The sequence below is a fragment of the Cheilinus undulatus genome, linkage group 4 (genome assembly GCF_018320785.1).
Source record: "Cheilinus undulatus linkage group 4, ASM1832078v1, whole genome shotgun sequence".
NCBI lineage: Eukaryota > Metazoa > Chordata > Actinopteri > Labriformes > Labridae > Cheilinus > Cheilinus undulatus.
The window spans coordinates 22,545,912-23,623,440 of NC_054868.1; the positions used below are offsets into that span (position 1 = coordinate 22,545,912).

General features: G+C 38.4%; 10 protein-coding genes, 1 long non-coding RNA gene and 1 pseudogene across 14 annotated transcripts; 5 read left to right on the top strand and 7 right to left on the bottom strand.

Moving 5' to 3' along the window:
• Positions 1-36,520: 36,520 nt before the first annotated feature.
• On the bottom strand, positions 36,521-37,285 carry LOC121507883. The gene is made up of 2 exons (XR_005991767.1): positions 37,232-37,285; positions 36,521-36,588 (listed from the first exon to the last, which is right to left on the bottom strand). It is a non-coding gene; the product is annotated as an uncharacterized LOC121507883 (long non-coding RNA).
• Positions 37,286-70,773: 33,488 nt separating this feature from the next.
• On the bottom strand, positions 70,774-79,194 carry LOC121508871. Its single transcript, XM_041785993.1, has 6 exons — positions 79,145-79,194; positions 77,823-78,155; positions 77,541-77,708; positions 76,061-76,156; positions 75,919-75,962; positions 70,774-73,350 (listed from the first exon to the last, which is right to left on the bottom strand). The coding sequence occupies exons 1-6, from the start codon at positions 79,179-79,181 to the stop codon at positions 72,973-72,975; spliced, it is 1,056 nt and encodes a 351-aa protein (XP_041641927.1). The 5' UTR covers positions 79,182-79,194; the 3' UTR covers positions 70,774-72,972.
• A 16,050-nt stretch (positions 79,195-95,244) lies between these two features.
• Positions 95,245-701,092, bottom strand: LOC121508055 (zeta-sarcoglycan). Of its 3 annotated transcripts, none has more exons than XM_041784546.1 (9): positions 700,594-701,092; positions 569,113-569,173; positions 406,466-406,675; positions 301,643-301,744; positions 240,266-240,353; positions 198,904-199,026; positions 192,282-192,354; positions 138,881-139,004; positions 95,245-99,090 (listed from the first exon to the last, which is right to left on the bottom strand). In XM_041784546.1, exons 3-9 carry the CDS (start codon positions 406,673-406,675, stop codon positions 98,884-98,886), a joined length of 927 nt encoding a protein of 308 aa, XP_041640480.1. In that variant the 5' UTR covers positions 569,113-569,173; positions 700,594-701,092; the 3' UTR covers positions 95,245-98,883. The 3 variants fall into 3 exon arrangements, with proteins under 3 accessions (XP_041640480.1, XP_041640478.1, XP_041640479.1); XM_041784544.1 differs by lacking the exon at positions 700,594-701,092 and adding an exon at positions 569,267-569,401; XM_041784545.1 differs by lacking the exon at positions 569,113-569,173.
• Positions 701,093-714,548: 13,456 nt separating this feature from the next.
• On the top strand, positions 714,549-858,365 carry tusc3 (tumor suppressor candidate 3). The gene is made up of 10 exons (XM_041785505.1): positions 714,549-714,676; positions 778,696-778,865; positions 790,296-790,413; positions 801,380-801,520; positions 804,341-804,481; positions 807,091-807,180; positions 835,284-835,347; positions 837,710-837,784; positions 852,167-852,257; positions 858,127-858,365. The coding sequence occupies exons 1-10, from the start codon at positions 714,572-714,574 to the stop codon at positions 858,140-858,142; spliced, it is 1,011 nt and encodes a 336-aa protein (XP_041641439.1). The 5' UTR covers positions 714,549-714,571; the 3' UTR covers positions 858,143-858,365.
• A 34,449-nt stretch (positions 858,366-892,814) lies between these two features.
• On the bottom strand, positions 892,815-896,082 carry LOC121509006 (pollen-specific leucine-rich repeat extensin-like protein 2). The gene is made up of 4 exons (XM_041786183.1): positions 895,503-896,082; positions 894,782-895,005; positions 894,509-894,668; positions 892,815-892,982 (listed from the first exon to the last, which is right to left on the bottom strand). The coding sequence occupies exons 1-4, from the start codon at positions 896,080-896,082 to the stop codon at positions 892,828-892,830; spliced, it is 1,119 nt and encodes a 372-aa protein (XP_041642117.1). The 3' UTR covers positions 892,815-892,827.
• A 74,781-nt stretch (positions 896,083-970,863) lies between these two features.
• On the top strand, positions 970,864-1,001,430 carry LOC121509008 (annotated as a pseudogene).
• Positions 1,001,431-1,001,438: 8 nt separating this feature from the next.
• Positions 1,001,439-1,003,924, top strand: LOC121509011 (NAD(P)(+)--arginine ADP-ribosyltransferase 2-like). Its single transcript, XM_041786188.1, has 2 exons — positions 1,001,439-1,001,513; positions 1,003,190-1,003,924. The coding sequence occupies exons 1-2, from the start codon at positions 1,001,439-1,001,441 to the stop codon at positions 1,003,922-1,003,924; spliced, it is 810 nt and encodes a 269-aa protein (XP_041642122.1).
• A 4,706-nt stretch (positions 1,003,925-1,008,630) lies between these two features.
• On the bottom strand, positions 1,008,631-1,010,674 carry LOC121507746 (cerebellin-1-like). The gene is made up of 4 exons (XM_041784078.1): positions 1,010,638-1,010,674; positions 1,010,049-1,010,228; positions 1,009,482-1,009,610; positions 1,008,631-1,008,932 (listed from the first exon to the last, which is right to left on the bottom strand). The coding sequence occupies exons 1-4, from the start codon at positions 1,010,672-1,010,674 to the stop codon at positions 1,008,631-1,008,633; spliced, it is 648 nt and encodes a 215-aa protein (XP_041640012.1).
• Positions 1,010,675-1,014,016: 3,342 nt separating this feature from the next.
• Positions 1,014,017-1,019,633, bottom strand: tppp2 (tubulin polymerization-promoting protein family member 2). The gene is made up of 4 exons (XM_041785837.1): positions 1,019,507-1,019,633; positions 1,018,475-1,018,666; positions 1,016,372-1,016,525; positions 1,014,017-1,015,942 (listed from the first exon to the last, which is right to left on the bottom strand). Exons 2-4 carry the CDS (start codon positions 1,018,663-1,018,665, stop codon positions 1,015,751-1,015,753), a joined length of 537 nt encoding a protein of 178 aa, XP_041641771.1. The 5' UTR covers position 1,018,666; positions 1,019,507-1,019,633; the 3' UTR covers positions 1,014,017-1,015,750.
• An 8,994-nt stretch (positions 1,019,634-1,028,627) lies between these two features.
• ftr84 (finTRIM family, member 84) lies at positions 1,028,628-1,032,515 on the top strand. The gene is made up of 7 exons (XM_041786206.1): positions 1,028,628-1,029,200; positions 1,029,345-1,029,440; positions 1,029,579-1,029,812; positions 1,031,313-1,031,469; positions 1,031,561-1,031,617; positions 1,031,781-1,031,834; positions 1,031,974-1,032,515. The coding sequence occupies exons 1-7, from the start codon at positions 1,028,628-1,028,630 to the stop codon at positions 1,032,513-1,032,515; spliced, it is 1,713 nt and encodes a 570-aa protein (XP_041642140.1).
• A 31,569-nt stretch (positions 1,032,516-1,064,084) lies between these two features.
• Positions 1,064,085-1,068,112, bottom strand: LOC121508555 (ecto-ADP-ribosyltransferase 5-like). Of its 2 annotated transcripts, XM_041785486.1 has the most exons (3): positions 1,068,002-1,068,112; positions 1,065,220-1,065,294; positions 1,064,085-1,065,145 (listed from the first exon to the last, which is right to left on the bottom strand). In XM_041785486.1, exons 2-3 carry the CDS (start codon positions 1,065,277-1,065,279, stop codon positions 1,064,381-1,064,383), a joined length of 825 nt encoding a protein of 274 aa, XP_041641420.1. In that variant the 5' UTR covers positions 1,065,280-1,065,294; positions 1,068,002-1,068,112; the 3' UTR covers positions 1,064,085-1,064,380. The 2 variants fall into 2 exon arrangements, with proteins under 2 accessions (XP_041641420.1, XP_041641421.1); XM_041785487.1 differs by lacking the exon at positions 1,065,220-1,065,294.
• A 398-nt stretch (positions 1,068,113-1,068,510) lies between these two features.
• On the top strand, positions 1,068,511-1,074,139 carry LOC121508971. Its single transcript, XM_041786117.1, has 4 exons — positions 1,068,511-1,068,560; positions 1,070,202-1,070,392; positions 1,072,925-1,073,069; positions 1,073,256-1,074,139. Exons 2-4 carry the CDS (start codon positions 1,070,211-1,070,213, stop codon positions 1,074,063-1,074,065), a joined length of 1,137 nt encoding a protein of 378 aa, XP_041642051.1. The 5' UTR covers positions 1,068,511-1,068,560; positions 1,070,202-1,070,210; the 3' UTR covers positions 1,074,066-1,074,139.
• The last annotated feature ends 3,390 nt before the right edge of the window (positions 1,074,140-1,077,529 follow it).

Genomic DNA, 1,077,529 nt, shown 5'->3' on the forward strand with positions numbered 1-1,077,529 from the left:
ACAAGTTCATGAGATGAAAGCATCTTTAGACCTTATTCATGAAGCTCTCCTGTGTGATCATGGGGGAAAATGGCAGGAACATTTTAACTTCTCATTGTCGGTGTTTTGAACTGTAAGGCTGAGATGAGTCTCCATTGTTGTGGAGAAGTGGATCACATTTTTCTGCTGCTGGACGTCTTCTCTCTGACATGTATGACTCTGGCAGGGAGTTTTCAGCAAAATGTTTGCACCCAGGCAAATCTTGTATTATGGGTTAAGTGTCTTAATGAGATTTTTAAAATCCTGGCTTTTCAACAACACTGGGCTCATGTCTTTAGTGACGTGTTGTGTTACTCCCGCCGTTATCTCTGAGTCATCTTGTGGCGTATTTGAACGAATACTGCGAGTTAGACCTCTTCCTTTTCAAAGTTGAACAACTGTTCAACGCTGCAGATCCAGTGCTGTTTCTGTCTCTAAAGTCAGCTAATTCCCCGCTAACTAGCCACGCGGCTGCTGTGTTTACCTTCCTCTCCCTTGCTTCTCGCCGCTGATGCGCATATGCAAAGGATTTTTCTGAATGGGCGCAGTTTCATTTAGTCCTAATGTAAACAAAGTGACTTTATGTCCCTCTTTCTCTCTCTTTTTCTCTCTCTCTCTCTCTGAATTTCAAACTCGGGTGACTCACAGTCTCCATGTAGTTTCTAAGCTGGTGTAGAGTAGACAGCAGAAGACATCATCTTTTAAAAATAATAAACAAAATAAAATGAACTGCACTTGTACAAAATTTGCATTTTTTTCGTTAACCTCAGAGATCTAAGGAATTTTTAATCTTTGGTGTCAAAGATTGTTTCCTCGTTAAGCTCATTAAGCACGCAAATTCTAAGATTACCTTCAGTGGAATTAAACATCCATCTAAAAATACAACCCTTTTGATCTTCATGTCAAATACTTCTTATTGGAAAGAGATAAATGCTTAAATGCTGCTTAAATGTATACAAGTACAAATACCAGATGGAGGAGGCCAAGTATGTCAGTGAAAGGAAATTAGCTGAATACATGTCACCTTTGTGTCATCTTTGGAATCACCTGGGTTGGTAATACATGCTTTGAATGCCTTCCCTCACAGAGGGAGGTGTTGTCTTTTCCAGTGTATTTGACATAAGTGCTAATGGAAATGCTTTATGTCAATTTTCTAGTCTTCTGACCACTCAAAGTGCTTTACAGTATACAGTGTACACTGATGGCAGAGACAGCTATGCAAAGTTAAAAGCTGACCATCAGTATAGACAGTAGTGACTGCATGATGATATTTCATTGTATGCAAAATGATTATTCCATCGCATAAAGTACACCTGATTCCCACACACAAGCTGGATCACAGAGAGAAAGAGAAAAAGCACTGTGTACCACCCTAAAAACGTGAGCGCACACATACAGGCATAGGCTGATCCTACTAAACACTGGAGAGGAACAAGAGCAGAGAAAGCTGTCTTTATCCTGAAATGCTTCAACATCTCCTCCAGTCTTTAGCTCAAAACACACAGTGCACAGGGTTTGTCTACAGTGTGCAGTCTGGACCTGTTTGTTTACTGTGTGTGTAGCATGTAACAGCTCGTGAGTGTGTGTACAGGGTCAGCCTTATTAAAAATGTAACTCAAGTGGGTATGAATGAGACTATGGCAGGAGAGATAGTCTAGGTTATTATTGGGAAACACTTCACCTTTTCCCCTCTTATTCCTTATACCCGCAATTGCCTTCTTACTCCCTCTTATCTGCCTTTTATTCCCGTTATTCCCAACATAATTCTGCCCCACCCATCCCTCTTATTCCCTTTTATTCCCCACCTTATTCCCATTTTACCCTCATCCTCCCTTTTTGTCCCAAAATCTATTCTTATTCCCACCTATTTCCCCTTATTATTCCCATCCTATTTGTTGTCCCCTTATTTCCCTCTTGTTCCCCCCTATATTCCCCCTTCTTTTCTGCCTTATTGCCCTCTTTTCCCATCTTATATCCCTCTTACTACCCCTCATTCTCTCTTATTCCCCCCTTTCTTAAAAGGGTGCTGCTTTAAACATTTTTATGACTGATTTAAAGTCATTATTGTGCAGCCACAGTTATTTCATTTTTATTTCAAATGTTTTTTTTATGTTCCATTGTCACAGGATGCTGGTACATGCATCAAATGACAACATATTAAATGTCTTACATGGTCCCCTTAGAAGTCAACTAAAAAGAATACGTTAAATCCTTCACCTACATGCTTGCTTTTTTCTCCTGATCTGCAGTCAAATCTTTGTGCAGCATGTTTTTCCACTGCTGTGAAATTTACCTCTTCTCAGTCTTTGAAATTCTACACAGGGCCAACCTGAGGTGGATTTCAAAAGGAGGTGCTTTCTGGGGTAAATGAAGCCATTATAGTTGGTCCTTTCTTTGAAAATGATCTGTTGCATGTGTTGTGCTCCTGAGAGCAGTTTTAAGGGCACCTTCTCTTGAAGTGCACTGAAGTGTTTCATTCAAACTCTGATGATTTTTTTACACAGCAGGTTTGGTTTGTTTGAGTAGGTGGGATTGATGCAATGTTTAAACTCAACACTAAATCAATGCACAGAGACACCCGGAAGGCTATTATCAGTCATCTTTTGATTTAAAGAGGGAAGTCTACCAACAACCTTAGAAAATACCAAAATACAGCACCATTTGAGATTTCATAAACATTCTGAATCCTTTTCTGTTTCAAATTTGTTTTCACTTAACATCCTTCATGCCCACATACAGACAAAAAACACTGACTTATAAGAAATGAGTCCAACTATTAGCAGTATTCTTTCACTTCACTTGGAGCACATAACAGAAAGACCTTAAACTTAACAAGCAAGTCTTACTATGTTACTTTTTTTGTTTTTTTAAAGTTGATTTGAATTACTCGCAGGCAGGCACATCTGTCTTAAGATGGTGTGGTTGAACTTTAAACATTTCAGTGTGTAATTTCAAGTCTGATTTTTTGTTTTAGGTATAGTTGCCCATTGTTAGTCGGAACTTTCAAAGAACTGTCAAAGTAAGGGCACTTTTCAATAAGCCATTTCAAATCTGAACCCTCTTCCCAGGGGGATTTTTTATTATCAGGGTTTGTTTATAATATATGATGAAAGTATGTTTGTTTATATTTGGTCTGACATCTTCCAGTTTGTTAACTCGCTGGCTGATTACCTCTTGTGTGACCCAAATCTCATTGGTTGGATGATCACACAGAGAAAGAGAGAGAGATAGAGCACACGTGTTGCAGAGGTAGTGATAAAGAAAACACACAGCAGTGAGTGCTGGTAGTAACAAACAAAGTGATGCAGATAAATCTTTAATTCTGATTGTCTCAACCCAATATCCTTTGAAGAACTTAGAAACACATCAAAAACATAACACACTCAGGGAGTTGGAATTTGTTTGTATTGAAGTGGTGCTGTACCTGTCTCCGTTCAGCTATCCATCACAGCCTAGAACCACGTTGCCTGTCTCTTTAGTATCCAATTACTATGCACATGTTAACATTAATGTCAGTGTCAGACAGAGTGCAGGAGAGAGAGACAGCAGTGTCTCATGGTACCAAAGGGGTTTGTCCATTGTGTGGTGCTTTTGGCTCTGGCAACACTGATAACCTCAGTTTTATATTTCAGTGTAAAGGAGTGATGTGTGACAGACAACAGCTCATTCTGAGTCCGGTCATCAGCATGTCTGTCTCTAGCCTTTTGAGCAGTCAGGTAACTGAACAAATGTCGCCCACTTATGCCATAGTAATTGGTGTGCCACAGAGTAAACAGCTACAATGTGTTCTTTCCTCTCCAGGTTTTATGTCTGTAGTAATAGCAACATGCAGCGAGTGCGCTCACTTTATAGAGCATTTCTGCTGGTCAGCCTGTCTGCTAACCTGACAAGTCAGATGGATGTGTGAAACAAATCCATCTGGGAAAGCTTCAATAGGAAACGTTTGAGAAAAGGCAGAGGCTTTGAAAAAAACTTGGAGTGTGACTGGATGAATGTTCTATCCGTCACATCTCTACGGGCCAATAAGAGCAACAAAACATGCAGCTATCGAGCATGCGCAGCTACTGGGGAATAACGCGAAACATGGCGACTATCGACATGTAAGCACCCGCGGCGCTACTATTGGGCCCGGGTGGGCCTGGGCCCACCCATTTTAGGCTCGGGCCCACCCATTTTGACCCAGGCCCATAGTAATTTCGGACACAGCATTAGTTTTCATTCTGGCTGTTCATCCAATAAGCAGCCTGAGGAAGGCTTTGAGTGAAACCTTCTCAGCCAATCAGAGGATTGTACCCCGTGTGGTCTCTTAAGCCTGCCCACAGGCTGCATCGTCACCAGTAAGTGATCCAATGAAATGAATGATAATGATGTGCTAGCTCTTCAAGCAGCAAGCTCAACAAGACTGACACAGATGGGAACTTTAGCTATTAGCTAATATGAGACGTCAACATGGCAAAGCAAAGCAGCTTGTTTTATTTAAATTCACTGAGAAACGCTCCGAGGGGGGAAACTCCTGCCATTTTAAGTAAAGTTACGAGTGACGAGTTACCATCCAGCTTGGCCGCCCTCTTCTCATCATGTCATCGTAGCCACCCCCTGACACCAGCAATGCAAGTAACAGGCTAACGTTATCGTTAGTTTCTTGCTGTCTGTATGCTGAGTTTCCGTTAGCCGGCCGGTAAAAAGGGCGGAAGTACGGCGGATAAAAATATAACAGGTCAAAATGTCCGGCAGAAAACATGCAAATGACCAGATAAGTAAATACTGAATACTTGCATATTGTATTTTGTGTAACCTAGAAGATATGTTGCGAGAATGCAATAATATAAACTAAAAGTTGCCTAATCTTATTACATCTACTGTCCTGCGGTGCTGGGGTTGTTTATCTCCTCAGACGGCAAGCACATGGCTAATTGTGTATGCACGATGACGTCAAAGCGAATCTATTTCTCTACTGCGCCTGCTCATTACTGCTGGAGACTCTGCAGGGAAAGTTTGACCAGAGCTTTTGCATAAAGCAGAATTTTAATATAAGTGAGGTTCTCCTGGTTAACCAAAGGCTTAATATCATCAGCGGTGCAGCCATTTCCAGGGTCTCATCATGTGTACGTGTCTACCAGTCTGTAATAACAGGGTAATAATTACTCAGGTTTACTCTTGGCTTGGTTTCTACTGTCTGGGTTTTGGGTCAAGTCTGGAAATAAAAATGTGTCCTCAGTCTCATTTAGCGCAGACTTGTATCGATGTATCACAGAATATCAGAGTTATGCGTTTTGCTGCTGTTAATGCTGCAAAATAATGTTAAAGCAAATGTCCGGTAGTTGTCCTAAATGGCCGGAATTCTTGAGGACGGCCGGTCATTTTGACCAGGGACAAAAAAAGTAGCGGAAACGCTGGTGTATGTACAATTTCTGGAGGGAAAATAGTATTGGCAGTAGGCAGACTTATGATAGCGTTATGGTGTATGTCTTTGTCCGCTTCAGCACTTCAGCAGCGAACAGCGACACAAGCGCCACACAGGTAGGCTACTGAGTGGCTGTCCTCAGTACCGCAGAAAAAGCACTGAAACGGAGATGAAGGGGAACCCTTTTTTTGGCTTATTTTAACTGGCCCATCCAGTTTTCTGGAGGCCCACCCACAATCAAAATCCTGGCGCCGCTAGTGCATGTAAGTACTCGACTTTTGTCGTTTTTGAAAAGAAAACAACTCACTGCTGTTCTTTGTTCTTCTTTTAACGAAGAAATATCGCCAAGTGCTTATAAAACTGGTGCTTTAGCAGCATCCACGCTAGGCTCTTCTACCATAATTGCACAGGCCTCTTGCTCCTGCTTGTTTATGTCACAACCCTGCCGTGCCTGAAAGTACTGCCCCCTAAGTGTTGACATTTCTTATCAGTTTAGGCCCAAACCCCTCTGTCCAAACTGTAATACATCTGTCTGCCACTAGCAGTATTAGTAGTAGTAGGATGTGAGGTGATCTCAGGGCCATTGATTTTTACTCAAAGATGAACTCATTCAGCTGTTTATTGCGGCATTTATTTATTTCATCACTAATTTAATAACCATATTTATATTAATGAACATTTGAATAGAATAGGATTCCGTAGCTTTAAGAATGCAAGGAACTCCCATTGTTTGATCATTAAAACAAAAACCTTAGTCTAGTAGACAGACCTATATCACTTTCCCAAAAGTCAGGGACGGCTACACATCACCAGCAGCTCCTATTCTCTCTATTCTTTCTGTACCTGGATAATTTCTGCCTGCAGCACCAAAGGACTCTGAGAGTGATGTCTGTCTCACCCTAGCGGCACCTGTCTCTCTCCTCTCCTGCTCTCTGGATCGTCTCATTTTATTATGTTTTATGGTTGATTCTCAGATGTTTAACTGTCTTAATACTTAACTGTCCTCTCACACACATCATGTTTTGCGTCGTTGCTGTTTGTGGAGCTGAAATGTGTCCACATATGACTGTGTTTTAGAGAGCAGCAGCACACTGTGAACCTGTGACGCTCTTGTAGAGCCGCATAATGCATTTGACTGACAGGCGGAAGAAGAAGTAGTTCCTACCAACTGGGAATCATTACAACAATTTCACGATAGTATTTTTACTTTCCACTGTATCTCTGTTAATGGTAAACTATACATTTGTCCACATTTATTAAAATATTGATATTTTTATATGAGAATTGATGCTAGAACTTAAATCTCTGGTATCACTACCTAGTAGCCATCGTATTTTTTCTTAATGACTACTGCCACAGTGCTCTTTAGGCTCATACAAACAACTGCCAACTGCTTTAGCACCAATAGCATCTCATGGAAAAGTGTATTTTAGCACTATTTTAATCCAGAAAATGAGAGTAAAGCCATTCAGAGGCTGTGTCAGGTTATAATCACTTATATGTAGATGTAAACCTGCAATGAGGATCAAAGGCTAGAGGTAGTAGCGCTGCTACATTAGCCACATTCTGCAAGCCAACTTTGTGCAGTTATATTTTGAGTTAAAATGGATGGGAAATTATTGGACTAGGAACAACAGTAGTCTGGAAACTGAGAAAACTATGTCCTCTAACTGGGCATATGATTTAGTCCTAGAAACCTTCCATACGAACCTCTTCCACTTCTCCACATTTTATGCATGTTCTTTATAAGAGGGCAGCCATCACCAAACAGTCCTCTTAGCCTTTTAAACCACTCTCCACAGAGAGGCCTGAAGGAAGCAGAGCCATCAAAGACTGTGACGGATGCTGACTGGGAGATCCTGGTGATGGATCTGGATCATGATATGTTGTGACACATGAGCAGAGGGGCCTACATGGGAATCCCGTTCTTTGACACAAAATCACACATACAACTTAAACACACATGAATGGATGGATACACACATAAAGGAGGACAGAATCAACTCATGGTCTCATTCTTCTCTCACTGGCTGTGTCTCTTCAAGCCTGCAAGGAAAATGAGAGTAGAATCTCTTTGAACGTCTTTTTTACACATATGTACACACCTGCAAACTCACATGTGTATATGAGAGTCTCCTGTGTCCAATCTCACGGCGTCAGCTTGTAACATCATCTCCCTCTTTAGGGAACACAACTGTCAGCTTCAAAATAAAAGCCCCCTTCTGCTTTTTTGATTTGTTTGGAGACCGTCTGAGCCTGTTATATAAAGCTCTCCTGGCATTCTCTCTTTTCAGCCTCTGTCTTTTCAGTCCCGCCTGCAGGTATTTCTGAAGGAGCTTCCTCCAACAAAGAACTGTGCTGAATGTAGAGGGAATAAGCACATCACAAAGCTTTTGTTTCTGTTTCTTTAAGACGAAGAAGAAAAATAAAAAGGGACGTGAAAGTGAAAAAAAAATGTGGGGAGGCTTGTTTGATATACCTTGTCATCTACATCAGGGAGGAGTGGAAGAACCCCAAGGGTAAACACCATCACTCGGGAAAGATGAATTACTCACACCTCTGTTCATCCCTCAAAATCACTACAATGTGTGTTCAAGCTGAGCTTCTATATGCATGAGTTCATACATTTTTTTTATTCCATTGTTCTAAATTTCATGGTAAAAGAGTAAGGTTTGCAGATTTCTGGTTTCCTCAATGTTAAACTCCCTGCAGAGTGATATAAAAAAAAATCTGTATAAGGATTTCTGTATCACTGACCACTGTGTTATGAACTAACAGGCCAAATTTTAGTAATGAGAAACATCTAAGTCTATAAAATTAAGCTTATTTCACATTTATGTCATAACAGACAGACAGTTTGGAGCGAAAAAAGTCTGTTTAATTTTCTCAGTTTAATATTCCTTTTATCTAATTTTCTGAATTTTATGATGTTATGTCTCCCATTTACGAAATGTTTTTATTCTTAAGTTTCTGTCAAAATAAAAAATAAAAAATACCTGCTCCATTTCTTGATGTTGCCCTTCAAAGTAAAAGTCTTCACTGATGATTAGCATTGGAGGCTTTTTTGTGAGACATTGTGAAACACATTTACAGCAGCAAGAGTGGTCTAAACAAAGCACACAATGAGACACATAGACGTAAACAGAGTTAAAAGAGCATGCAATTAGGAAATATAAAAATGTAACTTACAGATTTGAAAAAAAAAGTAGTATTTACAGCTTTTATGTACATGTTGTGTATATGCAGTGCTTAACAAATTTGTTAGACCACCCTAATCCTAACAAAAGTAAGGTTTATGCCACAGCTGCCCTAAATTAACAGCATTGGTAATTACCAAAATCATTTTTTATGTTTCTGCAATAGTTAATCCATCAATATGTAGAAGCTCTTTAACCCAAATGATATTTTTATTGCTAAAATATAATTATTATTATTGTTATCCATGAATTTTCAAATTTACTGATTTACAAAAAAAAAAAAAAAAATAGTAAAGCACATTATTATTTCTTCATTAATCTGTGAAATTATAGTTATTTACTTGCAATCCTGAACAGAAAAATGAGTTTAAGTGGTTAATTGTTATGCTTGATTCATTTCTGACTTCTCAGAGAAGCCCAGTGAGCTGGCTCAAATTTGGGTGAATTCAGTTTGAAATTCCTCATTCCTGTTTAAAATGGTAAAACATGGAGAGCTGACTGAAAATGAAAGAGTCCACATTAAAGCACTTCATGATGCTGGATGGTCTCTGAGACAAATATGACAGGTGGTCTAATCAATTTGTTAAGCACTGTATATAGTGATGCATGATAACTATTTTTTTGAACCGATACCGATAATTCCCTACTCCTGATGGCCGATAACTGATAATAACCAATACATTTTTTCAATTGTTGATTTAACAAAATAAGTTTATTTGATGTTTTTATGCACATCTGGGGGTAAGAAGGAGTTACTATGTAGTGAGCAAAGATATTTAGAACTAATTTTAACTAATATCACTCGTGTTTTTCAAAAAACAAAGAACTATTCTGACTTTATAACTGTTATTATAGTTAACTTTTTTTTAGTTAAACATTTACTGACATACAGCATACAGAAACAACTGACAGACGGTTTTCCCCTATACAACCAAATGATAACAGGCTGTTATGCTTAACAAATGGAGATATTTGGGGGTCTCTTTTTTTTTTTTTTTTTTGCTGACAGAAGTCCACAACTTGCTCTTTGGTTTTTCCAGCGTTAATCTGGAGGTGGTTCTGCTAGCGCCAGTCCACAAACCCTTGATGAGTCCTCTGTATGACCGGTCATCCTCATCTGTGTTGAGGCCAACAAAGGCAGAGTCATTAGAGAACTTCTGCAGGTGACAGGTGGGTGACAGGGGGGAAACGTCAGCAGTGTACAGGGTGAAGAGGAACGGTGCCAGCACAGCCCCTACACTGCAGAGGACAGTCTTTGACACACAGTCCTAGGTCCTCACATACTGTGGCGGTTGGTGAGGTAGTCCACAATCCAGCAGGTGAGGTATAGGTCCACTCTCCAAAGCTCCAGCTTGTCAACTCCAGACAACTCAAATTGAGACAGAGCTTGATGGAGGAGGAAGATGATGGCATTGTCCACTCAGATGCCAGGCTTGCATACGAACTGCAGCGGGTCCATGGACGAGCTCACCAGTGGGCACAGATGGTCAAGGGCCAGCCGCTCCAGGGCCTTCATGAGGTGGGATGTTAGGGCCACCGGCCTGTAGCAGTTTGGCACAGGTACCACGCAGGATGTCTTCCAGAGGCGTGGCAGCCTTCCCAGTTTCAGGCCCAGGTTGAACAGATGTATAATGATCCCACTCAGCTGGTCTGAGCAGGACCTGAGGGGCCTGGAGATGAGGCCATCTGGTCCTGCAGCCTTCGTGGTCTTTATCCTTCTGACCTGAGCACAGCAGTGTGCTGTGAGATCAGAGGAATGGGGCTGCTGCAGGGCTGACACAGCAGGGGGAGGGGCAGATACATCCTCAAACCCACAGAAGTAGGTGTTTGGTTCATTTGCCCACTTTTGATCCCCAGCTGCTAAGGAGTTTGGCTCCTGGTGGCCTGAGATGGTTTTCAGGCCTCTCCAAACTTCCCTGGTGTTGTTCTCCTGCAACTGTTCCTCCATCTTCTTCCTGTATCTGTCCTTCCCCTCCCTGATTTTCTCCTCAGCTCCATCTGAACAGTCTTCAGTCCAGTGTTTTATTGTCTCCGGTGGCATATGTGACATACTGGATGAATATGGGCAGAGTGGAGAACAGAAAGGCATGATTAAAGTCGACTGAGATCAGTAAGATGGCCTGAGAGTTCTGAGTCTGCATCCTGTTGATCACTGTGTTGATGACATCACAGGCTGCATCGGTGTTAGCAGAGGGAGGAATAAACACCGACATCACTATGGCATGTGAAAACTCACGTGGCAGACAGTATGGCCTCAAAGTAACAGCCCACAGCTCAATGTCTGGGCAGGAGTGCTGCTCTTTGATTGTGATGCCTGGAGGTACACCATCTATCATTCACAAACACTGCCACCCCCGCTCCTTTCGTCTTACCGCTCCTCTATGCCCAGTTTGCTTGTATGAGGGAGAATCCATCCAGCGCTATGATCACGTCTATGCAGCATGCTCAGCCATGTGTCCATAAAGAACAGCATACTGCTCTGCCGATGACGCCAGGTCAATGACGCTAGCTCGTCCATCTTACTGGGGAGAGATCTTATGTTCCCCATGATAACGGATGGTAGAGTGTGTCGATAAACTCTCCTCCTGTTGCGGTGTTTAATACTAGCGCAGCAACCCCGCATTCTCCTTAACTTGCGGGGGACATCAGGCCACTCCTCCGGCCGCACAGTTGTGTTATGTGGGGCCAGCAGCTGCTCCCTACTGTAAAAATTGGTAGCCATTGCCACTGACGGACCCACAGATGCACAGAAAAAAATTGTTGAAGTTTTAAAAAGTGTTGAAAAGTAGCACCAGAGGTACCGTGCTTGGTGTCTCTGGTGCACTGTAGTTTCACAAAGGCACAGGAATAAAACGGTAAAAATGATGCTGAAGAAACAGAAATGAAAGAGTCTGCAGAGCTGCTGTAAAAGCCTGCCGCTTATACAGCGCCTTTACCAGTCTCCAGTACTTGATGTCAAGTGGATATTGGATTAAAACACACCTACAGCAGGTAAGATGTTTGTTCCAACTGAGTCTGGTTGAAGTGAAAAATAGATAAGCCGTCTAGCAATTAGCCTGGCCCTGACCTTACACTGAACTCTAGTAGCACAGCTGCCTGGCTCTGTGCCAGAGCATAGACAGAAGTTGGGGATTAAATGTATTGTTTTCTGGCACAAATCTACCTGTTATAATGCTTTGAATGATCCATTGGCCAATGTGGCTGATAGATTTAGGAAATTTAGCTCACTGTGAACAAAAACACAGAATTTAACTTTCAGTGAAGGTATTGACATCGACTAAGATGAGCTGCTCTGTGATTTTTATATAATTATAGTGTTAGGAGGGTGGGGTAATTCCACATAGGTGACATCCAGAGGTAAATAAGTTTCTAACGGTCTAAATCCAAACTTGAGTCACACATAGATCTCAGTGTTTTCACATTTACAGCAACCTTACTCCAACATATCTGGTGTGATAAGATGCAAATATTGGGTTTCACTTTACAGTGACTTTTATGTCAACAAGGCAAACTCCAAAACCTGATAAAACATATTAAAAAAGCCAGAAACTTAAATTACCATACATAAATTACACCAGCTGGAGGAACATTTTTTAAATTCTTCCTGTCTTTAAGTCCCTCCTCAGAAAGCAGTGAGTTTTGGACTGAGTCACACAGCTGGGGTTGTTAAGTCAGAAAGTACTTTAGGATGGACACTTTTGGGATTTATTGTCAAGAACAGAAAAAAGACAGAAAAACAATAGTATTCTTCAGGGCGCTGAACCTAAATAACCTGGTAACATCTTTTTGAAGATTTTTTTGGCCTTCTGTCGCATCATTGGCCCCAGTGGAAAAACAGAAAAATAGAATAAAAAACAAATAGAAGAAGGGTGTATTTTACAGGTCTTGTTTTAAAGTAACCTCAATTTGTTCAGACTTTGTATTCAAAAACCTCCCTGTGATAACCTCTTGTCTGGAAAGGATAAATAAAGAACATTCTATAAGTAGTGCTGTAAAAATGAACCAACTGAATCAGTGACCAATTTTTAGGTTAAAGATCCGAGTGCGTCAGCTTATGGAGCCATGGATTAGTAAACTGTAACACAAAGTCAACGCGCTGACTTTCAATACTATAGTTGGGTCTACCTTCATAACTTTTCTGCATGTTTTTTACCCAGCATCCTAAATCACTAGATTTCTTTCACCCTCTGACTTTTATCAAGAAGATGCACATGCCATCCCAGTCAGCATGAGTTGAGTGCTGTGTGTCAGAAAGCACAGACTGGTTGCAGAAATCAGTGGGGAATAAGCAGTAAACGACTTTAAGCTGAAAAGTTGTCTTTTGGTAATAACATCTTGATTAGCGGTATAGATCATCAGTTAATTAAATACGTTTATATAACTGTTTGGAGCGATCACCGTACTAAAGCAGCCAGACAAAGCCATCCTGCCACAGCAGCTACCATGTACTGTATGCCTCGTATCACAGAGCCAACAAGCATTCAGGTAGTGATGAATAAGCTGAACCCCTCTCCATTCTCCGTCCTCTTGTTTTTACCTCGAAGGAAAATTAAATTTCAGCAGATGAAATCAGCTCAAATGCATGTCTGGAAATGCAATTTATGGCCAGATATTGATGTCAGTGGTCCATTGTGTCTTTAGTAAAAAGTATGGATATCTGTCCTGCCCAAATACCCCGAATTTTAACAGATGTGTCTGTTTTCCTTCCATCTTTGATGTTCCCCATTTAGCAGACATGTTTCAGAAGGTCTGCCTGACTGAGCAGGCATGTCTCGTGATATGCAGATACAGTGAGGTGTGTCACAAGGAGCATTGGCAAACTGCTTTATAGCAACAATTCTGTACATCAGAAATCAAGTCATGCAGACTTAATATGATAGGATTTTCAAAATGTCTTCCCACCTTTATGAGAAAAATTAAGAAATGGTTTAACTTTCAAACAGCTCAAGTTCTGATACACTGTAAAACTGAACAAGTTGAAAATACGCAGTTCTTTTTTGAAACCGGTTATTTCAAGGTTTTTAAGAAGTGAGAACATCTCAGCTTAAAATAAATAATTGTAATCACTAAAGAGTTAATAAATCTCAAAACATTAGAGGCAGCTGAATATGTAAAATGTCAAGTTTTACACACTGAAAAACTAATTATTCTTTAGTTGCTGGCACTTAGCTTTTCCACTGCATTTTCCCCCTTATCTCTATCACCTACCTTTAGCTTCAACATCAAGGTAGGCCAACTTAAGCAACAATAACTGAAAGGTGCACACTGCAACAAGAAGTCCTCTTCCATCATGTCAACTCATTATTCTAACAACCGTCAGCTGTTTGGTCTTACGGTGTATGACACTAACACAAAGGAAGCAGCAGCATAAACAGACTCAAAAATGTTACGAAGTGGAAAAGTCTTTGGTTATTATGGAATATAATGACCTACAGAGCATTATATCCCATGGCTTACAACCAAAACATGTTTAGAGTTATTAATTTGGTGACATCAAAACATTGTGTCCACTTACATGATTTAACTTTTAATGAGTTTTAGTTTTAAAAAAGTAATTGAGATTCCATAATAAATTTAGGATCAGATCTTATTATTCTGAACTCATAAATGAATTGCATTGTTGCCCGTGACTTACTTTGAATCAATCTGACATGAGAAGGAGAGATTAACACCCCCACAGATAAATCAACATGTGGTAGAAACAAGAAGTTTTTTGACAACTGGGATAGAAATGTTGAGGCCCCTGAAAGGCTCAGAGTCCTCCTCAGATGTCGTTTAATAAAATTAATGGAAGCACATCAGATCTGTAGCATCAGTGCAAGCACAGGGCTTGCCTCATGGGCATGGTTTTTGCTAGTGTCCATAGGCCACAGAAACTCTGGACAGTCCCCTGTGTATACTCACTGTACGCCATGATGCTAATGTGTAACCTTACTCTGTCTCTTTAGTGACTAAAAACAGGTGCAAACAAACTTAAAATAGTCGTGGCCTGGAAAAATCCTAGAATAAATGATTTGAAATAAAAACTCAAAAGTGAACCCATTTATTTATAAACCTGCCCTCTTTGCTTATGTTGCATAACACAGACAGTGCCATGATGCTAAGGCTGAGTCCCAAAAGTGTCTTTGCAATCTTTCCCAGACAAGTCTTTTTTGTTGTGTACAGATCAAAGTTTACCAAACAGCAACTCTGGTAAGAGTACAAACAGATAAAAATCCTTTCAAACAGGCTCCCAAAGAATTTATGAAAGAAACACGCAAACCTTATGTGTGACAAATAAAAAAATTAATCATTGGCAAAATCAATCTATACAAATTTACAAAGCAAAAGCACCAACATGTTGGAAAGTCTGTTAGGTACAAAAGGCCAGAGATTCATTCAGTGAGCGAAAGAGCAGCCATTACATGGATATTTACATGAAAATACTGATTCATTGAAAATGAACTGTTTGCAGGTATTGTAGTCCCACCATGTTAGTCCAACCTTTGCACAACCAGTAAGAACATCAAAAAACAAAAAGACACCTGAATAAGGACAGAATATTTACACAATATACAGCTCAAAGATCAAACAGGTTCTGATGCATAGCTTTTATTTTTAAGTTGCATGTCAGTGGTAAGCTCCAATCAGCTGCCAGTTCACTGTTTGAAAAGCTTATAAAAAGTCACAGACTACTTTAGTGCCCAAAATAACAAACAAGTACCACTTAACTTTATCTTCATAGCCCATAAAAAGGTTAACATATGTTTAAACGTTGTAAAATATTTAATGGTTTTAATAGAGCCTAAAGTTGCTGCAGCAGCAGCACATATGGTTATTAACAATAAACTTCAGATGTCTCATTACTGTAACACCCCCAGGAAGGGAAATTTAAGTATTTTTAAACACACATTGCCATAGATTAGTTTGACTTCAGAGAAGATCACAGAGCAATGCCATGCTGTCATTAATGCCATTAACATGAGTTTTGTCATCTTTTTATAACCGCTTAATACAAAGACAGGGGTGCTGCTAGAAACAGCCCCACACTCTGGAGGCATTAGTTTTAAAGATTCACTCATCATACAGCATCGTCTTCATAATGGCAATTATAACAATACTGTGGCTAGTTTTAAAAACCCCTGGATAAGGTACTACTATATACCCGCCCATTCCTAACACATAAATTATCTATAGTATGTTTTGATACCATTTAGAATTCATCCAAAGAAAGCACATCTGAGCATCAGCATTTTCTCCCTTCCCTTGCTCCTGTGTACGTCTGGGTCATGGAGGGTACCTCTACTGGAGGAGCTTGCTGTTTGAATAAGTACAGTTTTAAATCATGTCTTTCCTCTGGTTTAATATCACAAAGGGCCAAGACTGGAATAGAAAATTCCTTCAAGTCTATTGATCCCTCAGTGACAGCAGTGCAAAAAGTCAGGGTCAATCTCAGTGAGCAGACTAACAATCCAAGATGCACTTCTCTATCACAGACACAAATTATGAAAGGTAGATGGTTTGGGCTGTAGTCATCTTTAAATATGTGCCATTTAAGTCAGTCATAGTTCTTTAAATGCTAAAAACGTCACAAAACAACAAATGCTTCAGTATCAGACTTAATAAAGGCAAGAGTCTGAATCACCTGTTTCATCAAGATACGATACGATATCGATTGTAGGATGATGCTAGGATATTTTCTGATATAAAAAAGTCACATTCGACATGATCTCAACTCAAAAGAGCCTGCGATCCATGCCTGACAATATAATTTATCCATTTAAAAATGTTTTTTTAAAGCAGTTTTTGTTATTTAATCTCTGAAAAGTTTCTGATTTTTGATAAAGAATTTCTAAACAAAAGAGTAGCTTAAAGATGACTGTGTAGATTGATATTCTGAGTTTTGCCAATATGCTGACTTAATCTAAGCAGGGAAATAGACAGTCTAGTAGTTTTTTCCATTTGAGGCTTGACTGAGAATGTTCAGGGCTCATGGCAGGCCTCGTAGCGTGCGCAGTGCATGAGTCAACCACCTAAACCTGAGGGTACAGTTGCAGATTTTGCTGATGTTGAAGGCCTGTGTATGATAAAATATGGCTTATACATACATCACATATACATAAGCACAAATGTTCATATCTACTGATACTGATAATAATGTCCATCCCTAGTTGTACATATTGATTTGTTCTCATTCCTCTGATTTTTTGTTCCTCAAACTAGCGAAGTGCTAAAGAAAAATGTCCCATAATCATATTAGTGTGAGACAACTATATGGCTGTAATGATGGGAATACTGGGCATGGTATCTGTTTATTTGTCTCACACATCAGTTACAAAGAACACAGAGAAAGTTTGAACTTCAGTGCTTTAAATACTTGTCGTACTCCATGGACAAGAACTCCACATGGACTTTCCTCGGTGTTTGTTTTACACATTTAATACACACTCACAGTGTCTGTGTCAAAATGTGTCTTCATGTGTTTTCTCATGTCTCTCGTTCAGCAAATAGAGGCTGAATTTGTTTTTTGTGTGTCTGTGTTATGCAGAGACAAACAGGGAGAGTGGATTTGTTTTCTTATCTGTAGTGTTTCCACAAACATTGTGGAGTTTATACGTCAAAGTTTGGCTCTGTGTATGTGTGAAGGTTGTAATTAAACCCAAATCTACTCCATTGCAGTGGGAAGGCATTTCAAGGGGATCATCTCACACCCCCTCCTCCATGCTCTTTAATTTGTCTGATATTTTTATCCATTTTTTTTTAACAAGTTGTATACAATATGTCCCTGGTGAAGGCCCAGCACTTTAACGGGGTGTTCAGCTCTAGTCACGTGTGAGCCTGCTCACAAAATAACATGCTATACATAAACCAAATCGGTCATACCATATTAAGTCAAGGTATCCTTTCAGCCCAAATCCTTACAACACCTACAGGTATAGCGCCTTTAAAATGTATTACCCTTTGGAAGTTTTACCCTTTTATTTATTGTATGAATCAGCCATGGTCAATATATATATAAAAAAAAACCTCCCAAAAACTCTGCATTGTCTAAATGAAAACAGATTTCTACAAAGTAATGCTACTTCAGCAGAAATATGTGTTGTAAAACAAGTGACTGCAAAAATATTTATCCCTTTAAAGTGACTGGCCTAATTTAACAGAAAGGTTTAAGTTCAGGTGAGACTAAAGTTTTAAAACATAGCTGGCTCAGAGGGTTAAAGGGGCAATGTACACTATAATCATTGAGGCTAAAACCACTACTCTTGTCAGGTACCTTATATACAACCCAATCTCAACAATTCAGCAGTATGCCTTTAATCTTCCTGAGCCTTCTGCCATAATTCATCTTTAAACTTTTCCATTTTTCCTTGGTCGGTAACATCAGGGGCATCTCCTCTATATGAAACATATGGAGAAGAAAAGCAGAGATTGTGAAGTCAGAAGCATTCACCCCCGCTTAGAGTCCTGCTGAATTGTTTGTGTTTTCTAGTGTTCATTTTGTATTGTTCATCTTTGCTGCTGCTGTAATTTATCCTTGTTATGTCTGCCTGTGGAACTTTGAAAACAACACGCCAGATGCTTTCTCTTGCACACGATCATGCACACTCATGCATACACAAATACTAGATAAAGAGAAAGAGAAGATACAACCTATAGAAACATTTGTAAATTTAGTTTGGCTTGGACAAAGGAAAAAAATCAATTAGTAAAACTTTTCTTCATGTGGACAAAATGCCCTTTATTTTCTCCAATCTTACTGAGATTGACAAAGTATGAAAGACAAAGAAAGGCAAGGAGGATCTAGAAATAGGGATGTGATTAAAAGAGAAATAAACATAATTAGCTCATGAGAGAGGAAAATTCTTCAGTGCCATAGAAGTCGCTGCCCTTCTTCTGTTATACACAAATGACTGAGGCATGTTGACTGTATTCTTAATATGTGAATGTACATTTGTTCCCTTCTTGTCTTCTTCTGAAAAGATTGACTCTGGTGATGCATACTGATGGAATGAGCAGGTGAATGACTTGCATGTTGTCAAGAACTGAAACTCATGTAAAAACACATTTGCATGTCAAAGTGTCCTTTTTAATGTAAATGATGCTGTCCTTCTATTTATCTCTAATACAATGCACATAAAAATAGTTCCTGGTCTATTGGCTATTATTTTAGTTTCTATTATTCTTCACAGTGTATCTTAGCATCTACCTTGGGATATGATTATCAAACTAAATTGAGCGATTATGATATTATTATGAAGTGATTATGATAGGGGTAGTATTCAAGAATATATAAAACATTAACCTATCATGGACAAAGAGAGAGAGCAGTGCTCTGTGCTATTTGTTGATGAGCTTTAATAACAGAAACAGTTTGCTTGTGCTTTTAAGGCAATTTACAGATAACCGGACAATTATAATAATGTTCAACACTACTTCCTACTTTCTTCTATGTCATTTTGTCTGTTTTTGTGTGTCAGTAAGAAATGTTCCAGGAATAAGACTCAACGTGACTTCCTCAGCAGCAGCAGTGTCAGTGAAATCGATGGAGTGAAGGTGGTCATAAATCCTTCAGAAGTCATCTGACATACCTGTGTGAAAGCTGGGTCCCTGTCTGTCACATGCTACCCTCTTTCTGCCCTGATCCTTGTGTATTTATCTGCTGCTCAGCAAAGTAACTTGGCATACACACAAGCCTGCCTTCACTAGTTTAGCAAGCTTGGGTAGCATAAAATGGCTTGATTTATTTTGTCAAAACTTCACACATAAAAGAAGCATAATTGTAATGTCTTTACAGTTTACAGTGAAACAGGGTGTTTAATAGTTTTAAAATATCACATATGAATAAGGAGTATGAGACAATAAAAGTACAAGAAAGAGAAAGCTTAATTTTCTCCTGGTCATTTTGGGAGGGCAACTGCATAATTGGGTGGGCCCAGGCGCTTGAGGCCCACCCATGAAGTCACACCTGCTTCACAGTCTAGTCTGGGTTAAATAATGAGCTACCGCTTTACCCCCCGCGTGCTCCGGTCTGTCACCAGCATGCCCCAGAAACACCACACTGCTCAAGACACGCGGCAGGTCTGTTTTCAGCACTGCTGCCAAATGTGTCAGTTGGAGAGCAGATTGAATCAAACAGCTGGAAAAACGAGTAAAACATCGGTTCCCCTTCAAAATACAACACAGTGCATAGTGATAGTAAATCACCACTTGGTCAACATTTTGTCTCATCCTGTGGCAGCACAAAATGATTGACAAATCAACCCCAAAAAGGCGAAATCTGTTTTTTTTTTTTTTTAACAGACTTCTGCCACATGAAATCATGGTTCTTCTGTGATCTTGTGATCTCGGGTCTCCCGCTGCTCAAGGCTGCGCTCCAGTGGGCAATGGTATGTGCCGTTGGTTGCAAACCTGGAATGCACAGCAAGCAGAGAATGTGGAATTTGCAGGTATGGATTAGGGGTCAACAGATTATTGGCTTGACTGATTGTTAAGGAAAATAATTGGCATTTGGACAGTTATCGGTATCAGCAATTTGTTTTACTGATAATCGCTAAAATTATTCATCTGAAAGTGTGCTACTTTGGTTTTTCTGCAACGTGTGACTTCCACACTGGTGTTTTTTTTTCTGTTTGTTTGTTTGTTTTTTGTTGTTGTTGTTTTATTTTTACTTTTTACAGTTTCACTAAATGTCCTGTATGCAACTCAGTTTGATTGGCTTGATGTCACAAGAGTACCAGCCAATGAACACTTAAGCCTAGGTGCCAATGGCAAAGTGAGCATATGGCATCACTTCCTGTTATTTTCCTTCATTTTTTGATCATACAATTGTACTTTTGCCACATTGAGTACATTTTGTACATCATAATAAATGCATTTCAAATATCAGTTATCGGTCTATTGGGTGAACTCCTAATAACCAGCATCGTATCAGCTGTAAGAAAACAGTATCAGTCGACTGTTAAAAGTAAGATGATCATTTTTAAAATTTAAATAAAATCTGTCAGTGTTCTTGAGATTTCACACTCACCTGGATTGCCTGGATAGACATACGTGTATGGGCGTAGGAGCAGGCGGGTAGATGAATGGATGGATGTACAGAGGATCCCCAGCACTGAGCTAATTAAACGTTATCAAAAGAGCATTACTAAGTGTCATTCTTCTATAATATTGTGCCACTGTATACTTTCACAAAGAGCAGGATAAACAAACTCTAGAGTGATGCTTCTCTTAAATTTAATGCACAGTACTTTATCCATATTAAACAGCTTTTCTTTGAGGGGTCAAAGCAAAGGACCACCTGCTGTTTGAGATTATGGGCTCAGGAATGGCATGGCAATACACAAACAGAATCAGTTCGTACAGCACACAGCCAGAAGGGCAATGAGATCAAACTGGAAACCAGCAAGGAGCACATGTAATCCTGCTACCTCTTCTCCTCCAGGAGCAACAAGAACAACCTCAACCAGGATTATGACGCAACTGATTGCCTGAAGCAGTGGATTACATGGAGCACAGATCACATGTGTAGCATATGTAGCATGAGAATGAGTGGACTGAAGGAGAGTCTGCATACTCACTGAGTTCACGGTCTAAATTTCTCTTTGAGTCTTTGCCTTTTTAAAATTGTTGCTTTTTTGTCTTTGCTAATATTCAATGAAATTTAAAAAAAATAATGTACGATAGCTGGCTAATGTCCTTGGCGTGGTGCTGAAGAACCCACAAAGAAAGCTAAAAAGTTGGTTAAAGTGCATTTGCTGTACAGCAATACATTAAAAGGAAACAAAAGCAAATAAACACATCTCAAAACAAACAAAATGTACCACTACCTGCTCCTGCTATTACCCTAGACAAATAAACAAAAAACAATAGAAATACATAAACAAAACAATTTTTTTTGATGCAAATTTCCTCATGTTCAAAATATTTCTTATAGACAGAATATTAAAAAAAGGTCAGACAACAGCTGTGCTATACCCAGAACAGCCAGGGATCTTTTTAGGATATCAGTTCCCTATCTATTTTCACAGTAGCTGATAAAAAACGGCCACTTTTTGAAAGAGTTTTACAACTGTGATAAACAACTGAAGACCAAATAGTTATCAGATCATATAGTAGACGACTGTTGTGTCTGCAAAGCGAGGGTGGTGAAAATAAGGAGGAAGAGCAAGTTGAAGTGTAGACAGGAAAATATTGAAGACATTCAAGAAGAGAGACGTTAAAAGCGAAAAGTAGGGCTTATCATCCTTCTCCAGCAGCTGACTGTCAATCATTTGCACTGATAATGAGTGCAAGTGTATACACACTTTCAGACAAATACACTCATATACACATCCCAAAAATACAGATAGTGTCAGTAAAGAGACAGGATATAAAACTTGTAATAGCTCTCCATAGTCACTTACTTTCAAACAGTTCTGTTCTCAAATCTCAACTTTTGGCTCCCTTCAGCTTTTACAGACAGTTTTGATGATTATTTTGCCATCCTTTGGGAAAGATTGAAAGACTAAGGGGGTAGTAAAGGACCATTGGAAATGTGAATAATAAGAAGATAAGTTTTGTCATTGAAACATTCAATGATATGTACATGGACAGTTGTCTTTACAGCACAAATAGTGTAAAGATGAAACGAATTTCAAAATTTGAGACGGAACTTGAACTGTGTAAGTATCCGCCTAACTGAAGTAGCTTCAAGGACTAGCTCTATACCCTACACTAATAAAAACATGGCCACAGTCTCAGGCATTGGTTTATGAGAGACATTGTGAAGCTGTGTGATGGCGGTAACCATACTGGAAATACTTCGACTAGGCCTGGGAGATATGGCCTAAATATCATATCAAGGTATTTTTCTTGCCCTTTATGGTAACGGTATATCATGGTTTTACAAAATTAAACTGTGCATATAAATGCATATTCATTTGTCACAACCCCCCTTCTTCCCCTAAAACAAACCTGTGATGGTATACTGAACCCACATCTGAGCATAAGATCACAGAAAAATGCCCTGCTGAGGCGTGTTAAGCTGCTACTGACCTGACTACATTCTCTTCTCAGACCTCATTTAAACCGGTGATGATGGTACTGTAAAAATCCATGTCCTTGCTGAAATTTTACAAGTGATGATACTGATACTGGTTTACCCATCACTACCTCCAAATAACTTTTGATTAGACTCATAGCAGGCAAAGCTGAGGGGGGTGAAATGAATATCTTGGTAACCCATCCAGCTGTGTGGTGGCTCCACATCGGACTTCTTCCCAGTTGATTCTGGGGTGAGGCAGGGGTATGTCGTAGCCTGTAAGATGCGCCCCGTACCTGCACAGACTGGATAATTTGGCAGGTAACAGGTGCAATGAACTTTGAAGTGTCATTCAGCGATGGCCAGATCTGGACTTTGCTGATGATGCAGTAAACATCATCATGTCCTTGTGGGGGGTCTTAGCTTGCTGAGTGACAAAACAAAGATCCTTGCATTTGGGATGCCTTTAATCTGCCATCAAATCTGCGTCTGTGATTGGTGAGAGCGTGAAAGTTGTAGAGCAGTCCACCTACCTTGGCACTGTAATTCATAGACCTGTTGACAGCGAGGCTGAGATTAACCACAGACTTTGACTCTAGCATGGGGTTGTGGGTTCGCTGAGCATGCAGACAAAAGTCAGTCTTTGGTTCCTTGGTCTTTCCAGTCTCACTATTCTTGTGAGGCCTGGGCGTTGACTGATGGCCAGATGTGCTGACTGAGGCCTTCGATGCATCTTTATCGTTGGCAAGACTGTATGTCTAATGCTTACGTGCTCAGGTAAGCTGGGATGAGAAGGGTCAGCTGACTCTATCTAGCTTGTCATCTAGCTAGCATATTTTAAACAACTAAAAACAAGATTGCAGACTCAGGTCAGGGACAGAATGATGAGTGATACATTCAGGCAAAAAGCTCTTTAAGAATTACTTTTAACATTAGTTAAATGTTTTTAAAGCCTGGACAAGACGATGTATAGTCTGTTTCCACCAAGGGTTCTAGCTGGGTTCACTACTGTTGGTCATGGTTGAGGATGTCAAACCCTGATCTTCCTTGTTTTTCCGTAGCCAAGATCTGTCCGGCAGCAGTCCTTCCAGCTAGGTCTGTCCAGCCTCACTTAGTTTGACAGGAAATCTGTCCTCTTTTTTAGAGACCTGGAACAGCTTTGCTCAATTTGGCTTTTTGTATGGCATAATGAAAAACAACAGGAAAGAAAACTGGCACTCAAATGGTAGCTCATGGACAACAGGCTTGTTTGTGAGCAACATACATTACTCACTTATACCTCAAAGTTTATTTGGTAATAATTTAACACAGTTTCTATTTTTATAACAAAACAAGGGAGAAAAGCTGTTAAAGTGGCACAGCTTGCCTCTTAGCTCAGATAAGTGTATGTAGACATTTTCTGATGCTAACTGCGGCGTGCAGGCCCATTTAGAGCTTTAATGTACTAACTTCCTCTGTTCCCATTGATTCCAACAGTTGTTCTTTCCTGTCTGACATCTGACATCACGTCATCAGGATTACATTACTGCATACAACTAGGGATGCACCATATTGGATTTTTGCCGATATCCGATATGCCGATATTTTTTCTTCATTTTGGAAGTTTGTTCCAACTCTGTGTAACTTTTTATGCTGTTTTATGCCTTCCTTTATGCTTGATCCAGTGACAGTCAACTTTAGTCTAAGGTAACTGTCCCCAAGATTCTATTTTCTATTTATTGCTGTTGCTGTTTGAATCAAAGCGTCTTCATGAATTTTACCTGAAACTATGGCACTCACGCCTTTACGGTTGTTTTACCAATGGGTTGCCAGTTTTGCCGGCTATGCAAACCAAACAGTGGGAAGAAGTCCCGGCGAGTGTTCGGCTCCACCGGTACTTGTGTCTCAGTAACTGGATATGACTTCACTGTGCTGATAACACCTGTCAGCATCCTGGGGATTCCTCTCTGTGATTATTTCTTGCTGTGGATATTATTGTGACTCTCCTTTAGCCTGGTGTCAGGCTAAAGCCTAACTGCCGGAAAGACCTGGAGCTGTTGGCCCTTGATGTAGAGGTGTCCAAAGAACACCATATTATGCTGGTGGGATGTTACAGGCCCCCCATCTCCTCTGAGTTGTTCTATGAACACTCTTGTTACGTTTCTGTCTAATCTAAAATTCAATGAACTTGTGTTGGTTGGGGACTAAAACTGGGACTGGATTTCTCCAGCTTCTAAAGCATTTAAAGCCCAGTGTGATGTTTTAAACCTGACACAGTTAATTCAGTCACCAACAAGGCCAAACTTAAAATGGCCACAAAAATCAACACTGATTGATTTAGTTCTGACAATTAAGTTGTGTAAATATGTCTTCTTGTGGTTTTCCAAATGATGTCAGTGATCACTGTGTGATCGGTGTTGTTCAGGACAAGAGGATACCGAAGAGTTTCCATCGTTTTATTGAAAAATGTAACATGAAAAAATTTGTTGAACAGGCTTTCTTGCATGATCTTTGTAGCTTTAGCTCAGACAGAGTTGCCCTTTTTGATGACGTTGAGCTTGCCTAGAATTATTTTCATGATGCTTTTATTGAGATTGTTAATAAACATGCACCCACTTATAAACTTACAATTAAAGGGCGTAATAATCCTTGGTTTTCTAGTGAACTATCAGATCTGCTTCATGAGCGTGACTCTGGGACGGAGCACAGGAGTCAGGAAAAGACTCTGATGGGCTCTCTTTTAGACAGCTAAGAAATGCATTTACATCTGCAGTTTGCAAAGTCAAAGCTGAGTTTTACTTGTCTTCAACAACAGATAGTCTTAAAAATCCAAAGAAGTTCTGGAGCACAATCAAAACACTCTCTAACTAGAAAAGCACTCAGAGAGCACAGACCTCCACCATCAGTCCTATCTCCCAATAGTACAGAATCCTTCAAAAAAATTCCTGTATCCAGACGGTGATCCAGATCACTCCCAAAATCTAACCAGTTCTTCTTATGCCATTTCTGGCATTTCCTGAAAATTTCAGGAAATGAAATGAAAATTCGTCCATGACTTTTTGAGTTATGTTGCTAACAAACTAACTAACAAACCCTGCCGATCACATAACCTCTTTGGGGGAGGTAATAAATGTAAATCTGTTAATGTCCCAGCTAGTATTATTACTGATGATCATAGGGTGACAAATAAAAAAGATATTGAATTCTTTTAACAAACGTTTTATATCCTCAGGATTTTTATTTAATCAAGAGAAATAGCCCTTGGTGTCTCCAATCAATGATGAGACCAGATGTGGTATCCCTTCCTTTAACTTTGCTCCTTTTAAAACTTCAGAAGTTTTAGCAGCTCTGAAAAGTCTGAACCCCCTTAAACCAGCTAGCCCAGACAAGTTTTGTTTTTAAAACTCAGATTTTATTGCTGAACCATTGTGTCATATTTTTATCTCACTTTAAGTGATAATAAAATCCCTGCGGTTTGGAAAGCAGCCTTTGTAACCCCATTGTCAGTAAAACTAGCATCTTTACGCTGAAGCATTTATGCCTGTCTATTTTGAATTTGATTGCACTTGAAGGCTAAAGTTATAGCATACGCATGCAAATATAATCAATAAATGAAGAAAGACTTTGATCTAAATTAAGCCCAATGTCTATTTTTACTGAGCTATTGCTTAATGTTGTCCAGAGCACTGCTTTGTAAGAGAAGGGCTCCATTTCTCTCCTACGCTGTTCCCATTCCTATAAGTCTTTGTCCTGACCTTGTCTCCACTCCTTAACTTGTTTTATTCCGGGTCTGCCTCCTCCTTATTTCACTTCTTTGCCAAAAAAGTGAGTCCGTCTCTCACCTTACATAACTCCATCACAAGAGAGCAAGAAGTGTGAATAAATCATGCATACAAGTGAGCCAAACAACCAGCATGAACCTGATAACATTGTGCATTATTTAACGCTCACTGTCTGTGTGTGTATGTGTTTCTTTGCAAATCATAGCCAGGTCCCCTGATGCAGAGATGGCATCCACAGAGCTGGAGGTTGGTGACACTGTAGCCTATGAAACAAGTGCTGTTTTTTTATTCCTGCATTATAATGTTACATTTATTTGCTTCTTGTAAACTAAGCAAAATGTGATTTTTTTCTGCATGGACATTCGACAGATATAGATATAGATATAGATATAGATTCTAGATGTGTCCTGCACGAAAGGGCCTGTACTATTTTACAAGGTGGCATATTACCAAAGGTTTGCTTGAACTTGCCTATTCCCATGCATTTACATTTTAAACTGTTCTGCTATAAATGTTTTTTAATGGTTGTCTTTTTGCAGCTTAGAGCAGCTGTTTTACCTTTAAAGTAGCAGTCATCAAATGTGAAGCTGCTCTGTCAATCAAATCCTTTCATCAGACCAGACTTGTGACGTGAAGATGAATTGATGAGTTTGATAATAAAAGAACTCACGAAGGAGTCTGCAAACAGGCAAATCCCAGAAACAAAGCAGGAGAAACAAAGTGAGTCTGGGATAGTAGACATGGTGTGCTCTCAAATTAGAAAAGAAGGCTGCAGAAAAATAGCTTTTAATCAAAAACCAATGGACTCTACCATATGTTCATTTTCCCCACAGGCAGTCTGACATCAATATGCCTCATACTACACATTTCAGTGTCCTTGGAAAGGAATATCCATAGGACAAAGAAAATAAAGATACCAAGAGCCCAATAAGATCGATCCACTAGAATCTGGACGCAGCCATTCACTGGCAAAGAAAATGCTTTGGTTTTGTGTCAAATCCTTTAACAGACAGAAGGGTTTGCACAATTTTATCTCAGATTTAAAATCGTGACAGGGTGAGCAAGAGAAGATTTTAGAGTGGAATATAAGAAAGAAAGACAGAAAAACCTAGGTGTTGAAACAATTATTTCTCATTTTTCATTATAAAACTGGTTTGAATATTAGTAACAAAAATATCTTAACATTTTTCACCCAGAAAGCCTCTGTGGCTCTATTTTGCAATGTGAGCTTCAGCTACCGGCTACATGCTCTTCTGCCACATCGTATCTGAACAGCTGTTTTGGTCTGCAGGCTTCTGCAGAAACTATACCCATCTGCCACACTGTATGACCTAGCTTCTCCTATTTGAAGAGGCAGCTTTAAGATTGGCTCTTTGCTCTTTTTTAAAGATTATTTTTGCCTTTACTCCAATAGTACAGCTGAAAAGAGACAGGAGTGGGGGAAGACATGCACCATACAGAGCCAAGACAGGAATTGATCCCAGGACCAGTGGGTCAAGGACTATAGCCTCTGTAAATGGATGGCTGTTCTACCAACTGAGCTAAACTGGTACCTCTTTACTCTTTTTTTTTTAATAAAGAAATGTGATCCAGTTGTGATTAAACTGCCACTATATTATAGCTACATTGGAGCTAAACGCCACACTGGCAGCAGCCATTGCTATCAGCTTTCAGTACCAAACCCCACCCATAGCTACTGCCTCATTCTCCTCAAATGATGCTGACTGGTCAGCAGGGGCACCGAAAAGAGAAGAATAAGGAGACGGATTCTAGGGGCCCATGATTGACAGGGGCCCAGAGAGGCCCCTAATACAATTATAAAACTGACAAAATAATATGACAGTAATAAACCTACAATCACACATATTTATTTACAATGTATTGGTAATTTCTCAACCCCCCCCCCCATTTACGTAAAATGGTTCAGCCCACCTGCTCCGTCAGGGAGCCTGCAGAGCGCTAACTTTACACAGACAGCGAATGGAGGCGGAGACAGCAGGATACCTCAAAAGTCAGGGAGTTAAAAAAGACAAGAAAAAAGCTCAGAGAGGAGAAAGAAGCGAAGGGTCGACAGTATATCACCCAGATCTTTCATAGGCAAGGTGGGTCTGTTAGTGGTTCATGTGATGGAAAGACCTGGAACTTTAGCCTGTTGTTTATTCCTAACTTTGGTCATACTTTATAAGCTAGCTCACTTTTCTCCCCATATTAGCTCATATTTCTGAAGAAAACTCTGGATTTATACATTTCGCTGTTGCTTTAGTTAAATAATCAATGCAGGCAAATGTTTAACAAGCTGCTCTGTTCATATTTAATCAGTTAAAAAATGACGCATGTTCCGAACAGACACATCAAGAGCAGCGGCAGCCGTCTGTCAGTCCCCCCCCCCGCCCCACCTGAACAAGCCCAAGTACCCCCTGAGGAAGCAGGTGAGCAGCTGTGTGTTAAATTAATCGATAATTATGGAGAAAAAACATTAAAGAATAAAAAAATCATTCTGAAATAAAAATGTCTATAGTCTGTATTTATTTCAGAACAATTTTAATGGTTTTAAAAGCATCAGCTGTCTCTGAAATATAATGTTTGGTTGGTAGTTTGGGACTCTCACCCCGTGCTTTGCAGTAGGATCAGAGAACATTTCTAGTGTGTGCAGACTGGGTGACTGCTCCCAATCCAATCAGAGAAATGTTTACATTTTCTGGAAATCAGAAGATTAAATAGCAACAACCATATAGCCTCATATATGTATTCTCTGCTTTTACATCCAGAGGAGTTTTAAAAATGGCACAGAGAAGTTTGAGAAAGGGAAAGAAGCTAGGAGGTGTTGTAGCTCCACTGCTATTGCTATGTATGCTAGCTTTCTTTCTTTGTGTGTTGTACATGCTTCTTCCTCTTCTTTGTTGATTCTTACTGATTATTACTCATTACTGCTACCGAGATTGGTGAGTAATACTGTAATGTATGACTGCTTTTTTCTAGGTTAAGGTGGATTTGTTGTGTAACTATGTGCACCCATTGTGACCCCTGAAATGTGACAGTTCAGGATGAACACAAATACCGTTACACCCCTGGTATGTGATGTATATTTAAGAATTTAGTTGTAGTATGATGCTGGTAGTCTGCAGTTTTGGACACAACATAGTTACATAGTTTAAATTTTTATAATGTATGAACATTTATCACAATTAAGTAATCATCAGGCTACAGTGAAGTAGCCTTCCAGGTTTCCGACCTCACCTGCACAAATTTCTAAACTTCCTCTCTATCAAGAGAGATATGTACATGTATCTTTTTGTTTTACATTTTATATTCGCAAATAAATAAATAAAAATAAAATATATTGTTAAAAAATAGGCAACTAGGAAAAAATAAATAAAAATCAATGACAAGGCACTAAGATATTTAGATGTTGGTGCAAAGATGGCCTTGTATGTTAGAGGTCTGGGTTGAAGTCCGGCCTGCGGCTTCTTTCCCACATCTCTCCTAAACTCTTTCATCCTTGTTCCTGACTCTAGCCACTGTCCTCCTCTCCTATAGAATGACTACAAGCACTATACAGTGACCAATGCAGCATTGCAGTCACTCGTTCTTGGTTTAAGCCAATAGCTTTCAGCCCCTGTTGACTGTGTTGGGAACAGGAATGTTAACAGAGGATTATGGCAGTGCAAAGTGTGCTGACACTGGGGAAATTGGTGCGTGACGAGGCCAAATTCTCTCCTGCTGTTTGTTTGTGCCATTTGCCAACACATTTAAAAAGATACTCTGACAGACACACACACACAGGCTCACAGTATACACTTTAATTCCTCACTCTCTGACACAGGTACAAACATCACAAACCTGCACATATAGATTCCTACATCAGTTCACTCATGCAGACAGGAAGACAAACTGAGAGGGGGCAAAATGAGCAAGGTAAACATATGAACATCACTGCGCATGCAGTTAGAAATGCATACACAAACACACAAGGAATCAGAGTCCCTGCACAGCCCAAATCCTCTCCGGCTTGTTTAGAAAAACCCACTGCTTTCCAGTAAATCCTGAACAAGCTAATCCCTGAACATCAACAAATGCAATTTTCAGCTTAGCATAAAACACATGCAAATGGAAGGCAACCTTCTACTCGCCCTTAATACAAGGATGTGTGAGCATTAGTATGTGTGTGAATATGTGTTACAATGCTGGAGGTAGAGTCAGGTAGAAGTGAATCAGAATACAGGAGGAGGCAGATGAGGTTAAGAGGGTTATTCATGTTAGTTTACTGGCTTGGAAAATAATAGTGATGATAGACAACATGATGCCTGACCTTAACACCTAACACTGGCTGCTGATGTGTGAGCTCTCTGAGTGTCATGAAGTCAGCAAGGTCAAAACTCTGCTAACCTGACACAAAATACTTGTGCAAAGACTGTGTGGAGCAAGGCAAACAGATGGTGAAGTGTTGATACAAGGAAGAACATTTTGTGTGGGAAAAAATAAAGCAGATCTTGCCAAGTTTAGACAAGGAGGGTTTTGCAACAGCATTATAAAGGTTCCAAAACAAGTTTTTTCTAGACTTTTACTGTCTAACAACCCTCAAACAAGTGTTCTAAAAAAGCTAGAAAATGTTAGAAGAGACATTCATTATCAATTCGTTGCATTCTTTGACTAAGATTACACTCAAGCAGTTGCTCAGATTGATCTTTGTTTACATGATGCCACACATGTGACATGGAACCTTCATGGACAATATGAGGATGTATTATCCACCTTAATTTCTGGGTTGTCTACTGTATGTATAATTGTGGATGCAACTTCTGTTGAAGCTGGCACTTGTACTCGTGGTGGCCTACAAATAAATTACCAATGCCAATTATTAGTTGCTCATAAAACCAACATTTCAAACTGGTATTAATTTACAGCAAAAAATAAAATCTTTCAGTGAAAATTCTGAATTTAAATCCTTGGAAGAAGTACAATAGCGATAAATATGAGTTTTTATCTCTGATATCTGTACCCCATTTACAGTTGCTGTATGTATTTACCAGTAATATAAGTGCCACCAACCTAACTTAAAGCAGCAAAACCACACTTAGTCTAAGATTTGACCATTTTTTTTAAAAACAGACAATGTCTGGAAATAAACACTAATAACCAGTAACCAATTCATGAAATAACCACATTGCAAACGTTACAGACTAGGCACTAAGAGGTTTAATCCGGGAATATGTGTAGACCCATTTTAAAGTAGAGACATGTATGGTGGCCTGCTTTAGCGTTGTTAGCCTTAGCTAAAGGTACACTTGCTACAAGGTTTTCTCAAGAAAATATTCAATTCTGATATCAAGATTTCAAAAGGCTGTAGCTTGAAAGTGGTTAGAGATAAAGGCATACTGTAAACAAGAAAAATCTTCAGTATGACCCAAAGTTTGTGATAGGAGTAAATTCTCTCATCTAATTTGCATATTCTGACATCACCAGGCAGCAGCCAGCTATAGCCTGTTTAATTCAGCAATGTTGCTTGTAGTAATTTTGCTACTTTGGCGCTTAAAGAGTAGGTTACTCAATAAGCCAATATACCTAAGTTAGCTTAAGCAATGTGAGCTTTATCAAACAAAGACGAAGCTTATGTAGCTATGTAGCTACATTATCTACAGTATGTAGCTTGCATAGCTGCTTTGAGAGCTATGCTAGCTTTGTTAGCTATGTAGCTCCTTCATCTATAGCTAAGTTAGCTTGAGCAATGTTTGCTTTGGCAGTGTGAGCTGTAGCACTCATAGGTACAGCTAATTTAACTAGTTAGACACGCAGCCTATGTAGCTGCTTTGTTAGCTTAGCTTTAGCTACATAGCTCCGTTATCTACATAGCTTATGCACTGTTTTCATGGAAGACCAGCTCTTTTCCTGTAAGCAGCTTTATTAGAAGTTTTGTGGGGCGCAGGTGGCCTAGTAGTTTAAGGCACACCCCATGCATACACGGATGGCAAGGGTTCAAATCCTACCTGAGGCCTTTGCTGCATGTCTCTCCCCTGCTCTCGTCCCTGTTTCAAACTCTGTCCACTGTCTTTCTCTATCAAATAAAGGCACAAAAATGCCCAAAATAAATCTCTAAGTTTTGTAATTTGATTTTAACCCTTACCCTAACCCCAAACGGAAGTTTATTCCTGTTATATATTTAGTGTGTATTTCTGTTCTGAGATGTAGTGTCATGACCCAGGGTTTGGTTTATTATGTTTCTGAGTTTTCCTGTGGTTTTCCTTTGTGAATCCTGTGATTTCTAGGTTGACTTTGTGTTAGGTTTAGTTCTTAGATGTTATCTGTAGCCCTTGTGTTTCCTTTGTTCAGCTTTTAGTGTTTAGTTCAGTTAATTTCGTGTTTTATATAGTCTTTGTGTTTCTGTGTATTTTGGGCTTTTGTTATTTTCCATGTGTCTGGTTTTTTATTGTATTAAGTTATTCCCTGTGTTCCATGTTTAGTTTTACATCCCTTGTGTTTCATGTGTAGTACTCCATGTATTTCATGTCTAGTTTATTTCCCTGTTTCATGTTCAGTTTTTGCTCCTTGTGTTTTATGTTTAGTTAATTCCCTGTTTCATGTTAAGGTTCCCTGTGCTTCTTGTTTTGTTGTTTCATGTTTTAGTTTTACTCCCTGTGTTTGAGTTTCCCTCCTTGGTTCTTTGTATCCTCCTGTGTTTTCAGTGTTTCTGTAGTTTAGCTTCTTGTGTCCAGTTTTCAGTCCTTGTGTGCTTCTTGTGTTAGGTTCCATGTTTCCTGTTTTACTTTGTAGTTTGCCTTCCCTTGTGTGTGATTCTAGTTTTGCTTCCTGCCTGAGTTTCCCTCCCCTGTGATTACTTTCACCAGTTCCACCTGTGTCTGATTGTCCTCACCTGTCCTCCGTTGTTAATCACTCCCTGTGCATTTAAGCTCTGTGTCTCCCTGTGTCTGGGTTGGTTCATTGTTGATGTCTTCCTTGTGTCAGTTACTCCTCGTGCTTCCCTCGTGCTTCCCTCGTGCTCCTTTGGATTTTGTTTAAGTTGATTTTGATTCCTGGTTTTTTGTTCAAGTAAGTTCTTTTGTTTCATTAAATCCTTTTGTTTTAACTGCATTTGGGTCCTCCGTTTTGAGTTTTTCCTGAAACCTGTGACATATAGGACATCTGAGATGAAAGGTCTGTGAGAGTGACTGTCAGAGATGAATGACTGTCTTGAAAATATCATCATCATGACCATCTTATTAATGTGATATAATCATAAAATCTCTGGCGCTGAAAATTGATACTTAGAAAAAGAAAAAAAAAATACAGTGATGTGAACAGATTTCCTACCATTATGGCTCAGCATGCCAGTTGAGGATTTAATTGGCCAAAACATAAAATGATGAAAGGATTGAAAAAAAAGTGACAGGATAATGTTGGATACCTGAAAAGATAGCTTTGGTAACTATTTCAGAGTATTTTGTAGTCTTGAGTTTATCTGATATTGTGTCATATATTACCTGATTGCTATGCAGTAAAGCAGTTGTTGATGTAACATGATTCTGTTATTGTGAGCCATGTTTTGCTTAATTACTTGTAAGTTACCTTACAGTGTCTTCTCAGTGCTGTCATTTTTATTTTATGGCCTGCGTCCTAAGACACTCCCTCCCCAGTTGACAGGACAAATGTCCGGGGCAGGCTGTCCCAGTCCTGGCGCCAGGGAGCATGATAGAGCACAGCACCCTACATTTTCTGCCCCCAGTTTAATTTATATCCCACCCTATAACTATCAGAATGCTTTGGTCCAGTTGAGTGTTTTTTCCAGCTAATAATACCTCCCAGCTGCAGTATCAGTGAAAAATTCAGACAGGACATAAAGTGTTAAAAAAAAATCTTTCAAAGACACATTGTATGGCTGATACTCCAAATTGTAAAAAAAACAGCAGCATTCAGTTTATTTGGGTTTTCTTGGATAGGTGGTTTTGACTAATTGAACCTGGTTTTCTAGGGAGTTAATGGAGCTTTTGTTCTTGCCTTTTTTAAATAAGCAAGCACTGGATTCTTGCCCAGCACATCAGTGGGTGGGCAGCCTTGACTTGCTGCCAGTCATCATCTTGATAACAATAACAAATTTCATTCCAAAGTAAAGACTAATTGAAACTCTTGCCCACCCCACTTGTCCTTAGTTGTCAAAAGGAAACGAAAGTGCTGGCAGAGGGAAAAAAGACAGCGAGTAAATCAATCTGTGTATGCTCGCTGTGGAGAATGTAATGTTTTCTGGTATGAAATGTGCAGGATAAACAGAATCCTACAGAGGCTGCTAGTATAATCAAAGAAATTCCAAAGTGTGGTGAATAACCCAAGAATATTACAGCGTGTTCTTGCCTTGAGTAAATCAACAGAGAAAGCCTCAATACACTGTGTTTGTGTTATTTTCTCAGTGTGTAGGCAGCATTTTTCTCACCAGCACAAACTGAATAAAATTTTGCTTTTCAGGACTCTTTTTACAAGATGCTAGAGGTGTAAGGAATCGCTGTGTAATTTTGTTCCTATGAACACAAATGTTTCAGGTGAGAGAGCAAGTGTTCGTGTGTTTGGAGCTGCTTTTTGTGTGAGGAGAATATAAACCACCAGAAAACATTAATCATTAGCCGCACCATATGGTGTCCACCTTGATCAAATTCTCCCAACAGGCAGGGCACCTTACCCTGGAAAGAGGACACACACATGCAGGTGAGAAAACACAAACACTCAAGAAACTCAATCTGGAGGACAAATTCTCCTCGCTGCTACCTTAAGGTTCAGGTTTGTCTGGGGAAATGCTGATCTATTGCCAACAGATGTGAAAAAGAAAAGGAATAAACTTATGTCAGTGTTCTTTTACCTCTCTGATAACTGTGTTTATCCAGCTTCATAAATACAGAAACTAGGACACAGAAATAACCAATCTGGACATTTGCAACTAAAAGTTCTATCAATACAGGATAATGTCACATATTGTTGAGATTTGAAGCTGGTAGGACTGTAGTAGAGGGCTGTTGCTTTGCTGGAGTCCATCAGCTTTTTGACACTAAACGTCCTACTAAATAAAAATGTTGAATTTTTATTTATTTTTATTGGTGTAAAGTGGCAACAGTGTGATTTAAAATTCTTAGTTTTTTTAAGGCTTCTGGAGAACCAATTTCAGTGTCTCGTGACACCCAGTGGGGTCCTGACCCCAACATTGAGAACCCCTGCTCTTAACTATGTCATAGTTTGATGATTTTTTTCATAGCTGTATGTAGTAAGGGGGACAGAAGAATGCGGGTAACATTATGTTATATACTGACCCCCTTTGAGGAGCTGGTCTGAGTCAAAAATGCCAGGGCCGAATTTCCTCCCCAGTCCAGCCCTGGTTCCAGTGGCAGCAGTGTATTTCTTGGTGTTACTCTTTGTTTCAAATAGGGGCTTATTTCAGCATCTGCGCCAGTGTTCTGTGTAGAAATGGCTGTAAAATATCATTTGACATTAAAAAGGATATTTGGTGTTCAAAATCCAGTGTTCACTATTCAGTATTTACCTTCAACCTTGATCTTTACGCACAGAAATTCCTCCAAATGATTCTTTTCAAGTTATTATATACAGTAGATGGTAGGATATTCAAAGTCTACTATTTTTAGATTATTTTTAGATTTTTAGATTCAGATTGGTGCTCATTTTTACTTCTGAGAGACTCTGCCTCTCTAAAATGTCCATTTTATACCCAGTCATGTTACTGACCTGTTACCAGTTAACCCAATTAGTTTCAGAATGCGCCTCCAGCTGTTTTTTTGTTGCCCTGTATCGATGTTTTTTCAGAAGGTTTGCGGCCATCAAATTCAAATTAGTTTATATTTTTCCTTAAATGGTGAAACGTCCCAGTTTTAACAACTGATATGTCATTTATGTTCTATTGTGAATAAAATCTGGGTTTATGAGATTTGCAAATCATTGCATTCTGTTTTTATTTAAATTCACTGTGAAGTGATATAAAAACCTGCATTTTAGGTCTGTTGTATGACAGGCCATTTTGCTATGAACCGTCAGGCCAAATTTCCACCATGAGAAACATGTTGTCGAGTTAATTTTCCCTTTTTCCTGGTATCATTGCCTGCCCCTACTCGCTTGAGGCCTGGAGATCAACAGAGAACGCTGGACACAACTCAGCTTGCTTCATGTTACTCCATTTATTGGTCACAACAGTTGAAGTAGCAGTGGCAGTAGCAGGTTGATAACCTCAAAAAAAATAGATAAAGAATCAGGCTGTCATTAAAAGGATTCAAATCAATGCCTTATTAATGTCCATTTTAAATACATTTTGAACAAAGGATCAACTGCAAATATATCAATTGACTTTCTTAATTCTTTAAATTATTTAAATTATTTAAATCACTTTAACCTTGCCCCAATAAGTCTTGAACAGTTTTTAAACTTAAATAATTTGACCAATTCATTCAAGTTCATTCTTTATGCTTAAATATTTAAATTACTTCATAAATTTAACTCAAAATTATACATGTGAACTATTGTAACTACTTTAATGATTAAAATATATTGACTTGATGTTAATGTTTTAGTGGTCTATTTTCAAATCAATCAATCAATAAATGGTCAATATTTAAACCAAATCAGATCAAATCAGATCAAATGATCTCAATCTCAATCAGATTGCCTTTATAAGTTTAAACAATGAAATAGAATTAAAGATAAATCCTAAGATAAATCAGACCTCAAATCACCAGTGTCACTATGCCAATGTTTAACTCTACATTTGAAATAGCAGGGCTTAAATTAACAGTACACAAATCATTTTAGCCTTTCAGTCACTAAATTAAAGTTATTATATTGTTTAGTGTGATTAAATTAAAATTTTCCTCACCACTGGCGTCTCTGAGGTCTCCATGCAGTGATTCCAACACACTCTGTGTCTGTGTGGCAAAAGGGTGACACACCTGATTCTGAGCCTTCTTATTACCTCAGCTCTACCCCTCCCCCTCTATACCTGCACTGAGGAGTCTGGCTTGATCCTGCAGCCACTCTTTAGCAGGAAAGACATAAATGACTGCCAAATAAATTAACCATGACAAACATAAAATCAGAATGTCCCTAGATTGTCTCAACACATGTCAAAGTTTATAAAATTAGGTTTCAAAATTATAGAGGCAGTAAAATCTGCTCTAGGATGGTGTGGGCATGTCGACTGATTGAGCTGAAGCCCCCCCAGCCCCCCTTTAAAAAAAAAAAAAAAAAAAAAAACAATCCTCTCAAATTTATAAAAAATGCTTCTGATCAGCTGCCTGGCTCTGTGCCAGCGCAGAGAGGCAGAAGTTGGGGATTAAATGTACTGTTTTCTGGCAGAAATCTCTTTTATGCTAATATTAGTGACCGCACATCAGCTTTATTGGTGGATGGGGACGTGAGGGGCAGCAGACTGAAGCAAAAAATAACTCTTTAATTTTGGATTTTATCGAAAATCTAGACATATTTATAATTTTTTCATGGTTCCAGTTTCAAACCAGTGTATGCAAGAAGTCGTCTGAGAGGTATGAATGATAATTGGAGCAACAGGCAAGTTTGAAAATCCAGACAGACAGACAGACAGATAGCTCTCTAATTATAGTAGTAAGATTGGTCCTTTCATCCTCAGACTGGGCACCTACTGAGATCAAAGCTTTGCTCTGCCTGGTAACAGACATGGAATCTGGCCTGTCCATCAGCTTTGCAAGGTCTTATCTTAAATATAGATGTTTTTCTAGTTCAATTTGTTTCTTCAGCTTCTTATCAACTGTGCATTTGTAAAATGTTGACATTTTGTAACGCTTATAGAAAAAGATTTACCACTTGTCATACAGTTCTAAAATGCTTTGCATTTAGCATTTCAGCTTCCAAACATAAGCTAGACACTGGACGAAAAAGGTTGCTGTATGACTGGTTAAATGAACCTTTAAGAGTTCCAACTCCTGATTGATTCCTAATTACAATAACTACAGAGCCGTTGATCTTCATAAAGGAGTTTTAGTTCCATGTTACATCAACTGAAGTGCATGGCTGCATGTATCAGTGACTGCTGGATAATAGAGGACGACAGCTACTTCTGTTTGGTGGCTGGTGTAAAAAAAGATTTAATTACCAATGCATGGAAAAGCTTTGGTGATTGTAAACACAAGTTAGAGAAATACAGTCAGTCTGTGTCTTTCTCTGTGTCTTAATTCAAACAAACACACTTTTCTGCAGATCTCTCAATGGCGTGTTATTACACCAAGCATCCCCATTAGATAAAGATTTGACACATTCACGCACATTTGTAGAGGTACATTTATTACTTATTCCTCCTATTTCTCATGTATTGACCAAAGACTTACACACACAAAATATGCATAACCAAAACATAATATTTACTTTTTTTGTCTGGCACAAAGTCTTGGTCAAGTTAGAAAATCCCCTTTCCTCTTGTAGACTCAACATCCCAAATCTATTTACCTTGACTCCTGATAATCAGTCACCATGGAAAAACTATTAAACACCTTATTATGCAAACCATGGGATATTTTGATGATCACAGTAAAGTATCTGGTCTATAAGTATGTATCATTTGTGACTTAAGCTTTTATTTTACCGGGGATGCAGTCCATTAACTACTTTTTGTTGGTGATATTTCTTGTCTTGCCCCGGTCGGTCTGTGTGTGTTTTGAAGGTATGGGTTTCTAAATAGATATTCACGTGTGAGAACAGCCTGTGCTTGAGCCTGGTTTAACAAAAATAGCTACAAGAGCAATAACATCCCCAGCTAAGCGGCGAGGGATTCAATCCCCGAGCCATTTTACAAAAGCGTGGTGTGATTGAGTCGGCCTGCCCATTGAATCCAGTATTTAATTTCCTCAAGGTCCCAAGAGCCATGTCTCTGTTCCCAATTCCTCATGAGATGAGGATGAAGACTAAACACGGAGCTTTCTTCTTCTTTTCTCCCCCCTTCAGTCCACCTTTTCCCTTTATTGCACTATGGTGGTTGTATGGGAGGGGACAGGTCAATGAGTGTCCTTGGTGTAGCGGTGCTTTCCATTTCCTTCAATCTTCTCAGCTTTCATGCCTGTTTCTTTTATTTCTGACATCTAGTGCTGGTAAACATTTGAAATTGGTTGACAGGGGTTCAGATTCCAGGTTTGCATATTGATTCAATCTTTTATCAATTTTTCATCCTGATTCATTTTTTTCTCTTTGTTTTAAAATAGATCAACACAAATAGTAACTAACCAAAACTACCGAGCTAAGAATAACAAACGTTTATTTAAACATTTTTTTTGTCTTATTAAAAGAATCTGACTCATTTTAGATATCCTGATCATTCAGTTAGCCTCAGTAATAAAATCTGGTCTTTTGTCTCCTAAACTGCACAAAAAAGCAGTTTCCTGGAGCAGGCTCATTCAGTAACAACACACTAGTACTTTGTCACTTACTCCACAAGGTTTGATTAAAATAATGTTTATGACAAAACAAGGATGAAAAGCTGTTAAAGTACTGCATTTAGTCTGTTTCCTCAGTAGACTCCTCAAGACTCTTGTCTCTCTTTATGTGTCTAAACATGTAAGAGGAGATCTGCTGGACTAAGTCATTAGTGATAATCACCTCCATGCCAGGCAAACTGGTCAACCTGAGGTAAAAAACTACTTTAGTGTATGTAGGGATGATGCCTGATGTATGTTGACATGTATGTTTTCTGTTAACTGCAGCGTGCAAGTCTGTATTATAGAGCTTTGACATACTAGCATACCTCCCTCCCCACTGATTCCTAACCAGTGTCCTTCATTTCCTGCCCCCAGTCTGACATTTGGGCGTTATCAGGGTTGAGTAACTCCAACAACCCTGTCATTATCTTTTTAGTATGCCTTAGCAAATCTTTCAGTCAGCTGATGCAATCAACAATGATACTGCGTTCACAGCTGATTTCTTGATACGCTGTGTCCCAAATGTCTTTGGCCTTGTCCACACAGAGACGAAAACTTTATATTTCCGTTTCGTTTTGTAAAAGTTTTCTGTAAATTCGTGATCGTTTCAGGAAATGTCCGCGTAAGCACAGAACCACTAAAACCAACTGAAAACCCTGTAGTATATATGCCAAGCCTGTACGTGGCGCTGTATTGCTGCCACAAAAATGCACCAAAAGAGAGAAGAAGAATTCAAAAAACTGCCACAAACTTTCTCCTGGTTGCCCTTCTGGTTGTTCTCTGCATTGGACTTAAGAACATCTGGTGTATGTTGTTTACCATGGTGGTAAAGGAGCATCAGATTTTGCTGTAAAGCCATAATGAGTTTCTGCAGCAAGAACACATCCCTGTAATCCACCATTGTTGTTTTGGTTCAACATGCGCATGCGGTGTAAGTGGGAAACGCTCTGTGTGACATAATTGTTTCAAGAAAGATGTGGTTGGCTGTCCACACGGAGACAAAACAGTAAGCATTTACGGATTTTTGTTTACTCTGGGACCCGGTTATAAAAAGTAGCCTCCCAAAACGTCGTTTCCTTGTGGATGAAACATCGATGCGACAAAAAACTTTTGCGTATACTCCTGATTTCGTCTCCGTGTGGACGGGGCCTTAATGTTGTGTCACTACAACCCTTAAATGGAGACCAAAGTTGTCACTAAAGCCTAATCCTGAAGGATTTATGTTGCTCTTAGGAACCAAAAAGTGGAGCTGAAATTCACATGCCTTATCAAAACTACAAATCTGAGACATTCTGAACTGGTTGCACACATCCAGCACCTCATTCTGTCAATTTGTCTTCTTCCACAATCAAACAATAATCAGCTGATCTGCGTGAGGGGAGCTGTGTGGATGCATAACAATCCCAAATTTCTCAGGGTTTCAGATGTTTGTCTTTTTAAAGTCTTAAAAGTTTGAATAAAATCCTCCATTTTAAGGCCTGCTTTAGGGATGAAATGACCAGGATTCTTAGAGTCTGGAGTTTGTGTGCAGTGTGCACAGAATTCTGTGTGAAGTAAACTCATGTAAAGCCTGACTTAATTTCTTATAGTTTCCTTTACTTTTTACAATATCACAGCATGTACCCTGTATTAATTTTTGTCATCTTGACAGACTGTCACTTTGGACATGACTGCAGATTGGTTGGTAATGGTACATAGAATAAGACATGTTTTCTGCTGGCCCACTGGTGGGTGCAGTAGCACAATCTAATTCATTCTAATGGGAATCTAAAGAGCTAATAACCCAAAGTGGCTGACAATTTAGTGCAGCACAAACATAAGACAAAAAAAAAAAAAAAAACATTAGCGGTAACAGGTCCTTTATCCCAAAACAAAGCACCTTCTGCAGCACAATGAGCTCATTTAAAATCTACCCATATTTTTGTTTGTGTAATGAAAAAGGCTTTTTGGGATCATAGTAGATGAGCAGAAGTGTTTCCAAACCTGAACAGCCCACATTTCCCATCTTCATAATTACCACAACTGAAGATTAGTTCTCGTAAAATTACTCAGGCACTTCAAGCACATTTGCAGAGAGCCAAAGTACATTTACTCAAAATGTGTTGTCAAGAGTAGTTGTAATTACTTTGCAAGAAGCTCTGGGAGCGGGAATCTACTTTCTGCTTCTGGGAATGTCATCTCTGCTACAAACATTTGGTGAATATCAAAATAAGCTCATGTAAAACAGGGAAAAATAAAATCATCAATTTAGAAACAAATGTCTAAAGGCTGCACAACCAATTAGAAAAAGAATAGTTCTAGTGAATTTGTTGGCTTGTAAACAAACTGGGCAAAAAAGAACATAGTGTGAATGAGTCCTACTACCTAAAACATGCTTTACAACAGGGGCCTGTAGGTAACACTGGCTTTGGCCCAAAATGTGCATTTGTCACTATGGTGGGCAAGAACACAATCAAAGGTTGATTTTGAAGTTCATTTACTAAAAATGCAATATGTACATTTTGCTCTCAGTTGATATAAAGGTAAGTAATAACAAAAGATGACACGCTGCTCAGCTCCGCTCCCCACCACTATTTTCTTTTTTTCAAATTGAGTACACTGTAGCCTGTTGCACCAGCTCTGCTGAAGTTATGTCTGAAGTTGTAGCCTGAAGTCCACCCTAAACCCTACATTATGTTGAAACCAGTTCAGTAGTACCTTAAGTCCTGTCATTGTTTGGTTGTACTAAGTAACTTCCAAGTTGAACTCATTGGAGGATGTGGTGGAGAGATGAACACTCAAGAAGGTGGAGGCCATTCTGAGGAACATGGATCATCCACTTCATATCACCTTAAATGACCAAAAAAACAACGGTTGTGGATGGCTCCTCTCTTCGCTGCAGGACAGAAAGATATAGATCTTTTATACCCTCAACAATAAGACTATATGATTCTATTATAAACAGATGAGACTCCAGACTAACGAATTTCCCTTTGGGGATTAATAAAGTTATAATAATAATAATAATAATTATTATTATTATTATTATTATTATTATTATTATGGAGATGTACGGATGATCTTTACCAGAAGAGCTTAATGCCCAAACTAATCTAACTAACTTAACTAATCTTTTCACTTAACTAATTAAACCAATCAATTAAAAGGATTTTTAACTCAGTGTCTTGTATCTAACTGTCCCCAAACAGGCTTACGGCTGAAAATAAAGTATGCTAATGGATGTTTATTCTCAAAAAAGAGCCAAAAGTGGATGCAAAATATAAAAGCATTTTGGGTAATTACCAAAGCCTACACCCTAAACCTAGAGCGTAAATAACAATAAAATAAAGTTGTCAATAACAAAAGACAATTTAATAGCACTCCATAAGGTGTATTTGCTTATAGGTAAACTGGCGTGTTGGTTTCATGGATGAATTTCACATAATGATGATGAACGCCTTTGAATATTGGCTTCCCTGGTAGCCTTACCTGGTTACATACCTGCTAGAACAAGGTCAGTATGGCTCTCTATTATTTTCCTGTATGCTTGCCAAGAGACATGCAGCCCACAGAAAATAGGAAGCCTTCTATTCTTTGGATTCTGGGTGCAAGAAACACATGTATCAGGCATGTAAGGTGTTCAAACAAAAAGCCTGAAAGCCCTGACTTCCTACCTCTTTGAGACCAATGTCGTACCCTGGTTATGTTGAATAATAAAGTTTGGAAACATGGAAGCTTTTCTAGCGAGCCTGGAACTTGGGCGACTTCCCGGGGTCTTTAAAGATTAGCTAGCTGAGCATTACCCACCACATTGTTTTCCCACAATGCATTGTATGGGCTGTGACAACCAGTGGTGGGCTGTACCACCATCGTGTCATGTTTTTCTAAACTGCGAATGTCATTACCTCCCGGGTGAATCGGTCTAAATAGCTCATGATGGGGAGAGAGAGAGACAGAGAGTGTGAGATGTGGACTGCTGTGTAACTGCAAACAGGAGCTGCTTTGAATAATGGCACAAATAGAGCTAAGACAAAGACGCGCATGGGACTTTTCTTTTTAAATATGTGAATTTTTTTGTCACGGAATGATTTTTTTTTTCACTTTTTGCTCACCGAGAGATGGAAGTACTATTACTGCAGCACACATATTCTTAAAGTCTAGATTGTCAGGAAAAAAGGATGTTAAGAGCTTGACTCTTCACCACAAGTTTGATGTTTTTCAAGCTTTTTAAGACAACAAGTCCAGGTGAGACAAAATGGTTGAAAAATAGCTTAGGGATCAGTAGGTTAACAAGTTAGTATCAGATCTATCTCATGTGCCAGATGTTTTTGCTGGTGGGGCAGCATTGGTCCAGGAGCCACCAGCTGTGAACACCTGCTTTATAGGATTTAAAGGATGCACGTAGATAAAGGCAAACATTTTTGTCTTTATTGAGGAGAACGCTCCCTCTCTGCCTTTGGTCAATAGAATCGACCAAAAGCCAGATGAGTGCTAATGAACCAAAGATGAAAACACAAATAGATATTCAATCACCAGAGGATGTACTTAAAATGCATCACAAACCCTGTTACATGGGCAGTGAGATTGATTCAAACTCTACAGGATATACCTTAAAGTCATTACTAATCCATACACATGCACATATAATTGGGATTCAGCTGCAAAAGGTGGTAACTGAGTTGTAAGTGCCACCGAGTCAATTATAACTGCTTTAAAAGCAATGAACAGACACACAAACAAACCCCATGGGGTGGTGAGTAATTGAATAAGAAGAAGTGATTTTAAACTGCCCTTTATTCTTCTGCTACTTTGATACCTAGGAAAAGAACAAAAACCAACCCACCTACAAAATCAACAAAACTGAGAGCTGTTAGATGAACAAATAGCGCCTATAATGTCTTTCATGAGACCCCATGGAGAGAGAAATGATGAAAGTACAAGATGTTGGTATCCCAATTCACGTTTCAACCTGTAACCCCTGGGGTGAGTCAGCAGGGGAGCACCAGTCTGACGCGGACAGATGATTCCATTAATCTATCAAAAAACTACTTTCCCATGCATGTGTGTGTTTCTCTTTATAAATGGGAAAAAAATAATGTAACAAGATGTGCAATGATGTGAAAAGTGGGCAAAGTAACAATGCCGTTGCTCTTTTTGCCCCAAACAAAAAGAGTAACGGCATCTCTCGTTTCAGCCTCCCTCCATCAGCAATAGCAACATGAAAGTCAGGCGACAGTACCTCTTTTATAGCTCAGATTATACCTGCATTTTAGACATGAGTATCCATTCTTTGGAAACAGATACGCTGTCCAGTTGCAGTAACAAAAGAGCATTGGACAAGTCATTGTGACTGATACTCTTGGTCTTCTCCAGCGTTTCAAATTCAGTTATGAAAGCCTTATCTTACATCCTGCAGAGGCTTTTTTTTCAGCCAATGCAGGTGTTATTTTGATGCTCAGAGCCCAGGATGTGGCAGTAGCTACTATTGCCAATAGACACCCAGCAATAGCCTGGTATGAACATGTGACCTGGGTGACTGCATCGGGAGAAAACAGCCTTACGTTCAGGTTTTAAACATATCCAAGTAAGGACCAATTGAGATCACCTAAGCCACAGTTGGAGGCAGTTTGGGACCCATTCAAAAATATTTGGAGAGTATCCTTAAACACTGTATGTACTGGGACTAATGAAGGCCTGTCTCTCTCCTAGTCCAGGGCAATGACTCATTGTTAGAAACCATCTGCTTTTCATTCTCATAGCTTGCATAATATCTCTCCTTCCCCGTGTCTGCAGGAAACTTCTTTGTTGCAGTTCAACATGGCTTACCTCTGCTGCTTTAATAAGGTTGAACACAGTCCTAACATACACCCTATCTACTCTAGTAACTTATTAACTACAGTTGAAACCAGAAGTTTACATACACTATATAAAAAGGCACATAAACTTTTTTTCAGATTAAACTTTTCCTGTTTTTGGTCAATTAGGATTACCAAAATTATTTCTATTTGCTAAATGCCAGAATAATGAGAAAAGGATTTTTTAAGACAATTTTTATTATTTTCTTCAAAGTCAGAAGTTTACATACACTAACATTACAATGCCTTTAAACAATTTGGGAAACCCCAGATGATGATGTCATGTCTTTGGAAGCCTCTGATAGGTTTATTGACAACATTTGAGTTAATTAGAGGCACACCTGTGGATGTATTTTAAGGCACACCTGAAACACACTGCTTCTTTGTGTAACATCATGGGAAAATCAAAAGAAATCAGCCAAGATATCAGGAAGAGAATTGTGGACTTGCACAAGTCTGGTTTATCCTTGGGTGCAATTTCCAGATGCCTGAAGGTGCCACGTTCATCTGTTCAAACAATTATACGCAAGTATAAACACCATGGGAATGTCCAGCCATCATACCGCTCAGGAAGGAGACGGGTTCTGTGTCCCAGAGATGAACGTGCTTTGGTCCGAAAAGTGCATCTCAACCCAAGAACAAAAGCAAAAGACCTTGTGAAGATGCTGGCTGAAGCTGGTAAGAGTGTGTCATTATCAACAGTCAAACGAGTCCTGTACCGACATGGGCTGAAAGGCCACTCTCCCAGGAAGAAGCCATTACTCCAAAAGAAACATAAAAAAGCCAGATTACAGTTTGCAAATGCACACAGGGACAAAGACCTTAATTTTTGGAGACATGTCCTGTGGTCTGACGAAACTAAAATTGAACTTTTTGGCCATAATGACCATCGTTACATTTGGAGAAAAAAGGGAAAGCTTGCAAGCCTGAGAACACCATCCCAACTGTGAAACATGGGGGTGGCAGCATCATGTTGTGGGGTTGTTTTGCTGCAGGAGGGACTGGTGCACTTCACAAAATAGATGGCATCATGAGGAAAGAACATTATGTGGAAATACTGAAGTAACATCTCAAGACATCAGCCAGGAAGTTAAAGCTTGGGGGCAAATGGGTTTTCCAAATGGACAATAACCCTAAGCATACTGCCAAACTGGTTACAAAGTGGCTTAAGGATAACAAAGTCAATGTTTTGGAGAGGCCATCACAAAGCTCTGATCTCAATCCCATTGAAAATTTATGGGCAGAGCTGAAAAGGCATGTGCGAGCAAGGCGGCCTACAAACTTGGCTCAGTTACACCAGTTCTGCCAGGAGGAATGGGCCAAAATTCCTGCAAACTATTGTGAGAAACTTGTGGAAGCATATCCAAAATGTTTGACCCAAGTCGTACAGTTTAAAGGCAATGCTATCAAATACTAATGAAATGTATGTAAACTTCTGACTCTCAAGAAAATAATAAAAAATTGTCTAAAAAATGATCTCTCTCATTATTCTGGCATTTAGCAAATAGAAATAATTTTGGTAATCCTAACTGACCAAAAACAGTAAAAGTTTATTCTGATTTAATGTTAGACGGTAAGAAGAAAAAGTTTATGTGCCTTTTTATATAGTGTATGTAAACTTCTAGTCTCAACTGTATCTGTACTATACTACTGAGGCTTGGTATGAAATAATGTTGCCCTTTCAACTGTTTTTTGTAAGGGTAATTGTGAGTCAGTCATCTTGCAACCAGAGGGTTGTGGGTTTGCTCCCCAGCTGCTACAGTCACATGTCTTTGGGCAAGACAGCAAACCCCAAGCTGATCCCACTGCTGTTTCAAATGGCGTGTGAATGTGTATGGTTGCATACAGTGCTTATAAAAAGTATTCACCCCTTGCATGTGTTACCCTATTATATGTGATGTGTGGGTGGTGGTAGGACTCAGGTGCGGAGACGGAAGCAGTTTTGAACAGTTTATTGTGCAGTTATATACAGTGTGAGGGGGGATTCCAAGAGTCCAAGTGGAGGTGAGTGTGAGCTGGAGCTGGCTGTGGTGTACTGATCAGGAGGCACTGGAAAAAAAGAGGAGAGACACGTTAGTAAATGACACGAGGTAAGTACAAACACTGGAGATCACTAGAATCATCAAAAGAGATCACAAGAACTTCTCTGGAGGATAGGAGAAGGAGCCTGGAGCGGACGTTACCGTGAGGTAAGGTAGACAAGACTCAGGCGCTGTAGAGAGCTGCAGCTGGTCTTTAGTAGCATAAGTTGATTAGTTGATCTGCTGCAGGTGTGACTCTCCACAGCACCAGGGGGGCAGGGTGAAAGCCTCAGGAGAAGCAGAGGAAAGTAAGCGCCAGCAACCAGCTCCGGAAACCGGAAGTTTCCACAAAATAAAACACATAATACACAATAAACACCACAGTACCCCCCTCTCAACGGACGCCTCCTGGCGTCCTGCCAGGCTTGTCTGGGTGCTCCCTGTAAAAATCCCGAAGAAGATCATCGTCCAAGATCAGTTTTCTGGAGATCCATGAGCGCTCCTCTGGTCCGTAACCCTCCCAGTCGACCAGAAACTGGAAACCCCGGCCTCGAGGTCTGACGTCCAGGATTTTGGAGACGGTGAATGCAGGGTGGTCATCAATGATCCGGGGGGGAGGAGGGGCGACGGTAGGAGGGCTGAGGTCACTGGAGGATACCGGCTTGAGAAGAGACACGTGGAAGGTGGGATGGATTTTCATAGATTCAGGGAGCTTGAGTTGCACGGCAGAGGGGTTGATAATTTTGGTGATCTCAAAAGGTCCAACATAGCGTGGAGTCAGTTTCTTGGATTCCGTCTCGAGGGGTAAGTCTCTGGAGGAGAGCCAGACCTTCTGGCCAGGGGTGTATTCGGGGGAGGGAGTGCGGTGCGCGTCAGCCAGCCTCTTATTACGTTCGGCTGTTCGCGAGAGTGCAGCTTTGGCTGTCCGCCAGACCTCTCTGACGCGCTGAAGGTGGTGCTGCACCGAGGGAACCGAGACTGAGGTCTCCTGCTCTGGGAACAGGGGAGGTTGATACCCAAGGCAACACATAAACGGGGACATGCCGGTAGCAGAGCAGGAGAGCGAGTTGTGGGCATATTCGATCCAGGGGAGAATATGCCCGTTGCTTTGAGGGTGGTACCCCGAGGATAGGCTGACCGTGGCCCCCAGCTCCTTGCAGAACTCTCTCCAGACACGTGATACAAACTGGGGCCCGCGGTCCGACACAAGGTCGCTGGGGATTCCGTGGATTCGGAATACATGGTGAACCAAGAGATGAGCCGTCTCCAAGGCCAAGGGGAGCTTGGGGAGAGGAACATAGTGGACGCCCTTGGAGAACCGATCCACTATGGTCAGGATAACGGTGTTCCCTTCGGAGGGCGGTAGACCGGTGACGAAGTCCAAGGCAATGTGAGACCATGGTCGACCAGGAGTGGACAGGGGATGCAGCAGGCCCGCAGGGGGTTGATGGGAGGACTTCCCCCTGGCACAGGTGGCGCAGGCAGCCACGAACTCGCGGGTATCCTTAACCATGCCAGGCCACCAGAAACTCTGCTGCAGGAACCTAAGGGTCCTCTGGAAACCGGGATGGCAGGTGAGTTTGGATGCGTGAGCCCACTGGAGCACTGGAGAGCGAACAGAGTCAGGAATGAAGAGACGGCCAGGGGGTCCGGTACCGGGGTCTGGTTGAGTCCTCTGGGTGTCCTTGACCGTCTGAAGGACGTCCCAGGTGGCAGCTCCGACGATACAGGAGGGAGGAAGAATCAGGTCCGGTTCCATGCTTTCACGAGGAGGGGAGTCCACACGAGACAGGGCATCAGGCTTGATGTTACGGGAGCCAGGCCTATATGAGAGGGTGAAGTGGAACCGGCTGAGGAATAGAGCCCACCGGGCTTGACGGGAGTTCAACCTGCGAGCCGTGCGCAGATAGGCCAGATTCTTTTGATCAGTCCAGATGATAAAAGGTTGTCACGTGCCCTCCAGCCAGTGCCTCCACTCCTGCAAAGCCCAGACCACAGCCAGCAGCTCACGGTTTCCCACGTTGTAGTTCCTCTCAGACGGGGACAGACAGCGAGAGAAGAAAGCACATGGGTGGAGCTTCTTAGTTTCAGGGTCTCTTTGGGATAGCACCGCCCCAGCTCCGGTCTCCGGGGCGTCCACCTCAACCACGAACTGAAGGGAGGAGTCTGGGTGTTTGAGGACGGGAGCAGACGTGAATAGAGTCTTGAGTCTCGTGAACGCCTCAGCAGCCTCAGGTGACCACCGGTAGGGGGAGCTAGGGGAAGTGAGCCTGGTGAGGGGAGCAGCCACCCTACTGTAATCTCTAATGAATCTTCTGTAGAAGTTAGCGAAACCTAGGAATCGCTGGAGTTCCTTACGGTTACAGGGGACGGGCCAATCTGTGACTGCCTTTACCTTAGCTGGGTCAGGCTGTAATTGACCCTGGGCAATAATAAACCCTAAGAAGCTGACAGAGGGGGTGTGAAACTCACATTTCTCGGGCTTAACATAGAGTTTATTCTCTAGGAGTCTCTGAAGGACTAACCGGACATGCTGCTGATGTTCCTGGAGTGACCGAGAGAAGATGAGGATGTCGTCAAGATAAACAAACACGAAACGATTGAGCATGTCCCTAAGCACATCATTAATCAGAGCCTGGAAAACCGTGGGGGCGTTAGTAAGACCAAAGGGCATGACCCGATATTCAAAGTGGCCAATGGGGGTCTTAAAGGCAGTCTTCCACTTGTCTCCCTCCTTAATGCGAATGAGGTGGTAAGCATTCCTTAAGTCAAGTTTAGAAAAGACCTGGGCGGAACAGAGAGGCTCGAAAGAGGGGTCGATCAATGGAAGTGAATATTTGTTTTTTACTGTGATGTCATTGAGACCTCTGAAATCGATACAGGGGCGGAGTGTGGAGTCTTTCTTTTTAACAAAAAAGAAACCAGCTCCTAAAGGAGATGAGGAGGGGCGGATGAGACCTGTGGCTAGTGAGTCGTGAATGTAAGTCTCCATGGCCGCCCTCTCCGGGGTGGAGAGGTTGTAAAGGCGACTACTGGGCAGGGACGCGCCGGGAAGTAAATCAATCGCGCAGTCATAGGGTCGGTGAGGAGGGAGAGAGACAGCTAAATCCTTGCTGAAGACTTCAGCTAGATCATGGTACTCAGGAGGAACATTGGCTAAATCGGGAGGAGTGGGAGGGGCGGACTGGCGACTAACCGGGGGATTGGCAGAACGCAGGCAGTGAGAGTGGCAGTGTACGCTCCAATTGTTAATGGTCACGGTTTTCCAATTAATCTGGGGATTGTGTAATTGAAGCCAGGGGAGACCTAAAACAACCGGAGCATGAGGTGAAGGAATAACGAAAAGTTGAATTTTTTCACAATGATTGCCGGAGGTAATGAGGGTAATGGGGGCTGTCTTGTGAGTGACCTTGGCGATGAGTCGGCCGTCTAAGGCAGTGACGTTCTTGGGAATGGGTAAGGGTTCTAGGGGGAGTTGAAGCTGTTGAGCTAAGGGGCTCCAGAGTCAACAAGAGCTTTAATGGGAACTGAATCGCGCCCCCAGAGGACACTGGAGGGAACAGTAATGCGCAGAGGAGGGCTAGAGGAGGAGGAGGTTTGGCTCACACGAGTGCCCTCATTCATGGGTGCCCTGTCTTTAGGCGTCTGGGGACAATTTATACGAAAGTGACCTGCCTGACCACAGTAAATACAGAGCTTGAGGCTGAAGCGCCTTTGGCGCTCACTGGGGGTTAGTCTAGCTCGACCTAGCTGCATGGGTTCCTCAACAGGTGTGGAGGGAGAATCACGGGAAGACCTAAAGTGCTCAGGGGACCGAGGAGCTGACTGACCAGAAGAGGGAGCTATAGGACGGGGGCTGAAAGACCTTTGCTGACTCCTTTCTCTACGTCTCTCCCTCAGACGGTTATCAATACGAATGGCTAAAGAAATTAAATCCTCAAGGGAGTCAGGTTCATCCCTGGAAGCTAGCTCGTCCTTAAGTTCATTAGAAAGGCTTCTAAGAAAGACTCCTTTGAGTTCGGTCTCCCCCCACCCGCTCTCAGAGGCTATAATGCGAAAATCAATGGAGAAATCAGCTACAGACTGACGACCTTGGGAGAGGGAAAATAACTGTTTGGTTGCTTCCTGGCCCTGGAGGGGATGATCAAAAATTCGACACAATTCACTAGAAAATGAGGCATATGAAGCTAACACTGGGGACTCTCTCTCCCAAACAGAGGTGGCCCAGCGGGAGGCTTTCCCGCGTAACAGATTAATAACAAAAGCAATCTTGGCCCTATCGGTGGGGTAACTCAGGGGCTGCTGGTCAAACACAAGAGAACAACGTAACAAAAACCCACTAGCGCTACCTATTTCTCCTGAAAAGAAATCAGGATGAGGGACATGTGGCTCTCTAAAGTGGGGGAGGGGAGGTGAAGGTAAGGGATCTACTGAGGGTGGCTGAAGGCTAACAGGTGGAGGCTCAGGTGCAGGGTGATGAGGCTGAGAGGCAGAGAGTAGTTGTTCTGAAATGGTTGAGACCTGGGTGTTGAGAGTCTGGAGAGATTGCATGATACCTTTCAACATGGATTCGTGCTGTCCTAGTCGCTGTCCTTGATGGGTGATGGCTGTCTTGAGGGTGTCCGATTCCGCTGAGTCCATTTCTGGACTGAGTCTTCTGTGATGTGTGGGTGGTGGTAGGACTCAGGTGCGGAGACGGAAGCAGTTTTGAACAGTTTATTATGCAGTTATATACAGTGTGAGGGGGGATTCCAAGAGTCCAAGTGGAGGTGAGTGTGAGCTGGAGCTGGCTGTGGTGTACTGAGCAGGAGGCACTGGAAAAAAGGAGGAGAGACACGTTAGTAAATGACACGAGGTAAGTACAAACACTGGAGATCACTAGAATCCTGGAGGATAGGAGAAGGAGCCTGGAGCGGACGTTACCGTGAGGTAAGGTAGACAAGACTCAGGCGCTGTAGAGAGCTGCAGCTGGTCTTAAGTAGCGTGAGTTGATTAGTTGATCTGCTGCAGGTGTGACTCTCCACAGCACCAGGGGGGCAGGGTGAAAGCCTCAGGAGAAGCAGAGGAAAGTTAGCGCCAGCAACCAGCTCCGGAAACCGGAAGTTTCCACAAAATAAAACACATAATACACAATAAACACCACATTATATCCTTTTATCCATACTGTGTTCCAAATATTATGAATATCAGGGCTGTCCCCGCCAAAGTGAGGCCCTAAACAGACTGATATGAGGCCCCTCAACTCTGCCCCCCCAACAATATTCATAGAAAATTATCCAAAATAACTAAAAGAAATGTTATTATAATAATAATCAATACAAAGTCTTTGCAATTTAGCTAAGTTAGATGCATATAAAATACACCATTTTTAGCTGTAATCAAGCCATCATTAAGGATAACATACCAAAAAATACCACAGACCTGTGTCTTTTAGTAAAACAAACTTTATCTGAAAAAAGTCACAAAAATGATCATTGCTTCTTATGATCACAATTCTTGTTGCAATAATAAAAATGTTTGTAATTTCCATCCGTCTTTTTTAAAGTAATAATTGTGGGTTGATTATTTTCATCATAACATTAATCCAACTTTATTAACTATCTGGTGAGAGAGTCTCTTGCGCTTCAACCCCTCCACTCGTGGAGGTCGGTGCCCACAAAAGGACCAGCAACAATCAGAGGTGTTTCAGTGGGTAAACCAGGTAAACCCAATGAAGAAACTGGAGCACACGAATCACTTGAGGACGTTTAATCAGGTGCAGAGGACTAATGTTTCGACGCGCACTGCGTCTTCATCAGAGTCAAACAGTACTGGTGTTGTTTGAAGACCTTAAATCCCCTCCTGAATAAAGAGTTACTACCCTGATTGGTTGTTTGAGGTGGGACGTCAGCCCGCAGTGGACCAATACTGTGACAGCACTCATGTCAAACTATCTATTCCAAACAGGAATATGTGAACATATTTCACAACAAATATATACAAGTATACAATATTTACAAAATACATTGACCGACAATGTAGACGGTAAAATGTAACATACTGAGCGTAACAAATCCACGTATTACAAAAAACATGAGAGGCTAAGTTCTTCATTCAGTCCAAATGGTTCAACTGTGTTAAGGGTGTATATCCAAAATGCCTCCCTCCTGAGGAGCTTGTTGAAAATGTCACCACCCCTCAGGGAGGGAGAGATTTTCTCAATGCCCCAGAAGCGGAGGGTCGCAGCGGAGCCGTGATTTACCTGTTTGTAATGTCGTGCTATTGCGTAGTCCATATTGTTGTTGCGGATGGCTGCTTTGTGTTCTGCTATGCGTGCTTTGAGGGGACGTTTAGTCTGACCGATATAAACCATACTGCAGGGACATTTGAGCATGTAGATGACATGTGTGGTACTGCAGTTTATAAAAGAGTTTATGGGAAATCTTTTACCCGTCCGGGGGTGACAGAAGTGTTTGGTATCAAAGGAGTTTGAGCAGTGAGCGCAGTGACCACACCTGTAAAAACCAGAGGGAGGAGCAGGCAGCCAGGTGGCTTTGTGAGGGGGTTGTGTTGTTGTGTGGACCAGTCTATCTCTAAGGGAGCGGGCTCTTCTAAACGAGATGAGAGGGGGTTGTTCACAGATCTGCTTTAGGGCCGGGTCACTCTGTAAAACATGCCAGTGTTTCATGATGGTGTGTTTAATTTGGCCAGCAATGGGGGAGAACTCCGTGGAGAAACAGGGGCGTGAGGATGTGGGGGGGCGCTGTGATTTCTCGAGGAGGCGGGGTCTATCGGAGCGCACCGCCCGCTGATAGGCTGCTTTGATGACGTCTTCCTTGTAGCCTCTGCTCAGAAAGCGCTCGCTTAGCTCCGCTGCTTTGCATTCAAACTCATCATGTGTACTACAATTTCTTTTCAGACGTAAAAACTGTCCTGTTGGGATGTTATTGATGAGTTTTTGAGGGTGATGGCTGTCGGCTCTGAGGAGTGTATTTCTGCTTAGTGGTTTGCGGTAAATTGTGGTCTCCAACCCTCCTTCGTTGTTTTTATAGATGGTTAAGTCCAGAAAGTTTATTTTGTCTTCTGAATGTTCAACGGTGAAATGTAGGTACTGTGTGGTGGAGTTAATATAGGCCAGAAAATCATTGAGTTCGTCGGTAGAGCCAGTCCAGAGAAACAGAATATCATCTATGTATCTTTTCCAAAGATGAGCACTGCCCTTCACGAGTGGAGGGGTTGAAGCGCAAGAGACTCTCTCACCATTATTACCTTGGAGACTATCCAGGACGCTCTCCTTCTCTGTGCAGCTCACCTGACTTTGTAATGATGAGTATATTTGCTTCTATCAATGATACTACTGACACACGCTCAGAGACTCTGTCATTCACCGACGAACAAGGTGCAAGCATCATCCTACCGCACTCAACATTTGCAGACATCATGGAGAAACCACAACCATGTATCCTGTCCCTCAGCAGAGAATTAGAGGATTTAAAGAAAAGAGACACTCGACTCCTCTGGCATGCCATCACGCTCTCTGAGTACTGGAGGGAAAAGCGAATTCCCCGGGGTCTACGTCTTAAAAAAACCCCTTCCTTCGGCCTTGATGACGCCGAATTCATGAATAAATGGGAACAAATATTGAACAAATGTTCCTTCAACCTGATGCTGCTGATTATCGAAAAAACTAAAGCTGAGAAAGCAAAGACAGACACTGACATCAAACTGTTGGAGGCACAGATCGCAGCACAAGTGGATACAGAGGAGCTGAATACCATCACCAACAACATCATGTCTTCTCTCAAATCCTTCGAAAAAGAACTACAGAACTACAAGCTGAAGAAGTTTGAGAGAGACACAAAAGACTACGCAGAAGGAAAAATTTATGAATGGAAGGATGAACGGAAGAAACCTCGCCGACTCCGCCCTGCCCGCCGTCCACCAATCAACGAACGTCTCTCCACTTCGTTGAGTGACTACGACTCCTCCCAGACTAGTGACGTGGACAGCCAACGCAGCCACAAGCCTTTTTTGGCCAACGCCAAGCCTTGCCGCTATTTGAGAAGAGGAGAAGGAGGGGGAGACGTACGAGGGGTCGAAGGAGTGGCTCCGCCGGAGTCCTTATGTCGCTCTCAACGCAACCGGAGCAGACAGTAATTAACATATCCGGAGCAGATCTGAGCACAGACGAAACGAACATCTTAAGTAAAGGTTTATCTTTTTGTCCCACCAACACGGTTGATCCTTTCATATTAAAAGTTGACGCATTCAAGTTTTTCCGGTCTCTTCAGCTCAAGCACTTTTTCTCCCCTAGATCTAGTGTTCTGACTAATGGTGATGTAGTCTTGAAAAATTCTACTGCTAATGATACAAATCCACCTGACAGGGAGGTTACACCCTTCAGAAAGAAATCTAGTTTTGTTCCTCATTCGAATCTCAATCCCTCAATCATAGCCTACAGCAATTTGGTAGAAAAAGACATTACTAACATCGTGAAGAAAACACATAATAAGAAATATAATCTATCAAATACCGAATTTAAATGTCTGAATGACCTTGGAAATCCATAGTAGTAATGAGTCATGAGCAATATGACAGTGGGATCAAATCTCAACTTACAGATATTAACCATTACACTCCCCTGGTTCAAAACCCATTATCTGATTACAAATCTGAAATCGACCTGGTCTTACAACAGAGTTTTTCAAGAGGCTGGATAACAGAAAAGAAAGTGAATTCTTGTCAGTTAAACACCCTGTCTGTCCCGTATTTTACAGCCTTCCAAAAATTCACAAATCACTACAAAATCCACCTCTGAGACCAATCGTATCAAGCATTGGCTGTCTAACTGAACCCCTATCTCAATATTTGGACTTTTTCCTCAAGAAATTTGTGCTAAATCTCCCCTCCTACTTAGGAAATACCACAGATGTGTTGAACATTTTGGGATCATTTAAAAGCGACAGGGAGTTCATTTTAGTTACCTGTGATGTCCAAAGCCTATACACATGTATCCCGCACGAAGCAGGCACGGAAGCACTTAAATACTATCTAGACACACGCTCCAATGCTTTTCCCCTTAAGGAATTCTTGCTCACCTTAACGGAACTTGTCCTGTCTAGAAACTACTTTCAATATGCAGGCTCCTATTATTTACAGAAACAAGGGGTGAGCATGGGTAGTTCTTTCGCACCATCATATGCCTGCTTAACCATGAGGTTCTGGGAAGATAAATACATTCACAATGCGAATGATAATTCATTTCTCCCCAAGATTTCACTTTGGAAAAGATACATAGATGATATTCTGTTTCTCTGGACTGGCACTACCGACGAACTCAATGATTTTCTGGCCTATATTAACTCCACCACACAGTACCTACATTTCACCGTTGAACATTCAGAAGACAAAATAAACTTTCTGGACTTAACCATCTATAAAAACAACGAAGGAGGGTTGGAGACCACAATTTACCGCAAACCACTAAGCAGAAATACACTCCTCAGAGCCGACAGCCATCACCCTCAAAAACTCATCAATAACATCCCAACAGGACAGTTTTTACGTCTGAAAAGAAATTGTAGTACACATGATGAGTTTGAATGCAAAGCAGCGGAGCTAAGCGAGCGCTTTCTGAGCAGAGGCTACAAGGAAGACGTCATCAAAGCAGCCTATCAGCGGGCGGTGCGCTCCGATAGACCCCGCCTCCTCGAGAAATCACAGCGCCCCCCCACATCCTCACGCCCCTGTTTCTCCACGGAGTTCTCCCCCATTGCTGGCCAAATTAAACACACCATCATGAAACACTGGCATGTTTTACAGAGTGACCCGGCCCTAAAGCAGATCTGTGAACAACCCCCTCTCATCTCGTTTAGAAGAGCCCGCTCCCTTAGAGATAGACTGGTCCACACAACAACACAACCCCCTCACAAAGCCACCTGGCTGCCTGCTCCTCCCTCTGGTTTTTACAGGTGTGGTCACTGCGCTCACTGCTCAAACTCCTCTGATACCAAACACTTCTGTCACCCCCGGACGGGTAAAAGATTTCCCATAAACTCTTTTATAAACTGCAGTACCACACATGTCATCTACATGCTCAAATGTCCCTGCAGTATGGTTTATATCGGTCAGACTAAACGTCCCCTCAAAGCACGCATAGCAGAACACAAAGCAGCCATCCGCAACAACAATATGGACTACGCAATAGCACGACATTACAAACAGGTAAATCACGGCTCCGCTGCGACCCTCCGCTTCTGGGGCATTGAGAAAATCTCTCCCTCCCTGAGGGGTGGTGACATTTTCAACAAGCTCCTCAGGAGGGAGGCATTTTGGATATACACCCTTAACACAGTTGAACCATTTGGACTGAATGAAGAACTTAGCCTCTCATGTTTTTTGTAATATGTGGATTTGTTACGCTCAGTATGTTACATTTTACCGTCTACATTGTCGGTCAATGTATTTTGTAAATATTGTATACTTGTATATATTTGTTGTGAAATATGTTCACATATTCCTGTTTGGAACAGATAGTTTGACATGAGTGCTGTCACAGTATTGGTCCACTGCGGGCTGACGTCCCACCTCAAACAACCAATCAGGGTAGTAACTCTTTATTCAGGAGGGGATTTAAGGTCTTCAAACAACACCAGTACTGTGTTGTTTGAAGACAGTACAGTGCGCGTCGAAACGTTAGTCCTCTGCACCTGATTAAACGTCCTCAAGTGATTCGTGTGCTCCAGTTTCTTCATTGGGTTTACCTGGTTTACCCACTGAAACACTTCTGTTTCTTAACTATCTGTTTTATTGGGATTCTTCTCCTTAAAATTAAACCAGCATAAACCAGCTGATCTTGCCCCCTCACCCCCTTCAAACACACCCGTGCACCCCTTCCCTTCCCTCACACACACATCAGCATCCGTTTTGCTTCTTTTTCTTCCTCACTGTGTTTCTGCTTCAGTGTTATCATCAGTAGCCTTTTATTAAATCACTTTGAAATATGTGTTGTCTTTATTTATTTTCACCCATAATCTGATTTTAAAACAGCTGACCTGCAGGAAGTTTGACAATGTCAATTAATTCCTGATTAGAACCAGCGTGGGAACTTTCTGAAGAGTTATCATAAGTCCACAAACTAAACAATGGTAAAATTTAAAGTTTGACAAGAGAGGTTGCAGAATAACGGGTGAATATATGGGACGGATGCAATGAGAGTTTGTGTTGCAAATATCAGGAGAGAGAAAAAGCGAGAGCAAGAGGACGCTGCGCGCACTTAATTGATCACTTTTGGCACTTATCTCCAAAAATAGATATATTGAGGGTTTATTAACTAATTTGTGACAGCGAGGTGAAGTTTATGTTTGGTCGTTGTTATATATCCATTACCTGGATCATATTTATCATGCAAACACCAGACTGATGTGTAGAGAGACGGAGAAAAAAAAAAAACACTCAAAGTGAGTTTTTCACCCTTTATGGTCTTTGGCAGTTCTGGGAGCACCATTTCTTTTGTACTGGACTGCTTTTAGTGCAGCACTAGTACCATATTAAAGTAATGTCGTAATTGCAGTTGGAAATGACAGATTTATTGTGTGCTGTCATTGAAAACATAATTTGTCATGAAAACTTGAGACAGACGGGAAAGGAGTGGAATAAAAGAAGCTGATGGTGGTCAGAGCTGAAAAAAGGGAACTACAGTCCCCTCCAAAAGTATTAGAACGGTGGGCCCAATTCCTTTATTTTCGCTGTAGACTAAAAACATTTGGGTTTGACGTCAAACGATGTATCAACATTTAAGCTTTCATTTCCAGGTATTTACATCTGGATCTGATACACCTCTTTGAAGATAGCACTTTTTGTTCAAACTCACCCATTTTTCCTGTGAGCAAAAGTATCGGAACATATGACTGACAGGTGTGTTTTGTTGCCCAGGTGTGTCCTATTACATTGATTATTCAAACAATAAATACCACTGAATGTCCACTCTCAGTTTCAGATTTGGGTTTCACCTGTGCAGACTGCATTTATAGTTAGAGGTGTAACCAACATGAAAACCAGAGAGCTGTCTATGAGTGAAAAACAAGCAATTGTGAAGCTGAGAGAAGATAGCAAATCCATCAGAGCCATTTCACAAACATTGGCCATAGCCAGTACAACAATTAGGAATGTCCTGAAGAAGAAAGGAACCACTGGTGTACTCAGTAACAGGTGTTTAATGGGTAGACCAAAGAAAACAGCATCAGTTGATGATAGAAACATTGTGAGAGCTGTATAGAAAGACCCTAAAACAACTGTTAGTGACATCAGCAACAACCTCGAGAAGACAGGAGTGAAGGTTTCACCATCTACTCTTCTCAGAAGACTTCATGAACAAAAGTACAGAGGCTTCACCAGAAGATGCAGACCACTCATTAGCAAGAAGAACAGGAAGACAGGGCTGGAATTTGCCAAAAAGTACAGAGACCAGCCTCAAACATTCTGGGACAAAGTTTTATGTACTGATCAGACAATGATGAACCTTTACTAAAGTGATGGAAAGACTTAAGTTTGGAAAAAGAAAGGATCTGCTCATGATCTAAACATACAAGTGGGACGGGCTCATTGATCTTCACTGATGATGTAACACATGTTGGTAGCAGAACTCAGAAGTCTACAGATAAAATTTTATCTGCCAATTTAAAAAAAGATGCAACCAAACTGATTGTAAAATCCTTTATCATGCAGCAAGATAATGATCCAAAACACACTGCTGAAACAACAAAGAGTTAATCAGGGGCAAGATTTGGAAGGTTTTAGACTGGCCAAGTCAATCTCCAGATTTAAACCCTATACAGCATTGTTTAACCTGCTAAAGAGGAGACTAAAGGGAGTAACCCCAATAACAAATAACAACTGAAAGAGGCTGCAGTGAAAGCCTGGAAAGTCTTATTCACTTTAATCTGCTTAAAGTCTATCTGTTTTAAAATTTTTGCTCATCTAAAAATGTGGTGTTCTGTTACAAATAAAGCTATCTCCTAAGTTATTTATCAGATGCAGATATAAATACCTGAAAATGAAAGCTGAAATGTTGATCTCTTGTCTCATATTCATCTTTCTGTGTCAAACCCAAATGTTTTTAGTCCACAGCAAAAACTAGAAAAGCACTCAGAGAGCTCAGACCTCTGCCATTAGCCCTATCTCTCAATGGTGAAGAATCCTTAAAAAAATTCCTGGATCCGTCCCGATGTGCCCCCCACCACGGCATTCGCCGATTACCCCCTCCCCGGTGGGGTGGAAACACGGTGAGGCAAAGCATTGGCTTTGCTAGGGGTGGACTGTCATGGCAGTAGCATTGCCTGCTGGTGCCAACAGACGCACTGACAGTCTCACCCATTGCCTCACTGGATGACTGGAAATCATGGCAGAGGGTGAATATTCCTCTATTCCTCCCAGCATTGTGAGTATTCTTGCCACACTTTGCTGTCTTTCTCTCTATTACATTCCGACTCGTCTCCTTGACCGGGCGTGCATCTTTCAAACTCTATAAACTCCAAAACTTCGGATAGAAACAGCCAAAATGCTGCTGGGATTGAAGTTACTCATGTCCGCCATCTCCTGGTGTAAAGTGGTAACAGCACAGAGCTTCGCCATCAGCCCTATCTCCCAATAGTACAGAATCCTTCAAAAAAATTCCTGAATCCAGACGGTGATCCGGATCCCTCCCAAAATCTAATCAGTTCTTCCTTATGCCATTTCTGACATTTCCTGAAAATTGTATCAAAATGTGTCCACATCTTTTTGAGTTATGTTGCTAACAAACAAACAAACACACCCGATCACATAACTTCCTTGGCGGAAGTAATAAAGGAGTTGGGCCCACCGTTCCAATACTTTTGGAGGGGACTGTATGAGAATCTCTCAGTACAGGACAATGGATAGGATTTGATGTTATGAGGCTTTATTGAAGATGCATATTTAAGCAGTTACAATCCTGTTCTGTTGAACTTTGCATCTTATTGCGGCTAATTCTTCACAACAAAATTAATAAACAACAGTCCAAGTCATTAAGATGTAACCAAAGCCCCATGAGCTCCAAGTCCTTCATTGATCAAACTGTTCACAGTCACAGCAGTGTGCTGGAAGAATCAGCTGTTCTCACAGTTTTTCTTAATATTAGCATTCACAGTTGCCTACACAGCTTATTAGTTTTAAGACTGCCATTGTCTGCTTGAAAACCCGGCTCAGGTCTGTGAGATAGAAATGAAAATCTATGTGTAAATGTCAACCATCACTCACACAGACCCCAGCAGTACATTTATATTGTACCTGAGCTTTAGAGAAACCCTGCTGTTTCCTTTGATATCTCTGTGCCTTTCTGTCAGCATTTTTCATCCAGGAGAAGCAGCTTTTCTGTGAGTCATCATTTTAGTTACAGCGCTAACTTAAGCTGAAACAGGTAACTCCTGACTTGGAAAAAAGTTTTTGTTCTGACACTGACAAATATATACTCTCTTAATAACTGTTGATAAAATGAAGTTATCAAACGCTACTTCTTGCCAAAAAAAGTGTAATACGTATGCAGAACACTGAACACCCATGTCTTTATTATCATCATCTTACTTTACTATGGTAAAGCACCATATCAGCATCATAAGAAGGCTCTTAGGAAAGCAGGGTCAGCTTTGTGCTGAGTTTGAGCTTATGAGAAAGATTGAGGGAGTGATGGTTTGTCATGATGTCCATTCATGATTCAATGGGCTATTTACACACGGCTGTGAAGCCCATTGTGTGTGGGAAATATAATTGGTTAAATGGTCTGCAGGATCCAAGGTGTTGAGGGAAGGTAATCGAATGATGCGACTTTGAAAGTAGATGTAATTGGCTAACATCAGTGGTGCAACTCAGGGTGTCCAGACTGTAATTGTTAGCTTTGACTTTCCAGGCATGGGCAGGGGGTAGAAACTAATTAGCTTAAGGCACTTAAGAACCCTAGGTGTGCTCATAACCTGGTCGATCTGATTCCACAGAAGTAATTGGAAAGGTTTTTAATTGGCTGTTGTCCTTTCCATGTGAAGTTCTGGACAAAAATATTGACCATTCCTTTGTGAGAAATGAAGGTAGGGACCATTTTTGTCCACTGGTACATTGATTGTGTGCCTCATTAGACTCAGTGGGGTTCCACTCCCACACAGTGGAGTTTCAGATGAGGAGCTGACCTATTATTGGCCCTAATTGTACTAAATGTTGATTAAAGTAAATAAATGCCAGATTCACGGTCTAGTGAAGGATTACAGGAATGATATCACTACTTTCACTAATTAAAAAGAGTTTAACTCCTAAATCTGTTAAAAACCAGGGGATGCAATGAATTTCAATTTTGTCTCCTCTAGAGGCAAGAAAAAGGAAACAGTTACAGGAGCATATTAAGAAAGAAACCATTTCTAAGCTCTAAATATAAAGATACAAGTGATTAGTTATCCTAGTTTTGCTTCTATCTTCTTTGGTCATAGGATGTTTGAACAACTAAAATCTTTATCATTTAACAGCCACCTATGAGCTACGAGCAGCTATAAGCTCAGCTTAGGTGGTGCTAAACAATTAAACACCAGAATTAATATTTGTTTAGCCTGATTCTTAACATTTTTAATAAGTCCAGGCCCACAATACCACTCAAGAGCTGACTGTCTCTAGTAGCCACTACAGCTCTAGTATACTGCCATACTGTCATAGTGATCTAACTGGAATGTAAACACTGATAGCCTCTCAGGAACAGCCACACTGATTTGATCTAGGACATAGAGATCAAGTTGGATGTAGGCTGTGTCAGGTTATACCCACATTGAGGTTATAAACATTTCTGTGACTTAAAATATAAATTGATAAAAATGAATTTGAATGGAAAATATAGACTAATAAAGTGTGAAGTTGATCTGATTAATGTGAGAGAATTTGATTTAAAAAATTGTTGTAATTTGATGAAAATAGTGGAAAATGTAATCATTTGGATAATTTTTCATCCATAGTTTATCATAAACTTCACAAACATATTCATTAGTTGTTTGAGGAAAGGAGCCTCAAGGGTGAAAGCAACAAAAAAGTGAAGATCAAAATGGAACGGATGAAAATGTATGTCACTTTAAATGTTAAGCATTGAAAAAGAATGTGCATACAATATTAAGAGGTGAAAATAGAATTCATAATCATGCAATCAAATTATTGAAATATTAAAAAAGTTAAAAATATTTCAAATAATTTATGGTTTAGACAATGTAATTTTTATTAATTTTCATTTACAACTAGTAACATTTGTTACTTTGGCGTGTGTTGTTAACAGTATGTACATTTGAATGCATTTGCATTTATGGTTTATAACACTTAATATTTAGTTTTGTGGTGACTAATGTCACTCATTTTTATAAGGTATTTTTATTGGTATATACAATTTTGTGTTGTTGGCTGTCTTGATTTTTTTTTTTAATATGTCCTTTTTTTGACGACCTTACTTGCATTTAAAACCTGTTCTTTATCTGCCTATTAAATCCACCTTCCTCTCTCTATGTTTCCATTTTTGTTTCTCTGACATTTCTTATTTCTAATATAAAGTTTTTGTTATCCTTACATGTATTGTTTGAAACAGGCTTTTTTGTTATTTCTGCCTTAAAACAGAGCATGCTTTCACTGAACTGCTCAAATCTTGAGCTTTAACATCTGAACTGCAAGTACCCGAAGAGGAGCAACAATGTTTTTAAAGACTTTTTCTTATTTTTTTCAATGCTCAATTCCTTTATGGAAGTGTTTGGGTTGAAAAAATTGAGGTTCATGACTGTTAATATACAGTGGCATGCAAATGTTTGGGCACCCCTGGTCAAAATTTCTGTTAATGTGAACAGTTCAGCAAGTGGAAGACGAAAGGATCTCCAAAAAGCACACAGTTACAGATGACACACTCCCTTTACATTTAAAAAAAAATATATATATATATTTGTTTTTATTTTCATCTTTTATGTTTTCAAAATGACAGAGAAGTAAAAGGGCCCGAAGCAAAGGTTTGAGCACCCTGTATAGTTAGGACCTAGTAGCACCCCATTTGGCAACTATCACAGCTTCTAAATGCTTTTATAGCCGCCCAAAAGTCTTTCATTTCTTGTTTGAGGGATTTCACCTGTTACTCCTTACAAAGGTCTTTCAGTTCTGTGAGATTCCTGGGCTGTCTTGCACACACTGCTCCTTTGAGGCCTCTCGAAAGATTTTCAATGTTTAGGTCAGGAGGCTGTGAGGGTCATGGCAAAACCTTCAGCTTGCTCCTCTTGAGGTAGTACATCATGGATTTTGAGGTGTGTTTAGGATCATTATTCAGTTGTAGAAGCCATCCTCCTTTCAACCTCAGCTTTTTTACAGATGGTGTTTCCAGAATTTGAAGGAATTTAATAAATCCATTCTTTCATCTACCCGTGAAATGTTCCCCATGCCATTGGCTTAAATACAACCCCAAAGCATGATCAGTCCAACCCCAAGCAGTGCCTTTTCTTCTCCAAACATAACTTTGCTCATTGCAGCCAAAATGTTGTATTTTAACCTCATCAGTCCACTAGACTTGTTTCCAAAATGCATCAGGCTTGTCAAAAATGTTCCTTTGCAAAATTCAGATGCAGAATTTTGTGGTGAGGACGCAGGAGAGGTTTTCTTCTAATGACTCTTCCATGAAGGCCATATTTGTGTGCTGAACAGTTGAACAGTGTACCACGAGTCCAGAGTCGGCAAGATGGAAAAATCTGTAAGATGCACAACTGTCTGTTAAAAGTAATAACACAGAGAAATCCAGACTACAGATGGACCAAACCCATATCAAACTGTGACCCCAAAACCAGGGCACAAACTAAACTTTGACCTCCCTTACATCTCTATAAGAACACAAGTGCTTACTTTGTAGTTTTCTGAAAAAGTAGATTTTCTATTGCCAGGCAAAGTCAAATATACTTTGCAGTAAACATCTCGCAAACCCATTTTCATTTTTTCCCTCGATGGATACACTGATGTACAGTGCTTAACAAATTTATTAGACCACCACCCAAAGTAAGGTTTATGCCACAGCTGCCCTAAATTAACAGCATTGGCAAAATTGATAAAACCAAAATCATTTTCTGTGTCTGCAATGGTTAATACACAATATGTAGAAGCTCTTTAACCCAAATGATATTTTCAATGCTAAAATATAATTATTATTGGTATCCATGAATCTTCAAATTTACTGATTTACAAAAAAATATATATATATAGTAAAGCAAATTATTATTTCTTGATTAATATGTCAAATTATAGTTATTTACTTGCATTCCTGAACAGAAAGATTAGTTTTAGTGGTTGAATGTTATGCTTGATTCACTTCTCAGAGAAGCCCAGTGAGCCGGCTCAAATTTGAGTTAAAAAAGGTGAACTTAGTTTGAAATTCCTCATTCCTGTTCAAAATGGTAAAATGTGGAGAGCTGACTGAAAATGAAAGAATCCACATTAAAGCACTTCTTCTAAATATTTATGTTTTCTGGTTTTTTTGACAGGCGGTCTAATAAACTTGTTAACCACTGTATATTGAAAAAAATAAATGGTTCTGTGTAATAGTTTTACAAAAAGAAAAAGTAAATGTGCTCAGACTTACAGTATTTTCTCACACCTAAAGAAATTGCCTGAGAGCCTTCCCACCTTTTACATTTCTGAAAGTTTTACAGACTTTGTTTTCTAAGTTGTGAATATTTGAGTTTTGACCAAACTCCCTCAGGTTGTATATTAACTTGGTTTCTGTATTTAGAATGTGAAGTGCCTCTGTTTTATTCTTTAGAAAAGCAAGCTGAGGATTCATACTGTGTGATGAAAATCAGGGCTGTGACCGGCTTGTACCAGTTGTGTTCTTCCAAAGGCTGTTTCTAAATAGCTTCTTTCCACTACTCTCCACAGACAAATATAAAGACAGCAAGTTCAGTTTTGCAATCAGAAAAGGTAATTATGATTCTGATTAATATTAGACATTATTTTTCCTTGCCAATGTGTTAACTTTTCATTTACTGCTACATGAGGAAAGCACAAGGATTTTAATTTGTTTTTAGAGGGTTTTTTGTCCTACAGTTTGCATATGAAGCAAATGCTACACCCTGCCACCCTTTGATCACTGTTGCTACACCTGTTAGGCTTTTGCACCTGCCATATTGCATATGGAGTTTTCAATCTTGTAAGTATTCTACTACTTGAAAACACCAGAGGAAGATAGAAACGGGTACAATGAGCTTGTGAAAGCTACATTCACAATGACATTTGTTGACAGAGTAGTGTTATATCCCATGTACAAACATTTCCAAACTCATACAAGTGTCTCCTAGACAGCCTGGAAGTTGTTTTATGATTGGGGCTTCATTCAAATGTTCAAATGGGCCTCTTTGAATGTGTTTAATGCCCTCTGCAACCACCTACTTGATGGTACTGTTGAATGTATCTCAGGAACATATATAATTCATACTGACAATATATACAGCTGAAAAATTGGCTATAAATATTGGCAGAAATTTTCATATCTTCTGATACCAAAATCTAAAATCTGCCAACAATGATATGACAGGAATATCATACCTCTCAAACCTGAAGGACAGCAGACAGCTTAGTAACATAAAGAGCAACAAACTATCCACAGTGGATACAGTTTTCTCTCTCTTCCACTACTCCAACTAAACCCAGATGGTTGGATTTTATAGTTTTAAATAGGGCTGTCAAATAAAGATTTTTAATTTTTCTTGACGTTTCTGTAGTCAATCCTGATTAATCACATCCTTTTTATTTCATTTTACATTTCCAACATGTTGCATTCAAAACTGATTTTGTGCCATTTTGGACATTTGCACTGTCTTAAACTAAGGGTGCCTGGCTTCCTGTTTGGATACAGTCCTGCTTTTATAGGTGTATCGAAAATTATGATATGAACTTTACAGAAAAAGTAATGTGTCGTGGATTGGAAAAGAAAAAGGAAACAGGAAGCGTGGTAAATGTGCAGGTCACAGCCTGTCCATGACAGCATTTTTGGAGTTGTTGGATTGTGTATTTGATGAGTTTGATGAGGGAAAGCTGGGATACTGTAAGACTCCATAGCGTTGGCAGAGCAGCTAGTATCTCAGCCTGCATGGACAACTAAAGGTAACGAACCTATTACTAAGATTACAGGAATTACAGCAATGGGCAAATATGCCAAAATGTTGAAGTATCCCTTTAACCAAAGTGTGCTGAAAGGGAAAGTAACAAATGCAGTTAATCACACAAAAGATTAGTGAACTAATTGTGGATCTTAATTGATCACAAATAATGTGATCAACCATGACAACCCTAGTTTTAAGTAAACATGGGCTACAGTTGAGTTCATTAGGACAGTAAGACTCAGTTTGAATGTGGTGTCTAGCACATTAAAGGATGTTATTTAGCTTTTATATGGTAATGGCTAATGTGCTAAAGGGCTAAATGAGAGCTAACTTGAAGCTAAGTATTCTTTATGTGTTAAACGCTGGCATACATGGTGCAACAGACAGTGCACCATGTATGCTTGTGGTTTTCTACACTTGTTTTATCCATTCAACACTCTCAACATTTGAAGTATCAGCTGTCAGATTTGCAACATGCCATAAATCTCGGCCGGTCTCCTGTTAGTTTTAGTAGCTAATGTAGGATTGGACTTGGCTGTTTTTAAGAAGAGTGTGTACTGACAGTCTCTGAACTGTGGTAACAATGAGGCTTTCCCTGCTTGTCATATGTTGTAAATTAATTGGTTTCAGTGAAAAGGCAAACATTTATGGTCTATAATATCATGAAATTCTGCATTTATTTAACTTATTTCTTCCCTGAACCAAAGTTTTCTATAACCTAAGTAAAACTTGTGGCGCAGAATTTTTTGTTTGCATGAGACAAACTCACACATGCTAGCACACACACACAGTTGGCTAATCCTTCTCACTTAGCAGCAGTGTCATTGACTGTCATTGACAACAGAGCCAATACCCCAGGCCACTACACTCCTTCCCTGGTGGTCAATGTACACAACGACTGTAACAACAATAACAACGACATCAAGCTGCTCACGCTCTCTGAGCCCTCCAAGAACAGCGACCGGAGGGCATTCCCGCTGCCAAGGTGACTTCTGCTGAGTGCATGCTTGTGTGTGTGGTGTGTAAAAACTAAGAGGCTGCGGAGGGGAAGAGCTAAAGGACAAGTATAGCTCAGATGAGGCAACACAAAACCAACACTGATATTCATCATACCATGATTTTTACTAAATGATTTCCATAATTTCTGTACTTTTCCAGCTTTGAAGCATCTGTCTATTAAACATGATGCAGACATGCATTTGATAGTTGTAGACCGCCCATTTAATCAAACAACAAAGCCAAGTAGTAATCTTAAAGATATCATGAAAGTCTGCACATGCATGGCATTGCAGTGTGTCAGTGAGAGGTTTCCCTCAGGGCCAGGTGTTGTCAAGGTGGAACTCTGGACTCAGCAGGATAAAGTAGCTGTGTTCCACTGTTAGCAGACTTTGAGGGGTAATGAGAGATTTAGTCATGTTCATATTCACTTTGCAGGGTCAAATATGGAGAGGCTCATCAGCATTAAAACTCTCCTCAATGAACTCCCCTTTGGAAAGGAATATTTCCTTACTGGTAGTGGGAGACTGCTGAGGTGTGACCGGCCAGAATCAGCAAACAGTAGCAGCACAAGGAACCGATAGATAACAGGAGACAATCTGGAAATATGATGGTATCTGCTCAACTGGAACTGTGAGCTCAGAAAAAGAATATTACTTGACTTCAATCCTGATATGATTTTAATAAGACACATTTAAAGGGAGATGATTGATTTTCAGACTTATACCTGGAATGATGAATGCATAAGAAAGCAGTTAAATGATATAATATGGAGGAGTTTTTGTAGTTTATCATAAATTATTTGAGTCCACTGATGTTCTAGTTTGAGACTTAAAAGTGGAAGGAATACTTGCACTACAATTTAAGGATTTAACTGTCTGGTTGATGTTTTGTTATTTTACTTGTCACCTACCTCCAGAGAGATCCAAGTAAAGCCTATCTTTGCTAAAGAAGATCCACATTTATCATACGGGTAAGCCAGGGAAATTAGAGCACTAAGGCAACTTTCAGATTCATAGCCAATGTGATAGTAAACTGCTTGACCTTACTGAGCAGTTGGGCTGTACAAAAAGTGGCCTAATTAACATAATATGGATCACTGGTATGAAAGATTAGTGGCAGTATTTATACAAAGCTAAAGTAAATGTGGAAAAGGGAAATGAATAGTAACAAAGAAGAGAGCCCTCAAACTGTCTCACCACATACTGATAACGTTACTGATGAGTGCTACTTCCACCCTGTGCAAAGAGTGCCCCCTGCTGACCACTCTGTTTAGCAGGAATACAACACACATTAAAAGTTACAGGCTTAGAAAATCAAACAGGTAAGAGACTGAACAAAGCTGTTTTTATGTTCAGTGAAGCTCTGATTAACTTGAAAGAAGGAAATTAAGGGGGGGGGGGGGCTACATTTTCTAGTCTTGTTTCACACCCAGTGCCAAAAATACATTGTGGTGCATCTTGATGCAGTGTGCCCAAATAAAGCTGAGCCCTCAGTGACACAAAATTACACAACAGACCTTCTACCAATTGTTCTTACTAAAAGAACTATAAATAAACTATGCTGTAAGGTATTATTTCTTAGCTGACATCTAATCCTCCATCTTTGGCACCCCCTAGGGGAACCTTGAGCCCAGATTGGGAACTGTTGATGTATTTGCCCAAAATCTGTGCCTTATGCACATGGAAAATTAGACTACTTTAAAACCTCACATAGACTTGATCCTATGAGTGAATAAGACCTACTTTGCTTCTGACACTAACAATGTTTAGCTTTGTTGTAATCATTCTTTATTCACTGTAAGTAATTTTTCTGTTTTTATACCCCACCCCTGAAAAAAAAACCCACAGATCTGACCAGTGTTTACAAAAACATAAAAGTGGATAGCACTGCATATTGTAGTTTTATTAAATGTACAATCCAAATTAAACATTTTATTACATAAAATGTTGAACAGTCCCATACATGTCCAATGAGGAATAAAAACCCCTACTGTATAATATAAACAGAAACAGAATTTAACATGATACAGACATGAATTTAATAGTTGTAGACAGACACAAACAAGGGCTTTCAGCATCTGTACATTCATCAAGATTATCGAGGTCCATGATCAAGTCAAAAGCAATTTACACCTTGTGTTACCTAACATCTACCTTTTTAATGTTACCTTTTTTAGATTTTCAATCCATAACAAGCCCTTTTTTCTGTGATTAAGTTTGTGTGATTATCACCGATCTACCTAAGGTTTACTATTTTCTTTAGAAATTAAAGCAGGTCTGTTTCACAACAGGAAGTCAACTAGCCTTTAGCTTAAGATGGTGCGAAAATCTGAAAAGAAACAAAAACAGCATTCATTGCAAAGGAGTGGAATTTTTAAAATAACATAATTGGGATGGATTAAAACCACACAAAATCTTGTCTGAGTTGCATTCATCCTAATACTTGACAGCCCTAATACAAATCTTTAGACTTAAGGTTGCAAACAAAGTTGTGAATTAAAAGGGCTGTTGGCTTCATAATGGCACTTTGAAGAAGCAAGGAAGTAATTCTTCCTTAGAATATTTTGATGTTGAAGAAAGCGCCTTCATTGCTGATATTTCACACGTGATATATTCAAAGCCTTTTTCTCAACCACAACCAGTACTTGTACACAGCATTAACATCCTGTTAACCTAAACAACAGCATGACTCACCCTCAAGTATTGCTGTCAATATGTTAGCACTCTCTCTTTGTGTGTTTGTGTAAGTGTGAGCAGAAGCAAAAGTAGCCTCACACATATTAAATTAAGGAAGTGCACATAAATAGATAATGACATTTGACATACCAAGTTCAAGTGAGAAGACGACTCAGTACAAGTACTTTAGGTTTTATTGAATCTGTTTAAACCTTGTCTGTTATCACTTGTTGCAAATGGTAACATTAAAAAAAATAAACAGACTGCAGAATTTTATGGAAAAATTGTTGGTTCAGTGCTGAATGACTTAGCATATGCTGTATGGACAAAACAGGTACTGTAAAAGCATTGTATTCAAATACATGTACTCTAAAATGTGCCCCCCATTTGCAGCTATAACAGCCTACTTTCGTCTGGAAGCCTTTATAAAAGATTTTTGGGTGTTTCTATGGAAACTTGTGCCCATTCATTCTGTAGAGCATTTATGATGTGAGACACTGATGTTGGATGAGAAGGCCTGGCTCACAATCTCTGTTCCAGTTCATTCCAAAGTTGCTTGATGGGGTTGAGGTCAGGACTGTGTGCAGGTCAGTAAGCTTTCCCTCACCAAACTCATCAAACCTTGTCTTTATAGTTCTTGCTCTGTGCACAGTCACTGACTTGCCAATCTGACTCGCAAGCAGAGAAGCTTGATTTGTCATTCCACAGAGCATGTTTCCACTGCTCCATAGTCCAGTTTTACACTACTCCATCTGATGCCTGGCTTTGGACTTGGTGATGTGAGGCTTGCATACAGCTGCTCAGTCATCGATGCCAATGTGACACTCTAGGATAATGGGTTATGTAGCACTGTTGACCAAGATTGCGAATAAACCATGTGGTCCATAATATACTAGCTTGTGTGTTCTACTTGACCAGATGTCATGGTTTCTTTATTTGAATAATCTTTTTTCATAAAACCATCTCTCGAACTCACTAGAAGTTCTGCAGGAAAAGACGAGGGAGTAAGGAGGCAGTGGGCGTGTCTTATCCCTGCCTCTTATTCCAAGCTCTCTCCAAGCCCTGTCCATGATGTTCTGAAGGATTTTTTTTTTTATTACAGGGTAGATGCACCACAGCAAAAACTGTCCTGGGTTTAGTTACTCATTAAAAACGGCATTTAGTGCCTTCTAGTAAAGACGTTAAGGTAAAGACTTCTTCAGACTTAATTACTGACCTGAAAATGTGTGTCTTTCTTCACCTATCCTAACACAATAAGGGTAAAATAGATTAAAAAATACTCTGTAAAAAGTGGCATGATGAAGAGTTTTGAGTTATTCTTTAGCTTTAACATACTGGTTTTAAGGCAGCTTTTGCCTCGAGAAGGAACATGTTCAAATGCTTGAGTTTATCAGTAATATATACATCTTAAGTGCCTGAGTATTAAATGCTCCTTACTATCAAAGAAATACAACTTCCCTCTATTTAAAACACTATTCAGTATAGTAGAAAAAAATCCTTTTTTGTCAATCTAACACTTAAGTTGCTCCTGTTAGCTGAACCAGGGAATAAAAAGAGTCATTGTCATTGATTTGTGGCTGATTTAGTTTCACTTTCCCTGTGGGTCTCACTTTCTTTTTAGGAGGTTGAACAACTGAGTATAAAACATCACATGGATGATCTGAAACTTTGCTGCCAGAACATCCCTGTCTTGGGTTGACGCTGGAGCTGGCTGCTCTAAGGGCAGTGCTGTTTGAATAGTCAGAGTCACACTGAGCTACATGTTCAGTGTCTTGGAGGGAGGAAGTATTAGCGTAGACACTGTCTGGCTCTGCAGAGAAGAAGACGGTAGACAGGCCTTCAGGCTGTCTCAGTGATTGCCGGTCTTCATCTCTAATTTCATCATACTCAACTTCCTTGAAATAGAAAACAGATAATACAGAGAGAAACATTTAGAACAGTTAGCCAAACACAGCACAAACATGATAGTTCGGAGAAGGATAAAAAATGTTAAAACAGAGCAAACAACACTAAAACTAGGCCAAAAAGTTTAACATAAAATGCCGGAACAAGAAGTTCCTCTTAAAGAAAAAGACAGCCTTAACAGTTGAGTCTATACACCAGCTAAAATATAATTTTATAAACTTTTAAGGTGAGGACTGTTACTCTGTTGCGTTTGAAATGAAATAGAGGGACTGGAAGACATGCTTTTATTCATATCTGTTTATCTGCGATGTCCAGACTGATGGTGATGTTGATCATTTCTGATTTGTCTGAATGTAGTTGGGGATAATTAAGACCACCAACACTAAAAGACAGGAAATCATTTTGTGGGTTAACAATATAAACAGTTTTGTCGTGATCAATAGACATGTATGGTTGTGAGTCATCAGCAGAACAATGAATCCCTGTACTGCTTTATGTACAATCTGCAAGTTTGAAGTTTTTTGACACCAAGTTTTCTTGTTGGAGACAAATAAAGTGTTCAAGTGCCAAACTTAGGCTTTCATTTTTGGCTTTAAAAACAGTACACTGCTGAGATAACCAAGTTATAAACTCAGTTATTTCCAATGAAATGCAATCACAGGGTTTTTTGTGCATAAGTTCTTGTGATGCTTACTGTGTTCACAGAGCATTAAAAAATCTATGAACAGAGAAGTGAGGTTAGTGCTTTCATTGTGAACACCCTCATTAGGAAATATGGTATAGTCAAAGGCACCTTTGCATACCTCAGCACTACAGAAGTGAAACTTAAAACTACAGGAGCAGTCACAAAGAAACAAAAACAGAGATTTACTATAAAGTCATTTTTCTGTCATCTTAAGACATGAGGTCAGTCTGCCAACACAGATTTGTTTCAGAGGGAGGAGGAGGTTTGTAGCACCTAAATAGGCATTTAAATGTGCTATCTGTTTTAATTTTGTGATATTATACCAGTCCTGTACATGACGAGAAAAATGGCCTGACATCATATTCAGGCTATATTACATAAGTATATTAAAAGCTCAGTCTATTCAAAGTTGAGGACTGGATTGAACTATCACAAAGTGTGTTGCTGCGCCCCTGATTTGGCACCACCCTTTAAAAGTGCTAAACAGTCTAAATCTGTAACTTATCAAACACAATTGTCCCTTTATATTTACAGCAAATTTATTGTAACATATAGGGAGACATTACTAAGACTTTGTAAACTGTGTATTTACAGAACACACAACTTCAAGCTGTTTGGGACTTGTTTGAAATTAAATTCTGGAAAATGAAGGGACCTAGAAACCATAAGATTTGTGACTGTTTCCACCTCTTTCACTAGTACCTTCAAGATATTTTATGTTATACATCATCTTTATGTTGATACAATTATTACATCTCTGCAGGCTTTACTTGGATAGACTAGCCTTGAGTTTGAATGAAAGACCAGCTCAGACTACAGTGTTACACACATAGTTGGAATGGTCACTATTTCAGATCAGGTGATTACAGAGCCATAAATTGGTGCAGTGACTTGACCAACAGGCATGGCAGAGTGCTGGTTGCTACCCAACCGGTCCTCACAGCCAACATAATGGTGTTAGAAGAAAAAGGGGCAGCTTGATGCTAAGTGGAGTGCATGAGATATTTCCTACATTTCTCTTTTTTAAGTCTTACGATGTGATCACCCTTGTTTCACAGAGCGCTGTCTTCTCTAATTGGTCAACATCACCAACATCATGGAACAAATTGCAGGCAAATTTAAACATCCTTAATTTTTTATCATGAGGGGTTTCAGACGTGTTTTTGTTTGTTGTTCACTATGACACATTACATGAGATGAAATGACTGATTTTCAGGGCTGACAGGTCTTGGGCCTCTACGACTGTAGACGGTGTGGTCGGAGTCAGCCTTAAGTTAACCACACAGCTTCTTGAGCAGCTCTAAATGATGCCTAATAGCTGGTGTGGTTGGAAAAGAAATAGACTGTTAGACCGCAATGTTCTACTTTCAGCCTAACATTGACCTGAAAGGTGCATGATGGCCTTGGGAAACATTTATGTTGTGATGGTGTAAAAAAATCAATTTACTTATATTGAGGTAGTCTTTGTTTCTGTGCAGTAATCACAGTTGTCTTATGAGGAACAGAAAAGGAATACTACAACGCTGAAATTTAAGTGATTTTCATCAAATGACTTATAACACTTGATCTTGACACTGGCTTTGTATTTATTTATTCAATTCTTTGTTTAAATTCTTTAGCTTGTGTAAAGATTTGGTGCGGATATTGCCTATGAGTTTAATCTCCTTTTTCCATCTCTGCTTCTTCCCAAACTGTAAACAATAAGTTCATGGTAAAAGTCATCTTGAACAGCATTGTATCTTTAAAAAAAGACGGAATGTAATAAAACCCTTCGACACCTCCTTTAAGCTAAAAAAAAAAAAAAAAAAAAAAAAAAGTGTATTTTGCAGCAAAAATGACTCTTCTGGAGAATTCATAGCTTTAAGAAACTCACCTCCCGTACTTCCTCTTGTGGCAAATGAGCTCTTGACACAACCTCTGAAGAAATGAAGGCAAACATTAGTGGATGTCTCTGGTCAAAGCTTTAATGAAAGTTTCACGCGTATGCAATGCATGTGGAGGTTTGTGGGTCTTACTTTGTTTTTTCTTTTTCATTGTTCTCATGAGCAGTAGCAGGAGCATCAAGAGTGTTATTATGACAGTGACACCAGCTATCAGGTGTGATACACGCCCTGAAAAAAAAAAGACAGTGTCAAAAAAAATGGGCTTAGCCACACCTTGTCATGATCACAGCTGCTCATATTCTCTTCAGTTTGATTTAGTTTTTCACCCCAAACCCGGTTCAAATATAATGTCTAAAAAAGATACTTTGTTGTATGATAGGCTACTGTGACATGAACCACTAGACAAAATCTCAGTCATTAAAAGCATCTCTTAGTTTATAAAATTAAGCTTCAAAATCATGAAAGAAGAGGCAGTAACTTCAAGTCCAGGATGGTGTGGGCGTGTCGGCTTAATGAGCCAAATCCACACCCACTCAGGAGAATACTATCCTCTTAAGTTAAAAAAAATGCAACAACCTGACTCAAAGAATGATCTGTCTGCTATGCTATGTTACAACTCTCTTTTCCATGCAACCTTGGACGCGTTGTTGAGTTTGTCACACTATAAGAGCATTTGTCACTCCTGACGCCCAGAATAGGGCCCAACGGTTGGGGATGAGCCACAATGGTGCCAAATCTGCCTGCATTTGTGTCGGCTGAGTCGGCCTTCAGAGAAACCTATGTGGGATTCATGACACTTTCTTTAACTGCTGTTCTGTTCACACCTGTGTTCTCAATTTGATAAATGTCAAGTGCATGTTTGTCCTAATTAGCATAATGAAATGATAATTTTATGCCCTTGTAAGGGCATTTGACTGCAAAGTGTGCAAACTCAGAAGGCACACAGGAATGAGCGGAAAAAAGCAAGATGTCAATAATGTCCAAATTAAAATAATCCTAAAATTTACAGCAGTACTTTGATAGTTTTAAAGTGGATTTAATGAAGATTTAATTACATTTTAAACACCAGTGGTGGATATCGAATAAATGCTACAAACATCTTTATTGGTTATTATCTCTGATTCAGACAGTGCTTTCATCAGAAATGACGTGTATCATAAAACTAAATATGCTAAAGTCATATTTTCATAATTACATATGCTGTAGTTAAGATCAACCGCTGTTTATCTCAATACTCGACCATATCAGTCATGTATTTGTATGTATGATTTAATTAATTAAGTGTTAAATTGATAAAAAAAATTTGGTAAACTGGAATTAAAAATCACATTTTGTTGATTCATTCTTAATCTAATGCATGAGTATGAGTACTGATGAGTGCAGGATTAAACCTTTTATCCTCTTGTATCAGCACACAAATATTGGTGAGAGTGCTCTGGAGATTTTTTTTTTTTCTCAGATTTTGTTCCTAACCAAGAACAAACCAGAGCTAAGAACACTTGAGTGAATGCCAGAATCACCTTAAAAACTATGTAAGATTGTGTTAAGATCAAATTTCTTCTTAAGTTTGGTGATGAGGCTCTATGTGATTTTAGAGGTGTGCACATCCTACCTTGTTGTGCTGCTGATGCAGCTGGTGTTGTGGTACTGAGGGTTGTGTTGGCTGACGACGTGCTGCTGAAAATATCTGAGCCATATGAAAATGTAAAAGGGCTGCTTGGTACAGCAACAGTGGTTGTTGTTCTTGAAGGCGCCTTGGTATTGGACGGCTGAGCTGGAACTAACAAACAGTACAGTCTAAGTTAGAGTATAAATGAGTCAGTCACTTGTATGGGCAGTCATGAGATTTTTAAAGTGCTTAGTTCTGTGGTAAAAATGAAGAGAATGAACTTACCATCTATGACTTTAAGATTCACCTCTATGTATGCATCCTTAATTGTTCTCTCTGCTCCACAATAATATTTTCCAGCATCTGACTTCTGAAGGCTAGTGAAGGTCACATATAACACATCACCATTGTTTAATAACTCAATTCGTTTATTTTGTGAGGTCTTCTTAAATCCTGCTCTGGTGATGACATGATTACGTTGTGAGCAAGGATCCACACACAGATACTTCTCATTCTCTTTTATGCTAAAAAAAACATCCCAGTTGGAGCATCTGAAGGTCAGATCTTGCCCAACACGACCTTCGATGTTCAGGCTTTTCATCTCCACTGAACTCAAAGCTACAAATGGAAACAAAGAAAGATGTACTTGTCAGTGTCACATTGTTGATACATGCATTAATTCTAACATATACAGTTGACCTATTGTTAAGTCCTACCATCCAAAGCCACATGCCAGTCACATCTCATGCAGCCCCCTACTCTCAGACATTCAGCTCAAAGGACTAGAAATTTCAATTTTCCTGCAGTTTATTAAAAACTGAAGTAAACTAAGTGAAATAAATAGCATTCAGTGTTGGTGTTATTTATTAGTGTTCATCCTTCTAACTCTATAGGGAGTCAATTAATCTAAGCTCCACTCACTGCCATTTCAAATCAGAGGATATGTATGCAGTTTTCCCATGAGTGTTTATATGTGTTTCAGATGTCTTTACATTTGTTAGAAGTTATTTTTCACTCTACTTAAAGTTAATTTAAATCTAAAATCACAAAAGAAGAAACACAAATAAATCATGATTAAAATTGGAACAGAAAATGCAAAAACTGGTCACATAAAAACAATCAGAATACAGGGAGATAAAAGTCTGATGCTTAAATTTGGGGGAAGAATTCCAGACACCCCCTACCTGATAGTCCCTATGAAGAAATGGCAAATATTTATGTTTATTGTATTGACTACAAGGCTGTCTCAGAAGGCAGACCATTTTTTGATAGACTAAACTTGTAATCACTGCAATTTGTGTATTTTATAAATAGAAAGTAGAAAATAGATTTGGTTGTTTTGGTAAGTAACTGACAATTTAGTCTTTAAAATTAAGATATTGTGACAGAATCAAGATCCTGCCTAAGCACAAAACATATCACCCATATATGCCACCTGCTCTGTAACAGCAATGTCAGTTATTGATAACAAGTAGAAACTTTAAAGTGAAAGAAAAAAGAAGACTCAAATGACAGAAACGTGCAGAGAAAAAAATGAACATGTAACAGCTGTAGTTCTCATTAAACAACTGCTATATTGGAGCAAATAATCTAATAATTAAACTTACCAAAGAGAAGACAAGCGTAGGCATTTATTTTCATCATAGTGGCAATGACCAGCTATCAAGTCTAACCACAGTGATTGAAAACTTCCTCTTCCTCTGACCCCGTCCAAGCTGAGAGCTCCTCCCTTTCCTTTAAATGCACACACTCAAACTCACACACACACACATCAACACACACATTATACTACAACATGTACACTTATAGCAAAAGGTGTAATGCATTAGATATGTTCAAAATATAGAAAAGAAATAATTCATAAAATGGAAATAGATTTCTTTATTCACAAATGAAACAGAAAGCACAGAAAGTACAATATTTACAGGATGTTTTGTACAAAAAAAAGACACTTCAAGAAGAAAAAAAAGCACAGCCCTCTTGCTGCTAAATCACATGTAGCTGAGGCCAAAGCGAGGCCTTGCACCAACCACAATAAAGCTTCAGTTTCCATTGTATCAACTTGCCAAGCACCTAGAGCATGCATTCAAAACAACATGAGATAACTTCAGAGAAGCTTGTGTTGTTGGTGATTGACTACTGCACAGCTTTCTGGGAAAAGAAAATGAAAATGAATGTTAGGGGAGGAAAAGATATGCACTTTGTAATTATTTCATTCTGCCACTGTGTGATTCATGTTTACATGTAAATATGAATGCATGTCTTGTATTGTGTTCTAATTGTTGTGTGCACATGTGTTCTTTGTTTGACTGGTATGTATGATTGTTCTTGTTCTATCGGGGCACACACAGTCTATGCATCAACTTTTGATGAAGTGTTGTCCTGTTGTTTCTGTCTGCTCAGGCGGCAGTAGTGGACTGAGTCAGTGAGACTATTCTGATTTTAAACTCAGAATTGTGACTTGTTTTTTACAATTGAAAAAAACAAACAAACAATTCGTCTCAGTTTTTTTTTCCATTGGCTCTAATACTCTTTTGTACAAGTATGATTGGGCTATGGTTGATTTTTTTTTTTTTTTTTTTAACCACTTGCAGGACACACCGTGTGATGCCTTACCCTGTTGTTTGGTGCTATAGTCCTGTAGACATGGTGTTCATCCATTGTAAATGGCTGCAGGGATTGATAGACATCACCACGGTCTCCATTCTGTTGGATCACAGTGTGCAAAACAAACAAACAAACAAATAAACAAACAAAACAAACAAACAAACAAAAAAAAACATCCGGTGCCAGTTTACACCAAATTAGGAAATCATTCAAATTTGATAAACAATCATATTTTAAGACGTTTTTGTCAAAATGTTCAGGAAAGTGAACATAAACACAGAGTTAAGTTGGTCCCAAGGTAGATATTTGCAAGCCAACAGGTGAAAAAAGTCTCCATTCAGAAAAGAGAAACAATGCAAAGCTATGGTTGCCATTAAAAAAAAACAAAAACAAACAAACAAACATAAAAAAACTTTAAAAAAACAAAATAATGCAGGAAGAGAATGAAGTTGGACATAACATGGTATGATGACCAGTGACAGCAAAAGGGTAAAACATTTCCTCTAAATGCAGTAGGCAGTTCTGGTTGTTTCCTTGTAGAATTTTGAAGAAGGTGGTTTACCATGAAACCAGCTTCTGCTTTCATATTAGAAAAGTATAGCACTGACTTAGAGCATAATAAATAGTGTGATATGCTAATTAATAAAGTGGGTAAACAAAAGAGAAGTAAGAGCTGGGTTTTGTTGTCTTGAATTGACCAACAGGTTGTCGCAGAAGTAAAAAAAAAAAAAAAAAAATTAGTGCTGTTAATTGAGTAAAAAAATTAATCAAGGTAATCACACCACTATGCTGTGATGATTAATCACAGCATTTATTCAGTTTTAGTAATTTTTAGATTTTTAAATGTTCTCATTATCAAGTTTATTTGTTTTCATCATTTTAACTTCATGTACAGCAATTTGAAAGCACGTTTTACTAAAAAATGCATTTTTATTATTATTATCTATAAATTAACATCTAAAATACTACCATTTACTTGTATTTTTGTTTGAGATAAATTAATACAATTATGGTGTTTAAATGAAGAAATATTAAACAAACTAGAGTTTATAAACTTATTTGTGGTTTGTAGATCAGACTGTCTTCATTCACTGAGCAATTGTAAATGTAGCTCGGGCCAGCTGCTCCACTTTAGTTGCCTTTTTAACTGTCATACAGTTCACGGATTCTTGTGACAGTAGTTCTCATAGGTGTTCTTTTAGTACAGGTCATCAGAGGCGACCTGGATGATGTCTTGAAGCCCCTGGTTGTCAACGATATCGAAGGTCTGCAGTCTCTGCTGACCCTTAAGCGATCATATTAGTTAGCTTTGACGTTGTGGTTTTGGGGACAAATCTGGATCTGCTGGATTGCGCTGGTGTAGCTTGACGTTATGGCTTGATCTCCTGTTGTTGTTAGCGTCTCTGCTAACATTAGCTATAATGGCTTGATCCTGTGTAAATCGAAATTTGTCATGAAGCAGACCTGGGTCTGTCTCCTTCATCATTCATCACTGCTGGCTGCGTTTGCCCTGCCTTTAACCTTTTCACCCCAGGGATGTAAATATCTGCGCAGGAGGACTACAGGAGAAAGTTGTGGTCAAACTTAGTCTTATGATTTAATTGTAGGATATTATTATTATTTTTTTAACGCGTTAAGCTTTCCAGGTTAATCACTAGCGTTAACGTGTTAATATTAACCGGCCTAACATATATGTTTAGTTTATTAGATTTTTTGGTGGGTCAGCAACTTAAATTTTAGCCACAAGAATCAGAAAGAAAAAGAATTATGATAACATCATGATTGTGATCCAGCAAAATAAATCGTGATATTGTTTTTCCATATCACCCTTAGGTGAGGCACATTGCTTGAAACAGCAACATTTATATGAGCACTAGACTGTTAGGATGCATACAATTAGGACATTAAAAGATGTACCTGTTATCTCTTACAATTAAATAAAGGCTATCAACAGCATGAAAGTCGGATAGGAGAAATAAATCTGGATGAATCAATATCTATGAAAGACTGAAGAAGCAGCCACTCTAAAACTGTTTAGGATTCTTAAATGGCAAAACTCACCTCTCCTGCAGGTTCTTGCGGCACAGAAACAACCGCTGAAACATACATGTTAACACACTATTTTATCACACATTGATGATTGCATGTTATTCAATATTATACATATCAAACAAGTGTGGCACTGGTTTAGGGTTGCTGGCTAGTTCAACATATGTGGATGACATTGCTAATAATGTCTCATGTACCACAAACCATCACTGTATATTAGTAATGAGCCGATACAGTTTGATCAGGATTCAGGACATACCTAATTTTTTGAGTCATGGTTTTCTGTTTGCCTTGGTTTTGATGTTTCTGACTGTCAGGCTCACTAAAGTGTTGTTGTTGTTTTTATGTTTTATTTTTTGGCATTCTAGATCATATTTGGAAAATTATATTCATTTTAACATACAGTATGTGGAATTTCTGCACTGAAATATTGATATCAATTTAAAAAGTGGCCATTGCTATGTTGTATATGTTGTTTAATGAGGTTTTACAGTATCCTGGTCCGGGTCCGGACCAAGACGCCATCTGATACAGACCTGGACCCGGACCTACAATCATCAGAAAGACAAGGAGAGTAGATGAAAATATGAGTTAGCTTAGACAAGGAGTCTAGGGCCCTATGGTTTCTGCGTTAATAGAATTGCGGAATTGGTCAATAAAAACGGAAGCTACTATTTAACGTAGACATCACGAAAATTTGAATGAATTTGTCTGCTGTGTTTTTAGGAGGAACGTATATCTGAGGAATATGTTCTGGGTGGACACTAAAGCGTGGCACAACTTGTGCCTCATAAATAACACTCACCCCACCCCCTCCTGAACAATAACAGCATGTCAAAGCAGCTGCACGGAACACCGGCAAACATTAGCTCAACGCGGGGCAGTACGGGATGACATACTGTTGAGCCTTCAAGAAAATTCATCTGTGCTTTGAGTTATTTTACCTCACCACACCTGAGAGTCAGAGAGAGACTCTGCGCGAGGCACAGACACACCTCTCACCAACTCACTCCTCCAGGGCTTCAAACTCGAATCGGACAAAGAAAATTATCATATTTTATCAGCTCAACAAGTCCCTGAAATTGCACCCAGATTCACATATCATACTAAAACTCAAGCTAGACATTATGACGTTCCGGACCTTTGGTTTAATATATTTTCTTTGACTGGACCTCTTTGAATTTTAATTGATTACCCCTGATCTAGAGTATTTCCTGATATGTTGGTCAGTACTTTCAAGATAAAAAAAAAACAGTTCAGGTTTTTCTCATTCTTCTATTTTCATTTTTTGGAATTGTTGCACAGAGTAGTGAGGTGAAACGAGGATGTGAAAGACTATTAAACTGCAAATATATTTGATTTGAAGTGCTTTTAAAATGTACTGTTTGCGTTATGGCTAGACAAGACATTAACCAGATATACGCAGATACTGAACACAAGATGATTAGCTAGTTGTTAAAACATTTCAAAATGGATCTGCATATATTTTACATTTTGGAACTTCTATATGATAATTAAACCAAAACGTCAGTGTCCTTGTTTTGTTCTCATGGACCCAAATCTCATCCCATTTCATGAGCTTAGATTCTTCTCACGCCCTTCATTATGAAGCTTGGACACCATACTGAACAGTTCAATATTGAATTGTTGCATCTGTATTGTATATTAAAGATGTCTGTGACTTACTCCATTTCTTCTTCATCATCCTGGTAACCATCACTATGGTAATCACAAAGGGAATCATAACAATCAACCTTACAATCCAATATGGAGCATTCCTTTAAAAGAAAGAAAATAATCTTCAGTTATTTAGATACAACAATAGATTGCTTTTTTGAACATGGATTTTTTTTAAACTGATTTGTATGGTTCTATTTAGTCCAGCATTTTTTAGTCCTTATGGTGTATTTTCAGTTGACTGTAGAAATATAAGTAAAATTTTTGTTTTCAGTCTCTTAAACTATTGTTATTATTTTTCCACCACTTTATCCCTTCTTTATCCCTTGCTTTTTAAAGACTGCCTATGAATCAGTGTGCGTACTGCATAAGAGAATCTGAGAACTAGTACACCAACTTGATCAACTTTATATTGGAGGAAAATGTAGCAACTCATTAAATTCTACATGATTGTTTGTGATCTAAGTGCTGAGGAAAATGCTGTCCTCTGAAAAAAAAACTTCCAACTGCAGAGGATGATATGCATGAAGTATGTTATTGTTGGTGAAATACTAATGACAGGTGATCTTATTTCTCGGTTTTGCAATAGGCTTCTAGCAGCAATGATCTGAGATGATTCACATAATACACTGACTGTGTTAATACAAAATTAGAAAGTAACAGTCCTGCATTATATATATACTAAAATGATATTACCTAAATAGTGTAAAAATTTCCTGTATTGCAGAATGGCTTATAATACACAAAAATTCTTATAATATTGCTCTGCAACAATTGATGCACACATGTAGACTGCGCTCTGTTGTTATAGCTGAAGATAGACTGTGAATCACCCCCCAGTCTTTGAAATTCTACCTTAACCCTCTGGTGCCAAAAATGCACACTTAGTTGATATATATATATATATATATATATATATATATATATATATATATATATATACATATATATATATATATATATATATATATATTAAACTTTGTTCTCTTTCACAATTAATATTATCATGTATTGTATTTTTTGTTCATTTTTGCACAATTTTCAAAATTCTGTCCCAGCCACAACAATCAGCCCAACATAAATAAAGTAAACCTTTTTCATACCCATTCAAACCACTTCTTTAGATCTATATGCCAGTAAGGCATGAATCATGCATTTTCTGGTTTCTGGGCTTCATTTGAGAGTCAGGGCTTTACATTTGCACCTGGACCATTTTTTACCCTGTGGCGTCACTTTTACCATATATGGGCGAGGATGGGAAATACATGTTTTTTCCACCAGAATTCAGTGTTATACCGCCCTTTCCTCCCCTTCTCACTAACTCTCTGAGGTTTTGTTTGAGTGCAGATCAGTGTGTGAGTCTCTGAGTGTGTCTGTGCAATTATCAAAAAATAAGTTATCTAATTTTCATGTAGTAACTTGCAAAAAAGTCATTTTTTGTGTATGTTGCATCTAAAAATGCAGTAATATCATCAATGAAACATGGCATTTAAAGGGTTAAAAAATTTAAATAAATGAGTATTTGACATTTATGGTTAGGGCTGACCTTAAATGAGAAAAATATATAATTCAATAACAGTAAAACAATTTTGAAATGTATGATATTTATAACATTATTTAAAGTTGTGCATTTATGCACAGCTGGGTGAAAAACGTGAGTATTTTAGAATAACTGACCTCACAAAAAACTAATAATCCATTTCAACCAATGTTGCTACTAATCAATGACATATGCCACGCTGCAATAAACCATAAATAAGTTATTCACTTTCAGTGTAGTATCTTGAAAAAAAAAAAAAAATGTGTTTGTTTTATCAAAAAATTTAGTTTGTTTACATTATAAACATTACATCACAAACATAACAAAAAGGGCAATTAAAGGGTTAAAAGATATGTCAATTGTTGAGTTTTTGGTATTTTTGTTAATGGCACAAGTTGATGAAACAAGGAAAAAAAATTAAACAATTAAAAATAAACTAATGTAATTTTTTTTTTTTTTATTTACAGTAATAACCCCTGTGCATTTTTTGCACACTAGGAGGAAAATGAGGCAGCAATTTGTAGGGATACCAGAGGGTTAAAGAAGCATTTGCTCACTGTTGCTGTATTTTATTAAAGTTCAAAATCAATTTCCTGCAGGTTTTATTTCATTCTGAAATTTTACACAACAAAATGTCACAGGAAAAAATATCTTCTAAAATATCTAGTAGTATTATCCCAGGAAGTCAGGAAGCATTGCTTCTTTCCTTTTAGTGTGAATAATCTGCTTACTGTGTGTAGATGTGTGTAAGATTGATGAGCATTTTTGTCTTCTTAAATAAATATCCCTCTCTAATTTAGACTAGCAAATAAGTAAATACAGTTGACTTGCTGTACACTGAAGTATCTGACTGAACTATGATAAAACACACCAGTGCTGTTGTTATGTTTGACATTTGCACCAAACTGATAAACATCTGCATTTTAAGGCTTTTAATTAGCTCAAACTGACATCTGCTTTGAAAAATCTTTACTGAAAAGGCGTGGCTTATGTGGTGGGTTTCTATGTCACAAACTTTACATAAAAGGTAGAATGTTACCACCTCTAACCAACTTAATCATTCAGATACTCCTCCCATACCTGCATCTTCACTACCTCAGCTCTAAGAACTCCGGCTTTATTAACACTGGTGCTGGAGCCAACGGCCCAGACAGGTAGTGCTCAGGACCACCACGGTCCACGGCCACAGTCTACAGCCTGCTTCAGGGGACTCTGGAGGGGAAAAATCCTCCACCTCAAAAGATTGCTCTGAGGCAGCAGTGCTGCGGGACTCTGTGTCACTTTCTGGCAAGGGGACATCACTGTCACTCCCACCTCATCTGGAAACCCCTGTCTTTTTCCCCTCCCTCATTTCAGTACCAAACTGCTCATTTTTTGTGCAGTTTTCAAAAGTCTGCAGTTAGCTCTGAGGTGGGTGTTTACTTACATTTTAATTTTTCAGTTTAGTCCAGGAGACTATGTTGCCTCTTCATACATACTTTTTTGCAAACAGTACATTTGATGGAAACTTTGGTGTCCTGCTCAAGAATTGCTCTTGAGAAAAGTTCCTGTTTGCAAAATTGTCTCTATCTGCAGTTGACATCACTTTTAATTTACTGCATTAATTTTGGTCACATATTCTGCATGTGTAACAGGCTCAAATGTGTGGATTTCATACCTGCTGCTTTTGTTGATGGCATTATAGGGGTTGTCTGACATGTGGACATATCTGTAAAATCATCAGAGTCATGTGACACCACTGGGCTGGTTGTCAAAGTAACAAAGTCTTGTTTTGGTGTTGTCGTAGGGATGGATGGTTCAGCTGAAAATAACAGACACCATACATTTATAAATTAATTTACTATTAGATTTTCCTTTATTTTTTTGACAAAGTTAATTTTTTAAATGTTTCTAAATCCTTTAAACTTACCATCTATGACTTTAAGATTCACCTCTATGTATGCATCCTTAATTGTTCTTTCTGCTCCACAATAATATTTTCCGGCATCTGACTTCTGAAGGTTAGTGAAGGTCACATATAACTCGTCTCCAGTGTTTGATAACTCAATTCGTTTATTTTGTGAGGTCTTCTTAAATCCTGCCCTGATGATGACATGATTACGTTGTGAGCAAGGATCCACACACAAGTACTTCTCATTCTCTTTTACACTAAAAAAAACATCCCAGTTGGAGCATCTGAAGGTCAGATCTTGCCCAACACGACCTTTGATGTTCAGGTTTTTCATCTCCACTGTACTCAAAGCTACAAGTGAAAAACAAATGATTATTTGTCTTTGTCAAAATGTGACTGTCTTCATTATATAATATATCCTAAGCCTAAGCTTAGATATTAATCAGTGATTGTGCAAGCAAAACATTTTTGTTTCCAAAAATACATGACACAAAAATGTTTTTTCAAAAAAAAAAGCAGAAACAAAGAATTGATGCTCATCTGCATCCCTTCTTTAAAAACTTGTACAAACGTAGGGAGAACAAGCGAAGCCAATTCAAACTCACCACAAAGTAGAAAGGCATATACAAAGATTTTCATCATGTAGAAAAAATCCAGTTGAAAAAAAGATAAATGTAAAAAAGAAAAAATAAACGAACCAGAGCTTCCTTCTCTTCAGCTTTGTGTTGTAAAAGCTGATGCTCACACTTTCCTGTTTTACCACAGAGTTCACACTCACATGAAGAGAGAGAATTCAACCCGCCTATAAGCTAAATAAAGTGACAGATATGAAGTTGTGTTTCCGGGTCTGATAGTGCTAAAAACAGGCACCATGTTATCATTTCCAGGTCAAGATTAGACTTTTTAACAAAGTTAACAAATTAGCAAGATTTAAAATAGGATTGCAGAGCAAAAGCAAAGTACCACAAAGTACATGTGCATCTCAAAAAATAGAATTTTATGAAACAGAGTTAAGGGTTCATGCAGCCCAAATCTGCATGTGGCACCTTTTCAGACTCTGCATCTAAAATTTTGTCCCATCTTGGTTAAAGTGTGATCTCAATGCTTAATGTATGCTGACATCACTATGGTCTCTGCAACTGGGCCAAAGAGAGTGAATCACAGAAGCGCTGTTTGTAACCTAAGCTGTCTTTTGCTCTGAAAAGAAGACAACAAAACATAAACAATACTGACTTTTTCCAATGTACCAAGGGAAGGATAGTATTGTATAGCCCTAATTTAATAAGAGTTTGAGGTATGAGTGTGATAATGTCAAGAGAATAGCCTAATCAGCCTAGCTAATACATACAGCTTCACTGTATGTACATATTAGGGCTGTCACGATATCAGATTTTCACTTCACGATTATTGTGGGCAAAAAATGTCATGATATCAATATTATCACGATTTCAATAAAAAGATTAAATAATTATGGGACAATTAATCAAATTTATCTTTAACTTTATTTATGTTGTGCTCTCTCTTTTGGCAGATGACTTACACTCAAAATACCTGTCTCAGGAGGTACTGCAGCTGCTGTGTCATTGTGGAAGGTCAGTGTTTGTGTATGAGGAGGAAGGGGGAGGGGTTGGTAAATTTTTAGAAAATTGCAAGATTTGTACCCAGGACTAGGTGAATGAAAGTCCAAAATACTACCACTCAGCCACTTGATCAACACATCCACTGTCTGCGGAGTAATGTGATTTACAGTAGATGTCAACATTGGTCGGTGCCATTTAGCTCATTGTCAGATGGACAATCTTTCTCTTCCCCTGTTATTTATATAAATATAAATGTTACAGACCACTCTATTGATCTTTTTGCTAACATCATCCAGCTCATAAAGCGTCATAATGGGGATTTCTGTTAAATGCAACACAGGGAACCCCTGCCTTGTAGAGATGGCAATTCAACCACCGCTGTGATACCATTTTGGAGATAAGGAAGTCATTATTTTATTCACTCTTTCAATGAAAATATAAATAATAACAATAACAGTATAATACGATAACATTTCTCCTTCCACACTAGCGTTATATAGAGCCATTACTAAGTCTTAACTGATGCCTTCTGTGTGATGCCGATGTGATGAGAAAGGCAGCCTTGCCTGTGAGCCTTTGCTGAGGGCAACAGACCCAACCTTTACGCTTACAGATCTAAGCACACGCTTAGGGATCTGAGTACAAATCGTGCGTGGTACAACTGTTGCAAAAGTCACGTGTGTATGACAGCCAATTGAGAGGCAGATTGTGACCCAAAATGAACTAAGTCCACAATTACAAATTGGTCTACATATTTGCAGATTAGTGCACGCATTTGTGGATCTTTGTACAAATTTGCAAAACTTTGCACACATTTGCAAATCTTTACACGGATTTGCAGATCTGTGCACACATTTGTGGATTTGTGCACGCATTTGTGGATTTGTGCGCAGATCTTTGTACGCATTTGCAAATACTTTTGCAACAATAATAGCTCCATAATTCCACCCCTGCATTACCAGTAGTGATGGGTTGTTCTTGAATAAGCCGGTTCAAAGAGCTGGCTCCTCATTGTGAGAAATAAGAGCCAGATCCCATTTGAGAGCCGTTTTATGTCATTTTAACTACTGCTAGTTTTATTTTTATATAGATTGTGTGTGTCTTGATGTTTTTTGATTGGTTAGTAGGAATGATCTTTTGCCCTTGACCGCGGGCATACCATGCATTAAGGATGTGTGTTTGATGGTGTAACATTGTTTTATTTCAAGTGTGCTCAGCCAATGAGCAGATTTTATCTGACCTGTAAGGTGTTTTTTTGGCAGACAGTACATTTTGAAAAATAATTACATGATATTTTCATCAATTAAAAAAATGAGCATATATGGAGTAAAATACCTACTCAAGTATCAGTCATATGTTAAATGAAGGCAAACTGGTACCTGAATGATGATCCTTTTTGGAGCCAAAAGAGCTGGCTCTTTTTGCTGATCTGAGCCAAAAGATCTGGATCACTGAAAAGAGCTGCAATTCCCATCACTTATTACCAGAATTAATAAGTAGTCCCCGCTAGACACTCAAACAAAGCTGTGTGGAGTGGCCGGTTGACAAGGGAATAGGACATGTTTCCCCTGCGCTTCGGTGATGTCACTTCACTGCTTAAATTGAGGACCAGCCCCATGGCAGCCTATCACTTGTCCGCACGGGATCCAGAGCAGCCAGTCAGCAGCAGGCAACGGCACACCTGATCAGGCAGATAGGCAGCAAAATCGTTACACACACTCACCACAAGCACTCACCACACGCATTGTACAACCAATGACAAGCAAACAAGACACTAAATACAATAACAAAACACATAACGACCGCCGTCAAAACAAGTACTCTGACAGATGAAAAAACTCATTTCCATGAGTTCAGGCTCAAACATCATCCAGTGTACAAAACCAAAACTAGGCCCTGCTCCAAATCCAACTCCTCCCAAATCATCCCTTTCAGTTTTCTGCTAATAAAGAGGGAATAAAGCTAAAAACAATGTGTGTCTGTGTTAGAAAGCCTGTGGTGTAAAAGCACTAGGAGAGTTGAGATAGAAAAGCATTACACAAGCTCTAGTCCATTTACCATTTACCATGATGATACAAAGATAAGTAGAAAGAATGAGCCTGCCTTTACAGAGTGCTGCTGGAAGAAAAGGTGATGGAACACAGTGGTCGCAATTCCCTGTCCCAACTTCTTTCGAACATGTTGCAGGCATCAGATTCAGATTTTGTGTATATACTTTTTAAATAGAGCATCACTTTAAACACTAAAGACCTTGTCAATGTTCTGTATTCAGTTTTTATTTACATTTTACATGGTGTTCCTACTTTTTGGAATCTGGCTGTGTGTGTTGATCCTGAAAGGAGACATATTATGCAAAAATCACTTTTTCAGGCTTTTCTAATGCAAATATGTGCCGCAATCCCCTCAAATACCAGAAAAACCCATTCCCTCTCCCCCTCTCTTTCTCCACCTTTCAGAAAGTGTGTGCTGAAACATGCTGTTCTCAGATTTAGCTCCTGGTGACCTCACCAGGATCGTAAGCACCCGCCCCCAGGTTTGGTTGGCCCTCCCCCACTTAGAGGAAAGTTCTCCCCTCCACTACTGATCCTCTCAACTTTGAGTTGAGATGCTGAATGGCTCAGTGGATTATCCTGCTGACTATAGTCTGGGAGGTTGATGATTCAAATCCCAGTCAAGTTCTAACCTTTGGATAGAAGTGTAGTACCAGGAGTACTGCATCAATTTCCTGAGAGGGGTGTGGTCAGGGGTGGAGTCAGACAGCTAATTACCATTTAAAGCCACAGACATAGAAAAGGCTCATTCTGAGAAGGGCTGAAATAGAGGGGGTTTTAAATGTACAAAGATCCTATACTGGAGTGTTTTTTCAGCAACAAACTTTACAGGCATGTTTTGGGGACCTCTGAAACCAATTTAAGCTTGTCTTAAAAGGGTATAATATGTCTCCTTTAATGGGACTGATATGGCTCCATACAGATGTGACCCCAGTCAAAAGAGTCCGTACACAACCTGATCATTATGTGAATATCAGCTTTCTGATGACACCTTTGACAAATCATATTTAGACATGCAATGTCAGCATGTAATGACAGTGTTATGGGATAACTTTCTCAGCATGCAGTCTTTCACTAACCTTGCAAAGCAGATGGATACGCCCAATTCCGTGTTTCTCACTGGCGAATCCATCTTGCAAAGCTTCCTTCTGAGCCGTTTGGGCCCAGTTAGAAAGTGACAGGATCAATCAGCGACGAGGGGCAGTACTTTCGGGCGCGGAAGAGTCGTGACGTATGCAGGCAGCAACAAGATGCTGGTGCAATTATGCTGAAAACATTAGCGTGGATGCTGTTAAAGTGCCAGTTTTATCAGAACTTGACGACATTACTTTGTTAAAAGAAGAACAAACAACAGCACTGAGTTGTTTTCTTTTCAAAAACGACAAAAGTCGTGTACTGACATGTCTACAGAAATTGGGTGAACAAATACCGAACATATGGAAGTTGTACACTTTCTTTGATAGGCTTTTTAGTACTTTTGGGGCTTTTTTCCCCCTACAAACCTGTCATTCAAGCATTTTAATCTTCAGCAGAGCCCATGGTCTTATGTATTAATTAATCATCATAGCTTCTTCATCCACCTGGCTAACTAAGAAATCAGCCTGCATGTTTGCTAACCCACGGGGGAAGTTGAGTCTCATTTGTTTAAGCTGACGTGATAGATGAGCTCTCTGTGGATTTTGCAGCAAAAACCTTTAAGATATTACAAATGGATGCCGTGTTTCTTATCCAATTTGCCAAATCATTGGTTTTAAAATTTGCAAGATTGAATGTGCAAATTAGAGAGTTCTTAAAAATAATTAGTATTCTCAGTGTTCTTTTTGTTTGCTGGAACAAATCAGTGGGTTTTATTTTATGGCCTGTCAGTAGGCATGACTGACTTTTGGTTAAAAAATAATTAGGTAAAGAGAAAAGACATTAATACTTCTGCAAAACCTAAAGAAGTTAAGTCTGTATCTTTAGTCTCTAGAGTAGACTCTGAAATCCCAGAGGTTTTTACAATGTGGATGTCATTCAGTAGCCTCTGACTGGTAGACTCTATCTGCTGTTCTACACAGTACACAAAATAGTTCATCAGGGTGCAGCTGCAATAAGATTTTTAACTGGAAGATGCTCTCAGTTTTCAGCTGGAAATCGATAGAGAGATCAGGATTCAGGAACTTCAGGACCTAGGAATAAAAGAAGTATGAACATAATAAAATAAAATGATAAAAGTAAATAAAAATAAAAAGGTCTGCATGTTACAGGAGTCAAGGGAAATACTATCTGCACTCACTTTTATAAAGTTGTTCTATAACTGTCAAGAGGCTTATGGTTCAATGGGCACATTTCAGACAACAGTAAAGTGTTGTGGCTGAGAGTTTTGCCCGACACCCTCGAAGGAAAGCATATGCTTCGATCTGTGTGTATTTACAGGCATGCGTGTGGACAGCACTTAGTGTCTTAAAGTGTTTGTACTTATAAAGATGTTTCTCTTCATAGTGGCTTACTGTATGCTTTTACAGATCATTTAATGAAAACACTAAAACCAGCTATAAAAGAAAGGCAGAGGAGGTCAGAGACTGAAGGAGAGAGGGGGAAATGTATGTTTCAGAAGTGTAAGAGGAAAAATGAAAGAGTAGTAAGAGAGTGGAAAAATATTCTACAATCACAAGCAAATAAAGTGATGTTTCACTACACATGGATCTTTCTAGGAGATGGTTGTTGTTTAAAGGTGGTGTAATAGTAGCAATTTTTAGCTGCTCCTTTTTCTGTTTATGAAGTACTGGATACATAACACTAAAAAGTAGATGGATTAGCCAGACTCCACCTCTGTCATAAGGCAGATCCATCTTGCTAACCTCCAATTTGAAACATTTGTGCCCAGTCTGAGAATGACTCGACCAATCAGTGTCCTTTAAAGGTGGAATGAGGCAGTAATGATGGGTGGGTTTAAGTTGGACTGCAAGCTGGTAAACAGTGGCGGTGTAGGGTTTTTGATGGCGATAAACCTTAATATTGGATGAAGACCAGCGGAAGTGAAGTCTTTGAGAATGATGGCACAAGACAGCAAGTTTCAGAACTCTGAATCTTTCTTTTCTTTAATAAAGTGCATCAGAAATGTAAAACTGAACCATTGTGTCTCTCCCACAGCAGCAGACTGCAGATCTCACACACACACCCTTACTCGCACACGTGTTGCCTCTTTCCCCTTCAGTGAGAGGTCCATTCATATTAACTTATATTTACAAATTAACAATATTTACAATAATAAACACATTGCAGGAGACTATTAATCAATACGGAATAATCAAAATAACTAAATAACCCTGAATATTATAACTAAAGGCAAATATAACTAAAATAACTTCCCCCTCCCTCCTCCTCTCTCTCTTCACTGATCAAACCTAGCTTAACAAGGTGATTGGCAGCTGCTGTGGCCTGTTTACTGCATCCCCATGAGTGCACTCCATGAAGACACGCACCACAGGAAGTAGACCTTGAAGACAGGAGGAGTTAGTAAAAAATAAAATAAAATTCTGCATGAATTGGCTGAACTTGACAGTCTCTGCACTTTAGTGTGACCTTTATCACCTCAGTGAGTGCGGTGGCTTTCCAGCTCCCTCACAAGCAGCCATTGAATAGATTGGCTCAGAGCAAGGAATCACACGAGGGGTGACTGTGGCTGGAATGTCCCAAGTTTGACTTCTAGCCACATCACATGCCAATCTATCCTTGGGCAGGACACTTAACCTCAATTTGCTCTCACTGGTGTGTTGAGATTAGCTATTAATGATGGCCAATTCTCCATAGCTCAAGTTCATTTACTACATTTAAAACTGCCATCACAGCATTTGTGGCCATATCAAGTCTCTAACATCTGTATCTATACCCTTAATGGCAAGGAACATGTGATGACATATTGCCATATCAATTTTTTTAGTCCTGTTCCAGGTTTACATCAACCTTATTACAATACAGATAGTGTGCTTTGACACAAATTTTGGATTTTACTTTACTGCACTAACACTTTATCAGAACAAAGACCATTTTTTCCAAAGTGTATGCCAGAAGTAACAACTTAAAAAAGAAAACCTTCCCAATTTTATACTGCATCATGCTGGAACGTTGTAGAAGTTAATATGTCAAATGGTCTACAGATTAGCTTTTGATAATTGTCACTGATTTTAAGTATTTGACTTAAACTAAGTCAGCAGCAATTTCAGGATTCAATGATAGTAATGTCACAACACTGAAGACTCCAGAGATTCTCTTTAAAAACAATATTATTTTATTTTTTTATTTTATAGGTATTGTTATATACATGGCATAATTTGTGCTTTTTTATTATCAAGAATAAAACCATAAGGGAACACATCAGAAAATTAAATTTTAAACCAGGATTGAATTGTCTTTTTCAGCAGGATATACTGAGAGTTCTACAAAACCAGGAGAAGGAGGAGGAGGAGGGAAAAGACAGAGAAATTAACAAATAGATAGGTAGATCGATAAATAGATTTTTCTAGACACTTGCAGATGGTCCACTGAGGGTAGTGTGAATGTTCAGACTGTGATGTGCTTTTACCAACAGCAGCAAAGGCACCTGTGTTTCACTTTGTTTTAAAAAAGAAAGTACACCTCAGGGCCTTAATCTGGTTGAGTCCATACAAATTAAACCAAATCCATTCGTAATTTCCTCTGGGGGGGTATTTCTGTCAGAGAAATTTGCTGATTTCCTGTGATTTCCAGCCGTCACAAAGGTTGGGCCCTGATATGCCAGCTTGAGGCCCTTCAGTTGATCCCCCTATGGAGACTGATTGAATATAGAAAATCTAACCATGGGAATTATACTGTATGTTGAATCTTCTTGAATTTTCTTGCTTCAGTTGAAGATCCTCTGAAAGGGGATGAAGAGTGAATTCAGAGGGAAATTTTACCTGATACTTGACTCTAGGGTGGGAAATGGTGTTTAAGAAGTGAACCTTGCCAATTTAAGATGGAGACAACTTTAAAACGTGATATGAAGAGACATTTTGAACTGAATCCTAATATGTAGATTTAAGCATCAATACCAAGCACTAAATCGGCACTGACACCAAGTGCCCTATGTTATACAGTACTGTGCAGACTTTCTAGGCATGTTACGGCCAAAAATTGAGGCTGAAGTAAAGCGTGTAATGCTGAGTAAACCTGCCTGAGTGCAACACTGGGCGGGAAGGAGGACTGACGCAATTCATGCTCTGGATCTCCTAGCATATTACACTGTAAAAAATGCAACTTGATTGCAGAGTAAACAAATTATGAAGTATTGGGTACACTTTTGATAACTTTACAAGTTAATACATGTTATATTGAGTCTCTTTAACTATGTGAGATATACACCAAGTGAGCATATAGATTAAAGTTGAGACAGACTTTTCTGGGGGTTCAAGTTGCGCCAAGTTGGGTGCAATTATTAAGTTGAAAAGACAGAAATATATATTTCTATTGGAAACATTTCCTGCCACCTCAACAGTTTTTAGCTCAGAGCATGTAATGCCAACTAAATGGCAACATGAAGTCTTAAGTTGGGCCCCTTAACTCAAAAAAGCTGTGAAACTTGATACTTAACTTTTTTACGTTAGGCCCTCTAATTCATTCTTACAGTGTACCAGGGGCATTGGAAAATAATCTGTTGAAAAAATAAAGTCCACACTTTTAGGGTAGGGAGTAAGGGGTGGATGGGGAGTAAGCACGGCCTAGGGAGCCGTCCAGATAGGTAGTAGTGTTGCCATTAGCCTTTGGTCATGTTGTGCATGTCCCAAAGGCCTGAAAACTGCCGGCGGTCTCTGGGCATATTACAGGGGTGAAAAAGCCCTGACAAAGGAGAGGCTGTCGGCCTTGACCTTGACTGCCATTGTATTGGCATGTGTCAAGCCTGACTTCCCCCCCACCGCGTTGTTGCACATTGGGCCCCATGATGAATACTTAGCACCTTACATGCCTAAAACTTATGCACAGGACTGTACATTTTGATAAATCTGTTATATTTGAGGGATAACACGGATTGCCAAAATTATGCTAGCTTTAACTTTATGACACTCCACCTGCTTGTTGATGACAAATATTAAATTAACAATTCTACCAAAATATGAAAATTTACTTTTAACCACATTAGTTTCGGGAAATGCTAAATTGACCAATGTACTCAGATTACTTGATATCACTTTTAGGCTGCACTTAGTTTTTGAGTGTTGGGTTAGGGACACATAATGGGATAACAAGCTTTTAAACCCTGCTAGAAGAAGAATGAAAGTGTTGAGGAGCTAAGAGAAGTGTGAGGATATAGCATTAAAGGCAGGCTGATGAAGGGACCAAAAGGAAAACTTGAGTATAAAGTGGGAATAATACTGTCAATGAAACTCAAAACAAACAGGAAGAAAAAGTAGGAGAAGAGCAGAAAGGTCATGCAAAAAGACTGTTAAAGATCTGGCAGACAGGGAACACAAGATGAAGATGTAGAATTGTCCTCAAATAGTTGAAATGATCTGGCCATCTGCTGCTTTACCCCAATGAAGTTTTACCCATGCTTAAAAATAAGTTGGTCAGCTTTTGCTCCCACCTGAGACCTGGTTTATGAGGCTCAGGTGGGTATAATTACTATAAAGTATGATTACATAAGAGCCTTTTCTCTTCGTAATTTAATCAGCTCCTTGTCCCTATCTAAAGAGTAACTTTATGTCTGGATAAAATGACTCTAGGAGTACAGCTGTGGTGATCCAGTTAGACAAAAGCAAATGATCCTTTTATAGTCATAAATTTATCATTGGAAAATTCTTTTTCTTGCAGTCAAGTGCTTGTAGAGGCATAGACAGACCAAAATAACCAGAGCATATAGAAAAGAACAGAAGCAGAAAAAAATGAAAAGGTAAGAGACTTGACTAGGATCTCGAGACATATGCAGCAGGAAATAAGATTTCATCTGAAAAAACAATAACAAAAAATAAAGGAACAAGTTTAAAATCAGACAATGTATGGGGGAAATAGTCATGATGGGAGGTGGTAGCGCCATTATTTGCATTTTTCATGAAAACTGGGGTTTGGGAGCATTATCACTACCATGTGCAGATTAATGTGGAAGGTTCAGATATTAATGTTCAGGATGTGAGACTTGAGGGAAAGGTGGGGGAAGGCCTTTCTGGTATAAATTGGTCCGTTAGCTAGCCTTAGCTTCCCACTAGACTAAACCAATGTCTGATTTTCTTATAAGCTACCCATAGGGCTACACCAAGGTCCATGCCGGTCTCTGTTTCCCATCTTCTCCTTGTTCTTGTTCCTGCTGGCTCGCTTGCAGTCCATTGCTGTATCTATTTTCCTGACAAAAACAGGCGCTTGTCAGGCCATTTTGGTTTCAACAGTTCACAAACAACTCACTATTGTTGTAAGCGCGTTTGCTTCTCCCAGATAACCACCAGTGGTGTTTCTTGTGACTTTCACAAACCATCACGGCAGCAATTTAACAATGAAAAAGACAGTCATTGAGAGCCCCAGAGATAGACTGTCTGTTTAGGTCCATGAGGGGGCATAGCATCAAATATCCAGCTAACCTGGTTAGCTTTTGCTTTCTGCTGAGTCATCCATCTCTTTAGCTACTGACCAATCCATATTAATTTGGTCTGTGAGCTGGCAATATTCTCATTGAGCTCTGTCCAGTCAATCCTTTAGTCGGCATAAGCTTTGCACCAAGCCACAGTCCATGTCCACTGGTCTGTTTGCAAGCATTACCTCCTGACTAACCTCTAACTCAATAAATTTGATTAATCAACGAACATGAACATCTCTCCATGCTTCAGTCCTTGTTGATTGGGTCTGTTAGCTTGCATAAGCTTTCCACCAGGCCATAATCCATGTTGGTTCTGGTCATTCTGCTGGCTAGCATTAGCTTCAAACTCTAATGGTCCGTACGTCCCAGGCTTGTGTCAGTCTCCCGCTTTCAGCTCCAGAGACAAAAGTTACTGGTTGTTTGGCAGGTCGAGCCTTTCTCAGCAGGGGACAGGTAAAGCTTGCCATTAGCACAGGAACATAGCTCGTACACAGTCTGTTTGGTGTAGGTGGTACCAGCCGGCGCCCCCTCCAGGGGGTCGACAGCACTGCCCAGGGGAATGTTGCCCAGTCTAATAGTGTTGGCGTCTAGAAAGATCTGTGGACATAAAAAAGAAAGACAAATAAGAACTCTTTGGAGAAATTTACAAAACAGTAAAAAGAAAACAGATATTAAAATGATAAAATATGTATGAAGCATGACTAAAAGTTGGTGTTATAACTGCAGGGAACCAAGCTCACATGGATTGTCTCAGTTCCTAAAATAACACAAGAGAAAGGAAACTGATGTTTGAAAAAAAGACACTGAGGTTGTGGATACAAAGAAAGAGAGAGCACACTGCTGTAGGGGATGATACTCTCTGTGGTTGACCAGGGTTGTCATCAAGAAAGATCTACAGAGACAGAGACTGAATTTCTATTTAGAAGGGGTCTCCTTTGATGTGGAGGACAGGTGGGAGTGAATGAGACAGAGGGCAAGACAGGTGGAGAAAAGCAAGGGAATCAGTAGAAGAGGAGTGAGTGGGAGATGGTGATGCAGGAGCAAAACACACAAGGGAAGTCGGCAGGGAGAGAAAGTACACACTGTAGACAGAGACGACTCTTACACCACTTAATTTAAAGCAGCTCAAATAAGATTTGAGATCACTCAAATTATATATATATATATATATATATATATATATTTAAATCTTTTTTCATAATTGATCAAGATAATAGAGCAATTGAATTGAACTGTTCTTTCACAGAGTCTATATTTTCACAGTTATCTCTTTGGTTATTTTGCAGTGTTTGGACTATAATGTAAGAGTGCAGTGTTCACTGACTGGATGTCAATATATTAGAGGTAACTTGCAAAGAGGTTTCTTCAATGATTTTCGATGCAAATACACCTCCGACTCTTGGAAGAGTTTCAATGAGTTTGTGCTGCAGGGCCGATCAAAGACTTGGTTGCGGCCAGTGGATTTAACGGATCAGGTGCCCAGTTAAATTCATCCTAATTGACTTTGACGATCAAAAAAAGAGCTTGTGATGCACAAACAGAAAAGTTCATTTTCTGACAATGATCCACTCAGCATAACTTTGTGAAGATAAGGACAGATTAGATGATGCAACACTGGATAACTCATTAGAATGAGAAAAAAACACAATACTATTATTTTCCTTTAAAATCCCATGGTTTGGGTGAACAGGCTTTGTTGTAATCTTAAACTGAAACGATTTTGATATTAGATTAATTTATTTAGCAATGACAAATAAATGCAGAGATATTCAGCTCATCTTGAACCTTACACATGGAGGCTTTATGTCAAAGTATGGCTTGGTATTCCTCTGAGAGGAGCACATGCCAAAAAAGGTGTTCAATCTAGGACTGTCAACATTCATCTCAGTTGAGATTAATTAAGATCCATAAAAAGTGCATTAATTGTCTTTTTAAATCGTGGTTAATCACATGCTTTATTGTCCCTTTCAACACACTTTGGTTAAGCTACTGCAATGTCTCCCCTGATGTCCACCACTGCTCCTTAAGGTCTCATTTCACTTTAAAACCTCACAGAGAGCTCAGGGAACAAGTGAGAAGTCATCTGCACTTTATGTTGTCAAACATTTACCTCTTTACTTTTCCATTATTTTCTTTTCAATCCATATTAAGTTTCTTTTTCTGTGGCTAAGTTCATGCTGAAACATTCAATCTTCCAATAAAAGCAAGTCTGTATCCAAACAGGAAGTCAATTACCCTTAACTCAAGACAGGAGAAAAATCCAAAATGACAAAAAGACAGTTTGAAGAACAAAATAACGGGAATTCAAAATGGGATAAAAAGGGTATGATTAATTGTAAACAACAAGAAATTCTGATACTAATTTTGTTGCAAATAATTGAGTTGAATTCATTTGACAACCTTAGTTCAATCAAGTTACCTTTTGAATTGGACATTTCCTCACCCTTCTGCCAGACCCACTTGTGACATTTCCACATGAAATGAGGGTAGTCTGACAAGTAAATGCAGTGGTATACGGTAATCCTGTGACTGGCATGATGATAGAACGTATAAAATGAAAGACCTGTGCAATCTCAGGGGAATTTAAAGAAACTGCTTGATTATACTTTTTTCAGTTTGTATTTCTCTGCTCTTTTGTTGATACTAAAAATGTGTCAAACTACAGCAAGCATTGTCAAAAGATAACCAGGATTAATCAAGGTCCATAATCAGTGCATTTGTGTTTTTTTCGTGTGATTTGCTTTACTGTCCCTTTCAACACACGTAAGTTAAAACATGTCAGCATCTCCCTGCAGCCACAGTGATGTAAAATAAGTCTACGGCTGCTCCTTAATGTCTCATTTCACTTAAAAAGACTCACAGACAGCTCAGTGGACAAGTCAAAAGACATCCGTACCTTTTATTACCATACATTAACATATATACTGTCCCCTCATTTCCTTTTCATAACATAACAAGTGGTGGTTAAGTTCATATTAAAGTATTTGATCTGCCAATAAAAATGGTCTGTATCCAAACATGAAGTAAATTACCCTTAGTTTAGGGGTAATACAAGAACTGTTTTTTTTTTTTTTTTTTGATGCCATTATATTGAGAGGAGAGCAGTGGATAAAGTTGAAAACAAGGATGAAAGAACGAGGGATAGATATGTGGAAAAGGAGCTACAGGCTGCACTTGCACATAGGGTGTGTCCTGACCACTAGGCTAATTGCATGCAGGTATGAAAACAATTTGAAATGCAAAATAATGGAATTACAAAATGCAATAAAAGGGTGCAATTAATCATTACTAACAGCAGATATTCTGAGATTATCAATCTTTAATGGTCCTGAATGTTTTAAATCGCAGTTACTCCCATCCTTCTAAGCACATTTTAAAATTTCACTTTTTTTTTTCTTTTTGCATACAAAACTATTTTGTGTCATTTTGGAATTTTTAAGGAGATTTTGGAGTCAGATCTGCTTTTGAAGGTAGATCAAAGAAAATAACCATAGGAAAAGGAAATTATCATGGATTTAAGAGGAAATTAGGGGACAATAAAAAGCAAATCTTTGATAACATGAGGTGCAGATGTCTGTAGAACCAATGAGACATTGAGGAGCAGTGGTTGACTTATTTTACTCACTGCGGCTGCAAGGACACCCTGACAAAACTTAGCCAAAATGTGCAGAAAGGCACAATATAGCAAATAGTGGAGCAGCTAAGTGAAATAATCGTTCAAATGGTGATACAAACATAAAACTTGGTACATGTACTCTTCAAGGTCTACTCTTTTCAAAAATAATGCTGGCCACGCAAAAATCCAAGACGGCGACCATTTTCCAAGATGGCAGACACATCACACTGAGCCTCATTGTAATGGGTTAAAAAATTGAAGGAAAAAAAAAACACAATTATTGCCCAAGTCCAGGTTTTGGGCACTAAAATGGCAAGTGAAGGTAATTTTGTCCATGGCAGTTGCATATAAGACTTTAACCAAGATGGCGTCCAAGATGGCTGCCGCAAAAGACAAATTTCGCCATTTCTCAGCTACTAATAGAGATTGACAAATGATTTTTGTGTCTAATCCTACCTTTTTCAGGTCAGAGAATCGAATGGACTTGTTCCCATAACCATAAAGACTACCTGAACTGCTGCATCAAAAATGGCATTGAGGATGTCTGCCATGAAACATATATTTTCATTTAAAAATATTGCCGGGCACAGTCGAGTGGTTAGGGTGTGCACCATGTACGCGGGCAGCCTGGGTTCGGATCTGGCCTGAGGTCCTTTGCCACATGTCTCCCCCCCACTTGCCCCTGTTTCCGAGTCTATCCACTGTCCTCCTCTATCCAAATAAAGGCATGAAAAGGCCCAAAAACAAATCTTTAAAAAAAAACAAAACAATTGCCTATTTTGTTTGATCCTGCCTTCCAAAGTTATTTATCCAACAAAGAAAAAATACACAGATCTATGCATATCCTGGCTTAAAACCCATATTTTCAAGGTTAGGTGATTCAAAGGAAAACTTTATAAGAAAGTTAAAGTTTTACATTCATTCAAAGATCTTGTCAGCTGCCATGTTAGTTCCAAAAGAAGGCCAAAGTTCAGCAATGGTACACCTTTCATTCCATCGTACTTCTAATGGATGTCAAAGTAATCAAGAACATCTCAGTCAGAACCAGTGATCTTTGTAGTCAAGAATGGGGCATCAATTTAATGGTTAATGTAACCCTTTATGAATAGTGTAGGTCCCACCATCATACATAACCACCAGGGTCCCCAATGTACGCTGACAATAGTGACTATTACACCATGGCATTTAAAAAAAAGATAAATAAACAAACAAGTAATAAGAAGAGAATGAATTTAACTGACACATTTGTTTCATGTCACACTAACCCACCAAGGTCATACTGTAAATATTTAAACTTCTTGAAGTGAAAGAAGATCTTATTGACAGTGCATGGGAAACAACACACATGAATGTATACATTCATGTTAGTACAAATAAGCACCATGATTAGAAATAAAGATAAAGAAATAAAAAAAAAATGCTAGAGGAGTAAAGAGTCACACATCACATTTCCAAGTGCACAGAGCTGTACAGGTGAGAACCAGCCTGTAGCACTTGTACCTGCCACGACAGCCTGATTTGCAGCCACATTTGGTCAGCTGTTGGCAACTCTTGGCTATGGGGGAGTTGGCTGTCCAGAAGACCTGGCATTCTTCACCAACCTTCTGCCATCCCCAGTCAGCAGGACTCTCTGCTTCTGCTTCTTGGTTGCCTGGGCCCAAACACAGCCAGCCTGGTAGGCGGCACGCCTGGTGTGCTGGAGCACAGCTGCTCTGGTTGGTTGAAGCCTCTGCTTTCTGGCAAACATGTGAAGCCTCGTCCACAGTGGCAGCAGTGCTGGACCTGTCATACATCAGTAGGACAAACTTCTCCAGTATCTCCAGGTCACCATCTTCCACTGTGAGAGGGTACTGGCTCAGCTTAGAGAAGACAGGGGAGGCCTCTGGACAAATATCTCATGTTTGCAGTTTTCTTGCCCTTGTTGTGGAAGGCTGTCACTTAAGTCCTGTGTGATCTGTACACCATCTGGGTGACTACATGAGCAAGTCATGCAGAGCCCCCTTACCCTTGGCTCGGCTCTCCTGCGCTGGCATGCCCTGCCAATTCAGGTGCAGCTATCTAATTATATCTAATTACTACCAACTACTGTTTACTAGCTAATTGATATGGGGCTGTTAGACAGCATTTGGGACACTAAACTAAACTATAGTACAACTACTACTCTAATACTACATTATTAGTAAAGCTAGATTCAGCTGACACTGAACCCCATGCTGAGTTACACAGCAGCGATGTCACCAGTGTGACCTGGTTGTGTGCTGACGTTCACTCTATTGCATTTGTAAGCTCTCATCATTGCCTCAGTTTTGTACTTACTAATGTGAAAATGGCTCCATTGGATTCTACGACCCAAAAAATGTATGTGCACACCAAAAAATCATGTAGCTATATATGTTTAAGTTGCCTAGGTATGAAGACTTTAAGTTAATGGCAGCCGTCTTTGATGCCATCTTTGTTACCAAATTTTATGTTATGACAATAATTAAAACAAAACTCATGAAGCTGGTTATCAAAAAACATTTTTATCTTACAAAAATCATCAGGCAACGATTTAAAAAGATGAAATAAAGCAAAATGTGGTCAGGCAAGGCAGCCATCTTGAAAAATGACTGCCATCTTGGATTTTTACGTGGCCAGTGTTATTTTTGGGAAGAGCAGACCTTGAAGAGTACATGTACCGAATTTCATTTTGGGAGTGATCCAGATCACCGTCTGGATCCAGGAATTTTTTAAGGGATCCTGTACTATTGGGAGATAGGGCTAATGGCGGAGGTCTATGCTGTTACTACTTTACACCAGGAGATGGCGGACATGAGTAACTTCAATCCCAGCAGCATTTTTGGGTGTGTTTCTATTCAAAGTTTTGGAGTTTATAGAGTTTGAAAGATGCACGCCTGGTCAAGGAGACGAGTCGGGGCGTAACAGAAAGAAAGCCAAAGAATTGGAGCGAGAATACTCACAATTCTGGGAGGAATAGTGGAATATTCACCCTCTGCCATGACTTCCAGTCATCCAGTGAGACCATGGGTGAGACTGTCAGTGCATCTGTTGGCACAGGCAGGCAATGCTTCCACCATGACAGTCCACCCATAGCAAAGCCAATGCTTTGCCTCTCTGTGTTTCCACCCCACCAGGGAGGGAGTAATCGGCGAATGCTGTGGTGGGAGGCACATGGGACGGATCCAGGAATTTTTTTTTTTTTTAAAGGATTCTTCACCATTGGGAGATAGGGCTAATGGCGGAGGTCTGCGCACTCCGAGTGCTTTATTAGTTGTTGCTTGGGTTCCTTCTGAGGATGAACTAGTCATTTGGTAGACGAGAGCTTTGCCAGATAAACTACAGCAAGATAGATATTTGATCCAGGAAAGCAAGAGAGCTAAGTAAGAAAGGACTCTGTTCAAAAGATGGACAACTAAATAAAAATGAGACAAGTACAGAGACACTGAGAGTCAGGAGATAATTTATTGTTCTTCAAAGAGCTGTACTTCTCTTTTACTCCCTTCAATCATCTCTCCCTATTCTTCCCAATTTCTCCCCAGCCCACCCAAATGGCCACTGTGCCTCCTGGCCCTTACTTTTCTCTGCATTCCCTGCACAACTTTGTCTCGTTTTCAGATTGATAAAAGCTGTGTTTCAAATGAACCATCTCTGTCTTGCTGTCTGCTGACCAGTTTATTTGCTCTTTTATTTACTTTCAATCCTCTGTGGTTATCGAAGCTCTGTTCTCTATCCCTCTCTCATACAAACACCCCTAAGGCTGGACGCTAATCTCAGCAAACATCTGTATCCACTTATTCATGCTCTTCACTTTAAAAATAAGAAGAGAGTGAAAAAGTTGCAAAAGTGAGACAATAGCGCACAGAAACAGGAATAAGAGAGGAAGAAAGACTGGATACAGAGATGGAGTTGGATGAAAGGATGAGGGATGGATGACAGAGAAAAAATGGGCACAGAAGTGACTGGAAGAGGATAAAGAGTGGCAGTTAAGATGAAGGAAAGAAGAGGAGAGGGATGAGGGATCCACATACCGCCAAAAGCAAGGAACCAATTAGTATAACTAATGATTTCACATTGGCTGACAGGGTACAACTCGATCTGTATAAACAACATCCACACTCTCTTTCTGCATGATGGAGCAGAGCAAAGGTATGCTCATGTTTCCTTTAAATATCTTTGGGGCTAAAAGCTGCACAGCTATTAGCCATTAACCTGACGATAGATGGGCTGAAGCCAGAGCAGAATAGTCTGAGGGAAGTAAAAAGATGGTGCCATCCACCGTAAGTCTCCTGAATGAGCTCTTTACATTCTCTTGACTAAAGGCTTTTAGTGTTTTATTATATAAAAGATGGTTAACCATTCAGGGGATGATGTACTGATATAGTTTTGATGATTACAAAACCGCATAGTTACAAGGGACAAGGATGTTAGAGAAAGAAATGATAGATTTTGGTGTCTAAGACTGAATCAGACAACACAAATGTGGATGGTTTGTGATGGGATTGCATCTAGGAATGCACATGAATAGTATAGAAAAGCCCAGATGGTTAAACTCAGACCCCTTTGTTAGTTGGCAGGCCAAGCAAGTCCACCCCGATATCCCTCTTCGTAGCCACATTTTCAAACTTTTCATGGGGGATTCTGAGGTGTTCCCTGTCCAAATGAGTTATATAATCCCCCAAGCAAGTCCTGGGTTTACCCCAGGTCTGCTTCCAGTTGGACGCAGTTCAACCTCCAGTTGGAGGTGACCAGGAGGAATCCTGATCAGATGCCTGAGCTGCCTAAACAGGCTCCTTTCAAAGTGAAGTTCCAGTTTGAGCTCCCTCTCGATATCTGAGCTCCTCACCCTATCCCTAAGGCTGAGCTCAGCCACCCTCCTGAGGAATCTCATTTCAACCTCTTGAACCCATGATCTCATCTTGTTGGCATTACCCAGAGCTCATGACCACAGGTAAGGGCTGAAACAAAGATTGACTGGTAACTGAGAGTTTTGCCTTCTGGTTCTGTTCCCTCTTCACCATGACCGCACTTGAGCTCCTTCACTCAGGCCAAAGACATCCTCCCCACCTGGAGGGAGCAATCCCCCTAGATGAAACCATGCAGAGAACCACAGCCTTGGTCTTGGAGGGGGCTCAGCTACAAACCACCCCAGCTCACGCTGGAGGTCTCAAGCTGATGAAGCCAACATCCTCAGCAAAAAGCAGTCAAAAAAATAATGTCAAAAATAATTATTAACCTTTTTTATTAGCTCAGGCCCACAATCCAAGCCAAACACTCCATCTAACACAGACACCCACCTCTAGTTGCCACTGTAGCTGTTTATAATAACTACTGCCTTGCGGCCACAATGCTCTTTCCTCCAACATAAACAACCGCTAACTACTTCAGCACTGATAGCATCTTGTAGGAAGAGCGCAGTTTTGCACTATTTTGATCTAGAAAATGCTGATTCTGTGTTATGTACCACCAGGCCAAATTTGAGTCATGAAAAACATCTCTAAGTTTATAAAATTAAGCTTCAAAATCATGAAAAATAAGAAATCAGAAAAACCAGACAAGTACTCCAGCGATTAGCCCGCCCCCTGAACTTACCGTGGGCTCTGGCAAGAGCGCAACTGCTTGGCTCTGTGCCAGAGCAGAGAGACAGAAGTTGGTGAATAAATGTACTGTTTTCTGCACAAATCTCTCCATTACAACACGTTCAATGACCGATAGACCACCGTGGCTGATTGATTTGGGAAATTTACCTCACAATGACCAAAAACACAACCCTTGGAACCCCAGGACAGTTTTTACAATTTTTTGGTCCATGTGTATTTTTATTTATTTTTTTTTTTTTCAAAAATGGCTGTAGAATCTCCACCCTAGAAAGCACAATCAAGTTATAGACAATTTTTTCAGGGCAACTCGGACTATCAAAATACCTGTGCTGGACTGTGAAGGACCTTGCCCAAGGGCCCCCTACTGGATACTGATTGGACCCTGAAAAGGAATTTGAACCCCCAATCTCCTGTACCAAAATCAGCAATGCAAACCCCTGAGCTGTCCCAACTAATAAATAATAAATCATTCAACAACACAACACACATGCACAGAAGTTTTTTTTTTGTGATTCTGCAGATTTCTTAGTTAGACCTTGAGCTAGTTTCTTCCCCAGTTGTAGAGCTTACTGGCTAGCTGTTTAACTGCCTGAGCCAATAGGATAAATGTCCATGCATCCCATTTTAGGAGTTTAAATATCCTCTTTTTTATTATTGTTGATCTTTGACTGGCCCTGATGGGTTGCTACGACCAAGGGGAAAATAGAAAAGGAATTGGAGCAACATGATTGGCCAACAGGTAACAGGAAGTTATTGACTTTTACTTCCGGTGTCAAGATGGAGTACTGACAGCAACACTGCCTAGTTTTTCACTGTGAAAAAACCCCCAGAAAAAATAGTCATATCATTAGGGATTTAGCAAAGCAGATTTGTAGTGTCAGAACTCTGAACAAACCCTGTGTTCTGTTCCTGGATTAAAAATGTTCCAGCAAGGATATAAACCGAAGGAAAAGTGTGTCGACCAGCAAAAAGGTAAGCTTTAGATTACAGTTTACTCTGTAGAGATCTGTTTTTGGTTTCTGAGATACCTGCATGTGCCACTGTAGGGTTAACTTTCAATGAAGGCAGTGACATCAGCTAACAACAGACTGTATTTAGTTGAACTGCTTGGTGAATTTATATTCTCGTAGCGTCAGGAGGGTGAGGTAATTCCCCATAAGGACCGGTGTTGTGATGGATCCCTACCTTTGCACTGACCAAACTATACCAAGCCAGGACAGAGGTGAACAACTTTGTCTAAACAGTCTAAATCCAAAATTCAGTCACACATAGATCTCAGTTCTTTTCAGATGTTTACAACAACCTTATTCCAAAATAAAGTGTGTTAGGATACAAATTTTGGATTTCACTTCACATGTTTATAGTTTGCTGCAGTGTTGCTTAGCCCCCCCCCCCCCCCCCTCCCCACCCACCCACCCACCCAAAAAAACCCACCAAAGTTGCAACCTACCAGGAACTGCCCAAGCTTAAGCATCTCTTAAGAGATACGTAAAAGTGTATGTGCATTATCCTTTTAAAGGTCTTGTTGTCACATAAGAACTGTTTTTAGGTCTTTAGTGATTAAAGAAGAATAAAAAAAGAGAAGAAGCAGCTTAGTGAGAGTCTTTGAAGCCTCTGGGTACAGCTTTCTCATTAGCCTGCAGTGTCCATTGGTTTTAATAAGACACAGTAACACAGGACACTTTAAGGGAGTAAAAAGGAAAATGTGCCCATCTCTTGCCATGTTCTAGGCAAAAGAAACTACCACACTACATCTCTAAATGTCAAGGTACGTCTTTAACAGGTCCCTAGTGCACACCTGTCATCTTCCCTCTGGCTGCCTGCATAAAGCTGCCAGGCCTCCGTTATAGCCTCACACAGGAAAGGACTCAGTCACGCTTGGCAACATAACCCAAATCTAATTCCAACAGCCTGCTCGCCATAGCAAGGAAAACCTTAAATTTAGCTGAGTGTGACAACGAGATGGGAGCATGAAGAGAGTTTGTTGCGTGTTTATGTGAGGAACTGCCAATAAAATTACTGGTTTCTCTTCCAAAGCACTGGAAACATCTTGGCAACAAATTAAAAGAAATAGGAAGAGGAGGGGGGGGGGGGCTTTGAGAGAGGAGGAGGATGGAAGAAGCAGGCAATAAGGAGAGAGGAGGGGAGACAGGGGATGGACGGGAAAGAGGAGAGGAAGAGGAAGGAGAGTCATTGGTTGTAGCTTAAGGTCGGATTAGTGCTGACATTCATCCCAAATGAAAGTGTCTGTAAGTATTAGGTCAGCCTGTTGTAAGCTGTGTGTGAGGGTCTGTACATGGGAAAGTGTGCGTTTAAGAGTGAGTCAGTGTGTGAAGACGTGTGTTGATGAATACAAGAGTTTAATGAAAAGGAAGAAGGGTGGGTGGAGTGTTTCTACACGTATTTAGAGACATGCTTCCATTGTATGTGCTTATGTTGTATGATTACACTGATGAACTCATTTCCTTGCCTCTTTTCTTTGGCATTTCACTCAAAGCAAAACAAAAGTCAGAGATTTTATTGTAGCCATGACATTAATCACATGATTATTTACGTGCTGTAAGCCACAATTAAAGTCACTTTAATTAAAATGTATGATTATTGTTATAATTTGCTCAAAAAGACACAGATTCATCAAATAGTAAACATGAAAACCTTATCAAACCTGTATTAACAGATACACTTTGCTAATAAGGTTGTCAAAATTTTGATGATTTAATTCTTTTTTGATGCCACATGCTTTAAATGACATACTATGCATTATTTTCTACATCTGATAGGACAAAAAAGAACCAAAATTATTACAGATAAAACAGATATACAAGTCATATTTTCAGTCTAAGCTAATCTGAGCTAATCACCTTCTATTTAAGTGATTTCAGTGCAGATTTCAACATTAACTTAATATTCATTTAACTAGTAGGAACTGCTCTAAAGTTGGAGAGCACTTTCATATACTTTCTGAGCAGCTGAGGAACAGCCAGCCAGTTGGCACATACTATCCCCATTGCCTGAGTTTTTCTTTTTTTTTTTTTCATCAAGCCGACAGTCTAAGGTAGGCTACTGTCTGATTCGTAACATGTTTTGAGCACGCTAGGCCTACTTGTCTGTCTCTGCACTCTGACAGATAGTTACAGTGAGTACTGCAGGCAAGACAGCAGAAGAGACACAGCAATGCATCCTCCTCTCTGACATGTTTTACATCTTCAGACAACCTGTGGATATTTTTTTGCTAATTTTTTAAATTGCAATGCAATGGTTGGTGGGATACAAGGTTACTTTCTATATGTACACAGTTTTGTACCTCTACATTTTTCTTCATTTTTGAGTACCATTTTTGCATTAATCAAATGTTTTATAGTCATGAGAACACACATAGCTACTAGATAGCATGACTTATGCATTATAAGCACTGTAATAAGAATTTGCCAAATATCCATAGAGGATTTGAATGGTGAATTTCACTTCTGAAACCATCACTGCCAAAAAAGCTGGCAGGCACTGCTGACCCCCCAAAACCTTTGGTTTTAGACAACAGGAAAAATGAATTTTTAAAAATGTGATTAAAAAGAATCAGATTAAATGTGATTAACTACACAAATTCTGAGTTACTGCAATTAAACATGTTTATCATTTGATAGCCCTAAAAGTCACTGTGGTAAAGTTATTGTCATAATCTTGGATATACCTGAATTTTTACATTTTCTTTCCAAATAAAAGCAGGTTTGTATCCACCAAGAAGTTAACTACCCTTGGTTTAAGACAGTAATCCAAACCCATGTGAAGTGGAAGAGACACGAGACTGCATGCAGGTTCTTCCAGTGAACATGCACTTTTAAATGCATTTCTCCCTTATTATGAGACATTTATGAATGAAAACAGCACGTCGGTTTTGTGTTTAGTAAATACACCTTATCAGGTGCTGTTTTTATTGAATAAAGTCATCAATTGAGAAGGAGGCAAGTAGTGCTGAACAGTGCTGGTATTAACTCTGGAAATGCTGAGTGTGAGGGTTTCAATTTTGCAGAGGTGAGTTTGGGTGATTGAACACGCAACCTTTAGAAGCCACCATGACAAGACACCACTACAATTATAAATATAAGAATTGATATTGATATTGTATCTTCAAAATGCATTCATGCAGCAAAGTCTTCAAAAACATTTAGATAAAATGCAGACCTCTTTTAATGAAAGGAGACTTCTTATTCTGAACACAGTCCTCAGACACTTAACTGCTGGGCTTAGGTGGTGTTCATATAATTCTGTCATCTGTGTGCATATATATACGGTACGGTACATATGAGGAGATGTGTTAGTCTGCCTGAGTCTGACATGTCTGTATGGGTGGGGTGTTGTGTGCATACAGAATAAGTATGTTTGAGCACGTCTCTATCTGACACCAGTTTAGTGAGCATGTGGGTCTGGCGCTGGGAAGATGGGAAACATTGGAAAAAAACGCAATTATGGTGGGTGAAAACATTTTTCATGGATGATTTCCTTCCACACAGTCGAGGAACAGACAAGAAGGGTGCAGGGTGAATGAACCATGAGAGGCTAAGAGGAAGGGTTTCGGCTACAGAAAGGAGGTTTTCCTTCAAAGACAAGAGGATGGAGGGAGGTGAAGGGAAACAGACAGCAGAGGAGATAAGAGGGTTAAAGTGTCTTTGGGAGGAGATCAAGTGGAGAACGAGTGTTGTGAGTGTTTTGAGGAGTTGTTTGGGAGGAGGGTCATGAAGAACAAGAGATAAAATGGTATGAAGGAGGAGTGACAGACACTTCTAAAGATAGTGAATATATATGCTGAAGCTCTAGTTTCTGCCTTTATATTAGTGCAGTGTGTGACTGAATATGTCCACAATATCAAAGACTAAGAGGAAAAGAACAAGCAAGAAATGTAGACAGTTCAAATATGCCCATTGGTGGAAGGAAGATGATTGAAATCAAAAACAATTTATGAAACAAAACTTAAAGGGATATTTTACTTCCTAATGTGCTCACCCTGGTAGAAGTATCGCATAATATCGAAATGGATTGCAAATCAGCCCCAGCAAAGCAAAATAGGGAACTTGTAGTTCTCCAGAGAATAGTGAGATCACTCTGTATCTTGTGATTTTGAGTCTAAGCTACTTAGGGCTGCCGGCGTTCTGAAGTGCTGGAGAAAAAACCTCCATTGTGCGAGGTCACTCTCCATCAATTGGAGCAAAGAGCTGTGCACCTGGAATGCAACACAGGCTGAGCATGCAAATTTTGGGGGTTATTGTTGAAGCCTACAGACCAAAATAGTTAGTTGATAATACCCTGAGATTAAAGAAATATAGCTGATGGTGTAAAAACAAGGAGGCTTTCTGGGAGAAAAAATAATACGCTTAGATTTGTTTTCAATAGCATAAATTTGAGCCAACATTGTTTTTTTGGCACATTTTTACCCACAACTCACTAAATTACACATAGAAATTGTACCTGTCTGTAGCGCTGTTTGGCCTAGCTTTCTTTCAGTGTAAATAGTACATGGACTTGAGCCTGTAAATTTATTTTCTAGTCATCTAACTACTCAAAGCCCTTTTACACCTCAGGTTACACCTACCCATTCACACCACTCACTCCACATTCAGACACAGATGGCAGAGTGTGCTACCTATCTCGCGAGATCAGTTTGACCCGGACACCAGAAGCAGCAGTGCTCCTGAAAGAAAATGATACGAAACTGAAAATGATAAAAGATCATAAATATGCTCTGGACTTTTTAAAATTGTTGGTGGGAGAGTTAATAAAGAAACAAAGCTGAGCCGTGACCCATTCAGATCACCGCTCCAACCGCTATCCCCTCCCCCGCGTGTGCTACTTGGGGCCGCACGTGATCCGCCAATGCATAATAAGTTCATCATACCAGTCTTAAATAATGAAATGCTGCTGGAAACCTGTGCATTCTCCATGAAGAAAACACAATGTTTATTTAGTCTATGCGTGCAGACTCATTCATAGTGCCGTGATTCATGGCTTTGATTCAGTCGGTTTTTCGTCATGTCTCCATTTTACGTCTGTCTTTTATGAGATTTGATAATTGAGAGATTAAGAAATTGGAAGAACAGGCATGCAGGAAATGCACTTTGGGTCAAGGTTGAACCTTGGCTGCCATCTTTAAGGACTACAACTGCTACGCCAATAGGCAACCCAAATTACACAATAGTTGCTCTTATAAGTTTAAATCATCCTGACCAGAAAATAAAGTTTCAAACAAGAAAGTTTGAACTTTACAGTCTTTAACTGAGAGGACAGAAGAGTAGAGATGAGATGGGGACTTGAAACAGGCTCAAAGGACAATAACAGGAATATTCCACCTCCATCACACATGGCACTCAGAATCCTGCTTCTACAAAGAGAACAGTTTGAGCTCATCTAGTCTCCCTTATTTTCTTTTCTCCTTTTCACTCCTTACAAACATCGAACATTTACACACACACAGGTGCACACACGCTGCAATAAAGCAAATAGGTGGGAGGTTGTGAAGCTATCTAAGTGTATTACACACACCATTAGGCGTGTTGACAGGACAGCTAGTGGAATGGGAGCTGACAATGGACTAAATGACTCAGACTGAAGAGACAGCAAGAGTGTAGTAACCCAGATGTAGAGGGGACATAAAGCCATATCAGTCTGCTCTACTGTACCAAATAAACACATTCACACATGGATGTTACAAATGTATTCACCCCAACATTCACATAGGAAAATAAATACAGAAACACTCTCTGTAGATATGCACAATCACTGACGCATGCAGTGACAGTCATTTTAGTTGCAATCAGAAACAAATGGGTTTCGGGATTCAAAAGCTCACTTTCTGATGAATTTGTTCTGTTTAAAGAGAGTGAGAACAATCAGACATTCGAGCATCATCACAAACGCTGCAGCATTTCAAAAACAGCACACTCAAAGTTCTGCCGTTTGTCTTCCCTTCATTACTTTTGAATGAAATGCAATGCCATTTTGATTATCAGCCATATTGTCAGAAATATCCAAGTTAGACTTACTACGAGCTACCTGAGTCTGAGACAGTGATACATATCAAAAAAATATAGTTTATTTGCAGTCCCTGAAAAAAATCTACAAACACCCACAATCCTACCACTAAAACCAGAAAATCAAATCAGAAAAAGGAAAAAAAAACTTAGTTTTTTTGATGTTTACACTGTCAGTATGTCTATAATGGTGGATATTTTTTTCCTAAAGCCATGACCAGGATGAAAGTCTACAAAAATACGGACAACTTTATATATATATTTTTATTGCATTTGGGTCAATCATGATGCCATTTGGAAAGTGAATAGTACTAAATTTTTCATCATTGAGTATAGGTGAGTGCTAATTAGCTAACATGAACAAGTTCACATTAGTTAACAACGGTATCAGGATCACTGTTAGCTGTCAATCAGTGATCTGGCACTGTTATGCTGGCTAAAACACGGTCTTTGGTGCTTCTGTATTGTTCCTTAAAGGAACAATCTAACAGGGTTAATTCACTATTTATTCCTATAGCTCTCTGGGTTTTCTATCTCTAGTGGTATTCTGTAGATGTACTGTACTATCCAGGCTTTTCTCCTCAGTGGTTAGTACCTCCAGTTCAATAACAACTTTCTTTCATAGCAAATAAGTAAATGAATAAACAAATAAAGCTGGTCAAATCATGTTGGTGGCAACCAAGACTGTGAACTGCTTAACAGCAATAAGCCTCTCCTACCAACCAGGAGGCAGTTCCATAAGTGTGTGTTGTCAAGCTAAAGCTATGAATTGGTCAATATCTTGAAGACAAAAGGAGATACCAACAAGCCACTTGGTAGTTTCAGCCAATAAGAACATAACCGCCAGTTGGTACCAATCAGACCCAAGGTTGAGGTGAAGAAGTCAAAAATGGGATTTTCAAAAATTAGAAATGGTGGAACATCCATCATGGCCTACTGAAATGTTCTAAGAAGTTTTTTTTTTCTTTTTTTTTTTTTTTTGTAAAGCATGAGAGTCAGGACCTCTCACCAAAAGAAAACATCTGATGCATCATAAAACCAAAAATCCAGCAAAGAAGACCCAGGACTGTTGAGTGCTTGAATCCTACAACACACAAGCATGGGACAACATTCCTCTCCTAAAACTCCAGCAACTGCTCTCCTCACTTCCCAGATGTTTGAAAACTGTGGTTAAAAGAAGAGGGGATGCTACTTAATGGTAAACATTGTCCTGTCCCTTCTTTTCTGTTGCTGCCATCAAATTCAAAATGAGCTAATGTTGCTAATGTCTCAGTTTCAACATCTGATGTATTAATGTTCTTTTGTGAATAAAACATGGGTTTATGGGTGGGCAAACCACTGCATTGTGTTTGTATTTGCATTTTATAGCGTCTCAATGTTTTTGGAATTGGGCTTGAATTATTTATTTATTTATTTAGTCTTTATAAAGAAATGTAAAAACTGAAGTGTTCTACCTCTTTGGGACTGGAACCCAAAAACATAGAGAGGCAAACAGAAAACTCCCACACACATCTAAATACTTTGACAGAGTTGCATCACACAGTCAGAACCACAGACAAACATCCAGCTTTAATGATCGCCACAAGCAGTGTGAAGATTAGGCTAATGGATTTTCTGCTGTTAATCAGACCTTCAAGACAAACATTCACGCCTCCAAATTATTGTCAGGTATCCGTTGATCTATTGTGTCTCATCTGAACACACACACAAGCACAAAAACACGGAGATGGATGCAGATTCTAAAGAAAAGGAGTAGGTAGGGAAAATCAAGCAAAAAGAGAAAGACACTTTAGAGACTTAGACAGAGAAGGACAGCTCTTGCAATGTGCACATGATAAGATGTTTATATGATGTATTCAAAACACTTTATACATTATTTTTCTGATGTAAACATTGAGAAATTATTTATATCAGGGCTGATTAAAAAAAAAAGTTGCCACAGTTGGGGAAATAAGGTCCACATATATTTCAGGGAATGCAATTCTGATCTGCAGATGCATATTTTGGGTCCATTTCCTTTTTCAAAGCACCAGCAAAAAAAAAAAAAAAATATGGTAATTATTTTTCTGTAAATCAAACACTGATTTTAATGTTTTGTTTTTAAATAATAGATAAGTGATAAGTGCTATTTTGCTTCATTAAGTTCACATTTGGAAAAACAGCTGCTTTTAAAAACACTAAAATCAAATGGCAGAAACAAAGACATCTACTGTAGAAATAAAGGCGAGAGGCCTGTCCTGATGTAATCTAAGTTTGAAATAAATCCATACAGCTAAGGGAAGAGTGGGTATCTGCTTCTTCGTAATCTCAGCTGCTAGTTGTTAGCCTGTTTGCTGCTTGATTATTTGAAAGTTTAAGATGATTCAAAGCTGGGAAGAAACTGTCAAACATACATAATTTCAAAATAGAACAGAGCTTAAAGTGACGTGTAGATTGATGCTTGCCTTTCTGTTGATATAATTGGATAACTGATAAACCAGTTTATATATCAACCCACATCTATGGATGGATGGTTACACCTTGTTCTTACCATGCTTTTTTATCTATTAATTATCATTATATCAACACACTTTGCCTTCCCAAGTATAACCAATAGATGGGAAACACTGATGTGAGCATGTGTGTTTGTATAAAATCCCATGTTTGAGAAGGTGGTTCTATTTTTTTCTGGTTGTTATGCATGTATTTGTTGTTCTCATTTTGTGGATTTCCATATTTGTAAGGCTTCCGCAGCATCAGCCGTACGACAGGGAATCCCCCCCACCAGCATTCTAATTCAGTCACCAGTCTGCGTTACCTGCAGGTAAACAACAAGCAGAGAAAAAAGAAATCCAGTCCCAGTGTAGCAGCCCAATAACACCTCCAGGCTACAGCGTCTTAATAAACCCTAGCATTGTGCCAACAAACAATGAAACTCCATGGTAATCTAACTTTGTTAAAAGTTTCTTTAGTTAACCCTGTTTAACCTCCCAGCACAGTGAGCTCAATTCTAATTGTTTATATTTTATGAGCACTGCAGAGGCAAAGATGTGTTGTTTGCATTCAAGCTTCATTTACAAGTCTGGAAATAGAACACTTTTATTATGACACTATCACTTTGGTGCACTTTGTAAGATTATTTGACTTTTCTATGGCTCGCTTGGTATGCTTTCAGTGTAAAATATTTCCCCTTGTTCTTTCTGACAACAATCCAGACAAACTCACTACAACCTATAAACAAGCAGAAATAGCTCTGTTAAACTTGCAAACTTTTCTGTATGCAACAATAATATGAATAACATGACAGTGAAATGGTTTTAAATCTGCATGTAAGCTCTATTTGTTTTTGACAGTTACACAGTGGGACTCTTAACAAAAACCAAAAATTTTTCACAAGCATCCACAAAAAATCTACTCTAAAGACTCATTATAACAAATACTTGCTTGCAGTTGTTGCCACAAAGGGTCACACAACCAGTTATTAGGTTTAGGGGGAAATTTTTCACTCAAGGCCAAGTAGGTTCAGATGGCTTTTGTCTTTAAAAAAGAAAACAGCATTTAAAATGAGTATTTTGCATTTACTCAGGTTGTTTTTGTCTAATATTAATGTAAGTTTAACTAGAGCCATGCACGGAACGCTTTTCTTTATCCTGCTCCTGCCCATTTCCGCAGGATTTCTGACCATTACCGCCCATTCCCAGAGCACGTGCCATCTACTTCCACCCACGCAGAATCTAACAATCCATGTTAAATATTCATAACAGCAGACAGTGCCTTGAATTAAGGGCAATATTGATATATTTACTTAAGTACCACCCTGATTAAATTTCCATTTAAATTTGTTCACTAACAAGCCCAAATTGGACACTGTGTTCTATGCTGGGACTTTAACTTGCTGCCCCCGCCAGTTTCAAGCCCAAATCTCTTTGGATTGAGCTACTACTGCCCCGTAACTACTGACATACAAAAAAAAAAAAAAAAAAAAAAAAAACGGTATGAATGCCATATGGCTTCTTTGTATCTACATTTCCAGTTCCTCTATTGTTGGAGCCTTGATGCCCAGCTCAAGAGCATTTATGTACTGAGAACATTAACAGTCTTACTCCATTGGGAGCATTTCTGTGTTCTCTGCTTCAGTACTACATATAACAAATAAACAGCCAAATATACTATTTCTGATGAATAAACTGACTAATTGGTTCTCTCATGGATCCCACTGCACTGGGCCTTTTCCGCCTCACTGCTAATGTAGCTTCTCTGACAGTGCAAGTATGTTACAAAAGAGGATATTTGATTTTCATGCTGCAGAGATCCTTTTAATATTGAGGTTTTATGTAATATATTTCTGTAGCCATCAGCAGAAAAAAGCGACTTCAGCCTGAAAGCTAAATAATAATTTGAATTTCATTGTGGCAAGCGCCAGTGATAAAAATGTAGCCATTTTTCAGTTCAGATGTTAGCGCCATTTCAGTTAGAGTAGAGAGGGGGTCTGTGCTCAAAGGAGGTGTTTCAAAATATGAATGGCAAGTGTAGTGAACTTAATTCTCAGATAACAGAACTAGAGAGGATGCAAGTCATGCAGAAAAGTTGCTGAAAACAGCTGCAGGTGCATAAAGTGTACATGATGAGCAGAGTGCACTGGATGGATTGATTGATGAAAAGTGATAGTTAAAATAATCACCAAAGAGACGAGCGAAGAGGCAGTGAGAGAGCGAACAAAACTGGAAGCGTGGAGAGAATTGATTAAGAAAGAAAGAGAGTCAATGAATGTAAGAGAGAGAGGGAGCGGAAAAGAGAGAGAGAGAAAGGGAGTTGTTGAAAAAAAAAATCCAGGAGGACAGCAGGAATCCTGAGAGGATCTGTCAGCTCTTGTTGGCTTTGATTTTAATGGAAGCCTGCGCTCTCCTACCTCTAACCCATTTGGCCCTAATTCCAGTGCTGCTTTCCAAACTTTTTAAACTTTAATGGCCCCTTCTTAAGTGCCAGCTGCTGACAACATTGATTTGGCTTTAAGCCTGGCTGTCCCGCACGCCTTTATTTTCTCCTGCAAAATCGACAGAAACATCTATTTTCTGCCATCCTCCTCCACCTCCTACTCATCCCATCCTCCTTCTGTCCTCCCTTCATCCGCTCTCTGCTGTTCATTTGATGGTGTCAGCGGTCGGTGGAAAGCTTGTATGAGAATCGATGAAAAGGAATGCTATTTGGATAAGCTGGTCGTCTTAGGGATGTATGAAGGTATTTTTGGCCGCCGGGTTGGCAGACGGAGGGATGATACTTAGACTGCAGACTGGCGGTGAGAGGGATCTCAGTGACGTGCTAGACGGAGCTGACGTGACGTTTTGTTGCTGCACAGTGTTTCACACCAAGGGAGGCAGCAGAATGGTGTCATTAACAAATATCAATTCATATAAATGTTTGTTTCACTGCTGCACTCCAAAAAGGAAGTTGCAGATCTAAACTTAGCACTTGAAGTGAGGAAATTGTGTTTGATGGATTATTTCATTGTTGTAACAATACTTCTTGACAATAAATCTTATAACATTGGAAAACCTGTTTATTCCCCTTTTAAATGGTGCCACATTTGTAAGGAACATGCATTTTTGGGATGAGCAGCAGAGCTAAGTGTGGGGGTTGCACCCATGAAAAATTTTCCAAATCTTCTCTACCAATGACAAACAGCTTATTCTGCCAAGAAACAAGACATTAGCAATTTAACAATTAATTAATGTAACAAACAGGAGCCTCGGTAACATGTGGAAGAACCATACGCAGCCACAACCGCCTGGCTCCTCCTCCTTATGCTGGTCACCAGCCTGGTCACACACTGCTTTGGGATGGCATCACATTCTTCAACCAGCATTTGTCAAGAGTCAGCCAACATGGTTGTGTTGGTCACTTTGGCACGAACAGCACCTCCAAGCTGATCCCACATATGCTCAATAAGGTTTTGGTCAGGACTGCTGGCAGGCCATTCCATCCTCTCCACTCCTAAATTCTGGAGGTAGTCTCTGATAGACCTCATTCTGTGGGGAGAGCTTTACCATCATGGAGGACAGAGTTCGGTCTCAGACTGTGGTGGTATGCCGATGGTTGAAGAATTTCATCTTGATACCTCTCTGGATTAAGATAGCCTCTAATGATGACATTTTGGCACCTGATTGTCAGCACCTGGGGGTACCAGAAGCTCAAAACAAAAGTCAATAGCAATAGAAGAATAAGCTGTATGGCATTGGCAGAAAATATTTGGCGGATTTTTTATCAGCGCAACCCACATACTCAGCTCTGCTGCTCATCCCACAAATGCATGTTCCTTACAAATGTGGCACCATTTAAAAGTGAAATAAACAGGCTTTCCAACAGTATAAGATGTATTGTCAAGAGGCACTGTAAAAAATAATATACCAAACACAAATTTCCTTACGTTTGTGCTAAGTTTATGTTAAAAAAATTGTGCTTCAATTGGTAAAAATCAATAAAACACAATCTTAATTTTAGTTGCAACTTGTTAACTTAGTTAAACTCTAGGGGACTCAAGTCGACCTTTCATTTGCTGAATCTGAAAGAAAAAACATGTCGTTTTCTATTCTCTACAGGGAGGTAAGGGTCACCTTTGAGCCTGAGAGAGCTGCTCATAATGGACGGGAATTGAACTGTGCTGGAAGACTTGACACTGAAATAAATTCAAAATGTAAATTCTATTCATGGGAATGTTTTTTGTGACAGTTTTAGCTTAGAATTCCATTTGAATAGCAGCTGCTTCAGAACATTAGGTGGAAAATGTAAATGTAATTCCTCAGTAGATTTGCAACAGGTGACAGATAATATTAAATCTACTGGTTACACCATCTGTCATCTTTCAGTTGAGGTTAGAGGTGCATAGTCCTACCTTTGCAAAGATGCATTTCATCCTTTTTGCATTTTATTTCTGAGTTTTTCTAGGCTGATCAATTCAGTAAAAAATACATTTGGAAATACACATCCAGGAGCTTGACTGGAATTTGTACAAAATAATGTGCAGTAAGGGGAAGAAAAGCTTTTCTCTGGGAAAGATTCCATTGGGGTTTCAGATGAGTTTTGTATACTAGAGTGCCTGAAGGATTACTAAAAAGGGAAATAAAAGATGCAATTCCCTATTTTTTTCCAAATATGGTAATAAGATGGGGTTGTAATAGAGTATTTTGCCCTTGGTTCTTTGCCTCCCAAGACAAAATATTTAAATGAAGCTTTTCCTCACTGTAACGTCTTTATTTGTTTCAACTTAAAGAAAAGCTTCAGAATTCATCACTTCAAGCTCACACGTACATTTCCTTTGGGAACGAGAAATGATTCAGAGAATAGGAGCCAATATGAACACATTTATAGGTGCTGATGAGATTTTCTGTCATATATATATATATATATATATATATAGCTGTTTCCTCTGTGTAAAGAGTCTGGTAAATGGGTGTCATAATAAAGGGTGACAACCTTCATTCTCCTGAGCCTTTCATGGGATCAAACTCTGCCAAAGGCTCACATCATGATCCCTGTTTCACTCCAATTCATGCTATTGTTCACCATCAAGAGAGGGACGTCTATATGCAGGGCAAGAAGGAAGAGAAGTAAAGAGGGGTGGAATGAATGAACAGAGTATGGATGGAGACAAAAGAAAAGCATCAGTGAAAGGCAAAAGAGAAAAAAACATGACAGAAAAGAGGTAAAATTAAAATCCTTTCTCCCCTCCCCTTTCTCTGGGAAGTGACAGTCTCAGTGATGTATAACCCTGGCAGTGGAAAGTTAATTAGATAGGCTGGGTTACTTAGAGATGAAGGACTGAGAGGCTGAGAAGGAGCACAGGGCGGAGGAGGAGATGTAGAAGAGGAGAGTAAAAGACAACAAAACAAAGAAGACAAGATGGGAGGGCAGTAAAAGATAAAAAGTAAGATCAGTCAGGAAACAAAGATACCGATATGCGAATTAGACTGAAAAAATGCACTAAAAGATTAAAAAAAAAAAAAATAGGGGTGCTGATGACTGAGGGCAGGTGAGCAACTAGTAACCCAGGGGCCACATGTGGCCTGCCACCTCACTCAATGTAGCCCCCAAGTCAATTTCATACCAGTAAATTATAAACATAAAGATAGCATGACAACTCTGCCATGAAAACATGACAATGGAATCATTTCTCTAAGAACTTTTCTTGATAATAAGTGGTATATGTTTAGTTCTTTGCAAGAAATTAGTTGATATAATTGGTAGTTGTTTTTTTCTGTAAATTTGTTTATATGCATCTCTAAATGCAATTGTAAAAAGATGAAAATGCAAGTAAAATCTATTAAAAATTTACTGTTGTGTTAATTGAATTAAGTTTCTAATTCAAAACATACATTTTGGCATCATAAATGACCATGAAAAAAATATTCTCTGCTTTTCATTGAGTTATTATTGATCACAGTGGTTAAATTGAGTTCTCTCTGGGTACTCTGGCTTCCTCCCACCACCAAAAACATGTCTCTATACAGTGTATCAGCCCTGCGATTGACTGGTGGTTAGTCCAGAGTGAACCCCACCTCTCACCCAATGACAGCTGTGTCAGGTTCCAGCCCCCCTGTGACCCCTAACGGGGTAAGCAGTATAGAAAATGGATGGATGAATAGGTTAAACTGAGAATATCAGACATTTCCAATAAAATAAATGTGACCCTTTTGGTAACCAACTTTGCCCATCCCTGACCTGGTGGGTTGAACCTCATATGCAGAAGGTAGTCTTCCAAGTGGGCGGCCAAGGTCACAGTCCAACATGTGATCCTGTATGTCATTCCTCACTCTCTCTCTCATTTCCTGCTCTATCCATTCCATCCAGAAAAGCACTCTGAGAGCGCAGACCTCTGCCATTAGCCCTATCTCCCAATAGTAAATAATCCCTTTAAAAATTCCTGGATCCAGACAGTGATCCGGATCACTCTCAAAATCTAATCAGTTCTTCCTTATGCCATTTCTGACATTTCCTGAAAATATCATGAAAATCCGTCCACAACTTTTTGAGTTATGTTGCTAACAAACGAACAAACAAACAAACTAACTAACTAACAAACCCTGCCGATCACATAACCTCCTTGGCGGAGGTATGATTGGTTAAAAAAAAAAAAAGTTTCTCAACTATCTATTTTGCTGAGCTCAAGGACATACCTTAGGGTGTCATATGCACTGTTAAGCAGTTGATTGCTTGCAGCTATCGACCATGGAGATGCATGCCATAGACTTAAAGAACAGGATAAAAACAAACTCTATCAGACATGCATTCTCATTCAACTGTCAGCTTCCCTAAAATCTTTCACCGTGGGACACACCAATCCACTGAAACAAACATTAGCATTGAAATTTCAGTTGTTCTAGACATCCCCGAAAGGAAAAGTTTCTCAATGTGTTTTTAACAGTAAATGTTCAACATGTCCTCTGTTTGAAGAAAACAGCAAGAACAAGACACCGCTGTAAGGCTTTTGGGGGAAAGAAAGAAATTAGTAATTGAAAGAGTTTGATAAAAACTATGTGCTTTAGAATGTATGAGTACTGGTTCTACTTTTATTTGCCAACAGTAAACTTTGATTAACCTCACAAAGCTAATAGATTGGCAAAATTCCTTGTCTGTCATCGGGCAGATCCATTTTGCAAAGCTTCAATCTGAAACAGTTGTGCCTGGTCTGAGATCAGATGGACAAGCCAGTGGGCATTTGAAGAGAACAAGACAGTAGCTATGGGCAGGGTTTAGTTCTGCTGCAAGCTGGTAAACAATGGCAACTGGTGTTGTGATTAGATGAGCACAGAACTTCACTGCAAAGCTTTTCTTAGCGGAAATGATAATTTCACACCTCCACAAACTGGCTTCAGCATGAGTAGCTTCCCCCAACCGTGCTGAGTTCACTCCACAGCTGTGCATGCCCACTATGTTGTATGTTTGTTAATCTGAATGATTTGTAATGAATGAGACAGACTACAAGTTCATCCAATCACCATCTGTGATTTTGTTTAAATGTTCTGCCCTTTCTAAAAGCTGACTGACTGATACCTGGATAGGTGTGAGACATATCCCATACAATGGATATGTGAAATAGTCTATCTGGTGTTTCAAGTAAAACTTTATTTATTTTGTGTGACTAGCACACACCACACCAGGGTTATTATGGCTAATAAAGACATGTGTACTGATAAAAACTAAGAAAAATAAATCAAATTAAGGGCAAAACATCCTTCAGTTTAGTCTTTGACAGCAGAGTACTAACTGACTTGTATGCCAAAGCCTGGAGATTATAAAATGGCCTAATTTAATTGAAGGAGACTTCACACAATGGTTCAGGTTTACTTTTTCTGGCCCTTTTGGGTCTCACCCCAGACAAGCAACCTTTGTTTCTGAAAAAAACAAACTAACACTAAAACTCATAAAAAACTAGAAACACTTAAAGAGCGCAGACCTCCACCATTAGCCCTATCCTCCAATAGTACAGAATCCTTCAAAAAATTCCTGGATCCAGACGATGATGCGGATCACTCCCAATATCTAATCAGTTCTTCCTTATGCCATTTCTGCCATTTCCTGAAAATTTAATCAAAATCGGTCCTTATGTTTTTGAGTTATGTTGCTAACAAACAAACTACAAACAAACCCTGCCGATCACATAACTTCCTTGGCGGAGGTAATGAAGCCCTTTTGCAAAATTGAAGTTAAACTAAACTAGCATACCACACTCTGAAATGAAAACAAAAAGTATAAACTGCTGTCTTGGCCAGGACACTCTTGAAAAATAGATTTTTTAATTTCAATTGTGTTTTCTCCTGGTTAGATAAAGGTTAAATTAAAAAATAAAATTAAAATAAAAATTAAGACTGATGAAAAACAAAAGTATTTTAACCTTCCACCACAAACATGAGATCAGCTGTTTGGGTTACAAATGCTGATAGAAGCTTTAGGTAAAAATTCCCCTTCAAAGGTTTCAAACATCATGCATGCTAGGCCTTATAAATAAGTTAACTGTGTTATGAACACCCTCAAAGTCAGTGGGAAAAATGAATCAAACATGATATACACTGTGAAAATGGAATTTAAGATTAATTGAACATAGATATGATGGTTAACTACAAAGAATTGTTGAGTGCGTTCAGTCACTCAGGGGGGAGGCAGTCTCCTGATAAGCTTCTGTCTCTGCCCAGTGAATCCTTCACCAGAAGAGCTGCTCTGAATAGAAACATTGCAAATGAAAAGCAACACTTAATCTAAAACATTATGAAAGTATACTGTAAATAATTATTTACAACTTTCCCCAAATATGCAGAAGCTGAAAAGAGCTACAGCGCCCATCATATTACACAGTTCAGCTTCTGCATCTTTATTATGATCACCATCTACTGTACATACCAAACTTACTTTATTAAGTTCTTTGAACATTTACTTAATACACAATTTCTTTAACCTGCCATTTATATTACTATAGTGAGCACAAAATAATCATATTAAGTCTTTTAAACCTATGAACTCTTTTCATTCATTCATTCATTCATTCATTCATTCATTCATTCATCTTGTTAATTATTTCATAGACAACGATAGAGTTGCAATGAAGAGCCTGTGTCCCTGATTACAATTCAAAATGAGGCTCACAAACAGATAAACTGGTGAGCAGGATGGATGAGTAAACCCCTGCTACCACATGAGAAGGGTCAAACTGGCCTCCAGACATACGAACTCAAATAATCAATTTTTTACCTGATTTTTTGTAAATGTTCATCTTGACTCATCCTCTCAAAGAAACAGCTTTATTCCCTTTGTAATTCTCCCTTTGACAGGCTGTGATTGATGCTTGGAGTGAAGTTATGTTTTGATGTAGAACTGAGACATGATGACACCCTTAGACCTTTTTGATGTCTTTGACATCTCTCAAAAGTATTTCATGTGCTATGATATTGTTTGATGTAAAAACCTTGACGCTGATGTTATTTGGTTCTTAAAATACACCTTGAATGTCCTGGAGTTTATTCAGGTTTGTAGACTGATACCAACAACTAATGGGGCTGCTTCAGCCATCTGTGAACACTTTAAAAATGACGCTAGGAGTTTTTACTTCAGATATTTAGTAAAACTAGTTTGGCAGATTTTATGATGTATTCAAGTTTTCACTGCTTAGACACTTCAGTATCAGCAATGAGGTAAAAGTCAAATCCTAAAAATATCCCTTTTCCTCTATTGGATGATTTTAAAAATCTACTTTTTCCTGGAGATTGGTAATTGCAATGGCATACCGGGATACAGAAAAAAGCCAGGTCAGCAGAGAGCAGACAAAAGAGAAAAAGAAGACAGTAAATGCTTTGTGTTTTTCAAGAGCCTGAGCCTTTCTAGTTATAAATGAAGTTATAAATAAGTTATAAATAAGTTATAAATAAAACTGTGCCTCATCCAACATCCATCTCTCTAAAAGAAATGGCTAATTAATGAGGAAAAGCATTAATGAGGAAATGAACTGTCTATTGTTAATTCCTAACAAAAAGAAGATAACTGGTGGCAGGTTGTTGTCATGTCTGTCTTCTTGTGGAAGACTTCATGTGGCCTTCAGATTAGCTCAAGAACAGTACGTAGAGAGCTTCATGGAATGGGTTTCCATGTCCGAGCAGCTGCATCTAAGCCATACATCACCAAGTGCAATGCAAAGCGTCAGGTGCAATGGTATAAAGCACGCCGCCACTGGACTCTAGAGCCCTGGAGACGTGTTCTGAAGTGATGAATCGTGCTTCTCCATCTGGCAATCTGATGGACGAGTCTGGGTTTAGCAGTTGCCAGGAGAACGGTACTTGTCTGACTGCATCGTTCCAAGTGTAAAGTTTGGTGGAGGGCGGATTATGGTGTGGGGTTGTTTTCAGGAGCTGGGCTTGGCCCCTTAGTTCAAGTGAAAGGAACTCTGAATACTTCAGCATACCAAGAGATTTTGGACAATTCCATGCTCCCAACTTTGTGGGAACAGTTTGGGGATGGCCCCTTCCTGTTCCAACATGACTGTGCACCAGTGCAGTAAGCAAGGTCCATAAAGACATGGATGAGAGACTTTGGTGTGAATGAACTTGACTGGCCTGCACAGAGTTCTGACCTCAACCCAATAGAACACCTTTGGGATGAATTAGAGCGGAGACTGAGAGCCAGGCAGATAAAAGTCCGGCAGATAAAAATATAACTGGTCAAAATGTCCGGCAGAAAACATGCCAATGACCAGATAAGTAAAAACTGAATATGTGCATATTATATTTTGTGTAACCTAGAAGATATGTTGCAAAATTGCTTTAATATAAACTAAAAGTAGACTAATCTTACTACACCTACTGTCTTGCAGTGCTGGGATTGTTTATCTCCTTAGACGGCAAGCATATGGCTAATTATGTATGCATGATGACCTCAAAGCAAGTCTATCTCTCTGAGCGCTCAGTACAGCTGGAGACTATGCAGGGAAAGTTTGACCAGAACTTTCTCGTAAAGCATAATTTTAATCTAAGAGAGGTTTTCCTAGTTAACCAAAGGCTTAATATCATCAGTGGTATAGAGGGATTTTGAGTTAGTTATCGCTGCAAGTAATGAAGAGGCTGAACGTATAGCTGAGCATCGTGAACACCGATGCAGGAGCAAACAGAGAGAAGCCTACACCAAGCAGATTTGTAGTGGACTTTGATAAACTATGACCAATCCTCAGATAAAGTTGGGTTGCAGTCAACACAGAATCACATCGTGCAGAACGGCATAGACCGTTTGGAGCTGATAGCGAAAAGGCTCCATCTCTCTTCCTTGTAGCTGGTTGTTAATGCTCGGGATGTCCTGGCTAATTAGCAGAAGCAGTCTTGGATAAGCCATCAATAAGAGGAGGACTGGACTATCTGCTGTGGAGCTTTTGTCTTTTCGGGACAAGTCCAAATAAACCAGGATGTTGGATTTACAGCTTTAGCAGAGGTTACAGTTATATCATCATGAGGACTGATATCAGCAACTGACGGTAAGACTCATTTTTCATTTGAAATGTAGAGTTCTATCTCAGTGTCCAATTAACAGAGCCCTTTTGTTATGTGTGATGTGTTTGGATGCTTTGTTGTTGTCGGTGGAGGATGGTATTTGGCTGTTGTAAGCTGCTAAGTTATGGTAGTGGCCAATGTGCTAACAGGCTAACGGTGCTAATGTGAAGGTAACTGTTGTTTATGAGTTTAACGTGGGCGTATATTGTGTAACTGACTGTGTGTATAAGGAAAAGCACACAGCTTTCATTTTGATGCTTTAAACCACAGGTGTCTAACTCAAGGCCTGGGGGCCAAATCCGGCCCGTGAACAGTTGTATCTGGCCCGCAAAATCATACAATCTCTCTTTTATAATTTGCCCACCAGTATGAGGTCTGCAGATTTCCTCCAGTTAATGTGTAAACTTAACCTTGATGATTTAAAATATCCTTTTTTAATTATACAAATCTGAAAAAGTAAAGAGTAAAATAAGTTACATAAAAAGTCAGGAAGGTGGGAAAGGAAATTAATGTTGTTATTTCATATTCTCAATTCTGCATCTCACAATCCTGATTTAAACTTATGATTTTGACTTTTTTTCATGTTTTGACCTTCAAGATTCACAATTCAAAAATTCTAAGGAATATTTTTAACTTTAAAACTTGTGATTTTGACTTTCTATCTCATTTATTTGACTTTTAAAAACATTGTTTTGCCTTCATGCCTTGACCTTTATAACTAAAAAGTTTGACTTTATCTCAGACTTTAAGCCTTTAAACTTATCATTTTTATTATTTTTTTTAATTCTCAGAATGATTTATTCATGGTGTAATTAAAATTTTTTCATATTTTACTAATGATTTAAATAACGTTGATAGTTTATGTTTAAAGGTTGAACTTGTTATGCTCTCAGGTAAGGCCTAAATACAGAATCCGTGATTGACTTTCACAAGCTTGGCCTAAATAGTTCGGCCCTCAGGACTTCTCATTGGAGCAAATCTGGCCCCAGACTCAGTATAAGTTTGACACACCTGCTTTAAACAACTTACACAAAGAAAAACAAGAGAAAGTCTTTGTGCAGTCATTTTAAGGGTCTAATCATGTGTACGTGTGTACCAGTCTGTAATACAGTAATAATTACTCAGGTTTACTGTTGGCTTGGTTTCTACTGTCTCGGTTTTGGGTCAGGTTTGGAAATAAAAATGTGTCCTCTCTCTCGTTTAGCACAGCCTTGTATGTATCAATGTATCACAGAATATCAGATTTTTGTGTTTTGCTGCTGTTGATGCAGCAAAATAATGTTAAGCAAATGTCTGGTAGTTGTTCTAAATGGCCGGAATTCTTGAGGACTGCCTGTCATTTTGACCGGGGACAAAAAAGTCTAGCGGAAACGCTGACATAGTGTATATTAGTCATGATTTATTATCTTCTCTGTTACTGAATAATTTAACTCTTGTTTTATTTTGAAAGAAAAGTGGATAATCAGTACTACTGAAATTACATTATAATTGAATGAGCCCCTTACTACTATAAGATTAATTCATATAGGTAAGCATATGATATCAGCACCATGCTATGTAGGTTAATACTGACTAAACCACCTGACATGTTATTGATGTCTTATTTTATGTTTTTTCTGCTCTTGTAGTTTTTATGTTTTACAAGAATTCTTTTTGGCAATATGCAAACATTAAACTTCTACTGCTTCAGATACCATTAAGTGAATTTCAGCAAAATAAAAAGTAATTTTACTGAAGTCAGAATTAATCCACATTAATCTAGGAAGAAAAAAAAATTACAAGTAGAGCTGTACGATATGTTGTTCAACTATCACAACCTGCCTGTCTGACAGACTGAACATTCATCCAATTACCATCTGAAATTTTATTGAAGAGTTATGCCCTTCCCAAGCATTTTGTATGAGCGGTTACTTACATGCTAGTAAACAATACTCCATGTAACAAAAAAAGTATTCAAGCTCTCCACAAAATTTCGCTCTGTTTCTGTGGGAACTTGTGCCCATTCATTCTTTGGAGCATTTATAAGGTCAGGCACTGATGTTGGACCAAAAGGTCTGGCTTGTAATCTCCATTCCATTTCATCCCAAGGGTGCTTGATGGGGTTGAGGCCAGGGCTCTGTGCGGGACAGTCAAGTTTTTCCACACTTCCAAAATGTTTTTATATGCTGAAGATTTAAGATTGCCTTTCACTGGAGAAAAGGGGCCTAGCCTGAACCCAGAAAAACAGCCCCATACCATTATCCATTTCACTGCCAAACTTCACATGGGCAACAATGCAGTCACGCAGGTAATGTTCTCCCATCAACCACCAAACCCAGACTAGCCCTCTGACTGCCAAACAGAGAGCAATGATTCATCACGCCACAAAACATGTTTCCACTCCTACACAGTCCTGTGTCGTAAAACCACTTACAGTTGACTGAAGAATATCCAGGAATTAAATTTCCTCTAACTGTCTTATTGCAAAGGTGGCATTCATCACAGTACCATGCTTGAAGTCACTGAGCTCTTCAGAACGACCCATTTAGTATCACAAATGTTTGCAATGGAGACTGCATGGCTAGGTGCTTGATTTTATACACCTGTGGCAACAGGTCTGGTTGAAACACACCTCAGGTGTCAGGTAACCATGAAGGGGTCAAGCTTTTTAAACATCTTTCTAACACTGCATCTAAAGGAGTAAGTTTAGATAGTTTTGGCATCTGATCTGTGGAGGTCTTTGAGGCATGTCCAACTGAGAGGGGACCTCGGGCAGACCCAGAACTTGCTGGAGGGACTACATATCCCAGCTGGCCAGGGAATGACACAGAAACCCCCAGGAAAATGTTGCTGGGGAGAGAGATGTCTGGGTTGACTTTCTCAGCCTGCTGCTAAAATGGATGGATGGATGTATGTATGGATGGATTGATGGATGAATGGATGGATGGATGGATGAATGGATGGATGGATGTGAACACCATAGAAAAGAATGAAATATCTAACAAAGTGTATTTTGAAAGTTACTAAGAAAGATGTCTCTGAACCATCAGTCTCTCCCCCTTAGTCTCCCCACATCATCATTCTAAAGAGTGGCTGGCAAAGGGCTGAAGCACGTGTGGTGTTTGTTTATAGTATATAATGCAAGTAGTTTAGACTTAATGCCACACAGAAGATGAGTAAGAGTAATAATTTGTTTTGGTATATTAACATTAAAACTGGAATTATCTTGTGTCTTATTCTACAAAAACACTGGTAGATTCTTTTCTACAAGGCTATTCTGGGGCTACTTTCTTCAAATCTTTTGACCTACATCAGTCAAAAGAACTCAGAAACTTTTAATGCCTTGTTCTCAGGATCTTTCCTTGTTGTCTGTCAGTACGTCAGACCTGAACAAGAAAAAAGGCGTTTAAATTTGCTGCTCTCTTTGCCTGGAATGATTTACAGAAAGAGCCTAAACTTACTCAGCTTGTCTCACTGGATGCTTTTGAGAGGAAGTTAAATTACTTGGAGGCAGATTCATCTGACGCTATCTGATGCTAGGAATGATTAATTTTGATTTTGAACCTTTAACTTTGAAATATACTTGATTAATTAGTTATTTCTTGTCATTTAATGCATTCATGTGTTTGACATTTTGTTGGTATGGCTGCTCATTGTTTGTCTATAACTTTAACTGTGCTGCTCCTTGTTGTCTGGGAAAGTCTTGAAAAAGAGATTTTTAATCACAAGTTTTTTTTTTTCTCCTGGTTAGATAAAGGTTGAACAAAAACAGAAATTAAAATGTTTTTTTCTTTGTTGTTTGTTTTTTACACTTTAGGATAGGTAGGAAAACAGAAAATAAGACATTACTATATACATACGTTTTGCAAGTGTCATAATTCATGTTCAGCAATAGGCTTTATAGAGTGTTACAATTTTATTTGCTATTGCTGTACCTGTGTGCCCCTCTCTCTGATCGTGTATAATAACCATGTTTGTTGAAAATATGTTTATTACCTCCCCCAAGGAGGTTATGTTCGTTTGTTTGTTAGCAACATAACTCAAAAAGTTGTGGACAGATTTTGATGAAATTTTCAGGAAATGTCAGAAATGGCATAAGGAAGAACTGATTAGATTTTGAGAGTGATCCAGATCACCCTCTGGATCCAGGATTTTTTTTAAAGGATTCTGTACTATTGGGAGATAGGGCTAATGGTGGAGGTCTGTGCTGTCCGAGTGCTTTCCTAGTTTCTATTCATGCTACTATTTTTTGTAGCTGTGGTTCTAAAGTGGTTGGTAGGGACCAAAAGTTGGTTTGAGGAGTTTTTTTTTCTAAAGTGGGTTATGAATGTGTGCCTAGAAAAAAATGTGGCAAAAAGTCTATGATGCACAGAAGCCCAAACTGAACACACAACAATACTTAATTTTACTTCATTTTCCTGTGATAAGAAGTACATATCAGTCATTTTCTCAAGAGTTCAACTTATTCAACTCCTTTTATCAGGATAACAAATTTGGTTTCCCCAAGATAATGACGTAATTCCTTGAGAAATGAGCAGAATGCAATGCTATCTTGAGAAAAGGGAATAAAGATAAAATGTAAGGCCAAGGCTGCAGGAATTTTCATGAAATGCATTTGAGTCGTTGAGCTATTTGTTTCTTCTTTTGATTTTGGTCAGAATTTCTCACAAGAAGGTGGAAGGTCCTGATCATCAACGGGCCCAGGGGATGGCTTAAAGGGCTTAAGACACAGATGTTTCTTAAAATCCCCAAATCTCTCAGGTTATTAATTAAACAAAACTCTGTCACCCACAGACTGAACTCAAGGAAATAAATAGACATTTTATAAATGGGGAAATACCACCATTGTTGTCCTGTACCACTGACTAGAGTATGCAGCACAATGTGTGGGAATTAGAGCGTGAGGAGTTTCATTCAATCCTCATCACAGTGAACAAACAAGACAGCTAGCTAGCTAGTTAACTCATCTAGCTTACTACAATGAACACAAAGCTTCTCCAAATGAAGACCTCAAAACATCGACAAACACATAGACTGAGTCGGCCATCATCAGCCAGTGAAACAGGTACATTAGCTCTATTGTATTTATAACAGAGTTGTTAGCTCGCTAGTGTTAGCAGCAGTTAGCTCACAATTGTCTTAAGTCTCAATGTCCCCAGTGAAGAGGAGTGAAGTCAACAGAATTTGTGCATGTGGAGCTAATCCACAGCACCCAGTGTGTTTAAAAGAACTCATCAAGTATGAGATTAGCTGCTCTGGGCGCTACTCTTGAATCATCTCAGCCTAGACTGTTTAAAGAACTGCTGGTTTTACCACCGCAAGCAACCAATCACATATTATGTTGGTCCTAAGGAATTTGTTTTCTTTGGTGAAGCTAAGATTTTTCCTCCAAAAAAATCTAATCTTGCCTTGGAAATGGTACACATAAGTGCCTGATAGAGACATAAATTATCTGGGATGCCCTGTTGGTTTGGGCTAAGCCCTAGATGTTTGCTCCCTCTTGTTCCTGATGCTTGACCATTTAAGAACCACTTTTTACTGTATACCAGCGTGCCAAAGCTGTACTTCGAATTTGCTGACCTACACGTGCATCTCAAAAAATATCATGAAAAATATCATTTTTTCCTGTGATTTAATTGAAGAAGTAAAGGTTGGGGTGTTATGAAGCCCAGGTTGCTTTGACAGCAGCCTTGAGTTTGTCTGTATTGTTGAGTCTGGTGACTCTTTTCCTCCTCTTGATATTTTCCCAAAGATTCTCTTCAGGGTTTAGGTCAGGCCACGTGGCCAGCCAATCAAACACAGTAATACCATGGTCAGCAAACCAGTCTCCGATATTTTTGGCTTCATTGTGGGCAGGTGCCAAGTCCCGCTGGAAAAGGAAATCAATTACTCCATAAAGCTTCTCAGCAGATGGAAGCATGAAGAGCTCTAAAATCTCCTTTGAAATGGCTGACAGTGTTGACTCTGGACTTGATAAAGCATGGTGGACCAACATCCACCGATAACATAGCATCACAAACCATCAGTCCACTCCTTATGAAACTCCTCTAAGTTCCTGAATCTGCTTTGTTTGACAATCCTCTGAAGGCTGTGCTTATCTCGTGTGCACCTTGTGCACCTTTTCTTACCACACTTTTCCCTTCCAGTCAACTTTCCATGAATACGCCTTAATACAGCCTCTGAGAACAGCCTGCCCTTTCAGCAGTGACCTTCTGTGGCTTACCCTTCTTTTGGAGGATGACAATGATCGTCTTCTGGACATTTGTTAAGTCAGCAGTCTTTCCCATGATTGTGATACTTAACCACAGTGACAGAATAATGGCGTAGGAAACCTTTGCAAATTGGGCTTTTCCACAAATTTATAGTATTTTGAGATAGTGGATTTTTGATTCATGTGAACTGTAAGCTGTTACCATCAAGATTAGACAAAAAAGTCTTGAAATGTTTCACTTTGTGTGAGATGAATCTAAACTATATGAAAATATAACTTTCTGAAGTAGATCAAAGGAAACTATTAACTTTTACATGGTATTTTAATTTTCTGAGATGCACCTGTATGCACTGAACTGGAAGTGCTGGTCAGATGGATGAAGTAGTTTGCTTTTGTAAGGCACTGTGGATGGAAAGAGAAGAAGGAAAGAAAAAGGAGATCGGTTTGGTAGAGGAGACTTCTTCTATCTGTTTTTTTTGTGTGCATGTGCGTGTGCCTGCATACAAGAAAGTGTGAGTGTGTGTATTTGTGGTCAGACGGTGTGCGCGCATGTAGGTGTTTGTGTTCATGTGACTGACAATGACAGCGGGTGCCACGAATGAGAGGGGGCCATTCTTCTGTTAATTACAGAGTTAATGACACATTATGCTCCAGTGGACATGCAACATGGCAGGCTGATACACCCACACACACACACACACACACACACACACAAAGATAATGTCTCAGTCTGCCTCCATGCTCGCACATTGTGGCAGGCTGCTATGCGAGGAGTTTGACAGTGAGATAGCAGGCTAACAATGAACACACACATCTAAAAACACACTCAGAGCAGCAGCCGCTGACAGGGAACCTCATCAAACTGGCTTTAATGAAGTCACTACCCAAACAGAAGAGGGGAAGAAAGGAGGGATGAGAGGAGGAGGAGGAGGCAAGAAAAGGAGGACAAGGTCGCCTGGATTGATGACGCTCATTAGCCTAATAAGGTACTTTAATGAAGCGGGCCCAACACTATAGACTGCCACAGTCTATGGATACACACTAACACAATAACACACACACACACCTTCAACTCACTGGTGTCAAAACTTTCTACAGTCCATTTTATTCGTTTGAGAAATTAGCTAATTCTGTCCATTTCACTCCTGACAAAAAACTCACATAACAAACAAACACACAGTGACAGGCCATCTGGGATTTGGGTGAATGCTTGAAGGGCCACCCAACTGTGGGCCCTTTGGACCATTTAGGAGAGCTCATCATTACACTTATTTAGAGAAATATAAACAAATATTTTAAGATTCTAATAAAACAGTAATGACCAAAGTGTATGTGCATGAATTTATTAGTTTAAAAGCACAAAAAACACAACTTGCAATCTAGGAGCGCACAACACAAAACAGCATACATAGGATGATATCACACCTGCTCCCAGCTCCATCATTAAACCTAGGAATGCACAGTATTGGATTTCAAATGATACGGGAGCTGAGAGGAGTGGGGAAGTACATGGTCTAGTACTTGTTTTATGTTTGGGGCTTCATTCAAAATGATCAGGGCTCACAATAGGCCCTAATTGAGTTTGTAGCGCCCCTAGCCATAATCCTGCATGTACTTTGCATACGATTCATTCGCAACATATATATTTGAATGAAAATAAAACTGTGACAACAGCGGATCATGTGTTTAAAAGCTCAATCTTTCGATTTGTTTCCTTTTTTTCTATTCCTGGAGGATTTTTTTTGACATGAGAAGATTTACTCCACTCTGTGTTACATGAAGAAGGAATATGAGGATTTGATGTCCAATGTCGACACTGCAGATGTAGATGTTGAACTTTGGAAACAGCAGAATAGGCTTCAAATACAACTGCCAATCATAACACCTGCCAGGTCTTGAGATTTTCTGCAGAAATCCTGTACTTAAGGTTCTTTTGACTGTGCCTGTGTCTAGTACTTAGTGCTCCTTTGGCTGCTCATGTTGATTAAAAATTAAAAACATCTAATGACAAACGTTTGATTGAACTGACAATGATGAACATTCATAAGGATATTGAAATTGACAAGGAGGCCATTCTGAGAGTTTTGTGCAACAAGGAGAAGAGTAATTAACTTATTTTTGGTAGGAATGCATTCTTTCAACTATTAAACTGCAGTTTAATTTTCTATTAATCTTAACTGACTAATTATTGTTAGTAGTTGTGAAAAAGTTTTGTCTAGCTCAGCAATACTCAACCCATGGTTTTTGAGTCAGATGGGGCTCTTTTGTCATGATTCATGGCTCTTTTGTGTCTTAATTTGAAATATTATTCCCCCAGAAAACCATAAAAAGGAAAGATTTGACCTCAGAAATTATCCATTGCAAGTCACTTTAATCAGTTTGTTTCCCACACAAACAAAGCTTTAATTGTCAACCAATTATTCTTATCTGTATATTTCCGTTGCCCTTATTTGCCATTTTTGCCCCTTTTTTCCTTTTCTTGCCTCTTTCAATCCATTTTCACAGCTTCAAGCCAGCTTTTGCCACTTCTTGTTGCAATTTTTATCCCGTTTTTGCTCTTTTTCACTTGTTTTAGCCTTTTTTATCCTGTGTTTTGCATTTTTCCCCCTTTCATGCTATTTTGTTTTTTTGCCACTTTTCATCCATTTAAGCTGCCTTTTGCCATTTCATGCCCCCCCTTGCCCCCCATTTTTACCACTGCTGCTTTTCCCCATTTTTCCCACTTTTGTTGCTGCTTTTTAGTAACTTTTCACTTCTTTGTTGCCACTTCTTGCCGCTTCTCGACCATTTTTGGCACTTTAAACTGTTTTTTATTGACATTTTTGACACTTTCACCACTTAGATGTAGCTCTTGCAATGGTATTTTTCAATAGTTTAGCCCTTTGGTTGAGCAGGGTTGGGTAACTGTACTAGCTGATGCAATTCTCTATCTGTTTTCTCTTTTCTCTGCTTTTCTGAAAATTATGTTGACACGTTTGCACCGATTTTCTGTATAGTGCCAGTTTTTACATTTAGTTCCTCTGGTATAGCTTAATAACAGGCCTAGTGCAATGCTTACAATATTAAGTAGCTGTCTGTTGTTTCAGGGGTCAGTTGTCTAGCTATGTGAATTGTCTGAGTTTTGGTGCGATGCATACAGAGTTACTCTCTCTTGTGCTGTGTGATGTGTAAGTGCATGTGAGAACATATAGGTGTTTTTTAGGTGCTGGAATGGTTGTTGTGTGTACATGGGATTGTAATCCTGTCAGCGCCACTGTAGGCAAACACCTGTTGTTTACTTCTGTACATTTCTGCCAGTATTTTAGGCTCATATGTGATTTCTACAGCCAGCAAGTACAACAAATCTGGAAATATTAGAAGAAATGTATCTGCTGATAGTGATGTCTTGCTAATAATATTGTGCTTCCCTATTTATTTTTTCATTTTTAAAATAGATGAAGCCATTTACATTTTAGTCACTGGTTATACATTTCTGAAACTGACATTTTAAAAATGAGTGGTTATTTGAGTTTTTTTAAATTATGAAATAACCAAGTTTGAGATGCAAGGAGCTTTTCTTTTTCATGGTTGAAAAAGACGGGAAAAGCTTGAAACAACTTTCATTCCTTTTTTTAAGAAGAAACCTAGAAGACTGAAAAAAGGTCTGTTTATTTATATTCTGAGACAAGATGTTGCCATAGGCAGGACCATCTATTTTGCTTAATTTCCATTCAAAAACCATTCCTTTTTATTTTGAAAGGCAAACATTTTATTGATTTTCTACTTTAAACATAGAAAGCTATTACCCCAAAAAATGTGAATCTACAGGTATGTATGGATATTATGTTATAATAGGGCCAGTCTGTTGCAAATGCCAGGGCCTTGTTCATATCCCAACCAGTCGCTGTATAGATACTTTCAGACAGACTAACCCAGACTAATTAATGAGGTATTCACAGAAATTTTCCCCACAACAGAAAAATACTCACCTCTCCTTCTGACGACTGTAAAAGAAGATCTTTCCTACAGGACACTGTGAAGTCTCCCACTCCAGCGTTCACCTCTACCCCTCTGGGGGCCTCCAGGGTTAGGGTCCGAGTCGGTGACTCCAGCCTGAGGATCAGTAAACATACTTTAGTCACAGACACTTCAGATTGTAGGGGTGTGATCGGCTAAAAAAAAATAAAATAAAATAAAAAATCTTAATCAACCCTCAGGCATCACTAGGGACATTTTTGTCCATTTGAGCAAATTTTTTACTCTTTATCTGCTCACCATTTTAGCTGTGTTAATCCAATTTTTGTGACAAAGTTTCTTTCTTGGCACATTTTCAAATTCAAATTTCAATTGCTCTAATAGGTCAGGGGAATGCTGTGAAACAAATTTACTACACTTTAAAGTCATTAAAGACAAAAATGTCCACTTCCAAAAAAACTGCTATAAAAGATTAACAGATAAGGTTGAGGTCAAGCTGTTTTTGGAAGTGGATGTTTTTGTCCTTAATGACTTGAAAGGGTAGTAAATTTTATATCAGAAGCTACACAAAAATTAATAATGCGTCAAAGTCAAAATTCTGGTTAATCATTGACATATCCAAGCTGGATTTAGAAATAATGCCCCAGCCATCCAACGTTTGGTTTCATAAAAAAAACAACATTGACTTTAGTTATCAAACTGTCATTTAATGGGTTAAAATCCTCAGAATGATTGATTGTTTGGTAGTTTTAAGCACAGCTGATGTTGTTTAAGAGATGTATCAAAAAAAAAAAAAAAACTGAAAAAAAACCCATTAATCTGTTAATTTTTATAGCAGTTTTTTGGAAGTGGACGATTTTGTCCTTAATGACTTTAAAGGGTAGTAAATTAAAGTGATGCCTGAAGGTTGAGTCCTGGATTCATGGTTCTAGGTTTTCTTTGTTACTTTTAACTGAAAGTCGTACAGCTCCCAGCTTGTTCTGTCTACTGGAATTAGAACTAGTTGGTAGTACAACCTCTGACACTTACCAATTCACTCTATAGAGACACACTAATGGCACAGGTTGACCATCAGTGTTAGCTAACCTCATTCTTCCACACACATTAAAACACCACTGAAGCAACAGCGGGAGCAAACAAGTGTTAAGTTTTTTTTGCCATCAACATGTGACAAAGAGCTGAGGATTGAACCCACATTCAAGTTGCAAAAAAACAGCTCACAGTTACCCTATGTGGGGGAAATGAACAACAATAATAATTATAATAACATGAAACAACAATGTATAAACAAAAAGATTTACTTTCATGGAGAAAACCTGACAACAAATATAGACCAATTTCCACACAATAAAATCTATGGACAAAATGAGTAAAATAAAAGAAGTAATACTCATCCAGTTATAGTGCTTTATTTTTTCTCTGATTTTAATGCTTTAACAGTGTAGTAAGCCATTAATGGGTATTTGGGAAAACCTATGAGAATGAATATTAAGCATGAGTGGTTGAAATGCATTGTTCCAAAGAGCTTTGGCTGCGGTTGGCATCACTCTCCTTGGAGAGTTAAGGGTCCGTAGCTAAGTCCAGGACTCAAAGTTGAAAACAATATGAGATGATTAAACAGCTCGGTGTTGTTAGATAAGCACAGTGCTTCGCTCAAGGGTATGCTGGAAAGAGAAATTAAATAAAGAGTGCTTTCGGCAAAGAAGACAGAATTACAATTTATGAAGTGGGAGTATAACACATTAAACCGCATACAACAAAGACCAAATGAGAGAGAGAGAAAAAAAGCTTTTCTATAAGGGCAGTTTTCTGGACTAACTTTGCTCAAGGGCACTTCAGATGGTTTGTTTCCCAATCCCTACTGAGAGGTCAAAGGGATAAAGCATTGAAGCCAAAGGCTAGATTAACTGAGCTCATGACGTGGGTTCAGTCTGCAGCTAAACAGCAGAGAGACATAAAAAAACAAGCATTAGTGCCCATGCCTGAGAATTATTGTACCGAGCTACACTGTTAATGTCCCACCCCTCACTTGAGTCCCCAGGATGGGGAAAATGTATTCAGCTCACAGCCCCTTTTGGTGAGAAATAATTCTACTTTTCAGGGTTGCAATCTGAAGGAGCAGACATTAGTGGAGAGAGAAAAAGCTCCCTCGGCTTTGGTTTTCCATGTTTGGTTGCACCCGAGTAATGAATGTGCACTTAATAAGATATTTCAGTTTCAACATTGATCTGTTTCTTTCCGCTGCTTTTATCTTTAGGTAGTTTAGACCTTTTCGTTCATATTTTTGTTGTTGTTATTATATGGCAAAAAAGTTTCACCAATAGAGGTGTTGTGAGCTAAGTTTCTAAAAGGTCTATGGAAAAAGAGAAAAGGGCTTGACTAATTTGATGGGTTAATTCCATTAATTTAAAATGCAGATGCATTGGGACTTGGGATTCATTAGGCCTTTCTTTCTTTCATTAAGTGGAGCATATTACCTGTGACAAGATAATGTCACTTGATTTAAGAAAATGTTTAACTCAGGCTGCTTCACATTACTGTTAAGACATTTCCCTCCACCACTTTTCTACTCCTGTTTAATGAAAATGGATGCTCATTAGTGCACACCTCACTAAATGACTTATAATGTGCTGTAAACTCAAATAGAAAGCAGGTTGATTGAGACTGTCCACATATTCAGTTAAATCCAATGTTTAAGGCATGCTTAATTCATCTGTTTCTTCATAAAGAGCACAATGTCCTATCTGCCACTGTTGAGACTAATTTACCAGTATAAAGAACTGAGACACATGCCGACAATACAGCAAGTGCAGCTGACACCATCTCCACACAACCTGAGGCAAGTAAAAATTCACCTCCATTCGCTGTGTTTTCAAGCGACTTCTCTACTCCTCCAAACATGCTGGGATACATTGTGTCGCAGACCAGATTGGCATGCCCCTTTTTAACAGCTTTTCTCCCACATTAGGCAATAGTCATTCATTTAAAGTAAATGGTGGTACACTGTATAATAATCCTGTAAACTGCTGGCTTGACTGAAAGACTCTTTGATCAAAGACAACAAGCAACTAGTGGAGGATGGTAGAGTGACTCTGGGATGTCACTCTGCAATTCCAATCTGTTTCTATATGCTGAGAGCTCACCTACTGTTCTGTTAGCTAGCATGACTGTTAACTTGGTGGAAACAGAAGGTACTAAAAGAAGTACACCGCTGCACAAAAACTGCACAATATGGACTTGCTGAATGTAAGGGAAATCATCATGCAGAAAGACAGTTTATACATTTCATTTTCTTTGGAAGGACCCCAAAAGCAACCTACATTTTACATACCAGTTTGGTCTGAACTCTTTTCTTTGTTTCAATAAATAACCACAAATTTGGTTGTTTCAGACTAAAGCTTCTACTTTTTAATGAGACCACATGTTTTCTTGTTAAATGAACTGTAAACTGATAAAAAAGAAAGTCTACATTTTCAAAGTCAAAATGATGCGGAGCCTGGATGCCATGATGCATTCACATATGCGTAGCCAGCTGAAAGTAAAACTCCTGCTTAAGTGCCTGAAGAGGAAATTGGGGGTTAGACAAAATCTGAATATTTTGCAATATTTTGTTCTCCTGACTCATGTGATGAAGAAGAGCGAATGAATACATTAATTCTTAATAGCACTTTTTTAAGGGAACATATATTCCTCAGTTAATCAGATATACATCTGATATATCTGAATCTTTCTAACATAATTCTACCATTACTATAGGTCCATATTATATATTACCTCATATCAGATCATATTGTATCCTATTGTAGGTTACCTTGTGATTTCCAATTTAGAAATCATTCGTTGTCAACATGTGCGAGTTTGAATGTCTGACAAGGCCAACTGGGATATTTATACATGGCCGAAGCTGCAGCTGATACTTAAGGTGGATTAAAGGTGAGGGAAGTTTTGCTGCTGTGCTGTGCTGAGCATCCAAGTGACAAAACAAGTGTTGGAATCAGGCGCTTCACATTTGGTCTGACTTATTGATCTGAAAAAATAGAGTGCATGCTGTAGCAGTCAAGACTTAAGAGGAAAAACAAAGACAGACTGATAGAGAAGAGATTAAAAGAGAGTTGGGGGTTGAAAACAGAAAAAAACCCATCCTATTAGTTGCTATTCTTGATATTGTGCATGTGAAGAGAGAGAGAGAGAGAGAGGGAGAGATAGATAGATAGATAGATAGATAGAGAGAGAGAGAGAGAGAGAGAGAGAGAGAGAGAGAGAGAGAGCTTGCTGGTCTACTAAACAGCAGTGACGTGAGGATGTTCTGCAGGTTTGACAGCTGAGGCAATTACAGTGAGGCTGCTACAGGCTTAAACCAGCTCTGATGGGCAGGCACACACATACACTCTGACTATCACTCACCTCTCTTTCACCATCCCAACACAGCCATCCATGTTTGCTTTCACCTTTGTTTTAACTCACCTGTCTGCGTCCTTCAAAAACACCCCCTTATTTACTCTTTAACAGTCTGTCCTCATTATAAATTGCCCATGAAGTGACCAAGTCTGAAGTGTCTACTTACTTTGAACAGAAAAACTCAGCTCAACAGGATTTGAGCTACTCACTCAGTTTGTCAACTAAAACCCTCTTTTTGAACGTGGTATAAAGAGTTATTATGCATGTAAGTAGCTGGCAAAAGAAATCCCCTTAAGACTTATGTGTGAAGCATTATAGTGAGTAAGACCAGGATGAATGGGTTTCATAATAAATTTGCCATCAGCATCGATTAACAGTTAAAAAATGGGTCTGAGGTTTCATGTGAGTTTCAACTTGATTAACTCTTGATAATTTATGTGCAACAGTATAGTCTGGAGGCTGGCATGAATGCTGTGGGTTTTATTGATGATTTTTAAAAATGGAGATGTTTTAAATTTATGAATGCTTTTTGTAATTATGTACTCTAGTTATTAGCATTCCTACATGGGCCTCAGAACTAATATTGATTGTATGAAATAAAGGTTGGCAATCAGTTTCTTACTCATTTGCCTCAGCTTTTTTTTTCTTTCATGATGCAAGAGATAATGGGATCCATCACTTCTGCCTTTTCCAAATTATTGACTGAAATGCCTTTAAGTATTGGTGGGTGGTAAATGGTATCAATGCCGCCAATGGTAAAATTTCTGCCAAGGAAGAGATTTTTGTAACACCTTTTGTGTTATAGCACACAAACGAGGCAAAACCAATGCTGCGTAACTGAGTTATATGTGACTACGGTTAGGTATCTATACTTTCAGGAGAAAAAAACATGAAAATGGTCCATGGCACTAAAAATATATTTATGAGTGCAAAGGCAATGTTAAACCTCATATTCATTCATTTATATATATATATATATATATATATATATATATATATATAGAGAGAGAGAGAGAGAGAGAGAGAGAGAGAGAGAGAGAGAGAGTATCCACCCCTATAATATGGCACATTTTTGGTTTACTTTGCACTTTATGCTGAAAAAGAATGAAAGACCAAAACCAGGATTTTCTCTGGTTGAAATGGTCCCATATTTGCATGCAGGCGAGCTGAACTAAGATGACGATCATGGTTTACATTTAACCTACTAAACACCACAATGTTATTTTTGTCATTGGGATTATGTGAGCACTTAGGTAAATAGTGTGTGTAAATAAGCCTGATTAAGCACCTGTAATTACTGAAGGCTCAATATCAGGCCAGATATGGCCCTTTTTAAATTTTCATTGGCCACAAGATGTTGTCTACACATCAGGTAATTTTTGCAATAAGATTAGCAATAATACAGTCCTTTTTCTGTGCCCTGTGATCAACTAATGAGTGCACACCCTCCACTCTCTCTCCACCTCCTGCACCTGTTCACTGTCAGACTTGCACACTTTGCCTTGACACTCTTATGTTCCTTCTGTGAGCACTGTGCTCTTTGTTGGATCTTTTTCTCTAAGTGCAACTGTAGATGTACAATATTATTTGGTATCATTTCCGAGTTGGTTTTCATTCTTGAGATATGCCATGTAATCAACACCAGGCATCTTTCTCACGAGACTCAGCTGTTGAAAAGGGGGAAAAAATGTAGTTTTGTTTGAAGTCGTTTAAAGTAAGCATCTTGCTGATAGAGAAGGAACTGTCAACCCTCCCTCTAGTTCACATGCACAGTGAAAAAGGGTTGGCGACACTGTGTGTGCATGAGATATGTGATATGGAAAACATTAGGAATGAATTTTAGGATTAAAAAACTAAGTGCTGATTGGGGTTTTAGGATCATTCAAATATTTATTGACAGATGATGAATTATTATAACTGTGTTAGTGAAGTCTTTATTTTGCAAAATAACCTTAGTGGCCTGTAAACCCCCTGAAGTTTTCCTATGTGTCCCCTTTTTCTGCTGAAGTTTAATAGGCTTGCTATATGACTTGCTTGTGCTCATTAAAAATCAAAAATGTCTTTCATTCTATAGCTTGAAGATGACTTTCCTCCAGAAAACATTAACTTCAAGATTTTATTTGGAAAACAAGGAACTAAAACTTTGGTCCTATTGCTTCCTTGCTAGCTCTCCTTAAAGGGAGATTAAAGCCACTACTGTTTGCAAGTACCTTACACAACCCAACAATAAAATAAAAACAAAATGCAAAATATCTCTTTAAGAATTGACCTCCAAAACCATCAAAATCAAGTGTAGGGCATCCCTAAAGCCATTGTGAAGTTGTCCTTTTCTCACAAAAAAAAAAATACTAGCCTTCTTTCTGCAGATTTTTAGAGTCACACAGTAGCTGTTTTGCTCAAACATAAGCACACACATAAAGTTTCTGGTCAGGTCTCTGTTTGTTGTGCTTTTTCATGATGCAGATAGCAACCGCTATCTTTGTTATTCATTATTATTACAGAAGCTTACAGCTTCCTTCCTCCTTTCTCTAAATTCAAACATTATTCCTCTCTCTCTTTTCTCTCTCTCTCTCCCTCTTTTGCCAACAATCCCACCACACCCCCTCCTCTCTCTCTCTCATAGATCTATTTTGACCTTCAGTTGCGACAAGGCCATTTTAAACAGCGTCCGTATTTGTCCAAGCTGACAAGATAAGCAGGACAGAAATACATCAATATGAAGTGGTTTATATCTTAATTCATTTCAAGGGAAAAAAATAGACAAAGACCAGGGAGATCTTAGATATTCAAAATGAAATGCAGAGGACAAGAGTGTTATAGTGGCACATTTTAAGAAATATATCTAGGAAATATCTGATAAGAGTCTTTTGGAAATACAAACAGGGAGGTTTATAGTTCACATAGCAATCCAGTCTGTATATTTTTAAACTAACATTTGATATTCTAGTTTGATCTTCACTTTGATTTTGTCCTATATTTCTGTGCTCAGTTATTAAACTCCCACAGTGAATAACAACAGTGCAGCATAATATAAAGATACCAATGTTATTGTTTAACCAAATAAAAAGATGTAGATTTTTCTTCTGTGTAGCACTGGGCTCGAAAAGCCATATGGGGATCTGTAATTGTGGATTATGACATAAAAACAGACTGATATGCCTCTTTATGATCAACTTAAGCCAAAAAGCCAATTATTTGGATGTATTTATTTTAATGCCATTGTCACTGTCAGGTGATGTCTGAGTTAATGAGTGTGAGCAGACATTTCAAAGTCAGTAGACAAAGTACAGTTAAAGTCGAAGGGAAGAGAATATTTTATTTTTAGAATTTTGCAACTGCATCTAAGAAACAGAATTGGGAAATCATAAAGATGTATTATTAACTAGGGAAGCCACATTATTACAAGTAAAAAGTTTGTTAAATGTCTTTAATCAACAATGTGTGACCAAAAGAAACTGCTTGCTTCTTGAGTTGTTTTAAGTTGAAAACCGAAGCCAATGCAAAAGAGCAAAAACTGCAGTTCCTTGAGTGTCCACTTGAGGCTTACTGTAAAGCTCTGTAAGTCTCATTAACAGCCATGTTAACATGTGTAGTTTAAAAGCACAAATAAACATGTTTAAAGACTAGATCAAAGAACCAGTTTTGGTTTTAATAGCCTATCTCTATATTTTTTCACACTGGATCGATCGTTTTTGATTACATAAAGGCTAAGGCTGGCCACACTAGACATTTTTCAACATTAAGATATTTCAGAAATGTGGGAGACCACAGACAAAAGGTCAGTTTTTAACAATTTTTCATCTTATGGTCCTCTGAATGCACAAAAAAGACGATTAGGCCAGACCGTTAGACCACACAGCTGTTGTCTGTAGTCAAGATCTCATGCCAAGGATTTTCACTAGGTCTGTGCTCAGAAAAACTAGAAATGGCAACATATCATCACATGCTCCTTGCTGGTAACATAGACAGAAAGTCTATCAGCTTCCAGAAAGACTACAAGCAAAGATCCTGGCTTATACTGAGTTTCTACAAACACCATAAAGTCAGGAGTTAGACATAAGTCATGCAATATGCAAGCTTTGCAAAAATTAATAAATAAATAAATACTGCAGCAACACCCATCTGTAACTACACACCAGGTTAGTTAAGTATTACTGTATTTGCATTTACTCATAGTTTAGGTCTGCGATAAAAACAGCATCTGTGGGGATTTATATAGGTCATGTTTTTTTAGGACATTTATTATTCCAAACCAGTATCCCAACCCTGAATACAGTTAAGCTATATGGATTATATAAAGACCTGAGAATCTCATATTATAATAGCATCAACTGCACTAAATACTATATTATGTATTTAGTGCAGAAAACTGTTGTCTACAAAACAACAGTTTTCTACAAATTGTACACACCGAACATTGTTTACATGTTGCAAATATTTTCACACTTCTGGGACTGTATTAGAGGGCTGTATTTGAGCACTGTGATAGTATTGATTTATTGCATCTTTACTACCCACTCCAAGTGATCAATCAGAGGTGATGTTTGTAAAGAAGAGGGTATTTAACTTCTTCAAGTAACACCTCTACTTTTTGACTCTGATCAAGATGCGAGTGTGTTGTAACGTTAGTCTTTTGCACTTTATTAAATTGCAAAAAGTGATTTGTGTGCTCCAGTTTATTCTTTTTTTTATTCTTAGAGCCAACACTAACTGCATGCATAAAAAGTTTTACTATTTTTCCAAAAGATGGACTTGAATTTTCCTGGCAGTCACAAATCTTTAAAACAAACTTGCTTGTCTTTCTAACGGCTCAAACTGCATTATTTTAATGGAACTGACTCCATTTGGTGTATTTTTGGAAGCAGAGTGAGGATTTTTGCATTGCTTCTTGCTGGTAATGTTCAAATTGGCACATTTTAGAGTGATTTATTATTCCTGGGAGACCTGGCTGACATTCATCCTGCCCTTTTTCTTTTCAGAACCACTGAAAGCCACAACACCTTATCGCCACCTTGCCATTTGGGATGAAACCTTTAACCTTTTCACGCTAAACGATTCGTCATCTGCCTCAGTGCTCCTGCCTCCTCCATCCAATACCCATCAGAGAAGCACTTTGAAAACTTTTAAATTTTAAAGCGTGATGCTGAGTGATGCATTGAGACAAGATTGAAGAGAGGAAAGGCGACAGACTTTGACTTTTACGGAGTCAAATCGAGACAGAATACAGAAATGTGGCATTTCTAAAGCCTGCTGACTTTTGCAGTCAGGGTGAGGGAGGGTGATGCAGTGTTTGAATCGGCCCATGAATCCTTCAGGTGAATAAAAAGAGTGAAAGGAGAAAGCCTTGGGCTGTTTTAAAAAGTTATAAAAGTCCATGCCGAGTTACTGAGGTGGGACAGGCAAGAGTCAAGGTACATTAGAGGTTTGTCTTTCTGGAGAGAACGAGTGTGGGTGTGTGGGTTTGTGTGAGCTAGACAGAGTAAGACACAGAGGTCTGTGTTTGTGTGCACAGACATTCAGTGTTGAAGACGAGGTTATGGCCATTGAAGAGTAAATTTTGTACTTCAGCAACTCTGGGTGCTTAAATTTGAATTTTAAGCAAGTAAGTGTGTATGTGCAAGACTTTCTACAGTATGTGAGAGTGTTTTATGGTGTTAGTGTGTATCTGCATGGGATTTAAGCTGAAATGTTACAATACTTTTTTTAAGGAAATCATTTTTCACGGGCTGCTTTTTACTTCATTTTTCCCATCTATGTGGTTCACATTTTTCTGTAGTCTGGTTCACAGCTTATTCTCATTTTTATCATGAATAGTGTCTAATCATCTGCTGGATGGATGAAAAGTCAACAGTTTGATAAGAACTCAGACTGAATTAAAATCAATAAATTTGCCATTAGGTTTCACTTAATTTCTTTTAATTAAACAAATACTGACAAGAGTAAGGCTGACAACAAGGTAATTCTATACAACTCAAACTAATGTAATAGCTCAAACTAAAATGTGAAAATCACTTTGGTTAACCGAAACAAAAAAATGAGACTCTGTCTAAAATGAAAACTAACTAAAACTGTATTGCATGCTTGCAAATCTAAGTCAAAATAAATAACATTAAAGATAGTTTTAGTTTGAGTTTTAGTCTTTGACAGCAACAAACTGACTGACATGTACACCTAAGCCTGTTGGATGTAAAATGGCCTGATTCAATTGAGGAAGATTTCACACAATAAATAAATAAATAAATGAAAAGTGAAAAGAAGCCTATTTGAATATATGTTTAATGGTATGGTATTTACTGTTTCTAGCACTTTTGGGTCTTGTGGCTAACTAGCATCCCATTCTAAAAACTAAACAAAACAAAAAAAACTAAACAAAACTAAATGTTTTTGCAAAATAAATACTAAACTAAAATTGAAAACAAAAAGTGATGACAAAATGAAAATAAAAACAAAAGAAAAACTATTATAGCCTTGGCTGATCGGTTGGTCCATTAGCTGGTGGATGAGTCCTCTACCCCCCTGCCTGTTTCACCTGCTGACAAATATGTTTTTCATCTCATTAAAATTAAACTTGCTAATGTTGGTGTCTGTCATGGACAGATGGAGAGCAGAGGTGACACAAAACAATGTCTCATAATCCCTGAAAGTCTTTCTTTACATCCTGACCTGTGGACTAATTTTCAGTTTATCTTGGTAAATAAACACTGCATGGTAGCTGAGCAGTATTTATATTCTGGTATTAAACACTACTGGCTGAGACAAATTGGTACCTACTGTTTTAGAATTAGACAAAGTGCATTATCTGCAGTTATACTAAATAGTACCACAGAAATCATGTGGATATATGAGGTATGGCTATTGAATAAGGAGACTGCGCTTATGAGGATAAAACAATGTGGTGTACAGTCACACTGAGTATATATCTTAAAGGCTGGCTATTCACACACAGCTACGGTAAGTTTCCAATGAGTGACAGTTCACTGCTTGTTACTGAATGAAGTGTTTTTGCTAAGGCATTGGAAAATTATTAGCTGAAGTTTAGCAACACATTAAGTTGAAATGGAGCAAACAGCAGCTGAATATATTTGTGCATAACCTTCAAATTTTGCATGAAATTTGAAATATGACCAAAGTGTGTGCCGCAGTTGTCCCAAAACTTCTGACTCCTGATCAAAAGGAAAAACTAAGGAACATTTATGGAGACATTTTGGAACAAATTAAAGAAAACCCACATTATTTCAAAGGAGTGATAACATATGACGGATGATGAGGGAGAAAGACACTGAAAAATGTTTATGTTCGAAAAAATAGTATTACAGCATTAGTCTTGTTTTTTAATAGCCATACCTCATAGGCATGTGCATGTTGTCTCTGAGTCTGCTGTTATTTCAATTCAACATAACCAGGTTCAATATTTAATAATGGGGCAAAAGCCTGTTGTTTTTATCTTATAGTTCATTTGGACAACCATAAAGACATGGTAAAACTGGGTGTTTTACATCCAATTGAGTGTTTTATCTTTGGTTGACGACAGGCATAGAAAACATTAAAATGTGTGTGTTACGAACTGGTAGTGATTGTCCTTTTCTCAGTTTTGAATTTTGATGTTGCTGTCAAACCTTGAGCTTTTTTATATTTGGGCCAGTGGACTGTCTAAATTGTCTTTCCTTCACTGCCTTATATTTAAAATGTAGCTTCATAGTGACAGTGTGATCTGAGCTGCAGATAAGGGAAAAAAGTCAAATTACTAAGAAGACTGACACAAAAGAAATGTTACGAAAATGAAAAACAAAGCAGTATGAATTAACCTATTAACTTATGATAGGAAGAAAGCTATAATAAGAAAACAGGAAAGGAGAAAATGAAGTTAAAACAGCAAACACTGAAAGCAATTAAACAAATGAAAGCAATAAAAAAGAATATAGAGACAACTGGAATAAAATCTGGAACAAAAGAAATTAACATAATTGAAAGCAATAAAAGATTAAAAATAGAAGAAAATCCATAAAAATTAAAGATGGTACGGAAATGAAGAAAACAAACCAGTTAAGGTAAGGAAAAGGCAATGACAGGACTACATCATACAAGAATAAACTTAAAAGATATATAATAATGGCAAAACCAAATTTCCTGTAATATAGAGGACTTTCCTTGATTTCTGTTGTGTATTGCTGCAATTGTCTACATGTTTTCAACACTACAGACTTCATACCTCCTTAACAAACAGCACTAAAGTTGTCTCTGTTTGCACAGCTGTCTTGCCATAAAGTTCAGTCTCCTGTACATCTCTCCGCCTTCGCACACTGCCTAACAAATCTGTGAGTTATTCAAAAACGACTTTCAGAGGCTCTAGCTGTCCTCCTCGCTGTGAAATGTAGCTAAGGAAATGGCTAATGGCAGTGTGCGTAAGGAGAAAAAATGTCAAGCAATTTCATGCCTTTGTGCCTCTGATGGGGCACCAGGCTGATAATTTAATCAGTACTGAAAGACCTGCTTCACTCCTCTGCAACTTCAAACATTCCCTCTGTTGTTCATGCACTTCGTTTTTGGTAAGAAAGAGACAGAGCTGCAGAGAGAAACCTGCACAGACAACTAGACAGGAAAAAAGGATTAAAGGATGGATAAGATATAAAAATGATGAATGTGCTTACACCTTCATCTCTTTAACTTTCTCTTTAAGGGGTGTCACCAGGATTTCTGGGCTGCAAGATAAGTTATCTTATTGGACTCCTCCAAAACACAGACCCTGTCAACCCTGCAAAATTGTGATGACCACACATCTGTTACAGGAATGACCTATTAAAAGCTTTCAGTTAAGGTCTGAAAAATTTGCTCCTTTTCATACAACATATCATAAATGAGTAAAAATCCCATCATTTTAATGATCATTTCTATCAAAAAATACTTAAGATTTAACAGCATCTTTTTCATAAAAAAAGTTAGGTTTGAGTGATGTAGATCAATCACAAATTGCAGCCAAACTCCTACACACTGTCAAAATTGCACAAATGTGAAACACTGATAACACTGTGTAATTTACACAGCCTTCAAATGTAAAAAGAAGTGGTGTGGTGAAGTTGTTTACAGTAAAAGCTTGGCTTTTAACTAGTAACTGTATAGGAACACTGTTGCAAGGCAATAAAAACATGGAAATGAGGTTATCACAATTTTTGATACTTGGGTACTTTTTCTATACCACATGCTCTAACTGATGCAATTTCCATTATATTTATGCTTAAAGTATCATAGTAGCAATGGGTGATCAAATGAGAGCAACAAGCAACAAGCAGTGATATGAAGACAGAAGGTGTTATTTCCTGATGGCACAGCTGATATACTCTAAAGAAACTACAAACACACCACCAGTTTCCGGGGGGGGGGGGGGGGCTCTGTCTGCCTGCTGCATGGTTCTCACTATTCTGCCCTCTGTCTTAGCCTTTTTTCAGCAAATATGTTTTATGAAGTCCTTTTACTATACTACTACAGGGCAACTAGCTGTGGTCATCAAAATATAAGAAGGCCTATCTTAATTTGTGTTTAATCACCTGAATACATACAATCATTTAAAGTCCCTGTAAAGTGACCAAAAAAATCTTAATTTTAGGTTTGCTGTATGAAAGGCCACTTTGTGATGAACCACCAGGCCAAATACCAGTCATGAAAAAATCTCTAACTTCATAGAATTAAGCTTCACAATCCTGAAAATGGAGGCGGTAAAATGTGTTCTAGGATTGTGTGGGTGTGTCAGTTGAATGAGCTGAAGCCACACCCACTCACAAGAAATACGATCCTCTCAAATGTTAAAAAAAAATGCTTCTTATCAGAACACAGCTACCAAGCTGTGTGCCAGAACAGAGATGGAATTAACTGTTTCCTGGTGTAAATTTCTCCATTATGCCAATTTCAATGACCAGTCAGTGACCATGGCTGATAGATCTGGGAAATTTAATTCACCATGAACAAAAACATTGATGCTCTTTTATTTTTTTTTTTTTTTTTTTTTTTTTTTTTTTTAATCATTGTAGCGTTAGGAGGGCAGGGTAATTCTCCATCAAAACTGGTGATGTCAAGGGCTGCTATACTTGGGCTGCTATATCTCTACAAAATCCAAGCCAGGAAAGAGGTGAAAAGAATTCGGTCTAAATCAATTCATTAATTTATTTTCATTCATTTCATTTGTCCATTCATTAATTTATTAATCAATTTATTTAAATGAATCTTATGTAATCGCTGTGCTTGTTAGTCTGAAAACTCATATTTTCGTCTACTTGTATTTCTTTATGTGGCGGACTTTCCTCAATTAATATGGCAGCGATGCACGAAGAAAACAACAAAGAAGACGTTCAGTTCAAGTGACTTCTTGCATTAGATGATGAGATATGGTGGCGATTTTCTGACTTTTGGTGTGAAGTAGAGGTCCTCGGCTGCATCCAGGTACTCTTGTCTTTTTCAGCTATGTCCATGACTTTCTAAAGGTATTTTTTTTTTAAATTCCATGCTAGATTCACCTCAGCTAAATCTCTGGAGTTTAATTACTCTTTTAAGTGCATTTTGTGTGTAATAATAACTGCATAACAGTTCCAAATGTCTGTAATTGGTCTCATGAATTTCTAATAATTGGCCCTGAAACGCCAACATGAGTTGACTCCTAACTTGTAGCATATCTAAGATTAAAACCCTGGTGTCTGACCACTTTAAATAACTATTAGCCTGTTCTACACCTTGTGCTGTATGCCTCTTTTGGCATGTGAATTGTTGTATTGCATAAATGCTTTTTACTTTTATTGATATAAATTGCTAAGAAAAAGTTAAGCATTAAGTTCATTTATTTGCAGATGTTCCCTTTACAATGACATGTGATATAGAGAATGAGACCTCTGCAGTACATCAGTCTGAAATGGGGCTTGGCCTTGTCATGCATTACTGTCTCAATGTGGTTTACATGCAAGGTGGAGAAACAAATAAAAAAACACCTCCATATAACTTCATAGGTGTATCAACCTGCAAACAACCACATCATAACTTTCATTTCTTGTGTAACTACTTAAGTCGTATACCTACGTCTTTTCAAAGTCATACACTGATTTGCCTGATAAGGAAAATGATTTACCACACAGATTTTTCAACATCAAGACACAGGGCATGTTGCTGCTCTAAGAGTAAAGAAAAGCAAGGCAAAAGTTTTGAAAAGAAGAACGCTTACTGTTGTCCTTGAAGCTTTAACAAATACAGCCACACAAAGGAATCCATATGGTATATGTGCATTTGCTTTGATACAAGCTACAAGGCCAGAAAGCAGCACGACAGTCTACGCCTGTATTTATTAGCATTGTGTGGATGTGTGGATATTCCATACAGCAGAGCGAGACAAGAAAAAAAACATCTTAGCTGCCACACAAAGACAGTAAAGACTGCAATGCACTTAGTATAGTGTGTGCAGTATCTCTTGAATTATGTTACTGTTTTGGAGGTGAAAATGTCAGATATACAGATATTCAACTAATAAGAAGAATATTCTGTGAATTAAGAAAGCTATTTTCTGAACATGTTCTGTTGCTTTCGTTCATGTAGCAGCCTTGAGGTTGGATATGACACTAAAAAGAGACATTAGTGTAACAGGCTTCAGAGTATCAATGACATCCTTTGCAGTTGTATTACTTTCCTTGATATTTAATACGCCGTGCAAATAGTTTGTTTCGTATTTCTCTGAAGACTGGATAAAACTTTTATGATCCCTGTGGGGAGGTTGGATATTTGCAGCACCACCAAGAAGGATATAGATAAAAATAGATCACATACTGTAGATGATTTGATAAGTAATTGCCTCAGCAGAACATACAGAGGAAAAGAAGTCACTGGATCCCCACATGGTGATTTACAGATTAGGGGCATATCTGCTGCTGGGAAAGTTAGCTGTTCACCTCACTGGTTATGTAGATGGAAGAACATATGTTGGAGAATTAGATAATTAGATAGTGAAGTTCACTCTTCTTTCCTATCCTTATAAAGTGGCCCTCAGAAAGGAATTCAAAGTTCATCCTTAATATAGAGAAACTCCTACATGGGGCGACTCTCATTACTGATGCTCATGGCTCAAAAAGATGCAAACAGAACACAAGATGAGAAGAACTTCATCTCAATACAGTGACTTTAATGTATGTTGCATTTACAACATCAAGCCGTGTGCAAACCACAACACCACTTTCAGGGCTGCTCACTTGTTATGATAGCCCACCTTGTTCATTGCTAAAAATATTATTCTGCAGTATCCATAGCAACATTGCAACTGACAGATCTGGAGCAATGTCAATCTGTTTATCATTGTACTCATGGTGGGATTTCTGAAACAGTCTGAGTGGGATGTGTTCGAAATGTTTTTAACTATTAAAATAAATTCTGAACCACAGTCAACCAGACTCAATAACCTCTACTACCTCTTGTCTGCCTTTTCTTATCAGCTGCTACAGTCGTGTTTGTAAAAAGAAAATTGAGCTCTTGATTGGATTATGGATAACAATTATGGATGTATCAAGAAGAGGATAATATGGACTGGCTTTCCTTCAGATAGAACTTCAGGTATGCATTTTATAATGTAAATAAAATAAAATAAAATGTATGCATTTGTTCCCTGGAGGGAGAAAATGTAGGGGCTCTGGTAAATGATGATGCAAAGCTAATGAGCAAATGCTTTCCTATTGGTAGACAACAGGATTCAGGTTGTTGACATCAGGTCAGAGTGTCAAACTATATGACAATGCAAGAAAAATTCTGATATGCTAATCTTGTCAAATTGTGGTCTCAGGGCATCTTGGATGCATTGTTAATTATGTCAGTCTACAAGAGCATTTTCCATTCCCAATGCACAAAACCTGGCCCAAGGTTTGATAATGAACCTAACTGTTGCAGTCAGCCCAAAATCTGGTTGAATTTGTGTAGTCTGAGCCAGCCTAAGGCTGAGCCTCTAATTACACACTTGTAGCTGCAGTTCTTTACCTCTGCATATCTGCTAATGGCCTTGAAGATGTATAAGCATCACTAATGTCCTCGACTCTGTCTGCTTTCACATCCAGAGGCTTTTTGAAAACAGCACAGAAAAGGTGATGAGAAAAAGAAGCCGTGTTATACTGCCTTCCTCCTCTTCGTTGGTTGTTAAACAGCTGTTAGAGAACAGTTAGAAGCCTTATTGCCACCTACATTGGTGGGTAAAACTGTCATCTGCGATTGCCATTTTTCTCCATTCTGCCCACAGACTATAAAAAGTATTCAGACATATTCGCCGTGAGACTACCTGCACCGAACTGTGACCCCCAAAGATGAGTACAAATACTGTTACACCCTTAGTATTTGGTATTACTGATTTTTTTCACTTGCTTTGGTCACATCTGTTTCAATATTTCATACAACAACTTACCTTCATACTTTTTTTAAAGGACAGCTGGGCCCCCTCTGGACAGCAGAGGAAGAACAAACAGCCTGTCTGACAAGCAACACAGCAAAGTTACTGACAGTTCTCACTTGTTTCCTCATTGAGTGAACAGCTAGGTAACAAGATTTGAAATTCAGGACAGGAATCCTAAATTAAAGTAACTGTGGAAGGCAATGTTGTGTTGTTCCTCCTTGTGTTGTCTTGCTTTCTCTTGTCCAGCTAAATTATACCTTGGTTTTCTCATGACCTTCCTGAATCCATGAAAATGCAGCAAAAGAAGTGTACATGTAATAAACATCTTCTCTGATGTAATATTTCTGATGTTATCTGTAACAGCTCTGCTGTCTTGAGATTATTAATATTGAGGAAAATGTTCTCACCTTGACATCCTTTCAGTCTCTCTTTGCTTTTTGGCATTTTTAAACCTTGCCTCAAGACAAAAAACAAAACCAAAAGTTCCTTAAGGATGGATTCAGTGATTGTTATCATTGTTTGGGTAAGAAAAAGAATCTAATTGCAGTGGTAGTCATTAGCAATGCAAAAATGTTTGACAGCCATGGGGCTAGTTTTAGACTATATATGGAGGTTGGATGAGCATGCAGATGAATAAATCTGTGATTTTTAAGGTCAAGTGAGTCCAGGCCTAACACTAATTAGTGAGAAGAAAGTGTGTTTCAAGAAAGTGAAACTTCTACCCTCTACATCTTTCAAACATGAGGAGCAGGGATATCAGACTTTCTATATTTGCAATTTAGAGCTTTAGGGAATAGCAGTAGGAAGATGCACCGTGCTTTAAGGTTTTATGCTTTGATAAATGTTGATCGTGGGTTGTGTAGGTGAACAAATGCAAGCTGCAGCAGGAAGGAAAACACCATTTCTGTAACGTACATCTTACCACAAGAGGGAAAAAAGGTGAAAATTGCAATAGCTGAACACGTAAAAATATGATATAGACGAGGGAATACTATTACTCAAGCATACCAAATTAAAAAAAAAGACTAGAGCAGGCTATAGAGAGTGAGAGCACAAGAAAGGAAGCACGTTGAGAGTGGAAAAAACAAACCAGCACAGAGACAAACACAATCATAAGATCAACTCTGTGCTCTCTTCCTTCTCTGCCTCATCACCTGCCCTCCTACAGTCATCCCATCAGTGTTTGTCTTCTGGATGGATTATGTCTGTGTGTTTCTCTGCCGAGCAACATACTGTTTATACTAACAGAGGAGTCTGGGTGGTAAAATGTGATGTCTACCAATCTTTTCATGTCCCTCATTCTCTCTTTTCACTTTTACTCTCTTATGACTGGCTCTACTTTTATGACAAAAACCATCAACACTGACATGGTAACTTTAATATTAGGTGAAAGAAATGTCTTAAAGTTTATCTGCCAAATATACTTAAAGGAATACTTCAACATTTTGGCAAATTTGCCCATTGTCAAAATTCCTATAGTCTTACTAATAGATACATTACCTTTAGTTGTTGGTGTAAGCTATTTTTAGATCGGCGCTGCTGTTAGGAGCTGCTCTGCCAACCCAGTGGAGTCTTATGGTATCCCGGCTTTCCCTCATCAAACTCATCAAATACACAATCCAACAACTCCAAAACGCTCTCATAGACAAGTTGTGACCTGCATGTGAATGTGCAGGTCACAACTTGTCTATGAGAGTGTTTTGGAGTTGTTGGATTGTGTACTGGATGAGTTTGATGAGGGAAAGCTGGAACACCATAAGACTCCATTGCATTGGCAGAGCAGCTCCTAACAGAAGCGTCGATCTAAAAATAGCTTACAACGACAACTAAAGGTAACGAACCTATTAGTAAGACTATAGGGATTATGGCAATGGACGAATTCGCCAAAATGTTGAAGTATCCCTTTAAATATTTCAAGTGTTTCAATAGTAAAACGTCATGTAACTAAAACTGATAATGAAATATTTAAAATAATGTAGATTTAGCTGCTGCTGTGATATTATCAGATCTCAGAGTAAAAATTGTGATGATTTGTGAAGTTAAATTCCTTTCAGTGGAGATAACTTTATAAGAGCCTCCACTAGGGTGCCCTTCAAATGGAAAAACACGATGAACTGTCATGAAGGAGGCCCTACCAGTGGAGAAAATATGGAACAATGGTTTAGGCACTACATGCTACCTTGCATGATTGACCAAAGTCCTTCTTGTTGGTTCTCTTTTTCTTCTTCCACACCTGCTCCCCTGAAGACATGGGGCAGGAGAGAAAGAACAGTGAAGAAAAATAAAGAAAATTGTTATTTAAAAAAAAAAAAAAAAAAAAATATATATATATATATATATATATACACACATATTGGCACAAAAATTTGTGTTTGGTGGATTATTTCCAGTGTTGGGCAAGCTATGTGAAAAATGTAGAGAGCAAAGCTACACATCACTCTGCAGCTATAGCAACACCACAAAAGTAGCTATGTTACTTAGAAGCAATTTTCTCTGATTTTTTTTTTTTTAACAGCCATTATTATTATTATTAATGTTAAATCAATCAAAATAGAACTTTTTATGCAAGTATACATTCTGTTCCCCTGCAGCTGATTAGGGAACTTTACTTTTTGTATTCACTTTAGTAAAAAATCACAACAATTATTTCATTAAGGTGTATTTTTAAAGCTGTGTGGGGTTATTTACCCACAATCTAGCAGTTTTGGATAATTAAGACTAACCCTGATTTATATGCTTTAAAACTAAAGAGCTGACTATGTTTAGCCTATGTAGCTATCAGTTATTTTGGTATAGTAAAGTATTCTATTCTATTTTGAACCATTCTGTATGATGGGGAAGTTTAAATACTATAAAGGCATATTTCCCTATAACTATGTTATTTGTATGTCAATACACTTTTGAATACAGGACTACTTTAAACATTGCATCTTTAAATTGTATATTTATTCTTATATCAATTATCTTGACCTTTATTCTACCACTAAAATGATATTACGTAAAATTATTTTAACAATAATAACCTACCAGTGATTGACTGCCTTTCTGCTTTTTCTAAGCTGCCTGATCAGTTTTTTTATTGTTAATTGCAAACTTTTTAATTGATAGGAAACAGCAGGTCTTTGTTAATGGAATCATGTCTGATGTCCTGGTGTCTAACACAGGCTCTCCTCAGGACTGTGTTCTGTCTCCTCTTCTTTTTTATTCTGTACACAGACAGCTGCAGGGTTTTTAAAGAGGGTAGCTACCTGGTCAAATTCTGTGATGATACAGCACTTTTATCTCTTCTTCAAGGCTGTGAGTCAGGTCATGGTAGCGCCCTTCCTGCTTTTATTGACTAGTTTGATGAAAATTTCCTTAACCTTAATATGTCAAAAACAAAGGAGCTTATTATTGATTTTAGGAAAACTGTGTATTAAACCTAAAGCCAGGTCTATTCATTGTAAGGATGTTAAGATTGTTGACTCATACAAGTATTTAGGAACTGTGTTGGATTCCCAGCTAAAGATCGATGTGAACACTGAGAGTATCGCTAAGAGAGGTCAACAAAGAATCCACTTACTGGGGAAGATGAAGTCGTTTAATGTCTGTGACAAAATGCTGTCTATTTTCAATCAGTCCTTTATTGAAAGTCTTTTGATGTTTTATTTTGTTTGTTGGTTTGATGGTCTGTCCATCAAAGACAAAAACAGTTTGTACAGTATTGTTAAAATCTGCTCCAAAATAATTGGAGTCCAGCAGAGAGATCTGCGTTCTTTGAGGGAGACACAGGGGGCCAAAAAGCTAAAGGAATCATTTCCCAATATGACCACATCCTGTGTTCTGAGTTTACTGAGTTCACTCATGGACTGATAGCTTGGTATTATTATGTTTTTTCCTTGTTTGGCCCTGAACCACATGGTGGTTAAACTGTGTTCTTATGCTAGTGGCTTGTTCATACATTCTATGAATGTAAACTTGTAATGTAATCTGTAATGCACCTTTGGGTATCTTATTTATGTTCTCTTCTATCTGCTGCTATTCTTAAATGTGCATTATAATCTGCCTGACCCTGGGTGTGTCATTACTAAAAGGGTCACATGAGGGTCAATGTGTCAATGAACATTCCTGTCAATGTACTGACTTCTTATTACCTCTGCCAAGGAGGTTATGTGATCGGCAGGGTTTGTTTCATGGTTAGTTAGTTAGTTTGTTTGTTAGCAACATAACTAAAAAAAGTTATGGATGGATTTTCATTAAATTTTCAGGAAATGTCAGAAAAAGCATAAGGAAGAACTGATTAGATTCTGGAAGTGATCCAGACCACCATCTGTATCCAGGATTTTTTTTTTAAAAGGATTCTTTCCTACTGGGAGATAGGGCTAATAGCAGAGGTCTGCACTTTCCGAGTGCTTTTCTAGTTTATTACTGTCTCTGTTTGCTGTTTGTGAATGTATGTATGGTCTAGGTAGACTGCAAAAACTGAATTGCCCTTTGGGATAAATAAAGTTGTCTAAATCTAAATCTAAATCAATAATAACCTGTCATCAGCATTATGAGCCTCATAGCTGATGTTAAAAGTAAATTTTAAGGTAATATTTCCCTATGCATCATTCTCTTAACACTGTCATGTTGAATTTAGTTTGTGTGGCTGCCTTTTATCCTGTTAAAGTGTTGATAAAGATACATGCTGGTTCTCTAAACGTCTTAAGAATCACACAGCTCTGATCTCACTTAATCACTATGATCAGAACACAATATTATAATGAGTCATAATGTAAGCAAACCAGGCAGAGCATGAGACCACTTCAAATATGGACAAATATTATATTTAGTAGGAGTACATTATGCAGAAGTCATTATTATTCATGTTTATATGTGTTCTTAAGCCATAGCCACATATCTACCTTTCATCCACGTCAGAGGGATCCAGGTAGTAGACTGATCCCATATTGAAACTTTCTGGCTCCAGCTCCCCAAGAATGAATGGACATGACGCGTCTGACGCTCAGTGACAGCTGGACTGAGGTTTTAAGTTTGGTCATGAAATAAAAGAATGCACTCTCAGTGGTTAACTTTAGGTGGTATGTTATTTTATCCAGGATTCACCTTTGTTCCCCCGAAGGTAGCTCATGCCTAAGGCTGCAGGGACAACATATTCTTGCACATTAGACAGTGATGTCATCACTGACACACGAGTACAGGGGGAACAGTGTGTCTAGTAGACATGTCCGTGGGTCAGCTGTTGTCTGTTTACTCATTCTTATAAGACTGACGTTAGACAGTGACCGAGAGCTCAGCTGCACTCAGCTGCTCTCCCACTCTGTTGGGGGGAAAATGTAGCTTTGAGGACACTACCACACTACTTGATGAAAAATCAGCTAAGCTACTGAGAGGTTATTTGATTCAGAAAATAATGACGTTACCACAAAGCTACTGGAAATTACTAACAACACTATTTGAAGTGATGCTACTGCCCAACTCTGATTATTTCTTTGTTGTAACAATGCTTCTTGGCAATAAATCTTGTGCACTGGAAAGCCTTTATTTCCCCTTTACATGGTTCCACATCTGTGATGAACAAACATTTGTGGGATGAGCAGCAGTATGCAGTGACCATGAAAAATTTGTCAAGCAAGGAAATGGTGTTCTTGGGGCCTCATCTTCTTGGGATACCCACTTTGCAAGCTTTCTCTGACATCCCACATAACTTGGCCTTCAGTTTGGAGATGGTACACTCTAAATAATGCTGCAACTTGGTTTTGAGGAACAGCTTTAAGTTGTCCTATCACATAGGCCCTATCCAGATCTGTCAAACCTGGCATGCTGATTCTTGGAGTAGGCACCAAAAGTAGCAGGGCTTATGCTCACAGGTGCCATCTCGGGGTACCAGAAGCTCAAAACGCGAGTCAATAGCAACAGAAAAATAAATTGTTTGGCACCGGCAGAGAAGATCTGGCAAATTTTTCATGGGTGCATCCCACATACCCAGCTCTACTGCTCATCCCACAAATGCACATTCCTTACAAATGTGGCACCGTTTAAATAAAAAGGCTTTCCAACTGTACAAGATTCATTGCCAAGAAGTATTCTTACAACAAAAGAATAATCTACCACAGTTTTTTTTTTTTTTTACATCTTAACGGGATTCATAAGTAATGGTAAATTATTTCACAATGCAAATGTCTTTGGTTATTAGTAGAGTTGCCAAAAGTTTAAAATTTTAAATAGTGATTAATCTCAGAATATATGTAGTTAATCGCAATAAATCACATCCTTACTGCATTTTAAACCTCCTTTATTTTGAATTTAAAACTGTTTGACTGTCATTTTGGATTTTTCTACTTCCTAAAACTAAAAGTAATTTACTTCATGTTTAGACCTGCTTTTATTGGTAGATCCAATTTTTACAGGAACTTGGCCATAGAAAAACAAACTTATTATTGATTAAAAAGAGAACAGAAGGACAGTGAATAAAACAAAAATCGTCTGCACCTTGTTTTATCAAGGTGCTTCAAGAGGCCAGGAGTTATAGGCTTTTGCTGCACTTCAAGCAAGACTGAGAGCAAACCCTAAATATATACGACTGCCCACCACACGCACGTGTGTGTTGGCACACATTTGGACCATGTTCAACCATGGTCTTATGATCCAGGGGCAAAGAAGAGAAAGTTTAAACCAGAAATACTGTCCCATCTCCATTTGTAGCTATACAAAGTTGATTTATGCTTGTCTCTTTTTAGATAAAGCTTTTTCTATCTTTTAGACATGTCTGAGTATATCATCATATGTATCTTTAAAATGACCAGTAAATCAAATAATAACACATAAATAAAGAAACTGATAACTAAATAATGAAATGACTCAATAATGAAAATAATATTATAAAAATGGCAAGATTAGAATAAGGAGGAAGAGGTTTACCCCCATGCCTCATATACTGACCAATAGAAACAGGCCCACATACATTTTTTTAAACATAAATGTCTATGGTTTCAACCAACCCCTGAATGTGTCATTGGGTAGTGATTCTCACGGGTCAACCTACATGCATTCCTCATGGATATACAGATGCTAATTAGCACCTTTCACAAGCTGCGCAATACCCTCGTCCCCAACGCCACCGCCTGCACCCAGCCACCCTCCTAAAATCTGACTCAGGAAACACTCCCTTGCCTGGGAAAGGGCATTCAGGACCAGAAACACAAACTTTCAGGAGCTTTACAGAGTAGGAAATTGAGTTTTTCATGCAGTTTTAAGTAGCAGTGTTGGGCTTGTTTTACATCACTGTGCCTCCAACATCTTCCGTCCATGGTTTCCTGCCGTGAAACGGTGGATTGCTCCCTTAGAGTGAGTCTCTGCCTCAGGTGGAGGAGTTCAAGTATCTCCGGGTCTTGTTTACCAGTGAGGATAAAAGCGAGCCTGAAACTGGCAGGTGGATTGGTGCACTGTCAGCAGTACTGCGGTGTTGTACTGCCAGACCACTGTGGTGAAGAGGGAGCTGAGCCGAAAAGCAAAGCTTTCCATTTACCCCTCTCAACCAAACCCTCACCTATAGTCATGAACTCTGGATAATGACAGAAAGAACAGATATAAGCAGCTGAAATTAGTTTTCTCCAGAGGGTGGCTCGGCTCAGACTTGGAGATAGGGTAGAGTTCCGACATCCGGAACGAACTATGAGAAGAGTCACTGCTCCTTCACATCAAAAGGAACCAGCTGAGGTTGTTTGGGCCTCTGATCAGGGTGCCTCCTGGGCGCCTCCATGTGGAAGTCTTTTGGGCGGGTCTGTCTGGGAGGAGACCTAAGACTCAGAATGCAATGGAGAGATTATACTTCAACATTTTGGCAAATTCGTCCATTGCCATAATCCCTGTGGTCTTAGTAAAAGGTTCGTTACCTTTAGTTGTCAGTGCAAGCTATTTTTAGATCGGCCACTGCCGAGTTCAGACCTGCTGTGCCAACTCAATGTAAGCAGACGGTATTCAGGCTTTCCCTCATCAAACTCATCAAATACACAATCCAACAATCCAAAACGCTCTCGTGGACAAGTTGTGACCTGCACATTCACAACACTGTGAAATATTAAAGTATAATTATGTAACATTAACGATGCATGGAGCAAATACTCAGAACTATTTCTTGAGTAAACCACTGGGCGGAGTGACACAGTGCAGAAACCATGTCTGGAGTGTAGTTCTGGCTTTGCATTTAGCTTTAAAACATCTCCGTCTCATAATGTTCCATGATTATTTCATAGCGTGGTGAATGTGCAGGTCACAACTTGTCCACGAGAGCGTTTTGGAGTTGTTGGATTGTGTATTTGATGAGTTTGATGAGGGAAAGCCTGAATACCGTCTGCTTAACATTGAGTTGGCACAGCAGGTCCGAACTCAGCAGGGGCAATCTAAAAATAGCTTGCACCGACAACTGAAGGTAACAAACCTATTACTAAGACTACAGGAATTATGGCAATGGACGAATTTGCCAAAATGTTGAAGTATCCCTTTAAAGTCAGCGGGAGCAACGTGGCTAAACAGATGTTAAATCAAAGAAACAAAGCTACTTTGGAAGCCAGTGACCCATAAAAGGGCCTCTTAGTACTCTCTGAGTACTCTTAATCATTGTCACTGCAGCCGGACACACCTTTTATTACCAATAAAAGTTTTGCTACGTGTTCATATTCCACTTTAATTCACTTTACTGCTACCAGACTGATGTGACTTCATCCAATAATAACCCCCTGGCTGCTTCTTTGTCAAAGTGTTTACCGCATATTCTGTATGCTTCTTCTCTGACCTGAATTTTAACCATGAAGTCAGATTATCTCCCTAGTGTGCATTATAATAAAGCTCCTTGTTGCTGTGTTAGGATTAGGACCGTGTGTACGCATACCAGGTGTATAAATATCACTTGAGAGGCTGTGTATTTATGTATGTGTGTTCGTGAGAGAGAGAGCTGTATCTTTTAATGTTATTTGTATGCTGTGATTCCAGTGTCTAGCCAAAACAGCCCCCAGCCATTTGTAATAGTCTTTATCCACGGCAGAACATTTGGCACTGTCGCAAAATCTGATATTAACAGCCGTCCATTTACAACCAACACACAAAAACATGCATAGACAGACACAAACTCAGACACACTAGATTAACACAAGGAACAGATGCATGGCAATATGGCAAGACTGCAGAATATTTACTTGGTGCTGCTGTTTTCACATATTTCCCCTCAAGACATGTGCAACCACACCAGATCATAAACAGCAGCTGATAAATAATTACTTACAAATACAAACAACAATCTACAAAGACAAATAATGTCACAGCCTAACAACTGATACAGTTTGCACAGGCAGCTTTCTCAAGTATTGAAAAAAATCACCAAATAGGAAGCAATGACTTGAGGGAATAGAGTTTGTGGAATAGAGGAGGAGAAAGGAAATGTTCAAATAACAAAAAACACTTGTGATATAAAATAGTGTTACGTATGTTATTCTGTCAAGCAAAAACACATTTTTCCATTATTATAGAATCTAAAAAAAAGTTAAGAATGGGAATGCCGATCTCTGACATCCCCCTTGCTTGCCCTCTATTCAAGTAGGAAACTTTGTTTTAAACCCTGAAACTATTACTTTTTTGAGTCTCTCTTTACAAAAAGAAGTCACTTTGAAAAGAGACCCCGGTCATATGGCAGAGTGTAGATCAGTGTGGAGTAAAGCCGGGCATACACTGTGCGATTTCAAGCCGACTCTATGACAGTTATGGTGGAATGTCAGTTCACACTGTGCAACTGAATCGCTTGTGAAGAACAACCATCGCGCACGATTCATTTGCACTAAACGGTCCAATGCTCACACACTGTGCAAGTAAAGTCGGGATAGACTGTGAAAAAATCTGTGGAGATTCTTTTGAAAAAGTCTCACATACTGAAGTAGAAGTCATATCCAATAATATCCTCACCATCTCTCTGTCTCCCTCTTTTGCTATCTCTCTCTCTATCCAACACACATTAACAGCATTGCCACACATGCAGGTAGGCATATTTCCTGCTTGTTTATTCCCTTTATTATAGCGGGGGGCATTAGAAAGCCAATCATGCTGTTGAGATGCTGAGTTCAGATGCAAAGAAAAAATGTCCCAAAGTTGAGGATTCCGCTTATGGTTTGCTCTCACTGTGGATGTGTCTGTAGTCGTATGACCAAAATATCAGCATATATCAAAAATCAATCTGACCAGTCTGGAGTAGTTGGTTGGGCCATAGTCATGCCATGGTTGCCTGTCGTACTCTCGTGTGCATAGCAAGACAAACATTGCCTGATCTGACTGAAACTGGGCGAAATGTCCAAGTGACTTGTGTGACTCAAAATACTTGGCTGAATCAGATAAATGCTTAAGGAAGAAAATTGCCTTTTGCCAGATTAAAACTAGATAACTCAACACTTTATTTGTGTAAATCTTGTGCCAGATCTCTTCAGACAAACAGGAGCATATTCATTCAAAATGCACTTCACAGAAAATGTTAGCCCCAGGAGATAGATGGTCTCTGAGTGGCTTTACCACTCCACTCATGCCTCCAAGTCCTGCTAGAGGAAGTACAACCCAAATCCCCAAAGAGCAGGATGCTTTGAAAAATGTCAACAAAAATGCAATGCAACGATTTGCAAATGCCACAAACCCATGTTTTTTTATTTCACAATAGAACAACAACATATCAGCTAAGACAATTTACCATGCCATAAAAATAACTCATTTTTTATTTGATGGCTGCAACACATCTAAGAAAGGTAGGGACAGGGCAATAAAAGACTGGAAAAGTAGGTGGTACTTGTGAAAAGCAGCTAGAAAAGCATTCTAAAACTAATTAGGTTAATTGGCAACAGAGTATAAAAGGAGCCTTTTAGAGAGTCAGAGTCTCTCAGAAGTACAGATGGGCAGAGGTTCACCAATCGTCTATAAATTGTGCAACATTGCAAAGACTTTGAATATCACACCATCTATAGTAATAATTATCATCAAAAGATTCAGAGAATCTGGAGAAATCTTTGTGAGCAAGGGAAAATTCTGAAGGTCAGTACTGGATGCCTGTGATCTTTGAGCCCTCAGGCAGCACTGCATTAAAACAGGCATGATTCTGTACTGTTCAGTCCAGACCTTTCAGCAACAGAAATCATTTGGAGCATCAAAAATTAAAAAAAAAAATCTGGCAAAGAAGACCCAGGACTGTTGAAAAACTAGAATCCCACAACAGAGAAAAATGAGACAAACTTCCTCGCTCAAAACTCCAGCAACTGGTCTCCTAACTTCCCAGACAATAACGTTGAAAGAAGAGGGGATACTACACAACGGTAAACATGGCCCTCTCCCTACTTTGTTTTTTTCAAATTCAAATGAGCTAATATTTCTCAGGAAATGATAAAACATCTTTTTTCACATTTGAAATGTTGTCTATGTTCTATTGTGAAGGAAATGATTTAAGAGATTTGCAAATCATTGTATTCTGCTTTAATTTACATTTTACACAGCGCCTGAACTTCTTTGGAATTTGGATTGTACATGAAGTGCTGATAAGTGCATAGAAACTGGTTGTTCCCCTTTTTCTGATCAATGACTGTGTTGAAAAAACAAACTATGTAGCAAGCAGATAGGCAATAAAGAAAAAATGAAAGTTCAATGCTGTCATCTTCCGATTTATGTTGTGTGAATTGTTTCAGAATGTCAAGTTTTCCACAGAGTAAGTACAGGAAAGGCTTTATTAAATTAGAAAACAAGTGCAGAAAACTCACGGTAAAAACTCTAGAGACTACTTTAAGCAGATATCCTTTCTGTCATTATTGCATCATCTTGTCTTTTTTAAATAAAAAGCACTTATATCTTACAGTCAACATCTGGGAAAAGTCCTACTTCAATTTGTAGAACATGACACTCTTAACAAATACACAAAGTCACATAGAAATTCAACTAAATTATGGATCGTTCCCATAACTGCCCGCTTGTTATTCGTCTTGCCTCCCCTCTCCCTCTTTGGTCTTAATGATTTCCCTGTGTGTGTGATCAATGAGAGACAGAACACAGCAGGGCAGGGCTGATTGCTCTCTTTGTACCAAGAAAAACAAGAAAGTTAAATACATCCTAAATTTGATCAAGGCAAAGTAAGTTGTTCTTTGGTTTACCTGAGTACTGTCTGATAGGAAAGTGGTATATCATATCAATAAATCTATCAGGATTTTTACTGGCATTCTGTATTGTAGGAAACAAATCAGATTTAGATTTCTCTCAAGCTTTTTGCTTTTGGTGATCACAGAAAACATGAAAGGAATGGAAAGAAAAAGGAGCAAGATAAGATGGAAACAAACCATTGAAACTTGTAATCAATCCTAGTATCAAGCTGACCTCAAGCATAAGCTCAAAAAAGGGGCATTTTTCAAAAACCATCAAGCAAGCGAACTGCTATTCTTTAATAGGAACTCTTGTGTGAAGTGAAGCTTTTTTCCCCAAGGGCACGGTTCAAAGAGAATGTAGCTCATTCCAAATTTTAATGATTTCCAATTACTTTGACACAAATCCAGACTTTTTAATCACAAAACAGCTAGGGGCGGGCTAACTCGGAGTGTTTTCGGAGCTAATTAGACAGTATACTTTGCTATCCTGCACCATGCCTCCTCCATGTGGCTGCTCAGAAAAGAAAAAAAATTGACTGCTTTAGCTTAGCTCCTTAATAGAAGCGTGGGAAGTGGACCTCATCCATATCACCTTGTGCCTTCTACAATGTATTTAAGTATTATAACCTCAATTCAAATGGAAATGTGAAGTGGACTACAATAATGAGAGGGTTCAAGAAATGCTGGATTATTTGTTGAACCCCTGACATGAGCCCATTCAAGTGTTCAAGATAATGAGCATGCCGTGTGCTTTGAATCAAATATTTTTTATTCCACTCATCTGTATCCATGGGCTCTTAGTGTATTCAAGCAAAAAACATGCAAATATGTTTCATGAAACCAGAGTATTTAAGACATTTTCTGATCTCATTGCCAAGTTGTTTGGAAAGTTAGCCATATTGGATGTGCAGCTGAAAGGAGGAGAGAAAAATCCGAAACCACAGGGCGGATCATTTCCCCAATCGCTACTTCAAGGACTTGTAAAATTTTACAGTCTCTAATTGGGTTAAATTGGAAGCACCCCTAGGACTCAGGGCCATTAAGTTCTATTAGAAGTCTTGTCATTTAGAGCCGTGCTGCTGATAAACTTTCTGCACAAACTTAGAAAATTAGAGCTGCACACCATTAAGAAGTTAAGGGAGTAGATGTGGGAAAATATTGATGGAAAAAAGGCAAAACAGAATGGCCTTAATTTTGTTAAAAGCATTGGATTGGAATCATTGTTTAGGACTCCGAGACATGCTGGCACCTCAGTCTCACCATCCACTTAACTGCTTTAACAAACTTTAGATACCAGGGGAATGCAATCACCAGCTATTACTTGCCCATCAAGACAGACAGGCAGGACTCCCAAGAGCCAGAATTAAAAACTAGTGGATAAGACAATAAGACAGACAGAACAAATTACATTCCCAAAACTTAACTTAAAAGGCTGACTGCACCATGGCATCTGATTTCAAATGAAGGGCAACTGAAGAAGGATAGACACTAGGAAAGAAACTGCAAACTGACTAAATCACCCTTGGCATAGATTGAAAGCCCATGCTAAGCTTCCAGAGCTCAAAAGGTCAGAATATATAGTTCCTTGTAAAAAACAAAAAAACAACAAAAAAAAAAAAAAATAAAATAAAAATAAAAACATACATGATAATGTGGTGGAGAGATGTGCTAGCAGCTAGGTTGTGCCCCATCTGCAGGAGCTGTAGTCCAGGTGGGCAGCCTGAAGCCTATGAATACACGTCTCCCTGGTTTCATCCTCCCCCATCAAATGAAGAAGAAGAGCTCAAAATGAATAAAAACCTTCAAACCAAAAAGGGTGAAATTATAGCACAATCTAATTAAAGTTTTTCGCTAAGGCAATTCCAGTATAGGCCTGTGAAGTCTTCTTATGCCTTGCAGTTTGTGTTTTTAACCTGGGCAAGATTAGATGGGAATACAGTTCTCCAAAGAAAATTATGGTTGTTGATCAACTACTTTTCAGCGATGAGTTGGGATATCCTCAGAAAATTAACCATAAACTCTAAAAAAATGAAAAACCTTTATTTATATTATTTATATATTTGAAACAAAGTAGTGTCTTTACCTGTAAATACAACACAAAACTGACAGCTTTTTTCTTTCTGTGCAGTTGACCATTCTGCTTGATGTTTTTGCTTTAATGGACCAGTTTGAATTGAATCATATTTAAATTTTTGATGTCGAAGTAAACAGTATTTGGAGTATTGACAATAAAAGTGGGTGCATGACATAAATTGTAGGAACATTACTGGGAAAACAAAAACTAAATTTGCATTTAATCCTCTGTAAATATAGAGAACTTAAATTCATCTTTGAAAGGTGTGCATGTGTGTGGTTCCAATGCAAGCAATATTCTGGATGTTTTTCTTTTAATTTAAAAAAAATCTTGCTGAGTAGCATTAGCACTCAGTTGTGTCAGCTGTAAGTGTACAGAGGATTGACACCCTATCAGGAGTGGATGAAAAACACAAGAGACAATGTTACTTCACAGTGACTGATGATCTAAGGTTGCAGGAAATAATAATAGCCTAGCTGTATTTCTTTGTCACATTTTGCACACCTTATTGTTGCTGTAGATCAGTTAATGTCCATCGGTGTGATTTAGTATAATAAGAAGTAACAGTATGAAAGCCTGTAGCGCTTAAAGTTAAAATGAAAAGTCTACTTTGAAAATTCAAAGGAAATAACAGAAATGCTTTTTCATTTCAAAATACAGTGCTTAACAAATTTATTAGACCACCCTAACCATAACCAGAGTAAGGTTTATGCCACAGCTGCCCTAAATTAACAGCACTGGTAATTACCAAAATCATTTTTTTATGTTTCTGCAATGGTTAATACACCAATATGTAGAAGCTCTTTAACCCAAATGATATTTTTAATGCTAAAATATCATTATTATTGTTATCCATGAATTTTCACATTTACCGATTTACAAAAAACTGAAAAAATAGTAAAGCACATTAATATTTCTTGATTAATATGTCAAATTATAGTTATTTACTGGCATTCCTGAACAGAAAAAATAGTTTTAGTGGTTGAATGTTATGCTTTATTAATTTCTGACTTCTCAGAGAAGCCCAGTAAGCCGGCTCAAATTTGGGTGAATTCAGTTGAAATCCCTCATTCCTGTTCAAAATGGTAAAACATGGAGAGCTCACTGAAAATGAAAGAGTCCGCATTAAAGCACTTCATGCTGCTGGATGGTCTCTGAGACAAATATGAAAGGTGGTCTAATAAATTTGTTAAGCACTGTATGTGTGCATTTTGTGGCTCATAAATAAAATTAAATTTAAGTTTGTCAATGTTCATTTTAATTTTCATCTTCAAGCATGCATTTTTCCTAACATAATTCAACTGAAAAAGAAAAGGATGTTTTCTTTTTAATTTTCAGAAAAGGATCTGCTAAATAGCTCTCTTAACTCAATAGTAAATCCATTATTAGAAATGCCTTTATGCTGTCACATTTTTGACTCAAAAATGACAAGAACATATTCAATTTGCAAAATGTTTGACATTATTAAAATGAAATTAAAAAAGATTGAATTTTCTGAAAAATGCTGTTATTTAGCTCTCATTATTTAAATGAAAAGTCTAATTTGGAAATTGAACGGCAAGAGCAGAAGTACATTTTCATTTTCAAAATCTGTGTGCATTTTTTGGCTCATAAGTAAAATTAATATTCAATTATTTGATTTTCAATTAAATTTTCATCTTCACTTTGCTCAATGTTTGACATTATTCAAATGAAAAAGAAAAAGATATTTACTTTTAAATGTTCTGAAAATGTTCTGCGTAATTGCACTCATTATTCAAATGGTATTGGCTGTTTATCAAATTAAAAGGCAAAACCAGAAATGCTTTTTCATTTTCAAAACATGTACACATTTTGGGACTCATAAATAAAATGATAATGTGATCTTGTCCCTTGTATTAACATTTCACTTGTCATTTCACACATTCCTTATCCACATCCAAAGGAAAAGTCCAAATGATTTCGCTTTTGCTTTCCCAACTGGCACTGCTCTGAAGCTCTCATAAGTCTGAACAACTTGAAAAAGATAAAGAAAAGTGGAAGGCGCATGAGAGTGACGTCACCCGCCTCCCTGCCTTGCTAGGCGAATCCATCGCCCCACTAGCAAGATCATATGAATACCTATGAGACCATAGGAATAAAAATGTTACAGAACCACACGGGAACCATAAGCGGAGGGCTATGACTTCAGTTATATTTTACAAATTAAATATATTTTAGTAGCAGCAGAGCTGGGTATGTGGGTTGGGACCATAAAAGATTTGCCAAATGGTGTTGTTGGTGTTGGTGTTGTTTGGTGGATTGGATGATTTAAGTCTAAAGAAACAAGACATATCGGCAATTACACAATTTATTCATGTAACAAACAGGAGCGTGTGGAAGAACCATGCACAGGCACAACAGCCTGGCACCTCTTCCTCATACTGGTCACACACTGCTGTGGAATGGCAACCCATTCTTCAATCAGCATTTCACATCATAAACCTCTGCAGCTGTCTTTCTACTCAATACAAATAAGCATCACTTTGATAACTCAGGACTTTGTTGTGCTGCAATGAATTAAACAGGCAAATAGAGCAATAAGCCAGTGTATTTATATTTGTTCCACATACCTAGAAAGTGTTTTTTTTTATCTGTAACATATTCTTACATTTCAAGCATAATTAAAAAAAAACACTCTGTTGTACCACAACAATAAAGCAGCTCTTCAAATGTTTGAGAAAATTGTGCCTTGCCTTCAGATTTATGGCTTTTTGACATGTAAGTTTCATGCATACAGCAGTCATTTTGAATGAAAGAACAGCTTTGGAGTAGAAAATAAAGTCATTGCATAAAGACTCATTTCATATCACTTTATCTGAGAAACGCACAGTCCCTGGTCGATGTTTAAACTACAGGACTCTGCACTGTCTAATCCAATCCTTTCCCATGCCCCAAAGTCTGACAGGGCTCTCGACTTCTGCAGTCCTCTGTAACTTTTCGGATGGAAGGATAGACAGATAGATACATGGAAATAAAGTGAGGGATGGGGTTGCAGGGGCGCAGAGCACAAATCCTCCTCCGATGCCCTTGCTTGTGTTAGGCCTAAGTCTCCCCGGGGAACCTTCTCATGACCCCAGGACTGGGATAGAGGAGAAGGAGTCACACAGGGAGGGATAAGAGGATGAAAGAGTGGATAAAAGCAGGGAGATATTGACTGTGCAGCAGCTTGTTTCTCTCTACTGTGGAGCCAAGCATCAGATGGAGTTGGAGACCTAAGGTTACCTTGTGTCCACTAGCGTCAGGGCAGTTTTGCTGTGTGAGACTCTTCAAACTTTTTTGGTCAGGTAATTGATGATTGATTTTTGGACTTCTCTCAAAGTAGTGTTTTCTGTATCTGAGTTGTTGTTTTTTGTTTTCGTGAGGTTCCTGTAGGGCAGGATGAACCCCCCCCCCCATTACGTCTCCTGTTGTGTGATGCAGTGAAGCGAGTTACTTTATTCTTCTTCTGGCTTCTACTTTTGACTATCTTCATTGAACTATGCAGCTATTCAAAATGATTGCCAACATGTTTTCTATTTGGATATTTTTCATAATGGTCAATCCTTTTAGCTATGAGGTTGTTTAAAATGTTACAATTATGATCATTTTAATGATCAATCTTTTCAAGAAGTAGCAAAGCTTTAAAAAACTGAACATCTACAGTCATGTTCATTGATGTGCACTGTCCCCTACAATAAATAAACACATAAATAAAGATTCTAAATCACAAGCTCCTGTGAGTGAAATAAAGACCGCTCTGTCTAAACGGCACAAATACATGGGTAAAACAAGAATTTACTCAGTATTTTGTGTCTAGAATTTTTATATTTGTGTCCATGGAATGAAAACAGGTATCAATACCGCCTGACTGTAACTAGAATCATATTAAATAGTACATTTACTGTAGATATCATGACAACCACCAGTCAAATTAACTAGGGACATTATAGGCATGATTTCAGTATCAGCAGATATTAGCTTAAAAAATTTAAATATCAGCATCTGATATATGGGAATTTCTGCTGATATCTAAGACCTATACATGGACCATACATATCGGCATTATTAGTATTAGCATTAGTGTTTGTAGTAATTATACAGGTGTACCATTAGGTACAGGTGGTTGCCCAGGGCACCACAAACTCAAGGGCTCAAGTGTGAGCCCTGAACATTTTGAATGAAGCCCCGAATGCAACCATAAAATTCTGCAATGAAATTTGAGTACAATGAAAAAAAATAAATAAATAATAGAATGACGGAGTACTGTTTACCTAAAATAAAAATGTGTTCAGTTAACTCAGAAAAACCGAGCTGACATACAGTAGCTATTCTGGATTTTTAAGTTAACAAAAATCATTTTTATGGTAACTCTGTAGTGTTCACTCTTACAGTATGGTACAATGAGAAAATAATATGGGTGGGCAATAAGGTGTCGTTGAATGTCACTGAATGAAATTGCCTCTATTTGCATTTATTTCTATGTTGTTGTAGAAATACAATTATGACATGTTTATGTGTTAATCATTCATGTCATGGTGTTTAAATTAAAATCTATAAAAAAAAAAAAAAAAAAAAACTGTTATAAAATAAACCATGTTAGGGAAATAATGTGAGTTAGTCTTGATTGTCAGCTGTTTTGTGATTTAGGCTTATGTGGGTCCCTAGCAGTGTTGGATAGCGTTACTTTTGAAACTAACTTGTTAGATTACTGTGTTACACACAGAGAAAAGTAATTTGCTACATTACTGTGTTACCTACTTCTTAAACTAATGCGTTAGAGTACTTCTGCGTTACCAAATATTAAAACCCTTTAGCCACTCATCAGATGTAAAAATGACATACAAGGACACACGTCTGTCTTTAAATGTGAAGACTCTAAGTCAACGTACAGCCTAACTTACAGCCCATAATCTGTATCTCTGCAGCCTGAGAACACCACCAACAGACGTGAAAAGTTTTGCAGCTCACACGCTCACAATCTGACAAGCTAAGCTGAAGCATACAGAATAACTCAAACGGTTTGTATAATAAAAGTACGTAACTAGAATGGCTGAACAGCTGATTCCAGAAAGCAAGCTGAGCATTTAAAACTTATCTTTTGCCTGATAGTGTTCTTGTCCCTTTTATCCAAAAATCCTACATAATGAGGATAATTCCACAGTGTCATGATGCCCTCTGTTATCTCAGAGGCTCAACAAGCCAGTGATGTCTGCGTATTCGCACAGAATGTTTACCTTCTGCTGGCATGGCACTACGTGCCATCGTGCATACAGGAAACAATGAAGGACAAACAGTGCAGATGTGCAGATGCTTCCAGGAGCTTCCTTTTTTTTCTTTCTCTTTTTGAAGCTACAGAAGAGAAAGGAAATTTGGGATTTTCCTTTCAGTAATGAGATTACTTGAATTGTAAAACTGTTACGTTACGCGTTACAACAAAAAAGTAATCTGAGTACTCTACCCCTGACACTGGTCCCAAGAAATTTACAGCTTTGAAATTAGGCTGCTCCTGTCTTAAAAAAAAAAAAAACATGTGTCCACTAACTCCATTTTCTGTAAGAAGACAATGATATTCAGTGTTTTTGTCATTTTTTCTTTACTAAAAACCCCAAATCAGGAAAGGATGGGACCACTGATTTCAACTTTTTCCACAGCAGTGATGGAAGAGAAACTAATGTGACTCATTTCTGTTCAGTTCCTGGTCCTGTGTCCAGCGTTTTTCCATGTTTTGTTTTTCTTTTAAAATTTCCTTAGGCAGAAAAACAGAAATTAGGCAGATGGTTCATTAAAAACCTTATGGTGTCTACAAAGGGAGGCAGAACTTTCATTACCTAGCAATAGTAAGAGCTTGTGAAGCAGTCCACACTTGATGTTGTGAGCTCATCTAGCACAATTATCAGTGCTAAAGTATAATGGAAAACATTGCAGAGTTCCTCCCTCTCTTTCTGTCTTTTGAAGGACTTTTCTTCTAAGAAAAGTATCTTAATTATCTTTTATTTAAGGTAATCCAGTTGAGACATTTGGAGCCGGTTTCTGTGCTAAAGGGCAACACCGATAAACCTTCTGGTTTCCATTTGACCTTTCTGTTTTTAAACTATATAGCGACCTAAACATACAGTAAGATGTGGTGACCTTCACTAATGCCTGGAGTGAAATATGGTTGGTTTGAATGGGGAAAAATGCAGAAATAGAAACCTCTGTATGTGCAAGGTGATGTTATGGCTTTAAAAAAGTTAATAACACATTGTTCCCATAAAAAAAAGTTTTAAGTTATCAGTGTAAGCTGCTTTACAGGAAAAAAAAAAACAAAAAAAAACATGCATAACCTAAAAATCATCCTCTGAAACTCCAAAGGGAAATATAGCACACTGCTGCCCACACTGCTCGAAGCTAAAAACAGCACCAAAGCACCAAAGATGGAGACGAAAAAACCCCACAACCTTAGGGATAAGGACCTACATAGGACTAAAATTGGAACTAAATTAAAAGTATGCAGATGATAGCTATATTTATGCTGCCTGACTGTCAATCTAAGCTTTCCAGCCACTCATCGGTGTGTACTGCTGTCTGTAGTGTTTTTAGAGTCCTGATTGAAATTCCTTCCTTTTTACCTCTATCTTTGTCTGCACAGTTGGCAGCTCTTTGCATCATTTATTGGCTGATTTCAGGAATCATGTCACTCATATTTCCAGAAACATTATTTTTTAAAACAGACACTCCTTTTTTAGCCACATATTGCATTTGTTTCAATGTGACATCCTTTCTCCTCTATTTAAACCTTCTCTTTTATCAGCACAAGTAAAACATGATGATAGAAGCAAAGAAAGTTTGACTTTATCATCTCAGTAACAAGAAAAACAAAACCTTGTGCAGGATAGACTAATCGAACCAAATGATGGAGAACTGTCAAATGAAACACAAAGTAGAAACATACAATAAATAGTCCTGTTTGTCAAGTTCTGTCACTCAACCAATGAATGGAAAAAAGAGACAGTAGGGAACAGGATTTTTAAGGCACATGAAACATCAAAAGTCAAGGTTAGTTATTGAAGAGAGCCTGAAACACTCACTATTACATGCAGACTCATAGGCACACACCATCAAAGAAACTTTGAACTAACAGTCACAGAGTACATCAGACATAATAACTGCAATCATTTAAACCTTTTACAGATAATAGTTGTTATGTTTATGGCTTCATTTCCCTGTGAATTGGTCGAAATGCCACAGATGTGAAAAACTGACTTTGGGTTTGATTGACCTCATGCAGGGCTGAATAATGGTTTTAACAAGGCCCTGATCAGTCCTACAATGGAGCAGCATGGAAAATCACAGGCCCAGCATTCATTTCAAACCTATCTTCCTAATGAGTAGCAATTCATTTTCATTCTTTGTGTCTAAAAAACAGAAGTGATGTAAAAGGTGTTACATTTATACTCACATTCCTGTTTTTGTTTAAATGCACTTGTGCTTTTAGATTTAAAGTAATATGCTTTTCCTTAAAGGTACAGTGTGTAAATTTAGAAATGTTTGTGAAATCTAATCAATAATTGAGAGCAAAGATTTCCAACATGAAGCACTGGATTAACACCAAGCCTGTTTTTTGCTAATTTTTGTCCTTCTGTATTATTTATGCAAAATGCCTGTATAATCTCAACCCCTTTAAGCAAAATCAAGTTACAGACATCTACTTTTTCAGGACAACCTGGACTATCAAAATATGTGTGTTGCAATTATGTCAGATGAATGTAGCAGTAGTAATGAACAGAGAGACCAAGTAAAAGAACATGGAAATTGGATCTCAATTAACTTTATACAATTCATACAGGCTTTGTCTATCAGGAGAAAAGATAACTTTCTAACAAACACCCAACAGAAACTATCACTATCACTCCATAAAAACAATTCAAATTTTGCACATGGGATCCAGTGCGATTTTTCATTATTTGGCCATAGAGGACATTTTTTTTTTTACTTACCTTTGTCTTTTGTTGATTTTTGGCTGGCCCTGACTGGTTGCTACTGCCAAGAAAACAATGGAAGAAGAATTTGGAACATTATGATTGGCCAAAAGGCTAATAGGAAGTTGATGTCTTTTAACTCTGGTGTTAAATGGAGGACTTACAAGGAAGAAGTTTTTCATCATGAAAAATGAAATAATTCGTTGTGTTATGATAGATTTAAGAATACTGATTTTTGGAATAAACACTGCGCTTTGCACCTGGATTAAACACCAGGAGCCCGCCTTAAACCAGCAAAAAGGTAAGCTTCAGATCAAAATCCATTCCATAGAGATAGGTCTTATGGTTCCTGGGATATCATAACCAACACATGCACTACTGCTGGAGATCGTTGGTGATCCCAAGAGATTTGACAGTTACAGCAGTCTGACCCGAGCCGTTGCAGCTTGAATCAAGCCTTCTGATGATGTTGCCTGCCATTTAGCGTGACAAGTCGCAAACAGCTGGAAGCAGAACGATGCAAGCAGGTACACTTAAAAAAAGGGAAATATACATTTTGTTCTGAAAGCCTATAAATGCTAGTTTAGTTTGATAAAATCATGCTATGTTGTTTGGAAATTTATTACCCCTTTTTTCACTTGGAAACATAAGTCCATAAACACTCCTGTGTCCTCCATCTGCTGCACATTAGGCTTAAATGCACAGCTAATGGAGGATGAGTGTTAACAGGGTGAAGTTTCTGTTATAAAACATTTTAAAAAGTCGGTGGAATCATTTCCATGAAGCAGATAAACGTGAAAAAGGGAAATGGAAATTTCATTTTGAAAAGGCTCTCATTTTTCCAGCTGCACATGTAAGCAGGACCTGCGACACTATACGGGGTCATACATGAGAAATCCAAGGTTATAGGAGCTGCGTTTGTCTATGGAAAATTATTTATTCTCCACAGATATCTTACTTATTACAAGACTGAGCTAGCAAAGTATTTTTGTGTTTATAAGAGCTGCGAAATTTTGCTGGCATGCTACATTGTTGATGACAAATGAGTAAGTGATAAGGAGGAATCAAACAGCCCAGTGTTATTCTTCATCATGATAATAAAAGCAGGGAACAGTTAATGTGCAAAAAAAAATGTCCCTATTGCAGAGACAGATTTATTGTGCAGTAACTTGAGAAATAATGAGTGACTGTGAGTCATTGCTATGATGGTCTCCTTCAGTCGCAGTGTTGTGAATTGGCAGCCAGATAGTGACAAACTCATGCCAAAGTTGGTCAGAACAAGAGCAAAAACATCCTTGCGCCAATAAAAGCTTTCAGTGTGATTCTTTTCTCTTCTTTAATAAAGAAATGTTGACCAGTTCTGAAAAAAAAAAAAAAAAAACTCTATACTATAGCTACATTCAAGGTAACTGCTACACCTGCAGCCAATGTTTACAGGCTACCTGTAGCTACTGCCCCATTCTCCTCAAATGTCACTGATTAATCTAGTTCACTCTCAGACCAGGAAAAACTGTTTCAGACTGAAGCTTTGCAAGATGAATCTGTCTAATGACAGACATGGAATCTGGCCAATCCATCTGCTTTGGAAGGTTAGTAATCTACTGGTTGGCCTTGTTTGAAATAAAATAGTGTGTCCATAGAGTGGTTGAAATCGTTTGCCTATGAATGTTGATAGGTAAGGATTATGATAATAAGGACTCCATATTGCATACAAAGTTTTATGTTTCAATTCCCTTTACAAAGCATTTGGGAAAAGCAGGACTTCCCCTGAGCTGACTGGAGGAACGTCCTGTCCATGACATTCATTACGGGCCAATCAGAGTGACAAGACAAAATGGGGCTGTATACATGTGCCTTGAGCTGACAGGCTAACGCTGCAGTAAATTGTTAATGGCAGAGGTTCTTGGTGAATAAAACTGATGTCAAGGCCAGTCATGTGACGTACAAATACATCTTCTCTGCCAAGATGAGCTTTCAGTGTGGCTCTGCTCTTGTTTTTAAGAGAAATGTGATCCAGTACTGATTAAACTGACGCTCTCTACAGAGACATCTTAGCTTATAGCTGCCACAGCAGCATTCATTGGATACACTGCCAAAACCCAACCCATAACAACGCAAATCCATGCCAAAGCAGACTGGGAGAAGAGCAACAACATCTTTTCCATCTTAAAAAGCTTTCAACGTAGCGTTCTGCCCTTGTTTTAATAAAGAAATGTTGTCCAGTTCTAACAAAGCTGTCGCTGTGGCTACGCCCCAGCTAATCACTCTACTAGCATCCATTGTATACAATCACTCACACTACAACTAATCCCTATCCCACATAACTCTCACAAAGTAATACCAAAGCAGGTCGGCAGAAGAATGAAAACATCTTTCCCATTATGAAAAGCTTTATGTGTTGTTTTTATTCTTTGTTTCATACAGACACTTGGTCCAGTTCTGGTAAAACTGGCGCTTTAGTAGAGCTATATTTATCCAATCACAGCACAAAAAGCTATCAGCTTTCAGTACAACTAAATCCCACCTATAGCTACTGCCTCTTTCTCCTCAAAAGACACCGATTGATTCCCTAACTGTGGTCAGTCTGACACAAATTTGCTTGATGACAGAGATGGACCCTGGCAAATCCATCTGCTTTGCAAGGTTTAGAAGTCAACTATCCATCATGTCTTTGCTTATTTTTCAACATAACTCAAAAGGGCCTGTATATGAAAGCATGGATGCTCTGGCAGCTCCAAATTTTGTGCAAAGCAATTGGAGCCTGGGGTTTTTCCAATCTTCAGCACCCAAAGAGCAGCAACACTTTTGGCATCAGTTGTTTTTTTTTTTTTTTGCCGTACTCTCAGCTCTCAGTCATATGTAGGGAGATATTAAAAAAGGCTTTCCTGTGCATTTTGACCTTCTGTACACATGCAAACTGCAGTTTAGGTAACTGAAAACACACCTTTTGGAAAACTTCTCTCATGGTTGAAGTTTTTCTTTTTTCTTTTCTTTTTTTTTTTTTTTTTTAAAGCATTTACATGTAGACAAGGAAGACTGAGATTTTGGCTTGTCACACTCTGCCCCAGTTTCTCCATTGTTTGATGTCAATGGTTTTGGACATTATTGCTTTAGTTTCCATAGAGTGACAGTGGATATAGCCATACTAACTGGACTACTGACATGTTTGCATATACACACCCCACTATGTTGATGAACAGAGATGGCTGAAAGGACTACAGAGCTCACTGCTGTATGACAGTCCAGAGACACAAATCAATGTGGGCAGTTTGGACAACATTTCCCTAAATAAAGAAAAAAATTAGCACACAGAGCTTATTAAAACAGGCCTTATGAATTCGTCCATGACTGGGAAACAATAAAGGATATTAAGAAATGCTCTGAAATTGAGGTTGCAGACTCTGCCAGCTCAAAGGACAGCATCTGTAGACACAGACCTTCAACTGTTAAAACACTGTTTAAAACATAGCATCTAATCTAACAATGTATGGATCAACACAAAACACATTTTAAATCCCTCATAAGATTAGCTATTTCTGAAAACTGTGTAGGACACACAAAAAAAGAATACTAAGAGGCCATCAACATACATACAGTACATACAGGCTTTTTTAGTCAATAAGCTATTTCAGCTGTCATAAAAGTAATGTGTTCATTAAGGCTGAGGGTGAACACCAGATACAATCTCCTATCTACATGCACTTTTATTATACTAAAATGTCTGGAAATATAATTATAGATAGCTCCTAATTAATGTAAGGATTAAATAAGCATGCATTTCTAATTTAGAGTCCTATCACAGAAGCCCAGCTGGGACTTAAAATGGGGATTTATCTTCTTAGACAATCTGTCTCCTACTTTGCCTTTTATACTTTTAGTAAAAACTTCCCCTGCATCAGGAACATTTTTTTTTGTTCATCCACACTTTTGCTAGTGTTTGTAGTCAAAGTGCTTCCTCAGCCTCATGCTTTTCCCGATAATGAAAGGCACTTCTGTTATCGCACCAACTCGCTGCTTCTATCAGTAAACTGTTTCCACTAAAACCCTTAAAAATCAACAAACTCACAGCATGTATGCTCACCAAACAAACTCTTCCCCAGCTACATCTTCCAATTTTGTCATTGTTGTTGGCTGTCTGTGTTTTGTCACTCCCTGCTTCTTATTTCCTGTTATTTAGTCATTAATGCCTCCATAAGATGTTGAACTCAGGTGCCTAAAAAAGCCAGGCACAGCATTTTTCTGTCTGTCTCCTGGCCTCTCTGCATACTTTAAAGTGCAAAAGAAGTCTACATAAAAAGCTGAATAGTTTGAACATGGCTTACAGTGGCAATCACACTAAGGGCTTTGAAAACTCACAACATAGTGTCCCTGGAGTGTTCTAGGGAAAGCAGTCTGCTGAGCATTTTTTCATTTCTGTGCTGCTAGCATAACCCACTATTAGCACTGTGTGGTGTGCATTCATGTCTCTTTAGATTCTGTCACATTTGATATAAATAGTTAAACCCACAAAAGGACAGAACTCCTTTTCATGTCAGTGTGGTCACTGGTCATAGAGACTGTATTTAAGGAATTATAATGTGATGTCACAGTCTAACGAGCCTGATCAGCCTTTCTTGACTCTTTTGGAGCATTTTAATCGTTTCCCAGCCTAGTTGTACCAGAAGACCAAACGCTTTCAAAAAGTATGTAGAAAGGGGTTAATTTAGATTAGATCTCCATTATGAAAATAAATTAATAACCTTGATAGTAATTTGTTTACCTATTTTTCTATCAAGTAAAGAGTGTACCAATGATTTCTCTTTGTTTCCCTTTTTTCCTCCCTCCCTCCCTCTTTGATGTTAAACTGTAAGATAGATCATTAGCTTTAAATGGACTTCAATCCGCTCATTACATGTCCCATTTACCTTCACTGCATAACACTCTGCTTTTCATAACGAGACAGAAAAATGTGCAGGGAGATAGAGGAAGTATCCACACACAGGGGAGATCTGGACAGAATAAGAGCAAAATAAATGTGTATGTGAATTAAGGATTAAATCAGTTAGAGAGAGTTAGAAGGCAGAGAGATGAAGACAAAGATACCACCAAGAAAAGAGAGATGGAAAGATAGGACCCTTCGAGCAGAGAGGGATTAAAATCTTTGGAGAGAAAAAGTGCCTGTGAATTGAGATAAAAGACAGGAACCTGTAATTTCTGTCATGTTGATACAATCCCCTTTGAGTGGTTTAGAATATAGACAAGCTTATTCAGTGGTCTGAGGAATACTTGGTTCTGATTGGCTGAAGGGTAGTAATTAATTCCTGACAGATAGGCACTCTCAGAGTATTTCTGATGGAAACTAGTGATAGGAATTCTGGTTCTTATGCGGCTCCAGTCTGTAATAAGAGCTGGATCTTTTAGCTCTCTTCAGCTGAGACCATTTTGGCTTCACTAAATCAGCCTATGGTTGCTATGAGTGCATCAGTTTTATTAAAAGGATTCACTGTATTTATACTAAACTGTACAATTTAATATCAACACCATTTTACATTGTTAGCTATTGTAACGTTAATGCTATACCACCGTGCAGTCCTGCATGGGTCCGCATCCACCCACACCTGTAGGGCTCTAACCTGACACACCACATGGATTTGTTTCACACATTCATCTGGAAAACCTCCAATAGAATGTGTCTGGGGTGGGCAGAGCCTTTGGAAAAAAAAAACTCGGAGGGTGACTGGATGAACGTTCTGACTGACACATCTTAACGGGCCAATCAGAGCAACAAAACTCGTGACATTGTAGTTGTGAGCTGCTACCGGGGAGTAAACTCCACAGAGAACTGAATAACATGAACTATGGCGACTGTAGACATGTCAGTACATGACTTTTGTTGTTTTTGAAAGGAAAAGAACTCAATGCTGTTCTTCATTCTTCTTTTAAAAAACAAATTTTGTCAAGTTCTGATAAAAGTGAAGCTACAACAGCATCTACGCTAATCTCTTCTGCATAACTGCACCGGCCTCTTGTCACTGCTTGCTTACATCACGACTCCACTGCGCCTGAAAGTACTGCCTCTTACACCTGATTGGTCCTGTCACTTTTTTACAGGGCCTAATCTGTTTAGAGGGGAGATTTCCAAGATGGATTCACCAGTGAGAGACACAAAAACAGGCGAATCCATCTGCTTTGCAAGGTTAGAACCAAGACCCAACCCGTTACCCACAATTATCCCCATTCAATACTTAGCTCTACTCTGACCCGTGAGCACATCCTGACCTGACCCAACTCGACCAGTGATTTAAATACACGCTTCATGCAGCCACTTACTTTTAGCATTTTTTTTTAACCACTGCATAATCAATGTCTTAATAAAAAAGATGGTACTGCGCATCTCCTGATATTCACACCTTGAGCACTTTGTGCACACATATGAGCAGCAATTAATAAGCCAACAATGGCACCTTTTCTTTCGCTCACACACGCTAACACTCCCTGACAAATGCATGCATACATCAATGAACAGATGCTTCTGTTAGAACAACTGCCCACTTGTATTTTGCTAATGGCCTACAAATAAAGACTGTTAAAGAACAAAGACTCAAAACAGATAAAAGGATTCACTTCATCCCCATTTATATATATAAATATAAATACAGGTGCACCTCTATGAATTAGAACATCATCAAAACGTTGATTTAGTTCAGTATTTTAATTCAAAAAGTGAAACCTGTATATCATGTACTGTAGATTTATTACACAAAGACTGATATATTTCAAGCATTAATTTCTTTTGATTTTGATGATTATGGCTTATAGCAAATGAAAACTCAAATTCAGGGTCCCAGAAGATTAGAATACTGTGAAAAAATAATTACTGGAGACTCGTGGTGTCACATTCAACCAGCTGAGTAACTCAAAACATCCTGCAAAGGTTTCCTGAGCCTTTAAATGGTCTCTCAGTCTGGATCATTTGCCTGCACAATCATAGGCAAAACTGCTGATTTGACAGAAGATGATTATTGACAGCCTGCACAAGGAGGGTAAGACACAAAAGGTCATTGCTAAGGAAAGTGGCTGTTTGCAGAGTGCTGTTTCCAAGCACATTAATGGAAAGTTGAATGGAAGGGAAAAAAAAGGTGCACAAGCAACAGAGATAAGTGCAGCCTTGAGTGGATTGTAAAACGAAGACCATTCAAGAATTTGGGGGAGCTTCACAAGGAGTGGGCTGCAGCTGGAGTCAGATCCAGGACATGGGCTACAGCTGTCGCATCCCTTGTGTCAAGCCACTCTTAGACAATGTCAGAGGCGTCTTACCTGGGCTAAGGACAAAGAGACTGGACTGTCCTCAGATGAAAGTAAATTTTGCATTTCATTTGGAAACTCGAGGTCCCAGAGTCTGGAGGAAGAGAGGTGATGCAAAGTATCCAAGTTGCTGGAGGTCCAGTATAAAGTTTCCGGTGGTGGTTTGGGGAGCCATGTCATCTGCTGGTGTTTTATCAGGTCCAAGGTCAGCGCAGGAAGTAACCAGGAAGTTTTAGAACACTTAATGCTTCACTCTGCTGAGCAGCTTTATGGGGATGCTGATTTCATTTTCCAGAAGGAATTGGCCCCCATATCTATTTTAAAGACCATGGTATCCCTGTGCTTGATTGGCCAGCAAACTTGCCTGACCTAAACCCCGTAGAGAATCTATGGGGTATTGTGAAGAGGAAGATTTGAGATACCAGACCCAACAACACAGAAGAGCTGAAGGTCACTATTAGAGCAACATGGGATTCCATAACACCTCAGCAGTGCCACAGACTGATCGCCTCCATGCCACACCGCATTGCTGCAGTAAGGTGTGCAAAAGGAGCCCCGACCTAGTGTTGAGTGCTGCACATGTTCATACTTTTCAATTGTCCAACATTTCTGTGTTAAAAATCCTTTTTTAAAATTGGTTTTAAGTAATATTATAATTTTCTGATATTCTGAATTTTGGGTTTGGGGATTAAGTGAATGCCCATGTCCGCAATATGCAATCTTTGGTAGGCCGACAGCAGCTGCATAAAAGTTGAAGGGGAAAAATGTTCAGCAATGAAGAGAGTAGATCCTAAAATGCAGGTACATTATGGTACAGTCTGATGCATGATGTGGTAAATAGCCAGCATTCAACATGTTTATTTACTTTGCGCCCACATCTAGGTAAGTTGTGTGTCATATTCAGTCACAGATTCACCATTCTGACAATAAACTAAAATCTGAGGCACATCAGTAACATGGTGAATCAGGTTGATAACTGAGCTGTAAGCTGAGTGTTACAGACAAAAGTCCTTTCCAAAAGTTTTCTTGTGAATTCTGAGCATTTTTGATGACTATTAGACTGCTCCTGTAAGCTGTGAGTCTGCTCATTGAATCTGTGGACATGTGTCACTGTCAGATTATTCACACGCACGCTGTGCATTGCAGAGACTGTAAATGTAGAGTCTCAGTCCTTTTGGGGAGAAAAGAATCCCTCTAAAGTGACAACTAAAGATAACTCGTTTGTCATTTAGAACAAAATGACATGCATACATTTTAACATTTGCATAAGTTTTTTGTCAGACATGAATCAGACATGTCAGACAAAAATGTAAACTAAAAAGAGGAGATCAAACTTGTTGAAGTGTGAGCTGAATATAAGTTGGAGTAGTTTATGATTCTTCATGTCTTTTTTGTAAAAAAAAATAAACTTCTTTACTTTTAAAGGTACAATGTGTAAAATGTGGCATTTTAGCGACATCTAGCGTTCAGATTTTAGAATGAGCTGATCTGTTACCAAAACGTCACATCACTAAGCGACGAGAGCCTGTGAAGACCAAAAAAGGATCGTGAGCCGGACATCATTTACAGCAGTGATGAGGTGAGGGTTTATTGATTCATTTTTGCAACCATTATTTTTATAGATTATAGGTCAGTTTTCTTCTCCACCTGCCTTCCAGGTAGCTTTCAGGACCGGCGGGCAGGTTCGTGTTTAAAAATCGCGTTTCACTCTTTCTGTCCCCAAAACGTTGCCGTAGACAACATGGCGGTTCGTTATGTCAGCCTCCTTGAGGGCGACCAGCGGTAATGTAAATTTTTAAAGGTTTTTTCTAATTTTGTGAAAAGAAAACGAACATTTAAAGGGGATGATTGTGCACTTATTTTAACATACTTCACATAGATATATAAACATTATATCCAATGTACACTGTTTCGGTTTGGCGAAATGCAGCCAAATTTTACATATTGTACCTTTAAAATTTTGGCTGTCATCAAAATCTCACTGGGTTTGTTTTTCTTTTAACTGAGAAGTTATACAGAAAAGAAAAAAAAAAATTAAATGCAGCCATTTATGTTTCAGTCCAGAATAGGGTCAAGTTATGCTTCAAACTCCCAATAAATCCTAAAGAGTTTCCCTGTCCTCCAGAGCTACACATAAACTACATTTACTACACATATGAAAATTGGTAAAGGAGGACTGGGAAAAGCTGAACATGTGGCACAAGGAGCAGGAGAGGCAGAAGCAGACAGAGATGCTGAGGCTGAGCTAGGCTAAGCTGTGGTAAAAGAGGAAAGAGAGGCTAAGAGAAAAGCAGCTAAACTGTGAGGGTGCTTGTAACTATATATACAGTATGCCTAAATGCACAATAGCAATAAAACAGTAGTGACTAGCAGTAGAAAAAAGTGAAAAATTTTACTTTAGCTCGATTGACATGTAGAAAAGCACAACAACAGAGCAACTGCACAACGCTCACCATACGTTAGCCGCATTGGTTGATGGGGACATGTGGGTGAGCGACCTGAAGCCAGAAACAGCACTTTAATTTTGAATTTTATTAAAAATGCATACATATTTATATTTTTTCATGGTTCCAGTTTCTAACCAGTATATCCAAGAAGTCCTCTGAGAGCTATGAAAGACAATTGGAGCCACAGGGTGGTTTGCAAATACAGACAGCTCTCCAGTTATAGTAGTAAGATTTAATCATCAGACATACATTGATGTATTTTCATTCTGTGTTTAAGCGTTTTGACTTTGCCTCGCATTTTCCCTTTAATAAATGTAACAAAATGGAATGGAAATGGAAGTTATCGCAAAGTTTATTTGTAAGTAGTCCTTAACGTTTATTTGAATCTTTATCTTGTAGATGCATGCTTTTCATGTGAATGTATTTTATCTGAATGAATATTCATAATGAATCACATAATCCATTGATCCATGTAGTTGAGTGTCTTGTTTTAGTGACTACAAGGTCACTTCTGCCTGAACAGACGTGCTTTTAGCTGCATCCATTTGTGTATGTCAATCCAAATAGGCAACCACACCTATTATGCCTGAGGCTTGAACTGATTTGCCTTGTTGACTTGTGACAGAGCCTGGAGATCTTTCTTTTCTCTGGTAGCTTACCTGAAGCCTTCACTGCAGGTTTCATTGCACTGCTTTGCTGTACTAACCTGTCTGCTGACCCAGTGTTCTCGCCCCTCCTTCTAACTCTACACCTTCCTCCACCACATCTGAGTTTCTTTAATTAATCTAGTGTCTTCCAGTTCATCTCCTTTGATCCCTCAGCGTGTAAGAGGTCCTATTTTCTCTGCCCCCCATATTGCTTTGCTTGTAGCTATTCCTTTGTCTCTCTGTGACTGTCCATCTCACACCTGTATCAAGTAATCTTATCTCTCTCTGTTCCTTAACCTGTTTTATACCTGATTCATCTTCTTTTTCTTTTTCAAAGGTTATTGGTTATTGTACAGTGAGCAAAGAAGAAGGAATACCGGGGACAGAGAAAATGTAAAGACGTTTGGCAAGTCTTAGCTGGGTTCAAATCCAGGACTTAACAACTGAGTCGAGGATCACCAAGCACCTGGGGAACTCCTTCGTTTTACTTTTCTTGCCCCTGGTGTCAGGTTTTCTCCAGCCATTGGGATGCCTTAGAAGAAAGGGATGAGTGTCTTTTTCTCTCTTTTATCTTCAGTCTGTACATCAAGGTATTCTGTTGGATTAGATTAGCAAGGCCCACCAGTTGATGGTGAATGGGAGCAGAGTAGTGAGGTGAGTTAGCAGTGACGTTGTGGATGAGGCTCAAATTATAAGTAAACTTTGATGAATGGACACCTTGTTGGGCATTAACCCTTACATAACAAACTCCTGGTTAGCTATTTGTTCTAACAACTTGCTGGTGTTTCTGTGGAGGATGGTGTTTAGCTGTTGTAACCTGCAGTGTAACTAATGTGCAATAGGACCTACTGAGACTGAAGTTGAAGCTGACTGAAAATAAAATAATCACCCTAGCGTTAATAGCACATGGGGGGGGGGGGGGGCCAAGAGAGTGTGTGTGATGTGTGTTGTATTAGTAAATTGTCATGTAGTTTGGTTCAATGTTTTAAATTTGCTACAAATATTAACAAAAAAGGCCTATTTCACTCATCCCTCAGTGTGTTCATATTTTAGCTGAATCAAATTCTCTGCCACTTCTACCGCTGTAGGAGTAACTGCAGGAGCTGGTTTGATTTAATCTATTCTTCTCTGCGCTAACTTCCATCCCCTGCTCCTGAACTTTCCCTCTGTCTCCCCCCTCTGCCCCCTGCCTTTCTTTAATTCTATCTTTTGATTGTCCTCTTCATCACCCCAACCTGAGCCCTGCTTTCCCCCCTTTAATCAAGCCAAATGTAACTTTTTCCTCTTTTTCTTCTTTTGTTTCTCAGAAAAAAAAGAACCTCAGCACCTACCGTACTTTATTTCTCCTTCTTTTGTTTCTCTCTTATGCCTTCATCTGGCTTTCTTTCCTCTCTGTGTTTCCCTCACCTACAGCCATGTCAACAACACATTGTAGCAACCTACAGAACTTCAGAACAGCTAAAACGAGTTTTAAACACCCAAAACATGATTCAAGAAAGGGACAGAAGAAGATATTCACAATATATTCACAACAAACAGTAAGTATTCTTTTGGTGCATTGATCAATTAAACAGTTCAAAGATCGATTGCTAATTTACCTACATCTCTGAAATAGACATGATAGGATGTAAATCTCTGTTTCCCAAAACAAATCAATTCAAATCTCAAATCACAGGCTACAATTGGATTCACCAATGATTCATTAAAATACAGAACTATTTGGTTTGATTCAATCTGATGCAAATTGATTGTGGAATCCATCCATCCATCCATTTTCTATACCCCTTATCCCATTGGGGGTCGCTGGGGGGCTGGAGCCTATCCCAGCTGTCATTGGGCGAGAAGGGGGGTACACCCTGGACTGGTTGCCAGTCAATTGCAGGGCTGATATATAGAGACAGACAACCATGCACACTCACACTCACACCTACAGCCAATTTTAGAGTCACCAATTAACCTAATGAGTATGTTTTTGGTGGTGGGAGGAAGCCGGAGTACCTGGAGACAACCCACGCATGCACGAGGAGAACGTGCAAACTCCTAACATGCAAACTTGTTCAGTTTTACAGTGCATCTATACATTTTTGGAAAAAAAGCTATTACGTACAACTGCGGCAGATAAATCTCACCTGTTGAAAAGACAGAGCTAACAATTATTTAAGATGCTAACACTAGAAGCAGCACAAATAGACCAGAATATTAAAACATTCATAGTTAAAACTCAGTGAAGCCCTCAGATATCAAGATATCCACAGCCAGTGTTATTCCCCTTGGCTAACAGCCATAAAGTGTTGTCAAGAATAATTGAGTTGATTCCATAATGAGTACATTTGAATCCACACTTTTGAACTGATCTTTTAAGTTATTTGGGTTGCAGGGCGGTGCAGGGGTTAGCGCTGTTTCCTCACAGCAAGAAGATCCCTGGATCGATTCCTGGGCAGGGTCTTTCTTTCTTACATCTTAATTGAGTGTCTCCTTTTGGTCACTGGATACAAGTACGATTGAAACAAGGCCACCTATCAGCAACACTGTTTCCAACCCTTTTTTCTAGATACAGATCAACTACATTTATCTAACTGTCCATTAGATTAATCACTTCAAAACAACACTGGTGTAAATGTTGTCCTCAAAGAGGAAAGGTAAGGAAAACTGGCATATATCCTGCCCTACATGTGTTACAGGCCATGCATCAGTGGCAGAGACCAGTTGTCAACAGTCTGACCCTTGTACATTGCAGCCAGAAGGGCTTATGCTCCCTCTGTAAAGCGTGTCAGGCTGCCAATCACCATCACACCTTTTCCCGCAGAGGGCTGATTTTATCTCATCAGCTCATTCCACCAAAGAATCAGCTAGTGAGCTAACTCAGCAGCTTAAATTCAACAAAACAACGTATGTCCCCTGAAATTGTTATTGTTTGTGTTACTGTCTTAGTAATTATTCACAAGTACACACTTCATACATATTCTACCACAACTTAATTATTCACAACAAGGGGAACTCGAATGGAAATGTGCCAGGCTGCTTGTTTAACACACAGTCCACTCATGCAAAAACACAGAATAATTTATAGTACTTACTTTAGGTCCTGAAACGGCTCTGCCCGTACATGTGACGTCTCAACAGAATGGCTGAACACCACGCCTTCATTGCCTAAGGAACGAGAAAGAGAGGATGAAAGGAGAATAAAGAAAAGACTTATCTTTTGGATTAAAGCCTGCACAATGTTGCATCATGCGTCTGTTCTTGGAGCTGAGGCAGACACTAAAAATGCAAGACATAGTGCTCCGATCTCCTGTGTGTTGAATAAAACAAGTACAAAATGTTTCCAGTCACAATACACATTCACATACAACGCCAATGTGGAGGAAAGAGGGAGAATGTTTGGCTTAAACACTAATAACAGGGATTTATTTCCTGTCACAGACTGGATGTCAGCGTCCTTCAGGATTTTTCTGATGTATTGATAAAAATGTCAGCCAGGGGGATTATATCCCCCCACATTTTACTGATGCAGAGTAGTAACACTGCACAACATAATTTTCCACTGGCTGTGGTATGATGCAGTGTTTAACCCCCCCATGTGCAGCAGCCACCTCCGCTTTAGCCTGCAGTCCTGAACAGATGCTTGGGGGGAGTGCTGGTCATGACTCCTGCTGAGGCTGAAGATACGTGCTGGAAACTTCAGCACTGCTTCGAATTTAAATTCTGCACAAGACAACTGCTCATTGTTATTGAGTCAGATCCAAAATGAGTAAATTGTTTAAAATCTGATGCAGCATATGTTTGTTTTTTTTCAAGGAGATTCATGGAGGACATTGGCATTTTACATTAGAAAAAAAAAGATTGAGTAGTTTGTTTGTTTACTTCTCAGTTGAGAACATTTTTTATTTGTTTTTCCCAAGGTCCAATGAACAATGCAACAAAAATATGTTTGTGCAACTACCAACAACAAAAACACTGACATATGAAAAGAAAAAACATATTTTCTATAGCTCTCTATAACCCTTTGTAAACAACCGATTCATTTGTTGAAAATTTTTATTTGTTCTGATATGCTTTACTTTTCACCTTCTGACCGTGTCACCTTTGGTTCCATGTTAGTGCATACAGTTTGTGAGACTGTCCTTGGTATTCAGCTGTTTATGTCAAAGGTACAAGAATGACGCGAAGCTCAAACTGGTGCATCATATTTCATGGTTAAAATATCTGTTAAACAGCAGACAATCAAATCAGAAGTGCTGCCTTGTACCATGTATTGATAGCTTGTTTTTCACTTTAGGTTTGCATTCTCCCCCCAATTTTTATACACAGTGTACGCATCGCAGAACGCTGGCAAATCGTACCGCGTAGCACTTTGCTCCCTCTCTAGTCTCTCAGAGCATTTCCATACATGCGCTCCAGACTGGCAGCCGTGCGTGCCTGGAGCGCCACTCCGCTCTGCTTTGTTTCAGATACGCTGCAGATACATTCAGCATCGGCCGCTGCCAAACCTCGTAAATTCACCGTCGTTCAGAAAGCACCAACCATGGAAGTCACAGGCATAGAACATTCGGTTCTTTCAAAACAAAACACAGACTTCCGATCGTAAATCATCACTATATCAACATTACGTCTCATCCTGCAGAGAGCAAAGGGTCACAGAGAGGTCAGTGGGTCACAGAGCTACAACGACACCATTGACAGGGAAAAGTTTACTTTTGGGGATATTTAGCCAAAGAATTTTGCACAAAACCATAGATCCTTTTTAGCAAACATTAACCTTTTAACTTCCTAATGTACTCAATCAATGGAGGAAGCAATAATATCATGGACTTATACCAGAAAGGATGACAAATTAACCCCAAAAGGTAAAATAGTCCGCTGTTCACATACTATTCCTGCGTGAACTCACAGTTCTCCCGTGATTTCTGCCTGCTGATCAGGACTGCGTGCCACAGCGCTGCGCTCTAGACTCGCTTCCAGTGGGCGAGGTTGCTCTCCTTCAATCGGAGCAAACCCGCGACGCTTTGGTGCATGGCGCGCACGCTGTAAAAGTTTGTTCAAAATAAACTGTCCCAACAAAAAATAAAAAATAAATAAAAAACAACAACATAACAAAACATTGAATAAACAATATATTCAATGAAAATGATGTTATGGTGTTGAGAAGATACCTTTTGATGCTGTTGCTAAATTTACTATATACATATTTATTAAGAATGTTTCAGATGCTTCTTAATGAAATCTTGGCTTAGTTCCAACTGCTCTTCAAAGAACCCAAAACCATTATGCCTTGCACTCTAGTGACATTGTTCATCTGCTTGTTCCTCGTGTCAGGACTGAATTGGGAAAAAAGGCTTCAGTGTTGCCGCCCCTTCAGCATGGAACAATCTCCAGACTGATCTGAAACTGTCTGAACTCATTTCACTTGAAGGCTTTCGTTCTGTCTCAGATGACATCGCAAGACCATGGAAAAGTGCCAGTGTTTATAAACTGGTTATAGTGAGTCATTTTCAGGAACTTTATCTGCAATTAAATGCACTTTCTAAATTAATATTGTTTTAAATCTATCTGTCCGTCTCTGTCTCTGAAATGTATTATTTATTGTGATGTGTGCTGCTGACCTCTCGGCCAAGTCACCCTTGTAAAAAAGATCTCGATCTCAATGGGTCTTTATCTGGTTAAATAAAGGTTAAATAAATAATTAAATAAAATGATGTGATTTTCCTTACGGTTTAATGCTGTTGTTTTATTATTTATATAAATATTTGAAGATAAAAACACAAAAAGCCAAAAGGTAGAGCCAAAAACAAAAATGCTGCAAAGTAGTTTGCATTGCAAAGACTTCCAGAAATCATGTTGTCTTGACAGTTTGCCATCCACAAAGGCAACTTAAAGCCGAATTATGTAAAGAAGGAACCATATGTGAACAGGATTCAGAAACTCTAGCATCTTCTCTGGGCACAAAGCTCATTTAATACAGACTGAAACAATATGGAAAACTGTTCTGTGGTCAGATGAATCAACATTCCCTTTTGGAAACAACAGAGGCTATGTCTAGTGGACTAAGGAGGACAGGGACCGTTATGCTTGTTATCCGTGCCAGTTCAAAAGCCTGCATCTCTGATGGTTTGAGTTTGCATTATTGCCTTCGGTGTGGGCAGTTGACACATCTGGAAAGGCATTATCAATGCTGATGTGTAGACAGAGATTTAAGAACAACTTACGCTCCCACCTAGACAATGTCTCTTTGAGGGAAGGCCTTGCATATTTCAGCGAAACAATGCTAAACCACATACCACATTCATTACAACAGCATGGCTTCACAGTAGAAGAGGCCTGCCTGCAATTCGGATCTTTCACCGATACAAAACATTCGACACATCATGAAATTAAAACCCCGGCAAAGGAGACCCATGACTGTTGCAGCTAAAATACTACATCTGACAAAAATGGGACAACCTTTCTCTTCAAAAACTCAAGCAATGACTCCTCATATTCCATACATTTACAGACTGTTGTTAAAAGAAAATGGGATGTTATGTTAAACAATGGTAAACATCGCTCCATCCTTACTTTTTTTGAAAAGAGTTGTTGCGATCAAATTCAAAAGTCTTTTCATGATATGGTAAAATGTCTCAGTTTAAACATTGGTTATGTTGTTTATATTCTATTTTGAAGAAAATACAGGTTTATGAGATTTGCAAGTCATTCCATTCTGTTTTTGTTCACATTTTAGACAGCGCCCCAGCTTTTTTGAAAATGGGGTTATATATACTACCTGTAATGGATCTAATGCAATTAAATAATTCACACTGCATATCTGGTATTATTAAAGTCAGTGCAGGTTTAGAGCTGTGGCTTCAGGCTGCAGATTGGGATTGGGCCTGTTGAACTGTTAATGTGTTTATGACAGAGCACCTGTCCTGGTTCACTACACACTGTAAAAGTAGAGCTGTAAGATTTAAAATTCAAACATAATATTTATTTCTGCACATGCAAATCAAGAATAAGCCCACTTGTACTGCACTCCATTGCAGCAGCGTACTTGGGCTTATTCTCATAAAGAGCAGGCTTATATGAAATCCTCCAGTGAAGCTCTGCCGTCTCTGCTGCACGCTTTTCACTGCTGCAGAGGGCAACAAAATTAATCTAGCTACAAATCTAAAAAATAAACATTAGCATAGCATGACTCCACTGGACCTCAGCGCATGAGCTGAGTGGATGAGTTCATATTTGCATTCTCTCCAGTCTCTCGTCTCTCTCACCTCCATCACACAGTAAATGACAGCAGCGTTCCTTCAGAGTGCCTCTAATGGACATGTCTCCTCAATTACCCAGGCCTGAGTGTGTTTGTACGTGTGTGCTTTTTGTGTGTGTGTAGATCACCTTGAAAGTTTGAAATGTGTGTTTGTGTAAATATGTACTTGTTGGTTCAGTAACTTACACAAACACATACTAACACTTTTACTTGTTTTTCTAATTTTCATTTATTTATGAAGGAATAACTGTGTGGAAGAGATAAAATGCACAAGCCTAGTTTTCTTCTCTCTAGTACTTCCTCTTTATCTCACTGATGATTTTATTTTCCCTTTGCATCTACAATCATCTGTTTTGTTTCTCAGACCTATCAGTGATGTGTAACTTTTTTCCCAATTTACTAAGATTCAAAACTTTTTCATAATTTAACATCATTACAATAGCCTTTTCATAATAATTTTCATATGTTTTTGTCAAGATTAATTTCAAGGTATGACTGTCAACATTAATGCAATAATCATGATTAATTAAGGTCCTTGACTAGTAATCTGAAGCACACCTTTTAGCTGATCTACAGAGACTTTCTGGCCCTTATATCTCTTATGAAAATTGAATCCAGGTGCAAAGTGTGGTGTTGATTCACAGCTTTGACACTACAACCCACATTGCCAAATCCATGATCATATGACTGTTTTGTCTCCGTAATGAAAAATCTAACTGTGCTATCAGTCCTCTGTTTTTACACTGGATGTAAAAAAAAGCAACTTCCTGTTAGCCTGTTAGCCAATTTCTTCTTTATTTGTTTTCTTTTGTGATAGGAACCAATCAAGGACAGCCAAAGATCAACAAACGACAAGATATTTATCTGCCAATTAGGAAAGGTAAAAAAAAACATGGCCCTCTATAGCCCATATAATGAAAAGAGGATGTTGTGCTCCTAAAATGGAATTTATGCACACTTTATGGCCTGGAATTCCACATGCATGCAAAATTTAAATTGGTTTATTTAGAAAGTTGATAGTGATAATAACTATTGTGTTTTTGTTTGCAAGTTCAGGTTTTCTCTCCTGGTAGAAAAAAGCCTGTATGAACTAAATGCACACGCGAAAAGGCTTGGTTATTGTTAATCTGGGTGTGATTTGCATAAAGTTAAATAGCCCAGTTTGTCCTGAAAAATTATATGTCCAAAACTTGATTGGGCTTAAAAGGGTTAAGATTTTGCATGTATTTTTGCATTAAAAAATACCAAAAGTAGCAAATTCTGGCTTTGGGTTCAAAGGGTTAACCATATTTAGCACACTTTGGTTAAGCTACTGCAAAGTCTCCCTGCAATCACAGTGATGCCAAATAAGTCCAGCACTGCTCCTTTATGTCTCATTTCAGGACAACACTTTAAGGCAGTACAAACATCCAAAATGAAATAAATAAACATTTAAATCTTTTAATATGAGACAATGAACCTGCCTCACTCTGTCTATTGAAGCCTTTGTACAACAGTATGGTATAATAACAAATAAACAGGAAAAAAAAAAAAAAAAAAAAACTAAAGTACATAATAAATATAAAAGTACCCCAATGAGTTTTCTTCTAAACTAACAAGTCATGAAGTTTTAATGTTCCTCTCTTTAAAACTCTTGTTTTTGCTCTAACACATTTCATGCTCGCTCTTCATTTAAAAGGGCCATTTCTAAAGCCTTACAATGCACTTTAGAGACCAGATTTCAGACCAAAACAAATGCTCTTTTTAGACACACCCATCATCCCTCAGGTCCCCCTTTCCTCCACACTTTCCCAGCTGCTTTGGTTGTTATCTGGTTGTCTTTTTAGACCAAAGAAAATGTCCTCATTGTCTGTAGTCTATTTTCACCATTAGATGTACTCTTGCTATGACACTGTCACCATGCAAAGAGAATAATCTCCCTGAGCAGGCTGTCTCTTTTCCCCTGTATGGTGGCAGGGCTATAAATAAATAAAAATAAATGAAAATAAAACTTGCATGAAACATGTTTGTGCTGGATAAGCTGAAAGAGACACTGCCCCAAACAAACCCAGAGGGAGAATGACTTCACTCTTTTTGTTTTTTAGGAAACCATGACTTCACATTACCTTTGCATCGGGTAAATTTGTTTGTTGCTTAATTAATATACCTTTAAAATATAAATCTATAAAGTATTTCAGATCCTGCTTTGTTCACATGATTTTTTCTTAAAACTGTAGCCATTTTTGTTTTTGTTTTTGTTTTTTTTTTTGCCTTTGACACAGCATAACAAAACATCTTGGCATGTAACCACCACCTGTTTATTACTGCACCAGTGTGAAACCGTGCAGGGCAATGTAATGTGTCAACCTTGTGCACACAGCATGACTAGAGGTCAAACCTCCATAGGACACCTTTGGAGAAGATCTAATTAAAAATAGGGGTGTTACAGCAAACAGTATTCTCCTTGTGCATATCCCTACCTGTGACTCTTAGCTTCTCGGTGCCGATGCTGATCTCCTCTTCATCTGCTGAGAACAGGACTCTCTCTCCGTCTGTACTTCTCACCTCAAACCTCTGGCACTGGGCTTCCACCATTTCTGAACCTGAGACAGTGAGAGAGAGGCAAACACTGAGTTAAAATGTGAACATTCAGAGCCATAGGTGAATGAAGGCTTAGCTTGAACAACTAAAAAGGATTTGAACTTTGAACCCAGGACCTTTAAGTGACACCCCTCTATCATAACATCAGCACAGATATCCAGATAAATATCAGGATCTGAGTATTCGGGATCTGCAGTCTATAAAACTATATAAACTGAGTTTTGTCTGTGGAACAATGCATCATTAAGTCTGGATAATCCACAGAACAAGCTGTGCTCCAACAAGTCATGTTGCAACTACTTACAGTGTAGAAACAGCCAGCATAAAAACTGATGACAGTGTGCTCTGTGGATTATCTTAAGTAAAAGGATGAATGTTTCTGGAGGGAAATGTTGCTAAGTAAGTATAGTGAGAATTAAGCCAGGTATTAAATGTATTTTTCAGTGCTTTATGAAACACGCTGAATTTCATTCATCTAAATTTCACTGGGGTTGCAGCATGCTTGTCAAAAAGAGCTAAAAATTATGAGCAAACAAAACCAGGATCTGCATGGGTGTGTATACTTTAAAAGAAAATAAGTATTCAAAATGATTTCACCATTATAGGGAAATGATGATTCAATAATATGAAAATTACTATTTTCTCACTATAAAAACTAATGAAACAAATGGTGTATTGACAGGCTGTTGTGTGTTTGGAGAGAGTAAAGTCCCTTTAAAATATGAGGATTATAACTCTGCCTTTAACAAAGATATCCTTTCATAGAAATGTCAATAAATCAATCCTTAAACACACTTTATTAAATCCAAATTAAATTTTCAACGGTAGGCAGTCTGAGCACAGAAATCCACTGCTGGTGTTTTCTCTGTGGACTTTTTCCACCTTCCCTGACACACAGATGCAGCATGAGGTCTGAGGCTCATTAGCATAAGGGTTGCTAGCTCTTAGCGTCAGTAATGTCTACATGGCTGTGTTTGACATTCTGACCTCCTGCCTACACTGTCTATGGTGCAAAGACTCACTGCACTCTACATTCTCTAGGTTAGAGGAAGCCTTGCCCAACTCGTTTGCTAAGTGTGCTAAACTACAATGTAGCCTGTTTCAGAAATGTGTCTAAAGCCCAAATTCACATCATACACCACACCAGCCTACATCTACTGACAGACATGGACATTCAAAATAACTGCCTGTCTGTTTCAAATCAAAGACCAGTGTTACGGTTTAACAAGTGACCATGTTAACTTGTGACTTTTCTGTCAAATGCCTCTTAATAATTCGGTCTGGCTAAAATGAAATCAATTCTCTGATTTACATTGATTCTTATCCAATATTTTATATTGATTTATAAAATCCAGAGAAGGATGAATACTCCGCTCCTCCTGCTTACTCCTGCACTTTGGACCAGTCATATGCTACTGTAAGACCTAACCTGCACTTGCCTCTCAAAGCCTCTTGACTTGGGTTCAAGGTTTGAATCTTACACAAAATCATTATATTTTGTATTTGGTGTGTCACCAAAAGGAGCTGAATGTCTCACATTGACACTCCACATCTGCAGCACGAGCTATGGCAAAGTCACATGCAGCTGCTACTGACCAGGCTAACTCGCACACACAAAGCAGGCAATCACCTGGGATGTTATGATTAAGTGAACCACTGCCTCAAATCCAGAGTGCTTTCTAAAAGCTGTGTACACGATAGTTCATAGAGGGTGCTCTATTTTACTTCCTGTTCTCCTCTGTTTCACTGCTCCTTCACAAATAACGCATGGCCTGTTGCTGTTTACAGAAAGGAAATGACAGAGTGCTCAGACAGAGGAGGAAATCAGCATAGTGCTGTAGCTTTTCCAAAAAAAAAAAAAAAAAAAAAGAATCTATCTTTCATTATTCAGATAATAAATATAAACAGATTAAATCCACCAACAAGAAAGGTGATTAAACTAAACATGGCTTTACTAGTCTTCATCAGGCTTGACTTCTCTAGTGTGGGAGTTATCCAGTGTTTCAGAGGAGGATAGTGCGATTGTGTTTGTAAAACATTCCCCTAAAAACCAACAAATGAAAACAAAAAACAAATATCACTTCTTGTTGGATAATTGAATACCCTTCTGCTTATGGCATGCACCAATTATATAATAGGAGAGATCACACCTTTTGCCTCATAACTGTGCTTTACATTAATCACACAGACACAGACGGGTGATGCTTGGGTTGTTATCTGACTGTTCTTTAGTGTCGGAGCAAAATACGATGACGACACTGACACTGATATTGAATTGGATGTGGTCCATTTCTAACTAATACTTCATCGTTAACATTAGGCTCCCAGTGTCATTATACATTATAAGTGTACTCAAATTGATACAAAATCAAATAAGGACCCCCAGAATCAGAATCACATTTTGAGATATTGAAAGACTAACATCTCTAATTTTGATGACAGTGTTAATCCATCTCACACTGATTTATCATTTAAAAAAAAAAACAAACAAACATTTTTTAACAGTATTAAACACGTTTTCCTTGAATGTTAAATAATGAAGCAGGTGTGTGTAAAACAAATAACGCAAAGATGTGACAATACAGTGGATACAACATGGAAGACATGGAAGGAAATCCCATCCATACCAAAAAGCTGAAGGGTAAAATGTTCTCTTCAGCAACCATCATTTAAGTCCCATTTCTTCAAGAAACAAAGTTGAAATCATTGAAATTACAGTCAAGTCCACAGAGAGATGAATTATTTTAGTAATCTGCAGGAAATATTACAGAAACACTGCAGAAATCTGATGCAATTTTTTTCTGAGTTTAAGAATTTCAATTCTTTTCCTTGGAAACCAAAAAAAGGAAAAAAAAAAAAAAAAAAACGCCACAAGTGGAAAACAAGATTTCATTTTTTGGCCAACGAGTTAAACATTGCCTTTTTTTAGCAGCACATATAGATCAATGACCCTCTCACTGGAGCCATTTTTCATTATGCATCATGCAGCGAGCCACACATGATGAAATACTTCATCATTCTGGGCTGTTTTTAGTTATGCTGGGCAATGGGAAGAAAATAAGTCTAAAAAGATCACAAGAATTAGAATTCCTTGAGGAGATATGGGACAATGAGTAATACAACACTGGTTACAAACATCAACTTTGCCTTTTTTGGTACCCCCTGACATGCAAAAAACTTCCCCTGTGTGAAATAAGAGAATAATTCTGCGGATTTATTGGTGTTGAAGAAAAGGTTGTGATTGAGGTCTGACAAATTGCCAGTATTAGTCAAGGTGGCAGTCCGTTTGTTCATTCTGTTCCTCCATGTTCATTTACTTTGTGATTTGGATGGTGATTCTCTACGACTAAATCCCTGCTGAGCTGAAAGAAACATCCCCCCTCCCTCTCTTCACTTCCTTCACTGTCTTGGCTCCCAGGCTATTACAAGTGTCAATTAGAAACCCAGAGTGTCTTGTCAGTAATAATCAAACTTTATTAGCAGCCATCAATCTGGGATTAAGTCCATTTTTTCATCTCTCTCTCTCTCTACTGCTCTCTCCTCTCTTTATCCTGTTCATCTCTCCCTCCTTAAGCCTCTCACTCCTCTATAGACTGTGTGAAAAAGCAATCGAGATTTATATTGTGAAAAGCCACCCTTAAGCGAGGTGTGCGTATGTGTGTTTGCTAAGGAGGTGGAGGGGGTTGATAGGAAGAGATGCTCAGAGTAAGAGAAGGAAAAATAAGGGTTTAAGTTTTCATAGGAGATAAAGAGGAAGTAAAGCTGGTTTAAATAGGAGAGGTGCTGTGCTAGTTGCTGTCGCAGATATCTATCTGGTTCTATATAGCTCTTGGCGAATAATAAAGCTCATAGTGCACATTTCCAACACAGGTGCAGGTCAGCATATTTCTATGATGTTTTGTTTTATATTGCAGAGATTTTTCTTATTGTCTTCACAGAAAGGTGTACAAAAGGAAAGATTCAGAAGCACATGAAGATTGAAGTTTAATTGCATGTAATCACTCGTTCTAAAAAATTTGGGGTTCCTTCAATCTGTCCCAAATTGTCTCCAAAAATGTGCATTTTTCCTTTTGATCAGGAGTCACAAGTTTTGGGGCAACTTTTGCACACACGTTTCTCATGTTCAAATTGTCAAGCTAAATTTGCCGTACTGCCTCTTTATCAATGGAGACCATTTCTGCTATCATTCTTATAATGACTGGTCGACCATTTCAAATGATTTGTTCAATATGTCGAATGTTTTTAGAAGTTTTTGATGTGCATGGGCACCCAGAACATCCATCATATTGGACATTCTCTCCACCTTCACTAAATCTTTTGCACCATTCAAACACGCCTATAGTATTCACCTATACACATCTGTTAATGATTCAGCTGCTGTTTGTTCAGTTTTACCAAAAATTTCAAGTTAATGCCTTGTTCAACGTTTAAGCTAAAAAAATTTTTAGACACTTTAGCAAAAACACGTGCACTCTAATCAGTAGCTGGCACTGAACTCCAGACGTCACATGTCAATACCCAACTTTTAATCTATAATACTCAGTGTGACTGTGAAGCATGTAGATTTATCCTCAGAAGTGCAGTCGTATAATTGAATAGCTATATGTCGTATATATATAGGAGATTGTTTCTGTATAAATGAGGCCTTAGTCACCTGATTCAGACTCAGCAGAAATGCAGACTGTGATCTAAAAACATGTATTTACATTTGTTTTTTTTAAAACAAAAAGCTTTACTTAAGAAATCATGTTTAGCAGTTGTTCTAATAAGCATGAATGCAATGCTAAATTCTAGCTCTGTAATATGTACTAGTGCTACATTACACCCCTAAAATCCCCCACAATGCTCACGCATGCAGAAAGGTATCTACAACATAACTGGATCCACACTCACATCACAGTTATCAGTATTTAGATGTTAGAGCCTTAGTTGTTATGTGGAGCAAGTCTTTGTGAATTAAAATTGCTGTAATGTGACTTTTTCCTGTGATTTTGTAATTTCAATTATTTAAAAAAAGCAATCGTACCCACATCAAATCAAAACCCAATAATTGGTTGAAAAGAATTAAATGAAAACATTTCAGTTTTGGATTAACTCTGATTTATTTTACTATTTCCCTTCAAGGCCCTTGAGGGCTTGATTACAGAGGTAAAAAGCTGATGTGGATTTGGTTTCTCATGAGCCTTAAGAAGCATTCTTGTGTATCGTGTGACATCTACTGCAAAGCAGCATTACAAAGACAGGTGACTGTAAGTAATCTGACTGATGTAGGTAATTTTTTTGGCTTGTAGATACTGTTGTTGATAACCTATTGTCAGGCTTTTTTCAGATGAATGGAGAGGTTTGAAAGGTGGCTGTGGGCCTCTAAACGTGAGTTGCACCCCAATTTGGAGTTCTAAAGTTCATCGAGAAGGTGGTCTGATTCAAGCTTGGCCTGTGGATCCTTTTCAGCATTACTCTTCACTGTCCTGTCCTTTGACACAACCTAGTCCAAACCATTGCAAGCTTCAATACTGCACAATTTAAATACGCTTGGGAAGATGCAAACTGTTTGTAGCAGAAACTCAAGGCAACATAAGGCTGTGTGTATGTCCTACAGAAATAACCAGAGTGGAGTGATTTTTGGTAGACCGGTCTCTGCTTTATACCTATACTTTATAGAAATGAACAGTGTCGCAAAAGTCTATGGATGTTTCACCGTATTATTTCATACGCTGCAAAACTTCCTTAGAGTTTAGTGTAACTGATGTGCCAGTCAGTAATCCTCTAAACACTGGAATGAAAGAGTCTTGTTCGAGCCGTAGTCATTTCTGAAGAGTTTGTACTGACTGTGAAATGACACTGATAAAACAGAGAGTAGAATAAAGCATAAAAAGCATGGAATATCAGGGCTCACAGCAGTAGACCTAATAAAACTTACACACTTTGGCACGACATATCTTCATTGTCTCCCATCTATGCGTAAAAAGACCAGAAATTGTACTTAATTTTTCAAGCTTCAGCAAAAGGCTTGGTTAACAGGATGCAACAAAGTAAATGCTTGGTTTTGTTTTGCCTGTCTCCTATTTCAAACATCTGGAGAAGACCCAGCCTGGATTCAGGCAGGTTTAATTGATTTGAAGCACTGTATTTTGAGATACCTAAAATGTACTGCTAGCATCCACTTGTGTTGAACCTGTTCTCAACAACCCAAGTGTTGATTTTAGCCAGTTTTTGTGCCTTGACCAACATGTTGTCAATCTGGTTTGCTCTTGTTTTTTTTTTTTTTTTAAATCAGCAGATAAATATTGCTTAACTAAGGCTCATTGTTTCCACAGCTCAGATAGAGATTATTGTTCATGCACTTATTTCCTTCTATTGTAGCTCAATTTTCAATTGTCTCAGTAAAACTCCTGAACCCCTAAATTGTCTACAACTACAAAACACTGAAGCTAGACTTCTAAGTCTCCAGAAAGATCACACATAACACCATACATTTCAGAATCCATTTCAGGATCCAGTTCAAGATTCTTGATTTCACTAGAGGTGCCTGTATGGACAGGCACCAGCCTACCCAGTATAACTTTTGTGGCCCTACAATCCCAGCCAAGGCTGCCTATAAAGGGGAAAAGGGGACAGCTCTCTGGGGCTCATGGAGGTCAGCAAAATCAAAATCCACTGTAAATTTAAACTGTGATAAGGATTTTTATTTCAACCTGAATAATAACCACTCTTATCAAAGTGATAAGACTTGAATTTGATTTATTTATGCTTTAGTACAAATATAGGTGCTATAAAAAATAAATCAATAAATAAATAAACTCCTGTTCTCAAGACAAAATTAGAATTTTTATTGGTAAAAATTACAACATGGAGGGGCACAGTGAACTAAACCATTTAGGAAGTAATGTTAGATTTGTCAGTGCGTGATTTGTGGGTCTCGATGAGACGAGTGTTTCCAGGTTGGTTTGATCTCTCTACGACATTCCTACTGGCCATGAGGGCCGTTATAGTGTGCCTAGGTGGTGCTAGAGAGCACATTTTGCCATGTTTGGAGTTAATTTTTTCATTTTATCAAATTTTTTGCAGAATCTGAGGTGTGTGCCAATTTTGGTGAGTTTTTGAGCGTGTTTAGGGGTCAAATTAAGGTTTAAAGTGGTTGTGGAATAATAATAACAAGAAAGAAACGGACGAAATACAATAGGGTCCTTGCCCTTTGGGCAGCGAGGACCCTAATGAGTGTAAAGTGGCAAAAGAAAGGAAAAATGACAAAAATTGGCAGAGAGTGGCAAACAGGGGTTATAAGTCGCAAGAAAGGATGAAAAAGCCAAAATGGGTTAGAAATGGGAAAAGTAGCAACAATGGGAGGCAAAAGTGTTGAAAGGGGGTTTAAAGGCAGCATTAATGAATAATTCGAACATGAGGACTGGGTGATAGTTTGACACCCTTTTTCAGGTCCAAAAGAGGTCGCTGTTAGCCAGGATACTGCCACCAATTCTACACATGGAACACACATTGGGATTATCATTAAATCAATACATCACAAGTGGGGAGGACCCATTCTCTGGGTTTTTCAGGGGCCTAGACAATTCCTTGGGCAGGCCTGATCCCAGCAAGACTCTTTGGTCCACTTATCAGTGTTTGTTTGTTCTTCCAGACTTCAGACTTAAAACCAAAAAAGACTGTGCTTTTAGGGTCGTAGCTCGAAATCTTTCGGGAGCTTCCTCCACTTGGACTTAAAATAGGCGGATACTGTTGACTGTTTTTATTATATTCATTTATTATATATCATTGCCTGATTTTCTTTTAACTCTCATATCAAGCACTTTGTAAAACTGGTGCTAAATCTATAAACTGATAATTATTATCAGTGTATACATATGCACTCGTCACTCCCACTGATTTATTAAAAAAAAATAAAAAATGAACCCCTCTTTAAAGCCACGTCTGTTTCAGGCTAACAAATACTGCTTCAAAGTCCAATAATCCATTATAATATACTAGTAATGTTGTGAATGAAAGAAATTACTCCATCTTTCTTTATTAAAATTTTGGTTTTGAAACTATGGCCTGATGGCAATCCTGTCCCCACCATTAGCTGTTCAGGCAAGTGGGATATCCACTGTACAAGTAAATATATGAGAAAGTCACAGAGGAAAAGGACACATTTGTCTGTGACCATCTAGTCAGATGGAGGAATTATATCGTCTTATATTACACATTATTTTGATGAAGATACACAAAAATAGAACTTCATGGCAAAAAAGTAAACTCAGCAGTTTTAAAGAAATGTTCCCTAATCATTCTTTCAAGGAGGCTGATGTCTGATTAAAGGGAGCCAAGCTCCCCCTTCTTTCCCTGTAGTTTGCACCTTGATTATGATCTGTTCTTTTTTGGCTAATTTTCTTAGACATCTACAGGCAGCTAACACTCATTTTCTGTAAATTAAGAGCTTTTGATCAACTAATTTTCTCCTGTAAACGTCTCACCCACTGACTGCAGCAAAGTAGCGCTGCTGTCACCAAAAACAACAGGAACCCTCGTTAAGCAGACATGTTAATTGATGCACTGACTTAAATAATCACTTCCTGACAGGATCTCCTCTGTTGTCACAAGTGCCTCACTCAGTGGGATGTTTCATTTATAGTAACGCTTTCAGAATTAAACACTGATGGAAAGGAAAAAAGGGAAATGGCATTAAAGTACAATGAGGTCCTGAGTCAGATCTGAACTTTCTAACATCTCAGGCATGTGTCATGAGCCTTGAGGGTCTCTGTACTTCAGCACTGTGTTGGCTGTATTACCATATTCAAACAGATACAATGTATAATTTCAGGTTGTCATGGTTAACTGAAAATTCTGCTGGCGTATACATCATTCCTACTTCTAAAACTTTTTGACACTGAGGTCGATGTAAATGATATTTTGTGTAGCTATACAGATCTGTGTAGGAGTAAGGTTGAACTAATTGTCTTGTTCTGCCTATTTTCTGAAAAGATTATGTAAAATATAACTGTACAATCTGCTTTGTCGAAAAATTCCTAACTTGATACTTTCAAACTAAGTAAATAAATATTTGACTGCTCTTCTCTAAGCAGTTTTAAAGAAACACGAAAAATGTTTTATCATAAACATTTAACTCTATGAATTTTCATGCTGGAAGTATGGTTTTTAAGTCCCTATCAGTGCTTTCAAGTCCAAAAGAACTAAAGCTGACTAAAGAATAAAGCCCTGATAATTTACCCAACTAGTCCCATTCGCGACCTTCTTACTTTTCGATGAGCGAAAACTGTAGAGAAGTTTCTATAGATGTAAGAGAACACTTTGGCCCATTCTGTTGAAAAGAGTTGCTGAGGTACATTTGTTAAAGCCTGCAACACAAAGATTTTAAAAATATGTACAGATTTTTTTCAGTGTCACAGACCCCACACAATGGCAAAAAATATAATGATTTTACCATTCTGTTTGTATAGTGTGGTGAAGGATGAGTGGATCATCACAGCCCACCACACACTAACAGATTCTGTTCAGGAACTACCAGTCTCAGCCTGGTCGCATCTCTCAATATGCCAAATCTTTCACAACCAAACATGACTTCAGAATAAAAAAGCTAATGTGGCTAGCTGCTGGCTACAAGTTAAGTCCATTGCTGTTGCAATGTGGTCCATCTCCTCCTTCAGTCAACTAGTAGTGTAGTGTTCTTTTGTCTACATGGTGTAATGGTAGCCAGGAATACTGATTAACCAGTGACTGGACCTTACAGACATAGCCGTCTTTATGGTACAATCACTTGAGGCACAGTCACTGCATTCAGGTGATCCCCATTTCACTAATTGTGAGACTACTAGCACCAGTTGGCTGGTACTCTGTTGAATGAGATCAGTCACTTTAAAGGTGGTTACTATTTATGCAGTCACTTATTTTACCTTACATATTTTTGTTTAATTGACATTACTTGGTAGAACCTGTTATCATAAAGTTTTGGTCAAAAAGACAAATTATATTAAAATTGATATATTGATAATATAAAGTGCTTATTCCAGTTTCATCAAGAAAATCTCCAAACATTTTAGTCATTACTTATAGTCACTACGTTTATTCTCTTTGAAGTGATTGAATCAGCCTACTTATAAAAAATAATAAAAAGGTAAATCACTCATATTAATGAACTACCAATACTTGAATTGATTTAAAATACATTGCTGTGAATACTGATTTATACCCAATATGCCGAGTAGAGAAATATCATGGGTTTTAAATTTCCAACAGTTCAAAAATAACACTTTAAAAATGTGACTCTGGATCTAAATCCCATTGAACACCTATGGAGAGATCTCAAAGCTGCTGTTGCAAGAAGGCACCCCTCAAATCTGAGAGACCTGGAGCAGTCTGCAAAAGAAGAGTGGTCCAAAATTCCAGTTGAGAGGTGTAAGAAGCTTGTTGATGGTTATAGGAAGTGATGGTTTCAGTTATTTTTTTCCAAGGGTGTGCAACCAAATATTAAGTTGAGGGTGCCAGTAATTTTGTCCGGCCCATTTTTTGAGTTCTGGGTAAAATTATGTCAATTTTGTCTTTTTTCTTCCGATTTTTTGTGTTGTTCCAATGCACAAAAAGGAAATAAACACATGTATACCAAAAACATTTGTAATTGCAACAATTTCTGGGAGAAATGGTGTATTTTCTGGAAAAATTCCAGGGGTGCCAATACTTTGATCCATGACTGTAGTCATAGTTTTAATCAATGAAATTATCACTGCTGTAAATTAAAAACCAGAACACCATTATGACAAAATCCAATCCCACATAACACATTCTGTCTTTTTAGGCAGAATCTGTAACCTTCATGTCACCCTGCCTCACAGGCACCAATCATTCTGTACACAGCCTTTTTAAACAATGGATAACAACCAGGAGTTTGAGACTTTTACTTGAGTTGAACACTGATTTGACTTCAGACCTGTCTTAGGCTTGCCCCTCAAAGGCTCCTTTTTATGTCAAGGCTTGAAGAAATGCTTCAAATGTATCTCTCAAAATCAATGATAGCCACAAAAATCACAATGCCTTTATATAATAAACTTTTATGTATTTAAAGGATCTTTTTATCACCATTTTTAGTTATCTCTGCCCCTCTCTCTTGTTCTTTCAGCTCATGATCTGAGTGAATACAAAAGTGAATTATTTATTGAGCTGTTTAAAAGCTTTCCAATATGCTCCGTTAATAACGGGCAGCTATTAAAACAGTCTTTATGTAACTTTTTGTACTACTGCACTTTAAAGAAGTGGGGCGATAAGAAAGTTTTATGGTTTTGCTGTCCTGCATTTTGATTCAGGCCTTTAAATTAGGCCTTCTAGCAGTGATGGGATATGATGTAAAGAGGCACTGTAAAAGGACTGTGGAGTAGGTTTAATAAAGATCGTGGATACACCAAGTAAACAGTGAATGCATGGTTGGTTTTCCCAAACAGTTGAAGATGAATTTTTAATTAAAGTCTGCTTCAGTGAGCTTTGTGATGATGCCTCCTCACCTTTCTTTCCCCCCGTTCCCCTCTCTTACAATAACTGAGACCAGACTTTCTATATGTATGTGACAAACATGAATGTGCTTGGATTTCTATGACTTTGGTCTTGAATGGTTTTTGATTCATCCCTGGCCATGCATATTGTATTTGTGAATGATAATTTATCCTCCAAACAGAAAATCCTTTGTAAGTTGGGAAGCATTTGTCCTTTGGCTATGAAGAGACAGTCCATTTTGTTATGTCTTATTTATATCACTCTATAGTTTCCTTAAGGTCAAACTTAAAGCAATATGCTTAATGCAGCATCGGGGCTTTTAAGTAAAACATGAGGTTATAAAACTTAGAATTTAGTGTCTTTGCACTGTTTAAATGTGGATTTTATGACCGTTTCTAATATTTTTTCTGGCTGCATTCAAGGCTTGGCTTGATCTCACCATTGGCTAAATCACTTTGTTACCTTTTATGAATTGAAGTACAGCCTTGGATCTTAAGATAAAGCACCATAACTTGAGCCATACTAGTTGGAGGTGTATTAAGATCAATAATATAATGTAATGTAGGGAATTAATTAGGCGCTAGTATGAGGAAAATGTGAGTTCTTGTTCAAGTATGAGTTTGTCTAATAAGATAAATATCATTGTATCAAATAAACACAAAGCCTGGGCAACAATTACTGAGCAGCTTTAGAACAATATCATGTGTTTTAAGAACATAAAAAACCCCACTTCCTCTTTTAATGGCCTAATGTTAATGTGTTGGTGTACCGTCTTTTGTAAGAATAACCATCTTCACACAAACTTAATTTACCTAAATTTAAATTATGCACCAAAAATGGTGGTTTTAAAGCTATGAACATAAAAAAAAATCTGCATACTCTATAAAAATGCATGGTGTGTCTGACCTAATATACCTAGAGATAGAAATAAAGATTCATTGATAAATCAATGTGTTTTTAAATTTTTTGGAATGTTTCACAGTGAAACAACCAGACACAAATGATCTTATTTCTCTTTATCACTGCTAAGTTTACCCCATTAAAGAAAAAAAAAAACAACAACAATAACAAAACAAAGCAATTATGACATAAATAGAACAAGCTGGTTGCAGATAGGTGATGCCACAGAACTCCTGTTAAGTGCAAGCACTGTTAATAATAACTTTTATCTAATAAGCCTGATTGGCACCTGATTGTCTGTGAGCATGGGCCCTGCTACAGTGATCAGTAGGTGTCTGCACGGCATGTTTGATCGATCTAGATAGAGCCCGTGTGATGAGGCAACTTCAAGGTGTTCCGGATAACCAAGTTGCTTCATTATTTGGAGTGAACCCTTGTACCATCTTCAAAGTGAAGGCTAAGTTCCCCATAACACAGGCTGCCAGAGACATGCTGCAGAGTGGGTGTCCCAAGAAGACAATGCCCCAAGAGGACTGTTTCCTTTTCCTGTCAGCACTTAGGAACCATAGTCTGCCTACTACTGATTTGCAGAACAGACTGCGCATTATAGCATTACTGCAATAATACTGATAATGATGAAATTTGTACTCACAATAATCTTGATATGAGATGTTCATAAATCTCTAATGTAAATACTGAGGAGTAGGTATGCCATGTGCATGAGTGGGTGTTTTTTTTTTTTTTTTTATCTCTGTGTGTATCTGTGAGTATGTAAATGAGATGGCAACATGAATTGAATGCTGCAGGCAGAAGTGCATCAGTCAGTTTGACAGCAAACGGTCTGCTGCAGCACAGATGCAACTGTGGGAGCAAGTGTCTGTGCCCACGCTTTGTGCATGTATGCACGAACAAACACGCACACACCCACAATAACAGGCAGAGAAACTCAAGCTCTTGAAAACTTTTCTCTCTAACCCTCCTGCACACATAAGTTTTCTTTCACCAAATCTGTCCAACAGTTCACCAAACGACTTCACACAGGAAACAATCTTTTTTAGGTTCCTGGAAAAAGAAAATCTCATAAATGTTCAATTGAAGGAAAAAAAAAAGATGGAAAAAGTGGATGATTTGATTTAATTTTATAACTGTGTCATGCATAAACAATACGCCCATCCCAAATTGGAATAGATTGCATTTATTATCCACATGAGGTCCATTTCATAACCTTATAATGCTTTTATTACATATATGTGGTTTATTTCAGTTTTTATTTCACTTTGAGCCTTATTACTGCTTATCTTCATTTAGACATTTAGTATTTGTGATTTTTTTTAGGTTTTCTGACTGAACTAAAAAGAAATTTACAGTTAGATGGATGGATAGATGTCCACAGATAATATTCTTGAGCATACATTTTAAATTTTTGAAGTATTTGAATGAGTGCCCTATAAAGGTTTAAAAGACAAAGCAGCCTCAAAATGTGTATTTTTCAAACCCTGTTATTTAAATGGAGGGGCTGTAGCTTATATTGTGTTATTTTAGGGGAGCCTCACTCTCCCACACATTTTCGCTGATATCTTTATTGGATCACAAAGTTCCAGTCTAGCAGATCTTCATCAGGTGTGCTTTCAGGAGTAAATGTGTGGTTCTGCAACACTACACATCAGTTAATGGACTGAGGTAGTATTATTGAACCGATGATGATCAAATACACTTCTAGAAATACAAACATTCTTCTATACTAAGAAATGTGACCACAGGTAAGGTTTCTTATTTATGCATGCAAACTATAAAAAGCATGTGCAACTTTATTCAGGATAATCTTGTAGATGAAGAACCAATGAAATGAAAATAACAGCACATTATGATCTACAATGCTGTGGACGGCAAACATGGTAGTAGTAAGCCATATTGTCTTTATTTAATTATTATTTTCTTGGTAAAACAATGAAAAAGCCGAATCACATCAGCTGCAACAACTAACACATGATTAGAAGTGATTACTTTACAGAGTGGCTACATCACTTCATTTCTTTGAATTGAAACATCCGGATGTAAAATTACTTTAAATGTCAGGTGTGAAAAAAAAATGTTGGCTTTGCCTGGATTTCACTTACTAAACTTCCTGATTAGTAATTCAAACACGGCGAGGCTTATCGCTGGATTAAGATGAGCATTCTGTAGAGTGAGTCAGCCTGATATGCTTGTCAGTTCTCCCCTCTGTCTAGAAAGTCAAATTTAATGAATATTCAAAAGCCCAGTGGGCTCTTTTGTGTGTTCTGCGAGGGAAAATGTTCCTGAGGGGGGATTTGTGCAAACCAAATTATGCAACGTGTGGCACATGTGTAGACATATTGAATCAAATGTTCAGTGAAATAATTCTGTCTTGTTACTGGAAGTCTTTGAGCTTCATTCCCATGGAGCATATGATTCGGTACATTTTGATCCATTTTAGCATGTGTGGCCCGCTTGCTGTTGAGCAAGAGGAAAGGGCCAGGGATCAGATTAAGTTCACCAGACTGTAATTGCAATTAAAAAAATAAATGTCCTGGCTTTTTCTCAAGCACTGGGAGTTCAAACAAAACTTTTTTTTTTCTTAATGAACAAATGTAGGCCTAAATAACAGAAACTATACAGCAGAAGAAAAGAAATCTTATTTGCACAATATGTGTATCAGGAAAACACTATAACATGCCATGTCTATCATTAGAACTTGTTTCACTCACCAGGAGGAACGAGCCAGACTGCTGTTACTTCTATTCATGCTGAATCGTGTATGGAATAATTTTTCTCCCCTCGATGATACCACAAAAATTCCTCACTTCCTCCCTGGTTTTAATGCTTGATATCATGAAAAAATCTTCAAATTTCTAGTCACATCTTAACCCAAAGCTGTTTCAAGTGAGAAAGAAAGCAAAAATAGTCCAAAATGATTCACAGGATGACAAATACAGACATTTTCTCAGGACTATTGGGTGTCTCGTCCTGATTCAAAAGCAAGTACATGTCTCTTATGAACCTGTATTTTTTAAATATTTGGTTTGAGAGCAGGGATGTCTAAGAGCACTTAGACATCAAGGACAATGTCGTTTTAAGGGTCATTCAGAGTCAGATATAACTCACTTCTTCCTAACTTTCAGTCAAACCAGGGGGCGTGTGAAGTTGTCATTAGCTGCATGAATACGAGGAAGAGCGGAGGAGAGTAAGAGTGACAGATCCTCATAGTGTGTAGAGCCAAAGAAAAACCAAATATACCAGTCTTTTAAAAGGGAAAATGAATTCAGTCTTTTTTTAGCCAACTTACTCTGTCAGTTGGCGACCCAATAAAAACTGTCCTGCAAACCATTTTGGGTCCCGACTCTTAGATTGGGAAAGGCTGGTCCAAAATCCAAAATCCATCCATCCATCCCTGCATCCTCACATTTTTAAAATACATTGAGATTGAGAATTCTCTAGCATGTACCCAGCTTGAGACAAAATGACAGCACATTTTTTTTCAACAATTTGTCATTTCTTAGACCTACACTGACATTTATACAGTATAGTTTATATTTTTGTACTTTTATTAAATAGTTAGCTGTGATCACATTAAATTATCCAATAATGACGGTGCTTTACAGCAGCTCTGCAACAAATCCTATGTAAAATGCTTTTGTAAACACTAACAGGAGCTGACTGAGGCTTTTGTTCTTGGTGTGATAACTGCATGACCTTGAATTATTTCCTTAAATCTTGTGTTGGGCTTTGAAAGGCAGGAACTGAAGACTAAAGCTAGACCATCAACAACTACAACTGCTTCAAAAATGCCTCTTCAACATTAAAGAAGAGATGGCCCTCAGTCATCAAACTCAGCAACCCTTTGTAAATGCATGAGAAAAAGCACACACACTGTTCAATGGTGAGCCAAATTGGTGCAAAGTGACTTGAAACTTATCTCAGACAGGAGTGCTAGACAGCACTGTTCAAGGAGCAAGAGAAAAAAAGAGGGAGAGAAGGGGCAAATGAAAAAGCAGCTGAATTATTTTGGCCCTTTGAAAGTAAACAGCGTACAGCAAGGCCATGATGCAACAGCAGGAAACAAGATGGTCACCACATTGTTGTGTTTTAAGAGAGAGAGACGAGCCCTTTGCTGCACCACAGAACACCTTTAATCTATCTGAAGTGTCTCTCTAAAGAAACAGGCAGAGATAAATTAGGGAAAATATGAGAAAAGGGAGGAGAGGGAAATACTGTGGGTGGAGAAAGAAAGGTAGAAAACTGCATCGCAAAGCACTTTTAATTCAACTTTTGGATTTGCCACAGGTGGGAGGCTGAGATTCATGCACTGAGGGACACAAATTATTTATTTAGAGTTGATTACAGTCATTAATATGAGTAAGGGAGGGGAGGAAGAGACAGAGGGAGAGATAAATGAGTGCTGTTTGTCATCTTCATTAATCAAGCTGATCTCTGGAGTCAGGGAAGTAGGATGGAGGGAAGATGAAATGGTGGAAATTGTAGATGAAAAGACTGCCAAAGGTTGTGCCATGAAGCTCTATGTGTGGTCATGAAATTCCTAAAGCAAAAAAGCAGCTACAGATAGCAAAAGCACTTCTGGTGTCAGGGCCTACTTATTATGAAAACAGCTGACTGTTTAGTTACACAAATTTCATGTTATCTTCCCTTTATAATCAGCACAGGACATTTTCCTTGATGGCATAGTCTTAGTGAAATAGTTGGTGTGATTGTAATCAGTCAGGTACTATGCACAGCAGGCATCATTTTTCAATCAATCTGTCTTCCTTTTCTTTATGTTGTCCTGTTTACAAATGTGTTCCTTGTATCATCACAGTGATGCAGAAAAGCAGAGCTAGGTACAATGAATACCATTCATACCTGCATATGAGCAACACTTGTCAAGAATTTCAGAGAATTTCCTTCAAGATCTATAAACACAAAGTTATAAATGTGAGGAATGGCTTCTCAAAAGCATGAGGCTTCAAGAATAATATTCTTAACCAGGGTGAATATTTTCTAATATTGTTGTCAGGAGAAATAAATGTTGATTTCTATACCGATACCAAGTTTAGTGTCATGATACTCAAAACTGAAACAATGCTTGAAACTGAAACTGTACCGGTCTAATGGGATACCTGTAGATCTGAAACAGGATGTCCAAAAAGGATGGTTACATTTTGGTGCTGACAGTATATTAACAACCTAAAGAGCAAGAAATACATTTATAATTAAGTTTTAGTTATTCTATATTAATGCCTTTTTTGTCTATATTCAATTATTTGGTATTCTATATTCATTTGGCCAAATACTATGTGTTTATGCTAAACTATGACACTCAGGCTTTAGAGGTTACAGTAAGTGATTATTGTTCACAACAGCAGAATTTTATGAATAAAAATGGAAAATTTACTGAGGGAGATAAATGTAACTAAATTAAACTAGAGGGGGTTAGGGTTAGGCACCCAAACCCTGAAGGTTAGGGCTGGAGGAAGGGGAAGGGAGATAAAATTTAAAATAACACATCACAAACTAAGGAAAAACCCAATAAGGGGTAGTAATCCCCAACTCAGGGTCGAGGTCGTCCCATTGCAAAGGTCTACAGCAGATAAGCCCTAACACCCCGCCAAAGAGATCTACAGCCAGAAGCCTCTTGCATCAGAGCAAGTTGCTAAACTGCTGTAAAATTTTACAATTTAAATCACATGGTTAGTCTTGAACATCACATGTTGTCAGAGATAATGTTAATTTTTTATTACCTCCGCCAAGGATGTTATGTGATCGGCAGGGTTTGTTAGTTAGATTGTTTGCAACGTAACTCAAAAAGTTATGGACGGATTTAGATGAAATTATCAGTAAATGTCAGAAATGGCATAAGGACGAACTGATTAGATTTTGGGAGTGATCCAGATCACCGTCTGGATCCAGGAATTTTTGGCTGACCGCTGAGGTCAGCCCTACACACGGCAATGTCTGCGTCTGAGTGAGTATATCTGTCTGTCTGTTGGTACCTGAGTGAGTGACGCTTTTGTATGTGCCTTATAATACAGAGTTGCGTTTGCTTGGACTGAATGGCTACCTCCACTGTGTTAACTAGGCTCTAATTAACATCATGTATGTATGGCTCATCCATACAGAGTTGCTCTATGGGCGGGGTTTACTCACGCTGAAAGCCCTTTAATGGCTGCCTCCACTGCTATAGCTGTAGCCTCTGTTTAACCAGAACTGGGCCACATTTCTGTATGACAAAGAATAAAATAACCCTATAAGCTTTTAATGTTGGGAAAGATGTTTCGTACTCCTCTGTTGACCTGCTTTGGCATGACTATATGATAGTTAAGGGGGAAAATGTAACTTTTTATGTCAATTCTTATGGACAACAGTTTCTTGTGTAGCAATTAGCTCTAAGTCACAGCAGCTCTTAGTCAAAACTGGACATTCCTTTCTTAAAACAAGTGAAGACAGCAACACTAAAAGCTTTCTGTAACAGAAATGGTGTTTTTGCTCTTCTGCCAAACCGCTTCAACGTGAGTGTGTGACAGTTAAAGGGGGAAAGGGGTACTTGTTGTGCTTGCCGAATGTTAGCATGGCCTTAGCCAGACCAACACATTTCTTCATCACAGTTAGCGCTGAGAGCAACACGGAAAGCCACCGGCATGATTATGTGATTGTTACGGGAAAGGGTTACTTGTTGGTAAACAGCTAATGAGTAGTTGTGTCCCAGCTAACGACTATCAGGTCGGAGCTTCTGTCTGAACCAGACAACAAGTCTTATCCAAACAAGAGCAGAGAGCAACACTGAAGGCTTTCTGTGACAGAAAAAAATGTTCTCACTCCACTCCCATGACTTTCTGATCATAGTGGTGAGTTTGTCCATGTTGTCCGCTGATTGCTGTTACTTTGGATGTTGCCATAAGACCGCTGTTGTTGAATCTAGAGCACAGCAGCAGCGTCACGCTGCTCTCCTCTCCCCCTCGTCCGCTTTCAAGTGACACACACAAACGCGACGCTCACGCATACACCTACACTGAAACACATGCCAACATGTTGGTAGCTTAGACCTCAGGTTTCTATCTGTCGAGGCAAAAGTTTGAGAATACTGGAGGATAAACAGCAGAGCTTCCTCCTCTTAAATCTCCTCTCTGACCATGGAGGACTAGTGCGTCAGCACTGTGTGTTTGCGCTCCAGCTGTGTGTGTTTGTGCGTGAGTCAGGGGTGTTCGCTATGTTTAAAAAAAAAAAAAAATTCTTACATATTCCTTTAATACTTAATGTTTATGGGGAACAAATACATTTTAAAATCCCCGCATTTGCGTCAAGAGAACGTTACTTAAACATTCAGTGTGCCTTCCTTTGCAGGGAATATGATAAATGTGCTGTTCATAGATAATTAACGGATATAAAAGCAGGATAGAAACACTGAAGTAGAAATACTGCTTAATTTTACACATATAAAGACCCTTACACACCTGGAGAATTAGGAATGCTCATAAAACCTGCTGCAGTTTTTATTTTATTTTAGAATAAACCGTTCATTGACAGTTAGTGTTTTATTGGTAGTATAAACTTACTACCATTAAAGACATATATCTGACAAAAAAACCATTAATCTCCAGTAACACTGTCTGTCTCTATCAGTAAAGTCTGACTCATGTCTCTGTAGTGTTTCATATGAACACAGAGAAGAGCTTTATTAAGAGGAGAGACAGAGAGAGAGAGGACAGCATGTAGCTATGAACATTTAAGAAGCCACAATAAATTTGGCTCAAAAAATAACAGTAATGACACAAACACTCTGCCAGTCAGGCATTTCAACAGGCATCCCAGATAGTTGCGGTCAGCCATTTACTAGGTTTTGACCTAGTCTTGATTCTTCACTATTGGGATATAGGGCTAATGGCGGAGGTCTGCGCTCTCTGGGTGCTTTTCTAGTTTTCATAATGGATACGCTTGATGTACAGTTTTATAGCTATACAATCAACCTGTCAGGGACTACTGATGGAAATTAGCATGTCTATGCTCATTAATGTGCACTGTTGCTTAAAATCACTTAATAAAAAGACATTGTCAGTCAGTTGGTAATAAATATTTTTTTCATGTCAACATCTGATCTGGCAGCATTTAATGCACACAATGTTTTGTTGGCCTGTCCTGCGCAATGCTCATTATTCATAACTAAAATAGATTTTACTTATCCACTAAAACATTTCTCCAGGAACCAATTAGCATTTTTTTCCTGACTATTTAATCTCATGCTAAAGAGAAACCACAGAGACACGTAACATAAGTTAGTAGCTCTATTTTCAACTTTAAAGCTATTCAGTCATTTCAAAAAGCACACAAACAAGACATCAAACAACTTTACAACATTTGTCGTTTTGGATCCCACATTTTCCTATTTGACAATCAAACTATTTATGATGCAGGGCTAGCCAGCTAGCTCATATGATAGCCTGTTGAGTTACGTACTTCTTTGAGAAGTCTGTGAGTTCCTCACTGAGTTGCTTGGTGATCTTTTTAGTGTTCCCTGCTGTTACAACACTGTTTCATATAACCAAATACTCTGTCAGTCACTTGCACCAGAGCCATATTTGACCCATGACAAAAGCCAAATGCCAGCAAAATCTAGTACCATGCAATAACCAAAACGGTTGTATGTATAAATATTTGTATGTGTATTCTTCAAACAGGTGGATTAAAACCAATCTTGTACGATTCAATATCCTCGTTATCATTAAAAGCACTAAAATCAAGCATTACTACAAGTCAAAGTACATGTCTTTCAGTAACTACACTGACATCTGATCCAAGAACTGAAAACAAATGAAATTAGAGCTTGAAATGATCAGAAGCTGCATTTCCATTACCCTCAGAAATGCGCAAAATCTAAATAGCGCGATAAAACACTGGTAATTGAAACCCCTGAATTTAAAAAAACCTCTCAGTTAGGGCTCTAAAGTTTTTACACTCTCATGAGGGGTTTTTTCAGACATTTTGATATAGAAATATTGCACAAAAGTTCAATGGAAACACTTTTTCTGCTTTTACAAGTCACAAGACGTAACGTATGGTGTTACATGACCAGTTCACCCGACAACATGGCACGGTACGTGCGGACAGATGAGGAGACCAAGACTTTTCTTACATCATACTTACACCCTTATACATGGCTTTCGCCATATACGGACTTTGCATCTGAACTATCACCCATTGCCTTAGTCTTTTGTTCAGTCAAGGCAACCGCTGTAGATGAAATCATAACTGTACCAACATGCAACAGGTTTTGAGCATCCAGCTTCCTTGCAACAGAGTCACGCAAGATGAGATTTTACGAGAATTGTGAAGCTCATGCCCAAAACTCCCTTCGATGGAAACACATTCAAAGCACAATTGTACTTTGCTGAAGTTTAAGAAATATCGCTTTTTGTAGAAAATTAAATCTTTTTATTTCAGCTCGGCTCTTTTCAAGAGCTGTCAGGTAGCTTATTTTATATCTAAATAATGTACAGCTGATTTTACCTGCCAAAAAAGTAATTTATTTTGATATTTCATTTGCATTGTTTTATCATAATTGTATTTTTACCTCCAGTGCATGAAAATACTGTTGTTTTCAATGATCTTTATAAACTGGAGTAATGTGTCCAACACCCCTGTTTCGTTGTCTAGAAGGTCACAAATTTTTGATCAAGTTTTCAGTTGGTTGATCAAAACAGGATTTATAAGGTTTATATCAAGTTAATTCAAATAAAATAGCTTCATATGTAACTTTTCAGATGATTAAACACTCCTTTAGAAAGAACTGTACATATGTTGTTTCATTTTTACTAAGTTTGTATTACCAAATGCTACCAGGAGTATCTCACACACTGCACCCCTAAGGCATTAGCCAACAGACTTTCATGACATAGCCATAAGACTTCTTTACCACATAATGCCTCACTAAACTGGCAAACTTCTTGAATGATGCACTGAGTACGGGCTATGCAGTGCTGCCTGCAATGGTATAATTTAGACTAGAGTGACATAATACTAAGCCACAAACCAAACAATATGGAAAAAAAAAAATCAAATAGAATCCTCCATTATGTGTTTGACTAAAATAAGAGTTAAAAAAAAAAAAAAAAAAAAAAAAAACTCTTTAACTCGTGTTGTCTTTCAAGGTAGGACATTAAAATGTGCTGTAAATGAAAATAAAAGGATGTTTGTTAGATGTAAACTTCTCAATTATGCTTGTCAGGCCAGGTCAGGAAATATCTCATAAAATACAACATAGCTCTCCATCAGAGTATGCCTTGGTCCCTATCCCATCATATAAATGTAAAATTAAAAAAAAAAAAAACAAAAAAAAAACAGAGAGAGAAAAAGTTTCTAGTTTCCCATTCAAATGCACATTAGGCAATCTGAGACTTTCCTCTCGTAAGGAACTCATTTTAGGACACATCTGATTTTTATGAGTGGTTTGAGACTCACATGCTTTGTGAACATGATTACATTACTATGCTACAGTCAAGGCGAAAGCAGGCTGTAAGAGAGATAATAATCACATTTAAATATGAGTTAGTGTGCCTTAACTGCGACACTTTATTAATTGACCTTTTACATCTGCAATAAAAGCCCAGTGCCAACTTCCAGCACCTGCTTTTAGGCAGCCTGATGCTCCATTAAAAGGTTTCTTACAGAACGATGAAGTTGGCCTAACTCACTACAAGAATGTTCCTGCTTCTCTTTTATTAGTCTACAACTCTGCAATTACAAAGATTTATTCAACAGATTCCAAAATGTGCCATGATTGAAATTCCCCCTGGATGACGGTGTCGGTTTAGTGCCTATAATGCTAAGCTAACATGGCAGCAGAGCCTTAGGGGTATGCTGGTTTTTAAAGTCAAATTCAGGTCTTGGATGTAGCCTGGGCATCTTTTTCTTTTATTTAAAATTCACACACTTACAAATGTTCACTTTCCAAACATGCCTAAAGGGAAACTGAGTCATTGCTCGACCTTGTGGTGGCTTCTTTAACCAGAGTGCACTTTGCATTATTCATATTTTTTCAAGCAAAACAATGCATAAAAGTAAAGTGTTATTTATTGTAAGTGAACTTTTTGTCAGCTTGAATAATGGTTGGTTGAAAACTTTTCTTTTTTGTAAGTCTTTGCTATTATAAACTGTTACATCTTGGAAATACTTAAAGATATAACAGTTGGTATTTTGGAGACATTTGAACAAAGAGTTTCACATCTTTTGTTGCAAACTTGAATGGTCAAGCCAGCTTTTTTTTATTTCTGCTGAAGTATTTGCCCCCTTCCTGACTCCTTTTTCATATTTGTCAGACTTAAATGCTTCACATTATCAAACTAGTTTTAATATTAGACAATGATAACCCGAGGAAATACAAAAAAAAAAAAAAAAAAAAAAAAAAATATTGAGGGAAAAAGCCATCTACTGGGCACTGTGTGAAAAAGTATTTGCCCCCTAAATCTAATTACTGGTTTTGCCACACTTAGTGGCAAAAACTGCAAGCAAGCTTTTGCTGTAAATGGGTCTTTCACTTTGCTGGGGAAGAATTTTGCCCCACTCTTCTTTACATAATTGTTTAAATTCAGCCACACAGGAGGGTTTTCAAGCGTGAATGGCCTGTTTGAGGTCATACCACCAATGTCAATTTCAATCCGAACTTTAACTAGGCCACTCCAAAACTGTTTTCTTAAAGCCATTCAGAGGTGGACTTGCTGGTGTGTTTAGGATCATTGTCCTGCTGCATCACCAAAGTGCACTCAAACCTCAGGTCACAAACTGATGGCTGGACATTTACCTTCAGGATTTTCTGGAAAAGCAGAATTCATGGTTCCATTAATTGTTGCAAATCACCCAGGTCCTTTAGCAGTAAATTAGCCCCAGACCATCACACTGCCACCACCATGTTTGACTGCTGGTATGACCTTTTTTAAATGAAATGCTGTGTTAGTTTTATGCAAGATGTAACAAGACACGAAGTTCAACTTTTGTCTCGCCAGTGCACTGATTTTCTAAAAGTGTTTGGGGATCATTAATGTTTTTTTTTTGTTTTTTTTTGTTTTGTTTTTTGACAAATGTGGTTGTTAGTTTTTGTTTTGGTCAGCAGTGGTTTTGGCTTTGGAATGCTCCCATTGATGCCATTTTTGCCCAGTCTTTTTCTAATTGTTGAGCCATGAACACTGACCTTAACTGCATCAAGTGAAGCCAGCAGGTCTTAAGATGTTGTTCTTGGTTCTTAGGGATGTAATGGTATCAAAATCTCACAGTACGTAATTCACCTCTGTGACAAGTCCACAGTATGGTTTTTATTGTGGTATTAAAAAAAAAAAAACTGAACAATGGATGGAGACTTCGAAAAATATGATATCTGCATTTATTAAAAAACAACTGCACTTTAAATATAACAATATCTGCAAAAAAAGTGTTGTAGGTGTCCATAGTCTTAAAAATGATTGAACATTTTGAAAGCTAAGCTCCATTCACAAACAGGATGGAGGAATTAGGATGGTGTATAGGATATGGGAGACCTAAAAGTTATTTTTATGAAATAAAAAAACTGCACCAGCTCGACCTTGTTAATAAAAATAACAAGCATAGGCATTCCTATTGCATGAAATCTAGTTTTTCAAACATTCTTAATGCTATACCTATTTTATACTTTGGCTCCAGCATGTTTACTAACCTTCTAAACCCTCTGTTGCCCACCACTAAATGGCCGTAGGTCTTTGGCGATATATTCACCAATACTCCTTGTGATCTGATGAGCCCTTGCGCTGTGGTGGGGAAGTGGGACTATGAACGCTTGCTTAAGAGTCTTTTGGCCTGGCCAGATTTTGCTCCTCAGATCTCCATAAATCTTTTCGGGATGATGATCTTGTTACTCGTATTCCCCATGAAGTGTGTCACTGCGGTCTGGCAGTGTCTGCATACTGTCTTTTGTTTGTCAATCACTTTTTCTCCTTTCTCATTTCTTGACACAAGGAAGCCAAAATGTTTCCACACATCAGATTTAAAAGTCACTGGAGCCTCCGCAATCTCAAAAACTTTGTCATTCGTCTCTCCCTCACTACTCCATTCATCTGCCATTTTTGTGCTGTAGAATCAATGGAGTGGAGTGCAAAGCATGGTGGGTAGGCAAGGACCAATGTGAACTGTAGTTTCGACGTCTATTAGCTCTGCTCCACTAAGAACTACATTTTCTGCCCTGAAGACATACCATTTGAAACCATCACATGTCCAGGGCAGGATTTAGATGCTTCTGTTACCGCAGTAAAGGAAAAGGAAAAGGGCAGAGCCTTTGAAAAAAAACTTGGACGGTGATTGGGTAAACGTTCTGTCTGTTACACCTTCACAAGCCTATCAGAGCAACAAAACACATGACGCTGTAGCCCCAAACCAAGGTGTGCCCCTACCAACGAGTAGGCTAAACTCCGTAGAGAGCTGCATAACGCCAACCATGGCGACTGTAGACATGTCAGTACACGACCTTTCTCATTTTTGAAAAGAAAACAACTCAGTGCTGTTCTGTCGTTTGTTCTTCTTCTAATGAAGAAATGTTGTCAAGTTCTGATAAACCTGCCACTTTAGCAGCATTCATGCTAATGTCTTTCGCCATAATTGCACCAACCCTTCTCGCTGGTTGCATACGTCATGACTCCGCCGCGCCCAGAAGTACTGCCCCTTGGCGCTGATTGGTCCTGTCACTTTCTAACCAGGTCCAAACAGTTCAGATGGGAGCTTTGCAAGATGGATTCACCAGTGAAAAACATGGAAACCGGCATATCCATCTGCTCTGCAAGGTTAGAATTGTTTTAGATTGTGGCATGATGTCCTGTTTTTTCAGATGGTTTAGTCTACTTCACCTTGTCTGACAGGTTCCATTTAAGTGATTTCTTGATTCAACAGGCCCAGCAGTAATCAGGCTTGGGTGTGGTAAGTGAAATTGAGCTCTGCTTTCCAAAAAGTGTGGCTAGTCACGGTTACTTCATGGTTTTAACAAGGCAATTACTTTTTCACATAGGGCTTAGTAAGTTTGGATGTTTTTTTTTCCCCTACTTTGGTTAGCTTTGTCTAATATGAACATTTGTTTGATAATGTGAAACATTTAAGTATGACAGCATGCAAAAAAGCAGTAAGGAAGGGGTCCAAATTCTTTTTCCCAGCACTGTAAAATTGAGGGACCGATTTCTGCTGTCCTTACAACAAACATGCCACAGCCATAAACACACAAAGACTTCTTTACTGCCTGAAGGCACAGTGCTCATATTTGACTCTTGTCAGTGAGCAGCATTTCTCTGATGTTTAATGTCCTTTTATTAAACACAGGGGGGGACAGAGGGTTATTGTTCATGGTTGTATAACTCTTATGCATAAAAAGTAAAGTAATCTTGTAGCTTTTACAATGTTCAATTCAAGTGGAACATTATCAAAAGATAAAGCATTTTCCAGAGCCTATTATGTGGTATGGCTACAGCACCTAATGTAAAGCAGTCCTGGAAGACAGCAATCTAAACTCATCCTAACTAGGACAACAAAGGCATTTATTCCTCTAGGACAAGAAAGGGAAAAAAATAATAACCTTTTTATATCTAGTCCAATCTTCAAAATTCATTTTACTATTGTCACGTGTTTTTTGTAAAAACAAATATTTCAGTATAGACTTGGTTTTAAAAGGACTTGAGAGCCTGAAATATATAATTAGAGCACTTCCAATAATTAACACTTGTGAGGTTGTTCAAATTGCTTGGCTGCTAAATTGAAAATAAAAGAAAATGGAAAAGGGTCTGTACCATTACAATAAAATCATCACAACCTCCTCCAAGCCTCCCTGATTGTATCTGTCATAGTCATTGTACCAGAGGCAAGGAGAGTGCTCTAACGCTTGAAGCACTACATATCTGTCATTTTATTACTGTGTCCAGCCACCAGCGCGCAGGAGCGAGCCTATAGTTCACTGGTGCAGAAGGACGATTTCATGCGCTCCATTAAGTCCATTCCTTACGGCAAAGGAACCCATACATATGAACAAGCGATGGAGACAATATTTGCCACACTGCAGCCAAAACAGTGTGCAGACAATTAGTCTTTGTGCAATTAAAGTGCAATCATAAGGATATATGACAATAATGGCAGTAAATCCATGCCTTTTATTAAGTCCTTGATGGCCCCTTTAAGTGTATTCCAGTTGTTAATGCTGGACTCTATGTATTTTTAATTGTCTCATTAAGCCGTTGACTAGATCACAGCGAGGCTGTTTAAAAAGAAGACGTGCTGTCTGAACTTCACTGATTGGATAAGGGAGGGAGATAAAATTAGTCCACAAAGTATCTTAGTGTGTCCCAGCCAGCCAAATCAAGCCAGAAAGATCCCACTCCAGCTGAAAATGTGATCACTGTGAAATACGATTGTTATGTACATCATTTGTTTCTCAGAGGGGGGATTTGCAAAGACGTACATTCATAATTACACTCTGTGTAATGGAACAATTGAATTTTATGCAAGGCTTTGCCAGTGCTCACTCTGCACACTAATCAGAAGCCAATTTTAGCTGACATTCAACTGTTTAACTGCGAGTGTATGCCATGTTTCTGGGAATGAGTGAAAATAAATATGATTAAATTCTATTTTTGATCACATTTCTACATCCATAAATCCATCACTTAACATTTAAAGAACAAGTATCAGCACTTTTGACTTCCTTCAGGGAATTTCTCTTAACTTTAACCACAAATCATTAACCATGTATTACTGTGTGAGGTCGTTGCTCTTCAATCTCCTAATTCTCTGCTTCGATAATCCTCTTTCTGAGATAATTCGGCCAAAAGCCAGTGAGAGGTTGTGAGTGATTCTACCTGGATAAAGGGGAGCGTAATTAGTGTAAGAGGGTAAAGATAATGACACGATAAATGTAAGCGTAGGTTAAGAAGAAGGTAACAAGGTCAGCAGGGAATTCATTGGTATAATAACAGATGAAGTCCATGCATGATTAAACATGTGGGAGCGAAAGGCAAAATGACACAAACGAGGAGGAAAGAGAAGAGAGTGGGAAAATCTAGGCTAAGTGATGAAAGTCACTTTTAAAGTTAGAGGGGTTGTTTGTACAGCAGGTACTAAATGACAGTACTGTCCAAAGAACAAACACAAAAATACACACGTACGCAAGGGGGTAATGAGACACACCTCACATGCCGAGAGAGAAAGGGCATTAATTACCAGCAGCATGCACTTAGAAGGTTGAAGAGTCAATAAGACTGGCAGAACATAAATGCACGCTCATACAGGCTGTAATGACGGCACATCTTGCCAAGAGAGACACAAAGGTAAAAAGACCTGAATGGGAAATGAACAGTATGAGCTGGCTAGTTTCAGCACTTTTCAAAATAATGCTTAGTGGTTTTACAAGTACATTGTTTCACTTGTCTTACACATAATTATTTAAACTGTTATCATAATCATATAGTTATTTGTGAGGACAGTTTTAGTGCAAAGCTAAAACCTTTTTGTAAATGTGCATACAGTATTTATAATAGTCTCAGGAATGTGCACTGGTTTTGATCTAAATTGTGTAAAAGGTGTAAGTTGTGTAACAAACTTTCTGACTTTAGGGTTTCTAGGTGTATAGATATTACAAACACACACATTTGCTGTGCATGTTGGGTAGGTCATGCTCCTTGCAGGGTACTTTTCACAGTACCATGAAAAAATATTTCATATTGCCTAGGAGGAGCTCTGGCCCACTCTTCTTTAGAGAATTGTTTAAATTAAGATACAGCATCTCAATTGGTTTCACCTTCCAAAAGGTTCAACTTCTATCTCATGAGTCCACAAAATATTTTCCCCCAAATCATGGGGATCATCAAGATGTTTTTTGAAACAAACCTTTGTCTTCTTTTTGGTCAGGTTTTGGCTGTGGAACTCTCCCATGGATTACATTTCCTTCTTATTGTTGAATCATTGACCTGACCTTATATAGTCTAGTCAGGCCTGCAGATCTTTAGATGTTTTTATAGGTTCTATTGTGACCTCTTGGATGAGTCGTCAATGCACTCTTCGAGAAATTTTGCTGGTTGGGCACTCCTGGAAAGGTTTGCCACTGCTTCAAGTGTTCTCCATTGTGGATAATGGCTCTCACCACAGTTCACTGGAGTCCCAAATCCTGAGAAATGGCTTTATTAGCCTCTCCAGACTGATAGATGTTAATGACTTCGTTTCTCATGTGTTCTTTTCTGAATGTCTTTAGATCATGGCATGATGCTATGCTTTTTGAGATCTTTGAGTCTACTTCACTTTGCCAGAAGGTTCTATTTAAGAGATTTTTTTTTAATTCTTCAATGTGAAAGACTCATTGCCAGTTATTGCAAAAGCTTGAAGTAGTTTCTGAATAAGGGAGGCACAGCCAGTTATTAGATTCAGAGGGCAATTACTTTTTCACATACAGCCAGGTGGATTGCTTTCTTCCTTTAATTGAAGAAATCATCATTTAGAAACTGCATTTTTATTTACACAGGCTATTTTTGTGTTATATCAAAATTAGTTTGACGATGTGAAAGATTTAATTGTGACAAATGTGCCCATTAATATGCCCTGAATTATGAAATCAGGAGGGGGTGAATACATTTTCACAGCACTTTATGTATTAAATGTACTTTTGGTGTCACTATGTCTTTGCTTTTTCTTTAATTATTGGGATCCAGCACCTGTTAGCTAATAAGCATGTCTTACTTGTTATTCTATAATGGTCAAAAAACTAAAAACTTAAATTAAATAGAAAGTAACACATGTAACTGATGTGGTAAAATATATAACCATTTTATTGAATTTTATACCGGGAACACCTTTTAAAAAGTTAGAACAGTCGTAAAATACAAGAAACACCAGGAGGAAATCTCAGCTTTTCATTTAACAGTCAACAGGTTGTTAACATGATTTGCTGTAAGAGAGCATCCCCAGAGAGCAGTTTTGACTTTTTTGACTAAAACTGACAAGAAATGTTAGTAGACTACATTTTGCCATGAGTAAGGCGGGACTGAGACAAGTTAATAGTAGATCTTTGATAATAAAAACTCTGACAAAAATAAGTTTGTTGTTGTCAAGGAGGCTAAAATAGGGATTAAATGTACTGGTATAGGATTTATTTAAGTGGTCTACATTTCTGTTAATCATAAAACTTGCTGATTAAAGTAGTTTAAAGAAAAATAAATGTATGAAGAAGTAAAAAGTAAGAAATGACTAAAATATAAGACATTTTTATTAATTAAAACATTAGCAGATAATCCCTTTTTTTAATTACATTTTGAATATAATCCTACATTTTAGGAAATGAGGTTCTTTTTAAATGCAGAGATAAAAAAAACACCAACTAGACACAATTGTGGATCTAAAATAGATCCACAAGTGGGCTATGTTTACATGTTTGTGCATCTATTTGTGTGTTAACACAAGTTTTTAACGCCAAAGTTGTTTATTTTTTAATGTTATTTCACCATCCGACCATCTAAAAAGAAATGAGTACAACCTCTGTTTCTTTCACATCAATAACCTTCCAGTATGTTTTGTATCACTGCTACGGCTTTTAATGCTGAGACACCATCATCCAGGCAGGTGAAAGGGTACGGCTTCAAAACTCCCAAGTTCACTCATCATCTTTATGGTGGGCTATTCAGAAGACAAAGATGACAGGTTCTCACTCACATTAACGAGCTGACAGGGGCAGAGGGGATGGAGAGGAAGAGAAGGGATAGAGGGATGAAAGAAACAGAGAAAGAGAGAGAGAGGGCTATAAAATAAAGATAGGAAGCCCAAGGCCAGCATGTGTACTCAGAGCCTCTCCATGAAAGAGGGACCCTCAGGAGGACACTAAGTAAATGTGGAGGGGTAAATATATTCCTGTGTGTTGTATCTCTTCCAAGCCACTGAGCATTTCTAGGTGTAAGCTCTCCCTTAACAAATCCTTTTATCGCCACAGTGGGAACAAAAGATAAAAATCAGAGAACTATTTTCTGGTGAATTTCCTTTACTTTATGTCTCCTCTCATAGGCTAACATGAGGTTAATTTGATCAATTCCCTCTTGTTTATGATTAAATGCAACAGAAATGTCATGATCTTATAATAATAATAATAATAATAATAATAATAACTAGAAAAGCACTCAGAGAGCGCAGACCTCCACCATTAGCCCTATCTCCCAATGGTGAAGAATCCTTTAAAACATTTCTGGATCCGTCCCCATGCTACATGCTTTGCTGCAGGTGGACAGTCATGGCGGAAGCATTACCTGCCGGTGCCAACAGACGCACTGACAGTCTCACCCATAGTCTCACTGGACGACTGGAAGTCATGGCAGAGGGTGAATATCCCTCTATTCCTCCCAGCGTTGTAAGTATTCTTGCTACAATTCGCTGTCTTTCTCTCTGTTACGCACCGCCTCGTCTCCTCGACCGGGCATGCTTCTTTCAAACTTTATGAACTCCAAAACTTTGAATAGAAACACACCCAAATTGCTGCTGGGATTGAAGTCACTCATGTCCGCCATCTCCTGGTGTAAAGTGGTAACAGTGCAGAGCTCCGCCATTAGCCTTATCTCCCAATGGTACAGAATCCTTAAAAAAATTCCTGGATCCAGACAGTGATCCAGATCACTCCCAAAATCTAATCAGTTCTTCCTTATGCCATTTCTGACATTTCCTGAAAATTTCCTGAAAATCCATCCACAACTTTTTGAGTTATGTTGCTAACAAACTAACCAACAAGCAAACAAACAAACAAACAAACAAACAAACGGACCCAATCATATAACCTCCTTGGCGGAGGTAATAATAATAATTATTAATAGTATTATTATTATGTAGTTATTTAGTTATTATTTAGGGCTATCTAACAGGCAGTTTGAATTGCAAATAAAGCCTGAATTTCTGTTGTCATAAATCATGATTAATCACATCCTTTTCATTACATTACAAAATCCACTATTTTGCATTTTAAACTGTTTTTGTGTGGTTTTGGATTTTTCTACTGTCTTAAACTGAGGGTGATTGACTTCCTGACTTACTTTAAATCCCTGTGGCCAAAGAGCCCTTAAGGTCAGAGGGCCCACTGGCCGGCTGGCATATATTTTATGAGTTTTCAGTTATTTACAAAATGTAAATATAGCATACACCAGTAGAAAGCTCCACTTCTCAGGATTCTGACCATGTACACCATATCAGGATAAAACCATCACTAATGCATTTGTCAGGCTACAAACAAATAAATGAACAATAATAAAATTGATACCGCTCACAAGTAGAAGCTCTACTGTACTCTCCTGATCATCATATTCTATTAAAAACAGTCCTGCTGCATCAGAAAGAGTCCCGACAGTCTAAATTCAATCAATTCTTTAGTCAAAATACATGATTTCATCCATAAAGTTCCATGGACTGTTTTTATAGTTTTGAATTTGCATTTGTTGTTTTTAATAGTCCATTGTATTTGCTGTAATAATGTATTTTGTCTAGGCAATTCTTAGTCATGCTATGCTGTTCTTTTGTTACCAACTTTGACCTCAACTTGCTAAAACATCTCTCATCTACAGTCATCTCAAGGCCTCTGTTTCACTATAAAAATTCAGGCAGAGAAAAGTATTTTATTTGTTGTATTACTCAATACTGATTGCGGCTACAGGGAGTCTGACCATTTGGGAGGAAACTTCAGAGTGCTATTTTTCTAAAGACACCTAGTTTTTTGGCTTGTACTCCAAATAGTTCAAACATAGCATTTAATTTAATTTGGGGATTTCTAGATAAGTATTCTTGTCTGATTTTAACTGAAATTCTAAATTAACCAAAGTGTACTGACAGAGAAAATAAATAAAGTGATCAACCTCCTGAGATCAGCATTGTTGTATACAACAAGGAGTGAGACATCTTTCAAATCTAAATTACTTTTGAACCATAAATCATAGCCAAATCCTTGTTTTTCGTCTGAAAGCCATTTGTTGTGCCATTCTAATGACGCTATCGATGCATCTGAAGCGCTTACAGAATGTTGTCTAGTGAGCCAGGAACTTCGGTGACTTTCTGGGGTCTTTAAAGATTAAATCCTCACCAGTAACTCCAATATTGGATGTTTTTTCATCCATTTATAACCAATTTTTCAATCATTTTGCAGCTTGTAGCTTAGCATGCTGCCATATTGTCTGTTTGTATCCCAGAATGCATTGTGACTGGCCTCTGACAACCGCTGACAGTGCATGTGCACACACTTAGAAGAGAGCCTGAATGACCCATAGTAGAGAGAAAGAGACACAGAGAGGCTGTGATGGGGCCCTCAGAGTCACTGCAGACAGAAATTACATTAAATAATTACTTAAATTCCCAAAAGTGATTTGTTTTTAATAAAAATATGAATATTGAAGACATTTTGTCACAGAATGTTCTTTTTTTGTCTCAAAGAGATGGGAGTACAAATTTGTGTAAAAAAAAAAAAAAAAAACAACAAAAAAACAAAAAAACAAACATACAAAAAAAACAAAAAAAAAAACAAACCTTAGTCATTAATGTTGTGTTTGAGGTTTAAGTTCTGATGTTTTTCTTTTTGCTTTATAGTCCCATAACTCCAGGTGACATTACTGATGCACACATATTCTTAAAGCCCAGTTTGTCCTGAAAAAAATGATGTTTAGCAGCCGATTGTGCAGCACAGGGTTGAAGTTTTACAAACTTTATAAGACAAAAAGTCAAGGCGAGACAAAATGGTTTAAAAAATGGCTCAGGGCTCAGAGGATAACATGATTTTAAAAAAGTGTGTGGACCTTCATTAATGCTATTAATGTGATTAATCTTGACAGCCCAAGTTACTACCATGCAGTTTTAATTCAGTCAGCTATAAACTATGACTAAAAATGTTTGTTGACTACCCTTTTATTCGCGAGGAAGACAAGACTCTTCTACAGTTCAGATGTCATTAATGTAAAGCCCAGCATCAGTATTAATGTCATAAACACTTAGAAATAAATGTCGCTGATCTAGTGTTCTAGGATCTGATCTGATCTAGGGTTTCATAACCACAGTGCATTTAGAATATAGGTGTTTCTTTGTTTTAGGCCTCAAATTCAGTGAAAACAAAAGCTTGTCCTTACAAATTTCTTATCTGTACTCATGCATTCACAAAGCACACATTCTATCATCCAGTGTGTATTAATGTGTCAGTGCATCTGTTGCTTGGCTTCGATGTTAAATTTTAGTCCAAACATAGACGGGCATTTCACCTTTCCATACTGCTGACCATGATGCACCTCTAACACAAACTGGAGCAAGCTGTTCCTCAGCTGAGCTTCTGTGATGAATACTAATGAGGAGGTTTACTGGAGTGGAACTTTTCTGCTCCTGATGTAGCAAGTATCTGGTGTGGAGAAGTCACCATCATACTCTCAGGATTTCTGAGAGCTCCTATGAGGATACTAAGCAAAGAGACATGAGGAGTAGGTGTGTGTTAAATGTACTGCTGGGTAAGAACAGAGGCATCAGGGGGTAGATGCAGGAGAAGGCAGAAAGCTTTCCACAACCTGATATTTTCTGTGCCATTCTGTGCCATTAAGCAGCACTGAAGTCTTGGACTCCCTGTGTATTTGTGTGTTTATACGTGACAAAGTGGTTATTGATGGAACTTGTACTTTCTTGGCAGGTTTCCCCGTGTCTAGGGAATTCTAGACACTGGGAACCCTGTTGTGGCTGCTCTGTGTGAGAGAGAGGCTGTGATTGTGTGATGAAAAGTAAGGATTTATGTGCAACTCGTTGCAGTCAATAGTGCATGTGTCTATTCAAAACAAATGCACAAGTTCGGTCACACACCTCCTCTTTTTGCCATACTGTCACAACTTGACTTTATGTTTAGCTGGTGTTACAGCAGACCGATTCTGCTGACTGCAGGATGAGCATGCAGACCCACTAGGTTAGACACACATGTGTATTAAAGTGCTTTTCATGGTGAGAAAAGCAGCTTTAAGCAGTTTTAACAGCAGGAGGTGAGCTGTCAGGGATTTCAAACCTTGCAAGTGTCAGGAAAGAAAGTGACTGTGCGTGGGTATAAACAGTGGAAGAGCCTGACTGGCCTGCAGGAGATGAATATCTACATGCTGCTTTCACTTCAAACAAAAAGATGGTTGAAAGGATCTCTAAACCTGGGAGATTTCTCCCCACCTGTCGCTGTGTAAATGTTTCTATCTTCTTTCTTTTTTCTTTCTTGACACCACCAAGTTAGGTCAGAGACTGATGATATAATTTCTTACAAAACCAAAAGAAGAGGACAACTAGACTAGAACTACTGCCTGGTTACATGCCTCCACAGTGACAGTACAGTGGATTAAGAGTGTGATTGATAGAAATCCTGTTTCTTAAATGGTTAAGGTGCTTGTTTTGTTATGATGTTTGAATTACAGAGCTAGTTAAGTGTATAGGGGTCAAATTGGTGCATTTAAGTCCCTCAAACCCTCTTAAGATGTCATGTTCACAAAGCGTTTGAAAGATATCACACTCACTAAAATGACAATGAACGCACGGGCAGATGGACGTACAACCCAAAAATATAATGGCTCCAGCCCTCATTACAACTGGCATAGAGGCATATAAACAGTAGTTAAAATACATCTGGCATGTTTTCCTGATATGCTATAAATAAGTGACTTCTTTGCCAATCAACCAGTGAGTAGAGATTTTTTGTGTCATTTCCTCATAAGAGATTCAAAGCCTTTCAGTTTTGTAACAAGTTATTTCTTCTGCCTCAAGGCAAGCAAATACCTAATTCTTAATTCTAAAATGCAAGAAAGAGCATGTCAGGCTGAAATAAACTTGAAGGCTTTTCATGTTTAATTTCCAAATAAAACCACATTTTCCATTACCCAGGCACATGTTGGTAATATTTTGTGGCTTGCCGAAGGCTAAATCTGACCATGAAAGTGTTTTAACAGCAAAAATAAGAAACTGGATCACAACAGAAGTTTCCAAGAATAGAGAGACCTGATTCTGTCCACAAAACAACAATAACTACTGACCTAATTACAAGTTGATGAAAAATTTCAGGTAAAGGCATTGTATTATGACAGACTAGCTAATACAGAGATGTAAATATTTAAAGATATGTCTGAAAACAGTGATGCTATTAAAACACAGAGCAATTTTACAAAAAAAGAGGCACTTAGAATTTTCAGCTTTTTGTTAATCGCTGGATTTTTCATTACTGCTAAAGATTTTCCTTAGCACTTAGAGTGTAAACGATATCTATATTCATCACGAACCGTCACCATTCAGTGCATGTCCAGCTGAGAAATACATGTGAAAGGAGAGAAAAGGCAGTCACATACGGCAGTATTTACACACCAGTCTAGGTGGCAGTGATGCTTGTAACCATCTGCTAACTGCTCCTAAACAACAAACAAAGAAGAAGAAGCAGGCACAATAAAAACACGCGAAGAAGAAAAGTTAGCTCCAATAGAAAGAGCCCCGAGTCAGTGAGGCCCACCAGCTTTGTATCCCTCTCCTCAACTTCTCCATGCTGTTTTTTTTTTAAAAGTCTCTGGATGTGGAAGCAGAGAATGTCAGAGACATTATTGATGCTAATACATTTTAAAGGCCTCGGCATGTAAAAGTAGGAAACACCTGCTACGATAATGTATTTAAGTGCTCTGCTCAGGCTCTGTTACAAATATCCTATCATGAGTGGTGATTTTGTATAAATTGTCATTGCAACAATAATGATGAGACAGTGTTCATAAATCATAAATATGATGCTCTAATCTAAAATGTGTATTTTTAATTTGTATGTCGTATTATGTTATCATTTTAATCAGGCAAAATAAGGCCAGTAACTTCAGTGCTGCTCTTTTTTGCCTCTATTTTGTTTGTTGTTGTTTGTTTTCCTCTATTTTTGTCCCATGTTTAACACACCACAGGCTGTACCAACTATTACAGGTAGCCTTAAATAACATTACATGGAATTAATTGTGATCTGCACTACTGTCAGTTAAAAGTAATCAATGAGGGAACTCTACAATTATACATGTTCCAGAACCAAACCTGTACTGAACTGTGACCCCAAAACCGAAGTACCAACCGAACTGTGATCTCTATGAGCCGATACACCCCTAATTCTCACCGACTAAAAATGTGTCATGTTTGAAAACAACTACTGAAAAAGAAATCAAAGTCTTCAAAAATATATATAGAAAAGATGGTGTCTGACACCTTAAAACCAAAGTTTTCATCTAAGTGAGCTGCATCCTCTATTCTGATGGGATCAGTACAAGTTTAAAACCCTGAGACATACACTTTCATGACTACAGGTGCAGCTGCCAACATCACTCATTTCCCTCAACCTAACACTGCTGAGGACTTCCCCTCATTCATTGTGTATCGATTCTTCAGTGCTTAAAATATACTGGGATACATATAGTGATGCAGAAAAGGCTGGTGGCACCACTCTTTAACTGTTTTTGTTTTTTTGTTTTTTTAATCCTACATTTAACCCACACAAATGCATGTGTTCAGGCTAATTATCTGTGGATTTGAGGACTTTGGTGAACACAACAGAGATTATGATGGATGAAGACACTTAAAGACTTCTGTACCTCTGGGAAACACCAAAAGCCAAACTATACCTCATATACTGGACTTTACTGTAAATAGTCCACTGTCAAAGTGGTTAAGAATAATCCCTGATACTCAAGTCATAGGGCCATTATCTCCCTATACTGTATTAAAATATTCTTGTCTGGAGTGTCTCCTGTGTCTACATGGCCACAGTTTAATTCACACACAAAGGAAATTCTGTCTTTCTGTATATATATATATATTTTAAATGATGCGTACAGGACTCATTCTGTAATATGGGAATATCCCTGCACAAAAGCCTCTACCACCGTGTACATAAGCCAGACTGTCTCTTGCACTTACTGTTTACATTTCCTTATCACACATGGAATATTCAGTGACAGAGTTGAACCTAAGGCTTATGTGAACAAGTGAAGGATTTAATTCAAGACTTCTACTTGAGTTCATCCCTGCAACACTTGAGAGCCCAGAAATCATTCTGTTCCCTCTTCATGTTTCAGCCCTGAGGAAACATTTTTATAGCACACTTTATTGCTGACCGGTGGCGACTGAACTTTTGTAATGAAGAGATTAAAAAAAGACAATATTAAATCCCAACAAGACAGGAACAAAAGTTCAAAGCTAACTGTATTTAATAGTTCACCTGCTCTGAACTTGCTTGCCATCATAATCTTGAAGCGTCTGTCCCTACAGCCCCTTTTCTGTGTAATTCACCTCAGTGAGAGGCTCCAATGCTGCTGCCCTGTTTAAGAAAAGACAATCCTTTCATCTGAATCGTCCTTTGTAATTCCAGTTCAACTTTCAAACAGTCCCCGTCCTCTTTGGACTGATTTAATTAAAAGTACATCATTCACATTGAGGTCATTTATCATCTTAAATTAAGCATAACTTTTTTGTTTTACGGCTGTGATGTACAGTAAAAAGCGGATAATAGATTGACTTTTTTTCCTCTGCTTGGGCTTTCCCAAATTATATTTGATTTTTCTGCAAGGAAGATGATGAAGCAAACTGTCAATTATGCAAATGAATCAAATTTTTGTGTGGCTAATGTTTTGGACCACATAAGAAAGGGTCATCAATAAACACATTAGACTTAGTTTGGCTTGTTTATGACCCTTCAGGCTTGATGGATTTAAACTTCAGTTTATCTGTCTCTCTAGATGACCAGCTCAAAATTACAACACTGGTGAAAAATTTTTTTGATTTTCTTGTTTAAGCCAAAACCAAACTCAGCAAACCTGTCATGAAACAACCAATTAATCTTAGCACTTATCAAAAAGTTTTGTCTGGGACTTTCAGATTTTTGATTTTGGCATCCACTGTAGACAAAGCAGAACGTTTTTTCTCTTTGCTTATTTTGTCTAGTATGACAAATTACTATTTTATTACAAAAAAAAAAAAAAAAAACACCTTTTCTTCTTTCAACTGTCTGATGTAACACTTTCAGGAATTTTTGCTTTAGAAAGTGTAAAGAAAGTTGGTCCTCAGCATGGGTGTCAAACATTAATCCATGGTGGTGGTAATAATCATTAAAAATAAAAAATGTAGGACTAGTAACAACAATCTACTGTTGTCCGTGCCCTGTTTCTATTTTTCAATGTTGTTTAACCTTCTCGTCTACTTTTCTGTTCCAAAGTTTGTCCCACTTATCAACTTTATACTATAATAAGGAAAAATACAGTTACCAAGTGTAATCCCTGTCCAATTTACTGAAATTTGTACTGCCCCTCTAGTCTAATGAATTATCAGGTTAGCATTCTTTTATGATTTTTGATGAGTAATAAATTTACTCTAAACTCATGCTTCTTAACCTTGATATATATCATTGCATTGAATCTACATTACAGCATAAACCACAGGCCCATGTAGCCATTGTGCGACTATACGTCAAAAGACAGTCCACAAACCCTGCTGGGTGGCACTGGGTGACTGCTGGTCTCTGAACAGTCTATGAGAATACTGAGTGAGATAAACAGCTGCAGATGGCATTACAAGTCAACTTAACTGGGCAGCATCCATAAATATCAGACACACATTTCTTCATCTCCCAGTGGCCAAATGAGTGCAAAGAATTCCCTCGTCCTTTGCCTCAGCTGATCCAGCAGCCATATTTTCCATCTCCCCTGATGTCTCCTCTCTTTTCTTCTTTGCAATAACTGCAGTATACTTCGACAACTGCTCAATGGTTACCAGCTCCAGCACCAACATCATTTGCTTGGTTTCAGTTGCCATGAAGACGGACCAGGAACTAAAGCATTAAAATCACACTGCAGAGGAGCATTTGGTTGGAGTGTTACAAATACAACTGTATGATCTGCTGGTCCGGTGTACCTCAGGGTATTATTATAGGTCCTCTTCTGATCTCTGTGAGAGCATTTGCACTGTCACAGCCATTTGTTTTTCTTTTGTTTTATTATTTTTATTCAATTTATAAGAGTAATGTAAAAGCATTCTCTAATAAAAGTATAACATGGTTTCTGTGAAAACTTCAATCAGTGAAATGATTGTCAACATACTGCATATTTCCTGTACGTTAATGCAAAGGGGCACTTTTGGAATACATGGTTTTGATATTAATTTACTGCTAACACCAAGCTGCAAAGTGGGTTAGCCTTTGAACAAAGTTAACTTTTGAATGAATGTTTTAAACATATTTTTTAATTAATCTCTCATTGCTTGACCTAACCCTTGCTTCATTCAAGCCTATTTTACAATGTCTCAACAGTTGTGCACTCATCAATGCTGCACAGTGTGCTGTGTTGTTGCTAAACCATTGAAACCACAATTAACCACCCAAAAAAATAACAAGACAAGAAAAAGCATTTAACCAAATTGCACACCATGATTTTGTCACTTACTCTAAGCACTTTTTACGCATGCTTACGATATCAGATTGGATACCTTTATTCAAGATACTACATTTTAGGTTTTTTTGAGGCCGAGTAGATTGTCATTTTGAGATATGTGTGTCATATGTCCTCCAAGTGACATCTTCTGCAGGAAATCAGCCCCTCTCTAACACAATAAGAGGTTGAAAAATGATTTAGTTAAAAAAACAGCACGGCTGTCAGGCTCAGTGAGGTACACTAATGGAAACAGATAGCATTTAGTTTGGTAAATAGAAGGAGGTAAAATGCATTAAGGATTTCAAACACAAACAATGCAATATAACTGACTGTCTTGGAGAAATTACCTTTGGGATTGCTTTGAAAGAAAATTTTTGCTGGCATATGTTGTATGTATGTGTTTGTGCCTTACCCACGGTGAGCTGACCGGTCAGATGTCCCTGGTCATTTCTGGCGTTTACTGTCACATTTCTGTCTGATTGGAGGATCAGTGGACTGTCCTTAAGTAAGAAAAAGAGAAGGAGAGATGATTAAAACAAAAACATATTAAAAATCAAATACATTCATACCTTTTATGCCTTCATTCTTACACCCATCACAACTCTGTGCACGAGTCAATACTGCATTAACCTGCATAACCAATACTGCCTTAGCTTGTATCAACTTTCACACTGCATACTTGACTCCCTCTCCTCTGCCAGTCTGACACACTCTGAATTCCATTTACATAATCCATTCAAAACAGCAACCTGTCTGCGAGTGTATTTGCTTGTTTCCAACCCAATAGTGTGTGTGTGTGTGTGGGGTGGGGGGTGTGGGTGTGTGTGTGTTACTTCACACAAAAAAGGCAATTATTCTAAACCTAACACACTAAATGCAGCTGTGACCCTGACCTCTGCTCTCCACTTTAGAGTCTGATTGAGTCACACGCTGAACACATTAGTTTACTTTCAGCGGATGTGTTGCAATGAATGCAAAGCCAATGTCTGCCATTTTTATTAGGTTCTAAACTCAGTCTAAAAAGGTTCTCTCTTTTACCTTTGGCTTACTCTCACCTCCTAGAGGGCGTTTTAACCATGATGATTTATCTATTCTTAAATTCTTACAAAAATTCATACTTATCACTTCAAAAGGTCAAAACGAAAGTCAAAGTAATCTTTTTAACTGGTAAGTATATATGAAAAATTAAAATTGTGAGTTTCAAAGGTCAAAATATGAGACAAAATTTGCAAATCTTGGATAGAGGCAATACATAAGCAATCTTAAATATTTCAAGTGTGCTGCCAGCTAGTGAACACAGAATTGTATATTTCCTACAGCAAGAAACCAGATAATGGTAGGCTATGAAACTCCCTCTGACACAACACACAATGGCTAAAAAAAGAGTTTGAAAGAGTAAGAAAGGTCAACATATGAGATTAAATTCTAAATATTGAGTTTAAAAGGTCAAAACATAAGATAACATTTAAAATTTTGATTTTAAAAGGACAAAATATGGGATTTAAAGTCAAAGTTAGGAGCTGAAAAGGTTAAAACAACAACTGAAGAGGAATTAAATAAAGCGATATCTCGGCTAAAAACGAATAAGTCACCACGACCAGATGGATTCACATCCGAATGGTATAAAATCTTCTGGATGGAATTAAAATCAAATCTTCTTTATATACAGTGCTTTCAAATTTATTAGACCACCTGTCATATTTGTCTCAGAGACCATCCAGCATCATGAAGTGCTTCAATGCGGACTCTTTCATTTTCAGTGAGCTCTCCACGTTTTACCATTTTAAACAGGAATGAGGGATTTCAAACTGAATTCCCCCAAATTTCAGCTGGCTCACTGGGCTTCTCTGAGAAGTCAGAAATTAATCAAGCATAACATTCAACCACTAAAACTCATTTTCTGTTCAGGAATGCAAGTAAATAACTATAATTTGACATTTTAATCAAGAAATATTAATGGCTTTACTATTGTTTTCTGTTTTTTTGTAAATCAGTAAATTTGAAAATTCATGGATAACAATAATAATTATATTTTAGCATTAAAAATATCATTTAGGTTAAAGAGCTTCAACATATTGGTGTATTAACCATTGCAGAAACCTTAAAAAATGATTTTGGTAATTACCAATGCTGTTGATTTGGGGCAGCTGTGGCATTAACCTTACATTGGGTGGTGATCTAATACATTTGTTAAGCACTGTATTTAAAAATGCTTTAAAGGAAGGAAGGATACCCCCAAACATGGAAGGAGGCCACAATATCAGTCATACCTAAAGAAGGAAAAGATAGATTAGAATGTGGATCCTTTAGGCCAATCTCAGTTCTCAATATTGATTACAAATTATATACATCCATCCTTGCAAGAACAGTAGAGAAAATTCTCCCTCAGCTCATCCATACAGACCAAACTGGCTTCATCTCTCAAAAACAAACACATGACAATATTAGACGCTCCTTACACATATTAAGCCATATTCAAGAACAAAAATTACAAGCTCTCATAGTCAGTTTGGATACGGAGAGGGTGTTTGACTCAGTAAGCTGGGAGTTTCTGTACAGATTTCTTGAGAAGTTTGGTTTTCATAAAAATTTTATTAATGTAATAAGTTCTCTGTATAATGACCCGACTGCTAGAATTAAAATTAACAGATATTTTTCAGAAACCATTAAATTAGAACGGTGTACAAGACAAGGTTGTGGGCTGTCACCACTCATTTTAGCGTTTTTTATTGAGCCTTTGGCTCAGTGGATCAGGCAAAAAGACAGTAATAAGGAATAAGCATGAATAACGATGAACACAAGGTGGCATTATACGCCGATGATGTCTCAGTCTACCTAAGTGAACCTTCTAAATCTCTCCCTGAGAGATGGTTATAAATTAAATGTTCAAAATACATACATTTTACAATTGAAATATACCTCACCAAAAGAACTTCAAGACAGATATCATTTGAAGTTGGATCAAGGGACAATAAAATATCTTGGGATATTATTACCAAAGGAATTATCTACAATTAAAAAAAAATAACTTTGAATATAATCCATCAAGATGAATATCTTCCCTAGAATTCAGTTTTTGTTTCAGGCTCTTCTTGTTGAAATTAACTCAAAGCAATTTTTTGAGTGGGATAAAATTCTCACTAGATTTATCTGGCAATGGAAAAAACTGAGAGTATGATATGACTCTGCAGCTCCCAAAAAAAGAAGGCGGTATGGAAATTCCAAAGCTGAAAGACTATTACTACTTGACACAAATCAGGCATTTATTAAATTTATGCACCAGCGTTATAATGCAAGGTGAAAGGACATAGAAAATACTTTACTAGAGGACCTTCCAATACAGGCAGTTTTAGGAAATAAGGAGATAATCCAAATAACAAACAAAGTGGTAAATCTGTGGATTAAGTTTCAATTTAAAATTTGGAATGCAGTGAAAGTAGAAAGTAAATTGTCAGACAAATTTTGGATAGTCAGATGTGTTGCACATGATCCAGATTTCAAACCCAATCAGCTAGACCCTAGATTTAAGAACTGGAGGGGATCACAACATTCTACTCACTAACAAATCAAAGACAACTCTAGGACTTCCAGACCCTAAAAAAAAAATTCTCTCTGGAACAACAACATTTTTATAGGTATCTACAGTTACGCAATTATTTTGAAACATGTAAGAACAAATACCCTTTTGACATGGAGGACGCACTACTAAAAGAGCTTTTAAGGGCATGTACAGGTGAATGCAATAAAGTTATTATTTCTAGACTGTACAAAGGCTTCCAGACAAAAAAAAAAAAAAAAAAAAAAACTGCACACAACTGATTATGTCAAGGCCAAATGGGAAAAAGAAGGTGCTTTTGAAATAACGAAAGAAGAATGGCACAGTTATTGTAAACTATTAAGGAAAAGCAGTGGCTCACACATATGGTAGGAGTTTGCATGAAAATGTTAGGCTGTTGTCTTTATCACACCAAAGCTAAAAACTCATCATACAGGAGAAATCGTTAAATGTTGGCGTTGTTCAGGGGGATCGAGAAGCAAACCAATGCCATATGTTTTGGAAGTGTTCTGAGTTAAAAACTTGTTGGTTTGATATACATAAAATAATGGAGGAAATATTTTACACAGAGATACCCAATCACTTCAAAACATTTATTTTAGGAAAAGATGATTTCCTAATGGTGAATCTGAATAAACATTTATTTAGAATAATGGTAACAGCAGCTAAGAAAAATATTACAAGATGATGGGCACACCCTGAACCTCCCACAATAAGGCAAATGGGCAGATACAATAAGTGAAATATATCAAATGGAAAAAAATTACCCATTCACTTAATTTACAAATGGATAAATTTACAAAGATGTGGGCAAAATGGGTCTCCTGGAAAAGACAGACAAGAATATTAGGAACACATCTGATTGGCAAAAAACACAGGTTGTACCTACCAATGGATATAGAAAAAACATTTAGCCTGCTCTTTCTGACTGAACAGCAATATCTCAAAACTGCCAGAATATCTCCCTGGAAAAGTGCTGAATTCTGAACACCTTCTTTTTTTCTTATTTTATTTATTTATCAATTTTTTTCTTCCTATTTTGGTTTCACACATCCCTGTTCTAAAAAAGAGAAAAAAAAACAAAAACATAAAAGAGGAGTATTGAGGTTTTGTTGCATTAAAAATGGGTCAGTCTGGTTAAGACTGGGTTCTCTAACCCAGGTGTTCAGCAATGAATACAGACATCTATATGTCTATGTATATGTCTATGTATCTACTTATGTACGGCAATACTCTGAAAATTAAAAAAAGAAAAGTTTAAAACAGGAGACAAAATTAAATATGACTTGAAAGGGCTGTATATGAAATAAAATTGGAAATCACAAGTTTAAAATGTCAAAATAAGAGAAACAATTCAAACTCATGGGTTTAAATGGTCAAAATATGGGATTATATCAAAGTTAGGAGTTGACAAGGTCAAAAAATGAGATGAAATTCAACATCACGAGATGAAAGGGTCAAATTGTGAAATAAAAAGTCAAAATCACAAGTTTAGGTCATAATTGTGAGATGCAAAATTGAAAAATTGATATAAAAACATAAATTATTTGCTCTTCCCACATTCTTGAAATTGTACCTAAATATTTTACTTTTAACTTTTTCAAAATTTAATAACTTAACAAGGATATCTTGAATCCTCAGGGCTAAGTTTATATTTTTATACTGGAGGAAATCTGAATTTGAATTTAAGATTTGAGCTCCACCCTGAGCACTGAAGTACACCAACTATTTGATCTTGGATGTCTCTAAAACAAGTTTTAAAAATTAGGGAAGATTGAGCTTTTGCTGTAGCTGCCTTGAACCTGTGCAACAGCTTACCCCTTCAAATGTTCAGCTGCTCCCACTCCTGAACATTTTAAATCATTGTTGAAAAAAACTCACATCTTTGGCTTTTGTTTCAAACTGAGAACGTTTCATCCCATCAGATTTCACTATTACTTTTACCATTATTGTATGATGTCCTGTTTTCATGGATTTCACATTTCTGTTTCATGTTTTCCTTCTACTCTGTAAAAGACCTTTGGATGTTTTAAATGTGCTATGCAAAATAAGTTTGACTTGTATTATTTTGTGGTCATTGCAGCTGACAGTCTACCAATCATCGTGCTCATATAACGCCCAAAACTTTTCCCATCACTCTCCCGTTATGTATCTTCACCTAGATTAGTTCTCTTTTGCTCTGTTTGCCTCCTCTTCTTGCCCTCTTTTTATATAATTGCTTATTTGTTTTGGTGGCATGAATTGAATAGCTCACAGGTGACCCAATTTCTCTGCTGATTTCCTCAAATTAATATCTTGCTGCATTCTGGTCTGAATTCCAAATGAGAATTGGTTTAAAATTGGAAAGTCGTTGATCCATTGAAATGAAAAAATCCCTCTTTTTTTCTACACATCCTTCCTTCTCAATCTCTCACTCTCACCCATCCCTCTGTAATTTGGTATGGGTAGTTATCATTGCTTTCAGGTCCTTGCTTACACATATGGACCTGTTTGTGCTCTATTTTGAAGTGTCCTGAGACTCCTGGGACAGGCTGATGATCACAAACAGTTGCTGCAGAAATGTGACGGACAATTACAAGTTATGGATGCACAGGAAACACACAAAGAGGCACAAACAAACATCCATCAGAAAGGACTTGTTTGTGTACTGAGCCTACTCTAGATGTAGCATCCTAATGAGTGTTTGGGTGCAAGTTCAGTCACACCACGGCCTCTTTGCTCACCACCCACTAACGCAGAGTCAGGCCACACATTTGCAGACAACAAATGAGTACTCCATACACTTTATTGTGCATCACCTCTCTCATCTGTTTCCCACCGCATGTGTGCTGGATTAATTATTTTCAACGGGGCGTGTGATAGGCTTCACTATATTATCTTTCCACTCTGTTTAGAACCAGGGGCGCTTTGTAAAGCATGACAGATGTAATGTGCTTCGAATCATTCCAGCTCGATGGGCAGTGTGCATGAACACGCCTGATCCTGTTCATTTAGTGCAGGAATCAGTCATTTAGAAGTGCAACCTTAGATGGTGAATCTTATTTGATTAAGCACTCAAATGCAAATGCATGGAAATGCTGAATGTAAATAATTGCTGCATATTAAACACTTGCTAATTTCTATTTACACAACACTTGACTGAAGCAAGACAATAAGCTTAGTGGAGCTTACATGACACAAAAAGCAGCAGGTAACAATAACGGCAGGGCGTGCTTGATGAGAAAATGGTCAATTCCACCTAAAGGCAATCAACAGTGATCACACATGACGTCAGCAAAATCAAAAGCCCATTATTTCCTGGGTGTCATCACCCAGTCAAGCACAAGTAAGTTGTATTCAGAACAGTAGCACACAAAAGAGTGGTGAAGGATGGTGCTTTTTTTAATTTAGACTCCTGTCCGTCCCACCGGTAGAGAAGGTGGGGTGGGCCCACTTGGGCTCTGCTCAAGAGCAGGACCATGCTGGGTATGGCAAGGCAAAGCCCGGCATGGTAAAACTGGTGATGAAAAAAGTAAATCAGCAACAGCTGTTGAAAAGCTGTTGAAAAGCCCTATCAGTGCCACAGACATTAATCTCATTCCGGGTTGTGTTTTTATTGCCATTTTTAACGGTCTACAAACAAAACTGTCATTTAAATCATGAACAGAGGGTACATTTGTATAAAGCTGCAACTGCCATTTGTTTTTAAATGAACATCACAATGTAAAAATGTGCCTGAACACCAAAATTAGATGTAAAAACACAAAAGAGGACTTGCAAATCATAATTTGAAGTGGTGCAGAAAATGCACAAAGTGGCTCCAAAAAATTAGCAGACTGCAGGAAGTTAATTTTTAGTAATTTACATATTCTCAGAGAAGACCCCCTTTTCCCCCTTACCTGATGGTGGAAACATAGATGGCAAAAACTGAAATATTTCATGCACTGACAAACAGGTTGTTGCACAGGACAAGTTAAAATAGGTTGTTACAATAGACTTGACTTGTAAACACAATATTTGTGCATTTCAACATTTTATGGGAAATTAAATTGAAATAAAGTTTTTTATTTATTTATTTATTTTTGTAACATACAAATTAGCTATACAAATCAGAATGAAAAGGAATCATGACAAAGTTAAGATTATGATATGGCCATAAAAAATGGTGATACATTTTTTTTTCCATATCTTCCATAATTATCTATCCCTCAGTTACAGGAGAGCCACATAAGACCATACAAAAAATACTACAATTTTTAATACAAAAAAGGAGCACCTAAAAGTACAGAAAGTTTGGAATGCAGTGCAACACTACTGTATGTATATATATATATATATATAGGTTTTTTTTTGTAATTAAGTGATGCAAAACAAATCTCTTTGCTTAGATACTTGCACACTGGATAATTTGAAACAGTGCAAACACTTCTAAGTGTTACATGACTGACAAAAACCTGAAGCTTATGAAAAAGCTTTTTTATTTTCACCCCAAAGCTTGAAGACCTAGGTAAGAGACAAGCTATTATGGAGTAACACAAAAAGGATTAGAAGTGCGCTTGTGCTGTTATTGACAACAAAGCAGAAAATTGTACTTATTGACAAGTTTCTGATTATTTCACAGTGGATATGTGTGGAAGAACTTCAAAGGAATCCAAATCCAGGCAAAAACATGCAAGAAGGATGTGGATTTAGTGTGACTGCTGCCACGGTCATGTTTCCTCTGGCCTGCTGGGTCTTTATGCTCTGCTCTCAGTCACACCTGCAGCTGAAACATAGCCACCTCAAAGCAGAGCATGTAACAAAAAGACAGTAAAATTCTCCCCAAGACTGATCATACAAACGTTTAAATCTGTTATCACATGACCGGTTTGCCTTGATCCACGTTTTAGAAAAATACTGAAGCCTTTCAGTCCTTGACATGGGTAAGAACATGGAGTTCCACTTTTCTGCAGCTCTCACTGAAAATACCAAAGCAGTTGTCTTAAGATGAACAGAACAATAACCTCTTGCTGCTGCCCTGGTGTTGCTCCCATTGTTCTTGCAGAGTGTAACACGTTGTTTTAAGAGTAACTGCACCCTCAGACCACTTAGTATTTATTGTTTAGAGACAGGGGTGGAGAGTAACTAATTACATTTACTCAAATGAGTGTAATTGTTTTTTTTTTTTTAATTCTTATTCTTTTTTGAGTACATTTTGAAATCAGTACCATTACTTCTACTTAAGTTTTAACTCTACTCTGAGCTAGATGGCCTTCAGTGTTTGTGTTATTTGACATTGCAGACACCAGTGTTAGTTCAACTCTGTGAATAGCCGAGTTTTACTTTCACTTAAGAAAAATTTAACCAGAGTAGCTGTCCTTTTACTTGAGTACAATAGTCATGTACTTTTTCCATCTCTGGTTCTAAATATACATAGCAACTGCACTCTTCAGGTTGAAATCCAACTACTAAAACTTGACCTCTTTATTGGCTGATCTGGAGGCTGGTGACATATTTTGTGCTTCATTTTACCACCACAGAGCTCAACAGGGACTGTAATTTTTTTTCACAACCGTTCACATCAGTAGTAGCAGCTGAAAGCAAAAATGTGTATGTAGTACTGGTTTCCACCAATCAATACTAAAACAATACAATTCATTACTAAGGTTTAAAATTCTGGTATTGTGGCTATTCTCTTCATTAAGCATGACTGGGACCATTTCCATGCACAGATTGGCTGCACTGTGAATGTATTGATCATGGCAAGTATATAAACCAAAAAGGGCCACAGGTACAGCTTTACAGTGTCCCATACTCCTCTGTGCATCTCCAATTTAACGGGTTTGTTATGTTACTTGTTCAGAACTAGAGCTTACATAGTTTATCAACAAAGTCTTTGTAGACCTTATTTAGAAACACGAGTCACGGTGTATTATACTGACTATCCTGCCATGGGTATTTTTGTTTAAGATCTAAGTCTCCAGTTTTCTGTGACATTAATGGTTCATTTCACTCTGTGAAAGTGTGCCCTTAAAGCTCTGATCTTCAGTGAAGTTCGTGTGACAATTTCTCACTTTAATGTTAGTTTGATTGGACATGCTTTTTTGCTCAGCAGGATGGGAACCGTTTCATTTCTTAGATGTTAACATATTGTGAGGCAATGCCGTCTTTAGCAACGTTTGATGTAAGAAATTTAATCTGTAAAGGAATGACAATACACTCACAGGAAGTGTGAACAATGCCTTTGCTTTTTATTTGTTTCTCTTCCTATTTGCATGGAAATGGACAATTCTACTGATACATCACACGAAAGCAGTGCCAATTGTTCATGCCAGTTGCATCCTGCAGTTGTCCAACATAGATATAATTAACATATACACATACACACATTCTTACAGTTACTGCCAGCAATCATGCTGCGGCCAATCCATAGCAGGCTCACAGTGATTACAGATGAGTCAACCTCAGACACGCCTAAACTCCATCCAACTGCACATTCACACACAATCACTGCATAAGCACACTGATTGAACACTACAAAATAAGAGCTCCCTGAAGCAATTTAACGGCAACAACAACAAAAAAAAAACATTAAAATTCCCCAATCAGCTAGCCCATGTTAGATGCATTAAAGTGATATAATCAAAGTCAATGTATGAAAATATCCCCAAGGAGTTATACATTTACAGTAAGCCTAAGCTATTTTATAATTAAACAACACAAATTCAGCATTCATTTTGTTCCCTTTTCTGGTGAAGGTTTATTTCTTAATATTTTGCATACAACTAGACCATTTAAATTGGATAAGGTAAGTAAGGTATACAAGTAAACAAAACAAAGTAAAAAAGCAAAAGAAGTACTTTCGGCCTGGTTGGGAAAAGAACCAGTAAAATGCAAAGTAACAAATTCAATCCAACAGTCCTAGCTGAGGATATGTCCCTTGTAGCACTGAGACTGGTTATTAAAATATTCATCATAATACTGGCTTTGTTTTCTCTGTATTAAGGCAAATCGGCTCCACTGCTTCACTTCCCTACAGCATCCACATGATGGGAGGCATTTATTTGTTTTGGGTTTTTTTCCTCCTTCGCTGACATTATCAAATACACTATATTGCCAAAAGTATTCACTCAACCATCCAAATAATTGAAATCAGGTGTTCCAATCATTTCCATGGCCACAGGTGTATAAAATTAAGCACCTAGGCATGCAGACTGTTTCTACAAACATTTGTGAAAGAATGGGTCGCTCTCAGGAGCTCAGTGAGTTCCAGCGTGGTACTGTGATAGGATGTCACCTGTGCAACAAGTCCAGTCATGAAATTTCCTCACTCCTAAATATTCCACAGTCAACTGTCAGTGGTATTAACAAAGTGGGAGCGATTGCGACTGACAGCAACTCAGCGACGAAGTGGTAGGCCACATAAAATGACGGAGCGGGGTCAGTGGACACTGAGGCGCAAAGTGCGCAGATGTCGCCAACTTTCTGTAGAGTCAATCGCTACAGACCTCCAAACTTTATGTGGCCTTCAGATTAGCTCAAGAACAGTGTGTGGAGAGCTTCATGGAATGGGTTTTCATGGCCGAGCAGCTGCATCCAAGCCATACATCACCAAGTGCAATGCAAAGTGTTGGATGCAGTGGTGTAAAGCATGCCGCCACTAGACTCAAGAGCAGTGGAGACGCGTTCTCTGGAGTGGCAAATCCATCTGGCAATCTGATGGACGAGTCTGGGCTTGACGGTTGCCAGGAGAACAGTACTTGTCTGACTGCATTGTGTCAAGTGTAAAGTTTGCTGGAGGAGGGATTATGGTGTGGGGTTGTTTTCATGAGCTGGGCTTGGCCCCTTAGATCCAGTGAAAGGAACTCTGAATGCTTCAGCATACCAAGAGATTTTGGACAATTCCATGCTCCCAACTTTGTGGGAACAGTTGGGGAATGGCCCCTTCCTGTTCCAACATGACTGCTCACCAGTGCACAAAGCAAGGTCCATAAAGACATGGGTGAGAGAGTTTGGTGTGGATGAACTTGACTGGCCTGCACAGAGTCCTGACCTCAACCTGGTAGAACACCTTTGGGATGAATTAAAGCAGAGACTGAGAGCCAGGCCTTCTTGTCCAACATCAGTGTGTGACCTCAAAAATGCGCTTCTGGAAGAATGGTCAAAAATTCCCATAAACACACTCCTAAACCTTGTGGAAAGCCTTACCAGAAGAGTATATATATATAGAGAGAGAGTAATATAGTGCATCTGTAAACAGCTGGATCTCACAGGCTGATACTGCCACATATGGACGCGGTTCTTCATGTAGTAGAGCCATGAAGAGTATGCAGATTCACCTGACAACAACAACTATAGATAATCGTTGTTTTTTTTAAATTTTATTTTCATACTCTTATTATTTCATGTTCAGGCCTTTAAATAGGCATTACTGTTTGGCATTACCTGTAATTTGAGGAGAAGCATTGCTTAATGGTGCTTAATGCTGAGCTCATAGTTATTAGCGTTGGCCTCTATAATAATATCTCAAAGAATACGGTCTGGGTCTGCAGTGGGCCTGGTCTATTCTAAACCAGTATAGCATATTAATAGCAGGGGGAAGGGATAAGGTATCATGGTGATGGACTTGGGTGATTGAACTTGCAACTGATGGCTGTCCCCATAAGAAAAAATACCCTGTTACAATTATAAAAAGCACATCAGAGACTTTTTGACACAGTGTTTCCCAGCAGACATTTGCAACCCTTTGGAAACAGCTTTGCAACCCACCAATTGAGAACCACTGTAATATGACATAGGAAAAGTCAATTTTTGAATCAATGGAGACACTTAAGTGACAAAAAATCTACATATTGTAGCTTAAAACAATGAATAACAAAGCACTCTGCCCATTCTCCCACATACAGAAACCCAAGAAAGATTGCAGCGTTCACCAACAAGGGTATTTTTATCAGCTCTTTCCCCCCTCATTATGTGAAACTCATCAATGGAACTAAAACAGTTGCTTACTGTTTAGGAAATACCCCTTATAGAGTGTTTTTAAATACAGCAGTTCAAAACATGGAGTTAATTGGATGAAGTGGATGGCGCTGAGCAGCACATTTTGTACCCGAACCAGAAATGCCTAATAGGGCAACGATGCTATTGGGGTGAGCCTGAACTCAAAAATTATGATGCCAGAAAATAATCATTAAGCTGCAGTAACAGAACCAGTGTTAATTCGTTTCACTTAAACTATGACTAAAATTGTTTTTGCTTGAAAAAGCCGAGACAGAGGTCTGTATTTATATGTATTTATTATATTTTTTATCTTTATGGATTTGTCTTATGCTGTCTTTTAATGCTATTTGATTTTTTTGTAAAGCACTTTGGTCACCTGTAGGGTGTTGTAAAGGGCTATATAAATAAAGTACACTTGCATTTACGTTTATATCAACACTAAAAATAGATCTTTGATAATAAAAACCCTGATGAAAAGTAAGTTTAAGTTTTTAAATGTGAGAGCTGGACTGGTTGACATCCAAAATCCATGTATCCATTATTTTGTGCCTGTCGTGGTCGTTTAGTCTTGATTAACTGGAAATCTACGGAATCAACATCGCACAGGAAATGGCTAGAGAGTGTGATGTCTCATCTCAAACTTGAGAAGCTTAGATACTCCACTAGGGGCTCAACACAGGTATTTTTCAAAGTTTGGAAGCCTTTCCTCACTCACTTTAAACAGAAAATTTGCATCCAAGCATGAGGCATTTGGTCTGCACATTTGGGAGCATATCTGACACATTCCCTTCTTTGGACAACTTAGATCCACCAATTCACCTAGCGAGCATGTCTTTGGTCTGTGGGAGGAAACTGCGGTACCCAGAGAGAACCCACATACAGACAAGCCGTGTCTGACCTGGGTTCGAACCGGGAACCTTCTTGCTGTGAAATTAAACACATACCCTTTATACGTTCTGCGATTTTACAAATAAATAAATTGGAGCTCCTGTAAAGAAAACAATAGCATGTCATGTTGAAAGAGCAGTTTTTTTGGTAAAGGCTATTCTATCAGCATCTGAAATGGACATGTGTTAGACATAGAAAATAACAAAATGTCTCTTAAAAATCCTTTCATTGCATTGCATCCCTTTACAGTATGTTAATAAGTGATACAACCAACTCTTAGAGAAAGCAGGATGATAATTTGTTTCAAGAAACACTACTTACACATGTACAAAAATAGAGATGAGAGGTATTGCTTCGTCCACATGGTTTGCAAAAATAGACACAAGCTGAAGGTTCCTATCAGGGGCTGTCAAATAATGTCTTATATAAATTTCTTCCTGTTTTTCAGACTGACTGATTTATCTGTAGTGAATCAAAAAGGCTCACAGTCAGAAAAAAAATAAGCACCAGCAGAGAGAGTTTTGCTGGGGTCTACTTCTGAGACACAAGTCAAAACACAGGCTTGTTCACTCATCACAGGAGATCAAATACCTAGGATTTAAATACTTGCACATTTAAAATGCAAACAAAATGACAAAAGCTGTACATGTAGCTCAAATGTAGTAATTAAAAAAAAATTTTAGTGGGCATGTGCAGCATTTCCTTATGAGTAGCTCACACATTTGTTTGTTTCCACTTCAGTTTAGTCCTTCTTTATCTCTCTCAGCTGCTCTCATTGTCATCCCTCTGGCTTTAGTGTTCACTGTCTCACTCATAAATCTCCCCTCATCATGTGAAACGAGCACAGCGGCAAGAATACACTAAGGGCTCGAGCACACGTCACGCTCTCTCTTGTGAGCTGACACAACATACACCACTGTGCCATTAATTCAGTTAATAGTTTAATTTCACTTTGATTATAAATACAGGCACAGGCATGCCAGCCTGAGGTAGCCAATGTAATTAGTCAGGTAATAATAAGCCGCGGACTCATGGCTCATCATCGCAGCCTCCAGCCACAGCTACAGATGGGGCCTAATAACCGCTTCCTGTGTGCCTGTCTCGCTGCCTGTCTGACTGCTTTATCTGATCGACCGGACTTTAAGGTTCATAAGTGACATGATTGGTTATTTGTGTTCAGTCATTGCTCTGATAGCAGCTCCGTTGTCTGTCTATTCTGGTCTGTCTCGCTGACTGTCTAACTGCGTACAGTGTCATGAACAGAGGAGTCTCATACAAGATACATTAGGTTGATTCATTTTTGCCATCAGCCTAGTAACAGCTTTTATCTGTCCTGACTGTATTCTGGTGATTGCCTGTCTCACCAGCTGCCCATCTCTCTGTCCTAAAGGTTATAGACATGTGCTGAACAAGACATACTTTTATCTGTCAATCAAATAAAAAGCTTTCAGTTCTACCGTCTCTGCTCTGTCTCATAATCCTCCTCTCTCTCTCTCTCCCTCCCTCTATTTCTTTCACCAGCCTAACTGTCAGCATCTCAGTCAGAGTCCTTGGTTAGTTTAATTTTTTAAAGTCAGCCCGGTTGGACTTTGCAGATCAAAAATCAGATGAGTCATATTTTACAACTGTGCCTGGATTTAGTGTGGCTTCATGCATCACCCCAATTTTGAACAACTGAACCAGTAGATCTTTTTTTTTTTTTTTTTTTTTTTTTTTGAGTTTCAAAATTTATCTTTGGCAGAAAATTTCTTACTTTTGCATATTTGTCACACTTAAATGTTAAAGATCATAAAATTTTGATTTTCGACATAGATAACCTAAGTAAACATAAATTCTGTTTTTAATGATGATTAATTTATTAGCTTTATAAAGCTTCAAAACATACCTGGCCCTGTGTGGAAAAAGCAATTGCCCCTAAACCTAATAACTGGATGTGCAATCCTTGGCAGCAATAACTGCAGTCAAGCAAGCATTTTTGTTGACTGGCAAAAGCCTTTCACATTGCTGTCGAGGAATTTTAGCCCAGTCCTATTTTGCAGAACTGTTTTTATTCAGCCATAAAAGCTCAATCAGATTTAAGTCTGAACTCTGTCTAGGCACCTCCAAAACCTTTCTTTTTTGGTCCTTCAGAGGTGGACTTGCTGGTGGATTTCAGATCACTGTCCTCCTCTGCATAATCCAAGCACACTTGAGCTTGAGGTCACGAACTGATGGCCAGACATTCTCCTTAAAAAAATTTCTGATAGAGAGCAGAATTCATGGTTCCATCAAGCTGTGCAGGTCCTGAAGCAGCAAAGCAGCCCCAGAGCAGCACACTGCCACCATATTTGACTGTTGGTATGATGTCCTTTTTATGAAATACTGTGTCAGCTTTATGCCAGATGTAACGGGCCGCACACCTTCCACAAAGTTCAACTTTAGCCTTGTCAGTCCACAGAATATTTTCAAAAAGGCTTGGGGATCATCAGGATGTTTTTTTGCAAAATGAGACGAGCCTTTGTGTTCTTTTAAGTCAACGGTGCTTTTAGTCTTGGAACTCTCTCAGTGGTGCCATTTTTGCCCTGCCTCTTTCTGATTGTTGAATCACCAACACTAATCTTAACTGAGGCCCCTGCAGGTTTTTAGATATTGTTCTGGGTTGTTTTGTGACCTCTTGGATGAGTCGTCAGTGCTGTGTTGGAGTAATTTTGGTTGACTGGCCGCACTCCTGGGAAGATTCACTGAAGTTCAAGGTCTCTCTAGTTGTGGATAATGGCTCTCACTGTGGTTTGCTGGAATCCCAAAGCCTTAGAGATGGCTTTCTAACCCTTTCCAGACTGATCGACGTCAGTGACTTTGTTTCTCTTCTGTTCATGGATTTCTTTAGATCACAGTATGATGCGTTGCTTTTGAGGTCTTTTAGCCTACTTCACTTTGTCAGACAGGTTCTATTTAACTGATTTCTTGATTCAACAGGTGTGGCACACCTGAGGGGTGGTGTTAATACTTTTTAACATAGGGCCAGGTAGGTTTGTGTGGCTTTTTTCCCATAATAAATGAAATCATCATTAAAACTGCCTTTTGAATACTTGGGTTATAGTTCTCTTATACTTAGATTTGTTTGATAATCTTAAACATTTAGGTGTGACAAATATGCAAAAAAAACAAACAAACAAACAAACAAACAAACAAACAAAAAAAATCATGAAAGGGGCAAAATCTGTTTCACAGCATTGGGAGTTAAGAGCTGCTGAATTAATTTCAAAAAAATGCAGTGAATGGCTCCATTATCACCCATTTTAAGCCACTATCCTGGTCACACAGTGAGTTGAAATTTAGTATTTTCCCTCAATTTCAGGCTAGTCTCAAACTGTGTCTGTTTTTTTTTTCCTGCTGCAAATCTAAAGAGAAATAGGAGCTTGCTAAAACAGGTCGCAGGCAAGGCAGGTGAACCCCCCACGCCCCTCAAATTCTTTATTCACAATTCCAAAAAATCAATTTTAGCCTCCTGAAACCTTTAGAAACTCATTTTCGTACAGTGTTAACATGGAGAGGAATCAATGGCTACTTTAAAAGGGGAAATTTAGATAGGAGAGCCCAAGGTTTTACACTGAATACTCTTAAAAATGATGACTAAATGCCTGAACAGCAACAGAAAGAATATGCTGAAAGAATGACAGTAAGAAGAAATATCTTTGCAAAATATAGTGCATGATATATTAACACACAGCAGGACATCCATTTGAATTTGTAAGTTGAGACTAGTACATTGCAGACAAGAGCTCTAACAGAAAACCAATCAAACAATGTATGACAAAGTGCTTGCAGTGTCCCTCAATTCCTCTTTCAACTTTAATTTAGGTAATTAGCCAGCACTAATAAATAAGTCATGTGTTTGTTACAGTGCACTGCTAATTTGTCGTTGTTCAGTCCCTACAGTCATTTACCAGAAAACAAACCAGAAGTTCTCACCGGTACTCTCTCCAGCCACTTGGTTTCAATATGTTGAAGGATGTTGATGTGTATTCAGGGGCTTCGTCATCTGTTTTACATGTCATCAGTGTCCTGTACAAGCCTTGTTTCAACAGCTATGAGATAATTAGAATATATTTAAATCTCAATGTGACGGCTGGCATGAGAATGAGCCTGTCAAGACCCATAGGGTCAGTGTGTGTCTGCATGTGTTAAATTTGTACTGTGCACATTTTGAAGGTCAGTGCATTAAAGTGAAGGCAAGCTCTGCTGTCAGTTGGACACTAATCATTGTGAATTGATCAATTTTGATTGATAATGGGTTATTATTGAAGTCACAAGTCTGGAAATGCTTGTGTGGCTGCTGGTCAGTCTGTTCTGAGCTCCTGCAGTCAGTTGTCCAAGCGTCCTCGGCTGAGAGATGGAACTCTGAATTTCTCCCACATGGCAAAGTCAGTGGGGTTTAAATGTGTATAAATAGGATTAGTTTTTGTTATGTTTTCCATAGCAGCCTCTGCCATCAGTCAGTAGGTTTACATGCAGGTAGAAAAAATCTAAATCTGACCTTTAAAGCCCATGGAAACATGTTAGTCTGAAATCATAAGTGAATTTATTTAATATGGATTGACACGCCTTGGTAATGCAGTTGGAGATTAATTTAGTCTGCACTGATTTTGTACTAATGAAATGGAGATACCCACCTTTTTTATTTTTGAGCTTAAATATTTCAGATCAGATCAGAACAAATTGTGATTTTAGACAAGGATGTCCTGAGTAAGTACAAAATGCAGTTTTTAAATCATGATTTATTTATTATGAGAAAAAAGCCATCTAAGCCTACCTGGCCCTATGTGAAAAAGTAACAAGCCTAGTAAGTAGTTTTGCCAACTTTGGAGGCAGCACCTGCAAGAAAGCACACGACATATTTCACATTCATCTGTTAAACCTCCCATACACTGTGTCTGGAAGGGTAGGCCAATCAGAGCAACAAGACAAAATAAGGTATAGTCATGCCCAGCTCTGGTACTAGTTGAGCTCAGCAAGTAGATGCTGTCGAAATTTACGAACGGTGGCGCTAGTTGGTGGATAAAACTCATGCCATCTTCTCTGCCACTCAGCATGGTTATTTGCTCCTATTCCTATTCCTATTCAAGCTACAACAGAGCTAACTGCTTCACTGGTGGCAGTCATTGTTACTAGCTTTCAATACAACAAAACCCTGCCCGTAACTATTGCAAAATAATGTCAAAGCAGGTCGGCAAAAAACATATTTTCCACCAAGTTAAGCTTTCAGTGCGGTTTGCTCTTCTTTTAATAAAGAAATGTGGTCCAGGTCTGATTGAAGTGCTGCTACAATTGCTACACTAGCAGCAGCAATTGTTATTGGTTTGAAGAACAACTAAACCATGCCCTTAGTTATCACCTCATTCTCCGTAAATGGCACTGATTGGTCAAGCCTGTTCTTGAATCTGGCACAGCCATATCATATTGGAACTTTGCAAGACAGATCTGCCTGATGACAGTCATGGAATCTGGCCAATCCATCTGCTTTGCAGATTAGGGACCTAATGGGGATTCATTTTCTTTTGCAGTCAATCTCAAGTATTGCACTTTCAAATCTCACATTCTCACATTTTTTGCAAACAGACATTGTGCCTTGGCAACTAAAGGTGGTCTTGAGGCTCCTTGTGTCCTCCATGACTGCAGGAAAATGACAGATTTTACTGTGTCAGATATTTGGTACATTTTTTTTCTCCTGAGAGCAGAAATTTTGGCTTCTCATTGGCTTGCCTCATTATGCATCTCTTTCTTAACTCTGGCATTCAGAAGCTGTGGTGTAGGATTCCTCTGTTAAGCCTATCTGGACGGATGGATGGTTATATAAATAAACCAGGTTGTATTTCACCTTGAATCAGGCAGCTGTGTCGTGATATGTAGGCAAACCAATTGAAATCCTGGGCAGACTCATGAGCAATTAGGTTAGAGTAGTAAGAGATTTTCTGAACCATCAAGTTCAATGAAATATTAACAAAGTCAGCTGCTGCATTACTGTTAGGAGCATTAAGGTCACAGGGTTTTTAACTTAGTGAGGAGTTTTTATCAGGGCTCTGAGGCCTAAAGTAAGATACAGGAAGAACTTGTTTGGATGTTCAAAAATGCGAAGGGAGCATTTTACTGACTGGCAAGACATTAACATTCTTGTGTGTTGTGGGAGCATTTGGGGTCACAAGCAGTTTTGTGGCACCAAGTTCTATGGCATTTTGTGCCAGATTGATATTTGATACTTTTCTTTAAGAGGGGAAAAGGATAGAGACACAACTGGTGAGATAAATACAGGGGTTAGGATGGTTGTGATTGGGCAAAGAAGTAGGAAAACAATAAAAGTTATAAAGGTATAAAAGGTATAAAAAAAAAAAAAACAGAAGAAGAGAGTTGGAGCAAGGTGTTGGAGGTACACAGGGACCTCCCAGCTTTAGGTCTGCAGAGCGATAAATCTAGAGGTGAGAAGAGAGGGAAAATGGGGGAGAGGAAGATAAAGACAGAAGCTGTAGAGGTTAAACTACAGCACATTTGTTTTGGCAATAAATAGATCTATAAGCAGAAGCAGCTACGTCAGCCCTCTGTGTTTTTTTTTTTTTTTTTTTTCTTCTCCACTATAATATATGGTTCTTCAGGGACCATCAACAAAGTCACAAGGCTTTAGGAAAAAATGCCAGTGCCAATAGAGACTGGTTAGGATGGAGCATTTCTGTGAAGAAATTGTCAGTTCAATTATGTCTTACATTTACAATTATGTATAATTCATGAAATATCTTGCAGTAGCCTATATATACGCTCTAAAAGCCATTCCCACTAAATCTATGGCTTGTGCACGAGTTGGCTGCTTTTACAGAGTGACTTTTCCTGCAAATCTGTCCTTGTCCAGCTGAACGATTTCTGAAAACAGTGAAAAATGATATAATTCTTTAAATGTATAGTCTGAGATGAAAGGAGTATTTTTCTTTAGCCTCTGATAACAAATGGGTTCCAAGTTTCTGGCCTTGCATTTCATAATCCAGAGATTTGCACAAACTAGCCTGCAAGTGACGTTTTACCAATGATACCTTCCAACCTTGGGGCTTAGAGATAAAATACATCTGAGGGATTTTTACATAACATTTCAGATTAGAGCTCTGGAATACATTTTTATATAATGGTATTAAACACACAGTCAGGGAAAACTGTTAGTACTGTTGTGGCATTAGTTCAATATTTTTGTGAGAGCCTCTGCCGAGGCCAAATAAAGCCTGCCAGGACATGATAAGATAAGAAATAGTACCAAAAAAAGGAAAAGAGAGAGCGAGAGAGAGAGAGAGAGAGAGAGAGAGAGAGAGAAACCAGGGGACTATGAGAACACTAAAAACTGTTTACAACTTTCTTTAATCCCATTTGGTATTAGTTTTTCTTTTGTTTACTTTCCTACATTCTGTGAATCCCATGATGCACATCGTACTGCTATTATTTGGTGCATGCTTTGTTGGAGTTCTGATTTTTTTTATGCAATACTGAAACCCTTAAACTGGAAGAAGAGTATTTGTGTCTCAGGCTGGGCATCTGATTACATAAACGTCATGGTAAAGACTCATCCATCATTATTCAAGTAAATTATTTCTAATGCACAACCAAAGACTGATTGTGTCCTTTTACACACTTTAACTCGCAGCTGGAGGTCTGCAGCTATTTTCTGCCAACACTTCTCTTTCCATTTATTTTGTGATTGGAGAGGTAAGAGAGATTTAACAGGGTTAAATTACATTACTGCCAAGCTTACCAGAACTGTGCATGTCTACTTCCTCATTTTGTCTTGTTGCTCTGATTGGCCGGTAATGAATGTGACAGACAGAAGGTTCATCCAATGACTTTCTGCGAATATTTTTAAAAGTCCTGCACTTCCCAAATACTTTGTATGTAAATATATCCAATGAAAAGGTCTATATGGTGTGTCAGGTTATGCTGCTGTTTCACCTTGACCAATTTTAGAATAAAACATGGACATTACTGCCTAAAGAGGAACTTCATGAATGAATATTACCTTAAAGTCATCAGCATTTTTGTAGTTGTTTTATATTAATGTGTGTTTATTATGCTTTGTCACATAAGAAGTGAGTAGACCCTTGTAAGAAAAGCTGCTGCAATGCAAAGCTAGGGGGAACTAAGTAAACAAAAAATTGTGCACAGAGTACACGCAAGTTACGAACAAACCTTTAGCTATGCCTGCTGTGTCCATTTTAAACGTCATAGGATGCAAATTTAAATGAGTTGTGTTATTGTAACAATGAAGCAGTGAAATACTGAATCATGATCCTACACTGTGGGACTTCAGTGCAAAGCAGCAGAACTAATACGCAGGTATGCACACTAAAGTCCACAGTTTTGTACCCACTGGTTTGCAGAACACATGCACCCACACGCAAGATCATTAAATATAGGCTCGAGCACGATTAGCATGCAGATTGTGTTCAAATCTTAACAACAGACACATGCAGCGCAAATACATTAACACTGCCAGCGTTTATTGCTGCATCATATAGCCATATTTGTCTCTATAGAAACAACTTTTCCCTTGAGCCCTGTGTCTTGTGGCACGGTTGAGGAGTGGAAAAGAGACAAGATAAGTGGAGAGGACGGAGGAGGAGAGCAGAGCAGAGCAGATAAAGTTGCAATGCTCCATTTGCTGTGAAATATTCCCCTGTGGTACAAATACTTGAGGTGAAAGAGGAATAAGTTAACTCTGGAGAAGTTTGTGTGTGTGGAGGAGATACTTTGCATGTGTTTAAGTGAGGAAGATTGGAAGGACAGTCCTTTGGCGTGTTTAGAGTTGACCTTGTTCACCTGGACGTGTCTAGCTATATGTGTCAATGCATGCGTGTATTTGTGGGTGTATGCTTGCCCAAGCAGACGTGTCTAGCTACTAATAGATTATTGATCAGAGTCAGTTTCCGAGACTTGTATGGGCACAGACAGGCAATAACACACAAACTGACATGCTTATACACACAAACAGAACACAGAACTGGAACTCCTTAGAATCCTGTAACTTAAATCATACTGTTATACAATTTACTAAAGCAGTTATTACATCATATGTTCTGGTCCTGCCCGTATTTCTGGCCATCATTGTTTGATACTCTCTCTAAGTCTGTTGACTGCATGATTGTACCCTGTTTTACTGTTGATATCTTTGGTGTATATTCTGATCCAGCAGGAGTGGATTTCCCTCTTTACTTTCAGAAGGTCATTGCTTTTTCTTCTTTAAATGCTAGACCTTCAATTCTATTTAAATGGAAAGATGAAAGCCCACTATCACACAACCAATAGATAGAAGATATGATGCAGAATATCAAGCTGGAAAAAAAATATGCACCCTAGATTGATCTACAGACAGATTCTTCAAAACCTGGGGCGCTTTAAAAACTATGTAATGAAATGATCTGGACTGAAACTATAAACTCTTACCACTTAAGTTGATCTGTCCTAAGTATTTGAGAATATAAAAAATAGTCTTCTTAGGATACTAATAACCAGTCTAAGTTAAATATGTGTCTTTAACAGCTGTGGTGTTATAACATGCTATTCACTGAATGAATGCACCAGAAATGTTGCTTTTCATACATTTTTATGGAGTTTTAGGACTTGAAGAGGTGACGATGTGAATCCTGGATATTAATTAAAACACATATTTAAAGAGAGACTAGTTGGGAAGACAATACAAATTGCACAACTTCCATAAAATAAAGAGAAAGTAAGGCTCTGATTGGGCTCTGCATGTCCTGTACAGTATTTATGGTTATGTCCCACCTTCTTTAACCAGATGCCATCTTCCTGATTACTACTCATATACTGATATAGAGCTAATAAAGTTAGCTGACAGCACTCAATTGGTTGGTTGATTGTTTAGTCAAAAAGCTTGCATCCGATGACAATCACCCTGGTTGGCAAGTCTGGGAGGGGGCAGAGAGAAACAATGCAGCTCTGGGAAATACAGGTACAAAGCAAACGAAGTGATGCAGAATGAATTACTTTCTGATTATTTTACAGCAGTTTACTCAAAATAACTTCGACACATCTTCAACTCAACACAAAGATGCAGGATGTTTGTACTGGAGCGACGCTGCTGAGCGTGTCTGCTCTGCCTTCCCTCACTGCATCAACTCCTGCGGTCGGTTTAATTCACTGGTCGGTGTCAATCTGTGTATCATTCGTTCATTTAATATTTGATTGATAATTGAATAACAAATAATGAAAAAGTGGTTAATTTTATTGTTTTCTTTTCTGACACAAAATCAAATAAACAAGAAATGATGCGTCTTTTTGACTTTTGCTATTAATGTTGGGATCAGAAAATGTAATAAAAAAAAACGGGCATAAGCAGTTGGTATGATTTCAGTATTAATTTGCATAACCTGGTGCAGGTGTTGTGCTCAGAAAAGCATCCTGAGAATCACATGCCCATCACTGAAGAGTTCACGCTTCCTGGAATGATATATGGAACACAAACACCGGCACCAAGTTAAGTCATGTTCCCGCACTTGTGCTCCTTCGTTTGCATTCGTGTCATGCTTTGGTCCACCTTGTCATTCCGTGCCGGAGCCAGGGAAGTATCCAAGCATGGAAGAGTGTACTCTTGCTGGTCAACTGTACTGGACTTTTAGGCTCAAACGTACCCAGGCACAGTACAGATTGCGTAGTGTGAGTGTGCCCTAACTTGGTGCTGGCATTTGTTCCCATATATCATTACACTCCTGTACATCACTCAACACTCTTATAATCAGGCTGAGCACACAGTTACAATGGAAAATGCTAGTTTGAAAAAAGGCACTGCAAGTTATACCCATAAGTATCATAAGAGCTAGGAATGGGTGGATAAAGTTGCAAGAGTGCACAGGTGCATTGTTTGGGTAGGTCACGTAAGTTTCAGTAAAAAGAAGAAAAAAAAAATCTGTTCAGGGTTTTTTTTTTCTTCTACAGTTCTGTTGTTGAACTACAGTAGAAAATAATGTCACTCTCAAGGTTGAGATGTTCTGAATATCAGCACTGCTGTGAGTACCTTTAGCATGAGGCCAGCAACAGCTGCACTGATATTTAGTGCAACATCACTCCTTGTCATGTGGTATTGCTTAAATGACAAATAAAATAATTATTCATTTGTACTTCTTATATCAAAACTCATCACTCTGACATGACCGGATTTATTTTGCTTTCTTTGGTATACAGGTTTGGCTCTGATACGTCCCTGCAGAGGGATGGATTCCAGTCTTTGCACTTATATGCTATCCTTACAGATGTTTTACTTCTCTCATATCCTGGATCCTCCTTGCTGTTTCTGTTACATCCAATTCCCCAGGGGATCACAACAGATCCTTTTTTATTTGCACTGACCCCATGGGTATATGGATGCTCCTTTGTGTGTGTGTGTGTGTGGGTGTGTGTGGGGGTGTGGGGGTGTGTGTGTGTGTGTGTGTGTGTGTGTGTGCTTGTCAAACATTCATTTTTCCTTAAGGGTCCATACGGACTCCTCTATAACCTTTTCACCTCCGCACAGTTAGTAGAATTCATCTCATCCAAGAAGTTCAGGCAGCCATCAAAGCTAACAGGAAATAAACAACATTACATTACATTACTGCAACATTACAAGCCTGAAGGCTGCAGGTTTTAGCACTAACCTCGATCACTGGTATCTGCTCAGCGAAATATTATTCAAGAATGCACTGGATTATTTTTTTCGTCAAGGTTAACAGGTTTAAATGTGATTTAGATCATGGAAAGTGCAGCAGTAGTTAAAAGCAATGAAATAACCGAAGAGAAGCAATAACACTGGAAAGATAATGCTTTGAACGCATAGATTTTTTTAAGGTATTGATGCACAGAGGTGATAGAGTACAACGTGCTGAGCACATAAACGCGTGCTTTTGTGTTCCTAAGTGACCAGTCCATTAAATATATATCCCTCCCTCTCCTCTCAACACTTATTTTTGTGTCTTTTATCCAGCCCAGCCTCACCAGCTTGTTATCCCATAGTCATGGCTGTTGAATAATGTATGCCGGGGCTGCTCTCTTCCCCATAGGGCCCGTGTTAGAAGGGATGTGGCTGCTTCAAACTGAATACTCTGATTCACTGGGGGTTAGTGTCTGCTGGGAGTTTTCATGTTCTTATTTTCTATAAAGGCCATATCCTGCTAAATAGCTCTACAAAAAAATGCAGGGCTTCTTCTTTGTCTGCTTTGAAGAAGGCATTAGGCAGATTAATCAGAACTTTATGATGGACTTAAAGTTTCAGTCATACTGGAACACTTGAGAATTCACCCCAGTGCCAAAAACCAATCAAGCATAACAATTACCTCTTTTGGCATGAAATGGTAAATTACTAAGCTTATTTAGCCATGCACATTTTGCACAATTTTATTCCACTTTGCATAAGGACAATCAAGGAACAGAAATCATTTGTTTTTTAGACCTCATTGGTTAAATTCTTTATAAGGGCATCCTTTATTTTTACTTATGGTTTCTGATCTGAGGCTTTAATCAGAGCTCCTCTGGGCTTTTTTGGCTCATTTTGCTGCAGTTCAATATGTCTTGTGGTTTGTTAGTGTCTCATTGCTGTGACGGGGATTTCCTGATGTTGGCATCTCTGCAGAGCTCTCAGCCATGTGATGAAATCCCCAGTCGAGAGGCTGCCTCCATAATTACGGAGAATGGTTTACAAGGACGGGACACTAGAGAGATGAAGTGGATTCTGTTGATGGAGAAACGTTGCATAAATTGGGACATGGGAATATTTGAGGATGACGAGAGGAGAGTGTCAGAGTGAAAGCTGTAAACATTAGTTGGGAATAAGACATGACAGTGGTAGAAGGGACAGAGGAAGGTTCAGGCATATACATGCTAAAAGCCTGTGTCTATTTGTGTTGTTTTTTGGCCCTGGAGGCACCCATGTTCTCAACAAAACCAATGCAGTTCAGGGTTTTCAGGGTTAATGTCCTGAGTGCAAATTCACCCTGTAAACCAGCTGTTTTTTTGTTGCTATGGGTGATCAGTTGAAAGCAGCTAAAACTTCATGAACACTGCAGCACTCGTCAATGTCACTTCTGCCTCACTGGCCGATCGAATTCATTTATGGTATCAACTTTCAATAACAGTTGAGGGGAAACTAATCGGAGCTGTCTTTTCAAGGGTGCATGTTCCAGGTGTAACGCTGCTGCTATTGCCAGGACATGATCCCTTTACATCGTTTTTGTGTTTCCTTAATGATCTGTTCTTGAAAAAGCCATTTATAAAGTATAGGTTCTTGGCAGATGATGTCAGGCAGCAGTGGTAAACTCCAGGTGGAGGGCAAGAACTGAATTCTACATAGAGAGAAGCAACCAGAAAGCATGTTTGTGCTTTTGAAATGAATCGAGCATAACAAACAACCACTAAAACTCATTTTTCTGTTCAGGAATGCAAGTAAATAATAATAATAAATGATAACTATAATTTGACATATTCATCAAGAAATAATAATGTGCTTTACTATTTTTTCAGTTTTTTTGTCAATCAGTACATTTGAAAATTCATGGATAACAATAATACTTCAATTTTAGCATTGAAAATATCATTTGGGTTAAAAAGCTTCTACATATTGGTGGATTAACTGTTGCAGAAACTCAAAAAATGATTTTGGTAATTACCAATGCTGTTAATTTAGTGCACCATTTCTCCCAGAAATTGTTGCAATTACAAATGTTTTTGGTATACATGTGTTAATTACCTTTAGGTGCATTGGAACAACACAAAAAATCTGAAGAAAAAAGACAAAATTGACATAATTTTACACAAAACTCAAAAAAATGAGCTGGACAAAATGATTGTTACCCTTTTAAAACTGTGGGTAAATACTTTATTTCAATCATGTGATGCTCATTTATACTCACCTGTGGCAATAACAGGTGCTGGTAATCTAGAATAACCCCAATACATCATTGAACCTCCACCATGTTTGACTGTTGGTACTGTGTTCTTTTCTTTGTAGGCCTCGTTCCATTTTCTGTAAACAGTAGAATGACGTGCTTTTCCATAATGCTCTACCTTAGTCTCATCTGTCCACAAAATGTTCTCCCAGAAGGATTGAGGCTTACTCAGGTACATTTTTGCAAACTCCAGTCTGTTATTCTGTTATATATATATATATAAGTTCTGTCAATTGATTAAAAAAAAAAAAATCACATCACTCTGCTGTGATTAATCATGATTAATCACACTGCTCACTGGTGCCAACTTGGATAATGTTAATTGTGGATGCAATTTGATCCAGGAAAAAGGCGCTTTACTCCATCACATAGTCCTTCTTTGCATGATTGAACCCTTGGGCCTTTAATTGCCGTCTGGTCTGGAAAGACGCTTTTGTAAATGATGTTTACTGTAGACATAAATGTTGCATTAGATATTGTAGCAAAGAAATTCTAAAGACTCATTTGGTGAGGCAAACAGTCTCCCACAACCTAACTGTGCATCCTGATCCAGACTTTGGAAAAAGATTGAGCTAAACCACTGAACTAAGAACCGTTTTGTAGAACAGGCTTGTTTGTGGACTGCACATCATTCCGTAGTTGTACAACGTATATTTGGTTCATGGTATATCAACATTTCAGTAATAGCATGTTTATTACAAAAAATGAAGGGCAACTATAGATGACAAAAATAAATGTAAGCATCCCTGTTCTTAAATTCTGGCCTTTCAAGAATGAACTGTTAATGGGGTTTGAGTAATGAGCCATGATTAGACTGGAAAAGAATATGCACTCAAGAAGGACAGAAAAATCACACTTCTTTCATCTCTTTTCTGTCATTTTCCTCTTCTTGATCTCTCAGTCATCTGTGTTCTCTGCAATTTATTTGCTACACTCAGTTTGCAGGCAACTGAGGACCCAGCCGCATATTTACATTCTTGTTATATCCGTCTTTGATCTCCTGCCAGTGCTTAGTCCTTCATTTTAGTTCCCTCTCCTGTTCTACTTACTTTGTATTTACCATCCATTTATGTGTAGTCCCACAGTCAGATCTATGTACTTTTGCCAGACAGCTGATTTTGATTTCAGGATATCAGACAAGTTAAAAGTATCTCTAACTAATGCGTTGGTTAGAGCAGAACCAACACATCCTATGTGCAGTCCTAAGTACATTGGCAGTTTATTTGGATGTCTGGATTGTGTGATACAAAAGGATTTCAACATCTGGACTCTTTGTAGTTTGCTTCAGGAAAAGTTGGACTGCCTCTTGTCTTGGGATTTAAACTTTTCTCTCTCCATCTCTTTCACTCTTTTTCCTCAGATTGGCTGTCCGTTTTGGTTCATGGTCTCTGTCTTCGTCCCATTTACCCTGGTGTAGTTGAATGTGGGTCTTCATCCTCCAGGAGAACGAGCCAGTGCTTGATCTGTCTTCATAGCTTTTTTTTTAACTGTAACACCCACTCCTAGCACCTGTATACTGTACATCTATGATCAGTTCAGGACCAGACTGTTTTGGCAGTCTTGGTATTGTCTTTAAATCTTGTAAGTGCATGCAGAATTTGACAGTATTTCTTTCAAAATAACTAAATTTCATCCAAGTTTTTACTTTTTTGAAAAAAGTTTCTTTGCAGATGTGATCACACAGCAGCACACAACACTCATTGCAGAGGTGTAAATGACCAGTTTTATCATAACATGATACAATGTCGATAGTATGGACATGATACAATATTTCTTGATATCCCAAAATCCATCATAATATGATTTTAATTCGACCTAAGAGCCTAGATTAATATCGGATGATTTCATGCACAAATTGAATGCAGGCAGAGAAAAAAAAAAATGTTTTGGCAGTTTAATTTCCGAAAAGTTTCTGTATTTAATAAAAAAAAGAAAAAAAATCTGCTTAACAAATAAAGACCTGTGTTTTGTTTCAGTATACCATTTTTTTATGTTGCAAATGTAAAAACTTTAAACTGAGAGCCCCTGATTACCTTGAAAATAGAAACACAGCGATGGACATTTTTGTTAAAACATGTTTGTAACAGCAAACATTTAAAGTACCAAACACTTTTATTTCCTTTCATATACTCTGATAACTCCAAAACAATATGCTCTTTTTCTGCCAACTTTGATAAACTTGATCAAAAACGGCAGAAATTATCCCCAGGCGTGTGGGGGGAATTTCAAAATATAAGCACAGCTCAAAGGCCACAATGCAGATTGATGTTTTAACTTTCTATCTATATAATTGGATAATTAATCAACCAATCGATGAATTGATACACATCGATGAATTGGTACACCCATAACTTGTTGGGGGGCAAATAGTTAATTCTACATAGAGCAAAACTACCAAAAAAGCCTTGTTTTGAGTGTTTTCTGACAAGGACAAGCATTCACAGCGTGAACATGTAACATTCTTAATTCTTAAAGACCCTGTAAAGTGATGATTTAATTTAGGTCTGTTGTATCACAGGCCACTGTTTTATGAACACCCAGGCCAAAGTTCAGTCGAATAAAACATCTCTAAGTTTATAAAGTTAAGCCTCAAAACAATGAAAAAAGTGGCAGAAAAATCTGCTCTAGGATGGTGTGTGCATGTCAGCTGAATGAGCTGAGGCCACGCCCACTCAAGGGAAATATGATCCTCTCAAATTTAAAAAGTGCAACAATCTGAATGGAGGAAGGCACACAAGCATTTAGCCTGCCACCTTATGTTGACCTCATTATCAGAGTGCAGCTGTCTGGCTTTGTGCCAAGCGACAACCTCTGGTCCTGAAAAATGAAGCCAATGCGGAAGTGCAAGAAAAAAAAAAATTGCAATATGGTGACTGTCCACTTGAGGCTGGCTGCAGGAACACCGGAAGTCAAGTACACAACACACATTAAAAAGCGTTTTTTTGACACAATAAATAACCTGGTTCAAAAAACTAAACGTGTCTCATTAGCTAATGTCTTCATTTGCTCACACTGTGCATTTTTTGTACCACAGTCATTTTAATTATATTTAGGAAAAACCTCACTGCACACTGATTGGTGTGTCTCATTTGCTTGACAGATAGCTTGACAGGCAGATGCTATGTATCTGTCAACCAGAATGCTAGCTAGCTTAGCTGACAGGAAGTCGAGCTCAGTGGACAGGCTCTTGTCTGCCATTAGGTGGACCACAAGTTCGGTTGAGACAGTGGTTTCAATATGGAAGCCACCGTGGATTGGTTTCAAAAGCTGTTTGAGTCCGCCTATTATAATCAAACGGCTGACGTCACAGGCCTTGTCCAATTTTTGCAGCCTATGCTCTGCACCAGAGCATAAACTGACTGCGCTCAAATCTCTCTGTTATGATGCTTTAGGTAAATTCACCTCATAAAGGACAAAAAAAAGAGCAACTAACTGACTGCTAAGTTTCACTGATGGCAGTGACATCGGTTTATAACAGACTGTACTGGGATGAACTGCGGCGATCTTATGTGGATGTAGCTTTAGGGGGGGTTGGGGTAATTCCCCACTGTGGCAAGATGAATGTCAAATATATTCATGCAATGGATATAAGTCAATCTGGCATGTAAGGTTTGCCGTTTCCTGCTGACAGGGTTTTATGTTTGCAACTTTTCGGACCCTTTTCGGATAGTCTGGTTGCTGGAGAGGTTCAAGTTCACTCCTGAGCAGTGCCCCAGAGAAAAGTTTCAGGCCTCCAAATATTTTGGTGCGCTTTAGTGTGTAGGCCTTCAACCTAGCTTCTTGATGATAGGAATATGATTGTGCATAAGGGAGACAGAGAGAGAGAGCATGACATGTTGTGGTGCATGGAGTGCATGCTAAGGTGAGCTAATGGGACATCTTTGAATACAGTGAGGGAATCTGATAACTCCTTATGAGGAATAATACTCAGTGAATAAGCTTGTTTAGGTTGCTTCATATAGCAGAGCTAATAATGTAACAAATGTTTGCCAGTTCCATTAAGAGACCCCTTGGTTGGATCACAGGGTATCCTAGACACCGTTCCTGGAGCAGAGCTGTATGGAAGCTTCCCAGTAGTCTGGTTTGAGAATTGGCTTTTCAGTTCCATGACTGTGCCAGTCTCTAGCATCTTAAGGGAGAGGACAGTTTTCAGTTAGCACCTCAGCTGTGAGAGGCCAACATCTGAGTACAGCACTGGGACTCTCTCATTGGCAGATCTGTTGCTGGACTCTGTGCACATGGTCCCAGAAACAGTGGACTTCTATGTCAGGACAGCCTTAATCCTTTGTGATTTTCCCAGGAAGAACACCATATGGCACCAAGGACAAAATATATCCTGAAAATCTCAGTGTTTTGGAAAGACAGAGAAGGGATGTGCAGGTGCTGAAGGCCCTTTCCCCATACAATATCCCATTAAAGAGTGCAAAACCTTGATAACAACCACTGTTATTCTCCAATGTGCCAAATAACTTGATTTATTAGGGAAAATCAATTCTAAGAAAACTTAAAATTCCATTTACTTCACATGAATACAAAATTAGCACCATCTTATTTTCCTGAACAAATCCACCAAAAGGCTGTCAGGTAGACACATAAAAAGTGGGATGATGGTACTGATAATGAAGGAAAAAAAACATTTCAGAGCTTGAGTTTTTTTTTTTTTTAACCTTGTAACTTACACTGTCCCTGTTTTTAATGAAAGGAAGCAGTTCTTGGAAGTCTGGCATAACATGGTAAGAAATTCATCCTCATGTAGAGCGTTGAGGTTGGCAGGGCGGAAAAGAAAGACTGTATCCACCAGGGATTGAATGAGCCTTGCTCAAAAGCAGACATCTCTTCCTGCCCCATCCTCTTTCCAGCCACTGCTTAACTCAGGTTTATTTTTATCCCTCTGGATGTGTCTCTGGAGCTCAGATCATTTTTGTACATGTCTTCTGATAAAAAGTTGGCCTAATTATTAATGCAGACTTTGTGGAAAGTAGGCTTGTATGGCGTTACCAGTGTGTCCAGTCCTTCCACACCTATGGATATATACAAGTCTGCCACACTTACCTGCCATCTGTTTGTAAAGACAAAATGGCTCTAATCCAACATCACCAACACAGCAGTTTCCCTGTTTTGGCAGGTTTAATGGGTAAAAAGGCACACATAAGACAGTGGCAGACTGTGCTATTTAATCAACAAAGCTGTGTTACTTCATCTCTGCTGCGATCACATTGCTTACTTTGATTTATTCAGCAGACCTTGAGCACTCAGCCATTTTGTGTTGTCCTTTCAATTTACCTCAGGAGTTCTGGAGCATTAATAAAGCAGATTATAGATGCACATAGTTACTTATCCCCGGGGCTGTTTTTAAGAAGGCAGGCTGTAATTTAAACAAAGGCTTAGCCAATTATAATCAGCCACTTCCATAAAAAATGGTAAGGAATCCATTGTGTGTTTGTGTTGAACTACATTAAGAGTCCATCATTCAGTCTGACTCTTGGGTGTGACCATGTATCCATTTTCTTTTCGGCTGTACAACCAGAGAAAGCGTCCAAAAGCTATGCAACTCATTCAAAGGCATACTTAACTACTGCAACTTTCATAGACACATGCAACATTAAGAGCTTTAATGAAATATTACCACAAAAAAGTTAAATGTTAGAAATAAATACATAAACTTTTGAAGATAAAATGAAAGAAATACCAGCAATGAAGCTATATATAGCAGCAGTACAACCTCACTTTACATATAACGTATCTTATTGCACCTACTAATTGAAGGGAGTATATTTCCCAGCTGGAGCTCCACCGGATTGGCAGGCATATCCAGGACTCTATCTGACTGGTCAAATGATTCAGCAAATAAGTGCATGGTTCTTTTATATAAAATTTGTATTATTTAATTCCTTCTTCACCTCATAGGTGTCCTTTGCATTGAGTTTTCATATCAGAATGACAATGAAAATGCATTGTTAAGACTTTGTGAACAGTGGATTTTAGCTGGTTGCACTGCAGGAGTGGCTGAGAGGTTTCTGTGTACATTTGGATGAATTTTTAGGCTCTTACTTGTTTACAGTTATCATGTATAGTGACAGCTGTGAATCCCACATGGCTTAAGCTGCCATCCTTTGTGAGAAAACAAAGTGGAAACTGAAAGCCATCTTTTAAGTATACAAGGGGTGAGCATTTTACACTCAAAATAGAGGATTTTGGTGAATCATCCCTGAAGGACTCAGCAAGTTTGAGTACAGAGAAACATTTCCACTGTGAAAGCTCATCTCCTCAAAGCATTTAACTTTCGGAGCAAGTGTTCCCAAGACGTGCATGTCACACAGGAACATCGGAAAATACTACATGCTTACTTTGCACTCATTTTCAGGTACAAGAAAATTCAACTGATCCATGCACTCTCCTATTTGTCAGGCACCTCCTTTCATAGACACATGGAGGGGAACATTACAATGTGTAATTAAAGCTGATCCACATTGTACCAGTGATTTTCACACTGGTAATTAAATCTAATCTTTGTAAATTTCCTCATTTTAAGCTGTGTGTCTTTGCGTGCGTGTGTGTTTGTGTGTAAGAGTGTTAGTGAGTGTTACATGTCATAAGGCCAGAGGAGTGTAATACCACACTCCCATCCAGTTAATTAATTCAAATGTCCACCGTTAATAAATTTCACACAAAGGATTGTGACCGTTCCCCTAGAAACAACCTGTGCATGCATAATACAGAGGCAAGGTGTGTGGAGGACTAATTCAGACGAATGGGAGGAGAATCTTTGAGTGTTTGAGTAAAAGTAGAGGATAGGATTCATCGAGTGTCTCTATGTAGACACACACTGACTGCATACTTGCACCTTTCCAAAAGCACAGCTGAATGCACCGTCAGTTATGTGTAGGCAGATATTTGCTCATAAATGTTTCCCTATTTGTGGAAAGCCAGTAGTATATTAACAAAGTTAAATTTACAACATCAATTTATGTTTCATATCTACTTGACATTCAGACTTGTTTATACAGTGAGGTTCAGTAAATTCTAATTCTGTCAGCTGCTGTGACTCGACTTTGGTCACGCTGAGTTAGTTAAACAAGAGTTTTGCGTTCTGTCATAACAATTAATAAAATGCAAACATTGGATAGAAAGGTGTGTGGAAACTGTGCTCATCACTATTAAATTGTAGTCATCTGATTATGTGACACAAACAATGATCTTAAACTGAAGTTGCATGTTTTGTCATTGAGCAAATGACTTGTTGGTATTGGTGAATATTCTGAAATTAAGATAAACAGTTCCATCCATCCATCCATCCATCCATCTTCTTCCGCTTATCCGAGATCGGGTCGTGGGGGCAGCAGCCTAAGCAGGGAAGCCCAGACTTACCTCTCTCCGGCCACTTCATCCAGCTCTTCCCAGGGGATCCCGAGGCGTTCCCAGGCCAGCCGAGTGACATAGTCTCTCCAGCATATCCTGGGTCTTCCCTGGGGCCTCCTCCCAGTGGGACTTGCCCGGAACACCTCACCGGGGAGGCGTTCAGGAGGCACCCGGACCAGATGCCCGAGCCACCTTATCTGGCTCCTCTCAACGCGGAGGAGCAGCGGCTCTACTCCGAGTCTCTCCCGGATGGCCGAGCGTCTCACCCTGTCTCTAAGGGAGAGCCCAGACACCCTGTGGAGGAAACTCATTTCAGCTTCCTGTATACGTGATCTCGTTCTTTCGGTCACCATAGGAGACCATAGGTGAGGGTGGGAACGCAGATCAACGGGTAAATAGAGAGCTTCGCCTTTCGACTCAGCTCTTTCTTCACCATGACAGACCGATGCAGAGACCGCATCACTGCTGACGCCGCACCAATTCGCCTGTCGATCATCACCATTCTTCCCTCACTCGTGAACAAGACCCCGAGATACTTGAACTCCTCCACTTGGGGCAGGATCTCATTCCCAACCTGGAGAGGGCATTCAACCCTTTTCCAACTGAGGACCATGGTCTCAGATTTGGAGGTGCTGATTCTCATCCAAGCCGCTTCACACTCGGTTGCAAACCATTCCAGAGAGAGCTGGAGGAGTCTGGGGACGCGGATGTGGGCTCTTCTATCTCTGGGGCTGAGGTCGCCGAGGTGGTCAAAAAGCTCCTCGGTGTCAGGGCCCCGGGGGTGGATGACATCCGCCCTGAGTTCCTCAAGACTCTGGATGTTGTAGGGCTGTCTTGGCTGACACGCCTTTGCAACATCGCCTGGATATCAGGGACAGTGCCCCTGGACTGGCAGACTGGGGTGGTGGTTCCCCTCTTTAAGAAGGGGGACCGGAGGGTGTGTTCCAATTATAGAGGGATCACACTCCTCAGCCTCCCCGCTAAGGTCTATTCGGGGGTCCTGGAGAGCAGGGTCTGTCAGATAGTCGATCCTCAGATTCAGGAGGAGCAATGTGGTTTTCGTCCTGGCCGTGGAACAGTGGACCAACTCTACACTCTTGGTAGGGTCCTAGAGGGTGTATGGGAGTTTGCCCAACCAGTCTACATGTGCTTTGTGGATCTGGAGAAGGCATTTGACCGTGTCCCACGAGGAATCCTGTGGAGGGTGCTCTGGGAGTATGGGGTGCCGGACCCCCTGATAAGGGCAGTTCGGTCCCTGTACGACCGATGCCAAAGCTTGGTCCGCATTGCCAGAAGTAAGTCGGACTCGTTCCCGGTGCGTGCTGGACCCCGCCAGGGCTGCCCTTTGTCACCGGTTCTGTTCATAACTTTTATGGACAGAATTTCTAGGTGCAGCCAGGGCATTGAGGGCGTCTGGTTTGGTGGCCTCAGGATTAGGTCTCTGCTTTTTGCGGATGATGTGGTCCTGTTGGCTTCATCAGACTGGGACCTCCAGCTCTCTCTGGATAAATAGTTCCATGACTTGAAAAAAATGAAGTCAAATAAACTATAAATAAGTTAGATATTTTATTTTAAAACAACTTAAATAGCAGTTGATAACATTTTCTCTAGATATGTAGACTTAAAATCACAACATTGGGATATTTGTTCTGTGAAGACGATGACTATATTTGCAAAATGCCCTTATTCAAGACAGCTTTTTCCCACTTTAGCAATAGAAAATTACCACTTCAGTCTCATCCTGTGTCATTTTCAATAATTTTGTGACTAATCACAATAAATTGCAGAATTGCAGTGGCTTATTTAAAAAGATGTTGAAAGGGACAATAAAGCATGCACTTAATCGTGATTCAAAAAATATTCTACTTTTTATGGACCTAAATTGATCATGATAAATATAGTTGAAACCAGAATACACTGTATAAAAAGACATACAACCTTTATTTCTCACTGTCTGACATTAAATCAGAATGTTTTAGATCATTTAGGATTAGGTTATTTCTGTTTGATAAATGCCAGAGTATTTCAGGGCATTTTTTTTTACTTTCTTCAAAGCCAGAAGTTTACATACATTTCCTTTGTATTTTCTAGCACTGGCTTTAAACTGTATGACTTGGGTCAAATGTTTTGGGCTTCCTTCTACAAGCTCATAAGAGTTCACTGGAATTTTGGCCCCTCCTGACAGAAATGGTGTAACTGGGGGCGCATGTGGCAGAATGGATAGGGCATGTGCCCCATGTACGCAGGCGGCCTGGGTTCGAATCTGACCTGAGGCCCTTCACTGCCTGTCTCTCCCCACTCTCTTCCCTGTTTCCGACTCTATCCACTGTCCTCTCCTCTATCAAATAAAGGCACAAAATGCCCAAAAACAAACCTTAAAAAAAAAAAAAAAAAAAAGAAATGATGTAACTGAGTCAGGTTTGTGGACCACTGTGCTCCCACATGCCTCCTTAGCTCTGCCCACAAATTTTCTATAGGACTGAGATCAGGGCTCTGTGATGGCCACTCCAATATATTGCCTTTGTTGTCCTTAAGCCACCTAGTAACTAATCTGGCGGTGTGCTTACAGTCACTGTCCATTTGGAAGACCCATTTGCACCCAAGCTTTAACTTTCTGGCTGATGCCCCCTTTCAATGTAAGTTATTCACATTAGGAATACTAGCTTAATCACTGGAACACAGCTAGACATAAACACAAGATGAGGAAAAGCATTCAGTGAAGAAATCACAAAACCCAGTTAAGCCCTGAATATTGGTCCTCAGCAGTCAACCATGCAGACTGATGCAGCAAAAATCAACACTTCACCCACTTGTGGGTTGTCAAGGAGAAACCCCCTTTGTTTCACAGTCTTCAGTTAGTTCCATGACACCACTAGAAGGCTTTGCCATGATCTCCAGCAAGGCCCCGTAGGGCCCGGAGGAGTGTGAGGCAGAAACCTCATCACTTAATGTAGCTCAATTTACCAGAGGATAGTGCAAAACATACTGCAGATTTTCACAGTGCAAGTTGTTTTTTTTTTTCTTTTAATGTGCTAAATTTATTTTGAAAATCTTGCCTTTACATGTGTCATATGTGATGCACAAAGACCTTAAGGGGTTTGCAGTGTATAATAAAATACAGATGTTCAACATACAGTGGATTATTTCAAGTTAAACATATAAGACAAAAAAAGATCTAACAATTAGTAAAATAGCAGCATGTAGAAGACAAATGGCTGTGGGAGTGTTTTTCTTTGTCGAAGAAGGTGAATGTTAGCCCAGATCTGTTAAGCCCTAACTGTTCCATAAACCTTTCCTTCATTAGGACAGAACTGCGCTCTGTTAAGATGTACATGGTGCAGGGAGGAGAAGCTGCTTAACTGCTGCTTAAATTCATAATGGGTTGCGAAACAATCGCAAACTGCGAAAAGTAGAATGGCTTTATTGGTGTTTTTGAGCTTGAAGATCATTTGGGCTGTATGCTTTATGAACTGGAGCTGAAGACGAGGCAGATTGTGTGTGAATGGATGTGATATTCATGGAGCTTTTAGCAGTGGCAATCAATTCTTGGTGAACTGCCCCCTTTGTATATTAAACAGGTTTGTGCAGGTATTAGACTGATGTGTTTTGGTTCAAAAAACATTAAAACATACTGTAAATGACTGATTAAGTACCCAGTGGCCACCTTAATGTTCACATTTTCCTTAATTTAAAACAATGAATTATTAATTTAAAAAATTAAAAGGTCAATATTAACATTTGCATTGATAGGAGTCATCCACACCATTAGTTTCCAGCTTGAAAAAGATGCTTAAGCATGCAGCACCTCTTTAAGCTAAGCTCCACTTATTATTCATTATGCTATGGTTCATGTTATGGGATGGCGCCACTGTAGTTAACATAAATCCCTCTCATGTTGGAGCACACACACATAATTTGACATGGTGATTACACTGAACAAATGCTTTAACACTCTACTACATGCGTCACTGTGACTGTGGAATGAAACTTCTCTGTCTTCACTGTCCTTTTACCTAATATAGACGCTCATTTTCTCACTGATGCTATCAATGGAACTAGCTGTAGGCTTAAAGATAAATTTGTCCGTACAAAGCTATCTGCCTGCCTGATCATTATGCCAATTACTGCAAGAAACCAGCCCTGGCTGTGTTTCAAACTTGGAAATAAAGAGAAAAGTTGCTTTTACACAGAAGCATCACAATCCATTCTGCTGTAAATTATGGCTGTCATATTTTAGCTGCAGCTATGGTTGTTATGGAGGTATAGGGCAAACACAGTGCTATAGAGTAACTTTGGTTTGGGTGATAAAGTCTAAAATAAAACTGTGCTCCAGAAGAAACCCGGCCAACTATCAATGACCCTCAGTGTGTGTAGTTCTCTAAATCAAACATTAAATGGAGTGCTGGCACACAGCTGATGGCCTTGTGCTCAACAGTTACTACTGTCTTCATGCCAGCTATGCGGCATTTATGGATGTGGAGAGATACGATGCCTGAGTCGATAAATTACCAAGAAGAGAGAGTGTTTCAGGTGGACCGCTTGTTTAGAAACGTGTTTAATAGGAAAAGAACTGTTTATTTGCATCTACATTGTAAGAGATAGAACAGTAGGAAAGACAGTCTTACACACCTTTTATATCTAGTAGTGTAGGTTTGTAGAACTGAAGAAAGACAACATTAACAATTCTGTTTTATGTATCTCCCCTTACATTAAACTTATCCTGACAGCTTCTATGATAAACAGCCCAAACATAACTAACTGTATCTTGTTAGAAAAGGAGTGCAGTGAGGTGCATCAAGGAATATCCCAGGCTATGGAACTTGTCTGCAGTCCGTTGCACCAGTGGTGTGTAAGATATGTCTTCATTTTGGATGCAAAGTCCACACTAAACCCTACATTAAAATAGTTAAGCTATAACTAAGCTGTTGTGTTGTTGTTAATACTAGGCTATGTTTGAACTTAAGCATGGCTGGTGCAACCCACAGCTGATACATAGATTTAAACTGTTTTATCTGTGGGAATCCAAATTTAAAAGTACAGCCAAGAACAGCTGCTTCTTGAGCTTGTAGTGCTTTTATTTTTAGGGCCTGAAATTATTAAAGGGTGCCTTTGGCTCAAAAGGATGTAGCAACTGTATTTGATGTACCTTGAGTGGGGAATTATCCATTTTCATGACAGCTCCAGATTCACCATGTTGCAGCAGGACGTGCCCTTTTTCTCTAGCTAACGTTTCTGATGAGGGGATTTGTTGTGGCTTTCTGCTTGACGTGACCTCTGAGATAGAAGCTGGAGGGAAGGATGGAATGATCTTTTGGAGCAAGGGATTAATATTCGTATTCATTTTTGTCTCGTTTCCTCTCTCCCCTCCCAGGCTGATGTGACTTTCATTTTCCTGACATTCTGAAAAATGCTGTTAAATGTTAATGGAGACTATTTTTACATGGGTCGCGACCACGTCAGGCGCACACGTACATGCCGGACACTCAAACGCCAGACACAGAAGATTTGTGGGCATTTGCCACTTGCAGACAGACAATTAGGGAGACAGTTTAAGGCAGATACTGCCTCAGGCTCAACTACATTTCATTCTAAGCACAGAACTGAATCAAAACATTATGACTGCATTTCTATTATTCCAGATTATTGTATCTACAACCTCTCAGTCAAACTTCACCATCTTTTTCCTCTATTATGTTCCATTTAACTTCAGTAGCTGCGTTGTCTTCTTATTTGATATCTTTTTAATGTTGTAGGGGACATGTAGAAGCTCTGACGCCTGACAAGAACTCTGCATGTGTCTTTTCAGGGAGGCCTTCATCTTCTGACGTGGACTCTTATTATCACTGACACATGCCGAAGCCATTCATTTCCACTCAGGGCTTAAGAAATTCTCCTGTAGTGAGCACTAACCACTTACAGTGACATGCTGTTTACATCAAATACATTGTAAGTTGTTGGACTTGGAGTTGCTGAAGATTAAAGCTGGTGAGTGGATCAAGAAAGGATGGTTTGAAAGGCAAGAAAGACTTTCTGGTTAAAATGGCAGAGGGGTTAGAGGACGTACCCTTAGATTTTAATAGTCTCTGAAGAAATATTCCAGTTCAATCTTTGGAAAAGTTACATGATCTGTTATGTCTGTCAAGCTTAGCCTCAGTAATGTCACTCATTGGTTTCTGAGGAGGTAATGACCAACGATGGCAGTCATTTTATCAGATTTGATTGTAATGCATCTCATACAAGCTTTGTGTAAAGCTAGAAACAGGTCAATACTGTGTGTATAAAACATGGACGAAGGTATAGTGATGTTGTAGTGATGTTGAAGCTCATCTGCTGGTGGTCACCATACTGGAAAGGCTGTCACAATAGATCAACCTGGTAATAGGCAATAGGCTGGAGCTGAGGTGGGCCTCAAGTCTCCCAACTAACAACTACAATCGACCCACCCATCATCACAGCAGTCACATCCCTTATTATGAATAACTGTGTGAAAAGAGAACAGAACTATTCAGACCCAATTTACTTTATGACTCATGTTAATTTTTACTGTGAAAAAAAAAAATACATTGACATGCGAGTAGTCACCTGGATTCCCTGGCTTTTGCGCAAATGTAAAATTGACTGCAGCCACTGTACCACTGAACAACTACAGTGCTTCTGAACTGCTGCATCAGATCCCAAGTTGTCACCACCCATTGTTATCACAATATTTGACTCTACGATTTAAAGTTACTTCAAAGTACAAAAATAAAATAGAACAAAGTAGTACTACCAAATACATTATTAGAGTTGTTAAGTGACATTTGCAAGTTCTATTAGGACTAACACACGTGAAAGACTTAAAAAATAAGTTGTTAGAAAATTTAGTGAAGATTAGAGGGTTACTTTTGTTTGCAAACAGTAAAGTTTGTCAGATTTGAGTAAAGTTTTAACAGTTAATTGAATGAATTAGGGCGTGAGTTTATAATGTTAAGATTTAATATATCGCTCAAACTGAGGTATAAGGTTGGATGTGCAATATATTAGTATTTTTATTGCCATTGACCATTATTATATTTTTTCCTCCTAAAAATATTGATTCAGGCATCGTGTAGGCACTGGTATAGTTTAAAAGTATCAATTTAGCACCGGTATTGGAAAAAACCCAAATGATACCCAACCCTAGTCATGACTGCCTTAAATGCATGTGTTGTGTTACAATGCACATGCAAGGCATAACCAGTGCCACCAATAGCACATACTACCAATCACAGAGAGGGATAAATACAAGTCATATAGCAAAGCGATATATGACAGACAATGGCTCAGTTTAAGTTCAGTCATCAGCATTCTTTGCTGATGCTCACCAGCAGCCAGGTGACAAAATGAACAGCACCCTGTCTGGGGCTTTAACACAAGCTGTGAGCTGCAATGGAGTGACTCAGTTTGTCTTTATCCAGGTGCTGCAGCAAATTGTACTTAAACAGCTTAAAAAAATGTTTTATCTCATGACTCACTTGTTTAAGTCCATGATGATTAAAAGAAGCAGGCTGTGACGTTAAATCAGGATAGAGAAGCAGCTGTGAATACAGTAGCGTTGCACACTTGCTAGCACCTCTGCAAAAAACAAGTTAAGTCAATTTTAAACATCCTATAACTGACAAGACTTGGCTTGAGAGCTTTTATTGTGATCACCCACAATAGCAGTTTCACCTCAGCAGAGGAGAAATAAAACTTACAACCACAGGTGTGGCTAGAGAGAACTGAACATACACTGACTTTTTTTCTATGAACTAATGCATAGACATGATCTGAAAAACGCCATCATAGATTTGATTTAGGGGGGAGCACCTGGATACACTGTTAATTTTGGTAGCTATTTTTAAGTTTAGTTTTAGTCTTTAAATGAAATGTATTTTAGTTTTAGTCACATCTTAGTCATTTCTATCCTTTTTATCCTGTTTTTTTTAAATTCACAGATTTTGATTTTCTGACGAAAACTACATTACATTTTAGCCTGGTTTTAGTCATCTTGATGAAAACTAAACTTAATTTTTGTCAAATTTTGTTATCAAAGATCTCTTTTTTGTTAGTTTCAGTCTAGTTTATATTATGGTAAAAAAGGCTGTCGGTGAATAGTTTTAGTCATAGTTTTAATCGTTGAAATTAGCACTGCATGGATATGCATTTAAATGTAGTATCCTTTTTTAAAATGCATTATCTTAAATTATTACTGAAAACAGGAACCTAAAAATGTATATATCTACATATAAATCCAAAAGCAACATACACTAGATTTGACTTTTTGCAGTGTTGCATTAAAGCTTGTGGTTCTGGACTGAGATTTAAAAGATGAGTCCTGAATACCAAATACAGCATACATTTATTTCTTTTAGTTCAATGTGCACCTCTTTGGTATCTCCTATGTGTCATTAAAATGAGGGTAAGTTATAGCGGATGTGTTTACTGTACTAAATGATTGTGCAGCATGCAAGTATTTTCCCTTTATTACAAGCACACATAGCATAGTACTGAGTAGAGAAGCAGAAGCAGTAGAAGATGTGATATGATGTTATGAACAGGGTCAAAAAACTGGAATAAAGAAAAACTTCCTGAAACACGAAGGCACAGTCTGAGTGCTCCTGTGCATGATGAAGAATGACAAATTCAAGAAGCTATTGTCTTTATAGTGAATGCCAGCTACATTTCAGACAATATCTTAATTCATTACAATCACTGGCACTTTGACAGCATGTAATTTCATTTAAATTGAATTTGAGTCCCTCGTCATGAGCAACTTTTCATGTGACATCGCACACCCACTGAAGATGAAAAGCAATTTGTATCAAACGTTCCTTTCGGTCAGACTTCCTGTCGACAGTTTGTTCGAGTGATAGCTCAAGATTTTGTCTTTTTTTTTTTTCACATGAAACGCACCGCCTTCACAAAGATGAATGAGGTGTAGATATGAAAGCATGCCACTGTGTTTCCTCGCTGTGACCACAAACAAAAGAAAATAACATCAAAAAAGCTATTATTCTGAAAAGAAACCTGACAGCGTCATGCTCTTCAGGTGACACTCAATTAAAACCAGATATGTTTGACGGTTGGATTGTGTGGTGTTTCACAACAAACACAGCAGACAAACAAGAGTTTCTGTTATCATTCTTTGGAAAAAGTTGCAAACCCAAGATTCAATGAATAACACACTATTAAAGTCAGCCAAATACACACTTTAACAGTTAGACTTGCCATAGTGCAACAGTTTCCACAGCAATAGTCCTGGAATTATAGCCCATACCAAGGTCTGCATCCGTTCAGTTACATTTACCCCAGATTGTTTACAATACTGCAAAGTCAAAATCAATAGGGCCTGCCAAGACGGGAACAGCCTAATGTTCCATTAGAACTCTCTGCTATTCAATTACGGCCACAGAGTTGGAGAAGTTTCAGCTAGCTCAGGTCCCCAGAGGAGAAGCTCAGAGAAAGTATGAGGCAGGGGGGAAGGAGTAATAAATCTAAAAGTGACAAACGGCAAAATAAAGTTATGGCATCCTCCCACCTTCACCCACCACCCTTTATTTTTTCACTCACTTGAAGCTGAGGTACAGGGTACAGATGAAGAAAAATTTCTCAGTTTTTGTTCCTTTAATCTTTTTCATAATTTTAGCACATTCATTATTATTTTTCAGTTGCAGTCACCTCTGTTGGAGTTTTAATTATCCCTTTTTTATAGTCCCTATATATGCATACATCTACTTTTTCTCCTCAGCGAGCGCCAGAGATTTTTTTCCTCCCATGGAGCCAGGCGCCCTTATCCAGGCAGTCTACCGCACAGAACAAGGCCTGTCTCCAGGGAGCCAGTATCACTAAGGGGTGGGAGAGAAAGACCAAACAACAAAGAAACAGAAAGGCAGCGATAGAGAGAGACAGAGAAATGTCATAGACTGGAGTAAAGGAAGAAATGCTTTAATAACAAGGAAAATGCTACATAAAAGGAAAAGGAAAATCAAAAAGAAAGAAGGGGACAACAAGAGAGCAGAATAAATGAAGTTTTCTTTGTGGCTCCTGTGGTGGTGATAGGTCGTCATGAGGTCCCTATGGGGACAATTAGAGGACCAAGTGGCAAGAGTCAGTGTTTTTTTCTGAGGGAGTGTGTGTGTGTGTATGTGTGTGTGTGCATGTGTGTGACACTAAAGACAAGCTTTTGAAGGAACAGAGCAGAGGCCAAACCAAAGAGGGGGCAATGTTCAATGTGTCTTTGAAAATACACTTTATACCACATTAAAACGGCGGCTGCAGAAAATAATCCCTCAGCCTCTAATAATCTAAGTATCTTCAAATTCACAACATACAAATACAAACTCAGAGTAAAAAGCTGTGTAAATTGCAGATACAACAATTTAACATAATTACTGCTACAATTCATGCTCAGCAACCTCAAAGAACTCTGAGAATGAGCCAATTCACTTGTACCATACCTGCTCACTAGGTGGCAATTAATCACACTCATCTTTTGATAAATTTGAAAAGAAAATTGACAGAATCCTGTGTATTTTTGCCAGATATTCAGTTCTATTTTACTGCCTTGGGGTCAATCAAAAAGAACGACAGAATCCAGAAGTTGCTACTGATACTTGCCAGTTCACATTATCTTTTCAGTGAACTGAACACGGGTAATTACCAACACGAAGGGGGTACAGTGTATTGTCTAAAATTGAGGGGTTTGTGGATACATCTTTCCAGACCAAGTATGAGTAAAAGGACTTACATTTAGGTACTGACCAATATGGGGTCCAAATATGAGTACTTGATAACACAATAACTGTTATCAAAATTGTTTTGAAAGGGTTTTTGTTTCCTTTTATCCGATGTTCTTCATGTCTCCACTTGATAATTTATTCATATATAGTCATTTATGTTCAAATATAGGGCTGGACATTGTTAAGAACCTCACGATTCAATTCGATTTTGATTCTTGAGGTTGCGATTCGATTCAATTCGATATCAATTTCGATTCGATACTGATTCGATCAAGTGCTTCAATGTCGATTCAGTAAGAAGTAGAAATACACAACCTGTTGACAATTTTTTAATAATTATTTTCATGCCCATGTGAACATATTTGGTAAGTCACCTCACATTTTTGAGCAATAAAACATCTGAAAATAAAAATTTGCAAAAAAATAACTTAGTTGTGCAGATGGAGTACAAAAGTAAAAAACATGACAGTTCTGTATAAACACTGAAAAAGTAAAGTGCATGTAAACTTAAAGACTATTTCTGTCCTCTTGGAAATTGTGATAAACCTCATATAACATGGTTATGGTTGGTTGTTGTTGTTTGGTCTAGTGCGGCCTTCGTCTATACAACGCGAATCACACGCACAGTGACCCCCACTGGCCAGGAGGTGAATCGCTTCAGAGGATTTGCTGAATCGATATTGAATTGGGGGAGGAAATATCGCGATGCATCGATTAATCGGTATTTTTACCCACCCCTATTCAAATATCACCAAACTGCAGACATGGCTTTTACTCCCCTTCTCACCCATGGTTCGTGTTAAGCAGTTCTGTATGAAGTTTACTCCTCGGTAGCGGCTACGTCACGTATTTTGTTGCTCTGATTGGCCCATAAAGATTGGACAGACAGATCGTTCATCCAGTCACCCTCTGAGTTTTTTTTCAAAGCCTCTGCCATTTCCCAAACGCTGCGTATGAGAGGTTTTCCAGATGGATGTGTGAAACATACATCTGGTGTGCCAGGTTAACTCTGCTACGCTAACAGTGGCATCAGTTATGCCTTGTATGTACAGTGGAGAAATATCATAAATTCTAAATGTCCATTAGACCAGCTCTAATACCTTAGTCTCACTGTAATCCTTCTGAGGAAAACTGACTTACTTTTTGTCAGAGTTTTCTTACTCAAAGTTCTATTTTCAGCTGTCATAATCTCCCTTTCCTCATGGAATAAAGGTAGTCGACTAACACTTTTAGCCATAGTTTTAGGGCGCATTCACACCAGAGCTGTTTGGTCCGCTTTAAACGAACTCTGGTCCGTTGTCCCGGATACTCCAGTTCGTTTGAGTGGTGTGAAAGCTCACACAAACTCTGGTGCTGACCAAACAAGTGGACTCTGGTCCGCTTGAAAACAGGGGGTCTTGATCCGCTTTCAAACGAACGCTGGTGCGGTTTGTTTGAGGTGTGAAAGCAAAGCAGATCAACTTGTTAACCAAAGGCAGGAAGTGGCATAAAGCGTAATGACATATGGATTTATATGTGATTTAATACGCTCAAATACATGTGGGTACCTCGCTTGGCATCTGTGTAGCCATAGCAACATGTCGTAGTCGGTGCTGATTTATTCGTCTCATGTAAAGAACAACATGCTGGATAGCTCACTGCCTCCTTGGCTGCCCCAACGTAAAAGCAGGAACCCCAAGACAGCGTAAATTTGGTGTCTTCTCTTTGTTAATGTGGGAAAAAAAGGTCGTCGGAAAAGAGATGGAATTCTGGTTTTGTCTTCTTCCGTGCTTTATTTTCTTCTTGGTCGCTGTTTGTTTGTGATGACAGTGACCTAACGGGTGGAAGTTGTAGGTGTTTAGACGATTTGATCTGTTTGACCAAGAGCAGTGTGAACCAAACCAAAGGAATGTTGAAATTTCCATTCCAAAATGGACCGAGTCCCTGGCACTACAAGGTGTGGACATTGACAAAACTGACAGGAGCATCATTTTTTGACAGTTAATAGGCTGATCCTTTTAATTTTCACAGAGGATTGGAAAAGTACACCTGTATATTACATTGAATTGAAGACAGATGCTTCTAAGCTGCATTTTTTGTTTTATTTAATTTTTTTGAACAATCTGATCTTCTAATAAGCTAGAGTGACATGTTAAAACCCCTGTTTAACTCTCTGCTTTTAGCCCTGGGATTGGACAAACTGAGTCACCTCATTTAGAGATTATTTCAGCTGGAAGCTACCAGTAGCTGAACCTGCCAAATATATGCTTACTGAACTGTATTTGATCAGTCAGAAATGTTGCTTTTGCCCAGGCTTGGATGTCTGCATTCATATTTTTGTTGGTCTCTCATACTCAACTGTTTCAAAATGATCTGTCTACGTGTGCCCTGGTCTGAATTGTCTTCTGCCATGTTTCCCTGAAAATTTTGTCAAAGCACATGGAGTGTTCTGTGTAAGATATCTTCCAAGTCCTGTCTTGTGATGTTGCTCCCAGGGCTGGCTGAGAGTTTGGCTGCTGACCAGCTTTATTCTGTGGACACACACTCATTGCTTGAGGTCCTGTGACTCTCAAAGCTTCACAATGGCTTCCAAGTTCCTGTAGAGTACCTTGTTTTCACTGGTTCCTTCCTCAGTCTGCCTGGTGCTCTGGGGTGTTTCTTTGCCAGGTCATCTATGCTGCTTCAATGCCAAGTGCCTAAGCTACTCCTGTCTGCTACCTGCAGTTTGTTTGCCAGATGCATGCCTGAAGCAAGCATCTTCCTATCTTGTAGTGATTTTTCACTCCATCTGATTTTCTCGGGTAATCTGACTCAGATCTCCTTCCAGGTTGTAACACTACCTGTCAAAAATAGTTGTGATCAATGTTTGGTACAGCTTCCTTTTGATGTAAGAATTGTAGATTTAATTTTAGGAAGTAGAGAGGGATATATTCACTGCCGTACTCAGAACTCTGTTTTTTTCTCCCATGTTTTGTAATGATTCTAAGACAAATCTTGGTGTTTTTCCAACGTGAGCTATTTCCAACATGGTAGGGTCATGACAACTTCCAGCAAAAACAAGCAAACAAAAAGAGGAAAACTGTTTCATTTAACTTTATCTCTGCCAAATTTCTGGCAGGATTTGTGTGTTTGATTTGACTGTCAGATTACAGATTTGACCCTGATCTCGCTTCTTTTCAGTTTGCATAGTAATGACTTACCACAGACATGTGAGGAAGCAGGAGTTCAGATATACAGTCATGGAGGAAAATACTGGCACCCCTGGAATTTTTCCAGAAAATACACCATTTCTACCAGAAATTGTTGCGATTACAAATGTTTTTTGGTTTAGACATGTTTATTGGCGTTATGTGCATTTGAACAACACAAAAAATCAGAAGAAAAAAGACAAAATTGAAATAATTTTACACAAAACTCAAAAAATGGGCTAAAAAGTTTGAGAACCACTGATCTAGGAAACCTACCATCCAAAGTGTTTGGGAAGGGCACGACTTTTTTGAAAAATTCCAAGAAGGTGATTGGATGAATGTTATGTCTGTCACATTCATCCTGGGCCAAACAGAGTAACAAGTCAAAATGAGGTAGTAGGCATGCACAGCTCCTGTAGGTAACCTGAGCTCAACAAGCAGGTGCTGTCATAGTTTTCAAACAGCTTGTTGGTGAATAAAACTCATGTGGAGGACAGTCAGGAGAAGTGCAGAAACATCTTGTCCACCATCAAAAGCTTTCAGTGCAGCTTTTTGCTCAACTTTCAATAACGAAATGATCAGACAAGATAAGCAAAGATGAGGCAAGCCTTAATGCTGCTCAGTTCTGATAAAACTGTCGCTGTAGCTACATCTGAGTTGATCACTACACCAACAGCAGCCATTAAATAGTAATGGGAATTATGACTCTTTTTAGTGATGGGGTCATTTGGTTCAGCTCAGCAAAAAGTGTCCGCTTTTTTGGCTCCTCAATCGTACCACTTCGGCTTCATTTGACCTGCCAAATTTAGCAATGTCTTACTGAATTTTACTCCGATTAGCTATGCTTAACTTTTTGAATATTGATACTATTGTGCAAGTATTTCTGGTAATATAATATCTCCCCTAAAGGCATCGTGGGTCTGATGAAATCTGCTCACTGGCTAGGCTGTATGACACACCTGATTAACACCTGCAAATATTAATGTTATACTGTTAAGCACAAGCCCTCAGTGCATGGCATGTCTGTGATAGTGTGATGAAATGATCATCACTGTTAATCAATCAGATGACACACAGACACACACAAAATGCTTAAGAATAATAATAGTAATAGTAATATTAATGATATAATTGACTCCCAAACAGGATCTGGATCTTATTGTTCATGTAGAAGAGCCAGTTCTTTGAATCAGCTCATTCGTGAACAATGCATCACTACCATTGAATATACTGGCTTACAGCTAAGCTAGACTCTTGCTTGTCAAGAGATGAGAAAAAAACATATTTTCCAACAAGAAAAGCTTAAAGACCTGCACTGAAAGCCTTCTTTTATGAAGAAATGTGGTCCATTCTGATAAAACTGCCACTATACTACAGCTACATCCAAGCTAATCGCTACACCAGCAGCAGCCATTGCTTTTGGCTTGCAGTACAACAAAACCCTGCCTATAGCTACTGTATTATTCCATAAAACACGCTTATGGGTGAGATCCATTCTCAGACCTGGCGCAGTCACTTCAGATTGGAGCGTTGCAAGATGGATCAGTCTGATGATGACAGACTTTTTTATGTATTCTCTGTGGTTTTGTCTTTTTAATTTGGTTTTGTGCATTTTTGTTGTTAATTTTTACGATTTTAAATGCACAGCTAGGGTTGAGAAATGCAAGTAATCTGTGGAATAAATGCTGTTGTGTGTGACAACTGTTAACCAGATTACTGTCACTCTTGTGGCTATACAAATAAACATTGAATAAAATATAGCAAATACAGAAAGAATACATTCAAAATGAAAATGAAAAATAAATAAAAAGCACAGATTCTGAAAAAACAGTTTGTAATAAACAATTTTTTTTGGTCTGGTTTCCTCTCTTCCTCTTCCCTTTTACCCGAACTTCTTTCCTCATTATTTCCCATGATACTACTCTCCACAACCACAGTATCTCTCTCTTTTTGTCACTCATGCACTATTTTATTTTCCTCTTTCCCAGACAGGCAAATTACTCAGTGCATCTTTGTTGTTGCTGTTGTAAGCATGTGCTTTATGTGCAATGTTCTGTATTTAGCTCTCTCTGGGAGTCACAATGTTCCATTTACCTTACCCACGATGCACTGCTGGGGGATGGCCCTGTTTATGCAAAATCTGCATGTGTGCATGCGATGTTCCTGAATCAGGCAGAATACATCTGTGTGGGAGGGAAGTCAGCTTCCCCCTGTTCTCTCAGCATTAAAACATTTATCTTCTCAAAATGTGCCTTTCTGAAAGTTCACGTTGCTATTTTCTCAAGTTTTTATAGCTGTATTTATGCATTTATTTTCTTTAACATATTTCTGACCAAAAGATTTGAGGTGAAACAAGACCATTTAAGAACACTACAGCGGACAATTGCAGCTGTGTGAACTGGCTGAATGTGTTACAATCCAGTTTGTCCAGTTTTCAAGGGTTAGACGGCAACAAATTGCAAGTTGCAGTTTGAGGCAGAATATTTATTTAAATCCAAGTTGTGATTTTTAAAATATAAACTAGGACTGAACATTTATTGTTTTGTAACCAAATGTATTTTTTTTCAATACTGTTCAGCCTTTTAACAAACTTTGCACATGGTAGCTATTAACATAATGTTCCCTTCATCATCCATGCAGAACATATGGACCAATACTAGCTATGACATGAAAAATTCATTCAGCTAAATTTTAGATTCTTAGTAGGCTTAGTTAAAGCAAGACTGAGCTAGAAAAGCCTTTTGTGCACCACAGTGAGTGAAACTGTGCTGCTGCACTTCCATGGTGATGACAGCAATCAAAGCTTATTGTTAGGCATGATGAATGAGAGAGAGAGAGAGAGAGAGAGAGAGAGAGGCTTAAACCAAATAAAATAACTATATACAAAAATCAACTCTTTGAAAACATATCAATGGAATGTGTTTCTCTCTTTTAATAGGGAATATGCAATTGAAGAATACTTAAGTGCTGTGATTAATCCATGCCAAAGGGAATGTTTGACTATGTACAGACTCAGGGAACACTACCTCCCCATCGAGAGAGGACACCAAAGACAAAGCTGGATCCCTAAGGAGGAAAGACTGTGCACCCACTGCAGCCAATAGGAGGTGGAAATAGAGCTGCATTTTCTAACCACCCTCCCTTTGTACAGTGACATCAGAGACAAGTTCTTCCCCTTTTCCCAAGGATGAATGATATCAGAAGGTTCCATATCTGCTGGGTGAAGTACAACAGTGTGCAAATGTCGCAGCCCATTACGTGAGCTGTGACCACAGACGGACCTTCTTCCTTATGGCTTTGGCATGACTTTATTTCACCAGCTGGCTCCAGTAAGCAACCACCACATCTGCTGTGGCGAGTTCACTCCAGAGGTGCCCATGCCCACTATGTCATTATGACTTCTCACTCTGATTGGCCTGTAATAATTGAGACAGAATAAACATTTGAGCCTCCAGGATTTTTTTTTCAAATATTATGCCCTTTCCAAACACTTTCAGTGGGTGAGACATATCCAAGTGGCAACCTCCAGGACTGAAAAATGAAGCCAATGCAGAAGTGCAAAACATTGCAACTTCACAAGTGTCCACTTGAGGCTGGCTGCAGGAACACTGGATGTCACATACACAATACCTGTTAAAAAGCCGTTTTTTACACTAGAAATAATCTGGTTAGCTAATGTCTTCATGTCCTCTCACTGTACAGGGGATGGGTGAATTTTTTTGTACCACAATCATTTCAATTACATTTAGGAAAAACCTCACTGTGCACTGATTGTTGCATCTCACTTGATTGACAGATGGCTCGACAGACAGAAGCTACATTTCTGTCAACCAGAATGCTAGATAGCCAGCTGACAGGAAGTCGAGTTAGTGGGTGGGCTGTTAGGTTGATCCTAAGTTCGGTTGAGCCAGCAATTTCAATATGGAAGCCGCCGTGGATTGGCTTCAAAAGCAGTTTGAGCCCTCCTATTGTAAGCAGACGGCTGACGTCACACAGGCTGTGTCCAGTTCTTTTTTTCAGTCTATGGACATATCCCATAAAATGGATACAATGGACATTATCTGCAATGTCAGGATAGAACAAAAGAGTAGAGGGGAAAACAGCATTACTTACAAGAAACTTAGATGGAGCAGCTAAAACTTGTACTTTTTCCCACACAGTCTTCAAAAATCCCATAGCATTGCTGAGACATGGATTTGTGAGAAGAACTGGATATTTTCTAATGTTTCTTCTCTTTTCACACCAACAAACACTTTATACAAAAGGAAAAAAAATGTAAAGCCACAAGCTTGACTTTGCTTTCTTTAGTGAAGTTTTTTAAACAATATTTTTTTTGTTCACTGACACTGGCTCATAACAACCACAGTTGGCTTTCTTGTTGTTGTAATTGACATTTAACAGAAAGGACTTGAAGCAGGACAGACTCTACCATAGAGCCTTGCATTGCCACTTTCCCTGCCTTTTATTTTCAACCTTCTGGTACTGTCTCCTAGTAACAATTGGTTTGACCACAAACACGCTAACGTGTAAGCATACTCTGCTGCTATCTCTCTCCTCTCTCAGCCAGCCACTTTACCTTTTATTTCAGAACAAGTGCTTCGATGGTTTTCTGTTGGAAAACGACTAGGTGAATCATTAGTTGATTTGACCTTGTTGTTATCTGTTTTAATCAGTACACAAGATAATACTTTCTTTGATTGCTCACCAGAGTTGAAGTACATATCTGAATTGTTTTGCTTGTTACATTTGCCTTTGAGCACCCAAAATGTATCTAGATTTCTACCTGTCTATTGATTTATTACTTCAGTAGATAATTCACTTTTATTGTAACACTGAAGCTGCTTGGGCTTGGGACTTCAACATAAAACCATAAATCAATATAAATCCCATCTGATCACATTTCCAACTTTTCTATTTTGTCTGACATTGCTTGTTTCAATTTAATAAAAAAAAAATATGTCTGGAGAGCAGATTTAACCTTCAACTCCTCTTCAATGCATCAAGCAAAGAGTCCTGTAACACCTTCTCCTCTTCCTCGCTTAATCACTTTGTGAAGTAAGTTGTTAAATACTCAACATGACTCATGACTGATATGATGTTTCAAACATGATGAACATAGTATTATACCATCCCTTTTCCCACCTTTCTTTATTCTGTCTCTCATCGCTTCCTGTCATTGTGACTCTATCTTTCTCTTCTCATTTTTTGTCACTCTCTGTCTTCCACTTCACAATCACTCTCAATGATGAAGGACTCTTATCTACTCTCACAAGCACAGCCCAAGGGAGCCTCTTCAGATTCATGAGTTTGTTTGTGTGCCTCTCTATTTAGTATTCTTCTGGTTAATGACAGGGTATCATTTCAGTGGAGGTTTGAAAGGGGACTGGCACATGCAACAACTAGGTCTCTGTTTTGAAAGTATAAAGTTTACTGTACTTACAGGAACTATTCAGAGAAAGATCTTTAAACTTATTTCATGTTTCTTCATGCCGTGCCTTCTTTGTGCAGTAATTTAAGAGCTTTTTGCTTGCATGGTACTCTACAAATTTGCTTCTGATGCAGGGGTGTCCAAACTTTATTCACGAAGACCACAGGCAGAAAAATATAACCTATGACTCGGCCAATTTCAAATATGCCAAAAGAAAAAAAAAAATGGCCCACTTCAAAGCTTTCCATAAATTGCTAACAAGGCAAATAGCCTGGCTGGTCAGTAGGATTTCAGTGAGGCCCTGGTTGGACTAGCTATGACTGGCATAACGGTCAGGATGAGAATAATGCTCCATGCAGCAGAGAGGGGGGACACAGACAGTTCTCCACATTCAGACACAAAACAAGAGCAAAAAAAAAAACAAAAAAAAAAACCATGAAGCTGCCAAAATTAATAGCAGTGTTGATGATTGGCATTAATCCTGCAAAGCAGATTGATTTGCTAGACTCCATCTCTGTCATCAGGCAACACTGTTCAGACAAATCAGCATCATTTTAGGAGAATGTAGCAGGGTTTAGTTGTATTGAGAGCCAATAGCTCCCAGTGTGACGATTAGCTTGGATAAAGCTCTACAACATCAGTTTTACCAGAACTGGACCATGTTTCTGAATGAAATGAAGAGTATAGGAAAGGAGTCTCATTTGTGCAGCTATTTTCTGTCATAATCCTTTGTTTTTATCATCAAGATGGTATGAATCAATATATCATTATGTTTTTCATCAGTGTTTATAATTTATGCTATTGCCTCAATTTAGTCTAACTTTAGTCTGATTGTTTCTCCATCTGTATTGCATGGTTAAATATTTCCTTGAATAAACTAGTCAACAAATTTTTCTTATCAACATATTTGTTGACAGATTTAACACACCAGCACATTCAAGTGTTCAAACTAAAGGGTACAGTACAATCAAGCACAAGGTGCATTCTGTAATGTGGCTCTATTTTACTAGAAGAGTTCCCAGTGGGCCAATCAAAAATGAACCAGTTGGCCCACAGAAGATAGTTTAGACACCCCTGCTCTATAGCACACTTGTTTTATTTTTCTCCTCTAACATTAAGTCTTAATGTTGCAAAAAATATTTTTTGAAAGGCACTCTACCTTTATTCAGCTGAAGAGAGGCAGGAAAAGAGGAGATGGAGTGGGGGAAGACATGCACCAAACAGCCCCAGGATTGTGATTTGAAAATTCAACCAGTGCATCTAGGACTGTAGCCTCTGTGAAGTGGAGCCTGCCCTACCAACTGAGCTAAACTGTATTCCATTTCTTACAAAAGTACCAAAAGCTAAATCATTCTCCACCAACTTTTTCCTGCCACCCCTAAACTTGAACTAAGTTGTGGTGAGCTGATGTAAGGATATGCTCCCCCACCCCAAACCAACCAAATATTTAGATTTAGACCTTAATCACGTGTGAATTCAAAGGAATAAAAGTCATTTCAATGCAGTCATCATATCTACTTGGCAGCAAAAATCTCAGTCCTAAACTGTCACTGTTGCTCTGTTTCTCCATCTTTGGTCTCCTGTCTCTCTGCAGTTCACAAAACAAGCAAAAAGCTGTAGTATCCTCAGGGAGTTTAGTGGATACTTTTGATTCAGTGCACTCCCCCAAAAGCAGCTTCAATTCACAGTCAAAGCACTCTGACCGTCAATATGAGAATAAGAGAACGCCTGCTGTTTAGAAAATGGGAGGGCGACCTGCTGTTTGCTTTATAAAAGGAGATAAGACTTGTGTACACATTACACACTCAAGTACATGCAAACTTTTGCTCACAGGGATATGCAGTGGCTTCCTCAGTGACATAAAACGACAATTTCTGATCCACAGAGAGTAAAAAATGAAGTCCTGAAAGCAAAAACATCAATGAATACTGGGAGTATTTATGCAGCCCTAACACACACACACAATATTACAAATGCTGGTAAACACGGTCAGTTTAAACGCTTGCATCAGCGATGGGGAAGTGCATGCAGGTGCATCTCAAAAAATCTGAATAGTATGAAAACGTTCATTTTTTTCCCCAATAACATAACTCAAATATTACACTTCCATTTATTCTAGATTCATCACACACAACGTGAAATATTTCAACACTTTATAGTTTTAATCTTGATGATTACAGCTAACAGCTCAAAAAAATAAAAAAATCTACTATCTCAAAATATAAGATTATTACAAAACACCAATCAAACAAACAAATGTCAACCTGGGAAATTGTGTTCACTTAGTCTTAGAGCTGTACTTGGTTGTATAACTCCTTTAACATGGATTACTGCATCCATGTGACATGGCATGGAGCCAATCAGTCTGTGACAATGCTGGGTTATGAAGCTCAGGTTAGTCTGATAGCTGCCTTCAACTCGTCTGTATTGTTGAGTCTGATAGGTCTCATCTTCCTCTTGACAATAGCTCAGAGGGCGGCTGCCAAAACTCCATAGCAGCCTTCCCAAACTTGAGTACCCTGCTACCCCAGTCTGAGACCTGAAAATCTTACGGGGACCACCAAAGGGATACTTCAGGTAATAGGTTTGTTTCCTTTAGTTGTCAGTGCAAGCTGTGTCTAGATCTGGGGGGACTGATATACCAGCTGCATAGCTAACGCTATGGAAGCAGACGGTATTTCTTGATTTCCCTCATCAAACTCATCAAATACACAATCCAACAACTCCAAAATGCTCTCGTGGACAAGTTGTGACCTGCACATTCACTATATGAGAATCCTGTACAAAACGTTGAAATGCTGCTCTCAAAAAACAGCAGGTGTTTACCTTCAGTGTTCTTCCTTATCTTTTACCATGCATTTACATCAGTAATGGAAAAATAAGTAATGCAAACCTTTGAAAAACATGATTATATTGTAACCTTTGTTAAAAAAAAAAAAAAAAAAAAAAAAAAAAGAATTGCACATAAAATCCAGTAAAAGAGTATAAGAAACGTTCTGGGAATCTGTCCTTAACTACACAACCGGTTGTAGATTCTTCTTTAAACATCCTCCTTCTCTTCCCGTAGGCTCTCTTCTCTTCCTGATTACCTTTTCTCCTCATCAGCCTCCTCTTGTTCTGCAGCAACTCCCGTCTCACTTCACTCCATCTCACCATCATGGCTCTCTGTTCATCATCTGATTCAACTCCATTCCTGTCATCCTCTTTACCCTCCTTTGATTTTCTCTTCACAGTCATCCTTTTCCTTCAATTACGATGCTCCCATCCTCTGTACAAAAGTCATGTTTATATTTCTTCATCCTTCATTGGAGCTTGGCATTCTCCCTGCTGTTAGTCATTATATTTTAACCACGGCTTCCTCTATTTTTATTTTTTCTCATACATACAGCATCTAATAATAAATGTGGAAAAAACTATAAAGTTTTTCTGACAGGAAATCAAAAATTACAACAAAAGAGCTTATTGCTAACATTTTCCTGGGAGAGCTCATTGTTCTGTAAAAAAGGTTGTTTAAAGACAGCAAATGCTCCAAAATGTCCTTTCTGTAAGAAAGGGTAGTTTTTTTTTTGTTTTTTTTTTTTTACTTTTACTTGTTCTAACTACACTCTGTCTTTAAAATTTTAATCATGTAAGTCCTTTAGCTTTGTAACAATGTTCCACCTTTGTAAAGTCTTCTTTGAAAAACAGTTTTAACCTCAATTAATTTTGAATTAAAACTCTAAACATCAAATTAAATTATCAGTGTATCCATCTCACTTATATGGGACAAAAATCTCTCTCCTAAAGAAAGATCCAAAACCATTTCATCAACCTTGTTCATCAAACATTTAGAGAAACAAATGTGTTTTAAGTTTTAGGAAGATTTTGAATTTTAACAAAGTTTCTTAACTGTGATCTTAGTTGCCCTGGTTTGACTGGCATACTGAAAGATTTTTACAATCTCAACTGAATTTGAGAATGACAACAAATAATGTGGGATTTAACTGTGTTGCTCTTATTGTGTCCAGTGTGCACTGAGATGACCACCACAGCATACCACACACTAACAGATTGTGTTCACCTACAACTAGAATCTCCACTCTCATAACTCAGATTTACTCTGTAAATAAACAACAGTCTACGTAATAATGGTCATGCTACAAATGTAGCTAGCTGTTGGCTACTTGGTTCTTCCACTGTGGTGGGGATTTTGGTCAAACTCCTCTCCTTAATTTGACTTTATTTACAAATTTATATCAGCCAATACCAATATCAGTACTGACACACACACACACACACACACACACACATATATATCTACATCTATATCTATCTATATCTATCTATCTATATATATATATATATATATATATATATAATTTTAGGTCTGTGTAAAAACTTCAGTCTTTAAATGACTTAAGTAATGATTTAATAAATGAGGAAAAAACTTGAGAATGTTATTTGAAGCTCCGTAGGTGTGCAGTTGATGATTACCTAGTGATTCTAATGCTTTTGCAAGACAGGAAAGTTTGGAGACGAGCTGGTAGTTGTTGATTTCACCTGAAATCAACGTCTATGAGGAATCTCAGCCCATACTTCTTTAGTAAATCTCTCAAGCTCTTCTCACCCCCTTTCTTGACACTTGGAAACACTGTGATAACTTTGTATATCTTTCTCCTGCTTTGTGAGCATCAACAATTCTTTTTCTCAAGTCTAAACAGATTTCTTTTGGTTTTGGCATGGTGCCCTCTCAAGTGGCAGCTCAAACCCTTTCTGAGGCTTTAAAACCGTGTATAAACTGGGAAATAACCCTTGGTTTTAACTTGATTTTACAAGCTTTGAGCATTGCAAAGTTAAGGCACATCATTGACTAACAGTGGTTTGTGCTGTGGCTCGACTAAAAGGTCAGTGCTAAAGGGGGCTAATAATTCTGACCCTGGTAGTTTTTTGTTTTAGTAAAATAATTTTGTTTCTGTGTGCAAAGCAAAATAATGTAAGCATAAAAAACTAAGATATTTGGAGGAGGTGGGTTTAGGAGACTGCTCCTGTCTTTCCCTTTTACCCATGATAAACATGCCTGCAGAACACTGATGTCATAGTTACGTTCAAGAAAACAAGCAATAAGTTCATTTGCATGTTTGTCAATTCCTCCTCAGAGCTGCACATTCTCCTTACTCTGAGTAACCGACTATAAGATAAGCTTCTTTTTAGGCTCTGTGGATGGAAACTAGACTAATGTAGGTAGTTATTTCTGTCTTTTTTATGCACCAAAGTGGTTTGAAGGAGCTCAGCTTTTTCTACTTTAACATCCAAGAAAGACACTGATTCTTTGCTTGCTTCTACAGACAGAGTTATGGTAGGTACCCTCGAGTTAAGATAACTCTGAAAAGCCTCTAGTTCATCTGATGTACCAGAAAACACACAAAAAACAAGTTATCAATGTACCAATACCAACATTTCACCCTTAGAAAAGCAACGATTATTGTAAATGTAGTTTTCCTCAAATTTGCCCATATAAAGGTTGGCAGAGTTGGGGCTGAAAGGGCTGCCCATAGAAACTCCTTGTTTCTGTAAAAAAAAAAAAAAAAAAAAAAAAAAAAAATCTCCTTCAAACCTGAAGTAATTTTTGGTTAGATCTGTGTCAGCTTATTTTATGAGTAATTCAAGTGAAGGTTCTCAATCATCCCTAGAAGTCAAGTCATAAAGCAGAGCTTGTGGACCTTCCTTATGAGGTACATTAGTGTAAAGGCTCACAGCATCCATTATAACCAAAAGATTTGAATCACTGACTCCACCCACAGTTCCCAACATACTCAAAAAAACCCGGGGTGTCATGTATAAATGAGGGTAACTGGCAACGGCTCCTCACAGCTCTTATGGATTTTTGGTAATCTATAAAAATATAGGATGTTTGGGATGTGACTGTAGCATAAACTGATATTCATCATTTGAAATTAATTGATCGCCAAGTGCCCAGTCTAAAATGTCTTTAATTTCCTTAGAGAATTTAATTGTTGGATCAAGTATAGAAATCAGCATTACTTTATTGGCTCCTTTTTTCTTTACTGTACGAATCTTTACTTAGTAACACAACAGCTCCTCCTCCATCTGCATTACATATCACAACAGATTCATCTTTGGATAAAGCCGTCAGAGCTCTTCTTTCCTCATGAGGTAAGTTGGAGTGGTGCTGTTTCTTAACCTGACATGCCAGATGGATTTGTTTCACACATCCATCTGGAAAACCACTGATAGACAGCGTTTGGGAAAGGGCAGAGCCTTTGAAAAAAAACTGAAAGGGTGATCACGATAAACGTTCTGTCTGTCACATCTTTACGGGCCAATCACAGCAACAAAACACATGACGTCATAGCTGCTACCAAGGAATAAACTCCATATAGAACAGCATAACGTGAACCATGGAGACTTTAGACATGTCAGTACTCGACTTTTGTAGTTTTTGAATAGAAAACAACACACTGCTGTTCTTTGTTCTTATTCTAACGAGGAGATATCGTCAAGTTCTTATAAAACTGATGTTTTAGCAGCATACACGCTGTCTTCCGCCATAACTGCACTGGGCTCTTGTTGCTGCTTGCATACGTCACGACTCCACCACGCCCAAAAGTACTACTCCTCATCTCTGATTGGTCCTGTCACTTTTTAACCGGGCCCAAGCGGTTCAGACAGGAGCTTTGCAAGATGGATTTGCCACTGAGCAACACGGAAAAGGGCAGATCTATCTGCTTTGCAAGGTTAGCTGTTTCTTATTCTCAGATGAAAATAAAGACTGGACATTATCTTCAACTCAGCGGCAAAAAGGATGAACTGAGGCATTAGACACAGGGGGAATGAATATACTCTTTGGTCTAAGCTTTCTCACAGAGGGTTGCGGCGGAGCTAAAGGTGCTCCCACGGGATCTTTCCTGGGAAAATTAACATAACTGGAGATGGACAGAAGGCGGCCTAAAATAAATGAGAATAACAGGCGTGTTGACAGGTAAGCTCACACATAGGTATAGAGGTCTTGAGAGAAAGCATAGGCTACAGCAGTGATGTGAGAGCTGTAAAAAGTTCACATTTCTCTCTTTTTGCTTTGAAGGAATAAAAAAAAAACACCTGTTGTTTCTAAGAGTATAACATACATCTTACACATTTCCCCTCTATCATACCTGTCATATAACATGCCTTCTGCTGTTTGTCTATCGCTCTGAAGTCCGCCTCTTCACACACAAACGCATACATAAACACGCTGTGCATTTATGGTGGTGTGACAGTGATTCCCACCTGCTTACTATTCATGCACCTTCACACACATCAGACTCCAGCGCACATAGAAGTGTCAAACAGATTGTCCCATATAGAGTGACATAGTGTTTGTGTTGCCTGAGCCGACGGAATCGATGATGATTTTGTGTGTGATGAATGAACGTATGGAGGAGTGCTGGATCATACGCTGCACAGTAATAATGTCACACACATGACAAATAGAGCCTGACTGCTGCTCATTATTGGGGCTGGAACATCAGGGCAAACATTGGACAAACATGAAACAGACACGTACGCATTCACAAATGTCACCCACATCTTTGTCACATTACTAAACAAAGGTCAAATGCATACCACCATTCAGGTGAATGCTGAACACTGTTTATAGCTGAACTGATTTATGAAAACATAAAAGCTCACTGTAATGGGTGAAAAATTTAACATATTTTTTCCAATTATCCAAGTGACTTCATTTTTTTAGCTGCACTCACACAGACATGTGGTCTTACCCTTCGTGACTGGATCTGTTTGACGTATAAAGGCAATAAGAATTCAGACACGCCCTCCAATCTGACACCCTCCTTGGTCACCCGCAGTTTCCCCATACCATCCTGAAAATGAAGCAAAGAAAGAGAGAGAAGATGTAATGGTTGTTCAGATTAAGATGACAAGTCAAGTGAAGCAAATCAAAGTTTTATCTCAAACATGCAGGTTTCTCTTGGATTCAGCGTAGCTTGGCTTCCTTTTATGTATTATTATTAAAAAAAAGAAAATCTATCAACCAGCCTTATATCTTTTCTAATTTTATCTGACATACTGATGCTAAAGATAAGTCAAAGAGGAGCTTTAGGAAAGAACTCCAGGACTATTTTTGAAATTCTTTTTTTATTGCATGTTTTAATTGCACATATAAACAAATAAAAAAAGAAGAAAAGGACAGCCAAGAGCAGGGAATACTGTACATGCAATACATGTTTATTTGGAAGTTACACAAAAAACAAACAAACAAACAAAAAAAAGTGATTAAAGAAATGTGCAGGAGGAGCCAAAGAACTAAGGGCCTGTCCAGTGGCCCTCCCACGTGTAAAATTGAACACTTAAAATGAACAATTAAAATGCCAATTGATTGGTTGTTGCATGGGTGTAATTTTGGTCAACCAGGGGGCTGTAGTCGTTGGTTGACTACAAGTCAACATTTGGAAGAAGATTTGGCAGATGGCTGTTGTGTAGCACTGTCTTGCCATGTACAGGCAGGAACATGAAACACAGTCATACAAGCAGAGGGCTATCATGAACACATCGAAAAACTAGTGCCACTAACATGGCAGGGTTAGTGTTAACCCATTCACATAATATAGATAACACTTTTGCAGGTTTTCCTGCTGCCATGATGTACAGCAGTAATTGCAATGTAATCTGTAAATTGTTCCATTGGGTGTCCAAGTTCTATCTTACAAGACCAGCTAAAGGGGGAAACACACATTTCCAAAGAATGTTGAAGGGCCTAAATTTCTAATATGACCTTATTCTGACTCTAAAGCATGCAGTTAGGGTCATGCTGTGTACTTTATTCCCACTCTTTTGTTTCTGTGACTTTAAGATTCAGAAATACCTGGAATTGAAGCCAATCAAAAATGCAGAACCTGATAGGAGACTCAAAGTTGTCCAAACTTTACCCTTCATAACTGGCTTTGAAATATATTTTTGGAACAATTTCTGCTGCCTGAAGCATTCACATCTTACATTTATGAAATGCAAAATTTATTGCATTCATCTTCTTTATCTTGCAAATCAGGCTTGACTTAACACCACAATGAAAGTCTGTATTTATGACCTGTCATCTTCTTAAGATAAGACAATTCAGGATGAGTTCAGAGCGTTTACAGATCTGCAGATACTCAAAAGTCTTTGAAAGAATTAGTCAATGATGAGCCAAAAATACTGGTGTAGGTTGGCTACATCATGTGTGCACACAGGCCTGCCTCACAGTCAGATCTTGTTTTACCAAAAACACGCTTAGATCTATAACATGTGACTTTCAGAGTAGATGTTGCACTCTCAAACCAAATCAAAGCTTTTCTTTGGCCAGTCCTCCTCTATCTTTCAATGCAACCTTCCCCTTTCACACCCTTGTGTTCTGACTGTGTGCAGCCCAAAGTTGATTTGGTTTATGTATTTTTTTAAACATTTATGATCAAACAAAGTCTTATTTTAGCTTGAATGGTCTGAGAGTTCTTAATGAATTGCACTCTTTTAATGAAATTCTGTCTTTGTGCCAACAGGGTCCCTGAGTGGATGAGGCCAATGGTTGGACAAGAAAGGGCTAATGGGATTTAAAAAAAAAAACAAAAAACAAAAAAAAAAAACACAAATACCTTTATACCTCTACTTAGAAACTTTATACCCGATGAGTTATGGCCTCATGAGAGCTATAGTTGTGAAATACTAACACAGTCGTTGCTCCATCAATGTCAGAATGACAAGGAATCTATACTTAGAGAGCCTACTGAGAACTATGTAGATGGGAACTCCAGAAAAACATCAAAATTTCAGGGTGACAGATAAAAAGAATCCCTGCAGTGAAGACCTACAGAGCTTTGGACTTGATTGGAACAATGACTGTCATGGAAAATAGAGGGTATTTTGTCTCTCTGTGGGAAACCTATTCAAACAAAGGTCACTCCTTTTAAATCACAAATTACACAGATAAAAAAAAATCTTACTTTCATTAGAATACTCAGAGTTCTTGACACATTAGGAACCTTTCATTTCTTAAGTAGTTTATTACAGTTTTCAAGTGTCATACCATGACTTCAAGATAAAAAGTGATATGGACCATTGAAATGAAAATCTGATTATGGCACTGATAACGTCACAGAGAACAATTTGTGCTCAACTGGTTTGACATCATTAAGCCATTTTTGCTAAAATATGAAGAATTAGATAGTTCTTTTAGACAAGCATTAAGGTTGTATGCTTTACATGACAGCAGATCAGCTCACTGTCTCTCTCTGTGATATAGAAAAATGGCTTTGTGCAGCTTTGTGATCAGTTGTGCCACATTTTACAGATTCCACACAAGTGAATGCTTGGATGATTGTTGGATCAGACTTACATGGTGAGATTAAATTCCTCTCAAACAGCCATGCAGGGTATTAGGATAGTAGGAGCTTTTACAGAGCAAAAGGCAGCTACTGTACCATGTCAAATCGCTGCTTAGGATCAGTGACAGTACTGAGAGTACAGCGGTGCTGCAGCTGTTCCTTTCATGCACTTGGTCAGAGTTTGGAGAGGCTGCTGGGAACTGTAGTAAGTTTCATTGCACTGTATGTGTGTCTGTTGATAATGCAAGTTTTTCAGCAGAAGTTGAAACTGCTAACCTTGCAAACCTGATTGACTGACCAGATTCCATGTCTTAAATCAGGTACATTCATCTTTCTTAGATGAGCTTAGATGTAGCTACAACAGCAGCTTTTATCAGAACTGAGCAATTCTTCTCTAAAAGAAGAGCCAAGAATCCTACTGACAGCTTTTCTTGGCAAAAAATATGTTTCTGGCTCCACCATTAGTTAGCAATTACAGCAGCTATTGTGTTGGATTCACTCTCCAGAGCTGTGCATGGGACAGACAGAACATCGTCCAACCAAGCTCCAGTTTTTTTTTTTTTTTTCCTCAAAAAGTTCTGGGCTTCCCAAACAGACTTGGGGAGTTTTGGGATGTTTAATCTATCTGGCGTATCATTTTCTGAAACTGCCACCAACCATAACATCATTGGACCCTGTTGAAACAATCTAATGTCCTAGAAGCAAGGACATGTTACTAGTTTAAATGGTGCACAAACTGGTTGACAGATTTGACACAATGTGCTAAGGCAGCAATACATTTTTATTTTTCCTGGTAGTTATAGCTGTAGTCTCCACTGTGTGCTTAAAGGACATAAGTTAGTCTGACTAATATTGTATATTAGTTGAGTGTGAGTGTGTGAGTGCTTGTATTTCCAGGTGTATGAGAGTGCAAATTAGGGTGAACGTAGATGCAAAGGAGGTTTTACAATTAGCTAGAGTAAAGCAATTGCCTGGGGCATTGTGCTTCAAGGAGCCTTGAGACATAGTCATAAGTGTGTGTCAGAAATAAGAAATACATTTGAAATTACTTTCAGTGATTATGATGTGCAATTTGAATGTACATAAAGAGCCAAGAGTGAATAAAATACAGATTATCCCCCAAAAAATCCTGGGGGGTTAACTGTATGAAATGACTGCGTCGACATTTGCACTGATTTTTGGGCTTAGGGGGAGTGCTTTTGTGTAGTATGAACAAATAAAAATCACTCAGAGCTAATCATTTTACTCAAATTATTGCCATTTTAATTTAAATTTCCATTAAAGGAAAATCATAAAAAATTATGTAAAAAGAAGCATTTCAGGCATCAACTGAAAAAATGATTCCACAAAATGTGTCACTCTTCAACAACCAACAATTCTAAAAGTGAAGTTCTGTTCTGAGTGCTTTAACAAATGACCACTAATTGTTTGGGGCAACAAACAAAGCATTTAAATTAGAAATGTTCTTGAAAAATAGAGCAAGAGAAAAAAAAAAGATATTAGGAGAATAACACAAGAGGAAGATGGAGGAGGCAGGATAATTAGCAGAGTAATGTAATACTTGAGGAGGATGAAATCACAGAAATGGAAGAAAAAATGTTAAAGTGGCCTTCATGATCACACTTAAGGTCTTCACACATTGGGTCCGTTATTTTCGGATGTGTTTTTTTTTTTTTTTTTAATCCGAAATCCGAAAAAAACATCACGCATTTGGACCTTGCACACTGGATCTGATGCATTTTTATTTGCCTTCACTGCGAAAATTCGGAGAATGTGGCAAATAGTTTCGTACTGCGAGCCTGCATCTCTGTCACTCCTTTAAAATCCTGCTGGATCCATCCTGACAGAGAGCTTCATTCAGCACCCATTCATGCGAAATAGCGCTGAGCCACGTTGGAGAAATAAAGAGAGCAACAATTCTGTCTGTTATGAGCTGTGAGTAGGTTACAACATATGCCTTTATCTGTTATATTTCCACAGCTGAAATCCACATAATACACGGGAAAACTACGGTGTTTGCAGCGAGAGTTCGGGAGTGGGAGAGAGGGAGGAGTTGGACGGGGGTGAGTGAGCGAGAGAGAATAAAGTAGCGGGCGCTGATCTGAATCATTAACCACCCGTATATCTGTTATATTTCCATGGTTTATATCCACAGCATAAATTAGCAAACTTTGGTGTTTAAAGTGAGGTTAGCGCGAGAGAAAAGGAGAGAGGGAGGGAGGAGGGGTCTGGCGGGGGTGAGCAAGTGAGGAGGAAGCAGTGGGCACTGTTTTGAATCATCACTCACCCATTTAAATGACTTGGACTGATGCAAAATTTCACATAAAATCGAACTTGTTCCGAATAAAAATATGATGGACGAAAATTTTGGCGTCAGTCTGCAAACGTCATTAGAACAACATGAACTCAATTTTCTTTTTTGATGTGCAAAGAATTCGGACGAAATAACCGGACCCAGTGTGTAAAGGCCTTTAGAGTCTAAACAAACTGATAAAAGCTTAGATAAATTTGCAGTATTCTGGACACAGGTAAAGTGTTTTTTTTTTTTTTTTCTAAATATGACTGCTTTCTCCACTGGTAGTTACACTAAGCCTTTAAATTCAATTTGTGCTGCATTCTCCTTCAAGGTTTTCTGGGAGAGCAGAATTCATGTTTCTATCAATTACAGCAAGTCGTCAAGGTCTTGAAGCAGCAAAGCAGCCCCAGATCATCACACTGCCACCATCATGTTTGACTGTTGGTATGGTGTTCTTTTTAAGAAATGCTGTGTAAATTTAACACCATTTCTGACGGGATGCACACCTTTCAAAGAATCCATCTTTTGTCTCTTCAGTCCACAGCCTATGGGCTCTATGCATGAACTGCTTCTGCATTTGGCAGTAGACCGCTCCCACACTTCCAGTCGGGAGAAGAGAAATGATGGCAAAGTTGCTGCGGTTTACTCACTGTTTGCATGAGTTACCTGAGCTGACTGTGAATGACGAGTTAAATCTAGCTGAAGATGTACATTGCAGCACGCAGCAACGATGTCCAGAGGTGCTTTTAACCTTTTTTTGAAACATCATTTTAGCATGTTTGGATGCCAAGTGATGATGATAGAGTAAACACAAACAACAATCGAAAAAAAAAAAAACAACAATAACGAAACGGACAAATTAAGGCAGTATAGGAGGGTTTAGATTCCGTTTTGGCTTAGCAAGTATCATTGGGCGGAAGTTGTTAAGCAGCCTTATTTTCCACCAGAAATACGCCACCCCCTGCCGTGCATAGAGCCCATTACCAAAAAGTCTTGGGGATTATCAAAGTTTTGTTTTTTTGTTTTTTGTTTTTTTTTGCAAATGTGAGATGATTCTTTGTGTTCTTTTTGGCTAGCAGTGGTTTTAGCCATAAGAGTCTTCCATGGATGCCATTTTTGCCCAGTCTCTTTCTTATGGTTGAATCCTGAACACTGAACTTAACATGGTCAAGTGAGGCCTGCAAGTCTTGAGATGTTCTGGGCTCTTTTGTTACCTGCTGGATGAGTTTTCAGTGCACTCTTGGAGTAATTCTGGTAAGCTAGCCACTCCCAGGAAGATTCACCACTGTTCTAAGTTTTCATCTTTTGGCTCTCACTGTGGTTCACTGGAGTCCCAAAGCCTTAGAAATGGCTTTGCAACAATTTCCAGACTGATGGATGTCACTGACTAACTCACTTTGTCGGACAGCTTCTATTTCATGAATTTCTAAACTCAACAAGTCCGACCATAATCAGGCCTGGGTGTGGCTAGTCATACTGAACTCAGCTTTCCAAAACTGTGGTAAAATGCAGTCAATTCATTATTCAACAAGGTGGGCTATTTTTTTCTCATAGGGCACATTAGGTTTGGATGGCTTTTTCCCCTTTATAAATCATATTATCTTTTAAAAACTGCATTTTTATGAACCCAGGATATCTGATCTGAAACATTTAAGTGCCACAAATGTGCAAAAAAAAAATCTGAAATGGGGAAAATAGTGTTTCACAGCACTGTATACAATGATAATTCATGCATAATGAAGTTTTTATGCAATGTTTAATGTTTAATGTTTGAGTATATCAGTGACTTTTACATGTTTGAAGAAAAGGCCAGTACTAGCCTCATCTATTTGTCTATGTGTGGTTCAAAAACACACACATCTTTACAGAAAGGAAGCATTGCAAAGAAATAACAGAGTGTCAGCTCAATAACCTTAACCAGCCAGAGGTTCCCAGTGTTGTTCTTAGATCTATAGTCATTATGCTGAATATACAGTAATACTGTGGAGCATAGAGCTTATTCAATAACGCATAACACAATGGGTCTGGGGAACCAGCAAGGACCTTGCTTTCTCTCTCTCTCTCTCTCTCTCTCTCTCTAACACATTGAGGAAAACTGACTTACACAGTCAGTTCGGTTTCAACAAATTCACAGTTACTAAAATCCCTGTTATTCCCCCCAAATCTTCCTCTTCTCCCTCTCACAGTCACAACCTCTGTCTCAACTTCCCAAAACATGAGGATATGATGTTAAAATTAATCAGGTGGGTTTTATTCCACCTCACTGCCTGCTGCCCAACACAGACACCTCATTCTGATTGAACATGACAGCTCTCCCTCTTTCTGTGTAGCTCTCACACACAGCTTGTGTTTTTGTTTCATTTTCTATCCAGCATGCATCATTGGACTGGATGGTGCATGAACAATATTGCCAAAGCCTTGAATACAAAAGGAATTCATCAACAAACAGAAGAAAATGAGTAAATCTCTCCATTCATCCATTTATCTCTCATTGTTCGGCACTCTCTCTCCCTCTTTGTCTATGTTGAGGCTTTTCTGCGTCCTACTTCTCTCCATCCCTCTCTTCAGCAGCCACACTCCTTCTCAGTGTTAAATTAGTTTTCAGTGAGAGGTAGTTTTGTTCCTGTTAGAAGGGCTGAGCTCATTTGAGATGAAATGCACACTCTGGTAATAATGCATAAAGGAATTAATAAGTCAAAATTGGTAATAATCCATTTAATTATTTCTAATTAAAAGTAAATATATTTCAGGCTGTCAGGGAAAGTGAAGGATACAACAAATACTGAAGGACCTGAAAGCAATTATATCCAATGTATTTCACTCTAATCTGTGGTCTGTTGTGATTAGAGTTCATCTGGCCCTTGGTTATATCCGAGCAGTGCTGAAATCCAGAAGTAAAACGTGAAACCAGCAGATGAATGCAAAAAAAACCAAAACCAAAAACAAAACAAAACAAACAACCACAACAAAAAAAAAAAAAAAAAACAGACTAAATTTCCATGATTGTCCACTTTAGGCTGGCTGCAAAAACCACTACAGTCCGGCTAACACCTACGTATATAAATGCCCTCTTGTTTTTTACAGAGGAAATAAAAATGTTTACCCCCTACGTCTGTGCATCTTGACTGGTCTGCAGATTTGATTTGGTTACAATTAGCAGGCCAACAATTTTATTTTATTTGATATCATGATGAATCTAATTCATCCAGTGCATCCTCCTGTCTTATAAGTAAACGTATAATGTCAGTGTAACTTTCTTTACCAAAAAGTAATTCATTTTATATTTCAATCAAATAATATTAACAATAAATCATTAAAATATCCATCCATCCATTTTCTATACTGCTTATCCCATTGGGGGTCGCGGGGGTACTGGAGCAGCTCTGTCATATAGAGACAGACAACCAGGCATGCTCACATTCACACATACGGCCAACTTAGAGTCAACAATTAACCTGATGAGCATGTTTTTGGTGGTGGGAGGAAGCGGGAGAGAACCCACGCATACACGGGGAGAACATGTAAACTCCGCACAGAAAGGCCCTGACCAGGAAGCAAACCAGGGCCCTTCTTGCCGTGAGGCAACAGCGCTCATCCCTGTGCCGCCGTGCCACCCTATCATTCAAATCATGGGCAGTCAAAATCATGATTGATAATGAAACTTGATTAAAAGCTCAGCTCTAGTTGTTGGGCTTCAAAACTCCAAATACTGAGGTTATGTTCTTACTTGGTATAGTCTATGTTTACTGAGGATTTGTCCAGGATCCCTGGGCAAACAGCAGCCCAAAGAGTCTTAATCTCTTTAATTAAGGCTTTTGCTGGTTAGTAGTCAGATGTTTTCTCTTAACAAAGCTGGAGACAGTTTGAGTACCCCTTCAAACTACTTCAACATGTTCTTTTACCAAGGTCATCATTGCTTCAAACTAATGACACTTGTTTTGACACAAGATTTGTTTTAAGTTGTCAGTGACTAAGTTCACTTAGAAGCTTTGTACACCTTTTAAGGACATGAAGTGAGACTCATGAAATAAACTGGGTGGTAGAAAAGAAATGTTATTGATGTAAATATTACTTTGCAAACACTTTTAATGCTCTATCTAATCTTAAACAAACTCAGCTTTCACATACAGTATAAATACATACATATACAGTGCTTAACAAATTTATTAGACCACCACCCAAAGTAAGGTTTATGCCACAGCTGCCCTAAATTAACAGCATTGGTAATTACCAAAATCATGTTTTATGTTTCCGCAATGGTTAATACACCAATATGTAGAAGCTCTTTCACCCAAATGATATTTTTAAAGCTAAAATTGAAGTATTATTGTTATCCATGAATTTTCAAATTTACTGATTTACAAAAAAATGAAAAAATAGTAAAGCACATTATTATTTCTTGATTAACATGTCAAATTATAGTTATTTACTTGCATTCATGAACTGAAAAATGAGTTTTTGTGGTTGAATGTTATGCTTGATTAATTTCTGACTCCTCAGAAATTAATCAGAAATTTATATATATATATATATATATATATATATACACACACACACACACATAAATATGCGCTATATAACACACGCTAAATATAATATAATATAAATCACACATTAAAATGCAAAAGAAACACATAATCATACATAAACATATAATAATGAGAATTTGTATTTAAAATACATTCTAACATAGATTTTATAGCTTTTCTATCAATATCTGTGTATTTTTTTCTGTATTATTCATGTTCTTACATATTTTACCAGTAATATCCATATATCTGTAATCTGTAATTAATGTTTAAATCTTTCCATTCTAGATGAATGCTATTGATAGACATGTAAATATATATCTTTAAATCCATGAATATTATCTAATTAAACTACATATGTGATGAGAACTGTATTAATCAAATCCAAAAAGTATTAGGTTGTGCCCTGCTCTCCCATAAACAATAAACATCAGCCACCTTCCCCAACCCAACCTTTTGTTTCCATGGTAACTATGGCTGGACTGTCAAATGTCTAATGTTTTACATTAAGATTAATGACAGAACTTAAACTGTCAGTCACAGTGAGTTGTATTTTATTTGCATGTTAAACAATCCCTTCTTTCCCTTTTCAAAGGTCAAAATGGACCAAGTGAAGCAGGTCTTACCGCTGTCTCGGTTTGTGATTGGATGAGTGCAAAGGCATGTATTTTCTGATCTTGGCATTTAGATTTATATTTTGAATGAGTGCAGCACCACTACACCAAAACAAAACAATAAAACAAATCAGTTATCTTATTGGTTATTGGCCATTAGAGGTATATAATTATTGGTATTGATCTAAAAGAAATACTTATCGTGCTTCACTAGTCCTATTGCTGGCATTGCTTTAATACCTGCAGAAATTGAAAACAACAACAACAAAAAAAAAGCACTTATCCCAATATATAATTTTTCCCTCTAATAATCTTCTGGGGGGCCTGATGTGGAATCTGACTATAGTGTATTTATGACCTTCTTCTGTATATACTTTCCTTAGAGTTGAGAAATGAAGGGGGAGACATGGTTTGGGGGAATAACTTGACGCTGCACTGCTATAGCATAAAATGAAGTCAGATATGTTTTTCATTTACTTACAAATATCTAAATGATAGAGAAAGAATGGTATCGTTAATTTTGGAGTATCGCAGTGACAGAAGCATCTCAATACCGTCGTGGACGGTGGGCACAACAAGATTTTGGGATTGTGGAAACTCCAGCGACTTTTAATTCTGACGTGTGGGAGCATTCTGGGTTTCTAGTGTCACGAAATGATGAAGGCGAAGAGGTGATGGACAAACCAAAAATCACTGCCAGACTGTGGTGACACACTTGATAGGGAATATGACCGACATAATGAGCCACTTGGAAAACCATCACCTTGAAAAGATTAACGAAGATGTGAGGAGCAAAATCAGGCCGGGCTAAAAGACTCTTAAAGCAGCATCACAATCCCACCTCCCCACAACAGCGCTAGTGTTTAACAGATATGCTGTATTGGTTTTTATAAATACCACAATAAATACAGCTGGAGAGAGTTTTTATTGTGTGATGTTTTTTGTACAATCCTGTTCAGAGTATTTATCAGTTCCCTAAGAACGTCTGACTTCTCTTTAATGGACAAGAACTTTTAGATTTTATTCCAATTGCAGCCATTTCAATTTGCAAGAAAGTAAATTATCCAAAAACCAATCACATGATCATTTCTCTCTGATTAGGTTTTGTTATTGTTCCCAACTGACTGATTTTCTCCTGCTATTATGATGAATAATTTGCTGTGTTGATTAATGATGATATGATGCTTTATTGCCAAATGTACAACTTCCATGCCAATTGAGCCAATTAACATGATGAGAAGAAACTGCACAGAAGAACTGGTGTTTTTTTAACTATCTTGTAGGAAGTATTCAATAATTTCCAACTGAAGCAAAGTTCCCTCACTAACAGACATGTATTTTTTAATATGTTGGTCTATTCTATCAAGTCAATTTCAAGCAAGGTGTTATTCAAAAAATCTAAATCATTAAATCCTGCATATAGTGTAAATAGTTTTTTATTTAGCCTGTCTAACAATGGCTGTGAGGCAATTACATATTTCTTTAAGATGATAAGCTGGTTATTAAAGTGATATAAGGATGGATTAGGTGACTTCTACATATAACTCAGAAACTGAAAAACCAGTATGTTAAAGCAATTTCCTTTCATGCAGTAAAAAAATGTGATGAAATAAGTGATTAGAATTAGCAGGTGATACCCTGCTGGTGTTGTGGCTAGATAAGACAAAACAAAACAAAACAAAACAAAACAAAACAAAACAAAACAAAACAAAACAAAACAAAACAAAACAAAACAAAACAAAACAAATCCACTCAAAAATGTTTAAGGCAAAAACAGGGGTGTCAAACTCAAGGCCCGGGGCCAAATCCAGCCCATGGTGCAGTTTTACCCGGCCCGATGATATTGATGATGATATTTTATATCATTTTTTAATTAGAACTGGCCCGCAGGTCTGAGGTCTGCAGATTTCCTCCAGTATAGAAATGTAAATTTAGCCTTGAAGATTAAAAATGTACTTTAAGTTATATAAATTTGAAAAAGTAAAGAGTAAAAATAATAAGATAGAAAGTAAGGAATAAGGGAAAGAATTTAATTTGTGTTTTCATTTAATATTTTAAATTTGCATCTCAAAAAGTCATATTTTGATTTTCTAAGATCGTGATTTCAAATTTATTCTCATAATTTGCCCTTTTAAACTCCTAACTTTGATTTTTAATACTTTCGTTTGACTTTTCAATCTCATGATTTAGAAATTATCTCAAAATTTTGACCTTTTAGATTCACAATGTGAAATTTGAAGTCATATTTTGACCTTTTAAACCCAAAATTTTGCTTTTTACCAAATATTTTGACCTTTTCAACTCTTAACTTTGATTTTTAGTCCACAATTTCAACCTTTAAACTCATAATTTTGAATTTTATCTCATATTTTGCCTTTTAAACTCATGATTTTCACTTTCTATGTCATCAGTTTGCCTTTTGAAAACATAATTTTAACTTTGGATTTTGTGTTCTGCCCTTTTAAAGATATATTGTCACTTTTTTTTTTTAAATCTCAGAATCATTTATCACCAGTTTCTTACCCCCTTAATTAACTGCCTTTGAAAATAAGGTTTAGAGTTTAAAATGTTGACCCCATTAGGCCCTTTAGGTTAGACTTAAATTCAGATTTCAGCCCCTGCTATGATTGAGTTTGACACCCCTGCCCTAAAAGGTCAATTTTATATTTAGTTTGTGCCCCGTTAACCTCTGATTTCTGCTACCAATAAAGTTGTATAAAATTCCAATAACTGATTTATATAAAATGTATATCAAACTATATAAAAATATTTAAAAGATTGTCCTTAGAGCTGGACCTGACTAAGGCTGTCAAATGTTTTAATGATTTGCTACAACTGCAGTACAGCTAGTTGTAACCCCCAAAACCCTGCTGGTTACCCCCCCCCCCCCCCACACACACCACCACACACACACCCACACACACACACACACCCACACAACAACAACAACAACAACAAAAACCTACCCCTTTCATATCCAAATTTCAAGTAAGGTGTGTAAAAAATAGCTTCACAGGAAGACTTTTAAATAATGAAGTGTTTTCTTCAGTTGATGCGTGTCAAATAACAACTTTCCTGGGTGCAAGAAAATTGCTTTGCCTGGCTGGACATGTTTGAAAGTATACAGCCATTATTGTAATGTTCAGTTATTTCAGGGGTTAGGATCCAGAAAGAAATTTCACAGCTAAGAAAAACACGTGTAGGAGGGCTGTTATGAATAGTTTTGGTTAGCCCACTGGAACACTGTGAGTGAAGGAACATTCAAAACATTCAAACTCAATTAGATTTAGCTGAATCCTGCCTAAATAATGAATTCTGACTCCAAATTCAATAAATGTCTAGTCCATGTGTGCATTTGTATGTTTGAGGTTTAACAGAGTGTGAAAGTCCTCTACAATGATGTAGTAGCAGAGATAAAGATAGATTTCCTCATCACTGCGAGGTTAACAGGCAAACTGTACCATCAGGTGAAAATGTACCATATGCAAGGTTACAAACACAGAACCCCGACAGCCATAATACACAAACAGGTTGATCCCATGACTTCCAGGTGTCCGTAGACACACGTGCAGGCACACCCAGACATACACGTACACACAGACACTCACACAAGATAAACTTGAGCGTCCCTGTGGTGATGGATAGGTTGGGAAAGTATTTTGCAGGCACTTCTAATATTCAGGACTGTTGTAATTTTTCACACAACCTTTTATGTCAGCCAGAAGAAGCAAAGAGTCAGAGAGAGAAAGAGAGAGAGAAAAACGAGAGAGGGGCGAAGGCAGAGTCACCTTTTAAGAGCTGAGCAAATGACTGAAGAGGCACAAGAATCAGGAAACTCAGACAGTGTTTCAGTCGTCCTTTTGTCTTTTGGACCATTTGCAGGCATTAGACAACAGTCTCCTTTAGCCATGGACTTAACTTAGTCCTTGAGCTAACAAGGGATGAAATATTTTGGATCAAATTCAACACCATATACAAAAATGTCTCAACATTTATTAACTTATTTCACTTAAAAGCACTGGAATACACCAGAACCCTGGTTTGAATTTATTTTTCTAACTTAAAGGTTTGTTTTAACTGAGGGTGTATGGTGGCCAGGAAGTCTCATACGAATGGATCTTAAAAATGCTTGCATTAACAGAAAAGATGGTTGCAAATAACTACAACAAAAACCCAAAGAGATGCAGCATGAACACATATTCAAAACGCTTTTAGTTAACAGAAAACCCAAACACAAATAGCTACATAATGGAAGTAGTCAAACAGACACTTTTCAAAGTCAGACATGCATGGCATGGCATTGAACAATATTCAGATGTGTGAAGGCCACTAAGTGATATTTAAGATACCTATGGTTAACATTAGATAATGTTTCACTTACTCTCTAAACTCTTCTTAGTGTCCACAACAATCATCCGTCAGAAACATTTCCACAGCATTTATGTAGCATGTATGTCTGGGAAAAGTGCCCGTCAGACTGTTGGGAAGCTATTTGTGTAATGTTCCTCATTAATGTAAAGAGTTTTGAATGTGCATTCATCTTGCACCTGTTTGTAAACTGAAAGCATTTTAAATATCTCTTCTTGTTGCACCTGCTTATGTTGTAGCTATTTGCAACCATCCTTTTAGGTAATGCAAAGTGTTTTGAATATGCATCGTGTGAGAGCTCTTATACTCATGCGAGCATTCAAGCATCAATTTGGCTCATTATCTTGTTCAGGTTTCTGATCACCTTCTTAAACTGCTTGGGTTCAGTTGTTATTTGGTGCCATTTCTTCTGCTGATTTTTCTTTTGTTTGGGTTTCATTTCTTTGTTCTTCTGTTTTTCTTTCCGCATGTCAAAGTGCTTTGTGAACCCTTGTTTTCAAAATTGCAACACAAATAGATTTTTTTTTCTGAAGTACTTCACAAATAATCCTACTTTCCTTGTTTCTGTATGTTTTTCTTGATCAGAATAAGGATGAAATAAAACTGATCATGCCCTTCAACATATCAATCATATCAACTACAACACGAGTCAAGATAATTATAATTAGATATCTTTGAACATCATTCAGCCCTAGTTTTAACAGAGATAGTTCCAATAAAGGCAGACATTTTACCTCTGATGTTACACAAAGGTCCAACCAAACTCCATAAAATTTATTTGCCATGGTGCATGGATTTAAAAGTATTACTGCGCACTATATATTTTTTTTTTTATGCATTGATATTTTTGAATGACATGTAAGTTAAGAAAATACCACTCATATTGACATAAATGATATGACTAAGGATCATAAAGTGTATATTCTTGTTGATACCGCTGATCCTAAAAATAATAGAGATTTTATTATTCTGAAACAGAAAGAATTTTGGGAAAAGTAGATTTTGACAACCTCAGTTAATGGAAATGTTGTCAATGTTTTTTGTAAAACTTAGTGTGTTTGGATTACTCTGTAATTTTTGCTGGCTCAATGAATAATTAAGAAAGACTGGGTATCTAGGGCCTTTATCTTAGTAACTGAGGTATCAAAAAGATTTTGATGTGTTTTGATTTACTAAAAATGAATATTTTGAGAACCATTTCTTATTCAGTTAAATTAAATATTAACATAGGTGTCATTTATCTTCACTGGACTTAAAAAAATACTGAGATATAGTTTTTGGTAAACATCACCAAGGTAAAAGTTAGAGGCATTTATTGTCTGTCTGGTTCTCAATATGTTTTCTGTCAGATGACATTATTTGACAAGTAGGTACAAATGTAGCTGATTGTTTTGCACTCACAATTTCATTACCAATGTTAAGATATTATTAATCCCATCACAGATGAGATAAAACTGCACATTTGCTTTGATTAAAACCTGTATGTGTTTGTTGACAATTTCACAACCTTTGTTATTTTCCCACTGGCGATAGATAACGAGTGTAGGCTTTTACTCCCTAATCACAGTCTTTTGTCATATTTCACAAACATTTTTTGAAGCTGTGTGTGGTATTGTTATCTGTGCTAGTGATCGGGTTTATTTTCCCTATTTTTGACAAAAAAAAAAAAAAAAAAAAAGCTGACTAACTTTATAGAAGTGTTGGTGCTTTAAGGTGATTACAGCAGTATATCCTTTTGTTTGTATTCATCTTTTTTTTTTTTTTTTTTTTTGCTTTTGGCAGGTCCAACAGACAGCTCTAGTCTTTTTTTGTGTTCATCCTATTTACTTAAACTTTAGTGTGTTCTAGAGACTGAAGTATGTTTCTGTGTTCATCTTTAAACTGTGTTTCAAGGACTGAAGTGTTAGGTCTGAACTACATTTATATTAACATATATACATTTATATATTGGTATTGATATCAGCTAAATTTAATTTGTAAATATCCCCATATTGTTTAAACCCCAATATTGTGCATCCCTAGTCAAACTAAGAAATATAGTAAAGTTTTAGGTTTTTATGTGGGCCTTTTTAATGGATTTCTTGCAGGCCAATTCAAAAGGACCAAGGGCCACAGTTGGCCCACAGGCCATAGTTTGGACACCCCTTATATATTAACTGATACTCAGAGTAAAGGAAAATGTTCCTAACATTAGAAGAAATTAATTAAACACTGTTAGAGTTTGGTCCATATTGTAGTATCACACTGGGGTCTGATGTTTATAGAGCTAATGTAAATGAAAAGACGCTCTTTTCTCTCTAGCTAAAAGTGTAATCATAACATCAGTACTATTGGAGTTCAATTAAATTTTATAATAATTAAAAAAAATAATAATGAAAAAAAAAAAAAAAAAAAAAAAAAACTATCTCCAAGTCGCGTCTTTACCCTAACAATAAACACAAAGTTTATGCAGTGTGGGGCTGTACTGACCTTCTCCTCCATGCTCCTGTCTTTCTCTCTCTCCCTCATCTCTCCCTCATACACTGCTGTCTGTCTGTCCGTGTTATATCGGACATGTATGCTAAATTCAGACACGTATTAGCTTGTTAACCAAACAACTGCAGCTACGATATTAGTGGAGGAAAAAAATGCATTGTTATAAACATTAATCTTCTATCAGAAGTCAGTGCAGACTGAGAGCTCTGCCCTCTCACTGACAGCCAACACTGCGACCATCAGTGCGTAATTGGAAAGGATGAGGCTAACGGAGAAGTAAGCTAGTAGGCTACACATTTTAACATCGTCTTTCCTACGTGCCTTAAAATAAAACTTGGGATTATAGCAGTGCTCCTCTTCAACATAATGACACCTGTACTGCATCTGCCCTGAGCCTGCCCCGTCTGTTAAGAGCTACAGCAGGCCACTCTCTCATCATGGCGGAGCGTAGCTGTTCGCTCCAGACGCACAGGATTGCACGTGACGAGAGGGAAAAACATTCTGCTTGAGTCTAAAATGTACCAGAAATAAGAAATAAATGGACTTGGCATGAATTTCAAATCTCAAATCAAAGTGGAGTGAAGTTTTTGGGGCAACAAGTCATACCTGAAGTCTTATCTGCGCATCTGGCATGCACACACCTCTCTCACTTTGTCATAGCACCTGTGCGATGAGGAGTGAGAATCTCTTAGCATGGGCTGATTTTCTCGTAGCATTTGCGACATATATGTCGCACTGTACAGCCCTGCAGACATAGGTAAACAATGTCTGATGTATAAAATCTTTAAATTAAGATAAAGGTACCTTTATAAGATTTTTAATTCAACAATAATTTAATTCATCCATACAGGTGTCAGGGTCAGGAGACAGCTGCAGTTGCAAAAGGCAGTGGGAATGGCTTGAAATCACCCCAGGATTCATCAGAAGTATTATATAATAGAGGGGAGAAATAAGTTATTATCTTGCAAAAATACTTCATTGACTCTTTCACAACGTTTTTTGTGAGCCACTGCACCTTTTCACCTTGCTTTGAAAACAAAGTTAGTTTTATTTGGCTTTACAAGCTTTATTTTAAAAATTTTGCCGCATCATTCTCTATTTATCTTTGATTTAATATGCCTAAGGTGGCCCTGACTCAAACCAGCTCATACTAGAATTTCAACCTCATACTGCCTGCCCCCTAAAATCTATTTTCGAGGTAACCACCTTATTGACAGCTACGCAGGAGACAGTTTGCTCAGAAAGTCAAGCTACCTTAACGGCTCCCTCAGGGCTGTATCCCAGCAGCCAGTGCATGCATAGCATCATTTTTTCTTTATCTTTCTCCTCTCTCTACTTCTCTGCTTCTTCCACTACACTTCTTATCTTTCTCCTTGCTCTTTGCTCAAATTGCACCACTTCCTAGATCTCCCTGTGCCCTGACATGGCACTAACACTGCCAGACTTGGATTAAAGGATGGCTTCTGACTCTGTTAAACCATGTTTAAAATTGAAGTGAGTATGGTTTGCTGTCACGTGTTTCACAGCTAAAGTAAGGAAGTAAAGCAAGAGTAAAACTGCAAACTCTAAATCCTAAATTCAGCCCAGGTGGGGTAAAAACAGGCCTTTACTCTTAGAGACATAGATTTATTGTAGCTCTCCCCTTTTAAAGGTAGGTAGGTATTGTTGATCAGCTCCCAGATGCCGTGTTAATTCGCTGCTGCTGCCATTTGCAGTTAATGCAAACTCAGCTCTTCCTCCATCTGTTTCACATTAAGACACTTTCAGCAGTTCAGGGGGTACAACTGCTTCACCTCCCGATCACAACTTTTATGTTAACCATGAAAAGGAAGTTTTTAGTTATATTATCAAGGGTTTTAAATAAAGAAGAACTCAATAAAACACAAAAATTAACAAATCAATCCACTACATTTAGATTGCATAAAAACTGCACATTGCCAGATCACGGAAGAAGAAAAATAATACAATAAGAGGCTTCAACTAAATATGAAACACAAGACGAGATGGCATACAGCGGTGCATTGCTTATCTGCAGTAACAAACAGTTTCATTAACATCATATCATATGATGTAAACATCTCATCAAGATGACTGACAAGTGCTGAAGTGAGAACTTGACCCGCTGTGTTGGAACAGGACAAAGCTGTCAATATAGGTCCTACATAGAGCAGTAAATAAGCATCTATTACCTTTGAATGTAGTTGGAATAGTCTCTAAAGACACCTGATTGGAGTCACTCAGCACAAATGTCTGTTGGTTATGTGATTCGACTGTGACCTCAGTGTCTTCAGTTAACAAGATGGTTTATTTCTTCAGCAACAAAATGACTTTACAGCCTAACAGCATGGCGCTCATGCACTAGTGTTTATATTTATATATATTTAAGATGAGAAGTGTAGAATATGTTTAATGATGAGCCCTTTCTGTGTATCTTAGATGGCTTGATTTGGATTAAATATGTGCACAGGGGTTAAACTGTGTTGTCTTATTGCCCTTGTAATGACTGAAATGTAGATAATTGGTCCTTTATACTTTTCTAACTGTTTTGTCCCTACAGACATGGTGCACTTATGTTCATGTGGCAATATTGACTCTTTTGTGGTCCCTATCCAACAAATAGTCCAGTATGGTTCAGTACAGTTTGTCACAGTAAATCTTTATCTTGCTCTTGTTTCCACAGCCAATGTCTGTCCAGCCTCACTCACTGAGAGTGGAAATCTGTCTTATTTTAGCAATTTTAGATAATGTGACTTAGCAGCGTATTAAGAGTCACTCCTTTCGCTCCTAAATGGCCCTTTATTTGATACTGGTCTGGCTTTTTAAAAGCATTAAATAACCAGAAAAAAAGGAAAAGGAAACTGGTTCTCAAACAAGTGCCAGCTCTCATATAAAAGAACCATTTCATGGAACATGCTTGTTCATGGCACATCATCACTCAGTCGCTTACACCTTAAGCTTTATTGGTTGAAAGTGTATCATCATTTCAGTTAAAATCTTGTTTATGACAGGAAGAAGGCGACAAGCTGTTAAAGTGGTGCAGCTAGCCTCTTGGCTCAGTACAAAACTCCTCAAGACTCTTATCACCCTTCATTTGGCTGGACGTGGAGTAGGAGGTCAGCAAGACTAAGAAATATGAGATATCAATTGCCTTTTACCAGGTGAACTGGTTAAATTGCAGTGATCATACATGTTTTCTGATGATTATGACATAAAGAAAACTACCTATTGTGACAATAGGTTGTTTTCTTGTACAAACCTATTTGCAATTTGGCAGCCATTTCTAATACAGTTTGATACTAAAATTTTTCACATTACACTTCTGATGTATAAAAGTGCTAGACAGACGTTTCACTGGTACATTCCTTTAGATACAGTAATGAACTTTTTCATGTTGCTATGTCACTCTTATACATATTCCAATCCATAATGTGGCTTTTGACTAATTTAAAGCACTGAAGTAGCCTTAAGTCGTCTGATACATGCTGTTTGGACTTGACATACCTTACTTGCGAGATAACAGTGATAAATTAAGGTGCAGGTTTATGGTGGCGTTTAAAGTAAGTTTCTCACTGAAACCAGTCTCTCTGTATTTGAGGTCCTGCTAATTCAGGCCAGCCAGACAATCGATCAAAGACTCCCAGACATAGTGAGCTTATGCTTCTCTGCACTCGAGTGATCTTCATCTGCAGTTACACTGATTAAAATTAGAGGTATAAAAGCAGTTGGTTTAATAAATGTGCCATTCTTTCTGTCAAGGATCAAAGAAAGCTTCTGTTCTGAGTGACTCTTACTGTTGTGGTTTGATACATTGTAAGGACGAGAGGGTGCAACGGGTACAGTGAAACCAATGACTTCATCTGAGCCTGTATGAGAGGGTGTAAGCAGGAGTTATAGATGTATGGAGTTGATTGAAAATACTGTCTTAACAGACCGATGAAATAGGAACTTTACATGATAAGGACTGATTTACCACCTACACAGCACTAAGCATGACAGCACTACCACAGGTCTAATGATTGGAAAGTTGACTGTTCAGTGCATGGGTATAGCAAAAGCAAAAGATGTTTTTACCCCTGACTATATGAAAAAAAATGAATAAAACAAAATGCGCTTCTAAAAACACACACACACAAAATACGAAAATATCTTAACTAAGCTAATGTGGTAACATATGCTCTTTGTGGTAACAATTTTTGAACTGGATAAGAAGCAGCAAGGAAATTTGTAATTCTAGTGGTGTTATCAGAAGTATGTGATAGACAACGTTTTCACTTCAATTGATAAAGGTCAGAAATGCACACATTGCAGATTTTGTTAAACTTCTGAGGGTCAGAACCTTTCAACTAAAGGTTCTGACCCTCAGAGTGGGGAGTTCTGAAGTTCGATAGCCACAGGCAGGAATGTGGTCAGTGCTCTCTGGTGCATTTAAGGATGAGTCCTGCCAAATGTGTTCTTCATTGTCTGACCAGAACCCTTTGATATGGGTGGGAGTTGTAGTCCAGGATAACAAAGAAGGCATCCCAGTTCTGAAACCGGATTTACGCGAAGTCATGGGTATCTCGTGGCATGAGAAGTCAAATGGCTTAGTTAGTTTTTGGAGTGATTTGGAAATAGTTACTTCTAGCCTGTAGTCTAAGCCAACTGGCTGCAATGTCATGATCGTATTTCCTTGAAATGCAACTTCAGTTATCATAGAGCTAAAAGTCCTGGAAAAGTTATTCTCAGTGATGTCTCTATTAGTAAGTGATGCTTCAGCAAAATGATCCACACAGGTCTGATTAAATGATGCGTCAGCCGTCCCAGGAGGACACGTATTAACCTTTCTAAAGTACTGCCCTGTGCTTTGTGTTTGACCGCGTCTCTACATGAACAGTCCTCAAAGTCCAAAAATGGATCACTCTCTTGTCTCCAGCATACGAGCCAGCCAGCGACTGCGTCCCGAATCACCTCTGACTGACGAATGACAGCAGAGCGCTTCCTGCTGCTTTGCACACCCCGCACGAACCACTCAAGCGCACAAATGGCACCAAAATCACAAAGGAACAAGTTGACAAGTGCAGTTAACATTGCCTTGCTTTCACCAACAGCTGTGTCCCACTTCACCTCTGCAGCCTGAGAGACAGTCTGAGTGACAAATGACAGCCATGGTCTAATACCCCCCCACCCCCCACATTCCTGTTTGTCTGCTTGCTCTACTGCCGCTACACAGCTTTCTGCCGCTGTAAAAAACAGAATAAATCTCAACTCTTACAGGTCAATGGGGAGAGTATGGAAGTAAGACTGTAAGGCTCAGTGGTTAGAACAGGGCTTTACACAACAGCTTGTACAAATAATTCAAAAACTCTCTTAAGACTTTCAGGATGTTTGGAGGAAAAGGCTAATATTCTCAATAAGTTTGTAGGCCATGGACGTATCATTTTGTCAAGTTTGAAAATAGTGTAGTATTTCAAAACTGCTAATTTTTTCGTATTCATTGAACATTAAAAATATATAAATTCCAGTGTTGCCTATTTGTGTGCTCCTACTGCACAAATAATTTCCCCTGGTGCGACAAAAAACGAGGATCTAAATCTGAATCTGAACAACACTCTCAAATTGTCCTGTACGACAATCACTTCAGTACAATCTCACTCCCTCTTATACTGTGATCAACATGAATTCAAACACTTTAGATTGATGGATACTACACTAAAGCAACAGTCAAAATTCTCTCATTTCAGTGCTTGAGTTATCAATGGAAAAAAGCAAAGAAACAAAAACTCAGTATTTCCAATGTGTTGTGATCCATCCTGTGTATAAAGCACCACTCCACTCCGCTCTGCTAGAGATGCAAACAAAATCTATTTTCATTGGAGGGCCCTGCATTGATGAACTGAGTAGATTGACCCAGACTGGAAGTCAAACATGTAAATGTACAGAGCATCTGGTCAGTTTCAAAATAAAACGCCAGGGACAAACTGCTGATCATTAATTCCATCACAAAATAGATATTATAGAAACAGGAAAGCTGATCAACAGAAAATAAACATCAAATCAACACATGAATGGTAAAGTTCCCTGTTGTTAGTTTCTTGTTCCATTTATGCCAGCATTTACTTTTGACATCATGATTCAGCTGCCCTGAGCTGTAATAGATGTACCGTTTACGAACAAGTCGGTTCAGTTAAACTTTTAAACTAAGCTAAGGATCCAGATCCCATTTGAGAGTGTTTTTTTTCCCGTTCTTCTTTGTCCTTTTTTTTTTTTTTTAATCTTTTTTGTTATTTGGCTGACAGAATATCTCTACCACACCCAACAAACACATGCTTGATGTATAATGCCTATAACATGTATTCCCCCCCTGCATTTTTACCCTTTTATTGATTTTAATAAATCATTACTGATTTATTAAAAAAAAAACCTTTAATGTCAAAGTGAAAATCAATTTCTACAAAAGTATTGCAATTTATATAAGGTAAAATATTTATTATATGTGAGGTAAAATAAGTGACTGCATAAATATTCAGCCCCTTTTTAAGTGACTGACTTAATTCAACAGAGGTCCAGCCAATTGGTGCTAGCAGTCCCTACATCCATCACACACACAGTTAAAGCAGTCAGTAGCACTGAAATCTGGTGGGCACTGGGCAGTAAACCAGTATCAGTGCTGTCATCTGTAAAAATTCTGCCATGTAATGGATTTCTGCATCACTGTCGTTACCAGTTCTTAAATGGATGCATTAAGCTGTAGAGCCCAACTAGGTGGCAAAGTGATGGGAAACAGTTTATTTTCAGTCCCGTCAGCAGTAAGTTCTGCTCTAGCAGTGAAAGCAGCCATGTAACTAACTGAACGTCACTCATGTGTGCTGCTGTATTTAAACTGTAACACAGTAAACAGGTTAAACCTGTGTTTTCCTATCTTAGTTTAACGTCTGTAATAATAAGGACTGTGTTCGCTTTACAGAGCCTATCTGTCGGTCTGTCTGGGGCCTTAACACAAGTTGGGTCGCCTTGGTTTGTTTTTAGCTCAGCGCTGTAGTGGTCCCGCTTAAACAACAGTTTGAAATGTGTTTAACCTCCTGATTCGCTTAATAAGTCCATGTTCAGTCCTAGAAGTGAGCTGTGGCGTTAAACGAGACAGAGATGTATGAAGAGATGCAGCTGTAAACACTGTACTTTGCAGAAAGTCGCCGGTACCGCTGCAGAAGCTTAGTTGAACAATGATAAAAACGCTACTTCCGACAATTCCTTCACAATAAAAGTCAGTAGTTGTTGATATTTATGAAGGGCTTTTATTGTGAACACCCCCAATGGGAAATAAGGTGTAGTCAGTTGCAACTTGACTCATCTCTGCATAACAAGTGAAACCTAAAACTATAGGAGCAGTAACACAATATTGAACACAGAAAAAAAACAAACAAAAAAATGCTTAGACATGAATTCTGTATGCCATCACAGGTTTCTGCAAATAAATGCATCCTTTCTGTGTTGATGTAAACTCTCCTTGCAGTAAAAAGGTGCATTTTTGAGACCAAATTACAGCTTGCTCTTACCCAAGAGGAAAATTCAGTTGATATTTGTTACATTTAATTCATAAAAAAGGAAAAAAACATGCTTTTACTTTGTTGGTCATTTGTGTGTGTTTATCAAACAAGGATAAGAAAAAAATGTTTCAAATTGTAAATTTAATTTTTTTTTAAGAAAATTGGGGATTCGATTTCTATGCCATATTGCCCAGACCTAATGGAGACTAGTGAGAGAGGCCACTAAGAGACCTATGACGACTCTGAAAACGTTACAAGCTTCAGCAGCTGAGATGGGAGAGACTCTGCAAACTGTTGCCAGGTTCTTCACCAGTCAAAGCTTTATAGGACAGTGGCAAAGAGAAAGCTACTATTGAAGAAAACTCACATTAAATCTCATGTAGAGTTTACTAAAAGGCATGACTCTATGGTCAATTAGAAGAAAGTTCTATGGTCTGATAAGACCTAAATGGTGCTTTTTGGCCATGAGACAAGATGCTATGTTTGGCGGACACCAAACACTGCATATCAGCATAAACGCACCATCCCACCATTTTTACTAAAGCTTTTTGCTAAATGTCTTTTATAGGTTCTCCTCTTAATTGATTTTATAATGTTATCATATTACTCTTCCGCTCTGTAGCACTTTGAGATTGCTGAAAGGTAAAGTGCAATACAAATAAAATGTATTATTATTATCCCCACAGTTAAGCACAATGGTGGCAGCATCATGCTGTGGGGATGCTTCTTGGCAGCCAGCCCTGGAAGGCTTGTAAAGGTAGAGGGTATGACAAATGTGACATAATATAGGGAAATCCTGAAGGATAATCTTTTTCAGTCTGCAAGAGAACTACAGCTTGGGAGAAAATTTATTTTCCAGTTATACAATGATAGAAGCATACAGCGAAAGCTACACAGAAATGGTTTAAAGACAAGGAGGCTGTGGCTGAGACAATGCCAAGACCTCAATCCAACCGAGAATTTGTGGCTGGACTTGAAAAGGGCTGTTCATCCCAATGCTTGTGCGACCTGACCTGACCTTGAGCAGTTTTGCATAGAAGAATGGAGTAAAATTGCAGTGCCCAGATGTGCAAGTCTTAATGAGACCTATCCACACAGACTCAGTGCTGTTATTGCAAGCAGAGGTGCATCTGCTAAATACTTACTTGAAGTGGGTGAATATTTAAGCAGTCACTTATTTTACATTATATTTATTTATTTAATGGACATTACTATGTGGAAATCTGTTACTTTCACATTACTGTTTTTTTTTTTTTTTTTTGAGTCAATAAAGCCAAATTATATTGACGATGATTGATTTATGAAATCAATTAAAGGGTAAAACATCCAAGGGGCTAAAAACTTTTTATAGTCTATGTATAGCATTAACTTTTTATACGAGGTGTGTCACATGGCCCAGCCAGTAAATGGATTTCATCTGGCCTACAAGACCAAAATTGCAAAATGTAGCAGATCTAATGAAATCAAAGTGGTTTGAAGTACAAAAAGGGCCATAATTTCAATCACTATAGGGCTTAACTAGGCTGGCCTGGCATAAAACAGATCTAGTGGACATGGCTGACAGGCCATCAGTTGATGCAACACTGTTGCGCATACCGACCGATGTTCCAATTTAACAGTATTTGTGAAAGTTGCAGGTAAATGTCTGATTCTAAAACTGCCATGCATTTCTTTAGAATAGAAGCACCCTCTGCAATATAATACTGCATCTTTAACACCACTGCATATGGTTTGTTGCTGTGTAAACTCTGCAGAATTACTGAAATAGTTTTGTTGTTCTTCAAGTTTTACTGCTGTGAGTAACTGTAAGACTGACATGAGCAGTATCAGGAAACAGTGACAGGTTTTCTGTCAGAATCTCTTCGTCTACTCGCTTCAGTGCTTCCTCCTCAGTTCCTCTGAGCTGCAAAACATGTTCACAGACACGCTCAGAAACAGGTTGAAACACTGATGTCAGAGGGAGAAACAGAACATTATTTTGTCTTTTGGTTGAAACTTTTAATCTGCTCCCTATACTTTAGGAATTAAGGAGATTTTAATGTGCTTCTGTTTCTGGCAACTGTTTTGTGACTAATCTGAATCAATATTATGGCTTACAGCCAGGTTTTTAAGTTCAACAGTACAAGCTTAGTGATGCCAAAACAAAAAGGTCAGGATAAATTTTTTCAAATAATAAGTGTATCATTTCGACATAAATATATTCTTAGTTTCATTGCTTCTTTTACCAGCAGACACATAGGGAGAGGCCACAGACAGTGAAACCTCGATAGTTAATTCAAAAAGGCCGAAAACTATTTCAGAACAATTAGAGACACAATCTGAATAAACAGCAACATAATTTCAAGGATATACTCCACTAAGCAGCTGTTCATGCCTCACATTATTGTGCAGCTTTAGCTAAACACTCGGAACGGGGATGATTCAAAAGGTGACAAGAGAGAGCTAATATTGACCTGCTGATATGCAGTACAGCTGCAGTCATTTATTTGCCTTCAAAACACAGGGATCACATTTGATCTATAATTTATCCGTGACGCTGAAAAATGCATGCAAAGTGTTACATAAGGATCCTGCAGCAAAAGTGTATTATTATTATTAACTCAGAGGAGATTTCCCATAGAAATATAAAATAAGATCAAACTAAAAATAGTAAAAGATGCTTTCAGTTTTTTAATTCAACATTCAAATCCAAGATCATACTGACTAAACAGCAATGCGAGTTTTAAAAGTGAAAACAGTGGAGTTATTTGAGAGTATTTTGAATGTTGAAGTTTATGAGGTTCTTCAATGACTTAGTAGTAGTGGGGAATGTTTGTAATGCCATAAATGGTTGTATCCACCTTATTCAAGGGACTCTACTGTAGATAAACTGTGGAAGGATCTGTGAGGACTGATACCCTCCTTGATGCTGGGGAGGGAACACCAAGAAGAGGGATGCAGACTGGCTGCACAGATTGGTGAGACAGGCTGGCACTGCCTTGGGCACTGAACTGGACTGTCTGGTGACGATGGCAGAGAAGAGGACTGTGGATAAACCATGTTCCATCCTTGAAAACATCTTCCAAATTCTGCACAACATCTTTACCAGGCAGAGGAGTGTGTTCAGCGGCAGACTGCTTGACAATCCTGCTCCACTGACAGATTCAGAAACTCTTTTGTCTCTCCTGCCATGCTGTTGTATAATACCTGTGGCACACAGTGAACGCTAACTGGATTTAAAGTTTTTTTTAAGTTGGACAGATGTTTTACAGAGACAGCTTCATGTTGGACACTTTAATGTTAACAAATGTACCTTAAAGAATATTAAATACACCTTGAAGTATTAACAGGCTCATTTTAAGTTGGCAGTCTTTCCCTGCTGACACTGCTGTACCTTGGCACAGAAATGCTGCTGAACAGCTGTATTACATAGATCTGCTCTAACATTGTACGGCTCTTAATTTAATTTGTGATTACATTGTAATTATGCCTTTCTTAGGTTCTGAGTCCCACACAGATTATATATATATATATATATATATATATATATATATATATATATATATGTGTGTGTGTGTGTGTGTGTGTGTGTGTGTGTGTGTGTGTGCTGTTAATTGATTAAAAAAATAATCAAGTTAGTCACATCACTATGCTGCAATTTAATCACAGCATTTCTTTAGTTTTAGTAAATTTAAGATTTTTACATGTTCTTATAATAAAGTGTTAATTTTCATTTTTTTAAACTTTATGTACAGCACTTTGAAAGTGCTTTTTTACTAAAAAATGTATTATTATTATTTATTATTATTATCTTTTCATTAGCATTTAAAATACTAACATTTACCTGCATTTTTGTGCTCCTGCAAAGCCTTTATGCTGCTTTCTGCTGCTTGGCTGCCTGTGTTTTCGCTCTGCTCTGTGGAGCCATTGCTTTGCTGGCCTAACTTGCATGCACGTCACCCATCCTTACAAATGCTTATTGATGTTTTTGGCATGTGCATGTTATGAACTGGCATATGGAAACCTTCTAATGACCGTTGAGTTTGGGGAATTTTGTCTGACCAGTTGAGTTATAGTTAATAATTTAGTTTTATTAATTATTTGCCTGTTTCTGTAACTCTATTATTTCTTTTGGGGTTTATTTCGAATTATTTCTTATGGGATTTATTTCTGATTTATTTTGGGGTTTGGTAGTTTATTTGATTAATTACTTGATTTGTTTGGGATATTGTGAATTTAGTTATTGCATTAAGGTATATTTCTTTGAATTAACTGTAAACCTAAATCTTTTTTTTTTTTTTTTTTTGGAAGTTGTTCGGGGATATTTGGTTTACTTTGGGTATGTTGTTTTCTGCATTAGCTGAGGTGATTAGTTATTCTCCTTAATTAATATTGTTTTGCTAATTTTGTTTATTTAGTTATTATTTTCCCCTCTAGGTAATTTGGGTTTTGGACAATCGTTTTGTTGTGCATTAAGTTTATTTGGCCCATCTAATTTTTCATTTGTCCTTTCAGAGCCAAGAGCCACGGGTGGAGGAGTTGGCGTCCTGGGTGGTGGTGTCCCCCTCCTGGTGTGCTGTGTTTCCCTGGTTTGGGCCCTTTCCACGTCCATGAGATTGAGTCTGTGCTTGGCACGAGCGTCTAGGGTGATTTACATTATTTTGTGTTATTTTGGGATACCCTTCTCCCTTCACATCAGCCCTTTTCATCTTTGGTAAGCCTCAGTTTCTGATTGGCCTCATTTTCCCTCATCCCCTTTTAATAGCTTTTAGTAACTCTTATTCATTGATACTGTAATAAAGATAATTTTTATCAACTGGAACCACATCTCCTGCCTGCTCAGTAAACTGACCTGTGTCCTTAATGTGAGTTGGTTAATTCCTTGGGTGAAATTCCCAATGTGGCGCTGTTGGTCTTTTACATTCATGGTAAATGTTGTGAATCAATTAAGGTATAAAAGCTCAACCCTGAGTTGCCACACAAGTATAGTGTTTAAATGAAGAAATATTAAAATAAAAAAACAGAGTTTTTAAACGTATTTGTGGTTTGTAAATCAGACTGTCTTCATTCGCTGAGCAGTAATATTTATAAACTGCAAACAAGCCCAGCAGACAAACACATCAAGTACAAAATAAGCTCTGCTGTGAATGATCAGGTGTGCTGTTACCCCGAGGTAGCTGTTGTTGACTGATGTCCAGTGGTCGCTCGTCAGTGTAATAAATGTAGCTCGGGCCAGCTGCTCCACTTTAGTTGCCTTTTTAGCTGTCATACAGTTCACGGATTCTTGTTACAGTGGTTCTCGTAGGTGTTCTGTGATACAGGTCATCCGAGGCGATGCAAACAATGTCTTGAAGACCCTTGTCATCAACAATGTCGATGGTCTTCAGTCTCTGGCGACCCATAACCATTGCATTAGTTAGCTTAGATGTTCTCGTTTTGGGGACAAATCCAGGTCTCCTGGACTAAGCCAGTGTAGCTTGACATTAAGCCTTGATCCCGTGTTTTTGTAAGCATCTTTGCTAACATTAGCAACATTAGCTATCATGGCTTGATCCTGTGTTGTTGTAAGCAACCTTGCCAATATTAGAAAAGATGCGTTTTGCCCGGAGGTGGTACTTCAGACTCAGCGTGATTTGGTGTAAAGACAGTTCATCGCCGCAGTACGTACACACAACTTTTGTTTCATCCAGACTTCCAGTAGGCAGCTTTTTAAATCGAAATTGGCCATGAACCTCCTCACTCATCACTGCTGGCTGCATTTGACCCGCCTTTAACCTTTTCACCCCAGGGACATAAACATTGGCGTAGCAGAACTACGGGAGGAAGTTGTGGTCAAACTTAGTCATTTTATTAAATTGGGTTATTATTTTTTAACGCGTGAAGCTTTCCAAATTAATCATGTTGAATGTTGTTGATGTTTCATGTCTTGTGTGTTTTGTAAGCTGTTATTGGATGCTTGTACTTCCAAGTCAATAAACATCTGTCCATCTGTCTATCTATTTATCTGTCTTTGGGTCTGTTTCTCAAGTCCTTGACCAACAGTTTGGTTCATGTAATAGTACTGAAGGACAAACAGAATCCCAGGAGAAAACATACAGAAAAAACAGTCTCTTCTGCCTAAACATGTAAACTGTCACAGTACCAGATACCAACTTGAGTTATGGATATCTTGGGAGTTTGTAAGTGTTAACACTAAATGCCCACATTGGTGAGACTCCACTTAGTTAGACATGAGCTACAGATGACAAATCTTAAATGCAAGCTCAGAACAAGAAATACTTTTGCATGTATGAAGTATGGAAATGCTTCTGGTAAGTTAGCTCTGCAGGGGATGGTGATTGTTGATTTTATAGGGTAAAAAAAGGAGGATAAAAAAACAAAAACCATAAAAACCCTAACACTAGAATCAGAATGAAACTAAAACGACGCATTTCTGCAAAATGAAAACTAAACTAGCAAACCAGCAGGCAAAAAAAAAAAAACATTAAATCTAAACCAAACTGAAAATAGAAACTGAAAACTAAATAAAAACTAATGAAAAATCTGACCAATACATTCTTGATATCAACATTGTTATGCTTGAATCCAAATGAATTTTGGATTTTTATCTTGCAGACATGGGTCCTGCCAGAACCTGGCTTCAATCTTCATCCCTATCTGCAGCACAAAATGTGTTGCACAGTTGTTCTCTGTGACCCTCTGCAGATCTGCACTTGAAAGTAAACTCTGCCCTCCAGCCTGATGTGGCCAAAAAATACCATCAGCTGTTCAAGTCAAGACTTAGCTGAGCTTTAGTGCTAGTTTTAAACCTAAAATGGTAGATCCACTAAGATTTTCGCAGAGTTTGGAGGGACAGAATTTAGCGGGAGAATTGCACCCACAATTAGCTCCTCTTTTGCAACTAATTCACTTAAGAATTTGTGCTGATTATATACGGGTGCAGAACTGCCCACAAATTTGGCACATTAGATGATTATTAGATATGTGTGATTCAGAGACTGGAAAAAAGGAAAAACAGCGCACACATCTGTACCTCTGCTGTTGTTACTAAATCACACAAATACATTATCAGACAAACTAGTAGGTTTAGAAATCAGTCACTGGTCAGTTAGAGCAGAGAGAAGTCATTCTTTATGGTGTTAAACTTCCCTCCTGCATAAATTGATATTTTATCAATGAATCAATTTGAACGTTTTGGATTTTTTTTAATCCTAAAAACTAACATCAGCACAAACTGAAACAGACTACAAACTTCACACCACACATTTACACAGACCTGGTCTACAACTAGAGTGAACAGTGCAATAAAGGGATACTCATTTGATGGAGAGGATGAGACAGAGCACGATGATATTATTGACTCATGCCGAGTTCTTACTGTTCCCCAAATCCTTATTGTTAATGGTTTATTTTGGATACACAATAACCACTGACTGAGGTGGAAAGAGGAGAAAGGAGAGGGAGAGAGAGAGAAATATCACAGATCTTACCACCATCTTTCAATCGGTGTTAACTGGGCCTCTTTCAGTGCCGGTTGCAGTTTGCACTGGCCTTTGTGGATAAGGTGCAGTTTGTAATGAGGCTGATTTGCATGTCAGAGGAGCAATTTTGCACTAAATTTTTAATATTCCTCCACCTACTCCTCATTTACATACATGTCAATGGGACCACGTGCCATTTGCACATTTGAGCAGTTTACATGCATTTTGTGTGCAGTTAGCGTGGATTTCCCCTTTGCGTGCTTGGTGAACCGGGTGCAGTTTTTTTTGCCACTTTTGGAGCTAAATAAAAGTCCACGCTATTCTTTAGTGGATTTGCTCCAAAGTCTTTTATGCACTGAAACCCTGAAAACATGTAAATTTTTCTTCTTATTTTGATGAAATTGTACACTGTAGTACTTATTGAAGAAAGACTTTATTTTGTTTCTACTGCAACCAAATATAGCATCACCCCTTTAAATGTATTCTTAGAAATTGGCATGCCACATTGTCTGACTCATGCACTGAAAGTCAGTGTCTGGCTACCTCGATCATGCACAGAGTGGGAAAATGGATGAGGTGACCCAGCATCCATCCCATCCCTGCAACCGGTAATGTGACGGGCATAATGGGCTGGAGGTGACAGATCATCATTGCTAGATAATGTGGCCACTGGCTTGCCTGTCTGCCAATCATTTCCCTTTAAAGAGCACCCACACAGAGAGTATGTTTTCTCCAGTGAGTGACAAGTATTAAAAAATTATCTACTATATATCCTACAGCTACAGTGCTGGGAAAAGAACCTGGCCTATTCCTGGTTATTTTTTTCTTTTGCATATTTGTCAAACTTTAATGTTTCAGATCAACACTTGAACTAGAGGTCATGAACTTATGGCTGGACATTTTTCTTCAGGATTTTCTGGTAGCGAGCAGAATTCATGGTTCAATTATGGTGTAAGCCATCCAGGTCCTGAAGAAGCAAAACAGCCCCAGACCATCACATTGCCACCATCATGTCTGATGGTTGGTATGATGTTCTTTTTATGAAATGCTGTGTTACTTTTACGCCAGGTGTAACAGGAAAAAGTTCAAAGTTCAGATTTTGTCTTTTTGGTCAGTAGTGGTTCTTTCTGGGCAGAGTTGGAAAAATACACAACTCTTGTACTCAAGTAAAAGTATAGTTATGCTAGCTAAAATTTACTTAGGTAAAAGTAGGTCTATAAATCTACTGAGGTAAAAGTAAAAACCATTCAATTTTAAGTTTACTTTAAGTAAAAAGTAGCCTCTGAGGAGTAAAATATGATCTTTCCTTATGGGCAATAACAACAAGATAGATCTCCAACCAGGTTGTTCAGGTAAAGTAACACCTATACAATGAAGTCAAATACACAGCAGTATTGTCAATGCTTATTACAATGTTGCAATGTCATTTAGCAGACCCTCTTATCTAAAGTTATGTACATACAGGTAGGCGGGTGTGCCAGGGGTTAAGGACCTTGCCCAAGGGCCCAAACTGGATATTTAATCTATGCTGACTGGGGTTCGAACCATCAGTCTCCTGGTGGAAAGTCAGTGGTGTAACCCACTTAGCTATTCAGCCCCTGTAACTAAACTTCAGTTGAGTTATATATAACATTTAAGAAGTGTCTATTGGTCCACACTACATGAATTTAAACCAGACTTTTAAAAGTATTAAACATTTTACAACATGACAGAGCTGCAGTAACAACCTCACTCTCCGCTACAACAACGGTTCTCAACTAGTCCAGCAACGCATGTTTAGTTAATTAAATATGTTGTAGTCTGGAGCATGACTGGACCAAAACACCTGATATAAAAAAGAAAAGGGACAAAAAGGACAAATTTCATATTCTCTTTCCCCATCATTATGTGTCAATATTTGCCAGTTTTCCAGAGAACCTATGAAATTGCTTGATTACATGGGAAAGTAGCCATTTATTGCAAGAAAATTAGATAAATGAGTTGAAATACTGATAAAACATTTATATTTACCCAATCTCTGATGAAAAGCAGTAAAATAAAAGGTATCGATGCATGTACTATAAGGACCTCAGGACTGTTGCCACCATTTTTTAAATTTTTTTTTTTTTTTTCACCAGACACCAAGTTGCAACCAACTTTGGGTCATACTGATGAAGAATATGCACTATAGGTCCTTAAGTAGCACTTAAAGTCATATGTTTGAATCCCAACTCATTGAATAACTTCACCCATGGCGCAAATGTGTCTCAATTTGTTTGTTTTTGTTGTGTACAACAGCTGTTTTGGGATGTGATGTGGAATCTTTTTTTTGTTATTTGCTGCTGTGTAGTTGACAGAAGTGGAAAAAGCACATGGGTATTGTACTAAAGTAGAAGTACGATTACCTTGGTTAAAAATGATTGAAGTAGATGTAAAAGTAATGATTTTGAATTGGGCTCAAAAAGGTATGATATACCCCTAAAGACTGCTCAATTACAGTTATGTAAGTAAATGCAATTAGTTACTTTCTAACCCTGTTTCTAGGTTATTTTGTAACTTCCTGGATGAGTCACCAATGCACTTGGAGTAATTTTGGTAAGTTTTCTCCATTTGTGGGTAACGGCTCTCTGGTTTGAGTCCTGGTTTGCTAAGCTTTAGCAATGGACTTGTAACCCTGATAGATGTCAGTGACTTTGTTAGTCATTTGTACTTGAATTTCTTGAGATCTTGGCATGACAATTTTTGAGATATTTTAGACTACTTCACTTTGTCAGACAGGATCTGTTTAAGTGATTTCTTGATTCAACAAGTCTGGCAGTAATAAGGCCTGGATATGACTCATGAAATTAAACATTTCCAAAAAATGTGTTCATTTTTTTCACGATGATCTGAAACAAATATGTGTGGCAAATATACAAAAAAATTAGACATCAGGAAGGGGGTGAGAAGAGAAGACGGGGTGAGAAGACGGCTGACTTTTTGGAGTATAACACTTTTTGACTGACATACCAAGCATGTCCAGCTTCATCCATCATTGATTCATTTTTGGTCCTTTTTTTCTGCCCACTTTTTCAAACTGCCAAAAAGATATGTATAATAGATTAAAAAAAGACTACAATGGGAAAGCTGAAGAATTGTTTTCTATATTTTATATGAATGTGAACAAATCTTCAGCAGTAATGATGTGTACTGTGTTTGAACCTTCACAGACATTAGCATGCACTTCTGTGTAATCCATAAACTAAATGCAGGCTCTAGTGATTACCCTAAATCTAATTCCTATTAACAAAAATGTTGTGTGACAGCTGCTTTCTTGAGGGACAAGTGACTGCTTATGTGTTTAAAATCCCATGCCAGCTACCTCGACACTTGTCTGCCTGGAACTGATATGACCTGAATAGCAAACAGAGTGGAAAATAGCATGACTGGCTACTCTGCTGACAGACAAGTTACGGTAGATGTTTGTGTGTGTCTGTCCATGTTGATATCAGCCTGTAGAATGAGAAACAGGGTGTATTTTATCCTCTGCATGTGTCTTTTATGTTGATGAAAACCAGACATGAGTGACAACACATGAATGTTTAATCTTTGTCAGGGATACGGTTAGAAAATAGACACTGATACATGTCAATAATCAACATGCCAAGTAAAAGATGTCAGTGGTTGATGGCCAACCGTCCAAACTGCTCTCCTTCTGTGATGCATAAATGAACATAGCTGTAGCACTTCATTCAGAAAGATATGAAATATTTCAGACATTGCAGTGTCTCCGTGCAGTTACAGGGATATGAAATAAGTCCACCACTACTCCTCAATGTCTCATTTCACTTTAAAAACTGACAGACAGTTCAGTGGAAAAGTCAAAAGTCATGCACCTTGTGTTATCAAATATTTATTTATTTATTTTTTTTTACAATTGACTTATCTATATTTCAATCCGTAACACGTTCATTTTCTGTGGTTAGGTGTATGCTATAATCTGTGATCTGCCCATCTGTCCTCATTTTCTTTTAAAATAAAAGCATGTTTTTATCCAAACAAGGAGGGAATTAGCCTTAGCTCAAGACAGTTAAAAATCCAAAATGAAACAAAAGTGTTTACATGCAAGACAGTGTAATTTTAAAATGGGGAAATGAATGGCAATTAACTACAGCCATCTGTCGTGCACAAGAAGCTGTAAATTATAATTCAACATTAAGAAGATAATAAAATGTGTTCAAGATAATGCTCTACTGCAGCCTGATAACATCATTAACAGATGGAAAAAAACCTTTACAGCTCTTTAATATGGCCACAGTGTGAAACTGGACAGAGACATACAGAATCACACAAAGGCTGTGCGTATTAACCATGCATATTTGGAACGGCTGCACAGCAGATTCTAACATAATGGGGATAATTCCACAGTGTTATGCTGTCCCCTCTGAAATCTCGTTAGCTCAATAAGCTAGCGATGCTAGCGATATTTAATTCAAGAATAGATTTTAAATGTGATGGGCTGTGTTGACTGTGATTGGTTGATACAAAAAGTCAGCCATCAGACAGACGAGCAAGTCAAATGAAGACCTGCTTTGTCAGTAAAACTGTTGTAATATTTCTATAGTGAGACATTTATAATAGATTTCAGTGAGGTTTTTACAGCTTATGATTGTCTGTCATAACAACAGATTGGATCTTCTGGCCACTAGCACGTTTTGTATCACAGTGAGACTGGTATGTCTTTCTTGAATGAGCAATTTTCAGATATCAGGTGGCGGCAAAAACAAATTAACTACAATGACCTCTGAGCAAGTTAAGCCTGAGAACAAGATAAGCCGAGTTGTCGGACGAGCAGTGCAAACACTTAACAATGAGAGGCTGACAGGCAGCTGAAATGGTATTTTTCTATGAGTGTAGGAGTGTGTGGAAAAAAAGTTGCCTGTTGTGCATTGAGTGACATGAAGTGCTTAGGTTATCAGATCTGTGTTTATCCATCTGTGCAGGCCTGTGTGGCAGCATTTTGTGCAGATGGAGATGGTGTGTGTGGTTGTGTGAAGGCAAAAGTGTGTGTGACTCATGTATGAGTTTTTCTTTTGTGGGTTGGGTGGTATTTGTGGGTGTTTAAGTGAGAAATTCCTCTGACCAATCCATCAGTGCAGCGTGCAGACAGACTGTAAATGTTTGTGTAGTTTATATCTGTGTGCATGTCAGTGCACAGTGATGCACAAGCGCTCAAGTGTGTGCACAAATACTCTATGACTTCAATAATCATCTCTGTAAGTGAGACTAAGTGAGTGTGTGTTTGCCGGTGTGAGAGTGTGCGTGTGTACGCCTCTAGCCTACAACCCAAGAGTCTTGTTTGTATGCTGTCAGTCACTGCAGACAGCCAGTGGCTAAACAACACGCAGAGAGACACAGAGAGGGAGAGATGGAGAAAGAAGTAGAAGGAAGGAAGCACAGATGAAAGTAAACAGGGAGATGCACACATGGGAGAAAGAAGGGAAAAAAAAGGGAGACAAAGGAAGTTGGAGTCGGATAGAGAGAGCTTTAGGGAGAGAGACATGGCACAGACAGAAAAAGGAGTTAAGATGGCAGTAAGCACAAGCGGAAACTGGAAAAAAAAAAGAAATTGAGAAGGAGAGGAGGGGCTCTCGAGGGTGCGTGCTCAGTACCTTATGAAGGATGAGTCATGAGTTTTAAAGACACATGCAGATACACTCGCACATTCAAAAACACAGATACAGTAACCTTGGAGATACAAGCCTCTCTCCCCAAGGTCTTCTGGTCTTTGCATATGAGATGTATTTCAGTGTTATCATGTGTGATTTTTCAGTAATTATAAAGTATTTAAATCCTTTGCAGTTTTACTCAAAATATAGCTGAGGTGCCTCCCATTTCTCTTGGTCCTTGCTGAGATGTTGAAGCAAGGATTAGAGTCCACCTGTGGTAAATTAAGTTGAGTGGACATGATTTGGAAAGGCACATGCCTCTCTATAGAAGGCCTCACAGCTGACGATCAAAAAAGCGAGCCATGAGGTCAAAGGAACTACCTGCAGAGCTCACAGACAGGAGGCAAGGCACATATCTTGGAAAGGCTACACAAACTTTCAGCTGCACTGAAAGTTCCCAAGAGCACAGTGGCCTCAATAATTCTCAAATGGAAGAAGTTGGCACATCGATGCCCCTCCAAGAGCTGGTTGCGTGGCCAAACTGGGCAATCAGGGGGAGAAGGGCCTAGGTGAGAGAGGTGACCAAGGACCTGCTGGTCACTCTGACTGAGCTCATGAGATCCTTTGTGGAGATGGGATAAAGTTCCAGAAGGTTAAACATGGAGTTCATGTAAATTTTGTTTGTTTGTTTGTTTGTTTTTGCAAACTCCAAGCAGGCTTTTATGTGTTTTGCACATGAAGCTATGTCTGCACACCTTACTTTTTCAACATTATTATTATAGTACAAATAGGCTGTGGCAATTCCCTTCTCTTGACTTGATGTAGCAAAAACATTCATGGAAAAATACAAAAAAAAGGGTGTATTTCTTTCTGTTTTCCTTGAGAAATAATCATTATAGCCTTCAGACAAATTTTGAGGAAGAAGCATTCTGAGTATAGATACAGAGTACCTGAATTAGTGTTGGGGTCTGTGTGGACCCCATGCAGGTGTACAGAATAATTAGTCTGGGCACATGCAATCCTGGGGGTTAAAGGTCATATATTTTACCCTTTTAAGATAAGTTTATATTGGTCTCAGAGGTACCCCAAACATGCCTGTTGAGTTTGTAGCTGAAAAAAAAACTACAACAAAAACACTCAGTATTGGATTTTTGCATGTCTAAAAACCAATCTTTCAGCCCTGCTCAAAAGGAGCTGTTCCTGTGTCTGTGGCGTTAAATGTTAATGAGCTGTCTGGCTCCGCCCCCTGACCACAACACCCTCAGGAAATGGATGTGGCTCTCCTACTGGCAGCTGAGAGGAGGGCAAAACTTTCTTACAAGCAGGCAGGGTCAACTGAACCTGGGGGCGGTGCTAATTCTCAACAGGACATCATTAGGGGAAAATCTAAGAACAGCCTGTTTCAGCACACATTTTCTGAAAGGTGGAGATGGGGGGGATTGATTTTTCTGATTCTTGAGGGGATTGTGAACAGACCAAAGGTACATATTTTTTTAGGAAAAGTCTGTAAAAGTGTATTTTGCATAATATTTTTTTAAATCAATATTACAAAAGGTCCCAATTTCAGAATCATTACAACTCTAATGTCAACCACATCAAAGTAAATAGGTGGCCAGGAGGCTATAAAAAGTCTCATAGAGTTTCACTTGGATAACCAACTCAAGTTGTCAAGATTTCTGATACATTTACAGTATATGAAGCTTTTTGAATGATGCGTTCTCAATTATTTCATGTTTAAAAGTATTAAAAGGTACAAAAGCTTTAAAAACTAGATGTTTTTTATAGCACAGGTGCTTAGCAGAATAATTAATCCACCAAAGCCTTCAAGCCATCCTCTGTAATGAAACAGTGTATTTGTTTAGTTTTTACAATATGCTAACCTGAAACACCAGATAGACTGCTTCACAAATCCACCGCATGGAATATGTTTCACATCCGGTCCGTCAGTCATCCGTCAGTCAGTCAGTCACTCGACATTCTCTGGGCAGAATGTGTCAGTGCCGTGAAAAAGTATTTGCCCCCCTTCTGATTCCTGAGTTTTTTGCATATTTATCACATGTAAATGTTTCCGATCATCAAACCAATTTTTATATTACACAAAGACAACCCAGGTTAATACAAAATGTGGAGTTTAAATGATTATTCATTTTTTCAAGGGGGTAAAAAATCCAAACCTATGTGAAACCCTATGTGAAAAAGTAATTGCCCCCTGAACCTAATAACTGGTTGTACCACCTTTGGCAGCGATAACTGAAATCAAGCGTTTGTGATATCTGGTGATTATTTTTTCGCATCACCGTGGAGCAATTTTGGCCCATTCTTCTTTGAAGACATGTCTTAACTCAGCCATACTGGAGAGTTTTCCAGCATGAGCTGCCTGTTTAAGGTCACACCACAGAATCTCGATTGGATTTAAGTCTTGACTTTGACTTGGCCACTCCAATGAGCCATTCAGAGGTGGACACGCTGGTATATTTCAGGTCATTGTCCTGCTGCATAACCCAAGACCACCTGAGCTTAAGGGCACAAACTGATGGTCAGAAGTTCACCTTCAGGATTTTCTGGTAGACAGAAGAATTCATTGTTCCATCAATCACAGTGAGTGGTCCAGGTCCTGAAGCAGCAAAGCAGCCCCAGACCATCACACTGTCACCACCATGTTTGACTGTTGGCATGATGTTCTTTTTATCAAATGCTGTGTTATTTTACGCCAGATGTAATGGGCCCCTTGTCTTTCTTATGGTTGAGTCATGAACTCTGAACTCAACTGAGACCAGTGTGGCCTACAGATCTTCACATGTCATTCTAGGTTTTCATGTGACCTCCTGGATGAGTCGTCATCGCACTCTTGGAGTCATGTTGGCTGACCACTCCTGGGAAGGTTCACCACTGTTACCGGTTTTCTCCATTTGTGCAGAATGACTCTGACTGTGGTTTGCTGGAATCACAAAACCTTGGAAATGGCTTTGTAACCTTTTCCAGACTGAAAGACTTTAATCACTTTATTTTTTCATTTGTTCTTGAATTTCTTTGGATTGGGGCATGATGCGTTTCTTTTTGAGATCTTGTAGCCTACTTCACTTTGTCTGACAGCTTCTATTTAAGGGATTTCTTCATTCAACAAATCTGGTGGTAATCAGACCTGTATGTGGTCAGTGAAATGAAATTCAGCTTTCCAAAAACTGTGGTTATTCACAGTTAAATCATGATTTAACAAGGGGGGCAATTACTTTTTTACACAAGGCCAGATAAGTTTAGACCCCCCCCCCCCAAAATATTAAATAATCATTCAAACACTGCGTTTTCTATTTACTTGGATTGTCTTTGTGAAATAAAAAGATTGGTTTGATGATCGGAAACATTTAAGAGTGATAAATATGCAAAAACATCAGGAATCAGAAAGGGGGCAAATACTTTTTCACAGCTCTGTAAGCACATCTTTGCTATAAAGTTTTGAAGCCCATTGATTGTAGCTGCCATGTTAAAACTTAACGTGCCAGAGAGACTGCTCACAAATTCTTCGCATGAGCTAAATCTCATATCCATCAAGGCAACAGCCCATAGTCTGCATAATTGTGATGTTTAAACTAATTATCTTGAAGCCTCACACTGTTCATTATAATTCTATACAAGATAATTCAATAATTTGACCTGAGTTTTCTTAAATCTATGTCTATTTAGCTGTTCTAGCTCAGTAAACTGAGTATTTGCACAGTGGTAGAGTGAACTGAATAGCATTAGTCAGCACCTGATACATATTTTTGTCATGACACAGTGGGAAAACATATTCTACCAGTCTTTAAACTATATTGTGTTTAGAAGTAGGTTCGGGCAGCGATTTACTTTTTTTTTCAATTCCATCTGTTTTTATAGCCGTAGCTTAGAGTGTTTGGCATCTTTGCACTGCTCTTTATTTTGCTCTATGTTTGTGCTTCTTGTCTTTATTTCAACAGTTAGACCTCCAGAGTCAGATCCATCAGAGGTGCATCCATGCAAAAACATTTTCATTTGATCTGTTGTATAAAAAAAAGACAACCTTAAAATATCTTACTTGTCCAAAATGGAGTATTCAACAAAGAAAGAACTTCAGCACTGGTCACAACCATCTGCATTAGAACTGCACTTTGTGACCGATGCAACTAATTATTCATACTGTGGCTGCTTCATATTTAAATGTTTCCTTTTGTAAACTGGAGGGGGGCTGTTGAGAATAACATCAAGGAAATATGATGTGGTTGTCACAAAAATAGCACAGGTTTAGTATTGCTTTTTAGAGAAATGTGTCTTTTCATAGTCACAGCCCTCAGCGGGAAAGTACAAACAGTATAGGTCACAGTAACCTGAAAAGGGCTAAAGGCGACAGACACTTACTGTGGTAAGTGAACAGCACAGCTTCACCACATTATCAAGGTAAACCTCACTGTGCTGTGGGGGGACAGAAAAAGGATGCCAGCACAGCTCGGCTGCTGGTGCCTGTTCTTCAGCAACTCTTGCTGTTACTACAGACTCCACTGTGGACAAACTATGAAGGAATAACAAGGAAAGAAAGTAGGGCAGTTTCAGGACACACGATGAGAGCATTTTAGTTTGTTTCAAAGACTAACTGGCACATGGAGCTTCACAGTGAAGGCTTTCTGCCCCCTGACTTCAAAGTGGTGTAGCTAAGTGGTCTGGTAAGTACTGTAAGCAAGCAGACTTGTTAAAGCTCTTGTGAAGAATGCTTGGTTTGTGCCAATTTTGGCAGCCTCTGTGTCTTCAGATAACATCCTGTGCATGTGTGTGTAAGTTTCTTCAGACAAAACACAAATGAAAAAAAAAAATGTAAGAGCTAAATCCTTTAAATAGAATAATTGTTATGGTAAATGTAAAGAAGTCCACATAAAAATGAGCAGTCTCTCCTTCACTTTTCAGGGGAAGCTGCTCACTACCATGCTGCCCTTGACATAAGAACATTTCTTCACTTTCCTTTGCAATAATAGTTTCATTTTCAAAGACATACCACCAACCACAACGGAAGTGGTGACATTCATAGTTCATTCTGGCATTTCTATTAATCAGCATCACGGTAGAGCAACTGTGTGTATGTGTAAGACTGCAAAAAGTGTAGTTAGCACTGTTATCTACTAATCTGACTTTTAAACTTTAAAGAAATCTTGGAAGGTGATTGGATGAATGTTCTGTATGTCTCAATAATCATCATCATCATCATCAGGATGACACAACTAATGATGTAGTAGGCTTGTGCCACCGCTGAGGCATAAACTACAAATCATGAGCTCATCAGGCAGCCATTATCGTTGTTTACTATCAGTAGAGCCAGTTGTCAAATTCAACTCTTGCCGAGTCGGATGAAGAGCGAAAACTTCTTTTCTGTTAAGAAAAGTTTTCAGTGCAATTATTTGCTCTCCTTTAAATAGTGCGGAGTGTAATATTTAGCCTAGTAGCATTTAGCAGACCAAACTTTGTAAAAAATGAAGCCTCGTATTTATAAGCAGGTCTATCCATGTTAGTGTTTAATCATCTTAATAAAAAAATGTTTTTTTTTTAAGTCACTAAGACAAAGCCGTTAATTTATACATAGGGGGGTCCCCTCCATCTTGGATTCTTGCTTTCTACATGTTTCTATGGCACAACAGAAGTAACCAAATAACAGATACACTTTTATATCACCAGAGAAATGAGCATCACACTCTAAAATTGACTGTTTGATGTTGATATTCCCAATTTTACACACTGCACCTTCACATATGACACCCAGTTGTGATTAACTGCTGCTATAGCTGCCTCAATGCTTATCTCTTCACTAGCTGTCAATAGCTGCAGTTACATGAGCATTTTTTTCACAATCAGATTAAATCCATTCAGATCAGAGATTAAAATGTCTCTGTACACATGGCCACTGGAAGATGCAATCCCATTCAGATGCGCATGCTCATGCATTTCAATCTGATCTGAATACAAATTTTCTGACATGAACCATTTTGTCTCACCAGTTAAATCTACCAACAATTTGCCATAGAAGAAAAAATTCTTCTTCTGCACCTGTAAACAAACGGCCGTGACTTTACACCAGCCATCCCCAAATGATGGCCTGTGGACCAGGTCCAGTGCAAGCAGGTGTCATCTGGCCTGCAAGATGTTTGGGGAAAATAAATGGATATTTTCTAAAATTAATTTTCAATATTTACGTATTTCAAATACAAATTTTCACTCATTTATCACAATCTATCTATAATTATAGCAAGGAAATGTAGTGATACAATACAATAAATTAGTTAAATATGGTACATTGAATCTTTTTTAGAAGGATCATAAAAAGACACATGACAAAGCGCACACCAGCACAACTGCAGCATCACCTCAGCTCTGTAAATATGCTGTCCAATAAAGAAGGCTGATACAGACTGCATGGTTTTTAAGACTGAAGGAGATGAATTTATTTTATCTGCTTTTGATGGTTTTGTCAAGATGAAGAATTTAACCTTCGTGCACAGCTGCAATCTGCTCTCTCATAGAGTCCATCCCTGTCCGCACCTCTGAATAGTTTTTGCATCTCAGGCCTTAACAAATAACAGAGCCAGAGATTTTTGCCTTTTCAAACCCAACTTCTGTCCCCGTGGGGATTAAAACAGCTGCCCTCAGGATAGCAAATACTTTCCCTGCATAATAGTTTGTCAGCCCCAAACTCAGACATCGTATCTCGCTATGGTGCTTCAGTTAAATGTCAGCCTGATTTAACCCCTCATTATAAAAATATAGAACGGCAAACTAATATCAGCTAAATTTATTAACATACGATTTATTTTAAGCCCGCAAGAAATGCAATTATGGTCTTGATCACTTACATTTAAACGGGACATCGTTTACAAATCCTGTGTTGTATTACAGGTCTCGTCAAATGGTAAAAATTCCTCTCATAACTGTAAAAACAAATTCTTTATAACTAAAAATTCAACACTTATCTGGAAACAGGCTGTCCTATGACTTGATTCTATGCCCAGGAACTAATGTTTTGTTTGGAGCTTTTCAAGATGGATCTGCCCTCCTGTATTTGGAGGCAAGGACTTCTACTTCTGTTGCTGGCACATTATATCAGGTATTGATACCTGGTTCCGCCTAATGATTGGCATGAAATCTGGCCAACCCACTGGCTTTGAAAGGTTAGTCATCACTGGGACAAGGTTGTTTCCGTCAGCAGCTGCCATTTAAACAAAAGTGCCAAAGTTGAACAGCAGTAAAATCAAACAGAGGAGAAACTGGCACACGGTTTGAAGTTGCAAGCCTCAACTTTGTTTTCCCCATCTTTTATCCAGATGATAAGTCACCCTGGTAGAGATGAGGACAAAATTATTAGCACCCCATGAAAGTTTCATTCTTTCCAGAGTATTTCCAAAATGCTGTTCAGCAGAGCAAGGAATTTCTAACACAGCTTTTCTAAACATTCTAGTTTTATGTTAGATGCTTAAATTATTTTAATGTACATAGAAACAAAATTATTTCACAAAAAACCTACCAGGGTCAAAATTACTAGCCCCCTTTAAAACTGACCTTTATGTTGAGCCATAGCACAAACTACTATAGTGCAATGATGTGCTTTAACTCTGTAATGCTCAAATTCTGTAAAATCAAGTCAAAACTGAGTTACACAGTATAAAAAACTTTGTAAGGGTTTAGTCTGTCACTGGAGAAAGCATGGTGGCAAAACAAAATAAATCAGTGTATATTTGAATAAAATAATTGCTAATGCCCCAAAGCAGGAGAAGGATGTACAAATCTAACTTTTCATGTGGAAAAAAATAGGTATTAAAAGTGCAGTGTAAACACCAGATTTTACAGTAGCTCCTGTAATCTCTTAACCTTGCAAAGCAGATGGATCCGCCTGTTTCCAGGTTTCTCACTGGTGAATCAATCTTGCAAAGCTCTTGTCTGAACCTTTTGGCCTGGTTAGAAAGTGACACGACCAATCAGCAATGAGGGGCAGTACTTTCGGGTGCGGTGGAGTCGTGACATAAGCAAGCAGCAACAAGAGCCCGGTGCAGTAATGGCAGGAGACATTAGCGTGGATGCTGCTGAAGCGCCGGTTTTATCAGACCTTGAAGACATTTCTTTGTTAAAAGAAGAACAAAGAATGACACTGAGTTGTTTTCTATTCACAAATGACAAACCGACATGTCTACAGTCACCATGGTTCACGTTATGCTGTTCTGTATGGAGTTCATTCCTCGGTAGTGGCGCACACACAACGTCACGTGTTTTGTTGCTCTGATTAGCCCGTAAAGATGTGACAGACAGAACGTTCATCTAATCACCCTGTCTATCAGTGGTTTCCCAGATGGATGTGTGAAACACATCCATCTGGCATGTCAGGTTAGTAATCTCTGCGATCTCTGCTCAAAAGAAGGTCAAAACACAAACAATTCCCTTATGCGACTTTGGAAACTGATTTTTTTCCCATGAACATGGTATATGTAGTTCAGCTGAGTATTAACATTCTTTTAAGTATCTTACTCAAACACTATTCAGTGGTAAATAATTAAGCTTTATTTAATATATTAAAAATTAGGGTATTAAATGCAACAATATTTCAGCAAATAATCTCATGTTGAAGTTTGTTTAACCATTTATTATGCAACATATTATGTTTGGTGTCAGGCTCCGACTTTATCACTCCTCACAGATTTTACATACAGAATTTGAGGAGTGATAATATAACAGCTTTAACCCCCACTCGGAGCCAACAGGTGGATGCTAGGGTGGAGGAGGGTTGAAGGTGAGAGCACAGCGTTGATCCAGGTGCAGCGATGCAGCAGAGGAAGAGAAAGGAAATCTCGCAGCTTAAATAGCCCACTAGTTTAGGAGGATGTGAGTCATGTGATTTCATTAAGATGCATGTTAGGTGTGAATGATTGTGCTCGAGATTACTGGCAGAACTAACTCGCAGGCTTCGTTCTCTAATACATCTTATTTGGCAAAAAGTAAAAGGAAACAAGGCACACTCCTTTTTTATGGCAGTTAAGGCATCATAACTGCACCTATATCTATTTAAAAGTGTTAGGCTTTTGGAAATTATCAATAGTTAATCAATGTCGCAAATTGTTTCTCAGTTTTGGGTTCTGTACTGTTTCTTGCTTGTCTCTTTTTGGCACAGCTTCCACCCTCACTGAATATAACAATGTTATTGTAAAGCAGGACTCCAGAGACTGTTTTGAAAAAACACAAAAATAAAAAAAGTCAAACACTTCCCATGTCCTATTCACAAACTGTCAACTTGTTGACAACAAAAAAAATCAATTACATCACTTGTCTAAGACTACATTACATCACTTGGCTAAGAAAACAAAACCCATCCTTTACCCACTTGTTAGGTTCAGATGGCAATAAAACAAATACTGTGAAATGAGTAAATCTGTTGGTACGCACAGTCTTGTGGATGTTAAGAAGAGATTCCTCTGACAAATTGAAAACAATTGGAGGATGGTATTAAATTGCTGCCTGTATCTATTTTGTCCCTCAGTGTGATTGTAAAACAAAACGGTGGCGGCATGTAATTTGGGCTCGAAGGCGGCGGTGGGTGGTGTAATCCAGCCTGAGGTCTGCTCCAGTGACAATGAAGCAACAAAACAAGCCCAAAGACCTTTACAGCAATAATGAGGAGGTTGTTCATAGAGGAAACAAGAGATGTCGTGCATCCTCTCCTTACCTCTCCCTCTCTCAGTATAATACTCTCCTTTACACACATGCAGATGGAGTGAAAGCTGTTATCAGCGCACATTGGGAAGAAGTATGAGCCCAGTCTGACCTCAACATGTTCAATTAACCCACAGTAATCCCTTTAGGCTGATGGGACTGGCTGAAGGCTGGTTGTCTGTTGTTGTAAATGGGGATATTTCTTTCCGCAGTCTGTTTAGCGTGTTGGTGTGTAATCACCTGCAGCTAGGTGTGCAGCCTAGCAGGAATACAGACAACGACTAGAAAGCAAACCACGTTTGCATCCTATTAACTTTTTTTTTTTTTTTTTTTTAAGCATCACAGTATTGCTGTTTAGGTTGGCTGCAAGTTATTGGCAGTCATTATCATTAGCTTTAACAACAGCCTAGAAATAGCACAAACATATTTACAGAAAAACATATGATGTTGTTCTATTTTCATAAGAGAAATCACAGTAATGACACACAAGACTCCCAGAGGAATGTTGCTTATACAATTTCCAACTAATTCCACTTACTAAAGTTACATTTTGAGATGCTCATTTTCGTTTTTTGAAACACACAGCTGTGTAAATGTATTCATGAATGCTGCCTACCTACAGACTTAATCTGTAAAAAGTAGTGACAGATACAGCCAAAAAATAAAGCAAACACTTTCTAATTACTACAAGCATTAGTAAATACTAAGCTCATCTATAAAGCATTAGAAACATCAGTAAATCATTAGAAACCCTTACCCCTCTAACAAAACAAAAAGGATCAACAGCTCTAGATCTATAAAAGAGGGGTGGATGACGCGGTTTTAACTCTTCTTAACTTTGTTTTTAAACACCTTGAAGGCCCGGCCACCCATGCGCATTTGTTGTTTTTAGATTTTACCTCTGCTTTTAACACAATTCAGCCCCATATTTTAGCCTCTAAATTACTATCAAATTTTAACCTGTGTCCTAGTATTGTTGGCTGGATTTTAGATTTTTTAACAGACAGATCCCAGAGGGTCAGAGTGAACAGTGCTCTGTCTGACGTCCTCCACTGGTTCTCCACAGGGCTGTGTCCTCTCACCCATTTTATACATCCTGTACACTGATGACTGCAGAAGCTTACACCCAGAAAGACATATCCTGAAGTTTGCGGATGAAACAGTCATAGTGAGTCTGCTACAGGGGGGGGACACAGCTCCTGGCCCAGTGGTGGATGACTTTATTCAATGGTGTGATGATTCATTTTTAAACCTGAACGTGGCAAAAACCAAGGACATGTGCATGGATTTTAGAAAGAACTCCAGCCCACCACTTTTAACAGTGATCAAGGGGGAGATTGTGGAAAGTGTCACCAGTTTTAAATACCTTGGTGTGGTTGTCGACAATAAGCTGTCTGTTAACGAAAACACAGACACTGTTTACAAAAAATCACAGCAGCGACTGCACTTCCTCCGGATGCTCAACCGGTTTGGTGTGTGCAGCAAACTAATATCCATGTTTTATCATGCAATGGTTGAATCTGTCCTGACATTTGCCCTTATCTCCTGGTTTGGCAGCCTCTCACTGGGAGACAAAAAGAGGCTAGAACATGTCGTTAAAGTTTGCAAGTAAAATTATTGGTATCACATTACCTGACCTGTCCACAACCTTTTATAGGAGGGTAAACTTTAAGGCTCAGGACATCAGACAGTGCACTGATCATCCTCTTCATACTGAATTTGAGCTCCTACCCTCTGGCCGGAGATTCAGGCTACCGAAGGCTAAATCCAACAGGATGAAGAATTCATTTATTAGTCAAGCCATTACACAACTGAATTTAAATTTTGAAAGTGAATTGTCATAATGCATTCTATTGAGTGATCAATGTATTAATAGCTCTGTTCTCAGCTGTCCCTTAAGGTATGGGTGTACTAACCCATTTTAGTGTTGTACCTAAACTTGTGTGATTGTGTTTCCTATGTTTTATGTTTTTTACCTGCCTGCAAAGCAAATTTCCCTTGGGGGACAATAAAGTGGAAAGTTGAAAGTTGATACCTGAGCTAGGTTGAAACCATCACCAGAGAGAGGATGATAGTCCCATTAGCACACAAAACTGCCTGGTCTGTCAATAATTTCTTTTATGTGTATTGATGTTTTAAGAATGCACATGTTCTCTATTATGTGAAATTTAATGGTTAAAATGGAACTTGGAAAAGTGCCACATGTTACGAGGGACACTTTTAACAGGGGCAATCAAACACTTAAATCAGCTAACATGAATGAGCTAAAAGGTTTTTCTGAGCAAGGAATTCCAACTTGGTAAACTCTTCACCTGAATTTGATTAAGCTTTAAAGCTGTCATTGCTTACTATTTTGAGTTTTTTTTAAAGCACTGTCATTATTAAAGAAAATTGGTTCTTTGTACTGTTGTGCTAAAACATGTAATAATCATGTTAAGTATTAAGGCTGTGCAATTATGGCAAAAAAATCATGATTATTATGATTGATTTAAGATCATGATTATTAAACATGATTACTTCACAATGTGTATCGCGTTTATTTATTAAACTTAAACACTTATAAAACACAGATTTTGACTGTTTTCAAATTTTAAAAAATGAATATAAATAAAGAAGACAAAAATGGCAGAGCAACTCAAATAAAGATCTTTATATGTGTGGATATATGCACACTACTTTGGATTTGTTGCATAAAAAAAAAAAAATCAAAAAGCTAAACACTTAAGACCTTGAGTGAGGCTCAAGATAACTGCATGAAGCCAGAAACTACCAAAGCTTGATTTTCAGCAATAGGTAACCGAAAAAGGAGAGATAAATAGGCATGTGAGAGCATATATGGTGGAGGAAATTTTACCTACTGTGGATTTGTTCTTGACATTCTTGTCAGTGAGGTGCCATTTTGGTATTTGACAACTTTACTGTCACCTTTTTGTATAAAAGAAGAAAAGAGAGATCTTGTGTACATCCTTCTTATAAGAAAAATGATTTAATGAGATAAGGAGTAATGCAAGAGTAACCCCGAAATTCCCTTCTGGGGAACAATAAAGTGCTATCTTACCTTTAAAGAAATCTACGTAGTACTGTAACTAGTTACTTTTAGCTGTGAGTAACTGAGTAATGTCATTCATCACTTTTAAAGAAAGTAACTAGTAATGTGTGATGAACTGCTTTTTTTGAGTAACCACCACAACACTGGTGGTAACTTACATAACTTTTTATCATTAATAAGCTAATGGCTAATGTTTATTGTGGAGCAAAATCAAGGGAACGTTTTGGTTGAACTCAAAGGAGTTAATGTTTTGTTTTTCAGGTTCTTGTCAAGATGAGAATGTTTATTTCTTCTCCTGGCAACTTGGAATTGTTACCAAGTGGTTTCTAAACTTTTCTTTCAACTGACAGGGTGTGTTGAATATAAACCTGCAATATTTTGAATCAACAACATTTATTGAGACATTAGAATGTGTTGTTTTGTTTCTTCTCTTCCGGTTATATTAAAGCATAATGTATGTAATAAAATTTTAAAAAATCCAAGGTTTCACATATATTTATGAGAACTGATGATTCTAAGTAAAGACTACTAGTGAAAACTTGTTTAGTCTGCTTCATCCAGTCAGGATTCACAGATATTCCTACTAGTAACAATCTGTTTTACTGCGTTTAAAAATTGAAATTGTTAAGGCAATGGGTGTCCATGCAAAATTCTGGTAATGTTTACTAATTTGGGTTAAGAGCATATATCAGGTACAACTTTCATCCACTTTTAGATGATAACAAAATGTTAATCTGTAAAAGCTCAAGAGTCTTTCCTAACAGCGACATATCCTGAACTCTGAGTGCCCCTGCAGGCTATGATTTAACAGTGTCAGGTTATTTCTATCAAAAATAGCTCTTCATTAACTACGATAAAATAAACAAATAAAACTGCATTGCTTTGACTGCAGCCGCATTAATATTCAAGGAAGGCTTTGACACAGTAATCGTGTCACTGGCGGATTAGTTTGATGATTGCAAACAAATAAAATTAAAGAGGCTAAAATGATAGAAAATGATTAAAAATATGTGCCGTTTAATATGTGCAGCCTTGCAGGCTTAGCCGAATGTGCAGCTAGACTGAGCAGGATGGCTTTTGGTGGTGTGTAATACAGATTAATGACACCAAAGTTTATACTGCGGTACATGACTTCTGCAGCATTACATCCTTCTTTTCCCATGCTCCTATCACTCTTCAGTGGCTGCTGAAGAATGGCGGTGAAAAATAAAATGATACCATGAAGATTCATTTTCACACCAAACAAAAAGAATCTAGTGTTCAATGGAGAAACTAATTTTATCTCTTTTAGCATTGCTTTCTTGTCACTGCAACTCATAGCCATTGAATTTAAATGAGAATCTTGTGGTGGTATTTTTTTTTCAGCTGGGAATCTCTCAGAGGAACTGATGGTATTCTACTGTGACTCAGTCCAAAGGTAAACAACAGGTGTCTGACATATAAATACCAAACAGGAGGTGTCAGTGATGCAGGTGTTCACGACAGTCACTACCCAGGGACAGAGAATACGACTCTATCAAGCACAGGAAATTGTGTGGCACTACCTCTATGACTGACTCCATGATTTTAACTGCAGTCTTAATTCATAGAGAGTGGGGCTTGCAGGATGATCATATACTTTACACTGAACTCAGAAAATAGCCTGTAGGTAACACCAGTGGCAGCAGGCGTGCTACTCTTCTTGGTGGGTGCAATTTCTCACATTTGGACTGGAATGCTAATCTTAGTTTGTAAGCTTGATACACATATCACAAACTGCCTTTGAAGGGCTAACAGAATTAGCATCACAACTGCAGAGCTTTCAAAGATACGTTGTGTATCAGTGACATCTAACAGCCACATCTTGGTTAGCAATGCTCACTTCTGCTGGGACAGTGGACACCAGTGGATTTTTAAAAAATATCTATCTGTTAGTTATGTTGTTTACTGTGCCATAGTCTAGGTATGCTAAATGCTGAGCTGCTTGCTTTGCACTGTTGACTCAGTGTCTGAGTTCTCCTCCATGGCGCTTCAGTGTAGGGGACTGGATGGGGCGGTGTCACGTGACTACTTCCTCTTTTGGGTGTCCGGTAGGCCACATGCCATGCGACACCTGGCTGCTTGTCATGAGACTACAAAGCCAGTGGTGTGCTTTTAAGGGGATGGTGCCTTAGTAAAGAGAGAATTACATGCGAGAAAAAATAAAATAAATAAATAAATAACTGACAACGCAGGTTTATGTCGGTCAGAGAGTCTAAATGTTTGTTTTGATTAATTGCCTAGCACTACTTCAGTTCATAAAAAAAACTGTTTGCGATATATTTATGAACTGCACTGAACTATATTACAGGTTAGATAAAATCATGTTCCAGGCCTTTGCTGAAGGAAATTTTGTTGAACCAAACCTCAAAGAAAGTTAATTGATGACCCCTGATCTAGAGAATAGAGGGCTTGCCTTTTTTCATGAACCATACACATCTCTCGGGTAAAATGGACAAGAGAATGATAAATAGAGAGCCACATCAACTTTGTTTTGGCACATCAATAGAAAATGTTTGCAGTGTTTTTTTAAGTACCAGATGAATGCCACAAACCAAAATGTGTTGGTCTAATAAAACTGTTCTCTAAACTTTCACTGTTTTGAAGTTTTCTATTTTCACTTCAGTAGAATGTCATAGGCAAGATAAACGCAGTACAAACACACTTCAAGTATGTGCTTTTCCAAGCACAAGCTCAGACTAGCTTTGTGGAGAAACTTACTTTGTAAAAAATGCTAATCTTAGTAGAGGTGGGCGGTTAACCAGCATGAATACCGTCACCAGTAAAACTTTTGCCATGGAATGGATTTCTGCAACACCGTCGTCACTGGTTTAAATACTTATGTTTTGCTGTGATGGACACACAAGGCATATCCGCTCCCACAGCTGGCGGAGCGAGTGTATTGTGACAGACACCTCATGCTGAGTCCAGTCAATAGCACATTTAGCTCTAGTATTAAGTGTAGCCAGGTAACTAACTGAATGTCTCCCGCTCTTGATGTTGAAACTAAGCACGCTTAGCAGGCAAAAACACATGTTCTTTCCTCTCAAAGTTTGACGGCTGAACCGCAACAAAGTCAGTGTGCCGTCTCTGTTAGCCTGGGGCTTTAACAAAAGCTGCGTGCTGCTTTGGCTGATCTAAGAGCCCAGCACTGCAGCTCTTCATTCTACAACGGCTTAACAACCGTTTAAAGGTTTATTTTAACTTTTGGCTTTCTTTAAAGATCCAGGCTGTGATGTTAAATGAGGTCAGAAAAGCTGCTGTAAACTAGCTGCAAAAACTCTCCCGTACGGCAGCCAAAGCTAAGCTAACTCAATGCTAAACACACTACTTCTGCCAAGCTCTTCACAATAAAGGTCTGTGGCTGATATTTTGCTTATATGCTTTTATTGTGAAGGCCTTCACCAGGAAACATGCTCAAATCATTAGCAGCCTACCCCACCTAGAAAAAAGCAATGGAAATTTTTTTTGGTTTACATTTCTCATGCCCCTGGGTGAGAAATAACCACAATCAATGATTTTTTTTTTTTTTTTTTTTTTCCAATAGACCCCCTGATTTTTAAAATATTGACCTCTACCAAATGGTCGAGATGTCACTTAATGGTTCAGTACGTAATTTCATATAAATACCACACAAGGTAAAATAAATGAAATAAAATTCAAATCTATAAAGAAATAAACAGCAAAAAATATCCAGGGTATTGGATACGCTATTTCAGCATTGCAACATAACATTTCTGAACTTTTCACCCAAACACAGCTCATCCGTCCGACTGTGCATTAGCACAAATGCATTTTGAGCACAAGATCCACACTACCTCTGGTGATATGCTGCAAAGCACTTCTGGTATGTGTTCAAACACAGGAAAACATAGCATTTCTGGCAATTCCACCTTGACACACCCATGACCTCATCCACACTGTGCTTGTAAGACAGTCTTGTTTACTGATGAGTGCCGTGCAACCCTGGATGGTCCAGATGGAGTATTAGTGTACGGTTGGTGGATGGCCACCATGTCCCAACAAGGCTGTGACATCAGCAAGGAGGGGGTGGAGTCATGTTTTGGGCCAGAATCTTGAGGAGAGAGCTGGTAGGCCCCTTTAGGGTCCCTGAAGATGTGAAAAGGACCTCAGCAAAGTATATAGACTTTCTGACTGACCACTTCCTTCCATGGTACAAAAAGAAGAGCAGTGCCTTCTGATCTCATCATCATGCATGACAATACACCATCTCATGCTGTAAAGACTCCCTCTGTGTCATTGGCTGCTATGGGCATAAAAGGAGAGAAACTCATGGTGTGGCCCCCATCCTCCCCTGACCTCTACCCTACTGAGAACCTTGGGAGCATCCTCAAGCTAAAGATCTATGAGGGTGGGAGGCAGTTCACATCAAAACAGCAGCTCTGGGAGGAAATTCTGATATCCTGCAAATGAATTCAAGCAGAAACTCTTCAAAAATTCAAGTTCAATGGATGCAAGAATTGCGAAGGTGATATCAAAGAAGGGTTCCTATAATAACATGGAACTTGGCCTGTTTAGATGTTTTTGATTGAAATAGCTTTGATTTCAGTAAATATGACTTTCTAATGCTGTAAATTCAAAAAATGACCATTTTCAGTTATTTACAACCTAAAAAAAGTTTAGAAACTCTGTTTTACATAATATTGTGGAACAGTGCTTTTTTTTGCAATATAAAATGTTTTAACCTCCATCTAATAGTTGTTAGCAAGTGAAAAAAATGAAATTATAATTAAAAAAACTCTATTTATTGTAGTAATATTAGTTTACCAGGGTGTTTAGTTAAAAGGGAATTAGTTGTGATAATGATTTCCACATATTTTTCTAAATTTTTACCATATTTACTAATATCAACTCAGAAAGTGTCAAAAATGACTTACAAAGAAAATTCTTTTAACATATTCATGATGAACAAACACTCAATGTTTCATATTTACAGCAACAGTTGAACAGAGGTTTTGATTTTATAAAAAATTAGTCCATACCTTACATTGGCTTAATTTTGCTACTTATACCATAAAGCAACAAATCAACCATTTCGTTGAGCATGTTTTTAAAAAATTATAAGATATCTAATTTCAGTTTTTTTGTGGTATCAAGTAATATAATTATGTTCAGAAAGGCCTCCAACATCATCCTATGTCAAAAAGTATTCCTACCTTTTAAATATTCACCAAAAACAATGAAAGTGTCTTTAATGATTTACATGTTTGTAACTTCCTGGTTGGAGAGGGAATGAAAAAGCATACCATTGACAGACACAGTGACACCTGGTGGTTTGTTTTTAGTGTAACATACCTCAACCAAGTGGTAGAGTTAGCTCAGTTAGGTTGAGTTAAGTTGTGCACTCCTCTCACTGAAATATGACTCAAAATGTGCTAAACCATCTGGTCAAGCAGGCAGTTAAAGGGTTAACACACCTCATCAGGATAGAGATGAAATGTGAAACTTGGAGTGTAACTAGACAGAAGTAAACATAGAGACACAAAAAAAACAACATTTTTTTTGTGTTCAATCAAGTCACTTGTAGGGAGATTTATTAAGGTAAAATTTGTGAAGGGAGACAGGGCTGTGGCAGCAGGAAGATACAGCTAACACGCAGCAGATACAGGGTATGATGACGGTATGAAAGTCGTGACAGTGCTAGCCAGAGCAGACACATGCAGCAGCTGCACACAGCTAAACATGCACCCTGTCTAGAATAGGCATTGGCTCATATACACCAGCTGCCCTAAGGTAAAACACAGTGACGTAGTAAAAGGTTTAATCTTTACTTGTGACTCTAGTGTCTGATGCACCCAAACACACAGGCCTCCTACTGGATCATTGAAGATATATTTTTTTCTTTTTTGTGTGTTTGTTCTTTTGACTTTGCAAAGTTTGCGTTGATCCCTGTCTTTGTTTCCCCACAAGCTCAATCAACCCCTTACTTAAGGGATAGTATCGCTCTCCAAAAGACATAACAGAAAAATAAATATAAAGCCAGCATGTGTCAAGAGAATACTCCCCCTTCTCTCTCTCTTTTTCTCTTTTCCCGTATGAAATGGTAAGAAACTGGCTGGTTGGTAGCTCCCTGTTGTGCGTCAGAGGGGAGTGTTTTTATCATCTGTATCCGTCAGTTGAAAATGCCTGGTCTCGGAGGTCCTTTCCAAATGGCAAGTATGCTGTTTGTAATATACTGTGTTGTTTTGATGCAAAGTCAGACCGGCCACTTTAGAGGAAGGCGCTCAAAACCGAAATCAACAGAAGCTATCTTCCCAGAGAATAAGAAGAAATGCAACAGTGGTAGTAAAGGTTCTGGAGTCATGCAGGGTTAACCCTGTAAGGGTTGCTTCTGTGGAGATGTATGGTTAAACCAGGTATCCTCAGCCTAAAGCTAAAGATTATCATGAAGCTCGCTCTCTTTCAATCCGTGGGGATCACACGTAAATTCTGAAAAGCTTACCTGGTCAGGCTTTGTTTATCTACAATGTTGGGGGGCATCAACATCAGCAAATGGTAACTAAATGTCTGTACTGCCATAGAACGAGACCATGCAGTTACAGTCTTCAGTCCCCATACCTTGTCAGAAGAAATGGTGATGTAACACCGTGGTAGAAATCTTCCTGTCCTAACCTGTTGCAGGCATCAGGGTCAGAGTGTATGAATGTTTTCAAGCAGTTGAACAACTTGTTTTGGTGCTGTATTTTAATTTAAGTTAAAAGGATCTCCATATATATTATATTTTATTCATATTTTACACAATGTCCCAATTTTTGTGGGATTGAGGTTTGTACTTTGGATCGATTTTTTTTTTAATCTATTATCTCAATGTAGAAATTTTGCAAAGTATGATCATTGGAGGTGTCCTAGATCTTGTTTGTAGTGCCTGTAGTGTCATCCTTTTGTTATACTCCTCTTTATGCAGATGACACAGTTCTTTACTGCTTTGATGACACTGCAGTGTTAGGCCATTGATATACTACAACAATATCTTCATCAACTGCAAAAGGCACTCTTTGATCTGAAATTACTTTTGAATGCAGATAGAACTAATTAAATGTACTTCACTAAAACCAGAGATCCTGCTAACAGTATTTCACATATTATAACTTTAGAAGGTAAAATAAAGACAGAGTTTCTTACAGTATCTGGAGGGATCAACATTTCAATTTCAATTTCACTTGCTACAAAATCAGCACAACAAAATTATATACAAAAACAGACATCATATCCATATGCCTTTTTGAAAGCAAATTTTGAGGGCAATATTTTTGTCAGTCCTCTTTACTTAAAGCAGTAGTGTTGGTGTCCTTATACTTCCTTACATTCATCACAAGATGCATTTGTCTATGATGGTTTCTTTCTTTACATAAGGAGAGTAAAATTAATTTACGCGCCTACTTAGATGACTGTGTACAGAGCCCAAAGCAGAAAGCCTTGATCAACAGAGAACCTTGAAAATCATCTTTGTGGTGCCTATTACCTCTGACTAGACCATTAGATTTTGTCAAGCCAGCCGACATTAAGGAAGCCTTGGGTATGCTGAACTCCATAGTACACCCCTGTGGAGGGGCAAAATATTCAAGGCAATTTTCCAACAAGAGGAGCTTTCCTGTGCAAGCCCAGTGTGCCGAAGCTTTGTAATCCACAGTCACAGTGTTACTGAAATGTATCGTCCTAAATGCTATCTGATGTGGAAGAACTGCAGAAAAAAGCCAGGTGTCACCTGAGGACAGAGTTTACAAAACCTCACTGCAGGATTAAACCAGACCATGCTGGCTTCCCAAAGAAGATGAAAGAGACTCACCCCATTTTTATTATGTAGCCAAGAAGGGCTCATCTTTGTCCAATAAATGACCTTACCAGAATAGATTGGTCCCCAATATCAGATCAAATATAAAGACGACTCATTAGTCCGGTTTATATTTCCCATTTCCATTTCAAAGAAGGCCACTTGGCCTCATTATCCAGATTTTTTTCCTGTATAGTGTCTGCGCTGCTTTCAAAGGCTGTTTTCTCTTTTGAAATTTATCATCCAGCCTCTGTGACAATGTGAAACTGAGATAAATTACAGACACACGGACAAAGGGATTCCCCTGTTGATGATGTGGGCAGCGCTCTTGTAAACAGCCATTTTTCAACACAACCTTCCACATCGACTGTCACTTTACATGTTTGGCTGTAACAGATCTTTATCCAACAGTTTAACTGAGGTTATAAAACAGATATTTCAGGCATTTAAATGGTGACTGATTTATTCCAGTTCATATTTATGGTTTGTTGTGACTATTGGATGCCAGTTCATCCTCTTATCTTCTGATTTTTTTTTTTTTTTTTTTTTTTTTTTTTGGATAATCCTTGTGACAGATATTAGCTTCCGTATGTTACACAACCCTCACACCCTATCTTTGGTGGTATTTCTGCCATGTGATTAAGCTAATCAAAGATGTCAAATTCAGGTCATTCTGACTCATTTAATGACAGTTATTCTCTTTTTTTGTGAGGAAAAAAATCCTTTTCATGTCTGAAGAACTCTGATATGAAGGCTTGGAGACTGGGTATTACCTGAATTGGAATAAATAAGAAGATTGGAAGATGAATGTGCTCACATATGCTCTATGGGGCATAACCTCTCTTTTTCTTCATGTCCCAGTGACTGTGATTGAATACAGCTTCAAAGCAAATGAAAGGAATCCCCATTAGACAGGCAAAGAAAATAAATGTCAACCTACTCTTCTCTATAAAGACAAAGGAAGAGTAGGATTTCCCCATGATAAGACTGTTCTGTAATTCCGTTAAGCATCTATCCACATCTATCATCAATACCCAGAGATGCCATTGTTTATGTCTGTTGTGTAGTTTGTCTTTTATTTCTATTTTCTCAAAATGCCATATATATATATATATATATATATATATATATATATATATATATATATATAAATCTGGCAGCAGCACTGAATGGATGTTGACACATGGAAAAATTCCAACAAAATTTTCAGGGGGTTAGGCAACACCCCAACTTTTCCCTTACTTTTACCTGTCAACTCTTAAGTAAAACTTCCATGCAAAGTTGGAATGAGTCAGTTTGGGAACAAAGGGTAACATTCAGGAAAACTGATTACGACTTAGCAGATGTGATATGACATTGATACCACTGGTTGATGTTGTGAATAAATCCAGTCATATGGCACTCAAGACAGAAAAAAAAAGTCACAAAACTGATGGATTTTGTTGACTTCTCCACCATCACGGATTTTTGTGGCATCATTTTACAACATGGCTTGTCTCCTCAGAGTGCTACAGTCATGGACGAAAGTATTGGCACCCCTGGAATTTTTTCAGAAAATAAACCATTTCTCCCAGAGATTGTTGCAATCACAAAATCTGAAGAAAAAAGACAAAATTGACATAATTTTACACAAAACCCAAAAAATGGGCCGGACAAAATGATTGGCACCCTTTAAAACTGTGGGTAAATCATTTTATTTCAAGCATGTGATGCTCATTTAAACTCACCTGTGGCAGTAACAGGTGCTGGCAATCTAGAAATCACACCTGAAGCCAGTTAGAATGTATAAAAGTTGACTCAACCTTTGTGTTGCATGCCTGTGTGTGTCACACCAAGCATGGAGAAGAGAAAGAAGAGCTGAGGATTGTCTGAACCACTAATTAAAGGTTTAACTCATGATTTGCTTTTCTCCAAGTCCACAATGATTCAAAAAAGCAGGCTGTGGTCCTGTTTTGAACGAGGATGAAGAAGCAGTAGTAAATACCATAGCTCTGTACTCTTACCAGCACTGCTTCCTAATCTAAGTAAAATCAACAACAGACTGGCAATTTTCAACAAGTTTTTAGCAATAAAACTCTTTTGTTATTAATTTGCTTGAACCAGCTTGACTCATGTCAGGAGGAGAGAAATAAAATTTAAAACTGCAGGTGCAGTTATAAAGAACTGAACACAGAGAGACCTAATCAATGTTTTTTCTGTGATCTTTTGCACAGACATGAGTTGAGTATGCCGTCACAGGCTTTATTTATGGAAGGGAAGGGGGTTGTATCACCTGTATATACATTTAAATGTGCTATCTCTGTTAATTTTGTAATACATTGATATATAAAAAGGGATTGGAATTGAAACCTGCTCGGTTCTGTATTTTTCTGTAATACCTGAAAATCAATAACCTTTTAGCTTACCGATACTGCTATTGAATCTTTCAGGCTCTGTGACGTAACATCATATAAAGATGTACTGCGACCGGTGTAAAAACATACATCCATTCTTGCAAGGGGAACATTTATTTAAAGCACATTTGTTTTGTGTATCATATTAAACCAGAATGTGGATCCTTTAATTGTCGGCTAGAGGAAAAAAGACTGCACCTGCAAGTCGCATGCAATTTAACTTCGTAGCAAGTCCTGTTTGTTAAAAATATTAATCCAGTGTAGAAATCTGTGGTGGAATCGGCAGAATTGAAGTTAACTAGCTAACTTAATGAGCTGAAAGATGGAAAATATGATACGTTAAGGTTACCTCGGTAAATAAGCGACTGCATTTGATATGTTATGATTAGGCCTGTTAGTATAACCGCTTGTGATTAATCCGGAAATCTTAACGCGTTAAAAAAATAATAACACAATTTAGGTCATTTTCACACCTGCTAGTCCGGGGGACTCGGTCTGTTTTGGAACAGAAATTGCAACATTGTTGCACTTTCCTTTGGTTTGGTTTGCATTCACAGTTGTCACAAACAAACAACCAAGAAGAAATAAGTCGTAGAAGAAGGAGAAACCGGAAATCTGTCTCCTTCCGCCGGCCTTTTTTTCCACATAAACAATGAAAAAACACCAAATTTACACTGTCTTTGAAGTTTCTGCTTTTGCATTGGGGAATTATGAGCAGCCAGCGAGGCAATGAGCTGTCCAGCATGTCATTTTTCACATGAGACAAATAAATCAGCACCGACTACAACGTGTTGCTATGGCTACACAGAGGCCAAGCGAGGTACCAACATGTGTTTGAATGTATTGTGTCGTCAAGCTTTATTCCACTTCCTGCCTTTGGTTCACAGGTTGGTTCGCTTTGCTTTCACATTTCAAATGAACCGCACCAGCGTTTGTTTAAAGCGGACCCAGACCCCCCTCCGCACCAGACCGGACTCTAGGAAAACAGACCAGAGTTCGTTTAAAGCAGACCAAACAGCTCTGGTGTGAATGCACCCTTAATCATTTGACTAAGTTTGACCACAACTTCCTCCTGTAGTCCTCCTGCACAGATGTTTACATCCCTGGGGTGAAAAGGTTAAAGGCAGGTCAAACACATCCAGCAATGAGGAGTGAGGAGACAGACCCAGGTGTGCTTAATGGCAAATTTCAATTTATAAAGCTGCCAAATGGAAGTCTGGATGAAACAAAAGTTGTGTGTACATACTGGGGCGAAAAAATGAAAAACTACTAAAACTGAAGAAATGCTTTGATTAATCATGATTAATCACAGCATAGGAATGTGATTAACTTGATTATTTTTTTTAAATCAATTAACCCGTTCACATGTCACATAAAAACTGGAACATTTCATTTTTGACAAGATACTTCAAATAATACAGTTGTGAATATGAGGAATGTGTTTGTATTTGAGGGATACAAAATAGAGTTGAAATAGCTTTTTAACTCAAGGAATACTCAGTTTAGACCACTTAAATTGTAAATATTGTCTTTCCACCAAAGTATAGAAAAGTATCAATAGTGGTATCAATAAATATCAATAACAATTAACGGCCCTCATCCCTAGACATAAATGGCAAAAAATGAAATGAAATAAAAATTGGCTTCAAACTACGATTTAAGGCCAAATTTCCCAGCTCTACTGCGGTTTTAATTTGCTTTTTTAGCCCCTCTTGAATTTATCTGCCACATCTTCACCTCCAATTTGTTTGTGTTTGATATTTTCTTTCTTAACAAAAACATTTCCACATATGTTGCCTTCATGGCACACAGTTGTGCACACACATAAAATGCTCATACACACATACAAAGACACTAATAAACAAAGCCTTCTAACACCACCAGCCTTGGCCAATTCAATGCATTGTTACCTCCGCCAAGGTTATGTGATCGGCAGGGTTTGTTTGTTAGTTTGTTTGTTTGTTAGCAACATAACTCAAAAAGTTATGGATGGATTTTGATGACATTTTCAGGAAATGTCACAAATGGCATAAGGAAGAACTGACTCGATTTTGGGAGTGATCTGGATTACCGTCTGGATCCAGGAATTTTTTTAAGGATTGTTTACTACTGGGAGATAGGGCTAATGGCGGAGGTCTCCGAGTGCTTTTCTAGTTTTTCTATTGTTTCTGTTTTGTTCTGTTCCTCATGTTGTGACTACACACAGTATTGTTGCTTCTCCTCACACTGTACAGATCGTTTCATGTTATCACACCACATGCCTTTTTCTGTTTAGCATCACTAAATAAAATTATTATTTAAAAAAAGGGTACATCAGTGTTTTTAATCCAGTTGAAGTAGTGACAGTGCAGTAATTTGAGTGTTTCACATTTGTATTAATTTTACATTTTGGCTGATCAATAAGTTTGAAGAGAATAAATGTTGTGACTTAAAGCAAAGACTAAAATGTTATGACTTTTTCTTGACTAAAACTTGTTTTGTTTTGTTTTTTTCTCAACTCAAACTATTCAATGTGAAATGACTAAAATATGACTAAAGTTAAAAGCCATTTAATCTGAAGTCTAAGACTCAGACCAGCTTTATTATGTCAAATTTAACATGCTCTACTGCATAGAAAGAGTCAGAAAGCTTTGCTATGCTGGCTTGTTTTGCTTGTTGATCAGCATTTGATCAAGTTGTAATTAAGCTGTTTCTGAAGCTGTGTTTATAAAAGAAGACACACAAGATAACCACTTAATTGGAAAATCTATAATTGCAAACTGTTGTTGTTTTTTGTCTTTTGTTCTTGCCACTCTGAACAAAATAGCCTTGTTAAAAGGCCTTTGCACTGTGATCAATTCATTATTGGATTCACACTGTGGCCAACACTGGATGACTTCCTTTTTAAAAATTCAGAAAACATAATAAGGGCAATAATATGCTGCTGATAAACCATGATGTACTCAGGAAGCATTTGTGAGGCATACGTGAGGGTATTATCAAAGAAAGCAAAGAGGATATCAATGATAGATTCAGTTAAAATCAACTCTTCTTTTAGGGCCTTGATACATGAATGTTAATTCAGCTATGTCTCTCATAAATTAATCTTATTCTGACTTCATCTGTTCTCTTTACCTTCATGTCTTAAACAAAAGACTACATTCCTGTTTGATGTTTCATTTCTCATACCGCCTAACCTTGTGTCATCTTTTCCTCATGTGGAATGTCTGTCTTAATTTGTCATATCCCATCTTATTTGGATGATCCTCTACCTTTTCTCACCCCATATTTTCCTCTGGTACATCTCTCCATTACCCATGTCCCCATCATTCAGTCTCTTTTACCACCAGAAGAGGGCATATCACAGGGATATCCAACACTTCCCTCTTTTCCTCCTCTTCCCCCCCTGACAGAGAGCGTCGGAGGAGGAGAAACAGGAGGAGGACCGGGAAATCAAACTGATCTATTTTGATCCCCCCTGTTTTCAGGCAGGAAGTCTGGCAATCTATGCTACAAACACACAAACACACACTCACACAGAAACAATTACGCACACTCTCAAACACAGATTTTCCACAGAGGATGGGTAGCCTCCAAAGACGAGAATGTAGAGGGAGAGAAAAAGCAGAGGGATGAGGGATAAAAGACAAGAGAAGATTAGGCATGAAAGGGAGAGGAGGGAAATCTGCCATCAGGATTCTAGAAAGGAAAGGGAACTAGGAGTAGGGGAGAGAAGAGGAGGAGGAAGGAGGGGGAGAGATTGGGGTGAGATGAGGCGAAAGAGATGCAGGGGGTAGCAAACTTGTTCGAAGTGAGAGGAGGGATGCAACAGAAGATAAAAGAGACAACAGACGGTGAAAGCATTTAAATCAGACTCAATGTAAATGATCATGACTGCAGCAGATGTTTTAGTGTTACATGTGGAAGCAGAAAATGTCTTTTTCTAGTGTATGTGAGTTTTTTGTTTATACTTCAACATTAATTTCAATAAAACCCATGACTGTGTTTCAACATATGGCAACAGCATATTTAACCAGTTTAATAAACCAAAGCAACAATGTCTACTCTGGAGCTTGTCCAGACTGTTTGTTTTGTAACTGGAGAGACTCAATGGCTGCACTGACTTATAGAGGGGCCACATTAGACCAAATACATGATTTTTACCAAAAATCACACCTTCACAAAGGAATGAGAAAATCTCTAATTTATGATTTGTTGAAACACCAAACAACCTGATACTCCAGATAGACATATCTACTGTATATTCATTGCATGGATGTATTTCACATCCATCAGGGCAGCCGCCCATTGATGGTTTGTAAAGGGATCAGATGAACATTTCGTCTGTCATAATCATAACTGGCCAATAAGAGCAACAAGACTAAATTGCCTTGTTGGCATGAGCAGTTCAGGTAGGTCTGCACTCCCCGAGTGCTTTTCTACTTTTTATTATTATTATTATTATTATTATTATTATTATGCCCTCTCCAAACAAGCGCATACTAACCGTTTCGTGTACCTTTCACATCTGGAGGTCTGGCTGTCTGTCAGGTAATAAATATCTAGTAGAATTAATAGTTTTTAGACGAGGAGCCTACAGTCAAAATGATGCAGTAGCTGTTTCAGACAGGACTCTACAGGTTAAAATATTGTGTTTTCATGTTCTGGTGAATTTAGAAATTTTGATCTATTTTGTATCCATGTCCTCTTTTACTCTAAAAGAAAAAGAAACTTCCAAATATGCACATGTATGGTGTTTATATTTACAGACCTCTGTCTGTTTGCATCTGAATTCCCCGAACAAATTCCTCTATATATCTATACATTTCAGGGGAAAAAAATGTCTTGTTATTAACTGGGGAAGTGCAATTGTAAGTTTAGTTTATTTTTTATACTTTTCACCTACAATGCCTTGACAAATGTATGCAAATTAGTGCATTTTAAAGCAATTAAATAGCACTTAATTTGCATATCAATGCTGCGATTTTGATAATGGATTTTTAGATTAACATAACTGTATTCACATGTAGTCTCTCCCCTTAAGTATAGTATGTTAGCCTGTCTGCCCATGATAAAGAGTTTTTCAAAATCTATGTTTCTTTGACAGGAAAGCTGTGTGCAAACAGGAATATGCAGTTTATATATGGAGAGAGAGAGAGAGAGAGAGAGAGAGAGAGAGAGAGAGAGAGAGAGAGAGAAGGGTTCATTTATTTAGAGAAAAAAAAAAAAACAAAAACGCCCCAGAAAAAGGGCACTTTTGCTCCTAGAAGAAAAAGGGCAGGTGGTCAAGCCCCCTTTGATGTCTATGTGTGCACGTGACTGGTGTGACCCATTGATCGATCAAGCTCACACCAAAAACATCTTTCTGCCTAGAAAAGCTTCAGTGTATTTCTTTACACTTATTTAATCAAGAAATGTCAGTTTCTGATAAAACTGCCATTATAGCTTCAACAGCTCTTCTCACTTTACAGGCAGCATCCATTGTTTACCAGCTTACAGTAAAACTAAACAATAACTGTAGCTACAGCCTTGTTCTACTTATATGACATTGATTGTTCATGTAATGTACGTATGTACATATGTACGGACGGACAGACAGACAGACAACTTTCCTCACTATAACATACTTGTACAGAAGCAGGTTGGCAGAAGAGCGAAGACATTGTTTTCTGTTACAGAAGCTTTCCATGTTGCTTTCTATGCTTGCTTTAATAAAGGAATACTGTCCATTTCTGACAAAAGTGCCACTGTGGCTAATTTTGAGCTAACCGCTCCACTGGCAGTCATTGTAGACACGCATCCACACAACAAGTAACCCTTTCCCTTTAACTATCATATACTCATGCTGAAGCAGGTCAGCAGAATAGTGAAAACATCTTTCCCAACATGAAAAGCTTATAGGGTTGATTTTGTTCTTTATGTCATACAGAAATGTAATCCAGAAGTAAAAAAGCTATATGTGAGGTATTTCCAGCAGCAGAGGCAGCCATTAGAGAGCTTTCAGTATGAGCAAACCCAACTCTGTATGACTCTGAAAGTAGCATTAATCAGTCACACAGTCAGTCAGTCCGTCAGTCAGACACAGACACAGACAGAGCCATCTGTAGGGCTGACCTTAGCGGTCAGCCAAAAATGATCATTCGTCTCAGATGACAGCTAACTGGTTGGTTGCCCAGACATTTGTCTAATTGAGAATGTCTGATGAAAGCTTCCAGTTGACACAATGATTTTAAATAATGGATACATTTTTGGTTTTGTTAGTTTTACTGATGCCTTTTTCCAGACACCAGTCAACTAAACCACTAAAACAAGTTCCCATCACCGTTCACAGTACAATTCTTACAGGGAATGGTAAATTCTGACTCATTGAGGTTCATTAAGTATAAAGTGTCTGTTGAAACAGCTGAGATATTGAACCTGCAACTGTCAGAAACCAATCTATACAGCAGTGATGAGGTATTTCTACAGCTACCTTGCTCAATAAAGGCTTTGTGAGAATGCAATCACTGGTGAATAGCTTCTCCAGCTTTGTTTTTCTGCCAGAAGTGGATGCATAGCTTTTTCAGAGAAATTCTTGGTTTGCTGTTGTGAGATTGCTGCTGACTGACTTCCATCTTATGCTTCTACAATCTTAAAAATCATGAATATTTGTTACAAAAACAAATGGTGAACCCTGTTTTGTGAAATGTGTCACATCGTGAGTTGAATATCTTTTTACATCCTGAGTCTTTGCGGAATTGCAGGAGTACCCTACTTGTCAAAGAGGGATGCATTGATGACCCTAGCTGTTAACTTTCCAGACACAGACACTGTGCAATTCCTCAAAAATTAAAGCAACATGGATATGAGATGAAGTATGCACATAAGTGATGGAAGCTGGCCTGCAAACAGGGATGGCTGGGTTCCTGAAAAGTCTGGTAAATGGACCCTCCCAAAATGTAATTCATTATCACCACATTATTAGATCAGCAGCATTGTTGCTTGCATCCTGGCAAAAATGCACCTCATTTTTAAGCTAAGAAGTGTGTTTACAAAATTCTACTGGGTTCCAGCGTTCCCTGAATGTAATACAGCCTCTTTTTGCCTGTTTGTTGTCACTTTCAAGCCGTTTTAGCCACTTGTTACCAATTTTACCCCAATTTTGAGCTAAAGGGTATTTTTTCATGTTACAATCAGGTTTTCAATGTTCCTATAGGCTAAATGTATTAGATCCAGTTTTTTGCCAATTTTTCAACATTTTCTGTGCATTTTTGCCACCTTTGAGCCTCTTTCTTCCAACACTTTTGCAGTCATTTATTTATTTTCCTCAAAAGCTGCCTCAGTTTATTTCTTTTTTTCTGGTATTTTTCCTAACATTTGTGATCATAATGGCTAAGCTATGAAGACAGACATTAATTGCCAAATGGTTTAGTTCAATGTGCACACCCATATTGTTAACATTGCCAAAAATAGGCTTGTCTTGTTTTTAAACAAGGGGCATACATTTTCAAACAGGCTACATGTTATTACAGTAACAATGAATTTCTTTTTTTTTTTTAAGATTTATTTTTGGCCTTTTTGCCTTTATTTGATAGGACAGTGGATAGAGTCGGAAACAGGGGAGAGAGCGGAGAGAGACATGCAGGAAATAGTGCCACGGGCCGGATTCGAACCCGGGTCGCCTGCGTATATGGCATGCGCCTTAACCACTCGACTACCGGCGCGCTGTAACCATGAATTTCAACCAGTATAAATACAAAAAATAAAATTGCTGTGACAGTTCAAAAAGTGACCATGCAGAGTGGTAACTCAGTGGAATATCTATGGCCACTTATACAGTTGAAACCAGAAGTTTACATAAACTATATAAAAAGGCACATAAACTTTTTTTTTCTCACAGTCTAACATTAAATCAGATTAAACTTTTCCTGTTTTTGGTCAATTAGGATTACCAAAATTATTTCTATTTGCTAAATGCCAGAATAATGAGAGAGATCATTTTTTAGACAATTTTTTATTATTTTCTTGAGAGTCAGAAGTTTACATTTCATTAGTATTTGGTAGCATTGCCTTTAAACTGTATGACTTGGGTCAAACGTTTTGGATATGCTTCCACAAGCTTCTCACAATAGTTTGCAGGAATTTTGGCCCATTCCTCCTGGCAGAACTGGTGTAACTGAGCCAAGTTTGTAGGCCGCCTTGCTCGCACATGCCTTTTCAGCTCTGCCCATAAATTTTCAATGGGATTGAGATCAGGGCTTTGCAATGGCTGCTCCAAAACATTGACTTTGTTATCCTTAAGCCACTTTGTAACCAGTTTGGCAGTATGCTTAGGGTCATTGTCCATTTGGAAAACCCATTTGCACCCAAGCTTTAACTTCCTGGCTGATGTCTTGAGATGTTGCTTCAGTATTTCCACATAATGTTCTTTCCTCATGATGCCATCTATTTTGTGAAATGCACCAGTCCCTCCTGCAGCAAAACAACCCCACAGCATGATGCTGCCACCCCCATGTTTCACAGTTGGGATGGTGTTCTCAGGCTTGCAAGCTTCCCCTTTTTTCTCCAAATGTAACGATGGTCATTATGGCCAAAAAGTTCAATTTTAGTTTCGTCAGACCACAGGACATGTGGACATTAAGGTCTTTGTCCCTGTGTGCATTTGCAACTGTAATCTGGCTTTTTTATGTTTCTTTTGGAGTAATGGCTTCTTCCTGGGAGAGTGGCCTTTCAGCCCATGTCGGTACAGGACTCATTTGACTGTTGATAATGACACACTCTTACCAGCTTCAGCCAGCATCTTCACAAGGTCTTTTGCTTTTGTTCTTGGGTTGAGATGCACTTTTCGGACCAAAGCACGTTCATCTCTGGGACACAGAACCCGTCTCCTTCCTGAGCGGTATGATGGCTGGACATTCCCATGGTATTTATACTTGCGTAAAATTGTTTGAACAGATTAACGTGGCACCTTCAGGCATCTGGAAATTGCACCCAAGGATAAACCAGACTTGTGCAAGTCCACAATTCTCTTCCTGATATCTTGGCTGTTTTCTTTTGATTTTCCCATGATGTTACACAAAGAAGCAGTGTGTTTCAGGTGTGCCTTAAAATACATCCACAGGTGTGCCTCTAATTAACTCAAATGTTGTCAATAAACCTGTCAGAGGCTTCCAAAGACATGACATCATCATCTTGGCTTTCCCAAATTGTTTAAAGGCATTGTAATGTTAGTGTATGTAAACTTCTGACTTTGAAGAAAATAATAAAAATTGTCTTAAAAAAAATCCTTTTCTCATTATTCTGGCATTTAGCAAATAGAAATAATTTTGGTAATCCTAATTGACCAAAAACAGGAAAAGTTTAATCTGATTTAATGTTAGACGGTGAGAAAAAAAAAGTTTATGTGCCTTTTTATATGGTGTATGTAAACTTCTGGTTTCAACTGTATATGTATGTATGTATGTATGTATGTATGTATGTATGTATGTATGTATGTATGTATTTATTTATTTATTTATTTAATCAATGTATTTATTTTTTATGTGGCTGAAAAGTATATTTCTTTAAATAACCAAAGGGTCATTCCAATGACAACTATAAAAACAATGTTTAAAAAACAAAGAGAAAACTAACTAAAACTGTACTGTGTGGTTACAAAACTAACAGGGAATACAACCAAGCACAGCTAAGTCTGGGGAGTGTAAAATGGCCTGATTTGAGTAAAAAAGACTTTACACAATGGTATTTTTAGGTCTTGATTTGTATAAAGATCAGATTTAAACAATTAAAATGAGGAGTGGAAAGGAGCCGATGTGAATATATACCAAAAAATTATATGAGGTTTATTTTTGCTGGCCCTTTTGGATTTCACCCCATACAAGTATCCCTTAACACTAATCCAATCCACTTCATAAGAATAGCACATTTAAAAATAAACATTAATGCTTACATGGTGCTGCACAGTGTGTAAAACACAAAAATCACCAGAATTACAATCAATTAAATTAATTAAAAACAAAGTGAATGAATAACTTCATTAATTGAAAACTAATTGCCACTAAAGCTTAAAAAACTCATTTTAAATGACACATTTTTTGCAAAATAAAAACAAAAATAAATTAAAAAACAGCATTAAAAACTAGTTAAAACTAAGCTAAAACTACAAAAACGAAAATAAAAAAGATACAAAATCCCACATTATCATAACAGTGATGTCTTCCAGTGTAGTCAACTGAAAGTCACCGATTAATGTGGTCACTAAATCGAAGCATCATGTGGACTGAGAGGAAAAGGTAGGATTAAAATGCAGATTGCGTGTTCTTACGACCAGTCATCAGGCTCAGCTGATCTAATGTTACTACTGATTATTGATGTTACAATCCAATAAGTTCAGATTTCAGAATGAACATCATGAACATCATGCACCTGATGTTAATGTTTTTAAAAGCAAACTCAAGACCTACCTTTTTACCCTGGCTTTTAAGTAAAATTTCTTTTAGGTTTTATTTCATATTTTAATTTTTAGGACTGCCTACCGTCACCGATTTTAGCCTAACCTCCAGTGTTTCCTCATTCTTAACTTTAAGATAGCTTTTCCTCGGTGCGCACACTCCTGTGTGTAAGGGATCCATTATATATATGACACATCTGCCAAGGTATGGACTACTGAGTAGGGAAGAGGGTGGGTTTACTGGGTGGGTTGGTGGTCAGGTGGGGGTTGTGGGGTGAGGTGGGTGGGGGCTTAAACTAATGTATTTTTCTTTAAATTGTATGTTGTGTGTAAAGCACTAGTGCTACATTGCATTGTATGAAAAGATATATAAATAAAGATTGATTGATTGATTGATATCCTCCTCCAGTGTCACCATGTTTGTAATTTACATCTCATACATTAGGTAGTTCTATATGACCTGAGCTCTCTCATGTACCCTTAAGTGGTGTCATGTATAGGCAAGTATATTTACAAAAAATGCTTTAACACAGCTGGATGATTACAAATACAGAAAGTATACCTTCAGCCTTTTACTCCAGGGTTCCTCTTTTCTCTACAGCCTTCTACAGTGGACTAAACAATGGAACACAAATGGTACAGTTCTACACCGATATCAGTGCTCCTGTGAGGTGGAGGAATTAAGACAAAAAAGAAATCCAGTGAAGAGATGTCACACAAATGAATGAAAAGGGAGTAAAAGAGGAAGTCAGGTGGCTATGAATGAAAAGTTGCATTTTAACATCTTTAGACATGCTTCCATAGACATATTAAATGAGAAATGCCAGATAAAATTTTAAAAAAGTGTCTTGCATGTAAATGCACACCACCAAAAATGTCCTGGCATTTTTGTACCAGCATCAAAATCCTTGTGGAAAAAATGTACAGCATTTCAGGGCTTACTGCTGCCTTTTACTTTGAATTCTTTAAATAAGCTTTTTAAAATGCATGGCATTAGGTCTTCTGCTAATGGCCAACATTCCTCTGCTTTTTTGCTTAATTTCCCACCGGAGCCTGAAAACTGCAGGTAATAAGCAACGCTTGGAAAAAAAAAAAAACATTCCTGGCAACTCACCAAGGAAAAATGTGAACATTTTGATGATATCATTTAGATATTTCAGAAAAGTGCAAAAGGGGGAATATCTGGGGGGGTGGTATTTTTTTTAAAATTTAAATTCTGCATTTGAATCAGCATATTTCCATATAAGAAATAAAGAGGTACTGTAAAACTGTGTTTAATTCTTAGTTTAATTCTAGTTGAGTACTACATTGGTGTGAATTTGGAATGTCTGCAAAATTACCTAATATTTAAAAGCAGTTTCTTATTTCCCTGCACTGTTGAATAACTTGAATGCATAATGCAATGGATGATGGTTTTCTTTTCAAACAAAACATCATTTCCATTATTTTTTTGGCTTCAATGGATAAATCCTGTCACAGTTCCATTATGAGAACAATGACTCCCTAGTGTACATTAAAAATAATACCAAAGACTGAAAGAATATTGTAATAATAGAACAGTTGAAAGTGGATAATATTTTTTGACTGGATGCTAGTCTTTTTTGGTATCATTCTTCTATAATTATGCATCAACTACTGCAGAGTATGATCTCATACTGCCTAAATGTTTAATTTATTTCACACATGTAAATTACAATAAAAGGTTTAGCCTACTGACTTTGATGCATTATAGATTGTAAAAGCTTTAATTCCTTACAATGCTGATGATTCTTAAATTGTCTCGTGTATATGCAATGGATATAGATCTATGTAAAGGTTTGATCACATGAATGGAAATAAAATTGATGTAAGGTGATTGGCGAACTTGAAAACCCACCCATTTCATTTAGTGGTACGACGGATTGAGGGTTCATCCATAAAAACACATCTTTGTTAAATACAAACACTGTGTCAAAGTGTGTTCCCTACACAGAGAGCATTGATATCCTTTTACAGTTTTGCTTTTTATACCCCAAAATGGTTTGGGAGAGATCCTAGTTTGGATCATGTGAGGATTTCTTGCCTGAAAAAAAACTGTGGTTACTGCTGGGCTTGGGTTTGGATTAGGCAGAGTTAATGTTAGGCATTAGTGCTACTTGAGATAAGGTGAAACAAATAACAAACAAGAAGCCATGACACCATGCTGGCAAGCAGAGGGCACAAAACCCAAAGTTTGATTTTGGCGGTCCTTCATGTTGCTCTAAGAATTAATGTTCATTAGCAACAGCTGATATGAATTATCACTGATGACTTTTGTCCTTTGAAGCTGTGAAAGCCTCATTAGCATGAGCTTCAAAAGCTTGGCTTTTTAGAGATTTGTACACGGCTATTAGCTTATGAGAAAGACCAAACTACAGTCAGAGATAACTGAATCATTGTATTTGGCTGAACTGAACATCACAACATCTCTAATGCAGGTGCACACTTGTAAATTCAGTCACTTTTGCAAAAAAAAGGGATATTAAGCTTGTTTCAGTTTGTCTCTTTGACAGTACTGCATGCCTAGTTGACTGAATTTGAACCATAACATCCAAAATGGTCATCCAGTGGTGCATAAACTAGTCTTGAACCATTTATAGAGACCATAGCACTGACTCGTAACATTTAAGTTTGGTCTATTTCTGTTGAGTGAATGAATGTTTCACTCCTTTAGCTTACACTGATCCATGCATTTCCAAAAGATCTGCACCCTTCAGCAACATTGTTTTCTGTCAGCAATCTTAATACTTGGTACTGGAGGAGGAAACATTTATTCCAAGTGAATATTCTTTAGAAACTTCTTCTTTAATTGTATAACATATTCATACTCTTTATATTACACTGTCATGTTACAAAGACCACAGCTGCTCTCTAATCATACAATTATACATAAAACTGTACTGAGTCCATTGTAACAGTGCAATTGCCTGCTTTGTTATTTTTGAGATCACCTCATTTGCTCTATTCTTTATTTATAACCAGCTTTTTTCCCTTTGCTGTATCTTATTTGCCGCTGCAACGATCCAATTTCCCCAGTGGGATCATTAGGGTTTATTTTCCTCTAGAAACCATTTAATGCACAATGGAACAGAGAATGCATCTTTTAACTCTTTGGTGAATACACTGCGCTGTGTGAAGGCAGTCTAAACAACTGAAATGGGTCACTGTAGGTTACAGAGAGCTTTCTATGCTGCTGTGAAAGTCTTTAACCATTTAAGTGTTTATGAAGAGAGACATACAATGGTGGCAAGGTTGAAGACTTTACAGTAAAGAGACGACACAGGGGAAGCTCACTTCTCAGGAAGCAACCAACACCTTTCTTCACTGTGTAGACATCTGGAAAAGCAGTGTACCAGTGAATGTGGACAGCCAACCCAGTGAATCTCATGTGCTTTCAGTTTGCATGACTGACAACTATTTCCTACTTCATGCACTATCATTTCTATTTGTATTTCTGAGCCAGATTTGAATCAGTTCATTTGAATATTTCATCAAACCAACTTACAGGGCCTTGAAATTTGTTCAGCGTTGCTAATGTATTAAAATGAAACCCATGTCTTTCCTTGTTTTAGAGTTTTAATTGTGTTAAAATCCCTGTGAATCCTCCCTGGTGGCTAGTTTCACATGGTGAAGTGAAGGTTTGGTGACGGACAAATCGACATTCAGCTGTCAGAGTCGTGGATTATTAATCTGATGTTTGAAAACTCGACAGGGGATACAACTAATTACCAACAATGAATATCGTTTAGACTTGTCACTGATTTGACAGCAAGCTGTACCTGATGGTCTGTGGAAGTTTTTCTTTTTTTTCCGAATGCATAGTAAGGTACAGTTTTCAGCAACACAACAACACAAATAGTTTGTCTGCATCAAACTCAGATCCATGCAAGACCTACACAGTAAAATACGCTCTCCTTCTTCCTCTTTAATGGCTGTCCACCACTGCTGTCTTGTTTTTCTAAAGTTCCCAGGGATCAACCTTTGTTACAAATAGCACTAGATAAATAGAAGCCTTGATTGACTTGATGACACTTTCTTTGCGTACACAGTAGGGGGGACCCAGAATAGTCTGCGATTCCACGATTCGATTCAGAGTCTGATTCGACTATGAACCTCATAGTCAAATGTTGTTATGTAACCAAGATCGTACTACATGGAGCTGCTAAGCCAGGGTTTCCGTTAGCCAGCATTTGCTGGTCATTGGCCGGTAAAAAGGGGGGAAGTCCGGCAGATAAAAATATAACCAGTCAAAATGTCCGCCGTCGACTAAAGGCAAAATCTTAGGATTCAGATTTGACTATGAAATTTCTTAGTCGAAGACACCTCAAGTACATAGCAATTTCTACATTAAAATAATTTGTTTTTACAGTTCTGGGTTTATGTGAAGTGTTATGTTTTCTGTTTGTAGTATATGTTTGTCATTTGAGCAAAACCAGCCAGTCAGATATAAGTAGACCTTAATGATGTGGGATAAATGTGAAAGACAAATCAGGCTGGAAACGTTCTACCATAATGACGATGCAGGCTCCAATCAGTGTTTATCTGATGACGTTATTTATCGCTATGAGCCAGTATTGGCCTCTAACAGCAGCTAACAATCAAAAATCTCAACTTGGGCAACAATGTGTGTAAAATATTCAAATAAGTGTCTAAACTGACCCACTTCTTAGAATACATCAGGAATGATCAGTCAGACTTAAGAAACAAACATTTTTAAACAGTTGTTTTCTCCTCTAAAATAAGGCCCGACAGTTCTTGCATTTTTACTTTTTACGAACCTGCCTCATACTTACGGATGGAGATTTTTCTTTTTTTTGGATATTACACCGGTATTGATCCTCCATATTAATCTGAGTCCTTATTGATAGCTCTGTTGATTCTTTTCCATTGTTAGAAAGACAAGATACTATACAATTTTAACAAAAGTGGTATAAGCTGATTTGACAACACAGATTTCAACATTCAATAATTGATTACTGCAGCCTTAATGGGAACTTCAGGTCAACAGCATGTGGCTAAAAGAAGGTGCATAGAGTGAAAGGGAAGCATGATACATATTTGCAGTTGTGAGAACATTATCTTTGTCAATGTAACAGCATGAATATAAGGAGAGACTAGCACAGGATGGTCTAATCCATCACTTTCCTATAAAACATGACCTCACTACATTGTTTTGTCCACAAAACATGGTCTAAGTCCCATTTATTCAAAAAGAAACACACAATGCATGCACAAAAGCATTTAGTATGTGAAATGAACATATACTTGCTTAAAAGTAAATATGTGCCGTCAGTGGGAGCTACCATGCAAAGGAAATAAGGGATTGCATACCAACTGATTGAAGTTATGTTGCTTAAAAGATGTCGAAGCCTTAAAAGACAAAAACTCCATGAAATGTCATTAGATGTATACATGCAAAAACACAAAGACCCACGCAAACACATAAGCTTGCATGTCAGCATAAAAGCAACAGCAAAAGCTCATGCCCTGAGGACAAACACAAGCAAATGTTTCAATTTGATTTGATTTTGATTTTTTTCTTAACATATGCCAACCAAGACTTTGTTTTCAAATATGGAAGGTTTAGACAGGGGCATTTCTTGGGATAAGGAACACCAGAAGCTTTTTGCGTGTTAAAAAAGAAAATCAAGCTCATGTTGTTCTAATCATGTTTGTACACTGAAGCCAAAACTTTCATCCATCATATTTTTTTTTTTTTTTTTTTTTTGGAACAGGTTCGATTTAATGCATAATTTTGCATCAGTCAGAGTAATTAAAATGGTTGACTGATGATACAAAACAGTGTCCGCTGCTTCCTCCTTGCTTGCTCACACCCGCCCGACCCCTCCTCTCTCTCTCTCTCTCTCTCTCTCTCATTCTCTCTCTCTCTCATTCTCTCTCTCTCTCTCTTGCACCAAAACCTCACTTTAACCACCGTAGTTTGCCAGGGTATTATGCAGATAGCAGCTATGGAAATATAAAAGATAAAGGCATAAGTTGTAGGCTACTCACAGGCCATAACAGATCAAAAAAAAAAAAAAAAACCCACATCAGAAAATAACGGGCCCATCCTGTAAAGACCTCTAGTCTTAAGATTTAAATATTCATTAGTCTAAGCAACATTTTAGTCATTTTTAACTTTTATAGTTTTAATCTAGTGTTGCACCAGTTCACCGGTCAAATCTCTGCCGTGACTGATAGTCATCCTGTTAATGTTCATCCGCCGATCAGCAAATAATGTGAAATGTGCTTATGGCAAGCACAGCACCTTGAATGCGGTTGCGATTGGCCAATAAATTGTCCAATTCTCCCCTTGCCTTCATTGGCTGCATGCTGTGCAGGTGCAGTCGGCAATGAAACCAAAAAAAACATTGTGGTCTTGACCTGGTGGAATAGTAGCCTATGCTTTACATCATGCAAAGTCTCTGGAAGCAAAAATACACCTCATGCAACAGATGCCACAGAATTCAGTCTCCCTGCAACTTTAACTGCACAGCAATGGGGATTAATTGAGAACTTAATCGCACTTCTATCTCTCCATTTGAACAGCTGGCAAGAGAAGTCAGCGCATTGGATTAATCAGATGCTAACTTAAACCCCTTCAGTAAGAGTTCTGAAATGTATTTTATACCAGGAGGCAGCCACTGATCATGGTGTTAAAACAACAAAGACTTTTTAATAGAGGCTAGTAGCAAAAGATTCAAACTAAAAGAGTCTGATCCACTTTTCTGCATCACTACCTTATTGAACCCCGGTATAAGGACTATTTTGATGAAGACGTTAAACAAAGCTCACAAGTGCAGCTTGTAGAATGTGACTGCTTCTTACATCCTGGATGAGAGGAAAAACAGACTGAGTTGCAATAAAGCAGGGATGCTAACCTTTTAGAGGAAAACATGCATCTAATAAAAGGAAAGAGTTTGAAGTAGGGCTGGGCAATATATTTGCATCTCATTAATAATTAGACTTGGAGGTAGGGTCAGGTAATATATCAGCTTTTTTAGATATATAACAATATTTTTTTAAATGAAACATAATGTAGGGTTAAACATGATTGCTTTCACAATCTAGTTTATGTTGAAGCTGATTTAAAAAAAAAATAAGTGATTGTTTTGCAGGCTAAAAAGGCTATGCTCCTGTTATATTAAAAAAGGTCCTCTTAAATGAGCTTAAATACAATTTTTACTGTGATATATGGTTGAATTGCCCCCTCTACAGTGATAAGGGTTGGATTCAACAACTGTTTAACAGTAAATTTCTATTTCCGCCCCTGGCCTAGATGATGAAGTTAAAACTCACAAGTGTCAACAGCAAAAAGAAAAAAAAAAAAAAAAAAAGAAAAAAAAAAAGATTATCAAAACATTAAGACACACTTTTTAAAAATAGGTAAGGTGCCAGAATGCCAAAGACAGTTCCATACTTAAGCCTGGCCCTGATAGCAGGGGTGCAAAAATTACAGCTGTTTCCCAGGAGCTGAAGGGGGGAAATGGTCTAGAAATATGGAACAAACCTGGAATGGCAAGGGTGTTGGCAGGTATGCTGAATGTACTGTCTCTCATCAAGCTGGCACACACACTCAACACCCACAAACACACAGGCTCCATTAAGATGAGCGTGTTCATTATTTATCATTGTTTATATCTTTGATAGAGTACCAGTAGAGATAACAAGGCTAGAACTGCTGACTGATGGATATTTCACCTTCACACTTAACAGAACACCCCATGCTACAGACACACATAAACACAGAGTGAGTTTATAGAGGCAAACATAGGAGCAGAGCATCAGCTGGTCGTCTGTGTTTGTGTGTTCATTATTTATCAGTTTGACATATCGCCACTGGAAATAATAGGACCAAAGTGCTGACTGATTCAGATTTAGGTGTCACACAGAGGCCTAAACAACCCAGCTTCTCTTACACACACACCAAACTGCACTTGGGTCAATGCATAGGAATACATATCAGTGTGATTTAATGTTAAAGTTCCTGCCTCTCTCATCGGGTTTGAACTGAAAATGTTGCTGACTCCATAATAAGACATCGTTTTTGTGCAGACATACAGTATAAAGTGGTGACTGCGATGACTTGTCTCCCTTTTCTACTTTATTTTTTTTCTGTTTTCTCCTGTGATACACATGCAATGCTGAGTTAGGTTTTTGGCCTGCAGTCCTCTGAGATCAGCTGTCAATCAAAGACCGGGGGTGTTACTGTGATGTCTTGTTTAAATCGTCAGTTTGAGTGACACTCATCCTTTTTTTCGATGTTAGGTGGCTATCACCTCTCATGTAATCTCAGCCTTTCCATTTCAGGCTTCAGAGCCCAGAGGACACTAAAAGTTAAAGGGAAAATAGTTTTCACTGTCAACAACGTGTTTTTTGTTTAACTGGTGTTTGCTGAACCCATATCCATAAAATAGTGCTGTCAATCCATTTAAAATGGTTGTTAGGGGGATAAAAAATAAAGTTATAAATATTATAACGCCATGAAAATTCAGATGTTTTCATCAGGTTTAAGAAGCAGCTACAGACAGACGTGTGAGTGGAACATCAGAATGCTATTAATATGTGTTATCATATTTTTTCCTTAGTAATTAGGAAAAATAAATACATCAATGTGACTGTCATAAAATTGTTGAATTATTTATAAGATGATAAAACATGTTCAAAGTCATTCTTGGATGCACCAAATGTAAGAATATCAGGATTGATACCAATACTGATGTTTAAAATAATATTTTAAGTAAAAGCAAAACACAATATTTTTTTAATCACTTCTTTTTATTCTTAGACTCTCAAAATTCTGATATGCTCTTTCATGTATGACCATAAAAATGGATCAGGGTTTGTCCAGTATCTTCTTCTGCTTAGATGTGCTGATTGCTAATATCAAATTCATACTAAACAACAAATAAAAATCCACAACTGATATCTGTGATGCCATATAACTACAGGTTTTCTGAAGTCTGCTAAAGGGACATTATTGTGTCCATATAGATGTTGAAGTGATGTATTAGAGCATCCTTATCAAGGACCCTACTTAAGGGTCTACTTCTTACCACCAGAAGATCAGCTGTCAAATGGACAGATTTAAAGTTTTTGGTTATATTTTAATTGCTAGCGGTATGAATATAATTTTGCTCAAATATACATATCCATAACCAGACCACAACCAATCCTCATGCTGTAGTGCACTATTTTCTAGTAAAACACATCAAATCTCAACTACACCCTGGGAAAATTATTTTGAAACATGTTTGTTTTTAAATGCTTTATCATTGTTTAGATGAGGAACCCATACAGATATTCAGTATAGCTGGTGACATCACTTTGTCATTGTCTTACAATGGTCTTACAAGCTTATCGATAAGTATATCAGGAAAATAGACAAAGACCTGAGCATCCTCAGCATGGGCTTTATATGAAACATCGTGCTTCTACATAATGGTGCAAATGGGATCATGTTTAGACTGCATTACAGTGAACCAAGACCAGAGCCCTGTGGCACCCATGGAGTTACTGTAAAATCTGGGTTATTCTGTTGGTACATAAGCCATAACCTGTTTTTAAAACCTCCAAAGGGGAAAAATGTTTAAACTAACCCAAAACTCAGCAAAGTCCACAACTTGCAGTTTCTGTGTAGCTGTAACACTCTGTTACGCACCACCTGTGAGTCACTCTGCCCTCCTCCGCCTGTCCCTATTGAGGAGTGCCCCCTATCCAACCAGCACTGGGTTTATTATATGAATGGTATACACTGTTTTGTCCTAATGAGGGGGAAAGCAGTGAAAAAAGTGGTGCTAACCTCTGCTGGTGTGGTCTATGTCATTATGTATTCAACATACAGTGCTTAAAAAATGTATTAGACCACCTGTCATATTTGCCTCAGAGACCATCCAGGATCATGAAGTGCTTTAATGCGGACTCTTTCATTTTCAGTGAACTCTCCACGTTTTACCATTTTTAACAGGAATGAGGGATTTCAAACTGAATTCACCTAAATTTGAGCCGGCTCACTGGGCTTCTCTGAGAAGTCAGACATTAAACAAGCATAACATTCAACCACTAAAACTCATTTTTCTGTTCAGGAATGCAAGTAAATAACTATAATTTGACATATTAATCAAGAAATAATAATGTGCTTTACTATTTTTTCAGTTTTTTTGTAAATCAGTACATTTGAAAATTCATGGATAAAAATAATAATTATATTTTGACATTAAAAATATCATTTGGGTTAAACAGCTTCTACATATTGGTGTATTACCATTGCAGAAACATAAAACGTGATTTTGGTAATTACAAATGCTGTTAATTTAGGGCAGCTGTGGCATAAACCTTACTTTGGGTGGTGGTCTAATAAATTTGTTAAGCACTGTAGACTGTAGAAAGAACTGGACAAAACCTGCGTGACTTCAGCCGTTTGATTAAAATAGGTCGACTCAAACAGCTTTTGAAGCCAGTCCATGGCCTCCATATTGAAACAGCTGTCTCAACCGAACTTTGGATCAACCTAACGGCAGACAAAAGCCTGCCCACTGAGCTCAACTTCCTGTCAGTTAAGCTAGCACTAAAACCGGCCCTCTGGAGATAGCATCTGTCTGTCAAGCAATCTGTCAATCAAATGAGACACGCCAATCAGTGTGCACAGTGAGGTTTTTCCTAAATATAATCAGAACAATTGTGGTACCAAAAAAAAATCAGCCCTGTACATTGAGAGTACATGAAGACATTAGCTCATTTTTTGAACCAGACTGTCAACCAGTTTATGTCTAGTGTAAAACATGGGTTTTCACTCGACGTATTGCTATTTTTTTCACTTCCGCATTGGCTTCATTTTTCAGGGCTGGAGGTTACTGCTTGGTATTCCAACATGTTCTGAGCAGTGAAGCCAAAGTTGTCATTTGCAATACACAATGAATGGGGATGAATTAAGAATCACGTAAGGTCTTGTGGGTGTAATGAAGTTGTGCATCTCAGCATCTCATACTGGTATCCAGGTAATAGTAAGTCACAGCCAACCTTAAAGATGAAGAAATCAGTTTTAAAAGTGTGACTTATTAACCTGATTTTATAGTATAGTAGTACTTTTTTTAAGCTGGAACCACTTTCAGTACGAAATTAGTGTGGGTTACTTTTTATAAATATATATCACCTCCCACCATTTATTTGATTTATTGCTTGTTTTTAACATGTTAATAATGTTTCAGGTTAATGACTGCATATGATGCATATGCTGTAATATCAATATGTGTTTAATAAATGTTATACAAATATCAATCAAAATAATCACAATTATGGTTTTTGCTGTAATCAAGCAGCCCTAGCCTCAGCATTTTAAACTGTTATATTGGTTACACCTGTATAGAGGATGCACCCCACTTTTTAGATAAAAGCTGGGTATTATAAGAGCACCTTTCACACCGAGTACCACCGAGTGGTATATTGTTTTTAGTAATAAATATGAGACATTTCTATCTTTTTTTTCATCTTTGTGCTGGTGTTCATCTCCCTGAGTGTGCCTGGGTGTGTGTGTGTGTGGGGGTGGGTGTGTGTGTGTGTGTGAGACTGACCATTCAAGCGATTAATATCAGGTGTGTCAGCGCTCAAAGCCTGATGGATACGTCACATTAACCCTTCTCTGCTGTGTGTAGATGTGTGCGAATGAATGTGAGTGTGGGATACGGGCGGGCAGAGTATTTCAAGCTAGACTCTCCCATTACCTGAGGTCAGCACTGTTACTGACAAAGTGAGAAAAATGTGTGTGTTACTGAGTGCTTGTGTGCGCGTGTGTGTTTGAGCCATAAATTACACAGTGCAGGTGTGAACTGCTATAATGATGGTGGCCGGTCTAGACGAGGAGCTGAGTACAGCAGGTTTGGGAGCTCATACTGCCTTCAACAGCACATTTGAAACCCTAAGTCACACAAACACGCGTGCATGCACAGAAATAGGCACAACAAACCAACTAGGAAGAGAAAAAGCAGTCACGACCCACATCATGACGGTCATGACCCTTAACTGAATCCATGATGGGGGACATGTCCGTCTACATTAAAATCTATGTTTATGATGGATCTCAGTTTAACACAGACTCAGAACTCTGATTTATGTTTCATGTTGGCTGAATAATATCATAATGTCTTATAAGAACCTTAACTTAAACTTGACTCATAATATAGACAAATCTTTGAAAACATAGTTTTTAAAGTACAGCAGCTGTTTGTTTCATCTATATGCTTGCTTTTGACTAGTGGGATTAATAACTTTACTCAAATTAATTCTTGAGTAGAAAATAGAAAAAAATAACACAATTTTAGCACCAAGGCAAGTTAGTTTCAATATTCGTATTCCATGATGCAATTTAAGCTACTAATAAAAATCCACTTCAAGCACCTGCAAGGTGGTTTACTTAAGCACAATTAGGTACCCTCTGTGGACAAAATCATTATAATTTTGCTATACACTGAATATTTTCCATATAAAACGTTCTAGCCTGAAGACAAGAACACCAGGATGGGATGAAGGGGAATAAGGGCTCGAAATAGACCTGCACATAATCCCTACACTATAAACATAGATTTTGCCCAATTTGGAAACACAAGCAAGATCAGAGATTACTGTGCCAAACTGTACTAAACAGGAGTGGACTGACAGCTTGGTGGAAACAGACCACACACAAGCGATGAAGCTCGTTAAGGCTTTAGACGGAGGCTTTGTATGCATGACAGCTGCCATTTCTCCATCAGCGCCTTTTTCACAGTTTGAATAGTTGGCACAGCAGGAATCAGCACAAGCACAACACATGCAGAAATCACTTCCTGCCCCCCATCTGGAGTTTTCCACTGTGACATCTGCAAACAACCTAGTGTATTAAAAAAAAAAAAAAACAGCCATTTATCCACCTAATTCCTTGATCCCATTGGTTCCCAACCTGGGGTCCGGGCCCCCTTTGAGGCGAGGGTCTGCCTGCTCTGAGGTTATTAGAGCAGGCGAGGGTCTGCCTGCTCTGAGGTTATTAAAATTAGGGTCAGCTCCTCTTAGATATGAGTGTGTGTGTGTGTGTGGGTGGGTGTGTGTATGTGGGGGGGGTCAATGAAAAAAGGATGGGAACCACTTGTGCATGTAGCCTATTGGTTTCACGTCAGCATTTGCATAGAAAAAAGAATCACAGCCCTCATGCACTCAGACAGTTAAATAGCAAAGAAAGACACATTTTACTTTGGTCCCCCAGGAATAAGGTGGATATTCATTTCTGTCCATTTTATAAACATTGAACAATCCTTTACATGTACTTTAAGATTCCTAATCTCTATGGATATGTATTATCTTAACATACAAACAATTAAAAATTGACCAAAAATAAAGTTTGACAATTGTACACAAATCTAAGCAAAGGTCAAATGCACCAAAGGTCACAGACCATAGGTTTAAAGGAGCATGGACAAGAATATAGTGAAGGTGACAGCACCGTAATAAACTCTGTAACTCTCAAACAGACACACATCAACTTCTGCACACTGCCTGTCTCTGCCAGCCCATCTCCAGCTCACTTCCACTCCATGAGGCAGTGATACAGACACTTCAGTGAGTCCCCGAGGACCTCAGAGGGAGAGGACAGGTGGGAGAAGCTTAGCGTAGATGAAGGGACTCTCTATTTAAACCACACACTTCAACACACACACTTTCTCGCATCACTCCCTCTACAGTCTTTTTTTCCTATCTGTCTTCTTTCATGCATCATTCCCCGTCCTCCCTGCTCGCCTTCCTCGTCTCCCTTGCTCTGTTTTCCTCTTTGTCTCTCTTTAACACGGTGATCTCTCTGGGTAACTATTTGTAAGAAAGCTTAAAGCTACACCAAGTGCCGCTTTTATGGGAAAATAAACATATCTCTTTAACATAAATCACAAGAGCAGCTGTGACAGCTAAGAACACTGAATCCTCTAATTGAGATCATGTACCTATTGCCCTATTTGCCTGAAGGAAATGACAAATTTAAACCGTCTGCTAAACAGAAGCCAGCAAAAGCGTCACATAAAAGCACAGGATCTTCCTAGCTTTCTTTCCTTTAATCTCCTTTGGCAAAGAAACATTACGTCTTTAATCACAGCTTGGTATTGGTATGTATATTCTGTAAGGGAGAGAGTAATGACAGTAATGTTTTTGGAGTTGACAGCAAAAACCTACAGAGCAGAGTGCAAAGTGAAAACGGGTCACTTTAGAAGGAAACTATGCAGCATTTATGTGGCATTACTGTGAAACTGTAATGAAATAATTGTGTAATCTGACATTATCTAATGCAGTTTAACTAACTTTTAATTGATTTAATTATTTTTTCATTCACAATTTTGCCATCATGTTTTTTTTCCACATCTGGGATACCTCTTAGCATTCTTTATTCTCACAGTGTGTTTAATCAGAGATATGCTAACACACCCAGTTTTCTGACATGCGCTGTAGAGTAAATTATAATTTGATGGATATAAGTCTTTGATTTGTACACTTACAATCAAGATTATTCTTTCCACCCATGATCATTTTCAGACATCCAATATGGCTGATGTCACCTCTTTATCTTAACAGCTTATAAACAGGGCTATGAATGTCAGGGGGACATGTGACATAAATCTGGGTATCCTCAACATAGGCTACATGTGAGAATTGTGGATTTGCGTGATAGTGCAAATAGGGATCATGCTAAGACTGTTAAACAGTGGATCAAGACTAGAGCCCTCTGGCACCCAAATGAAGACAGGGGATTTTTATCTGCATCACACGAAGACAGGTTCATGCTTATTCACCTATATCAGTGATCCATAACGGTTGTCCATGGGCCAGGCAGGGCCTCTTACCTGACCTGCACAGACCCTTGTTGTGATTTTAAATGTAATTTAACCTACCTACCCTGACACGACAGACCGACTGTTTATACTTCCACTGCATGGATATATTTCACATTCACCTGGGAAACCTCCCATAGGAAGCATTTGAGAATTAACCAGACATGCAAGATAGACTGTTTCATGTATCTACTGCATGGGTATATTTCACATTCATCTGGGAAAGCTCTCATAGAAAGCGTTTGGGAAGGGCAGGACTTGAAAAATTCTTAAAAGGTGATTGGAGGAACCTCCTGTCTGTCACAGTTGTGACATCTTTTCTGTCATGAAAAGCTTTCAGTGTGGCTTTTTTCTCTTGTTTTAATAAAAAAATGTTTTCCAGTTCTGACAAGACTGCTGCCGTGGCTACGTCCAAGCTAATCACTCCACCAGCAACCACTGTATACAACCACTCACACTACAACTTGCAAACTCATGCCGAAGTAGGTCAGCAGAAGAGCGAAAACATGTTTTCAATCATGCAAATGTGTTGATTTACTCTTTATTTAAAAGGAAAAGTGGTCCAGTTCTGATAAACTCGCTATGTTGTAGCTACATCAGAACTAATGATTGCACCATTGATTGGCTGGTACAAGTGAACCCTGTCCATACCTACCGCCTCGTTCTCCTCAAATGATGCTGATTGCACAAATGTAGTGGATTGGAGCTTTTCCAGATGGATTTGCCTGATGACAGACATGGAGTGTGGCCAATTTATCTGCTTTGCAAGGTTATTTGAGAAGGATAGGACCTTAAAAAAAGCTCTCAGAAGGTGACTGGACAAACATTCTGTCTTTCACATTCATTCCAGGCCAATCAGAGAAACAAAACAATGTGTCGCAGGTAAGGAAACTTGCTGGATACAACTCATGCTGAGGCTGGTAAACAGAAGTGCAAAAACATCTTCACCACCAAGTTATTAGTGTGGTTCTGTGCTCTTGTTTTGATAAAGAAATGTAGCCCTGTCCTGGTAAAACTGCGACCATACTATAGCTACATCCAGTTAATTGCTGCACCGGTGACAGCCATTGTGCTTACAGTACAACTGAACCTCGTCTGTAGCTATTGCAAACTCAGTGAAATGATCTTTTCTGTAATGACAAGCTGGGCAGGGAAGAACTTGTAGAGATTGTCTGCTTAGCTAACAGTCTGTGCTGATTTAATGCTGATTTTATATTTATCTAGTGAATTTAAAATGTTTATACATTGCATTGGCCTGAATAGTGAAATAATACAAGCAGTAAATGAGGAATGCTTCACTGAGTGCACAAACAAAAGATAGGTTAACCAAAGAACAGTGATAAGATGCTATACAGCTGTAAATACATAAAGTATTAATTAGGGTGTATCCCTTACTCTGCTTTTTCCTTCGTTTCCTTTTCCCCAAGAAAGCAAGCACTGTTTGCCCTTTTTAGTGTTATGTTCTCCTTAAACTAAGGTATGTGAGTCTTAGGACTATAATAGATCAAATTAAATGTGGACCAAAGCTCAGTCCATCTAACATTGTCTGAAATCCAAGTGGATGAGTGGATAAAAGAGTAAAATTACAACATTATCACTGATTTATGAGACCTGTAAGACAACCATAATACAGCACCGGAAGTAGACTGAAGTGAATGTGTTGTTAAGAAAATTATGATTTGTATTCATGAACCTAACTGTGTCTGTCTCTCTTGCCTCCATTTAATGAGCTACTCATAAGCCAGATTTGTTTTGCTAGTTTTATTCCTGTTGTATTTCCCTGTTGCTTTTTATGCAGCCATAACCCCAGTTCTAATTAATGCTGGTCATTTTTATTGATTTTCCAATCGCTATTTTATAGTCTTCTACACACGCTGTAACTCTCTTATGAAAAGTACCCCAAGAATAAAGTTTTATTTTATACCCTCGCTGGTTGGCAGCCAATGACAATTAAGAACTAAAAGAAGCACACTTCACACAATCCCAGTAAAATGTGCCAACGTCAGACATCAGTGATCACTAGCAGTTTTGATTTCTTTCTTCTGCGATTTATTTCTTTAATGTGTTATTTATAAGTTATAGGATCAGTAATTTTAAGATATATAGGCTTTCTTCTCTATAAAGTTCATATTTCACCATTCACTGTGCATCTCTCAGAGGGGCCAGGATGCAAAGCAGCACAACACAAAGTGTGTCATAAGAGATAAAACATTTGGGAGGGTGATGAGATAAAAGGTAACATTGCACAAACTGCACCCTCACAGAGGCACAACCCTGCAAACATACACTAGTCTGGACCAGCCCAGGAATTAGGCAGCCTGATTGGTGAGTGGCAGCCTAAATTGAATTTCTCTGCATTGAAAGCCCAAAGGACTCATTGGAGGACACACAAATATACACTAATGTGGTGTAGCTACAACCAAGCATAAAAACACACGCACAGACATCAGCATGAACAATCACTGAATAATTGCTGGCACAAACACGTATACTCTCCCTCAGCTCCCTTTCTCTCTCTCTCTCTCTCTCTCTCTCTCTCTCTCTCTCTCTCTCTCTCTCTCTCTCTCTCATATGTACTCCCATCCTCACAGGTCCCTCCTCTCCAATTTACTGCCAAAGCTGTCTCTTCAAAGACAAATCTCTTTCTCTCCCCACACCATCACAATGAGAATCACATCTGGCAACTCAAAACAAAACAAAAAGTTTGAAAAAGGCCTTCATTATGCTGCAGTTGCTGCTCCGACGTGGTTTGAATGGAGACGCTGGAAATGACAATCATGGAGCCAAAGAAGAAGCAGCCCCCTATGGCCAGATTTGAAATGAGAGATGATGAGGCAGTGAAACATCTCTGTGTGTCTGTATGTGTGTGAGATTGAATCTTTTGTGTTTGTTGCCTTCATGTTGAGATGATAATAGCAGTTAGCTTTGTGTAGTGTTCAGATTTGAGACAAATAAAGCAGCGGGATGTTTCAGGAGGAAGCCTGCTGCACAAAGAGACCCAGCATCAGAGGTGTAAAGGTGCAAAGTGGCGACAAGCAGTGCAACGACAGTAAACAGAGAAACACTCACTTTTTAGCAAATGTCCTACAGTGCATGACGGCAAACCTCAGATAAAACGTTTTTACTTGAACGGATTGATACAGAAGATAACTGTCATACAAAGAAGATAAAAAGCTGAATCCTACATTCAGATAAAAGAGTTACAGTCAGTCACACGTTATTTAGTATATGCTGAAAGTCCTGGTGCTTTACATTTCTAATACTTTTAATAAAAATTACACACAACATATCTACTATATGTGAAGATAGGAAAATAGCCCATTAATTTCCTGGATTGATCTGGTCAAATACATGCTGCCAGTTAAGTGTTTACCTTCCAGTGGTGCCGCCAGCCATAATCCCACGCGCACTGTGCACACGTTTTTGTTGCTATTATATACATTTTTCTTCTTCTTCATTTTTTTTAAGATTTATTTTGGGCATTTTTGTGCCTTTATTTGATAGAGGAGGACAGTGAATAGAGTCAGAAACAGAGACGAGCAGGGGAGAGACATGCAGTAAAGGGACAGATTTGAACCCGGGCCGTCCACGTACATGGGGCGCACCTTTAACTACTAGGTCATCTGCGCCGCACATATGTATATATTTTTAATGAAAATAAAACTGTGACAACAGCTGATGGTAGTATAATTCACTACGATTTCTCTCCTCTTCCTGTTCTTGAGTTACAGTCTGTGCTGTGTCCTCTCACAAACTCTATGACGCAAATACATTTGAGGCAAAGTAATGATTGGTGCAGCGTTACTTAGAGTGGTTACAGGTCAAAGGTTATTTTTATAAAACATTTCTGGTGCCGAACTATCAAGTTAGCAATTCATTCACATTAACAAGGATACTGACACAGATACAGAGGCTATTCTTTGAGGGAGATGATAAATAAAAATAAAAAATAAAAATATATTTTTTTTTTTGTTTGGTTGGTTTTTTCCATCTTCTGGCTTTCTAGTACTTATATGTCTGGCTGCGGGTAGTAAATCTGAGTTTTGGTGCAGTACTTGCAGCGTTAGTCCCTCTCTCTCTCTCTCTCTTTCTCTCTCTCTCTCTCTCTCTCTCTCTCTCTCTCACTGTGCGCCTGTATGTAGGTAATGTAAGTGCGCACAGGAACTGAGAGGTGTCATTTACATGCTGGAATGGTTATTGTGTGTACGTTGAAGTGTCATCCTGGTGACGCCACTGTTCCCTTTAATTAATTTCATGGACATTATGATTTTAAAGAATAACTAACCCTCCAACTATTGCTTTTTAGATGAGAAGATACAGTATGTAAAAAGGTATTCAGTGGTAATATTGATCAGTTAGGGTCCAAATTAAACATTTTAGCTGAAATTATTTCAATTCTACATTTTGTGTTCAAAATGTGCAGTGTGCTTGCCTTCTACAGTTTGAAATCGATATCTGTAACGGAATTACTTAAAAGTTCTTCAGATCTGGTGGCAAGTGACGTACGCTATGTTACAAAAAGTATTTGCTCACCTGTCGACTCACATATGAACTTAAGTGACATCCCATTCTGAATCCATAGAGTTTAATATGACATCGGTCCACCCTTTGCAGCTATAACAGCTTCAACTCTTCTGGGAAGGTTTCCACAAGGTTTGGGAGTGTGTTTATGGGAATTTTGGAACATTCTTCCAGAAGTGCATTTGTGAGGTCACACACTGATGTTGGACAAGAAGGCCTGGCTCTCAGTCTCTGCTCTAATTCATCCCAAAGATGTTCTATCAGGTTGAGGTCAGGACTCTGTGCAGGCCAGTCAAGTTCATCCACACCAAACTCTCTCATCCATGTCTTTATGGACCTTGCTTTGTGCACTGGTGCACAGTCATGTTGGAACAAGAAGGGGCCATCTCCAAATTGCTCCCACAAAGTTGGGAGCATGGAATTGTATGCTAAAGCATTCAGAGTTCCTTTTACTGGAACTAAGGGGCCCAGCCCAGTTCCTGAAAAACAACCCCACACCATAATCCCCCCTCCACCAAACTTTACACTTGGCACAATGCAGTCAGACAAGTACTGTTCTCCTGGCAACCGCTAAACCCAGACTCGTCCATCAGGTTGTTAGATGGAGAAGCATGATTTATCACTCCAGAGAATGTGTCTCCGCTGCTCTAGAGTCCAGTGGCGGCATGCTTTACATCACTGCATCTGATGCTTTGCATTGCACTTGGTGATGTATGGCTTGGATGCAGCTGCTCAGCCCTGAAAACCCATTCCATGAAGCTCTCTATGCACTGTTCTTGAGCTAATCTGAAGGCCACATGAAGTTTGGAGGTCTGTAGCGATTGACTCTGCAGAAAGTTGCCGACCTCTGCACACTATGCTCCTCAGCATCCAATGGCCCTGCTCCGTCATTTTACATCGCCTACCACTTCATGGCTGAGTTGCTGTCATTCCCAATCGCTTCCACTTTGTTATAGTACCGCTGACGGTTGACTGTGGAATATTTAGGAGCGAGGAAAATTCAAGACTGGACTTGTTGCACAGGTGGCATCCTATCACAGTACCACGCTGGAATTCACTGAGCTACTGAGAGTGACCCATTCTTACACAAATGTTTGTAGAAACAGTCTGCATACATGATGATTAAGTTCACTTCTAGCTGCCCTACTGGCCTTAACCCAGATGTTTCACGGGTAAGGGCGAGATCACCCAATCAGAGACGACACTGTGACACTCCAGGACTGTAGGTAATGTGGCTGACTACAATTGTGAATAAGCCATGTTTTTTAAAGAATTGGGTGGATAATATACTGACTCATGTCTTCTACATCAAGGGCTGTCAACCTTTTAGCCCACACCCCCCAAAAAAGGTGCCGGGGACCCCCACTGTACTTAGAGGTGTTTAAGCATAGTTGAACACAGCCATGCATATTCAAGAATAGCTGTAGACTTACAGTGCTTAACAAATTTATTAGACCACCACCCAAAGTAAGGTTTATGCCACAGCTGTATTTAACGCGGACTCTTTCATTTTCAGTGAGCTCTCCACGTTTAACCATTTTGAACAAGAATGAGGAATTTCAAACTGAATTCACCTTTTTATACCCAAATTTGAGCCGGTTCACTGGGCTTCTCTGAGAAGTCAGAAATGAATCAAGCATAACATTCAAGCACTAAAACTAATTTATCTGTTCAGGAATGCAAGTCCTGACATATTTGACATATTAATCAAGAAATAATAATATGCTTTACTATTTTTTTTCCATTTCTTTGTAAATTAGTACATTTGGAAATTCATGGATAAAAATAATAATTATATTTTAGCATTAAAAATATCATTTGGGTTAAAGAGCTTCTATGTATTGGTGTATTAACCATTGCAGAAACATAATAAATGATTTTGGTAATTACCAATGCTGTTAATTTAGGGCAGCTGTGACATAAACCTTACTTTGGGTGGTGGTCTAATAAATTTGTTAAGCACCGTATATTTTAAGGCTTTTTAAAAGATAACTTTGATTTCAGCCTAAATCTCACCAAATGATCATATCTTTATTTTACATGTAACACATTTTATGCATATATTCTTATAAAACTGGTAAAATATGCATTTTGAATTTTTTGTTTGTTTGTTTGTTTGGTTGGTTTTTTTTGGAAGGCATCTGGCGACCCCCACTCAGTGTCTCGCAACCCCCAAGGGGGTCCTACCCCTCATATTGAGAACCACTGTTCTACATGGTCATACATCTTCAACAAACCTTCATTATCAAGCTAAAACCACCCTTTGTTGGAAAAACAACTGTGAACACTCTTCTTGTGGTACAACTGGATCAAATGTGCAAATTTGCACCTGAAGGCACGTTCAACCAATCAGAGACATCGCTGTGACACCACAGGATTGTTGGTAATGTAATGCTGTTGGCCAAGATCTTCAATAAACCATGTTTTTCTTAAAACAAGGTTTATTACATGACAAATTGTGTCTTTTGCATGACCATATATAATTTTATCACACTAATGGTAAGTCTGTCTTGAATGGTAATGACATTATGGAAATAATCATATCTACAAAGCACCTTGGACTGAGTAATGAGTTTATCCCCCCTTGCTCCCAGCTCTGTACATGGTGTTCTAAATGTATTTCTGGAAATTCCAGGGTAGATACATCTCAGCTGAAACTCTGGGGTGTAGTTGTTAGTAGAAGCATTAAAGTTGTCTGCAAACCTTAGAGACTTAAAGTAGTTGACTTAATAGATTTGTATTTGACAGTTCTAGTAGAGCTTTACTCACCAGTGGTAGAAATTCAGAAGTACTGTGGAAGGAAGGCTGGGCAATTGATAAAGTCCTTTTTCATTGTTTAAAGGACTTGTATTTCACTGCTGAAACCAAGATTTAAACCCCAAGTTTACTCTGACAAAGCCATTCTGTTTCCATTATTAAGGATCATTTGACTCTGCTATCCATGAACCTTTTTGGCTGCACTATCAATCAAGGTTATAAAAGTTTTGGATTATTTATTATTAGTTTTGAGTTTTATTTCTATTTGACTTTTTGTTTTCAGTTTTAGTTTCCTTTCAATCAGTTTTCACTGGTTGATTGTTTATTTTTTATTTTGCAATACCAAGTCAAGCAATTTTGGTTTTTAATCCTTTTTTTTTTTTTAAGGTTTAAAATGGTTTCTGTATTATCTTGGATTTTTCTGCTGTCCTACACAAAGTGTAATTGACTTCCTATTGAAGCTGCTTTTTTAGATAGATCAAAGAAATCAACATAAACTTAACCACGGAAAAGTGACCTTGTCATGGATTTAAAAGGCAAGACAAGAACAGTACAAAGGTAAAAGTTCGACAACACAAAGTACAGAAGACTTTTGACTTGTCCACTAGGTTTGATATTTTTTTTAAGTAAAATGAGAAATTTAGGAGCAGCAGTTGACTTATTTTTCATCACTGTGACTGCAGGGAGATGCTGCAGTGGCATAACCAAAGTGTGCTGAAAGGGACAAGAAAGCATGGGATTAATCTCGATTAAAAAGAAAATTATGCTAATTAATCCTTTGTGAAAATTAAGTTTTATTAGCATTAGTGTCCAATTGTATTTTATTCTATGATACTTTTCAGGGCCCAGACTCAAAAGGACCACAAAAAAAGGAAACATCATACAAATTTCCAAATATATTCAAATAGGCTAATCTTTACTCCTCATTTCATTTATTCAAATCTGATGTTCAAATACAACTGAAGATCCAAAATTACCATTATGTTAACTATTTTTTAATAAAATCAGACCTTTTCACATTGTGCTGCTTTCAAACACCAAAACTTAGGATATCTTGTCTCTAACTTTTTTTTATTTTTGTAGGTTTTAGTAAGCACACAAGTTTGATCTAACTAAAATTCTTTTTACATTTTAGCTTATATTATTTGGCTAGTTTAGGGTTATCATAATAACCTTTCCAATTATTGTAAAAATGTTTGATTACCACACATTAGTGGAACTCTTTCAAAGTGTGTTCAATTTCAAATTAGTACCATTTATGACACACACTCTTTTTGTGTACATAATATGCAGTGTTCAGACCTGAGAGATGTGCAAAAATTTCTATATGTAGACATGACAAGAAAATTTCATCATTTTTAAGACATCACAGCAATTTCACAGGAAGAGAACAAGGATTTCCATGGGGTGGTTTGACTGAAAAATGCCATAGAAAACATCATGGGATTACATGTTGTTCTGTTATAATATATGATAATAGGTGTATGAATTTATATGTAATATGTATATTGCTGTTTCCAATAAGTTTCCAACAATATTCAACGTTATAATGCACACCCATAGCATGTTGTTTTATTAAATGAACTCAGAATTTGATACAAAGACAGGGTATTTTCTCAATTCTATTTATCGCTACCTTCAAACAGATTGTAAATTACTAATTTGACTTTAAAAGCGAGCATCATATGATTTTAGTATCTCTGGTTAAAACAACAGAATTTTTGTGTACTCCACATTCTCACTGTTGTGATTAGTTTTTTTTCCATTTTATCATGTCCATATCTTCAGCTTAGTGCAGTTGAAAACACACACGTAAACACTCTTTGAAATGCTAAATACTGTTGCAATGTGAAATTTTAATGAAGCTCACCAACTGTGTGTGTATGGAAAATTTCCACATGGTTGTCTTACAAGTACAGAGGCTAAAGTGAGTTCAAAAGTTTAACCAAAATATGCTGTTATGGCTGGTTACAATGTGACCTTTCACTTTAATTCAAGCGTACTTTATTTATTTTATTTATTTTTTTAATACTTTTTTGCAGACTTTAACATACATGTTATTAAGTTTCATCAGTCATTTCTTTCATCCTGCCATATTTATACACTCGTTTTACAGTCAAAAGAAGGGGAAAATTAATTCAAGAGTACTTTATTTTTTAATGAGATAATGCATCTTAAGTTTTACTGGTTGTCCTTAACCTGACACACCAGATGGATTCTTTCACACAACCATCTGGAAAACCTTCAATACTAAGCGCTTGGGAAAGGGGAGAGGATTTGATAGAAACTCCGAGCGTGACTGGATGAACGTTATGTCTGTCAAATCCATATGGGCCAATCAGAGCAACAAAATATGTGACGTAGCCACTGTCAAGGTGCAAGTGCACAGTTACAGAGGAATAACGCGAACCATGGCAACTATAGACATGTCAGTACGTGACTTTTGTCATGTTTGAAAAGAAAACAACTCACTGCTGTTCTTTGTTCATCTGTTCATGAAGAAATGTCATCAAGTTCTGATAAAACTGGCGCTTTTGCAGCATCCACGCTAAGCTCTTCCACCATAATTGCACCGGCCTCTTGTTGCTGCTTGCTTACGTCACGATTCCGCCATGCTACTGCTCCTCGTCACTGATTGGTCCTGTCACTTTCTAACCGGGCCAAAACAGTTCAGACGGGAGCTTTGCAAGACGGATTCGCCAGTGAAAAATAAGGAAACGGGCATATCCATCTGCTTTGCAAGGTTAGGTTGTCCTGGCTTTAGGGGAATTTCTCTTCTCTTCCAACCATGAAAAGCTGATAGAGCCAGATTCCAACTCTGTCACCAGGCTTATCCATTTTGCAAAGCTTCAATCTAAAATGTTTGCTCCTGGTCAGAGAATGTGTTGACAATCAGTGTCACTTGAAGGGAAAGAGGCAGTAGCTACTAGCACTGTTTAGCTGTACTGCAAGCCTGTAAACATTAGCTGCCAGTAAAGAGATTAGTGTGGCTGTAGCTATATATATATATATATATATATATATATATATATATATATATATATATATATATATATATATATATATATTTAAATCTCAACTGGATTTTTTTTTTTTAATTAAAAGCAGAGCAAATAACTGCACTGAAAGCTTTTTAGGTGGAAAAGATGTTTCTGTTCTTCTCCCAAGCAATGGTTTGATTTGTAAACTGGTTCCACTGATATTGCACTCCAATAATGGCTGAATGTGTATGTGTAGTATATGTATGTATATGTGACTGACGAACATTTGTCTATTAACCCATCACCTTCTCAAACACCTTCTCAAGACTACTGACCAGATGTGAAACACTGTATGTTTCATGTAATGATATGTGACAGAGTCTGTCTGGTGCGTCAGGTTACTTTTTCTCTTGCAAGCTGGAGCTGAAACTGAACAAAGGTTTTATTTTTAAAGTATGTTTTTAGACAAAAACATGCTTTGAAACTCTTAAGATTCATGTCATGCTATGTTATTCAGTCATGAACATTGTGCTTCTTGTCCTCCATTAAATGACTTTGTATTAAAATATAACTGTCAAATAGAAGTTTCCAAGGCAAAGCTTATTAATGATTTTACTGTGTCTTTGATCTGACCAGTTACTGTTTTAGATTAATAATCAAAATTGTGATTCAGTCATCCCCTGAACTTAAACTATGTCTGGTAATATATTCTGATGAACTGCTCAACACTGACAGGCAACTGACACCCCAGGCAGTTTCTGAAATGTCACTATCCACCCACCTCTCCTCTACTGAGCGACGTAAGAAAAACACTTCTGAAAGGACTCCAGAATCTAACGACAGGAGGGAAAAAAACAGATACATACTCAACCTCATCAACCCCTGCCTCTATGTTTTCCTGTTCTTCAGCTCATTATCACTATTAATTCACTTTTCTTTCATTCTGGCTTTAAAACACAATCCAGCCTTTAACTTCCATTTAACTTCCTCCCTTTACATTTTATTCAATAAAATTATGCAGAATAATACATAAGATATCAAGCTGTAAACGTGTTCAGGGTCAGAATGTGCAGGTCACAACTTGTCCACGAGAGCGTTTTGGAGTTGTTGGATTGTGTATTTGATGAGTTTGATGAGGGAAAGCAAAAATTCCGTCTGCTAACGTAGCGTTAGAGGTGCAACTGGTTTAACGGTCCCCCCAGATCTAGAAACAGCTTGCACCAACAACTAAAGGAAATGGACCTATTACTAAGACTGTAGAAATTATGGCACTGGGTGAATTTGCCAAAATGTTGAAGTATCCCTTTAAAGGTCTTCATTTACCTCACATTACCAAAGGAGCACATTACAGCCTGTGGTAAAGGCTGTGATGTGCCTGTACCACATGTGTCATGAACAAGGACTGTACTGTGAAATGGAAATTGGTTTTAATCACACATCAGTTTTGAATGGAAACATTACCCCAGTTAGTAAAACTGAAATTGAACCAAATGAAATAACATGATTCACACACTTTACAAACAGTAGGAAATAAATCTTTTATTATTATTATTATTATAATAATAATAATAATTATTATTATTATTATTATTATTATTAGTAGTAGTAGTAGTAGTAGTAGTAGTGTTATTAGTATTATTAGTAGTAGTAGTAGTATTAGTATTGTTGTTCTTTTGTTTTGTTTTGTTTTTTTTCATATTTTTTGCCAAAAAACACAACAGATGCATGCACAGGACAAGATCAGGAGAAAAATCAGATGTTATTTCTGGTTTACTTCTTTTAACCCAAATTCCTTGCTGTAGCTTTAATAATAACTGCAGTGACTAATCTAAATGTAGACATTTAAGATATATATACAGTAAAAGATAAAGTCTGGTTGTTACATCCTCCATAGTGGAGCACTTTAAGCTTGTCTAAACCTTTGAGCTTCTCAGAGATTCCTTCATAAAATAATAGATACACATTCAATCAGCTCTTTAATGTGATTCATACAGACGCCTTGTTCCACAGATCTTTCAAATTCTGAAATGCATTGGCCTTATTCTTTTTGCTATTTGATCTTGCTGTTTCATGTAAGAATAAAATAGTTATTAATAACAAAAATATCCCATCTTTTATTCGTCACTTTTAAACTTCTATCTTGGGTTTTATCTCTCCCTCTGTCTTTAGAATTCCTCCTGTATCCTAGTCTCTGTTTTCCACACGTCAGTATATGGCCTATGAAATATATTGTGCGCTTTTATGCTCAGTGCTGGCTGCCTGCCCTCAGGCATATTTAGCTGCCTTTTCCCCCTTTATCCCCCCACCTCTCTTATATTCTGGAGTCACTTATTGAAACATAAGGCGTGATGTGGAAAGGCTTTGCCAGAGGTTTGCGGGGGTCAAATTCTGCCTCATTTGCATATATAGTATCACAGCATAGCTTCTCAAACCCCTAGGCAGTGTGGGATATGAGATGTAGGGGTGTGGTAACCCCTGAATGACTTGCTTGGAAAGTCTAGGTTGAAGTGAGAATGAATAAACATAGGCATGTAGAGATGAGGGATAAATAGACATATCATTAAATATCTGTTGTTTCTATGCTTTGGTAGCCTTTAGTCTTTTGTAAATGAGCGCCTTCATAACTCAAAACAAAGACCTATTTCTTTCCTTTTTTTCCCCTCAGAACAGACATTACTGCTTCAATAGCTTTACTTCTGTCCTGACAGTCAATTTCAGTGTTATTCTTTGGCATCTTAAAAGCACAAACCTACTGTGTTTCTAAGTGCTCTCCACAAAGCTGCTTACAAAGCAAGGAAAAAAAAGGCACACCATGAATGTCAACCCTAATAAAACATAATAAAAATACAAATGAATTTAAAGTTTAAAGTAAGAGCAGCAGAGCATTAACAGAGCATGTCAGCAACATTGAAAAGCCAATGAATAAAACTGCTTTTGAGACCACTGTTGAATATTTGTGATTTAGCTGATTTCAGGATTTAACAAAGAACTGCAGAGGCTACACAGGATGAACTCAGCAGTGGGGTGAAAACAGCTATTGTCAAAAACACAACTAGTGTCAGAGAAAAGATGCTTGGTATTTTGATTTTACCCCTTGTTAAACAGACAACATTTTAATACATTTTTTACTTCAGTTCAAGTCCTTATTTGGGCATTTTATGGGTTAAATCACTAACTAAAGGGATCTGATATGTGTTTAAAGTATTTCAAAAAGCAAATTATGTCTGTAGAAACATGGTTAGAAGTGAAAGGTTTAAAAAAATCCATAATCTTTCCTTTACTTGACTCAGCTTTTTTAAAAAGTAACTTTCAAACGTAACGGCATCCCAGAGTGTTCATCAGAGGGAATGATAGATGGAAAATAAGACCAGAAATTACAGTACCAGGTAAATTTTAAAATACCAGAACAGGAAAAAGAAAAGAATGAGTAAAATATTTTAAAATAGTAAAAAAGATAAAAACGAGAAATGGAAACTTGCACATAAAAAAAACGTAGGAATTAATAAAAATGAGTTATAGTTTGTAGAATATTGATTAACAAAAAATAAAAAACATTAATAAACTTGACATTAAAACAATGTTAAATAGTTGAACAAGGCTTAAAAGATAGTCAAAATAAAAGCCCCAGATTAAAATACATGAACATTCGGGAAGCTGGCTACTTTATTTTAAAGGCAGTGAAGTAAATATCATGGTTCAGGTACAATGTATGAAAACAAAATGCACACATACATTAAATTGCCAAAAGAATTCACTCACCCATTCAAATCATTGAAATCAGGTGTTCCAATCACTTCCATGGCCACAGGTGTATAAAATCAAGCACCTAGGCATGCAGACTGTTTCTACAAACATTTGTGAAAGAATGGGTCGCTCTCAGGAGCTCAGTGAATTCCAGCGTGGTACTGTGACAGGATGTCACCTGTGCAACAAGTCCAGTCGTGAAATTTCCTCGCTCCTAAATATTCCATAGTCAACTGTCAGTGGTATTATAACAAAGTGAAAGTGATTGGGAATGACAGCAACTCAGCAATGAAGTGGTAGGCCATGTAAAATGATGGAGCAGGGCCAGTGGATGCTGAGGAGCATAGTGCACAGAGGTCGCCAGCTTTCTGCAGAGTCAATCGCTACAGACCTCCAAACTTCATGTGGCCTTCAGATTAGCTCAAGAACAGTGCGTAGAGAGCTTTATGGAATGGGTTTCCATGGCTGAGCAGCTGCATCCAAGCCATACATCACCAAGTGTAATGCAAAGCATCAGATGCAGTGATGTAAAGCACACCGCCACTGGACTCTAGAGCAATGGAGATGCGTTCTGGAGTGACGAATTGTGCTTCTCCATCTGACAATCCGATGGACAAGTCTGGGTTTGGCAGTTGCCAGGAGAACAGTACTTGTCTGACTGCATTGTGCCAAGTGTAAAGTTTGGTGGAGGGGGGATTATGGTGTGGGGTTGTTTTTCAGGAACTGGGCTTGGCCCGTTAGTTCCAGTAAAAGGAACTCTGAATGCTTCAGCATACCAAGAGATTTTGGACAATTCCATGCTCCCAACTTTGTGGGAACAGTTTGGAGATGGTCCCTTCCTGTTCCAACATGACTGTGCACCAGTGCACAAAGCAAGGTCCATAAAGACATGGATGAGAGAGTTTGGTGTGGATGAACTTGACTGGCCTGCACAGAGTCCTGACCTCAACCTGATAGAACACCTTTGGGATGAATTAGAGCAGAGACTGAGAGCCAGGCCTTCTTGTCCAACATCAGTGTGTGACCTCACAAATGCACTTCTGGAAGAATGGTCAAAAATTCCCATAAACACACTCCTAAACCTTGTGGAAACCTTCCCAAAAGAGTTGAAGCTGTTATAGCTGCAAAGGGTGGACAGACGTATTATTAAACCCTATGGATTAAGAATGGGATGTCACTTAAGTTGATATGCAAGTCATGGTGGGTGAGCGAATACTTTTGGCAACATAGTGTTCGTGTGGGGCATATGGAGGACATTTAGAAGCTAAGCACATGATTACTCAGGATGGCAATCAAAACCAGTTAGGTAACAACAGGATCCAATAACATTGTAGCTTATTGATACGGCTATTTGGTCTCATGGGTTCTGTGACATGACTTTTTTTTTGTTGCTGGAGCACAAAAATACATCAATTCTTGCAGTGTGGGATGTAAACTCAAAACAGGTCAACATTGTGCATCAAATAAAACCTAAATGTGGTGGCTTCAACTTTTGCACTGAAGGAAAAAAAAGGCTATGCTCATCTCATTACACTGGCTCCAACTGCCACAGGACAATTTTCTTTCTTACATGCTCTGTACTGAAAAGCACTTCAAAACTGTGCAGCAGGTCCATTCAGTTAAGAATATTAGCCCAATTGTAAAGTCCAGAGAGATTATGGTGAGTTCAAGGTCAGTGAAGTAAAAATGAGAATTGAACAAATGTAGATAAAATGTCATTATTTGTGTAAAATCTCAAATGAAAATCATGTTTTTTGACAAAAACTTGAAATAAACACAGTTATGAAGATGAGCAAGCTAAAATAGATACAACAGATTATGAACTTTTTAACATTTTAACTGAGCTCTACTCAGCTTATACCAATTATTTTTACAGATCGTCATTTTTTCTTTCCACCAAACACTTGAAAAGTATCATCAGTAGCATCCAAAAGTACAGATCGATAAGGGGTATTATTAAGGGTTTCAATATCAGTAAAAATTAATGATCTTCAGCCTTAATGAGAACCAAAACCATCTGGCTGGAAAACAAAATTAAAGCTCACTGATGTGTGGAAGAACAAGGCCATGTAAAGCTTAAAAAAGAAGTCAAATAATTTAAGAATCAAGGGAGCCAACATGGAGATTTCAAAAGTGGTGTAATCTGGTCTCGCTTTTCTAGTCAAGACTCTGTCAGCAGCAGTTATAAGAGCTACATGTACAAAAAGCTGACCAAACAATTAAACAAGATCATCCTTGCTAGTTGGCATCAGGTTTCAATTAATTTTTTAATATTTGTACTGCTTCATTTTGAAGTGTTATGTATTCTCTCAAAGCCAAAAAGAAGCCACCTATCACTAACCAGGACTGTGGCTCCAGTTATCACTCCCATTCTCCTTTAATGCTCTGCTACCTCAATTAAAAAAAAAAAAACAAAAACATTACAGTGAACTAATGGCTTCATTGTGGTTTGGCTGCATTTTCATCTAAAAATGCAGACAAATTGACCAGTGCAATTTAACCACATTCAGCACAGGCATGTGGATGTAAAGAGGACAAGAGCTGTCACAATAAAACCAATTTGAATTTCAATGCAATACTGGCTAAAAATAAAACAATATCAATACCTGTTTTAATACCATAGTAACAAAAACATCTCCTGGACACCCAAAACTGCTTCATTTTTTTTTTTTTTTATTTCAAACGTGCACATAAGAGAACTTGACTAAGTAGTAAACACAAACCAAAAGGTTAAATGTATTGTTTCCATTAAGAAAAGAACAAAAAAATCAGATTTTCCTGAAAAAATCGTACAAGGTCTACCTAAAATGAAACATTTGCCTTTAATTGTCATTTAGAAAAGAGGATTTATGAAGTGATTCCTTACTGGCAAGAACAACAAGAGAATAGATCTCCAACCAGGTTGTTCAGGTCACACCTCAATAATTAAGTAAAAAACACAGCAAAATTGACACTGTTAAATGAGTTAAATTAACAGTGTTAAACTACCTGTTTGAAGGTGATGAATGTTTTACAGTATGACAGGACTGAGGTAAGTCTTATATACAGTGCTTAACAAATTTATTAAACCACCTGTCATATTTGTCTCAGAGACCATCCAGCATCATGAGGTGCTTTAATGCGGACTCTTTCATTTTCAGTGAGCTCTCCACGTTTTACCATTCTGAACAGGAATGAGGAATTTCACACTGAATTCAACTTTTCATACCCAAATTTGAGCCGGCTCACTGGGCTTCTCTGAGAAGTCAGAAATTAATCAAGCTTAACATTCAACCACTAAAACTCATTTTTCTGTTCAGGAATGCAAGTAAATAACTATAATTTGACATATTAATCAAGAAATAATAATGTGCTTTACTATTTTTTCAGTTTTTTTGTAAATCAGTAATTTGAAAATTCATGGATAACAATAATAATTATATTTTAGCATTAAAAATATCATTTGGGTTAAAGAGCTTCTACATATTGGTGTATTAACCATTGCAGAAACATAAAAAATAATTTTAGAAATTACCAGTGCTGTTAATTTAGGGCAGCTGTGGCATAAACCTTACTTTGGGTGGTGGTCTAATAAATTTGTTAAGCACTGTATCTGTGGCAAGAAGGGCTCTTGCAAGAACAAAGCAGAGATTCAACCTCCTGTCAAGGCCATGTGTACTAATAAAGTATACTATGCGTCCTTTTGGATCACCTGAAGTCACAGGCAGGAAATCTAATTCAGTGGATAACTTCATTCATGGTGCAAATATGTATAACAACAATCCACTTGAATCATGACAAAAAGAACATCAGTGCAGATCACTGTAACACAGGCAACATCAAAACACAACCAAACACACATAAAACAAGTCTAAACACTCTGCCCAAGGGCATGTGGGAAACTCCACCCACAAATCCCCCCAGATTTGAAATCATAGTGGACAGATGCTAGACCAGTGCACTCTCAGAACGGAGTTGAAATTACACTGTGAGAGTTTAAATAAGGTTTTATCCTGAGATATCAACACAACAGTTTCAGCTGTTTTGGGATGATGTTGAAATATTCTCTGTGTGCAGCTGTGTAGTCAACAGAAGTGGGAGAAGTGTGGGAGTATTGTACTCAGGTAGTAGAACAGTTAGTCTGTTAAAACTTAAGTAGAAGTGAAAGCACTGAATTTGAAATAAAGTCAAAATAGTATAGGTACATGAAAAAACTACCCAGTTACAGTAATTTGAGTAAATGGAGTTAGTTACTCTCCTGGTGAGGATAGAGGCTATTACCAAAGAGGTAGGCAGTAGGTATTCTGCATCAATCAAAAGAAATCCTGAACTTCCTTAATGACTGGGCCGAGGTTTTGGCTTTTCTTTAACTTCTTTACAGGACAACGGCAGTAAATAAATCAGGAAATAGCATTTTTTTTCTTTCTGTATCACCACTCTGTTTTAGCAACAAGACATCAGCACTCACCATGATTTTATTGCCCACCACTGCATATTTTCTCCACTCATGGCATCTTTGGGTTAATTGAAAGCAAAAACAACAGATATCGTACTGTTTAGAGCATGAGGGCTCCCGCATACATATCAAAATATCAAAAATGTTGACAACCTGAAGGACGACCAAGCAAGTAATGCCAGCATTGCGAACATTAGCCACAATTTTTCGACAGCTTTCTGTGTGTTTTTTTTTTTTTTTTTTAATTTCAGAATTGACTTAACATCTCTAAACAAAAAAAAAACAAACAAAAAAAAAAAAATCACCCAGGACAAGCAGTGGATGTTAACTCCTCTTAACTCCTGAAAAATACTCTAATATCAATATAAAATTTGTGTAAAGCATGTTTAAAGCTGCCTGTATATGAAGGTAATCATATCTGATCACTTAGCATTGAAGAAAGCTAGCTTCCAGGAATAGTAGTGCAAATTATGCCCACACATGCCCCTCTAGATGTAAAATCACAAACCAAGGCACAACCACACACTCTTTCCAGTTATATTTGATTGATTTTATCACTCGCCCATGTTGTGCTCCATTACACCACAACTTTTAATCCAGATGTCAAAGCTTTCTCATATAAAAGCCCAACATAAACACAAACCCATATCACTCCAGGGCATTTTAATGACGCGCTCGTACATGCACGCCTCTTACCGGAGTGAAGTTCATGACTTTGAGAATCCAGATGGTCAGCGCCAGGTTGACAATCATGGTGACGAGAAGGAGGAGGATGAAGAAGTACAGGCATCTTTTCCTCCAGCCGTAGATCCCCACTGCAGGGTAAACCTGGGTGCCACACACTGACGCCCCCCTCTGGTGTAGCGGGTTGGGCTGCGCTGCAAGGATGTACTGCTCTTGGGTCATCTGAAAGGAACGCAGACATACATAATACTTTAAGGATTCACTCTTCTTTATGGGATTTTTTTCTTTTAATTTTAATTTAAATCTTGAGTCATTCATCTTCAGAACTCTGTGCTACAAATTGAGGAAATAACTTCTAAAATGTAAGCTTAATTAAATCTGAACACAGCAGCTGGAGTCACTAAAATTGTCGCCATTTGTCAACTAAAGTTACTTTTATAGGTTCATTCACTTCTCACTTTTCTTTTTATTTGTCGCAAGATGTTTTTTCTCTCTTTTCTTTTAAAGCCAGGAGGAAAATATTTAAGAAGATAAGAGAGAAGTAAGATTAAAAATAGTATTTTTATTTCTCCAATTTCCAGCTATGCACTGCAGAGATAAGATAAGGCAGAGACAAGAGAGAATGAACTTTTAGGGTTTGGTCATGGTGGTGAGGAAGATGGAAACACTATTGAAAGGCAAAAATAGAAAAGGGAAAAGAAAATAGAGGCCAGGGGGAGTGCTCAAGAAGGAAAACCAAACAAAAGAGAGGTGGAGCAGCTGTGAAGTTGGGCAATAGAGCGGCATTGAGTAGTGAGAGATAGAAAAGATGGATAGAGAAAGGAGAGTGAGAAAGAGAGAAAGAGTGGACAGATAAGACAGCAGAGTCCATTAGTTGTAGTGCAGCAGGAGGAGTCACTGGTGGCAGGAGATATGGACACTGGCTGCAAGGCACCACTATCTCTCTCCATCTCTCAGTCATTACCTTCCTCTCTCCACCACAACTTTTCTCTCTCTCTCTCCCTAATTCACTTCCTATCTCACTTCTGCACCTCTCTTTCTCTCTCTTTATCAGTCTCTTGTCCTCATACACACACATTATGTCTTTATTCGCTGAGGCTGCATGACCTTAACACCTCACTGACTTGGTTTTTCTTCCCTGCCTGCAATGCTTTCTCCCCGTAATGTCTCACATGATGATACCAACAAAGGTTGATGGCAAACAAAAACGCTGACTTCTGCTGTGCTGGCAGAAAAGAAAAGGAAATTCAGTCTTGGCCTGTTCAAGTTTGTTTTGTTTGCAGTTGTAAAGTCTGGAAAGTATAATCTGTATGTCCACACAAGTTCCGTCTTTCTGTTGCCCAAAAAGCAAAGGCAAAGAAAGTCTTGTCAAGCTGTTTATGTCCTGGAATGTGATACCTTAAACAGATTCTAAGGATGTTTCATTTGGATATTTTCAGACACCTTTGTCACACTTTCCCTGCATCATATTGAAATATACTGACAGTAATCTTGAAACACACTGGCATGGCACATCAGTGGGAAAGATGGCTTACTGGTGAAATCAGCGGTTAGGGTAAAGAGACACCCCGTTAAGTCTTCTTTTTCCTGTGCTGCATTTAATACAGTCTGTTACCAGCTTGAGAAGCCACTCCATGATCAGAGCAATCTTAAAGCAAAAATCATTCACTCAAATATTTCAGCAAAATAAACACCATCAGTCGTGGTCCAATATTCAACAGAAGTTTCTCAGTGTGATTGTATATAGTAAGTTACATGGAGGCTACTCTGGTTTACCTACACAGTGTTAATGAGTGCTGCATAAGTAAACTAATCACAATCGCAATGTCTGCCTGGGAAATTACATAATTGCATAAAAGGCTGCAATTATCTTAGTATTAAGTTGAAAGGTTTACACAAGTGCATTCAGAAAGGCGTTTAAATTTACAACTATTGCACAGAAAAGACACCCCAGCCCCAACATTCAGATTGTAACATTTTTTTTTTAAATCTGAGAGGATTTTATTTCTCCTGAGTGGGCGTGGCTTCAGCTTATTCAACAGACACGCCCACACCATCCTAGAGCAGATTTTACTGCCTCATTTTTCATGATTTTGAAGCTTAATTTTATAAACCTAGAGATGTTTTAGCAGACTGTAATTTCATTTAGGGGTTCATAACAGTGACTTGTCATACAACAAACCTAAATACAGATTGATTTTCACTTTACAGGGTCTTTAAAGCTATTAACACATTTCTTTCATGACTTGTCTTTTACATGACACCTTTCATTTCTAGAATGACCAAGGGAAATAAAATCTTGTTACAATATGGGCTTCTTACCAAAAGTAACTGAATTCTTTCTTGAAAATTAACATATATATTTTTAAAAATTGTATTAGATATATTAAAATTCCAAATTGGTGCTAAAATATTCCTCAGATTGCAGAGAACGTGTTGAATGTTCCCTAGGGGAGGACCCCAGACGCCCTCTCATTACTTATGCTTCACTTTGTTTAATGAACGAGGGGCTTTTGGATCGCCATAGCTGGCTACTCTCCATATGTCTGTGGAAAGCCCTGAATATGTGCATGTGCACAGACATATGTTTTTATGTTTGCTTGCAATAGAGAGAGGATAAAATCTCAAAATTTTTCATATGAACAAAGATAATTAAAATCCTACTGCAGGATATTTGTCAAACACAGATGTTGGAATTAAACTGAAAATATAAAGGATGTAATGACATATATAGTACTGAAAGATATATAATACATTTGTTGTTTGGGTAAATTTTACCCTTATTTTTGTTCTGCATGCTTTTCACATAACTTTCACTTAGCAGCACATTCATGCCAAGTGGAAAAAGTTTACTGTTTTGGAGTTGGCTTTTAATAAATTGTGTCCCTGTTCACAGTAAAGAAGACCCCACAGTAATCCCAGCTGAGTCGTCTGCCTTTCTTTTTGAGGTATACCTGTTTAATGTGTGTTGAATGAATAGCCGGGTAATGCTGTGGTATAGACAATCAAAATGGGCTGCTGGTCATTTTTATTCCAATATTCAGCATTCACACTGAATCAATCGTACTGTGTGTCTGTGTACTTCTATGACTGCGGTGTGTGTGCTGGTAGATCTGTGTAGCCCTGGGATGATGATTTTTTTTTTTTTTTTTTTTTCTGCATGCATCAAAAAAGAAAATCAAAAGGTGCACACACATTATATGACTGTGTGTCAGTATTACAAGAATACAAATCAGTCAAGTAACATTTAAAACACAACACAACAACTTTCAATCCCTGTGTAGCTTTTAGATATATAATCTGTGGTCATTTTCAGTGTGCATGTGGTCATTTCTCTGCCTACTTCAATTACTTAATCAATCAGGGATTTCCCAGAAATGTTGTCACTGATGCCTTGTCACTGACTCATTCATCACCCTGTTTGTGGAATGTTTCTCATTTCAGGCCCAGGCGTGCATCATTATCAGTCCACAACATCTGATAAAAACAATATCATTCTCTCCTTTCCTAATTTTGAGACTTGTGTCTGCCTTATTTTTGTAGGTTTTGTTGTCACATTAAATGCCCCACATCCACCCATTTGTCACCCTTCACTTCAGTTCTTTCCCTTAATCTTTACCTTGTCATCTTCTTTTCCCAACACTGCCTTCCTCTCAACTATTTAAACGGTTTTCTTCCACTTTCAGTTGCTTGCCTTCTTCAAAATACAGATCTAAAACACATTTTCATCCTTGTGTCACTCCCCACTAACCCTTAACACATCTTTCATTTTCTCTTATCTTGTATCTGTGTCTTACCTTCATGCTTCCCTTAATTTCTAAATTCTTTTTCTGCTTGCCTTCTTCAGTCACTTAATTTCTTTCTTCCTATCCTCTCTCTGTTCCTAACTAATCCATTTAGTTCTCCCCCTTTCCTCCCTCCCCTTTCCCGTCCCACACTCCTCCCTCCCTCCTTTCCTCCCTCTTCAAATGCATTTCTTAGATTGAACTGACAACACAGTCATCAATCAATCCCATGGTGCACGAAAGCCTGGCGGCCCCGCACAGCATGACCTAACTTTATTAACATCATAATGTCTTGACAGCCATAAAAACAAGAGCTTCATGAAGCCACATCGCCACGGTAACCAAGAGTATATTGTCAACTGAGATCTAACAATGATCTCAACAGAATCCAAAATTTAAACAGCACTGCATACAAACAGCATTTTGGTTGTTGTTGTGTCCCTTCATAGGACACACATTAAAATACTTGGAAATTCAAAGTTCAAGCCCTGGAATATTATTGGTAGACATCCCAATATGTTTATACTCCTGTCACTAATATTAATATGTATTTTTATTATTATGGTGAAATAAACAAAGTGACCATATATGGTCCTTTGCCTGTCAAATTCAAATAAGTGCATGCATTTTTAAATGTCAGTAATGCTAAATAAACATAAAGAGTCTTATGAGTATTTACTCGGACATAAAAAAAGTTTGTTAAATACAAAATATTCATTTCACAAGACATGGTGAGGTTGCCTCTAGATTCTGACCTCTTTTGACATGACAAGCTTCAGAATACTGTATTTTATAATTCCAACCTATAATAATCACAAATATTGAATCGCGTATCAGTGATGTTTTGCAGTAATGAAGCCATGCGCCATTGCGAATGCAAAAAACCCTGCAGTTTATTGAGGGTCCACTCACTGAGAAAATAAATCAGAGCAAAAGTTAACGTAATTTAATCTGGGATATCAACATTAAGAATCTAAGTTTCTAACATCACATAAATACACCTAATTTTGAAATCAATTAATTTTGTTAAAAACACAAAGCATTATGAATCTTTTCCTGAGCAAGAATAATTTACATGTCAGCAAACCTGATCTTGTTTTACTCATTTCCATTTTGTTTTTCAAAACTAAAAAATACTATTTAACCCATGCATTGTGGGTATTTCCAGGTTAGTGATAAAGAGTTTTTCAAACAATCAGTAATCCATCTTTTAAATTTTGCCATTTGAAGCAAATTTCCATTTAAAAAACAAATCATAAATCTGGTATTCTGGGAAGGCTAAAACAGAGATTGAATAACAACATGTTTTCAAATCACAGAATGTTTCTCTAACCTGGTAGTGTGTTGAATTACCAGTTTAATACCTTTTTTTTCCAACATATTGTGCTCTACACATCATGCAAATATTTAGGTGTCATTTTTTTTTTTTAAATGACTGCAAATATCCCACTCTCCTTTTTTTTTTTTTTTTTTTTGTCTTCATCAAATGAGAATTACATAAAGATGATTATTACCTTCAATATGACAATTCAAACTGAATTTGCAACGCAAGTCGAAATATCTATTGAGTTGATATAAATGTTCTATTGACTAAATAACTTCTTACAGGCAGCACATATGTATATACAATCTGACTCTGTGGGAAATACAAAAGCAAACTCAAAATCCACAGACTGATAAATTAGCTGTTGCCTGTTTAGTTGTCACAACATTTTGTTTTCCAAATCAGCTCAACCATCTCCTCCAAAAGGTCACTCCATGGTCCAATAAAAACAACATGTTAGCAGCCATGTATCAAACTTTATGCTTGATTTACACACCAGTGCATGATGTCTAGCTGTCCATTATTTGTAGTCTAAGAAATTAGACAATACGACACTGAGAGGGTATGAAAAAGAAGACAAAGGGAATAAGAAAGAGACAAATTAAAGGAATAAAGCAGAGAGATCTTGATCCCCATAAGTGAGTAATCCCTGCAGCCTCAAAATTCCACTCCAAAGAAAGAGAATAATTCCTTTAAGAGCATACAAGCTAATAACAGGAAATGAAAGGGCTGGAGATACAACTTGAAATCATCTTTCATCTTTCAAGGAGCTTGATCTTACATAAAGAAGACTCTAAATTCATTATGGCAAAAAGGCAGGCGCTCTTTTTGCCCTCAGCTGACATGCCACAGCGTTGAGAATACAATGTGGTTTGGATGCAGTGTGACACAGGATATTACTTTTCCGGATGGAAAATATATAGTTGTAGGCTCTATTTTTTCGTTTCACTTGACTTATTGTTTTGGATCTAAAAGAAACCTCAAAACAAAATAGATGTGTTTTTATTTTTTCCATGTGGGATGTGAAGGTTGCGTAAAGTCTGATCCAGCCTGGTGGATACTGTGAACACAGGCACAGTGTGAGCGTGGGCCCGTGGACATGTGTGCAGCCTGGTAATGTATGTGAAAGCTTGATAAAATTGACAGATGGTTGGATATGGATGGATTTGATGCACATGCATGGATGGTTAATGAAAAGAAGGATGGACGGATGGATATGTAGACAGAAAGTCAGGCAGCTTAAGATTTTATTTCATAGCTAAAACCCGTATCAAAGTGCAATCAGTATGCATGCAGGGCTGATTGAGGCTGCTGCTATATGTGGAGTGCTGAGGGTGATCTGATGTATCTGTCAGGCAGCATCACACAGCCCTGTTCTGCTCTCATCTGCTTATACTCAATCAATACCAGAGCTTCAATATCACTCTGCTTCTGATGGCCTTGACATTCTCCCTCTGCTTCTCTCGCTCCGTTTGCTTCTTAAAGCAGAGCTCCCAAGGACAGATGATACTATACATAGATGACCTGTACAGAATAAGAACTTTGGGCATTTTTAAGAGTGAACATGGTGTTTGTAGACTTAAGGGGTGGTAGGATAGAATTTTGTGTCAATACTCAACACCACTTCTGTTAATGCTGTTTAAGCAAAGCAAGTAACTGAAAGCCAAGACCAGGAAAAGTATCACTTTTTGTTTCCTTTGACAGACATTAAATATGTAACGTGAGTTTCACCATTTAAAGCAAACTCCTGCTAAATAGACTGGAGGAAAAAGAGAACCAAATAAAACTTGCATGCTCATTGTACTTAACAGCTCCAGAGCATCTCCACACATGTGGAAGAAGTGTCAGGCTGCTGACAGCCTCGGGCTGATTTGACCCCTGGTTATATTATAAATAGTTATATCAAAGTCATATTTAATAGACAATTTCTTTTTAATTCATTTAGAGGCTAAGATGTTTTCCTGATCGCTGGAGAGTTTGCATGTGACAACCTTTATAAATACTGCAGCTCAGTTACCACCTCTCTCTGTTCACCTCTCACAGTCTAACTGCATGTGGCTGTTAGCAGTGGTGCTTGTGAATTCAACCTTTGTTGCAATAAGGCTGATTTTCCTAGTAAGGGGCTTGGTTTTTTACTCAAATAATTTTGGGGCACAAATATATACATGTATGCACATTGTGAATTACATAGTCCTCTTTATTTATGTGCACAGGGTTAGCAGGTGCAAGATCCACGCAATCATCCTGATTGCAAGGCCCTGTATTTAGTAGAGAATAAAAACAAGGAAAAAAAGAAATTGAATTTAAAAAAGTACAACTTGTTGTGTGGATGATACACTTTTTTACTTCATAAGTGGTTGGCAATATGCCAAATGAGTAACTTAATAATCTTAAGTTCGTCTTCTATATCACCAAAGTCTTTGCTAGAATGATTCAATGACATCAAGAAATTTTCTCAGCTTTTCAAAGTAATACAGTCTGTTTCCTTGGCAACAAAATTATAATAGATAAAATAACTGAAGTTATCAACAATGATCATAATTCACAGATCACTATTTGCCCGATGGTGAGAACTAATGTGAAGGCTTGAATTCCTAAACAAATATATAAACTTTTGTGAAATTTTGATTACTTTGGGTGGAAAAAGAAGCACTGTGACTGTTCAAACAAATAAGTGTGAATTTATATATGTACTGTATGAGGCAGCAAAAAACAAACTATGTTATACATTCAATAATTAATACCGGTGCACAGCTTTTGGGAGTTAGGTTTCTAGGTTATACCACTGTTTTCAAAACATATTTGAAATACGTGGTTAAATTTCTGAATAAAACCCTCTGTGTTGACACTAGAAAAATGCCAGAGAGTATTTCACTTTAATACATTGACAAACTATCATATATGGTGTTCCTGCGCCCGGAATCAACAGGTCAGAGTGACAAGTAGAACTGCATTTATTCATAAATAGGTTACTCACTCATGGTAGAAGCACTAAAATCCACATGAATGGTCAAAAAAATAAATCTAAGCAAGTTCACCTTTCTCCAATTCCTTCAGCTTGGAACAATATCTTCAAGTGTTTCTATTTTTTTGGCACTTCAGTAGTATCGTCTCATATGGCCAGGCATGACTGTAATTACTGCGGGAACTTCCCAGTCTTGTGGGTTAAGCAGTCCAGCGGTGCTGCTCCGTGCTGCGCACTGATGAACCGTGGGGCACATAGTCAAACTGCAGCACAGTGATGGAACAGAGACGGACCCAGTGGAAGTCGGCTGTCACTCTGCTACGCTTATGGTGTCATTGGTTAACCTTTGTGTGTGTACCACAACACAACACATATGAACCCGTTGCAAAAAATCTATTTTGTGGCAGAAATTTTACCGGTGATGTTACTGATACCAATATACCACCCACCACTAACATTTATTATTATTATTATTATTATTATTATTATTATTGTTGTTTTTTTTATATGGGAATAGTCTTATCCCTTTCCTCTCTTAAATCAAACTTTATTATCATCTTACATTGTAAAATTAAAGAGTAAAAATTTCTTTGCACACATTTATTACTTATATTAACAAAACTTCCTTATATGTAAAAATTTTAAAATTTACAATAATTAATCTGATTGACATAATGTCGAGTTATTTATTTTATGAAGCTCAGAATTAGTTCTCACTGGGCATGGTAGTCATGATCCGCTGATGGCCAGCTGATATCAATTATGCCTCCAAGCTCCCACAGCCAATCACAGCTCTTTCTCTAAACACAGCAGCCCATTTAAATATGACGTCCTTCACACTAATCCCTGCTTGCATTAATGCTGATGCACCACGCTGCTGCTTCTGCTGGCAAAAGTTAATCTCCTCCACCCCAGCCTCCTCCTTTAAAGCATGAAGCTTGTTGCACCCTCATATTCAGATTTATTCTACTGTGGATTAATTGCTTTGAACTATTTTTATTGTGTTCAGTGCACATTGTCATAAATGTATCTATCCATATGGGGGTTTCTAGAAACGCACTCCCTGCCAAGTCAAAGCATGCTGCTTTACTAACCCAGATAGCATCTTTTGAGCAGAGCTATTTAGATCTTATCTAAGTCAAAGATATACTAAAAGATGCTGTTGCAAAGAAGGGCAGGTTTGCGTATCTGTTACGCCCAACTCAACAGGGACTTCATGTCAAAAGGAGCATACAACACACTGTTTGTGTTTCATGCATGTACATGTGTTTTCATGGGAGTGAGCAAGTGGATGACCGAGTGACTGAGTGTAAGGCTGTGGGATAAAACACTAAGCAAAGTGAATTGGGAGCTCTCTGTGTTGGCTTTAGGTTGTTGGTTTGGACAGCCTGCCATTCCTCTCTGTCATTGTGGGCACTCAGGTGTTCAGCCAGTGAACGGACCACACACACACACACGCACAAATACACAGCTTTGCACAAATACACACCTCTGATAAATTCAAGAACACACACCATGTGGAAAAAAAAATCTACAAAACAACAAGCTCTGGCTAGATGAAAATCACACTGTTGCTACATGTAACAGAGAACACAAAGGTACATCAACAGACAAACAGTAAACAAACACTAGACCCACACACATACAAACAGAGCTGCTGTGCAGTGAGGCGTTCACTATTCTAACAGATTTATGAGGTTGTGCTGCAGGCCGTGTGTAAAAAGAGAAGACCTAAAAGGACAACCCTGCGCTCCCTCTCCTTTTCCCTCCCACATCAACACAACACAAACTTAACAAAAACAGAAACACGACAGCTGGAGTAGTAGAAACAACCATGAACATGCAGACAAAAGGGACTAAGAGATTGCAGCTCTACAGAGAGGGGAAATAGTAATAAAAAGATGGAATGTACAGTAAAAGATAAGGGAAAGTCAAACACAAGGACATGCAAATGAAACAAACAGAAAAAAGCAGTTGGAATACTGTACATTTCTACTGTTACTGGTCTTTGGAACATGATATGAAGTCTAGAATAAAGGTCCTTGCACGCTGTGTCTGTTTTGTTGTCCAAAATTTCTGTACATTAAAAAGAAAAACAACCTCATGTCATCGACTTTCGTCATTGTCACTGTTGTTCGTCATTGTTTTGTTGGAACGGGTTCAGTTTTTCTGTTTTTTCACATCTGTCCCGATCATTTAAATGGGTGATTGATTATTCAGAACAGCTGCTGCAGCTGCCTTCTCGGTCTCATCTCCCCCCCTCATATTGAACCCTCACTTTTAACACTATGATTTTCCCATTTATTATGTGGAAATGAACCACAGAACAAAACATAACACTGATTTGAAAAATTTCGCTTCATCTCTCCAACATGGCATAGAGCTATGACATGCAAGTTTGTGCCATATGAAGCTCTCTGTCAGGATGGACGGACCCAGGATGTTTATTCAAGGGGTGAAAGAGCCAAAAAGTATTCTTAAATGCCTTTTCTTTTCATCAGTACAAACATATTTGCCATGTTCAACGCATTTTCACTGTGAATACAAATAAAACACACTGGACTCAGTGTGTCAAGGTTCGAATGTGTAACTTTGCATCCAACAATGAAAGACTCAGTGTCTAATGACTTTTCTTTAGTCTAGAATATTTCATGCCTATGTTGATAAGATAAATGTACAATTCAAAATCAAACTTATAAGGGCTGCTCATCTTTTATATCATACATGTTTAAAAGAAAACGTCTCTTTCTTACATCTAGCCATCCATGAAGAGACCATCATATTTGGCACCAAACTAAAACACTAAGAGTTTAAAGCTGTTTTTTCAGTGAGGTTTTTCAGCCTCCTTCTCGCCTCTCTGTTTATGGGATTTTGGTGTTTTCAGAAACTCTGCTCCAGCACTAAAGAGGCTTCTTTCTACTACCATCTCTATTTATAGAGGCTCCAGAGTGAGACGTTGTTCTCATTTGTCTCTGTCTAGATTTATCTCCATCCAATGATGTCTTTCATTTTTTCCCCCGACCCATGAGATTAATTAGTGGATGATGAAAATGGAGAGGGAATTGAGAGAAGCCAGATTAGAGATAAAGAGTACAGTATAAAGAGAAGTAAAAATGCAGCTGAAGCTGTGGAACAATGGGGAAACTGATGCTTGAGATTGATTGGCAGGTACACTGCCAGCATTTACCAAACCTGAGTGCCCAAACATGAGCAACTATGCTGGGTTGCTGAAGGAAGAAACGTTTTCACAGAACTTGGTTGGTTTAGTTGTTTGGTAAAAAGAGATGGTTGTGAGGGGCTTTCTGGCCCACATCGCACCTTCAGTATTGCATAAGTTGCCACAATACCAGAATTTTGAATTTCGATACAATACTACCCAGATTGACATTTTTTTTTTTCCAACCTGTGTACAAGAAAAGTTCACTAAAAAGTAAACCCATACCAAAACTGCCATTCAGCTGAAAGTAATAAAGGCTGACTCAATAATGTTTTCCAAAAAAAAAAAAAAAAAAAAAAAAAAAAAAAAAGGAAAGGGCTTAACCAAACCTACAATATTCCTTCAATTATCATAATTATACCGAAAGAATTGTCTATGTGGTTCTGCTCTGTCATTGCTGTTTCTCTCCTCTGTACTCTACCTGTCAATGACAGACACTTACTAGGGCTGGGCGATATCTCGAGATTTTAATGTATATCAATATATTTCTATACGAGATATGACACGGGACAATATCGTTTTATTGATATAATTAGTTTGTTAGTTTGTTAGGTTTGTTAGGATCACTTCATTAGTCAAATGAAGTGAATGTTATTTGTGTTTTGTATTATCTCTTTTAACATTTTGCATATTTGCACAGTTATATGTATTTGGTTTTGCAGAGAAGAAATTTACTTTGTATAACTACTTATTACATTACTTGACTTAATACTTTAATAATTTACTTTATTTCTTGATTTAATTTATTTAATTCTTTATTAATTTCTATACAGGTAGTTTCTTTTCATGTAATTAATGTACATGTCAACCTATGCAACTGGTTCAATAAAAGACAGTATTCAGTTCATGTGGATTTAACTCAAAACTGAATCTGTTTTTATTCCTTCTTCATGGACAAATATATCGAGATACAGTATATATCAAATATATCAAGATATAGCTAAAATACATTGAGATATACATCTTGGTCCATATTGCCCAGCCCTAACACTTATGTTAGCATGTACATCTTAAAAAGATGCAAAACAGATGCCATAATATGTATTTGTTGGCCTGGTGAATCAGTCAACAAGAATAGAGGCTTTCTTTGTTTGTTTGTTTTTTTCATTTTTGAAACTTCAAAACATCAGTGCTTTGGTTACTATCAAACACAAAAATCTAAAAGGGTATCGAAAAGGTAAATAAGTTTTAAAAAATATGACAACCTTACGTAAAAGTTTCTTTGACAAAAGTGCAGTCAAACACCTCTGGATTTGTTGTTCTTAGCCCTGTGTTCACATTAACAGGACAGTGCTTCCTTCACCTCTATCTCTCAAGCAGCCAGCTAAATGAAAGAAGAGAGATGGCCCTGCCCACCCTGAAACTTATAGGCATAATGATGGGCGGCGAAAAAACGGATTGCTCAAAGTGCAGAAAGACTTTTTTTGACTTAACAGAATTTGTAAAAGATGGAACAGAATCGACTATGGGCTACATATCTAAATGGAGATCAGCCCTACAAACAGCTGCAGTTGGTCTGAACTTTGATGGAGGGGTAAAGTGGGGGAGAACCAATGCCTTTTGTTCTGGTCTGGTGCTAAAGAGCAACATTTACCAGACATCTGCTCTGAAGGTCACATGGAATATGTATGGACACAAAAAGGTAGGGTTAGGGTTGGTGGAGGGTTTCATTACGCAGTAGGATTACTCAAAATGTGTCATTTTTCAACCAAATCTATTAAAATCCTGTATTTTCTGATATTTGATTGTACTGTTTTGTCTGTCTAGGTTTTCAGATTTAGCCATCATTACAACTACAGTCATATAGTCAGAGTTTACACAGTCTGTAGTGCAGTACCCTGTGTCACCTGCCTGTAAATGATTAAGGAGTGACAGTTTTGTAATGCTAGCAGAAACAAAGTGTGACTGATGGCTGGACTTGGTGACTACACTATCTGGACGGGCTGTGGCTATGAATTCTAGTTAAGGAGGCCTGACATTCATCATGCTTCTCTCCTGTTCATTTGTAGCTGGGAAAGACTCAGCGGTTTTCCCACACGCTCCAAGCCAATTCATCCTGAAGCACTGTGACACTTCTACTGTCAAACATTCATAACAATACTTCTGAGGATTTTTTGATCTATTTTTGGAACAACCACAGTGTGTATTACCAGTAAGTAGATATATTATAATGACTATCTGTTCTGTGTAGGTAATGTAGGCAGATAATATTGCAACCCTTGAATATCTTTGTATTTATACATAATAAAATCAAAAACACAACACCCTCCCCTGATATTTTATTAACGATTTATACAGTAAATATTATATTCAGACTAGCTTTGTTTTCATTCAAGTATTTATTTGTAGTACTTGTTTGAATTGCGCATGGAGAAGCAATAATAAATTTTGCATAACATAGCCAGGGTCTCTTCACTGCAGTATTTCAGCACTATGGACAGTTCTACTAAGCAGCAAGGAGCACTCAATATAGTGCCAGACATCGTCTGTTGTCCGCCTTAGGCCTGTGAAAAAGCTTCAAGAGACTGTGCAATGATAAAGCCTGCCCTTTGTCAGCTCTGTAGTTACCTAAGGCCATAATGTCATTACAAATGGCAAAGCAGACACTTACAGACACACTCAGATACAGACTGTTAAAAGTCCCCAGCAAATGCAAAACTCTGATTCTAGGTGCTTACTGAGATAAAAGTGAACTGCACCATAATGAGATAAAAACTAACCCTTTGAAACACATTTTAGTTTTTTTTTTTTTTCCCAAACAAATCTGCCTGAGCATCATGTTAATCCATAATAATAATAATAATAATAATAATAATAATAATAATAATAATAATAATAATAATAACCATGATGAAGGGCTAGCAATCAAAAAATGACACTAAAAAGGTCAAGCACAGTATCATCAGTTTGATATCAATATTGGAACACCTGAACATTTCTGCTGATATATTGGCTGTTTATATCAGCAGAATAAACCGTATATGGGCCTGAAATATTAGAACAATGTACAACTCCAACTCCAAGTATGGGCTATTCCCTGGGGCACCACACACTCAAGGAGCCCAACATGAGTCAGCCTGTCTTTGCACAGGAGACACTTGGTGCTCTTCACAATACAAAAAAATGTGTGTGTGTGTGTGTGTGTGAGTACATATTCTGTATTTATCAGTATCAGCAAAAATGAGTTTGGAAATATCAGCATATTGGATATCCGCAAAATGTAAGCATTAAAAAAATACAATTAAAAATAAATTAAAAACTAACAAAGCTTAAATCTCCACTTAAGTGCTGTGACAGAATATTTGTATTTAGGGTCTTTCCACCAATGTAATTAACATTTAGGTAGTAGGCAACATGTTAGTAGTGTTGTATTAATACTGAATCTGCAGAGTCAATTGTGCACAAATGGACTTCAGTGTGACTGTAAAGTAATCTTACAGTGTCTGTTTGTCTGTTGCTTTGCAAGACTTTGTAAGGGAGATCTACAAATTAACACTGCTGCTCAGTGCTGCCTCAAACAGAGCCAAAACCTTCCTGTGGTTAGCAGTTTCTCTCTCTCCCCTTTCAGTTTTCTATCCCTCTCTCTCCATCATTATGTTCATTAGTCTCTCTCCCCATTGAATTCTGTTTCAGCCCCGTCGTCATTCTTCCCATATCGTTGACTCCTCTCCCTCAGCTGCCCTCTCTCTGCCTCGCCTTCTCCTTGGCATGCTGCCTCCCGCTGAGTCAGTATCTGTCAATCAGGAAGCCTCCACTGTTCAACACTGCCAACAACAACAACAACAGGCTCAGGCTCAAGCTTTGGTTTTTCCTTCGCCTGTAGAGATAGATGGAGGGTGTCACAGAAACAGAGTTTGCTGGCTCAACGGACTGCTTCTTACAGCTCTTTGGATCTCACTAAAGACGCTGATTAGTGAAGAGGTTATTTTACTGGTGTGTTGTTTCATGCTGGTGCCACATTGAAATACCAAACATAAGAGCCATGCCTAATAATAACAAAAATATTTCACATACAGTGCATTCGGAAAGTGTCTAGACCTCTTTCACATTTGTCAACTTTGTTGTCTTGCAGCCTGATGCTACGGTCAAAAAATCATCTTTATTCTCATAAATCTACACTCAGTAACCCATTGTGACAAAGTGAAAACAGAATCTGAGATTTTCTTTCAAATGTATTAATATTTAAAAAAACTGAAACATCACACTGACATAAGTAGACAGACCTATCCAAACACACTTGAGATTTTGCTCAGGTTACTCCTTTTTCTCTCAATCTTTGCAGAGATGTTTTTACATAACATTATCAACATTTTAATGTTGATAATGTTGTGCATATCTAACCAGTACTGTTGGCTTATAAGTGACATGAAGAAAATATACCCAATATTACCATATTGATTACAAAGCCTAACTTTAAAGACTTTACTGACCATACATGAAATTTCTCTACCAGATATGTGACCTGCTTGGAAGTTTCCCTGGAAAATCCTACAGATTCAGGCTTTTTTTAATCTGAGTTACACAACCACAAAAACATGTCAACTCATATCTCCACTGTCACACACAGTCAACTCTCCTATTGAAAGCCTGTTACAGAACAATTGGTGCGCAGGATAAGTCATTACATCGGTAAATCTCTGTAAATAAAGTTTGTGATGTGGTGACAGCGTTTCAACAGGGGACGCCATTCTTGGGTTTACAGTGTGAGAACACCATGATCAGCAGAGAAGAGGGAATGCGAGAGAAAGAGCAGGAGTTACTCTGAGGGATTTGTGCGATTGTGCGGTTTGTTACAGAAGTCAAGATAAGCAGTGTGACTTTGAGAAAAAGGACGAGAAAAATAATGCTTTCTCTCTCCTACTGTGTTGATTCTTGGTGGTCGGAGATGGGGTGGGGGGCAACGACATGGAGAGCTGCATGTGTTTGCGTGTCTGTATGAGATAGTGATACTTTGGTGAGGGAAAAACACAAAGGGATCACAGGGAGGGTGGGAGACAGACCATTTCCAAGGGCAGGCAAGCTGTGAGAGATGTGATGGACGTCTGCTGTGCAAGTGTCACATGTGTGTGTGTGTGTGTGGGGGGGTGTGTGTGTGTGTGTTTGAGAAAGAGTGTGAGTAAATCTTTCCTGGTGACAGAATCAGCACACAGGCTTTATGACCCTGCTCAGTGAGCTGGCGTGCTCCATCATCACCAACCCCCCAAGCACTAGAACACATGCACTCCAACCCTACACACACAAACACACACATGCTAAGTATTTGATTCATTTGGTCATATCTTTGTACTTTCTCTTAAGATACACATCTCCCTCTCCTAGAAGTTTTAAAATTCAAATGTGCCACTTCAATACGTATTACGGTACATTATTGAACTTTCTGTGGATTTGGCAAAAGTGTACTGTATATGCTACTCAAGCACAAAAATTCTATGCTTATTCCTGGTTGTCCTTTGTGCATTTAACTTACTGTGACCAATTGATAAAAACACACACAAAAAAAAAAAAACAGGCTAAAAATGAATTATTTCAAACACATTTTACTGTTATTTTGTGCATTTTTTCTTAATAATTTACAGCTCCTTGGTGCAGAGCCAATTGGAGTAGAGGCCGAAATATTCACTTTGTGATATTAAAAAAAGTAAAGTATGGAATATTTTGTGAAAATGAGATCAGTTCGAACTAAAATTAAATCTGAATCACACAATGAATATAAATAATATAGTAAAATTGGAACTGAATCCAACCATGAGAAATGGAAAGCTTCACACCCTTAAAATTGTGTTTTTCTCATGTTTTTCCAACTTTGAGGATGTACGAGATAATTCAGTCAAGATCTTAAGAAAACAAACTATAGTTATGGGTTTTCATGGGAAAGCATGTGAAAGAAAGAATTTATAAAATTGAAATAAAATGTATAGATGTATGTTCTCTTTGGGCTTCCATACAACAGGGATAATGATCTGAACATCTTTCTTGTTACTACAATCATGTGACTAATCAAACTCTCTAAAAATGTGCACACTTTGATTATAGTTGCTCAGACTTTCTTTGTGTAAAAAATGCTGCACACAACTGCGCAGAAAAGAAAAAAAAAAGTTCAGTATAGAGGTGCATCCTTAAAACATCCAAATGCCACATCCATACAGCAATTTGCACGTACAATGGCTGTTCCGACAGAAGCCGAGCAACCTCGCTTACTGGAAGTGTGTCTATAGTGCTGTGCCAAGGTATGCAGCCCGATCAGCTTGAGTCAAGAGGTAGAGATCACCAGAGAACTGTGAGTTCATGCAGGAATAGTATGTAGACAGCAGATTATTTTGCCTTTTTGGGTTGGTTTGCTATTCATCTCAACATGATTCCATGATTTTATTGCTTACGGATCGCAGTCCAGCCATTGCATGTGGAAAATGGAGGTAAGACTAAATTAGCCTAAAGCATATATAAAAGATGGATGTTATCTGAAATACTGATTTAACTCCTGCAGTGCCAGTGAGTTTCTACGTGCCTTTGTCATACTTTTTAACCTATTACTACTCATTCTCTGTACGAATACAATGCCAATATTTTTTTGTTTTTAATGAATTCAACCTTTTGTTAACCAGGAATATTCCCATTTAGATACAAAGATTCCCCACAGGAGAGTCCTGGGTAACAAATGTTACTTCAATAGACAAATAAGCACTTTTCTGCAGAAAAAAACAGATTCGTACAATGGTTAGATGTTCCTAAGCTGTGTTTTAAAATCTCCCAAACTGATACAGCACTCAAGTTTAAGATGACCTGCTCATAATGGAGGGAAAACATTAAGGCTCTTTTGCCAAGGACAGAGGGAGTTTGAGGAATTTCATACATGGTGAAAAAAGGCTACAGCTACAAACTGTTGTTGGAGTCAGTGGAGAACATTAATAGAAGTGCAGTTCACAAAAAATGGACTTGTAAAGCAAAAAAAAAATATATATAACAACATTACATCTTTTTATTGTATAAGGGAGACCAACCAACTTTCTCAAAAGTGTTTGTTTTAGGAAGAATAAATCCAATCTTATCCTCAGTTTCTTTGTTGGCTATCAATGTGGATTGAAAGACAGATTTTCTTCCAACAAAAAGCCCAGGTATTTGTATGTTTGGACATATCAATCACCTTGTTTTAGGGTGGTAAAAATCTGAGTATCATCTTGAATTTGTGACTTAGACACTGAGAAGTGCATACTGTTGGTCTTGTCATTAAGTACAAATCTTAATTCACAGAGGTTTCTCTGGACAACATCAAATGCCACTTGTAGTTTATTAGTTGGACTGTCTAAGGAGGACAAAGAAGCATGTACAGTATGATGGCATATCTTAAAGAAGATAATGCACAACCTTAGTCTGTATGAAAAGTGCCTATAAGGAAGGGTGGATCAAAAGACAATAGATGACCCATTACTACAGTTACAATAGCAAAGACTAGGGGTGTAACATTTTATTCATCCCAAACTGGTTTGGAAATTATGCAGTCACATGATGCTTGAAGACACACAACTAATATGTGTGGATAGGCAAACTCATGGCGTCCACATGGTATCCACACTCCTCTCTAAGTGGCAGTAATGCTCATAACTGTTTGCTAAATGCTAGTAAACAAAAAATTGAAGGTAAGTGACACAACAAAACAGGCTTAGAAAAAACTAGATGTATGAGACCCACTGCCTTCTTATCCCTCTCAAAAACCTCTGAGTGTGAAAGTAGAGCAGGTTGAAGACATTTTCAATGCTTACATTTTGAAGGCTTCATGCTAAAATAAAACAGAAGAGGAGACCAGCTTCAGTGGGATATTAAAAGTACTTAAGCCTTGTTGCAATGTCCTTTCTTTTGTTTCTATATACAAGTCTGCTGACCATTATTACCAACCACGATCGCTAGTTTACCACAGTTAACCCCTACACCTGCTGTTCTTTAATGACTACATAACCACAAACTTTATAAATAAAAAAAAAAAAAAAAACATGCTAAAGGATGCATGTATTTTATTTGATTCTTTCTTTGCATTATTTTGTAATTTGGAATCAAACATTATTCATTTTCAAACTGATTGTATGCTAATACTAGGGCTTTAAAAAGATTAAAATTCATAATTGCAATTAATCACAGCATTTTTGTAGTAAATCACAATTTATTACACACTATTTATCACATTTTTTAATTCCACTATTTGTATGAAAAACAGTTTGTGTGACATTTTGAATTTTTCTACTGTCTTAAACTAAGGGTGATTGACTTCCTGTTTGGATAAAGATCTGCTTTAATTGGTAGATCAAAGATCTTAACATAAACTTAACCATGGACAAAGGAAACTAACATAGACACAAAAAAGCGTAATGTTTGATATTGCAAGGTGCTGATGACTTTTGACTTATCCACTGAGCTGTCTGTGAGTTATTCAAACAAAAATGTGGACTTGCAGTGCTGTGAAAAGGTATTTGCTCTCTTTCTGATTCCTGATGTTTTTACATATTTATCACACTTAAATGTTTCAGATCATCAAACCAATGTTTGTATTTCACAAAGACAACCCAAGTAAATACAAAATGCAGTGTCTGAAGGATTTTTTAAAAATTTTGAAGGGGGGGTTCAGACCTATCTGGCCCTATGTGAAAAAGTAATTGCCCCCCTGAACCTAATAACTGGTTGTGCCACCTTTGGCAGCAATAACTGAAATCAAGTGTTTGTGATAACTGGTAATTATTCTTTCACATCACTGTAGAAGAATTTTGGCCCACACTTCTTTGCAGAGTTGTTTTAACTCAGTCATATTGGAGGGGGTTCCAGCATGAACTATGCATTTAAGGTCACACCACAGCATCTCAACTGGATGCAAGTCCGGATTTTGACTTGGCAACTCCAAAACCTTAATTTTGTTTCTTTTTTTTGGAGCCATTCAGAGGTGGCCTTGCTGGTATATTTCGGGTTGCTGTCCTGCTGCATAACCCAAGAGTGGTTGAGCTTGAGGGCATGAACTGATGGCTGGACTTGGCCTTCAGGATGTTTAGGTAGATGGCAGAATTCATTGTTCCATCAATCACAGCAAGTGGTCCACAGCTGAAGCAGCAAAGCAGCCCCAGACCATCACACTGCCTCCACCATGTTTGACTGTTGGCATGATGTTCTTTTATCAAATGCTGTGTTATTTTCACACCAGATGTAACGGGCCACACACCACTAAAAAGTTCAACTTTTGTCTCGTCAGTCCACAGAATATTTTTCCAAAAGTCTTGGGGATCATCAAGATGTTTCTTGGCAAATGTGAGGCAAGCCTTTGTGTTCTTTTTTGTCAGCAGTGGTTTTGACCTTTGAACTCTCCCATGGGTGCCATTTTTCCCCAGTGTCTTTCTTATGGTTGAGTCATGAACTCTGACCTTAACTGAGGCCAGTGAGACCTGCAGTACTTTGGATGTCCTTCCGGGTTCTTTAGTGACTTCCTGGGTGAGTCATTGCTGCACTCTTGGAGTCATTTTAGTTGGCTGACCACTCCAAAGAAGGTTCACCACTGTTCCCAGTTTTCTCCATTTGTGGATAATAGCTCTGACTGTGGTTCGCTGAAGCCCCAAAGCCTTGGAAATGGCTTTGGATCGTGACATGATGCGTTTCTTTATAGATCTTGTAGTCTACTTTACTTGGTCTGACAGCTTCTATTTAAGTGATTTCCTGATTCAACAAATCTGGCAGTCATCAAGCCTGGGTGTGGTCAGTGAAATTGAACTCAGCTTTCCAAGAACTGTGGTTAATCACAGTTAACTCATGATTTAACAAGGGGGGGCAATTCCTTTTTCACACAGGGCCAGATAGGTTTGGATTTTTTTTCCTTCTCGAAAAAATTAAATAATCATTTAGACACTGCATTCTATATTTACTTGGGTTGTCTTTGTGAAATGAAATGAAAATTGGTTCAATGATTCCAAACATTTAAGTGTGATAAATATGCAAAAAAGTCAGGAATCAGAAAGGGGGCAAATACTTTTTCACGGCACTGTGTGTATTCAGGACTCCTTTTTGATCCCAATGAAACAAACCTGTACTGAACTGTCACCTCAAAACAAAAGCGTAAACTGAACTGTGACCTCTGTGAACTGTTGTACCTCTTTTACAAATGAAAGTTAGTAGGTGATCAACAGAAGCGATGTGTGCTAAGACGTACAATTAATAAGACACTGTGATGTAGTTGATTGAGCGTATGAGTGTATGGGTGTTAGATATCATGCATTCATGATGGGGAAGTTATATTATCAGCCTTAATTAGCACTTTCACACAGTAGCTCACTCTTTCACCCACTCTCACTTCTTCATTTGCAGCAGCAGTCATTTTTACTTCAATCTGTATTATGTGTTAACACCAATTTTTACAAATAAAATCTGCTAATTTACCACCTCTTTAACCTCATGAGACCTGAGTTTTTGTTTGGAATGCATTTTTCAGTTCTTTCCATTCATTTGCAACAAGCAGAATACATTTAAAAGCTCAGCCTTGCTTTAGATAAGTTTTGACCAAAAATGATGTCCACAATTCTCCCTGACGGTCCTGTTTCTGCAGAAAATACAGCACCAGACTGATTTTACAGCAGAGTTTTCGGCTGTGTGTCCACCAGTTGGTCATTTGGTTGGGGTCTTCAGTCAGTCAGAAATGGTGTCAGTCATTGAGAGAGATGACTGAGTAATTGCTATTTTGACAATGGACCACAAGGACTTATCATGGTCAAGCATGACAAAAATTTGCATGAAAAGTTCTGAATTTCTTTAAAATTATTTCCAAAATTTACCAAAAATCTCCAAAATTCCAAAGAAACCTAAAACTTGTGCAAAAATTCCTAAATAGAGTTTTAAAGTATCCCATAAAAGAAAAATAAACCTCTTCAAATGTTGCCCAAATGTTTCAGAAAAAAACGTTGTCATAAAGCTTAAATATTTCGATAAAAACAATCTAATCAAACCCCTGGAAGCAAGCAGCAGAAAATTCCACAAAAACATCAAACGATTTGCCTCGGTTTTCCACCAAATTCTCAAATGTATGAAAATTTACAAATACATTTCCTTCATTTCCATTAAATATTCTAAATAATTTCCCACAAAATGTTCAGTGAAACTCTCCAAACTATACAAACATATACCTAAAAATTCCCATTTAAATACTTGAAAATATCCAAGCAATTTTCCTCTACTATCCAAAAACATTTAAAATTTCCATGACAATTTCTGAAAATATAATGTAGTATGGTTTAATGTATTAGTAGGTTGTCCCATCATTCCAAGCAAATTACCTCAACTTCAATGGATATTCTGGACAATTACTCCAAAAATTCTAATAGCAGAAATTTTAACTTTGCAGTAGAAAACCTAAGATGTGATGTGTGTGTGAACATACTTATAGAAAATTTGGGTTGACATATGGATTTATCGACAGTTATTGTGTCACGGCTTAGCATGATCACATTAGTTAGGGTTACTGAAGCCTGATATTCAACTTGGGTATGTTCTACTCACTTTTCAACTCACTCACTCTGAAAGTATGTTAAAGTGATGGTAAAACTACTCCTACCTCTGTGTCTACTTTTGTCATTAACATTGCTTAAACCTCTTTCTCAAACTCCTCCTCTTCTGCCTCTCTGTCCTGTCATCATAATTCACTCTTCTTACATTCCTCTTTGACTTCCATTCTAATTGAGTTGTGTGTTGTCAGCCCGGCAGCCCTTCTCACAGCTCTCTTTCATGGCTTTGACCAAAGAGTGTGCATGGTGAGTGATGTGTGTGATGTATGTCCAGCAGTCCCTCATGTCCAAGTCCTCACTATAGAGTGATCGTATATCAGCCCCTGAGCCCTGTGTGGTGTAATAGTATGAGCTGAGACCAGCTGACAAAGTGGGGTTGAAAGAGAGGAAGGAAAAATGTGTAGAGATGTGGAAATTAATGACATGGTGGCAGCTAATAGACTGTGTGACTGGATGTATTCATGCCCTCTTCTTTTTCATTTCTTTATCTTTGTACGATTTTATAAAGTTTAAAAAGCCTTCCCTAGTCACAGCACGTCTGTCTTAGGAAAAAAGACACCTCACATAAACTTAAAAGTCAGCTGTACCCTTAGATTCAAGCTTGCATAATCACAATAGACCTTCTTTTATTCTTTTATTGCCTGCTTTTTGTCTGCACTTATTCTCTCGATGTATTCTTGACACTTCAACTGAACTTGAGTCCTCAAACTTGCTGTTAATCTTTCAAATCCTACATTCACTTTCAATATTAAAAAGGGCTCTTCTACCACCCGCTCAATATCTCTCTCTCTCTCTCTCTCTTTCTTCATCCTCCAAATCTAATTTTCCTTTTGAGGCTTTTCATCAAATTTAATACCAGTTCAAATAAAAATTAATGACCAGTCCACCTTCAAAAATTAGCTCCTTAAGCAAACACAAACTTAATAAATGCTTTGCAAAACTGGAATAGCTCCTTCCAAAGGGTAATGTACCAAACCCAATGAAAGTACTTTGATGCAACATTTAACTGCAAATAAACAATTTTAAAAATATGACTAATTTGGGGCAGAGTTTCATGTCTGCTCGTAATGGATATATCTGCAGTTTTAAGTGTTGTAAATATTTATTGAATTAAAACTAGTCATCCTTGTTTGAGAAAATATCAGTGAAAAGCTAAACAAACATGAAAACTGAGTTGACAGTCTTTGCATCCTTTGATTGGTTTATATCATATCTTTCTCTTTATTGCTTTGATAGACAATAAGAACACTTAAAGGATGTGTACCTGTTTTCACCCTTTGCATATGCATCTCAGTGTATACACAGTCTTCTTCAAGGAAGCTATGCCGTCTGCTCTGTTGGATTTTGGCCAGCTTGACTTAAAGTGTTCTACGTTTGACTGAATCCCACATACTGACAGTGTGGAAATGGAAATAGTACATCAGGTTGGAAGGACAGGGGTGATGCATGTACATACTGACGCACAAACTGAAGAATGGTGCAGCTGCATGCACACGGTACATAGGAAGCTTGTTGGGGTATGTTGCCGTGTGTGTCAGCATAGCGGTCCGAGCTGAGTCGCTGGTTTAAAAGCTGACGTGGGGCTTACACCAGATGGACAGACATAAATTAGCTCAGAACAGAGGTCAGGAGAAGCAGAGTGTGGATGCAGGCTGAGCCTTTTAATATAACCACTGACATACAGTTGATCTAAGTGGTTAATAAGTGTGTTAAACTACAAGCCTTCACTCAGCATCCCCATACTTGACTACCTTGCCACTCCTTCTCAAGCCAGTCCCCCAACATGATAAAAGCCTGTCAGCAGGCCTGCACTTCCTCTTTCCTTCAACCCAAGCAGGAGCAGAAAACAAAGAGATACCAGAAGTTAGTGGAAAATGGACTTTATTCAATGATTGGTCCACATTTTGATGACATTGTAGCATCATTTGAGATTTAATAAATTATTTAATGTTTCCTTTGTTAGATTACCTTTTGAAATTACCTGTTTATTGAGAAATTGAAGTGCCTGAAGTTACATGTTGCTGATTTATTTCTTTTTTTAATTTATTCAATCAACATGTTAGATTAAAAATTTGTGTTTCAACAATATGATTTAGAGGTGAAACTCTTCTTAATTTCATTAGGGACAACTCAAAGCACTTTTTACATCATATGTAACATACACCACATTCACACCATTCATAAACCGGTGGCAGAGGCTGCTATGTAAATATCAGTATTAATTTATCCCATTCATACACAATTACACCAACTGACTCAGCAGTGGGAGCAAGCTGTGGTTCAGTGTCTTAACGAAGGTCACTTTTGACTGAACAGGATGGAACCCCTGACCCTGCAGTTAATAAGAGTGCACCAATGAGCAATGTCCCTTAGGTTTATATACAGTATATAAATCTTGAAGAGTAAACAGCAAATGTGATCCCAGAATACTTCTGTATCTTCACTTTCACTTTAGTATTCTCAAAACAAATAACATCAGCTTCTAAAACCAATACACAGATTATTTTTCCCAGCATGCAGCATTGACCTGTACCTACTGTTGCCATGGTGAAATGGTTTATTAATTAGTCTGCTATTTGATTGTTTCGTTAAAGGACAAATCTAATGAGGTACCTGTAGATGAGAGAGGTGGAAGTGATTAATCTCTGATGCCAATCACCTCACACCAAAACACACACAGATTACAGGTACTCAAGAGTGCCCGAGGTCATAAACACACACAGGCGCAAAGTCAAACACGCAGCATTGATTTAACATTTCACTCCCGCTGTCTTGACCCTGAACATGGCCAAGGTGTTACATGTCAGCTGTGAGGTCGCAGCAGGTGACCCAGCTGGGTATCTACAACATGATCTGACCCCTCCAGGGCAGCAGATCAGAGGAAATAAAACAGGAACGCCTCAGTGCAGAAAAATATTGAGCTGTTATGAAGCATTAGCAATTAACCCACTCATGAAGCATGGCATGGAGATAGACTTTTTTCTGGAATGGTAAGAACTGCTTACCAAGGAAAGAAGTCACAGTATCACTGAATTACAGGTTCATGAGGTTACACTTACAATGGTTGTTTTCAGCCCAGTGGAAATGATGGTTACAGACAAGCAGTAAGTGCAGAACCGCTTAAAACTACAGCATACATGTTCACACAACCATAACAAAAGTCTGTAACCAATGGGTGCACACCCCTGTGTCCATGCTTTAAAAAGTCCATTATTAGACCAAATCAGTTTGGTTTTTCATTGTTTTAATTTGCACTAGAAATAGTGTAACGTCCCAGTCTCATAAGGCACTCTTCCATCAAACAGTGAGATATTAAAATGGGCAAATAAGGCAAGACAGGAAAGCAACAGAATGCAGTAGTGGTGGGTGGTAATTTGGTATCAATACTGTCAGGGGTATTATTTCTGCCATTAAACTGATGTTTTCAACACTATCATCAATGATTTAGAAATATATGTGCGTTGTGTTACAGTGCATGACCGATAGCTCAAACCACTAATCGCAGTGATGGATGAATTAAAAAGGCTTAACTGAGTGGTGTGTGCCAAACAGCTTTGGGTCCCATCAACAGCATGTTTTGCTCAGACACTTAAGAGCGGCCAGGTAACCAACAAAGCATTACCCGACAGTGTCATCAAAGGTCAGGTCAGTAATCAGGTAAGACGTGTCATCTCTGCTCTCCAAGTCTGATGTCTGTTATGATGGCAAGATAAAACAAGTGTGCTTGCTTTGCAGTGCATCACTGTCAGCCGGTTCAAGGCTTTATCACAAGCTCTGCGCTGGAACTCTGTTTGCAGCAATTTGTATCACAACTGCTTTAACAACTATTTTAAGGTGTGTTTTAACTAATGGTTGACTTGTTTTAAGTCTATGAAGAGTCAAAGAAGCTGGCTGCGGCTAAAAGAAGCACCTAGAAACATCATATCTCCATACACTCGCTGGTACCTCTGCTTCAAGCTAAGCTAAATCAACGTTGAACACCAGTTAATCTAATCATCTAAAACTAAAACTCAAATTAATAGTCAACTACCTTTTTTTCCAAATGGAAGATGAGACTAAGACTAGCTAAAATAGATCCTGGGTGAAAAAAAGTCACAACAAAAATTATGTTGAATTTTCTCCAAAGAGACCACATAAGACTAAAATGTAAATTATATGTTTGTCAGACATTCAAAATCCATGATATGAGGGAGCACAAGCTGTTAGGTTGAATCTGTAGCTCTTCTGCCTTTCAGCTGTAGAAGCAGGGATTCCAGGTTGCACAGAGCTCATATGTATGATTTGTAACAGATTCAAGATTCTAGGAGCTTGTGAATGAGCATTTAAGGGTGTAAAGTACAGTGATATAAATTCAAAGTCATATCACCCAGTTCTGGTATGTAGTAAGTATTGCATGAATTTCAGCCTTTCAGTTTATGACATTTGATGAATTAAAATTAATGTTTTTGTTTTTATTTCAAATGAATAATTGTTAGTACTTTGTTAACAGTGTCCATGACCAGTGGTCCTGTCTTTGCACTGGCATATCCTCTGGATAATCATGAATTCTGTTCATACCTCAGCCTGTGCTATGAAATTAATTTATTTCTCTCCATATTTGCAAAGGTTCTACAATCAATAAGGTTCAAGAACAACTCTGGAACCACTGAAATATTTCTTAGATTTTATTCATTTCCCTTCTTTTCCTTTGTCTTCTTTTTTATAAGCCGTCTCCATCTTTGAAATCAACAATCAGCAAAAAACCCCATGCCTCTCTCTGCACGACACTTCCTCTTGCACCTTCTCTGCCTCACACACATGCATTAAACATACGGGCATAAAAGCACATACATGAATTCCTTTGCTGCCTTTTGGGTATAAAAAAGCCTGCGAAATGCTGATTTCAAAGAAAATCTATTGAATCTTAATTAGGGGTGCATCGATTGCAATTTTCTGGCTGATCTTTAAAAAGCCTGAACTGCCGATTCCGATTTTGGCCGATACTGATTTTTTTTTTATAAGTGACAGCATACACCTTCAATGTTCCAACATTATTTTATTGAATAACATTGAACAATACCTGTGAAACAATACAAACTTGTTTTAACTGCACATGAGGTAGTTCTCTCAAATTTAGAGCATTGCTGTCCAAACTACTAAATCATATCAGTTCCTTTAGTCTTTCATTTTTCACATTTTAGTAGGTAGAGGCATATGAAACCGATATTATCCACCGATCTTATTTACAAGGATCGGCCGATCGCCGATCTCCTAAAATTATACCCGCCGATACAGATTTTGGCCAATCGATCGGTGCACCCCTAATCTTAATAGTTTTAGGGGATTTTGTTGTGGTGTCTCTTGTGGCCACTGATAGACGTTGAGATTTTTAAAAGATAACAACAATCTCAAACCCCTGACATGTTTTGTTTCTCTCTGCCACCAGAGTGAGAACAGGTGGCATGTGAGGGAATACACTTTCTCTAAAGGCAGGCTCTGCATATGAATGAGGGTTCATAAAGAAGTGTTATTACTAGGGGTTTAACGATCCGTCAGTGCATATCAGTACATCAATTGGTCGACCAATTATTCAATCAGATCAATAGAAAGTCAAAACATTGATTAATACTGTCAGTTTTAAGGCATGCTTTTATTTTTTAAAATTCCTCCTGCATGCCTGTTGACAGTCTCAAGTTTGACACGCTGACACACATGTGTTGTCCAGCAGTCAAGGTCAAGCTCGACGGCATTTCTATGTCCGGGCCTTTTCACCCCTGTGATAAGCTCAAAGACTGCTGGTGGTTTTCAGGCCCTTGGGACATCAATGGCATGACAATGGGCTCGTGGCAACCCTACTACCCACCCAGACGCAGAACATATCTACCCCTTACTGTTCCCTAAAGGTGTGGACATTGTTACTTTCTCAACAGATTATTTTCCCATGTCCTGGGTTTAATACAAGGACATCCAGAGCAGTTCTGGGGTTACGTAAACCCTAATCCTAGAGTGATGAAAAGAAAGAAAAATTTTGGTACACAAAATGTTTGCAGTCTTTCAGTCAATATGCTTGAACACAAATGTCCAAATGTAGGTATGTTTCTCATTCAAAAGCAATTGGGGCCCCCATTTTTTTAATAATAAAAATAACATTTTCAACATTAAACAATGGTACTGTGGTAGTAATTATATACAGGTGTATTGTGTATTGGTGCTTGTTGCATCTCTCTATGTATGTGCTCACTGCAGGGTTGTGTCAATGTGAGGTAAAAAAAAAAGAGTGCATGTGAGCATTTCTGGCAGAGCTTATTGTCAGCTTTTTTTAATTAAAGTGGTCCCCAACTGAGAGAAGAAACAGAGAAGGAGGAAGAGGAAAGGAAAGGACAGCTGGGGATTGATGAGAAGGTTGGGTGGGAAAGAGACACAAGGAGAAAATTAGAGGGAAAAAGTGGTAAGAGGGCAAAAAAGATGCTGTGACAAGCTTAAAAAGTCAGAAAAAAACAGAAGATAAAGTAAGGTAGAGGGTAAGAGGCAGGTTTTGGGGAAAAAAGGGGGTAAAGAAGGAAGGTGGTATGGAGATGAAGTTAGAGAAGATAAGACAGAGGAGAAGTCAAGTGGAAAGAAAACGACTAGAGGGAAGGACATGAGAGGAGAAAAGGATGAGAAAACAGAGAGCAGATCAGAGTTAAAGAGCTGGAAGAGAGAACAAAACAGGAAACAGAAGAATAAAAAGATTGAGGATTGAGAAGCAGACTTGGAAATGAAAGATGAGGACTAACTTCAGCTCTGCTCCTGCACCGGCAGGGCAAAAACAGTGTGTGAGTGTCTGTGTGTTTGTGACAACCATGTGATCTAAGGTCTTCAGTGTCACTACACTGCCTGTGCTGTGATAGCAACCCATTCATCATCAGAGCATCTGGTGCCCTTGCCACAAAAACACACGCATGCATGTTCAACCACACTCATGCGATCAGGTGCATGTACGCACGCACACACACACACACACACACACACAAACACCCAAAAATAAACTTCATCCTGAATCTGTTATGTTTGTCTCCTTTCTACCTCTGTGCCCTCTGTCCCTCCAAACATCCTAAAATTTCTTTTGTTGGTTTTCTGCTTGACTCAATTTATCCCTGAAGCACTTTTTTCCTCCATGACTCTGAATTTATCCAAACTTTCCCAGTGAGTTTTCCTCTCTTGCTATGCCTCCATACATCTCATCAACAATCATCTATCCATTGAAACCATGCTCCAGGGTATTTAAGAATCACCACACTATTGTTCCAATAACCGTCATGAAGACAGTGCTGTGTAATTAGTGCGTTTAAAATAAATGGCTTGAGAATGTCTGTTTCTAGCAGCAGCAGCACTGCCTGGGTGTTAAACAATGTGATAAAAGTGATGACAGAACTCTTGTACATTATGTCTGTCTATTTGTCAAACAACAAACAAGGAATGAAAAGGTTTTGTGCATATATTCTCAGCATGGCATACACTGCATCATGACCACACAGCACTCTGTCAGGTTTCTAAACACTTTTGAAAATCAAGTTGAAGAATTTTAAGACCTTTTAAGGACTAACCTTACAAAGCAGATTAATTTACCAGACTCCATGTCTGTCGTCAGGCAAATCCATCTCGAAAAGCTCCAATCCGCATCATTGTGTGCAATCAGCATCATTTGAGGAGAAAGAGGTGGCAGCTATGGGTGAGGTTTAGTTTTACTAGCCGACTGCTATGGCTGCCTCCAGTGCAGTGATTAGCTCAGACATAACTACAATATAGTTTTATCAGGACTGAACCACATTTCTGTTTGAAATAAAGAGTAAAACAACACTTAAAGCTTTTTATGACAGAAAAGATGTTTTTGCTCTTCTGCTGACCTGCTTTGGCATGAGTTTATGGTGGTTACGAGGCGGTGGTTAGTTGTTGTGTGAGTGGTTGTATACAATGGTTGCTGGTGGACAGATTAGGTCAGACATAGCCACAGCAGCAGTTTTGTCAGACCTTGACAACATTTCTTTATAAAGCGAGAGAAAAAAAAAAAACACACTGAAAGCTTTCCATTATGGAAAAACTGTTTTTGCTCTTCTCTTGGCCCGCTTCAGCATGGGTTTGCAATTGTTGCGGATAGTGTCTGCCTGTGCATCCAGTGGCTGCTACCATGGTAGCTAGTAGCTTGGATGTAGCTGTAGGAAAGTGGCAGTTTAGCCACGACTGGGGCACATTTTCATTTGCAACAAGTACCAGGAGTCACAACGAAAGCTTATCTTTGCAGAGACGATGGTGTTGCATGTCTATCAACCAACGTTGGCATAAATTTATTCACCAAAGAGCTCACAACATTCACAGCTATGGCAGTGGTAGCCTGTCTGCTCAGGAGAAAAGCATGCATGAAACCTTACTTTGTCTTGTTGCTCGGATTGGCCTGTATCAAATGTGACAGACGAGATGTTCCTCCAGTCACCTTCTGGGTATTTTGTGAGAAGTCCTGCCCTTTTCAAACAATTTCTATGGGAGCTTTCCCAGATGAATGTGAAATATATCCATGCAGTACATATATGGGACAGTCTATCTGACGTGTACGGTTATTTCAAGGGCCTGAACTAATAATAATACCAGTTTTTGCAGAAGATCGGTCAAAAATAAAAGGCATTTAAGACTTCTCCATGCAGAACAAGGCTGAATTTTTTATTTGATGTATTGTTCATTTAATTTTTTTTTTTCTTTTGCCTCAAATTTGATTATTTTTAGTACATTTTATGCCCCTGTTCTATCAAGACGTTATATTCTGGTGAGCAAAGCTGATTCTAAAAAGTTAAGTCATTAATAAGGACAATTATTATTATTTGTCTGGAAAGCCTGTTGAATTAGGTAGAACTGTACTCATTTTATGTGGGCAACTTGATAACCAAGTTGTTTGAAAACTTGACTTGTGTCTCACAACTTTACAAGGTTTATTACTTCCACCAAGGAGGTTATGTGATCGAGGGGGTTTGTTAGTTAGTTAGTTAGTTAGGTTGTTAGTTTGTTTGTTAGCAACATATCTCAAAAAGTTATGGACAGATTTTGTTGAAATTTTCAGCAAATGTCAGAAATGGCATAAGGGAGAACTGATAAGATTTGGGGAGTGATCCGGATCACTGTCTGGATCCAAGAATTTTTTTAAAGGATTCTTTACTATTGGGAGATAGGGCTAATGGCAGAGGTCTGCGCTGTTAACACTTTATACCAGGAGAGTTTATAGAGTTTGATAAAGAGTCATATGCCCGGTCGAGGAGACAAGTCGGAGCGTAAAAGAGAGAAAGACAGCGAATTGTAGCAAGAATACTCACAATGCTGAGAGGAACAGAGAAATATTCCCCCTCTGTCATGACTGACAGTCATCCAGCGAGACCATGGGTGAGACTGTCAGTGCATCTGTTGGCACCGGCAGGCAATGCTTCCACCATGTTTCCACCCTACCGGTGAGGGAGTAATCGGCGAATGCCGTAGTGGGGGGCACATGGGGACTGATCTAGGAATTTTTTCAAAGATCTTCACTATTGGGAGATAGGGCTAATGGCAGAAGTCTGCACTCTCCAAGTGCTTTTCTAGTTAGTTTCATAAAATTAAAGTGGGGTCTGGGGGTTGACAAGAATGTGCCCAATCAGTTAAATATACCCAGAAAGCGAAGTGTCATCTGAAAGACTTCAAGAATCCATGTGAACCCTGCTCGCAAATGCAAAGTGTTTAACTTGCACTGCTGGCTACAATGTGATTCACAGTAATTTAAGCTGAAAAACAATTCAATTCCTCTAAATCAGTGATGAGAAATTTAGGTTTAATGTTAATAACACTAGGTGCTATTTTTTTGGTGAACACTTAAATTCATCTTTACCCCTTTCATGAGATATAAGTTAACTAGTACTTTTTTTTGTTTTTTGGGGTGCTAAAGTAGTGTTACTTTTTAAAAGCTTCCATCACAGTCAAACGGCAGGGTATATGCAGAAATCTTTAAGTTAATTGTAATACCTTTTTAAGACTTGTTCAAGACCTTCTCAATATCTTTTAATACCTCACTCCCACTTCAAGCTGTAACCATTTACATCAGTGATATAGCTTGCTCTGGCGCTCTCAGAGACAATTTACGAATGCACCCACAATAGCCTATTTTTTTATGTACCTGTTCATCTTTGTTTTTTAATAAAAATGAATAAATTCACACACTTTTACAATGTGTTTGGGACTCAAACTCTTGGACAGCTAATTCAGAAAAAATACTTTCAAAATTTAGGACTTTATAAAGTCGTGACAAGACTTTTTAATACTTTTTAAGGCTCTTTATTTTCCCAAAATTGATTTATCACCTTTTAATACTTTTCAAGACCCTGTGGATACCCTGAACGGTGCTCGCCATAGATGCACAACACAAAATAATAATATTTACAGCTGATCTGAGTGATGCAAGCAGTACACACTCCTGACTGGCTACTGTAGAAATACTGAATGTAAAAAAAAAAACAACCCTTTACCCTGCAAGGTCATTTCATAATAAATGCCTTCAACAAAATAAAAAAAATGGGGAATATATCATGAATAATTTGTGGAAATAAAATGTGTTAGTTGTGCAGTTAATTGAGCTTCAGTGGATCTACAACTAGTAGATATTTTTATTATAACCTCATGGGGAGTATTTACAGCTGCTCCTTTGACCAGTGAGTCACAGTCTCAGGGCTATATGGCTAGTTGGTTAAACAGACACTAATCAAAACACCTGCATTTCATATCTCCCACCCTGTGTTTAGTTAATGCAGAAATGCAGATTTACTGGAATGAAATGTTTTTGAGTTTTCGTCGACTAAAATCAGACTAAAATGTTCAGGTTCAAAATGACTGAAATGTGATTAAAGAGCCCCAAATTTAATCTAAAGAATAAAACAATAAAACTAAGACTGAGACTAAAATAACTGTGTAAATGTCGTGTTATATGATGCAGTGTTGAAAGTAAGGGGATTTTCAAATCCTCACCGAAATTATATGTTTAATTATATTGTGGAACGTTTCAAATCAGGGATTAACCAATTACACAGGCTTAATCAGACAAGACATAGGATTAATGTCAAAGACATTTAACCTGCAGGTTGCTCTTTGAAACAATTATCAAAGGATATAAGTAAGCATAAAACCATAGCGAGGAGAAATTCAGCTCCTTCCATGGAGCACTAACAAGGTAAGGACAAGCCTGATCAGAAGTAAGACACACTGGGACAAAGGCACTAAACCAAGAAAATTCCAAGTCTAGAGGAAACCAATATAGGAGCTATTATCAAAGGGGGGGCTGGTATGAAGAGAAGACAAGGAGCTCTGCGATGTCAGAGCAGTAAAGAAGTTGACCTCAGTGAATGAGAACGTGAACCTTGATGTAAAAAGAACTTCCACTGGGTCTGTCCTGTTAACTCAGCTGAGAAACGCTAATGAAAGGAACAGGCGGAGAAGTTGGTGTCAGCCCTCAGAAGATGTAGCCACTTGCAGGAGGGCACAGCTGCATTCAAGCCTTACATTAAGCAGCCCGGCCTGATCCTGACGGGGAGGGGAGGACGACGAGAACAATAGAAGTCTTAAGCTGCGGTGTTCTGGGATGAAACGCAAGAGTACCAGAGTCAATAGGAACTGAGGCAATTACAGGAGAAATAATGTAATCCAGGTCCCTCTGTCACAGGCTAATGCAGGCTGCAGGGTGTGTGTGAAAGCTACCCTCACATATTGATGGTTTACGGCACTTCATAGTCTGCATGAAAAAGATGCATTTTCCAATAAAGCTTGTGAAATATTTTTGTTTAAATGTATCGTGTTTTGCAGAGAGAGTTGAATGTTTTCCATGAGTGAAATCACACCGTGATAGTTTGTCCTAACAGCATTTGAGTGTCAGACATCACCATCACGTATCACCTGATGCCTGCTTTACAGACTGCATCTGTAAAATATTCAGCGTTGGGCACTTTTATTCAAATGTGGAGTAATGGAAGTTTGGTGCTTTGTGATGATGAGCATTTTACTGTGGTAAGACATATAGTTTTGCCTCAGTTAACACAAATTAGAGTATAACATTTCCAACATAGATTTGGATGTTTATGCACCAGTATCTCCACTTTGTAAAACAAGATATCAAGCTCTATTAAGTGAGAAAAGTGAAGTCAATCAAAGAAGTACTCAGTAACTGCTAGATTCTCCCCCTCATTCCTCTTTCCTCAGCCAAGTTAACACAAGAAAGGAAAATAGAAACTGGGTGCGCTGGGAAAGGAGCGAATGATACAACAGTCTTCATTTTAGCTCCCATGCTACTTTGCAACAATTGTTGGATGTGACTTCCAATGCCTCCTGTCAAACTGGCCTTTCTCATTGTAATGAGATGCTAATCCTGATTATTAGAATGATTTGGAGATGAAAATATGTAAACATCAACTGTTACACTCAAAACAGCATGATGTAATTATTCCTCTACTTTCTACTATCAAGCAATGGGAGAGCAATATGAATTAACCGCCTAATGTAAGGTACACCAACTTATTTTGCTAACTTTTGCCAAGCCTTTTGAAAGGAGATGAGACACAGCCTTTTACACTTTAACAAAGATGTAGATCTCGGTCAGGCTCTTCACATTTCTCTCTTTGATTTACTGATTTTCTGAAATTATTTTTATTTCACAAACTAGTCCCTTTTTAAAATGCGTTTTCATTAATAACCATAAGTCATGACACTGGTAATGATAAGGCATAAGGTTATGTTGCAATGAATTATACCTGCCAGCATATACACTTTTCAGTCAGATTGTTGCTTTTATGTGTGGCTTCTTTCTCAGTCACTTTCTCTCTTTTTGTCTTTTTTGCTTCATCAGTCAAATGCCTAATGTATCTCTTAGCCTCAGCCATTGTATAAAACAGCATAGAGACAGGCCGACTGGTTTCTTTTTAACTAAAAGCTGATGTACGAATTAGTGCTGTAAAGCTATGCACTTTCTATGGCAGAACAATGGATCCCTGCTAAAGTTACATTGTGCTAAAAGCAGGTGACTGGGACACTCTGTAAGATAGGGTAGACACCATTCTCCCAATTGACAACAATTGTAATGTTTGATCAACTTTCAAACTACTATTCTTAAGTATAAAAGTTCTATATTGTTGCATTATATGCTGATCAAAATCACTTCTGCATTGAAATATATCGTAGAACTATAGTACAGTAATCATATTATTCTTACATTTGCCTAATTTTCTACTATTAGAGTTGATTTTATTTCCACCAATGTTTTATTTGTAAATGTTAAGGAGATAAATAATTGTACCAGTCTGGTCTAGCAGCAAAGCCTCAGTTTTAAAGTACCATTGGCAGACCTGCTCAAAGGACATGTTTTCTAATGAGGCAGATGCATGAAGCAGCATCTTGTCTGGTCGGATTTTATTCAGATAGCTAGTTTCAATGATCAAGTACTGCCTTATTTCGTTTTTTGTTTTTTTTTCCCTATAAAAAATAAGTTTGTACTCATAAATAAAAGTTCCAGCATCAACATATGGGCTGCACTGTTTATCATCCTATGTGATGATTACATAAAGAAGCAATGTCTTTCAAGAGAAGCCAAAAACTCACTTTATTTTAGAACCACTGTGCCAAAACTTTCACTGCCAAGTGCGTCATCAGAGACTTCTTCCAGCAGGCTGGTGCTAGCCTCAGTTCAACTGGGAATAACTGTCAGAATAACTCAACAGTGAGGAAAAACATACAGCTCAGAAATTATTAAGCTTGTGAGCTCATTTAAGGACACTTAATGTGAGTGAAGTCTTCAGTGAAAAGTTCTGTGAACATGGTTAGCTACACAATCAAACATAAATCTACTAAGTGAGATTATGTCCCACTAAAAATTGTGTTATAACTTTAAAAACATAAAAATTCCAGGAGGAAGTTTCCAGGCCATCACATTAATAGAACTGGGATTGTACAGTTAGCTAGGAATTAATGGTTTAATATTGAGGAAAACCTTTTTTTTGTTGTCAGCTGTCACTTCTGAAGTTTAGTTGTAGCAGAAAAAAATGACAACACATTTTTCCTCGCTTCTTCACTCATCCATGCACACATAACTGCAACTCAGAGAAATAATGAGATCACACACGCACATGCATGCGTTCGTGCATAAACCAACATCAAAACAACATTATCACACACCAACAACCCCATTTCTCTTGAAGTTCTGTTTTTGGCTGATACTCAATGCTCCCGATTTTTATTCTCCTTGTACTGTTTCTCTGTTTGTGCTTTCCCTATTTTTATTATTATTTCTCTATTTTAGGGATTTCTTACTGTGTGACAAATTAGAAAAAAACATTTGTTTGGTATGAATTTTGGAAAGAATTTTAGAAATTCTCAGATTAGATTTTCTTAATCCCATCATACACATAATGTTTTGTTGTTTAGGTACACCATAGAAAAGCTAGCAGAGCAGCAGCTTTCTTCCCTGTGCCAACTGTAAATACTGGCCATATAAACAAATATGTAAGTGCAATTTTAGACTGGACAAATCATCACATTCCTTATACTTTAAAGTGTGTTTAAAGGACTGGAATTTACTAATTTGTTCATTGTTAAAATTTAAAATCATGTGTTTATGGACTGAAGTTTTGGTTCTGAACTATATTGAAATATCAGTATCAGTATAGGATAAAATCTAAATGTAAAATTGATTTTTGATATTGGCTTATCAGATACTGGCAACAACCCAATATCATGCGTCACTTATTTTCTATAAAAATGGATGCAGGTTTTAATCTGAACAGGAAGTAAAGCAGTCCTACCTTATGACAGAACAAATGACAAATGAAAAGTATAGCAAAGAACAGTTTGTTGAAAAAATCTCTTCGCTGAATGTTTGACCTGATTTAGGTGACTTACACAGAGAAAACAACTAAACTTGAACTCCTGAAAGTGCAAATGCTGTCTGTCACAGTGATAGAAGATGGATAGTCATTTTGTACATGCTCTCTTGCTTATTTCTAAATGTTTCACTTTGTTAAACACTGTTTTCACAGAGCAAGCACTTTGAAGCTGTCTTATTTCTAAGTCAGGGTGTAAAAGATCGTAAGATCACTTTCATTGCATTCATTTGATTCCCAAATCAATGAACTGTGAAGAATTGCTTCAAATAGTCAATTTAGGTTTTAAAAATATTTTGAAATGCAAAAAAATCTTTTAACAATTGAACAAATTTATTATTAAAATCTAGAGATTGATCAGGATTTTGGAACGTAATCATTAGACAGCGCTAGAGAAAATGTAAACATTTTGTCATAATAATGATAATAATAAAAACGTTTATACATAGAGAACTTTTCAAAACAGATGTTACAAAGTGCTTTACAGAACACAAAATATGCGATAATGGTGAGGCGTCCAAACACAACAGAGCATGACAAAAAGAATGCAAACTAAGAGAATGCAGGACGACTCACAAAACTGATACTGAAGCATGCACAAGCACACACTCACAGACATGATTGAGTGCTGAGAGGGCTTTTGGCTCAACACCAGTGACAAGAGGAGAAGGACAGAGAGACCAAGGGGAAGGAAGAGTGATTTGCAGCCCTTAGCAGGGACATTTATCACACGGGGTACAAACACCCACACATGCGCACAAAGCCCAGTACAAACACAGATGTGGTAAATGTAATATGTTTGTAGAGGAGGACAATCCAACTTCAAGTCACTCATACAACCAAACTTATGAAGCTGACACCTTTTGGAGGAAGGATGTAGTTATCACAACGGATCTATTTAGAAATGATCATTTTGCAGCCGAACCTCTGCAGGGATCAGGCTGATGTACATGTTTGATTGACAGCTGAGCCAGCAGGGCTGTGGAGGAATAACGTAAGGAGATGTTCTCTCTGATTTACAAGACTAAGAACGGACGGTGTAATGTGGCAGGACTTTTAAAGGACCACACTATCCTGCATTAAAACTGTTGGATCTTGACATTTGCAGGCAAGTCCAACTACCTAAGACTGTGAGAATTAGCATAGGTTAGTGTTTGATATTCTGTATAAAGTGATGTAGACATAGAAGATGTTTCCATGTTTAATGCAGCTATAATGTTTGATATACCATAGACTGTGATAATAGGAGTTTCATGATCTTAACTATTTAACCAACAACTTAACAGGTCTGGATCAGAAAAAAACATGTTTGGACAACATGACCTTCATTCTTTGCTCATTCTTAAAAAAACTGTTGGGGACTCAGAGGTTTACAGTTGCTGGGAAACACTGTCAATGGCTTTTTTATTGTGTTCTTCTTCCTTCTCCCCTTGCACTGTGTTGTCACCCAGGAAAAAACTGACAAAATCATCCCAATTCAAAATTTTCATTATCAGTTGTAATTGACATCCTGTATTCCAAAGACGCCAGGATGTAAAATGTAAATAAAAACAGAATGTTCACATAAATGTTCACATAAAATTCAAAATGAGGTAATAGTTTTTCATGAAATAGTAAAATGTCTCAGTTTCAGCATCTGATATGTTGTTTATGTTCTGTTGAGAATAAAATATGGGTTTGTGAGATTTGCAAATTCTTGTTTTCCTTTTTTTAAAGCACAATTTTTACACAGCCTCATAACTTATTTGAAATTGGGGTTGTGGATGATTGTGATTGCCCTGCTGGGTTTGCAAGTTGTCACAATATCTAAGATTGGATCGGTAAAACTTTTGAAATACCAGATAATCTGAGCCAAACCATAGCGACCCAGGCCTAAACTGAATTGTTGGGAGGAAAAATTAGACATATATACCCCTAACACTGCTGTATTCTGAGCCCATTTTTACAGTTAGAGTCTTTTTGGAGTCTAAAAATGATCAGGAGTACTCGTTTACTTCTCTAATAATTATAGGTCAGCAGGGAACCTTATGCTATGCCATCATTTATTAGAAATATTGACATTGAATATCCCATCTGTCACACAAATTATTCCCTCCTACAAGCACAAATATATGTAATTATTAGGAATGCATATTAAGCATGTCTGCCAAATGCAGCATGACAAGCTCCATGTGATACCTTGACTGAAAGGGCTGGTTTATTTAAGGGTTCACACAGTGCACAGCTCATCTGCATGCAGCCAAAAGGCCATAATCACCCAAGTTATTGGCTTAATTAACATGGTTGAGATTGCTGTAATGAAAATCTTATTCACTGCCAGTCCCTTGGATCACTGAAGTGCCAAGCTCATCCTGACGAGCATCTGAGCACGAGAGGCAAACATTTTTGCATTCATTGTATGAATCCTCATTGTCAGTCGCTGCCAACAGAACGTCTCTTTATGGTGACTAAAGACCTCGATCTGTGCTTTTCTTCTGCTCAAGAACAGAGTTTCATAATCTCTCATACTAATAACAGCGACTCATGAAAGAGAATCTGCTTTGAAAATCTGTTTAAACGAACAAAGGGAGACCAAAAGTAGCTTCTGCATTAAAATGAGCAGTTTCTTTTACACCGAGGGTACACAAATAACCCGTGTGAAGTATTGTTTCTTCTATGGAGTTGATTTTAGAGAAGCCTGATGAAACGTTGAAACACTCATAAATAATCTGAATAAATACATGAACAAAAGCAAGCTGGCTGTAATTAACAAAGACAAGTGTCAAGTGTGAATGCTGAAATTGACTTTTCTACACCAAAAACTACTAAACATGTCCTGCTGTTGTTTTTCCCCTAAAAAACAGACCCTAAACAAAGTGTCCAAACAGCAGTGAAATCGACCTGATTACATTAATTCCTATTTTAGCATCCTGACAGCATGGGAGCCACGCGGTGCAAAGCAGTGAAAGGTGGTGCTTTGTTTTCCCCCTGTCACTCCATTCATATTTGCATGGATCAGTTAAAAAGTTGGATGACAAGGTAAGAGTACTGCACAGGAATATTTCCTTGGTTTTCTTTTACTTTCCTTGCTCAGCATAGCGTGCTTTACAAAGTGGAGATAGATGTGCATTAATAAAAATCTGACCCATTGTGAAATGCTATGACGTGTGTCAGCATGGAAGCAAACTTGTTTGTTTCTGGTAAACAGCTACAGTGCACCTGCTTGCTTAGAATAACAATTCTGACATTGAGAAGTAAAGTCTTAAAAAAAGGGTCATTTATCGTTACTCCATTGTTGTATGGATGAAATAACCTCTGCTCATTGAAAATGAAAGCATGAGTACAAAACAAAGTCATCCTACATTTCTGAGGGAGTAATCTATCATTGGGACTATATCGCTGACATCAAACAGTTGTTGCAACCCTCTGCTCATCTTCCATGTTATCCCACATTTCAAAACAATACACAATAGTGATGTTTAACGAGGAATTTGCACCGGCTATGTATAAAATTTTAGTTATATATATCTCAGCTGGTGCAAGATGTGCTAGCAGTGTGTCAACGCTGTCCTAAATCAGAGCATAAGCTCACAAAAGGCTACATTCAAATTTACACGTTACTGGTGCCAGGGGTAGAGCCAGAGATGTAAAATATCCAGGGCTCAGCTCAAACATGGTAGGGGCTGATGCCCTATAATCTTTTGCCTATTGGGCAGTCATATGCACATTTTTCCATCCATTGTTAGATACAAATCTGGATTTCAAATGCCAAAGAAAATCCATACTTCACTGGTAACAAAAGGAGCCACATTTACTGAACACCCATCAGTCTCAACATAATTTCAAATGAGTAACTGTTCTCAAACTGCGTTTATTATGAAACCATATTATCACATTGAAGATCAATAGTTTACAATCCTGCCTTTTAAAAAAAAAGCCAATCTTATTTTCTTTAAATGTTACAAAACACAGATGAGGTAGGAATTCAGTGTCAGTGTTACTAGTTTGCGCAATTCAAGGACATGAAAGCTCGATGTTTGGTTCTGTGACTTCATCAGTGTTTACATTTAGGTTGGTGTTAAGTCTATTTCTTAGTCTTCAGTGTGAATACAAAGTCTTGAAAGTAATTCATGGTTTGATTTAGTTGATTTGGCAATATGAAAATTTCATTTTGTGATTAGCAAGATCCATGCTTTTTTTTTCCCCAAATCATCGATTCCTCTTTCCATCTTTCTATCACAGCACTCAGCAACAATATACACATAATGTGTTCCCATATGAAGTGTTTGATCCCTTATTGGGATCATCTGACAAACATCTTGTTTTATGGTTACCTGGGAGACAAATTCAGCACCATCTTGTCAGAATGATCTAAGATAGTAGTAGTAGAGCCTTAATTCTTGAAAAGACTGTTTGCAGCAGTTTTTCTCTTGGTACAAAGCATGCTGCGAATGAGACTCTTTTCCTTAAGAAGATCCTGAATGGACAAGAAGAATTGCACATCAACCAAACTAGTGAGATAGCCTTTGACTGACTAAAGTGTGCAAGACAACATTAATGGTGGTTGGTGGTCACCTGACAAACTTTCTGCAACAATCACTGACAGGTGGCACACAACCACAAATAGACTCACGAGTCCTTTCCTACTGGTGGTAAATAGACTTGAGCTTGTACAGAACTTTTCCAGTCATCTGGCTACTCATTACACTGCTGGTCACACTTACGTGTTCACACCCATTTACTCTTTCACACACTGAAGGCTAAAGTTGCTATGGATAGGGACCAATGTTAGCTATTCCCATTCATATGCATCCATATACAATCACATGTCAGCATTGCAGCATGCAGGGGTTAAGAGGTTACATTTATTGCCCAAGGACACTTCGGCATGTGACTGTGGGACTGAACCCAGTACCTCTCCACGGTGAGACGACCAACCTACTGACCCACAGAGGCCCCAAGACAATGCAGGTAGTGATGTTTTCCCATTTATAAGATTTTCTCCATTGATTTGCAGGTTCAGTCATAAAGTGTCTGTAGGTGGATGGCATGGAGTTATAGTTGTGTTAATAACCTATGCTTCTGAGAAGGGCAAAGAGACAAGATTAATTGCATCAATCATAATTAAGGTCCATAGTTAGCTATTCATTTTTTTCAGTCACATGCTTTGTTGTCCCCTTTAGCACACTTGGCACTTGACACCTGACTCTGCTGATGGCTGGTGCAACCTAGTGTTGCTTCTGTTAGCTACAGCTCAGTTGTGTTGTGAAATTGAAATTGCATTTCTTTAGAACTGTTCCCCCATTTCTGAAACTGGATTTCCTTGGGGCAGTTACAGCATGTGTGCACCTGTTGGCAACATTGTCCGTTTATCTTGTCCTTCTCTTGTTAGATATACAGCAGAGGGATGGTTCCATTACAAGAGATGAGTATTTTTTACCATACAATGCAACAAACAATGCTTTGAAACATGTGAGGATATAAAATGAAGGCAGGGAGGGGAAGGGATGAAGGCTGTAAGGACAGAGCTGAAGAAACACACCCATACACACACACACACAGTAGTCCAATGTTCCAGCTCATTTCAGCACAACATCATCCGACAGCAGAGAAGCTTCAGAAGTATCTGGTCTCACACTGCTTTCCCTGTCTTGGGATACAAAATCAAAAAGTCAATTTTCTTGCTACCCAAACACAGGCAACAAACACAAACTTTTCTGTGTGCACAGCCAGCCAGAATCAAAGAGAGGACCTCTTACAGGTCAGGAGAGCCATGCATGGTCCATCAGTTAGAATTCTGCTCCAAATATTTTTCTGTGTGTTTAAAGAGTTTGGCACATATGATCTAAGGATGCTGTGATCCAAAGAAATTTCAAAGAGGGTGATTCTGGTAGTGATTGCAGCTACACCTCCAGCAGTGTTGGTGCCATAAAAGCTACCATTTTTATGCATAGGGTTGTTTTTGTATTTTACTGGCCAATCTTTTTTATACGAATTTCTGAAACCTCTCTGAAACTAGTGCAAGTGCCTCTGTGCTTTATTTTATCTCCAAATTCCTCCAATGTTCATCTTGGCTGTTAAATAGCTGGTTAAATATCTGGTGTAAAATTATTTGAATCTCCTCTCAGCCCCCTTCCCCTCTTAGTCATTATTTCAGTTTTTATCAAGCAAATTCAAGACTATGACAGCTCAAGGAAGTAGATTATTTGAATCTATCTTACACCCCTTTGACCCCTCTTGTCCAGGCAAATCTTGGTAATTGTTTGAGATAGTTTGAGCTGTAAGATATTTCAGTCAGACAGATTTCTCTACTGAGAACTGATGTAACATAGTCAGTGGCAGCTGGCCAATAGAGGGTGCTAGGGCACAGCCCCCCTGAGCCAGACACACATTAAACAATAGAGTATGAATTAGAAAATAAAATACTTTGAAATAAAAAAAGATCAGAAAGAAATCTGCATTTATTCAGTGTTTTCTTCTCTTTCTGTATGCTTTTGCCCCTCTGGGGCTATTTTCAAGTAGCCCCGAGGAGGTGGGTTTAAGGCGCGGTTTCACCAATGCCTGATTTACTATAAATGAATGACGTACTGCTAAGCCAATCCCTTAAACTGAATCCGATCGGGGCTACTTCAAGTAGGGCTGTTGTGATATACCAGTATTGACGCTCGCGTACATGGTGCACGCCCTAACCACTCAACTACCGGCGCGCCCCTGCACTTTTTATATGCAGTTGTACAGTTAGTGTTTTCATATTGTCTCAGTACCTCCTTAGATGGGTAGGTAGGTATTTTGAGTGTAATTCATCTGCCAAAAGAGAGAACACAACATAAATAAAGTTAAAGATAAATTTGATTGATTGTCCCATATTATTAAAATTTTTATTGATATCGTGATAATATTGTTATCATGACATTTTTTGCCCACGATAGTCGTGAAGTGAAAATCTGATATCGTGACAGTCCTACTTTCAAGTAGCCCATCACTCAGTCATTGGTTAAAGTCAAGACTAGTCTCTTCTCGTGTAATTTAACAGGAACTGGATGGTAGTCGCAACCGTATACATTCTCCAGTAGTGGCTGACTGAAACTTCTTCAAGATTGCTGTGAATGGAGACCTGATGGAGAAACTACAGAAAGCAGAGCTGGGTTCCGGGTCAGCCTGGCTGTCACTGAACAGGAGGCAGGTGGAAAAGGAGAGCGCTATCGGCAGGGCTTCAGTAGTGGATTCACCCACGACGGGCCTCACTTAGTGGGCTAATGTGGCTAATGCTAATGTTTTCCTGTTTGCTGAGTCACTGCAGTCATATCAGCCCGTCAGAAACGGGACTGGGAATACAAAGCACTCCTAAGAAAGACACACATAGATATTTCTGTGAAGCCAGCTGCTAAAGAGAAACACCGCGCCTGTCTCCATTAAAGCAGCCGTCTAGATCAGGTAAATGGATCTTCATCCATACATTTACAGTAAAACGTTGTTTGTAGGGGTGTGACAAGGTCTTGTGCCGCGAGATCTCATGAGATCAACACGTCATGAGATTTCCCATGGAGGTGAAATATACTCTTGCTAGATCAATATTGCCTAAACAACAGGATCAGCAGCTCACCTTACACAAAACAATACCAAACTGGAAATTATAAAAGATCACAAAGATGCCCTGGACACTTTAAAACTGTTGGTGGGAGAGCTAATGAAGTAACAGGGTTGATCTGTGACCCATTCCATCACCGCTCCAACCCCCCACCCCCTCCTCCCTGTGCGCTACTCGGGGCCGCACATGATCCACAAATGCATAATAAGTTCATCATAAAGGTGTGAAATGATGAAATCCTGCTGCTGGATAACTGTGCAGTCTCCGTGAGTTTGTGTATGCACGTAGATTCGCTCATAGTGCCAGTATATGTTACTTTATAACTTTAATTCAGTTGCTGCATCATCATGTCTCCCTCTTGTCTGACCGTCTGTCAGTCACACATCAATCAGCCGTTGGCTGTGCTATCATCAATCAGAAGCTTAGCATGTGGTGCGATGGGTCGTTGTATACTGCAGCGGTAAACTTAGCAAAACTAACTCAGTTTGAGTGCCATAGAGTCAACTGTTAGCTCCAAAAAGAGAAGTTTTAGCCCCGGTTAAACCCACCATGTTTGTTGTCTGACAGGCAGAGCAGAGACACACACACTTGCTCAACGACGCACACAGATTAACACACATGTCCAACACTGTCAAAACTCATCTGAGAAAAAAAAGACCACAAAAGGATAAAACAATCTATTTTTCTAAATTACAGCAAACGTGTTATTGACAGAAATATTTTTTTGGGTGTTTTAAATATGGATGTCCTTAAAGAGGATGAGAAATAGTTTGATTTTACTGATGCAGCTCTTTATATTTCAGTCTGATGTAAATAGTTTTTAAAGTCTTTTCAAAATAATCTAAATGCTTTTATTATTATTATTGTAATTGTAGCAATGAGTGCATAGTGTAGTAAATTAAAGATGTGGTAGACTATTAAAATGAAAGGTCTGATTTGAAGAGCATTAAAGTGAACAGTTTGAGTCAGACGTTGACAACTGTGTGTAAGCACTGATAGCCTACTCAGTACAAGAGGAGTTAGTTTAAACATTTCTGAATAGACCTGAATGCTTTGCAAATATGACTTTCAACTGTATAAAGGACATATTATCCATCCATGTATTTTTTTTCCACAACAAAAAAAAGTGTAAAATCCCGTCTCGTCTCGTGAGATAAGCGTCTCGTCACACCCCTAGTTGTTTGATAAATGAACTATGTCAGTGTCTTAAAGCTTTACTGAGTCCTGTCATTTAGGGTGAAGCTGATCAAAGGACATTATCACATTTATAACAGTTTTAATAGTTGAAGTGCTAAAAAGAGGCCATCAGATGTTGATAATAATCAGTATGTTTTGTATTGTCACATTAGAATTGAGTAAACCCCAGGAAAAATAGCTGCTGTAATGCAAACATTAATGAAGATCCAATCAAACATACAAAAAAGATGAATATTATTTTTGAACTTTGTGTTAAATATAAGGGTAAATTTTGGTGCCCATTAGATCCACTTGTGAACAGGGACTAGTTGTTTGCGGGTTATCTGCAGTTTGTTTGCATTTATTTTCACCTAAAATAAAAGGCTAGCTACAAGTTCTGCTATTTGTTTTGATACTATTATACTTGATTTGATAAAGAGGAGTGATTAATCAGAATCAGTGTAGTCATAAAATCTTTCTTTTAAGTTAAAGATAAATAATAATTCTGATGTGTCTTTTACAGACATGTGGTGCCATCTTCATCCATACCAAGAAGCTGTTCTCCTTCACACATCCCCTCATCAGCACACCTCTACTGCAGGGAGAAAAGCTCCTTTTAATACCACCAGATGCTGCAGCACCTAAAACTCCGGCAACAGTGCACTCCATATTATACCATGGCAAACTTTAAGCTGAACTCTTCTTTTATGGACAAAAACCTTCAGAGCACTCTGACAGAAACTGTGAGTCTCCCTCATCACAATACTGATGAAAACAGCTGAATCTGAGAGGTGGTCACAGAGACACACAGTTATCTAAATGCTCAGGCTCCGTTTTTCACAGAGAAGAGGTTTAAAGCATTTCTGACTTTAGTAGGAGAGTCAGTAAGAGGTTTGTCTCTACAGAAGGAGCAAGGATCACACTACAAACCCACATTTCTGACCTAAATAAGAGAGTTAATGAGAGTTTTGCCTCTCAGAAAGACAAAGGAATCCTATCACAAATCAGCTGATAGAAATACATGCAGGGTCTCTCACCATAATAATTCTTTTCTGTAGTTGTACCCAGACTTATTTGTTCAAGCAGTTTTAACTAACACAAAGTTTTGTTTATTTTATGTAAAAGGAATTGGTATGGTTCATGCATCTTGTTTATTGTATACAGATTCAGCTGTATGCTCACTGGCTGCAAGCATAGCTTTCCTTTTATGCCACCTTTGTTATTAAAAAAATAAATACTTTTTAATGGGCGGCCAGCAGAAACTGCTAAACAACCACAGACAAAATGCAGCAGCCTGTCTGTCAGAAATAAGAGAAGGTTGTAGATGTTAATTACAAAGAAGTGGGACTTTAATTTGAATGACAAAAATGCAAGTATAAGAGTGGATTTGAGTTAAAGTTTAATTAAATTCCTTTTCTGTCTGGTACACCATATACATCTGATCCGTAAATTAGTTTATGTGATCTCTTTTGAAAAGAAGCAGAACGTCTCGTTTAATACTAGTCAGAAATCACTCAGTGAAGAGGAAGAGCGTATTTATTTAAAGTATTTAAACTCAAAGACATAAAAAAGAGAAGAATGCAGAGTTTGGGCCATTACAATTCCAGGGTTTTAGACTTTGATACAACACCAGCAGTAATAATCTAAATATTTCAATACCTGTTGCAATCCCCCAGAGACACAAATAGAAGTCCTAAGCATCCAATATGTCTCTGTTTTCCATCATCAAAAATTGCTAAACTCCTGCACATTGTCTAAATGGCAGAAAAGTATTGGCAACATATTGGAATTAAGACATCATTAATTTGTTTGTGCGATTTGGACAATGTGCTAAAGCTTACTAGCAATTCTTGTTGTAGCCATTAATCTTTTATACACTAATCTTATGAAAAAGATTCACAAAGTATTTTCTTCTTTGATTTTGTTGGCCTGTCCTCTACCATGTTAGTGTTCTCTAACAAAAAGAAAGCACTGATTTAAAAAAAAGAAACAACAACACTAGGATGGCTTAGGAGTGCTGCTTCCACATATTTGTAAATATCAAACACAGGTGCTCCTAGGTCTCAAGGAGACGTTCATACCAAAAAAAAAAAAAAAAAAAAAAAAAGGGGGTCAGACTGTCAGACTTGTATTTTGTCAAAGGTAAAAGGAGTCATGACCAGAAAAAAACTAAGGGACAATGTTTAGCAAAAATTAGTAAACCTTTAATAAATGGGCTAAAGCGCCTATGTGTTTCAACTTAAAAAGTCTACATCAGGGCATTAAAGAAAAAGGGACTGCTCACAGAATCTGTGACAGTAACTGGTGACTTTTGGCCAACTTACAGTTATACAGCTGGTAAAAAGATAAAGAGTCTTGGTGAAAGTCTCTTTGCTTTTTTTCATGTCAAAATATCCTCATCAGAGATGAAAAACTAAAATAATGCAAGCGACCACGGATGCACTCAGCTGAAAGCCATCAGTTTTCATGGTCACTTTTTGTGAACTGTTGACACACTTCTGTGATTTGAAAATTGCTGTAGGCCATATTGTGATTTATTATTCAGCCTTAATGCATCTGTATCTGCCTTGTAAATTTCAAGCTTATCTCTATATTTACATATTGTGTTGCAAAATAATGTTAATAGAACAAGCAAAAATTAAAATGTCATCAAAACTCACACTCTCTAGTATTTATCTGGACTTTTACACATGTGGCCCTCTACAGAGATCTATGATTCATTTGACTTGTCTTTCTCTTGCAGCCATCCTTCCTCTTTCCAGCTCAAATAAAAAGAAGCCCCAGCACTTGGCATAAAGGAGAGGAGGTAACGCTGCAGGGGTCGCAGCTGGTACCCTGGATGAGGGACCTGGCACAGGGAAAAAAAAAAAAGGAGCTGAGAAAGAGGAGATTGAGAGAGAATGGAGAGAAGGAGATGGACAGATGGAGGGAAAAATGAAATGTAGGGCTGGTGGGAGGGAGGGATGGAGAGAACGGGATAATGATGATGAGACTTCAGCAGGGCAGCATGGAGCTATTGGCTAGATAGAAGGGAAGCTGATTGGGCTGAAAGAGTTATGGAGGGTGAAAGGAGTGAGAGAATAAGAGATGGATAGAGGGGATGGGCAGCAGATGGGAACACCCCTGTTACTCTCTCTTTTGACCACTCGTTTCTCATCACTGAAGGATTCATCGGCACAAAAGAGAAGCAGATCAAGTGAAGTAGTAAGCATCCTGCACCTTTCTCTTGTTATTTCTCTCTTCCTTATTTTGCACGGATCACTCAGAGCAGCCTTTTTAATCTACATCACTTGCAATTCTTCACTCTGTCCTCCTTTTGCCTGCCATGGAGTTAAGTGATTATCAACAAAACTCCCCATTTAATCAAGACTCTTGCCTTTGATCCTTCAAGGTCTCACAAAATCACATTATTTCTTTACCCTGACAAAAAAAAAGTATTTTTTGGACATTTTGTGGCAGCACAACAAGCTGTTAACACAGCACCTGGCAGGAGTGGTTAATGGGGAACATTTTGCCTAGAGTTACCTATTTACACACGCAGTAGGTACAAATCAAAGGGCATGTCTCCTGGCTACTCAAGGCCACAGCTCTCACTTTATCTCTGTTTTGGTCTCCATTTATCCGAGGAGTGTTTCTGGCTTTTAAGATGCAGTCTGCTCTGATATATTCAGGGGTTTGATGCTAACTTTGCCTATTATTTGTTGAGCAGATAGCACTGGAGGATGATGCCTGAAAACCAGAAACAGTGCATCCTTTGGTGGTAGAGTTGGAGTTGACAGTACTTAATAGTTAAAGATTGATTCATTGTCTGATATGATCCACTGATCTCACCTTGAGGCCAGATCAGACTATATGTCACTCAGGTAGGTCTGAGCAGTACTACTTCCAGCCTTTATCCATCGTTTGTGTTTGCTAGATTTAATAAGAATCTGTGTGCTGAAATGTACCAAAAATAGACGCTTAAAGTGTGCAGAAAAATGCAACATATTCATTTCCTGTCCCTTTAAAAGGAAAGTTTATCCTCTCCTGGGGCTGTGAGGAAAACACTGACTTCTTCTAAAGCATGACAGCTAGCCTACCTCACTTCAAGTAGCAGGTCCAGTCAGTATGATAAGCACATCAAGACTGATTGACACATGTGCTAACAAATCAGGAATGAGCTTCAATGTGCATTGCATCAGCTAGGTATGTTTATATGTTGGTTAAATAGCAACAGTCTGGATATCAACTTGGATTTACATGTATACAGACAAATACAGACCAAAGGCTGAGGCATGATGTACAGATAAGGTATTTAAATTTGGCTATAACTGGGACTGGGGTTATTCAAAAACAGGACATATTGGTGTTTTATAGAGTTTTGTTGGGACATTGGACACCGAGCCTGAACCAGAACGTCCCAGTTAAATGGGGACATATGGTTACAGCACTTCAGGAGTAATGCCAATCAGGTATATTTTCATTTACATTCTTTAGAATTCATGCTAGTTGTAATACATTTTTTTTCCAGCAGAAACATAAAGACAAACAATCAGAGTCCAGCGTTGCAGAGAATATTCTCAAAGAAAATCCTGCCTCTCTCACTTGCCTTCACATGAAACAACATCGCACACGTCCAGACACACACACCTTCTCCTATCAGATGTACATGGTTGGCAGTCATCCTAGACATCTGTCTTTCTGTGGTCAAAATGTGCCAGACTGGACCAGCTCAACCCAGCCCAGGGTCAGAAACGTATAATACATCACCAACCTCTCTCTCCCCTTCTTTCTCTCTCTCTCTGTGCTCCATCAGCTCTTGCTCCTTCTCCATCTGTCTTCCCCAGCCGCTGTCTCTTCCTTTCTGTACCTCTGACTACAAATGCAGCCCAGCTCAGGGTCAGCTGCACGCTCTACATCTTTTCCCTTCTCTCTCTGACTCACTTTTCTCACAATCCCCTTCTCTGCTCTTTTTCTTGTTCTGCACGATCATCCCTCTCGGTTTGCCATGTGTTTCTTGCCCTCTTGTTCTTCGTCCTTACTCCACCTGTACTGGCTCTTCTCTCCTTTCTCCTCCCTTCTCTCTCTATACATCTATCTCTCTCCCTCTCTCCTTCTGTTCTGTCTACTCGCCATCAGAGCCCCAGGGTTAAAGCATGCCGGCATCCACTTGTCAGGCAGGTGTGTGTGTTTGTATGTGTGTGAAGCAGGGAGGAGGCTGCTTCATTACACAGTCGACATCTGTAGTATACATTTGTGCAGTTCCGGAGTCAGTTCCATATAAAATGTCACATAACGTACGAGAGGTGCCAGTTTACCAGCTGCTTCCTGCACTGGAGAAAAATGGTCCATGTGCAAAAATATGCACGTGTTCAAGGCTGCAACAGAAGATGATTTTCACCATGGCTTTCACTTGACTGTTACTTGTCTGAACTTTACATCTTTAAATGTTAAAAAAAAAAAAAAACAAAAAAAACCAAAAAACCAACAGTGAAATAGGAATGTATTGATACATTTAACATTACTTTAAGCCTGCTGACAAGCATCAGCCATATTGGCAAATAATGTGGCATGAACTGATATCAGGATCTGATGTTTATCTGTTGTATGCAATCAATTTAATGCCAATATCTAACGAATGTATTTCTACATCAACAAGAGTGTATTATCCAGCAGAAGAAGTCACACTTTGGACAAACTCTGATCTGTTTTCATGGACAAGTATGACAGAAAATGCTGGCATTGAGAGTGTTACAATAAAAGAAGTGATTAAAAAAGCATTAGTGTGAGCTTAATTATTTTTAAAACTGGTAGTGGTATCAGCCCATATTTCCTTCAGCTGGACTTTGGGAAGTCATGATGAGCTATTTCTAGAAATGCACCAAAGTTTAGGATGCACAATCTTTGTCAAGCCAAAATGGTAAATAGACTTGAGCTTATTTAGACCTTTTCTAGTCATCAGACTCCTCAAAGCACTTTTACACAGCAGGTCACACTTAATTCACACCCATCCACTTCCACATCCATACACTGAAGGTGAATGTTGCTTTGTGGAGTGGCCATCAGTAATCTCATTCATGGGCATCCATACACATAAGCACACCACTGACGCAACAGCGGGATGAAGCTGGGGATAAATGTCTTGCCTGAGGACACAACGACGTGTGACATGTGACATGAAGCAGCTGGGGATCCAACCAACACCCTCTGGTTGTGCGATGACTGACTCTACCTACACAGTAAAAACAGGAGTGTCGATATCTCAATGGTAAACATTTCAGAGTTGACTTAACTCCAAAAATGTAATTTTAACCCAATCTGAGTTAGTGAGCTAGTTTACAGGGTTGGAGTTCTTTTACAGTGTTGATCCATTCAGTTTTAGTCCAGCTCTATAGAGAGCCAACTGATCTAACCTCTGCCCACTACCATTTCAAATATGAGGATATGGAGGCAGATTTTTCCCATGATGCCCTTGGACAATGTGTCTACATGTGTTTAAATGTGTTTAGATGTTTCCCGCTGTACAGTGATCACTGTGGGAATTTCTTTGCCCATGTTTCTGGTGGATTGTTATTTTTTGATGTCAAACACTTCACAAAGATGGCAAAGAATTCAACGCCCTGCCTCAATCATTCCTACAGGCACTGAAGCTCATTTGTAAGGTAAAATGAAGGGAGTGTAAATTAAGTGTTACAGGTGCAATGAAATGTATTGATACCTGTACTGCTAATGCTTCAAATAAACACCTCCCGTGAGAAGGATATAAAAACTTAGTGTTAGACTTACACTTTCATGTGTCAGAAAATAACACTTACTATTAGAATTAAGCTCTATTTCAGAACCTGAACCCATGATAAACATATCAACTCTGGGGCAGTTTTCAATATGACAGTGAAGATTTTGCTGTGTGGAGACCTGAAATTTTTAATAACACTGAACAGTATATGTGAGTGTTCAATCTCTACATTATAATGATTTAACACCTCTTCTGTGTGGGACCAAATACACTCAGGTATAGTGTTGAATTTAACTCTTTAAGTGTTATTTTAAAGCTGCAAAATTTACAGTATACTGAGCCACAGCCACCTCCAACAAGTCCAAAACCCAAAACTGCTTCATTTACTGTAATTCAATAGTTTGCTCAAAATAAGTCATCTGAATGATAGGGTACTGCAGTTTACTGGTCTTAACTTAATAGTTACCAGCTATAGGCATAATCTCATTCCTGGGACACAATTTGATTCAAAGTGTGCTTCATTTTTTTATTGACCATTGATGGTCCATTAATGCAACACTGACTTGTATTGTATCTCCCTGCAGCACACACATAATGCAGACATATTTGATAAGCCCAGTCTTGGAGGTCCTTAATGTGACTCGCAGATATTCCAGCCGTGACAATCATAACAGACCAAGCACACTCTCCATCAAGGTAGCCATTACAGTCCAGACAAAATTAAGCCCAAATTAAACTCCAATATGGCTAAGAGAGTCTAAACAAATAAAACAACTGTTTACGATACAACTGATATTTAGCAAACCACATTATCTTCCTGCCTGATCTCGTTTCTGACATGCTAATGGTCACACAGACACGTGTGCAACTGCTCACAGCTTAAAGGTCTAATAAGAAGATCACATTGCCATGTGTAAACAGCTTCATTGGTGCCGTTACTGGTGTAAAGGGATCCTATTAATGTCTTAAACGAAAACAACATAAAACCAAGTCCAGACACACAAACACATGCATGCACTAAATTAGTATCCAGGTAGATGCACTCATCCTCGGCAGAGACACAGCTTATGAGACGCCTTATGCACACACTTGCACTTCTCTGACACTGTCACACTGAGGTAAACACACACACCGTGATTAAAAACCAGGGCCATCTGGCGCTGTAAAGAGAGCAGGGGGAAAGCACCCTCATAGATGCTGATGCAAGCCTTGAGACATGTCCTTTATTGGCCTCCTTTCCTTCCTTTCTTTGTTCCCCTCTTCCTTGCCCGCTCACATCCTCCTTTATTTTGCCTCTTCTTTCATCACCTTTCCCCTCCATCCCTGGTTAAACATGGCATTAGAGCCAATTTATCCATTTTTCCCCATGTTTGGGGACCAATGTAGGGAGATAACCTGTGTAACCACCAGGTACCACTTTCCAGCCAGCAGTAGTTAACAGATGCTCAGGGAGGTTGGCTGGTAGTTGCTCCTGCTGCTACCATGAGACTAATGAAAATATGTGACGCAAAGCTGCATTTAGTAAAAAATATGGGATTACGCATAAACACTGTGGGAAATTTATATCGAAACAAAGGGAAGATAAAGTCAGTGCAAAGAGAGATTTTCATATGAATTTAAAACTGTAAAGGTTGGTTGGAAACACCATTTATAGCCACGTTTTCCTGGAGGTGATTTTAAAGTTCTTTAAAGGCCCTGCAGTGAAAATAAATCTGTATTTACATTTGTTTTATGGCAGGTCACTGTGTTATAAACCCCACGGTCAAATTTCAGTCAAATAAAACATCTCTAAGTTTATAAAATATAGCTTCAAAATCATGAAAAATGAGGGAGTAAAATCTGTGCTAGGATGGTGTGGGCGTGTCTGTTAAATGAGCTGGAGCAACACACACTCAGGAGAAACACAATCCTCTCAAATTTAAGAATGCTAAAATCTGAATGGAGAAAAGCACTCACACTAGTAACCTGCCCCTTGACCTAATGTTGACCTTTGCAATCAGAGCGCAGCTGCCTGGCTCTGGTCCAGTGACAAAGCCAGTTTCCTGGCTCAAATGTCTGTTATATGATACCTTAATTGATCCATAAGCCACTGTGGCTGATAGATTTAGAAAATTTTCCTCCCAACGAACAAAAAGACAACATTTAACTGACTTAACTTTCAATAAAGGCAGTGACATCAGCTAACAACAGACTGTACTGAGATGAACTGCTCTGCGAGAGGGGCAGGGTTATTCCCCACTGTGTGCCGATGACATCATCAGCCCACATATTTGCCCTGCCCATATTAAACTCAGCCAGGAAAAAGGTGAACAACTGTCCAATAAGCAAAAACCAAAATTCAGTCACATGTAGATCTCTGTGATTTCACATGTTTATAGGAACCATATTCCAACATATCTAATGTGTTAAGACACAAATTCTGGATTTCACTTTACAGCATCTTTAACAACTTTTTGTGTTGCAGCAGTAGTTTTTTAAAATAACAATAAAAATTATAAGGCAGTATAATTGTTGGTCTTTTAGAAAGCCTACATCATTGGACTGCTTGAATCTATTAGGTGGCTTTCACACTAGGGGCTCAGTCCCAGATCTGTGTACACTTGAGCCCAAAGTCTTGTTTGTTTTGGTCAGTGTGAATGCAAACGAACCGTGGCGGGCACCAGGCCCTGGCCCACTTGGGGAGGTGGTCTCAGACGAGATTCAAGCAGACTCTTGCACAGTTTGATTGAGATGTGAATGCAATCACGCTCAGATATGGGACAGAGAGTGGAGTCAGCTGTATGACATCATTGTAAAAGCAAAACTTTTTTCCCCGGCATGGCAGTTATGTTCGCATTTTTCTCAACAAAAGGCAGAAATCATCAGAATCAAGTCAGCCAACAGTCTGTTATGACTCACCTTACAGATAAACACAAGTTGGAATCAGTGAGATGAGATGCAAAGACGATAAACATCTCCTGTTACCTAAAAAAACAAAACCGCTGTATTTGCAAAGCACAAGCCCATTTAATCCTGAACTGAGCTGCACGTAGACATGTTGAAACAAAGAGCACCATTGGTGCCATCTTGAAAAGTGATTTTAAAAACATTTATGGTGGCAGGATGTACATTTTTGGCAGGTTAAAACAAAAACAATCTTTGCTCAGGTCATGACCCAAGTGGTTTCTATTGTAGCTTCTTCTTTTTCCTCCTTGGCGGGTTTGCAAACCAGCTACATGCATACCGCCACCTCCTGGAGTAGTCCCACAATCAATCGAGCCTAATGTGAAAGCACTTTTAATCTTGCGCAACATTTAATCCTTAACCACTATAGATACTATATATCAGTACAATACACAGGAAAAAGTCTGTGTCAGACTCCTCCATTCACTTCAGTGGATTCACATATGACAGTGATCTGAATCAGATTTCAATTTGACTTGTGCAGTTCAAACTGTTGTGAAAGAAAAATCATATCAAAGTAAAATAAATTAGATTCAGAGCACCTTGGCCTGCAGCGTGAGTGCAGCCTCACAAGAGGTTCTCTCTGCCAAAGGTTTTTCATTGGGTACAGGTCTTAGCACAGAACTTCAGAATTCTGAATGAAGAAGCAGAGAGGGCAAAGTGCCCAGCCACTGTAGCCACTACTGTAACACAGAAGAAGAGAGTCACTGTTGCCAAATGTTCACTTAGCTACAAGAGCAAAGAAGAGGATGGAAACCATTATTCCTACTTCAAACTGACAATTGTGACAACAAATGTAATGAAATGTTGTAAAATTGGAGTGAGTCACACTGAACATTAGCCAAAGTGGAATCTGTGACTGATTCAGATATTTATGTTAGAAGACTGATGACATGTGGAATGTAATTTCACTACCATAATGCTTACGTGAAATTAAATGAGGAAAGCTGACTCAAAATGTAGGCTTAATTGTTGTAGAGTTAAATGTATCTATTGGAAAAAGAAAACACTGTCTTTAAAATCTAAAAATAGTAAACTTTTGAGTAATTCAAATATTCTTTTAAAACATACTCATGCCCATATGTTGATGGTTTTAAGGCCTCAGTATATTGGAAGCTAGTTTCAGCAGGTACAGACTGGAAGTAAAGTTTTCAAGCAACTGTCTCCCTTTGTAAAAATTCAAGTAAGTTCCATAAAGTTAGATATTCTGTTTTACCAAAAGATGAATGTGCAGGCTGTGTGGAGTTACTGCTAAGCACTCAGCATGTATCCTCTCATTCTCCAGCGCTCTTCCCCCCTCTTGTATCGATTCTCTCACTAGCCCTAATTTTCTCCCCCACACGGTAAAAACACCTTAGAGATTTCAACCAACCTATGCTTGACTAATCTAGGAAACAGTGTATTTTAATATGCCGAGCTATATGCTAATCACCAGGAATGTGATTCTGAACACCTACTTATATGCAAACATAGGACTCTCCATCTGTCCCTAGGGCGAGAGAGGAGGAGGTAATTTACATGATTAATTACCTATACCTAACAAGCACGGGTGCTGTTCAGGGCTTTGAGGGCTCTTCACATAGCATGTTGATGTATGTGTGAGTGGTGTGTGTTTGAGTTTAGTTTTGCAGCCTCATTCCAGACTTAATAGTCTAGTCAGGTAATGATCTATAATTAATGATGCAGTCTAATTTTGCAGTCTTATCATTCTGTTAGCTATAGGAAAAGTTGGATCCAATTCAATTTCAACACTTTAACTCCTAAGGTAAAACTTTACATGAAAAAAGCTGAGAGATAGGCCATAAAGACTCCAAATATATGTGTTTAAAGAAATAATGTGTGCATTAGTAGGTGTGTGCACAAAGTGGATGATTTACCTTTTTTCTAAGCACAACTCAACTCTATAGTTTAAGGCCAACTTAGCAACAGGGAAACTTTTCTCCCTCACATTTAACTTTCCCTCCATGCCTGATAGCCAGCCTTATAGTACAAACAAGTACACTGCAGAACTCCATCCAGCCCCACCCCTCCCAAGAAAAAAACTATTAAACAATCGAAATCTAAAATAAAGTATTGCATATTTTTTCTTAAATTAAACCTCACCATGATTTCCATCTTAACTGTTGTGACAACAGTAGCTGAATGCAAGAAGAAAAGTTGGAGGGAGTAAATGAATTATCAAAATGAACCCAAATACTTGAATGGGTAGTCTTTCACATAATTAAAGGTTTTTAGATGATATTTTACTGGAGGTAAATGGGTGTTTTTCACACATCATAGTCACAGAGGTCGGTTCGTGGCTCAAACTGCAACACTGCTGCACTTTCCCTGTGGTTGAGTTCGCATTCTCATTGCACTTGGTCAAAGAAATCAAATTCCCTGGATAACACTGTTAACTGATAAAGCAGTTACTGTATATGTTGTGGTGCTGTTGTCTCAAACTAAGAGAAGTGAAGAAGAAAAAGAGACGTAGAACAAGACAAAACTGGAAATTTGTCTCCTTCCGCCAGTCTTTTCTTTTTTTACCACATAAATAATAAAACAACATTAAATTCATGCTTTCTGGGGAGTTTTGCTTTTATTTTGGGGCACTATGAGCAGCCAGCGAGGCAGCAAGCAGACCAGCATGCTGCTCTTATCATGAAACAAACGAATCAGTACCAAAGAAAAAGATGAGCCAAAATGGCGAGAGACTAGAGCGAAACACTACTGCGTGTTGCCATGGTTACAGAGATGCGGAGCAAGGTAATGGCTTGTATTTGAGTGTATTAAATTACTAACCTGGCACGGCAGCTGGATTTGTTTCACACATCCACCTGGAAAACCTTAGACATAGACAGGGTTTGGGAAAGGGCAGAGCCTTTGAAAGAAAACTCAGAGGGTGATTGGATGAACGTTCTGTCCGTCACATCTTTACTGGCCAATCAGAGTGACAAAACACATGACACTGTAGCCCCAATCCGAGGTGTGCCCCTACCAACGAGTAAATGCCATAGAGAGCTGCATAATGCGAACCATGGCGACTGTAGACATGTCAGTACACCACTTTTGTCGTGTTTGAAAAGAAAACAACTCACTGCTGTTCTTTGTTCTTCTTTTGACAAAGAAATTTTGTCAAGTTCTGATAAAACTGTTTCCCTGTTTACCTGGGAATCATTAAATTTTACCAGGGGTGTCCAAACTGTGGCCTGTGGTCCAGATTTAATTACTTGATGGTAAAATAATGAAATAAAATGAAGTAAGGCTCACATTAGAACATGAAGCTTGTGCTATATTGTACTATTAAACTCTAATCTATATTATAATCATACTCTTAGTTTTGACTAGGGATGCAGGATATGCTGATAATTACAAACTCACTGTAGCCAATACTGATAGAACATTTCTAAAGGACAACAGCAGCAAATGCAGCCTGAATGGCACTTATTTGCTCAACTACCTGCTCCATCTCATTGTCCACTTAACAAAACATATTGCTCACTAATCTTCATCACCAACACTCCTACAAAGCTGGACAGCTTCCTGAAGTTTGCTCTTCTTCTTTGACTGAATCTTTGATGATCAGTCAGTGTCTCCCCTCTCTGCTGCAGTCATTCTCGTCCTGAAGAAGGGCAGATCCAGTGACAGACAGGGCGTTTTTTGTGTTGTTGCTATAAATGAAAGGCTGTAATACATTCAGTTTTTAAAGTATATTCACTTACTAAGTGTATTGTTAGGTCATTGAGTGGTTTTGGAGATGTAACAGATGTTCTATGTAAGGGCTGGGTTATTATGGCAAAAATCAAAACCATGATTAATTGAACTTTTTAACTCAATTAAAATTAATTAATGATTATTCCACCCCAACCTCTGACTCTGTTTGTTTAGTAAATATTTGGATAGTTTTAGAACAAATAATTGAGAAGAACGTTTACAGATAAATAATGTATGGTTATTTATTGAAACAATTAAAATCAAAACACACATCGGCTTAAATGGAAATGTTTTGTAAAAAGTAAACTATTCAAGAAAAGTATAAAATAAATGAGTTATATTTCTTGGTAAATAAAATTATACTGTTGTATAAAAAGTAGAAAATAACTTTGCTGCTCTGTTTCACGGTTGCTTCCGTGTTTGAGCTTTAGCAGACTGGATGGAGTGGTGACACATGAGAACTGCTTTGACTCTGTTTTTATTTTACTGGTAAAGTGACTTTAGAATGCAGTGTTGATGCATTTAGGATTTAAAGGTGTCTTTGTACTATTTTCTCTGTGTACAGGTAAACCTTGTAAAGCTAATATTAAAACAAAACGTCATTGCAAAATTTCCTACAACAACATTCTGTAAAGGGAACATTTAACAGTGCTTACCAGGCAACTTGAGTTGCCAGGTAAATTCTGTAATTTACATTTTATACAAGACCATACTGTAACCTGGATTATAGTTAAATGTTGTGCCTGTAAAAAACTACAGTAAACCACTGTAATATATATACAGTATTAAACTGTAAAATAAATTGCTGTAAATTACTGATTTATTTTGTGTTTTGTGTTTCTTTATCCCTCTGTCATTGTATTTTAATGTCCTGTGTGAAGCACTTTAAATTGCCTTGTTGCTGAAATGTGCTATACAAATAAACGTGCCTTGCCTTACAGTAACAAACAGCAGTTTAACAGGGCATTATTGGCAGCTTTTTGCCAGGGAATTACTGTAAATTCAACAGCGATATATAGTACACATTGTACATTTACAGTCGCTGAAAATTGTCTCTATTATAATAGCAGCAACAAAAATAGTTGCTACTGTCAATGTGATCCCTATTCCCCAGAAAATTTATCATAGACAAACTCAACAATCCTGTATTTCAATCACTAAATGGCATCTGTTACTAGAAGTTGTAATTATATACAATAAATATGAGTATATGATAATCAAAATAACAATCACTGAGGATTAAAAGCTTATATTTACTGAAATCTCTTGTTGCTGCTGTCTCTCCTGCTCGAAATCATTCAAACAGACCGACAGCTCTGAACTATTTCGAGCTACGTGAACCACTTGACCGCGCAGCGACGAGATCAAAGCGTGTCGTAACTCTCTTTCAACTGCTCTGGGATACTCTCATAACAAAATAATATATTGACAATGTAAAGTAACCAAAAATTAAGAAAAATGATAATAATCCCCATTTGGATGGACCACTCGAGTGGTCTCAGCTGAGTAGTGTTTAAGTTAAATAGCTGTAATTCAGTTGGTCACATCTATTTTATATCCCTCAAATATAAACACATTCTTCATATTCCCAACTGTATTTATTAAAGTTTCTCATCAAAAAGTAAATTTTCTCATTTTTATATGGCATTTGAACACCTCATAACATATATAATACTGTTGTCTAATTTACTGAGGTTACCTGAACGTATCATATTTTCCGCCTTGTAAAGTTTGCTAATTAACTTCAATTCTGCCAGTTCCACTGCAGATTTCTACACTGAATTAATATTGTTAACAAACAGGACTTGCTCAAAGTTTTGGAGCACTTGTCAGCATTTATCTGAGCAGCTGAAGAAGAAAACTGTTCTGAAGCAGCTTAAGTGAGGGATATGAGCCTGTTACTCCCAGCACTGGAGGATATGATGGCATGCGACTCACAGGCAGCAGTTTGTTTTTTCCTCAAGCCAACAGTTTAAGGTACATTCTTGTTTGACGTGATGCATGACACTTCTAGTTTATGTTCCCCTTGAAAGAACTGATGTATGTTTTTACACCAAGTCTTTTTTTACACCAGTCTTATCTTAAAATGACGTTACGTCACAGAGCCTGTTAGACTCGATAGCAGTATCGATAAGCTAAAACGTTATTGATTTCGGGTATTTCAAAAACACAGAAGAACCCGGGTTTTGATCCCCATACCTAACATTGACATGACTTAACCCAATTAGTATTTAACTTTACTTTGGCGTACAACGCCGGGTGGTTATCCCGCAGGTGCTGAAGAATTGCCTGATTTCATGGCAACTTTTTTGTGGCATGTTTTACATTTAGGCTGGCTGTTTTCCACAATGACACCCTGGTCACAGCTGACTTCAACCATTTATTCAGAGGGAACAGCTCTTCCTCTTCCATGCTGTAGCTTGTTTGGGGCTGTGACACGCCTCCGCCTGCAACTGCACAAAACAACAGGAGGTGGTGACAGGCGGTTGTTGTGTAACTTTGTTTTCATTCCGGGTGAGTTGCACTGACATAACAATATAGTTCTTGGAATAATATTTTCTGGAAATTGACGGTATTTAGGAAACGTTACGATTAACTAATCGTAAGGTTTAATACCGCAATTTATTGTGAAAACAGGTAATCGCGCCATCCCTAAAACGGACCTGAGTTTGTTTAAAGTGGACCGAACTGCTCTGGTGCAAATGTGACCATATACAAGTAGTTGTTTTAAAAAAACCCTATCTCCACGATATTCCTGCCAAAATCTCTCCTTTAATGTCCAATGTGTGTTAAATAACCAGCATCATGAGGTAAACAATCAAATACCAGAACTGGAACAACTCCATAATCTTCCACTCCCATCATAAACCATAAAAACAAAACAAAATTAATGCTCATGAAAATAAGGGAGGCTTGCAATTAGCCAGCTAATCGGCCAGATTTAATCCCTTGGTAGTCAGCACACAAACTGCAAGTTGGTTACACTAATTACTGGCTTTTTAAAAACATTTCAGGCTCGCAATCCAGGTCAAATGTTCCATCTATTGTGTCGTGCAGCTGCCGGCCACAAGTAGCCACAGTGTTGGTTCTTGATGACTATTTTCTTGCCACTACTACGCACTTTAATCTGAAGTAAACAACACACTGAACTTATAGCAGTGACAGCATCTCTCAAGAACAGCACAGTTTTAACACTACTTTGAGCTATTAAACAGGGATAAAGTTGTACAGAAACTGTGTCAGGTCATACTCACAGATTCCCAAAGCAGTGAGTGACAAAATCCAGCACAGCAATGTGGACATTACCCTGCAAAGAGGACAGAAAGCCCTCTACCACTTCTTCCCTTTAGCCACATTCTACAAGCCAACGTTGCACCATGATGATGTGAAGCTGGTGCAATATGAACCAAGCAATATGAAGTTGGTTTATAGAATGCATTACTTTTCTTAAGATTAGTCAGGTTAATGCAGTTATGATTTGCTGTAACCTAGTGTCAAATTAATACCCTACGAATTTCCCCAATGTAAATGAACTTTTACATACACACCCCACCATACACACAATTTATTTTATGTTGAACAAAACCAAAAGTCTGAAAGGTTTCTGAAAAGGTGTGCTCATTTGCTTCCCCCCAAAGAATGCTTAATCAAATATTGAAAAAAACTGACTCAAAGAATTAATCAAGTTCCAGCAACTAGAAAAATGTCCCAGTGCCAATACTGGTGCATAAATGTTCCCTCTACAATTTGTTAATAATCTCTCAATTTTATGTGCAGATGGTTCAGTTTAGAGTTATACCAAAAGAAGCATAAAAAATGTATGCCAGCTTCATTGGTATTTCAATAAACCCAACACAGGCTTCTTAATTTGATTTAATTTAATTTTGACTGAAAAGGTAAATGTCTCACTTTAAATAAGATTGAAACTTTCTGAAATGTTTTGGTTGGTATTTCCTGTCCTAGAACATTTGAATTCAAATCCCTCCTCTATTTTTATTGACCTCTACATCAGCAATGTAGAGCAGATGCTTTGTAGCCAAGTGTTATTAGGTCAAAGCTCATTTTAAGACCAGGACAGAAGAGAAAAAGGTGCTACAAGACTGCAAGCTGAGGAGGACAGTTGAAAGCAACAAACATGACAATGCAGTAGATGTTTTACTTTTTATGGTTACCAAGGCATTTGATGTTAATCCCCAGCAGACAGAACAGTCCCTGTTTAAAGAAAAAAAAATGTAATTTGCAGTAAATTATGTGCAAAAATATGCAGCTCAGTAGAGTAGCAGGAACACTGCAGAGTACCTCCCCTTCCCTCGCCTTCTCTCTATCTCACACATACACTTTGATTCTGACTGGAGACATATGGACTGGTTCATTACCTGTAATGTGGCATAATAGCAGCTTTCACATGAGGCATATGTGTGTGGGCAACTGCATGAGTGGGCAAGCGGGTCTGTGTCTCAGTGCACGCAGCTGTCTATGAGTGTGTGTATGAGCTTGTGTGTTTCACCATCAGCTTCAGTTCCTATGTGTGTGTGTGCTCATGTCTGTTAGCATAATATGCTGCATAACAATGCTGCTGTTGTGATTAGGCATCAATCAGAGGCTAACAAGCTTAAGATATCAGACATCAACATGTACAAACAGACAAATGCACAAAGTCCCTGGAGAGTACACTGTCATGTGTCGTCAGAGATGGAGAAAAATGTTTGCACATGTGCAGTGAATTCAGTTTCAGGACAGAGTCACGATGATTTATTAACAAAAACAGGCAATGACACACACTCTGGCAGGTTTAGTCTGCCAAGTATGACAGTCAATAACATAAAAACACTGTAATGTAATGTATTTTATAAGTATTCTGATTTAGTTCAAATATTCCTTTGAGCTTTGCACGCAACAGACGAAGGTACAAATCCATATTTAGCTCAAAGCTTTGTAGCTGGCAGCATTATGGTTTATGGGTTTTTGACAAAAATAAATATTTAATCCCAAAAAGTACCTATTTAAAAAAAAAAATTGCAACTAGCAGTCTACAATGGCAAGGAAAACAAGAAACTCAAGAGATATGAATAAGAAAATACATGGATTTTAAGGCATCAGTAATCCTGGAGTTGTTGACATATGTGTGATGACAGCAATCAGCCTCACTCACCAATATTTTATAGATTTGATTTCAAGTTTCTCACTGAAACTTAGAGATCCAAAACACATTCTTGAGTCCACAACATACAGGCGCCGCAGCATCATATGAAGTGCCTCAAGTGCTGCACCGAGCAAACCAGCGTCAGCAGTGCGTCACTCCCAACAGCTACTGCTGGACCAGGTGCTTAATACCAGAAGTGAGAGCCATGCCTGATGAAGAAAGTGAAAAAACTGATAAGAGCAGAGGTATTTGACCAGTGGCCGAGGTCTACCAGTGCTCCCAGTTGAGCAGTGGAATAAAGTGCAGCGTCGTGGCGTATCAAGGTGTGTCTGGCCTTCGCTGATGTGTGCTTGTTCATAGAAAGCAATGGGGGCAATCGCTTGTATCTGTGTCAGATGGCGCCACTGCGTTTGGGCTGCTGAATTGTTCACACATGTGTTCTGTAGATGATGAATGCCATGGACTTGTAAGCTGGGGGCATGTGCACATTTTTCCTGATGAGCATATAGAAATACCCGTTTGTGTCCATATAAGGATGTGAATGCAGGGCCATGTGCAAACAAGGAAGGCACACAGGAGTGAGAGGAGAAGACGCAAGATGCCGGCAATATCGAAATTAAAATCAACCTAATAAACAACAGCAGTCCTCTGAAATATTTTAAAGTGGTTGCTGTCCTACTCCAAAAGACACCATAAGAGGAAGATTTATTTATATTTGTAGCACTAGTAGAGGATATTAAATATATGCTACAAACATATTTATTGGATGACATCACTGGTTCAGATGATGCTTTGCATCATTTTATATAATTGAATTTCATAAAAGTGTTAAACTGGTAAAAATGCTGTCTAATTAGATGTTATATTTTTTGTCATTCTTAATCTGGCATATTTAAGAGAAACATGAAACGGTCCTCTCCCTTTCTCAATGGCACTTAAATATTCGTAGGATTGCTTTGGAGTATTCTGTAGAACCATGTTAAGTATTTTGTTGACTTTTGCACTCCTTTTTATCAGGTTACTCTTCTGCTTGTATATACAGTGTTGACTAACCAACTGCTAACCAGCTGATACATCAAAACCCAAAAGATGGTTGGTACTGTATTGTTGATTGGCTGATCTCACTCATGGGTGATCTGTCATCATCTGCAAGAAACCTGATCAAGGTATCCCCGGTTTCAAAGGTAATACATGCATTTAAGTCTGTGTAAGAAAGTAGCTTGAAATTAATCATTTGCAATTCTTTTTAATGCTTTGCTGAAATTATATTCTTCAGCTCGTCTGAACAAAAGAATAAAATTCACCATGGACTTGCTCTTGAAACAACTTGTCTCTAGTGGAATCCAAGGTGAAATTGAATATAGAAAAAGGAAAATGTGTCTTTCGCATTGCTATCAGCCTAATAGGAATCATAAATGTTATCTGCCCTGGAAGAGGGTTTTCAAAAAGGCTTTATAAAATCAAACACTTCATGAATATACACAAAGGGTCAATAGGTTTTGATGGGAACCACTTCAAGTCACAATACTCGGTCATTGAGAAAGACTGCATTGCATACTTTATGTCTTTGCTCCCCTTTGACCTACAAAATCTCCCTCTCTTAACTGCAACTGTCAAAGGTTTCACATTGCCTTGAACACAACATTCAGCTGCTCGAATAATATAAAACGTGGAATTTCTCTTTTCCTAAGTTCCCCAAAATTAGCATCAGTGGCCCTTACAGACATTTTACAGCAAACTTACTGTCACTTTGATGTTGTTTTGGCCAGTTCTGGGAGCAGAGACTGATTTTGCCCTCTTTACCTTCCCTGAAAGAAGCTTGTTGCTCACATAAAATTTAACTGTTAAATCATTGGCTGTGCTTTAAAAAGGTAGCAGTAACTTCACCCAAAAACAATAAAACAATACAATTAGGCAGTTTAAGTTTGAGATCAGGGCTCAGTGGTTTTCCTCAGCACTGCAAAGACTCAAATCTGTAGTTGTTGTCAAGTTTGTCAGTAGTGTAGGGTGATCAATTGAGTTTCAATCATGATTTTAGCTTTCCATTACCATTAAGACAAGGTTATCGGAAGTATTACTGTACCATATGTCATGATGCACTACTCTGGTAATGTGTGGTAAATAGAGTGGATGCACCGTCCCTCTAAAGTACAGCAGGTGCTGGCAGCGATGTTCCTGAGCATGCTGTTCATACTTTTGGTTAGCAGTTTTATTTACACTACATGTTCAACAAACATGAGCGTAGCTCAATCTGAAGCCACTGACTGGCCCTGTTCCATGAGGAACTGGGAGTTAAAAAAAAAACATGTGCCTAGGGACATTCACAGATTGCATTTTGTCTATTGAAGTTACTTTTAAAAATTTGTTGTCCAAATCTCTTCAACCTTCCCTGCATACAATCGGCCCTTCAGAAATATATAAAAACCTAGAAATTTCAAGAATTTATGCTACACAGCTGCAACACAAAGCAACACAATTTACTTTAGCCTAATCATTTCAAATTCACAGGTTTACAGATCTAAATATAAAATTAATTACTAATTGTGTTTCATTTTTGTAATCTTAATGTCAATTAAAAAACTGTGAGTGTGATAACTGGGCAGCTGGGTTTGGCAGTGTAACTGTCCCCAAAGGAAAGCAATGGTACAGCCAATAGTATGGCTTTCCAGCCAATCTTGTGCATGCTGACTTACTCATGGCGCCATTTCAGCAACCAGGGTGATAATCACTCATGGCTGCAACAACACACACAATGTGAGGTGGTCCAGCCACCTTTACAGCTTGCTCATGCTTATTTTCTCTATGAATCATTGTTGACTCATACAGTAATCAAGTCATCTCTCATTGTTTCACTATAATAAAAAGGCAGCAGGAGAGGGAATATAATAGGTGTCTCAAGTTGCTGTTTGGGAGTGTGAGAGAAGATTGGACACATTTATCATGGAGAATATACAGGTAATACCAACCTCACACTTTAGCGATGCAACAAGGAGATTTATAGTCACACTCCGTCCTCTTAGTCTGGCAGGATATACAAACAAGAAACAAGAAGACCAAATCCTTGGGTAGCTGAGGGTGAAAGGCCTGAAAAAACTGAGTAACATGAAGAGGAGATGTTCTAATAAAGACATACAAAAGTTTTCAATCATAAAGATAGCTTAATCTTTATAAAATGTGTTTAGTCTTGTAAAAAAAAAAGTAAATTTCAGCTCCTTATGTCAAAGGTTTGTGAACCTAAACTGAGAATGTGGCTACAGATCTGGCAGTGTAAGCCATTTAACAGTAGGTACTTGGAGGTGGGCGTGTTCCTGGATGCTAGGGTTTGATATATGCACGCCCATTGATGCACTATCATTTGCTCTGTTTCTAAAATAGTGTGTGCATGTGTTTTTCTTAAGGGCATGGTGAGTGTTTGGTGGAGATTTCTAAAGCCCTGCCAACTGTTAAACCTTGTTTTTCTGCCAGTGCCTGCTGTTAGCGCCACCTGTGCTATGAAAAGACACACACAGCTTTGCAGCTGTCTCACCTCAGTACAAACACAGAGGGTAAGGACATGCTTCAAGTGGTGAGATTTGAAAAAAAATAATAATTGAGCAAGTTGAGGATGTATAAGGAGGGAAATTTAGATGAAAATACAGAACAATAAGAGTGTATTTAAATGAACGTTTGGCTGGTTTATAAAGAAGAAGAGTCAAGGCTTTTACATGATTAAAAGTGAGCAATTTTGTGTTATCGAAGGAAAAATAACTTATACAAATCACTTTAAATCCACACTGACCAGTCTTATCTTTCTTTTTCATGCTTTATGTCTTTGTCCCTGCCTGCCTTGAACTATTTCTCTTTCCTTGAGCAAAGATAGAAGCAAAGATATGCAGATACGTTTGAGTAACTGTGAAACTGTAACAAAATAATGGACAGGTCTGAACATTTTTCAACACTATCTCTGGGCCCTTACTTCCTGTCTCACTCCAGGCCCTTCCATTTCTCTTACAACCACAGCAGCCCTCTATTCAACAAAAAATTCTGACACTCTCTGTGTCATGAAGGCATGAATAAAGGTGAGCAGGTGCTGCATACAAATATCCAACTTAACAATTCTTTTGGTGCTGAATCTCACAATGCTGAAACATTTGTTATTACTTTCCCAACCTTGGGACCCAAACGTCAGACTGTGTCAATATGGCCTCTGGTAGCTGATCAATTTTTGAGGTACATCCATTATAGCTTGGAGTTGTTGTGTGCCAAGACTTCCTATTCCATGTGCTGCTCGTTTTACAGTCCGAAGGGAAATGACCCAAAACAAAGAAACCTAAGGAACTGAAAATGTAGCAATGAGTTGTCTTCTACTGCTACACCTGCTAGCTGCACCTAAAATGAAGGTGTCTGTTTATGAAGATTGATAAATACCTAACCATTGTCAAAAGCAGGGGCAACTAGCTGATGTCTGGTCCTGAATCTTTCTTCATGTCTGTGCAGAAATGTTGGTGAGTTTCTATCTCCTTTAAGGCATATCTGCTGTGAAACACTCAGGAAATTATATCTATTCCGAATATCACTGTTCTGTTTTAGTAACAGGACACCAGCACCAGCTCTCATTTGATCCCCCATCTCTACACACTGTCGGTCTCAATTAACAGCAACTGTGGGTTGAAAATGAAAACATAGATCAGTCTTTTTTATTTTTCAAAACTTCTGACATGTGGGTACTATTGAACATAAAATAGTGGATAATGCATCATTAAAGTACTTAGCACTGAAAAAGTTTGGAAGTTTTGAAAGTTTTGAAAACCTTACAACCCAGAGTGGGAACTATGCAGTACAGGGCTGCACTGGGAGCAGGATTCAACGGGTCCAATGAGACCATATGCAAATCTTGCTGGAGCAGAGAGTTTTGAGGATTTTTACCATTCTTCTACAAAAAAAAAAAAAAAAAAAAAAAAAACACAGCAATGCCAGTCTGTGAATGAATTTTCCACAAGAGTCAGTTACGGAGCAAAAAAAAACTTGACTTTGTTGAAACACGCCAACAAGGAAATGCATTTAGCACACCTGGAGGAGATAATACACCTGCTCATCACTACACAATCAAAGTAAGCACCGTTTAATGATAAAGCATCTCTCCATTCTCATATGAAACAAGTTAACAAGAGAAATTTCATTTGCTGCTGATAGAAATCACTATTTGATTGCCACTATATGTCAGCTGGAGTCACTGGTGCTGCATAAGCAAGTTAGAATCTGAGTTTGTGAAGCTCTACAATGAAGTGCGCGCACTAAAACTTTGTAAAATGAGTCAAAAGAAACAGCTTTAATGTTCCCCTTATTGTGCACACCACATGTCAGAAATAACACCAGCATTGATGTGTTTTATCATACTTCTGAAAGCTGAAAAAAAAAACGTTAAAAATGTTTACTGCTTCTTTAAAATTACTCCAATCTGTGGCTTTCATCTGCTCTTCAAACAATGCGTGGCATCTTTACGCATTAATATTGCCATCTATTTAATTCAACATTGTCTGTTATAAAGAATATTTAACAGGGATTGTCAGAATCCGTGCAGGATGTAGGTGGGATTGGACATGCCTGTTGGGGGAGGTGGTGGACAGCACCCGCCACCGAAGTGGGCGGTAAAGGTTGAAATCAAGTGGGAGCAGGATTAAGAAAAGGGTCCCGTGCAGGGATCTACTATGTTGTACATATAGAATGCTTCTGTCAGAATGGGTCCGATGGAGGTGCCACCTAAAACACCAACAACCTTGTTATGTTGGTCCAGCTTTTAAAAGCTCTAATTTGTATGAATACTGTCACATGAACAGACTTAAATGAATTTCTAAGTCCATTTTTGATAAGACTGTCTCATTAACAAACGTTTTTTTCACATGTGGAGGTTTTGAGACATTTAATGATCTAAAACTGTATGGTTTCAGTCTGAGCCAGGTTTTAATAAACTGGTTAACTTTACAACTTTCTTCTATAATGCAAACAGAATGTTGGGCGACATGCACTTCTGTTTAAGCTCATCAAATTACACCTCCATTACCTTTGCCACTTACCTCGAGCAGTTATTATTGATAAACTAATAAGGTCAAGAGAAACTCATTTATCCTGTGTGGAAATTGTGGATGTTTTTGGACCCATTCATAGCTCACTTTCCATCTCCTGCCCTCTTCGATTTTTCCGGGATATAACCTGACCATACACCTGCCTGCACTGCCATCTCTCATTACATCAACCAATCGTCTGCAGTGGGCAGCCTTCACCAGTTGTCTGCTAGATTATCTTTAGTTTGTTGCCAAGCTAGTGTAGTGTCCCAGACTTTCCTGTGTCCTTGATGTGTTTGCCTGTCCACCATCTGCAATCTGTTTGCCTTCTTCTTTCTGTTTTCTGTATCCAACTGACAGACTGCTCACCTGCCTGTCTCCTCCACTTTGGATTGGTTTGCCTCAATTAAGAGCCAGTGCTTGGCCAAATGTTCTCTTTTTATGATAAATGATTTTGAAGCACTGAATTAGGATAGCATTAGGTTCAGTTACCAAAGCTATAAAGCAAATTAAAGTTTGATATGTAGAGCTTCTGTCTAAGGGCCTCACAGGTACACGCAGGCAATGCCATTATAGTAAACCAATCCAATCACTGCCTGATTCAGATGAAATAAAGGATCCTTCCAGGCATCAAAAACTCCAATGCAACAATGATGTGGACTGAATACATTCTGTTTTGTTGTGTTTGCATCAAATATACTATGTAAAACAAAATCAACACTGTTGCTGAGAAAACAAGGGGTTGACTCTGATGTACCAACTCACAAAACTCTATTATGTTTTTAATTTTTGAGACAGCAATAAAAAAAAAAAACACTAAGAAGACTTCTGCTGGAGTATCTTGGGGGAAAACCTCCTTAGTCATTCAGCATCTCCTCCTGCTTATTGAGTGGTGGGTTTTTAATTTTGCCAGTTTATTCCTCAGACATGTTCAGAGGAAAATCACACCAATGTTCTTTCAAGTCCAAGAAAGTTGTCACAAGGTTTAGCAACTAAAGAAAATAGTTTGAGACACTTCAGCTCAATGAATTTATACTACCAATGTTTAATCGATTACATTAGCATTTACAATCTCTCAACACTATCTTCATCCAGTTTCCCCTTCTTTCTAGCTAAATTCCTTGAATGCATGAGCAGTGATAGAAGCACTGAAACAGAAGTAACCACGTTTCAGTGGGATGCCCAGTTATTAAAAGACAAATAGGTTTGTTTTTCTTCGGGCCAAACCAGTGTTTAAATGTCCAGTGTCCCAACGGATTTTCTCTGTGTGTTGATATGATAAACTTTAGTGAACCTAAAGCAGAGCAGATCTTGTTGGCCATCATAACTCAACATCCCCGGGGATGGACTCATTATTCACAAAGTCTGCTCCAGATTCTTGCAGACCACACACATAAACACAGTCAGCCACCTACACACATAGACAGACATGTTATTTATCGCTACAACCCCCTCTGTTTATAATTTTATTCATTTTCAGATACATTATCATATTTTGCTAAAGTTGTTTGGGATGCAGTTCTGATTTGGGAAATGAGTCATCACAGTGATGAATCTGGGCAAAATTTCATGAAGATGGCCAATCACAGAAGCTGCAGAGTTGGTAAGGGCACTTTGTAAGAGAATCCTTAAGTTTTTTAATAAACATGGTACAGATGAAGTGAAAATACGGTCGAGTTAATGAGCATCTAAAGCGAGTAAATCATGAAAACCTGACACAGGGCTGGAGTGGGACTAATTTTCAGTCCTGGAGTTTCATGGCTCAGACCAGCCCACTTTGGAACCTTTTACTAAAGACATGTAACTGTGGATTAAGTATCCTAATTATTACAATGTTCAACTATTAATAACTATTAAAAACCCAAATAGGTTACTTTTAGCATTCAGGTACAACTTTGTCTTGTGCAATTGTTCGAACACTTTAGGGCAACAGTCATCCGCAGTTGCCTGTGTTACTGACAGCAAGTTTAAAAATTAGATTTTTTGCGTCATTGAAAGCTAGTTTCCGCTATTAAACAATGATTAAAAACCTACGTTTTTATTCATTATTTCAACTATTTCATTATTATGACCTACCATACCACTCATCTTTAAGAACAGGTGTCACAGTTGTATAAGTCTTTTGAAGTTATGAAAGTCTTTCTGTCTTAAAAAAACAACTTTTTTAATCATTTGTGAGTCAAGTTAGTTTTATGTACATGTCCCAGACTATTTAGTGGGGTTTTTTTCTGTGCACAGAATGTATCACAGAAACCTAAGGGACTGTTTGTTAACGCTGGTTGTTGCAAGAATGGGAATGATCCATTTAAATCTGCATTTATAGTTCATACTCGATCAGGATACTGCAGTGTGGATTCTCAACAGTCAGGTTTTTTCTAAAGCACTTCAGCTTGATGCTGTAAAGTGTCCTGATGAATCTCCTTCTCAAAGCTTTTAACTCAGATGTGCTCCTCTCATTTTACAGATAAAACAATGTTTTTTCAAGATTGAGAAACATGAAGTAAAGGCGGAGGTAGGAAAAAAAGCCTTTAATGTATTTTTTATGACAGGTTTCAGTGAACTCAAATGCCCGCACAATATTTAACATCTACGTATGTGTGAGTGAAAGAGAAGAAAAATATGACAGACTCCTATCACCATGGAAACCACTGGCTGCTGTAGTTGCCATTCATTTCCAGGCAAAATATAATAATAATAGATAAATAACTCATGTATGTAATTTAGAACATGTACCACTGTTTATTTCTTACCTCTGTGCCTCAATTCTTTTTCATTTCCAGAGTTTTAAGAAGCAGACTTGGTCAGCGACAATTTACATTCAGAGTTTCTGCTTTTAGTCTCATATCTATCTAGTTTTACCACATAATATTCTCTGTGGGCACTATAGATCTTAGGGAACTTGTTTCTGAAACTTTTAGAACTGGACAGTGATGTTTAATGCCACCAAATAACTGATATCTCCAACTGCAACTTCTGGCTTTCTTGAGCCCACTTACTCAATGAAAGTCTGGGTATTTTGAACTCACTTCATGGCATAGCCCTCTGGAAAATCACTATTAGGGTTGGGCAGTATCCAATTTCTAATGTCATCAAACCTCTGAAATTTCTGTAGAGTATTACTGTCACATGATTAAAAATCATATTATAAAAAAGAAGCCTGTCAGATCAAACACAGCTCATTGTGGAGAGTGTGCTCCTTCTACATGAACGGCATTCAATCCTTTGAGAAAATGCCTCTTTTGCAGAGTCTAAAAAATAATAAGGGCACTCAGTGTTTATACAGGGCAACTCTCCTTTTCTCTTGCTCAAAGGTATTTAAAAAAATGACAATCAATAACCTATCAGACAAGATCTGATCATTTGAAATTAATCACAATGCTTTTCACTGGATAAAGTTTGGCTGTTTGCCAATAAAGTATACCAGCTACTCTCTAATAGGGTTTGCTTAATACACTTGACTGTGTCCAATGTGTCTGTATTATTAACATCAGCACTGCATAATAATCAAATCCCAATCACAATTAGGGTTGAAACGATTACTCGAGTAATTCAAGTCAATCGATTACAGAAAATCCTTGAGGAAAATGACCTGTCTCGAGGCTTTGCTCAAATCCATCAATGCCATCGTAAGTCTATGGTTTAAGCATGGACATCGTGCTGTGTGACCTCAGGCGTTCAGTGGTCTGTGCGGACCTTTAGTGTGGCTAAAAGCACTAACTTTCACTGTTGCCCTAACATAATGTGCAGTAAAAATGATTTGATGCGTGAAAATCATAGAAGAGGAAGAAGATGATTCAGTAGTGTTGAAAGGTACTCATGCTGTGTCTTTTACACACTGACTGTAGCATTATGGCAATTACAGCATTATACTGGCGTAACAGTGCAGTGTGGAGTTTGCACTCCCCTTAGAGAAAGGCTTGATAATGGAGTTACAGAATCTCAATGACTGTATGTCTTACTGACGTCTAAGGTCGCTAGGTTGCCAACACTGCATGAGGCTGTGGTAATGTTTGTCTTAATTACAACAAAGGAGACAATTACTGCGTTTTTTTTGTGTAAGAGACATTTAAACTTGTGGGGCATGTGCAGTTTTCCTTCTAACGATTAAAATGATCAGGCCTTAAATGCGTTTTTGCAGGGTATGGATGTAAATAATCAACACACATTTTGTCCACTCCCGTAGGCAGAGGAGTCTTCAAGCACTGCCACCCCCACTGCTTTTTCACTTCCCATTGCCACATGATTATTCTCTCCTCTCCTCAGAGTCAGGGACCTCACAGGACATCTCATCATCCATAAATAGAGGCCCTACTTTTTAGTCTAATTTTGCTATTTTTGCAGTCACTTCTTCTGTTGTGGCTTATCACACCGCAGCCCTTTTGTTCACACTTTGCGACGATGGAGTTACCCAGCTTGGGATGAGGGGTAATTAGAGAGTGAGAGAGGAGGAAGACAGCAGGTTAGAAAGAGATTGGAGGGTAGGAATGAAAACCTGCAGAGCTGAGTAGCAGATTGAAAATAAATATAACCCATGTGCTGTAAATTTTTTGACACTTGGCTGTAAAGAGTGAAGCCAAACACTCACACATAAATGGCACCTGTGACCCTGGCTTGCATCCATCACATCTATTTGTCTGATGACTATTGAAACCCCCTGGGTGGGAGTTAATCTGGTCAGAGAGGAGAGAAAGATGGAGGGAGAGAAATGGGAAAGAGAGGATTAATGGAAACTCCCTTTGCTACTTTGCTCTTTATCTCTTCTTATTGTTTCTTCAAGTGGGGCTTAAAGCACACAGACACACATGTGCACTATCACACATCTGCTCACACACACCTGTCAAAGAAAACCATTGAGGATGGTAAGTGAGCTGGCTGCTGCCAAAATGGCTGCCTTTTGTTTACAAATCTCATTATCCTCTTCAGTTCATGGTGAGCATGATGAGTAATTACTCCACCAGTGTATAAGTCGCACGGCTGGTGTAAAATTCACACTCTAGTAGGGTGGATAATAGCCCTGGTAAATACACACCACTCCCTTGTTGACGAGGCCATTGCTCACAATAGGAGGCAGTAAGATCCATAATACACGACTGAATGTAAAAACATATGCTGAGAATAATCTTCAATGAGTATGATAAAGAAAGAGAAGATGGCATCTGAAGTAAGGACTTTTCAAAGTGTGTGAAAGGAAGTTATTTTAAATGAAATTTGTCTGCAGTGATTCTCCCAGGGTTTCATGCAAGGGCCTGCTTCAAATTCATGTTGTGTCACACATCTTCAATGTATCCTGTACAAACACTCTTCCACAGCTGCTTAGGTGTAATTGCCAGCACCTGAAAGAAAATTTCAACCAGGAAGACAGAAACCCATTCCTTTCCCCCAATTATTTTCCACATCTGCTCTGAAGACTCTGGTGGAAACCTTGAACGAATGTAACCACATATATTAATTGGTCATTTGTATTCAAATAAAGCAGATAGTTCAGTATGTGTGGCTCCCAGCAGAAACTGACCTCCTAACACTGGCGGTGTTAATACCTCGCTCTACGCTGAGTGTTATAAATGCTATCTGAATACAAAGTGGGATGTATTCACACCTGCTTTTCACCTGTTTGCAAAGTAATAACTCATAATGTTGCTTAGTAGGTAAGGGACTTCCAGTAAACATACACCAACTGTTGTGAGTAGGCTTGCTTTAACCATAACCTTTCGATACATAATGCTGGATTCCAGCATAGCTTGTCCATTTGATATTATAGAGTCAGTCTAAAAGCTTTTGCCGAGTTTCTCACCAGGAAAAGAAGCTTTCTCTCCATCTGAGTCATGCTATTAATAATAATCAAAGACAGTCAATGTGACAAAGCATACAATTAAATGACTGTTGCAGTGTGTAGACAGGGTGTCACGACTCTGTGATAAAGAAGATTGTAAAGAATTAGTCATGTTGCAGTGTCTTCAAACAGTGAAACTGCATACATTTGAAATATATTTACAGCACAATCAGCTCATCGTCAGTTTCAGAGGAGCCATTAAATTACTTTCCTTCATTGGTTTTTTCAAAGTAAAATGTCACATTGTGAGGATTTTTCATCTCTTACTGCTTTCAGTGTTTGTGAATGAGGAAAAAGGGTTTTAAGCTACAGAAATATCAAAGCTTCTCCCTGTTTAGCAGAACCAAACTCTAGTTAGACTATTTCAATTGTGTTGACACTCTCGTGTACAAGATGTACAATGATAGTTGAAAGTAAAGTAGATTTATGATTATCTATTCAACATATCAAACTTTTCTGTTTTAAATTCATCTGATTCTATCATTCCTGTTCAGAAACATGTAGACTGTTACTTTGATACTAACTTCTGAGAAACAAAGACTGAGCATAAAAAAGAAACTGTTTTATGAATGACTGACAGAATAAACAGGTCTCTTTGGATTTCGATTTAGGACACACTCTCTCTGTGCAATCAGAAGAAAACCTCCAAAGCTTTGCAAAGAAATTCAGCTCACAGTGACTGGGAAAAACTCTCATCAAAAGCTGTCTAACATGCATTTTTAACTTCAACAGTGAAGTTCTAATGGGGTGAAGTGGTTTTGAAAAATTTGATGTACTCACAGGAAAATGCAGGAACAAGTATGTGTGACCCCAAAAACACTTTAGGGGATTCAAAAACTTAACTAACAACTTAAAAATGACTCAGATTAAACAGAAATTTAGCAAAAAAAAGCAGAACCAACCTAAAATTGTGATGGACAGACAGACAGACAGACGGACGGATAGATATGTCTTTTAGATTATTAGATAATTAGGGCTGTAAACATTAACGCATTAACGTCTGTGATTAATCTTGAAACCTTAACGCGTTAAAAAATTATAACACAATTTAATCCTGTGACTAAGTTTGAGCACAGCGAGTCATTAGTACCTCCTTCAGATGAAGCACATCTCTGCAAATGTTAGCAAAGATGCAAACAACAATACAGGATCAACAAAAGTGGAGCAGCTGGCCCGAGCTACACCAATACCATCTACTGACGGGAGACGACCGGACATCAGTCAGCAAACATGACTACCCCGGGGTAACAGCACACCTAATTATTTACGTTACAGCAGAAGTTATTTTGTACCTGAAGCGTTTTTTCTGCTGGGCTCATTTGCAGTTTATAAATATAATAATTCAGTGAATTAAGATGTTCTAATAACCATTATAGCCAAGCTGACACGTTAAAGTTTAAAAACTATAGTTCAATATTTCTTCATCTAAACACCATACTCTTCTCCTTTTACCACAAACAAAAATGCAAACAAAAAAGCACTTCAATGTGTTGTACAAAGAATTAAACAAATATAGCAACCTTTAAAAATCTAAAAACATAAAAATATACTTAAAATATAAAAAATTATGTAATTAATCGTGATTGATCACAGCGTAGTGATGCGATTTGTATTGTGTAACAGCACTAATTTTAATATTTCTGTACGTTTCACAAAATGACCACAGTATCATGGCATACTCAACTTGTGTCTAAGATCACTGAAAAAATCCTTGATAAGTCTCCATGGGTTCTGTACTCTACAGCTGCACCTGTAGTTTTAAGTTTCATTTTTTGTCCTGCTTAAGTATGTCAAGGTGCTTCTTACAACACCACATTTCCTGATGAGGGCGTTCACAATGAAAGCACTTTAGCAAAATAACAATTTATGATTGTCATCATGAAGAACTTGTTGGAAATAGCATGTTTATAATTGATTCAGCTGCTATTGGTCTATATTTATGGCAACTTCACCTACACATTCTCCTATCTGCCTATACTGATATTTAACTTTTTAAGCTAATATCTGCCAGTTCTGATATACAATACCATACATCCCTACATATTTGCGTATGAAAGTCTAACCCCCGCCTCCATAGAACATGTCTCATATTTAGGCTGACAGTAATTATCGGTCTGACATGCCATTTTTTATGAAAAACAGCCTGCCTCTTAAAGACTTCTCCCAACAGTTGATTTTAGTTTCCTTTTCCATTTCAATCTACTAATTGCATGGTTTAAGATGTTCTGACCATGGCTCCATGACCAAAATGTTCACCATTCATTTCTTTTACATGAACATGATCAAGTGATCCCTTCTGCATCTAATGAGACCACAGAGCTGTTTTTGAGAGAGAGTTTGCCTCTTTATCTTTTGATAGGGCTTAACAGGGACTGAGTTGGCATTCCCTCATTAATAGAACAAGAAAAGCAACATGACAGGACACATAATTTAGTTTAAAACAAGGAAACTTTAAACATGTTGATCCCATGAGTGAATCTGACTGCAGATGAATGATAAATAAATGAATGAAGGTAGCTGTAAGGAGTTGAATAAAAGTGAATCTGTAATTGAAGCTTGTGAAAGTAAGAGGAAGCTGAGGCGACTGACAGAATCTCCATGTCAGGCTGTCAGGGGAAGTAATTAAAAAAGTCATTGATTCTGTGATGAGAGGGGGAAGACGGAGAAGAAGAGGTAGAGGAGAAGGAATGAGACTTAAATCCTCTAAAGTGATTACACTGAAGGTCATTAAAATGCATTTATGGTACATCAATGCATTTCATATACTAAAAGCATGCGTACATTTGAATATCTGTATATAGTGTTGTCTCAATACTGTTTGTGTACCTAAATCTTCAAATGTGCACCCCTTTGTGTGTGTGTGTGCCATGTTCCCCATGGGTGCGTTCACCAACTCCCTGCGCTGGGTTGCATTATTGTATTGATTAATTGTCATTGATAACTGATGGCTGCAATGACTTGTTTTCTTGTTCTGTGTAGCGAGTGGAGATCTACTAGAAAATGAAATATGCCTTCAGTAATTGGTTTTAAATGGAAACGCTGACTTGGGGGGTTCAGGGAGTTTACTGCATTATCGCCGAGGTTATTGTGTGTGCAGATGTTCCTGTGTGTCTGTGATTAGTGTATGTGTATGTGTGCTCTGTATTTCTCCATCTTAGGTTGAGTTAAGACACTCATTAATTGCCTGAGGACTCCATTAGCCAGGCTGATTACCCCTGCATCAAAGTGACAGGTTACGAGCTTGAACGTAACCTGTCTGCACACACACACACATTCACAAACACACTCACGGGTGGCTATACTTTGGGTAAAAATAACAACACAGAAAGCTCAAGGAGTTCTGATTGGAGGCCAAATTAAATGCTCTGGGATTCAACCATATGCAGTGCACCTGGCTGTTAATGCAAAAAGCTAAATTAGTTCTGGGAGCTGCCAAAACCTGATAAAATCCAAAAGTTAAACATTTCCCAAAGGCACCTGTAAAACACTTTGAATGTCATTAGTTTTATTAATGTCTGCAAATGGGCAGTGCCAGCCAGACTGAAAAGAATCAATTGAACATTTCAGGTAGCAAAAATAATTTAAATTTGGGGTATATAAAGAAAATCCCTAACCCTAACCCTGACATTAAATTCAACATTTTTAAGACCTTTTCTGCTGTATGGGTTTAAAGTTCACTGATGTCACTGTTCGGATTGTACCTCTGTTTTGGGGTCATGATTTAGTATAGGTTTGGATCATCAGTTTAACAAAAACAAAAAGTCCAAAATTGATCTGTGTAGGAATTCTAGGTTTCCCTCATTTATTACTTTATATATAACAGTGATGTAGCCTACCGTTGATTCTTCTAGTGTTATTGAGAACTATACCAGTGATAGTTGCTACAACCTGTGCTGTATCAAACAAGAAAAAGGAGGACAAACAGAAAAGAAAGATGCAAAATACATACACACCCAAACACATATTACATCCCAAAAGCACCTTTTTGAAGATTTTAGAAACTCAGTTTACCCTGTTTCTGTGTAGACAGGGAAAAAGGAGAATTTGGCCTGAAACATGCGCCAGTATCTCCTCATTTTGACTTTACTGGTCTGCTCCATTACTTTTGTCTCCAAAGCAATGGTAACCTTACAAAGCAGATGGATATGCCCATTTCCATGTTTCTCACTGGTGAATCCATCTAGCAAAGCTCCCATCAGAACCGTTTGGGTCCGGTTAGAAAGTGACAGGGCCAATCAGCGTCGGGTGGCAGTACTTTCGAGCCTGGTGGAGTCGTGACGTAAGCAAGCAGCAACAAGAGGCCAGTGCAATTATGGCAGAAGACATTAGTGTGGATGCTGCTAACGTGCCAGTTTTATCAGAACTTGATGGCATTTTTTGTTAAAAGCAGAAAAAAGAACAGCAGTGAGTTGTTTTCTTTTCAAAAAATGACAAAAGTTGTGTACTGGCCTGTCTACAGTTGGTTTGTGTTATGCAGTTCCGTATGGAGTTTACTCCTTTACGGGTCAATCAAAGCAACAAAACAAGTGACGCAGCCACTATCAAGCTGCAGGCATGAGCCCAGTGTTGTTGAAAAGCCAGGATTTAAAAATCTCATAAAGACATCCCACCCAGAATACGAGATTTGCCTGGGCGCAAACATTTTGCTGAAAACTCCCTGCCAGAGTCGTACATGTCAGAGAGAAGACGGCCCAGCAGCAGACAAATGTGATCCACTTCTCCACAACTACGGAGCCTTATCTCAGTCTAACAGTTCAAAACACTGACAACGCGGTGTTAAAATGTTCCCGCCTCCAGACACCCTGCCCCCATAATCACACAGAATAGTTTCTTGAATAAGGTCTAAAGAAGCTTTCTGAACTTGTCAAAAACTGGTCCAGCGTTCATCAGCAACGATAATAAACTAATTTACAGCTGTGAGCCTGAATGTTGGACTAGACTGCAGGGTTTTGGCCTGAATGGTGAACTAGACTGCAGGGTTCTGGCCTGAATGGTGGACTAGACTGCAGGGTTTTGGCCTGAATGGTGGACTAGACTGCAGGGTTTTGGCCTGAATGGTGGACTAGACTGCAGGGTTTGGGCCTGAATGGGGGACTAGACTGCAGGGTTTTAGCCAACAGCTGCATGCAGAATTGGTGAGTTTTGTGTTGGTTTGCTTGACCCGTAATGAGGACAATAATCATTCCATAATCAGCAAGAGTATACATAACACAGAAAACATTTTGGGACTTCCCATACATTGTAAAATACAGAGTATTTCATGATTTATGTATTTTTGATTTATTAGTACAGGCCTGAATGAAGTCCTTTTCTAAATAAAACTGCTAAATTTGACTCTATATTGATTTTTACCCTTTGCGCAAACAATTTCATTAAAAATCCAATAGATCAGTCTGTTCTATCACCAAACTAGTGTCATTTGGGGCTGAGTTAAATACAGCTGCTAAGAGGCCATTTCAAAATATTGCGATAAATATCATGTATCGGGATATAGCAAAAATATAATAGGATATCAATTTTAGGCCATATCACCCAGCTCTTTCTCCACTAATGTCAGCAGTTTGGCTCAGACCTGGCCCAGGTTGATGGCACAGCTTTAGATATGAAACGGACAATACAGAGGAACAGCGAGAGAAATTTCACACATCATTATTTCTGCCTGTGAGTAACCTTTTTTACCTGTACAGTACAGTAAATGACAGACTACTGTTGGTGATCTTTACAGCGGTGTGTTTTTGCATCTTTGTGAGGACATAGATGTTTCTAAAATGCTGCTTGTGTGGATGGGATTATTTTTGAATAAGAATGAGGAAAAATCTGAAATTTTAAAAATATTGAGGCCTAAGCAGAGCACCCAAAGGTAAACTTGTAGCCACCGTTCTACACTTTTGCATATTTCCGCGTATGCCCTGCAAAATGTATTAGCGTCGCTAATGTATACCTTCTCTGCTTTAACATCCAGAGGCTTTTTGGAAACAGTGCTGAGAAGCTGGTGAGTGGAAGAAGCTGGCAGACCTTGTAACTCAGTTGCTTCTAACTTTTCTTCTTCTTGTGTTTTCTTATGCCTCCTTCATCTTCTTCATTGGTTGTTTAAAAGAGGCTAGCAAACCGTTATGAGCACCACCTTGGTTCAAGACAAATACAAATAGCATTACATCCCTAGTCTCCTGTGGTAAAGTGTCAAATCTCTCATGGAAACTCACACAGAATGGATTACTATTATCTCTTATCTTCCACAGCTGGAGTAACTTGAGTCACGCATAGTAACATACAAACCACTCTACATACGCAGTCATGACAAGACAATGCACACTAATATTTGTAATCACAATAAAAGCTGACTATGCAGAGACAGAGGGGTATTTGATTGGGCATCCTATCAGAGATGATATTAATGTTGGTACTGGTACTACAGGGTACATATATAAACCTGGCTGACAGTAGAAACAGCTATTAGCAAAATAAATGAATGCCACCCTTTTCACTTTGTTGTCTTCTGTCTGAATGACATTGGCCATAATTATAACACCACTGAAAGTGACAGGAATCCATCATAGCCATGTAAAAAATGCAATCCCTCTGTCAGTACTGATCTTTAATGTGGCCTACAACATGTCAAGCTTTACAGAGTAAGACAGCCAAGTGAAGCTACGGTAGCACATACATTGGAAGTTTTCTGCTGCTACTTAGGGAAAATATTGAACAGTCACTAATGGAGATATCTGTGATCTGAGATTGATTCTGGACCTAATAATGGACTGGCTGGAGGCTAGCTCAAGGCCTTTCGCTAAAGAAAGAAAAACAGCTAGCGGCGCTAACATTAGCAGAGTCTGCTAGTACTGCACACAGCAAAAATTTCACTGCAAAGCTGCTTTTACTTCCAGAACCATGTGAATCCTTATCAGGGACAGAGAATTTCAATTACAATCTCTTTAGAAGAATATCAAGAATGAATGAAGCCACAAAATGTAATGCTTTAAAATCTTTCATTTAAGACTTTTAAATGATTTTTAAAAGCCTTAATTTTCACTAAATTGATTTATTAACTTTTATACTTTATAAGACATCGCAAATACCCTGGAATTTCAATTATTGCTTCCTCTCCAGACTACCTGAATCTTGCTCTCTAACTTTTTCACCCCTCTTCCCCTTGGGTTGACTTCAGGGGCCTCTGTTTTTACACCTCTCCTGAAACCTGCCTCATCTTAAGGGTGACATGTTTCTATTCAGAGTTTTTTTTTTTTTTTTAAAGATCAAGCATTCAGGGAGGTTGAAAGGCTGAGGAAGATTGGTAGATTGTGGCAGAAAGTGATAAAGACAGACACGTAGAAGCAGAGGAGGAATGAGGCTGAATATAAGTGTTCAGGGAAGAAGAGGACATAAAGTGATGGATATAAAGAGTAAGACATACAGAACACTGCCACACAGATAAAAGGATTGTCTAGGTTTTACTTTTTGAGGGGAATAGTGGCAATTTTATGTGTCAGTGATCCAGTCAGAGGATCTTTGGCCAGACAGAAGTGATTCACATCTTGGTTGTTTGACTTAATCACTTTCTCTGCAAGGCCTGGACCTCTCTAGCTCTCTCTTTAACTGCTTTTTTTCCCTTTCTCTAGCGCCCAATCATTGCAATTTTATTTTTCCTCACACAATTCATTTTATGTTACCATAACAAGAGATGAAATATAGTCCACTTAGTCAACTGCTGTTGGCTTTTCAGGATGGGTAACTCTCTAAAAATTGGATATATTCTAATGCTCAAATGTGCATTTTTTTTTTCCAAACACCAAGCAATGGGTGGGAGCATTATTCAACCTCATGCACTGCAATTTTTAAGGAACATAGGCTCAAATTTGTTCCTTAGGTTGAGTCACATTGAACAAAAATAGTTCCACTCATCTTAACTTTTCTTAACAACAATGCACTTGGTAGTGCAGGGATAAGAATATACTTTATGTTCTAGAGCATAAAGTACTAATAGTACTCATAGTACTGAGGGATTACCATCACTTAGAAAGTATTTGTGGAGTACAAATTACATTTAATAAGCCACTGTCATTTATTTTGTTTTAATAAGGGATCTGCAGGGTCACTTCAATTTTATATTATATTTACCTCTGCCAAAGAGGTTATGTTATCGGGTCCATTTGTTAGTTTGTTAGTTTGTTTGTTAGTTTGTTAGTTTGTTAGCAACATAACTCAAAAAGTCATGGACGGATTTTCATGAAATTTTCAGGAAATGTCAGAAATGGCATAAGGAAGAATTGATTAGATTTTGGGACTGATCCGGATCACTGTCTGGATCCAGGATTTTTTTTAAAGGATTCTGTACTATTGGGAGACAGGTCTGCGCTGTTACCATTTTACACCAGCAAATGGTGGACATGAGTAACTTATTCAAAGTTTTGGATTGTACAGACTTTGTAAGACACAGACCCAGTCGAGGAGACGAGTCGGAGTGTAACAGAGAGAAAGACAGCAAATTGTAGTGACAATACTCACAATGTTGGGAGGAATAGAGGAATATTCACCATCTGCCATGACTTTCAGTCGTCGGGTGAGACCATGGGTGCTCCCACCATGACAGCCCACACGTAGCAGAGCCAATGCTTTGCCTCACCATGTCTCCACCCCATCAGGGAGGGAGTAATTGGCAAATTAGATTTTGGGAGTCATCCGGATCACCGTCTGAATCCAGGAATGTTTTTAAAGGATTCTTCACTATTGGGAGATAGGGCTGATGGCAGAGGTCTGCGCTCTCGGAGTGCTTTTCTAGTTTAAACATATTTTGTGGCCCAGCAAACTACTTCTTAGCAGCAATACTGTCTCTGAAGGCACTGATAGATTCTTAAAAGAATGGGAGAAAAAAATGTAAACAGTCATCACTTAATTCAAAACCATTTTAACCATGACACTGGTTCCATTCATTAAAAATATTAAATGATAAAAAGGTGGCACGAGTTAAAACTTCTGGCTGTGTTTTGTTACTTCTTGGACTTGTATTTAAGAACATTTAAACTGTAATGTACTTTTTAAAAACATTTCTATTGTTTGTAGTTATGCTAAATGACCTCTTACAACGCACCTGCAGCTTCTTACCAGTGGGCCCCAGCCCACACTTTGGGAAGCACTGTTCTAGAGCATTTCTTTCAATGACTGCTTTATTAAAGTAGGATACAAAGAAGGCCAAACAAGGTCCGTCTTCAAAAGCTAAAACCATGTACCAATTATGCATGGAGATCAGTGCCATCCGTGATCAATTAAGTGCCCACAGTGTCCGCTCGCTCTCCCTCTCTCGCTCCTATTTGCAACACAGAAACTCTCACCGTGTATGTCACCCGTTATTCTGCAACCTCCCTTTGTCAAACATTTACTTCTACATAGTTTGTGAATTTATGATTAAACTCTGTGAAGTTCCTGTGCTGGTTCTAAGCAGGAATTTATTGATGTCGTCGAACTTCCTGGCGCAGATCAGCTGTTCTAAAATGATATTATGGGTTTAAATAAATAAAGACAACGTATATTTTACGGTGATTTGATAAAAGAAAGGCTACTGATGATAACACTGAAGAAGAAAACCAGTGAGGAAGAGAAAGAAGCTAACCGGATGAGCTATTTTAATTTTGAGGAAAGACCCCAATAAAACAGAGAGCTAATAAAATGAGATTAATGTTAGGATAAAAATAATTAAACCACAGTGATAACTAGTGGTGTAAAGACAATCCAACATGAATCAGTTAACCGATCTTGACGTCAGCGGTCCAAGTGCTTCTGCCCACAGAGCCCTGGATCAGTAAAAATGTGGCACAAACCCGTCTTTGGACCAGTTTAAACGTTAGAGATCAGTCCATTGATTGCTGCTTGTTCTCATAGCCTGTTCTACCCTGCTCTGGCTCAGCATCTGTAAAGAGTTCCATCACAATAGGTGCTCGTTACGTGGCTGGATGTGTTTCGCCTGTCGTCGCCTAAACGTAATTCAGTTACAGTTCTGCACCTCCGGAAAAAGTCATGTGGACTTTATATGAAGGAAGGATAACTTTCAAAATGTCTGCCCGTTTGTACGCTTTAAGATGCTAATGCTCAGTGCAGCGCAAACAGACCCGAACATAAACACTTTCTGAGTTAAAACTCTGAGAAGTATTCAGTTATCGTTAATCGTCTTGAGAAGGAGAGATTCACACCCCTAGAGATTAAAAAAAGAACACAAAGAAATCAACATCATTATTTTTATTACTGCAACAAGGAATGTGATCATTAAAAGAATGATAATTTGTGTGACTTTTTTCAGATAAATACTAGTAAGTTTTGTTAAAAGACACAGGTCTGTGGTAGTGTTGGGGGGCCTCATATCAGAGTCTGCTTAGGGCCAAACATCCCTTGAGTAGGCCACCATACCCACAGCTATCTAGGGTACCTGACCCTATATAGCTCAGATCATGTTTGCTCTCGTGTCTGTGTCAGAATTACATAGGGTAAGTTGTAATTTTCCTTAGGATCAATAAAGTACATGACATTTGAAAAATGAAAAAAATCAAGTGATGTTTTCTTATTCTGAACGCAGGTGTTGATAGGTGTTGTGGTGTTGAAAGAAAGTTGTGCCGGACCTTAATTATTACCTTTAAACATGCTGTATGCTCAGTTTAATGGAATGAATGGCGGCTGGGACTGTCACTATGACTGCAGTGCTTTTTTCTGTGTTTCTGTACCAGAGTTGCCTTTGAATTTCTTTGATATTCTGTCTTCACTGACTGTAAGAGAAACAGATCTAATACTGTATCCACTTAGCATGAATAAGCTGGGAGAAAAAAAGTTGTGCTGAAGTCTGACATAAATGAGCCAAACTCCTTTTCAGCCTGCTAACCTCTTTGCTGCTCATGTAGACTCATGCAGAAAGGAGCGAGGCACAGAGGAGAGAAGTAAGACCTGTTTTACATTATGCTGCATTTGTGTTTGAAGCAGCTGAGGAATAAGGGCACGCTGAAATATGTTTCCCTTTTTTCTTAAGTGAAAGCTGTCTCGCCATCTTTTGGTACTGCTAATAGTAGGTTATATAACAGATGTTTTTTCTGGTTCAACCAAGATGATACAGCTAATTTAATGGCCAAAATCAACTTGGAAAAAAATAAAGATCTGATTTACATACTGCCTTCTTCCTTCTTGGGTTTTGGAAAGTTTAAGGGATTTAATGTGTCATGGAGGAAAGTATGCGTATGTGTATGACTTTAAATTATCCTTTGGCAAAGATGTAAAAGAATGACTCATAAAAAATTAAATCTATACCAACTTGAGCAACTTTTTAAGAAGTGCAACTCTCATTTGGAAAAGCACACTGACTAAACAGAAGCCAGGTGGAACTTCTTTCCCAACAGTGCCAGTCGATCCACCTTCAAAGTAAAGAGAATTCAGAGCAGCTGCATTTTCTTCTATCTTTGTCTACCCATCTGTCTCTGAAAGAAGAGACAGAGAGGAAGTTGCTGGTTAGCTTCCTGACCCCGTCCTGCTCTTCGAAGGAAAGTCTCCCTCTGTTTGTTCAAAGGAGAGAAGCAGAGAAAGAGGGAGAAGAAGCAGGGATCTGGAGGTTATTAATTGCATGCTAATTAGCCATTAGATACAGTCTGAGAAATGACAGCCAATCAGACTGCCACTGCACTCACACCAGATGTGTGCATATATATATGTGTGTGTGTGTGTGTGTGTGTGCGTGTGTGCGGTTACACTCTGAGGAAAGACGACATACAGTTAAGTGAGTATGCATTACAGTGTATGTTGGTGTTTCCTCAGCAGCTAGAAGATAAAGGTGGTCAGTCAGGGTTCAGCATCAATCATCAATTCTATTGACTTCCTTTTTTCACTTAATTTCTCTCTGTTTCTCTCTCTCCTTCATATCACACCCTTTTTATTAGAGACGTGGGTCTCTATAAAAATGATTCAATTCAAATCTCAATGCACAGGCTTTGATCAGATTCAGTGACAATTCATTTAAATTAAGGCTGTCAAGATTAATCATGATTAAGGCCCACAAATAGTTTTTTTTTGTTTTGTTTTGTTTCTTAAATTTCATGTTTTATTGTCCTTTTCAACACACTTGGATGCCAAGTCAGCAACTCTCTTCAGCCAGTGAAGTCAAAAAATCCACTATTGCTCCTTAATGTCTTATCTCTATTTAGAAAGTCCCAGATAGCTCTATGGACCGTTTTTGTGTCATTTTAGATTTTTCTGCTGTCTTTAACCATGGCTAATGTTTGGATACAGCCTTGCCCTTAGGTAGAAAGAACATTATGACACGAACTTACAAAAGAACGTGTTATGGATTTAAAAGAACATATGGGAACAGTTAAAAGGTAAATGTTTGATAAGACAAGGTGCAGATGACTTTTGACCTCTGTGAGTTCTTTAAAGCGAAGTGAGACATTAAGGAGCAGTTGTTGAATTACTTTACATCACTGTGGCTGCAGGGAGATGTTGTAGTGGCTTAACCAAAGTGTGCTGAAAGGGACAATAAAGCATGTAATGAAACAAATTTAGTTGCTAATTGCAGAACCTAATTAATTTCAATAAGTGCAATTAATTTTGACTGCCCTAATTATGATTACAGTTGAGCCCACTTTTCTCTCTTTCCTGTATACTGATACTTCTAAACAGGAAATTTGATTCAAATAATGAAGGGATAGAAATAACAGAAGGATTACTGAAAAAAAGGCTCAGCTACAGTTACATATTTAAAAACAAACAAAAAAATAAGTCACCATTTTGGGACATGAACTCAAACTGTTAACTATAAATGTGAACTTGGTCTTTTAAAGCTTTGCAGATTGAGTTTTCAGCTGGCTCTTTTTGAGTGCTAACTTGCACAACTTTGTGCACACACCCATCTGCACCACTGTGCCTTCATTCTATAGCTAGGATTTTTATAAGATTCTGCCCTTTTGACCATGTTCCTTTACAGTATGTTAAACAAGTAGTTATAACATTACTCATGTTCATAAATGTCTTATTGGATGTTTCCTTAGCGCGTCAGGTGATCTGCATGTGTGAAAGCATGTTGACAATGTTGTTTAACCACCATCTTAAACCAAGAGTGTAAACAGCATCAGCAGCAATCTGTGCAGAAAATATTAAAACCACAGTAAAAGAAGTTTCAGTTTTAACATTGCAATTCAATCGGTTCATTAACGGGAGGGTTCTTGCTTGTGGACACGTGGATTTCTACCTGGACGGCCCGTCTGAGTGTCATCTATGTGTGGGAAGCACTGCATATTTATTTCCCTCTCTTTCTGTATGTCTCTCTCTGTCTAATATGTCTCCCAGCATCTTTATCCATCTTAGTCCATCTCTCTCATTGTATCCTCCATCATTTTTTTCCAAATCTATTCAATTATCCCTTTTTATCTCTCTTTCTCTATTTCTGTATCCCTCTCCTTGTCTAATTATACATTTCCCTCTGTCTGTCTCTTAAGCGGAAGTTTTCTCTGCAGTAATCATTTCAGTTTAATTTCATCCTCCCTTTCTCACTCTCTCTCTCTTTCTCTCCTTCTCTGTCTGTCTCTCTCTCTTTCTGTCTGTCTCTCTCCTCTGTGACTTTTGCACTTCATCCCTACTGCGTTCACCCTCTGTTTCTCTCTCGCCTCAGGACTTCATCACTGGCTAATGGGCAGTGTCAGCACGGCTGCCAGTGTGTGTATGTGTGGGTGAAAGAGTGTATGGTAGATGGAATAGCCCAAGAGACTAAGTTCACCTGTGGAGTCATTATGTTTCTGGCATTCTGGTATGTATGAATTGGACTGTGCGTGCATATGTGCATAACTGTCCATCTCTATTCCTTTGTACTGAATATATTTGAAGCTTTAGATGTGCTGCGACAGAGTGGCTGTGTGATGTTCAAAGGCAGATCTTTGATCATTGAGAATTGATATAGTTTTCATCAAAACTGAACTATTTCCATGACTGCTGTGCAAATTCCACTTACCAGTGAAGACTAAGTATGGCGTTGGAACCCCTTTCTTCAAACACTTAATTCCATATAGATGATTCAGAGTACACACATGATGGAATGTATAAAATATATATATATATGACATTTAGATCACACATTTAGAATAAAGCATGTGCTTAATGTTAAGTCAAACAATGGACAAAACCTCAGATTATAAATTTTTATTTTGACTGCAGCGGAGTGAGATTTAAGATGAGGAAAAAGGGAGATATTGCAAGTAAAAAGGTGATGAAGAGAAAGTTTAGTCCTCAGGGCACGTCTCCTTCCATGAAAAATGCAAAAGTGCAAATGGAAGAGCAGAATTTCGCATGTATAAATGGAGACATTTAGGGGTTGAACGCAAAGAATCTACAGAATCCAGCAGCTACCGTTGACCTGCATGCAAAATTCATTTCCTCTTTCATGAAGGTGCTGGGGTTAGGCCTCTGAGTTCGTCACCACAACCAAGTCACTCGACCATGAGTGCTAGGTAATTAGGTGAGTTTAAATTCTGATTACGATTTTAGCTTCTCAGCATTTTGAAAGTAAATGTTAACTGTCCCACATGCCATTGTGTGCTTGTTTTGTCATGTGTGGTAAACCTCAGGAACCCTCCCTTCCTTGAAAGCAAAACAAATGCTTGCAGCCTTGTGCCTGAATGTACTAAATGTTCATAGTTTTGGTGAACAGAAAATTAAGTAGTTAATTTTCTATGTCATGAGCAACAAAGTGAGCATAGTTCAGTCTGAAGCCATTGAACAGGTTTTCATGCTCCATGAGATATTGAGGGATAAAATCCAACATTTGCCGAGGCAGCAAATGAATGCATCCTGCCTGTCTATGAACCCCTATTAAGAATGTAAGGTAAAGTAAATTTCCAAAATACATTTCGAAGTAAAAGCCTGATCCTTTTGTTCGATAATGACTTCTGACATTGTCAAACAATGCTTTTATGCTGACCTTGTTTCAGAGGTAAGTTATTTTGTTATCGAAGAGGCAATGCAAAGCTGACCTTTTTTCAGGTCCCTGTCAAACCTTCAGAAAACAGTCATACATCACAAAGGCCATTTGCACACACTATGTCAATTGATTGACCCATCAAGTAACAGGTGATATCAGTTCATTTACAATCTTACTCTCTACCAACCTCTCTGACTTTTGCATGCAGTGTTTTCAGTACCTGTATTTGTCTTAAGCTCACCTTTTTAAAAATGCAAAAAGTCAGTTTTACTGGGATCAGTATAACAACTTGTCCACCGCTGTAAGGTATGACAAATATCCAGTAAAATGAAGAGTGATTAATATGTTTTAGAAGCATGCATTCATCAAAATATGATTCATTACACATCACTTTCCTCTATAGGATCAGTCATTATGAAATTTATAAAACCATTTGTAACATATGTTATACAAATCTGTGGCTGCCTCTTAAGGCAACACTATCATTCACTCAAATCAAATCGGTAAGTAATTGTATTTAATCATCATGATCTCAATATCAATCAAACTAATCGTGAATGTGTTTTTTGCCCATCGACTAGCATCATCGTGTCAGCTTTCTTCAAATGACTCAAAACAGCAGTTCTATATTGGATCTTCAAGGCTTATTTGACTAAAGACATGCTCTTTATGAGAACAACAATCCACTGAAGTGAAGTCAGTCACTGCAAGAATCACCATTTCATCCAATCACATATTTCAAAAGCACAAAAGCAAACATGCTCAGCATGCTCAGATGCTGAATACTTGTAGAAAGAGATGGATTGCCCTAAAGTGACGTCAGCTTTGCACAGCTGCTGCAAGTGCAACTTCAGATCAAGGTTTTCTTTTTCTTTCTTTCAACTTAGTGTCCTCAACTCTTTCAAATTGATTTGAAATGAGGACTGATTTGAAAACCCAGGATTCCCTTATAAGGCAACTTTGACATCCCTCGATATGAACTGTAGCAGCATCTCAATTGCTGGTACAAAAGTCTACATTTCACCACTGTTTTAAAAGCACAACTTGCAGGGCAGCACTTTCACAAAACTACACCTTGTACCCGTCAGATTACTGTGAGGAGAAAACAAGACAGGAATGCTCCAAAACTTGTAAAGTCATTTGTTTAGAACAGACAGTGTAAATGAGAGATTGTCCATGTAAACACGACATCAGTACATCAGATGGATACAAACAAAGACAGGGTGACAAGTGGGGTTACTGTCAAGGAAAGGCAGTGAAGCCTCAACAGATGGAGAGAGAAAGAAAGTGCAATCTGAAGTGTTGCCTCAAGGCAAGGCTGTAATTAGCAGGTTAAGCTCTTCAATTTTTCAATTCTTAAGCCCATCTCCACATACAGACACCCTCTCTCTTTCTGATACACCAACAAACCACACCATCTCTCTGCACTTCACTTTTTATTGGTCTCTTTAACCATATCCGTACATGCTGATCTAGCTAGTTACAATGAGCGCCTAATAGACGGATCAATGTTTTATTAATCATTCCTTGTGTGTGCCTGCCCGTGTGTAGTTACGTGTGGTATGTTTTATTCATCAATGCACAAGAGGTGCTAAAGAGCTGAGGAGCACCCCCCAACCCCCTCCCCACCCCCAGTCACTGGGATCTATCTAACAACAATGTATGTGTGCCAGCATGGATAACCAATGCATGTCAGTCTGTCCTATGCATAATTAATACATGGGAAAGGTGTGTGCGTTAACATGTATGTGTTTTATTTAAAACAGTCTGAATTGATAGATGAGTAAACAGTTGGTCTACAGATGTAATAATGTTAACTGTATTTAATAATTCACATTAGCAAAAGTGCATTATGTTTAAACATTAATCTCTCTATAACTGCTGAGTGTGCATGTGTGTGGATTTGTCTAACTGCTGCAATTGTGTTGATGTGTTTACACTCGGTGTTGTGAATGTGGGGTTTAATAAGAGTTTGTTTACTGGAAGTTAACAACAAAGTTTAAAGCTAGAGACAGTATTAGTATAAAAGCTACAGACTATCTAACTGAATCAAAACCATGTGAATTTCCAAAGTATTTCTGTGATCTTTTTCTTATTATTTTTTAATAATTTCAAGGAGTTAATGTGAGATACTACTCTCATTAGCTGACTTGTAGGGGGTCCATGGGCTTGAATTACAGGACAGTTCAAAGTGAGAAAGCCCTCTATTTTAGGGTTAATTTCACAAATATGAAATGTACTGAAATAATATCCATACACTGGTCCACACTGGTAATTAGTAAGGATGCTCAATAGGAATGATTGTTGATACCATAGTCCAGAGTCTTTAAAATTAGCCAGTGTATTGCGTTGATTAACATCATGAAGACAGTGGTGTGTAATGAAAGCATGTTTATAACAAATGCCTTAATAGTGTGTGTCCCTTTCTAGTAGCAGCACCACTTTACACACCTTACACACCCTCAATAAAGATGCTTTATAAGTGATTAAAGAACTCCTGTTAATAACATGGGGCTATTTGCAAACCTGTAATAAAAATAACTCAGACACTTGCATGTCACAGGATTGCACTGCAAACTGTTACACGTAAACTGCTTGTTGTCATGTGATCTACAGTGATGTGAGTTTAAAAACTCTTTAATTCTTTCTGGGGATAAATAAGTGGTGGCAAATGATGTGGAGTTTATCAATAACCATACATGCTGCAGCAGCAACATCAGGCACAATTAAAACCATTGAACGTTTAAAAAAAGAAAAATCACCTCATGGTTAATCAGTAGTTATTGGTTATTTTGGACGCTAAAGTAGTCTGAAACTTTTTATAGGCTTCCTGCAAAGGGAAGTCACTGCTGTTTGGATTTCCCTCCTTTTTTGTAATGGGAAATTAAATAATATTTACAGCAAATCTTTATCATTTGATTGATTGAAATGCCTGTAGATGCACACTCACTGCTTGCTGTGCTTACTCGTGAAGGCCAGCAAGTGCTTGGTCCAAACTACCTCTTGTATCATGTGGTTTACAACTACCTGGCAATAATACTGTGTACGTCGAGAACATTTGGGAAGGTCTAAAAGGAAGTAAAAAATGGGTTCTGCCCAATCCTAGTGCTCACCCAAAACCAAGGTTGATACTAAACATAGCTTGGACCAAAAACTTCAGTCCTTAAAACACACTTTAGAGTTTGAGGATGAACAAAGATAACTACTTCAGTCTTCAGAACACACTGTATGGTTCAAGACCTTGCTTTCAAAAACTTGGGCTGCCATGCCCTAGTGGGCCCCAGGGGTACTGCAGGTGAGCTTCAAGAGTTCTTTTACAATGAATACAAAACCATAAACATATTTATTTAAATTCAAAATCATGTTTTAAATGATCATTAAATACTTGATTACATGTTTTTAGATTTTGACCCACAGTCCCAGAACTAACCAAACACAGACAGAAGATGTAACTTGCATCTCCCCATCATTCTTTTTTGAACCAGTGTCTTAGTTTAACTGATGTTGAATGAAGTGGTGACACTCTGTTACACAACAATGCTCACTTCCCAATTATTAGAATTTCTCATGGGCCTTACAGACTGGCAGGGCTCCGTGCCGGTTCCGGTTCCCAAACATTTATTTGAACTGGCTGGTGCGTCCAAACCAGAAAAAGATTGGTTCTGAACCTGAAAAGTTGGTTCTCAGCTGTAACCAAAAATTGTTGGTTCTTTCCAAGGAACCGTGACATCATCAGTGGGCATATCACATTCTAGGTTGTGAAAATGAGAAAAAAAAAAAAGTGGTCTGGCGGAGAGACAAAATGTTTGGTTGTGATCTGGGCATCGACAGAATTCCAGGTGAAGCTGGAGAGTAGTACAAAGAAGAGCATGTTATATGCCCAACTTGCAGAAGAGATGGCGAAGGCTGGGTTCACCTGAACACCAGGCAATAATTGATTTACTCAAAAAAACTGAAGAAGGAATACTGGGAGAACATGGACGACTTGCGTAAAAGTGGAGCAGGATGTGGTAATACATGTCCATCATGTCCTTCCATTTTGGGTCCGCTTAAACTGGTGTGAACACGGGCTGGTTCACCAGAAAGCACCAAGGTTCTAAGACTCCAGAATGGAACTGGAGCTAGAGCCAGAGCCAGAACCGTGTCTGTCTAAAAACACCTTCAGTTTGGGGTTCCCAAACTTTTCAGCCTGTGACCCTCAAAATAACAACGTCAGAGATAGGGGACCCCCATCTTCCCTTGAGGGGGGAAAAGTGGACGATGTTGCATAAAGTATCATGTTTAAAACTTGCATTTTAGGTATTTTTTTATAACTTTTACTAATATATAAAAGGTATGTTTATAAATCATATTCAATTTCTCTTTGTTTTATGGAAAGCATCCCGCGACTCCGCTGGGGTCCTGATCCCCACTTTGGTAACCACTGTTGCAGGAGCAATTAGCTAGCATTAGTAGACAAGAGTATGCATTATCACAAAGTAAAGGGATTATTAGAAAAGAAAATACAGGTGGCCTCACATGTCAGAATCAAACAATACAAACTGTGATGTGCATTCATGTCTCTGAAAGCACTGATACAAAATTATAACTGGGAAGTGAGCAGCAAAGAAGAATGTTTAGAGTTATTTCTTACAGTAAATAGGGGCCCTCGGGCTTGTCTGCCGAACATCCTCTCAAATGTCACCAGCTAGTTCAGCACCAGTTAAACTGTGACACGATAACGTATCTTTTTCTCTTTAATGTGTGGGAAATGCATTTGACAGAAAGCTCACACTGAAATTCTGTGTTTACAAAATACAAGTTTGGAGATGAATGCTGTGAGTCTCCTGTTATGGTTGTATAAGTGGAAATAATGACAGAAGCGTTCATATCTGCTGGTACCTTTATTTAACTTTTCAAATATATATTTGCCAATGTCGATATCAAGTCAAAAACACCATGCATATCTGAATTCTGGTAGTTGTGAATGCTTTCCAGATGGGCCTGCTTGGTAGGGGTTGACCTGGCTGATAACAAGACCATATTTGACAATTGGCTGAATATCTTTATCTGCAAATGATTTTACCCATCACTGATAAAATAAATCAAATAAAAAAAGAAAACTATTTCGGCTCTGCTGCGAAGTACACTTTATTGCCAAAAGTATTCACTCACCCATCCAAATAATTGAAATCAGGTGTTCCAGTCACTTCCATGGCCACAGGTGTATAAAATCAAGCACCTAGGCATGCAGACTGTTTCTATAAACATTTGTGAAAGAATGGGTCGCTCTCAACGACAACAACTCAGCCACGAAGTGGTAGGCCACGTAAAATGACGGAGCGGGGTGAGTGGATGCTGACACGCATAGTGCGCATAGGTGGCCAACTTTCTGCCAGGCAATCGCTACAGACCTCCAAACGTCACATGGCCTTCAGATTAGCTCAAGAACAGTGTGTAGAGAGCTTCATGGAATGGGTTTCCAGGTCGAGCAGCTGAATCCAAGCCATACATCACCAAGTGCAATGCAAAGCGTCGGATGCAGTGGTGTAAAGCACGCCGCCACTGGACTCTAGAGCAGCAGAGACGCGTTCTCTGGAGTGACGAATTGCGCTTCTCCATCTGGCAATCTGATGGATGAGTCTGGGTTTGGCGGTTGCCAGGAGAATGGTACTTGTCTGACTGCATTGTGCCAAGTGTAAAGTTTGGTGGAGGGGGGCTTATGGAGTGGGATTGGTCTCAGGAACTGGGCTTGGCCCCTTAGTTCCAGTGAAAAGAAACTCTGAATGCTTCAGCATACCAAGAGATTTTGGACAATTCCATGCTCCCAATTTTGTAGGAACAGTTTGGAGATGGCCCCTTCCTGTTCCAACATGACTGTTCACCAGTGCACAAAGCAAGGTCCATAAAGACATGGATGAGAGAGTTTGGTGTGGATGAACTTGACTGGCCTGCACAGAGTCCTGACCTCAACCCGATGGGATTAATTAGAGCGGAGACTGAGAGCCAGGCCTTCTCATGCAACATCAGTGTGTGACCCCACAAATGCACTTCTGGAAGAATGGTCAAAAATTCCCCTAAACACACTCCTAAACCTTGTGGAAAGCCTTCCCAGAAGAGTTGAAGCTGTTATAGCTGCAAAGGGTGGACCGACGTAATATTAAACCCTATGGATTAAGAATGGGATGTCACTTAAGTTCATATGTGAGTCAAGGCAGGTGAGCAAATACTTTTGGCAATATATTGTATCTCTTCCCCTCTGGCTTTGTTTTCATTCTCCACAGTCTCACCTAATGCCCCGTCCCCAACACTATTTGACTGGCTAGACGTCACATCAGTAGTAGCCAATCAACACTGGGGCCTGGGTGTCACTGACAGTGAAAGTATGGCATTACGTCCTGTTTTCCTGTTGCTACTGTGTTACCCTGTGCCATTCCCAATGTTGACATAGCTACACTAAATTGGTCAGATTGTTTTAAAAATATTTAATCTTGCTGTTTCAATGTATATTGGTTCCAAATATAAGTTACTGGTCTCATGAACCATTATTAATTGGTATAAGCCCTGAAACATCAATATCAGTTGACCCCTACTGCTTAAAGATGAATTTCTTTGGATAAACCATAATCATCTGAAATAAATCAGTTTCTTCACTCCATCACAGGGTGAACTTTTTTCTTTCTTTTTAAGATTTATTTTTGGGCATTTAGTAGATAGAGAAGGACAGTGGATAGAGTCAGAAACAGGGTCAAGAGTGGGGGAGAGACATGCGGTAAAGGGCCTCAGGCCAGATTCAAACTCGTGCTGCCCGCGTACATGGGGAGCGCCTTCAACCACTAGGCCACCTGCTCCCCAGGGTGAACTTTCTGATACTGCTGAAAAGACCATGCATACTTTTATTCATATAAATATTAACTATGAACTTTTGATTATCAAAAAGTGACTCATCTTACTTTAAATTACTTCTGAGTGTGTTATGCATTATTTAGATATTCGTACCCCCAGAACTGTGCCATGCAGGCCTGTGTTTGACTCAATATTCTGCAAAGATGCAAAAATCATTAAAACAGAGTAATTCCTCAGAGGAATCCCCCTCTCTGATTCTGTACCCGAGCAAAATCCCCAAAATACTTCAAACATTTGCTCCTTCTATTCCTCCTCTCCCTTCATTGGAGCTGTTTCGGGACAGAGAGGAAAATGTTTTGGAATATATTTATGATAATTTCTCCACAGCTGGAGTGACAAAAGTTACTATCAATAGGAATATGTGAGAAACCCATATGGGGAACAAGCAGACAGCACTGCCAAGTGTCTCACTAAAGAGTTGGACTGACAAAACACTGCGCCAAAGGGTGGTAAGAGGGAGTTTAACTGTGTGGATCCATACTGATGAGGACTGGTCACGGGGTGATTTGTTCCAGTTTAACAAGGATAAAGCTGCCTGCCCTTTGCTGTGGGAAAGAGGGAAAAGCAAGAGAAGTGACCTGCCTTCTAAAAAAATCTTAACTAAAGCATGTGTTTGCACTAGTTATAAGCCAGGGAGCATTTAAAATGTTGTATCTAGCATGTGGTTCTTCATATTTCCTGCAGCAGACTAAAAAGGTACTGATATTGGAGATCCTATTTTGAATTATAAATGGATTTCTGTTTGGACTGGGTCTTTGGCTGTATCCTGCACTGTTCGCCTAAGAGGACTGTCTGTACATGCTGTCTTGCATTCTCATGGGAATCCGACTGAATCACTTCAGAGAAAGAAACAAACTGCATTCAGCAAAATGACTTAAATCTGCACCACAGAAGTGCACATTTCCAGCAGGAGTGACAGTCTCTGCCAAATGTTGGTACCAGTTGAGCGGTAAATTTGTTTTCTCTAACCACTAATTAAGAAAGACAGCTGCTGCGTTGGAAGTCATCTTTGGGCGTCCCAGTGATGATGCAAACTTGCAGAGATTTACAGGCACTCACAAAGTGTTTTGTCTGGTGATAGCTGGCCAAACAAGTTTAAGACTGATTGAAACAGAAACAAAGGCAGAGGAAAAAAAGAGGGACTGCCTGTCTGGTTATTAGCCCAGTTTACTGATAGGCTTACCGATAGCTTAAAGAGTGACATTTGGAGAAATTGTCGGGGAAGTGCAAGATGCCAGTGTAGACAGCTGGTAATGGAGACTGGCATATTTTAGAGCGTTTAAACAGCTTCACAGAGTGAGCTTTAGAGGCAAGGCTAATATTTTACGCCTGGGGACTTTTTATACTGTTTCCTCTTTGAGTGGTGGCATCCAGCCTGATGTCTGTGCATGTGTGAAAGAGAGAGAATTTGTCAAATTGGGAATAGTTGAAGTGTAATATTCAAACACTGTAAGCCTGAATTTAGGCATATATATATCATACTGTAGGAGAATTATATATTATGGGGAATTTACCTGGGAAATGTTTGTTTGTGTGAACAGAACGGTAAGGAAGCACCTTATTAGGATCACATTATCTGTTGGTTGGACTTTGTTTACGTTATACTTCATCATGGCCTGGGGGTTTACCATCAGCATGACAAAACTTTTCTCTTTGAAATGCATGAAGTGCACGTCAAAGCCAGTTTCAGTGCATTTAAATGCATGAACTATTTAAATGCATAAAGCTACTCAACTGCCCCCAAAGTATATACAGTATCTTGATTATCCAGCAGGGGATTTTTACCGGGAGAATAAGTAAACACAGGGCCATATTCAAAAGAATCTGTAGCTGTATAACACACACAGGGAAAATGGTAGACAACAAAATGACCTTTAAAAGAGAAAAGACACCTACTGAGGTGTAAAGAGCATTTTTTAAGAATATGCATGAAAAATTTCACTTTCAGCTTTGTGGTTTTTGCAAAAAAAATATTTGTTTTCTTTATCTCTACTAATAATAATATTGATACTACTTATTGATCTGAGTTTTTATCTGCAGCCAATTCTTTTCCCCTCGTTTGCAAAAGATTAGATGGAAATTCATTTTTAACAAGTAGTGGTAAAAGCTGAGGATAGCTTAAGTTTAAGTTAAAAACATCCTGAGTCCATCTGTCACATCATATATTTCTAAAATAAGAAATTCCTAATCTTCACAACTGAAATCATTCAAGGTTTCTTGCCAAAAATATATTTTTGTTTTCTCAATATGAAATCTGAAGACATCATGACATTTCATTTCCATTTACCTAAGAGCTGTTTTACTAAGCTGGCCTGATATAACATCAATCTAACAATGTGTTCCCTCTTTCCTCATTGCTCTGTTTAGCCAAACGATTGCACACTTTAGAACACATTATAGACATTACGGACAAGGAAGGTTTGAAGCTTGGATTGAAGCCAACTTTCCTTGTTCTTGCCACTGTTTTCAATCAGTACTTTAATGACTGGAAATTTGACAGCCTGGGAAAAAGGTGCAAAACCCTGCTAGTTTTCACTGCTGTGTTAGAGATGTGTTTACAGTAGGGATGCACAATAATTATCAGTGCCAATAAAATAACTGGCACCAATAATTATTGGCCAATACTGCAAATATTTCATATGTATATATATATATATATTTTTTTTTTTTTTTTTTTTACCAGACAATAAAATTTCAACAGATAAAATCCACGGATAATCAGGACATTCTTTACTACTCATGAGACAACATATTCTGACACAATCGAATAAAAAATAAACAGTATGCCTCACTTACTAGTGGTGAGAGTTTTTACATGACAGATCTTATACGTTGCATGACTTGTCATCCTTATGTTGGGCTATAATGAAATATGAAGCGGCAGGAGCCACTAGCATTAACATTGCTAGCATTAGGACCAAGCTGAAGGCTAATGCCAGGCAGACTGATTCAGCAGGCTTTCTCAAACTGCAGAAAGTTTGATGGAAATGTGACAAAATCAGTCTTAGTCCTTCGATCTGCTGCTACTTCTTAGACGCATCCCCGCTTGCTCCGTTTGATGTGGTTTCATTAACAGCCCGACCGATAACATCATCAAGAACAAGGTATAACCACAGACAACCCCAGTTCTTTCAATTAACATTGCACTTCCCACTGTATTGTTATTCTCAGCTGTGCTGTGATGTCTTACTAATTAATTAGAAGATTTCTAAGTTTAATGGTGAAATACTAAATTAGAATGATCCGACTACGTCTGTAGGTAGATGCATTGTTGTTTAAAGCTTTTGGTTTCCAATCATTGGGCTAAATGAGTGTTAATGGTGCCGTCCTTGGTGCTGAAGACTGAGACTGGCTGAAGGTTGATAGCTGGATAGCAACACTGGCATCATGTAGCCTCACTAGCCTGTTGTATTGTGTGTTAGTTTTAATGATGTAAGAGGCTAAAGTATCAATTAAAGCTTGTAGAAGGACACTGTAGAGGATAGGGAGAGGGAAGATGTGGACGATGGAGAAGAAAGCAGTGACAGAGAGCAATAAAACTGCATTCTACTGCCACAAAAAAGACTATCCAGCTGAAGTCATTTTGGTCACCCTAAAATAAAGTTTCCTGAGGGTTCAAGCTGCTAATGTTGTTTTGTCTGCCACCTTTAAATAACACATCAACTATAATCATTAAGTACCATCCGCTGAGACCAACCACTGTGTCTGTTTGCTGCTGTTATTCATTTTCACACAGAGACAGTTCACTGACAGTCGCACTGCATCGCATCATGTCAACACATTGATAACAAAGTCTTCTGTGCTCTGACATCGCTGTCCCACTGTGCTGCTGTGCCTGCTTAGACGGGACAAATGATGCTGTGCATGCCTGCCTTGTTTTTCTGCACATGGTTTAACAAACAACACAGTGTTTTCCTGCGTCTTCTTCAGTAATAATGCTTTCCTGTGCACACATATCTCCCAGTGGATATCATATACCAACTTATGAACATGCTGCATGGTTCTGTCTTTCCATATATTTATCAGTAAATGTTATCAGTAATTCACATTAAGTTACAGCTTGGCCTCAGCCCAGTTGCCTCTGTTCATTTAGTAGCATAGGGTATCTGTGGTAACAAGAACTCCAGACTTTATTAATCCCCTACTTGGGATACTTTCAATAATTTGTCTTAAATATTTCATCCAAACCATGAAATTATGATTTGTTTCTTATAGCTTAAGAGGATATTTAAACCACAGGGCATCTTATCAACTCTCTGAATCAGGCAAATAAAATAAAAGTATACAGGGTTTGTAAAGTACCCTGACACTGCTTTAGTGCAGTGTTGTTCTGCCTAGGCTAACACTTGCATTTAACAAGATCTCAGCATATTCCAGACTTCATTCATGTCCAATTGTCATCCAATATTCACTCAGTGCCTCTAGCCAGTTAATAATGTATGCTCCGTCTTTGGCAGGCACTGCCGGAGCTTTCATGCATCAATTGATTTTGAATGTACATTGCATTAAAAAGCAAAATGATCTGTCTAGCTGATGTTCATGCTGATTTGTTAGTGACTTCTTAGGCTGGTAACAAAAAAAAATCTTGATTTACAGATATCTTTTTATGAATGGAAAATCAGTAGAGAAGGGACAAAATTTCTGTTGTCAGAAGCAATGTGGTAGTGATTTGTAATCAGAGTAATTTTGGTTGTATGCAGGCAAATTCTCTTACAGACTGGCTACATATCAGCTTTTGTTCAACTTTAATTTAACCTTTAAAAAATTCCTTTATAATCAGGAAAACATCTAGAAATCCAGTTAAAAATGTCATCTGACAATTCAGACTCCAATTAGACTATGTGCACATTTATTTAAAGGTATAGTGTGTAGAAGGTGGCTGCATTTTCGCAGAACAGAAATGGCGTAAATGGGATATAATGTTTACATATCTATGTGAAGTACGTTAAAATAAGTGCATAATCATCTCCTTTAAACTTTCATTTTCTTTCTACAAAATTAGAAACAAGATTTATAAATTTACATTACCACGGGTCGCCCTCATGGAGGCTGATATAAAGAACCGCCATGTTGTCTCCGGCAACGTTTTGGGGACAGAAAGAGCGAAACGCGATTTTTAAACATGAACCTGCCCGCCGGTCCTGAAAGCTACCTGGAAGGCAGGTGGAGAAGAAGACTGACCTATAATCTATAAAAATAATGGTTACAAAAATGAATGAATAAATTCTACACAATGCACCTTTAACTAAACATTTAAACTTTGCCGCCACTACACAAATTCAGCCAGATTTTGGTCCAGCTGCATCGTCGGAGTTCATCATCTAACCTTGGGCCCAATTTTGCACGTCGGGAACAGCAAACGCCCTTGTAGGGTTACTAGCGGTGTGACAAAACTCTGACGAGACAAGATTTGGGCCCACGAGACGAGATGAGATTTTAAACTTTTTTATTTCACTCTTGGAAAAAAATTGATGGGTGGAAAATATGTCCTTTACACAGCTTTAAGTCATAATTCCAAGCATTCAGGTATATTCAGAAATGTTTAAACTAACTCCTATTGTATTGAATATTGAATATCTAAAATACTCAAAAGAAATATTTCTGTCAATAACACGTTTGCTGTAATGTAGAGAAATAGTTTATTTGATCGTTTTGTGCGCTTTTTGTTCGTATGAGCTCTAACAGTGTTGGACACAATGCACAGATGAGCATTTACATGAGTGTGTGTGTGTTGGTGAGCGAGTGTGCTTCTCTGCTTTGTGTGCTGTCAGACAACAAGCAGGGCACATTTAAATGGGGCTATAAATGCTTTTTATGAGCTAACAATGGACTCTATGGCACTGAAAGAGAGCTTGTTTTGCTAAGTTTACCGCTGCAATATACAACAGTCCGTCACACTACGCATGTTAGGCTTCTGATTGATGATACGCGCAGCCATCAGCTGACAGATGAGTGACTGACAGACGGTGAGACGAGAAGGAGACATGACGAAACAGCGTGTAAACAAAGTTATAAAGTCACAGACACCAGCACTATAAGCAAGTCTGCTCGCATGCACAAACTAATTTAACACTATATTCTCCTTACGGAGACTGCACAGGTTTCCAGCAGCAACATTTCATCATTTTGGACCGATATGATGAACTTGTTATGCATTGGCGGATCATGTGCGGCCACAAGTAGCACACCTACAGCAGGGGGTGGGGGTTAGAGAGGTGACTGAATGGGTCACAGATCAGCTCTGTTTCTTCATTAGCTGTCAAACCAACGATTTTAAAGTGTCCAGGGCATCTTTGTGACCTTTTATAAGTTTCAGTTTGGCACTGTTTTCTGTCAGGGAGCTGCTGCTTCTTGTGTCTGCGCAATATTTATCTCGCGAAATGGATTTTTCCTTGACGAGAATTCTTGTGACATTTTGATCTTGCTTCAATTTAGCTTTGTTAAAAACCACTTACACGTAAAATGTTTCCCAGTGTTTTATAACTTGACATAGATCATTTGGTCTGAATTTAAACTTGGTTGATAAACTTCAAAAAAGCTGCTTTAAAACATCCCTAGCCCTGTCACACTTTATCAAGAGAAAAAGTTAAAATCAAAAAACAGAACATCTATGTCCTATATGACAGGGAATAAGATTTGATAGTCTTACAGTTTGAAGTTGAAACTAAAGTTGTTCATGTAGGAATGGTGGCATTTACAACACCAAAGTGGCTTGAAAAAACCCTCTTCCTATCATAGTTCTGTCTGTTAGACATCACTTCACATCACTGTCACACACTCCAGAGAAATCCCTCCACACAGATCTGTGGTTCTGCAGATCTGTCTATCTACATGACTTTCTGTCCTGTTCAAACAGACAAGACATCCAGATGAGCGCTTTAATATTTAATGTCAGCATGTCATAACAAGAATGCACTGTTCGGTGAGTTTTTGAATTCTATGCATAAGAAAAGTCAGCAGCTGCCCGTTCTTGTCAGTCATGAAATATAGATCTTATAACATCATCTTTTGGTGTTCTTTGTAAAGTCAGTGGATGTAGATATGTGTTTTATGTATTTTAAATAGTAATGGTACATTCACCATGCAAAGGGTTTCTTATGTGTACAGTAGGAAGTCATGCAAAGGAAGCAGACTCTTTGTTCTAGTGTAGGATTTATGTTACTTTTATAATTAATGCCCATGCCTTCTTTAATATATGCAAAAAGAACTCTGAATGCAAATGTTACCCCTTGAATGTATGCATCTGCTGCTACATCACTGGTGTTATATCTCTACATAAACAATTCAAAACAAGGGTACATGACATCTTTTTATATGCATTAGAAATCAGACAAAGTATTATCATAAGGTGTATAGATTTCATCAGTGTTGTAAAGAAATAGAAAAAGAAGCTAGTCAGCAACTGAAATCACCACCAGATGCTCATTTTAAAGCTGCAAAAAGAAAACTCAGGCTAAACAGAAGCATCAGTAAAATGGAATCTATTTCACATCTTTTTTATAACATTTTGAACTTTTTTACAGGGCAGTGCTTCAGGTGTAGGTGGAGGTGAAAGATAACACTCCTGCCAGAGGCTTAACCAATCTCAGTAAACTGTAACTTAAGCCTTCTGTGCCACAATGCCACAGCTGACTACATGGACTACAGAGTTTTGGACTTTATCGTGTCAGTCCAAGTTCACTGAGAGTATTTTTGCAGCAGAAATTTAGTGGTGAAACAGATCAAAGTTTATCTGTAATTTGTATCATCAGAATGCAAGTGGAGGGCAACATTTGAACTGCAGACTGATGCCAACATAAAAGTTAATCAAAGTTTTACTGGCTCCATATGAACAACTGTGAATGGTGAAAACAGCCAAAATATGACTTGTCAAATAAGAAAATATATCTATTAAAAATATTTGAATTCAATTATCGGTCCTGCAACACTGGGGGATGACAGGTTTGGATGTTATACAGTCATTCATTTTTCTCTGCGGTAGAAATGCACCAAACAAATCCTGGAATATGATATCAGTCCTAAACTGACTCAAATAGCTAGATAAAGTGGATCGATACAGCTCAGATTTCTGCAGTACTGTATCTATCGCAAAGATATGGGCATTCTTCGTCACTGGCATTAGTGTTCCTGTGCAATATGCAAGGTGGAGCTAATGCAGTATGAAGGTAGCTAACAACAAAAGCTATGTAATTTGGGTTTATCTCAAGCTTGTTGTGCCAACAGTTTTTCTGCAATTCCTGCAATGTTGCAAGAGATGTTGGTAAAATGATGTTCACCTAACAAAGAAGGAGGAAAAAACACATTTATCAGCAAAGGTTGTCATTATTTTTGATACTTTGATACTTTATCAGTTCAATATCTATTATTTCTAAGTTCTGTAATACTGAAAGTTCTGAGTTCTTAAGAAAAAACCTAAAGATGCTGTGAGGGGAGAGGGAGATACCGTACAGCAGTGGGTAATCAATCTCTATGCTCCACCCTCTGTGAGAGCCTCTATCCCCTCTAGCTGTTAATTCTAGCTGTTCAGGGGGTGGGTTCATGTTACAGTATGAGTTTGGGCGACTGAACTCGAAACTGATGGCAGCCTTCATAACAAGACAGGTCCCATTACAATTGTGAAAATTATGAACTCACTGTCTTTGAAAACTTTAGGCAACCTCAATTAAATTAAATAAATGCAAACATTCAACCGTTTTGAATTCTATACACAGTATAAATTCCATATATAGTGTCTTTAAATCAATTATTGTTTACTTTTACGTGGGAGACCAGTACTTTTACTTCAACTGAAGCAAATTTTAACCAAAGTAACTGAACTCTTTCCACCTCTGCTTGCTACTACTCTGCAGATTATCTAACCATAAACTAGCTTACACCTCATGAGAGCAGTGTGAAAGAGGCATGTCAGTATTCTACATACAAAACAACTTAGTCTTTTTTCTCATAGTTCTGTAATGGAAAACCGGGACTGTGTTGTGTTTTTTTTTTGTTTTTTTTTGGGGGGGGGGGGGGACTGTCTCTTTGTTGTTCTGATATCTGCAAGAGAACAAAGCTCAGAGAGCTAAGATAATTTACAGCAGTGTGAGAGAAAGACAGAAAGACATAAGAAACAGAGATACAGGCAGTATTTCAGAGGCAAAGCAACTTCACAATTTAAATTAAATGGCAGAAACAAAATTAAAAGAAAACAGAACAACAAAACAATGCCCTCCAGAAACCAGACCATAAACATGATCATTTTTGTCTTCATCTCCATTTCTAAGGAATCATTAATACATCTAATAAACTATGCTGTTCAGCCTACACCGCTGTTTGAGCTTTTTATGTTATCAGGCACCATTTGGGTGTGTGTTTAAGATCAAAAAGTGAACAAGGCAGCAGCACACATTATTCATACACTCCCACATAAACTGCAACTCCAGCTTATTATTTGGCTGCCTGTTGTCCTGTAGGATGAAGATTAATGCAACTTATGTAACAACAGAACGTGTTTCTTTTTCTGTATCCTGACTTGTTTATCGAGTTCAAACTGTGAACACATGATGTGTTTTCTAGCAGATTTTACAAACATACTGTACACAGTTGGCAAAGAGCTAGAAAATGTGTGAGAGTGTTTGGAGGGAAATTATCCCATTCCTAAAAAAAGAAATAGGGCTCACAGTGTATAGCAGGCTCAAGCATTACTTGAGAAGGAGAAGTGCACTCATATTAATTCTCCATAACTAACCGAACAGTTCACCAAGCATCATCCACCGCAACTGAGACAGACATTTTTAAATAATGTCACTTCTATGTAACACTGCACAAACAAAAACAACGATCTGAGACAAACTTACTAAAGACCATCAATAGATTCAATTCTCCAGCTGTGTCAGTAAAGCTCTCAGACCTTGTCCCACACCCCCATAAAGTATCCTCAGCAATTACTGGAAGCTATTATTTCATGTCCATGCAGTGTAAAGTGGCAAATGCTTCATCTAGACTTTTTGGGACCCCTCCAGTTTTTCATTACAGCCTCTCCAGCCTCTAATAGCTACCCTGGGAGCGTTTCCCAGCAGCAGGCAAAAGTCAAGGAATTGGGACACAGAACTCTACTTGATTCTTTGGTTCAATCATAGACTGTATATTAAGATGGACAGAAATACTGCTGCCATGAGGTGATGCCGGGGAGGGAAAGTAACTAATTTAAAACTGACCGAGTGGCTTTCTGTGTACTTGTACTTTTTTTTTTTTTGGGGGCTTTTTGTGCCTTTATTAGATTGAGGAGGACAGTAGATAAACTCGGAAACAGGGAAGAGAGTGGGGAGAAACATGCAGTAAAGGGCCACGGGCTGGATTTGAACCCAGGCTGCCCGTGTACATGGTGCGCGTTAAAAACCATTTGACCATATGTGCGCCCGACTTTTTAAAAGTCATTTCAAAATTCAGTAGTTTTAATTGAGCTAAACTGTGTTTGAAGAAAAGTATTGTACTTTGCTACATTTGAAAAGCATCGATTAAGTCAGAACAAGGCAGTCCAAGGGTTATCTCAAGAACATGACACTGACCAGTATTTGGCTTTAGTTACACAACCGTCAGTAGCTCACAGCAACAGAATGATTCCACATTACATCCAAAAAAAAAAGTAGTTGCATTTAACATCATCAAAAACAGATGCCTTTATCTAAACAACCAGACAAGCAATTCACATTCTGTTGTTGTTATTGCACATCTGGAAAGGTCATGATTTACCATGCCCTGATGTGAAAAAAACCCGAAATGATTTACTCATCACTTTTACTTGGGTAGATTTAAGCCCTTTAACTTCTACACGGGCCAATTTCGACCAGGGTAGCTTTACTTTTATTTGAGTTCAATAGTCTTTCCACCTTTGGGTAAGGCTACAACACGGGAAGGCGAAGGAAATCATAGAGTATTTTAATGAATCATCAGTGAATCGAATCATAGTCTGTGAATCAAGATTCAAATCGAATCATCTTGAGAAGGAGAGATTCACACCCCTAATGACGGGTTATATCTTGTCCTCTGTGTCGTCTGTACAGCGCTGGTTTATGGGGAGAGCCAGGTCCTTCCTTTTGCCTCATTTCTATTGTAAGCTAGGTTTTTCTGCTGCTACCTCAATCTAGACAAAAGATAGCTTGACATTGAAAATGAGTTAAAAGTATTAAGTCTCGAGTTGGAAATTTAACATTGCAGTTGCTATTCCATACTTCTGAGATGAATTCAAAAGATACTGGAATTTGGTAGCAAAGGGCTTGACTGTATTTAGCATATGTTTTTTTTTTTTTTTTTTTTTTCTTGTTTGTTAAGTAGACCTGAAACTGTTTTCAACTACCAAAGGGGGGGCCAAGGACAAAAAGTTTAGGAGTCTCTGATATACAGCCAGTGTTAGACTTACTGAAATATTTGCATACCAAAGGACTGTGAAGAATATATCAAGTATGTCTCGAGAGTTACATACGTACATGTCCTTGATGTTGAGCTGAGCTTGTTGATAAAGTACCTTGTTACTTTATCAACAAGGTACATAAACCTCAGCTCACTGATCCAAGACAAGCTATAAAGTGGGAATAAGCATGTCTGATAGAGCCGGATTGGAAAAAAGATTACATGTGCATCATTTAAATCTCACATACAGTCAGGATCGATTACAAACTGGGTCATGTGTGAGAAGCAGTGTATCACCCATGCACTCAAAAACACTGTATGTTCTATCAAGGTGAAGACAAGGGCTGAGACCATGTGAGAGAGACATATTTAAGTCCACACACAGTGACACACTCGCACCATTCTCCTGTTATCTTTCCGTGTTTAATTAGTGCATGATGGAGACAGGAGGAAATTTCATTATCTGCACTCTGCTATTGTAATCAGAATTGCAGTAGGAGCCATCTTCACCCTGACGCACATGCAAATTTATGAACACACACGGCAACACACACAAACGCTTTCAGATATACAACTATATATGCATCAAACACACATTTCAATCCCATCAACACCCACTACAGAGCACAGTGAAGCACACAAACATGCAGGTACAGTTTACTATCAGGGGTCGATAGACTCACACACAGACAGAGTTATTTATGACGTGCTCCCCCGATAACCTGGATTAAAATTTGATACTTTGCATGGATGCGTGTGCACAAATGTGAGTCTGTGCATGTCTCCTAATCAGTGTAGCCCCATAAACCTCTCAGTGTCTCAGTGGGTGTATTCTAACACCAGATGTGCTTCCCTCTTTCGTATCCCATCAACCATTCTGTCCCTCCCCCAGTGAACCCTGGGATATGAGAAGTAGATGCTTTGTTGAAATTTAATAAGGAGGACAGGGAGGAGGTTAATTATCATTTCCTTGCACATTTTTGGCTTAGAGGGTCGACAGTTAACAAGGAGCTGCGTGCAGTATTTTCAAATCTTTTACTTTTAAAGACACACCATTTCCCCAAACTCTGAATCATTCACAGCAGCAGATAAAAGTTGTTTTATTTCACTTGTCCTTAAAGTTAATTCAAAATGACAATCTCTCATCCAGCTTGACAATTAGCGTCAAGTGGTGTTAACAGTGCAGGCTTTACTGGCACACAGCGCCGCAGAAAGCGGGTATCTCTTGAATGTTATACAAAATTTATTCAGAAATCAATATGACTTCCTGACAGCAGTTACAAATCGGGAGCAAGAACAAGACAAACTGAAACAGGCAGGTGACAAATAGATGGAAAAAAAGTTAGTACACAAACTGCAGTGTGCATGAAAGAAGTGGGTGTATCCACTGTGACTGTTTTAAAGGCCAACGTTTAGTATTCTGCCTGCGGCCATCTTGGTTTTGTGTCATAACTTTTTTGAGCCAGGAAAAAGATGGGGACAAGTGTTTGGTACTAGGTATGAAACTGCTATTAGTTTTAATAATAACCACAGCACAATTTATCCATGGTTAGTAATACCCTTCACATTTTTTATTCCCATTAAAACTATTTGTATTAACCAAGTTTTAATCTCAATAACCAAGGTAAATAAGGTTAAGACAGCATGCAACATTTCTTTTTCACCAAGGTGAATTGAAAATAATACCACACAGGATGTAAAGAACAAAGTTTTAGGGAAAAGAAGACATCACTGTTTCTCTCCCTTGCTCTCTGTGTGACTGCATAGTCTGATGGAGGGCAGAGAAGCCCACACATGTAGCAAAGTAGGAAGAAACAGTAGTCAAATAAAATGCAGCACCTTTCTAGACATCTGTCTACATGTTTCTCATGGTTTTCTTTTTAAGTGTAACCAGTGTGAAAAAATCTGAAAATATTTCTCTGTACCCATGTTATATTTCTAACCACCCTCTCAATGTAACCTCAATCTCCATGTTGACCACTGTGCGCTGCCTTTCTCTTCAGTTTTGGGCAACTGTGTTTCTGTTGTTTTCCTTTCATACCTTTACTTTTAGGTAATATCAAACATAAAAATGAAAGACAATGAAAAACTTTGACAGTCCTACCAACAAAATATCTTTGTTCATCTATATTGTTTCATTATTTTTTCTTGTGTTTATTTTTTTAGAATATTAAAATGTTTATGCAAACAAAACATGCATATTGGTTTCTGTTCTGCTAATTTTATTATTTTTACATAGGGCTGTCAAGATTAATTGCATTGATTACAATTAAGATCCAAATTTAGTCATTATTATTGTTTTATTATGAATAATCACAGTACTTATTAGTGAAGCACCACAAGTATCTTTGGGATGATGTCAACTGTGCTAAAGGATAGACTTCTCTTAGCATCTAGTTGATTTCCTTGTTTTGATGTTTACTGCGTGTGGCCTCTGTTAGCAGCACGAGCACAGCCAGCCTTCAGTCCTCCATGCAGGTTATCATTCAAATTCCTGTACTGATTGCAGTGATGCAGTGTTCTAGATGATAAACCAGTTTAATCCGAATCTTTAAGGTAAAAATACTGCCAGATGTACTGCTCCTAAAAGGCACTATTCTTCACTATGATTGCTTACATCTGGGCAGTAGTGCAGGCCTCTTAATGGAGCTATAGCCACTCCATGAATACAGCCCAATTTAGTGGTGGGTGGCTGTATTGACGTATCAGCACAATATTTGACTGGACTCAAGGGTCAACTTATGTAAAAATGAACAATTCTTTTTTTTTTTTTTCTAACCTGAAATTTTGGTGCAGACTTGCAAAGTTGATTAAGTTGAACCATTTTGTTGACTTTGCTCAGCCACAGAATGTACTAAATATGAACAATCTTTTTGTGTTTAACATTTCTTCATTTTAATCTTTGCCTGTGAAAGATGTTTCAGCGTTGCTTTTAACTGTATATCACAAATAAAAACAAATTAAAGAATACAAAATAAAGATTTCACAGATTTTCCAGTGATTTTAATACTCTTAACATTTCACATAAAATGCAGCATTCTTTGAAAATCCCCATTGATTATAGTTTCAATTCCTTGCTTTCCTTTTTTATAATCTACATCCGTATTCTTGTGCAGTATCAGATTGTGCTATGTGATACTGAATCATCTACACAGTCTCTGCTTTGTTTCGATACACAGTAGTTGACAGGCTGGTGTAATCATCTCCTTTTTTCTTTATTCTGTATCTATCATTCTGTCGTCCACCCACTGCTTCTCAATGGATCTCATCCCTCTCTGTCAACCCAGCGCTGTGTCAAAGTAGTCCTCTCATTGTCCACTGCTCCTCTTTACTAACAATATGCTGCTGATATCTCTCAAGTACTGTGCGTAAGCAAGCCAAAAGCATTACGCAAGAATCCCACCGTCCACATCCACTATGTCTTTTCCATTTAAATCTCTTTTTTCTCCACCCATCAGGCAAATTGTGGAGGGCAGTGGTGATCAGACTCCTAATGCAAACACAAACAAAATTGGGAGGTGTTTTCTCTTTTCCCAATTCTTCATACATGCACAGACATTTCCAAAATGACAGTTATTTCCTTCTCAGTGTATAACAGTTGGACTTTAATGTTGCATCCAGTCAACTAGCAGCTGTTGTATCTCTTCATCATCTGGTAATACTGGAACAGAGTAATGAGAAATTTTAGCTTGCATTGGTTCCCAGGCTTTCGTAAAAATAAAGGTTTCATAACAGAAAATATCAAACAGTGTAGATTTGAATAAATATATTTTTTAAAAGACTGCACAGAAATTCATGAATTCAGTTCCCCTTATTGGCTTTTTTATATTCAGGGTCACAACGATTTGGAGAGTATTCAAGCATGCAGTGAGAAGAAGATGCAAATACAGCCAGGACAGGGTGCCTGTCATGGTGCACAGCTAACACAAATGGACAGAAAAGTGCTCACAATTCTAGTCACACCCATGGGCGTAAAATTTCTTTCTACCCACCTGACTTGCATGTCTACAGATTGTGTAAGGAATCTAGATTCCCTTGGGGAAACTTTGATGAACATGAGGAGACTATAGAAACTCACTGGACCACATGCAGCTATAGAGAGGGGTGAGCCATAGGAGCCAGATTATTCTGTCAGGAAGCCAGCATGGAGCAACAAGTCAAAAGAACAGGACTGGTATTGAAACAGTTGGATAAATTCCCCTCAAATTTCCAAGCTGCCAGTGTTCATTTGGTCAGCAACAACTACGACTGAAAATGTTGGTTGACCACCTTTATTCCATAAGGACGACCAGACAAGCTAAACAATAGTCCAAAAAAATATGTTTATTTCTCATCAAAGGGACTTAAACAAGACTTAAATGTTAGTGCTGGACTGTCTGGTATTAAAAATCAATGATATAGCTCATCTGTGTATATAAAGTACACTACATGGGCAAATCTGTATCTGGCACACCTGTTAACTATTACACTCTGGTGCCTCAATCAGACTTATTGCCATAGATTTATAAAAGTCAAGCACTTGGCCATACAGTCTCCATTTGTACAAATTTATGATACAAAATGGGTCGTTCTAAAGAGCTCAGTGACTTCAAGCATGTTACTGTGATGGATGCCACTTTTGCAATAAGACAGTTTGTGAAATTTCATGCCTGCTGGATATTTCACAGTCAGCTGTGAGTGATATAATTAGAAAGTGGAAGCATTTAGGAATAACAGCAACTCGGCCACAAAGTGGAAAACCATGTAAAATCGCAAAGCAGGGGCAAGACTGCTATGGTGAATGGTGTGTAAAAGTCACCGTTGCTAAGTTTTGACTGTGCATCAATATGAGTGTTTTACCTTTACATTAATTTTCCAATTTTGTTGATTAAATTAGTTCAAATGAAATAAATGCCTTGACTTAACTGTAAGGACTTTTCATTGACTAAAACAGGACTGAATGCTCTTGAGATTTTGTTGACTAAAAGTGGACTACAATCCTAAAGTTAAAAATGACTAAAATGTGACTTAAATCAAAGAACATTTCCATTGAAAGAAGAAGACTAAATTCAAAAGTGATCCCAGAATTAACACTGCAAGCAGCCATATTTTATGTTGGATTAAAGGCGCACTCTCAAAACAAAGAGTGGCATCTAAACATGTGAATAGCTTTTCATCACAAAGTTATGGATTTATAAGGCCGTACCATAATGTACACTGTCCAGCAACATAGAGCTCTTTATATAAGAGCAGAACTCCTCTCAACCTCCAGATAACATTTCGTCATCCCCTCCTTTGTCATCCTCTTTTTGTTTTTTTTTTAACCACCAGTGATGAAGAGGGCTGAGTAGAGTCATCGGAGCAGACAGAGGAGAGGTTTGGGGCAATACCGCTGGTCCCAGCTCTCTACTTAAGCATTAAATGTACACAGGAGCTCACTTAGGCTAATAGAAACTGTGGAGCAGGGATGTATAGGGACATAATATGGCGCCACAGTGTTAAGGTGTTTCCATAAATTGGAGTCAATGAAAATATATTTATGATTTATATTTTGTGTAGTTGTAATGATGGCTATGTCTAGGTGTGATCCTATGCATATCGTCTCTTGTAAGAGTCCCTATGCTGCACTGAACCAGTCTGAAAACTAAGTGGGAAAGAATATTGAACCACTGTCAACTTAGGCCTGATAGAGATACAATGAATGCCAAAATAAACATGTTGGGAACATAAAGCAATTAAAATGGAAAGCAGAGAAACAGACACAATACTAGTGGGCTGCAGTGAAGCAGCTCTGGATACATGAATGGACATAGATACACAGAAACAGAACAAAAATATCAATTAACACATGACACACAAACACACACTTGCAAAAAACCATAAATTCAAACAGTCATCAGCAAACAGACGGGAAAACACAAACACAGCAAATACACAAACAAACACCAGGCTCACATATGTCTTTCCAACACACACAAACACACAGACCATCTGCGTTCAGCCCTGAACCGGCTCCTCAGTATCCGTGTCTTTCTAGGAGCACAACCCATTAGTTTTCAGAAAGTGCGTTAGTGTGTGTTAGCAAGAACAAGCACAGGAGAGCATTAGCACTGTGTTAGAGCCATAATAGCGTTGTGTTAAGGCCATAACTGCACCTCGGTTGCATACTCGGTCATGCTATGTGCCAGTGACTGTTGGAGTCTGTATTTGGTTGTGGGACACAGGGAGAAGCCGTTACTGAATCCCCTTAGTCGAATATAGAGAAGAAGAGGCAGAGCAGAATGGTGCAAAATGCCAAGGGTTCAATTTACTGTCCAAGACACAATAGGGAGGTGGTAGAAAATAAGTAGAAGCTAAAACAGCTCTGAAAAATTGACAAAAAATAGAGTGACTCTGCATATAGTTAAATGTGTACCTTGTGTCTTTGGATGAAATTCATCATGTTGGTCTAGTGCTGGACTGCAGTGATTTGTTTGAGGTGCAAAGGCTTCAAGTGCCAAAGTGAAAAAGGCTGTGACACAATGTTAAAGCTCTCGCTTTACTCTTTGTTTTGGTGCAAGCACTTATTGTTGTTTATTGCACCTTTGCCAGACATCTGTGGCTAATAAAACAAAGTGGTTGCTGTTGATAAATGTTTTTCCTTGGAGCTGCAGCTGTGGTCCAACACTGGGTTGTCCAGCAAATACACTCAACCTGGCTGAAATACATCATCTTGCACTGCATATGCCAATTAAATATGGGCAAGTACAAGTGTCCCATGCCAGTTTGTTCCTTCACACACCAGCATGCAAACAATACTAGTGTAATTAAAAAATAATTGGTTGAAATATTGTATCATTATGTTGAACTATGGTATTGGAACTAACTGATTATGTTACTAAATCAGTTAAATGAATGACATGAATGGCATTTTAGGCAGTATTCAAGCCAAATACTAACACTGCTAGAAGGCAAACACCAATGGATAGTACAAAAACTTGAGTTTATGCCAATATCAATACTTCTCCTTAGTGCTCCCTGATTCCAGTGAAATCAAAAACCACAATCTTGAAAAAAAAAAAAAAAAAAAGCAATGATTGCTGAATGATTACACTCTCTGCTAGTTTATCATAGTGGTTTTTGTTACCATCATTGTGGTGTTTCATTTTTGTACATTTTGGTTTATTTTGGTAACTTCCGGTTTCCGGAGTCACTCCTGCTGGCCGCTAACTTTTCTTTGTGTTCCCTGAGGCAATCTCCCCTCCCCCCCGGGTGCTGTGGAGAGATCACACCTGCAGCGAGTTCTCATCAGAGGGACTACTTAAGATCGGCTGCAGCTCTCCACCAGCGCCTGAGTTTTGTCTACCTTCCCTTGCGGTAAACTTCTGCTCCAGGCTCACGTGCTCTCTCGAGAAACCTCCAGAGAAGTCTTCAGAGTTGATTGATAGATTTTTTTGAGTTATTTCCAGTGCTTGTGTTTTTGTGGACCTATTCTAACGTGTCTCCTCCTTTTCTTCCAGTGCCTCACTCCCCGCTCACTGCAGCCAGCTCCAGCACTCTCTCCCCCTCCGGACTCTTGGACTCACATTCCCTGATTACTTACCTGTGCAAATAAAATTGTTAAAACCGCTCCTCCGCCTCCACATCCTGGGTTCTACTCCACAACTTACATAACAATCATAGGATAACTTCATTTTAAGGGCCCTCGTTTGACAGTGTAAAGTGCACTTACATTATTTTGTCATTCTTAGAGGTGTTGGTTATAAAATGAATCAAACCTTTAGAGTGAAGGCTCTTATTCTCTTTAAGAGCCAGGTGTGACTGTAGGCTAGCTTGCCATAGGTTACCATAAATGGTGTCTGGCTAATTTGTTGAACCTGACAAAAAAAGGACTCATTTTTTTAGATGGGCGACAAAGACCTGGTGGCAGTGTGCTCTGGACTTCTGTGGAGTCAAACTTGTTGTAATGTGATCAACAGCAACATAGAGTTTGAAAACACTTTAATTCTTCTTTCTGGAAGTGAATTGGTGATGAGAAAAGAGCTGAACTTTTTTGTAAATAGTAGGGGTGTAAAGGGACGTGTACCGAATGAATACATGTGGAACAAAGCTCATACACAGAAAACCAGTGCAACTCACTGTCACAATGTCCTGGCAACCACACAACCACAGCAAAGACAGCAACAGCCTGAATATTCCCAGATAAAAGTGTCCAGTAAAATACAACAGTGTACAAAGACAACAATAATAATAACGCTGGCATTATTTAGCAGCTGACAGCACATCGTCCAGCGGACCAAGAAAAGCGTTTAAAAACACTCCACTCAAACTAGAACGTCACTGTAAAGAGGAGGATCAACAAAAAGTCTCACCAGCCAGTTATGAATTTCCTATTCTTTAAGATAGTTCTAATTAAAACACTGGTGCTCTGGCTCTGTGAATCAAATTAATTTTACCTTCAAATGTCAGCCTCAGAGAGGGGAGTGAGAGGACTCCATCATGTCTGCAGCTGTGTCATAGGTAAAGTTATACTCAGATTTCACACGGCTCTAACCTCTTTATCCGCCTAGATGGGCTGTGAAAAGTTCTCACAAACATTGTAGCAGGTCCCACTGGTTAAAATAGTAATCCAGTGGTGAATTCCGTGTTGAAATCGGCAGGATAGACACTAATTTGCATATTTAACAAGCTAACTTGCGGTTGTGTGATGATGCGTTCAAGTTGACTGGGAAATTTTAGTGTTTAAGGAATGGGTATGTATATCAATTTAAAAAAGACCTAGTAAATAAAATCAGATTTTTTAAATTAATTTTAATTTAATTTTTAATCACTGAAGAACTTTTGGAAGGAGGACGTCGCATTATTTATTATTTAAATGTAATTTACTCAGTCTATTTATTTTAATACAATTTAATTTAAAAAACTAAAAATTAAATTTTATTTATTTGCTTCAACTACCACACCGAAAACGTACCAACCGAACCGTGACTTCAAAACCGAGGTATGTACCGAACCGAAGATTTTCTGAACCGTTACACCCCTAGTAAATTATGATCTGAAGTTTATTGTGTTGCAGCAGCCCCTATAACCAGGCACAATAAAAGTGATCAGTTTATGAAAACCTTTAAACTTATGTTAACTCCTTTGAACGGGATATGTGGATGAAGTTAATATGTGTCATTTATTTGGGCATTAAAAAAAGTCTGTGATTTGTTTCAAAAGTGTCCATTTAAATGAATGAATTTAGAATTTACAACAAAAAAAAAATATCGATACAACCAAGTCCTTATTTATGTCACTGATCTCAATCCTTGCCCGAGCCCTGGCTCAGTCATAACGTCTCTCTTAATGTTGTACCCTTGAAGACACAGAACACAAACAGGAAACTATATAAAACATGTAGACAGATTCAAGTTACAGTATACTCCCTGAGCACTACAAGTTTTAGACACAAAATAAGAGACAACATTATTGCAAAATAGTGAAATGTCATTATTTATTAAAATCTCCAGACTTGCAAACACAATGGGAAAGGATGTGAAAGTTAATGTAAGTGTTAATTTATGTTCTGTGTGCTTAGCATCTTATACAGGTGGGCTGTAAAATGTATTCACTTACTTTTTCTGTTGGAATCCATGGCTTTGTTCTCTAATGTATAAAAGGTGTGGTCTCTGGACTGTCAGTATTAATACCTGTGGGCTATATATTATCCATTAAAAGATCAATTTGAATGTTACAGCAGATAAACTTAATCAAAACTGAGTAGATACACATTAAATCCTCTAAATATTAGAAAAATACACAGTTAAATCCAAACTTTAGACCAGGTAGGTGGACTTCCAGGCAGCTGGTTCCTGCATTCACACAATGGGAATGCACCACATTTTAACAACTCCTCATTTTATGATGAACATGCCCTTCAAAGTAAATGGGGGCCAAAAACAGCCAGTTTTGGAGGATTAACTGGTGCACTATCTGGTATAAATCAGGATAACACAAACCAGCACTTTAGGCAGTATTGGAGATTAATAGAAATAGAGGTATTAGTAAAAAGATTCCATGTCTATTGTCAGGCAGATCAATCTTGCAAAGCCCCAATATGAAATGATTGTGCCGGTCTAAGAATGGATCAAACAAATCAGCGTCATTTTGTGGAGAATGAGGCAGTAGCTATGGACAGGGTTGCGTTTTACTGCAAGCCAGGAAACACTGGCGACTGGAGAAGCAATTAGCATGTATGTAGCAATAGTATAGCAAATGTTCTTATCAGAGCTCAACCACATTTCATTATTACATGAGCAAAAAACATGAAAACTAGAAAAGATGTTTTAGCTTTTCTCTTGATCAATTTCTAAACAGGCTGGTTTCAACAACTGACTCTAGATAAAATTTGCAGCCATAGCAGCTACTGTTAGTTAATTTTGGAGCAGCACATGCCCTCTATGTCATATGCTTCATCGCTGTGATTGGCCAGTAATGAATGAGTAAGACAGAATGTTTGTCCAATCACCTACCAAGATATTTTCAAAGGTTCTGTGCTTCCCAAACACTTTCAGTAAGTGGCTGCCCAGATGGATGTGAGACATATCCCATGCAATTAATATGTGAAACAGTTTATCTGGTGCATAAGGTTAGAAAATATTCTGACATGATTCTATTTAATCAAAAACAGAAAACTGTAACTTTAAATCATTTAGTATAGAGCATAAAATGTGGACAGAGGTAGGCTTTGCCTCTTTCTATTAAATCGCTGTCATGTAATGCATGTCGTTCACCTCTTATGTCACCCGTCTGACGAAGGATAATGGCGATCACCCTGTCAGTCAGAGTCAAATGTGATCACCTTTAAATCTGCTATCAAATGTCAGTGCACTCTGATCCCTTTATCTGCCCTCAGACTTGCTGGTGTATTTTCTACTGTCTACCTCTTGGCCAGTCTGCTTGTCTGTCTAGGATTGCATTCCTCAGGCACACACACTTTTCTTCTACTGACATATCGAAAAAACGTCCTAAAGGGGTTTTCCTTCCATTAGCTTGACATATAGACCCTTCGAAGATAACACCAGTGACAAAATATGACACACATGAAACCAGATTCCACATTTCCACCTTACAAACTATTTTCAGGGATTTGGAGGTATTTGAAGGAGAAAAGAAAAAAAAAAGAAATATATTATTGTTAAACAAAGTTAGAGGTAACAGATGACAAATGTGTCCCACGGCTGGAGGCCAGGGCACAGCTCATATTGACTGCACAAAGGATAGGGAGCACAGAGCTAATATTTCTCACTCTTCCTGCCTGATGTTGTTTGCTTGACTGTTTGTGGCTGTGTCAATACGAAAGAGAGACAAAGAAAAGAGAATGAAAGGATCTACTGTAGCAGCTAAATCACTTTCATTACAATGTCATCAATGGTGCACCAGTTATGTCCAAAGAAATGTTGTCTAACTAATGTGTTTAAGCAAGCCGCCAGGCGAAAAATATCGAGGAAACAGAAACAAACGTTAAAGGATGTATTCAGTCTCTGAAACTCTCGTCTAATAAATCTGTTCATTCTTCTGTCAGTGTAGTTTTATTCAAACAAATTAATATTAAAACAGCAAACAACTCCTATACAACCTTCTTTAGAATTTAATCAGACATTTCATCACTGGAATTCCACAGCTAAAGCCTTCAAAATGTAGCAATTACCAAAAAGGTTTTGAAATATAAAAAAAGTGTGTTGTGGTGTGTTTGTGTTTGGTCTTTTCCTCTGATCTTTTCAATCACTAATGGATGTGAAGGACACCTTGTCATTTTTTTTTTCTTTTTCCTCTCTTTGATTATGTTTCACCTTTTTTCCCTCACTCCCTTCATCATTTCTCTGTTTAGACAGGTCTGATCTGACGGGTTTAATCAGCTGGAGCTCATTTAAATAACTTGTGCATGTGTGTGTTTGTGCTGGAGTGGGCCAAGATTTTGTGTTATTAAGATAGAAAATGTGGGATTTTTCAAAGGCTGTATGTGCCTTCAGATGTGTGCACGTTTGTCCAGTCTTTGTGACTGGTTATCTTGACCCATATTAGAGATAAATGTGCAGCTACATATGTGTGCAAGTGTCTATGTTGATGTAACTCTTGAGATGCTTGCAACACAGCTGCCTGAAAAAAGAACTTCAATGAACACAAGATGTGCAAGATATTCTATCAAAACGTCTTTTGCCCAAATACTAACAATGTTGTTATTATATTCGGCAAACTTATTGTGTTGCTTCCTTTTGGCAATAAGTGCTGGATTCCTCTTAAAATCATTACTGGGATTTTCACACATTTGCAGTTTTGATATCCAGAGAAATGCGGTGAAAATAATTTTAATTTCACTTACAATCCAGGCTTCCCACAATCACAGAAACAAGATAATAATTATGACTGAAGGATTACTGTGCCACATGCTGAGCTATGCTCAGTTTGTCCACAGGTTTTGTTGTGTGGTAAATGTTTTAGTGTTTGCTGTGATATTTTGGCCTTGAAACTTCTTTTGTTCATCCATACTTTCATTAGGTCATAAATTTAAATATGTATTTTTTCAGTCAATTTTTATTTAGTTACTTTTTGTTTTCAAAGTGTTACAAGTGTTCAAGCTGGATAAATGCATGTGATTCAGATGTACAATCAATGAGCAATCGTGCCAATAACTTTTGTCTAAAAATAATCACAATTTTTTTTAATGTGATTTTTGCCATAATCAGGCAGCCCTAATCCAGACTGTCTCAATTATTTTTTAGGTCAAAACACTGTGTTTGGTTCTCTGGTCGCAGCACTGCGTTAAATATTGAGTGAAACAAAATATATAGCATTTTTTCTTAAGTGCTTTTAGCATAGCCACAGGTATATTTTTTACACTTCTGATGAACAATGGAGTGGGGAAAACACAAAAACAGAAAGTTAAAAAAAAAGTCTAAAAAAAGTGTTGTCTTTGTACATAAACAAAATTGTATCTCTCCAAAATTTGCTGTCACCAAAACCATATCACTATTTAGTCAACAAAACAAGCCTAGCATCTTTCTAAAAAAAACAAAAACAAATGGAGAACGCAGCAAGAGAAAAAAAAAAAGGAGAAAACTAAAAAGATCCTCTTTTTGTTTAAGTGAATGCACTTAGAAACTCACTGACACAGAAAGTATTGACAGCTAACTAAAGATGGATTTGTGTTACAGTTTCTAGACCTGCATCTTTAATAAACTCTAGCACAGGGGGTTGATAAAAGAGTACGAATGACAACGACTTCGTCACTCCTTCAAAACCAAAATTGGTCTAAATTTGTTCAAACTCTGGTAATTGGTTTGTTTCATATTCAGTGGGGTGACTGTGGATCAGTGGGTCAAACTAGCTCCTGGGCTCACATGTGGATCTGTTCTTTGGAAGGACATAAACACAATCTGAGATGGATTATTGAGTGGCTAATCTGCCCTTGATCTCTCCTCCTGCGCTTGTCTGTCTAACTGAGATACTTGAACCCATTTCAAAGGATTGGAAAAAGACCCAGTGCTTTTTAAAAGCACATCATTTCTGATTATTTCATTATATTTATATAATAAATGTGTAATGTGATTCATGTCATATTACTGGTATATATGCATATAATACTTTAATTATTTTATTTTCTAATCAACTGACAGCTCCAGTTAATACTGATGGCGACTACATGGCAGTCTTCGCCATCAAGGTGTGAACGTGGGCATGAAGGGCTAAGTGCGGTGTAAAAAGAGCTTTGAGTATACAAAAAGTTGAAAAGGGACAAGTTCAGGTTTGTTTAGCATTTATCATTCATAGACAGAACATAGACCTTTGTGTTTCAGACAAGTGACGACACATTTTTCCTGAAAAATTCTAAGAGGGATTTCCTGCTTCAAATCCTCATTTTGGTTACAATTCCATCCACCAAAATAAACATCAAGCAGAAGACATGACCAAATATAATGTCTGTCTGTGGCTTCTGTGTAGAGTTGCTGACTGATACCTTGAGTGCAGGTAAGGTATCACCGGTGCTGTCTACAAGTTCAACTGAAATATGCAGGTAAAATATTCTGACCACACACACAGTAGGATCACTGCATCCAGCATTGACAAGCCGATATACAAAAAAAAAAAAAACACTTAAGGAATGAAATTGGCACCTGCCACAACCCAAATACAGGGTAAATGTTGGCCGTGGGAGGCAGATATTCCTGGCTGTCTGCTATAATGGCAGGTGCTTTTTTTATTGCTTTTCAAAACACTTAAAAAGGAACAACTCTAATGACAGACACATAACATCGGGTTCTACTTACTCCATTGAAACTGTTTTCCATAGATTATGAGGGGGAAAAAATGAGTATCCAGTAGTTATTCAGGAAGCTGCCACGACGGAGGCTTGAGAGTAAACATCAGCTGCAGACCCTGCCTCTACTACAGCAGTCACTGGTTTCTACTAAATGTTTACCTTTCACAGCAGAGTTACCATCAGTCTCCAATTAATCATTTCAGTCCAAACTATCTGGGACTTAAGAGCAAATGACCAGAAAGCTCAACCATAACTCACTGGCGTTAAACAAAAAAAGTAAAAGAGGAAAAAAGAACTAAAAAAGTTGTACAACTGTCTATTTTCACACGAGACACTAAAGGCAATGCCCTTTTTACATTAACATTCAAAAATGGAAACGGGGAAAGGGACAAAGAACTGCAAAAAAACATGACTGTTTGAGTAAAAGCCGAAGCGAAACCCACACATTAACATCTGTAAGAAGTGATGGGGTGCCACACAGCACTCTTGAGTACATCTTAGTTATTGGATATGCTATCTGTAGATCTCATTTATTAATCACTGTGAAATGATGACAAGTGTTGCATTAAAGTGGTGGCAAAATCTGTGAAAATCTTTGAAGAAATCAGGAAAACACAGCCATGGCTGCAGAAGAAAGGGATAAATAAATAACCAAGGGGGGTTCAGAGGAAGAGAAGTTAATTCTTACTGAGAGATTCAAGTCTGCACTTTATTTTCCATATTGTTGGGGTGAGTGACCACAACTCTAAGAGCAGCACTTGGTCACATAAATACACAACAATCATTAGATAGGAGAGGGCAAAAATGAAAGGAAATGTCAAATGAGAGGAAGACAGCAGCAGTGAAAAGGAAGTTAATTCTCCGAGATAGAACTAAAACCATACATTAGCCTTTCAAGTGGAGGGGTGAGGGAGCGGAGACAGCTGATGAATAGGAATCACAATAATTGTGCAATTGTGTTAGGCCATGAACTGAGAGATGCACTTGGAGCAAGGATGAGCAAGAGGAGGAAGAACACGACTGCTGTGTCAGAGGTTTAGTTAAACAAACATCCTCCTGACGTGGAGCTCCTCCAGGGGGTGCAGCTATGATGTTATTTGTTCCATCAGGGTTGGCAGTAGCATGTGGCTAACAGCAACCAAATGGCTTCATCCAAATTCAGACAGCGTTTGTTGAGCCATGCATCAAGCAAAACAGCGAGATCTCTATGGCAACAGAAACAAGCTTTGGATGTGCAGACACAGATGAAACTTTGAGCCAACTTTTTGTGCTGTTTTATTGCTTTTGTTTTTTGAGAAATCCAAATCTTTGTTTTTAGACTGTTTGTTGGACTGTTAAATAAAACATCAATTTGAAAATTCACCTATAACTTGAGGAAATTTCAGTAATTTATCAACAATTCAAACAGACACTACACACAAGCACAAAATTATGCTTTAAACACACAGCAAGGACACTTATTTGTCCACTAGGATAATCGAAACACTCAATACACCAATACTTTTAGATACTTCATTGTTTTAATGATCCACAGTGTCAAAAAGTTAGAGATATAAAAAATATCCATATCAAGACCTGAAATCAGTCAGTGTGACAAAAATTGCAGGCACACTCACTTGGTGTAAATTTCACAAAACCATCAGCAATGTTTTGTATAGAGCACAAATGCATGAATAGCTATTAGCTCCATACCTAGTTTAGATTTATCACTTGCTTTATTATCCCTTTCAGCACACTTGGGTTAAGCCCCCGCAACATCTTCATGCTCTGATGTTCTGATGTAAGAGAAGTCCACCGCTACTCCTTAATGTCTCATTTCACTTAAAAAACAAGAGAAAATCACAGACAGAGAAGAGGACAAGTCAAAATTAACTGAACCTTACATTTGCCTTTTTTTTACTTTTCCCTTATTTCCTTTTCAATCCATGACACGTTCTTCTCTCTGTGGTAAAGTTAATGCCACAATTTTTTTATCTACCTGAGGCCCCTTTTGTTTTTTTCAAGAATGAAAGCATGTCTGTATCCAAAGGAAAATCAATGACCCTTAATTTAAGACAGTAAAACCATCCAAAGTGACACAAAAGAAGTTTTCCATGCAAAATAGCAGAAAAAAAATTGGGAAAATAATGATATAAATTTAGATTAACTACAGATAATCTGAGAGTAATCCCAATTCAAATTTTAATCTGTTGACAGCCCTAGATTAGCATTTTGTAGCAATGCAAATGCATTCTTAGTCATTAAAAACAAATAACTGCCAAGTTTAAGGTGCCTATGTCTTCTATTTTTATTGCTGGTGTATGCAAGCAGATATTGATCCCATTTGATTTTTACTAAAGTTACATCACAAGTCAATATTCTTGTATCAGGACATGTTTAAATGTACACAAATAGACACACAGCCACAATAATTCAACAGTCTTTCCCACATTGAACAATAAACTCAATCTTTTTAATAGATTTTTCAGTTGTTGTTTTTAAACATTTTCTTCTCATCTTGATGGGATTATATTTTGAAGCTGTGGAAACATAGTTCCTTTCCACATTTATGCCAATAGAATGTATTTTATTGATCTCTTTCTGCATAGGCTGACTGCTGATTAATGGAAGAAGTAATCAACAGATTCTTTCATACAAATATCTTTCCTTGTAAACCAAACAAAGCCATTCTTTCCATTCCTGCTTTGCTTCCTTGCAGCTTTCTACACTTTCCCACTTTTGTTTGCGCACTGATGTGAGTAGAATGCAGAAAATAGCAGCTCATGTGTCATGATCTTGTGAGGGAGATGAAGAGAACACTGCTTTTTTTTTTGTTTCAAGCGGGGGTGTTTGCAATAACAAGTGAACAGGAGGTCAAAGGATCCTGGTTGCTGTGAATTATTTTGAATGTGGCTCATTTTCCGCATCAATATCCATTTTCATATCAAGGTGTAAAAACAGATTTCAGGTGAAGTGGTTTGAGAGAAGTCAAATAGTCTTCAAATGCAAACAAAAAGTTGGGAGGGAGGCAGCCTTTGAATAAATGACGATAGTGTTGGAGGTTTAGGGTGTGTCAACAAACGTCATAACCTTGCAAACATTAAAAGCCAGCAAAGAGCTTAAAGTAATGGCACAGAGAGGAAACAATACAAATGGCAGGCCAGTGATGTAGACGCAGTAGAAGTGACAGAGGGTATGTGAGGTAGTAGCTGTGGGGCATGTGAGTTGATGAGGTGGGGAGTGTGTTTAATATGAGAGAGGTGAGGTAAGGAGAGTGAGGGATGTTTGGTCAGTTGCTGTCATGAGATGCAGCCTAAGGATTATAGGAAGCCTGACAACAAAGTGTGCCTTGAAACCAGAGTGGGGGATAAGAAAAAAAAAAGCTTCTTAATTGGGCCAACAGACAGCAAAGCCAGGCAGAGAGAAACCCACAGCCATCCTAAATACTGAATACACACAGACATGCATATGACCCTTAAAATGCAGCTACTACTGTTGAAGTGAGTTTTTTATTTATCTCAAGAAGTAACACACTAAGCTGATATTCAGCTGACTTTACAGCTAGAGAACAGACAGCGGCTGGCAGTAAAATCACTGCATGATTTCTCAGAAGGCTGAAAATCAACCCTGAAAGGAGCTGCAACAACAAACTCTTTGGTGTAAGTTATCAGTCAGGCGCCCTATCAGTCGAAGCAATGGACTCTTTTTAATGCAAAGACGACAAGGTGTTCTGAGTGATTCGAAGTGATCGATAGTTTTCTCCTTCAGTTGACTGATAAAAGGACAAATTATTCCTTCAACAGATGCCAATAATCTCACAGTTTTTCTCCGTCATTCTTTTCAGTGCTTGCTATATTTTCTTCATTTTTCCATTTTCGTATCACTGCTCTTCTTGCCTGTCTTTACCACTGGATCCCAGTTTGTGTTATTAATGGCTTGGGTCAATATTCTCATCGTTTGTTGACAGTGGAAAATGCTCACTGTTGTCAACAGCAGAGCTTCAGTGATTCCGTCAGTGTTGCTGTACATCTGCTGCTGTAAAAAAGACATTTTGTCTAACTCCTGCTTTCTTTTTTGTGGCAAAGACAGGCAGACACTCAATTTTGTTGTGATGCTGCTTACAAGCAAAAATGAGCAGACCTATGTCCTAAAAATGTAGGATATCCAAATGTTTTTGCCCAATATAAACCTTAATTAGATATTTCATGAAAAAAGTAGAATTAACATCAGGTTTTTTTTGTCTGCTTTTATTTGAAAATTAGGTGGTTCAACAAATTATTAACATTTTTATCAGCTCAGGCACACAATCCCAGTAAGACACTGTCTAAAATGTCCAACCGCCACTAGTAGCCACTGTAGTAGTTCTCAATCAGTGCTTTCAGACAGACACAGTTCTGGTTCTGGTTCTGGTTCTGGCTCTGGCTCCATTCTGGAGTCTGAGAATCTTGGTGCTTTCTGGCGAACTTGTCCCGGTTCACACCAGTTTAAGTGAAACCAAAGTGGGAGGACGTGATGGACATGAATCACCCCGTCCAGCTCTACTTTGCCCAAGTCTTTCCTTCTTCAGTTTTTTGAGTTCACTAACTATTTGGCCTGGCGTTTGGGCGAACCCAGCCTTCACCATCTTTCCTGTAAGTTCGGCATATAACTTGCACTTTGTACTACTCTCCAGCTTCACCTGGAATTATGACTATGCCCAACCAAACGTTTTGTCTCCTCAGCAGACTACTTTTTCTCCATTTTCTGCTTGGCTTCCTAGAATAGGACACACTCAGTGATGATGTCACGGTTCCCAAGAAAAAAACAACTATTTTTTGGTTCCATCTGAGCACCAACTTTTCAGGTTCCAAATCAATCTTGTGGAGAGTTTGAAGGCACCAGTCAGTTCAAAATCAGCTTTGGTAACCAGAACCGGCACAGAGCCCTGTCGGTCTAAAAGGCCTAAGTAAGTACTTCTACAGTGCTCTATAATCTTATATGAACAACAAATAACTGCTTTAGCATCAATAGCATGTCAAACAGCACAGATTAGCACTATTTTGATTTGGAAAATGGGGATAGAGTTGTCCAGAGGCTGTGTCAGGTTATACTCATATTCAACCAAAGCATTGAGCACTGATATTTAGCTCAGGAAATGGATATTAACCTGTGAAGAGGCTGGGCAGCATTAGCACTGCAAACATTAGCCACATTCCGCAAACCAAGTTCACACCGTTACGGTGCGGCATTCTACCACTGCAGAGTGGAGTTGGTTTACTGAATGTATTTAATTGACAATAGCCGGCTCAACACAATTATTTTGCACTCAATTGAATGGGGAATTATATGCCTAGGAACATCTCTAGTCTGATGGATGACAAAGCACCTTCTTTTGTTTATCAGATTGATCTTTTTTTTCTGCATTTCAAAGACAGTTAAGCAGCACTTTACTGCAGACCTCCTCCCTCTGGACCTCAAACATAATTCCTCATCTTGTCTTCTCTACCTCAACTTATCTTCTAATTAATTACCCCTCTGTTCATTCTGTCCTTATTTACCTCTCTCAGTCTCTTACCTCCTCTCCTTTTTTCCTCATATTTCTTCCCGTCTTCCCCAGCCTTCCCCAGCCACTCATACTTGCAGAGCAGTGCAGAGGTAACTTAGATGTTTTAAACTCTTATATAAGACTGCAGCTCAACCTGACTCGGCAAACTGCACTACTTTTTATCAGAATGTGGTTTCTTGTTTGGAACAGCTTTTTAAAACACAGACAAATTCAGTTCCATCATACATTTTTTTGTCTTTTGTTTGCAAATAGTTATGAATCAGACTCAGAGGTACGTTATTAACCCATAGGGGAAATTCTGAGCATTAAAGCTCATTTTAGACACAATGGCAAGAGAAACAAGGGAAAATAAACACAAAGAAAGACATTTTACTTGGGTATAAATGTAGATGCACTGATTGGGGCAACGCTCACACTGATGATTAAAACAATTTAGCCAATGGCCAATATTGATGCTGAAGTGCCATAGTGTTAGACCATGAAAACATATCCAAGTTGATCAACACGTCACAATTTCTGTCCAGTAATAAGGTGTGCTGAATGCAGCATACTCACATTGTTTGCTGATCGCCGATGTTTGTAAAAAGGGCTGATTTTGGCGAATATGGGTGTTAGGATGGACATTGCTGTGGATTGGTAATGGCCCAAACCTGACATGCCAGATGGATGTGTTTCACACATCCATCTGGGAAAGCTTCAATAGGAAACGTTTGAGAAAAGGCAGAGGCTTTGAAAAAAACTCGGAGTGTGATTGGATGAATGTTCTGTCTGTCACATCTCTCCGGGCCAATCAGAGCAACAAAACATGTGACATAGCAGCTATCGAGCTGCGCGTGCGCAGATATGGAGGAATAACGCAAAACAAGGTGACTATAGACATATAAGTACTCAACTTTTGTAGTTTTTGAAAAGAAAACAACTCACTGCTGTTCTTTGTTCTTCTTTAAATGAAGAATTGTTGTCAAATTCTGATAAAACTGGCGCTTTAGCAGCATCCACACTCATCTCTTCCTCCATAACTGCACCAGCCTCTTGCTGCTGCTTGCCTATGTCACGACTCTGCCATGTCCCAAAGTACTGCCCCTCATCGCTGGTCCTGTCATTTTCTAACTGGGCCCAAATGGTTGAGATGGGAGCTTTGCAAGATGGATTTGCCAATGAGAAACACGGAAGTATATCCATCTGCTTTGCAACGTTATAATGGCCCCAGATATTAAACTAATAAAGTGCATCTTTGCTTAATAGACGATCTTTGTTGTTCATCTAGTGTGAGATTTGACTTTCTTCCAAGGCCTTCATTGCTTAAAACGTCCCTCTCATTTTCCTGTCTGTGCTCTGTTTTGTTTGTTTGCATGTAAAAAGAGGTTGGTTTTCAGCCATTTGAAGTCACCCATTGTTAGACACTTGGTATGAGAGTGTAAGGGTATACACTTCCTGAAAGAGAGCCCATAGAAACATCACATCTCTTGATAATTAAGTATAACAGTTAATATAGTGATTTCCAGTAATACCACTTAAAAAGCATTTTTTTCTGGGGATAATTAATCTTTTGTTAGTATTTTGGACTATCTGTTTTTATTTCAATTTGGCAAACATGCTGCATTTACTCTAAGATTTCTGTTTGCTGGAAATAGAGACTACAGCTCCTTTGGCCAAAAGTGAGAGTTTGCTAAGAAAGTTGAGAACTCGGGCTGTGAGTTGCATAACATGCTGCATTAATCCTGAAAATGTTTTACTTAAAAAAAGAAGACTTAGAGAGATGTGCAATAGCCTAAAAATGTGAAATGATGGTGTAGTTGATATCATTTAATGCTGTTCAGTCATGTCTATAAGTCTTTATGTTTGCTCAGACACAGCCCACATGAAACAGAGATCATTGAAGGGAAAGGGAGCCCTAAAGAACAGGTTTGAAACTATAAATCTACAAATTGATGTCATTTCATGTTAATGTGAGCCTTTTAGTGAATATTTGATGATAAGCTGTGTTAGAAGTCGTGAGTTTGCTGCCTGCATGCAGCAGCAAGTGGGAGATCAAGTGAACACAGTGAGAAGGAATAATCACTCTGAACGCAGCTCACATCCACACAGATCATGACATGGCAGGCATTAATGATTCAGAAGCAGAGGGATGAAAAGAAAAAAGAGGGAGATGGAGAGAAAAGGCACCAGGTGGGAGGAAAAAGAGGAGAAGGAGATGGGGTGAAAAGAAAAGAAGGGGGTTGTATAAAGAGAGAGGGGAGGAAACGAGGGGAGAGATGAAAAAGCAGAGGGAGAGAGGCTGACGGGGACTAAAGTGGCACAGGAAAAGAAGAAGCCTCAGACATTTTTTTTTTTCCTTTTTAGCTCTGAGCCATTTTGGTTGGTTCACTCCATGAGCTATATTTTTGGAAAGCGTGACAAGACAGAATCTGAAAACAGAAAAGATGCAGTATGACATTACAGTGGTGGGAACACCAGCGCCAGCATTTAACACCTCATTTTCTAATATTTTCTGCTGCTGTGCCTCTATTTTTATGCATTTAGGAAAATGTGTCATTTAGGAGAGACAGTTTTGAGGTGTTACAGACAGTTTGGATCACTACCTCTTGAAAATGGCAGTCTAATGAATATGTTATTATTTGCATGCCTAGCTATTATATTTTTCAATGATAAAGTGTTAAATTTTAGGGTCATGCAGAGGCTTTCATATTGCTTTCAATAAGAAATACTAAATAAAAAAAAATACAGAGATACTGAATCAGAGAAGGAGAGAACCAGAGATGAATAGATGCAGAGCACATGTTTGGCAGCAAAGTCTCTGCAAATGTTAGTTTAGCTTTGTTTACAGTAGCTTAGTAGTTGTGTTGCTGTTTTCCAATCAAATAGATTTTCAGTAGCTTATCTGTTTTATTAATCAGGTAGCATGTTTGTGTCCTAGTTATAATCTCCTACAATGTATTTGAACAAAGCTGAAGCACAGTGAAGTTTCCCAGTCCAAAATTAAACCTTCAAGGATGAGTTAAAGACACCAGCCTGTCAATAAATGTAATAAATTAAAGAAATTTAGGTTTATTTCTATTTAATTAGTGGACATTTTATTCATTAACATAAACAGGACACTCTTTTATGGTAGGAATCGTTTAAGGGTAAAAAAAACGTAATTCTGAAAAAAATCAAAACGGAAAAATCCATATTTAGGAAAAAATAAAACTAAATTTGGCAAAAAGTAAAACAGGTTTCAAGGGGTCCTAATAATGGAAGCATCATTGTCTATTCCTTGATGCCTCTGACATTCCTGCCAAACATGCAGACAGGCAGGTGGGTGAATTTACTTCCTAGGCAGCTGTTCCCTAACTTTAGTACGCTGCGGCCCAATTTCAGACATGTAAAACCTCTGGCACCCACCACAACCCTCGTACAACCATAGCAAGACCCGCAAAGTATTTTCTTAAATTTTCATAAATACACAGAAGATTGAAATGCAAACATTTTGGTTTTTGGAGAGATAAACATCACCAAGAAAATGTTTGTGAAGTAACAAATTACATTTAATGAGCCACTGCCATTTCTTTTGTTTTAATCAGGCATCTGCAAAGTCACTTAAATTTTCCTTTCTACTTATCATGTATGTAAACATATTTTGTGGCTGAGCAGCTTTATTGTCTCTGAAGGCACTGGCAGATTCTTAAAATGGGGAATAGGGTCATCAGTCAATCCAGTACCATTTAGACCATGACACTAGTTCTATACATTACAGAATTCAAACATAAAAAAGGTGACGTGAGTTTAATTGTATGGCTGTGTTTGTTACTTCAAGGACTTGTATTCAAGAACATTCAAAATGGGATTTACTTTAAAAAAACATTTTTATTGTTTGTAGTTATTATATACGACCTTGTGTGGCCCACCTGAAGTATCTCTGAGGCCCACCAGAGGGCCCCAGCCCATACTTTGGGAAGCACTGTCCTAGAGAACAACAAGGCCAGGTTAAAACCTAGGATATGGCTGACCGCAACTATCTGGGATGTCTGTTGAAATGCTTGACTCATTAGTGGACGAGAAGCAGGGTACACCCTGGACTGGTTGCCAGTCAGTCACAGGGCTGAACTTTTTTGGGGTGTGTAACTGTGCTGTCCCTAATGTCTGTGGGTTGAGAGTTGAAGGATCCCGAAAGTTTTAAACATAAAGCCCTGTCGGCAGTTAACAGCTAACCTGACACGCCAGATCGACTCATGTCTATTGCATGAATATATTTGACATATATCTAGGAAAGCTAATAAAATAAATAACACTGCTTTGTCAAAATATTAATATTAATAAACCATAAAATATAAAGAATGATTAACTTTTACATAATGTTTGTATAAAAGCTATGTTACACAACCTGGTACTATCCTCATTTATATGGAATTTATTGTGACTTAAATTTATATAGCTCAATTTTCTCCTCTCTCCCTCCCTCCCTCTCTCTCTCTGTGTGGAGACTGAATGGTACATGGAGCCCTGAACAACGTCATCCCCCGTCCCCTCCTGCTTGTCTTTTAACGCATCTGATTGGCCACACATAAACACCTGTCCCTACACGGACACATGGAGTCAATTACAGCACTCATGTTGTTAGCTGAACGGTGAGGAGAAAATATCCTCCCTTTATTCTTATGTGCAGGGAGGAGACACATCACTACAGGAGATGTGCAAAATGTCTTCTCTACAAAGACAAGCTGGTGGCTCTCTGCTCTGGTTTTAACAAATATGGTGGTAGCAGGCCCTAGATATACCAGACAAGCCCACCATAATGATCGCAAAGCCATGACGAAACAGACCAAAAGTAGAGCGGAAACATCTTTTATGTCATGGAAAGCTGTGTTTTAATAAAGACACATTGTCCAGTTCAGACAAAACAGCTGTTGCAGCTAGGTCCCAGCTAATCACTCCACTAGCAGGCATGGTATACAATCACTGACAACAACTAACCCTCTCCCCCTTAAAGGAACAGTGTGTAGAATTTGGCTGCAATTCGCCGAACAGAAACAGTGTACATGGGACATAATGTTTATATATCTATGTGAAGTATGTTAAAATAAGTGCACAATCATCCCCTTTAAACTTTCGTTTTCTTTTTACAAACTTAGAAAAAAGCTTTTTAAATTTACATTACCACGGGTCACCCTCACGGAGGCTGACATAACGAACCGCCATGTTGTCTCCGGCAACGTTTTGGGGACAGAAAGAGCGAAACGCGATTTTTAAATACGAACCTGCCCGCCGGTCCTGAAAGCTACCTGGAAGGCAGGTGGAGAAGAAGACTGACCTATAATCTATAAAAATAATGGTTACAAAAATGAATGAATAAACCCTCACCTCGTCACTGCTGTAAATGATGTCTAGCTCACGATCCTTTTTGGTCTTTACAGGCTCTCGTCGCTTAGTGATGTGACGTTTTGGTAACAGATCGGCTCATTCTAAAATCTAAACACTAGATTTCGCTAAAATGCTAAATTCTACACATTGTACCTTTAACTATCACATACTCATGCAGAAGAGTGAAAACATCGTTTTCTGTCACTTAAAGCTTTCAGTGTTGCGCTCTGCACTTTTTTTTTTGTTATAAAGAAATGTCCAGTTTAGAGAAGAGCAGCTGTGGCTAATCCTGAGCTAATCGCTCCACTAGCAGGCCTTGTATACAAGCACTCACACAACAACTAACCCTTATCCCCATCAGATACTCATGCTGAAGTGGGTCAGCGGAAGAGTGAAAACATCTTTCCCAACATGAAAAGCTTATGGGTTGTTTTAATTCTTAATTTCAGACAGAGATGTGGTCCAATTTAAGAAAAAGGATGCAATGTTTAAGCTATATCTGAGGTATTTAGAGCAGTGGAGGCAGCCATTAGAGGGCTGTCAGTACAGTTACACCCCGCCCATAGTGCAACTCTGTATGTATGGCTCTATTTACCACAGTGGAGCTAGCCATTACTGACGCCTTTCAGTTACAAGCAAACCTAACTCTGCATCACTCACTCAGTCAGTCACTCAGTCAGTCAGACACAGACAGAGCCATCTGTAGGGCTGACCTCAGCAGTCAGCCAAAACACGTGTTTCTAAAACTAAATGACATGAAAAGCATAAAGTTAAAAATCACCAGTGCAGTCCGTAAAAAAGTTAGCAATTTGTAAGAAGTTAACTATAGAAAATAAAGGAGGGAAGGCATACACAATACATGAGGACACCGTAGAAACATTGGATATTAGATAAGGGGGGCGAGGGACAAAATGAGTGAGGTAAGTAAAGCCACCTCCTGTTTGCAATAGATGTGCATGTTGTTTTCTGTTACTTTCCAGTTTGTACCTGCTGCACTTAATAAACACTGTGAATAACACACTGGGTACAGCTGTTGTCTTTGAAGTAACTACACACTGCAGATGTTTTGCTCTCTGCAAAAGGATAAACAATGTAACTGTGGCTATCAATAGTGGACAACTCACAGCAACACTAATAGGCTAAAATTAACCAGTGATCAACTCAGCAGCTCTCTGCTACAAACACATACAGTAACCACTGTTAGACAATATGACCCAATAAGATGTGATAAGCTTTCAGTGCAGTTCTTTGCTCCTTTTTTAATTAAGAAATGTGGACCTGTTCTGATAAAACTATACTATAGCTGCATCCAAGCTAATCAGCATGCCAGCAGCTGCGATTTCTACCAGCTTCCAGTACAACTAAACCCTATCCATTGCTACTGCCTCATTCAGCTCAAATGACACTGATTGGTCCTATCCGTACTCAGACCTGGCATGATCATTTCAGACTAGAGCTTTGCAAGATTGATTTGCCTGGTGACAGACATGGAATCTGGCCAGTCCATCTGATTCACAAGGTTAAGAAGATACAGCATGTTCTGTTTATTCTACTATCATCCCACATCAGGACACCTATGAGTGCAGAGAGAAAGGAGTGATCACAGGCTTGTTAGAGTGTGTTATCTCTTTTTAATTTTGTAATACAGTGATATAATACTGTTACCATAAAGGGCAATACAAATACTGTGATATGATATTCAGGGCATATCACCTTGGCCCTATATAGCATAATCAGTTTATTTCAGTATAGTTCAGCCCTAATGGATCAATGTCCACATGAAAATCACATTCATCAAATTCAGTCTGAAATAAAACACTGATAAAGGCTGAGCCCCACTCAAAGACTAGGTGGCTAAGGCTTGCAGCCAACCCTGTCAACCCAATTATACACACACACACTTCTGTTGTTTGCTTGGTCCAGAGGGCACACACATATCCACAAACACTGGCAGAGCATCAAGGTGGCATGGCGAGGCACTGCTAGTGGCCTTGTCAACTCAAGTAACCTCCCACAGGAAACACTCAGACGCACAGCCCCAGAAGCACAGATACATACGCGAGAGAGAGAGAGAGAGGAGAGGAGAGGAGAGAGAGAGAGGCAGAGGAAATGTGGGGACAAGAATGAAAGCAACCACAGGGAGAGGATGAGCAAGGGAGAAACATAGTAAAAAGATTATAGTGGGAGGAATAAAGCAACAGATGGACAAAGAGAGGAAACCGGGGAGGGAGAAAGACAAGAAAGAGGTTGGTGGAGTGAGCCACAGAGAGGTAGAGAGAGGGAGCTGGTGGACCCAGAAAGACCATCTGCTATTACTGGGAGACTCCAGGCAAACCTTTGCATGATGCTGAGTTTGTGTGGGTTTGTTTGTGTATATTTTCTGTGTGTCAACCAGTGCAGTACTATCTCTGCATATGTGAGTGTACCATATGGTAGCATTCAGTGTGTCTCTGGGAAACTCTGCAGAGTCATACATAGTCACAGAAATACTTGAAGGCTCATGACATCCATTAAAACTTGTCCATTCAAAATGAGAAGGTGCTTCTTTCTAAACTGTTAGACAGCCTGACCTTCATAATAATGAGTCTGACCTGTGTGAACCCATCTATTTATTCTGACAGTGGCCAACTTTCCTTTTTATAGAGATTTTAATGGGGGCTTTTCAATGGGCTACACACATAATGATAGCTGAATCTACAAGCTTGTAAAAGCTCCATCACTCATTATACAACATTAATAACCTTAACTTCAAAAAAATCTCCTAATATCTAGATTGACAGCTACCAATTAGTTTGATACCTACAGTGCATTCAGAAAGACCCCTTCCACTTTTTTCCAATTTTTTGATGTTGCAGCCTGATGCTGTCGTCACTAATCAACCCTCAGTACCCCATCATGACAAAATGAAGACAAAATTCTAAAGTTTTAGCAAATTTACGAAAAATACGAAACTGAAATATTATTTACATAAGTATTCAGGCCTCCTTTGCTGAAACACTTGAAATTTAGCTCAGATTCCTCCCATTTCTCTGGATCATTGCTGAGATGTTTCTACACCTTGACTCATCTGGGGTGCTACGTTGAAGAGGAGCCAACCCCGACTGTTTCGTGAAAGCCCCATATACTATGCTCTGTACAGTGTGTTTTATTTTACTACCCCTTATTCCTCCATTTCTCAGCTGTACTAATAACTTACAGCCCTGTCACGTAGCACTCAGAAAGAGAATGAACTGTAGTTATTTAGAAGGAGATGAGTGACAACCTCACATCTCAGGTAGATTTTCATATCCGGAGGCCTTTTTGAAAAACAGCACTGAGATGAGGAGAGGGAGAAAAGGGCAGTGGCAGGGTTGCCAGGTCTGTGTGACAAAACCAGCCCAATGGCCGATAAAAACTAGCCCAAAAATAAGCCCAATACTGAAATTCAAAATAATACAGTTAAAACCTCTGCCATACTGCATATATTGCTTGAGTGTCCGCAGACATTCTGCTTTTCTGTGGGTGGTGTGTTTGTCTGTGTGCCATGTTCCATGTTTTCCTGCCTCTCTGCAGGTTGTTTTAGTTGTACTTGAGTGTAGAGTAGTTTTCTGCTATAGACATTAAATACTCATACACAAGACACAAGACACAGGGGCAAATGAGAAGCTTTTCAAAGAGCTGATGAATTATGGGTGTCTGGGTATTTATATTTCATATTTGGACATTTACTGTAGTTATGTGACTCTGTTAACTTAAAGGGATGCTTTCTATTTTTCCAATAATTTTTGATACTTTTAGCTAAAGGGGGAGGGTCCCCATGTTTTTTCTTTGCCCTGGACCTCCAAATGGCTAAGACCGGCCCTGCCTCACATCTGCAGCTCCCCCTTACAAATCGTTCCGTCCTGCCAGTTTGTTGCTTTCATTTTTCTTTTTCTGCCCTTTTGACAGTATTTATCATTAGTACGTTTAAGATCAAATAAAACACTCACGTTTGGACAAGTTTTTACTCAATTTTACATTATTTTAAGATGTGATCCGTGTGTGTTTGGCTCATTGATAATGATGCGCATCACAAAAGTCATCATCAAATACAAGTATGGGAGAGCATCGGCAGGAAATGACTCAAGAAATGTGTTAAAGCGAGGGCATTAGAAGCTTCAACACAAGACAGCACACCTCTATGAAGGTATCATGGACGTACTGAAGAGACGCGCAATCAGCGGACTTCCTCTGAGCTCTTTTACACACGTTCCTCCGTCCTGGGCGCACCCAACTGTAATAATACACAAGTTTTTATTTGAATTTGGCAGTTAAAGTCTGTCTTCTTTGTGTGGACTTAGATTTACTGATATGACTTGCAGTCTTTAGGCTACTGCTGACAGTTTTCACCTTTATAGAGGATTTCGGGAGGGATTTTTTAAAAGTAAGCCTTATAAGAGCCACGATTCAAATGGAAGCACCCGCGTGCTTGAGGGGGCGCGCACTGGAGCGCCTATAGTGTGTGTGTGGGGGGGGGGGTGAAGGAGCAGAGGGGCGCCTAATCAGAGACGGGCCTCTGTTATTGCTCATATCATTTACACATGCACAAACAGCTGTTAAATACAGAAAATGCCACTCAAAATAATTTTACCCCCATCGCCGCATATAGTGCCTACCCACTTTTTGCACCACTGACAAGACATAAAAAATGGGTCTGCTCAACCCGCGGACAACAAAATCTATCTGTTACTGCCACAGGTGAGTTTAAATGAGCATCACATGCTTGAAATAAAATGATTCACCCACAGTTTTAAAAAGGTTCCAATAATTTTGTGCAGCTCATTTTTGAGTTTTATGTAAAATTATGTCAATTTTGGCATTTTCTTCTGCTTTTTTGTGTTGCTCCAATGCACATAAATGAATACTACATGTGTATACCAAAAACATTTGTAATTGCAACAATATCTGGGAGAAATGGTGTATTTTCTGGAGAAATTCCAGGGTGCCAATACTTTTGTCCATGACTGTATGTCACACAGAAATTAGAGCAGCAAATGAATGCCTGTAGTTATTAAAGCATGTGATTTGTATAAAATTTTATTTATACAAAACTGTTATTCCATGCTTAGCAATAGGCACACTGAACTATAATCCTTCCCATGAGGGATCATTGATTTTTAACCCGTTGACTTTAATTGCTTCAGTCATTACTTAACCACTTGCAGAGTAGATCTCCTGCCTTCACGATCATTGAATGTAGTCAATAAAGAGTAATCAGAAATAGCCATTGTTGTCAAAATGCATGTGGTTGGTGGATCCACTGCAAGCTGAAGCCAGTCAAACACAAGGACCCAGAAGGGCTCATAAGCTGTATTGACTGTAGTCATTACCGATATCAAATAAAACAAAAGCACAACCAGGATAACTCTGCTTAAATGGTGAAATAAAAATAACATCTTTAACATCTTGACTCTTCAGTCTGCAGGTTCAACATAGCCTAAGGGTGCAGCCATGTCCTAAAAATAGGTACTCCTACTTTCTCACATTAATACAGACAAGGTCTTTAGGTCTAGATTGCTCTGTAAGCTCCATTGATCTGGCTTTATTGGCTATCGATTAGCAGTGCTGCACCCACACAACTAGATTGTTGAAGAAGCCATAATGGATTACACAAGGGGATGATAGGCTATGCCCAAGGGAAAAGTTTAAGGAGGACATTATCAATAAAGAATGCTGTCTAAACAGCAATTAGGAAGTCACAGTGGACCTTCCCTTTCACCATAAAAAAGCTGCATGGTAATGTGCTGCTTCATAGAAGTAAATCACAAAATAAGAAGCTGGATTCAAGTTATTTTTTATTACCTCAAGTACACTGCAGTTCAAAACCGTGTCATCAAAACACTTTTATCAAATTCTGCATGTAGTTTCTCAGTGTATTAGAAGTGAAATGAGCTCAGGCATTTTTTTCTGATGGGTACCCACTTGACAAAAGGTATTAGCATGATTTAAAGTGTGTGCGTTCTCAGGAGAGGATTAATTTACCCAATTCCATTCCCCAGGCTGTAAAAAGAGAAAGTTTTAAGCGCTGCAGTTCAAATGTAGAATGAGATTAAATTCTGTGTGATGGTGGCTTATCAGGTTTTTGTTATTTCCTTCTATGATTCAACACTGCTCAAGCCACTTTCTAGAAATAAAATTCACTTATACTGAGGACATAATGAAATCAGTGTTACTGTATGTGTTCCATAACACACTATAGTCAATTCACTTGAATAAACATTAAAAGCTCATAATAGCTTTCAGCACCCAATGAAAAGGAATTGAGCTGAATTTGTGGCATTGAAACTCACACAGATTATTATGTGGAGTTTAAAGAGTAACTAAACTAAAGAGTTTCACCAGGGTACCACCAGGTGTTAAAAAACACATTATACAAGCACTTGTGGGTGTGCACGCTCAAGCACAGCAAGCAGAGCGCACATCTGCAGGCTTCATTTAATCCTTAATCAAAATGCTTTGGGTCCAAATCACGAAAAAAAAAAAAACATGTATAAGGCAATTTTACAGGAGTGCTGGAAGTCATTGATAGTGAAGCATTGTTCTTACATTTTATAAGGAAAAGACGTAACATCAGAACAGAAGGTCAAACCAAGTTTCTCTCTTTTTCCCCTCCATGTATGCCTCCTTTATATGAGAAGTAATAATCCAAATCTATAATCGTAGGATCTGGCATTGTGCAGAAATGTTCCGTGTGCTTTTAAACAGATTAAGACTGGATAAAAAACATTATTCATTTCTGCACCAATAAACTTCATCTTCATTTCACATCAAAATGTTCAATTCAAGGTAGATTATGACAACCTGAGAATGAAACAATGTTACATGGTCATGTAAAACACAAGTTTGTATGTTATCCTCTTCATTTTGTAAAAACCGTGGTTTATTCATGATCATTAGCAACAGCACTACATTACCCACAATCCTAGAGTGTTACAACAACATCTCTGATTTGTGGAACTGCAAATTTTGGCTGTCAGCTAGAATGAGTGACTAAGACATGGCACCAGATCAGTCACTAGAGAGTTGTTTGAAAAATGTAGTTGCTACAGATGGTTTGAACCTGTCGAGGGCATTTTTAACACAAAATGTCATTAGCCTCACAGCATAATTGCTTAAGTCATATTTTGTGCCTTTTAGAAAAAAAAAAAAAACACAAATTTTGGGAAAACACAGAGGATTTTTTTTTCATTTATTCTGTAACATTAAGTTCTACCAGATTTGTGAACAAGTTTCTTAAAAAAGAAATGCCACAACAATTACTACATAACAAATAAAGTGACTTAAAAGATATAAAGATGATAATTAATAGATGACTTAGACATATATATTTGGCAATTATGCCGTGAGGCTAACAGAGTGGAATACTTAGTGCTAAAATGTCAAGAGTTTGGCCCTAATTGATCAAGAATACTTCTTAATCCCCCAAATGTAAAGCCTCATGAGAATGAAAAAATGAATCTGGGAGTTTAGTTAGTCTTTAAGAAAAAAAAACAGTGAAATTGTATCGGCTCCAAAATCATTTTAAGATAACATAAGATCGACTCTAATGTCCCTGCAGGGATATATGTCCCACAGTTACAAAAATCACTACATACATAAATAGAGATTGTAAAAAAAAAAAAAAAAAAAAAAAAAAGTAACGGTACATCCCATAACAGTTTCCATCAAATAAGTTTCCACATTGACATAAAAACCATCTGGCAGCAGTGACATACTGTCATACTGCATGACCCCTTCACACATCTTCCATTACCTGTTATTCAGAAATGTAATGTACATGGGTACAAATTAATGTTTGCACTGGTTCAGCCTGGTCTGAGGGACCCTAAATCTTCTTCCTGAGGGTAAAAGCCGATCCTCAGTGAAAAATACAGCTCAGATCAGATACAATTTTCTGTGCTTTCCTAAAAACAGACTGCTCATAAAGTGTTTGGAGAGGTGGGTGCTTTTTGACACTCATGATTTTTATCGAAGTCTGCATGAGATGAGTTATCTGTGATTTTAAGTGAACAGTGACAATAACAGGCTGTTATCCTTTATTTAATCATGCTTTCAAGCACAACAGTGTAAAACAACAACATTAACTTTGGCTGAATTTCATTGACTCTGTTTTCTTTAGAAAAGCACACTGATGAAGAAGAATTAAAAAAGAAGTCAAATTGTATTGTACAAAAACAGAAACCATTTGAAACATCAAATCTGGATCAAAAAAGCCCAATCCACTGAAGATCAACAACAGCTATCATTCCAGTGAGTCAAGAATACACTCACAACTGATTATGTTTCGCACCTATACATACCGATACAGCTGATATACTGTTTGTCTATAATGAAAACTGATGTTAATAAAGGGCATTTAGTTCCAAAACTATTTTTAAATGTATTGCAGAGGCAGCATGTACTGGCAGAAATTCTTTGACCATAGAAACAACGTTTAGTTTTAACTGCACTTGACTGTGCTAAATGGGAACAGCACTGACAGAGTGTGGAAAAGCTACTTAACCACAGTTACACTAATTTACCCAGGAGAGACAAATCTAGGTCTCAAATAATGGTGAAAACACTCCCTGTCTAGAAATGAAGTCGAGTGGAGGTTAACTTGTTTTAGCAGATCAGTAAAAGAAAAGGCACCGCGGAGGAGCAGTACACGTGTGTCTATGAAATCAACAAACTGTCTCTAGGAATTTGATTTTTGGCCACAGTAAGTCATAAGCAGTGATGCTTTATCAAACGCAAATTAACAGATGTCAACTTGATTTAACTAAACCTAAAAATAAAATACTGAGATCACTGCAGATCCACTGACTTAATTAGGAAAAGATTTATGAAACACAGAATAAATCTTTGATTCCTTATTTCAAAAGCTGTAAAGGTAGGCGTTTTAATGTATCAAGGGCACACCTTAATCTGTTCTCCATACCTTTGTCAAACCACAAAACATAGCACTGATTATAAAGAAACTGATTCTAAGCTTGTGCACATCCTGAAAGCAAAAAATAGAGCCTAAATAAGAAATGAGAGTAAAGGAGAAACAGCAGCCCTCAGACTGCCACCATATACTGCCCTTTCAAATTAACGAGCTAAAATGTGAACAAATGACACATAGAAATACAAGAACGAACAGGATTCAAAACACAAAATCTTTAAAATGAGAGAAAATGAAAGTTTTTCAACAGTGAATTCAAACCTCCATCAGTGGTGTAATTGCCAATCTGCTCCTTCCTGCTGCTTGAGTTATAATTTGATGAAGATGAATCATTATTATGAAGTGCATTTATACCTGCCAGGATTAAGGGACATCCCTGAATCTCATCATGATTAATTAACAATCTGCAACTGGGATCTTCAAATAAGTTATCAACCTTGAATTTTAGATTTTGATGCACCAAAGATTTAATACTTTCCTCTATAACTTGAATATAAAAGACAAAAATATGGCCTGTAATGTGAGGTTGACAATATTACACTGAGGCTGATCTACAATAAAACACTGCCCGCACTGCACAAGCCAAGCACCTCAACTAGTTGATTTCTTGAGGTTAGAAAATTTAACTTACATTCCTGCTAATACTATAGAGTAAAATATTCTATTCCAATTTTTCTTAATCAAATGTTATTTCTAAATAAAGATCAGATATAAACACAGTGAGCTCAGATCTAAATAACATTCAGCAAAGTTTCAGTGGCAAGGAAAACACTTCCCTTCACTGGGCAGAAATGTCACGCAGAACCAGACTGATGCTGTCAAAAAGCAGTAGAGGGAGATGCAGAAAGAGAGAAGAGGGAAAATGGGGAAAAGAGAGGAAGAAACAGCCAGATAAATGAGGGAGGTGCGGAAAGGTAGAAGACAGAGATGCAGAAAAAAAGAAAGAACGTCGATAGAGTTAATAAAAACAAACAAAAATGACAAACACTCTAGCAACTACCTTCCCATGATGGCTCAGAAAGTCAACAAAATCATAAAAACTCTCTTTATGAGCTCCTGCTGTAAAATTCAGAGGCCACCGTGTTAATTCTAAGTCACAGGTGGATTTGCTTTGGCATCTCCAGCATTTTGTTCCCAAAAACTCCTGTTTCTTCCTTTGCTACAGTGAAACCCAAAAACAGACTTCGTCTACTGATACACAAAACAGGAAAAAAGCCAAGTGAGAGATAAACAGAAAGGAAGTGTGGCAAGAGTCTTAAACATCAAAAACAGTGGGCTATTGAATGGTGCCTTTGAAGACAAATAACAAAAACACAATCAGATCCACATAGGGAAAAGTTGCTGCAGTTGCAATTTCGTTTTTTTTTTTCTCTAGAATAAAAAGGTTTTGCTCCTGCTACATTTTTTTCCCCAAAGTTAACTATGTTTGACTTTTGCAAACAGATTAAAAAAAACATTTCAATCACCTCAGGGAATGATCTGTAACTTTTGTTAAAGGTGGAGGTATAATGTCAAAAAGATATGAGGCGAAGGAATCGACCCAAATTTCTCAAAAAGAGACTACTGGAATTACAAGCCTACTTCTTTCCTTGTAGCATCAACAACCATGTCATTTCACTTCTTTATCATGGCCTTGTGAATGTCAGGGTGACACTTCTTTATTCTAACCTGGCTGTGTTTCTAGTAGTCAGAAAGAAAATTCAAGAGAAAAAGATTAGGTGTTACTAACTTGACAATGAGAATCAAACCTTGCCAAGTTTGCACGATCCTCATCCTGACACACAAACACAGAGCCGTTATCCTGACTGTCATCTTATCTGTCTGTTTTTCCACTCAAGAAAACATCGCTCTTCTAGTTTCACTCTCTCTCTCCTAAGCGACCTGAAGCCCACTCAGAAGTGTTTTCTATCTATAGAAATAAAGAGAGCTCACACTGAGAACAAACATGCTCACAAAAGCAACACATATATTTAACCGTGTTTCTGAACATTGCCATGCCACTGATAAGGAAGCAAAGCACAACACTCAGAAACTCTGATCTACAATGTCTTGGTAACGCCTCTGCAAACCCTCATACATATGCATAACCTGATTACCACTCCTGCTTTAGGTAAACACGCAGCCCCCTAGCCACAGATGCAGATCCACTCCCATAGGATCTGGTACACATATATAGATGCACATAAGCGCCTGGAAAGCAAAAAAAGGATGACAAAAGCAGTAATTCATGCATGCATAGACCTTAAATGTGGAAAAGCTGCTGCTTGAAAGAAAAGAGAAATACCTTTACTGCTCCATGACTCCAGCTAAGGCTGTAACTGTGGTGAATCCTCGTAATGAATTTCATCTTTTGAGTTATAAATCATTTCTCCATGACAACTGGCAGAAAAAATCAGTAAACAAATCAATTACTGATGGTCCTGGTAAAGGAAACATGTCTTGCAGACATTTAACAATGCACTTGACAAGTCCACAGAGGAAAGTGTAAAAGCATTAACGATAATTAACTTAAAGCAATAACACCTAACATACAAGAACATGTAGTTCCTCCGTCCTCCACCCCTCTGACCCATAAATCGATCAAGATGCAGCATCATCAAGGAGACAGAGGACACCTCAGAGGCATTATGACCTGTGTAGATATCTAAAATGAAGGAAAACTTCACAACACAACACCTCCCAGTGGACTGTTAACCATGGCAGACCAAACGTCTAGAAAGATGGTTGATGCATCTCCACTTGTACTAAAATAAAGCTAGAACGCCCTACTGTGAAAGGTTCTGTAATGATGTGCTGATGACATAGATTTTAGCCAGGGACTGCACAGCTGAATCATGGAGCTAGGGTTTAAAGTCGGCAAGATGGGAAAATCAACTTCAATTTTTAAAAGCCTCTTTCTGTGTATTATTGTTTCTCCTAATTGTTTACAGTGTTTTACAGTTTAGTGTTGCATCTTTTCCTGAGTGTTTTGCCTGTATTATGGCTCACTTATTCAAAAAAATTCAACAGATTTCATAAGACCTGAGCCAATAGTATATTACTGTTTCAACGAAAAGCATGTTTATGACCAGGTGAATCTTTTAACCTGTGGGAAACATCATTTTTTTGTGAGGTGCAGGGATCCCACCTATCGTATGTAGAAATTTTCTGAGGGAAATTGCAGCATGCAGGTCCATTTAGAGCTTTAATGTACTAACTCTCCTCCTTTTCATATGTTCCTAACAGCTGTTTTTCACCTTCTGCCCCTCATCTGACACCCACCTGTCATCAAGATCACATGACTACAAATAATCTAGAGAACTGTCATCATGACCTTGTACCCTTTTTTGCCACTAGCACTTGAAAAACTAGAAATGGAGACTTGGACATAATCTGTATGATAAGAACTGACAGTAGGATAGAAAGCATTTTAAGCTACTAATAGGTACTATTTTAATTTCAAAGTTGATTTTATGTTTACATGGAAGAGCTGGGGCTTGTGTCTTGTGATGCAACCAGTCAGATGTTTAGGCTTCACTTTTGGGAAGTTGTTGTGTCATCCATCTTTCTGTGCATGGCGTTACCTGATGGGACTGTAACTTCAATGGACCATTGTCGTTTCTGCACAAGCAAGGAAGTAATTGTGAAGAAGCCGACTCTACTGCTTATGCTTCACTAACAAACACAGCACTTTTTAATTTCAAAGTTTCCTGGAGACACACACACGTATCACATATACACAAAGACACAATCTTAGGCACACACAACTGCACCTCACTGCCCAAACAAATAAAGCTACCTTCTGCCTCCCGTCCCATACACACACAAAACCGACCCTCTATTCATATGCAGACAGAAACCTTCCCATCATCCCCCACTGTTATTTTCAAGTAAGTTTACAGGGCTCGTAAACAGGTTTTATATAGTCAATATGGCTGACTGTGTCTGGTACACTGTGTCCTCTGCTTGCAAGTCCAGATTGTCAATACGACAGTAAAAGAGCTCTGTAAACACACTCTGCTCATATCACAGCACCCTAAATCAAGTTGATATACTTCAGGTGTTCCCTTCATTTTAGTTTTGACAATAGAAGACAGAGAAGCTAGTTTTACAGGTGTAGATGTACTTTTTGTTTTTTTGAGAGAGAAAAATTCATGTTTGTTTGTTGGTTTTCTATTTTATCATCAGAAGAAAATAGAACATCAGCCTATAGTGTACATTATTACACAGAACTTCTCCTCCAGACTGGATCTCAAACAACAGCCCTGAATAGAACCTTTTAACTCATAATTGCCTCTGCTGCCATGTCCAGACAAGATTCAGACAAGACCCACACACACACATGCACACAAATCTTTGCTGATCTTACAGTAGTCCCTAAGGACGATCCACTGTTAGTAGCTAATTGGTGTCCAACCCTCACAGTACTACAGTTCCTCCCTTCGATTTGTTCTCTCTGGCAATCAGGCTGTCATCACCTTTCTTGATCTCTCCTGTTGAAGTCAGACACTGCATTTAATAGCAGATACAAAAATATGTTTGCATTAAATTTGAGTCTGAAAATAATAGTGCTGCACAATTAATCTAATCACAGTTGCAATGTCAGGCTGTGCAATTACATTATCACATAAAAAGCTGCAATTATATTTGTATTAAAGGGATATTTCAGGAGTTTTGAAGTTGGGTCATATGAGGTACTAGACTGTAGCAGTGGCATCAGTGATTTCTGTGAAAGTTAATCCTGTGGTTATAATGAGTTCAGGGAGATCTGCGGCATAATAGCTATGAATGGGAACATTTCATCTGTGTAGTTTAATAAGATTTACATAAAAATGGGCCAAGAAAATACGTTGGCTTGCCTATACGCTGTATTGAAAACATTAAAGCACTTCATTCCCCCCCCCAAAAAACTCTGTCAGGCGCTAATTTCCGATGCAGCTTTCAGCATTTTGTCTCCTTCCACCATGCACAGTTATCCTCTGATCAGCTGTGTGGGTCTGCCGGCTTCCACAAGGATAGTAACACCACACCAACCTAAAACTAGAAAAGCACTCAGAGAGCGCAGACCTCCGCCATTAGCCCTATCTCCCAATAGTAAAGAATGATGTATATTTAATATGATTTTTTTTTTTTTTTTTTTGTTATTTACTTCAAAAGTCTTGTAAGCAATCATCATCACAACATAAGAAAGCTCTACCAAACAAGTGTGGTGTAAACATCAATGTGAAACTCAGTTACACATCACACAAGTACAGATTGTGGAATAAATGACAACAAATCTGTGGCTTAACAACTCTGTATTTCAATTATTCAAACAAATTTACTGTAAGACACGTGATATGTTAATATGTGGGTTGAACTTTTGAACACCATCTGTGAACTTTACAGGATAGTCTCTCTATATAAATAAGTATTAAAAAATACAGCTTACTGATCTCCAGTTAGTTACATCATACATGCTGATGTGCAGGAAAATAAATATCTGCCTTAACAATTTTAAACAATATTTATGTAAACTAAAGTCCTAATTAGGGCTATTAGTTAAACTGAAAGGAATGATATTTCCTTGTCATTCTGATTTTTAGGAAGAAAAAAATACAAAAAATGAGGAAAGTCAGAATTTTGCAAAGTATTCTAAAAAAACTGATACTTTTATGGTTGCATGAAGTGTACAGCATAACATCTCTGCAGCAGAAGTGTTTTAAACTGGTATTTGGACACACATTTCAGGTTAAAGAAATGTTGTACATTCTGTGATCTGAAAATCGCAGTTGGCCATATATAATCTTAATTTCAATTAATTTTCAGCCTGATTACAGATGCTTCAGTCTGTTTCTTATCCAGTTAGAACCCCTCACAGTAGGTTAACAGTGTTTAGACGGTCTGTCATTAGTGCTCATTCAACATTCATGCCAATAAAAGGAGAGTGACTCGTGGAGAAGACGAGGAGCCTTGACAGTCCGTCTGTTCTGCCCCTGTGGCCCTGGCCTAGATTTTGTCTTCACAGCATGGAGGCGAGTAAGAGAGAAAAGCAGAGCTATGGTTCATACACAGTTCTTCTCTTAGAAAGTTGACTGAGAAATGACTTCAAACACACATGCTAAGGACTCCATTCACACACGAACACTGACAAGGAGTCAGTGGTTCCATCAATCTCTCCGTCACCCGCCACAGAAGGCAAAATGTCTGGCTGGAAACTCTAAATACGGCATCCCATACGGGTCAGTTACCATAGCAACCGCTGCATGCCTGTCCAAGCAGCCTAATATTTACTCAGCAGATACATGTTTGCTGTCTGCCCTTGTAGTGTAATGATACTGGCCCACCTGGTGTTTTCTTTATAACTGACTCCATCTATAATACATGAAGTAAATACAGACCTTCACCACATACAGAGCATGTGCCTGCTTTCCCTGGTTTTTTTGTTTTTTACTTTTTTATCAGCTTTTTTCCAGCAAGGTAAATTTGCAGTCAGTTTGTACAAAGTATATCTACCAATTATCCTAGGGAAGCCAGTTTCTATGCAACCATTTGATGATATAATCAAAATAAAAGCCTGTGGACATTATGTGAATAACTTAGCAGGTCTATAATTATGGGTGTGCAGATGTTTCCTACATCTCCCTACCTTATTTCACTCTTTTACACAAAGCACCTGCTTTTAATGTCTGAGTGCTGTCATGAAAGCACCTCATCTTTAGATAGTTTACATATCGAAACCTCCACATCCTCCTTTGTTTCGTGGGTAAATATATATAAAAATATATTCCATAGTTGTCACATCATGTTACTGGCTATAACCTGATCTTGTTTCTTCATTGTGCATCCTTCATTGTAAAAACATTTAGGCTTATACATAAATGGATGATAACCAGAGCAACATTCCTATATGTAACTAACTTCACTACTCCTGTTCCAAGGAAAATTAAACAAAAACCTCACTTTGGCTTCTGATAACTTAAACAGAGATGGGGCCTGATGTAAAGGAAGAGCGGGAACAAAGGAGGCAAAGAGTAGTAAGGCAAAGTAGAAGAGTAAACACATTCCAACAAACTGTGAGGATAAAACTGCCTCCTTTTACAAGCACAAGATGGTACTATAAAGTGTTACCTTGCATTAAACACAAATACACACCAGGCTGGTCCATAAAACTTCACAATTCATTCAATCCATGTTAAAACCATTCATTACCTCTAGATTGTTTGACATGGAGGTCAGTGGAACGCTGTTTCCCATTTCCTCCTTATCCCCACTGAGTCCCAAGAGTGTGTTGGCCTGTTGGAGCGATAACGTTAAGCAACTGAGGCAAATCAACACCAACCCCTGTTGCCAGCTTGCTCCCATCGGGAACAGATCACTATGTCGGACAGTTCACAATGTTTAACCTACTGTGATACACACATGCTGGCAGACTAGACAGAAACACTTTATTCAGTGATGCTCATTCTAAGGAGTGGTCAATTATTAGAGCTGGCCTTTAAATCTTTGAAACATCAAGAAAAAACCTGTTCACACCAAACAGTTTAATGAAATGAATGCTCTAAGCACAGTAGCATCTGCATACACTGTGACACCTCAACTTGGCTTCATTCTGTGACTCAATGGATAGTTTAAGAAGTAAATCAATTATCAAATACTTTAAGTATCCTATCAAAGTACTGTATGTGAACCATTTATCCTTATAGCTGTGTATGATAATGGTTTGATTTTTTTTCCACTAATAATTTTTGTTAAGTGTTAACTGCCTTAAACAGAAGCCTCATACTCTACCAGTTAAGATGAAGCTTCTGTAGTAAAAGTGCTGGACAATTAGTCAAATTTCAATTTCAATCACAGTTTTGGCTTCCCATGGTCATAAAAACAAGATAATCAGGCCACATACACTTGTTTGTTCCATAGATTTGCCATGTGGTAAATGTTTCAGTGTTTATATATTTTAGCTCTAACAGTAACACTTTCTTCATTTATTTCATAGAATCATTTTTATATATTGGTTTCCACTTTTTTATGCTTATTTTGCAGTGTTCAGAGGGTTTGAGTTTGACATATGTGATGCAGAGGTTGTAAAATCAACAAGTACTTTTGTCTAATAACTGCTATATCAATATCAATCTGAAAAAATAATGTTTAATGATTTTTGTCATAATCGAGCAACCCTTTGAGGTACTCTGTGTGGCAAATGGGCTCCTTATACAACCCTCTAGGTCAGTGTTGCCCAACCATTTTTCATTGGAGCCCCTCCTACATGTACCCAAGAAAATTAAAGTGGAACCCCCCCCAGGACCCAAGAAAGAATATAAAGTACACATTGCCTTAAAAAATCAACACAAATTTTAATTGTTTCACCACTAAAACCTTAAAAAAAACAGACCTATGTATGCTTTTATTATCAAAAGACCTTTGTATAAACTAATATTAACTGCTTTATCATGGTTTTAGACAATGTTTGCAAATCTAATTTTGGCAGCCTCAATGCAGACAAAGCCTTGTGCTTTGAGCTTTGGTGAATATCGACATACCAGATATCTGCAAAAATGCAATAACGTGCATCCCTAGCCATATGTTGATGTTTTGTACCTAAACTTCTCAGAACCTGGAGTCTTTTTTTTCACCTATTTTTGTAGCCTCAGTATGGTACCACAGAACAGCGCAGTAGGTAAATACAGTAAGTGGTATTATTTTCAAGGTATCTCATCTTTACATAATTACTTTCACTGAAATGCAGTCATTTAATGTTTCTAAGTGCTCCTGTTGAATTCAGTATTCTTTTGTGAGAAGCAAAGAAACATTTGAGGCTCACATCTACAAAACATAGGTTTAAAAAACAACAAAAGGGCTTTTTTTCAAAAAAAATGCAGACTTAAATCTAGGTAGTTCAACCAGTAAACACAAACTGAATCAGAAACCATTTACTGTGGTTGGCATGATTTAATTTCATTTGACATGAGGAAAAAAGACTCGAGAGATGCCCAACAAAATCCTAAGCTTGACATAAAGCATTAGTGCTGAGTTGCTTTAGTCACACTTGCCTAGATACTGGATCACAACAGCAACCATGTTCATCAAAGGCCTAATGTCATAGGCAGAGAAACAAATAAACATCACTGATGCAACACATGAGAAAACACAGCAATCTACTTGTTTTGTGTGTAAGCTTCTAGGTAAGTTGTGTTTTTGTCTACCTGCTTGTGTTTACAAGTACATATGTGGATGGGTGTGTTTTTAAATGAATTACAGCCCACTATGTGTGTGAATTTACAGCATTCTCAGTGTGATTGCAAGCATTAATGAGTGCATTGGTATGTTCTTTGTGTACAGATGGTTTGAATAAGACAGATACTGCTGTCCGAGTAAGACAAAGACAAGAGAAAGTAATGCGGAGGTGGGAATTGATAAAGGAGGCAGAGAGAAAGAGAGAGGTATTGATGGATTGAGTGAGAGAGAGGGGTAGAGAGAGAGAGTGTCTACGCCAGAAGATAAAGTCATTAAGAAGCAGCTATACCACGGACGCAGGGTCAATAGGTCAACACTTAGCTGCTATAGTCAAGTAGTAGGCCATCAGCGTCTGCACCTTCGTGGGTAATTGTTTTGTGTGTGTGTGCGCGCGTGTATGCACCTCAAATGAGCCGATTTAGCAGCCATTTCTGCCTGTCCCTCCGCCACACATTAAAAGGGCTATTGAGAATATTTAGCCTGTAAAGAACCAGCAGAGGACAGAGGCATAATACATGTGTGAACTTATTTGATGGTGGGGAAAAAAATGATAAGGCAGCAGAAGAAACGTGGGTTAAAGGTTGAAAACAAGCAGCCACACAACTGCAACAAAGAAAAGGGTTCAGAAAATGGACAAAAGGGCGAGAGACATAAATTAGAGAGAGAAACAAAGCCAGAGAGAGAGGCTGTGGAGATTGGTTGAAGCAGGGGATGAGCATCAAAACAGAGTGAAAGAGAACGAGAGAACATTTGGATGCTTTTAGAGCCCACATTTAAGTCTATCATATGACAGCTATTGATTTTCCATTGACTCTAATGGACATTATAGGCCCAATATATTCATCTATAGCCATCAAACCATTAGCTACTGGGAAACGCACACTCACACCAGCATTCAAACTTAAGTCAGTAGGAAGGATCATAACCTGGATCCTTCATTTGTTTGTTTGTTTTTTTGTATACTATGCTGTTGCACATTTTTGCTGATACCCAATATGCCAACATTGTATATGGACATTTCTGCTTTTAATGCCTGTTTTTTTTTTTGTTTTTTTGTTTGTTTTTTTTTTAAGAGGAGTAGAGTGGATAGAGTTAGAAACAGGGATTTGATATTTGTGAATGCTCAACAGGCACTTACAAAATGTGAGTTCCTAAACCGTAATGCACGGTGGCAATGTTGCTCAGGTTTTCATTTTCGTGTTTTTTAAAAATGATTGAATACAGTATAGAGGTATAGGGCACTCGCATATGTTGCATGTCACTAACACTGTGGTGGCCCTATAGTATCAGATTAGTATAAATCAATTTTCTCCCACTGGAAATGAAGGAAACACATCAGTGCCTGGAGTGAACATAATGCTCCTGGAAACATCAACAGGAGATTTGGTTGTCAGAGAAACATTTCAGTGGAAAATGCCTGTTCATATAAACTTAAAAAAAAAAGTAAGGCAATTTGTGTTTGGTACATTATTTCTTTCTTGTAACAATGCTTCCTGGTAATACATTTTATACTGTTGGAAAACCTGTTTATTACCCTTTTTAAATTATGCCTCATTTGTAAGGAACATGCATTTGTGGGATGAGTAGCAGAGCTTAGTATGTGGGTTGCGCCCATGAAAAATGTGCCAAATCTTCTCTGCCAATGCCAAACAACTTATTTTGCTGTTGCTATTGACTCTTGTTTTGAGCTTCTGGTGCTCCCAGGTGCTGCCAATCAGGTGCCTGATTGGCAGCACCTGTGAGCATGGGCCCTGCTACAGTGGTCAGTAGATGTCTGCTTCAAGAATCGGCATGCCACGTTTGATCTGGATAGGGCCCGTTGGTCGGGCAACTTCAAGCTGGTGTCCCGCAAAACCAAGTTGCAACATTGTTTGGAGTGAACCCTGGTACCACCTCCAGACTCAAGGCCAAGTTCTATATAACAAGGGATGTCAGAGACAGGCCGCGAAGTGGGCGTCCCAAGAAGACAACACCCCAAGAATACTGTTTTCTCACCCTGTCAGCAAGAACGCTATCCTCCAAGATGACAACACTCACCCCCACAGAGCGGGGTTTATCAGAGACTAGCTCCAGAATTTGGGAGTGGAGGGGATGGAATGGCCTGTCAGCAGTGCTGACCTTAACCCCACTGAACACTTGTGGGATCAGCTTGGGTGTGCTGTTCATGCCAAAGTGACCAACACAACCACGTTGGCTGACTTGCGACAAATGCTGGTTGAAGAATGGGATGCCATCCCACAGCAGTGTGTGACCAGGCTGGTGACCAGCATGAGGAGGAGGTGCCAGGCTGTTGTGGCTGTGTATGGTGCTTCCACACACTACTGAGGCTCCTGTTTGTTAAATGAATAAATTGTTAAATTGTCAATATGTCTTGTTTCTTCACACTTATATCATCCAATCCACCAAACACCCAACAAGAGTCAATGGCAAAATCAGCTGTTTGGCATTGGCAGAGAAGATTTGGCACATTTTTCATGGGCCCAACCCACATACTCAGCTCTGCTGCTCATCCCACAAATGCGTGTTCCTTACAAATGTGGCATCATTTAAAAGGGTAATAAACAGGCTTTCCAACGGTATAAGATTTATTGCCAAGAACATTGTTACAATGAAGAAATAATGTACCAAACACAAATTGCCTTACTTTTTGTTTTAAGTTTATATATGTTGACTTTATTCTAGTCGAGGAATAATACATGGGCATTGTGCAGGATAGGTCTGGAGCACAGATTAAATGGTATTGAATCAAATATTTTTTTAATATATCATAACATTTGACCAAAATAACAAAACTACAAGAATACCAATAACATAACCACAGGTTAGCAATTTTTACAGATATATTGGACATTAAAGATAATTTGTTCACTCTGTGAGTCATAGTTTTGCATACGCACACTGTATCTGACCAAACATATACCAAATATATTAAAAAAGGATTAAAAATCTTCCCTGATAAATATGAAAAAAAATGCCCAAAACTTCTTTTTTACCCTCGCTCTAATATTTTTCTAACCCTTTTTTCTTAAGGTTCATAATGAACTTTAAATTCATACCATTAATAACATTTATAGATTTTAAGTTATCAGAATTATTGAACTTTGGGCTAAATGTCACGCTAAGCATTCCACTCTAGGACTAGGCGTTATCCATTTTTAGTACCGTCAAACATTCCCCAAATTTTCCTGCAGTATAATGCATTACCACTAGGTGTTTAAAAAACATTTGAGGGACATTTGATTTAATCCTTTGACAAAATACTTCAAGTCTAAAGAGAAAAGACAACATTTATGATATGGTGCTGGATGTGATTTATTGTTGTGGCATTATTTTCACACATCACAGGTAAACTGAGTTACATCAGGACGGAGGTACTGTATCTTTTCTCCTCTCTCCCTTTCTGTGTGATAGAGCTTCTAATCTCTTCTTTCCCCAGGATCAAAGACTGTTAAGAAATGTTCCATGTGCTTTTAAACAGCTACAGGTCAGCCATAAATATTAATGATTTTATGCTGTGATTCAATGGCGAGCTCCATTCAGCTGTGAGGGTAGCTTTTAAAAGTTACAGACTACTTTGGCGCCCCAAACAACCAACAACTACTGATTAACTTCATCAACAAATCCCATAAAAATGGTTATAATACATTTAAACATTCAGAAAACATTAAATGGTTATATTTGTGCTTGATGTTGCACTATGGTCATTAACGTTAAACTTCAGATCATTTCTCATCACATATTTACCCCCAGAAAGAAGAAGTTGATATTCTTGATGATCAGTTATGGTACACCTGCTACTTAAGGTCTTTCACTAACATGGAAATCACAGTGTCACGCTCATATTCAAGACTATAAACCCTCAGAGATATGATGGCATGACACATATGCTCTTCATCTGTCCTTTTCACATGCTTACACACAAGACCATCCATTCTGTTCTGATTGAGAGTACTAGAAGACATGGTCAAAGACAACAGGATAATAGGATTATTATTCTCCTCTAATCTCCATGAGTCAGCACCACACAGTTTGCATGTGCATTTATATATCAGTCCTGTCTTTGTGGGTGTGGAGTTGTATGCGTATTCTTTTCTTCTCTGCATATCACTTTTTTAGTAAAGCCATTATATTGTCAAAAGAAAATAAAAGATTAAACAGAAAATAAATTACCAGTGAGTGTATTTTCTTAGATGAGGAGTGAGTATTCTCTGCTTTAAATCATGCATGTTTGTCACCATGAGAAGCTGCAACTCATTTAAGCCACTTCAAGCCGTTATTTTGGTATGGTTTTCATAGGATGTGATGTGTAACAAATGGCTAAATAAGAGAAGACAATCTTAGATTAGACACTTTTTACATACTTTTAGCAGTTTATCGGAAATGTTTTCTATTTGCTCAAAGACTGTGGGTCTTTCTGTCTTCCAGAGAATTTAGAGCCCATAATGATGAATATGATGTTTCAAAAGAAGCCTGTACTTGAGACACTATTAGTTACCATTTCATTTATTTTAATAGCACTTACAACACTTTGGTTTTAGCTGAGTCATCATAAATCAGAGCCACTCCATTCCCAAATAGGCCAGGACCTCTTTAGCTAAGGAGAAACTGAAATCTTAATGAATTAGTTCCATTTTAGTTGAGGAAATAATAAGCCCAGCTTTGGCCAAGGGAACACTCTCAAGTCCAAACAAATTAGTTCCAATTTCATTGTGAGGAAGCTCTAGCCAGGGGACTATTGGACTCCTAATGAGTTGTACTATTTTATCTTGAGACGACCTTAGACTGATTTGACCAGGGGACTGCTGAACTCCTTACAAATTAGTCCCATTTGGAGAAAAAAAACACAGGTTTACTTTAGCCAAGGGACTATTGACTTGCTGATTAATTAGTCTCACTTTGCTTTAAGAAAACCTACAGCACCTTTAGCTGGGAGAATAATGCTCAAGGTCAGAATAAGTTGGAAATATTTAAAAGACAGGAAGAACTTGTGCTTTGGGTGTATGATATGTATGAGTCAGCAGGCCAGAGTTGGCGTTAAAATGAGTCACTATGGATGATACTTTTATTATTAGAGCTAGTGTAGGAGGCAGGTGGTCACATACATTTGCACACACATGCAAATGCAGAAAGGGCAAACACGATTCAAATGTTTTTGATTGCCATAACATTCACTGTTAGCTATTTTACATACTTTGCATAATTGAGTGAGTCCATATGCAGTGCATACTGAACAGCAGTTAGCATTGCAGTGGTGACTGTCATTTCACAGAGGACATGAGGACAGGGAATAAAATGTCATTCCAATATGAATACAAGAGCAAAAGACCCACAATGACATATGCAGAACAAACACTGTATATTCCTCCAAACTCTGCTGGAACACATTGACTTGTTTTTTCCTGGGACATACTGTACTTCACATTAATGTGCCATCATCAGGGTTGGAAGAAGAAAACATGTCTATGGTATTTCTCTAGAAGTGATGGATAGAGCTAAGGGAAGTTCATGGCATTACCCTGGAAGGATATTGAGAGGACACAGGCAACACATCTTGCTTGAACTGTTGCAGCCCTTAATAGCCTGTGGACCAAATGAAACTGCCTCCTCACTGTGGGGTAAAGTACTGTTTAAAATTAGGCCATTCTGTGCCTGAGCTGAAAAGACACTAAAGTTTCAGTTTTTAAGGCTCTAAAGAATAGTTTTTATTAAAACTGAAATTTGAGATTTTTATTGCGGTCTGGAAATAGGCCATTTTAAGCCATACATAAACTATACTGTAACTATGTAGCTTCCACAAATCCCCAGCATTGGTTAAATGCTTCAGCTGTGCATGTCCTCATAAAATAACACAACACTGATGCTAGATGCAGTAAACACATGCCGCAAAGGCAGTATGACAGCCAACAGAGCAGCAGAAACAACAAGAGCAGAAAGACGAAATGATAAACTACAACATCTCCCCACTTCATCACTGCACACAGAAAAACATGCTTGTCAGCTGGACAGATACAGTCTATTTTAGAAGCTGATGTTAAAACCTGCAAAAGTCATAAAAATATGAACGGTGTTACAGTCCTTAATGTGACTGTGTAAACTGGTAGTTTAAGTCAATTGCATTCATGGCAGTTGGTATTAGTTTAGCTTTTCATTGAATACATATCTGATTAGGATATATATTTGATATTGTAACAAAAGAGAGTGAGATATCAGCAAGGACTCTTCTTTACACCAGCTACTGTAGTGTTTACATTCATGAATGCAGTTGGTTGTAAGTCACCAGTTGACACAGTGACTAATAAACCTATACACCAGGAGCATTATGTCAGTGTGAGGAAGAAAATATTAGATAGAAATGTGCAGATGACACTGATCTGAACAGTGGTCATCAGTCTGAGCTGATCTGGTGTTATCATTTATGTCTGTTACGTTTGTTATAAGCTCAGAGTTATGCCCATATACACACATCAGGTACTTGTATACAGCCTGAGCTCCCTCGAGTGTCCTCTTGTGATGTCCTCCAAAAATATTGGTTGCATACAGGCAACTATTTTTACAAGAATGACCAACAGCTACAGCATAAATTAATGCAAAGTGAAACAGCAAGTAGCTACATCTCTGGCCTTAGACACAAGTTTGTCCAAAATAGCTCAATTTTGATTTAAAGCTACATATATAGAGTATAGGGGTTTGCTTGCATTTTTTGATCATTGAAAACAAGAAACTACCTAGTATAGGAAGTGTCTGACTTGGACTTAAACTATTTTCTCTGCCTTGGTATTAAAAAAAAACTGCTGCTCTAGTGTAGTTTTATTGGAACTGGACCACATTTCTATACCACAAAAAGAGCAAAGACACTGAAAGCTTTTCTTTGCTGAAAAGATGTTTTTGCTCTTTGGCATGACTTTGCGACAGGTAGTAATTGTTAGTAATTATATCGGCTACCGTGGCTAGTTCACCCCAGAGCTGCGCATGTCCACTATTTTATATGCTTTTGTCACTCTTTCCCAGTAATGAAAGAGACAGACAGAGCATTTGTGAAATCACAATACAAAATTATTTTCAGAAGTCCTTCCCTTCCCAAAGACTTTCTGTTGGCAGTTGTAGACGGATGTGAGACATATTCCTATATGTGAAACTGTCTGACTGGTGTTGTCACATTAATACATATAAAGGGCATCTGTAAACCTTGTCATGAAGGAAACAGGACCAAGACTTGGTTAAGTCATTTGCATTCAACTTTTTTGACTTTTTTGAAGTACAATCATATTTGGTATCACCAAAACAGGTGAGGGTTAGGTTAAACAACAGTTTTGTCTTATTTTTCTCTGATTCATGCTTATGAGACTCTGAAAAACACACATAAACACAAAACACACATTTACAATAGATTTCCGTCTCTGCCATTTCTTCATCAAATGAATGACTGTAGGACACACACTAAAGTACATCACTTTTGTTTCACTATTTGCGTATATTGTCTATTATTCAGACCCCTCTCTGTCTCATTCCTTCTATCTTACTCGTCAGCTACAACCACTCTCATTCTTCTCTCTTCATTCCTCTCTTACACATCCTCCGTATCGCTTCCTCTTTCTCCCTCTCTCTCACACATTCTCTCTCGCTCTCTCATGTGCTCTCCGTTATCTCTTGTAAAGTAGATAAGCATCAGTTTCCAGGAGCGGCAGGAGAGAGAGAATAATACACAACATGTTCCTGAGAGGTGGAGGGGAGCAGCCGGAGTCAAGGTCGAACTGCATGTGGTGTCTTGTGTGTTTGTGTGAGTGTACGTGTGTGATTTACAACCCCATCTCCCCTGTCTTTATCTATATCCTTATCCAAACCTTGGCACCATTTCCTCAGAGAGTAGACGCAATATAAAGTGTTCATACACTCTCACAAACACACATGCACACACACACTCTTGACTGAGGCAGTGGTAGATCATGAGCTGGTGAATACAGGATGATGCAGAGCAGCACAACTGACATGAATCACAGTAGCTCTTTTCTTAGCTATTACCCATCGTTTGTCTTTCTTTTACTTTCCTCTTTTCTTATTCCCTTGCTCCTTTTGTTCCTCCTTTCTTCCTCTTCTTCCTTTGCACATCACTCCCTCTCATATTTCACATTCATACTCCTCCACCAGCCTCCGTACTTCTCCCTCCCTTCTGTCTTTATCTTTTTATTCTCTCCTCTTCTACAGTGATTGATTCTACTGTCTTGTGTTTTCTTCTTTCCTTGTTATTTGTCACTTGCTGGTAACTTCCTTTATCTCACTAAAAAAATTTAAGGCGGTAATGCCGTTTATACACTTGTACACTTCTATGAGTCAGGGATGTGCATTCAAAGTATAATAACCAGGACTGTCAAATGATTAGAATTTCTAATTGTGATTAATCTTCAAATTTCTGTAGTTAATTGGGATTAATCACATCCTGATAACTGCTCAGAAGTACACTATTTTGCATTTCCAACAGTTTTGTTTCATTTTAGATTTTTCTTCTATCACTAGCTTCCTGTTTTGAATACAGACTTGCTTTATAGGTAGATCAGAGATTATAACATGAACTGAAACTGGAAAAAGGAACTTGTTATGGATTGAAAAGGAAATAAGGCACAGTAAAAAGGTAAATTATTTCAAATTATTTTGACATATCCACTGAGCTTTCCTCATTTTTAAAGCAAAATGAGAAATCAAGGAGCAGTGATGGACTTATTTAAAGTGATGGTGGCTGCAGGGAGACATTGCAATGGCTTAATAAAAATTAGCTGCTCTTGTCAATTAAAAAAAAGATATACTTTTAATTATTATCATCTTTTTTGTAAGCCACCTGTTACTCTCAAGAACTAGTGTACTAAATGCACATAAAAAACTTCAGACTCCCTTCCCTACATTACATTACTGACTGTGTGCTGTCAACATTAAGAATATGAATACCAGTGGGCAGAGACCAAAACAACCACAAAGCCTGTGCCAAAAGATAAACCTGTATATATTTCTTGCCTGATGTCTTGATAGCAGCAATATGAAAGGCAGAGAAAACGCTACTGTATACCTCCACGTTTAAACCTGTTGCTAGTTAGTAAAATTGCCTGCAGCTGTGCACAAAGCAGTCCTACTCCATCCATGTGCAATCACTCACAATGCAAATTTGGTCTACTTTTGTTCAACAGTTGTAACAAAAAAGCTCTACTTTCGATCAAAATGCTAAAGATTTAAATGTCCACAACACCTGAATCAGCTAAAGGACACCAACAGTACAAACATCTACCAAAAGCAAGCAGTAACTTGCCAGTAAGCTAACACTCACATAAACCTTACAAACTGCTCCACTTTTCATTGACCCAGCAAGAAACAGTAACTTTAAAAATATAAAGTTTCACAGTCTTACCTTGATTGTTGCTTTCCTCTTTGTAAAAGAATCCTTCCAAAACTTAGTAAAGTCTCTCAACCTGAAAACACAAGTTGCACAAGTTAAGCTAGCTGGCTGCTGACACACAGGTAAAGCTAGCTTAAAACGTGAGCTCCAGCATGCGCAGTTTTACCTCTTTATTTTAATTTTCATCCCCCTCTAGGACTCAAAAGTCTGTATTTCAACATTTCTCCTCTCTTTTTTCCGTTTCTTCTCCTTTTTCCTGCCGTTGCACTAAAAATTTGTCAAGTTGTAGTCTGCTCCTAGCAACTGTTAACCCCTTCTGAGATCTTTTTGGGGTCTGTGTCAATTTCTAATTCCAGTACAGCTGTGCCACGGTGGACTGGGGAATGGGAATGTGACCATCAGAGTGATAAACATCTATTTGATGTGACAGGAAGGCAGGCTATATGTTCCTTGAAGCAGGAAAATGTGTTGCTTTTGAGTTTATAGGGTTTTTTAATACTTATTTAAATTGAATGTTGCTTTTAAACTATAACAAGTATTTATTTATCAGAAAGTTTGATGTTTTTAAGGATACTTTAGCCTATTAAGTCTGGCTTTCAGTGTAGTTAGGTTATATTTCCTGAGTTTATTTTTACTATTATTATTCTACTCTGCTTTTTAATTCACATTTTAGTGGTTAAATTATGTCTTTTTTTTCATATGTATGTTTATTTCTAATAAATATGACTTTTTTATTTCTATGTCATTTCAAGAACAGTTCATCTTTTTTTAATTCCTCAGGTCTCTTTGACATAGTATAATTTTCTTATTACATTTTTTGTGTTTGTATATTTTAACATCATCATCTTGCTTTCATTGATCGTCCCTTATTATTTTTATCACCCACCTTTTTCTAAGGGTTTTCTGCCCTACAATTAGCTGTTAATATACATATTTACAAAGTAGCTTTAAAACCATGAAAGAAAAAGTTTGAAATCTAAAACACAGAAAAATCCTAGTTAAAAAAGTGAAAAAACCAAGAGTCAGTCTATTTCTAACAAGTGTTGAGTGTAGGTGCTGCCAGCTCTGATGCAGTTGGCCTACTGGCACAGATCATAAGGTAGCAGGTGTCAACTGGTCAGCTCTGGTTTCTGTCACTCATGCTCTACCTGGCACTAAGATGCCCCTGAGCAAAGTTGTGGAAAGTAATAAAGTATCAGCTGCTACCAAAGCCTGGAATCTTCATTTCTTTTTCAAAATCTGTGTGCTAACCAGGACTGCCTATCAAACCTTTGATTATCCATGTAATCTACTGCATTTAAAGGCAATTTTTCATGATGATTCAGATAACTATACTATGAGAAAACCTTTAAATTAGTCATTAGTCATTCCAGTCATATTAAATTTACAAGGTTATAATTAAGGACTCTTGAAGTGTGAGCTTTGTCAAAAGAGTTGGTTGCTTTGCACTTATTTTGACCATGAGCATTATGATAAATTCCCCTCATGAAGAAAAACTCCACTGTGTTCCATCTTACAGGTCCTTGACTAAACAAATACGCTGCACTTATGACGGCAAGACTTCAAACCCTCAAGAAAATATATCTTGAAATGACATTCAGCAGAGAGAAAAGTCTATTGTTTTCCTTTTTTCCTATTTTCGCTTCTGGCTCTTCTCATTATTTCTACCCGCCAGGTTGCTCAGTGAAAGTGTCGTATTTGGTTTTATAAGAAAAAACAGTGTACCAACATGACAATAGGTGAGAACAAGTAAGAAGCTATTTATCTCTCTTTTGCAGGCATTCATTGTAGAGTTGATGACCCAAATCTAAGTCCCTGTGGTTCAGAGGCACTGCAGTGCTTCTGTGTATGTATGTGTGCTTGTGTTTATTTCTGAGGTGAACGCAGTGTTTTGAATCTGAGGAAGGAAAAATACTTTCACCAGGGGAGGAAAAGGTAGTAAGTGTGCACCTGTGTTTAGTGAATATATGCCTGTGACAACCTGTAAAAGTGACTGTAATGCTAGCATATATACCTCTTGAAAAACGAATGTGAAAGGGTGGTTGTCTACATGCTGCGTATAGAATTCTCACTGAATGTATCCACACTTCCTATGCAGCTGTTTGACTTTGACCACACACAGACACACATATACAAAGATGCAGTATCAGAGAGCTACTTATTTGGTGATAAAAGGTGAGCCAGAGGGAACCCAGTAATTGAACTCCAGTGAGCAAAGCTTAGGAGCACTGTGCCGTATCCAGTATAATAAGAAAAAAGTTATTATTCACCTCAAAGACCCCCGCATGCATGTACGCACTCACAGCAGATTGGAGTGAAGAAAAAGACACTTAAAGGGACGATCGTCAACATAACATTCACACGACAAAAGTCAAAGGCCTGCACTGTGTCGGTTTATAGTTTCCTACTGAACCAAGTTTGAAGGATGATAGAGATCAGAATGCAGAGCTGTTGCATAAGCAAATAAACTTTGAAATTATTGACTTTCACACTCTCTACCTCCTGCTGTTCTGCTGCATAAATTAGAGCTCCTCGTTTTCTCTCTCTCTCTCTCTCTCTCTCTCTCTCTCTCTCTCTCTCTCTGGAAGTGTTCAGTATGTTGGCAGGAAGGAATCAACAATGTGTTCAGCTGTCAGATTGGCTGCTGTACATACACAGCAAACAAGTGCTGCGCACATATTCATAGCAGCATGCTCATATTGTGTCTAAATGCACGTCTTGCACTGTATTTCCAATTATGTTAAATTAGTAGATTTAATTAGTTCATTTTACTGAATTGAAAATCAGAATCTAGAACAGATCTTTATTATCATTGCGTTGTAAACAACTAACGGTTGAGAAGATCTTTGCCAGCAGCAGCACAAAAACAGAAACGTTAATAAAGACACAACATAAAAACCTTGAAACACAACATGAAAAGGCATTAATGAAAGGTATAAATCTCTGTGGACCATGGACAGAATACTATGGGGCCTCATTTATATGTCTGAACATGGTTAAAGTACATGGGTTTGGTAGTTTATTTCTTTCTCTATAAACATAATTACTAAAACACACAAAAATGATTCAAAAAGGCACTAAAATGAAAAAAAAAAGTCTTCTGGTTAACACTGTTTTTTTAAAGCCGTGTCCACACATAGGCGGCTACTTTTATGCTGCATTATTTACAAAAATAATCCTATTCACACACACTGTGTTTTCGAAAAACATCTTTGTTCTCATGAAAAGATGAGAACGAAGGCCTTTAATCACTAATTTCTGTTGTTAACCCTGGTTAATCAACCTTTTTGGACTATTTTACATTTAAAAATTGAGGGCAAAATGTTTGTTCAGGCAGTTCCGGAGTCAAGCGCTGCCATAACAGAGATTAGCTGATCTCGTGCAAGCCTTCATCAGCTGACGTCCAGCTGATTTGCTCTAAGCATGCTATTGGCTAATTGCTCTCATGCTGCCTTATTTAAACTGCTCACACCTTGCTATTCTCTGCCATTGTCTTTGCAATCTTCTCTTGCAATCCACTTCCACCCAAGCTCCTCCTTTATTTTGCTTCTCATTAAATCAATGTCCTTCTGTCACTGATGCTTGCTCTGCTCAGGGTTTTTAGCTGCTTCTCTCTCTGCCTTATGCTTTCCTTATCAGCATAGGAAGAGCAGGAACGTGTGCTGTTCCTGTCTAATACTTTTCACATAGGCTTCTGGAATGAAAGGGGGATCCTACAACAGCCACACTGCTAAATATAAATATAAATATAAGCAATAAATGCTGATTAATAACTGCTAATAAAGAAATATTTATAGGCGCAAATCAAGTGTGTTGACAAAGTGGTTCTGACTGAACTGATTTGTTTTTCTTTCTTTCTTTCTTTTCATTTTTTTTACTGTCTTCAACTAAGGGTCACTGACATCCTTTTGGAGACAGACTTGCTTTTATTTTAAAAGAAAATAATGAACTTTGGGAGTTTGAAGATTATGATATGAACTAAACCACAGAAAAAGGAACTTCTTATGGATTGAAGAGCAAATAATGGAACAGTAAAAGTGAAATGTTTGGTATTAAAAGTTGTAGATGACTTTTCCACTGATTTTCTTTTAATTAAAATGAGACATTAAGGAGCATGGTGGACTTATTTTACACGGCTGCAGGGAGACATTACAGTGGCTGGTAACATTGGATGCTGAAAAGGACAATAAAGCATGCAATCGGGATTTTTGTAAAGGTACTTATTTGAACCTTTATTAGTCACAATTAATGCATTAATGCTGACAGCCCTCATTGAAAAATGATTTGTGTTTTGCTGTAGAAAGCACAACAAGAATCTCGCTCACAGACAGCAGCAATGTCCTTGACATAAACATTTTCTCAGATTTAGTTTTAGCTGTGCAGAAACATTAAACAAAACAGCTTTTAATTGCAAAGAATAAACGGTACAAACATTTCATTTTCAAAGTCATCCCACCAACCCAAACATTATCCAAAAACACCAACATTGGCAGTGGGCTTTGTGTCTTTGGAGTGTTGTATGAAGCAGCAGTGACCTTCATAGTCCAATCAGATGTCTCTGTTCATAGTAGAAGCATGTCAAAAGTCTAGTCAGCAACGTCAACAGTCTGTCTATGTCTGCCATCACCATGCAAACAAAAGTGATAATGTCCCACACCAGTAACAAACAGGGGAGATACAAATGCACAATGAGGTGTTACAAGACAAAACAGAGTTTGTAAAAGTCTTTACCCTAGAAGCAGTTTTCCAGAGGAGCATTTTCAGTGACTTAAAACACCAAATACCCTCCTATGTGTTGACATGCCTCATATAAAATGTTAGAGTGTTCATCAACCATTATATCCAAATTCATACTTTAACACTTAAAGTGATATGTGTTCAACATGCACCGGATCAAAAACAAAAAAAGGGGGAGAACACAACGGTTGATACAAAATATACTGAAGATGTTCAATGATAATTGCACATCCATGCACACATGGTCTTTGCTTCAGTTGTTTTCATGTCAGGTCATCCTGGCTTCAAAAGGAAAATGTACAAGGTGGCTTGATGGAAAAAAATCTGGGTAAAGTCAGAATACAAAATGTTGCTGTTTACACATGCAGCTCATTTTAACAACTTCAGAAAGTTTTCAGGAAGTTTAGTGTGAGTGTCAAAGCACCAGAAGAATAAAATACTTTGCATATATGTGCTTGTCTGTAAATAATACCCTAATAGTCTGTATTCTGTCTTGAATAATTAAAAGGAAAATAAACTGATAAACTAAAACAAGTTTAAGTGCTATGGGATGAAAAGTTATTAAACTGATAGAGTTCCACATTAATGGGGGAAAAGAAATCTGAGTTTCTAATGTAAATGTATGAAACAAATTAAAACGTGAAAATAAACAACATGTTAATGCAACAGGCAAAGAGAGTGAGTTATTTTAAGGCAATGTTAAAAAGTGATTTTCAAATGGTTTTTTAAAATTGCCACAGCAGAGTTTGTTTTTCTTACAGAGCTGGATGGGGATACTGCGGTTGCAGATTATAACTAATGGATGAGCACACTCGAAATGACCCAACAAATTCTGAATAACAAATAAAAACAGCTGGCCTTTTTTCTTTGGAAGAGAAAACCTTTAAGCAGTAACTTTTTCACACTTGTTTAGTGAGCCACTGATTGCCTCTTCTGTCAAAAGAATGGTAATCTCCCTCCAACTCTGCATCAGCCCATCATTTTAACATTGGATGGGAGAGTATATATATTTATATTTCAGAAATGTCAAGACAGGAATCAGTTGCCTGAAAGAAGAGAAAGAGGGATGACAGCAAGAATCCTTCAGATGTCCAGTACTTTTTTTTATCTCTAGCTTCTCAGCCCCCCTGCCTTCACTCTTCCAACCTACCATCCCATGGGAACAAGTGTCAAATGGAGCCAAGTGTTTGGCACACACATTCACCTACACACAGATGACATGTAACATGCCAATTGGAGCAAAACCCAAAAGCAATCATCCTTAGGGCTCTTTAATCTCCATCCTCTCCACATACTCATACATAACAACCTCAGCTGTAAGTATCTGCAGATGTATCGACCCTCTGCTACTGATACCCCGTAGATCTATTCCCTAAGATTGGTTGTGCACGTTTGTGTGTGTAAGGTAGTCTTTTCATCTCTCTCCTTCCACTGGGATCCATGTGTTAGTCTGCTGGTAACAGAACATGTATGTTTTTATGTTGCTTAACCAACATGGACATCAAATTACAGGGCGATCAGATCTCTACAAACAGGTGCATGCAAAGATGCAAATTAATTGGTCACATCAATACGACGTGAAGACTGTTCAATTGATATTGTTTGTGAACTGGTGTGTTCAAGGATATTTGAGAGAATTGCACAGAATGAAACTCCCTTGATTAGAGAGCTTTGTGGTTTTCAATCAATATCCAGTGAGACAGTTAACATGAAGGAGGCTAGAGGTGTGGCATCGGCTTTAATGCCAGGAGACGGAGAATCAAACTACTGGATGAGATAATTGCAGTGTGGTATAATTATGAGCTCAAACCAGCACTGTGTGAATGTGTTAATGTGGAATGTGTTCAACCAGTCATCTCTTATTCCAGTCATTTTCACTGACATATATTTGTCCAAATATAACTAATCTCACCAGCACAATAGCATCACATTTGCACTGTAGTGCTCTCAGTTATTATATAGAGCTTTGGACTGGTGCTGAAACAAACATTTTCTTCATAACACTCAAAACTGTAATAGAAAATAGCTACAGGAGCATGTTACAATTCATCATTTAGATTCAGTGTCTTGAAGACATTGTGTAAAAACAAGCTTTCAAGAACCTTTTTACTCCTACATGAAGGTTGACCAGTAGCTAATGTAGGCTACAACACCACTATGGTAAAATCTTGTCATCACTTCACAGTGGCACTTTGGTATTGGTTACACAATGGTGTAATAGTGATGTGCGACTTTACCATAGATGGTAAAACATAGATAGAGTCTCAGTGATGTCAACCACTGGTTTCTAAAGCTTAGTACAGTTTATTAGTTCATTTGATAGGGGCCGTGCACAACACAAATGCTCAGCCAGAGTTAGCTGTAACACTAACTTGCATCTAAGGTTGCTTCAATTTCATTAAAGACTGAAATCTAAGACTTGTGCATACTAAGATTTAGACTAGAGGGCTGCATCAGGAGTAGGATCTTGGACCAAACCGAAATCTTGCAGGAGCAGGCAGTTTTGACATTGCCAAATGTTGTGATGGGTTTCAAAGCCCCATGATAAAGTGTATGCACTAATACTTTGTTAATCAGTTAAAAGACAAAACTTTAATGCTCCTGTTATTATGGGCATTGGTGTGCAGAGACACTGAGCCATCATGCAGTTATCTGGGGACAACACCCCTTTCCTTTCAATTGGCCTTATTACATTAATCATCTTAGGACAGGGATGGTAACAGCATGGCGTTAATAAAGATTAAACTGTTGTTTGAGATAGCTTTCTGTTTGTGGACATGATTGGTTGCCATTAAGCTGTAATTTATGTTTTGTTTTAAAGTAAAACTGAAATTTATATAGTCTCTGATACAGGTATGGATTGAGTTCCACTTTTCCACTGCTCTGACTAAAAATGCAAATTGCCCAATGGTAGTTTTCCTAAATTTAACCGAACAGTCACCTCTTGCTGATGCTCTGCTCTCCCTTATATTGTTCCGGCAGAGTGACACACATTGTTTAAGTGCGGGTCGTGCCTGATCATGAATTAATTTACATGTCGCATATGTGCTGGTGGAGATCTGGAGCTTAGTGACTCTGGTTGCATGCTGTATATCTCAAAGTGAATTTTGATCAATTCAAAAAAAGGTAACAAGATGGAGAGGCCTTAACCCTCAAATTCATAGTCTATCTGTGCAGTGATCTGCACATGATCGCTCCCTTTCTAGTCTATCTTTGCAGTTCCACTTCAAGAGCCACTCAACGCTGCTCTGCTCGAGACACACATGAGGTCTATTTTCATTTGAGGCTCCTGCTGAAATGCATCAATCCCTGTAGAGTAGATCAACCTTAACAGAAATGAGAATGCACAAAGCATCCGTTCAGTTTCAAAGTACAACATAATAGATGGTATATCTTATCCTTTTATCAACATTACACCTCATTCTGTGGCACAAGGAACAGGTCACTGGTTGTTTAGAAGTTTACAGAGGTAACATGATGTCATGAACAAAGAAAAAAACATTTTTAAGGTAAAAACATACAAAGTTGTGCATCCTTTCTCGAAAACACAATCCTTTTACTGCTAGAAGCAAAAAAAAAAAAAAAAAAAAGAATGCTTAATAATATTGAAATAAACACCAAATCAACTTCATAAAGGCAGTGTAATCCATTCTTTACATGAATTCCTGCACATAGTTCTGCTTATGGTCCATAATCTCCAGTTGCTCAGGAGTGTGCTCCCCTGTATTTTGCTCCACAACCGCATCCAGTTGGCAGGGGCGCATGCCATCAGTCTGCAAACCATTGCACTCACGAAACGCAGTGCAGGTGAAGCATGTGTAATTTGTGGATTAGCCTTCTGGCTAACAGCTACAGCACATCCCAATTGCAATTTTTCACATGAGTATTAATATAACTCCTCAGGCTTTTGTACTCAGCCTCTAGTAGACACTGGAGAAAATACTCTCCTGCATTGGCTTCAATTTTTAATCTTGGAGGTTGCCAACAGGTTCAATAACAAAATGATTTTAGCCTACCAGTTTTTCATTTTATGTCATTTACATTGACAATGGGGTGTGACGGGGGCATAAAAGCCCCATCTTAAACAGGAAATGTAAGGAAGGTTGGTTCACAATCAACACGTTTTATATGAACGCAACTTTCACACTGGTCCCAATGAAAGGTAATTTCCTTTAAATGTTGGTCATTTAATGTCTGACAGTAAAGTTCTATTTTAACTCGAATATTTTTAAGAGGACACACTGTGACTTAGACGTTACACTTTAATGTCTGTATTTCTCACTGCATATTTGGATAAGAGAACTTAACTTGAGTTTAATAACATTATCCCCCTGATATGCTGTCACCACTGCCTAACATTTGCTACTTAACCTCACTATTAATAGGCTAACATATGATAAATGTTGAGCCTGTTGAGGGATAGAAAATATTCTTTACTGCATGCTGACATGCATGTCTTTACTCCCATCATCTTTTGAGATTTGGGGTTTAATCTCTCTCTTTCTAGGAATCTGTCTTCAAGCTGTGTAGGGAGTTGAGCCTTATGACTCTTGTTCACAAAATACTGTCAAAACGTTCATTTATGCTTGCCACAGAGCTGCTGTAATTCTCTGAATGGATACAGGCTGAAATGAGGCAAAAAAAAAAAGTAATGATGCCAAAATGTATGAGGAGCAAGGAGCTGATGTAACCCGAGATGTCTGTGGCTAAATATAGATGTTAATTTGCTGTGGAGTTTTTAGTGGATTAATTGCAGATATGTCTGATCCCATGGGATTAACGTCACGGATTACACTCAGTTCTGGCTACCAGAAAGTAAACAAAAAAAAGTATTAAAAACAAAAATAAAACAAATCTCTAGTCCCTGCGAACTCTGCACTCAGAAATGATCAGCACCATCTGTTAAGTGTTATGACATTAGCCTGTGGCCTATCATACCTTTGTACTGAGAAGCAGATAATTAATTTCACTTTAAAAGACATTTATTACAAATTTTTGTGTAGTTTTTTGAAGACTTGTTTTGATTGTTTGATTATTTTGTATGTTTGTGTTGATTTTTGCAGTTATATAAAATCAAGTCTAGAGTGAAAATGTCCCCAATTTTGAACAGATTATATTTATTTTTTACCTTTAACACTGCAAAATTGTATTTTTATCCTCTAATGGTATCGCATCATCATAATCCACATTCATCTAAGGAGTCCAACATGGATATTTTATTTCAAGCTCTAAAACAAGAAAATAAAACCTGAGGTGCTTGCAGTTGGTAACAGGTTCACTTTTGTAATGTTATGAAATACAATGTGTTAGGCAATACATCTTAATAAATAAATATGTAGTGCCCCAATAGACTGATAGACTGGCCAAATACAATGTCTGCCATCAGGCATATCTGTCTTGCAAAGTTCCAATTCGAAACATTTATGTTTGAAAATTTGCCAGATGAATCAATATTGTTCAAGGAGAACAAGGCATTAGCTTTAGGCATGGTTTAGTTTACTGCCAGTAAACAATGGCTGCTGCCAGTAAAGCAGTTAGCTCGGATGTGGCTATAGTAGCTGTTTTACCAGAACTAGTCATTATTATTTTCAAGGCACAATAGATAATTCTGCTTTTTTACAGACCTGAAAAAGACCTGCATGAGTCTGTGGTAATAATGGCATGATTTAGTTGTACTGCAAGTGTTAAGCTCAGATGTAGCTATAGCAGCAGTTTTATCAGAACTGGACAACATTTTATTCTTTAAAAAAAGGGGTAAAGAATCACGATGAAAGCTTTTCTTGGAAGAAAAGATGATTTTTTTTTTTACTTCTTCTTATATGACAACTCCAAATACCTTCATGACGGTGTAGCAATGCTCAAAAAATGCCTTAACCCCAGAAAAGTTCCAGTAAATGAGCCCTACCCATATGCTATTTGATAATCAATACCTACACGCTGGATCAGAAGCATTGGTGTTAGCCTCCTGGTAAACATTCATGTTTTTGGCCTATCTATAATTGGCCTTCAGAACATCTTGAGTCTGAAATTACTGGAATTTTAAAAATCATATTAGTAATGGTGAGGATATGTTAATGTAAGAAAATATAGTTAATGCTTAATTACTGGACCATGTTTGTGTTGACCCTTATGTCCTTCCCCAGCTGGGCCCATGAGAACTTTTCCTTTTCCCCCTCTTATTAGTTGCCTTACCAGAGTGAAAGCTTTGATAATTCTTCATATGTAAAGCAACATTTTATTCTTTTAACACCCTCACTCATGTAACGTGTTTTTTTTTTTTTTTTTTTTTTATTAAAAACATAACCTATGCAATGTTGCTTTGCTGTCTTTGCTGATCTTCTCCTCCCACTGAATTTGACCAGAGGTGCCATGATGATCTTGTGAAGCTGCTGCTTTGATGAATCACTGGAAATGCCAAATTTAGATGATTTGCATGATTGACCAGTTGCAAATATACATGTTTGCATTTTGACATACAAATTAGATGCACAAAGGGGGATAACATACATTTTGCCTGACAAGTCAGCAACAACATTTTAGTCCTAGCTGATTTTATTATTGAAAAAGTGAAAATGTTTAATTTTTATTTGTCTGGCTGAAAAACATTTATCACTGTAATTTCTGTGTAAAAAAATGAACACTGTTTACACGAAGAATAACTATTCACAGTTATCTTTTTGTGTTCTCCAACTGAAAAGGCAGAAGTCCGAGTTTTACCAAAGGACACTACAATCAGGTTGCTTTCTGCAAGCGTAGGACCTCCAACAAGAATTCTCAAGACACTCTCTGTAATTACCAGGCCCCACAGTCTTTTGTTAAAGAAATACACCAAATCCCTTTTAGCGCTGATCTCATTCTTTTTATTCAGATTTAATTAAAATCAAATTTCACCCAATTTCTGCCTTATCCATCAGCCTTTTGTGTTTCCTGACACTCTTGGGTGATCGGAGAGGGTTTTTTTATTCTCTCTTTTTCTGTGGCATTTCAGAGTAATTAAAAATATTGGCCTATTTTGGAATTTTAACGAATTGCCTCATTGTCACAGCACAGCATATCAATAAAAGTTGCCAGAAGCATGACTACAGTGTGAGTACTGTGGTGAAAAGCATACGAGGCTGGTGTGAAATAGGAGAATATGTTTAAAGAGATGAAGAAAAGGTCATGGATGGACTCTGTGTTGACTGTGTTAAAGAATGTCTGATTCCGTGATAAGGAATTTGCCTCAAACGAAGTCCATAACAAGATCAATAGAAGAAACTTTGCTGCTTGCTGACAAGAGAAAATGACAGTGACATGAGGACAACTCGGCAAAAATAAGGGCTGAGATGAAAATGAAATCAATGGTTAGATCTTTGGATAGCAGCCTGGATGATTGGAGGAAGTCACAAGCTGAAAGACATACTGACTGAGTAATTCAAATTGATGTTTCTAATCCAGGCAACATTTAAAAAATTCAGCTGTCTTAACAAAACATGTCACAATATGATGAAATCAACAGAATTTTTTCGGGATTGTTGTGTCTGGAGGCTGTTGCAACTGCAGGAAACAGTCTTCATTCTTACAAATCTTTGACTCTTTTACTCCTTGTTAGATTCAGAAAGCATATTCTAGATGAGGCTAAGATCACACCCAGGAGTTAACAAAATGGGATTACAGATGGCAGCAGGCACAGACTGGCAATCTGACAATGCTTGCAAATGCCAGATGGGAGATTCCTCCAAGAGGGCAGCAAGGCCAAATTTAGCAATGTGGGTCCCCTACTAGTGCAGTGGTATCAACAGTTGTCACATCCCTCCTCTGCCATTTTAGGTACATGTCTCATTGACTGTCAGAGGTCAAACAGGAAATACATCAGATTAAATCCAAACAGAAAGTGTGGATTGAGGTATGAAAAGTCCCTGTCCACTCAAATTGCAGAATCATAAGCTCTAGACACGCCCTCAAACGGGTCACTTGGTTATGTTGGTAAAGCAAATCTGCTGCCATGCTGGGCTGCTGTGTGCTGAGTCGAACCAAGTAGAACCAAGATGCTCAATGTAATGGAAAAGCCCCATCCAACCAGTGGATCTCAAAAGTGGATGGGCAGGTAAGGAATGTCTTTGTGTTGGCATGGTGGGCAGTAAGAGCTAGCATGGATTAGGTGACTCTGGGATACTGGTGATCACCATTCAGCCCTCTGGAGGTGTCATGGGACTAACTGAATGAAACATCAGCAAAAGGAGGTTCCCACTCTAAACCCTGATAAAGTGCTGGCTCCTTGATGCTTATCCTTTCAGTAGATCAAAAGTATCATATGTCTACTTCAAAACATTTCTGTAACCCTCTCAATGTTGAGATCCAGATTGCAAAGCAGATAGCCATAACCATTCTGAAAATCATACCAGTGCTTCACTTTCTCCTTATCTCTTCATAAAGCTGAGTTAACTGGATGCAGTAAATGTATGCAGTAATTAATCATAAAGCTAGGGCCTGTCCTATATCTCCTCAAGTTCAAAGACTAGTCAGCTGGTGCTCCTGACAGGCAGACATCTTCACCTTTGGAAAAGTTGCCACATTGCTAAAAGCCAATAAGTGATGACAGTATTATCAAAGTTCGAGGTGGAAAATAAAAATTGCAACTTAAGCAAAAGATCTAAGCAAAAGTGTCCGTCCAGGAGCAAGTGGAGATGACTCTATGAGGATTTTAGCCCTGTCAGCACTTAGAACATGTTGAAAAAAGATGGCCCATATGGTCAGTTTCAAAAACAGCTTTGCTCAAAGCAAAATAAAATGGACTGTAAAGTCACCTTCCAAAGTACTTCTAAAGGGAAGTCAAGTGCATAATGTGAAAAGTACTGTGTGTGTATCTTGACATCTCTCGCTGTGTCAGGGGCCTCTGCTCTGATCCCTCTCCTCCTCCTCCTCTGAGGGAGTGAGGGAAGGATCACTCCTTCTTCAAAGTCTCTCTTTCATCTCTATCCACCATCACACCATCCTCTGGGGGAGGGGGAGCAGCACAAGCACACAGGACTGGCTTTTTATGCATCCATCTCCTCCCTTGTTTCTCCTGTCCTGTTTGCTCCCCTCTGGCTGAATGTTTCCAGGGCACTGTTAGCCTCATTTGACCAGATAACTTTATGATGTTACCTTAGCTCTCTGAGCAGGGATCTCATTTTTTTCACCTCATATCATCATCTCTTTCTGGATTAACCCCTTGTTGTATCAATAGTTACCAATCAAAGTACTATTTAAAGATTTTCCTCTCAGATAATTTAGTAAAATATTACATAGATGTGGTTTTGCATGTGATGAGTATATCACTTGTGATAAACATTGTGGTGCAATTACCACCAACTTTTAAGGAACAAGGTACATACATTTTTTGTCATTTTAACTTGCTGTGACTGTGCTATGGTTGTGAATTTGGACGCATTTTGCAATAACTCTGATTTAAAAAGAAAGGGACATGTTTCTTCCCAAAATGACTGCATAATAAACTATCTTTACAAAAGTACTTGGCTGCACCTGTTAGTTATTGAACTCAGGTGTTTCAATCAGACTCATTGCCACATGTGTATAAAATAAAGCACCAAGCCAAGCAGTCTCCATTTGTTAACATTTCTCAACTTTCTGAAGAGCTAGGTGGCTTCAAGTGTAGCACTGTGAACTGCTAAGGTTCATAGTGTATAAAAGTCACCAACACTGATTTCCTAGCCAACACTGAAGTTTGGGGGAGAAGAGATAATTTTCAGGGTTTTGGCTAGACCATTTTTGTCCAGTGATGGCCAATCATAATTCTTCAGAATACAAGGACATTTCTGACAATGCTATACTTCCAACATTGTGACAACAGTTTGGGGAAGGTCCTTTTCCGTTCAAACATGACTGTGCGCCACTGCACAAAGCAAATACTTTAAGAAATGGTTTGATGAGTTTGTTGTGGAAGAACTTGACTGTCCCTCACAGAGCCCTGACCTCAACCCCATGGAGCAACTTTGGTATGAACCGGAACAGAGATTGCAATCCAGGCCTTCTCATCCAAGCATCGATGCCTGACCTCATAAATGCTCTAGAGAATGAATGGGCACAAATTGCCACAGAAACACTCATAAATTTTCAAAAACTCCTTGTTAGACACTCCAAACTCCATTAAAAAGAATATGGATTCGAAAACAATGTAATTACAGTACCTGTTGGTGTAATGGTCAGGCAGTGAAATACTTTTGTCTACATAATATAGCTCGTTTAATTATGCAAACAGCACAGGCGCACAAAGAGATTTCGCAGCAACACAGTTAAGGGTCAGTTTAACCCTCTGAGGTCCAAGCACCTTTCACTATGTTTTTATTAATATCTTTGTCATTTTACGTCATAGAAATGCTGTTCAAACACTCCTGTGAATGGAAGAATCTCACCCTTCACTTCTGCCCTCACTTGCCATCCCATGGGATTCACAGCCGGAGTTACAGGGCCAGTAAGAGAGCAATGGGCACATGTCGTCACCTCTTACTGCGGGTCATTGGATGAATCCTTTGTCCATCAACTTGCTCATACATAATGGATGAAATCTTTCTCTTGCCAACCAACTGACCCTGTGGAATCCCTAAGACCCTCTCTATCACAGTTTTTACAGGAGAGTTAAGGGAGAGAGAGAGGAGCAACAGGAGAGAATTAGACCTGTTGATCTTCAATGATAGATTTTGACCAAAGTAACTGCACTATTACTTGAATACAACAGTCTTTTATCCGTTCCACCTCTGGCATGATTATCATTAAAGTTCCTTTAATCACACTACAATATAACACTGCAGTATAAAGTCAATATGAAATGTTTTTGCAGAAAAACTCTTTAGTCATAAAGCCCTTCTTCTATATTTAGAGCTTATGCCTCAGAAAATACAGCCACAATGTTGGGTTTTATTCAGCATGGTTGATTTTTTTTACACTTTCATCATCTCTTATAGATCTAACTTCCCTCGAAGTGCACATTGCCTTTGATTGATCATAAATTAACATATTCTGCTGCTTTCAAGCTGAAAGGCATATTCAAGACAACCTGTTCTAAAATGGCACAGTGTGTGCTACAACGTGTGGGTGGCAGGCTATTTTCCCGCCCGTGTCTCCTCTCTCCTCAGTTGAGCTGTATGCTTTCAGAGAATCACCCCCGCCCCCACTGCACGATCCTCCTACCTCACTTCCCTGGCTCACCACCCCACCTCGGGGACGGACTAAATTTACTGCCTTTGGTTCCCAGGAGTTTTGAGAAACACTGTTCCAACAGTCTAACACAACCTCAGGGATGGTTAACACTCAACTGTGGGATTTACACTCTGCATGATCACTGTGCCGCTTCATCCCACACGGAACCAGACACACACATTGACTAGCACACACATGGCTGTGTGATGATGGTGCCAGTCTTGTTGCTTTCCAAAGGGATTGACTGGGATTAGTGTGTAAAAGCCAGTATCCACTTGATAATGGTGTATGCTTGTTTATGGTTCTATTCTTCCTACAGTGTGTGCGTGGATGTCCTTTTGTGTCGCTTCATATCTTGGCCACTGGTCAAAGAGGGCACTTCATTATCTGCAAGCTGCCTTTCATCTCACAGAAATCTCATTTAAATCTCTCTTTGACTCTCTTCTCCAATATGTGACAGTGTTTTTCTCCTTTTCCCTGATTAAGTAAATGTTGCATTTCCTCTGTCTGGTTCTCACTCAACCTGTTTCTGATTTCCTGCTCCCCTCTCTGTAGCAAAGCTGAACACAAAGCAGACTATTTGATACAGAGCCGGATAAACAAAACATATTATTGCACTCTCTTTGAACTAATTAAGTTACTTAATATTCAGACATTTTTCCGGGAAATTCAGGTCAGACACAGCTGAGTAAAAGAATGAAGCATTCACTTCTCTGCACCTAAAAAGACCTTGAGCAATTTAAAAACTTTAAACACGTTTTCTTATTCATCGCAACATTTTATCACACTAATTAAAGGTTGCAAAAGTTGAGCAACTGAAGTTGTATTTTAACATAATGAATTTAACATAATCTTTCTCAATTATTGCGAGTAATTTGTCTGTGAAGAGCGTTGAACTTGCAGCGTTAAATCATGGGTGATTTTACCATTAGGAAGAGGTGGGTATTTGCCTGGGGCATCGCACTCCAAGTTGCCTCTAGATAAAATCATTATAGGTGTAACAAATATAAAGCATACATCTTAAAGTGCTCATATGTTTAGACATGTATTTTAAATATACATGAGGTGCCAGGAATGAATAAAAAAATGAATCAAAACAGATTTTGATGATCAAAATTCCCTGCAGGATTTAGGCTTCTGACTGCAAGTCCCTCAAAAAAGCCCCAAAATGTCTTGTTAGTTAGCTAATTGAAGCTAAGCGTAAGTTCAAGCAGGAAGACTGTTTCAGGTTCACTCATCCATCGTTTATTAATCACCACACATTCACATTGCTCCCTCTGTTTTCCTGCTCTGGTAACCAGCTGGTTACGGGTGTTAACTCACCTATCTCATTCTGCCACAACTTTTTCTTGACTAATCATTGTGCTGCTGTCATAAAATTTGTTTACCTCCCCTCCACAATCAGTCGGTCATTTCAGTGTGATCGTGCCACCCTCCTCCACCCCAGCCACCTCCATTCTAACTCATCAGTATCAGGGTCCAGGTCTTCAGAGGTCCATTCTAGACATCATTCTGCATTCCTTCATCACCACCTCAAAGCCATCTCATCAGTGTACATGTCTAAAGACATGTTACATCTGTTCTTTCAAACTACAAAAATAAACAATTGCTTACTTGTATTTAAGTCTCCTGATTTAATTATTATACTATCTAGCCTAGAGACATGTTAAAATATTATGATATGCTCGGTTTGAGTTATGATGCTCTTCTGAGAGCTGCTGAAGTTCTGTTGATTATTTGGGTGTAAAGTGTATATTTCACATTTGGGTCTGTCTGGTAGTTGTCAGGGTTTGTTACCTGAAAAGAGACACTTCAAAATATTTTGTTCCCTCACTCTGATTGCTGTTAGCTACATGGGGAAGGGTTGAATATCAGTCTCTGTCTGGGGCCTCCAAAATTTTCAAGAACCATAAAACAATTAAAATGTGTAATTTTAATTACTCTCCAAATTTCTGCAGCTAATCAAAATTAATATCATCTTTCCAATATTTACATTTTCAAATTCCAATATTCCCATTTGAATCTGTTCTTTTTTTCATCTTTCATTTCATTCTTTCACTGTTTAAACTAAGGGTCACTTACTTCCTGTTTTTATTTTGAAAGAAAATATGGAACTGAGGGTAGATCAGGGCCCATGGTATGAACTTAACAATGGAAAAAGGATTTTGTTATTGATTGGAAAATAAAAAGGTAATAGTTAAAAGGTGAAACGTTTGATGTGTCAAGGTGCAGATGACTTCTGACCTGTCCATTTGTGAGTATTTAAAATTGAAATGAGACTATAAGGCACAGTGGCAGACATATTTTAGATCACTGTTAATAAAGTGTGCTGAAAAGGGAAAATATGTAATGCATATCAATGATTACAGTAACTAGACCTTGATGAATCACAATGCTGACAACGTTTATATATTATCTTAGGTGCAATCTGCACTTGCACATGTGTGTTTTGCAAACAGAGCTAGAAAATATTTAGCTCATATTATCTTAACCACACATAAAAAGTAGGAAAAGTAAATGGGCTGTTCCCAGATCTAAAATAACACACTCATATCTTAAACGGTAGCTGTTCTCATTACCTCTGTTTAGCCTTAAAAACCTCCAAACCTTCAAGTTACACTTGATTAAAACTCCTTTTTCTTTACTTTAAAGACCCTAATCTTTAAAACCTCCAATAGTCTTTTTAAAAGTGCTATGTAAAGATCAAACTCAAGGACTGAGGCACCGTGACAGATCAATGACTTACCATCAAAAATATGTTTCAATTCATTCAAGAGAGCTGTTAAATCTGTCGTTCTCTCCATCTCTGGTTAGATTATTTTGCTGGAGGTTTCTCTACTGAAGTCTCATCATTTAGAAGTTCTGTGACCTGCAGGGGGCTTCCTTAAATCCTTACAACAGCTATAAAAGTTTAGAAAGCCTCTCAATCTTTCCCTCTGGTAGCATCTTATTGCACATTCCCACAATGACCAGTAACAACTACAGACACTTGTCCTTCATATAAATCCTCCCTCTACAGAAGCTGGAGACATCATTAGGAAATATGCAACGATGCTAACTGATTCAAATGCCCACTTAAAGGTATTTATGCAGTCCATTTCTTTAAAAAGATGTTTCTTTATCAAGGGATTAGGCTCACTCTTTCCCCAAATGATTACTTGGTTTACATACCCTGAAGTGTTTAATTATTAGCCATTTAGTTTCCAGTTGTTGGATAATAGGGCAGCAGGAGATTGGAACAGCTTGTTATTGTTGATGCTGTATGCTAAGACACAGCTTGTGTTAAGACTCCTTAAAGTTCCTGTGAGGGGTTTTTCACTGATTGTGAATCAGGCTTAGATTACTTGGGATGCCTCTTTACGACGTACAAAAGCAAATGAGACCATCACTGATGAGACTGACTTTTATTTGGTAGGCCTCAGATTAGATCACCTTGACTCAAGCTTAAAGGTGCACTGTGGAATATTTAGCCTGTCAGTATTTAGCAGAACAAACTTGGCCTGTCCAAGAACTAAGCCATTTGGAGAGTTTTGCATTTTGGACCCTTGTTTTTCTTGATTCCAAGGGTTGTCACCTTAACCACCAGAAGTGAGCGTCGAAATCTAGAATGTGACAGTAAAGCCTGTGACCCTTCAAGAAGGTTTTAGAACTTCGCTGGTGATGGTCACAGCTGTCTGAACTTGAGCCGTTGCGACTAGATGATGCCAGTTTGTCAAATCACAAACAGCGGGTTTTAGGACATTGCAAGCAGATAGGTGTGAAAAAGGACATAGAAATATCTTTCTGAAGGGCTATAAATGCCAGTTTTGTTAGAAAAAAAAATTATGCTGCGAATTTTATAAATGATACGTCTATCTAGTTGTTAAGTTTTAAACTTCAGCCCGTAAACACTCTTGTCTCCTTGGTCTGCTGCACACTTAAGCAGGACAAGCAGTAAGATATTAGTTAATAAATGAGATGCTAATGTCTGTAGTATCCAAATTTTCCCACGGAAAATTATTTAATTAATCTCACTGGATATCTTTGTTTTACAAAACTGAGCTAGCAAAGCATTTATCTGTTTGTATGTGCCGTGAAATATACCTGACCCGCTACGATGTTGACCACAGAGTAAGTAACAAGCAGGAATCAAACAGCCTGATGTCATGTTATCATGATATTAAAGGTGCAGGAAAAACAGTGACTGTCCCTATTGTAGAGAAGGATTTACTATGCAATAAATCAAGCATATAGCATTAGTTCAGGCAGGCCATGGAGTCAACCAACAAATAATTAAGATCAGATGATGAGCCCTCAGCGGACAGGCAGTGGATTCCCTGTAGCACATGTTTGGCTGATGGCACACATATTCATAGCCTGCTCTAGCCTGGCTACTACTGCTGGTCCCTCTGCAAGCTGCTTTGCATAGCTGCTTCCTCCACCCTAGCTCCTCCGTTGTGGGCACAGGAAAGGAAACCAGAAGAGTCACACTGCCATACAGATAATGGCAATAAGTGAAAATTAATAACTTCTCGTACAGAAAAACTTTGATAACTGCACACAGGTGTTTTTGGACAGAGTGGTCCTGAATGAACTTTAGGCATAAATTACTCTATACTGAGTGCATTGTCTCCTTCAGTTGCGGCCGTGTGGACTGTCAGGTGTTTAAAACACTGCAAGGTGGCAAGTTGCAAGCAGTGGTGAGTTTCAACTCAACTTTTCAAGCTTGTCTTCAAATAAAAGTTTGCTTGTGTGGACTTTTTTCACAGCAAATATTCACAAAAAATGACACATTTGCCTTTTTTGTTGTCAGGAATCCCAACCTTAATAACATGCTTAGTACAACACAGGCCAAAAAAAATCAACAGTAGGATTCAAAGTAGGATTAGGTGTTTGTTTTGTTACAATCAGTTAAATATGGAGCACAAACATAGCAACACAACACAGTTATTCTCTGGGGAAAAATTAAAAACTCTGGTACATGACTGCAACACAAGTAAACTTAGCGATTAAAATTCTTGAAGTAAGGATGATAATATCGCTTTGGAAGGCTTTCTAAAGTCTAACAAACTGCATGACACCAGAGTCATCATTAGAGCATATTAACTAAAGTGTGAGTCTCTTATCATAACAAGTGATTTTTTGCTAATTTTCAACAATTTGCAATGATTTGCTAAAATCCTTTGCACATATAATTAGTCTCAGAAAAATCCTCATTTCTGTGGGGTCATGCCTTGTCAACATGCCTTTGCATCAGTCAAATATCTGAAGAAAATCAATGCCGTGTCTACAGACTTCACTGACAGCTGATGTTTTCCTTCAACTGAAACCAAATAACAGAGATAGTCAAAACTCACATGTGGTGGATGGAAAAAGTCAATCAGATATTGTGTTTTCTTACCCATCTGTCCAGGTTTCTGCAGGACGACGCTGAAAAACAACTCTCATTCCGTGCTCGGAGCACCTTGCAATTGGAGAAAGGTTCTCTTTTATGAAAACCTGCCAATTTACCCTCACACCAGCACAAAGTTATTTTCATTTCCGCTATGATGTCTTGCCAAGGCACACAGTGTCTGACTGCCGCTTTTCATCGTCTGGAATTGTGCTTTCCGCAGGTACGCCAAAGCCAAGGGCCGTGCTTTAAATTCATTATCAGCTGTCTTAAAGATGAGAAGCCAATCTGTCTGAGAGGTGTCTGGAAGGCTTGGGAACGTTGTCATGACAGAACGAGCCGTAGTGAAATGCCAGCACACTCCCTGGAGTATGCTCTTTGTCTGTGTGTGTGCATTAACGTCAGAGACAGCAGAGTAAGAGAGAAACTGCTTATTGTGTGTCAATGTGTGAGTCTAAGATGGGTTTTTAATGCCAGTGTTATGGTTTTAAGAATGCAGAGAAGGGCTGCAAATAAACAGTGATGCTGAATAGACTGAGGAAGCTTTGCATCAGGTTACAGCAATCGTACTTCCTGTTGCGTACACTTGAAAATACAAAGTCAGGTTTACTGCTTAGGGAGTTTCCCTAGTCTGTGATTTCTACACAGAGAAAGGTTACCAAAAAAGGCAATTTTTTGTACCAGAATTCAGCAAGAGAATAAATGTTTGGACTAAAAGTGAAGACTAAAATTGAGGCCTTTTCATGGACTAAAACTAGACTAAAATGACTAAAATGGGACTAAATTTAATCTAAAGACTAAACATTTGGCTAAAATCCAAAATAGCTGTCAAAATTTACACTGCCATGGAGACATTTTCTGATGATAATTGCAGCGTAGAGATTCATTTAGAGCTGTAAAGTAATGCCCCCCCCACCCCCCCACCCCCCCCCCCCCACTTGACACCTGACCCTCAGTGAACATTCAGGATCATGTGATTACAACAGCTTATTGCCTAAAAGTGAGTAAATTCATTTTCCTAATCAAAACTAATTATTGAAATATTAAGAATTAGTGCTCTCAAACATTAATGTTCATTTTGCAGTGAGTAGCTTTCACTCTCACTCCCTCTCCCATTCATTATCCAGATGCCTTGATGAGAAAACCTGAACGCTAAGAGAGCAAGTGGTACCTGACTCTGAACGGCACAAAAAATTGCTTTGTCCATGCCGTCAACATCAAAACTTAAAAAAAAAAAAAAAAAAAGAAAAAAAAGTTCTTAAACATTGTCTGTACCAAAACCTATGGCAGAGAAAGCTTTGGTTGCCTCCTGTGGAGAAGACCTTAATTTGAGCTGCACCAGCTCAGACTGCTGTGACCATTGCAATGACAGGCTGAATCTGTAACGTCACAAATCTTTAGTCTGAACTGGGCTAAAGAGTAATTCAGCTTCTTAGCTTAATGCAGGCTTTTGAAGCCACTTGTGTAACATCGTGTCCTTTAACTTACATATGGAAGTTATTTCTTGACATTCCTGTTGAGTCAATTTAACACCAAGGTCTAAGGGTATTCGTCATTGCGCTGACTCACTTTTTCTAATAGTATTGGATTTGTTGCAAGCTTATCTAAGCTTATATACACTTCTGTTTTTTTTCACTTGTTTTATCTCTGCAAACATCCCCCTTCCATTGCTGTTCACAGCTAACTGCTGCGTTCTCTCTTTCTCCTGTTTCAAACCTCCGTCCCTCTGCATGCAGTCACTCATTAGTCTTCCAGCGGGGCAGAAAAAGAGAAAGCAGGCGAGGGAGAGGCAGAGGGCGAAATGACAACCGGCTGACAAAATGACATTCACCGGGGACAAAGGGAGAGAGCGATAGAGGGGGATTGAGATGAGTAGAGAATGACAGGCGTGCTGTAATAAGACTGACAGGGCACCGAGTAAGGAGAAGAAGAAGAATATTGGGTGAAACAGTGAAGGGTAGAGAGACGTAAAGAAACACAGCCCTGTCACCTAAGTGGTGTTTTTATTGTGTGGTGTATGGGTGTGCGGGGATACAAACAGCATTATGACACAGTAACAGCATCCTGACAACAGCCTTTCACCACATGATAGCTGTGTGTCTGCTTCTTACTGCTGTTATGTGTGTTCACAACATTTGTGTGAACATTTTTTCCCTTGCTGGATGGACAATTTTAGCATCATTATTGTAAGGTTTTTTAGAAGCTGATAGCCTGCGGGGGTACTTTTGTTTTCTGTGCATATGTGCACCATCTCTGCAGTGTAATTTTACAGAGAAGAGAGGGAGGGTCGATTACAAAATACAGTGCCTGAATAAAGAATGTGATCGTCTAATAGCTACAATCAGCAGCTGGCAATATGTGTTTTATTTCTTTGAAATATTGTTGGGTGAGGATACGTCACAGCCCAGATAATATGTGGCTGTACTTTAAAAATGAAACAAAGACAGACAGTAAAAACAAAAAAACAAATTCATGTAGGAAAAAGTACCCTTGTCTCCTAAAGCCACTTTTCCATGGACAATGTCTTGTTCCTGAATCTTAAAGGAATTTTATCAGCATTAAACTCAAGTTACTTATGTTAGAGTATCAGGTGGGAAATTAACTATAATTCCCAAGGTCCATTTTAGGAAGAATTCTCCAAGAATTAAGTTAAAAATTCATCCACACGCACCATTAGTGTAATCAGAGGGTTTGAGGGGCAGGGTAAAAATAAAAAAGTACACCCTCTGGATGCCTGGAGCACCAGCATACAATGAGTTGTCATAAATTTATGATCAAATACCAGTAAACCCCAGTTAAGAAAAGATGTTTTTTATCATGTGATTAAACTTGCCTGATAAAACACTGTTGGTAAAAAAAAAGATGAGAGATTATTTACAGTTTAACCATTTACTTCAGAAAGATTACTTGAAACTGAAAAAAAATAAAGCATCTTATTGCATTTCCTATTTTCACTATTGGATATTTGTCCTAGAGGGCACTTTGTCAGGTATCATCCACTAAGCATGCAACCTACAAAGCCTTTGGCTACTGTGTTGGCAATGTATAGTGCACTGCCTCCCCATGCCCCCCCCCACTGAGTCCACAAGTAACATGTCAACACAACATTATCAATGGGAGACAAACCTGACTGAGTTCAACCACTCTTACACAACATTGTGTTTAAACCCTCAGAAAAGAAGTATTTTGTACTCAAAATGAGTCAGATTCTTACCTTTTAGAGGCTTTTTACTAAGGTGACCTAGAATGATTCTCAGATTCTCAAGGGTATCTTACTATCAAGAGCTGTTTGCCTACTCAAAATGATGGAAAAGAATTTGGTTTCACATAAAACTTGACAAAATTGTACTAGTAGGATTTTTTTTGTTTTTCTGAAAATCAAACATTCCAAACACACATCTGCAGTCAGCTCAGCTAAATCTGGATTGCCCATTACAGGTTTGTGTTTCTATAATCAGCATTTTTGCAAAGTACACTTGCGAGTTTTCCTGCTGCTTCAAGAGCTATAATTTGGTGCATTCGTATGTTATCCTCCATTTTCATTCAGTGTAAGTCATCCATCTTTTGCATTCAGTTAATATATATCTTGGTGATGATTTAAGACTTCTAATGTTTAACAGTTAAGATTGTACTTTGGTCTGAGCATAATGGTGTCATTTAATGAAGGCCACCATGTATTTATATGCTGATAAGCCAAACCACCCTCTCCCATCATATTAACAGGCTTAATTGCTCCTTATGGCCCTTTACTTTTCTCTGCCTTGTCTACTCTGAAGTCAGAGGTCAGTGTCATTGAAGAGAAGTGTCACTTTAGCTGGCAGGGGATTCAATACCCTGCTTAATGACATCCAAGACAGGTGGATGGTCGCTGACTAGTGCAATTGAAGTTGTCTTGCAATTGAAAGGGCATGTCTATTTAATAGCAGGACCTGGCAAGAAGACTTTCAAGGCTTCATCAAAATAATCTTTGATTCGTGCAAGCAAACACAAAATTCCTCTTCAGCTGCTGAAGCAACGCTGCAGTTGTGAATTTATCCCTGCAGAACAAGCCTTTGTCTTGTTGCATTATACTTTATTTGCATTATCCTGTCCAGCTGAAGTAAAAGCCCCCGCACTGAGCGATTACTACAGAAACGTGGAGCTGTTTACCAATGTCTGTTATACTTGACTGCTCAGGAATTTCAAGGTTATACTTTTATATTGTAGCTGCTTCTTTCACAAATTCCCAGTGTGAGAAGGCATTTTCTGGTGAGTCACATGCTTTTCTTTGAATTTAAATGAGTTGTGTGGTCAGACAATTAGAGATAGAATCTGACAGAATATAACTACAGATAAGACGTCTTAATGCAAGAAAAACCATGGCAGTCATTTTGACTGTTTTCACATTTGTAATACATATAAATCTGGTCCCCAGAGTGTCAGTAGTTTAATTTCAAATGCCATTTCAACAAACTTCACATCTGCATTGTGGTTGCATTTATTATTTTTCACAGAGTAAGCTGCCTATTGGACCAGTTTTAGATTCAGTCAGTTTAGCTGTCATCAAAACATTTCATCATGGTATCATTGACCAAATTTCCCTCATAATTAACTAATTAAAGCTCATTATTTTAGTGCTGAAACATCCAACTAAATATGCATAATTAGCATTGATAAAAAACAGAAAACTGGTTTGATATAAAAACCATAAAAATAAAATGAAATGAAAAAATGCTTTGGTGTAGCAAATTCCTTTTCCTGTTTCTCTGGCATAACAATTCTCAAAGGGGACGCTTTGGAATAGTAAAATTATTTTTTGTCTAATGTAAATGGATCTGTGCTTTTACAGTGAAAATGTTGGTTAAACTGATGACAATAGGTGGTAGCAGCACTGCTGTTTTTATCTGAAACATCACACCCAAACATTTTGGTGATCAGGCCAATAATTCCACTCCCAAAATATAGTTTCTATTAAAAAAGTTTGTTAATGAAACCTGTTTATTTTACTCCGTCATAAAATGGGTCAAAATTGAATGTTTCATCATCAAATCAGACACAACCAGTTGTTATTGGAATGCTTATGGTTTGCTGTATGCGATGGCAAATAAGAGTGAAAAATCCCTATGAGTTAGTTACATTTTATATTTTTGTGTTATTTAATTTCTAAAAGCAAATCTCGACACAATAAATGTGTTTCTGTTTGTACTGGGTATCTAACATCAGAGATAACAGAGGTTGTAATCTAGCAGTCGAAATGACGTCTCAGAAGGTTTTGAATTCAGGCCTTTCCAGTGTCAAAATGCACACGCTCTCAAAGTGGTTACTCACATAAACTTCAAAGAACATGCACACAAACTACACACCAGTGCATCCCCCACCTTAACTAATGCAGGGTGGGAGGAAGGAGGGACAGTACACTTTACTCTCTTTCACCCTAAGGTGGAGAGGACACACTTATTTACCACTTCGCTTTGCTTTCTAGTACACACACATGCAAGCACATTCACACACGCACACAGTAGCAGGCAGCTACACTTAACACTGAAAATAGAGCAAGAGTAGAGCAGAGAGACTCTGTAATGTCAGGTTTCTTTGCTGAGAGGATGAAAGGGGAAGATCAAACAAGCAGCAGTATGTGATACAGGAAATGTCACCCCTCCCTAGACACACATACACAGAGATATACACACAGACAGCAGCACAGACGGACATGTAAACACCCACAGGAAAGTAACACTGATGGAACACGTGTGCGTCCACTTGAGAGCAAATGTGTGTAAGTGCCAGCATGTTTCTATGTGTGTGCGTAGGTGCATGTTTGAGTGTGTGTAATTAACATGGAGTGTTATGCCAGCCATGTTGTCTGTGGAGTAATTAATCATAAGCTGCCCAGAGCAGCTAAACAACAGCGCATTGGCAGCCCTGTTCTTTAATGTATGCATGTAGACCACCAGTCTGCAGTGGCACCTGAAACAAGGTCACAACATTAAATATGAGTCACGGCATAACACGTGAACCTCTGAAACCATTAGAAAAGCAGCACTCAGTGGAAAGTTAAGACACAAACCACTGCTCTATATAATTCTAGGCTTAAAGAGTAAAGTTTCAGCTGAGATGCATTTACCCTGAAATTTCAAAAAACTGCGGAACATCATAAACAGTCAGTCACATCCTCATACAGTCTATTTGGCACGCTCACAGACTACAATCTCACCTGATTAACAATTTCTCTAGGTGATTTAGCCCTAAATAAAGTCTCAAGAGGAAGCACTGATGCTTCAGTTTAAAACAGAAGACTTCTCTTGAGTCTCATGTAGGCCATGCCCACAGCGGTCCAGAGCTGTATCAGTTTGAAAATTAAGCACTAGCAGTGAGTGCTGAGACTGCCAATTTTTTCCATAGCAGCCTCAATGATCAGTCATCATGTCATCACCTTGAAAGCAGACCTTCCATATGTTATCTGAGTATGAGATGATGATAGAAGACACAAATATCAACCTCATTTAAAGAAACAAACATGGTTTATTTCTGATCTCAGGAAAAAAGAACTACATGACCCACAACTCTAGACAGGCCCACCCACAGAAATAGATGGGTCCCTGAAAGTTCAATAAATGGAGGGCCTCCCTATGATGACTTATTAATATTAGTGAATGCATGTTAAACCAGCAGTGTTGCCGTTAGTCTCCTAGCTAATATTTATCACTTGAGCCCACTTAGTCTTTTGATATAGCATACAGTTAGGCCAACATTGTATCTTGGATAATTTTTACCTTAAACTCACTGAATTACACAGAGAAAGAGTACCCATTTGTTGCGTTATATAGCCTAGCTTCCCCAGGTGCATCTTGTTCCAAGGGAGAAATGTACACTGAAATCTCTGGAGGCTTACTGTATGCCTCTACTATTGCAAAGCACCTCATACAACTCGACTTTAAAAATACCAAAACATATCTTTAACAACGAAACCGAAACTTTGATTTATTGATTAGTAAATACACCCTGTGGAGTCCAGTAAATAAAATGTTATTAGAGCGCATTAATTCTCCCAAAGGGCACCGACGAAAAACATTTCAGCCAGTGATCTCACGTTGTAGTTTGTTTAAGCATTTATTATGCAACATGATACGTTTGGCGTCAGGCTCCGACTTAATCACTCCTCACAGATTTTACATACAGAATCTGAGGAGTGATAAGATGACAGCTTAAACCCCCAGTCAGAGCCAACAGGTGGATGCTGGGGTGGAGGTGGGAGGTGAAAGCACAGTGTTGATCCAGGCGCAGCGATGCAGCAGAGGAAGATACTGGAAACCTTGCTTAAATAGCCCACTATTTTAGGAGGTGAGTCATGTGATGTGAGTCATGTCATTCAGGTGTGAATGACTGAGCTCAAGATTATTGACAGAAAAAACTTTGTTAGCTTCATTTCACTTATCTAACCACAGACAGAGAACTCAGTCACTGTTGGATGATGATCTGTCACATTCAACATGGTATCCATGTTGAAGGTTAGCTTATGACTTATGATAAAAAGGTACGGTAACAGACAGAGCAACATGTCTTATTTATATACAGGTGTGAAACAGAGCAAAAATGAATGCTTTCAATGTAAGGGCAAATTTTGCCCAAATCACAGTTCTAGACATAAATGGTCACTTTTAGAATCTGGATTTAAGCTTAATAACACCAAGTAGTAGTTTTAGGAGAAGTCTTTTTACAAAATTAAACACAATTAAAAAGGCAGCATCAGGTAAAGTTGACAACTAACCGCTAGCTGTTACTAAAGTTAACAGTAGTGTTTTAATTTAGAGGATTTGATTGGGACAATTTACTTTGGTCACTCTATGGTGATGAAAGCTGGCACCACATGCATCAACTGCCTCAAGATCAAACAGCAGTAGCCAAAAGATAGAATTTTAGGATTTTCTGGTGTCAACCACCTGGCTCTGGTGAGGAGTTTGACCGTTGACGCACAGCTGCCGGTGCTGGCTTGGGCTTGTTGTCAAGATTTGGAACTGGAATGATCAACAACATTACCCATGTACACAAGTTTTCAGGTGAAAAGTGGTAGGGAGGTTTAGTTACTCTTTACTTAACTCTTTAGTCAGTCATATTATACCAGTGCAATGCGAGACACTCTGCTTTTCAGACTTAGAAATGTGATACAGGATGACCTAATGATGTTGTGTAGCTGGTGCCATAAATCTAGTAGGGAAGATTTTGCTGATCAAGAAAGTGAACAGTGAGCCTTACAGCTATTGTAAGCAACTGAAGCGTTAAGCTGAGGCACGAGCAGAGGGTTTCAGTCACCGACAGACATACTGAAATCTTACCCTAAGGCTAAAGGATGCATGCGTTGTCAATCGCATTTATGCAAAGCCATTATTTTTTATTGCTTTGACTGTAAGATAAATCCCATTTATCAATCAGGTTTGTTAGATGAAGTACCAAAATGATGCTAATCAGTCAATATTTGTGTTTGTTAGCCATGTTACAAACATGCTGGCTCATTTTCATCTCCTACAAAATAAAACTACACTGTTGTCCAGTCTCAAATACAGTTAAGCATAAGTGCATCAAAATGCGAATCCCATTTGTTCAATCAACCTCAAGAGATGATGTTATACATGTTGAAATACAGAGATTGAATAACACAAATGTCAACTTTGGATTTAAGGACACCCCAAGAGATACTGTCAGCTGAAGTGACACTGTAGTAAAGACCTTAATGTATGTGAAAACTTTATCATTTATATCTTTGTTTTCAGGTTTTCAATGCTTTTGAGATAGCTACCTTAATTGTTTTTGTTCTCATTAAACCTAATTCTGTATTCTCTCAAGAGTCTATGACAGTTATCAGACAGGTGCATGGTCATCAATCTTTAAGTCTAGAGAGCAGTTTATACTCATTTGCATGTAGCACAAGGAAACTAAGACACATCAGTCACATTTGTGATATGGAGTATTGCTTAGTGGGAGTCAGAGTGTTTTAAATCCTATCTTTATTCCATATGGATATTAGACACTTGAAATAGCAGGTGAAAATGGGCTCTTTGAGTATCCCTAGAGTCTGTTGTCTCATTTTCACAACCTCTCCATTAACATCACACAGCAGCTGCCTTGTTTTTTAGAGACATAACAATCATCCTTTTAAATAAATGTAGAACACCTGTCTGCTTAAGTGAATGTAACCCGCCCATCCTTTTGCTGGATTTCACCCAAAGGCTTTGTTAAATGAGAGTCGCCGCCTACATTATTTGATGATTGCACCAGATTCGCTTTGTTTCTTGAATGTTACCCATCTGCTTTGTCTGGGGAACATCTGCAATCTAGACATGACCATAGCCATGAGATGTCCGCTGGGTAAACACAAGATCACTCACAGAAATCCATGATGCATTAGAGCCACTATAATCCCCTCTAATCTGACTCTGCACATCAACATACGCTGAGGTTAACGACCATGGAAACGCACACATGCATCACTCGACAGATTCCAGGCACTCTGTCAAGGTCAGGCATACAAAGAGAGACGCACTCAGACCCTGACTGCTAAATATACCTTTTCTAATTCGTGTGTGTACATTTGCAAGTGTGTGTGCTTATAGGTTGGTGCTTGTGTGTGGACAAATTGGATTGGCCTGACAGGTCTCCATTTGCAGGGTCAAGCAAACCCATTCAGCATATTCAATTTGTTTTCAGTCCAGAGAGAGAGATAGAGAGGGAGAGGGTGGAGAGTGTTGACTTGACATTTCCTCTAGAATGGGTGTGGTTAAGAACAGCCTAAGAACCTCTTATCCAGACAATTTTCCACCATAGCCGTAACAAGAGAACAAGAGTGGACTTCCACAGGCTCTTGACCCAGCATTTTTGTTAAATAGGGACAAAGCAGTGGCAGCTTGTCCAAAGGGGGTGCTAGGGCACCATCCCCACATCAATCTCTCCAGAAAGACAGATCTTAGGTTCACTGAATAAAATCTAAACATATTTGTTTGAAATATAAATGTACTTAAATCTTTACAGCTAAACGATATAATTTACTAACTAGATATGATGTAATGTGCAATAAATATGCAGATTTCAAACATTCTGTGTTCTCGTGTTACTTCCTGGTCACATGTTTCTTGCTGAGGTGCTCAGATCTGTGCCAACAGCCTTCCATTGTCCTTTTAAGTACAAGACATATTAGCTCCTGGGATGCAGAAACAAATGTAGACGGCAGCAGAGAAATCCATTCCATTTACTGGAGCGTACAGAGTCATACAGTGCAGCGGTTAATCCAAGGCTTTCTACGAGAAATCACACCTGGGTTGTGTTGGACTTAGCAAGTATGATGTTGGGAAGTCTTTAATAATTAGGCCTTACAAGAGGAGAACTTTAGAAGAAAAGCCCAGAGCTCAGACCTGATTGGCCGAACTTCAAAATTTAGCAAACAACTTGTGACAGAGAAATTACACTCGGATAAAAAAGAGGAGCTGTGGGTTTGATGGTAATGGGAATCTTAATTCTCTAAGGTATAAATGCACGTTTTGTCATAAGTGTTGGATTATCGAGTTATTTAGTTGTATTAAGGTCAAATCAATGCATATAGCAAAAATGTCTGACCTCCAAAATCTGATCCATTCACTCTAATGTCCAAGAATCCTTCAATGCTTGCCTCAAATACTGTGCTCCCAAGATCATAGGTCACATAGACCTTGACCTTTTTACCTCAAAAACTTTTCTAGTTCCCTCTTGAGTCTAAGTGGACATTTGTGTACAGCTTGAAGAAAATCCCTTGCAGCATTCTTCACATGTCGCACTCAGAAGAATGGCCCTGGCTATCAGCAGCATGGAGGCATTAAAATGTTAACTGAGATTGAAATTAAACAACGTTTTTTTTTTTTTCTCAACTACATTCTATTAAAATATCAGAATAAGCAATCTTTAGAATTTTTGCAAATTTGGGAACCTCCATATTAGCTTCCATATTCATTTCCTTTGTGCATCAGCATGTGCGCCAGATCAAACAAAATGAAAGAGTAAATACAGACAGTAAATACCTGATCATTAAAAGAGAACTAAACCCCTGAGTTTCAGCTGAGGTTCATCTACCCTGACATTTAAAAATTCTGCCTTTAGAACCTCATAGGGCTGAGACACCCTCCTTCTTGCTGTCCCTTATCAGCCACAACATCATTCAGTCCATGCTCCTTTTCAGGTCTGATTAGTAGCCAAAGGCTGCCAAGGACAAGCTCTTCATAGGCTGTGTCTTAAAGTATGCAACTAATGAATTGGGACACAGTAACTTCACTGTGAAATAAACTGATAATACTCTAATTTCTTACAGTCCAAGTTTCACTGAATCTTCTTTTTATTAAGGAATAGAGTCTCCAAAACAGATACTGTTGTAATTCAGAGTAGCAGGGACACTCATAAGAAGTGAAAATACTCCTGAATCTTTAAGTACATTCTCAAATGACATACATAAAATCCCATTTACTTCTTTGAATCAATTTGAAGGCTACAGACAAGTCTTAAAATGCCAACGATTCGGTGGATAGTCTCTTGAAAACTCAGTTATAGCCTTATAACATCTGAGTTAAGAGGGAAAAACCCCCCCACAGATCTTCAAATTGTCTGAGAGCAGAAAGTAAGACATTACAAATGTGTTGCTCAGCGGTATTTCTCTGGCTGATGCTGATCCGTGTCACATAAAAGTAGAGTCAGCAAAGTATGACAAATGAGCATTCGGTGGCAGCAGAGTCACCGCAGTTTGAAAAGGTCGCCCTGTCTCTTCTACCTCAAGTACCCTGGCCCCTCTGCTTGTCTCCTGAATTCTTTATTCCCTATGCTAACTGTTCGAACTCACTTCACTCTGTGGCAGGAATTAACAAGGTCAGCTTTGTGCTTAATTGTGAAAAACGTTGAAACGAGGACAACTGTGGATGTTGTTGGCTCATTTGTTGGAATCATCAGGTTGTATTAACCTTTGATTCTGTGTTAAATGTCACATCACTCTCGAGCACCTTATTATAAGTGTATGTGTCATAAAAACATACACATGATGCTGAGTTTCTGAAATCTAATTATTCCATGGGTTACAGATTAGCTCACAGCATCAGAGTCACACACTATCACATCCTTTTATTACAGGAGTTTAAAGTGTCAGCCATACCTGCTCTCCATGACTAATGAGCTGAAGTGTGAAGTATAGAGACTCATTATGTGTGTGTGAGTAAATGTGAGTGTCTCAAATTGTGTAAATGTGACATTTAAACTGACTGCATTCAGCTTAGCCAAGCTGCTCACAGGCTCCTGTTATTGCGCTTGCTTGCTAACTGTCATGCATTAACAGGACACTTGATGGAATTGAGTCATCGTTAACTGCATTTGTTTCACCCGAGCTTTTCTGGCTATGACATGTCAAACTGTTTGCTGTGAAGACAGTCTATTATCTGTAGATGTCAACATAACTCTTACACCCTATACACTTCTTGTTATACCAAGTTTCCTCCACTGACATTTAAAGTGGCAACTGTTTGTCTTGGTTCTATAAAAAGCTTGGTTTGCTGTCACCAAGGCAAAGTTGTAAAAAAAAGAAATCCTACCAGCCTGGAAGAAATCTTGAAAAATAGGTTTATTTGAAGAAAAACAAATACTACAAAATGTTAATCCAAAATCTGGATCCTGGAACTTCAACCTGGAGATTATTTGCCTCATCAAGGTCCAGAATTTCTGAACAGGGAAAGTACAGTGGTGGCTTAAAATGAAGCATCCACTGTGCTGGGCAGATGGATGGACAACCTGAAAACATAGTCCCAGCTATTGCCAGTGCAGAGGCATAAAAAATCTCCTGTTTGCATTGTTCAAAACTGTGTAAACTTTGAACAACAAGTAAGGAAATTTGTGTTTGGTACATTATTTCTTTCTTGTAACAATGCTTCTTGGTAATAAATCTTATACCGTTAGAAAGCCTGTTTATTACCCTTTTTAAATGATGCCACATTTGTAAGGATCATGCATTTGTGGGATGAGCAGCAGAGCTGAGTATGTGGGTTGCGCCCATGAAAATCTGTGCCAAATCTTTTCTGCCAATGCCAAACAGCTTATTTTGCTGTTGCTATTGACTCTTGTTTTGAGCTTCTGGTACCCCCAGGTGCTGCCTATCAGGTGCCTGATTGGCAGCACCTGTGAGCATGGGCCCTGCTACAGTGGTCAGTAGATGTCTGCTTCAAGAATTGGCATGCCATGTTTGACTGATCTGGATAGGGCCTGTCGGTTGGGCAACTTCAAGCTGGTGTTCTGCAAAACCATGTTGCGGCATTGTTTGGAGTGAACCCTAGTACCATCTCCAAACTGAAGGCCAAGTTCCATATAACGGGGAATGTCAGAGACAGGCCGCAAAGTGAGCGTCCCAAGAAGACAACACCCCAAGAATACTGTTTTCTCACCCTGTCAGCAAGAACTCTATCCTCCAAGATGACAACACTTGCCTCCACAGAGCGAGGTTTATCAGAGACTACCTCCTGAATTTGGGAGTGGAGAGGATGGAGTGGCCTGCCAGCAGTCCTGACCTTAACCCCACTGAACACTTGTGGGATCAGCTTGGGCGTGCTGTTCATGCCAGAGTGACCAACACAACCACGTTGGCTGACTTGTGACAAATGCTGGTTGAAGAATGGGATGCCATCCCACAGCAGTGTGTGACCAGACTGGTGACCAGCATGAGGAGGAGGTGCCAGGCTGTTGTGGCTGTGTACGGTTCTCCCACACACTACTGAGGCTCCTGTTTGTTAAATGAATAAATTGTTAAATTGTCAATATGTCTTGTTTCTTCAAACTTCAGTCGTCCAATCCACCAAACACCCAACAAGAGTCAATGGCAGAATCAGCTGTTTGGCATTGACAGAGAAGATTTGGCACATTTTTCATGGGCACAACCCACATACTCAGCTCTGCTGCTCATCCCACAAATGCATGTTCCTTACAAATGTGGAATCATTTAAAAAGGGTAATGAACAGGCTTTCCAACAGAATAAAATTTATTACCAAGAAGCATTGTTACAACAAAGAAATAATGTGCCAAACACAAATTTCCTTACTTGTTGTGCTATGTTTATTTGTCTAACATTGGTGCAAAAAAACCTAAGTTTATGCTGATCCTAGCAGTGGGCATAACTCAACAGCATAGCTTGTTAATTATTGAATTCAGGTGTTCCAGTCAGACCTGTGGCCACAGGTGAATAAAATCAAGCACCTAACCTTACAGTCTCCATTTGTAAACAATTGTGGTACATTATGGGTCATTTTGCAGAGCTCAGTGTCGTCAAGCGTGGTACTGTGATGGATGCCACCTTTGCAGTAAGAAGGTTTGTGAATTTTCATCCCTGCTGGATATTCCACAGTCAACTGTTAGTGTTATTATGAGAAATTGGAAGTATTTAGGAACATCTAATCAGCGAGTTATATTTGTGCCTCAATTCTGAGTTTGCAATGGTAAACTTCATCAACACTCTGCTGATTCCATAGCTGAAGAGTTCTTAACTTCTACTAGCAATAATGTAAGCTGCATGCAAGCCTCACATTACCAAGCCCAGTCTCTCATGGCTCTGACACCAAAGTTCAGTGCAAAAGCTCAAACAAGTTTATTTGTTAGTGATGCATAATATTATCAGCATCATATCAATATCCACAGATAGCTTAAAAAGATCATTAGCATTCTTGGCAGATTTGAATATTTCTGCTCATATTTACTACTGCTTTATCGGCTACAACTCTCAGCCCATATAGGCTCTAATTATTGGCTGTATTAATGAATAAGTTTGTCAGCTTAAGGCAGGGCAGACAGACACACATCATTTAAATCTCTTTTCCTCAAAAAAAGGGGAAGCCACCAGGACTATCTTCAGGCACACTCGCTCGAGTCATGCATTAAGTCAAAAAGCCTTTAATATATCAGGGCATATCTAATGAAAGACAATAAAATCACAGAGAATGCTGACTGGTTCTGACCTACACAGGGTCTACATTTACAATATGTCATCCATATCTGCTGAAATGAATTTGAAAATATTGGAATATCAGATATTGGCAAAAATCACAGTCACATGACTCTAGAAACTAGATAAATATACCTGCTGATATCCCGGCTTTTGTAGTATGATGTATGGTCGGCATTAGGATTGTGGGAAGAAAAAGATTTTGTCCATTTTAAAAGTTCATGAAATCTTGACTTAAACCAGTCATTGAAACTTCTATTTTGTGTTGATTCTGGGGCTATGCATCGGACTGGTGATCCAGATTCTGAAATCTTAAATATTTATCTGGATAAAGTTGATCCTATACAGTTTTCTTTGGGGAAAAAACAAGACAGAAGAGTGAATGGTTAGTGGAAGTGGATTTCCAATTTCTGATTGGTCTAATCCAAATGAAACGTTTTGAACAAACATGCCTAAAAGTCAAGGCAGAGTCATTTTAGGTCAAACCAAGACAGGATTGCTGTATGTTTAAAATGGCTGTGGTGAAAGCAGAGGATGTGCAATATTTCAAAGGGCAATTGTCTGGGAGATACGTAGCAAAATAGATCTAAAATTAAACCAAAGACTTTCTCCCTAAGAGGTTAATTTAAACCAGCATCAGAGGCAAATACATAGGTGCCTCTCTGAAGGATGTTCTTGCTTTGACACGCCAATCTTGCCTTAAAAATGTAACCTTCCAGATGCAGATGAAAGTATTAAAAACCTTAAAAGAATACATGCAGATCATCTAAAAACCACCATACTGATCTGGTTATCAAACGTATGTTTTTAAAAAGCTGTTGCCAACACTTGTAGGACTTACATGGCTTTGTTATTTCCTCAAGTTTTGTCCAACAATAGAATTTGAGCCACAAAAATAAAGCATTAAAGCTTTCAGGGTGTTTTTAGAAAGTTTAGGGAACTGTTTGGAGAGAGAAACAACCACAGGCCAGACTTTTTTCCTAGAGAAACGTCCTGCTCAGACAATCCCTCAGGCAAACAGAATAACAGAAAATAATCCTTGCCAACTAATCAGTATTGTTTACTTCTTCAAGCCTGCATTACATTTCCTATTTAATACACCTCTGTCTGAGACTTTAGATGTGCATAATTCTGATTACTCCTAACAATGTGTGTTAGTTTTGCCTTTCCATCCAGTTTGATTAGCTTTCATTTGTAGGGATGTCTGTGAAGGAACCCCCTGTTGACAAATACTCAGATGGAGGCTGGAGTTAAAATAAGGACGTAGCTGTAGTGCCATTACATCACAGCTGGCACCCACTCCTACCAGTTATCCATCTCTGACACTGAGAGGGAGAGAGGGAGAAGGGGAGGGAGGAGAAAGGAGGGAAGCAGAGTTTATAGCTGTGTTTTATTAATTCCTCAAGCCGGTGGCTAAAAGGATTGCAGTTGTTAAAAAAAAAAAAAAAAAAGAAAAGAAACATCTGAGAAGTGGAAGTGTGATGAGGTAGATTTATTCCAATGTAAATAGGCTAGCTTGGCCCAGTGGCAAGGACTTCTGGGAAGGAGGAGGAGGGAGAGGGGAGGAGAGGGGAACATAGCGGAGTTGGAGGGCAAGAGGAAGAAAGAGGGGATAAAGAAAGGATTGACAAAGAATAAGTTGAACTGGAAACATTTATTTTTAAATCTAATTAAATCTAGTCAGGAAAAAAATCTTAGAGGCAACATGTCATGCTTTAGTCTGTGCTCAAACATCTTTCTTGCTTGAAACTAGAAATATTATCCTAACAGGAAAAACTGACAAATTCCTGCGGCTCTGGTGCTTGAATTTACAGTTACATTTCTTTTGTGTTCATTCTTAATCCCAGTGAGGCAATCAAGAAATCTTAAAGATATGTACAGCAAAATACATCTTGAATATCCCTAACATTATACCACTATAACCACATCAACAATGGATGAGCATTTGTACAAGGGCTTGGCACAGACATTGGCTTTATTTGGCGACCCTGATGACACTCAACAGTCACAGAGTCACTCTGATGACCACTCAACTAACCCATTTAACAAGACCCTTAGCCCTACCTATGTAAGATATCTGTCATTGTCTCTTACTTCTGTAAGAAAGCTTACTGTGGTAAAGCCTCACCATATATGCAAATTTGTACTAACTGGTAATTAACCCTATTTCAATTACACTAAAAATAAAATTAGCATTACAGGAAATTACACTGAATTCTTTAAAATATAATAATATGAAGATATGAGAAAAAAACTAAAATCTTAAAATCTTAGAGGGCTCTCGCCCTGTATCTTGTCAACAAATGTTTCCTGCACAGGATGCTGTGACTCACTTTGTCTGACATCTTCCCTGCAGTGGTGTTGTTACAAGCATTCAAAATGACAAAATTGCAATCATCAGTCTTGGCCCTGAGGGTTTTGTTTGCTTCTGTAGGTCATAAAGACACATCAGTATTAATTTCAATCTGTTTCATAACCAGCTGAAAGGCCTTACAGTAGCTTTAAGAATATGACATTACTTTTTTTACTTTTTTGAGAAGATTCTAACAAGTAGAATTTTCCTGCTCTGCTGCAAGACTTTCAGCGATAATCTCGCTCATTTCAGGAAATAGCTCCCCTTTATATTCCTTTTTTCTTGTTATGGAAGTGACTTTATTGCAGTGGAGAGAGATGTGGGGTACGACAGGGGAGAGGTAGACAGAAGGGGTGACCTTGAGAGAATGAAGAAATCGATGAAGAAAAGGAGGGATGGGACAAGAGAAGCAAATGTGAGGAAGGGTGAAGGCATATATGGAAGAGAGGGGGAGGGGGAGAAGACAGAGACCCACATTGTAAAATTAGCAGATGAAGCTCTGACGGAGAGGAGGGAATGGAAGCCTGGACACACATGTGAATGGAGGAAAGGAAAGAAGCTGTGAGAGAAAAGGTGGAAAGTGGTAAAATAAGACAAACAACTAGACCTTGAGTATGAAGGGGTTGAAAAACTTAAAACATAAGTAGCTCACTTGGAAAGATTATGCAAAGACAATGGAGATTATACAAGAGGAGGGGTATGCAGAGAGATGGGAAAGTTCAAAGCAGGAAGTGGAGACGGAGACAAGGCAGCCATGAAGGTGTCAACAGCGTGTTAGCTTAGTGAAGAAACATAAGAGGAGGAGACGGACAGAAACAAACATGTTTAAAAATCAGAACTGACACACATACATCACTTTAGCAACGATAATGTGAAAACAAGCGTCATGTCCTCAGACACATAATCCCTGTCTAGTAGAAAAGGGGATTATCATGATCATCATTAATAAGCAAAATGCCAGAACCCTAAGCCTTCCTCTATCTAATAAATCCTCCTTGATCCACACAGGAGCATAATTAATACAGACGGTGGGGGGTGGGAGGTTAGCATCGACTGAGGGTGTGTTAATATAGCAAGGAAGAAAGAGGTGTGAAAACTTCTAATTTAAGATTATGATGTCTCTAAATGAGAAAATTGAAACTTTACAACAGTATAACCCTTAACTCTACTTACTTATTCAGAAAAAGAAAGAAAAGATTTTGAGCGAGAGAGAAAAAATCTCATCTGACGTCCGAGAGACTTCTCCAGCACAGCCGACTGGCATGAATGGAAGCGTGGAATAGGGCCATATCAAAATGTTAAATGCATAAAACCAAAGCCATGAAAAGAAACTCAAGCACAGCTTGCAAATTATTCCTCTTGGCAATGGTTACGGAAAAATAATTGTATTTTGAGTACGTGTGCGTATGTTTGGAGGGTTTTACTTGTGTAAATCCAAGCACAGGAGAGTTAAGAAAAGTAATTTGTGTTAATAGAGATTTAATGCTATTTTAATGCTTCTTGATTACAAATATTTCATGTACACAAATTAAATAAAAACAGAATATTTTTGACAAAAATAAGACTAAATTGTTTTCTAACTTGCTGATTATCAAACAGCTGAGACAGGAAGCTTGATTAGGACTGGTAAGTGATTATTATGGCCTGGTTTTCACATTTTGAATCTTACAAATTTGCAGCAGTTGTAAAGAGGGTGCCTTTAAAACATTCTCCAAACCCACTACTCCACATCTGACTATCACTTTTTGTGCACCGATGTGCTATTAAGACAAAGAAACACAGAATGAGGTATTTTCTTCCCATTGAAGCACGAGTGTTTCCTGCACACAGTGATACAGCGTTGGAGACGGTAAGAAAGACACACTAAGAAGCGAGCTCTTGAGTTAAAGCATTCTGCTCTTCACTCCCAGCAGAGAGATTAAAAAGGACTAAAATAAATCTGATAAAGAGGAGGAAAAAAAAAACTCTCCAGTAGCAGGGCTGACTTTGACATATATTCTTTAATGACGAAGGCTATGTTTGAATCTTAGAATCTCTACTTTTGTAAGCTGTTAGCCTACATCTATTGAGAGTAAGGTTAAAGCTGCAACAGAGCATAAGGGTCAAGGTGAGTTTTTACAAGAGCTGAATGAAATGAAGAAAAAAGTGTTCTTTGAGTTTGCAGATCTCCAGAAGAACAGATAGTACATCCTATGATCAAAGCAAAAACCATGTAATACAAGAGGACAAACACTCTCATAAATGCAGCTGATGTAAAACAGAATTTGGTGTGATACTGCGGTCATCCAAAATATTCGACATCTATTTTGTTTTCAGAAAAAACTTAAGTCATCATATTAAACAATAGTGGTTTGATTGTTTTCCGGCCTTAACATGGTGGCAATGTTCAGTTCAACCAGGAGAGATTAATAAATGAGCCATGCAGTGGTGAGCTCGGGATGTTTGAAGGCCATGGATGGAGAGAATTAAAAGGGAACCATCACACATAAAGTTAAAACTCTGGTTAAAATTAAACATACATTTTTAATGAGTATACCTTCTACACTTCTGCAATAAAACAGATTATGAATAATTAACATAAGTAGGGCTCAAGATTCTTTACAACAAATTTAACCATTCATTTCACAAAGATGCACAAGGAAGGATGTCAGTGAAAATTAACTTTACACTAATGAGCTTATGGCACTTTATTGCATTTTCTCTGCATTTATCAACTTTAAAGTCACCAAAGAGGGCACTCTGTCACAATTTGTCCACTTACGGCACACCTTGGAGGCCATTTTGCCCTGGGCACTAAAGAAGACACCCTGTCACATTCTGCCTGTTTAAAGGTACCAAAGGGGGCACTTTGTCACATTTTGCCCACTTACAGCACAACCAAGAGGGCACTTTGCCACATTATGTCCACTAAGAGGGTAATCTAGGGCAGTTGGTCAAATATTGTCCATTTAAAGGGCACCAACATAACACTTTAAACATTTTGTCTACTAAGAGGGCACTTCATACATTTTGTCCACTTAAAGCACACCCTGTACAATCTTTGTCAAATTTTGTCCCCTTAGAATAGTGGTTCTCAACCTTGTGGTCGGGACCCCCTTGAGGGTCACGAGACACTGTGAGGGGGTCTTCAGAATCTTTTTAAATTACACTTTAAATTACACTGTTGCCAATTTACACCAATTTTGCCAAATTTTACCCATTTTCATCGTTTTCCCACCATTTTTAACACATTTTTACAATTTAACACCTATTTTTGCCCATTTTAAGCCCTTTCCAACACTCTTTTCCTGCCTTTTTGGCCACGTACAAACTGATTCTTGCCACTTAAGCCAAATGTTGCCTCTGTTGACCCAGCATTGCCACAATAAACCACTTTTTACACCCATTTTTTCCATTTTAACCACGTTTCACTATCTGATATATCAGTTTTTTTGCCAGTTTAACCAATTTGCTAATGTCTGCCTGTTTTTTTCTCAGTTAACACTTTTCTGCTAGTTTATATCAATTTTTCTCCACATGTAACCAAATTTCCACCAATTTTGCCAACTTAAAGCCTTTTTAGACAGTTTTTAACCCCCTTTTACCACTATTTATGCCCATTTTTGCCACTGTAACCCATTTTTCCTTTTTCGGTTATATTTCTGCCATTTTTATAGCTGTGTTCAACCACCTTGGGTCCCTGGTCCCTGGCACCTTTAATTTGGGGTTAGCGGGCTGAAAAGGTTGAAAACCACTACCTTAGAGGGAAAAAAAATGGCACTTTATCACATTCTGCCCACTTACAGGCCGACAAAAACGACACAGTGTCACATTTTGTCATCTTAGAGGGCACCAAAGTGGGCACTTTGTCACATTTGTCCACTAACAGCCTTGGTTCTCCACTGGTGGATCACAAAGCCATTTTCAGTGGGTTGTGGATGTATGCCTGGAAAAAAAAAAATATGGGAAAAGGTGCTTTTATTTTGGAGAATATGTCTCCATCTCTCTGTACCATCATATCTTCATTGCCATCTCAAGTCCACATTAAACAAACATTAAAACTAGGGATGCATGATGTTATCAGCATGATATTGGTTTTAAATTTTAATCAATTATATTGGCACATGTGAAAATTTCTGCCAATAATTAGCACCAATATAAAAGCTACATATCAGCTATTAGCTAATATCAGCCCATACTGGCTGTAAATCAGCTGTATGAATGTGTTTGTGGAGTTTAGGCACGAGCAGCAGACCTGCATCAGCTGAAGCCTTTTTCCATTGTCCTTCTTCATTCCTTAAACTTTATAGTGTGTTACAATGACAAAACTTTTAGGTCAAATATTTAGTAATGATTGCACATGTAAGAAATTTGGGTCATAATTTTTCATTTAGAGAGTGGTGGTGAACAGGGCCAGCCCAAACTTACTTGGGGCTTTAAGCAAAGTTTGACTGGGGGCCCCCAACCGCTGATCACTGTTACTAATGCAGTCAATGCTAGATAATCTGCATATATACAACTAATCTAAACCCCAGTGGAGAAAAAATGAGGTAACACAACTTGAGATTTTGTTCATTTTATTTCAAACCACATTATAGATAGAGAGATATTCAACATATAATGCCAAGTACATTACTTTAGTTAAACCTGAAGTGATTTGTCTCAGTTGATTCTTTAAATGAGTTTAACTAGACTCATGTATTTGACCAGTGTGTATGAACTGTCTATTTAGTCCACTGATGATCATCCCTGTACATAATGGTAGTGACTATTAGATTCACACTCTGGGCCCACTGGCATTCATGCAGTAAACTGAGCTGTGAGCTGGACTGTTATGGATCTGGAAAGGACTGTGATTGTCTCTGGGAGATCAGGAAGTCCTCCACTCCTCTGTCTCTGCTGGGATGTTATGGTTTTACCTTTCTGCACACAGGTGAAGAAGGTTTCCTGTCTTCCCTTTCTTTTCTGGACTGTCTGTTAGGAGATGGCTGTGTTTGAGCCCCTTAAGCTCCTGAAGTCTGTAGGAGTGGACACATGTGAAGGAGATGGACTTCTTTATCTTTTTGTTATCTGCAGTCATTCTTTTGGAGGTCCACCTCATCAGCATACATCCAAACTAAAAAAATAAAATCAATCCTTTTAATGTGTTAATGGTAATAACTTACATTTATGTACAAAACACAGAAATCAGGGCTGGAAAGTAACTCAATTACATTTACTCAAGTTATTGTAATTGAGTAGCATTTTTGTGTACTTTTACTTTTTTGAGTGCTTTTTAAAATCACTACTTTTACTTTTACTTAAATAGATTTTGAGGGAAGTATTGTACCTCACTACATTTTAAAAAGTATTAAGTACTGAGTAAAAAAACCCCACTAAAACCCAAAATGAGGTAATTTTAGCTTTCAGCCAACAAGAAAATGGTCAGAAGTTTGACTTTCACAGCACATGACGGTCAGCAGAGAATAATTCCACATTTCATCCTAAAACAGCTGTTGAATTTGACTTTAGGTTAAGTCTCACCTTATAAGATCAACCTGGTTATAGATTCATATTCGTTTGTAGTTATTTCACATTAAGTAAAGATGATATTTTACTGTATAACCTCCTCAGGTATCAAAAATAACTCAGTACTTTGAGTGAATTTTAAATGACTTACTTTTTACTTTTTCTTGAGTAGATTTAGAGATTACTACTTTTACTTCTACTTAAGTATATTTTACCCAAAGTAACTTTACTTTTACTTCAGTACAATAGTCTAGTACTTTTTCCACCTCTGTCAGAAATAAACCTGCTGATGTCCTACACACCCTCCCTTTTAAAACACATCCTCCTCTTTCTGAAATAACATCACATTTTAAAAGGATTTAGAGCCATAAAACACAATACAGAAGGCTAGTAGTTAATTTATTTTACATGCTTTTAACCTCAACCATAAACCCTATTACAGTAACAGTCAGCTAGTTTTATATAATAAGCATTTACTTTACAGCTCTTTAATGATCAGTATTAACATGAAATCTCCTCCTATAGTTATGACTTGCAAGCTTTGTTTTCTTCATTAATCTTAATCAGGTATAAATTCATTAAACCAAGTCTTACCTGTGATCATATTTATATATCCCTGTGGTCTGCAGATGTCTGTGTGCAGGGGGGCATGATGGCGAGTCTGCTAACTTTTATCCTCTATATGTCCTTTCTCCTGGTCCGTACTGAAGCAGTTAGATCCTACTCAGCTCAGCTTCCCGCTAAGAAGAGACTAAACTGTGTGTGGAGTCATTTGGTAACAGAAACTTAAGAAAACCACGAGTTGAACGGGACTCCAGTTAGTGTTTAGCATGCATGTAACACTTCTCCAGTGCAGAGACGCTGTTTGACTGTTGTGTGGTGCGTTCAAGACCATTACGTAAATATTCGTTTTGATGAACAGACTTGAAAAACAGCCTAAAACAGCGTTATAGGAATCCCCTGATGAAAAGCATCGACTTAAACTATTAAATCTGATGTGGGGCACTGTTTCTTCCTGACCTTACTCTCAGCACCTCATTCCTTATCTTATCTTACTATAGTTTGCTTCTGAACTGCTTGTGAACATTCACTTCCTCTCTCTTGGGGGCCCCCTGGTTGCGACAGGGCCCTAAGCAGCCGCTTATGTTGCTTATGCCTTGGGCTGGTGGTGTGTCCTGAACCACTGACTTAGAGCACGACAGAGATAGCACTTTTTTCAAAATTTGTCCACATAAAGGATGGCAAAGAGGGGACACTGAATTTGCTTAGTAAGAACTTACCCTAGAGGGCACTTAATCATGTTGATCTACCATAGGGTAATCCAAGATATCACTTTCACTGCATTTTCTCAAACATTAGGGTAATGTTGGAGTTGATTGCTCCCCTTGCCCACTTCTGAGTCCACCAGTACCACTCTTTAAACCACTTTTATTTGTTGCTCATGGCATGATCTCCGACCTCATAGTGTTGAACCTGTAATTTTTTTTTAACTATCAACATTGGCAAATAGAAGTACCTTAAAAAAGGAGAACTGATCCTTTGCCTTTTTAAATATCTTAATGCATGTTTTTTTTCATATTTACTGCTTGAATTTGTACAGTGAAGGGCTGTGATTAAAACACTCTGCCATGAAATCAGAAATTGTGTCTCCTGATGTTAATTTTTTTTATCACTCTCTAAACTATAAAGGAAGCCAATTTTCTCAAAAACTCTGCCTTATATTTCCTCAAAAGTGACTGTGAAGTTTGAAAAAAGAAGAACAATCTGAATTCCTAGATATTTCAAATGACAAGACACCCTATAAAAGTCAATAATGTTTTACTCAGAGCCAGTGTGCCCTGACAAGATTTCACTTAAATTGAGAGCTCGGGGAAAAGAAGATGAGAGCTGAAAGCACACTGGGAGAGTTAAAAGGATTTTTTTTTTCACTTAACCATAAGAGGTTATTATCCCAAGGAAAGAATGAAGGTTAGGGAGAGCTTGTAAAACTTAAATGTGGTTATGATCTACTGCGGTGGCCATGGTGAAGTCCCCAAACATGCATACATCACATTCATAATAATACAGAAGCAGAAATCCACTGTGGTCTAGCTTTTATTTTAACAGAAAGCCACTGTGGGGGTCACACAGGAATATTTGCTTGGTGGGAGAAGTCTTAATGTTTCATCACAATTTCCCTGACACAGTTTCTAATATACCTTCTTTCACCTGCACGCATACAAATGCTGCACCTACACATGCACTCACGCACTCAGTCACCTCTCCCAGCCCACCAGGCTCGCTGAGAGCCTTGATTAAAATTTCCTCCATGTTCTGCTTCAGTTGGTGTCACGGTGAATGATGTGTGTCCACTCACAGATGGAGCTCTCCCTCCAACGCACAACACACAAACACGCACACCTGCCAGAGACCTTCAGGTGTGTCAAATTCCTCATCTGCATAGGAAAATGGGAAAACACCTCTGGTAAAAATGCCTAACCCCCCTGCCCACTGAGCTGTGGAGATTCTATGGAAATCTGCTATTTTTCTTCCTGGCTGAACAGATGAAAAAAAGATGACTTTTTTTTTTTTTTTTTTTTTTTTTTTGCAGGTATGGAGGAGGTCAGGAAGGTAGCACAATAGGTTGGAAAGCATGGCCATAAAAAGCAAAAACATGTCTATTTTCCCTCCAGTTCTGAACAGAAAGCACTGCTAAAAATACTGTATGTGCAACAGAAATTGATTATAAAAAGCATCACAGTGATGCTACGGAGTCAAACCTCAGCATGTCACTGATAAAAAATACCCTTCTACAGAACACATTCCTGTAGAAATGTCATTAGTCAACACGAGACAGCTCCCTCAAGTGCTTTCTGTCTATACTATGAACTGTATATGAAACAGCTTTACACAACATGAATTCCAATGCAAGGCAAATAAAATATCAGAAAATGTTCAGTCTTTCTTTTCTTTTGTTATACAAGAGAGTCTGTGCTGATGGACTGCCAAAATTTCATCTGCAGGGAGGATTATGAGTTCATTAAATACAAATTTAACCAGTCAAATGAAATAACTATTTGAGAGCCACCAATCTCAGTTTTACAAAAAATTAGCACCTATTCATTGAGCCTTTGGTAAGAAAGTGAGCAGGAGCTGCTCCACTGAATAGAAACCTGCAGATAAAGCATCTCAGGCTGGATTTTAATAGAGTTATTGACAATAAAAGGAATAAAAAGTTGATTGGCTGCCTAGGAGCATGTAAGGAAGCAGTGACTGAGGATGCATGGGCTCGATTGTTCACAGCAAGTGCTAAGGACTTTTGCAAGATAACTAATAGTATTACTTCAATGAAATAAGATTAATTCACCCTGAGTTCACATTGGAGTGCATGCTGCTAAATATGCAATATAAGCACAAATAATGATGTAAATTACAAGTAAAAAAAACTGAATAGAAAGCAAACTTAATCTACACACATGGCAGTTGGGTGAATGGACTTTAGCCTTCTATAGTGCTTTTCTTGTCTTCAGACTACATCAAGTGCCTTTCACACCTGAGGTTACAACCCTTTATCAATTCATACCCCTTCGCTCAACACTGATAGCAAAGGCTGTTCTAGAAGTGGCCATCAATATCAAACAATCCCATCCAGCAGTGGCAGCAGTCTGGGTTTAGTGCCCAAAGGATCTTGTTTTGTAATTTTAGGTAACTGGAATAACCTTGGTGCTTGCTGTTAATATCTTCAGTGTTAATTAATTAGCATCTCTACTCCTGAAATTAGTAGTCTGTGATGTTCATCTTCAATTCCTCTCCTTCATCTCTTATTGATAACAAAAATTATACAACAAAAGTAACCATTTTAACAGGTGCATCACTGTGGCTGAAAGGAGCTGACTTTACTTAACCAAAGTGTGCTGAGAAAGACTAACCTTGCAAAGCAGATTCCATGTCTGTCATCAGGCAGATCCATCTTGCAAATCTCCAATCTGAACAACTGTGCCTGGTCTGACCAATCAGCATTGGTTGAGGAGAACGAGGCGGTAGCTATGGACAGGGTTTAGTTGTACTGTAAGCCAGTATGGCTGCTGTTGTAGCAGTTAGCTCTGATGTAGCTACAGCAGCAGTTTTTTTAAAATCAGATCTGGACAACATTTCCTTATTGAAAGAGGAGCAAAGAACCACAATGAAAGCCTTTCCTGGCAAGGAAGATGTTTGCATTTCTCTTGAGTCCCGAATGGCCTCGGCATGAGTTTCATTCGCCATCAAGCTCCACTGTTCAAATACCCTGTCTGCTGAGCTCACGCTACTTACAGGACTGTGCATACCACCTCATTTTGTCTTGTTGCTCTGATCAACCCATATTGAATGTGACAGAAAGAATGGTTGCCCCATCACCTTTCGAGATGTTTTGCCCTTCCCAAACGCTTTGTATGGGAGGTTTCCCAGATGGATGTATTATGTATCCCATTCAGTGGAAAGGGACATTAATCTCATTAATCATGAGATTAATGGGGGGAGGTTATTTTCGAGGGGAAAATAATAAGCTAATTGTGGATATTATTAATCGTGATTAATGTGGTTTATCTTGAGAGCCAGGTAACATATTCTCATAAGATGTCTTTGTTGTACATATCTAAAATAATCAAAATAAATCTAACCATTTTTGGTTCCACAATTAACTTGATCACTGAATTACCAGTGAGGATTGGTGGTTTAGGTCAGGCTTAAGGCCACACTAATCCCCCCATCCTGCCACTGTTTACAGAGAGTGAGGTCTGTGAGATTACAGATGACTTTCTCTCTTGCTCATTTTGCACTTAAATGTCTCTTGCACTCTTTCCCCTCTGCCTACCACCCCATAGGGAATGTTTCACTTGACATTAATGGCAGCCGCTTCACTACCCACATTGCATGTGCGTTGCAATACGTTAGGAGGAATTCATTAATTTCTCTGAACGTGCACGATGTGGGAAAGCAGTTGTGGTCTGTGATTAAAACTCTGAAGTGACTCTGTAATATTCTCAACAGCTAGAAGAGGTGCAGTTAGTCAGATAACGCTGGCTGTGGTAGATTGAATAGCTCATCATACAGCAATACAACTCATAGCATGCAGGACGAGAGGCCGCAGTCATTAGATAACATTTCTATTAATGGATTTCCTCCTCTATGCCTTCTTTTCTTTTATCCTTGCCTCGGTCTGTTGTTAATAAGGGCCGGATTCAAACTCCCGTCATCCCTCTGTCCCTTCACTCTCCTTTTTTGTCTCTGGGATTATTATTATTCAAGTCACTAGCAGCAGCTTCTGCATGCCTCTGATCTTTTTTGGAGCAATTTCTCTCTACTTAATCAGCCCTTTTCACTCTTTTTTCCTCACCTGTATTACTTTTTCTCACTTTTTGCTTCTAGCACTTTCACCCCTCCTTCATGATTCATGTTTGACCTTTATGGTGTTGGAACACTCATGTAATCTCATCAGGATGAGGGTGGAGAGATCTTGTCATATAAAACCTGTGCTGAAAAAGTACAATATGGTAACTTATACAGTATTTATATCTTTTAATTCAGGTGCAACTTATCCATCTTTTTTCTATGGTATGAGTTCTGTCATCACCTCTTTGTCTCTTTGCCCTTTTACTCATTACTCATTGAAGCAATAACAATACCCACTGATAAATCCTTGCAGTAATCCATTATGCATCCATCCACCCTTTTTTTCCTCTTACTTTATCATCACTCTGCCTTCTCCTCTCCTTTTAATATGTTCATACGGAGGTGGAGGTCAAGACTCTTTGTTTACAAGGTTTATTTTCTGCTTCTGAGATAAAAACCACAGTTTATTTTAGACCATCCAAGAACGTGAGATAACTGCATCCATATATGGTATTAAAGTGCACACAATTGTGCTTGATTTTTCTACATTAATTCTCAAAAAAAAGAAGTCTCATTAATGATGATGAAGTTAGTGAACAAGCTTATATTTGGAAAATGTCCAGATGAAACTCTCCATGGAGGGAAAAAGCACTCTTTTATAAAAACTGTGTGGGTGCCCTGGAGCAAGACTCGGACACCCCTCCACCACATCCCCCCTGCTGTTTAGGGTCCAGCCGCAAGAGGACTGCTGTTGTGCTGAGCTGCTTTGAGCTGAGTGGGTGTTTGGTTCTACGAATTTGAAGCAGCTCTGCTTGAAAACGCTGGTATACATAGTTGCTGGCTTGCACTCCCCTGATAGTAAAGTTTGGAAACACAAGCATCCGCAGTGTAAAAATAATATGTTTTCATCTTCTTACTCTATTTCCCTTTCCAAAAAAAGACTTTTTGAAACATACAAAAAATATTTCCACAAGGTTTATTGAGCAAATAGGAGTTTTATTACAAAAATGACTGCTTGCTTCACGCTTTATTTCCTCCAATGGGCAGTAATACACCTGCATATACTTAGGCCAAGTATGAGATGAATTTACCTCAACACATGTTCATCTCCCACACGTGCACATTCACACGAAAAGGCTTCATGAGTCATGGATTACAGCCTTAGTGAGGCGTATAAAAACACATCTCCATCCTCCCACCCAGCAAGCTGGCATACTGTTTCACATCATAAGAGCCCATGTCAAACCACAAAAAGGCCTGAAGCTGCCTCACAGCACATGAACATGTGCATGTGTCTACCTGCTGCTGCTTTTTTATTGTTTTCATGGCTTGCAGGACAGCTTTCACCTCTCATCTCATGTGTGACCTGGTGTTCTTGTGAGTAAAACACTAATTGCATTTTAACTGTCAATGTTACAGTCTGAACGCCTCTAAAATATAAATAAAGTTAATTCTATTGGGTAAATGTTTTATTATCACGATGTTATTTTTGGAAAAGAGCTGTAGGTTTGAGAGGATCGGTATTTAGGCTCATGTTTTGGCAGGAATCCACTCTGATTAAAATGTCCTTGAGCATAACACAGCTAGCAAAAGCTACTGCTCAGATGATCTTTACCTTTAACCTCCTGAATGGGAATCTTAAAACTGAATTTCCCCCATAAAAACAAACAGCTATTAGGAAACGAGGTGCCTATAAAGCACGTACACATGTTATCCTGTGATGCACAGATGTTGCTTTTTTACAGAAGTAGTTTTTATTGCATCCATTCCACCCAGTAGTAAATTTCTGCAGCATCTGGGATTTTTTATTCAGTTTTTAACAGTGTCTAGTTGAGCTTTTCAAGGGTAAGTGTATACTTGAACAATCAGTGATTTTGAGACACATCAGATTGATTTTCAAACTGAAGCTGACTCCAAAACTCTTAAAGAGATTTTCCACAAAATCATTAACATCCCTTGGAAAGACCACAGCACGTTCTGTACTGGGTCATTTTCCTATTGTGCTCTTGATCAAGTTTGAAGAAAAATGGCTTGCCAATATTTTATTCTAACCAAAACTTAGGACAAATGCACTGAACAGAATTTCATGCCTGGATAATATGTTACATCTTATGTATCTTAGCCACAGATCCTTTGTTGCACAGTTAAGATCTGTTTTCTACTAAAAATATATAAAATGTTCCAAATGAAATAGACTTTGAATTAGGCAATTCAATTGAAGTGGAAATTGAGTTTGATTTTCTGTTGCTTTGAACAAAATATGATTACCTAAGAGAGTTAATGCTTCATGAAACTACTTGTTAAAACCCTGAAATACTACAGTGGCCTGATGGGCACAAACTCGAATGGCTGCATTCGATTAGTTTAAACTTGCCAATTATGTCTCATACGCCTGGATAAGAAAACAAGAAGACAGTTAGGTTAATATATTAGTGTCATGTGAGCCCATGTAGGGATGGACAAACCAATCAGCATCAATTGAGGAGAACCTTACTGGTGTGGTTCAGTTGTACTGCAAGCTGGTAAACAATAACTGCCTAAGATGAAGTTATCAGCTCTGATGTACCTATAGTATAGTGGCAGTTTTTATCAGAACTGGAAATTTCTTGATTACAAGAGGAGCAAAGAACCGCACTGAAAGCTTCTCTAGGCTGAAAAGAGCTTTTTTCTCTTCTCCCGACCAGCCCTGCCAAGAGATTGCAGAAGATAAGAATGGGGCTTAGTTGTTCTGCAGGCTGGCATACAATGCCTGCCAGAGGAGCAAATAGCGGCCATTTTTATCACAACTAGACAACATTTCTCAACTAAAAAAAGAACATAGACCCACTCTTAAAGCATTTCTTGTTGGATAAGATGCTCTTTCTCTTTCCTGACAAGCTTCACCATAAGTTTGTTTCACCAACTGTCACCACCAACAGTTGAATTGGACGGACAGAATTTTTATCCAGTGAGCCTCAAAAAAGTTATCAAAGGTTCTGTCCTTCCCAAACACTTTATATGGGCGGATGCCCAGATTGATGTGAGGTGTATCCCATGCAATGGATATGTGAAACGTTCTGTCAGGTGTGTAAGGATAAGAAAGGCATCCAGTTATGAAATAATTTTGCAAATATAATGCAATCACTTGCTTCTTTTGCATCGCTTTTCTTGATCAAGATGAAACTCCACCTCTATTTCTCCTAGCTGTCACTGTTAATGGCATTAAGTAATGAGGCAAAGTCTTTCTAATGCTAAATTTTTGTCGGCACAAGTGTCATTAATTAGTAAGGTATTTCATTCTGCATTCCTTCTGCTTGGTAAGTTGAAACAGATTTCACAGACATGAGTCTGGGAGATGGTCATTGAAAATTTCTGACACTATCAGAAATTTTATCCCAGGCTATCCCATCCATCTTCCAACCTGTTTTATAGTGGGACATAGGACCATCGTTCTAGAGCCACAACCAAAGACATTGACATGATTGGTCATCAATCAAACTGTATACCAGGCTTAAGTGTAGCTTGTCCTGGTTTTTACATATCAAGCCTCTCCTGTTTTGTCATTTCAAAAACTAAACTTCCATCTAAACACCAACATACCATTGTAGGGTGCAGTGTAAAAGTACAAAGTTGATGTGACAGCGGAGGTTTGTGACACTTTTACTGCCATGAAAAGTAAAAAAAGGCTGTTAAAACTTGAACATACGAAGTGTCACTGAGATGTTAGCTATGATGAGAACTTATACCCAAAAATGAGAAAATCTTTAATTCAATCGCCAAAAAATCTCACAGGAGGGTGAGTAAAGTTGCCAAAATCTAGTCAAAGAATGCCCATTACCTAAGCTGTTTCGATGCTGAGGGCCTCGGAGAATGGCATTGAGTTGTATTTACTTCTTTCTCTAGGATGGCAAAATGGATTCAGAAGGAGCTCATGAAAAGCCTGATTATTTTTCCTGATGTTTCATAAATGTCACGGTCCATTTGAAACAGGTTCCATATCTCTGACTAAGAGTTTGTTCAAAGTGTCTCTAATCTTCAAGGAGACAAAATCTTTGTGGGCTTATTTTTGAGCCATTATGGTTATCAAGCTGAATGTGCCAGCTGAAATCAACACGCTCATGATAGAAAACAGATTTTGCAACATCACTAAATGATGCCAGAACTCCAACATGGCGACTCCTACGTTAGCCAATAAGCTACGTCTGCAGATGAATCCTCCATCTGATAATTCATGGACCTCTCAGCCCACCCTGCTGACATGTCTAGCTTCCCCACAGTGTCCATGTTGTCAGTGATTAGCGCTGGCCGTGATTGTAGCCAGCTATGATGACTGGTTACTATAGCATCCAGCAGAGATAGACATCTGGAGCTGGGTCGCTGGGGCAACATGGCAGTTTGGGTCAGGATTGCTGAGGCTTGCAGACCTCTAAAGAAAGAGACGATGCCACTTTTAGCAGAACAAAAAGTGAATGTTAAAGATCCAGCATTATTTTGTAAATCAAACCCTCACTTGAGTTGAGTGAAGCTAATTGGACTTTTAATGGATGGATCCTTTAGGTGCATGCACATAAGGTATGAGCACCAGAATAGATGGAGAATTATAATGACAACTTTACAACAGCTACTGCAGAGACGATCAGTACATTTACTGGCCACAAATGGCCCATCCACCATTTACACCTCACCACTTAAACTCCAGGCGCCATTTTTAGGTCTGAACTCGCTTCTGGGAAGCTGTATCTCACATTCTCTTCCAGGAAGTCCTGATACACTGAGGCCAATGTGAGCACTTTGTGGAAGGGGAACCGGGAGGATGGTAAAAATTTATCTGCACCAGTCACAGAGGAAATGCTTACAGTGGAGTCCATGAATGCTGTTGCTCTGCCCAATGCAGCATGTCCAATTGAAGCTAAAATGTTGCCAGGTTGAAATTCCCAATAGTTGACACAGATGCTCTTCCTCATGTAGTGCATTTAATTAGTAAGAAATTAAAATGTGCTCAGAGAACAAACCTCAATAAACACTGAACATTTCTCAAAGTTGCTGTTGCATTTAGAGACATTAAAAGAAAATCTGTTTTGTTTCAAAGAACTGAATAATTTTAACCCCCCAAAAACGCATTTTATAGATCGTGTTTGAAGACCCATCTTTTGTTGTCTGACTATGATGCAGCCTCTCAGAGGGGAAGACAACCTTTAAAGTTTTGGACAGCCAGTAGTGATACAGCACATCCAGTCAACACTTCCATTCAATTTTAAAAGCCCCTAGTGAAAAAGGAGGGGATATGAGGCTGAGAGACAACGTGAAAGAATGGATTGCTGTTTGTATGCTTACACGTGTTCATAGAAATATAAAGAAGATAAATTGCCACATGACAACAGCCATCTGTTACCTATTTACTGCTACTACATGGCTCTCTCTACCACAGGGAGCATTATTTGACAGGGGCCACTCATCTATCTAGGTATGCTTCTTCTATGATCTAAAAGGTTTTATTGTGTAGTATCACAACTGTTCACTGCTGTGAGGAATTGCAGTGCAAATGTGGTGACCTAAGATATAATTTTGGGCTTTTAATGCCTTTAATTTGGAAAGGAGGAAAGTGGATATGGTCAGAAACAGGGATGAAAGAGTGGGAGAGAGACATGCAGGAAAGGAGCAACAGGCCAGAATTAAATCTGGGCTGCCTGGGTACATGGGGTGCAGCCTAAGCCCTAGACAAGTGATTATCAACTGGCAGCCTGGGGGCCAGATCAGGCCTCCAGCAGCTTCTCATCCAGCCCCCAGAACATCATTAAACTCATAAAATGTGCAGAGAGAAAAAATATAGGCAAAAAAAGGCCAGGAAAAAAAAAATCCTCTAATCTTACCCATGTTCCTTCACCATCCTCCGGCCTTGCCAACTGTAAATGTGGATTAAATAAAGTCAAAGAATGGAGGAAAGGTAACTGGCACTTAAACTGGAGCTAGCTACTGCAGCTAACATAAGAGCTGTTTCGTAACACAGGCTCATTCTTGAACGGCACATTTTCACTTGGTCTACACTACGTCAGTATTTCAGTCAAAAGCATCCTTGTGAAAAAAGAGTAATTCTTTATATGTTAAAGGGGCTCAGCAAATCTCTTAGTTCAGTACAAGACTCTGCTAGACTCTTGTCTCCCTTCATCTGGCTAGATGATGCTAGATGATAGGAGGTCTGCAGGACTGGGCATTTGTGATACTGATCACCACAACACCAGGTAAATCTGTTGGACTGTGGTAAAAATCTATAAAGTAAAAATACTGGGCCACATGTTGCAATGTGCTCCTTTTGTCATGTGTGGTAATGGAGTGTGTCATGACTTTTACTTACACTGTTAACCTTGCAAACCTGATGGATTAGCCAAATTATTTGTCCGTCATCAGGCAGATCCATCGCGCAAAACTTTAGTCAGAAATATTTATGCCTTGTCTGAGAATGAATGGACCAATCACCATCATTTGAAAAGCGCGCAGGCAGCAGCTACAGGCAGGGTTTAGTTGTACTGCAAGTTGTAAGCAAAGGGGGCCTCTAGTAAAATGATTGACCTGGATCCTATGTAGCTTATGGCATAGTCAAAGCTTTTCTTGGCAGAAAAAAAATGTTCCTGCTCTTCTTCCTGACAGCTTATGCATGAGTTTGATTCACCAACTGGCTTCACTGATAAATAACGATAGTGGCAGGCTATTGAGTTGTAGTTTACTCAGTGGGGCTGCCCATGCTCCATATGTCATATGCCCTGTCATTCTGATTGGCCCATTATGAATGGGACAGACAGAATGTTTTGTCCAATCACCCTCCAAGATTTTTTTCAAAGGTTCTGCCCTTCTCCAAACACAGAGTTGTGAAATATACAGTGGGTAAAATATCATACAACTCATACAAGAGTCTGCTTAGAGCCTCACTTTGGCTAGAGGATGCCCTATTTCCCTAAGTTACTATACTCAGATTCACGAATATTGCTCATGGTTTAGGAAGCAAAACAACTGCATATCCATGTCAGCATTCAAACCTAATCTGTCAGTTTGTCTTGGCTTGAATCTTATCTAAGAAATCTAATAATACTTCTTACAGAGAGAAAAATTCAATAAGATTTTATGAAAACATAACCTCTTTGGAAGAAATAATTTAGCTGCTCCCATGTGTATAGGCTTACATGATCAATATCAACCCATCGTCAATTAAGAAATCTCAACATCTCTCCCTGTTATGAGGCATTTTCAATAAAATATAGTCCTGGCGGACAATTTGCAGCATTCTCTGATGATTTTGGTGCTACTGAAGTCTTCGGCTCTCGCTCCATTTTCTTACACTAAGTTATTTAAAGCGACTATGACAGTCTGAAACTAACAGAAAGGGTCGCATATGGAATTATCCATTACACGGCTGCCATTTCCTTAAAAGAGCCCCATAATGGAATCCTTCTCTCTCTGTCCTGGAGAAGCTACAGCATTCCTTAATAAATGGACCACTCATGATGTACTTGAATTAGCCATCCAGTCACAAAAGAAGCCTCTAAGGAGGACCGCACAGCTCTCTGAACCCAAGATAAAGCCATCTCTGGTGATCTGTGTTTGACATCTGCAGGTCAAACATGAAAGAGGGGACGAGTCGAGGGATACAGAGGAGAGGAGGAGCGGGACAGGAGGAGAGGAGAGGAGGAGATGAGAGTAAGGAGAGGAGGAGATTAGACGGCTTAAGGTCTTAAGACTGAAGTCTGAGGAGGGGGAGGTCGCCTTGTGAGTTGTACGGCGAGGGAGAGGAAGAGAGAGAGAGGGGGAGTTAGATGGAAGGAGGAGTGTGAACAGGAATCCATTATGGCATCCAGTAAGCTTACTCTCTTCAGTCCTGCCTCCTGGACTCAATACCATGTCCCCTGACGGACACATGCACACACACGGACACACTCCCTCACTGAAGCATCCTCTGAGGATTCAGTAGACCAATTCTCTGTATTGATTTTGATGGAGAACTGAACAGCTATTGAGAAAGACTCACTTTAGACTGAGTGGACCTAAGCTTTAACACAGAGAGGCATGCTGAGCCATCCTCAGTGTGTTTGTGTACATGTCAAGAAAAAGACAAAAAAAGGAATTAAAGGAAAAAAATCAACTTTTCCATGTTTTTCTATCCTGTGTCTGAGAGATAAGAGTTTGACGAGATCTTGTGAAATGATACCGTCAGGAGATTTCTCTTCGAGGTGAAAGCCATTTCACAAGATCTACACAGATGCTGAGCAGCAGTTACCATGACAGGGCAGTACTTAACTAGATATTCCCAGTATATGTGTCAATATATTTTATGACCCTAAAACTTCTAAACTGTTAATGTGGAAGCTTATCTGTGACCTGCTCAGTGCGCCTGCTCAGACTGTGTCATAGCTGGACATGATGTAAGCAAGCATTATCAGCAAAGTCAGCTTGATTGATTTATATTATATAGGACTGATAGCACACGAGCAACGGTGTGCAAAGCAGCGCCATTTTTAGTTTCCCCCCTTGCATCGTGCCTATTTTCCTCTCATTCATGTTGAGATGGGCAAAGAACAAAGAAACAGGTAGCGTTGGATGGAATGCTTACTTGATTTTCTTTCACTGTCCTCACTCTGCAGAGCTTGTTTCTTGTTTTACAAAGTGGAGATAGTTATGCGTTGGTAATAATATCCATATCAGCATTTGAAATGTATTGTGCTCTGGCTTGTGTTGACACAAAGACAAAAATATTGGGCTCAACGCTATCAGAGGCTTGTCAACACAAAGTGCCACACATCTGTTTCGCCACTGTCAACATTAAAGTGCTAGATGTCATATTTGTTTAAGGAGAAACTGAAACACATAGGACAGAAAATTAAATATTAAAATCCAGTGTGGACAGCAAGCATGCAATGCTGTGGCATGCAATGCGATGTCTGACATCGCATGCTGTTTTTGCACAGTGTCACATTGTAAACTAAATGTAGCTACTGCTAGACCTCCACCTGTCCCTCTGACTCACCAGATAGACTGCTTCATATTCACTGCATGGGATATATTTCACATTCAACAAGGAAACCTCCCTTTTTCTGTTTGAGAATGGCAGGACTTTTACTAAAATTCTCAGAAGATGATAGGATGACTGTTCTGTCTGTTACATTTATTAAAGGCTAATCAAAGCAACAATACAAAATGAGGTTGTAGGCTTGTGCAGCACTAGTAGTAACCCAAACTCGGCAGACAGGCGCTGTCATACCTTATGAATGGTGGAGCTTGTTGGTAGATAAAACTCATGCCAAGGCTGGTCAGCATGAGTGCAAAAACTTTCTCTCAGCCAAGAAAAGCTTACAGTGTGGCTCTTTGCTCTCGTTAAAATAATAAAACTGCTGCAATAGTATAGCTACATCCAAGCTAAATGACACACCGACAGCAGGAAATATTATCGACTTCCACACCAAACCCTGTCTGTACTGCCTGGTTCCCCTCAAATGATGCTGATTGGTCAGTTCTGTTCTTAGACTAGGCAGAGATTAAATCTGGACATTCCATCTACTTTGTAAGGTAACTGTGCACATTTTATTTTTTAGGCTCTTGCAGAGAGATGGCTCATAAAGTGATATTTGTTACTCATTCAAAACACTGCTCCACTTTTTCTCTGTTTCATCTTCGTCACACTTTGTCTATCAGCTGTTGGCTGCATGTAACATCAACCAGATGCTTTGTAATTTTTGCACTGAGGAGTGAAATACAATGAGGTTGTGATACACTTAAAATGCATAGATATTTGATTTGAATTGCTTTTAAATGCACAGTTTGAGCCTTTGCGATACACAATATATAAGCACATATTCAGCATAAGAGGATTAGTGGATAAAACATGTCAAAATGGATGTGCATATCTTTGCATTTTGTGACTTTCTCTTGAATAAAAGACTGTTTTTTTCATTCATGTATTCTTACCAAAATTAAAAATAGTGTATAATCTAGTCTCGGCTTGTCTTGTGAGCTGAGTTTCCCATCACACTTCTACTGAGAGAATGTGTGCTTTTCTCACAACACTGACAATTGTATTTAAGCAGAAATAGGAGCTGGCATTGACTTGGTGTTAAGTGAAGTCAGTGCCATTTAAACAGGCAGATGTGACATTTGATACAAGGGAGGAGGAGGTGGGGGGTGGCATAAGTAGGCAAACAGACACACATTCGCTCACTGCAACACATCCTTCAGACAGGGAGTATTTGCACATGTACAAATGTGATATTTGCGCTGCAGGCAAGAAATAAGTAGAAACGGTTACAAAGTACAAGAGAAATATTCCTCTTCAAAGGCGGCATAAAAATAACCATCACACAATGCAAATGTTTAATAGATTAGGGTCTATTTTAGGATGCTTTAAAAGGAAGAAAGCTTAGTTTGAACGGTTGATAAGAGTGGCAAATTCCTCCATCACTTTCTGCAGTTGTGATGTGTTTGGACATGTGAGGTTTCCACTTAATGGGCTGGTAAATAATGCAAATGCAGAGTCTGTTCATTACTTTCTAAAACATGCGGCCTCAGTTTGTGAGGTTAAGTTAAACACCTACATGCATAAAACAAACCCGTTCAGCCCAAACTCAAGGATACACTCACTGCACATTATAACAATACTCTTTCACTTCGAATCACCCTCATTATCCAAGAATATGTTGTGGTTTGCTCAGGAAGTGACACGAAGCAAAGAAGGCCAACAAAGAAAGAGTATGTACTTTCTTTCTGGGAAGTTGTTTCTTTTTTTCCAAGTTGCTGGAGACAGACGATTAAATCTGCATGGGTGTGCTGGCCCTCGTACTTTTCTCCTCAGGGCACAGCTGAGTCACACAGCACAAACCCTGAGATTTCAACAAATTTGCTGCTTGGCAAAACACTGCAGCTTGCCTTCTCTCTGAGGGAAAGGCTGCCTCTTTACCTCACATGCCCAAATTATAGTGTAGTAATGGATTCAAGTCTGCTTTAACACTCTTTTTCTACTGGAAACTCTGAGCATTGTTTCAGACAAACACAGTTACAGACAGGCATGCTAAAAGACAAAAAAAGCAAGGCAAATATAATACACTATATAGCTATTATGAGTCATATTGAGTCGTCTGCACACATTCAGTTTTGGCATGAGTGAAATATCATGACATCACTCGAACAAACACACACCTGAGCACCATATGGTAGCACAGTGAAGTCAGTGGTTACAGTGGGTTACATCAGGCAGGTGAGCCAAACCCGTGTATGGATCCAGCTGGATGGAAAACAAACACTGACTTCATATTGTGAGGTTCTGCCAAACGATAAACTGAATTATACAATGAGTAATTTCAGCCCAGGAAGTGAATGGATTAAACAGGCTCCATTTAGGAAGCTTAGTCATGGTTCTAAATAATCTTAGTATTTAGGATATATGGACCGAAACAAATAAGTATAAGTGATGCACTGAACCTGATCCTACTCAAAATGAAGTGCATCACATTTCAATACACAAGTAACGTAATGCAAGCAGACTGGGGCCTAGAAGTGTTGGTGATGGGAAAATGTGGACAAAGGCAAATAATCTTAATCTGAGCACGCACTCATACTGTTCCATCATGTTTAGCAATAAAATGTGCACTGTTACTGTTACTTTCACTTTTATGCTCAATATAATTCAATGTGTGAAACAACTTTCTATATTTGCCATGTAAAGATACATAATATAACAGCTGCTAAAACATGAACATTTTTAAGTGTGGTGAATTTCATAATTTCTGTTGTGACTAACAGCGATTATGCTTTTCTTTTTTTTTAATTAACTGCCTGGGGTACCTGAAAAAAAACAGCATTTTTAAATCAATGAGGGTATATGAATGTTTAGATACACTGATGACTGCTGCACATTGAAATGATTACAGATTACCTACTATAGTGAAACAATCAAGTAATCAAGTTATTTGAGGTGGCTGAGAGGTTAAGGTTAGGATGAGACTGAAAGTCAAGAACTTTCTTCCATGTGCCTTTTGGCAAACTCTGGTCAAGATTTAATATGAGTTTTCTTCAACAGGGGCTTTCACTGTGATACCCTGGCACCATTTGATGTATGCAGAGTCTCTCCCATCTCAGCTGCTGAAGTTTGTAACTCCTCCAGAGTAGTCATATGTGTCTTGGTGGACTTTGTCAAAGGTCACCTTCTTGCACGGTCACTCATTTTATGAGGACAGCCTGATCTATGTAGATTTACACATGGGCCAGATTCTGTCCATTACCAGATGATGGATTTAACTGAACACTGGGGGATGTTTAGCACCTTGGAAATTTTTTTATCCATCCCCAATTTATAATTCTCATTAACCTTGTCTTCATGGTTTAATGGTAGCCAGGAATAGTGATTATCCAGCTTTGCAGTATAAAAGCTGTTTTTGTACCACTTTGTTCTGCAGCATGGAACTTCATACACCAGAAAGAAGCCAACAGCTTTGTGTATGTTAGACCAAGTTACATTACTTAACTTTACTGTATGTTATGCTATCATGCCATGTCACATGGCATGATACATTGCATTATGTTAACATCCGTTATGTCACGTTGCATTACTTCCCATTGCATTACGTTGTGCTACGTTATGCTGTGTTACATTATGCAGTGTAAATACCACATCAACACCTCGTGTTATATTTCATTATGTTACATTGCATCACCTTATTTTACATTACCTTATGTTACTTTACATCGTTTTACCTTACTTTATGTCACGATAATTTGTGTTGCTGTATATTATATTTGGTCTTATTGTATCTTGTCTTATCTTATTTCATTTCATCTTATCTTATCTTGTCTTATCCTATCCTGTCATAGCTTATTTTAACTATAGTCATGTGACATTCTACTATGTCAACATTCGTTACATCATGTTGCGTTACGTTGTGTTGCATTACGTTGTGTTGCGTTACGTCCTGTTGCGTTACGTCATGTTGCGTTACATCGTGTTGGGTTACATCATGTTGCATTATGTCATGTTGCGTTATGCCACATTGCTTTACGTTGTGTTATGTTATGTTGTGATGTGTTTTGCCGGGTTGTGTTATGCCTTGTTTTGTTAAGCTGTGTAAGGTTAAGCTGTGTAACGTTACGCTGTCTCACGTTATGCTGTTTTATGTTATGCTGTCTTACGTGACGCCGTTTTACATGACCTCGTTTTGTCTGATGCCGTTTTACGTTACCCTGTGTTTTGTACGCTGTGTTACATTACGCTGTGTTACGTGACGAAGTGTTACATTACGCAATATAACATCACCCTGTGTTATATTACATTATGTTACATTGCATCACCTTATATTGCATTACCTTAGGTTACTTTACATGGTGTTACATTACTTTATGTCAAGTTAATTTGTGTTATTTTATGTTGCATTTTGGTCTTATTTTATCCTATCCTATCTTATTTTATCTTATCTCATCTTATCCTGTCATGTCTTATCTAAAGTGTTGAAATGGAGGTATCAAAGGCTTAAAAATGTCTCCACTCTTGATCTAATGGCCCTAATGTTAATCTTTAAAATGATTCCCAGACTTTTCCCATTTGTTTTCCTTATCTTCTTGGCATAATTCCATTGTGATATATACTTTCTGTTTCCTTTTCAGGACCTGTCCAGGCTGCCTTCCCTCAGAACAATGAAACACCCCAATTTCCCCATCTGCTATTTTATATCTTATCACACACTGTGGATGACTTTCTCATTAACTGTAACTTATCTATTCTCATGGCAGAGCAAAAAAAAAAAAAAAAAAAAAAAAAAAAGCCTGCAGGTGTCCTTGTCCCATGAACGACCTGGCTGTGATGATGGCAGTGATCCAGTCCAGTAAATTTGCAATATGAGGTCATTGTTAAACTTGACAAATTCTAAAGGGGAAGCAGTTGTATTAATATGGCATTAAATTCAATATGCTAAACAGGCAGGAGCTGCCATCTACTAGTTATCAGGCATTTTAATCATTCAAAAGATGGGGTGATAAAAATGTGTCATCTTAAAAAAAAAAAAAAAAAAAGACGCATTTATTGATTGTCATGTCATAAAATAGCTCAGTGAACATGAGATCAATTTTGTAATCAGTGTGGTGGAAATCAGTTAATGGACTACATGAGGATTAAAATCAATCCACTTTTTATTGAAAGCTGCAAAGAAAACACTACCATGAGATTATTTGTTGTAAAGAAGGCTGTGTGTGTGTGCATATTTATCAAACTGATTTTAATAAATTCTCCATTTGCTTTATGTCAATGTCAACCATTTTTAAAAAATGTGGTCAACATTTAAAATGTATATACAGCCAACAAATCTTGAGGCACCTTTTTGCCTGTACTTAAGACACCCAGGGGGATCACATTACTCACTTTGGCAGCGCCTGCTTAGACCACAGGTTTTCAGACTGTGAGGCTCACCTCCCCAGGGGGGCTTTGGAGAGTCTGATTGCTTACCAACATGGTCAGAGGCTAGAGCAGCAGCAACTGCTGTGGCACACAGAACAAGGAGGCAGTGCAGGTCTCTGAAAACTCAAGGTGGTTTAAAGTCTAGCTGCAATTAAAATAAAATCTCACTTCTGTTAGCAGGCATAACACAACCAGAAAAAGACACTATACCTCAAATAGTCCCCAGTATAATTAATTTTTAGTCGACATCTTAGCAATTTACCAATATGTAAACAAAGTTTAAAGGAAAAAAGGAAAAGCCAAACAATTGTAGCACACAGGTAAATGAACTCTATGAATCCTAACATCTATTTTACTCTATGTCTGTTGGTGAATTAGCTTAAAATACAATTCTGCGTTGCCCAAGACAGCAATAGTATCACAATTCAGTGACCCTGTGATGACTGACATAATGTTAGACAATCAAATAATGATAAATTATGATATCTGATTTGCTGAAAGGTAAATACACCCCTTATGATATATTTACTGCAATTTGGTTGATTCCCCGCAGTCAGAAAAATTTATTCAGAACATGGTATTTGTTCCTATCAATATATTGATAGTTGGTAACAGATATGTTAATTGTATCAGATGCAAGATGATGATATGTTGCTGACGTCATCATTTTTATTTCAAGTATAATGAGTGATTTGGTGTGAGAATGCACCTCTTTCTCTGCTGGTTTCTTTTTGTGCTTGAAGTGGTTAACTAGTATTTTTATTAACTGGACATTTAAACCCACATCTTGCACTGCATTATCACAATCTCTTTATTTTCCCAGTCCATTTAAACATTACCTTCCTGTTCACAGCTGACATGCTATGCTAAAGCAGCTGAATTAAACCATTGTGTGAAGGTATGTGAATAGTGAAACCTTCCTTGAATATTGATGTCAACAGTGTGTGCTCAAGTACCAATTAATGTTGTCTGACCTATGTTGTTTATTTCTCTTGAGCTGCTGTAACAGTGAAATTATCGCAGCATAAATCAATAAAATCTATTATCTTGAGGCTTGTGTATGGAAGCATGGTGCTGCCACTCTGGAAAGTAAAAAAACAGATCATTATCACAATGTAATGTGTTGTATTTGCTGCTTTAACAAGCCCCCCCCCCCCCCAGCATAATAATAAATAATTATGGCTAATGATAATTCTTGTCATTATGACTGAAAACTTCATATGTTTTGATGTGATAATTTAAAAAACCCATTATTTGACATGCCATAAAAATTGTTTCACAAGTTTATGGTATGAAACATTTCATATTCAACTGTGCATCAGCACAGCTGAATATGCACAGCTGTTATGATTCACTATCAGTGGAGCCAGTTGGTCAATTAAATTCTTGCCAAAGCAGGCCAGGAGAGCAGTTCTTTGCTCTTCTTTTGCTAAATAAATTTTATCCAGTTCTGATAGAACTGCCGGCTGCCCAGTGGTGCAGGAGTTGGCGCGCTGTTGCCCCGCTGCAGGATAGTTCCTGGTTCAAATCCCAGTTTGACACCCTTTCTGCACAGACTTTGCATGTTCTTCCCGATGCATGCATGGTTTCGATAAAAAAAATATGCTTGTCAGGTTCATTAATGACTCTAAATTGCCCATAGATGTGCGTGCCTCACCTCTTTCCGAATGGCTCTAGCCCCATGCAACCCTGAACGCAGTGTAGATAATGGATGGATGATAAAACTGCCACTACAAATTCACTTACACTGATTGATTTACTTACAGCCATTGTCTAAAGGCTTGCAGTACAACTGAACAAAGCTCATAGCAAGTGCCTCATTCTCCTCAAATGATGCTGATTGGTCTGTTCATTCTATGATTGAAATAAATGTTTCAACCTGAAGCTTTGCAACATGGATCTGCCTGATGACAGGCATGGAATGAGGTCAATAAAACACTTTTGCAAGGTTAAACCTTTCATTGTAATGACATGAAAACTACTTGAAAGTGCAAACATTTATGGCAATGGATCATTATTAAATGCCTAATGCCACAACTTAGCTTCTTCTTCATTCTCCAACTGGCAGTGGTAGACCACCTAAAAGATGCATTACCCTCACTCACCCTGAAGTGTGTTGCAATAGATCAACACTGTAAGTCATCACATTATAGCATAATATTCTTTGTAATCTGCCAGTGTGAAGGATCAAGTCACAATGTGAAAATATCTTGTTTTTACAATAACAAATAATATTTTATAATCAAGTGAACATGATTCTTATGTTTCAAAGTGGCAGCACTATGCTTCAATACTTTTGTATCACATTGGAATTTTGTGCCTTTGCATAACTGATTATATCTAACAAATACCTGAAAAACTCCAATCAAATTACCTTTTTTTCTGACAGGCACTTCAAATCTGTGACTCTGTAACACTTTGTACTGTTTTGTATGCATGCATGGAGTATAAAAAAAAAACTTCACCAGGTAATCTATCAGAGCTCATCCAGCTGGTTTGAAACAGGAGCAAGGAGCTGTTTGACAGCTGAGGGGACTCATTCATTTCCCTGAGACTTCCTGCATTGACCATGACAGTCAATGGATGCCCACCTTCACCTCTGGGACAACCAATCATATGTTCTCACCTGAGTCACAAAGGGTGGCCAATGGGCTTCTAAAGAGTCAGGCATCAATAAAGTCATGAGGGGGGCCTCTGGGTAAATGAGTTCAGGTGGTGATTAATGATGGGGCTTCATAATGGGAGGCAGACACACTATTGGCTGAGCACAAGACATAAAATTACCAATCATGGTGCAGGGTTGTGGGTACTCAGTCTCATCTTGCGACCTGATAAGACACGGCTGAGTCGTGAAGACAGAGAGTGGGAGATATGGAGAACAAAAATGAGGCTTTTTGAGGGGAAATAAGAGGAGAGAGGAGGAGAGAGAAGGAGGAGGAGACAGGGACAATAAGAGCTGGAGCTGTGTGTGGAAGCAAATTATAGAGAGCGATGCAGGGAAGAAAACAATTCAAATGCACACAAGCTGATGAGAAACATCCTCTCAACTGCCTCACTTTGTCTCCCTTTTTACACACACGGAAATATACTCACAATGATCCTGACAAAGACAGACTATCTGAATACCAGCATATTGTGCATTTTTCTGCCTGCATTTCCACCTAAGCTCATGCTGTACAGTATGTGTCCACACAGTTTTCATTCAGTTTTCTTTTCTAGCTTGCAGGATTTCAGCTTTATGGTCCACCAAGGGAAATTTGCTTTACACTGAAATGCATTGATGCAAAAATTCAAAATATAAAGACATCTTCACACATCTGTAGTGATGACATAAACTTAAAACCAAAAGGAAGGAAATTTGTGTTTGGTACATATTTTTTTTGTTGTAACAATGCTTCTTGGCAATAATTCTTATACCTTTGGAAAGCCTGTTTATTACCCTTTTAAATGATACCACATTTGTAAGGAACATGCATTAGTGGGATGAGCAGCAGAGCTGAGTATGTGGGTTGCACCCATGAAAAATGTGCCAAATCTTCTCTGTCAATGCCAAACAGCCAATTCTGCCATTGACTCTTGTTTGGTGTTTGGTGGATTGGATGATTGAAGTTTGAAGAAACAAGACATTTTGATAATTTAACAATTTATTCACTTAACAAACAGGAGCCTCAGTAGTGTGTGGGAGAACCATACACAGCCACAACAGCCTGGCACCTCCTTCTCATGCTGGTCACCAGTCTGGTCACACACTGATGTGGGATGGCATCCCATTCTTCAACCAGCATTTGTCACAGGTCAGCCAACGTGGTTGTGTTGGTCACTCTGGCACGAACAGCACGCCCAAGCTGATCCCACAAGTGTTCAGTGGGGTTAAGGTCAGGACCGCTGGCAGGCCATTCCATCCTCTCCACTCCCAGATTCTGGAGGTAGTCTCTGATAAACCCCGCTCTGTGGGGGCGAGTGTTGTCATCTTGGAGGATAGAGTTCTTGCTGACAGGGTGAGAAAACAGTATTCTTGGGGTGTTGTCTTCTTAAGACGCCCACGTCACGGCCTGTCTCTGGCATTCCCCGTTATATGGAACTTGGCTTTCAGTTTGGAGATGGTACTAGGGTTCACTCCAAACAATGCCGCGACTTGGTTTTGCAGAACACCAGCTTGAAGTTGCCCGACCAACGGGCCCTGTCCAGATCAGTCGAACATGGCATACTGATCCTTGAAGCAGACATCTACTGACCACTGTAGCAGGGCCCATGCTCACAGGTGCTGCCAATCAGGCACCTGATTGGCAGCACCTGGGAGTACCAGAAGCTCAATACAAGAGTCAATGGCAACAGCAAAATAAGTTGTTTGGCATTGGCAAAGAAGTTTTGGCACATTTTTCATGGGCGCAACCCACATACTCAGCTCTGCTGCTCATCCCACAAATGCATGTTCTTTACAAATGTGGCATCATTTAAAAGGGTGATAAACAGGCTTTCCAACAGTATAAAATGTATTACCAAGAAGCATTGTTACAACAAAGAAATAATGTACCAAACACACATTTCTTTACTTTTTGTTTTAAGTTTAGTTCTTCATATTTGATAATTTTTTTAATGTAGTTGTGTAATGGCTTGAGTGATGGAAAAATTCTTCAGTTTGTTGGATTTGGCTTTTGGTAATCTCAATCTACTGCCAGAGGGAAGGAGTTCACATCGGCATAAAGATGATATGATATATTTGACAAAAAAAGGTTTAAAATCATTGTTGTGGTTGTTTGAGAGAGGACCACTGAAGTCAAATGTGCGGACCATCAGTGCGTGTTAATGTTAGCAGGTTTGCAGACATGCATGCATGTAAATCTACAATTTGTGGGTTGAGTGTGCTTAAACTTTGTGTGCCTGTCTGCAGTGTGCAGTCCCAGTGTAACTGACTGTGGAGTTTTATTCCATTTGAAGCTGTTTATGCTGCCTGGTTAAAGTTTGATGAGACCTCTGCTAGTAAATGAACACAGTTAGGAATTTGGAGAGAGACGCAATGCGGAAAATACATCAAGTCTATGAGTGTGTATGTGAAACAGTCTGCTGTCAAAATGTGCTCCTTCCAGAAGTGTACTGTTTGTCTGTTTGTTGGCGTGAAAGAAGTAGTGTATCCCAGCATGAGCAGCATGTGTGTGTATTAATGTGCTTCGTCTGTGAACCTACATGGAGTGTTTGTGTGCATTTCTGTGTGTCATTGGAGGAAATGAGAGTGTGTGTGAGATTGGCATGTAATTATCAAAGTGTCAGCTCAGTGATACTCTGCTGGGTCATTCATCCTCTGACTGTCATTGCTCTGCAGCCTCTAGCACTCCACTGTCCCGAGAGTTAGTGCAAGTATCAATGTGATACATGCAACCACTCTAAAATTTAAAGTCTGAGAGAAGAGTGCAGAAATCCTCAGTGAGTTAAGCTGATCTTAGCTCGCATCAGAATTAGAATGTAATAGCTTTATCACAGCCAAATAATATGTGAAACTTAAAACATTAATAAAGCACATATCAGATATCTTCTAATTTATGACTGAATCATGATGTCCTACAAAAAGGTGGAGGCAAACTCTCTCTGGGTTTTAGAGAATGGAAGAACAACTCCACCTAATCAGATTCTGCTACAACCTAGTTTCACCAGTCATCATGCACCTGTCTTATTTTGAATCTGTCATCCCATTTTCATAGACAGCCTGTTGTTTCAGTGTGAATGCTGCAACCCTCCTCCACCCCAGCCACCTTCATACCATTCATCAGCCTCTGGAACAGATCTTTAAAGATCTTCTGCTCATCTCATCCTGCATACCTCAGCATCCTTCTCCTACTGTTTGCCTCCCTACCTCTTCAAGTACATGAAGTCATCCTGATGGAGTCTAATCACCAGACATTGCACATTTCTCTTTCATTAACACTTGTAAGATAAATCATTGCTAAACTTGTATTAAGTATCTCCTGATAGAAATAACTTTATTTACATGGCATTGTTGGGAAGACTTTGAAAACAACACTCAATGTGTTTCAGCATCAACTCTCCACTAATTAAATCTTTTTAATGCCTTTGTTTGGATAGGACAGTTGATCAAGTTGGAATTTCATGCAGGAAAGACAGAACTGACCAGACCAAAACCCGGGCCACCTGTCTTAAAAAAAAAAAAAAAAAAAAAAAAAAAAAAAACACAACATCTTCACATGGGGTGTATGAATAAAATCACTATGCCATCAGTGCCCAAACCAATACAAATTATCTACTCAGGCATTTTGGCCTATAAGGTTGTCAACTACCAAAAAAAACTGACATGGCAACATATCATCACATGCTCCTTGCTGTGTATTGATAAAGACTGAGGGAGAGGCATGGGAGAGACTCCATCTTCTAGAAATCTACTCTGAATGTTGTAAATTATGCCTTTAATAAGAATTTTTTCTGAATCCTTTGGCAAACATCTACAGAAGACGGATCAATTGCAGCTACAGGAAAGCTTAACATTTAAGCACATATTTCTTATAAATACCCTTGTTCTCCTATATAATATAGAATTATGAGGGCAAAGAAGGTTACTAAGCTCTAAATTGGATAACAATAATGATGTAGTCCGTGCTTTAATAGATTTCACAAAGGTACTTCTGACCTAAATGAAGTCAAGGTGGAGTATGTCCTTGATTCCACTTACATTGTCCAGCAAAGAGAAGTTTTTAAGGACTTTTAAGACCATCCCCATAAATCCTTAAAACTAAAGTGGATGAAACTGGATGTAACCCAAAGTCCTAACATTTTAAACAAATGAAACCAAAATTGGCTGCCAGACTGAATACTACCTTATTAGTATTTTGATGCAGTGCCTCCACTTCTAAGAGCTTTCATTATTACTACTTTGTCCCTAAAAGCAATCATTACCACTGCTATACATAATCAGGTCAAACGGACATGCAGTCAAATCCAGTGGTTATCAGTGATCTTTATATGGTTTGCTGTGAGCTTATGCCACCGAAATACGCTTCTTTATATTTATACTTCATTGAAGTGCATTTTCAGATGACACACAAGCCATTTATTGCTTCTCTACTCATTCTCTCATTCTAAATCTCATTTTGCTGTGCATTCAGTATGGAAATGCAGTTTGATTTTAGTGTTATTCACTTTATATGGGCTCCAAGTGTTTTTTATGCTGTGTTTGTTGATGAACACTTTACTTTTAGCCTCTTTCTTTGCTGAGAAATAAACCCATAATCTCTACCACACAGCAGAAATATTCAGAGTATTTACTTGGCAGTCATAAAGAGCAAATTGTGTGTTGCCAAAAGCTCTCGAAAACATCTGATCCTGCAGTTCCTTCAGTGATAAAAACCTGTGATATTGCTGCCCAGTGCATCTCTACATAAGGCAGCTGTCAGCAACCCCAACAAGTCTAATTGTCAATACTGAGGTTGCAAGATTGTCATAGAGCTGCATTAATAATTAAAACATATCGGGAAGCATTAGACAGGATCAGCTTTTTTGCTGACTGATGTGCAATGAGTATCTATGATGAGTTTGTCTGCTGAACCGTGCACTTAAACAAACAGATGATAAGTAAAAATCTTTGCTGTTTGCGTGTAATGAACAGAAAGTTATGTCATTCAAAAAGAATGCATACATGAAAAATTGAATAACAAAAGCCATGCATATAAGACAGATCACCATGAATGCTTTGCATGTTGCAGCGTACCTTTTATGTGTCAAACAGGCAACCAGCTTGAATGCTATCAGGCTTTGTGAACCATGAGAATAAGTAATTACATGAAGCTAAATAGAATCAGATCTTTACTGTTGACTCTGAAGCATCCCCGTGGTCACATTGGGAAGACGGATGTGTTCATTGATGTGTCAAACAAGTGTTATTAGATCAGTCGGAGCCCCATCAGGCATCATGAAAAATAAATAACAAGCAATTAAGAAGGACTGAGACCCACGGCTCCATGCCACATCTACAAATCTAGGGCTTCACAGCAGCTAGCATGGCTTATGTTTGTCTTAGAGGGAACGCACTGTCATGCTCAGTGAGCAATCCAGTAAAATCAATCTGAGTTAAAAGAAATGATCTCTCCTTTTATGTCAAAGCTACAGAGGCTAAACAGTGTTTTTGCCAGCTTTGCTGTAAAGCCTCATTTGCATCTATGAAGCAAAGCATTTAATCAACAGAAAAATGCTAATGCTTGTTCAACAATTGTGCACAATTACACAAAAAATGGGAAGCAATCAGCTTTTGTTTCTTGTAAATCATCATTTTTTGAGCTGATGTATTAAAAGGTGTCACAAACGTCTTTCAGTCACACAAAGCAAGATTGCTATCCTGCTCACTGAACAGTAAAACTAAGCTAAGCAGAATTGCAGCAAAGGAAAAAAGTCAGTTATTTAATTTTACGGTCCTGTAGCCTGATTAGCCTTTTGCAGCAATTCGGTGTTTAAACTGCTATTACTACCAATGAAAAAACATAGAGAGCCACATTCAGGCAGCTTCTAGTGGGGTAATGGCATTAGCTGGTGAATTACAAACAGACTCTCATCTAATTAACTTGCAAATAATATTTGATCAATTCCCTGATCATGCTCTGTGTGCCTGCAGCCAAACCGAAGGGTCAAACAAAACTGAATGAGGAGTTTGAACATTCATATCACATGTTCCACTACAGAGAGAGACAATACCAATATTTTAGCTTTGGTATGGTAAATAAAGACTGCCCTGTCATGCTAAAAAAAAGAGGTGATTATTACAATCCACCATAGATTAAGGTGGAAGTCAAAGAACAATATCATCTGCATATTGTGGTAGTTCTGTGTGGATAGATGGGTCAACTTAACATCACACTCAATATAGGACACTTCTGCTCATTCTCTGTTTACAACCATGACTCAGCATGACTCAGTATGAGTCAACATAAATCAATATCGTGGTTTTCTTTAAAACATGACCAAAAATATACCGGACCAAAATATTTAGATCTTTTTTAAAACATAGCAGAAAACTGCACAAGCTTTACAGAGACAGCTAGCAACATGAACAACATAAAAAAGCACACACACATAGAGGTCAGATGCTACATTAAACTTGACTGTTGTCATGAAATCCAATCATTCTCCACACATATTAGCTATGATTGGTATGTTATGTGAAAGCTGTCTCTGAGCCACTATGCTTATTCCCCAAAGAAGGGTGCTGACAGATATGTATCAGATAATTTTTCAATGAAGTGTTCGGTTATTTTCATTTTATCAATCCTCATCACAAAACTTCCTGAAAGCTGACAATATCATTTTATTTTTGCTTTAACCACACAAGACCTTACAAACGATTTTCTTTCACAATGGAGTACTTTTAGAGGATGCAGACACAATTCAGTAAGTCATTCTTCTACAGAAGTGGTTTTGTCCACTAAATGCTTGAAATTGGCATTTTAAGTGCGCACACAAACAATGTATGTTTGCCATATTTTATAAAGGATTTTTCCAGTAGCCAACATATTGGTTTTGCACATTTCTTCTTCCTATTTTTATCTGTATAGCTCTCAGTCACACAAGTAATCCACATTTACTTAAGCTTTTTTTCATCCCCCTGATTTCACCATGACATAGAAGTTTTAAACAGGAAACCATAAATGCATTTTTTTCACCAAGCATTATTCCTGTCTTGTACACAGAGCAAGGAGAAGAGGGCTTTGGGGATGATGGGAATGTAACTCAATTTGAAAAAGCTAGCTAATTAAACCATTTATCAATTATCCCAAAATGTTGCAACGTTAAGACTTTCTAAAGAAGCTTCAAGCTGTCTTCACAATGGTCTCATTTGTTTGGAGTAATTATACCAAGGTATCACAGTTAATTAGACAATGTGATGTTCAGAAATGCTTTGGAAAATCTGGTGAATGTTCCCTGTGGAGCCACACTTCTGGCAACCACAATACATTACTGATGATTTGCCACAGTCTCCCAGGGTGCTGAGGCATCCTGCAGACACTGGCAACAGTCTTGGCAGTGCATTAAATGCAATACAATACAATCCACTGAATAAACAGAGAAAATTGATATTTAATGCACGGCAACAATTCTACAGCAGCAGCCTTATGAATAATACTGCAGGATTTTTCTCTCTCTGCATGCTGTTAGAAGGCAAACAAGTAGGATGGAGTAAATCATAAATACTTATTGCATATTTTCCACCACACACATACAGTTAATTTATCAGCGTAAACATGGTAAGTGGAAAAGGCAGGCAGCCTAATAAGCTTTTTCAGCCATTTTTGAGGACGTTCTTTTTACAGCAGCAACTTAAGCGCAAAGATGTTTGAGCTACAATATCACCTATAAATCAAGTTTAACACAGTTGTAGAATGTTTTTATGCCTTCATGCTGGCAATGGCCAAAGGTAGGAGACACTACGTCTGTCTGTTCATATGTCCGGACCTTTCATTTGTACACAATGTCTCAAAAACCCTTTCAGGGATCTGCTCTGCAATGATGTTCACTCTGACTCAAGGGTGGACTAATTGGATGATGGAGGTCACAGGTCAAAGATAAGGGCCATCAGGCCACACGTTCATCCCTTACATGTGAATGTGGTCACCTGTCTCACAGACACGTTGAGTAATTTTCTTCATAATTTCATTCGGGGATGAAATCATTAGATGTTGGAGGTCCAAGGTCATCAGACGTTTCTTCAAACTTTGCAAAATTTCCACTCTGATTCAGGGGTGAAATGTTTGGATTGGGGAGCTCCAAGGTTAAGGTCAATGGGCCTACTCTTTATCCCTTGCTTGTAAATGAGATATCTCAAAAATCCTCTGAAGGATCCACTCTGTGGAGATGTCCACTCTGAATTAAGAACAAACTCATTAGATTTTTGACATCATAGGTCAGACATCCAGGTCTTGGGCGTCATATTTATCCCTTGCTTGTGAACAAAAATTCTCCAGAACACTTTGAGGGATTTTCTTCAAATTTTGCACAAATTTCCTCTCTGATTCAAATGACTGGAGGTCAAGGTCATTTGGCATCATGTTCATCCTTTGCTTTTAAGAAGTCTATAAATCACACTTCCAGTGAACCCCCTTTTTTTCCTGCTAAACACTGCACTTTTACTTGTGTTAGCATATTATCACCAGGAGGTAGTTCATTTATATGTTTAGAAGTTAAAACAAGATTTAAAAGACACAATAGTAGCTGTACATTTAAATAAAATGTAATGCACTAAACAGTTTTGAGTACTGCTTTGTTAAAAGGAACGCTGCATGATCAGACAGTTTATCTTGTTGGATAGATATTTGTATGTCTCAAATGTATATCAAACTAAAAAACTCACTAAATATCCCTCATATCTGCATTTTGAGTTCATTTCAGCTCATAAACTCACCAGAGACTGCCATGTTTTGATCCGCGTCACGTTAGTGTGACGTCACGGTTCCATAGCGCTCCTCTCCGTTGCTAAGTAGTAACCATTTTTCAGACGGTTTTGTTGCTTGCAGCTGTTTCTACCATGAGTTTGCTGCATGTTGGTTTTGTCTCCCTGCTGTCAAAGCTCTGTCATTCTTCTAAGTTTTACATCAATAAAGCTCACTACAACTGACTGAATTCAGTGTATAGTGGAAGTGTGCCGGGAGCTTTTCAAAATAAAAGTATTATGTAAATACGAACAGAGCTTCTCCAAAGCTAAAGTGGACTTTTACTTTGAAAGGCACAATCCGGAAGCCCTATCGTTCTGTGTTTATCTTTATCTGAACCGTGTGGAAACAGAAAGCTTCATAAAGAGTAGAAGTTCAGGGAACAGCTTTACTAAACAGATGCATTTTAGCTCGTGGCCTTCATCTGGTTCATCAAGAAACAGATTTCAAACATTTTCAACCCATGTGGACATAAATATTTGCTACAACAAGGTAAATATGGCTCTGTCTTGATCATTTTCCTGTCTAGATGGACGGATAACCGCTCATGGTGCAAATATAAAATAGAAGAGACCTCAAATTTTAGAATCCTCCATGCATGAGATGTGCTGCGTTTCTGAGATGCAGCCCTAACACTGGCTGCCAGTCTGAAACAGGTTACTGCATAGGAACGGGGAGGATCACACCACGGAACTGTGACGTCACAGTGCCAGGGCGGACAAAAACATGGCAGTCTCCTGGTTAATTTATAAACTCAAATGACTCAATATGCTGATATCTTGTGATTTTTTTAGTTCAATAAGTATATGAGACATACAAATATCTATCCAACATGATGAACTTGTCTGATCATGGGTACTTGATGTGGCTAGATTATGAAAGTTTGACCACAGTACCACTGCTTTTATCAGTAATTACCCTGAACTGTTTTTAACATCTCTGTATGCACAATACTTTCTTTTACTCAAGTTAAAACCACCAACAAAAGATAAGCATATACCGTACATACAACATACAACATTGTACTTTGGAAAAGATGAATGTAACAGTAAAAAAAGAAATATGGTAATTCTAAAGGACAAACCCTCAAATAATACAATAACAGATAATAAAATAATAAAGAACATAAAGCTTATGCCTGCCTGTACTGTGCTTAGTCTCAACACAAGATGATGATGCTATGTTAAACCTGTAAACAAACATTTTGACAAGAAAAATCTGTTGATGTAAATGTATTTTTAACTAAGCTGAGATATCAGTGTAAATAGTAAACATACTGGTAAGCAATAAAAGGATACCTCGATAGCATATTTGATTAATAAGCATATCTTAACCTAAATCGGATTGGTTTTACAAACTAAAGGTGAGGTATATCAAAGTGGCCCAGTCATCTGAATGTTTTTCTAAATGCAACACCCCTGCCTTGGTTGAATAACGGCATTTTTTAACTGATAAATATGATAGAAGTTAGCATATGCATCCATGTATGTACAGATATCTCTGCCTGAAGAACACTGATGCAGAAGAAAACATCCAAAGTCAGACAACTCTCAGACAATTCCTAAAGGGATATGTGGCCCATCTAATCTCAAATCCTCCACCCACCTCCTGCCTTTGCCCCTTCATGACTTGTTCTCGTCCTTCCTCATTTACTTTAATGAAAGGACAGCAGAAAAGAGAAAATCTTGGATGGCCTTTGATGTACTTGGCCAGGTCTGGCGTCCCCCTCCACTGAGTAAAAATGAAAGGGGTCAAAACGGGAAGAGGTAGAGTGATTCCTCTCCCCACACTATTAAGAGTGGATAAGCCCTGAGCTCCAACAGCCTCATACCATCCTCCTGCCTTATTCTCTCCATTTCTGCTCTTGTTCAGCAACACTCACATCCAGGCTGTATAATCGATAGCAGACTTCTTACTGGAGATCTTATTGATGTTCTGAGACTCACTCTGCTCATCAATAGAAACAATGATCACTAGGGGAGAGAGGGAGACGAATAAAGGGAAACTAAGAAGACACATCCTTTACTCATTATGTTCCTTTTAATGAATTCTGTACTTGGTTTTAAAAATTAGCTCTAATGCAGTTTAATGTGTGTGCTGCTCAAGTTGACATTAACTCAACACAATGATACAGCACCAAGGGCCACAGAGTTTTTCACTAACTTCAATAGACAGAAGAGGCAATTATGCTGTACTTATTATGTGTCTCTCACTGGACTAATGGAGAGGTGTAGGAAAAGATACCACAGATCCCTTTAAGTCAGTGAGGAATATGTTATAACCCTTATTAAATAAATGAATAATTCTACCATACATTTATATAATATCTTTCTGTGCAGGAAAGGCTACAGGATCCTGTGCAAATACCAGTAATGTGCAATATTTGTGTTTTTGTATGTTCTTGGTGATCCTTATGGATGAGACAAAATTTGCATTGGCTTTCTATATTTTTATTAAGAAAGCCTTCAGGACAATGATTATTTTTGCTCACAGAGCGTCTCTATGTCTTGGTTAACAATTATCACTCATAATCTTGTAACCAGCTGCTTTTACATCTTCCAAAGGTCAGGTCAGAACTGGACAACACTGCTTTTTTTATTCAGCTCCTGACTCTTGGAACAAGTTGGAGAGGCTTCTCGAGATTGCTGAACTTTTAGCTGCTGGGATAGAAAATGTTACAAAGCCATTTCCAAGGCTTTGGGACTCCAATGAACCACCGTGAGAGCCATTATCCACAAATGAAGAAATCTTGGAACAGCAGTGAATCTTCCCAGGAGTTGCTAGCCTACCAAAATTACTCTAAGAGAGAACTGTCGACTCATCAAGGAGGTCACAAAAGAACCCAGAAAAACATCTAAAGACCTGCAGGCCTCCCTTGACTCAGTTAAGGTCAGTGTTCATGATTCAACAATAAGAAAGAGACTGAGGCAAAAATGGCATCCAAGGGAGAGTTCCAAGGCGAAAACCAATGCTGAACACAAACACCAGTCTCACATTTGCCAAATTCCTTGATGATCCCCAAGAAAATATTCTGTTGAATGACAAGACAAAAGTTGAACTTTTTGGAAAGTGTGTGTTCAGTTACATCTGGCATAAAACTAACACAGCAATTCATAAGAAGAACCAACAGTTCATCATGGCAATGGTAGTGTGATAGCCTGGAGCTGCTTTGCTGCTTCTGGACCTGGACGACTTGCTGTAATTAACTGAACCATGAATTCTGCTCATTACCAGCTAATCCTGAAGGAGGATGTCTGATCTGAAACACCCACTAGTCCACCTCTGAATGGCTTATAAAGATAACAAAAGTTTTGGAGAGGCCTTGTCAAGTCAATCCGACCGAGATGCCGTGGCATGACCTTAACAGGCCATTCATGTTGGAAAACCCTCCTTAATGGCTGAATGAAAACAATTCTGCAAAGAAGAGTGGGCGTAAAGTCCTCCACAACGATGGGAAAGACTTATTGCCGGGTATTGCAAAGGCTTACTTGCAGTTGTTTACACCAGGGGTGGCAAAACCAGTTATTAGTTTTAGGGGGCTTTTTCTTCTCACACAGGACCAGGTTGGTTTGAATGTTTTTTTTTCCCTTCATAAATGAAATCATCATTTCAAAACAACATTTTGTATTTACTCAGGTTATCTTTATCTCATTTACAATTTGATGATCTGAAACATTTAAGTGTGACAAATACGCAAAAGAAAATAAAAACAGGAAGAGGGAAAATACTTTTTCACAGCACTTTAAATAAAGGTTGATTATTATTAAGTGTATGTATGATATCATATAGCATTGCATCATAACAAATGAGCATTGAATAGGGAGTTTGAAACACTGCAGACTTAAATATGCACAGAGAGTGCACTGATGTCATTTTCCCCTGACACACTCTCCCTGCCAGACTGAGTTTTGGGAACCAGAAAACCAGGAGTGAAACAGCATATATTACCTCAAAAGAGTTCCCTTCAATCAACCAAGGACACACTGGTTGAAGGATACTGACATGTGGCCAGAAATTTTAGTTTTCTGACATTTAAATGAACCTTATTTCAAAGCAAAATTATTCCTAGCAAAGCCTGCAGGAAATTGTCACATCTATTTGTAAATCATTGTATTGATTTTTACCAACTATTTTTACTTCCTGTTTATATATAATTTGACATCAACACACAGCACAATCTGTAAACTTGATAGTGATCCACATCATATCAGCAGCAAAGGCAGATACTTTGTGCAAAACACTTGTATATAATGTTGATAAATCAAATAGAAATCACATTGATTTATTGATTGTGTTTTTTTAAATCTGATAAAATCCTACAAACAGATCATTTATTGTCTTTTGCCAAACTAGCCAAGTTAAATGAACTTTTCAGGCTGAGAAACTACATATCAAAATGTAATCCGGGGTCCTTACATGCTGGGCTTTCATTTCACGTTTACTCTATAAGAATCTACAGCAGTACTCAGCAGAGAGGCTCAACATGATATGCCTTCTTCAGTTACACAGCTACATTGGCCTGAATAAGTCAATAGCACTGAACATCTCAAGTGGAGCTCCTATAGACAGCTGTGTTATACATGTACTATCAACTTCAGACTGATGTGTTTCACAGTGTGTGCAATGAGCTTCAATGGGAAGAAATAAGAACAATTCACGTTTTAGTAGAGCTACTTACAGAGATATTGATTAAAAGGATACTGAGAAAAATACAACTTCAGTGACTTAGAAGCAGAATGGTGAGGAAAACATTTAATATAATGATATCCAGTAGTTTCTCAACAGACATACATGCAAGCACGTGTGCACGTCTGCATTTAATAAAGGAGAGTTAATCATGAGCACTTTTCCAAGTCTCTTGTGTAGAAGAAGATAGAAAGCACACATCAATACTAAGAGTCAAGGTGCCACATCACAGACACACACATACACACACGCACGCACCCAAACACACACACACACTAGATCTGTTTACAGTGAACCAAGCTGTTACCAGCAGACTGTACATAATAGGCTGGAGATGAAACAGTCTGTGAACACAAAAACGCACGACTTTGAGCATGTGTCTTTTTGTGCCATTTACTTGTGTGTTTGTGCGCTGTATGTCTGAACTCCCCGTAGAGGCCAAGGCATTTGCCCAGTCCAGCGCTCTTTCTTCCAGTCTGGCGGGCAGACAAGGGGAAGTGAAAGAGATAAGTTGAAAGCAGAAGTTCCTGCAGTCAGCGTGCACGCAGGATATGGCCTGATTGAGATAGACACTGACTGATTGCTGTTTGGACTCAGTTTACAATCTCAACTCTGTCTGTCTCCACCAGGGTCAAGTCAATCAATTTAGAATGGAAATCAATTTAAAGTGCAAGCAGGAAATGATTACACTTGTTTATAATGTTCCTTTATACAGTTTCATACTGGGTATGACTACTGAAAAAGGTGTGAATTATGAGGCCATGTTTTAGAGTTACTATCACTTCAAAAAGATTCCTTAATACTGACAGTCCTGATGTCTGCTTCACATAAAATGTAGTGTTTCAACCAAAAGATGCTATGTTTAAAGACCCTGTAAAGTGAAAACAGATCTGTATTCAGTTTTGTTGTATGACAGGTCTCTGTGTTGTGAACCCCCAGGTTGAATTTCAGTCAAATTAAACATCTGTTTTTTTATAGTTAAGCATTAAAATCATGGAAATTGAGGCAGTAAAATCATCTCGAAGATGGTGTGGGCGTGACTGTTGAATGAGCTTAAGCCACACCCACTCAGGCAAAATAAGATCCTCTCAAATTAAAAAAAATGCTAAAATCTGAATTGAGGAAAACACCCACCATTAGCCTCCCTCTTGACCTTTTAATGACCTTAGAAGAAGAGACAATGTCGGTTTTCTGGCTCAAATCTCTGTTTTGATGCTTTAAATGATCCACAGACCACTGTGGATGATAGATTTGACAAATTTACCTCACAGTGAGCAAAAAAAACAGCATTTAACTGACTGTTAGCTTTCATAAAGGCAGTGACATCAGCTAACAACAGACGGGACTGAGATGAACTGCTCTGAAATTTTACATTGTAGTGTTGACCCCGCCCAAATTAAACCAAGCCAGGAAAGAGGTGAAAAACTTTCTAACGGTCTCAATCCAGAATTCAGTCACATGTAGATCTCAGTGTTTTCGCATGCAGCAGCTGTACTAGCTGATAGACATCAACAGCCCAGTGCAGTCCTGTCATGCCATCCCTTCATCATTTTTCATTTTCTACACAGCTGCTTACCAAAAATACCAATAACCAACACAAAAAATTTACTTTTGGGTGAATTTACCATTTTTTTTCTCATACAAATAAAAAGTCCCTTTTTACTGAAGTTGAAACTACTTTAGTGCTTACAGCTCACTCAGCCTCCTTCAGTCTGCTTAGCTATTATAATTGCCAAAAGTTGAGCATTTTGGGTAATAGGAAAATAAAATGTGGGTGGAGTAGAAAATGAGAGTTTAAGTTTGTCTTTAAACACTGTCCAGTCAAATCCAATGGTGGAGAAAATACTTTCTTCAGTATACAGTAGGTATACTTTCTCTTTTTTCCTGTGTTATTTTGGTTCTTATTTTCTCACACTAAACAAACCAAAGTCATTTCTATCTCTTAATCAATACAAAAGCAGTTAAAATATGTGTGAAGTGAAATCAAAAATGTGTATGTCTTAACACACATTGGATTGGAATAAGTTTGCTGTAAACATGTAGAAACATTGAGATCTATGTGTGACTGAATTTATACTGTTAGAAAGTGTTTCACTTCTTTCCTGGTTTGTTCTATTTGGGTGGGGTAAATATAGGGACCCAGAATGTCACACGTCCCTGTGGGGAACTACACCATCTCCTAATGCTACAATGATATAAAAATCATCAAGCAGTTCATCTCAATACAGTGCGTTGTTAGCTGATGTCACTGCCTTGATTGAAAGTTAACAGCCAGCTAAATGCTAATTTTTATTTCATTGTGAGGTTAATTCAACAAATCTATCAGCTACTGTGGCTTACAGGTCATTAAAAGTATCATTATGGAGGGATTTGTGCCAGAAAACAGTACATTTAATCCTCAACTTCTGTTGCTCTGCTCTGGCACACAGAGAGAGAGAGGCAGCAGCGCTCTGGTGAAGGCTAATTGCTGGAGTTCTTGTCTAGTTTTTACTTGAATCAGATGCTGCATGAACAAACATCTCACCAGATGACTCCTCTAGTCAGGTTGTCCCATTTTTTTTTTTTAATTGAGAGGGTTGTATTTCTCATGAGTGGGTGTCGTTTCAGCTCATTCAACCGACACACCCACACCATCCTGGAGCAGAAATTACTGCCTTCTTTTTCATGATTTTGAAGCTTAATTTATAAACTTAGATGTTTTTCATGACTGAAATTTGTCCTGGTGGTTCATAAAACAGTGGCCTGTGATAAAATACACCTAAAATACAGATCTTTGTAACTTTACACAGGCTTTAAGCAAGGTAAAAAAACTTCAAGAAAATCAGGCATATTTCAGCCCTGATTCCAAAGTTAGGAAAGCATTTACTGATGCGATCTCTATGACAGCTAGATAGATGTGATATCTATTATCACCCCTAAAATTGACATTTAAACCAGCCCTTGATGAGCACCACAGAGTGCGGCATTTATCCTGATCTTTATAAACAAAAATTGGTCAAATAGGCAGCTTACTTTATTAGAATCAATGAATGCTGCCAAGCATCTAATTTGAGTTAAGTTAAGCTGGTATTACAGAAAGTTTTATGATTTAAGTGCAGCAAAATCTGTGATAATATTTCTTTTATTGGAAATATTTGTTTGCCTTTGTGTAATTTGTTAAAATGTTATTTTAAATTAAAATTGAGATACTTTTAGGAAAAGTCAGGAACCAGCAGTTACTTTTAACTCAGCAATCCACATATTAGGAATGTGAAGTCAGAATGACTGCCATGGTCTTGTGCTAAAGCATTATACAGCATTATAAAAGTTAACTGGTAGCCACCATGATGTTAGGGTAGTTAGACATGTACCAACACAACCTGTCTTCATTTTTATTCCTCTCCTCCTTCTCCTCCTCCTCCTCCTCCTCCTCTCCACTTTCTCCTAAGAAACATATGTGAGTGTGAGTATGTGGGAGGAGTGCCTTGCTTCTATTTTTCACAGAAATGTGGCACAGGGAGTGTAAACCAGGGCAGAGAGTGGGAGAGAGAGAGAAAGATGGAAGCTGGAGATAGTGACGAGGGATGGAGGGAGCTTATCAAGAAGTATGGAGCAGAGAAACTTTAGCCAAGCTTTTTCACATGCTTCCACTGATCCCCAACTCCTGTGAAGTGTTCCCTCTGCAGAACGACTACTTCCTTCAGTGCAGAGAGACTTCTCTTTAACGAGAGGAGGATCCACTTTTTTTTAATCATTCAGAGCCATATCCTTCCTCGTTGCCCTAAAATAATACCATCCTGACAGCGTTGAGCCAATTTTCACAAACAAATTGATCCTTTCTGTCATCACATGCTTAAAATTAGTTTGACAATGGCGGGGAGGGGGGGCGTCAAAGGGGTCGTTGCCTGGAGACCATTTTCTGTGACAAAACAGGACAAGAGCTGGTGCTGGATAAGCCTGAGCAAGTGGAAACAAAAGCCGTGCTGACATGCACGTTTGTACAGCTAATTAAAAAGAGAGCATTTCATTATAAATTGACTCACCTCCTCGCGAACCACAGCTGAAGGAGTCTGAATTAATGTGTCGTCTAAAACAGCTTTTTGTAACAGAAGACCTTAGTCAGCAGCTGAGTTACAGATTCCCTCGTGTCCCTCTTTTTGTTTCACCACAGACTCAGCTGTCTTAATCAGGTGAGGGCCGGAGAGGATGCAGCGTTTCCATGTCGACTCATGCTCCCTAATGAACGTCATGTTGGACCACGTTCTGGTGTCAGCGCAAAGTAGTTCAGCACATCAAAATGAATAATATCTTTCTAAGCATTTGTTTAAAACATGCATGTCCTACTTCCAAATTAGCAATGAGATGCAGATTCTCGGTATGAGGTCCAGGATGTTCCAGAAATGGTCCAATCAGATCTACCTCTCACTGTACCTGGAAACATTTTCAAGCCACTGCCTTCATGCCACTGATGATTTTTCTGAAAGTCTGACACATGTCATGAGAAATATTACAGATAACTAAATTTTGGAACCTTGCCCTGAGCGCGTTTGATCTGCAGACAGAAAGGGCTCAATTTTTTATTAATTAGTACCAACCTCATAACCCCAATATGGCATTAACATGTCTGTGGTAAGTTAGGCTGAGGAATTAATTGAAATTTTGATTAAATCACAATATCATTAACTGCAATTTTCAAATTGCAGAGGTGCAATATTTCTTTAACCTAATATGATGTCTAAATACCAGTTTAACACTTGTTTTCTGCAGAGCTGTTATGCTCTACATATGCAAAAATTCAAGTGTATAGTTAGTTTAGAATGATTTGCAAAAAACAATCCTATATATTTGTTGTTTTGTATGTGTTTTGATCAAAATTTTTCCAGCAATACCGGAGAAAAGATTCTCAATTTAAAAACACAAAAGAATTTGAAATTCTATTTGGAAACCAAGGACACCGTGTCCTGCAGACTAAAGAGAAAGGGGACAATCCTGCTTGTTATCAGGGCAAAGTTAAGAAGGCTGCATCTGTGTAGTACAGGGTTGCATTAGTGTCTATGGTGTGGGCAGCTGACACATCTGGCACTACCAATGCTAAAAAGTCCCAGCCAGACAACGCTAAACCACATGCTGCATCCATCACAACAGCATGGCTTCACAGAGTCGGGAAGCTTAACTGGCCTGCCTGCAGTCCAGACTTTTTGCAAATGAAAAAAATTAAGTGCATCATAAAACGAATAATCTGACGAAGAAGAGCCAGGATTGTTGAGAAGCTAGAATCCTACATCAGACAAGAATGGGACAACATTCCTCCTTTAAAACTCCAACAAGTGGCCTCCTCATTTCCCAGATGTTTGCAGACTGTTGTTAGAAGAAGTGGGGATCCTACACAAAGGTAAACATCGTCCTGTCCCTACTTTTTTGAGATATGTTGCTGCCATCAAATTCAAAATGATCAAATATTGTTCAGAAAATGGAAAAAATATCTCAGTTTTAACATTTTATATGTTGTTTAAGTTCTATTATTAATGAAATACACATTTATGAGGTTTGAAATCATTACATTTAGTTTTTCTTTACACATTACATAGCATCCCAACTTTTTTGGAATTGAGGTTATCAGTTATTTATCCAAATCATTCAGCCATGTTGGTAACATAGCTGTACTTCTACAAAGGGGGATGATGGACTGGCAGTATCCAAGAGAGAACAACTGATATCCTTGAGACAACCCAAATTACAGCTTAAAGGAATATTAAATTTAAGCAGGGTGCCTTGCAAAACCTTATAGTTTCGAAAAACCTCCATTTAGATAAGTTTTGGGGGGGGGGGTTATGCTAATGAGGGTCCTAATAATTGTGTTAATGGAACAAATTCAACATACAGTATGTTTTATACGTGTGTATGACTGAGACTTTGCAGTATTGTAAGGTCTCAGAGTGAGTGGGTGCTGATTCAGCACCATGGACAGAGCCGGCAGTCACTGCACTCACATCTGCAGTGTTTTCTCAAAGAAGTGAAGCTTCATTTCAGTCAAATATTATCTTACAGATTCTCTGAAGAAAGACAATCTATTAGCAAGTGTCATAATCATTTGCATTGTTTTTGTACCTGATTGTTGTCAAAATAGTATCACCCACTTTTAGTGAGTTTTAGCTGTATGGTGGAACCCACAGACAGTCACCTGATGAAACAACACATTTAGAAAATATCTCTAAATAGATACCTCCATGCAAGTGCAGCTAACAATCTAGACTTAGATGTCTTACACAGACACTCCATTGTCACTTCTTAAGATATTACTCTGACCTTTCAGGTATACTGCAGCCAGTCACATGTAGGCATATGGAATATTTTCTACAGCTACATATCTCTGGGGCTGCCATGTTGTCCATCACTGGGTTTGATGCTATTATGTTGCATTGTGATAGGTAAAAAACAGATGCAGGGTAGAAATTTTTTGTTTTGATTCTCAGGCAGGTAAAATTACACTATCAAAGAGCCTGAAGCAGAAAGTTGACATGGAAAATAGCAGCTTTGATCAAGAATGGATTGATAAGTGTCTATCATGGCAGCTGACAGAAATGCTGTATTTGTGAGTTAAGTCTGTTAGTTAGACAAAAGAGACCAATTTGTCTTTATTCTTAGATGTAGACAGGATAAAGGATGAGCAACATTTCAGCTATTAAAAAAAGGGTAAGTTGTTTAACTATATGACCAGGGAGCAGGCTGAGGTCTTTTGAAGAGCGGTAGCTAGTAATTCTGGCTGAATATTTGGTAATAATGGCTGACAGCCGGATTTCTGTGCAGATCAGAATCTTATTTTCGGAGTTGCCTTAATAGCTGTGTGGATTATGAAGAGTAATACACCACAACTTATTTTTTCTTCCTCACATTTACTGAATGTAAAAATCTACTTGGGCTGCATGGGAAGCATGGGGTGCTGATTGATGATCACTGGGCTATACTGTCACATCAAAGCTGCTCAAGTCATTTTGAAGTGTTAAGTATGTTTGCTTAACACTAAAGCAGGGGTGCTCACACACATCCAGAAATAAAAGAATGACTGGGCCACTTTGATGTGCCTCACTTTAAGTGTAAGTTAGTTAAACAACAACAAAATCTAAATTACATTTTATTCTCAGTTTAGTCTCATTGACAAAAACTAAACTCACTTTTCAACAGAGTTTTAGTCACTAAAAATCATTTTTAGCTAGTCTTAGTCTTGTCTTTCTCATTGAAAAAAGGTTGTTGACTAACATTTTCAGTCATAGTTTTAGTTTACAAAATAAGTGCTGCTTTTTGCCACACTTTTGTTTCCAGGAACACATCGGCGACTCACTGTGAAGGGTATGCTTAGTGACTGAATATGGTTAAAGAAAAAAACAGCCTGTATCACAGCTTACCATTAATGGCTGACAAGACAAACAGCCAATCACTTTTAAGGTTTTCAGGTTGGCAGATCAGATGTCATGGGGGCCCTGGTTAGCTCTGGCAACACCGGATCTGCCCCTGTTCAAGATGAGAACTACTCTCCATGCAGCAGAGAGGAGATACTAATGGTTTATCTCAACATTCAGCTGCAAAACAAGAGCGCAATATGCTTTGTAAATGGGACCTTGAGATTGACAGCAAATCAGCTTGATCACTGCTGCTATCACTGCTGACATTCTACTGCCTCATCAGGGCATTACAAAACAAGATATTATGATTACTTTGGTTGTCAGTATGTTTCTGATTTATGTTGTGTTCTCAATTTAGTAATGTAAACACATATCAGTAAATTCTTCTAGCCAAAATGTTTGTTTATCAGTGTTGGAGTAATTACTCAAAAAAGTAATCATTACACATGACTAGTGACTTTCTAAAAATGTAATGAGTTACATTAATTAGTTACTCACAGCAAAAAGTAAATAGCTGCCTAGTAGTTACATTACTTTTTGAGTTACTCTGTGTCACCCGGGATCTTCTGTAACTTAGTTGCCAATAGAAAACTGCTAAATCTTCACTTTCCCACATTAGTCTAATGTAATAAAATGGCACTATTTCATCCAGTGAATGCCCAAGGATAGTGAGTGATGTCAACACAAGGTGTGATGTGACAAGACAGGACCTAGTTCAGGGGATTGCAACCTGCAGCTCCGACCCGCATGACTCTCTTTTACTCCTCCTAAGTGTCTCTCCACAGCTGTGCCAGCAAATGAAAATAAAGAAAACTTTTTTTAACATAAAAACCTATTTTTTCTAATGCTATATTGAGATAGATTTGTATATTTTTTCTGTAAAACATGCAGCTCTTTTCATTCACTTATAAATATATTTTTACAAATATGTATCAACTTTAAAGTGTGTTGACCATTGCATCCATCTGGCTTAAGTAGAGAACACAATATCAACAGCATGAAAAACTAAGACAAGTTCACACTTAACAGCATTTAGTTGAAACAAAAGGGTGAAAGGAGGTTAAAAAGATAAATAGTGGGCTGTTTGAGCCAAATAAACAGGTAAGCTCACGTTTTTTTCTTATTCTCAACTCTGCTGCTGTGAAGTTTTCAGAATTATTTAGAGGACTGATAAATTTGATGATGATTTGAATATTTTGGCGTGTAATGAATGTAAGGTATAGTGTATGAGTGCGCATTTGTGTTATAAAATATGAGGTTGTTGATGTTTGTGCTGAAAATGACTTGTGTTAGTGTGGCACTGTCCATGGTGCTGACTAATATCTGTCACTTATGGTGACTGAGGCAGGGAGAAAGGCTGTAAACAGCTGATTCTCTCTCATGGATATCTGAAGGGATTATTGTGATTGCTCTGGTTTGTCCTTGTTTATTATATTGTTGTTTATTATACTGTTGTTTATTTATTTGTGATTGTTTAGTTGGTGCAGTCTGTGAAACGATGATCATGGATGCTGTCGTTCACTGAATAGGCCAAAATGCTTCTTTCCTACTGCATTCCTGTATGTGACGAAGACAGACAACTTTTGTGTTTACCTTTGGCTGATGTCAAAATCGAGCTTTGGCTGCTTGGTAGGGGTCAGAATCATTATCTTGAGCACTCCAGTGGTCTTTACAAGTTTTGTGTTAGCTGGCTGTGCCATACCTGTGCCATTTTTTTTAACCTGTTGCTGGGACCATATTTTAAAGTGGCATACAGTTTTCTAGAAATATTACAATTTCTCAGTCTCATGTTTCATATGTTGTTTTTTGCAATTTCCCAATTCATATGGCATCAGTGTTTGAAAATCATCACCATGTGATCATCTTACACCATCCCAACTTGTTTTTTTATGTTTAAGGGATTGAAGTTGTAACAACGTGTTATATAATCAGAACTTAAGCGTTAGAGAAGCTTGTTGTTTGATATATAACTTCATCTCAGAGACTGAGCTGAGCTTTAAAACACACTGCTAGCATTCATTCTGCTAGCTTACTGCATTACTGTAGAGTACACAGCTCTCTGTTGGTTGTGTAATGTGCATCTTGCTTGCAGACCATGTTTCTATTTGGAGCATCTAAAGGCTGCTGTGAGCAGAATACTAATCAAAAAAGAGCGATGGAGATAAGACCAAGATGACGGATAGTCCTGGATTCATTGCTTCAGTGTTTTTGCTTGATGTTTTTGTAACTCTTGTCAAGAAGCACTTTGGTCCCTGGACCCCCAAGGCACAGAAAGGCATAGAAGACCTGGAGCTGTTTGTATGTGAGATATAAATATGCAAAACATTATCAGCTTTAGCTTCTGTTCCTCTCTAGATAAACTAATATCAGGGTTGGAGAGATTTCCTTGTTAAAACTGAGTTTTTCTATTTTTTAGGAAGTACAATCAAATACTCTGGACAATGTGTCATTGAAGAGGCGGTTTTCCCCTTGTTGCATGCCAATAAAGTCATTAATTCACAAACAACTGCTTTAGGCTTTCTGGAATTAAAAGCAGGTCCTTCCCTGAGGAGCAGCAAGAAAGACAGAGAAGAGAATTGAGAACGATGGCGAGTTATGTGCCTGGTGTGTGATCATGAGTGTTATAGAGATGTTACAGGCAGATTGTCAGAACATGGAGCTTTATAATCATAATCTTTTATGGTCCGATCATATGAAGAGAAAAAAGAACAGAAGACCAGGGGATGGGGGTGTGTTAGGAGAGAAAGTGCCGCGGGCTCATCAACAAAAAGATAAAAAAAACATTGTTTGACATGCAAGTGCACTGTCCATGTTTTCATGAGTGCATGTGCTTGTATGTGTGTACACTGGAGTCATCTGTGATTTGAGTTTTCATGTCTTATTGGAAGCATTTCTTTGATCAAACATCTATTATTTTCTTTTTTTCCCCTCAAAGCTTTTAGACTGGAGGGCAGCAGCCCAGGGAATCATGGGGGTCAGACAGAGTGAACGAGATGAAAAGGAAAGAGGAGAGAGAGTTAAGAGAAAATAGGTGGATGAGAGAACAAAAAGGGTAAAACAAAACTTTAAACTATTCAGATAAATAGACTGAAATTGCAATTGCTTTCATTTAGATCAAGTAATGGGGTTTGTATGCTGTTTTATTACTCTGTTTCACATTTGTCCCAGATTTACTCCCATAATTCCTCCATGGACCCAATATTCATGCTTCCCCTTTTTCCTCCTACTAAAAGGGCAACAGCCACTTAAAGGCTTTGTCATACTTAAGTAAACATAACGCCAATTTGAAGCTGAACTTCTCATTGTAAGATCTTTTGAATCATACAGAAAATAATCTTTGACTGTATTCCAAATTAACTTAAAAAAAAAAAAAAAGTTCCCTTGACTAACACCTTTGGTCTTAACCACCCCAAGGAGAGTTTAACAACTGGGTTTTCCTGCTCCAGTAGCCCCATATCCATGGCTTCTTAGGTGCTCTCTAAAACAGTAAGATGTTCAGAATTGAAGAAATTTGTTAAGTGGTCTTACTTTCAATTTGGTAGGTACAGTTTAGGGGGCACAGACAGCCTGGTTGTTCAAGGCATGCCAAGGGTTCAAGATAGGCCTGTGGCACCATTTTCATCATGTCTCTCCTCCAATCTCTAATCCTTGTTTCCAACTTTATCCATTGTCCTCCTCAATCACTACAGGCATAAAAAGCCATGAAAGAAAAACAAAATTTAAGCAAGTATTAGTCTGATATCTTGTTAGAAAATACCTCAGTTGATATTCAGTATAAGACGCATTTACATTATTTATTTGGAGAAAGAAAAGGGAAATCCAAGGCTTGAATTGTTACATAAAAAATACCCACCAATATCCCGAGCCAGCACAGGAAGAGCAGGAACATGTGCTGTTCCTGCTTGATACTTTCCATGTAGGCTGAGGGGGTCCCAAAACAGCCACGATGCCAGGCATTAATAACAGTTCTTATCAATAACTGCTAATAAAGAAATATTATTAGCCACAGATTATGTGTTTCTTGACAAGTGCACCTGACTGAACCATATTTAGATGGATTAGACAGTTTAAACCAGGGGTTTTCACACCTTTTCCCCAAGGCACACTGAAGACCAAGCCAAATTCTCAAGGCACACCATAATCACATCCATGCAAAACACCCTCTTTAACACATGTTCAAGTAACTTTAGTAGTTTTGCAGTAGTTTTAACATATGCTCGGTCAGAGTAAATTTGTGTTTTACTCGTACTGTGGAGTTCTGTGTTTGGATTCATCTTTCTAATACTGCCTTTTGTGTGCCTGATATCTCTCTCCTGCAGATCTTACATCCTTGATGAGGATGATTTATTTAAATTATTTTAACCAGGAAAACTTCATTGAAATCAAGAATCTCATTTACAAGGCCAAGACAGGCAGCAGCACAATTAACAAGGTTGCAGGCATTAAACAGAGCAATTACAAACACAGATCAATTAAAGAGCACTGAGTCATCAATCAAAACATCTACAATCTGATACATCTTCCTCCAATGCCTTCATCTTCTTTTATAAATCTTTAAAGAGACCAGCTCCCCATGACACAAACTCTCCTTACAGAGAATCCAGCCTGCAGGAGCAGCATACCTGAAACTCCTTTACCATCTTGAGACAAACTTAGAGGAAAGAAAACAAAAGTTTGTCTTTTGATGTCACATCATGTTTCTGCAGAGAGAAGTGCAATCACAATGCCAAAGTTTTGTGCCGTTTACAACTGTGCCAACTGTTCAAATTTTATTGTTATTTTTATGTCCTGAAAGAAGTGACAATTCCAAAAAAAAAAAAACAACAGTTTTTTTAAAAAGCTCAACAGACATGGATTAAATGCCACCATCTGATGCTATCAGAAAATTCTTGTTTCTGCAAATCTGACTGCTTTGGTTCAGGAGATTTTGGCACAGTTTAGTGTGGTATACCCTGATCTTGTTTTTCAGCTGCTGATGTCTGTCCAGCCTCACTTGTTGGGATGGGAAAAATGTCTCTTTGTAGAGATCTGGATCAAAAGTGGAAGAAGGAAAATAAAAACTCATTTATGAAAAAATGAAGGAAAAGGCGATTAAAGGGGCACAGCTAGCCTCTTAGCTCAGTTCAAGACTCTTGTTTACCTTGAGGTCTATAGGACTGAGTAATATGTGATACTGATCACCTCCATGTCAGAGAAAGATTAACCTGTGGGAAAAATCCCTTTTTTGTAAAGTGCAGGGACCATACCTAGTAGAAGTAGAAATTTTCTTGCGATAACTGCAGCGTGCAAGTCCATTTACAGCTTTAGCGTCCTAAACTGCCTCTATTCCAACTGAGTCTTAACCAGTGCTCTTCATTTCCTGCCCCCATCTGACATTTCCAAGTCATTGGGATCACATGACTTAAAAACAAGCTTTAAAGATATGCCATTGATTGACCAAGTTGATCATGCAGTTTAATTAGCCAACAAATTTCCACTTAAATCCCCACTATCACTACCCTGACAAGACTTTTGCCATTTCATACATTATTAACTGACTTTAACAGCACAAAACAACAGGCCAGTGAACAAAAATTAGCAACCATCCTGTTATGTTTAAAGGTTAGGTGTCAGATAAGCTGTGATGCAAATAACCGTTCTCTAATTGGCCAAATTGATCAAAGAGGTTTGGTTAAGATTAGAGAAGCGTGTCTGGGGGATTAAATGAGAAACATGAAGCAGTCCCTTCTGTCAATTAAGGTCACAGACTCTGCTATAGATCTCGTCATCGACCCTGACCTTGACCCGCTCCTGAGCTGTATGACTTCATCATTTCTAGCCAAGGTTATGGATTATTTCATTAAAACTGAGTTATCATACCCAGCATTGAAGACACGTTGAAGAACCAAATTCATATAAAAGTCCCTATAGGAAAAATCCTGCCATAAGAGTACTGTCATCACCTTGTCAGACTATTTAGTATAGAGGAGAGTGAGATGAGAAGTGGGACATCTTTTTTCATTTCTTGCAAAATTTTGATTCTGCTTAACAGCCATCCCAGTGAAGCTTTAGAACTGAACTGAAGAGAGAGAGAAGGTAGAAAATGTCTTTTTGTCGGTGGGCAGCCATGACAGATTGGTAATGCACAGAAATAGACTCCCGCCTTCGAAAGAGAGAGAGAGAGAGAGAGAGAAAGAGAGAAGGAGGACAAGACAGAGGCCGGCTATGTGAGAAGCAAGGCGATGCAAGAAGCGATGAAGACAGTGATTTAGAGGGAGGAAAATAGATTTAAGGAATGGCAAGTGGCCATGAAAGAGGCATGTGGGGAAGGAAGAAAGATAAGTAAAGGGTGGAAAGCAAAAGAAAAGGGAAAGGAGGAAGGGGGATGAATTACAGATGGGGAGCAGGATGTGAGATGTAAAGGAGACTGTGAGAGAAGTAAAGTGAAACCAGGCAAATTCAGACCATATTAGAAGGAGGGAAAATGCTCAAAATAAAGATGGTGACTGAAAGGGAGAAGTAAAAATGGAGAGATGGAGAACAACTGCATGCAGCTGACATATTGATCCGAATATAGTGACCGTTCTTCCCTGAAGCCCGCAGCACGGATTACTGCTACAGACCTCAAACCACATAGGTTACTGGGCACACAACACACAAAAGCACGCACATACTTCTAGACTTGCAGACATGTAAAAAAAAAAAAAAAATACCCACAACAGTTATTCTCACTACCACAGGAAATGACAGAGATAAGAAAGGAGATTGACAGGAAATGTGGTAGATATTATGGCCATCAGGCCCTTAGCTCTTTTCTCCATTTTCCAAATTTTAAACCAATAAAAAGTGTCAAAGGGAGCTTGTGCCAAAAGCCTGTAACTCCATCTGGTCCCAGAACATTTGACAAGACCTCTTAGCTCTTCTCCCAGTGCCCTGTGGATCAGAAAGTAAATAAACAGAGATGTCATTGGACTTTGTCTGAGGTACATCACTCTTACCTTCAATTTACACATACACCAGCTACACCTAGCTCCACCACGCAGCAGCTTTGCCCCAATGGTAGGCAACGAGGGAAAAATATGTCAACAACAGATTATGTTTTTCTTTTTGGAGTTGATTTGTCATTCATTCCAACATGATATTATTTCTCCAATCAAGGGTAGGTATTCGAAAGTTAAAATGTTTATGTTTGCTACAAAGTAAAGTATAGTATAGTTTCATGTAAAAAAAAGTGGGTGGGATATGAAAGTAGATGTAGTTTCCTGCAGTCTTATAGAATTCTAACAAGTTTGGATGTTTTCAAAGACAGAGACTCTTTTTTTCAAGATGATGATGAAGATTGAGTGACTTTTAAATGTGAATTATTTTTATCATTATTATTATTATTATTAGGCTATTATTATTGTACAGTATTAAATCATTTTTGCTTGGGTTCACTCTGGCTATGCTTCAGCATTCCCAGAAAACACATAAGTGCCTTTTCAGTGCATTTCTCCCTCATTATGAGAAACTTATGAACGACAATGAAATGTTAGTTTTCTGTTCAGTAAATATGCTCTTTGAGGTGCCTTTGTTATTAAAGAAGTTCTTACTTCAAAACAAGAAGTAGTGCTGAGAGACAGCGCTGAGCGCTGTTGGTCTCAACTGTGTTACAAAGGTGAGTTTGGGCAATTAAACCCACAATGTATAAACCTAAGAATTTCTCTGTCTTTGAAAATTTTAAGACATATTTGAAATACTGTAAGACCTCAATTAAATGCATTATATAATATAGGAATGTCACCGTTTAAATTATTGTAGATATTTCAGCACAAAAATTCTACATACTGCCTCTTTAACAGCTACAGTTTTATGAGGAATTACTGTAAGGAAAGGATAAGAATGCAGGGAGATGGTGGTAAATTGAGTGCTATTTAAGTTTTAAATCAGAAAATTTTCTGTTAAATGCTCTGATTATAGTATTAAAAATAACACAAAAACGGAGGAAACATGTGAGTACAATAAAACGCATAACCCTGACCCTGATGAAAATGTGAAGTGATGCATATAGTGGCTGAATTTGTCTGGTTCTGATCAATGGTGCCAAAAGCCAATTTCACTGTCCCAAACCTTGTGCCTCCATTTCAGTCTGATTTCCATAAAATGTGAATATTTCATTACATGTACTGGTAACTGCATATAGAGAAACATGGTGCCGACTGTGATGTTGAAATATTTGCAAAATGCTGTTTTTTCATTTCCTGGAAAGTGATGATTTTGGAGATAAGAGTTTATGGCCAAACAGCAACAATATACTTGTTTGGGGAGTAAAATCCACACCCACACCCAAACACACAAACATGGATTCCTGAGGGCAGTGTGGGACACCATTCTTTGTGTTCATTGATCCAGAGCAAGAAAAGTCAGACCACTCAAGCTGTGACAGAATCTTGGCTCACACACACTTATACCCACACATGCACACACACACTTTTGTCACATCCGTGCATGCAGGGAGGGAGGGGTTGCAAGATAGATGGACGACAGGGAGGCTGAAAGGTGGTGGAGGGGGAGAAGAAGAAGAGATTAGTTGGAAAAGGAGGGAGTGGTGGAAGACAGAGAGGGAAAGAGAAGGTGAGGAAAAGTCACAAGGGTGAGGCAGACAGGAAAGAGAGGGAGTGGATAAAACGGATATGAGAGTGAGGACAGGAGGCACAGCTAGCAGACATATTTACAGGATGAGACGAAATCGTCCGTCTCATCTAAACGCGTGCCTGATTAAAGTGAGAACTTCACTGCATGCGTGTGTGACCTAACCAGACAGCAATCCTTGCTCAAGGCCAAACCTATATAGATCATATCCCAATCATTATATTATTTCCTTCAACTCAGGCAGAATATACAAACAACAGTTTAACAGCCTATCTCTCTTCGCTTTCCACAAACTCCCAATTTACTTCCAGGATACATTTGTCTCTCTCCCTTTTCCGCCCTCATCTTTCTGACGCTCCCTCCCTTTCTATCGCCTGCTTGAAAATGTTAACCCCTTTTAAACAGTCCAAAAAACCCATCCACGCAGACGTTTGCAAGAACTATAATAAAAACAAGCAGTGGCAGTGGGTGGTGCTGAAGAAAGAAGCAAGAAGTGTTAGGGACCTGATCCTCGGAGGGTGGGTGGTGCATGGTTGAGAAAAACGAGGGATTTGGTCTCATGATTGAGATGGCTGTTGAGATGAAATATTCAAAATGACTTCAAAGACAGAGCAGATTCAGAGGGCATCAAGTTTTGATACCTTATTTCACTATAACCCAAATTCCAAAAAAGTTGGGCCACTGTGTAAATTGTAAATTAAAACAGAATGCAATGGTTTGCAAATCTTATATTCTATTCACAACACAACATAAACAACATAGCAAATGTTGAAAGTGAATAATTCTACCTTTTCATTAAAGATATTAGCTCACTCTAAATTTGATGGCAGCAACACATCTCAGAAAAGTAGGGACAGGACAACAAAAGGCTTGAAAAGTAAGTGCTACTAATGAAAAGCAACTGGAGGAGCATTTTGCAACTAATTAGGTTAATGGGCAACAAGTCAAAAAGATGACTGAGTATTTAAGGAGCATTTCAGAGAGGCAGAATCTCTCAGAATAAAAGATGGACAGGGGCTCACCAATCACCAAAGAGAGTCTAAAAACTGTGAAACGCTTTCTGAAAAAAACTTCCTCAATGTAAAATTGCGAAGAATTTGAATATCCCACCATCTATAGTAAATAATATCACCAAAGGATTCAGGCCCCATCCACGCGGAGATGAATTGAGGGGTAGACACAAAAGCTTTTTGTCGTATCAGTGTTTCACCCACACAGAAACGTCATTTTGGGAGGCCGTAAACGTCACTTTTTGGTCCCAGAGTGAACAAATCTGTAAACACTCACCGTTTCATTTCAGTGTGGACAGCCAACCGCATCTTTCTTGAAACGACTATGTCATACATACATATAAAGCGTAATCCACTCACACTGCATGCGAGTGTAAAACCAAAACAACAATGGTGGATTACAGAGTCATGTTCGTGCTGCAGAAGCTACAGAGCTTATTATGGCCTTTATAGCTAACTCTGACGCTCCTTTACCACCATGGAGAACAACATACACCAGATGTTTATTAAATCCACCACGGAGAACAACCAGAAGGGCACTAGGACAGAGTTTGTGGTGGTTTTCTGTAATCTTCTTCTCTCTTTTGGTGCATTTCCATGGCAGCATTACAGCGCCACTTACAGGCTTGGTATATATACCACAGTGTTTTCAGTCGTTCTTAGTGGTTCAGTGCTTATGCAGACATTTCTTGAAACGATCCTGTATTTGCTTTTTTTTGAGATGTGTTTCTGCCATTAAATTCGAAATGAGCCAATATATTTTCATGAAATGGTCAAATGTCAATCAATCAATCAATCAAACTTTATTTATAAAGCGCTTTTCATACATGACGTCTCAGTCTTAACATAAAAAAAAATTGAAACATGTACGGCCAAGTCCCAGGGCATGCTGATGTTGGGTCAAAACCTTGTATCTCCATTTTTCATTTTCTTTTTTTTTTTTTTTCTTATAAATCAGTGCTATTGGTCACCCTTCATATCTGTTTGTGGGTTGTTGCACATTTTAAATCAATTAAAGTGTTAAAAAGATACTGACTATGACAATTCAGTGTCATTTCAGTGTTAGCGTTACAGCATATTTTTCATACCCTGTAAAGTGATGATTTTGGAAATAGAAGGTTTTGGCCCAAGATCAGTGAAATGCAGAAATGTGCCCAAAGTGACTCAAAGTTGATGGAAAATGTGACATATCTGTGTCACACATCTGCCAAAGATGACCCGTTTGGCTCTCTTTGTACCTCTGACACACACAATGCTTTAAACACACTTTTTTTTCAATTGGTAATTGGTTCTACAAAAGTTGGCATCTCAGGAAAAGCATGAAGCTTGGCTCTTAAAGTTTGCAGCTTTGGTCCAAACCTCTCTGACACTCTCTCTGGTTTTTTCCATCTCCTTCTCTCTTTTGCCTCCTCTGGTGAGACCAGCTGTTTCATAGCAACAGGATGCTACTGTTCCTGACCACCTTCACACACATACACACAAGCACTCACACACATATTTATACATACATTGACAGATCTATATTTTTATGTATATCCCACTGGAATGCAAATGCTCCCATGGTGCATGCAGTACTATCCCCTTATCACCTACACCTACCTTATTTCCTCTGTCTTCATCCTTGCTCCCTACCTCCCTGCCTCCCTATGGAAACCACTGATCCCCCTGTTGTCAAAGAGTTGATTCAGTGGTACATGACGCATCAATTAATACTAAAGGTCTTTCCCAATTACATCTATTCTGCTGTCATATTTGTACAGGTATTTGGTTGCTATTTTGGGCACAGCTAATATATGAGCAGATACATGTGTACATCTATAAAATCATCTACTTTGCTGAAAAGGTTTTAGTAATACCATATACAGGGACAGCAGACACTAGATAATGCATATAATATGTAAAAAGTATGATTCCAGATTTACTCTCCTAAAAGTGGAAAAATGAAACTGTTAACAGTCTGCTAGTAGAAAACAAATATACCACTCAATGTGTTTAAAATTTGCACTTCATATCATTCAGAACAGAAACTTAAGCACAGCTGCAATCAATAAGTAAAGAAATCAGAGTCTAAAACCATTTATTTACAAATCTGTAAACATGTTTATTGCTGTGTGGGCGTCTTTTATGGGTTCTAATGGGGACTGACTTCCTTTTTGAACAAGCCCCCAGAAGACACCTAAGGAGCTGCAGTTTTTTGTTCTTGCCTGTTGCTTCATCTTTTTTTTTTAATACAAGTGATTGGGCTAACATGTTACACAGTAATCTGTCAGAGCCCTTTATTGTTGGAACTAGATATGTGGCAAATGTGTTCTGCAACCAGAATAATCATGTTTGCTACGTTCTCATCAGGGTAATCTGTTACTGAAATGCTGTATTTTCCTTTCCATCTGCACAGTTTCTGTTTCTCCCCTTGTTCGCGGGAAACTGTGCACCTGAAATATGTAAACATGCTGCTGTCTCACTGTGCATATGTAATATGCAAGCAAGATGGTTAACAATTTGAACAAAAGGAATGAAAGCAGAAATGTTTGTTCAAATTTGCGTTGTGTTCACTGAGAGAACTGAGCCTATGATTGCTTCCTATCAGTTTGTTGTCATATGTGAGCATAATAAGCTGTAAAGGTTACATCATATCTTTTAGTTACTCTTACACCATGTTCTAACAGTACACAAGGATTAACTCTTTGATTTCAAATAGTATTTTTCCCCCATTTTTATAAAAAATACATTCAGAAAATGGATCTGCACAACTGTGCACAAATATGCTTTATGAAGTTTGAGAATCACTGTTCTAAAGGTAAAATATTGCACACTATATTTTACCATATCTATTCAGCATGCACAAACAAGCTGTAATAATCACAAACTTTGTCATTATTTCTTTTTTGTAATACATCAAGTCACTGAAAGCCACTCATTTCTGTTACAAAATTTCTGTTATACTCTTTTTTAAAAATAAATTAGACTTGCATTATCTTTTTTTTATAATTATGTTTAGTACTTAAGTTAATGCAAATATGTAGACATGTATATTTTTTTGCAGAAGATACTTGGATAACCTGAAAAAGCAGCAAAAATTTGCAGAAAGTTAAACTTAGGATTACTTACATAAAATTACCACTCTAATCAAGATCATGTTTCACTTTTTCTTATGTTGGAGCCACTTAGAGAAGAGTCATAAAATTTCAAGATGATAGAAGAAAATTCAAGGGGGTTTGCGGTTGGTTAAGACTTTGACTCTAATACAACCAAAGGGTTAAACATTGCATTGCATCACACAGAATCTGTTTGCTTTCATGTTCATTGTTCACTAGTACGACATCTAGTGCTTTTATTTTGAAAGCAACAAATGAAAGTGTGGCACTTACATCGATGAACCTTTAAAAGCTTTGAGCAGAAAGTTTTTTCTCTGTATTGACACAAGTCAAACCATAATGTTTATCAAACATGGAAACGGGTATCATTAATGCACAGCTGTCTCAGCTTTGTAAAGCAAGCTCACACCTCTGTTGAGTGAGGAAAGTGAAAGAAAATCAGGGAAATCAGACACTTCTAAGTCCTCCTCAACTAACTCTCCAACAGTGACAGAGAAGAAAAACACGATTGGGGGGGGGGGGGTCACACCTTGCACTGTCAGGAAGCTGCAGCGATTGGAATCAATGTAATCAAGCTGATTTTGCTGCTGGTGTATCCTAATCTTAACTACCTGTTAGGACAGGGTGTTAGACAGCATATTATAGGCTATGAAGTCAGCTACAGGCAATAAACACTGCTCAATACTAGTCAGACTGAATCACAAGTTCCTTTTCAACCCATATAAACAAGGCAAAGCTTCAGCACCCTGCTTTTGTTTAGAGAGACAGCCTCCTTCCTCTATTGTCCCCGACACATCTAGTCTCGGCCTCTACAAGACGAGTAGAGCATACCAAAGCGATGAATACCCCTGAGAAGGTAAAGGAAAGAAATGAAGACGAAACCTCTTTAGGCTTCCCAAAGGAGTCACTTCCTTTCTTGTGGCATCACTTTCAAATGGAAAAAGGACGTTTAAGACATTGTCTTTTTAGTAAAATTACAAAGGCTGTACACATAATGTCCTTGAAAGGAATCTGGCTGAAGTGAAGGTTTACACAAAACACACAAACAGATGCAAACTGAAAGTCAAACGCAAACAAACATCAAACTCATCCAATACCCACACTTTCTATCTGCACCCCTTTTCATGTTGGAGTAAAAAAATCAATACAGACAAGAAGAGTATGCAAGAGGAGAAAGGGAAAGGAAGAAAGAAAGGATGTAAGACAGGAAGAGTGAAGAAGGCACCCTTTCTCAAAGGGAATGGTAGAGTATCTATTACACATCAAAGCCATTTCACCCCTCTTTCTTTTTAGACTTTACTCTGTTTGCTTTCAGTGAAAGAAAAGGTTAGAAAATGGCAATGAAAGGAATAAAAAGGGGAATATGGCAAGACAGCAGGCACTAAGAGGCATTCATAGCAGTGCACTTATTATTCTAGTAGAGTGCTCTCACATGGACATAAATAGACCCAAAAATATAAAAAAGCAAGGGAGGCATGCACAAAAACCTATGACAAAGACTTTTAGAGATGTTTTAAATACTCAAAATACAATTAGATTAAAGTAATGATAAAAGACTGACATCATCCCTAAAAGCAGATTTATATAAAAAAGTGTAACATCCATTTTGATGTAAGACCTGGGGAGATGTTCTGGTATCCTTTTATACTGCATTTGTTGTCCATATAGTATTCACCAAGTATGTATTATCAGGCTTTTTGTACACTGGAAAAACAACTCTTCCAGAGAGGAAAAGCAGAGAGAATGCACTTTGTGCTAAAGACATCTTGGTTCCAAGAGGCAGTCATCTGATGATAATGTACACTGTATGTCCATATAAAAATCAAAGAGCCCATCTAAAGCAGGAATAATAAAAACCCATCATCTTTTTTTTCTCTTCAAGGACAGATGCGACAAATCCTTTACCGTTGCCTTTTTAAAAATAAAACTGAAGAGTCAATAATGCGACTGTAAATGACTATTACATTGTTTCATTTCCAGCTTATTCTGCTGGAGTATGCAAAAGTGGAGCCTCTGTGTAACATACTATTTACAGTTAAATTAGGACTCTCCAGGAAGAGATGAACAAGCATTCCTCTGAGGGATGCAGTCAACCAAGAAAGTATGGCATTTATTTTGTAGACAAATATGGAAGGATGATTTTTTTAACACAAACTGCTGGCTACATTAGAATTACCTACAGGGTGGTCTCCACCCCCAGAGCAGAGGTGACATCTTCACATAATAGCTGAAATATGACTAAGATCCCTATGGTACACCCAGCGCAAAGCGATGAAGCCCAGGTCTTTCCCATTTTTCACCTGTCAGTCGTCATTTTTGCTCCATGTGCTCATGTTGTTCATAACAAATGAACTTGCACTAGCATAAGGGTCCATGGTTGGGTTTGTCTTAACCCCCTTTGACCCTGTATCCTCATTTGAGAACATTACATTCTGGTTTCCCTGCACCATTACGCTTAATTTTGCTTACCTTAGACCTGCTTACTTCATTCATGGACACTTTGTCTGTCATCTTGTGGTCACATCAGAGCATTATAATTATCAGTGCGCATTAAAGATAGTCGCCATTCCCATCAAAACTTTCTTCAGCCAATCCCAACACAAAACTGGTAAAGGTACAAAAACTCCTCAGATTTTATGACTGGAACTTGTTAATTTATGCCTAATACTGTAATGTTTGTAGTCTGATATGGCATGACAATTTGACATATTTTATCAAACTAATTATTGTTTTAATGTTCATTATAGCTTGGGGAGGTCTTGGAATCAATAGTTTTCTAGTAAATGTGAGTATAAATGCATTTGCGAATGGCTACGTTTCTTATCAAAGTCGTTTTTCACTCCCATCAAAGTAGAATATCAGCGGTCATCTGGGTTGCTGTGTAATGAGAGCAGTGGCAAAAATTTCTGTGCACACCTGCCTCTACCCCTCAGGAGTCTGCTGGTTTGTCAGCACAATCACCCTTCTTCCAAATCAACTTGCAATAGGATATATTGTTCAGCTGTTGATAGAGGCGTGTTATTCCAACTGGCTGTCATCTGCCACTGAGAGGAAAAAAATCACCCTGTTAGGGTGCCTCCACTGTAAGGAAGTCAGGGTGACTTTGGGACAAAGAGGTAGGCTGCGGCGCTGCACGCTCAAGGATGATGCTGAAGATTCGATTTGAGAAAGCCTGAGGTCTTTACAAGTTCACATTTGTTTGCAGCATGCGGGGATAGGATGGAATGTGTAGAAAGCTCAACCCAGACAAAACGAACAAACAACCAACATCAAACCTTACAGATGCAGGCATATGCCCCACAAATCCATGAAAACACACACATGCACTGACACAAACATGGACAAATACACACAAGGCATCAAAACCAGGTATAAGGGCAAGATCAAGAGAATATCCAGATAAAAGAGAGCAAAACTGACAACACAATTTCAAAATGAATTTCTTTCATGTCAGGAAAAAAAGAGAATGCGTTATTTTCTCACAATGCACTTTTTAATATCAAGGTTGACAGACACATGTGCTGCCCACCTTCTTCTAAGGCATGTATAATATGCCGTTTCAGAGCAAACAAATGTGAACTGGAGCAAGTTCTGCATGTTTTACAGGTAGCAGGATGATGCTGCAGCTTTCTTAGACAATAAAAAAAAACATCACAAACTATTGATGTCTTAAGTTAAGATTTTTACTAAAAATGTCTGAAACACATGACACAGAGACTAATACTCACACCATGCATAAGCACAGAAACATTGCTGATTACGGCCCCCCAGCTGTGGGTGCTTTAATGTCATTGAGCCCGACCTGTAGGCCTCTTTAGAGTAATTGCAAATAAAGGATGGAGCTGTGTTATGGTCAGGCCACATCCATGTGGAGGTCTTGCGGGCTCATCCAACTGAGACGAAGGCAGGCCCAGGACTTCATGGAGGGATTATCTATCTCCAAGGAGGAGCTGGAAAATGCTGCTGGGCTGACTTGCTTAGCTTGCTACCACCGTGATCCAGCCCCCAAAAAGCTACGTAACTTGTTATAGAAAGGAGAAAAAAAGGATAAGGGGAAAGAAAAAGATAGAGCTCAGAATTAATTACCAGTAGATTTATGTTCATGTCATGTTCTTTATTCATTCATCTACCACATCAAACAAGCCATTAAAATGGTCAGAATTTCTATCTGCTAAACTGAACATAAAGAGGGATAAAAATATGAGTAACATGGTGTAAACACTGCTGCTCAGCGTACAATCAAACAGCAGAGATGTGATGCCAGACCACCTCTGTGGGTGGTCACATCTCAGCCAGGAGTGAGTGCACTCGGCACTCGGTGTTCTCATTTGTGAGAGTCCTGCCTTGTGGGTAAAAGTTCTCCAACTGCTCACTGAAGAACAGTGGCACGATCTGTTCCCATCAGTCATCACTTCTTTTCCTCATCCTCAGCGAGCAAAGTGTGGCTGTGCTCATTATTTCTGTTGCCTCCTTCAAAAAAGCAATAAAACATGAGTCTGCCCATTCCAAATGAGGATGTAATCCAGGCCTCCATCTCCTATCTCTTCGCCCCACACCTGGCATGCTTGTTAGAGCTCACAGAGCCTCCATTCAACCGCTTTCATGCAAAGCAACACCTCTAAAATCAAGTCTCATTGCAAAAGAATGCTAAAAGATGCTAATAAATGCCATCTGCTAATGCAAAGGTAATGATCTGACTGATCATTATCCAAATAACATATGTGGAAGCAGATTGCATTTCCAAAGCAGCGATAAACAGGACATAAAATTAGACACAAGACACATGCTTTTGCTGTCAACTTTAAGCAATAAATTCATAATTATATTATTCAATCAGCCTATTAAAACTTCTGCAAAGACTGGTCTCTTTAGGGCAGCTTGACTTGCGTCCCTGTCCTTATTTCACCAGAAAAACGTAAGTCTTCCTGCATTATCTTACCTTTCTTTACACGTCTCATTCTTCCCTCCTTTTTCCACCCCTCTCTCCCCCACTCTGTCCCCTGTCTCTTGCTGCATTATCATCACTCTCCATCTGTGGCTCTCTGAGGTGAGACACAGCACCTCTGTCCTCCTCTCCATCACTCCATCTCTCTCTATCCTTCACTCCCTTGCTTTATATTTATGGGGACAGGCAGAGACAAGGACCTCACCTCATTCCATCTTACTCTCTCCACTCTCTCACTCTGCCTCTTTCTTAAATATCCCTTTACTGTAATACATAATTTGACTTTCTTTTTTAAACATTCCCATCTTCCCTGCCTTTTATTCAAAATTAACATAACTTTCATAAGTGTGGAAAGACATGCTTTTAAATTAAAAATGAATTTCTAAAATCAACACAAACAGCAGTCACATTTAAAAAAAACTAATTCAGGTATGCAAAGTGTTCGTAAATAACAATCTTAAGACACATCTTTTACTCAGAATGAATACAATTCTCATCAAGCGGCACTTTTTTCAAAATTGCCTGTCAAGAAATTAGTCTGTGCACAAGTGGAAAACATGTCTTTATTATCACCTTTTCAACTTGGGAAAATCAGACAGAGAAATACATTTGCGTTTAGCAACGCAGAGAAAAAATTCAATTTTAATGTGTTTACAAGAGGCATGCTTTCCTGTCATTCAGGTGTGAGTGCAATTCCTGTGAATTAAAGAAAAAGCATGATGTGGACAGCATGTAAATAGCATGTAATATAGCCTACGCTGCAGAAAACACAGTATGTGCCCTTATCAAGGCTTTCCAACTTCTCACTACATTTAAGTCAGTTTTAGGTGAAAGAGTGTTTATGTTTTTTCAGAGCCATTCCAGCTCAGATTTTAAGTGTGTGTAATTACACTAAATACATCTGGTGGACAAACATGGCAATCACACATGGCAGCATCCACATCCCAACTGGACTGCAGCTGTTTCACACCCACTTTTAAAAAACAAAGGGAAAAGAAGAAGAGGAAGACGCAACTAAATACCAAAAAAAGAAGGATAAAATCCTCAAATAAAGCCTGGGGCCTTTATTCACAAAATTATATATGAAGGGGCCTTATTGTATGAGAAGGATCTGGCTGCAGACTGCAGATCTCAGGCGCCACCTCTGTCAGAACAGAATAGATGTTATTTGCCTGTGTAGGTACCAGATGTGTTTGACAGATCTGTCCAGGGCCTTCGACATCTGATGACGTGGCAAATTATGATTGGCTGTGAAGACATAACAAATTGATGTGGCACATCATGACTCGCTGTGATCATGTGTTGCATTATTGTTGGATGGAAGCTCACAAAGCAAACGCTAACTTTGAAAGCTAACTTTAGCATCATAGCCTTATGACATAACCTTTCTCCTTGACTCTTTCAACCCTCATATTTTTTTAGGTGATTTTGAGGGTGTGAAAAACATCATTTTGAATAAAATGTTTTGTTTCTATGACATTTATAGTAACGGAAATGACTGTTTGCTCTTGCTATACATCAGAAAGATGATCTGTGATTGATGTCCTAATCATCTTTTAACGTGAGAGAACAAATAATAGTTCAATTTATTATTAATGAAAAGCAATAAATTAAACTTTAAAACTAGATCTTAATCAAAGATGTATTACTCTTTTGTTTCTATTAACCAATATTTTTTTCATAACAAATACCTCTCTAGTGTTGTATGATTGAAATATTTTTCACCTACAAAAGAAGGGTATAAATGAAAACAAGGAAAAAAATCACTATATTTACAGCCAACAATAACCCATCATAGCCTGACCAGCTGCTCCCGACTTGTCGGATGGATTTCTAACATGACACTCCCACAGTCGGAGCAGAAACAAGTGTAGAATAAACAACTTTGGGTGATTTTTTTCCTTTCTAAACTTTAGAACAACATTCTAAATTACCATGACAACAACTGGAGCCCCAGATGCCCCTCTACACCCCCCCCCCCCCCCGATAAAGGAAATAAACAAGGAGGAAATATTAAAGGACCTGCAGCTGACACAGATGGTAATGCTGTTTGTGTGTGTGGGAGAGAGAGAGAGAGTGAGAGGGTGAGAGAAAAAGAGTGTGTGAGACTTTTTTAAAAGGAAACTGTGGATTTCTGTCACAGTCCATCCCAACTTCAATCATACAGTGAGAGCACTCAGGCCTAGCTTGTAAATTGATCAGAGGAGAAGACATTGGCACTCCTGCCTGCATGCAGTGGAACTGCAGAGATGCACTAGAAAGGGAACCATTTGCACCAGAATTCACTTCGCATGCAGATCGCTGCACAGATGGAGTATGTGGACATAAAGGGGTTATTGTCACTGTGCAAAAACAAACGTCAGACAAGCTGGGAGGGTCAATTCTGTTTTGAAAGTCAATGTTTGAACCTGTATAAATAATAAAAATAAAATCAGTGTTGTTGTTTAACATGTGATTGTGTGCACTGGTGACATCCAGCTCAGTGTGTCCGTGGCTGTATTTATTAGTTTACTTTTTGATTAAATAAATATGTGACAAGGATATTTTGAAATATTAACAAAAAACTAAACAAATTATTCCAAACGACTCTTTCAGTCTTTCAGAACACTAGTTAACATGATTACAAATAAAATCAAATCATTGGAGTGTTCTGTTAATGCAATGATTAAAAAAAGTGTAGAAACAAAGTGTAGAAGGTGTGTTCTGACCACCAATCATCAGTCTGTGCGATCTGATGTTATAATTGATTACTAATGTTAATATCTTGTGAGTTCTAATCTCAGGATTTACAATATAGCATCCTCCCCAAGTGTATCCATGTTTGTAGTTTACATTCCACACACCAGCTGGTTGTATATGGCAGAAGCTTTCCTGTATGCCCTCTAGTGGTGTGCTCCAGAGCTCTATATAGACAAACATATTTTATGCTCATGATGCAGCCAGATGCATACAAAGTGAAATGGCAAGTATATCTCTGGCCTTTAAGGAACAAATTAGAGCTTTGCAGCTACTGCAACATTTACAGTATAGTTGTGAAACAGTTCTGTTAGAGGAATGATTGTTAGCTGACTTCAATTAAATTTGCAAAGACTTTCATTCGTCACTTATTATGAGTCCATCCTCACCCTCCCTGTCTGTCTGTGCTTCTCCATGTTTCCCAGAGCCTATTTCATGCCCCTGAAATCTGCCGCCTGGCTCCGGCTGCCTCTCTGGCATATAGCTCCACTCATCCCTCTCCATATTGCTCTGTCGTTCCGCTCCATCCATCCCTCCATCTCTCCCTCTCTCCTATCTTCCTCCTCCTCTCCTTGCCACTCTTGCTTCATTTGGCTCATGATGAGGTGTCACCGCTCTGCCCTTGAGTGGGCGAGGATCCCCTCTGACAAAAAGTGTTTGTGTGTGTGTGGATGCTGGGATGTGTGTAATGAGATTGCCCGTACCCTTCTCTGTGAGTTCTGTATGTGTTTGTGTGTGGCCCCTGCTCGGTGTGTAGAAGTGACAGACATCAGGATTGTGCTGTCACAGCAAGAGAAGAGATGATTTACTTGTCAGAGGAAGGCAGATAGTGCAGATAGATAAATGCACTGTGCTGCTGCTGGGATAATGTAAAGATGGCAGGCTACTCTGCTGGGACATTTACTGTGCAGCTTGAAGGAGCTTTGATGCAGCTGGGGTATATGTTGTCTACCTGTAGAGTTCATGTTTGATGACTCACCTCATGTCTCTCTGGTTTTGCTTCAATTCCTTTCACGCCAGGCAAATCGGTCAACCAACGGCAAAAATCACTTCTCGGTTGAGTTTAGTGCTCATGCCCAATGATCCCTAAGTTTTCTGAGGATACCTGCTGTATGCAGGTCCATCTAGAGCTGTACTCACTCTCCTTTATTCTCAATCGTTTACTACCTGTTTTCTTCACTTTAGAACATCATCTTTTTCATCATGATGAATACGCAAGCCCGGCCATATTCGAGGGACTTCTTTAACTGACTGAGTAAACAAGGAAGACAAAAGAAAGATCCATCAGGCAAACAAAGGAAAAGCTCACCTGTTGCACCTGTGTTGCTGGCTACTACTAATACCAATCAACTTCGGAGTTTACTCAGGCTTAAGTCAAGCCATAAACAATGAGATACCAAAATTTTCTCCTGAAAGTCCATAGCTGAATTATTTCAGACGTGGGTAAACCACCGTGTACTCAATCTGCATGATTGCAGAGGCTGCGATGTCTTTAAAATCTGACGTGTGTTTCCTGGAGTCAAGAAATGAGAAAGGAGAAAAAGTGACGGTCAAACATAAGACAGTATGCAGACACTGCCAGACCACAGTGACACACGTCATAGGGAATACAAGTAACATGAGGAGCCACTTAATAAATCATCATCCCGAAAAGATTCGCGGAGATTCAAGGAGAAAAATCCGGCCAGGCCAAAAGACTCTTAAGGAAGCGTTCACAGTCCCACATCCCCACAACAGTGCCAGGGCTCAACAGAGTGTATCTTTGAATATGTCTGCAAAGACCTACTGCTGTATTCAGTGGGCAACAACATTTTAGAAGGTTAGTAAACACTGGAGCCAAAGTCTAAGTATATATTTTAAGCCTAATGCATACATATGGCACTTTGTTGCCATATTGTAATATTTAAAGTGCAATTGTTGTGAATAAATCCTGACATCACATTTTTTCCAAGTCTTGATTTGTTTTTGTTTTTTTGTTTTAAATACAGCAATTAATACCGTACCGTAGACTTGTTACCAAAGTAATACAGTACTGTGAGATTTGGATAATGTTACATCCCTATCCACCACTGCCCCTTAATGTCTCATTCTAAATTAAAAAAACAAACAAACATATAGACAGCTCAGTGGATATGATAAAAATCATTTGTCCCTTGTCTTCGGAAACATTTAACTTTTTACTGTCCCTTTTTTTCCTTTCCAATCCATAACAAGCATCTTTTTCCATGGTAAAGTTTGTTAAAATCCATCTACAATCCATTACCTTTGACCTTGCAAAGCAGATGGATACACTCATTTCAGTATTTCTCACTGGCAAATCCATCTTGCAAAGCTCCCGTCTGAACAGTTTGATCCAGGTTAGAAAGTGACAGGACCAATCAGCATTGAGAAGCAGTACTTTTGGGTGCGGCAGAGTCATGACGTAAGCAAGCAGCAACAAGAGGTCAGTGCAATTATGATGGAAGACATTAGCATGGATGCTGCTGAAGCGCAAGTTATATCAGAACTTGACATCTTCTTTCGTTAAAAGAACAACAAAGAAATTTGAATTAATCACGATTAAAAATTTAATTTTTTTTGACAACCCTGTTATAAACTAATCCTATTCACACACACTGACACAGCAGAGGGAGCAATGTGTCCTTGCACACATTGAATTGAAGCTGCAGGAGCTGGGGATCAAACCCCCAACCTTCCAGCTGAGAGGTAACTGACTTTACCACTGAGTCACAGCTGACCCCAATAGTCCAGCAGTGATGAAACTACCAAAGTATGTTTATTTGTTGTTTAATTCATCATCCATGAGGAAGGCAAAGAAAGTGCAACCCAGGCAATAGAAATCATTTTCTCTGAGTCATTTGATTTGTGCGTGTCACTTCTAATTACTTTGGGAGAAAAGGACCATGTCAATAATGGAGTTTTAAAGCTCCAGAATTTGAAATGCATCCAAAAAGCATTAGGAATCATTTATTTTTGCTCCCTGTTTAATAATAAATGATATTCCCACTACTTATTGGTTCCTTAAAAGTACACTATGGTGAAATGAAGCTTTCCCCTTTGGTCTACCAGGGAACTACAAAAAAAAAAAAAGAAAAAAAAACTGAATAAACTGACTGGACTTACGGTAACTTGAACTTGTCCAAAACACATTTGCTCAAATTTGTCCTGTACTTGAGCAAATAAATAGAAGCACACCAGTTTGAACTTTACTCAACTAAACTGGCTTGTCCTCCTTGTTGACAAGGTTAATAATTGAGGCAAAGCAGTCATGAACTGGAGTTGGTATAATGAGACGATGCAGAGGCTGTGGTTTGGGAGGTGACAGACGGGATGGGATGGTGTGTGAAAGGAGACGAATATTAGCCTGTCAGTCCTGTGTCGCTCTCTCAGTCTCTGTAAATGATCACCAAGCTGGGTCACATCATAACTGTCTTGCTGCAGGGAAATGCCAAACTAAATGTTACTGAGGATAAAGGTTATGTGGGAGTTGGAAGTTGAGTAGTGAAAATGCTGCAAGCTCCCTTAACTGCCTTGAATTATTTACATCTTAAATGGCATTAATATAGATTTTTGGGGTCAGGTTTGGAAGAATTTCAGCTTTAGTAACACAGGACTGCCAAGTTTTTATCTAATACATGAAAATGTCACAAACTCAATATTAAACTAGCTTTAATCTCAAAGTATGAATGGTTGTATCAGTAAAACTTCCCCTGCACCAAAACAACATTAATTTTCTTTATAAAATCTGTTGAATAAGCCTCTTTACTACAAACACAGTAAAAAGGCATTGATTTGCTTAACTGACATAAACAAAGGTGACTATTAGCCTGTCACAGCAGTATCAAGTAATAATTACCAGACCATGATTACCTTGTCTTAGCAGTGTAATTCAATTTTGAATTATATTACTGTTGACAAATTGAGGCATATAGCAATAATCTCCATATGATCAAGGCAATTTAGGGGGGAATCAAATGACCAAGATTAATAACAGATGTGAGTCCCTGTTTTGCTCCTGTGCTACAGATCGCTCTATTAACTTGTCATTGCTGGACGGAGGGGGACATCTCCTGCGGCAGGGCACATAATGACAAATGTAAATGTCCTTTCATGGTGGGATACACCCCTTATTAAGGTCTAATACCCCCTGTGTGGGGAACAGACATGTAGCAGGAATTACGTCCACAGATCAAATAAAACTGAACCATTTTCAATCTTGTGGTCAGGGAAAAACCAATATCTGTGTTCCAAAAAGATTTAAAGCAGAAGAAATGAACATGTTGATGGAACCCAAAGTGTTAATTTACATCTCCAGTGTGCAAAAATGTACAGTTACTTACTAATTCAAAGAAAATATAGCTTAGTTTGGACATTAACATGGATTTATGTTGAATGTCAGTGTCAAGTGAGCTGATATAAGTGTTTGACTGTCAATGCCAGAATAAGAGTGATGGATCATACTGGTGTAACACCAGGGCCAAGCAATCAACCAATCTGACATATCAAGGATGACTGTTGCATGAGCCTTGACAACTATGCTAATAATGAAAACCAACTGATGCAGCCTTCCGGTACAGACTGCCTGATTCAGCAAATTATTACTGCTTCTTGTAAATCTCTTTCACTATATTTAGAACATTATTAGAATTGAAAATGCAATCTCTTAAGTATGAAACCAACCAACTGGTGGCGAAAGCGCATTTCCCAGTATCAGTGACAATGCATCAGTTACATCTAAAGATTCTAGCTGTGTATGATCAGTGTTTTAGAGCTTTTAAAATTTTGTTTTAGATTTAGTCTTTTGAATAGAATGCCTTTTAGTTTTAGTCACATTTGAATTATTTTCAAGATTTAGTCTAATTTACAAAAACTTAAAAAAAAACATCTTAGTCCAGTTTTAGTGGATAAAAGTCATTGATTTTTAGCATTTATTCTCTTGCATCAAAGTTAATCAGCCATGTTGTTAAATCTACGTAAATGTTAAACATGCATATTAATGCACTATTAATATTAATCTGAAATGTACTGAAGAAAACACTGATATACCTTATACACACATTTGAGAAAACTGTGGATATTGAATGTCCAACAGTTGAGCACTAACCCCCCCATGTTATGGGGCTTTTCCATTACATGGAGCAGCTTGGCTCTACTTGTTTAACTCGGCAGCCCAGCACAGCAGAGGATTTGCTTTCCACTACAACCGAGCTACCCATCTGAGGGAACTTCTGTGCAACACTGCAGTGTGCTTGGAACCAGGGCAGCTGCACTTGGACCCCACTACTGAGCGGGACCATTCTGGGCATGGCACAGCATAGTATGGTGTGGTCAAACTGGGGGTGGAAAAATATATCAGCATGGCTTGGTTGTGATCGTTGCGGCAATTAATCTTATTTTAGTGTCCTTGGCTTACTTTTCCTCCAAGTTTTTATCTTCAAAATCTGTTTTATCGAGTCTTAGGGCCAATCCCTCTACCCCTTAGCACTTTCCCTTTATCTACCCCTTCCCCTTGTTCCTCGAAACAGAGTGTAGGGGTAAAAACATTCTTCCTAAGAAACGAGACACCACTTCATAGCAAGTCATCACACATTGCCGAAAAATAGCTGCATCAGCAGATGTAAAAAGACTTCACAAAAAGAAGACATCCTCGTCAAATGTGGTATGGTCAGTGAAGTTTGGACCATCTCGTTCATACTATGGATCTCCTTGTTGAGCTTCCCCATATGTTTATACAGTCAATATTTACATGTGTACATAAAATACAATAAACTCCCATCTTTTGCATCTAAAGATTGAATATACTGTATTAGAAAACACAACTGTCGTAGTTTCTATAATCAATTAGGCATGCCTAAAATACTTATGCCTCCTTTGTGCCATTTCACAAGTGAACGCATTGCATGGTGGGAAATTCATCCTTCCCCTCAGTTTCAAGTGTGGTCCTGAAAAGTCTTTGTTTCAAGGGCTATGTTGCCTTTGGCCTTTTAGCCCTAGCCTTTGATTCAAAAGAGAATTGGAATGCCCCCTCACCTGATGTGACTGAAACCAAGGGGGAACAGCTGAGGACTAAGGGGTAGAAATTGGATTTTGCCCATAGTCTAGTCTTCCTCATGGAAACAGTCCATGAACATTTTTATTCATAATTTTAGTCTATGAATTTAACACTGAGTGTGATGAGCTTTATTGAATGATCACTGGGGCTCTGCAGAAGCAACAGTTGGTATGTTTATCACTTTGGTCCAGACTGAGTCACTGTTCTCAGACTGTTGGATGCAACAGTTTGCAGGAACAAATATGTTCCAGATGGAACTAATGCTTCTCACTCTGATGATCCTGTCTCTTCCAATAGAAATACCAACAGGTTGACATTTTGGCTTTTTGTCTCTTTACAAACTAAAGAATTGATGTCAAATTTGGCATGAAAAAACAGGTACTTGAGTGTTGAATATTTAGGGCTTTGCACAAAGTAAGAAGAGTCCAGATGCATGCTTCTTTGGAAATCTTTAGCTTAACAGCTGTTATAAAACCTCGCAAAGGAGATGGATACGCCCGATTCTCACTAGCAAATCCATCTTGGAAAGCTCCCGTCTGAACAGTTTTGGCCAGGTTAGAAAGTGACAGGACCAATCAGCATTGAGGGGCAGTACTTTCAGGCGCGGCGGAGTCATGACTTAAGCAAGGATCAACAAGACACCGGTGCAATTATGGCAGAAGAGATTAGCGTGGGTGCTGCTAAAGCGCCAGTTTACTTGGCATTTCTTTGTAAAAAGAAGAACAAAGAACAGCAGTGAGTTGTTTTCTTTTCAAAAAATGACAAAAGTCTGACGTGTCTACAGTAGCCATGGTTAGGGGGCACATCTCGGTAGCTGCTACGCCACGTGTTTTGTTGCTCTGATTGGCCCATAAAGTTGTGACAGACAGAACGTTCATCCAGTCACCCTCTGAGTTTTTTTTTTCAAAGGCTCTGCCCTTTCTCAAATGCTGTCTATGAAAGGTTTACAACATCCATCTGGCGTGTCAGGTTAGCTGATATATGCACTGTTTTAAAGCTATTAAAAATAAAAATGTAGGTATGACACCATCATCATTTTGGCAACAATGATAAACTAAAAAAAAAACTAAAATAAAAACACATCCTCCTTAGTCATATATGTATATATATATATATATATATATATATATATATATATATAAAATTTAAAAAATAATAAGGATTCATCTCAAAATTTCTTTAGTTCAGCACAATTAATGTCATCCCCTTAAAATTTTACTATTTTGTATTTCAAAAATGAAGTTTAGTGTAGTCCATGCAGGACACAGAGGTCATATGCCCAGCCTTGTTTAGCTGGCAGCCAGCTGATCCCAATTACCACCTCCCAGCTCCAACAGCCATCATGGCTGTCTCTCAACACAGCAGTGTATTCAAACATGATGTGCTTCTCACTGATCCCTGCTTGTATTAATGCTGATGCACCACACTGCTGCTGCTGGCAATGCTTAGCCTCCTCCACCCCAGCCTCCTCCTTCATAGTATAAAGCTGTTGCACCATCATATTAAGGGTCATGCTAGTATTGATTAATTGCTTTTGAAATTATTTATTCTATTCAATACGCAGCAACATAAATGTATCAATTCATTTGGGGGTTTTTAGCAATGGACTCCCTGGAAAGCAGAGTGATCTTCGCTGTACATCCGTTTTGCTATAACATGGATAAATTTATGACGAGAGTGTTCCTGACTGAATGCTTTTTGTTTTATTTTTGATTGTTGTACTATTTTGAAGTAAGGGTAACTGACTGGATACAGAAAAACTTTTATTTTGAAATAAAATGAGCAAAGGAGAGATGAGACAGATTATGATATGAATTTCAGAAAAAAATAACTTGTGGATTGATTTTTCTTTTTTTTTGTGAAATGAGATATCAAGGGAGATTGTGGAATTCGTGGGTTAGTGTAACGCTTAGTGCATGGCTGCAGAAAGTCTCATTACAATTTACTTAGGCTGAAATATCAGCTGCTGAATCTACATTTACCTCTTAAAACAAGTACTCCTGTTCCCAGCAATCTTTAGATTTCTACACAAACAGTCCACCACGATGAGAACGTAAAGAACTTCTTCTTGAAATACATTAAACTAATTTGTAAGAAATATTAACAAACTGACCAGTTATACCATGTGTATACTCACTCTACATTTTATCAGATTATCTTCAAGCTGTTTGTCGGATGGTCTGAATGGCAGCAGGCCTTATGTATTTGAGCCTTCCAATGGGTGCTGTGTGATCTCAGTAAACTGCAGCCAACCCAGAACACCAAAGAATAAAGGAGAGAGATCTGGTGCTGCTGAGCCATGCTTTCTCTGTTTGAAGCTCTGGCTCATTGGTAAGCACACTGAGAGCTTGTATTATTTACTCTGAAGTTTTTATTCATTCAGCTGTTCTCTGTTGCAGCACTGTGTTGCTGTTTAGGTGGGCAAGATGACTGCAAATACAATCTTGCCAACTGCAGCAATAATCACATGGTGGAACTCATCTACACTGGCTCGAAATGCCAAGTTGAAGCGACAGATCTGGTGTATTAAAGAAATGATAATAATGATAATATTACATTAGCCAGTACTCCACAGGCATTTCACCCCCAAATGCATCCTTTCCTAGTGTTTCAACCAGATTATTCTGCTTTTGCTAGCACAGGGGGTAAGGAGATGCCAATTAAAGTCTGGTGTTGACCTTGCACATAGAGTCATACTGTCTGAACTGGAAATGCTTCCACACTGAGTGACAACAGTGGAAGGTGTAACTAGTTGCAGATAATAAGAAAAAAAAATGTTGCAAATGGACAAGGATCACAATCTGTGCTGCTGGATACATTATATAGACTCCAATTTGCTGTAGAGGGAGTATGGTGCTGTTTGATTTGCATTTGAATTCCTGTATATGTGCAGACACTCGTACGCTGGATCTGGAGACACACATTAGCCCGCTCTCACTCGCTTAGTTTCAAAATGACTGCAGCGTTAAGGCAACAGTACGTCCAGATTTGAGGGGGACAAAGGATTTCCTCATGTCAGGGTTGGAAAACATGGGTAATAACAGTCACACAAGTCGCCCTGAGGCACACAGGGGGAAGGCTGAATGGCAGGTAGTAAGGTGAAGCATCAGTCACTGTAAAAGCTGAGGATTTGTGTTAATGCCTGTGCGTGTTGTTTGCTATTACTGCCATGATCTAGGGCCAGGGGTGCAGGGGAAACATGCCTGAGGCAAAAGTGTTATTGTTTGTTAATGCATGTGTGCATGAACACAGAGGCTTTTATATCCATGCGTCCACACTCATTTCTCCTCACATACTATTTTTAGCAGTACGTGATGGTTTCCAGGGCTGTGCATGTGTGTGTTTTTGCGTGTAATAATTATAGCTGTGCAGTGATTTGGACCCTGGAGCCTCCCGAGGGCCAAGTTAAACACCACCATGTTTTCTCTCGGATTAGGACAGAAAAAACCTCTCTGCAGTCCACTCTGCCTCCACCTCCCCAGGTACACATCTACTCTGGGCCGAAGCATCCTCACATGCACCTTTCCTGTCTATAATTTCTTCCCTGAGGTTTTAAAAAAAGCTTCTATATCATAATTGCGGCCCTGAGGAGAATGCCTGTGTCCCTGAAACACCTTGAATGCACAAGTAAATCCCACTCTTCTTGTCTGCATTCACCATGTAATTTCATTCAGTGTGTTTAGCTTCCAACACTATTTACTTGCAGAGCGCACAGCTTTACTGGCAGCGTTCATTGGTTTCTGTGGAACATTGGCTTGGCAGTGCCAGTATTTCTTAGAAATAATTAAATTTGCCCCGTTCAGTCTGCAGCTCATTAACCTTTAGTTTGACCCCCAAAATCTTCTGGATGTCATTCTTACTGTGGTAATATTTGGGTGTAGGCCTGTTTTATCACCATTCTACCCTCCTGCACCTGCTGCTTTATGAACCCACATAGGTTGTTTTTCTAGGCTTTTTAAATCTGAACATTCCCTAAATAAAGTCCCCTGTTAGTTTCTGGAGAGGCGTTATAAAGCCTAACAAGGATGGTCGCCATATTGGTAATGCTGACTCTAGTTCTTGCTAACGAAGAAGGAGCCAAAAATACTACAGTACCCATAATCCTAGAGTGTCTGAGATGTCTCTGATTGGTGGGGTCTGCTGTGACTATGGAAATGTCTGTTGTGCCACAAACAACAACTTCTGGCTGTTGATGATGACAATACATGACACATATGAAGCAATATACACAAACCATGATATAATACAGTGTTATCAATTAAAATGTAAACACTACAATAAAGATAAACGGAGAAAGAAGGTAAACATATTTTTTGAAAGTTTGAAAAACTATCATTAACAATGAATGAAAGACTTGCAATGGATGATTTTATAGTCATGTGTATTTGGGTACCCTGCTGGCTTAATTTCTGGATTCAAATTATTATAAGGATTTTGATAAATGTCTTAGGAGGATAAGAATGGGGAATTTACTTCCGGAACCAGAGTCATCGAAAAAGTGGGTGGACACAGTCTAACAGTAGAAAAAGAAGACCCAGCAAGCATTAGCAAACTAACCTTTACTGCAGTACATGGCTACAACTGGGACTGCTTTAACAGGATGACCGTCATCACAAGGCTTTAAAAGTCCCCTTCAGAAACCAGTAGGTGAGGTCGCTGGGACTATGTCCATGCTTATATACAGTACATAGATATGACACACTATCTCCATGCTATCAAGACTCTAATGACAACACCGATCTGGAACTCAAGGACCTGGTGATACAATCGGGTGATGAAGCCCCCCTAAAATGTTCCTCAGCCCCCCAAACAATAATAACAGTAAAAATTTAAAGTTAGATTTTCTTGTAACCCTCAGGGATCAATAAACAAATGTTGTGATCAACTTCTCTGTGGTCATACGACAAAGAAAGGGGTTTGAATGCCCTCTGAATCTACAGACTCAAAGCTTTCCACTCCACCCTCTCCTGTGTACTCCCGGGTCCATGTTAGGACTTTTGCAAGTCTCAAAAACATGTGTCAGATCTCAAATAAAAAGCATCAGGTCTCAAGGAAACATGAGTCAGATTGATAGATATATAGATGATATTATTATTTGTTTTAAAGATATAACTGGGGCTTTTTATGCCTTTATTCATACAGGAGGACAGTAGATAGAGTCAGAGACAGGGATGAGAGAGTGGGGAACAGACATGCCAGAAAGTAACCACAAGCTGGACTTGAACCCGGGCTGCCAGCATACATGGGGTATGCCTTAAACCACTAGGCCATCTGTGCCCCAATGCTGAAATTATTTTTCAGTTTTACTAAATGTATTAATGGATTTGTTTTCCTACATTTTTTCCATGACCTTACCCCAACATATAGACTTTTAAATAACAGCTCATCAACTTGCTTGCACTGTTAAAAAAATGGAAGACCCCCTCAAGGCTCAAAAAAAGGATAGGCTGTAGGTCTTTCAGAGAAAGAAAACAGGGAAAGAAAAGAGTAAGCCAGATAATAGGTCAAATAAAAGATGCTCTACAACTAGTAATAATTTAATTAATGGTATGATTTTAAAAAAAAATGTAATTGTGACTAAGCTCCACGTCCTTCAATGCTAGTGACATCCTTGGTTTGATTCACTGATTGCCAATCTGCCTTTTGTACATGCAAGGCAGCATATGCATTCATTATTAAACTGAAGATAGAGTTCCACTTTACTATGCAAATATACCTAGGGGGCAGTCTTTTCTAGAGTAAATAGTGGCGAAACTAATTAAACATATTCACATTGAGTTGTGAGGATAACACTATAAAATGCAGATACCACAAATAAAACATTCAGAACACTCCCAACGCACGCACTCACAGACTCACATTTAATATGTGGCCTTAGGCAAGATCCTCGAAATGAATTCCATGGATGCACACGGCCTAAAAAGACAACGAAATAATGAAAGCGCTCTTTGTGAGATTGCAGTCATTGTTTCTTACATTACGAATGACAAATGGAAGGGAGCTAATTAACTTTGTTTTTGTCAATCATTTGAAGATAATTGACAGAAAACAGGGGATGCATATAAAGGAAATGGGAGATCTTAATGTATGTGTGTGCACTGTTTATGGGACATTTTGTGAAATAAACCTCTTACCTAGTTGGAATAAAAACTGACCCTGAAGGGCCATGTTTGACATTGCTAATGGAAGCTGTTGAATCTTAAAACTTTGAAAGCTGACCAGAAATACATTATGAACTTGAACAAAGAAGGAAAAATATAAGAAATTGCAAACTTCATAAGCAGATCAAGACTTCTGTGTCACAGCATGAGGTCTCTCCATTGAAAATACAGAACCGCTCATCTCTGCTCACATTTATATTAATACCAGCAGTCAAATTGTTAGAGAGCGCTCTTTTGACAGAGCTTGCTAGCTCCTTCCATTTTTCTCATCTTAATGCCACAAAGTCCCCTCTGCAGTGACATAGAAAAGAAATTGATCTCAAACTTTTCATCTAACTCCCACTGAGGAAGCAAATAAGAGTGTTTTGTCAAATCATGGTATATGTTCCTTAAATGTAGGGCGGCACCACTGGCTTCATTTACCTTCTTACACTTCATTACAGGTAGTGGCAGGGAGCTCAAGCGCATGCACGTGCCCATGCACACACACACACACACCCCCACACACCCCTACACACACACACACCTGCAAGCAATGCAGAGGGCTCTGCAGTGTCAATTACTTCACTGTTACCTAGCCAACTTAGCAAAATTGCACACACATGGAAATCTATGCCCCCACACAAACAGACTAAATACTGTGAGTTAACCTTTAGAAGGCCAGTCGTAGCCCGCTAGCTATTAGACCTTTAAACAATGCTACTGAGCAGAGCACATACACAAAAACACATACAGGCACATACAAGAAGTGTTTAATGTAGGAGAGTTTCACCTTGTTTCTCTCATCAAATGCAAGCGCACACACACACATGCACACTGTGTAATGAAAAAGGCCTTTCTACAAGGAACAGCTAATTACCTGTAAAACTGACTGATGTGGACTAAACAGGTGTCTGACTACTGGGCTTGACATCCTATCCTGAGTGCTGGATGTCGTTGTGTGTCTGTGAGTGTGTTACAGAGTGAATAAAATGGTTAAGAGTGTTAAGTAAAGTGTAAGAAAGCCTGGAGGAAAGTGAAGGTTCTGCATTCCATCTTGCTTTTCCTGTAAGATCATTGAGTCCATCTACTTCATGTAAAAGTTGCTTAATAAACTTCGAGACTGCACAGAAAGTCCTTAACTTCTCTCAGAATCAAAGTTCAGGCAGTTCTGCTGCTGTCCGGGGGGTATGATCAACACCATTAAATATTCTAAGTGTTTCCTAGCACTACTCATTCAGCATAGTAAATACCTAGAATTTTCCAGTTGTATATGTTCACTCAGCTCTCTTTGAATCATCTGGATGCAGGTTGAACCACATAAGAATCTGGATATGGATGCACTTTTGCATGAGATATATATGAGGATCAGCTTTCAGGAGCATCTCACCAGTGAGATGGCACTGGAGGCAATAACAACTGCAGAGCATGAGCAGACATGTAACATTTTATTTTGGAGAACAGAAACCCAAAGGCTTTGAATAAGAATGAAAAATAGGGAGAAGAATGTTGGCTGAAGGCTGAGGATTGTTATTCATGTGATTGAGATGCTTGTTGCCTGATGGATCGATAGGTGACAGAGCAGGAAAATAGCAGTTTTATATTGCATACTTAAGCTAACAGCCTAGAAATTTTTTTTTTTTTTAATTTTTAGCATATTTGATATTAAATGTATTTAAATAGTGAGCAACACTAAATCATTGGTAAGAATGTGACAGTGTTTGTATCCATCCAAAACAGTCATGGTTCCAGGGTCATGGCTTGATGCATGTTGTCACATGAACAAGACCACCCATGGGGGGAGGGGGCTCTCTGGGGCCTATGGAGGTCAGCAAATGTACGTCCAATGTAAAGTTAAGAAAAATGGAAAAAAAAAAAAAAAAAACAACTTCACCTGAAAATAATTACATTAAAAAATTGCAGAATTGTGAAAACGTGGCAAAAAAAAGAGCAAAGAGTGGCTAAATGGGTTAAAACTGGCAAGAAGTGGCAATGACGGCAGTAAGAATGGCCATTAACTAGCAAAAACTTGCCAAAAAATGGTCGAAAACCTGCAAAAATGGGTTAAAACTGGCAAAAAAAGGAAACTATGGGCATGAAGTGGCAAAAAGGTTAAAAGTGGTCAAAATTGGTCCTAAGCAGCAAGAAAGTGACTGAAAAAAAAGATGGACAAAAAGTGGTATCCTTCACATTGATATCATCAGTAAATCACAACTGGGTTTTTCAGGGGCCCAGTCAATTCTTTGGGCAGCCCTGTACATGACAAATATGTCTGAATGGAGAAAAAAGGCAGTCATACATGGCTGCAACACTCGTAACTGTTTACTGCTATTGAACAGCCAACCAAGAAGAGGAAGAAACAGGCATAATAAAACACAAAGAAAAGCTACAATCAGTACCAAGAGCAGTTGAGCTAGGATACTATCACTGTGGCTGCAGGGAGACACTTCAGTGGGCTAACCAAAGTGTGGTGAAAGAGACAATAAAGCATTTGATTAATCATGATGAAAAAAATAATGCACGAGTTATGGACCTTAATTAATCACATTGAATGCATTAACCCTGACTGGTTTTACTGAATTAAAGTGTCAGCAATCATTGTGTATTCTTTTAATCCCTCTTCTGTTGGAAAGATTCTTGATGCAGTGAAGGTTCTGAAGGGAAAACATGATATCAGAACATATCTTCTTGAATTCATATGGGATGGCCATTGGATTGTAGCAGCGTTTGGCACCGTTGGGACCTTGTTATTCAGAGGATGCCATCTTTGTATAGTTCATTTGTCCAAGCCATATCTGCCATGATTTTATAAATGGGGTGAGCACACATGCAGATGTTTTGGAAAGCTCCAGGATGAGCTCTTTTTGGCTCAAACACTGGTGCCCATTTTTCACTTTGTGCAGCTGGCAGACTGGCAGCCTCAACAAACTTTACTGTCAACAAAATATAACATATTTCACCCTCCAGCCCATTAAGTCATCAGTTCGCGCGTGGTTTATGCTTATGCTCATGAGATGGTTAAACTGAACTGCTGCCTGCTAATACACACATGAGGGATCGTACTTGCCTGAAGGTTAGAGAGGCTTTTAGGGGAGCAGGATGGGGGCTGGCTTGCTTAAATGAATGAGTAATGGTCCCTCGTCCCTCAGCAGCTACTGTTGAAGTGCCCTTGGAAGAGGCACTGAACCCCCCCAATTGCTCCAATTGAGCTGCTCAGTGGCCAGAAATGCAAAACTGTGGCTGCTACTGGGTGGTTACCAAATGGGGTTGTGTGAGAGTGCAACCAGGGTGGGAAAGCAGCCACCATGCAAATGTTGGTTTCACTCTGGCCGAAGCTTGTACCATAAGTTGGTTAACTTTGCCAGCCACTTTGGCAGGTAACTAACCGTCATTTGGAGACTAACTCCATTCTGGAAATCAGGTTGGCTCATGAATTGGAAGAAAGCATCTGATTAATATGTTTGAAAAGCAGCCATGTTGTCAGGAAGGCATCCACAAAAGTCATCTTAGTCTAAATTTAGACCTTTAATTTGAGTTGGCTGGAAAACAAGTGCCTTAACACACACCATGAGATTTTTGATAGCCAAATTGACCAGGTGAACACAAGTCTTTGAATCCTGCCTTGTGATTTTAATGTCAATGAGCATGTTGTTATTCTTTTGATGTTGTCTGGCTATATCAGGGTTAAATTCTAATTTTCATTGGGCATGATCAAAATTGAACCACTCTTTGCTTTTCCACTACATGTTCCTGTTACAAGTCTAGAGCCTCTAATCTAGAGGGTCAAATTCAATCTGACTGCCTTTATTATACTGCATATAATTTACGATGCAGCTATTACCAAAGATCAATAGCACTTAAACTGCTCCATTGATATTGAAACCTGCACTGATTTACAAGCAGATAGGTCTTTGGTCAAATCTAGACCCACACTCACTCACTTACACGCAAACATGCACATACCTCGTGTATATTTGATATAATGCAATGACTCCCTTATGCCCCAATGTTGTCATTGCTTGCTTATTCATTTCCTGTGATTGCTTTTTGAAGCACACTCATTCAAAAGCACACACATCTTTGAGAATAAAAGTCAGAATTATCATTTGAAAAAATCGTTCTATGCATCTGTTTATCTCAAATTACTTTAAAAGTTTGAAAGGCTGACGCACACATGCAAAAACTCAGACATTTCTGAAGGGACATTGTATTGATTTACATTAATTCCAAAATGTTTTTAAAAGTATGTTGGTTATGCAGGATTTTGTACATACTAGTAAGATGCACACACCCATAAAAAGACAACCACATGCACACAAACAGGCTTTTTGTGACCTTCACTACAAACAGAGCCAACAGCAGAAGAAAGACTGTGTGTTTGTGTGTGTGCGTGTGTGTGTGTGCAAGTTTGAGTGCCAGCTACCAATGCACTAGGACTCAGGGATTGTCAGCACTGCCAAGGATATGACACCAGCTCTGCAAAAAACAACCAGCAGATGGATGGATAGATAGAGCCGTGGCAGAGGACGGAAATCCTTTAAACCCAATGGGCAGAGCAAATGACTAACACTACCAGGGCTCACACTTGATTGGTGACCACCCAGTGCTGCGAGGTGTGACGGTGTAGAGGTAGAGTTGGAAGATGTTGCTTAGGCTGCACAGAAGGACATTTTGCACAGTCTTGATGCTTGGTTAAATGTATGAGAAATGGTAGTACTTTTTGGAGTCATAACCATATTCACATGTTATTGTATTTTAAAGAGTAACTAAACCCTCAGAACACTTTTTTATGAAAACCTACGTTAATAAGGATTAACTTTCACTTTTAATAACTTGGGGTCCACATCTTGTCATTTTATCACAAAGTATTTAAATTCTATACTTTGTGTTAGAAATGTCCATAGCAACTGCCCTCTACAGGTTTAAAGGGTCCACTGCAACTAGTAGTTTTTTTTTCTACCATCCCCGCAGAGCCTAACAGTTCCTGCCCTCTTTTCCCTGACTGTTAACTTCACTTGTAGCAGCTCACAACTGAAATTCACTGCTCCACTTATCAGAGACTTTGCTGTGATACTCTAGGATTGTGGGTAATGTGGTGCTGTTGCCCAAGACTGCCTATAAACAATGTTTTTCTCCAGTGAAGTGGATAATACAGGGACTTATGTCATCTACATGATTATATACCTACTTATCCCATTTAACTCATTCAGACCTAAAGCTGCCTTGAAAAACAAGCTGTAAAACCAAAGTACTGTTTAAAACAACCTCTAAAACTGCACAGCATTTCAGAGTTTACTAAAATCTTTATTTCTTAGGCTTGGAAGCAGTTAAGGACATCTTATAAAACTGGTAAGGCTTAAAACTGTGAATAATTAATTTGGTTATATAAAGTTCTTTAAAAAAAAATTCTCATCTTGAAACATTCTATGACAGTTTGGCTGCATCTTGTTCATTTCTGACAGCAACTCTTACGACCATTCATCTGAGACGCCGTATATCTCAGAACAGAAATACGTGCTAAAAATCAGACCTCTGACACATTTCTGTATTATTTAGGCTATAAATTGTTTCTTAAGCCTGATTTATGCTTCTGCGTCACGTCAACGGTGTAGCTACACGTAGCCCTCTGCATCGACGTGGACCCCTATGCCGTAGCCTGACGCACACCTCCAAAAAAATTCTAACTACGCATCGCGGCGACGCAGACCGCAAGGGCTGTGATTGGTCCGCTCAAAACGTAATTTCAAGCAGTTGCTTTTGCTGGTCTTTCTTCCTGTTATTAGCACACATATCGCAACCGATGACGTTACATCATCGGTTGCGTTTGCAGAAGTCACAAATATTCTCCGTCATTGACAAATTTTTTCGAAGGATGAGGGAGAATTTTGAAGGCTGTCCGTCATTTTGATGGACTGACATGATGAGGATGAGCCTGCATTTCAGCGCACACATGCAGACAGATGCACAGACCTTTTCCATTTTGCACACATGGATTATCAAGGAGATTATTTAATCTATTAAAAATCTTGTACCCAGTGGGCTCTCTGACTCACCTAAAATTGTAGATTAATGAAAGCGTGTTGGTCTTCGTGCTGACAGCGCACTGAGAGGCTGCTGCAGCCTGCAGGTGTTTCAGTACACAGGTCGGCATGCAGAGGCCTTTGCACGATCAGCATGTTTCATGTTGTTCTAATCATGTCTGCACACTGATGACGAAATTGTCATTTTTTTCCCCTTTTTTTTGTAACAGGTTTGATTTTATGCGAAATTTCATGTATCCAAGGTGACCGATGATTCAAAACTGTTCCCGCTGCTTCCACCTCACTTGCTCACCACTGAAACCTCACTTTAAACACCAAAGTTAACTCATCTATTATGTGGATATCAACCATGGAAATATAACAGAGAGATGGCTGAGTGATGATTCAGATCAGCGCCTGTTGCTTTATTCTCTCTTGCTCGCTCACCCCCATCTGACCCTCCTCTCTCTCTCTTTCTCTCTCTCTCTCTCTCTCTCTTTCTCTCTCTCGCTCTGAAACCTCTCTGTAACACATACTAGTGTTATTTGCTAACCTGACACGCCAGATAGATATGTTTCACAGCTCCGTCACATGCTTTGTTGCTCTGATTGGCCTGTAGAGATGTGACAGACAGAACGTTCACCCCATCATACTCCGAGGATTTTTCAAAGCCTCTGCCTTTTCCCAAACGTTTCCTATTGAAGCTTTCCCAGATGGATGTGTGAAAGACATCCATCTGGCCTGTCAGGTTAGCAAATAACAGCACTTCCTTTCTGAGACACATGTTGTCTCAGACGAGCGGTCCTTGAGAATGGTCAGCAGAAATGTACGGTCTGCAGCCAAACCCCTCTCAAACATTGCCTTTATCCTCTGAGCCGTGATGAGTGGTCCCCCAGTCACATCATAAGCTAGGTTGTTGCCTTTGGTGTTTTTGTCATCTAAAATAAAGCTGTATTTGGCCTATGTGCCGCTCAGGATTTCAGCTATTGTCTTTGTCACAACTCAACTTTTAACTTCAGCCATCAGTTTTTAAGTAAAGAGGCTAAAACCAAAACATTCTTTATATTCCATGCACCAGAGTGCATTTTAGTGAATCCTGTTGCAGTTTGTCAGTCACATATCTTAAACACAATAAGCTCCTCCAAATTGCATTGCATTAGGTCTTAAAGATTGAAGCACACTATCTGGTACAAATTGGTTGCATATTAAATAATAAAAATTAAATTCACCCTAAAAGCATGAACCACTGCCACAAACAAGTTGTCCCAAAAAGAGTGTCAGAAAAATTCAGACATCCACTCAGGTGACACAACGAATGGCAACACTCACACACCTCTGCAGGTCAAGTTTCTTGTCTAACAGTTAAGGTCATTTTCAAATCAGAATGTCAATTTTCATCCTGATGACGACCAGCTGAATCAAAGTCAATTTGGAGCCGTGCGTCAGGGCAGTACTGCTGTCCCGTTCTCAGAAATTTGATCACATAAAATGCAACTTGAAATGTCAAACCCCGGGGGAATCACATCGACTTTCTGATTTATCCAATCACTTGTTATCAGTGCTGCCTGAGCACGTAGAAAATGGACATTTCCACCCACAATTCCTTCCTGCTTTACTCTCCTGATGAAAAATCAGAAAGTATTACATTAGACTTTCAGTAAGCACAGAGCATATTGTGTCTGTAGTGACAGGGGACTGCTTGAATCTTTGGACTTCCCATCTCAAGACTTAGACAATACATGTTCTTAATCCATAACTGTAGGCCTGTTTTCATACAGGGAATGGTAGTTCTGCTACAAGAAAATGTTCTGTTGTGTCACTGAAAATATGACCCAGATTTTGATTTCTCTATGAGACGTACACATGCACAGATGCAGTAATGCAACCACCCTCAGACCAAATGTCTCGAAAGTTTCCCAATGAGCACTGACTTAGATTTTCACATTTAAATTTGATTGAAACCAGATCAGAACATCTAAGACCTCATTTCAACTATTTTTTAAATACTTAAAATACAGCTATGTCATCAGTCAGCCACAAAACAAACTTTTCTCTTCTGTTTTTGACAAGTTGTTCATAAAAGGGTTGAAAGGATTGGAAATTATGCATTTTAACAGAACTTGGCCAAAATCAATTTGCAGTGAAAGGCAAAATCTAGACTAGAAAACAGTGAAAAGTGATCCCAATGAGCACCTGCACTGCTGTAAAGATCTTCATAACTGCTTCAAAAGTGAAAGTTTCTTAAAATTTATTTGAATATGCGAGAACTTTATGTTTGGATCACAATTATGCAGAAACATCAGTGTGAAGAACAAAAATGTTATTTGTTTTATAATTTGTTCATTTTTGTGTTGAGAGAGTGACAGAATTTTTTTTATTTAGTGGTAAAGCTGATAAGGGGGGATAATGAGTACAGCTATCGAGGGTCTGGAGTGATGGAGGGGCCCATGGAGGGGAGCAAAGACCTGGTCCTACTTCATTAAAAAAGAGTGATTAAATTTGATTTTTCTACCTTTTCTACCTTACTCAATATAAATCATTAAAGCAACACAAATCTAATATTTATTAAGTCTTGCTTGTTTCCAAATGCAGACTTCTTGTTATTGAGCCTTTATTTGTATTTTATCTATACCATTGATGGGCCCATTGAACTTAACTGTTCAGACTGCAATGTCAGTGTGTAAAGCCATGCTAAGACCATCCATCCTGCTTGAATAAATCTTCCCTTCACTGTTCACAATTGGTTCAAAATGCGCAAAACTACTAAGTCCAGCAGGAAAACTCACATCACTCCCATTTTATATTCCTTACACTGGCTCTAAAAGAAACATATTCATTCTTAGAGACTTGTTTTTGTTTATAAAGCCCTGCATGGACAGGCACCAGAATATCTTAGACCTGCTACACCCCTAGGTCCCAAATACACTCTAAAACCCAATTAGCATACCTCACTTTAGAAAATCATGCAAACCGATTGCCTTATAAAAATCAAGTAAAAATAATCTTTTGACCTCAGTGAAGTCGATATTGTGTGTTGCATTTACAAAAGCTGTATTTGTCTTGCGCACTTGCAGCTAAGTTTAACTTTGTAGTTAACACTTGATAAATCAAGTAAGATGTAAAAATGATGAAGTTACAATAACAATAACTGAAAGGTATACCATGAACCAGGAGGTCCTCTTCCACCATGCCCAGTATACCACCCATTGTGTATTGTAGTTGCTCCCCACAGACGGGACTCCTCTAACTGAGTCAGTAACTTCACTCATGGTGCAAAAGTATTTGTGGATTAAGGAATAACTGTCAAAAAATATGAGTACAATGACAAAAAATGCTTAAAGTAATTGAGTATTGTTTACTTAAAACTAAAAGTGTTCTTTTAACTCAGAAAAATAGAGCTGGAATAGCTTTTTTTTTTAGTCTCTGAAGTTCACATAACTCCATTGTTGTGACAAACTTTAAAGGTGCATTTGATCCAGAAAGCACATGTCTTCAGATTCCAGTGCATCTTCCTGACATTGCTAAAGTTTCTCCCCACATATGGGAATCCTCTAACTGACATAGTAACTTCAATCTGGTGCAAAAGTACCAAATGCCCAAAGACCCCAAATGCAAGAAGTACATCGTCAATACCTCCTCCACAGTCGCCATGTTTGTTTTTGAGTTTGTTGTTGTCATAAACTTTTGACTCTGGGCTTTGACTCTGGTGGATGTATTGTTAACATCCATGCCAATGTAAAGGACGCATGGAAGTATGTGAGCAGTGACGGTAACATCGTTTGAAAAGGACAAATACATTTTCGTGCGTAAAGGGAGTATAAATGGGCCTTTACAGTGTAGATCCCTTAGTTCTGCAGATCCAGGATTTCTTGTCATTCTTCAGGCTCATTAAATAACCAAAGTAGATCATGCACTTAAATTAGTTGCACCCAACTCTCTGGAACTCTCTTCTTCTTCAGTTACGCTCAGTAGCTTCAGCTTTAAAAACAGAGCTTAAAACATCGTTTCAGATTGGCTTTTGACCATCTAAAACACTGACTGGTCCATTTGCTTTGCTGTTGTTGATTTATTGAAATCATTGTGAAGCACTTTGTGACCTTGTTCTGTGAAAGGTGTTACACAAATAAAATTCACTTTCTTACTAACCCACTAAGACTGTTAGCAAACTCTTTGCAGTCTTCTTCAAAGTTGATCAGAGCCAGTCCTTGGTTGAGAATCGTAGCCGGGAGGATGCATGTGCCAATATCATGAAATGACACCAGAAGAGTGGGGATTGATCTTATCTATGTCAAAGCATGTTTTTCACATAATTATTTTCAGACAAAATTATACAGCACTTTATGAGCTGTGGTACTGGGGGCAGTTATAATCATTCTCATACTGTAGGTAAAGAAGACTGCACATGTGCAGGTACTTGGGCTGTATAGCCTGGCTGATGCTGACAGGTGATAAATATCTGACATGTAATCTTAGTCATACCTACATAGGACAGACAGTGGACTAAGGTAAAACATGTAACTTTTCTTAAAGAGGGAGCAGCTGCTGAATGCTTCCCTTACTGCTGCTATGAATGGATTTTAGGTTTTTGCATGTTTTCTTCAATACCTTCCTCATGCCACTCAAACGTCCACACACAGGCTACATCAAATTTGGCCTTATTGATTAGTGGTGACTGGAATGGAAGCTTGCAGAGCAAGGACTATTTACAGAGCTTCAGTATCTGGCCACTCTGGCCATATGGGCATGCACAGAGACATATCAGAAACTGTCCACAAAATCTGTGCAAGCATCAACAAACACCACCGCGCATGATGGCACGTATCCGACCAAAGCGCAACGGTGGAATATTTGTTTCATCTTGAGGGTTCCAAGTTGTGCAGACTTCACTTTTAAGCGGATAAGCATTAATATGAGGAGAGAGAGAGAGAGAGACGTGATTAATCCATCGCCATCTCCTCCTCATGCTCACAGACCCTCTGCACAAAGATGCCGCCCCGTAGGGCCAATCCGTCCCGTCTAAGCGTCCCACTGACGCCTGTATCAGCGCCCTGCAACAACTCTCTATGCGAGGGAAGCATATTGAAATTCACCCCACGCACTAAACTCTGACACACACTCCCCCTCACTATCTCTCCTCCTTTTGATTTCCAAACCCACAGAAAGGGAGCGTGGAGGAGAAGGGGTGAGGAAGAAAGCCAAAGAGGTGTTAGGTGATGTTGCAACAACCAAGAGCCAGACACACACACAAAAAAAAAATCAGGCTGCTCTTTTAGCAGCAGCATCCAGGTGACATCCCAAGCATCTTGAGTCATAAGGTCACCCATCTAGTCATAAAAGCCATCCAGCCACCCAAGCAGCTTCTTACCCTTCACTATCAGTCACCCTGCTGCGGATTAATCCAACCAGCCGCCCAGTGATAACAGTCCTCTGACCTGCCACCCATCATATTCAGTCACCCAACAGGCCACCCAGTCATCTGCTCATCAATCCACCAACCCAGGTCAGCGGAGCATCGCAACTCTCTTCCCTGGGAGCAAGTGCGCACCGCTCGGCTGTGAGCGTCTTACCTTGAGCGCTTCTATATCCAAAGACGTCGAGCGGTCCATGATGGAGAAGTGAAGTGCTGCAAATCTGTCACGAAAATAGAAGTCCCACAGGCGACGAAGATGAGTAGAGGGATTAAAAATCGAGACCAAGAAAAGTTGGAATGCTCTCTAGAGTCCCAAACTCTGCTGCAACATCCCCTGGATTATCGTTAGGATTAGGTTATTAATATTCCACCGCGACGGATTTTCTCAGTTTCATTCCTCCCGGTGGGTCGCTTGGTAAAATCGGGACTCCATGCCTTAGAAGTCCCCCCCACCACCACCTTCGGTTCCCGGTATGTCAATGCAGGGAGAAAATGTATTGGGATAAGATAGAAGAAGCCGTGCGTAATGTTTAAAGCGGGTTTTTTTGGCGCACTTGAAAAATCTGGTACGTCTTCTTCTTTTTTGGTGTTACACCTAAATAAGAAATATTACCCCCCACTGCAGGATTGCAGCCGGGATTTTGGGCTCTTCAGCCAGTCTGTCAGTGGATAAATGCCGTTATATTCCGTTGAATCCAGTTAAATGTGAGAGTGATGTTGTGTCTGCTCGCGCAGCAGTGGTCGGCAATCGGAGGAGAGGGAGTCGGAATCAGACAGATGATTTTCTGCCTTGCCTGGGCGACTTCCATGCGGCAAACCGCCAGAGATATCAGCTCTCCCTGGAAGAAAAGCGAGAGAGAGAGAGAGAGAGAGAGAGAGAGAGAGAAGGAGAGAGAGAGTCCTGGTAGGAGAAACGCTGAAGAGAGATCAGGAGAGCTGCGAGAGTTGAGACGAGAGGAGAGAAGGATGCAAGCTTTATGCTGTATATTATTCTACTGACTGACACACCGATGTCTGTGTTTGTGTGTATGAAAGAAAGGGAAGAGGGAAGGAGGGAGAGGAGAGGAGGCTCTCTAATCAAGTAGATGAATCGAAAATGCTGCTTTGCTGCTGAAGACAAGAGAGATTTAGATGCAGAGGCTGTTGGAAGGTTGTTGCTGAAAGTCTATTGTTGCTCTGTGTGTCTGTGGTTAAAGTGTGTGTGTATTTTTAAAAAGGGGATAGCACTTATACTTTTCTGTGAATATTGGAGATATTACTCTGATGGGACAATATGATTTATGATTTTTTTAAACTTTCTTTCTTTTGTTGTCAAGTCTTTCTTTCTTATGGCTCAAATTATCTCCATCCTTCTGCATAATAAGGTGTCGCCGCCTACCGACCACCAGAGCTTTTTTATTATCCACCTTTTGAATAAGGAGAAGAGCAGTGGAGTGGAGAGGAGAGGGGAGGGGGGCAGAGGAGAAAGGTGATGACAAATGAGGGGAGAGAAGAGCAAGAGGAAAGGGGGGCAATACTGTATAAAGAGAAGAGGAGAGGAAGAAAAGAGAAAAAGGACACAGAGGAGAGGAGGGGAGGAAGGATGGGCCAGTGAGCACAGGTAAAAAAAAGAAGATAAAAAGGGGAGAGCAGATCGTGTCCATCTCCACCAAGTCAATCACGAGTTCTGAGGAAAAATTTCCTCAGTTTATGGTGATGTTCTCTCCTTACACTCATATTTTACAATAAAATATCATACAATAAATTTATCAAACAACAATCAATATTGGATCAACACACATATTACTTCCATAATCATTTCTACTGTTCGTAGATGATGTGGTTCTATTTGCTTCCTCGGCTGGGGACGTCCAGCATGCTTTGGAGTGGTTCACGGCTGAGTGCGAAGTGGCTGATATAAGAATAAGCACCCAAGTTTGAGGCCATTGTCCTCTGCCAGAAAAAAGGTGGACTGCTCCCTCTGGGTGTATAGATAGTTTCTGTCCCGAGTGAAGGAGTTCAAGTGTCTCAGGATCTCGTTCACAAGTGAGGGTAGAATGGACCGGGAGATTGACAGATTTGTGTAGAATCAGCAGTTTTGCAGGTGCTGTACCGGGCCGTTGTGGTGAAGAGGGAGCTGAATTGGAAGGCAAAGCTTTCGATTTACAGGTTGATCTTCATTCCAACCCTCAACCATTGGTCAGGAATTCTGGGTAATGACTGGAAGAATGAGATTGTGAGTTCAAGAGGTAGAGATACTGTGAGGAGCTCAGACTTCCAGAGAGATCACGCTCCTCCTTCACATCAAAAGGAGCCTGTTGTGGTGGTTCAGGTATCTGATAAGGCTGCCTCCTATTGGCTACTTGCAGAGGTATTCCAGGCACGTCCAATTAGGAGGAGATCCTGGGGCAAATCCAGAACTCACTGGAAGGATTATATAACCCATCTGGCCTGGGAGCACCTTAAAATCCCTAAGGAGGAACTAGAAAATGTTGCTGGGGAGAGGGGCATCTTAGCTGACTTACTTCACCTGCTGCAAATGTGCCTTAACCTCAGATAAGCAGAAGAAGATGGATGAGTTCTGGTAAAATAAACATAAGTTGCATAAAATGAGAGCAGGCAATGCAAGACAGGTAAAACAGATACTTAGCATTATCAGTAACAAATGATATGTAAATCTGCAGCTTGAAAGCTATACTATCAAGTGAATCACCAGTTTTGTTTCCAAAAAACAGTGTTTATTTATGTAATAGTAAATCCTTTCCAAAGTTGGAACAATGACTGGGTGCAAAGAGATTTCAGCTGCAACTTTCTACTGCCTCTCGCTATTGGACCATTTACTGTTTTCTTCTCTTTATATTCCTGAAGTATCCAGCTGTGGAAGGTTTGTGTTCAATTTGATAGACTTTCTTGAATATGGGCCATAGATTTGATCAGAAATGGTTATACTCTCCATAATGTCACCAATTCAGTGTGTGTTACTGTTTTATAGACACCAACTGGTCATTATTCATGATGCTCTCTTGAGTTTTTGGTGCCAGAATTGAGCAGATTTGGATGAAAAGGCAGAGCTGGAGGAGTAGTGAGGTCAGTGGAGTTGACTTAGAACATGAGGCTCTATGCCTGAGCACCTATAATAATTTGACTGTGGCTATGCTGTGTAAAATCTGTGTCAATGTTGTTGTCTATTATTAGAGGTAGGAAAAAGAAGCTAATTGGAGTTTTCAATAATTCACATGAGCTGTGGTGTGTATTAGGACTGTTATTTTGACAACAGAAAAAAATGAAACTTTGCCTGGCAGTAATAAGACCTTGATCTTTGACCTCCAGAATTTGAGTCTCAGTTCATCCTTGAGTCTGAGCTGAAATGTGTGCAAAAAAGAGTTCCTAAGATATTGCATTTACAGCCAAGTAAGGCAAACAAGCATCATAACCTTAACCTCTGATGTCCACACTTTAGTTCATTCTACAGTCTGTGTGGACACCAAGGCAAAGTTTGAAGAAAATTACACCGTGCATACTAGAGTTTTTAAACTTATACTTGAGCCCCATGACCTCGACCTCTGACCCATGACCCTTAAAAAATCTTATCAGTTCATCCTGGAGTCAGGACAAACATCTGTGAAAAAGTTGAAGAAAATCTCTCAAAGCAATTTGAGGTATTGCATTTACAAGAATAGCCCAAAAATAGGTAAACATAAGGCCCATTACCCTTTGACCTATAGCTCCTATTCTAACTGATTCATCTTTAAATGAGGGTGAAAAAATGTGCTGATGTTGATGAAATCTATCAAAGCACTAATAAGATTTCTTGTTCACAAGAACGGCCCAGACATGTGGTTGGACAGACAACCTAAAAGCATAATGCCTCTGGCATAAAAATGGATTCACCTTAAAAATTATGTCTTTGTGCAACAAAAATGTAGAAAAGTCCATTTTAAGCAACATGATGCAACAATAAACCCTTGGTAACTGAGAGGGACCACACAGTTGCAAAGAAAAGTGAATTGGCAAACAGACAATACTCAAAAACAGATTGAATAATACATTGACATACAGTAGATATGTATGGAAGCAATGTGTTAATGCCCCAAAGCATAGGGTGCTGTTATGAATTTAGCCAAGCCAACATGTCCAAGATGAGCCCAACGAAGCTGCAACTAGATGAATAGTACTAGCTGGAGCCCAGTCAGTTTTGTCTCCCGTATTTATTGAGGGTCCACTTGTGTTAGTCAATCAGGGTTTAAAGAAGGCCCTTGAATGACTCCATAAAGCCCATATGGGCACACTAAGCCTATCCTGAAACATGATTGCAGTCTAAATGGTTGTTCAATTTGTTTTTTTGTTTTTTTTCTCTGGTATGATTTGCTCACGTGGGCCCCTGCGCACACTAACCCTTTCAAAGCTCATGCTCATGCAGCCTGGCTAACCCATAAGGGCCCTATGTGCAGCTGTTGGTATGGCAATATCATTCCAATTTTAAACAAAACATAAACTGGCAATTAAGTCACTGAAAACTCACTGAGAAAACAAGATCTTGGATTTTTAAAAGAAGGGAAAGTGGGATTTTTTTTTTTTTTTTTTTTTTTGCCATGGATGTCCGTACAGTCAGACTTCTTCATGTGCATGAGTGTGGCCCCCTGCTGGCAATTAGAGAGAATACATATCTACTTTTACATATAAATGCCTGATATTCTCCAGGTCTTTGATGGAACCAAACCCAAAAGTGGGTTACAAATTTTCAGTTCAGTTCATTTTCAGTAGGTTGCAGATGTGTGCTGGTGGTGGGGGTGTGGCAACATTTCAGTAAGTTTGGAGGTTAGGCTCTACTAGTTAAGATAAACCTTATGGGTGCTAGTTTGGCTCAGTGGGTATAGCAGCCATCCATATACAGGGCTATAGTCCTCAAAGCACTGGTCATGGGATTATTCCCAGTCTCAGCGCCGTTGGGTGTATGTCTTCCCCCACTCTCTTCCCATGTTTCTTGTGTCTGTTTAGCTGTCTTATCCAAATAAAGGCAAGAAGCCCCAAAAAATCTTTTACAAAAGAGAGATCATCCTTACTTCTCTGTAGTGCAACCAAATAATGACAAAAATAAGTTACAACTTGGCTAGAGTTTAATAGTAGGGTTTAGTATGGACTTGACACCATAAATTAAGACATAACTTCCACAAAGCAGGTGCAACAGGTGCTGGACTCACCTCTGTCTCCATCAGGAGGCAGTGGTGAGTCCTGTGGCTCGGCTTGCTACTAGTTTCTGGGTAAAGCATCCAAAAGAAGGAGGGTGGCTTCTGATACAATGACTGTGAAAAGAGTGTTTTGGCTATGTGAACACTGTATTAGAGGACTAAGAAAAAGAGCAACCAAAGTGAGTGGAAAAAGGGAAAAAAATATTCAGTGGGAAAATGTCACAGCCCTGCCCTCTTTCCTCACAGGAAATATGTCTGTGTTCACACATGCATTTAATGCCCAGAAATACTTAGAAGTGTGGTGCATGTGTGAAAGGAGCCTCTTGTAGAAGAACTCTGACCTTGGTTCCTGTTTTTAGAGCTTCTGCTTCTTTTAAACAGTATACGGTAGAATCATGAATAACTGCAAACATTTGAATTGTACAGAGTCCACATATTCATGACCACATATCCACAGAGGAACATATGACACTCACGTACACATTCACTTACACGTACACGGCGATGGGCTCATTGAATAGCCCACTAGAGAGCACAGAGGAACATTTGTTGAGTGAGTCAGTCAGAGATAACGAACATCATATTAATGAATCCTCACTCTTTCTTTCATGCTCCTCCCTCTCTGTTTGTCTGACTCAAAACACTCCTCTCTCTCTCACATCCTCTCTCTCTCTCTCTCTCTGCTGCTGCTGCTGTTCTGCATCAAATCCCTCTTTACCCCAGCATCTCCTTCGTCCTCTTCTCTTTCTGTTTCTCCTTTGATACTCTCTCTCTCTTTCTCTTTCTCTGTTTCTCCACCTCCCTCTCTTTATTACACTCTTTGGCTATTTTCTGCTACACTGTAACTCAGGGACCCCTCACCAACTCCACCTCCTCCTCGACCCCCCTTCTCTTTCTTTTCTATAAACTTTGCGCTGTCGGGCAATTAATCATTTTTCCCAGGACTCGTTATATTTTATAAGGGAGCGGCTGATATCGGGTACGAACAGCCAGCTCTGTGCCAGCTGGAAATGACATCACCCATTTCTCCCCTCCTTCTCTCGCTCTATCCCTCCATCCCTCTGCCTCTCTGCTGCGTTTTCCTGCATTTTAAAAGCCCATAAACAGTTTTTCTCTTCTTCCATACTGACACACATTTTTGTGTGCTTTATGTCCCTGCTGCTTGCCCCGGAAAGCAAATGCACTGAATCCTTCTCAGTTAGCCTATTTATTGCCATGACTGTTTACCAAAAACAAAGACGGCTAAAAGCCTTTAACTTAACATCATTACCTATATAAAACCCAGTTGAATTTATCACATTTGAATGCCAAGTCTTCCAAAAAGCTCCTTACTTATAACATTTTCTCTCAATCCCTTACTGCTTTATTGGCTCAGATGTTTCATCCCTACTTATTCTTCAAATGAATTTCCCTATACTTTGCAGTGTGTATTTTTACCTGCCCCATTACTCTAAAGAGTCATGCAGCTGTGCACTGCACAGCAACTGCCTTAACAAGCTTCTCTGTCTCTTTGCTCTCTCCTTCTCTAGGCTGTGATCACATAGGAGCTTTATTCTTCAGCTCAAATGCAAAGTGCAGCTGTTTGCTTTCCAAGACGCAAAAAAAGAGAGCAAAGGCCAAATGGAGGGTAACGTTATTGCCATGCATCACTTAATTTGACAGCAACTTGTAGGTCACTAGTTAGCATTAGTTAGCAAATCTGAATTTAGACATAGAGTTAAAGTCAGTGGTAGATAGGCTCAGTAGAAATAAATCAATATGTGTTAAAACGACCTGTAGAGATTTTGGAAGTGATAACTTAAGCATGTTGTCTGAATAAATCCTTCTTTCATAAATCAAGCAGTCACTGCTGTGATTTTGTTAGGCATTGCAGTTAGTAACCTGAAAAACTGCAAGTGGTTCAGAATAACATGTACAGTCCTCTCCAAAAATATTGGAACGGTTGGCCCAATTCCTTTATTTTTGCTGTAGACTGAAAACATTTAGGTTGACTTAAAAAAAAAAATGAATATGAGAAAAAAGGTCAACATTTCAGCTTTTATGTCCAGGTATTTACATCTGGATCTGATACACTGCTTCGGAGATAACTTTATTTGTACGGAACACCCCATTTTTAGGTAAACAAAAGTTTTGGAACAGAGAGATTTTAAACAGATTAAAGTGAATAAGACTTAATATTTAGTTGGAAATCCTTTTCTTGCAGTAACTGCATCAAGCCTGTGACCCACTGACATTGCCAGACTTTTATGTTCTTCCTCTGTGATGCTTTTCCAGGCTTTCACTGCAGCCTTTTTCAGTTGTTGTTTGTTTTGGGGGGTTACTCCCTTCAGTCTCCTCTTTAGCAGCTAAAATGCAGCTCTATAGGGTTTAGGTATGGATACTGACTTGGCCAGTCTAAAACCTTCCAGTTTTTGCCTTATTATCTTGGGTCATTATCTTGTTGCATGATGAAGGATCTCCCAATCAGTTTGATTGCATCTTTCTTTAAATAAAGAAAGAAAAAATGTATCTACAGACTTCTGAGTTAATTTCTGATGCCATCATGTGTTACATCATCAATGAAGATTAATGTGCCAGTCCCAGAAGAAGCCATACAAGCCCAAGCCATGACATTACCTCCACTGTGTTTCACAGATAGGCTTGTACATTTGGGATCATGAGCAGACCCTTTCTTTCTCCAAACTTTAGTCTTTCTGTCACTTTAGTAAAGGTTCATCTTTGTCTCATCAGTCCATTAAACTTTGTCCCAGAATTTTTGAGGGTTATCTCTGTACTTTTTGGCAAATTCCAGCCTGGCCTTCCTGTTCTTCTTGCTAATGAGTGGTTTGCATCTTCTGGTGAAGCCTCTGTACTTTTGTTCATGAAGTCTTCTGTGAACAGTAGATGGTGAAACCTTCACTCTTGTCCTCTCGAGGTTGTTGCTGATGTCACTAACAGTTGTTTTAGGGTCTTTCTGTACCGGTCTCACAATGTTTCTGTCATCAACAGATGCTGTTTCCTTGGTCTAACCATTCATAACTGTAACTGAGTACACCAGTGGTTTCTTTCTTCTTCAGAACATTCCTAATTCTTGTACTGGCTATGACCAATGTTTGTGAAATGTCTCTGATTGATTTCACATCTTCTCTCAGCTTCACAGTTGCTTGTTTTTCACCCATAGACAGCCCTCTGGTTTTCATATTGTTCACACCTCTAACTATAAATGCAGTCTGCACTGGCAAAACCCAAATCTGAAACTGAGCGTAGACACTCAGCGCTATTTATCATTTGAATAATCAATGTCATTGGACACACCTAGGCAACAAAACACACCTATCAGTCACATGTGACAGTACTTATGCTCACACCCACACGTCAAACCCAAATGTTTTTAGTCTACAGCAAAAATAAAGGAATTGGGCCCACTGTTCCAATACTTTTGGAGGGGACTGTAACTCTCAAATGTCACTGAAATGTACAAAAGCAAGATGAATATTCACTAATTTAATATCATAACAATCTAGACTGTTTTATTCACTGAAAAAAAAAAGATTCTAGGCCTTAGTAATAGCTACGCTTTAGTTTGGGGTAAAGTTTATGTAAATTATATCAAATCGCATGTTATTTAATCATTAAAGCTAAACAATATGTAAATATGCTTCATATAAACTCACACAAAAAAATAGTAAACCTAACATAGATTTTTGAGTAAATTGTAACTAAATTACATCAAATTAAATGTTATTCAATAATTAGAAATAAACCCAACATAAATATACTTTGCATAGACTCAAAACAATTCGAGTGAACTCTATGTGATCAGATGGGTTTGCTCTAACTTTCCCTGAAAAGGCGTGGGGCACAGGTGTGATTGCATAGGTAACGTCTGGGCTGGGCTGATGCATTTCAATGCCGTGAAACAACTCTTATATAAAGTTTTGAGGTCAGTGTTCACATTTGATTGGAAAGGACAATAAAGTTTCAGTGATCATGTAGAAGTCTTGCTTGAAATTATTATGAGACAAAAATAAGCAGAAATACATTTTTTTACACCGAGATCCCCATGCACAGCCCAGGTTGTAAGGTGCTGGTTGGCAGCAGGTCCATAATGTCAAATACATTCCTTTTTTATTTTACTTTTTTTTTTTCAACCTTTATTTAGGAGAAAAATTAATTGAGATTAAAAATCCCTTTTGCCACTCATCAAGAAGGCTTTGGGTTTGCTTCCCATTTAGGAAAGATACATCTTTGTTAATGTGTATATAAATTAACAAATAAAGTTTGTGAAAGATCAACTTAAGTTTACATTTAGTTACTAAATAACACTTAACCTTCATCCTAAAGTTTGCATAACTGTAATTCAATGAAATAAGACCCAAGTTACTTAATTATTTCACGCTCTCTCAACAAGGTTTTCAGCATTACCTTAATATTGTATTTTACCTTGAAGTAATGTAACAAAAATACACGGAAAATGTACATGCTTTAATTACTTAAAGTCCAGGTTTTTGGTATAATTATTTCTTTCAGTGTTTAAACTATTCTTTAGCACAGGTTTGCACCCTTATCCAACAAGGTGTGCTGCTGAAAGTGATTTTGATTGACCTATGTCAAAGACCAAGTCCTGCAGCATTCAAAAACATACAAGCCAATGTTGGACTTTATGAGACTTCTCAGTAATATTACATAATAAAATTCTCTCTGAGGCCTCTTTTATCACTATGAACCCATCTGTGTGGAACAGCTTACCTTATTTTACAACTTGAAACTTAAATTTTAGTATTTTAACTGTTTCCTTGTTATGGGTTCATGATGGCTTTTTCCCAGTTTGTCACTACTTTATGTTTTTTAACAAGTCTTATGAATTACTTTTTTAAGCTTGTGCCTGAGTTGTGGGGTTATTTTTTAAAATTTGTTTGGCCAAGCTTGAATGAAATTTCCTCTGAAACTTCTGAATTTCCTGGAAATTGTTCTGTCCAAAATCCACACAAATTTCAAAGAAACTACCTAAAACTTCTGTGAAAACTCTTGGCTATATTTTAAGGATCCCCAAAATGAAGTTACTCACTACCCGAGTAGTCTTTCAATAAGGTACTTTTTTTATCTTACTCGAGTACTTATTTTCATGAGTACTTTTACTCCTACTTGAGTAATTATTATTAAGTAACAGTACTTTTACTTGAGTGCTGTAACTGTGTACTCTACCCACCACTGATTACCTCACATACACAATTACATAATTAATCAAATAATCTGCAGCCACATTAATATTTGACTTGATTTTTTACTTAATACCCTTAAATGCAGACTGAAAAACTGCCCCTGAGATAAAACACTCACCAGATGCAATCTGTGGCACAGCTGATTAACTTTTGTGACCTTTCCACTAAAAAAGTTTAGAAACTTCATCGATGAGTAATTACTATGCCAGACAATTCCAAATGAATCAATTCAATTCAAATTCGGGGACAATCCCAGCAAGTCTGGGAATGTTTCCATGATTGAGCTGCTACACACAATGAACCCCGGTTTAACAAGGCTGCAACACGTGGTGATTGTTTCACGCTGCATTGGCTTTAATATTCCAACATGCTTTCATTTCAGCTGTGTGTATGTGTTTGTGTGTGTGCATGTGTGTGTGAAAAGGGGGAGAGAGAGAGAAAAAGAGAGAGATTATGTAAAAGCCAGTTTCCTTTGCCTTACATAAATAATTTCTTAATTAATGACTAACAATTTTAATTTATGAATTTTATGTGTATTTTCCTGTTTATTAATTTGTCATTCAGTTTCATTTTTAAAGTATTGCTCTCACTACTATTAAGCAGAACATTTTAGAGCATTGGTGTCTTCCAGCAGGTCATTAGACCTTGCACAAGCCACTTACGCATCTATTACTGGGCCATTAACCCCCCCCCAACTCACCCCCTTTGGCTGGAGGGATCCATGCTTACTGACAGTTTTGCTGTTACTTATCAGCACTCATCTTGCATCTCCCAAGATATCTACTGCATCAGATAGATGGATTTTATAGCCCATGTTTGCTTTCGTACCAGCTCCTTTAGTCGTACATTAATGCACCTGCACTGGGGGATTAGTGCTTTTTGCATTTCTGTTGTGCATTGCAATATAGTATATCACTTAATTATGACTGTTGATCCCTAATTATATATTAAAAAAGAAACCAATGATTAAATCAGAGAAAATCAGTAGAAGTTTAACCTTCAATAGTCTTCACCATATCACTTATAAGTTATGTGGTTAAGAGCTGAATTGAGTCAATACAGGATGTACCAAACCTAGTTCAGGTCTAACAGACACATAGCTTTTTGCACAATAGAGAGTGGATGCAGTGAAGTAAACTAGATTAGCCACTTCCTCTCTGTTGCCTCCGGGTTTAAACCAGGGAATAACACCAATTGACTTGAAAAGAATAAACCCATGTTGAAGGTAATGCACCCAGTATGTTTTGTGCAATATTTGTCAGTCTCCTGGACATTTCAGCTGAGAAATATGGAATTAATAAGCAAAAGTTGCAGTTTCTTGTTGCATTGCTGTTGACTGGATTAAGTTAAAAAGATGTGCAGAGATCAAAAACAGATGGCTATCAAACATAAGCCAGTAAATGATTTAGTTATCAGCCATTAGAAGAATAAAAAGCCATAAACTTATCTGGATGAAACATTTCTATGGTCCAGGTCATTCAGTTGTTTGTTCTGATGAAGCCTGCAGACCTAAACAGCTGTTCAGATTACTTAATAAATAAAGTCATAAACATTTTTATGTGTTCGTGTGATGATACCTCCTACTGTCCAATGCAATTAAGTGAGCTTTAGCTAGTTAGCAGCTTGTTTGCTACCACACTACCATACAGGCTTTCTGAAATCCTCTGCACATTTTTTTCTGTGTGCTTGCAGCACATTGCACCTGATGAAACTGAGTTTGCAGGCACGTCAGATACCATGGAGATTCCCATAGGAATTAATGGACCGACTGAATTGCTTCCATGCATAAAAGGTATTTCAGTATTTTCCTCAGTATATTTTAAATCAGTTAAAGTATAATTGGTACATACATAAAGACTATAAGACTGAAATTGGACTAAAATGTTTTTGAGTTTTCATGGACTAAAATGCGACTAAGGGCGCACTCACATTAGGCTATCTGTATTGTGCCATATTCGTACCGTGCTAAAGCCCATTTGACCCCCTTCCCAGTTCTCCTTTTGGCCCCCACTCACACTGCTCAATCCAGGCCTGAGCACAGATACATCATGCGCCTACATCATCACATGTGGAATCCACTGTTGATGGATTTATACGTGTTAATGACTCAGGATACATAAGTATTGTTTTTAGGCTGTAAAATAGCAACAGATTTATATGATATCTGATCTGACACTGGAGTTATTTAACCTGACCTAAGATCAGTAGGCTACATTCACTGTACAGGGCCCAGTGAGGAGAGAGAGAGTGCGGTTCATAGCGGAGAGTTATCGCTCACAGCATATAATATGGAGCCTGATCAGAGTTCCAAGCACTTCTGCTGAATGAAACCCAGACTTTTTAACTCGTATGAGCCCCTACAGTCATTCCTCTGCGTGTCTGTATACTATCTACATCGCCCTGGCATTCTTATACGTCCATGAACTGTGCCATCTCTCTGCACAATTTTGGATGACTTTCAGTGCTGCACCAAACAAGCTCTCATATCATAGGACAGCCGGTGTCCAGTGCAGGATGAAATGTTAAGTAAAAAGATTTTTTTACCACGACAAGAGCAGTTTAACCATCTGATGAGAGCTGGAGGTGAATACGCCACAGGATTAATGAACAATGTTCCATTCAAATGCCAGCGATCAAGACAATTTCACTTCTTGATGACATGAAATAGAATCGTAGGTAAATTAATTCAGTGGACGATAGTATGGTATTCTAATTTAGAATAAGAGAGTTTAAATCAGCCGTGAGATAAACCCCAACACACTCTTGTCCACGTATTTTGCAGACTCTCCTTAATGCACAGAGGATGAAAGGTGTTTGTTATCCTGTGAGCTGCTGTTTGTGGCTCAATCAAGGGAAGAAGCTTTATTTCACACACCAAAAACAGCTCTCACAGTCGTTAAAGCCTGACTTTGCTAGAAATTGGTCAGAAATGAGGACAGGGCAGGGATCCATTAGAACAAGGTTGTAGTAAAGCTTTGCGAAGTTAAATTCTTCAGCTCTGATAAAATATTTGCAACTTGTGGAAGTACAATGAGACAAAATATATAGTTCTCTCTCCATCTCTCTAGAAAAAATCCTGTTGTCTCTAGCATGCAGCTGCTGCCTGGTGTGCTCTCTGCACTCTGAAGCGGGTCCTTTAGTTGTTATTTTACATTATGTCACATTCCTTCGCTTATGCTCCTTCATTTGCATCCGTGCCGTGCCTAGGTAACCTGACACGTCAGATGGATGTGTTTCACAACAGCAAAAACACAACACAGCTCTACCCCATCTTCTTAGTATGTTGGTATCAGTTCATCCCTCTGCCAGTAGCATTTAGTTTTTAAGTGGACTTAGTCTGACTGTAAGGAACCTGAGTATTTCCAGGTCAGATGCAAAGATCCTTTTGACAGCAGATCCAGAGTCTCTCTAGGGAGGTAGTCCAAGAGTGGTTTCCACATAATCAGAAAACAGCTGTTCGTTACATTTTTTCTTCGTCCTGATCCTCCACAGTCAGAATTACAGGTTGAATACGCCTGGTTCAATTCACTTTTAGCATACTTTGCTTTTGTGCTGTATGATTATCAGGCCAATACGGCTATTGCCTTGATGGCATTATGCGAAAAGCAGCAAGTTTAGATATGAATTTAAACGTTCAAGTACATGTATGTCAATAAACTACAAATCCCATCGGCTTCCGCGTTTCAAATCTCTTGCCGTTGATTGGTCGACCCAGAACCCAATCTCTGGGCGGAGACGTGTCTCTCAGTCAAAGCATCCTTCCGCCATGGCGTCTGTTTGGGCTAAATCCATCTCTAACCTGCCGGCTCTAACTGTTTTCTGCCTCCTCCTGCTATGTCTGCCACCCGGGGGAGGACAAAAGAAGAAAGAGGTAAACCTTTTAGCCTTTAGATATTTTTCAGGGTTTATGTTGTGATGTTCAATAGAAGGAGTGTGCAAAATGAACCTGCCGGTGTCTGTTAAGCTAGCGACGGTTAGCCAAAATAGACAGGAAGCGTGTCGGAGATATGTCTAGGTTAACAAACAACAACACAAGCAGCTGACTGAATTTGACATGTTCTGGATTATGCGTGCAGCTAGGTAGACTTTACCTGTATTTGTACAAAATGGTGAACATAACTTGACATGACTTGTAAGCAAACTCTGCTGGTGAGGCTGAGATGCACTGCACACTGTTCTCTAATAAGTGAATCGAGGACCATCTCATTATCCTACACATTTACATGTAACACTGACGCCATTATGTTTGAAATTAGCTTTAATGCGTTTAGCTTGTAGTAGCTATTTTGCGCTGTCTACAACAGGGTTTTGATTGCGGAAATATAAGGGCAGGAAATGCCGTACTTTCTCACGGTAACTTGACAGTAATGGTAGACGATGCTGGTGAGGATGTCACAGTAACCACAATAGATATGAGCAAAGCAACGATGTTTGCTGGTGTAAAACGCGTATCGTCATATTAAGATGGCTGTATTTACGCGAAAGTAACGTTGGTATTTACATGATTTGAAAGAACGTCTTCTCAGATGAAACGGCAGTGAGCAGGAAGCTCTCTTGGCTTGTCTGCTCCGTCTGTCATAAACCACTAAGTAGAAATGGCCGTTTGATGCTCTGCCCGTTCGCCTGCTTTGTGTTGATTTAGCTGAAGTGAATTATTAATGAACTGTTTGTTTTGTTAAATTTTACTCTCACGGTATTACACAGCAGTACCTAGTTACTGTAGTGTAACGAGTTTCAAAGCAACAGCCATTTTAATTACTTGTTGTTGTCTTGTATTTATTTCTTATGCTTATGTGTGCTGATGTGGCCTTATGGGTCTGAAATAAAGTAAGACAAGGTAAAGTAAAGTTCTTCTACAAGGTCCAGGACAGACACAAGGTTAGAAATTATGCTGTCACTTGCCATGCATTAAGAGCCTGGCAGCAGCCGTTATGTTATGTTTGCACAGTACTAGGGATGCACAATATTGGTATATCCAATATATTGATATTTACAGATTCCTTTAGTTGAAACTGATAAAAATACAGATTCTTTAAAATGTATTTCAGACCTTGAAAACTTAAGTCCTTAAAACACACTGTAAGGTTTGGCACAACTTCACCAACTTCCAAGGTGCATGGAGGATGAGAAAAGCCTTAAAGGACACAGAGATCACCAGCAACACTTTTTTTTAGACTAGAGGTCTAATAAAGTTGTTCTGTGAAATACAGGTCTTGCTGAAACTTTCTGTTTCCTTCAAATTTAAGGATAAACAAAGCAACAAACTTCAGTCCTAAAAACACACACATTTAAGTTAAGGAATGAGCATAAACAAAGAAAAAGACTTCAGCCTCTTTGGTCTTTTAATCCTTCCTAAAATGCCGCAAACCTATCTGTATACAGCTGATATTCACAGCCGTTATATCCATTGTCCATGTTCATATTCAACCATACCAATAATTCAATTTTCTAAGCTAATATCTCTTGATACAATATCATACAGATAATATCATTACAGTTCAGGGGTTGTGCATGGAAGAAATTATTGCATGAATGATTTATTCTAAGTCTTAGGAAAAGGAAGAACATGATTTTAGTTATTTCACTCTGGGTACCAAATTAAATGATAGGTCTGAGTAAAAACAGACTTTCAGATGCATTTCATCCATGATAAGCTAGGGTTGCACGCTATTATCAGTATGATGTTGGTATTGGCAGATAATAGTTGATTAAAAAAGGGAAATATTGGTATTACAAGAAATACATTTCTGATGTGATGTACAGCTGATAAATCAGCACAATTATCACACAGTCAAGACGGCCCATCAGGACCCCTTAACATGTTGGCTGAAGCTCCAAATGTACAACTACCAGCCTGTCTACCCTCTCAGCTCTGTGTGACTCAGCTACTCTTTGCACAGGAGGCACTGTTGTTCTTTACACTAAAAAAGGTGTGTATATATCAGTATCAGCTAAAATGAGTTTGTAAATATGATATCGACATATTGGGTAATGGCAAAAATCCAATATCATGGATATATACACCACATTTTTTGTTTTTTAAGTTATTTTCCCTGTTTTGTTAATTGTATTTTGATTAAATGATAATCTAAATACAATTAAAAATGAGGGATCAAGTTGTAAACTTTCTGAAGCCTTTATCATATTGACTATGAGATTAGCGTCTCAGAATACTGTTTATGGTCCCTATCCAGTTATAGTTGTCCAGCTCAGTTACAGAGCAGCTGTCTAGCACCTCACAGCCTTGATTGTTCAGTCTCATGAATAATCTTTGTGCCTCACATTGTTCAGTCACAATCACGGCCATCTATCATGAATCTCAATTGTCAGCACAGAAAAAGTTAAAATTATTATATTAAGGTTTGCATCAGCTTCTCAGTTTGAAAATGGGGACTTAACACACTAGAGCCCCTCCTGTATCACCAGCATTAATGATGGGGGCTTATATTTCTATTTGTAGGATAACTAAACACTGATGTCCAGATGCAGTACCACATCATATGTTGAAAGACTGTGCCACATGAGATCACTGTACAGCACTTGCATCCACAGATTGAACTTCAAGCTCTGAAAAGTAAATGACTGAGGCTGTTTTACCTTATGCCACATCTCTGAGGAATAAACGGTGGGCATGAAGCTTTTATAGCACATACAGTACATATACTTTTCTCTAGGCTCCATGTAAATGCCATACATTTGATTATCAAACCAGGACAGGACTCAAAACTAGAATATAAACAGAGTCTATGTACAAATCAGTGCATTTCATTGCATCTCCTTTTCAGTAGTTCTGCCACATAGCTCTGCATGGTTTCCTCTGTGTACCCCACCTGCAATTCATTGATGTTTAGTGGGCAAATTTACTTTGTTATGTCTTTAACCAGGTCAGAGCGCTATTGTAACCTCATTGCAGCAGCAAAGTCACCTCGTCTGAACCTTCTCTCTCACATGACTTTGCATATAAATAGAAACTAGATTGAGTGGACAAATTGCAGAATGAAAAAGGAAAGGAAATCATGGACAAATACATGACAAATGAACAAATACCCAAATGAATGAAAAGAGAATATGTCAACAAGTGGACGAAGACAGAACTACCTGAGTGAGTGGAAGAATAAACTGATGAATAAATGGATGGATTAACTATGGGTGAAAAAGCATTTAAATGAGGGAGCGAGTGGATGAATAATTGAGACTGACACGTTTGCCCTCCAGCAAACACAACACACAGCACACACACACAGTCTTTCATTACTAATTCTGAAGGCTTGTGAGGTGTATATGCAATGAATGTGTCACACAGTTTGATAGTATGGAAAATGAGCACCTATTTCTCAGTTCTTTTAGTGTTCATGAGGAGGTGACTTTAAGGTGGCCGTGGCTCAGTGATAGAACAGGTCGTCTAAATCTGAAGCACTTTCCCCATTTATTTGGGGTGTCAGTCACTCATTAAATATACAATATATTGTAACTTCACAACCACATTGTTTAAAGATAAGATTGTATTGCAGTCTTTTATTGACTCTTGCTGACCACTATCATGGCTCCTTTTATAATGCAGGTTTACTTTGTTAAGCTATCTGTTCAGCGTGAGTTTACATTTCCGCTTGTGAGCATGGAGCACCCGTTATTTTGCAGGTTTCAAACAGATCAACCAATAAAAACAGGAATTTTTTATCAGCCCTTCGACAAACATTGACCACTGCCTGATAATGTGGGTATGAACTAACATTAGTAGCAGATGTTTATCTGTTGTGTCATATCTATTTAATTCAGGCATTATGCACACCTAATGACTGATTCAGAGATTTATGTGACCTGTTGGGCAAACTCAGATCTGTTTTCATGGTGAAACATGAGAGAAAATGTGGACATTATGGGAGGGTTGCCCCAAAAAAGTCATGAAAGGAGCATTGCCGTTGGTGTTAGGCCATCAGCTTCATTGCTATATTAAACATTGACACTGGCATCAGCCCTGCTTTTTACAACTGATTCATCTCTAGTTAAAAACTTTAACTGGTAGTTGGCTGTTCATGGCCTCTGTCAGTTAATGCTATGCTTCCTTCAGACCACCTTTTTTTTTTTTTTTCAGACCATCACACAGCTATTTAAATTTTCGAGGTCAATTCTGTGGTTCCTCAGGGCTCCAGTCAGCTATAGATATTTCACTTTTTAAGCCACTATCTGCTGATACCAACATCAGGTTGATAATATTGTGCATCCTGAAAAATACTACATAAGTAACATTTTTTGCAGACACTCTGGTAGAGGCAGCAGTCATATATATGACAGAGGTTGTTGTTTGGTCACATAAGGCGAATCTTTCAGCCAGTTGATGGGATGTTCCATGAAGGTCTGGGTTAAAAGACAACCTGAATCGATCCTCATTTTTTGATTAAGAATCAGCCTTAGACTTTTGTCACTCATATGCTACTTGAAACTAGAAACTTGCCTCTCAAGGCTGTTAGACTCAGGATTGAGGTTTGAATCTTATATCCTGTCATTTTATTTTGTATATGTGGTGCATTACTCGGGCACTTTGATTTGGGGAGTACCGTGCGGCTTAGTGTTTCACCTCCAAGAAAACTCATCCGTCCTTTAAGTTATTTTACTTCACCACACCAGAGAGTCACGGAGAGAGAAGTGTGTTTGTGCATGAAGCTCACAGCTTTAGTCACAACTTGAAGACCTGCTCACCCCTCGGAGGCTTCAATTTTTATGAAGTCCCGTAGTCTAAATGACGTTACATTCGAGTAACAATTAGCTAAATAATTTCTCCTGTAGATACTGTAATTCCCTTTGGTTGCTTAACGAGCCAAGCATTAATGTAGCGGTCTGATATGATTTTACATAAACAAGACACTACTGCCTGTGTGGCTTTAAAAGCTATTAATGAAGTCCTGTCAATGATGTCAGGCTAACTGGTAAATGATGAATCCACATTCATGGATTCAGAGATGTGACTAGATAGCTCAGTGGTTTAAATCGCTGACTGTTAGGGGTGTGAATCTCTCCTTCTCAAGACGATTCGATTTGAATCTCGATTCACAGACTACTATCTGATTCACTGACAATTCACTGAAAACACAGAATGATTCGGTCTGATCCGATTCTGTTTGGTTCGGTCCGATTCAATCTGGTACAATCTATTTATAGAATCAAAATAACTTTTTGCTTTAACAAAAATTAGCAAAAAAGGGGAAAAACAAGATAATTTCATAATAATCTAAGTTTATTATTTAGAAAAAAGACTAAATGCCAGGCCTCCTGTGCTATCATTCTGAAATTATGTTTAAGAAAGTTTTCATCACTCCCAGGGGCCCAGGTGTCTTACTTTGACATTAAATTGGGAGATAAATATCAAAATGAGTTTTTACTGGTACAGGTTCATCCTTCTGTACTTGTAACTTCCTTAGCATTATTAATCCTAATAACATTACAAACTAAATATCAAAATTTTCCAAGAAGCACAAATTAAAATGAATTTAAAGTCACAAGGAGATTTGGATTGACAGAGCTCCGTGTGTCTGCTAGTACAGGAGAACAAGAAGCAACAGACCAGGCTGACTCACAAACACAATACAAGTGGTACTACTTTCAAGAAGAATGCTGCCTGAAACCTCAAATGTTTTTCAAAAGCCCTCTGTACAACACTCTGTACAGTATACTGTATTTTACTTTCTGTTCCTCTCTGCTTCACTGCTCTCTCTCCACCACTCATTACACACTGCCCATCAGACTTTACAGCAGGAGAATGACGCTCAGATAGAGAAGGAAATCAGCATCCGCTGTAGCTTTTCTATAAAGATTCATCTGTAACATGGTGCTCTTTTCATCAGTAATGTGGGTTCTGTCATTTAATTAATGAGCAAGTACGCATTTGTGTATGCACCCCTCATATGATAAAGACAGACAGACAGACAGCAGTGTATGATAGATAAGTAGAAACAGTCTAAGTTTATAAAAATTAAACATTATAGCACTACACTGCGTAAACTGATCCTGAAAATGGGTATAGAAAGAATACACTTTAGTGAAGAAATACTATTACTGCTACTACTACAGCTGTATTAAGTAGTTTGGCCAGTGTAAATAAATATTATAGATGTAGTCAGGCAAAGCAAAGAGTTTATGTTGCTGATTTAGTCATTTTCATTATTCATTAAAACTAGAGCTGAATGATGTTCAAAAACAACCCCCCCCCCCCCCCCCCCAATATTGCGAATGTGATTAAATATGCAGTATTTATTGGGTTCCTCTTCTTATGTATTTTTTAATAAATTCAAGCAATAAGTCATTTTATATTTTAACCTACTGCACATTCAGTCAGGAACACTCTTGTCATACATTTAACCATTTTATTGCAAAATAGATGCACAGTTTTACTTGGTGGAGAAGGCTCAAAAGCTTCCTGGGCTGGTCAAGCAGCATGCTTTGACTTTCCACGCAGTGCATAGCTACAAACCCCCATATGGATAGATACATTTATGACATTGTGTCATGAAAACAGTGAAATTACTTCATAAGCAGTTAATCCAGAGTAGCATAAATCTGAATATGAGGGAGCAACAAAGGAGGTGGTTGGGGTGGGGGAGGTGAAGCTTTGCCAGCAGAAGTAGCATGGTGCATCAGCAGTGTTTCTTGTAGGTTTACAGTTTTGGAGTCGGGGGTGGAGGTTGTCTCCACCTCTGAAGGACACATGCATGCAGGAACACTCGCCACTCGCCAATTACGGGTAGATTTTGTCTCTGGCTGGTAAATTTTTGAGACCACTTGGCACTCTGATGAGTTATTTTTTTACCAGCGAAAAATGATTTTTTTTTGTTACTGGAGAACGATGTTTTGGCTGGTTTCCTGGCAGAGTTATGTGTATTTCAGGCCGAGACGATCTTTGGTCACGTAAGTGCATCAGTCATGGCGTCACATACAGCGCGCCGAGGTGGATAGCTGCAGTGTTGCCAACTAAGCGGCTTTGTCGCTATATTTAGCGAGTTTTTAGACCCCTGTAGCGACTCTTCAAAAAAAGAGACTAGTGACAAATCTAGCGACTTTTTCTGGTGTTACTGGAGACTTTTACAGACTTTTGGAGACTCTGACATGAAAGCACGTATCGTTCCATTTAGATTGTTAATGAAGACTGTATACAAAACAAAATAACACATTATTAATCTTATGGATAAGAATGTAAATGTTTCACTGGGATTTGGTGTAGGCTTTTAAGTAGACCATAAGGTTTAAAACTAAACCAAACATAAGGAAGCTAAACTTCTAAGAAAAACAGAATAATAAATAGAAAAATAAACTAAAAATCAAAATTAAAGTAACTCTGCCAGAGTATCTCTTGAGTCAGTTTTACTGGAGGAGCGTCAGAATTGTGACGTTATAAAAACAAGAATCAAAAGAAGAAAGTTCATTTGTAGTTCTACACATATTTAGGGTCTTTTTACTCACTTTTTGTCTCTCTTATGACCTTCTTCCTCTCTCCTACAGTGTCCATTACAGTCTTAATTTTGTCGACTAAAACTCTGACTAAAAATGTTCGTCGACAGTTTTTTTTATCTGCTGCTACTGCCACCCCCAGTCTCATCCACCGGCAGCTAGCAGGCATTTCTTGGAGAGATGGCGATGTCCACTACTGGTCAGACATTCATGTTTATATACAGGCTGTTGCAGTCTGGTCGAGCTAAAATCTTCTGTCTCAACTGTCCAAAGGAGACTGAAGTCAGTGATTCAGGTAAAATTCCTTACTAAAAGATTCTTTTTGCACTGTAGTAAGAATACTACAGAATTTATTAACCCAAATATTACACTTAACTTTTGAAACAGTTATTCATATTTTAGCATACATTTTTGCTAGTATTAGTGCATACCATTAAAATATTGATTGAGAATCACAAACAAGACCCAAATGACATGTTAAATAGTACTGATAGCAAATTACAACACTTAAAAGCAATTTTTATTTGGTTTGCTGGTAAAGTGTCTGCCTGGCTGGTAAAACATTTCACTTAAGTGAAAAAGTTAGTTTTGGACCCTGCATGCATATATGACAGGGTTGGATATGAACCTTTTTGCCTACCTGCCACATCAGTAGTAACAAATATTAAGTGTAAAGTTTACCTATGCTGTCAAAAAGGCCTCCTCAGATGCATATGAGTCTGACATCTGAAAAATTTAACAAATAAATAACCATATAATTATTTAAGAAACAGTTAATTGTTACATATAACATATCTATTACAGGTAAGATTATGTATTTTAGTAAATCTGCTTTATGATGAAACATGTTTGTCCCCCATTGACTTTATCGAGTCATTTTCTCACTCATTGTTAATTAAATAAAATTAACTCGACCTTCAAGGGGGGTGCCGTTGGGGGGTGCGGGGCGCCCCCTTGATATAATGGTAGGGAAAACGCTGGCTGGATTAGTGAAAAGTACGTCATAATTTAACGGACTGCTGTGTTGAGAGTAAGAGCCGTGATTGGCTATGGGAGCTGGAAGGCAATAATTGGTGTCAGCTGATCAGGGTTGGGGGTATGACTAATGTAAATGAATGCCAAGCTTCATCAATATTAGATAGAATGAACTAGGGCAGAACAATTAACAAAAAACATCTAAATGCAATTAGTTTTGCTCATATTGCAAATGCGTTATCAATTTCTTAATTGAAGAGGATTATTTTTTTATGTCACTTGTTTTGATCAAGAAAAATCATACAAAAAACATGAAAAGGAAGATTTTTGTAAACCATTCTTACAAAAGTCACTTAAATGTTTGCGTAATGTGCATAAAATCTCTGCTGCTGCTGCAAAAAATTAGTGTGTTTAATGAGTATTTAGACACATTTCAAGTTAAAGAAATATTGCAACTACTGTGATTTGTAAATTGCAACAGGCCATATTATAGTATAATCTAATTTGCGATTAATTGCCCAGGCCTAATTTATACCACATGGGACTTCACTTGACTTGCCTTCTTGAGACTTGACTTGGACCTGCCGTAAGAGACGTCTTTCTGCTTTAATACCAACATGGTGGAGCCTGGCAGCTTGGCTACTGGCAAAGTCATTTTTTCCCAGTTTTCTGCAAACCTACAATGAATGCCAAAACTACAAAACTCTTCAACAATTGTGAATGTAAGTTCAAACTTTAGTGGAACAAGTTGGAATTTATATGCATATATATACACTCGTAATTTGAACCTTTCTACTAAAGAACAGTCTGCTGACACCAGTTCTTATTTTCAGCAACACCTTGTTTCACATTCACAAAATGACATCAGGGAGCTGCCCATTATAGCCACACTGTGCTGGTAGGCACTGACCGACTCAAGGACACCTCCGCATTGTCTAATGAGTGACAGGAGAAGCATTTTTCAATCACATACACAGCTGCAATGTGTCCTGCCGTGATGTATTTACTTCTCTGCCGATGGCATTGCCATGGTCCTTAAAATGCTGGATTCAGTATATTGTCCAGTTCAATTTTATCACTGAAATATTGTGACTCTTAAGCAAGCAGCAGAATGCAGCTAGCTATGCATGCACTGGACACACAGACACAAATGTGTTTCCAGGGAGCCACAGGAGAGATATTGAAGGGTTATAATGTGAGAAATGTTCTTTCCTAGTTGCCTGCCCTGGGGCTATGGCAGAGGAGGTAGAGGAGGTGAAGGAAGATCTTATTTAGCTGAAAATGGACAAAATGGTGAAGCAGCGTTTTGTATTTATTTATCTCATCAACTTCTGCTTCCACTGACTGCCCTTCTTCATACCTCTGCCTCCACAAACTTTTTTACTAAACTGCCTGGCTGTGTAGATTTAAATTTTTTTGATTGCTGTCCTTAAATTGGGACTACTCTATTTATTTGTAAATCTCAAATCAGGAGTATTTCTTTTTTTACTCTTTAGGTTTGGTGTGGAGTGCTCCCAATTTTTCATCATTCCTAATAGTTTTCTATTGTCTCATTGTGCAGTGCTACTTATTGCGAACAGACTGGAGTCTAACTGTGTTGTATCTACTCACATTTTGTACTTTAATTTTGGGCAAAATTTAATGCCAACTTCTTTCAGACCAGGGCCTAGCCCTTGGTTGTTAATTTAACAGTGTCTGTGCTTCATGAGAAAAAGCCTTCCAGTAATTTGAGGGCAACTTACTTTTCTAAGACCATTTTTATTTGTTTGATATAAATTGACTCCTTAATGTGTATTCACAGTTTCCCTGTAATACACCAAATTGAAGTGAGAGCAAAACACTGCAGGGAATGTAATGAAATCTAAAAAAAGTAAAACGTAAGGAGGCGGTAACATAAGTCTTCCTCAGGAAGAAGCCGTAGGAAGCTTGAATTTGTATTAAAAGTGAGGGGGAGAAATGGACTTCATTACAGCTCTGACGGCATGGTAAGAGGGAGATGGATCAGTGAGCACTGTCTTCATTGGTTTTATCTATAGAGAGCAGAAATGTGGAAGAGAGACAAATCTCTCCACAACAGCCATATTATAAGGAATCAAAAATAAAGTTGGATTTAAACTTGAGTGTTTAAAGAGCACACCATGGGAACTAGAGCCGTTCAGATACTGAAACCAGTGTCATTGTGGCCCTCCGGTACCACCTAAAAAGCAGGATCTGGATTAAATAAGCCAGTCAAAGCAACAGCTTGATATTAGAAATAATTAATTGTACCCCCCAAATCAATGGTCTCAGGTAACTCACTCTATAATTATAACAAAAAAATAAAAAAAGTCATGTGCTAAAGGAAATAGTCATCTAAGTTAAAGCTAGTTAGACACCAGCAGTTAAAAAAGGATGGTGGTTTTAAGTAAGTGAACCTTCATATGGATGCAACTGCCTTGTATTGATTAAGAAAAACCTTTAAGCTATTGTTTGATAGCAAGGTGAGTAAAAAATGTAAATGTGCAGAATACATTTAAAAACATAGTGTCATACAGCCAATGCTTAATTTGTAAATCTTTAGGTCTCGGAACACAGACCGGGTGTTGTTCCAGCGGTAAAGGGGAAACAAAAATGTCATGGAATACATCAAAAAACAAAAAACAGTGCCTTGTGCAAAACAGGCCAAGAAAATCATGTGACTGCAAACAACCTGTTAACCTAAATGATTAAAAAAGAATCAGCTGCAGAGAAGCACGCACAACCGCCCATCAACGGAGAGCGTCTCGCTCCCTCACTCTTTCTCTAAACGGCAGCTATCAGTCAAATCTTCCGTGTTCCAGCACCAAGGACAGCGCAAAATCAACACCAGCTCATTTAGCCACACTCAGCATAAACACTACTAAACTTTCCAGCACAAAAACCTGCTTATTCAGTTGAAATATTATTTATGAAATTCAACCTGACACGTCTTTCAGTATTCAAGAGATTATTGTTGTATAATCAGAGCTTGTCTGCTAAAACAAAACTTTTCTATCAGCTGACTGCCCGAGAAAACTTTCATGTCTATGGTCCGATCATGGATGACCCTCTGTCTCTCATCTTAATGCCTTTTCAATAAAAGATCTGTAAACAACTGTGCTGCCTTGTATGCTACATGTAGGTCCCACATTTTATGACCATGGCTGTGCGTTTTGCTCATACTAGATAGGTTACGTCCGATATCTTAAATTTGCGCATGCTTCATCCCTTGCATAAAAAATTACACCTGTGCTTGGCTCAGGACAGGACAATGAGATTATGTGCGTAACTGCAACCAACCCATCTCCTCTTTTAGGATTCAGTAGGCTACTACCAACACTCTGCGCCAACACAAAAGCAAATGGGCCCACAAACACACACGCAACTAAATGATGTGGACTGCTTCCACAGATCACAGCACACACGCTCACGTTAGTAGCTGTGGGACTTACAGTAATTACATCTATGCTAAAAAAGACAGCAGAAAGGCTGAAGCTACAGGCTTGCACTGCTCACATGGCAAAATTCACACACTTCAGGAATGATCTGCTGACAGCTTGTTTTATCTCATAATAAAGCTATAAATGCATCCAAAAATATTTTTGGGCTGCGAAAATAAAGTGCTCATGTTAAGGCACGGAGGCTAAATTTATAACTAAAACGTCGTCTTACCTTAATATAGCAGTATGTGACACTTTGACCGCTGTGTGTTTCTTTCAGGTCTGTCCCGTTAGTCCTACTGTGATCAGCTCTCAGCTGCCTACAGGTGACCGGTAACTCAGTGTCGGCAGGTGCATCAGCTACTGTTCCAGCGGCTGCTACTGATGACTACTGGGTCACAGCTGTTTTTATCTTTTGACTTCAAAAATGTCAGTTGGTCCATTTTGTTAGCTGAAATTGACTCTTGCTGCTGCTGTTGACTTTTAAAATAGCGCTCTGGCACAAATTAAACCCTGCATACAGCCTTTCAGATTGAAAAGTGTTTGCAAAATTAGCATATTAGGAATAATACTGATTACTAAATTTTATTAGCTTATGTAATACCACATATAGTAAATGTTAATTGTTTTGCCAGTCATGTCTGAAATAGGGATGCACTGATCCACTTTTTTTCAGTTATGATCTGATTCCGATAAATATGTGCCAATACGGATACTGATTCTGATATATATATATATATATATATAAACAATTATAATTGTTGGTATAATGTGTGAGGTTACATGAGGCAGTAGTAAACTACCTCGCTCCTCTTATTATACAAAATGAATTGAATTTAAATCTATTCCAAACAAATTTATTTTAACTACTAGTCAGTTAACCTAATTAGCTATCATTTTTTATGGACACGTGCTTGAAATCCCTGTCTATAATGCTCTTTTAAACTGTAACAGACCTCCCGCCACTAGAGACCGCTGTAGCTTAACCACAATAACAATTCTGACTTTACAGCTGTTATTTTTTAAACATTTGTGTACCAAAATACAACATACACAAACAACTGACAGACGTTTTCCCTTGAAATGAATTAAAGTATCTTGTCAAGTGGTCAAATCTGACATTTCAATCAACTAAACAAGAATTCAGCTGACTCATGTCAAATCAGACATAAAACCAAATAATAATAGGCTGTCATGCTTAACAAATGGGGATGGTTGGGGGTCTGGGTTTTTTTCTTCTTGCTTAAGTCAGAATTAAAGAGAGCTGATGTTTTACATAAAGACTTAAAATATGCACTGACAGAGGTCATATCAGAAATAGGTTAAAACGTTTCTAACGTCGACCAGACCGAATGAAACCACATCAAATAGAGCAGGCAGGGATATGTATGAAAGCAGCGGTGGATCAGGAGACTGTCAGACTGATTTTGTCATTTATTAGCGTTGCACCTTTTGGCTCTAGCAAACTTTCGGCGGTTTATAATGCTTGCTGAATCAACACTCTGCCTAGCTTTGGCTTGGTCCTAATTAGGGATGCATGATAAGATGATCTCAGATCGTGAAGAAATAAAATGCATTGCCGATCTGGTTAATCTATTTTATCGTAGGATTGGCTCTACTACTGCTTGCTTTTTGCCCCTGCTCCCTGATGCAGCGGAGACTCACGCTGCGAGTGAAAGTGAAACTTAAGATTTAGTTCTCATGATGATTTCTAACTCTTATACGAAGCTTCGTCTTGGTTTTCTGAACCATCAGTGTGCAAAAAAATGTTAATTTGCACAATCTGCACAAAGCTTATCAAAGTTTTTTTGATGAGCTCTGAAGACAGCATCCTCCGTCTGCCGTCCGCATACCGCGGTCAACAGAGTAAGGTGTGTCTGAGGCAGGTAGCCTACTGTTGTAACTGTTACAGGCAACATTGTTTTGCTTTCAGTTATTATTTTCCGAGTTATTTACAAGCCTTTCCACCTGCCAAGTAAACGTCAGGATAACGCAGTCACGGCTGAAATGTTATAACATCAGCGTCTTTTTACGGAGGGAGGCGGTGACGTCTGTGAGGTCCAGACATGGATCATCATTTGAAAATGTTTTAAACATTAAAATCATTGATTTCCATGCATTTCTTTGGCCTACTTTCATACTGCTGCAGCACGTAATCCTGCCTTTCCTTCTCTTCTCTCCTTCATTGTAAGCAGCAGGCAGGTGCCAGTGTGGCACGTTTAAGTCACTGCTCATCACAGCCTTATTCAGAGTAATAAATCAACGTATCCACGACATGTTTTAAATAAAAATCAAAATTGCATTAAAATAACATACAGTCACTACTTAACTGCATAACCACGTCTCAAAAATTCATCAAATGTGTGTCATATTTATATTTTTTTATTTAGCAGTCTGTAAACAAGGCTGAAGTAAATGTGATGTTAAATTGCATACTGGATGAACAGGCTACTTGTTTAAAGCTTCAGCTGCAGGAATTCTTTTTAAAGACCATATACTTTAAAATGCAAATCAATGTGTCAAAATGTGACACACATGCAACTAATTTTATGCATGTGTTTTTCTTGTAAAAAATGGTGAAAAAAATACAGTTTAAAGTCATTTTAAAATATTGTTTATTGTTTAGGAGCCATCGGGCAACCCCCTCTCAGTTTCTCAAGACCCTGGAGGTTCCTCTGGCTGTTATCTTGACTCGAAGCAGCCAAAAGCAGAAATTAGCCCTCTACCAGTCAGAGAAGTTGCTCCAATTGTGTTGCCTGGTGTTACCATAAATAGACCATTTCTTTCTTAAATGAAGGTTGATAAAAGACTTGTTTGCATCTTCTACATGATCATAAATCTTCATTTTCGCATGTATCCCTCTTTTGATGAAAAACTCATTAAATCAGTCTGTAGTGGCTGTGTTGGATTAAATGTGGAGGTTTCCTGTGTAAAGGCAAGTCAGCCAATCAGAGATGTTGCTGTGAGACCCTAGGGTTATGGGCAACATAATGCTGCTGACAGTGATTTCGATTACCGAATAGGCCATACACACCTGTTCTTTCCAAAAACATTTGTGTGAACTATCTAGTGAGTGTGTTATCATGATTGCAGCTAATATGAGCCAATCTGATTTTGACAGCCTAGAAAACACAGTCTCTCTCTCCCTGTGATCTCTGGAGCTCCCCCAAGGGGGCACAGACATCAGGTTGGGGTCTGTGCCCAACTTAGTTGTATGTATTTTCAGAGCCAGGCCCAGGAAGTCTGTCATGGGTACTTTTTGGTCACAGTTGACTATGCCCTTGAAAGTTTAATGTTTAAAAACAACACAAATTTTCTTTGTCCTTGCAGAGCTTATCAAGACAGATGCAAAGATGGGTGGAGCATGAAGATAAAAATAGACTCTGATAGGGAATAGGAGAAGTTAAGGAGAAAGTTAAGCAGCTAGATTGTCACAGACAGGGGGTAAGAAAGAAATAAATTAAAAAGAAATAAAAGGAGAAGTTAGGGCAGCAGTGGTGGACCCCTGCCTTTTTAAATCAGGCTATATGCCCCTCAGGGAGTGGAAGAAATAGTCATGGCGAGAGAAAGAATATTTATATCCCTTCAATACTGCCTCGTTCATCACCCTGGCTCTGCTAGATATTATATCTAGCTTGTGTTGTGTTTCTGTCTTTAGGCTGACTACAGCACAAAGAAAGAACCAATGTAAGCACTTCCTATACCGAGACACACAGAGTCAGGGGAAGGAAAGAGAGGAAAACAGTCCAGGGCAGCGAGTCTGTGGCAAGGAGAATTATATATCAAGAGAGTTATATATCTACAGAGAGATGGAGATTGCAAAGTACTGGACCCGCTACCACACCCAGGGACTAGTCTAATAAGTGGATCGGAATAATAAGAGCCTGCTACCTCTGCACACAGTGGTGCAATAAACTACTGGGTAGAGCCTTCAGGGCATAGCCTGAGCCACTTGCTGAGTTTAGACTGGGGCTTATGAAGCTAAACACTGTGTAAGCACTATTGACTCTGGGTTTTCTGTCTGTCCTGCGCATTGGAGAATAAACCATAGCTCACTGTTTACACGTTCTGCACTGTGTCTTTAGATGTTATAGTGCAGTGCCAGGTTTGTGAGAAAAGATATGGTAATGCATATTAAGTCCTCAAGTTTAGAGGCCTGTATTTTATTTTCTGTTCCAAGGAGAAAATAAAACCACAATGATAGGAAAAACAGTAACTCTCAACTACACTAGTCAACACCTTTGACTTGCACAACCTTGTTGATAAGAAACTGCCAGGACTCACTTTAGCACTATGGAAAAGTTGAGCTCAATTAAGTACTGGAATTACTTTTTGACCAAGTACCTGAGTACCCACAATTATGTAGAGATTTTAACCATAAAGACATGTCACATGCATGCAGACCTGCTGCTGGTCTACAATGTTTCTGAGGTGTGCTGCTCCTCCTTACCTCATAACCCAGTTGAAATAACAAGTCATGGTTAAGGGTTTATAATGACACCTGAACCAACATATATAAAGAAACACCAACATAGACTTCAGTGATACACAGAATTCACCACAGCTGCTGTTCTTAATTGCAGAGAATGATGGCAAAGACAAAGTTTAAGGATCCTACGGTTGAAAAGGGCTTAATTTGAGATCCTACAGTCTGGTATACACTGTGTGATTTTGTCTGTCCTAAACAAAATATGACCAGTCATGGCAACATCTGTGGTCGTGGCTCTAAAATTTTGGTCCTACGTTGCACTCAGTGTTGTCATGGTCTTACAACCAAAGATAGCCTGGGATAAAATTCTGATAGTGTCAGAAATTTAGGATGACCATCTCACAGTGTGACTGCTGCTATGACCTACAACGACCAACCAACTAATAAGAACACAAGAATTACAAGTTTACGCTAACAAACAAACAACTAAGCATCAGAATGGAGACAAGGAGGAACATCTTTATCTATAATGTTTTCCTAAGCTTCCAATGCTACAATTATAACAGCTTTGTTGTTACTTTGCTTCATTATTTACCGCGTTGCTAGCAGATGGATGACACACACTGATGTGGTGCACACTGATGACCTTTATTTTTTTGCATATCAGTGTATGTCATAGCCAGCGATTCAAAGGCGTTTAATGGGAGTTTTCATTGTACAGTCTGCCCACATTAAACTTGATTTCATATGAGATTCATATCATACAGTGTAGCATGCAAGAAACTTAAAATATTGCTTAAAACGCACAGTTTGTAGGAGCCTGAAGCAATCCAAAAAAGTAAATTAAACTCAGAGGTGGAATAAGTACAGCACTATTATACTTAGAGTTGTCTATTGTTTTTTTTTCTGACATTGATGTTTAATCAATACTTTTATAGGTACCAGTGCTTTAATCAATACTTTTGAGAGAATAAAGTGTGTTTAAAATCATCTGAAGAATAGAAGCTGTCTTGGTATGGTAAATGATTGGCAAATATCTTCATAAGATGCCAGTTGAACATGGGGTAAGAAAAGGAAACAGGTGTAACTTAACTCATACATCACACAAATAATATAACATACTTCTTGCCTTTTATTTGGGTCAGCAGGGTGTCATAATGAAGTATCAATATCTGTGTTGTAAATCGGTCTGGTAGGTATTGGATGTATTGGTACTGGTACCATATTTACTCAAGTAAAAAAACTGTTACCTTGGTTAAAATTTACTTCTGTAGAAGCCAAACTACTGGCCAATAAGTCTACTCAAGTAAAAGTAAAAAGTATTTAATTCTCTTGGCATGAGATCTCGTCACACCCCTAGCAGATAGTGATACTGAAATATACACTTCTATTTTTATTGTAAAGGAGATAATGATGCACCAGTACATCAGTTTAACATTGGCATCGGCCGATGGTCGTCTAGTTAACTGTCATTGGCACTTTGGTAAATGATGTGACAAAGAAATGTCTGCTCGGTCTCAGTTGAATCTCTTTGCCCCATTTTTCTCATGAAAATAAATGCAAATTTTTCAAGGGTTTGAAGGAGGTGAGCCCTGTATCCAACTACCTCATCCTTTTAGAATCGCCAAAACCTACCAAACTCTTGCTCAAAGCAGCCATAATGTCACCATATTTTGTGCAGTGAAATGTTTCAGTGTTCTCTCAGTGAATTCAGGGGTGATTTGTTTGGATCTCGCTCATTAGCCATAGTCATCTGAATTATTGATGCGGCAGTGTCAGGCCTGCTTTCCCGATGACTGATGGCTTGCATTCTCAAGTCATTTTCCTCCTCTGTTATTCCTCCCTCTTCTCCACCTCTTTCTCCACCCCTTCCCAACACTCCTATAACAAATTTTCAGAATAGCAAAAAGATTTCCATCTCCAGCTTCCCGTCCCCTTTCCCTCCCATGTCACCTCCCCTGTGTCTCTTTACTTCAACTTCTCTTCTCTGCACAGGCCTTTAACATTTCTATACTTATGTGGTGTCAAAAAGTGATTTCTCACTTTTCTTTTACTTTGTGCTCTGCTTTTCTCCTCCATGAGGTCCTTCCTTTGTTCTCTTAGCTTTCTTCTTGCCTCCCCCTCCTTACTCTTTTGCCATTTCCTTGACATTTCTTAGGCTAATTTCTGGGCCAGCCCTGTTTCAATCAGAAAGAAGTGAAGGGTATTTCCTTGTTGTTGTGAACATTAATTTCTCCATGGCATTCTCGAGATGCGTAGGCACTTTCTCCTTCTGAAATGTCTTTCTCTCTTTTGCTGAATTAGTCATAGAGTCATTTACTCAATCATGTAGACAGTTGCTTACTCAATATGCCATTCAGGTATTTATGCAGTCACTCATTCAATCAATCATCCCATCACCTGACTGCCATTTAGTAAGTCAGTCATTTACTCACATATTACCTCTCAATGTCACTTGGTTGCATGCAGCTTCCTGCTCACACATCAACAGGTAATAAATCGCTCATTTACCAAACAACAGCTGACTGAGTCAATAACAGGTGAAAGTGTCTGTTGTATAGTCAGGTTGTCAATCATTTAGTATGACACAAGACTACTTTCCACATTTACTTTCCCATATTTTAGGGGTGTCCAAACTATGGCCTGGGGGCCAGATGGGGCCCGGGGGCCAGATGCGGCCCGCAGCCCATTTTTGATTGGCCCACAGCAAATTCTAGAGATAAACTGAAATGTGGCCCACATTAAAACATGAAGCTTATGTGTATTGTACTTCTTGTTTTCAGCATAGGGTAGTGCTACGGTGGCCGAGAGGTCTCACAGGAATGCAAATTCAAAACGCTTTGCAAAAAGAAAAAACACGACGACATTTGAGAAAAACACAAAAACAAAAGTTCACGACACAAATACAAAAACTTGCTGCAGCGCATGAATACAAACACTCAGCGCCACGCATGGATACATAAACTCGGCACAGCGTGGAGGCAAACAGATTCCACAACAGCACAAAAATACAACACTTGGTGCAGCAGATGCAAATAAAACGTCACAACACAACGGCAGCGGGGCCGTTATTAGGGACGGACCTGCTAAGCTGCTAACGGCTCCATTAATGTAAATGGAAATAAAGTGGTATGTGGGCTGTTGAGGGTTGAACTCAGGTCTAACTACTCACCCGAAGTGAAAAGAGGCCAAATGTCAAAGCACGATATTAATCTGCAAAGAGGAACGAAGATGGGCGGCACTAGCTTTTAATGCTAGCCACACTATCACACTATCAGGCTAACATCACACCCACTGACACAATGACACTATGAGGAATTTGACTGTTTTCTAGGGGTTTTCTCCTCTTAAGACTAGTCGGTTAAACTAAATGTACATGAGCGTTTAGCCAAACAAGGAAATAGACTCTTAGGAACATCCTTAGTCTCTCTGCCCTGTCAGCCATTAACGGGTCATGTAGGATACTCGGTCGCTAAGCATGTATTAACTTACATTGGATTAGGCTCACTAACTTTAAAATCCTCATGGTATATGGAGTATGAAAGTGGCCCCACCATCCTAATGTATTTTTGTTTGTGGCCCTCTGTGGAAAAAGTTTGGACACCCCTGCCATAGTCTTTATGTTTCTATAATGTTGCTCCTAGGATGGGTACCTCAGTTGCTGACATAACATTGTATTTTGATGTTGGAGGACAACAGCATTATAGATACAACAGCTTCTGTGTGCTTGCAGCACAACTTTTCCTCAGATTTCAAAGTCACAGACAAAATTCCAAAGTCGGAGTAAAATAATAATAATCCTGCTGCCAGTACACAGTGCCATAACAATTGACCACAAGAATAACATGTTTTAAGCAGGTCTGTTTTCGATCACAGATGTGTGATCCTTGACATTTTTAGTGGAAGAATTAAAATTTTTTGTTCCAGACGAGAAAGGTGACTATAGGATCATAAGAAATCAGTGCAATTTGTAGGCACTGGTGGAGAGTGTTAGTCATTGTGCAACAAGAGTTAAATTTTATTGAGTTCATCTGCAAAAAGCTTGATTCACACTAGGGCTGGGCGTTATGGACCAAGATGTATATCTCGATATATTTTAGCTATATCTCGATATCTATATATATCTCGATATATTTGTCCGTGAAAAAGGAATAAAAAAAGATTCGGTTTTGAGTTAAATCCACATGAACTGAATACTGTCTTTTATTGAACCAGTTGCATAGGTTGACATGTACATTAATTACATGAAAAGAAGCTACCTGTATATAAATTAATAAAGAATTAAATAAATTAAATCAAGAAATAAAGTAAATTATTAAAGTAGTAAGTCAAGTAAAGTAATCAGTAGTTATATAAAGTAAATGTCTTCTGCAAAACAAAATATATATATAGCTGTGCAAATAAGCAAAATTTAAAAAGAGAGAATACAAAACACAAATAACATTTACTTCATCTGACGAAGTAGCTTTTCTCTGAGATTTGTATTAAACTTTCTATTTAAAGTTCTTTCTCTTGTGAATAGCCCCTGAGTCCTGAACATTCAAATATTTTGTTTTAATAAACAAAGTAAACTGACATAGGCAATGTAACAAATATGCCTCTCTGTGTTAAGCTCACAAAACAGGAAATATGTGCCAGTTAGGGGTGCTGTTGTCACAAACAAACAGCGACCAAGAAGAAAAGACGGCGTAGCAGAAGACGAAAACGGAAATTCATCTCCTTCCACCGGTCTTTTTTTTTTTTCACATAAACAATGAAAAGACACAGAATTTCCAGCTTTCCAGCATGTCGTTCTTTACACGATACGATTAAATCAGCACAGACTACGACGTGTCTGTGTCCGCTTTGCTTTCACACCTCAAACAAACTGCACCAGCGGTGTTGTTAGCGGTCTCCATATTGTCTCTTTGTTGTTGTGGTGAGAGGGGGAGGGATGGGTGATTGATTTTTTCTGAAGTTTTGGAGGTGGAGGGAGGCAGGGAAGGACAAAGAGCAACACAGAGTCAAGAGAAGTAGGCGAAATGGCAACTCGCGTTTAAGTATTTTAACGTAAAACTAATTATATCAATAAAACGATATTGTCCCGTGTCATATCTCGTATAGAAATATATCAATATAAATTAAAATCTCGAGATATCGTCCAGCCCTAATTCACACATGTATGTTGATCCAAACATACTAAGTATGGTGAGCGCTAATTTCTTGATTGCACATTCACATCACTCCAAAACTTTGCAGGCCCCTTAGTGCAAAGCTCCTGTCCCAAGGTTAAGGATGACTGCATGTCAACAAGTTCAAGTAGAAATCACCCCTCATCAGTGGGAGGGACCACTTCCGTTGCTTCTGATGACATGTCCCTGCCTGTTGCAAAAGTGAATAGGTTTCGAGCAAATACCATCCTCTCTGTGGGCAGAGTAATCCAATCAACTAGTACAGTTCCCTTTCAGCCTGTCAGTGAAATCAGTCATCATTTGAGTGATCTGTGCTAGTGATGGAATGTATTTGCATAGGTTAGGAAAATGCAGCGTCCTGCCTGTGCTTATGTCAGTCACAGAGAGACCCAGTTTGACTTGGAACACATGAATCTGGTCCAGAAGATCAATGACTGTTTGGTCTTTGCCCTGCAGTCCCAATTTTAGGTCATTCAACCTGTAGAGCACGATTTTGTTGTGAAAAAAACAAAGGTTGGTTTTGGAAAGATAGTAGGCCTACATCATTTATGTCTTTGTATGTCCGTTTGACTCAATTTTTCTTGCTAAAAGCCTTCTCTTATCTCACTGTTTTAGAAAATGGATGTCAGTGTACCTAATACAGGTACAAACTGTTAACAGGAATCTGACTACAGATACCTGTAGTTCTATCTCTCTGTGTGACCAGACTAACACCAAGGACAAATTCTTTAGGCTCAGCTCTTTCCCATTTTTCTCTATAATATTTTTTTCCTGTGTTATATGGAGAAAGGATAATTAAACTGCTTTAAATTGTGCTCATTCTTCTCGTAAATGATTCTTATATTTCAGTTGAAAATGCTATCAGAGCTGCTCTTGTGCTTGACTTGGAACATCATTTACAGCTTCCTCCATATGACAAACTATTGTTTGAACAATGAGGAGAAATGCCAAAAGCTTGCAGGTGTGCAATGATAGATCCACTCATTTTATTAAACACGTTTTTGTGGAAGCAGGGGGAATCTGCACCATGGATGCAGAAGTTGTGGGCTGGTAACTTAAATATTTACTCCTCAGGATGTCTTTCTGTGGTAACTTCTTGGCTGGGAATGGTCTAATCCTGGGGTCTTGAGTTGTTTTCTGAAGCCATTGTAAAAAAAGATGAGGGACATCCTTCCCTCTGCATTTCAAACTCAAGTTTTTAGCAAGACATAATCTGTGGTGGTATTTTAAATATTGAAGAAGACCTAAACAATATTAGTAGTGCTTTTTACAAACAGGCACTCACTTGACATCTATTGACTTTATTTGTTGTGTTTTGCAATATAAATGTGCAAACATGCTCAGACAGTTCCCTATAGACCCTAGTAATTTGAGATTTTAACCATCATCCTAAGAAAACAAACTAAATTTATTTTGAACATGCTGGACAGATTAACCATACCTGACTGTTGTAATTTGGACGTATTTCAACCATCTCGCAGTAGTTGTGCTCTCAGTTCCTGAACTCTTAGGCTCTCTTTTGTGTTTCTAACATAAATGTGATAAACTGTTGTTTGAATGGAAGTGTAAAGAATGGAAAGAGCTTCATTGTAAGAGAGGCTGAAGACATAGTGAGCTGTGAATAGCATGTGAAAAGCTGCAACTGACGTCTGAGCATCGCATCAGCTTGTGCTCTTGTCCACAAAAATGAAGCCTTTGTTTTTTCTTCTTTTGCTCACCAATGCAGAGAAGGAAGGTCTTTCTTTCATTACCTTTGTCTAGAAATGTAGTGAGGCTGGCTCCTTCCTGTAGTTTGAATGAAACAGATTATAAAACAGATGCTATTGGTGCGCACATGAACAAATCTCACAGAAAATGGTTGGCGGATTGTGCTGAGCTGATCCTGACTGTTTATAGCAGCGGCAGGATAGCCAACATTTCACGACCCCTTAAAGACAAGTTAGACTGCAAAAGAGAGGAAGTAAAAAAAAAAAAAAAATTTTAGAAAACGCATTATTCTGCATACTTCAACTGAGATTTATCTTAATAGTTTAGTTCAGGTGAAGATGCCAAAAAGCTCCAGAATGTGGAAACTTAACGTCATTCTTCGTCCAACATATGAATAAGCAAAAGAAATGTTACTGCAGGGTTCCCTTAAAAAAAAAAAAAGCAACTTCTTTGGTTCAAAAGCTGCCTGGAGCTTCACCACATAAGGATTTGAGGGAATACTCTGGCATTCTTTGATGACTTTGTGCTCAGACAAATTAAAATCTGTTGTGTCTCTAATCCAATATGTAATACAATGCCACATATTCCCTGTCATTTATTCTATATAACGAAATAATAATACTTAAAATTGAGGGAAAATGGAAATAACTAAAACTGGCCCCTCTTTCTGGTAAGTGTTATATGTTTCCACATAATTCCTTTAAAACCACGTTCATGCTAAGCAAGCTACAGAGGTAAGTGCAGGATATGAGCAGGAGAATGTTGCTTTCTCTGATTAACAGGTAAAATGACTTAGAGACTAAAATGGAGTAAATCATCCTACCAGCTGTCAATGCAAAGCAATTTGAATATGTTAGCTATGACCTGTAAACTCTACCAGACCCTCTCCAGGCAGCAACGCTATGTTAAAACACAGGCCCCCAGCAATGTCACCACTTTGCTTGGTGTAATGTGTACACAGTAAGTCCTGGTTTTCACCGAGCTAAGAAGTGTTCCTGGGCTCCGGAACAATGCTTCATAACGGGTGTAATATATGTCTAGATTGTCCTGAATTTCCCCAATAAATCCTCCTAACCTGGGTAATGAGCCCTCGACAGCAGTGACATTTCACGGGTCAGCAAGGCCGCGGGCTAGCAGGCCTCAGGCAAGCTACATCATTTAGCAGGTGACATTTATACGAATAGTTATATTTCTCGTTGTGAGACAACATAGCAAAATAAAGAAAAAGGCCAGTTACCTGTCCAGGTGAGAAGTAGTCAGCCCTGCATCTGAAATGAAACTTTTTGGCTCCCAGACTTCCTCAGATGGCATGCTGCGCCATTATTTACTCTCTTTTATTTCCTGCTCCGTCCTCTTCTCTCCAAGCGTTTGCAGCGTGTTAGTTGTGTTGTTACTGGTATGCTGATAGCTGATAGCGAAAGAAAAAACTAGAATATTGTCTCTGTTCTTTGGGTAACCACTGTCAGCCATTTTCAGCCATTATCAACGCCGTTTACTTCTTCAGTGCGTTAACGCAGCGAGAGCTCCTCGACGAATCAGGGCGAGGGAGTAAGCCCTGCTCCTCAACCAATCAGGGTAGAGAAGTCAGAGGCGAATCCGATTGGTCGGTAATACTTGGAGCAGTGGAGAATTTTTGACTGCTGATTACTCAGGTAGATGAAAACACAGAGCTCTCACAATAGTGTCATTTTACTCCTCTCATTAAGAACGTTTGATCTAAATAGAACAGAAAAAAATTAGGATTGTTAGCAAAAAGTTACCTACTGCACCTTTAACTTATAAGCTAATATCTGCTGATACTGATATCATGCCGATAATATTGTGTATCATTCATCCCTAATTGTAGTTGATGAAATAACCACTGATCACTATATCCCAAGTAAAATCATACCTACTTCATCCTCTGCAGCCCTTACTTTTTATCATCCTTTCCTTTTTCTCCTCCATCCCACAGCTTTGCCCCTTGACTGCACAGGGAAGAGTTGACCCCAAGAGAATCTATTTAAAATGTTTAGGTATGCTTCAACTCCTTCCTCCTCTTTGCTCTTCTCTTCTGCCCCCTAGCCCATCCCCCCTTCCCCAACGATGACAGGCTTCACTGTACAACCGATACGAGGTGGCACATAATCCCACTGTGTGTGCAGGATTGTGTCTGAGAGTTGTGTTTGTGTGTCTGTCTGGCTCGTAGTTGATAAGACGTCTCACTCTTATCCTCCCAGACAGACCTGTGTCGCTGTGATGGTTTGCAGGCCACACACACAAACACACACTCAGATTGATAGACACAGCCACACAGAAACAGATGCATATTTCCACATATGCACTCACACTTGTGACTGTGTACTAGGTTGTTAGATTGAAAACCTTTTAGAGCTTTTCCTAATACTATGTTCGTGTAGGTGTGTGGGTCTGTGTGTGCACATGTTGCCTGTCACAGATATCTGATGATTCTCTTTTATTAAACTCTTTGTCTTTCTGCTTCACTGGCAGGAAGCCTGTTAACTCTCTGCACTGGGCTTAAGCTTTTAAAAGTTTGTGTGTGTACTTGTGTCTGTATTTTTGGGGTTTTCTGCATGGTAGAGAGGCTGTCACAAGACATGCCTTATTGGAAACACTTGTCATGAAACAGTTACAGTAGACAAGGAGGGAAAGAGAAAGTAAGAGAAGCAGATTCTTCTTTTCAGAGGTTTCTCTTGCCTTATTTGACCTGAGGATTGTACCACAAATGTCTGACTAAATCTTCGTTGGGTAACTTTGCACCTGGAAATTGTTAAATAGACTGTAATGATCACCATCTATCAGTCTGGAAAGAGTTAAAAGCAAGTTCTAAGGTTTTGGGACCCAAGCCAACTACAGTGAGAACCATTATGCACAAATGGAGAAAACTTGGAACAGTGGTGAACCTTCCCAGGAGTGGCCGGCCTACAAAGTCTATTCTAAGAGCAGACATCCAGGAGGTCACAAAAGAACCCAGAACAACAGCTAAAGACCTGCAGGCCTCACTTGACTCAGTTAAGTTCAGTGTTAGTGATTCAACGGGAAAAAGTGGGCAAAAATGGTATCCTTGGGGGAGTTCCAGGGAGAAAACCCCAGATATAACAAAAATAACACTAAAGCACATCTCACATTTGCCAAAACGTATCTTGATGATCCCCAAGACTTTTGGGAAACATGCTATGGACTGACGAGACAAAAGTTGAACTCTCTGGAAGATATGTGTCCTGCTACATCTGGCATAAAACTAACATAGCATTTCATTAAAAGAACATCAGGACTTGGACGACTTGCTGTAAGAAAATCCTGAGGAAGAATGCTATCAGTTTTCTGACCTCAAGCTCAAGCACACTTGAGTTGTACAGCAGGACGACGATCCAAAGCACACCAGCAAGTCCACTTCTGAATGGCTTGAAAAAACAAAACCAAGGTTTTGTAGTGGTCTAGTAGAAGTTCCAACTTAAATCCAATTGAGATGCTGTGGCTAGTCCTTAAATAGGCAGTTCATGCCGGAAAACTCTCCAGTGGGCTGAATGAAAACATTTCTGCAAAGAAGACTGGGACAAAATTCTTCCACAGTGATGTGATAGACTCATTGTTGCAAACGCTATCTTGTATTTGTTGCTGTTAAGGGTGGCAATACCAATTACTATGTTTAAGGGATCAGTTACTTTTTCACATGGGGCCAAGTAGGTTTGGATGGCTTTTCCCCCTTGATAAATCAAATCATCATTTGAAAGACTGCGTTTTGTTTTTGCTCAGGTTATCTTTTCCTACACAAACTATTAAGGATTACCACTTTCCAAATGGATATAATAGAAGTTGCTGTGGTAATAAGTTATGAAGACGTGAGCTCATACAGCCTATAGGAAGCATGTTTGATGTTTTTATCCACACAGCAGCATTACAGATGGAGTTTGATGTGGATTAGATGTGTGGGAGGGGGGGCTTGCATCTTTAACCTCTAGGCTTTATTGGTTAATAAGCTTGAAAGTTCTGAAAGAAAAAGTTAGAAAAGTGCTCATCCCCTCCACTGAGTTGCATTCAAATGCATTAGGAATTACGATTCTGTCTAAGCTTGCCTGTCAAAGTGACAGGTTATTTATGGCCCCAGAGTAAGTTATTAACACACAAATACACACACAGCCACACAAGCACACACACACACAGCAATGAGGTAATATAACATGATGAACTGAAGCAGTTTAGCATAAAGCTGTAGTCAGGATAAACACTTAATGCCATTTTGTGTTAGACCTGGTCTCTTTCTTTCTCCCTTGCGATTTCTCACCTTCTCTTCCACTCTTTCTCTACCCCTTAATCTTCCTACCTGTTTTTACTCTGAGGAAAAGTCAGAATTAAATAGAGATGTAGAAAAGATTTTGTGATTAGTCAAGGTTATTCATGAGTTTAGTTACTTTTTTCTTTGCAGCATTAAGCAGTGTGTGACCATGACATGCTTATGTTGATGTTTTTGTCAACCCCACATCGACACCTTGGTGCAGTTTAAACAACCTCAAGTTCAAGCCAGAGTCTTACAGTGTTTAAATTAAAAGGTGGCTGGCTGTTACATGCACACATCAGGTTAAAGCACAATCTTTGCCTTTCCTCCTCCAAAGTACCACAAGATCCGGACTATAAATCTCCCTGGTATATAAGCCACAGTCTGTTTTTGAAAACCTCCCCAAGGAGAAAAAGCTTTAAACCGTCTTCTTGCTGATTATTTCTGTTTTGTGTCTACCAGCCATAATATGGTAGCTGAGCTCTCAGCCTGCAGTAATGAGACAGACTCACAGCCTGCGACTCGCTCTGCCCCCCTCTGCCCCATCACTTGTTGCCCTTACTGAGGAGAATTCTCAGCCAAACTTGCACACCACAGTTTATTTCCTGTGTGGTGTACTCCCCCTTTTTTTTAAAATGCACAGTAATGACATAATGAGGGGAAAGGTGGTTAAAAAGAGGTGGCAACACCCCTGATGTGGCTGTTATTCCAGCTCATCCTGAGCAGTGAAGCTGAAGTGGTCCAAACAGCTGATCTGTTGATCGTGATACACTGAGGCGGAAGGACACGTAGCAGAAGGTTGCTTGTGAAATAGTGCCAAACATAGAGTCTTTCTGAAAGCAAAAAACAAAATTCAGATTTTTTTTTTTGTCATAATGTACAGTTGAGCAGGCATTGTTTTGTAGCCCATTTTTCCTAAAATGCACTCAATTACTTGGAGCAACTGTACTCATCTGTAGTGCTTTGTAGGCTAGCTTCCTTGCCCCTGCCCCCAGTGTTATCTGCTTGAAGAGGCAACGCTCGCTGAAATCTCTTGAGACTAGTGCCACTACTTTTGCCAAGTACCTCATACAACCCAGCTTAGAAAATACAGAAATATCCCTTTATGATCTGACGCTGCAGCTACTTTACTAAAAAGTCATCTACCATTTCTTTAGATGTTCTTGTGCATGCTTATTTAGCCATGTGATGGTAATCTTAGAAACCAGAGCTCTGATCAACATGCACAGGTGTGTCACATAAAGATATCAGGTGTCATGCTTCATGGCCAGTCTGCACGGGCTAAAAAACAGAAATACAGCCTTACATTACTAATGCCTACCTCTAGCAACAATGCAGCAATATCTCTGTTTGCAGCTGCGCTGTGTTCATATGTATAAACAGGTGAGACACTACATAAGCAGCAGTCAGTTTGCTTTTTGCTCTCATGAACAGGTGCTCTAGTAATACTCAATAAACAATATTTCTTCAACCCTATTTGCTTTTGCTGCACACTCTTTGGCATAATCAACAGGCACACACCATAGTACTACTCCAGCAACGGCACTACAAGTAGGAATGCTGTTTTTCTTTTCAGTATTACCAACATTTTGTGTAATCATCACTTAACTGGTCTACAGACAGCTGGCTATGCTGCAAGGGACCTTGGTCATTATAAAAGTACCAAAACATCCCTCTGAATGGGTTGTATTTGAAAAGCAAGGCAAAGGCTTTTTTAAGTAAAACAGGTCTGTCTCTCATAGTTGAAAACCCCCCAGCTGGAACTGGCTCTAATAAACAAATTAACAAAGGGAGTAAGAGGAGGCCTTTTAAACTATAGCTGGCAGTTCATGTCTTTAATGAAGACCTTGATTTGTGATTATTGTTGAAACCCTTGTTTCAACTGTGCAACTGGTGGTCACTCCCCTTCCCTGCTGTTCAAATTATTGACCAGCCAATTAGTCTCAGCAGCTGAGCTCAGAGCGCGGTATGATTAGTGCAACTAGCTCACCAGCTCCCCTGTGAGTCTGACACCACTTTGCATTTGGCTGTAAGACAGCTGTAGCCTGCTGGACTAGGTGAAGTCCCATTACTGTTATCATAGTCCATAAGGCTGCAGTCAGAGTACTTGGATGTGGGTAGAGCTTTAATGTATGCACTTTTTCACAGGAATAAAACAAGAGTGGCTCAGAATAGCAGCTTCTCTCTTGTGGCTTTATTACCAGCTCAATCTGAAATGAGCTCTTTAGTGGGTATGCCAGCCCAGTCAGGTCTAGCTGATTATCAAACCGAGTGTTTGATCAAATGCCAGCACCCTCCAAGGTTTTCAGATACAGATACAGTATGTGCAGAATTTTAACAAACAAAATGCTAAATCCAAAAAGGCAGTCTTCATCTCACACTCCTTTATGTCCAATTTTGCAATTTGTCCCTCATGAAAAATAACTTAATGCTTGTCAAGCCCACTTTTCCTAACAATTTGCATGCTGCTCATATGTCCTGGCAGCATTTTTACTGAAGGTAATATTCTATTTTAAGGTGACTGTGCAAGTAATCAGTTTTTTTGTATATTGAAGTCAGTAAAAATCTCTCTGTGGGGTACAGTAAAAGCTGAGCTCTGTGCGTCATTTGACTAATCCAACCCTGTGTGTTAGACACAAAGCTTAAGACTTGGGCACAAAATCACAGTTAATAAAAACAGCACTATATATTCACAGGAAAGTCTATTATCCTGAAATATTCATTAAGAAGAAAATATAAATCGGAAAAGAAGAAATGCAAAATAGATAAAACTCCTGAAAAACTCCTTTGTTCTTAGGGTCAAGTATGACATAAACAGACCCTACAAAATTACATACAGTGCTTAACAAATTTATTAGACCACCACCCAAAGTAGGGTTTATGCCACAGCTGCCCTACATTAACAGCATTGGTAATCATAAACCACCAAAATCATAAGCTCTTTATCCCAAATGATATTTTTAATGCTAAAATATAATTATTGTTATCCATGAATTTTTTAAATTTACTGATTTACAAAAAAGCTGAAAAAAATAGAAAAGCACATTAATATTTCTTGATGAATATGTCAAATTATAGTTATTTACTTGCATTCCTGAACAGAAAAATGAGTTTTAGTGGTTGAATGTTTTACTTGATTAGTTTCTGACTTCTCAGAGAAGCCCAGTGAGCCGGCTCAAATTTGGGTATAAAAAGGTGAATTCAGTTTGAAATCCCTCATTCCTGTTCAAAATGGTAAAACGTGGAGAGCTCACTGAAAATAAAAGAGTCCGCATTAAAGCACTTCATGATGCTGGATGGTCTGTGAGACAAATATGACAGGTGGTCTAATAAATTTGTTAAGCACTGTATGTCTTGATATTTTTTTCCCTAAAACTTTTCCCCTGCTCTGGCCGTAAATCTGTCTTGATCTTGTTTTCTTAAATAGCGACAATAGTTTAAATAATAGTAATTATATACTGTATGTGTGGTGTTAGCTCTTAGTAAAGGGGGCAATATGGCCTCAAAACTAGATTAGGATATTTAAGGAAATTTGCAGGTGAGTTGAACAATTTTTATTCAATGATTGCATCTTGCAGGCAGCAGCATTTGTAAGTGCAAATAAAAGACAAAATGGGGTGCATTTTCCATCTTTCTTTTCTAATGAGCTAAGGTCATAGATTATGGATGACCTACTTTAAGGTGTGACCACATGATGGCGGCATCAGCAGCATCAGTGCGTTAATGGTACAGACTAAGGCCGGGCAATACATTGAGTTTTTATAATACATCTTTTATATTTTCAAATGGAATTTAAGACATTGTTTATTATGTCAATATCTTGTTAAAATAACACTAAACGTTCAATGTGGCCACCAGCTTGTCTTCTTATCGCCACTGCATGTGCCCTGACCCTGCCCCTCCTCTCTCTCTCTCTGCACAAAATCAAAACTTTAATACACACCCCTCCCCCTGCTCATTCACAACAACAACACATGTATGCAGCGGGCAACACAACATGCAGAAAAAGACGGAAGCAATGCAGGAGAAGAGAAGTGCTGTAAAAAGAAAAACCCTGGCTCAATTATTTGGAGATGGTTCATGTTTAAACAAATGTGAAAATGCCATAGATTTAATGTTAGCCTTATTTTTGCCTGAAAGACCTCACACAAAACTGGCTCTGCTTTGCAATCAATGCAAAATTGTGCATATTGTTTTGGTTTCATTTTTAAATCAGTTAATTCAATATTGCACACAACAATGGCCAGGAGAAGTCAGAAGAAACATGTTTTTTTTATCATGAAATACATTTCACTGATTTAAACAATAATGACTTGCCCTATATCTTTGTAGAAAATATACTAATATAAACACTGTGTTCCAAATTATTACACAAATGAAATTTTTCTCTGATTTTCCTAAATAGTTGATGCAAATACAGTCGGTGTAATTTTCAAGTCATCAACTGTTAGAGCATAATTCAAATTTTATTGAACAAACTGTTCCACATTATTATGCACATCAGAGTTTTACAACACTTTATAGGTTGTGAAGAATTGAAAATGGTCATTGTTGAATTTGCAGCATTAGGTCATATTTACTGGAATGAAAAGCTATTTCAATCAAAAACATCTTAACAGGCCAAGTTATGATAACATAGGAGCCCTTCTTTGATATCACCTTCACAATTCTTGCATCCATTAAACTTGCGAGTTTTTGGAGAGTTTCTGCTGGCATTTCTTTGCGAGATGTCAGAATAGCCTATCATTGCTGCCTTTTTGATGTGAACTGCCTCCCACCCTCACAGATCTTTTGCTTGAGGATGCTCCAAAGGTTCTCAGTAGGGTTGAGGTCAGGGGAGGATGGGCCACACCATGAGTTTCTCTCCTTTTATGCCCATAGCAGCCAATGACACAGAGGTATTCTTTGCAGCATGAGATGGTGCATTGCCATGCATGAAGAACATTTTGCTACAGAAGGCACTGCTCTTCTTTTTGTACAATGGCAGAAAGTGGTCAGTCAGAAATTCTAGATACCTTGCCGATGTCATTTTCCCACCTTCAGGGACCCTAAAGGGACCTACCAGCTCTCTCCCCATGATCCCAGCCTAGAACATGACTCCGCCCCCTCCTTGCTGACATCGCAGCCTTGTTGGGACATGGTGGCCATCCACCAACAATCCACTACTCTTCCATCTGAACCATCCAGGGTTTCATGGCACTCATCAGTTAACAAGACTATTTGAAAATGAGTCTTCGTGGTATTTCTGGGCCCATTGCAACTGTTTTTGCTTAAGCATTGGTTAGGGGTTGCGGATAGTAGGTTTATGCACAACTGCAAGCCTCTGGAGGATCCTACACCTAGAGGTTTGTGGGACTCCAGAGGCACCAGCAGCTTAAAATAGGCTACCTGTTTGCTGCTTTGTAATGGCATTTTAGCAGCTGCTCTCTTAATCCAATGAATTTGTCTTGCAGAAACCTTCCTCATTATGCCTTTATCTGCACAAACCCGTATGTGCTCTGAATCAGCCACAAATTTCTTCACAGTACGATGATCATGCTTACGTTTTCCTGAAATATCTAATGTTTTCATTCCTTGTCCAAGGCATTGCACTATTTGATGGTTTCAGCAGCAGAGAGACCCTTCTTCTTTCCCATATTGCTTGAAACCTGTGATCTGCTTAATAAAGTGGAACGTCCACCTTAAGTAGTTTTCCGTTAATTGGGCTCACCTGGCAAACTAATTAGGCTACCACATCTGAGATTGATTTCAGTGATCCAAAGAGCCCTGAGACACAATACCAATACCACATACCATTTCATTAGAAAATAAAAAAAAATGATTATGACACTAAAATCAAATTTGCATAATAATGTGGAACACAGTATATTTATATTTAAATGCCAATGTATTGCCCAGTTCTTGGATAAAGACTGGGGGCTTTTGACTAAGGATTGAAATGCTTCATTTTTTTGATAATGTTACCCTTATCGATCGATACTTCTTATCGATCCAAGTCCTTATCGATACCACTATTGATACTTTTCATTGCTTGGTGCAAAAATAAAATGATAACAGTAAATTTACAACAGAAGTGGAAAAAGCTAAGTAGAGCTTGAGTTTAAAAGTTAACATTCAATCTGTTTTGTGTATCTTATATCCTTGAAATACAAACCCATTCTTCATCTTCACAACTGTAAAGACTGAAGATATAAAATTATGTCACGTCACAGAACCTTGAGAACTGTGAGACTTTATAGCAGTATTGATTAGCTAAAATATTATTGATTTTGGGGTTTTGGAAAAATAAAAACAGGTCGGTACAGACTGAGTTTCCATCTCCATTCTACTAATGATGTTTTATGAAATGACTAATGCGATTATCCCGCACACAATAAGGTATCTTCCCACACCTCTGCTGCTCAACAGAATGTTTTTTCCACTCTCTTATTGATACGTCTGATATGTTCAATTACACATAGATACAACGCCTGTGTTGCTGCTTTCTGACTGTCCTTCAAGTTACTTGAAATTTTCTGCAGTGCATATGTTAAAAACACTTCTGAAACACACCCATGCATACTCTAAAGAGACATTACTAATTATTGAAGGAGCCATAAAGCCAATTTTTGGTCTTTTTAAAATGTCTTTACATTTTGTCAGTCTTTGTTCAATCACTGTACACTACTGAAATATCATAGAATGACAACAAATTATATGATGAGTATAAATCATCTATATCTTTCTCAAAACTCTAGTAAGTTCTAAATTTACCTGGGATATGTTTCTCTTTTAAGGTAACCCATGAGGGTAACTCTTTTTTTTTTCTTTTCTTTTTATGCACAATAAGGTCAGGTTAACCTGTAGAAGTGCACTGAAAAGCTGATATTCTTCTCTGTCTAATAGGCCTAATGAGACTGAATGCTCACCTAAGCAGACGTGAATAACAAATGTGAAGGGCTTATAAGGCTAATTAGGAGTGAATTAGACTCCCCTGTTATTAGACACCAATACTAGAGTTGGCTTCCAAAGGCTAATGAGGTAGCATACTAGGCCAATTATACCTGTATTTCTAATATGCTTTAATACACATTGTGCGCTTTCTCTTGACGTTGACCATAAAAAAGGATCTCCGCAGGCGAATTGGCATGGTCTGCATGCTGGACAGGTGCATAAAGTCAAAAGACAGAGAGAGAGGGGGGAGTAAATGGAGGATTTAGAGCTAAAGGTCACATAGAAGTAACACACAGCACACCTGGGAAGCAGAAAAGAAGAAGGCAATAGACCTGGTAGTCAGAAAGGCTCACAACTTCATGACCTTTGGAGAGTCCAAAGCCCTCACTTCAACGTTTTCTCTGCCTTTATGCTTTAAACAGAAGCCAGCAGTTACCACCTTTGTGCCTCCCTGTCTCTTCTAAGCTTAAAGTTCCCTTTTTTTTTTTTTTTTTTAAACACCAATTATTTTTGTTACAGTACTGTAGGCAGCAGAAGTGAACTCGGGTCAATCCATGCACTGGAGCAAGAAACAACTATGGACAGTGTAGACTTTTGCAACATCTATTTTGATTGGATAACCCAGCTAAGCAGTTAGGAAAGGTTGTTACTGGGGCCCACATGCCACAGAACTGCAAACTGTTTTATATATTTTTTCATCAAATATATATTTTTTTAATACAGCAGGGCTCTGAAATATTAAATGTACCTACATTTTGAGACCTGTGAAATACTCTCATAGCAGCTGTGATTGTCAGTCAGGAAGGCATAAATGTCTGTGATTTTTCACACACGAGATTTGATGCGTTCACTCTTTTTTAATTCCCTTTTATCACAACCAGCTCACTGCTTTTTTGCTTGATTTATATTGTACTTTTCTACTGTGCATTGTTTAAAGGTTATCTGCAGAAAAAAAAAATCCGGAAAAATGCCATTTGTTTGGCCTAGTTTTACAAATTAGCAATTTCTATTATTGTCCTCTGCATTCAGAGGAAGCTATACATCCTAAAATCTCCTTCCAGATATTTCTGGAGCAGAGCTTGCAAAGCAAGACCTTAATTTAAATATACAGTCTGTCTTGAAAAACTGCCTAGCTTTGACTTTGAGTGAAAACACACCTTACTCTGTGGTTGTTGAAGGAGATTATTGGTTTTGGATGGAATAAAGTTAGAACTGCAATGATCCCAGCCACTCAGTGTGGGTTAAATTGCAGTGGTTCTGAGTTAATCTCATTTATTATTCTTCCCTTGAGAATGAAATTACCGCTTCTCTGTCATGTCTCAAGTTTCAACTCTCTCAAGTATCAAGACAGTTATATCTTATTGGTAAATGGAGGAGGATAATACATCATATACTTGGGAAACGGCTGTTCATTCTCTACTGATTTTAGAAGAAACCATGCTTTCTAAAAGAATTAGATTTATAGTATGGATTTTTATCCTTTCCATCCCTTTGTTCAGCTATTAACACACCATTTCTCACATTTAACCAACATTCCCTCATCTAGATCTTCAGTTATGCTTTTTTCTGTTTTAGTTTGTATGTTAAATGTACTTATATCATTTCTACCCTTTTAAAGTGCACTTAGAAGTAGGGAAACACTATATTAGATTGTACCAAGATTGATATTTAAATATGTTTTATTTAACTAAATATTCAGCCCTTTGAACACATTTTAAGGTTTGAGGATGAACAAAGAAACATTTTTTTTTCTTAAAAACACACTTTAAAGTTTAAAGAATTAGGATGAATAAAGAAAAACTGTCAACTTACATAGGTATGTTTGCCTAAAACTAATTTATCAGTATATATATGGCCACATTTTACAGTCCATATATGATGAATTTCATGGCCAAATTTTAGATGTAAATATCGACCGAAATTTTGATATCTGCCGATACTGATATCAGGCCGATCATATCGTGCAGAGAAGTTTTATCTGAAACTTTTTTAGTTTCTCTAGATACTAAGATGCTAAGTCCCAATGAAATCAGTTTTTTTTTTTTTTTTTATGAAAAATGTCCACTAATTAAGTAAAAATGATCTCATGTCTGTTGAATGCCTAATGGGCTGGAGTTTGCCTGTAAGCTGTTGTTTGGACACCCTTGATAAAAACTAATGACACTCAGTGTGTCAGGAAAATATTCCAAACATAATAAGAGAATATGAACTGTAAGAGTTTGAGTAGATCTTGATGTATAATTGCACTGGGTCCTCACTGATGTTTATAATGTAAATAAAGAAATCCCTCTATCCTTTCAAACATAGAGTGATGGTTACCTAAATGGTACCAAAAGTTTGGAAGCAAGGCCAATAAAGGTGAAACATTTTGAAACAACTTCAAGTTTCTGTTCACAATGCCCTTCTTAAAAATAACTATGAATTCTATGGACTTTGGGATGTTTTTGCTGCATGATCAGACTTTGCTTTCATTGATACGCAATAGCGTATTCAGCTGGCAAATAACTTGTTGCCAGCTGAAAGCTAATCGCCCATGCAGTAATTATCCAATAGGAGGCTCATACGTATTTGCTTAGTTAAATCCATGTGGCGACTTTTTTTTGTCCAGGCAGTGTATATCCACACAGCCGAGAGAGGAGAGGATATCCTCTTTCCCTCAGCTGCAAAACTTTAAGCCCCTGCCACTAGTTAGCTAGCTTGCAGCTAGCTTGTTGAGGATGCTGCCTGGGGTGGAAACTGTCTACGGGCGTGCGGGGGGAATTTCTAAATAAAAGCATAGCTTGAAGCATCGATCTAGACTAACCTTTCCACTAATTTTACCATGATAAAGAGTGTCCTGTTTATGTAAATTAATGAAATGTGAACTAATTAAATAGACATAACCTTAAATTTATTGATAAAGGGCAACAGGTGGCCATGGAGCTGTTATTTGGATAACCCTGATATAAAATACTTAAAACAAGTGAAACAGTCAGATATTTTGCACATTTTAAGACATGTATAATCACATCCTAAAAGATGTTTATAATGTAAATGTTCTCTCAAACAGAGAGTGATAGTAACTTAATAGGAAAGTAACATTGAAGTTAAATGGTTAAAAGTAAACCTGTTATCTAAACTTTTCTTTGCTCTCACAGTCTGTAACAGTCCATGCAGTTTGATGCTGCATTGTTTTACTCCTGACTGTAACAGTTCTCTCCTCATCACTCTCCATACATTGCTGTCTTTCCGTCTGCGTCATATCAGACCGTTAATACTTGGCTCATTAAGCAACCATAGGGAACTACAGTGTCTACAGGAAGAATTATTAAGCTAACTGTTACTCGAATGTAATATCATTTAGACCGCGGGACTTCATAAAATCTTGAGTCCGTCCAACTTGAGTTTGAAGCCCTTGAGAGCAGGTCTTATAGTTGTGATTTCAGCTGTGTACCTTGCGCACAGACACACCTGTCTCTCTCCATCACTCTCTGATGTGTTGAGGTAACTCGAAGCACAGAGTTTTCTTGTAGGTGCACCATTATGTCGCGTGGTACTGCCCCATGTTTAGCTACATGATGTTTGCTGGTGTTTCGTGCAGCTGCTCTGACATGCTTTGTATTGTTTACGAGGGGACGGGGTGATTGTTTATGAAGTGAGGCACAAGTTGTGCACCGCTTTAGTAATCCCCTGGAACATATTCCCCAGATAAACGTTCCTCTTTCTATAAAATACAGCATTTCAGTCAAATTCATTCAATTTCCATGATTTCCACATTAAATAGTAGATTCCGTTTATATTGGCCAATTCCGCAATTCCGTCCGTGATTCCGTTAATGCAGAAATCATAGGGCCCTACATGTATCGATACACATCGATGAATCGCTACACCTCTATTATTAACCTATCTGTATATTAACCACACAGGGATCCAAAGAAATAGCATCAGGTAGTGGTAGTTTCCCACATGTACAAGCACATGCGAACACTTCCTCTAACACCCTTGACTGAAGTCCTTGAGCACTTCTTTTTCTTTCTAATTGGATTTCAAATGGATTAAGAGGAACATCAGTGGACTCAGGCTGTGTCACTTTTCTTTTTTCTCTAGAGTATTTAATTAAGACTCCAGACCACCCACATTTGGACTTTTTATGCTTGGCTCATTTAATCATATAACATACAAACAGAAATGTTTGAAGAGGATGACTTAGTCCTAGCAGATGAAAACACATTCATGATGAGAGTATGACCCCGAGCACTGATTCTGTGGTCCTAAACACTCATGGTGTTTCTGCCTGAAGAGGCAAGCTGATGAAATGTATTTTTCTAACTTTCAGAGACAGAGGAAGAGTGAGCTGAAATAAAGATAATAAGGAAAACTATGTCCCTCATACCGTGATGAAATAGCAAGGTGTCAGGGAGGTGAAGGCGCCCTTGTGTACGCTTTGTGTTCCCTTCAAATTTATTTATTTTAAATTTTTCCACCACTTACCAAACTGATTCTTTCTTTCTTTCTTTCTTTCTTTCTTTCTTTCTTTCTTTCTTTCTTTCTTTCTTTGTGATTGTTTTTTTCCTTTTTTGATTTCAAAGCTGTGGGTGCTTTTTCAAGACGGGTGTGAGGTTTCTCTTTAAAAACAAACGAGCATCCCTTTTTTAGTTAAGTAACCATCAAAAGGATCTCTCAATATGGCAGATACTATTAACTCGATACCAAAATCTTAACTTTGACACTGTTACCAAGTGTAGCATCACAATACTCAATACTGAAATGATACTGATTCGATACTCAATAACAAATAGATCACATGCATGATGTCTACAAGGGATGGTCACATCTTAGAAATGACAGTTAATAAAAGTGTTGCTTCATGGGAGACATTGGTAGCCTGTTCTGATCATCTTGATGCCGAGGTATTATGTTAGTCGACCTTTGTTAGTAGAGGTCATACTTCCTCTTGTGGCTAAGGCTCATGCTGTGAAAAACTGAACAGATGACTGGAGCCAGCTGAAAGCTGTCTACTTGTCTGCCTACCTTGCTCATACTGCCATCTGCCATCTACGGAGATCCACATAAAGCTTTTTATTTCTCCCAGCCTGCTTAAAACTCCCTGCAAGCCTGCAGCTTGCTTTAAGCCATATTTGACCAACAAGTTCTGCTGAGCACCAGGAACTTTTGGTACTGTAATGTTTTGAATAAAAAGTACTGAAAAAGTACAGAAATTTTTTAAAACTGTGCAGCCCTAGTGGTAGGCGAGTTCCATGAGTCTGGTTTTGTCCAAGGTCTCTGCCTGTTAAGAGATTTCTTTTGCCAACTGCTTGCTCACAGTGATGTTAGTGTTGCCCCTCACTTATTAATTTAACAGAAAGTGTTGTCTAACCCTACTCATTTTGTATCCTGGCATAAGTTTTGTTTAGATTTTGCGCTATATAATATTAATGATAAAGTCACTTTTTCTGAGTTAATGGTCAGTTTGCTGCAGCTGACATATTTTTATGTCTAACCTTTATCTTTCTGCTGCCTGGCTCAACAGTTGCTGCTCTAAAGGAAGGGACATCCTCTCTTATCCCCTCCATGCAATGATTTTCTGCCTTACCCCTCAAGACATTTTGAATTACTTTTCAAACCCTGTGATGCACTTTATTTATTACATTTTCACCTAATGTTTACCGCTCTAAGCTTACCACCCCCTCACCTAACGCATGTAAATCCTTGAGAAAACCAATTTACACTAAGATTTGTTTTGCCTCGGATTTTGCCTGATAATCATGAGCCTCCTTTTGTAGCATGCTTTCGGCTACTTCAAAGGGGGGAAAAGTAGGGAAATGATTTTGTTTATTTGTTTTGGGATCATTACAGAAATGTAATTGTGTGGGTCCACTTGTTGATGCCAAGGCAATCATTGGGTACATTGGGTACATAACCATGTGAAGCTATAGACAGACTGTCCTGTGTAACATGTTTGTCTGAGTACACTGGGCATACATCGATAATTATGTTGAAAACTAATTTTTGTTTACATGAAACCTTTTTACTTTTTATCAGGGATGGCCAGTCTGTGGTAGATAATAACAGAAAATTGTAAAAAAAAAAAAAAAAAAAAAAAAAAAGATTAATTTCTTAAAAAGAATTGAATTACAATCTGGTCTGCGGTCAACTTTTGACTGGCCCTCTGCAAAATGTTGATATAAAATGAAACATAGCCCACATTTGAACATGATTGTGCTTGACTCTATTGACCTTTGTAGTTTCAGCACAAAGCAGTGCTATCATTTCAATTCTGTAAACAAACATTTTGACAAAAATGTAGTCATGTTTTTTTGGGACTGATTTGGGACAACACTGTACAGAGTGAATATATTTGCAGCTAAAATCATAACAATATCTTGATTTTTAACTTCTTGATGGATTACTGCAGCAAAAAGCACTACCATTAACATTTCAGGGGCGGAGCTAGTGGTAGCCAGACCCGAACAGGACCCCCTGAAATCTGATCGGTCTCCCAAAATCCTGAAAATGATTGTTTGTTTACCTTGTCAGTCGTTAACCATTTAGGCATACTCAATAACTTGTCATGTCTGAGCATATTAGATTGGTTTTTATTGTTTTTAAATATCCTCAAGGCAAGGGATATGAACTGACCCCAACATCCTTATATATTTTTGTATGTAGCCCTCAGTGGAAAAAGTTTGGACACCCCTGAATTACATGGACTAATGAGGGCTGCTATAGTCTGTCACTTGAGAGAGGGAAAGAGGCAGTCAGGTAAAAGATTATAGAACAACTAAAGCTGAATAGAACAGTCTTTGATCGTTCATAATTCCTTCAGGATTCAGGAAGAATACAGCTGCTGAAAACTTCTCTGTTTCTGTGATTTGTTTTTATCATGAGTTACATTGACCAGAGCACGAACAGTCTTAATAATAACTGCTTGTAGATTGCCAGTCTCTCTAAAAGGTGATCTCACTGCAGAGATTACTTTCACAAAATAATACAGGAAAGAAAGGGTGTGACAGTTTTTTAGGGAAGATTAATTTTGAGTTGAAATGAGGGATGGTCACATGAGATGCTGCACTTTTGAACATTTACAGTTAAACAGTTGATGGACGTTGGTGTTTTATCAGGGACATAAAATTAAACATCCATTGAAGAATAAATGTTAGCATCAAGCTAACAAATGCAAATGTACAGCCCTGTCCAACTCTTTGGAATTTTCCTGTGTGTGACTTTTGAATTGTAGTTTCTTTGAAATGCAAAACCCTCACAGTCAATGCATCAGGCCAGTATATCAGCTGTAAATATTTGCAGAAACTTTCATTTCTTTCAATATCAATAATTTTTAGCTATTTTTTGCAGAACCAATATCATGCTGATTATATTGTGCATCCCTAGTCTCTAGTTATCTGGAATACTGGGTTTTCTTTATCTTTCAACACACAACATCTGTGTTTGGCCCATTTTTTATAATTATCCTGCTCTGACCAACAGATTTCAATTTTTGCAGATTTTTTTTTCTTTGAACATGTCTTCATAGCGAGAGAGAAAAGACCACGTTTTGCTGGTGAACTGTGCTTGTATTTACAATGGCAAGAGAGGGTGACATTCAGTTAGTTACCTTTAGTTAGTTTGTAATACTAGAGTGGATATGTCTCGGGCATGCATCAGAGCACAATGTAGGCATTGAAACTGGTGATGATGGTGTTGCAAAAATCCATTCTGTGGCAGAAATTTTACCGGTGAATGTATCAGTACCTGTATACTGCCCACTACTAGTGCTGGTTCATTTCCTGAGCACTGCCCACGTTCCCTGAGGTGAATTATCAGACCCCAAAACTGCTCAGGTGCTCCATTATGGACAGCACTGACTCAATCTGACATCTTATTCTGAGTATCCATAGGACCCTGTGCATGTGCATGCATTTTTGCTATGTCTAGGTATGCTGGTTAACAGAATTGATTGCTCTTTGAGGAATTATTAAAGTGTAGCTCAAACCCCAGACCATTTCTCTCAGAGGAAGACCTATGTACAGTATATGGGAATTGAGTGGTGTTGTTAATCCATTAGGGTCAAAATTGTGACATTTTGGTACTTAAATACTAGTGTGTGTCAAAATAGTGACTGCCCTTCACAGATCAAAACCATCTACTGCAACTGAATGTAGTAAAATTTCTACTGGCTGATCTGGTGCTACGTGATGATAGTAGTGTCATCCATCGTCACAGCAGAGCTCAACAGTAACCGCCCACTTTGCCCCTGACCGTTAACTTCACTCACAGCTGCTGACAGCCAAAATTTGTGGCTCCACTAATGGGCTCTGACACTCTAGGATTTTGGGTAATGTACACTGTAAAATCTAATTAGTTAATCTTACTTAAAATAATCATGTAAACTGATTGCCTTGAAAAAACCAAGTAACTTTAACTTTATGACCTTAGTAGAGTTTAATAGAGATTGTTGCATTGTACTTAAAAAGGCTTTTTAAGTAAAGAACAGTTGCACTTCAGTGCTAATAACTAAAAATACTTTGTGTAGACTACTTAAGTAAGGAAGTTATTAGTGCTCAAGGTTTAGTACGGACTACTAGGAATTACAATTTCAAACAACTAAATAATTTTAAGTGCCATAAACTCTTTGTATTCCAAATAGCTCATTTATTTCATTTCAGATTACTCAAAAGATATTTAAAGCAACTTAGGATTTCTCAGTTGTTTGTACTAGGAACAGCAATGAGATTTACTTGGTAAAACCATGCAAACCGATTGCCTTAGAAATATCAAGTAAATGTCACTAATACAGCTCAAGTGCTGCTAACATCCATTATGCATCAGACAGACATTATCTTTCACTTAATGACAGTTCACATAAAAAATCAGCAACACAGTTAGAAGATCAATTTAGTATATTATTTTATTCCCCCTTTTGTGAACCGTGGTAATCAGTCCCAATTACTTTATCAGGAGTATTACAGTTCGAGGCAAAAATAGGTTTGATTTCGGATCAACTGTAGCTCTTCTTCAAAACAAACTGGAGGAGAGTCACAAGAGGGTTTTAACAGTTACAGCCCAGATTCAGTGTAACTGACATTTAGCTGAAATGTACCTAACCAACAAGTTGAAACCTTAGCCAAACATCACCACGTCTGCATAGTGAAATGCATTTTAACTCAGAAGATTTTTTCAGTGACTGCAGTTTGTTCTGGCCCAAGCCAAGCACCACTCTTCAGATGAATTCAGATGTGTTTTTCATGGCTTTAGGATAGTCCAAGTGCAGTGCATATAACAGTCCAAACAGGAGGCACAGTTCCTGAGGTAGATTTCCAAGGTCTTCCATTACAGTACCTCCCTCAACGATGACGGCTGTCGTTGCTGGGTGAAACTGTAGAGTCTTGGAAGGCTGTGGAGCATTTTCATGAACTATGGTCAGCACCCAAACAGATACTTGTGCCCAGGTCTCATCACTCTCTGAATCCTGTACAAAACCAGACAAGTCATGACAAAACGATAAAGCCAAGGGCAGAAAGCAACAAATTATTTCACTTTTAAGGCAGTAGTTAAAATAAGTAATTCTACTTTTTCCCCAACTATTTTGTGTGAAAAGTTGCTTTTCACTTTCACTACAGTTTGCACAAAACCAGTTACTGAGTCAAAAATGACACTCAGCCCCATTCACAGGATTAGCATTACCTGTGGATAACTTGGGAAAATTGCAGCAGACGTCTGTCTTTACAATCTTGTGATGACTGACGATGTCTGTAATTTATTGAATAATCTTTTGCAGGGCAAATCACTCAACATATTTTTTCACTATACTGTATGGAGGTATGTTCATACATGAGCTAATTATCCTAAGATGTAATTTTTAACAAGTTAATTGCCTTTTAATGTAAACAGATTGTGTATTATTAAAGACAATTTTTTTCTTAAGGTAAAGTTGCAAATGTAATATGTAACTTTCATAATCCAACATTAGTCTCTCATAAGAGGTTACTATTATCTGTTGGCTAACTTTGAACCTGAGGCATTCAATTGAGGCTTCAAAACTCATGTTAAGAAGAAAATTCTGTAAAATATTCACAGATGTCTGTAAATCTGAGTAAATGACAGGCTTTGCTCATACAGTGCGATTGTGCTAAATTAACTACTGATGTCAAGGAGAGATTCATAAATTACCAGAGGTCACCACATACTAATCCCAGCTCAGATAAACAGCAAAACAAACAATGAAACTCAAGTCTTCCTCACAACTTATAGTAATGATAACTTACAAAGCAGGTCAGGTGAAAGCTGCTGGGGTCATAGTGCTCTCTCATAGTGCTGCAGTGCCATATCTGTTCAGTTAATCAACACTGTGTTAAAACCTCACTGATATCAGTTGAAACAATTAATAAAGAAATACTTGTTACCTGCTGAACAACTTACCATGTGGTCTGTCGTCAAAAATAAAGGCTTCCTCAGAGGTAAAAATACAAGCTGCTTGTGTCGCCAAAGCGTGGGCGAACTTCACGTTGGCTTCTGCGTAAGCTCAAACACACATATTTTCTTCTTTCCAGTTTTCAAACAAATGCAGTTCTTCTTCTTCTTCTTCTTTATTGCTCAGTCCTAACTCGATGTAGTCACTTCCACCTACTGGCCTTTGGGTGTTAATGAGCAGGTTTGAAACCCAACTTTGGCTTTCCTTGATTCTTTTTAGTTGGCATCACTCAAAACAGGAGTATGGATGATTTTTCTACCCTGTAATTTAGTGGTGCTCAATGGAACTTAGTAAGAAATACACATTTTTCAAAATTAGTTACTTCAACTTATTTATCTGAGTTGGGATTGCTATTGGATTTTACAGTGTAGTAATGCAGCTGCTGACTGAGATTGTGAATAAATGATGTTTTTTCTTCTGGCTGTGGTTACATGGTGCTCTGGTCAATATGCCAGTTTAATCTGACACCACCTATATATGCATCTCCATTTTCAGTTAAAAAAAAAAACAGCTTAACTGTGCTGCTCCTATAAGATGCCATCCGTTCATTGTGGTTGTTTATATTGCATCAGTGAAGTGTGGACAGAAGGTCCATTTACAGGGACTACAGCCAATCTATGTCTCTACAGTCTCAGCCAGAGCAGGTGGCTGTGTAAAAAAAAAAAAAATAGATGTAAGTTTTACCACCATTGAGGGCCAACATAAAAATATTTAATCTCCTCTAACAGTCTCATAATTCTGATGGTGACTTGTGAGTGTATGGATCTTTAATCATGTAGTTGTCCAGTTAACGCTCATCTCTATCTAACACATACTATTAAAATGATGTTGTGAATACTTGTGTTTTAAAAATTAGAGTACAAGATTTAATTTTTGCCAGAAAACTTGCATTCATTCAGATTTTGTCAGTCAGTGTAATCATTCATTAGTCATAAATATGTCATCATTTACACCATTATAACCATCATATATCATGAGGTATAGTACCATCATCAACCTGAAACTATAACATTGGCCGTAAGTTATCCTAAATGACTTCACCAGTTTCTGATGATTTCATGTCTTCTTTATCTGTTTTTGTCCATACCTTCTTTGCTTGCTGAGATTTTTTCTAAGCAATCATTCATCCATTCTCATCTCCTTTCTTCCTTCCATTTTTCATTTACTGCCCTCTCCTCCTTCCCTCCATCTCTTGGCTTTATTGCAGGGAGCAGTGCAGTGACCATGGGCTTTCTGGGAGTCTGGGTAGACTCCCTATTGTTCTTACAGTGGGGCTGGCCCCTTGCCCTTTATGTCCATCCCCTGTTTTTTTTTTTCTTTTTTTTTTTATTGGGATGCCTTTATAACAAAATCAAAGTGCACAGATGCCCTATAAACACAATTCAAGCCTTTACTTCCCGAGAGAAATGCAACCTGCAAGGACAGAGAAAGAAAAATGCAGGGGGAAGAAGAGCTGAGTGGCTAGTTTGGTGATGCTTGAAATGACTGGCCAAATGACAAACCATGCAATGCATTTTAAAGATATTCTTCCATGTCATTGACTCATATGACTTAATCGAGATGTATAGATATCAGAAAAAATGGAATTTGGGAATGTCAGAGACCACTACCAGAAATAGTGGAGAAAAAAAGAAAAGCCTAACAATGTGTTACCGAAATTACAGAGGCTATACAACTTAACTTTTTTAATATTAGGGTGTCATCACAAACATTTCTCTTATTTATAATGATAATGGTGCACTAAAACAGACAGTTACAATTAAGGTGTATGCCATATGGAGCATACACTACATATATGACCTGGAAACATATTAAACAAACCCACAAGTGACTGTAAGCTGCTGTAGTGATGATCTGTAGTGACAAAGTACCAAAGAACAGCGTAAGGCTGTGAAATTATTTACAATTACGGCTGTATGAGCATTTGCTATAACTGTATCGCAACATACAGTGCTTAACAAATTTATTAGACCACGCTAACCTTAACCAAAGTAAGGTTTATGCCACAGCTGCCCTAAATGAACAGCATTGGTAATTACCAAAATCATTTTTATGTTTCTGCAATGGTTAATACACCAATATGTAGAAGCTCTTTAACCCAAATGATATTTTTGATGCTAAAATATAATTATTATTGTTATCCATGATTTTTCAAATTCATTGATTCACAAAAAACTGAAAAAATAGTAAAGCACATTAATATTTCTTGATTAATTTGTCAAATTATAGTTATTTACTTTTATTCCTGAACAGAAAAATGAGTTTTAGTGGTTGAATGTTATGCTTGATTAATTTCTGACTTCTCAGAGAAGCCCAGTGAGCCGGCTCAAATTTGGGTGAATTCAGTTTGAAATCCCTCATTCCTGTTCAAAATGGTAAAACGTCGAAGCTCACTGAAAATGAAAGAGTCCACATTAAAGCACTTCATGATGCTGGATGGTCTTTGAGACAAATATGACAGGTGGTCTAATAAATTTGTTAAGCACTGTATGTCGCAGCAAGTAAGAACATACTTTTTGTATCTCTGGTTGTGCTTTAACGCCATATTGATGCATTTAGATAGACTTTTGTGGCAGGGAAAACAAAACAACACAAATCACTAAGAAAACACAAACTGTGTGCTTCAATGGATTGACTCTGTTTGACCTTGGCTGAGCCCTGCAGCAATTTTTATAACAGCTTAAACAGCTGTTTGAAGATATGTTCTAACTCATGAATCCTTTTCTTAAGTACATGACTTAAAAATAGTAACTGTGGTGTTTAACAAGGTCAGAAAAGCTGCTGTAATCACAGTAGCCCACGCCTCTGCTAAAGCTACATTAAATAAATGCTAAACATGTTATTTCTGGTAAAGTCTTGAAATTAAAAGTCTGCATTTATTATATTAGAGTGATTTACTGTGAACACCCACATCAGGAAATGTGATGTTGTCACTAGCAGTTTGACCCACCTCAGCAGGAGAGAAATGAAACTTAACACTACAGGTGCAGTTTCAGTGAACACATTTTCTATGATCATATGCTCAGACATGAGCTAAGCTATCACTGGGTTGTTTTAGGGGGACAAGGAGGGTTGTAAACACCTTACTATGCATTTAAATGTGTTATCTCTTCTATTAACAAAAGGGAAAAATATACAGTGATATGAATTTGAGGCCATATGGCCCAGCCCTAACATGAACTTCCATTTACCTTAGCATACACATGCTAAGTTTATGCTAAGGTATTTATTATTTTTCTCTCACTGACCAACAACTCCTTTCTCTGCCTTTTATTTGCTGTTGCCGTCCTCAGTCATACTTTGAATGTACCACATTTTCATCTTATCTTTTAGATACTAAACATACACTATATTACCAAATGTATACACTCACCCATCCAAATAATTGAAATCAGGTGTTCCAATCACTTCCATGGCCACAGGTGTATAGAAGCAAGCACCTAGGCATGCAGACTGTTTCTACAAACATTTGAGAAAGAATGGGTCACTCCTAGGAGCTCAGTGAAGTCCAGCGTGGTACTGTGATAGGATGCCACCTGTGTAACCAGTTGTGAAATTTCCTCACTCCTAAATATTCCAAGTCAACTGTCAGTGGTATTATAACAAAGTGGAAGCGATTGGGAACAACAGCAACTCAGCAATGAAGTGGTAGGCCACGTAAAATGACGGAGCAAGGTGAGCAGATGCTGAGGCGCATAGTGCGCAGAGGTCACCAACTTTGTGCACGGTCAATCGCTGCAGACCTTCAAACTTCATGTGGCCTTCAGATTAGCTCAAGAACAGTGTGTAGAGAGCTTTATGGAATGGGTTTCCATGGCTGAGCAGCCGCATCCAAGCCATACATCACTAGGGGAATAGCAAAGCGTCAGGTGTTAAGCATGCTGCCACTAGACTCTAAAGCAGTGGAGACGCGTTCTTTGGAGTGACAAATTGCACTTCTCTATCTGGCAAATCACCTCACAAATGCACCTCTGGAAGAAGGGTTGAAGCTGTTGTAGCTGCATAGGGTGGATCGACGTCATATTAAACCCTGTGGATTAAGAATGAGATGTCACTTAAGTTCATATGCGAGTCAAGCAAGGTGAGCAAATACTTTTGGCAATTTTGTGTATTTGAAATAACACAAATAACCATAGGCTACTCAGAATATTAAGGATTGTCTTTTTATGGCCATAAATTAACAGATAATCAAGCTAATCCCTCCAGTTGTCAGGAGGGAAAAAAAGTTTAAAAATCTGCTGTAGTCATTCAGCTCCAAATGGTCTTCATTTTGCCATTTTAAGTCTTAATTAGTTCTGATGAATTTTTAATAAATATGAAGTTATCTCTGTGAGAACCTATCCCAAGCAGCCCTGATGTAATACATGTTATTTATCATTCCATATTCCAACTTTAAAAAGAGCTTTATATCTCCTCCCTTCTGGTATTTAAACCGTCTGTTAAAGTTTAAAAGTTAACTTGATTAAACCCCGAGACACCCGCAACCAACATACACAAAGACTTAGACTGGAGCCTTAGGGGAAGGGAATGATGGAAGATTTAAAATGTCACTGCCTGCAAGGTTTAGAGAGAAGCTGTAATCTGTAAGCAGAAAAAGGAAAGGCACGCATATCTTTAGATATTCTATAAGCAACCCAGACAGAGACACAATGGCTGGCATTAATGGGGGGAAAGATGTAAACTTAAATCAAATCACCAGGGGATGACAGAAAAGGAGACACATGGACAAAGGAAAAGGGAAAATGCATTTATTACAAATAATTGTTATTAGGAAGATAAGCTGACAAATCCTCTCCCCCTCCTCTACATTGACAAGTCACAACATTTCTGGGAATCACAGATTATGGTCTGACAAATATAGAACTGGCAATATGAAAGTATATTTTTTGATAAATGGAAACAAACACTGGCTCACACAGACACTATCAAAGTGCGATGGTATACGTGTTTACATCACACTATGTTAACATCCATTTAGATTTGCTTGTAATAAAGTTATTTATTCATTCACCCTTCCCTCTTGTTATTCACAGGGTTTTCACTTACTGCCTCCACTGTTGTGATAGTGTTGATCTGCTGGGAAACTAATACGCTGAAGGAGAAATCATTGTTTTGTGTTTTGATTGTTGCTTATTCTGTTTGGCTCATTTGTCAGCCCTCATCACTTTTGAGTGTCACCTTTGTGCTCCGACCTCGTTTTGATTTCCCTCTCTCCTTGTTCTTTTTCCTTCCTCCTGTTGATGTAGAAAAATGTTGGTGATGCACAAGGAGTCTTTTTTTAGTGTGCTGATACTGATAATTACCTGCTTCTTTTGGCCTATACCGAGAAGATAACAGATAATGTTTTCAAATTGTTGACTTTAACAAGAAGTTTGTTTAATGTATTTATGCATTTCTGGTTAATATGTAGTGGGCAAAGATATTAATCACCCCTCTAACTGGCATAACTATTTTTTACATAAAGAAAAATAAAAAATGTGCAAAATTAAATGATAATTTATCAGAACCAATATATAGTGTAGATCTCTAAAAAAATATAACCCAACCTGCCAGATAGGCTTTTTCATATATCCATTGCATGGATATATATCGCTGCATGGCAATATAGCAAGAAGAGCTTACAGCAAGAAGGTCTCTGGTTCACTTCCCAGTCAAGGCCTTTCTGTGTGGAGTTTGTGTGTTCTCCCCGCATATGCATGGGTTCTCTCTGGCTTCCTCCCACCACCTTAATTGGCTGTAGGTGTGAATGTGAGTGTGCCTGGTTGTCTGTCTCTATATGGCAACTCTGTGATTGACTGGCAACCAGTCCAGGGTGTACCCCGTCCCTCGCCCAATGACAGCTGGGATAGGCTCCAGCGCCCCTGTGACCCCAAACAGGATAAGCGGTATAGAAAATGAATGGATAGATGGATATATATCACATCCATCTGAGAAACCTCCCATACAAAGTGTTTTTAAACTGCAGAAATTTTCACAAAAGTTCTCAGAAGGTGAGTAGATGGAGTATTTGTGCGTCATATTCTTTACGGGCCAATCAGGTAGTAGACATGCTCATCCCCAGTAAGTAACGCAAGCTCGCAGGCCGGTGCTATTGTAGTTTACAAACAGTGGAGCTTGTTGGTGAATCAAACTCATGAGAGGCTGGTTGGGAGAAGAGCAAGAACATCCAAAAAAAGACTGTCAGTGTGGTCAAGTGGGTTTACAGTATGCAAGTTAAAACTGACATTGTCTTCAAATAACTGAATCTTCTTTTCTGGATCAAAATATTGATATACTGTGCTGCTTCTTTGACATTCCACCATTCTGACCTGTGAGAGTGACAATGGGAAATCATTTAGTTGACTTGTTACACAAATGCTTACTACTTAATCGCTAATGTTGCTCATGTTTCACCTCTTATATCTTCAATCCTAAAGTCTAATTTTTGTGTGCATATGCATGTGTGGTGGTAGTGAGGTTGGGGGGGTTAATTATTTTTGGTTTAACTCAACCCAAACAAGCCCAAGTCATCATAAGAACATTATGATTACCAGAAATTGACTTGCAAGTTTTTGTTGGTTTTAACAAAAGGCTGAGTACTTCTTTTTGTGTGGGTTTGTGTGTGTGTTGGTGTGTGTACATGTGTGAGAATGAGAGAAAGGGACTGAGTGGGAGAGGGATGAGTCTTTGTTCCCTGTTATACGAAGCCAATTTCCAGTAATCCCCCTTTCAATGGGAGTGTTGGAAGAAAGTGTATAGGAGCCTGATGGCCAAAGCCGAGGCCCATTCATTGACAATAGACTTGTGTTTAGAGCGCTCAGAGTGGGGGATTGTGGATTGAACAAACGCTGTCAGCTTTTCATGAGGCCTGATCACAGATCAAACCCTGGCTGTCCTCATACTGTATCTACAAGCCACCTAAAGGTACCCTCAGCACAATCATCTCTGCACACATGAAGATTGCATATTTTATCACATTCAGTTTTACTAACAAAACTTTCCAGGGTTTAAAGCAGCATGAATCCTTGTGTTAAATGTAAGTCAAGATATAATTACCACCCACCCTCAAACAGTATCCTCAGCCATACCAGATAAAAGAACTATTAGTATTCCATTAGCATGTTATAAAAGGCTTTTTACAGTACTGTAACTCTGTCTTCAGACAAACACATGCAGCACTTTCATGTAGTATTAAGGTCTAGAGAGATATGTTCTTCACTTTTCTGATAAATTATGTCTGCATATTGAATTTAATGGAATTTTGCATTCAGCTTTGGCTCTTCTGGTAGAGCTGACACGCCACACTGAAACAAGAATTTTTTGATAATCTGCTAAAGCTGATTTATTATTGAACCAGCTCTAGTATTTCGACATCTTTTTACTCATCCCTCTCCTTCTGCTTCCCAACCAAGTGGGGATTCGTGGCCTTGAAATGAAACTGAAACTTAAGAATGACTCAGTAAAAACAACATCTGGTCTGTAGAGCTCTTTGCAACTTCTTTGACATCTTAGTCAGCAGAGGAAACCTAAACTATATGTCAAGTGTTGTTGCAAAGGGCCTGAATAGCTATGTCAATGTGATGGTTCAGTTTTTTTTTTTTTTTTACTTGTACAAGAAAAGTTTTCGAAAATTCTGTTTTCACTTTATCATTATGGTGAACTGAGTATAGCTATGGAATATATTTTTGTCGACCGTATCATCAGACTGCAGCAGAACAAAGTTTTAAATGGGGGGGGGGCTGAATACTTTCTTAATGAACTATATCTCTTGCTTTATGGATAAATGTCCACATAGCTCTATCCTCTTTCAAAGTAGGTATGAAAATCTGCTAGAAGGAGGATTCAAATGTTTGCTGTGCAGTTGTTGCCTTCACTGCAGCACAGATCAGCTTATGTAAATGCTTAACTTACTGTATGACTTAAAGTGTCACTGAGCATCTTGCTAAGTGAAACAGTATCTTTCCAACCTCCTGTTGGCCTGCTTCAACACAATCTAATCCTTTCACAGACTGAATGACACAAATGTGCAGATTTTCTATTTAGCTGATTAGCTAGCTAACTCAGCATCATTTGGCCAATGGCTTGGGCCAGGCCACTTGTTTGATACTGATTCAGTGGCTGGCAGACTGTTGGATCAAATAACTGGCTGGCTGATTTGTTGAAAATCATCTATCATGTCCTCTTCAGCCGCTTGCTGTTTTTCTGTCGGAGCATGCATCAGTCCAGGCTCAAGCTCCACGTGTCATCCTCTTCCTCTCTCTTATTTGATCTTTCCCTTACACTACTTATGCTGCCACTCCAGATGAGTTTCTTTTTTCGCTCTGTTTCTCTTTTACCTCCAGAAAATAAATCGTATCATGTTTTCCCTTTTGCACCATTTTACTCTCTTTTTTTAGTGTTGTTATCTGGTTAACAGCTCACTGGTGGCTTATAGTGAAAGTAATGCTGAAATGACAAGGATTGTCTGAGAGGAAAAAGGAAAAAAAACTAGTATTGGTACTGAAATTCATAGGATAGTTGCAGACATCGCACTCACTCATACACAAGCACAACACGTACTCACACAGCCCTAGATGTGATTCATTTTAGTGCCCTCTGTGCTCATTGAGGTGGAAATAAAAGTCTTTGGTTGTTTGAGTGCTTATACACAGTGCATGTTTGTGTGTGGTTGAGGTAAAGTAGTCGTAACATTGATGTGTGTGTGTGTGGGTCACTTGAAGGTCTAACATAAGGTACATTTAGTTCTGTGCAAAAAACTGCCCTTTAGATGAGTTTTATTTTAACTGCTCTCAACTTTACAGTCATCGTTTTGTCTTAGTACAGATATTAAGGCAAAAAAATGTAAGGCTCATTTATCTCAGCTGAAGAGCAGACTTTTATTTAAGCCACTTGAGTTTTGTAAGTGGCTGAAATGTTATTTCCATTCTGTTTTACGAGGTCCAGGGCTCCTTTAAATAGTCCTTTTTGCCAAGGAAAGTCCTATCCAATGTGAATCACCCAGAGCTATTTGAGTGTTGCCCATGATAAGGCCAGTTGGAATTCTCTAAATCATAAAGAGAGGAGCCATATAGCTTCCTTAGTTATGTTCTTTAGCATAGGATACACTGGACCATCCTTTAATGAAGGTTCAGATTAATGTAGCAAAAGTTTAAACACTGCCATTTAAAGTGATTGCTGCTTTTTTTATTGTGTCATATTGTGACACATTGTATCCTATTTTGTCCTATTGTATTCTATCATATTGTATCCTAAGTTACCTTGCAATTCCCACCTATGATCTCATCTAATCCTAAAAACTGGTTAACGTATAATAATGTCACATCTTCTTTTATGAAGTTATTACTAAGTCAAAGCAGTGCATTTAAGAACCCCATTAGTTTCATGTTTACTAACTACCAATGTAGAAACATTAATCCAGTTCAAGAATTTACAGTATTGGTCCTGAATAACTCTATTACATGTTGACTGATATTAATTTTTCAGGGTTGATATTAGTTACTAGGTTTTAAGACCAATAAACAATAACCAATATTTGGAACTAGGGGTGTGACAAGCCGCTTTTCTCATGAGACAAGACAAAATTTTTCTACCAGAGTGGAAAATATGTCCAATACAGCTGAAAGTCAGACTCACTGCTACAGTTACAACCATAATAAAAGCATTTAGATTATTTTGAAAGTGCTTTAAAACTGTTGACAGCAGACTGAAAAATAAAGATCTGCAGCAGTAAAATCAAACTTTTTCTCATCCTCTTTAAGTGCATCCATGTTTAAAACACTCAAAACAAATCATTCTGTAAGTAAGATATTTGGTTTTTACAGTAATTTCGAGAAATAGATTATTTCATCTTTTTGTGGTCTTTTTTTCTGCTTAGAGTTTTGACAGTGTTGGACACAATTCATAGATGAGCATGTGTGTTAATGCATGTGTGTTAGTGAGCAAGTGCTTTGTCTTCTGTCAGACAACACTCAGGGCGCGTTTAACTGGAGATATAGCTTCGGTTTTTGGAACTAACAATGGACCCTATGGCGCTCAAACAAAGTTTGCTTTGCTAAGTTTACTGCGGCACGATGGTTGTTTACTGTGGATACGAGACGAATATTTGAATAAACCGGAGTACACTGAAGAAGAACTTACACAGATGGAGTCAGTATCCACAGTAAATGGCACATCATCATCACTCGAGTCAAAATTGCTGTCATTATATTTGTTTTAGCTTGGTGGGGAGTATTATCCCTGTAGAATACAGCAGACCCACACAGCTAATCAGAGGATCAGTGCATGGAGGCGGAAGGAGACAAAATGCCGAAAGACGCATCATGAATTAGTACCTGACACAGAGGGGTTTTTTGGGAGAAATGAAGTGCTTTGTATGTTTTCGACACAGCGTACAGGCGAGCCAACATATTTTCTTGGTCTATTTTTATGTAAAACTCGTTAAACTACGCAGACAAAATGCTCCCATTCATAGCCATTATGCCCTGGATCTCTCTGAGCTCATTTTTACCACAGGAGCAACTTTCACAGAAATCACTGGAGGCTAATGCCACTACTATAGCCAAGTACCTCATATGACTCAACTTCAAAAATCCTGAAAACCCTTTAAAAAATGAGCCAAAAGTATGTTTGAGTAAGTTAAATCTTAGATTATAGGATGGGACACATTTTTTTATTATTAAAAGTTGGGCATTAATGACCAAAAGGTGAATATGTGACAGCAATGAAGATGAGGGCTTGCTTCTAAAATGTGTCCACCTCTTTTCTGTTCATGTATGTATTAACCGGTAAAGTGTATTTTTTATCAGTGATCTGTGAAATAAAAAGCGTACAGTCAGCTGGCAAAAGGCTGAAAATCAGCCCCAATAATCATCCAGTCTGAGTAGTAATCTGTGTCTGTTTTTCCTCAGTAACTATTGTTATGGAAATCAGTCTGAAAAGTCATATACAACTTAGGTCTTAAAAAAATACTAAGTCCTGTTTGTCTCTGTTTGAGAGCTTCTTTTTCTAAGAAAAGTACTTCTCAAGCTCCCATGTTCCACTAGGAATTAGGTTATTCTTTGAAAATGATAAAATGAATAAACTCTACATTTCCAGGATGTTTTTCACATCAGAGGCTTGGTAGTTGTTGAAGCAGTTGGAAAAGAAATGCAAAAAAAAAAAAAAAGGAACAAGAAAAACAATTTATACTTTTTTTTCTGTACCAGTGACGGGTCGTCTGTTTATTCTAAGATTTTAATATTCCCTCCTTTCTGGGTGACCTAGTATGTGGTATGCATTGTTTTCCTTCACCTTTATAAACCTTCAGTATGTTTTCAGCCCTCTTGTCCATCTGTGTTTGTGGGAGCAGAACATGAGTAAGGCAGTGCATCATTACTGTTAGGATGATTGGCATCCAGGACTGACAGATCTCCTTTTGGGGCTGAATGCACACGGGCAAGAACTCGGTTGCTAAATTAAAGACAAAAACAGCAAAGTGGTACACTTCCTCTGGAAGTGCACTCTAATATGTTTGTGTTTGTGTGTTTTACTCCTTTGGCTGTGTCTCTTAGAGAATCTCCTCTTTCATTAAACATGACCCATTTGTGCAGATGGTGAATTGTCTGAAGTTAACAAGCAAAACAGCAGAAACACATCATACTGCTGCCTGTCTCTCACCGTTTGGCTCACTCTCTTCTTTATCCTTTTAGTTATTTTTCTTTGCTGGTTTTGGCTGCAGACAGTTTACTGGAGTAATTTGGTCTACAATTCTGCTTTGTTTCTACAGCCAAGCAGCTGACCTAATATATATGTGTGTGTGTGTGTGTGTGTGTGTGAGTGTGAGTGGGATAGAAAGTAAGATTTGTTCCTGATTAGGAGTGAAGCGTAGTGCTTAATTATTTAGCTACTGTGTGCTCTACCAATACATGCCACCTTCTAGAAAAAGGACAAGAGACAGAGTTACTGTGCAAGGAGTGCAAAGAATGCTACTGCTGTCATATACTGTACTGATAACTGATGCAAATTGAGTGCAGTTTGGTAGATGTATTTAAAGTGCAGCTTCTTTTTGCTTCTGCTCTCCATAAAAGAGCTCTCTGCCCAGACAAGACTCATGCCGGCTGCTAAGAGCCAGAAGTAAAAAGTGTATTATGCTCTAGTTGAGAAAGTTGGTGTGCTAAAATGGCTCAGTAGGTTAGATGTTTTAACAATACATAGCAAAGCTATCAATAACATTTACCCAGTAAGTTCAGCAGGATAGAGCAAGCTCTGCATCTAACCTTTTTTAATGTTTGATACAGAATTTTGTCATTACAGAAGAAAAGTACTGGAGAGGAATGATACCAGAATTTTCAACTTTGGTAATAGGTTAATTAAAGTCAAGCAATATCAACACCTTCTTGATACTGTAGCAATAAAAGCAGAAGTCCTTGGTTCCGGATTTCGAGCAATTTCAATTATCTAACATTGCAATCAAACCGCAAAATTTTCTAAAATATGCAGTTATGTTGGCCATGATTCAGAACTGGAATGCTGCTTATGTATTTGTGCAATTCAGAGTATTTTGGTTTTATCTTGCAATTTTCATGGGTGTTTTTCTCACCAGTCTCGTGTGTCATATTCCTTTCAAAGCTTTAGTTCTTTTCAATGTTTTTAACATTAAATACAGGAGAATGTATGGTTTGAAAAAAAAAAACTTGTGGTATTGAAAAGTATTGAAGCAAACTTCTGGGGAATTTACATTTCAAAAATTAAAGGAAAGGAATTAGTGTTGCACAGTGTACCAACATTTCTGAACTTTTTCTTTACTCAGCATTCGAAATGGTATGGTACTTGAATTTCCTGATGTTTGGTACTCTTCATAGGTCAAATATGACAAGTGCCTATGGAGTTTGAAGCAGACTGGTAGAATTTTAAAAACGTTTTATGTGAATCTTCACAACATGGCAGTGTGAGCAAGTTCGGCAAGCACAGTGAAGTAGACAGCACCGGTCATCCATTCAGTTTCACTCAATGTGAGCCTCAGCCACTAGGAGAGAAAGCATACTACTAAAGACAATAGCAGTCATTCGCCTAGGCCTGGGTCATATGGCATAAAAATCTAATCCCTGATTTTCTTAAAAAAAAAATATGTGATTGATGTTTTTAAAAGATTTTTTCTTATCCTTGTTTAAAAAACACATAAATTACCAAAGATCTAAAAGCATGTTTTTCTTTTATTTTATGAATTAAATGTAACACATACCAGCTGAATTTTCCTCTAGGGTAAGAGAAAGCTGTAATTTGGTCTGAAAAATGCACCTTTTTTTCTGCAAGGAGAGTTTAAATCAACACAGAAAGGCTGCAATTATTTGCAGAAACCTCTGATGGCATACAGAATTCATGTTTGAGCATAACAGGATTTTTTTTTTTTCTGTATGTTTAATATTGTGTTACTGCTACTATAGTTTTAGGTTTCACCTCTGTTATGCTGAGGTGAGTCAAGCGGCAACTGACTACACCTTATTTCCCATTGGGGGCGTTCACAATAAAAGCCCTTAATGAATATCAACAACTACTGACTACTGACTGGACTCAAACTAAACCATTTCCCATCACTATATGCTAGCTAGTGGCTGCGTCATGCCTTGCGTGGGCTCTACATCTGAACGCATCCATTTAAAAACTGGTAATGACAGTGATGCAGAAATCCATTCCATGGCAGAATTTTTACAATCGACAGCATTGACGCTAGTTTACTGCCCAGTGCCCACCACTAGATTTCAGTGCTATTGACTGCTTTAAGTGTGTGTTTGATGGATGTAGCGGTCTTGTCTATTCCGTAGTAAGACACACTTTCGCCACTCGGCTGCATGTCTTTGATTGAGATGTTGACACATTAGCCATGCTGCTTCCTTTAGTTGCCACAGCTTTTAAACAAATACTGCAGCATGCTGTGGTGTGTTCATGGTCCGAAGCTGCCAACCTGAACCAGGTCCAAACAGCATATTGGAAAATCTAGATTTTTATTTTTTAATTTAAAATATATCGGGCTTACATTCGGCGTAATATTTCCAAACAGAATGGGCCACCAATATCTCTCATGGAGCTCCTTTACCATCAGAGACGACAATGGTGTCGAACCAACAGCACCAAGGTGCCTTAAAAAATGTTTTAGATGAAAGAGAACATCTAAAAGCTCGCCAATCAAGTCTGTGACTCATATAGATCTCTCCAAGGAGCACAAAATGAAAGGTTATCATGTGAGCTAGCTGGCTAGCCTGCTGTTCAAAATGTGACTATCTCTTGTGGACATCCCGTTTCTGATACATTGGGTCAAGGTTAAGCTTCATTCAGTATCAAGTACTGTGATACTTAAATTGATATCAGAGTTCAAATTTTGTTAATGTGACTCCACTAGAAGGAGTACAGCCACAGAATTTTAAGCTCTGCAAATGAAAGCGATTCATCACTGTCCAATGTTAACACTGTCACTGCCTTTTTCCGAGTTCAAGTATGCATACTCTAAATGTCTACTCCTTTTATCCAGCTAAAACCATGCTTTTAATCCATTTATGATACCAACTCTGCTGTACTGAGGCTGAGGATTTTTGTTGCACAAAATGGCTTGAGACAGAAGATGTTACAGATGCAGGGAAGGTTGACAAGTCTTTAATGAATTATGCATGACCAACCCTCAGCACAGATTTAACGCTGTGAGGAATAAAAAAAGAAATGGTGTTAATTGCAATATGCTTGCCTAACATATTTTTGGCTGTACAGTTTGATCAGCAGTGGTTGAAAAACAACAAGTGTTTCATCAGCAGCCTCACGATTTCATCACTCATCAGTTCAAAGCTCAAGTCTGGCAAATATGATGTTAGTTGAAACCAGGCAGTGTCCTGCTGAGATCTTCACCCTGAAAACAGTTGAGGAGTAGAAGTACACACGCACAAACACATACTCTTATCATCACCATGTCCCACTGTATGATTTTGCTTTTATAAGCATTTCAGCTTTAGAAACCTTGCAGAATCAGTGTTTGCTGTGTTTGTGTACACATGTATTGGGTGTGTTGTTTACCTTTAGAGTTGTGTTACAACGCTGGCTGTGTTGTGACCTTTACGCTAAGCCGTGCTGGATTTAATCAACAGCAGTCTCCCTACAAATCACACACATGCTCAGTTAAGAACTCTGTGTATACACAAACCCACATAGACTGCCAAGTCAGGCCTCCTTTTCGGTAAATAATGGTTCAGTTTGCTGTATTCCAGATTCTTTGTTTGCCCTTCATTATTCAAGAAGGTCATGAGTCAAACCTATTTAAATATAGATTTAGCAACTGGCATATAACAATAGCTGGCTGTGTATCAGCCTTGGACATTCAAATAAACCAAAATGTAGATTCAGTCTGCTGGTTTTATGGTAGAGTTGAACTATAACGAAAGAGGAAGGTTGTTTTTCAGGCAAAAATAGTCTGTTTTATACATTTCTCCTGTCTTTAAGCTGATGTTATCTTGGATGTTGCATAAATAGTTCATTTTGTTGGAGTGAACCAAATGTGACTGAGACTTCTCCACTTTCACTTCAGTAAAAAGGGCTGCTATATCAGTTCTCAAACGACTGTAAGGAGAACTTTTCAGCTGGTTTTAAAGCTGACTGAAAAGAATACCGATGCCTCTCTCAGATGACTGATAAATAGTATCTAGTAATGTTTTATTTAAATATTTAAGATTCATGGAAGTAAGACACTAGAAAATCAAATTAAATAAGGATCAAATGTTTGTCAGAAGACGACAACTCATGTACGGTGCTGTACACTCAAAAAAAATGACATGTTGACCTCAATTAAATATTTTATGGAAACTTTTTCCATGTAAAACGTTTGTCAGAGCTGCAATGAATATAAGCCATTTATTAAAACTTCATAGTTTTACAGTACATGTTAAAGCTTTTCAACCATGAGTTGTAACTGCTATAAAATACCTTCTATTAATAACAAACTTGTTTTGATATTGAAGGTAGCATCAACCTACATATTTAAAATTAACCTCATTAGACTAAATTAAAAGAAAGCCATGTATTCTCAAAAGTGACATTAAAGTGGGCTTTAAGGCCCAATCTGAAATCTACATCAAACAATGTAATGCTGTTTAAACAAAGTTACTGTATTGGTGCAAGGAACTACAGTCACTTATTCATTGTCAGGAGAATTATAGATGAATTTAAAAAACACCATGAGTGAGGTAAAAAAAAAAGGAAATCTGAATTATTACTGTAACTTACTTTAAGTTTGACCAGCCACATATTCAGCTGTTGCATTGTATTTTAATGTGCATTTTTAGTGAGGAAAATTCTCACCTACACTACATCAGCTGTTGCCTTTTCCAAATATTTGGTACAGAAAAACAGTTGGAGCCTGTGAGTGGCAGCTGGCTGACTTTGATAACCGTCAGTTGTTATGAGTAATATCAACCACAAATCTGAATCGATGTGAAAAAATAAAGGAACTACTGCTAAAGATATGAGCAAATGTTGTAAAAGCACAATAACGAATGACGTTCACAAAAGTCCAAATATTTGGATACGACTCACGCACAGTCCTTAGAGTCCATTGATAGTCTTAAGAGGAAGGATACTTGAGAACTGACTAGGCTGTTCTTCCTGTCATGGACGTTCCACCTTTTTCAGCTGATGAAGTTTGTTGTCTTGGTGCCTGCCACAGGTGGGGCTGATTCACACTAAAAAACCTGAAATCACTTGAAAAGAAATAAATGATGTATCATTTCAAAATATGTTGTTATTCATAACTCGTGGAAGCAAACTTTACAGAAAGATAACCCCACCAAATTCTGCCTCCAGAAGAAAGTTACCTTGTTTGATTCCAGTGGGATAGAAGCTTGCTCTTGATACAGCAGAGTGGAGTTGTAGAAGCTTCAGGAGAAGGCTTCAAGCCATGCTGCAACGTTTGGATGTGGAGGCACAAATGCCTAACCCTCGATGCTCAGCATCCCAAGAGCTGCTTGGAGCAAATCACCTGAAAAAATAATCATATTCTTTACTTTACACACAGAAAAATATACAGATTATCGATACATGGCTCACAAAAAGTTTCAATTATTGCAATGCTTTTCAACATATTAAAATCAAAGTATGCTTACCTCAGACCTTTAGTCTTGGACTGTCAGGAGGCCTCGGTGTCAACAACTGATGACAATGACCATGACAAAGATGGAGAAAAACATAGCAATCAAAATTTTTAAGTCACTGCTCTTAGCTTTACTGCTGGGGGTAAATTAATAATTAAAAAAATCTAAAACTTTAACATACTGTAATTCTGTAATACTGTAACTTAATCTAAAGAATTTAAATGAAATGTGTAATGTGAATGACAGTAGATAGCTTTTAATTTTAATGAATTAGCTCGAGGAGCCTTAGACAGAGGTGAGATGATGGCGGGGAGATCCTCCTCTCTGACGAACAGGCCAGATTTGGTTTCCACTGTGCTTCTTGCTGGATGATTTTGGTGGGACTGTTTAACCTCTGGTAGGCTAGGAGAGTCTGCTAGCACAGCTAGCTCTTCATGATAACATGTACCTGAGGGAGTGATAAAATATTATTGTAAATAGTATTGTAAGTTGTAGAGATTTTACTCCATCTATCAGCTATAATCCTTCTTCTGTGGCTGTACTATCAAGAGTTACAACAACAGAATTGAATATATATTTTTTACAAACCAGCTCATTCAGCAGGTTGTAGCAGGGCAAACAAACCGAGCTTAATTTCACTAACTAAACAATTAAACAATCATTGAGGTCATGGTAAATCACAAATGTGATCCTACAGGAAAATTAAAACATAGCTAAATACAGACACAAAACATTAAATGACCTTTGAAAGTATTACCTTAAAATCATGTTGACTTGATCCCTATTCCATCAGCTGAGTCTCTTACTGCTTATGTCCGACTGGGCACCTGTACCTTAATGACACAAATACAGAAAAACAGTTTAGGACTTCAATTTCTACGTTTTCAGTCACTTGACATGTACATAATATCAAACATCTATCACTAGTTACTCATTTCATAGACAGGACCCCTTCACTTACAGCAGAGCTCATTTGCTATCAAACTAACATGTTTTTACCTTCTGAGATGAAATATCAGTGACATTACATGTTCATGCTGAAGAATTTAACACCAGCTGAATTGAAAAGTGTTAATAACTAGGTCAAACGGAGTCTTACGTTGAGACTTACGGTATTATTTTAATGTTGCCTGAGAAATCAATCAATATATAATTGGAGTCAGGCAATAGTCAGCAGCTTTTTAAGTCAAACTCGACTGTTTTCGGATCACCAGCTTCATTTGAACGTACTTTTATGTCTAAAATAACGGGTTCCACAGAGTGGAAACAGTTTTTAAAGACATGCAGAGTTGAAGTGGTTTCATGTAAGTCAAGGCAAGGCTAGCTTAAAACATTCCAAAATCAAAGTTTCATTGTGTCTCAGAAAAAATGTACAAAAAACACAAATTCACTCAGGAAAAATGCTCAGGTTTAGAGAAGCTTTCTCTTACCTCTTTTAGCTCAAAGATAGTCAGATAGTCCGCCAAAATTTGAAGCTATGAAGGTGAACTACAACGGAGCAGCTGTGCACCTGTGCAGTTGTCATCAATTCAAACGTCTTTTTCTTTGGCAGTGATGGGTTTCTCTTTTTCACTACTGCCACCAACTGTTTTTTAGAAGTACTACAGCCCTCTTTGAGGTAACTTAAATGCTTTATGTCAACCAAACACATAAAGGTAGTTTAAAGGGAACAAGTAAAAAATTTACATTGACTTTAATAAAAAATAATATTTAAACCTAACAAAAGATGTATTTTAAGTAACCTGAAAATAACAAATATTATTAAGGTGAACAATTCCTCTAGTTCATTTTTTTTAGTGTAAAAAAACGGTCTCTTTGCTGATTCATGAACTCTAGTGTTTGTCTTCAAATTGTAATAAAGCACAGTCATTCAGAACTGAATTTATCTTATGTTCTTTCACATTGATGGACTCAAAAATAACAGTTGTGTTTATATCCCAGAATCCTAAAGGAATGCTTTGTCCTCTCTGCCATTTTCATTGTCTGTGTGTTCAGAATCTGCTGTCAGAGAAAGTTGACCAGATGATGGAGTGGTCTTCACGCCGTTCAGTCGTCCGGATGAATGGGGACAAGTTCCGTCGCTTTGTCAAGGCCCCACCCAGGAACTACTCAGTCATCGTCATGTTCACTGCCCTGCAGCCTCAGAGGCAGTGTTCTGTCTGCAGGTACGAACACATAAACACAACTACTGTGTACTACACACAAGACCAATACACCCAGTGTAGGTCACTGTCTGGCACAGCTGCCCCCTGACCTGAACAGACATTCCCCTATCCTTCTCTCTGCTCTCCTCTAAGTTTACTCAGTGCACCTACAGAGTTCACCTACACTGGAGAAGTGTGTGGGCTCCAAATCTCTCTCTAACAAGAAAGAGAACAAACAAGTCTGAGAATATATCTGATATATATTACATTCACCATCCCTCAACACACAGAGACAGGCTTGTCTACCTCAGCAAACAAGAAAACAGAATTCCATCAGAACAACCGGCGAGTCACTTTGACATTGGATCAGAAAGACTCCAGCCAGCTGTATCAAAGTGGAATGAAGGAATTCTACAAACAAGACTTGCTTACATGCATATGTGTTCATGTAGTATTTAATGCTCAAGGAGATTCTTCAAGAAACCTATAGCAAGCTGTATATCAGATTTTTATTTACAAACTCAGTCTCTCAGCATGTTGCAGCAGAATCATGTGCAGAGCAAGCAGGCTCAAAAGTTCAGATACTTCATGAACAATGAGATTTTAACTTTTATGTTGTATATTTTTTCCTGTCTGAATCAAAAAACCCTAACAGGCCTGTTTTTTCACTACCATGGATAGCTCTGTCCATGGTGCTGAAAGGGACTCAGCATTTGTCAGTGCAGCCAGTGCAATTCTTTTGAGACTGTGTTTTCTGGGTGCCATCTTTTTAAATCTGGATTTAGGGATGCAACAATTATTAATTTTAACACCACAGTTATTGTCAGAGATATAATCATGCTTTCACAATTTTCACAAATATTTTTTATTTATTTCTAAAATCCATAAAATCAAGTAAATATGACATAGAATTTTATTTTATCGTTATTAATAACTTGTTTGAAACAGAAATAACACAATGATCAAATAATCCAGTACAAACAATAAATATAAATAAAAAAAGTCTATCACTCATTTTCAAACAATAACATATAATATATATATAATAATAACTAATAAAGGACAGTGATCAACTTAATTGACTGGTAAAAAACTTAAATTTTACTGTCATCATCCACCATGCCCATTTTTAATAACTGATCTAACCTACATGAGGTCTTAATCCCTTCATAGATTAGTTATACATTTTAGGCTTCAAAAAAGTTGAAATTTAATAAAAATGAGAACATGTGTCATGCAGTTTTATTGATCAGTGAATTACAATTATTACCTCGGCCAAGGAGGTTATGTGATCGGCAGGGTTTGTTAGTTAGTTTGTTTGTTGGTTTGTTGTTTGTTAGCAATATAACTCAAAAAGTTATGGATGGATTTTGATGAAATTTTCAGGAAATTTCAGACATGGAATAAGAACTAATTAGATTTTGGGAGTGATCCAGATCACTGTCTGGATCCAGGAATTTTTTAAAGGATTCTTTACTATTGGGAGATAGGGCTGATGGCGGAGGTCTGCGCTGTTCCCACTTCACACCAGGAGATGGCGGACATGAGTAACTTCAATCCCAGCAGCGTTTGTGGGTGTTTCTATTCAAAGTTTTGGAGTTTATAGAGTTTGAAAGACACACGCCTGGTCGAGGAGACGAGTCGGAGCGTAACAGAGAGAAAGACAGCGAATTGTAGCGAGAATACTCACAATTCTGGGAGGAACAGAGGAATATTCACCCTCTGCCATGACTTCCAGTCGTCTGGTGAGACCATGGGTGAGACTGTCAGTGCATCTGTTGGCACCGGCAGGCAATGCTTCCGCCATGACAGTCCACCAGTAGCGAAGCCAATGCTTTGTCTCACTGTGTTTCCAGCCCCTGGGGAGGGAGTAATCGGCGAATGCTGTGGTGGGGGGCACATGGGGACGGATCCAGGAATTTTTTAAAGGATTCTTCACTATTGGGAGATAGGGCTAATGGTGGAGGTCTGCGCTCTCTGAGTGCTTTTCTAGTTACATCATCTGTTCCTGATGTTAAATTTATTATCTTTTACATACAATGGTATAAGTAGATACACAGACAGGAGGTAGCAAGGATAACAGTCACTGTTTGATGCTTTGCAGAGGACTGAAGTCTTTCATTGACTCTTTACTGCAGTTTGTTTAACACTAAACTGTAAACACAACACTGCTGACTGGAAGTGGCATATTTACAATCAACTCCTGAATAAGTAGATGTTTGATTGACTAACTTTCATTGTTTTACCATCCTTCTGTTACTATGTGTTGACATGCAGTGCTGGATGGTGTTTGGATGCTGTAATCCCTGCGTTTTCACTCATTTCTTCAAAAGATACAAACGTTTGCTGCTTGGCTCCTCTGCCTTAGTAAAGCTAATGAAGTATAGCTTGAGAAGCTATTGTGCTAACAGGCAGCCGAGCTGCTGAAGCACCCAGCTGGTGACATATTATTTTGTTTCTGTGCAGCTTGTACGAAAATAACGTTCCACGAATGAGAACACAAACATACAGTGTTGTGGAGCCTTTAGGACTAATTAACCATGACTTTTTGTACCTTGGTTAGCTGCGACACTGTATAATCGCCTCATCCCTAATCTGAATACCAGATTATCTAAATAACTTTTTTGTTTACCTTCAAACAGAATGAAACCATACCAGCAACAACTGGTTGAAAGTACAGGACTATGGAGAATATATACATTTGTAACAAACTTTGGTCATAAGATAAAAAGCTTTGTTTTAATTTTCCTATAAATCAGTGTTATTTTGAAAACACTTAGCCTCAAATTACCATGGAGATGGCCAGAACTTCAATTTGGATTGCACACACCAAGGTCAGACATAAAGCTCACCTTTCTCTCAACTAATTAGTTAAGTGTTTTTTTTTCCAAATGTTTGTCATATATTTTATTTTTTTATTTGCTATCATTAAGTAGTAGGGAGGACCGAGGCCTGTGTCCCCTAACCTGTTTGGTACTTGTCTCCTGCTGTGGCAGCATCCACAACCTTAGTTTCAGAGGAGTTCTTACCACCACTTCCTGATTTTCCAGTTTTTGGCTGACTGCACTCTGGCTTCTTTTGGTGGTGTCTGTTTGAAATCACTTTTGTTCAAGTAAATTTCACCATGAAATCACACAAAACCAGACAGACACAATGGGATTGTGTCCTGCATAGGCGAGAGCTTTAGTCCTAAAAATTGTACCATGGAGAGGACAATCAGACTTGTCTCTCTCCTGCCATTATGGTTGAAGTTGATTGGAGGAAAATAGAAGTTAGTGGCAACAGGCCTCTAATAATGTATCTGTTGCCCAATCTGTCTCTCTTTGGTTTGTACTTTTATTTGAGTAACGTAGGCTTCATCAGTTTAACTCTGTATCAACAACACTAATACATTTGCATGCATGGTCTATGTTCTGCAGGCTGGTCTTAAAGTATTCTTGACTGCTCTATCCATGTAGATTTAAGCGAGTAGTTGACCCGTGTCCTGATGTCTCAGGGGAAGTTCAGCATGTTGATGAAATAAACACTGACCTTCTCCATCCTGACCTTGTTACTCTAATCAGCCACTCTTCTACTTCAGTAGTCACTTGATGAGATGACTTATTTATTAGTCATAGCAGAACACTAAAAGTTCCTTCTCTTTCTTCCCCCTCTTTTTAAATTCTTATTAACCTCTCTCTCTCCTTTTGTTGCATATCTTTTTGTGAAACACTAGGAACTGACACATTTTCATCAAGTCTTAGACAACCACAGGCTCAGTTAGTATCCTCTTAAATGATATTGTAAATCTTCTTATGGCAACTACACTTTTTAGGATTACAATATCAAGTAGTAGTGATAGGTACAAGTGTTTCAAGTACTTGAATGCCCAATGTGGCTGTTATTATTCGGGTTATATTTCAATACTTGCACATTGTGCACAGGCTGTTTTAAGTTACAGTGCTGAGCTCATGCATTTATTTGGGGAAAACACCCCTTTCCATGCAAATTGTCTTCATTGCATTACGTGTCTAATGATAAGGACGGTAATAGCTCAGATTTCAAAAAGTAAAGATTAGCCTACTGTCCATGAGAGCTGATGGATGTGTGCTGCAGTTGTTATGTTGTTACCATAATAATGTCGTCCAGTTGCAATCTTAAGCTATTGAATGGAATTGAAATCACATCGTGGCATTGTGATATTGGAAATATATTGCTGTCCAAAGACTCAATATAGTATCATGATGAAATGTGTGATTTATACCTTTATATGTTAGCTGTTAGCTATTTTATCTCAGAGCATCTTGTTTCCTGTTTTAGCTTTTTATTCTCATTAAAGCCCTTCAAGGGACTGGTGTTGCAAATCAGCATTCACTATCACTACTTGCATGGGATGGCTGTTCTCAGTTTTCTTTGTATACTGTATCTGTCCCTAACAAAAAACCTTCAAATAAATACATAATTTTCATCTGTGGAGGAGACGACGAATACTTGATAAACTTTGGGCACTTTTGTTCATATGACAGACATCTGTGTTGATATTTTCTCTGTATTTGTAAGGTTAATATCCCCATATTGCCTTGCCATCTCTTCTTATTTTATCCAGAACTTGGATTTGAAGTATTGATGAGCAGCACACCACAGAAAACATATTGGGGCCACCAGCAGCCCTGTGTGTGATGTTTTCATGTTAAGGGTGGGTAGAGTCCCATCAGGTCGTCAAGATTCATGATCATAAATCTTCTCACAATTACACACAGGAGCATGCACACAACCACACACCAGAACAGCAACACAGCAAAAGTCTCAACTACTTGTTTCTGTTACATTGTTAGATGCATTCATTAACGTCATTCTTTCCTCATTTAATTGTATTCCACTATTTATATTCCCCGTCTTTATCATCTGTTTTCTTCTCCTCTCTCTGTTGTTTGCTCCTCCTCTGTCTCTCTCCCTTTCCCCAGGCAGTCTCTTCATTAACATTAGTGATAGCATCACATCATTAGGAAAAGACAGCGATACAGAGAGTTAAAGAGAGAGATGGATGTTAGATAGTGACCCCAGCATCTGTGTTGAGAGGATTATAAGGCTGTAAAAAAAGACAGCTGATCACCTGTGTCCTTCTCTGTCACTCTCAGGCTTTGTCCTGCTTTCACACTACCCACTGGGCTTTTGACTAAGTGCTACCTTCTTCAGATGAGAGGCTAGGTTAATTCCACTCAACAATGACACTGTGCTTTTTATCTTCCCTCAACTTTAAAGCTCAGTGGGTGATATGTACCCAATTCACTGTGATATATGAATGATGAAGCGGCAGAAAATGAGCCAAAATAATGGTGTTGGTCAGAGACAGATGCAGGTGGCCTGTTTATGCATATCATGTCAGTGCAGGGCAGTGTTGATTTTGGCAGCTTTTTTAAATATAGCTTTAGACTTAAGACTAAAATGCTGTTATTTTAAGCCACAATTTAGTCATTTTCACTCTTGAGAGTTTTAGTCTAGTTTAAGTAGATGACAGCTTAGTCAAGACATTTCAGTTGAGCCAATTTAGTTTACCAGAAAGTAAAATAAATATCTAATATGCTACCATATCATCGCATGATGTATAATAACCATACAACATAATCATATGGTATAATCACATTGTATAATGCTTCTTTTACCCTTACAGCTTTACTTTGATGCCATAAAATTATGACAATAACATATTTATAGTGAAAGGGCTCAATACTTGCATTTAAAAGTGCATTGATGATGCACATTGGATTGTGGGTAATTCTTGTGAGTGAGGGATACATATGTGCATCCTTAATATTTCTCTGTTTGAAGGACTTAGTCCTTTGATGAATTTTTAAGGTTCCCCGACATTGAAACAGTCTTCTGATGGCAGTTTATGATGCAGTAGGAGTGGGCAATATGGAAAAAATCTTTGTCACAAATTTTTTATGGCCAGATCACAATCTCAATTTTATCAGGATTTTTATTAATTCAATTTTTAAGACAAATTTGTCCAACCTGTTAGCCAATGCATTAGCTCTTTCAAAATATATGTATATATATATTTTAAAATTTCATAGTTGGCACAATCAGGTAAGAGAATCTGGAGGTCTTCTCCCACAACATATTCAAGTTTCAAACTTTTATTTTCCTGCATTCTGATCTATTTAATAAAACAAATTGCTACATTTTTTGTGCCCTCTTTTGTAGTGTGTAGTTCTCCTTTAAACATTAGTGTTTGTCAGGCACCTTTTAACACCTTGATTTTCATTTCAAAGCATGTGGACTATAAGTAGAATTACTACAGCTGAAGCTTTAAACAAGTAGGCTGTTCATATGCATTTTATATTGCAGTTACTTCAGTCTTGTTTACAGACTGCCAAAGTAAGAAAATATAAGTATATCCCAGAATTTGATGATTTTTTTGAGACATGTGGTTGTGCAGTGAAGTAGTGACTGTATGTTATTTTAACACAAACTTGATTTTTTTTTTTTTTTTTTAAGGGTCGTGAAAAAGTTAAGTTACAGCGGTGAATTAGGCTGTGATGAACGGTGAAGTAGTCTACCTGTCACACTCATACCTGCTGCTGCTCACAACAGAGGAGAGAGGAGGATATGTAGACTGAGATGCTGCAGTACCATGAATGTTGGCTAACGAAATTCATGTAAATCAATGATTATACTGTTTCAAACATTTACTAATAATGATCAATGTCGGGACCTCACGGGCATTGCCGCCTCCCTTTGTAAAAAGATGCAGTTATAATAAAGTGTCACTCGTGATTCCGTTATCCTGACATTTACCTGTCAGGTGGAAAGGCTTGTAAATAATTTGGGAAAACAATGTAAAGTAAAACCTCAGAGGACAGTCTAGGATGCTGTCTTTGGAGTTTCTCAAAAAATGTTCATAAACTTTGTTCATATTGTGCAAATCAATGTGTTTTGCACACTGATGGTTTAGAAAACCACGCCACAGCTCCGTATAAGACAGAAATCTTCTCAAGGACCAAGCCTTAAGTTTCACTTTCATCTGAAGCGTGAATCCCCGCTGCGCTGGGAAACAGAAGGGGAGAGGGAGCAAAGAGCTAAAAGTAACAGATGACTCTATGATTAAACAACTTTAGCAGATCCCCAATACATTTTATTTCCTCATGATCTGAGATTGTCCTATTGCACACCCCTATGACATATCCTTTAAAAACTGCTGTTCCAAGATTCTTCCTTTGCTTTGAGAGACGACTACTGCCTAGTCTTTCTCATGGGAAAAAAAAGGGTGTTGATGAACATTTTTTTTGTCTGAAAAATTAACACTAGTTGGGGGAAAGGGAAAGACAGCAGCAAGACAAAAAGAAAGATGAAGCCCATACACTTAATAAATGCAACAAAAAATAATGAGCACAATATATTAAAGCAAAGGAGAAAGTTTTCGGTTCAGATAACGCTCAGCTTTAACACTTGATAAAAACATAATATTTTCATACTGGGCAGCTTCTGTATTCTTTCTTTGGAAAGTTGTTCCTGTAAATGTCTTAATTTAAGTTTCTGGGCAGCTTTAAGCTAGTTTCTGAAAGGTGAAATTGCCTCACATTGGTGTGATTTTGTTCACTGTTGCTTGGAGACTGGTAGCTCTCTTTACAATAATTGTATGGATGTGTAATCACAGAGGAAGAATTGACATGCCATTAGTTTCTAGCACTATGAACTGGGCTTATTTAACTTAAGTGTGGAGGAAACCATGGCAGGCACTCTAATTAGTTTAAAGAGTAAAGCCTGGTATACATTATGTGGTTTTGGGCTGTCCTGGACGAAATATGACAGATCATGGCGACATCTTTGGCCGTGGCTCTAAAATGGTGTTCGTGTTTTGCACTGAGACATTTTGACAGACAGCTGTTGTCTTGGTCTTGTGACTAAAGATAGCCTGGTATAAAATTCCGACAGAGTCAGAAATTTAGGACCATCTCACAGCTGCTATGACCTTCGTTGACTAACCAACCAATAGGAATGCAGGAAGAAATCGGGTAATGATAAACACTGGCACTATCAAACAAAGAAGTTAACATTAGGATGGAGACAATGCCTAAAAGAATACATTTGTGGGATTCCAACAAGGAAGGAAATGTTGATCTCAAATATTTTTATAAGCTAATGAATGCTACAGTTACAACAGCTTTTCTTGTTGCTTTGCTTCATTTTTTAGCGCGGCAGTGTAGATGGATGACGCACACTGATGACATTTATTTCTTGCATATAGGTGTATGTTGCAGCCTGCTATTCAGTGGTGTATACTGGGAGTAGTCATCGTACAGTCTGCACACATCAAATTTGATGTCGTATAAGATTTATGTCGCACAGTGTAACATGCAAGAAACTTATCAGATTGCTTAAAACACACAGTCTGCAGGAGGCTTAGGAGAAGATGTAAGAAAAGCACCTGTTGTTCAGAAATAGTGACCTCAGTCATTGGAAATCACTTCAGTGTTGACAAGGCAGACCTTGAGAAATGCAAAACTTGCAGAATTTTTACATCATTGTAATTGCTCTGAAGGGCAAAATGATGAATGTATTTAATTATTTGAAATTCTAGATCATAATAATCTTGATCATAAGTTTTGCCATACAGCAACACTTAAATAAACATAAACACAAAGGGACAAAGTAATGAAAGTATCAAGTTTCACAGCCCCAACAGACTTGTATACGAATAAGCTTTATTGGAAATAGATGTTTAGATGAAATTTTATGTAAAACACAGAAAAACATCATTTAGAAGAAAACAAGAAAAAATGATATGATGATCCAAAGGAAAAAAAAACAATAAACACAACAGTCAACAATATAGCTTTGACAACACAAACTGTAAATAAATAAATAAATAATATAGGAACATTGTAATAGACTGTTCACATGGGAGTTCACAGCAGTCTGTAGCCTTCTCATTACCAGACTGAAACAAATAAATGATTAAATTAGTTTTGTAATTATTTAATAATTAATACACCGAGCTTGTTGTGTTGGTTTATTTGTGTGAGACAGCTTTTAAAAATAAAAAAAAAAGTCATATTTTATTGGTTGGTTGGGATGTTCATATACATAACATGGGAAACAAACTGACTGGCTTTGGAGGGTTTTACATGACACTGTCTTTGAACAGATTTTTAAACCTGATGATTAACTGAAGTTCAAGATGACAGAAGTGAGTATGGGGAAAAACTGAGGCATGAGGAAAGTATAAGTCATGGCTGTTTTAAATGCAAAGTAAGGGAAAAGGGTTAGCAATTACTGACATACACATGTTTGTATACACGAAAGGCTTTATGTCAATAATTAGATGTAGCCATCTTCAGTGTCCTTGGATTTTATGTTAATATTTACATAAAATAATATATTTTGGATACAATGTTGCTGTTTCCTTTTGTTAAAAACACATACAAAGGGCTTAAAAACTCAGTTTGGAAAGAAATTTGGTTCAACATCATAGTTTATTCCCGTGGCTTTATGATTTGTATTGTTAGTAAGTATACTTATTAAAAATGTTTTTTAAACAGTTTATTGTTTTAGTTGTGATTGGTATGAAGCCTAGAGGGCAAGTGGCAGCTTTAATTGAACACTGCAGAGCTGCAGCACATGCTTTTAAATTTCCCATCTCTTCAGTATCGTGCCTTTGATCCCGATCCAATGCCAGTGTTACATAACCTGTATTTCTTATTGTGAGGATGAAATTGGGAAACATTTATGTTTGACAGTCGGGGTGACTGTGGCTCAGTAGGTAGAGGATGTAGGTCTGATCCCTAGCTGCTGCAGCCACATGTCGATGTGTCCTTGGGCAGCACACTTAACCCCAATTTGCTCACACTGCTCTGTCAGTTGTGTATAAATGTGTATGGATGCATCTGAATGGTAATTCTGATGGCCAGTTCTCCATAGCAACTCGTGCTAATAGTGTATGAATGTGGAGTGAAATGAAAAGTGAAGTGGAGTGAAATGGTGTGAATGGGGAGGTATGGCCTGCTGTGTAAAAGTGCTTTGTGTAGTCAGATGACTAGAAAAGTGCTATACAAGCTCAAGTCCATTCACCATACACATTTACACACCACTGATACGGGGTTGGGGCACATCAACATGTGACTGGAGGATGAACTCCCCAACCTTCTGGTTGAGAGGCAACAGACTCTCCCTGCTTAGCACACAGTTGCCTCCCAGTGAAAGGGTTAACTATTCACATCCCTAACTGAAAGCCCTATAAATTAAAAAAGATCCTCTCATTATTAGACACAGATAAACGATTAAAAGGTGTAACTGATTTTCTGGGAGATTAAAAAACATATTTTATTGACACATCAACAATTCAAACATAGTGGTGTGCAGAGACAGGCATGAGCACGGCTGTTAACCCTGACAGTCTGCTGGCCTGAGTTTCAACTTCATGTCTGCTGACTTTTTTTTAAATTGGTGACACTTCAAAGGGAACACCCTAACTTTAGCTGGAAAGATAACAATGTAACGTCACTGCACATAACACATCCTGACAGACAATTTCTTACTAATTAAAGCCAACACAAGAGGCAGTTGACATGATGTCAAAGTGAAGTTTAGCAGGAGGAAAGACACGTACAGCTTAAGTAAAGAAGAAAAAAAACATGAGGGGGAGAGAGAGCTAGATAATAGAAGAGAGCCTGTGTCACTTTAGTGCTGTTGCTTGTCATGTAGGAGGATGAGGCGATAGACTCAGCTGACCGTGACTGGTCAGAGTAACAGCTTTATTTGGCTGAGTTAATAGGAAATAAAAATAATATGACATGAGATTAGAGTGTCATAAAAACCATAATGGTGAAAAAAATCTTTACCTTCTACTTGTGGTATTTTTTTCTCTCTGCAGGTTGATATTGTCCTCCTTTTGTATACCCCCATTTTATTTCTTTGTGAATAAAAGCACTTTTTCATTTTTGCAGGAAGAGTACAAAAGGCTTGGCAAAAAAAAAAAATGCATTTCTCAAAATAAAAAGCAGGTCAATAAATGGAACAAGCTGAAAATTGAAAGCAAAGTGAAGTGTTTGAAAAAATCTTTGTGTTCAGAGGTGGAGGGGAATAAATTGCATCAATGTCAACAGGACAAATTTAGTGGCTAGTACAGTTTTTGTTCCTGTGTGATTATTGACTCTGATAACCTTTTCCTGGGTTTTCAAACCATGATACAAAGATAGGTTGTTAAGTGCAACACAACCTTGACTAAAACGGTCAGAAATTATGTTTCAGTGTTTTAAGTTTGCAAGTCAAATCTACAGTCATATCTGCAGAATAACTTACCATTAACCAGATAATTCTGAAAGGATATTTTATTATCAGAATATTACTGGAGTTACCACAAAGCCCTCAGCAGTCCCTTTGGACTACAAACACCATTTACAGTTTATACATTTTTACTTCATTATTGGTTGTTGTTTTTCATTTATCTGTCTTTTTGCTGTCTTGCAGGCAGGCAAATGAGGAGTACCAAGTCTTGGCAAACTCCTGGCGTTACTCATCTGCTTTTTCCAACAAGCTTTTCTTCACTGTAGTCGACTATGATGAGGGGGCTGATGTTTTTCAGCAGGTAAGTAAATGTTTAGGGCTTTTATCCATTTTCAGTAGAACTACTCATCAAGGCTTGCTTTTTTGTTTAATTGGGATGGGATAGTGCATAATCAGAGGTGTCAAAAGTATTCACATTCATTACTCAGGTAGAAGTATAGATACTAGGGTTTAAAAAGACTTCTGTAGAAGTTGAAGTATCAACTCAAGCTTTTTACTCAAGTAAAAGTGTAAAAGTATTGGTTTCAAAACTACTTAAAGTATGAAAGTAAAAGTAATGTAAGGGGGAAAAAAATGCCATTAAGGGCAGAAGCTTAGGCCGCGCCACAGGGGCCTACAGTGCACTACCCCACCTCCCCAAAAAACATTTTTCTAAAGGCTATAATGATTATAATGTTATATTAAAATGTTAATGTTGAAAAATTTGGGATGCACCTGTTTCAGCTGCATTTATGCCCATTGAAAATGAATGCATTTTAGTACAATGCAAATACATTCAAGAACCATATATGTGTACTACTGAGCATTAACATGTGTTTCATGGAGCGGAAGATATGATGACTAGTTGCCTACAAGTATTGGTCTTCCTGGCTACCAACCCCCTCACTAGTGCTTGGTTGGGACATTTCGCTTGAGTTCTCTCTCTTCTATTTCCTTGCTGGAGTGTGATGTGATTTGTGTCATGTGCGCAGGTGGGATGGATCGCGTACAAACCAATAGGGTGTAGGAATGGTATTATGTGTATACTTCTCATCCACCCACAATCAAATTCACTCTATCTGGATGGCACGATCTATCTGGATACGTTTTGGGGTTTTGTATTTGTGTATTTTTGAACAATGACAAGCTGGAATGAAGACAAGCTCAAATGAAATAGGAGTAAAAAGGTTATTTTTAAAATGTAAGGAGTAGAAAGTACAGATAATTGCTTAAAAATGTAAGGAGTAGAAGCAAAAAGTTGGCTAAAAAATAATGACTCCAGTAAAGTATAGATACCCAAAATTTCTACTTAAGTAAGGTAACAAAGTATTTTTACTTACTTGACACCTCTGTGCATAATCATCAACAATTCCACAGATATGCCAGAATTAGCCAAAATGCTACTTTTATTTGAACTCCCTGGCTGGATTTTGACATAGGCACCCTAATACTCCAACTTAAACACTGTTATTTTACAGTTTACTCCTTAACCTTGATATTTGTTGGCACGCACATATGCTAGTTTCTCATCATCACTCAACATGTCACTGTAAAGAAATGGTTGATCTTTTGTTTGCTTTTTTAAAGTGGGTTGTATGAGGTATACGCTGATAGCAAGTACACTAGCCACAGAAGATGCTCTCAGCATGGCCTCTTTATAGACAAATCCGGAGAAATACCAGAAGTTGAGGGGCCACCATTACTGCGGTAGACTCTCGCCAGTTAAGCCATGCATTCTAATGATGCCATGGCATTAAATTCAACTTGATTTTACTCAATAAGTTAGAGGCCGTGGTACACAAAATATGAATTTCACAGCTGATTTAAAAATTGTCTATGTAATGAGCAACTATTTTAAAAACTATGTTTTTGCTAGTCCATATTTACATACAGTTTTATATTATTACGCTAACTAATTTAAATATAATGTCATTAAGTCTTGTTCACGTAAGCTGAGTTTATGTTAGCCGACACTGTTTTTTCGGACATTATGGCACGTAACTGCCGAGCAGATAGAGATATGATCGTCCAATCTGTCCAGCTGGAAAATAAGCCAGTTGCATAATAAATGGCAAATAATTAGATATTCCATATTTTATTTCCCAAAGAAGCATTAGTTAAGGGTTGAATAGTCCTAATATAAACTAGAAGTCATTTTTCTATGACCTACATTTTGTGGGAGAGGTAGGCTACTCTGTCCTGCTCAGTGCTCAGGTTTATCTATCTACGTAAACTGTGCATGGCAAATTAAATATTCATGAGATCAACTAGTGGGGAGTTGACAGACAAAACTCTATGCAGGATAATCAGCAGTATGGAAGGATTTTGAATCAGCCAAGGATGCAGTGAATAATGAAGCAGAAACAAGGAGGACTGAAGACAGTTTAGCGACACAAACATGAAGAAGTAGCAGCTGAGTGAGGAGACTGGGTTAGACCTGGGGATAAAGCTGTACTGAACTTCAGAGAGTAGGTAAATCTACCTGTGGCCAATTCTCAAAAATATGGGACTGTATGTAAAACGGTTTTGAGTCACGCAGGAAGGAACAGATGTTTTTGGTTGTGGAGGACAGCACTGACGTTTACATGAAGCTGGTTAGCATGATCAGAGCTAACGGGCTAACTACTCCAGGCTAACACCAGTGAACACTTAACTTCAGCTGCTGAAGGGATAAACAAGGCAAGGTCAGCACTAAACTATCAACAGTGGAGGTTTTTTTCTTCAACTATTTCAACAACAAAGATAGCTGGATTTTAAAGTTGTAAGCTGGCAGCGGTTGCAGCTGAATTCATCAGCTTATGAGGACCAATATCGTCAATTAGGTAAGCAACAAAGTTCATTTAAAATTCAGAGTTTTAGCACAGTGTCTGACATTATTCTGCTGCTGGTTAGCGGTTTGGTACAATGATTTGTTGGTGTTTTCTGTGGAGGATATGTGGCTGTTGTTAGCTGCTAATTGTGGCTAATGATCCAAGAGCTGAGAGCTAACGTTAAGCTACGTGTTGTTTAATGTGTCAAACATAACAAATGGCATATGTGAGGAACAGCTGGTCACACTTTATGATGTTTTCCATTTGACTTAAATGCAAATAAATGAAATAATGACTTTTCTCAGTCATTGTCAAGTTCCAATCATGTGTAATCTGCGTTAGACAGGCTGTAAGAACAGGATGGACAGCTCGGATTAAGGTCTAGGTCAGGTTTTGTACAGAAATATGTGGCTCTTGTCTTGACACGATACTGGATCACAGAGTTTGTGTTTGTGTCTGTTACTGCTTTTAATGGTTAACTCCGTTAGTTGTATATGAGTGGAATTATGGAGGTTCGTCAGCTATGAGAGTCTGGCGTGAACTCTGGGTTTAAATTCACCTTTTTACTGTATTTCTGAAATAGATATTAGACATGGGTAAAGTATATTTCATTTGTAAAATATAACTGAAGTCATAGCCCTCCGATTATGGTTCCCTTGTGCTTCTGTAACGTTTTTATTCCAAACATATCTGCTGCTGTCAGCAGCCAGCAGGTGGTAGTAGACACTGCAGTTCCACCTCAGTAATGGCAGCTGCTCAAGATGGCGGGCGCCCACAAATCAGCCGTATGATTGGTCTATAGAGGAACTGGCTGGAGACAGTCATATTTACCATGTAATTTAGCTACTTAAAAAATGAGCCAAAAGACAATGTGGGGAGTCATTAAGTGACTGTAGGGAGACACTAATGCAGTAGCTTAACCAAAGTGTGCTGAACAGGACAATAAAGCATGTGACTAATCATGATGGATAGCCCTAATACAGGTACATCTCAAAAAATTAGAATATCACGAAAAAGTTCAATATTTTTTGTCACTCTTTTCTGAAAGTGAAACCCATATATTATATGGACTTGCTACACATACTTTTCAGAAGCCTGACATTTCTGTGTAAAACATCCTTTTTTAATTGATCTTATGTAATATTCTAATTTTTTGAGACACTGAATTTTGGGTTTTCTTATCTGTAAGCCATAATCATCAACAATTCAAGAAGTAAAGGCTTGAAATATTTCACTCTGTGTAACAAGTCTATACAATATATGGGTTTCTTGTTCAGAAAAGAGTGACAAAAAATATTGAACTTTTTCATGATATTCTAATTTTTTGAGATGTACCTGTATAATATAAATTTAAAAATACTGAAGATGATTTTCGTTTCCAAGTTAATAGCCATGAATACCATGTAGTGAAGTTATCCTTATGAGTTAAAAGGAAAATAAAAAGCTGTAAAAGAACAGCGCCATTATAGGAAAAATTTTCTGGGTGAAAATTAATGACTTGCAAATGTGACCTCTTCCTATTTTCATGTGCCCCCCCCCCCTTTTTTTTTTTATCTTGGCAAACCAGTGTTCAGAGAAATCAAGTTGCTGCCACATGTGGCCCACAGCAGTTCACAACCTCTGCTCCTTCCATCCCTCCTCTGTAACCTGGCCAGCTCTGACTTCCATTATATCATATTCACCTTCAACCTTTTCTCTTATCCTTTGAATTTTTCTCCTCTCTTTCTCCTACCAACCTCTCCTTCCTTCTTTACCACCCACCCCACCCCCACCCCCACCCCCAGCTTGTCGATCCATTTCCCCACCGGCTGATTTCCATTAGAAAGAGGTTGCCTCAGAACGTGGGCAGTAGATTAGCAAATAACCTTCCAGAACAGCTAAGTGAAAAAGGCAAAAAGTAAACATGCACAGTAAGCTAAACAATGGAGATGTAATGAAATGAGTCACAACATCCTGAAGTGGAAGACAGGCAAACAAGGACAAATATTCAAAGGAAAAATACAAACATGTACACATATACATATCCAAAGTACTCAGTGTGATACATGGGCTGATACAAACACGCGGAGGGACATGTCCAGACTGACTACAAAGCAAGCAAACAAAGACAAGCAAATTGAAAGCAACCCAGGAAAACAACACTCTGTACTCATACCGCTTACAAATGGAGGCATTGATGCATATTAGAAAAAACATCTTAGGAAGGTCAGTACTGCTTCTAATTCAGTTTCCTTTAATTTAAGGTCAGAAAGGGAAGCTCCTTTTGGAAGCACATTTTGTGCATTGAATGTATCAGAATGACAGAAAAAAAAAGCTCTAAAAAAATCCTCAGTTTGTGGCTGATTTAAGTCTATAACAAATTCCACAAATAGATTAACCTGTATGAAATCATCAGGTGGCCTTCCTGTCTATCTGCCCACATACTGTCAAAACTACTGTATAAGTAAATTTGGCTGTGGGTTAGATACCCAGGGTGGCTCATATACCAGACTAAAGTACTCTGATATGTGATATCATCACTGCACATGCATGTAGCTGCCACTGTCAAATGCCACACAAGACCTAATGTGATTGATATTTCATCCCCATTTGTTGTTTGTTGGCAGCAGCTGCTTCAGTTTCACGGTTTCGAATGTACTTAAATACATAACAACACAGACCATACAGGCAGAGGTTGGCACTTATTTTTAACCGCTTTCCCCCCTTGCAAGGGTCATGACTGTGATTTTAAAGAAATAGAGTATACCATTTAGCAAATTAAGTTGGTTCAATGGGAGACACTCCTCAGTAAAATCAACAAGTGACAGGCAGAGAGCCTTGAGGATGTGAGTCTGTCTTACACTATTTACATGAGGCTGAGATACCATATTATAGCTAGTAGACATGCAAACTCTATTCAGCATCAGATAATAGGTACTAATCGAGCAGCGAAGCATGGACTTTGCTGAACACAAACAACACAGCAAATAAGTAAATTATTATTTAATATTAAATTTAACACTTTTTTCCAATTTTATATCACTATCACCAATTCCGAGTTGAATTTAAATTTTGGAAAGTGCTGATATTCTAACTCTCTTGTGAATTTTTTTCATGAATTTTGAACACTCGTGTTGTGTTTTTTACACATTAGCACAGCTATTTTTTTTCACCATCATGTCTCGTCTGGACTTTTTGTCTTAAAAAGCTTGTAAAACATCAACCCTGTGGTGAACAGTCAAGCCCTATACATCCTTTTTTCCAAGACAACCTGGGCTTTAAGAATATATCAACTACAGTAATGTCACTTGATTTTTAAAAATGTTTTAGGACTCTAAAGACAAAAGAAAAAAAATCGGAATTTGAAACTCAGAGATTTTTATTTTTAACACACAGTTAATAATAGTGACTAAGCCTTTTCTTTGCACAGACTTGTTCTCCCATCTCTTGGGGACACTAGAAAAAATAAACATTCTGTCACTAACGATTTTCAAAATATCTACATATATACAAAGAAAAAGTCCACATGCTTTTTTTGCAGTTAGATTCATTTGTGCCATTCCTCAATGCAGTAGGGACGCAACTGGTTGACTGCCCCTTCCACAATGCATTGCTGTAAACAACATGGTGATACCCTGGGCAAAAAGCCGAAGTAAGTGATGGAAAATGGATTGATATTGGATAAAAGATGCCTATCAGATCTAACGACGTGGATTCAATATGTAGATACCCCAAAAAGTCACTGAAGTTCCGGGCTTGCTTTAGCTGCGTTCTTTAGGGCTACAGAGACATTGAGGCTAGCAAATGAATGACAAGAAAGTCAACTTTCAGAGAAAAAAGAGTGTCTATGAATTATGGTTCAAAGGTTATCAATGTTTTTATAAAGTAGTCACTTCTTTTCATTTACGACAATATCGTCCTCAGAGACTAAACAATGGAGATGTAATGATGGAAAGTCAGCCAAGTTCAGGGCTCACTAGAAAATATTCTGTAAGAGCTACGAATGCATGGAGAACATTAAAAGGCACAAAGGAGAGCTTTCAGATAAGAAAAAATCAATTAATTGTACATTTAAGTATTTAAGTATTGCCAGCTTGCATTCAATAATTCACTGCTGTCGGGCCACAACAAAATATTTCCAAAATCACCATTTTCCGGGGAATGAAGAAAATGCTTCATTATTTTACGAAAATATTTATATACTGAATGGTCATTGTCAGCTTCATATTTAAATTTCCTTATTGGTTTAAAATTTGTTGAGTAAAAGAACAGATGTAAAGGGTGACCAATAGTACTGATTTAAGAAAAAAAAGGATAGTGGAGATCTGAGATTTTGGGCCTTACCCCAGGAAATTGTGGCAAAATCAGGTTGTCTCCTGGCACAGAGAAAAGAAACGAATGCTGGGCTAGTAATCGCCCTTTGATAAAACTCATCATTCCATCCTTTATAAAAAATAAACATAAATAAAAATAAACTCAGTGGATATCTTCATGCATGGTGCAGAAGTGTTCAACATCAAAAACAACAATAATCCACCAGAAACATGAGCAAAGGAATCCCAGTGGTAATCTTTGTACAAAAGACAACATCTTAACACACCTAAACCCATAAACATTCACTAAAGAAGCTGTAACAGGTTATTTTTGCCTGAGATAATCATTATAAAAAACGTAGTGCCAAAACCTCCTTACTGGTAATCAGTAAATCAATACAAGAACAACTCAACATTCTGTGCCCAGAAGGGTGATGAAGGGTAATCGACTTCTTGTTTGGATACAGACCTGCTTTTATTTGTAGATTGAAGATTATAACACAAACTTAACCATGGAGAAAGGAAGTTGTTATGAACTGAAAAGGAAATAAGGGGGCAGTAAAAGGTACATGTTTGATTACACAAGGTATAGAAGACTTTGACTTGTCCGCTGAGCTTTTCAAGTTTTTCAAATTCAATTGGGACGTTAAGGAGCAGTGGTGGACATGTTTTACTTTACTGTGGCTGCAGGAAGATGCTGATGTGGCTTAACCAAAGTATGCTGAAAGGATCAATGAAGCATGAGATTAATCGTGATTAAAAAGAAAAAAATAGTGCACTAATTGTTGGTTTTAATCATGATTGCTGCCGTAGTTTCGACACAGTTTCAAGTTAGATTTTGAAACTACGCATGAAATTTTTAACTTTGCATAAGAGAGAGGATGCGGGCTTGGTCAAGGATGCAAACTAGTGCTCCTCACAGGTTTTGGTTTCATGTTACATTGACTTGGCAGTAATTCTTAATCAGAGGTTGTTCAGTTGCATAAACTAAAACAGCCTATTTCTCTTTTAATTAAAATCTTATGATAAAAAACAATGACTGAGCTAAAACCTGCCTGATCATAAAACATAAGAACATCCTGACCAAGTGTCATACACCATATGTAACAGCATTGTAGCTGTTATTATGATCTAATCAAGTCTTGGCAGGGGCCAACAGGCAGACACAAATAATAGCTCTACATATTGGCTCCTCCAGGAATCTAAAACTAAAAATAAACTCTTTCATAGACGTTCTTTACAAAATGTTATATGTCTTTATAGTTTGATTTCAAAGTATTTTTCAGTCAAAACACTTCAGTCTGCTGTGTTTATCCCTGGTGCCTCCTCTGATGTTACAACATAAGTTAAAACTCTTTAACTGTTGCAAAATAGCTGTCTGTAAACAGCCCCACCTAAATGTAGAAGAAGATTAAAAACCTGAAGCTTTGTTCCTGATTGTCCTCTTTTATTCTACACTTTATGCTCTTAAGACTTTAAATAGCTGCTCTCAGATAGAAATAGACTATTTGTGCTTCTTTTCTCCCTGTCTTGGTTTATTTAAGAACCATTTATCCAATGAAGAAGATGATGGAAAAATGCTTCTGATATCGTGAATATTCTGTCATTGATTTTCCCGTTAAATACTTCAGTTTTGCTAGACACTGCTGGGAAGCATTTTAACTTCATTTATTAAATATTTTCTTCTTTCATTCTGGTTTTCTTTTTGTTGTCACATTTTTTTAGTAGTATTAGTTATAAGCCCTTTTTCTGGTTTCTTACCTCACCTGTATAGATTCTTCATTAACTCTTTGTGCATCCCAAATATTAACAATGGATAGAATAAATAAATGAAAAGATAAATAAACTCACAAAAATAAACTCAAATATATAAAATAATAACCTTTTAAAATAATCACATCAACAAAGAATCAAATAAGATTTTTAGTGTTTTTGTGTAACACATGTCCACATTGATATACACTATATGGACAAAAGTTTTCGGACACCTGACAGTACACCAACAGGGATTGTAATGACATTATATTCAAATACATGTACTAGGAGTTGTTCCTCCTTTTGCAGCTTTTACAGCCTCCACTCTTCCTGCAAGGCTTTCTAGAAAATTTTGGAGTGCATTTGTGCCCATTTATTTTGTAGAGCATTTATGAGGCCAGGCAGTGATGATGCTCAGTGGGGTTGAAGTCAGGGCTTTGTGAGGGCCAGTCCAGTTCTTTCCCACCAAACTCATTAAACAATGCTGTTATAGTCCTTGCTTTGTGCACTGGGGCACAGTCAAGTTGCCACAAAGTTGGAAGCATAGCATTGTCTAAAATGTCTTGGTATGCTGAAGCATTAAGATTGCCCTTTAGTGGAGATAAAGCAGCTAGCCCAAACCTGATAAACAGCCCCATACCATTACTCCTCCACAAAACTTCACAGTTGGCACAATGCAGTCAGGACTGTAACTTTCTCCCTATATTCGCCCATTCCAGACTCCTCTAGCTTAGTTTAGAACAGCGCAGTGTAATTTTTCTCACCACAGAACATGTTTCCACTGCTCCTCAGTCCAGTGTCAGTGTGCTCTACACCGCTCCATCCAATGCTTGGCATTGGACTTGGTGATGTGAGGTAAACTAATTTCATGAAGCTCCCGCCACACGGTTTTTGTGCTTACATGAATGTCAGCCAAAGTTTGGAACCCATCAGTACAAAATCCAAAATCACACAAAAAACATTTTAAATGTAAAATACTGGAATTTTAAATTTGCGATAACAGACTGCAACTAACAACAGAAATTTGTTATTCAAAATGTTTTGTTTTTGTGTATATATATATATATATATATATATATATATATATATATATATATATATATATACATTTTTTTTTTATTACTGTGCAGGAACATTAAACCTTTACAAAAGTTTCCTTGAGTATCCTACATGTAACACCAAACATTTACTTACTGTTGTTCCCTGGTTTCCTTTTAATCTATTACAACTTCTTTTTTTCATGGTTAAGTTCATGTTGGAATTTTCAGTCTACCTGTTAAAGCAGGTCTGTATCCAAACAAGAAGGCAAATAATTTTAGTTTAAGACCGTAAAAATTTTAAAAATGGCCCAGAAGCATTTTTAAATGCAGAATGGCAGCTGTTTAAAATGCTTAAATTGTGCTGCGATTAATTGCAATTAGCAACAGAAATTCTGAGATTAATTGCAATTAAAAATGTTTATCTTTTGACAGCCTTAATCATTAATCTCTTGGCTGGAAACTGATTGCTACAACAAGAGTATAAATCTAGCTGTACCTATCTAAATGTCCACATTTGAGGAATATTCCTATAAATATGCACAAAAAAGGGTTAAGAGTGCCCACAATATTTAATCAATGTTTAGGTACCAATAATTCATATCTTGTATTTGAAGAAAAAGATTTCAGTCAGGAACACTGTCATCATATATTTGAACCATTTATTGCCAGATGGAATGCAGTTAGAGTTGGCGTTATAGCTCTGCTTTTCAGAGTACCCCCTGGGTTAGCCAAGCAGCCTGCTTAGGCTTTCCAGGGAGTGCATGCAAAATCCCCACATGGGTAAATACATACATAGAGACTTCATAGGATATGACATGGAGATTTAAAAGGAGGAGGCTTGGGGGGGGGCAATATTTCTGACAGCAGTGACAGGGTAGCATAGGTGTAGCAGGAATAAGTGAGAGTGGAGACGTGATTTAAATACGCCGCCTTATTACTAAACACGCGCTGTGATTGGTTGAGTGGGGTTGGGAATAGTGATTCGAACAACAGCCTGTCAGCTGATAACAGCTGGGCGTATGACTTCCGTGTCCTGCATGAACTTACGTAAACTTCATTTTTAAGACAGATAAAGATTAATCACAGAAACATAATTGTAAACAAAAGATGATTCAAAATAGGAAAATAAAGAGAAGGGCACCAACTTTATTTTCTAGGTCAGTAAACTGCGCACTACTTACTAAATTAAACCTTAACCTTACCGTATTGTGTAAGGGATACAAAAGAAAAAACTTTCGAAATTGGCACTGTCCTCAGTCTGTTGGTGAAGGTATTATTATGGATTATGTGTCTTTATCTTTAAATGAGATATTATTTGATACGACTGATAAGTCTCCAGTGACATTAATTTGACATCCCCTGCCCTTATTTCCCTGTCTCTCTCTCTGTAGCTGAACATGAACAGTGCCCCAACCTTCATGCATTTTCCGGCTAAGGGAAAGCCAAAGAGGGCCGACACCTTCGACCTGCAAAGGATCGGTTTTGCATCAGAGCAGCTGGCCAAGTGGATTGCAGATCGCACGGATGTTCAGGTATAACATACATCCACAGAAACACATTAATATTTGCAAGGTTGCAGTTGTAAAAGTGTAAGTTTTTCAAATGTAATCCTTATTATGTTCAGTTCTTTTAGAGTGACATATATGCTTTCATTTGTGGCAAGTAGCAGTATTCGTGGCAACTAAACACTAGACATAGGCTGAATAATGCAAGATGACAAATAAAGTCTTATAGATATGAATTAAGAAAGACGTCAATGCATCAGACATCTTAAATAAGCTTGTTATCATCTATTAAGTAGATGCTAGAATTATGCAAGGAGAAAAAAAGACAAGGACTTCAAAAGTGAATACTGCAACAAATCAAATACTTCCTTTCAGCGGTCTATGACAAGTTCCACAATGCTGCAATGTGGACACAAAGATCCAAATGATCAAATAGATAAAGGACTGCACAAACTGCATCAAATGGAATGATATTGTTTTGTGAGAGCAAAAAGCACTTTTGAGCAGCTCACTGATTTCAGGAAACAGGGACTGACACATTTTGGTAGGAAGGTTAGAGGCCTCTACTTGGAGGGAATCCATCACATAACAAATTCTTCTCCTTGGAACATCCTGTTAGCCAAGTACTGTAAGGCTAAGTCCAATCAGCGTGCTGACATCCTGTTGATGGGTCTGGATTCAAAGAGCCTCCCTTCAAAGCGTGTGAGGGAGCACTTACGCTAAGTACTAGCCTTCAGACACTCCAGTGTGACCTTACAGAAAGAATAAAGAAGAGAACAAAGAGAAAATTAAAAAGAACATACACTATGTATGATCAGAAAGATAGCGAGATGGATAAAATAGCGTGTCATCAGCGTTTAGCTCTGTCTGCCTTTTGTTTTTTGCTTTCTTTTTCCTGTTCTGCTTTTCTGTAGTACACATGTTACAAAGACTAAAGCCAGTACATACAAAATACAGTTTTTAAACCTACATGGCATTATGTGAAAAGTATTAAGTATTAAGAAAAGTATCCCCCGGGCCTAACGTGACAAAGTTCGCCCCATTTATTGTGTATTGAAATGATTACTTCACTGTTTGGTATGTGCTAGCATACATAACAAAGACCATACTGGTGGGGTTTGGCCACACTTCTTTACTGCTTTTCTGCCTCATAAGGTATACATAGCTGTGCATCTAAATTGTATACTGTTAGTGTTAACATTGCTGTTGAGTGCTGGTTTGACTGGAAACACTCCTCAGAAAGGACAAGAAGTGACAGGCGTAGGAGGGCAGAGTGACTCACGGTTTATGAGACTGTCTCAGAACCATCACTGTAGGCTAAGAGCTCATCAACTGTGTTGTAGCTAGTTGGTGTGCAAACTCAAATAGGCAAAAAATTATGGTACTAAAACTGCACAGAAATCTGCACATTGTGGACTTTGCTGAATGAACAGGAAATTGTTACTCAGGCAGAAAGTTTTGGAGGTACCAAAAACCAGACTGCAGCTTTTATACCAGGGCGACTGATTTTATATTTTATGGTATATCTACAAAAGGAAAATGTAATTTCAGATTTTTTAAAACTTATTTTTCTTTTGATTTATGGAAAAATAATGAACACATTCAAGGTTTGATCTTATATTGAACACCATGCCTGGTGCTGAGATCATTTAACAGCTTGACATTTGACATTAACTATAAAAACTAACTATAATGCTTGATCTAAAATTAAAAAATCCAACCATTTTAAATGAAATGTGAAATTATATTTCTATGTTAATTACATCTTTTTTGTAGTGTGAACATTTTGCTTCCATACAGCTTTTTATTTGCTTTTTATATTCTATACATTTAGAAAAACAAATGTCTTGTGAAACTCGTGATAACTCACATTCAGAGTGTATCATGCACTGACAAAATAGAAGTATATGAAGTAATTTGGTGACTAGTTTTCACTGCAGATACAATAATTTAACTCTAAAATTCCAAATGGGCATAAGAGTTGAAGAAAAATGATTAAAGGTCACATATTATGCAAAATACACTTCATTAGGCTTTTACAACAAAAATATGTTCCCCTCTCCTCTCCACAATCCACCGAAGAACCAGAAAAATCTATTCCCTCCCCCCTCTCTTTCTCCACCTTTATAAAATGTGTGCTGAAACAAGCCATTCTCAGATTTTCCCCTCATGACCTCATTTGGGGAGTTAGCACAGCTCCCAGGTTCTGTTACCCTCCCCACTTGGAAGAAAGCTTCACCCTCCTCTCCTGGATTAGGAGACATCCTTTAAGTGACATCTGTTTTCTAAGAGGGGCGTAATCAGGGGCAGAGTCAGAGAGCTCATTAACATTTAAAGCTACAGACACAGAAACAGCTTGTTCTGAGCAGGGCTGAAACAGAGGGGTTTTAAGACATGCAAAAATCCAATCCAAAGAGGGTTTTTTTTTTTTTTCCAGAAACAAACTTCACAGGCATGTTTTGGGGACCTCTGAGACCAATATAAACTTGTCTCAAAGGGGTAAAATATATGACCTTTAATGCTATTTCAGCTCATATTATCGTATTGAAACTGTTACAAAACAAAGCATTAAAGGAATTTGTAAAAAGCAATCCCTACATAGAGATTTCTAATAAATTTAGAAATGTAGAAAAAACTACATTTGTGAATATAGTATTAACAAAAGTTAATCTTCTCAGTTAAGCTCAGTTAAAGGGGCCTTATTTCCCCTAAAGTTGTAATGACAGTGTTTTGAGTGGATAATTTACCATTAATATATTAACACAACATTGACAATGCTAACAACATTAACATTGATATCGTCTCCTTCTCTCTCCTGTCTCTCCCCTTTGGTTGCTCTGGCTCCAGATCCGTGTCTTCCGTCCTCCTAATTATTCAGGCACCATTGCTCTGGCTTTGTTGGTCTCTCTGGTTGGAGGTCTGCTGTACCTGCGGAGGAACAACTTGGAGTTCATATACAACAAGACTGGATGGGCCATGGCTGCACTGGTATGACACACACACACACACACACCCACACACACACACACATTTATACATCAACATATGCAAATATGAGGAAACATGTTTTATTGGATTCTGGTGGAAAACTGAAATCCCTTTTAAAATTATAAATGTAATGTTTGTTCTGCCTAAAGAATCTCATTCTTACAAGTAATCAGTACAAATATAGATGATTTAAATCCCTTTGGTAAAACAGAATATATTGAAATACTCTTTAAACAAGCAAAGGCACAATCTGCATCATGCTTTTCTTGTTGGTTTTAGTAGCCAGTGCAGCCTCAAAATTATAAACCGTTACTTGTGTTTTGATAGACAGAAAAAGAAAAAGAATATTTTGCATTTTATTTTCCTGAATTTAAAGGAAAACAATCAGGCACATCCTGAATTGGCTAACCTCTCAAATCTGACAGATTGGCCAGATTCTGTGTTACAAAGCTGTCTAAAATGCTCTGCCCATTCTTCAAGCTTTCTGGACCAATCTGCATAGTTTTGGGAGATGAGGCAGTAGTTACGTGATTCATTTGTACTGTAAGCAGCTAAACAATGGCTGCCACCAGTGGAGCACAAAGCTATTATGAAGCTTGGACCACAGAAGAACTGGACAAAATTTTTTGTTAAAGAACTGCAAGGAATTGCTCTGAAATATTTTCTGGGTAGACGGATGTTATCGCTCTTTTCACGACCAACCTTGGCATGAGTTTGTGGTACAAGCAGGATCTATTTGTACAGCAAGCTGGTAAACAATAGCTGCCCCTGGTAAAGCAGTTTGCTCAGATGTAGCTATCGAGGTTATGCATATGACGCCACTGCAGCGCGAGGCTCTGCCATTCCAGCCACTGAGTGGCAGAAGGTTTGCACTGGTGACTGAAACCAGTGGGGAGTAAGCAGTAAACTACGTATTTTAGCTGAATATTGACGTCTTTTTAATAACCACATCTTGAGTATGTGCATTGCAGTTGTATAGATCCGATGATGATCTGATTAAAGATGTTTATAGAAATATTTGAAGCCGTAACAGTAGTAAATACGGCATTCAGTGAGTGATGAATATTATCTACATTCCATTCCATTCTCTTTCCTCTTACCTTAAAAGAAAATTAAGGCCTTATGTTTCAGCACATCAACCATACAGTAAAATGATATCTTCAGTGACAAGGCATCTAATGATAACCGATTTTTTTAATAGCTGTACATAGTTCTGTGATGTGGAATTAACATGGCTGGTTTTATGTAGAGAAAGACCAAAAAATAGTCAAGTCCATCAGTATTTATCACAGATTGAATTAAGTAGCCTTTGTAAATAATAGGATTTCTATATGGTTAAATATTGAAGTTATTTCCATGAATGCTTCATGACGTGAACCGCTGAGACTATTACAGTTTACATGACACAATATAAAAGTTGAGAGCTGTACTGTGTGGATTTGTCACATTAAAAAAGGAAATGAAGGTTTGACTGCTGTTAATATTGAACTAGATTAAGCAAGACAGCTCGGGTACGTTGATATAGTTTTGAAATACATCCCAAATTTTTCCCAAATGGATTTGACAACCACAGAGCAATCTTTTAACGCATAAAGTTAAAAGAAGTAACTGAATCTGAGAAACAGCTGATCTAAAGCTTCGTATTAACAACGCTTTTAAAGTTACTTCACTTTCCACATCCATCACTGATGAACCAGGCTGATGTGTGCCTTCAGGCTCTGCTTGTGTGCTTGTGTACTTGTGTACTTGTGGTCCATATAAAGCCAGGAGATTCCATCTTTGACCACATATCAAGGTCAACAGTCCACTGTGTCTTCAGGAAATAGAAGGGATCTCTGTCGTGTCCAAATATTCCTGATGTAAACGGACGCTAGTCTGTTTACCCATGTCTCTATCTGTTTCCCATCGAGCAGCCAGCTATGTTTCATACTGTTTTGCCACTCAGACTGATTGAGAAGTCATGTCACGTGCCAAAAGTGACATCAGTGCGTACCCTTTGTAGCAACAGTGTTTATCAGAACTGAAAAAAAAAACACACACACCGACTAAAAGCTTTCCTTGGTGAGAAAAAAATGTTTTTGTTCATGAGCTGGCTCCACTGCTAGTAAGCAACAACGCCAACATGGCTGTCGAGCTCATGTTTTATAGTTTACACCTGTCTTGTCTACACATGTCTTGTTTCTTTGATTGGCACGTAGTGAATGTGACACAGAACGTTTGTCCAATCACACTCTGAGAATAATTTAAAAGGTTCTGCCCTTCCAAAACACTTTGTATCAGCGGTTGCACAGATGGATGTAAAATATATGTCATGCAATTGATACATGAAACAGTCTATCTGGTGTGCCAGATTATAAATTGGCATTTCTTTAGAAAATGTATTCATCCCCAGAAATTCATGGTAAATTGTATTGTGGGCTTGTAGTATTGTGATACATATTGTCTCTTAAGTCAAGTGTCTTAAGTCATGACATCTCAACTTACAAACCAAACATGCAAAGTAAACAGGTGAAACAATTTTAACTGAATATTTTCAGCTAATTTTGACAATGTTCTGTATTTTTTTCTCTTGCTTTTTCTGTTTCCCCCTTTCTTTATCTCTCTCATAGTGTGTAGTTTTCGCAATGACATCTGGCCAGATGTGGAATCATATCAGGGGTCCTCCCTACGCCCACAAGAACCCCCAGAATGGACAAGTGGTATGAGAAACATGTCTTCTCCTCCTCTTAATGTCTTTTTTTTTAATCAATACATTCATCCATCAATCCATTTTTTCTCATTTCTTCTTGTATCCAGTCTCCCAGCTCTTTATTGCCCTCCTCTTATCCTCCCCTCTAATTCCTTTACTCCTACCCTTTATTATTTGTTCCAGTGTAGCTATATTCCTTTTCTTTAACTGCCTTTATCTTGAAGATTTGGACATTGCAACAAACAAGCAATGTTTTAAGGGTTAAGATGTATCTGTTTACATCATGGTGACTAGGGTTTGTGTTTGATCAAAGAAAGCAAAGATGCCCTATTGTGCACCATTACTACCTGTTTTAATGTCAGTGCAGAAGCAGGGAGTTAGTTACTGAACAGCTGGGTGCAGTTATTGTGTGTTATTATTAACTTTCATTTATTTTGTTTTTTTTTAATCTGCCTCATCTCCTTTGGTTCAAACTGTTTCCCTATTTTTTGGACAGTTGCCTTTATTATAAATATGTGTGCAAACACTAATGCACACACAGTATTTTCAGATATAGTTTTGCTGGTCATCATTTAACTTTGTTCATTCAAGTGTGAAATTAAAATGAAAATATGACTAAAGCTGAGAAAATGAGGCAGGGTGAGATAAAAAGAGAGAGAGTAAGAGAGAGAGATGTGAACAGAAGGAGGGGAATTTTTCTTAGAACCTTTGCCTGTGTTTAGGGTATGTGCTCTTTTTTAGGCCTTGTGTATTTGCACACACACACACACACCCACACACACACACAAATCCTTCCACAGAGACTGACACATGGGGTCACAGACCAGAAGTATACAAAGCATTGCTGTTGTTGTTCTAGGAAAGTCAATTCAGCTCTTGCAGGGACTAAAAGGAATTGGTATTCCCTGTAGCCATCACTCCTAGAGAGAGCACACAAACACACATAACAGAGAGGTAGAGTCGAAACACACTCCCAAAACGTTAAAAGAAAAAGAAAATAACTTCCAACCTCATCTTGGCCTTTCCTATCTTCTATTCCACGCGGTACAGTCCCTCTCTATTGTCAGTAAGGTCCCCCTCTGTTGTTCTGTGTAAAAGGCACTCTATTTGTCGGGCTCTGTTGGCACTCCTGTCATTTTTCACTCTGTTTGACAACAAACAGGTTTAACCCTCATCCTATGGAGCTTTCAACTCTTCTTTATCTCTTCATGTTATTTCCCAAAACTCTCCACTCTTTTCACTTTACAACTCACCTATTTGTGGACCACTTTTATTCCTCTATGGGAAGATTTGATGTCATTGTTCTCGAATAAAATAATTCTTGTCAATCTCTTAAACAAGAAATTTAAATAATGAACCATTTAACCAATGCCAGACAAGAAATATTAGGGCTGATTAATAAGACTAGTTTTATTTATTCCATTTGTTTAACCTTTGTTTAATCGTAAAAAGCCTGGTTCTCTAATTTTTCAAAACCCAGCAATCAGCAAGCTTATTGATTAGAGCTGTGCATCTTGACTAGTCTCACAATTGGATTCAGTAACAATAATCAGGCCAACAATTCAATTTGATATCAATACATCACAATTAATCCAACGCATCATCTGTTTTCTATATGTTGCCTTGCCTCCATTGTTTTTCAATGGGGACAAGTATTCAAATAAACATTAACTTCTAATGCCAATGTGAATTTCTGTACAAAAAGCCTTTAACCAAATGATATTAAATAAAACTAACCAAACAAAAAATACTAAAATTAATTTTCTTCTCTTTTTCAGAGTAAAAGTTTTGCATGACAAATAACAGCTATTGGAAATGCATTTTAGAATAGGCTTCATATTATTACTAAGTATTATTAAAGGTTCACTTTTTCTTTTGACAGGTTAACTTATTACTTATTGATATTAAACATCTTTATCACCTCCTTTTTTCTTTCCTTCACTCACTTTCACTCTTCTTATTTTATAAATGAAATAGGTATCTGTATGTATTAATTGCCCAGCCCTACATTCAACTGTCAATTTGAAGACAAAGACTTCAGCTGTGCTGGAAGTAATATACAATCATGACACTGGCTTCAGCTGCTACAGGACAGTTTTCTTCATCCCTCAGATCAGCACACAGCATGAAAAAGCCTTCAAAAATGCTCCCAAACTGTGTTGCAAGCTCTGTTAATTACAAATATTAATCCTATGTTGAAATCGACATTGAAATCAGCAGGATAAAAATTAATCAGCAGACTTAATGAGCGGACAGTTGGATATAATATATACATTTGGATAGGCAAATGTAAATAAAATGCCATATGTTCAAATGTCACATCAAGAAAAATAAACAAGAAACTTCAATAATTCAGGTGGGAAGTTGAGGAGTTTCTTTTATTTCAGCAATATGAAATTGATATAACAGATGGAATTATGACCTTTTTTAACTCTATAGCTCAAGCTCTACCCAGCTTACACCAGTTCTGTTATAAAGTGAAAGTACATTATCAACACCACTTGTCCCCTTCCATGTCTGATGCCAGTCCCAGCTGTCATAGAGTAAGAGGGAGGCCCTGGACTCAAAACCAGCCAGTCACAGGGCTGACATACAACACACAAACAACCACGCATGCCCGCATTCACACCTACGGCCAATTTGAAGTCACCAGTTGAGCTAACCATCATGCAATACATTGTTAATGTCAAGCACTAAAATGTGCATGATCTAGTCCTATAATGTGCAGTCTTGAATTTTATATGGCTGCTTGTTTGTCTCTGTATGTCAGTGACATGTTTGTCTCTGAATGCCATCCTCTGTGACCCTGAATGGAATAAGTAGTGTAGATAATGGATGGCTTTTTACCCACGCGGATGAAATCGGCAGGGGGTTATGTAAAGGGCTCCGTATCTTTGTTTGTATGTGTACAAGATAACTCAAGGAAAGTTGGATCTTCACCAAACTTTCAGGGAATATTAGGATAGTGACAGGGGAGAATTGATTAGATTTTGGTGATGATCCGTGCACCCGTTCGTTTTTTCTCGCACTTCGAAATTTTGAACACCATAGTAATCAATGGGAGCGTAAGTTCCTTAGTGGCGCTGCTTGGGTCTGCCGCCTCAGACCACTGGCATCAGGCCATTCTAGTTTGTTTTGTTTTTTCATCCCCTTCACTCTCGTACATCCCTGTTCATTCTCCTAGTCCTCATAAGAAAAAAGTGCAGTCAGCTAGTTTGTAGTTTCTTACCTGACTGCTGCTTCATTCCTCTCTTTCTCTCTTGTTCTTGGTTTTGTCTGAGCTGAGGAAAGCGATGAGGGCAGCATTTAAGCTTTGACATAGTGAAATGTTGAAGCAGCATTTTAGATAAAGACAGAAATTAATTCTGTAACTTTCTGGAGCAATAGCCATAGGCGTTTGATTCAAATGAAAAGGTGAATGGGTCATAAAGGATTTATTACTGAGCATGCAGAAAACAAATTACAGCAGTTAGGAGTGAAGAGGCTGAAAAGCTGCTTGAAGGCCCTGTCTGTGCTCTGATAAAGCACACTATTAAACAAATAATAGTTTGCCCAGAAAGCTATGGTTAAATGATTGCAAATGTATTTTCCGGAACAAAGTGAAAGGGTCCATAGTGGTAGTTATGTGGGTCCAGTTGAGTTGGACAGTTTTTTATAACCATGTACAGCCCTGCTCTACTGCATTCAGTGTTTTTAATTAGTGACATGTAAACACAACTTTGTCCACTCAAAGAAAACTTCTGGAAACCAGATGACTGGATGTCCACTGCCCAGAACACAAGAAATTAGTAACCAAAACATTTTTTGGTTAATAATGAAAATAGTTTTCATTTTTCTATTTACTATCCTTACTATTGACAAAAATTCCTAAACCTAGCCACTATTCATGGTCAAATTAGGCCAGATTCTTAATTTAAATACATTCAACCCAAATAACACAGTCAGTTATTTTAAATAGACCTCATCTCTTTCTATTTTACTCTTCTTTTCAGCTGTTTTCCCTTCATCAGCTACTCTATGCTGTCATTAAGTCTCACTTTTCCTCTCTGTGTCCATAGAGAGTGAATAGTTTGACCAGAGAATACTGTATTGAAGAGATACCTGCATTATCTTTCTGATTCTGCATTCTCCATCTTTTCATGTTACTTCTTCTCACCTCTCACTGATCTCCCAGTCTTCTCACCCTCCCTTTCTCCCCAGACAGTTTAATTCCTTTAAAATGATGAGCGAGCGAGACCAGGTAGACTATATTGAAAGGATTTGTCAACTGACAAATGGCACGACCAAGCAGATGAAATTGTAGAGAGCGTCTCACTGTGCAGCCAAGAAAATACTGCTCGCTCATTTTATCATGGCACAAATGCGCACTCACAGGCTGAACACACATACAAAGAAGGACATTGACAAAGACCAACAAGCACACAGAATAACACAGAAGAAATCAATGTAACATTTTGCTTTCAAGTTTTTGTCAATGTATTATTCTGTTTTAAAAAAAGATGTAGGATGAACATCTGTTAATTGGATTTTTACCCAAGAACCTGAACTTCACTGAGCATGTTCAAGTCAGCTTTAGGGTACAATATTTTATACATCATAAATGGCTATATAAAAGTATCGGCATAGAAAATATCACATAAATAGCACAAAGTGTTAGTTAAAGTTATTGAAGTTATTCAGAGCAATAAAAAAGGGCTTATGAGTGAAAGTTAGGCCATGTGTTATCAGTATACATGTTGGCCCTGAGGCTTTTTGCCTCATAATTTAGTGTCAAAAGGAAATTTAGTGCATTTAATATACATACCATCTTAAATCAAATAAAGTAGTACAATTTTTACAATTCTTTCTGATCTGTCTTTTCTGTGCTTTTACTATGAACGACTGCTTTTTTATTTCCACACTATTGACTGCTGACATTTCCGTTTTTCCAGCTGATTCACATGATTGGTTGATGGCTTTTGGCAGCTGTTGGCAGCAGCCTCAGTATTGCTGCTAACCTTTCATATTTGAAACACCACTGCCACTTTTATTAGCTCTCTGCATTTAGTTAACTTATAGTTTGGAGATGAAATGATTGGTGTGTGAGCATGCATGACTGCTGCTTTATTTTGGGCTGTAACTGCACACCTCCTGATAAAGGGAGGAAACACTTGAACGGGAAAAAATATGGGGAAAGGATGTAGTGAGGTAGTGCAATAAATGCTTCTTTGTTCAGAGCAGTAGACATTGATCTAATCACAAAGACTAAAAACAGATGCTCAAAACCACACTAAGTGAATGGCAGTTCTGTTTTTAACCGATCAAAAAAAAAACTTGAATGGGTTTATCAAGTACATAATAGCAAAGTTGAACATCAAGGTGATTCAAAGTGCTTTGTGTAAGAATTTCAAGGCATTATGACAAGATGTAAAAAACACAAGGCAATATAAAATACTCACATAAATAGAAATGTATGACAGGGTCTATAAATAGCTGGTAAAAATAAGATCAAATCAAGTTGGAACATGAAATTTTAATGCAGCTACAAGGCGAAATTTGATTTTTTTTTTAATTTCAAGGAAATAGGACTCTGATATTCTTTAGATGATAGCAGGCTTACTATTTATTAAACAAAGAACACTCCTTTTCAAATACAGATATCAAAAGACAACCTGATTTCTCTCTTGTTACAAAGTTTTAATCAATAAAGACTTAGATGGAGTGCTAACATTCTTTTAATTGTTGTTCTTGTTTCCATTAATTGTTTGATCATTCTTATCTGGAGAAAAAAGTAGAACACACTGTCACTGAATTCTTCAGTGCAGTTAGTTTTAATTAATTTCACATTTGACTTTAGTCAAGTTTGCTCTTTACACTTGAAATTTAAGGTCTAGTTTTAGTTGGCAAAAACTCAGATATATTTTAATCAATTAAAATATACTGATGGAAATACTGACATACTTTAAATGCTCACTACCCAGTCTTTCCTTTTGTTTATACCAATTAAATGCACAGTAGAGAAATGTCATGAATATTTGAATGTCTAACAGTTCAGCACTAACATTTACTCTCATTATAGAGTGATTTCACACCTCTAGTTTGGTTGATCCGGGCCTGTGTGCATCTGACATCAACTTTGGTCCATGTTCACATGGGGGCTTAGACAGGCAGACCAAACTCTGTGATTTGAGAGAAAAATGCTCTCTAATTGGTCAGTTCTTACGATATATGAACACACTTATACGGAATACACTTCTTTGAAATACATGAATTTATCATTACATTTCATAGTTTGCACTCATTCAGCAGAAAACAATATTTAACAGAATAAATCCAAAAAGAAGTAGTTAGCTTACAAGAGGGACAGAATCAATGTGGGCAACAGCATAGCGTGTGTGTCTCTCCGTCAAAGTGTGTGTGACAGAGAGTTGAGAGTGCAGTGTTTGTTGACCACAGATGGTGTTATTTTTCCAATAATTTAGTTAGTTCATAGTCTTCCTGGGAGTGATGCCTCTGAAAACCGAGACATCTGACCCTCAGGAAAGGTCAGAACTATGACAGGATGAGCACGTCAGCACCATTGGGCAGTCTGATTAAGTGGTCTGATTACGTTTATCCAAAAGTAAACCAATAAATATGAATCCAGGTTAAGTTAATGTGTTGGAAACTTTTATGTCTATTACCTTTTCTCACAGAAACAGCAGCCTGATGAGAGGAAGGAAAAAATAAGTACCTGCACAGTAGTTTCTAAAACTCCATCAGGTCTGTCTATGGTTTTAACAGATATTACTCTCACTATGGTGGCAAGTGTAATCCAAAATAGTTTAATTAATGTTTCCTGAGTAAGGCCAGATCAAGGTCAGTTTGTGTTCTTTGGTCTTTGATCTTTATTTTTGATCTTGAACATAACCCTAAAGAAAACACTTCACAGCAAAATGAAATCATATAATCTTGACAGTCTATGCATCATACATTCAACCTTTGGTAAGCACAAACTAAGTGTTTGAGAAGGGGCAGAGGGCAGCTAAAAGCTCATCTAGTACTGCCCCTACCTTCAATATTAGGTCATTTAATGAATTCAGCACCTGATGTGTGAACATCTATGTAGCTTACCATAGGCTTCACTTATTGCTGGTTGTAAAACAACCAATTTGAGGCATATCATATTCTAGGGATGTCACGATTACAGATTTTCTTGGTGGGATTAGAAATAATTGCGATTTTACAATTATCGTGATTATTTTTGCATTCATTAATTTCACACTACCAGGAATAAGTAAAATCACATGAATACTCCTTATACGTCATGTATTTTAATTTATTTCCATCTTAGGATGCTCTCATTACAAAATAATATATCAACAATGTAAAGTAACCAGTAATTACCAGAAAAATGATAATAATCCCATTTGGATGGACCACTCGAGTGGTCTTAGCTGAGTAGTGTCTGAGTTAAAAAGCTATAATTCAGTTGATCACATCTTTTATATTTATATATTTTTATATTCATCTTTTATATCCCTCAAATATAAACACATCCTTCATATTCACAACTGTATTTATTAAAGTTTCTCATCAAAAACTAAATTTTCCCATTTTTAGTTGACATTTGAACACATCATATATAGACTATAGTTGTCTAATTTACTGAGGTTACCTGAATGCATAATTTTTTGACTTCAGCTCGTAAATTAATTAACTTCAATTCTGCCGATTCCACCACAGATTTCTACACTGGATTATTATTGTTAACAAACAGGACTTGCTCAAAGTTTTAGAGCATTTGTCAGCATTTATCTGAGCAGCTGAAGAAGAAAACTGTCCTGAAGCAGCTGAAGTGAGGGATATGAGCCTGTTACTCCCAGTACTGATAGCAGGATACCGTATGAAAGCATGCGACTCATGGGAAGCGTCTTTTTTCTTCAAGCCGACAGTTTAAGGTACATTCTTGTTTGATGTGATGAATGACACCTCTAATTTATTTTCCCTTTGAAAGAACTGATGTATGTTTTTACACCAGTCTTATCTGAAAATGACGTTACGTCACAGAGCCTGTGAAACTCAAAAGCAGTATCGATAAGCTAAAATGTTATTGATTTTGAGTATTTCAAAAACACAGAACGGGGTCCTTATGGACCCGAGTTTTGATCCCTATCCCTAACATTGACATAACTTAACCCAGTTACTATTTACCTTTACTTTGGCGTACAACGCCAGGTGGTTATCCTGCAGGTTGCTCAAGTATTGCCTGGTTTCATGGCAACTGTTTTGTGGCATGTTTTAGATTTAGGCTGGCCGTCTTCCACAATGACACTCTGGACATTTTTTTATATCCAAAAAATTCCTCACGGCTGACTTCAACTGTTTATTTGGAGGGAACAGCTCTTCCTCTTCCATGCTGTAGTTTGTTTGGGACTGTGGTTGTTGTGTAACTTTGTTTTCGCTCCGGGAGAGCCGTGCTGATGTACCAGTATAGTTCCCAGCATAATATTTTCTGGAAATTGATGGTATTTAGGAAACGTTACAATTAACTAATCGTAAAGTTTAATATCGCAATTAATCATGAAAACGGGTAATCGTGCCATCCCTATCATATTCTCATATTCTCATATTCTCACTACAAACAGCGGGCTCAGTCCAGTACTTACACTTGAACTTACACTGAAAACAAACTGGAGTTTGTTTCAATATAGCCAAAGAGGTTACATTTGAAAGTGACCTTAGTCTCCTTGACGGAGACAAAACTGTTTGTCAGAGTTTTTGTAATTGAAGATGGACTTTATACAAGCCTTACCCTTGTCTTCCTAATGGAAAAAGGCTAGTCAAAAACAATTGTATAACTGTTAGGTAATGATCTGTGGTTCATAAAGCTTATCATTTAAAAAATTAAAAACGCATCTGCCTCCAAGTGTGGCTAGCATCTGCAGTCTCCTAACTTAAACTCCGTTCTCAAATTTATAGAAGGACTGTGAACAAAGGGAACACATAGAACAGCAAGTCTTGCTGAGTAGTCTTCATTTCTAACCATGGCTATCACCGCCAAAGGGAGATGTAAACTTAATTATTTTGGTAAAGTCATGGTACTTTGCAGGAATAGGCTCAATTCCAATTAATGTTTTTTGTTATTTCAAAACTTTGTTTGTAAAACCTGACTTCACTAAGTCTCTTTGCTGTACAATGTCAAAGTCTGTTTCTCCTTTAAGGTATATTATGCAACAATTAACAGTAATTCAACACGTGAAAAACATATCCTAAATAAATGCATCATTGTGTAATGATTTTCTTTAAACAGTAAGGTCAAGCCTCATCTTGGTTTATTGTTCTCAGCTCTTTGTTTACACCATGCAGCTAATCCTTAAAGACCTTAACGTTTTTTTATACATTTCGTCAGTCAGTCAGTCAGTCAGTCAGTCTGTCTGTCTGTCTGTCCCTCTCTCTCTCTCTCTCTCTCGCTCTCTCATGCTCTCTCTCTTGCGCTCTCTCTCTCGCTCTCGCTCTCTCGCTCTCTCGCTCTCCAACCGTTAGCCCTGCCACCATACATGTACATGGCCATGCCATCTTAGGGGCAGTATGTTAAGGCACAATGGCTGAGTTTGTCAGAACTGTACACGTCAAGGATAAGTTACGTACCTTCCCAACCAAAGAAACGACTTTGTTTGATCTAAAATACAGCAAAAACAAGAGAAATGAATCAACAGTGGGGCTGAGGCAGAGCGACATCTGAGATATCTACTCTGAAAGTCGTATATTATACCTTTAACATTTCCTCCCCAAGAAAAATATTGAGCTCAACCTGAGATGTTGGCTGCTGAGAAAGGTCAGTGGAGCAGTTGGGGGTTGAGTGCCTTGCCTGTACATTTATTTGGACAGTCTATGAATGGAGCCAGCCATTCTTTTATGCCACAGGCTCACATCACCATGTGCCCTCTTTCTCTTTCACAGTTCATTGCCACCATATGAAATCTCACATATTTCAAAGATAAACAAACACAGAAATTGAGTAAATGAAAAGTCACCTCATTTTACTGATTGACGTGTTCTCAGAAGAAGAAAGGAGGTTTTAAATGGCTGTAATTGACTCTTGGTAATTAAACTGAACTCTCCATGGAGTTTGAAAACACTAAATTGCATAAACAGAGAGGAGATAATGAGATTTTAAAGCATCACCTGAATCCCTAACATAGACTTCCATATTTATTCAAGTGAAGGGTTCAATGAGTCCGCCCACAGTCCCTCTGGTCTGGATATAACATCAAACAGCATATGTTTTCAGGCAGATAAAATTAAAGCATTGATTTGTTGCTGCCAGTTAGTTTTTTAATTGCAAAATACCTAAATACTGATAATATACTTATCAGTTATTGCATTTTTCCACACTATAGTTATTAGTTATAGTTATTTATTTTCATAAATTAGTTTGTTAAGCTTTTGTCTTAACCCAGTTTTTTGCCAGCCCCCCTTGTAGACATGCTGTATGAAATCAGGGTGAGCTGATTGTTTGCTGTGCACCATAATCCTTTCTAAAGTCATTCCTTGACTGATATAAAGAGGAATAAATAGTCATCACAGGGTTTGGTCTAACTTGCATAGTTTGCAGCCTTGGATTTCCACAGTCCAAGCACCAAGTTCAGTGATAACCATATGTGATGTGTGCTGTAACATTACCATCAGACATTTTAAAAATGTTCAAACTTAAATCAAGCTCTTCTTACAGGATATGTTGATGAATTTCAATAGCTGTTGATTGTTGTGGCCACTAAAGTAGTCTGTAACCTTTTATACGTTTCCTGCAAAGTGGCATCATGACTGGACAGTGTGTCATTGTTGCACAACAAGAACATAGATATTATTTATGACCCCACTGTATCTGTTTAATAGCAAAATATTCCTTCATATTCCTAAATCCTTTTTGATAAAAAGTTTTGGATAACTTTCTCATATTACCTCAAGAGCAGGTGAAAAAGAGCCTGCATATGATCATTATGTCCAGAGAAAAGGGGAATAACAAGTCAAAACCTTATTTGATGGTCTGTCTTAATGTAACCTGGTTTACCTGTGAGATGTGGAAACAATGCTGCAACTATAAATCACTTCCAGCATTATAAACATCCTCATTGTTTTGGGTTTTTTTTTTTTTTAAGACTTGAAGCATTTTGTTAAAGATTGAATGAAAGGCCTGTAGGCACATGCTCTGCTCACTGTGCTTGCACATGCACGCTTGCAAGTGCTTGGTCAGACCTGCTTCTTTTATATTGTGGTTTTTAAACACCTTATGATAAAATGTACACCACAGTAAAATTTTGGGAAGGTTTATTGATATTAAAAAATGGATACCACCCAATCCTAGAGTTAAAAAACAAAAACAAACAAAAAAAAAACAGAAAAAGCAATAGCTTAGCTCTCATTCTATATTCCGGGTTTATAGCTGACAAATACACTGTATTACCTTGCAAGGTTCACTTTTAGTCATTCTACCCCTTCACATCAACACACTCAGTCAAACTTTGTGTGTTTAATAGAAGCTCCCAATTTACTCTTTCTAGTCTCTTCTCTCAGGTATGTACTATCTCTCCTCCCTACTCTTTTCATTTATCTCTCTTCCTGTCAGAGTGCCTCCTGACCTTTACCCAACCAAACACACACTAACACATATCAACACACTGCGTACTTGATGCAGTGTGGGAAAAAAGGATAAATATGGCAACTTGTAAAGGTTATCCAGCCCATGGCTATTAACAGCAACACTACCAGAGGCTTAAGTGAGTGAGTACTTCAGTTTAAAGACGCAAGGATAAGCGTGTTCTTTGTACATAATGTTCTCAGTATTTGCAGAATTAATAGCAGCTGTTCCATTTCTAGTGCTACTATCATTCATATTAGGTATTTTTCTGTGATATGTAGCAGAAAAGGTGTTGCATATTAAGGAAATCATTGACAGCTTTAGGCCAAAGCCTGTTCCAATCCTCATTTTGATACCATTATGAACGTGTGAGATGCCTACGGCCGTCCTCAATGTCCAGAAAGACATACTGAATGCCTACATGGGTGAAGACTCCTTACATGTCTCAAAGTGTGACAAATGAGCAGCTTCATACGATTCTTACATAAACAAGGCATTTTAATGTCAATGTATTCAAATTAGTGCAAGAACACAGGAACTCAGTGCAGCTCACATCTTCATCCCTTTAGAACAAGGAATGTAAACATGCATATCCTCTGGATATTTTCCTTAGAATATGCTAATGAGAGAGTATTGTAGTAAATTGTCCTCAGGGGGTGTGTTGGTAAAGGTCTAGACATACTTCAGCTCTCACGTTGATATTAAGTATTTTAATTGAGCAAACCTTTTACCATCTATTTTCTTAAGAGTCTCTGGAGGAACAATATTTTCACTAATTTTATTTTCACTTTTATTTTGTCATAGATGTTTATTGCATTTATCTTGGAAGCATAGCAACGAATGTAATAAGAATAATATTTGATAGTTCTTATAAACTTTACACTATTAGATGGCCTACAATGGATTACCACTGCTTTTTTCTTTTTTCCTTCCTCAGTAAGGAGTGTTTGAACAAAGAGTTGTAAATAAATTAATAAATTATAGAGTTAAAGCTAAACCTTTACCGGCTGTAAAACTTATCAACACAATGTCCATTGACCTGACTAAGATCATGACATTTCAAATACTGTAGAGTTGTCTAATTCTTTTATGCATACATCATTCCATGCTATTTTGAGACAACAGACTTGATGTTTATTCCTCATTTACAGACTAAAAACTAATCCATCAGATTAATTGGAGTTGTAGCAGATTAAAGTTGCACCAGACAGCACCACAGCATGAACCTGCCTTGATTTATTGAGTTGAGCCATGATTAGGCTTTGTAACAAGCAAAAAAAAGTGTTTGTCAGCATGCCCTGTGGTAAAACAACATTGAAAAGAATGATGCATATTAGCTCTTAGTTTTGTTGCTCAAGAAAATGTGAAGATGGATAAAGAAGATGAAAAAGAGTAACTTTTTTGTGATGAACTTTGTGTCTGTATTATATATTTATTTTTCTTTTCTATGAAAAGTCTATTACATAGTTTTATTCCTTAATTTACAGATTGATTGATCTTTATGACTGAACCAGTGATGAAGACTCTGACAAAAGCTGGAAATTTTGTTAAAATTAAAAGGATTTCTTGGAGTTTTATACAGCCTTTAGAAAGAAACAATTGTAACCTTTTATGACAACTGGACACTATGAATAAGTTCATTTATACCATATAAATAAATAATTCACATTTTTAAACAGATTACAGATAAACACTGTTCAACAATAAAACATGTATAAATGTTTAGAAATTACATACAAATAGACTACAAAAAAGGAACAATCCCTTATTGATGAGGAATTTAGTTTTTTACTTATTATGAGTTAATGCTTCGCTAGTTAATTATAGTGTGTCATTAAACGTCACAGAAACAAAAAATTCAGACATCCAATTGTAAGTCTTTTTAGAGTCAAGATGTAATAAAGAGAAAAGTAAAGATACCTTTAGTTATTGTCAGTTAATTGAAAATGACCAGAGGGAGACAAAGTACACTATTATTGTACTCAAGTAACAATACAGTTACTCTGGTTATATTTTACTTAAGTAAAAGTAAAAGTACTGGTCTATGAATCTACTCAGGGAATAGTAAAAAAAATAATAATTTAAAGTTTACTTTACATACGGAGTCCTGGGTAATATAGGGGTAGAATATTATCTTTCCTGACTGGCATAACAACAAGAGAATAGATCTCCAACCAGGTGTTTCAGGTTGTCACTCCTCTATAACAAAGTTAATTACACAGTTAAATTGGCAGTGTTAGTTTAAATCATATAGAGTTAGATTAAACACTTAAAAGTGTCAATATTGGTCCACAGCACATTTAGTTATAGTACACTTTACACATTTGATTTTTTTCTTTGTATAACGACAAAGCTGCAGTAACTCTTAAACATCTGTGGCAAGATGGGTCTCTTCTGGCAAGAACAAAGATGAGGGAGTGTGCCTTATAGCAATCAATCAATCAAAGTTCATCAGTATGGACGAATATGGACTAATATGTTGTTATGAGAGAGAGATACGGCAGAAGACTCTGTAAGATAACCTTTTCTAGGACCTTGGATAAGAAGGGTAACTTTGAGATGGGTCTGTAATTAACAAGTTGTAGGGGGTCCAGGTTGGGCTTTTTTAAGAGGGGTTGCACTAAGGCTTGTTTAAAACAGGATGGAACGAAACCAGTTGACAGCGAGCAGTTAATAATCATGAGGATGCTAGGGCCAAGGACATCAAAAGCGTCCTTAAGGAGGAGGGTGGGGACTATGTCTAGAGGACAAGTTACAGATTTCATTTTAAAAACTGTGTCCCTAAGTGAGACTAATGAAACTGGCTCAAAGCTTTTTAGCTGGGCAGAACATTCAGGTAAGACAGAGATTCCTCTAGATGTTGCTAAAATGTTCTGCCTAATGTTTTCAATTTTATTAGTAAAGAAGTTTAAAAAGTGATCAGGCAGAGACAACGAAACATGTGGATAGGGTCTGGGAGATGGACTGGTGACTGAATTTATAATGCTAAAGAGGACCTTTGGTTTATGGTGGTGCTTTGAGATGATGTCTGAAAAGTATTTAGTTCTTGCTGCTTTAACTGCTTGTTGATACTTTAGTAGCTGGTCTTTCATGATTTCATAAGAGATTTGGAGCTTGTCTTGCTTCAGATGTCTTGCCAGCTGCAGATTGCGCGGATGGTGTTCAGGCATAGAGGAAGCTCCTTGTGTCAAGGGGGTACCATTTTCAGAGTCTGACAGTCCACTGGTTGGTTTGTGGCAACGGCTGCCTGAGTTCATAGCAAGGTAATGCATGCTGAGGAAGAACATGTACTATGTGTCCTTGAGACAAAAACTTACTCCAACTCATCCAAAATAGTGCAGCTCAAGTGTTAACAAGAAAATGGAACACATCACACCAGTCTGAGAAATCTTCATTGGCTTCTGGTCCAACGCAGAACTGATTTTAAAGTACCCTCCTTGTTTATAAAACTTTGAATGTTATGGCATCCCAGTACCTTTCTGACCTGCTCCAGGATATCATCCAGTCAGATCCCTCAGATCTTCAGGTATGGGCCTCCTTAATGTGTCTTAAGTTAGAGGTAAATCTGGTGACGGAGCATTTAGTCATTATGGTGCTGTCCTATGGAACAAGCTGCCTGCTGACCTGAGATCTGTAAACACTTTTAAGTTCTTTTAAGAGTGGTCTGAAAACACCTGCTTCTCTCTTGCGCCTTTGGCTGTTAATACTGCAGTATATTTGCATTTTGCATATGTTTTCCTGAAAGAAAAGACAACCAAACCTGTATTATATATGTGTGTTTTGTGTGTAGTGGTTGCGTGTTGTGTGGGGCATGAAATAAAATGTGCTGTGTAAATAATTTAATTGAATTGAATTTAGAAGCACCACAACTCTATCAAATAACTCCAACACTGAAGACCATTTCACTCAGAATGGAGTTAAAGTTAACCCTAACCCTGAAATGTTTACCCCTGAGATATGAACACTAGTAAGTAAAGTAAAAGTACAGTTACTCTGGTCAAAATTTACTTAAATACAAGTAAAAGTACTGATTTGAAAATGTACTCAAAAAATACAAGTACCACGAGGGGGGAAGGAGGCCTAGTGGTTAAAGGCACTCCCCATGTACGCGGGCGGCTGGGGTTCGAATCCGGCCTGAGGCCCTTTACCGCAAGTCTCACCCCCACTCTTGACCCTGTTTCTGACTCTGTCCACTGTCCTCCCCTATCTAATAAAGGCACAAAAAAGCCCAAAAATAAATCTAAAAAAAAAAAAAGAAAAGTACCAAATAATCTGCCCAGTTACAGTAATATGAGTAAATGTGGTAAGTTACTTTCCACCCATGACAATGACAAAACATCTATATCACTCTCTATGCTGACCAATAATGTGGGTAATTAAACATGTTTTTAATATTTCTTGCATTCTTATAGATTTAGACTGCTTAATGCATCCCTTTATTTTCACATATAGTGTCTATATCTTTAAGATACGTAAAAAATCAAGCTAGAAAACTTTATATTTATTCAGTAAAACTTCACATGAGTACATGTTTCTTATCTAAATGTTTTCTTTTTGACTCAAATGTTTTCTTGTTCTAAACTTTTGATATTTTTTTTTTGTTTGTTTGTTGTCAAAATGGCTCTAGATAGCTGTAACCAGACTCCTGCCCTCACCAGGCCCTCAGATGTAGTGTCACTGTACGATTCAATTAGGGCTGAAACAGTTCCTCAAATTATCTGGGTAATTCGATTCAAAAAATTCCTCGAGGCAAATTATCTGCTTCGAGGCTTTGCTTAAATCAGTCCTGTATCTATATACGGCCATGCTGTAGCCTGGACATCGCGCCCTGTGTTGCACGGCGTGCTGTGTTTCACACGGACGGCCATTTGTGTGGCACAGTGCCCTTGTTTTCGCTGTTACTACAACGTAACATGCATGATACGAGGCATGAAAATTACGAGGGAAGAGAAAGAGATGGAGTGATGTTTACAGGCACTCGTCCTGCGTTTTTATGCATCCACTGGCCGCGGCTTCATGGCACAAACGGCACAGCGCCTGCACCTGTTATCCTATGCAGATCTCTGAGTTTACACGCCACCGACTCGCAGCGCTCAGTTTGTGTCTGCAGACTTCAGGGAATTTCATAAACTTCTCTGATTGACCCGACTGTTTTACAGAACACCGTCAGGCTTCAGGATTTAAGTCCTGCTTTGGTGCTTCCCCTCTCTCCCTCCCTCGCCCTGTCTTTCTCTCTCTCTCTCTCTCTTTTCCGCGTGCACGCGTTATACATTGAATTATAAATTATCTAAAATTCAGCGCACTGACGTCTTGATTGCAGCGTATTTTTCAAAATGTTAAGCATCCCGAAAGATTTGATAAGACTTAGATTGATAATGAATTGACACCAATAAAATAGAAACACCTTATTGCCACAGACAGTGACAGAGACGAAGTAGGTTAAAGTTCATCATCGTACAGTCAGGATTCAACAGGTCACAGAAGCAGCTTTACCCCTTAAAATGTGTTCTCCATGTCAGTGGATGGTCTTAAAAGGTCATATTTTTGTCTTATGGTGGATGAACTCACAAAAAAATGTGCAAAATTTGGAAGTGAACACCCTTTTGAAAAGTAGATCATATTGAAAGGTTCCCCTTTCAGACACCATCAGACCCCTGTGTGAATGATGGAGCTTTGTTCTTGCTGTAATGTGAAATATTACATTCATGCATAAAATAGAGGATCTTAAAATTATTCAGTTTCCCTTTACTTTAACGACAACTTGGAGAATAGAAATAAACTATAATGAAATAAATAAAGTGTTAGCACCAAACAATTCCTGGTGAATGATCCCTAAAACCCTAAATATGGCTTAATCTAATGTCATTATTTAACCCCTTAACGCCTGTTGTCGCATATTTGATACATGCTTTTATGATACCTCTATCTAATCAATATAATCAATAAATTACTCAAAAAAACTTTTGAATACAATCTGATAAATGATAAAAATGCCCTCAAGTGGTTTATCAGTTACCAAAAACATCTTATGAATGAAATGAGATACTAAAAATAAATTTGTGAAATTTCATGGAAATTTGGATTTTTTAAAATTTCAGTAGAAAGTTAAATGAAAATTTCAGTTCCAAAAAAATTGGAATTTTCTGGCTATTATTTGTGTTTTCAGGCTTTAAGGGGTTAACTTCCTTTCCTTCTAACTTTAAGAAATGTAAACTGTCTACAGAACTTCATTGCACTTTGTAAAATATATTCCCTTTAGAGAACCTGTTAAAACCAATTTTTAATATAGAAGTAGTTAATTTAAGGGACCCAGCTTCTTTTCTCATTTGTCTAGTACTACTTCTCTTGAAAATGCAAAAATGACTGATTTAAAATATGCAATATTTCTTATTAGAGTACTTGATTAATCGTCAGAAGAATTGATAGAGTACTCGACTACAAAAAGAATCTATTACTGCAGCCCTGTATTCAATACTAACTAGGGATTAATTTCACCCTATACAGATAGAATCAGATGCACACTTGAATTGTGTGTTACAAAAAGACATTTTTTGGCAAATACCACAGTTGTCTCTCATTCCATGATGGACCTCAATCTTATCAGATTTTAACAAATCTTACTAGATATTTTGCTGGCAGAGGCATTGAAAGCTTCCTTTGTGTATCTTATTCAGATTCAGTGGTTCTTTCATGATGTCTGTTCCCATAAAATTGCTTGTTAAATGGGCTGAACAATTTTTGAAAAAATATTGAATTTTGACTGTTTAATTTATACTGTTTTCAGTATGATTTTTGACATTAAAGACTGACCATTGTATTTAGTCTTTCTTTAATAGAAAAACATTTAAAGTTGTTAATGAAAGACTACAAAAATGATTGATGAGCATATTTTTTGTAATTTCTACACAAATAAGGATAATTTATTCCAACATCTCTGTGTAAAATGTGCTCTGCTGCAAAATATCTAAATGTTAATGGTACTTGGAATGGGTCTTTGACAAATATTTCTCCTTAAAGAGACAATGCACCTCCTGAGATTTAAAAATTGAAGACGGCCATATTGTGATTCCAATAAAATTTAAATTAATTGTTTAGTCCTGGTGTAAAGCCAGTCATTTTTTCCATATTATCTTTTTACTTATGTATTGGATTTTTTTTTGTATTGAGCACGTATAAGAAAGCCCTTAGTGAACACATCTATACATTGAATTTACTTCCTTCACCCATAATGATGAGAACATGTTAAATGTGTTAAAGATCACAACACAATTTGTTTTAACTATCTCGAGATTACAATGTGCTTTTTCTCAACTTGAATTTAAACTTACTATCAAAGGAAAAATAATAATAATAAATATTGTTGTTCTGTGATAATGTACTGTTATCACAGCAAAGCTTAGTTAAACAAACTGTATGGATGCCCGTCTTCTGAGGGAGTCCATATGGCCATAAAAAAATCCAAAACTGCATTAACTTTTCCCTCGTGTGTTTTGGTTAGTATGCATATATATGCAGGTGATCTGTGGGTTTGCCTAAATAAGAAACAGGCACCAAGTTATGGGGTGTGACCCCTGAATTAGCTTTTCCATTCATCTCCACGTTAGCTCAGTGAGCTGTGGCTGCTTTTACTTCCAGAACACCTTGATGTCTTACATCTTCCTAATGAGCACACACTTCCTATCACACAGACAAATTCCCTCTAAACACTCTCATTCAGAAACGCGCATTCTCTCAGTGCAAACACATGGGTAGCTACTTAAACTGAGAAACACACACACACCCAGCACTGCTCACTAATGAATGGAAGTCCTGAATTCTAATCCATCAGATTAATTGGAAGTGCTGGGCTATGGATTGAGGAATTTTTCATCCTCCAAGCATGGCTCCTGCCCAGCACCTCTTTCTGCAGCTCCTTTAAATGTTGAGGCAACATGCAGAGAGGTGTGCTTTTACAGATGGCATTAAGTGTTTCTTGTGTGTGTGGGGGGGGGTGGGGTATTATCACATACCAAATTCACTTTTTAACCATCTCCTGAAAAGGGGATGATCAGCAGTGCTCCATTTCTCTACTAGCTTCTAGGGCTGAACAATTTGTGAAAATAATTTTATAGCAATTTTTTTCCCAATATTGCAATTGCCATTTAATGTGTGATTATGTTAAGTTCCTCATTTTATTTATTGTTCAACAAACATAAGAAATAAATTATTCTGTATTATATCCAGCACAATATACCTTATAGGGAAGACTGGACCTTACCAAACTCGCTTTTTGAAGAACATCTAGATTCAGAGGTCAGAAAATGTAAACATCTGTATGATTCTTCCTTGAAGGATCATAAAGACAGCCAAATGATTTAAAGTTCCTGGATTAAAATATCACACACAGTAGGACTAGAAGAATGGTGTACTTCCTTATTTATCTCTTGTATTGGCCACACAAGTATATTGTACTTCTTTCGTCCCGCCTCTTGATTGAGTGGCTGTACGGACAACCTTCTCTCCCTTTGTTTGTTTTGGCAACAAGAGTATACACAGCAGCACCTCTTTGTGATCCTCTTTATTGTAAGCAATAATTTTTCATCTATAACTTCTATTAAAACATGCAACAGACAAGATGTTTGAAGATACCTCACACAGTTGAAAGTCGGTTTGTGACGTTGAGGAAGCCGGGGCTAAGTATAAACGCACCGAACTTTTCCACATCACAATTCCACGTCAGTTTGTGTCCTTCCATGCAGAAATCATAACCAAGTCTTAATGCTTCATGTCCTGTGAGTCTGTTTTGAAAATCCACTTATGACCTTTGAGCTCCAAATATGAGAAATATTTTACAACCAACAGTTAAGATTGACACTAGTTTCCCTGAAACTTTTTGAGTCAATTAGACCAAATGATTTCACATCAGTTTTTTTATTGTTTCAATGAGTAAAATCTTCATTATTTGTTCTAATGATTATAAACAAGGGAAACCTCAATGACGGTCGAAATTTAAATAAAGGTTGATGATGAAGTTGATGGCATGGACATTAGCCTACCAGTATCCCAATGTTCATTCGTTTTTTTTATACTTTTGCCAACATGCCGCTTGTTTTCCTGCACAAGAGCTGTACTGAGATTTATAAAAGCTGTCCCTGTACAGCCCATATGTAGTGTCTCATTTTAATGACAGGGTATCTGCGGGGTCTTGAAAAGTATTAAAAGGTGATAAATCAATTTTGGGAAAATTAAGACCCTTAAAAAGTATTAAAAAGTCCTATCACAACTTTATAAAGTCTTAAATTTTGAAAGTATTTTTTCTGAATTAGCTGTCCAAGAGTTTGAGTCCCAAAAACATCGTAAAAGTGTGTGAATTTATTCATTTTTATTAAAAAACAAAGATAAACAGATACATAAAAAACTAGGCTATTGTGGGTGCATTTGTAAATTGTCTCTGAGAGCGCCAGATCGAGCTATATCACTGATGTAAATGGTTACAGCTTGAAGTGGTGGTGAGGTATTAAAAAGTATTAAGAAGGTCTTGAAAAAGTCTTAAAAAGGTATTAAAATTAACTTCAAGATTCTTGCATATACCCTGAATGATTCCTTAACCAAATAAACAGGAAGACCAGTAAAACATTTTAAAGAATAATAACAGAAAAGTTGATCTCAGGTACCCAGCCTAAACAATACAGTTCTGAAAGGAAGAGCCATGTTTTTTGGGAGCGTGTCAATCTCCCTTATTAGAGTAAATCAAAGAGAGGCCGTGGTGAAACTCACAACAAGTGTCAACATTTTTTAATAGTATATTACTTTGTGATATTTAAGTGATCAGCAGGTGCCTAGGATTGCTTATTATTATCAGTATTTTTTAATTTTATATACTTCTGATGCTGCTGAATTTAAGAATATAAACTCTAGTATTTTGACAGCCCTAAACAGACTAAAGTATTGCATTATTTAAATATTATGGATGTATTATATTTAGCATTTTTTGTTTTATTTCTTTGCACATATGAAAAAAAAGAACAAAAAGGGAGAAACAGAATAGATGAAGAAATACAATACCTGTGGTGCATGATCATTTAGTAGTAAATAACAATTTCTACAAATGTGCAGAAGAAGCTATAAAAACCCATATGGGCTTGTTGAGTGGCCCTTCTAATGTGAAAAAATTGAATGCTTAGATAAACAATTAAAATGGTACAAATTAATACATTACTGATAATCATAGAGTTTTAAATCATGAAAAATTGGATGGCAAGAGAGAACACACAATTAACTCCTTTATGAAGTTTGAGCATTTATAACTTTTCCCTTGCCAAGGCCACCTCAATATGGGGAAAGCTAAAAGCTCTAGCAGTAGATTTTTTTTTTATGCTTTCAGGGATGAATATATTCAGAAAGCTTACACACTGCTAGAGGCTGTATATTGAAGCAAGAAACAAAAGGAAAATAAAAGCTAGACCACATTTGAACTGAATGCTGCATTTGCTTTCTAGGGCCTCAAGATGGTTTAGAACCAGACCAGTTTGATGACCCACACACCTAAGGGTGCAAACACTGGTTAGGGTGTAATTTTGACCAACACTATATAGGTTCTCAGGCAGAAAAATGGCAGACAAGTCTGTTAGAATTTGACCATGAGAGTTGCTTTGTACATAGCTTTACCTGGTTATTAAGAGCCTTTAAGTTGCAACTCAAAGCCTGTACTTTGTAGAGTGTTTAGATAAAGTAGAGAATGAACTAAAAAAACAACTTTTTTATTGTGGAAGTGAAAACATGTTGGTTTGTTTATAAAAAAAGTGTCTTGAAAGAAACTCAAAAGTCCCAGTTGATAGAGAACAACAGGTTTTTGTTGAGGACAAAAGGATCTGTTTCAGCCTTGTGCCTTTGCCATCTTTATGTCTGCATTCAAGTGCAAAAAATCTTCATTTCTCTCCACTGAAGCAAGAGAAAGCTGTCCACCCTTCACTCCTCCTCCTTTGTCATATTCTATTCATCTTTCCATCCTTATTCCTGTCTGATAGGGAAATAAATGAACACTGAGGCAGTGGAGTGGAAAAACAGACCCTAGATGTGCTGTAAACCTAGACACGAATAATCTGCAGGGATTCAACAGTGTGAAAGTCTCTTTAAGACTCAACTCTCCTTCTGTTTGTCTCATTTCCACAAGACCAATACTTTGTCTTCTTTTGTCTGCCTGTCTGAGTCCTCTCCATCACAAACCGACAGATGCCGGTCGAACCAGGCCTTTGACATCTTCACAGAAAAGCTTACTTTTGCAAAGTTTGTCTTAAATATATTTGTGTGGGAGACATTACATAGTGGATGTATCAGTTGGTGCCAACTCTAACACTTGGACCCTGTGAAAATTCATGCGGAGAAATATTTTTCGGAATCACTGGTGGGTGTCAATATATGTCCCAACTCCAATATTGTAACTCTTAAACAACCTTCAAGAAAAGTACAAACTGACTTAAATGACTCCACATTTCAAAGGCTATTTACACTTAACCACTCAAACTGCTAACTCTCAAGGCTATAGGGGCACAAAACTCACAGTTCAGGACACACTGGTCTAATCGTCAGAGTTCTTTGATTTATTCAATAAATATTCACAACTATATCCAGGCTGCACATTTTTGTCCGTGTAAATTACATCAGCATTAACAAGCTTGTCTAGCGAGTTTTGTAATGGTGGAAAATACATCTACCTAAGCATCTTGTATAGATGTACATGCAGTAAATGTATGATACAGTATAGAGTAGATGTTAAAGGTGCTTAATCATAAATAATCAGTAATAATCAAATAATCCTGTCTTTTTGGTAGCACCAGTCAAATATAGCGCTTCTCAACTAATCAGCTCTTTTGTTACAGTTAGGATGACACACAAACACAGATATGCTCAGAAGTCTGCTGAGGCACCAAACAAGTCAGGGAAATCTGAAGACCGTGAATAAAAGACATTTTGATGGCGGATGGATGAACTCTTTAATGTTCATTGTCCCTAACCTAAGATGGATTGGCCACTGCACATACTACCTCATTTTGTCTTGTTGTTCTCAATGGTTTGAAATGAATGTGACAGACAGGACGTTCTTCCTGTCACCTTCAGAGAATTTTTTCCAAAATCCTACCCTCCCCAATTACTTTAGATTGTGAGGTTTCCCATATGAAATATATCCCATGCAGTGCATACATGAAACAGTCTCACTCAGTCTGACATGTTAGGTTACTTTTTCTCCACTGAAAGAAAAAACCAACCCGTCTTCAGCACTGTCTTGGTAATGTCACATATTAGTAGGAGATAAAACATAGCAAACATACCATACAATGACAAAGAAAATAAACGCACCAAGAGCCCATTATGATTGAATAACCAGAATCCTTACTCAATCAAACAGTGCCGAACAACCTGCCAGCAATGTCCCCTTTAAGTTACATTTTGAGCCTAAATAAAAACCAGCTTAGATTTAAAATCTAAAAGGGTGATCCAAATGTCATTTCTTTCATTTAATTAGAGATGTGAGTGAGGGTTGAAAAGAGAGAAGCAAGTGATAAAGCTGTTTCATTTTTAAAACTGTCTGTTATTTATTTAATGTAAACCTTTTACTAGAGATCAGAGAAGAATATTTTTTTTAATGTTAACTGTAATGTTATTTGCTTTAGTTTAACTAAATAGTTATAAAGGGCATAGTAATGCACATGGTGTTACCATTAGGGCTGTCAGTTGCATTAATCACTCTTAATTAAGGTTCAGAATGAGTGCACAATTTTTTTAAAAATATGTTTATTCACATGCTTTATTGTCCTTTCCACCACACCTGAGTTAAGCCATGTCAGCATCTCCCTGGAGCCACAGTGATGTAAAATAAGTCCACCACTGCTCTTTAATGTCTTATTTCACTTTAAATAACTCACAGACAGCTCAGTGGGCAAGTCAAAATTCATCACTACCTTCTCTTATCAAGCATTTAACTTTTTACTATGACTCAAAAACTGTTTTTAATGCAAAGTGCAATTTTAAGATGAGATTAATCTTGATTAACTACTGCTATTCTGAGATTAATAACCATAACAAATTATATCTTTTGACAGCAGTGATTACCATTTAAGTTCTAGCTAAAAATATGTGTTGTGTTATACAGGGATTTTAATTGTTTAAGTCTGTTGAATGTCATTATGTCATGAACAATGCTTGTTTAAAAGACAAATGTTCTGCTTTAATTGTGAAAAACCTTAATGCACAAATGTCATGAAGAGAAAATGAAGGAAAAACACACCATGGTGCTCCAAAATCAGCCTCCAGACACAATAAGCAGGCACAAATAAAACTAGTGGCAGCTATCATCCATCTGTATTTTTTCATGCTGAGTTTGTTATCAAAAAGATGTAGAAGGATTGGCGTTGTTCAGGAGCCATTTTCAGGACGGGCTGTAAGTGGGAGAGTCTGAGTAATAGTCTGTATGTATGAATGTTCCTTTAGGGTAAGATTGACCTCCCAGCCCACTCACTGAAAAGGTATCACCTTGATCCACCAACGCACTACATGGTAGAAATTGTTATGACTCACTAGCACACACGTACTTCATTTCATCTGCACACTTGCAAATGACATATTCTTATTCATATATTTGTCAAAACTAGGTGTGATTGATCCACCAAGAATGGATTCTGCCTGCTGATAGAATCATAATTTGCATAGAATAGGCGCCCACTGTTGGCCCATTTTTAGCTCCATATCCATAGAAGACTTTGCACTAATCATATGCCAGCACCACAAAGTTTGTGCTGAGTGCATATAGCTGAGTGTATTCCTACTAGCTATGTGGTAAATCAGTGGTTTTTCACTGATAATTGTATACATGACAATAACAGTCACACTGAGAACTCAAGAGTCTGTGCATGCATCAAGATTTCAGTCAAAATTTTCTCTCAGACAGATAACTGTTTGTGCAAACAGAGGCTGAGGTTTTATTTATGTTGATGGAGGTTCAAAACATAGCAGGATATTTAGCTATTTTATTAAAGCAGAAAATATGCATGCTTCAGCACCTTAGATAATTAGACAACATGATAACACATGCATAGATACATGCATAGAGGGAATATAAAAGAGTGCCATGGACTCACAAGAACAAAACGTATAAACAAAATATACAGTCTGACACCACAGAAACTGGGTGTAATCCAAGCTGGAGAATTACACTGTCGTTATATACTGGAATACACTAGGAGATGACCACTGTGCTGAAAGTCAGCTATACATGTCCCATTTGTTCATTCATAACAAACCAATGTTAATTCCAAAGTCAATATCCAACGCTGATCAAGTAGCACCTGGACTGGTTAATTCTTGAGGACGTTTCGCCTCTTCTCCAAAAGGCTTCTTCACTTCTGAGACTGACTGGGGAAGAGTCAGAGTATATAGCCTAGGCTGACTATTGCTATGCAAATGGGATGTGTGGTCACCTGACAGCCAGCAGAGAAAACAAAGAACCTCTACATAAACGCATGGCACAACAGGAGGGCCACCTCCTTTGGACAGGACTCGGCTGTTCACCTCCATCTTAAGGATTCAGGAAATTCTTTTGATGACAAAAACGTCTTCATCCTAGCCAAAGAAGACCGCTGGTTCAAGAGAGGTGTCAAAGAAGCCATTTTGTCAAGATGGAGAAACCATCCCTGAAGAGAGGACAGGGCCTAAGACACTTCCTATCACCTACATACAACGTAGTGCTGGATACCTTCCATAGACAATTCAAACAACACCTCCACCAGAGAACAAAGGACCAATGAAAATGTGACCCTAACACCCCAGGAATTAACGACAAGCCACAATCCTGGAGAAAATGACTATGCTAATGGCTGTGACCACACAGCTCATTTGCATAGCAATGGTCAGCCTGGGCTATATACTCTACTTTTCCCCAGTCAGTCTCAGAACTGAAGAAGCCTTTTGGAGAAGAGGCTAAATGTCTTCAAGAATTTGTAACCAGTTCTGCTGCCACTTGCTCAGTGTTGGATAAGCATGACCTGGATGACTGAGGCCTTGTCCACACGGAGACGAAAAGGATATATTTCTGTTTCATTTTGAAAAAGTTTCCTGTAAAGAAAACACTGTAGTATATATGCCAAGCCTGTAAGTGGCGCTGTAACACTCCCATGGAAATACACCAAAAGAGAGAAGAAGACTACAGACAACTGCCACTAACTTTCTCCTAGCTGCCCTTCTGGTTGTTCTCTGAGGTGGATTTAAGAACATCTGGTGTATGCTGTTTGTCATGGTGGTAAAGGAGCATCCTATTTTGCTGTGAAAGCCACAATAAGCTCAATAGCTTCTGAAGCACGAACACAAGCCTGTAATCCACCATTGTTGTTTTGGTTGGACTGGCACATGCTGGGTAAGTGGGCTATGCTATGTATAATGTAATCGTTTCAAGAAAAATGCGGTTGGTCATCTACATGGAGACGAAACGGTAAGTGTTTACAGATTTGTTCACTCTGGGACCCGGTTTCAAAAAACGTTTATGGCCTCCCAAAACGCAGTTTCCATGTGGGTGAAACACCAAAAACTTGTGCGTATACTCCTGAATTCACTTCCGTGTGGACAGGGCCTGGGAACCCACACAGACATCCAAAGTCAATAATCACTGAGAGGCTTTAAGTGATTGAGATGTAACTGTAAACACACAGCAGGAAAACATCAAAATGCCATTTTAATCCAGTGTTGGTAGCACTATTATTGGTTCATCGTGTATAGTGAGGAGTTTTCTTTGGATGGTGTGTTTTATGTAATTGTAATTGAAAAGAAAATATTAGTCACATAATTGCAGAGGTGCGCATAGGTTTTTGACTGTTAATCCTAACCAGACACACCAGATAGACCGTTTCATAAATATCCTTTGCATGAGACACATTTCACATCCATCTGGGTAACCTACAATACAGTGTGTTTGGAAAGGGCAGGGTTTTCACAAAAATTCTTGGAGGGTGATTGGACAAAAGTTCTGTCTGTCACATTCATTACAGGCCAATCAGAGCAGAAGACAACAGGAGGTAGTCGGCATGACCAGCTCTGGTAACATGAGCTTGACAGACAGGCACTGATGTAGTATACAGATGGTGGAGCTTGGTGTACAAATAATAGAAACGAATTTGTTTTGTGTTTTGTAACTAGTCTTCACAGCACTATTGCAGAAGTTGTACGTCAAGCAGCATTTCCCAATTTTCGTCCCTGTCTGGCAGAAATGGGCATTTTAGCTGTTTATTAATCAAGCTTTCTAAAGTATAGGAAGTGGTTTGCTTTTGCTCAGGTTATCCATGAATCATGTACGAGCAGAGTTTCAGTCCATCTTGAACCATTTCCAAATTTGTGTTTTATACCAACAGCTGTACAACTACTTTCTTAAACTTGACCTGCCCTTTTAATTTTTTTTTTATTTTATCCATTTGAAATCCTGATTTGACTTATGATGTTACCTAAGGTGATCTTTTGTGATTACAATGTTTCTCTGTTTTTCTCCTCCACAGAGTTACATTCATGGCAGCAGTCAGGCTCAGTTTGTGGCTGAGTCTCACATCATCCTTCTCCTGAGTATCCTTTAAGCAGTTTGTTTGTCCCTGTATGTTTTATGTGTTCATATGACTTTAAACATGGTACCTCGAAATGCACATCTGTTGTGAATTTAACTTGATATGCCATCTCCAACATTTCATCTTTGCTACAAACTCCTTTTCAGCCGTCATTTTTTTACACTCAACAAATAGGAGGATGCGTTTTTATGTCTGAAATAGCATCCAATTTTCTTTTCTGTTACATTATTTTACCATCAGAAAAAAAACACTCACCTGCACATTATCCTAGGGGGGCTGCCTGTTGGACAAAACAAACACAATACAAAGACAAGAAATTGTCCTCCTTTCACTTCACCTCCCAACCGGACTTGTTCCAAATGCAAACCCTGATGTTCGGCTTTGTCTCGCTGCATGTGTATGTGTATTTGTGTGTGTAGTTGTACCCATTTAGCAGAATAGATGTTGCTGTTTGTTTTCTTCCCTGTCTGCTTGTGTACCTTTGTTGTCTTGCACCATGCCTTTATGCAGTGTATGTAGTGATACCGTTTATTCCTTGCTGTTGTTGTGTGAGCTCATGGGAAATAGCAGGTCCAAGGTCGCACCTGCTGCAGACCGGTATTTGTTTTTCCATGCTCATATATGCTTTTTTTATTTTCTTCCTAGCTGATTGCATCTAAATGAAACACGAATTCACAGCCCCTGCAAGGCTAACATAACTACTTCTGTTGTCTTCGCAGGTGGTGCAAACACCTTTTCTGAGTTTTACTGAGGCAGTTTCCTCATCAATTTAACCTTATTGATTCACACATACTTCTTAGAGTAGTATAGCTTTACCATTATTGGACAAAATAGAAACACAAAATTCTGCCGAATTAACACTTCAGTAGACTTACAGATGTACAGATGCAGTCCTGTTGTGTGAAGATGATATTTAGTGTTGTTAATGCCAATTTAAGCTTAGTGCACCTTGAGTTATTAGGTGCTTCTTTCAATTCCAACAAATATTTCAGAAGCTTAATCTCTAGACTTAAAAAAAACATCATGAAATGAGATGGCATTAGCATTGTAGCCTCTGCAAAAAATAAACCAGAGGACAATGTCTCCTGTGTTCTCAGTGTGCAAATTTCAATGTTTTCCCACAACTGATAGCATGATTGATATAGGATAAAACATAATAAAATTCATCCTTAAAAAAATGTAACCTGTCTGCACACTGAATAAGAGGAAGCTCAAAGGCTTATATATGCTCTGTTTATATCAGAAAACAGCTCTGTTTGCATTTGAAATAATGCAACAGTCACTGCCCACATACATTTATTAAGTTGACGTGGGCATGAAATTAGTTCACCAGAGGTTGCTGTCTCATACAGAGCTCCCCAAATCCTTCCTTGCTGCTCCATCCAAGCTATGCTCCTGTGGCATGTGTCTGTGCCTAGGCGAGTTAACATCATACATTTGTTTGTTTTCAACAACTCATTCTATTCAGCAATATTTCCTCAGAAAGTTGGAAAAGGTTCCTGCTTTGTTGTGATTTGCTGCTTGGCTACATTGCTGAACACTACCTCCACAACTGGTGGTTTTAATAATCTTTTCTCTGAGCTGCTTGGAGCTTTCTTTTGTCTTCATGGTGTAGTGGTTGCCAGGAATACTGATTATCCAGTGACTGGACTTGTGACACACAGGTGTCTTTATACTATAATCACTTGAGACACATTCGCTGCACTCAAGTGATCCCCATTTCACTGATTGTTAGACAACTAGCACCAATTGGCTGGACCTCTGTTGAATTAGGTCAGTCACTTTACAGAATTTTGTTTCTGTTTGGCAGGTTGTTTGTAATTTACACAGCATTATCTTTCTATCTCCTTTTCATCAAGGTTCAGTTCAAGTTCAACATACAACAGCTTCAGCCAGGGGTAAAACGTTGTTTTGATATTGTTTGTTTTTATGCAGAGCAATCTACAATATTTTTTTTAGTTTTGAGTTGCCATGTCTTTTAAGTACAAAACATTAGAAGAATGCTTGTGATTCAACAAAATGTCTTTTCTTTGACAGTACTTTGGTAGAAGGTCTCCCATTTAATTTTAAATGTTTTATAGGAAACAAAGTGACGTATAATTCATTTTACAACCCACAGAACTTAGGTCGGAATGTTTCAATTACATAGTCTTTTAAGCAATTTCGATAAAGTATTTACTGCACTGGATTCTTTATGTAATTCTGTCTACAGATCAGGTAGAGTGCCCCCATGCATGTCTGAAATGTGCATACCTGTGAGTGCATCTGCATGTCCATTAGTTCTTCTTGGGCCACTTTGTAATTTCCCAGCCTCCTCCTCACCCGTATGTGAGTATGGTGTTTCCTTGACAACCTTGTTACAGATGCTGCAATCACCATGGGAATGGTGCTGCTAAATGAGGCTGCCACCTCCAAGGGGGATGTTGGCAAGAGGAGAAGTAAGTCGTGACGATTGTTTCACAGCTTTTTTTATTCTTATTATCCCACCTTTTCAGAACTTTTTTCATGCTCCTGTTCATCCATTCTTACTGACGCAGTTGTTGGGAGTGTAAGCAAAGAGTAACACCTGAGCCGTATGCATCAAAATCAAGGTTTAAAGGGGAAGAAGAAGTCCAAATTCTTACAAACAAAGATCAGGAAAAAGGCAATGTAAGACCTAGTGTCAGAAAGCTGGGTCTGCGTCAGAGGTCATGGGTGTTTCAGCAGGACAATGACCCCCAAACATACCTCCAAAAGTGCAGAGAAATGGTTGGAGACAAAGCGCTGGAGAGTTCTGAAGTGGCCAGCAATGAGTTCATATCTAAATCCCATTGAACACCTATGGGGAGATCATAAAATTGCTGTTGCAAGAAGCCACCCTTTAAATCTGAGAGACCTGAAGCAGTTTGCAAAAGAAGGGTGGTACGAAATTCCAGTTGAGAGGTGTAAGAAGCTTGTTAATGGTTATAGGAAGCGACTGGTTGATTTTTTTTCCAAGGGTGCTGCAACCAAATATTAAGTTGAGGGTGCCAACAATTTTGTCCGGCCCATTTTTGAGTTTTGTGTAGAAGTATGTCAATTTTGGCTTTTTTCTTCTGTTTTTTTGTGATGTTGTGATAAACATGTGTATACCAAAAACATATGTAATTGAAACAATTTCTGGGAGAAATAGTGAATTTTTTGAAAAAATTCCAGGGGTGCCAATACTTTCGTCCATGACTGTAGGAAAAGTCTTGGAATGACTTGTAGTTTAAGTTGGCTTGTAGTTTTATTTAAACTAGAGCCCTGCATGGGACTCTTTCTTAATCCTGCTTCTACCCACTCCTCCTGGATTTCTGACCATTACCGCTCACTCCTGTATCATGTGCCATCCACCCCCACCAACACGGGGGACAAGTCTGTCAGCATCCTGACAATCCATGTTAAATATTCAGAATAACAGACATTTGATTAAGGAATGGTCATATTAATGTGTTCACTGAAGTACCACCTTGACAAAGTTTCCTCCCTGAATGAAGCAAAACTCTCAGAAGACTACCACAATGCTCACTTCCTCGTCATGTGTACCTGTGCCACACAGGGACTAATAAACAGCTGGATTTAACTCCTGGTTATGGCAAGTAATATCAATGTCAAAGTAGTATTTAGCAACTATATTTACACATCATTTATCATCATTAATGTTTAATTAATACAGAGCTGGAATTGTTTCCTGAGCTCTGGAGAGTTGGTGCGTCATAAACACTGCAGGGCTCTTCCATCAGTTCTCACAGATTGTTGGCTAATCTTTACTCTATTAATGCCATGCTGTTACCAACCACTTCATTAGATGCTTAATGCAATAAGGCCAATTCGCATGAAAAGGGGTGTTTTTCCTCAAATAACTGCATAATGGCTCAGTTTCTCCTGTGCCAGTGCATGTTTGTGGTGATTGGCCTACAACATAAGGGGAGTATTGAGGCTGTGCCTTTTGACTTATTTATAAGTTTTCTAGCGTGCCCTTCATTGTAGAGCCATAACAAAGTATTACACCATTCCACTGCACGGAGACAGACACATTTTCAAACAAGTTTGTGCAGCACCGCCACCTGCAACCAGCGTATAACAGCAAAAACCAACACCAACATTTGACACATCTCCTTTACTTCAATAAAGTCCAGTTCTTTTCCCAGCTCTGTCACTTTCTCTCTCAGTTATACAGAAAAACTAGACTCATGAGCCCAGTGTATGGCAGTCTCAGTCTTTTAGCATGAGTGTTTGAGAGCAAAGGGTGTCTCCTCTTCGGCAGAGTGAGAATATGTGTTATAAAAGGGGAAGTGGCTTAATAGGAGACAGGGGCAGGAAGCGGGGGCAAACTGAAGTGAAAGACGCCACAATTTTTTATTTTATTAAAAAAATCTGTGCATATTTATGTTTTTTTTATAGCACCAGTTTTAAACCAGCACATCAAAGAAGTCTTCTGAGAGGTATCAAGGACAATTAGAGCAACGGTATGGCGTGTAAGTCAAGACAGCCGTACAGACATGCCGCCACAGATATATTTGTTTGCATCATTAAGTCCCAAACGGTCCATCAGACCTTCTTGGCAGTTCTAGTGTTGACAAAAGATAAAGTTTTACACAAGAAAAGGCAGTTTGAGTTGATCAAAACGATGAATACAGAGACTAACTTAACGTATATACACATACACAAAACCTTATCTGGTTTTATTGGGTTGTGATTTGACCAGAATTTGTTTTGAAAGCTAAAACAAATACTTAATAGATACTGTTGAGATTCAAGAATCCTCTTCATACACCATTACACCATTACAGCTGTTCTTCCATTAGTGTCAGGTATATTTACATAACTGTCATTTAGCCAGAGCTGCTCCAAAAATGAGAAGCTCTTGTTTTGCTTTCTAGTTAATCACTGAGATGACCCTTTACCCACCCCCTAGCTGCCTCTAAATACACAGCTTCAGTGTTTAGATATGCCTGGGAAACGCTTGATTAACTCTGACATTCAAACACTGTTTTTCTTCATTTTTTTCATGATATACTCACATGGTAATGTTCTTCAGCTGTGGGTCATAGACTTTTAGTTGCAGGTACATTTTTGTCTCATTATCAAAATGAACCTGAGCCTGCTTGATTGTTAACAATTTCAAGTGATGCTTGTAACTGAAATTAATCACAAGATAATTAAAAGGGTATCACAGCATGCCCTCAAGTATTAGTGTATCTTAATAGTGCAGACAGTCACCTCTGATAGGTCTATAGTTTTAATCTTCACTTTATTGTTGGTGCATAGTACTATCTGTATTCATAATGTGCTTGAAATAACTGCTTCTTTCTACTACAGACTAATTATGCAGTCACCAACTTGTAACAAGTGAAAATTAGATTACAAGGAACTTTTAGTGATGACTGGCAGGCCCACAAAATCAGAAATGAAGGACATCAAAATATTCTACTCAATAGTGAAGGGTAGAGATTGTGAAACATTAAACAAGGCTGCTAAACAGTGAAAAGGAATGAGTCTGTTACATCTTTTTCATACGGTTCAATTTTGAATGACATTTTTGTAATAAATACTTTGCCTGAAGTAGCACCTGCTGTGAAGTGCTCATTTTCTGTACACCATCAAACACATGACTCCAACTGTTGGATTCTGGCATGATGAACAAATTCATGTCCATGCATTAATGTTTACTCTTTGAAATAACAGAAGGCTCTCAATCAAAACAATGACAAAAGATGAAGAGTAAAGACATGCTGCTCAGCTCTGCCCATCCACTCTGTTTCTCCTTTTGAATTGATGACTATTTCATTAAAACTGCACTTCAAGAAGTGTACTTACTGAATAGAATCGGGTGTTGGGGGTGGAGAAGAGTCATAATCCGTCACGAAAAGCAACACATAACTTGAATGAGAAATAGCAACACAGTGGCAGCTTTTAGTAACAGTTCACACTACTCTCTATAGCGGTCTTTGACATTATATCTAGTATTTCCATGTCAATGATAACCTCATGTCTGTTATAGCAGCTCTGTCATGGCAGCCGCTTTGACAAGGAACACAGCAAGACAATTTAAAAGATCATCTTTTTTCTTGCTTTGACTGTTAGAAACATTTGAACCAGGACTGTCAAATGATCAAGGGTTATAAAATTGCAATTAATATTATAATTTTAACAGTTAATGGTGATTGATATCATCTTATGTTGCATATCTTTAATCCCAGTATTTGCATTTGTTTGTATTTTTGTACCGTCATAAACTTAAGACAAGTTCAGAGCAAAGGTTTGCAACGAGATGAGTTGACACTCGCACCTGCTTGCGACAGGCCACTCTGTGAGGTTATAAACACTTCCAAGTTCACACTGCTGCGACTGAAGGAGATGATGATGCATCATTTCCATAGCAAGGACTCTGCAGTCACTCAGTTTAAAGTGATTTATTTCTGAAGTTACTGCACAATAAATCTGTCTCTACAGGAGGGACAGTACTGCACATTAGCTGTTTATTCCTGAATCTTCATCATCTTGACAATGCATAACATCAGGCTGTATGATTCCTGCTTGTCAGTAATTCCTTTGTCATCAACATTATAGGATGGCAGTGAAATTTTGTGCCATTTATAGACTATTGTTGTTTATTGATTACAGAAGTAATCAACTCACTAAACCACATGTATATGCTGTGATTAATAATGATCAATCATACATTTAAAATCCTACTCTGTGCTTGCATTTTGGTTTAAAATAAAAGAAGTCTAATTATGATGTTTGAATAAAAAAGTGTCTAACAAACTGGAGATTTTAAACTTTAACGTCTAGGCTTAGTGGTAATGGTTTTTAAACTATAATATAATAGTTATATTGAGGATAACATCCATAAACTGTAAACTTAAACAGCAGACAAACACATCAAGCACAAAATAACTTCTGCTGCAGAGGAAATGTAAATGCTTGCATTGAAGCCACTCGTCTTCAACAGTGTTGATGGTCTGCAGTCTTTTGCGAACCAATAACCAATTGCAATAGTTAGTTTAGTTGTTGTCGTTGTGCTGACAAATCCGGGTGTGCTGCACTCCGTCGGTGTAGCATGATGACTGAGGTTTGATCCCATGTTAATGTTAGTGTCTTTGCTATGCACAGCTTTTGTTTTATCTTATTTTAACTTACATTCAACAGCTTTTTAATAGGAATTTGCTGTTAAGCAGACCTGGGTCTGTCTCCTCACTCATCTTTCATGTTTTCACCCCCAGGCATGCAAACATCAGCTCTAGAGGACCATGGGAGGAAGCTGTGGCCAAACTTGTTCATGTGATTGATTTGTGTAATTTTTTTACATGCTAAAGTTTGCAGATTAATCCCAAGCTTTATACCCTTAACTTTAACAGCTCTTACATTAACACATAAAAGACTTGCTAGCTCATATAGCTGGAAGGTTTAGTGCTGCAGTCCTGCTTCTGTGCACAGCTAATGGATGGGTCAGGAGTGATTGTCAGGTTGAAGTTTTCGTATGAAAACTTATTTTTCAAAAAAGGAAGGATGTAATTATTTTCCAAAATTCACTCTTATTTGCTAGTAATGTCTTTCAACCAGCTGCCTAGAACTTGACAAAATGAATATCAGAAAACATCTTCAGATGGCTTGATTTGAAATGCACTGGATGGTTTAGACAACAGTGTCCATCAGTGGTATCTGACAGAGATGTTCCAATACCAATCTGCCTTCCAAGTACAGATTCCCATACCACAGTGTTGGGATACAGAGTACCATTCCAATACTGTTGTAAACTTTGCTGTGGAAGATTATCAAATCATTCTAGCCCTACATTTGACTCACAACATGGCTCAACAAATAGAACCATAATGTGCAGCCTCTGTGTGACCCTTAAAGTTGTTTTCCTGCTGATTATTGTGAGTTTTATTGCTAAGTATTTAAATAACAATAACACAGAGAGCCGCATCACAAGCTTTCTATTTCTTTCTCTCCATTATGATCTTTTCAGGTAGGTAACGTTATGATGGGACAGCCTGCCCTTGCCTCTTAATAGATGAGGCAAGAGAACAAAAATAGTAGGTAAATACAGAAAAATTTAGGGGAAATATGACTGACAGTTATGATTAAAAATCAGTAAACAACAGATTGAATAATGAAGTTGGAGTGCATACTGGGTTTTAATCACATTCTTCCCTTGAGTAATATTTTGTTTTGTTTTGTTTTTCTCCTTTTTTAAATTCAAAGTTATTATTTAGATTAGAAAAAGACAAGTTTCCAAAGCCATTTTCTTTGGAAAAAAAAAAAAAGACACTTGTTCCAGTGTGTTTTCGGTTGCATTGTGTCTAAAACCTTGTGCACCCAAGGTTACACTTTCTATTCTTGAGGAAAGAATGAAGGATCTTTGTGAGTTAATCAAGAATAGCAGGTGCTCTAAACTGGGAAAGAGCTTTTTGAAGCCATTTTTCAAAGGTTAAATTGTTTTTTAAACCACATAAGAATAAATTTACTAGGATGACTGTGATTTATTTTGGCCTTTTCTGTGTAAATTTTGGCTTTCCTGAGGACAAAGTTGTGCAAATTAGTGCTTTTCTTTTCTTGCCTAAAGCATGCAAAGGTAGTGTTTTGTGATTTAAAATCTCGTCATGCTAACATTCAAGTCTATCACTCACTGGGAATTCTTGTTGGAATATCTTCTCAACCAACACCTGCCCCCCATGCAGCAGATGAAAGCATAAACAATAACAATATTGAAATAAGGGCTGTACATCTACATTAGTTTCACAGTTTGATTCAATTGTGTTTTGATTGGTTGAGTAGCCTCATGCATGACAATTGCTACCATAAAGGCAGAAAATCATTAAAATCGGCCCATTTTAAAATGGAAACATGTGAATTAGCACACGCAACCCCTGATAATAACCCTGTTTGAAAAGGGGGCTGTCCTTTGTTTGTTTGACCGTCAAGCACAATGAAGCATGGCTTCTAATTTATTACTGCTTAATAGATTTACAGCAGGTCCAGCTGCAGCTGGATGTTAAAAGAGCAGTGTCAGTACACTAAAATCAACTAGTTCTGTCACTGTAGCAGTACAGATTTATCCATTTCTGCATATATCCTAACAGTTTCAACTCTTTCCTTGGCACCCCACATTTTTGAGGAGGGGATTTTAAATGACATACCCAAATTAAAATGCATACTGGTATGTATGAACCTGGCATGCTTTACATCATTAGAATCCTAATCTCATTGGCTATAAGACCAGTAAGTCAAATGGGTAACCATTTGCTTCTAGATCAGTGTGTGCTAAAATGATGCAGAGTAAACCTGCCTATGCTGCCAACAGCTGTTGAAGCTTTCAGTTGCTGAACCGTCATATCACGCAGCTAAAACAGGGTGCAGGGTCATTTGGGTGTGCTTGTTTTGTTGATATAGAGAGGGTCAACTTTTGTGTATACACTGTCCCTGTCGGATGTGACAAAAAAATCCAAGCGCACAGTATGGTGTGTCAACATTAAGCAGTGTTTGACAGTACTTTTATCAGAGTTTTTTTTAAATTAGCATGTTTTTTAGAACTAAGTTAAGATGCTTGTTTTGATTGTTGGACCATTACCTTCATCTCGATAACAGGATTACAGGGATGGTTCTGATTGTAGGACAATTGTAAGGCAGTGAGCACACACTGTGAGTTTGTGTTTTTCCTCAGTTTTCCTCACACAGAAAGGATAGTTTCTGTCACAGAACATCTTTGAGCATTTAGTGTTGGATGTCATCAGAATCCTGAGATTCTGCTCTTCAATGGTGGATAACAGGACAAAGTTTACTTCATATTTGCATTGTTGATGAACATGAACTGTCAGGGGTTAACCCCTTGAAGTTCAGAACAGCCTGAATACTGGCCGATGTGCGAGAAAGGGTTCCTTTTTTAATTGGGCCATCTTGTCAGTTATTTAATGCTCTTTTTTTAGATCATAAAGAGGCTTCCCTTTTCAATTCAGCATCGGTGAAAAACTCATTATAGGAGCATTAAGACTTGGCATTGTTGACAGAAGTCAGGTGAAAATGGGGCCTGATACTGGAGAATCTGGGTTACTTAAATAATGTCTTTGTATATAGCTCCTCCTATACAAGAATGCATAAAGAGAGAGTTGATTGTTTATGAAGGTGTTTATGAAGCTGGAAATGTGGATTCCATACATGGAAATGAAAATTGTAGCGATTGGATTTGAACTACTCCATGTAAGGCCTCTGATGGATTTGAATTCCTGATGCAAAGAATGCTAACATTTTCTTTACAAACGAGCCTCACAAATGAAAAAGAAAACTTGGAATGCTTTTACTGAAGGGCCGACAGTTCTGACACCCCCTGATGAGTCTTGTTCTGCAGGTGTTGAGGGTGCCGCACAGTTCATTATTTCCAGAACGTCATTTTCATTTGACCATGCCAATGACAGTGTTGCTTTCAACCTTTTCTTTACTGTCCATGCAGAGTTCCTGCATAATCCCCAGATTATGAGAAGGGGAGTTAGATATTAGATGGCCTGTGCTGGTAATTACCTCAAACGGAGCGACAGAGCTACACAGAAGTGGATTTTAATTAGTCTGTGTGATGAAAAAGCAATTCAAGAAGCTTTTAATAGCCTCCCTGTGACCACATAGTTTTGCATACACACAGAGATGCACGTTCGAAAAATAGAAAAACATTAAAGGCAAGGATTTCAACTTTTTGTTCTTTTTTGCCCTTGAGTTCCACTCGAGATGTTAAAGCTCAATAATCAAAGAATAGACTTTGAAAAAACTCATGACTTAACAAGAGCACATGTCTACATTCAGACATACATGTGTTCAATTAACACCTGTGTAATTGTTTTTATTTCATGTGTATAGCACAGAGGACTCATTTTTCAATTCTCTTTATAATCCTTTATTTTTAACAAGTCTCCCATGTCTTCTCCCATGCTTTTGATCCTATCCCTGCTTGTATATGAAACTTGTATTTTTAATAGTTTCATAGTTGTAATTCAATAAAACTGAAGGCAGTACATCATGCAGTTAGCTAAACTACAACAGAAGCATTCTTATGTAAATGAATGTTAAAAATGAATGAAAACAGTACCACCACTTCAGAATTTTGCTCCTTGGTATACTGGGACTTTTTCCTGTGTACCGGGACTTCTCCCCAGTTGTAAGTACTTTCTCCTGTCCTCTCCACAGCTTACAGCTTAAATGTATGATTCCTAATAGCATCGAGATAAATGCATTTCAGTGGTGCATTGCGCATTTCCCATTGTAGGCAATGTGTGGAAACTGGCAGCAAACTAGACCCCAACAGAAACAATAGCCTATATAATAAAAACATTTTTTGAAATGAGCGTCCTGTTCGTTAAAGAATGTAGGGCAGTAGGTTTTGCTCCCGTTACAACTGAGTTATTTACAACAACTAACAGTTTGGGTGTAGGGAATGAGGCAAATTCAGTTCATAAACAGAGCAGACTCAGGATGGCAGTAAGTGAGGTGGCTGTTTAGGCATTATGTTTGGTGCTAACAAAGAAAAAATGCTAAATTCACTGCAAATGATCATTTACAGGCAGAAACTGTTAAAAAAAAAAAAATCCCCTCCCAATCTACTCATGACTGCAGTAGTGCAAGAGGTGTCTGATAGATGCTCTGCAGCTGAAAAGAGAGGAAAAATCCTGCAGCTGCATGCTTCCTTTGATACATTGATTATAGTCCAATGTCTAATGTTAATTCATCAAAGTGATGCTGGGCAGCAGCCCCACCCCTCACCACCACTCTTAATATATCTAAGCATGCTGTTTCAGACTAGTTGTTCACTATAGGATTCCATAGTTGTAATTTTTCTTAAGTGCTTTTGTGGTGAATACCCACATCTGCAAATGTGGTGTTGTCAGTAGCAGCTTGACACCTCAGCAAGAGAGAAATTAGATTTAAAACTACATGTGTGCTTACAACGAAAAGAACAGAGAGAGAGAAAAAGCTTATGCAACCTTTTGCACAACATGTGTTGAGTATGCCATCACAGGCTTTTTTTAGGGGGAGAAATGGGTTTTTGATACCCAGATATGTGTTAAAATGCAATATCCTTTTAATTTTGGAATACCATGATATAATCCCATTATTGCAAAGGGCAGAAAAAAATACTGTGATGTAAACATTGGCCTTATCTGCCAGCTCTACCACGCACACTGTTGTAGTATAAAACAGAAATAAAGTGCCTGACTCTGATTATGGCCTCTGTATTGAGAGTATGAAAATGGTAAGTAATAACAAGGTCTCACTTTAAAATATACACTCATACTTTATATAGAAGAAGACATTTATAATTGCAAGACAAAGAATAAAACATACAGAAAAACCACAAAACAAACGGCAACATTGAGAATTGTGTTCATCCAATTACAAAAGATAGATGGAAAGATGGGTGGGAATCAAAAGAAGGGATGAATACAGTACAAAGATGATAAAGAATGGGGATACCAGGTAATGTTTGGATTCACAAGTGTTTTTGCTCATGCTTATTTTAATGATAAAAGAAATATCGGTAGTGTCTATACATGCAGTATGTTTGATGCATGCTTTTGGGAACTTGAGTCCGCTGGCGTTGTGATTACAGGCTCTGATTACAGGCCCTGTTTTTATTCAAACACAAAGTTGAAAAAGCAAACCTAGCAGATGGACGTGTACTCAGTTTTAATCTTGATGTAAAAAGTAATGGAGATTTGTACCCTGAGGTTGAGTCAGTCAATGTCTCTGGTAGCCAGTTAGACGAAAAATAACAAACTGAGAAGACCCATTTAGCATCACAATATCCATTCATATTTGTCCTAATGAGATAGGCTTAACTTAATATGTTTATTGGCTTCCTCCTGCTGTGGGGAATGCAAATGTATTTTTCCCATGGCTATATATCATGATTTGAATTGAGCCAAGTCACATAGTCAAAAGAGGGATTACCACCTTTGTCATTGAGGGAAATCATTCAGCTTAAACAACTTGTCATTTCGCCAAGGTCATAAATCACTTTGCGTATTAGCATGCTTAGAGTGTATGTGTCTGTGCATGGAACCATCATTATCCACGGATGCATACTAAAATACCTCTCAGTCATTATTGATGAGCTATGGGAAAAAGATCCCACCCTACTTAATGAAGATACACAGACTTTGTGTCGCTCACACACATGCATCGATGTGGCAGCACTGGGGCATGAGGGCTCTCCCAGGAGATACACTTTTAAAGCGAGGTGCTCTCAATCAAGTCACTCACTTTGTGTGTATTAGTCAGTGTGTGGCTATGGAAAATGCACAAGGACTTGAATGTTGTAACTGCTCTCCATCTCACATACACAGCAAATGACAGCCCCTGAGGTTTGATAGCATGTTTGTATAGGTGTGCTTGCACTCTTACAATGGTTATTGTGTTGAACCAGAGCATACAAAATGCATGAAGTGAAAGAGGAGCTGACAGTATGCAATGGCAGCAGATGTACTGTGCACATGTGTATTACAGATCACAAAACTCACAAATCTCTGGAGCCTTGTAAAATGCTGTAAAAAAAATTAAAACACTATTTTCCCCCTTCTCTGATTTCACATCTAAATGTTCCAGATCATCAAACAAAGGGTGGCACAACCTAACAGATGGTTGTGCCTTGGTGGCAAAATTGCAATCAAGAATTTTTGGTTACTGACAATGAGTCCTTCACAGGGGAGGAATTTTGGCTCACTTTTTTCGCAAATTTGTTTTAATTCAGCCACATTAGAGGGTGCAGCATGAACACCCTGTTTGAGGTCAATACACAGCATCTCAATTGGATTTAAGTCTAGGCTCTGACTAGGTAACTCCAAAACCTTCATTTTTTCTTCTTAGGCCATCAAGAGGTGAACTTGCTGGTGTATATTGCATCACTGCACTACTGCTTAACCCAAGTGCGCTTGAGCTTGAGGCCATAAATGAATGGCTGGACATTACTTTTCAGGATTTTCTGGTGGAGAGCAGAAATCATGGTTCCACTAATAATGGCTAGCTGTGGTTTGGGCCCTTGAACTCTTCCATGGATGCCATATTTGCCCAGTCTCTAAGGTTGAATCGTGGACAATGACTAACTGAGTCAGTGAGGTCAAGTGAGGGTTCTTTTGTGACCTCCTGGGTGAGTCATTGATGCACTCTTGGAGTAATTTTGGTAGACTGGCCACTCCTAGGAAGCTTAATCACTGTTCCAAGTTTACTGCATTTGTGGATAATGGCTCCCATCATGGTCGGGAGTCCCAAAGCCTTGGAAATGGCTTTGTAACCTTTTCTTGCACTGGTAGATGTCAGGGATTTGTTTCCCATCTGTTCTTGAATTTCTTTACATTGCAGCATGATGCATTGCTTTTGGGGGTATTTTAGCCTACATAACTCAGATTGAGACAGGTTCAAGTCCACATCTGGGTAAAAAAAAAAAAAAAGAAGGTTTGGGAGTAGTCTGAGCTTAAATCCAACAATTCTGCAAAGAGTGGGCTAAAATTCATCTACTACAATGTGAAAGACTCATTGCCAGTTATCACAAACGCTTCCAGTTGTTGCTGCCAAAGGTGGCACAACCAGTTGTTAGATTTAAGGGGCAACAACTTTTTCTCATAGGTCCAGGTAGGTTTGGGTGACTTGTTTCCCTTATTATATAAAATCACAATTTTAAAACTGCTTTTTTTCTGGGGTTATTTTTTGTCTAATATAAAATTTGTTTGGGATCCGAAACATTGATGTGTGACAATTTTGTGAAAAAAAAAAGACTAGGAAATCAGGAAGGGAGCAAGTGTTTTTTTACAGCACTCTAGATGAATGGCAGCACATATGCACAAATTGATGCTGAAGATTTGTTTCATATCTATTCATGTCTTTTGTTCTGACACCACTTCCTCTCGATGTCATGCACACATAATTAAACTCAAACACAAAGGCACACTGTGAGAACGAGCATATCTCACATTTGGTCTCCAGGAGAGGTCCTCATCTTAATCCCTGATTAACAGTATCAGTCTGTGGTGACAGTTTAATTTAACACTGTGCTTCTAAAGGATTACAGTACACCTAACATGAGTGTGTGTGCATACACCTACACATAACACTCACAATCCCCCTGCAGATTAAAGATCATGCTAATGTATATTTTGCTGGGGAATAGCCACTGAGGAAATAAGATGGTTATGATTGCAAGCAAAATTTTCTGCAGGACAGCAGGGTTGATGATGAAAATGAGACTGTGTTGAGATATTGCCTAAATAAAGGTAAATGTTATTAATAAGGGTTTGGCATGATGAAATGTGCCAGGTAAGCCCTTAGTCCTCTTCCCTGTTACCTTTTAGCAAATTTCAGATAGCTAATACCCTCTTATGAAAGCCTTTATATGTAGCTATTTGTATGTTTGTGTGTGTGTAATAACCACCAACAAGAAATGAAGAGCAATGCCTTCAGCATGTACCATGTCTAAACCCTGCAAGCACATTCAATTTGCACAGAGATCAAACAGAGAGTTGCATCAGCACTAATAATGTGCATGAAATGATTTAAGAGGCTGCCTTTAGCCAGGAATCAAATGTGCTCGCAGGCTATTGTGAAATAATTATTATGCATAGAACAGTGTCTGCACAAAGTTTGCAAACATGGTAACTATGTGATAAAAGATTATTTAAAGTTACTTTGAGAAGTTTGAGGTGGTTAGGAAATGGTCTAAAATTATAGTGTTGCTTCCATGTAACCTACAACACCAGACAAGATGATAACTGACAAAAATAATTTGTCTATTTGGTAGGGCTGGCTGATGTGACTAAAACTTAAAGGAATAATAATCTAAAGACTAAAACTAATGCCCTATTTGGACAGGATGTGTTTTACCTGGGGACCTGTGGTTATTTGTAATTATTACTTGGGCCGTCTGTGATTTTAATCCTATGCACATTAACCATCTCTGTAATTTGCAGAATAAAAATCCCAGGACAAATTACCATCCATATTTTAGCACACACAGAGCTCAATACCTACGGATTACCAAATCGGTAACTCTGTAAGTTGGGGTGGTGATTCTTTTTTTTGATGGTCCGTGCGGTTTTTACTGTTCCTTGTTCTGATAAAAAAAGAAATGGAGAAAGGCTGTTAAAATATTGTTAACAAAGTTTTGACACATACTGGCCAATATAGTGCTTTTCTTTCAGTTCATTTCAGCTTCTGTTCACAAATGACTTCACCTTCTTTATTCATTCATACTCAACTGTTCAAATGATCATGTGCACCTTCTCTTTCTTAAGATACACAGCACTTCTGCTCTGCCTCCTACAGCTTTTCTTTACCTGTGCCAGATCTTACATCAGAATTATTTAGCTGCACATTTCATACATAACTCAATTTATGTTTTGAAATATGTCACTCCACATTCATTATTGAGGCTACAAAAGCTGATCCACATGAGGAGGGTTGTTAATGGTGTGTAATGATCCCAAATTAAGAGTGCAGAATAACATCAACTGCAGAAAAACTGTAAAAATAAAAAAAAGCAAAAAATATTTTAATTCAGCATGAGATGTCTAACTTCTCTCATACTTACTTAGAGGGACATAATGCTTGTCTCCCTTTTCCTCTTCCTCTCTGTCTGATCAGCTGCTGATACACAAAAGAAACAGATGCGGCCTTGATGCCTAATGGAAGAGAACAAAAATACGTTGGCACAAGTCTATTGGAATCACCAAAATCTACATCAAGCAAAAGTTTTTCATAGGAGCTTTGAACTCTTTTTTTGTTGAAGAGATCAACAATCTTGTGTTTTTTAATATGTCTGTTTGTGTGTCTCTTTCCAGTCATCTGCCTTGTTGGCCTTGGCCTGGTGGTGTTTTTCTTCAGCTTCCTGCTCTCCATTTTCAGGTCCAAGTACCATGGATACCCCTACAGGTACAGTAACATGGTTCAAGTTTCACCTGACTTACTCAACACTTATTTCAAGAACAATATACAAGCACATAATGGATGCTCAAATCATTTAAGTTGACATAAAATCACTGCTCAGTTATCAGAGACACAGAGCAAGAATCCAGGCCAGAACACCATCCATCCATTTCCATTATTTTATTGATCTTTGGACAGCTGCTCGATTTGAAACACTCCCTCCAAAATGCACAATATGCTGCACCAAGGTTGTTCCTTCAGCCACCCATTTTGCTGCTTAAATTCCTAAACAGATTTTCAATCTGACTTTGTTGCCACAAACCAATCTTTGATATTTTGCAGGGCAGTCAATGTAAAGTCCAGGAGCACAGTTTCTCTTCACCCTAAATATTAGAGAATATGGATTCATCTGGAAGAATTGTCTGTATGTCCTCATATAGTGAGCATGTCTGGATCCTAAAACACTTCAGCTTAGTGAGCCAGAACAGCAGCAATTTGGTCCCACTTTGAGCTAAAGGTCGCCACTACATAAAAAAGATTTAATGTGTGACAGAAAACACTCTGCCAATTCATAGTGTCTGGGTCCAATTCACTGCCACTGAAGCAGGTGTAGGATATTAAAGCACATCAGCTGAACTCCTCCAGCTGCAGAGAATAGCCTCTGAAGATTTGAGATGGTAATACCGCTCCTCACGGACAGATATTATACTGTCATGTGGGCTTGAAGTAGGATCAAAAGGCTTTATGCCAGTTTGAGGAAAAGGCTAGTGTTGTCAAGTAATGTCTTTCCATTAAGAGATCAATTATGGTATTATGAAATACTGTATTTTCCGGACTATAAGTCGCTCCGGAGTATAAGTCACATCAGTCAAAAAATGCGTCATGCAGAGGAAAAAAACATATATAAGTCACACTGGACTATAGGTCGCATTTATTTAGAAATTGACACACCGTTGTCCATGGTCTGATAGAGAGGTGGCTGCGATGCATGAAGCGGTAACACCAAGAAGGCCCGCCTGCAAAGTAATTTATATTCATCTCCTTCGCAACTACCAGGGCGTGGAGACGTAACTGCACCGTTGACAAGCCTCTCCCGGCAGCACGTTGTTCAAGCACCCATCTGTGGACTCGTTCCTCCAGCTCTGGCCATCTTGCTTTCAGCCTGCGATTAGCTTTCTTTGTTTTCTTCATTGCAGTAAGAGTAACCACTGCTTTTCGCCAGTCCCTCACAAGTTTCTCACTCACTCCAAACTTTCTTTCTGCTGCTCGATTACCATTTTCATTAACTTTTTCAGTGGTACAGGAACAGCATATAGTTGTCACAAGCCTAGAGCAACCTCTTGCGGCTGTTGACGGTAATGTTTACTCCTTGTGCATGTCGGTCAGTATGGATTAACATTTAAAAACATGTTGTATTACATATATTTTGATATATAAGTTGCACCTGACTGTAAGTCGCAGGACCAGCCAAACTATGAAAAAAAGTGCAACTTATAGTCCGGAAAATACAATAAGACAAGCTTTATTTCATTGCTTCAAAGTTGTAATTTTTTATTTTGATTTGATCTGTATTTATCTCCAGTGTTAGCAAAAATAGATCAAAAATTTAAAAGAAATGCCAAAAAAAAAAAAAAAAAGAAAACATCCCCGGTAACTATTCAAGAAGGGTCAGAATGAAACAGAAAGCATTTCTGGTCCTTTACTTACACTATCAAATGTTTTCATAGAAAATTTGTAGTTTCACCCAAAATAGATGTCATGACATATGCATCAAGATAGAAAACAAGAAATAAATACCAAAAAACAAAAGTTTACATAAACCTTTTTTTTTATTTAAAGTATCAACTTTGGTAGGAAAACTCTTACAATTGTATATACCCAAAATGAGGCTGGCAGCATATATCAGTCAAACACATGGTGTTTTAATCTTGGCAAAGATGGTACAGACTGCATACAGCAATGAGCATGCCGCAGTACAAAGTTAGAATATCTCTTCATAGTTGTTATATCCTTCAGTGAACATTTCTGTGGGTTAGTGTGTGTTTGAGGAAGCATGCACAGGGCCAATCATCATTCTTCTCTTCCTGGTGAAGGGTTTGTGATCAGGGAGGCAGAGTGAAGAGAAGTGGGGAATTGCAGTTACCATCAGCCTTTGTGTACCCATCATCCTTTGTGCTCCATTCACTGGCTTGATCTAACATCACAAAAATGGTGGATACTAGAAGTGGCAAAGGGATCAGGAGATAAGTCTATGGGGAGACCCAAGCGACTGAAGTTTTGGAGATTGTGAAGGCTCCAGCAACTTTTAGATCTGATGTGTAGAAGCATTTTAGTTTCCCGGTGTAAAGAAAGGAGAAGAGGTGGCGGACAAACAAAAACAATATGCAGACACTGTCAGACTCCATTTACAATCTTGATGGGGAATTTAATTGATACAAGGAGCTGCTTAGCAAATCATCGCCCTGTAAAGATTTGCAGAGATGAGGGGAGCTAGATCCAACAAGGCACAAAGACTCTTAAGGAAACGTTCACAGTCCCACTTCCCCACTGCAGTGTGAGGGCTCAACAGATGACAAGGTGTAACAGTGCCACTTTATTTACATTTTCTAGTAAAAAAAAAAAAAAAATGCCATGCCATACTGCGCCTACAACATGGTAACTGCTAAGCTTCTCATATTTATATCTGGCAAAGTGCTGGGGACAGCTTTTCCAGGAAGGCAGCATCTATTGCGTGAAAATACAGCAGCTACCAGTGGCTGGAGGCTTCATTACAGTTTTAGAACAGCATTTGACTGGGATTTCAGGCCAGTGTCTATAAAAAATGATGGGTAATTAGTTTAACCAAGCGGTTCTTAACTGGTCTAGCCTCAGGGACCTACCACCACCTCTTGAATCAGCAATCTCGACCCAAATTCCTAAAAATGTTCAACAACTTCAATTTATTTCACAAAGCATGCTGAAGTTTGTACCATACATGAAACAAAACATGACTGAATGAAGAGACAGTACAGACATGTCATAATTGAAACCCTAAACTGACATGCATGAATACATTGTATTTTTTTCCAAACCCCATAGAAAGGTGTAGCGTTTTATTTGTTTTCTTGAGATTTGGAAAAATTAAGACATTCAAATGAGAAAACTGGCTTTGTTAACACCAAAACATGAGTAAAATAAAATGTTTGCTTAAGTCATACATCATGGATTTTAACCACAGTTTTTTTCAGGCACACCTTCACAACCCACTAAAAACAGCTCTGCGACCAACTTTTGAGTCCCGATCCACCAGTTTACACCCACTGATTTAACTCATGGATCTTAGGCTGGCTAAGATGCACAAAGTATAGCAGTGGGATGAGAAGAACAGCTTAAGCCCAGGATACACTTCAACACTTTAACTTTTCTTAAAAGACTTTAAAAGAACAGCCTCTTGCACCCTCTCACATCTGGAGGCAATGTGTCAGCTACTCCGAGTTTCAGTCACAGACAAAGATTTTGCAAAGGCTAGGGATCTTTCAGGGTCACTAACTGCACGACTTTAACTAGATTCTTTCTGAGTGCTTTCCCTCTCATATACTTGCTGGGAATTTACAACTACAGAACAAGAGAAGAAACTGGTGGAGTGGTTGGGAGAGGGCAGGAGTGCCTCTTTGACATGTCCTCCTCTTTGTATTATGATAGAGTGGAGAAAAAAGAAGGAATAGAGTTGGACAGAAATCACTGCAGCCATCGAAGTCTGTTCATATTCCTAGTTTGAACTTTTGGAGGGCCAAAGTAATTTCTGTCCACCATGTGCACCATGTGCCAAATCTTCAACTCCACCAGTTTCTTCTCCTTTTCTTCAGTACAAGGGAACTGCATTTTACTACTCCTCGCCACCAGATTTACTAGTTTGCAAGCTGGCTTGTGGCTCATATTGATAGTTGATAATGGTCACACCTTTGAACAATACAGTTTGCATAAGAGAAGACTTGGTCTCAGCCTGTGTAGTTGGGTTCCTGTCATTCCTATCGTTCCTATTGTTCCTATCATTTTATGGTACTTGATGTCTGTGTCTTGCCTGCATCCTGATGATGTTCATGATGTCTTAGTTGTGTAGAATGGTTTCTTGTCTGCACTCTGATTGATATCTGTGATGTGTTAGTTTGCATGGCATCACATGACGTCGAGGTTTTGATGTATATTGATCTTGATGAATTATTATCTCATCCATATTTTTGGTTAGTTTCTTTAAGTGTTTGGATTCTGCTGATGTTGTCTGCATGTCACGTTCTGTCTTCTTATCTTTTGTTTGGGTTGTTGCTTTGTTCTTCTGCTTGCTTCTGCACATGTCAAAGCACTTTGTAAACCCATGTTTTTAAAAGTGCTATACAAATAAAGTTATTATTATTATTATTATTATTATTATTATTATTATTATAAAGGCAACACAAACAAACAATTCAGATCAAATTTCATGACCACCTTCTACCAAAGGTCTTAGGTCAAAGCAGCATGCCCCAACCAGGGCATTTGAGGCCAATTTGAGGCCCTTCCTCCTTAAGCAACAAAATATTTAGAAGCATCTCTTTTCAGGTACCAAAGCCAGAGAACTACAGGACATACCGAGTCGTAAAATATTAATACCCAAATAGCCAACAGAATTTCATTAGCTCGTAGAAAAGCATTATACCCAAACTCAGCACACTGTATTATTTTATTGCATGCCATTTAACTCACAATAATACACCAACTTATTGTTTCAGTGTCTCTTCAGGGATCTACTGAACTAACTTCACACGTTAGTTGGACTGATTCACGTATCTATTAGGCAGGATATGCCTCACATCCATCTGGACAACCGCCCACTAAAGGTGTTTGGGAAAGGGCAGAACCTTTGAAAAATGTCTTGAAGGTTGACTGGACTAACACGTTGTCACGTTCATCACAGGCTAATCAGAATTTAACTAGTCATTGTAGCTGCTATGGTTGCCAGCTATTACAGGAGCCAGTAGGTGAATCAAACTCATGCCAAAGGCGATGGGGAGAAGAGCAAAAACATCTTTTCTGCCAGGGAAAGCTTTAAGTGCAGTTCTTTGCTCATCTTGTGATAATCATCATCAGCACCAACTTTATGGATTAGAGCTTTTCTAGATGGCTTTGCCAGATGACAGACATGGAGTCTGGCAAACCCATCTGCTTTGCAAGGTTAACAGATCACGGTGTCAGCAGAGGTCCACTATGCTACATGAACCGCCATTCGATGTCACTACTCCTGCGCTGGTGCAACTCTGTATGGCTCTGAAAGTATAGTCATTAAGTCAGGCAGACACATACAGACCCGTGTGTAGGGCTGACCTCGACGGTCAGCCAAAAATCCTACAACCTGTGAGTCACTTCACTGAGTAGTGTGTGGTATATCCACACATATTTTATGTTAAACATATATATAGAACAGGTCTAAAGCAAATGTGTATTTATCTGAATAGCACTTGAACTGCTGCACTGTTTAGCTGCTAGAAGTAGTATTTAAAAGTCTGTTACACTGACTTTGACAGTGAAAACATATCTATTATTTATATGAAAGTTTTGAATTTTTAATGAAATATATAGATGTTTAGAGGCGATTCTCCCACTACTCCATTTGCCTTCCTGTTTGATAAAGAAAGATGCTTCTTCAACAACATTTTCAAAATACTTTGTATGATTAGGTGCTCCCAGACATTTTCTTAACCTGCATTTAGCATTTTTTTAACAAGATAACAGCAGCAAATGTTTCTACTTTTGTCTTTTTTGCAGTCTGCAAAAAATGTGTCATGTTATATCAATAACAAAAAAAAAACAATTTATCTCCCTTTATCCTCTGTTTTCTGTCTGTCTTTAAACTCTTTCTCAGCTTCCTTATCAAGTGAAAAAAAGACAGAGGAGTTCAGCAAATGGAGAGAAGCTGTAGGTGAGAAGAGGAGGTGTCATGAACGTACTTGAAGAGGAGGCAGCATCACAGCTGAGTCTAGAGTTCGTGGTGGGGTTCCTTTTTTGTGTTGTTTTTTTATCCATTGCTATTTTAAACTCTTGGAGCTGAATTGCAAATAAATTATTCCTCTCACACTGGAAAATAAAGGTGTTTGGCATGTCCCTGTATTTTGTCATTTGTTCATGATTATTTTTGATATCTTGTTCTTGATGTAAATCTGTGACAAGTAAAGGAGTTAGCTGGATGGCCTAATAGCAGAATTTACTCCATGCCCTTTCTGCTAACTGACACATTTAACTTACCAGTAAATCATCCAGGCTCATTCATGCTGGTGCTGTCCACAGCAGAACAGATCCTTGTGATAGTCTGAAGAAGACACTCATGTTTATGGAAAGCTCAAACATGGTATGAGTGGATGGTTCAGTAGAGCTGTCTTTCTCTGTGTTAAATCTCCTTTGTTTTAGATCAAATAATGCATTTTTTTTTAAACTACAAAGAGGAATAAACACTTACAAAATTAGTCTGATGAACACTAACAAGAAGTGATGTTCCTAGGCCAATAATTTAAAGTCTGGTCAAAATCGTATTTGTGTTTAGTTGACTTTATGGTAATAAAACAGAACTCTATGGCCCTCATTTATCAATCTTGTGTTGTAACCAGTGCAAATATAGTTATAGAAATCATCTTACAACAAGGTCCAGGTGAAGTTTACTAAAATCTGGCCAATCACAGAGTACAATTTAGTTGGCACCCTAAACGCTCACAGTTCAGCTGGCCTTACCCTTAAAGTTTACAACATGGAGGTATGTTAATACAGCAAAAAAGAATTTTGTTATGGTTTAAATTTCCGGTCACAGAAGTCAAACAAATAAGCACCACAGCAGTTCATGGCATTGCTGTGGACAACTGAACTCGAGGTAACGTTTGGATTTTTTTTATGCAATCATGATATTTAACTTAGTAAGTAAGTAAGTTAGTAATATAATCACAGTTATTTACATTCAGGTCGTAGAGTAAGCACAATTCCTTACATTTGGGTATTTATAAAAAGCAGAAACCCTTAAGTGCTACAGGAGGTGGCGAGTTAGACCGCAGCCTGACATTGTCCCACATTGAGAAGAGAGTTGCTACGATACCTCAGTTTCAGACTAAGACTTTAAAAGAGACTTAAGAAAACTTGAAATATCTAGCAGTCTATTGAATGAACAGAGTGATGTAATGTCTATTAGAATAGCCAGTCATAAGAATGTAACTCATATATTTTAGAGCACCGGATGAGCTCCTGTTGCTGTCCTCTTGCCATGAAATGGTGTGCAATTATACGTGTTGCGAGGTGATATGTTACAATGGCTATCTTAATCTCCAAACATACTGATCAATCAGGATCATGTGTTTATTGATTTTTTTTTTTTTTTTGTTTTTTATTGATCAGCTCTTAAACACACAGTCAAGGTTCATACAGTTGAATTACTGGGGTAAAATGCTCCACTTCATAAATCCGGGCCCAAATGGTTCAGACGGGAGCTTTGCAAGATGGATTTGCCAGGGAGAAACAAGGAAACAGGCGTCTCCATCTGCTTTGCAAGGTTAATAATCATCAAGATTAGACCAAAATATGTCAGGAAATTTTTCAATTTGTAATGATTAATCTAGAATTTATGCAATTTTCACTTCTTGAATGAAATCACGGGGAAAAAAATGAAGTTCTATGTTTTTTGGATGCACTTGAACTTTGTATGTACTTTCAGCACTGTTTGAGAATCAGTGACAGCAATAATTATTTTCAACTATTAGCTTTTTATGGACAATTAGACAACGAGCCAGCACTGTAATAATCACTACAATAAAATGCTTTCACTGATTGGTCAAATTAGGTGAAAATATTGTTACTGACACAATATTTTGGACTTTAAGCTGGTAAAGTGGAACCTTTCATCTCCTTACAGCTAACTTAAAACATAACCTATGCATAGCTGGTGCAGGCAGAACACTACCCTGAGGATGTCATTTCTTCATTTATTTTCTCCCCCATTTTTGTCTCTTGAATTTGATAACAGTAGCACAGCAGCTTTGGAGAAGCCCTGATAAAGACACAGATCTGCAGTTGGTAAAACTAGAACTTGAGCTTCATATATATCAGTGTAAAACTGGAAAGGCTAAAATTGAAAGTGGGCTGATTAGGTAAGAAGTTCCATAATTTATCATAGGTCATAGGACTTAAACCCTCAGGTTGAGAACCAGCAAGTATCTGACATTTACCATTTTGCTATCTCTGGCGTCACTGCAGTGAATATGTTAAACCTGCTTGCATTGCACTATCTGGTAACCTTAGGTTTTATTGACTAGAATAAGTGTGCTTAGCCCATCTCTATCCCTGTTTTAAAAAAATGTTGATTTTTTGCAAGTATACAGTACCGCTGCATTAAATCTATATTTTGACCCATGTTACAGCTCATCTTAGCAGCTCAACCAATTTAGAAGGAGTTTGATAGTGGTGGTTGTTTAATCAAATACAACAAAACTGATAAATATAAGACTAGGAATGACCCCAAGAGGTTAGAGCTGAACAAAAACACTTAAAATTCAGCATCTACAGTTTTACTTCTCTCTGTATTCGACAAACATTCACTGTTGGCACCAAACCCGAATCACTGATGCAAAATAGTAACACATGAACAGAGTTCACAGCAGACTGCCTGCTAGGGATTTAACTTTCCCCACTGAATGTGAGAAGCATAGGTCATTTAGAGAATACATATTACTAATTCTTTCACTGGTGGACTGCCCACTGAAACACTGAGTGGGCTGAAGCACTGAAACCATTTATGTAACCAGCTATGCGTGGGCAGGCAGAGGAACATTGCTGCACATAGACCACTTTTGACAAATGTTGTGAAAATATTCCCTATCAGACTTCCCATTCTTGGCTATTTTTATCCTGAATCAACCATGGGCACATGGTGTATAGTTAAACACAACTCTAGGAACAGATGTTGTGAACTACCCAGATCATTGTTAAGAAGTCTCACAGAGCTTTTTAGCTTTTCTCTTTCCCTTCTTGATCATCATTTACTCAGTAAATGGATATCAGTCGATAGACTTTGCTGTTAATTGTTGAAATGATTAATTTTTCAGAAGGGACTTAGTCCAAGGTTGTTGAAATCTCTCTGACATTTTCCTGCTTATTCAAGAGAGCAAAAAATACCAAGATTTAAGTAAGTAACAAACATGGCTCTTAAGAGTTGAAAGAGAGTAACAGAGTCAATATGAAGTTATTCATGCCTTCATTACGACTGTGAAAAACGTTCTTAGAGATGATTTACAGCACTGACATTCTTCAACCATGTCTCATTTATCCTGTTGATGTAAGTTTGTTTTTGCTGTGATTACAACCCTAATTCCAAAAAATAGTCTGGGCGCTGTGTGCAGGGCCATTTCTAGCTTTGTATGGGCCCTATGCAAAATGCTGTTTAGGGGCCCCTAGTTTGCCAAACTACGATGGTAAATCATCCATGAACATGCTAATGATGCATGATGTGCATGATAACCTCTCATATTAAAATGGAACATCTTAAGTTGAGCCACTCAAGCAAAATCCATCTATCATCACAACAGCATGGCTTTGCAGTTGAAGAGTCCAGGTGCTGAAATGTCCAGCCTGCAGTCCAGAACTTTCACCATTAGAAAACATTCGGCACATCATTAAACAAACAAAAAATTCAGCAAAGAAGACCCAGTACTGTTGGGTCAATAGAATCCTTTATCAGACAGAAATGGGACAACATTCCTCTCCAAAAACTCCAGCAACTGGTCTCCACAGTTTCCTCATTAAATTCAAAATGAGCCAATATTTTTCATGAAATGATAAAATGCCCCAATTTCAACATCTGATGGTGTTTATGTTCCATTGTGAATTGAAAGAAATAGGTTAATAAGGTTTGCAAATCACTGCATGTTTTTGTATCAAGCTTAAAGTATCTAAAAATATATGAATAAAAAGTCAACTAGTAATGGTCATGATTTTTTGAGCTGAAGCTTTCATTTTCTTCCCCTTCTCTGCTGGTCTTTATGTGTTGAGGGGAATCAGCAGAACAAATGTCACCTTCAGGGAGGGATCAGTCATAGCAAATGAAGCTAAATCAACATGGATCTGGGAGATGGGGTAATTGTCAGACAAAAGGCATAATGACATATAGAATAATCTTGCTGAGGCTTCATAAAGTCACACTTTGAATGAGGTAATTCCCGAATTGAATAGACCATGAGTGCACTTATTCATCCTGCATAAAGCACATCATCAGTTCTCGAAAACCCTGTCCTCTGAATCTGTTACTCTGTGAGATTGCAGGCATCTAGACACTGAAGAACTTTAGAAACAGGTGATTTTAGAATCAGACCTTTTGGGTTGTTTACTTTCTAAAGACATTGAGACATGTAGACGTCTTTGCAAGTGTTCAGTATACCAGCCAAAACAAGTACTACTTTCCTACATTTATCACAACAAATTATCATGAGTTTTACCCCACAGAATATTTTTATGGGATACGTTGTTTTTATACACTAAATTGTGCATGTAGCAATCGTTACTTTGAGTTGGCATCATCAGAATTTTCTCAGCAAATTAGCACAGATTGGCTCCTTTACCACTCTGATCACATCAGCATCACATGCTCCTGTTAAAAAGAGAAATAGACTATTAAAAAGAGAAAACAAAGGCATTTTGTTTGTTTGTTTTTTGCCTACGTTTGTTGAAAGTAAATAAGTATGGTTACACTGCAGTACCCCAAATAAAAAACTAATAATTTTGAGATTAAAATGTTTTCCTTTTAGTTAATTGGTCCTTACTTTTTAACACATCTAATACAGATGTAATTTTTACTCAGCTACATTAGTCTGATAGCATTATGCTACTTTCTTTTCCACATTGAGGTTGATTGTACAGTATATGATAACAATAGAAAAATATCTAATTGAGAAAAGATGATATAGGGCTTTGTGAGGACTGCTCAGCAGATTTCATTAATAAATATAGTCAGCTTCATATTTATCAGCTCTTCCAAATCATCGCCCAGGGGACTTGAATGAGGTTCTTAAGAATCTCAATCAAGTCCAGTTTCCACTTTGACGAAAACTCGGATAACAGACGTGGATGAATGAAAACCTCCACAGACATCTTCCCTCAGTAGACCCAATCATAGTACAGTAATGTAGCATATAATGTAATGTGATTATTCATTCAAGAATATAGAAATTTCCACTCATTTTTTGGACATTTTTAATGCCTATGCTGATTTAGTATTGTGGCAGTAGATCATTTTTGAATTCTCCTAGATTGGTGACTGTTTTTGCAGTCTTATGATCTTGACGTTAATCACATAGAAGAAAGAAATTATCCTGGCAGGTGTTTTATTCCGTGAACTCTTGTTGTGACTTTTGAATAGTGTACCTAAAGTTATTGTCATCCTTGTTTCCTTGTTGTTGTTCTACCTGTTTCTCTTTAATTTGCTTCCCAGGTACCAGGGTTGCTGGGAATAGGTGGGATGTTCAAGAAATTCACTGAGAGAAATTAAGAATTAAGGTTGTATTAATTTTTGGTATATTTGATGTGTTAAGTGATTACATTTTGGAATAGTTTTAGTTAAATATGGTGGCCTAGTGCCGGTTTCTCCCTTTGCAGCACAGACTTTTTTAGGGTGGGTGTGATGGCCTCTGTAGAGCGTGGGTGTGTTCCTCATGAGAGTCTTTCTCTCCAAGGTTCTGTGATGCTTCCGGATGTGGAATACCTGGCTTCCTGTTGGTCCTGGTCTGTCTTTCACTCAGCTGGATCCATGCCTGCCCTGTCCTTTGATTTAGCCTTTGTTCATTTATTCTGTTGCACATTTAATCATCTTCTTATTTTTGTAATGTGATATCAATTTAATTCTTACCCATCCCTACTCCTACTGCTAGGTTTTTCTCACTTCCCCACAATCCAGGTTGTGACTGTATTACATTTTGAGGGCAGGACTTTCACTTGTAACATGACTTTGTTAGTGCTACTTTTAGCCTACAGCTAGATAAATTATACCAGTCCTATCTTTTGCATGATCAACTTCTATGTATTTTCTGCCAATTGTCAAAGGAGGGGATTTCCTCTGCTTAAAGACTGATTCATTTAGAATTTAGTGTCTTACCTACTGTGAAATGGTGGTAATCTTTTAAGCCCACTGTCATGAATTAATCCTTCATCTTAATGAGTTTATGGCCTGGACCATCTCTAAATATCAGTCAATGTTGTCTTTGAATATCAGTCAATATTGGCCTATATTGGTTGTGAATATCAGCCTTTGTCTTATCTAAATATTAGCCTGTATCTACTCTAAATAGTGGGCTACATTTATATTGACTGTAAATGTCAACCTATATCATATGTAAATATTGGCCATTATCAGCTGTAAATTTTGGTCATATTAAGCTGTAATTGTTGGCTATTTTCTGCTTTAATATCAACCTAGTGACTGTGAATATCTGCCTTAGCATCCCTAAATACTACCTGTATATCCAAGTAAGTTAGTGGAGTTTTAGTCAGGACCAAACTTCCCTGAAGTAGTCATTTTTTTGTTCATAAACTTCAGTTGAACCATTTTAATATCAATATTGGCTAAAATGAATCTGTTATAGATGACATATTGAACATTGGCAAAAATTCAGTATCATACATCCTTACTAAAGAAACAGGAACACATGTTGAAGTGTCTGTTTTGTATGAATGAATATGGTGTGCCTTGAGATTTTGTCTTGAGGGAATGCTCCATCTAGGGCTAAATGGTTGACTTGTAATATTTAATGTCTACGCTTTTTAAACAATTAAAACTTTAATGACTTCGGCAACTGAGTGCTCCCCACTGTCTCCATGTCTGTTCCTGGTTACCTACTGATCTGAGTGTGGCTTTTGGATTAAGTCAACTGTAGGAAGACGATCACAGCAATCTCAAAGCCCTGAGTTGTTTACATATGTACATCAAAATTAAAATCAAGTCGTGATGCAGCTGTCATGCATCCACCATACATCCCGTCAAGTAATTCCATAACACATGAATAAGGGGTGCATTTGATTTGTTTCTGTATAAGGTCAGCTTGATGATTTTTAAATCTGAAACGATTTGAAAAACATCTGTCAATACCCTCTTGCTGTCCCTCCACAACATGCTGTCCTGGCATTACAGGTGCTCAACTCATTGGTTGTTGTGGGTACTACGTCAGAGAGCTCTACGACCTAGAATCGTAAATATCAAACGTGTTCAGAATGGATTATTTTGAGCCTCCAAGGTCAGAAATTGAGAATATGAGCCTGCTTTACTTGCAGACAGCCATAATCCGTCCTAACCTTGCAAAGCAAATGGATACGCCCGTTTCTGTGTCTCTCACTGGCGAATCCATCTTGCAGAGCTCCCACCTGAACCGTTTGGGCCCAGTTTGAAAGTGACAGAACCAATCAGTGACGAGGGTTAGACGTAAGCAAGCAGCAACAAGAGGCCGGTGTAGATATGGTGGAAGACATTAGCGTGGATGCTGCTAAAGTGTCAGTTCAATGTCAGGCCATTTCTTCGTTAAAAGAAGAAAAAAGAACAGCAGTGAGTTATTTGCTTTTAAAAACGACAAAATAGTCGCCATGGTTCGTGTTATGCAGCTCTCTATGGATTTACTCCTCAGTAGCAGCTACATCACATGTTTTGTTGCTCTGATTGGCCCGTAGAGATGTGACAGACAGAATGTCATCCAATCACCCTGCAAGTTTTTTCTTTTTTCAAAGCCTCTGCCCTTTCCCAAATGCCGTGTATAAGAGGTTTACCAGATGGATATGTGAAACAATTCCACCTAGGGTGTCAGGTTAAACCCATCCATGTGTCAGCTACATAAGCCATACCCTTTTTGATGCATGTGCAAAATTCAGCCTTAATCTAAACCCATACTTCTCAACTGATGGGTAGGGACCCAAAATCAGACAGTGAAGCAATTTTGAGTGGGTACCAGATGTCTCTCTGGAAAAAAATATATTGCAAAAGTCAATGAGGTGCTTTTATTTTGAAGGATATCTCTCCATGTGTTTGTTTCATCCCATGTTTTGTTCCTTGTTGAGTCCAAACTGCCTCATTTTTCATTATAAAACACTTGGTTATGATTGAACATTTTGAAATTGGGGTCACAGTTTGTAGATGAGAAGGTGAAGGTCAATTGAGAACTACTGATCTAAACAACTTAGATGTTTTGAGAGTAGTTCAGCCCTGGTAAAGTTTTTGAATTCAGACTTAAGCCTCTTTTTCTGTACCAAGCTGTAAACATGTTCATTTCTGCCATAAAAAATCATTTAGTCATAGGACATGATATGTTTCTCAGTGTTTTGACTCAAGTGAACACTCAATGAAATGCCAATTTTCCAGCACTGCAGAGCTTCTTTCAAGTTAACTTTGAGAGTACTTCTATTCTTCTGTGACAAGGTTGTTGTATCCATTGGTCTCAGCCTTGCGTGACTTAAAAATGAGGAAGTCTTGATTAATTTTGCAAATGTCTTTTCCATTTTCATCAACCTTTTCAATTTCCTTCAGCTTCTCCAAATTAATGGACTTTAATTAATCTTGAAAAAGCACACAGCTTCTGGTGCTTCATCTCTCAGCAGTTGAGCTGCAACCTGCAGTCTGACCTGATTCCTCTCTGGTGTGTGATGGTCCTGTCTTTCTTGACCTTTGTTTTGGTGTCCTGCTGCCACAAGACAAACTTTGAAGACGCTCCTTTGCTGTCTGTGTTATCAGAGCATGGTGACATGTCACAGTGGAGCAGCCTCTCCTCTCATCTGCAGTCCACAAACACTTTCTCCCAGCATCCACACCACAGCTACAGTAATTATCATCAGAGCGCTGCTTCAGTCATTGCTGTTTTGTTGCATCAGTGCTGGTGTTTGTGTGTCGACATTGGTGCTTGTGTCTGTAAATGTGAGTGTGTGAAATTGTCCTTGAGTGCGTTCATGATCTTTTTAATAGGTTTTTTGTACGTTGGCCTGTATGTGGTTTTAGAGGAAACTGCAGCATTAAAAAACACCACTAAAAGTCAAAACAAGGAAATCTAAGTTTTCTGTCAATGACATTAAACTGGCCAGTTGTTTGGTTTCAGTAACACATGGCCAGTAGGGCATAGCATTTGCATTGTTGCACTTCACCTTAGGCCCAAAACACATTGTTACGATACGTCATACAACATGACTCAAATGCCAACCTTAGCAATCTTGCCTCCCTACCTCACCAGGTGAGTGAAAAAAAAAAACGATCAAACAGCTGTGTTTCATGGCATCCAAGGCCTCCCACTTAATCTACACCTAGAACAGAAGATGGCACTAAATTTCTTCTTATGTGCTCCTAACAGAGCTGCTACTACGCCAGCCGAGATGTACAACCAACAGCTGATCTCATTACTCTGGACACTGCCTGACATGCTGGCAGTAGGGTAAATAGCCACAGCTTGTAAACTGCTCTGAAAGGTCATTGCTCTTGATATGCAGACATTTTGTAACAGTGCGTCAATGAATTTACATTTTTTAATTTTTTTTTAACATTATAGGAAACACGCCATCATATTGCTGTTTCAGTTTGTTAAAGAATGATGAGAACCAAATCATTTCTTCCAGAAATTGTTGCAATTACAAATGTTTTTGGTATACACATTATTTTGTTTATTTATTACTTTGATCATAGCTGGTTTTAATTACTTGCTGCTTTCTTTCAGTGTACTGTTGTTTGACATTTTACTTGTATGTTTACTCGTTGTTTGTCTGTAACTTTGACTGTGCTGTTGCTATCTTGGCCAGGACACTCTTGGAAAAGAGATTTTTAATCTCAATGAGGTTGTTCTCCTGGTTAAATAATAATAAAAATAATACAAAAAATTTCCTTTATGTGCATTGGAACAACACACACAAAACTAAAAAATGTGAGCATGCCTCATGAGCAACATACAGTCCTGATTTTTAAATTCATTCATGCAGGGTCTTCTTTAACTTCCACTTGTAGTCACGTCTCTGATGAGAAAAGATACTTAAAGAAACCCATTGTGGGGAGGGCAATTCTGCAAGTATTTCCCTGATTGCAACCCCAGCCCCATACCCACCTCAAACACATCACCCAGTCTCCCAGATCCTGCCTGAGGATGAGCGGGAATCTGCTCTGAAACACAATCACGAAGATTTACAGCAATCACAGCAGAATTACCTGGGAAGGAGAAAGAGGTGGAAGCAGAGTCCATTAAAGGAGCAAAGAAGAATCATATATAAGATGATATGTTTACAGATAATACAGGATAATGTTGTGCCGTGACAGCTTGTAAGGTGTGAGATTCAGAAGTACCATCTACCACAGATTAAATTACCACTTCTATTTTGCAGGGGAACTCATTTTGAGAAGAGATTTCTGCTGAGATCTAGTTTTCTGATGAAAAATTGATAATCACAACAGAAAAAAATCTGCAAGTAGATGGGAAGGGGAGGAAAGAGGAGATGAAATGTTATCTGTGAAACTTTCATTATCTTTTTTTTCTCCTTGTCATAAAACATCTATGCAGGGAATTGAAACTTATTAAAACTTTCTACTTTGCACAAGTTTGTCCTCATGCTCAACTTTTATCAGGAAACCAGTAACATTTATTCATTTTTAAATGTTAAAGAAGCCATTAAAATAACAATACTGCTATTTCATAAAAGCATGATCAACCACTTTTTTTTGAAAAGCTGAGTTCAATTTCATGAGACACACTCAGGCCTGATTACTGCCAGACCTGTTGAATTAAGAAATGACTTAAACAGAACCTGTCTGACAAAATGAAGTAGGCTCAAAAAGCAACACATCATGCTGTGATCTTAAGAAACTTTTTGGAAGGCAATATGGGAAAGAAAAAGGATCTCTGCTGCCAAAAAGCCTCAAATAGTACAATGCCTTGGAGAAGGGATGAAAACTTTAGATATTTTGTGATCATCATACTGTGATGTGGCTGATTCAGAACACAGACGGGTTCATGCAGATAAAGACATAATGAGGAAGGTTTCTGCCGGACAAATTCATCAGATTAAGAGAGCAGATGCTAAAATGCCATTACAAAGCAGCAAACAGGTATTTGAAGCTGCTGGTGCCTCTGGAGTCCCAAAACCTGAAGGTGTAGGATCCTCCAGAGGCTTGCAGTCGTGTATAAACCTACTATTCGGCCGCCCTATCCTGTGCTCACAAGCAGAAATGGTTGCAGTGGGCCCAGAAATACATGAAGACTCATTTTCAAACGGTCTTGTTTACTGATGAGTGCCATGCCACCCTGGATAGTCCAGATGGAGGAGTAGTGGATGGTTGGTGGATGGCCACCATGTCCCAATGAGGCTGTGATGTCAGCAAGGATGTGGTGGAGTCATGTTCTGGGCCGGATTCATGAGGAGAGTGCTGGTAGGCCCCTTTAGGGTCCCTGAAGGTGTGAAAATGACCTCAGGAAGTACATAGAGTTTCTGACTGACCACTTTCTTCCATGGTACAAAGAGAAGAGCATTTCCTTCAGTAGCAAAATTTTCTTCAGGCATGACAATGCTCCATCTCATGCTGCAAAGAATACCTCTGTGTCATTGGCTGCTATGGGCATAAAAGGAGAGAAACTCATGGTGTGGCCCCCATCCTCCCCTGACCTCAACCCTACTGAGAACCTTTGGAGCATCCTCAGGCTAAAGATCTATGAGGGTGGGAGGCAGTTCACATCAAAACAGCAGCTCTGGAAGGATATTCTGACATCCTGCAAAGAAATTCCAGCAAAAAACTCTCCAAAAACTCACAAGTTACACGGATGCAAGAATTGTGAAGGTGATATCAAAGAAGGGCTCCTATTTTAACATGTAACTTTGCCTGTTAAGATTATTTTGATTGGAATAGCTTTTGATTTCAGTAAATATGACCTCCTAATGATGCAAATTCAATTAATGACCATTTTCAGTTCTTTACAACCTATGAAATGTTTTAAACTCTGTTTTGCATAATAATGTCGAACAATGTATTTTGAGGCCTTTATTAAAAAAAAAAAGGTTATAAAATTTGTTCAAAACAGTTGAATTATGCTCTAATGGCTGATGACTTGAAAAATATTCTGTCATTTGCATTTATATTTTTAGAAAGATAAGAGAAAAATGTCATTTGCTTGATAATGTGGAAAGCGATGTATCTATCCACATATGGGTTTTTAGCTATGCGTTCCTTGGAAAGTTAGAGCACGCTGCTTGACTAACCCAGGAAGCATCTGTTGAGCAGAGCCTTCTCTGCCAAGTAAAACTGTAGATCCATTTTGTAATAAAATAGTAAATGATGAGGATGTTCCTGACAAAAATGACATCTCAATCATGTAATTTTATGATGATAAAACTTCTTATTGCACTATATTACATACACACTAAGTCATCTATGTAGTTGTGTTCAGCAAGCCTTAGGACACGTCAGACTGCTGTTGTTCCAAAAAGTCCAGTAGAAACTCTGTATCGCTCCTTAATATGGTCTCACAAACCATGCTGTCACCCAGCTGGTGCAGGAAAGTTATCCTGTAAGCACTCGAGAAACCTGATCCATTTTCTGTGAAGTGTACTTGTAGTGCAGCAAGATGCAACACAATAATTATGACTCTTTGCTCCACTGTCTCGCTCATTTTCTCATTCACACTGTTATCACCCCCTCTCAATCTTCTCCTCCTCCCTCCCAGAATGCAGCAGAAGAAGCCAGCAATCACATCTCATCAGCTCTTAATTAACAGAACAATCATGGCTAATTAATAAATAGACTAAAATGCCTTCACAGGAACCACACAGAACCCGCCCTCTATTTCCTTGATGGCAGTGAAGCCCCTCCTCCTTCCTGTGCCAAGCACAAACAAACACCTCCTTCTCTGACTTCAAAAGGAGAAATAAGATAAGTCAGCGTCCGTCCTGCAGGAAAGCAACAAGCTAATTTTCCTCCTTAAACAAACTGTCAAAACCCATGTTTCATGCAACAACCAGAGGGGTCTGAGATCGTCATCAGCACTGGGACTTTAAAGAGAAGTGTTTCTCTGTGTGAGTGTTCAGTGGCTTGGTGTTGAGGAAAAAAAAGCCCTTCAAAGGGGTAGCCTTCAAAGGAGGTTTTAATTATAACATGGAGACTTTCAGGCTCTGTTGTCCTCGCTCTCTTCTCTGGCTCTCTCTCTACGAATTTTGTAGTCACTCCCTCAGAAACAACCTGTCAGACTGAGATGAAATCAGGTGAAAAAGTAATAACCCTTAAAATCAGTTTTTAATTATATCGACTGTCTGTGTCTTGTCACCACCTCCACCTTCTCCTTCTTGTCCCAACCTTGCCAAATTCACTAGCAAGGGAGAGAGAAGAATAGTGATGTCCAGTGGGACAGGCAGGGAGTTTTACTCGACACACCACAGGTTTTTCTTGTTCGCTTTACTTCAGCAAAAACTAGCCAAGGAGGAATGTGGTTACTTTTAATGTTTTGATACAGGTTAGTTAAGACTGAAAAGGTCAAAGCTACTAGAAAGACTGTGAGAGGTCATTTTGACTGCTAGATTATAAACTCTGTTATCTCTGATGATAGATACCCAGTACAAACAGAAATACATTTATTGTGTAAGGATATCTTTTATAAAAATACAATAACACAAAAATGATCATTTTAACACATTCATGATTACATGAAAAGAGAAACAGCCACACTCACATTCCAGTCTGTATATAACATGAGTTGTGTTGCAATTAGCAAAGGTGTTTCTATGTCAGCTGCACAAATCACAGGCTGTGGGACAGACTATCAGAACATAAATATGCCATAAGGGTGCAAAACCCAAATTACCCTATGGCACAAAACTACAAAACAGCAGGCCACATCAATACAGATACCCTCAAAGTCATGGTCATTGAGGTCATCTCTAAAAACTTGAGGTGGGGGTGGGGGGGGCAAACTCAAACGACTTTTGCAGTGAGAGACCTTTTGGATTTACACACTAGGGGCCACCTCCCTTCCAGGCCTCAATGAGGAGATTGACTTCTCCCTCTTTCTGTAACATTTTTTAAGACTTTGTGGATCTGGTAATGTTTAATGTTTAGTGTTGCATTGAGTCTCTACCTTCACTGTTTTTTCATATGTCTCTGTGGGAAGTGATTGGGTATACTGACATGATGCTGTATCTATTGTCGGTCAGTCATGTTAGACCCTACAGTATTTTGAACTGTTATTGACTCAGTCTCAGGCTTATCATCATCATAGCTCCTCTTCAGATTTGCTTCCTGACTTTTTTCCAAAACAATTATAGTGTGCCGAACTTTAGTGACCTTGTTGTCATGTTTTCTTTAGTCCATACTTAAAATGTTTTGTGATGACCTTCCTTACTTATGAATATAGCCCTTTTTGCTGTATTTATTATGAGCTATTTATAGTACTACAGAAATACAAGTTCCAGGCTTCATGACAACTGTTGCAAGTTGGTTTATGTTTTTATATTGTGTTGACCTTGGTCACGTGATTGTGTCACATGATGCTCCTGATGCACTTAAATGTGTTTTTTATCTGCTCATTATGTCCTGATGAAGACTCGTTGGAGTCGAAACGCGACATCCCTGTTTAATAAAGGATTTTTATTTACATCAGAGTGCCCCGGATCTTCAGTTTTGACTGCCATCTATATTATGGCCTTTTATTGACAAGTATACAGGCAAGTCATTGCTCCCCTTTTTGCAAACGTTTTCTCGTCCATTTCCTGAAGAGCACCTGATTCTTACGACAGATGACATGACTTTGGCCTCTGCAGAACATTGTTGGCTTTAGACCATTTCTGTGTAGCTTTTTCTGTATGTTTTGGGTCATTATTTTCCAAGCCACAGTTCTCTTGCTCCAGGATTTTCCCATATTTTTCCATATTCATTTGACCCTCTTTCTTTACGAGCTTTCCAGGGCTGGCTGCTGAGAAGCATCCCCACAGCATGATGCTGCCACCACCATGCTTTACAGTGGGGTTAGTGTGTTTGTGGTGAAGCAGTGGCGCTAAACAAGGCATCTTGTTTGATGACCAAAAGCACCAAAGCACTTTCTTCTCCTTGACCATGGAGTCTCCCACATGCATTTTGGCAAACTCTGGTAGCTGGAAAACTGATTAACCAGTGAACCAACCATCCAGACACAGATGTCTTTAAACTATTTATATGCTATTTATATATTCCTATAAATATACAATACTACAGAAACTCTTTCTGAAATACATTTTCAGCAAATATTTACAGGTCATAATGTAACAGAGTGCTTACAAATCCTCAGGTAAAAAAATGCACACCATATTTTGTCACTGTTCAGTCTGCTTAAGTACAATAAAACTTCCCCTCTTCAACATCTGAAGTGTTCCTCCATGTTTCTTCTCCTCAGAGAACATCTCTGAACCCTCAAGAACCTTTTCCTCGATCCCTTCGAGCTCCCTCTTACCTGTTTCCCCTGGAGATGCTTCTTTTACAACCCCCTCAGGCCCCATCAACAGAGACAGCCACAGTGGAAGACTCAGTGTGCACCTACAAAAAAGACGCTGAACAAAAATAGTAACTGCCCAGGAAATCAAATTTAGTTTGGGTTTTCAAACCCTCCCCCAGATACATGGATGGAAACAGTGGACACAAGGAGACAAGCTGCTCATATATTACAGGAAGTCCTGGGTAGTACATGGGTCTCATTTGCGTATTATCCATTTGCATAGCACCTTTGTTGTTTATTTTTGACGCTGATGAGCAGCAAACTGTCTGCATGCCCTTTCTGCTGCCTTAGACACGCACGCAAAATAAAAAATACAGTACATATGATTAAGACGGACAATAAGGCATACAAACCCAGTGCTGAGGGTGAAACAGTTGAATTACCACCCACAGAACAAATGAAAACACAGACAGAAAGCCAATTTTATCTTTTCTATATGCAGTGAAATGTTTTGTTTTGATTCTAGTTGAAGACCTGTTATAATGATGAATATATATTTAATGTGGGTGTGTTTGTGCAAGAGTGTGTGCAAGTTTTAAAGCTGATTACCGATGCTCTGCACCTTGTCTCCATGGTAACAAACAATTTCACCATGGTAGCTGTCACTCAAGTACATAACATCACCTTAGAAAAAAAAAATCAGACTTTTGTAGTAAGATCATTTGCTCATTTTTCATCAGCCACATTGTAAGAACCAAACTTATAGGATGTGCCAATCCAACCCTGGTATCACATATTGGTCTGATCTTGTCTCAAATAGCTAAATCTGGTATGTGTGACAGTGGTCCTATCTATGGGGTAGATCTGTGAGGCCAGTCTATACAGCTCAGTATTTGCTATCCTGTGTTTACAGCAAGCATGTGCATGAACTCTGTCCCTGTCCAGTGCCTGTGCATTTTGCCAGGTGAAACCAACACACTAAGTAGCTAGCAACAAAGACTAAGCAGTGTGGATGTATTTCAAGCTTGTTATGCCATCAACTTTCAGAACTACAACCAGTATCTGGAAAGCTCATGTTACAAAGGGTGGTAGTTTAAGGTGGATTAAACCAAATAAAGAAGTTAACGTTGTACTGCTGCCTTAGGCATGCATTCCCAACATTTCTAAGAGCCCCACAAGGACATCTACATTCTCCACAAAGATCACAGCATCATCAGCAAAGTCCAAATCAGTAATCTGGACATCGCCAAATGATACGCTACAATTCACTGCCCCTGCTTCTCGCCCATTATCTTCTAGACCTTGCAGGTACAGGTACACCCCGGCCTCACCCCAGAATCAACTGAGAAGAAGTCAGAAGAGGAGCCACCACACTTAACATCACTCTCTGTAACAGAATATAGGGCAGACATCAGCTGGATGAAGGAACATGGGATCCTGTGGAATGCCAGAATTCTCCAGAGGGCATTTCTACCCACCAAGTTGAAGTCAACGTAGGCTATAAGCAACCCCTTTTTGGCTTCCCAAAAGCACTCATGGAGGACCAGAAGTGCCAGGATGCGGTCTGCTGTAGACCTCTTCAGTGATGGACAGGTTACTTAATTTTCACATAATTTTGTAGAAGTCTGTTTATACTTTGTCATTAAAGGTTTTTTTTGTAACACTCAACAAATAAAAAAACAAAAAAACTGGGTTAAAACCAGTCTTGTAATTGTAATTGGGGAGTGTAATTGTGCTGTCCCTTATGTCTGTTAGTTGAGAATTAATGGATCCCAAAAGTGTAATATCTGATATGGATATATTTGACATTCATCCAACAGTATGTATCTGCAGGCTCCCATAGAAAATGTTTGGCAACGGCAGGACTTCTCTCCAGAGGGTGATTGGTGGAACGTTCTGCCTGTCACATTCATGATGGGCCAATCAGAGCAGAGCTCAGAAAAGGAGGGCTGAACAAGATTATCCCCCCTCCCCTCCAGTTTTTTTAATTGTATCTGATTGGTTAAAAGTTGTACACACCAACACATGCACCTACACACACACACATACAGTGAGGAGAAAATATCCTCCTATTGTGCAGGGAGGGGACACGTCACCACAGGAGACGTGCAAGCACATCTTCTCTGCTCAGACGAGATTTCAGTGTGGCCCTCTGCTCTGGTTTTAAAAAGAAATGTGGTCCAGTTCTGAGTAAACTACAGCAACATCCAAGCTAACACCTACTGTGGCAGCAGGCCCTGGATTTAGCAGACAAGCCCACCGTAATGATTGCAGACCCATGCCAAAACAGACCAGGAGTAGAGTGAAAACATCTCTTCTGTCACGGAAAGCTTTCAGTGTTGCTCTCTGTCCTTGTTTTACTAAAGACACGTTGTCGAGTTCAGAAAAAATGCTGGCGTGGCTAAGTTCTAACAAAAGTGCAGCTTGGCTAATTTGGAGCAGAAGAGTGAAAACACCTTTTCTGTCACGGAAAGCTTTCAGTGTTGCTCTCTGTGCTTGTTTTACTAAAGAAATGTCCAGTTTTGACAAAAGTGCAGCTGTGGCTAAGTCCGAGCTAAACACTCCACTAGCAGCCACTGTAACCAAGCATTCACACAACAGGAATTCCTTTCCCCCTATCAGATGCTGAAACAGGTCAGCAGAAGAGCGAAAAATCCATCTGAAAAGCTTATAGGGCTGTTTTTATTCTTTATTTCATATAGAGACATGGCCCTGTTCTAGTAAAAGGGATGCAATGCTAAAGCTATGTTTGAGGTATTTCTGGCAGTGGACGCAGCCATTACTGAGGGCTTTCAGTACAAATAAACCCCACACATTGTGCAACTCTGTATGTATGGCTCTATTTAGCATAGTGAAGGCAGCCATTACCAACGACGTTCAGTACAACTAAACCTAACTCTGTATGGTATGACTCTGAAAGTAGCATCACTCAGGTAAGGCTCAGTTATGCTTTCCGTGCGGATGACCGCACGGACAAAAACTGATGCGGAACCATGATGTGGAAACGTCTGGTGCATTTATACCTAGCATTGGCTTCCTCTACGCCGCAAACTGATATTCTCCCAAAAGCTATGGGGCAGTGTCTTCAAGAATCACATCTGTAGCATGTTTAATGTAAGTCATAGAGGAAGATTTGTTGATCATGGAGAACCATGAAAAGGAGCTGAAGGATGAGGGGGAGTACAATATTCTTGTACAGCCAATGCTAGAGATGGATGAGGAAGTACATGGCAGTCTCTGTGATCTTTCAAAAAACAATCTTACAGGTGTTAATATTTTCTGACTTCTGTCGCCAAAAACGCCTCAAAATCAGCCATTCTGACGTGTGCCGCATCCGTGTCTGTAAAAATTTCGGGGATGTGCGCTGACAGACGAAAATTGGCCGCGTGGAACCTGCGTGAAGGGGCGTGTCTTAATATTTGATGTCACATTCGACGCGCGGACACTCGTGACCTTGCGGATGCGTCAAGCATTAAACAGGCTTAAGTCGTTCAGTCAGTCCGTCACTCAGACACAAACAGACCCATCTGTAGGCTGACCTCAGTGGTCAGCCAAAAATTATGCACATTATAGAACTCCTCATGTGTTAGAAATTATTTGTAATAATAGTTATACATATGATATTACTTCTCATAGAGGGTCGTAGGTTTGGATGTTTTTTTCTCTTCAACAATGAAATCATTATTTAAAAGGCATTTTGTATTTACTCGAGTTATCTTTGTCTAATATTTAAAAAAAATCAGGAAGGGGCATAGCACTGTGGCTATGTTGACAAAAAAAAAAAGTCATAATAGAGCTGTGGTTACACTAATTGTGCAGGGTCACTTTTGGACTGTTGTGGGCCACACATCCTTTGGGGCCCACAGATCCTTGGGGTAGCCCCTAGCTCTGTAACTCATTTCAACAATACATGGCTGCACATGTGTGTCTTTCTATGAACAGAATGCTGAACTGATACCAGCTAAAGTTTCTCTTTGTTAGTTAGAAGTAACAAACAATGGAAACCAACAATGAAAATTATGCATGAAAACAATAGGACAACATCATAAAACAACAGTGATGCCTTCACTCCTACACTGCATTAATGTTCACCCACCCACACAACAACATACACAGTGACGTACAAAGTCCAGGAGCATCCCACTGAATACCAACAAGAATTAAATAAAAAATACATTGTTTTTGCATTTGAGTCTTGTCACAGGCTCACACATACTTAAAGATGCACACATGTACGTGCAGAAACACTACATACAATCCTACAGTGTGCATTAACTTTCTGCTTTCTCTCTCAAACACGCACAGACAGCAGCGTATATGGATGCAGACTCATTAGAGAGCCTCATCTTCTGACTTTATACTGTTCTCATTAGTTCAAATATCAGTTCAGTGAACAGAATGGTAATGGAGGATGGAGTGAGGAGGTGAATGTCAGATGAGCAGGAAGTGAAAGTGAGGACAGAAAGTACAGGGGAAGAGGAGGGGGAGAAAAATGGCCTTGGAGGTAATATAACACCTGTTGGCAGCCATATGTCTAATAAAAGGATATTTGACGCAGTAGAAAGACATCAAATTGCATTGCAGAAATACTACCGGTCCTTTTTCCCCATAGCTAACAAGTGATCATGTTTAACGGAAAAGTGAAATTGATATGCTATGTGATAGGCTGACCATTAAATGCTATATCTGAGTTAATGACACTAACTGTAAAAGGAAACACTGGCAAAAGTGTACAACACAATCATTGAATTAAAGTGAGGAAGATAATACTGTGTTTTTCCCATAAAATACGACATTTTTGCATCACATAACAAATCATAGTGACTGTACAAGTCGGACAGTAAAAAAATAGAAAGGTGTGGCAGGTTTAAAACACTCACAAATCTAACGCTCTGCCTCATTAGGTGAAGATTATGATATATTGAAATACACAGTCAATACATGGGCTGTAAATATTTGCAGAAATGTTTACAACTGCAGATACAATAGTTAACTTTCTAAGCTGTTATCTGCCTGTATTGATATTATGTTGGTAATATCATGCATCAATAATGAATAAAAGTTGAGTCTTTGTAAATAAGATTAAGAATATGATCTAGACCTGGGGTGTCATTTATAAACATTGTGTACACACAAATGGTCTGAAGTTGGTGTGCACCTCTTCCCATGCAGAGCATGTTAACTGTAAGCAAAGTGTACAAATGTTTGGTGAGGGCTGGGGGAAATCGGTGACACAGTGTAAGGTGGTACACTGAAGACAGGTTGTATATAGCTGCAGACAGTTTTAGTTTCATGCATGGCTAGTGAGACATGTTTTACTTGAGAAAATTATGCAGTCTCGTTTTCCACATCTACTTTACAGTAACTAAAATATGAGTGAGTAGTAGTACATCATGTTGATCTAATTTTAGTGCATACATTGTTGGTCTTCAAATGGAACCTCTGAAGCTGTGTTAAATTTCCGTTAAATGCCTATGAAATATAAAGCAAACTCCACAGTCTAGCATTTGAATAAGTAAAGGGATTCACTGGTTAACACTGTTAATTTGGGGCTGAGATTAGTCATTTTTACAAACTGCTGTTATTTCACTTTTCACCGTAAAAACACCCAAACATTTTCACCTACACTTAAAGTGTGCTCTTCATTTGATTCTCCTGTTATTATAGAGCAAAAAAGGGCCAAAAGGAAAATGAACAGGCCTGGTTCCAGCATACTTTGGTACATATCTATTTTGAGAAGCAACTAAAGCTCAGGTACTTGTGCTATGAAAGATTAGGTAAATAGTGCATCACCATGCGAGTTTTCAATGAGCCCTTCTTTCAGCACCCATTATGTTTGACTAAATGAATCACCTTAGCCTCTCTTTTTCTCAGTACTGCAAAGCTTGTATAACAAAATAACTGTCTGTTAAAAGGTTTAAAATTGATTCAGTGATTGGTCATACCAATTTTTAGGGAAAAGATGCACTTTTTTCTGGTCAGTATTGCAAATATATATATATATATATATATTTTTTTTTTTTTTTTTTAAGAAAGCTATGTAGTCATATCAGCAAAACTATTTTGTGTTTAGTGTCTTAATTGAAAATTTTGAAAGAAAAACTTGGCTATATGCATATTTTCAGAGCAAATCCTCAGTGAAATTTTCCAATTCCCAAATTCCCATTACATACATCAACACAATCTTTTGAAGTTATCCACAATGTCAGATATCATCCTATAAATTCTTCATAAAATCTACACACTCCTGGAAATAAACAAGCACAATATACTAGTTCAAAAAGGATTTTCAACAGAACTATTCATAGCTTTCAGTCACATGACTATGTGTGACTGAATTTTGGATTGAGACTGTTGTCTAGAGTTGTTCACCTCTTTCTTGGCTTGGTTTAATTAGGGCAAGTCCCCCTAACTTCAACGATAGTCACTGAGCAGCTCATATCAGTACAGTCTGTTAGCTGATGTCACTGCCTCATTGAATGTTAACAGCCAGCTACATGCTTTGTTTTTGTTTTATTGTGAGGTAAATTTACTAACTCTATCAGCCATAATGGTCTATGGGTCATTTAAAGCATCATAACAGAGAGATTTGTGCCAGAAAACAGTAAATTTAATTCCCAACTTGCTGGAGTGCTTGTCTATTTTACACTTGAACCAGATGCAGCAGAAACAAACATTTCACCTGCTGAAGGTGTGTTTTAATCTATATTTCACTTGTCTTTAGTCCTGGATGATTAAAGGAAGCGGGCTGTGACTGTCTCTCTCCAAGCAGCCACAGTTCAATTCCTCCTGTCTGTTAGGGTTGTGATGCTGTGGTATAGTAAAGTATCTGATGATAGACAGGTTCTATTCCTGCCAAGTCTTTTACAATAAAAGCTTAATACTAAAAAATACTAATCATTAGTTTTGTACTTAAGATCACACTATCCGAGACCAAGACTTGCCCGAGACCAGAGTGCACCTAGACCAAGAGAAGACCAAAACTTTTTTGGGTCGAGACCGAGTCAAGAATGAGACCGAGACAAGACCAAGACCATAAAAATCAATTTTAAAAAAACATGACAAGGTTGAACAGTTAAAGAGCATTCTGTCTTTAATTTTAGTTTTCTTTTTAATAAATTTGATGGATAAAAACAAGGTGTCTGCAACTCTTTCAAAGCACAAAATGCAAAAATCTCAAATCTTTACAAATTTGTTCAGCTAACTTCTTGTAAAAAAATAAATCCTTGTATATATTTAAAAGCCACTGACAAGTCTGAAATTATTTCAAATATCTGAAAATGAGATGTTTATCTAGATTTGTCAGGTGAATGAGGCCTAAAATAAGTATTTACAGGCATTTCTGACTAGAAATAAGATTTTTTGCAGGTGTAGCATTTGTTGTTTTGGAAAGTGCTTCTCCTTATTGTCACATTAATGTGGTAGAATAATAGCAGATCAGTGCTGGTCTTGACCGGTCTTGATGGAAAATCCTGAGTCGGCCAGTCTAACACTGAGACGAGACCGAGTAAAAATGCTCTCGAGTCTGAAACAAGACCAAGACATTCAAAATGTGGTCTTAAGACCAACCTCAAGACCAAGACCGTTCTCAAGTACTATAACACTACTAATCATCATGGAAGAGTTTTATTTTGAAGAGCAACAGTGCCAGTGCGCTGAGGACTGTAGCCTCTATATGGCTGCCCTTTCCACCAGATGAACTAAACCAGTGCCTTGGTGAGTGCTGATGAATTAACATCAGTGAGTTTATGTTGTTTAACAGTCATATCAGGATCACTGTCAGCTGTCAGTCAGTGTTTTGACACTTTAATGTTTGTTAACCCCTCCAGACTGGTTTCCATATACAGCAAGAAGTGACACAGTTTATTAAATCCTAAAAGGATGTTGCATTGACGCAATACAAAAAAAAAAGAGAAATTTCTTAAGTATTTAGAAGAATTGAATGTTTTTTATGATGAAGGTGCTAAAGGAATTTTTTGAGAAGAGAGATTTACAAGTGACATACTGTATTTGGGGCCCAAGAGAATCACTGAGCCCTCATCAGGCCTTGTGTAAAAAAAGAATACCTTGATGCAAACGTGAAAAAAAAAGTCTAAATCCATAACTCAGCTTCACATAGCTGTCAGTCTTTTAATAATGTTTACAGAAAATTCATCCCAACATATCGAGTGTGTTTAGAGACATTTTTCTGATTTTTCCAGAGAGAGACCTTAAACTATGGCTGAGATACAGAGCTTTTTAAATATGCACTGCGGCTGTGCACGGTGCTGTTTTTACATTGTGGTGAAGTTACTGTAATATGCATTACGCTTATAGATCTTGTTTCATATTCATAAGACATTACTGCAATATGCACAAGACTTCATGCATTGGTCTTATTATTACTATAAGGATACTGTAATATGCACAGAAGGAAGGGTTCTGACTCTTTGCATATTGTGATAAAACAAATGTACAGTGTGCCTGTGCAGTGCTACTGAAATATGCATTTTGGCTATATGCAGTGCTCTGCTCATATTCTGGTGAAGGTACTGAAACATGCACTGAGGCTGTGTGTAGTGCTCTTTAAGTTCTGCTTAAACTACTGCATTTTGCACAGTTGTGCAGGGATCTTTATGAACTTAGTGAAGCTTGAGCTGTGGTCTGAATTTCTTTTAAAGTTATTGTTACATGCACTGTGGCTGCAGTTGTCTTCGGGAGAAGTTATTGTTGCGTTTTGGCTGTGTGCAGTGCTCTTTTCTTAATCTGGGGATGTTGCTTTAATATTCACCTCAGCTGTATGCACTGCCCCTGTTAGACAGTGAAGCTGCAGTCATTTGTACTTGTTCTGTACAGTGCTCTTTTCTAGTTCTTATGAGAATACTGTGAAGTTCACTGTGGCTGTGTACAGTAAGATAGTCAAAGTTCTTAGTCCATCACTGCCTTTAATAATATGAACAACACTATCTTCATTGGTTCAACAATCAATGACTTAAAAAGTAGCAACAAGAACTGCAGGTCTTCAGTCATAGTTTGATCCAAAAGAAGCTGTGAGAGTGTGCTGCAAGTTGCACAATGACTTTGCACTGATTTATTCAGCTTAGAGTTTGCTCACATTTAAAAGAAATTAAAACAACAAGTGACCATTTTTGGTTCCCATGGTATTTAAACACATCAAGGATGTCAAATGATCCAAAATTCTTGTGACAATTAATCTCATACTTAACTTAGTCACTTTTTGAAATCCCACTGTTTTTCATTTAAAACATTTTTTGATTCATTTAAGATTTTTGTACCAGCTAAAACTCAGGTTAACTGACCTCCTGTTTGAAAAGACCTGCTTTTATTTTGAAAGAATATAAGAAAATGTATATACATAGAATATTATGACATGAACTTTACCATGGAAAAAGGAACTTGTTATGGACTGAAAAGAAACTCAGGAAAAGTCCAAGTTAAATGTTTGATAACACAAGGTGCCGATGATTTTTGACTTGTCCACTGAGCTGTCTATGAGGTTTTTGAATTAAAATGAGACATCAAAGTTCAGTTCAGACCAAAGATTCTAAGCAAGACTAGTAGAAACTCGCAACTGCTTGTGACATGCTGCTCTGTGACAGTCGAAATGTTAGTTCCCCCTGCTATGACTGAAGGAGATGATGCATTGTTTCCATGGCAATGACTCTCACAACCACTCAATTTTAAGGAGATTTATTTCTTAAGTTACTGTGCAATAAATCTGTTTCTACAAGAACAACATACTGCACATTCACAGGTTTTTTTCCTGCATCTTAATCACATTGATACTGTACATCAGGATGGATGATTCCTGCTTTTCACTTGTTCATTTGTCATCACTGTCGCAAGTTAGCAGTTAAATTTAACAGCACATATAAACACAAGAATGCTTTGCTAGCTCAGTCCTCCTTTAACTCAGATATCTGTGTTTTGCACTGAGGAGAGGCTTCTTCTATTAGCCCATATTGGTGAAAGGGTACAGTGGTGGTTGTCCTTCTGGACTTTGTTCCATCTCCACACAGAATCTCTTGACCTCAGTCTGAGTGACCACTGGGTGCTTGTTCACCTCTCTTACTAGGGCTCTTCTCCCCTGATTACTCAGTTTGGCCAGACAACCAGCTCTTGGAAGAATCCTGATTGCGTCAAACTTCTTCCATTTGAGAATTAAGGAGGCTACTGTGCTCTTGGGAACCTTTGGTTCAGCAGAACGTTTTTGTAGCCTTCCCTAGATCTGTGCCTTGCAACAATGCATGTCTTTAAGCTCTACAGGCAGTTCTTTTGACTTCATGGCTTGGATTTTGCTCTGTTATACATTGTCAACTGTAAGCCCTTCTATAGAGAGGTGGTTGCCTTTCCAAACGATGCCCAACCAACTCAGTTTACCAAAGGGGGCACTCCAATCAAGGTGTAGAAACATTTCAGCAGAGATCCAGAGAAATGGGAGGAACCTGTGCTAATTTTCAAATGCTTTTGCAAAGGGTCTGAATACTTAGGTCAATGTGATATTTCAGTTTATTATTTTTAATAAGAAAGGACCTTAATTAAAATTTTGAATTAATAAGGACCTTGATTAATCACGATTAATGCGGACAGTATTGATATTGTTTGAATTTACTAGTATCAGATCTCAGTTGAACATCTTGTATCATAACAGCCCCAGTGTGCAATTTTCTTCACATATTTTGCTGTTGTTGCTGTGTTTCCTTAATATTGACTCCATGTATTTTGCTGAAATTGCTTTACTGGAGTTTTTCATTCACTGTTATCTTAGGCTCAGGCACTCTGAGTTCTGTAATATTGTTGTCATCATATATCAGGGACTGTGGTACACTCTACTAGGGTTTTTTATGGTTTCCATTCATTCTTTTTTCTGTTAAAAATTGGTTGCTTGTTGAAAATGCATGGGCTGCTTTTTGATCCGAGTCCATCATGTTCCTGTCTGATCATCATGAAGATGGAAAATTGTCTGCAGCCATGTGTGCAGAGAAGGGGTTGACCAACTATTGGCCTAGATGGTTATTGAAGCTGATATTTGGCATTTTTTTTCAATTATAAGTATCTGTGTTTCATTTTACTGATCATTGTATTCATCATATCATGGTCGAAGTACGACAAAAATCAAAGAGATAATGCATTTGAACCAGACGACAAAAGAATGAAAGACTGTGGTGTTATAGTATATCTTGCACTAAGTATTTTAGAGGTCCTTGTTAATAGTAATGGTGCTGAATGTCCTAAAGTTTTTTTTCTGCTGTAGAAATGAGGGAATTTGCTGTAATAGACCTTAGACATAATAGGTGCATGATGGGACATTAGTTTCTTTCAATAGTTAAACTCGTAGGCACTCACAGACTAATATAAAATGGTCTTGTCCTCACATTTTTGCTCAGTTTTGTTTATGAAAAAAGGTTATTTCGATTCGGTCATCAGTTTGTACCAGATCAAACTGAACCAAATCACACTGAACCATTACTTCCTTTCTCTAGTCTTTAGTAGTTTCTGTAGCATTGGCACTTTTTGAGGGGGAGTTTTTTCCCCCATCAAGTGATGTGATGAATGCTGCACGTTTCCCCTTTACTCTTTCAAACATTCAAAAGCATTCACTTTTTCTCTCATTTGGTCTTCCTCATGTCTCATCCAGAGTGTGGCCTTTCATTGTGGCTCTCCTTTGTTAATATTCTGTGGATGCGGTCAGCCTTGACCTCAAGTGAAGCCTCTGAAAAGATCTCATTTTGACTGAAAGGTACCAGTAATGCCCTGATAAAGTTGTATATTAATGCCAGTAATAAAACACCACTGCAGTCACACAACACACCCATACAATATTCTGTACAAACAAATATGTTTGCTGCGTGTGCTCATGCATATTCACATATCAGACCTTCAAACACGAGCCTGAGCATGTGAATGAATATGGTAAATCTTGTTAACATCAAAGGAAATAAAATGAGCTCTTAACTGTAAATGCTATGCTATGCATTGATGGCATTTGACCAATTTATCACACAATAAAGCTTTGAACATAGCAGCAGATCATTTCTAAGAAAGCTGGACCATTAGCCGTGACTGCTTCCTGCTGCTTTAGTTGGCTCTACATAGGAAATGCCTCCTTACGAGGCATTTCAAAGATCTCCACTCCTGCATACAAACAAAAGGAAAAGAGGCACCAGATATCTCCCTATATAGTCTCACCAAAGAGCCTGAAAAATGCATAGTATTTCAACTGCTGTTAATAAAAGTGAACAGCTTAAGGCCTTGATGAATGAAACTATACAATTTAAAGTAGTAAGGGACTGTTTCAGGCAATTAGATTCTGTGTATCTAGTGTCATTGGTTATATAGGAAGTATGTTCAGTGACAGATGGCGTAAAGGTATGTTGCAAGAAATGATTGGCCTGAATATTCATTGCATTTCTTGCAAGCCCTTTAGCATCAGGCTTTGGTGTCGCCAGGTTACTAAGCCTGACATGTTTTCCTACAGGCCTCAAAATTCCTGCGCTTAACTGAGGGATGATTTAGTCACTGATCTTTAAGATCATGATATGTAGGTATTAGTTATTTCAGCTTACATACGACCCAAGGCTGTTCCTGAACAGGTTATGCTTATAGTGGCTATAAACAGTATTACCCCCCCTTCACCTTGGATATTTTACCATTTTATAGATTTAATAAATCCATCATGGTCAATAATAAAATGCTTTTTTTTTACTTTATTTTTGCTCAAAAAACCTCTTTGGTGTTAAAGTGAAAACAGATTTCTACATAGTAATGTAAATTCAAAGAAATATGTAATTAAAATAAGTGACTGCATAAATATTTTCCCATTCAAGTCAGTAAATGCACCTTTGGCTGCAATCACAGGGCTGAATCCTAATGGTCTCAACTAGGCTTAGACATCTGCATCATCTAGACCCTGCACTTTTACTCCATTCTTCTCTGCTAAACTGCTCATGCTCTGCCAGGTTGCATGGGATCGGGTGTGAACAGCCCTTTTCAGGTCCAGCCACAAATTGTATTGAGGTCTGGCTTTGACTTGGCTTCAATTTTCTCCAGTCTTGCAGACTGAAGAAGATTGTCCTCTAGGATTTTCCAATATTTGACCCTTTACCTTTACGAGCCTTCCAGGAATGGCAGCTGAGAAGCATCCCTACAGCATGATGCTGACACCACTCTGCTTCACAGTGTGGATGCTGTGTTTGTTGTGATGCCGTGTTTGATGTATGCCAAACATGGCTTCTTGTCTGATGACCAAAAAGCATCACTTAAGACCTATCAGACTGAAGAACTTTCTTCCACTTGACCATGGAAGTCTCATTCTGAATAAAAAAGAAGACACTTGTGCCCTACAAAAAGGATCAGCGCTTAGGGAAGAAATCCTTACTCTGTTTACTTACTCTATTTGCTTCCAAAAGTCAACCATGCAGACCGGTTGGTAGCAAGAAACCAGCACTTCATAAGGGTTGTCAAGTGGGAACACTCCTTTGTCTGTGTTTTGTCCAGTTAGTCCCACGGCACCTCCAGAGAGATGATCAGTGATCCCCAGCGTCCCAGAGCCACTCCCCTCCATGCCAGCTCTCACCACCCACCATGCCATAACGTGGACATCTTACCTACCTTACCTCATGGATGGCCCCTTCTCACTAGTCTCCATCTTGCAGGGTCACACAAATACTGATAATGATTAAAGGCCTTTACACACTGGGTCCGCTATTTTCGGAAGCATTTTTTTCGTATCTGTAACCTGAAAAAACGTCACACACTCGGACCTTGCACACTGGATCCAATGCCTTCACTGCAAAAATTCGTAGAATGTGGCAAATAGTTTCGTACTGCGAGCCTGCGTTTCTGTCACTCCTTTAAAATCCTGCTGGATCCATCCTGACAGAGAGCTTCATTCAGCACCCATTCATGCGTAATAGAGCTGAGCCACGTTGGAGAGATGGACAGAGCAACTGTATAATTCTGTCTCTGTTATGAGCTGTGAGTAGGTTACAACGTATGCCTTTATCTGTTATATTTCCATAGCTGATATCCACATAATACACCGGAAAACTACAGTGTGTGCAGCGAGAGTTCGGGAGTGGGAGAGAGGGAGGAGTTGGACAGGGGTGAGTGAGTGAGAGAGAAAAACAAAGCAACGGGCGCTGATCTGAATCATGAATCACCCATCTGTCATATTTCAGTGGTTTATATCCACATAATAAATGAGCAAACTTTGGTGTTTAAAGTGAGGTTAGTACGAGAGAGAGGGAGAGAGAGAGGGAGGAGGGGTTGGGCAGGGGTGAGAAAGTGAGGAGGAAGCAGCGGGCACTGTTTTGAATCATTAATTACCCATTTAAATGACTTGGGACTAATGCGAAATTTCGCTTAAAATCGAACCTGTTCCGAATAAAAATATGATGGACAAAAATTTCAGCATCAGTCTGCAAACGTCATTAGAACAACAGGAGCTCGATTTTCTTTTTTGACGTGCAAAAAATTCGGACGAAATAATCGGACCCAGTGTCAAAGGCCTTGATTTATGAAATCAATGAAAGGGTTAAACATCGAAGGGGGCAAATACTTTTATAGGCACTTTATTAGGACACTAACATCCTTTGGCTTTTAAAAGTCTTTCTTTCTTTTTCTTTCTCTTTCTTTCTTTCCTTCTTTCTTTCTTTCTTTCTTTCTTTCTTTCTCACTTTTGTCCCACAGTGAGCACTTGCATGAGTATTGAAGTTTCATTTCATTTCAAGAGTCGAGCAGATTTATTTTAGATTTGTGTTTATTTTGCAGTGTTCTCTTCATTCCATATTCCCCACTGGATTGTGTCTGTGCAGCAGGGAATAACATGTTTGATTTGTGATCAGGGTTGTTTTTTGGCATGCATCAACCACACCCCACTGAGACAATCTGATGGCAGGAAGTGAGAGTGATTAATGAAGTTCCTTCACAGGAGCTAGTCCAAAAGGAGTTGTCTAGCCAAACAGAGCAATACACAGTGAAAATCAATCCATTTGTTTGTTGCCTTTTGGGGAGCATTTGCTCTGTAATGCTGCACAAATGTACATAGTTAAAAAGTTAAAATCACATCACAGATTTTGGTGTTTTTCCCACCAATTTATAAGTAGTTGAAGCTGTAAGCTGGAAAATGCTTTCTCAAATTCATCTAGAACACGGTAGTTTATATATTGCACAACTCAAGGACTATCAAATTCTCTACGTGACATTTTTGAATGAAAGAAAGAACATTTCACAATAATGCCATGAAGTGGAGAAAAGAAAGAAGGATGATGAACAATTTTAAAAACCTGCCTCTCACAGCTCAGCTTGTGCGACACTTCATTGCAGCAGCACCCCTTTAAAGCCAGTTTCTGGTAAACATTCGGCATTTCAAAATATTTCCCAGGGCTTCAGCAGTCGAGATAAGTTAGCGTATAGAGTTGAGAAGTGTGGTGTTTATAATCCCAATAGGAGGGATGGTGTGTGCATTCATTTCAAACTACAAAGAAAACAGTACCAGTGAGGAGTAGTTTGCATCTTCTTGTGGTCCTCATGGTGGTTAAAAAAGCTGCACCTTTTCCAGTATGTTTAGGATTATTTGGATATAAAATCTGCCCTCCCTTCTTTCTTTTCTGGACAAGTATCTGACAGCTGCATGTTATTAAGAAAATATTACCTCCAGTGGTCTGTCTGTGTTGGTATGGACCACCACGTCTGAAATAAAGTTAATGAATGAGTGGTGTTCATAAAGATGTCAAATATTTTCTTATGGGACTTAAGATTAATCCAATGTGTCTGTGGGCTCCTAGCAATCAAAAGATTTATTAAAGCCTATATCTCTACTGTGTTGGAACATGATGTGTAATAGCCCAGGGTTTATCCCCTGAGAGAGCATGTTGCAAGGTCTGGACAAATCCCAGTGTTTGTAAAAATTAGCTGACTGGCATGAGGTATGCTGCACAGGCGTCCAAGAGGCCTGTCTGTTTTCTCTCTCTGTTTTTAATGATTTAAACCTTTTTTGTATTGTTCACACTAGCTCTGTCTCACCGTCACACAAATGCAAACACCCATACTATTTATTATTAATCTAAAGTGCTTCAGATTCACCAACACATTTGAGGTGAGCAAACACACCTACAATGAATTAAACAGTTTTATTTGGGTCACAATTTTAAGTGAAGTAAGCATGCCAAAAATGGCATGATTACTGTATTATTTTTTGTCACCACCTACAGTAGTCACGCACACCATTAATTGCAATTGAAATGCAGGTTTCAATCCGGTTGACAGCCAGAGTGTCTGGGATGGGAAAACAATTTAGACGGCTACTGAAGTTTATGTCAACATGACACAGAATTCAGTACTAATCAGATCCTGAACTCTGATTGACTATCTGAAAGAATGCCAATCTAAATGAGTGGTGTTTTTTTTTTTTTTTTTTTTTTGTGACATGCATGGTGACAAAAACAAGCATCAAAAAAGATAAATTTAAATGGAATGTGTTTGTCAGTAACCAAAAATTAGTAGGCTGAAGCCAGTGGCTTATTTTAGCCTGTCCTGTACCATCCAAGGATTAACCCAGAAATCAGCAATACAAAGAAAAACTAAATACATGAAAGTTTAAATCAGAAATAAATATTTATTAAGTTCCAATTTGCACAGTAACCTTTGATTATTTTACAATTTAAATTCTTTTTGAACACCAACAGATAAGTACACATTTTCCATCCATCATTTAGTCCTTTACATGACTTCACTCTCAAACTCATACACATCTGTATTTAACATTTGTCCTGACGTTATTTCAAACATCAGCAATCCCTGGACATTATAAATCTATATAGTTATAACTGGAATATTCTTATTCACTACATAAAACATTAATTTCTAATGTTTTTGAATATAGAATGTCCAGAAATTTAATGTGGATGATCCAAAGAGAAACTGATTGGTAGATTCATGGTATCCAACTTTATTGACTATCCTAATATCTCTTATCTGCAGTTTAATTATTGGATCTGAGTTAGTTACCCCTGCCAAGGAGGTTATGTGATTGGCAGGGTTGGTTAGTTTTTTAGTTTGTTTGTTAGCAACATAACTCAAAAAGTTAGGGACAGATTTTGATGAAATTTTCCGGAAATGTGAGAAATGGCATAAGGAAGAATTGATTAGATTTTGGGAGTGATCTGGATCACCATCTGGATCCAGGAATTTTTTGAAGGGTTGTGTACTATTGGGAGATAGGGCTAATGGTGGAGGTCTGCGATCTCCGAGTGCTTTTACAGTTTTATATGCATTTACCCAAATGTCAGCATAGTATGTCATATAAGACACTACAAGTGAATAGTACAATGTATGAAGGCAGTTCTTATTCAGTAAATACTTTGTTAAAGAATACTTAAAGAATAGAAAAAGATTTGGATAATTTCAATTTTACATGTTCTGTTTGAGGCTTCCAAAAAGTTTATCATCTAAATACTCGTTTAAATTCAGTTTTACTCACTTAGCCCTTTTACCACCAAACAACGTACATTTTATTTAACTTTCATTTAGTGATAGCTTATTTAAAGCAAGCCATTTATTTACCTTGATCCATTCTATTTCAGCAAGTTTCAACAATGTCTTAATGCTCCCTCCAGCACAAAATAAATTTGTGTCTTATTCAAACATTCCAGATTTTAAAGTTCCTGTAAAATGAAATCCAAACTTTGTGTCTTAACACACCACATATGTTGGAACAAGGCTGCTGTAAAATGTGTGAAAACACTGAGATTTATGTGCGGCTTAATTTTGGATTCACAGTCTCTGTTGTTAGCTAATGTTACTGCTTACATTGAAAGTTAATATCCAATTAGTTGCATGCTACTTTTTGTTCATTGTGAAGTAAATTTCCCAGATCTATCAGCCAAGGTTGCCTGTGGGTCATTTAAAGCAACATAATGGAGAGGTTTGTACCAGAAAACAGTTAATTTAAACCCCAATGTCTGTCTCTTTGCTCTGGCCAAGATCCAGGCAGCTGCACTCTAATCAGAGGCATTTTCTTTTTTTTTTTTTGGTTAATTTTATTTCTTGTGAGTGGGCGTGGCTTCAGCTCATTCAACCCACAAGCCCACACCACCCTTGACCAGATTTTTCTGCCTCATTTTTGATGATTTTGAAGCTTAATTTTAATAATGATAATACGTTTATTGATAAAGCACCTTTCAAGAACAGAAAAGTCCCAAAGTGCTTTACAAAGTGATAAAAGAAACACAGGCACAGAGGTACAATGAAAGAATACACAGTACACAAAACAGATTAAGAAAAAGCCAGACCAAACAAGTAGGTCCCCTGACAGCAAAATGTAACTGAGCCAGACTGGGGCCAGACATTGGATACAATTTGGTGCAGATCTGCTAAACGAATCTGCGCCGGTGTCTTTATTCACAACGGGCCAATACCGGCAAAGATTTGGATTACTTATCTGGAACAGATCTTTGCCAGCCCTGGCCCAGCACATAAAATAAAGCTATGATATGTGGTTAGGATCTGGCCCAGATCTGTGATCTGTGCTATGATATGTGGTTAGGATCTGGCCCAGATCCGTGATCCATGCTATGATATGTGGTTTGGATGTGGCAAAAATCTGTGTATTTTACATCTAGGCTAAATATAAAATACACACTCATTATCTTTAAAACTTTTATTTTAAATACGCATTTTAAAATGTTGACATTTGTACTTTGAAAAATGACAAACAGTCACCATTAGAACAGCAAATGAGCAAAGCTGAACATTTGAGGAAAAATGAACAATTTGTGGCAAAAGATTGCAATCTTTTACTAAGTCAAAATCAATAAGCCTTCTAATAAATAAGACTTCTATTTTAAAAGAAGTTAAATTTTGAGGTGGAAAAAAACATTTAGGGGGGATGAGGGGGTGGGGCAAAAAAACAAAACAAAAATACAACATCAAAATTTGGAAAGAACAAGTTGTGAAGTTGTGGGGAATGCTTCAAACTAAGCATGAAACAAGCACTTCAAAATATGTTTTGCCCTAACTATATTTTGCCAGTAGGAACATGATGCAGGTGAAGGAACATTGGCCTCACTGACATGCAAAACCCACACAAAATGTCCATATGACCCTTTTTTGGGTCCCTACCCACTAGTTGAGAACCACTGCTTCCATCATTGGGACACACCAGCTTCTTGTGCTTGTGCTGTTAGAGCCCGTTCTCTGCGGCCACCTCCACGGTCTGAAGCGAGATTAAACCATCTGATGGCATGATGGTTAATCTCAATGTCAGTTGACTTTTCAGCCACATGACTCTTGCGAACAGCCCCTACAGTGTAAACAAAAAAACAGTAAAAATTAAATGTTATGGTCTCAGGAGCATGAACAAAATAGTTTAACTTCTGACAATTCATTCCACCATCAAAACCACATAAGTAAAGGTACAAACTGTCTAAAATGATCTGATGTATTTATACTTGACAAAAGTATCAAAATTTTGTTTGCAGGCAGTATATGTCCTGAAGTATTAAATGTTTGATTAAAGAACCCCTATTGTGTTATTTCATCATTTCTGACCACTAATACAGATTACAGTGAAATTAAAGGGGTCAAATTATACTTCTTTTCAAGACTAAAAAGTAAGTCTTACATGCCAGTAGGTAGGCCTGGGCAGTATGGCCTAAAAATCCTATCACGGTATTTTTCTTGCCTTCTGTATTATATCACGATATTACAAAATTAAAAAGAGATAATGCTTTTTAATCCAAATTCAAGTGTTATTTACCCCCTTCTCCCCTTAAAACAAGCCTTTAATGGCATACTCAATTTATCTCCAAGTATAGGAACACAGAAAACATGTTTATTTTTTTTTAAGTCTCTCTAGGTTTACTTCTAACTGCACTCCAAGTTTCGCATTTCATCTCAATCCTGATGAGGTGCGTTAAGCTGCTAAAGACTTAAACACGTTTCCTGGTGAAGGCGTTCACAGTAAAAAGTGTTTCAGAAAAGTAATAGCCGCGGACTTTTATTCTGAAGAGCTTGACGGAAGTATTGTGTTTAGCATTGAGTTAGCTTAGCTTTGGCTGCCATTTGGAGAATACGGCTAGTTTACATCAGCTTTTCTGATCTCATTTAACATCACAGCCTGGATCTTTGACTCACTGTGGACTTAGAAAAGAAAGTCATAAGTTAAAATAGACTTTTAAATGGTTGTTTATGCCGTTGTAAGAAGAAGAGCCGTAGTGCTGGGCTCTGAGACCAGCCAAAGCAGCACTTAGTTTGTGTTAAAGCCCTTGGTAGACTGACAGAGACTGCACACTGACTTAGCTGAGGTACAGCCATCAGACTTTGAGAGGAAAAAAACACGTTTTTGCCTGCTAACTCACACTAAGGCAGATACGATGATGTCATTAACAAGCATTAGCACGATTGGTTGGTAGAGTCCAAATCTACCGCATATACGGTGCACCCCTACCAGTAGGACATGTCTGTGAAGTTTCTTGGTCAAACTCCACTCTGATCCTGTATTTCAGCCCACCTCAAACACCCTGTTTATCAGCCCTTTCAAAACACCCTCTTTCTGATGAATGACACAGAACAAAGCTGGGATTTTGGCTCGTGTGGCAAAAAAAAAAGTCAGTCATAAACGATGAATAACTCAAAAGTATACGTCTCAGCTGAAAAAAAAATTCACAGTGAGCAAGCTGAGAGTTCATTGAATACAGTGATGTATGATTTATGTCTGTACAATTTAAAATGAGGGAGCAATTGCGAGTTACAAATGACCTTCATTCGCATGACAATGAAAACTGCTGATGAAATTATTAAAAGCAGTGTGAGTTAACTGATACTTACGCGCAAGAAGTCCCTTGGTTGCCATGTCACTGAACTTCTTTTTATTGTTTACTCCTTTCCAATTTATCTTTTTGGCAACACCATCTGAAAATATGTGTGCCAGGATATTCCATGTGAGATGTTTTGTGTCACGTCCCCCAATAGAGCCCAGCACCGCCACCTGTGAGAAAACAAAACAAAACAAAACAAAGCGCAATGAATAAGCAAGACAAAAGGAGTGAAAATAAATTGAGAATGAGGACAAAAGTAGAGTAAAAGGTGGAGACTAAATACCATGTGCTTCTTCTTTATGGCATTTGCAGGGTCCTTAAGCCAGTCCTCAAAGCGGTCAACCTCATCCAGTGTGTCCAAAGGAAAAGCGATGTCACTAGGCATCTCTGATGTTGGTTCAGATGCAGCATTATTTGATCTTGACAACAGTAGGTTCACCATAGTACTTAGTTTGTTCATTTCATGTTTCATATTTTCCAGAAGTGTCAGCATGTGGAGGTCAGTAGCTGCAGAAAGAACATTAAAATCATAAGGGCCGTGTAAGAATACTAAAAGAAACAAAACAGAAAATCATGCAGAAAACACTACAATGGCAAATGACAGGTTTCTTTAATACATGCATGTATTGGTGTCCATTTATCATCTTTGCATTGACTATTGTACTTCATGAAAAAAGTTATAAATTGTTGGTGGATAAAGTTGCAATATTTTTTGAAAAAAGTAAAAAAAAATCTTTGAGAAGCAAAGGTATTTGTCTTTATGTGATCCTATTTTTTTCATTCAGGACCCCATGTACTGCTTCTGAAAAAAGTCGATTTAGAGGTCTGCTCACAAAATATTACATGAGGACAAACAAATTAAGCAAAACATTTTCTGTTTTAGAGGCTGGGGTGGACAAAACTTTGTGACATCAGAGTGTGGTCATGAGCCAAAAAGATTGAGAGCCACTGTGTTAATATCTATACAATTTGAAACTGCATGGGGGAGGGGTGAGTACACTTACGTGTGCAGGGAATTGGCTCCCTCCCAGATTGCCCCACTCTGACTGTGGGCCTGAAGACTTCCAAGGTTTCCTCACTATTAGTGGACGTAGATGAATCAAAGTCAAAGGATGGCAGTGGATGCTGTGGTGCTGACTGAGGAGGTGGAGGAAATGTGGACAGTCCTGGAGGTGGCAGATATGAAGATGATGGACAAGGGATTGGTGAGGACAGTTCAGTGAATGTGTGATCAGGAGACGGACAGTCATAGAATGGCTGATGAGGAAAAGCAGAAGGTGAAGCATAGGAGGATGACCCTGGAGGAGCACCATAGGAGGATGACCCTGGAGGAGCACCATAGGAGGATGACCCTGGAGGAGGCAGTTGTGGAGGAGCAGCATAGAAGGATGACTCTGTAGGAGGTAGTTGTAGAGGAGCAGCATAGGAGGATGACCCTGGAGGAGGTGGTTGTGGAGGAGCAGCATAGGAGGATCTTGGTGGAGGTGGTTGTGGAGGAGCAGCAAAGGAGGATTTTGGTGGAGGACTGCTAAACAAGTACATAAAATAAATGGGGATATGTTGGTGTTTTACTGTGGTGAGCATTTTCCCAACTACAGCAGCATCATTTTAATAAGCACAGAAATTAATTTGGGTGACCCAATTGATTGGCCTGCAATCATTATCAGCTGGTTTTCATTCGAAATTTGAGATAGAAAGATCAGAATTAATGCTTCTAGTCTATGATCACCACATCCAAACACTTGTGGTTATGTTTTTTTCTTTTTATCATAATAGGTAGCCAGAAAACTAAACAAAACAAAACAAAACAAATTTGAAACTTGTTTGGTAAATCTTTTTTAATTCATGCCCTAAAAAATTGGTTGACATTTTGGTTTCAAAAACCATAACCCATTGAAATTTTATATGATTAAGCATCAAATACAGTTTATATTTACCTTTGTGGTGACAATGAGGATGTTGACGACTGATTAGGGCATGGTAATGGTGTTGAGCATCCATGGAATTTGGCCTTTTTCTTTGACACAGACCCAGTGTCACTTTCATAATCTGTATCACCATAATGGTGGCTGTAAAAAAACACAACACTTTACAGTACACATTAATTCAATTTCAACACAATAAATAAACTTGATTCACACTTACATTGGTTTATGTTTTCGCTTGATACGACCAACTGGTGTCTCCTCTTCATCACATGAGTCCAACTCAGATGTTTCACAGGTCAAGGATTTTTTCAGTCCAAGCCATGCTGACTGGTAGTCATCTAAAACAAAATTTACTTTAGTACATAACAGGCCACAAAAGGAGACATGAGATACTAACACTAACAGGTCAGTGATTCCCAACCTTGGAGTCAGGGCCCCAAGTGGGGATGAATGGAATTCAAAATGACGTTGCCTGGGAATTGATCAAGAAAAATACTATAATATTTTTATCATGATAATGAAATACAAGCTCAACCATCCCCTAATATATGGTGAGTTAAATCAGAGTATTAACAGCTCTACAGTACCAGTAATTCACTCACAATTGACCTACAGAATAAACATGAAAGTGAACGGGAAAAATCATTTAAAAAATAAATAAATACAAAAAAAAAAGAGGTCTTTTTTTCTATCAACTTTTTCTGTGAAATACTGAAATTTTTTTTTGGTATTTTTGACTTTTTACTTGAAATTTTGTCTTTTTGAAGGAAAGAATTTTTGTTGTTAAAATGTATGATTCTTTTCTGACATATTAGGACTTTTTCCAGGAATATTAAACCTTTTTACGCTTTAAAATTTAGAATAATATGGTAATATGACAAAAGTGTCCTCTGTTCCTGTTTTAAAGGTTACATTACAGTTAATTGATGTAATATTCTGAGTTTACTAGATTGTTCAAGCTGTTATATTATTTATTTTTATCCACTTAAGATACTTTGAAAAGGCATTAGTATTGATTATCAAAAATCTCATTGCATATGTATTTTGTAAAAACATCAGTAGTCATCCCCACACTATCAGATTTTTTTCTCGTATCCCCAAGCCCTGATACAGGCCATCAACACTTATTTGTGTTTATTTGTCATCCTTGCACCAACTACTGTTTCATGAAAAATAAAACTTAACAGAAAATGCTGCAATACTTTGCAAAAAAAGTCATAGTATTGAGAAAGTTGATAATTATCTACTATATTGATTCATTTAGGAGCGCATGTTTTGAAAAATGTAAGTGTTGAGCTCTGCTCACGAACTGGAAGTCGCCAAATGTTTTTGCAACATCAAAGTGGGGTCAAGAGATAAAGAAGCTGGGAACCACTGAATATATATAATCTGTGTGTATAATAATGTAATTAATATTTTTGTTACCATATCCCTTCAAAACTCTGACAGGATGCCTTGTCCAGTTCTGGCCTGGTGCTTCTGCACACCGCACAGCTTTGTTGATCCGTACATCACTTGCATAATTTGGCCAGAAGACTTCATTGTCATTGTACCATGATTGAGGTACTACAGATACAGACTTTCTTGCATCGAGAAATTGTACAACATAAAACATTCTGTGAAACAAGAAAACAGAGCATTACACATTTATATAGCCATTTTAACATAATGATTGCTGGCTTGTATAGGAAATATAAATACTTTCAATGAGTACATTTTTAAGTGTGGCCCTGTGTTGCATACATGTGTATTAACAAATGCTACTGTTGAGAAAATATACTTACAGTGTTATGACATCCATGTAACTGTAGAATGATGATGCCAAGACGACTCAGCTAACAACACCTAGTAGCTAAACCACTTAATCTAGTGTTTTTGGGTATGTAAAATTGGTATGGATACAAAACCTCTCCTGTGGGGGAGTGGGACACATTTCTGTGTAACCGCACAAACTGCAGCATACATAAATTGTTCTGATAACTGTGAGACACTATAAATATTCAGGAAGTCTGAGCTAAATGGATATGTAAAAAAGATGGACTTATCTGAAAAGGTTCTATAGACAACACAGATTCCATCATGACACTCAACAATATTGTCAATCAGGCAAATGTCATTTGCAATGAAAAATACATTATCTCCTGTTGAGACTTTGATAGTCCACTGCTCAGTCATCATTTGGCTGTACTGCCCTTGAACTCCCTTAGATGTAAGCCCATCAGGAATGGGTCCAACAAAGTGAGGCTTCCCTAAAATATTGGACATTTGATCAACAGTCCTTTGAGTAGTTTGCTCAGACAACCGACGTAAAATCTGTGCAAGTGGATGCTCAGGTTTTCTAACTAGTCTTTTAAGCTTTTGAAGGTGGTTCTCATAAGGAAATGCTGCTATGTTGTCCAGACAACCATGCTGTCTTACATCCTGAGCCAGATGTACTAATGAATGCACATTGTACACAAGTGCATCCTTGCCATATATTTGGCCAAAATGGGTCACAAACATGCGGAGCAATGTCTCAGCATACTGGCAGTGCAATGAGGACAATGTTGGACTGACTAAGATGGCAATGCCAGAAAACAGCAGCATGAAATTATTATAAATGTTGATATCCAGAAATGAAGGAAGAACCACGGGCCCAGTGTACAATAAAAACATCCTAAATTCTGTAGCCTTCCACCTGTCAAGTTCCCTCAGTGTTCTGGGTTTTCTGGCAAATTCCACAGGAATATGATTGCGCAACCCTGTCAGACAGTCAGACATCTGATTGACAATATTAGCTGGTAAACAGAATTTGAGAGCACCTCTAAGCCAAATGTTCACAAGTTTCCTTACAACACCCAAGCAGACTGAATGCATATAATCATTTGGGAACTGAGACACCATTCCAATACTTAAACCATGAAAAGGGTTAGGGCCACTCTGGTGATGTTCTTCATTTTGCCGTTGTACGAACGATTCATCTGTTCTCAGTGGGCAAGTGATCAAAGGAAAGGTCATTCTGTTTAGATAGTGTCCTTGCTGCACACATTTGTCACATCCAAAATATCCGTTATGAGACTTTATGTTTTTTACAAAAGCACGGGCAGGTGCATCACAAATTACAGAATCTAACTTAACAGAAATCCTTTTGCCCTCAAAATCAAAACCACTCTCCAGCTCTTTCAACTCACAAACAAAGTCTTTCAAAAATACGTCTGCTGGCTTTGGTTTTTGTGGTCCGCAGAACAATGCTATCACAACAGGTTCCTTAAGTGGAAAACTTATTAAGAGTCCTAAAATGGGCCACACTTGAATGCCACTACTCTTGAACAAGGGTAACCCATCAATGTTAATTTGTAGTTTCAATGCACAGCCATTGGTAATTGACTCAAATGCCTGGTGCAGTTTCTGTTTAATGGCGGACAAGATGCCAATGTAATAATAAAGTCCTCCACATCTTTTTTTTATGTTGTAAGTAATCTTAGTCTTAAGGAGGGTTCTCGCATCCTTTGGAAGGTCAGGATGGTAAAACCTCAACAAGCCAAGAAGAGCTGTGAGAGCCACTAAGGAAACTCCAAATGTTAGTGCCCAGTTACGGAGACTGTCACCTAAGTTACAAGAAGACTGATCTACTGTTTCATCAGAATCCTGGTCTGAGTCAGACTCTTCCTCAAGCAGATCCATCCCCAAGGACTGCTGGTCAAAAGGTAAAGCATCTATCTCTACAAATTCCTCCTCTAACAGCCTTTCATTCCCAGTCTCCTCCATGTCACTCTCACCATTCTCCAAATCAACCTCAGTAACTCTTTCCCTGTATCCAGTCTGTTCTTTCTCTCCACTTTGTACACTGTAATGCTTGGGTGCAAAGCTTTCCCTGTGCATATCCCTAATCTGTTGAAGTCGTCTTTTAACATCTCTGCGTGCTCTCCATCTAATGGTGGCATCAGAGAGCACCCTTGAATCCATCCCCCACCTATTTTATTCTTCCAGGAAAGCTGTTAAATTGACAGAAAAATAAAGGAGCAATATTTTAAAAATATTTGTGGAATTCACACATGTATGTGTGTGTATGGCTGAAACCAAGTGCAAAAAAATCCTGATAGCATAAAAATCAGTTTACTTACATGACAGCTTGGGTGGTGTGAGGACTAGAGGTGGTCTGCAAGGAGACTTATATTTTGTCAACTGTAGAATGAAATGAATGAAAAGTGAGAAACTGAAAACAAAAACACACACAATGTGTCATTTGATGATACACTTTAAATTAAAATGAATGGACTTTGGTCAGATAATACAAAATCCACTCAAATACTAGCACCATTATCTGTTAACCTTTTACCATTCACTCCATTTTCAGGATTAAACCTAAACCTAATTTGAGTTGTCAGTGCACAAAACTGCTTTTCCATAAATCATCATTGACTGAGGCAGGACTTCTTTAGTAGTTGACAGGACCTTATTATATGAAATTAGGAAATCACAATAAATAAAATAATAACATATTTTTTTGTATTGTTTTCCAAAGATTTTCGTGAAAATAAGTGCTTTGGTGTCTTAAATTAAAAGATTTTGTGACTCAAATGAATGCCAAATTTACCAGAAGGATCATAATTACCAGCCAATCAAGAGGGAAATGCATGAATTTATTTTCTGTTTACTGCAGAGCAGAGGGACTGACAGACCCATGTTACTGACCAAACACTAAATCACTGATGGCTGTCAGAATGTTGGGCTATTTAACACTTATTTTCACACATGGAAATCACTTACTGCACCTTTAACTAGATGCTTTTACCCTCACATAATGCCCATATGCTAATTCACGGTATCCTCCTACTATTTAGTCTATATAAAACATTTCTAACGCACAGTTCAGTCATGAATAACCTAATCAATGTGAAGGTTGTAATCTGAGAAAATATTCACAATCACACTATTTAAGTGGCCATTTGTTACTTAAAACAATGATTTATACTGCAAGTAAAGACTACATTGATCTTTTATATTGAGATTAAAAAAATGAAATATGTCCATCTGGGGAATATGATAAGGAATAATAACATTTAAAGCTAATAGAAACATTTCCAGGTGTTTATATTGATCTCCAAGGTAAAAATGTGCAAAAAAAGGAGTAAAAATCATTAAATTTACCCCATACAGTATTTAATGTTTAAATAAATCAATACTTGGACACTATATGTTTGACAGTAAGCAACACTTTGTTAAAATGCCAAATTCCTGAATGGCACTTCTGCAGGGCGTTGTTGTTTGCCCTGACAGAGAGAGTCCTTTGAGCTAATGCTTATAAGCAACGCATTTTACCAACACTAGATCTCAAACATAAGCATGGTGGTGACAACCGGTGTTACAATACATTATTTGCAGGTTCATAACCACAGCACACAGTTAGCATCTGTATTTAAGTGTTCTGAGCCATTTGCTAACGTTATCGGCTAGTCATACTGTTAGCCTGTCTAACAACATCTAATGCCAGCACACAAAAGAATCGACGTAAACTAAATGAGCAAACTCATATGTTTAATCGAAACATTAAACAGCAAAGCAACATGATACCAATCATTTACATGTTTTTCTGTGTACTTACCAAGAACTCCACCAATGTTTGCTGCCTAGCTGTCCGCGTTCTCTGCTGCTTTAGTCGTCCATCCGTTACACAAAAAAAGAGGCGGTGTCACTTGAATTTGCGCGCGTCTAATTCGCACATCTGGGCCGAGCCAGTTCCTAATAATAATTAAAAAAAGAGGAGGTGGCATTGACTTAAATTTGCGCACGTCTGGTTCAAGCAGCTGGGCCGAGTCAGTTCCTCATACACCTCAACGATAGTTTATCTGCGCACTCCACCCGGATTCGGTGCAAAGGTGGTGCAGATGCTCACAACGGATGCGACTGTTACGCGGATTTGGCGCAGTGTGGACTGCTGTCTGGGTCTTAAGTTGCTTTTTAAAAGAATCAACAGTGTCTACTTATCTTAAAAGAAGTGAGTTCCAAAGACTTAGAGCAATGACCTTAAATGCACAGTCTCCTTTGGTTTTCAGTCTGGAGTGTGGAACAACCAACAGACCCTGATCAGAGGACTGAAAACGCCTGCTGGGATTGTAAGGTTTTAAGAGTTCTGAAAGGTATACTGGTGCTTGACCATGCAGGGCTTTATAAGTAAACATAAGAATCTTGAATGTATTCTGAAATGAGAAGCCAGTGGAGAGAATACAGAATTGGTGTTATGTGTGATCTTTTTGAAGACTTGGTAAGTAGTCTAGCTGCAGCATTTTTGAAATAATTGTACAGATGTACATTTACAGATGTTTTACTGAGACAGGTGAAAAGTGAGTTACAGTAGTCCAAACGGGAGAAAATGATTGTGTGAATAATCATCTCTATCTGAGCTGTGAAAACAAAATGTCTCAGTAGAGCAATATTTCTGAGTTGAAAAAAAAAACAAGAACAAACCAGCTTATTGACATGTTGGTCCAGAGACAAGGACTGGCTAAAAGAAACACCCAGACTGAGAAGAACAGGTTTTCCACATGTAGATAGGGTACCAAGTTTCTCTAGTATACATGGCACTAAGCCATCTGGGGGCCGAGACAAGGACCCCAATTTTGTCAGCGTTTAGATGTAGAAATTATCTTCCTCCCAATCTTTAATGGCACTCAAACAACAGAATAGTATTGAAACTTTTGAGTAATTTTGAGGCGTGAAAGATATATGTAATTGGATGGCATCAATGCAACAGTGATAGGATATATCTTTAAAGCTGTTGATTATGTTGCGAAGGGAAGAAGCTACAAATAAAACAGTTTTGGGCCAAGGACCAAACCTTGGGGAACTTCACAAACAGGGAGGAATTAAAAGAGGTGTGGTTGTTAATAGTGACTGACAATGTTCTGTCTGATAGGTAAGAAGAGAACCAGTCAATGGCTGAGCCAGCAATAAATAAACTATGTTTGTTATGACTGTAATGTGGCCTGATGGTTCATAACACAGTGGCCTGTCCTACGACAAACCTAAATAAAGATTTAATCACTTTACAGGGACTTTAATGTCACTTACTGTACCAATATCATTCATTTAAAGTATAAATGAAAAAATTAGTTTTCACATATTGAAACCTATCATTTAAATACATTTAACCAAAGTTGTCCTACACCTCTTATTCCACAACATTCACATTTCTGCAGAAGTAAAAAGTGAATAACTGTATAAAAATGCTTAGATAAATCAGTAATAACATCTCCTTTATTCTATGTATTTAAAAACTAAAGGTTACTGTGCTTTTGAATATGTGGCGCCTACTCCCTGGAACTCTTTTCCGCTCCAGTTGTGCTCATCTGCTTCGGCAGAGGCTTTCAAAAATGAGCTTAAAGCCTTTTTCACACCACCGCGCGGCACCTCGCCACCTCCAGTCATTTTAATGAGGAAAGGGTGGCAGACGGGAAGCGGTTTTAACCATGGCAGTAGGACCCAGAAGCAGTTGCCGCCGAAGTGAACGCGCACAGATTTTGCCCTGCCGCTCGGAGTTCAGCATGTTGAACTTGCTGGCGGCAGCCGCCTGGCAGCAGCCAATCACATCGAAGGAGGGAGAGAACCTGGAAATAGCAGGCTTCACGGGATTGAGGTTGTGAGGTACTCTATGTGTTTTTTTTTGGGGGGGTTGTGATGAACTTGTGGACGGGCTCTGCTGTGACGTTCACCTAAGCACCTCTACGTCATTGCTGCCTTGTACCACAGCGGCAGCAACCACTTTAAAAAACGCTTGGCATTTCAGGGGACTCCTCCAGTAGGGAGGCGGTTTTCAGGGTAGTTACCACGTGGCGGTGTGTAACCGGCTTAAGACACGTCTTTTCAGATTGGCTTTTGAACATCTAGAACATTGATTTGGATATGTGCATGTTTTCTATTGTATTTCATATTTTGTTGCTTTGCTGTTGTCTCTTTGTTGTATTTTTCATTGTAACTGTTGTGAAGCACTTTGTGACATTGTTCTGTAAAAGGTGCTGTAAAAATAAAATTTACTTACTTACCTACTTACTTACTTTATTCTGCATATTATCTAGAGCTGTTGATATATTTTCTACAAATTCCATCACTGCCAATGATGAGCAATTTCTCCTAAACTTACACTGATGGTCATTTGATTAATCATTTTTAATTAATCAGAATTTTCTAAAATAAGGCAGAAAAGAAATCAGTCTATTTGACACAATTTCCTTATCACTGCTTTTATAGATTGGGATCACTTTGCCTGTTTTCATTTTATGTTGAAAATTACCCATCAGAAATGATTAATTACAAATATAGATTAATGGCTGAAAAGACACAATACATCACTTATTTTATGAGTGACATATCAAGATCATCACAGTCGGGAGATCTTTTGTTCTTGTATTTTCTGACAACTTCTAAAGTGTCACAAACTCCTCCAAGAAATATTGAATTACATTTATTAAACAAAATTCAAAAGATTCATGATTAATCCGAGAGTTAAAATCTCTTTTGCCAAATTAGGACCTTCATTAGCAAAGTAATCATCAAAGTTATTAACCATATCTTCAATATCTGTAATTTAAATGTCATTTTTAACAATCCACAATGGAAGACGCCTTTTATTGTGATTTTTGGTTACCTCATTAAGTATACTCAAGATACCCTTAATGTTATTTCTATATTTTTGGAGCAACTGTTCATAAGAGAGAGGTCTTCCATACCTGGACCTTTTGTAATAAATTTGCAACTCATTTAAAGCCTTACTGTCATCCAGAAAATACAGATTACGAACATTAAATATGATCAAAACATGGGGGAAATGAATAACTGCTGTCTTGCTGTCAGAAAACTAACACCAAATTCCTGGAGTTTTTCCTGTAAAAAAAAAAAAAGAAAGAAAAAAAAATAATTGTGCAGACATTGCAATGGAGGAGTAATCTGTCAAAAGTGTAATTTACTTCAGACAATTTGTCTCTATCTAATTCCTGGTTCACTGCATGAGTACAATTTTAGCTCATGCCTTTTCTCTTTTCTCCTATTGTCTCTTTTCCATTTGTCTTTCTTTCACCAACCCTGAAATAAATTGTTTTACATATTAAAGCTCTCCTTTGGGAAAATATAGGTCACTGGCAGGGCATCCGTTATTTTATTAATACTCTAGTACACCATTAATTAAACAGCAAAGAAAGAAAAGGGACATTTAGCTTTAAGTTAGAGACTATATACGAGTTTGACCCATGATGGCTGCTGTTTCTGAGCTGCCTGCCTCCTCCTACATGGAGTTAGACAGGTAATGAACTGTTTTACTCACACATGCATTTGTGCACCCACACCTAGTGTCTATGTATGTATGCACAGCCTAAAAAAAGACTTACATATTGCAAGCAATCTTCTGGAGGCTTTCTAACATCAGACTTCAGATCTTTAATAACTTTAATCAGATGTAATATGACATAATGACAACATCCAGAGGGGAGATCAAATACTGACATCTTTTGTGTTTGTGCGTGGACTGCTTTGTGTGATTACAGGTGTGACAGCAATCACCTCCCACACTTTTTCTATGTGTTAAAGAAGTGTTAGTGTGAGCGTGTGCGTGAGTTTCTTCTGCCTCACATTATTGAACTTTGTAGACTGTGAAATGGCAGGTTAATAGGAACAGCTGTGCAGCAAGCTCATCTATTCACATAAAGAAACACAATGTAGTTAAGAAAAGAAAAAAACACAAGTATCAGGATACAGCAGAAGTTTCTGCTGAAACAGGACAGGAAAAAGGATTGCTCCATGAAAACCTGAACCCGAGCCATGCAGACATCAAATCCAGAGTCTAGCTGTTCAGATAAGAATAATCCAGATTTTGTATAACACTTTTTTGTTCTAACCCTTGGATAAGGCAGCCCACTTCATCCAGTATCCTAGTATTTTAAGGATGATCTTTTGAGGAGTGTGTCTGGAGTGCTGTGTAGCCCTGAGCAGGTAAAAATCAAGCGGCAACCTCCGGCCCTGAAAAATAAAGCCAATGCAGAAGTGAAAAAAATTGCAATACTGCGAGTGTTCACTTGAGGCTGGCTGCAGGAACACCGGAAGTCCCGTCTGGACACCTGTTAAACAGCCAGTTTTTACACTAGACATAAACTGGTTTACAGCCTGGTTCAAAACACCAAACATGTCTCATTAGCTAGTGTCTTATTGTGCTCTCACTGTACAGGAGATTAATTTTTTTGTACCACGATTGTTTAGATTATATTCAGGAAAAACCTAACTTCGCACTGATTGTCATGTCTTATTTGACTGACAGATAGCTCGACAGGCAGAGACAACATTTCTGTCAACCAGAATGCTAACTAGCTAGCTGACAGGAAATCCAGCTTAGTGGGTGGGCCGTTAGGTTGATCCAAAGTTCGGTTGAGACCGCGGTTTCAATATGGAAGCCTCTGCAGATTGGCTTCAAGAGCTGTTTGAGTCCACCTATTGTAAGCAGATGGCTGATGTCACACGTGGTTTGTCCAATTCTTTCTACAGTCTATGGTAAAGACTTGAGGTCAAGGGAGAACTATGAATTTAAGTGAGAACAGTGTTTCACAGCAGATTATTTTACCTGCTGATTTGATATGATGTTCATTTTGACATGATTCCATGATTTTATTGCTTCTGCCATGGGTGAGTGCATTATGATCCGATCCACTCTATGTGGATATACACAGTTTTGCAGCAGCTGGCACTGAACTTGGGGCCTATTCCAGGTAAAGTGGAGTGGCGCTTCTGGGACATGCAAGAAAAGAACCAGAAGGCAGGCAGTGGAATTTCAAAGACTGACAAGAAAGGGAGCGATTTGCTCCTCAGCGTGCTTCTTGAGCAGATGTAGGCAGTGTATGTGGAAACTGGGGGTTAATTCATTATATCATCTAATCCACAAACACTGGCACCAAGAGCCAAGTAGAGATCTCTCTGGAACTCTGGAAATAACTCGTCTGTATACTATAATAATTAATGAGTAAATAGCCTCTTAACAATTCAAGTAACTTTTGATGCTACCAAAGTATCTTCTCCTGGACTATTTCTACACATTTTCTGCTGGTAAAATGCAAAGAAGAGAAAGAATGCAAACTTTGCTCTTTCTCTGCCGTTTTGTGTGTAGGCTTCCCACTCATTTGACCTCTCCTCCCACTTCTACTGTGCGTACTCTGCACTGTTCACCTAGAGAGCATATAAAGGAGCAAAGGTCAGGTATTTACCAAACTGTCAGAGTGCAGCTCACAACAGCCCATGAACTGCCACTCAATCAGGGCATCCACTTGTGTATATTCTTTACATTGCCTTGAGTGTGACTAACTGTGTGGGAAATTAAGTTTTTTTGTGTGTATAAATTATTTTCATATACTGGCCACTTATGAGCAGTGATGGGAATAACGGCGTTAAATGGTGTTACTAACGGCGTTATTTTTTCAGTAACGGGTATCTAACTAATTACTATTTCCATCATTACAACACCGTTACCATTACCAACAATTAAATGGGGCGCATTATAAACTAAAGCTACTCTAAAGCTCTTCTCATCCGACTTGGCTCTCAGCAACAGGAGCTTCAAAACTGTTTTTTTTTTCTTTGGTGAGGGAGGTGGGAGGGACGAGACAACCGCATAAGTAAGGATGATTGGCTAAGGTAGAGTAAGCCTTCATGGTAAGCCAACCAGAGGCAGTGTTCAGTTTACACACAAACCACACACGTACACAGCAGCCCCACACACCTAAACCAGCAGAGGAAACAAAGCTGCAGCAATGGCATGTCTGTAGGAAAAGCTGATGTTTTCAAAGTGGAAGTACAGACACTCCTTTGTTCTCATTGAGGTAAAAGGCAAGAACGTACATGTGAAGTGTACATTATGTCCCGGAGCGAAGTGTTTGTCCACATCCGTTGTAAGCAACTCTAATCTAAAGAAGCATCTCTCAACGGCACACGCCTCTACAAAACTAGTAGCCAAAAACACCGTTGTTGACACTGTTGATGATGATAGCAGGCCAGGTCTGGCCAACGTGAGCTCCGCTAACAAAGAAAGACACGGAGCCACGCCGTCCAAGCAGCTGGCTGGATTTTTGTGTTCCAGCTTCACAAAAACTTGTGACACAGACTGAACTGAATGGAAAAGTTCTGTGTAAGTACTGAAGAAAAACAGTTCTTTTGTTGGAAGCTCTGAAAAAAGACAGCAGAGGGATCAGTCTCAGGTCTACACCATTTAATTTTGGTCACAGGTAAAGTACATGTGCTCAGCTGAGGTCTCAGAAAGAATGAGCCCCGATATACATAAGAGATGAACATTTATCTTCTTGGGCCACACCCTGTACAATTGGTTGGTCTTTCAATGGTCCAGTTCATACTGGTCTAGGACCCTCTTCTATCATGGGCTGCGCCAACCTGTCAGCCCACGTATATTCACTCCTTTATGGAGCAAAATAGTGTGTGTGTGTGTTGATTTCAAGATGTGTAGCTAACGAGCAGTGGAGGAGGCACAGTTTTAGTAGATACAGATATCTCCTGTTATTCAGAAACATCCTGTGCTCATTCTGTGCTCCTAAAGATTACAAAGCAGCATTGTTTTAGAATACAGGATCTGCAGCATTACACACTAACTTCACAGTAAACAGGATGAATACAAAAGCAAAAATCCAGATATCCTTTAGTACCTGCCTATGCAATTCTACTCTTCGCCAGTGATTCTCAACCTTTTCAGCCTGCGACCCCCAAAATAAAGGTTGCTGAGACTGGGGACCCCCACTGTACCTGAAGGTGGTTGAACACAGCCATATTCAGAGAATAGTCATGTGCAGACAAGGTCGCCCATTAGGGGGGAAAAATTGGAGAGATTTCTGGGGCCCAGCCAAACTGGGGGCCAGCAAAATCATGGTCTGTTGTAAAGTTAAACAGTGGTGTTTTATATTTATCTTGAATGATAACCACTCTTATCAAAGAAACAAATTTTAATTCATTTGTGCAGTAAGTAGCCCTCTTAAAAATGTAAATCCTTTTGTTGAAAACAGAATTCAAATAAAAATAGCTAGAACTGGTTAATAATGGCAAGACATGGTGGGAAGGTGGTGCAATTGGAGTTTAAATATAACAGAGGTGGTTAGAAATGCCAAATATTAGATAAGAGTGGCAAAATACCCCCCCCCCCAAAAAAAAGCCAAAAATTGTTATTTAGTGGTAAAAGTGGATTCAAAAGTAGCTGAAATTGTGTTAAAGTGGCAAAAATAGGTGGAAATTTTGTAAAATGGGATGAAAGTTGATATAAACTGGCAAAAAAGGGTTAGCTGAGGCAGAAAACGTCAGGAACTGGTATAAATGGATATAATAAATTGGAAAATGTGGCTTGAAAAGTGGTAAAAGGGGTTAATAGTGGCAATAATGTGTCAACAGAACCAGCAATAGGCAGAGAGTGGCAAGATTTGGTTTAGAAGTGGCAAAAACAGGCAGAAATAAGTGGTGGAAAGGGTTTGAAATTGACAAAAAAATGGGTTTTAAGTTGCAAAAGTGTGTTAAAATTGATAAAATTGGTGGGGAAAAGTGATGAAAACGGGTTGAAATTTGACAAAATTGATGTAAGTGGCAACAATGTCATTTAAAAAATGTTCTTAGTGTTTTTAAGGCATCTGGAGACCCCTTCTCAGTGTCTCAAGACTCCAAATGGGGTCCCGACCCCAGCGTTGAGAAACCCTGCTCTATGCAACTGGCTTGTGAAACCTGCTTAGAAAAAAATCCAAATTCTAGGCATGTTTAAACTTAAAAAAAAAAAAGTAACGCAATAGTTACTTTCCCTGATAACTACTTACTTTTATAGTGGAGTAATCCAGTTACTAACTCAGTTACTTTTTGGGAGAAGTAACTAGTAACTATAACTAATTACTTTTTTAAAGTAACCTGCCCAACACTGCTTATGAGCTGCTTTCTTGCAGTGTTATTGGCCTAACTTTGTAATAGAGAAAACTGGAGAAGAGCATGGCTGAACCAAAAACTACACAAATTTTCTTAGTGGATGAGTTGGTCAAGGTTGAAGGGTAAAAAGAATATCTGAGCAGAGTGGTCGCTTCCACATGGACTGAGACTTAAGCTTACTCATACAACAGACAAGTCCTTGTGAGGAAAGCTTCCCTAACTTGTCTTGAACAGAACAAACTTCTCACAACAGCAAACACTGTAATGTTTTCTTTTTTGTAGTTTGAGCTGGGCTGTTTGTTTGGATCAATAACTCTTCAAACCATTTGGTTCATTTTCCAATCTGTTCATCAGACCTTTAATATTTATAGCACATTTATATATATTTTCAATCTGCACATAAAAAACCTGACTGGATATTTTCCAATTTTGAGAAAAATACTTGAAATGTTGCAAAAGAGTTTTTATGCCTTGGAGTAGGTGGAAAATAAGGCAAGAAACCTGGTAAAAATTGAACATAATTTTTATATTTGGGCCTCTCTAAATTAGCGTTTGAACACCTGTTTCTATCACAGTGTTTGATTTTATCACAAGGAGTAAGCCTTTTTTATACGCATAATATTTTCCCCTACATAAACTCCACCATCTTGGATTTTTGATTCTATGGTACCACAGAAAGGAACGAATAATAATTAAACAATAACATATATAGTTGATTAAACAATAATTAAGATAGGCCTACTTGTAAATGTTATATTCTATTTTTACCAGGTGTGTATACCGTTTGTTTCATGTATGTAAATGTAGCATCAAATGTCTTATACTGTTGTACTGCATTAATATAGTAATAAAAGATATATAAATAAATAAACACATTTAACTGCATGTGTGTAGATACGTTGTTTTTGTTTTGAGTGTCTAATGATTAAAAAAACTCTTTTCCACACATGTGCTAAATAATTTAACATTTTACAGCTAAGATCAAACGCTGCATGTTTAAATTAATACTCAGCTATATTTAAGTCATGTATTTGTACATATTATTTAATTAGATTAAATTTTTTGAGTTAATAGAAATGCAGTAAAATAGAACTAAAATCATATTTTTTATTGTGTAATTCTTAATCTAGCCTATTTTAGTGCTGACTAATGCGAAATTAAACTTTTTATCCTCTAATATCAGCACTCAAATGTTTGTAGAGTGCTCTGAATAGTTCTTAGATGTTGTCCTTGGGAACTAATAAATCAAATCAAATAAGTGTCTTCAGCATTATAAAACCACAATACAGCCTGTTGAAGATCAAAACACTTACTTTACAGCTGACAAGGAAATGAGTGTTGTCTTTCTTTCTGTCATGCTCCATTCAGTGAGAAAACTTTGATTGAAACAATGAAAAATGTTAATCGCCTAGTTTGGTGCTTAAGTAAACACAATATTATAATTTATTTCATTGGATTCAGAGTTGAATGTTTTACATGTCAGATTAGATTGGACTAGGATTGGACATGCTTGTTGCTGGTGTGGACAGGAGGGGATGACAAACACTGTTAACCAGGTGGCTAGAGCAAATGCCACTGATCAAACATGTATGCATTATGACGTCTCAGGCCCCTTCACAGGGCCTTTCCGTGGTCAAACTATGTCTGTGGATGGGCTTGCTTTTGTGGAGGTTGAGTGGAAGGAAACAAGCAAAAATTTCCATTTTCTCTTGCTGAATTATAAAACATGTCTTCATTTATTTCAATACATTTGGATGGAGACCCCAACAGGCTGATAGTTATAAAGGATTTACAAGAGAGAAGGAAACAGTGACAAAAAGAAAATGGAGTGAAGGGCAAAGGTCCACACTGTTGGAGTCACTGAGTCATTGATCTCAGAGACTCACAATTAGCTGGACAAACACGGTCATGCACTCCATCTTGTTTACCTTTCACTGCAATGGTCACAGCATCAGTGTTATCATGTAATTACACTTTAGTTTCCTAATTACAGCCTAATTTTCCAAGTACTTAAGCGCCCTTCTAATTAAGTGCTAATTAACTCTGTTTTAATTGATTAAATCTTTAACAGCAATAAAAACACAGTCATATTATTGAATGATAAATGTGTCTAAATATAAAACATAATTTGAAATAGCTGTCAGATTCTTATTTTTCATTTTGAGGAAGTAGAGATAGTGACACATTTTAACCCCCAGAGTAAAAAAATGTAACACTTATGAAGACACTGACTATGTTCATTTACTGAAAGGATATTTGAGTATATTTTTGAAGTTGGGTTGTATGAGGCTCTTGGCAAAAGTAGTGGCATTAGCCTCCGGAGATTTCTGTGTGCATTGTCCCTTTAAACAGAGTGCACTGGGGGCATCAACAAGCAAGGCAATATATGGCTGACATCCCATAACAGCTGTTGTATTTCACTTAATTATGATGGTGTGACTTTACCTGAACATTCTGGTCAGTGATCTGTACTCTGATGTTGTTACGGCCAATAAGTAAAGATCATATTTGACTGTACAGCTCTGTAGTATCTACAAGGACTGAATTTTTTTTTTTTCATTATTTCAATATTGCAATTGTGATCTAAAATGCTCGTATGTTTTAAGTTCCTGGTCGAATACATTTCTTAACAAGCACAAGCATAAATTATTCTACATTATAACAAACACAATATTAAATATATTAAATATAAACTGTTATTAGCATAGGTCAGGCCTATATGTTAGAATGAAATTAGGTTATTCATTAATCAGTATGAATAACATTCATTTTTATCAGCTTCAATTACATAAGTTATTTGTCGTATTTGTTTGACTTGCAACCTTGCAAGCAGTAAGTATGACAACATAAAGCTCTCCCAAACATGAACATCACAATAAAACAACACAATATGAAAGTAACAAATAGGGATGAACAGTTTTGGAAAAAAAATCTAATTGTGATTATTTGGACCCATAAATCAAATTCAGTATGAAATATTGTATTGAAGAGAATGATCATTTGTGCCCAAAAGACGTGACAGGGGAAGGGCCTCCTTCTCCCACACTTCTCCCTCAGTCACTTTGCCTCAAGCATCCTCCTTCTTTTAGCTTGACCTGGCCTGGGACATTGTGTCATATATCTCAGTGTAGCCACAGACAGACTCCACATGTTTCTCCTCTATTTTCCAGTAGAACTTATACTATAGATTTATATTACTTATCTATTATTATTTTATTTCTTCTCTTTCTCATGAAGGAGAGAACCGACTATCAGTGTGGTTCATTTGATTTGTATATATTATCATGTTATTTTAAACACTTGCACTGTGGATTTGTTTACATGTGGTTGTGTTGTTCTTACATCCATATTACTTTGTTTAATATGTTTGTATGCACATTTGATTCCTACCTAAGGTACACCAAACAGTGAAAGTGTCCATTCTGTACCAGTTATTCGAAGAAAAGTATTTTTATCTTCAACAGTTACCTCTTATGGCCATAATGTGCCATCTTTAATGCACATTTATTTTTCTTTATTTATGGTATTTCAATGTTTCTGCCACATTACTTTGTTTAAAGTGGAAGTGTTGCTTTTATATGCACATTTGATTTCTATTTAAGGTACATGAAAGAGTGAAAGTGTTTTTTTTCTGTACCAGTTTTTCTTAGATTCAGTGTGTGTATAAGTACTTTTTGAACATTTTGAGCACATTTAAACAATACCGTGATAATAATGATAACCGTGATAATTTTGGTCACAATAACCATTATATGAAATTTTCATATCCTTACATATCCTACTCAGCATTTAAAGTGAATTCCAATGAAAATATTTTTGGCTTTAACTTCAGTAGATTAATGACCAATACTTTTAAGTGTCACCAAAGTAACTGCATTTTTACTTCAGTACAATAGTCTTGTATTGTTTCCGCCTCTGGTAAACAGTTGTGCGAATTGTGGCTTGCTTTATCATCTGACATAAAAAGGGAAAAAAAGGACAGGATGATAAATTTACATTCTGATATTCTGGTTGGGGTCAGTTTTTCCAATTTATCTTTGATCAGTCAAAGAAGGTCTGGGAAGCAGCAGCATTCAGTCAGGCACTCTGATTGGGGAGTGATGCAGACTGCATGCGTATGTGAGCCACTATCCTGTGATCAGAAATGTCCTGAAGTAGAGTTGGAACTAAGTCCCACTCATAACAGCAGTATCTCTCTGGGTTTTTGGGCTCACAGTTTACACCTCTACACCACCAGGTAACTTGGGATTACTCCACTGAAGTTTCTCCCCACAATCTTTTTTTCTTGCTGAGTTTTCCTCTGCAGAATTTGTCCCTCTGTGTACTCCAGGTCATAAAGGATCCCCTTAATTCACAGTATAAAAAGCTTCAAAAAAATGTTTTTTTGGCCCATTTTACTAAGTTATGCAGAGCAGCTGTACCTGTATGTAGTGCTGTATAACCTAGCTTTCTTTCTGGTGCCCCAGTGTGATCTGCTTAAAGTAGCATCGCACACTGAAATACCTAGAGGCTAAAGCCAATACTATTGGCAAGTACCTTAAAAAAGCCAACTTCAATAATACTGAAATATCCCTTTAATCAACAAAGGATCTCTCCCTGTCTTCCCCACTGTACCGGGTGTGATGAACACTAAAACTAATTAACTTGATGAGAGAGCTGAGAGGAAGAAAAGAAACAAGGGATCAAGTAAATGAGTATACCTGACAAACTATCATATGTGAGTGTCTGTTCTTTTCATTTGCACTTTAGAGTTACTTTGACTTGAAGAACTCATTTGATTTTAATAAGCAGGTGCATCACTGCATATGTGAGAAACCTAGGTGGAAGTTTGCACTTCTCTTCTGCTGGACAAAATTTCCCTCCAGTCCCAGACTCCCACACAGCCAAATATAGGGCAGAGAAAACAGCCAGCTCTAATGTTGTTATAATGTGATGAGCATTGACTAGTAAATGTTCTTTGCAGTGAAAAATGACTTCTGGAGGTGTTTTAGAAATGCACCTCACCCTAAGGTTCTCCGAAGAGATGATACAGACCAAAAGTTTTATAAAAGTTTACCTATAAGAAATCACCCCTGAAAAGGGCCCAAATCATTTTCTTCAACTGTTTGCTAAATGTAGTGTGAAGTTCTGATGCGATGTGCTTCACTGCTTATCAGCTTGCAAACCTCCTGCCTATTTCCTTTTTTATCAGGTCCACTTGTCATAAAGTCAGCTCCAATCTCCATTTCATGGCTTCTTTAACAAGCCATATTGTTCTGAATCCTTTACCAGCCATCAGAGAGTCGTTTTTTATTCATATGCTCCCACCAGCAACTCAATTTCAGGCCTTATATTTTTCAAGTAAATGCAGCTATAGTACATTATTTTTTAGCATACAATAATCACAAAAGTGTTAGGATCAATTGAAAGATCAAGATAGGAGATATTATGGCAAGCTAATGGACAAAATGCTCTAAACTCATTAATTTTAAGATATGCTCAATTAGTTGAAACAAGTTTAACTAATGAGATGATGGCATGTCTTTTACGTCTCCTGTTTTTGCACAGCCTAATGAGTTTTGTCAGCAAGGCAACTGTTTAGAGCATGAAAATATTTTCATGCCCAATCGACTCTCGCTATGCACATTGACACATAAATGTGTACAAACACTTAGACAAATATATGTTCTAAAAGTTATCTTTAAATGTATTTAAATTTGTAGAACAAATGAACATGTTTCAAGTCTGGTAGAAAATAGTTTTAGACTGGATAGCTCATTGCTTAATTCACATCATCAGACAAAGATAAAATGAGTATATACAAAGTGCTGCTTTTAAATGATGGTTTCATTTATTAAGGGAAACAAGTCATCCATACCTACCTGGCCCTATTAAATCATAAACAAACTGTGATTAACCATGCTTTTTGGAAGGCTAATTTCAATTTCACCACACTCAGCCTCAATTAGAATCCATCTGACACAGTGAAGTAGGCTAAAAGATCTCAAAAATCAACATATGTTGAGATCTAGAGAAATTCAAGAACAGATGAGAAACAATCATCTATCTGTCTGGAAAGGGTTACAAAGCCATTTCTGAGGCTTTGGGACTCCAGCGAACCACGGTGAGAGTCTTCCAGACAGCATTTCTACTCCATGAGTCAAATGCCTTCTGGAAGTCAACGTAGAGTGCAAGCAACCCTCTATTGAATTCCCAAAAGCGTACGGCGAGGACCTGAAGACGTGCCAAGATGCGGTCTACTGCAGACTTTTTAGGTGTTAGCTGTTCAGGCCGCTGGTGTTGGAGCAATAGATCATGGATCCTGTTCTGCAGTATCAGTGCAAAGACCCGCCCAGCACTGAGAGTGGTGTAATACTCCAGTAGCTGTTACACTCTTGCACATAACAATTTCTCTTCCAGACAGGAACAACAGTGTGACTCTTCCAGTCAGTAGGGAGGATGCCTGTTCTCCATACGGGGCAGATAAGAGCATGCAACCACAGGAGGGAGGTTTCCCCACCCACCCTGGGCATCTCAGCCTGACTCTCGCATACACCTGGTGCTTCCCGGCCTCCAGCTTGTTCACGGCCTGTTGAGTCTCCTTGACAATTGGTGGATCACAGCTTACAGGTGGGTCCACACTCACTGCCCCTGCAGCATTTATTTGGAGCTCCCAGCTGGGAAGATCTGCCTGATACAACTCCTCACTGATTTGTTAAACTAATATTATTATTAAGAAAAAATATTACTCACCATGAGCTCAGGACTAAGCAGGAATTAGCAAATTTACAGTGGAGAGGAAAAGCTTCCCTTTAACTGTCAGGGACATCAAGCTCAACCAGTCTCATGTTGAACAGCTATCTGCCAAAGCCTTTTGGTTCCTTGGGATGCCTTGAGGGGCCCTGAACCCCCACTCTTAGGACCACTGCCCTAAACTACCCCATGCAACTTGGACCCTGCATTCCAGATTCACATTTTACTTTTTCTCTTTGCAATTCTGCATCTTATTTCTTCAGTTTTCATGTCTGCATAATTTTTCATCCTTCATCACTAATTTTACGTGCAGATTTTTAAATCTTTTTTGAGTGCTATGGAATCATATGCAGACTTCACATTGAAAATATACCAACACATTTAAATACTTAATTTCTGGATAACTTAAAATCAATATTCTAACCACTATTTTGCAGGATCTCTTTAGTGCTAGCCATTTCCCCCTGGTTTCTGCTCTCAATATAAACCTGTACTTCATGCATTATTGCATGGCACTATAACAGAATTAGCATTTTCTGGAAGCAACCATCTGGTGTTTCTGCAGACCCTGTGCTTCTATTTTTACACTCAGCTTATTATGAGCCTGAGGTCTACACTGGTGTTACTTTGTCAGAAATTAGAAGCAGGATAGCGTGTGCAAGAAAATGTAGGTATGTGTGGCTCATCAGCACAGTATGTGTTGGAGAATGTGTGTATCTGCAGCCTTATTACTCATCCCTTACTGAATTTACATTGTCCTCTAAGTCAGCAGGGTGGTGCTATGAAGATGTATGTGTGTTTGGGTGTTGGCCGAAAGGTCGTGTGCTTGTAGTTGTTATGCAGGTCCACCATGTTTGTTGTGTTTCCATGTGCATATGTGTGCTTCAGGGTGGTCTATTTGACCTCCTCTCCACTTCTTCCCTGGTCCTACCGCCTTCATTACCATCAGCATGTTTCACACTGCTGCTGTCTGCCCACATGCTGACACATATCATTAGACTTGTTATGTGACCACTGTCTTGGTCCTCTCCAGGCAGCAGGAGCAGTCTGAGTCAATAAGACGATTTTTGGTGGTGTTATTACATTTATTTAAAAAACAACAACTTGTAATTACTAAAGCATCTTCCTTTTATATTCTGTGGTACTGTCCATCCATCCATTTTCTATACTGCTTATCCCATTCGGGTTGTGGTTGTGGTGGTGGTGGGGGGGGTGTGGGGGGGGGGTATACTCTGGACTGGCTGCCAGTCAATTGCAGGGCTGACATACATTTAGAGACAGACAACCAGGCATGCTTACATTCACACCTATGGCAATTTAGAGTGATCAATTAACCTACTGAGCATGTTTTTGGTGGTGGGAGGAAGCTGGAGTACCTGGAGAGAGCCCGTGCATGCATGGGGAGAACATGCAAACTCCGCACAGAAATGCCCTGACTGGGAAGTGAACCAGGGACCTTCTTGCTGTGAGGCAACAGCGCTAACCCCTGCAGTACTGGACTTAGAGAAAAAACACATGCAAAAAATTTCCTTGCACTGTAACTGATGCAGTCAATGCTAGATAATCTGCACATATACAACTAATCCCAGTGTACAAAAAAAGAGGTAACAATACTTGAGATTTTGTTCTGTTTATTTCAAACCACATAATAGATATTTAAAGAAATTCAACATATAATGTCACATACATTACTTTAGTTAAACCTGAAGTGATTTGTCTCAGTTGATTCTTTAAATGAGTTTAACTAGACTCAAGTATTTGACCAGTGTGTATGAACTATCTATTTAGTCCACTGATGATCATCCCTGTACATAATGGTAGTGACTATTAGATTCACACTCTGGGACCACTGGCATGGACTCGGTACATTGAGCTGTGGGCTGGAATGTTGTGGATCTGGAAAGGACTGTGATTGTCTCTGGGAGATCAGAAAGTCCTCCACTCCTCTGTCTCTGCTGAGATGTTATGGGTTTTACCTTTATGCACACAGATGAAGAAAATTTCCTGTCTTCCTTATTTTTTCTGGACTCTGTTTGGAGATGGCTGTGTTTGAGCCCCTTAAGGTCCTGAAGTCTGTAGGAGTGGACACTTGTGAAGGAGATTTTGTTCTGTTCCTATTTCTTATCTGCCATAATAGATATTTCTTCAACATATAATGTCACATACATTACTTTAGTTAAACCTGAAGTGATTTGTCTCAGTTGATTCTTTAATGTGTTTATGGTAATAACTTACATTTATGTACAAAACACACAGAAATCTGTGGTGGAAAGTAACTAATTACATTTTCTCAAGTTATTGTAATTGAGTAGCATTTTGTGTACTTGTACTTTTTTGAATACTTTTCAAAATCACTACTTTTACTTCAACTTAAGTATATTTTTAGGGAAGTATTGTACTTCACTATATTTTAAAAAGCATTAAATCCTAATTAAAAAAAATAACACTAAAAGCCAAACTGAGAAGATTTTAGCCTTCTGCCAACAAGAAAAAAGGCCTGAAGTTTGACTTTCACAGCACATGACAGTCAGCAGAGAGAGAATAATTCCACATTTCATTTTAAAACAGCTGTTGAATTTGACTGTAGGTTAAGTGTCGCCTTAAAAAACTAACCTGGTTATAGATTCGTATTCTCTTGTAGCTGTTTTATATTAAGAAAAGATTATATTTTACCGTATAACCGCCTCAGGTATCAAAAATTGAATGAATTTTAAATGACCTATTTTTAGTTTTACTGGAGTAGATTACAGATTTACAGATTACTACTTTTACTTATACTTAAGTAAATTTTATCCAAAATAACTTTACTTTTACTTCAGTACAATAATGTAGTACTCCACCTCTGTCAGAAATAAACCTGCTCATGTCCTACACCCTCCCTTTTAAAACACATCCTCCTCTTTCTGAAACATTGCATTTTAGAAGGATTTAGAGCTGAGTTTGAAGTTAACTGAGTGAAGCTAACTGTTGTTGTTTATGATTTTAACGTGGGCATATATTGTGTAACTGACCGCGTGTGTAAGGAAAAGTGCGCAGCCTTTATTTTGATTCTTTAAACCACTTACACAAAGAAAAATAAGAGAAAGTCTTTGTGCAGTCGTTTGAAGGGTCTAATCATCTGTACCTGTCTACCAGTTTTTAATAACGGGGTAATAATTATTCAGGTTTACTGTCGGCTTGGTTTCTACTGTCTCGGTTTTGGGTCCGGTCTGGAAATAAAAATGTGTTCTCTCTCCCATTTAGCGTAGACTTGTATGTATCAATGTATCACAGAATATCAGATTTATGTGTTTTGCTGCTGTTAATGCAGCAAAATATGTTAAAGCAAATGTCTGGTAGTTGTTCTAAATGGCTGGAATCTTTGAGGACTGCCAGTCATTTTGACTGGGGACAAAAAAGCCTAGCGGAAACGCTGATTTAGAGCCATAAAATACAATACAGAGGGCTAGTAGTTAATTTGTTTTACATACTTTTAACCTCAACCATAAATCCTACTACAGTAACAGTCAGCTAGTTTTATATAATAAGCATTTTACAGCTCTTGTAATGATCAGTATTAACATAAAAATCCCCTCCTATAGTCAGATATTATACATAGAGTACTGACTTGATGCAAGCTTTGTTTTCTTCATTAAACTCAAAAATAATAAGCTACACAGCTATAGAGTCACATCATTACTCTATATTAATCATTATCTGGATACATTCATTAAACCGTGTCTTACCTGTGATCGTACATCCCTGCAGTCTACAGATGCTGTCTCTGTGCATGGGGGCATGACGACGAGCCTGCTAACTTTTATCCTCTTTATGTCCCTTTTGGTCCGTACAAAAACAATTAGACCCTACACAGCTCAGCTTCCTGCTAAGAAAAGGCAAAAGTGTGTGTGTGGAGTAATTTGGTAACAGAAACTACAGATAACCACATTTAACAGGACTCTAGTTCGTGTTTTGCGTGCCTGTAATGCTCCGGTGCAGAGTTGTGTGTTCAAAGACACTATGTTACATTTGTTTTAAAGGCTTTAAACGTTTGTTTTAAAGATTTTAAAGGCCAGAGGCTTTTCCCTCTGGAAACTAAATCTATCCATTGATCCATCCATCCATCTGTCTGTCCGTCCGTCCATCCATCCATCCATCCTTAAATTGGAATGGTAAAGAGTTCCTCATACTGGACATTTTGACTACACTACTTAACTGTCAGTTAAACAAACAAAGAGATCAGTTCAGCTTCCGGCAAACAGTTACACTGCCCCAAACCCAGCCACACCCCTAATTGTCCAAAGTAATACATCACTATTAGCCTTAAAGCAAGCAAAGAAATGTGGCCCTTTCTTCGTATCACTGTCCTGAGATACAACGCCCTGGGTTCTTCACATTAAACTTCTAAAGGAAGTTGTAGCATGAAATGCGTTTATAGTGTGCCTGTGTTAAACACCTACCTTTAAATCCTCTTCTTTAATGACTACATGAACTTAAAAGACTATTGCCTAAATGTAAAGGTGTTACTTTTTTTGATCCCTTAAACATTCTCTTTTAACTTTTTCTTATTCATTAAAGTCACAATGAGAAAATATGATTTTTAAGCATTTATTAACAAAATCAAAACAAAATGACTGTCTTTTTGTCTATGCACTAATGTTTAGCAAGCACAAAATGCTCTTTTCTCAAGTTGGTCACTCTAAATTATTACCGTGAGTGAATAAAACAGTTAACCTCTTAACTCAAGAAATGGCAACTTTATTCCTCCATAGAAATACTAAAGGTAAGTATCAGTCCTTATTTCACAGCTAATTAACTTAAACTTTTAAGCTCAGAAAACATTCCTGACTTAACTCTTATCTACTGAGTCCTTATTCACACAAACAATACTTTTAACACTTAAATGTGGGCCCACAAAAACAAACACAAAAGCCGTCAATAAAAGAAATAAACCCCCATTGCAGGCCTGATAGAACTCCGTTATGATGCGCAAAGGAGTGTTGGCAGTACCGTGAATGCTGCAGGGACTCACCAAGTACACTGTAAACCCGGATTTTGTTTCTAATTAAACTTTTTAGCAATCATTACTTATTCTTTCATGTTTTGTCAAAAAACATTGACATTACTAAATCAGATTAGTAGTTTGTACTATTCAGCTGAAAGATGCGATGCAATGATCATGTTAAGCTGAGACAACTTTGTACGTTTAGTTCTTTAAGGGGAGGGGCTAGTTCAAAATTTTCAAAAAACCATGGATGAGACTGTCAGTGCATCTGTTGGCACCTGCAGGCAATGCTTCCATCATGACTTCCACACGTATCAAAGCCAGTGCTTTGCCTTACCATGTCTCCACCCCACCAGGGAGGGAGCGTAATCAGCTGATCTAGAGCACTGTCTGGATCCGGGAATGTTTTTAACGGATTCTACATTATTGGGAGATAGGACTAATGGCAGAAGTCTGCGTTTTCTGAGTGCTATTCTGGTTCCATATTGTGGCAAGCAGTGATGAGGAATGGCTCCCAGACAAGTTGAATGAGTTTGACAAGTTATTGCACAGGAAGCATGAGCAGCTCTTATTTATTCTGAACCACAGATACAGTCATATACAGACAGGGTGGTCTGCAACATTGACCCCCTCACTCATGGTGTCACACTTCAAAAAACACTTCTCACTAAAAACACAAACTAATAAGCTAAATGCTATGAACATTATAAAAACAGAAGGAGAACACATTCTTACACACAAAGCACTCCCAGAAGTCCCTGCTCCAGGTGACTGCTTCCTGGATCACCACAATATATTTTTGTGGAAGTTAAACTTAGCATTGTTATTTCATACAACTTAGACTTCATTTATGTGAACTAATGATTTTTAGTAAAGACTACTGATATACACTTAACATGCATACTGCATAAAATTAAGGTTCTATGTTAATACAACTTGACCTCTTTAGTATCACCTTGTGTAAAAACTAAAGTGGTATAAAGCAATCGGTTTACTCGTATTAGTAATGTCAACTAATTCGGGTTTAGAGTGTAGAATCCAACAGTTAACAGTCTCCTTACTGCACAGATGATAGAGAAACAACAACCAAAGCTCTGCTCTAGCCAGATCCCTCATCTCATCCAACATACAGGTAAGTCCATATCCCTCGTCTCCGCAGCAGGAAAACAGGAACAGAGGTCCTAACCTCAGGCTTGGCATGAAGAAAGCTAGACCGAATGTCCACACCATGAAGACACTAAGTCCAAGGGCAAGGCAATAGAGAAACAGCAGGTCTGTCTCTCAAGGAAAAACTCAACACAAGAGTCAGTTCAGTGTGGCAGCACGTCGTCTTTGCCTCCGTGCCAGGATAAAAGTCCATGGAGAGTCCTAGCTCTAACTGGCATGACGCTAACCAATAGAAGCCAAATGGGTTACAGTCCGTTTTTAGAGCACAAAACTTGTACACAGCTTGTGGTTACAATAAATCTGATTCACCATAGAGATAAGCTAGAAAGGACTCACTTAAACTTACTCTTAATAACCTTAGCTAATGGCTAGCTGCCATGCTAATGCCATGCTGCGTTCTCCTCCGAGAGCAAGCGAGAGAGAGAGAGGTACGTGCATCTAACTGATCTCCCCTCTTTGACGTTTGTCCTGCCCCTAAGCCAATCACAATTAAAGAAACTTGATGTTTCTCTACATTGACAAATTAGAAGCAGGTATCCAAACTGAAACATCAAGATAGTTTGTCACACCTCGTGCTGAGGGAAGTACATTTCAAACAAACTACAAAATATTCTCAGTTTTAAAGTAAGAGTCTACTGTTTTAGTAACTGTAAGATTTCTGCTTTTAAGCACATTTTAATGCAGCAAGTTTTAACTATCAAGAGCTTTTAACAGATTTTAACTTACATTTTAACTCCATGTTTGTAACTATGGGTTTTAAAAGTTTAGATTTTAACTCTGGGATTTATCCCAGGGTTAAACAAAGAATTCACCCCTATAAAGTTTTTATCTATTAAGAAATGAATAACAAACACTAAAACAGTGTTTGTGCTAGGCCTTAAAAATATTAATTTCTGCTGAGAAAAAAAAAAAATAATAATTGAGACTGAATGAGGATTCCTTGCATTTTGGAGTCAGCCTCTAGTGGGCATTGCAGGAACTGCATGTTTTGCACTTCATTCTTAAACATGAGAAGTTGCTTCTTGGTTATCTCTGATAGATTAGACTTATTTCGAGTGACATGACAGAAAAAAATATGTATTAATTTGAATTGCAGGTTTTTGTCACTTTGAATCCTTATACAGGACAAGGGACACTATTTAAATCACTCAGATCAGAAAAGTCAAGGCCAATTTTGCTTTGGTGATGTTTGTGTACTGGTACCTGCCAAATATGTCTACAGTAGAGGATAATCTTTGCACAAAAGCCTAACCTAACACGCCAGATAAACTGTTCCATATTGCATGAGATATATTACACAGTCATTTGGGAAACCTGACAGAAAGTGTCTGAAAAAGGGAGGACTTTTCAAAAAAATTCTCAGATGGAGATTGGACACACATTCTGTCTAAACACGATGATGTGAAGACAAGGTAGTTGGCATGCGAAGCTCCAATAAGTAATGAAAACTCAGAGTCAGCAATAAGGTGCTGTAGTAGTTTATCAGTGGTGGAGCTTGTTGGAGGGTCAAACTTATGCCAAGGCCGGAAGGGAAAAGTGCAAAAAAACATGTTCTCCTCTTAGAAAAGCTTTCAGTGTGTTTGTGTGTGTTCATTTTGCTCTTCTATCAATAAAAATATTCTGCCCAGATCTGATGAAAACTGTTGCTGCACCAGAGCTTATAGCTTCAGTCATTGCCTCTGGCTTTCAAAACAACAAAACCCTGCCCATGACTACTGCAAACATACCAAAGAAGGACAGGAGGTGAGTGGATCCCAGGTTGGTAGAAGAGCAAGAACAATGCAATTCTTTGCTTTTTTTTAAATAAATAAATGCGGGCCAGTTCTGATAAAACTGTCACTATACCATAGCAATATCCAAGTTAAATGCTTCGCCAACATCAGCCATTGTTATCAGCTTCCAGAACGTCACAGATAAGGAAAACTACAAAACTTTAAATAAATTTTTTTTAAAAAACTTTACTTCTGGTAAATGTAAAACTCATAGCTTTCATGTGACTTCACTCACTAACAGGACCACCCCCCTGCTGCTGTATGCTGTGGAGAAGTAAACTGACTTGGTTACCACCTATGTGTTTAATCAGTTTTTCTTATTTATCATTTCTAATGAATGAAAGAAAGCTGTTAAACAACTGGATGAAATGAGAAGAAAAGCCTGGGTCACATTTCTATAGAACGCCATCAGTGAAAAAGAACAGAGAGGGGCATTAAATGGATTACTGCTGTTAAAGGCTGTGCTGTTCCTATAGGGAGCAACACAGTAGCACCAAAGAGAATTTGTATCCTGACATCATCCTGACAACGCTTATAATGTATGAAAAAAGTGGAGGGAAAGGATTTAAATTGAGTTTTTTTAAGCTTTAAATTCAAAGCATATCAGATAAAACTGCGGTCAATGATTTACAGGTAGGCATAGATAAAACACTAGTGCTGCACATCTGTGTGAAAAGGTCGAACAGAAGCGCACTTACTCAAACATTATTGGAGGATAAAGTCAGTGTGACTCACAAAGTGTGAAGCTGTCCTCTTATGGTGTCTAGTGGATCGTACAATATGCAGAAACTGATTAAGAGACTGTCTTGATTGTTTAAGTGTTGAAGGAGAAATCAGGCTTTTGTAAACACACCTTTACAAATCTGATTAAAGTGCCCATAAAACAACTCCTTGCCTGACACGAATTCAAATATGCACTGTAGATAAATAACTATGTACATATAATAATCAGTTTTTCTGACCTGGTTCATGGGGAAGTAAATGTTTCTCTGCTCTTTAATCGTCTGACTCAGTGTGTGATTACAGCTATGCAAGTGCAGTGGCTGTCAGTCTAGTAGTCTATGGAAACAGTCATCATGGAGACGTACGGTGCCAGACTACCCAGTTATACACTTGTACCTGCATTCAGTCAAGTACACATCAACCTGATTCAAACACAAGGGAACTCACTCAGCAGGGAAGTTTTCACTTACCTGCTGTTTAAAATATTATTGAGTGACTTACACATACATGTTGTACAAGACATTGTGTTTTGATGAATAAATCTTTCAGCTCACTTAAACTTTCAGGACCAGGGTACACATTCTCTAACGAAAAGGCGTCTGTCTTGTTTCAGGAAGTAGATCAATAATGCTTGGAAGCAGAGAAGGGTAGAGATTAATGAAAAGAACATTCTGATTAAGCTGGGTTTTTCAAAGCCTTTGCTGACCTAAGATTTTGTTTTGTTTGTATTTACCTCAAATAATGAACAGAAATGTTAAAGTGCATCTTACGCAAGGTTGATTTCAAAATAACTCCCTCTGCTTGTACAACTAGGATTAATTGGGAGTTATTAAGGTCAGAGCAGGAAGAGTTGTAAAAGGCATCAACATTTGGACAGAACTTTAGTCAAGATGAAGCAGTCCCTGTATACTGTACACAGCAGCATCCATTTTACTCAGAAACACTGAGTTGAATTAACTTCAGTTTTTATTTTTTTTATTTTTTTTTTTAACCTGTTCTCAGTCTTGTAGTATTCCAGGACTTGGACTCAAGTCCGACTCGAGTTCTGATTTGGAGTACTCATGACTCGACTTCAACTCGAGCACTGATGACTCAGACTTGGACTCGAGCTTTAACTGCATGAGGATGAAGAGGAGGACTCAAACCTTTTCTTCTTAAGACTATTTTATTCTGTAATATTTGTTGTTTTTGTGTGAGAAAACCCCACATAACTGATCAGTGTTCATGCAGGGCCCGCTGTGTGCATTCACCTGCATGTGCGTTCAGGTGAGTCTAACCTGCTGTCTGTGAAAACAACCAGAGAAGAGAGAGCGGGTGAGCCTGTGTGACAGAGAGAGGAAGTGATAGGTTGACAGGTAGCTTAAACCTGTGGCTCTTCTCTTCTCTTCTCAGTAATCCCCCTCAGTCTTGGACAGAGTGATAAAAAACTCTTAAACCTTGTAATGAGTCCTCTTAGTTAAAAATATCAAGACAACGTTGAAATCTGCGTTAACATTGGCGGGATAACGCTGATTCATGAGCTAAATGAGGTGGCATACGGTAAAATTATGATGTTTTTAAATACAGCTCAGACTAGAGCTTTACAGGGGGGACAAAGTTAATACCTCTTTATGATTTGTTCAAATTTCACTCCGAAAAAATTGGAATTATAGTTTTTAGCAAGAAATCTGAATAAATAATTTTAAAGGAGAAATGTTTACACAACTGCTGTGAACAGCTCCTCCCGTCCTTTAAAATGAGAAGTTGAAGAAATTCATACATTAATAAAACACATCAGCATAACCCACCAGGAAAGCTGGAATGGCTTAAAAATTATTCATAATTTAATTTAATTTGGCCCCTGGTTTAAGGTACTGAAGACTCATCTAGGACTCGAACATGGGTAATGGGGACTCGACTTGGGCTTGGACTCAGATAAAGGGTTCTTGACACGGACTTGACTCTGATTTTTCCTTGGTGACGCGGACTCGACTTGAACTTGAACACTAGGGACTCGGGACTCGACTCGGACTCGAGGTTTGGGGATCCAACTACAACACTGCCTGTTCTAAATAGGCTACTTATTATGAACAAGTTACTTGTACTTCTTGGGCATAACAGCTAAAGGGCTCAATTTACTTTAGTTTACTTGGTTTAGACAAATTAAGTTGTGTTTACTTAAAAATCCAAAACAGCTATTTCAACTCTATTTTTATGAACTGATAGAATGCATTTTAGTTTTAAGAGAACAGAACTTAAACAATTATTATCAACAATATTTTTGTCATAACTTAAAATATTTAAGTTATGATGAATCTGCAGTTTTCCCAGAATGCCTTTGGGCACTAAACCTTTATGCAGTCTGTTCGCTGCTGTCTTGGCCAGGACACTCTTGAAAAAGATTTTTAATCTCAGTGAGGTTTTCTCCTGGTTAGTTAAAGGTTAAATAAAATAAATAAAACGCACCACGAGTGAAGTTGCTGGCTTAATTACAGCGGTCCCACCCAAAGGGAGTGATATTAATGTTGTTAATGGCAATGAATGTTTGATGGCACACTAACTTAAATTAGTTATCAGCTACTGGTTCAATGAGTCACTAACAGCCATTGTTGCAAATGCTAGTTCACCTTAGGTGAAAAAATGACTTAAAACAACTTTTTCAGTGAGTACTATTTGACATTTTATGGTAAGCAGTTACCTATGACATTTTGAATGCCATGAACTTATTGGTGTTTACAGTGCACTAAAAATATTTTGCATTGCACACTGAAAGTAGAGGATTTTGCCTAAGTCCTGCAAAAGTAAATTAGCATTTGAATCTCAGTTTTGAGTACTTAAATAATTGATTTTAATCTGGTAATGAATACTTTAATTGTTAATTTAGAACTAGTACTGCGCACTGAAAAAACATGTTTTTTTTACTCATGTTTTTTTTTTTTTTTTTGTTGGAATAAAGTTGTTGTAAACATCTATGTGTGACTGAATTTTTTATTTAGACCATTGGAAAGTTGGTCGCTTCTTTCCTGGCTCGGTTCAATATATAGTGATAATATTGTATATATTGATAATACTGTGTTTTTGCTGACTGTGAGCTAAATTTCCCACATCTATCAGTCATGGTGGCCAATGGATCATCAAAAGTACCCTAACCCTAATTTATGTGCTCATGCTGCACAAGTGAAGTCAAAATGGACTGTGAACAAATTCAAAAGTTTCTTTTAAAACGTCTCACAGATGGAGGCAAAATTCAGGTCTATTGTTTTGTAAGCATGGCTTCAATATAAATACAGCATTTAGAATGCTCTTTCCACCACGCACACACCTAGGCATACAGAGCATCACCAATGAACACAGCCAGCGGCTAAACAACAAATACTCCGTCAGCCAAGTGATGGGAATTCCAGCTCTTATTAATGATCCATATCTTTTGGTTCAGTACATCAATAAAAGACAATCCTTTCAGCTCCCTCCTCACCTGCTTGTATAACATCAGCCAGATGTAGTTACATTTTCAACTATGACTGATACATGTGCAATTTTATCACTGAAATTATTCATTATGAGAAAACCAAGCCACAAGTTTCCCAGAGCAAGACTTACTTTGCATGACATTTTGTATTTCATATTTAACTTGTACTACTGAGCAGTACCTTTGCCTGTGTCCACACAGCTGGGAGTAAAAATCATCCTTTTTTTTGTGGTGTACTTAACAGAAAAAAAGGACAATAAAGGAAAATGACTGCCATCATTAACATTAAAGAGGTGGCTTTTAGATCTGACTCAGTGATTAACTGAACATCAATTCTGTTGGTTAGATCTACAGATAGGCCTGTTTTCTGCTAGATAAAATCTTCTGATCATTCTTGTCTTTTATAATAGCAGGAGGAGGAATATCAAACATGCATGACTGCTGTTGTCATGACAATTTAAGATGCTGTCTTATAGTTTACACGGGAGGAAAAACTGCCTCAGTGTTGGGGAATCTGCACATGGCTGTGCAGAGTGTGCGAAGTTCTACGACCAAAGTATCTAACATGTCATAAATCCATCCTACTATAGTTAGGAGCAGCTGATTGGGCTGTGGGTGACCATTGTGTCCCGCTGTTTGTTCAACAACTACTGATGAATGGTCGGGCTGCAAGTTGGACTGTGACTGTGAATCCCAGGAAGAACAGCTTACAGCTGATGCTTAAGCTAATGGGGATCCAAACAAACAAACCAAAAAAAAGACTCTTGTGACTGCAAATTTATGTCAGAATTGGCTTGAAATTGTACAGTGTACCTGACTTTAAAAGGAAATTTGTTCTTGAAAACCTCTTACACAGTTTTCAACAAGATTCTGACATTCACCAAATTTTTCTGGGCACAACCAGGAGTCCTCCAAGAGTTTGTCCTTCAGCAAAACTGTACAATTTTGAGAGAGGGGCCTTCATTAGAGAGGTGACCAAATCCCTGATGGCCACTCTGGCAGAGCTCCAGAGATCCTGTGTGAGAGATGGGACAAAGTAGGACAACTATCACTCTCCACCAATACGAGCTTATGACAGAGTGGATAGACGGAGGCCCTCTGTCAAGAGGTGTGTGCCTTTCCAAATCATGTCCATTTAATTTAATCCACTACAGGTGAACTCCAATCAAGTTGTAGAAGAATCTCAGCAAAGATCAAGAGAAATGGGAGGAACAAGAGCTAAATTTCAAGTGTTGTTGCAAAGGGTGAATGTTATTGCCTGAAGTATTTGTTTCCTCACCTCTGCTAGTCAACTTGTATCACACCTGATATACAGGCATCATACACACTCACATATGCACACACAATAACAGTGGTGGCCATTCAGAAGGCGCTTTCTTTTAAGAAAGTGAAGGACAGCTCTTAAGTTCATTTAATTAAATTCAAAACATTTGTCTGAAATGCATAAACCTTTACAAATAAACTATATATTATAGAAATATGATGTTGGTCAAGATCAATAAGTGGATTAAAAAGATTCATTGTGTGTGATGTTACTTCCTGGTCACATGTTTCTGTCTGGGGCTCTCAGTAGTGTGAACGGCACTCTCTCACAGTTTAACTTTGTTCAAGAGAGTGCCAGATTTCCATAGAGCCTTCAAGGTGAAAACCCGGCAAAAACACACCATAAACGAGCCTTAATATGCAGGGGAAAAAGCACCCAATCTGGCAACACCAGCCACCACAGAGTCACACAGCCGCTTGCATCATCAAAATGTGTAGCATGGAGGCAAAAACAAATGAAGGCAGAAGACGCCCTTGCTAAAACAACAATCAGCTTCTTGTTTACTCACAGTGGTGAGCACCAAGTGTTTTGTTTCTGAATTTTGTTCAGGCTGGGAAGATGATGTCATTTTCAGTTGAACTGTTCCTGGTTAATAAATGGCTTTTTAATAAATTTGGCTTTAAAAAGCTGCTGTTAGGTTACAGATTGTTATTCCTCCTTGGAAATCTATTCAAGGGCCTTATGTGTCAGACACCTGCAAAACCTCAGATCTTAACAAACCAGACTGTCTTATTACTAGTCAGAAATGCCTCCTAACATTTATCTTAAGCCTCATTGACCTGACAAATGTAGATAAACATCCAATTTTCAGATATTTGAAACAATTCCGGACTTGTCAATGGCTTTTAATACAGAGATGAGTTGCAGACACCTTTTCTTTGCAGTCAAATTTATGTAAAAGCAAAAGAAAATTAAAGAGAGCATGCTCTTTCACTGTTCAACCTTGTGATGATTTTTAATGGTCTTGTCTGGGTCTTGATTCAGTCTCTTCCCCCAGAAGTCTTGGTCTTGTCTTGGTCTCAGCGTGCTCTGGTCTCAGACATGTCTTGATCTTGGAAAGTGTGGTCTTGACTACAACACTAAGATCTTTGCCCGCATCCTTACCAGTGTAATTCATAGTTCATGCAAAATAAGGGAGGAGCAAACACATAAAAGCTTGCACAGCAGCCCTCTATCCAAATCATTCCCCATTGTGCTCTGTGTATACTGCAATCTGCACACTCTCTCACTTGAAAATGTTCTCTGGGAAAAGGTTTACTGTCAATGATGTTTTTAGGCAGCTCTTTGACAGTGAGAGTGGCATAGAGGAGAATTTGTCTGAGACAGAGGATTGTGTTGAGGAGGACCCTGATTTTGAGGCATTCTCATCTGATGAGATGACATGATCCCTCCCAAAAATGCAAAGATAATATTGTCCCTTTGTCCACATCAACAGCAGGGTAGACTTAACGCTAATAATATTATCAAAATGGTTCCAGGCCCCACAAGATATGCAATCAGCCATGTTGAAGACATCAAGTCATCATTAGAACAAAAAAAAAAAAAAAAAAACTAAACTCTCTTTTAACTCTGCCACTAGCGGTCCCATGCATGGATAACAAAAGAAGAGGGGTGAGTGAGACTTTATAGTGACTAACCAAAAATATGTTTCAAAAAAAGGAGATAAAAATAAGTAAATAGATAAGTAAATGAATATGTTTGTGATCAATATGGTCCATTCTGTGAGAGTCATGAATGTGCACCCCAAATTAGAAAAGAATTGAATGAAAGATTTTCAAGATACATTTACTCTAAAACTGATAGTTTGACCTAATGGTGGCACTACAGGAAAGGTCATACCATCACCAAAACCTATAGGGTTAATGTTATTGTGGTCATTAATGTTGTCAGTAAATTTGAGAAGACTTGTATGAAAACTTTTCAAGATCCATTAATTCTAATCTAAAAGTTTGGCGTGATGGTGGTGCTAGAGGCCACATCAACTCACAGATAGGTTTCATTATCAAGGGGTCAAGAGGACGCAAAAAGTTGGTCAACAATTTTATGTAAATCATTTTCTGGAGGCAAACACCCTCAGGTCAGATTGACCCCAAGGGTAAACTGTGTTACTGTTGGGGATAACTGGAGGGTTAATTCAGTTGTGCAGAGTAGATCATGTAGTGTCACTGTAAATTCCAGGTTTTCTGTGAACAACCATACCTGCGTACATTATTAAACTTGTTAAGATGAATGCTAGGACATACACAAAATGCAGAAATAAACGATGGTGAGAAACTGATCCTTTACTAAACCCCGCCCGCTCGGTTACTGTTGCCATGTATGACAAGCTTTCACATCCACTGTAAATGCTTTATTTCATTTTCCCTGTTTCCTTTTAAAATGTGAATCAAACCCAGCGATGGATTTGGAATTTAATGACGTAAAGCACTTCGTGGGGAAAGTTAAGAAGGAGCATCTGTTGATACAGCCTACCTCATGCTGTATACAGTATATACCATATAAACCACCTGAAGAAAAATGCAACAGCCACCACAGCAATATGAAATATGGCAGTTGCCTTTCTGCTGATAATGCAAAGTTATGAAGTTTTCTTACACTTTTCCCTCCATCTTTCTCTCAGCTCTTTCCTTTTGGTCTTTCTGCCTCTGTTCAAACTAACTTTAATGCATTTTCAACTCCTGTGAGGTTCAAAAGTGCAGACACTTCATTATATACTTTTATTACCTTGCTTGTAGGATCTGCATTCAATTACGACCTCAAAAACAGCAAGAAAGGAGGGCGATGTTGGGGAAAGGAGAGAAGAAATGAGGAATTCAGAAAGTGCCTGATAGAAGAAAACCCCAGCTCAAAGCATCTGCTGTTTCAAAATGGACTCGACTGATTAAAGAAATAACTCTTCCATCTCTGAAATTACATATTAAGCAATAAAGCTCATGGAATTTAAGTGCCATTAACTTTGAGTTCTATATTTTGAGGAAATTTTCATATAAATTACAAAGCAATCTGCATAAAATATGGCCTGAATAAATCCCTTTTTCTGTCATGGATAAAGTCAGTGATTTTTGCCTTGAATGTTCTCTGGTCCTTGATCATTTCATTTCATATGCATTACATTTTCTTTGTCAAGTATTCATCAAATTGATATCAATTTTGATGCTCTCTCATGCAGTCAGGGCTATGAAATTGTATTGGCCTTGTGTTCATTCTTCAAAAGTTTAAAATCTTAAAAAAAAAAAAAAAGGTTTCAAGGTTCCAGTGAAGCACCACAGGATTATCAGCATGTTTTAATAAACTCTTATCATGCAGTACTTCCACTGAGACATTCCTTTATGAATCACTCGGGCTCAAAGCATTTCACAGAAGTCAATAATAATCTCCGTCATCTGAAGTGTAAATTACACTGAGTGTATAGTGGTCCTGGTATTCCTTTTATTTCATTTAAGGCCACCAGATGGAATTTTTTTTAGTGAAAAGGAAATCTTATCTGCTGTACAAGCAGATGATTTTCAATGAAATATTTGATCTGCAGGGCTGGTCTGTTAAAAACACATCAATGACATCCCAAGTAACTATGATTCTTTTAAATAAAGACCAAAATGATGTTTCATTTACACCTACATGGGAAGCCATTGTCACCCAGCCACTTCTACATTGCAGGATTTCCAGTGAAAAACATCCCTTTTTTTCAGAGGCAGTACTCCAGAATGTGACGATGCCACATACAACAGCTGACAAAGAAAAATAATAATGACTGGAGAACAGAGGTTAGTACATGGTACGCACCAGTGAGGGTGCTGAACTCCAAAAGGTCACTCAGTAGTCAGAGAGACCTCCTTAAATTCAACCTGTGAGAAGCCGAATTTTAGATACCTTTTAGTGAAAGCAGGCACGACTGCAGCAGAGGTGATCAAAGCAGGAAAAGTTCCCAAGGTCTTCGCCTCTTTAGTGCAGAGGAAAAGATGTTACCCAAGTGGAAGTACGTCTCATTTGCAGAGTAAAGGACAAGTTCCACAGTCAGGGATGTGATTTCTATGAGTTTTTTTTTTTTTTTTAAATGTACAGTGGGTTGGGAGGCTGTGAGGTCATTTTTGGAGCCTCCTTAGACCTGGGTAGTTTCCAAATACCAACACCAGGTTGTGAAGGTTATGTCTAAATCATGAACAGGATCAATGTTACAGTCTACTCCTCAGTAAAAGTAGGCATTACAAAATAACTCATGATACAATACACTATAATAGGACATAATACTCTATGATATACCATATGATAGTACTCCATATGCCAGGACAGAATACAATACAATAAGAAACAATATGTTTTTATATGCTGATCCAATACAGTATGATACAATACCATGTCATATGCAATGATATGATACTAAAGTTTTCATATGCTGGGACACAATACAAAAAGAGGTTTGATACTATTTCTTATGCAATGATACATGGAATATGATAAAATAAGGTATGCTAGGACACGACTTTCCTTACGCATTATAAAGAAGCCACCATATATGGTTCCTTGCCACATAAAGGGTTAAATTAAAAACTTGTAATTATCTCCAATATTTTTGTTAATTTAACATACCACATTAAAGAGGGCTTTTATGGAGCGCAGGTCGCCTAGTAGTTAAAGGTGCGCCCCATGTACATGGTCCGCCTTGGGTTCAAATCCAACCTGTGGCGCATCTCTCTCATCTCTGTGTCTGATTCTGTCCACTCCTGTCAATAAAGGCATAAAGCCCAAAAATATATTTAAAAAATAGGGATTTTATTTTTATACCCAGTTAAAGTGTTTTAATGAGAAGTTGCTTTCTCTCTATGTGCGTCAACAAGAACCACAAGAGAATTAGTCAAAAAATTGTTGAACACACTGTTGTATGTGTCTTTGCCACTTACTTTCCAGCTTAGCATTGGTTTGGGTCTATAATGTGGTAGACTTTCCAAAGGTGACAAGGGATGGTGTATAACAATATAGTTTGCCATGTTCGATTTTTTGTCAAGAGCCAGTTGGAGCCAAGTCAAGCAGTTTAAGTTTTTTTTAAATTTTATATTTTTTTAATTTTGCAAATTAAGGAATATTCACAGTCATGACAGGCGATTATTGCAATCTTGTCTAGTACGATGGCTGATCTAACAATTCATAAATCACACCAGTTCACCCCGTAAAGCCTGATTGTAATTACTGTATGGCTGGTTTAATTTCCTACATAGATAATGAATTGAACAAAGTTGAATTGGTAATCATTTTAAACCCAACAAAAGATTATTGCTGTTCAGAGGGAGGCATCTGCAATCTGAGAGAACCGAAGTAAATTATATAAATGGAATTGCACCATTGTCACATGGTGTTTGTGATGATTATCGGAGCAGAAATATTCACCCCTGAGGAGGCTTTATGGAAAAAGAGTCATAAAAGATCACAGAAATCAGTCTTGTGTCTTAAATATGCACATTCTTGATTGCTGATTGATGTGAATATTACACCAGGGACACAGAAATATGAATTCTTGAATGGCTGGTAAACTCAACCTGCCCTGGATTTCGCACAATTTCAGTCAGAAAGGGAAAATAAGAGTGTAAAATACTTTCTGTTTTAAAAATCATATCTTTTACAGCCAGTGCAGTAAATCTGATGTTGTGAGTTCTCCTATGGCAGTGGTTCACAACCTTTTTTCCTTTGAGCACTGCTATTTGAGAAAAGCTGAGCCCCCTAAACCCACACAGAAAAAAATGATACACAGTTCAATTATTTTCGTCATTTATATTAAAACAAAATAGCCCAAAACACAAATGTTTTTACCCAGCTACCTTTGTATGAACTATTCATAAGTGCTTTATCACGATTCTTGCCTGGAGCCTTGTGCCCCAGTCAGCCAGAGGATGTATTTATTATAGGTGTGTCAAATATGAGTTATGGTGTAAAACTACTGATAAAGGGTTCAAGAGCGAACAGAATGAGCATCATTTTGATTATTCAGAAAACTCCCTTGGGAGGACCAATGGCCCCATCAGGGTCATGAGGGACCAAGTCCCTCAAAAAGCCCCAGCATGTCTTCATATCAAGCAAATTATAGCTGAGTTTATCCATATAGACATGTTAAAACAATTGTTGGTGGATTATTCTGAGATAAAATGGCAGGATTTGTGGTATGGATATTGATACTTTTAGTAATTTTTATTGGTTTCACCTACTTGAAACATGTTGTAGTATTTGAGTGTGATGGTTTTAAATCATGCTCAATCAAAGTTAAAATCAAATTTATAACCACATGTAAATAAGAGTTGCCTGACCTGAACTAGTGTCTGATGTTTGTCAATATTAATTAATTTTTGATGAATATCTAATTGATTGTTCGATAATAGTTGTCAGTGTCCATCCTTAATCTCCACACCACCAACATGAAATTGATGTTGAAGATATGTATATATTTTTGTTTTAAATTGATTGATTTTATCATGTTACGTCCCAGTCTAGGGGGACCTGGACATAACATAATGTGTGGCCCAAATCATCCCACTCTCCCAAGGAAGCCAGGTACAAGTTAAGCAAAGTTGAAGCAGCAGTTTTAATTGTCTTAATTCCAGGAGCACAAAGAGCGTAACAAAAGGATATTAACTGCTGCAAAGAGCTGAATTTTAACACAAATGATCACAAAACTAACAATCACAAATCCGAGTAGCACTTTACCAAAACTAATCTCAATCAGAGAGTACAATTCACAAAAGCTGAGCTACAAATCACAGAGCTGTTGGCTTCTTTGGAAGTGGCTGATGAAGGGGAGAACAGACTGCAGCAGCTGAGATTTAAAGGCTGGAGGAGTGGCTAGATCCAATCAGCACCTTCCTCTTCAATGACCAATCAGCTACAGCCACCTGCATCAGCAGCTAATTACCTTGACACGCCCACACAGCCACACAGACACACTCACACACACTCAATACTGCAGGGGAGGACACAGAACATCCAATAAAACAGAACCAGTACAAACTATGACCCAGGGTCATTACATATCATTATTTGTAAATTGCTTTGGCAATGAAACCAAATTATTTCCATGCCAATCAAGCTATTTGACTGAGTTGAATATTACCTTACATGAGCTACACAAATGCAAGAGTTGTAAACATATTCTGTCATATTTCAAAGTAAAAGGCAGGAGACTAACCTGCCGTCTTTGTTTAGTGAAGTGTTTTAGTTTCAAGTTAACATGCTCCTCAGTTTTAAAGTTTTATTTTTAGTTGATTTTGTCTTCATGACATGTATATCTTAGTTTAATCCTCTTGGTGTAACACAAATCCCTTTTGGAGAATAAATAATTCAGTGAGTTGGGGTCTAAAAATGCTTAGCATAATGGGTCTCTTAACAGAATTTCTTCATGCCTTTTTATTGATTTATATTCTATTTATATTTCTATTCAAAATTGCCATTTTAGGTTTAATTTACATATCAACAGTTAGAGGACAGATACTTTACTATAAGGGATTACCATAATTAGGAAGCTGCTGCAGATTTGAATGTACATGATTTTAATGAGGATTAAGGCCATTAAAAAATATAAGAGGCTATTCTTTTTTACTTGTTAGAAAAAAAGTCAGAATTCTGGATTAAAGACAGAATTCTGACTTTACTCTCAGAATTCTTACTTTTTTCTCACAAGTTGTTTATTGGCCCTAATCCTCTTCTGTACTCCTTCATTTGCTGATTGGAACACATATTTTTACTACTGACACCACAGTAGACTTACAGGCAAGCAATATGCTAAAAAGGGAACTACAGTATCTCTTAACTTTAAAATGGTCTATTTTCCGTAAGATTTTATGTATATGTGTAACTTTTTGAGTTAAAATTACCACAACAATGCTGTTGCTTTGTTGCCCCATGAATCACAATTTTCATTCAGTTTTAGCATCAAGCTAACAAACCAATGCATACACCCCAGTCCATCTGTGAGAAATGATGCCTCCCCCTGGAGAATAATGTGCCAGCTGCCACTGAAATCAGGGTGTTTTCTTTTTTCAAGCATCATAAAGACCCTGTAAAGTTAAATCCACAATTTGTAAATGACTGAATTTCAGATTTAAGACCATTTGAAAGTTTTTCACACCTTTCCTGCCTGGGTTTAATTTGGGCAAGACAAATATGGGCACTGGCCATGTCACCAGCCAACAGTGAGGTTCACTCTGACCCTCTAACGCTACGAAAAATCACAGAGCAGTTCATCTCTGAACAGTGTGTTGTTAGCTGATGGCACTGTCTTTATTAGAGATTAACAGCTATTTCAATGCTTTTTTTTGCTTTTTTGAGGTAAATTTGCCAAATCTATCAGCCACAGTGGTATATGGATCAGTTAAAGCATCATAATAGAGAGATTGGAGCCAGAAATCAGACCTTGTTTCTGCTCTAGCACAGAGCCAGGCCACTGCTCTGATACAGGTACATAAATTGTCAAGGGGCAGGGGAAATGCTGGAGTGCTTGTCTAGTTTGAGATGCAGGAGGACAGACGGAGGGGCAGAAAGTGAGGGGGGAAAAAGCAAAGCAGCAACAAAGAAAAAAATGTTTGGCTGTCTAGGTCTTGAATCCATCTTCTATTTATATGGACTAGAGCGCTGGAATCTTTCTTTATCTCGCCGCCGCCCACTCCCGTTAGATTTTAGACTGTAATTGCACGCTCGTCATTTGCAACGGTGCCACACATGGACAAAAAACAGCTGAGAGCCTCAGACTGATTTAAGTCCTGGTTATGGCTTAGTAAAGCATGCCAGAGCGTGTTTTGCAATGGTTGGCCTACAGCAGGGGAGTATTAAAGCTGTGCCTTTTGACTTATTTACAAAGTTTTAGATTGTGCACTTTATTGTGCATGATACTTTAACAGAGTACCATGCTGTTGGGCTGCAAGGAGACAGACCCATATTCAAACATGTTTAACAGCAAATAAACCGTGATTTATCATCTGTATTATTTTGTTTGATATGAACACAGAGAAGTGCTTTAAAAAGAGCTTATTTTATTCAGGGATCTTGAAGCAGGTGTACCGACACAATCAGGCATGCCAAATACATGTGGGCGTGTTTCAACAAAGTCAAGTTGTTTTCCACCTCCGTGACTTTTCCTCTGTTATGATAAAAAACAGACCTATGAGCCTGGTATAGATTTTGTCTTTTAGTGCATGATTGAGAGTGAAGGCCATCTCCTCTTCGGCATTGTGGTGGAGTGAGTGTAATAGTTATACAGGGAAGTCACGCAATGGGGGGCGAGGGCAGGGGCAAACTAAAGCAAAATGTACCACAATTTGGGATTTTATAGAAAATCTGTACATGTTTATGATGTTTTATGGCATCAGTTTTGAACCAGTACACCTAGAAGTTTCCTGAAAGGTCTCAAAGTCAAATGGAGCAACAGTGTGGCATGTCAATCTAGACAGTAATGACAGGAGCAATATGTGAAGAATTAACAGTAATGATCATGTTTGATGGAAGATTGAACATTCTTATACTAGCTTTAGTAGCTAAGATGATAATGAAATACGAGGGTATGAAATTGGTTGTTATAGAACAGGCGTCACTAACTGGCGGACCGCGGTCCGGGTCTGGACCCAGACACTACCCGATATGGACATGGACCCAGACCTACATCATTAGATTGAAAGGGAACTTTAAAATTTGACAGGGCGCTTCTATTTTAACCAGCACAGCTTTTCTAGGATTGGTACTGGTTTTGCAGACACTACTCGGCCAATGAGCTGTCTGCATTCCAGGTGGTAAACATTGAACTGCTGCATTCATACGAGGGACAGATGAGAGGAAGACAGAAAAAGAAAAGAAAAGAAAGAAAGAAAGAAAGAAAGAAAGAAAGAGAGAAAGAGAGTAGACGAAAACATCAATGAGCTGAGACAAGGAGAGATTCACAGGTGACATGTAGACACTTTATTTTATACATTATTTTAAGAATTTATGAAGTAAAACATTTTGTAAATTAGCTTTAAAAAAATCAAATTATATTTTCCACTTTTACTTCTGTTATGTGTTGGTTTGTTTAAATTAAAACTTGTGTTTTAAAAATTAACAGCATTAAAGGAAAACTAATTTTCATATTTTATCAGCGCAACAACTCCCTGAAATTGCACCCAGATCCACATATCACACTTCCTCAAGTTAGACATTATGATGTTCTGGACCTTTGGCTTAATACTTTTTCTCTGACTGGACCTCTTTGAATTTTAGTTGATTTCCCCCGTTATAGAATGATAATTTCTCTTAATGTTAATAGATGCAAGGCTGATGGTGCTAGATGAAGCAGTCGTAGATGGGCAGATCCACAGCAGCAGGATGTTGAGGTATAATAGAAATGTGTTTCTCTTTGTGTATTTGTGTGTTATGCAGTTCAGCTCATTTACTGAGTGATTAAACTGAGTTCAGGTATAAAAAGAGAAAAGCTACTCAGCATAAACGTACACTTATGAGTGTTTGGTGTTCGCTATAAGAACCCAGTGCAGTACATGCACATACACACATACACACACACACATATATAAACAGCAGGAAGTTTGCCTTACATTTGAATCAGAAGGAGTATTTACCCCCTGCAGAGTTACAGATTGAAGAGGGAAATTATGTCTGCATATTTTGTGTGCTTGACTGTGGATGTTTGTGGGTTGTTTTTCCTTCTAGTTTGTCAGTTCTCCAAATTCTTCCTAGGGAAACTTTCATTGCAGCAGTTTCTATGCCTACAAGGCTGCAAAAGATTTATCTAAGTCCAGTGGACTCACTGGTTATACAGAACAGGGCCAGCTCAAGCCATTTTGGCACCCTAGGCGAAATTACAATTTGGGACATCCCCAGGACTTTGTCATCACCTCAGAGAAATGAGAATAACATTTACCCTCAAATATAAACATAGTTTTTTTCCTGTAGCAAAAAAATGTTTTCATATGATGCACTGTGAAATGTCAGGATTTCAATGAGCATCTGATCTGATCTGAGATAACTACAAAGAATTGCGAGTTCATTTTTATTATTGTTGCATTAATAAGCCTACCTGCTATTACAAAAGATAATCTCCAGCACAAGCATTCAGAGGGGCTACAGATTGATCGGTAATGTCTGTACTCCGCCTCATATTATCAGCTGATCTCTCTGCCTCACTGTCTTTTTGTCTCATTTTAATCTGATAGTAGCCCTTTGTATGAAAGCATCATGTAAGCAAAGATTTTATTAATATTAGCACCTATGACAGAAATCAGAAACAAATAATCACACATAGTGTCACTGATTAACTTTCTCTCAGGTACTCACTGTTTTGGAACAATCAGAAGACACAAAGTTGTTTTTCTATCAGGATATATCATCAGTGTGACATCCTGCTCTGCTCCTACTGTCACAGGGCGGTGGGAGAGAGAGATGGAAAGAGCGAGAGAGAGGTGAAGTGAAGCTGCACTGGAGGGTGCAGATGTTAGAAAAGTACAGTTGACACTCTGGTGCGTTGATGCTTCATTTATAATGTTCAGTGTTCACGACAGCGCCCCCAGTGCCTATAACTGGCGCTGACGCAGAACCAGAGAGAAGCGGCAGCTTCAGAGATCAAACTGGAGAGAGAGAGAGAGAGAGAGGGAGAGATCCAAAGTCAGTGATAGAGCTACCTGAATCAATGAGAGATGAAATGAAACGTTTCATCTCTGCAGAAAGAAAAATAAGAGAGAGAGAGTGGCAATGAACTCATGTCTGATTCTCCTCTGAACGCCCACTAAGTCCACATAGCAGCAATGGATTCAGGGTAGGACGGCCTGTTCTGACTACTTGTTTGCATCATGCCAAAGCATCCTGTGTGGCTGCATTGCATTTTTTTTTTTCTTGGTGTGTATTCATTTGTGTGTCTGTACAGGAGTAGGGCAGAGGGTGAGCCATATGACAGGCCATATGGGTCTGCAGGGATTCTGCTCCATCTGCGTGGGTGAAAGTAAACATGTTTGTATCACACACTAATAAACATGAGTAAACACTGAGCCAAGATGCCACTGTTAATGGCACCAGTCAATGAATTCCCTCTACCTTCACATGCCTCCCCTGTAGGAATGGCCAATAATTACAATAATGTAATGTCTTATTAGTGTGCATTTCAAGCAACACATAAAATTCCTAAAAAAAATTGCACATTGAATTATGTACAAAAGCACACATAATACTCAGCAGTCAAATGAGTATCGCCATACAGATCTTTTGCATGTTATGTCACACAGTACAATGCATCCAGCCCCACCCCTGCCTGGATGGCTAAAAAAATATTCTATCTATCTGTACATGAAATATGTAAAGAAAGAGAGTGCTTAGAAAGAGGGTGGTGGGGGCATAAGTCTGTCATGTTCACACCAGACTCTAACTGCCAGTATACAGTAATTGTGCATTCACATATGCACAACTATCAGGAGTTTACTTGCTAGATTTTTTTAAATTAGTGCAAATAACTTGCTCTACTCATACGACAAGTCACATATAAGCAAATGCCCAAAAGATGCGAGAGAGGCTTCCTTCTCCCATGTCTGGCAGGGAGAAGGATTGCTGCTTTGCGGGCAGTGCTAACCATGGTGCTAACTTGGTAGTAGATGCCTGAAATCAAGTGACAGACAAATGTTTTCACAACTTACCAGGAAATCTGACCTCCCCACTCATTTTCCTCTAAGCAAGCTCCATTTTACTCCAGTGCTGGTCGAACAGGCCCGTTGTGCTGTACAACTGGGTGTAGCCACAAACAAATTGGACATCCATTTTCAAGCCGAATGTACCTCCTTCCCCCTAAGCTGGTCCTTCTGAGATCCTCTTTTGACATATATCACATACGTCATTGGAAGATCTCCATGCTGATTGGCCATTGCAGTGCAAGTGATTTGCTTGAGTTCAGATTTTTCAACTCTTACGGAAAAGCAAATGAAGAGAATGGGGTGTTGAATATGACGCGACTTCCCCTGACTCGCCCAATTTACGTGATTCACACAAATTTGCATTTGTAAAATGAGGAGTGATTAATATGTTTTTATTGATGCACACTGATTATAATTTAGTTAAGTACACAACTCTTCAACCTTTCTTGTAAAGAATCGGTCCCCATGAATCTTTGGTACCAAGAAATTTTAACAATTTGTTACAAAGCTGTGGCTGCTGATTAACTTCATGATCATGTTTAATAATCGTGATCTCAATATCAATCAAAGCAACTGTAATTATGATTTTTGCCTTGATCAAACAGCTCTATTCTCAAGGCTAGACATCAAATGATCTTTTAATGATCTTGTCTTCTTCATGCATTGGTTGTGTTTTCTGACTAAAAATTTCATCCTTCTTTATTTAGAGGTCTGTCGTATGACTTTCAATGAGGCTCTGGTGTAGAAAAGTTCAAACAAGTTGTTTCTGCAGCACACTGTTAATGAGTGATCTGACACCTACCCAGCATCAGGGGTGGCAGGAAAATAAAAATTATAGAAATAATCAGTCTTCTGCTGATGGTCTTATTTTCTTTTATATGCCATCAAAATCTATCAGTAATATAAATCAGTTTCATAACCAGTTAAAATCTCCGACAGAAGCTTTAAGCAAAAGGCCAATACCAACTTCAGTCTGCTGATGATTTAGTGTGCAACAAGTATTGCATTTAAAATTACTTATGGTCATTTGATCCATTTTAAGATGAAAATGAGGGCTGTCTACTTTAATTGCATCAAGTGCAATTTACTGAGGTATAAATTAGTGCACAGCTTTTTTAAAATCATGATTAATCCCATAATTTATTTTTCCTTTCAGCACACTTAAGTGAAGCAACTTTAGCCTCTCCCTGCAGCCACAGTGATGTCAAATAGGTCCACCACACCTTGATGTCTCATTTCACTTTAAAAATCTCACAGCTAAGTGGGTGAGTCAAAATTTATCTGCACCTCATGAGATCAAAATTTACCTTTTTACCACCCCCTGTTTCCTTTAAGATCCATAATAAGTTTCTTTGCCATGGTTATGTTCATATTCAAACCTTTGATATACCTATAAAAGCAGGGGATTAATATATAGTGCATTCCTGCCATGGCCCCCGACACTATTTAAAACATACACACAAAAAAATCAAATTTAGTGTATCACAGAATCATCCCCATTATTTGATGTTTCAGCCCTTGCCTAGTATATTTCTGTGTTTTGCTGAGTGAAGTGGAATTTCTGCAAGCATCCTGGCAGCGTACCACATTTCCGTCAGGGCCCCACGGGCTGCATATTCCTTCATGGCTATTTCATATCCAATGTTGTGTTGGTCAGCCAGCTGACACTTGTTACTTGGCAAAGTTCTGTGCCAGTTTTCTTCAGCCTGTTTCATCAGCAGACTGTTTCCAGTCTCTGGCTTGTCAGTGTCCATGGGGTGAGTGAGGTGAATGATTCTTGAAAATTTCATGCTGCACTTACACCAATTTATTTTACCAATTTGCAGTACTTTGATGTCACAGCAACCATCTGTGACGATGATTCAGCAGGATATGAGGGGTTTGAAGAGTGGATGTTGGATGATACATGTGGCCAGGTTGTAGGCTGGTTTATCAGAACATGGGACTGTCTCGCCCATCCTCGTATGAGGCCCAGAATATGTCCATCATTATCCTAATGGTTTAATTTGTTCATACTTAGAGGACAATTTGTTAATGCAACATAAGTGAAGTACAAGTTCTCTGTCTCATTCCCCACCCCTCTTTAAATTTTAGGTTACCATGAACAGGACGTTTTAATTAAAGTTTAGCAGGTCAAATGTCATCTCTTTCATGCTGCTGTAATCGCTGCTTTATTTGCTTTAAAATAACAATCCTTTATTCTCTGGTCCAGGCCCAGAGAGAAAATAAATGACTTTGTAAAAATGCAAATTCTAGCAGGCCCCAAGGTCATTGCTCAACATGATATAAATGGAAACCCAAGAAATAACATTCTTAACCAATCAGAGCCTTCTTTTCAACAACACGTGATAGTGTATTATTGGTTTAGAGAATGGCATGCCAATATTTGATGATTGATCGTAAAAGCTAGGCAGCATGGTTTCAATATTATGGAGTGTAGGTTTGTGCTTGGATGCAAGACACACATATTTACATTTGCATACCTTCATGATAAATACATATTTGTTCGATGTGCAATAGAGGCTTTCTGCTTTGGTCATGTAGTTTTAGTAACATATGCTGTGTGTGTGCATATACATACAGTGTTGTGAAAAAGTATTTGCCAACTCCCTTATTTCTTTATTTTTTTATTTAAACATTCATTTCACTCTGAAATGTTTCAGATCAAACAATTTTAATATAAGACAACCCGATTAAACACAAAATGCAGTTTTTAAATAATTATATCATTTATCTAGGGGGAAAAGCCATCTAAACCTATCTGGCCTTATGTGTAAAAGTATCCCCCCTTGTTATATCATGTATTTACTGTAAGTAACCACATCTTTTGGCAAGGTGAGATCAATTTCACTCGCCACACCCAGGCCTGATTACTCTAAAAACAAACCTTAAATAGAACCTGTCTGACAAAGTGAAGTAGGCTAAAAGATCCAAAAAAGAAGAGCAACACATCATGCCACAATCTAAGAAAATTCAAGAACAGAAACTATTAAAGTCACTGACATGTATCAGTCTGGCAGGGGTTGCAAAGCCATTTATAAGGCTCTGGGTCCCCAGTGAACCACAGTGAGAGTTATTATCCACAACTGGAGAAAATTTGGAACAGTAGTGAACCTCATGGCCAGCCTACCAAGACAACTCAAAGAGCATGTAAACTACTCATCCAGGAGGTCACTAAAAACCCCAGAACAACATCTGAATTCCTGAAGGCCTCACTTATACTCAGTTAAGGTCAGTGTTCATGAGTCAACAAAAGACAGAGACTGGACGAAAATGGCATCTATTGGAAAGGTCTGAGTCCAAACCCCTGCTACCAAAAAGAACACTAAGACTTGTCTCAAATTTGCACCCCCACCCCCCCGCCAAAAAAAAAAAAAAAAAAAAGATGATGATCCCCAAGATTTTTTGGAAAACATTCTGTTGATTTACGAGACAAAAAGTTGAACTTGAAGGTGTGTGTTTTGTTACATCTGGAGTACAACTCTCGCCGTATTTCATCAAAGAGAACATCATACCAACAGTCAACATGGTGGTGGCAGTGCTCTGGGGCTGCTTTGCTGCTTCACTGCTTCACAACACGAACCACAGGCCAAAATTGATGGAACCATGATGAATTCTGCTCTCTACCAGAAAATGCTGAAAGATAATTTCTGGCCAGTGTACTAGAGATGAACGTGCTTTGGTGTGAATGTGTGAATCAACCTTAGAACAAAAGCAAAAGACCCTGTGATGATGCTGGCATGCTGGCTGAAGCTGGTAAGAGAGCATCATTACTTGATTATTTGGCAAGCCATTTTATCTGTTTCAGAGAGTCTCAATTTTACTTCTCTTCAGATTTCTAAAGGGGGAAGGGGCCCAAAAAGAAACACATTTTCATGTGTTTTACTTGAATTTGATGGATCTTAAATTTGCCCAAGTGCCAGCATGAAGATACGGAATTGCATTTTAGAAATAAAGGTACCAAGAGAAACACAAAATGTGTTATTTTAGTCAATTTACAATATGCTGGGGCATAGATTTATTTGGGGTTCTTTCTTGATGAACTTATGAGCTATGAGGCTTGAGTATGTCCCACTGATTTGGCAGGCAGATCTCTTGCTTGTTTTTAACAAACCCAAAGTATGTAACAATATTGGATATTTAATCTCTATTCAATGGTGTGATACTTGTCTATCTCTTTGAATGATGTTGCAGGGATGTAGGGATTAAAAGACAATAAAAATCTAGATAGCAGTATAATTTCATTCATACCTTAAGTTCTATTCGATAGAGAGCCAGTATTCTCCTCTTGATACACCTGGATGAGTCCATAATTGTGTGTTGTTTTCTTGACTGCTAGCATCACAAAGAGCTCTTGTGTTGTCGCTATGATTCACTTTCTTTGACCTATGCACCTCCTCGATGACCTGTGAACTAGCACACAGTCACAGAGACAGTATTGAAGTCAGCACACTATGGGTGGTTGAGATCACACATGAAGTGTGGCTGGTCTGCCGGCCAAGACTGGACAAGGTATTTGTTGCACAGTCTGGCACAATGCCGTCATAAAGGACAAAAATATTCTCAAGTCTGAGCAAGCCTCAACACTGGCAAAGATGGAGTTTATTAAAAAAGACATTTACAGTCTACACCACTGGTGATATGATAATAATGTGCCATAATTTAATTTTAGATCACCTACACACTAAGAAATGTTTTTTTTGTTATCTACTCAAATGCTGGGTTGGTCCAATTGGGTCATTTTTCTAGGCTATTTCCTGGGCGTTGGGTAGTTTTTGTGTGACCCAGCTGCTGGTTTGCACTGTTGGGTCAGCCCTGTGGATGTTTCACACACTGCAGATATCACCCACCTTCAAGGGAACGCTGTCTACACTGTGGCTGGGTCCTTGTCTCTGTTCCTCTTGACCCATCAGACACCATACATACACCTCCTGCATCGACAGCGAAAGTAAAAGAAACTGTTCTTAGAAACTTTCCACCTAAGTCCTATGCAAATGAGAATTATCTCTTATATGGTTAGTTAAAATATTTAACCATGTTGTGCAGTATTGGTCCATGCTGAAGATGTCATGTTCCCTGAGATCCACACCCGTTAAGCCACATTAAACGGTTAAGTGTTTAGGTGAATTCAGTATGTACACAATTCAACTAAACTGTTATTCTCAGGGAAACATACAGAAAATGTTATTCAGTAGTTACTGTCAATACAGCCATTAACGTAGGCCAACTAAGCTAGCATTAGCTAAAGTTTTAGCTTATAGTTCCACAGCACTGGTAAGGAAACAAAGCACTGGTGCCCCAATTTTTATTTTGTTTGTTTAGCGGGAGTTACGGTGCTAATCAGAGATAAACACAAATGTGCTGTTTGGCAGTCTTGTAGTACTCGAGTTCTCCAAATCAGGACTCAAGTCCTACCTGTTCTCTTATCATTGCTTTAGGATAATTGAACAAATAACAAATTTGTGAAAAATGTGGTCTTGATCTTGTAATAAGAAGGAAGTTTCTATCAGAAAAAATAGTTTTTTGAAAGATCTTATATAACTTTTAATCTGTATTTTAAGGGTGGCGAAAACTAGGATTTTACCCTTGTCTGTGATAACGTAATGATTGTGTGATATAGGTGCCACATCCATTCATTAATGCTGTGTTTTTGAAAGGCATACAATGAGCTGTGTTTTTCTTGATGGTTATGCTTATGGACATACTGTGCAAGATATCTTGGTGTAGCTTTGTAAGTGTCGGCTATATTTGATGTTTGATAGTTTGGAGACATCATCAGGCTGTGGTAGTTTGAGCCCAGGTCAGGGCAGGCTGTTAGGTAAGTGCTGATATGGAGCTTCAGCCGCTGTCTGTGGTCATGAAAGGCTGGTTTGCAGGATGAGTGTGTGGCCAGTCACTTGTAATGTTAGCCTACATGGTGACAATAGCAGTTCTCTCAAGTGGCTGTGCATGTGTGTGTGTGCGTGCGCTTGTGTTTAGGGCAGGGGTGGGGGCACAAAAAAATATTTGCACCAGGGCCTATCACCATGATGTTACGCTGCTGGTATCGATATCAATAAAAATCAATGACCCTCATCCTGGACTGGAATGTTTTTGAGTTTTCATCGTCTTAGACTGGAGTAAAACTATGAAGGGTGATCAGCACTAAATTGTGACTAAAACTAAACGTATTTTTGTCTAAAGACTAAAACTAAAAATGGATGCCAAAATTAATACAGTCTCTAAGGGTTCTCCACCACTGGGTCATAGATGTTTGGTTTTGTTAGTGCACAACTGCTGTAAACAGCTCCTCTAGTCTTTTAAAATGAAAAGTTGAAGAAATTCATACATTAATGAAACACATCAGCATAACCCACCAAGAAAGCTGGAATGGCTTAGAATAATTAATAGTTTAATTTGGCTCTAAGTTTTAGGTAATGGGGACTTGCTCTGACTGTAACTCAGGTAAAGGCGACTCAGCTTGGACTTGACTCGGACTTGAACACTAGGGACTCGGACTCAAGGTTTGGTGACTCGACTACAACACTGCGGTGTGTGCCTTGTTTTGTGCTTTAATGTCGCAAACAGCATACTTGTTAGTTTTGTGTTTACTGACACCGCGCTTCAGTTAAAGTTCAAATTTAAACAGCTAACCATATAGCCCAGCAGCAGGGATATTCAAAACACTGTATGAGCTTTGCCAGTTACAATGTTAGAAACTCATCTGTGGCCCTTTGTTATACCGTCACGGTGGCAACATGAATTTGTTCAGGCAGTGAATATGTAGGAAACAGCTTCACTTTTGGATATGAGCTTGTTAATGAGTCCATTGCAGAAATGCAGTTTTATTGTTGTAAAACTGACAAGATATCTTTGCTTTGCTTTTTCTGTGTTTCTGTCTTTCAGGTCAGGCAATAGCTGAAGAACACGTCCCGCTTTTAGATGAGGCAACCATCATCTGCATGATCCCAAAAGTTGATACCAGGCTAGAGTTTGTAGAGCTTGAAAAAACAAATACTCTTCTAAATTCCAGAATAAATGTGTCATATATCATTTATGCATGAATGACAAATCTTGTGTGTATTTCCAAGTAGGTCAGTTGATCAAAGAAACTCAAGCCCTTGGGATTCACGCATTCCACTACTGCACACCTGATGCCATTTAAAATCATATATAACATCATCAGGGTTCAGCACTCAGGCTTTAGGTTAGAGTTTGGAAGTGGACCTGTGTCTAGGGGGGTAATAATAGTGTCCCTACAAGAGCACAGACAGACAATAGACTTCCAAAACCAAAGATGAGACTCACAAACATTCATCATACTATCTTAGTATTTGTGCATTCTTCTTTGAGATATGTCTGATATCAACCCTTCATTCACTTCTTCAGAGACAACAGTAACTTATCACCATTTGTCTCTTTACTGACTTTAGATTCATTATACTGGGGGGGGGGCAGGAGTCTAAATGTTCCCTTGCGCTGCTCCATGCCTCACATTCTGCTTTCACATTTGAAGCCACAGCTGCTCTGGACACATAATTAATTTCAGGCATTGGATTTAGCCTCAATGGATGGAGAGAAAGACACAATTTTTCACACTACTGACAGGTTGTAGATGGCAAATAGAGTTCACTGTATTATTAACCTACATATAGAATTTCATTAGTCAGAGGTTTCAAATGAAAGTGACATCAATTTCTCATTCACTGAAGATCTAAAGAGATTCATGATCATGGAATATATGCTTCCTCATAAGCTCACCTTCACCTCTGTATGGCAGATGTAAATGTCTCAGGTCAGCTAGGCTAACTGACTTTCTCTCCACTCTCCACTGATGATACAAGTCAACAGACCTGCCTGCGCCCAGACTAAATCTTCCTCCAATATACAGTATGTTTGTACAGCTGAATTAACATCTTGCTACATTTATGGAACACAACCTTGGCGAATGACACCAAAATTTTCACACTTTCCCTTTTTAAAGTAGTTGTAGAAAACAGTGAACTGTCTACATTTCAAATAAAAAGATCAGCAGTTATTTTTAGATGGTTTTTTTCTTTTTCAAATGTCAGACAAAAGATCTATTTTTATTCTCTTTTTGGACCCCTACTGACACCCAAGAGAAATACTCGACTCTTAGGTGACACTTTGAATAACTATATCAATTAGCTAGAACCAAAACTGTGGTCTGAAGAGTCATTTACTTTAAATTAAACTCAAAAGCATAATAAAAAAAAAACAAACAAAAAAAAAAAAAACATAGAAGCAGGATTAAATTAATCATAGGGCTCTTGTTTATGTGTTTACAATGACAATTTGCAGAAATAAAAATCCAACAAACAAAAGAAAAAAATCTCTGCCAGAAGATTTTACTGACATGCCACCCCTTTTCACAGAATTAGTGTCATGGTTTAAATGTTGTTAGATTAATCAATGATACTCCCTAAAACATTCTACTGCGCTGCTTACTTCAACATGCTAAGAATTTATCAAAACTTTTGGAGACGTTAACTTTCCTCTCAAAAAGTCACAAAATACATTTAGAGGTGAATATTAGGAAGGGAAATGTAGGTGACTTTGCAGATACCTCAGCAAAAACATTAAAATAGTGGTAGCATGCTAAGTGTACTTTATGACTCTCCTTCCCTATTAACGTAAATGTATCTGAAGCCACTGATAAGTCATTACAGTCAGGAAGCAAGCAGTGTGTTTGAAGACATTCGGATAGAAAAAATACAAAATATTCAAGTAAAATTCTCCATTTATAAAGTAAATTATAAAGTTTAATACTTTGAGTATTACATCATGGTTGTATGTGGGTTTGGTGGGCCCCAGAAGGATTTTAGGATTCAATGTGGGCTGCAGCAGGCCTAAATTTGGGAAAAGCTGAGCTGGAACTTAGCTGGCCCATCCATCCAGGAATTTGGCCTCCCAAAAGATATCAGCATGACAATTTTCATTATTACATATTCTTTTCCCTTTCGCTGGCATTTATTACTATTAAACGTCATAAGATTATCTTAGAATAGGATTAAAAGTAGGGCTGACAATATTAATGCATTTATCAATAAATGAAAGGTCCGTAATAAGTGCAATGATTAGGTTTATAAAGCACATCAATTGCATGCTTGTTGTCCCTTTCAGCACACCGCTGCAACATCCCTCTGCAGCCACAGTGAAGTAAAATAAATCAACCATTGTGTCATTGCAAACATCTCAGTTTCAATCCATAACAAGTTCCTTTTTCCTTGGTCAAATTAATGTCACAATCTTTGATTTTAAGACAAACAATACCCCGCCCCCTAAATTGCAAATCATTTGAATTGCAAAATTGGACAAAAAGGGGACTTGAATGCCCTACTTCAAATGTTTGCAGGAGTTTTATTGTGCTGTAATATTTTATTAATTTGGACATATTACATTAATAAATTAGCATAATTGTAGTCCTATTCATATTCACGATGAGATATTTTAGATGCAGTACTTTACGTGGGCACACATGGTGTGCAGTACTGGCACTTCAAAATTTTGCCCCTTGGCGTACCGGGACTTCTTCCAGCATACTGGCACTTCTCATCAGTTGCCTGTACACTCTTCTGTCCTCTTCACAGCCTACAGCTTTAATGGATGATTCATGACAGTATCTAAATAGATGCATTCCGTGGCGCACAGCACACTTCCCACTGTGTACCATGGCATTTCTCTCTGTACACGAATCCAGGTGAACTCATTTGCCACTGTTGGAGGGAAACGAGAACAAATTGTTCACCTTTCCTGGACATTGATGCAGCACGTGAGCGTGAGCGCAGTACTTCCTCCACCAAGGAGCCTGATACTCCATTGACACCTGTCTGACTGCCGCTGAAGGAGACATTATTAATGATTTTCAATAATGGTATTAAAAATGAACGACCAGATTGCTGGTCAAAGGATCAAGGGCTGTAGTTTTGCTCAAAGAACAGCTGACTCATTGGAAAAGACAAAGAGCCTGGATATACGGTAGCAAAGTCAGCTCACAGATGGAGCAGAGACTCAGGGTGGCAGTGAGGGGAGGGGCTGATTAATCTCTACATTTGGTGCTGACAAGGAAAAACTATTGCATTCACTGTATTATATGTTTCTATTTCATTTAAGAGCCTTTTTACATTTTATGTTTATCATTTTGTTTTAATTTTTTATGCTGTTACTTAATATTATGTTTTTTAAAGATTTATTTTTGGCCTTGTTGCCTTTATTTGGAGAGGACAGGACAGTGGATGGTGTAGAGAATAATGACGAGAAAGTCAGGGATATTGTGGAGTATGAATCACTAACAGTAATGGGCTTACTGACCACAAAATAATTTATTTCAAATGCTGAGTCTAGTGGAGAAGTTGCATTTTATTTTTCTTGTTTAATTTAAGTGGCTTTGTTATTTAATAGTATGTGTCTTCCCCACAAACATGTAGTTTATTTTCATGTAATCTTCCATGTCCATGTTGACAATGATCAGCTTGCTGTCAGTGAAATGACAGTGGGACATTTGATCCATGTGGATTTGACTCAGAGGTGACTGTTTTTGTTCTTTCTTTGTAGGTTAAAAATATCCAAATATAAATCATGTAGACCTATTGCAATTCAGCTAAATAACTACTGAGATATGATTTTTGTTCCATATAGCCCAAATTAGTTCTGGGATTGTGTGACACTGACAACAAGTGATTAAGGAGAGTGCCAGCACTTATTTTTTTCCACTTAAAGCACTAATTAAAAGTGAATCCACTGTATTTAAAAGTCAGAAAAACTGGCGTTGGTTGCCTATGCTTGCTCAGCAGATGGACCGGCCAGATTCCATGTCTGTCATCAGGCAGATGCATCTTGCAAAGCACCAGTCTCAAACAATTGTGCTGGTCTTAGAATGTATCGACCAACCAGCAGAATTCAAGGAGATTGGGCGGGTTTAGTTGTAATGCAAACCAGTTAACAATGGCAACCAGTGTAGCGATTAGCTCAGGTGTAGCTACAGCAGCAGTTTCTTCAGAACTGGATCACATTTCTTCATTACAAGAAGAGCAAAGCTTTGCACCAAGAGTTTGTCCTGATGGAAAATATGTTGTTGCTCTTCTGTGGACTGGCCTCGGCATGGGTTTTTTTTTTGACTGACTAGCTACACAAATAGTTAGATATATTAGTAGCTACTGTATCAAGTTCACTCTCCAGAGTGCACATGCATATTAAATCATATTTTTCGTCCCTCTGATTGACCCTTTCTAAGTGAGACAGACAGAACATTTATTTGATCACCCTCCAAGATCTTTTTTGAAGAATCTGCCTAACTCTGACTATGGGTGGTTGCCCTGATAGATTTGAGACATCTCCCATGCTGTGGATATGTGAAACAGTCCATAGTGTGTAAGGTAAGTCTGGGCCTGCTCCAATAAAAACTTAATGTCCTTTGGCACCAGTACTGCATGCTGGTACTTCAGCAAAAAATAAATAGACAGGAGACATTTTGGACAGTATCTGATGAGAACCAGGCTTTAGAGGCTAGAACCTATTTTCACCTGCTGTGGAACTTCAATAAAGATGTGAAGTTTAACTTGAGAACCACCCCACTGGCCCTGGAGCCTTCCAGATCATGTTGCATCACTATGTTTGCTTTCCATTTTGAGTGATGGGTAGGTGGTCTGCTGTGCGAGTATGTGAACATCTTATGAGTGTCTGTCTGAGTGTCTTGAAATGCAGTCTGGTGCACTGTAATGCAGAAATGGCTACTGATGTTACCTTGTTTTAAGATAGAAAAAAACTGACTCGTGTCACTTAGATTTGGATTTGTGAGCACAAGTTTTTAAAAAAATGCTCCACATGAAAGCTTGAGTTCTCATTTTGCATTCTCACACAGGCATCGACTTCACAGTGATGGGATTGCAGGCTGTCAGTCAGATGAATGATGAACAAATCCTTCTGGAAGAATGACAATCCAGCTCATTGTCTGCCTCCAGCCCCATGCTGTGAACAGATAGTTCAGAGCAGGTCTGTGGCTGATACCTGGTGTTATGGTAAGCCATGTAGACTTTTTTTTTGGTATTAAATTGAGTACTGGGATGTTCTTCCTCCTGATTTAATAGACTTTTTTCTCCTTTTGGGATGAAATAGGTGGAATAGAGCCTATTTCATCCCAAGATAGTAGACAGAGCAGGAGGGATAGGCCATCTGAGGTGAACAAAAAATATTTTATCGATGTGTTGAAAGCCTTCCCTTTCCTCTTAGATAGTCAGCCCACTTTACCCCTCGAGGCTTACAGCTAGGAATGAGGTGTGTCCTCTGCTCCTCTGAGTAACAGACTCTTTGGTTTTGATGTTTCAAATGGTCATTAGCATTAATTTCATTACACATGAATTGAGGCTATTTGTGGTTTTAGCACTGGCTTCTCCTTATTATCACATTAATAACGTTGAAGAATAGCACAACAGTGGTGGTTTTGAGGTGGAAAGTGAGTGTGGCCAGTCTGAGACAGAGACAAGCCCAAGTTAAAATGCTCTCAATTCCAAGACAAGACAATCAAAAAGTGGTCTCAAGCCCCATCTCGAGATTTGATATGCAATAACGTACAGAAAACAAAGTTGTTGGGTTGCAATGGCTTATACCCTGTAAAAAGTAAGTCACCAAAAAAAAAAATAAATTTAAAAAATGTAAGGGAAACACTGTTTTATGGATTTCAGTTTTAGGTCTGCTTGTTTTATATTTTCTAGCGGCTACATCCTTGACTTAAGGTAAATATTAAGCAGATGGGGCGAGCTCATCGGCAACAATTGTTGCTAAAGTTCAGGATTGCCATTTCTAAATATCTAAACATCAATGATATTTGCGACAACACCTTAGAAAACAGGCTTAAGTGCAAAATATATATATATTTCCATGTACTTCCTGTCACATGACATTGCTGAATACCTGAACCATTTTATCCATACTGAGTGATGTCACAGTGATGTAAAATATGTCCACCAATGATCCTTAGTGTCTCATTTCACCTAAAAAACATACAGAAGATCTAGTGGGCAGGTCAAAAGTCATTTGTACCTTGTGAGATCAAACATCTGCCTTTTGTCAGTCCCCTTTTTCCTTTTTAATCCATAACACTTAAAATGTTTTAATCCTTTATTTGTCTTTTATGGGCTTCCTTAAATCTTGTTTTCTGAGTTATGTCAAATTAAGTCTCTCTCCCGTTTATGAGTTGTCTTTGTTGTTAATGGAGCTTAAAAGGCTCCATTTTTGGAAGTTGTGCTTCAAAATAAAGTCTTCAATGATGATTAGCATTGGAGGCCTTTATTGTGAAAGACTTAGTAGTAAAATAATGTGCCTATCAACAGATGCTTTACTGAACTTCAGCACTGCAACGCTTAAAGACATGAGTGATTAAACTTTTTTTATTTATTTATTTATTTATTTTTAAGATAGACAGCCACGGTCTGCTTCTTTAATCATCCAGGACTAAAGACAAGTAAAATATGGATTAAAACACACCCTCAGCAGGTAACCTCTAATTTCCGCATACAGTGAACGAGCCGCGATCGGCCAGCAAATCATACTGTGGAGCAAATCGCTCCCACTCTAGTCTATCAGAGCAGTGATAGACTGCTCAGTGGAAGTGCTCCAGTCTAGTAGCGGTGCATCCCTGGAGTGCCACTCCACTTCGTTCGCTGCTGGTCTATTTTCAGCACTGGCTGCCGCCAAACTGTGTCAATACCTGTCAATCAGAAAGAAAGTCACAAGTGTAGAATATCTGGTTCTTTCAAAATACAACACAATGTACGGACTCCCAAACATCATGCAACGTTCCTGGGTGTCCTCTGGCAACACTGCTGATCCAGGCTCCATTAAAGAATTTCACAGAGATCATCCTGACGAACCTAGGCCATCAGGAGTCGGCCATTGAAGGGGGGATACTTTCATGTCTACAGGTTTTATTTAGTCTCTTATTTTATAATTCACTCATCCTCATGTTTCTTGTCTCGTGCTTCCTGTTTTATTCTGTAATACTTACCCTGTGTCTCTTTTCAGATTGCCACTTCCTGCCCATCCCTACCTGTCTCCCTCATCTGTGATTGCCTCATATGTTTCACCTGTGTGTAATTGTCTCCCTTCCCACAGAGTATTTAGTCTTCCCCAGTCCTTTTCTTCCCCGCCAGTTTGGCTTTTCCTCAAAGTTTACTCGCATTTCCGTGTGTTTCCAAGTTAGATCCTGACCCAGCCGATTTGGATACCTTTGCCTGTTCATCTGGATTTTTTGTGACCTCGCCTGATTAAACAGACTTTGAATTTTGCCTTTTATCTCAGAGTCTTGCATTTGGGTCCTTTGTTTGGTTCACTGTAACATAAACATTGGAAATGGGACTATTGCTTCAAAAGGAGAAGTATAAAAAAGTAAAAAGATATATATTGCATGCTCACTGAATGTTATAAGTGAATGCTTCAAGTCTAACACTCGAGTAGCAATCATACATATTGAAAAATTATGCCTTTTATTTAATGCCTATTTAATCCAGTCACACCATCCATACAGCCTGAATGCTTGCATCATCTAAACACAGGGCATCTTGTTTTTTCACCCCTGCGTGTCACAAGTAGTGCAAGGCAAAAATAGACAGTCAAATCTGTGGATGGTCATATTTACATCATAGCAGGAATAATAGATATTTCATGTCTGTATCTTTCAGGCTTGAGGTCTTTTACACCTGACAGACTTGATATGACCCACTCGAAAGAATGTTCTGGAGTTGTACAGTATACAGCAAGTTACAACTGAATTTTTAAAGCTGTGCTTAATTAATTAGATTTCTTTGTTTTATTAAAATCTAAATGTTGACAGTAGTTTAATGATGCAGTGGCCTGAGGCCCTGTTTAAACTGGTGATGTTATTTGATAAGCAGCATTGTGTTTGCTTGCATTATGGAACACAGGGCTCCAGCTATGTTTGTTGTCCTACTGTGCATGTTCCCTTCATGAAATCAGTTTTAATCAGTCATGACACTGCAAAATAAACACTACTAGAAGAGCTCTTTAATTTAATTCAGTTCAACTTCATTGAAATTTAAAATTAAGCATTTAATTGAAATGCTGGTGAGCAAACATCCATTAAAAATTTACATGGATTCACTCTGGTGATTTCTAATTGAGGCAATGATACATGACTATTGGTGTCTGTTGTAGGAGTAGTGAACCACCCTAATGAAAACACAGAGTATAGGAACATGGTGATCAAGATGAACAGTACAATAGTCTACTTTTAGTTTGCATTTAATAGGTCACAAATCAAGGAAGGTACAGTATTTGTTGATTACATTACATCTTACTGTAAAAAAAAAAAAGTTCTTTACATTATTTGCTAAAAGCTTCTGTGGACTAACACATTTCTCCACAACTAAACTGCAACTCAAGCACTCCTAACTGGGAATTATGAACTGAACTATTATCCCTCTCATTGACCTCGAAACCTCATCATTAGTGCACCTATAGAGAGCACAAACACTCTGTCAGCATCAGAGAGAGGCAGCAGAACAAGCCAAGGCTTTGAAGTACTTTTGCTCCACACAACACTGCAGTCATACTTCACATCGCTGTGTTTCAGATACCTATTAATAAATTTATATCCATTAACTAATTAGATTTAAGAGGCTTTCCCCTGTGAAAAGAACACTGTAAAGGGAAAACATAAATCCATAGTACATTTTTAGTAAAAAAAAAAACAAAAAAAAACAGACATATTAAAGTTTGAACTATAGAATATCAGTAGTGCTGGCATCTGTACTGTACAGAGGCCCTAAAAGTATATCCACTCATGCATTGTAGATGCTGGTTATTTTCTTGAGTTCTTGTCTTAGTATCGTGGATTTCCATGATAACAAGTTAAGTTTTTTCCTCAAGATTTAGAGAAAACCAGCACAACTATTCTGAGATAGTGAGATAAGAAGTTGAAATCTTTAAAAAAATATATATGTAAAGTTATTTATTAGCATAGTAAAATGGAATGAAATAAATATGGATATATGCCAGCTTGGGGATTCTGTGATGTTAGGCTGAAACAGCTTCATTCACTTCTTAAAACAAACAAACAAACAAACAAACAAACAAACAAACAAAAAAAACTCATTTTTGTCAGCAGCGTCTGAAATTCTCAGCAGGGTATGTCTGAGGTTGATTAATTATTTTGAAGGATAATATGAGAAATGTGAGTGGTTTAAATTTCAGTTAATAATGAATAATAAAGTGAAATAGAAAAGTAATTCTCTCTGTCCCTGCTGTTGCTGGGCAGGATAATGCTTTCTTTGCAGCTCTGTGATTGGTGTGTCTTTTACAAAATTTCAGAGGGTCTAGGAAACATCATGTTATGACTGATTTCTTTTTAAAAAAAATTTTCAATGGCGGTAAAATTGACCAATCAAGGTGCCCCTTTTACTGAGTGGGCTTGGTTATCTTTGACTTTGTGATGACTTCTGCCTCCTAAGGGGTGTATGAATCAAAATCGTATCTAAAGTAAGCTAAACTGGCTAGCTTTCATGCATGTTGGAAGCTTCAAGTTACATTATGTAGCAGAGAAGGACAAAGCAGCAGATTTATGTCAGTGCCAATCAGGGACTAATTTTCTGTGAAAGCTGGAGTTAATCTGCAAATAAAGACATATGTGTAGCATGTCTGAATCTTTTGATGATATAATGTACTGTAGATGGTGGGATATTCAAAGTCGTCATGATTTTATATTTAGGAACATTTCCCTAAGATTTTCACAGATGCAGTTTTTTGCATACTGGTGAATCCCCGCCAATCTTTACTTCTAAGAGACTCTGCCTCTCTAAAATGCTCCTTTCATACCCTGTCATGTTACTGACCTGTTGCCAGTTAACCTAAATGGTTGCAAAATCCTCCTCCTGCAATTTTGTTGGTACCACTTTTACAGCCTTTTGTTGCCCTGTCCCTACTTTTGTGAGATATGATGCAGCCATCAAATTCAAAATGGGCAACATCTGACATGTATTTTGTTTTCTATTGTGAATAAAATATGAGTTTGTGAGATTAGAAAATCATTGCATTCTGGTTGTACTTATATTTTACACAGCATCCCAACATTTTTGGAATTGGGGTTGTACATGTTATGTTTATGGACTTTGATTTTCAGTATGGTAATCATCAGCAAGTAAGCTATCTCAAATCTATGAGGCTACCATATTATTTCATCCTGCTACTGCTCTCGCTGCTTTTAAAAAAGGTTTCCATAAAACTTCATTGTGCAGAGCTGATGACATTTCAGTTAAAATACCGGCTGTTTTTACAAATAAATCTGGACACATTTTAAAATAACTGTCCACAGTACGAATCTAAAATTGGTTATGAATAGTATTGCTGATTTGTAGTGGTTAGTTCAGTTCTCATGGTGCTGAGGTCTGTTTTACATTCCTTTCTGTTGGTCTTTTGTGGTAGGCAGGAGTGGGGAGCTGTCATTTCTTTGTACCCCAGCTTGTTGTCAGTGTCTGATTAAATGCACACATTTACATTGCTTATGCCATCTGCTATTTTTTTTGTTCCTCTTATGAAAAGCTACCATGTAGCAGGTTTACATGCAGCAGTTGTATTTTTATCAGCATTAACATTCTCTCTGTCTACAACAGAAGCAAACTGTTTTTTAATTTTCATTTTGAATCTGTAATATCCTTGTTGTTTGACCCATAGCTGACGGAAAAGAGAGCAAAAACAAAACACACATAGCTGCTGATTTAGTAGAACGCTCCTACAGAGGCAGAAAGAGATGGAGCCTGAGCCGGCCCAGCCAGGGAGCTTTTACAGCTCATTACTGACTGGAGTCATGGAGTCTCTTATGTAACCCCTTGCCTGTGTTTTTTGATGCTCTGTTTATGTGTGTCTTGGTTTGGAAACAGAGAGAAACAGGGAGGAACAAAAACTGAAATATCTTGTTCCAAAAGTGCTGAGAACAAAAATGAATTATACAGCCAATTAAGCTTGCTATATTTTTCCCCAAATGTGAACTTTTATAAAACCATCTTTTCTTTTTGATTTTACTGTTTACTCTTAGAAACTCCATTAAGAAGAGAGGTTAAAAAAGAAAATAGCAGCATGTTTAGAAACTGTATCTCATTGCCATGATTGCATCGAACAGAATGTGACTGTGAAGACTCCATGAAACTTTGGACTAAAAAGGCTGTCCTTTCCCTGGGTTTGTACAACCACTCAGACATACGCCTCTTTTATCCTCTTTTGATCAGTAAAAGCTTTATTTTTCCTTGTGAATCTAAAGGTCATGTAGTCCTATGGGAGTGAAGTGGTGCTGGGTCTAATCTATGGCCAAGGACTTTTGTGATGCCCACTCCAAAAATGATTTTAGAGTTTCATGGATGCTTGGATGATGTTCTCTCACTGAAGTTTGTTTTCATAGTCAATTTAAGGTCCTTTGCTTCCCAGAGATGTTAAATAATCCCCTCTCCTTTTACCTTTCCTGCCTTCCTCACCTCCCTCTACAAGCTCATTACTCTGAGAAAGTTCTCGCTGATAACCTAATGGGAGAAAAACAAACAGAGGGAATGGGTAAAACAAATTCTCCCTCACTTTGCATTTAAACGAAGCTGTGACGACCATTTAACTGGACGATTTAAAGAAAAACCACCTCATTTAGCATGCCTTCAGAAGACATCCATTAGGATCGCCTGAATGGACTCCACTGATAAATGAGAAGTTTATAAACATTCAGTTATGCTTGGCTTAGATCATTAAGTTTAAAAGGCCATTAGTGGAGCACCCCTGAGTGAGCTGGCCAGCATTCAATGCTATGCACATCAGTTACCATTAAGTTTGGGATGCTTTTTCTTTGCAAAAGGCCAGAGTTTCACAAAGCACACAAAAGCTGTTGCCATAATTATGAGTTACACTGTATTTACAAAAGTGTTATTGTGCAATTTATAAAAGTGAAATTAATGATTTATTTTGTGATTCACTGGCTCCTCTAAGCAGACTAGCAAATGTAAAGGAGGTCTAGAGGAGGACATTAATAAAAGGACAGTTGTTTATGGTTCAAGTTTATAAAGTTGAAAAATTAAATTGTCCAATATAATAAGGGGAACTTTTAAAGCTAATATATGCAACATTTTAAAAACTAATTTAGCTGTTATTAAATAAATCACAACCAAATACAAACCCCTTTCCCCAAAAATTAGGACATCATGTAAAATCCATCCATACATCCATTTTCTTCTTCTCATCCAGGGTCGGGTAGCAGTGGTAGCAGGCCAAGCTGGTCCACCCAGACATCTCTCTTTTCCTGGGGCCGGCCAGTACCAGCTACAGGGGGCTGGCTAACCATAGCTGTGAACAATGGCTTGTTTTATGGGTGTGGGGGCTTTGATTCTAACTGAGTAACCTTGTCCTCCAAAGCTGAAAATAAGCAACATTTTATACAATTATCATTATCAGTAGGGGAGGAGGGGGATAAAATAAGCATAGAACACTAAAGTGCTAAACTAAAGCTAAGCTAGGCTAAGCTAAGTTGCAGTCAAGAGGGAAGGGAGGCTAAGGGAACAGCTGCAAAACAACAAGGGCATCTGATGATACCTTTATGTACATCTAAACACACAACAGCTATAAAGTAGCAGTTAAAGAAGTATAACAGAGTGAACGATTCAACTTTAGCCTGATCTATACTACAAATAACACAACACCAGAGTAACAGTATAAACAGGAAGTGATGTGATACACTCAGTGCGTCAGCAGTCAATTATAGTGGCAGTGCTATCAGAATTGGACAAAATTCCTTTATTTAAAGAAGAGCAAATCTTTTCTCAGGGAAAAAAAGTTGTTTTTGTTCCTCTCCTGTTTGGCTTTGGCATGAATTTGATTCACTAACTGGCTCTACTGTTAGTAAACAATGACAGCACCTGCCTGTCAAGCTCACAATTATGTAGTTTACTCACTTGGGCTGCATGTCCACTGCATCATTGCTTTTTTTTGTTCTGATTGGCCATTAATGAATGTGACAGACAGAACATTCGTCCACTCACCCTCTGGGAATGCTTTTTAAAAGTTATCCCCCCCCCCCCCCCCCCCAAAAAAAAGAACTGCATTAAAAATAAGCATCATTCTGTGATGGATATTACCAGTAGGCGGTTTGTTTGTTTTTTTTTTTTACAAGGGGGATGCACCTTATTCCCCCGCATCACCACCACCAATCGTGGTCAGTCGCGCTTTGTCAGGTGGACCTCATAAAAATGCTTTGCCTGTGAGATGTCATGGTGCCTTTCAGTGCAAGTCAGAAATATAGCTTATACTTGAATGACAGGCTGATTGTTTAAAATGGAAAAGTGAATAGTTTTTGTTATTTTCCTTTGTAGAAATGCAGACATTTGCCATACCCAGGGCTGGTTCTAGCCATTTTGGTGCCCTAGGGGAACTTACAATTAGAGTCTGTCATTCCGTCTTTTACGTGGACGGTCAGACTTTAGGAGGAATAGGAGGCGCATGTTGTGGGTACAGGTAGGAGGGAAAGATGACTCACATGCACTAGCAGGTGTTATTGATCAGGAAAACAGGGGGAATGGGCAGGTAGGGTGTTAGCAGTCCGATGCAGGGCTCCATCTCTACATCCTGTCCACTAAGTGCTGTGTAGATCTGAAAATGTACAGTGCATTATGAAGCCCAATTAGAACAATGGAAGCCCTGCACTGTTAAGCCACTAAGAATGAACATCAGACAAGACTGGGAAAACACTTTTACTCACATTTTACACAACATCTTAATTTTTTTTTTCTTTTTTTGGTTTTGGGGTTTCTAGATTATTGAGAAATTAAGGAAAAAAAGAGATCAGTCAAACATGTTCTGGGTTTGTTGTACCTTAGCTCTATGTTCAAACTGACAGGACAGAGCTTATTTCAACTTGTGGCAATCAGAGGCTCTCATGCTACATTCTTTTTGCTAAATGCGTTCTTGTCTAGCTGTTATCCCTGCCACCACATGGGGTAAGAAAAATCTGCTCATTCAGGCTAACTGTTTCTCGAGTGAACTCCAGGAAAACCAAAGGAGTTTACAGACTTTGAAAAAATGTTTGCTCTAATGTACTTCAAAGAAGAGGGGACTAAATCTTTTTTTGGCTGCATATTTGGTGATCACAACTACAAATGGCTGCACTTGGTTTAGAAGTGATGGCAAAAGAAAAGTGATGGGTCAGAGATACTGGGTCAAAACTGTAACATCTACTGGAGATATACCTAGAAAGTCCCATTAAATATCCTCGAGATATAAATATGCCAACGTTATGCATATGTTAAAAGTAATTTTTGATGTTTGATGACTATTTTTGAGACTGTTTTCTACAAGCTGAAAATATTTTCATGCTGACAACACAGTTATTTACATGTTCATGTAAATGATCCCCATTATTTGTCACCACTGTAACAACTTCTCTTCCCTGAGTCCACATATGGTAGCCTAGAACAAAAGTGTACTGCTCCTTGGTTTCACAATGCATACTAGTTATAACTTTGCACTGAGAAATCTTTGTTAAGCTTGCATACAGAGTACACAGATAGTATTATCTCTAGCGCTAAACGCTGATGAAAACCCTGGCTCATATCTGAGTGATTTTCACAGCAGTACAATGGATCAAGATACATGAAAGAGGATTTTCATAGTGACCCCCATACACAAAAATCATCTGAGTCTCTGCTTCATGTAAGTTCGACAGAAGGTTATAACATTTTTCAGCCCATCCTTTTTTTTTTTTTTCCCACAGTTTTGGCTCAGCCTTAGTGCCCTCATTAATCTCAATTTGAGCTGCAGAGAAAACGTGCTGAGTGAAAGAGCTCTGAAGAGAAAGACTGAACAATACCTGCATGGCAGCAAATGTCAGACAAGGTTAGCTCCTAACTACTGGAACATTAAAGTCATTGTTGGGATTCTTTGAATCAGGGTTGCCTGAAGCCTTTATTTATAGTGAGCACATCATGTACATTTAAGGAAAAATATAGCCAGTTTCGAATTAGCACTGCCTAGGCATTTTGGTGTTTTAGGAAAGATTACAATTTCCATGCCCCCCCCCACCCCAGCGCTTAGTCATCACTTCAGAAAAAAAAGTTGATAAGGTTTAATCACCAGTATTAGCATTGATTTTTTTTTTTTTTTTTCTGTGGTAAGAAACCTTTTTGGCTGACCGCCGAGGTCAGCCCCACATATGGCTTTGTCCGTATACTGACTGAGTAACTGAGTGAGTGACGCTTTGAATGAGGCATATAATACAGGGTTGCGTTTGCTTGTACTGAATGCTGGCAGTGATGACTGCCTCCACTGTGTTAACTAGGCTCCAGTTAACATTATGTATGGCCCATACATACAGCGTTGCACTATGGGCAGGGTTTAGGGGAACTGAATGCCCTGTAATGGCTGCCTCCACTGCTCTAATTACCTGAGATATAGCTTTGGCCTCTATTTCACCAGAACTGGGCCACATTTATGTATGACAAAGAATAAAACAACCCTATAAGCTTTTCATATTGGGAAAGATGTTTTTACTCCTCTGCTGAGCTGCTTTGGCATGACTATGTGATAATTGAGGGGGAAAAGGTGACTGTGTGAATGCTTGTGGACACAACTGCTCGTGTAGCAATTAGCTATAAGCCACAGCAGCACTTAGTCAAAACTGGACATTGCTTTATGAAAATAAGTGAAGAGAGTAACAGTACAACACGGAAAGCTTTCTGCATCAGAAAACCTTCTCTCTTCAGTCCCGGTCTGTTTCAGCATGCCTTTGGATCATGGCGGTGGGCGGTGTCCGTCGCTAGCTTGGATGTCGTTGTAAGACTGCTGTTAACTCCGAACTGGACTGCTGTTCTTTTTAATTCCAGAGCACAAAGCCGCACCGACAGCTTATCTTGTGCAGAGAAGTATTTCGTGATTTGAGACTATTGCACAATCTTCAGTTTTCAGTTTTTCCATCATGCGCTCCTGTCCCCCTGCTCTCCTTTCCTCGTCTGCTTACATGCTGCAGAGTGACACACACACAAACGTGACACTCACACACACACACCTACATTGAAACGCAAAATAATACATCATAAATATTCCCTTAATACTATATGTTTATGTGGAACAAATAAATGTTAAAGTCTCCGCATTTCCGTTGTTAAGAGAATGCTACTTAAACGTTTAGTACGTCTTTATTGGTAGGGAATATTATAAATCTGCTGTTTATTGATACTTAATGGATATAAAAATATAATAAGTGCACTGTTTATTGATAACTAACATATAAAGACCCTTACACACCTGTCTGAGGAGTATTACAAATGTTCATGAAACCTGCTGCAGTTTTTATTTTATTTTAGAATGAAGAGTTCATTAACAGTTAGTGTTTTATTGTTAGTATAAAACTACTACTATTACAGACTTATATCTGACAAAAAAATAATAATTTCCAGTGACACTGTCTGTCTCTATCAGTGAAGCCCAACATGGCTCTGTAGAGTTTCATATGAACAAAGAGAAGAGCTTTATTGAGAGGAGAGACAGAGAGAGAGGACAGTATGTAGCCATGTTCATTTTAAGTGGCCACAATAAATTTGGCTCACAAAAAATAACAATAATGAAAAAATCCCTCTGCCAGTCAGGCATTTCAACAGGCATCCCAGATAGTTGTGGTCAGCCATATACTAGGTTTTTACCTAGTCTTGTTATTTGAAGCACTGTGAAATGGAAAAGAGAAATTCAGTAGAGACACAGCCCCAATCCTTTTTTTTTTTGATGATATTCTATACACTCTAAGCACTTTATTTATGATCAAATTCATCATTGAAAATCTGAAGTGTGCACAGCAAGGACATTAGTGTTTGGTAGATTACATCCTTGCTGTAACAGCGCTTCTAGGCAATAAATCTTATACCACCTGAAAGCCTGTTTACTTCCATTTTAAATGGTGCCACATTTGTAAGGAACATGCATTTTAGGAATGAGCAGCAGAGCTGAATATGTGGGTTGCGCCCATGAAAAATTAGTCAAACCTGCCTGTGCCAAACAGCAATTTTTTCTGGTGCTATTGACTCTTGTTTCGAGATTCTGGTACCACCAGGTGCTGACAATCAGGTGCCTGATTAGCATCTGCAAAAGGGTAACTTCAAGCTGGTGTCTTCCAACAACAAAGTTGTGGCATTATTAGGAATAAGCCCTAGTACCATCTCCAAACTGAAGGCTAGGTTCCATATGACGGGGCATTTCAGAGACAGGCTACAAAGTGGGATTCACAAGGAGACGACAGCTCAAGAAGACCATTTCCACGCCAAGCTCTTTAGAACCATAGGCTGTCATCTACAGATTTTCAGTCTGTAAGGGTCTTACAGGGCTGCCAGGATGCCTCCCATGAATGCTCTTCACAATCAGGCCCATTTGTGCTGATGTCGGCAACATGTACACTGGAACCTGAACATGTGGAGGAACGTTATGTTAAAAGGTGAGACTAGATTCTGCCCACAGCTGCTGGATTGTAGAGTCAAAGTATGGAGAAGACACCGAGAACTCTATGATGATTGCTGCACCGATAGAGTAACATCTTTGGGTGGAGGCAGTGTGATGGTGAAGGGGTAGAATCTCCCTCACTGAAAAAAGATTCTGCAGCCAGCTGTTAGCTGTAGCAATTCCTCTCCCTGAAACAAGAGGAGAGGTAAGTCACAAAGATAAAACAGGAAGTAAGTAACTGAACAACAAAAAATGAAACATAACCTAGGAGGGAGAGCTGGACATGACACCAGCAGCAATCCAATACACACAGACTTGGGCCACACTCTTTCCTCCAAGATGACAATACTCACCCTAACAGAGCAGGCTTTTTCAGAGCCTACCTCCAGAATTTGGGAGTGGAGAGGATGGAATGTCCTACAAGCATTCCTGACCTCAACCCCATTGAACACTTGTGGAATCAAACTGTGACGTGCTGTTTGTGCTGGAATGACAACCATCACCACATTCGCTAATGTGCGACAAATGCTGGTTGAAGAATGGGATGCCATCCCACAGCAGTGTGTGACCAGGCTGGTGACCAGCTTGAGGAGGAGTTGCCAGGCTGTACTGGCTGTTTATGGCTCTTCCACATGCTAATGAGGCTTCTGTTTGTTAAATGAAGCAATGTTACAACAAAGAAATAATCGACCAAATACAAATTTCCTTAATTATCGTGCTATGTTTACTTGCAGATGACCAGAGCCGGTTGGCAGGTATTAATTTATACTATTGTGACAGCGAAGTGTTTCGAATTAAAAATCTGGAATTGGCTTTTTTTCCTGATGAACAAAACCTGCACTGAACCATGACCCCAAAACCAAGGTACAAACCAAACTGGGGCCTACAACCCTAATACATATACAGATGCATGCATACATACATACATACATACATACATACAGGGACTAACAAAGAGCTACAGTACCCTGGAAATGAAGACTTTATGACACTGGGATGCCACGCAAAAGGTTATCAAGTTGCAACAACTCCTCTAAACCGGTTTGAGGAAATGACACCTCAGTAAAACTCTTTAATGTTCTTCTGTGTCTCTGTCATTGTGTACGTGTGATTACCCTGTCATGCATGATTATGATAATTAGCAAATTACTGGATAGGATTAAGATTACTATTCTACACACAGCTGTTGGGAGTGACACATTCACCGACAAACACACCCACATGCACATAATCACAGTCCAGATGACAGGGTTTTAGAATGCAAAGCAATACATCAATGCAAATGTCAATGTCCATTGTCTAATGTCCCCTTGAATATGAGGCAGTGGGCTGGAACCATCGAAACACAGTGTGTAAATCAGCCTCTAACGAGCCTTAACGAGCCTTAACGATCCTATAAGTCCTTGATTGGAGGTTGATTATCATGACTGAGAGCAAATGCAACTGGCTGTTTACCATTGGCCTTTGGCCATTTTTTAATGGAATGGAGGTATGAAGTGTGTGTATTTGAGTAAAGAGGAGAGTCAAGTGAATTTGTGTATGTGTTTTTGTTAGTGTGTGTAGATGATAGTAGCTCGTGTGTAAGCCTTCAGGGATGAGGTGCAGACTTTGGCTGGAAAATGTGTTTTCAATCCACCAGGCTTTGAGTAGGAAACAGAAAGGGAAATTGCAGCCACCCGTGAAACAAAACAGATACTTCTCCTTCTCTCGCTCTGTTTCCCCACCTTGCTGCTAGGTGCTAAAGACAATGATCCATAGCTTTGTCTGAGACTAAAGTGCATTGGTTCAGAAAATTTAAATGGCTATCCTAGTCGAACTAAACAAATGCTGAATGGTTCAGTCAGTAAAGGGTGGTTGCTTTTGATTTGCTTAACTTGTAGTTATGCAAGTCTAGGCTCATTCTCCACTAGAAAACAATATTAAAATTTCATTTAACGATTTCGATTAACATGACCTTAAATATCATAGTTGTCAGTATTATCACAGTGTTGTTGTAATTTGCTCAAAATCTACCAAAAGTTCACTTACAGCAATCAAATCATTTCATCAAGTTTGCTGCTACAAAATCACATTAAATCAATTTACCAGGACAGAGTTATACACTTTGTTTGTATAAACCTGAGCAATGAGAACCAACATAATAATAAGGTAGTACATTTTTGACAGTTTGATATTTTTTGGGCAGTATGCTTAAAGGGATACTTCAACATTTTGGCAAATTCACCCATTGCCATAATTCCTATAGTCTTAGTAATAGGTTTGTTTCCGTTAGTTGTTGGTGCAAGCTGTTTCTAGATCTGGGGGGACCGATTTACCAGCTGCACAGCTAACGCTATGTAAGCAGACAGTATTTTTTGCTTTCCCTCATCAAACTCATCAAATACACAATCCAACTCCAAAACGCTCTCGTGGACAAGTTGTGACCTGTACATTCACCACGCTATGAAATAATAACGTGTAAATATGTAACATTACGACACATGAAGCAAATACTCAGAACTATTTCTTGAGTAAACCACTGGGCAGACACAGTGCAGCAGCCATGTCTGGAGTGTAGTTACGGCTTTACATTTAACTTTAGAACATCTCCGTCTCGTAATGTTCCGTGATTATTTCATAGCGTGGTGATTGTACAGGTCACAACTTGTACACGAGAGCGTTTTGGAGGATTGGATTGTTGGATTTGTTGGATTGTGTATTTGATGAGCTTGATGAGGGAAAGCAAAAAATACCGTCTGCTTACTTAGCGTTAGCCGTGCAGCTGATATACAGTAATCCCAGCTCTTCTCTAGTACAAGCTGTCCCAGATGAACATGCCGAACTCCAACTGCAGATAGATCATAAACTTCCTGTCAGACAGGAAGCAGCAGGTGTAGTTGGGGAAACATGTCTCAGACAGCAGAACCATCAGCACTGGCTCCCCCCAAGGTTGCAGTCTTTCTCTTCTTCTCTTACTCCTGGACACGAACAACTGTACCTCCAGTCAACAGTCTGTCAAGCTCCTGGAGTTTGTGGATGACATGACCCTCGTCAGACTCTGGTGGGGACGAGTCTGCCTACAGGTGAGATTCATCTGGTGACCGGGTGTGGTCAGAACAACCTGGAGTTTAATGCTCTAAAGGCAGTGGAGATGGTTGTAGTAGGAAGGACGCTGCTGCCCTTGCCCCTGACCCCTATCACTCAGGTCCTCAAGTGGGAGCTGAATGTCAGCTCCTTCATCAAGAAAGCCTATCAGAGGATTACTTCCTGCAGCAGCAGAAGAAATCCAACCTGCCAAAGACGATGACGGTGCACTTCTACTCTGCAGTCATCCTCACCTTCTCCATCTCAGTCTGGAATGCTGCAGCCATGGTTAGGGACAGGAACTGGTTGCAACTTATCATTCACTGTGCAGAGAGCGTGATTGGTTTCAATCTTCCATTTCTCCACACCCTGTGCACCTCCAGGACTCTGAGGCATGCAGGTAAAATTGCATCCAACCCCTCTCACCCCAGACATGGACTTTTTGAGGCCCTCCCCTCTGGCAGAAGGCTGAGGTCCATCAGAACTTCGGTATTGTAAGAACAGTTTCTTCCCCTCTGCTGTCAGTCCTGCAAGCAGTACTCCATCCCTCCCCCCACAGACTCTCACTGAACCCCAGAACCAGTAGACAAAAATAATGAATATTCAAACATATTCAAACATATTTTATATGTTACATTATCCACCTTGAACTTCTCTCTTCTGTGTAGAACTGCACACTCTGTGTGTTATACTCTTTAATAAGACTGCACTATTACCTAATCACCAATATACTTGCACATCTCTATAGTTTCTCCTTTTTGCACCTTTGTAGCCCTTTTAATATTTTTAATAAGCCTAGTAATACATTAATTCTTCTTCTTCTGTGTTATTTTTCTTTTGTCCAGTTTGCATCCTTGTGTTTTACAGTGCCTCCCCAGCAGACTGTAGCATAGAACAGAACACTTGCCACCACAGACTGATAAAACATCTGCAGCATCTTACTGCAGATGTCTATTGATCGGAGTCTTCTCAAAAGAGGCAGCTCTGCCCCTTTTTGTAGATGAAGTTTATGTTTTTAGACTGTGGGGGGTGGGTGACCCACCGAAGGGGGGGTGCCTTCTTATGTGCTTATAAACTTATTATCCTCACACTTTAACTAACAGTCTCATGTCTACAGTTGAAGGTACTAATTGTTTGGTTTAATGTGACTCACAATCCTGATGGGCTTATGTATTGAGTTGCCTGCTTGCTGTGTGGACACTCAAACTAGCAGTCTTCTCTGGCCATCTGAACATTGCTGTCTTCTAAGGAATGTTCTTAAGATCTAAGTGCAGCCCAGTCCTGGCCAGACCTTTCCCTAACATTATCCCCAACTTTACCCTTGCTGATATACATGTCCTGGCATTCCTCAGTGCATTTTAAGGAATAAACCACACTGCTTTTTTATACCTTGGTGTTTTGACCTTAGAATGAACCAGTCTCCATCGTAGTGTGTTGGTGGGTCTGAAGTGTACCAGAATGTTATCCTTTTGGAAGATCCTCCCCAGTTTTACAGGCAGAGTGTTGGGTAAGATGAACCCATTTCTACTATCCTTAAGGTCAGGAAATATGAGACAGAAGTAGAATGTAAAGATGGACCTTCATGACAAGATCTCTGCTATCAAACAAAATGCTCAGCATTCATATTTGACAAAAACTTCAAAATAACTTTATTGTCTAATTTTGCATGCAGAGCCCGAAATGTATCTTTCATTTGTTTGGGTCAAAACCTTGAAAAAACTCAAATTTTAAAAGTGTATTTGCTTAATTCAAAGAAGATTACCATAATACACGTATCATATGCCTCCCTGGACAAGTCCAGATATGCTTCTCATTTCAAGATTCAAAGCCTAAAATCAAAAGCTAATTTGCTCACAAAAAGTAAAGAAATAGATGCAAATATATAACATCAGTGATCTGAATAATTTAAAATCTGATAATACATTTTAAACTTCTTGACTTAACTGATCTTAAATGCCTTATGGTGTTAGCTTGACTTACCCCATAGCCTTTGGCTCACTTTGCCCTATGGATACCATTTTGGAAAATAGTGCAAACAAAGTGATTGACATGTGTTCACTGAAAGCTACCACTTTACCTGATGGAATCTTGACCCAGGTATCTCCAACCAGAGGCTTAAGGAGATTCTAGTGAAAGAGGAGAGAGAGCCCTGCTCTCTATTTTTTTCCATGTAGAGATTTGCCGCTATAGATGAGGCCATTGCACAACCAAGTTTCTTTACTGTAAATATAGAAGCCCTCAAACCAAAAGATCAGTGAAGCATACAGTTGGGAAAAAAGCATTGCCAGATTATCTGCTGTTATCTCCATTGTCCAAATGTCCAAATATTACTTTTACTGTTTGATTAAAAAGAAGATGCAATTTATTTTTGAAGTGACTAGCTTATTTTGCCCTGAAGGGACATTTTCCTACTTTATTGTTAAAAAAACATGTGTGCCTTAGGGAGTAATAAAATTTATGAAGCTGTGATTCAGATGCTCAGGGGAATTTTTTGCCTGCAACTACTGGCAAAGATGCTGTTGTGTTGATGAGTTGAGACCTTGCAGACAAAAAAAATCCCAGAAGATCTTAAAAAAAAAAACACGCACAAACAAAAGCATGACACACTGATGTCAGCAAAAGAGATAAATATGGTTCCCTCAGTTAAAATCAAGCTTGTCTTGTTACAGTATAGGGACAGTGTGACAAGCAGTGGTCCTGAGGGAGAGGCACACGTGTTTCTGATAATCTTCTGGGACCATAAGAATTGACAGGTAATGTGTATGTGCTGCTGGAGCCTTAGTGTGTAAAATAAAGAGGATGGAGCCAGAGAGATGTACTGGGGCAGATACAAACAGGAGCCTTTTTAGAATTAAACTGATTATTGGAACATTTTCATGATTAGTTTTATCATGGGATGTGGTATGTGTTGGTAGAATTTGTACACAGAAATATACTCAGTATTCACCCATATTCAAATGTGCTTTGCCAAATACTTGGATTTATTTCATAGAAAGAAAAAGATTTATTTTCTTTAACTAATCACTTAATATAATCGAATGGTTTGTATATTGCTCAAATTGTGTAATCTAATAATGGCATTTGGATGTGATGTGAAGTTAAATTTGAACATTGAAGATTTGGAATTGGATGAAAGTTGTACAACAATGATTTGATTTATATTGAATGGTAATTATTTTTTATTTTACTGGCCCTGAGGTCTTGATAGGATCCCTCTGAAGAAGACTGGTGAGCCTGCCCAACAAACTCTTCTTTATTTCCACTTCCCCCTTCAGAAGATACCACGGTTAGAGTAGGACTGAACTGAACAAAGCTCGGAAAAGTCATTAATACAATGAACTGCAAAAAAATTATTTTCATTTAAAGAAAAAAGAACAAAAATTGATATTTATTTGTTGTACTTAAAAAAGGCCTTCTTTACTTATTGTTAATGGTTTGTTGAAATTGTTTGTGTTTATTACTTAAAAAATATTTTTTATCAATATGTTTGTGTAGGGTTTTTGATGAATAAACCTTAATCTTGGATTTAGACCAGCAGAAGTGAAGCCTAAATAACTAAAAAAAAAACATAAATATTGTAAACTAAAGGCAAATATAACTAAATTAACTTCCCCCTCCCTCCTCCTCTCTCTCTCTTCCCTGTTCAAACCTAGCTTAACAAGGTGATTGGCAGCTGCTGTGGCCTGTTTACTGCATCCCCATGTGTGCACTCCATGAAGACACACACCACAGGAAGTGAACCTGAAAGACAGGAAGAGTTAGGAGGGTCTACAAAATAAAATAACATTCTGCATTAATTAACCAAACTTGACACTCTGCAGTTTAGTGTGACTTTTATCTCCTCAGTGAGGGGGTGGCTTTCCTGCTCCCTCACAGTTTAATTTAAACTTAACTTTTGGTTCTTGTTTCATTATTCACACACCCTGGGCTCCACTGAGACGAACCTGAGTTTTCTTAGTTTTCTGGTATTTATTGTTTCAATTAATATAATTTCATTCACACAAAATTTTAATTTAAAGTTAACATCTTCCAAAATGTAACAAAACATGGCAAGCTAGCCAGGAACCTATTTTGTTGTTCACTGCTAACATAGCTGTTGATGTTTCATGTTCAGTTATTTTTAGTGGTGTTACCAACACTGAAGATGAAAAAATTTTTGATCATTTAAAGAGATATGGGTCTATTAAGAAAACGGCTCCTATTGATACTTTGACCAGCCACAGTACAAGATGTTGAAGATTTGCTCAGTTTTTTAACATACTCCAAGACCTGGTGAAAAGCCCTCAACCTAGCACTTTCTGAATCATAATATTAAAAGCAACACAATATTGGTTTGCCATAGGATAGTTTTATGTTCTGATATTTGTGTTCCACCAGTCTGTCCTGTAAACATCTTTTTGTTGTCTTTTACTGTGTGATATTAAGCAGCTTCATGGTGAGTGATGGCATAATTGCGTGACAAAATAAATCATTAAATTAGATGCCAACATTTTTAATTACTAATTATTAATAAATAAATCAATACAATGTTGCAGCCTTGGTGTAGATAGAATTTATGGCCTTTCTCTTTAATCTCAATGCCAAAACCTCAGATAAAATTAACTGTTATGCCACTGCCTGTTCTTCTCTTTTCTTCTCATATCTTCATTGGAGAGCTCTGTGTTTGTGAGCACTTTAGTGGGCATGTCTGTTAGGTGTCTCAGGTGCTGATCCCGTCCACCTGTACTTAAGGAGCTGATCTGTGAGCAGCCTCCAAAGCCAATGCAAAGTTCAGGAGCCTTACACATTTGTAAAAATTGGGATGTTATGAGGTTGGGTTTACTAAATTTCTGCTTTGCTAAGCTTGTGTAATATACCTTTATAAAACACAGGATTTTCCTTCAAACCTTATTTAGCTTACTTAAAACTAAATGAGAATATGCACCATCACATTTATCAATTTTTTTCGAATATTATTAAGTTATCAAACAACTCCCAATTCATAAAATAGTTTTATTTTAGGTCTGTACTATTGATGTTGGTCTACAATATTTACTTTGCACTAAGGAATGAACAATTATAGTTCTCAAGGAGAATTTGAAATTGAACCCTGAATCAAAATAATAACCCCTTCATATAAAGGGCTGGTATCCTCTGTAATTTTGTAAATAAAAACCCTGGTCTTTATTTTAGGATTAAGTTAATATTGGCCTTCAAAATGTTCAGAGAAGGTCTGGAATAAAAACAAACACATTTTGAGACTCCATATGACTGCATAATGGTACACTTTGTGTCTAATGGTAAGGCATCAAAATTTTGACAAACTATCAAAGCCATGCCCTTTGAGTTCTGTTCAAGATCTAAAGAAATGTCTATCAACAAGGCTTTTCTAGACTTACACAGAATCTAAAGTGGGATGGGTTCACTAAGTTGGGTGAATTCATCTAAAGAAGACCCATAGAAATGCAGAATTTGACCATTTTCAACAAAAAATTTAAATGGTGGATTTTCCTGTTGATTTTATAAAATGGGTCCAAGAGTATTTTTCTTGTGCCCTGGAGCCTTTGCTCTCCTACACCCCAGAGCCTCAAGTTTCTTGGCCCAAATACTGCCAATTCTTTGTTAAAAACTGTTTGTGTTGCCTGAATTTAGGCCCTCTTGTTTTTTGACAACAGTGCCAATATTTCAGTCAAAAATCAGACACTATTTTAATTGATTTCAAAAGAGCCTGAATTATAAGTGTAACTGACATAGTGTAATGATATTCTAAGAGGGGAAACATATCTTTGGGACACAGGTTTATCTTCAGACCATTAATACACTTTACACTTGGGTTGACAGAGGATTTTTACACATTTTAGTTCACATATAAATCTAGTTTAGACAACCCCAGAGCCCCATCTGACATCTTCAATGCTACCCCATAGGGGCCCAGACCCAGGGTCTGGAACCAATGAATTAGTGTCTTTCTAACTCATTTGCACAGGCTTAGTGCTGCAAAAACCATGCAATCATGAAGTGAAATTTGTAGAAAACAGGATTTTTTTTTAACTAGGGCCACTTGTAAGGTAAGTCAGAAAGCAGTCTTCCAGGTCTGTGACAGATTTTAGCCCTTTGCCCACTAATCTGGTATCTCTTCCCATGATGTCTCTTTGATGATCTTTACTTCCTCTAATTCACAGCCTCACATTTTATCTGCATGTTGGCCTTTCGGTTTTAACTATTGGCTGCCATCCTCCTTATTGTCTGACAGCCTTGTCTCGCAGGGTGGACATGCTAATTGATGCAGTGGGTGGTCAAGTTGTCACATTTGATATTTCTGTGTAATACGGTTTTATATACAAGCAATTTGTCACACAATTACATGCTAAAGAGCATTGTACAGAGAAGGTTACTGGAAATAATAAAAGAGAAGGAAAATAATTATGGTGTGTGTGTTTCTTTTTGTTAAACTAGATAAGGTTCTTGCACAAAGTGCGGGCAGCGGATTCAGTTTACAATGAATAATTCACAGGATCATATTAACCCACTAGTTATTTAAAGCTATTGAAATTTAAGGATCTAGTTGTATTTGAAAAAGGAAAAAATGTAAGAGATGAAAATAATAGAATGTTGTGAAATATTTAAAATGTATTCATTGATCAAAAAGGTGGCCATAATTAAAAAAGAAAGTCAATTTGAGAAAGACATAAGGTAAATGACATGAAAGAAATGTTTTGTAGTTTAACTAATACTAGTTTGGATGTTGGGATTTTTCATCCATCTTCCCTCATTCCCTGTCATTATGTGAACAAGGGTTTTGTCACAGAATACCTGGTTTCATTTGGTGTTAAATTGCACCACTTTTACTGCCTGTGGCAGTTAGTGCCTGCCTTTGTTACCCACGCCGTTTCTATTATATGAAATCAACAGGGGGTTATGTAAAGGGTTCTGTATCTTTGTTTGTTTGTTTGTTTGTTTGTTTGTTTGTTTGTTTGTTTGCTTGTATGTGTACAAGATAACTTGAGAACGGTAAGTTGGATCTTCACCAAACTATCAGGGAATATTGGGATAGTGACAGGGAAGAATCAATTAGATTTTGGTGATGATCTGCGCACCCCTTCGTTTTTTCTTGGACTTTGAAATTTTGAACACCATAGTAATCAATGGGAGTGTGAGTTCCTCAGTGGCGCTGCTTCAGCGTGGGTCTGCCGCCTAAGACGGCCATTCTAGTTGATTACCGTAAAACACCAAATAATCGCCGGGTCCCAATTAACCGCCGGGTGCGACAGTACATTTTGACAAGTAAACACCTGTTCCAAATAAATGCCGGGTGTAATTTATTTACAGCTCTGATATGTGACTGAGATGAGATGAGAACCATTTAGAATCAACTCCCAACTCCCCCTCCCTTCCTGTTTTTCTCCCTGTTTGAGCTCCGTAGCTCCACCCCTCTCTTTACGTGCCTCCTCACGGGTGAGAATGTCCACTGAATTTAATACTCATGGTGGCAATGCGCTCGTGGAGTGATTTTGCTCTGCTTTTCCACTGAAATCAATGGCCGAATCACAGGCAAGAAAACACTTCATCTCATCATGAACAAATTCTACACAGGACTGAACACCGCCGTAATCCCGCCGTTGAATCAACTTCTCACTGAGCTGAGCTACAGAAGCTACAGCGGCCAATAGGAGTGCTCCCTCTGACCTGAGCCTGATTGGCTGCGAGTACTAGCCTCCTCATTGGCTGGGGCACCCCTGTCCCTTGCTCGTTTTCTCAAGTGAGATAGCAGCGCCATGTCCCGATGCAGCCAAAAAATTAAAAGTATGGCATTAACTTTAAACTGTCCGTCGTCAACTTTGTGTTTGTTTAGTTCCTTACCAGTATTTAAAGTGTGTAGAGAGTGTTGAGTTGACAGAAGAAGACAGAAGTATAACTATGGTACTGTAATCTTGTCTTAAAAATGTAAAAGTGATATTCATACTGATGTAAATGAATAGTTTTATTAAATTCACCATATTTTTCGAATTTTTGCTAAGCAAGATTTTTGTGAGAAAGGAATTAAACGCCTGTTCCAAATAGCTGCCTGGTCCCAAATAAACGCCTGGTCTGCTCAGGGATTGAGACAAATAAACACCCGGGCTATTATTTGGTGTTTTACGGTATGTGCTATTTTTAATGAAGCTTATTCACATTTCAGTGGAGCAATTTTGCACCAAACTTTTGAATTCACCTCCTCCTACTCATGTAAATGCTCAGCTGAGCCGTTTGTGTGCATTTTGTGTGCAGTTAGCATGGATTTCCCCTTTGCATGTGCTCTGAGAATCAGGAGCTCTTTATTTTGCCATTTTTACAGCTAAAAACATGCAAAAAGCAACAATTTTCTTTAGTGCAACTGACCACATGAGTTCAGATAAAAACAACTCTTGCACTCACCTAAATAAAAAGTTACAATGTATTAAATTACTGCTCAATAAGTGTGGCCCATTCACATTCCATTTGTTTTTCCTTGTCTTTGTTGTCTTGATAACGTGCACAGTAGGCTATATAATTACTGTATGTATCTTCTCACAATGTACAAAAACCCAGCCGTATGTCAATTGACAAACTGAATCTCAAGCAGCAGCATCAGATGATTGATCTAAACTTCCAACTGTCGTGGATGATGCTCTTCAGCAGTCTCACTGCATCACAAATCTTTGGTCTGAACTGGGCATTGGAATAAGGTATTATTATAAGGGATATCAAAAGATTAAGAAAATAAAACCAGAATTTCACCAATTTATTACAATTAATCCTATCTTTTTAGTTGTGTTTTAATAATTCACTCTTTTGCATTGAAAACTGTCCTTTTTCATTTTGGAATTTCTGCCTGTCTTTAACTAAGAGTAAATAACTTCCTGTTTGCATACAGACCTGCAATCATAGGATAATCAAAGATGAACTTGGGGAAAAAACATTGAAAAAGAAACTCGTTATGGATTAAAAAGGAAAGCAGAGTAATCAGACAAATGATAACACAAGGTGCAGATGACTTTTTGGAGATTTTATGAAGTAAAAACTGACATTAAGGATTAGTGATGGACTTATTTCCATCACTGTGGATGCAGAGAGATGCTGAGGTGGCTTAACCAAAGTGTGCTGAAAGGGACAATAAAACCTGCGATTTAGTGGGATAAAAAAAAATTCTTCACTATAGGTGGACCTTAATCGATTGTGATTAATGTGATTAATCTTGACATATGTATATATATATATATATATATATATATATATATATGTCTTAACCCTTCAAGGCTGAGAGCTCTCTGGTGCCCTTCAGAGCATCAATGTTGCACCACAGTGATTTTTGCATACTTATAGGCCACGTTCCACTTACGCAAGTCAGTCCCACTCTCTTCTGACATCTGCAGACAATGTGCTCCGGCCTTCAGGACCACTTTTATGCTGAATTGTTACGGTTATTTTCATTAAACCCTGGCAGAATGGAAGAATGGGTTTCAGAATTGCCGAAATAGGTCTGTCTGTCTCCACTGACCTGGAAATTAAACCAAATGGGTGTTTACTAAAGCTGACACACATTTATTTAATGATAAAGAGGGAGTGAATGCAAGGCCAAGGAATGAGGCGACAGGTAGAAAAGAGAAAGATAGACAGATTAATGGTCCACGAAAGGCTCTATGCAAAGCAATGTCAGCATGACGGAACCCAAACACCTGCGACTGACTGTGTGCAACATCATTTGACAGCCCAACTGGGGAAATCAAGACAGTCACAACACAAATGAATGATCAGCCACTCCACAGAGATGGGAGACTAATCTCTGTGTTCACTCACACACACAAACTCTTTGCATAGCCCTGACATGGAGGCGTTGTAATTGGTAATGATGTTTCTGTAATGTGACTATTATATTACTAATGCTGCCTCAACTCCCATAAGCACATGAGGAAACATTAAAATGACACGACAGTCCCACTATAAGACCTGGCTGTGATGGTTCTGTGGTTAAGTAACCATGGCAGTCATTGCAAGATCTATGCAGTGTTTGTCTGCGTGTAAACGTGACCGCTTGCACGTCTATTTTCGTTTGGTGGAGGCTGTGTTTGTGTGGAGGACTGTGTCTGAACAATCGATGCCTCCCAGTTTCACAAACAACTGTGGAAAAGTTGCCGTCAGAAAGAAAAACAAGATGTATAAAGTTATTATACTTCGATTGGCCATCCCTCCTCCTCCATTGCTCCATCCCACCTTCGTTTATTCTTTTGTTTTTAGCCGTTAGATGATTCTCTCAATCTCCTCCCCCTCTGTCTACCCACATCAGAAAATAAATGAGAGAAAAGAAGCACATTTACGGTTTATTGTCTTTCTCTCCATCCAGTTCTTAGAATTCTTGGGGCTGGTGGCAAGATACACACAAACAAAGATGCTTCATCACACTTTGGCTTTCCCACATAAGCACAGGCTTTAATGCACTTCTACACACACAGTCTGCCACTTGCATCGCCCTATAAACACATTGATAAAACCATTTCTATAATAAGCGGTGTTTGTCAAAATGTCATCCCTCGGCCCCCCAGCCATTATCACTGCTTCAACATTTATAGTGGCTCTTTAAATAAACGGCCCAAGCCTTCATGGCCTACAGTGATACCCATCTCAAAGCCCACATACACAGACATGCATTCTCTCTCTTTCCACTGGATCTCAGATACACTGCAGACTTAATAACAAAATCCTGGAAGCACTGACTGAGGCTTTGCTTATTTTCCTTCATGATTCTGTTTTGTTTATTCAATGAGTCACGATAATTGACTGTCAGGGAATTCTTTGCAAAGTGCATTATGAAAGAGTAGGAAAAAACACAGGAGTGTTGATATGCTTGGACAGTGAGGGAAGTAATTGTCTTTCTTATTGTCTCTAGGTATTTTTTGCCAACCATGTCTCTAGAAAACAAAAGAAAGAATAGACTGATAAATACTGTGATAACCAGTGTATCCAACAGTGGCGGTTGGTCTGTAGGGACACTAGCCCCCCCTCTCTATCTTTCTCAAGAAAGTGAGGTCATATTAGGCACCTGGTTCCAGATCAAAGGCACTTGAGCCCAAAGTCTGTTTCGTTCTGGTAAGTGTGAATCCAAACAAACCATGCCCGGAGAGGTGGTCTCGGGCATGATTCAAGTGGGGTCTGGCATGGCTCAGATAAAATATGAATGCAACCGTGCACATATATGGGACCGAAAGGTGTTTCAGCTATATGACATCATCGTACAAACAAAATCCCCCACCCCCACGGCAGTTTGTTAATATTTTTGCCTCATTAAAAACAGAAATAATCAGAAACAAGAGAATAAACGGTCTGTTAAGACTTACTTTAAAGGGTAAAGTTTGTGAGATGAGGTGCGAAGGCAATAAACATTTCCTGTCACCTCAAAAACTAGATACAAGGGCGATGTTGCTGGCATCTTAAAAAGGGATTTTAAATCACCCATGATGGCAGGATGGACTGTTTTGCCAGGTTAACAAAAACAATCTTCGCTTAGGTCATGACCCGAGTGGTTGCCATGGCAGGTTCTTCTTCTTTCTCCTCCCAGGCAGGTTTGCAAAACATCTACATGCATTACGTTGCCTGCTGTATCAGACTGAGTACATACTGTATGCATAACAGTAATAACCTGGATGGGAAGTTAGCACCCAGCCAAATGTGGGTATTTTTGAGCAATATCAGGTTAGTTTGCTCAACTTACCAGCCACTCGGGCAGGCAAATAAAAGCATGAACTGAATTCCGGCTTCCTGCTTATTCCTACTGACTTAATGAGAGGAGACAAGCAGATCCTAGGTTTGGTTGTTCAATCTGCATGTGAGACACAGGGATGTTCTCTCAGAAGCCCTGAATCTTTTAGGCCCTGTTGCATTTTCAGGTGAAAAACGCAAAACTTTTGTAGCATTTTGGCTGTTTGTTTACACAGGACAGCATTTTGGTGCCTGAAAACGGAACAATTTGGAAAGGGGCTCCGGAGTGAAAGTTTTTAAAACGCCCCTGTCTCTGTGTAAACAGGGACCACAGCACTTTCTGAAAAAGCATGATGGCGATGAGTAGGAGGATTTGGTGAATTACTCTCATGCACCCTGTATGATAAAAATGTTACACATTATCAAAAACACATGAAAAACAGTGAATGTGCGGTAGCTACTGTCCTTGTGGTAGAGACAGTTTTATTGTACTGTAAATCACTTTACTACAGGTTTTTGTGTTTCCTGTGGTGTCGTATAGATGGAGATTGTTTTCAAATCACTTCCATCTAAACATGGAACTATTTGAAAATGGTAAACGAAACAGAATGCTATCACGTGAAACAAGGCCTTAGGCTTGTAAAAAGTAGTTTTCTGCTGAGTGCTGTGATGGATGATTGCAAAGAGAAATAGAAGATCAGCAAACAAATGATCCTTGTTGATCATACCAGAAAATTGTACTCAATTTGAACATTTTCCTAGTTTTCATAAAATAAATCCATTTCTTGAACCTTTTTATGTTTTTCTTCTAGTACCGTCCACACAGGATCTCTGGAGCTCAGTCAGAGTGACCATCAGGTTCTTGGTCACCTCTCTTACAAAGGCCCTTCTCCAATGACTCAGTTTGGCCAGGACACCAGCTCTTTGAAGAGTCCTGGTTGTACCAAACTTCTTCCATTTGAGAATTATGGAGGCAAGTGCACTCTTGGGAACCTTCGGAGCAACAGAATTTCTTTTGTAGCTCTCACCAGATCTGTGCCTCGCAACAGTCCTGTCTCTGAGTTCGGCAGGTAATTCCTTTGACCTCATGGCTTGGTTTTTGCTCTGTTATGTATTGTCAGCTGTGAGGCCTTTGTGTGTCTTTGCAAATCATGTTCAGTCAGTTTATTTCACCACAGGTGGACTTCAATCAAGGTGTATAAACATCTCAGCAAAGATCCAGAGAAATGGGAGAAACCTGGGCTAAAATTCAAGTGATTTTGCAATGGGTTTGAATACTTACATCAATGTGAAATTCATTTTTTTACATTTTTAATAAGTGTGAAAAGATTTCTAAAATTCTTTATTCACTTTTTCATTATGGGGTACTGAGTCATGAGAATAAAAATGAATGTAATCCACTGCAGTATCAGGCTCCAACATTAACAAACTTTTAAAAAGTGAAGGTCCAAATGCAGTTTAGTCAGAGATTAAAGTGCATAATGTGCAATAGATACGCACATTAACAAGTTCTACTTGTTTGATGTTACTCTCTGGTCCTATGTTTCTGGCTGCAGCCGTAGAGGACAGTGGATAGGTGCAGCTATTTGAACTGTGCCACTGCACATTGAATCAATCTGAAAGATTGTGTTTCCTGCAGTTCAGTTTGCCAAATTGTGAACAGCTGGTTTTTAGATGTTGCAAGCAGATTCACTGGAAATGGCAAGTTCTTTTTGTTAGACTATAAGAGCTAAAGAATGTTGTTCAGACCTTTCTATTTTGTAAGATAAAGTCATGCTGTGAATTTTGAAATGATTACATCTATCTTGTAAAAAATTAACTTACAGAAACTTCAGCTCAATAAACACTCCTGTCACCTCCATCAGCTGTGCACACAAGCAGAACATGCAGCTCTATACTAGCTAATACATGAGAAATTCCCCACTGTAGGGGATAAATTTGTCCATGGAAAAAAATAGATTTCAGCAGTTATCTTGTGTTATTGTATGTTATACCATGACTTAGCTAGCAAAGCATTTTTACTGTTTACATGTGCTGTGAAACTGTGCTGCCATGGTTATGAAAAAGGGGGTACTGACAAGATCTATGGGGGGGAACATATGACATTCTGCATCATTTATGGTGTACTGCAAGCGGCCTCTTTACTATGTCAAACATGCCTGGATACATGGCATCACAGACCAGGCTGTGTGCCATTTTTTAACATCTTTTCTCCCTCATTAGGTCATACTCCTGCATTTCAAGAAAATGGTGATACATTGCAAAGTGAATAAACCTTATGGGTCAGTAGCTTGATGAAAAGATTTCCAAAATTTAAGAAAACAAGTAATGGTTAGATCCTGCAGGAAATGTAACTCTGACAAGAGCCATCGGTTTTACAGTTGCAGGCAGGAGTGGGTGCACAAAAAAAGCTACTGTTCCCACACGTATAGTCCAAAAAAGCTAGTATGTATTATGATGGAATTTAACAAACGATGTGGAAAAGAGGATTAGAATTGCCATTTTACATAACAGATAGCCTACAGAGCAAGGCCAGTCTGATATGTGGACACATTTTTCATTTATAACTGAGAGAGTGAGTGACAGTGATAGAAAATAACTGGACTTTGTTGAAACATGTGAAAAAGTTATAATATAAAGTACAATGGTCACGTATTTGGTATGCCTGGGAGGGATGACACACCTGATTGTTCTCCCCAATCAAAGTAAGTTTTCTTCAAAGAAATAACACTTCTCCCTGTGCAATTTAAACAAGATAATATGTGAGATGTGTCACACTTAGCTGTCAGAGACATTCACTGACACTGTAGGGTTAAAATGTTGCTGCTACTTATTTGGTTGCTGGTGCTGTGAATGTGTGTTTGAATACGGCGTCTGTCATCTCTGCTGCCGCTGAAGAGAGAAATGTTTTGCAAAAGCGCCACAAAAAGATTGCACTAAAACTACAACTGTGTAAAGAAGTTAAAAAGCATAGCTAAGTCATATAAAACACACTCAAAGGTTTTATTGCTTCTTTTATTGTGCTGCAGAGAAAAAATTCCCCCCTTTCCATGCAAATTGGTGTCATTGCATGAAGTGTCTAATGTACAGACGGTAACAGCACGGTGCAAATGGAGTGAAAATGACTGTCTGTAAGAGCTGATGGAAGTGTGTTGCAGTATTGATGTTATGTGAACTTCCCAGTGATCAGGAAAACATTTCCACCTCTGAATGACTTAAACAAAGTTTGTAAATAAAGTCTGTGAATATGTCCTTGACATTAGTGTCATGAATTAAACCAGGTTTTAAATCAGTCTGGGGCTGTGAGTTTTCTTGTGTTGCTTCATTCATGGTGGAAACTGTGTTTAAAACCGAGGCTGTCAGCATTAATGAAATGATAATGATAAATTAAGGTCATAGTTGGTATATTTGTTTCAGTTTCAGCTAATTATATGCTTTATTGTGCCTTTATGTAAACTTTGGTTGAGTCACTGCAGCATCTCCCTGCAGCCACAGAGATGTAAAATAAGTCCCCCCCGGCTTTTTAATTTCTCATTCCGCTTTTAAAAAACTCACATACTGCTCAGTGGAAACGGAAAAAAAGTCATCTGCACCTTGTGTTATCAATAATCTGTCTTTCTCTGGTACTTTTCAATTCATAACAAGTTCCTTTATCCATGGTTAAATACAATATGTAGAATCTTCCCTTATATATATACACTGGACATTAAGGAGTAAGTTTAGTTTTCATTAAGGAGTAAGTTAAGTTTTCATTGACTAAAATGTTGGAATGTTGGATGTTCAATATTCATGGATGTCATTTGTACGGAAGAGGATTAGGGACAACTTCAAAGGAGAAAATAATTTTGGGCAAATTGAGATTAAAGTCAAAGTGACGAGGATAAAGTGGAAATTTCAAGAATTAGGTTGAAATACAATTTCAAGATTAAAGTTGAAATCAGAAAAAAGTCAAAATTTCAAGATTAAAATTGTAATAGAATTTTGAGATTAAAGTCCTAAAGATGAGAAAAAAGTCTAAACTTGCTATTACAAATAGCCTTTATAAGCTAAATAGAAAGAATCTCTTTGTGGTTAAATCCAGTAATGAGGTATAGTTTGACGTGTTCATCGATAGAAAGCATAAGGCATTTTGTAGCAACAGTCAAGGTGCATTGTTTGTTATTGTCTTCAATACTACACATAAACAGAAGAGACATAACAGCTCTCGTCTCCTTTCCTCTTCCTTTCTATCTGATTACCTGTAGAGACGTACAGGTGACAGGCTCAACCTCGATACGTAATGGGATAGCAAAGGGAGATTGATCCCTCGTTTACTGATCATGGACAGTTTGCTGAAAATTACAAAATGTTAAGAAAAGCAAAAAAGGAATACTTTGGCAGGTGTTGTCAATTGGAAACTCTAGTTAACAGTATTGTGTATGATACATTAGAGCAAAAGATCAAAATTTGTAATTGTGATCAATGTCAGGATTTTCTGTAGTTAATCACACTTAATCACATCTTTTTAAGGCATTTTAACATTTCACTATTTTGCATTAAGGACTTCTTTATTTGTAATTTTGGATTTTTCTGGTTGAATGAACCTCCTCCCCCTAAGCTGGTCTTTCAGGGATCCTCCGGTGACATATGTTAAACATGCCACTGGAGGATCTTCATGCTGTTGGCTATTGCAGTGCGACTGTTTTGCTTGAGTTTGGATTTTTCAACTCTCACAATTGAGCCGTGTTGAACGTGGCATGAATTTGCCTTATTCATTTGAGTAAATTGTGTTACGTGTGGAGTATGAGTTGAACCCAGAGGCAGATGAGGTGCCTGTGAGTCCAGAAGGAGTGAGGGGATCCAGTGAGAGAGTGCTGGGTTGGGGGCTGACGTGAGGCAGGAGTAAGGCACTGGAAAAGAAAGAGGAGAGGCACGATTAGAATCAAGTAAAACATTTCACAAGATGATTACTCAAAATTAATTGCTGAGGATAACCAGGAGGAGCCGATGTACCACGTGAGAGGTCGATAATACACTGGCGCTGAGACGAAAGTCTGCAGCCTTCTTCAGGGTGAGCTTGATTGTAGATAAGTCTCAGGTATACATGATGAGCCTCAGCGCCACAGGGGGGAAGGGAAACAGCCTTCAAGAAGCACAGTGAAGTTACCCAACAACCAGCAAGATGGAACCTGGAAATCAACAAAATAAAACCAAAATAATTGAGATCACCACAAATTGCTCACGTTCCACAGCTGGCATTTGCATTCGCAGCTTGTGCTGCCGAAGGCAAACTCACGTCTACTCACATCTTTTCATTGACTTTACATACTACTACCTACTACATACTTAATATACTTGCACAAATTATTGAGCTTAGGTCTGGTGTAAACACAACGTTAAAGATACTGCGTTGCATTGTCAGTCACTGTAGAACATAACACAATGTCATTTACCCTTCTGAGGCAACTTTTATATGGCTGTTTTTCCCTCACAGTTTTCATGTTCTTCACAAGTCTGTTTGGAATAAAATAAAACCATGCACATGCACACATAGTGCAGGGAAATCCACAAATTTGTTTTGTGTAACAGGGTCTTCATTATTATTTCTGGAAACTTCAGTGTGACTCCTGACTCCCTCCCAGTGCTACCGACAGAGCAGTTCATTTGAAGTACAGTAGGTATTGGGAGTGATAGCATGGCACTGGGGACCACTGCTGCTGTTGTTGGCACTGTTCGCTTCTAGATAGTAAATGAGAGCGACAAAAAGGAGGGTAGAGACACGGAGAGAAAATAAAATCAGAACAGAGAAAATACAGGAAAGTGAATGAGCATTAAAGGAGCATGACTGGTTTACTACAAATAAGAGGAAGTTGTAACTACTGGTGCATTTTCACCTAGCTGTCTGGAACATAATCTTGCTTGCATTTCCATAGCCAATGTTTGCCCAGCCTTGTGATGATGGAAATTTCAGCTCTTTCTTTAGATTAGGATCAATAAGCTCAGCTCATTAAAATAAGTTGGTCTTTGGGCTCCCAAACAATTCTTTATTCGGCACCATTTTGCCTTTCTTTTTTTGTTCTTGTAAAACAGCAGTGACCTGTGTAACTTTTATTATTTTTTGTTTGTTGACAAATGCATTTATAGTGGCTGCTTTGGTGGTTTTATTTACATGATCAGAATCCTAAGAATCAGAGCTTTCTGGTGATGTATAACATGTTAAATTTACATTTTGAAAATAATTGAATGGTTATAAAAAAAACATTTGCCAGCCAGATGGTAGGCTCTCTGAATGTTATGTGGTTAAGGATTTTGGGGTGGCCAACAGATGTCGGGGGGCCCTGGCTGGTCCCGGCTACCAGTGGCCCTGGACCTGGTCAAGATGACAACGATGCACTGTGCAACAGGGAGGGAAAAGGCTAACGGTTCATATCTTCATTCAGATACAAACAAGAGCAAACTGACTGGACTTCCCAGTGGAGCAGATAGACGGGCAAAGGTGTAAAAAACGTGCTGGTGTAAACATGGTGTAAGAACTAATCAATGCTTTATCTCACAACAGCACTGCCTAGTGTTGAAACTAATGGCTCATTTATGCTCAAAGTTTGAAACGGATATGGATACAGACTGAACTTTCTTTTCACACTCTGTGTTTATTTAATCTTTTTTTCTGTTAATCTCTTGGAGCTTATAGGTACAGACCAATCATGGCAAGTGCTGGATGAGTCGTCATTGGAGTAATTTTGGTAGGCTGACCATTTGTGGGAGGGTTCACCAATGTTCAAAGTTTTCTCCATTTGTGGACAACAGCAGTCACCCTGGTTTGCGGAGCCTTGGAAATGGCTTTGTAAGCCTTTCCAGACTGATAGCTGTCAGTGACTTTGTTTCTCATCAGTTCTTGAATACAAAGACACATGAAGGCTGTTTTTCTGAGTGTGAATGAAGGCAGAGGTTTCTGCTTACTTCCTTGGTGGAGTCTGTGTTTTCATGGTAATCAAGTGAAAGAGGTGGAGAGCAAACTTTTTTTCAGGTCTGGGTCTTGGATGTGCTGCTTGAACACAACCCCCCCCCAGGACTGAATCCATGACTAGAAGTTCAGCGCGGGGGCTACAGTATGATTGGGTTGACAACCTCACAGCAGCAGAGTTAGTTGAAGGCTCTTCTTGCTCATCCTGACTGGAGCCAGGATGCTCATCAGGAACACCTAATGGAGGTGCTGGAGAGGGAACCATGTTAAGTTCTGGTTCTTGAATGTGCTGCTCCTCCACAACCCCACCCCCCAGGACAAAACCAGTGAGTAGTGGGTCAGCTGGCTAGGTATCAGCAGGTTCTTTTGACAGCATCAGAGCAGCAGAGTCTGGGGAAGGGGGCAAACTAAAGCGAACGGCACAAGAATTTTAGATTTAATTGAAATATTTACATATTTGTGATTTTTTATGGCACCAGCTTCAAACCAGGACACCTAAGAAGTCTTTTGAAAGGTATCAAGGACAATTGGAGTAATGGTGTGGCATACAAATCGACATACAAACAGTAAGTATGGTAAAGTAGGATTATCATTATTATTATTATTATTGTTGTTGTTAATCATTTATTACTTACTTTTTAGAGGTGAGTAAGATCGTAGTCATTTAAACCTTACAGTCAATATGTTGCAACCTTTATTTGTGGTAAGTTTTGTTATTCCCACATCCCAGTATTGCCAGTGTGGCAAGTGGAAAAACCATGGCAAGCAGAGGAATAGATGAAGTGACATTAGAGGAGAAAGCACACGTTACATGATGAATAGAAAAATGATTACTGGAGGAGTGAAAAGAGTGCAAAAGGAAGAGGGAGCAGTCCCTCCTCACCCACCCAAGCATCTGTGGCCTGTCAGAGCTGCTTGACTTACAATAATATGCACTCTATCACCCCCTCTCTCTTCTTTAAAAACAAAAGGGACAAAACAATAGAAGATTAACATGCACACATGCATATACAATGTCATGCTACCATGTATGATAAATGTGTGTCTCTGCAGCCTCTGCGACCCACTTGAAGAGGATCCCTTCAGCCAATTCAGCTTATCTCCTAACAGTACCATTTATTTCCTTGTCCACTGAGCATGCCTCTGTCATTCTGCAGTGTCTTACTCCTTGTCCTTTTATTATATCTCCTTTGATGTTACTGCTTCATGCATATACTCTACCTATAATTATCTGTCTTAATGCCTTATCAAGAAGTCTCTTAAGTTTTTTTTTTTTTTTTCATTTTATTTAACCTTTTTTTTTAACCAGGTTTGTCCCATTGAGATCAAATATCTCTTTTTTAAGGGAGACCTGACCAAGAATGGCAGCAATACACAGTTTCAACAACACATGCACTCAAACTCACAACAATACACACAAAAAAATAAAAATGATGATGCCATGCTGCTTCACTCCCACTCTTTGTCCATCACCATTTTCCCTGTTCCTCTTTGCTTTCGCCTTCAGCAGGTTCCTACTGCTCTGTGACAATGAATTCAGCAAGTAGCCTGCTCTCTGATATGGCTCTGTTTCAGAGCAGGAGAGGAAGAAGTCTTAGGTTTGATTTACATCGTCAGCCTCTTACATTACTTTTATATTTTCCTACCCACCAACATGACTGGTAGGTTAGCCAACTTCACCCAACACAGGACTTCACTGACAAAGTTGGTTTGCAAATTCGCCAAGATGCGGAAATAACAAGAGACAAGTAAGGCAACCACTTGACTTTTTTTTTTATCCTGTGCAGACAATGGAGTCCATCCTGTTACCATGGATATTTTTCATTATTTCTAAGATGCAAAGAACACCCCACTTCGCACTTCCTTATCTACTGAGAAGCTAAGTCAATAGAATGGCCCCTGCTGCTTGGATACAAAAGATTTTGAGGAGAACTAACATTACAACTCTACTGGCTGACAAGTACCTGCATACCATGCCCAAGTCTACATGAATCACCCTTGAGACCCCCTCTTCAAGCAGACTCAGGCCTAGTGCCTGATGCATTCATAGCAAACCATACTTTAGGGTTAACTGTACTTGAATCTGGGCTTACTGCCCTAAGATAAAGCACTCAGTGATTTTATGTAGTTGGGATGTCAGGGTGTATAACTCATTTGGGTTCACAGCATAACTAAGTCCCACATTTTGCCCCCCCCCCCCAAAAAAAAAAAAACTTAAGCCCAAAGTGGTGACAAACTTTCTACCTGTCTAAATCCCAAAAAGGGCCAGATCCACAACAGAACAGCGCAGCTTCTTGCTTATTCTGAAGCTATGCAAATGGCAAAAACAAAAGCATTTGATCCACAGAGTAAGCGCAAAGGGGAAATTCAGACTAACTGTACACAAAACAAACAGACCAGTCAAGCAAACAGCCCAACTGTCCCACTTACAAGCATGTGGAATATTCAAAATTTGGCACATAATTGCTCCCCTCATATGCAGATGAATACGCCTGTTTCCATGTCTCTCACTGGCAAATCCACCTTGCAAAGCTCCCGTCTGAACAGTTTGGGCCCAGTTAGAAAGTGACAGGCCCAATCAGCTACGAGGGGCAGAGGCAGAGTCGTGACGTAAGCAAGCCGCAACAAGAGGCTGGTGCAGATATGGTGGAACAGATTAGTGTGGATGCTGCTATAGCGTCAGCTTCATCAGAACGTGAGGACTTCTTCCTTAAAAGAAGAACAAAGAACAGCATTGAGTTGTTTTCTTTTCAAAAACGTCAAAAGTCACTTACAGACATGTCTTCAGTCACCATGGTTCTCGTTATGCAGTTCTCTATGGAGTTTACTCCTCATTAGGTGCGCATCTCAGCGCGGCTACATCACCTGTTTTGTTTCTCTTATTGGCCCGTAAAGATATGACAGACAGAACGTTCATCCAATCACCCTCCGAGGTTTTTTTTTTTAAAGGCTCTGCCCTTTCCCAAACGCTGTCTATCAGAGATTTACCAAATGGATGTGTGAAACAAATCAATGTCAGGTTACAAAAAACTTCATTACAAATGAACACAGGTATTAAGTCTACACTATGTCTTTCTCCTCCTCTCTTACCCACTCTTTTCTCTCTCCACTCAAGTTTTTATTGTGAATCTTACTAAATACAATGGTAGGACCCAGGCATGAGCCACTTTAAAATAAAATGCTTTTTAAAATATGAAATTTGTTATTAGCCAGATATGCTCTGCTGCCATGTGTGCCACTCATCTCCTATCAGAAAGTGATACATTATTTTGTTTAAAAGAAACACTCCCACTGACAGTGAGCACTTGGCCTAAGGTTAAATACATGTGATGTGCTCTTAGCAGCTAAACCTTGTGGGTGTGTTGGCACTGGTATGTGGATCAGATGCAAAAAAAAAAAAAAAAAAAAAAAAAAAAAAAAACAGAAAAAGAAAAAGCACGCAACAATACTCATTTGATCAGCCTTCACATGATTACAACATCTTTATTCCAATATATCTAGCGTGATTGGAAACAAGTGGGTGGTTCTAGCACTTAATATGTTGACACCTGTATCATGTCTTCTAATGTTTTTTTCTACACGTTTAATTTTTTGCGATTTTTTTCAAGCGATTTTTTTGTGAAAAAGCCAGTACAAAGAGCTGATTCTTTAATGTTAATAATAAGATCTGGATCCCACTCTAGAACTATTTCCTATCATTAATGATATGATTATCTTTTATTTTTTTAACGTATATTTTGTATGATGGTGGCACGGCGGTGCAGGGGTTAGCACTCCTGTGCGGAGTTTGCATGTTCTCCCCATGCATGCGTGGGTCCTCTCCGGGTACTCCGGCATCCACCCACCACTAAAGACATGCTCATTAGGTTAATTGATCACTCTAAAATGGCCATAGGTGTGAGTGCATGCCTGGTTGTCTGTCTCTATATGTCAGCCCTGCGATCGATTGGCAACCAGTCCAGGGTGTACCCCGCCTCTCGCCCAATGACAGCTAAGATAGGCTCCAGCCCCCCTGCAACCCCCAACGGGATAAGCTGTGTAGGAAGTGGATGGATGGATGGATATTGGATATTTTGTATGTGTCTCTGTGTTATGTGATTAATAGTGGTAATTTTTCTCTACATTGCTCTACCACAGGCACACCACGATAACCTTGCAAAGCAGGTAGGTTTGCCAGACTCCATGTCTATCATCAGGCAAATCCATATTTAAAAGCTCCATCCATAACATTTGTGCTGAACTGAACACTGTCCGGACCAATCAGCAAAACACTTGAGGAGAACGAGGTGGTAGCTACTGTCAGGATTTGGTTGTACTCAAAGCCGTTTGCAATAACTGCCTCAGTACAGTGATAACCTCAAATATAGCTTTAGCATAGCGTCAGTTTTACTAGAACTGGAGCATGTTTCTGTATGAAATAAAGGGTAAAAACAACACTATCATATATACAATTTTTAAAAATCTTGTTTCTAAGAAATTACTTGGTAAAATACCACTTAAATACTGAGAATTGACAAAATATTATGAGGAATTACTTGATATATTAATACATTATCACTAGGTAAATACTTCCTTAATATTTCTGTATTCTCAAGTTATTATTTTATAAATGCCAACTTTATACTAGGTAATTACAACCTTTATTCTTGTAATAAAGTAATTCTTGCCTTTCTCTTGAGATATTACTGATAATTACACTTCTTACTATGAAATTATTAGATAAGTAGGTCCCACTATATTTACCTTTTTACTGTCCCCTTATTCCTTTTCATCCATAGTTCCTTTTTCTATGGTTAAGTTCAAGTTAAAATCTTCGGTCTACCTCTTAAAGCAGGTCAAACAGGAAGTCAGTAACCCTTAGTTTAAGAGCCAAAAATCCGTAATAATACAAATAATGTTTTAAATGCAAAAAAGTAGAAAAGTGGAATTTTGAAATGTTATCTTTTGATAGCCCTATTTATACCTTAAATTAAGAATTTCCTCAAAATTTCCTGTCTTCATTCCTCCTGCCTTCCTTCTTCCCTATATCTACTTCCTTTCTTTGCTCCCGCAAACATCACTACCCTATAGCACCCTCTCCTCACACTTTCCATCTCATCCTATACATCCAACACTTCCCCATCTTACTGGTTCTCTCTTTTCTCACCTTCCATCCCATGTCTTGCTGCCTCCCCGTCTCACTTATTTCTTTACCACTGTCTCTGCTTGAGCTCTATCAGTAATACAGCATGTACCATGTATTTTGACTCACCAGGCCTCTTCTCCCCATCCACACCTCACCTCTCCTGTGTTTTTTTTTCCCCAGCTTTGGACATTTCTTCTTTTCTCAGAAAGGAATTCAGATGATCCACTGAACACTTGCACCACACAGCTTTACCTTGCGATGTAAGCTTTACACAGTACTCATTCTCTGCTGTTACATCCTTCTTCTGCCTCTCCCTTAGCTGTCTTACTGTATTTCTCTCTTGCCCTGCTGTTAAACCAAAACCAATCCCAGCTTTATTCTATGCTCCTGTCTTTGCAGAATCTTCACACTTTTCTCTTCTCGAGTTTCTTTCGTCTCTGCTGGGCCTGTGATGTAGTCTGACACTGATGCTCTGACTGACGGCTATCTTATTTAATTTTTTACCACTCTTTCTGGAAACAAAAAAACTGACCCACTGCTCCCCTCTGATATTGATGTTCTCTATCTTTTCTCAGTGCATACTGTTTCCACTTCCCTCTTCTATTTTTCAAATCCATTTGAAGCTCTTTACCTTTGCTGCATGTCCTTCCTTCTTTCCTGTAACCCTTTTTCAAACATGCTGCCTTAACTGAGGATAAAATCTTTAAAAAAAATCAAAATTCAGTAGGGGTTAGAAAAAGAAACACATTTCAAAACACACACTCACACACAGTGGCTTGTAAATAGACAAACAAGGCTGAGACAAGCCCAGAAAGTCAATGATAAGAGGGGTTAATTTGTTGAACAATGCTGTCATCTGCTGGAAGTTTGTTGAAACACAACACCTGCAGAGGCATTTTTCAGAGATCCCAGCATATCATTAGAGTGCAACTGGAGGTTTGCATATTAGAAATAACAATGGCTGGACCCTTTTTTGCTGCTTCCGTCACAGACTGAGCTTCAGGTTCTCACACAGGGGTTTGTGAGTCAGTTTAAAGAGTTTATGCAATAAATGTTGAGTGTCTTTGGTAAAACTGAGTCTCATTTGATTGATGATTGTGTTTTTCAGCTTAAGTGTCTTTCCTTTCTTTATCTTTCTGCCTGTGTAGCAAGACAGGCAGAAATGACAAATAATAGTAATACAATGATGATAGTAACTATTGACAGAGAAGTTAAAAATGCAAACAAAATCCCTCTGATCATTGTCATACCATTGGTTTAACTAGTAATATCCACAACAAACACTCAAGCATCATCTTCAGTATTTCACTGCTTTGGTCAGTAATGTTTAGTATTTATAGTACAGGGAGAAAATATCAGTTCTGATCTTTTCTTTTTCTTTCCCTCTAGATCAGTTCCTTCTTTGGTCAACCAGAGACTGAGCTTGTCATCCCACTGAGCATGGTTAAAGATTCAGTAGATGATGGCTGCCAAGCACAAATGAATCACAAGGTCTTGACTGAATACTTCAAAAGAGAGAACAAAGGGATATTCAGTAAAGTCTGGAAATTTGCAGATAAGTGTGCAAAGAAGAAATTACAACAGAAAGACAAAAAGAATGAGGCTTTGACTAAGTATCATCTGCAAGCAATCTGCGCTTACAAAACAGGTCAAACTTTAATGCTGCAGTCCTGACCAATAGATCAGAATATGGCACCACCTTCAAATTTCGGTCTTAACATTTCTGGCTAACATGTGCCATTCAGATCCTTAATAACAAGAAAAACTGCATCAGTAGTTACCGCAGGTCTAAAACTGTGTTTAGAGACAAACTCAACCAAATGACCCATTTTGGTTCCTTTGCTTTAAGCTCTTTCAGCACAAAACTCACTTACTTTGGTACCAAGACCTGCTTCAAAATTCAAACCTGTTACGGTGCTTATCTGAGAAAATATCCACACCTTCGGGATAAAGAGGATGAGGTAGCGATCCCATCTTATGAGATGTTTAAGATATCTAAGATTCAGAAGAACAAATATGAAGAAAACCTGAGTAACTTTGAGGAAGCGTACGTCCTGGAGAGTTTAAGGGTTTGCAGCAATCTCACCTGCAAAGCTTTGAACTTCAGTGATTTATCTTCAGAACCAGACTCAGATTTCTGGGCAGATGTGTGTTCATTTACAAGAAATGTGAATATTGATTCATTAATTGCTGGAGAGAAGTAAAATATTCAAAAATGTTAAACAGAATAGTTTTCCCTTTTGCAGACATGATTTTACTTATGTTTTGCCTGTCATTAAGCTTGTGAGTTTCAAGCAGTCTTCTGTGATTTTTTTCACTTTTCAAAGTTCTATTAAGGTCATTTCTTTGTATATATTTCTGGTATGAAATAAATACATTTCTAAGCGGCAACACTTCCTTTTTTTGTGGTTTTGAGGTAAAAGAAAGAGAATCTCATTTCAAACAACCATTTTTGGATATCACTCTGCAGTTCAGTGATAGTGCAGCTGGCAGATTAACCCTTAGATTCATGAATGACTGGACCCTACACTCTTCCATAAGTGGGTCAAAAATGACTTCTTTACCAGGTACTGACTACCCCTGGTAATTATTGTAATCATCGAATCAAAGCTGAATTGGTCAAAGAGACAGAAACTTAAATCAAATACAGTAAAATATATTTTTGAGGGCCCCCTGGTCCTCCCCTCAAAAAGTCAGAATTGTATAGTCTGCTCCCAGCACTGCGCGGCAGAATGAGCCTGGACAAGAGGAGAAAGGTGACTGGAGAAATGATGCTGCAGTTTTAGAAATTCCCCCATTAAAAAACAGCAGTAGGGTTGCCAGGAAGTTACTGTAAAATTAACAGTATGTTGCTGTAGCTGAAATTTACTGTCAGTTACTGTTTTTTATAAATACAGCAAAAAGCTGTTATTCTAAACCTTAACAGGAAAATACTGTTGAAAAGAGTAGCAGTTTTTTACCGTTTATTTACACATTTTCTTAAGAGGTGTTGTAGCAAACTGTGGTAAGACATGGCACATAGACAAGCAGAATGACTATGACAAGCCCTCATGCAATGAGCATGAGCAGCTATCATGTATTTTCAACACAGACACATACAGGCAGGGTGGTCTGCACCATTAACCCCCTCACTCATGGTGTGACACTTTAAAAGAACACCCTCCCCCCCAAAAAAACATGAACCAACAAACAAAACATGCACAATTACAACCCCGCATGAAACATGAACATCAAAGAACATCAGAAGAATGAATTCCCGGAAGTCCCTGCTTCAGACGACTGCTTCCTGAATCGCCACAGAATATTTACAGATTTTTACTGTGAATTGTAGCAAAATACTAAAACTTGCTGTGAATTCATTTCCTTCTAGCAAAACTGACAAACTAAAAAAGCACTAGGAGAGCACAGACCTCCGCCATTTGCCCTATCTCCCAATAGTAAAGAATCGTTTAAAAAATTCCTGGATCCAGATGGTGATCCGGATCACTCCCAAAATCTAATCAGTTCTTTCTTATGCCATTTCTGACATTTCCTGAAAATTTCATCAAAATCCGTCCATAACTTTTTGAGTTATGTTGCTGACAAACTAACTAACTGACAAAGTAACTAACAAACAAAGCCTACCGATCACATAACCTCCTTGGTGGAGGTAATAATACAATAAATGAATTATCTAAATTCAATTTTTAGCAACTGTTAAGATGAAGCTAATGTTAGCTGGCAAAGAATTTACTCACTCTATGTGCCTGCGGTGTTTGTGCGTCATGTCAAACTCTAGCTAATGCTAATTTTACAAATGACCTCAAACTTAGTAAGTGATGTTTTTTGCCTATTCTATGTGATTTCTATCTTCACTCTCCTTCCAAGCATGTGCTCTCACCTTCTTGTTCCCAAAAATGCAATGTAAAAATACAAGAAATTACTGTTTTCTTTCCTTGAAGCAGTAATATAGTAAATTAATGTTCTAAACCGTTATTATACAGGGTTGTATTTAAATATAACAGGATCTCACCGTTGAAATTTCTCCGTAAATTTACAGCATTTTGTTAGAGTGCAAACAAGAGTCAATGGAAGAGAATGTCTGGCATTTTTTAATGGGAGCAACCCACATATAAATATGGCACCATTTAAAAGGGAAATAAACTGACTTTCCAACAGTATAAGACTTATCCCTATTTGTTTTTAACAAATAAATGATCCACCAAACACAAAATTCCTTACTTTGTATGCTAAGTTTATATTCTAAGACATCTCAAAATATTAAATTGTTATACTAAATTGGGATTAATGCATCCTTTTCAAAGATTTCAAGATGAACTCAATCATGAAGAAGGGAACTTGTGACAACTTTTGACTTGTCCACTGAACTGTGAGTTTTTAAAACTGAAATGAGACATAAAAGATCAGTAGTGGGCATGAATGTGTTGAAAGCCGCCATGTGTCTTTTAGGCCATTGCTGCACAACCCTGGATTTATTTTGTGATATACTGTATATCAACTTTTTCAGCCTACAAATTAATGTTGAAATGTCTCACATCTTACTTGCAAACAAATTTGACCTAGGATGAGAAACGTGTATTGCACAAAGGTGGAAACTGTTTCATTTCTCTGATAAAAGCCCCTTCATTTCCTTTGACAACCACAAAATTCTAAGAGTGAAACTACACGTCTTCCATGTCAGCTAGACCACAACCTGCAAACTACAGCCCACAAACATGCAACACACAGACTTGGTGACTTTAAACTGTTTTAGTTTTACGGTTTGGCTTTATTTAGTTTAGATTTGCTAAGTTCTTTGAGACTTTGAAGTTGGTCAGTTTTCACATCAGTAAAATATTTCTAAAAATTGTGATCTCTGAGGTTAGTTATTAGTCAGTTATTTTTTTCCCTTCACTGTTTCAACAAGTCATGCTTAGAGTAAGGATAGCACCTTAGACTTCCTTGCATACCATCTGAAGTACAAGAAGTTTATCATTGCACATATTCTTTTCCACTTTTCTAACTTTTCTCCTTATATCTCACAGTGACTTCTTGTCACACATCTATCAGCTGTTGGCTGCGTGCAACATCAATCATAAACTTAATGTAAGAAAAAAAAAAACAGCCTTTTGTAGTGGTAAACTTAGCAAAGAAACTCCACCATAGATTGCTTTGTTTGCTCCTGAAACTGGAGTTACCCTGAATTCACTCATATGCACACTGGCTGCACTGTACTCCATCCTTGTGCTTTAACCAAAGACAAATGACCTCTCACACTGGAAGCATGTGTGGAGCACTGCACAGTTCGGCCCTGGGCAGTTTGAGACAGTAGGGGAGAAGATCACAGGAGAACTATGAGTTCACAGGGGATGAGTTTGTAAACAGATTATTTTGCCTTCTTGTGGTTGATTTGCAGAGGTGTCAAGTAATGAAGTACAAATACTTCGTTACCTTACTTAAGTAGAAATTTTAGGTACCTATACTTTACTGGAGTACATATTTTTTAGCAAACTTTTTACTTCTACTCCTTACATTTTCACGTAAATATCTGTACTTTCTACTCCTTACATTTTAAAAATGGCCACGAAAACACACACAAAAAAACCCCTCAAAAACCTATCCAGATAAATTGCACCTTCAGGATAGAGTGAATTTGACTGTGGTTGGATGAGAAGTGTAAACATAATACCATTCTGGCACCCTATTGGTTTGTACGCGATCCATCGCACCTGCGCACGACACAAATCACAAATCCAGTACGAAGATGTCCATTGCAGAGACTCAAGAGAACTTGAGGAAATGTCCCATATAATTACAGGTCATATAGAGAATAAATAAAACCTTTGGGTGTGTGCCTGATCTTCGGTATGCAGTTCACACATATTGTTTTGCATGGTGGGGGCTTCTCATAGGAAACAGGATGATCTTTACCACATAAGTGACATGTCTTGCAGTTACAGAGAAATTACTCACCTCCAACTGGAACATGATTTACCCAAAATACAAATTTAAAACTAAGTTATTGTTGTGGAAATGGTTCCTAGTTTGTGTTTACCTTGTTTTAGATGTTCTGTTCATCATTTATTTACAACAAATAAAAATTCAAACAAATGTCACTATCTCTGAAATAAGTAGAATTTCTTATAAGTTAACAGCTGTAATTTGTTTTAAAGTATTTTTTACATTGGGGGTTATCTTTCATCATATACCGCTGATTAGGAGTATTATTTTTGTAGCAATTATGCAATGATTTGATGATTTTTGTAAAACCTCTGTCTCACTCAGGGGCTTGTCCAGGCTGGTCCTAGTCCTGGTATGTAAGTCACTACATACTGAATCTGAGACTAGTTGTTTGAAAGTTGCCATTTCACTTCCTGAGCCTTGTCCAGGTGCCCTTGATCATGGCACCAAACTCCAACTGTTAGGGCACCCTTTTGTGAACTTACTCTGAGTCTGATATCTCGCCCTTCATTGCTTAAGTCCTGTTTGTGGCTGTGTTTGAACTCCCAGACTCTGTGTGTCTTGCATGGTTAATGACAAAGTGAGAAAACTGTGTTTTACCTAGGCACGATTATAAGTAGCCTATGTCTTATTAAATTTAGCCAAAGTTGGAGGTTCTCTGATAATTTACCACCTTTTGTGATATCACAGGAGTTTCAAGACTCTCAAGTGTGGTCAATGTGAGAAAAACAGGAAGAAACTAACTAATTTCCAATAACTCAAGCTTCAAGACATTAAAGCTCCCACCATATTTGGACTTTAATGCACATTCATGAAAGTAGGAGGACTTGTAACCTTCCTGGTCCTGTGGTTTGGTGTATATAAAGAGATGCAAAAGTCTTGATCATACACTGACTGTGGCTGTCTGATCAAACCACTTGTGTGAGAGTGTCAGAGTTTGCATCATCTCTCTGACAAGGCTGGTAAGTCCTTTTTAAAATCTACCAATAGTTCTATAAATCACCACAATGTTTTTCTATTATCTCAACAAACTAAGACCATTTTTAACTTCTTTTTTGTGTGTTTGTAGAATCTGAAGTTCTCCTGATAGCAGTAATGAAGGCCATCATGCTGATCCTTGCACCGCTGTGCTTACTCTTCGGCTGGATGCTGTTTGCAGACTCTCTGATGGTGAGTAAGGAACTTCTTTTTCACACAGTTCTTCAAAAAAGATGCTTACACATTATTTTTAAAATACCTACAACAAAATCATGTGTTTGGACCAGAGCTGTAAATAAAACCTGTGCTTCAGGAAGCAAAATGCTAGGAAATAAAACCCGGTTCAGACCAAAGATTTGCAAAGAGATAAGTTGTAGGCTAATCTGCAACATTTGGAAAGTCTTATAATTCAAACCACGGTAACTGTGTGAGATAATGTAATGAGCTCAACACTGCCTGCCCCTCTTTTTGGCAGCTCCAGTTCCATTAAAATTCATTGAATTTGAAATATGGCCTAATATGGCCTAATATCAACACTTTAAGCACATGACTTGCACCTCTAGCAAAAGTTACATTTAACCTTCATGTGTACAAATTATATATATATATATATATATATATATATATATATATATATATATATATATACAATGCTTAACAAATTTATTAGACCACCACCCAAAGTAAGTTTTATGCCACAGCTGCCCTAAACTAACAGCATTGGTGAAAACTGATAAAACCAAAGTCATTTTTTATGTTTCTACAATGGTACACCAATATGTAGAAGCTCTTTAACCGAAATGATATTTTTAATGATAAAATATCATTGCAATCCATGAATTTTCAAATTTACTGATTTACAAAAAACTGAAAAAAAATAGTAAAGCACATTGTTGTTTCTTGATTAAAATGTCAAATTATAGTTATTTACTTGCATTCCTGAACAGAAAAATGAATTTTAGTGGTTGAATGTTATGCTTGATTAATTTCTGACTTCTCAGAGAAGCCCAGTGAGCCGGCTCAGATTTGTGTATAAAAAGGGTGAATTCAATGGTAAAACATAGAGAGCTCACTGAAAATGAAAGAGTCTGCATTAAAGCACTTCATGATGCGGTGGTCTAATAAATTTGTTAAGCACTGTATATATCTTTTATCCACTTCCTTCTGTTTTCATCCTTTCCCCTCTACTTTTTCAACGGTAAACCAACTATGTTCAAATAACAAAAAGTATTTCTGTGAATTTACTTGGTTACAGTGAGTCCCAGAGTCTATGATTAGAGCCCATCAGCTTTTTTCTTTTTAAATGGTGTTATCTTCTCAGTAATGGTGACCTAGTGTTGCAAGCATATTTTTGCTCATACTGATAGCCTTTCTTTACTTGAAATACTGTTTAAGTTTAACCCATTAAAGCCTGAATACACAAGTTATGGCCAGAAAATTCTCAAACTATTTCACTTTCAACTGAAACCAAAAAAAATCCCAATTTCCATAAGATTTATCTTATATTTCTTGTATTTCACTAGATACATTAGGTGTTTTTGGTAAATGATAATCCACTTGAGGGCATTTTTAGCATTTATCATATTGTATTCAGAAATTCTTTTTAGTGATTTATTGCTTTTATTGATTAGATAGAGGTATCATAAAAGCATGTATCAAATATGATACAACAGGCTTTAAGGGGTTAAATATTAAGAGTAGACCTACTTCCTTTAACATGCAGTCACGGTTGTCTGTAATAAAAGAAAAAAGACATATCTACTCAGCACTTTCATTCCCCTGGCCTATATTGACTAAAGTTATTTAAGTTTCAGCAGCGTCTCTCGAACATGCTTGCTCTTCATTATTTTTCTTTGTTCCCCTTTCAGATCCGTGCCAAATTCCCCCCGAAAGATCCATACCAGGACTTCCCTTTGGGCATGGCTGAAGATTCAGTCGATGACATGTACTTTGGCTGCCAGATGGCAATGATGCAAAAAGTCAAGTCCTATTACTTTCAGAATGAAATGCGAAGTAAAATGTTTGCAAATGCCTGGCGTAATGCAACAGAGTGTGCTCAAAAGGATATATCGCCAAAGGATACTGCTTTAACCAAAGATCACGTGCAAGCAATCTGTGTTTATACTGCTGATGATATTTACAACACATTCAACACAGCAGTCAGAGAAAAAGGAAGCACCTATGGCTCCTCATTCCACTTCCACTCCTTACATTTTCTCCTGACTTCTGCCATACAGATCTTGAACCGTGATTACGACTGTTACACTACTTACAGACGTACCCAACATGTGTTTAATGGTAATGTCAACCAAACAATTAGGTTTGGTTCTTTTACCTCTAGCTCATATTTTAACCAATTAACAGATTTTGGCAATAAGACCTGCTTCAAAATCAACACCTGCTTGGGTGCTTATCTAAAAGATTATCCTACATTTTATTGTACAGAGGTAGAAGTGCTCATCCCCCCTTATGAAATGTTCAAAATAACAAACAAAGTTGATGGTCATGGTAAATTTCCAGGATTAGATGACTGTAAAGTGGTCTATGAGCTGGAGAGTGTTGGAGTCATGAGCAAACTGAACTGCAAAGCTCTGTACCCCTAAGTCTTCTGTGGGGGGTTTTTCATCCAGCTATTAGAAAATATCTCACAAATGAATGATCTATAACATTAAAATCATGATAAAATTTTCTGCCAAACTTATGCACTGGGTTTGTGGGATTGGCGTGGGCTTTCTGCTTGCAAAAAGATTGTGATTTGTCATTGAAGATTTCTTTAATCCTACTTTTCCATCTTAGCAGCCATTAAAATGCATATAACAAAACACAGGATTGTGGACTCATTTTTGTCAAGGTCTATCAAGTGCAAAGAGGGGAAATACATGGGAATTATTAGACCTTATTGGGGCTGAAGCCTCCCTAAAATGTCACACCCCCCACCCCCAACAGTAAAATCAGTGACTAAATTAACTAAGAAATGCATTACGTTCTGTTCAATATATAAATCAATGATACTCAGCCCATGGCTCTCAAGCTGCATGTGGCTCTTTAGTGACCAGTTGCAGCTCTTTTAAGGCCTACTTGGAAAAACTAATACTCCTAAAAATATTTATAAAGGTAAACACTGTCATCATTAAAGATTCCTTACAAGTCACGTCAATAAATCTATTTCCCACCTAAAGAAGATAGGATTTAGTTGCCAGATTTAAATGAAAACTTTTTTTTTTTTAATCTGTAAATTATTACCATCTGGTGCACAACTGAGGAATGTGCAGAAGAGAACGAGAGCAGAGGAAGTCCGTTGGTGGTGCATGTCTGTGTTCAAGGCGAACTTTCTTATGCCCTCCTTTAAACAACATGATTATTGCGATACGCATTATCATTAATGAGCCGAACAAATGGATCACGTGATAAGATATGTAATATCTAGTGAAACTTGTCCAAACTTTGGTGTTTTATTTGATATTTAATTTACTACTGATGATAAACACTGTCAAAAGTGCAGAAACATAAAACCAAAGCTTCAAAATGTGGAACGATGTGTCTGAGAGGGCTACAGGTGTGGGGCAGGGCCAGTTTTAGTCATCTGGTGACGCAGAGCAAAGACCAGTATAAGACCCCTCCCCCTTTTGCTATAATCATTAACTACGAGTGGAAAAATCTTTGAAGTCAACAGAGCCACAGAACTAAATGTCATGTGAGACATAAATACTCAAATAGCTAGTCATAATTTATCAGCTCTTTATCAGGTGGAACTGTTATGCTCATTATCAGTGGTATATCCTTTCCTCTGACATTATACAGACATTTATATGTAGCCTATTGCTTCCCATGTAACCACACAATAATCCACAAATTTATTGTTTCATTTCAGCTATGGATTGATGGATCTATGGATCTATCTTGCATCCACAGATTTGGAATTTAGCTCTGACAAAAGTATTTTAAGACATTGTGGCTCTGGGGTTGAATAAGGTTGAGTACCACTGGTATAAATTGTCTTCAGACACAGAGAAATACTAGTGGCAGACAGAAATAAATTTGTTGAATTTAAAACAGGGACAGTCTGAAAGAAGACAAAGAGGAGTTATAAAACTACATCTTTTAAGATATTACTATATACACCACAATTGCATTTTTATAAATGCATTAATGGATTATTTTCCAACATCTTTTCCATGAACTCACCCCAACATATACTGTAGATTTTTAAATATCAACTCATAAACTCACTAAGATTGTTACAGAATAAAGGAAGACCTCCTGAAGGTTAAGGAAAGGATCAGCAGATGGTCTTCCAATGAAATTCATGTATTCACATGTACTATTTACTAAGTTTTCTCATGATAACGGGATAAATCAACTCATTAACACAGGAAAACAAACTTTGTTATCCCATGATAACACAAAAATTAAGTCTCTTTCACGAGAAAACTAGCGTTATCTTGAGATAACTACAAAAATAAGTCAAGATAACGTGAAAACCAGAGTTGTTATATCAAGATGACAACAAAAATAAGTCAAGATCATGAGAAAACGGACAGAAATTATTCGTCATCACGGGAAAAGGAAGTAAATAATATATGTGTGAATATGTGGCCCTTTAGGTCTACCATAGGTCCCGATAGATGCTCTGCAACAACTCATGATAAATTACATGAGAAGTCTTTCAAGGTAAGATAAAAACATTACCTGGACCCCCCCACCCCACCCCCAAACCTAGTGACATCCCTGGTTTTATAATAATTCAGTTCTGATTATTTGAAGTTTAATAGTTATTCATAATTAGGTGTTGAGCAGTAGCCCCCGACAGAGCCTTTATTTAAAGAAGTCACAAATGTCAATTTTTCTCATCCCATGCCCAGTGGAATTAGGCCTAGGGTACTGAGATGGCTATTATCCCCACTCTATCTTTAATGTTTTAATTGACTCACATGAATGTACTACTGCATTCCTCTTTTATAGTGAAAAATAGAAATGATTGAGTCATTGTGATTTAGTTTCAGAAATGTGCTTTTTTTGATAATCTGGATTATCATTGGTTTAAACTGAGGGAGTCTGGGAAGGATCATTGATGAGAGTTGGCCTATGATGAGGAAGAGTGTGGAGCTCTGCTCAGTCTAATGACAAGCTTGTCACAGCAGAAAAGATAATTAATAAATGATCTGATCATGCAGGAACTTTAAGCACTACTTCCTGTCTTTTATGTGTGTGTTTTTTTTTTGTTTTTTGTTTTTTTTTTCTTGGATTCGTCTCAGTCTACATTTGAAAGAAGACAGTGACACTCTCAGCTGGAGCAGTTAGTGGATCTTTGGATCAGAACAATGAATAAGAGGAAATATGCTTCCTGACTTTTAATGATAATGACAGATGTTACAAAGTGCTTTGCAGAACATAAAACATGCACAGCAGCTATGATTTAAAATCATCAAATTCCATGGGATCAATTGTCCCAACATGTTAAGCAAATTACTTCAACTTCAATGGACATTCTGGGCATTCTAGTAGCAAAAATTATTTCTACATTGCAGAAAAGCCAAAATGTAATGTCAGTGCACCAGCTTGATGCGTAAAACCCAACAAAATGTAAAAAGTAAGTAAAACAAATACTTGAAAGACACAAGGTATTGAAATCTGCATAAAGTCCCTTAGTAAAAATGCGTTTTTAAAGTGATTTTAAAGAAAGCACATGGTCGTCGGCCTGATTTCCTCAGGCAGGTCATTCCTGAGCTTCGAGGCAGGACAACAATAGTTTTCAGCCAAGCTTCTGGTTCAGATGAAAGACCTTTGCCTGAGGATCTTCATGTGTGTGCAGGAGAATATAGAAATTAAAGTTCTATGATATAGCTTTGACAGAGACCGTTAAGTGCTATGAAAGTGATCAATTAACTCTTAAACTTTAGCCTAAAACTTACAGGCCATAGACTTTATATACTAAGACACCTCACTGGCTAGCCTTAAGTCAATGTCACTGACATACTGCAGGACTACGATTCAAGGCAATACAAGTAGACAAGGAATATATATATATATATATGTAAGTTTTTGGAATAAAAACACAGTCACATTCAGTTGAATTTATTAAATTCTTTGTGTAAGTACCGATAATGAAAAGCATTTATCTGTCAATATTATTGTATATACTTACTGCTTAGCCTACTATTGATGCCAGTGTTTATATTTTACAAACCTTGTTCATTTTTTGGTTCAGTGATTGTCATTAGTACTACTTACATGGACTATTAAGTTATAAAAAGATTCATGAAATAGGTGTGCACTGAGTAGGAATATGGCGTAAATTCACCTCTGCCTACGAAGTAGTCCGTCAAAACAGAGTGAAAACACACCACGAGTGTATTTATACCTCTAAACTCTGAAATATGTCACAGTTTGTCACAAGTTTTTGTTTCTCTATGTTATAAGTGGGACTAAAAAATGTTGTGTACAATAGTGTTATGTTCATCTGTAGTCAAGGAGCTGGATTGAGGCAAAAAAAAGCCAGAGCCGAATCTTCTTCGCTATCCAGCCCTGAAGGCATCAGAGTACCAAATCTTAGAGCCTTGATACCGATACTATAGGTACTATAGTGCTGTTGTCAATACTTAAAGTTTGTTTAATTTTCATCAGAAATCCCACACCTCTCCTCTTGACGATTTAGTAGTCCACAGTTTGCAGTCTGTTCTATTTTTGTCATCCTTATTTTTGTTAAAACACCACTAAACTAAAGACAGAGCTAACTTTGCCTATCTGCTCAAACAATGAGTTATTACCCACACCGATGAAATCCGCAGGGGGTTATGTAAAGGGTTCTGTATCTTTATTGTTTGTTTGTTTGTATGTGTACAAGATAACTCAAGAATGGAAAGTCGGATCTTCACCAAACTTTCAGGGAATATTGGGACAGGGAAGAATCGATTAGATTTTGGTGGTGATCCTCACACTGTGCATTTTCTCGGACTTAGAATTTTGAACACCATAGTAATCAATGGGAGCATGAGTTCCTCGGTGGCGCTGCTTAGGCATGGGTCTGCCGCCTCAGACGGCCATTCTAGTTAACATTATGCAGTCAAATGATATCAAGAATAATTGTAAGAACTGTAAAGGTATTAGGTATTCCTTTTCATACTCATTATCAGTGAATATCCAGATTAAAGTACTTAAGTGTGGTCTGAAAAAGTGGCATCAAAATCTGTGTATAATTCTTCATGTTAACTTGTATTTTCTTTTCATTCATTCTGTGATAACACAAAAATAAAAAATGAAAGAGGAAGCCCATAAAGTTAAAAAAAAAAAAGTTTTAAAGAAATCTCTCTCAGGCTAGGGTGGGGTAAATCAAGGATCCAGAGAAGGTGTTCAGGCCCTGAATGTTTCCACAAAGCTGCCTGCCATTGAGTAGCTCTACATAGACCTGGCCTCCCTGGTCAAGTGACAGTAGTGCTGTCTGGGAGCTGCTGTCCTCTGAGTCCTCTCTATTGTCTTCCCAAGTGGACGCCACCACCTCCCCATTTCTCATGAGCTGCACCTTGTAGTACATCTTCTCACTTTCTCCATGCACCTTGGAGTAGACTGAGAAGGAGAAGGAATACAGTCCAGAACGAGGAGCAGTGAAAAGGCCTGAGGAAAAAACACAGGGGTGTTGAATGTAAGTTAAAATGTTTTTGTTTTTTTTTTGAAGACTTATTTTTGGGCTTTTTTGTGCCTTTATTAGATAGAGGAGGACAGTGGATAGAGTCAGAAACAGGGTCAAGAGTGGGGGTGAGACATGCGGTGAAGGGCCTCAGGCCAGAGTCAAACCCGGGCCGCCCGGGGGAGTGGGGAGTGCCTTTAACCACAAGGCCACCTGCTCCCCAGTAAGTTAAAATGTTTGAAGCTGTAGTCAGTCCCAGCTGTCATTTGAAGAGAGGTGGGGTTAGACCCTGGACTTCAGCCAATCACAGGCCTGACATAAATAAACAATCAGGATGTGAATCTTTCCTTCTCAAGACGACTCTATTCACTGACAGTTCATTAATATACAGAGTGATTTAGTCCAATCCAATCTGATTCCATTTGGTCCGATCCATTTCCATTTGATGCAAGTTGGTTATGGAATCCTAATTTCTTTTTTTATGAAAATGAGAAAAGGAGGGGAAACAAGCTCATTTCTAAATAGGCCATGCTTACCCAGTGTGGGGTTGTATCCACTTCCATGGTTGAGGCTGATAGCATCATAAGGAATGGGTCTGTTCCTGGTGAAAGGTCCAAAGCAGGTCTTTCTGCTCAGTGAAGCTGTAAAAGCAACTCTGATTCCTCCTGAAACAGAGAAAAGCCACCGGGGAGGATTTATTTGACAGGATCTTCATCAACAAATGAACATTTTACATGGTCAACAAATAATTCTAAGAACTCTTAAAGCCTCTCAGGCTTTGTCTCAGGCCTCTGAATTTTTACCAAGTCTAACAGTTCTAATAGATGCTGTGCCAGTAGATTCCTATTTACCTATTAAACTTTTTCTCAAACAAAAGACAAAGACTTGGAGCTATACAGGTAGCAGTCTGAGCTGAGTGCCATTGCTAAAGTCATTCCTACAGGTAGGTAGCAATGACTACTAGTATGTCACACTGTCAGTTTGCCATAGTATGTGCTGATATTTTTATTAAGTACTTGAAATACAAGTGGTTCAGACATCAGCAGTCATCACATGAACAAAAACTGTGAACTATTTCAAACTCCGTCCTGGTTCCACAGTACCTATGACTTCCAAGATGGAGTCTCCCAGCTGGAAAATGTTCATCGACAAGTCCATCACTCTCTGGAAAATTTGATCCTCCACTTCTTTGAGCTCTGTGGCAGCACAGCAGCAGCCGCGCTGGCGCTTGAACGTACAGTCACAGTCCCATTTTCTGCATGGCAGCTCCCCTTTCCACGATGCTGCAAATGTGGAAGAGGGAAATGTGCTTGAGCTTTAAATAAACTGCTGATTTTTATTAGGGATAATTATGATGAGATTCACACTTAATGAATGCAGACAGTTATATCACAGCTATGTATTTTTAGTGCAACACAAAATATCAAAATCTGTCAGAGCGCAACTGTTGGCTTTCTCTGGGTACAATTTAGCTAGTGAATCAATATTCACTTGGTTTTCACATACAACATATTTGACAGTGATAAATGGGTGTGCTGAGTCCTCATGATACTGAATTAAAATATGATTTTAAAAAGGCATGTCTGCATGAATTTTCTATAATAGGCTTGCAATGTCTAGAGCAATAATGGAATAACATTTCGGTCTACCTGCTGCCTCTTTCAGGCCGCTGATTGTGTTTTCGCTTCTCACACTGTCCCAAAGCAGGCTCAAGATGAACAATGTGCATGTTAAAGCTCTCATCTCAAAATAATGTCTGCAAACAGTGACGATGTTCCTGAAAAAGGTTTTTCCCCATTAAATACAGTCTCATAAAGTCAACATATACAGCATTTGATGTCCTCTAGTATGAGTATGATGTTCATCTGCTTTAAAAACATGCTTCACCAAAATGTAAAGACTTTTCTGAAAAACTTGAAACAGTAAAATATATTTATCTTTAAAATAGTTGAACAGCGCGCTTAAATCTGCTGCAGTGATAATTAATAAGTAAAGTAGGATCCCACTTTGTATCTCACTGATTGAACAAATAGAAAATCTTTACTCACTGCAGTCGAGAGGAGAATCTTCTCTTTACTCCGTGTCCATAAAATGTTTAAAAGATCAGCCAACCTGGAAATCAGTCTGTCTATACTGAGGACCTCAGGCTAGTGAAGTACATTTATCTGAGGCTGGGTGGAGGGATCTCTATTCTTTATGAATGAGTCTATTTTCATGACTTTTCCCCCTCCTATATTCACTTTGAACCCTGTGCTCCACATGTAGGTGTGACCTGAGAGCAAGTATGGATAAACTCCCCAGTGTATATCAAGGTTTCATAAAGATAGTATCTAGTGACTGTGTTCCTACTATAGGTATTAGGTCAGAGGTTTCAGGTTGGCTGATAGGATCACTTAGTTTGTTGTCTGATGCATTATCTTTTACACTCATCCATCTACTGGAAACTGATGAGACTGGGAAGGCCAGGTCCTAATTTAGTCAGGGCTGATAATTCCAAAAGTCGAATTATTATTAGTTAATATTTTCAGATCTTTTTAAAAGTCTCATGCCTTAGACAGGGAACTTAGGGAAGTGTTTTATGAAAAATTGTTATCTTTGATCACTAGCAATGTTGATTTACAGTTACAGTGAAACATTAAAAAAATCCTGCAAATCAATTCTTGATAATTACCAAAGAAATTTCAGAAAAATTCTAACAGAATGCCTGAAATTTTCAGAAAACTATCAAGATTAAATTTGTGAAAGACTAGGGTAGATTCCAGAAAAACTTATGAAAAAAAAAATCCTGAATAATTTCTGATGAAATAAAAAAAGAGAACGTTCCCAAACATGTGGAGGAAAATTACTTGACTATAGCACACAAAAGAAATCCAGAGAATATCTGGGATTCCCTACATCCCAAATTATCAATCATATCTTCCAAAAAGAGAGAAAAGAAAAGAAAAAAGGAAAAGATTGCAATTTTAAAGAAAACTCCCAGAGTATTGAGTGATTTAAAGTAATTTAAAAAATTGACCCTAAAAAATGTATGTTAAAAATTCTGGGGAAAACTTCTGTGAAAAACCCCAAATGTATCCTGAATATATATATTTTTAGGGAAAAAATTAGGAAATTCTCACAAAAAAGTGAAATGTGCAATATGTCAATATTTAAGGAACATATTCAGATAATAAAACTCAAGAAAAATTTAATTTCAAAAATTTCTGAAATATTCATTGGAATTTCCTGAAAATTTTGTTACATTTTTTCAAAATTTCTGTAGAGTGGGGTGAGTTGTGCCAAAGTGACTTTAAAGTGAGGCCATAACAGTAATGCCTACAACTTAAGTATGTACATATATTTCAGGATGTGGTGCATCCCTGGGAACAATAACTTTGGATCTGAAATAAACTGTTTAAGAAATATAGCTTTCAGAAAAAAAAGTGGTCATGTGGCAGAACTTGCCCCTGGTGTGGGGTAAGTTGGGGTAAATTGTGCTAGTCATTATTGAAGTAAAACAGAACATTTTAATCTCATAAACTGTAACGCTATATAAAAGCAAGACAAATTCAATACAAAATGACTTAAGTTTTATTTAGATATTGTCACCCTATTAAACTAATGGCATAAGTCATATTTTCTAGTTTTTGGGAAAACAAAAAAAAAAAAACCACACATTATATATTTGTGAATCATTTCATACATAGAACACTATCAATTATTCAACATATATGAATAAAGTGATTTAGGCCAATTTCGGAACATCCTATCGTGACTTAGGCCACTTAAAAACTGAAAAAACTGCTCTTTAATAACAGTGCAAACTCAAAACTGAAATCAGAGTTAGCTAAATTAAACAAATGGCAGGTAAATCAAACACTGATGAGGCATGCCCATCTCCTCACTCCTCCAGCTGTTCTTGGCCCTTCTTTACTGGGTTCTAGGTGTGTAGGTCTCAGTGTGTGGTTGTGTGTATTTGTTGTGTTTGTGTGTCTGGGTGTGTGGGTCTGGGTGAGAGGGTGTGTGGGTTAGGGTCTAGGTTTGTTGGTCTGGGATTTGTGTCTCTGGGTGTGTGGGTCTGGTTTTGTGGGTGTCAGGGTTTGGGTGTGTCTGGGTTTGTGGATGTGCCACTGGCAGAACTTAACCCAGGCCCTTTGGCACAAATCACCCCAGCCCCACTATTTTGAAAAACTAGCATGATCCAGCAGTTTAGAGCTAACATCATGCTAACTGTATAGACTCTTTGTGTAGCCTACTAAAGCATTAAAACATGTGTGAAATGTTCTCAAACTTGTCTATAATCGTTCAGACACAACAATCAAAAACCTTGATCATAGAAATTTTACTTTGAAATTCAAAATACAGTTTTTTGAGCTAAAATGTGCTTACCTCTCATGCCATGTGTCTCCCTTTTATGCAGAATGAGTAAAATGGATAGCTCTTCAAAAATATGTGGTCACATGACCAAGTTATTCTATGGTTTTCTATAAACAAGGGGTGGCACTACTTCCCCTTTGGCACAAATCACCCCACTCTCCCCTATACTTTCCTACTCATCCCCAAGTTTAAAAAAAAAAAAAAGAAAAGAAAAAGAACTTTCTGGGAAAAATATCTGACGATTTTGAATATTTTATTTTCCTTGGAAAATACAGAGAAAACCTGAAAATATCAAAGCAATTCCCATAACATTTTTTGAAATAGAAAGAATATTTCCACAATTTTCTTTGGAATGATAGCAGATTAAACTTTCAAACCATTCTTCAAAAATCTGTGGATATTCAATAGAATTTCTAAAGACTGTTAAACTGCCAATTGCATGTATAGTTTTTAAAAAATCCTTTAAATGAAATCCCTCCGGGGGGGGGGGTCCTCAAGGAAATATTCAGAAAATGTGGGAAAAGTCCTGATTGTGTACTCAAATATCCAGATTAAACTCTCCTGACTTTTTTCTCTGATCAATATATGGACCATGCACAATTTAATATATATAGAGATACTGTCACAAGACAATTTGTGAGGATGAATTAAATAAAAATAAAAGTTCAAATAAGAAGAACATACATGACCACTTAGATACTGATTTGTAGGGATGTTTATTCTGGTGCTGATATGTATTTATGAACTGAGCATGGCAATGCAGAAATTTCTCTGGATCATGAATTTCAATGGCAGTTTACACAAAAACAAAAAAAACACAGGCGATGCTTATCAGCCCAGGTTTATAGAGGGAGATAAGGAAGGGTAAGCTCTCTTTAACATGAAGACTTTTCTCAAAGTATCGTTTAGTGGGTCCAGTGAATTTAGCACGAATGTCAGGAGTATTACATTCCAGGGAAGGCCAAGGTGGTGGGACAGCTGTATGCTCAGGCTATTGTTCTGTTTATTGTTCTACCATGACCCTTTGTGTTTAGAAATTGTATCCAAGCTATTTCAGGAAATCAGCAGGGATTTGAAAGATATTCCTCATCTTTCTTTTCTTTAGATTATTTACTGAAAGCATTTTAAATAAAGCTATTTTTACACTTCAGTGGGCTTTTCAGACACTGTTACACTCACAACCACAAATGTACACATGCATGCTTACACACAGATAGATCATTGGTTAGTGTTGTTTATAGCTGCAACAGACAATTTAAGTTCATTAATATGAAACCTTAAACGCAGACTAAATTGTACAATGGCTTTGCTACCATACAGCAGTGCTTATGTTAAAGCTCACATCCAGATCTAGAAGTCCCTATTTATATGTGAATATATATATTCTGACTGTTACTAAATATAAATATACGACTGTTCTAGTATAAAGTCAAATGACAAACATAATTTTCTTGTTTTGGGATGTTACATGGCAGCATCCCTACTAGATGACAGAAATATAAAATAAAATACAATATTCATTTACATACTGTTAATTTGGTGCAAATTGTTATTTGATCCGTCAAGACTTCTACAATTCAAACTCTTAGTTTCGGTTAAAGTAATTTAACTTTTATACAACATGAAATGATGTACTGTTTCAGCAATAAGAATAAAAGTACAACTGTGAGTTTGTAAGAATAAAAAAAAATGAAGACTTTCTATGTCTACTAAATAACAGTCATGTTGTTCTATTTATACTTTGAAATATTTGTTGTACTGCTGTTAACTTTCATACTATATTTACATATTTCAACCACAGTAATTGCATTCAAGGTGCATACATCTATTTACAAATGTGATTTCTGCATATTTCTATTCATGTGCACAAAAATACCAAGGCAAATTTATAAGAAAATCAATTTAAACTACTCTTAGTTACTTAAGTCTTCTGGAATCTACCCAATCCTGGTTTGAATAAGTACGCTGGCCTTGTCTGAACAATATAGTCCAGCTGTCTTTAATGCTTTTCACCGTAGTAAGTACATGCTCTTCTTGCACAAGTTTTATTTTCATGATGTTTTACTTGGTTTATTGCAAAAGGCACTGAAATAAGAAAGGATAAGCACACTACTGCATCAAGCTGGCTGAAAAAGAACTGTAGCAAACACTTGAACATCACAGCATCAGTGATACTAGTGGCTGTGTTAACTGTAAGGCACGGTGTTAAATATAAAACAGGTATTAGTTTCTTTAAAGCATGCTTGGCTAGAAGTCCAGGTCTTTCTGTTGGTCCTAAAACCACTGCAAATGGGAAAACTCATAAAGTATAGCCTTTCTAACTGAAAATATTCTTTTTCATGATCTTAGGAAAATTTTGGGATATTTTTTCTTTCATTTTCCTGGATGGTTTCCCTATATTTGAAACTCCTGTTATGGTGTTGATAAAGTGTTCTGATTTTTCTTTGAATTATGCCTCTTTCACTTTGGAGTCATAAGTGCCACTGCCCTTGTAGGCTGAAACGTATCCACTGGTGTCTGGGATATCCTCCCGCCCAGCTTTGCCTTTTCCTTTGCCGGACTCATCGAAGCGCTCCTTGTGGGCTCCAGTGTATTTGCTTGTGTCCGTCAGTCTGTCCACAGCTGCTGCCTTTGCCACTTTCTAGAAACGACAAAAGGTCATATTCAGAGTGACTTATTTCCTGATATGGTAGTGATGTCATCTGTTTGTTCGTGCAGCTTTGAACGTAGAGGCATATGAACACAGTCACACATTCAGTTTTATCCCATCTAAAGCTAACTCTCTGCACCTCCCTGGTTTTCTCTGCAACGTCCTCTCTCCACTCTCTCTCTCTCCCTTTATCTGCTTTTTCCTCTACTCCTCAGCAGGTCTGTATCCAAACAGGACTTTAAATACTCTTAGCTTAACACAGTACAAAAATCCAAACTGAAAAAACAACAACAAAAAACATGCTTTAATGCAAAATAGTGGTATTTTAAAATTGGATTAACAACAGAAATTCTGAGATGTATCACAAAAGTTTATCGTCTCACTGCCCTACTTTATATCTTGTTGTAATCATATACTCACGGTGACTCCAACATTGGCTGGCTCCTTGCCAACAATGAGACCATAAAGCTGCTGAAGCGCCTCCTCTTTGCTTTTGCCTTTGAAACGTTTGGGAGCCAACTCTGTCAGGGCCTGGTTGAACTGCTCAAACGTGATAACACGAGCTGACTTTGCCCTGAGGAAGCACACAGTGAAACAACTTAAAAACATTTTTTTAAGATAATCACTCTGACAAGAGTTAATTTCCCAAACAAATCCAATTTAAGATACAATAAAAGACCATTTTTAAAATTACAATATGGTGGGGTTACTTATCAATATACAGTGTAGTACGTACAGTTAGTGGTAGTTAGCATTGCCCTTGTTTAGAGAAGGAAGGCAATATAGTGATGCATGAGAGTACTTTTACAATCCTGAGTACCAACAGAATTACTTTAGCAAAGTTAGAAACAGAAAACTTCTATGGTGGTTTGCTGTATTTATCTAATTCTCACCAACTGTTTTCTAATGGTGGAGTACACTAGTACTCTTCCTCAGGGGTCTTTCTTATTTTAAATCAGTGCTGGACTGGGAAGAATATTTGACCCTGCCATTATTGGCCCCTCACAGCTGGTTGACCAAAACATAACTGCATACACTATCCCTTTGCACCATGTAATAGGTCTGCAAAACTTTAACTCAAAACTGTAACAAAGTCAAGAAGTTAGTGCCATAGGCTCATAGAAAAGTATGTATTTACTCTGTTTTTTCACTGACTCCCTTTTGGTGAGAGGTGAGCACTGTGGACATAAATCCTTACTTAAGTAGAAGTAACAAAAAAGAAGCAATAATTTTAAAATTCTCTGCCTTATTCTTTATGATGTGAAAAAAAACAGCTCTAAATTAAGTATGAAGTTAATTCACTGTCGAGCATAACTGAGTAAATTTACAGGAATAATGTCGACAAACAACAATTTAATTTTAGATACTTCAGAAATAGCTACAGCAGTAATACATCCATTTTATGGTACATTCCCTTCATATTGCCATATATTGTTCTTTTTAGAACAAGATGTTTTCTATGGACTTGAAAAGCAGATGGATTATCCAGATTCCATGTCTGTCATCAGGCAAATCCATCTTGCAAAGCTCCAAAACATTAAAGGGATTGAGCTTTCAGTCGGAGCTGACCAATTAGCATCATTTGAGGAGAACAAGGTGGTAGCTACAGCAGGGTTAAGTTGTACTGACTGGAAGCTGGAAGCAATGGCTGCTGCTGGTGTAGCATTTAGCTCAGGTGTAGCTATAGTGTAGCGGCAGTTCCTGTCAGTTGAGCTCAGGTTGCTACTGGAACTGCGCATGCTTACTACCTCATTTTGTCTTAGTGCTCTGATTGGCTCATAATAATTGGGACAGACGGAATGTTCTGCCATGGAAGTCTCAAATCAAACTTAACATTGATCAAAATACAAAACTGCTTCTAACTAGGTTGAAGTCTAAATTCGTGACTTACTTGGCTTATATGGTGTACTTTCATGATGTTCAAAGTATCTAAACAACCATTGTTGCTTTCTTTGGATCACAGGAGTGTACCGATTTAACTTCAAACAATTTCTTAATGGATTCCCTGGTGATTTTTATTAAATTGTGATGCTCTTCAGACCTAACTCATTCACTGAGGCTATTCATAGCTCTTCCACTCTTAATGTCTTTGTTGGTGTTTCTCCACTGGAGGTTTGGGACCCAAAATTGGGTTGCAGAACTGTTTTCAATAGGTCTCAAATTTGTAGCCTGATACACCAGATAGTCTGTTTTATATATCCATTGCATGGATATATTTCACATTCATCTGGGAAAGCTGCCTTAGAGAGCTTTTGAGAAGAGTAGAACTTTTCAAAAATTCTCGAAGGTGATTGAGCGATCCATCCATTGCCTACACTGCTTAACCCATTCAGGGTCATGGTGCTGGAGCCAGTCCAAGCTGTCACTGGGCATTGGAACGTGGCACAGGGCTGACATACAGACATACAACCAGGCCACACACACTCAACCAATTCAGTCATGTTTTGTTCTCTCTGAGGCCCAAACTTCAACATCATTATAGAGTTTTTATTTTTGCAATTTGTAGCTCAAATAATATCTTACTTGACTTTGCTGAAAACTATGTCAACATCTGTGGTGGTGACATTCTTGCCGTCAATGACATGACAGTCCTTGCAGATCTTAGCAAAGTTCTTGCCATTCATCTCCTTCCCAGTGGCCTTCGTGTCTCCATGGACCGCAAACTTCTGGAAGGCAATCTCCACCTCTGCTACAGACAGTGAGCCCTCAGCCATGCTGACAGAAACAGAGATCAGGTTCTACCGTTAGGTTAATAGTTTAATCAAGTTACAGTGTCTTAAACTTAATTAAAGAGTGATCACACCAACTGTTTATGGATGAACATTTCCTCTCTGTCCTTGTGGAGACACTTTAAGAATTAAAAAGATCTTAGAGTTATGATGACTCTATTAGCTGATTGACGGTCAGCCCGCCAAGAAACACTCACCATCATCATCATCAGTCTGAGTGCACATTTTCTCTCTCTTCCTCTCACACACAAGCACACACTTTCAACTCCATCATGTTGGCCTTACTCAAGCTGCTCTCAAGCCAATTTAATTTAATCAGCTCACTTTCTAAATGGCTGCTCTGGCATTTAGTCTGCAGAAAAGAATATAGAGTGCTCTTTGCTAAGACAGACTAGTCTTACATTGGATTATAAACCTAAAAAACAATATATGTGACAAAGTTTTAAAGGAAATAAATGATTAGCTTTCTTTAGATTTTATTAAAGGAGGTAAATTGGTAAAAAACTTTATCCAAACTCACTTTTTAGGCGTCCTTATAAGTAGCAGTTTGTTGTTAAGGTATTGAACTATAAATAGAAACATGCATTCAAAAGCATGCATATGAACAAGACATGCATTCAGTGCTGCATATTTGTGATGATATAATACACTGCTACACCCAAAAAATCCCTCAAATTACAGTACTGAAGAGACACATCAACTAGTTTTAGCAACAGTTTAAAATCAATGAAAACAACCTTTAATCTGCTGCTATCTGCAGTGATAACTCACGGTGCACAGAAGGGTGTTAAATATTGATGCTGAGAGAAAATAAAGGGAAATGTACCTGTTGTCGTGAATAAAATAAGGTGGTGTAAATATTCAAGACGGTCCTGATTTGCATACAGATGCTTGTGCTCTTTGTCGTTGTCCTCCTCTCTCCTCTTCTTCCTTCTCCTCTGCCTCTCCTCCTTCCTGCCACTCCCAGGCTCTCTCTCACAATGACGACAGCGATGGAGAGATACAGAAGGGCAGCAGGAAAGAGGGAGGAGGGAGGGAGAGCGTACCGACAGGCACAGTCGATGACATCATGCTCACTCTGTCTATGTTGTGTCCATGCAGTCTCATCAATCCTCATCTCTTTGGGCAGACCTTCTTTAAAAGATCCATGAGGTAAAAAGAGGGGGGAAACAAGTTAGTAATATTATAAGGACACTAAGAGGAAAAATTGTATGCACGTCTTGTCAGCAGTAGACTCATGCTCTTGATGACTGATGGTGCCAAATTTGTCTTTCCTGTCAAAAGACTGGACATTTTGTTTAAACTACCTCTCATACTGGCCGTAAGCAGCAGTATTTAAGATGCAGTTAGTTTGAAATGACATTTAATATTTTACAGCATGAGATCAAATCTCTGAGCAGCACCCATTAACATCAGACAGATTTGAATTAACTCGCTCACTAGAAAAATTTAAATGTTAATGGGCTTACACCTTTTTGCCGTATGTAGAGGAAGTGTTTTGGTCCTTTTACTAGAGCTATTTGTCTCTAAATTAGAAAAGCTTCCTGCACAATGAAATAACACTCATGTTAAGAGGTCACTAACTCCGTGTTTGGCACATTGAGATGTTTTAGTTTTCAGCACAAAAGTTGTCCAAGATTTTTAATCATTCTGCACAGCAACAACTGGAGTGTAGAATTCTCAGTGGTAAACGTTTTAGTGTTAATTTTAACAGTCAAAGTGTAATTTTAGCCCTAATCAGAGTAAAAGGCCTTCAGTGTTGGAGTTATCTGACAGAGTTGATTCATTCAGTGTTAATATAACACTGTTGAGAGTCATTTGATCCATGTGCCGCCCACTGCTATTTCAAATCTTGGGGGCTGAGTTTGTGTTTAGATGTTGCCTGTTGTACAGTGATCACAGTTGGGATCCCTTTACTCATGTTTCTGGTGAATAATGGTTTCTAATGTTAACACCTTCTGCACCATGAGTGAAGTTGTCTACCAAGTTGGTCACCTCCTGACTGTGGTTATGGGTAAGCTATCATAAAGTGGGTTGTGCAGACTTTCAACTCAGGTGTACTCTAGCTCTGTGTCTCTTTACTCTATGGTTGCCATATGACACTTCACTGCTGTTGTAGTTTAATATGAGGTGGCAATCTATCTTATGAATGTAATATACCTTGAACTGTGTAAAAAATTGAATTAAAATGCCTCATATTTATTTGAAAGGAAATAACACAATATTGTGTTAAAAGCACACTGTAATAAGAAAAAAAAATACTGCAAATGTTAAAAATCAACTCTTTCCAAAGTGTTAATCTGACTGAGAACCAGTTGTTAAAATTAACACCACAGGGCCAGTTTAAAAAGTGTTAATTTAACATTTTATCAGTGGTTCCCATATAAATCCTGGCAGTGATAATTTTAACTTAAATTTGCAGTTTCATATTAACAGTGTATCAGATAGAGCGGGAGCAGCAAAGGCAGATGTTTCTCTTGTAGAGCAGGAGGTTTAACATCTTACAGAATGACTTCTCTTAAACATAACTGAACAACGACTGATTTCAACACATATTTGCTTGTCTGATAATAATGTGTTTATGTGATATGTAACAACAGCAGAGGCTTAAGTATGTGGTCACTGCGTATTCCATTTTTTTCCAGTCTCTGATTCGTTCATCTAGTAATCATCCAATGTGCCAACACACATGCATTTTGCTACCTACTCTGCACAAATGAGTTCTCAGTCTGACATTATATTCTTTTTTTTTCTGTCTCACTCTGTCATTGTGATGTCAGTTATCCAAGCATACAGCCACTAATGTGCCACTTGGCCTGTGACAAAACACACACTAAGTGCAGACCTTGTATATATGTGGACAAAATTGTTGGTACCCCTCTGTTAATGAAAGAAAAACCCACAATGGTCACAGAAATAACTTGAATCTGACAAAAGTGATAATAAATAAAAATTCAACAAAAATCAGACATTGCTTTTGAATTGTGGTTCAACAGAATTATTTTAAAAAAAAAACAAACTCATGAAACAAGCCTGGACAAAATGATGGTACCCCTAGAAAAGATTGAAAATAATGTGACCATTGGGACATGTTCAACCAAGGTGTGTCCAAACTTGTAATCAGTCAGTCAGCCTATTTAAAGGGTGACAAGTAGTCACTGTGCTGTTTGGTGATATGGTGTGTACCACACTAAACATGGACCAGAGGAAGTGAAGGACAGAGTTGTCTTGGGAGATTAGAGAGAAAATTATAGACAAGCATGTTAAAGGTAAAGGCTATAAGACCATCTCCAAGCAGCTTGATGTTCCTGTGACTACAGTTGCACATATTATTCAGAAATGTAAGATCCACAGGACTGTAGCCAACCTCCCAGAACAACCTCCAAAGACATTAAAGGTGAACTCCAAGGTCAAGTTAAAGCAGTGTCAGATCGCACCATCCGTCGTTGTTCGAGCCTAAGTCGACTTCATGGGAGACGACCAAGGAGGACACCACTGTTGAAAACAAATCATAAAAAAGCCAGACTGGAATTTGTCAAACTGCATGTTGACAAGCCACAAAGCTTCTGGGAGAATGTCCTATGGACAGATGAGACAAAACTGGAACTTTTTGGCAAGGCACATGAGCTCTATGTTCACAGTCGCAAAAATGAAGCATACCAAGAAAACACTGTCCCTACTGTGAAACATGGAGGAGGCTCTGTTATGTTCTAGGGCTGCTTTGCTGCATCTGGCCCAGGGTGTCTTGAATCTGTGCAGGGTACAATGAAATCTCAAGACTATCAAGGTATTCTAGAGAGAAATGTGCTGCCCAGTGTCAGAGAGCTTGGTCTCAGTCGCAGGTCATGGGTCTTGCAACAGGATAATGACCCAAAACACACAGCTAAAAACACCCAAGAATGGCTAAGAGTAAAACATTGGACTGTTCTGAAGTGGCCTCCTATGAGCCCTGATCTAAATCCCATTGAACATCTGTGGAAGGAGCTGAAACATGCCGTCTGGGGAAGGCACCCTTCAAACCTGAGACAACTGGAGCAGTTTGCTCATGAGGAGTGGGCCAAAATACCTGCCAAGAGGTGCAAAAGTCTCACTGAAAGTTACAGAAATCGTTTGATTGCAGTGATTGCCTCAAAAGGTTGTGCAACAAGATAGGAAGTTAAGGGTACCATCATTTTTGTCCAGGCCTGTTTTGTGAGTTTGTTTTTTTAAATAATTCTGTTGAACCAAAAGCAATGTCTGATTTTCTTTGGTTAATTTTCATTGAAGTTTTATTTATTATCACTTTTGTCAGAATCAAGTTATTTCTGTGACCATTGTGGGTTTTTCTTTCATTAACAGAGGGGTACCAACAATTTTGTCCATGTGTGTAGGTGCATTAGCGTTTGCAAATAATAACAGCATATGGATATGATGAAAAAGAGGAGCTAATTGTGAGTGCAAATCTTGATCAAATATTGGTGCTCATAGCACAGTGCAAAAAGTCTTGGTGGGGCTTTCCCTAAGGGTTACTCAATTTAAAGAGAATTTTTTTTTCTGAACTTACTGTGCAACCGTTCATTAAAGGTCACATATTTTCCCTTTAAGATAAGTTTATATTGGTCTCAGAGGTCCCCAAAACATGCCAGTGAAGTTTGTTGCTGAAAAAAAACACTCCAGTATTGTTTTTTTGCATATCTTAAAACCCCTCTGTTTCAGCCCTGCTCAAAATGAGCTGTCTGACTCCGCCTCTCCCAGGAAATGGATGTGGCTCTCCTGATCCACCTGTCAACTTGTAGTCGAGATAAGTATTTTTCTTATTCTTGGGGGGACTGTGGACAGGCCACAGTTGTACATTTTTGTTAGAAAAGCCTGAAAAAGTGTATTTTGCATAATATGTGACCTTAAACAGCTTGTCCTGGTACTTTATCATATTGCTAATAACATCAGGCCGTATGATTCCTGCTCATCATTTGTCCTCATCATTGTAGCACAGCAGTGAAATTTCACAGCAAATGCTTTGCTTGGTCAGTCTTATCATAACTAAGATATCTGCTGAGAATAATTAATTTTCCACAGATAAACATAGCTCCTTCCACCTTGAATTTCATGTTTTAGCTCTTATAGCATGTCCTGCTGGTGTGCACAGCTGATCGAGGGGACAGGAGTGCATACATTAAGCTATTTTACAACTAATTTTAGTGACAAATCTCCTCATGCAACTTAAGTTTATAATCCAGCTCCTTCCTTTACTCTACAGTAAACCACTGAACTCAGCTCAAAGCGTTCTGTCATTACTATTCTCTACTCCACCGCCCCTCTTTTCTCACTTACTGTCATTATCACAAGAGCCCTCTTGTCTGGACAAAGATGATAATGACCCGTCAAAGGACAAAGACCATTGACAAGAGCACTGGCTCTCTGACACATTACGAGAAAGACCGTTCCTGCGTTCATCTCCAAATCATAGGGAGGAGGAAAACTGAGGTGACCTTTCTAAACTCAGATGACAGTGAAATACTTTCAGTATATCAAAACATATAAGCCACATGTACATATCAACAGCAGAGGGCACTACTGCTTGACTAGACACCTTGAGATCAGTTCAGTTTGACTGTTTCACAGAATTTCCCTCTCCATTATAGGCTACTAGACCTCTTAATCCCTTTATAATCACTCAAACATGTTAACTCAGCCCTAACCTGCACTGCTGTCTTTACTACAACACAAAGTTTGATTTTTGTGAGCCCCTCCATATAGTCCACTAGATAGAGCTCTAGACCGGCACACACTCTCAGAAATCTTTCCCCTACTTTTCTGTATCGACAGCAGAGGACACTGCTGCTCAACTGGACTCACAGTCTAAGTGGTTCAGTTTGCTTCTTGGCAGCTCTGATATGATCTGCTTCAGTGTTTAATGCTGTGATGCAGGTCATACTTGATTTCAGCAAACAACAGTAATAAAGTGGTTGATAAGTGGTCAGTAAGGGGTCAAAAGAGGGTCTATGACTAATCTGCAATGGTTAGTTACTCAGCTCCCTTTTTCCTCTATGATGCCATTGTTTTCCCTATCAGTGGTTATAATGTAAAATTTGAACTTTATTACTTGATGTTCAGATATCCAGATTACAGCCAGATTCAAGAGTGTGGTTTGCCGTCAGCACCAGCAGTATTATTATTTCACACTTCAGGATATTAGTTCCCAATGGGAGGGGGTGGGGCTGCTCTAGGAAGATAAAATAACTGTAACATCTACTGGAGTGAGCTAGGATACTTCATACTATGTGAAAAGAATTGTCCTCTGGCAGATAAAACCATAAACCCAGCTGTAATTCTGTCTACTAAAAGTATGACTTAAGTCTTCGTTAACAACCGAGACTATGACTAGCTAAAAAAAATAGATCTTTGATTGTAAAAACTCTGACAAAAGGTAGGTTTGATTTTTGTCAAGGAGACTAAAGTGTCAGCATAGAACTGATAGACATCCAAAATCCATTACATTTCTCCATAATCTGTCACAACACAAATAGAGATCAGGTGAGAAAGCATTCAAGGTAAGTTGGAATTTCATTCAGTTTATTTCAAAGTAATAAGAGGAAAGATAGAAGCCTATGTTAGTATGAGTCTTTTAAATTCATACTAATTATACAATGTGACCAAAAAAAATAAGTTAAAAGTAAATAAATTCATTGACTACAAGCAAAGACAAAAATATAAAGACTTTTTATTGACAAAATCTAAACTAAAGTGTTTTGTGTTTTCATCATCTAAATTTAAAACTTTCATGAGTGAAAATGCTTCAAATGTGACTAAACCAATAAACATTTTAATCTAAAGATTTTGAAATAATCTAAAGATTTTTAAATTTGAAATAGCTGCTAAAACTAACACTGCATCCATCTAAGTTGATGTGATAGTAATTTCTTGAATCATGTTGGGGTATAAAGCTCATATTGTTGCATAAAGATTCATTTTATTATCATCAAAACTATTTTGTAATCTGAGAATTAAAAACAGATTATTAAGTGACTTTTTTATATTAAGAAAGAGGCATTAACGCTACAAAGGTGAGCTTGAATAAGACATATACACATCTTTAGGGAAACTAAAGGGAAGATCCAGCCCTTACCTGAGCTGACCTTTGTTTCTTTTTCTGACCTGTCTTGCCACTATATTTGTGTTGATACCAACAGCAAGCCTGAGCCACTGTTTATGATTCTTACATTATTACAGCACCACTAAAGTTTTCATTCCAACTTTTTTTGTTTCCTTTAAGTTTTTGAGGCTGTTTCAATCATGTATCCTTTATAAAATGTAACTTATAATGGAAAAGCTGTACATATAATTTAAGCCTTAACTATTTTTTGCACCTACTAAAATTGAAAATGTTTGTCACTCAAAGGTTTAGCAAATTATATAAATAATATACAGTAACAAGCAAAAAAGGGGATTCCTCCTGGCCTTAAAGCTCCTGTAAGGGCTTTTTAAGCTGGCTATAAAACAGACTGAAATGAATGCTGGTGCCTTTTACAAGCTACTGAAGCAACAAACAAAAAAGACATTTTTCATAAATGTTATTTTTCTATAAAGTTCTATTTCATACCTGAAACTATTGCTCAGAGGTAGGTGTTGAACCAGCTTCTACATTAAAAAATGATTTTTTTCACATGTCAGAGAGATAGGACTGCCTGTTAAAAGGAATGTTGTTTAAAAAAATTCACAAACATTTGGTTTACATGTACACAACAAGATCAGTAAAGCTACACAATATACCACTTGTATGTCAGTGTTGACTTTGGTAGCTATTTTAGAGTTAATCTTAGTCTGTAGATTAAAATCAGCTTCAGTTTTAGTCATTTTTGACTTTTATAGTTTTTTAGTCGACAAGAAGTCAAAAATATTTTAGTTCAGAACTAGTAAAAAAAAACTTCTTACAATTTGGTGTTTACTTTTAGTCCCTATATTTATTCTCTTTGTTATAAATTTATTATCCAGATTGGCAAATGAATATAAATGTAAAACACTCATAGCAATGCACTGTCAACAATGTGTTTGGTTTGAAATATACAGATAAATATACTGAAATTAGTTTTGATTTGATGTCCAACAGTCCAGCACTAGTATTTTATGTTTCAGTGTTTTGTATTCAATATGTCTGCTTTTATTCTCCTCGATGAAAAATAAACATATGCTTTGTCTCTTTATCACCAAAGACTTTTTTAGCTAGTCTTAGTCTTATCTTCTTCGTGGAAAATAGGAGAAATTGTGCAGCCTCATTGTCCATCAGAGTGAGACTCGGAGAGACAATATCTCTCCTGTCCCAAAAAAATGAAGTAAAAAAAAAATAGATGTTAAAAGTTAAGGAATTTGTCAAGTTCTTTTAGTCAAATTTCCTTTTTCAGAATTTTTTCCAAGGACTTTAAAACACTTCTGGGGATTTTGTGGAAATTTGGGAGAATTTCCTGGGAATTTTTTCAGAGAACATTGTAAAAAAAAATTTAATTTTAGTTTTTCTCAAGATTTTTCTTAAAACTTACAGACTTACATAGAACCTGAAACAAATAAAACATTCATTTCAGCTCATATTTCTGACATAGTTTTAGTTAACTAAATGAACACTGTAATCCACAGGGAGGCAAAAAAATCTTGAATAAAGAAGCTCTTCCTCTCTGAAAATACTGTAGCTTTTTGAACTCTTCTGAAGATCAAAGTATTCCTTTTAAGCAAGCTAAACTTCAAAATGTTCATCACTAAAGTTTAACTTCTATTGTCTGCTGTGTCAGTATTTACATCCTTTCAGTGCTGTGAGGGTTTTCAGTGTAGTCCTATGGGTGCCCATATGCTCCGTGTTTTTTTCCCAAGATAAATAGAACAAGTTGTTTTGGCATCATGCACCATCATGAAACTATTTGCTCAGTCAGGAGGAAACTAAAGGGTGTGAAGGACTGAATGGCCCCAGAACATAGCCAGAGCAGTCAATCCCTCTCTCTTTATTGATATAGTTTTAAATAATGTTAATCCACCAGAGGTGTAAAGTTCTCTCACTTTGGCTAAAGTTTACTCAAAGTGAAATTAGTAGTTTAGAAATCTTCTCGGGAAAAAGTAATTCACTTAAAGCCCAATTAAAGTACTGAGTAGCTACTTATGAAACCTAAGGGCATTACAATAAAATTTGATCTTTCCTTGATGTGCAGAGACAACAAGAGAATATGGCACTCCAACCAGGTTTGTGTGAGTAAAGTCACACCTTATTGATAGAAAAAGCCAAACAACCTGACAGTTTCATATCATTGACAGAGAGCTTTGGCCCCATTGTTTTGACTTTAATGTTTTGAGGGTTTTTTTTTTTGGTTTTTTTTACCCAGCAGTGAATGCTTTTTAAAATGTAGTCGGGTATAATACTTTCCTCAAATGTACTTAAGTAACAATAAAACCAGTTACTTTAAAAACTACTCCAAAATACAAGTACATAAATAGCTACTTAGATAAAGTAACATGTAATTTTAAAGAAGAACCAGAGTCTTGTGTGTTGTTGTTGTGTTAACAAACACTATAAAGAACATGATTGATTGCTATTATTAATGGCGATCAGTGCTACACAATATGCATTCATTAATGTTGTGGAAAAGCTTACATAATGTTTTGTTTTGCTGACAACTTGACCTTAAGGAGTTTACTTGAAATTCCTGCTTATTAAGCAGGCAGTGTCATGGTTGAACACCTGAGTACTTTCACTCAGACAGTAGGAGAGCAGGTCTGTGGGAAGATCCCACCTGTCTGTTTACAGTTAAACAAAAACCTCCCCTTTAAATATGACCACAGGTCAGCCTTGGCTCTGGTTTGGAAAGGAGCTGTGGGATCACAGAAGCCTTTGTTTGGATTTCAACACTTACCATCATTTGGAAGACACTGGCAGTCCTCAGATTCAAAGTCGACACAAGTTGGCTAAAAATTTTCTGATCCTAATTATTATGGCTGAATCTAGCTTTCCTTTACCTCCAGATTCTATCTGTCCACTGTGTGTGGATGCAGTGAGAGACCCGGTCACCATCCCCTGCGGTGACACGTACTGCCTGGAGTGCATCAAGATCTATTGGGACCAGTTTGACCACATGGGTGTGTACAACTGCCCCCAGTGCCGTGCGACTTTCACACCCCGGCCCGTGCTGAGACGTAATCTACCAGACGTGAACCATGAGCCACGACGACAGCTCCCTGAGCTGACCCCTTTTCCCTACATGCACCGTGAGTCCTTCTGCGATTTCTGCGTTGGCCGTCGCAACAGGGCTGTGAAGTCGTGTCTGATGTGCCTGGCCTACTACTGCGAAACACACGTGAAGCCACATTATGAGTCGTCCACCTTCAAGAGGCACAAGCTGGTGGACGAGACAGGTCATCTGGACAGGAAGATCTGCCCCCAGCATGAAAAAGGTCTGGAGCTGTTCTGTCGCTCAGACCAGATGTGCATCTGTGTGTTGTGTACTGTCAGAGAGCATCGCAGCCACAATATCACCTCAGCAGAGGAGGAGCGCATTGAAAAACAAGTGAGTCTTATGTGTTGTAAGGCAACTGTTTGATTTCTGGACAAATTGACCTATGGAGTGCCTTTCTATACTGTCAAGAACCTTCAAAGCTGATTTTTGCTTTTCTGAATATACAACATCATGTCTTTTTTTTTCTCCCTAAAGAAAGTCTTAGTGGTCACCCAGTCTGAAGTCCAGCACATCATTCAGGAGAGGATGAAGGAGCTGCAGGAGCTCAAACATAATGTGGATGTTCTCAAAGTAAGATCAAACACGCATACATACAATAGCACATTCCATGATTATTTGGAGAGTAGGAGGAAGGTGCATGCATACAATATGATCTATTTGCAAAAGCTGTCAGCTCTCATAAAGCTGATCTCTGACTGGACCTTGTAGAGTAACGCCCAGAGAGCACAGGCAGAAAGCGATAAGACGTTCCACGAGATGCTGCAGGCAGTGGAGCGGTGGAAGGCTGAAATCCATCAGATGATCACGGCCAACATGCAGGCAGCAATGTCGCAGGCCGAAAGCTACGTAGACCGTCTGGAGCAGGAGATTCAAGAGCTACAACGCAGGGATGCAGAGCTAAGGCAGATCCTGGAGACAGAGGACAACATTCATTTTCTTCAGGTGATGCAAAATTATAGTTTCAAGAGATTTGAGCCATCATTGTGAAGTTTTTCCAGTGTTTTGCCATAAATCTTGCACTGCTTTGAGCAGACATGTTTACACGTTGGTCAATAGAGTTTGCCGTGTACATGATCTCTTATAGCTTTCAGGCTCACAGTCATTTGAAATATACATAATTAAAGTCTGAAGTCCCAGAGGCAGGCTAGACCTGAAAAAGAGTGAAACATATGAAGGGCTGTTTGTAACATTATTCAGAATTTCCAAGCAGATATAATTACTTTTCCCCATGCATGCGACTCTAAACACACACAAGGTGTGCTATTACACACACACTTACTGTTACATACGCAACTAATTCATGTAAATGTCAAAGTAGGTATGTGAGAGAAGAATAACATGTATGTGCAGGGTTATCCTAAATAAGGTCCCACATTCCTCTTCTAAATGAAAACTAAAGCCCTGTATGATAATCAGGAAAAACAATTTATCTGTAATAATTGTTAAAACATATCTTTATAAACCACCTAGTGGAGTAAATTGACATGCCATATAGACAGTTTCATATATCCATTGCATATAAAACTGAATTTTTCACATTCATCTGAGAAACCTCCCATACAAAGCCTTTGGGAAGGCCAGGACTTTTAAAACAATTATCAGAAGGTGATTGGATGAATATGTCTGTCACATTCATCATGGGCCAATCAGAGTGATAAGACCAAATGAAATAGTAAGCATGCACAGCTCTAGTGAGTAATCCTGAGCTCAACAGACATCATTTATGATCAGTGAAGCTTGTCAGTGGATAAAACTCATGCTAAGGCCAATCAGAAAAATTGCAAAAACATCTTTTCTGCCATGAAAAGCTTACAGTGTTTTGGATAGATTACATCTTTACATACATTTTAATGGAGACATGTTGCTGGTGTGGCTAAGTGCTACACCAGCAGCAGTCATTGCTACCAGCTTCTCGTACAACTTAAACCCGTCCGTAGTTACTGTCTCATTCTCCTCAAATAACGTTGACTTGTCTGGTCAAGAGGGATCTTCCTGATGACAGACATGGAATCAGGCCAGTTCATCAGCTTTGCAAGGTTACTAGCTGAGGCCCCTTGTACAAAAATATATAGAAAACAAACACACCAAAAAAGGCATGTAAAGAGCAATATCAGCAGAGACAGATGACATAACAGTTTGTCAATAGAGGTCACCCAACCTACCCAACTTGAAAATTTCTCAAGGTTACTTAAACTTTTCAAACAGAGTTATTCATGACTGCAAGTAGCCTTTGTGCCATTTCAGTTCATTGCATTACTCTTTTTTGAAGTTTTTAAATTACCATTAAATATCTGAGTCTTTCATATTAAATAGGAGTTTAACAGCTAAATGATACTTTGCAGTCAGTGGAGTAAAATCTGTTTCTGGAGAAAAAAATAGAAAAAAAAAACTAAAAAATGTGAAAATGCCCCTGATATAAACCCTCCTTTTCCATTTAAACAGAATTTTCCCACCCTGTGTGTCCCTCCGGAGGCCATGGTGCCCAAAGTGCTCATCAACCCTCAATTCTCCTTTGGAGAGATGAGTAAAACAGCGATGGAGATGAAGGAACATCTGGATGACATCTGTAAGAAGGAACTGGGCAAGATCTCCAAGATAGGTATATGTATGGTTCAGTTACTTACAAAATAGCTTAACATTGTGTATCTATTTATGGCCACAGTTAACTCAATGCTTTGTTATTTCAACAGTGAGTGAAACCCCTGTGTACATACTTTTGCCAAGAAATGGAGACAAACGACTCAAGGGTAAGAATTTCAACTTGTAGAACTTTTTCATTAAGCATAGGCTTTGACATCACATAGACTTTATTTTTTGTAAGCACTAATTTAGTTCAGTTTAGATAAAGAGAAATTAATTAAATCAACCAAATAAAATTCAGTATGTTTCTGTTATTTCATTTCCAAAAAGTTCCTTCCAGAGTTGATTTTCAGGAGCCAAAAACCAGGACAGACTTCTTAAGATGTGAGTGAAGTACTTCTTATTCAGTCATTTTTGTGTATCACTTCTTTGATGTGTGTATTCCCCCCGTGTGATTCTTACAGTCTTGTTCACTGTCTACATGAATATTTAAACAATGTGCCCATCTGTCTTTTTTTCTCAGACTCCTGCAAGTTGTCCTTTGATCCAAACACAGTGTATAAAGAGCTGGTCCTATCTGATGGAAACCAGAGGGTGACACGTAAGAAGACCGTCCAGTTTTACCCAGATCATCCAGACCGCTTTGATGGCTTCTCGCAGGTGCTGTGTAAGGAGCCTCTGACTGGTTTTAGATTTTACTGGGAGGCAGAGTGGGGCGGGGAGTTTTCCATTGGGGTTGCCTACAAGAGCATCAGTCGAAAGGGAAAAAACTCCCACAGCCTGCTCGGCTACAACGACAAGTCCTGGAGCCTCCTGTGCTCGGACTCAGGTTACTCTGCCTGGCACAACAAAGTAGACCGTGATCTCCCTGATGCTCCCAGGGCCTCGAGGCTTGGTGTGTACCTGGATTATGCAGGCAACACTGTGGCCTTTTATTCTGTATCAGAGACTATGGAGCTAATCCACAGGTTCAAAGCTCAGTTTAGTGAGCCGCTGTATGCAGGCTTTGGTGTGGGCTCTTCTGTCACTCTCTGCCAGCTGAAGCAGAATTCAACACCTTACTAAGAGACGGTGGTGGACTCTGGATGTTTGAGGAACAGGGGCAAAAATAATTAAGAGGGCACCTGTTGTGTGCACTGGAGCACCAGCCCATAATTTTTGGGCACTTGGAAGGTATATTGTCAAATTATGTGCAGTTAAAGGAATGCCCACTTGGAGGGCATCCAAAAGGGCATATTTGTCGCCTTGTTTTTTTACATAAGGGCACCAGGGGGGCGGACACTTCCTCTGCCACTTCCCTGAGTCCACCAGCAGTTCTACTGTTCATGCTCCTGTCTATGTCCGACACATGCCAGAAGTGCCATTTCACTCCACTTGAGATATGTGATAGGTCTAGAGAGAACGTGCAAAGCATCAGGTCATTTCAAAATACAACACAATGCACAGACTCTAAGCCTCATCCTGCGGCATAAGCCAACGATCATCATTCAGGATGTAAAACAACATGGAGGAGGAAAAGTTAACTTTTGAGGTGGAAAACCACAGGATTTTGTATGTAACCACACATTCTGTCACATGAGCACATCACACCAAAGATGCATCCAGTGGGAAGTGGGGGTGGGTGGGAGTGCAAGCGGAGTATATGAAATTTGAGGGTTATTCTTTAACTGAAATAAAAATGATAATGAAAGCAAAACAGTAGTTAAATGTACATAAGAATGTTTTTATTTTTGATAAATATGACCATGTTTGTTTCATGCAAGTTAATATTTTGTTTTTTATACACTGATTTAAAACACAAATCATACTAAATGTTGTCAGAATATCAGTGCCATTAAGACAGAGTGCAAGAGTCTGCCTGCATCTTTAGCTAATGGAAAATATTCAATTCTAAAAGTAAGGTGACAAAGAATTATATTTTTTTCCTTCGTATGCCTTGTAGCTCTAATGACTAGGGGTGTAATTGTTGACAGAGGTCATGGTTTGGGTTTTTTTTTTTTTACCTCGTTTTTTTGGGTCAGGGTACAGGATACAGTTCATGGGTGAAAAAGTAACATAAAGTCCTGAATTTATAAGCCTTACTCCAGGTTCCCTCATGTATTACTGATAGTAATGCAGCTTACAGTTTGACCCTCTTTCAATATCGGGAACTACCGGTGATAGTTGGTATAGCCTGTGGTGTATTAAACATGAAAAAAGAGGAAAAACAGATTTAATCAAATTATTTATTAACAATTATTAGACATATTTAATATTTTAGAGCCTTTTTAAGGTATCATATTATTGTTTTATGTAATATGCCATGATGCCGTCACATAGTTACACAGTTGTAGCATTTTAAAGCCCCCCCCAAGGATGACTGTTATGAGCAGGCTAGTGCTCAGCTCTCCCTTTCTTATGCAGTAAATAGTAAGTTGTTGTAGTTAAATAGTTGCTGTAAATTTGCTGGATATTGACAAGAAAATCATGGGGCAACTCTAAATAGGCTTATGTTATTTAAAGACTTAGCACTGTTGTATCCTTTTCCTTTCAATTAATTAGTGTTCAGAAATGGCAGGTGTCATAATTTGCAGATCATGTCAGCTAAAGTCATTCAGCCAACGGGACATCAACTTTGACTGCATGGGTGCAAAGAAACTAATTCAGCATCTCTTGACTCAGGCACAACTCTATTTTACTAAAAATTGCTGAATAAAATAGCTTGTTGCTTAAATTGGCATTATTGTGATTGCAATGTTAATTATGTTAGTCTGCTTTTGACTAGTTAATATTAACTTCTACTTTTACACTGAGCTAATGAACAAGGATATTCATCCCAGTTCATCAGTGAGAAATTTCACACCCCTGTACACTATGACAATTTGATAGCCAATTCTGATTATATATAAAGATATCATTAAGATTATAACAGGATATTTTCAAATCACAACTAACATTATCAGTCACTGATTCTCTATATATTGCAGTTGCATATATGCGTGCTTATATAAATAATTTTAAAGCTTCTTCAAATATGTCCTTCATGCATTTACAGATAAACAGGCATATTGTATTTGCATTCACAGTGCAGCTTCTTCATGCGACAGAGATATAAGAGGGCTGGTATGAAACCTGTTAAGACAAACACAAAGGTATTTACTGAGTTGAGAGTGACAAACAGGAGTCTTCGTATTTGTTTAACAAGGGATGCAACAATTGCCAATGAGAACTGAGACAAAAGCATGTACACCAGATTAAATAAAATCAGATTAAAAGCTCTTCTCTTCATGTTGTTTCCTTTGTGTTGGCCCCTCTGCCCGTATAAACAATTGACCCCGTGACCACTACCAGCCAGCTAACACTAAAACAGGCCACCTTGTACTTCAGAGGTTTATACCTGCAGAATAGAACTGGATGTATGACCACTAGGTATTGTTCCAAGCACATGAGACTCTGAACAAGAGGCTGTCCAATTATGAATGTGGTATTTGACAGGTAAAAAAATGATCTAAAGAGACAGCTTGGTAGGTAACGACACAGGAACTACCAAATGCCTAAGAGACAGAAAAAAATCTCAACCAGAATCGGATTTAGTGGGATGAAATCAGAGACTCTCTTCTCTTGTCTTCCGTTTATAATAAGCCACAGGATGTAAAAATTGATGGGGAGACCAAAGAGAAGGTTTACACTATATGCAAGTACTTTCAGATAATCCATAAAGATATCTGTGGAGTGTCTTCCACAGGACATCCAGGTAGTTCGATTGGCAGTGTGGTTGATACTCCAAATGTCCATTTTCACCCTAAAAGCAGACACAGTGATGCTGAATGTTCTTTTGTTTTGGACGAATGTTGAGTGTAAATGTGAGAGTCATGATCAGAAACAGCCTTTGTTTGTGACTAAAGCAGAGAATAATGATCAGTCCATCCATTTTTCATTTCAGGTATGCCTTTGCACCACAGTCAATGAGATTAAAAAAACCCTAAATGATTATTTGTTATAAATCTTTGGAGAAAAATCACTTTTTTTGTAAGCAGATATTATTTTCTAGTATACATAAAAGAGCAACACATTTACAGTCTTATTTAACACATTAAAAGTGACCTCACCTGAAGGATGTCAGTCTTCAGTCATGTCTGTGACACTCAAGTTTAACCACTAAGACAGGGGCTTACCTTTACATGCATCTCCCTTATTGGTCACATGTACAGATGAACCCTCCTCACTCACGCAAATGTCAAATTCTTCAGGTGTTATGGCAAGCAGATAGAGAATATCATTCATACAAAAATGTATTTATGGTTTTTTGTCTCTGAATGTTGCCTGCTATGATTATATTTATCCCTTTTTTTTTTTTACTTATCTGAAACAATGTAATTTGGGAAATAGTGCAAAGTAACAACACTGTTTTACATGTCTGCCACTTCACAAACAGAAAGCACGTCCACTGTTGCATATGCAAACTTACAGTTGTTGAAGGCATCTGCCATGCAAACTATTAGTTATTTTTATAGCTGCTATGATGTTTAGACTAAGGGAAAATGTTATTGTATAAAACCACAACCCTAACAGCTCTGTAAACACTACATATGAAAACAGCAGTCCTAATGGTAATCTAAATGAGATTATAGCTTTAAGATGCACGCTTCAAAAAATTAGAATATCATGTAGAATTTCTTTTTTCCTGGGATTTAATTCAAGAATTTAAACTTTTATAAACTCTAGATTTATCTCATAAAACATGTATGCTCTCAAGTTTCATAGCTGAAAAGTTCTGAATTTCCACCGGCATTAATGTAAGCACAAAATCTGTGCAGCAGGAGCTTCATGGAATAGGCTTTCATGGCAGAGCAGCTGTGTGCACATCATTAATCTAGTGCCAAGCATTGGATGGAGTGGTGTAAAGCACACCAACACTGGACTGTGGAGTTACATGTTCTGTGAGAGGATGAATTAGGTGTTACCTGCCATATGCATTGTGCCAAGTGGGAAGTTTGGTGGAGGAGGAATAATGGTACAGGGCAGTTTTTCATGTCCAACATCAGTGCCTGATCTTATAAATAACCTATAGGATGAAATGGCACAAATTCCCACAAAAAAACACTTGGCTGTTAGAGCTGTAAAAGGAGCGGCCAACTCCATACTAAAGTACACGTATTTGAATACTATGCCATCACAATCCAAAAAAGCTCCTGGAAGGCAATCATCAAACCACAAGAAGCAGGAAAGATCAGCACTCAAAATGTTCTTTTACCATTTATTAAGGCTTAACAGGCCACACCGGACGCGTTTCGACACGTAGGTCTTCTTCAGCGTTGTAGACAAAGAGCGGAAGGGCACCTTATATACAGGAAGTGACAATAACAGTACAGGTACATCCTTCAAAATAAGACTCTTAGTTTAAGCTTGGTAAAACACAACCGCTCATTGAAACCTAGCACAAAGACGTAAATGTACATTAAAATATGAGTTTAACCAGTACAAAAACTCACAAAAACTTACAAAAAGATCAATGTCAGAGGGCTCAAGACATGGCTCTCCAGAAACAAATTTCTCCTTTTTTGCTTTTTAATCATTGAACCACAGATATAATTATAAAATAGCCAGACCTAAATTTCCATATGCCAGCTTACTGACAAACTAGATTTGTATGCCAATTAGATTATCCCCACATTATATCCAGTAACAGGAGACTGCACTCATAATTTTGCATCATTTGAAATCTTCATCTCAGTGCTGTCTCACTCACGCTCCTGAATGCTGCTCAACATCAGGTCTGTACCAGGTTTCTTTCAAAGATTGTGTATCTTTGTGCTGAATTGTGCACATTTTACCACTGCCGTTGACCTGCCTTCAGGTTGTTTTATTAATCTGCAGTTTATGAAGCATAACTGTGGATTGTTTGCTTTATCTTTAAAGAAGAACCTTAAAAAAAAAAAACCTTTTAACTTAATATAATGTCAACTGATGCTGTCCTTTCTGTCTCTTTACAGTTCCATAATGAACACCACCATCTCAGAGAATGATTCATTTTTGGCCTTTATTGAAACAGTCTATAAGCCACACATGCTAACCATTGTGTCAGTGATAGTCAACATCATCTTTGGTCTTCCTCTGAATGGTTACATTGTTTGGAGGATACTTGGAGCTCCCAGAGGGATGGTGGCCTCAGACTTCTTCTCTCTTAACCTGGCTGTGTCTGAGACCTTTTTTGCTTTGTGCAGTGTGTGGTATTTGCTTTACACAAAGTTTAGGCTAATTCTATATTTGAAAGCCTTTACTTTCTGTATGGGTCTTCTTTTGACAGCCCGTCCTCTCTTCCAGTGCTGCATCTGTGTCGAGTGCTACATTGGGGTTGTCCACCCCCTTCTATACCTACGACTCAAACCCCTGAGATACAAGGCAACCTGTTGTTTGACTCTTTGGCTATTTATTCTTCTTTCTTGCATTTACAGTTTGAAAACCTTTGTGAATCCTCTGTGTCTTTATGGATATTTCATTCAGAGTGTGCTGCTCTTCTGTGTCATGCTTTTCTGCTGCCTCTCAGTTCTCTGGGCTCTCAAACGCCCTGGACCTGGAGATGGAGACACACAGAGGAAGACAAGCAATGCAATGAAGAGAAAGGCCTTTAAAATCATAGTGATCATTATGACATTTATGACAATTAATTTCTCTTTCTATATGGCTGCAATTCCACTGCAAAGTTTTCTTGAAATCCTTGAGTTTTACAGGATCATAGACATTTGCTTTGGTATTGCTTTAACAACAGGGTTCATACAGCCTCTTCTCTACCTCCACCGGTCAGGAAAATTCCCCTGTATGTGAAATTAATTATAACAGTCGTGTTACTGTGGCAAGAAAAAGTATGTGAACACTTTGAAATGTTCTAATTTCCTTTATTAATCGATCATCAAATATGATGATCACCCATATTCTTAGGCTGTCCGGTGTAAATGTCTCTCTTGAGGTCCTTCCACAGCATCTCTATCGGACTCAGGCCTGGGCTCTGACTGTACCACTCCAACAAATGGATTTTCTCTTTTTGAAGCCATGCTGTTATAGATTTACTTCCATGTTTAGGGTCTTTGTCCTGCTACATCACTCAACTTCTTCTGAGCTTCAACTGGCGGACAGCTGCCCAGACATTATTCTGTAGGATACCATGATAAACTTGGTAATTAATTTTCCCTTCCATGATCGGCCCAGGCCATGGGGCAGCAAAGAAGCCCAAAATTATAATGCTCCCACCACTGTACTTCACTATAGGGATGATATTCTCATGTTAGTATGTGGTACCCTTTTTATGCCATATGTAGATCTGCATGTTCTTCCCAAAAAAAAAAAAAAAAATAAACCTGTTTCATCAGTCCTCAAATGTTCCAGTTGCATTGTGCAGTGTCAAGGTGCTCCTTGGTAAACTTCAGGTGTGCAATGATGGTTTTTTGGGGGTTTTTTTTGTTTTTTTTTTAAGCAGAAGCTCTCTCTGTGGTGCCCTGCCATGGACACCACGCCTGTTCAATCTTTTGCGTACGGTAGATTAATGTACAGAGATGTTAACTGTTCCAATGATTCCTTTAAGTCTCTAGCTGTTACTCTAGGGTTCTTTTTTTTTTTTTACCTCCCTGAGCATTCTTCGTTGTGCCCTTAGAGCCAACCTGGCTGGGCACCCCGTACTAGGGAGAGTTTTGGTTCAGTTTGTGGGCAATTTGTGTAGCTGTGGACTGGTGAATACCTGAAGTCTTTGAGATGACTTTGTAACCCTATCTGCTCTTATTATATTCAACAACTCTTGATCAAAGGTCTTCTAAGATCTCTTTTTTGTGAGGTACAATTAACGTCAGCAGATGCTTCTTGTGAAGAGCAAAATCAAAAATCTAGAGTGTTTTTATTGGTCATGATATTTTTTTACATGACTAGACTTTGCTGTGCTCACTCCTGACTCCAATTAGTTTTTTTGGAGTCATTAGCCTAAGGGTTCACTTGCTTTTTTTCTGCCAGCACTGTGAATGTTGAACGTCTGTTTTCAATAGAAATTAAATATTATAATTGTTTGTAAGGTGTTAGGTTAAGCACATTGTGTTTGTCTATACTTGTGACATAGATGCAGATTATGTGACATTTGACAACTAATTAATGCGGAAGACTTGTTAATTTCAAAGGACTCCATACTTTTTCTTGACACTGCAGTCCTCTGCTTTTCTTTAAGACATGCTTAAACTATTGTCTGTTGAGGTAGCTTTATGTTTTTATGGCCCTAAACTGTGGAACAGCCTCCCTATATGAAAAGAAATTTAAAAAATATATTTTAGGCTGGCTATTAACTTGGTTTGACACTTTTTTAATGTGTGTGTTTCTGTTTTTATTGTGTTTAATTACATTTTACTCATGCTTTTGTATCTTTACCTTGATTTAATTGGAGCTTTTTTTTAAAAAAACAAAAAAGATTGGACGCAAAGGGTGCACAGATAGCCTAGCGGTCTGAGGCCTGTGGCCCTTTGCCGCATGTGTCTCCCCACTCTCTCTCCCATTTCCAACTCTATCCACTGTCCTCCTCTATGGAATAAAAGCACAAAAAAACACTTTAGGCTGCTTTCTGTATGAAAAGTTAATACAATTATTATTGTTATTAAATTTCTATGCAATTTTGGCTCAACACTGCCCTGCAGAAGTCACAGTGCATTATTTACAAAACGACATAGTGACTAAGCCAGAGTAGTCTGACATCATCGGACATTACAGGTTGGATTTGGCATGTAAGCATGGCCGAGTACTGGGTTGTGGCACATAAGGCCCCATGATGGATCCTGAGTGCCCTTCATGCCTAAAATTTTTGCACATGACTTTATAATAAATGATATATATGTAAGAGCATTATGTTTCCTGATATGGAAAATCAAATTTTTACCCCAATATTTGTTTACATTTAGACACAGACTTACTTAATCTCTTTGTGTCATATTTTTTCCACCGGTCTGGAGAGAAGAAATCATTGAAGATTTCTTGATTGTAATGACGATGATAGCTGCGTCCATTTTATTTCTCAAACATGGCTAATAGAGTAGCCAGCAAATGTGAATCAACAATCATGTGAAAAAACATGGTGTAATGTTAGTTTAACATGCAGCAGTGATACAGGAGGATATATGATATAAAATATAACAATAATTACAACAGACAGCAAAAGATTCCTTGTGAATCTGAACATTTAAATAAATTTTGTTCAGTCAGAGATTAAAAAGGAAACTACTTACAGTGCCATTTTGCTCGTTCCTGGATGCTCCAAGCATCGCTGCGGCGCTACTGTGATACGCCATGTCTACTCTGCATAGCTAGCAGAGCACCATGTTGTTGGGATTCTTAAAACATACCAAAACTTTGGCTGAGCCAACTCCCTGACTGGTTGCAGCAATCTTTCTCCTTGTGACACATTAAGGCACAGAACGTAAATCGATGTATTTACATCATCCATGCAGTGGATTACGCTGACGTGACACCCTAGCAGCAGCAGTGGAAAACAAACAAAGTGAGGGTTTTGGAGTGGCCTGGTCAAAGTTTAGCCTTAAGTTGCTCTGGCATGACCCTAAACAGGCCATTCAGGCTGGAAAACCCTCCAGTGCAGCTGAATTAAAACAACTCTACAAAGAAGAGTTGGCATAAATTCCTCCATAACAATGTGAAAGACTAACTGCCAGTTATCACAAACTCTTGCTTGCAGTTGTTGCATACGACATGCATACGTGACCGAAGTCCAAATATGCTGCACTGCTGGGGGGGCGGGGGGATGACAGTAGTTTGTCGCCATGTAGAAGTTCGGAATATGTGTTCTGGGAATAACTGAGATAAAACAGGGATAATATTGCACATTTTACTACAGTTATTGGAGAGCTGTCTGCCTGTCTGGATGTCTCGATTTCCAAACCTCCCTGTTGCTCCAATTGTCATTCATACCTCTCAGAGGACTTCTTGGGTGTACTGGGTTGAAACTGGGAGCATGACAACATCACAAAAATGTATTAATTTTCTATAAAACTCCAATATTGCGGTTTCACGTTGGTCCCCTCAGGTCCCCACAGATACGGCTGACGTGCTAATGTACTGTGAGCGTATTGCATCACTTCCTCTTATTGCAGCTGCTTTTTTCTGTGTCTCTCTTTGTCAACCGCCATCGCACACCTGAAGATGGATAAGATGCTGTGTTTTCCTACATCTCAATCGCGCTGTAATCACTTTTTTTTTTTTTTACTCTATCTACCTCTCATCAGTACTGTTTTATAGCTGTTGTGCATTTACATGTACATATATTTACCTACAAGCACCCTCACAGTTTTGCTGCTTTTCTCTTGGCCTCCCTGTCCTCTTCCTACACTGCTTAGCCTCGCTTAGCCTTTCCTGTTCGGTGTGCAAGATATTCAAATTCTCCCCATCCTCCTTCACTGATAATTCTACGGGTGTATAATGTAGTTTATTACGAGCTCTGGAGGACAGGGTACCTAACGCTATTGAAAATGCAGCCACACCACTGAATCCAAACCTTTATTCTATAATCTTGCTAGCCAGCCCCCTGTAGACAGGACCAGCTGACCCAGTGCAATCGCCATCCAACCGCTTCACGTTTTCACCAGATTTTCCCATCTCAGCAACACAGCCACTGAGAATAAAGCTAGGCATCCAGTAGCTGCCTACAAACACATCAGATGTCTACTACATTTAAGCACCCCCCCACCCCCAACTAACCACACCATTATTTACACAAACTTCTACACAGAAGTGACTCATTTTACCACATGACAACTAGGGATGGGGATCAACACCCTGGTTCTTATTTAAGGACCTGGTTCTGTATTTTACAAAAACCTTAAAATCAATAACGTTTTGGTTAATGATGCTGCTATTGCTGCTACATAACACTGTTTACAATAGAAGACATATGATTTCAATATGGCCCAAGCAAACATGTTACAACTTTGTCACTGTTTTTTTAGTATAAACAGGTCTATTGGTATTGATAGCATGGTTGCAAGATGTGTAAAGGGTGCAAGAATGCTGACTACACATGATCCAAAGGGTACAATATGTGAGGGTCTGGGCACCTTTACATGAGATCAGATCCTTTCATTCATTTTATTTGTGCTGAATGTGCATATTAGGAGAGGGAGCCATCTCACAGTATCTGAGTTACAATGACAATATTCATTACTTCAACATCTGAGTACAGCACATTACTGATTAGGATGGTAATAGTTACTTGGTGCACATACGCATATAACATGCTGCGTTTTACTACAGTACCTCACATTACAGTTAGAATGATCTATTGGTGTACATGTGCATGTGGGGTGAGGCTTTTCACCACAGTAATTTCAGTTACAGTTCATACATTACTTCATGCAAATGTGCATGTGAGATGACTGAGATGTCTTCCTGACACTACAGAAGTCAGCAGCCATAGTGTCCTGGGGCCAGAGCGGGCTTGGACTCAGAATCAGCTTTATTGGCCAAGTATGCTTACGCAACAGCAATGTTGACACTAGTTAGCTTTCCTCTGTACATATACAGGAATGCCACATAACATACAACGATACATACATTTGCTTTGTATCAGAATTACTATTTAGATATGTACAAGCTTATGTTGGTATTATTACTAGTCAAGAAATAAGTGGAGTTGGCCTACCAAAGCATCACTCATCTCATATATAGATCTATGAATGGCTGAACAAGCTAAGCTAAGCAATCATCAAACCAACGACTGGAAACATGTTTATAAAGTAGCCAGACCTAAATTTCCATATGTCATTATTTTGACATTTTATTTTTTTAAGCATATTTGATTGTGCTAACATTACACCCAGTAACAGGAGACTGCAGTCATTATTGCGCATCATTTGAAACCTTCATCTCAGTGCTGTCTCCCCTGAACTCCTGAAAGCTGCTCAACATCAGGTCTGTACCAGGTTTCATTTCAAGATAGACTACCATTTAAAACTTTGGACTGCATTTGCTTCATTTTGCACCAACTATTTTAAATGTAGTCCTAGTTTTAAGATTAAAATGTTCATTAGTTTAGTTTTGGTCAACAAAAACATAATTCTAGTCCAGTTCAAGCCCATTAACAGTCCTCACCCAGCCAATTCAAGGAGCCCTGCTTTCTACAGCTTAAGGGAACAGAGCAACCGACTCATCTTACCTTACACACAGTGCTTGGTCCGACATACTGCTTCACACAAGAACACACAGACAAAAAGGTACTTGCATTCCTCTTGCTCTCTTGCTTCAGTCTTTGCTTGTATTTTGATGAATTCACATCAATATATGAGACAAGGGGCTCCCTGCTCTGGACAAACATCAGTTGATTGAAATGATCTTAAGTTTATGAAGTATACAAGTGGATAAGTGGGTTTGTAAGTGGGTAAGCTTAGAAAAAAGGATTACATTCAATATAAAGCCAACTGGTGCTGTCTTTTCTTCCTCTTTACAGTTACATAATGAACATCACCATCTCAGAGAATGGTTCATCATATGAATGGTACAAGCCACACATGCCGATCATTGTGTCAGTGATAGTCAACATCATCTTTGGTCTTCCTCTGAATGGTTACATTTTTTGGAGGATACTTGGAGCTCCCAGAGGGACGGTGGCCTCAGACTTCTTCTCTCTTAACCTGGCTGTGTCTGAGACCGTTTTTGCTTTGTGCGGCATGTGGTATTTGCTTTACACAAAGTTTAGGGTAACTCTATATTTGAAAGCCTTTACTTTCTGTATGGGTCTTCTTTTGACAGCCCGTCCTCTCTTCCAGTGCTGCATCTGTGTCGAGTGCTACATTGGGGTTGTCCACCCCCTTCTATACCTACGACTCAAACCCCTGAGATACAAGGCAGCCTGTTGTTTGGCTCTTTGGCTATTTATTCTTCTTTCTTGCATTTACAGTTTGAAAACCTTTGTGAATCCTCCGTGTCTTTATGGATATTTCATTCAAAGTGTGCTGCTCTTCTGTGTCATGCTTTTCTGCTGCCTCTCAGTTCTCTGGGCTCTCAAACGCCCTGGACCTGGAGATGGAGACACACAGAGGAAGACAAGCAATGCAATGAAGAGAAAGGCCTTTAAAATCATTGTGATCATTATGACATTTATGACAATTAATTTCTCTTTCTACATGGCTGCAATTCCACTGCAAAGTTTTCTTGAAATCCTTGAGTTTTACAGGATCATAGACATTTGCTTTGGTATCGCTTCAACAACGGGGTTCATACAGCCTCTTCTCTACCTCCACAGGTCTGCAAAACTCCCCTGTGTATGAAGATCCAACTGTAACAGCCATGTTATATATATATATATAGATAGATAGATAGATAGATAGATAGATAGATAGATAGATACAAATATATACAGTATGTCTTATATACTGTAGAGATGTTTCATTTTGTATACTTAATATGTTTTTGTTTTTTCTGTGCTTTTTCATGTAGAATATTTTTAACAAACATATGGCAAGTTTACCATCCAAACCATATGTTTTGTTCTTTACTGTACTCTCGTATCAAAACTGCAGCACTGCACGTGTTATGAACATAAAAAGGCATTATAGCACATTCACTCCTGCAAATTTCTGTATAATTCCTGTACACCTTCCCCCGTTAATTTTCCTAAATTACCCTCAGTAATGCCCAACAGAAGTCACAGTAAAATATGTCTACAATATACAAGATGACGACTATGACTCTCACACTTTGATAACAGTTTTTACCTTTAAATCAATGCTATTTGTAATGTATAGATTCCAGGTGTCAGTGAGAGAGTAAATGGTCCAGTGGCCTGCTGTGTTGACACATTATCTCACCCAGATATCTTTCTAAAGTTTACCAGGGGACTGGTAGAAAAAAAAGTTGCAATTGGTGCTAGTGGTCTCTCAACTAGTGAAATTGGGATCACCTGAGTGCAGGGAATTTGCCCCGTGATTGGAGTATTAAGACACCTGTGTCTGGAAGGTCCAGTCACTGGTTAATCTGAAGGAGTTACAAGCTTTAACAGCTGAGATGGGAGAGACTCTGCAGACAACTGTCAAACTGGTTCTTCACCAGTTGAAGCTTTATGGGAGAATGGCAAAGAGAAAGCCACTGTTGGAGAAAACCATCAAACACCAGACAAGACGCTATGTTTTGCGGACAGCAAACACTGCACATCACCACAAACATACCATCCCCACTGTGAAGTACAGTGGTGGCAGCATCATGCTGTGAGGATGCTTCTCTGCAGTGGATGGATTGCAAAGGTAGAGGGTTAAATTGGAGAGAGCTTGAGCAGTTTTGCAGAGAAGAATGGAGTAAAGTTGCAGAGTCCAGATGTAAAAGCCTGATTGAGACCTATTCACAGATGCTGTAAATTAATGGAGTAAATTCCAAGGGGGTGAATATTATCATAGGCACTGTATGTTTGCAATGAGAATAGGTCTCATTCACCAATATCTTCTTCAATTCCTTTTGAAAAATGTTCTTTATTTTTTTCTCTCAAGGAAAACCTTCATTTGATCCACAACTTTTTGTCTATTTGCTGAACTGTTCCCACCTGTGTTCTCAAACTAATGAATGTCATACATTGTAAGCAGGAAACTGGTGCACGTTTTTTCCTCATCAGCATGGATAAATGCCACTTTCATTGGCATATAAGGTTGTGAGGCTGCTGGGCATGTGCAAACAAGAGTGAGAAGAAAAGTAGAGAATAATGTTCACAAATTTACCATAAAAACATTGCACACTGGACACCAAGTTTAAGCGATATTATTCCAGAGGTGAATAACTCTCTGCTTTAAAAGAAACCAGAAAATAACCAATTTCATTCTATATTTATCGCCAGTATTTGATATTAAGTATATGCTGCAAATACACTCATTAAGTGCTGTATTCAGAAACAACATGCATCATGCTGTAATGAGAAAAGGATGCTTTCAAGATTCATCAAAAATAGTTGAATAATTCAAGGAAAAATAATAAATGGTGGAAATGAATGGATTTGTGGAAACCTACATTTATTCTAAAAAAAAAATGCTAATGATGACACATAATTTAAGCACATTTAAAATACCCATGTGTTCTTAAAAGTTTTTTATTGTTTTCAAAATGCCTTTTATTAAAAATGTCCTACAGCTGAGTATATATTCATAAACTTTTAAGATAAAACATGTATATTTAAATTAAAGTTGCCCTCTTCATGTGCTTTTGTGTATTATGTAATAATGTATCATGACTAAACTGAAACAACTGATTTCTTCTTAAGAACAGATGCTGAATGAGGCTCGATGTGTGAAAGGGGCCTCACACTTCTCCTGTCTACTTGTGGCATCTTTTTGTTGTTTGTGGTTCACAATCTGTCTGATAAAAGTGTGAAAATTTGTTGATGACATTTTGCATTTGAATGAGTTACTGATCTCCATTTTCACAAAATACACCTTCAATCTAACCTGGCATGCCAGATGGATGTGTTCACACATCCATCTGGTAAATCACTCATATACAGCGTTTGGGAAAGGGCAGAGCCTATGGAAAAAAAAAAAAAAAAAACGGAGGGTGATTGGATGAACGTTCTGTCTGTCACATCTTTACGGGCCAACAAAACATGACGTAGCTGCTGACCAAGCTGTGCCCCTACCAAGAGCTGAACTCTGTAGAGAACAACATAAGGTAAACCATGGTGACTGTAGACATGTCAGAACAGCGTTGTCCGTCAGTTCTGTTCTTTGTTCTTCTTTTAACGAAGAAATGCCGTCAAGTTCTGATAAAACTGGTGCTTTAGCAGCATCCACGCTAATGGCTTCCGCCATAGTTGCACCAGCCTCTTGTTGCTGCTTGCTTACGTCACGACTCCACCGCGCCCAAGAGCACTGATTGGTCCTGTCACTTTCTAACCAGGTCCAAACGGCTCAGATGGGGGCTATGCAAGATGGATTTGCCAGTGAGAAACAAGGAAACGGACGTATCCATCTGCTTTGCAAGGTTACCTTAAATCACAACTGTGAATTAAGTTCTTAAAAGTTAACCTGACACCCCAGATTGACTCTTTCATATAACCATTGAATAGGATGTATTTTGCATTCATCTGGGAAACCTCCCATGCAAAGCATCTGGGAAGGGCAGGACTTTTGGAAAATTCCCACAAGGTGATTGGACGAATGTTCTGGCTGTCATTACAGGCCAATCAGACAAAAGAAGAAGACAAATTGAAGTAGTAGGCATGAACAGCTCCAGTAGTAAACTGAACTCAGCTGGCAGGCACTGTTGCAGTTTAAAACAGGTGGAGCTTGTGGTGGATCAAACTCATGCAGAGGTCAGTTGGGAGAAGTGCAAAAACATATTCTCCACCAAGAGAAGCTCTTCTTGCTCTTCTTTGAATATAGAAATGCTGTCCAGTACTAATAAAACTGCAGCTATACTATAGCTACAAGCCAACTGCGACAACAGCGGCAGCCATTACTGCCAGCTTCAAGTACTCCAGTCCCATCCTTGGCTACTTTCTTGTTCTCCATTAATGACCCTGGTTGGTCAAATCTGTTCTCAGACTTGGCACAATCTTTTCAGATTACAGCTTTTAACCTTCATCTAAACCCTGAAATATTGGTTATGTATCCCACTAAGTGGTCTGGTTTGGTTTAGTACAGTTTGGCACAGATTTGCAAAATAAACCCAGATGTTTGCAAAATTTCAGCCGCCACTGAAATACCCAGCCTCACTCAATGTGAAGGGAAACTGTGTCTCTTTTTAGAGATCCATATCATCAGTGATAAGAGCCAGTCTTTTGATTCTCTTCTTTTGGTGCCAGTTGTGATTTTTAAATGTATATTAAATGACGAACAAAAATGGAAGAAAAAAAAACTGGCTCTGAAACGACAGGTAGCTGTGGTTTAAATAAAACAGAAATTTTGTAGAACCTGCTCGTTTCTGAATGGTCAGTGGTGGACAAAGTATTCAACTCCAGTACTTGAGTCAAAGTATTGATACTCGTGGTCAAATTTTACTCAAGTACAAGTAAAAGTTGCTCTGTAAAATTTTACTCAAGTTAATGTACTGAAGTACTTATTTTTAAAATACTTAAGTATTCAAAAGTACATGCATTTAAAAATACTTAAGTATTCAAAAGTACAAAGTACATTTTCTAATATCAGTACATTGCTGTATTGTTTTCTCACTGCTTTTACAGAACCTTGTAACTCTCTGAAACCACCTGATGATGTACTGACTCACATGTAGAACCACTCTGCTACAAAAAGTCTGTAAAAACACCTGTAAAAACTTCACCATAAAAATGCAATCAAAAACAACAAGGACAACTCGACAGAAAGACACATAAAACTCACCATAGTTGTTAGTCTGTCCCCTCTTCCAACAACCATCACCTCTGGTTTGGTCAAAAACAAATCCTTAATTCACCACGTGTAAAGACTGTAAAGAGTCTGACTCTGCAGGCTGTTTTCCTCTCACTCGTCACCAAGCTTAGCGCACTAATGGTCGGCTGCATTTCAATCATCGGTCATTGCATTAAACTACAACCACTTCAACCTCAGACAACTTCATTTAAAATGTTTATCCGTAGTAAAAATAACGCCTGTTTCTTTACCTCAATGTGCTTTCTCAGGCTGAACGGTGAGTTCTTGAATGCAGAAATGTAGTTTGTTTGCAGTGTACACAGAAGACATTTGAAATGATATGAATCATTCCTCATTTCTGAAATTTCAAACATCTAGGTAAGATATGGCCATGCATGAGCTAGTTTTTAAGCTTGAGTTTCTCCTGGCATCTCCATTGTCGTGTTTTGTTTGAATGAAGGCGGGAGAGCTTGCTACACAGAGCGAGGATGACGTAGGCTATTTCCAAAATCCATCCCAGGTGTGAACGGTGCCTGTGATTGGTTCCCTTCTGTGAGGAGCACAGCGTGTGGCCAATTGCATTTTAGAAAAGAAAAACACCATCATCTGACTACAAAGCTATGCTGAACCTAAAAGGAACACGTAAGGACAAGCTTCCCAGAAATGTAGTGGAGTTGAAAGTACAATATTTGTCTTTGAAATGTAGTGGAGTGAAAGTCATAAGTTTCAAAAAAAAAAAAAAAAAAAAAAAAAGAATACTCAAGTAAAATACAAATACTGAAAAAATGTGCTGAAGTACAATACTCAAGTAAATGTACTCTGTTACTGTCCACCACTGTGAATGGTACATCCTTACTTGGCTGCCTACCCATAAGCTTTGTTAGTTCAAGAGTAAACCACTTCTATTAAAAGCATTTTATGACAAAATGAGGGAGAAAAGCTGTTAAAGGTGTACATATAGTAGGAGATCTGAAGGTCTAGCCCATTTGTGATATCGACCACCTCCTTGCCAGGTAAATGTATTAACCTGTGCAAGATTCCTTTTTTAATGTAATACCAGATTTATGTAGAAATTTATTGATATCTGCTGCTTGCAGCACTATTCAGAGCTATAATGTAATAATTTTCTTCCATTCCCATTGATCACTGAGTGGGGATTATTACTTCCTCCCCCCAACCTGAGATTTGCATGTCATTGAAATCATAAGTCTGTACACAACCTATTAACTTTTTTTTTTTCTGAGAATTACCGCACACTTTAGGTACAAACTTTAACACATGACACTCCAAAGAAAATACCTAGGTCATCATCATCGGTTCACTAAATTAAAATTTATTGTCATCATGGTTTTTTCCAGGGCAGACTTATTAAACACTCAGGATTTGGAAACAGACTTTAGTTGACAGCAAAATCTATTCAGAAAGGCAGAATCTGATTACAGTATGCTGCTGGTTGAGAATCAACCCACAAACTGGAAACATGTTAATGAAGTCGTTAGGCCTAAATTTACATATGTCAGCCTTTTGACAAATGAGTCATACGTTCATTTGATTATGACAACAAAACACCAAATAACAAGAGACTGCTGTCATAATTTCACATCATTTCAAATCTTCATCTCAGTATTGTCTCACCTAAGCTCCTGAATGCTGCTCAACACCAGGTCTGTACCACATTTCAATCCAAGATTGTGTTTCTTTTCACTGAAATTGTTGGGTTGTGCATCGTGTCCAGGGGCATTTAGGTTATTTAAATGATCTGAAGTGTGAGTTTGGATCATTTACTTTTCATAACAATGGAAACTTAGACTTTTACATAACGTTACATCTGCTGATGCTGTCTTTTCTTCCTCTCAGCAGCTCCATAATGAACATCACCATCACAGGGAACAGTTCAACCAGGCCCTTTTCTTATAAGGGCTATAATCCAGATATGGTAGCATTTGTGACGTTTTCTACAAATGTCTTCCTTGGCCTTCCTCTGAATGGTTATGTCATTTGGCTCATACTGAGAGCTCCCAGGGAGACGATGGCCTCTGACTTCTTCTCTCTTAACCTGGCTGTGTCCGAGACCTTTTTTGCTTTGTGCTGCATTTTGTACTTGCTTTATGCAAAGTTAAAGATATATCTTTGTTTGGCAGTCACTCTTTTCTGTATGGGCCTTCTTTTTACAGCTCGTCCTCTCTTCCAATGCTGCATCTGTGTCGAGTGCTACATTGGGGTTGTCCACCCCCTTCAATACCTACGACTCAAACCCCTGAGGTACAAGGCGGCCTGTTGTTCGATTTTCTGGCTGATTATCCTGGTTTCTTGCACATACAGTTTTAAAACCTTTGATGATTCTCTATATCTTTATGGATTTTTCATTCAGAGTGTGCTTTTATTTCTTGTAATGCTTTTCTGCTGCCTCTCAGTTCTCTGGGCTCTCAAACGTCCTGGGCCTGGAGATGGAGATGAAAGGAGAAAGACAAGCAATGCAATGAAGAGAAAGGCCTTTAAAATCATTGTAATAATTATGACATTTATGACAATTAATCTGACTTTCTACATGGCTGTAATTCCAGCGCAACATTTTATGGACCACTCAGAGTTTTTCAGGATCATAGACATTTGCTTTGGTATCGCTTTAACAACAGGGTTCATACAGCCTCTTCTCTACCTCCACCGGTCTGGAAAACTCCCCTGTTTATGAAGATCTAATTATCAAGTCTTGTTATGTATGGATATGGAAGTAAATACTGAAACACTATTTATTATTTAATTTTGTACACTACATAGGTGTCTTGTATTGGTTGTACTGGATCTATGCTATAAAAGAGTATAAAAGTGATTTTGTCTTGCTCTTTACTTCAAACTGCTTTAAAGCCCTGGTTATTAACATAACTAAAGAATTAACTATAATAGTATAACCAATTAATTAATTTTTGAGTATAATTTAGCACTGCCTGTCCTTGGATTTGTCATGAATTTCTCTCTGCACTGCCCTGAAGAAGTCTTAGCCTTTGCCTTTAAATCAATGCTATATTTGATTGTAGGAATCTAGTATCATTAAGTGAGTGGAGAGAACATGTTGGAGGAAGACTATTTTGCTGTTATTGTGCCAGTTACACATCATGACCTCGCCCAGGACCTGGAGATGAATTTTCCTATTACCTGAAGAGTTCACTCATGGAAGTGCTAACTCTCATGTTTCCACAACATCTCCTACAATCTGATTTGCATAGGATTTCTTTTGCAAAGAAGTGTAGCAGCATTTCATGTTGCCCTTTGTTTCCCAACATGATTCCATGCTGGTGGTATTTTCCCAAGAAAATGACTGGAGACACAAATTAAATGTTTAAGTCTTTGTGGGGTTTCCTTTCAAATGCTTTTACAAATATGTTTTTACTTTGCATCATGTATGTATTTTTAGTTTTGCTTTGTTGTAATGTGTTTTTTATTTGCAGTAAAATTTGCACTTGTTTGGACTTTTGCATGCTCTTGAAAATTCTGAATCTGAAGCAGATTTCCCATAAAGTACAACTTTTCTGCAGTTGTAGATCATTGCTTTTATTTGCCATGCTTCAAATAAGAACTTATATTCAAAAAAAGTGAAGAGAATTGTTCAATATAACATTATACACTCTAAACCCGAACTAGTTGACATTACTAATAAGCACGAGTAAACCGATTGCCTTATACCACTTTAGTTTTACACAAGCTAAAACTAAAGAAGTTAAGTTGTATTAATACAGAACCTTAATTTTATGCAGTATACACGTTAAGTGTATATTAGTAGTCTTTACTAAAAATCATTAGTTCACATATATGAAGTCTAAGTTGTATGAAATAACAATGCTAACTTCCATAAAAATATATTGTGGTGATCCAAGAAGCAGTCACCTGGAGCAGGGACTTCTGGGAGTGCTCTGTGTGTAAGAATGTGTTCTCCTACTGTTTTTATAATGTTCATAGCATTTAGTTTATTAGTTCGTGTTTTTAGTGAGAAGTGTTTTTTGAAGTGTGACACCATGAGTGAGGGGGTCGATGTTGCAGACCACCCTGTCTGTATGTGACCATATTTGTGGCTCAGAATAAATAATAGCTGCTCATGCTTCTTCTGCTGAACTGGAATAGCACTCACAAAACGCAGACTTCCACCTGTAGTCCTGTCTCTCAATAGTGTAGAATTCTTTAAAAACATTCCCGGATCTAGACAGTGCTCTAGATAAGCTGATTACTCCCTCCCTGGTGGGATGGAGACATGGTGAGGCAAAGCACTGGCTTTGCCACGTGTGGAAGTCATGATGGAAGCGTTGCTTGTCGGTGCCAACAGATGCACTGACAGTCTCACCCATGGTTTTTTGAAAATTTTGAACTAGCCCCTCCCCTTAAAGAACTAAACATACTAAGTTATCTCAGCTTAGCATGATCATTGCATTGCATCTTTCAGCTGAATAGTACAAACTACTAATCTGATTTAGTAATGTCAACGTTTTTTGACAAAACACAGAAGAATAAGTGATGATTACTAAAAAGTTTAAGTAGGATCAAAATCCAGGTTTACAGTGTAGGGTTGCTGCAGTTTTTACAACAAAACAAGTAAGTTCAGACAAAAAGTTCCTCTCTAAGAATATTTCTTTTGCTAAACCTGCATGTCACTGTGAACACCTGCTATACAAACAAAACACACAACAGAAACACATTTCAGAGTGAGTGAAACCTAAATTTCCATACGTCAGCCTGTTGACTGATTATTATTTTTAAAGCGTATGTAAAATGAACATGGACAGGGAGTTTTCCACACAGTTAACACTGATACAAGTCAAACATTTTATTTGCATGTAATATCAAATTCCTTGTGATATGGAGCTACATGAAATCAGTAGATTTGCACTTCAGGAGCATGCAAGGCTATGCAGGCTGCAGATCAGATCTGATCTTTGAAGCCGCACCAACACAGCTCCATATCGCCACTCAGCACCACGTCTGCACCAGGTTTGAGTCAACTAGCTTTAGATTTACTGTGATGTTGCTGTTGATTTTCCTCATGCGGTCTATTAAAGCCAAGGTTTTTAATGCTTTTTTTTCTTTACAGTAACAAAATGAACGCCACCATTGCAGAGAATGATTCATCAAGCACTGCTGCTTTACATGAGTCTTTAGTACTACCAACAGTGTCGATGTCAGTCAATGTAATCCTTGGTGTTCCTTTGAATGGTTATGTCATATGGCTGATACTAAGAGCTCCCAGAAAGACGATGATCTCTGACTTCTTCTCTCTTAACCTGGCTGGGTCTGAGTTCTTCTTTGCCGCATCTGGAATTTGTTTTTTGATTTATGTAAAATTTATTTTGATCTTCTCTCAAAGTGTCTTTAAATTCTGTCTTGGCCTTCTGTACACAGCTCGTCCTCTCTTCCAATGCTGCATCTGTGTTGAGTGCTACATTGGGGTTGTCCACCCTGTTATGTTCCTACGACTCAAACCTCTGAGGTACAAGGCGACCTGTTGTTTGGTTTTCTGGCTGATCATTCTGCTTTCTTGCATATACAGTTTTAAAACCTTTGATAATTCTTTGTATCTTTATGGATATTTCATTCAGAGTGTGCTGCTCTTCTGTGTCATGCTTTTCTGCTGCCTCTCAGTTCTCTGGGCTCTTAAACGTCCTGGACCTGGAGATGGAGACACACAGAGGAAGACAAGCAATGCAATGAAGAGAAAGGCCTTTAAAATCATTGTGATCATTATGATTTTCATGACCATTAATTTCTCTTTCTACATAGCTGCAATTCCACTGCAAAGTTTTCTTATAATCATTAAGTTTTACAAGATTATTGGCATCTGCCTTGGTATAGCTTTGACAACAGGGTTCATACAGCCTCTTCTCTACCTCCACAGGTCTAGAAAGCTCACCTGTGTATAAAGATGTAATTATCAAAGAAATGTTATCTATGGACATGGATGTAAAAACATTGTGTTTATTAGAGTTGTTTAATTTTGTATACTACATAAAGTAGAAGTCTAGTGTTGGTGTGCTTTGTCAAATAAAAGCTTTTTTCCAAAACATTTCAAAAGTTTGCAAAGTGTATTTGTTTTGCTTATTACTCTGCTTGCTGCAAAGCGCTGGTTATTAACACAACTAAAGATCTTTAAACATGCACTCCTGCAACTGGAAACTTCTTCAATTTACTTAAGCACTGTCCTGCAAAAATCACTTTATTCCCTACAAAATATAGAAGATGCAGACCAGTAGTCTGACACTATGATGGGGATTTTTGCATTCAAAACAATATACAGTATATTTAATCATATGAATTCCTGGTACCAATGAGTGAGTGTAAAAGGACATGCTGGTGTTACAAGGGAGAAAAGTATTAAGCTGGTTCATATTGTCACTAATACGTTATGACCTCACCCAGTGCCCTGATGTAAATTTTCATATTACCTGCTGAGTCCAAAAATGGATGTTTGCACAACATATCCAACAATCTAATTTGGATAGGATTCTTTTGCAGAGAGGTGTAGCAGTACTGCATTACATTTACCTGAGAAAATTCACACCATATTGGTGAGTTGCACTTGCCTTGATGCCCAGGTCCCAAGAGATATCTTTACTTACCATTATATCCTATCTTTAAAAGTTTTTGATCCCAGTATAAAATGTTTTCAATGTATGAAAGCAGACAGAGACATACACAGCATTGTATCTGTAGATCAGATCAATGTAGGAGAAATAAAAGGTTGTCTGACTTTTACCTGGATCAAAGTTTAGTCCCTTTTATTCTCTGTTGTTGCTGGTGTTGCCCTCTGTATCCCACTAACAGACCTCTGTCCTGCAGCTGACTGTTAACCTGAGGCATGTAACGTGTGTTCATTAGTTTGAGAGCAGGGCTGAATCTAGAGTTTTTGGTCGAGGGGCCGGGCCCTGTTTTTTGAAGGGGGGAAATGGTGTTTGTGTGCAAGAAAATAACAAATCATCGCGTATTATATTTTTTTAGTAAAGCTTTGTTTTTGTATTAGTTTCAATAAACTAAAATTATTTCTACATTTTAGTTTTGTTAGTTTTTATCAACTATTAAAACCCTGATGTCAAGCCCTGAATGTCACACATTAAGTTAAAATCCAAAGAGATGCCGCGCCAACTTATTTTATTCTTCTGCTGTCACTGTCACTCCCCTAAAGTCCATCTTTTCTGCCATTATAGATCATTGCTTTTATCAGCCATCATACAAATGAGAACTTACTTTAGAAACAAGTAAGAAGCATTGTTCATCATACATTCAGAAATATTAACAGCATATTCATGTCCTTGGAAAAATATGGGATTGCTGAGGTCAGAGGAATTCATTTTAATAAACCTGCATGTCACCGTGAGAGCCAGCTATCCAAACAAAACACAACAGAGTGAGTGAGACCTAAATTTCCATACGTCAGCCTGTTGACTGTTTATTATTTTTAAAGCTAGTGTGAAATGAACATGGGCAGGGAGTTTTCCACACACTTAACACTGATATCAGCCAAACATTTAATTTGCATGTAATATCATATTCCTTGTGATATGCAGCTGTGTGAAAATCAGTAAATTTGCACTTTAGGAGCATGCACGGCTGTGTGGGCTGCAGATCAGATCTGATCTTCGAAGCAGCACCACAGCCCAAGACCGCTGCTCAACACCACGTCTGCCCCAGGTTTGAATCAAATAACTTTAGATTTACAGAAATGTTGCTGTTGATTTTCTTATGTGGTCTTTTAAGGAGAAGGTGTGCTGTAGTTTCTTTCCCTGACAATACAGATCAGTGAAATATGGAGTTGTGGTCAGGGCTTCTGATGCTGTCTTCTTTTTCTTTACAGCAACAAAATGAACATCACCATTACAGGGAATGATTCATCAAGCACTGCTGCCCTGGATAAGTCTTTCATATTGCAAACAGTGTCAATATCAGTAAACATGATCCTTGGTGTTCTTTTGAATGGTTATGTCATTTGGCTCATACTGAGAGCTCCCAGAGATACGATGGTCTCTGACTTTTTCTCTCTTAACCTGGCTGTGTCTGAGTTCTTCTTTGCCATATCTGGAATTGGGTTTCTGCTTTTTATAAAATTACTTTTGATCTTCTCTCACAATGTCTTCAAATTCTCTCTTGGCCTTCTGTACACAGCCCGTCCTCTCTTCCAATGCTGCATCTGTGTTGAGTGCTACATTAGGGTTGTCCACCCTGTTATATTCCTACGATTCAAACCTCTGAGGTACAAGGCGACCTGTTGTTTTGTCCTCTGGATGATTATTCTGCTTTCTTGCATATACAATTATCACACCCTGGTTACACCTTTGTACCTTTATGGATATTTCATTCAGAGTGTGCTGCTCTTCTGTGTCATGCTTTTCTGCTGCCTCTCAGTTCTCTGGGCTCTCAAACGTCCTGGACCTGGAGATGGAGACACACAGAGGAGGACAAGCAATGCAATGAAGAGAAAGGCCTTTAAAATCATTTTGATCATTATGGTGTTCATGACCATTAATTTCTTTGTGTACATGGCTGGAATTCCACTGCAATGTTGCCTTACGTTTGTGAAGTTCTACAACATGTTTAGCATTTTTGCAGCTTTTGCTTTGATCACAGGGTTTATACAGCCCATCCTCTACCTTCACAGGTCAAAAAAACTAACTTGCTACAACAAATTAAAAAGATCACACACATCACACATTTGAGACAATGTGTGATTTAGTGTGATCAGAAACATTAGGGGCTTTTTAACAGTAGCAATAACCTTTTAAGGAACTCTGCGCTTTATGACTGCAGGGACCGGGGTCTAAATTTAGTTCTTGGGTAGAAAATCTACCCTGTGAAAAGGTTCTTTTTAGGATATTGTACTTTTCAGAGGCCCAGGAACTTATAGACTGACTGAACATTTCTGACTGAGAACTTTCACTGCATCCTACTACTGTAAGCATATTTACACTTGATTTATACAAAGCATTTGATACAACTGATCTCTCTTTAGTGCAGCGGAAATGTATAAAGAATAGCATAAGAGGTGTAGCAAAACTTTGGTTAAGAAAGTATTGAGGTAAACTGTATAAGTATGTCAAAATTAATGATACTGAACCTTAACTTAAGAGAGTAAGCTATGGAGTTTATCAAGGTTCAGTATTAAGACTGAAGTTTTTTATACCTCATTTAAATGATATTTGTACAGTAACTGATCATTTTAATTCATAAGGTTTGCAGATGACACAAATGTATTTGGTTCTGGAAGCAACATTAAGAAACTGTTGAAGATGGTAGAAATAGAATTTTCCAGTTAAATAATAATAATGCTGATGAACCACACTGCTGGTAAAGCTTAACCTCCTCCACCCCAGCCTCCTCCTTTATAGCATAAAGCTTGTTGCACCCTCACACATTTATATTCACACTACTGTGGATTAATTCCTTGTCACATCCCCTGGTTGACTTAGTTTTCTTTTATATTTCCTCATGTCTCCAAGTCTTGTCATTTCCTGTTTTATTTTGTATACTTACCTTGTCTCTCTCTTCCAGATCACTCCTTCCTGCCTATCTCTACCTGTTCCTCGCGTCTGCAATCACCTCATGTGTTTCAGCTGCGTGTGACTGTCCAAGTGTCTTTACCTGGTGATCCTTGTCTGGGCTTGTCTTCCCTCTCCTTGTGTATACAGTATATACCACTCACTTCCTTCCTTCTGTGTGTAATCATCTTGTTTTACTCCCTGTATGCATTACTTTCAAGCCTTATTATCCTGATAGATCCTTCGTGTTTCGATCCAGTTCATGACCTTAGTTTTTCGAGTTTTGTCTGCTGTTTTTGTACATTTTCCTGAGCTGATTGACCTCCTGTGTACCGAACCTTGCCTCCATTAAACAGATTTTGACCTTTTCCCTCTGTGTGTCTGCATGTGGATCCTTTGTCTGGCATTTCTTGACATTCCTTTTGAACTGATTTTATTATATTATTATATCATTCAATATGAATTGTCATAAATGTATCTATCCATATGGGGATCTCTAGCCAGTCATAGCATTCTGCTTGACTAACCCAGGGAGCATCTTTTCAGCAGAACCTTCTCTGTCAAGTTAAACTGTATATCCATTTTGAAATACAGTGGTTAAATGTATGACAAGAGTCTTATGAAAAAAAGAATTATAATGGAGATATGAGGTTTTGGTGTGATGCCAGTGTTATGTTGCTTAAGCCTCAAATGTTTTCTAAATAGACCCAAATCATACGGCTGATCATAAAACAAATAGAAATTCAATAACTGATGGTAAAGAAATGCACCACCATCACATAACATGTAGATTTCATATTGTAGCCAAAATTACATAATCAGACATATTTTTTATACAGTTCCAAGCATTTGTTTACTGCACTATAAATACATTTTGTCAAAAATATTAATGTTTTCTGTAGTTTTAGAAAATAAATCTGTACTCATAACCAAACATAATGTTTTTCATTTCTTTCTTTAATGAATGGTGGCTTTTGCATATCCTGAAAAACTTTTTTATATATTCATTGTATGGAATATAATGCACATTCATCTGGGAAACCTCCCATATGAAGTATCTGAGAAGGGCAGGACTTTTCAAAAGCATTCTTAGAAGTTGATTGGATAAATTTTCTTTCCTTCACATTCATTACAAGCCAATCAGAGCAAGAAGACAGAATGAGGTAGTAGGCATGTGCAGCTCCAATCTTAACATGAGCCTGGCAGGCAAGTGCTGTCATAATGATGATGGAGCTTGTTGGTGGTTCAAACCTGTGCCGAGGCGGGTCAGGAGAAATGCAAACATATCTTCTCTGTCAAGAGAAGCTTTCAGATTGGCTTTTTGCTTTTGTTTCAATAAATAGATGTGGAGCATTTCTGATGAAACAGTTGCTATACTATGACTACACCAGAGCTAATCGCTGTTGCTACATGGCGGCAGCCACTACAAGCTTACAGTACGATGGAATCCATAACTATCACAGGCTCGGGCCAAGGCAGGTTGGAAGAAGAATCCAAACATCTTTGCTGTCATGCTACACCAAAGGCATCGTACTTATCGTTCTCCTCAATAATAAGTGATTAGTCAGGTCTGTTTTCAGACCTGGCACAGATGTTTCAGATTGGACCTTTGCAAGATGGATTTGACTGATGACAGACATGTAATCTGGAAAATCAATCTGCTTTACAAAAAAGCAGGGACTAAAACTCAATTGGTTTAGACTTTGTCACCAAGCTGCACTGATGCTGAAGCTGTACTAACAATGAGTGCAAATATTGATGAGTTAATACAAGTGGAGTTATGTGGTAAAAAGTTTATCATGGTACATGGTAACATTAAATGGACAAAAGAATATAGTTGCCTGACAGGAACTGTAAAGACACTGTATTCAAATAGATGTACTTTAATATGGAGTTGCTCTTGCCAACTTGCATGGCTAGGTGCTTGATTTTATACACCTGTGGCAACAGGTCTGGAAAAACAAATCAGGACCCATTTGTCTAACCATTTAAAGTAAAATTGCCATAGTTACGCCTGTTGATAATGTTTTGTGTGTGTGTGTGTGTGTGTGTGTGTGTATTTGATTATGTCAACAGTAAGAATGAAAAGCATGCATTTCCATGTGTGTGTCAGATCAAAATCAGGCTTCAGTGCTTCATTACTACAGTACCAGAGCACTGCACAACAATGCCTCAACAGCTCCACATCTACAACAGGTTTGAATCAGATAGCTTCAGATTCATGGGCTTTGCTGGATTATTAACAGAGAGTTATTGCTGATACTTTCTTCTAAATTATTGAAACTAGCTTCAGATGCCATCTTCTCTTCCTTTACAGTCATACGATGAACACCGCCACTGCAGAGAATGTTTCATCAGGCACCCCTGTTTTCCATGAGTCTTTTGTGGCTCCGACAGTGTCGCTGGTGGTCAACATGATCCCTAGTGTTCCTTTGAATGGTTATGTCATTTGGCTGATATTGAGAGCTCCCAGAGAGACGATTGCCTCAGACTTCTTTTCTTTTAATCTGGCTGTGTCTGAGATTCTTTTTGCTTCGTCTGGCATATGGCTATCACTGTTTGCAATGTTAAATTCAATATTTAGTCACTGGGTTTTTGTTTTCTCTCTTGGCCTTCTCTTTACTGCCCGTCCTCTCTTTCAGTGCTGCATCTGTGTTGAGTACTATGTCGGGGTTGTCCATCCTGTGTTATTTCTATGGTTCAAACCTCTTAGATACAAGGTGGCCTGTTGTTGTGCTGTCTGGCTGTTAATCTTGCTCTCTTGCATTTATAGCTTAAGCACCTTTATGCATCTTCTGTATCTTTATGGATATTTCATTCAGAGTGTGCTGCTCTTCTGTGTCATGCTTTTCTGCTGCCTCTCAGTTCTCTGGGCTCTCAAACGCCCGGCTCCAGGAGATGGAGACACAGGGAAGAAGACAAACAATGCAATGAAGAGAAAGGCCTTTAAAATCATTTTGATTATTATGATTTTTATGAGCATTAATTTCTTTGTGTACATTGCTTCAATTCCACTGCAATGTTGCCTTTCGGTCAATCAGTATCAGAGTATATTTGGCCTTTTTGCAAGTGTCTCCTTCTCAACAGGCTTTATTCAGCCCATCCTCTACCTTCAGCGCTCACAACAACTCACCTGTTTCAGCAAAGGGAAATGATCAAAGCCGTTTTACCTTTTTGCCTGTTTAAATATTTCAGTAGAGTAGCATCTGAGTCATTAACCTTTGTTTATAGGTTTTTTTTTTTAGATTCATTATCATTCATACATGACATTTATGTGACAATAGCACAAGTTTGTTAACATCTCATAATAGCTACAGGATATCATGGTTTTCTATGTGGCATACAAACAGTTAAAAAAGAAAATACTAATTATGTTGAATTGGTTGTTGATTTACTGCAAATTTTTTAGTAGACCTTAGGCAAAGCCAGTCCTCTGTGTTATTTTTGGTTGGCAGTGGTTTTGGAACTCTCCCATGGATGCCATTTTTGTCCAGTCCTTTTCTTATTGTTGAATCATGAACACTGGCCTTAACTGAGTCAAGCGAGGCCTGCAGGTCTTTTGAAATTGTTCCTGGTTCTTTTCTGACCTCCTGGATGAGTCATTGATGTGCACTTGGAGTAATTCCAGTAGGCTAGCCACTCCTGAGAAGGTTTGCCACTGCTCTGAGTTTTCTCCATTTTTGGATAATGGCTTTCATTGTGGTCAGTTAATTCATGATTAGACAAGGGGGACAATTACTTTTTCTGGCAGGTTTGGACGGCTCTTTCCCTTAATAAATGAAGTCATCATTTGAAAACTGCATTTCTGTATTTACTCAGGTTATTTTTGCCTAATATTAAAATTTCTTTGATGATGTGAAACATTTAGGTGTGAGGGGTGCAATACTTTTATTGCACTTTGAATCTCAACCCTTAATCCTTTCATCCTTACTATTGGAATATTACGGTAATATACAGTGCTTAACAAATTTATTAGACTACCCTAACCTTAACCAAAGTAAGGTTTATGCCACAGCTGCCCTAATTTAACAGCATTGGTAATTACCAAATCATGTTTTATGTTTCTGCAATGGTTAATACACCAATATGTAGAAGCTCTTTAACCCAAATGATATTTTTAATGCTAAAATATAATTATTTTTATCCATGATTTTTCAAATTTACTGATTTACAAAAAAACTAAAAAAAAATAGTAAAGCACATTATTATTTCTTGATTAATATGTCAAATTATAGTTATTTACTTGCATTCATGAACAGAAAAATTAGTTTTAGTGGTTGAATGTTATGCTTGATTAATTTCTGACTTCTCAGAGAAGCCCAGTGAGCTGGCTCAAATTTGGATATAAAAAGGTGAATTCAGTTTGAAATTCCTCATTCCTGTTCAAAATGGTAAAATGTGGAGAGCTCTGTGAAAATGAAATAGTCCGCATTAAAGCACTTCATGATGCTGGATGGTCTTTGAGACAAATATGACAGGTGGTCTAATAAATTTGTTAAGCACTGTTTATCCATGATATTATTATTCAGATCACAATATCAAACTCTTCTGTTTTTACTGCACTGTATTATCTATATATCTTGATCATCTTGTACAGTACCGTTGACATCTTACTCCTATTAACTCATTACGGTGTTTGCATCATGGGGGAGCATTTGAGGGCCATGACCCTACTCCACCCTCTCTGAAGAACTTCAGAGACTGTAATTCAGCACTATTGGTGCAGTGAGAGAGCTGGATTTCATATGTCACTCTGAGAAGCATATTTTTGGACCACTGATGCCAAGCTCCACAAAAGAAAGCCTTAGCTGGCGTAGCTAACATCTTAACGAGACCTGTTCTGAGACGTGTTGTTAGGATGTTCAGCTCCAACACTTTCTGCCTCCAGCTACTTTAAAGGTAAAAAATGTTGAAATAACTTGATTGCTTTGGCTTTATCAATATTTAAAAGGTTTAATGATGCTTGAAACATATTTAGAATAATAATGCAGTGTGTGCATTCGATGAGGAAAATTATTTAAAAAGAGGCGTGGCTTTCATACAGGTTGTGGCACAGTCCCTTGTGTGCATGAAATCTAAACTCTGTAACAGGTATTAAAGTGATACTGGCAGTGTTCTCAATGGGAAACATGGGCCCCACCACAGTTGCTTTTATGCCCCCAACTTATTTGTTCTAGCCCTGTCTCTACCCTATTAATGCATCATACCATGCTCATTGTTTTACACAGCTGTCTACATAAAGTAAAATGTTCCAACAATTTTAATGAATAATAAATTAATTTCATTATGTCCCTACATTTATATCAATTTTATTTTTTATTTTATATTTTTTTGTAGCTTCTTTGTTTATGTGTTGCTGCTGCAATGCCAGAATTTCCCTTCTGAGGACAAAAAAAAAGTATAAAATCCAGATCATAGCATTGTTTAAAGGGATTATAGTTCAGATTCATTTCTTAAAGTCAGTCTTTGCTTAAATTGCTAATCTTTCAGTTTACATGTTGACTCAACAAAAGTCTAATTTAAGGAGGAGACACTACCCACACCTTAAACCCTTTATATCAGCCATGATATGTCTGCAGCATGCATCACTTCCTGCATTCCCTCTGTGTTTTTATACCAAACCTGCTGTTTACATTCATATAAATTGTTACAGATGCACCAAAAAAACAGTAATTAAACATAAAGACTGGTATCAGCTAAGTTACTGAGTTAAATATCTGCCCTAATTTCAAAATCAGTGCAACTCTATGCGTAAAACATGCACTAAAATGCAATAATTGTATAGAGTACAGTTAGCTTTGATTCTTTATTTGTCAGGGATAATACATAGGCAATGTTGCATCTTATTACAGTGCAACCAATGTCTACAACACTTCTAGAAAAGGTAAATTCACACTCCTCTTCTCTGGCTTTTTCTTTAACTTTGACAGTTTCTGTGATTTTTTTTTTCCTTCTTCTTTATGCTCCTGGTTCCAGATGACTTTGGCAGAACAAGAAAAAAAAACAGCTTAATAACAATCAGACCCTTTTCATTACTGTTCATTTTTGTATGCTTAGTTATCATGCAACCCATGTTGAAGGCTTAGGCTTATTCCAAAACAAGAGCACAATTCAAAGCAGAGAGAGTTTTTCCTGTACTTTTCAGTTTATAGACCACCTCACAGGGAAGATTCTTGTGGTCTGATCTCCTCTCAATTCTTGTGACCTTAAAAATTTCATAAGGAGTAATCAGGGCTTCTCTCTCTGCCTCCCCAAGCTTTGAGTACAGCGAGACGTCTGCTCCAAAGCACGTAACTATCTCAAAGCATGACTTGTCTCCAAATCTGTGTGAGCTGGGGTACCAACCCATGGAGCTGGAGGTAAAAGAGCCAAATCGGATCGCCTTGTTGAGAACATTTTGGCTAAAGTAGCTGTTGACTCTCCTGTAGCCCGTCAGACATCTTTCTTCCTCAGCTTTTCGAGCATTGAGGGTTTGAAGTGCATCTGTCAGGAAAAAGTGCAGTGTGTGGTACCTGAATGTTGTCTGGTATTCAGACTTCTGGGTTCGAACTGCATTATTGAAATCAAGATAGACTTTAGGTTTGTCAAGGCTGTAGACATAAATGGCCATGATCTTCTCTTTCCCCAGAGATGTGGAGGGCCGTTTTCCCTTTCGCTTCCATTTTTTGTTGTAGTATTTTTCTGCTTCAGCCCAGGCCAGAGTAAAGTTTTTGTCTTTACTCTTCTCATTCATCAGGTACTCCTTCTTCACTCTGTACTCCATCTTATCTTTGCAGCCAGCGTACATGTCATCTACAGAGTCTGGAGCCAAGTCTAGAGGAACCTGGGTGTTAAACTCAGGTGATGCAGAAATCTGAAAAATAATACAATCTTATGACACTGACATTCACAAGAGCAAATTTTCTTAAAGTTGCATACAAGGCTTACCTTTGAAATTCCTACAGTGGCTCCAAATATCATCAACAGTGCTACCAAAGCCTCCATCATTGCTTTTATCTAAACCTGCACATGGAAACACAACTCTTTAACTGTGCACACTTTTGGACATTTGGGGGCAATCTGTGGGAAAATTCTTGTTTTATTTATTTATTCGATGTAAATTTTTGTATCTTATTTCTTTGCTGATCTTTTCCTTTACAAATATATTAGGCCTGTTAATATAAACGTGTTAACGCTCATGATTAATCTGGAAAGCTTAACGCATTAAAAAATAACACAATTTAATCATATGACTAAGTTTTACCACAACTCCTCCCATAGTCTTCCTGTGCGGATTTAATTTTTATGTGGTGGGTCAAACGCAGCAAGCAGTTATCAGTGCTGCTTCACGGCCAATTTTGATTTAAAAAGCTGCCTAATGGAAGTCTGGATAAAACAAAAGTTTTGTGCACATACTGCTGTGATGATCTGTCTTTACACCGAAGCACAAGAAGTCTGAAGTACCACCTCCGGGCAAAACACATCATTGCTAATGTTCGCAAGGACACTAACAACAACACGGGATCAAGCAATAACGTCAAGCTACACTGGCACAGTCCGGCAGACCTGGATTTGTCCCCAAAACAACAACATCTTAGCTTACAAATGCGATCGCTAATGGGTCGTCAGAGACTGCAGACCATCGACATCGTTGACGACAAGGGGCTTCAAGACATCATCTGGGTCACCTCGGATGACCCGTACCACAGAACACCTATGAGAGCTACTGTCACAAGAATCTGTGAACTGTATGACAGTTAAAAAGGCAACTAAAGTGGAGCAGCTGGCCTGAGCTACATTTATTACACTGACGAGAGACCACTGGACATCAGTCAGAAAACACAGCTACCTAGGGGTAACAGCACACCTGATCATTCACTTTACAGCAGAAGTTATTTTGTACCTGATGTGTTTGTCTGCTAGGCTCATCTGCAGTTTATGAATATTATTGCTTAGTGAATGAAGACACTCTGATTTACAAACCACAAATAAGTTTAAAATCTCTAGTTTGTTTAATATTTCTTTATTTAAACACCATACATGCACTAATTTATCTCAAACAAAACTGCAAGCAAATGGTAGTATTTTAAATGTCAATTTATACATGATAATAATAATAATAATAATTTTTTTTTTAGTAAAAAGCCCTTTCAAAGTGCTGGTCATAAAGTTAAAATAATGAAAATAAACACTTGATAATAATAACATTCATTGTATGATAGGTCACTGTGTTATGAACCCCTAGTTCAAATTTCGGTCAACTAAAACATCCCTACATTCATAAAATTAAGCTTCAAAATCATGAAACATGAAGCAGTAAAATCTACTCTAGAATGGTGTGGGCATGTCTGTTGAATGAGCTGAAGCCATGCTCACCCAGGAGAAATATGATCCTCTCAAATTTTAAAAATGTTGCAATCTGAATGGAGGAGAGCTCTCACGCCATTAGCCTGCCCCTTGACCTTACATTGACCTTATGATCAAATTGCAGCTGCCTGGATCTATGATACTTTCAATGATCCACAGGCCACTGTGGCTGATAGATTTGGTAAATTTACCTCACAATAAACAAAAAAACAGCATTTAACTGACTGTTCACTTTCAGTAAAGGCAGTGACATCAGCTAACAACAGACTGTACTGAGAAGAACTGCTGTGATTTTATATCATGGGGCGGGGTCATTCCCCACTGTGGGCCCATGACATCACCAGCCCACATATTTGCCCCACCCAAATTAAACCAAGCCAGGAATTTTCTAACAGTCTTAATCCAAAATTCAGTCATATGTAGATCTCTTTGCTTTCACGTGTTAACAGCAACCATATCCCAACATATCTAGTGTGTTAAGACAAAAACTTTGATTTCACTTTACAGGGTCTTTAACAAGGGAACAACTTTATTAAACAGACATATTTCAACTTGTGGCCTTCATCAACAAACAGACTGTAAACATAGTCTACCAATGTGGATGTGCTTATTTGCTACAACAACATAAATGGCTCTCTAGCATTTTCCTGTCCTTTCTGGCTGATAATAACTTGAGCTGTGTGTAAAAAAATGTGAGGAGACCTCAATTCTCTAAATTCTGCAAGAGATGCACCACTCACAAGGCAGTCAGAAAGCTCTGATTTGTTAACATGCAAGCGAACTGCAAATCCAGCCTTGTCACAGTCATGATGTGCATCTCAATGATACTGTCAATTCATACTATGAGCCAAGGAGCGCTGTGGCCAGGTAACGTCACACTACCAGTGCAGACCAAAACATGGCAGCCCCCTGGAGGGTTTATAAGTTCAAATGCAGATATCTAGAGTGTTTTTGTAATGAGAGATACAAATATCTGTCTAATAACATGAACTTGTCTGATCCTGTTGGGTTTCTTTTAAAAATCAAACACTCTCTTATTATTCCAGTGGAATATAGGATAAATCTTTCAGGCAGTGTGATGTTAGTCTCTCACTTTCCTTTGGGCCGCGATATCAAACACTAAATGAATAACTGTATAGTATGATGGTCTGATTTGTTTTTATTGGTCAGAATGGCATGAATATTAATTTCAGTGGGTTTCATAACCAGATAAAAACTCCTCGAGATGTAAATTGTTTGGCTTCCTCCTCACTTGATATATGCTTTCAAATGTTTCACTAAATATTTTTTCAGTTATTCAGGTGGGCTAATGCATGTTTCAAGTATTTCTGGAAGGAAATTAAGGTTTCAATTTTTTACTTACCACCATCCAACTTTCATATGTGGTGTTACTTTGGAGACTCACAATCTGACCGATCAGCGCAGCTCTGTTTGTCTCTCACCAGCTGCAGGCCATCCTAATCAGGGGCGGGACTTTCAGTAGGACTGCAGCTCAGCTTTCTTTTCTTTTCCTTTTTTTCTCTTTTCTTCATGGCTGATAGGTCTGTGAATCTGGGGTGAAAATGCAGCCTGAGGACATGGTACTAAAGCCAAGAAGTGTTAAACTTAGAACTGTTCCCTTGGACAGAAAGTGACTTTCCTTAAGTTTGCAGAATGGGACAAATTTTCATGGTTGAAAATTTGGTAAACACAAAAGCCTATACTTTTTTTATATTATTAAAAATTTCAAGTAAAGTATTTGTTTAGTCACTCAGTGATCAAAGGCATATACAGGGGTGGCCACGACCATCTTAGAAATCTGATTGGCTCTCCCAAAATTCTAAACTATGATTGGCTATGTGGCTACGTCAGAGGCAAAACTTAAACGTTGATCACTTTTCCAGGCTGTGTTGTAGTTCTCTCTGTAGGGCAAATTTGCTTTTGTAAGTACTTGAATGTGTGTGAATTCTATTTTTACTTATTTCTATAATATTTTTAAGTCATTACAATCACGATAAGGTAACTTACGCACCTCCTGAAACTGAGATGTCCCACACTAATCCTACTTTTAAATCTTAAAACATATCTTTAGTCTTTGGCTTTTAACTAAGCATGACAGTGGTGTGGCCTCTGGCCTTTGGAGCCATTTTAATTTCATAATCCCTGTTTTATAAGGCTTGTATTTTTTATGTTTATTTTGTTGTTTTCAATTCCTTTTTTTTATTTTATGGAGTTCTTATTTGCTTTTATTTGTCTTTTTAATGTTTTGAATTCTGCTGTGTTGAGTGTTTTAGTCACTGTGCATATATAAAATGGATTGGATTGGATAGAGATACAAGCAAATACACAGGCATAAAACATATGTAGGGTAGTGGTAGGAAGAAAGTGATGGGATATGGCTGTATTGTTTTTCCTCCTTTGGAGATTTATCTTTAAAATCTTTTTCATTTTGAAATCCTGACAGTTTTAGAGAAGAGGATAATGAGACAGAAGTTCTTGTAATGTAGATAAAGGGGAGTATAATCCAAACCATGTAGGAAGACGAGCAATGTAGTCAGATCACATCCCTACCCATGGTGCATTGCACAAAATGGCAGCCCACACGTGAGTCTATTTTCTAAATTTACTCAAAATTGTGGGAGTGTTAATAAAAAATTCCTCCTGCTTTCTTTTAAGTCTGTGTATCACACATGCAGGTTTTGCACAGAAAATGTACTGAATTGCTTTTTAGCAGTACAATGCTGAGCATTTTGTCCAACACTGATCCAGTGGGGAATTTAAAAAAAACCAGTGCATCATATTCAGTCTTGTTCCTGGTGGTCTTTTTTATAGCTAATTTAAAGGAACCCTGTTATCTTCAGTCTGTTTCATATCCGGCTTTAGTGTAAAAACGTGCTACACATTGATCAGAGGCTAACTCTTAATATTAACAAAATGATTGTCCACACCAGCAGAGCACCAATCACTGCTGCAACAAAACACTTCTGCCTGAGTTTGATCAGGACTAAAGAAATTATAGCCATCAATACAAAGCATGCTGACATCGTCATAACACTGCTGCTTGGATAGTTCATAGACCGCTTTTCAAAATATTTGTTCATCTCCCGGTCACTTAATTGACAGTTTAAATCTCTCCTTGGTATCTTAGTGCTCTGCAGCTTGTAGACCACTGTGCACCATGGGTCATCTGTCAGGATGTCAGTGATTTGGAAGACCTCGTATGGAGGAATCAGCACCTGTCCCACTTGTGTTGAGGCAGAGTAATAAGTTATATCAGCTCCGAAGCATGAGTCGATCTCAAAACATGACACATTGCCGTTAAACTTAAATGAATGCTTACTTGAAGACACCCAAGTAAAAGCACCAAAACGCATATTAACGTTGATGACATTGAGGTCAAAGTGCGTCTTTGTCCTGTAGTATGTGGTTCTGCACGTATTTTGATGCAAAACTGTGATGGCATCAGTCAGGTAGAAGTACAGATAGTGGAATCTAAATCTATAAGTGCTGTACATATGTTTTCCTCTTTGCACTGCTTTGTTGAATTCCTGTCGGGCAGTTTTCACTTGTGTGTACATTTGCAGAGCAATCGCATGGTCGTCTTTCAGCTGCCTGTGTGCAGGCTTCTTTGCATGCCTTTCAGCTACAGCCCAGGCAGCACTGAAGTTTCTGTTGAAGTGCCACTCGAACACACCAAACAGGTCGATCATGGAGGCAGCTACAGAGCGGCAGCCATCAAACATGTCATCAATGGATTCAGTTGCCATATCCAGAGGTAAAATGGGCGGCTTGTTGTTTCTCTGTAGTGACAGAAAAGACAACAAAGAATTTCAACAACTGTAGGAGATTCATAATATCAAGTTTTAAAGGTGCAACACTTTCAATTTTGAGACCTAAATATTTGAATTCTGCCTTTCCTACACAAAACTGAAAAAACAGGTTGTATCTTACCTCAAATGGTTTCTGAGGCCACCATAGCAGGAAAAATGGGTCATGATACAAAAGGAGGATCACGGCAAACAGCACAGAAAGAATTACCCAGTTTGTGAATGACTTCAGCCAGCACACTGGTCCTTTTCCAGTCTTCATATCTGTGTGGGAATAAATAAATGTGTCCTTTATTTCCAAAAACATCTAAAAACAAGTGCATAAAAGAAATCCCAGCCATAGGGAAGAAGCTTTTTTTGTTAAGATGTTTGCATTTACTTAATGTGCAGTCAGAATACTGCATTTGTCGCTGAATTAAAGGAAAAGGCCAACAATTCTTTCCATTTAGTTTGATCCATTAAATAATATTAATTTCTTCTATGAATGCAATGAATAAATATGATTGTTGATGCTTACCTTTCTGCGGGTAAATGCTCAACAGCAGCATGATACTCCTTTAAGTAAATGCCAGACCATGCAGATGGAGTGAGGTGATAAGTTCACACAGGATTTACTGGTAAAACCACACAGCACAAACATTTCTTCTTCTGCTTCTTCTCATGTATCATGTAAGTGATCTTGTAACTGCATTCAGTGTCCGATAAGAAACCTACAATTTAGGGAAACTTTTTCTTAATTTCCACTGTTTTTTATCTTGCTTGTGTGTGTCTATGTGCATGTAAATGAATCTATTGGTCCACACTAGCTCAGGGAGGTTCTGTGGTACGTGCCGGATCACTGGTAAATCCTGTTCTGCAGCTCTTGTTAGAACTAACAAAGGGAAGTGGCAGAGTTGCAAAACACGAGTACAAACTATAACAAGGAAGGTTTTTAACTCTGGAGAAGCTTATCAAACATATAGACAGAAAATACTTCCATTCAGTGCTGCTCAGGATGTGGTGAGTTACATAAATGCAAACTGTTGTGAATTTTAAGGTGCGACATGTCGATTTTTTTGCACTAAAGTGTTCAAATTAAATTTCAAATCGACAGACCTTTTGTGGAATGCATTTTTAGTGGAGTACTCACATATTTTTTAAAATAAAATCAACAATTTTCAAAGACTGAAATTAAATTAAAGTGCAATTGGGGATATGAGCAGATCAGAGATCAAAGATTGACAAAAGCAACAAGACTGTTTTGGAATGAAGATCACAGCTGTCTCCAGCCATCTGATGCTGTTGCCTTCGATTCAATGGATTGCAAACAGATGATTGCAGGAGGCTGCAAGCAGATGAATGTGAAATGGAGGGCTATAAAAGTCAACTAATATTTATTCCAAGTAGAGTATTTTGTTAGGTAAAATCCTGCTGTTTATTTTGGCAATAATTATGTCTATCTTTTCTCTTTTTTCCAAACTTATCACATGGAAACCTTAGCTTGATATCAGCTGTGCATGCTATATTATGAGTTAATACATGACAAATTTGAGGCTGTATGAGGTTAAATTGTCCATGGAAAATAAATTATTCTCCGTAGATATCTCACTTATTATAGTGGGGGTCGGGACCCCCTGGGGGGTTGCGAGATGCCTTTCAATGAACATAGTATTTTGAAATGGTTTTAAAATGTATATTTTGTGCATTTCTGTAGAAATACATGCATAAAATTGGTACAGTTGAAAATAAAAACATGGTCAATTGTTGAGACTTATGCTATGCTATGCATAGCTAATCAAAGCTATGTTTAAAAAGTCCAGAACATGATGATTCTTGAATGTACATGGCTGTATTCAACTATGCCACAATCTTCAGGACAGTGGGGGCCCCCAGCTTTTATCACCGTTATTTTTGGGGCCGCGGGCTGAAAAGATTGGGAACCCCTCTATTACAATACTGAGCTAGAAAAGCTGTATCGTGTTTGATGTCCTATAAAGCTTTGCTGCCATGTTACGATGGAGATGACGAAAGAATTAGTGATAAGCTGTAGTCAGACTGCCTGATGTTACACTTGTACAGTACCTATTAAAAGTATTCATCCCTTTGGATGTTTTACCCTTTCACTGGTTTTATAAATAAATCATGGTCAGTTTAATTTGGCTTTTTGGAGCAGAAAACAAAACCTCTGATATCAGAGTGAAAACATATTTCCACATAGTAATGTAAATTAAATGAAAATACTGTTATGTAAAAAAAGTGATTGCATAAACATTCACCCCCTTCAAATCAGTATTTAGTAGACGCACATCTTTCTTCCACTTGACCATGGAGACTCTCACATGCCTTTTGAGGAACTCTAGACAAGATTAAAGTATACTCATATTTTATCTCTTCAGCAGTGGCTTTCTCTGTGCCACTACAAGGGAAAGTAAGAGGGACATCTACTAGATCAAAAACGGCATGCCAGTACCTCTGGGTTCAATAAATTTTCTCTTTTCCAGACGCACAATGCCCTCATGGGGAACAAAAACATCTGAGAGAAAAATCTCAGCAGCATGTGCCATTACTTCTCTGGTTCTCCTGGTAGGACTGCTCATCTTTGTCGTCATCTTTATGACTCTCTGCTGGCAGAATACTGTTGGAGAGGTATCTCACATATTATATGACACAAGATAGTCTGTGTAGGAGCTGTTAAATGCTTTAAAGAGTTTTCTATGACTTGTGTTTTGAAGAATAACTGAGAAGCAGTGTAACACTTTCCTTTTCAAATATCTCCGTCTACTGAATCAAAACTAAACTACATGTTTCTCCTTATTTCATGCTTCAATTCAGGATGAACTTGATGACTGCAGCTCCAAAGCTACTGTGGTCACAGATGAAGCCGTCATGCAGAGATGGGGTACCTGGAGGAATCTCAGTCAAGCCTGGAGTGAAGCAGAGCAAAAAGCCAGAGCGCCTGCACACATCTACATGGAGAAACATCATTCAGTTGCCATCTACATGTACACAAGTGCTATACTGCAACCTGTCAAACCAAAGAGAGAAGAACAAACTGCAAAACAAAAGGAGACATTTGAGTCCCGTTCCTTGTTTTCCTCTCTGAGTGAAGCGGTGCAGATCCTGAAGCACAGTCAAGTGACGTGTCTCAGTACAAGCTACAGAACAGATACACTCTTATATCCCAACATCTCTAACAAACTTATTCGCTTCAGCAACTTCATGTTAGGGTCTGATTGGTGGAACTCCACAAGGAATGCTTACTGCTTTGAAGTGTACACATGTTTTGGTGCAAATGTGACGCATTACTCAGCCTTAAAAGAAATCAACCAGGTGCTTATCCCCCCCTATGAAGCATTCAAAGTCACTGCAATGGAGACAGATGTACAGAGATGTAAAGTCCTCTATAAACTAAGGAGCAACCTGAATTGTGTTTACGACAGAGAGAGCAATATGTTGCATCCAATATCTGCAATACCAGTGGAGGGATTCTGGTTAATCTTTGGCATCACTTGTATGGTTGTTGTGTCTCTTTTGTTTCCATTTATCATTGTGAAGGTGAGAGAAAATCATGAGAAAAGGACTGTTTACAACACATCATCCATGGATAAAAGCATTTACCATCTGGGTACAGTTAAGCGATGAAAGGAAAAACATATGAGGTCATATAAGCATTATCTTTATGCTCTTAATTGAAATAGTATGTGTTTTATCCCAAATATTATTATGGAAAACATACATGAGAAAAATTAAAACTTCACGCTGCCATTATTTTGTCCCTTTCCTGCAACATGTGGTGTTATCAAATTTTGTCTGTCTCTGCCATTTAAAGATTTCCTGCAGGTTTCCAGTTCATCATAACAGCAGACATGGCATAACAAACATTATGAAAGAGCAAAGGTTTAAATATGAAACTAAACTCTTTCCACAGAAAAAGATTGGTGGTAATACTTGGAAAACCCACAAGATGTAGTTAAATAAATCAACCGACATGCTGGAAATAAAGTTACTCCACATCAATTTTTTAAGAACAGAAAAGTGTCGGTATTTAAATCAGATCAAATACGACAATGAATGATGCCACTGTAGTGCCCAAGTGATTGGTTTCAATTTTCTCTTAACTAGAAATCAATACCTTACTGCTTTTTTTTGTTTGTTTGTTTTAACTTGATAGTACAAAAAAATAATAATTCCCTGTGACAGTCTTTGAGAAAGGAAGGATTTAAGACACCCCTGAGCTGACTGGCATCTTGGATTTTTAAAGGAAATCTGGGGATGGCTGATGTGAATCCATTCCAAGGCTATTATAGTTAACTAAAACTAACTAAAAAACTAAAACTAAAATTCAAAAAACATTTGAGTTAACTGAAACTTAATAAAAACTAAATTTTACCTAAAAAAAACTAACTAAAACTGTATAGTGCGCTTATAAAACTAACTAAAATAAAAATAGAGACAAAATATCCTTAATTTTAGTCTTTGACACAACTGTACTAACTGGCACGTCTATGGGACTGTAAAATGGCCTGATTTAATTGGTTAAGATTTCACACAGTGGTAGTTTTACTTGTATTCAAACATAATCTTTGAATAAATAAAATGATAAGTGAGGAGTAGCCTGTTTGAATATATCTTTAAAATGTATAATGTTCAGTCAGCCCTGACATGTAGGCTATATGAAAAAAACTAAAACTAACACTAAAACGAATAAAACTAAACTAAAACAAAGCATTTCTGCACAATAAAAACTAAACTAACAAACCAGCAGTAAAAACTAATAGAAACTAAACTGAAATTGAAGATAAAAAGTGAAAACGAAATGAAAATAAAAACTAATGAAAATACAAAACTATTATATCCTTGACCCATTCTGTCAAAACCTGTGCATTCATAGAAAACAGTTTTAACAAGTGTTCATTTCAGTGACTAGTGAATTGAGAGTAACTAGTTACACTACTAGATCTATCAAATGCAGAAGTACTAATCTCAGCCTGTTTTATTACCAGCTTTACACTTCTCAGGAGTTTTAACACAGGGGGAACAGTGATTTGTGTCTGTTCTTTGACCAGGTAACTCAAGCACATTCTTCCAGGAATAACCACTTGTTGATACAGTAGGACTGGAGCTGAAAATTTCCACTCCTTTGAAAAGTCAACAAACCTTCTGAGAGAGGGTGACAAGGTGAAAGCATGAAATATGAAGCATGCTTAAGTGCCCCACCTTCAGACACAGGAATGTTTGTCTTTTGGTGGGTGTGGTTTAAGGTACTGTTCGGTGGCTAAAACACTCTATATCAAACAAAGGTGATGCAGAATTGGCTGCTGTGCAGAGTGTTGTGGTTCACATAGTGGAACAATGAAGCTGAGATTCTTCCCTGCAGGAGCTTCTGTGCTTATTTAGTTCACAGTGCAGGTAAAATGGTAGAATAGCTAATATTTTTCAATGAGATTAGTTATATCCCATCCAAATAAAAAACAAACAAACAAACAGACGACTTATCAAAACAGTCCTTTAACATGATGTTAATGTGTGTGACAGTGTGACGTGAACAGGACTGTGACAGGACTAAGGCTTCAGGATCTTATAGGGGCGAGATGGAGCATAAAGAAAACTAAGACAGCCTTTAAAGTATTCTGTAAAATCTAAAGATTGACTCTTTGACAGTGTTTAAATTTTTCTTTAAATATATTTTAACATTTTTTCCTGTTAGTATCTTTTTTGTAATGCTGATGATTTATAGAGTTTATGTCACTTTATGAAGCACTTCATATTTTGGATCAGAAATGGGCCTAAAGGCTGTGTTTGAATCATTTAATATAAATAGTCTTACAGAGGCGTTCTGGCATTTGTTTTGATATTTAAACCAAAGCCACGTCATGTGGTGTTCAATAAATCTATTTATAACTGATTTTATTGCCACATAGCTTTTATTGCATAATCATCTATTAACATTTCCTCTTTCTAAGAGGGGATTCGCTCAAAAGGCTCTTGTGAAATTTTCCACATGAATCATCTCAATATACAAAAAGGCTTGTCTTCAAAAATGCATCACTGGAGGAAAAACCTTTCCCATGAATTGATGTATGACTGAACAACCCACCTAATGCAAACAGAATGAGTATGTCATGGAGCTGATTCAAGAAATGTAGACGTCTTAATGGTAACGTGAAAGGTCAGATTGGCTGATCTCATGATACAAGTAAAGGATCAACAGGTATCATTTTATACAGACTTTATTGTTTATGGCTCAATAAAAACACACTTTCTATTCCACTTTGGAAGTATTCCTCTGAGGGAACAGAGATCTTTCACTGTCAAACTTTTTTTCTCTTAGACCTTTTTGGACTCAGTGTGTTAATGACTCACTCAGTTCTTATCCATCTTATACCTGGGACTCTATTGTGATTATAATTATGGATTATGAAAGTGATACAGTCGAAGTAGATTCAATACATAATCATTTACCCTCTATTTAGCTTATTTGGCTTCTTTTTAAAAATCAGATGTTCAAAATTATATTGTAAATTATAAATAATAATTCAAATTTTATAAAATGTCCATACATTATGTACTTTTATTTATTCTGTACTTTTATTTATTCTCCTGTACAGCACTTTGGTCAACTGTGGTTGTTTTTAAGGTGCTTAGCAAATAAAGTTGGATTGGATTGGATACAGAGTTCTGGTAGATATTGTTGCAATAACCAGACAAAAATAAATTTGTGGCTTTAACAGTAATGCTTTAAATATGCTTGCTAAACAAGCAAATACTTAGAAACATGTTGTTTTATTCTTGTTAGAAAAAGGACTTTTTTTGTTTTACGTTTATTTCTGGGCTTTTTAGTGCCTGTATTTGACAGAGGACAGTGGATAGAGTCGGAAACAAGACCAGAGTGGGGAGAGACATGCGGGGCCACAGGCTGGATTAGAACCTACTGCTTAAATGGGTCGGCCCCCAGACTGCCAGGCCATCTGTGTGCCCAACACATATTTTTAAAAATAAAATCAAGAGTTATATGGTAAAGTAAATAGCAGTTTTATTGTACCTGCCTACCTGAAACTGAAAAGAAATGCTACTTGAAAAGGATCTACAAACCTTTTCAGTTGGCC

Excerpts from the sequence above, each read along its gene's own strand:
- LOC121508871 (XM_041785993.1), bottom strand. The coding sequence starts at position 79,181 with ATGATGAAAATAAATGCCTACGCTTGTCTTCTCTTTG. Across the intron at positions 77,709-77,822 it reads GAATCTTAAAGTCATAGATG|TTCCAGCTCAGCCGTCCAAT; the intron begins GTAAGTTCATTC and ends ACTGTTTGTTAG. Across the intron at positions 73,351-75,918 it reads CACAAGAGGAAGTACGGGAG|GAAGTTGAGTATGATGAAAT; the intron begins GTGAGTTTCTTA and ends TTCTATTTCAAG.
- LOC121508055 (XM_041784544.1), bottom strand. The coding sequence starts at position 569,286 with ATGAAAATTAAAATAAAGAG. Across the intron at positions 569,174-569,266 it reads ATGAAAATTAAAATAAAGAG|GTTGAGAGACTTTACTAAGT; the intron begins GTAAAACTGCGC and ends TTGTGTTTTCAG. Across the intron at positions 240,354-301,642 it reads AACAGATCCAGTCACGAAGG|GACAGTCCACTGATCCTCCA; the intron begins GTAAGACCACAT and ends TTCTTACTTAAG.
- tusc3 (XM_041785505.1), top strand. The coding sequence starts at position 714,572 with ATGGCGTCTGTTTGGGCTAAATCCATCTCTAACCTGCCGGCTCTAACT. Across the intron at positions 801,521-804,340 it reads CAGATCGCACGGATGTTCAG|ATCCGTGTCTTCCGTCCTCC; the intron begins GTATAACATACA and ends CTCTGGCTCCAG. Across the intron at positions 835,348-837,709 it reads TCACATCATCCTTCTCCTGA|ATGCTGCAATCACCATGGGA; the intron begins GTATCCTTTAAG and ends ACCTTGTTACAG.
- LOC121509006 (XM_041786183.1), bottom strand. The coding sequence starts at position 896,082 with ATGCTCACCACAGTAAAACACCAACATATCCCCATTTATTTTATGTAC. Across the intron at positions 895,006-895,502 it reads GGAGCCAATTCCCTGCACAC|CTACTGACCTCCACATGCTG; the intron begins GTAAGTGTACTC and ends TTCTTTCTGCAG. Across the intron at positions 894,669-894,781 it reads CCATAAAGAAGAAGCACATG|GTGGCGGTGCTGGGCTCTAT; the intron begins GTATTTAGTCTC and ends GTTTTCTCACAG.
- LOC121509011 (XM_041786188.1), top strand. The coding sequence starts at position 1,001,439 with ATGAAGGCCATCATGCTGATCCTTGCACCGCTGTGCTTACTCTTCGGC. Across the intron at positions 1,001,514-1,003,189 it reads TGTTTGCAGACTCTCTGATG|ATCCGTGCCAAATTCCCCCC; the intron begins GTGAGTAAGGAA and ends TTCCCCTTTCAG.
- LOC121507746 (XM_041784078.1), bottom strand. The coding sequence starts at position 1,010,674 with ATGCACATTGTTCATCTTGAGCCTGCTTTGGGACAGT. Across the intron at positions 1,010,229-1,010,637 it reads TGAGCCTGCTTTGGGACAGT|CATCGTGGAAAGGGGAGCTG; the intron begins GTGAGAAGCGAA and ends CCACATTTGCAG. Across the intron at positions 1,008,933-1,009,481 it reads TGGATACAACCCCACACTGG|GCCTTTTCACTGCTCCTCGT; the intron begins GTAAGCATGGCC and ends TTTTTTCCTCAG.
- tppp2 (XM_041785837.1), bottom strand. The coding sequence starts at position 1,018,665 with ATGGCTGAGGGCTCACTGTCTGTAGCAGAGGTGGAGATTGCCTTCCAG. Across the intron at positions 1,016,526-1,018,474 it reads ATAGTTTTCAGCAAAGTCAA|GGCAAAGTCAGCTCGTGTTA; the intron begins GTAAGATATTAT and ends GTGCTTCCTCAG. Across the intron at positions 1,015,943-1,016,371 it reads CAGCCAATGTTGGAGTCACC|AAAGTGGCAAAGGCAGCAGC; the intron begins GTGAGTATATGA and ends TGTCGTTTCTAG.
- ftr84 (XM_041786206.1), top strand. The coding sequence starts at position 1,028,628 with ATGGCTGAATCTAGCTTTCCTTTACCTCCAGATTCTATCTGTCCACTG. Across the intron at positions 1,029,201-1,029,344 it reads AGGAGCGCATTGAAAAACAA|AAAGTCTTAGTGGTCACCCA; the intron begins GTGAGTCTTATG and ends TTCTCCCTAAAG. Across the intron at positions 1,031,835-1,031,973 it reads CAGGACAGACTTCTTAAGAT|ACTCCTGCAAGTTGTCCTTT; the intron begins GTGAGTGAAGTA and ends TTTTTTTCTCAG.
- LOC121508555 (XM_041785486.1), bottom strand. The coding sequence starts at position 1,065,279 with ATGATGGAGGCTTTGGTAGCACTGTTGATGATATTTGGAGCCACTGTA. Across the intron at positions 1,065,146-1,065,219 it reads CCACTGTAGGAATTTCAAAG|ATTTCTGCATCACCTGAGTT; the intron begins GTAAGCCTTGTA and ends ATTATTTTTCAG.
- LOC121508971 (XM_041786117.1), top strand. The coding sequence starts at position 1,070,211 with ATGGTCGTCTTTCAGCTGCCTGTGTGCAGGCTTCTTTGCATGCCTTTC. Across the intron at positions 1,070,393-1,072,924 it reads TTCAGTTGCCATATCCAGAG|ACGCACAATGCCCTCATGGG; the intron begins GTAAAATGGGCG and ends TCTCTTTTCCAG. Across the intron at positions 1,073,070-1,073,255 it reads GGCAGAATACTGTTGGAGAG|GATGAACTTGATGACTGCAG; the intron begins GTATCTCACATA and ends GCTTCAATTCAG.